Source organism: Acomys russatus, chromosome 27, assembly GCF_903995435.1.
Source record: "Acomys russatus chromosome 27, mAcoRus1.1, whole genome shotgun sequence".
NCBI classification, from domain to species: domain Eukaryota; kingdom Metazoa; phylum Chordata; class Mammalia; order Rodentia; family Muridae; genus Acomys; species Acomys russatus.
In genome coordinates, this window is record NC_067163.1 from 36,246,508 (window position 1) to 37,399,940 (window position 1,153,433).

Below are 1,153,433 nucleotides of genomic sequence, written 5' to 3' on the forward strand. Positions count from 1 at the left end.
TATGGTGGCAGGCAAGTAAGCATGGTGTTGAAGAAGTAGCTGGGAGTTCACAACTGAAAGTTGCAGGGAGGGAGGGAGGGAGGGAGGAAGGGAGGGAGGGAGGGAGAGAGGCACTTCAAATTTTGGAACATTTTAGATTTCAGGCTTTTGAGTTAAGGATGTTTATCTTGTGTTAGTACTCAACACAGGTGCCTCCATGTAGAAAAAGGGATCGGTGGACTGATAGATGGATGGGTAGGCAGAAGGATGCTAGGTGTATGAGTAGATGGGTGGATGAATAGATAAGTGGGTGGGCGGGTGGGGTGGTAGATGGGTCCATAAATGGGTTGGTAGATGGATAAAAGGATTGGCGGATAGATGGGTGGATGGGTAGATGGATTCATAAGAGAATAGGATGGATGGGTGGATGGGTAGATGGGTGGGTGGATAGATGGGTAGATGGATGGATGGATGGGTGGATGCATGGATAGATGGGTAGATGGATGGATGGGTGGATGAATGGATAGATAGATGGATGGATAGATGGGTAAATGGATACATGGATGGATGGATGTTCAGATGGATAAAGGGTGGGCAAATGAAAACACTTGGGAATAGTTATAAAGTATTTCATGCCTGTAATTGCTTTCATAAATTTGTCTCCTCTTAAAAATGGAATTTTCCTTCCTGAGTGTGCGGACAGAAATCTTTGTGCTGATAATAGCCACAGCCCTTCTTCCACAACAAGGCTGAATAAGACCCTGCCAAAAAGCACCACGTTGGCATCCTGCCTCTGAGCCATACCTGTAGAAAGCAGGTGGGCCAGTGGCTTCAGGAGCCATGCTCAGTGGCCACAGTCTGTGATCCTCTTACCTAAAGGCCAGTGGGTCAGCAACATGTGATGGTACAGTGTGAGAGAAGAGTGTAGGAGACAGAGCTGTTTAGTTGTGTCTTGGGAGAAACAATGGGTTTCACAGGCAGGCTGAGGAGCTGAGCTTGCCTGCCAAGCCCTTCCCATGGTTCAAATCCCTGATTTTAGAAGAATAAAACTCTTGACAAGGGCGCCTGGTTCAGGTCATGCACAGTAACAAACAACCCAGCTGTAGATGCACTGACGTTTCACCTTCCCTGAAGGCAGGTTGGAAAAACAAACTACAAGGTAAAAATAGCATCTCATTTATTGAGAGCCCATTGTGTGCTCTGGGAGTCCACACATTGCCACCAGTGTCCTCAGTCACCCTGAGGAATACTGATGTTTTATTATCTGTTATGGACCAGGAGACAGGATGCTAAGTCACCCAAGGTCATATAAGTTTTTTATTTTATTTTATTATGTATACAGTGTTTTGCTTGCATGTACACCTGCCTGCTGGAAGAGGACACTAGATCTCATTATGGATGGTTATGAGCCACCATGTGGTTGCTGGGAATTGAACTCACGACCTCTTAACCTCTGAGCTATCTCTCCAGCCCCCAAGGTCACATAGCTGTAAGTAGCAGAGTTAAGCTTTGAGCTCAGGTTTTTCAGATTCTAGAAGCCAACTCCTTACATTTCCCTTACATCCATTTGTGCTATAGGAAGTCTAATCTGCTCGGAGGGGTACGTGGAAATCTTTGATACTTCAGAATAATAACGTTTTGAAGGTAGCATTAGGGTGAATTTTCAGAGGTAATGCTTTGAATGTGAAATGTCTCCCGCCACACGTTCATGTGGAGGTCTAGCTGGCAGACGTAGGACTGTAGCAGGCTTGTGAGTCATACCTTGGTGAGGTCCCTGCCTGAACTTTTCGGTACCTGCTCCACTGACATGTAACCAAACCGCCTCGCTGCCTCAGCACCACCCTGTCTTCACCATTATGATGGGCTGTATCCCTTCAAACTGCAAGCCAGAGTAAGCACGTCTTCCTTCTGACTTCTTCTCAGGTGTTTTGTCACTGCAATTGGGAAAATAAACCGACACAGCCTGGATGGACTACTGTCTCTTTTTGGCTCTGTGGCTGCTCGGGGCACCCTAATGCATGCCCCTCCCTCACCCCAACTAGCTGGAGGAGTCTGTTGCTCGGGAATGGTGTCTCTGAATAAACGGGAAGCAGGTGTGTCAAAGGCAACAAGTTTTCAAAGGAAAAGGCCGTCACCGAAGACATCACCTCAGCGCCCGATTTTTTTTTGTGTGTGTGTGGGTGAAATGGGAGAGTAAAACCTTCTGCCCTCCTTAGTGTACTGTTTTCAGGAAACACGTGGAGCAGTCGGTGGAGAAAACAAAGAGCCCCTGTGTCCGCGGACGCAGGTGTTTCAGCAACAGCACGTGAACCTGGGTGGGAAAGGGAGACCCACGCTCCCCTCCTGCTCCTAACCCAGTTGCATACTGCTAGGCTGCCCAGCGTTGCTTGGTGTGGGACTGCGCATCTGCCAGAGTCCTAGGCTGGCCGTGGGGCGGTGGACCGTTCCAGGGGGTCCCCCAGAAGCCTCTAGAAATGTCTGTAGGCACGTAATCTGAATTCCTCTAGTATGTTCCAGGATCTTTGAGATTTGGTGAGTCACGGAGCAATGGAAACGGCGCGTCCCCTCCTCTGCCTCGAAGTAAGCCTGGCAGTGACAGGCTTGAACCGGAGCTCTGAGGAGCCGAGCATGCGCGCTGGTCTAGCTTCCTTTCTATTGCTGCGATGAAATCTTTTGACCAAAAGCAACTTAGAGGCCGAATGGGGTTATTTGGTTTATAGTTCCAGGTTATAGTCCGCCATTGAGGAAAATCAGGACAGGGACTCAAGCAGAAATCATGGAAGATGAGGCTGGAAAGATGGCTCAATGGTTAAGAGCACTAGTTACTCTTCCAGAGGAGCCAGGTTCAAGTCCCAGCACCACATGGTGGCTCGCATACATCTGGAACTCTAATTCTAGACAATCTGATGTCCTTTTCTGCGGCTTGAGATCCTGTACTCATTTGGGAGACTTAAACTCACACAAGGAGCATACACATAAAAACAAACAAACAAACAAAAACCAAAAAACCCCACAACAACAATAACAACAAACCCCAAAAACCAAAAAAAAACAAGTAAACAAACAGGAGGAGCACTGCTTGCTCTCTGCCTTTTAGTCTCCTGCTTAGCTAGTTTTCCTATACATTCTAGGACTACCAGCCTAGGGAATGGTGCCTCTCACGGTGCTATAACTTAAATTAGCAATTAGACATCCCCAACCCACAACCAGACATGCCCATAGGCCACTCTGATCTTGGGGAATCCTTCAGTTGAAATTCTCTTCTCACGGGACTCTGGGATGTGTCGTGCTGGGGTTTACAGTGAACTAGGACAAATTCAGAGGTTCATGGGTACTCATTTAAACTCTTTCTCATAGAAGGCTTCCTTTAGCCGTCAAATGTGTATTTTTTTTCTACCAAAACCGACCCTATTTCCATATGACACAAAACAGGGATGTGACAGGTTTGTTTTCCCCCTTTGCCCAGGTCTGGCCTGTGGCAGCTCAAGAAACATGTGTTGAAAGGGCTGGGGGAAGTGGCTCAGTCACTAGCGTGTTTACCACACAAGAGTTCAGAGCCCTAGCACCATTGTAAAAGACTGGTGTGGTGGTGATGAGGAGGTAGAGGTGGGCAGATCCCTTGAGCTCCCTGGCCAGTCAGCCAGGCCAAATGGATGGACTAGGTTCAGTGAGGGACCCTGTCTCACAAAGTGAGCGGAGAGTGCTTGAGCTCTGGTCTTCACACGTATGCATGGTCACATGTATGTTCACACACACACGCACACACACACACTCTCCCAAGCACACACTGCACCACATACATTATACAAAAACGCTCGTTGGATGATTGACTGGCAATACTAGCAGTTTCCTACAGCAGATCTTTTTGGTTAAAGTGAAAAATCAGAAGTGAGTGGCCTGTGGGGCTGCCTGGGCGGTAGCATTTTCATTACCCTCTATGGGATGGCTACTCCTGGGAGGTGTGTGAGTCAGGAACATTAAGGGGCCCAGTGCACACTTGGCATGGGAAATGATGCAAACTCAGAACCCACCATTAGTTTCCAGAACACCTTAGTGTTCAGTTCTGACTGGGCAATCTTTGCTACGCTAAGGTCCCCAGGCTGACGGTAAGGCAGAGCACACATGAAAGGCATGCAGGCTCTCTGCAGTGGCCCCAGGTTAGGCTCCGTCATGGAGCTATTGGCTCCTGTTTGTGCTGTCCAGGACCCTGTGTTCCCATCCCCCAACTTCCCCTCCCCCCCCCAATCTCCCAGCATACTTTGCAGCTTGTGACAAGTACCTGGCTGATGGCTGCATGGAATTTGGTCTCTAACCTGAAGAAAAGGACAAACATTGTGATGGCTGGGCCTTAAGCGGGGCTGTGAATTTCTGCTAAGCCTCATGCCTTGGGAAAGAGTGAAAAGAGCCCAGAAACCCAAACCCTGCGGCCATAGCTCAGTCCTGTCCCTGAACTCCAACCAGCTCTTTCAGGCCTCAGCTTCTCAGAAAGGGAGCCACTGTGGTGTCTGGGGTGTCTCCTGCCTCTGGGTTCCTGTGACTCACTAGACACCCCCCTCAATGAGAGTAAGTAGCAAAAGCTGTTGCTCCAGCCTGGTTTGTGGCGATTCCCCCACCAGATAACTGGAAATTAGCTTAGCCAGAGACCTGAGAGCCTAGATTAATATTTAGAAAGGATTTACAAGGTAAAGAACCCCGTTAATCCTGAGCGAGAGGTCTTTTCACTTCTATTTGTGGAAGGGGTGGAGACTGTGTCCCAGGTTAGGACAATTCCCGTAATCCACCCCCCCCCCCCCCATGCCCCTCCATTCCCCCCTCCCCCACCACCCACAAAGCCCTTTTCCCATTGTGGTCTCTAATTTTACATCCATAGAGCCAGCAGATGCTTCATGCAGTGCCAGTGCCCATTGCTGGAGCACACACTCGGAGTTCTGACTCTAGTCTAGGGAATCACCACTGCCAGTGAGCGCTGACGGGAAGCAAGCAAAGCTTTAAGACAAAAATGGAGAAGCTATTGTGACTATGACCAATGAATGGTGTAAAAGATTAAGGCTGGACACGGACAGGCCTGGACTTGCCTCTCTGCTATACTGTTCCCAAGCCGTTGAGTTGCCTTATTTAAATCTCCATTTCTTCCTCTGTCAAATGGAGATTATGATGGTGTTTGTGTCATGGAATAAGTACGGTAACCTCCGATGTGCACACTTACAGACTAAACAGCCATGTCTGGCCTTTGGTGCGGATGCTGAAGATTTGAACTCAGGTCCTTACACTTTAACAGCAAGCCTCTAACCCACTGAACTGTCTCCTCAGCCCCGGGATTTTATTCTTTAAAGCCAAAAAAATATTTCTCTCTCTCTTTCCCTCTCTCTCTCTCTTCTATCTAATTCAAAGGCACTGAACTAATACCCAAGTTGGTTATAAAACTGAACTAATCAGCTGGGCGGTGGTGGCGCACACCTTTAATCCCAGCACTCAGGAGGCAGAGGCAGGTGGATTGCTGTGAGTTCAAGGTTAGCTTGGTCTACAAAGCGAGTCCGGAACAGGCAAGGCTGCACAGGGAAACCCTGTCTTGAAAAACAAAAACAAAAACAAAACAAAAAACCTCAAAATAAAAAACTGAACTCATCAATGCAACTAGGAGGTAAATGATTTTAAATGTGGTATATGTGAGTATTTTCCCTCCTAACCACTGACATCTTCAGCCTCTGAGGCAAGCTGGCACATTTTGGAGGCCCCAAACAGCAGGCCATCAGGAACCTCACCTGTTGCAGAAAACACTAAAGAGAGCCAGTACAAATCAAGCAGGATGTGTCACAGCTGGGAGCTGACAGAGTCAGACAATCTAGGCTTTGCCTTGGTACTGGCATACACACACACACACACACACACACACACACACACACACACACACACACACACACACACACACACTCACCCTTTACCACTTCTTAATTATTTGGCTTCATTTTTATCATGGTGTATGCTTGAGAGTTATTTGTATCCTTGGTCTCTCTGTGACAAGACACTCCCATGGTGGCTGCTGTACCCCTGTTCCCAGCTCCCAGTCAGCCATCTGATGTGGACCCCAGTGAGACCCTTCATACTGAAGATGCTGGCAGAACCCACCACCCAGGGTTCTCCTCCTGCCCTGCCCCAGCTTTCCACAAGGTGGAACCCAAAATGCACTTGGAATAAGCTCCTTGGGTGGTTTCTTTGGAAGGGACAGCATTCTAACACAGATGTAGGGGACATCCCAGGTCACCTTTGGGTTCTGAGCATTCATTCTTGGGCTCCAAAGGCTTGTAGTGCCTCTGGGACCACGTGAAAAAGACTTGGCTCTTCTGTGCTTTAGTTCTATCTCCTATAAACTAAGGCGCATAGCATGCTGAGTCCCTGGGTTCAATTCTTAGCATTGCAGACCTGCCTGCTGCTGGCTCGCTGTCATTGATTGACCGAAACGGCTGCTGAGACAACTGGTACTAGGGGCCTCTGTGCAATGTCTGGCACACAAAAGACGCCTCTGCAATTGCTTCTCACAATGATGGTTGACAGAAAGGAGCTGCGTCCAGCACACACACTCTCTCTCTCTCTCTTTTACAGATTTCCATTTCACCTTAAGAGACTCCTTTGTGCTTTCTACAGAAAATTTCAAAAAACATCACCAGTACCGTATGAACACTGGTGGTCCTGCACTTTCTAGACTGTGCATGCCTGACAATCCTGTAACCCAAAAGGCCTCAGCAGTTTTTCCTATCCTACTGCAGCTGGTATCCCCAGATGTTCAGTTACAGCTGGTGTTATCCTCAGTATGAAAGGCCACTGGCACTGGGCACAGCATCCACAGTGTTGACATTCTGTCCTTATTCTAGAAGGGTCCATCAAATCCGTTCACAGTGCAGACATTTTGATGGGCACACATAAAACCCAGGGTGAAGTGCTGGAGGGTATGAGGGTACCAGGAGCCTTGGCCTTATGAGTGAGCTGAGAGTTACTAGTTACAAGAATAAAAAATGTATATAAAAACAAAATGAACTACAGGTTTTTGTGTTTTTCCTTTTCTGTATTGGAGACAGGATATTGCTGTCTAGCCCAGGCTGGCCTGGACTGGTCCAGGGTCAGGCCCCTCCTGCTTCGGTCTCTGGAACTACAGGCTTTCTTTAATCAAATCGAGCTGTGTTTGGCAGGAAGAATCGCTTTGTCTTCTTGACATGTCAAAGTGACAGGGAGAAAGGGCAGACGCTGTGGTGAGTACACACCCAGGTGCTGGCCACAGAGGCGTAAATGGCCTTTCCCATAGCTGGTTCCTCTGTGAACATCCTTCCTGCCAGCTCTCCAACCATGACAGAGACTTTATCATGTGCCTGACATTTGCCTGTAGTCTGGCCCAGTGCCGGAGCACATACCGTGGAATGACAAGCTTGGATCTCCAGAGCTGGAGGAATCATTTTTATTTAATTATTTCTCATTTTTATATAATTTACCATCATCTATCTATCTATCTATCTATCTATCTATCTATCTATCTATCTATCTATCCATCTATTATCTATCTATATCATGTGTCTGTCTATCTATCTATCTATCTATCTATCTATCTATCTATCTATCTATCTATCTATCTATTTATCCATCTATCACCTGTGTGGAGTGTGGAGACCAGAGAAGAGCCTGTAGGAGTCAGTTCACTCCTTCTACCATGTGAGTTTTGAGGCTCAATGGCATAGGCTTTGACTTGCTCAGCCATCTCGCCAACAGTGGAGGAGTTAAAAAACAAAAACCAACAACAAACAATTGTTCTGACAACAGGAGGTATACCTTTCCTCCGACCTTAGGATCTCTAGCTCTTCAATGATGTTGCTCTGCAGTCTCAGTCTCTCTCTCTCTCTCTGTCCCCATCCCTGCGGCAGGACCTCTGCTGCCAGCTGGAGGAGTGGGAGTACAGATCTAGCCCTGCCAAAGGCCCCAAGACACTTTGAGCACCAGTCCACCCACGGTTGGTCTGTAGACAGTTTGGTTGTGGCTTTTGGATCTCGGTGACACAAAGAAGGACCTAGGAACCACCACTTAGTTTACAAAATGCGGACGTGGTGATGCTGCACACTTGCCTTTCCAGGTTCTTCACTACCTTACGTTGAAATCCCAGAACTTGGTGTCACACACCCTGGCACCCTGTCCAGCCTCACATTTATTGGGTTCCCCTGGTCTTCTGTGTTCTAGCTACTCTGTGAGACCCTGCTTCACTGCAGGCCCCAAGGCAATGGGCAAGAGACCAGAAATAAGTGAAAACAATTTTTCCTCTTTTTATTTCATTGACAGGCACTGAGTATATGGACCCAGACCGGCCTCAAACTCAGAATGTTCCTGTTTCTGCCTCAGTGGTACTAGGGATTACAGGCTGGTCCACCTGACTGTTGCTTCTCCCCTCCTTAAGTTCCCTCAAGTATTTTCTTATAGTAAAATAACTTAAGCACATCTGCCTACATCAGTCACGAGCAACATAGTCTTTTGAGTTTTTTCTTCTTTTTTCTGAGACACTATGTAGCTTTGGCTGGCCTGGAATTCACTACATAGATCCAGGCTGACCTCGAACTCACTGAGATCAGCCTGCATCTGCCCCACAAGCCTTGGGAATCAAGGGCGTGGGCCACTATGTCAAGCTTCTTTCAACACCTTTCTTTGATTCCCTCCCTTTTCCTGAGACTATCGCTTCTTCTTTCGCACTTTCTGTTGGAGTGTTTAACTATTTTGGGCTTGGCTCATCTGAACGCATAGCAAGTGCCCTCACCTGTAACATGCTCACTGATGGGGGCCAGAGGCTCCTTGGCTAAGGAGTGAACCAGGAGGGGCAGACTAGGTGGGTAAAGGGAACTAGCACAGGCTGGCAGTGGCAGGAGTGTGCGGCAAGTGTGTCAAGATCAGCAAAGCTGGTCCACTTCGATCACCACAAACACAGTCATGAGCTTTAATGACAGAAAACCAGAGAGGGGCCATCGTCCCTACACAAGGCTAACATGGGTCTCCTAGAATGCAGATCTGGCCAATGGCTTCAAGAACAGGTTGATGGGATCTGCGTTTGGTGACACGTTTATTTTGCAACAATTGTTGCAGGCATCTCCAGTTTCAGACTGCTCCCGGAATGAGTCCTCAGCCCTTCCTGAGTTGAGCTGACACCGGCTCTGAGCAGGTTTCAGACTGTGTCTTCAGGTCACTCAAACAGCAGAGTCACAAAATACCTGAGCTGCCTGTCTTAAACAGAAAGGTACTGGGATGGTTTACTACAGCATGCGTCTCTACTCTTGCCCCAGACCTAGCGGTTTCTTCTGCCTCGTGATTCTTAGTGTTACATTGTGACAGGGCCTGGTGAGCAGGAATGGCTGCGCCTGCTGTCCTTCAGTGCATGCTGGCATGGTGAGTGCTGTCTCTCTGTCTCTCCCCCTGAGACAGAATGAACACATACAGATTAGCGAGTGGGTAGAAATATTGGTCCCCTGGCTGAGTGTCCTCACATCCATACTCTAGAGGTGGGAGCCCTCCTGCTTCTGGATCTGAGGTTTTCTCCCACTTGCCAGCTCCTTGCAAGATCTTTTTGCCTTTGGGCCCAGGTATCCTCCCAGGGTCCTTAAGCCCCCTCTCCTTGTCTCTCTCTCTTCCTCCTCCCTCCCACCCTCCCTGCCTCCCTCCCTCCCTCCCTCTCCTCCTCCTTCTCCTCCTCCTCCTCCTCCTTCTTCTTTCTTTCTCTCTCTCTCTCTCTCTCTCTCTCTCTCTCTCTCTCTCTCTCTCTCTCTCTCTCTCTCTCTCTCTCTCTCTCTCTCTCTCTCTCTCCCCCTGGAGAGATGGCTTAATGGCTGCTCTTCTAGAGGACCCAGATTCAGTTCCCAGTACCCTGATGGTGGCTCACAAACACCTATAACTCCAGTTCCAAGGGACCCAACACCCTCTTCTGTCCTCACACAACGTGGTACAGAGATATACATGCAGGCAAAACACCCATATGCATAAAAGCAAGACAAAAATAAATTTTATGAAGTTAGAATTGAGTTATTTACATGAGTAAGCATGTGTGTGGTGTGCACACACTGCTGCATAGTTGAGATCAGAGGATATCTTCCAGGCTTTGGTTCTTTCCTTCTACCAAGTGGGGCCTCGGGATGCTACTCAGGACATCAGGTTGAGAGCAAGTGTCTTTACCCACTGGGCTATCTGGCCTGCCTCTCAGCTCTTCATTTTTCTCTGGCCCTATGATTTAGTTGTTTGCCAATCTTCCTTCTTTCTTCCCTTCCTTCCTTCCTTTCTCTGTGTCTCTCTCTCCTTCCCTTTTTCTACCTCCCTTCTTTCCTCTTTTCCTTCCTTCCTTCCTTCTTCCTTCCTCTCCTTCCTTTCTTTGAGACAGGCTTTCTCTATGTATCCCTGGCTGTTTTGGAACTAGCCCTGTAGACCAGGCTGGCTTCAAACTCAGGTAGATCCACCTGCCTCTGCCTCCCGAGTGCTGGGATTAAAGCTGTTTGCCACCACTGCTGGCTTAAAGAAGGCTGTGTCAGTGTGTTATCAGTGTTTCCTGCTGTGTGGACCTTCATCATCCTGCCTGGCTATGTAGAAAGTTTGCACCTCATCTTATCCCAGCTCTTGGTGACAGGCCTCAAGCCCAGTGCCAGCCCTTTCTGGACCATGTGTCTTATTGTCTTACTTGACTGTATTGAGGACATGAACTACCCTATGGAATTCTGAAAGGAGGAGGCTAGTAGTGGTGGGACAGCCTAATGGTAGTGTGCTTGGCCTTGGGACCTGAGCCTAGCACTGAGGAAGAAAACAAAACAATATTTGTGTGTTAGCAAATCTTATTTTGAGGTGCTGGGATGTAGCCCATGGCCTTTTGCTCTACCACTGAGCTACCTTCATCCTGCCAACCTTGAAAATATAAGCCGAAGGCAAGAAACAGACACCAGCCCTCTAATACTACACTTAGGCTCCCCAAGGGTACATCGGGTTTTAGAGTCTGTATCAGTGTCATAAATGACCTTCTTTGGTCCTCAACTGCTCTTCTCCTGTGCACCATGAAGCAGGGTGGTTTTCCTTCGCCCAGCAGCACTCATGAAGGTAGGGGTTCCCCTGTAGGATCTTATCTGTTCTCTTGGTGTGGGTGCTCTTAGAGAGGGGCTGGACAGAGATAGAGTAGCACTGGGAATCCGGAGCATGCGGCCTTTTGTACTAGCCTGGGAGGCCCAGTGTTCTTTGAGGAGGTCATGCTCGCCTGAGGTATGCTCTCAAGGTGTGGCCCAAACCAAAACAAGATGAAGCCTCAAAGGTCAGTCCCAGCGTGGCTATTATTCTCATACCAGACTTTTGTCTTGAAACCAGCAGGCGCCTCTGTGCCTGCAGCTCCTCTGCCTTTGCAGGCAAAATGGTATGGAAAGCCCATGTCAGGGCAATAAACAGCTCCCGAGACATCAAGGCTTCACCCAGTGTCTCTCATGACGATGACAAAATGGTAGGAGGAGAGCTGGAGTTTCCCACAATGCCCCTCTCCTCACTGACTTCCTCTAGGCATCAACCCAGGTCCTCTCCATTTTAATTAGCATGCTGAACCTGGCTCTAGCTTTCAAAGGAATCTGAGGAAAGCTTCCTGCCAAGTCCCAGCTGAGTCCCCATGACACTCAGGGACATGGGCCGAGCTCTTGTGTAGGTTAAAGATGTCTGAGGAGACTAGAGATTATAGGGAAAACAGTCTACCTTTCTTTACAAGGCCTTGTTTTGCATTCCTGAAATCTCAGATGCAGCTATTACAATGAGGTCCTGTTGTGGGAAGAGCTGGCCTTTTATCACCACTTAAAATCTAATTAATCCATATTGAAGCACAAAGATTTCTGTTGTACGTTAGGGTGAGGGGTCACAGAGACCTCTTTGTTCATCTTTAGACTTATACCCGTCAAGCGTTGGGGATGTAATTTTACCACGCAAATTGGAAGGGAACAGCTCAAATCCTTATCAGAAAGCCTAACTCATAGCTTTTAACAGAGTCCTTCGCCCTTTACATGAAACACTATATTCAAGAGGAACAAAAACGTATTTCAGGGTTCCCAGAGAGCTATTGAGCAAAGCTTATATTCTGGGCGGCATAGGGTCGAGGTCATCACAGTACTGCCAGCTGCAAAGGACAGCAGAACCTATAGAGAAGCCGGGTTGTAACATCCATCCCCATGGCTTTCATCTTCAAGACGGCTGTACGATCTGTAGGGCTTTCACTGTCACTGCTGGGATGGGTTCTAGCCATTATCGCAACGTATCTGCCCCACTGGAAGAACCTCAACCTGGAGCTGAACGAGATGGAAAACTGGACCATGGGGCTCTGGAAATCCTGCGTCATCCAGGAGGAGGTGGGGAGACAATGCAAGGACTTCGACTCCTTCCTGGCCCTGCCAGCTGAGCTGCAGACCTCCAGGGTCTTGATGTCCCTGTCCAACGGGCTGGGGCTGCTGGGGCTGCTGGGCTCTGGCTGTGGCCTGGACTGCTTGAGGCTTGGAGAGACCCAGAAGGGCCTGAAGAGGCGGCTGCTCATCGCGGGAGGGGTCCTGCTCTGGACGTCGGGAGTGCTGGTTCTGGTGCCTGTGTCCTGGGTAGCCCACAGGACAGTTCAGGAGTTCTGGGATGAGACCGTGCCTGAGATTGTGCCCAGGTGGGAGTTTGGGGAGGCCCTGTTCCTTGGCTGGTTTGCTGGCTTCTGCCTGGTGTTAGGAGGGTGTCTGCTTCACTGTGCAGCCTGCTCCAGCCCAGCTCCCCCAGCCTCGGGACACTATGCAGTGGCAGGACTGCAGGACCATGGAACCACGGCCTAAAGTGTAAGCTGTCAGCAGGGCTGAGCCATATCCTTAGTCAGCTGATTATTAAAAAATATCTCCGTTCTGTTGTTGTAACTAAATTGTGCTGCTCACATGCTTTTCATTCAATAACTTTTTTTTTCTTATACTAGAGGTTTGTCTTTCAAATCTGAATGACAGAAGTCTACCTATAAGGAATTTATTCTGACAAACATTACGTAGCTATGTGTGAAAACAAACTAACAAAAAAAACCCTGCCATCCATTTGGTTGTTTTGTGGGAAAGGCGTGTTGCTGTTTGTAGCTGGAAAGGATAATTACTATCCACTTCCTAAAGAAAATAACAACAATTTGCACTCTTTTAAGGACTAGAAGAGCCACAGGTTAAGCCAGTCTTCAAATGTCAAATGTCATCATCCCCACACCGATTCTGCTCATTAAACAAAAGCATCTTGTGCTTAGGTAGTACCAGGAACCGTTGAGCCATATGAACACTCTAGGAGGCTGGCTGCTTCTGGCTGCTTCTCTACTATTTCCAAGCAGTAGCCCATCTCTGCTTTCACCTCTTTCCTCAAAGCTTCAAATTAAAAAATAAAAAAAAGCTTCCAAGGGGGATTTTTCCCCCCTTCTTGTTATCTAGACTCTATCAGTTCACTTGTCAGAATGAAAATTTCTGTATTTAGTTAGAAATGTCAAATGTTGGGGATATATATATATATATATATATATATATATATATATATATATATGTGTGTGTGTGTGTGTGTGTGTGTGTGTGTGTGTGTGTGTGTGTGTGTGTGTGTATATATATGGAGTGATGGGCAAAGATGTTGATTTTGACACAAAAGACTTGACCCTCCTACACTTGAAACATATTTCGTTAAAGAAGAAGCATGAAGCAAAATCTCCCCCCCACCCCCACCCACTGACAAGTGTTTAAGGCTTATGCACGTGAGGGTCACAAAGGCACAGAGATAAGAGACCTGACATTCTGTCCAGCCTTTTTCCACGTCTCTGTAGTGTATGCAGCCAGAGGCCTTTCAAAACAGGCCCGATTTAAAGTCTAAAGGGAATCCTGATAAGATTGATTTATTTGCTTAAGAAATACTTCTCTCTGAACTTTTTTTTTCAAGGAGGGTAACACCCAGTATTATCATAACACACATACTGAAATATGAGAACTCTTTAGCTGATGAAAATCTTACAGGTGTAATTAGCACAAGGCAGGAGGAGTTGAACCCAAACCTCCAATTAGACTTTTTTCTTTTTTTACACTCAGACTTAACTCTCTGACTTGTTAGGAACGTTGGGAACGTGAAAGCCAGGTAAACGTTCACAATGAGAGGATTAGCACTACTTGACCTGCAAAAAGCACAAAATTCAGCCCAGGGCACAAACGTGGCCCAGGCCACACCTTAGCATTACTGGTCCATAGCAGCGTTTCCCTGTCCGCTTTTGAAACCTTTCAACATGGAATCAAACAATAGCAGATCTGGCAAGCGTCCTTCTATACACACAATGTAAAACTATGTCTGAGCTCTGCCAGTGATAAGTATCCTGCTTTTTAGAGCAAGCTGAGGGCAGGAGTCGGGGCAGGCTCAGACTCCCAGGACGCCCTAATGGGTTTAGTCTTTCGGACGGCAACGCAGTCGGCTGCGCTTTTGTTCTCCCTGCTGGGATGGGTGTTATCCTGCCTCACAAACTACTTGCCCCACTGGAAGAACCTCAACCTGGAGCTGAACGAGATGGAAAACTGGACCATGGGGCTCTGGAAATCCTGCGTCATCCAGGAGGAGGTGGGGAGACAATGCAAGGACTTCGACTCCTTCCTGGCCCTGCCAGCTGAGCTGCAGACCTCCAGGGTCTTGATGTCCCTGTCCAACGGGCTGGGGCTGCTGGGGCTGCTGGGCTCTGGCTGTAGCCTGGACTGCTTGAGGCTTGGAGAGACCCAGAAGGGCCTGAAGAGGCGGCTGCTCATCGCGGGAGGGGTCCTGCTCTGGACGTCGGGCGTGCTGGTCCTGGTGCCTGTGTCCTGGGTGGCCCACAGGACAGTTCAGGAGTTCTGGGATGAGACCGTGCCTGAGATTGTGCCCAGGTGGGAGTTTGGGGAGGCCCTGTTCCTTGGCTGGTTTGCTGGCTTCTGCCTGGTGTTAGGAGGGTGTCTGCTTCACTGTGCAGCCTGCTCCAGCCCAGCTCCCCCAGCCTCGGGACACTATGCAGTGGCAGGACTGCAGGACCACTGTCAACACCTGGAGCTGAAACATGCCAAGCCAGAAATCTAAGCCCGAGGGACCAGTGGCCTCCCTGCTCTTGCTCCAGCTGGACTTGGTAGGATCCCCCTGTTATAATCACCCCTACTCCTGTGCTTTTGATTTTTCTGAAATGCATACTTCCCTCCTGTGGCTACTAATTTCTTCAAATACAATTTCTTTCTACCATGAGTAAAGCACGTCTACCTTCTGTTTGGAGGCCAAGTATATCAGGACCTCTTAATGCAATCAGCAAACAGCAAAAAAGCAAGCTGTTTTGTTTTGTTTGAGACAGGGTCTCTCTGGGTAGCCTTGGCTGTCCTGGACTCACTTTGTAGACCAGGCTGGCCCCAAACTCTTCCAGCTTCCTCCAGTTTTTAGAGTAGGCTGTGACGGAGTGCACACACAGGGCACGTGCTAAATAAAACTTGTCTGAGCACTTTCGTATTTCTGAAAGGATCACTCATGTGGAGAGGAATCATTTGGGAAACAGATATGACTGTGGATCACGTGCTTTCAGGTGTTTAACAGAACTTAGAAAGCTTGGGTTTCACTGGATGCTCAGTTAAAAAAAAAGTATGACAACTGATGAGTTAAAAAAAAAACAAAACCCACCTATTTGATCCTTTTGTTTGTTTGTTTTTCTTTTAAACATTTTATTTAATTTTAATTTATGTGTGTTTATGTGAGGGTGTCAGATCTTGAAGTTACAGACAGTTTTGAGTTGCCATGTGGGTGGCTGGGGATTGAACTTGGGTCCTTTGGAAGAGCAGGCAGTACTCATAACCACTGAGCCATCTCTCCAGCCCCACCTATTTGATCCTTAAAGGACCCAGTGGTGAGATGGGACACCCCTTTTTCAGACCTTTCTACATCAGACACATGCCTCCATTCATGTCTCTGAGCAGAGCAGGGCAACCCTGGATTCTGGGAATTCAGGTAGAATTCTGCCACGTAAAAGAGCCCCAGCTTCTGTGCCCAGTCTTGCCGAGTGCAATGTCCTGCCTGCCTTGGCTCTGTGGCAGGTAACAGGACTGATGCCTCCGGGGACAGTGCCTCCTGGGACAGCTGCCCTCTTTTGGAGCACACTGCCAGTTCGGGTAGTTTAACGGGGGACCATGTGCTGGCCAGTCCTTGCTTCCCTTGAGCAATGAAAAGATCCCATTTCATTTATGTGTGATATAAACAATCTAAAGAAGAACTATTTGAGACAAATTTTCTGGTTTGAAGAATTCTTCATGGAATGTTATGTATTTGCTTGGTACTTGGTTCAAGTAGATTCTTGCATTTGTGCCAATCAGGGAAATTAAGTGACTAGCAAGCAACATTAAAAATGCAGTGTTCGGAAATATGTACTTTTTGTTTTAAAAAAAAAAAAATCACTGAATTTGCTTTCCATCCACAAACACAGGGCAAGTGCAGCGATGGAAGCCAATCTGTGTGATGTATTTGCAGACTTTTACAAACAGGAGAAACGAAGACAGAAACATACTCAGAATTTAACCTGATTAAGTATTTAGTTCAGTTCTGAGCTTCTCATATTTAATACAATATAGAGTCATAGCAAAAAAGTATTTAATTTGTATGCTACAGAGACTCAGTTCAACTTTGTTCACTTGGCAAATAATATTCTTTTTGTACCTGTAACATGTGAGTCTCATTTACAAAGCTGTAATAATATACTGATAATCCAAACTTGAGGGCTAAATTTTAAGTTCTTTTTTACCCTGTGCAGAATAAATTCTACCTTTAAAACTATTTTTTAATAATATTAGCTTTTTTATTTGTCCATTGGTTTTGTGATTGAGTTAGTAGAACACATTTTGAATCATTTGAGTTAATACAAATGTGACAGGCCTACAAAAAGCTGCCTGTACACACATAACACGATTACTGCTGACTTTTTAGAGTGTGGATAAAGAATTCTATTAGAATGAACTTCTCTCACATTAGAGTCGAGCATGTTTTGTAAAATAAAACCAAAGCCCCTCAGTCACAACTGTGAACTACCAGCCTGAGACACACTTTATTCTTTAATACTCGTCTGAGACTTTTTGTATGACAAAAAGTTAGCAATAAATCTGATGAAGACCATACAGCTGCAAAGACTCCGATACAGCCTCTTGTAAGCCCAACACTTAGGATGGCCAGAACCAAACTATATATTAAACAGAACATAAATAAGACCGTAAATAAATAAATGAGGAAAATAAAGTCGTACGGCACAGCTACACAAAGCCCTATGGACATTTTCATGGGTCAAACTGTGGTGCTGAAAGCAGCTGACCTTCATTTAGAGCTATCTAAGTCAACCTTTGACAAGGAAGGCCAGCAGCCAGCATCCTCCATCACCTGCAGGGCAAACGGGGCAGCCTGGGAGGCTGTGGTCAGTCTGCCACTAATACTTTTATGTTCTTCGTCCCAAGTAGCGTTGTGTCCAGTTACATCTCCTAAGACGTCGGATATAAGCGGTGGAACATTTAGGGGGAAATGATTAAGTTTCAGGTGCAGTTAACTTGATAATTGAAGCTTTGGCTGAGTAGAAACATTGATTCTGATAAAAATGAGCTCTTAAAAATATGCATAGATTCATGAAAATAAAAGTCCTTACTAATGGGGATTCCAAGCAGAACATAATTAAGAAAACAAAACAAAACAGATTTTTTTCTTGCCTTTCTTCTTTTAATTCCTATAAAATTATTTTGCATTAAAAAAATAAAAATAATTTAGCTTGCTATATAAGATGGCTCACCAAAACACAGCTTCTTCCAGTATGACAGACTGAGTAAGTATGGTTTAAATCACCTAAGAACTATGTATTTTTAACACTTTTATGCTGGCAAAGCTATGCTGAGCCTTTTTTTTTTTTTTTTTTTTTTTTTTTTTTTTGTTAAAAAGAAGTGCCTGGGTCTGGTAAGTTAAAACCCAGCCTAGAGAACAGGACATGTTGACCAATTGCTATCTCGAGCTATCTGTTCATCCATACAATTATATATTTAAATATAAATGATGCAGTCCACACTCAGGCACACCCTTTGTGCCTGCTTCCAATCACTTCCTGTGTGTCACTGATAGAATCCCCTAAAGGTGACAGCTGCAAACTCAATTCTAGTGAGTGTGGAGGCCTGAGGATGAACTCTCTTCTGCTGGGCAAGTTTGAGCTCACTAAGATCCGCCTGTCCTCATGAACATGGGTGTGTCCCCTCTGCACTGCGTGTACTGGCATCAGAGCCCAGGGCTACCACACGAGTTTCCATGGCATTGTCCTCACCCCTAGGACAAAACCCAGTGCCTGCCGCCCAGAGGCTGACAGGAAGCCATGCCACTTCAGGCTGTGTTGGAAGCAGTGGCCACCCTGCTGAGTCCCTTTTAGTGTGTCTTGTGGTAGCTGGTGGCTCTCCCACCCATTTTCTTTCAGTCCCTGACCCCGGCTCTCTAAAATCAGGGGTGCACCTGTACCTCTCGGATTCTAGTTCTCAGCTTTTCACACGTTTGTTTTCATCAGACAAGTTTACGAGGGCAGAAAAGAAACTGTTGTGCAGAAACGAAGTGGTGGGCTGTGGGTGATGCAAGGAAGAGGTTGCCTGTTTCGGGTGGCCTCAGAGTGATGCTCACGAGTGCTCACATTCGATGCAGAGTGTGGCTCTCTAGCTAAGGGGTATGCTGTGGCACCAGTCTCAGGGCTGCTGGACAGCTGCCTCCTGCAGTCGGCTCAGCCGGCAGACACTAGGCACCGTTCCATTCTGCACAGTCAAGCCCACTGGTAACACATACGGACTGTACAATGCTTATGAACCAGATTACCCCATTTTGGTTATGTGATTTTTTTTTCCTTCTCAAAGTATGTAAGAGTTACATTCAGAGTACTTTACAAATTAACCTGATGAAATTGGCGTGAAATGAAAGTTCTTCAAGAGTTGACAGTTACGTTACAGGAAACAAAAGCCCTGCCCCCCAACACAAAATAAACAACAACAACAACAACAAAGTAAATGTTCAGTCTTTGACCCTCCCTCGGAAAGTGAGCCAGTGACAAGTAGTGTTAAGCCTCGGGTCACACGTCATCAGCGGGCAGGGACGGGATGCTGATCTTCGCGCGTGTGAAGTAGGCTATCTTCTCCCTATAGGGAGAGACGGAGGAAAAACCACTTAAATTCGATGCTGGAAGTTCTGAGAGCCCCAAGGCTGTTTCCACAATACCAGAAACTACACTGAAAAATCACAAGAGCCCTCTTCATTTTTAATAATGTTTCTTTTTATAGGTATTTTTATTTAGTGTATGTGTAAGGGGGTGTGCATGTCACAGTGTTGCGAGGCTGTGTTCTTCTCCCACATGCATCCTGGGCACTGAACTCAGATCATAAGCATGGTGACAGGTGCCTTTCCCCACTGAGCCATCTTGCCAGGCTGAGTCTACATGGTTTTAAAGGTTGTAGTACACTATAGTTCTCCTGACTAGAAATCCTCTATAGACAAAGCTGGTAAGTCCCCACTCCCGCCAAGTTTCCAAGTGAAAAGCACTTGTAATCCACCAGGGAGTGGATCTTAGGCTGTGTTCAGGTATTTCTAAGCCAGGGTGGGAGAAGGTTTAAGAGGACCAGAATCCTGAGCTGAATTTCCCAGAGACCTTGACAGAAGCCATGATAGCAGGAGGCTTGTTAAAACTAACGCATGTGAAGGCAGAGGCGGGGCCACTAAGAGAGACACGCGATCATCTCCGTGCGTGATGGGGGAAGCACTGCCCATGTTTTCCTCAATTGCGCTCTACCTTATTATCTTTAATCTGTTCACTGCATCTATTTACATGTGTGTGTGGGGGGGGGGGGAGTGGGTGGGACAAGAAACAGCGCAGATGGAGAAAGACTACAGGTGAGAAACACAAACTCGGATGACCATTCTGACATCTAAGGAGAGGGAGAAAATGGCGAGTGAAGGCAGGAGCCTGGACAGAGCTACTTTATGCCACAGCAGCCTTTAGAGTTGGCTCGGTTCCCTAAAGGATGAATAAGGATGCTAGAAAGGCTACAGTGTGTGGTCACGATGTCTGGGAAGCCACAGGCCCTGCTGAAACCTGCAAGGATTTACCTGCCTGGTCAGTTACAGCCCTCACCTTAGCAACATGACACCCAGGGACACTGGGCTCCTGGCTCCACATGAAACAAGAGGAGGGTGCGCCTGTGCCCCGTCCGCTGCCACCCTTGATCTCTCACCACTCTAGGCATCATTCCATAGGTATCACACAGTCCCCACATGGTGTGTCTTATCTCACTCCGTCATGCTCTGGGATATCAATGATTAATTTCTTTTTTTCTTTTTAAAGAGAGATCTGCCAGCCTCTGCCTTCATCCTGCTGGGATAAGAGGCATGCACCACCACACCAGGACAGGTGGGCTTCTTACAGGGAACAGGAATGTTTAGGCATTCTTTACTTTGGGTTTTAACAACTGAAGTTGTAGGAGTTTCCAGAGCTGACACCGCTGCTTACTGTGGAAGTAGCTGCAGCATCCGGAGCAGGAAGGGCTCCTAATGTCAGTTCACAGCTAAAACACCAAAGAGTACCACAGTGGCTGTCTAGCACAATGGGCGGGTAAACCCCAGCCCTACAAATAGGACCCAGACCTGTGATGCCTCAGCTTCCTGTCCCCACACTGAAGCTTTGGAGTGCTCAATGCCCTCAGTGCCTTCATCACGCTGCACCTGTCTGACGCCAAGACTCAGCCTTCCAAGCTCTCTGCTCCCAAATAGCCTTTCTTCCTATTTCTCTCCACAATCTAAAAGCTTTATGTTTCCTTTTACATATATTTGTATCTGTGTATGAGCATGTGCACACACATGTGCATGGTGTGTGTGTGTGTAGTTTGTGAGTGTGTGTTTATGAATATGGGTGAGCATGTCACAGTATGTGTGTGGAGGTCACAGGACAGCCCATGGCAATTACCTTTCACCTCTCACCATGTGGGTTCCAGGCAATGAACTCAGGCCATCAGGCTTGAGTGCAAGTACCTTTGTGCACCGAACCATCTTGCTGGCCCAAGCTTAGCAGCTTTCTAGCGACTCCTCTGTACAAAACCTAGGCCAAAACTAAGGTGACCCTCCTATTACCTGACAGTCTGATACAGTCTCTGAGGCTTCTGTGTCACACAATTTGGGGGTTAATCCTTTTTCCCCCTCAGTACTCAGCAGATGTCTTCCCCTGGCTGCCGCCTCCCACTCTCTTGGATGTGTTTCCACCACGGCAACCACCACATTGAACCTACAGGCTCTTTACCCACCTTACAGTTTGGACTGTCCCTGGCTGAAGTTGCCTGGGCTGCCCTGTTTTTGCTTTTGTTTTTGTAGACAGGGTTTCTCTGTGTAGCCTCAGCTGTCCTGGGCTTGATTTGTAGACCAGGCTGGCTTCGAACTCACAGTGCTCCGCCTTCCTCTTCTTCGCAAGTGCTGGGATTAAAGGCACGCGCCACGGTGCCCAGCGCCTAGGCTGTCTTATAACATGGTTCACCCAGGCTGTGCGAAGGCAGGACACAGGAAGTCCTCACTTCTCTCCTCTCCTCTGCTCTCCACCTCAGTCTCACTCCACTGTGGTGGCCCAAATACCTTCCCCCACAGGCTCCCTGCTTAGAGGCTTGGCTCCCTCAGTACCCAAAGCCACAAATGAAATTAATCAGTGTGGCATTCAGAGCTCTGTGGAGTCTGAGCCCTGCTCTACATGACAAGCTTGCCTGGGGCATCTCTGCTACAGCCCAGCTGGGCCTGACCTCTGAGGCTGGGTGGCTCTGTCCGTGCTGCTGCCCACACCCACTACAGCAAGTGCCAGGGGAGCTGGTGAAATCCTCCCAGGACTGTAATGATAGCTTCTTTGAGCTGACCTAGCATCTGCATAGCTGACCTACACAGATTGAGACTCTTCCTAGAGGCTCTCAGAGTCCCTGCTTATCCCATAATAGCTTCCACATAGCGCTGTCGTGGCTGCGGAACTCTGTCTTCTCAGACTGGAGGCCCTCTGCAGAAGCCGGAAGCACGTGTTCTGTTCTCTTGATGTACTGTAGGGATCAGCACAGTGCAGGGTGTGTGTGTGTGTGTGTGTGTGTGTGTGTGTGTGTGTGTGTTGGGAGGGAGAAGAATGGTACCCAAGGAAGGTCCAGAAAATGAGCGAACAAGCCCCCTAAAGATGTATGCCTTTTGTGTACCTTTCTACATGCTGGGACAGCTTTCTCAGTGAGATACATTCATAAAGATAAGAAGTGGGGTTCTAGGGCTGGAGAGAGGGCTCAGTGTTTAAGAGCACCACCTGCTCTTCCAAAGGTCCTGAGTTCAATTCCCAGCAACCACATGGTGGCTGACAACCATCTGTCATGTCATGTGATGCCCTCTTCTGGCCTGCGGGTGTGCATGCAGGCAGAACACTGTATACATAATAAATAAATAAATCTAAACAACAATAACAACAACAACAACAACAACAACAACAACAGGCTCTCATCTGTCTGGAGCCTTCCAGTGGGTGTCACCTCAGGATGGACATGTAGAACTATATTCAAACCAAGGGCAGGCACAGTGGCAACAGCTCTCACTTAGTCCTGAGGTGAGTTGCGTGCAATCACACTTGAGAGGGACACCACCTAGCCGGCCCCATGAAGCGGGTTACCTGAAGGACTGCACCTGCCGAGGCACCTTCTGGCTCTGCTCCCGCAGGCGGCACACGTCCTTGGAGACCTGCCTCATCAACTTCTCTGCATTCAGGCCCTGCTTCTGTTCTTCCTCTGTCTGCTCAGCCTGGCGAAGGAAGGGAAACAGTGGAAGCTGATGACACGGTGCAAGGCTAAGCTGGGAGGCCATGCTGGGCAGTCAAGGGGGTCTCGCTGGGCAGCAGTGGACAACACCCACATACTCAGCTCCTGCCAAGGGGAGGAGGCTGCACCCAGGGTGAGTTAAAACGCTTCACTAACGTACAACCAACCTACTGAGCAACGGCACACACCACGAGCTCAAAGACCCTCACACAGGAGCACCTGCTGCAGGTGAAGGGCACAGGGATGCTCAGTGCCCAGCATCCAGAGGGCCCTTCTGAGACAAAGTTCACACTGCTGACTAGGACGTTATTAACATTCCTTTTCTGTGTTACTGCTGGTGACACCGAGATATTCCGTAACACGCACGCACGCACGCGCGTGCGCACGCACGCACGCACGCACGCACGCACACACACACACACACACACACACATTTTTAATATAAATAGACCAGTATTATGGCTGCTTCCACATCTCATTCATTGGTCATCTAATCAGCAAAAATGTATTGATTACCTTCAGTCTGGTCTACGATAGTGGTGAAGATGGCAAACCCTGGGGCAATACTGTCTCATTTCAAATTCCCTTTTGATCACTTCCTAGCTACGAGTCTGGGCAAGGGGCCTGGACAGCCCTGGGCCTGAGTTGCTTTGTAAGTACTTCAAGGGCTGTTTGGAGTTTAAACGAGCTAATACTAAATCACTCAGGTGCCTGAGCCAACACATCTTTCGACCTACTGTCTCAGTGTTTAGCCATTCCCGTGACATTTCTGATAGCCACACTCTCTATCCGAAGGTAGGGTAGAGCTGTGAACAAGACAGAGGAAGTTTAACGAATGAGAAAAAAGAAAAAAGAAAAAAAAAACACACAATAGAAAAGAGTAGGGAGTGTAGTAAGTATAAAAACTAAAAAGACTGTCAATGTTTTCTCTACAGATTTTTTCAACTTAACACTTAAAAAGCTATTTTTAAGAGCTAGGCACAGTGGCTTGGAAGGCTAAATTAACGTAGGAGGATGGTGAATTTGGATCAGCCTGAGCTACCTAGAGAGCTCCAGAAAAGCCTGGAGTGCATAGAGAGAGACTGTCTCAAAACAGAGCAACAAATGAATTAATGAATAACAAAATAAAAATAAGAAGCTGGATGAGGTGCTTGTAATTCAAGCACTCTGAAGGTTGAAGCAGGAGACTTGCCATCAGTTTAAGGCCAGCCTGGGCTAAGGGGCTCAAGTTCCCTACACCCCACTAATAACATCAAATAAAACAGCAACAATCCACCAGCAATAAAAAGACAAACAAGGGGAAACAGGAAAAGAAAAACAATTAGGGTGCTTTAGTTAGTAGCAAAATTGAGCAGAAGGGGCTCTTCATAATGCTCTACCCCAGCACGGCCAATTACACACACACAAACACGCATGCACGCACGCCTCTCCTGGATCCTGCTGGAAATCTAAAGTCAGGTCACTATGTTTGACTGACAGTATTATACCCACCGAGCTCCTTCTCGGCTGGACTCTACGTCCTCTTTAACGTTGAGTCCTCGTGTATTTCATCTAGCCTAGTACAGGTGAGTGTGTAGTTGAACTTGGCCCAGTGAGAGACAAGAAGGAACCAGCAACAGAGCAGTCATTTCAACACCTGGAGTCCCGAGGCCTTCGTCTCCACAGCTTTCCATTTCACATTAACTGACCATAGCTAACCATAGGCTGGCTTGGTTTGGTTTGGTTTGGTTGGTTTTTGTTTTCTTGAAAGCTGCTTTACAAGGAGGAATTCAAGGGCAAACCTTGGTGTCCTTCCGGGCTAACTTCCCTCCCATTCTCCCCACGGCCTGGGGAAGTGGAGCTGATCAGGCAGCACCTGGGAAAGATGCCAGGACTGTGACCGACCCCTGCTCCTTTCACTCTGAGTGACAGACATGCTGCCCTGTGCATGCTGCAGTGGGACTGCTCACTCGGCTTCTTGAGACTTTAGTCCATTTCTGGACTGCCAGCCACCTTCAGCTTTCCCTAGAGTCTCCTCAAGGCCTTGGCCCGCCTTGTCCTTTCCCCACAGCCAGTACAGGACTTGCCTACTTTCTGCTCCCCATGCAATGAGAGCACCCAGGAACTTTGGAGAAGAGCCAGATATAACAGAATATTAACACCTCTGTCATTTTTTTTTTCCAGTATAGCCTAACTTTGGCATGTTGGCAGGGAGACAATCTGGGGAAGAAAAAGAAATTTCTGGCTTCTTTGGAAGAACAGAGTGCACCCTGCGTCTCCTCTGCCTCAGAGAACCAGCCGCCTTCCATGCTTCAGACTCCAGGAGGGGTGGCTAGGCCCAGTTTACACAATGGGAGCCTGACCTGCAGAAAGGTCCATCGACTCACTTGCAGCCGTGTTAAGGGGCCTGATAAAACAAGCAACACAACAGCCTTGATTTACAGTCCTCAGCTTCTCACTCTGCTTCCTAAGGGGGAAGTACAGTCCGAGGGCACTAACGTTTGGTTTTTATTGTAAGCCGTAAAAAACGCTGTTCTTTGCCAACAAGGAGTGTTGTGGAGGACAACTCTGAGGGCCGATCGGGGAGGCAGACCCAGGGTCTGCTGCTGCCTTAAGCCTCTGCTCCTCTGGGAGGCATAGTTTTTATGGCCACCAGCAGGGTTACTGTTAGGTACTTCCTTATGACATGATGAAACTCTTACAGGTCCCCAGAACCACAGGAAATGGTGGAAGTGAAAGGGCGGTGTGTGGGTATGTGTGCACCAGTGGCAACTGCCCACTTCTGCTGCCACAATGAAACGTCCACAGCTGCTGAATGGCCTGGATTTTTAGAGCTGTTTATTACAAATTTCAGTTGTAGGGGGAAAAGAACACAATAAAGATAGTTTATCCACCCACAGAGCTGGTAAAAATAAAGATAAAACCTGTGCTCAGGGACCCAGAGTCATTTTGAAAGCAGTATAAATGTGCCTTGTTGTGTGAGCCTTGCAATGCTGCCTGCTGTAAAGCTGTCACAAGGCAGAGGGAACAGCGACAGTGAGCGGAGGAGTTGGCTCGGGCTGTAACTGAAGTCATCCTCCAAGACTCATGTTGTAATCTAACTGTCCTTGTAACAGCATCAAGGAGTGGGGCCTTTGAGGGGTGTCAGGCCATAGGACCTGCCCACGTGGGGGTGCGCATGCCTTAGGGCCTCTGCATCTACTTCCACTAGTGACAGTGACCCCAGTCACCAGAGTTGCTTCCTCCTTCCCTTATGATCTTGGTGGCAGAGGGAGTCTGAAAGCAAGCTTATCAGAAGGCACAGCTCAGGATTCTGTTACCTATGAGCCAATGACAGCAGCCGCCATCGGACACCAACGGGACACATTCGAGTCAGCATTTAATATCGAAACAAACACAGATTAATGCTGAGATAAAGTATCATTTTACTGAAGAGAGTTCTGAGGTGTCAATCTTAAAGATAAGTTTCCAAAACTGGAATAGGAAGCCTGGCAAAGCAAAGGAGATCTTGGCCACTGCATCTTTGACTTTTCCCCCCCTACAGTATGGAATGGAACCCAAGCCCTCTTGTGTGTTAGGGAAGTGCTCAACCACTGAGCTATAACTCCTGTCTTGACTCTTGAGAACTCTTGTTAAGACCAGGTTTCTTGTAGCCCAGGCTGGCCTTGAACTTGCTATGTAGCAGAGGAAAGCCTTGGAACTTTTAGTTCTTCTATCTCCATCTCCGGAGTGCTGGGATTACAGGTATGCACCTTCAGGCTCCATCTTCTGCAGTACGGGGGGCTGAGCCGCAGGCCTCAGGTACTTTAGGCAAGCACTCTACATCCCCAGCCCCTCCTTGAGTACTTAAATCCAAACTGGAGAGGACTGGTCTCCAGTGTTTCCAGGCAGTTCTGAGCGCCAGGGATCAGAATTGGCCTTATATACGTGGCCATCACCTTGTGTGTTGCACAGGACCTGTTCCATGAGCAGAACTCATGCAATACAGCGGTAGCTAACTGCTGGCAAGGGAACCATACTCAGCTATGCTCAGGTAGGAGCTATACTGAGACTATACAGAATCACAGGGGCTGTGAGACACAAGTGCCTGTATGGCCACAGGTGCTGAGCATGCACTGGGGATACACCATACACCAGACACATGTAACATTGGTACCCACTGTCATAAAGGAATTGTGGCACAGATAAAAAAAGGCTAATAAATCAGAGATGTAAGTGGAAATTACCTCTTTCATCATACAAATTGTTATATCAGGTCTTCAAAGAGATCACTCCTTACACACACACACACACACACATACATACATACATATATATATTATATTAAATATATATTAAATATTTTATATTAAATATTACATGTGTTATGTTTTATATTAAATATTATATGTGTTATGTTTGCAGGCCTGCCTGACACTTCTAGGAACTGCATAAGAGGGAAGGGTGAGATATAGGGAACACCCAGATAAAAGAGAGGTCTCAGGCACTGGTGTCTGGAGAAGCTAAGTGGCCACTCCTGCCCTCTCACTGCCATTACTTGCTTAGATGTGACATCTTGAGAGGTTGGCAGCAAAGCAACAGGAAGACCCCACTTTAGAACAACAGTTCCTGAGAGCCAGGCGTGGTGGTGCACGCCTTTAATCCCAGCACTCGGGAGGCAGAGGCAGGCGGATGCTTGTGAGTTTGAGGCCAGCCTGGTCTACAGAGTGAGTCCAGGACAACCAAGGCTACACAGAGAAACCCTGTTTTAAAAAACCAAAACAAAAACCAAACAAAAACAACAACAAAAACAACAACAACCAAAAAACACCCAGTTCCTGAGACCGGAGAACAAGCATAAGCCCTTGCTTTACACAGGATGCTAGGGACATCCACGGCTGAGGCTGAGACTCTGGAGCTTGTCCCAGAGTGCCAGCACAGGGTGGACTATGGGTACTCACACCACAGTCATGCCTAACCCCAAGGGCCAGCAGCCCCACCTGTCGGTGTCTTATCACTCTGCTGCATTCATTCATTCTCACCAGTAAGCGAAGGAGCAACAGCTGTGTCTCAGAGTGGGCAGAGTCAAGCGAAACTGAAAGCAGATGGAAAGGGCTAGCAAAGCAAACTTACTAATGAGCCCACAGAAACTGTCACAGGGGAGGAGGGGTGAATTTATAGAGCGCTGTGATACAGAAAAAGCAAACGGGGAGTGTCAGCACGAGGCCCCTGAAGGCGCCAAGAGGGAACATTTGCATTACAAGACTTGTTAGGCTCAAGGTTATGACTTCATTGGTGGTTGGGTTTCCTATGGACAAATCCAAGGGCTTCCTGGGTCTTTTGCTGAGGATGTTAATGCTCTGTGGTCCAGCTGCTTTTCAACACTGCCACCAGGTGGGACTCAGGCCTTTTGGTCCAAAAGATAAATTTGTTACGAGGATCTTTTTCTATCAAATACTGTAAGGAAATAGCTTCTGTACTCCAAATTCCTACCCAAAGGACCACAGTAAAAGAAGACAATTTTTAAGCACTTGTAACATACCAGCTGAAAAGCTCCATTTCAAGATTACGTGTAGAAATGATTACAGATTGCTAAGCAAAAATATAAACCTTAACCCTGAAGTAAATCAATATTATACTCAGGCAGAGTCAGTAATATTTACGTCACACATTAGAAACAATCCCTTTAAAATATTCAATTTATGCCAGGCAGAATGGCGCATGCCTGTAATCCCAGCACTTGGGAGGCTGAGGCAGGGGGATTACATGTTCTCTTTTGTTTTGAGACAGGGTCTCATTATGTAGTCTTGCTGTCCCGGAAGTCACTCTGTAGACCAGGCTGGTGCTGAACTCACAGAGATCTCCCTCACTCTGCCTCTCAAGTGTTCAGCCTGATCTATTAAGTAAGAAACTGTCTCAAAAAATAAACAAAACCAAAAAAAAAACAAAAACATAAAACCTCTAACAATATAACCTATGTGACAGCACTTTGCCTTTAATTCCAACACTTGGTAGACAGAGGCAGGTGAATCTCTTTGAGGACAGCCTGGTCTACATAGCAAGTTCCAGGCCAGCCAGGGCTATATACTGAGATGCCTCAAAAAACACACGAACAAACAAACAAACAAACAAACAAACCCCAAAACCAACAAACCAAAACCCAAATTGTTCATTCAGTGATTTAATCTTACTTTCTATGCATGTTTTTAGGGTGAAAGGCAAATGCATATCATTAAGTGAAATGTAATTTTCTTTGAGGAAAGTGAAAATTTAGAAACATTAAAATTAGCAATGTATTTATAAGTACCCTGGCTGACGAATCTGCAAAGGGCAGAGATGTAAACACTATGTAGCATTTGCTGAAACACTGAGAGGGCTGAGATGCCCCATTCCCATTGGAGATTGCAGGGCTGCCTAGGGGCTGGTGCTATCATTCACAGATTGACAACACAACTGCTACCCACAGCAATATTTGGAAAGGTGCTATAATGGCAGGGTGGCCACGTCCCAAGTCCTAGAGAAAGGATGGGAAGATGCCTAAGTTGGGAACCACCTCCAAGGTGCTGCCCACCCCCAAAAGATGCATCCTCACCAGCCCCACCCCCCCATCCCCTTACATGTGACCCAGAGCTCTGTACCTGCTTCTCTGCTTGCTTCAGAAGCTTCTGGAATCTCTCATCTTCCAGCACACCCGGGGGAAGATCAGTTTCTCCCTGAGCTTTCAGCTCCTCCAGCTTCTGCCGTAAGCCTCTCAGGGCCTGCAGCTCATCGTTGAGACGACTCTGGCGGGTCAGTGAGGCCTGTAAGTCCAGCTCCAAGTCCCAGAGATGTGCGCACGGGGCACTCCTGAGCAGTCCTCCTGAGGGTGGGCTGGCACACGGCCTGTGGAGGGAGGTAACAGTACCCTTGTTACTGTCTCTGCCCTTCCTGCACATGACAGGAGGTGGAATGGCCACATAGCTTGTGCTGGTGAAAGTCGGAGCAGTGGGAAAAGTAAGAGCTCTAGGAAGAAGCTTGTCAAAGGTGCCGTGAGATCTGAACATTTCCACCTTTACACAGCAGAAAGCTAGAAAGGCAGGTCCCACTGAGTGTGGGACCCAGTGATAACAGAAGAGCCGGTTTTGAGCCAGCCTGCCACACAAACTAGTCGCTGAGCGCGAAATAAAGCCACATCATCTTAAACTATGAATGTGTGATCTCCTAGTCAGCCTCCCATGTGCCTGGGGCTTCATACGGGCCTTATTCTGTAGCAGTTCTCTTCAAGGGTAATGAGCGGGACTTTGGTGGTATTCACACTTCCCTGGGGAAGAGTGTCACATGACAGGCCTGTCCCACCGGTCCCAGCTTGGACTAGCTTTGTCTTCTATCCCCTCTCCTTTTTGCCCAATGTATACCTGGTCACTAAGTATCTGGGCTTCTGTAACACTGTTATTAGGCTCCCTGATTCAACCCTTGCTCTCTCTAACACATGCACAGCATGGCAAGAAAAATCTAAGCATGTAAGTGCTTTGCCTACACGACTTGCCTGAGGGTCAGAAATCTTTCCCAGGCTGGGGTAAACATGGTAACCACACAGGACAGATGACCCAAGTCAAAAGGCTGGATGTGGGAGTATGCGTCTCACCCATATACGCTGGGAGACACAGACAGAATTGCTCAGAAGCTCGCAGGCCAACAAGCCTAGATGGAACATCAGCACAAACGAGAGAGACCGCACCAACAAGGCAGAAGCGAGAAACTAATTCTCAAAAGCTGTCCTCTGGCTTGCACACCCACGCTGTGGTATGTACATACCTGTTACACACGCACAAACACATGCACACCTCAGCCCCCCAAAAAAGTGCCTGGAGCCTCTAAAAAAGGACTACCATACAGCGATGTGTTGGTGTGTTGGCCGTCAGCGCTCAACAGTGAGTTCTCTCAGGGGAGAGGGTAGCACTGACTTGTGGGCCTCGTTGGTTTATTCCCTGTATCGTCTTCAACACGCGGCACTAAGTTGGGAAGAGCTGAGCATGGTAGCTCTTGAGAGCCAGTGTGAGGAGGGCCAGGCACAGCACTGTCAGGGGTCCTCTTGGACTTCACAACTCACACTGTGACAGCCATGCAGGTCTTAGGCCTCTCTACAGTTTTCACACTGGTATTCCTAAATCAGAACACCATCCTCTCAGATTACTGAGCTGTATCTGCCTTCCCGGAAGCCAGCTGAAACCCCCAACTTAAGCCACATTTCAGGATTCACCTGGTCTATTAACTAAGCTTTTGAGTAACCCTGCTCCACTCAGCTCCTCAACACGTCTGGTTAAAACGCCTGTAAGCTGCCATCTCCTAAGAGCAGGAGCTGTTTAGGAAAGCAGTGACTTATAAAGAAGTAACTTTTAATCTCGAAAAATAATTATTTATGCAGGTTATAAAATTTGTAATAAAAAAGACATCCCTTCCTCCCCCTCCCAGAAACCCCACGAAGCACCCACGTGTGACTCCTCTGTGGAATATCTGCCCAGTTTTACGTTCCCCCTCAATCACTCAGGAGCTGGACATGGTGCAGACAGTGAAGCCTCAATAGACACATGCAGCTCAACTCACTGACGCTGGAGGCTTAGCAACCATCTTCCCCACAGACACTGTCAACCAGTTTCCAGCGTTAATCACCGCAGGCTCCAAAGCAGGGTGGAACACATCCTCCCTGGCTCAGGAAGTGACTCAGAGCTGCGGCTCCATCAGATCCAGCGGCCTCAGCCACCAGCGCTAGAGCTGGGAATGCTGACACTCAACCCCTCTGGAATATGCTCTTCAAGTCTGGTGTGTGTGTACACCCTCCGGTGTGTATGTGAATACGTACCCTTTTGACCCGCAAACTGCGCCGCTCAGTGGAGTTTCTCACAAACAGTGACTTTTTGGCCAAGGTTGAACTGTCGCTGTCACTCCGATTTAGCTGGTAACCAAAGACAAAAGAGAAATAAAGCAATTACCAACTATCCAACAGAGCTAATGGCATCTGAAAGGAGGCGCTACAGGATAGATAGAGCAGGTAGTGAGAGACACTGGGAGCTACCTTCTTTTCCCTTCTCTTTGGTGCTGAGGGTGAAACCCAGGGCCTCACACACGCTAGAAGGGACTGAGCACAGAGCTACAGACGCAGCCCAGGAACTGTATTTTAAAGAAAACCTCTCATAAACAATTTCTTCCCTATTCTTTGGTTTTCTGAACTTAGCTTTCTTAAATAACTGAAAGAGCTGCCGTTTGGTACGAGTTATTAAAGTCTGTGTCAAAGATCAATAACTTTAAAAAAAAACCAATGAAATGAGAAATGAGATCTGTACTTGAAGCTCACAGGTGGCTTGCTTCTCCCGGACAGCACTGAGAACCTCTGCTGTCTGGGATGCACGAACTCACTCCTCCCCTGCCCGGGCTCTGCTGAAGGTCACCTTACCAGGAAAGGTCACACAGAGCCCTCCTGCTCACTCCATCCCTTAGCCTGCTCTTCTCTTTCCCACGGCATTGACCCACACCCACAGCTCCCAACGGCTCCTTCAGCGTCTTAGCATTTATGGTCAGGCTCACTCACAAGAACAAAAGTCGTACGAAGGGAAGGGGCCAGAGTCTCTGCTTCTGGGAAAGTGCTCAGGTAAAGTATTTTATTGCCTGAATAAGTTCAGGATTTTAAAAGTCTCTATCTTATTGTATGCAATATTAAATCCATTTACTGTAACACATAATTCATAAACTAGGATTTGGGAAGCTGATGTAAATCTCACACTTTTCTTCACAGGACTATGAGTTTGACTGGGGACCTGAGGTCTCAGAACGCAACTTTTGTTGTAAAATCCAATTCACATTTTCTCTTCAGCAAGATTAACATGGTTAGAAAAGCATATGAAATATGCAAAAACACATTTAGGTCACTTTAGGTTCCTCAACACAGAAGAAGTTCAACAATTCTTAACATCTAAACCCTTAAACTTTACTTTTTTGCCAAGTAAATTCCATTAGCACCAGCAAGACGTTGAGTGTATGGGAAAACACACCAACTAAAAAGAACCCCCAGGGTATGACTGGCTACACCTGTCCCATGGCCTCTCTAGCCATTAGTGGCTCCAGGCAGATTTGCAGTTGCTGAGCTGGGCTCTGGAGGGCCGTGCACTGACAGAGGGGAAGAGGCCGCCACTGCTGGTGCATTGTCCCTTACCCTGCAGATATACTGGCTCCGCTCGCCTGGGGAGAAGGTTTGTGAGCGCACAATCACGCTGCTTCTCATGAAGGGATGCTGCCGAGAGTTCAGGCTGCTACGGTCTTTGGGGCGAACTGCCATATTGCTGTCAGCTGCTTCGTCAGTGTTCGTCTCCTTATCGACCTGCAATGAAAGTTGGTGATTCGTCAGGAGCTGGCAGGTGCACGGTCATGTGCATGCTGTTCTCACGTGTGTGTCGTTCTCCTAGGGAGTGAACAAATAGCTAACGGTAAGCTGAGACTCGTCTAGCGCTGTGAGCAGGGCTTGTCCTACTGAGAACCATGTTTCAGAAAGGAGAGGTTGAGGGGGGCTTTCTACTGTGAAGAATCCTACTTGGACATGTATCACCCTTGAACACTACTGATCTCTGTCAGAACACGGAATAATGATAAGAAATGATTAAAAATTCAATATAGCACCAGGAGAGATGGCTCAGCATTTGCAGGCTCCCAAGTTCAATTTCCAGCACCTACATGGCAACTCTAATTCCAGGGAATCTGACACCTTCTGGGCACTGCAGCCACACGGTGCACAAACATGGATGCAGGCAATACACTCTTAAACATAAGATAATAAAATAAAAAAATTTAAAAAATAAATAGATGTCAGGGGCTGGAGAGATGTCTCAGAGGTTAAGAGTACTGCCTGTTCTTCCAAAGGTCCTGAGTTCAATTCCCAGCAACCACACAGTGGCTCACAATCATCTATAATGTGATCTGATGCCCTCTTTGGGACTGCAGATGTGCATGCAGGCAGAGCACTGCATACATAATAAATAAATAAACAAATCTTTAAAAAATAAATAGATGAAAGCAAAATGCTAATAAATTTTGTAAGTCAAGAGGAATTCCCCCTCACACTACACAAGCCTAACAACTGCTGTGACGCTGACTGGATCTTTGGAGAGGTAACAAAACTACAACTGAAGGAAAAGCAGAAGCGCCTCCAAGTGCCAACTCCATGAACGAGCAGTTATCTGTCTTTTGTCTCTACCATGTCATCACCCTCGAGGCTTGTCTATGCCAGGTGCCCATTCCCATGCTCTTGATTGCAGCAGAGAATGCAGGCATGAGCTGGCACGCTGTGCTGGAGTGGCCAGCAGACAGCCCAAGGACGAGTCTGTACTCTCCGCATAGAGACCCTGGCGGTGTGAGCGCCCACTATCTACTCCGAAGTAACTTGCTAACCAACCACAGCCGATAGGCTCCCACTATATAAGTGGTTGCATACATGCAATAAAGCAGACACTGTTCCCTGAAACCGGCTGCAGAGTGGCTTGTCTCCATGTCCTTTGGACCCATGGGTACTGCAGTCTTGTTAGAGGATGCCCCAGTAATGACAGCACTTGATAAACGTCTCATGCACAGGGTCAGGTTGCCTGTTTCCCAACCATGGTGCCTGAGTCTAACCAAGTCAGTGTTATATTGCAGAGCAGGTTTCAGCTAGAACTCCAGGCAGCCGAGATGAACTTCAAATTCTTACTTCATGCCTAACCCTGAAATAGACTGTGAAACTTGGTGCCATTAAGTAGTGCAACCCCCCCCCCACCCCGCGCCCATTTCTCTGTTTGAGACAGAGGCTGGCCATGGAGCCCAGGCTGGCCTGACACTCATGATCCTCCTGCATGGCCTCCTGAGGGTTGAGATTACAAAAAGCACCACACCTGGGTCAGAAGATATAATTTAAAAAGTTGTTTTGTTTTGTTGGGTCATTGTTTACTTGGTTAGTTTTGGAGACAGAGAGAGCCTCGGGTATCTCAGTTCGGCCTGAAGCTCACTATAGAGCCGATGAGCCTCTGCTTCTGCCTCCTGAGTGCCATCATGACAGCCCACTGTGGCTGTTTGTGTGGTGCTGGGGACCGGATGCAGGGCTGCAAGGTACAACTCTATCCCCAGATGATACTTTTGACGTGCCCTTACAGAACATTTAGAGAGATATAAAGTAGTGAGTATTGTCTCTGTCAAGAAGAAAGAAAAAAAATTAATATTCTGGGCCCATGTGAAAATTGTCAAGTGTTTTCCATACTTGGTGATATGCCCATAAAAACTGCTCACAGTCAGCTTTGGACCCAAATAAATCCTGACTTAGAGGAGAGAACAGCACCTCATGGAGTAGCGTCTACATGGGTTTTATTTTAGGAGACTGTAGCCAAATGTTTACCAGGGTGGGAATTCCAGTTGGTGGCTGGCTAGGGTCTTCAGCACGCTCAGTTTCTTTCCTACACTGGTCTTCGCTCGTGCCAGGCCTGCCGGAGCATGAACTTGGGTTTTCTCTGCAGCGACTGCCCTCTGCCAGGCGAACCTCAGCCTCCTTCACAGCCGCAGCTTCGTCAGAGGCCTCTCTTAGCATCGTCAGGCTATGGTGAACCAAAACAAAACAAAATCAATAGCCACTGTTGGTCTGGCAGGCCTACCCCAGGCAGCATGACTGGGCATGTCAATCCATTACCCGAGAAGACCTGAGTCATACATGTGTGACGCGAGTCACATTGTGACAGCTGGAAGCTAACTAGACCAGCGGGGGGCATACGAGGACCCAGAGGTGACAGGAGCTCCACAAGGAGACCAACAGAGCCAACAAACCTGGGCCCAGGGGGCCAGCAGAGACTGATGCAGCAAAGAAGGCCCATGCATAGGCAGCTCAGTCTCCACAGGGGTCCCCTAGTAAGGGGAGCAGGGGCTGCCCCTGCCATGGACTCTGTTGTCTGCTCTTTTATCACTTTCCCCTGGCGGGTGCCTTACTGGACCACAGAGGAAGAGGATGCAGGCAGTCCTGATGAGACTTGATAGGCTGGGGTCAGTTGACAGGACAGAAGTGCTCCCCCTCTCTAAGGATGAGAGGAGGGGCATGTGGCGGGGAAGAGTGGGAGCAGGAGGAGACTAGGGAGGGGCTATGACTGGGATCTAAAGTGAATGAATTAAAAAAATATAAATTTAAATAAAAAAAGAACAGCCTAAATGACATGTCTCAGAGAGAGAGAGAGAGAGAGAGAGAGAGAGAGAGAGAATTTTACCTTATTCCCTAATGTTGTGGCCCTTTAATACAGCTCCTCGTGTTGTAATATATATCTGTTACTACTTCATAAAGGTAATTTTCTTACTGTTATGAATTGTAATGTAACTCTATGTGTTTTCTGATGGTCTTAGGTGACCCCCGTGAAAAGGTCATTTAAACCCTCAAGGGGTCATGACCCGTAGGTTGAGAACTGCTGCTTTATCATAAGTTATCATAGCGAAAGCACAGAAAGCAGGAAATGCTATTTCCAGCAGCAAGGAAGGGCAAAGAGCCCAGTCACTGAGCTGCCTTTGCCATAACCTCACCAGTTCTTCCTCTAACTCTCTACTGACCAGGAAACCAGCCCTCTCTGACGTCACACTGTTTGCCACAGTTCCAAAGGAAGATATGAGCTGATAAAGGCCCTCAGAAGTTCCTCTGAGAAACTAAGAATGCCCCGAGCCTCCCAGAGAAAGGCAGCATGTTTACCAGTCTCTCCCTGGCCTCAGCTGCTCTTCGGGCCTCAGGTCCTCCTCCTCCTCCTCCTCCTCCTGGGCCAGTTCTTGCTCCACAGCCAACAGCTCCGCTGAAGTTCTTGCAAGTAAGGCTGACACGGCATCCTGCAGAAGGAAACCATATGGCAGTTAACACCAGGCACTCCAAACAGGATTCAGAACTCCTCGGATACCAACTTACATTTCCAGCTGTGAAGAAACAGCTTGTACCAGACCCGGTTCTCCCGCCGAGAACAAACATGAAAGCTGAACAAAATGATACCAGAAACAACTACAAACTACTCCCACACGTTCTGAAGTCAGAAGACTGACAGAAACTGCCAGGGCTGGAGGGCTGAGGTCCCAGGGAAAGCAAAGGTACAAGAGAGGTGGCCACCACTGCCAGTGTTTCCTCTAAAGGCATTTGTCAACCTAGGCATGAGGCCTGCAGGCTAAACAGAGGAGCTGCCTGGGACAGCGGCCCCATAGTCCACTGCATGAGAAGCCCAGCATGGAGTGTGGAGCTACCAAGGCAGGCCACACACAAGGGTTGAAGGAAATGAACAGTGGTGAATGGGCCCTACATCACCCAGGATGTTTCTGCTCAGGCGTTTGCCTTTCCTAAGCTGCATCTGTATAGAGCAAGGCAGAGAAATAAAGCCCAAACCAGCTGCTAGGAACCTAAACAGCAAGCAGATATTTTATGCCTCGTGGGGTTCTGGGGAGAGAAAACTTGCAAGTCAAAAGCCCCAGGTGATGCAGGCAACGTTCCCATGTTGCCATCTGCCTTCCAGAAGGGCTTCAACTCTCTCTTGGAGAATACCCCAGCTGGAGGGTCTACAATCCCTCATTCAATATGGCCAGCACTCCACTAACAGCTAACGGTGGGAAGCCGAAAGAAACAACAGACAATAGAGGCAGACCCACAGGTGACTCACATCACACAGCGCAACTTATTAGAGAGAGCAGTTACACTCGCACAGCTCATCCTAGCACGGGCACAAAGAAAAGCACATCAGGGCGTCGCAATGAAGCTGCTGCAAGTTAAAGGAAAGGAAAGCCTGACCAGCAGTGGAAGGAAGAAGGGTGAGACACATTTTAGGAATCATAACACTGTGTAGATTGGGTTGGTGGCAAGATGACAGGTTATAAGTCCGTGTCCGTGAGACCGTGAGAATGGATGGAAGAGGAGTCAGTATAAACAGCCACCGATGGAGAAGACAAGGAGCTACAGAGAGGTGAGTTGGTGCCCCAGTCGCGGTGAGGTGCTTGTGCCGCAACCAGTCCCACCAAGGGGAGTGTGTTCCAGGACTCTGGCCACTGAGTGCTGTGAGGTAAAGCGGAGCACAGTGCCTCATGGGCGGCTGGGTATGAAGGGATCACCATCCCTCAACCTCTGCTGCTTCTGGGAGGATCAAAGGACCCGCGCCACAGAAGAGCGCTCCTGGAGGATCAGCAGAGCCTGGAGACGCAGTTTGGTAAAGGAGTCTGCAGCAGATAGAGTCTTGACCTCTCTACCCTCTGATACCCCAGCCACTGCCAGGACAAGCTATTTGGGGACCCTCAGATCAAGGGCCACAGGAAGATGGTGGCAGAACTTGATGCAGCACCCTGATGGACCAGACAAGGGTAAACACACCCTTGGAATCCGAGGCGCAGGGTCTTGCACACCAACTGAGCCCCAAAGCTCCAGAGACAGAGCTGTAATGTTTACCCTGGGGACGTCAGACTGGGGAAACACAGCAGAAAACAGTTTGGCCACACAACTTCTCTGAAGGGTCCAGTGGCTTAATTTGGCTGAACTTCTGGGACCAACAGCCCTTCTTGCCACACCTGTGGAGAATGACTAGAAAAACAAACAAATAAAGGGAAAAAAACCACAATGCAAGGGGCAGGAGAAACCACACTTCTCCAACCAGAAAACACACTGCCAAAGCACACAAGTACTTTCCAGCTCATCCTATTGCCTGGTTTCTTTATTTTTTAAATATTAATCTTTTAAATCTTATTATTTTTAGTTTTTATTTTAGTGTTTATACTTCCGTATTTCAGTTTTAGTAGTTATGTACAATTATAGAAAACCTTTTATGTCTGTTCTTCCTTTCTCCAAGCCTAACACACAATATTTTTCTATTTTTGTTTTCCTTCTAACCATATATTTTCCTCCCATTCTTACCTTCCATTTCCTATCCCCCCTCACATCACTATTTAAATGTTGATACCCTTACCCTCCCCCCTCAAATCTAGAAAATACATTTTCCCCAAACAGCACCATAAAGACCTACAGGGGACACAGTGAGGCACTCAAGTGTTTTCTGCTGCAGTTGGCATTGGGACTGGCACACTCCCACACCTGTTACCTTGGTCAGCTCCCTTCCCACCACGAACAGTACCACCTAACCCAGTGGTTATCAACTCCGGGGTAGTGACCCCTCTAAGGGTTGCATATCAGATATTTACAGTAGCAAAATTACAGTTATTTAGGAGCAACGAAATAATTTTATTGTTGAGGCCACCACATCATGAGGAACCGTATTACAGGGTCGCAGCTTCAGGAAGGGTGAGAACTGCTGATCTAAGAGTAATGGCAACTCACCAGTTTTCATGTAAAATAAACAAAGCAGTGGGGACAGAAGGAAATAATAATAATAATCATAATAATAATAATAATAATAATAATAATAATAATAATAATAAAACAACAGGAGGCATGGTGCATACCAATAGATGTGCAAATATACTGTCCATGTAGAGGATTCACATCAGCAGATCAATAAAGAAATCAACTCAGAACCCGGACAAGAAAGTCACCCAGCATGTGAAATGGTCAGTGACGTGTACAACATGGAAGACACAGACACACTGAAAAGGAACACACATAAATTATGCAAATTCTAAAAGTCAATGGATTAATTAGCAAACATAGCTGAGTGCAGCACCAGGAAGCAAGATTAAGCAAGAACTCATCTCAGGAATAAACAGCGACATTGAGACAGTGCACACAGATGCGTATGAAGAAAACCACATGACTATGACCAAACTTCCAGGAACTCTGGGATACGTTCAAGAGACCAAACCACCACATAAGGAGCTGAGATAAGCTTTAAAGGCTTTGACACTCTATTCAGTGAGATTAGGGCTACAGATTCCACAAACCTAAGAGAAGGAGATAGCTTCCCAAACACAAGAAGCATTTGGAACTGCAGACAGACATGGTCAGAGAAGAAAGAGCCTCCTTAAGTCAAGGTACCACAGTGCAAGGAAGGGGCTGGGGAGATGGCTCAGGCAGTGCAGCGGTTGTCTTGCAAGCATGGGGACCTAGATTAGATTCGCTGAAAGAGAACTGGGCATAGCAGCAGCATCTGTAATACTAGTGCTAGAGAGGTGTGGCTATGTGGATACCTGGGGCTTGCTGGCCACTAAGGTACAGGGAGGTGTGGCTATGTGGATACCTGGGGCTTGCTGGCCACTAAGGTACAGGCAGGTGTGGCTATGTGGATACCTGGGGCTTGCTGGCCACTAAGGTACAGGGAGGTGTGGCTATGTGGATACCTGGGGCTTGCTGGCCACTAAGGTACAGGGAGGTGTGGCTATGTGGATACCTGGGGCTTGCTGGCCACTAAGGCATAGGGAGGTGTGGCTATGTGGATACCCTGGGCTTGCTGGCCACTAAGGCATAGGGAGGTGTGGCTATGTGGATACCCTGGGCTTGCTGGCCACCAAGGCATAGGGAGGTGTGGCTATGTGGATACCCGGGGCTTGCTGGCCACTAAGGCATAGGGAGGTGTGGCTATGTGTATACCTGTGGCTTGCTGGCCACCAAGGCAACGTCCAGGCCAGTGAGGTCCTGTCTCAGAAAACAAAGTGAGAAACACGTGAAGAATGAGAGCGGAAGCTGTCCTGCGGCCTGTACATGTATGCTCATATTAGTGCATACGTACTTGCACACAAATGAACACATGAATAAACCACATATGTGCACACAAAGTAAAAGACCCTAATGAAACAAAGCAAAGGGGTCACTAAAAGCTGTAAGGGAAAAACGCCACCTGCATGAAACGGTAAAACATCAGACTTTTTGTGAGCAACCTACACCCAGGAGAACACAGGACAGCATTCCTGACCACAAAGCTGCAGCAGCTGGGAATTCTGAAAGAAACACTATGTATGGAGGAAGCAAACAGTTCTAGCTACAGAAACATAGGAAAGGACACATCTTACGTGAGAAACAAATGAATCTTACGTATCAGAGCAAACCATTAACCCCAGCACTAAGTTGGCTGTGTGTGTGTGTGTGTGTGTGTGTGTGTGTGTGTGTGTGTGTGTGTCTAGAACAACAATCAATCCAATCAGCCAGACGACCACCAACAGAACCATGGGAAACAGCAAGCTCCTCTCAAAACAAAGGCTAAGTGCAACTGTCCTTAACTCATCAACTAATGCCGGCTAACCAATGCTCCATTAAAAAGCAGGATTCAGCTAGTGGCTCTCTCCAAGAATCTGACATAGTTAGTAAAGACATCCCAACTTAAGAGTCAGAGGCTGGAAATCAGCTACCAACCAGATGGACGCTACCTCAGTTATCAGGCTGACTGCTTCACACCAGTTTGTGGGCTATGCCCTTCATCGAGTTATGTCAACTCCGAAGCTCAAGAGTAGCGATGCTGGCAACATGGGCCTGCCAAGGAGAGGCTATAGCAAGGGGCTCGGCCTAATAAGGAAAAAACATGTATGTGCAGAGTTGCAAAGACCTATGGAGAAAGTGACTTTTCTGCGCAGTTGTGAAGAAAAAAAGACAGGGGTCTCTGTGTGTCCTTGGTCATCCACAAACTTGCCCTATAGATCAGGCTGACCTCCAACTCTGAGGAGATCTACCTGCGTCTGCCTCCCAAGTGCTGGGATGAATGGCACGCGGCACCATTGCCTTGCTAGATAGGCTGGTCTTGCTGCCCGGCTTCAAACACAGTGACAATCACAGTGGGTGGAAATGCCAAGACAGAGAAGGCCTCACAGCAATATGGGAAGACACAAGGCAAAGAGCACATATATGCCTGTCAAATATGGGATGGTGAGTGAGGAACCGTATTACTGATGATTTAATGGGAAGGAAATGGAAATTTAAAACTTGGATTGATCCAAAGAGGGGGGCAGAGATGGGGCTAACAACAACAAACTATAAGGCAAATAAATTCAAATCCAAACATGTGAGTAGAATAAATGTAAGTGTAATAGGTATTCCAATTAAAAATTGAAGACACTGATCGGACAATAAACTGACATTAACTACATGCTGTTTTCAAGTAAAACAACATAAATAATAAAAATCTTGAAAGAAAAAGAATGAAAAATGATAAGCCATGAAGACAGTACATTAAAAAAGGATTTACAGCCTTTAATCCCAGCACTTGGGAGGCAGAGGCAGGCAGATCGCTGTGAGTTCAAGGCCAACCTGGTCTACCAAGTGAGTCTAGGACAGGAAAGGCTACACAGAGAAACCCTGTCCTGAAAACAAAAACAAAACAAAACAAAACAAAAAATTAGATTATAGAAAACCAGACCAGTCCTATGCTGTGCTGGTTTGAATAGACAGGGGCCCCATAGAGTCATGTGACCATAGGGAGTGGCACTATTAGGAGGTGTGGCCTTGCTGGAGAAAGTATGTCATTGTGTTGGTGGGCTTTGAGTTATCCATGCTTAAGCCATGCCCAGTATGGCACACAGTCTCCTTCTGTTGCTTACAGGGGCAGAACTCTCAGCTCCGTCTCCAGCACCATGTCTGTGTGCGGGCCGCCATGTTCCCTACCATGACGATAATGGACTAAACCCCTGAAACTGTAAGTCAGTCCTAATTGTTTTCCTTTATAAGAGTTTCTGGGGTCATGGTGTTTACTCTTCATAGCAATGAAACCCTAACTAAGACACGTGCTAGTAAAGAAATTATACCTTTAATTTACAAATAGCCTTTGTTCCAGGCCCGAACACCCAGTGAGTGTCCTTGACGTTAATACAAACCTGCACATGTAGAATGGGAGATGTGGGAACTCTGTAAGCTGTCACCTGACTTTTATCAGGGCTCCTTCTCTTACAGAATCCTGGCTGCTTCTTAGGAATAATTAAGGAGGCATGTTCAAAACCAGCACGGTGTGCTTCATTATCTTTTCACACCCAGGAGGACTTTGCTGTATTTGTTTTCGTTCTTGATGTCAGTAATTTGTGCCCTTTTTATGCATTCTTATCAGATATTTGTCAAATTTTAAATTTTATTTAAATAATTACAACAGTTTCTGCAGTCAGAAAAATAAAAAAAGACATTCCTCAACACAGAAGGAAGACAGAAAAACTTCAATGCCAAAGTGAAAATGAGGGGGAAAAAAATCAGTTAACTGAATTCACACACACACACACACACACACACAAAATGTACCATGGTTATGTCTGCTTTAACATTTAAAAGTCACTTAAGGCTGGCAGGACGGCCCAGAGAGTAAATGTGCTTACTGCGCAGGCCTGCCAGCCTGAGTTCGATCCCTGGGAGCCACACTAGGGGTGTGGAGCAGACCCCTGAAGTCACCCTCTAACGGCTACCTAAGCATCGTGGCATGCATGTCCCACCTCTACCTAAGCACTGTGGCTCGCATGTCCCACCTCCTGATAACGATTATCCCCAGAACAATTGTTTAAGTGATGAGCTACTGAAAGCCTGTGAAAAGCACAGCACTGTCACAAAGACAGATAACGAAGCCCATGGAACAGAATGGAGGAGCACACGCAGGTCACTCAGATCACAACAAAGGTAACAGCTGCAGTGTAGCTGGGGCAGAGCCTTCAGTGCACGATGTTGGAAGAATCAGCTCCCAGGAGGCAAAGGAGCCCGGACCTACACACCTCATATCCTATGCAAATTACTTTCATAAGGATTACACACTAAATCTGAAAGACAAGCAACAAAGCTTGTGTGAGACAACACTGAAAAAAAAAAAATCTCAGGCCCTGCAGGCAAATAGTTCTTAAAAGGGAAAGTTCATAGTATAAAGGGGAAAACTGACAAAAAGTTTCATTAAAACTGAGTTTTATGCCCCTGAGCAAGGACGGCACCCAAATTCATGAAGCGTTTCATATTAAAACAAACAAACAAAAACAAAAACCCCAAGTGTTTTCTAGGCTGGAGAGATGGCTCAGAGCACTCTCTGCTTTTCCAGAGGTCCGTGGTTCAATTCCCAATACCCACATGGCAGCTCACAACTGTGAGTAACTCCACTTCCTGGTGACCTAACACTCTCACAAAGATACACATTCAGGCAAAACGCCAGTGCACATAAAATAAAAACAAGTTATTTGTAAACACTGAATTATTCCATTCATCCAAAGATGATAGTATGAAAACGAAAAGGTAAGTTACGGAGAGTAATAGACACTTGTGATAAATTTATTTAAAATATTCATTTTAAAATTAAGGACCTGGGGCTGGAGAGATGGCTTGGAGAGGGCCCGAGTTCAAGTCCCAGCACCCGGAGTGTGGCAGCAGTTTTACCAACTATATGTACACAGGTTAATAGCAATAGTATTAACAATCAGACCAAACTAGTAACAACTCAAGATGGTCAACAACAACAGCACAGATAAGCTGAGACACAGTTAGCCGATGACATACTGCCTAACCACGGGAGCTAATGGGCGGCAAATACACAGGGCAGCAGGTGAGTGTCACAAGATGCCACACGCAAGGGGCAGACTCAAATCACATCCAATTCAATGACATGAAAGACAGACACAAAGTGGGGCCATTGCTTTGGGGAGACGGTGTTAACAGCAGGGGTGGGCACGTGACAACGTGCTGTGTTGATGTGGGTCAAGGCTACACAGGTGCTGCTGCTTTGTGATAATTCAGACTGCTGGGGTGAGATTTGTGCTCTTTGTTGTAAATCTCTCCATTGTCTTTTTCCACAAAGCGAATACCAGAGGAGAGAGATTAGATGAGGATGAAAGGTGAAATAAAATTAGTGTAGGAGCACAGACCTAAGGAACATCTACAAACACTCTGGACAATTACTTTTCTCAAGTGCGCACAGACATTCTGTAGGATATACTGGGCCATAAAAGTGGGCTTGGTAAATTCCAGAGGACCATATCATGCTGAGTGTGGCTTTTGGTCACACTGGGATGAAACTAAAGACCAGTAACAGAAGAAGACATGAGAAATTAACAAATAAACAGAAATTAACATTCCCAAACAAGCAAAAACGTAAAGAGATCACAAGGCACCTGGGAACACACCGAGCTGAGTGGAGACAGATGCCGGAGATGCTCTCGGGCTATAGCATGTCCATTATAGGAGGGAGGCATCAACCCAACTTCCCACCTGAAGAAAGTGTGAAAAGCTGGGCCAAAAAACCCTAGAGCAAGCAGAAGAAAGGACTGAGGAGACCAAGGAGGAAATTCATGGGAGAAGAACATTCCAGAAAGAAAAACCTGGGTTGACTCTTCAGAAATCCCCAAAACAATAGCACACCTGCAGTCAGCCTCATCAAGAGAGTAGCAGGAGCTTCAGAATGAATGATGGCTTGGTTAGGGGCCAGCTTTTAACAGCTGAACATCTCTAGAACCTTCCAGATATGAACTCAATTATGAGAAAACACTATGAACAGCTATATAGGAACTAAATTAAAATGATCTCATTGAAATGAATATGTTCCTAAAATGACATAAGCACCAGAACAAATTCAAGACCCAAATTCTGAGAGTCAGAACAAATAAAGACAGTGAACTTCGAACCACAAAGACCTCCACAGCCGAGGCCCATGCGGCTGGTGGACCCAGACTTTTAAGGAATTAGTATTAATATTCTCTCAAATTCCTCCTCAGCGGAGACGAGGAGGGATCGCTTCACTGCTCATTCTGTGAGGACAGAGGAGATGGCTCAGTCCATAATGTGCTTGCATGAGGTCCTGTGCTTGCTCCCCAGCACAATTCAAAGTCTGGCTGTGGGGTACACACTTGTAATCCCAGAACCGGGGAAACGGACAGGGAGAACTCTGGGTAAGCAGGCTGGTCAGCCAGTCTAGCCTAATTCAGGAACTCCATGTTCCAGTGAGAGTCCTTCCTTCAAAACAAAAGAAAACAACCAACCAACCAAACAACAACAACAAAACTCAAACCAAACCAACCAAACAAAAAAAATCCAAGGTGGAAGATGCCTAAAACTCATCGATACCTGAGGTCGTCTGTCCTCTCACCTCCATACACATGCACACACAATGGCTATACACATGCACACACAATGGCTATACACATGCACACACAATGGCTATACACATGCACACACAATGGCTATACACGTGCACACACAAGAAAAACATGAGGACAGTAACAGGAAAAGAATGGATACGCACACAAGAAAACAATCCTCGCCAAAGTATTTGCATGCTTATTTAAAACAACAACAGTAACAGAAACACCCAACCTATATGAGGTGGGTTTTTATCAAGTAGGCTTTACCTTAGGAATGCAAGATTAATTTAACACCTAAAACTAAACAACAGTAACCAAATGAAGAATGGCGAACTATATGAAAACCTAAAGAGATCTTGTAAAAGTAAAAGAAGAATTTCGCATTCAAGTAAGTAGGAAGAAAGTCTTCCCTAATCAGATAATGGGATGAAAACACTTCATCACTTCATGGTGAAACCTTCCCACCACAATCAGGAGTGTGGGGCTGGAGAGATGCTCAGTGGCTGAGAGCGACTGCTGCTCTTCCAGATGGGGTGGACCTGAGTCAGTCCCCAGGGTCCAGGGAGGATGCTCCCCACCTCTTCTAAGCCTGACTCCAGGGGATCTGATGCCCTTTTCTGGCTCCGACAAATACCATGCTCTCAGGCATGCATGATGTGCACACACATGAACACAAACACACACACACACACACACACACGCATGCACACACACACGCATACACAATAATTCACTAGTAAAAATGCGACTACTCTGTATATCAAGAAAACAGTTTGCAATCCTGCAGAATGCTAAGCATAATTACTGTGCAACCTGGTGAGGACAATTCTACATACGTACACACACACACTAGGACACAAGCTTTCATAGCAGCATCATTCACAGTAGTCAAAATGTGGAAACAACCCAAATGTGCATCAGCTGAGGGGTGGTAAACAGACAGTGGGGCACCTGCAATAGAACGCTGTCTGGAAATAAAATGGAAGGAAATGCTAATGCTGTTCCCCACTGACAGACTTCAATATGGCAAGGGAAAGAAATGAGTGCAAAGAGAGCAAGCCTGCGTACTCTGTCAGCTCTATGAAATGCCCAGAACAAGGAGGCTTACAGATCAGGAAGCAGTGAGAGCGGCTAGCCACAGGGGCTCTTGCCTGGGACACGATCTATATACTGCTACGATTGTGGAATAGTTGCACAACTCTGTCACTATATGAAAAGACATTTGAACTGTATGCTTCCCACGGGTGAATTGTATGGCTTATGATTTGAATTGCTGAATAGCAATTTCAGAAACTTTATCAAAGATAGGAATTACATTCCATTCTTTTACTTGCCTTCCCTGTCTTCCGAAAACTATTTTTATGGGAGATAAGTCCCACTTGAATCTAAGATGGAAGTAATCTTCGTGAGGATGCTGGGGGCAGGGAGGGGCTGAGAGAGGAGGAAGAAGTCATGAATGGCAGAAGGACCCTCTGTCTGTGTTCCACATCACACTACTGCACCTCGAAGATGCTGCTTCCCCGTTGTGACTCACCAAGTCTATAGGATCCAGTTCTGGCCGGTTTGACCGAGCTACAGCCTCCTCATTTTCTTCTTCATTCTTCTTGCAAGACATTTGCTTGGAAGGAAGTAAATTATACCACAGCATGAAAATTTCATTGGAAAATGGTAAATCTGCCAGGCTGATCTGCGTCCCAGCCTACGGGAAATGGAAGAAATAAAGGGAGAGAGAGAAAAAAAGAAATGTTTAGAGTAGTGTTTGTTTTCTCTGGTAAGACAGAAGACGACTGGGCGAGCTTGTCTTAAAGCAGAGCCAACAACACACTACTGGTGACATACAGCACTGGGTGTGTGCGTACCTGTGTATGTGCTCATGTGTGCCTGTGGGTTCTTGAGTGTGTGTGTGTGTGTACTTCCATGCATGTACATGTTTGTGGAGTGGTCAGAGGATAATTTTGAGATATTTTCCTCTCCACTATTTGTTTATTTACTTAAGATGACAGGGTCTCTCACTGAACCTGGACCCACCAGGCCTGGAATAATTCTGTAACGTCAATTTTTCCCAACTAATGTCTCCAATGACTAAGCATGCGACTTTTTCTAAGTGTGGAATTATACTCAAACTTTAAAATATAAATGAATAAGTGACTAAGTTGAAACTAAAATACTTCTATTAACGTGTCAGAAGAGTGACCTGATTATTACAAAAACATCATTATAAAGAGGTTTAAAGATAGAGACTCTGAATTTGCTCTTGAATGAGAACTTAGCAAGTTTTCTTTGGATCTGTGGGTTAGTAGAATGCTAAAAAAAAAAAAAAAAAAGTGGTAAAAGAGCCTTCAGCTCCCACCCAGCCCTGGTGGAGCCTAATCTCAGCTGCACTGCTTCTGCGAGGTGACTAATCACCATCTATGCATGTACTATAGCCTCTGACACACTCAACATGGCGTCTACTGTGTTGACACTGTCTAATGGCCTAGCAGAACCATCTTGGTTTCTTTCTAATTTTATTATGAGACAGTGTCATTTTGTTTTCCCCCAAACAAAGGAAAGAGAGGAAGACAACTGTCCTTTTTCCTGTGGCTATCATTAAGTATGTGCTCGTCACCCCCTGGACCACAGAGAAATAGCTGTGTTTGGCCATGTGTGTCCGAGCAGGCCATCCACGGGGAGAGGCTGTCCTCACTGTGCATGACAGCATCCTAGACACACAGGTAAGCAGGAAACCTTCCTACTGCTTATCAAATCTAATGACATTGCTCCAAGTAGTAACAGTTCTGTCTGGATGCTCCAATGCAACGGGCAGCGGGCGAGGTAAAGGGCCACATAGTGAGCACTCGCTTAATTTCAGTTTGAATCAATGACTTATGGACAGGATGGTTTTGATATCCAGCTCCATCATCTATGAGCAAAACCCACTTTGGGCGGTTTTTATGAAAAAAATGGAGCTAAAGGCATTTTCCATCATCAGCCTTCCATGATATTATTCCGGGCTTAAGGAGCTTATTATAGAAAGCATCCCACACATGAGCTTAGGATCAGGAACTGCAAGCACACTCCACAGAGATGGTCGAAGCAGAGGCAAAAGTTCTTCCATACTCAAAGCACAGGGATGAAAGTCAAGTTTTACAGAACAGAACAGATGTAGCTGTTGTTGGCAACGTGGTAAGCAGAGAACGGCAGTGCAGAACAGGGAGGGACCACGGTGTTATTTGAGAGCGATTACAAAGGCACCTACCAGGCATTCCTCCCTGTGGTGTTTACTGACAGAGCAGAGATCAACCCTCAGGGTCTTCTGTTGCAGGGCTGCCTGAGAAATGGCCACCCTGAACACATCACTGTACAGCACGGACTCGGTGGGAGGATGGACTTTCGTTCGAAACAGACAGCTAACATCCGCGGAGGAGGGAAGCACAGCAACCCTACAATACCTGCGAAGACCAAGCACAGACTACATCCCGTGGCCTCCGACTACAGTGGGTTCACAGTTATCATTGGCAACTTGCCACAAACGAGAAAATGTGAGACACGGGGAGCAATATCCAATCAAGGCGCCATAATGGCTCCAAGCTCAGTGGCAGATACTCCGTTCTTAACCCACCCGTGCCCACCAGGCCCCTGTACATGAACATTCCAGTCTGCCAACACCACGAGACTGCAGCAAAGGTGCCATGGGAAATGGAGGAGGTGGCGTCTACAGGGCTGACCTCTCATCATCCACCAACTCAAAAGTAAGTTAAGTCCACTCATGTGGACTCAAAGAACTTCCATTCTGAGCATCAAACAAGAGGTTGCTGATGAGCAACCGCAGCCTAAGCAACATGCTGTTAACAAGGCGGGGAAACTGATGAAGTGGCGGCAGAAACATCATTGTCAGACAGGCGTGGTGGCACACGCCTACTTGGGAAGCAGAGGCAGAAGGATCTCTGTGAGTTCAAGGCCAGCCTGGTCTTCAAAGTGAGTCCAGGATAGCCAGGGCAACACAGAGAAACCTTGTCTCGAAAAAATAAAACAAAAACAAGAAAACAACAACAACAACCAAAACAAAGCAAAACAAAAAAGAAGGTGCAGATGTGACACACTCCCCGCCCTCTTCAGGGAACCTATCTGACACTCCGTGAAGCTCACAGTCCTGGAAGCAGCCTGAGGTGTTTCTCTCCTAATTCCAGAAAGAGAAATCCATTAACTCTCCCCATCCCCACTCTTGTCTAATTTATATTTTAATATATGGCCCCTCCCTTTTTACTAATTGGAAAAAAACTGTAAATTCAATCCCACAGCTGAAAATTCTGTTATTATTTTTTATTTCATATCAACATTAATTACAAAAAAAATCCAATGGTGGCCGATGCAAGGGTCAGCGTCCCCAGAGGCCTGCAAGCTCAGGAGAGCAGTCTTTTTTTTCCCTCTGCCTTCATGGAAAAGCAACACAGTGGTCGCAGCTGAGGCCAGCTGATACCCAGGCTCTCTGCTAACCTTGTGAATGAAGTGGGTCCGTGTGCTCTACTCAGGAGGCCCCTGTGCCCACTCTCCTCCTGGATCCCAACACCGGCTTTGGTGGTCATCAATGGATGCTCTACCACTCCCCACTTTCCTGTCAATGTCAATCTCCATCTAGTTCTGCCTTTGCACGCCCCACCCACCCCCGTCCCTTGATGGTGGGGATGTGAACTCAGCAGTAACCCTGTTAGGAAAACATCCAGCATGCTTACACATATTCTGCTAAATGTCCTGGCCTCCGAGGAAGACACCGTCATTAAGAAAACAGCCACCTGGCTGGGCACAGAGTCACGGGGCTGCTTTTTTGCCTCTGTACTGCCGTGTTCAGAGGCAGCTCAAATGCAGAGAAGACACAATCTGTGTCGCACAGCCACGTGCCCTTCTTAGACAATCACTGGGGCTCTGGCTGTAGAGGACACTGGTGGCAAAGAGCGTCCCTAGCAGAGCGCCCCGAGGCAATGGAGAGTGCAGAACTATGGCAGTGCTGTGCTGGGATTCTCCCCCTACCACTGAGGAATTACTGGTTGCTGGAAGCGAATACAGGGCAGTAAAAGCTCGCTCTCTGACGTAGCATAAAATGTTTCCATGGCGATGCTTAATCACTACATAATTATGTATGATATCAGAAAAATTCTTTCAAACCAATAGTAGTAATTACTATGTAGTAATAAAAATTAAAATCCTATTTCCAGTGATGTGGTCCCAGCCCAGCCTCTGGTCCAATAAAGGAACTACTCAGTCTTGCTTCCTAGCCTTAATAATCACCTGAATAAAGACCTACCCCTTGTTTGCTTTTCTTACTCTTTCTGCTCCATCTTTACCTCCTGTTGGCTCAGACACAACCAGCCTAGCTATTTCTCCCCATATCTTCATTAAAAAAAAAAACAGATCTGTTCCGGTTTTAATTTATGTGTATCAGTGCATATCTGTGTGTAGGCATCTTGCCAGGGTCAGAAGAGGGTGCTAGTCCCCTGGAACTATGGCTGCAGGTGGTTATGGGGTGCTGTCCAATGTAGGTGCTAGAGAAACAAATTTGGATCCCCTGGAAGAGCAGCCCGAACTCTCACCCACTGACCGGTCTCTTCACTTGCCTGCCCCGGTCCCCATGTCTTCTTTTAGCTGTTGGGTCACGTGCAGAATTACTGTATGCAGGAAATCTTAAGCTCCTACTCGTCTTCTTTACTGTCTTTACTTACACTTTTGAAGAATGAGGTATCAAGAAGGCATGAAGATTTCGGAGTTGTGCTACAATCACCATGAAACTTGAACTTTTTGTATCGTATCTGCCAAGAGAGAAGATGAGTCAAACAGGGAGATCACAGCCACTGGCCAGGCAGCTCCACGGCCCACCACCACCTACAATGCTTTACCTGAGTCCGATCTGCACCTGGGCAGTCTCCACAATGGTAGCATCCTCTTCACCATAGGGACCATCCTCGATTTCACCAGGCCTAGGGACCAGGCATGGGTGGACAGTCGGTTAACAGGGGTATTGCTTATGGCTACTCTTTGCCTTTCACTCCTGTGGAACTGAACCCTCTGGAAGCTTCTTCAGCCCCACTAGAGTCTGACTCCGAGGGTAGGGAACAAAGTTCCTGTGTCTGGCTCTCCTGAGCCCTGTGAGGCTGTCCCATTACCTGGGTGGCTGGGGGGTGTTCAGACACCCAAACAAGGTACTTCATGTGCCCAAACAAGCATTGGCTAATCCCCAAACTCCCAGAAAAACCAGTGTCTAAAATCTCAGGTCAACTGCCTCTGAGTATGCCAGTCTGCTTGCCATTTCCACAGCTGGCAGGATGCTCTGGCAGGGGACCGCATCACCTTACAGTGTGCACGAGCCTGGCTGACAGGCACGCAGGGGACCGCATCACCTTACAGTGTGCACGAGCCTGGCTGACAGGCACGCAGGGGACTGACTTCGCCCCTGCAGGCTACTTACTGTTTCATGGAGGCTTCATAGACCCCACTGTCTCCAGCCACGGATTCATCAGAGGCAGCCGCTGACACACAAGCAGTTTTGTCTCCTCGCAGATGGATTCCTCTTCTTTTGGGTAACGACTTTTCCACATCTAGGGTAGAGAAAGTTATAACATCATTAGTTTCTTAGTGGGAAAAGGTGTAAAATGCTCACGCCACAGAAGCTCAAGGTACAATTTCTTTCTTAAAGTCAAGAACGTTACTTCCTATATTAACAGGCGGGGTGAGAGAAATGCTGGAATTCATAGGGTCTAGGATTTGGTGACTTGGAAAACACTGTGTTTTGCTTCTGTCTGAAGGGTTTCTTAAACATTTATTTTACGTGTATTGAGTGTTTTGCTTGCATTTATAGAAACACACCATGTGCGTGAGGTGTCCATGGAGGCCGAAAGTGGGGAGTGACTCCCCAGGTCTGGAGTAACAAGCAGTTGTGAGCCACCATTTGGGTCCTGGGAACTGAACCCCAGTTCTCTGTTAGAGCACCAAGTGCTTTTAAACACTGAGCCAGCTCTCAAGGCCACCAAAATTAAAAACGGAAACCACCACCCCCAAAAAAAACCCAAAACCCAAAACCAAGCTTATCTATTTAAGCAAGTGCTTGCATGTGTACATGTGTGTACGTGTGTGTGTACATGCGTGTGCATGTGATGGACATGTGGAGGCCAGAGGTCAACCTGTAGGAGACGGCATATGAGTCCTGGGGATGGAATTCAGTCCTGGATGCAAGGACCTTCATCCCCTGACCCATCTCACTGGCTCTAAAATATTTTAAGGCAAGGGACACAGTCTCCCATTACCTCCAGCCTCTGTGCTCCAAGCTCTTATGAAGCACTACAAAGCTGGCCAGGCAACCATGCCCCATCAAACACCGCCACTGCTCCTCCTTGACAAACTACCCCTAGCGACTCCCTGGAGAAGTCTGTTCTCCTCCTCTCTCAACATGTCCCTTTCTCCTCCTCCTGGGCTACTCTTCTACAGACATTAAAGAGAAAACATCTTTGACTAGTATGAATTCTCATCAGCTACTACTAGAAACAAAGCAAAACAACAACAACAACAACAAAACAGTGACAACAACAGAAAAACCAAAACTTTTTGTGTGCTGAGTTTTTAGCAGCAGCTACCACTTAGCGCTTTTATCTCTAACCCATATTTCATATGCCAGCACCCTGCAGGGAGCGAGGTGCATTCATTTAAAGCTGTGCTCTGTACTGTAATAAGCCGAATGCCCCCCGGAGTTTCTTTCATCCTCCAGTGAGTGAGCCAGAGGAGCCATGTTGGCATGCATCCGGCCCCCTCTGAGTCGTGACTTTACATCCTGTTAAGATGTTTAAGTTTTAAGGCTTCAGATTACAGGATTGATTGCTGCACTCTCTCTTTTATTTTTGGCAGTGAGAATGCTTTCTCCTTGACGATGATGTGCCTTCTCTTTGCCCACCCCCACCCCCCACTTTGTCAGGGGTGAAGGTGATGACATGATTTATTGATTACCCTCAGGAATAACCACAGCAGTCTGAAAACTGACTTTGACAATGACGGAGGCCGGCTGTGGGAAGACTTAGTAGTCATTCCACCTCGGCGGCTGTCATCCAGTGGGGATTGGTGCGGAGGAGCAAACTGGCCATAAAATGGAGTTGGCTTCACCTGTATAAGGCCCCGGATGTCAAGACAGGAACAGTGTCCTTCCACGCGGCCCCTCCCTTTACGAGATTATTAGATATCCCTTGGATAGCATTGGCACCGTGGTGGTTGAAATGCATGCCCCCTGCTGCTTTAAGACAGGAAACTGAAAGCTCACTGCAAACAAAGCCCTTGTGCACATTTTTTCAAGTGACAGTCCCTGAGGTAGCAGAGATGGAACCTGGGTCTTCAGATGGTGCAGTAGCGCCACTGAGCAGCTGTGCCTAGGGTGCCTTTGTGCTGTGTAACATTTAAAAGTAAAAACAAAAACAACAAAAAAACCAAAACATTGTGGGAACTTTTTCCTCAGGCACCTGTCTCCAGCCACAACCAAGTCATCATCAGAGCTGGTAGCAAGCTCAAGTGTTAGGAACTTGGCAGCAGTTGAGCCATCATGCCTGTGTCACTGGCTCAGGGGCCTCCATATTGGCAGATGATGGCCCTTGGGCTAGCGTTTTTTGGGACTCTTCCCCCTTTCAAGCAGCTCCCGTCATGTCCTGGGCTCACCATGCTGATGGGATATTGAGACGTGCGGACTATAGAGAACATCCCCAATAAATAAAGGGCAAAATCAGTTGTCAATGCTCAAGGAGTGTCACGCTGTGAAGTGGGTAGCTGCGTGGCATGGCCTGTAATGTTGGCACCTCTCTGAAGAGGGCGACAAGGCACAGGAAGGTCTCATGCACTGGCCCATATAGCACTTCAGCGTTCCGTATTGGAAACCCCCAAAGCCAGCTGTATTCATCTTTAGAGCTTTCAACCGGCCAATCAATTACTACTGAGAATTCCAACACCTGTGCATACAAAAGCAAACAAATAATGCTTCTAAAACTGCAAGGACAGGGTCCTACAAAGGCTGTTCCTCTCTCCATGGTGGGACAAGCTGACACATGCTGACTGAACAGGACTTCCTGCCAGGGGCAGGAACGTTCGTGTGCTTCAAGCTATAGAATGGGCCATCCTTAGAACGCAGGGCAGCGCTGGAAAACAAGGGTGCCATCTGCTCTGTACACCGGAACGCTTCCACAACGCAGAGGAAAGCGACGTTAAAAGACCAAAGCTCGCTCCTTCCTGAGACCTCAGCTTGCCGTCGGCAAAGCTGCAGCTGGGAGAGTGGCCAGCAGATGGCAGAGCAATGCCGGACACGGGGCTGCAGCCGCCGGAGTAACTGGGGCAAGAAGGGGAATCCGCCATCCACCGTTTATATAGAACTCCCCAAGCAAGCTAAACACGAAACCTCCGTGCTAGCCAGCCAATATGCTAATTGACTTTGTTTTCATCTGTGTCAGGTCAGTTTTAATGAGAAAGTCCTCATCTCTTTGCTATTTCTGAACCAGAATCCAGGTGGAAGAGTGGGCTACTCACAAAAATACCTCCTAGGCATCTACCTCCCGCCGAGGACCCCTGGACTACAGATCAGCACCGAGGGTCGAGTCTGCTAAGTAGGGAGGCAGTATGTTCTGAGTATGTGCTGGGCATGTCTGTGTGCACGGGTGCTTGTAAACACGTAAGCTTGTGTGTCTAGGTTGACGGCCGACACTAGGTGTCTTCTTCAGTTCACTCTCAACCTTAACTTTGGGGACAGTCACTCACTGACCGTGTGGTGCCAGGAAGTCCTGGTGTTTCTCCCACCTTGGCCTCCCTATCTGGGCATACAGGTGTGAGTTGCCATGGCGACTGGTGATGGAGCTCGGAAGTCAGATCTTCAGACTTGCCTGCCAAGCACTTCATAGACTGGCATTGCCTCCTCAGTCCCTGTGTTTATTTTGTGGCACTGGGGTACTGAACCCAGAGCCTTGCACACGCTAGGCAAGCTATCACTGAGCTATACATATAGGCCCCTGTCTGGGATGGCAACTTTCATTTGACAGAGAAGAAAGTCTAGGTATGGGATAAATACTCCTTAAATGAATACCCCGGAGAAGGAAGAAGGGAACCATACACTTTTTTTATATGAAAAAAAAAAAAAAAAAAAGCCAGGGAATGCTTCCTAACATGGCTCAGGGGCACACGGGAAAGCACAGCCTCCCTTACCTGGTGTTCCTCCACACAGCAGGTCCCCAGTGCACTCGTCAAGGTCTTTATCCTCGAGGAGAGACTGGGATGCTCCTCCCGGGTCTGAATCCGGCAGGATCTGGTTTTCACCGAGGCCGAGGTCAGCAAAGTGGCCGCTCAGTTCACAGTCCTCAAAGTCAGCAGTGAACTGGTGCAGAGGGGTGTCGTGAGAAGACCCCGGGAACGTGCTCTCCAAGACCAGAGGAGAGCCGGGAGGGGACAAGGAGGAGAGGGAGGACCTGGAGGAGAGGGATGTCACAGACTTGGAGGCCTCCGTCAGCGGGGGAGTGTGGCTGGTCGCTGCGGCTGCCACCCCACAGAGTCCGCTCTGGCCAGGCTGGCTGGGGGTCTTGACCACCTCGTTTTCGTGGATGGTGGTGATGGGTCCGGAAGGAATGTAGCCGCCCTTCTCTTGAAGAAGGAAGTCCAGTTTATACTGATAATCTGGGTCCATCTGGTCTCCCTGGCTGCTATAATAGAGTTCACTGGAACTGAGGGAGTTGAGAGACCCTCTGCTGGAGGTGTTCAGAGAGCCCCGACTGGAGGCCAGCGAGCCCAGACTGCTCCCGGATGACATGGACAGTGTGCTGGAGGAGAGGCTGGGAGGAGAAAAGCACACAGTAAACCCTGCACACCACAGGGAGCACAGCCACAGTCCCTGCTGGCTCCTTCAGACTCACTGGGGAAGGGAAGGGAACTGGTGAGGCCTGGGCAGGGGAACTCACTGCTGGGTCAAGGATGTCCCTGTGCACTCTCTACCATTACCAACCTTGCTCTCCACACACACACTTTAGCAATTCTGATCTTGTAAAATGATACATGTTATACCGCTGACGGTGGCGGGGGGGGTGTGTTGGGGGTGGTGGTGGTGAATGCCTTCAATCCCAGAACTTTAGAGGCAGAGGCAAAAGGATCTCTGTGAGTTCGAGGCCAGCCTCATCCAGATAGCCAGCTCTAGGATGGCCAGGATTACACAGAGAGATGCTGTCTCCAAAACAAATGCATAAATGAGTTAACCATTAATTTTTTTAATGATACAGGCGGGTAAAGCGGTGCAGCCCTTTAATCTCAGCACCTAGGATGCAGAAACAGGGGGATCTCTGTGAGTGCAGGTCTAGTCTGGTCTACATAGTGTGTTCCAGGCCAAGCCAGGGCTATGTAGGAAGATTACTGCCCCCAGCCCCAATAACATGCCTTTTGCAAAAGTTTAAATAAAAAACCAAGCCAAAAGCCCGTTTGCATGTCAACGTGCAGAACCATTCACAGCACTGGATACTTTAAAAAGACTGAAATGGACAGACAGGAAATGTCAGTGTAGCTACTGTGGCTAGGAGGAAAAGGCTACTTACAAAGACTTCAGGTGACAGACCCCTGGGCTCACTCCTGGGTATGGGCGTGGATATGCTAATAAGCATGGGCGTGGGTATGCTAATCAGTGTGAGAAAGTCCCAGGCAGCTATCTCACAGAGGGCCTCCTCCATTCCCCTAGGTAAGAGGATAATGGCGGCAGCAATATGGTTTTCTCTCAAGTTTTCGTGACAGACACAGCAACCCTCTTTCTGTAGGATATTTCAAAATGCATTCCAAACTTGAAGTAGGGAGTTATAGGGAAAATGGCATTTCTAAAATTGGAAACTCAAGCATCAATTGTACGGGCATGACTTGTTTACCTTTAAGCAGCTAAAAACCAAGAGGAACCAGGACAGGCCACGGTGGTGGGGAGGCCATTTCCCGTCAAGGAGCCAACAAGCTTACCTTTTAAGTTGTGAATACAAGTAAGTAGTTAGTTTAGTCGTTTCTTCAAGTTTCTGTAGCAGCTCTTTTCTTTTCTCTTCCAATTTCAATCTGGGAGAAAAAAAAAATTAACTTTCAAATGATATGTAGAAACCCAAACTAAACAACAGAAAAGCTCAATATCCCAGAACCATGTGAAAGGGGGGCGGGGGCGTGTCTGGATGAACTCAAAACAACAGACAGGAAGAGAATGGGCAAAGCTTTACAGCCGCGGTCAATGAGGCTGGAGGGTTAGGTCCGGTCCCGAAGCTAGGGAAACCTTACAGTGCTGACAGCATAAACTTTCCTCAAGTCAGTAAATGATCTGGCCCAAGTCACAGAAAAGTACTGAGATAGCGACCACAGCAAAAGCCTCAGCCAAGGCGGGGGAATCTTAGGAGACAGCCCGCTGGCTTCTGGTTTGCAGAACAGCAGCAGGTAACAATGACAAGGAGTGTGACAGGCCACCTTAGAACTGAATTTAGCAAGCGTGGCTGTAAAATAGCGCTTATTGATGAAAACTCCAGGGCCAACTTCCTGGGAGGTTTGGCAGTTGAGAGAGACCGGACCATAGTGCTGCTGTGGGCTGAGCTGGCCATTAGTCTCAGCAAGAAGTCCAAGTGCTTTGCCTTCTGAGCTCTATCCTGTCCCATCACCCGGAGCAGATTATCATACAGGTAGAGAGCACTGTAGAATTTTATCTTGAAACAAACTGTTTCAAAACAGGTCAGGCATCCAAGGAAAAGCCTAGGGCTGCATTGGCTGGGCCTTGAGACGTCATCCAAGGAGGCCAGTGCCCTGGTGCCTCTTCTGGGATTTGTAGCTTGTGAGGCCCCTCTGTGCACCCCCCCCCCATGCCCTCTGGCAAGCGACTCACTTTCTCCTCTGTGAATGGTGATTGTGATCCTCCTGTGCCTACCTGATAAGGCAGTTAAAGGGATCTAACAGAGTAAGGTCACAGAGCCATGGCACTTGTGCACAGCCCTGCAAGGTGGTGGGTGGTGTGCACAATGGGCCACACTGGTTTGGAGAAAAATAAAATCTCCCTGATTTCCAACCTCTTTGAACTTTTCTGCATGTCTTGGGTCATAAGGAGATGTACTTGTTTATTTATAGGTACCTATACCTTTGATGGCTCTACAACAGAGTTCCCATTAGATATTACAATTAAAAAGTAATTCTTGCCATTTTTCTACAATACTGGCACGATCAATTCTTTTAGTATTTCTGCAAGTGCATTTTTAAGAAGAGCAGTCTGTGTTTTGAAATCTCTCAAACAAACCAATTCCATCAGAAAGAAAATTTGCCATAGAGATGAACTGTATTGGAAGGCGCAAAGGTCTGGAAAAAGCCCCAAACGCTGCTAAAACACACAGTCAGTATCATGTTTATTAATACACAGCGTTTCCTCACGTTCTCAGGGCCTTCTGATGCTCAGGAGCTGCTGTGTCAGATCCTGCAGGCTGCCTCTCAACTTTCAATGCTTGACATGTGTGTATGTATGTGTGTGTGTGTGTGTGTGTGTGTGTGTGTGTGTGTGTGTGTGTGTGTGTAGTCTTTGGAGATACATTTTTACTTTTTATGTTTATATGCATGGGTGCCTTGCCTGCATATATTGCCTGCAGAGGGCAGAAGAGCATGTCAGATCTCTCTGGTCTGGAGTCACAGGCAGATGTGAGCCACCATGTAGGCACTAGGAACTGTAAAGAGGAATAGGCCCTCTGTAAGAAAAGCGAGTGCTCTGAACCACTGAGCCATCTCTCCAGCCCCTACCTTACCTTTGAGACACTGACGTCACTGAACCTGATGCTTATGGATTGCCTAGACTGGCTGCCTAGGTCAAGTCCTCATGCGCACAGAGCACACAGTTCACAGTCTACAGCATCCCCGAGGCCCCCGCTTCTGTGGGCTTGCTTCCCCCAAATGAGGCTGAGATCTCGGAAGGCAGGCACTGGCTCTTCCTCGCTCCTCTACACAAACTTCTTGCTGGCGTCACCAGAAAAGCGGTAAAGGAACTGTGGACAACCACAGGGACCCTGTGCTGGGGCAGCATTTTGTGCCTTTAGTGTAATCATCAAGCCTTGCTGGTTGAGGGTAGCTGGGCTGGAAGTGTTCCTCAGACATTAAGTGTCCGTCCTAGGTGATGGGGTCTCCACGCCTAGGGGATTATGAACATAGTCCTCTTTCTAAGCCTGGCTCTCCCAGCTCCTCGCCAGCCCTGCCCTTCTAGTCACCTCAGCAAGAAAGGGCCTTTTCACCCTGGCCCCTGAAAGAGCCTCCCATACCTGTTTCTCTTAATTACCCTTCAGGCTGCCCTTAGCAACATATCAGACCATCATCTTTGTGTCTCTACCTCAGCACTGGAGAGAGAGAGAAGAGCACTGTGTCTGAGCTCACAACTCTGCACCTGGGAAAGCATTCACACAGGAAAGAAGCCTCTTTTACATTAAAATAAAATAAAACAAATGGCACTCACACCCTGCCCACTTGTTTTAAATAATCTTCGGATGCTTTAGCAAAACCACTTATGTAATCCAGGCACACGGGCGCTTTCTAGGCGATCCACTGGGAGTTTTAGGAAGCAGCAAAGATCTGTGAGCTACAGGAAACCACAGCTTAAGGAGTGCCAGCGCTGTGAGTGAGAGTATGAAAGGGCACGGGCAGGGAGAGCAGTGTCTCCTTCGGCCTGATGATCTCCCACAATGAACATCTCTGGTTTATGCAGATATGCTTTATTACCACTAGGGGGCGATCTCAGTCACTGCTATGGGCTCACTGCTGGTGTTACACAGTGGCAGCAGAAACAGGGATCCCGAGGATACACAGGATGGTTGGTTGGGGATTCATGTGCATTTAGTGTCCTGAGAGCACAGTTTGAGTCACTCCACTCCTGAAATAATGAGGAACCCACAAAAGGAAGGGAGACAGGGAATCTTAAAGCAAAGCAACAAGGCGCTTTCTTTGGTGATGGTGTCAACACCAGGAACAAAGTGAGGGTCTGGTGCTGACTATGTGCTTGATGATGAGACTGCGAATTCTCCTTCCTTGGGTGTTTCTAGCCACCACCTACCTGCTCTACCACTGAGGAGATGTGGCTTGGAGAAGAAGGCTCTTGCTTACCAAGGTTCGAGGACAGCTGGATGGAAGCAACGTGCAAAAATAAATATATATAGTAGGAAGCAAGGATGAGGGATACAGAATAGGAAGAGATGACGGAGTGCGATGGGGCGGAGGACAGAGGCATTTCCGAGGAGAGCCGGGCCTGCTGTGCTGCATCTGCTTGTGGCGCGAGGACCTGGTCTAGGGCTTGCTGCCGCACAAGGCTCTTTAGGAAAGGTGAAAAGGACCCGTGAGCAAAAACAGTGGAGCTAAGTTGGTCAAACAGGAACATCTGAGTTCCTTCCCTCCCCGGCCTGCACTGCAGCATAACGATGAGGATTTGCCCTTGACCACAGAGACTAAGAGGAAATTTGTATGCACTTACTTGGCATGCCAAGTGGCTTTCCTTCCGAAGGACGCAGAAAGTCAGCATACTGCACAGGCACATCCCTTCCTGTCACTGTCTAGTCTATGGCAGACAGGCTGTGCAGGCGAGGAAAGCTACACACACACCCCATGGCTGCCTCTCACTAAATATTAGCACTATTTATGCAAGGACTCTGGAGCGTCTGCTCAGCCCCAACCTGCCGCTAGAAATGTGACAGTCACTACGTGTCTGCAAGCAAAAGCAAGCCATTCCCGATAAAAACGACAAGCAGGGTGCCATGCCTGTAAATGCTGATAGCGGGAACAAGCCCCCCCTCTCCCAGTACAAAGCTAAGGAGAACGACAAGGCCTTTCCAGGTTGGATGAGTGTGAACACCGGGGAGTCTCCACACCCCTGCTTCTATAAGCAAGGATTCAGCCAAGCACAGATCAAAGTGCTCAGGGAAAATGCTGAGTATGCACTGACCACATCTGGACCTTTACCGTGCCTCTGTTTTTCCCTAAGCTATCCACAGCATTTCCAAAGCATTTACATTGTATTAGGAATTCTAAGTAAGCTAGAAGGTGTTCAAAGCCTATGAGAGGACATGTGAGGTTTCTGTTAACACTGCACAATTTGTACAGGGGAATTATGGCGTGGGTGTCAGGAGGGGTCCTGGAACCAACTTCCTGGGACAAGGGGACAAGGCTTGGTATTTAGTAAGTGCTGTTTCACACAGCAAGCCCATGGAGGCCACCTGCTTCATGACATGCCCTGGTGAGTGTATCTGCTTCTGTGCCTGTTGGTGCTGATTTTCCTGGGTCCCTCCTCACACCTTAAGCTAACTCCTATCAGCACGAGACAGAGACAACAGAGGAAAGGAGGACAGGAAGTGGGCATGAGGCCACGGTCTGCAGATTGGGGTACGTGTGCATGGTGTCTGCATCAAATGGCTCCCCCAAATGGCTAAACTCAAATCATGCACATGAGAAGGCCTAATGAGGAGCAGCATTTTCCTCTCCATCCCATTGTCCCCACACTTTCAAATGCTTTGTTGTTTAAAAATCTAGACACTCACTGAGAAACGGGGATTAGAAGGCAAGAGGCCAAGAATTTAAAAAGAAAAGGAGCTAGGTTCCGGAGGGGTGTTTAAATTTATTTCCAGGTCACGTGGATTCACTCTGGGCCAGACACTGCTCCGCTAGAGCTGGTCTTTGTCAGGCACGGGATCTGAAGGGCCACGGCGGCCAGCAGTGTCTTGGCACTGGGCTCTGTTTCAGGTATGCTGGCATGCAAGGGGTACGCGTGTTATCTGATGAACATTCCGGCCCGTCTGTTTGTGGCACTGGATAATTTGGAATAACAACTCACACCTTCCCACAGAAAAGTCAAACAATTGCTCAGAATGGTCGACAAGCCACATGCAGGGGACATTTCGTGACTGATAAGGCAAGCCAGCTGCAATAAACATATGACTTCTTGTCAGTACAGAAAACAAGAGCAGGCAGGCTCGCTGTCCGCTACGGAGCCGCTCAGTGATGTACCGCAGTCCTGACTCTATGTCAGCATCCCTTAGTTATTCAGCATCTGCCCCGAGCACGCTCACATTCCCAACAGACACAGAAGAACTGATACTCGGGGCACAGGAGCGCATACTTTATTGCTCTGCAAAAAGAAAATTCTCGTGCGCTGTTTCTGAGTTCTCTAACGACAGACACTAGTGCGTTTTCCAAACCCGGGGACGTGTCACCAGTAAGACACAACCACAAGCTCAAGTCACCCTGTCCCCAGGAGAAAACAAACCTCTCGGTCAGGGCCCTGCTCGGCACGCCCCGCGCAGACATCAGCTCCTCCTCCAGGCGCTGGCGCTCTGCTTCCAGGCGCTGCAGCTCGTCCTGCGTGCGTCTCTGTGGGGTGATGAACTGCAGCTCTTTCAAAAGCTCTTCTTTCTCATGTAGCAGCGTCAGCTTCTCCTTCTCCACATCCAGGGCCCCAGGCCAGGCCTCGCTGTCCAGCTTTGACAGCTCGACTTTCAAGTTAGCCATGCTAAAAGACAGAGGACACAAACATTCACGACTCCCAGGAAAGGAGAATACAAGGCCAGGTGCTTGGCTGCAAATGCAATCTATGTCTTCCCAGAGATGAGCAACAGTGCACTCCAGGTCAGGGGACAGAAGCATGTAAGGCAGAGAGCCACAGGCAGGTATCCCTGGTGTGTGTGTGTGTGTGTGTGTGTGTCTGTGTGTGTGTGTCTGTGTGTGTGTGTCTGTGTGTGTCTGTGTGTGACATGGGAGGGTTACCTAGAAGCTTCCATTAAGAAACAAACTGAGGGGTGGTGGTGGCACTCGCCTTTAATCTCAGCACTCGGGAGGTTAGAAGCAGACGGCTCTCTGTGAGTTCGAGGCCAGCCTGGTCTACAAAGCGAGTCCAGGACAGTCAGGACTACAAGAGAAACTCTGTCTCGAAAAACAAAACAAAAGAAAACAAAACAAAGAAGCCAGTGTTGTAGATTAGAGTTTTCTGGGTAAAGCTTCTATGGCCCACATAAATGGCACTTCCCAGAGCTGGGTAGAAATTGAGGTATTAACAGGTCATAGAAAGAAGAAATGAGAAAGGATCAGAGCCTTGGTCAATTCATATTAAAGCCAAATCAATTCATTAAGGTTTCACATCACCGAGGATAACGGCAGCCACTTTCCTCAAGCTTCACCCTGGGAAATCTCCCTCCACTGGGGCCTCTTCATGGTAAGTAAGCTCTAGCTATGGAGCAGTCCTGTACTACCTCAGTGTTCTGGCTTCTGACCCACATCCGGGAGCATCTGGTTATTTGGCTGCACAGGAGCAGGCACGGTGGACCTTAACCAGCAAAGGAGCAGCAGCTGGTGTGGCAACCACGATGTGAAGGAGGGACGCATGGAGGGAGAAGAGAGGAAGGAGCACAGGAGAGCCTCTAGTGCCACAGGCTTGCCTGGCTGAGGGCTTCCTTATGTCCAGAGTCCAGTCACAGATGACCCTGTCTACAGAACTCCCCACACAGCAGTCTCTGGAATGAATGGGTTGTCCGGCTGCACTGTGCAGGTCACCTGGATGACCACAGGATGACACAGACGGCTCCATGGCCATGAGGTGCAAGATGCAGATAAACTATGGACGTAAGTGGCACCAACGCAAGAGAGCCATGTCCCTGCATAGACCGAGGGATGGTTGCTTTGGCTACTGGGCAGCCCATATGAAAAACAGAAAAGGGGACCCCACCCCTATTTTGAAGGAAGAAACTATTACGAAAAAACAACTCAAAACAAAGATGCAAAGTAGGTCTGCGCCCGTGGTGCCTTAGACAAAAAAAAAGAAAGAAAGAAAGCTAAACTGGGTGCAGTGGCACACACCTTTAATCCCAGCACTCAGGGAGGCAGAGGCAGGTGGATCACTGTGAATTTGAGGCCAGTCTGATCTACAAAGTGAATCCAGGAAAACCAGGAATACAAACAGAGAAACCCTGTCTTGAAAAAACAAAGAAGCAAGCCACCTTATATAGGAGTTGTGCCGTGTGCGCGTCTCTTCCCACCTCCTGTCTGCACTTACAACAGATGAGGCATTGGCTGCTCTTCAGCTTTCACCACAAATCCATAAACAACCACCTCAATGCAGTGGAAAGGTAATCACCAAATTGCTAAACAAGCACGATATTATTAGCTTCATTGAGCATATAAAACAAAAGCTGGAGGAAGTGTAACTCACCTTTGCCTTTGCTAAGAATCGAGGAGGAAAACTTACTATTTTTTTTTTTTTCTTCTGTTTTTTGAGACAGAGTTTCTCAGTGTAGCCTGGAACTTACAGGGATCTGCCTGCTTCTGCCTCCCAAGTGCTGGGATTAAAGATGTGTGCCACCACGCCTGGCAGAAAATGCATTTTCAAGACAGGCAAAGATCCCTCGAGGGTCACCAGCAACCCTAAAATCAATTCCAAATAACACCGGTGCAGCCAAATGGCCAAGAAGCAATGGCCTAAGTTTTGATGTGGTCAAGGCAGCCAGCAGCTGGGAGCAACAGCACAGTGCAGGCAGGAAAGGTGTCAGCTTAGTGCTTGAGGGCACGGGATTAGGTAGATGCCGGGTTTTACTTTGGAAAGGGGGCACAGATCTGACAGGGACACTGTGGATGGACTTCCAGGAAGTGGCAAGGGAAGTATCCCGTGAGCTCTGGAGGAAATCAACGGTTACAGTCAGTCCCCATAGAGGGAAAGCTCCAGGTGACCCACAGGCAGCAAGGTCAAGTCCACAAGAAGCCATGGTTCAAGGTTGGGTCCTCTTTAGTGCTGAGTCCTGGCCGTTAGCCTTCAGAAAACCAGACGTAAGTCTTGGGCTTTGTCCATGGCAGAGCCAAGGAGCTCTGACTGTTAAAGGGTTGGACTGCTCACAGCAAGAGAACCCCTGAACTTGTCACCCAGCAGCGGCTGGCATGTCACCAGGCTTCCACAGAAGACCAACCCTCAAAACCTACCGAAGGCAGGGCCCCAGTTCTGCTCCCGGAAAAAAGAGAACACAAAATAAAAACTTTTCCTACCCTCAAGACATTTAAAGTCTATCAGGGCAAGTTTAAAGACATTAAAATGAGCCGAGTTAAACGCGGCTTGGAATGACCAAGGGGGCCGTACAAGGTCATTTGGCTAATCATTTGTGGACTAAAGCTTGGGTTTCTGTTCAGCAAACTAAAGAGCCAAGCACTACTGGAACCCTGGCAAACGCAGAGGCAAACAGTGTAGTGATGTTCACTCCACTCTAAGACCTACAGTCAACTGCATGGCCCCCAGGAATGATGGACACATCCGAATGGCCGAAGGCCCTCCACGTGGTAGGAGGCCCAGCACACTGGGAGGGTCCCACGGTCAGAGCAGGAGGAACAAGATGAAGTCCTTGGTCTTCTGTGTGGCAACAGTGCAGTTGCTCCTAATGTCTCCTAAATGATGACTCAGTGGCATTTGTAAACTCTTAAAAGAGAAATGATGAAATCAGTGGTATCGGAATGCAGCAAGTAGGGTGCGCTGTAGCATGGACCTGCTGTGTCAGGACCATGTGGGCTCTTGCACCGTATCCCAGCAGTCACAGATTTAAAAGCACAAGACCATGAGGGTTAGTAAGAGCTTATGAGGTAAAGGAGAGATTCCCAGCCTCCTTCCCTGGCCTGTAGTGGGAACAGAAGCAGCATCTTCCAGGAAACAGTCGGAGGCCTCCGGGACAAAGCTGATCAGAGGTACCTCCTGGCAGAGGTGCAGCCCAGGCCACTGCGAAGGGTTTTGGTCTGAGAAATCAACCATCTCACTCTCCATTATAAGTATTATACAAGCTCAATACCTTTTTCCCAGAAGGGAGGTGAAACCTTTACACACACACACACACACACACACACACACACACACACACACACACACACACACACACACACCTCATTAAATTCCCCTTTCAAGTCAGGCATGGTGGCACACGCCTTTGATCCCAGCACTTGGGAGGCGGAGGCAGTCAGATCTTTGACTTCATGGCCAGCCTGCTCTACAGAACGCGTTCCAGGATAGCCAGGGCTACACAGGAGAAACCCTGTCTTGACATGAATAAAAATTTAAAAATAAAATAAAATTCTCCCTATTCTTCAGCTTTGCAGGGAGAGATCTGGAAGCAACCTTTGCAGGTTAAAGCACCAACGGTGGCTTGGTGAGACTGGGAGGGGAGTGGCCACATGTCACGTGCCACCACAGCAGCCAAGGTTCACCCTGGAAAGGAGACTAGCCTCCTAGCCGGAACCCTGCTGGTCCTTACCTTCTTTTAGCTCCTTCATACTGGAGACTGAGCCTGACCTTTTCAGCTAGATTTGATCTGCCTCGCACCCCAACCTAGTCAAAACAGAAGGAAAAAGTCAATGAGCTCTGCTGATGAGTGAGGTACACTGCTTTTGTTTCTAGGAAGCTGGAGTCATTGAAAAGCTGGCGAAAATGGCTGTGACACCAGGACGGGGACGGGGACGCACCAGCTGAGAGGCACTCACTCTGTAGGGGAAAGGTTCCCTCAAGTCAGGCTCATCTGCTTGGAAAGACTTTAGCACCACTCTCCCAGCAGCTTTGATTCCAGACAAAAATCTCAGGTAAATGTGTGCGGTATCTGAGAGTTTATGAAGGGAGCACAGGTCAACAGAACTGGTGGAGTGGAGCTCGTTTCTTAGGCAACATTTGGACCATTTAACTCATATCTACACAAAATGTAAACTAAATAACCCCAGGAATTGATTTTCAAATGGGTAAGGCCTACTGCCAGCATCCACCTACTTCATTTTCCACAGCCCACGCGTTTACGAGATACAAATATACCCGGGAACCTAACAAAAAGTAAATATTTGGGAATGGGTTTTCATGAAGGAGAAGGGAAAATAATGATATCCGGATCATAGTAAATATTTTCAAACGTCAGCTATAACTCACAGTACTTAATCAGCTTCAAATTTATAAAAACAATTTCTTCAAAAATAACAACAAAACCAAACCATGCCTAGCGATGTGTGGCCTGTATAAGTCTATGCCCCGTGTGCGGGGTGTCTGTGGAGGCCAGATCAGGGTGTCAGAGCCCCTGGAGTTGGAGTCATCATATGTGGTTGCGAGCTGCCTGCCTGGGGTGCTGGGGGCCCGACAGAGCGAGATCCACTCTTAAAGGCTGAACCATCCTCCAGCCCCTTTGTCAGCATTAAGAAGGACCTTTTCTGTTTCTCACCCCCCTCACTGTTCATGTGAAGTGACTCCGATTCACAGGACTCTGAACTGAGTTGGGGAGAAGTTAAACTTGGAGGCCTTTCTAGCTTCTCAGTAGCATCTGTAAAGATGTGCAGCCAGAGAAAGTACTGTGCACTTTGCACTTGGACAGAAAAGATGAGGTGGCTTTTTTTTTTTTTTTTGAGACAGGGTTTCTCTGTGTGGCCTTGGCTGTCCTGGACTCACTTTGTAGACCAGGCTGGCCTCGAACTCACAGCGATCCACCTGCCTCTGCCTCTCAAGTGCTGAGGGAGGTGACTTTTAAAATGAATCTGGAGGATGAAATACTGAATGCACACTCTAGCTCCTGTTCTGGTCCTCTGTACCCCCATCCCGTCACCACCAACCCCATCCCCCACCCCATCCTTTGTCACTACCAACCCCATCCCCCACCCCATCCCCTGTCACCATCAAGCCCATTCCTCCCCCGCCACCCCTCCTCCCCGCCCCCTACCCATCCTCAGGGCACGGAAGACAGCACTGGGGTGGCTGATGCCCTCTGGCCACTTACGTCTCCAGAAATGCTCGTCTGTGACCCAGCATCAAGGGTCTGTCTGGACAGAGAGAGATGCGAGCTCACAGGACTCGATCTTAGATCTGGCTCGGAACTGCCCATGTTCTGATCCAAATGAAAGCGCTCCTGCAGCTTGGCAAGACTCTGTCAAGAAGCACAGAATCTCCTGAGTCTGAAGTGCAGGAGTGCAGCCTTTCTCCAGCGTCACTAAACGGAAAGAACTTTCTCCGTACATTTTGGACAAGGACGGGATTCTGGAAATACGTGAGAGATGTTGAGCAGACAGCCCACTTCTCCTGCAGACACCAGAATCCATCTTTGTACTTATTTACTGTACGTGTACTGTGTGTGAGAGCCACATGTGTGCAGGGGCCCGTGGAGGTGAGGAGGGTGTCTGGTCTGGAACTGGAGTTACAGGCAGTTTGTGAACCACCTGATACAGTGTTGGAATTGGAGGGACTCGGGTCCTCTGCAAGAGTAGCGAGCACTCAACCACCGAGCCATCTCTCTAGTCTTGTTCTCAAATATGCTATCGTGTGTGCAATTCTTATTTTTAAACACTTTCTTAAGTCAATAGGGATCTACTATAGTTTGAATATGGTCTGTATGCCACCCCTGGGAAGTCCCTATAGAAGGTTCTCAATGTAATGATGCTTAGATGTGACAGAGCCTGTAAGAGGAGGTGTCAGTACAATATTCACATAGTTCTGAGATGACCCTGTTCATTCCCAAGAGAGCACATTGTTATAAAAAGTGCAGGCTTGGTCTCTGAACTGCTCTGGCTCCCTGTCTTACCAGCAATCTCTTTAAGGTGCAGACCTGTCGTTGTGATACCAGCCACATGAGGACTTTACAAAATTCTGGGGGAAAAAAATGAGACCATACAATCTTGGGCTTTCAGCCTCTGACACTATAAGCTTAAAAAGCCTCTTTTCTTTATAAAGTAGCTATAGCTACACAGAACAGACTAATACAGAACTACTCACTTAACATAACAGGAATTATGGAACCATGCAATATTTATAGTGCGACCTCTCATTTTAGATATATAGTAAGGCATCTTCTTATTTGAAAAGAGCTACAACTATACTATTTTACATCTAGGCAAATCCCAAGAGGTGATTACACTGATAGTACAGATTAGGAAACAGCCCCAGAAGCTGTTAGGGAGTGGCCTGGCCTCAGTCATGGCCATCTACATGCCAACAGCACAGCACTGCCTATGGCAGTGACAGCTCATAGTAAAGTGAGAATCCAAAGTAAACGTGTCTTTCATGGCCGCGGAGGCTGAGCACACTAGGTTAATTCTGGAGGGAGGGTATATACAAACAGGGCACTAAAAGAAAATCTCAGCCAATCGGCTGTTTAAGAAGCCCTAAAGTAGCACTAAGTAAAGAACAAACAAACAACAACAACAACCTATTGCTGTTAACCTAAGGACCATATTTAACCCGATGTTTAGAATTTCCATGCTAAGATAACAGATGTAAACCTGACGTGCACACATGTTGTCTCAGCCCTGGCAAGGAGGATTAGGAGGTTCTAGCTCAGTTTGGGCTATGGTTGGACATCTTGTTGCAGGGACGGACAAATGGAGAGAAGGAGGGAGGGAGAGAGGGAGAGAGGGAGGGAGGGAGAGAGGGAGGGAGGGAGGGAGGGAGGGAGGAGGGAAATACCAGAGAACCAGTATTTAATTCTCACAGTTCACAAGGACAGACATATTATATACATGTATGTGTGCACATGATAAAGCACACGCAGACACAGCAAGTTGCATATATGGAAAAGAACCAAGAAACATTTGGTGACATGATAAAGTCTTTTCTGTTTCTCTTGAAATGGAAAAGACCAATACTTTTTTTCTTCCCTCTGATGATGACATAGTTAATCACTTTGGTGGCTTGTGATTAATATGTTTCAAAGAAATGAGATATTGGAAACTAAACTTGGAACACAGTGGCAGTATGACGAGAAAGAATATTACTGTGGAATTGGTTTTGCGTGGCTGCGTGCTTATTTTTAGGTGTACATAATTGATTTACGGGATTTTTTTTTTTTGGTTTTTCCGAGACAGGGTTTCTCTGTGTAGCCTTGGCCATCCTGGACTCACTTTGCAGACCAGGCTGGCCTCGAACTCACAGTGATCCGCCTGCCTCTGCCTCCCGAGTGCTGGGATTAAAGGCGTGCGCCACCACGTCCGGCTGAGTTACGGGATTTTTATGTAAAATATTTGCTACTATGCACAAATGGGTTTGAAATCAATCAGCCAATGCCTGATTTCCTGTCTAGTTCTATTGTTGACCTCAGTAACTACAAATTAATTCTTCTAAGTACTTTAATAGCTAAAAAGAATTCAACCCGATCTGTAGAAGAGACCAAAGTTTACAGAAGAAGCAAAGGTGATTCCAGTAGGACCAGCTACAGGCTCCAGTGCAAATGTGCTCTAGGTTCCAATGACGACACTACTGTGTGCACTTCAGAAATGACCAGTTTAGTCAACAGAACATTTGTAGAGCAAGAATGACATGTTCAGTGATGTTTTTCATGTGCTATATATGTGTTTAAGGTGGTTATATGTGTGTTTTAAAGATAACACATACCAACACTAGCAGACCTTGCCCCTCGATCTTACTACTTACCGGCTCTGTGCTCTTGAGTAACTTATTGGATTGCCTATGCTATAGTTCATGCACTATAAAAAGAGGCCCACACGACCTCAGCTCAGGAAGGATAAGGGAAGCACACACGAGTGAGGCACTCAGGAGAGGACCTGGCACCAAGCCACACTTCACGTCCTTATCATTATTGGCTTTTCCATCAGATCCCTTCTTGCAAGTGATTTTGAAATTCCAAAAAATTAAAAAGTCACATGGATATAAGGATATTTATCTTTTTCAGCTAGCATTTGGGAAGCAACATGCAGAAGCTGAACATCACGTGTAAGTGATGTTAAAAACACAAGCATTATCGCTGGCTCTGACACTAGTCAAAGATGCAGGCTAGTGCCCGACTAGATGATGCTGAACTCTTTATGTTTTCGTAATTATGAGGAAGAGGGGAAGGGAGAGAAGAGAGAAGCCCTTAAGCTGGGGCCATGCTCTGACAGGTGCAGAGCCTGTACCACTGCCTACTGATGATGGTGACCCACTCCCGTGTACCCAGTGTGTTTAGGGGTGAGCCCAGATGCCAAGCTCTTTGGATAGGCTCCAGGCTCTACCGCCTCCATTCAACTCAATCTGAAAGGACACCTGACTGAGGCCAGCCTTCACAAAGGACACGGGAAGGTGGGAAGCAACTCATTCTCCACACGTCTCTCTCAGAGCCTGTACCAGTCCTGGGTGGGCACGGTCAGCAGGAGTGGAATGCTTCACGGGCCCCAGGAGACAGACGCAGCTGTCCCACCACATACCTGCATCAGATCTTGCTTTTCTTTTTCTCCTGAGCTGATGGCTTTTCTGATAGATTTCAGTTCCGTGAGGATGGCCTTGGCTTCACTAAGTTCATACCCGCTCTGGCCGCCAGACATCTTTTCATCAATTCTATTAAGAAAGGAGGAGGTGAGGGAAAAGAAATTAATAAAAAAGGTGAATGCAGGGGAGCCGCAGGGGTCTTTCCTCAGCAGCTGACTGTGCAGAATCGCCCTCACACAGCACTACATAGACTGAGTGCTTCTCCTTAGCCCCGGGGTTGACTTCTCCATCATCTACGTCATAGCTTGTCTCTTTCCAGCCATTTTTTCTTTCTTTCTTTTGGGGGGGGGGAATTTGAGACAGGGTCTCTCTGTGTAGCCTTGGCTGTCCTGGACTCACTTTGTAAACCAGGCTGGCCTCGAACTCACAGTGATCTGCCTGCCTCTGCCTCCCAAGTGCTGGGCTTAAAGGCGTGCGCCACCACGTCCGGCATTTCTAGCCACTTTCAAGCACAAACACATTTTGGGGTGCTCCTGATGCTGACCGAACCCAGTCTTTACCACATTCAGTCTTATCTGGGAGTCAAGAAAGAATGGCGGCAGGGACAACATTGTAGGAGCAGAAGTACCACAGCTGTTGTCCGAGCAACAGCAGGCAGGGGCAGGGCGCTGACAGCACGGCGAGGCTTCAGGGAGTGCTTGAGAAATGCCTATTTGTGCTGGTGAACCTCTTACATATTTGGATTCTGCAGTTTCTTATTTCTGTCAAATACATACAAAGTATCTATTAAAGCCACGGAGTGAGATGAAATATCTCGCCTTGCTGAATGGGCTCCGACTTAGGAACAAGGCAGATGGGCAGATGTGCTCATTTGCCGCTGCGTACTGAAAAAAGAGCTCTCAGTGAATTAATCTGTCCCTGTCCCCACAGACGTCCTTATTTTACATCGTTATTACTGCAGGCTGGAGGATTTGGAGATTGTCCCTTTTGAAAGGCTCGACCACATTTCCTACTTCTTTTTAAGAAATTGTTGGGTTTCTATTCATGATCAACGTCCTATTCTCTCCGGTTCTGGCCCTGTCCAGGGTTCTCTATGGCTAAGCCTCTGGCCCACCAGCCTTAGTGCTACACAGCTTCTCAGACCTGCTTTAGGACTTATCAACAGGCCCCACCCCCAGAGAAAGGGCAGGCACTAAATCAGAAGTGGCCTGACTCCAAGCCCATCTGGTTTAAGCCACTTAATAATTAATATGCACTCTCAATGTGAAAGGTGCAATCTGAATAAAGCACAGTGCCATCTTAATCACTTTGCCAAACAAAGTTAACTCAAGCAAGTACAGTCTGCAGATAGTGCAGTTCCCCAAGCACTCTTTTAGTAAATATTTTATGCTACTGAACAAGCAATTAAGCTTTAAAAGCCTAGCAAAATAAACTTGATTATAAGGTCATTTGATAATGAAGTACAGCCAACAAAGTCACAGAATTAGACACACACACACACACACACACACACACACACACGTGTGTGTATGTGTGTAAGGTAGGAAGGTGGAGCTTGGAAATCCCATTGTCACTTTTTCCAAATGAAAAACTATGAGGCCAGAAAGCTTATGCAAATTTAACTCTTAAGCCACACAGAAGAGGTAATAGGGTGACAATTCCACACCCTGACTGAGGAACCTTATAAACACTAATCTAGAATCTTTCATCCAGACAACACTGTGACTGTTGCTCAGTTCCACTTATTTGGAAATGGAATTATCAAAGTATTCGTTGGCTCCTTAAAGGATTATGTCCATCAACTTGATACACGTGAAGGCTCACTAACTAAGAGAAATGCTGTTTTGGCATTTTTAAGCAACACACTTTATGTTAAAAGCAAGCAAACAGGAACTGGAGACAAAGTAGGATTGCATGAAAAAGGTAACAAAGCCAGAGCAACCTCTTCCTGCTTGTGAAAACCCTCAGGATGTGATGGTAAAACATACCTTTAATTCAGAAGTGCACTACCCCGTTTATAGATAAAAAGCGGAGTTAGGCCAGACTGCCTGCTAGTTTAAATTAAATGAGAGTTTCACATTTTGATGGCAATTCCTTGGCTATCTTCCTCCAGATGGAGCCCTCCCTCAAACTGCCCTCATCTTTTTTACCTCATTTTTCATCTCCATTTTTAATTTCACGTTTTTACCTTCTACTCTTTACTCCCCACTTTCTTCTCTCTTTTGACTTGACTACAAAAATATGAACATAGTTTGAAGGCTTATTAATTTTGGGGTGGCTCTAGTTATACAGCCATAGGCTTACCACCTTCTGCTTTTAGAATGAAGTATCATGCTTTTATTTTTCTATGTTTGAGTGAAAAGAAGCTTTATTTTCCCCTAATTTTCTTTTTTTATAGTTTAAAATGTTTACTCTATTATCTGAAAGAGATTTTTCACTTGCATGCTTTCTTGGGAAAATGTGCCTTGGAGCCAAATTTTCATGGGGACCACATGTGCCTTTGATTTGATAAGTGTTGCTATCATTTCCCAGTTGGGGAGGTAGCATGGGTGTTCCTGGTATCCATCTAAACGCAAGCCACACTCCTGTTTAGGCCACAGTCAAATTTGAGGTTCAGGCATAAGCCAAGTAACACAGACAGAAAGATATTTGTTCAACCCAGCATAAAATTGTTGTACCAAATTAAATGAAGCCTCAAGGGGAAAAAATAACATTATAATTCAAGAGTCAACAAAAATATCCCATTCTGTGGTGAAGGGAATGGTAGATGAGAAACCTGCAATGGGATTCTACTTAATTTTTCCCTGTCATAGCGATAGATAGATAGATAGATAGATAGATAGATAGAGATAGAATTAGTGGTGAGGTTTTTTATGTCTGGTCTGTGGTCCCACCAGCTATGGGTCAGCATTTTAGCGAATGGTGGTAACAGCGAAGGAAGAGCTTTGCCTTGTCCATCCCTGAGAGCAACATGGAGAAGTCTCTGTCCTTAGACACTGTATCCTTCTGTTCTTGGATCCTTCCAAGAGAAGCCTGGACTTCTACACAAATGTCTATTGTTTTCTCATGGCATGTTACTGACAGAGTCTTAAAGATGCCTGAGATTCCTGTGAGCAGTGTTTGCAAGTCGACTGCTTTGAAACACTAGCGTATTGTCAGACCAGCACAACAAAACAGCAGGTTTGGCTAACCTTTAGCCCTGGGTGGTGACATGACTTATAATTTCACGTGCCTTAAAATGTCTAACGTGTGGCTAAGTACTTTGAGGCACTCTTTAAGTCTGTTTAATCTCCTCCTGTCCGCAACAGTCCTGCTTTTATGTTGTGGCACAAGTACTAAACAACACATCTAGAACATTCTAGCCTGCAAGCGGCTCAAGCTGCTACACGTCTGAACTGGAGACGTACTTGGCCCATCAGATTCACCTGGCGTAGAGACCTGTACAGGGCTCTCTTGGGCTTCCTTACTCTAATAGTCAGGGTTGAGGAGCACCAGGCTGGACCTACCTGAAGAGTGCCAGTGCCCTGATGCTACGATGCAAGGAGGCTGAACCACAGCAGGTGTCTGACCGCTGGTCAGGAGTAGTGGGTGAGCACCACTGGCTACAAGGCACCACTCAGCATGCAGAATGCTCAGCTCATGGTAGGCCCGTGAGACTCACGAGCCGTAACGGGCATAGTGCCTTGGACGGCACTGGATTCCCTAAGAGCAGAAGGCAGACTGGGATTCCCTAGGCAAAGGAACGGAGCTCGGTACTTGCAGATAGGTGGCTCCTGTGTTAGCCTGGCAGTGCTCACACGCTGCGGAGGACACTGCCGACAAGAATACGGAACCTATCGGAACAGGAAACTGATGGCGCCCAATTCTGCCCAGGCAGGACACACAAAGCCACTGAACATCGCTAGAGGCCACCTCTGGTGCTCTCTGTGGCCACATGGCTGTGAAAAACCACAGGATTCTTCCTTTCCACGTGGTATCTGTGGACTGGTGAGTGTGGGAGGCAGTGTCTCAGGAGAGTCTGGCATAGTTTAGTGTGAGCTCCATCCGTAGAGAAAACAGAGGCTTCTGAAGGCTGGGGATGGCACAGATTCTTCCAGAACTTTGTTACTCACATTCTTACCCACATTTCCCCTTAATCTGGCCTATCTTCAAGCTAGCCCACTGACCTACCACCATTTAGAATTGGAATGCAAGGAACAGCAGGAATGAGCCAAGTGGGGAGCGCCAGGCTCCTCTGCAGAGCCTGACTTGCCCTGACTCCCTGGAGCTGGCGCCAGGCTGGACTCCTTACGGTCTCTGGGACTGACAGAAAGGTGGATAGAGTCAGTGAGAGCTTGGAGCCTCTCACATGCAGCCCGCCCAGTCCAGCCATCAAGGCAGACCTATGCCACAGTATTCAAGAAGGCTGGCAGTGGTCCAGGACACAAAGTTAAAATTTTCTCTTTGGTTTTCTTGGCTCACCTTCAATGATTAAAAAAAAGTTCAGACCTTTTCAAAGTGTATAGATTTTTTTTCAAGTTTTTTTTTTTTTTTTTTTTTTTTAAGTTGATTGCTTTTGGACTTTTGGCAAGGGCTTTAAGCCTTTTACTTTCTATGCTTCTTTGAGAAATCTCTTATGTAATTGGTATATCTATTTTTTTTATTAGGGAGCTTTGAATTGCTGTGAAGTCAACTTTAGTATTTTAATACTCACTGTTGCAGTGTTTCAAAGCCTTGCTGTTTATAGAGAAGTTCTTGCTTCATCTGGGAGAGTTCTCTCTTCAGCTTTTTAACCTTGCAAGAGAAATCAGTGTGGCCATTAAAATGTTTGTGAATAACTAGAAACAGCACATTATTTCAGAAGATAAGCAGTTAGCAAGCTAATAAACACTCTACCACTTCTCCATCACATAAATTCTAGGGGAAGTGTACAAGGCATATTTAAGTTATCGGTGATGGAACATAAGGACCACTTCTCATTGTCACTTAGCAGCACGGTGAAGGGCTGGGCACCATCCTTGTCTCTGCTGTGAGGTAAGCAGCCAGTCAGGGTCAGATGAGACATGTAACCATGTATCGCTGACTCTATACCCTTGACCTCTTCCCTTCTTCTACTGGGCTCTGGATGGTCAGCCACGCCATGGTTTCTCACACACACCCACAGACACACACCTCACGGCCTCACACTTGCTATCATACTTTGCCTGAGGCTCTGCCCAAGCCTCCCATGGTTGACTCCTCCCATTACTGCTGAGTTAGTTCACTTGTCATCTTTTCATTTGGACTTCTCAAATCACCCTCCCTACGCCACTGCTCTGCTTCATTTACCCCAGAGCAGTCTTAAGAGCTGCAGTGCTCTGTCTGCCATGGGGACAGTAGGCTGCACAGGTGCTCTGTCTGCCATGGGGACAGTAGGCTGCACAGGTGCTCTGTCTGCCATGGGGACAGTAGGCTGCACAGGTACTCTGTCTGCCATGGGGACAGTCAGCTGCACAGGTGCTCTGTCTGCCATGGGGACAGTAGGCTGCACAGGTGCTCTGGCTGCCATGGGGACAGTAGGCTGCACAAGTGCTCTGTCTGCCATGGGGACAGTCAGCTGTGCAGGTGCCCTGTTACCATGGGGACAGTCAGCTGCACAGGTGCTCTGTCTGCCATGGGGACAGTCAGCTGCACAGGTGTTCTGTCTGCCATGGGGACAGTAGGCTGCACAGGTGCTCTGTCTGCCATGGGGACAGTAAGCTGCACAGTTGCTCTGTCTGCCATGGGGATAGTAAGCTGCCCAGGTGCTCTGTCTGCCACAGGGACAGTAAGCTGCACAGGTACAAAGGCTCGCAGAGTACAGGTGACCAGAGCTGAAAGCCAAGGAGGACTTAATTCTTGGGACCCTTTAAAGAATACTCCTGTTGCTGGGCCACAAAGGACTAGGAAGCCTGGGGCTACAAAGGAAGGTCAGAGATGCATCTTGAAGCCACGTTGAAGATGACTACATTATGTCAAGAGCAATGAGAACAGTCCTGGTTACGTTCTGTCAGTGTGGCTTCTCTCTGGAAGAAGAATCTTAATTGAGAGAAAACCGAGGTCACCAATAGGCAAGTCTGCAGAGCCCTTCTTGACTAGTGACTGACATAAGATGGGCAGTGTTAAGCCTGCAAAGGTGGTCCTGGGCGGCATCAGAAAGTGGGCTGAGCAAGCCAGGATGAGGGGAGAGAGCAGCCAGTGAGAAGCTCTCCTCTACGGCCTCTGCTTCAGTTCCTGCCTCGAGTTCCTGTCATGACGTCCCTCAGGGGTGGAATGACAAATAAACCCCTGTCTTCCCCGCGTTGTTGTGGTTATGGTGTTTTATCGCGGCACTAGAAAGCTCACCAACAAGAGTCAAGCAGGCAGGGGCAGCAGGATCTGCTATTCGATGCTGAAGGATCTTTGTGATGGCTGCACTTGTTGGACCAATGGGACCTACGGTGCGTGCCTGCCCTGTGGAGCAGGACGTGGGTCACTGCTTCAGGGAGCAGAGGCCAGAAGAGGCAGAAATCCATGGGTCTTAGTGACAGGCTGAGTGTGGTGGGTAAAAGGGAGAAGAGGTAGCAAAGATTCCTTTCAAGTACCTAGTTTGGCAGCTCTGGGGGGTGTGAAATTACCTCCCCAAAGAGCAGGACTAAATGCGGGGAGACTTTATAGTCAGATGGAAAATATGGACTGGATGATTACAAAAGTGTCTAGATAGAGAAAGAACCAGACTCAGGAATGTGCAGATGACACTTAGAAGTATGAGAATGTGTGAGATCACCTAGACAGAGAGGCCTCAAATACCTTCATTATTTAGAACTCCAACAGTAAAGACCAACTAAACGCCAAGAGTGGGGGGCAGAGCAGGAGGCAGTAAGGGCATCGTGCATGTAAGAGAGAACACAGAAGAGGAGGCAGGGGCTGTGTAAGTCACGTCTGTGGGGGGTAAAAGCAAGCACTTTGATATACTCAGCATTGTATGCGCTAGAGTTCAATCCGATGTTTCACTTTGTGCCCACTTATATTTTATCAGGGAAAATAGTAATTATATTTCGAGGCTCAGTTTGCCACAACAAAGAGAAGAGGTAAGACCAATGCTATGAGATGACTTGGGTGGGGCTGCCTGATGGGGACTGAGATCCATGATGGAATGGAAGCTGTACTAAGGAGCAACAGAGAATCGGTGGGGCATTATGGGAAAGACATTAGCAATGCACATGTCAGAGGAGCCTGAGTCAGCAATACCCCGGTCCCTGTGTACTTGTGGCATTCGACAGCATTTTGTACTTTTGGTTTAAAAAGACAATAATCCTCTGTTTAAAACAAATATATCAAGAAATCAATAACAACTCAAAGACATGGGCTGCAACCCTTCTTTACCTTTGAAAAGAGAGTTGGTAGAAGCTGTTATTGAGATCTGGCAGAACTGCTGAACTTGGTTGGCATCACACTAAGAAAAAGTGGTACTGGGATAGAATGGCAAATCCATTTCAATTTCCATAGCTCAGAGACACACTGTTACATTCACCACAGTAACAACCCGGAGGTGAAAATACTAAATGTTCATTCCCAATAAACAGAGGAAATACGCTCTGTACCCACAGTGAACAGTCCTCGGGTTCACAAAGTCAGAAGACCCTGCCGTGTGCTTCATGAGTCTTGAAGACATTACATTAAACGGAAGAAGCTACTCACAGAAGAACAAACAGTGCTTGGCTCTACCTGACAAACCTGACCTCTGCATTTCACTGTGAACTGGATGGCAATGACTCAGGATGCTAGACTGAGGGGCCTGGCTCTTCTTTCCCAATCTTTTTGATCTCTCTTAATTTCCCAATCTCTCAATCTTAAAACCGAGTGGATTTAATTCCTTAATTATGAGACAATTCACTTCCATTATATCAACAAGTGAGAATAGAGCTGGTTTCCAGCCAGACACTCTTTCTAATTGTTCTTCTGTTTGTGGGTATGGACTGCAGTAATAATTCACTCACCTTTCCTCGCTAGCTATGGGAGCGCCATGGTTTGCTTTTGTGTTCCACTCCGGGCCACCCTCAAATGCCAGGCACAGCTGGAGGCTTAGGCCAGCACTGGTCTGCAGGACGCCAAGCACGCACTCTGCGGGAGGCACTAGCGAGTAGTTCTAGTAGTCCAGGCATTATGCTGACCAGGTCCATCTTCAGCTCTCACAACTATGTATGATAGTGACATACTTCTAAAGCTTATCATATAGGTGCGGAGTGTGGGACCCTAGCAGAGACCAAGATGGAGCCTAGAAGTTTTAAAGGTACACTTAGAATTACAGCACACCGGTCTGAGTGAGACCTGAGACCCTTTCTTCCAATTTAGCTATTCCTCAGCTCAGAACTGAAGACATGGACGGCTCCACAAGCCCAGAGCCAGCGCTTTCTCTAACTCCTGAACCTCGTGCAGTGGTAACCATCTAATTTTACACGTCAGCTTCCTCTGAATCAAATCTCACACCCAGAGAGCGAAGTTAGAGGCAAGAGATACGCGACTTTTGCACATTTCCTGTTTCTCTACTGACTGAGCTACAGTAACTGACATTTTAAATTGATTTCAAAGTTATTTCTGAAAACTAGGAAGACACTGTGATCAAACGTGTACGGCTGAGACCACAGCAGCCCTTCCCACGTTGCACAGTCCTAGTGCTCGGTTTCATTTCAAAAGCAGGAGAACGAAGAGGATGATGACAAGGAGGAAAAGTAAATCCAAAACCTGTAGGCTTCTGAGAGATCAGGACACAGGCAGGGTTCCCAGGCTCGCCCCTGAGGTGAACCTGGCAACATTAAAGCTATAATGAGCAAAATGGTATTTTGCTAATGAGTTCCTTCCCCTCTCTCGGTCACTCCATTGTCTTGCAGGGAGCTCCTCTATAGACAATAAAGGGCAACTGTCAACCTGCTCCTCTGGGAATCTCTCCTGACTGCTGCTTCTACCTGGCTCCAAATCTGCACCGCCCATCTCATCAGCCCCAGATAATCTTGGGATCAAGAAGACCATTTTTTAAAGTTTAAAAAAACAGAGGAAAACAGAACCTAGATGCTGCTAGAACCATTTATGGTGACTAATCAATTTTTGTCCTAAGGTACAAGATGGTTAATAAAATAATTTTTAGTTAAATAAAACATTTTTATAAAGCCAATGAGAAAAAAAGCTATATGAACATCTATGAAATACAACGTCTGAAGATAAAAATAAGAGGAAAATGTAAACGTTTTCTACAAACACACAAAATCAACCAGCAAGTTATCATATAACTCAATAATTCCATTCCAAGCAAATATCTGGAGAAATGGAAATGTATCTTCATACACGTGTATACACGTATGTTCACAGCCTCACAGATGCGGAAACAACTACAACTCAACTACACTCATGATGGAAGGATACATACAGTATGTTCCTTAATACTAGAAAGGACTATTGCTTTGATGCTTGCTACCACATGGAGGGACCTTTGAGACATTTCAGAAACAAAGAAGCCAACTATAGAAGACAAAATGTCACAGATGACTGTCTCGGTCACTGTTCTAGAGCTGTGAAGAGACACCAGGACCACAATAACTCTTCTAAAGGAAAGCATTTAAGTCAGAGGCTTGCTAATGGTTTCAGAAGCTCAGTCCATTATGATGGTGGGAAGCATGGCGGCACAAAGGCAGGCGTGGCGCTTGATGTAGCTGAGAGCGACATTCTGATCTCTAGGCAGGAGAGGGATTGAGATAGAGATGGAGATAGATAGAGAGAGAGAGAGAGAGAGAGAGAGAGAGAGAGAGAGAGAGAGAGAGAGAGAGAGAAAACACCTTTGGGCTTTTGAAACCCCAAAGGAGGCAGAAGCAGGTGGATCTCTGGGAATTCAAGGTCAGCATGGACTACATAGTGAGACTCTGTTTCAAATGAGAAAAGTAAAAGTGTTAAAATATGCTTTTATTTATCCTTTGAGAACTTTACACAAGCATACAATGTATTTCAATGTATTGGGACTCCCTAGTTCCAATAAAGTGTTTTAATCTAAAATAATTTCTATTAGTCTACTTTAAGTGTTTTCTCTCCCCCTGTTCTGCCTGGTTGTTTGTCCAGGCTTTATAAAACTATCTGAATTGATCATTTATAAATGAATTTGTCTACCTGCCAAGACTGTCTGTTCAGACACTATATTCTTTGCCAAAAAAGTCAACTGCACTTAATATTGTTAAATGCTCCAAGCATGGTAAAAGTCAGGGTGCCTGAGAGAAAGGGTGGAGAGGCTAGCGACTTACATGAGTGAGAAGAACCTAAGAATCTCTCAATAACACAATGTCAACAAAGAAATTCATTTGCATATATTATTTAGCCTGCAGTACAGCACCTTTAAAAATTAGGTAAAGTCAAAATCATTAGTGGAAAAGAGAAATAAAATATCATTAAATCCATGAAATAATTGTAACTTTTCAAGGTCTGATTTTTTTTTTTTTTAAAGGGAAAAAAGAGGCACAAATGTGCTATGAAATTACTCTGAAGTTACCAGCTGGGTAGGAAACTGTTTTAGTTGGGACAGTCTTCTCATGGTTCCTCTTTCAGTTTCCTCTTTTTCTTACTCATATAATTTTTAATTTCATTCAAAACCACTAAGAAAGTTGTACTGTACTCTTTAGCCAAACACCAACTATTAGTAAAATAAATTGATCTAAGCATTCCAAGAATAAAACATCTAGTGCAAATGCTGGGTTACAAATTAGCCCTGGTCATGCCTTCATTCCAAAATAAGATTAACATCTGGGACTCAGAAAAGTGTGTGTGTGTGTGTGTGTGTGTGTGTGTGTGTGTGTGTATTTATGTGATGACCTAATAGGACTCCCCAAGCTGACGATGAAACCTAAGCAGGCTAGAACTTGCAATCCCTGCCTCAGCCTTCCATGTGCTGGGATCATAGGCAGGTACCGCCACACTCTCATTAAGTTAAAATTTATAAAAAATACAAATACAAAGAACTTTTATGTATAGTCAAAAGTCAGTCCTTATTTGTGATTTATATTATATAGCATATTTTTATTTCAAGCACTGCTATGATTTTATTGCATTATTTGGAACACTGTTTAAGGTGAACTCTTTCATATTCTTTCAACTCTGTTTGCAGTCACAAATCAAATCTTAAATTTAACTGCCCAGGGGACTCCAGGACGCAGCTGTCATGAGTCTCCATCATGCTGAGCTGGGCTTTTTGGTGTCTAAGAGTCACTCATATTTGGATAAGTAACCCCTCCCCCATGCTGCTACTAAGCAACCTTCCTGGACCACCAGGATGGACCCCATGACAGTACTTTCTTTGGCCTGTTTGTGTCCTATCTGGGTGAGCAGGCATCTGTACATCTCCCCAGGAAAAGCAACACAGAAACTTGCTAATATTGTTACATCAAAACAACAAAGTATGAAACTAGTGCCTAAAAACTGTCAGGGTGGGCGGTGGTGGCGCTCCCCTGTAATCCTAGCACTCGGGAGGCAGAGGCAGGTAGATCTCTCTGAGTTTGAGGCCAGCCTGGTCTACAGGGCGAGTTCCAGGACAGCTAAGGCTACACAAAGAAATTCTGTCTTGAAAAAGCAAAAACAAACAAACAAAACACCCATCGGTGTAATTTAAAATGCAGCTAGGTGTACATAGCAGTATGGCCAGTTCATTCCTTTATCACCACCTTCTGACATCAATTTATGAAGGAGCTTGTGTGCATAGGGATTCTGACTCTGGTAGGCCAGCCGAAACAACCCCAGGGACTCTGTAATGATAGCCATCCCCTTCCCACGTGGTCCCCAGCTGAAAACATGTAGAGTTAGTGGAGCCAGCCAAGTGCCCACAGTAGTTTCCAGCTCCAGCATGGGGCAGCGGCACAGTCAGGGGACCGGAGTCTTCTCAAAAGCATTTTCAACTGTCCTCAGCAGTGGATGGAGATAGAGGAAGGGTGGGTGACTGTCTCACATCCTCTTCTTCCCAGAAGCACCTTCTCAAGGAGAGCATCTCTCTCTCACTCACCTTGTAGTCACAAGGTAACAAAACAGGTACAATATATAACGTCCCTAATGGAGACCAGAAATCCTGGCATAACATAAGCCTTGCCAAGAGACTCATTAGGAAACAGATCACATGACCACATGTGGGTCTCCTGATTGACAGGTCCCTTTTAGTGGTTATTTGTACCAGGGACCTTAACATGTTTTTGTTTTTAACCATCCTTCCCAAAGTCTGAATATTTCCTTCCTTAACTGCACAGACGGCAGTAGTCTCCTGTGGCTATGACTTATGTTACAAAGATAATTACGAAAACCAGCTAACATTTCCAAGGACAGTAATAACTTCCTGAGAAATCACAACCAAGTGGTGGTAGAGTCTGGTAAGAGTGGGTGTTAACAAAAAGGCCTTCATTCATTTTCGTGTTCTGAAAATAAGTTACCTAGCCCAAAATAAACCACAGCAACATACCGACATGGCACACAGATACAACCCCAAAGCATTTGAGTCCACTGAACAGTAGTGCTGAGAAATGTATGGAGAACTGCAGACGAATTGACAGGCTAGAAGGTCCATGACACTGCGAAGAGCACTTATGCCCAAATAACACAGATCACAGATCGCCTCTACACCTGATCTTACAAGCTAAGTGAAGACGATCCAGACTCCCAGGGTGTGAAACGTGGGTTTTGTTCCTGTTCCATCCTGAGGCCTGAATTTAGGGTCTTGGCTCTACTGCCTAGGCACACCCGCAGCCCACACACAAACCCAAGTGTGAACTGCTTCCATGGTTTGCTTTCTGAGAATGAAACTATATAAACTGTAAGGAAAACAAAACCAAACCCTCTATCTGCAGATACCAGAGAACCACTAAGGCCAGAGAGTTTATGTTGAAAACCCATAAGGTAAGGGGAGCACAGCCATGATTCACTGGGCACTGTTGCTCCTGAGAACCCTGCCATGCAATAAGCAGAGCAGCTGGAGGCATACAGGCGACTGGGCTGCGGGTACAAAGAGTAATGGGTAGTCAGGCCCACACAGCTAAGCGGAGAGGTCGGGAAGGTGATCTGATGAGCTGATGGGGTTGGGGTGGCAGATTCCTTGGGATCATGAGCACCTTTGAAAGCTTAGCCTAAGAGATGGGGTATGGCAGAGCCAGGCTCACCCTGAGAAAGACTGAAGACTGGATTTCTGTCATTCCCAATCCTGACCGGATTTAAACCATCTGCCCCTGACCCAAAGGCCTATAGGAAGCAAAGCTAAGTGCTCTGAAAAACCCAAGACTGCCCAGAGCTTACAGGTATCTCTCATAGTGCACACACACTATGTATATGGCTGTCTAAAAGCAAGCATCTACAAGGGTCAAAAACTGAACAAACTCCAACAGAAGCGCAGCCTAGACCCAAGGACCCCAAAAACAGGAAACCAGGTGCCGCGGACTAATCAAGGCACGAAGTGTAAAGTACTATGGCTACTTTTGTCAAAAAAACACATATTCATGTACGGAATGTGGGCAAGGAACGCGAAAACAAAATAAACAAATAAAACCATTTTAAAAGAAATGCAAGTGGAATTCGGCTGCAATAAGTAACAATGGCAGGACTCTGCAGGCGTTCGAAGACGAAGCAATTAATATACTACACTATGGTTTCCCAGAGAGGAAGGAAAAGATTGGAAGCACATGGTAGTGGAAATTCAAAATCTATGGGATGGAAGTAAAAGTCGTGTGTATTAAGTGATTTAGAGCCTTAATGCAAATATTTGGAAGCAAGAATGGTTGAAGCTCTTTGGGACTATTCACTGAAAAACAGAGGGTGGGTTTGTCTGCTGGTCTGTTTTGAGGCCCAGGCTAGCCAGGCACTCGACAACTCAGCTAGTCCTACTAAAAGATGTGCTTATTCTCCGAAATACCAACTCCACTCTTCTATCAAAAATGTGTACATGTAGCTGGTCGGTGGTGGTATACACCTTTAATCGCTGCACTTGGGAGGTAGATGCACACTGACCTCTGTGAGTTCAAGGCCAGCTAGGTCTACAAAGTGAGTCCCAGGACAGCCAAGGCTACACAGAGAAACCCTGTCTCAAAAAAACAAAACAACAACAAAAAAACAAAAAACAAAACAAAACACATGTGTATACCAAAAATATGCATAATGTATACATACAGGCACAGTTATTAACGAGCAGGGACTGGAATAAATGGATACACATCAGTGGTAGAACCGAGAACTGCGCTTCCCAAGGGGAAAAGATGGCACGGAGCCATGTACATTGGAAGCATCCCAGTTTTACAAATGCTAGTGACGGCATCAGACGAGCAAGGCGGGCATTGCTTCTCAGGGAGAGCGTGTGTGAGAGAGGGCTCAATGGAGGCGTCTGTGGTTATGATGATAATTTACTTCATGACCTTGGTATTTATTAAGTATGAGGTAATTTGCTCATGAATGGTCCATATGATCCCCCAATCAAGAAAAAATAAGATCGGTATTTAGCAGCTGATCAAAATAATTAGAGCAACAATCAGGAAATAATCCCTTCTGGGAAGGAATGACAGACAGACAAGGTAGTGGAAGTTGCAGGCACCTTTTTAAATACCAGGACGTCTAATGAAAGAGCAAAATGGCTTGTCAGACAAAGAGAAAAGCAAATTACCAGGATGCAGATTTTCCCCTTGCCTATACTAACTGCTAATAAGAAAAGCCAGCAAAGCGACAAGGGGAGTCCCAGCCTGTGGCCATAATACCTGAAGGTTCCCCATCTCATTTCATCTCTGAAGCTAAGCAGGGTCAGGCCTGGTTAGTACTTGGATGGGAGACAAAGGTAATGCCAATTATCAAACTTCAAATAAAAGAGAAAGGGCAGGGCGGGGAAGTTTCCTTCAGAGTCAGCAGGGGCGACCACTCATGCCTCCCCCACGGCTTGAAGCATCTATGCACGTGTTCAAGCAAGGACATGGTAAAAGCACTCTTACCCTTAATCGCGTGGTGGAGATCTCAGCTTTTAAAATATCGGGGTCATATTTAGTGCTAGACGAAGACCCTGAGAAGACTTTTAAGAGAGAGAGAGAGAAAAAAATTACTTATAAATTACAATAACTGAAAGCTTGCAGTTTACTGAGTTTACAAGTAAGGACCTGGCATTCTGGGCCAGACCTGTCATCCCAGCTGGATGGGAGGCTGAAACAGAGGTTATGAAATCAAGTCATCCCCAGGCTGAAGGGCAAGTTCAAGGGCGTCTTAAACACCTTAGTGAGATCCTGTCTCAAAAGAAAAAGTGGGTGGCTTGGAGACATAGCTCAGTGGTCCGGCCACGCCTAGGACGCATGAGGCCCTTCCTGATCCCTGTAACACACAAATACACAGGGAGCCAAGCGCCATGTTCTTTTGTGGGTACACTTTCTTTTTTCCTTTTAGGAGATAAATTCTCACATTTATTTCAAACTTTTTTTTTTTTTTTTTTTTTTGAAACAGTCTCTTACTATATAGCCCAGGCTAGCCTCAAAGCTGCAGTGGCTCTCTTGCCTCAGCCTTCAAGTGCAATGATTATTGGCATGAGCCACCGGGCCTAGCTCTTCAAGCCTTTGTCATACTAAAAGACAGAACAAAACAAAACCTCGGGATACAAAACATACTGCAAAGGAACTTGTCCTGGGTCTTCCTCCTTCAAGACCTCTATGGTATGCTGCTCCTTCAAATGCCTGAGCCCATCACTGCTGCTTCTTTAAGTAAAGCCAGCTCCAGATGATTGACACATGAATAGAGGAGGGGGAGGGACCTTCCATTCCTCCCTAGTATCAACAGCAAGCTGTAAAGAGTGCTTGCTGCTCTTCCAGAGGGCCCGAGTTCGATTCCCAGCACCACCCACACCGAGCAGCTTATAACTATCTGCGACTCCAGCTCTACGGGGATCAGATGCCTCTGGCCTCCTTTGCTTGTTCTGATTGAGCAGTTAGCTCATTAAAAAAAAGGCCCAGGCAGAAGTGTCAGGAGGTGGGGCATTTCGCTGAGCAATCTGTAAGGTACCCCTCTCCCTCTCCTGGCCCAGAGGAGTTCTTGTCTAGGGGACAAAGGGCTCAAAATGGAACCCCACAGAAGTGTGAGTGGCCTTCACCTCTCCACATCCGTCTTCAGGCCTGGAGTGGGGGCAACTCCACTGTACTCACGGCTTGTGCGAGAGCTTGACTTCTCCTTGTAGGCGTCGTTTAGGCGCACATACTCGTCCAGGGCCAGCGCCAGCCTCTGTTCCTTCACGTGGTACAGCTCCTTCTGCGTCCTGAGAGCGTCCTGGGCCACGGAGAGATAGTCCTTCAGCATCTTCTCCTGCTCGCCCCGCCACTGCTTTCTCGGATCTTCAATCTGTGTGGTTTCTGCAAAGACAGTAGGCGGGAGTTTGTGTTGGGATTTGGTTAGGTTCAATTCTTGTGTCCTCTAAAGCATCTGCAGGAAACATCTAAGGAGTGACTTCTCTAAAACTCAGATATGGGATTGTTTTCTTTTATTTACTGCAAATCCACCCCTTGGCCCTTCATTTACAGCCCATGACAACAATGTACCCTGACTACAAGCCCTTCACATGGACGTCACCCACCCCAGTGCAGGACATGTTACACTATGAAGTGATATTACCAAACATTCTAAGTAGTCAGAGCTCATCGAGCTGTGAGTATGAAAGAGAGTTTGAGGACCACTGACAGTCTACGAGGGCAGGAGCCCTGTGCTGTTAGGTCAGAGGACGTGTGGCCCTCTAGAAGTCCATTTGGCTTGTCTCCATGGCTCAATGGTTAAGAGCACGAGCTGCCCTAACGGAGGATCTGGGTTCAATTCCCAGCATCCACCCGGTGGCTCACAGCCACCTGCAACTCCAGTTCCACTTGCACGCCCTCTTCTGGCCTCCTCGGGCACTGCACTCACATGGCAGACATGCAGGCAAAACAATAAAAATTAAATGTAAAACTGCCAGTACCAAGTGTTAGAGGAAATGTACAGCAACTACAACTCTCATTCACAGTGACTAAAAATATCCAATGGAATCATTGTTTTATAAAACATTTAGCTTATTGTCATAGGGCCTAGTATTTGGCAATGTATTTACTCAGTAACTATAAGACTATGTATTAGCCGGGCATGGTGGCGCATGCCTTTAATCCCAGCACTCGGGAGACAGAGGCAGGCAGAGTCCAGGACAGCCAAGGCTACACAGAGAGACCCTGTCTCAAAAAAACAAAAAAAACCAACCAAACAAAAAGACTATGTATTAGTTGAAATCCCTGTATAAAAATATTTCTTAATAGCTTTATTCACAATAGACAAAGGCCACTCACTGTTGTATTTAATTTTCAGTGTATCCATATAATAAATACTACTCAGCAATAAGAAGAAAAAAATATACAAACAATTAGCATGAGACTCAACCCCAAACAGCACTTACTGTCTAACATTTATATGAAGTCCTGGTGAAAGGCAAACCAACTCTAATGACAGAGGAGCGATCAATGGCTACCTGGGAAGTCCTCACCACAGCCAGGGGCAAATGTCCTTCCTCAGGGGACAGAAGCATTCCCTCTCTTGGTTATTACAAAGGTTATGTGGTATACATGCCTGTCAAAACTCATGAGCTGTGTGCTGAAAACAGAGCAACTCACTGTATGCTACATCTTAACAAAGCTGACTGAGGGGGCTCAGTGGTAGAGTGCTTGCCTAACACATGTACGTACACATACATGTACACACACACACACACACACACACACACACTTGGGTGAATGGCTACCACATTAAAGACACATGGGGTCAGAAAAGTGGCTCAGTGGTTTCAAACACTTGTTGCACTTGCAGAGAACCTGGGTTCGAGTCCCGGCACCCACATTGCTAGTTCACCACCATCCGTAACTCCAGTTCTGGGGAATGTAACACCCTCTTTTGGTCTGGCCACCAGGCTCACACATGGTGCACATACACAGACACGGAAATAGGCAAACACTCATACACACAAAATAAAAATAAGTTTTAAAACTTTAAGCGAGAACTGAAGAGGTCTTTGTTGGTCCACGGGACTGAGTCTTCAGGGGCCAGTGTGTCCTGGGAATGTGTGACTTGACCTCCAGGTATAAGGTTCAACTGAAGCAGTCCAGACAGGCTCGTGGGGCTAAGGGAGGCCCCGGGGGAGCCACAAAATGGTTTCGTTCAGCAGGGCATGCCACATTGCCTTAGACTCGCAGCTCCTGCTTCATATGCACCGGCTAATAAAAGCTGGCTTTTCTCTAAAGCACAGTTTTTAATACTCATTTTAAAAATATAACTATTTCAATGCACAGAAGATGCACATCTCCTGTAATTGTCTCCACAGGGCACGACCTGAATGTGTAGACCCGCCGGACAGGAATCTTCAAGGAGAAACCAACACGAAGTCACCACCTGGAGCCGTGGAAGGTCACCAAATAAGAGCCTGAAGTATTCAGCTGTATGCTCATCTATTCATATATAATCGCATAACAAATAGGAATTTATGGCCCTGAGCTTTTGGGGCGCTGCAGAGGGAACAGCGCTGTGTTGCTTTCTTTCTTCATCTCATCCCTACCACCACAAGGAAGCCAGCTGCCATGGTGTGAGGTGCCCAGTGGCGAAGCCCCCTTTAAAAGCCGTGAGGCCGCCTCTGGCCAGAAGCAGAAAAGAACACTGCCCAAAACCACAGTCTGAATTTAGAACGGTCTTCTCCAGCAGAGCCCAGGCAAGATTACAGCCTGGCACCCTGGTTACAGGTTTGTGAAAACTGTAGCCAGGACAGCTAAGCCGTCTCTCATTTCTGGCCCACAGGAATTGAAAGATAACAAATATTAGTAACTTGTCATGGTGAGATATGTAACTATTAAACCAATCAAGTAAAGCGATACAAAGATTTGGGTGTTTTTAATTAGAACGGCAAGCGGCCATGCCGCAGGCTCGGCTTGTCATGTTTTTCTCCGTGTTTGAGAACTGATATACTTAAGATAAATATTTATCGACAGGAAAGGTCATGAAACATTGCTGGAACACTGACACTCAAATGAATGAACTAAAACAACACTAAAGATGACAGCAAACTATTAGAATTTTGAGTGATAATAATGTATTTTAGATGGGTCTGTAAAAAAAAAAAAACAGTCTAGTATACTGGTTTAAATTTGTTACAAGAGAGTCAGGAAACATTTATATTTCTGAAATACTGCACACTTCAAATGTGAACTACAAAAGAGGACTCCCAGAGGCATCTTCGAAAGTTTCATAAAGCGAGACTAGGCTTCATTTCCATCTGTTATATTTACAGAACAGATTTGAAAAGAATATTTATTAAAATGTAAATATACAAGGAGAGTGTGTTTTACAAATGTGTGTGTGTTTTTTTTTTTTTAAATTAAGACCTCCTGGCCTTCAGAGATCTCTATATCATAATGCAATATAATTTGTATGCTGTCTGCTATATTAAACAAGTAACATATTACATGCTTTACACCACTGCACATCTCAAGAGAATTCATGTCCCATCAGTTTCACAGACAGGGACTTTACAGATAGGAAACACAAGCTTATCACGAAAGACAACATTACGCTTCAGAGAATAGTGTTTCTGTCTATAACGCAGATTTCTATTCTTCCTGCTGTGCTCAAAAGACTGAATGAAATAAATATGAACAACTTTCCTTATCTTCGCTTTTATAAAATATCTGCAAATTTTACTTGTTGCTCATTTCTTCCACATACAGATAATTAAGTATCTACTAAATGCATTAAATAAGATGTCGGAGGAAATCATTATGCGCAAAGCAAAGCAAAAAAGTCTCACGCATTTATACTAGAAGAAGATAACTGTCTTCGGAGAAGGATGGTTAAGTATACAACAATTTAGAGAGAGCAGGGTTTCTTCTCATTGAAAAGTATGATGCCAGGGAGTGCAACAGTAATTAAGCAGGCGAGCGACCTGGCCCCCTTGCACTTCTCCGTGCACAACTCGCATGGCCCAGACATTGAGTTCTCTGAAGCCTTTGACTTGAGCTATGGTCCTCTCCGCTCCCCATCCCCTAAACTCCACCACAGGCTATCTTTCCCCTGCTAACTCTGCCAACCTTCGAGGGCCAGCCAGCACTTTCTGCAGACAGCACAGGCATGCTTCCGGAGAGAAGGACGTCTGTCTGGCCCCGCACTGTTAGTGCAATGGCAAATGCTCTCGTGTGAAATGGGAACTCACTTTGTAAGCCAGTGTGTGCCACGGAGGAGGACACACAAATGTGTGAAAAGACCTTAATGCTATTTCAGAAGATCACCTGACAAAAATGTGCGCCTCCACTGCCCAAAGGGTTGCTGTGACAGCGCAGATGCCTTCAGCCATGAAAGTTAAATAGTACGTGAGAGAAAGCAACTTACAAAACACTATAATCGTACTTAGAAGCATAGCACTAATTTAAAACACCTAGTGGGAGTATGCCTGTGCCTAAACAGGAAAAGGACTGAAAATATGTACATCCATGAGTGGAAATTAGTTAGCACTAGGCCTTGTGAACATGAGATTTTCTTTTATGCCCATTTCCCCTATTTGGCACTACGACTTTTATAAACTATATGAGGCTGCGATGGCTGAGTTGGGAAAATGGAAGAAGATGGAAAGGAGAGACAGCACCATGAAGAAACGATAAGATGATTCTGAATTCTGTTCCCAGTCGTTGGGAACTTGGTCCTCGGTTGTTGCTGATGCCTGGGGAGGGTTGAGAAGTTTGGCCTGGCTGGAGGAAGTGCCACACACAGTCAGGCTCCGAGCTTTCAAAGCCACACACCACCCCCAGTTAGCTCCCTCTTCTGTTTGCAGTTTGAGACCTGACACCTCGGTGCTCAGCGTCTGCTCCAGCCAGCCACGTGTCTGCGCCCGCTGCCATTGTGGACTCTAGCCCTTCACATTGTAAGTCCCACACGAGCGCTCCTGCAAGCTGCCTTGACGGTGGTATTTTATCACAGTGAAGGGAAAGTACCTAACCTGCGGCTGCACTGGCAGAAGTGGAGGCTCACAGCTTCCCTGCCTGGCTCCAGGCCTGAAGCACCAATATCTCTGCATTTAGAAGTCATCTTGATGCCCAACAGCAGCAACCAATAGCAGGCTATGCCTCCTGGATGGGCCTTCTGTGGTAGGTCCCACAGTGGCTGGTGTTACATCTTTGGTGTTTGATCCTTCAGTCTTTACAGTTCTCTAGAACTTTCCCACTGACCAGCGCTAGTCAGTTTTCTGTCTTCAGTGACAGTCTGTCAGTTTTACCATTCTTGTTTTCCAAGCCGGCTGCCCTCACGTCACCATTGCTACAGCCGTCACTGCCATAGCTGCCACTGAGGCTTCCACTTCCGTGCCAGGACAGTCACCTTACTAATGAGCAAGAGCAATCAAAGCAGACCACTGAGGTTATGAAGGCAACTGACATTCTCAGGTTGCGTGGAAGGCCTCCACTGCAGGTACCCTGCCTGGTACTGTAAACCTGGCCAAGAACCCAGACCTGTGGAGCCCGTGGACACCAGTGGGAGCCTATTGCTGCTACTCCTCTGCAGAAGGGACATGGACATGGCATCCAGCTGCGCTCTAAGCCCGTTTCTACCTCCATAGATTTGTGCAAGTCTCAGACCTCCGCAGGAATTCGCATCGTACAGTGGACCAAAGTTAATGTGAAACTCAGTTACAGGGATGACAGTGCAGGAGACAGATGTCACGGAGTGTTCAGCCATAAGTGAGGCATAGCTATCACTCCCCTCCTTAAGGCCCAGGAACCATCAGGGAAAAAGAAGAAGAAAAAGAGGAGGAGGAGGAGGAGGAGGAGGAGGAGGAGGAGGAGGAGGAGGAGGAGGAGGACCCACACCCTTGAATATCAGTCAGAGAGAATCTGAGTGAAACAGCTTCTTCCGGACATGACAGGACAGCAGCATTTATGAGCTCCTGGCAGCTGCGGTTGTCTGAACAAGACCTGTATGAGATCAAGCCAGTCAACAGTCCAGCATGAAGGAAGAGGGCTCATGAGTTCCCATACCTAACCAAGGAGTTACTGGCAAGTACATCCCCCCTAGGGGAGGGAGTCGGGTTTCTTTGAGGGTGTAGCCACTGGTGGGTGGGCCATGCTCCAATGGATGATCCCACACCTTTGAATATTTAGTCAGCACAAATCAGACTTGAGATTTTTTTTTAAAAGGGCATAAAGCTGGAGGAATAACTGGGAAGAATTAGGAGGAGAGGGAGTGAGTGTAATTAAAACACATCTATGAGTGCTCAAAGTTCTCAAAGAACTAATAAAAATACAGTAACTTTAAAAAAGTCCATTCAGGAGAATTCTTCCAAGGAGCCCAATATTGCAACACCCCAGGGTGGCATAGGAGGATGCTTTGTCTTAGTGAGAGCTCCTATCGCTGTGACAAAACACCAAGACCAAAAGCCACTTCAGGAGAAACGGGTTTCTTTATTTCTTCTTAAAACTCTCAGGTCCTGCTTCATCACTAAAGGAAGTAGGGACAGAACTCAAGGCAGGAACCTGGAGGCAGGAACCAAAGCAGATGCCACGGACAAATGATGCTTACTGACTTGCTCTTCATGGCTTACCCAGCCTGCTTTCTTGTACAACCCAGGACTACTTGCCACCTACCCAGGAGTGGCACCACTCACAGTGAACTGGGCCCTTCCTCATAATTGTTAATAAAGAAAGGGCTTCACAGACTCCCCTCAGGAAATCTGATAAGAGACACACCTTTTTTTTTTTTAATTTATTCACTTTACATCCCAATCATAGTCCCCTCCCTCCTACCCCTTGCTCCCCTCCCCCAGTCTTTGGAGATGGGGAGCCCTTCTCCCCTACCAACTGACCCCAGCCTATCAAGTCCCATCAGGACTGCCTGCATCCTCTGTGGCATGGTAAGGCACCCCTCCAGGGGAAGCGATCAAAGTACAGGCAACAGAGTCCATAGAAGAGACAGCCCCTGCTCCCCCTTACTAGGGAACCAATATGGATACTGAGCTGTCTACATCTGAGTGAGGGACCTAGGTCCTCTCCATGTATGGTCCTTGTTTGGTGCATCAGGAGAGACACTTCTTAATTGACATTTCATTTCCCAGATAACTCTGGCTTGGGTCAAGTTGACAAAAGATCAGCCAGCACACATCCCTAAGCTTGCTAGAAAAGTGAGCTGAACTGTCTCCTATAGCCACAGTGCGGGTGGGACAAAAATGTTTACACTAGAAATGGCATCTTCATGCACTCAAAGGGCTGTGTTTGCACCAGCAAGTGCAGCCCTTTAGGTAAATGATGCACAGTATTTACATCAATATCACCAATATTTCTTTGCTAGACCACCCTGGGAATTGCTCTTTGCCTGGCATGGGTAAAAACACCTGATGGAGTCCATTGAGGCTTGTGAAAGAAAGAAAAAATTAATCTGTCACATGCTGTTTCAAATGGTTATGGCTGGAATAACAGCTTCTGGAGCCAAAATTGTGCTTCTGCAGCAAGCAGCTGTAGTTACAGCACAACTTCCTCCGGGCAGTCTTGAAGTTCAAAGTATCCAGGCTGCCAGAAAGTCAGCCTCGTCAGCTGTTTGGCTAGTGGTCCTCCACTAAATGCTGTTAGCACATCAGGGAAGGGTCTAACTATGTCAGTGAAAGTCTAATTATCTCAGGGGGCCAACAGCTTAAAGGAGACTTACCCACTAAAGGGTGCCTACAACGAAGGTCTATCATTAGCGCTAGTGCTTTAACGACTAACAGTTAACGACTAGCAGCGGTTAACACTACCTCACAGTGTTCCAGAAGAGGCGGGTCCCAATACATCCATCTCATTTATATTAGCTTTTACTTGATTATGGTGAGTACCCAAGAAATCCAGCTATCTGCACATTTTCTTCCTTCTTAAAAACAGTTTGCCTACCGAGGGGTCTTAGAGGATGCAGACAGCAAAGCAACAGAATGGCTTGAGATTAATGTTCTCCACTGAGAGATGACATCGCTATATAAAACAGAGAGACATCAAAACTCTTCTTCAAATCCCAGCAAAACACACGTTACCTGGGAAGCTGTTTCAGGGTAACATGGACCAAGCACACACCATCCATCATTCCCAGAGGTTACAACTACAACCAGAGTGCAGAACCCAGAAAGCAACCAAAGGCAGACTAAACAGCAAGAGGAGGGACTCGGAAGAAAACAAACACTGCCACAGGAACGCCTGCTCTTGCTGTTTTATGCTTGTAATAGTTCCTGTTATTTCCTGGCTTTCGCGAGATTACAAATGGACTCCAAAGAGACAAAAGAAGGGGGGAAAAAAAAAAAAAAAAAAAAAAAAACCTCCAAAACAAAAATCCACTTCTTGTCAAAAGAGTGTGGGGAAGGGCCTGATGTTGCCAGACATGTTCTTGAGTCTCCTGAGGGCCATCTCAGATAAACAGCAAAAAGCCTCAAGCAATCGCAACCCACCTGTTCTTTTCTGATTTCTCTTGCTGTGATAAAACATCGACTAAAGCAGTTGATTCTCAACCTTCCTAATGCCACGGCCCCTTAATATAGTTCCTCATGCTGTGGTGGCCATCAACCATAAAATTATTTTTATTGCTGGGCGTGGTGGTGCACGCCTTTAATCCCAGCACTTGGGAGGCAGAGGCAGGCGGATCACTGTGAGTTCAAGGCCAGCCTGGTCTACAAAGTGAGTCTAGGACAGCCAAGGCTACACAGAGAAACCCTGTCTCGAAAAAAAAAAATTTTATTGCTACTTCATAACCATAATTTTGCTAGTTATGAATCATATTATAAATATCTGTTTTCTGATGGTCTTAGGAGACTCCTGTTTGATCCCCGACAGCAGTCAAGACCCACAGGTTGAGAACCACTGAACCAACGCAACTTAGAGAAGGAAAGGATTTCTTTGACCTAAGGTCATAACCCATCAGGGACAGAAGCAAAGACCACGAAGGGGCACACATGACAGCATTCCAGGAACTGCCATATGCAGCAGCCACAGCACTAGGGAACTGTCTCAAGACCATAAAATGAGAAAATAAGTAGCAATCATAGAAAGAAAAATAAGAGCTCAAATGAAAGCTGACTCAATAATTGCAAAATTAACAATATTTTAAGATATGCATTGAGCTTTTTACCAAGGCTGATCATATTTCAGGGCTGGGAGAGAGAGACAGGCGCGTGCACACACACACACAGAGACAGACAGACAGACAGACACAATGAATTACCACTAGAGAGAACAACAGAAGATTGTAGGCTCAATTTTCTTAATCAATATATTTTATTAACAACTTAGTCACCGAGCATACGTCACTTATAACCTGACTAACGAAAACAATAGGAAATGAGGATTAATGGACACAATAACAAAACGGTAAGGATACCAGTTCCGAGGAACAATTCTCCTGGCGCAATCTGCAGGATTTCTTCTGCTGGAACCTGGAGTAACCAGAACCCAGAACCTCAGCAGGAGCCCCGAAGCCTTCCTTCGAGCGGTTCTCTCTAGGAACGTCTCGAAGTGCAGCGATGAACAGCCAAAACTATTCCAAGTCTCCAAAGGCCCCACCTCCAATTCTGGGCTCATTTATATAGCTCCTCCCAGAGTCTGTTCACGGGATCTTTTCAGCTGGCAACAATTAAGCTCCTGCACGAGGTGGTTGCTCTTCTAGGGAATTAACCTCATCTGTTCTCTCATGAGACTGTTCCAATCTTGCACTTGGGATCCTAAAAAACAGGTTTATCTCTCCTTCAGAAGATCGATATTCCTTATAAACAGACACAAATTTTGGCTAAATATGAGAAAACTGAATTGCAAAGTACATAAAAAAGGATAAGACAACCCTCTATATTTATAGGCTTTACATATTCACCAACCCAAACAATTGCAGCTGCATTTTGTCGTGACTGTCTAAATAAGACAGCAGAGCAACCATTCACATTGCAGGAGCCTTGTACGTAACCTAGAGATGATATAAAGCATGCAGGAAGACATGCAGGTTGTATGTCAACACTAGACCACATTATAAAGGGGGTGGAGGCCAGGTATGGTGGTGCACACCTTTAATCCCAGTATGGGGTGGGGGGGCAGAGGCAGGCTAATTTCTGAGTTTGCGCCTAACCAGATCTACCTAGTGAGGTCTAAGCCACCCATGGCTATACAGTGAATCCCTGTCTCTGTCTATCTCTCTGCTTCTGTCTCTCTCTGTCTCTCTGGCCCTACTCACCTCCATCCCCTCCGCCTTGCATAGATGTGTGCATGGGAACTGGGCATCTACATAGGGTCCTGTAGCCAGATCTCAGCAGACACTGAAAACATCTGTGTATTTTATCAATTACAGTCTATTTGGCTTAATGTTAAAAATAAGCATAATACATTCCATTAATAAAACAAAGAAGCAAATCACTTCAAGAAATACTGAATAATCTGATTATCAGTTCTGCACTCATTCATAATGAAAGCATCTCATATAAAGCCCCAGGGACTATGACTGAAGAGCACTTCTAACTCATAAAGGACATCTTAAAAAGTACAGAACACAAGGGACAGCTAGCATTGTGAGTTCAGAAGGGCAAGAAGTTCAAATTCTGTTCTTACCATTTTCCACCAATTCAAATCACCAAAGATTCTAAAATAGTGCAGAAATTAAAAGCAAAAGAAGGGGGGGAAAAAAAAGCAAAAGAAAGGAAGAAGTTAGGGAAAAGCAAAGTACAGATGAGTAAAGAAAAAATAAAGCCTTTCCTATCTGAAGGAGTAGGAATTTCTACACAAAACGTCATTTACTGAGAATGGAGTTGTGAAGTGAAGCTTTAAAAATTATTACCCAAGCTGGGTGCGCTGGCGCACGCCTGTAATCCCAGCACTTGGGGAGGCAGAGGCAGGTGCATCTCCTTGAGTTTGAGGCCAGCCTAGTCTACAAAGGAAAATCCAGGACACTCAAGGCTATACAGAGAAACCCTTTCTCGAAAAACTAAACAAAACAAAACAGACAAGTAAAATCTATTTTTAAAAACTTATTATCTACCATAGCACCCAAATATCCAAATATAAAGTAATGGGATAAAGCGCAAAGGTGAATCACCCTTCTGCAGGGCAAATGCTAGCCGAAAGCTAAGTGGATCCTGGAGTTGAACACAGAGACGTGCCATCCTTACAAGACTCAATAGTTTTCAGTCCTTCAAGTTGTCAGCTAATTTACCAAACTCAGAATTCCATCATGGGTTTTAAAATATAAATTGCTAAGATGGTCCTACAATCTACAGAGAAATATAAAAATTTGTGACTCTTGAAGAATAATTTTAATAAAGAGCCAAGTTAAAGAACATACATCAACAGGTTTCAAGGTATGAAAGCCTTTTAAGTACAATTATATGTTATCAGCATAAAGACAGATACGCGACCAACTGAGCAGAACAGAAAATGCAGACCCAGACAGACAGTGGTACACTATGCTGGACTGAACGAGAATGCCCACCCCTCATATATATGGATGTCTGGTTCCCAGTTGGTGGACTGTTTATAGAGGATTAGGGGGTGTGGCCTTGTTGGAGGAGATCTATCACTAAGGTTGGGCTTTGGTTTCAAAGTCCTGTCCAGGCCCAGTCTGGCTCCTTCCCTGTCTCCATCTTGGTAATAAGATGTAATCTCTCTTGAGGGAGAAGGGACTGGAGAGATAGATCAGAGGTTAAGAGCACTGGCTGCTCTTCCAAAGGACCCGGGTTCAATTCCTAGCAACCACATGATGGCTCACAACCATCTGTAATGAAATCTGGTTCCCTCTTCTTATGTGTATGAAAATAGAGCACTCGTATACATAAAATAAGTAAATAAATCTTTTTTTTTTTTTTTTTTTTTTTTTTTTTTTGGTTTTTCAAGACAGGGTCTTTCTGTGTTAGCTTTGGCTGTCCTGGACTCGCTTTGTAGACCAGGCTGGCCTCGAACTCACAGTGATCTGCCTGCCTCTGCCTCCCGAGTGCTGGGATTAAAGGCATGTGCCACCACGCCCGGCAAGTAAATAAATCTTTAAAGATGTAATCTCTCAGTTACTGCTCCAGCATCAAGCCTGCCTGCCTGCCACCATGTCCCCTGTCATCATGATTGTGGACTAGCTCTCTGAACTATAAGCAATCCTCCAATTCAATGTTTCCTTTTATAGGTTGCCTTAGCCATGGCATCTCTTCACAGCACTAAAACAGTAACTAAGAACATCAGCATATGAATATCCACACAAGAAATGGTTCAGGAGGGGCTGGGACAATGGCCTTGTGTGTAAAGTGCTTCCTATGCAAGCATGAGGGACTGGGTTCAGGTCCCCAACATCAACGCAGAAAGTCAGGAACAAGTTGCTTCTGTTACCCCAGGGCTTGGGGATGAGGCAGACCCCAGGAGCTCACCATGCAAGCCAAATCTGTGAGCTCCGGGGTCAGCAAGTCGAATTTAAAAAATAGTGTGACCAGCAATGAAGGAAGACACCTGATACTAACCTCTGGCCTCTAACATGCATGCATGGGTGAGTGCGTGCGCGCACACACACACACACACACACACACACGCACACACACACACATGCACACACACACACTAGACATGAGCACTAAAGAAAGAAAAGAAACCATCTGGAATGATACAGTACTGACTCAGAACAGAAGAGACCTCAATTTTAGTTCATACAAAACTCAGAAAATAATTTGGTGTAGAGCAACAACCTAAACTGTAAAAGCTTCACGAAATTGCTACAATAAAAAGTAGACCATTTCACACCTTCTCAGAGGAAAAAGAGATTTCTTAGAACTCAAAAGGTAGGAGGCATTTTTAAAAATTAATTGGCCTTTAAGAATCTTCAGCTCTTCAAGTCTGCTGTAAAGAAACTGAAAAGGGAAGCCACAGGGTAGAAGAAAGAAAAAGGTTCGTAAGAGTTTAATGTAAAAACATAAAAAGGTCTAGCAGCTCATTAATAGGATAAGTGACAAAAATATGGACAAAACATATGAACAAATCTTCACATATGCAGAAATGCGTGCACACATTCACACAGCAATGGGGATGGATACACTTAGAGGCGTTCAACACCATTAGCCTGCAGGAGGATGCCAATCAGAACTACACACACCGGAACCGGCTGACGCTGGGATGGCAACAGGGTAAGAACCGACAGCAGCTAGGGCTCTCCAAGACTCAGGGTGACAGCGCTAAAAGGCACAGGCACTGTGTAGGACCATTTGGCGATTTCATCTAAGAGTCACCCTGTGGTTAGCATGGCTCACACATGTCTTGGGACTTTACACTACACATGGGGTGTCTGTTCACAAAAGAGGGCTCACAGTAGGTTCATTCACAACAAGCAAGCCCGGGCATCCATTCCAGGTATATCCACAGAGCCATATGCGACTAGGGAACAAGAAGAGCCACACAGCATCTATATCCTCCGTGTGGATGGATCTAAACTGTCATTTGTAGGCATTTTTAGAAAAAAGGCAAAACTAATCTTCAGTGGCAAAGGTCAGTTCCCATGATGCTGGAGGAAGGCTGGCTGCCAAGGGCAAAGACAAATTCCTCTATGACTAAAAATGCCTTTGTCTTGACTGAGACGGCAACATACTTAAACTGTATATACTCTGTATGTAAATTATGCATATAAGAGTTGATTCTGGGCTGGAGAAATGGCTGAGAGGTTAAGAGCACTGGCTGCTCTTCCAAATGTTCTGAGTTCAATTCCCAGCAACCACATGGTGGCTCACAACCATCTGTGATGAGATTTGGTGCCCTCTTCTGGTGTGTAGTACATGCAGGCAGAACACTGTATACATAATAAATAAATACATCTTTTTTTAAAAGTTGATTCTATAATACTACAGTAATTGTATTCAGAAATTAGAAACTTTTACACAAATTCAACGGAAATAACAACAACAACAACAACAACAAACAAAGACCTCCATTCTGAAAACCCCTGGGAACTAAAACTTTAAGTAAATGGCAAGTTATATCATGTTCCTAGTGTCATCATAATAGTCACGCTTCCCAAACTGTCTGTAGACAGTCATCATACTTCCAACAGGATCTGTTGGAGGAGACTAAACTAACAAATTGATTCTACAGTAACTATCACCCTGCGCACTGATCTCAATTCGCCAGTATACATAAGAGCCAGCCTCTCCCCTCACTGCTCATCACACGCAGTACTCGGAGGCATAAGAGCCAAAGAGAATGGAGAAACGCAGTTAAATGGGACGAAGCAGAGTCACACAGATAGTCAAACTACTTCCAACCTAGACTCTGGACCAATTCAGGGTGGAAAATAAAAATGTTGACAGCTCTGTAACAACCTTGAATACATATAAGAGCAAGAGAGATCACACACAAATACTGAACCATAAAACTTAAACCTAGAAGCAATCACGGGAGACTTTTTCTCTCAGCTAGAACACAAAACAAAACCCACCAACCATAAAGCAGAAAAAAGGATGGTGTGTTGAGTTTCATAAAAAAATAAGATTTTGTTATTATTAATATATATATTAATGACATATGTCATATATGTTATGACATATGTCTTTGTGTGTGAGCACAGGTGTCTGCAGAAGCCACAAGTGTCACATCTCCTTAGAGCTGGCATTACATACAGTTGTGAGCTGCCCAATATGAGTGCTAATAGATCAAGTTTATACCCAGCACCCAGGAATCCAAGGCCAGTGTGGATACAGAGTTAGACTTTCTTCATAAAACCAAAATAAACAGATTAATTTTTAACATTTAAAAAGGAAATGAAAGTTCTACTTCTCACCAGGTGTGGTGGCACACGCCTTTAATCCCAGCACTCTGGGAGACAGAGGCGGGTGGAGCTCTGTGAGTTCGAAGCCAGCATGGTCTATAAAGCAAGCCCAGAACAACCCTGTCTTGAAAAGAACAAAACAAAAGAAAAACAAAAACAAACAAACAAAAACCTTCTCTAGGTAAATACATTCTAGACTTGAAAACAGGTACTTGTAAGGCATGTATTTGATAAAGAACTCCTGTACAGAATACGCATATGAAAATTCCTACAACTCCAAACAACCCAGTTAAAAAGTAGGTCATGGCCTCAACTAGACATTTCCTCAAAGAAGATATTCGTGTGGCCAACAAACATAGGAAAGGATGTTTAACAACACTAATACGCAAGGAAATGCACATGAAAACAGCAACAGTGTATCTCTTAGGCCCCTTAGGATGGTCACCATCAGTAAGCCACCAGAAGAGAAAGGCTTAACTAAGAAGATGCTGGGAACAGGACTCCTTGTGTGCTGCAAGGAGCTGGGTGTGAAAAGCAGTTGAAATTCCTCAGCTAAAACGAGAGCTGTGATCCAGGCATCCTACTTCTGGGTATTTCTCCAAAACAACTAAAAACAGGATCTCAGAGAAAATTTTCACACTCGTGTTCCTTGCAAAATTGTTCACAATGACTAAAAATTGTAACAACCTAAGTGCCCATCCGTGGATGCGTGAGCAACACCAGTGAATATAAAGCCACTTACAAAATAAGGGCATCCTGCCCTGCGCTACATATGACACACAGGAATTTTAATCACAAATTCTTAGTTCAAACAAATAGATGAGGTTTCTAAAGCAGCAAGAGTGATGGCTGCCACGAGCACAAATAGAGGCAGAAACACTATCCTATTGGTCTATAATTTTATTTTTCCTCATATAAATATATATATATAATTTTATTTATTTAATCACTTTGCAGCCTGATCCTGCACCTCCACCCCCCACCCCCACCCCGGTCCATAATTTAATATTCTACAAGTCTGTTGGACTCAGAGCTGTGTGCATGGAGTTAACACCAATGTACTGTATACTTAAGAGGCAGCTAATGAACTGGGGTGTTAGTTCCATGGTGGAGCACTGTGCCTGGCTACACAAGGTGTGGCTTCCATGCACGGCAGTCACAGCGTGCACATGCACTTGCTCACACAAGTGAAGACAGAGCGGTTTACATTTCATTGTCCAGTTAAAAACAAAACAACGTTCTATAATAATGCTCACAGCAGCCTGTTTCATGATAGCCCCAACCAGGAACCATTTCAATTTCAGAGTGGACTTTTAGGTAGAATACTCATAAGCAATAAAAAGGAATATATTATAATATATTGGCATCACAGATGAATATAAAGGAGGCCACTGTTGCGTCCGTGAAGTATCTAGGTTTGTTGTTTATTTTGCAATTAGTTTTTCTCATTAACGTTGGCTTTGGCAAATTTCTCATATGTTTTAAATATGAGTTCCTTGTCAAATATACGTAATAAAGCATATTCTACCATGCCATTGTTCAAGTCATTAGGACAGTTTATTTTTTAAAATGTACTTGGTGTGATGTGTATGTGCCCCAGAGCACGCACGTGCACCATGTGCACACAGGAGGCCAGAAGAGGACGCTGTGTCTCCTGGAACTGGAGTTGCAGGGAGTTGAAAGCCAGCTCTTGTGGCTGCTCGGAACAGAACCAGGTTCCCTAAAAGAGCAGCAAGGTCTCTTATCTATTGAGTCATCCTTCTAGCCCTAATCAGTACAGGTTTTCTGTTTGTTTCATTGGTCAGTTTTGTGTTTTTGTTTTGTTTTTCAACATTTTGGTGATTCTCTGTGAATTTCACATCATGCACCCCAATTCCACTCATCTCCCAGGCCCTCCACATCTACCCTCCACCTTTGTGACATCCTCCACCAAAGAAAACAAACAAAATAACGCCATGGAAGCTGCAGTGGGTCAGTGTGTTCCCCAATACACCCTTTTGCCCAAACAGCTTGACTTGCAAACGGTCACTGCAATGAGTCAATGCTCTGGTTCGAGGCCTCTGGTTTCTGCTACACTAGGAATATGGATCCTCGCTGGGACTCCTCTCAAATGTCGTGTGTCATGGAGCTTTGGATCTGCAGGACAGGCTCCTTCACAAGCTCCAGCAGCTGATGGACTGTGCAGGCCACCTGGATCTGGGCCTGGATGGTAGCTGAGTTACTTGGCCTGCCAGCTCTCCTACACTTGTACCACCAGGGCCAGCTCTCCAGCACTGGCCCTGTGAGCAGCTCCCATCTTCCACCGCATGCTTGTCCAACATGGTGGTGCCTGCCCATGGGCAGGCCTGTTTGCTTGTTTTCAAAAACATGTCAAAAAAAAGAGGCTACTTGTAGCGAGGCATGGTGGCACACGGAGGAAAAGGAAGGAGGAGCTCTGTGAGTTTGAAGCCAGCCTGGTCTACGTAGCATCCAGTCCAGACAAGACTACAGAGTAAGACCCCATGCTTTAAAACAAACAAACAAACAAACAAACAAACAACACACCCGGCAGCACCCTTTTACAGGGAGTTCTGGATTAGCCAACTTTAAGCTATGGCGAAGGAAGTCTGAACAATGTTTGGGGCAGGGAAAGAGGGCTGACTGGATGACAGAAGTAGTCTGTGTTCCATTTTGCATGAGAGTTACAAAGGATCACATGTTGGTCAAGGCTCATTCACAAAATATGCAACATCTGTACAGTTGTGCGTATTAACAACACTTTGATTACTAAAAGAATAAGATCATGGTGGTGCTGAGCTGTCAAAGGCTTTTCGCTGGAGCTAATGAGCCGGCAGCCCGGGGATTAGAGATAACCCACAGTGCTTCAGAGGACCCAGGTTTCATTCCCAGCACCCACAGGGCAGCTCAAACCTCCAGGAAGTCCAGTCCCTGGGGATTGTGTACCCTCTTCCGGACTCCCTGGCTACTGCACACACATGGTGCACATAAGCTCATGCAGGCTCGCATATATGCATACACATAAATAAATCTTTTAAGAGTGATTTTCCTCTGGTAGCAATACTATCAAACTTTTATAAACATCATACTTACTTTCTAGGTAACGCAAATACCCTGTCCTTACTTTCTGCGTGCCACACCCGCTGAGAAGGCAGAATGCAGCCGAGAGACATGCCCGAAGTTATTTCACTGTCAAGGTCAAACCCTTTATTGCTAATATCTAAGAGTGTTTTGCAGCAATACTATTAAGCAACCAAACATTCCTTGTTTTATCTTTTATCTAAAAAAGGGGGGGGGGGAATAATGCTGAAAGCATACAATGTCAAAATACAACATATGTGTGGACCAGCTGTTATGAAGAAGTAATACCATTTGCTCCTGATAAACTACTTTGCAGGAATGTCTTGAAGATTAATGAGATTACAGGCAGCTCCTTCTCAGTAAGGAAACTACTTGTTTCAGGTAGCTCGGGCCCCTCAGGGATAGTATATCCATTGGGCCACTAGGCTACAATTACACAATAAAGCAAAGTGTTAGGCTTAAAGTTCATGTCCTGATAATCAAAGTTTTACATATGCAGAATGCTACTTTCTGAAGTAACATATGCTTAAAATGCACTTTAAAGCCTTTATTTAGGAGGAAAAAAACAAACCACATCAGCTTTTATTCTGTGATTTAAATAACACAGCTCTGCCCTCATGAGTTTAGACGAGGTATCCAAAGATAAGTCCTTAAGATGTGGTCACTGCCTCCCAAGAGGCTCACAAGCTGGTAAAGATTCATGAAGTGCAAACAAACACCAGTGTAAGACAACAATGCTTTAAGAATTCCCGACATGCCAAGGATTGCAGAAACCCATGGACCAGGTGCCTCATCCCTGGGAGGGGGGCTGTAGAGTGGAGAGTGCAGCGGAAAGCATCTTGGAGCTGAGGCATCTGAACAGTCCAGTTCTAGAAGGGTACAGTCAGTGGTCCTAAGGGAAGGCCTAGGGGCTGCACAGGGTTTGGGGCTGGAGTTAGACTAATACGCACAGAACAGAAGCCAGCCGAGGCTCCACTGACGCTGCTGTACAGCCTTCCATGGAGTATTAGCACAGCGCAGGGGATGAACACAGAGAGGCAAGTGGGTAAAACAGAAAAGAAGTATTCTAGAAATAAGTCAAATGCACACATTCAGGATTCTGGAAGGCTCGAGGGACAAATTTAACAGCTATCGGCCTATAAGAAGAAACTGAAGCTGAAGGATGAAAACAGCAGAAGAATCTTCCAGAAACCCTACAGGAAGGCGCTGGTAAAGAAAGGTCAAGTAAGAGGCATGCTGGAAGCAAACAATCAAGTATTGAAAAGGACCTTCAGGAAAAAGAGCCCACACAAGGCAGAGAAGCCAGGAAGGACTGGCCGCCCATGGTGACAAGTCAGAGAAGTCAAGATCACAGCAGTGCCTGGCTGTCGCCATCTTGTGGTGGACACTGAGCAAATAGGAAACAGTGAAGGAAGTGAAGTTCCTGGCGGCCATGGTTTTCAGGAAAGGGACTGTATCTGGTGAAGGCTGCTTGCATGCAAATCTTTTGACATCCTGGCAAACAACATTAGCATCTACAAGGTTCACACTCAAGAAACACATAAAACAAGTCATACACATAAAAACAGTGTTTAAGCAAGCAATGACGTTGGGTCAGGCCTCGTTCACAGCTATCCTGGAGTGGTTGTGGACAAACCTGGAACTGACAGTTTTGAGGGGCAGGGAGAAATTTGTTACTTGCTTCTTTTTTTTGCAGTTTTGGTTTAGATTCATTTTGAGAATTCCCAGTGCTTATATACTAAGACAGAAAAACATGAAATAAACACTAAAGGGCTGGGTGTGGTGGCCAATGCTTTTAACCCTAGCATTCGGGATAAAGAGATAGGCGTATATCTGTAACTTTTGAGGCCAGCCTGATCTAAATTCTAAGCTCCAGGCCAGCCAGAGCTTCTTAAGACTGTCTCAAACACAAACACATGCCCAAGTGTGAATGCACACACATTAACACACGCACATGCATGCACACACGCATGTGTGCACACACACTCACACGTGCACACACATGTGCACACATACATGTACACACGTGCACACATACACATGCACACACATGTGTGCGCACACACACAATTTTAGAAGCTGGATCAGGTCAGGTCGTTAGCATGACAGCTTATTTTTGTTGAGCCTTGACAATTGGTTGGCTTTTGGTTTCCCAGATATTACCTGATGGAAAGAAAACTAATTTTATCCATCTAAAGTAAGTATGGCAAAGTTAAATGGCTATTTCAGATATCCCAGTGAACTGTGTATTTGCAAGAATGGAATACACTGTTTACCATGAACCGCCACTCTTGAAGAGTACAGCGTTTGGGGGTTCATCACTGACAAACCATAGCCGTATATTAGATGGACAGACAGGTGAGCAACATTATTACTAGTATGTAATACTACTCTAGCAGGAAAATCTTATTTTAAAAGCACACAGATGGGCTGGAGAGATAACTCAGTGGGTATGAGCACTGGCTGCTTCTCCAAGGGACCCAGGTTTGAGTTCCAGCACCCACTGGGCAGCTTGCAACCATCTGTAAGTCCAGTTCCAGAGGCTCCAGTACCCTCTTCTGCCCTCCCTGGACATCAGGCACTCAAGTGGCACACAGATATACATATATGCAGACAAAATATCCATATACATACAATTTATTTAAAAATAAATAAGTAGGCCGGGTGGTGGTGGCGCACACCTTTAATCCCAGCACTTGGGAGGCAGAGGCAGGAGGATTGCTGTGAGTTCAAGGCCAGCCTAGTGTACAAAGTGAGTCCAGGACAGTCAAGGCCACACAGAAAAACCCTGTCTCGGAAAAACAAAACAAAACAAAAAATAAAATAAAATAAACAAAACTTTAAAACCCCATAAAATTAAAGCTAACTTTAACAAGGCACAAACTTTTAGCATTCACAAGGTGTTGGGATCTCAGTACAAAATGAGCATACACTTGCGCATGCGCGCACACACAAACTGGGTGCCGCTGCCCTCCCGTTCTTTGGAACACTGACTTAGTACCTTAGAGTGTCTGTTCTTTCTGCTCCTGAATCGCAGCACCCCTTTAAAAACATAAGCTATTTGGGTCTCTCAAAAATCATACTATGTTGGGCTGAAGGAATAGCTTAGCAGTTAGGAACACTTGCAGAAGACCCAGGGTTGGGTCCCAGCATCTGCGTGTGATCCACGACCATCCATAGCTTCCGTTCCACAGAACTGGACGCCTTCTTCTGACCACTATGGCCACCAGTGCACATACAGTGTGCATGCATTCATTCAAGCAAAGCATTCATACACGTGAAATAAGATCAATTATATTTTTTAAAGAATGTATTACACGCTTACATAGGGCACTACAAACTAGCACTGGTGAGGATTAAGTGATGTAATTGCTAAAAATGTCAGAGCTATCAGATAGTACTGTCTGCAAATCTTTTGATGTAAGAACAAGATCTAAGAAAAATAAGATAATAGGCTGTCAATTGATTATAGACTCCCTTAAACCTATAAAATAATTTTAAGTGAAATAAAATGAATCATCTTGATTTCTGTGGGCTGCAGTTTGAATAAACTTTTAAAAGGCTCAATAAAGAAATAAATATTCATGTAACATGCACTCACATATACACAAACGAATAAAAATTACTTCAAGTATGAATTTGTAAAAATGTATCACTGGGCAGTGATGTTGCACACCATTAGTCCCTATACTCAGGAAGCAGAGGCAGACAAATCTTTGAGTTCGAGGCCAGCTTGGACTATGGAGTGAGTTCCGAGAAGCCAGGACTACAAAGAGAAACCCTGTCTCAAAAACAAACAAACAAACAAACAAAAAGGGCAGGAGAGATGGCTCAGAGATTAAGAACACTGGTTGCTCTTTCAAAAGTCCTGAGTTCAATTCCCAGCAACCACATGGTGGCTCACAGTCATCTATGAGATCTGGTGCCCTCTTCTGGCCAGCAGGTGCACATGCAGACAGAACATTGTATATATAATTAATAAATAAATCTTTAAAAAAAAAAAAAATGAGAACAAGAAGTATATGGCCAGAGGCTAGTCGCACTGCACTTGCAGAGGACAAAGTTTGGGTGCCAGCATCCACATCAGATGGCTCATGACTGCCCATAACTCCAGCCCATGAGGATCTGGGAGACTGATGACCTCTTCAGAACTCCACAGGCGCCTGCACTCACACACATGTCCATACACAGACACGTTATTAAAACACTTTTTAAAAATCTTTTTATGAGAAATTCATGGTAAGGCAAACCTAAAAACTATGAAAGCAAGAGCTCCTCCCCAACAAATCAGAAGCAAATGAGCACACAGAAGGAAAGGGGTTTGTCACTTTTCCACACAGCTATGCAGACTCCAGAACCAACGATGAGGGTCCACCCCTCCCCAGGTACCCAGGCCACAACAGTGTGGAGTTTACAACACATCATGTCGTGCTTTACTCTTCTGGGGACAAGCATAAGAGAACTCCAATCAGGGGAAGTGGGGTCTTAGAGAAAGGCACCCAGTGGCTGTAGACCACCCGGACTGTTGCTCATCACCTGCCCAACAGACAGATGGCAGCCCAGACACCCTCTCTCTTCTGTCTCCATAAGAATAGATCCTCAGCTGGGCAGTGGTGGTGGCGCGAGCCTTTAATCCCAGCACTCAGGAGGCAGAGGCAGGCGGATCCCTGTTGTGTTCGAGGCCATCCTGGTCTACACAGCGAGTCCAGGACAACCAAGGCTACACAGAGAAACCCTGCCTCGAAAATAAATAAATGATGATAATGATAAAGAATAGTTCTTTGTGCATGCTCCAAGTACTTACGTGGGGCCTGGAGTTGAGTGCTAGTCATTAAGAAAACAGGGGTTTAAAATAAGGCAATTTACTTTGTAAAGCATTTATCCTGCGTACAGAGATTTGGAGACTTGTTTTCTAATAAACCTTATTTCACAAGAAGGAAACTTACTGTTGATGTGGTCGATGTAGTAGGCACCAATCTGCGGGTCAAACCCTGCTTCCCATCCCCAAGGCAGCTCATCCCCGACACAGTCGGCGAACGACAGGGGCTTCGTTAACCTACAACAAACCAAAGAAACACACTGTGATTTGTCTATCCAACCAGACACGTCAAAAGTCAGCATCCTGACCGTGAGCGAAGCCTCTAAGTCGCACTTTCTTTTAGTTCTTCATTGTTCTTAGAGTTTGTGTTATTGCATCTGAAATTTACTTTTACATTTTATTTGTGTATGTGTATGCATATGTGCACTCGAGTAAGTATGGAAGTCAGATGCCCTGGAACTAGAATTATAGACAGTTGTGAACCAAATGACATGCGTAGTGAGAACTGAACTCTGGTTCTCTGGAAGAGCAACCAGAGTTTTTTGGGGGGGGTTTTTTTGGTTTTGTTTTGTTTTGTTATTGTTTTTTGTTTTTTTGAGACAGGGTTTCTCTGTGTTAGTCTTGGCTGTCCTGGACTCACTTTGTAGACCAGGCTGGTCTCGAACTCACAGCAATCCACCTGCCTCTGCCTTCCGAGTGCTGGGATTAAAGGCGTGTGCACCACCTCACAACCAGTGTTTTTAACCTTTGAGCTGTCTCATATTTTTACAAGGACAAAATAGCAGAAATGAATATCCAAAAATATGCAACAGATCATTCCTAAAACTGAAGAGAAATCTCTACAAATGAAGCGGGCCGTCTTCAGTGACAGAACCCGAGATGAGAGTGAGGACAGCCGGGACGTAGCTGGAAGGCTGGAGCCACGCAGATACCCCAGAAGAAACCAACATTACCCCTGGATTCAAACACTAACTTTCTAGAAATATCAGCATCTCTGTGACAAAAGCATGTGTCACGAGGTGGGAGATGGCTCCGTGGACAAAGCACTTGTAAGCTCAGACCCTTATCACCCACAGAAAAACTGAGCGGAAGTAGCAGCCCACGTGCAGTCCCAGCCACACAAGAGAGGGATGCCCCGGGAAAGCTAGCTATTTGGACTAGTTCAACCCTGCCTCAGTAAGTTAAATGGAAAACAACTGAAAACTTCTGGCCTCTACACATGTGCACACCTGTACACTTCACACACACACACACACACACACACACACACACACACACACACACACACAAGCATACATGTAGTCACCCGTGTGAGTGTGTGCGCATGTGCATGCGTGTGCACGCGCACGCGCGCACACACGTGTGACTACTTACTCTCTTTATACACATATCTCAGGCTACAGTTTCAGATTTGGGCACTCTGAATGATTTAAATGTTTGGCTATATTTAACTAGAGGTTTTCCCTGACAGAAGGACACATATCTGACGGAACCATGCACACCCAGTATTTGCATAGCAATAATACAGTTTCACCTTTCAAAGGTGCCTTATGACTTCTCCCTCTGCCTCCCTCCCCCAAGATTTTATTTGAGTGCTCTATCTGCTTGTGCACCTACAGGCCAGAAGAGGGCATCAGATTCCAGTAGAGATAGTTGCTGGGAATTCAACTCAGGACCTCTGGAAGAGAAGGCAGTGCTCTTAGCCACTGAGCCATCGCTCCAGCCCCATGACTTTTCTCTTAAGAGGACTTTGTCAAGACACTTTCTCTTTAAGGCTAACTCTGCCTTCTTGCTTCTCTCTTCTAAACCGACTGAAACGGCATAGTCGTCCTTCAACAGCATGCAGGGCTACACAGAAGTTCAAACTGAGTTCCCCCCCTCCCCGTCCCCTCCTTTTGCCTCAGGCATTGTCCTTGCTGCTGATGCAGACATGGCGGGTTGCTGCTGCAGGTTAGGAACACTCTGCTGCAGAGAAGCTGTCCCCAGTCACCACCGACTATGGCTCCACAGCACAGCATTGACATGGCTCTCACAGATGAAATCAGCCATGACCCCTTCTTGATGTGCTGAAGAGAAGCAAAGAGCTCTCACCTCCCAGACCATGTCATTCATCACAACAGCAAAGCTCTTCACCCACTCCTCAGAATGCTGGGAAATGACCCAAGAAGAACTCCCAACTACAACAGCCCCTCAAGGACACAAAACCCTGACGTGTTTTCACTTACCCTCCCCGTGGCCTGAAATCTGGACATGGCTGTGCGAGCCCTGGCCTTTGCAGCCCACAGAGTCCATACCAGCAGCAAGCAGCTCTAATGCAGCCAAGCTGGGTCTGTCTCTCTCTCCTCGGTCCTCGCTTGAAAGTTGATAATGCCCCTGTCTCCACACGCCCTTCCTGCAAAACCTAATACAGCCCTAAGATACAGGAACACTACCTCGGCCATTGTAAGTGGTTACTGACACCACCTGGCATGAACCCTACCAGTTACCCCCTAAGTGGCACTGATGTGTGTCCCAAATTTGTCCTGCTATTGCACTGTGGCCCCAGGACTGGCAGTATCAACAGAAGCACACATCTTGAACATTATGGTAGATCTTCAAACTCTGGGGCCCAGCAACATACTCTCCAGGTAGTTCTACCGCACACTAAGATTTAGGAGCCTCTAACGTAGAAGTTTAAGAGCTTAAAATACAGTGTCAAAGAGATCTGAGTTCAAATCTCTGTCCTGCAGCACACTCACTGTACTACCTGGAGAAACTTACCGTGAGAACCCCAACCCCTCAGGTGTTTGCTTTGTTTTGTTTTGTTTTTTCCCCCAAAGAGGACAGTAGGAGTAGGGAAGGATAAAATTTAAGTAAGGGTCACTTTCTGGGTTAGTTTTATGTCAACTTGACCCAAGCTGGGTCATTTAGAAAGAGAGACCCTCAACTGAGAAAATATCCCTGCCAGATTGGTTTGTGGGCAAGCCTGTGGTACATTTTCTTGATGGATGGATGGAAGGATGGAAGGATGGATGGATGGAGTGTGAGGGCCCAGCCCACCCCCTGGGCTGGTGGCCCTGGGTGCTGCAAGAAAGCAGACTGAGCCAGCAGCCATGAGGAGCAAGCCAGTCAGTCAGCAGCAGCCCTCCATGGCTGCTGCATCTGGTCCTGCCTCCAGGTTCCTGCCCGGCCTTCTCTTCATGAAGGACTGTGCTCAGGAAACGGAAGCTGAAATAAACCCCCTCTCTCCAACATGCTTTGCTCAGGGTGGTTTAATTACCACAACAGAACCCTAACTAAAACAGGTAGACAGTGAAGGGCTTGGTGAGCAGCAAATGTCAAAGTGTGTTGAGTGAGTCAGATGAGTCTCAAAGATGTTAAAAGCAATGTGTTCAAATGCACCCACTTCCACGTTTACTGTGTAATTGTAAAGTATGAACACAATTTGAGTTTTTAAAAAAAAAATCATGGTTTTAGAATCGTACTCAAAATCTACCTCATAGCATAAGCTGCCCAGGAAAGTACTATTTTTCTTCTGATAAAGGAATTATAGGCCATATCAAAAGATCTCGTGCCAAGAAAGTGATCTTGTCCACATCCATCACCCAAAGAACACCTCTCTGACCTCCTCACGGCTGTCTGCCCAGAAGCAACTGTGGTGTGTCGCTCAGCTCAATTTGAGGACTCTCGTTAATGTCACACGGAGGCTGTCAAGTGGCATACAGCCTGAGGAGTTGAGGGCTGGGGAGCTGGAAAGGCAAGCTGAAAGGACAAGAGGAAGAACTTGTACCTGGTGCCAAGCTGACGCGTGTGAGCCAGAGTACAAGGCACATATACTCAGTATGAGAAAAAATTTGAGAAGCTTCAGGACGTGTGCTATGATTGCAAGCCGTGCTGATGCCACTGCATTTGCAGATAATTCTGTTTTCCTCCCCCTGGACTGGTCAATGAGCTTTTATTTAGCTGTTGCTGTTTTCAGAGCAGAACTACATTTGCAGGTATAAATCTGACTGTGAACTTAGACAGACAGCCCTTCAGAATCCTCATTGATGAAAACGCTAATGCAAATTCCTCTTTCCAGTGTGACTTTAAGAGGGAATTGCATGCTTTATTTTCTGCATCTGTACAGCATAATTTCTGCTGGATTCCAGCCACACATAAAACCATCAGACATACAGACAGACGTCAAAGTTTAATGACTGAGCCATCTGATTAGAACACTGTGGCCAGGTACACACAATCAGAACCAAGCAGACGGCTATGCTGCTTTTCTGACCGTGGAAAGTCACTGCGATAGGCTTAGCTTTTAGAAACACACTCAGTCTCCCATCTTAGCAGAGTCTCTCCCCAAACCTCCAACTCCTATTTCAGACAATCACATCCTGGCCATATGCTTACTGTAGCTGGGAAATGACCTGGAGGGTTCAGTCTGCCTTCTGCACCTAATGTCCAGCTCTGCAGTTACCTCACCAGCACGCTCTGTGAAAGAAATGCTCGGGAGTGACTGGCACTTGAAAGGGCACATCATGTATACTGTGGTTTGTGGGACCAGATACACTACTGACAAACAGACACTTCCGTGCTTACAATAGTCTATGTGCAAAAAAAGGTGTAAATTTTTGCATATGGCAATTGTACCTACTACTACTATTTTTTTAAAACCTGTAGGCCAAGTGAAACAATAAGTAATATCGCACGATTGCATCACATAAAATTAATACCCCGCCCATAAATCCATAAGCAGAGAACAGATAAATGGTTGGTTACCAGAAGACAGGGAGAGGGTACCACAGACTCCTATGGGCTCCATAAGAAAGAGGACTCTTTCAAACAGAATACAGGCCTGCAGTTACACAGTGCTGTGGCTGTCATTGGTAATCCATCTTACACAAATGCTGCCTCAATCAGTTGTTTTAAAAGGTAGTAACAAGCATATAAGAAAGCCAAGGCTCCAAGTGAATAAATAATTAAAAACGAGGAAATGCTCAACATCCCCAATAATAAGAAGGAACGCCAAGTACAACAACACTGAGGCTGCGCTTCAAGCCTATTACGCTATCAAGGCTTAGCTTGGGCTTTGTTTGAGTAAGGGAGCTCAGGTCTGTGAAAATACGGAAAAATCAGTTACTTTCACTCACATGCAATGCCTTTTTTTTGGGGGGGGGGGGACAAGGTTTCTCTGTGTAGCCTTGGCTGTCCTGGAACTCTTTGTAGACCAGGCTGGCCTCAAACTCACAGCGATCCACCTGCCTCTGCCTCCTGAGTGCTGGGATTAAAGGCGTGTGCCACCATGCCTAGCTACATGCAATGTGTTTATGAAACAACTTGACAGTATTAAAAATAACAGATGAGTAAAAATAAAAGAAGTGAACCAGCAAGGTAGTTTAGCGTGTCCATGACAATTCCAGAAGCCCACACTGGAAGGAGAGAACCGGGTCGTCACCCGCAACTGGCCCTGTGCTCCTGGTCTCCCTCAGTCCTGCTCTTACCTGGCGTCCTTGAGTGCAGAGCCAGCCTCACAGCACAGTCGGGATGTAATAAATGCTGATTAAACAAATGACAATTAGAAAGGAAGGCCGAGGGTTTCTAAATTATTCTTTTTGAAATTTTCCGTTTATGGCAGAGTATAGTAAGTAGTACATGCCTTTAATCCCAGCACTGGGAAGGAGGCTGAGGCAGGCAGGTCTCTGAGTTTGAGGTCAGCCTGAGCTGCACAGAAAGTTCTAGACCAGCCAGGCCTACATAGTAAGCCCTGTCTTTTCTTTTCTTTTTTTTAAATTTAATTTAATTTTTTTTTAATTTTATTTTTAATTTAAAATTTTTAAGGTCCATCTGTATACCTTGATTGTAAGTGCATCTGAGCAAACAGCAATGTGAGTAAAGGCTGGCATTAGGGTGACGACGCCTGACAACTGGGACAGAAGAGAGGGCATCTTTCAGTTCTGCACCGGATCTGTGATTCATTTTTATTTATTACAGTTGTGTTATGAATCACCATGTATCTCTGATGTTCCAGGACTTGAGCAAGTTTCTTGTTGTGTTAGTGCTTTTACTCCACAAAGGAAAACAGATCAGTCAAGCAAACACTTTAACCTGAGCTCTTCTCCCTGCCAAGAGCCAAGAAAAATTTACTTGTCAGATTACTTGGTTTTGAAAAATGAGTTGAGAATGTAAGTGGCCGTGCCCGCCAAGAAGGTAGGGAGTGCCTGACAGGAAGCAGTCTTCTTAGACAACTAGTGCCCAAACCGAAGCCCGCCAAGATGGCTGCCTCATCCAGCCTGCCGCTCAACAGCACTATGGATGCCACGGAGGTGCCAGCTGCCCAGGGAGGAAGAGTGGACAGGCTCGAGCACTCACACAGCACAACCCCAGCCTCCTGTCACTCTGGGGACAGCTCTGTTATGTCTCCTTTAAAGAGGCTGAGTAAACATTGAGATGTAACAAGAATAAATTAATAAAAAAAAAAAATTAAAAAAAAAAAAAAATAAAAAATAAAGAGGCTGAGAAATGGCTGAAATGGACCTTTATGACTTTTGTCAAAGCTGCAGAACTTAGGAGAACTTTTTAAAATCCCTTTATCCTTACTATAGAGGAACAATCTCAGTTAACAATAGGATGCTTCCTCAGGCTGGGTTTATTAAATAATAGATACATGTGTACAAATAATTTTTAAAAATACATAGAGTTTACAAAGTTGAGATCATACGAAAGAAACTATACACACACCATAGCTTTGAATCTCAGCTTTAAAAATGCATCTTTTAGGGCTGGAGAGATGGCTACATAGTTAAGAATGAATACTGGTGATTCTTCCAGATGATCCAGGCTTAATTCCCAACGCCCACATGACAACTCACAAGTGTCTTTAATTCCAGTTCCAGGGGAGTAGACGTCTTCTAGCCTCTGCGGACACCAGGCACACAAGGTGCACAGACACACATGAGGGCAAAACACCCATGTGTGCAAAAAATTAAAAAATAAAAAATTAATGCCTCCTTTATACTCTATCTTAGTTAGGGTTTCTATTGCTGTGAGGAGACACCATGACCATGGCAACTCTTACAGAGGAAAACACTTACTTTGGGCTGGCTTCCAGTTCACGTTTAGCCCATCATCAACATGGCGGGAAACATGGCAGAGTGCAGGCAGAAGGTAGCTGAGACTTCTACATCCAGATCCAAAGGCAGCAGGAAGACACTGTCACACTGTGTCTGGCCTGAGTATCTGCGACCTTAAAACCTGCCTCCACAGTGACATACCTCCTCCAAAAAGGCCCCACCTCCCAGCAGTGTCCTGGGGCCAATGGGGGCCATTTTTATTCAAACCACCATATAATGCCACCATAAAGACTACATAAGCCAAAAGTGTATGCTGTAACTAAAGCCCTTCCATTTCCCAAAGTGATAGTTATTGCAGGAGTTTGGTACTTTCCTGGCTCAGGCATTTACTAGTAAATCCCTAGTAGTTAAACAAAGAATACACACATTTTTAAAGTTACAAAATGTCCATTTTTTTTAAAGTGGCAAAACCTCAATGTGTGTTAGATGTACTTTTAAAGATTATATTGGTACTAAGACATTGTAATCCTTGGGCTGAAGGGATAGCTTGGTAGGTAATGAATTGCAAGACTGAAGATATGAGTTCAATTCTCAGAACCTACATTTAAAAGGGGGGGTGGGGTGGAACCGGGGGCTGGGAATGGCTGCTGGTATGAACTTAGAATCCCAGCATTGGGGAGTTGGAGAGAGGAGGCCCCAAGGCTCACTCAGCCAGTCTAGCCCATTTGGTAGGCTCCAGGCCAACAAGAGACTCATCTGAAAGGAACAGAGTGACATTCTTGAGGATGACACCTAAGATTGTCCTCTGGACTACACATGCACGCACACACCAGTACATGTGAGTCTCACGTGCACACAGGAATGAACACTCACACACATGCAGACACACACATCAAAGAGCAAAAAGAGAATGGAATCCTCACACGTGCTCTCTTGCACATCTATAGTCTCCCACAGTAGAAGAATGGCGCGTGGCCGCATTCCACCAGCCTGGAGACTGTCTAGGGATCGGCTAACCTAATTACTACTCACGGAGGATACCTGTGAGACCAGATCAGCTTCTGGGTTTGGGGTGTTCTGTTTTTAATATTGCAAGTACATGAGATATTCTGGAAATGGGACCCGAGTCTAAACATGAAACTCATATATGCTTCATATATGACTCACACTCACAGCCTGAAGGTAATTGTATAAGATAATTTTAATACGTTGGTGCGTGAAATGAGATTTCATGGTGTGGAAGTTTTCACTTGCGGTGCTCTGTCCCAGGCTCACATGGGTTTGGATTTGGTAACATTTTGGGGTTCCGATTGGAGCTATGTGTGAGCCTCCTGTCGTGAGAGGCCCCTTCAGTGCTTGCTTTGCTTCATCTTACAGCTGTGTCACTGGGTTTGGTCAACAGCAGATCCTTACACATTCTGAATGTTAACCTCTTGGAGTTGCAAGTACTCCATGGAGACGCCGCTCATCTCCTGACTCTGTGGGTGAGTGGAGGGATGGTTATTTTTAAATGCTCGGAAGGCTGGCTGGCCAGCTAGTGAGGATAAAAGCTAAAGCCTAGTTCCATCTTCCACCAGGATTAATTCCAGATAAGTCAGGTTACGTGGGAAAAAAATGAAACTGACTAGAAGAAAAGGCGGCAAGTATGTGAACGTACTAGGAGGAAGTCAGCAAGACCCTTGAATGATTCCGGCTTCTATTCCTTCACTTGGTGTTTCCACTGTTGTCCTTTAAGAGCACATGCCACTGAAAGGAAATACCAGGAAAACAAAACCATACTATAGAATTATGGCCACGGGCTTATGGCATTGGTCTGTTTACTATGGCCAACAGGGTAATTAATAAGTATTAGAAAGGTATTAAAGACTTGTGAGAAAAGAAATCTGAGGGAAATGTATATAAATTTATATTGCAACCTTGTTTCACTATACCCACACTGGGGAACACTGTCTTAGACCAATAGAAGACTGGCTCAGATGATAAAGGCTCTTTAGATCACCACACCCTACGACCTGAGTTCAGTTCCCAGGAACCACATGGTAGAAGGACAGAACTGACTCCTATAAGCTGTCCTCTGACCTACACACACACACACACACACACACACACACACAGAGAGAGAGAGAGAGAGAGAGAGAGAGAGAGAGAGAGAGAGAGAGAGAGAGAGAGAGAGAGAGAGAGAGAGAGAGAGCCAGGAAACAAAACAGAACTTACAGATAGCTACAGGACTAGATAAAACTTACCACTTACTTGGCCTGTAACAAGCATTTAATTTTCTTCCTTCCTCCCCCTGCCCCCCCCACGAGCCCCCACGCCCCACCCCCCACCCCCCTTCTCTCTTTTGGACTGTAACAGGGAATGGCAGATGCCGGCAGCCGTTAGGCTTCGGAAGCTGAGTCTAACAGTGTCCTGCACTGGACAGACCCCAGGCCAGCGGCTACTGCCGCTGCAACTTTTTGGCAATGCAAACTCTCTAGTTCCTCTCACAGAAACCCAGCTTGCCAGCTCTCCCTCGTTAACAAGCTCTCCACATCGCTCTGAGGTCCTTCGGTAGCGATGCTTGTCACGAGGGGATGAGAAGTGGAAAGCCAGCTCCTCTGCTGTGACACCAAGAAGTAAGACACCGAGCTCAGTTCTGCTCTCTGGCGGTTTGTCTGGTACATAAAGGCAGCCTCTCCATCTCCATCTCCCGGTGGCCGGTGCTTCCACAGTAGCACCGACATGCTTACTTTGGAAATGAATTATGTTTTGCTACGTCCTCTTATCACACTATCAGAAAATTATTCAATTAATGAGGTAGCTATGTGTACAATGGAAGTAGGTGGGTAGTTGGTTAACACAAAATAATCCGCATAACAACAGCATGACCATTTTGCCTTCTCTCTGCCTCCCGACTGCCATAAAGTGAGCCCGTGACACGCATCCCAGACCACTTCCCAAGGCATGCCGGCATCACATCTGAAACCCACCAGCCAGCTAGCCATGTGCTGAAACTCCCAGGACAGTGAGCCACAAGTCTGTCCTCCTTTGAAAGCAGAACAATTATTTTCCAACGAATCACTGACTTTTCGTTACCTTTCCGCAGATTCCGTATTTGTTTAAAGGGGTAAGAAATGTACCTACCTCAGTCCACACACATGGGCACCAAGTCCACCTGGCCAGCCTGCCTCCAAGAAAGTTCCCTGGTCTGGGCCATTGGCAGTCATGTTACAGTTTAAGAATTCTAAGGTTGCTTTTAATATGGTAGGCAAAAAATATTGACATAGTGCTCTACACACACCAGACATCGGGGAAGGAGGAAAAACCTGCAGGTATCTAACAAGCTTCCTCATGAAATGCATCAGCATCCCTTCCCCTCCCACTTTCCCACCTTTGGCCATTTCTCTTTCTCGCCGCATTTGTCCTTTAAGAGTCAATATCTTTACAGCTAATTTAAACAACTTGCTGAAGAAGCCGTCCTCATCTCTTGGATGGCACTAATTAGTGACATTTTGTAAGCTTGGAAAATGTTTTTCTGTAGGCTCAACTTTCTTAACCAATATATTTTATTAACAACTTAGTCACTGAGCATATGTCACTTATAATCCAATTAACCAAAACAATAGGAAATGAGGATTAATGGACACAATAACAAAACGGTAAAGATATCAGTTCTGAGGAATGATTCTCCTGGCGCAATCTGCAGGATTTCTTCTTCTGGAACCTGGAGTAACCAGAACCCAGAACCTCAGCAGGAGCTGGTGCCCCGAAGCCTTCCCTCGAGCGGTTCTCTCTAGGAGCTTCTCAAAGTGCAGCGACAAACAGCCAAAACTATCCCAAGTCTCCAAAAAGCCCCGCCTCCAGTTCTGGGCTCATTTATATAGCTCCTCCCAGAGTCTGTTCACAGGATCTTTTCAGCTGGCAACAATCAAGCTCCCACACGAGGTGGTTGGTCTTCTAGTGAATTAACTTCACCTGTTCTCTCATAAGACCGTTCTGATCCCGCACTTGGGATCCTAAAAAACAGTGTTATCTCTCCATTTTTCCATTCAGATGTGTCAGTGTTTGCATATTTTAGTGTGTCCAGGCCCCAGAAGTCCCACTGGTTTTTCTTCTTTGTATGCCAAGCACCTAGAAAGGTATGAGGTGCCTGAGAGACATACCTTAAGGAAAAACAATGAATGTGTGGTTTCCAGCCAGCTGTTTCTACCTGGCAATGCCACAGGGCTGTCTAATACCACAGTAAGTGTAACTCCTGTAAAGTACAGTACTTGATTTCCCCTCCGGAACTGCCTCCCTCAGCCTTATCTCTCCCCTCAGACCATCCGATCTTAGAAGATGGCAGCATCACTAACTCAAATGTTCAAGTCACACCCTGGCTGACTTCCCTGCCCCCCCCCCCCCCGCCAGAACACAGCCTTCGGTTCATACAACTGTCTCTCTGCAGCTCACCTCTCTAACCAAAGCTCCTAGTGTGCCTGCTGCCTGACCTGCTACCGGAGCGCAGTATATGCTTGCATTCTACCCTCGGCACTCACTTCGCCACACAGCAGCTGTAGTCTTTTGAAAACAATTTTTAAAATCTTGTTATGGTTGGAATCAGGTGTGGTGGCACACCTTTACTCCCAGCATGCAGGAGACAAAAGCAGGCAGATCTCTGTGAGTCTGAGATCAGCATGGTCTACATTGTAAGTTCCAGATCAGCCAGTGCTACATAGTGTGACCTTATCTCAAAAAAACAAAACAAATAAACAAACAAACAAAAATGAAAGACAAAAAAAAAGGCCTAAAATGTTAGGAATGCATCTTTTTGGTAAAAACACTGTGGTACTGTAGCAAACGCTTAAGCTGCCATATTCTTGTCTTCAGAAAGGCCTTCTATGACAGTCACAACAAAGTCTCTCTAGACTTTACATGGAGCCAGGGAAATGCAAGGAATGCTCTTTTTTAAAAAATATTTATTTATTTATTATTATGTATACAGTGCTCTGCCTGCACATACACCTGCAGTCTAGAAGAGAGCATCAGATCACATTATAGATGGTTGTAAGCCACCATGTGGTTGCTGGGAATTGAGCTCAGGACCTCTGGAAGAGCAGACAGCGCTCTTAACCACTGAGCCACCTCTCTAGCCCGGGAATGCTCTTTATATAAGCAATATGGCTGCAGTTCACTTTTCACCTAATGATCTACCTTGGACTTTTCATGTTGCCAATGTATTTCCTTCACTGTTGAGACCACAGTTGATTGATTTGGTCTTTGATGTATAATCCGGTGCTGATGGGGTTTTAAGTGTCCTCAAACAACACAGTATCCTTGGATAAGCTTCCAGCTGAGATGCTGACCAGTATGTTGTCTGATGTAGGTTTATAAAGGTGACCTAAGAAGGGTGGCACTTGCCACACACGTGCACACACGCACGCACAAAGTATGTGGGCCAGTGACTGGTGCGAGGTGCTAGACTTGGGAACGTTTTGGGTTGCCACAGGCCTGAAGCCTCTCTTTCTGAAAGGAGTGCTCAGTTACATCACAGAGGTCTAGCTAGCCAGCAAAGCCAGCTCTTTCACAGACAGGACTTTAACTGACCCATATGGAACTGTCTAAGTGTCTGGCGTGCAGTGATCGTCCTGTGTCCTACAGTAGAGACCACACACTACACCCAGACACTCTAGCATCGAAGGCCACGAAGGCATCAGACCAGATTCCTAGACAATTAAATCCAGTCTGACTCTTCCAAAGAAAGCTTTGAGAAGGCAAATGAGTCAGACAACGCGGTACACCTGCAGCTGCTCGTTCTGGACAAAAAAAACATAGCCAGAAAGCACGCTTGCTTTTTCAAAAACCATAGACATGCTGAAATGGATGTCTCCGTCTATAAATGTTACTGATATAACTCAATACAGTCAGATTCTACAGAATATCCGTACACATATTTTATATAGGATGCCTTACTTAAGAGGAGGGAACACTCTTCTTTACATTTTCCTAAATCCTGAAGCACACCAAAAGAGGTAATAGGCATTTATAGTCTCTGACTGGGATCCTACAATGTCTGTGTCTTAAATTATTTTCCTTTTAAACGTACAAAATCTCTATTTAACTTATCGGCATTGGAATTCAATTTGACATCTTTGTAGTAGATGACCAAATATTTGACCAAGATTTGAGCTTTTAACACACATTTTAGTGACTGACTGACTGCCCGTGTGATGGTTTACATGAGACCTTCCTTATTTGAAGCTCAGTTGACCAGCTGTATGAGCAGAGGGCCACTAGAGTTTACAAGCTGCTTATTTCCTTAGCAGCACTGACCAATACGAGCGTGCTTTCTGTCACAGAACCCTTCATGCCTTACTGATACAATCTTCCTCTCTGCACACCCCCCATGACTCCCACCTTCCGGGGGGTGGGGGGGCGACAACAGTTGGGACTCCTTCCTCATATTCAGGGCATCTGGCTCTGTTGACCACATCTGTCCCAAACGGCTCCCATCAGTTACCCTAAGTCCCTCCCACAATCCGCACTAGCTTTTGTAAGTATTTATTTTCCTAAGTCGCTGCATGCTGGCCCTGAGTACAGCATGCATACAGATGGAAAGAATCACAGACTTTCTAAAGCTCCTAGACTGGAATTTCAAGACTCAAATATCAGAAAACCGAGCAACACTCCTAAGCAGCCTAGGAATGACATTAACATGCTGCAAATCAGTTCCATACCACGCGTTTGCTTTGCTAGTTAGACATATGGCTGGATTTTTCTACCTCTGTGGAGACTTTCTCTGGTGCTGCTGCCTCCTCCTCTCTAGCCTGTGTTTTCTTCTGGCATAGCACCAGATCCGCCAAGCACTACAAATTAGAACTATGGAATGAGAGGTATGTCTGATAACTTCAGAGATCAGCCCTCCGTCGTAAACAAAATTGCATGCCCTTTGAGCTTAGCCTCAGACTCGATTTGAGGCAAACAAAAGTCATGAGGCTGAATGCCAGCAAAGGGGACAAGGTGACAGGGGCGGGGCTTCTCCATCGCTGCTAACATAAATACTGCTTCTTCACTGTCCAGAGACCAGAGCCTCGCTGCGCTTCAGCCTGTTAGTGCAGGGTTAGAAAGGAGCTCGCTAGAGTCGCTGTGACCGTGATATGCTCTGTCCCCACGTGCTTTTCCCCAGCTCTCCCTTATCAGGGCCACAGCTTTAGTTAGTAATTGAGCTGGTTCTACAGGTGCAAGTACGTTCAAGATTAAATAGAACAAAAAATATAAAATAAATGGTTTAAGGATTTGCTCTACTCAAAAAGGAAATGTCAACTGAGGTATGCTTAGCTGAACTGAACTTATTTTTCTTTTTTCTTTGCCTTTTCAAGACAGAGTTTCTCTATGTAACATCCCTAGCTGTCCTGGAGCTCACTCTGTAGACCAGGCTGACCCAGAACTCACAGAGATCTGCCTGGCCCTGCCTCCCAAATGCTGGGATTAAAGTTGTTTGCTGCCATACCTGGCTTAATTGAACTATGAGAGAGAGGGGGAAACAACAACAACAACAACAACACTTTTTTGTTTGTTTGTTTGAGACAGGGTTTCTTTGTGTAGCTTTGGCTGTCCTGGACTTGATTTGTAGACCAGGCTGGCCTTGAACTCACAAAGATCCACCTGCCTCTGCCTCCTGAGTGCTGGGATTAAAGGTGTGTGCCACCATGCTTGGCTTCAAAACAAAACAAAACAAACAAACAAACTTCTTAAAGAAAACAGAAAGTGACAATACAAGTTTTTAAACACTCAAGACTGTATCACACACAGTTTTGCTTTTTTTTTTTTTTTTTTTTACCTGTAGAATAAGGATACAGCTCTCTAAGAGAATACTTCTGTCCTTGGGAAACATGCTAAACATCCTAGGAGTGACATGACTTCTGTAATCTGTCTTCAAACATTACAGCAAAGGCAAGCAAACATATAAATTCCTACTTCACACAAAGGTACACACACGTGCAGAATAATTCACACACGCAGAGGCGACGTAACAACTATGACAGAGTTCACTGCCGAGCACACATATATACATTTATACATTGAAGTATTCGTTCCACCGTTTCATGTTTCTCTCTCGGCTTTTGTTGAAAGAAAAAAAAAATTCCTGGAGCTGGCAAGATGGCTCACTGGGTAAAAGTTCTTGCTGCGCAAGCCTAAGGACCCAGGTTTGATCCCTGAAACCCACGGTGGGAGGAAACCAACTCTGAAAGTTGTCCTCTGATGTAGGGATGTAGCACACGTGCACTTGGGTGCACTCACATCCCCCACAAACACACTAAAAAAAATAAATAAATAAAACCCTTTATTATTAAGGAACTTCCAGTAACAGCTGCGACTCACTGCATGTATTTGTATGTATTATATATGGTTTTTTGTTGTTGTTGTTTAAAAGAAGGCAGGCACAGTCAAGCATGATGATGCCAACACTCAGGAGTCAAACGCTGGGGGATCATGAGTACCAGACCAATCTGGGCTATATAGTAAGACTCTGCCTTGAAAACATAACAAAAGGGCCTAGGGAGCTAATGCAGCAATTAAGAGCACTGGCCATTGGGTGTCTTCCAGAGGGCCTGAATTCAGTTCCCAGTACCAACACAGTGGCTCACAATTGTCACTAACTGTAGTCCCAGGAGACCAGATGACCTCGTCTAGTTTGAGGGCACTGGATACACATGGTACACTGTCATAAAGTTAGACACTCACACACAAAATAAATAAAATATTTTTTTTAAAAATTAAAAACATAAATACAAAAGGCTAAAGGGCCAGCAAACAAGAGAATCTTAATTAGGGGTGAGGGAGAGCGATGGCAGAGGAGTGACTTAGCAGACCAGAAAAATGGGGACCTGAGTTACCGAAGAAAAAGCTCAGAAACAGATCAGCTTCTACTGCAGCAGCCGAGAATGGGTTTGAGCATCAGAGACCTCACAGTATGTTGTGCCTGTGAGGGCTCCCTCAGAACCTGTTAGGAAACAGCCAACCGCAGCGCCTGGCCAACACTGAAGAATTAGTTCTCTAACGAGGTTTAATCGGAGGTCCTGTCCGCTTGCAGGCAAGCATCTGGTGCAGCTTAAAGAAAAAGTACCTTGTTAAAGACAAAAAAGGAAGGGAAGATGAACTCACTGACCAGCAAGCTTCCCTTCCCATCGCCTGTGGGGAACCCAGGGAACCGGGCTAACATTTGTCCGGCTGGTGACTGGTTGAGCTGCACCATGGAATGCTAACTAGGCCAAGAGGAAAGACGGACTGCTGGGGAGCTCTAGTAAAACAAGGGCTGTGCTTGCCAGCCACACAGCAGCTAGCACAGGGCTTCCATGAGGTTCTTTGTGTCTCCTTCTTCAATATGCCTAACAGCTGTGTGTGTCACGAAAGGTCAGGTGATATTGTAACACAAAACACTAAATCTCATGTCCTTCTCCCTCAAGCCGAGCCCAACCCTCTACTAGATGGCTCTCCAGGCTGCGAGCCTCCACAGTGCGGCTCTGCATCCATGATTGCATCCTTGATGTGCAACATTTCCAACCCGGGACAAGCGTGAGATACCAGGAGCAAGGAGAACACACACACACATCACCTCTGCTCTCAACCCACTGGCCAAAGCCAATTCTTAAGAGGAAGGGTGGTTAATCCATGGCTCTGACGGAGGTGGGTGGTGGTGGAGGGGAGTGGGGAGGAGACGAGCCAGAATGGTTGAGATTAGTTACCCCATGTTCAGACTATATGATAATATACTAAGACCCCCGCCCCCCAACCTCCAGCAAAAGCTCTTGGAACCAACCAATAAATGTGGCAAAGCAGAGGATTCACAACCAGTAGCTTTTGATAATGAGCTGCATGGGAACAAATTGGGAAGAACATTCCATGCGCCGCCTCAACAAGCAAGGAATACACCTAACCAAGGAAGGGAAAGACAGCACCAACTATAGTCACAAAACACTGAAGAAAGTGGGGGAACCGGAACATGGAAAGACATCCCATGTCCGTGGGTTGACGTACTGTGAGATGGGCGTATTACTGAAAGTCATCTACAGATTCAATGCAATCTCCAGCACAAAAGACTCAAGTCAAAGCATCCTGTTGGGGGGGAAATTTCTATAAAGAGCGAAAGAAGGGAAACACCAGACATCGACCTCTGACCTCCACACACATACACCCATGCATTCCCCCCTCCCCCACACACAAAAGTAGGAAAACAGTGTTTTTTTAAAACCCTAATGCTGGGAAGTCAACCCATGAATGTTTTTAAACAAAGATAAACACTCAACTGTCACGTATGTTGTGTGGTCCACCCTGGGGAAAGAGACTCTAAAGAGGACCAGTGGAGGAGGTGGAAACCCACTGTGTGCTCAGTCATCATGTGCAGGTACAACTGACCAGCGGGAAGTTGTAAAATCTTTAAAAGTCATTCCCCAATTTTCATTTTTAACATCGTAAAACTTCCTGTTGTCTCTATTTATTGCTTACAAACTCATCCCTAAGAGAAATCTCACAAGAAATTTTAAAGTTAAAATTTTCTTAGATGTTAATATAGTTTCAATACTCTAAAAGAATAGAAAAGCATGAAATATAAGGATATTAGCAACATAGCGGCCTTTGAGTATGAACCGCATTTTAGTGAGCTTTAGGTCGATAGTTACTATAACTGGCACATCTTGCTCTTCCTCCTGTCTTCTGTGTTTCTGTCTTTGTGTGGGTAGGCGTAAAAGAGAACCCAGGCCTCTCTTACTGAGTCACTATCTCGCTTTTGCTCTGTCACTCTCCACCTCGCTGCCTTGAGACAAGGTCTCTCACTGACCCTGCTGGAGCTAGTGATCTTTCCACTGTCTGGGTGGCCGCAAGCATCGGGGATCTGTCTCTCTAGGACTACAGGTGTGTGTGGCCACACCTAAGAACAGACCCTCGAGCACAACCAGCCACTGTGCCATCTCCCAGCCTTGCCCTGGCTTGGTTTTGTAGCGGGGTCTCATTCTGTGCCCCAGTCTGGCCTCTAACTCATTAGCCTCCCTTCCACCTTAGCATCCAATAAGCTAGGGCCGCAGGCATGCACCCCCACCTTGGCTGTGCAGCCTCTTATTTCCATGCCTTTTTCCGGTCAACATCCCACTCAAAGACCCATAAACTCCACCCGCTAGGAGGTTACTGTCCACTGGGAAGATAAAGCATGCCCAAGCTGTTTCTAGGGCAGGCAGTTGGTGCTAGGAATCTTGAAGGCAGCCGAGAAACAGCAGTGGCTGATGGGGGAAAATGTCCCTGTGGCTGCATTTGAAATGGCTGGCCCCTCTCAGTAGCCACTCTTCCTTATTTTACAAAGCAGCAAAACATACTAATTTAGGCAAATCACTCCTGCAAAATGCCATTCTACGGGAGTCAGTGATGAACATGTCTCTGTCTAGTTACCCACCATCCTTTCAGGACACAGCAGAAGCAGCAATAGACTAGTGAGACTGTGCCCCCTCTAGTGCACCCCCCCCCCTCCATCAGACCTCACAACAGTCCACAAATCCCCAAACCTGTTCTCCTCTCCAGCCCTGCCCATCACAGGCATGTAGGCCTCTGAATGCTCTTTCTGCTTTGAGCCTCAGTTAGGCTGGCCTGGCCTGGGAGCTGCACCACCCCCTCCAAACCATCCTTCCCCACCCCCCCCCCTCCAAACCACGACCCCCAACCCCCAACCCCCAATCCCACTGAGTCATTCTGTGGCTTCATCCTAAAGCTGTTTTACGGCCAGATGAGAGACCATGGGTCTTTTCTGGAAGGAACCTGACCGAGGGCACAGCAACCGTTCATCTGATGGTTTTGTCTTTTTAGGTTAATGAGCATTTGGACCGCTAATCCTCCAGCATTATTTCTGCTGCAGTTTTATGTTCAATTGGCCCAACAAAGCTACTATTCTCTAAATAATTTGAGACTCTGTTTTCCAAAGAAAACAATTGTCCTTCAATTACCCTGTTTTAAAGCACAAATTAGTGTCCAAGAAAAAGTGTTGGTTTTAGAGGAACTTTTCAACTTCGGCAAATGTCTTCCTCTCTGTTACATAAAGTAACATGGGATTAGGCTTTTAAAAAGGTTTCTGGGACACAGCAAAATTTCTTAACACTTTTTGATAATACAATCGTTAAAGACAGTAATTAGCCGGTTTACCGGTTTGTGTGGCACTCTTCACGCTGTCTTGAATGCCCACAGTTCCCTGCTTTCTTTAGCATGAGCACTGTGCCAAGTCAGCAAGTACGTACAAAGTATTCCTACCATCCACGGCCATTCCATGGGCATCCGATGGCCACCAAAAAAACAGTGGTAAAATACTGTCCATAACAGTATAAAAATGTGTACGTTATATTTGTGGCGTCTTCCTCAAACCTTAAAACTTTTATAGAAACACATATTTCAGCAGCTGTAGCCAAAATAAAATAAATTCCTTACATGCTAATTTATAAACTTGCACATAATTGATCATTTAGTTCTATTCATTAGTTCTATTTTTAACATAAACTCTCTCTTTCATGACATAAAATATGATTTCATACATAAAGATGGTTTTTTTATCTTGAAAAATGTTTAACGCATGCCAAATGTAAAGTATTTCCCAATGTGTGAGGGCAATGTCTATTGCCTTTGTTTTCCATCTTTCTACTTAATGACTTTTACCTCGCGGCATGCACTGGGCAACTCAAGGGCACACAGGAGGAATCTTGCATCACACACTCCCTTAACGTCTGCTGTCCTCGGACTTGCTAAGCTTCATCACCCGTTAAGTAGAACAGATTCTCGGCATCACAGCAAAGCCAAGACCCAGAGACCCTGACATAGCCAGGGCCAAAGTGAAGCCTACAGTTCCCAAACTACAGCCGCGCAGTGGAGTGAGAGTAGGGTCCAGCCCCATCCCTCCGCAGCTCCCTGGACTTCTGCCATTTAACCATGTCCGATTATCAGCTTTTTCATCAGTGAAACAATAGAACTGGATTCAAATGCCCAAGGTTAATTCATGCTTGAAAAACTTAACGATTTCTTAGGTTCCCGTAAATAGAAATCTAAATGACTCTTAATTGGTAGTAGGCTCTAACCATTTTGTTTTAAGCTGACAGATGCTGCCTCAGTGAATCAGGTGGAAGACCACCGAGGACCACCTGAAGACCACCGAGGAACACCTGCAGCCTCCACCAGCACCTGCACATATACGGTCCCACACATGTGCACATGTATACACACATACCATACACACACAGATACATGAAAAGAAGGGCTGGATTCCTTGGCCACATTAAAGACCTGTCTCCTTTGATGATGTCCTGTGTTCACTATGATGGCTTGCCCCTAACAGATTCACGTATGATGGTGAGCTGGGACAGGCACCACGTCTCCCAACCCCCTGGAGCCACGAGGACATTACATTTAAGTTCTGATACAGGATAAACTGAACTCTGCGCTTGCACGAGGTATGTGGGCCATCTTAGGAGAGCTTCAGAGATATATTAGCTCTCGGGACAGAAGGCTGGGGATGCCCTATTGTCCACCTCAAGGCGCGCCATCTGTATTCTTTATAAGCTATTGTCCACTTTTTGTTACATACTCGAGACAACACTTGAGGGTCCAGATGTGTCCACATTGATCAGTGTAGCCTCCGGAACACACAGAATAGCAAACACCAGAAAGGCGTGATGCATAGTCACAGAATTAATGCTAAAAGCTAGACATAAGTGACTCGGGGGGGGGGGGGGGGGGGGCACGACACTGTGCCTTGACTGAAATGGGTGTTCCTCTGGTCATGATGACGGACGCTTCAAGTAGATACCAGCTCGGCCCTGTTTCACTCATTTATTCCAACTCCTCAATGTGCAAAACTCTGTGAGGTCCAGACAAAGAGTTTCCCCTTTACAAATCGCTACAATACAGAAATGTGGCACATCATCCAGAGCTAGTGACAGAAAATGCTTCTGGAACTCAAACATTCTGCTCATGAGCCCCACCATCTTCTTTGTTTTGTTTTGTTTTGTTTTCGAGACAGGGTTTCTCTGTGTAGCCCTGGCTGTCTTGGACTTGCTTTGGAGACCAGGCTGGCCTTGAACTCACAGCAATCCACCTGCCTCTGCCTCCTGAGTGCTAGGATTAAAGGCCTTAAAAAAAAAATTTTTTTTAAGATTCATTATTTTAAAGATTTATTTATTTATTTATTTTATATGCGAGTGCTTTACCTGAATGTACACCCACAGGCCAGAAGAGGGCATCAGATCACATTATAGATAGTTGTGAGCCACCACGTGCTTGCCAGGAATTGAACTCACAACCTCTGGAAGAACAGTGCTCTTAACCTCTTAGCATCTCTCCAGCACCCTCACCTTTTCTTTTTTCTTTCGAGAGAGGGTTTTTCTCTGTGTAGCCCTAGCTGTCCTGGACTCACTTTTTAAACTAAGCTGGCCTTGAACTCACATCAATCCTCCTGCCTCTGCCTCCCCAAGTGCTGCAGGCCCACAATCTTGAACCACCCAACAATACAACTATGAGCTGAACAGGCATGGCTTTAATCTAAAGAAAACATTTACGCTGAGCAGTGGTGGTGCATGCCTTTAATCCCAGTGCTCAGGAGGCAAAGGCAGGAGTAGCTCTGTGAGTTCCAGGGCAGCCAGGGCTACACAGAAAAACTCTATCTCAAAAAACAAACAAAAAGAAAGAAAGAAAATATTTGCAATAAATGTTCTAAATATCTTTCCAAATTCTATTGCTTTATAGAAAATGAAGGCAATTTAAAATAAAAGCTTTTCGCCGGGTGGTAGTGGTGTACACCTTTAACCCACAGACAGGCGATCGCTGTGAGTTCGAGGCCAGGCTGGTTACAAAGTTAGTCCAGGACAGCCAAGGCTACACAGAGAAACCCTGTCTCGAAAAACCATAAATAAATAAAATAGAAGCTTTTCAACAGCTGTCTTTCTCCAGGCCCTGGATGGGTAAAGCTGCTAGAGAGAAAGGCACAACTTGGAGAAGGGGAGTTCAGTGCACTGGAAAGTGGAAGAAGAAAGCTTTAGTTTCAAGTTCCCATTTCTCACACACAATCCAAGTTACTAGATTAAATGCACATTCTACGAGCTGCCTGAGGCCCGTGACTCTTCCTTGTAAGTGCACACTGAACCGTGCAGTGATCAAGGTATTTTGGAGACACTGTAAAAGAGGCGTGTTGTCGTCCGCAATGTGTCCAATGTATATGGCTTTGACTAAAAGTTGTGAACCAAACAAAAGCAATTTCTAAAAAAAAAATCAAATAATTATTTTGGGTCCAAAGGTAGTTCACTATACTATATTCAATTACAAAGATGTAGGATTGGGGGCAAAAGTTAAAGCTTAAATGTCATGCCAGTTTTAAAAGTTCCTTTACTACCTGTAAGTTTCTACATTCTTTGTAACAGTAATTAAATTTAAGCCCCAATGGGCTCTGTTCCCATTTGCCGTGAGTCTGAAGGCATGAGAGGTATGTAGCATTTATACAACAGGAAATATCTAGAAGCATTCTGCTGTGGTTTCCTTCCCCCACACCCCCTTCCACACCCATTCCTTAAACTGCTTTCAAAAGGCCTGTTGTGTTCTTGAAAAACCTAAACTGTAGCTACTAATAAAAAATAGTGTACCTATTCCTTGGCATGTTTAGATACCACACCGCCACGGGTTGCATTTATGGCTTAGGTAGCTTCTCAGGCCCAGCACCTGACCCCTAATGCTCAAATATTTTAATGCCATGCAGGTCAAATATGCTTTTCTGGTGTTATCAGCATGGAATTTAGGAGGCAAAGGAGAGAGCTTACCAACTCAACTCAGCATACCAAACGCCGATCAAGAGGCCCTTCCCCCATCTGACATGAATGTGAGTGGCCACTCAAGTCAGAAGAGGCACTTTCACCCCTCTCCACCACCACCCCAGCCCCCGACTCCCTGACCTACCCTCAAATTCACTTGCCCAGCCATGGTTTGAATCCTTACAGGCATTTACCCTGCCGATGCACAGCTGAAACCAATGGAATATGCAGCCTGCACGCCCAGGAGTGCCTGCCGTATGTTAGAGGTGGAGACCTGGGCGGTGCTCAAGGCATCTGGGCACCAGCACCAGGGAACAGCTATGAGTGTCTTTATTAAATGCCCCAAAGGTACCTTTTCTATAGATTCTTTGGCCATGAAAAACTACTACCATGCCATGGCACCATCACCCTGGAGGTCACGCGTATATATAGGTACCTCACACTGAAGGCTGTCACACTGTGAGAACATCACCCTGGAGGTCACGCTATGGGCGCACCACACTGAAGGCTGTCACATAGAACTGGCACAAGGACAGCTGAAATTGGTCTGTCCACTTGAAAACATGTGCCCATGCCCCAGAAGCCAATCCATGCCCAGGAACCTCTCAGTTCCACCAAAGAGTATTTTTATAAAGTCAGTCTAGCTGGCCTAAGCCCAAGCCTATCTGGTGACCCTCACCCATCCAATGAGCTTACGTCTCTACTGGTTCCAAAGACAGGCATATTACAAGGTTCCCCTCCCAATGTAGAGTTGACTGAAATTTTTTTCTTAAGATATTCTTGACTAAAAAAAAAAAGAAGGAAGAATCAATGACTTTGCTCTAACTTTCTGTCTTTTGAGATTTCTAACTATGCCAATCACTTTAAAAACAAAAAAGTGCAAAATCATGTAATGTACTTGTACAAAGTTATATACCCCCAAATAAAGTAAAGGAAGCTTAAACACCATGTAATCTGACAAAGTAAAATCAGAGCACCACATGACTCTTCCATGGACCTTCTTAATTGCTGCTCACAGAATTTATTTTGCCCACACTGTGAGAGAATTTTAATTTCAGTTCCATTTTCTCATTAGCTACAAAAACTCTAAAAAGTACCGTTTTGTTAAATTGAGTCAATCCCAACTGAATAGAGTAATTCAGAAACCTGCTTCAATTGTCCATAGGAATACTAATTTCATTTTATCTAAAATTAATACATCTTGGAACATTAAAGTAAGCCACTCCCACCTGCCATCTTATTTGAAGATTCAATTCTATTTATAATTAAGTTATAAAATTATAAGGCACCCAAAAGCGAGATCACAAATCACTTTTGTATTATGGCCTAGAAAATACCATCTCTTCATAAAATGGAAAATATCTAAATTGATTGTTAATAACTTTGGGTAAGTACCTTCTATAGTGAATAACATAAGCCAGGGGGTACTTTCACAGTCATGTAGCAAGAGCCCCTCACTTGGGTAAAGTCAAACAATCAAATGAAAAGCAGTAAGGAAGAGCAGACATACCTTACCTGACATGGCTGTGCTCCAAAACCACTAACTTAGCACTCAGTTTCTTCATTTCATCAGCCCCACGGCAAACCAGAGATGACTGAACCTCAGTTTACCTAAATAAAGGCCCATAACCTCCCTATCATGTTTGTTTGTTTGTTTGTTTTGGCACAACCAGTCCCTGTAGCTGTTGGCTCCGGGCCTCTCCTGCAGGCTCAAACAAACCCCCCAGCTCCGGGACTCTGAAGGGCGGTGGCAAGCCTTGCTGCTCGGGGCAGGGGCAATGCACAGGAGTGAAGCAGCCATCTGGCCACCACTAGTCACCAGCACCTCTGCTCACAGCGGACACTGCGTCATCTCCCACAAGGCACTGATTTTCTGACCTGTCCATGAGTGGCCTGCTCTCCTGCTCACCCTGACCACTCCCTCCTCGTGCACCCAGCGATGTTCTCCTGGAAGGAGCCACTGAGGAGGAAGGAAACGGCCTCCAGCTTCACTCTCCCCTCCTTTTGTCTACACAAACCACCATGCTATCTTAAGGATTATTCTTGTGAAACAGGCAAAAAGAGCTCACTCCTTTGAGTCATCCCAACCAGCCAAAGCACTCTAGAAAAGAAAAACAACAACATTGACCACGGGAAATACCAAGGGTTTCTTATACAAGAGACGGGGGAATACAAGAGACGGGGGAATACATATGAAAAGGGAGAGTTGCATTGTGCTGAAAGTTTGCTGCCTGAAAACTTAAGTTGGTATAAATTAAACCAACCCTCAGGTCTGCAACTTGGAACCACATCCAAGGAAACAGAGGCAATGCCAGAGGATGGGTACCCTGGGAAGGCGCTAATCCTGGGAGTTCAACGATTGAAGATGCTGTTAAGAATCCAGGATGAAGCTGGGCGTGGTGGCGCACACCTTTAATCCCAGCACTCGGGAGGCAGAGGCAGGCGGATCGCTGTGAGTTCGAGGCCAGCCTGGTCTACAAAGCGAGTCCAGGATGGCCAAGATAACACAGAGAAACCCTGTCTCGAAAAACAAACAAACAAACAAACAAACAACAACAACAAAGAATCCAGGAAGAGGGGCTGGGGAGACCACTCAGAGAGCCCAGTTGCATAGGATGTCTGGGCGAGAGGTGCAGTCCACCCCACCCTCCTACCCTCCCCACAGGAGAACAGCAGATAATGCAGTTAGTCATGGCAACCCTTGTCTTACACAGCAGCACTACACAAATAAATGTGCAAGACAAGGCTGTACAAAGCTACCTCAATAATTAACAAGGAAACACTCAAACTCTTTAGTGACCCTCGGGAATCTTCTGCATAGCATTCAAAACTCTTTATGAATGTATTAAGGAAGTGAAAACCAGTAAGGTATCAAACTAGCACACTGCAGTTTAAAACATTAGAAGCATTGAGAGGTAGTGTTTACTTCTTTAAAAAAAAAAAAAAGGATCAAGTGAAGGAAGGTTTGTTTCCTTCCTGTTGCGGGCATGAGGGTGGGAGCACCCCCATATGATCCTCACCCCCCCCCCCCCCCCCCCTACCCTCCCACCCAGCACTCCTGGGAAGTTGAAACACTCCCTGTAAGTCTGAACTGGACGCCGACAGCTTCATCTTGGAACTTTCAAGAATGAATGAGGTCCAAGAAGTCTGTTTAAAGCAGCACACGTGGTCACCTCCGCCTCTGAGACACTGCTGGATGCTGAAAAGTTCGCCCTCTTTAAGTTCCTGTGGCTTTGTGTCTGGACCAGTGATGACGTCATTGTCTTATAGTCAGATATTTTGTCTATCATTCAGTTCCAATCTGGCAACACTACTTGAACAGTGTGGTCACACATTCGGCACGCTGTGCACATGTTACATTGTTACGTCCCTCTAGGATGCTCCAGTGTTTTCTAATGCATAAAAAATGCTGTGCTTCCTCCCAAGTTCAGCCCCTGTGATGCACATTCTCAGTCAGCTAGCTGTCTGAAAGGCCATGGAGACCAGAAGCTTCAAAAGCTGAAATAACTTCTTGGATTACCAGCTGGATTAATGAAACTGTATTTGTCAGCTTAAGACTTGAAAAGAATCAAGTTAACAAACGACAAAAAGTGTACATTCACAAATAACATTACTATACCATTTTAAGCATGAACTCAGACAAGAGAAACAAGCATCAAGAATTTAGCTCCATAATTATAGGTTGAAAACTTGCGATTTATATCATCAGCTTTGCAAACCAGCTCAAGAAAAAGCTATTTTGGCCCACCCTCACAAGACACGCTTGAGCCAATGACTGGAAATAGGTCCACAGCACCCACAAAAAGCGCCAAGGGAAGAGGTAACGTTACATAACATTTTTAAAAGTCCATGTTATTACTTTCAAGTGGGCAGCAGTGGTGAATGCCTTTAATCCTGCACTTGGGAGGCAGGGGCAGGTGGATTTCTGAGTTCTAGGCTAGCCTGGTCTACAGATCGAGTTCCAGGAAAGCCAGGGCTACACGGAGAAACCTTGTCTTGAAAAAAAAAATGTACCCTCAAGCACACACTTCTAACAGGGGAAAGCATACTGCAATAACTCTTAAACATGATTTTATCTCAATAACCGGACTCTACACAGACACCGCCATCACCCAGTTTATGCTACTCCTCTTCAGGGTGGTCCACCTCCCTCCACCCAGTCCCCTGGCAATCTTTCTTCCATGTTGCCATGCCTTCATCAGAACCACTTTAAAAGTGTTTGCAACGTAAAGATTTAGGATCAGACACCTTCTTTCAACATCCAAGATTTTTTCTAGTTCTCAACTCTCGTTTCTGCTAAAACTAGCTACCGTGTCTACATTAACCCCTCGCTCCTCCCTAATGATCCGATCCCAAGGCCCAGCTGGGCACCCACGGGCTCACGACACCTGTTCTCAATGCACAATTATCTCCTTTGCCATGGTAGTTACAAGGGAGGCAGACGGACGGACAGATGAACACAATGGCTGTCCCACTAAGTCCTAATTTTTCCCCTTTATGAGTGTCAGTTAACTACTGTGTCATTAACATCTAACATAACACACACACATGATACATCGTCTAGGTATTCCTCCTCCTCCTGCTTTGCAGGTGTAAGAGCGAGGACACGCACCACGAACACTAGAATCCCGAATGAGAACTCTGTGGGTGCTCATCTGCTCCCTCCTTCCTCTGTAATGTCATCCAAAGGCTTCGGAGTCATTTCAAGACATGTCCCGGGATCCATACTTTTCGAGAGTGGCATAGAACTTAGACACGGTTTACCTCATTTAAGGCAGGCAGTCGTGGCTATTACGTTTTGAGCAGCTATTAAATGAATCTGAATAAGCCTTTGCACGAGGAGCCATTGACTCCTTCTGGATACGAAACCGATCCCAGGGAGACTGACGAGCCTGGAGCTACACAGCAGAACCAGCAGCTTCTCTGTCACCATCTATACCGTAAGCACTACACAAAACAGATATATTCCCTAAAAAGGACACAGAAACTATGACATCTAAAAATAACCTCCAAATACAATATATTAATTGCATACGGTCAGACGAAGTTTGGGGGTGTAGTCCAATTTAAAGGCTACTGAATAACTATTTACTTATTAACTCACTCTTACAACATGAACTCCAAAGCCAGAGAGGTCGCTGAGAGTAAAAGTGCATGCTGCCAACTTTGATGACCTGAGTGTAATAAGAACTCACACGGCAGAAGGGGCGAATCAGGCGCTGGAGTGAAGAGAGGACCTGAGTTCAGCTCACAGAACCCACGTCAGGCGCTCACAGCCATCTGTAACTCCAGCTCCAGGGGAGTTCTAAGTCGCTTTTGGTTGTAATCTTTTGTAGGCATAAGGTTACTGTGTAGTTTAAATTCTGATTTCCCGTCTAAAAGTTGTGGAAACTCTGCTCCCCAATTGTTCCGCTGTTACATCAATAAAACAGCTTACAGCCAATCAATGAGCAGGAGAGAAAATAGGGCTGGACTTCCTGCCAGGCGCGGGGGAGGAGTCAGGGGAAGATGCCAGAGGAGTGGGCTACCAGGAGAGGTCCAAGGAAGAGGAGGAAGGAGCTGGAGCCGAGGAAAACTACAAAAGTGCAAGTTCTGCTGGGCTGTTTGCTGGGAGTAAAACAAAATAGATAAAGGGTTGAGAACAGACTTAAACTGCTCAGATTGTGTTGTGAAGCCTTGTATTGTAAGAGTCTCAATTATTTGTGTGATAGATGGGTTTAAGAAATAAGCTAAGAGAAACAAACACAGTTGTATAAAGTTAAATTCAACAGTCTTTTATCACAGCAACAAAACAAAACTGATACAACCACAGTGTGTAGCTCAGGCTACACTAGCAGTCACTGTGTAGGCCAAGCTAGCCTCAAACTATTAAGCCTGCCGCCTCAGCCTCCAGAGTGCTGGGGTTCCCGGTCTGCACTGCCACGCTCAGCTTGGCCAAGGGTCAAACTGGGACCAGAAGTTGTCCATGAACATGGATAATTGCTTAGAGCTACACAAAAGATGTTTATAAAGAAACCAATGTGAGGCCGGCGGCGGTCGGTGGTGTACACCTTTAATCCCAGCACTCAGGAGGCTGAGGCAGGTGGATCTCTGGGCCAGCCTGGTCTACAGAGTGAATTCCAGGACAGCCAGGGCTACACAGAGAAACCCTGACTGGGAAAAAGGGAGGAGGAGAAGGACGAGAAGGGGGAAGGGGCAGATGAGGAGGAGGAGGAGCAAATGTGAAAGCCACAATCATGTTAAGAAAGAAACAGAGCCAGCAGGGTGTGGTGGTGCATGCTTTTAATCCCTGCACTCGGGAGGCAGGAGCAGTGGACTGCTGTGAGTTCAAGGCCAGCCTGGTCTACAAAGCAAGTCCAGGACAGCCAAGGCTACACAGAGAGACCATGTCTCATAAAAACAAAACAAAACAAAACAAAAAAAAAAAAAAAGAAAGAAAAAAGAAAAAAGGGGGGGGGGGGAGCCAAGTTGGGCACAGCAGAGTCAGGGGCAAAGAAAAGACAGAATAACCTTCAGTGCAAACAGAAACACACAAAGAGTTCTTTGAACATTAAGCTAGGTTAACTAAGAGAACCAAAACCGAGTCTAAAGCTCCCTATACAATTCCTTATTAATAGTAAAATGGAGACTCTGTGAGCCAAACCATACTGTTTGGCTAAGATCTGTCTGATCTAATATAAAGACATTAAACATGCTTCCTACTCAGATTAAAATCCAAGATTCATTAGGAGTAATATGAAAATACGATAATGCAACCAAAATCAATCCTTGAATAACTTTTTTTTTTTTTTCCGAGACAGGGTCTCTCTGTGTGGCCTTGGCTGTCCTGGACTCACTTTGTAGACCAGGTTGGCCTCGAACTCACAGCAATCCACCTGCCTCTGCCTCTGCCTCCCGAGTGCTGGGATTAAAGGCATGCGCCACCACGCCCGGCTTTTGGATAACTTTTGAACGGTATTCTTCATTAGTATTTTATCTTCCAAAAACCCACTGCGTGTAAAAGTGCCAAAACAGTATTTTTAGATGAAGTTGAAAGGTGCACCCCCAAAGCTGTGTGCGAAAGCCACAGTCTCCCCGGTGTGTCCGAGTTTAAAGGCAGCTTCCCTAAGATCACCCACTGCAGACTGAGGTCTCACCGAGTTCTAATGTTCCTCATAGCCCACTTTAGTACCTTGCTGCTCACAACAAGAGCTGTTTGGTGTAATCCATATTCATTTTGCTCCCATTCATACTGAACAAGGAGAGTGGCATATGCAGTCATGTGCAAATGTGTATCTTACCAGAGGAAACGTGTCTCACGATTGCTCTCCATTTGCCTGGAGGTGCTTTCATGGTGTCGCTATGTCTGAAAACGCTCAAGTCTCTCGTGACAAAATGTAAACTGAAATCCTATGTGAAACATGATAGAAACTTCTGACCCATGTTCCACGACCCCAAACATGCTCACTTTCATTAGTTTCCACTATCTTTTATAGCCTTGAAGGAAGAAGTGCAGTTTTTATAGCAACCGTAGCCTGTGAAGTTCACTCAGGGTACCTGCCACATTCTCAGATCCCGGTGAAATGAATGTGTATAGTAGCACCAAATGATAAAACAGTCTTTATCTAAACTGACCTGACCCCTGGTTAAAAAAAAAAAAAAAAAAAAAGGGTAAAAAGTTTTACTCTGCTGTGCACTGACTATAGAGAAATGAAGTAAGAATCACACCATGGATTTTCCATTAACTCAAAAAAGCAAACAAACAAACAGAGCTGTAGCAGCCTTGATGTCTGGTTTAGGCAAAGTGGCCTATGGCACCTCTTGAGAAGCCAATGTTGTCCTCACACACAAGCCTCTGGGAACGCAGGAGAACTCCTGTCCATTCTCTTTGCTTTTCGGCAATGTTAAAGTAGCACAGATTGGGAAAGTGTTTGGTATAATGGACCCTGCGGTATCAGGGCCAGCATCATCTGTGGGCCTGTGGAAAAGGGAAGCTGTGGCACGGGCCCAGCACTGTCCCAAGGTGAAAAGCAAGCGCTGAGAATGGCCCCAGACACTGTCGGTAAACTGTCAGGTATTTCCTAACAATATTGGGAAGCAGTAAACTAGAAAAAGAAACCAGGCTGATGCTGCATCTCACAGTCTCCATTCCAGCTTGGCTTCGATTATTTTGTTTCGTGTTTGTTTGTTTGTTTGTTTGTTTGTACCAAGTTCCTACCAAGTCAGGTCATCTTCCTGAAAATGAACAGTCCTTTGCAATACTGAATCCCTCTCTGCTGGCCGGTCCCTCTGCTTATGCAACAGATATGTTTTACATCATAGAAATCCCAGTGTTCACTAGAGTGAAGATTTTTGTTGCTTCAGGGCTTAGCATCCAACTCTTTCAGGCTTCTCCCACATGGCCGAGACTGGGACCACTATACTCAGTGTCTGGCCAGGAGTGACAAGTCACATCCAGCTGAATGTTATCTGTGTTATGATTCTAATTATATAAAATATATATGTGCATAAACCATATTCAGAAGGTATACACAGATGTTTTAAATATCTAATATAATTGCTTTTAAATGTCTTTAATATTGCTGATCTTGTTTTTAATAGCAAATTAAGAAACTATTCTAGAAGCTGCAAGGTGGCTGAGCAGGTAAAGTTTTTGCCACTCAAGCCTGAAGACCTGAGTTTGACCCAGGAATCCATGCGATAGGGCCACATGCTTCGGCCTGCATATACAAAGACGTAAGAGTTACCTAAACTTTTCCAAACAATCAATAAAATATTATGGGAAAAAAGAAGAATTACTGCCTAGGAGTTCACCAGCCAGGGAGCAATACAGCAGAAACAAGACAGGCCCTGACTGAACATGGTAGAAGGAAAGACCTGGCTCCCAAAGCTGTTCTCTGACCTCCATAGTTACAACACCAGTGCTCACACTTTAACATATTACTTATACACACATGCACACACGCACCAACAAACATTTTACTAGGGAATCGGGGGGGGGGGGGGGACACGACAGCTGTCTTGATTTATTTCCAAGTAGCTTGAAAAATCCATATTGGCAAGAATTGTTTTAAGCCACTTATATTCTCTGAGTATGAGGCAGTTGTGATTTTAAATGTTTCACAAATAGCATCCAACTGAGGGAGAAAAAGGCAAGCATCTTGCCGTGGGGCTGCACTGTGCTAAAACAGCACCAAGATTAAAATGCTGTTCTGAGTCGGGGCTTGATGGCACTTGGGAGGCAGAGACAGGCAGATCGCTGTGAGTTCGAGGCCAGCCTTGTCTACAAAGTGAGTCCAGGACAGCCAAGGCTACACAGAGAGACCCTGTCTCGAAAAACCAAAAATAAATAAAATAAAATAAAATGCTGTTCTGCACCACGACATCAGGCTTAGCTGTGTCTGAACTGGCTACCCTTCTGGCCATCTGCTGAGCCCTAAGCCACTGAGAAATTGTTTGGCCACGGCGTTTCACCTGTTGCCGTACCTCCTTGCATTTGACTCTTGGCAGATCTCGTCATTCAAGCAAAACCAAATCTAGCCAGTATTGAAAAAGAAAGGGGGATGATGTTACTGAGACAACTCGTTTCCGATTGCTGCAGATAATCATGTTTGTTTGGGTGTTTCCTTCTAATTACAATGAATAACGTTCCGTGTACAATGAGCTTCATTAAACAGATCCTGTCCTGCTACAAACAATTAGTAGGAAAACAACAGAAAGCAGAACCCCTTATTAGTAAGACACAGCAGGAATAAGTAATGACGTCTGGGATCATCCATTTTCTCTCTCCAATTAGTCCTGGCAGTCACGGACTTAATTATTGCTTTCAGATATTAATTTTAACCTTCAAGTGAGTGACTGAACAATGCTCCAAGATTGGAAATGAATGTCAAGCAGTCTTCCTGACCCCAGGATGTACATCTTAATCTCAAGCTCCATCAAGATGCTCTCGGTTCTATAACTTATTTTTTCAGTTGACAACTGCAATTCCACAACAGAACACTAGACACACAGTGGTAAGGTTTTCTGGTAAGTATCTCTAGCTCTTCTGCTCAGATAGTCACAACTCCTCAAATTGCTACCTCACATCCTCTCTGCAGCCACTTCCGCTCTGTGTCTGTATGGACAGCAGAGAAAGCTGATTTGGACTAATGGGATACTAACTAACCAACTCGCCTACTATCAGCGTGTCTTTGTTCCTTCTCAGATATGAGGTCATTCAGAGGAAAAAGGCCTGAGACGGGGCCTGAAGGTGTGCAGCGAGCGGCCTACAGCTCTCCCCACACCTGAAGCTGTACAGAGACTGCTAGAGTTTCCATCTTCATTTCTCTAGGACAGTCTTACTTGCATAGTCCCTATGTGCCTGGTATTGCTGTCAAGAAATAGTTCAAGCTAGGAACACCCAATGATATAAAACCATCCCTTCAATCAAAATATACACCATTTTCAATTTTTTAAACATATTTTTGTATTTTATTACACATGAATAAAACAAACTACATACAGCAGGGAGAACCAAGAGACAATCATGAATTATATAAATGTTACAGTCATAGTGATTTGACTATTTGTATTTGTCAAACTTGAAATAAACCCTTTTCAATTTTAGTAAAAACTTGAAATGTATTACATTTAGTAATCTAGAAATAAAGTGGCATAACACTTGCCTAAGAATACTTGTTTATTATTAAAATATATAAGCCTTCAAGAAGGATAATACTCACTGCTCTATAAGCGGTCCCCAATTATCCAAATGAAGTTCATCTCTGCTTTGCAGGATGAGGTTACCAACCGCATTTCATCTCCAGGCAACTCTAATCAATTAGTGATGACTTCCTAGAGAAGTGCTGGGCAGGAGTCTGGGGCAGCAGAGACACCAGAATGCAAGCGAGGAGCGCAGAGGCGTTGGCTACGTATCTACGCCACCTACTACCGTGACTTCTGCTAAGTGTGGTGGGGGTGGCTCTCTGCTGACCCCCAAATGCCACTCGCTATGAATGAAGTCTTACTGGAACCAGAGACTGCCAAGCTGCCATGGTTTACAGCATAAGTCGGCCTGCTAAAGAATTCCAAAGCCAAAGACATGTGTGACTGGAAGAAATGGTTATCACTATATTTTCCAATTAGTTTTTCTCCTCTGCTGCTGCTAAGATGAATTTCACTGATCATTCTGGCCTGAATACTGACTTTTCTTATGCTTCTCTTTATATTGCTCATTTGGGGGGGGGGGGCGGTGGAGGGGGATAGCGTTTTCTTGGTTTTGACTTCATATATGATTTATGGAAGGAAACTGAACATTTCTGTGTTTCGCCTTACAGGATACTGAACAGTAAAACCGCCCAGCCCACACCCTAGTCCCCTTGGGTAACATTAGCCGGCTGCTGCACGTTGAGCCAGAACATACACCACGTGGCTCCATTCCAGGGCTGCTCATATTGATGCAGGCCGGGAGTGTGCCCAGAGCAAGCCACTCATCCACGGAGCAGGCAGCGCATACTCCCAAGTCACCACTTAAACACCATTTCAATATTAAAATAAGCACACACGAATTACTCAAAGGAAGACAAAATTGGATGACTCTTTAGAAGAGTTAAGAAGACAGAATAAGAAAAGGCTTGTTCTTTATCTGCAGGGATCTGAGCGAGCACAGCGCATGCGCACGTGCACACACCAGCCTCGTGGGCTCACTATAAGATACTCTTGGTGAAAATTCAGTGCAATAGAACATCACTCCATTCACAGGCCCAGAGGAAGACCAGAGCCTGTGGATGGGATGTCCAGCAACAAAAAGTTTATTTGGGGCAGAGAATTGTGTTCATTGTAACTAAATTCTGTGCTGTTTATTCAACTGTTAACAGCAACAGCAAACATTTACTGACTTTAAACACTTAAGGATCACGCTTCTGCTAACTCACCCAGACCATCCCAGTCGGGGCCCTGTATTTGGTGTTACAGCCATCTGTCCAGGGGCCCTCACAGACTCTCCCTGACTCAGACCCATACTCCCTTGCCACTTCTTTAAATCAGCACCCTCCATCCACCCCACCTGCGGGACTCCTCGGCCGTCTGGCCTTCCCTTGTGCTGGGTCTGCTTGCCTCCTAAGTCTGCCCCCCTAGTGTACTCCCCATTCCACGAAGCCAGGCGTGTAGTAAGATAAATCATACCTGGCAAAGGAATGGCTACTCCATGCTATCTAGTTATTTAGAAAGCTCTCACATAAGGACAGCCTGTATAATTCATAAAGATATGGAAACTGTACCCAACATGACACACACATGACAGTCCACAGGAAGGTGTACTGACAGGTCTCCACAGCACACCGGCACATGTAGAAGCAAAACAAACCTTAAACAAGAGCAATACAGATGTGGGCCTAACCCTGAGAGGCAAATTATGAATTAAAAAATGGACTCTGAGCTGGTGGGATGGCGCAGCTGGTGAAGGCTCTTGCCCCCAAGTGTGACAAAGTCAATTCCCAGGACCCAAAAGGTGAAAGGAGAGAACTGACTCCCTTGGGTGGTCCTTTCACCTCCGCATGTGAGATGTGGTGCACACATGTACGCACACGTGCACAGACACACATATATACAAATAAATATTTAAGAATTGAAAGCATACCCACACTAAGAGATACGGAAGAACGTACTACGCTTTGTTATGCTCTGGCGACAGTTGTCGCAGGTGGCAGGAGGGTGTTACGACCTCAACTGCACACTCACTCTGGAAGCTGTAATTCCCTCTCAATGTGACTCTATTTACAAACAGACTTTTAAAGAGGAAATCCAAGTTAAACGAGGCCATAACAGGCGTCCCTGGCTAAGCAGGACTAGATCTTTATAAAAAGAAACAGCAAGCTGCGCAGTGGTGGCGCATGCCTTTAATCCTAGCACTTGGGAGGCAGAGGCAGGAGGATCCATGTGAGTTGGAGGCCAGCCTGGTCTACAGAGAGAGTTCCAGGATACACAGAGAAACCTTGTGTCGAAAAACCAAAAGAAAACAAACAAACAAACAGCACTCTCATTTACACAGGGTCTAGTATTTTGCTACAGAAACAGAAACAGAGTAACACAATACTTCCGGCTTCCCTGTGATGCTACCTTTTCCTACAAATAACAAGGAAATGAGCCGGGCGTGGTGGCGCACACCTTTAATCCCAGCACTCGGGAGGCAGAGGCAGGTGGATTGCTGTGAGTTCGAGGCCAGCCTGGTCTACAAAGTGAGTGCAGGATGGCCAAAGCTACACAGAGAAACCCTGTCTCGAAAAAAAAACAACAACAACAACAACAACAACAAAAAAAAAAACAAACAAGGAAATGGGCTCTTGTGCTTCTCGCTCAGCCTGTACCCCTTATCTACTTGCTCCCCAAAGTCATCTCAAGTTCTTAGCGAACAAACCCTGAAAACAACTGCTTGAAAAGAAGATTCCCACGCCCACCTTTACAAGTCCTGATTTTGTGGGTCTTAGGCAAAGCACAGAATGTCCACTTAGCAGTCTAGATGATGCTAAGACAGGTTGGGCCTCCTGAGTCCTCCAACCCCTGAGCAACTCCAACCCCTACAGTTCACTCGTGTAAATTTATTGAGTATCTAGGTACACTGTGGGTGCAGCATACACAAAATAAGTCATGTTTTCAGAACTGGCATATGGGAGGCACATAGGTGCGTGACTGTCTCTACGTGTGTACACTTGTCACAATAAACTCTCCCAGTTAGGGCAGGGCAGGTCATTCTAAGATCAGAAGCACAGTGGAAAATCTTAATGGCTAAAACTGACAAAATTCCCTTGCTCCACACAATACCACCACCACCTGTGCACAGTGATTTGTGTTTCATCCTCACTCAGGAGCTTTGGCCAATGGAACCAGGAAACAAGCAGAAACGTGTTTGGGCCTATTGGTGAAATGAAAAAATAAACAGCTGATCGCAGGCGATAGATTGGGAGTTCAGCTTTGCACACTGTAGGGGTGAGGGCTATTAGACATCTAAGTGGCTGGTCAGTTTCTGCATCAACTACCCGACCCTGTAAGGGCAGTACAGTACATAATCAAAGGACTGCTGCCAAGTTCCATTCAAGCTTCGCTTTCATTGATGGAAGGCCCTGAGCGAGGCCTGAGCTGCAGACCCCAAGTTTCTTACTCCTGAGTTCTATTGTTGAGCGGCAGTTCTCAAACTGTGGCTTGCAACCCCTTTGTGGGTCGCATATCAGATAGCCTGTATGCCAGATCTCTGTATTATGGTTCATAACAGCAGCCAAGAGTACAGTTAGGACATAGCAACAAAAATAATGTTATGGATGGGAGGTCACCACAGCCTGAGGAACTGCGTTAAAGGGTCCCAGCACCAGGAAGATGAGAGCCACCGGTCTAGAGATTAAGCCCATTAGGCCAGAGACGAAATGCAAGCCTCCAGGTAACTGACCACCAAGGGAAATGTGTTCTCAGCCTGCCTACCCTGCTCTATGGGAATAACTAGAAAGCCAAGCCACTCCTGACAGGCGAAACTTAATAAAGGAAGGCACCAACCCTGCTCCTAAAACCTACTACTTATGTAGCCCTGCCCCCTACGTCTGCTTGAGCTGACTCAACCAGACCCTCCACCACTGACATTAACCCCAACTACAGGAAGCAGCTACTACACTCCCCAGTCCCATGTCCGCTCTACGACAGAGTACAAGGAACTTGAGGTACCACTGAGTCAGCTCATGCCACCAGCCACCACTGTAGCACCGGACAGTAAATGACCTGGGGCCACAGTAGAAAATGCATACACAGTGACAATTTCCAACCACATGAAAATCTCTGTGTCTGAGCTAGCAAGAAAAAAAAAATATTTGGGCCAGAAGTTCAAAAAGTAGGTAGAGACAGTAAAATGATAAGTAAGGCCCAAAAGCAGGGGTTTTCACCTAAACAGGGTGTCAGTAAATTAGAACGTTAGAGGTCTCGGGAGGCAGAGGCAGGCTGAGCGCTGTGAGTTCGAGGCCAGCCTGGTCTACAAAAGAGTCCAGGACAATCAGATCAAGGTTACACCACAGAGAGACCCTGTCTCAAAAACCAAATAAACAAACAAAACAAAACAAAAAACAAAAGGAAAAAGGAAAAAAGAAAAAAAAGAAAGTTAGAGGTCAACAAATGTCACCACACAGGTACCTTCCCTGTTCCATGCTGTCGCAGCTACCTAGTGTTGCCGCTGAAGAACAAAAGCAGTCATGGAAGTACATATAACAGCAAGTACTCTATTCAAATGCCACTTAGAAAATGAAGGCCCTAGCTGGGTTTGGTGGTGTACACCTTTAATCTGCCTCGGGAGGCAGAGGCAGGCGGATCACTGTGAGTTCGAAACCAGCCTGGTCTACAAAGTGAGTCCAGGCCAGTCAAAGCAACACAGAGAGACCCTGTCTCAAAAAAATAAATAAAGCCGGGTGTGGTGGCGCAGGCCTGTAATCCCCAGCACTTGGGAAGCAGAGGCAGGTGGATTGCTGTGAGTTCGAGGCCAGCCTGGTCTACAAAGTGAGTCTAGGACAGCCAGGGATACACAGAGAAACCCTGTCTCGAAAAACCAAAAAAGAAAAAGAGAGAAAGAAAGAAAGAAAGAAAGATAAATAAATAAATAAATAAAAAGAAAATGAAGGCCCTGGGTTAAACATGGTCTCAGCCCAACCTGCTAACCGCTGAACTAAGCAGGAGTTATCCTGATGAGTCTAGGGCCCCATGCAGAGTGTGACCAAGGTGAGGCACCTAGGAGCAAAGCCTACCACTAAGTGCCCATGCCAAGAACCAGGCGCTCATGTATGAGTGAATCAACAGCGACGGGCCCTGAGGCGACAGCCAGGAAACAGACTATCCCAAACTTAAGCACCAAAGCAGGGGAACCCTAACCCCCAATAATCAGTACAAACAAGACAATTTTCAGACAGGTTTTATAGCTTGGTTTTATTTTTTATAGTGGCAAAAGAACCAAACAAATAACAAGGACAAAACCCACAACTACAGAATTTGATTCCAGAAATCCTTTTGGAAAGAAGCTCTTTTGTCAAACTTCAAAGAATGAAGACACACGAAATCATGGTGGAAACAACCAGCCAAGCACAGTAAGATACACTTCTAACCCAAACAGGAGGCAGAGGCAAGAGGGCCAAAGAGCTGGAGGGCAGGGGCTGAGGAGTCACTAACATGCTTGCCTCGCAAGCTTTAGGACCTGAGTTCAGGCCCCGGCACATATGTAAAAGGCCAGGCAAAGTGCCATGTGCCTGGAATGCCAGAACTGACGGAAGAGGGAGACAGGCAGGCAGGCCCCGGGTACACTGGCCATCCAGCCTAGCCTAGTCAGTGTGCTTCTGGTCCGTGTGTGTGTGTGTGTGTGTGTGTGTGTGTGTGTACACGAGTGTGTACATAACCTTGAGATAGGGATAGACCTCACATCTATGGCATTTAAAATGTGGAAAAATAAGGCACTAGTGAACTGAAATCTAACAAATACAACAAAAACTGATCATTCAAGCCAAGTCAAGTTCTTCCAAAGAATGCAAGGCCACCTTAACACTGGACTATGAACTGATGGATTTACTATTACTTGCTCCACCTCCTCCACACACACACACACACACACACACACACACACACACACACACACACACACACATACAATTGTGAGTATATCAAAAGGAATTTTTTTTAAAGCTCATGATAAAATTCAGCAACCACTTATTTTATTTTAAAAATGCCTCGTGGTGCAATGCAAACAGAAGGAAATCGCAGCCACAACAGCTTGCTTGAGGCTGGAGCAGGGGCACCCATCCTCTACCAAAAGAGGCTTGGGACAGGGACGGGGACACACGCGCGCGCCAGAGCCACTGAATCAAGCCAGCTAATAAAAAGGGGGACAGATGTCACAGCAGATCATCCTCTGGATGACTTCCTTGACCTGAAGGTGGATGTCTACAGAATACCTGTGTAGGCTGACAGACAGCACTGCCTGCGGGGTATGGACCAAACAAAGACGCCCATTATTACTAGCACAGTTCAAGCCTGCATTCCAACTCTGAGCTAGAACTGGATGGTAATGAAAAGAAATACAGGAGTTGAGGGAAAACAAAGAGCTGTTATTCGTAAATGGTTCTAATGTCTTCACATAAGCAATCCGGGAGACTTTCTCGACCAAACGTCAAGATTTCTAATAAACCAAAATACTGAAGAAAATGTGACATCAGTAAAAGTAAATCAGTCTGGATTAAACATATAAAGGAAATGATACCAAAAAAAAAAAAAAAAAAAAGGCACATACAAAGATGCACACTTGCAGAACTGGTGTAGAATGGCATCATTCTGCCTGGTAACAAGGCATTTCATTTCAGTACCTGGTACTGCAACCAGAGACACAGAGCAAGGAAAGAAAGTCATTGTGTCCAGAATGCAATGCTCAAAACCAAGTCCTGAAGAGTTAGTGACTCAAGTGTGAGGCATAAATCTTCAAATCTTTGCAAAGAGAATTTAAAGCACAAGATTCTTGAGGAGGGGGGGGGAACCATAAATTAGAAGTTGGATAAATCTGACTGCATCAAGAACTGGTATGCATTTAAAAATGAAAATGAAACAAAAACACCTTGGGGCTGGAGAGGTGGCCCGGTAGTTTAAAGCACTCACTGCTCTTCCACAGGACCTCAGCTCAATTCCCAGTACCCACATGGTGATCAAAACCTTCCAGGGGGATCCAATACCCTCTTCTGTGGTCACCAGGCACACACACACATGGTATACAGACACACATGCAGGCAAAACACTCATACACATAAATAAAATTAATGATTTTAAAAACAAATGTAATTTTATAAAGATAGGATGCAAAGAGGGAGGGAGAAAGGAAGGAAGGGAGAGGGAAGCACAAAGAACCCAAAAGGAAATGTTCTAAACTAAGAATCAATAAAAGGACTCGATATTCTAAGAGCATATATAGGGGGAGGAGTCTCCCTCAATCACAGACATAGGGGAGGGGAGAAGGGGGGAAGTGAGAGGGAGGGAAGAATGGGAGGAAACAGGGGAAGGGCTAACAATCGAGATGTAATATGAATAAAATAATAAAATGAAAAAAAAAAAAGAATCAATAAAAGTCTGGCCAATAATGGGATGAGCGAACAAAAAGCCAGCCAGGAATTGCAAAGGAAAGGGGTGGGGGGCAACGGCTCCAAACAGGAGTTCAGTGTCTCCCTCAGCAGAATCCCTGCCTCAAAGTATTTAAGTTGGCTGAAATAGAAGTTTTTAAGTGAATCAGGCTTTTGGTGGCAGATCTGAGAACTCTTTTCACAACAGGAAGCCATAAAGACTTTCTCTCATTTTTTTTTTTTTTTATAATTTCGTGTTTTGAGCTAGGAATCATCTTGTTTTAATTTCTGTACATGATGTGAACATGTCTTTCAGAAGCACCGTTCAGTTGTCCCAACTGTTTAACTGTCAATCTGTACAAGCCACACTCCACAGTCGTGTGGTCCAAATTCACACACGGACATGCACATTTTCTGTTTGTAGGCACATGCTGCTTTTCTAGAGAATCCTGGAGAATGCTGGCTGCTACAGTTCCTAACGCCACAAGTCATGACTGCAGAGCACAGCCCTGCCAGCTTCATCCTTCCTTTATAAAGTGCTTTTTCTCTAGTCCAGTTCGACGTCTGCTTGTCACATAAATTTTAGAATCAGCATGGCCCTGCGTATAAGAACTCCTCCTTAGACTGTTGGGAGGTTGTTTTGGGTTTTGAAATTCTGGAGCAAACTCAGGCCTCTCATAAGTTAGGAAAGCACCCTCCACTGGCCTTCACCCACAGCGCTGTGTTGACATTTTTATTGGAGTTGAAGCAAATCACTTTGGGGGAAAAAAAATGACATTTTTGGAAGGTATTACATTTTTTATTATTATGTATTATTATTATTATTGTCTTTCACTAGGTTGATAATCATGAATAATCCGACCAAGAAAAGTTGCTGAGTCCAACTTTATGAAGTCCACGCCCTTTGTGTGACTGTGGACCCCTGGTGGCACGCGTTCAGCCCGTGCTCTGGATGAGACCTTGGCAGTTTCAAAGCTCAAGCCCTACCTAGCCGAATTTTGAGGGTGATTCCTGAAGAGCTCTTGGTGGCCTATCTTGCTTTCAGACAGCCAATGAGAGACAAAGGAATAAATGCCATTTTTAGCATGCTTATTATTCCAGTTCACAATGAAACTCCCCTATCGGTCTGTGTGTCTGTCTGTCTGTCTACCTATCACGAGGCAAAGCCTCCAGTATCCCATTCAAGTCTCACTCTTGCTATGTGGGTGAGCATGACCATAAACACTGGTTCTTCGGCCTCTACCTCCCGAGTGCTGGGACAGCCCACGAGTGCTCCCACGCCTGGTTTACAAAGTGTGGAGAATGAAGGCCAGAGTTCTGTGCATGGCAAACAAGCTGTCTACTGACTCCGCTGCATTCCTAGAGCCAGGCAACCTCAGTGGTTCAGATTTTCCTTGATTTTTTTTTTTAAAGCAGCATTTTGACAATTTCTTCCTTCTTTTTTTTTTTTTTTTTTTTTGGTTGGGGGGATGGGGTTCGAGACCGGGTTTTTCTGTGTAGACCAGGCTTTGTAGACCAGGCTGGCCTCGAACTCACAGAGCTCTGCCTGCCTCTGCCTCCCCGAGTGCTGAGACTAAAGGCGTGCAACACAGCGCCTGGCTTGCATTTTGGCATTTTCCAAGCACAGCATACGTGTGCACATTTAGTTAAATTTGCTCCCCGGGATTTCATTTTTCTGAAGCTTTTCTAGTCCTCACTTTCCATCCTCTACTGTTGTGATTCAGTGTCCCCACTCCACCGGCGAGCACGCACAATGCTCTTCTTCCAGAGACTGGCATGGAAAGGGAAAAAGGAAGCATTGGTTTTCAATAGGGGAAGCCGACAGACTGACACTCCCCTCAGCACTAATGCTGTCCAGCGTGGCAGACGTCAAATAAGGAGTCACAGTGTGGCCCTGGCCTAGCCTAAGATTTCACATACACTGAAGACAGTTCATTTGTTCCCTTTGTACCTCAGGAAGTGCTCTCTGACCTCCAACCCCAAAAGCACCCAGTGAGCGCCATGCTCCAGAACTGACTAGATGCGCTGCATAGGGTCAGCCTGTCTTCCTTATGAACTGGGGGCACAGGAGCTCATTTGTAGCTACTGTAACAGAAACGTAACATTTTGTCCAAGAATCCCATGCACACAGTGACTGCACAAAGGAACTTTTAAGGGGGAGGGAACTCCACTTCCTGGCAACATTGGCCTTTCCAAATACCCGAGACAGCAATTCTAGAAGCAGAACCTGTATTTCTACCCACTTGCTTCGCCACACAAGATGGCGAGCTCCGGTTAGAGCCAGCAGCCCGCCTAAGCCATAAGGACACAATTATGGTAGAAAAAGGTTTCTTTTCCATTGGGAAGTCTGAAGGACACAAGAACTCAAATCCTACTAAGAAACCGGCAACTTTCCACTGTTCCTCCTCTTTCCACAGACTCAGTCCCAAGCTGGCATTAGTGAATCCCAAGAAAAGCCTAGGACTTTCAATCTAGACTATCCTGTTCTGGGAAGGCGGTGGGAGGGTGGGGGGTGAAATAAACACACACATAGGGACCCTAAACTTCCAGAACAATCCCCATTCACATGCCCTCACTGCTCCTTGGGTATCACGCCCTGCCCAAGGACTATGTTAAGCTTGTCCTAGTTGATAAATAATAAATGTGGACCTCATATTATCAAATTCTAATGCGTTGACATTTAAATTAGCAGATTTTTAAGTCAAGTTGATTGCTCTTCACACCATGGTTTGTGATCCCCATAACCGTTCTTTTAGATCCAGGAAACTTCCTATGCAAAAGTCAGGCTTATTGGGTTAATGGTTAAATGTCATAAAGTCCATTGTCCTAGTCTAGTTTCTGCTGCTGTGATAAATACCAAGACCAAAAGCAACTTGAAAAGGAAAGTGGTTATTTGGCTTATGTGCCCCAGTCTGGGGTCACTGAGGGAAGCCAAGGGAGAAACCTAATAGGCAGAAGCTGATGCAGATGTCAAGAAGGAATGATGCTTACTGCCTTGTTCCCAGGCTCCCACTCAGTTACCTTTCTTTTCCTTTCTTTGTTTTTGTTTTTGTTGTTGTTGTTTTGTTTTGTTTTGTTTTTCATTGTAGCCTTGGCTGTCCTAGACTCACTTTATAGACCATGCTGGCCTCGAACTCACAGAGATCCGCCTGTCTCTGCCTCCCAAGTGCTGAGATCAAAGGCGTGCGCCACCACGCCCGGCTCAGTTACCATTCTTATACCACCCAAGACCATGTCCCTGGGTTGGCACCACCCACAATGGGCTGGGCCCTCCCACATCAATTATCCCACTGAGGTATGTTTCTATCAACTCTGACTGATGTACACTGCTCTACAACCACTACACTGTGACACAGAGGTCTTCAACACCTCAAGTCCCCACACCCTTTGATGTGGCAGATACTGATCTACTTTACAGCTTTTCAAGACTGCAACATATACTGAATTATACCCTACGTAGTCGCCTGAACGTGGTCCTTTGCTTAGGCCACTACATAGGTGAAGGAGTGTGATATTGCCTCCAGGAAGGAGAGCTGGTGACAGAGGCTGCAAAAGCCTGAGATACTGCATCAGCATGGGCTCTCCAAAAGACCACTGGACGTAAAGAGTTACGTAGCTACGATGTTACAGCTTCGTGCACAGGAATTGGCAACTGGGGACGCAGTGTCTGAAAGGGCTGAGGAGCTAAGAAACACTTAGCAGAATGCAGAGGTTCATCCACACTGCTGCGTGCATCGGTAGTTTGTTCCTTTCTCCAATTGAGCAGTATTCTGCTACGAGATTGTCAGCATGTTCATCCATTCCGCAAGTGAAGGGAAGGTGTGATAAGTCATCTACTGACATGGCTATGTCATAGCTTGTTGGGCTTACACTTCCTCTCTATCTAGAGAGCACGTTATATCCTCAGGGCTTAGCTTGGTTCATCTCCAAGGGGATAGTGGTTTCCCAAGGCTTAAGTTACAGTTGTCCAATGACGATGACAGATGCTGAACACCTACCATGCACTTACCCTGCATCAGTGTATTGTCTTGGGTCTAAAATAAAAATCAATCCAAATCTTGTGCCTGATTTTTACAAATTTTCTTTAGATTGTATTGTGGAAAAGAACTCAGTTTTAATGAGGTTAAAATGGAGTGCTTTATTACATTAGAAATCTGAATGGAAGGAATCCATCTATTAAGCTTTGCATCTGCCACCCAGCCTTTTTATATGCTTATCTTTAGGCTCTGCAAGCATTTGGAGTTCCCCATGGGTACCGCAATGCTTCGCTTTCTAGTTCCATCTCTCCTCAGTAAGCACATGTGGGGTCAGGGACATGCATCCTAACATACATCCCAAAGAGTTAAATACTTCTAGCCCACCTACTTCTCTTTTGTGGTATTTAAAAAAAAAAAAAAATCAATACTAACAGAAAAGTACAGCCATACTTTAAAAGTCCATGAGGAATATACACACACATACATGCAAAAACACAGACATAGACATGCATGTAATTGTATGTGTGTAAGTAAATATAATATTATAATTCATAAACATACGCAGATTTTTTTCCCTTTTCTTTTCCTTCTCCTCCCCCTCCTCTTCTTTTTTAAACAGAGACTCCCTGTGTAGCCCTGGCTGGCCTGGAACTCAAATATGTAGACCAGGTCAGCCTCAAACTTACAGAGATGCACCTACCTGTTTCTTGAATGCTGGGGTTAAAGGCTTAATTTATCACACCCTGCAGTTTCTCATTATTTTAACCACAATTCCCAGATCTAAAGTTTGTTGTTGGAAAAATATGGTTTAAAAACACTTTAATAAGAGTGTGTGTGTGAGCTGGGCGTGGTGGCGGACGCCTTTAATCCCAGCACTCGGGAGGCAGAGGCAGGCGGATCGCTGTGAGTTCAAGGCCAGCCTGGTCTACAAAGCAAGTCCAGGACAGCCAAGGCTACCCAGAGAAACCCTGTTTCAAAAAAACCAAGAGAGAGAGAGAGAGAGAGAGAGAGAGAGAGAGAGAGAGAGAGAGAGAGATAAAACAACACTGAGTTAATAAATTAGCCTTGGAAAAGTATCTTTTATTTGCTTGATGCAATTGTTATCTCATAGGCTTATTGTTTCCATCTCCTAACCTAGGCCTAGCCTGGAATTGTCTAGCCTCTGTACCATCTAATCTAGGCCTAGAATGTTCTCAGCCTCTGAAACTTACTGCTTTCTTTCTCACTCTGGCTGTCTGGTTCAATTCAGCTATTCTGGTCAAACTCCTCTCCTAGCTGGCTTATTCAACCTGGCTTTTTTCTCTTGGCCTCTGACTGCTTGTTTGGCTTCATACTAACATTGGCAATCTGTTCTAATCATCTGGTTCCTTCTCATTTTCTGGCTTGTTCCATTTTCACTCATGTCTAGCTTGTCCTCTCTTCAACCTCTCTCTGTAAAACTCTCCCAGTAAAACTGAACTGCCACAAACTCAACTCCACTGCACTGCCTCTCAACTCACTGACTCAACCCAACTGACTACACAGAACTGACTAGAACTCAGAGACCTGCATGCCTCTGTCTCCTGAGATTAAAGGCGTGTCTGGATTCCAGCCAGATCACACGGACCTAGAAGGTCTTTGTATGTGATCTCTTGCTAGAGCAACCATGTTCTGGATTTATAATTCCTCAACATAACCTAGAACTGAAATATAGATATTAACAGGCATCTGAAATTAGTGATTTGTAGCCAGAGAAGGAACTGTAAGCAGAGGCTACTTCAGGGCAACTCCAAACACAAACACCGTCCCCTGAACACGGCCCTAGAGCATTGGACAAACTGTGGTGTCTCACGACTAAATGCAGGACTAGAGGGGGAAAGCACAGAACTCCACCCACAATCTGCTGTGTGTCTGCAACAAAGACGCTGTGCTAAGCTGTGCAGCCAACATCTTGACAGAATATTGAACAAGCAAATACACTAATTTCTTATCAAATATCAACCTCTACAAATTGTTCCCATAGAATTTCATAATGACTCTATACAATGAATCATTTTCTTCAAGATTAAGAGCAAGCATCGGCATGCTTCCTCGCATACTCTCCCATATCCGCAGTTGAGCCAAGGCTTCAATTACTATTATTATAAATTTACATTAACTTAGCCATGATACCTCTCAAATTTGTATCCTGTCTCCTGAGCTCTGGGCTGCAAGTCAAAGGTGTAACTCTTCTACACCTCCACCCAAACGTCGCACAAATAACTTAAGCTCAACATGTCTAAAAGCTGAGCTCACACTGCCAAATGACGTCACCTTCTTCCCAAATACTAAGAACAGAAAGCTCGAGTCAGTCTCTACTTCCACTCCTAAGAACCCAGCAGTCAGCAGCTCCCTTCGTGTCTTTATAAACAGCCACATCCTAGCCATTTCCACTGCTATGTCTGAATTCAAGTCTTATTGCCTCCTGAGCTACTGGCATAGCTTAATAGTTACCTCCCTCCTCCTCAACTCATTTCCACTTCCCCACAAATTCATTAGATAAATTAAATAAAGAGTAATAAGTTGTCTAGATAAATTAGATAAAGTACATATTTGTAAGAGACTATAAAATGCCATGAAGAGGAATGAAATAAATCTTTTTTAGACTGACATAAAATGGTATCCAAAATGCATTAAGTTTAAAAAGTGAAGAAAAACTGTTGAATATTTTCTATTGGGGGTTTTTAAAAGATGGGAAAAATATGTACCTATGAGTCTAGGTATCTAGGTATAAAACGACTACGGAAGGCCACACAAGGAATGGAAATAGAGTTACCTTAAGGCAAAGAAACTTGATGAAGAGGAGACAAAGGTAGGAAGTCTGCACCACTGCTGCACACATTGGCAGCATTTGAATATCAAGTTCTGTTTTACCTAGTGTCCTGGTTGGCCTTACTCTTCAACTTGACACATTGTCCAGACATCTGAGAGAAGAAGCCTCAATTGAGGAACTGCTCAGACCAGACTGGCCTGTGGGCATGCCTGTGGTAGGCTGTCTTGACTGCTCAGTGATGATGGCAGACCCAGCCCACTGTGGGCAGCACCACCCATAGGCATTTGGTCCTGGGCCATGGGAGAAAGCTGGCTATGCATGTGCCTGTGGGCAAAACAGCAAGCAACATTCTTCCATGGCGTCTGCCTTCAAGATTCAGCTGGAGTTCCTGCCCTGGCTTCTGTCCAGGATAAATGAGGACCTAGGAGTGTAAGCCAAAATGAAAACTTCCCTCCCCCAAGTCGCTTATCAGTAGTAACGTTTTATCACAACAACAGAAGGAAACTGGAACATCTCGTCAAAAATAGACAAAATCAAAAGGCGGGAAAGAGGCATCTTGCTGCGAGGAGCAACCATCAAGAGCTTGAGCTAACCTTGCCTCTGTACCTACTCTAACATTAAGCCCCCTGCTGTCCACACCCACTGCTTTCTTGAATGGTTTCCCTACTCAGATTTTGCACGGGTTCTTTCCTTCTGAAAGCCAAATTCTAGCTCCTTCTACCATCTTCAAGCTTCCATGTGAATGGTTCCTCTTTATTTCTTAGCATCCACTGTGTGTTTTTAAAGTGTGTGTGTGTGTGTGTGTGTGTGTGTGTGTGTGTGTGTGTGTGTGTCGGCGGTACACCTCATACAGTGCCCAAGGAGGCAGGAAGACAATGACAGAGCCCCTGAAGCTGGAACCACCTACAGGCGGTTGTGAGCCACCTGCTGTAGGTGCTGGGAACAAAGCTCAGGTCTTTTCCTACAACAGTATATATTTTTAACCACTGAACCATTTCTCCAGACCCCATAAATGGTACGTGCTGAACCCCCCCCCGGGGGGGCATGCCTAACTCTAAGGGTAACGGATGACTGGAATATGCACTTGTGGGGAAATGCAAAGGGAACGTCTTACGATCTGGAGAAGCAAACAGAAAGGGCACAGTGGCAGGATGCCAGGATCCAGACATCAGCTGAGTGAGCGAGCGCATGAGCAGACACCCACCCACCCTCTGGCTCACCTCAGACAGATCTTTTGGCCTCTTTACACCTCCTTATTAAATAGAACTAGGCATGCCTGCCTCTGGGAGTTCTACAGAGAGCTAACCAAAGAACCAAAGAACCAAAGAATCAAACAGATCACTGGTGCCTGACAGAAGCCAGGGAGCGGCCATGGCACCTCCAGCAACAAGTGCACAGATCCAAAGTTTGCATCCCTTTCTGTTTCAAAGACGGTTCTGCTACGAAAAGCAAAACACCTTTTTGTTTAGCAGGAAAAGCGACACACACTAAAACAGACGTAACACAGAATGCCGTATAAGAATAGAGGGAACTGTTCCCCAAACCACAGGCAGCAGCAGGAGGTACAGGACCTGCACTGAGAAGCCTCCAGTCAAGAACAGAGCAAAGGTGGTGAAAGGGTTAATAAAAAAAAAAAAAATACAGCCCTGCACTCTACTGAATGACAAGGAAGGGCCTATGCATAATACAGAAAGGACAGATGCTGCAGCTGGTACTAGAGATCAGATGACTGGAGAGATAGGCCTTTCATAAAAGCCATCAAAGAAGTGAACCGTAACCCTCGGGAGTAGAAGCCAGGAGTACACAAAAGGTGAGCTACACTGATCAAGAAAACAGGTGTCTACATCACACTTGAAAAGAATTAGTACACAAGCATCTGACGGGCTGGGACTGATAGACTCACCTGACCCACACAGTGCCAGGCCATAGGGGGCGCTATGCAAAGACCTGGCATTCATAGCAACAAAAAGCACATCACCAACAACTAGGAGACTACAGGAAGCGCTTGCTCCTCCACGTCCTCTGGTCCTGTCCCTACCACAGTGAAGTCTAGTACTCTGTGCACATGGTGGACTTTCAGTTTTTGAAGAGTATTTAAGTAGGTGATCACGTGTTTTCATCTTCTAGGCTAACCCTACTCTATCCCGTCACCTCAACATAATCTTTCCGTTCCTGGAGAATCTTGTTTGAGCATCTAGTTCGCCCGCTCTCGGCGGCTACTCCTCCTCCTGCGGATCCTCCAGCCCCACCACCAAACCTCTACGACCTTGCTCCAAATGGCTTCCAGAGACCAGGAAAGGGATCTTCCAGGATTTGGGTCACAGGGAAAAGCAGAACGTATCCCTCTGGTCAATCACCATAGCAGAAACCATGTCACATCTTTCACCCAGATGAAGTCCAAGTTACAATTTAAACTTTCAAATCTTTTTCCATGCACTTCCACTTGGTAATCATATACTAATATGCCTGACAAAAATGCTCAAGATGCTCAAATTTTGTGAATGATGTCTATTAGTGAGATTGATCGATAAATAAATTTATTTATTTATTTATTTATTGTTGTTCAAGACAGGGTTTCTCTTATACTCCTGGCTGTCCTAGACTCATTTTGTAGAACAGGCTGGCCTCAAGCTCACAGAGATCAGCCTGCCTCTGCCTCCCTGAGTGCTGGGATTAAAGGTATGTACCACTGCACCTGGCTGGTGAGATTATTTGAAAACATGCTGTTTAGAAGACATACAAAGTTGGACACGGTAGCACATACCTATAAAACTAGTACTCAGGGAGGCAGAGGCAGGCTGATCTCCGTGAGTCCAAGGCCAGCCTGGTCTACAAAGTGAAATCAGGACAGCCAAGGCTACACAGAGAAATCCTGTCTCAAAAAACCAAAACCCAAACACCAAAAACCAAGCAAAAACCTGAAAATACAACAACCATAAAAAACCAAAAGAAGGCCTACAATGTCAACACAGAATATCCTAAAAGAAATAGAACGAAAATACACTTAATTTATTTACTAATTCATTCAATAAATACTCATCAAATATCCCTAGGTTACTATTTTTCTATTTTTTTGGTTATTGTGTGTGTGTGTATAGCGTATGTGAGTATGAGCACACACATGCTATGGCACACACACAGAAGTCATAAGACAACTTTTGGGAGTCAGCTCTCTCATGCCACCTTGTTCAGATCGGGTCTCTCTTGCTTTTCCCACAGGAGCGCTGGGATTCCAGATGTGTACATCTTTTTCACATGGGTTCCAGAGATAGAACTCAGCCTTGGACCACAAACAGGTTTACCCACTGAGCCCCCTGGAGAGCCACCCCCCGCCCCCGGCACTGGATTTTGGTTATAAAATTCAAAACCAGTAACTGTGCAGTGCAAAACTGAGGCAACGTCTTTTATGGGCAACCAACAGGAGCATCGTTCAGGAAAGAGCAGGGGAACATGGCATGCCTCTGGATGTAGCACCCGAGGCATAACTTATTTTATGCCATGCTGTGGTGAGATGCATGACCAAACACCAAACCTACACGGAGGAACACACTAACCCGCACACATCAGAATTGTCAGGCTGCCCGTGAAAGAGATAAATGATGTCGCTATCATAAGAGAAACAAAACTGAGCTGAGCTGAGAGAGGGTGGGGAAGACAGTGGCTTGTCTGAAAGCCACAGAGAGGGGATGGACTGCCAGTGGGAAGAACAGAAAGCCTGAGAGCACTGAGGATGCTTGCTCCACAGACACTGATAGACTCACCTGACCCGCACAGACCCAAGACAAACACGGTACAGCACTCTCTGAGGAAAGACCGACATGAAGTGAGTACTGCCAGTATGAACACACAGAAGCCACAGTGCAAAGCTACTGTTACACAGAGATCAGCGGCAGGCTCACCACATACACATACACAAACACATACCCGTGAGATCTTGTACCTAACACAAATGCAACTGAGAGGCTGAGGAGATGGCTCCGATGATAACGTACCTAAGGACCTGAGTTCCTTCCTCCACGCGCCCCTTAAGAAATGGGGCAGTGGCGCATGCTTGTGATCCCAGCTCTGGTAAAACAGGAACAGGCAGGTATCTGGGGACCACTGGCCAGACACCCTGGCTTGATCTGGGATGCCTGCATCCCAGAAGGAGACCCTGTCTCAAGAAACCAGGTGTCTGGCTTCTGAAGAACAGCACCTGAGGTTGACAGGTCATGTAAAGCCGGGCCCTGGGCTACCAAAATCACAGGGAAGCCCTGTCTAAGAGTCAGGCATTGCTGACCTTGCCTCTGCAGGATTGGCAGAGAACTGCCTTGCTTTAGTGCAGAGCCCGGGGTCACCCTGGACCAGGCCCGGGAAGACCAGCATTCCTCTCTCACCAGCAGTGCGCACCCACAGGAGAGTGAATCAGCTCGTCTACACTGTGAACTCAGGAAGGTGACATGGCCTTACTCCTTTCTAACCTAGACAAAGAATATGAGAGTAAGAGTGGATTCTTCTGGAACACTGAAGAGAAATAAAACACCTACGAAGACTGTACAGTTTTCTATTTTGAAACTACAGCAATTCCTAAAAAGGCACACAAAGTTGAACAGAGAACATTTTTAATGGCTTGAAGCTATAGGAGGGCAGGGAGAGAGCACTGAAAAGCAGGCTTACAAAAGTTTGCACCGAGCTGGCACACGCTTTTAATCCCAGCACTCGAGAGGCAGAGGCAGGGGGATTGCTGTGAGTTTGAGGCCAGCCTGGTCTCCAAATTGAGTCCAGGATAGCCAAGGCTACACAGAGAAACCCTGTCTCGAAAAACAAAACAAATTAAAAAAGAAAAAAAGAAAAGAAAACACAAATAATGGAATCTAAATAAGGGAAGGGTGGTGGGGGAGGCAGAGCCAGAGATGAACCAAGCTTAAATGAGAACAGGAGAACTAGCCACACAGCACAGGGCGAAAATGATGCCACACACACAGCCAGGACGCGTTCAAGATCAAACAAACTCAGGACACAACTCCACCCAGCTGCAAGGAACCAAACTTCTCCAGAATGAGAGAAAGATGGAAGAACCCCAATTATACAATTGCAACTCTGATCTGGTGGACAGATCCCGGGAGGAGCAGCGGGATTAGGCCACCCTCAGAAACACTGACATAAATGTTGTCAATAAAGCACACCACCAGGAGGTGCTTTGGGCCTTAGCACAATGGGAAAACACTTACCTAGCAAGTGCAAACCCCCCACCCCCCACCCCAGCCTTTGGTCCTAGGCACTGGGGTGGGGGTGGGGTGTCATAAAATATTAACACTAGAGTCACCAGAATCTAGCCATGTAAAGAGCCGAATGAACTTCAGACCCACAATCAAAGTTAGCAAACCCATTATTAACAAAATGTATCATAGTGATGGCTTCAATCACAAACTTTCTCTACATAGGGAGAGGCATACAGAAATAAAATGCATGCTTAAAATAAAGATAAATGAAAATTGGTTTGGAAACATGAAGTAGTATAGGTACCGCTTTGGACAAATCCTTTATGCCTGTCCCTCCCCAATCAATCAATCAATCAATCAATCAATCAAAAGATAAAGCCGGCTAAAGATACCTACAGCTGAAGCCTTTCACGGTGCGGTGTTTTATTTTGTTGCTTTATTACTATCTGGAGAAGGCTAGCCCCTCCCAGGCTCGCCCTTAGGTTTGACCCGTACTTGGGTACAGCTTAAAGAGGTTTCCCTTGGTGGAGTCTTTGCTGCGTCTCCATCTGAACTCAGCAAGACAGCTCTACCACTGCCTCTTCCTCCACTATTTGGAAGGCACTTTGCATTAGGCTGAAAAGCTACCTCCCCAAGGCAGAGAGGAAGTAGATTGCGGCTTGCAAGAGCTGCGCGATTACTTGGAGTCTCTCACAAACGGCTGCTACAACAGCAACAAAAAGTAATTACAAATCATGTACAGCGCACCGTGCTTTTAGAGACACTTGACACGCTGCCCACGGTCCCTTAAGCGTTGTTCCCAAATGTGCTCGGCCTCCAGCCCTGTGGGCTCTTTAACAAGAGGCAGACTAGGCTGGCCAGAGAGATGGGAGGCAGTGGAGGGTAGAGAGAAAGCAACCTTCTACATAAAGATCAACTCAGTTCCGAAGTCAGTTTCCAGCAGTCTGGCCTCAGGAAGTCCGGCCACACAGAGAAGCAGGCATTCTCCAGCATCCTTCTTGAATGAGGAGCTCCCCTTCAGCATCTCTCTTCCAAGCCATCAGTCAGCTTTTGCAGTTTGGCTGCCCCTCCCTCAGCCAGCTCTTCGGTGGTGGTCTCTGCCTCCTGGAGTCTGTCAGTAAGACTCTTCACCTGATCCTCGGATTTGTCTTCTGTGGGGGCTCCGCTTCTCCAGCTGCGCTCAGATGGTCCCGCCCACCAGTTAGAGCCACTCATTTAGCTCTCACGACAACAGGGCAGCCAGCTTTGCCCCACCCATCACACGGGCTCCAGGTCTTCTTCAGTAATGCTAACTCCCAACTTTCAAGCCACCTCTCCTGCGCTGTGTGCTCAGCATCTCTGAGTCCAGTTTCCTGGAACTCATCCCGCATCTTTTGGGGCCAGGTTTTCACTGACCTTCGTACCTCTCTCACTGGTGGCAGCAGCTTTCCCACACTCCCTCCTGTTTTCTAGGATGGGAGCGAGGCACCCCTGAACATTGTCCAGCTCCTAGTTAACCAGATGGGTCCTACAGTTGAAGGAGGCCGTCAGCCTCGGCCTGTTTCCAGGCTGCCTTTCTCCCCAGGTTCACACTGGCGGTGTCCCACCCACCCTTCGGAGCCTGGGTCGAGCACTAACATGAGCATGGGGGGGATCCAAGCCTGGAAGCCCATCAAGATGCTTCCTGACCTCAAGTCTCTGCCTCTTCTGTCTTTCAATAAATGGCTTTTAACAAGCGGAGGGGAGGGAGTGGGGGCAGAGTTCAACTTCACTCATTTTTCATAAAAGATGAAAAACGCTATTTCAGTGTCGTATTAATTTGTATTTCTCATATCCATTACAAACATCAAATCTTTCCAAAAAAAGATGTTGGGCAGAAGTGTGGGAAGCAAGCACTAATTCATGAGTTACTGAGATTATAAATTGATACAACTACCATGAAAAGCAACTGCAAGCAATGATGTATCAAAATTAAGAATACATTTATCTTCTGATGGCCTTTCCAAGTCTAGAAACAGATCTGCAGTCCAGAGAGGGCAGTGTCAACAAAGTGTTCTTTAGAACTGAAAAATAAAAACTGGAGGGCTGGAGATTCCGTTTTAACCTCTTTATTATTTTTGAAAAGGTGACACAATTCAAACAAACCAAAGGGTAGTTAGTGTTGTGAGGTAAGCCCAACTTCAGTGTGTCTGCCTTGGTTCCAGTGTGGCTGCATTTTTGGGGTCCGTGGCTGTTCAAAGGTTCGTGTCCAGGGAGGTCAAGAAGTGCTGCCTAGTACTTGCATGTGTAAGGCCCTGACACAATTCCAGCACTACAAAATGAATGAATGAATGAATGAATGAATGAATGCAGAAAAGGATGAGTACATGTTCAAAGTTTTTTTTTTTAAGTTCAGTACACTCACAAAATGAGAACATGAAAACACAAGCCTATGTACAAAGGGATCATATAATCTTCTAAGACCTATGAAGAGAAAAACGTCAGTGCAAAATAATGTGACAATTGTGTAAAAAGGCCAAGAGTGACAGGGCATGCCTTTAGTCCCAGCACTCGGGAGGAAGAGACAGGAGGATCTCCAAGTTTGAGGCCAGCCTGGTCTACAAAGTGAGTCTGGGACAGCCAAGGCTGCACAGAGAAACCTTGTCTCAAAAAAAAAAAAAAGGAAAAAAAGAAAGAAAGAAAAAGAAAAAAAGTATTGAGTGAGATAAGGCTGCAAAGGTGGCTCAGTCCATGTTGTGCACACAACAAGTGCACGAGGGCCTGAGCCCTGATCCCCAGTACACATGTAAAACTGTGGCGGTTCCAGCACTGCAGAGACAGGAGGTTCTCTGGGGTTTGCTGGCCAGGGGGCTTGGCCAGGGGAGAGACCTTGTCTGCAAAACCAAGGCAGAAGGCAGATGAAGAAGATAACTCAAGTCAACCTGTGGAACACACACACACACACACACACACACACGAATTAAATAAAAATATTAAAAAATAATTAAATGAAATAATGTATGTGAAAGCCTTGAGGAGTACATGGCTCAGAGCAAATACTCTAGCACATGCAGGAGGAATTATTTACATCTGTATGAGTTATAAGTTATTGTAAGTGTTAGGTGATATAGGTTACACTCATAACGGACACCAACTTCTAGTTTCCGCTTAAGTGACAGCACCAGAAAAACACACACAGAAATCCATTCCACTTTCACTGAAGTTATGACTTAGCAGCAAAGACAGGAAGCATGCAAACACTGTCCTTAACAGTCCAAACAAACCTGCTTCCCACAGACAAAGGTGACGCTGGTCCGAGAGTTCGTTAGTGCATGAAGTCGGGCACACTGACCAACGAGGCAGAAAACACAGGTGCTCAGAAAAACCCTCCACGGAGGCAAATGATTGACTTGGGTGCCGAGGCCATGCGGTGGGATGGACACACGACTTAGAGGTAGGCCAGGTTCTTAGGAGAAGCAGCTTCTCACAAAGGCTTCTCTGAGATAGTTCGGCTCTGAGATGTCATCCATGGGCTGTGTTTGGACACTCGGTCTCAGCTGGGGTGCTGTTTGAGCCCTCGCTGTGGTACAAATCATTGAGGTAGGCCTCTGAGGGTACGAGAGCAGCTCTCTCCGCTTCCGCGTGAGGACACGCACGCACACACGCATGCACGCACGCACACCTGGTTTCCTTTAGCTCTCTCTGCTTCCACGTGAGCACACACACACACACATCCTGGTTCCCTTTAGCTCTCTCCGCTTCCATGTGAGGACACACATGCATGCATGCATGCGCGCGTGCGGCACACGCACACACGTGAACTCTGCCATGCTTTCCCTATCATGAAGAACTATATAACCATGAGCCAAAATAAACCCTTCCTTTTTTTAAGTTTCTTCCATAAATTTCTTTTGAAAGGCCAGAGGACTAACTCAGCTTTTGTGGGCCATGCTTTCTCTGTGCCTCTTCAAGTTTGCCATCACAGTAAAAGGCAAGCAACCCGTAAATGAATAAGCAGGCTTTGTTACAATAAAATGTTACCTATGAACACTAAAATTTGAACTTTAGAGAATTTTCATGTCATTGGGGAAAAAAAGAAGCAAAGTATTTTCAGTTAGATGATCTTCAACTGCACAGACCTTTCTAACTTGGACTAATGTTTAACTAAATCAGGTAACTAAATGGTGCTAGTTTAACCCAGCAGAACTAAGTGCCACAGGCACTAAGGAAATCTGCTTCATTGACAACTCCTCACCACAGAGAACTCTGTGCTCTACATTAGGGGGAAAATCATCACAAGAGATTAACACATCAGCGACTTCATCGGCTTCTCCTGCAGTATCATTGTGAGGTCACTCGGTAGAGTGCTCGCCCACCACATGTGGCCCTGGCTCAATCGCCAATACTATGAAAAACAAATGTTAATGATATTCAAGTCTACCTTGCAGAAGATCTCAAGACAATTCGTATAAGGAAAAAGGCACAGTAAAGTTACACAATCTAAATATTTTCTCACTCAGTTGCAAACTTGAAACATTTGAACATTTTCTTTCTTGTAAAGGCAGAGTTTTATTAATTTATGACTTCTTAAACAATACAATTATGTACAGAATCATCAAGTGGCCTCCAAAACTATTACATAAACTTCCACTTCCCCCAATCTGCATTCACTTTCCTCCCAGAAGAGCCATTAATAACAATTCTTTATTCCAAATGACTGACTAGTTTACAGATGTCAGAATGCATGGCTTTATGCATTAGTTTTAACTCAGATGAAGCCATGGTGGAGATCTTTATATCTAGAATTAAGTATCTTTTTGTTATCAATTCGTAGTTTGTCATTCTGTATACCATGATTTCATGAACACAAATATAGGGAAATTTCAGGAAAATATGCAAAGAAATACCCTTTCAGGTAGCTGACCCTAAAATTCTTAAGATATGATTTTCCAATTGATTTCTCATTGTCCTAAAACCAGAAAAGGAAAGCCAGTTTTCCTGTGTTTTTTTACTCTCCAAATTACTGGTTAACTTAGAATGACTTAATCATAAAGTAGCCACCCTTCCATTCTATACTTGTAGAAACAATGTTTCTTCTGTATAGCATTTCATGGCATCTGGAGGAAATCACCTTTCCATTTCCACTGCGGTTTTCTTTTTTTAAAAATCCATGAGCAAATATCAGTGGATGGATTGCTGAATTGTCACTGAAACATAATTGAACCTAAGGTTTTCCTTGTAGTTTTAAAAATACCATCTTATTAAGATATGCCAAAAAAAAATGTAATTTAAAGAGCCGGGTGTGGTGGCACAGGCCTGTAATCCCAGAACTCTGGGAGGCAGAAGCAGGCAGATCTCTGAGTTCGAGACCAGTCTGGTCTACAAAGTCCAGGACAGATAGAGCTACACAGAGAAACACTTTCTCAAAAAACCAAAACATGGGCTGGAGAGATGGCTCAGTGGTTAAGAGTACTGACTGCTCTTCCAGAGATCCTGAGTTCAATTCCCAGCAACCACATGGTGGCTCCCAACCATCTACAGTGTAATCTGATGCTCTCTTCTGGCCTGTGAGTGTATATGCAGGCAGAGCACTGTATACATAATAAATAAATAAGTCTTTAAAAAAAAAAAAAAAACAACACACACACACAACTCTAATTTAAATATTTGACAATTAAAAATACACCTTTTTAAAAAATCACAATTTGGAACTTGTTAGGTCCTGCTGCCCTCTACCTAGGGGCAGGGCTTCCCCTCCCCCCAGAGGCCCTTCACTACATAATCCAGACACTTTAGTTCTGTGGCCCCCTTTTGCCCCTTTTCCACCTCCCTGCTCTCTCTCCTTCCCTTCCCCCCATCCCCCACGCACACTCTCCCTTCCCCTCCCGCATTGCTCCCAATAAAACTGTTTTTTTTATATATTATAGCTTCATCACCACGAGCTCATTTCGCTATTTAATCTATCAGAACACACGTGGGCCAAGTTTACCGTTCCACTGAACAACGCGTGTGAGAGCGGGCTCCTCCTGAAGACACACACTCAGCAGGCCCTTCCAGAATCCCTCACAAACTATGCCAGACCATCCCCTCAGGGTATGCTTTCAACAGAGCTAGGGTAGAGGAGAGGCTACAGGAAGAGGTCAAAGGGCTCTTTTTCTATGAGCACTACATCCTAGGAGGGAGAAACAATTACATTTCCACTGTAAGTCCCTAAATCAGAGGATCCCACACCCTGTGCCTTCTTCTGTGAACCTGACTTCCACAGTCCAGGGTAGTTCCCAGTGGCTTCTGGAGCGAGAATTCATGAATGCCTATCAGTGTTCAAAGGCTCGGGGGGGCCAGGCTCTAGATGATGGGTTTTCAACCTGTGGGCTGTGACCCCTTTGGGCCGATCACATATCAGATATCCAGCATATCAGATATTTACAATACAATTCATAAGCAGTAGCAAAACCATGGCTGTGAATTATCAACAAAATAATTTTAGGGTTGAGGAGTCACCCTGACACGAGGAACTGTCTTAAAGGGTCACAGCATTAGGAAGTTGAGAACCACTGTTCTAGACTTTCATTCAAATGGGCCAATCTGGGACGGGTATGGTGGCGCACGCCTTTAATCCCAGTACTTGGGAGGCAGAGGCAGGCGGATCGCTGTGAGTTCGGGGCCAGCCTGGTCTACAAAGCGAGTCCAGGATAGCCAGGGCTACACAGAGAAACCCTGTCTCGAAAACCCCCCCCAAAAAGCACAAAGAAATATAATCAAAAGCCACACAATATATGACGTAACAAGTCTGAGCAGTCATCAGGAGTTGGTCAAACTTAGACCAGACTACAAAAGCAGTGAAAAACTATAGTGTGGGGAGAGAGAAAAGGAAAAAATGTTGTGGGGGGAGGAAGGGAAAAAGAAAAAAAAAGACTGTTTAGTAAGTCAGGCAAATCCCAGGTAAGTCGTGGCCTGTCGTGCAAACCACTCAGGCCCGGCCTCACTTAGATCACAACAGTAAACCTAGTCAGACAAGGGGCTGACTGGACTCACAGCTCGGCTACTCCGACAGAGCCCAGCAAGGTCTCAGGCTCATTTGAATAGTATTTTAGGAATGTTCTGTCAATAGTCCCAGGGCGGTTCACACAGCACTCTTTCTTCACTAGAATTAAGGTCCAGTAGAAGTTTGTGTCACAGGTAGAACACTCAACCCCCAATGAGGACTTCTTAAAATCTGCTCAAATTCACATGTTTGTCTACAATTCCTTTTGAAAGGGAAGGGTAACTTTTCCAACTGTTGCTCATAGCAACACAGGAACAAAAGATATTTTTGCATGCATAATCTAAGTGTTTAATTAGAGTTCACAAACTTGGCTCTCTAAGGAAGTAAACAGTAGAAATGTTGGGAATACTAGATGCCCAAATAGAAACAGATATATGGTATGTTGCTCAGTTACCTCAAACAGCAAGGAGAGAGAGAAACAGAAAGACAGAGACAGACAGACAGACAGACAGACAGACAGACAGGAAAAAACGTATAGCTTGCAACAGGAAGACAGAACATACAAATTAGATGCTTTCTCTTTGACCATTTTTCTACATGGGTCCCTCCAGGGAACGGTCACCTAAGGAAATCAAGCAAAACCATCACACGCCCTGAGTTTCTGTCCCTTGCTATTTCTAAGGGCTCTTTACTGTGACTCGACATCTGCGACATTCAAAGCATACAGTAAGATGGCTGACATTAACAATAATATACTGACGTTACTCCACCCACCCAAGATGTAGGACCAATTACTAGAGTCAAGGTAGAAAGGAATTCCAATCAAAGTCTGTAATTCACACTTCTGTAGTGGAAGCCAGGTTTGCGCACACAACTGACCACATCAGGTCTGAAACCGCTGAAAGGAGCTGCGCGGGAAAGGGGGCAGGCACCCGGAAGCAGTCCTGGCTCTATCAGGAAAAGACTCTACTCCTACATAAACCGACCATCCTTCACAGAGGGCACAGTCTGCCGGGCGTGTGCAAGTGGCAGCTAGCGGGTCCGGGGTGGAGGTGGGACGAGGCTACAATCCAAGGGCAAAGGGGTTTTAGAAGCAGATGGCAGGGATAAAGAGGATTTACAGCGTGTCACATCTCAGCCTCTGAAAGAAGTTTAAACACTGGAATGAGGCAGAAGTGACAGAATCAAAGTAGGCTCTATTTGTGCAACTAACACTCCCCGGATACCTTGCGATGCATCCTGCGCAGGGGCATAAATAAATAATGCGGTGCATGATCTGACTAACTGGTCCCTACCCACTCACCTGGGAAGACTAGAGAACAAACTGAGAAAGCAATAGCTCAACTGTACACATCACGCAAACGCTGCCAACACTGTACACGCTACAGAAGCTAAAATCAAGCCGAGTAAGTTCCTGAGAGAGAATGGGCGGCTAAGGCTGAGGGAAGTGTCAACCGATGAAATTTACACTAAGTCCTCATCAGTAGCTGTGACTCTCAAGCCTCAGAAAGGAGGGCAAAGGCTGTACCGGGAGCTTGTGGACAACGTGTGGCTAAAGCAAAGCCTTGAAGTCAAACACACAAGCCTAGCTCTGCTACCCGCTCCCCAAAGCGCTGTACCTCAGGAGAGGCCCCTTAAGCCTTGTAAGCCTCAGGTTCCTAAACTGGGGTATACTACCTCATGCTTCATCATAAGACCAAAATATTCGATTTTATATTTAATAATTAGATAATGATAGATTCACAAAGTACCAGATTTATGTTATACAGAGTTTATTAAGTGAGTATGGGGGGGGCTAGGGGGACAGAGTATTCCAGAGAGAGAGAGAGAGGAAGAGAGAAAGTAAGAGGATGGAGCAAGTAGAGGGGGGAAAAGGAGGGTTGGTAGAAGGGGGCGGGGGGAGGGGAAGAGAGACCACGAGGAGGGTCTATCCTTTTTTATGGACTGAAGCAGAATGCTAACATTCGAAACTGGCTAACTTTATTAAGAAAGAAGGTCACACCGGACGGTGGTGGCGCACGCCTTTAATTCCAGCACTCGGAAGGCAGAGGCAGGCAGATCGCTGTGAGTTCGAGGCCAGCCTGGCCTACAAAGTGAGTCTAGGACAACCAGGACTACAAGAGAAACCCTGTTTCAAAAAACAAAACAAAACAAAAAAGAAGGTCACACCAGGTGCACTAGCGCATGCCTGTCTGTAATCCCAGCGCTAGGGAGGCAGAGGCAGGTGGATCGCTGTGAGTTCAAGACCAACCTGGTCTACAAAGCGAGTCCAGAACTGCCAAGGCTATACAGAGAGACCCTGTCTTGAAAAACCAAAAAAAAAAAAAAAAAAAAAAAAAAGAAAGAAAAAAAAAAAAGAAAAAAGAAAGAAGGTCTTGAGGTTCAAGGTCATGTCACCCCCAAGACCTTGTGGTGGATGGCATCGCAGTGCAGAAAGCCACCCAGGCAGGAATGTGGCCAAGCTGGTTCCCTCTTAAGAGAACTTTAATCCCTTTGGCAGACAAGCCCCCAAAGACCTAAGATACCCTCTGAGTTTGTGGAGGACAAAGTCAAAGTTCATTTAAACCATAGCAGAGGGTGATAACGGGGCTAGCAAAGGTTTTATTTGCCCAATAACAAGAGCTTTCGCACAGGTGGACACTAAAATACAGCAGTGAACAAGGCACAGTGCCTGCCCTCACAGACCTTGAGATAACGTGACAGGTTCAATAAATGGCAGTCATTAATATTGTCATCATCATTATCATCTTTAGCACAGCGGTGATCAGTTAAGTATAGGTATGTTCTTGTGAAAAAAATTAAGCCATCTTAGCTAGAACCATTTAAAGACACGGGTACACACTGGTACATGCCTCAAGGTTCAACAGCTTTAAATACTATGTATACCCAATTTAGCATCTCCAGTTCTGAGGAATGTCCTAAGCTCCAGACTCCTACAAGATGTCACTTTTGAACACTTTAGACGTAGACATCTGAAAAAGAACTCTAGATTTCCAGTGGAATTGGGTACCATACTCCCCCTGGTCTTTCGCCATCAGTAAATCAGAAATGCCTCTCCTCCTGCTTGTTCTTTGGACTTCAAGCACCTAGTATTAGCATGTTCTTTTTTTGTTGTTGTTGTTGTTGTTGTTGTTGTTTTAAACCTAAGAACCAGAGCGATCCATTCACTGCTTCTAATGGCAAAACCATCATTTCAATCCAAGCTCCAACAGTTTCTCACCAACAGTAGCATCTATGATCCCTTCTCCAGAGAGGAGTGGTCTCTTCTAGTTATTTGTATTAGTGTCACTCATTGTGTGTGTGCACACACACGCACAGGCACACAGCACATACCATGCGTGCCTCACATGTGGAGGTCAGAGGGCAGCTTTCAGGAATTGGTTCCTGGCCTTCCACCTTGTGCGGGCAAGTGTTGCTCTTGTTTCTGGTGCCGTACTGCATCAGGTGACTCTCCTGTCTCTGGTTCCCACCTCACAGTAGGAGTGTTGGGATTACAAACGCACTTGGTTATGTGGCTTCTGAGTCATCAGGCTTGCACCTTTACCTCCTGGACCAACTTTACATATAAAACACAGAGGTCCTTTGCCTCTTTCCATCTTCTTCAATGCTGGGGATGGAAGCCAATGCCTTGAGCAAGCTAGGCAAGAGCTCTACTGCTAACCTCCCTGTAGCTCAGGCAGGCTCCTGCCTCCTGAGAGGTGGGATAACAACACACTCCATGCCGGCCTAAAAATCTCCAATTTTTAAGGACTCTAGAAAAGTTTTTAAAGTGATGTTCTACAAAGCAGGAATGCCCAGGTCCCTTCTCCCGTCTCAGTTTCAGCCCCACAGTCACACTAAAGGCTTTTCAGTTCAGTGTCTTAACCTCATCAACTGCTACACTGAAGGAATGTTCTCTATCTGCCCATGGGGCTGTTGCACACTCAAAGGGTGGATCGTGAGACTCCAATATCAGACGTGTAGCTTCCTCTGGACTGGTTCATATGCAAATACCCATACAGTGCTAGGAGGCTGCCATGTCCTGTAGCCCTGGTCTGGGAGTTCCTCCCGGCCTTTTCTTAGGCCTGTACTATCTCCCCCAAGATCATCATGTGGGTGGAAGATCTTAATTACATGTAGATCCTCAAAAAGGATGGATTCAAAGCAGTCCCCAAGGAGACCACTGTCATTTCACCTTTGCCAAAGCTATCATAATTTCTTCACCCTTGACAAACCAGGATATATATTTAAAAAAAAAAAAAAAGCCTATCAAAGTAAGATTGTACTTTTTTTACTTACGCAAAGCGGTTTCCTCACGATATGCATAGTGGCTTCAGTGCATGCTTGGCAAATGAGTGATGTGTGAGCAAATGACGAGGAGTCAGTCACATCAGGTAAACTAAACTGGGGACAAATGGTTGCATCTTGGAAAAGGTCCTTAAAATGCTTATATCTCATTTTTATGGGTACAGGGTTTGCAGTGCTGTGCCCCGTGGGGACAGGTAATTTAAGGAGGAGCAAAAATGGGGTGGGGGTGGGGAGTTGGGGGTGTGATACACATACAAAGCAGGTCTCTATCCTCAATGAACATGAATGAATTTTATGAAATCATTAGTGACACAGACACACAGGTGTGCTCCTCACATGTGAGACGTTAGGAAATCCACCAAGAATGCATGTCCACACATCCTCCAGGCATAGCGTTAGGGGGAGGGGCAAGGGAGTCAGACACCCACATCGGTTCTGGGTATCTATAGCCAAGCAGGGCACTAAACACTCTGCCAAGTCAAACACCAGGTCACATTTCTACTGTCCTAAGAGAAACGCCATCAATCACACCACTCAGTGGAACCGAAGGCAAGCAAGGTCGGCTTCAACCAAATTCAACTGCCCTGATAATCAGTGAAAAGAAAGGGAACAGAGGAACACGCAGTGTGGGACAGACTTACTGAGCAGCCCTTGGCAAGTGACAAACCTGACAGCCCACGGACATCATTTACCACAGAGATGCCACACAGCCATTTACCTTACAACGTCAAAGGAGAGAACAACTGACCGCCTATCTCCACCGAAATTAAAACTACACGTAAAGAAAAGAGATTAAAGCTTTACACTAGGTGAAACTGTGTCCTTCAAACCTTCAGCAGTAAAAGTTGCCTACCACATTTTAAATTTTATTGACGATCACCGCCACTTAATAAAATGGCCTTCTTATATAACAGGGAAACATCAATAAAATACCAAAACACATTCCACGGTCTGCTAGTTAGGCAGAATTTCAGTCAGGAATTTACAGTACAAATCTCCGTAGCTCAACATTTACGGCTGCTGCTCACATTCGGAACTGCTAACCAACATGAGCCAGGGCACCGAGAGTCCCTGAGTGTACACGTGGAGTGAATGCTGCAGTTAACCTGTCATAAGTGATGCAGTGAAAAACCAGTTCCCAGTGCCTAACTGTGCCAACCTCTGACCGCCCAGGTGTTTCTACTTCCTAAACGTTCTCACTTGTTTTGAGTGTTCTGCTTACAGTCTGAGCACATGTCCATGCAGTGCCCTCAGAGGCCAGAGCAGAGCATCAGATCCCCTAGGGCAGGAGTTACAGCTATGAGCTGTCGTGTGGGCGCTAGGACTTGAACTCTGGTTCTTCTCGAAGATTAATTAGCTCGTGCTCTTAACCACTGAGCCATCTCTCCTGACCCCAAATGGTCTCACTATTACACATTTAGAACTATGAGCCACTTACTAAAAGCAGGGCTAACAATACATGAGAAATCATTCACAGAACAAAAATAAATAAATAGGATATATTTGGGGGACACCGCTGACTCTAACAGGTTTCAGCTCTCTGTACAGTCATGTTATTATATGAAATTATTTTCTGTTTGATCATCACCACTAGCTCATGACCTTATAAATATAACCAATCTGCCATAGAAAAGTTAATATTTCGAGAGCTAGAAGAATGGCTTAGTCAACAAATCACTTGTCTTGCAAGCAAGAGATCCTGAGTCCAATGGCCAGAAAGCATATGTCTTAGTCAGGGTGACTACTGCTGTGATAAAACAGCATGGCTGAGGCAACACAGAGAGGAAAGAGTTTACTCAACTTATGTTCCCACATGTCTGTCTGTTCATCAGCAAAAAAAAAGGCCATGTGATCACAAACGGCTAAAGTTGATTTTTAAGTGTTTATATAAAATATTTTTTAAAGATTTATTTATTTATTATTATGTATACAGTGCTCTGTCTGCATGTACACCAGAAGAGGGCATCAGATCTCATTATAGATGGCTGTGAGCTACCATGTGGCTGCTGGGAATTGAACTCAGTACCTCTGGAAGAGCAGTCAGTGCTCTTAACCTCTGAGCCATCTCTCCAGCCCTATATAAAATATTTTTAAGGCTTGGGTTGGGCATGGTGGAGCACATCTTTTAATCCCAGCAGCCTAAGGCAAAAGATAGAACTCTGTAAGTTCAAGGCTACCCTGGGCTATATAATGAGTTCCAGGCCAGCCAAAACTACACAGTGAAACTCTATCTCAAGAACTAAGTGATGATGATGATGGTGATGATCATCATCATCATCACCATCATCTCAACATCCTACTTTACAGAGCAAACATCTGGGGCTTTGGGAATTATATTCAAGCCACCATACTTTCTTTGCTTCACAATCTTTCCACGGTACAAAGCCCAGGCTGGCTGGAGAGCTGTCTGAAAACAGGCCTGCCGGACAGGTCTCAGCTCCGGGCCACACTGTGCTTACCACTGCTTTTCACTTAAATGACAAAAAATTGATAAGACGGGTGTTTAAAGTAATTTGTATAATATTTTAATAAACTATTTCTGAAAGTGTTTCAGTGATAGGGAACCATGAAGGTACTGGTTCCCCTCACTCAGATCGTTCTAGCAGCTCAGTGCATTTACTGAAACTAATGAACCTATGCTGATATTTTACTAAGCCAAAGCCTCAAATTTCCTTAGTTTTTTCCCTTTTCTGTCCCAAGACGCCACATCACATTTACTTCTGTGTCCCCGGCAGGCTCCCCTCAGGCCCTGACTCTCCGATGGCTTAAGGAGACAACTGAGTAGACACCCTCTGCTCAGTGAGTGTCCTCCTCAGGGCTGCACTGGGTTGTAACTGGGTGGCTGGTGGGAGTGAGGGGGAGTGGGGGTGGGGGACACTGACAGGACTCAAGGCTCCTGAGCTGCCCTCCATCTTCTGAATGTGCTATGGCATTTGCAGGTCTCTTGTAACATTTTAAACTATAACAAGACAGGTTTAATTAATAAACAGTTATCTAGAATAAATAGCTTTTAACTCATTTAGAATAAACATATATAACATACACTATACACATACACTACACAGTTTTGTTCCTGATATGATACATAGTTATCTCTTAACAAACACATTTGACACAACAAAATTTAATGTGTACTTTGCATCTATATTTCACATTTAATTCCTTTCAAATGTTTCCCCTGGGGCCGGGCATGCTGGTGTACGCCTTTAATCCCGGCACTCGGGAGGCAGAGGCAGGAGAATCGCTGTGAGTTCGAGGCCAGCCTGGTCTACAAAGTGAGTCCAGGACAGCCAAGGCTAACACAGAGAGACCCTGTCTCAAAACAAAACAAAACAAATAAACAAAAAAACCCAAAAGTTTCCCCTGGGTGTTTGGAACGGTGCTCACTAGGCTGAATTAAAAGGCTACAGAGGGCTGGGCGTGGTGGCCCATGCCTTTAGTCTCAGCACTCGGGAGGCAGAGGCAGAGGCAGAGGCAGAGGCAGAGGCAGAGGCAGGAGATCACTGTGAGTTCGAGGCCATACTGGTCTACAAAGTGAGTCCAAGATAGCCAAGGCTACACAGAAAATATCAAGGCAGTCCTCAAACTCCGTTCACTTTAGAGAGAGTTGCGCAAACCAGATTGTAAGCAGGCTGACCCAGAACCAAACCTTATTCGCCTCTCTATCTCCTACTGTCCAAAGCGCCAAGATGGTTACAGTGTCAGAATTCAAATCATTCAAAGTCAGGCATGGTGGCACACACCTTTAATCCAAGCACCGAGGCATTGGGATCTCTGTGAGTTTGAAGCCAGCCCAGTCTACACAGGAAGTTTCAAGCTGGCCAGGCTGCATAGGGAAGAGACTCTTTCTCAGATAAAAAAATATAAAAATAAGCAAAGCATTCAGTCAGGTGTGGGAAGAAAAGGAAAAACAACTCAAAACCAAAAAGAACCTGGAATTTCTCTCACATAATTTTTCCTGGTCAAGAAAAAGTGTTACACACACACACACACACACACACACACACACACACACACACACACACACACCACAAATAAATAAATACTAATTTTTAAAAAGAACTATATTAAAATATTAAATACCGCAATACAAACGACAATATAATAGCAGAGTGTGGTGGCACTGCCATGCCTGTAATCCCAGCGCTCAGACGCAGGCGGATCGCTGTAAGTTCCAGGCCAGCCTGGTATACAAAGCAAGTCCAAGACAGCCAAGGTCACACAGAGAAACCCTATCTCAAAAAACAAATAAATAAATAAAAGAAAAAACAAAGAAAGAGAAAAAGACAATGTAATAATTTTATTTACATTACAATGACAAATGATCCTGACAAAAAATAATAATAATAAAGAAAAAGGGTTAAGTGTAGAACTGCCATGTGAGTACTAAAAAGGATGACACACCCACTAGGGCCTACAGGTGAGCAACCTTGATGACACTGCGCTAAGTGAAAGAGGCTAGGCAGAGGGATCCTCAGTGTGTTACCCTTATACCAAACGTTCCTAGGGAAAACCAGACACAGGATGTAGATTAATGACGGCCAAAAGCTTCAGGGTGGTAGAATGGAAAGTGAAGTTTTAATAGGTAGTGGATTTATTTTGAGGTCCAGGAATTACATAGAATTTAGGGTTGCCTAATAGTGTGAATATATATATATATTTTTTTTAAATCACTGAATTATAAACTTTGGTTAAAATTGTGAAAGTTGTGTGATTTGTTTTATCATAATGAGAATGACTGAGATGGTAAAAAAAAAATTCTGCATTTACATTTTGATAAATCGTTTTTAGCCTACCCCCTGTGCCTTTAAATTTTTCTTTCTTGTCCCACATACTAGAAGTGTGTGGTAATTTTTTCAATTTCAGAAATGGATAAAGAATTAAGTCCAAAATCTAACAAAGGTCAGTCAACCAACTCAATCATGTTCACAGTTCCAGCGCACACAGACTTAAATTCTTTGTGAAGTAATCCGCACTTTAGGGCCCTGCTGTGTCCCCAACTCCCACATCCACACATCAGCAAGATGAAGCTGGTCACACCCCTATAGAGAGAAAGCCTCGTTTTCTATAGGATTTTACCCAGAAAAGGAAGCAACTGGCATTTATAAGGCAGAGCAGGGCCTGCAGGCAGCTTCCACGCTTTGCACTACACCAGGCTTCCCCTCATTAAATTTAAATACCACTTGCTCGTAGACCACATGTCACAATGGCCGGCTGTAGCTGACAACTTAGCAATTTGCAGCTCAAAACAAATAGCGTGTTTATAAATAACAGTCTTTCTTGAAAAATCAACTATTGTCCGGGAGTCTTGCAGTAAAATTACACTGCAAACTACAGATCATTAAAGTCACAGAAAGAAACTTTAGTTATTCAAATAAACCAAGCAACTATGCTCACTCGCACCCAGATGCTGACCCTGCTGGGCAAGAACAATGTCCAGCCACTATGACCAGGGCAGTATGATTAAGGCCATCGGAGCTGAAGGTGGGTTTCCATTTGTTTGTTTGTTTTTGCTGTTATAAGTAACTCATATATTGAGATTATTCTCCGAAATGTAGCAGCTCACTTCTCTCATTATTTCTAATCCAACTGGAAAATTGATTGTCTCTGGTTCTTGGTAGCTTGGGGTATATTTTTTTTTTTTTTCCGAAAGCCCAATAAAACTAAATTAGGAGAGTAGCTCAACTTACACTGTTTCAATGACTTTAGCCATTACCTGACTCAACCAACACTCAGTTCACCTCTACCACACACAGAGGCCACAAAGGCAGTGATATGGAATTAGGACTTGTGAGACTGACACATTAGGGGTAGGGTAATTCATAGCCCGATTTAAAAGGAAAGACATTCAGAGAGTTCCTAGGAGCCTAACCATGTGCCACTGACGTGTGTGGAAAAACAAGTCTCCCCTGACACCGACGACTCCGCCCATCGGCACCCCTTCCTCCTTCACTCACCCTCCTCCATACAAGTCTCTCTTCAAATTCAAAGCCACAAGTTGCTCTCTATCTGACCCTAGTCATAGGCTCCAGATTAGAGTCTTGACATACTATTGCTTTGTGTGGCAACGTGCAAGCTTCCCTGGACCGAAGTACTGCATCTCTGGCTAGCATCTAGTGCGAGGCTGAGAAGCATGTGAGCCCTCAGCGCCTGCTCGCTTCAGGCCCTCCCGTCTTTTCTCCTGTGTCGGATGCTATAAAAACACCAGCCCATTTGGCCAGGATCTCTGTTCCACCATAAACACCAATTGGTGTGGTCAAACAGTGCTCATGGTGAGCAAAATAAGGGGGGAATGGGAGAGAGAACCCACAAAATAACAACCTCAGGAAGCAGAGCTTCCGTGAAGGCAAGGAACCAGGCTCAAAGCTCTGGAGCAGTAGTGCTCAACCTGTGGGTGGAGATCCCTCTGGGGGTTGAACGACCCCTTCACAGGGGATGCTTAAGACCATTAACAAAAATAGGTATTGTATTACAGTTCATAACAGTAGCAAAATGACAGTTATGAAGTAGCAACAAAAATAATTTTATGGTTGGGGGGTCACCACAACATGAGGAGCTGTATTAAAGAGTCCCAGCAATAGGAAGGCTGAGGAGCGCTAGGCTAGGGTCACATTGCCTAGCACCAGACCCTGACTCCACACCTGACCAGCTGCAACTCCACAGATTCCATTTCCCCATCTATCGTTGTGAGGTAAGAAAAACCCTCCTCAGAGAATTAACGGGAGAATAAAATGAGATAAACTTTACAGCGCCTAGTAAAACTCGATGACTATCTACTCCTGTTATCAGGGGTTCCTAAGTTAACATGTTAACAGAGGGCTGGAGAGATGGTTCAGTGGTTAAGGGCACTGGTTGATCTTCCAGAGAACCCTAGGTTCAATACCCAGCACCCACATGGCAACTCTCAGATAGTTGCAATGCCAACCCCAGGGGAACCAAGGCCTCTTCTGGCTGCTGAGGGCACTGCACATGCATGGAACAAAGCACCCATACATACATTTTTTTAATTAAATGAAAAAGTCGCACACGGTGGTTCACCCCTGTAATCCCAGCACTCTGGTAGGCAGAGGCAAGCGGATCGCTGTGAATTCAAAGCCAGCCTGGTCTACAAAGCACGTCCAGGACAGCCAAGGCTACACAGAGAGACCCTGTCTCAAAAAACAAAACAAACAAACAAACAAAAATTAAATGAAAAAAAAAAAGTTACCAGGGAAAATAATACTATTTGGCGAGGTCCAAATTATGAGCTGGAAAACACAGGGAGGGAGCGATAAGATCCACATTTTAGAGTTGATTCAGAGACTCGGCTCAATTTAGTACGCAACAGAGCAGTAAGAGACCTAATACATCCCAGCACCCAATCCCTCAAACCTAAAGGAGCTGAATGCACGATCCCCAAGCTCTAGCACCGATTCTCCTTGAATGAAATTATGTTGCTGTAGAACCCCACCACCACCACCCCCTGCCTCCTCCCATACACGCAACATAATTCTCTGTTCAACCAGAAACACTGGATGACTTCTGATGAACTATCGGAAGTAAAATTCCCACTCACGGCAGTGAAGGGGCGAGCCCTTCTGACCACTCTAAACGAAGTGACTTTAAAGATCCAACACCACCCCAGGCCCATGGTATCTCAAGTCATTTCTCTTTTTTTCATTCGGGATTTGAAATCTGATCACGCAGAAGAATCCACCCCACACTCCCTACTGGCTTGAAGGACATCTCTCTTTCCATATGTTTGCCATGTAGAAAAATGAACGAGAGTCAGTGGTTACTCCAGGTACACTCTCAGCTCTGACACGTGGTAGGAAGACTTACCCGTCCCCTAGCTGCACTAAACGAAGACATAATTTAAGCTGACATTATCACAGTGGCTGATGTCACAGAGTATCTTCTAAACTTCTCATACCAAAATTCAGAAATGTGTCTAATAATTCAAATGTGTATCTTCAAGTACTTAAGGACCTAGCAGTGGCAAGGAAAACTGGAAAAAGTTCACCTTAGCCAAAACTGTTTGTCCCCAGCATAGGACTTGGTTCCCACTGTCCTGAAAACCCCATTCACGGTCATCGCCAATCCACTCCGGTTTAAAGTAAAAGGCACCTCTGGCTTGCATAAGAAAGCAGTGACATGTGCAAGCCAGGTCATATAACTTTGCTAGTTGCTGCACCCAGTCACTGCATAGTCTTATAATCCTCTTTGGTAGACAAGCCAGACGATATGACGATGCATGTTAAGCTGAGGCAGGAGAGGATGTAAACCGCCAAGAAAGTGCAGGCATTAGCACTGCAGTTAACCTGGAACTCCCGAGGAGCCAAGAGCAGAGGGAACTGCCGCACAACTGTAAAAGTCAAATATTTATACAGGTGCCCTACAAACCACTGCTGTGTGCACACCAGCGGCACCGACGTTTACTATCTGTTAAGTAGTTTCAAAGTGCAACAGTGGTAAGTAACAGGCTTGGAGCATGAAGCTTATGGCAACTAATGTGCCGGGGGAGACTGGGAAGGTGTGACTCCTGTCATAACTGTCATCAGGCCAGCAATGGCCCGTGGGGTGTGCGGAGGTGGGGCCTTCCCTCATTGGGAGGGAAACCTAAACCCCTATCTTCATGGATAATTTAACAAGGATTCTTCCATAAATTTGTGTCGTTAGAGACTTTCTTATAACTGCTTTTTAATAGCTCTCAAATACAACAGTTCTAGGATATGCGCGATTGCAGATATCAAATAGAAAAGTGTATTAGGTTCAAACTAAGAAGGTGGGGGGCGGGGTGCTTAACAGGAAAAGCACCTAAAAGGGCTACAACCCCTCAGACCACACTGCATAAAAAGCCCATAAGACTTTTCAGGAGTGACAAAACTGCAAATGACAGGGGCATCCAGCATGCTGGCTGGCACCTGTAATTCCTTCATTGAGGAGGCTGAGGCAGGAGGATTGCTGTGAGTTTGAGACCAGCTTGTGTTGTATATTGAGCTCCAAGTCAGCCGGCCTCTGCTAAGTACAGTATGAGGTACTCTAGAAATATTAAAAAAAAAACAAAAAACCAAAAACAAAAAAGGAATGCCTCCTTAATGGACTGTTCTCAAGTGTACAAGTAAAAGTGTGTCCGAGTATTGCTTTATTTTTATTTGTTTGTTTATTTGTTGGTTTGTTTGTTTATTGAGAACAGGGTCCCACATAACCCAAATTGGCCTTGAACTCCAGATCCCCCTTTCACAAGTGCTGAGTTCATACAGATGCGTGACACCATCCCGAGCTCCCCTAGTCGGTTTTCTAACAACTTTAATTCTAAGAAACGTGCCTCCTAAAAGCAAAAAGAAAGTTGAGAAACAACGTTTGCGAGCGCTCCATTAAACTTCAGCTCCCGAGCGTCTTAAATGTCTGTCTACTCCCGATCTCTAGGCAGGAACAAAATGCTTGTATTGAGACCTGTGCAAAAAAAATCAGGTTAAGCTTCAACTCGGGGCTACCTGTATTCACTTCACGAGAAAATCTGACCGAGCTTACAGGTGAGGAATTACAGTAAGAAGCAAAACTCCAAAGCGGTGTTTTTAAAATCCATGGGGCAAAAAGCTACGACGGAGCAATCAGGAATGGGACCCCCCTCTCCACCGTTTCGGGACCTAGGGCATGGCTGGGGGTGCGCCCTAGCAAAAGCTTGCCAGTCAAAGGCTCAGGAGACAAGGATGGCGGGAGAGATGCCACAGGTGGCCCAGATGGCTAGTAGCTCACTATGCACTTAGGCCTCCGGGAGGCCCCAAGCCCAGCGTGCTTTACAGAGGTCGATAGGTGCCCTCCGCCTCCATCTGACGAACTTTAAAGAAGACCCAAGATCTAAAGAGGGGTCAAGTGCCCCCCGCCCTGAGCCGGCTAACTGGACACCAATCCAACCCTCGCCTTGGGACAGGGAGTGTCTACAAGTCCCTGAGGGGCATGGGGAAGGCAAGTGGGCAATGGGGCCCAAGAAGGGGCGCCTGGCGGACAGACACAGCCGCGCCTAGGCCGCCCGTCCCGCGCCTATCCGGGAGCCCTCGGGGGTGTAGGACCGGCGACGCCCCACGCCCCCCGCGCCCGCCAGGTCTCCCAGACAACAGCAGCAGCCGCACTTCCGAGGCGGGTTCCTCGCACCCGGCGGGGACCCGGCTACCCACCTGTCCCGGGGATCGATCCAGCTGGTCTTCCTGGTGTTGTGGTCGATATAGAAGACCTTGCCGTCGTAGTCCCTGGCCTCCTCCCAGCCCCGGGGTAGCGGCAGCTGCCCGCTCCCGGCCCTCCTAGGCATGATCTTCGGCCTCGCCGGCGAGCGGCGCCTCCATAGGGACCGGGCGCGGGGCGCGGCGGGAACGCGGGAGCCGGCGAGGGGCGTGCGGGGCGCGGGGTGCGGCGGGCCACGCGCGGGGGAGCCTCGGGAATCCCAGCTCTCAGCCCTGCCGGGGATCAGTCCACCATGTCTGCGTCGGAACTGGTGAGCGAGCCCTCCTCCTCCTCCTTGCCGCCGCTGCCTCCGCCTCTTCCTCCTCCTCCTCCCCGTCCCCCTGTGGCCGCCGAGGGTCGCGGCGCCCAGGCTGCCCCGGCCGACGCCGTCTGGGCTCGGATCCGGGAAGCTCCGCGGAGCAACGGCCCGGCGGCGACTGGCCTCCTCATTTGCGTGCGATTAGCATGCGCCCCGCCCCGCCCCGCCCCGCGCTCGCCTCATTTGCATGCACATTCCTAGCCGCCACATTCCTGAGCTTAACCCTGCAGCTGCCAGGGCGGCCGCGGCGGGACGCGGGACTGAATCCATGCGGGGGAGGGGAGCGGCTTAGACCAGGTGGGAGGCGGGAGAGCGAAGGAATGCACCCCTTCTCTCCTCCCCGACTTATCTCCTTTCGGCCAGAACCTTTGGGGAATTAGAGGGGGACTAGGGAGATGGCAAAAGAAAAAGTCTGCAACCTTCTCAACCTCTTTCCGTCTTCTAGGGAAGCCACAGGACTTTCGAGAGGAAAGGGTGGGGAATGCTGTCCTGGGAAGAAGTCCTAACAAACAGCGAGGGCACAGAAACTTCCCCCACGCCGCGCCCCGTGCTTTGGCGGTTCCCGGAGGTGGAGAAGTGTGCAAAACCGCTGGGAGTGTGTCCCGGGCGTGTCCGAGGCCGAGGCGCCCCTAGCCCTCTATTGGGAGTCTGGCCTTCGGTGACCTCACCAGGGACCTCGTGGGCCTCGGGGAGGAAAGTAAAGGCGGGTCCCTATCCATGATCGCCGCGACATGTCCGCTCAATGGCCCACGGAGGAACTCTGGCCTGATCCTAAGAAGCGACAGGGCCACCCGCTGCTGTGGCCGCTACTCGCCACGCGCGGGCCCTGAGGGTCCTAATCACCTACTACTCCCCCCGCCGCGTCGGGGCGCTGCACTAGCGGGGCCAGGGCATCTGGAGTCTCCTGGGTTTAAGTCCAAGGGACATGGCTGTGTCCAATACCGAGTACCTTCCAGCTGTCTATCCCGGGAATTCCCCACCCTAATCCCGGGGTCCAGGAAGTGAGCTCCCCGAAGGGAGCTCAAGACCCCGGGATGTGCAAGGGGGGGGGGGGGGGAGGAAGTGGGGAGGGAATCAGAGGCCACACTTTTTTTGATCAAGGGTCCATCTGGTATGAGATGTACATCTTCTCTCACAAGCATTTATTTATTCAGCTATTAAGTGCTGGTCAGCCCTGAGGTAGGAGCCATATGTCAGACTCCTAGGAGGACAAAGCCTTGGCAGAGTCAGGACACTAAGCTTGCAATGTCCCTGTCCTCCTGTCTGGGAGGGCAGCCTTTCTGTTCCTGAACCTTTACAGCTTTCTGCGCACCACCAACCCTTATTAATAGTCTTCCGGGTCTCTGAGCAGATTCTTTTGAAATGGCAGCACCTTAGGAAGACAGGTCCCAGAGTCCCGTCATTTGCCTCTTGGTGTGAATTGCCTTACTCATACCTGCTAATGTAGTAACCTCTGACCTTGTCAGGACCTGGTATTTGGGCAGGACATTTTCTGTGCCTGGGCATTTGCTGAAGTTGAGAATAGAACTAGACAGTAAGAACCCGAGCCTTGAAACGAGGTTTCAGAAGTGGACTCCATGTGCCCTGGGGGGGGGGGGGCGCGGGGGGGGGGGGGCGCCGGGGACCTGGGCACTAGGAAGAGAAAAGGAATAAGCAGTTTGTGTAGCCGCAGAAACTTAAAATCCCCGGGAATTGGAAAGCAAGGAGCACGTGGGAAGGATAACCAGAGAGAGGCGGAGGTTCCCCAGAGAAGCTGCCCACTTTCTGCGGCTAGAAAGACCTAGATCTTTCTAGGTCTTCCCGGTAATACCAAGGTCTCTGGAAGCTGAGCTTTGTTGAAGGACGTTTCCACTCCTCAGTGGAATTACACCTCCTGGCGTGTCGAGGGACTTCCGAAATTAACCTGTTACACTGCTGAGTGTGTGATTTTGCACACTGGCCCATTCACACGGCCAAAATGTGTTAAGTGACTAAACCAAACTATCCTAATCTGAGTCCTGCTTAGCAAGCTTCTCCCTCCCCCTAAAGAATATGAAAGAATATTTGTTGTGGGAGCATATCAACACCTTACAGCTCTAGAGTTGAAGATAGGCGCATGTTGCTGTCACAGTAGTTCAGCTTGCTTCGCTGGAGTGAGTACCGCACAGAAGGCCTCAGCATAACTAAGTTTGGTAAGCTTTTAGCTAAACATTACTCCAATTCAAAAAAGCGATGAGGGGTCCAAAGTGGCTCATAACATTCTTCGGTGGCATAGATTGTCCCATTAACCCTCAGACTTCAAAAAGAAACCCTAGAAAGACAAAACTCCGAAGCCAGACGAAACAGGCTCACCGAGCATGCCGATTGGCACAGGAAACACTGGGCAAAGGCAGTTCAAACGGCAGAAGGAGGGCTGGAGCTCTCCTTTTTTTTTTAGACCAAGTTCCGAGTTCATATGATCCCTTTGGAGACTCCCTAAGGATTAAGCAACGAAACTTTATTTATATTCCTATCTGTGGAGTGCAGGGACGGGCACATTTCAATTTGCTGAGCAAAGGGGTGCAGGCTGCTTTGGGGGAATGGCAGTTACCATGACCCCCAAAGAGTCTGCCCACTAGCCCTCGAATTTCCCTTTTGTCCTGGTTTTATATAGTCACCGGTGTTAACAGTCTGTTGGGAGGTGGTGTATTAAGTAAACTAGAGGGAGATACACAACTGTAGCATCAGCAGTGAGGAGGTGGAGATGAAGAACCAGGAATTGAAGGCCAGCTTTGCCTGTTACATTAGGGACTACTTCAGATTACCTGAGACTGTGTCAAACAAAAACAAGAACAAAAAACAAAAAACAAACCAAAACTCCACCAACACAAAGGGCTATAGGCCAGGTGGGAAAGGGCTAAACCGGGAAGCTAGGTTCAGACTAAATTAGATTCAGTCTCCAGCAGCATATAAAACCAGATGTGCGCTGGATGTGGTGGCCCACGCCTTTAATTCCACCACTCAGGAGGCAGAGGCAGGTGGATCACTGTGAGTTCAAGGCCAGCCTAGTCTATAAAGCGAGTCCGGGACAGCCAGGGCTACACAGAGAAACCTTGTCTCAAAAAAACAAAAACAAAACAAAAAAACACATGTGCTGGTACAGGTTTCAAACAAGGGCCAGGGGATGGTTCAGTGGGTAAAAGTGCTTTCCACACAAATGTGAAGACCTGAGTTTGAAGACACAGCATCTTCTTAAAAGTCAAGCACAGTAGCCAGGTGGCAGTGGTGGAGGCAGCAGTGACAGTGGTGGTCACCTTTAATCCCAACACTCCGGAGACAGAGGCAGGCAGATCTCTGAGTTTGCTGGCCTGGTCTACAGAGTGAGTTGTAGGACAGCCTGAGACACACAGAAAAACCCTGTCTTGAAAAATAAACAACAAAGCCAAGTACTTAGCTAGCCTGAACATCTGTCCCTGCTCCCAAGAGAAGAAAGGAGGTGCGGCTCTTGGGCCAGTTAGCCTGGCCTACATAGCAGAAAATAAACAAAGAGTTTGTCTCAAATAAGATGAAAGACAAGCTGGTGATGTCCTCTAACATCCACACATTTACCCACTTTCACACACAGGAACGTATGTACACATTGACATAATAAACAAGCATGGGGGGGTAAGCACACACTTTTTTTTTTTAAGATTTATTTATTATTATGTATACAGTGTTGTCTGCTTGTACACCCGCAGGCCAGAAGAGGGTATCCTTCCCTCAGTACCAAGAGTAGCCATTTCCATGGCACTCTTTACCCTAAATTTTTTAAATCTAGATGATAAAGGCCATACTGCGGCAGAAAGACACTATTTAGAGCCCAGCAGGCCAAAAGAAATGGTCAAATGGAAGGATGTTCTGAGTAACAAATGGAAAGGACCGGATCCTATTCTTATAAGATCCAGGGAGCTGTGTGCGTTTTTCCACAGGATGAAGACAATCCGTTTTGGGTACCAGAAAGACTTACCAGAAAAATCCAGACGGTTCCAGAAGATGCTGATACTCAGCCTGGTGATGACCCAAGTGATAATAACAAAAGGGGAACAACGCTAGGGGATCATGTCAACATTCCCACTCCCAATGCCGAATTGGACAACAGAATTCGAACAAACATTAAGAGTATTAAGAACTGCCATCATTCAAGTTAATTCCACACGCCTGGATCTGTCGCTTACAGAGGGACTTTCATCATGGATATCTTCGGCTTTCTCCTTCTTTAAGGAATGAGTTAGGGTTGGATTATTTGGAGCTGCGATCTGCTGTGGGTTAGTGTTGACCCTATGGTTGGTCTGTAAACTCAGGGCTCAAACAAAAAGAGACAAGGTGGTTATTGCCCAAGCACTTGCAGCAGTAGAAAGTGGGACCTCCCCTGATATATGGCTATCCATGCTTAAGCAATAAGTCGCTGGCTGCTCAGCTCCTGCACCCTCAGAGTCTCAGCTCATTGCACGAGGTGGAGTGAGTAAGTTTCAGCAGCCCTGGAGAGTTGCATAGTGAGGCATTGCAGTAAAATGGCTCTGCGGCAATATGAGCTATTTACCTCTGTCTCCACTCTCTTTAATGGGTGTCTTATTGCTTCCTAAATAAAGGAATAGGGGGAGACGGCGGCTTGGCGGGCAGCCTTTAAGTCCTAAATAAGGGCAATGAGTTTTCTCTCTCTCTTTCTTCTCTCTGCATGGCCTTTGCACTCGACTGGGCCTAGTTGCCATTGCACGTCGAAAGGCACCCTATATCTACGTGCACCCAGTGGCCGTTGCACCCCGCGGGGAAAACTGCCCATTGCATGCGGGACGGCACTGAGTGGTACCTCTAAAATGGTCCTCGATCGGTTGGTCCAGAGTCATGCTCTAGCCTTGATCGGACCATTTCCTTTTCCTAAGCTCATTGCCCATACAACAAACTGTAGCGAGCTGCGAACCCGATGTGGCGCCAGTTTTCACCTATTCTTTTAGTTAGGCCTTTAATTAAAAGAGAAGGGGGAGATGTGAGAGGCCGCACTCACATTCGCCATTACAAGATGGCGCTGACATCCTGTGTCCCAAACTGGTAAACAAGTAATCTGCGCATGTGCGAAGGAACTTTCCACTTGTTGTGCTCTGCCTCTCCCGTGGCGTCATATCGCCTGATGAGTAACAGCCAATCAGGGACTGACACATCCTAAGCGGAGAACAGTTTCCTATATAAGGGATGGGTTTCTGCTGTTTGGGGTCTCCATTTTACTTGTCGGAAGCTTATGCTCTCCCTCTTAAGACGCATTAAAGCTTTACTGCAGAAGGATCCTGTGTGTGCAGCGTCGTTCTTGCTGGCGAGACGGTAACGCGAGTCACATCTGGTGCCGAAACCCGGGAAATTGACCACACCATCGTCAGCACCTTCGGAGACCCCTTGACTTCAAGGAGGATTCAGAACTGCAGGGATAGGTAAGTTCGGAGAGGTATGCATATTTCTGAATTTCTTGGGCCGATTCTAGGAGTGATATTTTTTATTTTTTATTTTTTTTATTTTTATTTTTTCCTTCTGCAGTAAAGCTTTAATGCGTCTTAAGAGGGAGAGCATAAGCTTACGACAAGTAAAATGGAGACCCCAAACAGCAGAAACCCATCCCTTATATAGGAAACTGTTCTCCGCTTAGGATGTGCCAGTCCCTGATTGGCTGTTACTCATCAGGCGATATGACGCCACGGGAGAGGCAGAGCACAACAAGTGGAAAGTTCCTTCGCACATGCGCAGATTACTTGTTTACCAGTTTGGGACACAGGATGTCAGCGCCATCTTGTAATGGCGAATGTGAGTGCGGCCTCTCACAGTGTTGTCTGCTTGTACACCCGCAGGCCAGAAGAGGGTATCAGGTTACATTATAGATGGTTGTGAGCCACCATGTGGTTGCTGGGAATTGAACTCAGGACCTTTGGAAGAGCAGGCGGTGCTCTTAACCACTGAGCCATCGCTCCAGCCCCAAGCACACACTTTTAATCCCAGCACTCAGGAGACAGAGGCAGTTGGAGGGCTGTGAGTTCGAGGCCAGCCTGGTCTACAAAGTGAGTCTAGGATAGCCAAGGCTACACAGAGAAACTCTGTCTAAAAAACAAACAAACAAAAAGAGAAGCATATAAGTAAACATTTACAAGACTTCAAATTTATTATTACATCTGAATCTGATTTTTTTTTTTTTTTTTTTTTTTTTTTTGAAACAGGGTTTCTCTGTGTAGTCCTGGCTGTCCTGGACTCACTTTGTAGACCAGGCTGGCCTTGAACTCACAACGATCCGCCTGCCTCTGCCTCCCGAGTGCTGGGATTAAAGGCGTGCGCCACCACGTCCGGCCTTACATCTGAACTTGAAATATGCACCATTTGAATCCAGCCATCCCAGTGAAGTGATATTTGCCTATGGAGTCTAAAGTTCCCAAAGGTATATACGGATGTGTATTAGAACTTCTTTGACACTAAAAAAAAAAACCTGAAAAGCCCACTAGGGGCTATCAATAAGGGCTGGTTAAGAGAATTTTTAACTCTCTAGATATAGCAAGTAGTTTTAGAGCATCAGGCATATAGTATGTAGAGTAAGTAGAGGAAAAATCAAGAGGCAAAAAGACATTCTCTAGGGACTTTCGGTGGCATTATTATGCACTTTTAGGCAAAGGGGACAGAGACTGTAAAGACCCACACCGTCTCCTAAAGAGCAGCTCCATGTCAAAAGAACAGTCCAGCTCTTAAGGGAGAAAGGGTTGGTACGAGGGTGGAACCGTCAGGGAAAGCGCATCAAAGGATACACAGGAGGGAAATGACCATGAGACGGGTTAGAGCACACATGTGCTACCAGAAGGTACAGGCCTGGCGGGGCGTGTCTGTGGAAAGAAATGAACAAATCAAATTCAAAAAAAAAAAAAAAAAAAAAAAAATGCATCTGGCACGAAGGAGCTCAAGACTGGCTGGAGCCATCCAGTTAAGGAGGCCACAGCGATAGTGTACGTACCAGAGAGACAAGAGCTGGGATTAGATGCACGGCTATGGGGGGTGGGGGTGGGGGGGGGGATGAAAAGGAATGACCTGGCAAGAATTTGCAACTGATTAGATTAGGCAGGGCGAGGTGAACAGACTAGAAGAAGGAATCTGGGATTCGTCCAAGTTTTTAGGCAGTTGAAAGGAACTCTGAGAGCTGGGGGTGAGGAGGGAAACGAGGAAGTCCTCCACCGGGGAATCTGATCTAGGATTTGAGCTTAGAAATCAGAGAAAGTTGGCAGAGAAAGAGGTACAGCCCACTGGAAAGGTCAGGACGTGGAATACCTACCTGCTTGGACGTTTGTAGATGGCTGGAGCTCCAGGGTTGAGTCTTTAGGAGGAAGTAGGAAAGTGGACCGGAATTAAGCAGCTCGTCTATAATCCTCTTTTTGGCCTGTACCTCTTCGGTAATTCGATGCAATTTTGTTTATTTCTTTATGACCTCCACTTCCAATGTGGTGTGTACGAAGGAGTCGCTAGCGTGGAAACCAACTTCAAATGAACCTTTGTCCACAGCTTTTGTGTGACGCTCGTGAGTCAACTCTGTGTAAGGCAAGATGAACTGGTTTCAATATTTTAATAGTCCTTGTTTTCTCAAGGAGATCAAGGATTATATAAACGGAAAGTCTAAATAAAGAGAACGCACGTGTCCTCCTCCCCCTCCCAATCAAACTTGTGAGGGTTCTTTCTTTCTTTCTTTCTTTCTTTCTTTCTTTCTTTCTTTCCTTCTTTCTTTCTTTCTCTTTTCTTTCTTTTTTTTTTCTTTTTTTGGCTCTAGTGCAACCAAACTAGCTAATTAACGTATCTAGTTATTATAAATAGGTAACCTAATCCACATTTCCTAAGCTTTATCATCTAAACAGTCTTTCAGAAGCTAAGTGTGCTGATCTTTAAAAATTCCCAGTGCTGGACCAAACTGGACTCTCTCATTACCATAACCACTTCTCCTCCAGTTAATTATTGTACCGACACCTCGGGCCAAAACAGTCACTTTGACTCAATAATAAGCAACACCAAACAGGTTTGGCTCTACCTCAATCACAGGAGACCCTACTGATCAGACTCTGAGTAGCGAGAACACAGACAACACCGAGGGACCCCCTGCCTTGGATGAGAAATGGGGTTCAATGGTAAAGTCCTTGCCTAGCACACATTGCACTGTAGGTTTGAGCCCTCACCTCTGTCAAAAGCTGAGACCCACCCATCTTACAAAGAAAAGTTGCCGGACATCAGGAGCTTCTGTAAGACTGTCTGAAGATCCATTTGCATGCTCTAGGGTAACCATAAGGCAGTCTTCTATTTTCATTTTACCACCTTTAATTTCGAGCGTTTTCCCCATTCCAACTTTATGCTATATGGAAAAGTAGCTTCTTTAAAAAATGGGATTGTGAGACGGCCATGGCAGTGCATGCCTATAATGCCAGCACTTGGGAGGCAGAAGCAGGCTGATCTCTGTGAGTTCGAGACCAGCCTGGTCTATAAAACGAGTCCGGGACAGCCAGGGCTGTTACACAGAGAAGCCCTGTCTCAAAAAACAAAACAAAACAAAACAAAAAAACCAAATAAATGGGCTGGGGAGATGGCTCAGCAGTTAACAGCATTGGCTGTTCTTCAAGAGGTCCTGAGTTCAATTCCCAGCAACCACATGGTGGCTCACAGCCATCTGTAATAAGATCTGGTGCCCTCTTCTGGTGTGCATGAAGACAGTGTACTCATAGACATAAAATAAATAAATAAATCTTTTTAAAAACAACAACATAAAGAAAGATATAAAAATGGGATTGTGGAAGCTAGGGAGATGGCTCAGTGGGTAAGACACTGGACATGCATCTCCAGATCCTACACAAAGCCAGGCACTGGACTCACTGTGTTCCTAGCACATAGGAGGGATGCAGAGACAGGAGACTAGCACAAAGCTCACAGGTCAGCCAGCCTGACCTATACAGCAATGAACAACAAAGAGAGTCTATCTCATGTCTTTTTGAGACAGAGTCTCTCTATGTAGCTCTGGCTGTTCTGGAATTCCTTATGTAGACCAGGCTGGCCTTGAACTCACAAAGATCCTCCTGTGTCTGCGTTCTGAGTACTGGGCCCGAGGCAAGATGGACTACTGGGATCCATACCGGAGGTTGTCCTGCGGCCTCCCTGTGAGCACTGTGACACACACACACACACACACACACACACACACACACACACACACACACACACACACAGAGAGAGAGAGAGAGAGAGAGAGAGAGAGAGAGAGAGAGAGAGAGAGAGACTGTGGGTCCTCATCTCAGTCTTTGTAAACTATTTTGCCTCTTCTGCCCTGTGCCTCTGAATTTCTCATTAAAATTTTTATCTTAGAGCCACTGAGCTATCTCAGAAGATAAAGCTTGCCAAGTCTTATGACCTGAGTTACATTCCTGGTAACTGTATGGTGGAAGGAAAGCACAGTTTCAACAGTTTCCAGCAGGCTGGCCTTTGACTCCTCTCACTTCCCAACGCCAACATACGTGTAACTAAATAAGTGTAACAATAAGTATTTTACTGTTTGTCTTCTCTGCCACTGAAATACAATGTAACAGTAAACAATTGAACTTCAGCTACCCAAAACCCTTTGAGTAACTCTCTCAAATACAATGTTGGAAGCCGGAAGGTAGACAAGCCGACTTCATCCTCTCTCTCCCTCCGTTCTGGTCTCCTTGACCCGGATTTAATGGTGTGAACCTCTCTTTAAGAAATCCGTGGTGGCGCTTGGCGCATGGCGCATGCCTTTAATCCCAGCACTCGGGAGGCAGAGACAGGCGGATCACAGTGAGTTCAAGGCCAGCCTGGTCTATAAAGTGAGTCTAGGACAACCAAGGCTACACAGGGAAACCCTTTGGGGGGCAGGAGGCAATTCATGGCCTAGTTGGGCGTGGTGGTTCCTTTAATTCCAGCACTTGGAGAGGCAGAGGCAGGTGGATCGCTGTGAGCTTGAGGCCAGCCTGGGCTACAAATTCAGTCCAGGACAGCCAAGGCTACACAGAGAAACCCTGTCTGAGAAACAGAACAAAACAAAACTGAGATTTGAAAACAACTTAAGGAGAAGATGTCTCAAAAACATTACAGGTGATCCCAGCACGTGGGAGATAGAGGCGGATGTCAGGAGGTCAAGGTTGTCCTCATTTGCATAACAAGTTCAAGGCCTGCCTGAGCTACATAACATACTGACTTTCTCATCACCACAAAAACAAAACACAGCGGAGCAACAATAACTAACAGAAAGGTATCAACAGTATAATGTGCCAAATTTTAGGCTGGCATGGTGGTGCACACCTTTAATTCCAGCACTGGGGAGGCAGAGGCAGGTGGATCACTGTGAATTCAAGGCCAGCCTGATCTACAAAGCCAGTCCAGCACAGCCAAGGCTACACAGAGAAACCCTGTCTTGAAAAAACAAAAACAAAAACAAAAACACCCCAAAAAACAAAGTGAGTCCAAGAAAACCAAGACTACATAGAGACAACCTGTCTCAAAACAAAACAACAAAAACAGCAAAAAACAAAACAAAAACCCACAAAAAACAAAAAAAATTTAATTGGCTTTTAAAAGACTTTATTGGAAAATTTGGACATGCAGAAAATGCTCATGACAATAGTTATAAACAAACAAACAAACCTATATGAATAAGTTTGCTACAAAATCAGCCACTGAATTCACATCAAGTTTATCAAAGGTAAATCTAAAATGGGAAGGACCTGACCAACATTCATCAGAGACCTCAGCTATGGGCTTTTATCTTAAGGATTGTCCAGAATTTATAAGTGACTTGAAATGCACAGTTTCCCACTTAACAGTCTGCTATTCTCTCACTCTCTCTCTCCCTCACCCCCCTCCCTCTCCACAGTCTTAGGTCTCACTATGCTATGTAGCTTTGGGTGATCTGGGGCATTCTATGTAGACCAGGCTGGCCTCAAACTCACAGAGATCCTCCTGCCTCTGTTTCCTGAGTGCTGCTGGAATTGATGGTTTGAGCCACCACAACAGTCTGGAAGTAAATTCTAATATCAGTGAGGGAACGCTTCAGCAATTGGATGGCCGAGCTTGTCAACAAGAGTGAAGGCAAGCAAGCAAAGGCAGATTTCTTCTTCCTTGTCTATTTATCTGGGCTTCCATCAGAAGGCACGACTCACACTTAGGGGAGGTTTTCCTGCTTCAAACAGTGAGAAGGGAGTCCAGGCCCCTTGTAGTGTGGATGTGAAATGTCCCCTACAGGCTCCAGTGTTTGAACACTTGGATTCCTGCTTTGTGGAGCTTGTTGGGGGTGGTTCTTTTGTGTGTGTGCACTGTGTAAAGATTATCTTTGTATTATTCAAATGTTGATTTCTGTATCAGTAGACAGCTAAGTTCAGACCAGACTTTGGTATTGTTATTCTTTTTGTTTTATTTTGTTTGGTTGGTTTTTGTTTTGTTTTTGAAACGGTCTACATTTTATTACTGGACAAGCCACACTCCTAATTTAGACAGGACTAAGTCCCCTCAGGGTTAAAATTGCTGAACTCCATCTGGCAGGGTTGGTTGATGACCATGATTCAGTCTAAAGCCTCAGTCTCGCCACTCTGTGAATCCTTACAGTCCCAGCTTCGTTCTCCTCAGTGTCTTCTCTTGGAGTTGTACCTGATCTTGTTACCAGTTTTCATCCAAATCCACTGAGGAATGGGCCGGTCTTGCTTTTGTTTCTTGGCCAGGAATCGCTTGTTTCTGAATGTCTTGTGAGAAGACATGACAAGAAACTGAGTTTGACACACAGCACATAATGGCGGAGGAAAGGAGAAGAGCGGTTTTGGTTTTTCTAGACAGGGTTTCTCTGTGTAGAATTGGCTGTCCTAGAACTCACTCTGTAGACCAAGCTGGCCTTGAACTCACAAAGATCCACCTTCCTTTGCCACCCACCGAGTGCTGCTGCATCATACTTTGTTGTTGTTGTTTGGTTTTGGTGTTTTGAGACAGTGTTTCTCTGTGTAGCCTGGACTCACTTTGTAGGCCAGTCTGGCCTCGAACTCACAGTGATCCACCTGCCTCTGAACACTCAAACACTCCCTCCAACATCTTCTGATTAGTTTAATAAAGAGTTGAATGGCCAATAGCAAAGGCAGGGAAAGGAAGGTGGGACTTCCAGGCAGAGATAAGGACTCTGGGAAGGAACCAGAGGAGTGCTTGTCCAGCTGGACACGGAGGAAGAAACAGAGACTGAGAAAGGGTAACAAACCATGTGGAAGAACATAGATTAATAAATATAAAGGGGTTATAACAGCTAGTTGGGGAACAAGCCTAAGCTAAGGTCCAGCTTCATAATAAGTCATTAAAAGCTTTCTGTCATTATTGGCACCCGGTGGTTATAGAAACGCTTTTTGGAATGTGTAGGAGGTAGAGCCTTAGTGGGGGGAGTGGGTCACTGGGCAGGGGGTGGCACTTTCTGTTCCCTCTCTACTTTCTGACTACTGATGCAACATGGCTTTCCACTTTCCACTTGGGCTACCATTGCCATTCTTGACGGCCCCCCAAATTGAGCAAACCACACAGCACCATCGCCTGATTGCTTCCTGAAAGTAACAAATGATGCCGGGGGTGGTGGCACACACCTTTAATCCCAGCACTTGGGAAGCAGAGGCAGGTGGATCTCTGTGAGTTCGAGGCCAGGATAGAGGGGGAGGGAGAGGGAGAGGGAGAGGGGGAGGGGGAGGAGAGGGGGAGGGAGAGGGGGAGGGAGAGGGCGAGGGAGAGGGAGACCGCAGGTGAAGACAGAATGAGCCAGAAAATGAGAAGACAGAAGATTAGAGCAGATTACTGAGTTAGTTTGAGGCCAAGCAGAGAAATTCCGGGCAGAGAGAGAAGCCAGATTGAATAAATCAGCTGGGAGAGGAGTTTGAGCCAGAACAGCTGAGTTGAACCAGCCAGCCCAGAGCTCAGAAAGAACAAGTATTATGTAAGTAGTAAGCCTCAGAGGCTGAAAACATTCTAGGCCTAGGTAAGATTGTATGGAGGCTAGAAGCGGGCTGGAGAGATGGCTCAGAGGTTAAGAGCACTGACTGCTCTTCCAGAGGTCCTGAGTTCAATTCCCAGCAACCACATGGTGGCTTTACAACCATCTATAATGTGATCTGCTGCTAGGCCTGGAACTTTTCCACCACAGAGTCTTGAATATCTTGCAGTTTTTGTTCTTCCGGTCTGGACTTTTCATGAGCTCCAGCAGCTCACAGCTAGGGTGGGGCAACACAAAGCCCTGGGTCTGGGCTAGGGTGTTCGCTGAGTTGGTCAGCAGGCCATCTTTCCCCAGTCAGAGGGAGCCACCAGGGCCTACTCTTCTTGCTTTGCCCAGGTGAGGGGTGGGTGGGGCCAGCTCTTCTGCCTGCCTGTGGCAGGTAGCAAAGGACATTTTTTTTTTTTTTTTTTAAAGAAATACCTTTTCCATCCTAAGTGAATCAAATAATCACATTTCATATCGTGACTGGAATTACATAACTATCTGCCAGGATGGTCATGCCGATTTATAATCCCACCCAGCAACGCATAGCAAGTGCCTCATCCCTGTTTTTCTGGTGTATTCCTATTGCACTTCCACGGTGTTCTAGAAAGGTAGCTGCTTAGTGCATATGGGATGGGTGGGTCGCCCGCCCCCCCACCCCACCTACCTTAATTTCCTCAATATAGACTCAGGTCTTAGCTTATGTTAGTTTTTCCCAAATGCCCCTGTGATAAGTTGGTTGGAATCAGTGTTCAAAATGCCCAGTCACCGGCTCAGGTTGTTTTGAGGGAAGAGAGGCAGAATAAGTACGTTTAGTCGTGACCTTTAGCCTTTCTTCAATGAGGTCCACGTGCTGGTTTAGCACAGCATAGAGACCTCTGGAAAGAGGGAGCCTCAATTGAGAAAATGCCTCTATAATATTGCCCAGTAGGGTGATCCATGGGTCATTGTCTTCATGGAGATCAATGTGGGAGGACCTGGCCCATTGTGGGCAGCACCACCCCCCGAGCAAATGCTGCTGCGTGGTATCAGAAAGCAGGCTGGGCTTGGTGTGGTGCCGCAGGCCTTTAATCCCAGCCCTCGGGGAGGCAGAGGCAGGCGGATCGCTGTGAGTTCTAAGCCAGCCTGGTGGCCTACAAAGAGTCCAGGACAGCCAAGGCTACACAGAGAAACCCTGTCTCGAAAAACCAAAACAACCACAACAAAAAACAAAAACAAAAATACCAGGCTGAATGAGCCATGGGGACCAAGCCAGTGAGCAGAATTCCCCCACTTAACTGTGGACCAATAGCCATACATTTCAAAGGAAATAGCCCAGGCTGCATACAGAACTTCCATAGTGTCCCAATGAGATAAGTATAAAGAATGGGTTCAGAAAACACCATTTGTATCTTTGTCAAGCCTAAATATTTCAGATATTTTCCATTTTTAAAGGAACTGTCACTTCAAAGATTTAAAATATTCCTAAAATGCCAAAGCTGCATACCAATAATGCTGCAGCGCTTTCTCACTGGAAATATTAAAATGATGGAATGCTACATAGTAACATAAAAACTTCACACCCAGAGGAAGAGCAGACTTGAAGTAAAAAAATTTACAAAAAAAAAAAAAATTATAATAATAATAAAATCAGTTTTCCAACATAAAGAAAATATGTGCAGCCAAACCCAATAAGAATCCTAAGGAGGAGGGGGGAAAAAAAGGCAGCTCCAACCACGCTGCTGCACTTGAAGGATGGGGGTCGGGGTGCAATGTGGAGAAGAAATGGCTGAAGGGCTTGCCACAGACAACCACACTGAATCTCAGAGAATAAATGGCAATAAAAAGGAAGGTTTGTTTTGTTTTTGTTTTTTCTCTGTACTGCAATGATTTTTTTTCCTTTATGCAATAATGATGAGTTTTGAATATTTTTACAAACACTTTTAAAACTTAGTCATCAGGCTCTTGTTTGCTATTGATAATTTTGTCAGCTAATCTGATTTAGACTTTTTAAAAAGTTGATTATTTACCCAGCACTCGGGAGGCAGAGACAGGCTGTGAGTTCTAGGCCAGCCTGGTCTACAAAGCGAGACCAGGAGAGCCAAAGCTACACAGAGAGACCCTGTCTTGAAAAACTAAAAACAAACAAACAAACAAAAAAGTTCATTATTTAGCAGTTTAATATAAGCCAGGCACTGCTTTGTGTATTTTACTTGTATAAAGGCATCGAGTCAGTACTAGATTGTTCTTTGTTTTGTTTTGTTTTGCTTTGTTTTGGTCACTCTCTGACGTAGGCTGTTCTGGAGCTCACTCTACGCATGATCCAGTCTTGTATCTTTCCTGTCTTTGCCTAGCCACCTGCCTCAGCCTCCTGAGTACGAGCATTTTGATAAGCAGAGACACTGAAGGACTGACCTAGTTAAAGTAATTGAACTTGTTGAGCTGAGGTCACGCAGCCAGTGAATGGTGAAGGCAGGACTCAAGGCAAGGGCCTGGCCCCAGGCTCTGTGCGCTTAGCCGCGCCACCGCAGAGCGCCAGGTTAAGACAGGCAATGGTGAGTAGTGCATGGCGTGGCTTCGTAGTAATTGAATTAGATACGATAGAAGCATTCTGTGTACAGGCATGGAAAACACCATAATGAAACTCACCATTTAGGGTGTGTGTGTGTGTGTGTGTGCACGCGCACGCACACACATGGATGTACCTGGGGGTACGTGTGTGTAGGGCAGAGTTAATAGTGGGTGCCTTCATCTATCATGCTCTACTTGATTGACTGATTGAGACACGGTCTCTCACTGAACCTGGCACTTGCCCTTTCTGCTACACTGGCTGGCCAGCGAGTTCTAGCCACCTGCCTGTTCCCACTTCCCAGTATTGAGTTTGCAGATGCATGCATACTACCATATCTGGCCATTTAGTTATTTTGGTTTGGTTTTGCGAGACAGGGTTTCTCTGTTGTAGCCTTTGTTGTCCTGGACTCACTTTGTGGACCAGGGTGGCCTCGAACTCACAGCGATCTGCCTGCCTCTGCCTCTCTGGGTGCTGGTGCTCTCTCTCTGGCTTTTGCACAGCTTCTAGGGCTCCCAATTCCCATCATGCTTGTACATGAAGCGCTTTACCCATGAAGCCGTCTCACCGTCCCGTCCTGGGACTAGTTCAAGCAACGAAATAAGTACCAAGGCATTGGATTCTAATCCAAGCCAGGTGTGACGGCTACGGTCCTGGCACTTGACTGGTGGAGACAGGGATGGGGGTGAGGGTGGGGGGGGGGGGGGCAGGGGAGCGGGGAGCAGAATTGTATGGCCATCCTTGACTACATATGGAGCTCAAGGCTATCTCAGGCTACCACATGAAACCATGTCTGGACGAAAGAACCAAAAGAATACAAAACAAAACACCAAACACTGGGTTATAAGCCCCAAATAAAATTATACATAAGTCCAAATACAAAATATTGAGATTGACTGACTGACTGACTGACTGACTGGATGAATGAATAGTAATGGAAGAGGCCTTCCTTCACCCCTTGAGTATGGCCTGGAGGTAGTGACACTGTCATTCAAAAGGAATAACCTCACAGTGAAGAGGCCTCGCAAACACTACCCAACTCCACAATCAAGGTTACATTAATAGTCGTGAGTCATCATATGGCTAGTGTAGTCCCCTGACAATCTATGATGAGGAGAGAAGTCCATCCGGGTGAGCGCCTTTCCCCCAGCCCCTAACTCCAGTCTAATCCTCAAAAAGTTTCAGTTAAGCCCAGACTGAGGAACAGTTTACAAGAAAGAACAGAGGACACCAAGGCACCATCGAGGTCCGAGCAGACTCAGCGGTACGATGACTAAATATCCCCCGGGTGGGAATTTGTGGATGGCAATGCATTACATTTCTGACTGGGACAAATGGTTTTGAAGGCGTTTAGCATTATGGGAGATTGGGTGAAGCTTGTGTGTGAACATTCCACGCCATAAACCACAGATGCAAAATTATGCCAAATAAAGACTTCACTAGAGGAAAATAATTTAGGGAGGGGGGTGGGTCAAGACAACTTCTTAAAAAGAGCAAACATCAAACCAGTCTAAGAATGATGCATTATAAACTCTTCTGGCCAGAAGATAGCTTTAAATGTGTGAAGACAATCTTTTTCTTTCTTTCCATCTCTCTCTCTGTATTTATTATTTTTGGGGTTTTCTTTCTTTCCTTTTTTTTTTTTTTTAAGATTTGTTTATTTATTATTATATACAGTGCTCTGCCTGCATGTACACCTGCAGGCCAGAAGGGTGCACCAGATCTCATTACAGATGGTTGTGAGTGACCATGTGGTTGCTGGGAATTGAACTCATGACCTTTGGAAGAACAGCCAGTGCTCTTAACCTCTGAGCCATCTCTCCAGCCCTATTTTTGGTTTTTTTTCAAGACAGAGTTTCTCTTGTAGTCCTGGCTGTCCTAGACTCATTTTGTAGACCAGGCTGGCCTCAAACTCACAGAGATCTGCCTGCCTCTGCCTCTCGAGTGCTGGGACTAAAGGTGTGCACCACCACTGCCAGGCTTCTTTCTTTCTTTCTTTCTTTCTTTATTTCTTTGTTTCTTTCTTTCTTTCTTTCTTTCTTTCTTTCTTTCTTTCCTTCATTCAGGATATGAGTGTGCCTTCTACTTGTGATAAAGCTGGCATTTATTTCTTCAAGTCCCCTGGTTCCACTTTGATAAGCATTCAACTTAGCTTAGTCTGTACAACACTGGTAGTGTCTTTAGTTACTGTTCTATTGCTGTGAAGAGACACCATGATCAAAGCATCTTACAAAAGAAAGCATTTGACTGGAGGCTTGCTTACATTTCCAAAGGATGCATCCATGACCATCATGACAGGGAGCAGGGTAGCAGGCCGGGCTAGCGCTGGAGCAGGTAGCTGAGAGCTTACATCTAGTTCATGAGCAACAGGCAGAGAGGTTAGGCCTGGGCTGGTGTGGGCTTTTGCAAGCTCAAAGTCCACACCCAGGGACATACCTCCTCCACCAAGGCTACACCTCCTAATCCTTCCTCTAGAATTCATCAGCTGGGAACCAAATATTCAAATATAGGAGCCTATGGGGGACCATTCTCATCCAAACCTCCACAGATATGACTGCCAAGAGCTATAGGTCACACAGGCTATTTTGAAACATCATTTCTTTAGTATGTAGCAATAATCTTTATTGTATTGTATATAGAACTCATCAAGTAACTCTTTTTTTTTTTTTTTTTTTTTTTTTTAAAACACTCCTTAGTACAATTTTAGAATATACACAGAGACAATGACAATGTTTTTTTCTTCTCTGTAGCACTGAGAGTTGTTGCAGGAAATTTGATCCCACTGTGAACCCCAAAATTGTGAACTGTAAAAACCTGTTTCTTTTTTTTTTTTTTTAAATAATTTATTTATTTTTATTGTACATGCATTGGTGTTTTGCCTGCATGTACGTCTGCGTGAGGGTGTCAGATCTTGGGGTTACAGACAGTTGTGAGCTGCCATGTGGATGCTGGGAATTGAACCCACGTCCCTTGGAAGAGCAGTCAGTGCTCTTAATCGCTGACCATCTCTGCAGCCCTAAAAACCTGTTTCTAATTGTGGTATGGCTCAGCCTTTGATCCTGGAGCTTTCTGTTTACCATAAAAAGGTATTTGTGGTAATGGCTGAACCTTAGTGGGCACCTTTAATCCAAGAGCTTTCTGTAAACAGGATTAAATAAAGTTAACCCTGCGACAAGAGTCAGAAGAAGCAACCAGATTGACAGGAAGTGAAGCTGGGTGTGGTGGTGAACGCCTTTCATCCCAGCATTTGGAGGCAGAGGCAGGAGGATCACTGTGAGTTTGAGGCCAGCCTGGTCTACAAAGTAAGTCCAGGACAGCCAAGGCTACACAGAGAAACCCTGTCTTAAAGAAGACAAAACAGAAGAAAGCAAAACAAAACACCTCAAAAAGACAAGAAGTGAAGATGGGGGAAAAATCATTGTGAGATGAAGTCAGGAGGACAGATGGAGAGACACATAGGAAGTAGAAAGGAGGGACATTGAGTTGAAGGGAATTTAAGACAGCATGGAAAGGAGAAAGAGCGGTTTCCTTTTGGGAAACGCTGAGTAGGCAGGTTAGCTGGGTGCTTTCTCTGCCTCTCTGAGCTAGCAGGCTTTTCTCCCCAGCATCTGGTTCCTGAGTCCTCACTGGTAAAATCAAACAATTGGGATTTTCATTCTTTATAACAAGAGGGTCAAGCTCAGAACCATGTTAGCTTAGTGCCCTGACACTGAAGTACATCCCAAGGTCAGAAGAAAATCATAATACTGTTAATTCTAAATATTTGTTTTGCTGTTACAGTTTGTATGAACTGACACTATCTTTTTAAAAATCCAGTATTTTTAAATGGCTCTTTTGTGGTAGTTTATACAATTTATTAAGATCTGGGGACAATCATGGGTTAAATGATCAAGAAATATAACTCTAGACCAAATTCCATCAGCCATTTCAGATATAAAACTGAGGTGCATATAAATGCCTATTTAAATTTGTAATGCAACACATCTGTGCACCATCCTTAGATAAAACTTTTTGGTCTTAAAAGTTAAGCATTATGCAGAGGAAATAAAGTCCAACTGTTCAGACAGCTAAATACAGAGGAAGCAGACGGTCTCTGACCTGCCAGAAAGGCCAAAAAATTCTCCTGTCTATTTTGTCTCTTATATTGCAGCTAATAAAAAGTCTATTCGGCTGTTCAGCTATTATGGTTGTAAACTGCATAATCTTATGCTTTAGATAAATGATAGATGATAAATAGATAGATAGATTATATAGATAGGAAAATAATACTTATTTTTTTGTTTTGTTTGAGATGCATCTCATGTAGGAGCAGAATAGCCTCAAATTCACTATATGATCAAAGATGACTTTGAATCTCTGACCCCCCTACATCAGAGTCTCCCATATAACCACAATAGCCCATTCATATATATATATATATATATATATATTTTTTTTTTAAACAGTGTTTTAAATACTGTTTTTTAAACAGTATTATGCATACACTGTTCTGCCTGCTGGCACCCCTGAAGGCTAGAAGAGGATGTCAGATCTCATTATAGGTGGTTGTGAGCCACCATGTGGTTCCTGGGAATTGAACTCAGAACCTCTGGAAGAACAGTCAGTGCTCTTAACTGCTAAGCCATCTCTCCAGCCCCCCCTATTCTTATATTTTGATCTATCAAAAATATTATGGACAATAGAAAAAGAATTTATAAATTAACTACCCATTAAAAGAAATGTAAGAGATTGAGCACCACAGAATTGATTTGGGCTCAATGCCCAGAGAAACCTCAGATTGGGATGCTTATGACTTAAATGGCACAGCAGAGCCACCTGCCAGCTCTGCTTCTGGGTGGGTTTTTAGTTAACCGAGTGAAGGCAGGCAGATGTGTCATAGCACTAGCACTAATTTGCACTTGATTGTAGAAGGGCTGCCCACAAGGAAACCACTCTGCATACCAGTGTATAGGAGGCAATGCATAATAGTGTTTTCAAACGTGCCGGGCGTGGCGGCGCACGCCTTCAATCCCAGCACTCGGGAGGCAGAGGCAGGCGGATCGCTGTGAGTTCGAGACCAGCCTGGTCTACAAAGTGAGTTTCAGGGCAGCCAAGGCTACACACAGAGAAACCCTGTCTTGAAAAACCAACAACAAAACAAAACTATCCAGCTGCCAGGGATAGGGAGAGGATTCAGCCAGGTTCTGAGGGATGATGACACTGGGGTTGTCCTCTGGGCACCAAATGCATGTGTTCTTGAATGGCTGTGAGTGTGTGCGCGTGCACACACACACATACACACACACACACACACACACACACACACAATCACTTTTAGTTTCTTAGCGACCTGATTGTCCACTGGAGTAAGATGACTGCAGTATTCATTACTGTGTTTTGCTTTGCTTACTCAACGGAAAACAAACAAACAAACAAAGCATCACAAGAGGTATTGTAGGCACAACTACATTTTCCTTTTTGGCAGACAGAACTCATGGCCTCTTTTGAAAAGTCAAAGGTGCAGCTAGGCGTGATGGCACACGCCTTTACTCCCAGCACTTGGGAGGCAGAGGCAGGTGGATCTCTGTGAGTTCAAGGCCAGCCTGGCCTATAAAGCGAGTCCAGGCTCCACAAAAAAAAACCCTGTCTTGAAAACCCAAAGCAAAGCAAACCAAACGAAAACACAAAACTAAACCCAGGAAAAGTCCAAGGTGCAAGCTGGAGGCTCTCACCACAGAGAGAAGAGATGACCTCCTACCTGTTAAGCCCAGCCTTTCACCCTGTTGCTCCTGGGTGCTGAACACCCTTGCACTCTCTCTGGCTTCACGTCTTGCCTATGAGTCTCTGTAAATGTGCACGTCCACCACCACTCACATACAGGAATGCTGCTGACAGCTGTGCAGAATTGACTTCCGGTGCCTACAGGAAGGCGTGGCACCCAGACTCTCGGAGCCCAGCACCGAGCCCAGCTGGGGAGCCTGAGTGTTATTTCAAAACCTGCCATGTCCCTCCCTTTTCTCTCTCTCTCTCTCTTTTTCTTTTTTGTTTGTTTTGTTTTCAAGACAGGGTTTCTCTGTGTAGCCTTGACTATCCTGGACTCACTTTGTAGACCAGGCTGGCCTCGAACTCACAGCGATTCACCTGTCTCTGCCTCCCAAGTGCTGGGATTAAAGGCGTGCACCACCACGTCTGGCTCTCTCTTTTCTTTTAATGGCACAGAGGTAACATGTGCACACGTACATTTGAAACATGTGTCTAGGTATTCTCCCTCTTCGTTCCTTTTCTACTTGTATTTCTTTCTTTCTTTCTTTTTTAATTTTTTTTTTTTATTTTTTTGAGACAGGGTTTCTCTGTGTAGCCTTGGCAGTTCTAGACTCGCTTTGTAAACCAGGCTGGCCTCGGACTCACAGCGATCCACCTGCCTCTGCCTACCAAGTGCTGGGATTAAAGGTGTGCACCACCACGCCCGGCTCCAAAATTGTTTTGTTTTATGTATACAAGTTTTATGTATACCTGCAGGTATGCTTAGAGTCCACTGAAGCCAGCAGAGGCATCTGATCCCCCAGGACTAGAGTTATATAGATACCATTATGACCTTTCCTGTGACTCTGGGAATCGAGCCTGCGTCCTCTAGGAGAGTAGCCAGTGTTCTTAACCATGAAGCCATCTTTCCAGGCCCCAACAATTTTTCTTAAGAACTATCAGTTATCCCTTTGTAGCTCAGAAATTTTTATATGACCCTTGGTCTATAGGTATGGAAATCAAACAGGGATACTATCTCACACAGAAATTTATTTTGAAACAATTTGTTGGCATACATATAATTTTACCACTTATTCACGACAAAAGGGAAACTGTATACTGATGAGATGTTCATTTAGCTATAAATCAAGAACTAAGTTTTATCTGAGTATCTGATTCTGCAGGCTTAAAGCATTGTCAACATTTTTCATACTTGATTGATAGTTTGATATTACAGCTGCCAGTGCTGAGCATGCCACTTGGCATAAATCCATAGCACAAAAATCCCAAGTATGTTTAGAACCACTCAGAAATTGATGGAAACCCTACCCTAGTCTCAAGAGAAAAATTCACTTAATAATTTTAAAAATTAAACTCAAATCAGCAACTCCAAGATCAAGTTTGAAAAATAAAGCCTTCAGTACTTGGGAGGCAGAGGCAAGTGGATTGCTGTGAATTGGAGGCCAGCCAGCTTGGTCTACAAAGCAAGTCCAGGACAGCCAAGGCTACACAGAGAGAACCTGTCTAGGGGAAAAAAAAAAAAAAAAAAAAGCCTTTTAACTCAATACAATGGCATAACGCGCTAATTTGTTACATGCTAAGAAGTCACGTAGGAAGGAAAGGCTTCCTTATATTCCTCCTATAAGAGCAAAAAACTTTCAAGGCACCGGAAAACACTAACAACACTCTTTGAGCTGAAGTGTTGAAGGCCACAGTCAGTGCTCAGCTGGGGGTGACGCATGCGCAGTGCGTTTTCCCAGGTGGCGTCAGCAAGGCTGCATGAAAATCTCAGAGTGCACAAGCCCTGCTAGGAAAATCTCAACTTTGTTACACGATTGGGTTTTGTAGTTGTTGTTCTTGCTGTTGTGTATTCAGAAATCTTTAACTGCTGCCAATTTTTCCACAATGCCTACCCACTCCTTAGCTTTAATTACCTGGAACAGTGTCATGGCCCCCGGGGCTGGGGTTTAGGAACATCCCAGAGTCTAGGGTCACAAAGATATTTGTTGGATTCTTGGTTGTATTAGACTAGCTGGGCGACCTTTACTGTCTAGGTTTTTATTTCTCACCTACCTACTTCATGAAGTCGAGTGCTCTGAGGCAAATCAACTTAGAAGAGGAAGTTCATTTGGACTCTGTTTTAGAGGTCTCAGTCCCGTTATCCATTGACCCGGTTGTATTTAGGTCAGCAGGAAGTCAGCTCAGGAATGGCGGAAGCTCGTGATGGAGGGATCACGAACTAGAGGAAGTCGGTGACGGAGGACAGCCACTCACCTCCTTCAGTGGGGAAGCCTAGAGAGCTCACAGGGATACCAGAGCCCCCCTCTGAAACCATTCAGCTGTGAGTCTGTAACTGGGTGAAATCACTCATAAAATCAGAGCTCTCATGAGCCACTGCGCATCTGGTCTTTGACACGTGAACCTTGATAGTCACACCATAGTCCGTGTTAAGTCCATTAGCATATGCAAAGTACTCAGGACTTGGTGCAGTTTACAGTCTCTGCGGGAAGGGCCACCTGTTGTTATTCTACCCTATAGGCTTTGGACAGAGAGGGTTTTCCATATTCTGCACCTTGTCATGGATTGAATGTGTCCCCTGATGAGTTCACGCCCTGAGTTTCCTAACCACTGGTACATCACAATGTGACCATTTTGGGATCCTTGAAGAGGTGAATTAAGCTCAGATGAGGTCATATAGTTAGGCTGAAATGCAGTGGTTTTCAACCCACGGCTTGCGACCCCTGCAAATCAGATATTTACAATGCTATCTTCATAACAGTAGCAAAGTCACAGTTATGAAGTAGCAACGGAACATGGTTGGGGGTGGGGTGGGGTCACCACAGCAAGAGGAACTGCATTAAAGGGTGGCAGCGTTAGGAAGATTGAGAACTGCTGCAGACATCTAATGCAATAAGACTGGTCTCCTTCTAGGAGAAGCTACAACACATGTACACAGAAGGAAAACCACAGCAGAGAAGGTGGCTACAAGCTAAGGAGAGAAGCCTTTAGGAGAAGCCAACCTGGGGCTGCAAAGTGTCCCAGCAGGTATATGTGCCTGCCACCAGGCCTAACGACCCGAGTTCAATGCCCAAGACCTACACGGTAGAAGAAATGAACTGACTCTGTGTGTGTCTGTGTGTGTGTGTGTGTGTGTGTGTGTGTGTGTGTGTGTGTGTGTATTTTCTACTCTAAAGGAGTATTCTTTTTCCTTTTTTCTTTCTTTTTTTGTTTTTTTGTTTTTGTTTTTTGAGACAGGGTTTCTCTGTGTACCGTTGACTGTCCTGGACTCACTTTGTAGACCAGGCTGGCCTTGAACTCACAGCAATCCACCTGCCTTCGAGTGTTGGCATTAAAGGCGTGTGCCACCACATCTAGCTGAGTATTTGATTTATTTTTTATGTATACAGTATTCTGCCCACATGTGCACCTGCCCACCACAAGAGGGCACCAGATCTCATTACAGATGGTCACGAGCCACCATGCAGTTGCTGGGAATTGAACTTGGCACCTTTGGAAGAGCAGATGGTGCTCTTAACCTCTGAGCCGTCTCTCCAGCCTGAGTATTATTTTCTTAGTGACCAAAGCTATGAAATTCATTAATGGTTCATGCCCCTCCCTCAGCAGCTCTTATCCTCAAACTCTCAAATACTATAACTCATTTTTATTTAGTTCTCTTGAGCTCTCCCCATTTTCAGTCACTATTTGGATCCAGAGCTCAGTGTGCCTTGCCCCATGCTCTGCAGTTATATCCTATTTTCTCCTTGGTTTTAACTCTCCACCCTTCAGGAACGTCCCCCTGAAGCACAAATTACATTATTCTCTTCTTTGAACCTTGGTGTAGCTTCTTGCCTGACTTAACAAGTGCAGACTGGAATTACTTCCACTGGCACTCATGGCTTCCTGTGGTCTGTTAAACGCCCTGCCCTTTTGACTTTACAGGATATTTAGAACAAAACAGTGAAACAATGGGGCCAGACAGATGTTAGGAGTACCCATCCAGACGTAGCTCTCTCCGCACCATGCCTGCCTCATGCCACCAAGCTTCCTGCCATGAAGACAGTGGACTAAACCTTCAAACTGCAAGCCAGCCTCAATGAAATCTTTTCTTTCTTTCTTTCTTTCTTTCTTTTCTTTTCTTTTCTTTTTTTGAGACAGAGTCTCTCTGTGTAGCCTTGGCTGTCCTGGACTCATTTTGTAGACCAGGCTGGCCTTGAACTCACAGCAATCCCCCTGCCTCTGCCTCCTGAATGCTGGGATTAAAGGAGTGTGCCACCACACCCAGCTAATTAAATGTTTTCTTATAAGAGTTGCCATGCTCGTGGTGTCTCTTCATAGCAACGAACCCCAAACTAAGACAGCTGTTTCCCACCATTTTATTTTGTTTTGTTTTGAGGCTGCGTCTCACTCTGTGGCCCGCTAGCTTGGAACTCACTCTATGGATCAGGCTGGTCTTGAGCTCACAGAGATCTGCCTGCTTCTGCCTCCTGACTGCTGTGCAGAGACAACGTTTTTACCTCCATGCACTCTCATCACCTGTCGTACAATGACTGTGGGGTTGAGGCAGCCTTTGGGTGTCTTCAACCCTTATGCACCCTGGCTCAGAACTTCAAGGCTGACATGTTCAGTGGACAGAGGGCTGAGCTGGTACAGGAGAGACCAGCGTGGGCTGTGTGCTCAGGGCTTCCCACATTGAAGAGACATAGTGATGGGTGCCTGGCTGGCTGCGGAGAGCAGAAAGGGAGTGCTTGAATTTAGAGAAAGCGGAACGTGGAAAGTGACGGTGACCACATAGCGTGCGGCTCACAGCAACCAATGCTAAGATATACAAGAGACAGAAGCCGCACACACAGGGCTCAGGTGCAGTCTGGTGGTAGAGCACTGGCCTAGCCTGTGGGGGGCCATGTGTTTGAGCCCAGGCACCACACACAGACGCAACCACAGTGGAGTTCTTAGGTTGTGTTTCTTGACTTGCTAATGGCTTCTGCCAGTCTCCTCCAACAGGCCCTCAAAATCATTTGTTTTACTTTCCAATCACTTGCTTTCAACTTTCAAATTATTTTGGCGTCATCCTTCAGCATGGGCTACGAGAAAGACTCCTGTGGGGGATCAGCAGATAGAGTTTTTAATCTGTTTTACTTGATTTTTTTTTCCTAAATTTTAGTCATACCCAGAGGACTATTCATATGTGTCTAAGCCTGAAATGATAAGGCACTGAATAATTGTATTTTGGGGAAATAGGTCGATTCTTGGCCACAGTTAAAAAGGGATCGTGGTGTAGCAACAATTCTTTCTGAACATGGACAGTCAAAACTGTTGACATCTCACTCATCTCCTATATTTTTTTTATATAAAATTTCTCTCTCTCTCTCTCTCTCTCTCTCTCTCCTTCTCTCTCCCCCCCCCTCTCTCTCTCTCTCTCTGTGTGTGTGTGTGTGTGTGTGTGTGTGTGTGTGTGCATCTACCTATGTACCATGGAGCACGAGTGGAGGTCAGAGGACAGCTATCAGGAGTTGGTTCCTTCCACCATAGGTCTGGGGGATCAAATTCAGGTCACCAGGTTAGTTAACAATCACTGCTGCCACTGAGCCAGCTCATTGACCCAATTCCATGTGTTTTTAGCTCGATCTTAACAATTAGAGATGTAGAAATAAGCCGGGCGCGGTGCCTCACGCCTTTAATCCCAGCACTCGGGAGGCAGAGGCAGGTGAATCTCTGAAAGTTCGAGGCCAGCCTGGTCTAAAAAGGGAGCCCAGGACAGCCAAGGCTACTCAGAGAAACTCTGTCTTGAAAAAACCTAAATAAATAAATAAATAAATAAATAAATAAATAAATAAATAAATAAATAAATCTATTAATGAGATTACTTTAGCCGTTTTTCATCTGATTAGAGAAAAACCATAGGTATCCTTCCTAAATTAGGAACCTGACTTCCGCACGCCCAGGTTTTAGTTGGGACAATCAAGGGGCCATGAATTGCTGCTGCCACCTGGTGGTTAGTATGAGTAACTAACATCTGCCCCCATACCGCGCAGTTCATTTTACCTTGCGTTCAGCCCTGCTCTGTTTAATGAACTTTTACTGAACTCCGAGGAAGACCAGGCAGAGTGACAATTAGTCAGGGGACGGGTATGTCTCCAGCTTTTCTTCCTTTTACTGTTTGACATCAAGTTTATTTAATTCCACATAGTTGGCGCTCTTGGAACCCATAAGCTCTTCAACACTTTTCTATCATTTTGACTCTTTCTCAATCCTTGTCCGGCTCCCACTTTATCTTCTCCTTTCTGAGGTTCCTTTTTTTGTGTGTGTCATCAGTGACACTGACCACAACTTTAAAGCCCAAGTGTTATGATGTTAGACATTTTCCCCAGACAAATGAAAATTATAAACCTGATGGTTTTCCCATGGACTCCTGAAGGCCCCGAAAAATCTAGACAGAATTCTTCAGAAATCCTGTTTTTCCATCTAGCTGTGTTCATGTGTCTTCCATCCACTTTTTATGAGGCGCTCTCAAAGAAGAAAGAGGATCGACTTGTCTCCTCCATTTTCAATTTTCTAGGAATAATAGATGTTGCTTTTTGCTATTTTTATCATAAATATTCAAATCATTTCAACCCACTGTGGATTAAATCAGCCTTCTTAAGGGTGTTTGCGAATATAATCATTAGTAATAAAACTGTTTTTAGGAAGAATTTATTCTGAATTTGAACAAATAGCTTAAAAGCTTTGGAAATGCAGCCTACTTCACCACGGCCATTTCCTGCAGCTGAAAAACAGATAAATCAAAGGCTATTTTGTTTATAATAGAAAAATATTTGTTACTTCACGGAGTGATTTATCATGCACTCTAAATAACGTGGTGATTTTTTTTCAATGCACTTAAACTGGGATTCGAGAGTAGAGCATTTTCAGGCAGTGGTGGTTATAAAACTCCAAAGAGGCTGCAAGCATAACCGTGGACCCTCAGAACTCCAGGAACTTCATGCTTTCAGAGTTTTGTTCGACCGGGGCACGGTGGCGCACGCCTTTAATCCCAGCACTTGGGAGGCAGAGGCAGGCAGATCGCTTTGAGTTTGAGGCCAGCCTGGTCTATAAAATGAGACCAGGACAGCCAAGGCTACACAGAGAAACCCTGTCTTGGAAAAACAAAAACAGAGTTCTGTTCCAAGGATGCAGGTACACAAAATGTCCTTATGTGCAAGCAAATTAAACAAACTGTCAGTACTTCGAAGAATCTTTAGAATTCTGGTGGGATTGCTGAGTCAAAGGGCATATATAGTTGTTGGTTTGATCGACACGTCCAATTCTCCTTTCTAGAGACTATGGCAGTTTCCTTCCTCCCTCCTTCCTTCCTTCTTTTCTTCCATCCTGCCTTTCCTTTTTTCCTTCCTTCTCTCCCTTCTCTTTTATTTCTTTTTTTTTTTTTGTGACAGGGGCTCTCTATGTAGACCCTTTGTCTGGGATGTCTGGGAATTCTCTGTAGACCAGGCTGGCCTCGAACTCACAGAGATCCACCTGCCTCTGCCTCCCGAGTGCTGGGACTAAAGGTGTGTGCCATCATGGCTATACCAATTATGTTTCTACTGTTTAGCTTTGAACACACTCCCCCCCATCATCATTATTAGTTTGCTTAGTCAATGGTTGTGCATGTATGTGCTCTTGTCCTCAGGTACACAGGTGTGTCTGTCTGTGTGTGTACGTGAACATGCTCAGAGGCCACAGGACAATCTGAGGTGTCATTTATTCCTCTGGGCCCATCCAGCTTTTTTTTTTTTTTTTTTTTTTTAACAGCTTTGTAGTCAAGGCTACACAGAGAAACCCTGTCTCAAAAAACCAAAAAAGAAAAAAGAAATGGGATACTGGTGAGAACAGAAGACAATGTAAATGAAAAATAGAAGCAAGTGGCAGCGTTAATCTAGTCAGACAGACTTATAATTTTTTTTGACAGGGTCTCTCTGTGTAGCCTTGGCTGTCCTGAACTCACTTTGTAGACCAGGCTGGCCTCGAACTCACAGCGATCCGTTTGCCTCTGCCTCCCGAGTGCTGGGATTAAAGGCATGCGCCACCACGCCCAGCATAACAGGACAGATTTACAGGAAAAGGAAGTGCTCTTCAGGTTAAACTAAACCTTGGTTTGCAGTGTTCAAACTAGGAAGGCGAATTAGAAATCAACACAATACACAATACTTGTGATTATTGAGGTGAAATGTGTCGTCGTGTCCCCCCCCGGCCCCCCCCAAGAGGCCTCAACTTGTTACATTGTATTCTCATCAGACAATGCCCTCTTCATTAAGTGGCTGAATGTTTGGGAATAAACATCAGTCCTATTTTAAAGATCCAAATGACAGATAATTAATGAACTGCACTGATAATTATAGCATTTTAATATTTATAGGCATCTGTCACTTTACATTTTGGGATAGTCTAACCATATGCGCTGCTTCCTTTTAATAGTAGTAATTAAAGTTTATGAACATACACTGTGAAGATGTAGCTCCGAGTTGTCAGCTTGATGATCAAGAGCTGTTTTTGTTAATACGTTTTCCCTTTTTATTTAATTTTTGGAATGGCATTTGTTGTTGTTTTGCTTTTTGAGACAGGGTTTCTCTGTGTAGCCTTGGCTGTCCTGGACTCGCTTTGTAGACCAGGCTGGCCTCAAACTCACAGAGATCCACCTGCCTCTGCCTCCCAAGTGCCAGGATTAAAGACGTGCGCCACCACGCTCGGCACAGGCCAATTATTACAAAGTAAGATTAGACTTTGTGGCACCCGGGTCTGCTTTAGAATCTACACCATGAAAAAACAGAGGTGGGAGTCTGTTGTTTCATACAGGCTGGATGCCCAGTTTGAGTATGGCTTCCAATTGGCCTGAGAGAAATAATCTTAGCAACAATTGTTTTCTTGATATTGACCCCGCCTCAGGACCGCAGTTGGTAGATATCCTGGGTTTCTCATACTGACCAAAAGAGGCTACAGAAGAAGGTGGTTAAAATGTTTGCATTGTTACTGTATCCATGACAACAGGAACCCACAGACCTCAGGAAGTGTCTTCATTTGCGTTTGCTTTCAGTTCAGTAAAATCCTTAACCTTGGCCTCTTGATTAATTATGGGGCCAGTGAGATGGAAAATGGTATTTAACTTGACAGAATGAACTCATTCTCGTAAACACTTAGGCCCAGTAGCACATAAGCCCTGGAAATAGACCGGAGCAAAAGTGATTTCTTTCTTTCATTCTTTCTTTTCTTTTTTTTAAATTTTATTTTTATTTTTACATTATTATTATTATTATTATTATTATTATTATTATTATTATTACTACTACTACTACTACTACTACTACTATTGGTTTTGTTTTGTTTTGCTTTTTGAGACAAGATTTCTCTGTGTAATAGCCCTGGCTGTCCTAGAACTCTCTTTGTAGACCAGGCTGGCCTCGAACTCACAGAGATCCGCCTGCCTCTGCCTCTTGAGTAATGGGATTAAAGGTGTGCGCTACCACGCCTGGCTACAAAAGTGATTTTAAAGATGTATTTACTTATTTATTACATACAGTATTCTGACTGTACATGTGCCTGCACACCAGAAGAGGGACAAGATCTCATTATAGATGGTTGTGAGCCACCATGTGGTTGCTGGGAATTGAACTTATGACCTCTGGAAGAGCAGACAGTGCTCTTAATCACTGAGCCATCTCTCCAGCCCAAAAGTGATTCTTTTTTTTTTTTTTTTTTCTTTTTTTCTTTTTTCTGAGACAGTGTTTTTCTATGTAGCCTTGGCTGTCCTGGACTTTTGTAGACCAGGCTGGGCTCAAACTCACAGTGATCTGCCTGCCTCTGCCTCCTGAGTGCTGGGATTAAAGGCATAAGCCACCATGCCTGGTTACCAAAAGTGATTTCTAATGAACACTGGGAATAATGTTTCCAAAACCACATAACATGGAGACTGAACAAAAAACAAACAAACAAACAAACAAAAAACCAAACCAAAATAAAAAAGAAGCAAACACACCTTCAAGCATCTTGTATAACAACTTATATTTATTCATGCAAGAAAATATTCTGAGCTCTTCTTCCCTGAGCCACTGTGCTGTGCTTTGATGATTCAGACATAAAAGAAGATGCTATTCTTCAATGAAAAAAAAAAAATCCCATAATAGTAAATCTGTGGGGCCAGGCATGGCGGCACACGCCTTTAATCCCAGCACTCGGCAAGCAGAGGCAGGCGGATCACTGTGAGTTTGAGGCCAGCCTGGTCTACACAGTGAGTGCAGGACAGCCAAGGCTAAACAGAGAAACCCTGTCTCGAGAAACAAAAAAACAAACAAACAAAAAAGTAAAGCCGAGGAAGGAAAATTAAGTAGGCAAATATGGTAGATGCATTCAGAGGCGTCTATGGGAACCACAGATATGGCACTCTTCTAGAGAAACTGAGTGAAAGAGAAAGAAAGATGGAAGGGGGAAAAAGAGAATAAGGAAAAAGTTGGCCAAGGTGGTATATATCCGAGCTCAGTGCTACTAACTGTGGTCAAGAGGCTGACCAAGGTGAGAGCGATGCAGTCCAGTGTGGTTGGAGAGAGCATCTTCAGACACAAATATCTGAGGATCCTTCGCCTGCTGGACTGTGGCTAACACACTCCGGCTGGAAGTGGTGAGTATATGTGTGCTTGATAATCATGGCAGTGTTGGAGCAAAGCGTTGGGACCCAAGAGTGGAGGGAGACTGGCTTAGCTTCCTCGCAGGCGTCCCAGGGAGTGGGTCTAGCACAACGCGTATATAACTCTGCAACTCAGACAAATGCAGTGGATTCCGTGAAGAGAAGGAAAGGTAGAGCTTCCGAGGCTTCTGAGAGAAGAACAAAAGGTTCAGAGAAATAGAGACACCAGCGTAGGTCTCTCTGGGAGAGCAGCTGCCTGTGTGTTTTCGAGAAGACCCTCCGTTTATGAAGGAGACAAGGGTGTGCCATCGAGGGTACCAATGCCATCACGAAACTCAGTGTACTGTCGTCTTAGGTCAAATCTAACGTGAGATGATGTCATAGAACTGGTCTATTTAACCGCATTGGAAATAAGAGATTCAGAAAACATGAGAGATTAAGAGACTGGAGATAGCTCAAGAGTAAAGAACACTGGATGCTCTTCCAAAAGACTGGAGTTTGGTTCCCAGCTCCCACAGTGGGTGATTCACAAGCACTGATAACTCCACCTCTTATGGCCTCCATAAGGCTCTTCCACACGTGTGTACATATATCCTCACATGCATACATAAGTCCTTGATAACAGCTGGCATTGGGTCCTGTCAACTCCGGAGACATTTTTTTTCCACTGATGCTGACCCCTTCCAGCCCCAGGTGTCATTGCCTTGGTTCTAGAATATATAATGCATAAATTGATCACACCACTTATCTGGCAGATATCTACTATCCCTTTTGTGAACAAGAATGTCTTGAATTCTAGAATAATACTTATCAGGTAGAAAAAGCCACACAGGCCACTAAGTGGGCAAAGACACTTTTGGCTTAGATTGATGACCTGAATTCTATCTCTGGGACTCACATGGTGAAAGGAAAGAAGCATCTTTGGCAAGTTGTCCTCTGAACTTCACATTTGTGTAGTGCACGTGCGCGCATGCACGCGCGTACACACACACACACACACACACACACGCAGAGGAGGGAGGGAGGAGAAGAGGGAGGAAGAGAGAGAAGTAGGGAGGGAGGAAGAAGAGGAAGAGGAAGAAGGAGGGATTAGAAATAGAATTTCTAGATAGAAAAGAATAGAAAAAGCCATATGGATGCTCCTAATGCAATTCTCTTTTGACCGAGATAGCTGGCATTAGTGACACCCTTCAGGGTTTATGTAGTTCAAAGACGGGCTTCTCATAATCCATCTAATTTGCCATTCTAGCTCCTACAACATGAATATGAATGAAACACGGCACACGACAGTGGACAGTCACAAATGCAATCACGTCACATCCAATTTTAGTTGTTGTTCTGGCTCTGATGTCTTTGTTAGAACGCATCCACGCCCCAGCCCTGGCATGTAGCAGGTAGTTACTGATCTGGAAACTGCCTTCTCCTTACACTCAATCAGAACGGAGAATCTGTTAGGGAGTGACGCTTTCACTGTCTTGCTCCATTACAATGTCCTCACACACCAGTGTATTGTTGTTATGTCTCATGCTCCCAGGATGTCAGGAAGTATTTTATGGCTCGACAGGCTGTGCTGCATGCTATGGAACGTAATCCTTGAAAATATGATGAGTGCTTTGGCTACAGTATATGCTCACTGCTCTGTCGGATGCTAAGCCGACGCTCATGTCAAGTCAAAGCTGCAACAGAGAGAGACTTTGGACTTGAGATCTAGTAAATGTATTGCCATTAAAGGATGGGCAGTGAGTCGCTGCCAGTCACAGAAGGGCCATTATGGATGACAGTGACTTCATCAAAGTTGTCTAAAGATTGAAATTTTGCGTGGCCGTCTTTCCTCTAAGTCACCAGTATTCCTCAGCTGGGGAAGGCAGGCTCTACTTACTGTCCTTAAACTTGCACAGGGACTGTGTTATGTGGCAGCACTTGCTCCATAACTAAGACAGTGGCTGTTTTAGTTTTGAGACCCTTTTTTCCTTTTCTAAAGATTTATTTATTTATTATGTATACAGTGTTCTGCCTGCGTGTGTGCCTACCTGTACTCTTGCACGCCAGAAGAGGGCACCAGATCTCATTACAGATGGTTGTGAGCCACCATGTGGATGCTGGGAATTGAACTCAGGACCTTTGGAAGAGCAAATAGTTCTCTTAACCTCTGAGCCATCTCTCCAGTCCCTCCATTTCTATTTCTTAGCACGGTTAGGAATCAAACCCAAGGTCTCATGACGGTCAGGCAGGCGGGCATTCTACCACTGAGGCACAACCCGAGTCCCAGGCGCACCACTTTGGAATCATAGTATCATGCAGCTTTGATGCTCCTGGTCATAAAAGCCATTCTTCTTCCCCAATAATCCTTAGCGAAACAAGAAAACGTCTGTTTTATTATAGCAAGGCTTTGCAGAGATAAGTAAGATTGAAAACGATAGAGTCTTTTTCCTGGCACGTACCGCACATACACAAGGAGGGGATTCGTGCTCTGTGCCTCCACTCTCCTGTCCCACGGAGAAGGGAAAGGTCGGCCGACAGAAGACCATTACGCTATTCTCATCCCTTCACTGATTCAGGGAGATGTACACTCAGGGGCTTCTAATTCAGATGGTTTGCCAAAACTTGTTCCCTTTCTGCTTCCAGCATATGATGTCAGCTGCGAACTTCGGGGCTGCTTTTACGCTTCCGTTAAAATAAATTGTGCTTATTGTCGCTGTTGCTGTGTGTGTGTGATGTCCATACATGGGCTGTCACGCCACAGCACTCATGTGGCAATCAGAGAGCAGCCAAAGCGGTCAGTTCTGTTCATCTGTGTTTGTGTGGGTTCTGTACAGACCAGAGATCTAACTCAGCTCACCAGGACAGTGTAATAGGAGACTTTCCCTCTAAACCATCTCACAGACCCTGGGTTTGTGTTTTGTGTTTTTTTGTTGTTGTTTGTCTGTTTAAGTAATATTCCTGTAAACTCATGCTGTCTTTCAAAAAAAAAAAAAAAAAAAAAAAAAAAAAAGGGGGATTTATTCATTAAAAAAAAAACCCAGCATGAGTGTTTGGCTTGCATGTATGCATGCATACTGAGTGTGTGTGTGTGTGTGTGTGTGTGTGTGTGTGTGCCTGGTGTCCTCAGAGGCAAGAAGAGGGTGTCTGATCCCCTGGAGCAGGAGTCCCAAGCCTTTGTAAGCCTCCACAAGAGAGCTGGGGAGCAAACTTGGGTCCTTTGAAAAAGCAAGTGCTTTTAAACACTGAGTATCTCTGCAGCCCCCCCCCCCTTTTTTTTTTTTTTTTTAAGATTTATCTCTTTAGCCAGGCATGGTAGCACACACCTTTAATCCCAGCATTCGGGAGGCAGAGGCAGGCGGATCACTGTGAGTTTGAGGCAAACCTGGTCTACAAAAGCGAGTCCAGGATAGCCAAGGCTATCACAGAGAAACCCTGTCTCAAAAATAAAAATAAAAATAAAAAAATAAAAAATAAAAAGAAAGAAAGAAAAAAAGAAAAACGATTTTCTTTATTATGTATACAGTGTTCTGCCTGCATGTACACCTGCAGGCCAGAAGAGGGTATCAGATAACATTATAGATGGTTGTGAGCCACCATGTGGTTGCTGGGAATTGAATTTATGACCTCTGGAAGAGCAGACAGTGCTTTTAATCACTGAGCCATCTCTCCAGCACCACCTCTGTCTGGTGGTCCCTGACCCTGACCCCAGCTACTGATATTTCTTCTTCCTTGCTTTCCATGAAACAATTCATTGGTCCTACTTGGAAAATAATAATACTTAGGGGTTTTTGTTTGTTTGTTTTTTAAAGAATAATACTTAGTTTTTAACAACCAAAATTTTCCTATGGGTATTAGAAAGGTCACCTAGTTTGTAGGAAAATGATGCAGACACTTGGATGGCTTTGTGCTGTTGTGTGGCAAAATTTCGATCCAGGCAATATGCTGGAGCAGAAAGGGACAGGACCACTTGTTAGATGAAATCTAATTTTCAGACAGCCATCATCCCACATCCTGCCCTCACTATCCTTCTCGGCGCTTATGTGCCATCATCACTACCACAGATGTACTTGTTCCAGCATGAAATAATTCACACTCCACATGTGCACTAGAGACTTGGTGAGGACCCGCATGGAGGGTGCTATTCTGCTTTCATCATTGTTTTTAGGCTCCAGCCGGCCATTTTTGGGCTACCAACCCACTTTTGTGAAATGACAAGAAGAACAGTTTAAAAGCTTATGTAATAAACAGTATTATGTACATTAATTGGAAGCACATAAGGCAGAAAATAGTATGCCATACTTACTGGATGTATCCATCAAAACAATTAACATAGCTTGTAGCTATATGCAACCTTGAAACCTGATCAATTTTAGGCATTTCTGTGAACACCAAGTTTCTTTTCTTTTTTTTTTATTCATTCATTCATTCATTTATTTATTGGTTTTTTTGAGACAGGGTTTCTCTGTGTAGCCTTGGATGTCCTGGACTCACTATGTAGACCAGACTGGCCTTGAACTTACAGCGATCTGTCTGCTTCTGCCTCCCAAGTGCTGGGATTAAACGCATTTGCCACCATGCCTGGCTCTCTTTTCTTTTCAAATTTATGTTTTGTAGCTAGGCAGGCTACCTTGTAGCTATTTGCTGAAGCTGTCTGCAGCGTGGTAGGATTCTAGAAGTGACTTACGGTCTGAACTGCAAACTGTCCTGTATTTTTTCCATCACCTCTAAAACTTATAAAGACTGAGCATCTTTAGTTCAAAGATTCAAAATTGGACATGCTCCAAAATCTGAAATATTTTGAACTCCAACATGATGCCCCAGGTGGAAAATTCTACCTTAAGATTTTCCTTCCTTTGTTTAATGGCTAAAAATACTGTACAGAATTATCCTCAGGGTATACTCAAAAGGTGAATGTAAAACATAATTTGGGTTTTATACTTTGTTTTCATTCTCTAAGCTCATTAAATATGCCAGTGTTCCCAAATTAAAAAAAAAAAACCAAAATATTTTATTATGGAGTATTTCAGTTGAAGGATATTCAAATTACATAAATATTTGCCTAGAATTTTTCAGTTTAATTAATTAGTTAATTAATTAATTTCAGTTTTTTGAGACAGGGTTTCCATAATTAACCCTGGCTGGCCTGGAACTCACTCTGTAGATCAGGCTGGTTTTGAACTCAGAGATCCACCTGCCTCTTCCTCCTGAGTCCTGAGTGCTGGCATTAAAGGTGAGTGCCACCATGCCCTGCTCTGTTTTTTGTTTTTGTTTTTAATGATTAAGTTCTTTGGATTTTATTCTAATACACTATTCAGAGATACCACTTCTCCCCCAAAATGAATATTCAGCATTTTTAAAAAGTGTTTCTCATATGCCACCTTTTTCTGAATTAAGCCAGAGGGTCAACTTGGGTAGTGGGGGAAGAGACTTTTAAGTAGTCTCTTATTTAATCAAACAAAATAAAGCATGCTCAAAACCTCCTATGGGCCTTGCTAAGAGCTTTTTGGATTTTTTGTTTGTTTGTTTGTTTTCAGCCCACGCATAGATCTTCCATGCAAGCATCTTTGGCTCCAGATGGCTCACAAAGCATCTTGTAATGAGGTGGTGTGGAGCAAAGGGACCCATCAGTAGCCTGGTATGGTTAGCAGCTAAATCCGGATGGCTCACCTCAATCAGACCACACTGGATGAACACACTGAGTGCTACAGCTTGCGCTTGTGCCAACTCAGGTTCTTCTCTGGGCTCCAAGTGATTTTTAGAAATGTTTTATTATATCTGTAATTAGCCTTGGTGAAGAAGGAAACCCTTTGCTTCTGCGTAAACGCACGGAAGCTTTCATTACAAATAAGTACCCATGACCCCCAGTGCCTAACTGTAAACGGTGGTAGTTACTAGCCTCATTAGGCGGCTAGCAGATGGCTTACAAAGTCCTCACTGGAGTTTCAACCCATTGCTGGCTTGCAGAGTACAAATGTTTGTCTTTAAGTGGTTTAAAATATGTCAGAGGGGTCTGTGTCTCGTTTTCATTAGCGTGAATGCACTCTGATTTTAACAAGGATGAGGTCTTTGATATGCTTTTGTTCGCTGACTCTACTTGAACAGATATTCAGACTGCTTTCAGACTTCCTGCCAACAGGAGTGTTGTTGTCACCTTCTCTTTCTTCTTCTGCCTACTCTGCCTATATCTGTTCTCTGCCACAATTAGCTACCATGATGGATACACCTAAGAAATGCTCAGTAGCTGTTTGCTGCTCTCCACTTAGGCAGTCTTTACCAAGGACCATTACCAAGGCAAAGAACCACGTACTGTCTACCTAAAAGTACAGAATGGTGGACATCTGAGAACGTGCACTACAGCAGTGCGACTTTTCATAGATATACATAGATTTTTTGGGGGGTCAAAAAAAACAAACAAAACAATTTATTTATTGTATATAGTTTTTTGCCTGCATTGTGCCTACAGGCCAGAAGAAGTCACCAGATCTCACTACAGATGGTTGTGAGCCACCATGTAGTTGCTGGGAATTGAACTCAGGACCTTTGGAAGAACAGCCAGTCCTCTTAGCCTCTGAGCCATGCACTGAAGCCCATAAATTAACTCACTCTCTTCTTTCTTTCTTTCTTTCTTTCTTCCTTCCTTGCTTTCTCCTCTCTCTCCCTCCTTCCCTTCCTCCTTCCCTCCCTCCCTCTTTCTCTCTCTCTCTTTTCTTTTCTTCTTCTTCTTCTTCTTTTTTTTGAGACAGAGTTTCTCTGTGTAGCCTTGCCTGTCCTGGAACTCTCTGTAAACCAGACTGGCCTCGAACTCACAGAGATCTGCCTGCCTCTGCCTCCCGGGTGCTGGGACTAAAGGCGTGCACCACCACACTTGGTAAAAATGTGTAGTCCAGGCTGGCCTTGAACTTATAATCATCCTGCCTCCTCCTCCTTCAGCAAATCCTACCGGTGTGTGTCACCAAAACCGGCCTTTATGGACTTTTCAAGAGCGTCACGGGAAGAAATATGGTAAGAGGGAGATCCAAGCCACCCTGACTTGAGGAAGGAAAAGGGTAGTCTTGCTCCATGAGTACGCTACTCACCTCATAGATAGTCATAAACACCCTAACAAGCCACGCCACAGGCAGATGGCGTTCAGGACAATCTACTCCAGTCTCTCAGGAGCATGCTCTCCGCTTTGCTTTGTTAGGTAGACGTCTACTGAGGCTGTCTTTGTCTCTCTGCTGAATTCTTTTCCTTGAGAGAAAAGAGCCAAAGCAGAAACCTTAGTAGGATTCTTTTTTTTTTCTTTTTTCTTTTTTAAAATTAGTTTTATTATTTTTGTTTACATTTTTTTTATTAATTTATTCATATTACATCTCGATTGTTAGCCCTTCCCCTGTTTCCTCCCATTCTTCCCTCCCTCCCACTTCCCCCCCTTCTCCCCTCCCCTATGTCTGTGATTGAGGGAGACCTCCTCACCCTATATATGCTCTTAGAATATTGAGTCTCTTCTTGGTAACTTGCTATCCTTCCTCTGAGTGCCGCCAGGCCTCCTCGTCCAGCGGACATGGTCAGAAAAGGGGCACCAGGGTTCGTGTGAGAGTCAGATCTCACTCTCCACTCAGTGGTGGAGAATATCATGTTCGTCGGCTAGGTCTTGGTAGGGGTTCGAAGTTTAATGTCTATATTCTCCTTGGCTGGTGCCTTAGTTTGAGGAGGACCCCAGGACCCAGATCTGCCTGTCATAAAGTTCTTCTTGTAGGTTTCCAGGACCCTGTGGGTCCTACTATTTCCCCATTCTTCCATGCTACTCTTGCCTAAAGTCTCAATAGGATGTCCTCTCCTCTGACCCACTTTCTTGGAAAGTAAAGTTTTTCATGGTACGTATCCCTTGGACTAGTGTCTTGATATAAGTGAGTATATACCGTTTGTCTCTTTTTGCTTCTGGGTGAACTCACTCATTATGATAATTTCTAGATCAATCCATTTGTCCACAAATTTCGGGAATTCCTTGTTTTTAATAGCTGAGTAATATTCCATAGTGTAAATGTACCCGTTTCTTAGTCCATTCTTCTACTGAGGGACACTTAGGCTGTTTCCATGTTCTGGCTATTATGTATAAAGCAGCTATGAACATGGTTGAGCATATGTCCCTGTTGTGTGATAGGGCATTTTCTGGGTATATTCCAAGGAGTGGGATAGCTGGGTCTTGAGGAAGCCCTATTCCCATTTTTCTGAGAAAGTGCCAGATAGCTTTCCAAAGCGGTTGTACTAGTTTGCATTCCCACCAGCAATGAAAGAGTGTTCCTCTCTCTCCACATCCTCGCCAACATGTGGTGTCATTTGAGTTTTTGATCTTAGCCATTCTGATGGGTGTAAGATGGAATCTCAGTGTCGTTTTGATTTGCATTTCTCTGATGACTAACGAAGGCGAGCATTTCTTTAAGTATTTCTCGGCCATTTGATATTCCTCTGTTGAGAATTCTCTGTTAAGTTCCAATCCCCATTTCGCAATTGGGTTGTTTGGTTTTGTGGTGTTTAATTTCTTGAGTTCTTTATATATTTTGGATATTAAACCTTTGTCAGATGAAGGGTTGGTGAAGATCTTTTCCCAGTCTGTAGGCTGTCGCTTAGTTCTACTGACAGTGTCTCCTGCCTTACAGAAGCTTCTCAGCCTCATGAGGTCCTATTTATTAATTGTTGACATTAAGGCCTAGGCTGTTGGTGTACTGTTCAGGAAGTTGTTTCCTGTGCCTATGTGTCCCAGGCTCTTCCCCACTTTTTCCTCTAACTGAATTAATGTCTCTGGTTTTAAGTTGAGGTCTTTAATCCACTTGGACTTGAGTTTTGTGCATGGTGACAAATAAGGGTCTAATTGCATTTTTCTACATGTAGACATCCAGTTAGACCAGCACCATTTGTTGAAGATGCTATCATTTTTCCAATGAATAGATTTGGCTTCTTTGTCAAAAATCAAGTGAGCAAATGTGTGTGGATTCATCTCTGGGTCTTCAGTTTGATTCCATTGATCCACTAGCCTATTGCTGTGCCAGTACCATGCTGTTTTAATTACTGTTGCTCTGTAGTACAGCTTGAGATCAGGTATGGAGATTCCTCCGGAGGATCTTTTATTGTATAGGATTGTTTTTGCTATTCTGGGTTTTTTATTTCTCCATATGAATTTGAGAATTGATCTTTCAATATCTTCAAAATATTTTGTAGGTATTTTGATAGGGATTGCATCTTAGTAGGATTCTATAATGAACCTTAACCTTTCAAACTCTTAGGGATGGAGTGAGAATCAAATATGCAAATCACGGAGGTGGGGCAGGGGCACAGGAGGGAGGGAAAAGCACTTGATCAGGGCTGTGATTATATACTGCTAGTTCTAACCCAAACTACCGCAGAAGGAGTCACTCTTCTGTGTGTTCAGGGTTGCACAGGGGAATTCATACTGAATGCTGACACTGCAGCTTCTGTTTTGTTTTGTTTGGTTTGGTTTGAGACGGGGGTCTGGTGATGTGCAGTTCACCCTGTTCCTCTGACTGGTGATCTTCTTGCCTCTGCTTCCCAAGTGCTGGAAGTGTGCATCCCACTGAGAGGATGAGAATGGGGATTTAACAACAACAACAACACAATGACAATAGGCCAAAAAAGGAAATACAAGGTCTCACAATTTTTGAATGTCATCACCTTATGGAAACTTTTGAAATTGCTGAGTGTGTTAGGTCCAGATTCAGCACACCACGGGCAGCTCTGTCCAAGGCCCCACAGAAGGAAAAAAAAAAAAAAAAAAAAAAAAAAACCAAAACAAACCAAAGAATGCAGCAGTAGCTCTGTGCCCTCGCAGAGGATTCCGCCAATGACATTATTTTATAAGTTTAACCTGGTCTGACTAGCTTGGATCCTTCTGCTGTGAGGCTGGCTGGTTAGAATTCTGCCTAGAACCCTGTCTCTCACAACTTCCCGTAAGGAGGATTCATTCGGTTTGATTACTTACAACAAAACAACAAAAACATTGACTGATGAAGGCAAATCGCAAGATTTCCATTGGTAGAAACCAAGGTCTTTAAATCATCCACAGAGTTGTCGCTCTGAATGTACAAACCAGCTCTCTAAGTGTCCTGGGAAGTTTAAACAATCATTTAAAAAATTCCTATAAAGCTTCTTTTACCAGCGTTGGTGAGCTGTCATAATATGCTGCGACCTGTGAGACAAGGCTTGATTCTTGACACACTTTAGTAACTACCGAAACTTGGTTATGAGCTTGGCAAACCCGCGCTGAGTCCTTCCCAGCCTGGCTGATCTCAGCCACAGCTGAAGCCAGGCCGGTCTGGGTTCCTGTCATCGGTGCTGTCCTCATGCCGGTCCAGCCCGCCAGGAACGCAGTCCAGATGATGGAAAGATACTTAAAGATTCTTAGGAAGAATCTGAAGTGTCAGCTGGGCATGGTGGTGCACGCCTTTAATCCTAGAGGCAGGAGGATCACTGTGAGTTCGAGGGCAGCCTGGTCTACAAAGCGAGTCCAGGACAGCCAAGGCTAACACACAGAGACCCTGTCTCGAAAAAACAAACAAACAAACAAAGAAACAAACAAAAACCAAACAAACAAAAAAGAAGTGTCCTACAAGCTCATGCTTTACGTGGTTTGTTCTCCGCTGATGGTGCTGTTTGGGGAAGCTGTGGAACTCTGGAAGTTTGGTCTAGCTGAAGGAAGTAGGCCACTGGGGTGGGGGATGGGGAGGAGGTGGGGGCAGGTCTTTGGGTATATATTCTCTCTACTCAGTTCCAGTGTGTGTGTGAGTGTGTGTGTATGTGTGTGTGAGTGTGTGTGTATGTGTGTGTGAGTGTGTGTGTATGTGTGTGTGAGTGTGTGTGTATGTGTGAGTGTGTGTGTGTGTGTGTGTGTCTTGTTCCTAGTACTTCACTCCTCTCCTCTCTCTCCTCCCCTCTTCTTCTCTTTCTCTCCTCCCTCCCCCTCTCTTCCTCCCTCCCCCATCCTCCCTCTCTCTCTCTCTCTCTCTCTCACACACACACACACACACACTTCTACCACCAGGAACCTGAGGTGCTCTCATCAGAAAGAAGGAGTCAAAACCAGAAAGGCAGAATGCTTCAATTGGGAGGAGCTAAGCCCCACCTCCTCCCACCCCCCCACCCCCCCATGGTGCTCCTTGCCTGCTTGGGACCGGGCCTTGTGATGTGGGAACCCACCAGCCACGAGCATACTAAGGCTACTGATCTTGTGAACAAACAACGAGAGGTCCCAGCACTATTCTTTCCCTCCATCTTGCCCTGTCTACTAGTCTGCATCCACTCCAGTCCAGTCTCTTGCTTAGCCTGAGGCTCTCCAGCTGTCACTTTCAGGGGAGGGATGGCCCTGCAAGCAGGTTCCATTTGCTGTCTGTCCTTTAGGGCATGAATGAACTTGCCAAGACCTGAGCTCAGCTAATAGGGAGAAGCTCACAAACAAAATTACAATATTGTCTCCTAGCTTGCTGCCTCATTCTGTCTCTGCACTGCATCGTGTGTGTGTGTGTGTGTGTGTGTGTGTGTGTGTGTGTGTGTGTGTGTGTGTGCAGCCAAAATGTCAAGTAATTATATCAGGCCAAAGGGGGGAAAGGCCAAATGTATATGTCACACTCAAAACAAAACTGTACTTCTTGTGCCAAAGAACAAGTGGCTATTTTACACTAAGTCGCCTCTTTAAAAGCCATGTTTCACTCGCCAGGAACTGGAGGAAGACCACCTATTCCCTCAAGGTCTAGCACCATGGCCTGCCAGCAGATTGCTGGGCGTGGGCAAGGGTGGGGGCGGGGCATGCTAGAGGACTAATGGCTGGAGCTGGAAAGAAAGCAAGAAGTGTGTGTGTGTGTGTTCAGTTTTCACTCCTTTGAAACCCACCTGCCCCGTGGGAGCCATACATAATTGATGATGTTACTATGCGACAGTAGGGTTACTGAGATCTGCTAATATTGATGAATGCTTTTTCATTTTTACTGCGCTTTTCAAGTATGCCAGAAACATTAAAAGTTCATAAAAGAAAATAACTTGGCTCCATCGTGCCTGAGCACGTACCTGAAAATGAATCCGTGGTACCACAAGCTTACCAGCCATCTGTGCTTATGGGGACAGTCTCATTTGTCACTATCTGTGGTCCCAGGTGTCTGGATGTTCCAGATAAACTTGGGTTTGGATATTAGCCTTTAGCAGAAGCAACACAGTTCTGGGAGACAAAAATCCTATTTGATTCCAGAAGTACTTTGGAAAAAAAAAAAAAAGAAGTAGTCACTTGTAGATAAGATGCTTAAATGGTCACCGATGAGAATTTGTTATATCAAGCAATATGGATTGGCCTCGTAAGCTTAAAATTTATCCCTTAAATAGAAGCTAGCTTAGAGCCATCTGCTAAGGCCAAGGCTTTTCTAAATGCATAGCTCCTACTGCTGTAGCCAACAGTGCAGAGTTTTGTCCTCAAAAGCAGATAGGACACAAATCCTTTTATGCCTGTACACTTACTTGAGAGAGAACTAGGCTCTAGACCAGAGGTTCTCAGTCTGTGGGTCTCAACCCCCGTGTGGCTCACACATCAGATATGCCACATATTTGCATGACGGTTCATAACAGTAGCAAAATTACAGTTATGAAGTAGCAACGGAAATAATTTTATGGTGAGGGGTGTGTGTGTCACCACAACATGAGGAACTGTTTTAAGGGATTGCAGCATTAGGAAGGTTGGGAGCCACTGGGCTGGACCCTTACTAAAAGGTTATATTAGTCCCGCCCTCAGCTTTGGACACTGCTGGAAGGTCAGGTTGCATCAGTGTTTAATGACATGGAGGACTCAGCTCTGGATGGCCCCTGGGTCCATACTGGACTGTGTGTGACCTGGAAATGAACCTTACGGTGACAAGGTAGGGAGAGGTCAAGGGTTGTGGTCCTCCAGAGTCAATCACTGCTTTTGTACACTGCATACACAGCAGACACAGACTGTTTATCTTTTTTTAGGGCAAGGACAAAACCACAAATCAATGCATACCATGGCCCCAGGATGCACAAAGGACACGGTAGATTTGTGCACTTTCTCCCAAGGGAGCATGCTTTCCAGGAGAAACTCTGACTTTCCGTCGACTATTCCCAGGGCTGACTGACAGCACACAGAGTATGAAGGCTTGTGAAAAATGCAGTTCAAGAAAACCTGCCATTCACCACCCACGCATGCGCATAGGGGAAGCATGGGCCATGATGCCAGAAGCTCAGCTTGGTTCTTGATATTTAATGTCATCAAATATTGTCTATTTACTTATTTATAATAATTCTGATTTTCTTAATTTTGAGCACACATAAAAGTACATTTTGTTCTTCCTGGGAGACAGATATCTTGGAAACATTGCTTTGAGGTTATTTTATACATTTTTTAACATACACCTAGGTAAAGTTGCTGTCAAGTCCTCTCCCCAGTCTACACTTCCAGGCTTTACGCTATCATCCTCGATGGTCTTAAATTATAAAGAAGACTAACCCTGACTTTGAGGTAGATAGTAACAGACAGGCTGGTGGACCAGAGAAAGTCATCTTTTGAACTTTCACCAGAGAGAGTTAAATTGGTTTAAAGTTCTTTTGAGTTGAGCTGGTTGCAGACTCCCTTCAGGAAAAAAAAAAATTGTTGTTTTTTTCTCTTCTCATTGGTATCCTAACCATGGAACTGTAAATAGAGAATAATAAAGCTTGATCAGAGAAGGAAAGTACAGAGAAGAGAGCGATTAAGGCACCCAGGGTCTCTCAAGTGCAAGGGGATGGCAGAGGACTAGGAAGTTGAGCGTGTGTGTAACTTTTTATTCTGCCCTGATGTGTGATTATGCCTGCTAGCTCATGATATGTAACACGTCACACGGCTACGTTCATTTGCAAATCAGATTCCAATCCAGTGTGTTTCTAGGAAAGGAAACAAACGGTGTTAAGAACACGAAGCAAATCTTATAAAACAGAGTGTTGTGTTTTCTCCTCCTGCTTTCCTGCTTTCCCCTCCTCCTCTTCCTCCTCCTCCTCCTCCTCTTCCTCCTTGTAGAGGCAGAGTCACATGTCGCCAAGACTGGCTTTGGACTTGCTCTATAGCTGGAGACCAGCTTGAACATCTTGTCCTCTTGCCTCGGCTAGTGCTGGGATCAGAGGTATACCCCACCATATCTAGTTTTGCGTAGTGTAGGAGGTCAAACCCTGGGCTTCATGCACACCAGGCAAGCACTCTACCTGCTACATCCCTAACTCAGAACACTGAATGATGGAAGCTTGAGAGGGAGACAGACACAAATCAAGGGCTTGGTAGTATGACAAGCACTTGTTGCTAGAAGGCGCATGCCATCACAACCCGGAAGAGAGGGACGGTTTCCCGCCTTCTCCCGAGCGTACTGAGCCTTGAGAAAATGCGGACATTTTCTAAGTTTAACCACCTGGTTTTGCTAGGGAAGAGTGGAACTTGTACGCAGACCTAGCATGGTCCAGCTCAGAGCCGGTGTGCCTTCCCGTCCTGCCAGACTGGCCACAGGAAGATGCCACACCGCAGTATCTTCTAGTCACATCCACTCTAAGCATCCTCAGCAGGACAGTGTTGCCCACCAGGGGGCTAAACAGAGATATGCAGCATGCTGGTAGCATTGACATTTCAGGGGGACTGTGAGAGTCTCTTTTGGGGGAAAATGACTAAGAGTTTTCCTTTTGGTAGTGAGAGTAACTTTTTTTTTTTTTTTTTTTTTTTTTTTTTTTTTTAAAGGATAAGCATTGTTGGGCAAAGGGAAAAAAGAAAATTCTGACTTACTGAGAGAGTGGTGGCTGTCCAGTGAATTGGTCAACCCACTGTTGGTGTGGGTCTAATAATAGGGGGCCGAGCTGGGTCCCTGGCATCACCTGTTTTTTCTGAACACGGATGTGCAGAGAAGGCACAAACCACACCTAATAAGTACAACACATTGCTTCTCTGGTTGGCTTCACACACACACACACACACACACACACACACACACACACAGAGGAATGGCGAGAGCCTTTAACAGGCTCCTTCCCTCCAGCCTACATGAAGGGGACACCGTGTAGGACAAGGACTTAAAGCTTCTCCCTCTCTCCAGGTCAAGTGTAGAATGTTCCATGGTGCCATCGGCACCAGGGCAGGGCTGTGTGACATCCTTTCAGAAAACAAAATGAATTCTTCCCCTAATATAGCATTTGAGGCTTTACATGTCGGGACTCAGGAATCCCATCCTATGACTCCTACAGGGGACAGGGATAGTGGCTGCAATCATTGAGTTCTCTTTTGTTATTTCCTTGTCCTTGACAGAACACGGACAAGGCAGAAATCTTTGAGAATTATGGTCTTGCTTAGCTATCCTTTAAAAATTGCATCAGCTAGAGTCCTAGGAACTATTAAATAAAAACAAACAAGCAAACACACAAAAATAAACAAAAACCCGAATCCTAAGGAAAGAAGGTTCTGAGGCATCCCTGTGTCGTATCCAGGCCCAACATTATTTTCATAAACTCGTGACTTCATCCTGAAGGAGAAAAGGGATTGTTAAGCTTGCAGATACAGGGTAGTGGAAGAATGCTGTTAATCACAGGAAGGAAACTGTACATCTGGGTCACTCCACCAAAACACTTGGAAGAAAAAAATGGCTTCCGTGACCATAAATAATTGGATTTCTTACAGGGGGCACACAATGCTTCAGATAACTCCTTTCCTCTTTATCTGGGGTTTTGATACCTGGTAGGAGGGAGTGGGGGAGAAATGCTTCACACGGGAAGGAGGCACATAAAAGAGAAAGATCTGACAACTGCCATTATTCCCGGCCTGTATCGTTTACCTCAGTTAGGACTCACTAGCATGCCGGGTCATCCCCGGGGTCGAGGGCAAGAGGAGAAGTTTACATAGCCATGAGGGTAGCTTGCTGGCTGGGGGCGTACATCAAAGGGGCAACAGCAAACCTGAGAAGGGGTTTTGTTCAGGAACGGAGATCAAGATGACAGTGACTTCCTTGCAAATGTCCCGCTACGCTGGCAGGAGTGTTTCACATCCCAACATCAATTCCTTCCTGGCTTTTTAGGAAAGAGCGACATAATTTAGAGATGAAACCGTCTCTTTAGAAGGAAGCTCTTCTTTATAGCCTGACGGTTCCCTCATGCCTCCCACAGACCAACTCTATAGCCAAATATACATAGCATTAAAAACCACCACTCTCATGATATTTAACTATACTGTTTGATGGCATTAAGTATGTTTACTTAGAAGTCAGGTTTGGTGATACAGGGCTATAATCTGACCAGTTAAGACAGGAGGATTGCTACGAGTTTAAGGCCAGCCTAGGCAACATAGTACAAACACGCAAACAAAGAAAATATACACACTTAGCTCCAACATCCGTTTCCAGAATTTCCCCACCAGAAGTGTTAGCGCCTAATTCTTTCCCATCCCTCCATCCCTGGGAGCCACTGTTCCACTTATATCCAGTAGTGGGGGGAGTTAACTATTTCCAGTGTCTTAGGGGAATGAAATCATGTGTTTGTGTTTTTGTGTGTCTGGCTTAGTTCAGTTGCCATAATGTCTTAAATGTTCATTCACGTTGCAGTATGTGTCAGGATTTATTCCTATTCATTTATGTTATTTTATTATGTTAAAATATATATACCAGCTGGACATGGGGGTGTATACCTTTAATCCCAGCCCTCAGAAGGCAGAGGCAGGCAGATCGCTGTGAGTTCGAGGCCAGCCTGGTCTACAAAGCTAGGCTGGGACAGCCAAGGCTACACAGAGAAACCCTGTATCGAAAAACCAAACCAAACCAAACCAAACAATATATCAATATCAATATATACATATATATCTCATCTTAACCATTTTAAGTGATATTATATATAACTGTTTAGTACGTACTATTACATACAATTATAACCATCACCACCATCCATTTCTATCTGGTAGAACTGAAAGTCTCTGGGCCTTGAACACTTCCTCGTTCTTCCTTGCCTCAGCCCCTACCAACAAATAGTCTACTCCCCGCCTTTACGCCTGGGTTCCAAGTGCTTCCTGTGAGTTCAGTCGCACAGTACTTGCATGACTATGGCTAGCTGCTATCACTTAGCATATTTTTTTTTTCAAGGATTCACCCATAATATAGCAAATGCCAAAATTCCATCCCTTTTTATAAATGCTTACTTTCACTTGTAAAGCGACTCGTGCGTGTTTGTGCCTGTGTACGGGTATGTCCGTATGAGTGCGGTTGCCCAGGGAGGCCAGAGGCCTGAAATCCCTCGGAACTGGCGTCACAGGCATTCGTGAGCTGTCTGATGTGAGTGCTGGGATCCACAGTAGATCTATTGGAAATGCAGCAAGTATTTTAACCACTAAGTCATCTTTCCAGCCAAGAATTCCACCCCTTTGAAAGACTGCTTCCTTTTCTAACATATTCTGTTTTGCTTTTCCATTCCTCAGCGGACACTGGGGCTGCTCTTAACCTTTAGCTGTTGTTACTAATGTTGTCACAGAGAGACAAGCAGACACCTCTTTGAGGGCCCGATTTCAACCTTTCAACCCCTAGAAGTAGAATTGTTGGATCAGACATTAATGTCCTTGATTCTTTTTTGATAAACTCCTTTTTATTTTTCATGTGCATTGGCATTTTGCTTGCAGGTATGTCTGTGTGAGAATGTTGGAGCCCCTGGAACTGGAGTTACCGAGTGCTGTGAGCTTCCGTGTAGGTGCTGGGAATTAAGCTTGAGTCTTCTGGAAGATCAACCAGTGCTCTTAACTACTGGGCCATCTCTCCAGCCCCAGTAATGTGCTTTTGAATTTTCTGAAGAATTTCCATGGTTTTCATAATGGACACACCATTTCGCATTCCAAGGTAATGGCATAACGACACACCTGTTTGTTACTTCTTTATGCTATTTATTGATTTGTTGATTTTATGTCCTAGTTTGCTTATCTGCGGCTGTGATAAAACACTATGACCAAAAACAACTTGGAGAGAAAAGCGTTTATTTGGCTCATAGATCATAGTCTGTTATTGAGGGGAGCCTCACCAGGCACTCAAAACAGGGACCTAGTGGTAGAAACTGAAGCAGAGATCATAAAGGAATGATGCTCATTGGCTTGCCCCCTTTGGCTAGCTGAGGTGCCTTCCTTACACAACCCAGGATCACCTGTCCCGGGACGGCACCATCCACAGTGAATAGAAACCCCCTGCAACGGGTAGAAATCAAGAAAATGCCCTTTCAACATGCCCACAAGTCAATCTGATATATTCCATTCCTCAGTTGAAGGTCTCTTTTCCAACGTGTGTCAAGTTGGCAGTTGAAGCTAGCTGTGACAACTTTTTTTTTTTTTTATGACAGTAGTGATTAAATTCAAGGCTCAAGCACGCTAGCCAAACCTGCTACCACTGTTCCATATTCCCACCTTTTCCTTTGATATGACTTTTGAGATAGGGTCTAACTAAGTTGCCCAGGCTGGCCTTAGGATGCTAGAATCAGTACCGCTTTGTAAGTTCTCATTGCTGACGTCAATGGAAAGTGTGTCCGCTGTAATGCTCATGACCTACCATTTCTATAGGCCAAGGGTAGAAAACTGATGAGCTGTGCAGTCTTTCACACACAGCTCAAATGCACAGCAAGTCCTGCGATGTATCGAGGTCCATGCACTGATGATACTGTGTATGTTGTGATGGCTATTGTTGGTTGTCAACAAGGCAGGACACGGGGCGGGAGGGTGAGGAGTCCTGTCAGAGACAAGCCTTTGGGCCTGTGTGTGAGGGTGTTTTTTAATTGGGTTTCTGAAGTTGGAGGGACCCACCTTAATGTGGACAGTAATAGTCATTGGTTATAGTATTTTTTATAGATTTATTTATTATTATTAAGTATACAGTTTTTAATTTTTTGCCTGAATGTTAAACCTGCATGTCAGAAGAGGGGGCCAGATCTCATTATAGATGGTTGTGAGCCACCATGCGGTTGCTGGGAATTGAACTCAGGACCTTTCGAAGAGCAGGCAGTGCTCTTAACCTCTGAGCCATCTCTCCAGCCCCATGGAGAATGTGAGCTGAGTACCAGCACCCGTCTCTCTCTACTGCCTAGCTGTGAATGTGATGTAGCCATCTGCCTCACATGCCCACCGCCATGGCTTTCCAGACCAGGATGGATTTCCTCTGGAGCCAAAAGAAACCATTCTTAGCTTGACTTGTTGTTGTCAGCAATGCAAATAGTAACTAATACGCATGTCAAACCTCTTCATAGCCATGTGTAAGGACAGTTAAGCAGGTGGTAAACAGACAGTAAATACGAATTGAGTTGGATCTGTATGTTATGGGCATGTTCTAGAGAATTTCTTAGCTATCTGACGGGTCTGCCCTTGCGTATCTGAGTCAAATGGCTACCTGAGCATTTTCTAAGATGCCCTTTCTGAGAGGAAATCTCATTTACCTCCTGAGGGGAGAAGAGGGCCAGCCCTAATGCACCCCATGAATGGTCTTTGTTCTGTCGTTTGCTGGGAAGAATGGAGGAAGGGTACTGTTTCAGTCTGGAGAGGAAATGTTGACCTGAGAGAATTACTTCTGCTGCTCCCCTCATTTGTTGTATATATCCCTTATTTATTGCATTACACTCTTCATTCATGTTTGGCTGATATTTTTGAAATGAAGCACTTAAATTCATTTCTTATTTCCTTCTGCATAGAATCTCTTTTCTTTGTGGGTTTTCTTTGTGGGTAGTGCGGGAGATTTCATTTCATATCTTGTAGTTATAATGCTCTAATTTGCATTTACGTTAAGTTGGCTTCACCTCACTAGCATACAAAAAAAAAAAAAAAAAAAAAAACCAGTTTGGTTAGCAACTGTTGCCACTCTTTCCAGCTGTGATGCCACAAAATGGCAGCTTTCTATACTGTGCCCTCCCAAACAGAGTAATAACTCATGGAAATGCACGAGTCTCCTACATTATGAAGAACACAAAATGTGGACTTAGATCATAAGGCTATAATTATATTACATTCTGTAGTTCTCCGTGGATGTTCAGTTACTGAGGCCTGTATTCCTTCATGTGGCTTTGGATCCTCTCTGTTTTCTCTCCTAGCCCTACTCATAGGCTACAACTAGTGCTGAGGCAGGCATTCATTTTAAAAATATAATATTCAGGGGCTGGAGAGATGGCTCAGAGGTTAAGAGTACTGGCTGCTCTTCCAGAGTCCTGAGTTCAATTCCCCAGGAACCACATAGTGACTCATAACCATCTCTAATGAGATCTGGCGCCCTCTTTTGGCCCGCAGGCTCACATACACACAGAATACTGTATAAATAATAAAAAATGTTTTTAAAACTATATAATATTCAGGCTGGGCATGGTGGTACACGCCTTTAATCCCAGCACTTGGGAGGTAGAAGCAGGTGGATCTCTGTGAATTCAAGGCCATCCTGGTTTTCAAAGTGAGTCTAGGCCAGTCAGGGATACAGGGATAAATAAACCCTGTCTCAAAAAAAGACCCAACCCAAGCCAACCCAAACTTATAATATCCTTGCTCGTTGCTGAGAAAGGACACTATTACCTTTTGCTTTTCCTCCATGTATTCTCTTTGTGCCTGTCTGTGTGTCTGTCTGGCATGTGTATGAACACTCACGTCATGCTGTGTGAGTGGGCATCAGATGAAAACTTGCAAGAATCAATTTTCTATTTCTACCAAGTGGGCTCTGAGGAACAAATTCAGGCTCTTGGGCTTGGTGGCATGTATCTTTACCTGCCAAACCAACTTGCTGGCTCTCGTTGGGATTTTGATTTCTAAAAACAAAGAAACAAACAAACGTAAAGACAAACAGACAAAATCCAACAACACAAAAACCCTTATTTTATTATTTATGTTTATTTTTAATTTTCTTTATCTTGAGAATTCCCTACGTGTATACAACGAAATATGATCATCTGTATGTACCCCACATGTCCCACCTCTAACTGTCCCTATGTCCTCCTTTGCTCCCTAACTTCATGTTTCTTGTTTTCTGTTTTAATATAGATAACCCACTAAGTCCAGTTACTGCCAACCAGGTAGTGCATGGGTGGGTATGGGGCCATTATAGGAGCTGCACTAGCGCCAGTGGCCACATCCTCAAAAAAGAACAGTTATCACTCCCCAGCAACTACCTGTGGCCAACAGGTCCTCAGTGAGGGGTGGGGTCTGGAGATCATCTCTCCGTCTATGCTAGGATTTTGGTCATCTTGCTCTTGTGATGGTCTTGTGCAGGCAACCCAGCAGCTGTGACTTCATACCCGAGATAGCCATATCCTGTCTAGAAGTCAGTATTTGGTGGTGATGCCTACCCTGTGGGTCTTGAATTCTTTGTCTCCTCTTCCCACACGTTCCTTGAGCCATGGTAGCAGTGGGGTGGACACAGATGTCCTGCTCAGGGACTAGTACTCGTCCTTGGGCTCTCAGTCTCAGTACTTTGACCAACTGTGCATCTGCATGTAGACTGCTGCCTACTGGGAAAAGGCGCTTCCCTGGCCAAGGCTGAGGGCAGCCAAGGTCTATGGTCATCAACACGAATAGTTAAAAGGTGATTTGACAGTGTGACCACTTAGGAAATAAAAATAGCAGGTTCTACCCTAGGGCCTAGGAGTTCCTCAGCCATGGGCTTGAAGGCTTGGTGCCCAGGATTACAGTAGTATCGAGTATGAAATTCCGTCTTGTGGAAAATAGCTACCCCATAACAGTCATGCCACTACTGCATTGGTAGGCACATCTTGCCTAACGGGAGTGTACTGCAGAGTGCAGGTTCCATCACAGAGGAAGAACATGGATGTCTTTTTTCCCCCAGCAGCCTACCATAGCATCTTCTAGCTCATGAAAACTAGTCAGCATAGACGAGGTTTCCTAGTCAGTTTGAGATTGTTTTTTCTAAACCCTGCAATGAAACTGTGTGTGTCTTCAGCAATGAGTCTTACTTCATTACTTTTTTTTTTTTTTTTTTTTGCTTTTTTGAGACAGGGTTTCTCTGTGTAGTCTTGGCTGTCCTGGACTCACTTTGTAGACCAGGCTGGCCTCAAACTCACAGCCGTCCACCTGCCTCTGCCTCCTGAGTGCTGAGATTAAAGGCGTGCGCCACCACACCGGGCTCCATGTGATTTTTAAGATCATAGTCTCGCCTTTATCCAGATTTTGTTTTTAAAAAATTATTTGTATTTTGTGGGTTTTAATGTGACAGGTGCTTACTACGTAGCTTTGTCTGGAACTTGCTATGTAGAACAGGTTGGCCTCAAATTCAGAGATCTGCCTGCCTCTGCTCCGCCTAGTCTAAATGCTTGTGCCACCATGCCCAGAAGGAATTTCATTTTGTTGTTTTTGTTTTTATTTTGGCCTATCTCTGTGACAATCATTGGCCTACAGTGTGCCTTTACCTGGGCTTGCATGGCCGCTTTGTATATTTCCCATAAACTCGATTGCTTTTGTGAATGTACCAATGTGTTTAATATCAGGACCCTGAAAGAGGAAAAGAGAGCAGTGATGGGGGCTGAGAGCTAAGATGATGGCTCCTTCTAGCCCCTGGAAGTCACCTCAGCCGGAACAGGAGGGGCTCGCAGCAACACAGGACAGAACAGCTATGTGGCCATAGCTATGACCTCATTGTTCTATTAGCACTTTCAGGATCAGAATGAGCAACCAGCAGTGTGACAGCATAGACAGCATACTTGGGGAACTGGGTCTTGTGCGTCCCTTGGTCTCCATGCGCTGAGCAACTGTCTGCCTTGGGTCTGGAGGGTTGAGACAGGAGGGCTGGCTGCTACCGTGTGAAGAGTCAGAGACACTGGGCTACGTTGGTCACAGCTAACCACCATTCAAGCTTTCTCCCAGAAACTGCAGGCCTACAACAGACTCTCGGCTTTCAAGGTGGTGACATTAGCAACTGCGGCCGTGCAGCTGTTGTCTAGGAGAAAGACACGTTTCTAAAGACTTTCTCCTTTTGCCGTCTTTTCTCTCACTGCTTTTAAAAAGGGAAGAACACTCCAGCTCAGTGTGCGTATGTACCCAGTTCAGTGTGTATGTGTGTGTGTGTACCAGTTCACTCATTGATGAACACACCATTATTACCTTTTGGCAATTGTGAATAACATTGCTGTGCACAGTTGAATATAAATATCTGTAGAAACCCCAGATGTCAGTTCTTTGGGGCTCATGTTCACTATTATAAAAGTTCCCAGTTAATTAAGGAGAGATTTCCATGGGAGAAGTGCAATTGTTGGATCCTATGTTAATTTCATGTCTCATTTTATTTTATTTTATTTTGGTTTTTTGAGACAGGGTTTCTCTGTGTAGCCTTGGCTGTCCTGGACTGGCTTTGTAGCCCAGGCTGGCCTCAAAGTCACAGCGGTCCACCTGCCTCTGCCTCATGTCTCATTTTAAAGGCACTGTTACAGTGTTCTCTATATGTGTGTGTGTGAAAGCACATGCACACATGTGCATGCACACGCACATTGCACACAAGTGTGTGTATTTCTTTCTTCTTTTGTCATTCAGTTTTCAGAGATAGGCTCTCTCTTTGTAGCCCAGGCTGGCCTAAGAACTCGCAATGTGGTTCAGATGGCTACATGGCTTATGGCAATTCTCCTGTCTCAGCCTCCTTAGTAGTGGGATGGTAGGTGTGTGCTGCTTCCTTATTGGGTGTCACATGACATTTCCCCCTTTGGTGGTAGGAAGTGAGAGCTCTCTTTATCCCCTGAAAACATTTCTGTGAGGTAAATTGTTCTATTGATGGATATTGTAAAATTGACTATACTGTCTCCCGTGGTGCTGACTATCAGTTCTTAACTCTAGACAACAGTTATCTACGTCATCAGCAGGTGAGATATACCCCAGTGGTGGTTGTTTCCTGTGACACACTGTTTCAGGAGGAAACATGTGTAGCTGTCAATGCTAAAGCAAAGGCAGGCAGAGGGTTGATGCCACTAGCCCGGGTAGCCACTAAACAGTCAACGGTTGAGATTTGTATACACAGAACAGATCCTATTTCTTACCATCCGGAGCAGGGAGTCCAAGACAACTGTAGTGACTCGGTTCTCACCCTGCTCTTGTCCACTGAACGACCTTGAGAACTCTTTAGCCCTCCAAGAGCCAGAGCTCCCTAAGGACAATTGAGTTAAATCTTTTCTAGGTTACCTTTGAGCTTTACGGTTCCGTGACTTAACAGCTACTTTAAGGCTGTGTAGTGGTCACACATCCATGACTCCTAATTCTGGCTCCAATCACTCTCAAGAAGTCTGTAATGATTCCTTACTTTTTTTTTTTTTTTTTTTTTTTTTTTTTTTGCCTCCAGTCACTCGAAACTTCCCAGTTAATGATAGATTTTTCTGTTATAGCAACCCTAGCTTTCTACAGCTCTGCCTGCCTGCCTGCCTGCCCGGAAGACTGATTTTTTTTTTTCTTGTGGTATTACTTACCTAACCATTATGGAGTCTAAAAAGCATTGACAGAAAGAGGATACCGGGGAACTCCTACAGGTGGCGAGCACTCTGAGAGCTTTTTGCCATAGCCTCTAGGTAGATACTAGTTTTCCTGCAGTTAAAATTAAATTAAGGGTGGAAAATAAGATTTCTGTGCACATGCATTTCATTTGCATAGAGTCACAGGTTACTGTCCCTTCAAAAGCTACTGTGACATAAATATGATTTTCCAAGTTGTTATGAAGAAGTAATTTGAATATTGGGCCTGGAGTTCCAAGTTCAAACTAGTTGCTTATTATAATTCATGTTATAATAGCGCTTGAAGGTTGGCCGGAGTGTCTGAGAGCCATTGGGAAAACCTGCTGACAGGAGCTGTTGATTTGCAAAGAGAAAAAAAAAAAAAAACAGCGCTAAGGCTAAAGTGCGCTTTCTAATTAGTTATTATCATGGCCAGGCTTGTAGTGGAAAGGGCTGATCCCGCAGAGCCTTGACTGTGACATCCGGGTCTCTGGTTCTGTCATGGGTTCTTTTGCTCAAGTCGTCGGCACATATTTGTGTTCTGTATCAAATGTTGCTTGCTTTGATGTGGTGAGCGGGTTGACATCTAAGCAGCTTCTGCTCTCTGCAGTGATTAAGAAAACCAGCATAGGCTGGGCATGGTGGTGCATGACTTTAATCCCAGAACTTGGGGAGGCAGAGGTAGGTGGATCTCTGTGAGTTTGAGGCCAGCCTGGTCTACAGACAGAGTCCAGGACAGCCAAGGCTACACAGAGAAACCCTGTCTTGAAAAACAAAAATGAAAACAAAAAGAAACAAAACAAGCAAATTTATGTGTACCCAGCTTTAAAGAAGCAGTAAATAATACAATAAACTAAATAATACAAGAGAGCTAGGTGAACTTTAATTGTATCACATTAAAACATGACACAGTTTATACAACAGATATGGCCCAGCAAGAGATGGCTCAGCAGGTAAAGGCACTTACTCCCAAATCTGATGACCTGAGTTCGAGTCCCCAGCACCCACATGGTGAAGGAGAGCTGAGTCCTTCGAGTTGTCCTCCGGCCTCCAAGTGCGTGCTGTAGGAAATATAACTAATTTAACAACCAGTTGTGTATGACCTAAAGGCAAAGGTCTCATTGTAGCTGTTACCCAAATGGCAGACAGAACATAACCGGTGTCTCCTACGGTTCTGGGTGCCGACTGTTGCCCTTTTGAGCAGTATGCAGAGGTTACTTGTTTCATAGAGATGCTGGCAGGATGGCAGGTTAAGGAGAGAAGGATGGGGTGGGGAGGATGGAGAGAAGGGGGGGAAGAGAGGAGAGGAAAGATAAGAGAGGGGGGAGGAAAGGAGAGGAGAGAGGCAAAGGTGGGGATGGGGTCGGGGGGAGAGAAGGGGAGAGAGGAGGAGGAGGAGAGTGAGTGAGTGAGGGGTCAAGTTAAATCTGAGAACCTGCTGGGAGATTTTCAGCCTGGGGGAACTGGAAGTTGACAGATTTCAGCGACCAGTTTTGAGAGTCAGAAGCATACAGGTTAATAGTGTATGGAACCAGGAGGGACAGACCTGTAATTCCAGTTACTGGGAAAGGTTGAAGCAAGGGGATCACAGGTTGAATGTGTCCCCTGCCTACAAAGTGAGTTCAAGACCAGTCTGGGAGATTTAGTGAGACCCTGAAAGTGCTCAGTCATAGGGCTCTTGACCAGCTTTCCTAAGGACTTAGGTCGGACCCTCAGCACCATAGACACACAAAAGGAAGGGTTATAAGCTCCCATCTCAAAGTGAGAGGATAACACTCCTTTTTAAAAAATAACGTACATTTTGAGAATTTCATACATAAGCCTTATATTTGCATAATTTCTGCCCTCCCCAATTCCTCCTATGGTTCCCACTCTCTCTCTAATTTGTGACCTTTTAAAATTACTATTGTTATCGCCTCTCTCTCTCTCTCTCTCTCCCCCTCCCTCCCTGCTTCTGTCTCTGTCTTTCTTTGTGTGTGTGTGTAACCTGCTGAGTCGATTGTTGTTCATACGTGTATGTGTTCATACTTAGCGAAGTTTAGTAAACCCCATTAAGTCTCCCGTTCTAGAAAACGACAGGTACAAAGACTCACGAGCTGAGATGGTCTAGTGTTTAAGATTGAAGAATCGGTGAACAACTTTAGTTAAAAAATGCTGCATGCAGCCAAAGAGATGGCTCATTGACTAAAAGTACTTGCTACGCTTACAGAGCACCTGGGTTCAGTTCCCAGCATGCACATGGTGGCTCACAAGCATCCTGACTCCAGCTTAAGAGGCTACAACATCCTCTTCTGTCCTCTGTGAGCACCAGGTGTACATGCAGTGTAAACAAAAGTGCTCATCTACATAAAATAAAATAAATCAATATTTAAAAACTCTTCAGGCTTAGCATGTCTTATTTGGGTCTGCAAGAGCTGTTATTTATTTATCTTTATGGTTTTATCTTTTCAAGATTAACCACTAATTTAATTATGGATTTTTTGGGTAGAATTGGCTGCTAACACATTGTAATTTGTGCATTTGTTTATGGACCTGTCTCCTTCCACATGCTAGATGCAGACTTTCTTTCTTTCTTTCTTTCTTTTTTTTTTTCAGTTTGTCTATTCATATTGTCTCTGTGATTCTTTTTTTCTTTATTTATTTAAATTAATTTATTCTTGTTACATCTCAATGTTTATCCCATCCCTTGTATCCTCTCATTCTTCCTTCCCTCCCATTTTCCCCTTATTCCCCTTCCCTATGACTGTTCCTGAGGGGGACCACCTTTCCCTGTATATGCTCATAGGGTATCAAGTCTCTTCTTGGTAAGGATGCAGACTTTCAAAAGGACAATTTTAACGCTGATAGACCTTATATAATTATCTCTTGCCAGATGTGGGGGCACACAGCTGACATCTTAGTCAGCACCTAAGGCAGGTGAACCAGCATGGTTGAAGCCAATCTGAATTGTACAGCAGGATCCTATCTAAAATACATACATATATACAAACAAACATACATACATAGTCTGTTATGCAAATTTTCTTTTATGTTCTTAAAGTAAAAACCAATCAAACATTAAGATGCATGACTTCACCAGTTCACTTATTGTGGAAATTAGATTGCACCTGGTGTTTAGCCAGAATATATGTAAACTATGTCTGGGGGATGTAACGTAACTTACCTTTATTGCACTTATATATCTTAGTTAGAGGGGGAAAAAAAACCCCTGGATTTATTGAAGGGTTACACAGAAGAAAATATTATTCAGTTATTCCTTGCCAGGCTTCTTCATTCATAGCTTTTCTGAAGGAAATTGTCAATTCAAAATTTCCCTTATCGGTCTCAGAGGCTAGTAACTTATTGGATACAGAAAATGTCTTGTTTTCAACTTATATGCCTGTGAAAAATCACCCCTTAAAAAGCCTCAAGTGTGATATAACGCACAGCTTATGCAATAGCTACCAGTAGATAGAAGTGTATTTATAGAGAGGCACGGGCATCTATTCTTACGTTTCTCTACACATCTCCAGGAATCTTTCTTCCGTGGCACAGTCCCAGGACGTTTTGTTTAGGCTAAAGGAAAGATGACTATCTGGCCTTCAGTGACATACCTCACTATTTATGAGTTCAGTTCAAAACTTAGTCTAAAAAGCAAGACGTGCCGCCTCATTTGAGCATTAGGAAAGACTCCAAGGCACTGAATATTTATGACTTGGTGGGTATTCGGGAGCTGGATTTGTAGATTATTGCCCGAAATGGGTAAACTGAGAATTTGGGCTTAGGTTTTCCTTCATAACTTTGACATTGTTGGTGTTCTGTGTAGCTGATGGAACTCTACTGTCTACAATAATGAAATATCATGATTCAAGGTTACTGTGTGTTCAGGGAGCACAGGAAAGACAGGCGAGGGGGATCCGATGCTGTGTTTGCGATTTGTAACCACGAAGCTCTGCTGAGAAACTACAGGATCAGGGGTTCATTTATGTAAAACCGCGCATCAGTGGGAGCTAATCCCTCACTAATGTCACCTTATTTCACAGAATATTAATACCAGGGAAAAAGCAGTTGCATGTGGCTTTATGTCTGATTCCGACTAGATAAGCTCCCCCCGCCCCCGTAAACAAATAACAAGGATTTCAAGGTGGTAATATAATTTCAGCAATCCTGGAGACTTCCTAGGCATGAGAATACATATTCAAAAGCACCTACTGTTCTGCTGGTACCTTAAAAAAAATACTCCTCCATGAGAATACCTGATTATAAAAAAAAAAGTACTTCTGGAGACTTGCCAAATGCTAGTGGAGATGCTGTGTTTGGTCTTTTTTTTTTTTTTTTTTTTTTTTTTTTTAATGAAAGAAAAGGTACCATTAGAGTTTCTTGATGATGGAAGTGACTGTTCTGGAACCTTTGGAGTTGGTTCAGGAGCCTTCTACCCACAGAGAGATCTGCACATGGCTACACAGAAGTGAATGCCACGAGCAGTGACAGTGATCTGGAGAGCAGGCTGCTTACAGTGTGCGTTTCCTCTGTCCGAAGTGCCTGGAAGTTCTCATCCTTTGATTTTGGAATCTCACACAAACAAACAATTTCGCCGTAACAATCGAAGGTGAACCAAATCGAGACACAGAGTTAGTTGATGTTTTGTAAATGCTTTGTACAGATAGCCTGGATGTATTATTTAGCATATATGTATATATAAAATAATTTTTGTAAATGAAAAAAAAGTTCGTATATGCTGAGCCATCAGAAAGGGAAGATGTCCTAGCACCTGTGAGACATTCTTGGGGGGAGGGCGGGGCGGGGTCCCATCATCATTTTATTATCAGCATGTGTGTGTGTGTGTTACATATATGTGTCTGTGGCAGCCAGAGGTTGGCATTGAAGCCTCTTCCTTCACCTACCACTCTCCTGCCTATGATTTGAGACAGGGTCTCTCACTGGACCTACAACTCAATTTTCTAGGTGAGTTAGGGATCCACCTGTTTCTGCCCCCCTCTCCGCTAGCTCTGTGGTTATAGATGCGTGCTATGGTGTGTGACTTCCGACGTGGATGCTGGGGACTTGAACTCAGGTCCTCACGTTTACATGACTGAGCTATTTCCTTGGGCTCCATGTTTTAGACACCTTAAAGTCACAGGACTCATGGGGCATCTCCTAGATACGTACACGTCTCTCTGTTTTCTCATTGTTTGTTTTCTCATTGCTGTGATGAAACACCTTGGCAAAAAGCCAACCCCAGGGCAAATACTTTCTGAGGGAGTTGCTTTTGTGAATGAGGGGGACTCCCCGAGTGGAGGATTTCCCTCCTAAATGGATGTGGGTCTTCAGAAGGGAAGCCTCCAGTGGTGGAGATGTGCACTCAGACATCTTTCCTACCATCCCCCTGTAGCAGAGCATTGACGTTGGTGCTATTCACAGCTGCTTTCTCAGCACCAACCTGAATGTTCTCCTAGCTTGAGATTTTTCTGAGCCAAACAAATGAATCCATTATGTCTAAATTCATGTTCACTAAGGTTCTCAGGACACCGCCAGTATGAAGGACTTGGCCAAAGTACCACAAGAATGGTCCCAAGCCTAGTCCATGCTCACCTCCGAAGTCCGATGACCTCAGCCTCTCATTGTCCACACTGCTTTTCAATACTCTTGTCCTCTTCAGCTCCCATAAGATTGGCCTACAAAGCTCTGCTTCCCGAATGCTGGTGCTTTTCTCAACCCTGATTTCCAAATTCCATTCCCGTTCCAGCCACAGAACAGTGTCAACGGCTTAAGAACCATGTAGGTTCATGACAGCAATGGCTACATTTCCTGGTTCTGAAGAAGCCTTCACAAGGTTTAAGTAACTCCATTTTGAAATAAGCAGGGAAATGAACAGGCCAGAAGTTTCTAAAATTCCACTGTTACAAAATGCCATAGCTGCCCCACCCCCACCAAGAAAAAACACAAATGTTAACAATCTCGGCCACCTATCAAGGCGGGAAGTCCCAAGTCCAAAGTATACTGTGGCACTCGCCTGTTCTGAATTTACCAATCAGTTTAAAGGTCTACTTTCTTCTGCCAATCCTGAAGTATGTGACTGCTGTTGCTTAAGCTACCGGGTTATGAATGCATAAAAACCCGCCAAATTTGCTGTTGGGGTCACCTCTCCTCAGGGTGCAGGTTGACGCCAACGCGTTGGATCAATAAAGCCTCTTGCTTATGCACCAAGCCGGTCTCCATCTCTCATTTGGGGCCTCCTGGAAAGTGAGATTCCGTCCCGGAGTCTTACCGTCCTACTTTCCGTCTTAGCTTCTTTCCTTATGAATTAAAAAAAGAATAACAACTCAAAGAAGATAGGTTTGCTTCGCTCGTAGTTCAAAGTATAGTTCAATCAAGGTGGAGGAATCAAGGCAGCAGGAGCTTGGATTGGATAGTCAGATCAAACAGTCAGGAGACAGAGAGAGAGCAACACAAGCTCCTCCTCTCCAGTCACTCGGGAGCAACACAAGCTTGTCTCCGTTCACGCTGTCCAAGATTTCCTGTCTACGGTTAACACAGCTCTTTCCACATCAATTGACATAATGAACTTAATCGTCTCCAACACAGGTTCTCAACCTGTGGGTCATGACCCCTTTAGGGCCGGGCATTGAAAAACCCTTTCACAAGGGCCACATGTCAGAGGTCCTGTATATCAGGTATTTACACTAAAATTCATACCAGTAGCAAATTACAGTTAGGAGGTAGCAACAAAGTTCATTTTATGGTTGTGGTCACCACTGTTGTCTCTGATTCCTTAACAATTTTACTTTATTAGTAATTTATTAAAGGCATGTACCTCCCTTACAACCCGACTACCCTAAACAGGAGGGAAAGGAGATTAAAGAGAACAAGAATGAAACCTTCTGGGTATCAGTTCTGCAGGGCAAATCCTCTGGCGTAATTCTCAGGAGTCTAGCAGATCCTCTATCTGACAGAAGAAGCTGCACAGTCCATGGGCCGAACCTGGAGGACTCCACCAAGCTGGCCGCTCCCGGGTGAATCTTCCAACTCCAAGTGCAGTGGGCAGGAATCTATGTCTCTCCCGCTGGTTCCTCAATGTCCTCCCTCCTTCCTCCTCATCCATGGTCTTTTTTGTTTTTTATTTGCCATACAATTCCCTGGCAGAGTCTCCAGAGCCTGTCTTTTTTTTTTTTTTAATTTATTTATTTATTTTTTTTTCAGAGCCTGTCTTTTGTCTTGGGCTGAAACGTCCTCCCTCTCTGAGTCTAAGATCTTTATCTCAGTGGGGCCTCAGTGGGGTCAAGCCACACAAGACTGCTTTCACCCTGGGCCCAGCCTAAGGCAAGGCTCCACACACCACACGCCACAACCTGAGGAACTGCGTTAAAGGGTCCTAGCATTAGGGAAGTTGAGAACTACTTCCTGTATAGGTATTTCTAGAGACACGTCTCTCAGATGATTCTAGATTGTGTCAATTTGATAGCGAGCACTCATTACATCACCCTCGCTCAAATGCTGCATGTGGTACAGAAAAGATATGTTGCAGGCAGTCAAAGGGGTCTGGGAATAACTTTTTCTCTGTGAAGATGTTAAATAAACCTTGACTTCAGTCCCACACATTTAAACGTCACTTCTTGTGGTTTGAACAGGTATGGCCCCCCTAGACTCATGTGTATGAATGCATAGCCATAGGAAGTGGCGCTATTAGGAGGTGTGGTCTTGTTGGAGGAAGTGAGCCACGGTGGAGGCGGCCTTTAAGGTCTCCTATGCTCAAGCTACACTCAGCGTGACAAACAGTCTCCTACTGCTGCCTTGGGATCAAGATGTAGAACTCTCAGCCGCCATGCTTCCCGCCATGATGATAATGGGCTAAGCCTCGGAAACTGTAAGCCAGCCCCAATCTTCCTTTAGAAGAGTTGCCACAGTGGCAGTGTCTCCTCACAGCAATAAAACCTGAACTAAGACCTTTCTCCCATGAGGTCAGGCATTTCTCACTGGTATTGTTGAGACAACATTCTGAAATTTGTTTCACCCAGGATTTGTTTTTTTTTTTTTTCTTTTCTTTTGTCCAAATTAGAGATATTTAGTCTATTCACTTGAATAGACTTTTTAGACTTTTTTAAAAAAGTAACTTCAGCCTCTTTGTCTTAGTGAGAAGACACTTGCTAGCTGTTGGTCTGTGAGAGGACAAGTCAGGGAATCCAGAGAGGAACCGTTCCTTGGTGGCTGTATCTAATGCTAGCGAAGATGGGTGCATGGGGCTTGGCTGAATGCCCATTAGACGAGCCTTCTCTTGCCAAATTGCTGCTTCCAATCTTCATGGCTTCTTCGGTGAGCTTCCCCTAGTACTTGGTGACAAAGCTGGGAGCTGTTGTCAGAGGAAGACTTGTCATCTGGAGTCACACAGTGGAGCAGAGAACTAAGGGGACAGGGAAGCCCCTTTCCTGTGACTCCAATGAGGTCCAAGTTTGTTTTCTATCCTTGTCTCAGTTTGGAGCACTGAAGGGACACTTGCTCACACTCTGTGTGGTAGAGTGGCTCCAATTGTCTTTGAATTCATGGCTTCCTGGGCCAGCACTGTTGCTCTCTTAGCTGGGAAGAGTGGTTAGGAGAAAATGTTTTACTCACTGCATCTTGGCTTACCTCTTTGGTGAGAGCTGAGACACTTGTACACCAAGTGTCTTCTGTAGGGAGTGAGAATGCAATGGTCATTTCTGACCTTTGAGAGGGTCTCTGCACTGCGTCTTGATTCTTGTGTGGAAGATCTTTTTTTTTTCCCCACGGAAGATCTTTATAGTCTGTGCACTATTGAGACTGAGTAGAATCTGAGATATGATCTTACATTCATTGTAACACACTGATACACATGTCCACCTGATACACACACACACACACATACACACACACACAGAGAGAGAGAGAGAGAGAGAGAGACAGACAGACAGACAGATAGATAGACAGACAGACAGACAGAGACAGAAAGATTGAAAGACAGAGATTGAGAGAGGCACAGAGACAGAGACCTTGAGACAGAGAGAGACAGACAAAGATAGAGAGACATAGAGAGATTGAAAGAGACAGAGGTGCAGAGGTAGGGAAGAGACAGACAGACAGAGAAAATATTCACTAATGGAACCCCGAGCACTAGTTTTAAAGAAACACATTACAAGCTATTTAGGAGTAAAAAATGTCATGATCTATACAATAAATCTTTATGACAGCCCATGGATAAAAGGAATTCATTTAAATCACACAACTTGGTGAAGATTTTTGTATATTCAGGATTACAACCATCAAGATAGTCAGTTAAAAAAATTATCTGTGTGTACTTGTGTGTTTGCACTGTGCTTGGATGCCAAAACACACAATTGGTGCTCAGAGGACAATTTTTAGGAGTTGGCTATCTCCAGGGACTGAACTCAGGTTGTCAAGTTGCCCAGTGGGCCATCTTTCTGACCCCCAAATCTTGGAGAAATCTTCACTGACCTCTGCTGTGGCTTGTGTTGTAAATGTCCTCCAAAGGCCCATGTGGTCAAGGCCTTGTTGCCAGCATGACAGTATTGGGTGGTGGTAGAACCTTTCAGGAGTAGGGCCTGGAGGAGGTCTTTAAATGACCTTAGGGGCCTTGTAAGGTTCTGGGCTCTTCTCTTTCTCTCTTAGGCTTCCTTGCCATGATGTGAACAGTCTTGCTTTTCAATGTGCTCTTGCCACATAAGCTACCACAGACCCGAAGCCCAGGTCCAGCTCATCTGGACTGTGATCTCCAAAACTACGATCCTACCCCTCTAGAATGTGACCTCTTAGAAATGTGTTAGAGTGATTGTGATGTGTTGATTGAGAAATGTCCTTCATAGGCACATGTATGTGAATATTCTGTCCAGTTGTGGAGCTGTTTGGGAGGTTATGGAATCTCTTTCCCTTAAGTTGCTTTGGTCCATGATATTTTATCATAGCAACAGAAAAGTAGCCAATACAGCAATGTAAAGCCGACTAATATGCCCACAAAGAAAGCCTTCTACCTCTAGCCATCATCTTTCAATCCTGTGTCCTTTCTAATCCTAGATAGCCCCTAATGTACTTTCTGTATCTCTGGTTTTGAGACTTCATATGAATGCAAACTGCTGTAGCGCTGCAGAATGAGCCCAGAATCTCAGTGCATATCAAACAAGCACTGTAACATTGAATCGTATCTCCATCTAGTGTATATCAAGGTTCATTCATGGTATAGCATGTATTCATATATCATTTCTTCTTGTTGACAAGTGGTGTTTCATTCTAGGGTGTACTGCACATTATTTCTCCCACTCACTGATGGACATTTGAAGTGCTTTTACGTTTCTGCTATTATGAATAAGACTGATTGACACTCTCTGTCCAGCTTACGAATGGGCCTACTTACTTCTAGGAGTCCAGTTGCAGTTCACTGGCTGCATAACCCAGGGAGCTGGGTCGTGGCAAATGTCCCCATGAGACAATGGTGTCCGGGATCACTTGGGTTTAGCCTTCTTGTCTGATAAGCTGGCTAGCAGCACACTGTAACCGTTTTGTTTAATCTAGGAATGGCTTCACTTTCACTGTTGCAAGTTTTGATTGATATGGGATTATTACTCAATTTTTTTTCTTTCTTTAAGATCTTTGCTTATGGGCTGGTGAGACGGCTCAGAGGTTAAGAGCATTGACTGTTCTTCCAGAGATCTCGAGTTCAATTCCCAGCAAGCACATAGTGGCTCACAACCATCTATAATGTGATCTGGTGCCCTCTTCTGGCTTGCATGTGTAAGTGCAGCCAGAGCATTGGGTACATAATAAATAAATAAATAAATATTTTTAAAAAGTCTTTGCTTATGTCATTCCACTCCTTTGTGGCTCCCATTTTTTCTGATGAAGACTACTTGCAAATCTTACTGGAGTATTCTTTCTGTTTTGTTTGTGCAGAACCAAGGGGTCCAGTCCCTTTTCCGGCCTCTTCGGGCGCCTACACACAGATGGAAACACGTTGTAGACACTCACACAGACAAAAATCAAAATAAATATTTTCTTAAAAAGAGTGTTAAATCTGGAGGTTGGATAAATGACCCAGCATCTCTCCTGGACTCCTGGGTACCACCTACCTATGCACATGTGGTGTACACACACAGGCACATGCACATTAATAAAAAATAAACTTTAAAAATGTTAAATCTAGCATACCTAGAGCTATAAAGCACTGTCAAATGTCTCAGTAACTCTTTACCAATGATCCAACACCCAGATGCAATTGAGAAATTCCTTAGGTTAAGATTTTTATTTTCCTTACTCATTTTTTGAACTCTGGGTTGCCTTTCAACTTTCCAAATTACTGCTAAGCACATACTAGCATTAAGTACATTAACATTCCTTAGCACAAATGTCACAGTGAATACAAAACCTGTCCTCTTACCTAGAGCATATGGTTTTAACAACAACAGTGATAATTTTTCATGTACCACAGATGAACAGTTTGGCTTGTCCTTTTTTTTTTTTTTTTTTTTTTTTTTTTTTAATGAATTCAATCTGTTCTTGGTCTCAAGCTTGTAGTATGATTCTTTCTGTCTGAATGGCTCTCAAAAATGAAATGATAATCTGTAGATGCCTTTCTTCATCAACAAAGGTATTGGAGTTTTGGAAGACACAGGAACAGATGAAAGTGCTGCGTCTGGGAGTGAGAATTACACATGGATAGGATCCCAGGACGATGAGCTACACTGGGGTTTTCTACTGAGCAATTAGCTCTTAACTGACTCCAAGGGCTTCTCACCACATCCCGAAGGAAACAAGGAGATGTAGGTTTTTAGTGTTTCCAGAAAACAAATATTTTGCATTTCTAGCTTCTTTAAAGTTCATACAGTGTATTGTTTGGCCAAGGAGAATGGTTTCGCACATGTAAGGCCAAGACTTTTTGCACCCGAGTTCTGAGTATGTGTTTATGTCTCTGCATACGCAGTGTGATCCTGCAACCACAGTATAAATGTGCATATGAGTAAGGATGAATTAAGAATGCCTATTATCTTGATTAATTTTATTTATAAGAGGTCTAAAACCCCAATTCATTTCATCTAATTTTTTTGAAGATTTTATTTATTTTTATTTATTTGTTTATTTATTTGTGTGCATGCACTGCGCATTGGTGCACGCTGGTGTGCATGGTGGTGCGCACACACACAGACACCAGAAGAGGGCATCAGATGACCTCCTCTACAACTGCCAATGCCTCTGAGGCAGCCGCTGTCTAGGCTGGAAGCCAGAAAACCCCAACCATGCTCCTGTCTCCGCCTACCTGGGAGCTGGGGTTAAAGTCCTTCGATCTGTTTGTTGTATGAGTGCTAGGGTCCAAATGTTGCTCCTCATGATCTCAGAGCAAGCACCCCTAACCACTAAGCCATCTTCCCAGCCCCTTGTCTTTATCTAACTTTTAATATCATGCAAGCTACATGGTATAAGATTGCTTGACAAAAATACTATAAATAGCATAGCCCACCATAAGCACACATTTGTAAATATATCACACACACACACAATAAAAATCACCAGGTGTCCCTTATTTTGGAAGATGTCACAGTAAAAGGTAAGCACACATGCAGTCAAAAAAAAAAAATGGGGAGGGGGGGAGAAAGAGGCTTGTTTGTTTTACAAAACAGGCCAAAATATTGATGGCACACTTCTTTTTTTGTGGATGCTCTCAGACCCTTCGGAATGTAGCATTCTGGGATGCCACAGTCATTCTGTTCAGCTCTTGTCAGTGAGAATTCTTCCAGTGGCTGAACCAGGCTGCTGCTACCCACCCAAGTGCGAGCAAGAGCAGTCATCTCAGGATGGGAACCAAATGTCCCCCTCAAGCAAAAACAAATTCCTGGACCCAGCTGACTCCCTGCTCGAGCTAATGATCAACCCAGCCACCAACACTGTTTGGTTACGCATTCTTTCTCCTCCTACTTCATCCTGGGACTGTTAATACTGAAGACAGGGTCTCGGACAGTGGTCCTCCTAAGTCCTAATCAGTATGGTCACACTGAATAAATTCATTTCCTACTTCATCAAGACTCATTGTTCTCTCTTCTTGAGGTAGTGGACGGCCCAGTCTGGTATGTTAGAACCTGAAGGCTCTTAGCCCGGCGTGGTGGCGCATGCCTTTAATCCCAGCACGCGGGAGGCAGAGGCAGATGGATCGCTGTGAGTTCGAGGCCAGCCTGGTCTACAAAGCACGTCCAGGACAGTTAAGGCTACACAGAGAGACCCTGTCTTGAAAAACCAAAAAAATAAAAATAATAAAAGAAGAATCAGGTCCATGGCATAGGACTCAGGAAACAGTGCTAGAGATGATACGGCCTTTGGAGGAGATGAACTGTGTAAAATATCCCTTTGGCCCTCCATCCCAAACACTCCAGTGTGGTCAGGCCCTGCGATTTCAACACAGGCCTTGGAAGGGTGTGAGACATAAAATTTATGAACTATTTATTTCTAGGTTTCCTGTGTAACATTTTCAAGTTGTAGTTGAAGGGACATCAGAGTGGGCACAGGACACACCCAGACCCCAAATCCTCAGCACAAATGAGATCTCATTACCCCGGAAGGAAAAGTTGGGAGGGGAGAGCTGTCTCTGGATGGAGCAAAGAACAGCAGGTGTCTCTGTAGGGATGTTTTTGGTTTTGTTTTTTTAAGCGCTAAAGGGGAAGTCTGTGGGCGGGTGAGTTGGTTGGTCCCAACTAGACATGTTAGTCAGTGGAGCCAGGTAATGAATTTTGATTGGTGGGGCTCGGTGGTCAGCCTCGGCAATGAGTCGCTAAGGAAGTGGCCAAATAAGGGAATCGAGTTTGGTGGCTAGCTTTAGGACCGTGGAGCAGGCTAAATAGGAAGATCTGACAGGCTTTGGGGTGGGAAGAGGGGACAAGATGGGCTGGTGCCATATTTGCAATGCTTGGGCCTGTTAGAGAGCCTTTCAGTATGCGATTGTAGGTGAGTGAAATCAGAAAAAGCAAAATTTGACCCGAGAGTAAGGAGTCCTGCAGAAGTCTCGTCTCCTGCTGTCAGGGCTGGCTGGCTAGATATCCGTGTTCTGCCTTAGCTGTGCCTCAGCTGTCCCAGTAATGATAGCTTTGAAACAGAAACGAAGTGTGGAAGCGTAAGGTCCTCACGCTGACCCTGGCAGATAGCTGTGAGTTCGAGGCCAGCTCAGCCTACAGAGTGAGTCGAGGACAGCCAAGGCCACACAAAGAAACCCTGTGTCGAAAAACAAGAAAAAGAAAAAAGAAAAAAGATAAAAAAGAAAGTAAAAATGGTCTGGAGAGATGGCTCAGCGGTTAAGAGCACTGTCTGTTCTTCCAGAGGTCCTGAGTTCAATTCCCAGCAACCACATGGTGGCTCACAACCATTTATACTGGGATCTGATGTTCTCTTCTGGCTTGCCAGTATACATGCAGATAGAGTTCTCACGTGTAATATTAAAAAGGAAGAAAGAAAGAAAGACAAATAGACAAAGAGGAAGGCTAAGCCTGTTAGGGTCTGGAACTAGCTGAATAAAGCGCCCCAGACTCAAATAGTATGCAAGCAACAAAGAACATTTATTTGCAGAAATCCAGCATGCTGGGATCACTGCTTAGACACAATGGTGACTCTGAGGGGACTATGAGGCAGCACAAGATGGCTGACAGTGGATGCCTGAGGAACCCCAAACTTAACATCATCAGTGCAATTTGTTGTGGAATTTCCTATAAGTCTGGTTTGAGGTTGGGAGCCTTAGCCAGTGCCTTTGCCGTAACTAACCTGCCCGTGTGCTGACCTCCATGTGGCATGTGAGCTGGTCTCTGTGTGTGTGCCTGTGCCCACCTGCATGCCTGTGTGCCTGCTGGAGGCTGCCTACCAAGCAGCCTGCAAGCCTGTGAAGAAACCATGACTTCCCATGGTTTCTGAAATCTCTTCAACGGCCAGGTCTCCCAGAATCCTCCTTTCTTGACATCACAGCATGGATCTCACACACTGGATGAAGTTTTAGTATGCCAATAAGACACGTGCCACATCTAACAGACAGATCATGTGTGGAAATAACTAAAAACGCTAATGTCAAGGCAGCAGAGGAGCACAACCTTGCATGACAGGGCCATATTCCCTACTCCAGCGCTCTTCCTCTTTTGGAAGTGTGATCTTTTTAAACTAATTTCTCTCCCCTTGCTTGTTATCTACTGTCTCTGTACACTTTTTTGTTTGGGGTACACAAGAACCCAGGATCCTCTTCAGAGATGTTCCCTGAACCTGGCTCTCAGCCAGCGGTAACATTGTGTCCTCTTTGGGGAGGAAGAGGAGGTCTAATTTTCACTCTATCTATCATTAATGTCCTCCATAACTGGGATTCCCTGAGACAAAAAAAAAAAAAAAAAAAAAAAAGTTAACAAAAGAAAAACAAATAGAGGTTTATTAATATGTAAACGTCATGCACACATGGGAGAGAAATACAAAGAAATGAATAAATCTTTAGAGTAGAATGCAAAGAAAGGGGTTAAGCCTCAGGCTTTAAATAGCTTCCCTGTCAAAAACAAAGGAAGATTGGCGTGTGGAAAGGTTGTGGTTTTTTTTGTTTTTTGTTTTTTAAAGAGCGGTTAAGAAATGGCCAGGAAGGTGCCTTAAACAAAGGTAAGGTTTGTTACAAATAGTTTGGTCAAACTTTCTTCTAGTCTCTGGAGATCTTGTTATCATTTTTTTTTTCCTGCTACAGAGTGAGGAGTTGCCCTACAAATGGAAATTTCCTTTATAGATGTAAATTTTTCCTACAAAAGAATCGTTTTTGTTTTTTTTTTTTTCAGAGCTACAGCCTCTGTCAGAAGCTTCTCAAGATAACCAGCTCAAAATAATTAGTGTTCCAAAGAGGCGTATTCTGACCTGTTGTCTCTCTATTCTACACGTGTGTTCCTAGCTCCTCTCCTCCACGCACCTGCTTCCTCCACCCACTTCTTCCTTCCTTGATCCCTTCTTCCATTTACTTCTGTATTAGCCAGCATTCCGTTGCTGTGACCAAATAGCTGAGGCGAACAATTTATAGAAACCAAAGATTTGTTCTGGCTTAGAAGTTCAGTCTTTGGTCATTTGATACAGGCAGAATATTGTGGGATGGGACAAAACTGTTCACTTCACTGTGGGGTGTGTGTCTGTGTGTGTGTCTGCGTCTGTGTATGTGTGTTTGGAGGGGGAAAGAGAAAGACAGAAAGACACACACACACACACACACACACACACACACACAGAGAGAGAGAGAGAGAGAGAGAGAGAGAGAGAAGAGAAGAGAAGAGAAGAGAAGAGACCCTTCATGGGCACACCCCTAATGACCTGCTTGCTGTAACTAGGCCCCACCATAGAAAGTTTCTACCACCTCCCAGTAGCCCTTTAAACTATGAATTTATCAAAGGACGAATCCCTTCATGGGACCTGAGCCCTCACGATCTAATTGCTTTTTTGAAGCACTTACCTTCGTGCACTGCTGCCTTAGACACCAAGCTTTTAATCCATGGGGACTTTCTTTAGGACATTTACGATCCAAACCATAGCACCTGCCTTCACGCTTTCTCCTCATCCAGGAATAGTTCTTGAGTAAGTGCTATGTGCAAGGCACTGTACAAGACACATGGAATCTGTGCACTGTACAAGACACATGGAATCTATGAATAGCGGTAAGATTCCCACTTGTCGGAGCCTGCACTTTAGTGAAGGAAGCTAGACAATGAGAAATAAGCAGAAATAAACGAACAGAATGTTGTAAATAAGGCCGTTTAAATGAGATTAGGAGTGTCCAGTTTAGGAGAGTACATAATGGGTCATAGTATTCAAAAGAAAGAGTTGGGCTAGGCAGGACAGCAAGGTTTTATGGGGAGCAAAGCTGGTACATTTTAAGGGTCATTCTTTTAAAAATTTGAGAATGGAAAAAAAAAACTGTTGCCTAAAATAAATGTTTATTTAGTAAGAGATTTACACTATCTGAAGAAGGCAGAGCGTTGAACGTCGGTTAGAATGAGGAAGGGCTACAGTGCTGGAGGTAGTGCCCCCCCAACCCCTCACCCCGGCTCTCAGATGAAAAGGTTTACTGGAAGGCACGCAGGCTTGCTTGTTAGCTAGAACTGCCATCCCTCGCCATCATCGGCAGCTGCTGGCAACCGTCCATGCACGTAGGGCCCGCTCAAGCCTCAGGACTCAGATAAATCTGCCGCTGCAGGCAGCTCAGTGAGAAGAGAGATGTGTTCAGGATTGAAGGAGAGGAGTTAGCCAAGAGTATCCGAAGGAAGAGCGGTCCAGGAGGAGGTACGCTGACGGAGCAAATTCCTTACCCAGGCCCCAGCTGTGCCAAAAGACTGTTCTGCCGCCCCTAGGATGCTTCCTCGTTTTCTTCCTCCTCCTCGTCTTCTTCCTCCCTCATCCTCTTCCTCATCCTCTTCTTCCTCCTCCTAGTCCTCTTCCTCCTCCTTGTCTTCCTCCTCCTCCTTCCTAACTGTGAGATAAAACAACTTATTCTCCTCCTCCTCCTTTTAAAATTACGTATTTATTTTATGACTGATCTGTCCGTGTGTACTCTTTTGTGCCAGAAGAGGGCATCAGATCCCAATACAGACGGTTGTAAGCCACCATTTGGTTGCTTGAATTTGAACTCAAGACCTCTGGAAGAGCGAACAGTGCTCTTAACCACTGAGCCATCTCTCCAGTCCCAACTTCTTTCTTTTTAAAGTGTCAAGCCTCAGGTGTTTTGCTAAAACAGTGGAGAACAGAGTAAGTCAGCACTTTGTTGTGCATAGATTTACTTTTAGCACAGCTGAAGATTTTTAGTAAAATAATTATATGAAGGAGAGAAACCTGTTCTTTAGGATCCCAAGTGTGGGATCAAACCATCTAGTGAGAGAACAGGTGATGTTAATTCACTAGCAGGGCAACCACCTCGTGCAGGAGCTTAATTGCTACCAGATGAAAAGATCCTGTGAACAGACTCTGGGAGGAGATATATAAATGAGCCTAGAACTGGCGGGGGGGGGGGGGGGGGGGGGGGGGGAGAGAGAATTGAAGACTTGGGATAGATTTGGCTGTTCATTGCTGCCCTTCAAGACGCTCCTAGAGAAATCCACTTGAGGGAAGGCTTCAGAGCTCCGGCTCCTGCTGAGGCTCTGGGGTCTGGTTAACCCCGGTTCTAGTGGAAGAAATCCTGCGGCTCCCGATCGGAGAATCGTTCCTCGGGACTGATATCCTTAAGGTTTTGTTGTTGTGTCAATTAATCTTCATTTCCTACTGTTTTGGTTAATCGGGTTATAATTGACGTAGGCTTGGTCAATAAGTTGTTAGTAAAATATTTTGGTTAAGAAAATTGAGTCTACAATTATAAAAAGACGTTGAAGCTTTTTCATTTTATATCCTAAACAATTACTTATTACAACTCTTTTAAGTAGTGACGTATAGATAGAATATTCAAAAATAAAATAAAATCCAGCCAGATGGGGCAGTGGACCACAGGCCATGGTGCTGAGCTACCACTGAACACTAGTTTGTATTGTGTTCTTCTAATCTGTGAGTACCATAGAGTCTTGTCTAACTTTTGTGGTATTTATAGTATCCCAGTGCTTAAACGGTACTCCACCTACCTGAGCTAAGGATTTCCATCTCTCATGCTGAAGGAACAAGTTTCTTTTCCATGAAAAGCTGCCTGACAATAGTAAGGTATAGAGGACTTCAGCAAGTCTTCTTTTTAAGAAAAGATTTATTTATTATGTACACAGTGCTCTGCCTGCATATATGCCTGCAGGCCAGAAGAGGCCTCTAGATCACATTTTTAAACAGCTGAGAGCCACCATGTGGTTGCTGGGAATTGAACTCAAGACCTCTGGAAACGCAGACAGTGTCCTTAACCACTGAACCCTCTCTCCAGCCCTCAAAAAGTCTTCTTTAATAAAGGTAATCTCCTTTCTCTGTTAAGAAAAAATAAAACAGAAGGAAAAAATTTTTTCAAAAAGATTTTAATCATCATGTTTTCATAACTTGATAACTTTATAACTGAGGATGATTGGGAGCAGGGAGAGAGATTTCTCTCAGATACTGTAATACAGTGAAGTTGTGAGCCTGAGGAACATGATGATAGCAGGTACGTGGACCCTTCTGTGGCTGTTGGCAGTTAGATACGAGAGTGTACAGTTCTACTTTAAGGAACATGTGGATAGTCTGTAAAATATTACCTGACGCTGCTATGACTCGTTGGTTCCGATGACTCCTATAAAGATGATTGAACCTGCAGTACTTGTTAGGTTCTCTTTAAATCTCCAGCTAGCTACACTTCAAATGAACACAAGTTAGAAAGACAGAGTGATGCCAGTACTTTTGAAAGCTGGTTAAGTTTCTCAGACAAGTAAAAATACGTTGAGAACTTTAGAGCAACATCTGTTACTGACAGTTGTACTATAAAGTCATTAGAAAACTTAAGCCAGCATAGCAACTTTCTGCAGACCATATTTTTGTTTTAATTTAAACAATTGTTTTTATTTTTTAATCACAAATTATAGTAAAGCTGTATGTATTTATACTGCACACCATGATGTTTTGATATGTGTATATGCTGCAGAATGGCTAAATCTAAATATTTACTGTGTAGTTACTAAATATTTACTATGCCTCATATGCTTGTTATGTTTGTATGTGCGAACATGTACAATGTAGTCTTAGCATATTTTATGTATATAATATAAAGGTATTAACTATAAAAATCATTAAGTGTATGTCTTTGTTCATGTGTGTGCAGGGCCATATGTGTGTGCCCAAACATGTGGAGGGCAGGGGACAACTTTGAGTGTCAGTCTTCAAGTGATATTCATTTCTTTTTTCACTTCTTGGCCTGGAGCTCATGATATCATATGGAACAGCTGGTCAGTGAGTCACAGGGCTGGGCCTGCTTACACCTCCCCAGTGCTGGCTTATAAACATGAACTACCACACCTGACTTTATCTATTATCTATCTATCTATCTATCTATCTATCTATCTATCTATCTATCTTCCTATCTTTCTTTCTATTATGTGTGTATGTATGTATGTATGTATGTATGTATGTATGTATGTATGTATGTATGTATCATCCATCTATCTATCTATCTATCTATCTATCTATCTATCTATCTTTGCTTGGTTTTGAGACAGGGTTTTTCTGTGTAGCTCTGGCATTCCTGGAACTCACTCTGTAGACCAGGATGGCCTTGAACAGAGAGATCTGCCTGCTTCTGCTATCTAGTGCTGGGATTAAAGGCATTTGTCACCAGCACCTAGTGACTTTTTATTTTAAATGTGGTTTCTGGGAAGTACACTTATGTCTTTGTATTTGTAAGGCAAGTACTTTGTTGGCTGAACCATCTCTCCAGCTCAATTTTATTTTCAAGGCAGGGTCACACTGTATAGACCAGCTACCCTCAAACCTGCAGTACTCCTTCCTCCCCTCCCAAGCCCTGGGCATTCAGGTATCTCCTTCCACACTCAGCAGAACACCTGAACTTACTCCACTATATAACTGAGATTTTGTGTCCTTTGACCAAAGTTTCTTTAACCTCCTGGTCTCTGGTTACTACCTCTCAAGACCATTTGAAAACTTCCTGATTCTGTATAGATCCCTTGTTATTTGGTATAATGAAAAGTGGATGTCTGAGTGTGGCTATCGGTACCATTGTTAAATTTGATATTCTGAATTATATACTGAAAGTTTTCTTCAATTTGAATTTTAATATAGAGTTCCATTTCATAAATATTGGATGAGCACATATTCTAAGCCAGGTCATGTGGATATACAGATAAAGGAGGGGTTCTGACCCATAAGAATTTCACAATCCAGTGAAAGGTACAGAGCGGACGATGAGCCGACATGATCACATTGTAGGAGTGGAATTGATGTATAAATTTAGCATCATGCCAGCACACGGAGAGCTACCTGAGCAGACTGGGTGAGCAAGGGCAGGCTTCCCTGATGAGATGGTGCTGCGTTGACTTCAAGGGTAACGGGCATCAGGTAAGCAAGCTGGGGGTAGAGAGGCATCCTAGGGAGGCAGAGCAGTATGTGCAAGGCAGTGAGATGTGAGGCAGTCGGGCAAGGCCCAGAGACTCAGTGCAGTCTGTTAAAGTAACATGAAGGACACGAATGGAAAAAGGGCTACATAGTGCATTCTGAAGGACTCAGGAGCTATCAAGGGATTTAGGCAGGGAAAGGAGAGAGAGTATCATTTGCACCTTAAGAACATCATTCCACCAACAATGTAAAGAGTAGATTCACAGTCTCCCAAAGAGGGAAAATTACTGAAACTATTGGGCTATCAGCAAAATCGTTAAAAGCAAAGATGGAGAGAGAAGAAAGATGTAAAAGCTATAGCTTTTAGAGTTAGCTTATAGAATCAAGACACTTGCTTTAAGGGGAGGGAGGGATGAGGGAGAGAGAGAGACAGAGAGACAGAGACAGACATAGAGACAGAGAGACACAGAGATAATAGCAGGAATATTGTTGTCTCAGAGAATCCCAGTGTGTGTGTGTGTGTGTGTGTGTGTGTGTGTGTGTGTGTGTGTATAAACTGGAGGTTGACCACACTCATCTGTAACCCCAGTGCCAGGGCCAGGAGAAGCTGATCCTGGAAGGTTGCTGGCTAGTCAGTCTAACTGAAAAGACAAGTTCCAGGTTCAGCATGAGACTTTTTTTTTTTTTTTTTTAAATCATGGTTGGAAAGCAAATCCAAGAGTTTTGTGTTGAGGTAAAGCCATCACCTGATGCTCATGGAATACAGGAAGAAGAACAAGAACACTGAAAGGTCTGTGGGTAGTAGACACGTGCTCTGAGCGCTGGTGAATCCCTCAAGTAGGGGTATCCGATAGACAAAGGTGTAGCTGGTTTTGAAGCTCCATGGATATATTTTGAATTTTGGCTCAAGGCTCACATTTGGGGACCATCACTGGTAGCTGATGTCAAGGAAAGGGTCTCCAGGGAGCATATAGAGTCAGGCAAAAGCTCCAGGGGAAGGTATTTGAATAACAGAAGAAAAGGAATTTTGAAAGGAGAATAAAAGCAAGGAGCCAGAGAGGCCAGCAGAAAACTAGAACAGGGTATCAGGGGAGCTGGCACAACAATAGCTTGAAAAGTGGAATACAATCTACATTGAATAGAAAGAATGGAGAGCCTGTGTCTACCCCATTGCCACTTTACCAATTAAAGTTTTGCTTTTTTCTACATATAATAACTATTAAGTATAAAATACATATTTAAATAAATACCCACAACCACATTTTGTAGATATTCTTGGCAATTATGGCCACATAAGGTGTATCTTTTCTTTTGTATTCTGTAGTAATGCCAGAGGCATTCTTTCCAGTCGTAGAAAAGCCCAGAACTATATAAAGTAACTGTTCCTGAGATTTCCCTGTGTAGACATGAAATTTTATGTTATAGAAATGAACTCTAGTATGTGACTGAATGGGTTCTTTTGAGATATAATTTATAACGCTATAATATAACTGCCTTGTACCCACAAGTTCAGCCATTCAGTTATTATATTTGTCATAATGTCGGAAATTACCCTGAGCTGTCCAGAGAGTTGCAATTCTTTGAATATGATGGAAACCTAGTTAGAGTCTCAACACTGTCACATAAACATTGAGCCTAAATAATTGAGTGAGAAAATACATTTAAAAGGTTTGCTCGTGCATTAAGTCCACAACATTTTATAATAACCTCAAAAAGAATGTGGAATCTAAATCTCAGGTACTAAAAGTGCTAAAAGGAAAGTCAGTTGAAACTCAGAAACTTCTGTGTTGGGGGGTGGTGCGTTTGTGTGTGTGGACATTGGGTCAATTTCATATTTAGAGTCCATATCACCCCAGAAGCAAAATGGCATTTATGAGTTTTCTGGTTCATTCCTTCCTTAAGAGATCTAATAGAGAAATATTAACCATGATTTGGATTGAATAAAAGTCAAACTATTTGTTCACAGTTAGTTAATATAAAAGAAAATAAGTATAGGCCTCACACACGAAAAAGATGGTATTTTCCATTGACTACCATTCACAAACAGTGGGAAGGTTCCCCCAATTTGTTATTAAAAAAAGAACATCAAAAACCCCAAACATTTGAAATGGTTGTAGCACTTTGAAAATGAAGAAGTGTCAGCCAGGGAGTGGTGGCATATGGCTTTAATCTGAGTGCTTGGGAGACAGAGGCAGGTGGGATCTTTGTGAGCCTCGCCTACAGAGTGAGGTCTAGGACAGTCAGGGCTACACAGAGAAATTGTGTCTCACACGCACACACGCGCACACGCACACACACACACACACACACACACACACATACACACACACACGGGGTGGGGGGAGGGGGAGGAAGGGGGAAGGCCCCAGAGGAAAGTGTCTCTCATAGCCTTGAATGGGCATTTGAATTCCGGGTCCTGGGTTGGTGGCTCAGCCTTGCCGGAGGAAGTACATCACTGGGCCCAGGCTTTGAGGTTAAAAGACTAACTAATATGGTGGTGAGCGTATTACTTTTAATTGGAATCATCACTTGGTGTATTTGGTCCCATTTGCTTGATCAGTCTACATGGGAATATTGAAAAATTGGGGAACTAATACCTCATAGATGGCACTGTGTGTTTCCCATGACCTGATTGACATATGACGGGTGGTGCACAATTTGCTCAACTGACTAAATATCTGACAAAAAGCTACTTAAGGAAGGGCAGGCTTAATTTGGTTTACAGCCTGAGGACATGGTCCACCATAGTAGGAAATACATGACAGTGACATACTGGCCTTCAACTGGCTTCCTCCTTTCCATACTCGTATTTGTTTTTTGCTTTGTTTTTGGAGACAGGGTTTCTCTGTGTAGCCTTGGTTGTCCTAGTCTCACTTTGTAGACCAGGCTGGCCTTGAACTCACAACGATTTGCCTGCTTCTGCCTCCCGAGTGCTGGGATTAAAGGTGTGCGCCACCACGCCCTGGCACCTCCTTTCCCTCTTATAATTCAGTCTCAAATTCCAACCCACTGACAGTACTGCCCACATCCAGGACAGGTCTTGTCCTCTTGGCTTAACTTCTCAGGAAACACTCACAGGTGTGCTCAGGCGTGTGTCTCCTAGGTGATCCCAAGTTGATTGAAGTGTGTCTCCTGGGCAATTCCAAGTTGATTATGAGGGTTCGCCATCACAGCTGCCTGTCAGGTTTCCTCGGTCATTAGCAGGTGGTCTGTGTTTGGGATCACAGCTAAGGTGAGGATTCAAGCGCCGGTCCTTCTCTGGAAGCTGCCTTAGAAACACAGGTTAGGGGGAGTGTGTGCTGGGCAATCTTAGCGGCCAGCTTGACTGTGTCTAGAATTGACTAAAACCCAGGCAGTTGGGCACATCTGTCAGGGAGTTTTCTTGACTGGCTCATTTAATGTGGGAAAACAGTGGCAGTTTAAATGAGTTTGGCGCCATAGGCTCATCTGTTTGCATGTTTAGTCCCTGGCTGGGGAGCTGCTGGGGAAAGATTGGGAGATAAATGACCTTGTTGGGGTGGGTGTGTCACTAGAGGTTTCAAAAGTCTCTCTCTCTCTCTCTCACCAAGATGTAAAGTTCTCAGCTACTGCTCCAGAACCGTGCCTGCCTGGATGCTGCCATGCTTCCCACCCTTAGTGTCAAAGACTAACCTTCTGAGACTGTAAGCAAGCCTCCAGTCCTATGCCTTCCTTTATTAGAGTTACCTTGGTTGTGGTGTCTCTTCACAGTGATAGCTACCCTAACAAAATGTGAAACCCCACCATAACTACACATCATTTGAGTGAGAAGACCCATCCTAAACCTGGGCCACACTTTCTCATGGCAGCCTGTATCAAAGGACATGGAAGAAGAAAGCTTTTGCTTTTTTGCCTGCTTGCCCTCACTCCCATTGGCAAGTTCATCTGTCCTTCTGCAAAGGCATTCCTTCACTGTGTTAGGACCTACTTCTTCAGGATTACAGTGTATGCTGAACGCCAGCTAAGGCAGCCAGCCTCATGGGATGAACAACTACCAGATTCTAGGTCTTTCCGTCAGGAAATGGAAAGGTTGTTGGATTAGCTGGACCACAGTTTTAATAAATCATATGTATATATATATATTATATTATATATACACATATACATATATGTATATATAAAACATATATGAGTGAACATATATGTGAAACTATAAAGAGAACATATAGAATATATATAGAATATGTGTATATTTGCACATATAGATTCTATGAGTTCTGTTCCTCTAGAGAACTTAGGCTAACACAGAGCTGCATGGGAACCAAACCACATACAGGGAGGGTCATGGAGAAAACATCACTAAGTGAACTGACTTCCAGCCTGCTGTGGCCTCTCAAACATATCTTTATTCTCTACTCAGGCCTGCTATGTGTCTTTGCTGCAGTCTCACAGGGACACTGAGGGAGACAGAGATTCTATCATATACAGGACTGAGCCTTTCGCATTCAGATGTAGAGGCTCTAACTCACAGTATAACCTTACTTAGAGATCGGATCTCTAAAGAATAATCGGAGCTGGGTGTGGTGGCGCACGCCTTTAATCCCAGCACTCGGGGGGGGGGGGGGGCAGAGGCAGGCAGATCTTTGTGAGTTCGAAGCCAGCCTTGTCTACAAAGTGAGTCTAGAACAGCCAAGGCTACACAGAGAAACCCTGTCTTGCCTGTCTTGAAAAGCCAAAAAAAAAAAAAAAAAAAAAAAAAAAAAAAGTTGGGATTAAATGACCTCTCAAAGGTGGGGCTCAAATTCAATCCCACTGGTGTCTTTATAAAAGGGAAGGACTAGGGATATTGGTCTACTTCAAGGCCATGTGCAGATGTATGTAGTAAGGCTACTCATAGTCTGTATGCTAAAGACAGGGCCTCAGGAGAAAATAGCTCTGCTGGCACCTTGAACTTGGGTCCTCAGCTTTGTAGCTTGTTGCCATGGTAGCTCTCACAGGTGCATTTTGCGTTCTTGCATGCTTCGTTTTGCTTTCCTCATCTGCATCCCCATCTGCCTTCTTATTCTGCCTTCCCATCATCCTCTTGGAACTTCCAGAAGAGCCATCCTACCTCTTGGTTCTAATTCTCTCTTCCTATCTAGAAAAACATATCCCATTTGTTACCTTTCTAATCCTTTAAGGAAAAAAAAAAAGACACATTTTCTCCTTCTGTTGCCTTCATAATTGCCCTTCCCAGAGCTTTTGCTCCTTTCTGGTTAACAGCATGCAGAATGCTTTCTTGTAAGCCCTCAGGACAGAAGGGCTGGAGGTAGCTAACGTTTTGCTGGATAGAATGCACTCTTCGATGAGCACACAGTGGCCCAATGCAGAACATTGCAGCAGCTGGAAAGGAGGCTCAGAATTTTCTTCCCAATCTCTACTAAGCTTTTCAAGACAGGATTTCACTGTGTAGCCCACGGTGGCCTTGAAATTGCTGTGTACCCTAGGCCAGTCTCAAATATGTAATCCTCCTGTCTCCATATCCCAGATGCTAGGACTTTGACCGTTTGCTGCCATGCTAAGCTTTGCAATAGATCTTTATTTACAATTGTGGAATACAATGAAGCAAATTCCTAGAGAAAAAGAAAGCCTCTTTAAAAAAAAAAAATTAGAGTTAACAGATGGAGTTAATTGGTCCAGCTCTTTAGGCAGGTTTGCACTACGTATAACTTCTGAACTTACACACACTTAAGGAGCAGCTCAAAGGCAGCACTGGTTTGTGGCGCACACTATAGGGATTATGGGAGCTACTGTTTCTTTTATTTTTTTATTTTTCCCTTGTGGAAAGAGGTTTTCATTGTTTCCCTCAGCGTCTGCTGCATTTCTCCTGGACTTCCTCTCTATTTTGCCCTTTGTCTTCCCCCTTTGCCCCCCCTTTGTACAGTCAAGACTGTAGCAAAGCCAATTCTTCTTGGGCGAGTCTTGGGAAGACCCAAGGACCATGCAAGAGTAGGCTCAGACTTCTCACATTTCTCTAAGTCGAGAGCACCCACCAGATGGAGGACACCTGCTGGGATTAACAGCCCATGCTATTTGCCTCTGGCTCCTTCTCAGTTCTCTATGGCTTCTCTCGTCTCCTTCACTCCAGTTTGCACAGAGGCAGACATTCCGTCGGCGTGAGAAGGGAAGCTTCTGAGTTCTGGATCCAGGAGCTTCTTCACTCTGTAATGGAATACGGGAGAGCAGAGGGATTGGCGGGGATCCCTGGAATGGATTCGCCTCCTGGACAGAGGCAGAGGCACGAGAGCCACATCATTTGCTGCAATAAGCCTTCTCCAGGGAAGGGAATGTACAAAGAGTGTGTGTAGCCTTTTGCCCAGTAGCAAACAAAGAGTGAAAGACAATAATCTTTATGGGCTGGCATGTTGAGAGTGTGCGGCCAAAGCCAAAGAGAGTGGCCAGGACTCACAATTTCTCATATCTACTTAGATAAGCATCTTTACCCTGTCTGTCACCTACCTCGTTGGGTTGTTGTGTTAGGATGAAAGCCCATTTGTGGCTCGGAGCTGTGAATGTTAAAGTGAGAGTCGAGCCACTCAATTTTGTGAACCTGGCAGAGTTCTGGGTGCAGGCAGGGAGCTGATGGACATCTGTTTATCTCCAGGAAAATGTAATGAAGGGAGCCAGGGCCTCCAGTGTTAAAATGATGGGTCTCAGATTCTAATCTAGAGAAGAAAAAAAAAAAAAATGTGACAAAGGGAAAGGCCAAAGGAGGCTCAGAAATGAGATGTTCTCTGCACAATAAAGGTAAAATGTGGTAGAAATACCGGATCAAATGATGTTGGCACTAAGAGTTTGTGGTTAAGAGTCGTCTGCGTTGCAGGGGAGCCAATCAACTGGTTGGTCGGAGGCTGGGTATGCCTCATTTGTGTAAATATTGAAGCTGTCAAGACACAGGCTGAGATTGGGTGTGAGGGCGTGGGGTAGAGAGCTGAAGATCAGTAGGAGAAGCGGGTATTGAGAGATGCTGTGAGGGAGAGGCCTGCAATGGGGCAATATCCCTTTTCCATGTGAGCTCCAGGTCAAGCTGAGGTTTGATAAGGTGAGGAAGGTATGAGCAGCCAGAGAAAGCTGAGGAGTGAGGCAGGGGTGGGGGTAGCGGTTGGGGGGGGGGAGTGGGAAGGTGGCCTGCCACCTGCACAGTGGATTTCTGCATTAAATGATAATGATGTGCCCGCCTCATATTGCTTTTTCTTGAGTCAATGGTAGATGTTTATCAAAAATTGAGAACTATAAGAAAATACTGAGAAGCCTGGTGTCACAGTGCATGCCTTAATCTCAGCCGTGGGGAGGGAGAGGCAGGCAGATCTCTGAGTTCAAGGCCACCCTCTGCCAGAGAGAACATTCCAGCCCAGCCAGGGTTACATAGTTACATAGGAGGAGGAGTAGGTGAGGGAGAGGAGGGTGAGCATGGGGGGAGGATGGGGGAGGGGGAGGATGGGGAGGGGGAGGAGGAAGAGGAAAAGCATGCAGAAGAAGACAATAAAAGCAACCCACAATCTGATTCTTGGTGAGGACTTTTAACTATTTGTGTTTCCTTCCAGTCTACTCCTCTTAACACATATACAGACACACATGTACCATATTTTGCCAATGACATCATACTACATGTGTCATTTTGTGCCCTGTAATGGTTAACTTTCATAACCAATGTAGTATGACTTGGTATTAACATGGAAACACAACTCTGGCTTTATATGTCCATCAGGATCTTTCAAAATATTTTACACACAGCAGGAGCAGGGGGTGTTAAGGGGGTGGCACCACCCCATATGGTGGGGTTCAAGACTAAAGAAGAAGAAAATGAAGTGAGCACCAATACCCGTCTGACTTTGCTTTCTTTGTCACTCTTGCCTCCATGCCTTCCATGCCTACGGTAGGCTCCACCTCCCAACCAACCATGAGGTAAAATAAACCCTCCCTTCTTTGATGGGCTTTTGAGGACAGTAACTAATGCCCGTATGCCCCAAGACACTACAGCAGAATGCTTCATACATGGACTCTGACGTCAAATTGATCTAAGTTCAAATCTTGACTGTGCCATTGATCTTAGTCAAGGTTCTTAAGTCTCTAATTCACGCCTCACATTTGTAACAGGAGGAATCAGAGAAATTAATTATGCTGTCAGCTAATGTGAGGATTAAGTGAAATCGTGTGTATACAGCAGCTTATTGCAATGACTGGCACACAGCACCCCACAAATTACTCATTTTTCTCTTTAGCACAATACAGATAGTTCTCATATTAAGTATTTGCAAGAAGCAGATTCTCCCTGGTTTCTCCGCATCCATTGCATTGCCATACTCTGTCTCCATTCCCCCGTCGCCCCCCCTCCGGCCCTGACCCCAGCCCCCTTTTGAGACAGGATCTCCTTATGTAGCATGGGTTGGCCTGGAACTCAGAGACACCTGCCTGCTTCTGCCTCCCGTGTACTGGGATGAAAAGCATGCGCTACCATGCCTGGCCGGTACCCATCCCATTCTGATGGCAGCAGAAGGTAGCGGTTAAGTTGTCATTCTGGAAAGGGCCGGCTCTCCAGTCCGTACACACGGCCTTGGCTTCTGGCTCCACTGCCCATTCCTGTGATCTGGGAGGAGTAACTTAACTTCTAGAACCTCAGTTTTCTAATCTGGAAAATATGCATAGTGACATCTCTACTGGGTCTTGTAATTGGTGTCTTATATGAAGCCTTCAGTCAGGTTAGTGACGATGGTGACATCCCAAGTCACTTAACATGTTTCTGATGTGTGTCTGCTGCAGCACGTTGGTTTTACAGTTTCTAGGAAGGGAGAGTATCTAAAAGTATGGTTTACCCGGAGAGGTCTCATTCGTCAATAGACAAAGTGTATTTTAAGTTTCTGAAAAGTATAAGCAAAATAAAACTTTTAAAATCTATTTGCATTCTCGTTAAATTTTAGCATCAACTTGACACAAAGTAGAATCACTTGGAGAGACTCAACTGAAGAACTGCCTTCATCTGAGTGGCCTGTAGCCATGTCTGTGAAAGACTGTCTCAATTGATAACTGTGTGGGAGGCCACATCCCATTGTGGGCAGCACCATCCCTAAGCAGGTGAGTCTAGGCTGTTTAAGAAAGCTACCCGAACACGAGCCAGGGAGTGTGTCAGTAAGCAGCATTCCTCCACGGTTTCTGCTTCAGGTCCTGCCCCAACCTCTCTCAGTGATGAACTGTGACCTGGAAGTGAAATCTCAAGTTTCTGTTGGTCATACGAACCATAGCAACAGAATGAAACTAGGACAACTTCCTCCTTCCTTCCTTCCTTCCTTTTTTTTTTTTTTTTTTTTAAGACTATTACCATGAAAAGTCCTTGTAAAAAGAGATTACACAGCACCAAGCCTTTATGATTTTTCAAGCCAAACCTCAAGTGCTTACTCTCTACCAGGAGTAGGAAGCTCCAGTGAGCCTTGTGATCTTGTCACTGATGTCAGTGTATGAGGAATAAAAACACACGCACTCTATTATTATTATTATTATTATTGTTGTTGTTGTTGTTGTTGTCATTGTTATTGTTGTTGTTGTTGTTATTGTTGTTGTTATTATTATTATTGTTGTTATATTATTATTATTGTGTATTATTATTATTATTGTTATTATTGTTGTTGTTGTTATTGTTATTATTATTATTGTTATTATTATTATTGTTATTGTTATTGTTATTAGCTTCAAGCCTTCGCACTCGAGGTGGGACTTAGCATGTGTTGTCCCAGTTGTCACACGAGTCTGAAACCCATTGTCCCTCTCAGATGTAGTCTCCTGTCTGATGACTCAAATAACAAAGAACTCAACACAACGTATATTGTTGTCAGAGAAAATCCTGGTGCATTTTCATCTACTATCACAGTTGATAACATAGGTCTCAATTTTAAAACGTAATTCAAACTCTCTTTCGATTTCTTTAGTTCATCTCTGGCTCCATGATAACGTTGGTTATATTAATATAAAACTTGATAATATTACAAAGAAGCCAGGAGTCTATACTGGGAAAATAATATGATAAAGGGATCAGGCTCCTGTTGTTGTTAGCGATAGAACTAGAATGGGAGCCTCTGGCTTCTCTCTCGTCAGTGTCCCCTCACTCTGAGGTACCCAAAGCAGTCAGCCAGTAAACCTCAAAAAGCCTAACTGCTTCTGGAATAAGATTTGTGCCAAACATAGAAATTGCGCAGGACAAATCCTGTGTCAAGAGTCTCTAGCCACCTGGGTAGTTTATGAGACTGTAAGACAGAACTCTCTGGAAATCATATAGAAGCCATGTCTTTGTATACACTCATAGTTTTTTTAGAGTTACCAGCAGAGTCTCCAAGGGTCCGTTGCCAAGAGCTGTCATGTGTGCCACATCAAACATTTAAGTCAGCTCCAGATTTCTAGTGTTTACTTCAATAAGGGATGGCATCTAGTCTTGAAATCCTGCACTACTGTCAGCCCCATTAGTAATTGTTAAAATGTTGTCATGAGACATCTCTCATCTTTGGGACTATGGAGATGGGTAAATCCAATGTTTAGTTTCATGGGGGCGTGGCAGGCTTTATGTTCTCCTTGCATGTGGATAATGTGGATAGAGCCTTGTATTTGTTACACAACATCTGATGACTAACTATTCATCCCTACAATCCATATAGACACGTATATAGATACACCCCTGTAATATAATAGACACAGACAATGCAGTCAGCGTTGGTGGTTCTGAGGCCCCAGCGTATGTGAGGAACTCCTGGAAAGCCCATGAAAGATTCCTTTTCACGAGCTGCATCCAGATCAACAATTGGTCTCTGAGCGTGGGGCTGTGTCCGCTGTACGTAAGTGACTTTGTGCTCCTGCCTCCAGCCAGTAGTCCATTCTGTGAGATAACGTGCATACAAAATGCCACTCTTCCATTTCAGGAATCCTTCTTCCTTCTAAACCTAACATGAGCACAATTTACAAAAGTTATTACCATAGTAAAAAGAAACAACTCACACACCAAAAAATGCCCAGCATGAACAAAGGGCTCGATGAATTAATCACGTGAGGACACACTGTGTCATCAGCATAGAAGTCGGCAAAGCAGCTTTCCAGGGGACAGCTCACCTCGTACCTTCTCAGTGCAGTATCCATTCTTCCTAAAGATCCTGCTAGTTTTTTCTGCCTTTGAGTTTTGTATAGATTGAGTCATGCTATTTGAGCTTTATAGAGTCAATTTGTAGACGCCATACCAGTTATTTTAGCAGAGATTTGGAGTTCCTGCTCTTGCTTTTTTTTGTGCCGTGTTGATTTCAAGGGGCCAGTGTGTGCTACACGAGCACCCTACCAACTGAGGTATACTCTCAGCCTCGAAAATAACTTAATATCATGGATTTCCATTTGGGCATCGAAGTGTGGAGACAAAAAGAGACCCATGAAGGCGTCGTGAAGACAGCAAGTTTAGGACACAATTATCGCCTCCGGGGACGATGAAACCTAGGACAGACGTTGGAATTGATAACACTGAAAAGATCAAGGGGTGGGATGCTGGGGACGTGAACCTCAGACTTCTACCAAGATGCAGTGATGCTGTTTGGTGGAGGAAAAACCGAGAGCTGGGAGCAACTGATGCCATGAGAAGGCGAGGTCCTTCCTCTTCCTCACTTGCGGGCTTACTCTAGTGTCTACTGTTGGTAGAGCCTGAGAGAGGGAGAGAGGGAGAGAGGGGGAGAGAGAGAGAGAGAGAGAGAGAGAGAGAGAGAGAGAGAGAGAGAGAGAGAGAGAGAGAGAGAGAGAGAGAGAGGGAGAGAGAGGGAGAGAGGGAGAGAGGGAGAGAGGGGGAGAGGGAGGGAGTTAGTTGTGAGGAGTCAGAAGGATACAGAACACAGAATGGAAGGGTGCTGTAGACTTGAAGATGAAGAATCTACTATCTCAGTTTCTTTTGCTCAATACAGGGCACACAGTCCTTACTCTCTCTGCATGGATTAGCAATCCTTAGTTTTTATTGCTATATAATAGTGTGCAGTTTTAATATAATAATCTTTTTCTTGTTTTGTTTTTGTTGTTGTTTTTCAAGACAGGGTTTCTCTGTGTAGCCTTGGCTGTCCTGGACTAAGTTTGTAGACCAGGCTGGCCTCGAACTCACAGCCATCTGTGTGCCTCTGCCTCCCGAGTGCAGGGATTAAAGGCGTGTGCCACCACCACCTGGCTTACAATAATCTCTTGTTTAGCTTTTTGAAAGATTTTATTTTTAATTCTGTGCATGTGGGTTTGTACACATAAGTGCAATGAGCACAGAGACCCAAAAAAAGGGTGTCAAGCCCCATGGAGCTAGAATTGCAGGCCCTTTTGAGCCACTTCCATAGGTACTAGGAACTGAATTTGGGTCCTCTGCAAGGGCAGTATGCACTTTTGACTGCTAAGTCATTTCTCCAAGCCTTGTTGACTGTTCTATTGTTGATGGATACTTGTGGACTATTTTCTGTTTTTCACTGTTATGAATACTAATGAGAATGACTATTCTTGTTTTAATTTATTTTGTATGTATGCAGTGCTCTGCCTGCAGGTATACCTGGCCAGATGAGGGCATTAGATTACATTGTAGATGACTGTGAGCCACCCTGTGCTTGCTGGGAATTGAACTCAGGACCTTTGGAAGAGCACCCCGTGCTCTTAACCTCTGAGCTATCTCTCTAGCCTGAGATTGGCTATGCTTATGCATATTCCTAGACATGTATGTGCACATGTTTGTGTGGATATTTGCCTAGAAATAAGATTGCTGAGTCATAGGAGATGCAAACATTCCATTTACTAGGTGTGGTTGTTTGAATAGGTACGGCTCCCATAGACTCATATTTGAATGCTTGGCCCATAGGGAGTAACACTATTAGGAAGTGTGGCCTTGTAGGAGGAGGTGTGGCCTTGGTGGAAAAAGGGTATCACTGTGTAGGCAGGGCTTTGAGTTCTCCTATGCTCAAGCTCCGCCCAGTGTGGCACACAGTCTCCTGCTGCCTGTGGACCAAGATGTAGACCTCTCAGCTCCTTCTCCAGCCCATGTCTTCCTGCATGCCACCGTGCTTCCCGCCATGATAATAATGGACTAAACCTCTGAAACTGTAAGCCAGCCCCTATTAAATGTTTTCTTCTATAAGAGTTGCTAGGGACATGCTGTCTCTTGGCAGCAATGAAACCCTAAGACAACCCTAAGACTGTTTGGTGAAGCCAAGCAGTTGTCCAAAATAACTCTGATGGGGCGCACTCATACCACGGACACCTGAGAGTGGCTAGCTTCTGTTCATTCAAGTCAGCCCTTCCTCTTGTTGGTCTTCTGATTTTAGTCAACCTATCATGAAGATGGGCATTGTATAATTGGATTTCTAACTTTTATTTCCTTGATGATGAATAACACTAAATATAATATATATTTCTTATACCATTTCATATGACTTCTTGTAAGGTCTGTGCTAAAATATCCTGTGGGTTTTGTTTGTTTATTTGTTTGTTTTTTACTATCAATTTGGACAACTTCTTAATTATACAATACACCCTTTCTTGCCTCTATCATGCCTTTTTTCACTTTTTAAATTAAGAACAGAAAATTTAAAAATATTTATTATTATTATATATGTGTGTGAGTGGGCTTGCATGCCATACCATGTGTGTGGAGGCACAACTTTGGCATCAGTACCCTCCTTCTACCTTTATCTGAGTTCTGGGAGTCGAACCTAGGAAGCCAGGCTTGCATGGCAAGTGCCTTTACTCACTGGATTATTTTGTTGGCCCAAGAACAAAAATTCTTGATTTTAATAAAGTATAATGTATAGTTTCCACTTAAAACTCTTTAGTTTTCAAAAATATTTTCCTAAGACAAAATTATGAAGACATTTTCTTCAGTTACTTGAGAAAAAAAAAAAATCTGTGCTGTCCCATGCACAGTCACTGACGACGCAAGATGATTTAGGATGAAAGCAAATTCACTGGCCATATGCAATGATGCCTAAATGGGTGAGGTGGCATAGAATTAATTTGAGAACATTTCTGCTGCCTCAGAAAGTTCTGCTGTCCCTCACCATGTAGATGTTTTGTTGCTCCCTTCTGACTTTGGCTCTGCGATCCACCTGGATTAAATTTCCGTATATGCACTTGGTAGTACAGGCCTTTTAACTTTTTCTCTATGGTCCTCTAATTAGCTCAGCATTATTTGCTCTTTTCCCCCACTGTTCCGGGGGCGGGGTGGGGGGAGGCACTGACTTGTAATTGATGACGTCTCCATTTAAAGTGGGGCTTGCTTAGGCGTGCTCTCTTCTGCCCGGTTAGTTCATTTCTCCACCCTTGTGCCCTTAAGTATCTTATCATCCCTATTAGCATCCTTTAATCCCTCCTGATATCAAGTGGTACAACTCCTGCCATCTGGCCTCCTTCAGTTGTGCCCTGGCTCTGCTTGGGTGTTTACACAGCCATAGGTATTTTAATTTAATTTAACTTTTTAAATGTTCAAACAATTTCAAACTCAAAGAAAAGTTTCAAGTACAGAACAAGAATTATTGTTTTCTGCCAGGAGGTAGTGGTGCAAGCCTTTAATCCCAGTACGGAGAGGTCAAGGCAGAGGCCAGTCTGGTCTACAGAGTGAGTTCCAGGACAGCCAAGGCTACACAGAGAAACCTTGTCTTAAAACAAACACTATTGTTTTCTAAGCCACTTGAGAGTAGATAGTTCCACCACTCTTGGACACTTCAATGTGTTTTTACCAAGGACACTCTTGCGTTACCTACAGCTGTCCATATCAGGAATTCGGCTCTGGCTTTTGATTGTCATTTAGCCTTTGGAGCACATCCAAATCTCACCAGTCATCCCAAGGACTCAGCTGAGGACCACACATTACCTTCGGCACATGTTTCTTTGCTCTTCAGTGAGCTGTTTCCTGAACGCCCCGTTCTTGATCCATAGTTGCTCTTTCACATGCCAAGCAATACAGATCTGTCCCTGCTGGGTCATTCCTAGATTCAGGTTATCGATTCTTGGTAGAATTATCACAGAACCAACATGGGCTCTTGCATCCTCTGACATGGCCCAGGATTTCAGTGTTTGTCATGATCAGTCATAATGACATTGAACACTTGATTGGCAGGTGGTGCCTGTTAGACCGCTGATTATAAAGTCAAACCTGGACTTTAATAATTTATTGGGTGCCCCTGGGATTGTGCTTTGGGATTGCATAGATGCCCTCTGTCTTCAATATGCTTTCAATTCATAACAGCTTCTATTGATACTTTCTCATTTTACTCAGTGGAGCGTGTATTCAATACTATTGTTTATTTTTATTTTTGTGCTTGGACTCATGTTCCCTTTTAATCCACCCTAGTATTGTATTGGATTTTTGTTTTCTCTCTCTCTTTCTCTCTCTCTCTCCAATTTATATCTATGTATCTATCTATCCATCTATCTCTATATCTATCTATCTATGTCTATCTCTCTAAATCTATCTATCTATCTATCTATCTATCTATCTATCTATCTATCTATCTATCATCTATTGATTTCTCTTATCTGTTTTACATAGTAGCTTTATGTAATTTTTTGGTATTTAACAGTTTTATAGAAATTTATATGATTTTTATAAATTGCTTTTATTTCCACTAGCACTGCTAAAACATTGATTTTAATAAATTACATTGGTAAAGTTTCTACATACACAACCACATAGTCTGTCATTTTTATCACACTGGTTTTGAGAATGCTTCTGTATGTATGTTGTATGTACACTTGTATGTGCATGTATGAGTGTGAACATATAGATGACATGGGTCAACATTAGATGTCCACTTCAGTTTCTTTCCACTTTAATTTTCTTTTTCTTTCTTTCTTTTTTTTTTTTTTTGGTTTTTCGAGACAGGGTTTTTCTATGTTGGCCTTGGCTATCCTGGACTCACTTTGTAGACTAGGCTGGCCTTGAACTCTAATTGTCTTTTTAAAAATATTATTTATTTTATTTTATATGTATGCGTGTTTTGCTTGCATATGTGTATGTATACCATGTGTGTGCCTAGTTCCTGAAGAGGCCAGAAGAAGGCATTGGATGCCCTGGAGCTAGAGTTGTGGACAACTGTGAGCTGCCAGATGGATGCTGAGACTAGATCCTGAGTCCTTGGCAAGAACAGCAAGTGTTCTCAACAGTTGAGCCGTCTCCAGCCCCTCCACCTTAGTTTTTGAAACAAGATCTGGCACTGAACGTGGGGCTCACAAATTTGGCTGGACTGGCTGGCCAGCAAGTCCCAGGGATCCTTTTGCTTTCCTGGCACTGGGATTACAGGTGGGTACTGTCACACCTGGCATTTCTACATGGATGTGGGAAATTTGAACTCAGACCCTCATAGCATTTTTATCAATCAAGCAATTTTTCTCAGCCCCCTAGAAAGTGTTTAACATTGGAATTTCTTTTCTTTTTTCCTGTTCTTTTCTTTTTTGAAGACAGGGGTTCTCTGGGTAGCCCTGACTGTCCTGGAATTCACTTGATAGACCAGGATGGCCTCGAACTCACAGAAAGGCACTTTCTTCTGTCTCCTCAGTGCTGGGATTAAAGGTGGGTGCCCACCATGGCCCAACTATTTTCTTTTCTTTTCTTTCTTTCGTTTCTTTTTCTTTTTCTTTTCTTTCTTTCTTTTTTTTTTTTTTTCTGACTTTTCAAGACAAGGTTTCTCTATGTGGCCTTGGCTGTCCTGGACTCACTTTGTAGACCAGGCTGGCCTCGAACTCACAGCTATCCGCCTGCCTCTGCCTCCCAAGTGCTTGGATTAAAGGCATGCACCACCACGCCTGGCTACGGCCCAACATATTTAGATCAATAATCTTTTAAAATGTTTATATTTAAGCTGGGCATGGTGGCACATGCCTTTAATCCCAGCACTTGGGAGGCAAAGGCAGGCAGATTGCTGTGAGTTTGAGGCCAGCCTAGCCTACAAAGTGAGTCTAGGACAGCCACGGCTACACAGAGAAACCTTGTCTCACAAAACAAACAAACAAACAAAAAAATTTAGGTCTGTTTATTTTATTGTAAATGTCTGAGGTTTTGCTTGTCTGTGTATGTCTGTGCACTGTGTGTGTGCCAGGTGCCTTAGTAGGTCAGAGGAGGGCATAGGCTTCCCCTGGAACTTGAATTATGGATGGGTGTGAGCTTCCATGTGGATGCTAGGCATTGAACCCAGCTCTACTGCAAGAACAGCAAGCGTTCTTAACATCTGAGTTTCCTCTCCAGCTCCAGAAGAACAGTCTTAAAGACGTTCAATAGAAAACAACTCGGCTGGCAGAAAAACTCACGGGTACACACAAATACATAAAACATTTTTGGAGATGGTTTGCCAGGGTGAGGACTTCTGCTTGCTTGAAGATTACCCTGCAGCTATTGTCTCATCTGGAGGGATGGGTCTATGACCCCGAGTTAAGAGTCTCTGCAAACCCTTCTCTTGAAAGGTGAAAAGTAAGGCTTTGCGGGGAAAGAAATAGACTTTCTTGAAGCACTGTTTCTGTGAGTTAAAGGACCAAGATATAGAATCGGAAGAACCTCTTTTTATAGCAATTCACCCTGTAACCTCTTCTTCCCCTCCTGGTTTACTCTCTTCTTTGAGTCATCTCTCTGCTAGCTTCTTACAGAAACACACTTGACAATATGTCCTATAATTTACAGATTCTTCCCGAACTTGTTAGCATATGTCAATAACGCAATCCCCAAGGCGGCAGTCACTCTACAAGCAAAGCTTTGGTGGGACCACCTCCTGCCATCCTTTCTTTCTCTTTGAGCGTCCTATTTATCCATCACCTTACACCCTGGGTTGTCTCAAGAGTTCCCCTTCTTTCCAAGGCCTGGAGCTTTTGGTCCTACCTTGGCAAGGGAAAAGGCTGATTTGAGATCTATATTCTGATGTCTTGATGGCATCTGAGAGATTCCGCTCCTTAAGTCAGAGCTTTGCTTTTAAGACTTTCACCTACATAAACCACCATTTTGGTTTGTTTTAGAAAATAGAATCTGGAGAGATGACTCAGAGATTAAGAGCACTGGCTGCTTTTCCAGAGGTCCTGTGTTCAGTTCCTAGCAACCACATGGTGGTGGCGGCTCACAACCATCTACAATTAGATCTTCTGATGTGTAGGTGTAGTAAACAAACAAACAAACAAAAAAACAAACAAATGTTTTTCTTAAAAAAGAAAACAGAATCTTGCATAGCCAGGGTTGTAGCTTGTTTGGTAGAGTACTTGCCTAGTATTTGGTAAGCCCTGAGTTTGATCTATAAGACCTCATAAACCGTGGGTGGCGGCCTATACGTCTAATCCCGACACTTGGAAAGAGAGGCAGGAAGATTAGGAGTTCAAGGTCATGAATTACATAGTAAGATGGAGACCAGGCTGGGATACGTGAAACCTCATCTCAAAAGGTAATAGAATAAAATAAGATGGAAGGTTGTGGGTCACGGTGCTTCACCCCTGTAGTTCTAAGACTTGAGAGGTGCAGGCAGGAGGATTGCTGTGTGTTCTAGGATAACCTAAGCAACATAGTGAGTATCAGGCCAGCTTGGACTAGAGTGAGATCATGTGCTTTAAAAAAAAAGAAAAACCACACACAAAACAAACAAATAAGCAACAATAAAATCAAAACCAGAAGAAAGAGAACAATCTTGAGTCTCTGTTCCACCTGTTGCTCAAGCCTAGTGACGTGGGAGTCACGCTATCTATCTCTCGGACTCTTTCCACCTGATCCAAACTTGCACACCCTGTCTTGCTGGGCATCTTTAGCAGTCTTCTATCTGGTCTCCTCTTCTGTCTTCCTGCAATGGTTGAGCTCCCTTTCAGATGTGCACACCAGCTTGCAAACCTCTCAGATTTCCATCTCTTCCTTCTCTGGATTCCCTGCTGTGACCAGAATGCTCAAACCTCAATGCAACGGTCTGAGTCCTGCCCCCTCTTCAATTCTGTTGCAGCCTCTTCCTGCTGGATTGTGTTTACACCTTTCTGGATAGCCGACTTTGTGCCTGGTGGAAATGATGTTCCTTTTGGCTTCAGCATCCCAGGTGGAACTCTCTTCTCCTTCACAGCTCTTTCCACAAGTCATGACGCTGTACCAATGGTTTGCCTGCCCTCTCTTTACTTCCCTACTTCTGTAATTAGAGACCATGAGCAAGGCAACTTATAGAAGAAAGAGTTTACTGTAGGTTTACTGTTTTAGAGAATTAGAGCCCGTGACTGTCACAGTGGCAAATGTGACAGCAGACAGACAGGCACGGGGTACCGGAGCAGTAGCTGAGACCTCACATCTTGGTCTACAAGCACGAGCTAACTGGGAATAGCACGGGCTTTAGAAGCCTCCAACCCTGACCCCATTGATACACCCGCCAACAAGGCCACACCTCCTAATCCTTCTCAACCAGTTCCACCGTCCTGGGACCAAGCATTCAAATAGATGAGCCTATGGGGGCAGGGCACTCTCATTCAAGCCACCACACCTGCTGGAAGGAATTCACCTGGTGTGTTTTATTCACTTATGCATGCCGGATGCTGGGTAGTTATCAGATGTTTACTAGGCATCTTTTGAATGGCATTGAGGAAATGTTTCTAATCCCTCCAATAATCCTCCAGCCCCTATTTATGTATGAATGTGCCTCTGGGTGCTGGGGGGGGCCAGAGGGAGTCCCATTCTTTTTCCACAATTAAATCTAGATCTGGGGGCTTTGGACATGGGGAAAAGGCTAGAGATTTGAGTTAGAAAGTGGGTGGGTCTCAAGCTTTAAAAGTCAAGATCTTGGCTTGAACAACAAATAGGCAAGAAAAGGCGAAAGTAAATTAATATGTTATTCGCAGTCAAAAGACCAAACAGAAGAACTCAAGGAGGACAGAACTTTATGTCAGGGGAGAAGTTGAGAACTAGAGGGGGCAGGAAGCCATTGTCCTGCAAGTTTGTTCTTTGTGTTTATTCCCAGATAAGTGTGGGCTGCTTGCTTCCTGCTGGGGACAAGCAAGGCGAACAGTGACCTAGGTCTGTTGCAGGTAGAGCCTGTGCAGGGGCAGTAGAGCAACAGAGTGTGGGAGCTGCCACCTTTGGCTGCACTGAGAGGACTTGAGCCAGCGAGCAGCAGGAGAAGACAAAAGGGACATCCCGTAGGTTGAAAGGAAGGACGCTCCTGGTGGCTGAGGCTCACCTTCCATCGTAGTGGGTCTTGATGTCTCCAACTGGAGAGGCAAGGAGGCCATGTACCTGCGTATATGTACCCTGAGGACCAAAGTCTTCCCTGAGAATATGCCATTGCCTTTCACTCTGAGACTCTGTGTGTGTGTGTGTGCGTGCGTCTTCCTGGATAATACCCAAAATACCCAAAATAATACCAAATACCAAAATAATACCAAAATACCCAAAATGGTATTTTTTTTCTAGATTGCCTAAGAACGCTAAGGAGAAGTTAATGGTAGTTCTAAAGTTTATACACACACACACAGACACACACAGACACACACACACACACACACACACACACACACACACACACACACACACACACACACACACGCTCTCTTTCCTGCTCACCTGGGTTCTGTGGCTTACCAGTGCTGCTCAGATTGCAAATGAATGAATGCCTGACATCTCTGAAAGCAGGAGCCCCGGCTTCCTGGAGGTCCAGCTCTGACAAGTAACTCCTGCTATGTGGATTCCCCTACTGCTAAAGGTGATTGGATGGACACCTGTGAGGTTTATGAATACACGCTTCCATGAATTCCTAATACATTCACCATATGGCATCAAGCTTTCTGTCTGCTTCAGAAACAGCGCAGTCTTGTGCAGTGCGCTTTCCCTAGGACCACGGGGCATAGTTTTTACATGGCTTTCCTCTTTCCTTTCTGCCGTTGACTGGCTTTCCCTATAGAACTTCTCCTTTTGCCTTCTTCTCTTCCTTTTTCTTTTGGCTTTTTCACACAGAGTCTCTTGTAATCCAAATGGCCTCAAACTCAATAGATAGCTCTTGACAACCTTGGCCTCCTGGTCCTCTTGAGGGCTTTTATCATAGGTGCCATTATTTTACATTATTTACTACTGTTCTGTATATGATGTGGGGGGAGGCATGCATGTGCCACGATGCACGTGTGGAGGTCAGGAGACAACTTTATATAGTAGGTTCTTTCCTTGCACCTTTATGTGGGTCTCAGGAATCCAGCTCCTGTTGCCAAGCTTGCATGACAAACACTTTTAACCCACTGAGCTGTCTCAGCCATTCAAGGATTATAGATTAAGCCTTGGTTTCCCCCCCCCCCCCACCTCTGTTCACAAAAAGTAAGTAGTGTGGCTGACAGGAGCTGGCAGAAGCAGGAAGCATCAGCCACAGGCAGACAGGTTGGATTGTCTCCGTCTATGGCTTCTGCTGCCATCCAACATGCAGCCCGAGTCATTTATGTCATATAAAAGTCCTTTGGCTCAGGGTTGGGAAAGGTGGAAGTTCAAGACTGGATGGGTGTCTGCGGTGAGGTCCTTCTGATCCATAGAGCCTCTACAGAAGTCCAAGGGAGCTCGGGGAATTTCATGGTGAGACAGGAAGCTTGGCACACTGGGGGTCTCTTGCCCTTTTTATGCTGTTACTCACAGGCCACACTTACGGTCTCATCAAACACCTCTGTAAGGCTGCACCTACAAACACCATTGACGGAATTTCGAGGATTAAACTGTGTTTCTTTCTTGCTTTCCTTTTTGAGTGTTGAGGATTGATTTTGGATTTCGGTATGTTATTGGTGAACTATATTGCTGGCCCTCTCTTTTCTTCCTATTCTGAAGCAAGGTTTTACTAAGTGGCCCATGCTGGCCCAAACTAGAGATCCTCCTGTGTCAACTTCCTCAGCAGCTGAGATTACAGAGCTGTGCTACTAAGCCTTTTGTTGAGGATTAAATTTCACCACACATTTTGGAGGGAACAAATACCCAGGCCAAGGCACTTCCTGAGGCCACCACTTATGGGCTTTGGGACTCAGATTTGCTTTTGCTCACTATAGGACTCTAGTAAGCTATGGCTTATGGCCAGCAAAGCCCATGGTGTTTATGAGACACCCATTACTTGATTTCATAAGGCCGTTGAGCTCAGTATTTTTTTAAAATTTATTTATCTTTTATTTCATGTGCATTTGTGTTTTGCCTGCATGTGTGACCACATGAGGGTGAGGGTGTCAGTTACAGATAGTTGTAAACTGCCATGTGGGTGCTTGGGTCCTCTGGAAGAGCAGTCAGTCTTCTAAACTGATGAGCCATCTCTCCAGGCCCGAGCTCAGTATTTAAAAAAAAAAAAAATCTTCTAAAAATAATCAGCTGGGTGGTGGCGGTACGTGCCTTTAATCCCAGCACTTGGATGGTAGAGGCAGGCGGATCTCTGAATTAGAAGCCAGTCTGGTCTACAGAGCTGGTTCCAGGACAACCAGGGCTTCACAAAGAAACCCTGTCTCAAAAAAAAAAAAAAAAAAAAAAAAAAAAAAAAAAAAAAAAAGGACAAACAAATGAATGAGTTAAGGTCCTGAGTACATGGTTTAATGGCTAAAAGCACTTGCTCTTCCAATGTGAGGACCTGAATTTGAATTTTTCCCCCACCTTTCCCACCCCCTCCCCGGCCACCCCACCCCACCCCCGTGTAAAAAGCTGGGCATGGCTGTGTGTGTAGCTATAACCTCAGCACTGGAGTGTGGGGAGGTGGAGGAGGCAGGGCAGACAGGTGGATCCTGAGAGCTCACTGGCCAGTCATCCTAGCAAAAATACCCAGCTTCTAGTTCATTGAAAGATCCCATACAAAGCAATAAGGTAGAGAGCAACAAAGAAAAACTATTTTATATCCCTCTATGGTCTCTGCATGCATTTGCACGGGCACCTACACACACACACACACACACACACACACACACAAACACACACACTGACTAAAACGTGAATATCATATGGAACTCACATTTCAGTGTCCACAAATAGGTTGTCCGGGACACACCACTGCCTTTTGCTTACTTTACTGCTGGAGTGAAGGCATGCCTGACTCCGTACAGCCCTAACACCTGGCAACTTCTAGGCTTCCTCCTGGGGGTCTCCACCTGGAGTTTATCAACCAACTCTTGCCTTACTGTGGTACTTGTGGGGGCTGGAAATGAGCCCTACAACAGGGTTTTGGTGAGTATTAAATGCACACTAGAAATCAAGTGTGGGACTCCCGCCTGGAACTTCCTGGTACTTAAGGTCGGGAACTTTCTCACATTTCCTGAACCGGTTCCGGAGGAGAGCACTAAGTGAAGACAAAGCTAAATGCACTTCCTGTTCTACTGAGGACTGCCTCGCACTAACGAGCCTCCCAGCAATGCTCAGGGATCCCTTCAAACCTGGACCCTTTCACATTTCTTTGACAGGTCCCTGGTATGCAGTATGGAACAGCTGAGCCTAAATAACTCATGGGTGGCAACGCCATCCTCGGAAACCCCCGAGTTTACTCATCAATGGTTGCCACGAATCCAGGAGATGAAAAAGCCTCTCCTGAAGTGACTTGCAGTATCTAGGATCATTCTGTGTTCATCTGGCCGCTAGAGAGCACTTTGAGACTAACAAAGCTTGGGCTGTGTGCCCAGGCCTCCTTTTGAACCCTGCTGTCCTTGGGGTGGCGGGGAGGAGGGGGCTGCGTGTGGGGGTGCACTTCCTCGCTGCACTGCGCCATCTAGCTACCAGCAGTGGCTCACAAATGGCCATCAAGGCTGATGGATGCTTTTTTTGTGAAGCTTAGGGACCCGTGGTAGCGATAATGAAGTATTCTGATGTTCCGATACATTTTATTCTGTCACTGTGGTTTTCTGCCTCTGGTGACATCACCTAATTTGTACTGCTTTACGGCGTCTTTGGATGGCAAGCATTTTCACCAGGGTCCCAGCTTTCTTATTGCTCCTATTCTTTTCTGTCAGATTGAATTTCTCTCAAAGAGAAAATATTGCTTGATATTGATTCCAGCGCCCGAGATAATTTCAGGTTCTCACTCGGCAGTTCAGCCACAGCCCTGTTTAAACTCTCGGAGAGGTTTTCCAAGGCTAAGAGGCACAGTTCAAAAGAACAGTTCTTAAACGTGTTTAAAAGACCCTCGGCTACATTTTCTGATGGTTCCATCTGCAGTTTGCACGGATACACTTTCCATTGTCATCACAACTGAACCGTATCATAGGGAGTTGTACCAGCAAGACCATCAAGTTTTCTCAAAAAGCTATAAAGCTTTGATGTTTTCTGGCCTATTTCTTACTGTGCTCTTAAAATGTTTAGCTTCTGCTGAGCCAAATGTGTACTTGCAAAGGCAAACACAGTGAAAAAAACTCTTGAAGCATCCTGGGTACTGTAATATCCAGGCGTGTGGGGTGTGTGTGTGGGGTGCGGGTGGGAGGTGGGGGTGGGGGAGGTGAGACTCTGCTAGGATGAGGCGAGCTGGGAGTTCTTTGTGCTGTGCACTGGGAATGATTAACACCAACCTTCAGCTGGGCTTTGGCCGGCAGCACTGAGGTCTTAGCTGTGGACACACGTGAAGAATCTGCTTTGCTGGCCAGCACTTACAAACACACCCCAAAGCCAATATTCCATCATGGCGTTAGCGTTTGCATCCAAGAGAAATCAAAGACATCAGTTCTAGCCACGACTCCTCCGCAGATGGAGACATTTAGAAGGATGGCTTTCCAAGAGGTTTCTTTGATTAAAATAAATAAATAAATAAATACATACATAAAAATAAAAAAAAAAAAACCCAAATAAAAATTTCCCTCTTTTGAATGACATTTGACTCTCAAGACAAGAATTTTTCTGCATGTGAAATGTCAGCTCCATCTAATAATAACCCACTTAAAATATGCCACAAAAATCACTAATAGAATTCTCCACCATTTTACAAAATGAAATTCTTCCCTTTTGTATCGGTGCCTGGTTCATAGAAGCTTCTAGAATGGCAGCTACTACAAACACAATGGATGCCTTCAAAATGACATTGCACCCTGCGATGTAACCTTGCTATCTCATCTGTTACCCACATGTGCCATTTTTGTGCTGTGCCATGACACTAGCAAGGGGGCAGATGGGCAAATAGATGATTAACAAAGGTTGTGGAGAAAAACACTCCTCTGGGTTCCACTGGGAGCCACGAATATGAAAACATCGAGGGAGTAGGAGCCAAGATAAGAGTTATTCTCTGATTGTAAAGATACTCTTGGCTTTCAGCAACCAGAATTAATTTGTATCCATCAGTGTGTAAGCCAGATACAGCCACTTCCTTCTCCTGCGCATGCTCCTATTTCCTTATTTCATGGGATGGCTTTTGTGTGGGTGACAAGATAGCAATCCTTTCTCTAAAGGATAATGTTAGCTCTGGCATTTCAACAAGGCTGGAACGGGACAGCGTGTGTGAGCGCATGCGTGTGTACATGCGTGCGTGTGCTGGCGTGCATGCCAGGCTTTCTGTGGTTCTTAGGGCCTATGAACACTTATGGAGGTTTCCTCTTTAGAGACTGTAGAAACGGGCATGTGCAACTCCTCATCTGGGTTTTGTTCCAGAAACAAATATAGATTTCTACCAGTGGAAACCTTTTCCCTGAGTTGCACAGCAGTTCAGGAGGACAACTTTTTCTTTCAATTATTTGTTATTTGTCCTTTTTCTTCTGTGACAGAGTCTTTCTATGTAACCTAGGCTGCCTTTAAATGAATCAAATAGCCCAGGGTGGCTTTGACCTCATGGTCCCCCTGCCTCAGGTTCTTGAAATTACAGGCCATCAGAGTTACAATGTGAATGATGCTCTGTCTGCTCAGGCTCCTATTCTTTGTATCTTATTTATTTTATACATACCCCTTCCCCTCCAACGAAGCTGCCCTGTTAATTGGCTAGGATGCTAAGGAGGAGCAAGAAGGAACGGAGTGGGGCTAGCCCTGTGCTCATAGCCTACTGCTTAGACAGGCATGAGGGGCTTTGGCTTTAACACAGAAGACACCCTGAAATCTCCAAGTAATCCTGCTCTGTTTGGGCACAGCGCTTTCATTGTTGTCTGACATGGCTACTTAATCATTAATATTGCAAACTCATTACCTAATTTTCCCTTAGGCAAAGAGAGAGGGCAAAGGGTGATTTGATTCTCTGTTCCTTGAAGTGTTCCGGGAAGGCCTGTGTGTGGTTCGAGTCCTACATTCTACGGGAGTGTGGTGGGAGGAAAAAAAAAATCTCACTGGATCAGTTGTGTGGACTGGAGCAAGCCAAGCAGTCTTCCAGGGCCAGTATTTCCTCATCCGTAAAAGAAGGGGCTGGACTCAATGATTGCCAAGGTCACTTCCAGCTCTGTAAATTCTATGCTTTTAAAAAATACTCAGCTCCTGAAAGGAGAGCATCTCCGGTTTCCGGACAATGGAGCCCAGGGTGTATTTATGTCTGACCTCCTACCACATTCTGACTTTCTACTCTAATGAATCCGGGTTTATTCTTCACTGAAAATGGCTCAGCTCCATGAGCCCTCAGTGTGATTCTAACACTGTGTAGATATTGATTTTTTTTTTTCCTTGCAGGATGGTGGTTACTGTAACCACCAAACTATTAAATTTCACTCGTTTTCGTTGGGAGGGCTCCACAAGTGCCTCGCCACTGCCTTTGGTTGATATCTAACTCTCAAATCCGGGGCTCCCTTGAAGGCGGCATTACTGGGATGATAGCACCTTAAAAAGCTTTGCGGCTGACAGCTTTTAACTTCCCGTCATCTTGTCTATCAAACACTGCAGCAGTCAGAGGTGACCACACACAGGACCTGGCCTTCGCTGGCTATGTTCTCCCTCCCCTCCCGTGTCAAAGCTTAGCACCTCTTCCTATAAATAGGACCAACAATCATTCAAATGGGATAGGCTCCCTTTATCATCTTGTTTATGTCTCCCCCCCCCCCCCCCAAGCTACCTATTGTTGTCAGGGCAGGATCCCAGATGCTCCTTTCAACATACACCTCTATAAGGGAGCTATGACGGTAACATATTGATGTGACTTCTGCCTTTTTATTTGAGAATTTTACCCCCAGTGAGGTCTCTCTAGTGACTTGAGGAAAGGCACAACGTGGCAAGCGGCTACACTAGGCATTAACTTCTAACTAAAACTTAACATGGCTTTCATTTAGAATAATTTTTAGGAATTTACCTTGTTCCTCCAGCTAAAGCACACACCACTTAGGTTAGTAAGTGCTGAGTGTAATGAGAATAAGGAATTCTATATCCGGAACCAGAACGCCTTAGCTATTGGCCCTTGGGAGCTTCCACGGTGACCCAGGAGCAGAGGGTGTGTTTAATAAGATCCTTGCTATTCCTATAAAGTCTCCTTAGGCAGGCACTTCCACGGACCCAGCCTAAGTGGCAGCGCCACTCGGAGCATTATCTTTTCTTGTTCAACACCGAAAGCTTACATGCAGCCTGACAAATCTGAATTTTAAAAAGTGGAATGATTGGCACTTGGTAACTTACACAGAAGTATAAAGTGGTACGAGAAAATTGCCCATTTCTTTTAGATTTACATTTTATGTTTTTTTTTCTTTTCTTTTAAGAAATGATAAGACATGTAATTTCCATCAGCTTCAACCAGTTCTAGGTGAAAGAGGCTACAAGTTCAAGTCTGTGGAGCAAAAGCAAGCCACAGGGAGAATTGGCATGATACGAGAAAGCAGTCAGCCTTCAATTCTCGGCATACAAATGGCCAGTTTGGGGCCCAGGGCAAAACCTCAGAGTTGGACTTTTCTGTCTTGGAAACAAACAACTCTATTTCCCCTTTGTTGCTTGATCCACCAGCCCCAAAGGAGGTGAGAGAGGGGAGTAACTAAAGCTTGCAAAGTGTACGTGTGTGTGTGTACGTGTGTGTGTACGTGTGTGTGTGTGTGTGTTGGAAACTACAAATGATTTGGCTTAAAGTGATTCTGTTCTACTAGTTTATTCAGTCAGTCAACATTTAGTGATCAATATATTTACTGATACACACACACACACACACACACACAGAAAAAGGTGAATGTCTAAAAATTGTTGTAATTGAAAGCCCCTGTTAAAATAGCTCAGTGGTAGAGCGCTTGCCTAGTAAGTGCAAGGCCCTGGGTTTGGTCCTCAGCTCTGGGGGGAAAAGAAAGACAAAATAACAAAATTTTACTTAGGCTGGTGTAGCCTCTTACTACATTGTACCTTTCCTGAACTCACTAGAGACCTCACTGGGGTATAGCATCCCCCCACTCTACTGTATACACGCATAATATACATATTACATATATTATACCTAATACATACCAGGAGCAAAGCATCTGCACTTTATGGATGCCAAGTTAACCCTTCTCTACTGGCCTTCACTATAATTATGAAATAATAAAGGTAACTGGCAACCTTTAAGCTCATAACAACAAAAAAATCTACTTAGGAGTTCTGATTTTTATTTATGATAGAAATGTTCTGTTGTGTCAGTCTGGATTCTGTATACCTCATTGAACACATATACAACAGACCTCATGCTTGAAATCACACACACATATGTGCACATATGTGCATATATATATTTATGGAATCATATACTGTATTTCTTCTCTCTATTACCATTGGCCTTTTTGTCACACAGGAGAGATAATACAATCTCCCCTTACTTAAGGTTTAAGTAAGCTGTTTTAGTTTTGGGTGCAGTAGGGAAACATAAAATAACTAACCCTTCAAAAGCACAGTAGCACTGGTATTTTTATCCACACTGTTGGGTCATAAAAAGAAATACAACTGTGGAACTGGGAATGCAGTTGAATTAGTGGAGTGCTTACACACCTGTACTTCTGGCACTGGGAAGGTTGGGGCAGGAAGATCCTAAGTTCAAAGTCATCTCAGCATCATAGTGAATTATAGGCCAGCCTGGATACCCAATAACCTTTAAATAAATAGAGAGAGATAGAAGGTTGAATGGAGATGTTGGTTAGGATAGATAGATAGGTAGGTAGATAATAGACAGACAGGCAGACTCAAGTAAAAACAAGGATATTTCAATAGGCTACTTAGGAAAAGCATTTATATGGTAAACAGGCCAACAGTAAGGCTTATTTACTGGGCAGAAACAAAAACTGGTATGTTTATCATGATTTTTGTAACACTAGTATTAGTACAAAATCATTTGGAAAAAAATTATTAAATATGTATTGTTAATTTAACAGAAGCCTCAAGTAAGTATTTTTTGAAGGTCACTAGGGTACTACGAAGTAATTCATAGTCTGTCCTGACTAAAACTCTATGTCCTTCCTCCCATAACAAACTTATTTGCATATATTGACTGCCCTCTATACTCCTGTGGGATGCTAATCTTGGTGTTGTCAACTTGACTGTGTCTGGAATGAACTGTGACTCAGGAATGAAGGGCACGCCTTTTCTGCTTTGTTTGAAGTGACTGACTCCACTTACAGCCCAGACCTTTAAAGGTGGGAAGACACACCTTCAATCCGGCCACACCTTCTGCTGGAAGCCTATATAAGGGCACGGAAGAAGGTCGCTTCTGCCCTTTCCCTGTTTGCCCTCGCCTTACTAGCACATCCATTCATCCACTGGCATTGGAGCCTACTTCTCTAGGATTCCACCATGTAGAGAAGACCAACTGAGCCACCCAGCCTTGTGGGACTGAGGAACTGCCTAACTCTTAGACTTTCTGTTCCCAGTTAGCCATTGTTGGATTAGCTGGACTGCAGCCTGTAAGTCATTCCAATAAAATTCTATATATGTATATATGTACACACATGAGAGAGAGAGAGAGAGAGAGAGAGAGAGAGAGAGAGAGAGAGAAGAGAGATTCATTTCATAAGTTCTGTGACTCTAGAAAACCTTGACTAATACACTAATTCGCTCAGTTTCTTTGGTTAAAAAGAATTTCCTTTTGGCAAACAAAAGAGGTGGGGAAATTGTTAGGTGGTCTCTTGGTAATCTCCCCCACCCCCCACTTCTGAGCTACTGAAATACTTTTTTCCCCCCTTTCTTTTTTTTTTTTTTCCTTTTCTATTCTTTTCTTCTTCTTCTGGAAGGCATTGTTTGCTTGTTTGTTTGTTTTGAGACAGGGTTTCTCTGCGTAGTCCTGGCTGTCCTGGAAGTCTCTCTGTAGACCAGGCTGGCCTCGAACTCACAGTGATCCACCTGCCTCTGCCTCCCCGAGTGCTGGGACTATAGGCATGTGCCACCATGCCCAGCAAGTAACACTGAAATACTACTTTCTAAGTTATGTAATTCACACAGATAACTCGGAGTTCCATGACTAGAGCTCTTATGAACATGTTAGTGCGATCTGTCCCTGGAATGAACTACAATTCAGAAATGAAGGGCGTACCTTGTCACCTTGAAGTGGGTGACTCCACTCACAGTCGGGACCTTTGAGGTGGGAAGACACACCTTAAATCTGGGAGGCGAAATCTAGATCCGGCTGAAAGTATTGCAAACCTGTATCTGTTTGTAGGTGAAGCAAGAGCCTCTCTTATAAGCCCAAATGAAAGGTATTAGCGAGAGATTTAACACTTAAGAGTCACACTTGGAGTTACAAGGTGTTAATGAGCAAGATACGGGAAGGCATGCGGTCTTTCTCACTTAGCTGCCTGGCTCTACTGTTGGTGCAGACTATTGAAAGCTCCGGCTGTGAAAACAATGAATCACGAGAGGTCCCTGTATTATGAACGATGCCGTCTTTAAGATAAGGGGCTTTCGGTGAAATAACGGAACAGCGAGGGTCACTGTTTGCAGCAAGCAGGAGTCTGGATTGATTGCGGAGGGCAGTGTGTGAGCTGACCAAAATGGAGAAGGAGGAGAAGGAGCTAAATTATGTATGGCAGTCGTTCCTTGGCGAAGGAAGGAAGGAGGCTTAAAAGATGTTGTGGTTGAAGGACCAGTAGCAACTGGTGATGTATTAGTTGCAGGTTGGTAAGCGGAGAAATGAATTCCAACAGGACCCAAGGACTATAGATGAGGCTGACAAAGACCAAGCAGTGCGTAGGGGAAGAGAAACCACTTGCTCCGGATATAATGGATTTTAGTGGCAACAAGATAGTCAACTCAAGTTAACTTGACATTAAAAATCATCACTTTAATCTATGTGGCTCTTTTGAAGCCTGAGTTTTATCAAGGCCAAAAAAAAAAAAAAAAAAAAAAAAAAAAAAAAATCTATAGTTAACAATGAAATATTTTCCCTCTTTGCCTTCTTGGCATCCACCAAGAGAGGTACATAATTTAATTATGGAATCTACAGGCTGGACCGTGGACATGAAGAGCGATGTGTCTGCGCGAGTGAGAAATTAGGTAGGAGCAACTGTTTTATTCTCATTACTCTTCCTCTGGGGGGCTAAATTAATACAGTTAACAAGCTTTTGTTTTGATTAGCAGTTGAGATCGGGGATGTGCAGATTAGAAGGCATGATTATTACAGTAGCTTTTATGTATGGAGTTATGGTATGGAGTAGGGGCAGTGGCGCAAGCCGCGTGGATAAGACAAACAGGGACAAAAGTTCCTCCAGATTTAGGGGGCCAAACCTCTGAGTAGTCCAGGAAACGATGTTGAAGGAAATCAGATTTAGTTCCTCGGGGCCTAGGACCTCTACAAACTTTACCAGAGGGCTGTAAAGCGTGCACATGTGCACCTTGACTGGCTTGCATCTCAGGGTCTTTCACAGGATTGGAGTAGAAGAAACTCTAAATCCGGTCAAGCAAAAAGCCAATGCAAATGAAGTTTCGAAGTATGAGGCCTCTCGGGCACAGCTGCAGGCCCCACACCCTTCTGATATGAAGAAGAGAAGGCTTCAGCTGGCTAAGAGGTGGCCAGGAAACAGCCTTCAGGGCTTAGTACAAAGTCCAGAATCAGGACCCTTCATTTCTTGTCCCTTTCAGGCCCGTGGCAACTAGAATATTTGGGTGTTTTGATCACCTTTCTGTATTTACGTAACTCCTTAAGGAAGTTGGTGATGGATTCAGTGGGCTTACCAACAACTAAAAAGACCGAGCTCTCAGGCCCAAGGGTGTGGCCCGGCGCTGTCCCTTCCTGTCCTGAGCCCACGCCTGTACAGTGCAAAAAAGCCCAGGGCAAACTGCACAGGTCACCGCAGCGCCGGGGTCCCGCTGCTGCAGCGGGACACGCATTGTCTCCACGCGTGCCGGGCAGCCTGCAGTCCCTCTCTGCTAGGACCGGTGACCAGGGCCGCCCGGGGGTCGTGACCGCGTGGAAGCACACGCCAGGCTCGTCCCCACCTCCCCTTCCGCCGCCGGCCCCGCCTCCCTCCCGACTTCCCGCGCGGCGGCGGCGGTGGCGGACGGTGGGAACGTGGCCTGCATCCCGGCGGAGTGGACGGCGGGGCGCATCCCCGCCACGGCTCGTGCTGTGCTCAGCCTGCACGTGGGCGGCCACTCGCGAGGTCGCCGCGGTGGAGGGGAGGGTGTTCCCCGAGTCTCTTCCGGCCCCCACGTGGTGGGGGAGGATGGAAGCTTGAGAGAACCAGGAGCTGAGTTGGGGGAGTTTCCAGGACTTGTGCGTCCTGTCCGGGCTGAGGTGGAGCAGTTCCCTCCCTGGACTGGTGACATCCCAGCCTCAGTTTCTTCGTTCTGAAGCCGCTCGTGGGTGGGTACAGAACCCCAGGGAACTTTAAAGAGCAAGCACAGGGTACCCCGGGGTGGAAAAATGCGTTCCCTTTCCCAGCCCTCCCATCCCCCTCCAAACCTTAAAGCAGGCGGGAAGCCAGTCAATGCAGCTTGTCTCTCTCCCTGTTGAGCAGAGTCGTTGGCTAATTACGCTTCTTCATACATGCCTGTTCGCTGCTTGATGTTTTCCTGTACAGCAGTAGCGACCGTAGTCTGAAGGGGAAGTTTGGAAAATCCCCACCTTACAATTTCTCAGTGAATGGGCACTCCTTCCCTAGTTTATTTTTGAAAGGGCCTCTCTTAGCTGAAGTTCTGTGCCTCCTCCCACCCCCTCTCAAGCTTTCCTCCTTGCAGAGACCGTGTCTAGACCTGGCCTCGAAGCCTGAGCTAGGGAACCTGGGTTCGGTATTAGCATTTTCTCACCGACCCCCCCCCCACCCCAATTTGATTCAGTCCTCAGAGTTGATTAATCTCTTGGAGGGACAAAGGAGGAAGGAAAGGGACAAATCACATGGTTAGTTCCATAACTGGCCTGGTTGCAAATACTGTTTGTTGTTTGTTTGTTTGTTTGTTTATTTATTTATTACAACGCACTGGGCTTGGAGGCAAATTTCCTGAGCACTCTTGAGGCTGTAAGACGCGATGGTAGTGCCTACTTTAGCTAGAAATGAGGCTCGAATGATGGTACATAGAAATTGAAAAAGTGTCTGGAGTCCATTAGATATTACACATTTCTATCCACCCCCCCCCATGCTGATTCCAGTTTATAAGAGGGAAAGTAAAGGAGGGGACACTTTGCAGGCCGTACATAGTAACTTAAATTTTATAGGACATCAGGCATTACATGATTTATTTGGAAATTTATAAGTGACAAATCTGGACTTTGTGTTTTGTTTTTTGTTTTTCGAGACAGGGTTTCTCTGTGTAGCCTTGACTATCCTGGACTTACTTCATAGACCAGGCTGGCCTCTTGACTCCCAAGTGCTGGGATTAAAGGTGTGCGCCACCACTGCCTGGCCAAATCAGGACTTTTCAAACAATGTATTTCTTTTTGTTTTTTTTGTTTTTTTGTTTTTTTGTTTTTGTTTTTTTTTTTCGAGACAGTGTTTCTCTGTGTAGCCTTGGCCATCCTGGACTCACTTTGTAGACCAGGCTGGCCTCGAACTCACAGCGATCCGCCTGCCTCTGCCTCCCGAGTGCTGGGATTAAAGGCGTGCGCCACCACGCCCGGCTCAAACAATGTATTTCTTAATTTTCTTTTAAGATGAGGACTTTTTTCCCTTCAGTCTAGAGACTTGGGATTTCTGTTTATTAAGCTGAAGCTGCGCAGAGTTTGGGCTGATGCATTTCCTTGGGAAGCAGATTGACAATGGTTCTTCTCCATGTTTAGTGGCATATGACTTCTAAACCCAACATGAGTGACATTTCCTGCACAAAACGGGATGACTACCTGGAGTGGCCTGAGTATTTCATGGCGGTGGCCTTCTTGTCGGCACAAAGGAGCAAGGATCCAAATTCCCAGGTAAACTGGTTTTGTAGGCGGATGTTCAGGTACTTGCTGAGATGTACACAAAAGGCAGGTTAGCGGAAAAACCGATACTTGGCAACTTAAAAACAAATGCAGGGTAACTCTGTCACACTGTGTGTGTGTGTGTGTGTGTGTGTGTGTGTGTGTGTGTCCCCTGTGCTTGTGAATTACTCACTGCCTCCTCAGGGGCACACCTGCTCCTCACACTTAGCAGACCTTTGGGCAATGTTTCTCTCTAGGTTGGAGCCTGCATTGTGAATACAGAAAACAAGATTGTTGGGATCGGGTACAACGGAATGCCTAACGGGTGCAGCGATGACCTGTTGCCATGGAGGAGAACAGCAGAAAATAAGCTAGATACTAAATATCCTTACGGTAAGACATCGTCCCAATACATCCTGCTTCCTGTCACAGCTTGTTGAGTGCTTCTTTAAAAAAAAAAAAAAATTCATCTTCCCGTTTAGTCATTAATGGAAAAGGGAAAAATTATAACGAAGTACCATATCTTCCTGTTTCCCCCTCTTTTAAATAATGTTTTAATTAATTCTTTGATAATCGTATCTCTCTTTTAAAGACTTACATATTTATGTACATGTATGTGCCTGCATGTGTTTATATGCACCACGTACGTATGCACTTGTACGTAGATGCAGGTGACTTTAGAAGAGGGTGTCAAGAGTCCTTAGAACTAAAGTTTACAGGCATTTGTGGGTAGCCTTGGTGTCGGTGCTGGGAACCAAGTCTGGGTCTACCTCAGGAACCGTGAACCACTGTGGCATCTCTCTCCAGCTCCTCCTGTCCCCATCTCTTCAGCTTCAAAGAAAGCCAGTGATGGAAGCATAGCAATTGTTGCGCAGTCTGGACCTGAGGTCCTGGGCCTTGTTACCTTTGTGAGTCCCATGTGTTTCACAGTAGCCTGCAGACACCAGCGCGTGCAGGGAAGGCCACAGCCCTTTGCAGAGAGAGCAGAGGCCTGTGTGAGGTGGCGCTAGAGGTTGTTTCTTGGGAAAGCCAGTGTGCCACGTGGCGCTTGTGCGAACCAAGCAGTGCTTTCCCTCACTGTGCCGAGAAGCGGGATGCTTTCAGCCGCTTGTCCTCAGGAGGACACACTTCATCTCTGTCCATCGAGTTCATCTCTGGGAAGCTGGTACCGGACTGGGCTGGACATCAGGACGTGGATGGTGCGGTTCCTGTTGCTTGGGTCGCTAGTCCCTTGGTGGGCTGTGTTCAAAGCCAAAGGCAGGAACATAGAAATGAAGACTTCGAAGTGGCTCTGTGTGCTATGACCAAACTGGCAGCAATGGCTTATGGGAGGAAAGGTTTATTTAGGCTCTCAATTTCAGAGGGACTTTGGTCCATCATAGCAGGGATGCCGTGGCATTGAGGGTGACTCTGTCCTTGGCCTTGGAAGTGTGAGGTAGTTAGTGTCTGTTCACATCACAGGGACCAGAAGCCGCCTATGGGGCTTTAAACTTTTAAAGCCCACCCATGGTGACCCATTTTGCTAGTAAACCCCATTTCTTTTTCCTTCCTTCTTTCTTTCCTTCCTTCCTTTCTTTTGTTTTCAAAACATGGTTTCTCTGTGTACTACTGGCTGTCCTGGAACACACTTTAGACCAGGCTGATCTCAAACTCACAGAGATCCACCTGCCTCTGCCTTCTGAGTGCTGGGATTAAAGGTACGTGCCGTTTCTTTGAAAACAAAAATAAACCCCCCAAAACCAAAAACCCATTTCTTAAAAAAGCTGTGTACACACACACACACACACACACACACACACACACACACACACACACACGTACACTGTTGAAAATAACTTCACAAACTGTGGGCTTCAGTGCTCAAAACATAAACCTGTGGGGGACATTGTGCACGTTGGAAACATAGCAGCGGCTTCCACAGTCTTCTCGGCGCCAATGGGAATCCCTCCGGAGATGATGTGGAAGAGACGAAACAGCTTTGTTTTCTCTCTTATCCTCTGTCTACACAGGTAACTCCAGAAAAGAGTCAAATCGGGCTGCATATGCCGGCTTCCACTTTTCATAACGCTCTACCTGGTAGTCACGGCTCAGGAGGAGCAGACTGGGTCTTTTGGAAGCAGAGTAGTAGATTAAGGGCACCTAGGCAGGAAGGATGCAGCCTTGCTACAGTCAAGTTCAAGGCACTGACGTAAGACCTGTTTGGGTTGGTTGACTCTTCCCTGGGAGGCTCTGTCCGTGGCCACTCCCATGTCTGTGCTTAGTCTCATTTATGTACTTTTACTAATGTTCTCGGAGCTTAGTCTTCAGTGCGCCCCCTTAAGTTTCTTTATAAACTGCCTAAGGACAAATGTCCGGTGTTTGAATGGGAAAGAAGAAAGGTGTCTTGGAAGAAGAGAGGGAATTGCGGAGTAAGGGTAGAGACAGCCACAGAGCCCTTAGGGCTTTCAGGGGATTAAAAAACAAAATGGGTCCATGATGACGGGGATTTAATAGATAGTCAATTTATTTTCACCCCTGGTAGGAGGGGCAAGAACGCAGACAAAATCGGGAGTGTGTAAAAGTGTCTTCTGGGCCTGACCACAGCTCGTGCTAGTGACTTATGGGAAGGATGCACTGGCATATTTTAGAAGCATTGTCACCCTGGTTTTGGTTCTGTAAGCCTTTGATGGACAGACAGGGGGCAAAATGATTAGTTGTTTTGAAGTCTATGCAAAAATAATTTTTCACAGCACCGTTCGATGTCTCGTATAAAAACGGTGAAAGCGAAAGGGTCGATATGGTAAAGATCTACGTTGAAATGTATGACTTACTCCAGTCAATATTTCACTGAGCTGGGACAGTGACATATTAGTCCTTCCTCCGAGCTCCAGTACGGAGGAGTTCTTAGAGGAGACGTCGGTCTGTTGTACTCTCTCAGGCTGGTTGCTAAAGAGTCCAGTGGATAGAGTGCGGTGTTTCGGGTCCCCAGTGGTCACTGGGCACTTCTCAAAGTGAGACCCGTGCCGCCTTCTGTCATCGAGAGAGCCCCAGGTGTGTGTGTAACAGTGCCCTAGAAACCAAGGGCTGATTTACGTTCACATACGCGCACGCACCCCTCCCTGTTGCCTGGTGCTCTGTAACCTCCCAAGTGGCTGGCTTTGTTGTGAGGCTGTCGCCTTTTGTCCAGGGTGGGGAAGAGTACCTTTCAGAGTGGTTTCCCTGGAGGAAGTCAACCACGCAGGCATTTGTCCAACTTCCCTGATTGTTTTTTATTGGAGAACTGCTGGGTTTCTGAGCACAGGATGTCTGTCTACATTATTTTTTATCATCCGTACGATACCTCTAGGTTTTCAGAGCTCTTTGGCCTCTCTTATCAATTATTCATTTTATGTGTAGCTGTGTTAGAATGTAGACAATTTTCTTCCACGGGAATAAGCTTGTAATGTGATGTACCATAAAAATTGTAGAAGGTATTAAATGGTTTTTAAAAGGCATTTAGTATTACTGCCATCATAATCCACGGAACGATGGGCCTTAAGTCTAAATAATGATGACTGTGTGTACATTGGGCACTCATTCTTGCCTTTCTGAGGCTTTCCAAGCCACTGAGAAGTAAATGCGTTCTCTGCTGAAACTGGCTGGGATGTGGAAGGCATACTTGCTGATGTTGAGGCTTTTTTTTTTTTAAATAACTTCCATTTTATGATTACAAATTAAAAAAAAAAAGATTACAAATTAAAAATAAAAAAAGGTGATAACTGGGTGGTGTAGCTCTTTTCTTCTCTCACCTACGTTAATGTCCATGGGGCTTCTTCACGAGGATAGGTAGACGGAATCTTCAAACATGCTCAGGAGCTCTTGTCCAGTGATGCTTAACCTGATGACAGATTTCTGTTGTCACCTTGTTGGAGTGAGGCACTCTGGGAACATCTGTGAGGCACGCCTTTGTGTGTGTCGTGTCAGAGGGCGGTTTTCTGATCTGTGACAGAAGCAAGAGGTTTGAGCTTCCACAGGCTGGAGCTGGTCCTACCTCCATGGCTCTCCCAGGATCATGGATGCATCCTCCTGTTAGATGGTTCTGTCAGGGGTCTTTGTCACAGTGATGAGGAAAGGATCAGATTCAGAGACCCTCATTGGAATGGGAAACCTGAGACCTGTAATGACAGCAGAGTGCTGCGTCTCATCAGGGGTTTACGTTGGTGTCTTATCTGTCAGAGGACGTTAGTCTGTGCTTGGGAAGAGTTCTTGGACCGTCCGAGGTCGTTTGTGGTACCTCCTTAATACCCCGTCCATGCATTGTATTTACAGCTTCTACTTCTACCCCTTTCAAAGTAACTTCTGTGATGTTCGTTACACATGTAGGGTGGCATCTGATTCCTGGGCAGGGCCCCCGCTTTTTTTTTTTTTTTTTTTTTAATGTATCTAACATCTGTCTGTCTATCTAATATATATTGAATGGACCGTCTTTTATTTGTTCTTGGACAGTTTCATACATGTAAACAGTGTGTCTTGGTCATATGCACCTCAACTCCTCCCTTCTTCCTCCAGCCCCCTCCCCAATGTCAAGCCCCCCTCCTTCATCTCCTCTGTCTTTGAAGTTTGCTAACACCCGCTGAGAGCAGTTAGTGCTGCCACTTGGAATGCTGACAAGACTCGCTGGTTTGATCCTGTGCAGGTCTCACAGCTGCAGTGAGTTGGTGAGCACAGTGGCCCTGTCATGTCCAGAAGACACATTTCACAGCACACCTCCCCATCTTCGGCTCTTTTTTTTTTTCTTTTCTTCGAGACAGGGTCTCTCTGTGTAGCCTTGGCTGTCCTGGACTCACTTTGTAGACCAGGCTGGCCTTGAACTCACAGCGATCCACCTGCCTCTGCCTCCTGAGTGTCGGGATTAAAGACGTGCGCCACCACGCCTGGCTTCATCTTCTACTTCTTACGTTCTTTCAGCTTCCTCTTCTGAGATATTTTCTGGGTCTTGGAGGGGACAAGTATTGATGTCGATGTCCCATTTAGGGCTGAGCACCCAATAGTCACTTACTCTCAGGACTTTGACTGGCTGTGAGTCTCTGCATTAGTTGCTGGCTACTGCAGAGAGAAGTTTCTGTGATCAAGGTTAAGGGTAGCACTAATCTATATGCATAAGTGCAAATATTTAGAATATAGTTTGGTAACATGCCTGTTAACAAGACAGTAGTAGAAGTTCCCCTGCTAGGGCCATCACCTCTCTCACCGTGGGCTTTTGACCAGGCTTACAGTATCAGTCATGAATTCCCTCCTGCGGAGCTTGCTTCAACTCCAACCCAAGAACAGTTGGTTATCTCCATAACCTCATGCCACTACTTTCCCAGGGGCACATCTGGCCTGGTAGTATATAACACGAGGAGCTTACTGTTGGGTAATACCATTGATGGCTTTTCTCCTCCAGTGGGCTGCATAGAACCTTCTGGCACTGTGAACGCTAGTTAGTTAGCAGGGAGGAACTCTTAGGTCAGTTCCAGTTTGATTTCTCTGTCTTCAACCAACGTGTGTCCTGTCCTCAGCAGTAGGGTTCTTATCATCTAGTTCCGGTAGACAGCTAAAAGCAGTGACAATAGCCTGTGACAGCTAAAAGCAGTGACAATAGCCTGTGACAGCTAAAAGCAGTGACAATAGCCCGTGCTGTTTTGGGGGGGCCTTTGACAGGGTGATTTCTGCATGTCTGCTGTGGAATTCAGCTTCTTTGAGATGCTGATCCTCCCACCTCCTGTCCCTGCCTCCTAGGTCTAGCAGATGATATTGCTCAGCTGCAGTTACATCTCAGAGATCCAGTGCCTGGGGAGTGGTGGCCTGGCCTGGTGTCAAACTGAAAGCCACTTGTGCATGGCGTTGCCTAACGTTTCTTCAAAGGATGGCAGTGGACTGCTTCTGTCTCTTCTAGACCTCCTACACTGACAGCTTATTTCCAAAGTGATGATATTTGGAGCTGGGGCTCGTGGCAGGTGACTAGACCTTGAAGGTTGAGCACTCATGAACAGTCATCAAGGGCAATGGTACTCTTAGGAAGGGACCTCAGAGAGGGCCTGTGTGCTGGCTGGCTTTGTGTGTCAACTTGACACAAGCTAGAGTCTTCAGAGAGGAAGGAGCCTCAGTTGAGGAAATGCCTCCATGAGATCCAGCTGCAGGGCATTTTCTTAGTGATCAATGGGGGGAGGGGGGTGTTCCAGCCCATTGTGGGTGGTTCCATGCCTGGGCTGGTGGTCCTGGGTTCTGTAAGCAGGCAGGCTGAGCAAGCCAGTAGGCAGCACCCCTCCAAGGCCTCGGCATCAGCTCCTGTCTCCAGGTTCCTGCCCTGCTTGAGTTCCTGTCCTGACTTCCTTTGGTGATGAACTATAGTGTGGATGTGTAAGCTGAATAAACCCTTTCCTCCCCAGCTTGCTTTTTGGTCATGGTGTTTCATCACAGCAATAGAAACCCTAACTAAGGCAGCCTGCTTTCCACCATTCAAATTGATGGCAGTTTACAAACCTGGACCAAGGCCCTCACCGGAAGTCAACAGTGCTGCTTTTGGACTTCCAGTTGTTAGAACGATAAGAATGAAGTACGGTATTTTGTCATGGCAACCCAAAGTGACTAAGCCAGGGAGCCTGAAACCCGTGTAAATCTGAGTTTACCAATAATAATGCAACTTAATTCTCCTTTTATTCATTCTGTAAGCCTGAAGTCATCAGCCTTGATTGACACTTTGTAGGGAGCAGGAAGCGGCCTTTTCTGGGCTGCCTCTCTAGAGAGGCATTCGTAAAGGGTGTTTTTGTTCTTCCAGCCTTGGGATCAAAACTTTATGAAACTGTTTGATTATAATGAAATTTTTATATGGAAAATGAAAATCCCCTGCTAAAAACGTTCTTCGGCTCGTTCTACCCAGCCCCCCCACCCCCACCCCAAAATCCAGACCCTAGTGTGACGTGTGTACCAGTCAGTGGCTGAAGAAGGCGTCGTTCAAGTTTGTACTTTATGGATGAGCAGCAGTTAAAAAAAACCAGGAAGCTGCAAATTTATCTAATTTCCCATAGAAAAAGACTTGGGAAGACTTTTATTTTTATGAGGAGGAGATGGGTCGCTAAACTCGTGGTGAAGAAGTATTCAGCTGACAGTTTTAGTTTCTCTTGGTGAAATCCATTACGGCGGAGCACGGAGAGCGTCTCGTCAGAATGCCAGTTTCAAAAACTGGAGGTTAAAATATTCATGGCAGTTCAGATACCACTGGTTCCTTGGGCTTTTGTAGCACGTCTGGGTGATACAGTTTATAGACTTCATGGTTGTAGCAGAGTCAGGTTCTTGGCCTGGGTTAGCATCTGCAGCCTCGCTGTTTCCTTGGTAAGGTAGTGTGTGCACATTGCTTTGCTGTCCATATCCTACTAGCAACCCCAGTCCTGGTGTCCCTAGGTATGGGTGACACCTTTACTCCGAACGCACAGGCCAGAAATGGAGTTGTGGACTTCTACCAGAATCAGTTCCTGTCCCCATGGGAATACTCTAAAAGGAATATGGTCCTGCCGAGGCTGGGGCCAGGGCACAGCAGGTAAGAGACCAAGTACCTGGTAACCCACGGAAAGGAAGCGGGGTGCATAACTGCATACCGCTGCACCCCTATCGCCGTGAGGGATGAAGGCAGGAGGATTACTGGGGCTCACAAGCCACCAGCCGAGCACAGGTTTAGTGAGATAAGACACCCGGTGTCCTTTGCTGGCCTCTGTGTGTGCACAGGCATGCATACCCACACAGATATGTGCACAGGCATGCATACCCACACAGGCATGTGCACAGGCATGCATACCCACACAGGCATGTGCACAGGCATGCATACCCACACAGGCATGTGCATAGACATGCATACCACATAGACACGTGTAGGCATGTGCATAGGCATGTGCTCACACAGAGAGAGTACTGCTGAGAAGGGTATTGGGGAAAAAACCCAGGAATTAATTAAGGTGACAGATCCACATGTCAACTTTCACCACGTTTGGCAGCGTGTGGCAAAACTTCTTTAAATTCTGTATTTAAATTTAATCTTTATTTTTTTTTCACATTTAGCATATTGTTAAGCATGCAGAGATGTCACTTTAGTGACTACGTAGCCGTTTGCCTCACCCCCTCCAACACTGGCATTTTCCTGACTGCCATGCGTGTGATGTATTTCTTTGGTCCAAAAGGTTAGTCTTGAGAAACTAATTTATCAAGCAGTTAGGAGGCTGGCCCTTCTTAAGCTGTGACTTCCTCGTCACTTGTAAGGACTTCTCAGTAATTAAGATCAAATTTGTTCTTGTGGTTGAAACCGGACACCCTCTGGTTTTGTTAGGCAGGTTTACGCATTCAGTGATTTGCTGTTCTCTTTGTATGAAATTTAATTTTGCGTGTAGCTTCCTGGCATTCCTTCCCTGCCCGGCCCTCCTGAGTTGTGGCCTGATAGCAGGTCTAACTGGGAACTTTTGTGCAAATAACTAATATGACCAATGGACAAACCTTTGCACATTTGTGAAGGAAGGAAATCAGGTAGGCTATTTTTATGAATCAACAGGCAGGCCACCGTGGTGTGGGAACTCAGGAGTATGGCCGGGTCTTTTCGTCGCCTGTATTACCCACCTTGAGGTAGGACTATTCTAACTGAAGGTATAGTTGCTCATAAGGAGGTGTCTTCAGAAAGGAACAAATCATTTTTATTGATGTATATCATTCTGATCAACTAAAGTACATATTTTTGTAGGCATGGGGTTAGTTTTATTGGAAGCATCAGTGATCATTTCATTATCGATATCTGGAAAAGACAGACAGTGACAAAATCATGCTTGTTCTAAAGAACAGATAACGAAGAAGGCAAAAATGCTTGTCTGTGGTGGCTAGATCTTGCCATAAAACCAGCTTTGTGTCTCCATGATACAGTGATTTTGAAGTCTCAGAGAAGCTGATGGCCAGAAAGTGTGCTAGGTAGAGTCCTGTACTCTACCTTAAGATAAAACGTTTGCAGAAAAGTTACTATTTTCAAGAGAGTTGGTCAGCTGAGTAACATCTGTGCTGCTGTTCGGCCAATGGGTATATCTTGCCAGGCTGGTGATGACCACCCCAAACCCCGACACCCCCCCACTCCCCCACCCTCAGAAGCCTTCAGAAGTGTACTTTACAAGATTATAAAAGCTGTCCAGCTGGGAGGAAGGCTAGTCAGTAGCTACGTGATTTCTCCGTGTGCTGTGACTGTGTGTGGTGACTTCAGCAGTTGCATTATTATCACCCTGTTCTGGTGGGTAACCTGGGGCAGGAACAGCAGCCTATGTTAGTTTTGGGGGGGTGGGTGTGAGCCGTTCTCGACTGGAGCCCTACACCTGTCACTGCGCTTTTGTTCACTAATCTGTCAATCACTAATTATGAAAATGTCCTACAGGCCTGCCTACAGCCTGACCCTAAGAAGGCATTTTCTCAATTGAGGCGTCTTCCTCTCCGTTAACACTAGCTGGTGTCAATTTGTCATAAAACCAGCCAGCATGAGTGCATTGATTGTGCCTAGAACAGGCAGGAAAACCAGGTTCTCGGAGGGCTTAGTGTTTATATTGCCCTTTGCTTTTACTTCTTACGACATGGGGTGTCGTGCAAGTCTGTAATATCAGCTGAGTAAACCACCCCTCACCCCCACCCCCGCTGCTGTGCTGAAGACAGCAGTGAAAAGACCCTGGGCCAGTCATTGGGGCCCTTGGTTCCTCATCTGCTTTGCTGAGTCCTAGTGGTGGGGATATTAGACACAGCACTTGGCATGTGCATCTTAGTCTCAGTTTCTCTCTCTCTCCCTAAAAAGAAACGCGTGGCCTCTGTGTGTGCACCGCATGCCTTGGTGACGCGATGTGCTTACAGAGACCAGAGAGCAACGATGGGGAGTGGTTCCCTTCTTCCAGTCTGTTGATGCACGATCTCTCTTGTTTTTTCAACACTGTACTCCAGGCTAGCTGGCTGGAGAGCTGCTAGGAAATTCTCCTGTCTCTGCCTCCACTTGCCATGAGAATGCTGGGATTACAGATGTCCGCCTTTGCATCTGCGTGCTTGCATCTTGGCGTTTTTTATGTGGATTCTGGGGTTGAACTCAGGTTGACAGGCTTGAATGGCTTTACCTGCTGAGGCATCTCGCCTTCCCTACCTCCCAGTTTCTTTCCTTTTTTCTTTCTTTCTTTCTTTTTTGGTTTTTCAAGATGGTCTCTCTGTGTAGCCTTGGCTGTCCTGGACTCGCTTTGTAGACCAGGCTGGCCTCGAAGTCACAGCGGTCTGCCTGCTTCTGCCTCCCAAATCCTAGGATTAAAGGTGTGTGCCACCACGCCCGGCAACTTCCCAGTTCTTTATGAAGCAGATCATTGCTGAGGACTCTACCAGTTTTGTAATTTAAAGGAAAAAACAAAAAACAAAAACAACAACAACAACAAACACCAATGTACCCAATGAGTGTTGCTCTGCTCACTGAGCTCTGAAGGCGTTCTCAGTCAAGGCTGCAAGCTATGAAGTTTGTGAGTGACAGGGAGAATGCCATATGTGTGCAAGGATGACGTAGTAGCTAGAAGCAGGCTTCCTACCTCCCTTCCTTTTCGCCGCACTTTTTGATTCTGTTTTGCAATGCCTGCCGGGGATCCGACCCAGGACCTTGTCCATGCCTGCCGGGGATCCGACCCAGGGCCTTGTCCATGCCTGCTGGGGATCCGACCCAGGACCTTGTCCAGTCTTTGAGCCTCATCTCCAGCTCTCTAGTACTGAGGGAAACCTAAACCAGGTTAGTGCCAAGTGCTCACGAGTAGGAGGGAGGAGCTAAGGAGAACAGGCTACCCTCTAACCGTGGAGATGAAAAGGCGTTAAGGAAAGCTTGAGAGAAAAGCTCCTGTATATGAACGAGCAAGAGAGCATATATTTGTCACCAGGAGAGAGGCTGGTCTAAGACCAGATGGAAGGCTCCTGAGGAACCCCTTTGTGATTCCAGCAGCGATGATCTTTGTTTGAACACAGGTGCCTGCCAATGCCAACGCCAGTGCCAAGGCCAAGTGCTGGCTGTTGGTGAAAGCAAAGGGGAGCCCACTGCCTGCCACCCCGCCCTCTGAAGGGCTGGTGCCGGTTAACTTAGCAGAGGTGTGGGTTTTATCTCTGTGCCTCTTTCAAATGATAGATGCCGTAGTAAATTTAAAATATTGAATACGATAGCTGAGTATGAATTTTTAAATTCTGCAATTAAAAAGCTTTGTTGGAATGACATTAATTTTGAGTTTAGGTGGATAAAAGGAAGCAGAAGTCTTGGCCGTTTTTCCTGAAGCTCTCAGTGACTTAATCACTTTGGGGGGGGCATTAAAATAAAAACTAACGAGTCATCTATTCTTTAACCGGCTTGAGTTTGTCAGCGGATGACAAGGTGGTCCCCTCTCAAGTCACGTTGCTTCATTTTTAGAGATACAATGTATTTTATCCATCATTGGTATTTGGTAGAGAGAGTACTTTCACATACATTCATTTACCTACTTACTCCAGGGCAGCTTGGCTGTGTATTACATGCCAGGACCTGTGCAGTGGTAAACAGGACGCACATGCATTTTTTTTCTGTTTTCACAGCATTTCCAAGTCGGTTTGTAGAAGAGGCAGACAGTATTCAGCTGACACTGACTGTCCCTTTCTGAGGAAGGAGTAACTCGACCTGAGGTCTAGAGTATTGACTGGGGCGACTTGGTGCTTGGGGATGCAAGAGGCATTCCATAGAGAGATGGCGTGGGTTAGGCTCTCTGGTGCGACACTGCACGCTAAGGAAAGCAGTAGCCGGGCCTTTGAGAGCAAAGGGTGAGTTAAGGAGTTTGGATTTGAAAGATTATTTTGGGACTTTGGGCTGATTGTGTGTCTCTGCCGACTCCTAATGGTGAAGGCTACTCCTAAAGTGATGGTATTAAGGGGTTGTTTGACCAGCGGGGCAGAGCTCTTGGCTTAGTGTGCCCTTATAAGTGAGGCTGAGTGAGGTGCTGGGGTGATGGCTTAGGGGTAAAGTGTTTGCTGCACAGCACGAAGCCCTGACTTTAGAACTCCAGAACCCATGTAAAAGCCAGATGGGGTACACATCTGTACCCCAGCTCTAGAGGACAGAGGCAAGAGCATCCTGAGGCTTCTTAGCTGAATTCACAAATTCCAGGTTGACTGAGAGACCGCCTCAAAAACTTAAGTTACAGAGGTGGCTGAGGACGCCATCCCAGTGCCGGCTTCTGGCCTCCGTACATGTGTGCACACATGTGTGCACACGCCGAGCCCACACGCACCGAAACACAAAGGCCCAGTAGAGTTAGCCATGTGAGAACACAGGGAAAAGATTCTGTCTGTAGCCCAGGAAGGGGAACCCTCTCCAGACACCATATCTGCTAGCTCGCCTTCATCCGGATTTCCCAGCACCCGGGTCTGTCAGAAGTAAATGGCTGTTGCTCAGAGTGTGGCTGTTTGTTAGAGCAGCCCAAATGGACTAAGGTGGGCTTTATATGTGTGTGAACTAGGTGTTTGGGGGCAAGAGTAGCAACAGGAGTCCAGCTGTCTGTGAGGCAGTGGCAGAAAGGGGGGAGACCTTGGGAGCCACGAGGGTGGGGGAGCAAGGAGGAACAGGCGGATGAATACACGATGCGGATAATTTGGAGACAGCGTCGAGCGCAGATGGGCTGACACGGAGCTGGACAGGGAGAATTCCCTCTTCCCAAACAGTTCCAGGCTGTAGCTTACTGGAGTGGAGCAGGGCAGTAGGAGGAGCCAGGGTTGAGGGAGGTGAGGAAAGGCCGTGGCCTTGCTGTGCCTCCCGGCAAAACTGCAGGTACACTGGGGATGGGTGGAAGAGACCCACGTAGTTGGTGCCCTCGCTACTGGGCTGGGCTTTCGCATGTCTCCGTGGGCGTGGTGCCAAGGGAGTACGTACAGGGACAAGAGGTGATGCTGACCCATGAGAACTCCAGCACTTAGAGGGCTGGTACGTGAGGACTGTCTAGGAGGAGTGTGACTTCAGAGAGTGTCACAGAGTTACCGCATCCTGGTCCACCAAGAAAGAGTTCTGTAGATTGTGTGTCTGTTATTAAGGCGTTTCTGGGTGTGGGTGTGGTCTGTGGGCGTGCCAGCAGCACTTTGGACAGCGGTAGGCTTCAGAGCCAAATTGGAGCAAGTTGAAGGGAAGATGGAAGATGAGGAAGTGGGGGTGGGGTGGGGGGACTGTTTAACATAGGTAGCTCTGAGCGAGCAGACCTGTAGGACACTGTAGGGCTGAGGTGCTGTTGTTGTTGCTGTATCAGGCATTTATTAGTTAATAAAATCATCCAGTAGAGGGAGAGCAACCACAAAAAGAAAAAAAAAAAAAATAGGTGAAGCGATTCAGGATGGGGCGGGGCCGGCTTCCCAAGTCCACTGGTTAATGAGAAGAGAAGAGGGAATACTTCAGGCGGAGAGGGGCCAGGTGGCAGTAGCCACAGAAGTTCTGCAGCTGCAGTGCAGTGTGAGAGTTACAGCAGAGCTGGAGGCAGGGGGTCAGTTTGAGGGGCGGCGGAGGATGCGGAGGCCTGGGAGCAGCTACTGAAGGACCATAGGGCAGTGTCAGGATCGGCATGGGTTGGTGGAGTTAGGTCAGCTTGGCCCACTCATCTCCGGTGCCAAGGCAGGGCCTGTGAGTCGCCTGAAGCAGGCCTTGGTGGAGCTGGAGTTAATGAAGCCCAGAGCTTGGACCCTCACTCTTGTCCTAGTGCTGCTCAGCTCAGTATTCCCAGTTTACCCTTTAAAAGCCAGGAACCCCAGGGGGAAGCTTTGAAGGCTTGCTGTGTGTGTTTATGGGGGATGGCCTTGTCAGGGGGTGAGGGTGCTTTGTTCCTCCCTGTTCCTTTTCAGCACCTTTCAGGCACTGCACATGAATTTCAGTGTGTTTCGCGTGAACAGCAGGAAGGGAGTTGGCCCGGCTTAGCCATGGATGAAATGCAGTTCTGTCTCCGCCCTCCTCCCTCTGACCTGATTGTGTGCCCTTAGCACATAGGGAAGCGATGTAATTAGAGTTCTGGGGGCTTTATTATCAATAATGGAAACACCACAGTCAGAAATGTCTTTAGCCCTAAGCACTACCATTGGGGCTAAGTGGCTCCCCTGGGCGCCCTGAGTTGTTACCAGCAGCTCTGTCGAGAGGCTGAGGAAAGGGGGTAGAGAGGATGGGGTGGGAACCGAGCAGGAGAGGGCGTAAAAAGAAACATGTATTCCTGTGGTCCAGTGTGCCGCCCAGGGCCACCTGCTTGCTCCTGGGCTGCCCCACAGTCTAGGAGGCACTAACTTTACTGACCAGGTTGGTCTTGTGCACTGTGCCTTTAATGGATTCTTATCCCCATAAGGTTCCCAGGGGGTGGGGGTAGGGGATAGGGGGTTGGGATGTTGGGGTTCTCTCCAGCTCTCTGGTCAGGGGGCTGAATTCATACATTTTGAAGTTCCATCAGAGTCCTGAACCGGGGAGGTGTTGGGTACTGGGCAAGCAAACTGGGCACCATAAGGAGGATGTAGAAGGGGAAGACAGAGGCCAACAACAGCTCTGAGAACTGCGGTACACTGTTCCAAGAGCGGCCCCAGTGGCAGTAGCCAGTAGGCCTTGGGCCAGTAGTTTATGGCTGCTATAGAAGTTTGTGCCTTGCTCAGAGCCTGGTTGGGGTGGAGGGTTTGCCCAGGTGGTTGGTGGCAAGCTGGGAGCCTGCTTTTGAGTGAGTGGCTTGTGGCTTCTTTTCTTTTTTCTGGCTTTGTTTTTGTTTTTGTTTTTGTTTTTGTGAGACAAGGTCTCTCCGTGTTAGCCTTGGCTGTCCTGGACTCGCTTTGTAGACCAGGCTGGCCTTGAACTCACAACGATCCACCTGCTTCTTCCTCCCAAGTGCTAGGATTAAAGGCGTGCGCCACCATGCCCGGTGTACCTTCTTTTCTGAACCTGGATTCCTTTCCCTTGTCATTTTTTAGCAGAGACCTCTTCTATGGGTGCAGGGTGGCAATTGAAAATGATAGACACTTTTTTTTCAGGCCTGGGCCTGGCTTTCTCTGAGTTATCTCAGTTTCCTGTTTTCATCTTCACATACAAACTACACTGTCATGTCTCAAACAGGACTGTGTGTGTGTGTCCTCGATGCCGGAAGGCTGTGAGGGTATGTTCCATGATCTTCTGAGGAGGACGGTCGCTGGCTCAATTGGTGTGCACACGCAGCCCATCGGTTGGTCAGGCAGAAGTGCCGCCCCCTGTCATCTCTGCTCAGGACCGCCCTGGTGCCCATCTCCCAGGAGTCCTCTGGAACATCCTGACCAGTTGCAACACAGCCTTCACTGGCTTAATTCTTTTTCATTGTAAAGCTTTCAACTCCGTCTTCCTCGGTTGCTCCTTATGTAACTGCACAAAGAAAGGCAGAATATTTTTTATCATTCTGAGGGGCTGGGGCTTGAGGAAGGATTCGCCTTCCTGCAGCCAAACCCCAGTGCCTTGTAGCCTTGCTTTCAAGAAACAGTTCTAATCTACACACATTTTTTTTCTGCCGAAACAATATGACTTAAAAATCCAGTTTCCCATCTCTCTGTGCAGAGTGCATGTAACCCTCCCCACCCCTCCCCCTCCATCCCGTGCTCTGCAGTTTCTCAGCACAGCACATACATAGTTCTTTTCCAGAAGCGTTTGCCCCGCTCCCTGGTGGGTTCAGGACCCCCTTCTTCCTGTAGCCATGTCACCTAGTTCGGACCTGATCAGATTGGATAGCGGCATTTGCAGCCAGAGTTTATCAAAACATCCAGGAAAGTTGAGAGTTTTAGAGTTTCTCTTTCTTAGCCAGGCCTGGTGGGGCATGCCTTTACTCCCAGCAATAAGGATCAAAAAAACAAAAACAAAAACAGCAACAACAAAAAATAGTTTCTATTCTGCTATAGCCCAGTACCCAGGAATTATGTCTAAAGAGGCCATGAGTGAAGGGAATAAGAAGGCTGCAACAAAGTGACAAAAAAAGGCTAGGAGAGAGGTTGAGGACAGAGACAAAGAGCTTCGAAGGGCAGAGGAGTGGAGGTGGGCCTCTGGGTGAGGCCTGTTGGGAGGAATGGCCTCCTAGAATGGATGTGACTGTTAGCTCCCTCATTGTTTCTCCTGTTCTAGAGCCCATGTGTGTATGCTTTAGATCCTTGGAAAACCCTGGTCGTTAACCAGCCTGCCCCTTCACAGTTACAGTCTTGCTGTAGGAGAGGACAAGGCACAGGTGTGCGGAGCGGCCCTGCCAAGCATCACACCTGGCAAGGAAGTGATCCGGGCGAAGTGAAAAATGAGACTCAGGTCGGCATGACTTAGCTGGTGTTGGGTCAGAAACTTCTGGAATCTGACACCACCAGGTGGTCTGGTTGTAAGCATATTTAAACACAGTAGTGCACTTTGGAAGAAAAGCTTCCTGGTGCAATACAGTCCTCAGAGTCAAGGAAGATTAAGGGGCCACTTCATCAAGACTCATTTGCAAAGCACCCGTGGCCACAAAGACAGGTGGGTTGGCTCTGTTGCTTCACGGCCTAGACTGTGGTGTGGTCTCTGACTGAGATAGGTAGAAGTCAACTAGTACATGTGACATCTCCCCTAAGGATAGGCTCTGATGACCGAGAAAGAGAAACCAAGCTAAAGATAAAGGTCTGTTGGAGGAGGGAGGAGAGGCTGGGAAGAACATTCTGGGGGATTTGGGTGTGAGGCTCAACACTACAGGTAGCAGAGGTCACCAGGTCATTTACAGCATCCACTCCCAGCCTTCTGGGTGGGAACAGGTATTCGTTCCCCGCTTTTGAGAAGACAGCCCTGTGTGATTAACATCCCTGGTGTCTTACGGGTCTGTGAGCTTTCCTGCCTACTGCTACACAGGTGTGGCATTGTTTGGCAGCGCCTTCTAGAAATGTTGGTTTCCATTTTTGGGGGTAGCCATAAAAAGTAGGCCTTTGGGGTCGGGTGGTGGCAGGTTGCGGAGTGTGATTTCAGAGGCTGTTGTTAAAAATTGACTTGAAGGAGAGGAGCTCAAAGGGCTGGCAGTGACAGACGAGGCCTTGACAGGGGAACGGTCAACAATTAAGATGTCACTGTAGTTGTTGAAGCTCCATTTTTGTTCTAGACACTGTGAACTCTCATGGGTGTGCGCTCTTCCTGGACGTTAGTGAAGGCAGAAGTGGAGGTGGCCGTGGTCCTGGAGGTGTGCCTCAGACTTAGTGGCTCTGACACTCTGGTACCCTAGCAATAAACTCACTTAGATTCCAATGTGGAGGATAATGACAAAAAGTGTGGGCATCGGAACAAGTGGGACAGCTTGTCAGTAATAAGTATAAATCAGCCTTAAATTGGGGTACCCTATTTCATGTTATTAATTTCAGGGTCAAATCTATGCAGAGAGAAACCTTTCTTAGATTAGAAGACACAGTATTTTTTGCCCCTGACTCCAGATTTTATGCGGCTTTAGTGTTTTCCATCGTGTCTCAGCAGGAAACTAACTGAGATCACTGGGGGTGACACTGTGACTGCCAGGTGTAGCACTTAGAATTTGTTCAGCGTCGTTCAAATGTGTGGGGTTTTTTCTTTCTATTTTCTTCTCTTTCTACTTGAGTAACTATAATAGTACTGGTGTCTAAAATAGATATTGCATGGTCTTACATCAAATGAGATAGAAGTCAAATCTATAAAATGTTGAATCTCTTAAATCTAACAAGGATGGAGTACATCCTGTTAATTTGTCAAACTTCCAGAGAACCGCCTACATGAGACAGCCAGGATTAATCAAGCCCCAGTGAGAGAGAATTTGAAAAATACAGTTTTCTAATTATACAATCTTTACAGTGGGCCAAGGTTAATGCAGTTCTGAATTCTGACAGTTAGTAATAGAAAAAAGAAAGAAAGAAAGAAAAGACCAAAGCATATGAATTGCCTTATAATCACCTGAAACAGACACTATTCTGAGCGTCGTACTTTATACACATTAATCCGGTATTTTCAGCACTTATTCTTTTTACATGATGTTGGGGATAATTAAAGGGTTTGTGTCACTCTTTGTGCTGTTCAGATATCTGCATTATTTGGGGGGATGTCTTTAAGTTCTTGCTTAGCCGTAGATATGGAGTTTTAGTTAATAATGGGAAAACTCACCTTTTTTTTTTTTTTATAACAACATGGACTGCTTTATGCATTGTGCATTGAAGCATCGTGCATCTTAACCCCTTTGTCCTGCTCTTGTGTTGTGTATAAAATCTCTGAGTGAAGCTGCCAGACAGACCTGGTCATGGTTGCTTTCTGCTACGCAGGCAGGCTGTGGAGTTTGCCTCAGACCGTACGTATCTCCATACCACCAAGCAAGCAAGCAAGAAGGCAGAACCTGGTTATAATTCATTTAACTGATTTTGTGAGCTGCTGGGTTTGGTAGTGTGTGCTTGGAATCCCAGGGCTGAAGAAAGGATTGCTGTGAGTTTAAGACCAGCTCAGGCTGCATGGTGAGTGCTAGTCAGCTAGGACTATATAGCAAGACAGCGCTTCAAAAACCAAAATACCACAGAGACAGGTAGGCAGGCAGGCAGGCAGACAGACAGACAGACAGACAGACAGACAGACAGACACACACACACACACACACACACACACACACAGAGCGTAGCATGAGAGAGAAGGGTGAATATGGGACCAGGACTTAGATCAGGGAGAGGGGAGGGGAGGGGAGGGGAGGGGAGGGGAAGGGAGGGCGGAGGGGAGGGGAGGGGAGGGGGGAGGGGAGGGGAGGGGAGGGTAAGGCAGGGAATGATATGAGTAAAGAATGTTCTGTGCATGTATGAAAAGGGCACAGTGAAACCTATTATTCTGTATAATTAATATGCCCTAACCCCCCAAAAGAAATTGGATAGAAGAAAACTAGAGGTTATATCTGCATTACAATGAGACAGTTATTTTTAAAATTAGCGTCGCAGTTGTTGAAATGATTTTCTTCTTGAGAAGAAAGTTAAAGTGCTGAGCGTCTGCCCTCCGCTGAATGAATGAGGACTGTGCCTGTGTTTATGGGAGAAGGAACCGGAGCAGAGGGGAGCCACCACCCAGCGCTGAGAGTGGGGTCCGCAGCCTTGAGCTTGGCCAAGGGCCAAGAGCCCCTGTTTGGTTGGCGAGAGCCTGTCCTGGAGGACCGAGGAGTGAACCCGAACGTTTGGAAGATGCCAAAAATTGATACGCTTGATGCTTTAAAATTGCTTTTGCCATTTATTCTCATTCTCTCTCTCCCCCCCTCTCTTTCTCTCCCCCTCCCTCCTTTTCTTCCTCCCTCCCTCTCCTTTCTCTGTGTGCCTGTCTCTCTTCTCTGTGTGTGTCTGTCTGTCTTTCTCTCCTCTTTCTCCCTCTGTGTGTGTATCTGTCTGTCTGTGTCTCTCCTCTTACCCTGTGTGTCGCTGTGCATGTGCACAGGTGTGGGCTACGGCTCATGTGTGAAGGTCAGAGGACAGCTTCGGGTATCTATGGGAAGGCACCGTCCATGTCATTGGCCTGGACCCAAGCCGCGTAGGCCAGTCTAGCTGGACAGAGGGCTTGTCTCCTGTGCCAGTCCTTGCGATGTCAGGCATGCGCCACGGCGTCCAGTTTGTAGTGTCGGTCCTGTGGGTCTGACTCGCGCCCTCACTTTATCAACTGAACCGTCTCCCAACCTGCCTTTATTTTATTTTTAGTCTAAAATACACTTTCTTAGAGCTGGTATTAAGGATGCATTTAGCATTTGCCTTATGGAGACCTCATAGACTTTCTAATGGCAGGCTGGGCCTTGAGCACTGGTTGGAGCCCTGTGCAAAGCCTTCTCCATTCAGAGTTTGGGGGGAAAGATACTTGGACGTGTGGCCTTACTTTCCAGGGCCAGGACAGGATAGGCACAGGCCAGGCATGTGAGTTCTGAGCAAGCTTTCTGGCTTGGAGCAGCTTTAGGGGCCACCTGCTTGTGTAGCTAAGCCCCGGCCATTGCACTCCGATGTACACTAGGCGGATCGAATGGATGATTATCAACTTGCTCCATTGTCCCTCCTTAAGGACAGTGCCTTAGTTAGGGTTTTATTGCTGTGAGGAGACATCACGGCCATGACAGTTCTTATAAGAAAACATTTCATTGGAGCTGGCTTACAGTTTAGAGGTTTGTTTAATTAGCATGGCGGAAAGCACGCGGGGCAGACATGGCGCTGCAGAGGTAGCTGACAATTCTACACATCCAGGTCAGCAGGCAGCAGGAAGAGAGACGCTGGGCCTGGCTTGAGCTTCTGAGACCTCAAAGCCCATCCCCAGTGACACACTTCCTCCAAGAAGGCCACACCTCCTAATAGTGCCACTCCCTATGAGCCTGTGGGAGCCATTTTGGTTCAGACTACCACAGTGTGGGGCTTTAGCCCTGAAGCCCATCTGGTTGGTTCTTCACAGACGAATGAATTTGAGGCCTTGAACAGAGGGAGCTTCAAGGTGGTGGGAGTGAGATGGGCAGGTCCAGGGTGAGGGGTCAGCCTTCTCCCTGGGAGGGGATTCTCTGGGCCCCTTGCGTGTGGCCAGGAGGCTAGTATTAGTCAGATAGGCCTTGGCAGGGAAGGAGTTCTGAGGAACCGTGTGTTGTGGTCTCTGAAGTTGAAAGGGTAGAGGACTAGACAGGAACACCTACAGTCCAGTCTTTCAGCTCCTCTTTAGATCATGTGGTTTCTTTTTTGTTGTCATCTCATCATCTCCCCTTGGAAGTGTAAGCTTGTGGGTTGTGAACTGGGCTGCATCCGACAGCCGGTCCACAGTACCCAGCAGACCTCTCTTAAGACGCAGCGTTGCACTTTTCATCCGGTGACTTTTGTTAAGATAAAGGTCATCCGTCCATTTAGAATGCCGTGTCTCATTTCTGTAAACTACCCATTTCCTGCTATGTCAGATGTTACCCAAGATGGCCCGTTTCTTGGGGTGATTACTCAGTAATGAGCCTCAATTTTTATAAACTTTGTTTTGGTTGCTTCAGGAGAGTTAGACAAAGGTAGTTGACGTTGCTGTGACAATCCTTACAGTGGAGGACACCGTAATGCTGTGTAGTAGCGGGTCGGAGCCTTCACAGTCCCGGCCCCATTGACAGACAGGACACTTCTTAGGTGGGGGAGAGCCCATTTTTGATATCTGAATGAAGAGAGCATTCGCTCTTTCCCAGCATCTCCATCAATAATTGGGATCTGCATTTTTGCCTTTATTCATTCAATAAATATTTAACACCATTATGTTCCTGGCATGGCAGTAGACTCTGGGGGGAAGCTACGGCGATCTTAGAGGGCTAGGCTTTGCCCCCAAGAGGGACATAAAGGAAACAATTATATCTAATTGTTTTTTTTAACACTGAGCAGCGTTAATGCTAGCATCCTGTCATCTTGCTCACCAGGGGGAGGGGCCACGGATATGTCCTGAACACCACTGGCCCTGTGGCCACTCCAACCCTTTCTGAGTTTTCCTCTCTCCTAGACTTCCCATGGCCTTTTATTGGGGAGTGTGACTTGGCAGACAGGACTCAAATGCCTCTGGCCAGCCATAGCTCTCTGACGGCCTGTGGTTTGGTGAATCCCACATTGCTTCTTTAGCTCCCTGCATTGCCAGAGACTAGTCCCTTTTTCTGGCTGAAATTAATTTCTAGTTTGAAGTTATGTTTGTAGGAACCTTTCCCGAGAGAGCTCTTGCTGAACTTTCTGGTAAAACACTGGCTGCAGCACAGGTGGATGCTATTCCATGCCAGACCAGGAGGCTGGTCCTTTCATCTTTCCGAACAGATTCTCAGTAAATGTATGAGCTGTGTGAGCAGACAGTGGTTGAAGTGCCCATGGTCGTGAGCGGCAACTGATCACAGTACCGAGTGTAGAAAGCTGGTGGCTGGAGATGGAGGGACAAGGAGATTCTTGAGGGGATCCATATTTATTTTCTGGGAGTTACATATGGTTTAGACCATAGTGAGGGACTCAGTTCACTCTGCAGTTTGTGTTAGCATTTGTGAACACAGTGTACGGTGGCGGTCTCGGGGAATCCTATAAAGCAGGGCTTCCCAAATTTGTTTGCACGTTTTGAGTCACCTGGCGATTCTCTTCAGCGTTCCCACGCCCAGACCCAACACCCTCCAGTACAGAACAGTGGCAGCTCCTCTGGGGATAAACATGTGAGTAATTGTCATAAAGAGTGTGCAGGCTGGAGAGATGGCTCAGAGGTTAAAACTGCTCATCCAAAGGTCCTGAGTTCAATTCCCAGCAACCACGTGGTGGCTCACAGCCATCTGTAGCCATCTGGTGCCCTCTTCTGGTGGGTAGGCGCACATGCAGGAAAAACACTGTATACAGGATAAATAAGTAAACCTTTAAAAAAAATAAAGTATGCAAGATGGCTGTAGATAATCCACCTACACCTTTCAGTGATGACACGCAATGGCCGTGTGGGAATTCGCGAGGCAGACTGAGGGGTTTAGAACCACCTCTGTGCTGGAGTTTTTCTCCATTGCACCCCTGAGGCTGGGGAATAGCAACCGTTAGCCAAAGGGACCCGGAACAGGATCAGCTTAGGTAGGTGTGGGAGGGAAAAGGCAGGCTCTTCCACTGACCTTGGACTTTGACCTTGAACTCTGGCAAGGATGCCTGCATGATCCCCTGTAATCTCCGGTGGTGGAATGGGCCTGTGTGTAGAGACCTTGACTGCTCATTGCCCCTTCATGGATGCTTGTGTTTTTAAAAAATAGACACATAGCTGGCTATCCACTGGCTTTTTAAAATTTTTATCTTTCTTGTGGGCTGAGCACGGCAAGCGGGGGGGGGGGGGGGGGCAGATCCCTCAGGGTGGAGGCTCTCAGCCTCACCTCTTTCGTTCTTGAGTTCTTATGGCCCTTGCCCTCCCAACAGCCGTGCAGATCAACACGCAAATGAGCCATTTTACGTGGGCACTATATACCCCAGGGTCTTGTGGAGCAGTGAGGTATTGCTGCGCATTGGGTGGGTGAAGGTGCATTACCTCAGCCCCTGCTGTAGGTTCTTAGAAACCGAGGCTAGCCACCCGAGCAGCTTCCCTTCCCTGCCAGTCTCCACCCATGGCATGGCCATGGGGCTCTTAGCTGGCAGGCCTGGCTGTCTACTCTTTATTAAGAGTCTGTTCCAAGGTGGCAGCAGAATTACTTGGTTAAACCGTTCAGGAGCCGCAGGCGGCCTGAGCCCTTCTTCTCGCTCTCTTCCACAGTGTGCCATGCCGAGCTCAACGCCATCATGAACAAGAATTCGGCTGACGTCAAGGGCTGCAGTATGTATGTCGCCCTGTTCCCGTGTAACGAGTGCGCTAAGCTCATCATCCAGGCAGGTAGGAACCAGGCCTCCCCGGTGCTCGCATTTGCGTGGGCGCCTGCTCCTCGGCAGCTCTTCACGTGGGTGTGCTTGATCTTACGTTGTTACTGTTTAGATCTAAATTAATTGCACTATCAACTTTGCAGGATATTTCCCGTGTTTTGCGTTTGAATGGTGCCAGGTATTTTAAGACTAATTGCATCCTCTGTGATTCTTAGCGTGTTTTTAATTTAGTTTGCAACTTCTTAAACTGCAAGCTGCCAGGAAAAAAAAAAAAAACAACACAGGCATTGCATATAATTACTGTCAATTTACCATTCTCTGACATATTGTGGATAGATTAGCGGGGAGGGAGGGAAATGCACTTCTGTCAGAAACAAGGTCGGCTGGGAGTCAGTATATCAAATTTTAATTTGTATCTAATACATGGTAGATATTTGAGGATCTAAGCATATCTTTGCATATAAATATCCTGAGACTCGAATGTTACTCTGAGCTTTTCTTTTATTATGTCACATCTGCCGTAACCCAGCACACTGTAGTCTGTATACTGCACCCGTTTCTGAACTGTCACATCTAAGAGTGAGCTTCGCTTTATCTCCATAAAGCTCCTGGTTTGAGATGTAAAGACTTGAGCATGTTTAGACAGATGTGTGGGTTAAAGGGACTGTTTATCATGAGCCCCTGGGTGTCAGAGCAGCAGAAATCGGCTGGTAGCAGACCACAGCCACCGTTCAGGGACAGTGCAGGTGCCCGTGCAGGGAGCGGCTGCCGCTAGCCTGTCCTCATGGGGTGCTTGCTTCCTTTGCTGGTCCCCGGTGAAGCTGTTGGCAGCTTGCGCATGCGCAGAGCAGCGTATGGGCTGTGCAGTCAACCCCTCAGAAGAGGGTCCAGAGCAGCCCTCAGAAGGAGGCCCTTGGGACTTTCAGGTTCGTGTTGCCTGGTGAGATGGTGAAGCCGATCTGCCCTTCACAGAGCCAGCTAAAGTGATGGCAGATCTCGGAGATCTAGCACTGCTGAGCCCTGGAGTAGCCAGCTCCCTCACCTCCCCCCCATTAGCCTCACACGAGTGGTTGCTTTGCGAATAAAGAATACTCGCTTACCCGAAATAAAGAAAAATTGTTAATTGGATCAAAGCTTGACTGCCTGGTGTGTTTTCCCTTTGCATTTGTATTAAAAGAAAAAAAATCCATAAAGACTGGAAGGCAGATTAAACGCAGTCCACTCTGCCGTACTAGGAAACTGCAGATGACTAGTATTTTAGTAACTGGACATTGTCTGTTCGCTCACTGGAAGTGGGTAATTAATCATAGGCGCGGGGCTCCGTCGCTCTGCCCGTCTTTTGCATTTTATGTCTCTGCTTATCTCCCACTGTTACCTTTCCAGGTATAAAAGAAGTTATTTTCATGTCGGATAAATACCACGACAGTGAAGAGACAACGGCCGCCAGGCTCATGTTTAAATTGGCTGGGGTTACGTTCAGGTAGGTCGGGGGAACTGGTGTGGAAATGCCAGCGTGTGGCCTAGCTTGAGGTCTAGCGTCTCCCACGAGGCTCGCCTTCCACACGCAGCGGCAGTGTCTTGAGACATGTGATGGTGTAAGTCTCTAAAGATTACTTCAGGTATGGATTGACGAGACAAGTTTCTAGAGACAGCCTGTTTAATGATTATACTTTAATATAAGAGACTTTCCAAGGCTTAGGCTAATCATGCAAGTAGCAAGAAACTTAAAAATTTACAACTTTTGGGCTAGTTCTGCCCAGCCTTTAAATTTTGGATGTATAAGAGCTCTGGCAGGGATAGTTTAGGATGAAAGCAGCCCGCCTCGGTGAGACCCCAGCAATTCTTTTTTGAGCATCATTTTGAATTAAGGGTAGAAACCCTTCCAAATTTTTATGGTAGTCTTTGCAGAGTGAAGATTATGTTTTGCTTGTAAGCTTTTTTTTCTCTTTTCTTTTCTTTCTTTCTTTCTTTCTTTTTTTTTTTTTTTTTTAAGATTTCCATGTATACCTGCCCACCAGAAGAGGGCATCAGATCTCATAGACAGTTATGAGCCACCATGTGGGTGCTGGGAATTGAACTCAGGACCTCTGGCAGAGCAGTCAGTGCTCTTAACCTCTGAGCCATCTCTCCAGCCCTTGCTTGTAAGCTGCTGTCTTTTATGACTGGTACAGAATTGTTTTTAGAATGGGAAGCTTTGCACGGTGTTCCTGTGTTTCTGACCATCGGTGATAAGACTTATATGATGGCGACTTGCCACATTCATTGTGCTTTTAGTTAGAAATAGGGGGAAACTTTTTGTTTTCTGAGACAGGGTCTCTGTAGGAACAGGCTTCCCCTGAGCTTGCTATGTAGCCCAGACTGCCTCCTGCCTCAGTCTCCCAAATGACAGCACGTACCATGCTCAGTTAGAAACATGATTTTTTTTTTTTTCCGAGACAGGGTTTTTCTGTGTATCCTTGGCTGTCCTGGATTAACTTTGTAGAACAGGCTGGCCTCGAACTCCCAGTGATCAGCTTGCCTCTGCCTCCCGAGGGCTGGGATTAAAGGCAAGCGCCACCGCGCCCGGCTTAGAAACATGATTTTTGTGTGATGCGTGTCTTGAATTATTGTGCCTTATGTGCCATATTTTGCTTTTCGTTGCTTTGATAAAACACTGACTGCAACCAATATGGGGAGGAAAGACTTTATTTGGCTTTCGGGTTACAGCCTAGCATTGTAGAAGTTGGGGCAGGAAGTCAGGGCAGAACCTGGAGGCAGGAACTGACGCAGAGACGACAGGAGAATGGTGCTAACACTTTCTTATTTACTTACTGTAAAAAGTCCCTAAGTACCTTCAATTCTTACGGATGTGTTGGATATAAAAATTTGGAGGACTTACTTGTTTATGTAGAACTTGATTTTTAGAACCACTCCGACTCACTTCAGCGAGTGTTCTTTCTATGTGTCAGACGCAAAGGAAAATGTACTACTGTGTTTGCTCTAGAGCAACTTAAGTTGGCTGCAGAAATTTCCTAGAAAATAAGATAAATATGACGGGGGAACTGTAATCGGATATCGTGTTGCGCAGCTAACTTGTTAGAAATCATTTGACTCCGCGTAATTCATGAACTCGGATAGTTGGAGAACACACACCCCGTGCAATCGTTCCTTAGTCCTTTCTGCCCCATGTTCCTCTCAGTGTGATGCCCTATAATTGGCTCCTATGGAGATAAAATATCAAGCGAATCCCAGGGCATTTCCCCCCTCTGCACTGGAAATATAGTTTAAGCCGAAATAAACAAATTGCTCCTCTCACTACCCGTTGGGCAATTCCTTCACGTCTTTTGTTTCTTCATGTTTAGAAAATTCACACCGAAGTACAGCAAGATTGTCATTGACTTTGATTCAATTAATAGCCGACCGAGTCAGAAGCCTCAGTGAGCTCATTAAATCTCCAGAAGAAGAGGACCCCACCCCACTCCCACCCCACTCCCACCCCCAAGAAGCTGCCGGTGCGTTTCATCTTGAAGCCACACATAACTTTTTAAATAGCCAGCGTGGCACACGTAGACATCTAAAGAAAATAAAACGGCGAATCTTCTCCACCGTCCTCATCAGCGCATGGGTCTACATCTGTTTAGGCTGTTGATTTAGTTTGATTTGGAAACTGAGGGCCCTGCCCATTGGAGCCGGGGGTGAAGGGCTTTCCACCTTCTCAGAGCCTGTCTGCCTGGTATGAGGATGGCTTGGCAGAAGAATTGTCAGCGCTCTGTCATCCACCGAATCCTGACAGCTGCTCCCTCGCTGCTGCCTGGGCTAGAAGTACATACAAATAATTGTTTCGTGTTGTTAGCAGGGATGAGCAGACACACTGATGTGATCGACCGGCCCAAATGAAGCCACGCCCTGTCGTGCCCTTGGAAAAACAAATAGGACCAAATGATGGTAGTGCAGATGTGTCTGCTGCAGACGTGAGGGGACCTCTCACGAGCATCGTACCCAGATGATCAGCACCTGAACCAGGGGTATCCCCTCAGTTCCCACTTCCCTGTCACACGCAGAGCACGCTATCCCTCTGGCGGGTAGGGACCCCCTTGGTGCCAGCTTCTTATCCTTGGTCTGTTGGTCACATAGCATTGTTAAATTTATCTGAGTAATAAGTGGTTCCTAGAGGAGGCAGCTTATCACTCCCCACAGAGCGGGTGCTGTGTGGTGACAGCTGGAGCTGTAGGCATGGGTGTGCGGGGCAGCCCCCGTCCCGCGGCTCCTGCTGCGCGGAAACATGTCACGCCCGCCCCACGTGCCAACATGGTTCCTATCCAAGGGCAGCTTGCAACCAGAGTACACGTTAATTCCTGCCCTGTAAGGGAACTGTGGGCCATTCTGTCCAGCTGGAGGTGCTCCACTCCAGGCCCACCGGGGATCGCACCCCATTTGTGCCTTCACTCACACAGGCAGCGTCTTCCTGATGGTGTCCTTGGGGAATGCTTCACTCTGCACTCTGTTTTTAATTTCGTTTAACTATTAGACACATCCAGTGTCTTTGAAGTGGGCTCGCTCTCGTAGAGACTGTTAACCTTTCTTGGGGTGCTCCTTTCTTCAGGGTTTCCTATTTCATCTCTTGAGGGTTTTTTGTTTTTGTTTTTTGTTTTTTTGGGTTTTGTTTTTTAAGCTTTGTATTCTGGTGGCATTTTTGTAATTTTGCTCCTTACCAATATTATTGAAAATTTTATTAAAATGTACTAACACCAAAACATGTTCACTGTTACATGCTTAGCTCTCTGTGTTGTTTCTGTATTGTCTGCAAAGTGTATTACACAGGCTTGTGCTCAGAGACTATTGAAAGTATTAATGCCATGTTCTTTCCAGGATTGAGGGGGTGGTGTTTTGTTTTGTTTTGTTGCACTGTAGTCTTTTAAAATTGGGGTTGGGGAGCACTGGGCACCATGCCACAGTGCACATGTAGAGGTCAGAGAACAGTCTCTTGTGTCAGTCTCTCCTTTCACCTTTTTCTGAGGCAGGCATTTCTCTTGTACTTGCCACGGCTCTACAAACGGGAGACGCTTCACCCACATGCTATCACGTCTAGTTTTTCGCATGAGTTTGAGGGATTGAGAAGCCACCGTTTTCCCCAACTGAGCCATCTCCCTGGCCATGGTGCCTCTTTGTAGCTAGATTTCGGCAGTAGGAAAAGGCTCTATTTCCATCTGGATCCCATGCCTGTCTCTGCTTTGCCCATATGATTGACAGGTCTGTCTCTGGCTAGTCTACCTGGTAGGTCTCAGGTATTCTGTCCCACCACACTTGAGGCCTCAAACCCTTCCACTCACTGTACCCTCAGGACTCTCTATTTTTTTCCCCTCAATTTATTTCTCTTCTCCAATCCCCTTGCCCTCGGTTTGTTCCAAAGTATGACAAAAGGAACCTAGAAGGAAGAAATCAGAAAAGAGACAAAGATAGAAAATGCATTCCAGTGTTCCGTGGCTATGTTGTAAGTTGCAAGCCTTGTTAGCACAGTGATTTTTGTGTCAGGTTTGCACATAGGTCTGGGGGGGCTAATAAATCATTACTACATTATTTAATTTTGATACTGTTACTCTTTTTTTCCTTTTCGTTTTTTTTTTTTCTTTTTCTTCTTCTTTTTTTTTTTTGTCTCAGCTTGTTACATCTAATTGTAGTGAAAGACCACATTTTTCTTTTCCTCTTGGAGGGAAGGTAGGGACAGGTGGCGGCTGGGTTGTTTGTGAGGTGCTGACGCTGTGGATGTGGGGGCCTGAGCCTGGATTCCCGGTTGCCCGGGTTGTAGGTAATTACGCCTTCACTTCTGCCATCACTCCAAGAGGAGCGGAATTGTCCTGTGCAGGGGATCCTGCGGATGTCAAGGCCCCAGCTGGTAGCAGGTGCCTTTGAACTGTTGCCTTTGGGGAAAGCATCCCAGAAGGAGGGGTGTTCTGAGCACCCCCCTTGCAGGCATTTCAGGATAATTGTGGTGAAGGGGAGACTATATCTGAGAGCCGCCGTGGCTGCCTGTCACAGCTAATAAACGACAGTGAGGAAACCCATCGTTCATTGCACTGCTGGCAGAACTACTTTAAAAGGCAAAAGTTAGAATGAATTGATAGGAACTCTTTTCCTGACATCTTATATGCTCCCCTCTCTTTTTTGCACATGTCTCGAAAGACTAAGACCCAGCAATGAAAATGATCTAATGTAATTAGCCATGTTTCCTAAACAAAATAAGACAAGCAAAACCACAGAAAAAAACCTCATTAAGAAAAACAAACTCCTGAGTCCAGTGATCTGAAGTTCTTATGTGCTAGGGCTATCTTCCGATGCCTGTATCTAACTGAGGATGGAAAATATTTAGGACAAAAACCAAATGAAGGGACAGACCTGTAATCCTAGCACTTGGGAAATAGAGGCAGGACTATGGTAAATTCAGGTCCATCTTTCGCTGCATAGGGAGACTAAATATTTTCTGGTGGGACATACCTTTAATCCCAGCATTCCAAACGCAGAGGCACGAAGTTCTCTGAGGTCAGCCTGGTCTACAGATTGAGTTCTGGGACAGCCAGGCCTACACAGAGAAACCTTAAGAGGGGTTTGAGGCACAGGGCGTGATGAGTCCTTGCAAATGTCTCAAAGGAATTCAGGGCAAACATGTTCTAGCTTTCAGTAGTAGGACAAGCTTTATCGTTTGTAGCTGATGTTTCTAAAAACAGGAAGGCTGCCCTACAAACAGTAGTTTTGTAAGTAGTTAGCAGGACAGCCTGCCTTGGGCTCAGTGGAAGGACGGAACTCAAGTGAGGCCTGCAAACTTGTCATCCGGCAACTGTGGTGATTGTTAGCTGTGTAGGTGACTAGCTGCAGAGGTGCAGGCGAAAATATCTCCAGGGCCCAGGACTTGGTGGCCCGATGACATTTATCACACTGGGCTCTGTGAGACCTGCTCTAGGATTCCAGCTAGTACCCTTGCAGACCTGTCGATGGAGTTACAGCGCCATCTTTTCTGAGCATGGGATGAACTCTCCAAACAGTTACCTTGTGCTGACCATGCATTGAATTCTCTGATGCTTTGGCCATCAAACGGCTGCTGACGGCCACATGCTGGACTGTGAGACTGATGACGCCCACTTCCACGACCCTCTTTATCACACGGAATAAATGGGCTTCAAGCACCTGAGCCACGCACCGGTGACCTGCACTTGACACGGTCTGTTCTTGATAGTGCCATCCCTCAGAGCCAGGTCACTTTACAGATGCCTGGCTCTTAGGAAGGCCAACGGCTTTTAAAAGTTCTCGTCTTTGATTAAATTGAGTTAAATATTTCCATAGAGAACTCAGAGAGAGGTCCTTTTTTTGGGCAAGGAAAAAGGCGTTGTCTGCCTGACTAGGGGAGTGTCTTAGGGTTTCCTTGTGAAGAGACACTATGACCATGGCAAGTTTTGTTTTGTTTTTTTGTAGCTTTGGCTGTCCTGGACTCACTTTGTAGAGCAGTCTGGCCTCAGAGATCTGCCTGCCTCTGCCTCCCTGAGTGCTGGGATTACAGGAATGGGCCTGGTTCCATGGCAACTCTTCTCTTGTTTTGTTTCTGGTTTTTTGTTTTGTTTGTTTTTTGAGACAGGGTTTCTTTGTGTCACCACAGCTATCCTGGACTTGCTTTGTAGACCAGGCTGGCCTCGAACTCAGAGATCTGCCTGCCGCTGCCTCCCGAGCGCTGGGATTAAAGGCATGTGTCACCACACCCAGCTCTATGGCAACTTTTAAGAAGGAAAACATTTGGAGGCTGGAGAGATGGCTCAGAGGTTAAGAGCACTGACTGTTCTTCCTAAGGTCCTGAGTTCAATTCCCAGCAACCACATGGTGGCTTACAACTACCTATAATGTGATCTGATGCCCTCTTCTAGCCTGTACGTGCAGGAAGAACACTGTATATATAATAATAAATATATCTTTAAAAAATTAAATTAAAAAATAATAAATAAAATAAATAAATAAAAGTAAAACGTTTAATTGGGGCTGGCTTACAGTTTCAGGGGTTTAGTCCATTATCTTCATAGTGGGAAGCATGGCAGCGTGCAGGCAGACATGGTGCTGAAGAAGGAGCTGAGAGTTCTACATCTTGGTCCAAAGGCAGCAGGAGACTGTGTGCCACCCTGGGCATCGCTTGAACATAGGAAACCGCTAAGCCTGCCCCCACAGTGACGCACTTCCTCCAACAAGGTGACACCTCCTGATGCGCCCCTCCCTATGAGCCAAGTAGTTAAACACATGAATCTATGGGGGCTATACTTACTCAGACCGCCCCAGGGGAGGGAATTACTTTGTAGAGCCCAAGGAGCTCCAGCCTAGAGCCTTATATAAAAACATTACCCTTACCTTTTTTTTTTTTTTTTTTTTTTTTTTTTGCTCATCAGCGGCCACATCTCTACTCTTGAGCAGTGTGTTCTGTCTTAAGTCAGGTCCACATCTTGCTTCCCGTCATTCCTTGTAATAGAAAAACAACAACAACAACAACAACATTCCCCTGGAATATGAGTAGCACAGACACAGAATTTGTCGCCTTCCCTATCTTTAAGCTCAGTGGTACTGCCCTCAGCTCTCATGCAGCCCTTGCTCCATCCACCTCCAGAATGGAACGAATGGTTTCCAAGCTGCATCTCCACATCCCTTAGCTTAACTCCCTTTAACTCCTCCCTGGTCCCTGGTAACAACCACCATAATTTCTGTATGAATTTGACCACTCCAGATACCACCCATTATATAAATGGGATCAGAATTATCTTGTGATGGGCTGTTTTACTTAGCATGATGCCTTCAGGATTCATCTGTGTTATAGCTTGTGTTGGGTGTGTCTCCCTTCTGCAGGCTGAAGGACATCCTGTGGCAAACACACACGACACGTTTTGCCCTCTGTTGTCTTGCGTTTCTCTTTCACCTGTAGTATCTCCCTCAGCCCTGAGCACCTGAGAGCACCCTCCCCCACTTCCTCTTTCCCTCCCTCCCCTTCTGTAATCTCTGCTAATGACTATCCTTAAGCCATCATGTTTTCCCCCTTATGTTTTGTTATTGTTTTGAGACTGGGGGTGGGGTGGGGGGCAGTTTAATGTGGAAATTGCTGTGTAGCTCAGGCTGGCCTCCATCTCTAAATCCTACTGCCACCGGTTCCTGAGTTCTAGGATCATAGGGGTGTACACACCACACCTGGCTCTTTGTAGCTGTGTGTATGTGTAGGTACACATTTGTGTGCACATGTGTGCAGTCATGGTTGCCTGTGCATGTGTGCGTGTGAGCCCAAAGTAATCTTAGATGGATTCCTTTCCAACTTTCCACTTAGTCCTTGTGTCGGAGGCGCTTGCTGAGCCTGGAGCTCAGCCATTTTAGTTATGTCGGTTGGCCAGTAAGCCTCCCAGCTCCCCCTGTCTCCACTCTCCTGCCCCTGCCAGGAGTTACAGGCGTGTTCCACCATAGCATGATTGTTAGGGGAGGTTGCAGACTTAGGTCCCCATGTTCACACAGCAAGAGCTTTCTGCACTAGCTATCTCCCCAAACCACACCTGGCTTTTAAACCAGCCTTTCTTAGACTCTCGGTATATGTTCTTTGACCTTCCATACATTTCTGTACATCTTTCAGGACTGAGGTGGCATCCTGCCTTCTCTGTACATTCCTCAGACTTTCTGTTCTAGCTGATTTTTTTCCTCTTGGAGACCCTGCCACAGATAGTGTTACCAACAGTCTTCCTGGCAAGGGACTTCGCTCTGTTTTATGACATCTCTTCCACTGTCTGGAGATGCTGTCTAAACATTTCATTTCCTGTTTGTCTCTTCCTGCTATAAGTAGATGATGAAGGCCACAGGAAGACGCGCCGTAATCACCTCTCCTTACCAGGCATTGCACCGTGGAATCCGTGTTTTTAATATCTCTACCTAAAAGTTACAAACCTGATCAACCTAATTCAGCGAAGCAGCTGTTTGGGAGGCAACCTCCCGATGTTTGTTTGTTTGTTGTTGTTTAGGTTTTTTTTAATGTATATTTCCCAGTGGATTTTTTTGGGGGGGGGGGGCAATTGTCGTTTAGAATATAAGAGAAGGAAATCTCCCGGTTAGCATCTGGGGTTAATGAGTACATTTATCTTTGCGAGAGAAGGAAGATTACTATTTAAATGCCTTATTTTTTAACCTCTGTGTTTGAGTAAAAGTGTTCTTATTTATGGTTTTGAATTAGGGAATTGACAATAGAGGATGCTCTTGGCAGAGCACGCGGAGTGAATTTAGTGCTGAAACCCATTGGATTGGAAGCCGCTGTAACCCTCCTCATCTTAAACCACCGCAGAATACTTACTGTCACGTGCTTCTTTTATTTTAACTTTGGTTAATGAAAGTGATTGCATCTCGGCATTGCTTAAGAATTTAAGGGTGCCATTTGGCCAGGTTTTAAAGCAGGCATTTTGTTTTGGAGTCACGTCCTCCGCACAGTGCCATGTGGCCTGGTTCTTGCTTTATTTCTCCTGCCTTCTCCGTGAGTGAGCAGGCATCAGGAATGGGTGCAGCCGTGCAAAGCAGGCACTCAGCTCAGTGGCTTGAACAGCAGGAGGCTCTTCCTTCACAGGCCATGAAGTGCAGCTTTATGTGTTTGCCTAGAAGTGGGTCCAGCTGTCCAAGGATGTCAACAAAGGCCTAGGCTTTTCCCCTTTATTTTGCCTTCACTGCTTTTCTTGATTTTTTTTTTTTTTCTTCTTCTCCACAAACTTGTTTTTTTAGGATCTGGGTATCTCAATTACTTGCCTGCTGCTTTGGTCAGGAAAGCAAAACTTCCCCAGGACCCCTCCGCAAATATCCTCTTCCATCTTATTGGTCACAACTGGTTTACACGGCTACTCCTAGCTGCAAGGGAAGCTGAGAGGCTATTTAGCATTCAAGGTTCTGTCACGGAGGATCTGTGGAGACGGAGGTGAATAATAGCTATAAGTCAGGGCATACCCTTTCATGGGCCATTGTGCAGCAGTCTAATTCTGTGATTTTTTTTTTTTTAACTCACCTCTTTACATCCTCATACTTAAAATATTTGCTGAGATGAAAAGTGATGCCTCTCTCATAAGGGTTTTGTGTGTGTGTGTGTGTGTGTGTGTGTGTGTGTGTGTGTGTGTGTTTTTTTCATTAACTTTCAAACTCTTTTGTGGAAAACCTTATATTTTTAGATCATCATAAGAATTTTACACACATCTTTTTTTTTTTTTTTGAGTTTGAGTTTGAGTTACATCACACCCTTTGGCCCCTAGATAGATAGTGTGTATTTCCTAAGAAAAAGGATATTTTCATGCATCATCATAATGTATTTATTGACTTTATAAATTGGGCCAAATAATTTTCTTTGTGGCATTTCCAAAGTGCAGTCTCATTTAGAGCCTGGTCTTGCCTTTACTGTCATGTCTCCTTAGCCTCTTTAATATAGGACATTCCCATGGGGGGTGTTGTTTCTCCAGAAGCTGCTTCTCCTGTTCCCTTATGCGCGAATCCCTTGGAATCAGCAGTTCTCAAACTTCTAGTCTCATGGTCCCTTTGCACTCTTAAAAATTATTGAAAATACCAGTGGACTTTTGTTTATATAGATTAGAAATATTGGTGTGTAGTGCATTAAAAATTTAAATTTTAAGTGTTTAATTCATTTCAAGTAACTGTGACAATGCTTTTGCATGCTAACACAAATAATACTTCAATTTTTTTTAATGAAAAAGAACTATTGGGTCGTCTAGAAGAACCAAAGATATTTAGTAAGCAGAGTCGCATTGCCTTACATTTTTGTAGCTTTAAAAAATGTCTGTGTTGAGCCGGGCATGGTGGCGCATGCCTATAATCCCAGCACTCGGGAGGCAGAGGCAGGCGGATCACTGTGAGTTCAAGGCCAGCCTGGTCTACAAAGGGAGTCCAGGACAGCTAATATAACACAGAAAAACCCTGCCTCAAAAAACTAAAAAAAAAAAAAAAAAAAAAAGTCTGTGTTGTGTGCCCATTTCCTCTTGAGTGAAATAGTCCCTCTCGGAGGGAGGGAAAAAGCTTATACCTTACAAGGTAGAGGAAATTCAGGAAATTACAAGACTCACAGACCTCCACCACCCCCCCTCCTAGTGCTACCAAAGTAACAACAACTGCTAGGAAGAGAGTCTCTCCAACCCTTGGAATTGCCTATAAGTTGTACATAGAGTTCCAGGGGTACACCCTTGTGACTTGGGGTGGGCTTTTCAGTGATGCCTCTGCCTTTGAGTCACCCATACTCTTACAAGTTACTCCTCTCCTAAAAGCCTATAAGTAACCCAAATAAATTCATGGCTTCACCAAACTAGACTTAGATGGATTCATTTCTTTGGTGTCCCATTGGTGCCCTACTTAAGGTCAACAGATATTTGGTTACATCTTCGCAGGAAAAGTCATATGACAGTCCGACATAATAGAAACCAGTTGGGTTTCTGTCACAACACACTGTTTGGACTGGCATTAATGGATATAGTTTGTATCCCAAAAGTCTGTGTGCTAGAAGCTTCATCCTTGTTGTTACCTGTTCAGGTGGGAGGCCCCCATGAAGTGTGGTCTGGTGGGAAATGTTAAGACTTGGACGTCACTATCCTTGCAAGTAACAAATGCTGGCTCTTGGGAGTGGGTTATGTCTCCTGTGACTGAATTACTTCTTGAGTGAGTAGACTGATAAAGCAAGCTTGTCTCTGGGCATCTACACGTGGCTGGTTTCCTTTTCTTCTTTTCCTATGCTATGTTGAGACACTAGGTGTAGGCGCTATCCTGTTCAAACTTTACAGCTATCAGAGTTGAGCTGAACAAACCTCTTCTCTAATAAATCACCCAGCTTTCATTTATAGTTACACAGCTCTTGGGCCGTACCAGTCACACACTGTCTGTACTTTGGAAAGTGTGGCTATTCCTTGAAACCACACCACAAATGAGTAACTTTTCATAGTGGTCAGTAATGACATGAGATTTGAAAGTACACCAGTGAGTATTTCATAGTGCCTTACACTGAAATCCGTTAGATATATTTTAAACGTTTTATTCCTGTGCCATGGTACATGTGTGGAAGTCAGAGGACAACTTGTCAGAGTCCGTCCTTTTCTGCAATGTGGAATTCTGGGGATTGAACTCGGGTTATCAGGTTTCGCAATAACTACTTTGTCTACTGAGCCATCATCCCACCAGCCCTGTGTGTTTAACTGATGTTTTTTTTTCTATTAGTAACATTATAATGTATGTTGATTCTTTGAAAAACACTGGTTCAAATTATATGGATTATTTAGTATTAACACATTCAATTATTTGGCATTAAAAAAAAAATCACTTTTGCAAGTATCCCCAGTGAGCTCATCAGAACAGACTGGCTAGTTTAGCTTGTAACTCAAACAACCACACAATGCTTTTCTTGAGACAGCCTTTGTGCTTGGCACCTAACAGAGGGGCTTTATGCATGCTTCCCATTTCATCCCAGGGAGTGTTCAAAAAAGCTAATGACTCCACTTCCAAGGCTTAGCTAGCACCTTAGGGAAATTCTTTCCTTCCCTAACTGCAATAGTTAAGAGTCCATATCACTGCTTTTGATAATCATGTTTTAATGCCTTCACTAGCATTTTCTTTCACCCTTGTTTTTGTTGCATCAGTGTTAACATCATCATAGTGAAAAAGTCAAACACATGATACCGGCATTGGTTCTGCTAATGTAGATGCCGGGGAGGGTGTGTAGAGCTGTGTAGTGGCCTGTTTCCAGCCTGAAAGTCATGTTGGAAATACACACTCATTGGTGACTCTGCCCCTTTCTATTTAGGTATATCTGCAGTTGGGGTCTTAAATTTCTTCACCAGTGATGCTATCAGGAAGATGTGGGGCTTGTGGAAGGAAACTCGGACGTCTATCCTTTCTTTCTCACTTTGCTCCCTGGTGACAACGAAGCAAACTGCTTCCTCTCCTACCAGGAAGTACCACTGTGCTCCTATCAGGAAGTACTGCTTCTGCTTTGCCTTGGAACCAACTAACCATGGACTCAAACTAGGGAATGAGCAAAAATAAATCTTTTCCCTTAAAAAAAAAATTTCTGCCAGGTATGGTGGGACATGCCTTTAATCCCAGCACTCCAGAGGCAGGCAGATCTCTGAGTTCCAGTCCAGTCTGGTCTACAGAGTTAGTTCCAGGACAGCCAGAGCTACACAGAGAAAACCCTGTCTCCAAAACAAAACAGAAACTCTGTGTGTGTGTGTGTGTGTGTGTGTGTGTGTGTGTGTGTGTGTGTGTACATGAATGTACAGATGTACATGTACCATGGCTTGCACGCTGATGTGAGAGGACAACCTCAGATTAGTCCTAGCCTTCTATGCAGGAATAGAATTCTTGTTTATGACTGTAAACTGCTGGCTCATGGATTTCCAGCGATTCTCCACCTCCCACCTCACTGTAGATGCTGGGATTTTAGAGGGAGGCTCCTATGTCCTACCTCATGGGCTTGGGGGATATGAACTCAGGTCCTCATAATTACATGGCAAGCTGCCGAGCCATCTCCCCCAAACACCTCTCTTCTTTTTAGCTCGGTTCTTACAGTTACAGTCATAGAACTCCAGCTAAGGCATTTTATTCTCACCTGTAGTCCTATCTCCCATACTACGGTGCATACACAAAGTGTGATTAATATCGTCGAATTAGGAAAAGGGGGAAAAATAAATAAATAGAGCAACTTGATATATACTGGGCCATCGTGGTTTGCTGCAGCTGAACAAATGAAACATTCTGTTATTGATTCACAAATTAGAGTACCACGGACCCTTCTTGTTAGCACTCTTGCGTTCAAATGTGCGGAAGAGGCAGCGCTGTAAGTCACGTCACAGAATGCATTTCAAGACTGCGACGTACTCAGAAGACCGCGGCAAACGGCTGCCATCCGATGGCTCTGAGTTCGAATTAAAACTGGAAGCCTCGCCCTTCCTGCGCCCTTTCCCTTGAAGAGACAACCGTTGGTCTCTGTGCCCAGTAGTGGCGAAGCTTTTAATCACCAGTGGCAATCCTGGAAGGGGCTATAAGAAACGGGGCAATCAGCTTCTGCGCTGATTAACTCAGCTGGTTAGAGTGAGGACTAATGAGGCTGAGGTCACAGACTGCAGCCCAGGTATCCCACCACCCTCCAGACTGTTGTCCCTGCCCCGTCAGCTGTTCTGCAGATGCTCACTGCTGCCTGGAAAGGAGCCAGGGAGGCGAGAGCCAGGAGTCAGCACGGGCTCTTTGTGTTTAAAACCAAACAAAATAAAAACAGGTTCTCTAATGTACCACCCCCTGTGATCCCTCTCTAGGAATATCAGACTTAATGATTTAAATTTAATTTGTTAGCCATTTGGTGGTTATTAAAACAACAACAACAACAACAACAAACAACAAAAAGTAATGATTTATTAGCATTTTTATAATAATCAATATTTAATATCTATTAATGAGAGTTCAAACGGATCAGCAATTTAATTTCTTAATAAAATGAATCAGAAAAGTATTGCTTAGAAGAAAGTCCATACTGTGAGCATGTTGCTTTTGTGTTTTGTGACCTTGATTCCTGTGCGTTATTAGAAGAGACAGAAATGGGGAGGACCAGGCAAGTTCAGCCCTTCCTTCCAAGAGGGAGGGGGTGGGGGAAGAGTGCACCAGCGTTTTTCATGGATTCCAACAAACGGAAGTCTAACAACCACTAGGTCTCCCCTTTCGCTCCCACTCTAACCCCAGGGGATAGTGGCTGCAGCAGTGCCCTGGTCAGATGCAGGACAAGCAAGGTGGGAGAAATGCAGAGTGGTATTAAAAAATTGTCACCTGGGATCCCAGGCACTCCCAGTGCCGAGTGAGGAAGATGGTGAGTTCCAGGCCGGCCTCAACTACATAGTGCGACTCTTTCTCAAAAAGCCCAAACCAATCAATCAACAGTGAGGGCAATCCAACCTTCACTGCTCCATTGAAGCATCATTTACTTGATACCAGGAGGCAGAGGATTCAGAAATGCTTCCCTCCCCCACCCCCCACGTGAGACGCTCAGTGAGTGGTGTGCATGCGCAGAAAGGATTAACGCGGACTGAACATATTCTGTCGTCAGACCCCTTGGTTAAGCCTCAACTGTCAGAGCCTAAAGTGGAGAGGAGCAAAATGGACAGTGAGCAGAAGCCACGAGGGTTTCAGTTAGGGTACAGGCAGGCTCCGAGCTACCTAGGGTCACAGCCTTGAACGTGGGTCTCAAAGCTACTGCTGATCCCAAGAGTAAGACTCATGGCTTCAGGGAGGGATGGCTGCTGCCTAGGCAACACAGGCTAATTGTTTCAAGGATTAGTGTTTTAGCCACTGGTGCTGATGTCAGTGGACTCGAAGACACTGGAGGAGCTTTGGCCCAATTAGGAAGTCAGCTGGAGCCTCCCTGTGCAGGCAGCCATGTTACCTGCTGTCTGATGTTTTGCCAATGCGCTTCAATGCAATCACTCCACCACACTGGGATGATGTTTCAATTTAGTCCGCTGCTCAGTCAGAACTCTTAAGAGCCTCATTGTCCCCGAGTGGGCTTCCTGCCTGCTACCCGGCTCCTCCTGCCTCTCCTCTCTTGGACACAGCTGTGACGTTGCTCCCCGGCCAAGTGAGTTGTCAGTGTCCCTGGACTGTGGGTTGGCAGGTTTCCACTTTGAAAGAAGCACCGGCCAGCTAGCAGGCTCTAGAAATGCGAGTCTTGGCATTTAGACTTCCAGTATTCTCTCTGTAACTTTGTTGCTGTGGGTGGCCAACATTCCACCGGGTTTCTATTGGAGAACGTTGGAACTTAGCATCCTGTCTTTGAACATATGGACAGGCAGTTAAGAAATCCAGCCAGGGTAAGCGCTGACCCGGCTGTAAGAAGTTGGTTGCTGAGGGGTGGGGCCCCTTAAGAGGTCCTAAATACTGGTGCCTTAGTTTGAACGAGACCCCTGGGCCCAAATCTGCCTATCATAATGTTCTACTTGTAGGTTTCTAGGACCGTCTGGATCCTTCTACTTTGCTATTCTCCCATGCTTCTCTCATTTAGAGTCCAAATAGGATGTCCTCTGTCCCAGTTTCCTGGTAAGTGAAGGCTTTCGTGGGACATGCCCCTTGGGCTAGTATGCCAATGGTCAGAACATTTTCCACAGTTGAGTGGAGAGTGGGATATGACTTTCTCACGTACTCTGGTGCCTCACATTTGACCATGTCCCCTGGAGGGGGAGACCCGGTGGCACTCAGAGGAAGGACAGCAGGTTGCCAAGAAGAGACTTGATACCCTATGAGAATATACAGGGGGAGGTAATCCCCCTCAGGAACAGTCATAGGGGAGGGGAATAAGGGGAAAATGGGAGGGAGGGAAGAATGGGAGGATACAAGGGATGGGCTAAACATTGAGATGTAACAAGAATAAATTAAAAAAAAAAAAAAAAAAAAGAGGTCCTAAATGCAGTAAGAAAGCAGATACTAGATTTGCAGAACGGTATAATGCCTGCAGTTTATAAACCGGGCCACCTCACCCCCATAGTCATGACTGTATCATTTACAAAAGCGAAGAGGCAGAAGTCACCCGGGTGTTCCTCCAGGGATGGCTGGGTAAGCAAACTGTGTCATATACCTGCAAAGGAATATTATTCAGTCTTAAAAAAAAAAAAAAAAAAAGAAGCCCCACTGGCTGCAGAACATCACGCTAAGCGAAAGAAGCAGTTCCTGAAGGGTAAATATTTCCTGACTCCACTTTTAAGAGGTACGGAAAGAAGGCAACTCATAGAGGCAAAAGGAATGTGGGCTGGAAAGAGTGGCAGGGAACGAAGAGTTGTTTAATGGGCTAAGTTTCATTTCTACAAGATGAAAAGAGGGGCTGGTTCCACACCAATATGCATATGGTTAGCACTGCTCAAGTGAACACGCAGGAAGGCTTGGTGGATCGTGTGTGATGTTTCCGGCCACAGCTGAAAACCAGGCATCAAGCGGCTGCCTTGGCCTGTAGACTGGCTAAGGATCAGCAGTCTGGGGTCAGTTCTCCATGGCCTCACGTGGTTCAGACCTCACGACTGCTCTTTGTCTAACTGTCTTAGTCAGCTTAAGCTGTTCCAATAGAGCAGGCGTCACTAACAGACGTCTGCTCACAGTTCTAAAGGCCGGAAAGCCTGACATCAGGATGTCGTCATAGCCAGATAGGTCCTGTTGAGGACTCTCTGGCCTTATATACCAGTCACTTTTGCGTTGCTGTGACTATATATAGTAGCTGACAAGCACAACGCAAGAGAGGAAAGCTTGTCTGGGCTCACGGTTTCACAGGGGCTTCTGGTCATCCGTAGGGAAGGCTATGGCGAGGAGCGACACAGCTCTCTGTGAGAGAGGTGGAGGAAGTGACGTCACAGGAGCTGATCACATCCCAGTGGGTTCCCTGGAGCAGACAGCATAACAGGAAGTAGGGCCCAATTTAAGACACGCATCTGGGTGGGCCTGGGAGTGTTTCCCTGAAGGGTTAGCTGAAGGAGGAAGAGTGAATGGATAAGACCTTGCAACGGTGGAGGTGTGAGGAGAGCGCAGTGCTGTTCTGCTTGCCTGTCTTTGTTCCTCTCTGGGAAGTCTACCTACCCTGTGCTGTCCTTACTGCGGCCATTCTTCGCGGAGAGCGTCTTAGCCTTTCCACGGGGAGTGAGGAGCACTGCTTTCCTAGGAGTCCTCCAGGCCTTCAGTGCCAGCTTGGGACCGTTGAAGCATCCGCCCTCATGAACTATGGCCACACAGCCCTATTCTTTGCAGCATGCCAATAGCCCTTGTCGGAGTTGCCTGTCTATCGTGTTGGCTAACCGGGGAAAACCTCGTTGCCCTGATTAACACGCACTTCAAAGGCCCAGCCCTAGTAACCTACCTGGATGGATGCCATTTCCAGAAGATTCCCCAGTCCCGGCCGAGATACCACCACGTGCAGAGGCATAATACTCAAAGCATGGGCCCTTGAGGGACAGTGCAGATTCAAACATAATGGTCACTAACCTCCTTGTGATGACAGTTCTCTTATGATTTCATTTAACCCCAACAATCTCCCACAAGCTTTATCTCCAAATGCCGTCACACTGGGGCTTCGACTGAATTGGTGGCAGAGGGTAGGGGTGGGGGAATGCAATTCAACTCATAGTATGTCCATTCCTCGTATACAACGGCGTCCTGCACTCTAACCCATCCCCCCCCCAATTTCGTGTGTCTTTCTCCCTCTCTCTCTGCATCCCAAACTCTCTCAGGAACATGGGGCCAGTTTCTACCAGCTCCCTAGGACCCTGCAATGCGCAGATGGCCCCCTGCTCCCCTTGGCCTTTGTGGCACGAGCATAAAGGCTCATGGCTATGCACAGGACTCCGGCAGGGCAGCCTTTCTATTATCACCTAGTGATTGGAGTTTTCAGGCTTGGGATTACTGCTAATGGGAAGCAAATGGGCTAAGAATCAAGAAATAAGCACTCGAGCCGCCAGCACCACTCAGGAAGCGAAGAGGCTATTACACCACTTTGTGTGGATAGAGAGCATCATTTGTAGAAAGACGTGCAGAAATCTCACCAGCCTATGGGAGCACCACCCCTCCAGGACACCATCTTACCCTTCCTGCACTCTGCAGCCGCCTAGGTGGAAAACCTTCCTGCAGGATGGTTGTCACCTGGGACCCATCTTGCCCCTGCCTCCTGGGTGGAAGAGATCCCCCCCCCCTTTTTTTTTTCCCCTTGCTGCCTGCTTCCTCTCTCTGCTATGCAAAGCTCATAGCAGCTCTCAGAACCCAAAGCAGAATTCCTGACCCCCTCCTCACACCTTCTCAGATTTCTCACCAACCAAAGCCCAGAGCCCAAATGGTGACAGGTCTGGGATGGGCCAGCCATAGATGAAGAGGCCAGAACAGTGGCTCTTGGCTCAAGGAGAAGGAAGTAGCTGTTCAGAGTGATGCTTCCCGGGGTTTACTGACCCCTGGTCTCTCAGTTCATCTTGACCTTCCTTCTCAGTGGGGTCGTGTCAGGCATCACACATTTACATAAGGGGCCCTCCCTCCACACATCACCCTACCTGCTTCCCAGTTGCTAAAAGGTGATTTAATATGCAGAAGCTCCGCTAGACAGCATTAGGTTATGACACGAGAAACTAGAGAGAGAAAAAAACTAAGCTCCAACTCTGCCCTTCAGTTGTCCTCCTGCGAGGGAGAGCCACTGTTGGCCAAGGGCAGAGTAGGCAGGCTGGGATGGCGGGATTCACAAAACACGTTGGAAACTGAGGCCACTTCAGCAGTTCTCAGGACTGTCAAGACTCGAGTGCATCCTTATGTTCAAGTCCTCAACGATGGCTCAGCGATGCCTTCCTTCCCTCTGCAGCAGGTCCAGGGACCATTCCAGACAGGAAGCTGAAGAAGCGGGGTGCACGAACTCTCTGCAGCTTAGCCCTTTGGAAAGGTGCCTTCACTCACCGGTGACTACCTCACTTAGCCATTAAATGTCACCGCAGCCCATTCACACGGGGGAAGCATCTACATCTCACCATGAAAAAAAAGGTGATGAAATGAAAGAAGTTGTGAAATGACATTTTTTTTTTCCAGTAGGTTTGTCATATCCCCTGCATGGAGGAAAATTGCATTCTGTAAATCTTGGTCCAACAGAACAAAACACCTATTTCTTTCCAGTTGGGGAGACAGCCATTCTCATCGGCATAATGAAGGTATTGTAAGCTGTGACTTTTACAAAGTCGGAGAGAAAGCAATCTGCAATCTTGACAGATATGATCTTTCCAGAATGCACTGTTCGTTTACGACGGCGAGAGACCTCAATTAATTTATGAGCGAGGACAGCAGGATGTGACCCCATGTGCGTAGTCTAGGTGGAGCTGTCCCTGTCTGGATTTATGTTCTGGTAATTTAAAAAGATTTATATTAAGCTTTTCTTTCATTTGGAGAGTAGATTAAAATTCTAATGGAAACCATTTGTATGCATTTGTTGAATTGAATAGTATTTATGGCTGTGTAAAAAAAATACGGCAAAATTCTGCCGATAATAAAGTCAGTGGAGCAAGAATAAGTGTAAAAACAGGAAGGAAACACTCAGTAGAAACCATACTGTATTATACAAGCATAATGAAGGAGAGAAGTCGAGCAGAACGGGACAGGGATTAGGCCCCCGGATGAAATCCTTTTCCTTATTTAGCGTAAGGTTTTTATTGCCCTTTTATGACTTAAACCCAAATTTAAATTTCAAAATAGGCCAGACCAGTCCTTACAGACTCCACGGCCACATTGTCCTTCCCTGTCATTCCTGAACTCTTACCGGTGTCCAGGACAAGCAGGTAGGAAAGAGAATTCGAGCTGCGTCTCCAAGAAAATGTGACAATGGTGGGAAAAGATGTGTTTAGCAGGAGGTCAGAGTTCAGTGAGGAAAGCCAAAGTCAGCTCCAGGTTAGAGCAGATGGGATGCAGGTAGCTTAGGCACCTGGGCAAGACCTGGGACATCATAGTACCTGGCCCCTACATTTGTCGCCACAGCTGCCTGACTCCTGGCTCTACTGGAGCTGCCTGTGTCACCTCCACAGCAAAGGGCCAGGTGTAGGGCCACAGGCCTCTGAGTGGCCTATTAGCAGACCAGGGAGGAATGAGAACAGCAGGCCAGATACTACTATACGTGACAACAGTGTCTATGCTATACCAACCAGAAAAGGCTCTCTCGCTGTTGAGGGACAGACAAGAGTTGACCCTGAGAACCTCACCACGTAGAAATGAACAGGCGAATTTGATGTGATGTCAACGTACACCCCAGATGTGGTCTGAATGAGAAGCACCCCTGCGAGGCAGCTGGGTGTCACATGTTTGAGCACGCGGTCCTCAGCTATTGGAGCTGTTGGGGATGCTTGTGGAACCTTTAAGGCATAGAACCTCACTGGAGGAAGGGTACTAGGCATGGGCTTTGAGGCTTTGTGTCTCAGCCCCTGTGGGAAGGATTGTAAGCTTTGTCACGGGTGAAAGCAGTCTTGGTGGGCTTTGCCCTTGGACACACCACGGATACTCCTTGAGATTAACCTTGAGATAGACTGTGTGGAGCCATCCTGGGCCTGGAACTCAGGAAGTGGACCTGGGGACTCCACCTGGATTATTGTGTTTCTAATCGACCCTCAATGGGAGAGGGGGACCACCCCTGGCATGGCACAGACAGGCAAGTGGAGGGGACATAAAAAGGAGCAGCAGGTTGAGACCGGGGCTTGAGAACACATGGATCAGAAAGAGGACCAGCACGCAGGCCAGAGACACCTAGGGACCCGTCCCATGGAATGGACACCGGAAGGTTCACTCTTTTTTCCCTTTAACCTTTTCCCCCTCTGTGTAAGCTAGCTGGGTTGTATAATAAAGTTTAATTGTTAAGGAACAGAACCAACAAGCCCCACTTCTGTTCACGTCCTGAGTGAGGATACAGGGTAATCTGCCAGCCTCTTGCCCAACCACCTTCCTCAGCTGTTATCATCTCTTCCCTACAAGGATGGATGAGAACCCTCAGAAACCATGAGCTGACATGAATCCTTTCTCCCTTCGGTTGCCTCTGTCAGAGTATTTTAACACAGCCACAGAGAAACAAGTAAGATACCGGGCCTGAGAGTCTTACTGCTAATCTTACATGTTCTAAGACACATCAGACTCATAGCTCACAGTCTTGAGACGATGGACGTGGTGGTTGAGCAATGGGTGGGAAGCAAATGGAAACTTCCAGAGATGTCATTGTTGCTCCTGTGCTTGCTGTCTGTCTCTCGACATAGATGTGCATGCATGTTCCTGACCAGAGCTGCACAGGTGTCAAAGGATGTCTTGGCACTGTGGGAGAGCAGAGTGGTATGTCAGCACACTTCACAGACAAAAGCAGCGTTGTTGCCCACAGAGACTGTGTGGAGAATGGGGGACATCTCGTGAAAATGCCGTGTTCCCTGAAGTGCGGTCATACTGCCAAAGGGCTTTTTGAAGCAAGTCTCATCTTTACCTTTCCCTGAGTACACACCCCTCCAGCCTCTGGTCAGGACCTTCACTTTCCTTTGTTTTTCTCTTGAAATGAGCCTGTCTGGTGATCTGTGGACCTTTGAGTTTTGGGGGGGGGGTACAGTGAATACTTCCTACATCCATGAAACAAACATGCTCTGGGCCCCAGAGGGATCACAGTATGAGCGTGACAAAGAACTCTGCCAACAGAGGCCAAAGCCCTATAAGCCAGGGTGGTAGCGTTTGCGCTGAGTATGCACTGAGCTTGCCTTGATTTTAAGTGACTAGGGACACCTTTTCAGTAACCTCTCTTCTGTGAACTGTTCGTCACCCCCAATATTATACAACACTGCTTTATGTGATTTAATGAAATTCCCACCATAAGCCAAGCACCAGACATTTTACATATTCTTATCCTTATTAGATTCCCAAATTAATCCTAGCAGGCAAGCGGCATCACTGTCATCCCATTCACAGATGAGAAAAGAGGCTGCAGAAGGATTTGAAACCTTGCCAATTACTCTGTAACTGCTGAGTGGGAGACGCGGAGCTGGAATTCATATTTGGTTCTAAGACCAGGTCACGTTTATATAATCAAGTGCTTATCAGCTCCTCGTTGGGCACTTACTATTGTCTGGCAGAGTGCAGGCTGGGGGTGGGGGGTCAACTCATTGCCTTTTGCCGGGAAGACATTTGCAAGCTATAGGGAAACACCCATACATAAACACAAACTTATTATTGGACAAGAGTGGCATATAGAGTCACAGCTTGGCCACAAATAACTCACCGCAGGATGGAGTGGGTATAGCAGGGTTTTCTAGAGATGAGACACTTGCATCAGCTGTTTGTGAACTATTTTGCCTGGACAACTCCATGAATGCCACAGGTATGGAGAGTGCTAAGACTGCACTTGAGTGTCACCTTGTCACTGTGACCTTTTCTGACTCACATGATTTTTCACTCCTAAAATGCCCCTATGTTCCAATCTCTGTAACTTTGAATACGTATGTATGTATGTATGTATGTATGTATGTATGTATGTATGTATGTATTTTACCTTCTATGGTGAAATGAATGTTGTTGATATAATTAGGGACATGAAAATTTGGGAGGAAATCATTCTGGACTATCTAGTTGAGCCTTCTACAACCACAAAAGGTAAAGATTTTTTTTTTTTTTTGAGACAGGGTTTCTCTGTGTAGCCTTGGCTGTCCTAGACTCGCTTTGTAGACCAGGCTGGCCATGGACTAACAGCGATCCACCTGCCTCTGCCTCCTGAGTGCTGGAATTAAAGGAATGCACCACCATGCCCGGCTAAGATTTTAAAAAATATATTTGTCCCATTGCCAGAGTTTACCGTTGTTAATATTTTGCTGTGTGTGTGTAACATTTCTTCTTTTAAATGGGTTTCAGTATGTATATAAAATATACTTACTATAATGGTCCTCTTCACCCCTTAATGTAAGTTTGTCAGTACTATTAAATATTCCCCTAGTACCATTAAATAGCCCCCTAAAATATGGCATTTAATCATGGCGTAGACTCACGCCATGCCACCATGACTATTGATTTAATATGCTCTCTCTAACTATTTTATTAATTTTGTGCCCCCAACAATTTTGTTGTCTTGAGTAGCAATCATAGCATTGGCATAGAGTAGGCATTCATTACTTACCCAGTGAACAAATAGAAGATTATTTCAGAGAACATTTTCAGGTGTAAATCTTTGCATGTGAGTCTGTTTCTTTAGTGGCAAAGTAATTCTTGCAAGCAAGTGGTGTTGAGTCAGATATGGCATTATGTTTGTATTGGCTCTTGATGTAGGTAGTCAGATTACCTTTGAGAATGGATGGGACAGATCTGATCCCCCACCAAGTATGCTAGGGGCGCATAATTCCACGGCAGCCATGCTGCTATTATAATGCCTAAAACCTGTTATTTGTACTTTAGGAAAGTTTCTATGGAAACAGAGAAATAGTAGGAAAGGGATCTCTTGAAGTTCAGGCAGATAATGGCAAGAATCCGAACTACAGCGATGGAGTTAGCTGAGAAAGGAGACCGATCTGAAAGCTGCACAGGTTGTAGAGTCCATAGGACTTTAATGTAAAAGATCAAAAGAGGTGTTAGAAGGATTCTTGGGTTCCTGCCTTAGGTGGAGTATTAGTTGGGATTCTTTGTTGCAAGGGACAAGAGGCCAACACTGACTTAGTTAAGCAGGGCTTTTGTGTAAGGATCTGGGGCAACTCGCCGAGTCCAGAAAACTAGGACGGCAGCATTTTAAGATGTCAGGGGCAGAAAGGACTGGATAATATCTCTTCAGGACCCTGACCTCTGGGTGTGTCTATTTTTGTGTCACCTTACTTTGGGTTCAAATTCCAGGCAGAAGGGTCACTGTGAGGTACTGTGGGACAAATGTCCATCCTGAGGTTAGAGGCAGGGGAGTGCTTTGATTCACAGTCCTACTGAGAAGAGGAAGGGATCTATTTTATTACTAGGGAAGACCAATTAGATAACTCTCCAAATGCAAAGATCCACAGCTGGCCTTTCCACAGGAGCGGTAGGCATGGCATCAAGGAATATACCGACGCGGTGTTTTAGACAAGAGATGCGATCCCAAGTTCACAGATCCCATTTAACAGTTCCTACCTGTATCTTGGCATTCGGTTGGACCCAGGGACAATTCCTTTGTAAGCAGAAGACAAACGGAAAAGAATGACTCCCCCCTCCCCCATCTGCACTGGGCTCCTGGCATAGATCCCCCATTCGTCCTGTGCCACGAGTTTCCAGCTTATACAGCCCGCATGGAAACCCACATGTGGCAGTCAGCCAGCTGACCAGTGACGTTTTGAAATTGCTTTAGCATGCCGTGAAGTTGCATCTGGGAGCGGCTGCTTATCCTGACAAAGTCAGGGTTTCCAGTTCGACTTGCATTGAGTTGGAGGGATGAGATTGCTTCTCGCCCATGGGACGATCTACGCCTGTGTGTTTGTAGAAGCAGATGTGCTGGCATCTCCGAATTACCACCTGGGAGGAGCCACATGCCAGCCAGTGACTTCCCATTGGCAGGCAGGGGAGAAATAAACATTGAACACGTTGAGTCATCGAAATGTTGGGACTTAACTTGCTGCCACAGCTAAGTAATGACTTCCTAAACACTTCTCGATGCTTGCTTAATAAAGAGCTGGCAGAATTTCATGAGCACTGGGTGAAAATGACCTCGTAAGAGTTTGGAGAAACATGTTTCTCAAAAATGCAGGAAGTAGCCTAGAAAGCCCATTTCTGGGTCTCTACAAAAATTTGCACATGAATGCTCACAGCAACATTATATATAACAGTCCCCAAAGAATACTCAAAGAGCCATCAATGAGTGGGTTAGGAAAATGTGGTCTATCCACCAAACACTATTTGACAGTGAAGAACAGCAAAATACTAATGTATACAAGACAATGGGTGAGTTTTTTGGAAAATATACCAAATAAAAGAAATCAAAGCAATATTCTACATGTTGTACATGCTCCCATTTCTATAAAATACTCAAGTCAAGTGAATCTACAGGAGACATTGGATTGGCAGCGGGCAGGCTGGTTTTTGTCAACTTGACACAAACAAGGGTCATCTGGGAGGAGGGAGACTCAGTTGAGAAAATGCCTCCATCAGATTGGCCAGTAGGCAAGTCTTGGGGGTATTTTCTTGATTAATGATCAACCGACTGTGGGATGGTCCATCCCTGGGTGGGTCACTTTCAATTGTTAAAGGAAGATGAATGTGAGCCAGTGAGCAGTGTTCCTGCAGGGCCTCTGCTTCCGCCCTGACTCTGTGTCCCAACTCTGTTTGAGTTGCTGGCTTCCTCTTCTGATGGGCTGTAAGCTGCTCTAACGTGAACAAACCCTTTCCTCCCCAAGTCGCCTTTGTTCACAGTGTTCGTCAACAGCAGTAGAAAGCAAACTGGGACAGGTGGTTTCCCCAGGGTTGGAAGGGAGGAAATTGGGCATAACTCTATTGGGTGAGTAGTTTGTTTTTTTGAGTGATGAAAATTTTCTCAAATTTATGGTTGTCTAACTCTGGGAATATGCTAGACGCATCGAACAGGGTTTTATTAAGTTATATTTAATAAAGCTTTTTTCCCCCCAAGAGAGAAGCACAGAGAATAAAACCAAAATAAAACAATGATCAGAAGAAACAATAGAGCCCGACAGATCTTTCTAGCAACTCAATCTCCCACAGGTCAAGGCAAATACAAAGCGACAGGTCTTAAATGAAAATGGAGACATATGTGTCTCGGCTCTGTGTTAACACACAGGTGCCTGTTTCACAAGGAGAGTGAAGATATGGATTTCATGGACAGCAAAGCTTAACTTCCACGTAAAGTAAAAATATGAAGATTAAGGGACAGGTGACCAAGGGCTCATACCAAAAACAGAGCAGCCATCTGTCCTGTTCGGGAGGAACCTTGAATAAAGCCATCAAGCCAAAGACGACTCACAAGAAACTGAAACGTTAAGAAAAATGACCTTGTCAGGCTCAACAGACTTGAAGAAGATTTGAGATTTGTGTTGGCTCCGAGGCATCCATAACCTGGTTAGGAACAGCTGAGCTGGTCTCTGTCAGAAGCTGGGGGTGCCAAACAGCATCTTGAAGAGCACAAATGTTCTCTATGGGGAGATGGGACCAGGATCTGTGAAAAATTATTTTCATTTGAATGGAAGATAGATAGAGATAGAGGGGGTGGGGGTTGGAGGGCAGAGCAATCGTCGTAGGGCCTTGCAAGTGCCTTGAATATAATTATACGCTGAAAAGGCAACAAGAACATACATTCATAATGACCAGTTAAAAACACACCACGGGCAGGAGAGACAGCTCAGTGGCTAAGGATGCTTATTGCCAGTTCTGGCTCCCCGAGCACAGTCCCTGGAGACTCATGGTGGGAGGGGCTATAAGTTGTCTTCTGGCTTTGTATGCACTCTGGCATGTGCACATATACACGAACAGGCAAACATGCACAAATAAATATTTAATAACCCGATTAAAAATGAAAATATATCCTTAGCTCTGCAAGGTGCACTAACTTGAGTCCCAGCACTAGGGAAAGCTGAGGCAGGAGGATTGAAAGTTTGAAGCCAGTCTGGGTTACCTCATGAGTTCCTGATCAGCTTGGGCTACATCATGATGAGTTCATGGGCAGCTTGGACTTTATGCAAACAAAACCACAGACAAACAAATAAAATTCACCTTATTTGACAATGGAGGGGAAAAAAAAAAGGCTGAGAAAATGTTGATCCGTTTATTTTGGAGGAACTGGTTGGCTTGTACTCTTCATTGTAAAATGTCCAGATACCTGGGTTCCTCTCTACTGTGGACTGGTTTCTGCCGCCCAGGCCAGATTCCCTGAATTCCAGCTCCTCCAATACATTCCACTGTGGTGTCTGCAAATACCACCACATTCACCCAAGTGACCTATTCTGGACAGAAACAGATGGGGGGGTGGCGGGATTCCAAGTAGCTTCATATAGAACTTCATTCACATTTGATAAGATTAAGAAAGAGATAACTGAGCTGAACAGATGGCTCAGTGGTTAAGAGTACTGTTTGCTCTTCCAAAGGACCTGGGTTCAGTTCCCAGCACTCACATGGCAGCTCACAACTGTCTATAATTCCAGTTCCAAGGGATCTGATACCCTCACATCAATGCACATAAAATAACATATATATATATCCCCCAGCATTTGGGGAGGCAGAGGCAGAAGGATCTCTTGAGCTTGAGGCCAGCCTCATCTACAAATCTAGTCCAGGACAGGCAAGGCTATACAGAGAAACCCTGTCTCAAAAAACCAAAAGAAAAAAGAAAGAAGAGATAATGGTTGTTCTTTTTGTTTATTTATTTAATTTTTAGTGGTGGCTTGTTTCTCTCTCTCTCTCTCTCTTTTTTTTTTTTTTTTTTGGTATGTTTTGAGACAGGGTCTCTCTGTGTAGCCTTGGCTGTCCTGGACTCGCTCTGTAGATCAGGCTAGCCTCGAATTCACAGAGATCCATCTGCCTCTCCTTCCCTAGTGCTGAGATTAAAGGTGTACACCACCACGCCTGGCTGGTGGCTTGTTCCTAACAAGACGAGATTTTATGAGTTCTGTAGGTGTGATTTTGGTACCCCACCCCCACCCCTTCCGAAGCCATTTCTCACTGTGTTCCTTGAAGAATCTTTCCATCCTGTCACACAGGGAAGGAAAGGTCCAATGCCCGGTCAGCGCCGCTAACTTCCTGCACTCTGATAAGAACGTTGAAAGTCGGGCTGTTTATTTCCTCTCCCAGGGGCTCTTGAAATGAGTGAGTGCCGGGCCTGCCTCCCAAGTTCACCATCTTTCCATGGCTCCCCACTGTCTCCTGAGGGGGAAAAATGGCTTCCCTGCCTCTCCCCTCCCCGAAACAATGTGTTTTCCTCCTCTTCCCAAGGGGGAGAGTGATGGGAACAACATTGCCGACTGTCACTGCGTCTTAGCGGGTAATTCATGCTGCCTGTCACACTGGAGTGTTTTGTCTGGGGCAGGATTTTTGACTTCCAGAGGCTTTAATCTATGGTTCGTTTCCGGCGGCAGCTGAGGTAAAGTTGCTGCTATTTGTCTCGGGCTACCGCAGATGTTGGCGGGGCGGGCGCAGTAGGGAGGCTGTGGGAACATTGGGACTCAAGCCATGGGATACGGCACTGTGTGGTCCTTTAGAGTCTGTGAGGGACTGGGGCACTGGATCTCATTTTTCTGGGACTGGAGTCTGTGTGACAAGATAGGGCCCGGCATGTTCTGTGTGAGAAGACAGAACCTGACACGTGCAGGCTCGAGGTCAGTCAGCTCGGCAACAGCAGGAAGGGCCGCTCTTAGGCCCAGAGTGTAGCCAGCAGCTCTCAGGGGATGCTGTCTGTACCTTCCTGTATCATGGCATTTCTCCAGTATGGGAAATTATTTTTTTCCTCCCTTTAGCTACAGCAGACTACTATCCTCATGAGGAGAAAGTTCACTGGCGTATGGCTTTAAAGCAGGTGTTATTAAACCTTTAGCCTTAGGGCGAGAGACCCTGTCTCAAAAAAAAAAAAAAAATGCATATATGTAGTGGAGAGCGGACTGAAGAAGACAGCCCGGTGGCATCTTCTCCCCACCATATGTGTCCACACACATGACCAGGTACTACACATGCACAGAAGAGAAGGGATGAGAATAGGGATAGCCTGGGCTATCTACAGGCTCTGTCTGGAAAAAAAAGAAAAGAAAAAGAAAAACTAACAGGGGTGTGGGCTAGAACTCAAGTGGTAAAGCACTGGCTGGCCCAGCATACAGGGAGCAATCCCAGCACTCCTGTGACCGGAGCACACCTGTGAGAGGAGCACTTGGAGACAGAGGCAGGAAGTAGAGAGTTCCAAGGCACTCTCGGCTACATAAGGAGTTCAAGGTCAGCCTCGGATACATGCCTAGGAAGCTCACGCACGCACGCACGCACGCACGCACGCACGCACGCACGCACGCATAGCAACAGATGCACCACGTTATCCAGGTCAACAGCTTCTGAGTACACATGCAGAGAAACTCAGTAAGCACACTGAACAGAATATCTACATGCAGGCGCACTGTGGCCTCACTCGGAGTATTTAAGATACGGGATCGATATATGTCCGTAGCAATAAATGGCTGGAGAAAGATGGTATGGTGCATATACTTTCTAGAATATTATTCAGTCGTAAACAAGACCAAAATGCCATTGTTTGAAGCAAAATTGATGAAGCTAAAGAAGCCAGGCACTGGAAGACATCTGTTCTTGCTCACATGTGAAAACCTGAGAAGGTTACCTGCGGCACGTACAGCTGTGACTGCCAGGGACTGGAAGTGGATATGGGGGGGGGGGGGCTGGATTTTATAAGTGCGTGCTTACTCCATGGGCCCAAATGGCTCCTTGAGTCCCACTAGCATGCACAATTTAGGCATGTCACTTAAAAATAAAATAGTGTTTAATAATAAAAAAAAATTTTTTTTAAATTCGTTTTATTTTTATTCATTTTCCATGTATATATGTGTATGGTACGTGCATGGCATGTGTATGTAGGTGGGCGTACATGTGTGTGTTCGTGTGTGCATGTTGATGTCAGGTGTCTTCTTGGAGCACCACTTGTTGCTGAACCCAATGCTCGCCAATTGGTTACAGTAGGTAGCCAGCTTGGCCTGGGGAACCCTGTTTGCCTCTCATGGGCTGTGATGTACAGGAGGGTTACCACACCCGCCTAGAGATATTGCGATCCTAAAACAATTTGGTCAGTTTTACACAAGATAGAGTCACCTGGGAAGAGGGACCAATTGGGAAAACGGCTCCATCAGATTGCCCGTTGGCAAGCGTGTCGGGGCATTTTCTTGATTAGTGATGGAGTGGGAGGGTGGAGTGTGCTCCGACCCCTGGGTAGGTGGTCTGGGTTGGATGGGAAAGCAGACCTTGAGGCACAGCATTAAGTGGACTATGGCCGGGGATCTATAAACCAGTAAATTCTTTCCTTCCGGTGGTCACAGTGTCTTTTTTAGAAATTTTATTTTAAGGTTCTATTTTATTTTATCAATGCTCTATCTGCATGTGCACCTGCATGCCAGAAGAGGGCGTCCAGTATAGACTGGTTCTTAAGCCACCATGTGGTTATTGGGAATTGAACTCAGGACCACTGGAAGAGCAGCTCTTACCTGCTGAGCCATCCCTCCAGGCCTGGTCACAGCGTCTTATTTCAGCAACAGAAAGGAAACTAAGACAGAGGAGTAAGATGCTGGAATTTTGTTGTGAAGTTTTGCTGTCCAGGACTGAGTAGGGAGAGCGCTGCAGGAAGTGAGCGTGTTTGGTTGCTGAGAACCTGGAACACGGCTATTGATGCCTTGAAATAAATGCATTCCCACTAGAAGGCCTTTGTAGGCTCGGGTTTCGCCAAAGACATTCGGTGCGGAGGGAATGGCGGAGCCCATTTTGCGCTGTCTTCTTCCTGGCAGTTGTAAGCTAAGCACTTTCATCGCGGTCTCCATCGAAAACACACTACGTGTGCCGTATACTGAGCTAGCTGCCAGGGGGACAAAGCCAAGGGCCCTGCCTTTTCTTCAGGAGACAGTGGGAGGGATGCTAGGGGCATGGAGAGGAGAACCCCAGCTCTGGCTACTGGCAGAGTAGGTCCAGGACCCAAAGACAGCTTCCCAGGCCTCTCTTTGGCCTGAAAGGTAGGCATTAGCTTGCAGACGACGGTAGGAGGGATGAAAGCGCAAGGTGGACGGGGAGAGAAACCCCGTGGGCAGAGATTTAGAGCTTGGATGGGGACCGTGTTGTGTTTCTTAGCTGTTTTGCTTTGCGGAGCCAAAATACCCGACAGAACAACTGTGCGAGGAAAAGATTATTTGCCTCATGATTTCAGACGTTCTTAACCCACCACAGTTTGGAAGACACGGTCCAGTTCATGGCTGCCGGAGTCCATTGTAAAACAAACAAACAAACAAACAAACAAACAAACCACCTCACATTGTTGTAGACAGAAAGCCGACAGTAGCCTGAACTAGTGCCTGCCTGGGGCCAAGCCTACATGGCTCTAAAACCTCCATAGTCTCTCAAAATAGGCAGGGAACAAACATGGGCCTGTGTGCCACATTTCAGATTCAAGCCATAACAGCACTAAATATAAAATAATTGGCAGACTGCTTGCCTAGCACGCATGAAATCCCGTGTTCGATCCCTAGCATGGCACAAACTGGAAACAACGGCATTGGAAACTCAAGGGTTATTCTCAGCTAGACGGTGAGTTCAAGACTTGCTTCATATATATAAGACCCATCCTTTAAAAAAAAGTGTTTTTGCCCCCCTCCTACAGTAGTCAGTCCAAACAATAGGAAACCCAAAGGCTATTTTAGCTTTGCTGAGAATCTAGCCCACATACTAACATTAGCGACTGATCCTGGATTCTGACCTAGATTCCTAGCTGGAAGGAAGGCTGGTGCTGTGACTCTGCTTCCTGAGAAGTGCGGTTTATTGTTATATTTCTCTAGCTCAAGGCCTTTAACAGCTGTCAGTTAATTAAGCTTCCAAAGACACCTGAGCACAAGGCTGAGGGATCTTCAGTTCAGAGAGTCGGAAGTCAGGCTTCAACAATGTAGCTTGGTCCTCCTTAACCCGGCCTCTGAGGTCACGAAGCCTCTGTGTGAGGGACTGTGCCTGCTGTATCTTCTCTGCTTCTTGCAGGGTCTGCCTGGTAGAGTTACCAGGCGCTTAGACATCTGTTTTCACAGAGAAAGGGGACAAAAACCCCATCTTGCCCAGGTACTCCTGTGTCAGAGACTCTGGCCCAGAAGGGGCAGCCACAGCCACAGCCACAGCCACAGCCACAGCCACAGCCTGGGCCTTTGTTCTTAACATTAGCTTTTCGTCCATGGATTTGGCACGCAAAAAAATCCGGCATGCCTTCCCTCCCCGCCCCGCCCTCCCGTGGGGCGGGAGGGCGGGGTGGGGAGGTGGGGAGGGGAGGGAGGTCGGACTCTTTCACAGAAGGAGGGGAAGCTCTTTGGCTTTGGCTTCAGACTCGGCTTGCTTTCCCGTTTGGCCACTTTGTGGAGATTAAGCAAAATCCCCATAGTTAGGATTAGTTTTTGCCAAATGGACTAGAGTGCTCAGGCTTTGCAGGGAGGCATAGAGAGAGCTGGTCCACGGCCAGTTGTTCAAGGACCTGCGTGATCTGAGCTTCTTGTCAAGGACATAAGTACACGGGGAAGCCTGGGGTCAGTAGGGAATGCTGGGAGGAATACACGGGAAGTTGTACGTGTGAGCCACGGAGAACACCAGCAAGAGTGATGGCTTTTGCCATTTTGTCTGATGACGGCAGCCAGCTGGCAGGAAGTGGGCACCTGCTTTTAATTTCTGGTTCGCTGGAGCAGTTTCTGGTGGCTGTGCTCATGAGTACTGCAGGCAGGACTGTGTTCAGCCAGAACTCAGTCATGGGCATGGTGGCCAGGTGTGGAGGCATCCTTTCAGGAGAAAGATGCGTTTTTTTTGTTTTTGTTTTTTTTCTCCATTTGGCTTCCAGGTTGCCAGGGAACACTTAGGTCGGCCTTCTGAGGAGCAGCCTGGGTGAAGTGGGCCACCTGCAGGGTTCTAATGTGACTGCGGACAGGCTGCAGAAGGCATGAACTCCAGGGGTGGGGGAGAGAGACAGATAGCCATGGGACTTGGACTGCAGATGCCTGGCAGCTCTCCTACCTCTGCCTGCCCTTGGCTAATTACTGTGTGCTTTTGCAAATGGGCCTTTACTCAGTACCTCCCCAGGAAATAGGCAGGTAGAGAAATGAAACAGGAAGCCAAGCTTCCTTCTGGGCCATTCTTCCTGCTAATTTTCAAAGCCCTAGACAAGATACCCCTCAGCACATGCTGCAAAGCAGGCGTTAAGTAAATATGCATTGAATAAGTTTGGCAAATTAAGACAAATGGTATCGCGGTGTCCAAATGCTGGCCTTGGACCCAGTGTCCCCAGTAGCAGGACGAGCCACATCTTCTTAATCCGCTTTTGGGAGCCCCTGGCACACTGGAATAGACATTTTCTATTTTTTATGATAATGACATGAAGGGTGTACCTGTGTTCCCTAAGCTAAGGGATAATGGAAAAACAGTGCTAGAAAAGTTAGAATTATATGTATTCGGGACAGAACCGCTGAAATCAAAGCACCCTGGAAAATATCTAGCCACTCCATGAAGGCAGAAAGTGATTTTATACCACCTAGTTGGCTGATGAAAAAAAAATCAAGCTGGGGGAAATTGGAGCACAAGAGGTTTTTTGTTTGTTTTGTTTTTTTCCCCCTCAGTCCCAATTTATCCCTTTACATTAAAAAAAAAAAAAAAAAAAAAAAAAAAAAAAAAAAAAAAAAAGTAAATGAATGTTCCTATAAACCCAGTGGAAAGCTAATGAATCAGGAGGTCATAGGCCCTACGGGGAACCTACTAGTGGTGTTTTGATAAATGGACATGTCAAACTGCCTTCTACATGTTTATGGTTTTACCCATGGATCAGTGCTGCCCTTGCTGGTCAGAGACTGGTCTTCCTGCAGTGGGCAGTGGTTAAGACAGGGGTTTATGATTGGTCAAAGCTCTGAGAATAAGTGGTTGTTGGGTGCACAGCCCTAAATAAGGCATCTGTATGAAAGCCCACCCTCTCATGCTCAGGGAGCATCAAGGAGACAGGGCTGGAAAGAACGGAAGAGACAGAGGCTGGGGAAGCATGTCTGTGAAACGCTGTCTTTGGGACTTGACTTGGCCTTTGTCTTCAGGAACTTACTGCAGTAATGACTACTTGCACAAGATCCAGTCAATAAGATTAGGTAACTTTGCAATAGGCAGTATTAGTTGGATTCAGTGGGTAAAAAAAAAAAAAAAAAAAAAAAAAAAAAAAAAAAGATGGGAGGACCCTAAAGATAGGAGGGGCATATGCTGGGGGTTATAGGAAAAATAGAAGGAGGGAGTGGGGGCAGATATGATCAAGATACAGTTTATACATGCATGAACATTTCAATGAATAAATAGATTTTCTAAAAAAAAAAAAAAAGGTGAGTAAAATATCTGCTAGTTTCCTAGACTGACCACTGTGACCAATAAACACCACAACCTGGTGGCTAAAGTGCGACAGCAGAAATGTATTGTGTCCTAGCACGGGAGTTGAGAAGTCTGAGATCCAGGTGTCAGCAGGGCTGGCCCCTCCTGGGAGGGGCCTATGCTTCTCTTCTGTAGGTGATGTATACAATAGTACCCTATATGTCATGTACATAAGGTGGCAGACATGGGTCCTGGTCCCTTGTGAACTTTTAATTTAATTGAAAAAAAAAAAGATAGTAAAAAACACTGAAAGAATGCATCTCTTAGGCCACATCCAAGGTTGAATGTACCCTATGGACGAGGATTGACTGAGCTCCTCATGGTTAAGCATCAGGTCTTACTCAACTTCAGTGCCATCCTGTTTAGACAACAGCATGTTGACCTGGCTGCTAAGGTGGTAGCAGCCACTTAATCTCAGTTGCTCAACGTAGAAGCTGTTGATTTCTTTCACATCATAGCAGTGGGCTGCCATTCAGGTTCTCCCAACCCCGTCCAAAGCCCCAGCCATCGGTATCAGGTGACTCCAAGTTAGCCTGAGTACCAGCACGCAGCTGCCAGGTGAACAGAGAAACCTCGAGTGAGCTACTAGGTACAGGTAGCTAGTTGAACTTAAAGAAAAAGTCAACAGCCCAACAAAATTCAGTCCATCAGTCTTGCCAGACACATTTCAAATATGACCCCTGTGGTCACCTGACCAGACAGAGAAGGCATGCAAGGCACCTGTACCGCAGAAAGTTCTGTTGGCCAGGGCCAGCCCAGAAGGCAGAGCATGCTACGTCTGGGTCTACGGGACAACCTGGAAGAGTCATACACAGTGTTGTATCCTAGGGAGTTGTGATGCCCAGGGAAGGAAACAGATGAGTTGGAAGCAAGAACATTCTAGGGCCACAGCCAGCATAGAACCTCAGAGGAGATGATTCTTAAGGACTCTAGAGTTCGTGGCTGGATAACCCATATGTGTGAGGAGCAACAGGCTGGGGTGTTGTGTGTGTGTGTCGGGGGGATCATGTGACTCTGGAGCTGGCTTTCATCTAATAGCTCACATTAGTTTTTGTTTGTTTGCTTGTTTTCTCTCCTCCTTCCCTCTTCCTCCTCCCTCCTCTTCCTCCTCCTCTCTCCTCCTCCTCTTCCTCTACTTCTCTGGGTTAGGGATCACACCTAGGGCCTCATGCCTGGTAAGCAAAGTGCCATACGTCCATGCTACGCCTCCATCCCAGTAGCTTACTCTTGGACAGACCTCACTTGATCTTCATCACTTTGTGATGCTATCAAAATCAACAACCCCTCCCCTCCCCTGCCCCCGGATATCCAGTTTGGGAAACACTGGCCAGGAGTGAAGGATTAATAGGCTCCAAGTAGTTGGTCTCTTTCCTGACACCCAAGAAGCTGGTAATTTGGTCTCCCTGAGACACTGGAGGGCACGGGGAATCACCTGTCTCCATATTGGCAGCACTCAGGCACCCTTGTTAAGTTTGACAAATGTCTGATGAAGTCTAAGGCACCTTTCGGTAATAACATGGGTAACATGATTTTTAAGGATTGGATATAAGCTATGTAATGCAGAGCCAGGTGGGATACAGCACAGCAGACAAAGCCCCGGGGACTTGAGAGTCTCTGAAGCTGAAGTCCGTAGCCAGTGGGGCAGCAGTGTTGACAGAGAGTGACTGTGGCCAGGGTGAACTGGGCTGGACACAGGAGCACCAGGGTGCAACCCTTGGGCTGCACACACACTGCGAGGTCAGGCTCAGTGACAGGGCGTCATGCAGAGCTTTGCTTTCTGAATTTTAAGAGCGCTAAGGTAAAACTGCAGCAAATCAAAAGCAGAAATGAGCAAAGGTTACAGAGGAGCTGGGAGTTGTCTAACTCGTAAAAGGGACGTGCAGGAACAGTGGAACTCAGACGGAGCTATAGGAGGGTGTATAGGAGCCCCTTTACATCCACAGAGGGTACAGGCATGGAAGCCAGCACAGAGTCCTGATGAAATTATGACTGTGAATGCCACCTCCCTGAAGATTGTCAATGGGTCAGTTAATAACATTTCCTACAGAGAGGGTAAATTATGGGCTAGCCCCAGGCCAAAGCTGGAGCTGGCCTGGTGCTTGACAATCAATATTTTGAGTGTGTAAGCTATTCGGTGTTCTCTTTTTATGATCAGCATCTCACATGAAGCAGGATGCTTCTCCATGCTTGATGCTTCTTACTACACAGAGAGCCCCATGTCATCGTCATCCCTGGCCTCTCTTACTGCACTGTCATTTGAAGTCTCAGGGTCCCTTTTGCAGGCTCTTGGACTCGCAGATAAAATAATTTAAATTTTACTCAGTGGGTGCAAGGACAACTTATTGAAGATAAAGAGAGAAAACAACAAAAACAAAAAACAGGGCAGGCAAGCCAGGGATCATGACCACAGCTGGGAATATGGGAGAAGAGGAAGGGGTGTTGTGCTTCCTGTGGCAAAGGTCAAGGAAGTAGGCAGGATCAGTCCTTGTATGGTGCCTTCTTCTGGTACTGTGAAAGCCAGTCCTCAGGAAGGAAGCTTTCAGGTCAGACACAGCTTTCCACTTCTGGGAAACAACAAAGGGCAGTAGCTCCAGATAATAATGTTTTGGGAGTTTCTGAACAACCCTGGTCAACAATTCAAAACAGAATGTCTCAGGCCTGGGTTGTACTTCTTGTTAGATAGTCTTTGGCTCTTCTAGAAACATGGTCAGCCCAGATTGGGGAAGTTTTTCTTCTTCTTCTTCTTCTTCTTCTTCTTCTTCTTCTTCTTCTTCTTCTTCTTCTTCTTCTTCTTCTTCTTCTTCTTCTTCTTCTTCTTCTTCTTCTTATTATTATTATTATTATTATTATTATTATTATTATTATTATTATTATTATTTTGTTGCTGTTTTTTGGTTTTTCAAGACATGATTTCTCTGTGTAACCTTGGCTGTCCTGGACTTCCTTTGTAGACCAGGCTGGCCTTGAACTCACAGAGATCCCTCTGCTTCTGCCTCTCCAGTGCTGGGATTAAAAGCGTGCGCCACCACGCCCAGCTTCCTCTTCCTTCTTAACCTATGTAGGTGAAAGACTATTTGATTGTTGGGTCTTTGTTAAGCTCTTGTGCCTTGTCTGTCAGCAGAGGACAGTATTTTAGCTTCCACCTGTCATTCCATTGTTTTTCCTCAAAGGTTGCTAAACTCAGCAAGAAAGATGAATGTTGAGTTTTTGTTTTTTGGTGTGTGTGTGTGTATGTGTGTGTGTGTGTGTGTGTGTGTGTGTGTGTGCGCGTGTGCACGCATGCCTAGCTTTTAAGACCCCAGCATCTTGATTTCAGCAATATCACAACTATCTCTTTGCGTTTGCTTCCATTCTCAGTATCCAGGGTAGCTTTACAAAATGCAAGTTGAGTGAATTTTGTCACTTCTGGGTTAAAATCCTCTCCTAGTAGAAGCAGACTAAATAAACTCTCTAAGATTCTGGATCTGGCCTCTAGCTGGAGAGCAGGGTCTTAGGCTACTCCTCTGCTGGCATCGGTTTTTCTGGTGCTTCAGAGGCCCGGTGGGATGGGGCCCTGGGAATCTGTGGATGGTTTTGCACTGTCTAGAAAATTCCTTGATGCCTTTGCTTCCCTTTACTCTCAGACAACCTTCTCATCCCTTCCAAATCTACCCATTTTTTCCCATGATCCTTTTGTTATCTTGGCAACATAGAGTACTATCTGACATCCGCAGGGCTATTTGTTGGCTTCCTCATTTATGATCGTCACCTTCCTGCTAAACGGGAGTTTTTCCCGTGACAGCAGGTGTCATGGCTGGCCACCGAGTGCCACAGTAATTATCTCCGCCTCCTCAGGGCTGAGATTACAAACACCCTGTCCATCTTTTCTACATAGGGTCTGGGGATTGACTGTCGGTCTTCATGGTTGTACGTCAAAGACTTTGCCTATTGAATTATCGCTCTAGCCCACTCTCTTCATAAACTCTCTCTGGCCAGGCATGGTGGTACACGTCTGTAATCCCAGCACTCAGGAAGGCAGAAGCAGGTGATGCCTGAGTTCGAGGCCAGCGTGGTCTACTAAGTGAGTCCAGGACAGCCAGGGCTACATAGAGAAACCCTGTCAGGAAACAAAACAACAAAACACAAGCAAAACCCTAGTTCTGTTTCTGCTACTATCCTTGCATCCCTATGAACTTCTTAGTCTAGGAAAAAAGACTAGAAGTTCTTGAGGGTTCTCACTGGGCTCTGCTGTCCACAAGTAACTAGTTTACCTTTTAGTTTTACCAGCGTTACCAAGAGTGACTAGCTAATGGCATTTACTATCACCAGTAACCCTTTATCTTCTTTGCCCCCCCCATATGTGGGTATGCATGTGTGTGGTGTGCATGCGTGTCTCTGTATGTTTTTGCTTATGTGTGTGTGCACACACACACGTGCACGCATGGATGTGCATGTGGAGATCTGAGCTTGATGCCAAGAATCATGCACAATTGTCCTTCCATCTTGTTCACTGAGGATCTGTCCGTCTAAGCAAGTAGTAATATCAGCGAGTGTTAGTGTTCTCGCGGTGTAACTATGTGATACACAAATCACACCATGCAACAGACCCATGGAGGAGGCTTTATTGGAAGTATGTACAGACATGATCTTTGGGGAGATTCGAGCAGGGGGGGAGGATTGTGTGAGCCCCCTTTACAAAGTAATCTGGTGCATGTGCAGAAAGTGCACAGGTAATTTAGGGGGACCTGAATCCTGGTGGCTGGCAGTGATGTGCTTCCGATGACAAGCGATGTATTTTAGGGTGGCTCTGAGGTTTCCTGTTTTCCCATGGTCCTCAGGGCCTTTGGGGTTGCTGTACCACTGTCTAATTACTAACAATTAGCCCCACTAGCCAGCTGGCTCTGGGGATCCCCTGCCCTAACCTTCTCAGGCTGGCGGCCACGCCCACATGCTTGCACAGCAAAACCTTAACTGGGGAGCTAGCTTCCTAGCCTTTACCCTTTACAGCTTTGTAGCCCATTTAAAGCCGCTACTGCTGGCTCATCTTCGACCTTGCGGTTATTTACAAGCCAACTTTGAATGTCTATCACTTACTGGCAAACGGCACTTGTTTATTTATTTATTTTTTTTAAATCTACCCATGGAAGACCAGTGATAGAAATGAGTTACAAGCAGTGTGACGATTTTCCATTATACTGCTTGAAATCTGCCTCCTTAATAAAAATAATTCCCTATCTACCAGGGTGTTACTGACCACTGATCATGCCATTTGTCTCTCAGAGAGCTGACATATTGATAATCAAATGTTCCAAATGGGGAGCAGATGGCTGCAGAGGGCCATTTCCTTCCAGTCCTTTCTGCCTAGCCTCCACTTTCAAGTGGATCTGGCCCAACCCTTGCCTTTGTACTCTCGGTGCCTGGCATGGAGTCTCTGCAAAGAACAGGAGACGGATGTGGCGAGGAGAAATAGGTCGCCTCTGGAACAAACCCTTTGCTCTTTGCCTAGACAGGTGAGACTTTGGGGCTTGCCCCATTGCCAAAGATGTGTGTGCCCCTTTGCTCATCACTTAACCCCTGCCGCCATCTTTCTTTGTTACCATGGGAAGTTTAAGGAGTTCCTACTCTGTGGTGATTCTGGAGAGCCCTGGAGAGGCTTGGGGGGGTCTCCTCGAGGAGTCCCCCCAATGCTTCTGCTCCCTCCTTTGCATTTGTTTGTTCCTCATGGAAGTCTCGTTTTTTTCCCTTCCATCCCAGGACTCAGTAGCGTCCTCCCTTCCGCCTCCTCCCCCTCCCCAGTATTTAGTGCTGCCTCTGAATTACTTAACTGGAAGTGTTTAGGGACGGAGTTTGGAGGGCAAATGAGCTAACGAACGGAGCAGCACAGCCTGCATCATTCTTTCCGCTGCTAGGGATTCGTGAGCTTTTATTCTTCTTGGGCATCTTGACTGTATCAACATAAAGAGGAAAACAAATCGCATACACAAATCAAAACCCCCGGCTCCGCCGGAGTTGCTGTGGCCAAACGGGAGAAATCTGAAATGAGACTATTACAGCTGCAGCTAATGGGGCAGGAACAAGAAACACTTGTTCCAGCCCAGCAATGCCGTGCTCCCCTTATCATCCTCCATCAAGTGTATGATTTTATTGTTAAACATCAGAAATGGTGAGCGAGTACAGTTACGTTTAGATTCCCCTCCCCTCTGCTTGTCCCGTGACAGGCTTACGAGCCTTCCTGAGCGCTTGGACTGGGGGGGTTTACAGCAGCCTACACCCCCGGGCTTTGTCTCCTTTGGTACCTCGCCTTGAACCTTGCAATAAAGTCTCCTTTTTAAAGCACAATACATTTCCCCCTAGCCTATTCTTCTGGGGCTTTTATGACTCACAACTGACAAAGGCCTCACTAATGGAAATGCAAATTTCCTACCTGTCAAAGGCTGAGAATGCTTTTTCGCAAACATTGGCAGGGCAGGAAGTACATTAGCATGCACGTATCAGGGAGAGAGCCCTTTCCCATAAGTTTGTGGGATAAAAATGTTATTTGATGCTGGAATAGAAATAAAATAGTAGTGATTAGATCCGCCCATGTAGACAGCACCAGTCCTTGGGGAAAGCAAAACTGGTGAGTTTTAGTTTCTACACAAGCTTTATTCAGACTCAAAACACTTATGTTCCTCTTTTATAAAGACTCTGACTTGGGCACCAGATGGGCAGAAAGCTCAGATGCCCTCAACCTCCCTATATTTTGCTTCTTTTCTGTCAATACAAAATATAACTCTCACCTCAGCTTAACCTGAGCAGAGCATAAGTGTCTCAGGAACCATATTTCAGTTACCCTGAAAGACATGGTCAAACATGAAAGCAGTTATATGGACTTCCATAGTCACAGGACAAAGGAAATTCATAAATTCAGACATTTTCCAACAACACTGGTAGAGACTTAGGGGAAGGTGTTAGGGGAATCTGCAATAGGTTTTAGATGTCTTCTGGTTACATTCTTATATTTTGGGTTGGCTGAAGGATTGTCACAGTAGATTTTTTTTTTTTTTTTTTTTGGTTTTTCGAGACAAGGTTTTTCTGCCCTGGACTCTGTAGACCAGGTTGGCCTCAAACTCACAGCTATCTGCCTGCTTCTGCCTCCCTGAGTGCTGGGATTATAGGCCTGCACCATCACAGCCTTTGAGGATGAACTCTTTCATGGTGGACTTTGAGCTCCACCTCCAGTTTCCTTGGTAACACTAAAAGCCAAACAAAACAAAACAAAACAAAACAAAAACATTAACTTTACCACTCTGCAGGTCTCTTAGCCAACAGAATGGAATACCTCTGGCTGTGGGTAGAGACATGACATTCTGATCTGCTCCAAAAATTTAAAACATTACATACTATTGTCTTCTTCCTTAAGAGTTAATTCAGATGGGTCTGTCAATCACTTGGCTGGGAGATCATCTCCCCCACCTCCTACCCCCCACCCCAAAACTGATTCATCTGAGGACACACTAAGGATATGGGAGGAATAATTACTCTCCTAATGAAATAATGCACTTATCCTCCCCAAAACTGTTCACCCCCACCCCAGCTGCATGCAGATCCTCTGTCATGTAGCACTGAGGCTTGCCTACTTTCCTGAACAATTCACTTTGACTTTTTCTCCTTTCTGTCTCTTTTTCTTTTAGACATTGGCCGAAGCCTGGGTACACTTTCTTTCTTTGATACTCTGGGACTTCTTACCTTTTTTTTTTTAAAGCTTCTCCCACCTTCCACCACGTGATTGCTGACATCTATTATCAAACCTGCCTACTTTTCTTTTTTGGACTCTAACACAAAAAGAAAGAACTTCTTTCTTCATCTTTTCCAACTTCCTTGCCCTAGGAGCGGGGAGAGATTTATGTTTAACTTCCCTGTTGTTTTCCTCCCAAACTTGAATAGAATCATCTTTCAGTTTCCTTGAAGTCTATTTCTAATTTTTTCAAAAAAATGAATAAGACTATGAACCCTCAAAAAAGAAGTCCTAAAATTCCCTGGTAATAATGCTACCAGACTAAGCCAGGTTTATCCACCAATCTTTAAATCAATGGAGGAGCCAAATAACAAAGACAAACAGAGGGGATTTACTCACTGTGGCCATGTCGGGAAAGTGCCCTAACGGTTGGAAAACCAAGAACTAGGCACATTCCGTAACCAGGTGTGGGACTCTGCTCTTATGGCTGGAGTCTCGAATTACAGGATAACCCCTGGACTTGGTGCAAAATGATAGACTCCCTTTGTAGTGGGGCTCCGTCTTCTCTGCCTGATCTGGGAGCCAGAATCCCCACATCCATTACCTGAGGAATGGCACATGATCCTTAGGGGGAAAAACAGGTTCAACTCCCTTTCTCCGGGTAGAACCTGTTCAGAAGGCACCTGGGGATTCCTGAAAATACCCCACTTGATGCTAATGAGACCTTAGCTTTCAGCAAATGATCTTTAACCATACCTGGAATTCTTCCCCCACCTGTAGGATAATTAAGTACTTCTTCCTCCTTCTTACGATAGGGCTGTGTTAGTGCATGTAAATGAAGTATCCCCAGCAGCACTAACCCCCTCGAATCAAACACATTCACCAGCAAAACCCCTCCTACTACCCAAGGTTTAAAAGTCCCTATTTCACTGGAAATAAAGGGGGGCTGCCATCAGCTTTTCCACCACAACTCTCTGAGACTTGTCATTCATCCTTGGGAATGAAGGGCTCCCCTTCTCCTTGAAGAATTCACCGCTGGACTCCCGGGCCTTGGCTGTCAGCGAGGTGGCCCTAGCTGCCTTGGTCACCACTAAAGAGGAGGTGAGCCACTGCTTCCAGGCTTCTGTTCCATCCTCCACCCTCAGCACTGCAGCTTAACCAGAAGGCTGTAACACTGAGGTCTCATCACCAGCTCTGGAACATCGGAGTTTCCACTGCCCTCTAGTTCCAGCAATCTCATTAAAAATAGGTAACTTTAACACAGTGGGAAATTCTTTTCCACCCCCACTCCCACCCCAGTGAGATCAGGCAGCCTTGCACACGACACAGATCTTTCTTTCAGCACTTCAACTGTTCCCGAGAAAAGCAGGACCTGAGACAGTGAGCCTGGACCGTCCTGCTGGAGAAATGCACATCCTGGTGTGGCAAGGCAGCAGTGGTGGACTTGGAGTGACACAGGTGCACCTCCTCCAAGCTGATCTTCAGCAGTTCATGGCACTAGCAGCCATGTTATCATCAGCCTCCAAACACTACAGTTTTACTGTCACCACGAGTTGCATATTCTTCCTATGAACATATGCTATACCCCTTTATAAAGCCAGTGCCTTCACAGCCTGGGCTCTTTCTCCTCTCTTCTCCCTCAGCCTCTGTATAACCCCCCTCCCCCCTCCAATCAATCTCTCTTGTGAGGTCTGTTAGATGGTGTGACTTTGTGGCATTATTTGGCCCCGATCTGCCAACATATTCTTCCACTGCTAAACCCTGACACTAAGTAGAGATTACAATTTGAGTAGAAGGTCAGGGCTATGCATGTCTAGCAGGTGTGGTCCTGCCAATCTTTGTCCCTAGGTAAAGTGGTCTAACAAGTTGTAAATCTCTTTCTAGGAGAAAAGTTCCTCCTCTGGCTAGGCCAGGCTTTACTAGGCTTTCTCTTCTTCCAGCATGAGATTTCAGTGGAATGGCCATCTGCCTGTCTTCTTGTCCATCCATCTGGATCTGCCTGTCCATCTGTCCTCTTATCCCTTTGTTTGGAGGCAGTTCTGTGCAACGCCTAGTTTCACCCTGAAATCTGTGACTTGTAGCCTTGTTGCTGGGTTTGATCTGTTATCTTACCAATACAGAGACTTTGGTACCCCTATCTGCTTCTAAACATTTGCTTCTCAGGCTTCTTTGAATCTCTTTGAAGCCCGCTTACTGCTTAACTCTTTGTAGTTACTCTGTAACCTACATATATACACATGTGTATACACATATAGGCAGGCTTTCTATATATGTGTAGGTTTTCTATATATATAAAACACACATAGATAGAAACGTCAATACATATATACATATATGCATACATAGATTAAAAACTTCAATACATATATACATAGAGAGTTCAATACATAGATATATAGGTGGATGATTGATAGCTGGAAACATCAATACATAGGTACATATATACATATATAGATGGTAGACGGACGCTTATAGATACATATATACATACATGATAGATATGATAGATAGAAACTTCAATACAGAGATAGATGATAGGGAGAAAGAGACATAAATAGATAGATGATAGATAAAAACTTCAATGCATAGACACATATATACATAGACAGATAATAGAAACAATGACACATATATACGTACATAGATACTTCAATACAGAGATACATATGTACATATAATACATAGATGATTGATTAAAAACTTCAATACATACATAGATATATACTAGATAGATGAGAGAAAGAAACTTATACATACATACATAGAAGATAGAAACTTCAATACAGAGCTGTATGATTGATTTAATACAGAGATAGATGATAGCTAGATAATAGATGAAAATACAATACATAGATACATATATACATAGACAGATGATAGAAACAGAGATGCATATGTACATACAAAGATTCGATGACAGATACTTCAATTCAGAGATACATACATAATAGATATAAGGTAAAAACTTAAATAGATACACATATAATACATAAATACAGATAGACTTACTATGTGGTATGAAATGGATGATTTGAGAGTGATTATTAGTAATTAAGATCATAATAAAAGAACTTGTGTTTGTCAGGCTGAGCCATAGAAGGATTTCTGGTGGTTAGATAAAAGCCTGCTGTCAGCATTTCTCAGAAACCTGTTTTCTGCTTTCCAGAAAGGGCCACTTTCCTTGGCTACACCCGTGGTTCCATACCAAAGCCCATGCTGACTCCCAGACTCCTTCAGTCTCTATTCACAAGTACCGGCTATGTAACTCCAAGTCCACACCAGCATCCTGGTCCCTCTCACCTCCCCAACTCCTCCCGTACTATGCTAGCTCCCAGGCTGCTCCAGGCTACAGCTCCCTCTTCTTAAGAACAGTTCTCCCTGCCCCTCTGTTTTCTTTCTCTTGCTGTTCTCGTTCATTAACTCTCTTCTCTCCTCACCATTCTCTCCTGGAGATAGCCCTCGCCATGTACAGTCTGCTTCCTTTTCTCTCTGCTCTGGACTTTTCCAGAAGCTTCTGGATGTTCTATCTCTTTCTTATCTGTAGTGAAAAACCTTCCCTCTAAATAATAAAGTGCCCATGTCAGTGGTTTCTTGATTGCACTCTCACTTACACTATTATTCAATAAATTTTGATGTTGTGGAAATACACAAGCATGTTTGTCTGTATTGCTGTCTCAGTGCTCTCATGACAGTGAAGTGTGATCTTTGCCTGGGATTTTGGTGATGAGCAGGCCTTGGGGTTGAGTCTTGAGAAATAGAGTAGATGCCTGCGTTGTTTTGCTATGGTAACCTTAACATTGCAGGGTAGATGCTCAGGGTGCTTGTGGCACAGCAGGAAGTATAACCCAATGCTTCTGCCAGCAGGCTAAGGAGTTCTCTTCCTCAAGAGCTTACACTTAAAGCCAGATCCTTGACTATGAGACAGAAAAGAATTTCAAAACCACCCTCAGTGAAGCAATGTTAGTGAGCTTATGAAGTATTTAGACAAGACAGCGTACAAGAAAAAGACAGGACACAATCCCAAAACATGGGCGTGCATGTCTCAGGAGAGAGTTGCGTGCATTGCAAGGTGCCCTTGCAGTGGTTATGTATGAGATAGTATGACTTTATAGTTATAATCCTCATAGAATATAATCCACATGATTTAAAGCTGTAGCAAAGCTTGAAAATGAAGTAAAAACACATGGGTTGGTTTACTCATTTTTTTCTTAAGGAATTTTCTTTTGTCAATGACATTGTAATTGTATTGTTTAGATTTAGGGATGAGGGAGGGATGCTAATGTAAAACTCAAGGTTATGAACATTCTGGTGTGAAACAAATGCAGCTCACAGGTTTTTTGTTTTGCTTTGCTTTGAGACGGGGTTTCTCTGTGTAGCCCTGGCTGTCCTGGACTTGCTTTGTAGACCAGGGTGTCTTGGAACTCACAGCGACCTGCCTGCCTCTGCCTCCCAAATGCTGGGATTACAGGTGTGCACCATCACCCCTGGTACAGCTCATGTTTTTAACACCCTCATTTGAGACGTCTTTAGGAAAATGCAGATTTTTTGTATGAAATTTTGTCTGCGTTGGTTGTGTTTCATGACTCTCAGGCAACAGGAAAGGATACCAACATCCCTTGGTCCTGATTCTGGAATATCCTTAGGAAGAGTCACAGGACATTATCATCATTTGGCTGGATACAACAGAAATGCATTGTCACAGTTTTGCAGTCTGGAAGTTGCATGGCCAAACTCTCTCTGAAATCTGTAGGTTGCCTCTCTTTGCCTTTTCCCAGATTCTAGTAGTTTCCTAACAGTCTTCATTTTTTACTTTGTGTGTTAGTTACATTTTTACGTTCCTGTAACAACATACATCATAGAAGCAACTTAATAGAGGAAAAATATATGTTGGCTCACGGTTTCAGAGGGTCTTAGTCCATTGCAATGAGGATGACATGGTGCAGGAGCTCAGCAGACTAAACCAGTGGCAGGTAAAATGTTCAAAGGCCCATCGTACTGACCTGGTTCCACCACCTAGGCTCTACGTCCTAGGCTCTGCAGCCTTCTATCTACAATAACACCACCAAGTGGGGAACAAGTTCATGAAAGCTGAGCCTGTGAGGGACATTCTAGCCTCAAGCCCCAGTGCTTGGCTTGTAGCTCATGCTGTCACATTGATCCTTCTTCGTATGGCATTCTTCCCGTGTTTGCCTTTATGTGACCTGCTTTTCATACTGACCCAGCACATTATTTTAAAATGTCTGAGGCCAGAGTCTGGAGATTGGTAAGCCACAGGTTAAATTTAGATAATGGTTCTATTTTCAGAAGTAAACTCAAGTACTTCAGATGGACCCACCTAGTTCAGTTTACTCCAGGCTCATCGACTCCCTCCCATTACACTTTTAGTTACTATCTGATCTTACACTTTGAGAGTCTAACAACTGAAGTTTTAGAGGTAAGCTTGCTTGGTGTTGGACGGCTAGAGTGAGAGACTCTAAGAATGCAAAGGATCTACTTTCTGCTCCTACACAATACATCAGGACCCCTTCCCCCTGAGAGAGGCCACAGAATCCCCAAAGGGCAGAGTGGAACTTCTGGAAGGCCTGGCGGTTGGATCCTTTGGGCATATTGGAACAGAGGACCCTTGTGTGTCGGAATTCTCAGTGAGATTCCACATACCACAAAGAGCTAAGGATCTTCTTTAAGATTCCTTATTTGCATTCATTTGCATAAACTCCAGCAGTGCTTTCACATCTCACGTTGGCTCTGGGCCCTAGAAAAGTGACTAAGAAACAGATAGATTGCTTGTATATATTTTAGTGGTTTTTTATCTTAAAGTATTTGTTTTATGATATAGATTGTGTTATATGCAATGTGCTTACTGTAAACACAAAATGTTTATATAATGTATGTTCATACTTAGAATATTAAAATGTATTATAAAATAACCCAAGCACACTAAGTAAACAATTTTTATTATTTTCTACAAGAAATTTTAACATCGAACCCCTACTCTGACCTACCCAATGGACAGGACATTCTCCACAGTTATGTGGAGAGCGGAGACTGACTTTGACATGAACTCTGGTGCTCCATATTTGACCACCTCCCCTTGGTGGAGAGGCCTGGTGGCACTCAAAGAAAGAATAAGCAGGCTACCAAGACGAGACTTCAGAGGCTGTGACCATATAGTGGGGGAGGAGGTCCCCCTCAGTCATAGACCTAGGGGAGGGGAATAGGGTGAAAGCAGGAAGGAGAGAGGAATGGGAGGATACAAGTGATGGGATAACAACTGAGTTGTAATCTGAATAAATTAATAAAATTAAAATAAAAAAGAGAAAAAGCTGAAAAAAAAAAAGAATGAAAATTTAAATGTTTACCTGTCAGCTTATACGTGCATGTGTATGGATAGGTCAAAGGACGGCTTTGTGGAGTCTGTTCTCTCCTGACTTTGCTTGGGTCCTGAGAATTGAACTCAGGTCATCAGTCTTGGCCGCCAAGTACTTTACCCACTAAGCTACCTTGCTGGCTCCTCTCCACAGGATTTTCACCGCAAAGAATTTTGAATAAACGGAAGTAGACTGTATTAAACAGGATACTCTAGAGGAGCAAAACTGATAGAATGAAGCTGCATTATAGCGAGGATATATAAGACTGGCTGATACGGTAAGTGCTGGCTTGTCCAACAAGGGCAGCCGGCTTGCTAGGGAGACCTAGGACCCCGTAGCTACTCTGTGATGCTGGGTATCTCAGCAGCTCCGGTCTGGCATTGAAGGTCTACGAGATTCCTGGAGAGTCTCGGGTCTTCAGGCCACGTTAGAAGCCCAAGGAAATTGGAGTCTCTCTCATCTACTCTGCCGGTGAATGACGGAGCCCTGGCAACCAGGGTGCAGCAACAGGGATAGTGAATCCACTAGCAAGAAGGGAGGCAGGTAGCACTGATTTCCCATCAGGCCTTAGAGCGCCGCCTAGAGGCATGTTCCCTCAGTAGATCCCAGCTCCTGTCAATCTGACAAGGCAGATTTACCACATGGACAAAGCGGACCGATTTGTTCTCAGCGCTTCATGGTGACATCACTGCCTTTCCATCTACCTTTTCTGGACCAAGCTAGGCACCAAGACAATTTCATCTGAGGCATTGATGGACTCTTCAGTTTTGGCTTGGGAGAGTCAGAGCATGCGCAGTCCTGAGCTCTGGGCGCCCAGTGCCTCTGGGGCGTGGCTGGGAGTAAAGATGGAGGAACTGTCACATCCAGCTGTTGGATGTCCAAGGCCCAGCTAGTACTACAGGGGACCAGCTCAGAGTTAAAGCAAGGAATGATGAATGACATGCGGTTCCTTTTTGTTGTTTTGTTTTGTTTGTTTAGTTTTTCAAGATATGTGGAATCTTGGCTGTCCTGGACTCGCTTTGTAGACCAGGCTGGCCTCGAACTCAGTGATCTGCCTGCCTCTGCCTCCCAAGTGCTGGGATTACAGGCACACACCACCATGCCCGGCGCATGGCATGCGGTTCTTGCCTTGGCTAGCCTTTAGACCAGCCAGGAAATCTCCAAGCAAAAGGTAAGAGCTTTGGCAGAAACAATAGTTCACTTGAATGACTGTCACCTCTTCTTCAGAGACAGGAAGGTGTGAGCTCCAGAGTGTTTTCCTCTAGCTTGACTAACCACATTGTGCTGTTAAGAACAGACCTGAACTGATTGGTTCACTCTCCTTGGGAAACACCTCCAGTCTTTGACAATTGAGTGTGTGTCAGGGATTCTGTCCTTTTCTTTCAACTCTCTTTCCAGATGGTGTGTTGTGCTAAAAGCAAGTCTCTAACTGATTGCTGGCAGGGTTGCAGTGACTAGCAGGCCAAATACAAATGCACTCTTTGGATCTATGGACTTAAAGAGGTTCTTGCTCACTGACGTTCCAGAAAGATCCACTGAGTCCTGTGTGAGGATGCTCTGCCTGCAGGATCCAGGACTATTCACAATGAATCAAGCAACAGAATCTGTTGGATAGTACCAGAGAGATGGCTGAGAGGTTAAGAGCACTGGCTTTTCTTCCAGAGGTCCTGGGTTCAATTCCCAGGAGCCAACATGGTGGCTCACAACCATCTAGAATGAGATCTGGTGCCCTCTTCTGGCCTGCAGGTATACATGCAGGCAGAGCATTATACATAATAAATAAATAACTCTTAAAAAAAAAAAAGGATCTGTTGGATATCTTGGAAGAAACATCTGGGAAGACATACTCCCAGTACTAAGAGGAAATCCAGTCTCTCCCAAGGATGATAACGGAGAGCTCCCATTCAGGCAACCTGTTCAGGTAAGCAAAACAATCTGTTTCTAGGCAACTCCATCTCTGCAGCACTATTTCTTGCACAGTGGAAGATAAATTGTCGCATCCAGTGCCCATGAGTGAAGCCTGTGGTCCAGAATGGCGAGCATGTGGGGCCTCTGCCCTTGAGGGGACCCTTGATGCAGCCTCGCAAACGCTGACAGTTTCTCCCAGAGAGTAGATTAGCATTTCTCTCCCCGCCTCCTGCCTCCTTACTGAATTATTTTCAGGTAAATTATGTATGTTTGAGCATGAGCAGTCTGTTTCCATTTAGTGAATCCAGGAAACCTCTTTCAAAGAGCCACCAAAGCGACAGAGAGTGAAGAGTGAGCCACAAAGCACGGTGAACGGGCCAGGTGACGAATCTACCCGTGTGTCCAGGACAGACTGTCGTGATAAGATTATTTTCATTGGTGGGAACCATGCTGATGCTACAGACAGAGGACAGATGTAGCTTCCCCTGAAGGGGCCTTCAGAGAAACATCTGGAACTCCTGCCTCACATCTTCCCTCTGGGAGCTCATTCTTCTGTTCCTGGGCAAGGCTTGTCACCTGGCTCTGTGTATATGCAAGTGTGGGGTATTGACAGCAGAGGCTGAGAAATTAAATTTGTATGTCTAGAGCGAGCAGTGTGAGCGGATGGAGCCCTAAGTTGAGATGGAGATAGGATTGACAGGCTTAGGGCTTGTAGACCCACTGTGGGCATTTAAAAGTTCCCCTTAGAAAGTGACCTTGTCGCCAAGTGGGGTCGTTGCAGGTCTAATCAAGTTCAGGTGAGATTGAGATCATTGGGGCGAGCTTTAATCCACTGTAAACTAGAGTCCTTACAGAAGGGGAAAACTTGGACCCAGGCCTGGGAGGAGAAAGGAAAGCCATGTGCGGGGTGGACTTATGCTCACAGTAGCCAGCAAAGGCAAGGTGCAAACCAGAAGATGCGAGGGGCAAGGAAACAGCATCCTTCTATAGGTTCTTAGGGCACAGTTTGATCTCACTCAGACTTTGGGGCCGGAAGTGTTAGGGAGGCAACAGACACATCATTTGTGATTCCGTGTCACGGTAGTCCTTGGAAGGAAATTCCTTCCCTGTAGGCTGTGAGAGACCAAGAAGGGGCTTGAAGAAAGAAGATGGGGTCTTGATGTGGTCTTAGCATTGTTAAGTATCCAGCTGTCAGTTGCCACTACGGCTGAACTGTAAGTACCATGTTGTTGTTGTTTATTCCCTTGCTTTAAGACTGTGTACAAGAGGCCACAAAGAGAAAAGTAGGGCCAGTCCACTCAGTGATCCGTTCCATTTTCACAATAGAAGATTTGGTAAGGGCCGAGGAGGCAGCTAGAGTATGGTCCAGGAGGCCAGGGGGACAGAAACCCTTTGTACCCTAGGAGCCCCAGGCTGTGGGGTCGGAGGGAGGGATGAAAAGGGCCTGGAAGGGCAGAAAAATCGGTCCCATTGTGGAGTGTCTCAGGGGTCTCTGATGAAGGCTTCCTAGAGGGAGCCTGAATTAGGACTCTGCCCCTTGGCCAGGCCTCTGAATGAAGGCACCTGGCAAGGAATTGGGATCGTTGCTACACTCGCTCCACGGCCTGCCGCGAGGCTGTTCACCAGGTTGAGGTAGGGAAGGCATCCTCTCCCTTTCCACGGGATCTGGGAAGTGAAGCAATCGCCGCTCTGTTGTTGCCCACGGTCGAGCCAGAAATCTCACACAGACTTAGATCCTTCGAATAAGTGTTTACCAGAAGTCTCTGCAATTCAGACAGGAGGGAATGGCAACTTTTGACTGGATGGATCCAAGCCTTAGGAATTGAAATCCGGGAGAAAAATGATGGTTGGTGAGAGTAGAGTAAGCCATGAGCAGGGGTGGGGGAAGGGAAGCTAACTGGTACCTCCAAAGAGACTGACCAGATAGACAGCAGCCAGACCCTTGCTGCTCAGGAAACCAGCCCGTTGTGATCATATCCAAGTCCAGGAGCCAGCCCGATGGGAGTTAGAGCGGAGACTCCTCGGCCAGTCGGTTCCACGCAGTGAGAACGTGTCAGTACCTGTCAGCTGCCTTCATTTGCTTCCTGCTTACAGCCCAAGTATGAACTCAAGAAAGGCAAATGTGTTCCCCTAACTCGCCACACTGGATGCCCCACTTTTACTAGCGGCTTGAAATTTCCCTACGCCAGCAGCCTCTAGCTGGGGCAGGCAGAAGCCTTCCCTCGGTTCTATTCTGAAAGGTTTGCGCTCCGATGCTTGGCTTGGAGTTTTTCCCAGAACAGGCCAAGCCTCTTTGTACAGCCAACTCTGAATGAGTAGCATTTGCTTGTCCTTATCACACTGGTCTTTATTTTCAAGCTTCGTGTGCATGTGTGTGTGCACGTGCATGCATGCATGTGTGTGTGTGATATATGAATGTGTGGTGTATCTGTGAGTGTGCATGCATGAATGCATGTGTGCGTGCATGTGTGCGTGCATGTGTGTGTGTGTGTATGTGCGTGGAGGCCAGAGGAAGTTCATTAGTGTTATGCACCATCACTCTCCATCTCACCCCTAGAATCAGGCTCTGTCAATGAACCTGTAGCTAAGTTGGCAGCCAGAACCTCCCCCGCCACACACACACACACACACCTGTCCTGCCTCCATGGGAACGTTGGATTTACAGGTTTGCATGGACACACCTAGCTTTTTACTTGGGGGCTGAAATCCAAACTCAGGTCTTCCTGTGTATGCAGCAAGCATCCACACCCATGGAGCCACCTTCCTGGCCTCTTCCTGCCCCTTTTGATGCTTTCTTCCTTGGCATGGATATGGGCTTGGTGACTTCACATCACTTGGGCATTTCAAGGCTACCAACCTCATAAGTTGAATGTTTCTGGCTCTTTCCTCCCTCCCTCCCTCCTTCCCTCCTTCTCTTTCTCCCTCCCTCTCTCCACATTCCCTTCTTCACTCTTCCATCTTGCCAGCTGCTTTCCCTTTTCCCTTGCCTGCCTCTTTTCACTCTTCCCGCCGTCATAACTTGGTCGAAGGCCTAAAGGACTGGCCATGGTAGCTAATCTTGATCACCAACATTGTTGTATTGAGAGATACCCAGGAGAATGGTAAAGTGTACTTCTGGGTGTGTCTGTGAGAGTGGAACTAGAATTGATCGGCATATTGGACAGCAATTTCTGCTCTTCTTGAGTGTATCTATTGCTTCTGTCATTGCCTGGGGACACACCTTCTACAGCTTTTTCTGTGACTTATGTCAGTGAGTCTCCAAGGTGTCCGTCTGGGCCCGCATCTTTGGAAAGCTTTGTTCCAAGACTCTCAGCTTCCTGGAGCAAGCAGCTTATTGCATGCTCCTTTCCGGCTCCAACACGCAGAGGGCCATTGATAACTCTCAGCCTGCATCCTTGGAAGCGAATCTAATACTCCTTTTTTGGTAATTATGAATATGGTCTTTGTTCTGTTTCTCTAGAGAACCCTAACTAGTACAGTTGTCCCTTGTGACAGTCTCTCCAGAAGCCAGAGGTTGGGGGGATAAGAACAGAGCCACAGGCTTTCCCATGACTGGTGAGCCAACTGCTCGAGCCTTGATCTGGGCGACCTCATTCGTTGGCCTTTGGTATCTCTGATGTCTTTGGTGGTGTGGCATCGATTTTAGTTTGCAAGTGTCACTTATGACTAATGCGGTTCTGGTGACGAACACTCTTTGAAGGGGAAAACAAACAAGGCGATTGACTTGTTACTGAAAATTAATTAAAACTAGATTCCGGCAGAGGAAAAACAGAAGAGAGATGTCAGCATAATTTAGAGGCACGGTGAAGGTAAACCACAGAACACTCGATTTCACAGCACTTTCAATCAGCATCATAGAAGAGCATAAACATGCCCCTGCTAGTAATATTTAGAAGAGACGACTCCGGCTTCCAGCTTGGCAAAATCAGAATCTCCCACATTCCTATGATTCCTGCAAAAGATCCAACCAGAGTCAAACTTTACACTGGACCAGGGGCTCAGCTTTCTCTTCTTTTCCAATGGCTTAACGTGTAAAGAGCTCGCCATGCAATTAGGAAGGCCAGAGCTGGGGTATCGAGAACCCACAAATGAAAGATAGATGTGAAGTCAGACATGGCCATGGACGTCTTTAGTCCCAGCACTTGAGAGGCAGAGGCAGGCAGATTTCTGTGAATTTGAGGCCAGCCAGGGCCATATAATGGGACCCTCACTAAAAAAATAAGATAAAATACTTGTACCCGGTAGTACATGTGTAGGGTGATTACAGCAAATAGGAGGCAGAGACCAGAGACCACCCCCCCCCCCGCCCGCCCATAACACCTGGGACAGCTAGCCTAGCCGACACAGCAGCGAGCAAGAGACCTTACCTCAGAATGAGGGTGGAAGACGAGGATGGACACCCAAGGTTGTCCTCTGACCTTTGCATGGTGACCACGGCACATGTGTGCACTCATACATATACACATCACACATACACACACATACACACATCACACACACACATGATATAGATATGCATATTTTTTTTTCAAAAATAAAAAACCCAGAGTGCCTTTTGGTCTGTGGTGTTCAGGCCCCTTCCTGCTTAGAATGCCAATATGGGTTAGTTTTGCTCAACTAGTTAGTTTTCCCCCCAAAAAGTGCTCTCTAGGAAAGCTGAACCAGGAAGGCATCTGAAACAAGACAAACACTTCTAATTTGGGCTTGTCCTCTTTAGGTGATCTTCTAGAACTCTCTAAGGCCCTTGATAAATTAGTTTTCTGGCTGTAATTCTGGCAGTGACGGTAAGGGAGATAGAGAGACACTGTCGAGAGGAGGTTGAAAATGCATTGGCTGGTGGTGGCCAAAGTTCCCAGTCTTCCCCAGGGATGGGCTGGCTCCTTCTGCCCTGTCCCCTGGGGATACATCTTTGCTGGCGTTTGAACAGGCGAGGGCAAGGCAGGCCCTCCTGTGAGTGCATGGAGTTTATTGAATCAATGGCTCAGAGTTCGATTCCTTGACTCGACACTTCTCTGTCCCTTTACAATAAGGTGAGGATAGTAGTGCCTACTTCACAAGCTTATTAGGTGGCTAACAGAGAAAGCCATACAAGGCACTTTGAATCAGGCCCCACTTGCAAGCCGTGCTAAATTAAAGATGATTTTCTTTGTAGCTCCTGCAAATCTAAGCTTCATTCTTATGCTTCAGGAAACAGAATTATTTTTATTTATTTATTTATTTTGCTTGAAATGCTACATTTGTGTATTCATGTGGAGGGGTCAGGGGGTATTCATGCCAAAGCAGGCATGTGGACAAGTTGATTCTTTCTCTTTCTATTGTGTGGGTCTTGGGAATCAAACGTAGGTTGTCAGCCATGGCGGCAGGCACCTTTACCTGCTGAGCTATCTCTCCGGCTGTATTTTGTTGATGTTTTATTTAGCCAGCCAAGCAAACAAGCAGAGGCCCACTGTGTGCCAGTTCCACATACTGAATTGCCATCTATGGTGCTGAAGTAAAGCAGCGGCCAGGGGGAGCAGAGACAACTCCGTAGGTTACAGGTAGGAGTTTTGAGAGTTCTTTTTGGAGACCCCCTCCTACACAGGTAAAGCTGCGATTTCTGACTTTACTACAGAAAAGATTTTCAGGACAAACTGGGATGAGGCAGGGTAAGAATTTACTAAGAAGAGATTAAACAGAGTGTGGACGAGCTCTCTGGTATGGTGACCTCAGAGTTCCACCTACAGGGCAAGAGGACAGCAGCTATAGGAGGCATATTCACTTCTTGGGGGGGGGGTACATTTCCCACAAAACATTTTTCTTTCCAAATTGTACCTCTGCACAGGTGGTTTGCTTAAAATAAATTGAGACCCTTAAACACACCTACATCTCCAGTGCTGTATGAAGTTACATGAAAAAACCTCTGGGTGGCGCGATTCTCAACTTTATAAAGCTCTCCAGGTGATTCTAGGGAGAAGCTGGGATAGGGGCCACTGGTGGAGCCGTGGCTGTGTGTTGGAATCACGTCCTCTGGACACTTTATCTGAGTTGGCTCACACTTCTTTTTAAAGAAAAGCCACGGACCCCTGGATCCCTGGCGGTGTCCAGGCTGAGCCCTGGGAGTTTTCCCAGCTGAACTTGCTCTGTGAGCTCTGGCTGCAGACTTCAGACGGGGTTTAGGGGTGAGGTGTGCTGAGTAAGGTAAAAGTCACCTTGGATAAAGGCATCTGTGATTCTAGGTGTTATGATTAATAATTAGATATAAGGTAAGATAAGGTATAAGGTAATAATAAGGTATAATAAGGTACCAGATGACAGATATTATGTTATATGGAGTTTATTAAATGAGCATGGGGGGAGACGGAGACAGAGACAGGAAGAGTAAGAAGAGAGAGAGGGGGAGAAGGAGGAGAAGGAGGAGGAGAAGGAGAAGGAGGAGAGAGAGAGAGAGAGAGAGAGAGAGAGAGAGAGAGAGAGAGAGAGAGAGAGAGAGAGAGAGAGAGAGAGAGAAAGTAGAGAAGAGAGAGAAAGGGGTAAGAGAGAGAGAGTAGAGAGGGAGTGGAGAGAAACCAAGAGGAGGGTTTATTCTTTTATATGGCTCTGGGCAGGGCCACGCCCCCGTGGCAGGGAAGCAGTGACATCATAGGTAGGCGGGACTGAAGGACTCTAACACTAGATCTCAGCTCCTCTCTTCCCACATGGAGGAATTACAGCAAGTGGGGTTCAGAGAGCGCAAAGGCTCAGAGCAGGGACCCTGGTGTTAAGCAGCCTGTGTTCAGAGTCCAGCATTTTCTGAGTCTCATTTTCTGTGCACTTGAGCCAGCAGCTTATCACCACAAGCCTTGTTTTGTCCTTTACGAAATGAAGAGAACAATTTATGTTTTTTTTGTAAAATTAAAAATGTAGTCATTTTCAACCTCCCCTCCCCTCCCCTTCTCCCCTCTCCTCCTATGGCTTAATCTAGAGACTTCCACCTGCTGGGCAATTGCTTGGCTACTAGGCTATAATTCTATTTTTGTGAAACTGAGGGTGGGGAACAGACAGAAAACATTGCACGGGCCTGGCCATGTGACAAGATCATAAAGAGGAAGGAACTGGTGTCTTAAAGTAGCAACACAGGTCTCCTTCCCTACACTCTGGAAACTGCAGGATAATAGCACGGCCTTAGGTAACCATCAGCTGTCTGACTTCAGGACAGGTTTGAGATCCTCTGGGTTTGGAAAATGCTATAGCAGGTATTTCTTTTCTTGCTGGCACCAGTGAAGGCATCAAAGTGATATCTGGGGAAGATGGCACGCCTTAGAGCTCTTCTCGGAGGAACCTGATCTCCGGTGTGTGCTTGAGCCCAACTTTGCAGCCCTTCCATGCCTGGGGGATCAGGTCAGCTAGGTCAGCCACTTGCCACACTAGCCCTTGGCTAGTTTAGTTGTCTGTGTGAACAGGTTAGCTTTGGTGAGCAAGTTACTTTGTCTTTTGGAGACAGGCGATGGTGGGCTGTGGGGATGACTCTTCCAGGCCACTGACGGGGTTCCCCCTGCGGTGCAGAGGGCTCCAGGCTACACAGCTGCTGGCCAGCTTTGGCTCAGGGGCCAGCCTGCGTCACAGAGCTGGATCTCGAATAATGCTAATAAAGCTGAGCTGTCGTTTCCCACAGCGTGTCGCATCTGTCTTCATTGAAGCATGTGCTCAGTAATTTCATTGTGGGGTTTTCCATTAAAAAGTTTGATTAATTCCATAAATATTAAAATAAGACAGATAATTAGAATCCAGGTACTCATTGTTACACAAAAGCGTCAAAGCCTGCTCCAAATTATTATTATTATTAATAAGCACCCACATGGCGCTGATAATAACTGCACAGACAAAGTGATTCACTGGCATGGTTATTAATATCCTCCTCCTTGGGACAGTCTAGGCTAGGCCAGTAGCTGTAGCTCTCCCTGTGTTGAGGAGTCAAGATGGAAGCCCAGCCAGGTGAACCGATTTGCTGCGGAAAGTAAACCGAGGTTGTGAGGCTTTGGGTTTTGTGTGAGCTTGACCCTCAGCAACTTAATCAGGTCTCTCAGCTTCTGGTCTCTGGAGACGATTTCTTCCCTTCCCTCTGACCAATTTCCTTCTATGTTCCGAAGATGCCCACAAGCTTTTCTCTACTCCCACCCCGCCTGGATGACGAGAGAGAGAGAGAGAGAGAGAGAGAGAGAGAGAGAGAGAGAGAGAGAGAGAGAGAGAGAGAGAGAGAGAGAGAGCGCGCTGGGGAAAGAGGCGAGGGACACAGTTCCCCTGGGTGTTCGCGCGAGAGCAGAGCTGAATAATAGGTGTCTCCAAGCCTGTATATAAATCATATAGACAAGCTTAAACTATGAATCATTAAGGTAGAAGGGAGAGCACACAGAATCAATAAACAGCAAAGCAAGGGGAAAACCCTGCTTGCAGTTAAGTGGAAGCACCGGTGTTGTTGCGTTCGGTCACGGCTGTAATTGTTTCACTAATCACTTTGTGGTGGATTCCCTAAGTGGGTGCCCAGGAGAATGAAAAACACCCCGTTCTTATTTTTAATCAGAGGAACAAGTCAACTATGTAGAACACCTTTTTCCCCCTTAAAAAAGGCACTTGCTATTTAAAAATAAATAAATAAATAAAGTCCCAAACTTAAAAGCCTTCTCAGCAAGCCAGCGAGCTGCTGAGTGAGGCTCACTGTTTGAGCATGAGGCACAAATCCCTCCCTTGCTGTGTGCCGGCTTTGGATGGAGTGTTGCTAACTTATTGTGCCGACATGTTGCCAAAATCAGTTCCCATGAAGACCATGAAGGATTCTGCCCTGGATTTTTAAAACTTTTAGTAATCCTCCCTGAGGCACAGTTTGCCTTCTGTGCCTTTGATTTCAACTAACCATAGTGTGAAAATATTTCATAGAAAATTCTAGAGATAGATAATTTATAATCCTTATATCATTTTTACCACAGTATTCTGAGTGCTCTGTTGTTATTGTTGCTCTCTTATTGGGTCTAATTTAGAAATTAAACTTTATCGTAGGTGTACAATATAAAGAGAAACACACTGAATTTATAAGGCTTGGTTGTACTCAGGGTTTCAGGCAGTCAGTGGGAGTCCTAGGATGTATCTTGATAACAAGAGAGACTTTCTGAGTTGAATTAAAATGGTGTTTATTTGAGTTACTGAGTCTTTTGGTAGGAATTTAAATTCTGAACTGTAATCTAACCCTAGGACTAGATGTATATGTAGGCTTTGATTTTTTTTTAAACCTACTTTATTTGTGATTCTTTAATGCTTATACCTCCTTTCCAACCCACCTACCCACCTACCCTAAATAGGAGAGAAAAGAGGTTAATGGGGAACAGGAGAAGTAAATCTTTTTAGACTCAGTTCCTTGGAAGGATTCCATTCTTTGTCGTCAGGATTCCAGCAGACCCATTAAACAGCAAAGCAGAAATTCAGCAAAGGTGACTGCAGCCGCAGCAGCCAGAACCTGGAGCAGCAGCCGGTACCTGGAACCTTGAAGCCTTCTCTGGAGCACTTCTCTCTAGAAGTGTCTCAAAGTGATGAACAGCCAAGTGATGGGAAGGGATGCAAAAGCACCAAGCCAAACTCTTCACTGCTTGATGTAAAGGAGGAAGGAAGCAGGAGGAAAGTTTCAAGGGGGGATCTGAGCAGTCCTGGTGTTCAGGGGTATTTTCTAATGCGGGAAGGTGAGCATCTACTTCCATCAATGGGCAACTGACCTTGCATGAGCCGAGACAGAAGATGAATGAGCTGAGATGATCCAAAGGTGTTGAAGAACACATCGAGGACATTGGAAGTTTAGCAAGAAGGACAGTGTGCCTGTACAGGCCACTTGTACAGAACAGCTTGTGGTAGAGTTCCAGGGACGTTCATATCTGCTTTCTATGCATGGGGTGGGGGGTGGGGGGGTGGGGGGAGCCTGCATCTGTAAAAGATGGGAGCCATCTTAACAGGAGGAGAAGGGTACCAAAACAGAAGAGGGCTGGGAAGGAAGGCATGCTCTTGCTTCCCGTGGACACTGAGCCTGGGGGCAGGCCCAGCGCTCAGAGCCCAGCTGAACACTACTATGGGGGTTCAGTTGCTGGAAGGCTGTGAGACACTTTGGGGGGCTTGAGATGAGTTCTCTTAAGTTATACAAACCAGAGGAAATCGAGACACCAGAAAGTACTGTGTGGGTCACAGAACAGTACCAGAAGCCTTCAGTTCTGTGATGAACGGGAGAGGATTCTGGGATTGGGAGGGGCTGGTGTGAGGTTACCAGAGACAAGTCTGCATAGTAGGGAGATTATTGTGCTGGAAGATGAGAGGGGAATGGGGTTGTTCCGTTCTGATTATGTCCCGCCATCCTTAGGCTAGGATGACAGTTTACCAGAAATAATGGCTTTTTTAAACTGGGAGGTGTAAAGAGGAGAAAGGGTGATGGAGATGGTGGCCGGTGCAGGGGATTCTGGGTAGAGGGTAACACAGACATTCCGGTTTTTCTATTTCTATTCCTCTGGGCCCAATGAGAATGAGAGGTTGAGAGTCAAAGGCATGTTTGGAGTCAGTTAAAAGAGATGCTTCTAGTCATCGGCACTTTCTATCCCTGGGTGAGGGGACTATATTAGCTTGAGAGCTTCTTATCTTTTGGGGGCATCCAAACAGGGACTTAGTACATTCCTGGCCCCGGAGTTAAGTGCTGAAATAAATGTCAGGAATTTTCAGACCACCACTAGGGGGAGTGCTGGCCCTCCAGTTTCTGCCTCTGGGTCCTGGGGATAAAGGCACTGTGCTTTAGGGGGGTGGGGGAAGGGCAACACACACACACACACACACACACACACACACACACACACACACACACACACACACACACACACACACACACACACACACACACACACACTCCCTAAAGAGAAAATGGTGGTATGGTGGTTGTGGTGATAAGAATAAATGTGAATTGAATCCCTGGGGGAGCCAATGCATTTACAGAGCCAGCGGCAGTAACTGAGGGATTGACGATGAAGGCATCTCTAGAAATAGCCAGTAGCCTGGCAGAGAGAGCCTGGTCGCCACATAGGTGACTGACTTCCTGTCCAACGTTCCACAGCTGCGTTCCCCACTGCCATTTGAGCAGGACACCTAATGCCAGCCGTGAAATGGTTTTTGGTGTATAGATTTGATCTGGAAATACATGTTTCCTATTAAATGACTTTGCATGAATTTTTCAGGCTTACAACAGAACGGAGCACTTGGCCGTCTAGTAGAGGGTGCCAAATGTTGGACCGGGGAGCCATTGTCAGCCGAGTGAGCCCTCCAGCCATTTGCCTCAGCCCCAAACCTATCCTCCCACTCTTGCCTCTGGGCTCCCAGACTGGGATTCTGAAAATTGCACATTTCTCCTCCAGTCGATTTAGTTAGCCAAAAGGGAGCATCGGAAACCAGGAGGGAAAAAGGAGAACGAGAGAAGGGACTTCCTGTCTGCTTACTAGTCCCTGCCATTGTCACAGCTCCAACCGGGGTATGTTGTGCTGTCCTGATGGCAGCGGCAGCAACTTGTCTCCACTTTCAGCTTCCCTCAAAGCTAGCCAGCCACTGGCTGCTCCCCTCAGCTTGGGGCCCTGTGTGCTTGGTCTGAACAGTCCTCTCTCCAAGCCTCTAGCTTTGTTGACTATAGCCAGCCCTTACGCTGCTCCCTGGTACTAAGTAAGGGCTGTCACAGCGGCTGCTGTCATTATGCCCTTTCTACTTTCAGTGCTCCTCAATGTCCCAGCTTCTCTTTCAACCTTTCATTGCTTTGTAACCAATTCCCTCTATTAAATTCTTCCTGCTGAAATAACCAATTTTTTAATTTTAATTTTTATTTTTATTAACCAGAGCTGCAAGGGATGGGTGTAGGAGGTGGGGTGGGTATGGGTGCGGCTGTGGGTTGACACTTCTTTTTTTTTTTACATTTATTTACTTATTATGTCTACAGTGCTCTGCCTGCACTGCCAGAAGATGGCATTAGGTCTCATTATAGATGGTTGTGAGCCACCATATGGTTGCTGGGAATTGAACTCAGAATCTCTGGAATAGCAATCAGTGCTCTTTACCTCTGAGCCATCTCTCCAGCCCCAGCCCCTCTTTTTGTTTGTTTGTTTGTTTGTTTTTTTTTTTTGAGACAGGGTTTCTCTGTGTGGCTCTGGCTGTTCTGGATTCGCTTTGTAGGCCAGACTGGCCTGTAACTCACAGAGATCCTCCTGTCTCTGCCTCTTCTGAGTGCTGGGATTAAAAGTGTGCGCCGCCACTGCTCTGCTGGTTGACACTTCTTAATGGATTGGTTGATACCAGGTGTGTTGATGTACTGGCGATTCAGCTGGCCTGCTTCAGGCTCCTAGCATATGTCATCACCTGCCGCAGCCAGGTGCGCAGCCAGCTATAAGGACCTCCCCCTCGTGCTCCCTCCCTCCCTCCCTCCCTCTCTCTCCCCCTCCCTCCCTCTCTCTCCCTTCCCCTTTCCTCCCCCAGCTTCTCTCTGTTCTCCCTGTCCCCAGTCTCCACCTCTTCTCCAGGCCCTTACTCCTCTCCCATCCCACAATAAATCTCCTTATACCTGTTGCAGGGTGAAATTCCCCAGAGGGGAGCTCCTTGGCATGGGCCTTGATCATCATTACCGAGGTCCACCTGTTTGTAGGCCAGTAGGTGGTGCTTAAGCTGGGAGGTTTATAAAAGGAGGAGGAAGACGAGGCGCACACACAGAGACAGGAAGGCATACAGGCGTAGCCACAATCACCACTTTCCCTCACTGGGACAGGACATTCATTTATTCGTTTTTGTTTGTTTGTTTGACTCTGGGTCTCTCTGTGTAGCCTTGGCTGTCCTGGAACTAGCTCCACAGAGCTGGCTGGCTTCAAACTCAAGAGACCCACCAGCTTATTCCTCCCAAGATTTGCGCCGCCACTGCTCGGCTGACAGCGCATTTGTTACAGCTGATAAATCCATGCTGGCCTGCATCATTACCCAAAGACAATAATTACGCTCTCTGTGAGTTCAAGGGCAGCCAGGGCTACATAGTGAGTCCCTGCCATACAAAAAGAATAACATCGAGGGTGCTTCCAAGTTTGGCCACTTGTGAATAAACCTATCATAAACATCTGTGAGCACGATTTGGGCTGGTAAGTAATAAGTTTTCAATTCTTTTTTTTGAAAAAAAAAAAAATGGCGACCACTTTAGCATTGGGAAAGATGTGTTCAGTTTCGTAAGGAACTGCAGACTCTCTTCCAAAGTGTCGGTAAAGAAGGGAATGCAGTTGTCCCACTTCCTCCTCAGCGTTGGGTGCTGTCACCACCAGGACTCTGTATTCTGTATGAGTGGAATAGCTCCCTGCTCTTCCAGCGTGCAGCCCTCTGATACATGTTGTGAATACCTTTTCTTGGGCTTATTTGTCATTTGGCATGTCTTTTCTGGTAAGGTCTCTGTCACGTCTTGGGTCCAGTTTTCACTGAGTTGTGGGTTTCATGGGGTTGTTGTTTTGATTTTTGTTGTTGTTGTTGTTTTGTTTTTTGACAGGGTCTCATTCACTGTTTAGATCAGGCTGTCCCAGAGCTCAGAGATCCACCCACTTCTGCCTCAGGAGTACTGAGATGAAAAGAGTGCGTCACCACACATGGCCTGTTGGGTATTCTGTTTGTTGAGGTTTTAAAACCCTTTACAAACTTTATACAGCGGTCCTTCGTCAGTTGGATCTTTTGAAAGTCCTTCCCCTCGTTTGCTCCTGGCTGTCCATTCTCTTGATCCATTTGTGGCCTCTTCACCGCACTTCCTGTCTTTTCTGCCTCGATTATCACAATAGTAAGGGGGAGACTCTTGGCTTGGCAGATCTGCTTGAGGAGACTGGCTCTCTGAGGAAAGGAAGAAAGTTAATGGTAATCACGGGCTGTTACGGGGCAGGCAGAGGCCACCGGAACCTGGAGCAAGTTTTCAATAGAGGGCAACACCAAAGCTTTGGGCTCCCGAGAGGCAGAAGAAAGGAGACGCAAGAAGTTAGAAGACATCTGAAAGATGGGGGGATGTGGGGGGCGGGGATCTAAGAACAAATTGACTTTGAATTTTGGCTCTGGGATTAGACTTTCCCCTTCTGGATATAAGAGATTTAAAAAAGATAATAAGTTTTTTTTAAAGGCCAAATATGAGATAATTTCTCCTTTCTGTTTTCTGTGGTATATAGTCTGGAATTCTTCTACACTTAATCTTGTAATGGCTGGTCACTCTAGCCACTCTTGGCTAGGAGCTAAGTGCTGGGAAAGCAATCTGATTAAGTGTACTTAGCGAGGACAATGGAGGCTTTGGTTCGTGTACAGATAGAGATAAATTGAATTATATTGTCTGGCTTAGTATTTTAGGACATCTCGAAGGAGCATCGTAGCAAAGAGAGCTTTTAGCGTTAAGATTCATGGCATGCAAGCATGTTTGTGTGTGTACGCATATATGTAAGTTCTCATACATGTGGAGGTCAGAAGACCTTGCCTTCCATTTCATTGGCGACAGGCTCTCTCTGCTTTTTTCCTGCTACCTTTGCTGGCCAGCTTGCTTGCGAGTGTCCCAGGACTGTCTCCACCTCCTCTCTACCTGCAGGAGTGCTGAGACCACAGGCACTAACACTATGCTGCAGCATTTTACATGGGTTCTGGGGACTTGAACTCAGTTCCACATACTTGCATGGCAAGCACTTTACCCACTAAGTCATCTCTCCAGCCTAGCTCTAGTTTTACTGGTGGAGAATCTGCCACCCAGGAAGAAGAAAGGTCTGCCTGCTGGGCACAACCAGGTACAGCTAAGCTGTCAGACCCGTTCTTTTCCACGGACCCTCACGCATGCGTGGTGCATCTGTGCAAGAACCATTCTAATTGCAGTCATTTAGGGGGAATTGATTACCATTTAGGCCTAAGTGCCAACAGCGCTGCAATGATTCTGCCCATCATTACATATGTGTCAGATGACGTTGATTGTAAGCTTTATTTGATTACAACCATAAATTCTCTCTGTCTCAGACCTTGGAAATTCAAGCTTCCACTTCCGTTTGCTCATCGGTCCATCATCCCTGCCTAGGCAGGCCCCATAGGAAAATGAGGTCTCTCTGCCTGCAATTCTCCCTGCTCCATATATGGCCCAGGACAAAGCTTGTTTTGGGACCTCCTTTCTGTGCTCTTGTTTAAAAAAAAAAAAAGTGCCAGGCGTCTTGGTCACATTGTTCTTTCTGGCCTGGGGACAGATAGGGGAGTGTAGAGAATCAAAAAAATCTCTTACAGTCTTTCCTGCAATTCACCAAAGTTGCTTCTTCCCTGTGCATGGGATCTCAGCTCTTGGCCCTCCCTCCGGGGACACTGAGTTGTCACTTCCCCTTCAGAAGAAGACAGTGTGTGCCTAAACAGAGTGTGCTGACTGAAGTTGGGGCCCTGGTGGATGTGTGTGAACTGATTACTCAGAAGGGAGGGGCTCCTTTTTATATTAGACTATCCCATTCATTATGCCGGGGCCCATCACGGTCGCTTCACAAAAGATACACAAATTGATGCACAGTAGGCTCTCGAGGGCAGAGTATCTGCAAGGCACTAGAAGGCTTGATGGAACCCGGAAGGATCAGAGCATCTTAAGTGCATCAAAGACGGGCCCTTTTGAATCTCTCCGTGTGAGCCAGGCCATTGGCAGCTGGCAGCCACATAATGGAAGAGCCAGCCTTTGATTTCCCACTTCTCTGAAGAATGGTACGTGTATGGACGGGTGACTGTGGCAGGCTGAGGACAGGGAGGAAGGATGTTTTGAGCCTTTGATCTGATTAGAAGAAGCTGCCATAAGCATAGAACATCATGGGTTCCAGCGAAGATCCAGCCAATGGGAGTGTTTCAGTGAGCACATGCGTGCGTGTGTGTTGGTTTAATGCATTAAGTTATACACTACTGTCTACTCTGTTACTGTTTATTGTGATTGCCCAGACAGGCAGCTCCATTAATTAATTATTGGCTATTAGGTTACTGAAGGCTTCTTTAGTCAGAGAAGCCCCATATAATAATTGAAGGACTCCAGCCTAATCAGTAGCATGATATGGTTTTGTAGAATCTCCTAATGGTCCAGGCCCTGAATTCAAAGACACTGCAGCCACAGAAGTTAGCACTGGGGAGAGAGACAGGGCTCTAGCGGTTTAGAGGACGCAGAAAGCTTGCCTGGGAACAGGCACTGCCCACTTACCCATCCCTCCAAGGGAAAGCTAGGGAGGCTCTTGAGAAGCCAACACAGTTGCCATCCCTTTCTGGAACCTTCAGGCTCGTCTCAGCTTCTGCACTCCATCGACCAAGCCCTAGACTCTGGCTGGAGTCAAGGCTGCGCTGAAGGTGGCCACGAGGACATTTGGACTGCATAGCCTTCCATTGGGCCTGAGGCAATTCCCCTTTCTCAGCTGGAACTCATCGTCACAGACTTAGCTACTAGCTCCAGGCAGCACACAGACACACATACAGACACACATACAGACACACATACAGACACACATACAGACACAGACACACACACACAGACACATATACAGACACAGACACACAGAGACACACAGACACACACAGACACACAGACACACAGAGACACAGACACACAGAGACACAGACACACAGAGACACAGACACACAGAGACACAGACACACAGAGACACAGACACACAGAGACACAGACACACACACACACCAGACACACACACACACACACAGACACACAGAGACACAGACACTCACACACAGACACACAGAGACACAGACACTCACACACAGACACACAGAGACACAGACACTCACACACAGACACACAGAGACACAGACACACACACACAGACACACAGACACATATAGACACACACACACAGAGACACACACACACAGAGACACAGAGACAGACAGACAGACAGACACACACACACACACACACACACACACACACACACACACACACACACCCCATTCCCAGAGCTGTCTTGATGTTGCATGATGTCACGCTGGTATTTGTAGCCCATCAAGATGGACATTCTTTCTAGTAAGGTCTCTGCAGAAAGAGGATAGAGGTAACTGCTGTCTCATTACTCCTATGCAAGGAGTATATAGCATGCTACTGTGAAGCATTCTTTTGCAATTTGTAGACATATCAAATAGGTGTGTGTGTGTGTGTGTGTGTGTGTGTGTGTGTGTGTAATATATGTGGGAGCTAGAGTGTTGGATATTTCTCCTAAGGCACTGTCCATTTACAGATTTTTGTTGGTTTTGTGTGTGTGTGTGTTTTGTTCTTTTGTTGGTTTTGTTTGTTTGTGTGTGTGCATGTTTTGTTCTTTTGTGAGACAAATACTTTCACTGGCTGGCCAGCCACTGAGTCCCAGGGCTCTGCCTCTGCAGCCCTGGGAGGCCAACCTTGTTTTATGTGGCTTTGGGGATGAAATCAGGTCCCTAGTGTATGACAAGTAGTTTTCCGAGCTCCCTCACCAGCCCCCTCACGTCATCATGATTATTGTTGTTGTTTTGTGATGGCCTGGGTGTAGACGTTTCTAGTGAGGAGGGCATGAGTGAGTGCAGAGTGGGGTCAGACTTAGTCTCTTCTGCTGGATTTGAGAAAGCCTCCCACATTCATGTTTACCAGAAACCTGAGGCTGCGACTGAGGTGTGATAAAATGATTAGAGTAGGTGATGTCCTCATGGCTGGCTTCTGACAGAGAAAACATGCCCAGCGATATCCGAGGAGAAGGCTGTGGGGTGACTTGGGCAGACTAGAGCAGTTTTTAAAAGCCTAGGGTGACCAGTTACCCCAAGAAAGTAGCTCGTGGAGGCAATGGAGAACCCCCCTCAGAGCCGCTGTAATGTGAGGGACGGGCATACTGGGGCGCGTAAAGCCAAAACGACTGTAGGCAACACACAAAAGAAGGCAGAAGGGTTTCCCATCCGCTGCAGACATGAGGGCACAGGAGTTATTTTTCAGTCAATGCTCTACCCAAACAAGGGCGGCGTGGAGATTGTACTCAAAGAGGCTCTCGGCCGTAATTATCTAGGGCAGTTGTTCTCAATGCTGCGACCCTTTAGCACAGTCCCTCGTGTTTGGTGATACCCCTAACCATAAAATTATTTTTTGTTGCTGGTTCATGACTGTAATTTTGCTACTGTTAGGAATCGTAACATAATATCTGGGTTTTCCAATGGTCTTGGGTGACCCCTGTGAAAAGGTTGTTCCACCCCTTCAAAGGGGCCTGAACCCATGAGTTGGGAACTGCTGATCTCGGAGCTGGCTGGCCCATTCCTGAATCTGCTCACTACACAGTTCATTCTTGGGCATGCTCAGTTTAGGGTAATCCCTTTTTTTTTTTTTAAAGGACAGACAGTAGGCTCATCTTGGGGCATACTTAACTTCAGGTTATGGGTCAGATTACCTCAAAAAAGACTTGCTTTGAATTATATTAACTTTGGAGTTTGTCTGAGAGGGAGCCTGCCTCACTTAGCAGTGACCATCTTCAGAGATACTGATACTTGGGTGCACACTGTAAATTTGCACTGTTAAAAGTGTCATTCCCCAGCCTGTGGTTCTGTTTCCGGAGGATACGCGATACCCTTCCATCCTGTCTTCTTTCCCTTTGTTTCATTGGAGGGTTAAATGTGATGGCAATTGTCATAGACAGGTCCCAAAGCCACACACACCCAGGGGTGGCAGATGTCTCAGACAGATAAATACAACTGCATGGCACAGGGCTTCCCGGTCACTCTGCATTTGAGATAGACAACAAATACAAAATTTATTTTAGTGTTAAGTGTGTTCTGAATATTCTCTGGAACATCTTGATATGAGCAGTTTATTCATTGCTGATTTGTAATTATTACGGCCTGTGTGTCCTGCCTTTTATCTGCCAACTCCCTTCTCCAGCTTCTCCCTTGGCCGTATTGGTCTGGCCCAGGTCTTACCGAAGGGCTGTTGGGAGGTGGTGACCCGCTGGCTCTTCCAGTGAGGGAGCTCTGGATCGACAGTCATCCCTCCCTGATGGCTCCCCTCACGCTGCCAGCAGCCTGTAGTCTGAACATCCTCTCCACCAGCTGGATGGGAATCTGGCAGGATTTGAACATACGGGGAGAGACAACGGGGGGGGGGGGGGCGTCTGTGGTGCCTGCCCAGGGGGCGGGCGGGGGGGGGGGGGAGGACTTCCAGCAGGAGGGATTCGAGCCTACTGCAATCCCTGCTGCGCAGCACTTGGCATCAGCCTCTGCGCTTTGATTTTTTCTATTTTAAACTGTCTTCAATTTCCCTCCTGAGGAAAGGGAGGAGGGAGGCCGGGGAGGTGGCGGCGGCGGTGTGCAGTTGAGTGAATCAGGGGACTCAGGAGTGGTTGGAAAACCTGAAGCCAGCTGGCAGAGTTGTGTTGAATTCTTAGAAATAGGGACAGGAAATTTAAGGTGAAAGCCAGGGAGCTTTAGGCCTGGTAAGACAGAAGAGGTTGTGGTCAGTGTGGTCAAAGGCAGGGTGCTGAGAGACTTCTGTCTAGGGGAGATGCAGGGAGATTGAGCCTTGAGTGCTTCAGGAACTCTGTGGCCTTGGGAACGCACCAGGAGGCGAGGATAAGTTCTGAGAACCCAGCCTGGTAATTGAAGGAGTGATGGTCCCATCTCCTCAAAACAGAGCCCTGAAGGGTAAGCCGGGAAAGGACAACCTGAGGCCCCAAGCCAGCATCATGGGGGACAATGTCTGCAGTTGGGTGGGAGTTCCCAGCAAGAAGGCCTGCTTCCCAGTGTGGGTCTTTTCTTCCTCCAGAAATCCATGGGCATTCTCTTGCCTCTGGTGCCATTGATAGCTTCACTGGTCAGATGTGGGTAGACAGGCTTTTCTTTAGGGCTGAAGCCTGGCCTTCCTTCTGAGAGCAAGAGCGGCCACCAGCAAGGATGGTACCCAAAAGCATCCTTTGGTGGTTTGAGAGTATGGAGTGATGTTTTATTGTATTAGATGGATCAGACATGGTATCTAAAGCATCAGAGGAAGGTATTTGGGGGAATGGGTACTATGGATGCAGAAGGGTCTAGATCCTGGGCCAAGTGGGACACGGTTTTTGAGGGAGGCCATCTTTGGAGTGCTCTTGGACCCAGGGTATCGATTATGCATTTGCTGCTCACCCACTGCTGTCACTCACTCCCTGGTCACCTGCCCAGTGCTGTGGAGGCTGGAGACACTAACTCAAGGGATTCCAAAGGATGGGCCCATTGCTCTGGGGGCCAGGAAACTCCAGTAGGAAGCCTCTGGCTTTGAAGCCATGCATTCCTGGATTCGAGTTCTGGCCTAGTTTCCCACAGTGTCCCTCACTTCACTTGTCTCCTCTGCAGAACAGGAAAGGAATCTAATCTAACTTTTGGGCTTAACACTGTTCACTTAGAGATGCCGGGTCTGAGTCCTTTTGCGTGGTTCCGAGCACACAGTGTGCCTGCAGTGATCCCAGGAGAGCATGGTAGGGCCAACAGAGTGACCTGAGCAGAATCTTAGAAAACTGGTTAGATTTCTCAAAGATTTTATTGTTTCGAAACAGGAGCATCAGCCAAACAATGGGCCAAGCTCAGGGAGTTTTGTGGAAGAGTGGGAGGAAGGGTCTAGGGAGCCAAAGGAATCAAGGACATTGCGTGGAGACCTACAGAGTCAACTAACCTGAGCCCATGGCGGGGGGGGGAAACTCACAGAGACTGAACCACCAGCCAAAGAGCTTGCATGGACTGGACCCAACACATATGTAACAGATCTGCAGCACGGTTATCATGTGGGGCCCCTAACAATGGGAGTAGGGGCTGTCTCTGACTCTGTTGCCTGCCTTTGAATCTCTCTCCCTTAGCTGGGGCTGCCTTGTCTAGCCTCAGAGGGAAAGGATGTACTTATTCGTGCTATGACTTGAGGTGCCAGGGTGGCTTGGTACCCATGGGGATGTGAGGATAGGCCTGGGAGGAGAGGATGGAAGGGGAGGGGGTTTCACTTAGACTGTAAAGTGATTAAATAAATTAATGAAAACCAAAACCAAAACCAAGAGCAGGTGGAGAGGGTTTTTAAGTATTTGGTGTCCAGCCTGATTTTGTCTTCACGTCAAATGTAGGAGACAGTTCAGATTCTACAGTTAGGTCTGCATAGCTTCTACTCCGGTGTCATGCCTGTGAGTTGTGTGTGCATCATTCTCTGTGCCTTGGATCCTGCAATGCTAGAATGGATGGTGTAAGTTGCCAAGGATGCCCGGGCCGGCCATGGATAAGGTGTTTAAAGTACCAGTAGTAAAGCTCCTTGGCTGGTGAATAGAATATCCACATTGCTCAGGGGGACCAGGCACAGTTTATCCCATACCAAGACCACAGCCCACAGCAGATGAAAGATGGGCTTGGACTTGCCCCAGCGCAGGTCACAAGCCTGCACTGGACGTTACCGATTCCCATCTTGGCTGGCAGGATGAAGTGTGTGGACCATGACCTCACCATGTCACCAGAGGCCACACATGGAGAAAGGCCGAGGCCAGGTCTGGAGGATGCCCGGAGCTGAGGGAGTGCCTGACAGAGAGGAAGGAGATGGATGCCAGAGACAAGAAAGGTCTCAAGTGGGAGGTGTTGATGGAGGAATCTGGTCCTTAGGAGCTTCAGGCTGCCGCTGTGTACCCTAGTGCCCCTTTTAAGAGAGCAGGCCATTTTCACTTACTGAGCTTAATAAGACAAGAGAGGAACTCCAGCTACGCAGCCTCTGTCAACATAGTTTGTTTCTGCTCTGTAGTGAGGCCAGCCAAAGGAGGACAGTGGGATGAAGAGAGGCCGCAATGGGGGCTGGTAGGTGGGGTGGAAAGAACTCTGTCACACCCAAAGTGAGCCCAAAGCCATGGACATCACAGGAGCCAACCACCTGCTGTGTCTCTACTTTGAGCTATTAAATTAGCTCTTCAATAGTTTAGATAATTTCTACACTACAAATGACTGCAGCTTTTAAATTTAAAGTTTTTGTGTGTGTGTGTGTGTGTGTGTGTGTGTGTGTGTGTGTGTGTGTGTTTTAAACAACGGAGTTTCCAGGAGCATCTGGCTATTTTGCAGAACAAGGAAGCTGCTTTGTATTCTGTAAGATGTCTGGAGTAACGAGCAATACGTGGCACATCCTTAACCATGGAATATGCTTCTGGGCCACCTTGATCTGGAAGCTGGCCTTGCAGGTGATCTGGTCATGAAAGGGCCTAGACTGGCCATGGTGTCAGGGAGCGGAATGCGGGAAATGTGGAGTCAGAGGTGCCAGTGCCGAGCCCCAGGCAGTGGGAACGGCAGCATGTGCAAACCTCCAAGGATGTGAGGATGGTGGGGTTCCTTCAAAAATGGGAGGCATGCCACAGAGTTGGATTATAGGATGTGTTTTATCACACTGGGGATGCCAGAGAAGGTTGGAGTAGACAGCTGGGGAACATGGGGCTTCTTGCTTAGGCTTTGTGGACTAGGAGGCTATTTTATTACAGTTCCGGCTCCTGTTCTTTCCACAGTAGCTGTGGGTCATGTGTGGGTCACTAGCCTGTATGGTGGTAGACATAGCCCCTCTGGAACACTTGGAACCATCTGCAATTAGAACCATTAGGAACAGAACCCAGAACTTGCCAGCAGCCACCTCCTCATCCCCATTTTGTCTGGTGTCCAATGTGCCTACCAACCATACATGTGGTGGCCAAGGGTAGCAGAAACTTGGCTCTACACAGCCTTGGATCAACATGAGACGCTGGCTGGTGCCACCTAGGAGCCATATAGGCAGCATGCAACTTTCCAAGGTGCTGTTGGAAGACTTGATGTGAACCAACTAGCGTAATCTTACAGCAAGCTCATGGAGCTGGAATCCCCACTCTGTAAAAGAGAAGGAGCTGTGTGCTGTGTGTATACATGTGTGTATTTGTGTGTGTGTGTGTCTGTAGGAGACAGGGAGACAGAGAAAGACAGGGAGAGACAGACACAGAGAGACAGAGAGACACACAGAGAGACAGGGAGAGACAGACAGACTCTTGGTCTAACTTTCTGTCTAGAATTCAGAACCCAGCTTAGCCTCTAGGCATCCTATTAGAGCGATGGTTCTCAACCTGTTGGCGGCGCAGGTGGGGTGGGGGTTGGTGGTGTCAAATGACGCTTCTACAGGGGTTGCCTAAGACCAGATGTCTACATTATGATTAATAACAGCAGCAATATGGCAGTTATGAAGTAGCAACAAAAATAATTTCATGGTTGGGGAGTCACCACAACTTGAGGAACTGTATTAAAGGGTCACAATGTTAGGAAGGTTGAGAGTCACTGTATTAGGGTGCAAAAGTCATCTGGTGCTGCAGCCGGATCCTACTGAGGGCTGTGTGGAGATGGTGCTCCACAGGCCTTGCTTCACGTGTTCTGTCCTTACCTAAATCATCAGTTTCTCAGTGTGACTCCAGATGCTAATGAGGGTTTGGGGTGGCACATGCCAGGTGTGAGGGGACACCCAAGGGAAGCTATAACCAGGGCAGCCCTGCTGGGGACCCCTCTTTCTGATTTGGTCCCTCTACAGGTTCTTGTGATGGCCCCTTTAGAAGCCCTGCCTCACTTCCCCTGAGAAAGGGCTCCCTTTGGGACTCTCCTGAGACTAGCCCCCTCCTCAGGTGGCCCCTGAGGAGACAGGAGAGGTCCTTGAGGTCACCGTCCTACCATTCTTACTCCCTCGGCTCATGTGGGGTTTGTTTTTATCTTGTCAAGCTAAGAAGAGCAGCCGAGACACAGTGTGATTCTTACAGGTAGAACCGGTCAGTCACGATCCCTTTGCTACCCCAACTCTGGATTTGTGGGCTTGGTGCTGGGCCATCATCTGGGATGCTCGTTAGCAGGGCCTGTAGTGTTGCAGGGATTCCAGGCATTGCAGAACACTGAGCAGGGCCAGCTGGGGTACCGACACTTCCTGGACCCGGGAGACCTTCTGGCTCAGGTACATTCTTGGCTTTCGAGAATGCCAGGAAAAGGGAACAAAATTGTACCCCATTAGGTACAGACCCAAGGATGCTGGCTGGGTACTTTGCTTACTCTCCTCAGCCAGTCAGTTTCCTTTCCTCCGCCCGGGGAAGCTGGCTGACTAATGCAGAATGTTATTCCGTGCAATTCTTAAGTGGTTCAAGAGTGACTGACTGTTCACACCGCCTTGGAAGGATGAAGATATAGCGCTAGAGCAGAAGAAGTCAAGGAGAAAAATCCCTTTTCTAGGGGACACTGCTCACAGCCCAGGGACCTCAGCTATAGGGCAGCCAGAAACTCTCCCAGAGGTGCTGAAAGGCATCGCGTTAAAACCATCCTGAACTCTTTATTCTAACTTTTCTGCCCATCCTCTTTTCACTCTGTGTACACACACACACACACACACACACACACACACACACACACACACACACACACACACACACACACACACACCCTTATGGGAAGTACGGAGTAGCCCACTTTAAAGATGGAGAAAACTGGGTGAAAGCAAGTAGCTGCCTCCAGCCCGGTAGAGCTAAATGACTAAATGTGCCTTTTCTGCTCCGGACTGCTCCCAGTTTCACTACCTCTCCAGGGACCTTCTAAAGTTTGATTAACTAGAGTGCTAATTGGTGGAGGCTGCAGACAGAGCCAGAGTATGGCAAGGCTAGTCGTGTTTTCTTTGATTTACAAGAGCCAGGCAAGGCTACGTCCACAGTTTAATGAGCAGGAAGTAATTGGGGACCTGTTGCCTTCAAAGAGCGCCAAGCTGGAGCCCATCTCGCTCGCTCTTACTACGGGCAGAGAATGCTGCCTTTGGGTGTGACAGTGGGAGAGGGTGGTCTGGAGACAGGAGCGGAGAACTCCAACAGAGTATAGATTTATGGCATGGCCCTCGGAATCTGGAATGCTGCCAGTTTGTACTTAGGAAGCAGCAACTTGAGGTCTTAGGGCTGGTTCCCAGGCAGCCAGCAAAGACAAGCACAGAGGGAGGCAGACGCTTCATGTGGGGGTCCCTCTTGTACCTTGGCAGAGGCCAGATGAGGAAAGGCACAGGGAGGAAGGCACCCAGCTAAAAACAGGGGCCCAAGACCAGGACTGGTACGCCTTCTAATCCAGGCGCAAAACTGCCTCCTTGGTATTCTTGGCGTGTCTGAGTGGATGTGTGACTCTGTATGTGCTCCAACCCTGGCTCCGTCTCTCCCTGACGTTCCGGCTCCCAGGGGGCACCTGAGGGAGGCTTACTGGTAAACCATGAAGACATGAGCTGGACATATTTGGCTCATGCAGAAAAATCTTGTTTCCTCTCCTCTCTTGCCTGACCCACCGTGGACAGCCTGTCTGGCCCTGTGGTGCCTTCAGGAAAGGGCAGGATGTTTGGTTAACCTGGACCTCTAATTAGTGGCCTGCTTTTTATCTCCTTGTGAATCTGCAGGCTGCCAACTTCATCCTGTCTTCCATGGTATTTTGACTTCAACATGCCATCTTTAGTCTCCTTTTCTTATCTCAGCGAGAAAGTGAGAAAATGGTCCTCCATATTTGCATCCCCAAGGAGCCTCCAGAACCGTCAATAGGTGTTTACCTAGCCAGGGATGGTTTCTAAAGGTAGGTACATGCTGTCACTTAAAATAATCATCTACTGGCTTCTCTTTGTGACAACCCAGGAATGAAAGGTTGAAAGTCCATTTTTCCCCCCTCACCCTGGCAGTGAGGCCACTCTGAGGGAGGAAGGGAGTGGTGGAGTCAGGAAGGAGTTTGCTTTTCCAGGCTGCCTGTCATTCCAGCACTTTCCGTGAGAGCCTAGCTTGGGCAGAAATAAAAAAAAATGCCGCTCTGAATTTAAATGATCTGTCCTTCTGGGAAAGTCTTCCTAGCGACGGGGCTGTTAACATGGAAAGGAGAAAGTAAACAACGTATTTCAGAAATCACTGTTGTGAGTGGGCTGCGGAGCTCAGACAGCCCGCGGACAACTCCTGGGAGGAAGGGCCATCGTGCGATCTGCCAGGCGACAGGCATATGCCTTGACAGAGTTTCTGCTTGGTGTGAAGGGACCACGGTTTGCAGGGACCAGGCCTCCGTGAGGCGCTGCGCGAAGTAGAAGGAATCACTTTATGTGTGGAAGTCTGTGGGCAGAGAAGAATGGGAGCAGGAAGTATCATTTGAACTGGCCCATCCAGAGAGGGGTAAGGAGAGGTTTTGTTTGTTGGTGGTTGTTTTGTTTGTTTCTGGTTCTGGGCGTTGCAGCTGCTTTTAGCACAGCCTGTCGATACCTAAGGTGCCCATCGCTAGAGGGCGCAAGAGTCCTTTATGAAAGCGCGGCGCAGCCACCATGACCCAGACACAGGTCTCAGCTGAGGCTCTCTCTAGCATGTCACCAGATGTTGGGGCAATCTCTCACTCCGAAAGAATCAAGTCGTGAAACCTAAGGAGGAAACCTTGTGGAAAGATGGTCTCCCCCTTTCCTACCTCAAGCGAGCTGGGCTGCCCTGAAACACTCTCCTGTCCTCTTTCCACTTGTCCTTTTCCGTGTTGCTTGAAAATGACGCAAAAATCTCGCGCCTGACCTTGAAGATAAGGTCACAGTTGAAGTGAGACTTTGAAACCTGCCTGCTTATAACCTTCTGTCAATAAGTTGGGGATGAAAAGACTCTACTTTCCTATGATATCCCCAGCAGTTCAAAACCGCCCGGCTTATCAGTGGACCAGCATGATTTTCTTCCTAAGGGGGAAGAAAAACAGGTACAATCTTTTTGGTCACAACCCAGGCAGCTCTTGCTGGGGTCATTGCAGAAAAAGACAATTAAGGGAAAGAAAAGGGGAGGCTGTAGAGACAGGAGGATCTGGCAACTATTTTTTTTTTTTTTTCCTGAAATAGGTAAAATAGGCCTCCCATCCATTTATCTTGGAGGACAGTTTGGGCTGGGGTGGCCCTTCACTTACACCGTTGCTAATCACATGACAAGAACCTGAGGTGGAAGAAGCTAGTCATTGTGCTCCCTCAGAATTCCTCTGAGCAGTTCTATTTTCAGCCTTTACTCATGTCAAAGAGCCTGTCATTTTACCTCCTTGGGCATTTCCGCTACCCTCACCTTGATAAAGTTAACTTGCGAAGATTTTTAAAGAACTCCTTTCCACCCAGTGGGCCACTTGTAAATCCTGTCAGGTCTATGCAGCGAGCTATGTCAGATGGAAATGGCCACTGCGGGTGGAATTCAGGATGTCTCCAGAGCACGTGGGAAGAGAATGTGGTCTCCCTCCCTTCTCTGTAAGGGGGAAGACTGTAACCAAGCCATCCTCCTGCCCTAGAACTCACAGTTTATACTTGCAGTTTTAACTTTCCTCTGCTTAGATCCCAGAAGGATTTATTAAATTTGCTTTGTGGGGCCCATTAACTCTAAACTGAATAATGATGCTACTTTGAGCCCAGTGTCGGTTTGTAGTACATTTTCTCTACTCAGGGCTGTAAGAGTCCAGCATCCCTCCATGACAGAATTTTAAGTCAGTTCATAAATGAAAAGGTTTACTCAATCTACCTAAAAGTTATTAGTAATTAACTGACACCAGGAGACCACTGCTCGTGGAGGCGGTGAGTGACAAATGAGACTGTTGGCAACAGAGGATAGTCATTATGTGGGGTAGGAAACTTGAATGGCGGGGTAGGAAATTCTAGTGGTGGATCAGTACCTCTTTGCTACTTGGGCTTACCGCTGTGGCTAAGGTGAGCAGGGTGGATATAAACAACTTGTAATTTCTCCCATGGCCTTGGTAGGATGAGGAAGCCAAACGAGTGACATATGGGACATCGCTAGTCCTCCCTTTAGAAATGATGGGTGGCCACCAATGTTGCATGGAGGACTCGTTTCTCTACATGAGGAAACTTAGAAGCTAGAAATATATGTCTTATGACCTATGTAGATAGGGCTGGTGACACACTTCCAGAACCTTCTGGGGGAATGTTATCAGGAGCCTATGTGAGGCAGGAAGGGCAACCACCCGACAGAGAATCTTGGCCCACTTTGGCTTGAACCCCTTCCGCACTACTTGGATAACTCATTGAAATTTCTCTAAGTTCTTTCTTCTTCATCTCTGAGAATCTACTGCATGCTGCGCACTGGAGCTCTAGGCTGAGCTCCTGCAGGACGATATGATGGAGTTTAGGCATCTGTGAAAGTGGTATGATCATGCCACACTGCCCTTCCAGGTGCAAGGAGCAAACTAATGCCATGTTCTGTATGTGCTATAACTAAATGCCATGGTCTGTATTTTCTGTGAGAGCTTGTCCTCTAGGTGAGCCTCACTTCTCCCTGCATTCCGGGAGTGACCACGCACTGCTGTGAACTGCACCTGCCGGCAGTCTCCAGAAACTCCACCTGAGCGATTAGATACAATCCAGTGCTCTTCCGAGATTAAAAAAAGGTCGACATTCCTGTGACCCACAACCCCCGCCCCCGCCCCTTTATGGCTTTTCCCCTTTATAAACCCATTGCTCTTGAAGCTCTGCACCACTCTCCTATCCTGGTGCATCAGGAAGGATTGTGGTCTGAGAGTGAGCCCATAATACAGGACCCTGTGTGTGTTGCATCGGTATCGAGTCCTGGTGGTCTTTTCGGGAGTCTTGAGATCTGGGCGATCTGGGTACTACACAGGCTTTCACCTCGCTCTGCGGGAGCCTGGGCTGGGTGGGAGCAGTTCATGGGTGGGCTGTGTCTTGTAAGTACAGAAAGCACTGAACAGTGCTCAGGTGGGTTTTGTCACAGCATGCCGTGGACCAGGGCCTTCAGGCTCCCTCTTCTGGACTCCTTTACTCCCCAAAGTACCTTATTCTGATAGCTGATTGGCTGCCTACCAGGTGAGAGAGGCGCTGCATTTGGGGGTCAGAGGAGACAAAAGAAAAGGTGTGTGTGGGGTGAAAGGAGTGAGCATGGTTTGGGTTTCGAAGGCAGGATCCTCTCCTTATTTCCTTTAAGTGCTTGAGGGGTCACGTGACTGATAGGTACCACACAATGAATGGATGCACATCTATCTCACTGTGGGAGTGGCCTGTTTGGTACCCAGTTCATTACCTAGGATTCACTTCCACTATTGTTCTTTGTGCTGGCTCAGACAGGAGACGCATTGTGGAAAGGAAGGCTTGGAATGGGCTGCGTTTTGCTGGGTTCCTGTGCTTCAAGCACATTAAACTCTAATTTGAGAAGAAAACTAGACTCTTTTTGCCCGGTGGAGCGACCTGATTCCTGTAGCACCCACACGGTATCAAGTCGAGGTTGTCACTGTAAAGCAAGCATGGGGAAACCTGCCTTTTTCATACTAAAATCAAAGCTTTGGCCTGTCAGCCTGGAATTGCTGAACAAAGCAAACCTTAATCAGTTGGTCTATATGTAGATTTAGACATCTCCAGGAGGCTGGGAACCTACAGGCCCAAACTGATTATTCTAATCAAGTGTTTTAATTAAGTACACTCAATGCCAACATCCCAGGAATGAGACCTGCTTTGCAGTAGTAATGGGTGGGGTTTTTTTTTGTTTGTTTGTTTTTGTTTTTCTCCCAATTCTTCTTTACAGTTAGTGTTTGGCTCTGTGGAGGTGTAGTTAACATTTTTCTAAAGTAGGCCAGGGGAGAGTCCTCTGTGAAATGTGCCCTTCCGAGCTGTCATTTTGATAGTAAATACAAAAGCAAAGAGCCAAAACCAGTAATAAAAGCTATCGCCAGTCCGGTTGCAGATGAATCACACCCCCAGATCTGCTGCCTCCTTCTACATCCACGTCAAACACAAAAGCAAATCTGGCTAGTCAAGATTTGAAAAAGAAAAAATATATAAACGCACACTCATTGGGTTGGCTTTTATTGGGATGCCTAAATGCAATCTATAGCCATCAAGTTATGGAAAATTCAGGTCACATATAAAGTTAAGAAGGCAAATGAAAAGAACAATACAAATCAGACAAAAATTTACATCTCAAAATATCATGAAAGCATTTTGACTGGCTTTGCCTAAAATACTTTGAATATCAATTTCTTTTGTTGTTTTTTTTGTGGTTTTTTTTTGTAAGCTAATTCTTGTCATGATACAGTCCCCCAACCTCCCCCCCCCCAACTCTTAGAAAAAGATCTCTTGTTTACATATTCCCCAAGGTCACTATTTCTTGTAAAAGCACGTCCAGACCACAAGCCTTTTTTTTTTTTTTTTTAGAAAGAAATAGGCTCATTATTCCTACTAACAAGACACTAATTGGGTTGATTTGACTTCTTCTAAATTAAGCACCACGAGACTTTCCAAATGTGTCATTTATTGGTGCCCCTGTAAAGACCAGTCCACATCGAGAAGGGCTTGAGAGTGTGAATTCACTTCCGTCACGTGGTGCACGCTAGTCATGGTCAGCACATCACAGACATCGATGAGTTTTAGACCGGGAGCCTCTCTCACCCGAAAGTACTTAAAGCATGCTACATACAGCCCTGCAGAGGCCCCATTCCACAGAGCCGCGGACACCTACGTTAACAGTTCAAAATAAAATGTCAAACAGAGCCATGGTTATGTGGTTGGAAATCTCAAGAGTTTTCTAAATTTGGGCTTCCTAGTACTTGCCAAAGGATTTCCAGGATAAAAAATAGTAATGCTAATCTGTGCTTTCATTCTAATAAAATATCAGCATTCATTAGAAGATTAACTACTTCGGTATGCTCTACCACATACACAGCCACAGGAATAGCACTGAGACTGTAAATTCAGTAGCTATTTCAAACCTTTCCCCAGCCAATCTGTTTAATAAACACGCCTACTGTGCAATTTAGAGTATGTGATCCATACAAAGCAGTTAGAAAATTATCTTCAATACATCACTTGAACCTTTATATTTACGACATGTTCACCCGCTATATTTATCACCATTATACATAGAGGAAAACAGTGTGTACTATATAGCTCAATGAACTGAGAAATATTTTCTAAAAATATTTTTTGTGGCTGAATCTAGTGCTCATGAAAGATTCTCCAGAGTGGCTGGGTTGGCACAGAAGTGCACATGATGTCTATGGTGGAACCCCAAGCTTTTAGGGGGCACTGATCAGTTTCTTCCCTACTCTACCCACTACCCCAGGCTACCCCTGGCCAGCACAGGCTGCTACTCAAGTCAGCCACTTATGACGGCTGGGCCATGTGGGCTTGCAGGAGCTTGCCTTTCTGCCTTGCTCCCACTTGCTGGCCTAAGGGTCCAAGGTCACAGAAAGTGACCTTAACTGGCCGGTCCTCCCCGCCTCACTACTGCTCGGTTTCTGCTCGCTCTCCTAGATATTTAAGATAAAAGTTCATGGTTACCATGACATCAAGTCCTTCCCTCCCACAAATGTTTCCGAGCATCAGGTTGTGGTTTCTTTCCTTCGAGTGGAGCTTTGGAGGGACAGCAATACAGTCTTAAATGCTCTGGTCAGCTAAGTCAGCTTGACTTTTAGGGGGAGGGTCAGAGAACCCGTGCTCCCCCTTGTGTAGTTTTCTGTGTGTTCCCCCCTCCCCTCCCCAGGTATCTTCCATCACATTCCACCAGCCTTGAACGTCTACTGTGCCTCTTGGTCGATAATGGTTGAGGACAGCGGCTTGATGCGAAAGAGAAGGAAGAAAAAGGAATTCTCTGATTAGCCACCCATGTAGGATTGCACGGTCCTATCCAGCTAAGTGATAGAAAGTTGCACATTATTTTAACCTAATACAAAAATATTAACACTTCTGGACATGATAGGCATAAGTTGTTATATCTCTACAATATAATAAGTTATACTGTACAGTTATAACAGATAACAAAAGGTGCAATCCCTTTTAAAAAAATCACACAGTTCACATGTTTTTATCATTTTATTTTTAAGTATAAACTTTTTAAACACTTTACATAAATTAACTCCTCTGAGACTAATATTTGATGTACAGTAAATTGTAATTCATATAAAAATCCATAAACAACTTGTCTCACATAATTTACAAAAAAATCAGGGTCTCCTTTGCTTATCAGTGACAAGGATTGTATTGGTCAGTTTTTCCCTCCCAGGGCGAGCCTTGTTAGTAGAATCCCCGCCCAGGCAGACGTCCCTTGTGCCAATGTCCTTTTTACAAAGCAGCACAGGAAAGCAGCTGGGTTCTATAAACAATAACTTTGCCCCACATTTTAAAATGAACAGATCTCTATATATCACATCCTAAGTAGAGATTACTTCCTGTAAGCAAAGGTCGACAATTCAGTATATCTGGAAACACTGTACGCATTTTTTCTTTTTTTTCTTTTTCTTTTGAACCTTAGTTAAATACAGTGCCTCGAAGGTATAGAGGGCCAAGGCAAAATATTGCCTTTTTAATGCTTTTTTTTCTCTTCTCATACTTCCAGTCCAAATGAGTGCAGCGATATGCGTATGTAAACATATTCTTTAAAGCCGATCACCTTTAAGGTCATTCAGAAAAAGCTGTCCTTGTTTCTGGTTTGTGTTGCATGTGTGTATGTGGTGTGTGTGTCTGCAGAGCAGTGTCATTCTGGAAGGCTCTTTGGAGAGTCCCGTTCGGATTGTGCTACAGGAGAATCTGCGCAGGGGTGGCCCAGGGGTTACCTCTTGCCGATCTCACTTTGTCGCAGGAACTGGATGTTGTTGGCGCTGTCGGCCAGCTCCGGGTACTGCTCCACCGACAGTACATAGTACCCATCGTAGCCCTGCACCTTGCCTGCGCTCAGCAGCTGCCGCTTCTCGCCCTCCGTCCAGAGGCGCGCGCCCTCCTCGCCGTCGCGCACGCGCTGCTGCTCGCGCGCCCAGGCCCGGGCGAGAGCGCGCTGTCGCGCCTGCTCCAGGATGCGCGCCTTCTCCTCGTCTAGCGTCATGCCGTAGCGCACGTGCAGCGCCAGCGCGCCGAACTGCATCTCCACGTCAGCGAACCTGCGAGTCCTGCCGTTCACCACCGTGGTGGACTGAGACACCGTGACATTGATGCCATTCTCCAGCGCCTTGCGGCCGCTCGTCAACCGCAGCGTGCCCAAGTCGCTCTCGGGTGTGGTGCTCTTGATGAAGTAGTGCGTGTCCTTGCCCTCGATGGTGAAGTGCAGGTTCTCCAGGTAGAAGGCGTTGTTGAGCACCGCTGCCACCTTGATGCAGTCCTCGTTGGCGATGTTGAGCACGTTGGTCTGCACGCGCCCTTGGCTCACGGCCAGCATGACGCCCTTGCCGATGAGCGACTTGACCGTGGCGAACCACAGCCACGACTGCTCGCCGCCTGCCTTGCGTCTGCTCACCTGCACCTCGGCCATCTTCCCCAGGGACAGGAAGGCCTTGGCTTGCCTTGCCACTTGCTGCTGAACTCCAAAGATGGGCTGAGAAGCAAACACAAGAGAAGGGAGATTGAAAGAACATCCCTGTGGAGATCCTGGTTGGTGGGAGCCATGCTTGCTGGCGACTTCCCCATTCTTGATCACAAATAAACCGCCCCCTCCCCGAGCCGCGGGGAGGTGGAGGGAGGAGGCTCAGGGCCACCCTTGGCCGCACGGTGAGTTCCTACCCCAGAAAACCAAACCCCAACTAACAAGCAAACAAAACAGGTCTGAGTGGAGGTGCAGACGTCTTTACCCACAACTCCTTGGGCTATATAGGGATTAGAATGCCAGGATGGAATGACATTTCCTTCCCTCGTGGCGATTCTACTAGTGTTTAAAATGTTCAAAAAGGGAGTTTATTGGCTGGCTCATTGGATAAAGGTGCCTACTGCTAAGCCTGACCAAATTGTCCTCTGACACATGTGCTGTCGCGTGGGGTATATGTTTTTGCACAAAATAAAAATGCATGAAAAAAATTTAAAGGACATCTCACATATCTCTGGCAGCCTTTTTAGTTTCCCAAGGCAGGCAAACTATTCATATTATTAGCTTTCATCTTATAATTCCTAGCTTTATTCTCAAACCGCTCCACCAGGCCTGAGGCAGTAGCTTTCTCTTGGGATGCTTTGGAGAAAGCCGCGGACAGAGAGAAAGGGCTGGAGTCACCAGGTTCTTAGACACTTTGAAATGGCTGTGCTGTAAGTCCCCTGTGCCTCTTGTCCCCTGGAACACAGTTTTGGCTGAGAGTCACCAGTGTAACTGGTAACTGAAATGTGCAGGTGTGCGTGGCCTGTGGACTAGCAAGGCCTGAGTGCTTAAACTTTGGAAAACAAGTATCTTATGCAGATATAGAGACTGGACCATCTGCTTGAAACTGGAGTGTGTGTGTGTGTGTGTGTAATTTTTTTTTTTAAAGATTTATTTATTATTATGTATGCAGTGTTCTGTCTGCATGTACACCTGCAGGCCAGAAGAGGGCATCAGATCTCATTATAGATGGTTGTGAGCCACCATGTGGTTGCTGGGAATTGAACTCAGGATCTTTGGAAGAGCAGGTAGTGCTCTTAACCACTGAGCCATCTCTCCAGCCCCGTTTGTGTTATTCTAACCCAGCCATTTCTTATGTCAGCAGAAGTCTGTCTAGCCCAATGGAAACACCTGTTTCATTTGCAGCACTTAAACACCCTCCTTTTCCTCCTGCACCAGGGAGGCTGCCCAATGTCTCCGTGTGATTCCCTACACTGTCCTTAGGGTGCGCTTTTCTTAACAGAGAACTCCAGCCTAGGAAAAAAGTTGGCGTGTCCATCTGAACCAGAAGACTGAAGTGCTTTCAGACATCTTGGGAAGTCATACAGTTAAGACGTGCACGCTCAAATGTGTTAGGAGGCTTTGGTGTGTCTTCGAGGCACTTTGTCAGTGGCAGATACAGCTGCAGTTAGAAATGTAAAAATGGAGACTGGAGAGAAGCCTTATGGGTTAAGAGCACACTGCTCTTGCACAGGACTGGAGTTAGGTTCCTGGCACCAACATCTGATGGCTCACAACTGCCTGTAGCTCCATTTCCAGGGGGATCCTATACCCTCTTCTGGACCTGCAACTCACAGATGCACACCTCTGTAGATGCAGCTTAAAAAAAAATCTTGGGGGGGGGGGGGGGGGAAGGAAGCAATGTTAAAATGGCTTCCAGACCCCAGAAGCTTGATGGATTTTGCTTATTAAATCAAGACGCCAATGAGACAGTTTATTTATGTTAAGAATGAAACTTTATCAGAAAAATGTATCTCTGAGCACTGTCCGTGCCATGTGTGTACTTGCGTGTCTTAGTCGTGACTGCCCTTTTGTGTTCATGAAAGTGGTAGGAAGTTGCTCCAGGCGGGACTATGTTTCCTAGGAACTCCGCACTTTGCTTAGCATTAAGAGGTAACCTAGTTTCTTGATCTCTAATTGTTCCTGCTCTGAGCTAGGAGTCCCGGTGTTTTGTTATGGATTCTTTTCTGAGCTCTGAACCATGGGAGTTAAAGAGCTACTTCCTGACACGGCAGTTTTGACTCCGCAATTTCCCATTCTATTTCTTAGTTTATTTCTCGCAATGGGGTCAGGCCTCCTGATCTGTTATTTTTCAGGAAAACTCTATGAACACCTGCTCGCAGACAGAGCTTTACTAGAGGACATTTTTATTTTATTTTTGTTTTTCTGCAAACGCTGTTGTGGCACTGTTTGTGGGCTGCTAATTTGAAATCTGAATCCCCGTTCTCCTGTTTATTGAATCTGGCCCTCAGCTCCCAGGTGCCATAAATGCTTTTTTCCTGGGGTTCTCTGTAGAAGCCCTACACAAAAACACAGGCTTCTGCATTTTATTACCTTTTCATAGTGTATTTCGATGCTTTTATTAGCATTACCTAGAAACAGATTTGCCCTGTTTAAGAGGCCTCTATCACGCTGAACAGAAATGCAGGAGAACTGTCATTGTTCCTTCCTCAAAAGTGTGGGGAAAAAAAGAGAGAAGAAAAGGGAGAACAAAATCTGTTTTGGGGACAGCTTTCATAAGGGTAGTTCCTTGAAATCTCGGTAAGCAAGACACAACTATGCCCTCTACCATGTTCTCTTCCTTCTGCTTTCTGGTTCTTACCGGCATGTCGTCCCACTGTTGACTCTTTACAAGTTCGTACGAAGGTTCTGTTAAATCAAATTTGGGAACAGGAAATCCAGGAATAGCATTGTGCAGATGGAAGCCGAATGTCACCAGCCAGCTGTTAACATCTAGGGGGAGCACATGCGGAGTCAAAGGTGTGAAGAGTTCACTGGGCGATTTAACGAATTTACATCCTTACCTTTAAACACACACACACACACACACACACACACACCCCTTCACAAATAATCATCTGCAAAGAAGCTCATGTTTGCCTCCCTCCTACCATTTTAAACCCACTGTCTATTTTTAGACATGTAGACAGTAACTTCTGCAGCAGAACTACGGCAAATGCTGCAGAAAACGGAGGGTAATAGATGCTCACTTAGACAGGGTAGATACACTGTCAGAAGTGCAAAATTGCATCCCGTGCCAGTAATAGTGATAAAAGCGGCAGTAGCAACGCTCAGCTGTGTGAGCATCCAAGACGCAGATGTAGAAAACAAATGAAGTTTGTAGTTAGCAAAGGCTGGTTGTCAATAGAGGCTGTGTGATGGGCCCTCAAGAGAACCCGGGCAAAAAATACTTCTACCACCTACACCTATTTTTTCTATTAGTCAAAACCCCTAGTCTGAGGGTATGAAAATGAACAGTTGATTCTTAATCAAAGATGATGGCTAGGAGCTGGCAGCCCTGGCCGAGGGCTCTGACACACTGCTTACCCTAGCTCTGACTTCAAAGGCTGGCTGCGCACAGGTGGAGACTAACTTTTTGGGGGGGGGGGGAGAACATGGAAACCTTTAAAAATGGTATTTTTCAAATATTGCCACGTGCCTCCAAAAGCCATTAAGCAAAGAATAAGGCCTTTATTCTCTTCTGGAGGTTATGATTTACGGAGCCACTCAGCAGGCTTGCCGCTTTATGAGTACAGTTGGGTGTAGATTATTTTATATATTAAGCACATTGCTGGAAGATTTGAAATTGCATTTCACCTAATATATTTTATGCTGTTCCTTCTCTCTTTTGATGTTTTTCGGAAAGTGCTGCAGTGGCATTCCCTGCAGTCCACGCTGCTAGGAGAAGATGAATTCAGGAGCTGTGGGCTTTCCACTCGTTCAGTCAGCCCCTGTCAGCACCCCTCAAATAACCAGTGGTAAACTGCCTGTCGGAGTGATGGAGAGCTGCTTGCTTCCCATTTCCTTCTCTAGGGCACAAACTCTCACCTCACTGCCAGGCTGGCAGGTCCTTTGTCCAGGTGTCACGTGGCTACAAAATCAGTGGTGTTCTCTCTGTTAAATGGTGTGTGTTTGTGTGTGTGTGTGTGTGTGTGTGTGTGTGTGTGTGTGTGTGTGTGTGTTGGGGAGAAATCTCCATAGGGTTCACAGAGGATGCAAAGTGTTAACCTTTCCTGTGATAGTGCATATATGACTATGGGGGGGGCTTATGTTTAGGGGTGCATTCTGTCTCCCAAATGTTGACGTATTGAGAGCAGAGTTTCTTGTACTCTGAACAGCGTGTGCTTATGTGAGAACCAGAGTCTTTAGTATTGAAAGGCACCACCAAGAAAGTGGGGTTTGGAATGCGGACACAACACCACGGGGTGTCGCTGACTGAGGTGTGGGTGAAGGGGAAGGAAGGGACGCAGATCTGGCCACGTGGAAGGGAGTTAGGAAAAGCTCTGTGTCATTTGCGAAGTTGGAAAGCAGATGTGACATCAACAGGGGTAGCATTTCTGACACCCATCCTAAGGAACGGAAGAACGTCTTGGTGTGCCTCGCGTGCTCAACTGGAAGAGATGCAGGCTCGATGGCGCATCCAGCACAAGCCAAAACAAGGGAGGATAACCGCAAACCAAAAACAACCGGAGAGAACAGAAAGTCAGATGACGGCAGTATAAGCCACGCATGGAAGGCTGGAGGACCTAACATTCTTGAAGGAGAGGATGGAAGAAGGCAGTTCAGTGAGGGGGACCAGAGCAGGCAGAGGCTGTCTGTGTTTTATCACAGGCTCCTGTGGTGGCAGAAGAGCACCCCGACTCTTCACAGTTTCCTTCACCAAAAGGGTCACAGGGACCGACCTTTAGAAAGACTCTCATTTGATAGTCTGGACGGGATTCCGTATTAGTGTTGAAGTTACTGTGGTTGCTAGCGGTGTCACCATGTTAGGAGACAACTGAGAAGAGAAACCAGGTAGGGCCTCTGACTAAGTGCTCCATTACTGTCCTGGGGTGATGGTCCTGAGGAGGGTGTGAGGCATCTCTCAGGGATGAGACAAGGTGTCACGCTGTGTAGTTTTTTTTTCCCCACATGGATTATTTACATTATAATTGTGTACACACATTTCCCACCACGGACTCGGGGAAACCCAGCAGTATGTGTTTGTGACTTAGTTACTGTTTGGTGCAGAATTAATTCTCCACACTCTTATATTTTATGGCAGACAGTGTCACCCCATTTCATGTGAAGGCCACTGACCAGACGCTCAGTGCCTCCACATCTGTATTTGTTAAAGCGTGGTTCTTGGGTTGTTAAAGGTGCAGCTGGGAGGTGGTAGAACCCTAGAGAGGTGAAGAACGTGAGCGGTCTTTACATCACTGGGGTTCGCCCTTGAAGGCGATTACCGGACTCCAATCTCTTTTTCTGCCCCGCCCCACAGCTTCCTGGCTGATAACGTGATTGGCTCGCTCCCCATGTACTCCGCCTACAACATCCTGCCTCAGCCAGAAGCCCTGGGGCCAATGGGACCGCCCTGCAGAGTCCTAATAAACCTTTCCTCTTTGTGAGTGATTATCTTGGAAATTTTGTTGTAAGGACAGAAAGTGAACTAAGCAATTCAGCAACTGAGACTGGAGGAAAAAAAAAAAAAACAAAAAACAAAAAACAAAAAACAAAAAAATTAGATTGTAAGGCCCCCAGCGTTGCGGACATAAGATGAGAGTGGTATTCAATTTTTGGAATCTGAATTTAGCGTGTTTTCTGCTCTCTCCCCTTCATTCCTTAGATGATTGAATTCTACGTCATTTTAGAAACCATGGCCTTGAGCAGTCAGGCAGAGGAGGAAGTAACTGTATTTCATTTTCTCTTTGTGCTTTCTCTAAGGATCCTTAGAGACATGAATCCCTCCAAAAGGTCAAGTCTAGTTACTTTGTGTATTAATAAAATGGTAATAGTAATTTAGCGATTGGGAAGGGGGAAAAAAAAAAAGCCACCTCACCTGTGATGTAGTCTTTCACATCATGGATTTTGCTTGCAGGATTGTTATTCCGGAACATATACAGGTTAAAAGGAGCCGGGTCCTTTCCGATTCTTTTCCAGATTTCAATGTCCGGCGTTGTCCACCGTCCTGCCAAAATGTCATAATCTCTCTCTCCAAAGTGGATTAGTTTGGTGAGCGGGTCGTACAAGCCTCCGTGGAATCCAATTACCAGCTGAAAGTCAATGTTGGAGTCAAAGTAGATCTCACCGTAGGCAGTGTACTGGATCTGTTTTAGCATAAGCCCGTTGCTACTGAAAACAGCCAGAGGCGTCCCGGTGTTATCTGAGGCGATGTAGAACTCATCCCCGCTGCTGATCTCCATGGCAAAAAGGTGTCCCTGGAGATCGTAGTAGAGGGAGGTGATTTCTGAACTCGAATGGTTGTAGACATGAGTAATCCTAGTTGGGTACGTCAGGTCAGCGTAAAAAAACTGAAGGTGCTGCCCCAGACTGGTTTTGCTCGAAACACGCCTTCCCAGGCCATCATAGCGATAGATTACAGTCCAGCCGCTGCCTTTACTGTAGACTCGAGTCAGAAGCCCCTTGGAGCTGTATTCAAAGATTTCTGTGCCCCTCTGACGCAGGAAGCCGTCTTCATCAAGCCGGTACTGAACGTCGCCCAGCCGGGTGATTCTGTCCCGCAGGTCGTAGCGCAGAGGCGTCAAGCGCGTGCTGCTGCTGGGGTTCAGCAGATGGAGGTTGCCGTTCAGGTCATAGCTGTAGCGCCACATGATCTTTTCGTTTAGGTAAACTGTTTGGAGCTGTCCATCAACGTCATATTCATAACCGTATTTGGTAGTGTTGGCAAAGGGCCCTATTTTAATCTCTCTCTTGGTCACCCGGCCCATGTTATCGTATTGAATTGTAATCCAGTACATGAGGGACCTGAATATCTCATACTGGATCTCCTTGATGCGGCCATGGGCGTCAAAGTGCTTCGTGTAAGTCATTACGGCTGTGGAAATGATCTGGTTGATGTCATAGTATATAACTCCAAATTTTCCGAACTGCTCAACTTTGCCGGAAATGTCATCAAACTGGTATAGATCGATGGGCAGCGGCGTTTCATTGATGACACCCTGCATGCTGGTCACCCGAAAGCTGTTGTCGTAGCTGTAGTCAAATCTTGCATTCACCATTCCATCCTCACTAAAGCGGAAAATCTGCCTGTCAATCAGGGGGCCAATTTGCCTGTATCTAATGGTGCAAATAAAACCATCACTCTGAAGGTTTACTGTTTTCAGGACCCCTGCTGTCTCATCATAGGTAAAGCTGACTCTTGTGCTATCGTATAAAATTTCCGACAGCCTGGTCTGCCTTCTGTACTTGAATAAGACCCTCCGACTTGTTCCCAGGAAAGCTGTTTGCAGGAGCAGCCCTTGCTCGTTGTAGTCTGTGATGACAGAGGCATTGCTTTCCGGGGGGTTGTATATGTTGCGGTAGTAGCCAATGGACCGGATGGTCTGCATGGTGTGGCGAGCCACACTGGGCATGGTGATGGCGGATAGGCGGTCCCACATATCGTATTCGAAGATATACTGCCGCTGGCTGTGGAGCAGAAGGACCATGGACTGTGGAGAGAACATAGACTCAGTGACCACAAACACACGGAGACATTCCGCCAGAGAAAATGGTTTCCATTTTTAACTGAGTTGTCCTTGACCTTACATGGTGTTAACGACTCCCTGCCTAATTGGCTTAGATGCTTAATTGTGACGGGGTCTGCAATTAGTGGCTTAAGATTCACAATGTGCTGCTTGGCGTGATTGTGTCATTCTTTTTTTCAGGCGTTCCCAGCCAACCAGCAGATTGTCAATGGACTTGGAGAAGTCATAATGCAGGCACGAGACACTATTTCAAGGGGGAAAATAGCAGAGGGGAAGTGCAATCCTATCTGTAATTAGCAATTATTTACAAAGGTGGCTTTCCCCCTCATTTGACTGAAGAGCCACTCAAATCAGGTTTTAATTTCCTATGTATCTGGGGGAGGAACAAAGCCAAAATATTATTTATTCAGAAGAGACATAAAATTAGCCTAAAATGGATAGTGTGTACATAAAGCGTCACTGTCAACAAACAAGGCTAAATTAGCTGTGCAGTGATTCAGAGTCGAAAATGCCCTTCATAGAAATATGGATTTAGGCATGGTGTCTACCTCTGGGATCTGTACAGGCAAGTTTAGCTTTCAGTAATTCCTTTGGCAGACAACAAATCTGAATTGCACTTTGGGTGCTACCATAATGGCTTCTGTTAAGTGTTGGTATTAAATTATGAAAGAAAGAAAGAAAAAAAGAATACAAATAAAAACAATCTCTATCCCCCCATGCCCCAACCCAGGTTAACTACAGAAAGACAGATGGCACCAGCTTGTCAAGTGAGGGAGGCTGAGCAAGGCCTAACTGTAATGCAGGCCTGGGGTGGTTCCTCCTGAGATAACGTTTCCTGTGACAAGGAAACGCATAATAATCTTTTGTCAAGACTTGTTTCTTTCATTTCCTACTCTGTTAAAAAAGTGGTTCATATGACTTTGGTTCACAAAGACGTTCTTCTCCTGCCATGAGCAGGGAAATTCCACCCCCCCCCGCCCCCGAGACACGGTTTCTCTATGTTATCTTGGCTGTCCTGGACTTGCTTTGTAGGCCAGGCTGACCTCGAACTCACAATGATCCATCCCCTTGCCTCTGCCTCCCGAGTGCTGGGATCAAAGGCATGTGCCACCACGCCCGGCTTGAGCAGGGAACATTTTTAGATGTAGGTTTTTATGGTTTGGAAATGTCTCCCAAAGACCATACGTTAATGATTCGGTCACCAGCCTGTGGTACTACTTGGAAGTAGTGACACTTTTAAATTATGTCCTTGGGAGCATGCCTTTGAAGGGGACACTAGAACCCTCATGTCTTCCTTGCATGACTTCGTATGACACACGCTCCCTCATATTTCACCTCAGCACAGACCCTACAACAGTGGAGTCAAGTCATGGTGGATTGAGTCCTCTGAAGATGAGAGCTAAAAAGATCTTTCTTCTGAGTAGGTTATCACCTCAGGCATTTTGTCACAATAACAGAAAGCTGACTAAGACATGGCTTGTATTTTTCTGAGGAAGGCTTGAACAACTGCCCTCCATGGGCATTAGCTTCGCAGGCATTAAGAGTTGTACTTGATGGCAATTAGTGAAGCTATTACCTGTCTGGCTATGGACACGTCTGGGTTTAGGGTGTCTGTCTAGTTAGGAAGCAAATACAGTCCAGGAGGATTTGAGGAACCTGAGAGGTAATGAGGAAGGTCCCGGTAGCTTTTCTGATCTTCACACGCGCATGAAAATGACTTCCATAACCACGTTTGTCACTTTGTGAACGTGCGTATAACCAACAATGGCCTCTTTGCTTCCCTTTAAATGCTGGGAGCCACATTAGGGCAGCTCCTATTCTGCGGGGGCCTGGGGATTTCTATTACTATGCCCTGTGATGTATTTAGTCTAAATGGAGTAAATGTTCCAGTCACTTCTCCAAACAGCTGCTCAATGTCTGGAGTGCGATGACGGGGGATGGAAGGATTTTGTAATCTAACAGGTCCAGCCCATAGCCCAGAGTGAGTCTCTTCTAAGGAGAGGAGATGCAGTCTGGCCAGGAGGATCCTCGCTGGAGGCATTCAGAGTTGGTAGGCTGCCTTAAGGTTGGAGCATCCTCCCTTGAGCTCTGCCTCTGGCTCAGGGGCCTGTGAGATAGGCTCACGCGTAAAGGGTTAGGCTTAGACTGAGGGGTTCTGTAGCGCATCTCTGGTAGAGAACTGCTGAGGTGAATACTGCATGGTCTGCACGGCCCATAATTGCTCCGGAGGACAAATGCTTCTACATATAACTTTTAACATCCAGACAGTTGGAGGCAGTGAACATCAAGGGTTGAGGCTGTAACTTAGGCGCCATGTAATTGGGAATCCAGCACTGTAGGACCGGGGGCATGTAAGAGCTCAAAGCCAGCTCATCTTCTCTGGCTGATGCTTGTCGCAGAGGCACAGGGAACATCCGAGAAAAAGGCTCTTTGGTGGAGACTACTCCTTAAGAAGGGAGTTATAGGGAACAGTCCTGTCCCATCCCTGTCCCCCATCCCCCTGCCCTTCCTCTTGACCCTGGCCCCAACCTCGGGCTGCACAGCGTACAGCTTAGCTCTTTGCACATGTGTAGCTCTAAAAATCTCCATTTGTGGCACTGTGTACAGATCTGAAGAATGGGAAAGAGCCCAAGTTTTGATGCTTATCTCTTACATGCAAATGAAAGAGAGACAGCACACAGTATCTGAAAGTATGGCTTTCTAGGAAAATAGCCTCTTCTGGTTAATAATGCATAAATAGGCCCTCCATGCTTTTTATGGTTATGCTGAAGCCGTGCCAGGGACACCACACAACTGACAGTTTTAACTGTGCTAATGCAAGCTCTCTCTTAAATGAAAGAGCCGGAGCAGAAATTATTTACAAATGACTTGCAAGCTCTGGGTCTAATTTGTGAATGTTGTCAGTGTATGAGCTTGGCAGGTGGATAGCGTTAGCGCTTGTTTGTTTGCAGCATAAATCACTTAAAAGGGTCTCAGATAGTAGAACTTAACTAAGGCGAAACTACTCCACTAATACAGAAATTCATCAGCCTGCACCCCTGCGACTGCCACAGCGATACTTAGAATAATAAATGGAACGCAGTCATGTGTTGCTGTTTCTTCTTCTCGTGGTGCTCTGGGTGACTGTTGGAAAATGCTAATCCTGCTATCTGAACACCAGAACACAGGCATACCTTTTCTAAGTACGTGTAACTCCACGTTTTCCCATCAGCGAAGACGCGAGACACAATCCTCCCCTGGCCGTCATAATCCACTTTTTCACTGGTGGTGCCTCTCTGGATGCTGGCAATCTGACCAGTGGATGAGTAGGTGACGTTGACGGCCATCAGCTTGCTACTAGGCAGCCAGAGAGTCGGGTGGCCCGAGGTGTCATAAGCGATCCTCAGGAGAAATTTCCGGTGGTCGTCATAGATCTTCTCCGTCTTGGTAGTCCGATCAAAGTCAACCGAAAGCAGGTTTCGCCCATTGACCTGTTATCAACAAAGCAAGGTCAAATTATTCCAGGGCTTGTCGCTTCCCACTCAGCAGAGTCCCCAGTATTGTTTAAAAACGTGGTTTGTGGCGATCAATTCTCTTTGTCAGTAAATTAATTTAGCCAATTCTTACATAGAGGACAAGGTAATACATTAACTATTCTTTCACAAGGCTTGATTAAGCAGAAAGATAGTCTGGCATTTGTCCAAAACCATTTCTAAATTTTGTAAACTAAAAGCGAGAGATGAGAGATGAGAGAGAGAGAGAGAGAGAGAGAGAGAGAGAGAGAGAGAGAGAGAGAGAGAGATTATATATATATATATATTGCTCAAAATGTGCTTGCTTTAAAGATTTTCTCTTCTAGTGATAAACACTACACGCTGTGTAATCATGTCAAGTTCCTCCCCCAAAAGGACAAAGAAAAAAAAAATAATCACTTAGTGAATTAATCATGGCTACATTAAATAAAACAGTGGTAAATGTGACTCTAACCCTTTGAAGCGCAGTTAAGTAGAAGTTGGAGCCCACATTACTGTAAATTATTAATGAGTTGAACTAGCAGGAGGTTACAACATGATCATTGCTTTGGGCCCAGTACTGAAAAGTCACAATTTTTTAGAGTGTTGTTTTCTTTTGATAACATCTGGGTAGCTGGCCAAGACTTTAGAGTTCTTTCCTACCACATATCCAACAGTCTGGACATTGTGCTTAAATTATAAACCTAGCATCGTATCGTGACAATTGGTCTTTTCATGGCTGCTTGCCATGTCCAGGGTCTCTGATGAAATCTGGCTGTTACTGGCTGTGGTGCGAGACTTATACACACACGAGCCAGCACTCACCACTGCACTGCAAGCGAGGTGCTGATGACACTCTACTTTGCAAGTAGCTGACAGGGTTTGCAGAGTGAACTCTTGCTCAGGCCTTCTATGGAACCTTTGTGGGGATGGCAGTCGGTATGCACCAAAATTCTCAATAGATGTTTACGTTGTTAGAAATTAAATGGCACAACCTCGATGTTGCATGACCACATTTTAAGGAGAACTTTTAGAATTGACAACTGAACATCTTGAGGTGAGGTGACTGATTTTATATGTTTAACTATAAATATCTACAACTATATATATGTATGTGGTTTGTTTTGCCAAAACCTAGGATAAAATTTAGTTGCCAATATAACAGGGTAAGGAGGCAGAGCCTTTTTTCTTTTAGTTAAAATTAATTAAAAAAAAATTTATTTACTTTACACCCTGATCTGTGGAGACTGATGCACCAACCACAGACCACGCATGGAGAGGACTTAGGCTCCCAGCTCAGATGTGGCTGGTAGGAGGTGGAGCCTTGAAGGGAGTCTCATGTTTCAAAAGATTGAAATAGTCCTCAGGGGAAATGATTTGTTCTCTCAAGGTTTGGTTCTCATAGGTGGATTCTTTGTCCCTTTCTAAGCATTTGTTCTTCTGCTTTCCTGCCTTGAGGTTTTTCACACAACCCAAGCAGATGTTGCTGTTATGGTTTTGGATTTCTAGGATGGCTGACTAAAATAAACCTCTTTTCCATTGTAAACAACCCAGTGTCAGACATTCTGTTATAGCAACAGAAAACAAAATAAAACACACATTACCTTTCTCTATAAACACCCCCCCACACACACAATGTTCACATCTGTAACACCTGTATTTACATACCATCTTAGTTCTCTTGTCACTTTTACTGAAAGAATAACTTAAGGATGGCAGGACTGACTTTGGCTCACAGTTCAAGTATGTTCAGTCAATCGAGGATGAAAGAATACAGTGGAGGGAGTCAGGAAGTGGAAAGAAATAATGGTGGGATGAGGCTCAATTTCTCATCTCCACTTTTTGTTCAACCCACAGGGATGAAGGGTAGGCTTTTTCCCCTCTTCAGTTAATTGTCTATGGAAACATCCAGGGGTATGCTTCAGTCAGAAGATCCTGTTCCAGTTAGGCTGACTGGGGATTTGCCACCACAAATGCACCCATTGTCACTCAGATACCCTAATACATCACTTTAAACCACAACAGATGCATGCATAGGTATGTATATGCCATACATGTACATTTGTGTAAAACCTGTGCTAAAATTAGCTTTTGAATTCTATCGCTGATATTAGTTGCACTCCAAGCAGAACTATTTCTTTAAGCCTAAACTTTTCTAATTACTGTTCAAGGGGGGAGGTGTGAAGTCCATGGAGAGGTGTGGTGTAAGTCTTAAAAGAATGAGCATTTGGGGAAAATACTTCAAAGAGGGGATTTACAAATAATGAGAAAGGGCAGAAGGCAGTGTGAGGTGAAGTGACCCTGCATTTTCTGTCCCTTCAGATAGGGTTTATAAGGAGGAAGAAAACCACTACATTATATCGTGGCAGACATTTGTGCGTATCAAGGTCTATGTGGCCTGTGTGCGCGCTCACGCGCATGTACATAAAGTCCCAGGAGTTCCAGAGCCTGATCTCCAAGATTGACAAGGCCTAGGAGCAACCTGCCGCTGGGCTTTTGAAGCCCCCCGCATCTGTTTTGTCCATCTGAAAATACAGAAGCGGGACTGGACCTCCCCGAGGCACTGTCGTTCAGTGATTTTCCTGGACTGTGAACCAGCCAGCTGGAGGCTTCCTGCCTCTCCCTCATCTGAGGAAGAACTGCCTCTGCTCAGTTGCTCCCCTGCCTAGGTGAGTTCTGCTGCAGTTTGCAGGATGCTTTGGAAAGAAGTGATGGTGAGTATCACAGACATCTTTCCTTAAAGCTGTAGAAAGATTTGATACAGGATCAACTCGGTAACTGACAGGATCAAGTGCTTCAGCTTTTATGCGCATTGCTTTTGATGCAAGAAGCTTTGGTAGGTCAACCAAACTTCTGTGCAGGGCCCCACATGTGTGTGTATGTGCAGCACAAAATATACTTGGTGGATTATTTAAAAAAAAAAAAAAAAAAAGACAAACTTGGGAGAGACAGAGGGAGGGAGGGTCCCTGGGAACTTGCGGGAGGAGTCCAGGGATGGATATGATCAAATAGATTCTACACATGCATGAAATTCTCAGTTAATAAGAAAGCTGTATTAAAGGGCAGGGGGCGAAGAGGTTTTTGTACAGTTTAAATGGTTTTGTTAGGGCTTTCAGGTTTCTCAGCATGTGTGCCCCCCCCTTCCCAATTTCAGGTTTTCTGTCTTAAAAAAAAAAAAAAAAAGAGAGAGAGAAAAAAATCCTTAGGTCGTTGCATCCCATGAATAATCATGAAAGACTGTGTAGTTTCCACAGCACTGCCCCGCATTATTGCCCCATCTGTTTGTATTTTAGTTTGCATCCATGTTAATTTGTACTTCAATTCTTTACTGCGCTCACTAAGCCCATTTCTCTCTCTGCAGTGTTCCTCCGGCTATAGTACCAGAGTTCTGGGCCGCCTATCTGGGATGACCAGTGCCTGGAGGCTGAATAACAGAAGACGGGTCTGGAACTCCTCTTTGCTCACCTGCAACCTGCTATTGGCTTCGGCTTTGCTTCTTTGGGTTGGAGGATGGTTATATGACAGCAAGCCTCTCTCCTCCAGATAAAAGTCAAGCATGTCATCACTGTCAAGACAGTGTGGATCTCTATACCAACTATGCCACTGTCTGGGAGCATCTGGAGGCACCAGGGGACCCGATGGGGGGGTGGATGTTTTAATTTTTCTTTTTATCCAGACAAATACTGTATGTAATATCTTGTGCCCTCAAGCTGACATAATGAGTTTCTGCTGGGAAATTTTTTTTTCTCCACATTTCAACACAAACCAAGGTGTGTATGTACGTGTGCATGCATATGTGTATGTATGTATGTATGTATGTGTGTGTGTTATAGAGGTATCAAACTCCTAGGTTTGAGCAATTCTCCTGATTTGGCTTTCCAAGTTGCTGGGGCCACAGGAATGTGCCACATGGCCTGGTAATGTATTAAGCATTCTTAATGTTTGCAGATATTAGTTACTGTTATGAAAAACATAAAGGATGCTGTCATATCTCTTGCTTACTCTGTCCCTTTCAGGTATGCCTTCTTTGGGTATCATAAACAAACTGCAGTGTCCAAGGGTCATGTCCACTCTGAGACCTAGTCCTGTTTCCCTAAACAAAGCCTCTTCTAAAACCTTTTTCTTGTACTTATAAAGCACATTGTTTCAGTGGGGGATTTTATAAATAAGTTAAAAAATGTCAGCTTTATGAGATTTGGGAAATGGCTCAGTCAGTATTGCTGTGTTAAGTGTGGACACCTGAGTTCAGATTGCTAGGATCATATTTAAAAAAAACAAAACAAACAAAAAAAAAACAACCCTGGGGACTCTGCCATGTGCTTATAACCCTAGCCCTGGGGAAACAGGGACAGGATGCTCACTGGCGCTTGCTGGACAGCCAGTCTAGTAGACAATTAGCTGCTGGTCATTGGGACAGGACCTGTGGACGTTTCCTAAGGAATAACACCTAAAGTTCACTTCTGGCCTCCACGCGAACGTGCACACACGCGCACCTGCACACACACACACAAGGACAAAAATGAGGCTAGAATGAGAACCTAATCTCAAGATGAAAACCTTTAACCTTTAATCTCTATCTGCCTGAAGTGAATCCTGGTTTCGGGTACGATTTAAGGGGCCACTGTGACTGTCTCTGTGATGGACTTTATCTCCCTTAAGCAAGCACGGAAATCTCCATTTTCATAGCTATGTCTAGCATGGCTGTAATTAATCATAGCGTCCTCTGACAGTGAGAGGAGAACAGTTACACGTTTCCTTCTGGAGTGCTTGAGAAGTCGACTCATAATGACCTTAAACAATTTGCCTAAAAGGAGGAGCCCTGCACAATTGGGCCACACACTCTTCTAAAGTGTTGCTAAGGAAGAGGAGGAGGGGAGGAGAATTGGGGGGGGAGGAGGATGGGGGGGAGGAGGAAGAGGGGGAGAAAGGGAAGTAAAAGAGAAGAAGGGGAGAGAGAGGAGGGGAGGAGGGGGGAGGGTCGGGGAGGAGGAGGAAGAGCGGGAGAAGAGGAGAAGGGGGAAGAGAGGAGGGCTGGCTTATCACCCAGCACACTCGCTGACAACATGAAGCTGACAACATGAAGCCTCCTCAGTGGCCTGTCGGAGCATCAACCACCACAGATGGTTCTGTGTGTGTCTCCATACTCAACTCGTCATGAGAGCTAACTAAATGTGTGATCCCATGCCAGGACAGAACACTGCGTTAAAATACCACACAAATGTGATAGGCAGGGCGAGATTCAAATCTGCTATCGTATTTATGTATGCCTTCAAACACACTTCGGACTCTCAGATTCGGAGTGCTTCTCTTTGACACAATTCACCAAGATTATTCTTTGAACATGAAGTCTGGGCAGGTATAAGACGTGAATTTTGCTGTTGGAGCAATGGCTGCTCTCAAAGTATAGCACGGATAAAGCTTAGAACTGTTACATATCAACTTTGTTTTTGAGATAGTTGTACTATATAGCCCAGGCTAGCCTCGAACTCATAATTCTCTAGCTTTACCTTCCTAAATGCTGGGATTACTGGCCTGTGGCACTTAAGGCCAACTGTTTTGTGTGTGTGTGTGTGTGTGTTGTATGTGCGTGTGTGAAGATGGACATAGTCCTGTGTGCACTTGGGAATTCTCCCGATTCGGCTTCACATCTTGCTGTAGATAGTGCTGAGGTTACAGATGTGTGCTAATCCACGTCTGTTGTAGAAATGCTGCCCTTACAGATGTGCGCTAATCTAACCAACGTGTTCAGTTACCTTTAGGCGGATTCTGGCAATCTGAAATCAGGTCCTCACTCATGCCTACAGGCTTTACCTACTGAGCCATCTCCGCAGCCCCAGGTCCACTTCTCTTTACCAACCACCATCATGGGACCACAAGCATGCATGCACGTATGCATCTATTTGTGAGTGTGTTTGTGTGCATGTGGGTGGAGGCCGGAGGATAGCCTGGGTGTTCACCTATTTTTGTTTTTTCACCAGGATCTCTCATTGACAGTTAGGCTAGCTGGCTGGCTGGTAAACCTGAGGAATATGCCTGTCTTTGCCTCCCCAGTGCTGGGATTATAAGTGTGCCGCCCTGCCTGGCTTTTAAAAGTGGCTTATAGGGACGGGACTTAGGTCCTCAGGCTTGCAAGTATTTTACTGATTGAGCCAACTCACCAGCCCTCGTCTATTTTTATTTTCAAGCGTAACTACTAGCTAGCAAGCCACTGAATGATCTTTATTCTGTCATGCTTTTCTGCATCGCTGCCAGGTTCCATGTGTCTGTACTGTATTTATCCTTCCTGTCCCCAGCGCACTGTCTCATACAAAATGCACTTGCTAGTTTTCTAATAGAATTTCTCTTTCCTCCTTTGTGCCTTCCTTTTTTTTTTTTTTTAACTTTTTAATCTCTTTTATGTAACACACTGTATAATAAGTAGCTACCCATCCATCAGTCACCTGTCTGCTATATGCATTCAATGCACTGTTAGGTTTGTTTACAGCAAGTGAACAACAGCAAGGCCAGACAGTACTCACACAATCTCTTTCCTTGGGTGATCTAGATGGCGCGGAACGCAGACAATCCATATTGCAAGGCTGTCTTTCCTCGTCCCTTCATTCACTGAATAAATATTTGAGCGTCCACCATGTGTCAGGCGCGTAGCTAAATTTAAGCCCCCAACTTGAAAATGAAAAGAACCTTCTGCTAGGAAATACTGAGAAGGACAGTGGCGACATTCTGTGCCTCAGGAAGGGGAGGGCTGAGAACGGCCCTTCCGACTCATTCGGGCCCCACGTGGCTGCAGGCTTCCTGACCTCACGTCTTTGCCCCATCTCAGTGGGCCCGAGGTTCGGTTCTCAAACAGCCCTTCCCACCAGTACTTTCTCCATGGGATTTTGCTCTTGGAACCCAGAGAGGAGGAATGAAGTTAGCAGCGAGAGAGAGAGAGAGGAGAGGAGAGAGAGAGAGAGAGAGAGAGAGAGAGAGAGAGAGAGAGAGAGAGAGAGAGAGAGAGACAGGGGGAGAGAGAGAGAGAGGAGGGCTCATCCCATCAGATCCCTCCCCTTGTGGTCTCAGCATTGTCTCTGGGAGAGCAATCACACCTATCGGCTGCCATCTCCTGTCAGTGGGACTGAACAGGCCGTCTGAAAGGAGCACGCTGGCTAGATTGTCTTGCTGAGACTGTGTGGTTCTGCTGTTTATACAGACATCAATGCTTGTGCCTGTGTGCACAACTCCCTCCCTCCGTCTGCATAGGTGGTGTCTCCATTTAGAGTGGGATGCAGGCCCAGGGACTTCAGATCTCTCTCTCTCTCTCTCTCTCTCTCTCTCTCTCTCTCTCTCTCTCTCTCTCTCTTTCTCTGAGTGTAGCCTGGGCTGCCATGGAACTCACCATGTTGTCTTTGAACCAAGTGTCTCCCTCTTCCCACAGACACTGGCCTTTACAGAACACCGCACAGCTCTCTCCTAGCCATGTGCTGTGTGGGTAGAAACACTCAGCATTCTGCACATGTGGCTGAGGGTCCCTGGGTTAGGGTTAGGGATGTATCACCATGCTTTTTATTTCCAATGTACTTTCACGCTGGCTTACTGATGCCTGTATTGACTATGTGAACAGGGAAGCTCCTGTCTGTAACATAGCAATATAAAACCTATCTAGATTATAAAATGCTGTGACTATTATCTAGATGATATTACTTATTTTATTTTCTATATAAATGTAATGTGCACAAGCAAACGAAGGCCTATGACATATACTATTATGAAAAACTGGAACCATTGGGTAGATTCCCAGGACTGGGTCAGATGTTACATCTAGTTTTGCCGTTTTGAGGAAAGTCGAAACTGATTTCCACAGTGGCTGGACTAGATTATGGTCCCACCATCAGTTTATGATGACTCCCCCTTTACCCACATGCTGGGTATTTGCTGGTTCCTTAGTCAGTGTCATTTTCACGCAGTGAGGTGGTCTGAATAAGAATGTCCCCCATAGGCTCAGATATTTGACTGTGTGGGGCCACAGCTAGCGGAACTGTTTGGGAAGGAAGGGAAGATGTGGCCTTGTTGGAAGGGGGGTGGGTGTCACTGAGGGTGGGCTTTAGGTTTTAGAAGCCTACTCCATTTCTAGTTAGCTCCCTGTTTCTCTACCATGCTTGGGGATCAGAAGGTCAAGCTCTCAGCTGCTGCCCCAGCACCATGCCTGTCTTCCACCATGCTCCCTGCTGTGATGGGCATGGACTCTCACCCTCTGGAACCATAAGCCCTAAATTAAATGCTTTTTTTTTTTTTAAACGTTGTCTTGGTCATAGTGTTTTAGGTATAGCAACAGAAAGCTAACACAGCTAGTGAAACAGTTTTTCATGTGTTTATGGTGTACTTCACGTTTGTGGAACTATCTGCCCTGCTCGTGTCAGTAGCCCGTTTACTGCAGCGTTATTCACAGCAGGTGAGTTATGGGACCAACCTGCATGTGCCACAAGAAAGGGATGGGCGAAAACAACGTGGGCATACACACAATGAGATTTTGTATTATTTTAGATGTAAAGAAGGACGTTATGTTGTCTACAGGAAAAAGGATACAACTGGAGATAATCATATTAAGTGGAGCTAGTCCGTTTCAAAAAGACTAATGTCCCGTGTCTTCCTTCACTTATGGTGCCTAGCGTTTATACAGATTCGTTTATGTACCGATCCCATCAAGGGAGAAGCAGAGCTGGCTGGAGAAACAAAGGGGAATAACAATGGGAAGGAGCAAGACACGGGAGGGGGCGGGGGCAGGGGGTATGCTCAAAGCACATTACATGCCTGCCTGAAACTGCCTCATATTGCCCAGTTCAATAAACAAAAAAACAACACTTTAAAAATACGGGAGCCTGAGGCTAGAACCTGTGATTTTGGAATTCTAGATAAGTATTCTATTGCCTTTGATGTTCAGGGCTGGAAAAACTCAAACTGAATGAGGGTTTTTATGTTTTTTGATGAAGGCTATCATTGTTTGTTTGTGTGTGTGTGTGTGTGTGTGTGTGTGTGTGTGTGTGTGTGTGCGCGCGCACTTGTGACTCATGTGTTTGTGTGAGAGTGCCGATGACTTCTTGTGTATATGTGTATGTATGCCTATGACTTCTGTGTGTGTATTTGTGTGTGTGCCTGTGACTCCTGTGTATGTGTGTGTTTATGCCTCCGACTTCATTTATGTGGTACTGTGACTCCTGTGTGTGTGTGTGTGTGTGTGTATGTGTGTGTGTGCGTGTGTCTGTATGTAGGCCTATGACTTCTGTGTGTATCTGTGTGTGCCTGTGACTCCTGTGTGTATCTGTGTGTGTACTGGTGACTCAAGCATCCATGTGGGCCTGTGACCTGTGCGTGTGTGTTCTGTGACTCATGTGTGCATATGCACTCAGGAATCACTGAGTAAGAAAAGCAAGGCCTGCAAGCTCATGCATTGCAATGGCTGAGGAAGGAGGGCCCGGGCTGAGACAGGAAATGGCAGCTGCAGAAGAACAAGCAGGCGGCCACTGCCAACTAGGTAGATGGAGAGGGAGATAGCAACTCGAGTGCACTCGAGTGCACTTGAACAGACCACGGTCCCAGAGAACCAGCCAAGAGTTGTGAGTGTTTCTCTGCCTGTCGCTTTGCCTTGACCCCCTCCCTTATCTTCCTCTCTGGTGATTGCTGTGTTTGTCCTCTCGGTCCTCTCACTGTCCTAACCTCCCTCCAGCCAAAACCAATGTGGGGCTGGCTGGAGCCAGGCATGCGGAGGAGGTGGCCGCATTCAGACCTGGCTCCCGAGACCGTGTTTTCGGGTCCCAAGCCCTAGCCTTGTGATTGACTGCAATCAGAATAGAACCCACAAGCTGGACAGAGTATGTGCTTGATCCACTGATTCTTTTACAACTTTCATTTCTTTTTCTTGGAAATAGCCAGGAGCAATATTTAGTTGCTGTTTCTCACCCTGAAGAATTGGCAAGGTAAATAATGCTGGCCCCTCAGGGTAATAAGTTAGCCATTTGAGTGGAGGGAAAAGAAGGAGAAGAATTACCAGCCAGCTTCATGTTTGGTTCTCGCTTCCTGATTTGAAGTTATTTATTTACTTTTTTTTTTTTTTTACTGTCAAGGGAAATAATGTTGGGGAGGATTATCTACATTTACCTGATAAACTAAAACTCTGTTTGCTAATATAAAGAATGAATCAGGCTCAGTTTGCTGTGGCTGAAGGTGATTTCTTGCAATCCGTGCTTTGGCGTTTAATCTACATTGTCTTTACCAAATAGCTACCATAAATCACAGCCTGCCTTCCAGATGCATTTGGCCTGTAATATAAGAGTGATAAAAAAAAAAAGCACCCAACAAACTAAATGCAGAGACCATTTTGCAAAGCTCAATTACACCAGCATAATGAGAAACACCACATTTCTCTCTCTCTCTCTCTCTCTCTCTCTCTCTCTCTCTCTCTCTCTCTCTCTCTCTCTCTCTCACACACACACACACACACATACACACATACACACACAGGTGGGGCCTCTTTCAATCTTAGCATAGAGACAGCATAGAGGTTCTGAGGTCGAATGTCTTCCTATACGTATAGACATATAGAGACTGCAAAGGAAACACACTTCTTGTCTCCTTCAACATTCATTCTTATGACTTTGAAAACTGTCGCTATTTAAGGCGAATCTAACTTATCCCCACCTAGGCAGGAAGGAGCCATCGCTGCTCATGGAGTGACAGAAGGAAGATTATGGTCCTAACTCTTAGGGCGACATTAGCAAGACAAGGCTCAGCTAATCCCCAGAGATTGCGTGCAACCCCGTGTTACATGCAATCTTGAAAGTTTTGACGGCTGGTGTGATTTGTGACGGTGTAGGCGAGGGTGGCGGGTGGCCTGCAGGCCATCTCCACAGCGCGTTGCTGGACACCCGCCTCTTCCTCTCTAAGCACCCCTTACCCTCAGCTTTCGGCCGAACACGTTGACTTTGCCCTGTGCTTGTTCTTTCCGGAACCTCCATTCTACCAGATTCTGTCCGTTCTCCCCGGGGAGAGTCATGTTTCTTTTGGCCACCGTGGGGTTTGCCGTGCCAGCCAGAACATGGGGCTCTGTCTGGTAGTGCGAATCTAGACCACTGGCATAGATGATCCTCAGGGAGCCATCATATCCGATTTGGTAGCTGTTTCTTAACTGGTCTAAAAAAAAAAAAAACCAGAAAAGAAAAGAAAAGCAGAAAAGGTGAATTATTGTGTCTATATTAAATATTTGACAGTTATGCATTTAGAACTGATAAATATTTCTAACATACTGAGGCATACATTCTTTTTAGACTTCTTTTTTTTTTTTTTCATTTTTCATATAATATGTTTTTTTTTTTTTTTTTTTGGTTTTCGAGACAGGGTTTCTCTGTGTAGTCTTGGCTGTTCTGGACTCACTTTGTAGACCAGGCTGGCCTCGAACTCACAGCGATCCGCCTGCCTCTGCCTCCCGAGTGCTGGGATTAAAGGCGTGCGCCACCACGCCCGGCCCTAATAATATGTTTTTAATTTTTATTCTTTACATCCATTGCATTCCTACCTTGGTTCTCCCTACCCCTACTCTTCCCAGTCCCCCCGCCCACCGATCTATTCCCTTCTCTCTTAGATCCAATCCTCCTCAGTTTCCCTTAAAAAAAAAAAAAAAAAAAAAAGAACAGGTCACCCAGGGATATCAACTGCACACGGCATAACAAATTACAATAAGACTAGGCACAGACCCATATCTCAAGGCTGGACAAGGGAACCGAGCAGGAGGAAAAGGGTCTCAAGCACAAACAAAAGGGGCACTTAATGATGTTTGTACGGTCTGGGTAGCAAGCGTCCCCTCAAAAATGACTTAGGTGTTGGAGCCTGGTCTTTAGTTTGTAGGGTTAGATTTGGAGTCTCTGGCAGTTTTGGTAGTGCACCTGGCTGAAGGAAATACATAATTGCAAGCAGGTGCTTGATACCAAAGTATCTACCTACGTTCTTCTTCCCTCCCTCTTTTCCTGTCTCCATCCCTCTCTCCAATAGCCTTCTTTTGCATACACCAGGAGACAGGAAACTCTTTGACCGCGGGTTTCCACTGCCGCGATGTTCTTCCCAGCCGCATGGGTGGGCAACCATGGTCAGAAATCTCGGGACCCGAGAGCTAAACAGATCCTTCCTCCTGTTGCTTGTCACTGTGTTTTGTCACAGTCGTGATAACGTAATATGTAAGGTAATGTAAGTAATAGAATAAGGTAATAACCACAGATGCCCTTCCTGAGGGTAACAGAACAGCCTGGGTTTTGGCATTTCACGCTACTAGAGTTTTGGCTGAATTTCAAAGGTGACCTTTTAGGAAACTTTAAAAGTACCAGTGACTTCAGTAGATGGAACAAAGGTTTACCTTCTTTGGGATGTTCAGTAGACCAGGCTGGTCAGTACGGTGGGTGTGTCCACCTCCAGGGTCTTAGAGGAGTTCCCTTCCCTGTGTGTATTCTGTTGTCTTTTGTCAAAGACCCTTTGGAAAATCAGTATCCATAGCATGCATAGACTAAATGCAAAGTGATGTTCTCCTCCCAACCGACTCTTTCTTGGGGAGATCCACCAATGAAAAGGGATTCACCCACTGTTTTGTATAAAAAACCCATTTTCATATGATAGACTAACTAGTGTCTCTGTCTCAGTGTTAAGATTTTGGAGTAATATAGGACCATTTGTAGAAGAAATACAACCAAGAAATATCACTTTTAGATGATTGCAGAGGTTGTCTGATGGATACACTTTTAAAAAGAAAACAAACACAAGTCAATCCAAACCAAACCCAAGCAAAGCAAGAGAGGTATAATGCAGATTGAGAAATTATTCCAAGCTGTGAAAGAGTTCAGACATTATATATAAATAGCTTCTTGGGATGTGGGGTGAAATCACCATCACATGTAGTTCCAATTACCACATCATAGTGGGTTACGGTGCTGCACACCTCAGGTCACTGCAGTGAGATGGCAGAGGAGAGGGTGTACACTCCAAAAGTGTTGGATGACACAAAACTGGTGGGATGACACCTATTAAGAGCTGGAATGAAGATGTATTAAATAATTGAAAAAGACATTTTTCAAGGTTGTCATTATTTTATACACTATATGATACGTGTGTGTGTGTGTGTGTGTGTGTGTGTGTGTGTGTGTGTGTGTGTACGCGCCCACGTGCATACATAATACTGCCTGCAGGGCTTTGATTACTTCACTAGTTTCTCTACGCATCCTGCTCTCTCTTCCCTTCATCTGGTTTATCTTAAAACGCAAGAGTCCACGTTCTACTTGGGGGCTATTGATAACTCGCTCATTATTCATGTCAGATTATGCTCCGGCTTTACCTTGGACCATGGTGTAGAAAGAGTCAATGGAGGACAAATTTGAAGTGATGCTGACATCTTCCTCTCGGCTGGATGACTCAAGGTCCACCGTGATGGCCTTGTCCATATCCCCGTGTAAGTTTGTAACCACTCCAGTTGGAAACGTGACATTCGTCAGGCGACCTTCACTGTCGTAGCTGAGTGAGAGAGGCATCACGTGGTGTTAACAGGGGAGCGGCAGGCACTTTTTACCTAGACGTTTAAGGCACGCCAGAATCAGCAGCACACATTTGGAGAGGTATTTGTCTTTGTGCATGGGCTATGCAGAGTGAGGACTTCAAACACGCTTTGAAGTAATCAAAAGCCTGTTTAACATAGAAAAACCTCACCGGTGAGAGCGAGAGTAAACAGAATAGTCCTCCATCTCAGCATTTTAGTCTTTGAAGTGTGACCGAAACCCACCTGCACATCTAATTTGCTGTTTCAAAAGAAACATGCTTGCTGATATGAAATTCCTGAGAGCTTCTCCATATTTTCCGCAAAGTAGCGGTAATTCAACGCTCCCTGCTTTTAAAGTTAACAGCAACTAAGTCATCTGCAACTGTGCAACACGCACACGTGTGCACCCCCTTCAAACACATTTAAAGTATTATTTTAGCATCTTGACACATTTTCCAACAAATTAGAGAGGGGGGAAAAAAAAAGACCTTTTAAAGACTCTTTTTGGACAGTGTTGAGGGCTGGCACCCAGAGCCTAATGAACACCAGGGTAAATGCTCTGTCACTAAACTATCTCTAGCCCTAAAGACTTTTAAAATTTCTCAGTGATTAAGATAGTTTATGGCAAATTAGGACTTCCGTGGTCGTGACGGTGATAACCTTTCTTTAAAAATGCTGTTAAAAAGTTATTTTTAAAGTTGGGCGGTGGTGGCACACGCCTTTAATCCCAGCACTCAAGAAGCAGAGGCAGGTGGATCCCTGTGAGTTCGAGGCCAACCTGGTCTACAAGGTGAGTCCAGGACAGTCAAGGCTACATAGAGAAATCCTGTCTCAAAAAAACCAAAAAAAAAAAAAAAAAAAAAAAAAAAATCTATATCTATATCTATCTATCTATCTATCTATCTATCTATCTATCTATCTATAATTATGTATACATGTCAGGGTGTGTGCACATGCAGGAGGGTGCCCGCAGAATAAGGAGGGTGTTGGGCTCCCTGGTGAGTCTCCTGATGTACGTGCTGGGGACTGAGCTGGTCCTTTAGAAAGAGGAGCAAGTGCAGAGCCCCCAGCCCCCAGCCTCTCTCGTCTATACTGTTATTTCAAGAGTTTGTGCTATCTCAACTGACTTATTATATTTAGTGAAATGATATACAGTAATTCCTGGTATTTAACAGTTCTGAGCTATTTTTACATGCTTTCTTTTTATCATATAAGTATGGGAAACTTATTTAAATGTTAGGGTCCATTTTAAATATGATGCCACGATGATGCTAATATACTATAGGAACAATATTTGACTAAAAATTGAATTTTTTTCCTTGAAGTTTGCATTTGTCACATCACCACAGAAAAATTTAAAAAGATGACCACATTATCTTAAGAGAGAACAACAAATTCAAAAATTCTCCAGGAAAATTCCAGAAGCACTGATGGTGGAAGATGGATATTTTTAGAGGAAGACCAAAATGACCAGGGGAGGGCAAACACATAATCCTAACAATAGGTATAAAAGCAGAGCTATTGAGACTGCAGGGTAGAAAGAGCATGCAGATGTTGTTTGCAGTTGGAAGATTCCAGGCGATAAAGATGGTGAGGACAGGCCTGCTTGGTGTCTGGTGTTATGCTAACCCATTAACTCAGAGGGGTTAGTGTCAGTGAGGTCATGGGTTTGAATGACATGATGTGACGGCCTGCCAGGGTGCTCAGCCAGCAGTGGGGATGGACCACGCTGTTCAGCCAGCCGCAGGGATGGGCCACGCTGCTCGCCATAGGTGGGGGCACTCAGGAAGAAGTGGGGAGAGATGGAGGACAAAGATGAGCAAGCGCACCATTAAGAGTCATCATTGCTTGGAAAAGGCAGCGCTGAAGACACAAAGCAGACTTCTTTCTCTCCCCAGATAGCTCAATGCCCTAGGCAGATGAAGCCATAAATGAAAGAAATCCAAAATAGGTTACTGCTGTCACTTCTTTTCTGAAGACATTATTGATCTCGAAGCGAACATGTAGAAGGCTGATTCACACGGCAAAAATGGAGATGCAGAATTATGAACAAAACCAGTCTCAAGCTGTGGCTTATATTCAGTATGATTTTTTTTCAAGACAGGGTTTCTCTGTGTTGCCTTGGCTGCCTGGACTCGCTTTGTAGGCCAGGCTGGCCTCGAACTCACAGCAATCCGCCTGCCTCTGAACCCCCCCCCCCCCCAGAGTGTTGGGAGCACAGGCGTGCGCCATTAAGCCAAGCTTCGGTGTACTTCTTGAATCACACTGTACTGCTCACAGTTCCCATAGTCCTTTAGAAATCCTCTGAATGTTCTTACATACACATCATTCTGTATGTACTGCATTAGCCTTCCCCCATCTTGTAGAAAGAGAAATAAAGATGGAGTGGTTAAATCACTTGTTAAGGCTCTCCTGGCTGAGCTATCACTCGAACTGTTACACCCCTGACCTCAGACCCATTATCCTTTCTGTAAACCACAGGGCCTGATTCAAAGTTGGGAACTGTGGCTTACACACACACACACACACACACACACACACACACACACACACACACACACACACACACTCACACACACGACTCATTCCTGCTGCAGCCGCTGACCTGCCCTTTCGCTGGTTTATACTTCCCAGCCCCATTCAATCTCAAGCAGAGGCTTCACCTTTCTCCTGTAGAAAGCATTTTGCCAACCTTTGACTTGCTGCTTTCACTGGCTCACCACTCATTCCATTTCCTGCTGGGCAGGCATTTTATATCGCAGGAAAGAGGAGCATGTGGGGGAGGGGAACAAGCCCAGGAGGCTCTTTGGCTCTTTGGGAAATAAAAATACAAGTAACCTTTGGAGGTGCTACAGTTAAAGAGTGACAGAAGGAGGAAACTGGCTCCTCAATGGCTCAATTTAACAGTTTGGCCCTGGAAGTTCTGAATGCCTGCCTGCCAACAAGTGGCCACAGACGGCTAAGTCTAAGTTAAAGCATTAACAGGGCTAAAGTGTGTGAAGGCAAAAGGCCAGGGTGATGAGTGATAGCCCTTGGGGTGTCTGGCTGAGTTAAGAAGAAATGAGCACCTCTCCCCCCTCCCCCCCATTAGAGATCGATCCCCTTAGGGACCAGAATGTAGGTAGAGATGTCTCCACTGAGGTTGGATAAGACAGAGGTTTTCATGGGCAGATCAGGACTCGTGGTGGGGGGGGGGGGGTGGGGGGAGGGCGGAGAGGGGAGGGGGAGGGAGTTGTGGGTCTTGGATATATAGCTTTGAAGCTGTTAGGACTAGGGAGAAAGGTTAAGTTAGTTTTGAGCCTTCAGTGGCTGGGAGTCCTCGCTGTGGAACTCTGTAGGCGAGTCGGGCCTAGCACAGGCTTCAGTGTGGGGATGGAGTGCCAAGGAAGGCTTTCAGGGAAGCAAAACTTTAACAGGATGTGGTTGGTGGGCAGCACTGCAAGGAGCTTGCAAAGAGGTGACAAGGCCAGGCAGAGAGAGCTCCAGAGACTTGCAGGATACAAAAAACATAGGAAGCAGCACAGGGCTTTTAGGCAGAGAGCTAGCATCTGCCACTCCCACCATTTCATAAAGAAGTAGTATTTAGCTGGGTGGTGGCGCACGCCTTTAATCCCAGCACTTGGGAGGCAGAAACAGGCAGACCAATATGAGTTTGAGGCTAACCTGGTCTATAAAGTGAGTCCAAAGCTACACAGAGAAACCCTGTCTCAAAAAACGAGGAAAAAAAAAAAAAAAAAAAAAAAAAAAAAAAAAAAAAAAAAAAAAAAGGAAAAGAAGAAAGAAAGAAAGAAAGAAAGAAAGTATTTAATCACACTGAAGGCAGAATAGGCCTAATTTGAGGTCGAGAGATAATTGGTCTAAAGGAATACGCTCTGGGATTGAAAGCACGTAGTACGGTCCCTTGCTTATCTATCACAAAGGATGGGAGGGGGTGTGCTCCTGTGTGTACTTTATGTTTATGTTAGAATAAGCAGGGCCAGCTGGGGAGACAGATGATTGGACAGGACATGCATGAGCTGATGGAGGGACCAGACCACAGCAAGGCCTGTTGGTTCAGATTCTACCTGGTCCCCCTGGGTAGGATCTGGAATGAGGGTCCTGTGGTCTACTTTAATAGCAGAGAGAACAGGTGGCCCCTTTGATATTACCAGGGGGGAGGAACCCGAGTTTCTGTGACCTTTCTTGGGGAAAAGGAATGCAAGCATGTGTACAAGTTTCTGGAGTGAGGGGAGGAAGAAAGGAAGGTGGGAGATGGTCAGGCCTTTTCTAGCCTCCTTCAATTTAAAGCCACACCATTGGCTGTTGTATCCTGAACCCTGAGAAAAGCGTTATGAAAAGAATTTTCACCATCCTTATTTAGTGTTTCATTTCAGTGTAGATCAGTGAAAACCATCACAGAGTAGGACCTTTGTCAACAGAAATGACAATGAGTTGACCGAGAGACTTTAAAATAACCAGAGGATCCTGGGTAAGGAGTTGAAACAAACCAACAAACAAACCAACAAACAAACCAGCTATCAAAAAATACTTTTCAGGTATTCTAGAAATGATGGTTAACCCTTTGCCAGAGAGAGATGAGGGGAGGGATAGAGGCAGGAGGAGAGAGAAAGAGAGAGAGAGAGAGAGAGAGAGAGAGAGAGAGAGAGAGAGAGAGAGAGAGAGAGAGAGAAGGAAACAATGTACCAGCAATGACCAGTTGGAACATTCTGACCCTGGGTAATCAGAGACCTTTCTATATAACCCATATACTGCTGGACATTGCTCGTGTGCAGCTTTGCAGTTCAGCTTAATGCTTGTGGCTTGGCCTCAGTGCACTAGACCTCCCCACCTTGTATATTAGAGATGTAGTTTTTCTTTTATTAGCCTTTTGAATTTACAATGCAAGAGGCTCTAGGGACTTTGAACAGAACACCCACTCCGTGTTCACTACTCCACTCATCTGGTCACGGCCTCATAGCTTCAGATTCATCACACAGCACATTCTTTTCTGCTCCCACTGACCCCTCTTCACAAAGGACTCTATCTGGAAAAAAGATGCTCTCCCCCAGGCTCTTACTGACCTTTAGCTCTTGCACCGATAGGGCACCCTTTTTATGGTTATAGATTTGTTTGATTTTAATTTTGATTGGATTTTTGCCTAGACTTGCTACTTTAGCTTTTGTAGAGTATTTTCAAAACCCCCTTTCTGTTTCCTAGGCACTGAGATTATTAGTAAATGCCTCAGAGTCACAGCCTCAGTCACTCCCTTCAAATGGTCTCACCCTGAGAAGAAACCGCCTCTTTTCTTCCCACAGACATGACGGGCCCAACTCTTCATTTTTCCTCCGTTAATATTTCACATACTTATTTTTCCATTCTTACAGCTGCCCTAGACTTTGACAACTGGTCTACCCGACTCTCCCCGCACTCACTAGTAAATCTCTAAAACACTACGATTGTGATACTCCTGCACTTAAACATCTTCAGTAGATTCTCATTCAAAAGAAACACCGACTAAGCTACACTCTCAACAAATCTATGTCAACCGAAACCATGTGCAGTTTTCCAGAGCTTTAGAATGTGACTTCAACGACCCTGTTTAAGATAGATTCCTTAGTTGAATGTTCAAGTATAGTCACAGATGGTCTTTCTCATCTTTCCAGGGTCTTCCACTATTATCCTACCCTGTTTCTCAGTAAGTATATAGATTTGCCCTTAGTCTTGAATCACAGTAAGCTTTCCAATGACAGACTCACATGCCCTGTATTTCACTGCCTATCTTATACACTTAATAACTGCAATTTCTTTTTACATGAGCCAATAAAGACAAAAACAAGAAAATCTATGTATTGTTGCTACCTGCTGTGACCATGCTTTCTCTACGATGGGAATTTAAAACAACCTATCCATCACTATGGTAAGCGACAAACACCCTCAGCACTGAACATGAATGCGGAAGTCATTCCTTGATCCTCATTCTTGACGAAGAACATGCTTACCAACAGCAAGAACAGAACAGGGAGTCACTTATACTTGGATGGCGTGCTTATTTGGCCTTCTGATGTTAATAACAATGCGACTGGTAACACTAAGCCTAAGGTTTTACATAAGTATTTCTTAATAATTATCTCAGAGGCAAATTATTATTTCTTTGAATTCAATAGCAATGTTGCCAGTAGCAAATCCTCAAAAATTGGGATGACATTAGCGGAAAAAAAATCCAACATCATAAGCAGAGGAATCAAGTTATCTTCAGGATGACAGGGCCTTCTCATGTGGAGGAGCTTTCAAAGTGACCGAGAAAGAGCAAAACCAGAAAGACAAAGGAACCTGCTGTTTGGTTTTTATATGATATTCTTTGAAGTGCTGAGAGGATCTTGAAAAAGGGATATGAACAGACAGGAGAGGGTGGGCTACTCCAATTTAAATTGCTTTGCTTGGTTGAGCTTCTCTTAAGGGACAGAGTCTGACCTGTGTTTATTCCATGAAATCAGAAAGGGCGGAAGTCTGCAGCCATTTTGCCATACTCTCTTTCCCCTGAACTCTAAGATAGCATGAGTTCAGAGGAGGTAGACAAGGGCAGACCTTCCTCTCGTATTTCAGGCCTAGCCCTTTTGAGCATGGAGCACAGTGAGAGATGGCCCTAGGAACCATTTTCCCCCCTACCTAGGATCACATTCAAGAAAGGTGACCCAATGCCTCTTTCTCTGCGTAGTCACAGCCTGGGTAGGAGAACTGACAGAGTGACAACGCACAGGCCTTGAAATAAGTCATCTAACCAAGGCGGTCCAGAAAGAGCTCCCTTAGGGTTCAAAGGATTTGTGCAGTGTCCTTCTGCCTTTTAGAATCGTGCACTGGCTGATAAACATGGACATCTATGCCAGTTTTGAGATGTAGACATGCTAGACAGTTCATCAAGAGGAATTTTTGCTCTATAGAACTACACATGCCTTCATTATCTTGTTTGTATTCTACCAGTGCTAAAAACAGAGTGTGAACACATCCTCCTTTATTCTTTGTTCTCTCTCCCTCCTTTCCTCTCTCTCTCTCTCTCTCTCTCTCTTACACACACACACACACACACACACACACACACACACACACACACACACACGCATGCACGCACGCACACGCCTGCCACTGGTAGCCAGGCCGTCTACATTCCTTTCCACTGTGACGTCATTCACTCCTAATTTAGCTTCCTCAGGAGCGCCCACATCATATCCACATCTCAAGAACTGGTTTTCACCTAAGGTCTAACCAGTATATTTCTTTCTCTTTCTTTCATTATCATTTTAAAGACCATGGTCTTTAAAGTTCCCCAGGCTGGTCTTGAACTCATGGTCTTCCTGTCTCAGTCTTCCAAGAACCGGGATAACGGTGTTCAATAACATACAAGTTCCCAGGCAGCCCTTTGGATCATATGTAACACAGTACATGGGGCTTACATTTATACCTTCCAAACATGTGCCCTCTGCGTATTTCTGTGGTTTTCCAATCTACTTTGTCAACTCCATTGGGAAAACAGGAAACCTACCTGAGATGGTCCTACCTACTCAGCTCTCAATGACGACCATTTCCTCTTGTGATTAGGGCCTAGTCTGGATTCACTCCTTCATTCCTTGTTCATAACTTTCTTTTTCTCCCTATGCCATCTATTTTTCTCCCTTAAGTCCATGCTTACACAGTTACCAAGCCGACCATGTGGTTTCTTTATCGAACCCCCCCCCCCACCCGCCCCAACTCCATCTTTCCTCCCCATCATGGAGGATTTCCCGGGCACTCCAACTCCATAGCATGCCATCTAAGCCTTACTTGAGGAGAACCATGCTCTGTCGACATCTCTTTCTAGTCTCATCTTCCAGTGTCCCCATGTACCTTTCATGCTCCAGTCATTCTAAAATGCATGTTCGTCCCAAACCTGCCATGTGCAGCCTGCCTGATATCAGGGCTTTGCTCCCGTTTGCCACTTTGTCACTTCTGGCTGACGTGTGTCTGTTTCTTCAGACATAGCTTAACTGAGATGTACATTTTGCCTCGCTCTTGTCCCCAGCAGTGCCGGGTGAGCAACACCGTCTTAGCCCTTATCATAGTTATGCATATTTACTTATGTGTTCAGCGTCCAGTAGATGCTGAACTTGACTATTCTCCTGCACTCAAGTCAGTACCCGCCATAGCTCATATCAAGGGTGTGTGTGTGTGTGTGTGTGTGTGTGTGTGTGTGTGTGTGTGTGTGTTGCCAGGGATGTAGTGGACAAATAGGAAATGTTCCTTGACCAAAGGGCATGGACAAAATCCTCACCTCACTAAAGCCTAAGAGGTTTGACATACTTGCCAGCATTCAAGAGCCTTTCTCTTCCCTTGAGGCAGCAAAATTGCTCCTTTAAAATAGTGTTTCCAGGAGGGTAGTGTCAGGTGGGACACATTCACACTGAACCAGCTATGGTCGTGGGATAGGTTTGTGAGATATGCCTTGAACGTTATGTTAAAGGGAAGCCTTTATTAATAAAATCAATCGGGCATGAGTAGGCACATAACGGGTAAAAAGAAACTGCTGGCTACAACCCATCTCACTTACTCAAAATTAGAATAACTACCTCAAAGAGCCACCGGACCTTCCTTTAGGTTTTTAGCTAGTCATCCTAAATGCCTTTTTGGTTTCTATGGAAACAGTCTGTTGCATTTGCATTCATGTAGATGGAGATATTAGAGGGCCATGTTGCTTCTCCACACTACAACAATCTTTGATTTTTGATTTTATTGCCACAGCATCTTCTGGGAGGGAAGTTTGTTCTCCCAACTTCCAGTCAGGCATATGCTTGTCTTTATAGGGGCCCAGCTCATCCTTTTCTTTTTTGAGTTTGACATAGGATGAGTTCTTTCTTTCATAATGTTCATAATGAACTAACATTCATTATATGCTTAAATTAATTGATCATCTATTTCTTATATTTTTGGTTGAGAGCCTACCCTTTAACGGCTGAGCCATCTCTCCAGCCCGATCATCTATGTATTAAAAAAACCAACACTTTTTAGCCTTTGATTTTTATATACATTTTTAATCAAAAGGCCTAATTATGTAAAAAATTCTTAATTTATATCAAACTTTATATAGGGAAGAAAATGCAAATCCTTTTTAGGTAGAACTGGAAAGTGATACTCTTATTTCTTAAAAATAAGAAATAAAATTAAGATTTTATGTGTATGCGTAAGTACTCCTGCCATGTGTGGAGGTCAGAGGACAACTTTGTTGAATCATTTTTCTCCTTCTATCAAACTCAGGGCATCAGATTGTAGCAAACACCTTTACCCACTGAGCCATCTTGCTGGCTCAAAGTAGTATTTGTTTACACCAGCATCTGTTCTGTCTGTCTGTCATATTTGTCCCCATGTGTTTACTAGATGGAGTAATGATGGATTGGAGAGATGCAGTGAGCAACAGAAACATGTGGACAATGCCCCAGTCCTCTAATCTCTTTCTTAGGTCAGAGTCCAGAAGAGAAGTGTACTGCCCTCAATGCGTCAACATCCGCAGGCTCTAGACATCTGGCAATGTCTCGTGGGCCCAGATGTATATATACACGAGAGGCTTTCTCTCTCTGCAGTGCTTTGCTGGGAAAGCTGAAGGTGACTTGGAAAGAATGAAGGGCTTCTATACAGGTTTTTGTTTTACTCTCCCAGGATTGAGTTGCAGATGACACACGGTTGTAGAACATTCTTCTCTTCACCTTCAGCTCCATGACAGTGCAAAGGGAAGGCTGCCCTGTCCTGTCCACATGAGAAGCTCTTCTTCTTCTCAATGGTCACTTAGAGTGGTGAGTGTGTGCCCTGGTCTCTGTTTTGCAAGGGAAGTCAATGACGGGGCCGTATGAAGCACCTAGCCAATGTAGAAAGAGTGAGTCTACACTTAGAGGCTGAATTACTCATTTTTGAGCCATTATCGAGCAATTTAACACCCTAAGAACATTCATTTGCTAAGTGGACCACACTGGAGGAGCTAGCATAGCTTTGCTGCAACTGACATATCCACATTAGACCTCATACGCCACACTCAGAAAAACTGGTTACTGTTTTTTTTTTTTTTTTTTTTTTTTAAAATCTGAATTACACAGGATTTTCTTTTTCTTTCTCCTTTGAGACCTGGACAGATTTTTTTTTTTTTTTTAATCTAGACTATAGAAAAGAGTTGGGATAAATCAAATATTGATGAAAGTATAGCCCTATAGTATTTATGTTTGAAATGTGCTATAGCTACTACTGTAGTCAATTGCCTACACAGTTCTCATTGATTTCCTGGTATACACATTTTGGTTCAAAAAATTAATGCAAACCTATTAGAGAATTAAACAAAACAGCAAACAATGAAAAGCAGGGCAGGATCCCCCACGATTTTCAGTGATTTGCTGGTGAAATCTCTTCTGAGTTGGCCCTGAGCTCCTAAATGCTGTCCTTCACAGAGGAAGAAAGACACAGGAGATACTGAAGGGAGCCTTGGGGCCACTGGACGGTGCATATTTGTAAAGTGAGGACTTAGTTTTCAGTGCAGTTTTCGTACAGAAGTAACAATGACCTGTGGTTTGTCAGGTACTTTTCTCTCTCTCCCTCCCTCTCTTCCCCCCCCCCCTCAAATTTATTATAATTTATTCTGATTACATTCTGGTTGCCATACCCTTCCTCCGCCCTATAGGATTGAGGGTTATCCTCAATCCTGTCAGATGGAAGCCACCTCTAATCAATTCCTTCGTCTGACGTGATCAAAGGGACACCTGTGTAAGAACGCAGCAGGACACCCCTGTTGGGTGATTCCAGCCGATTCAGTATCAACAAGCAAAGGACAAACCTTCCTAATTTGGAATAATTACCTTTGAGTCTCCTTACTTTATCTGTGCCTTCTGTACACTGTTTTGGATTAGGAAGCGCCCTGAGGGCACATAGCTAGCTGGCATTTACATCCTGCTCTTCTTTGAGGTCCCCCCCCATCTTCCCTTGTTCTCCTAGGGTATCAGAATAGGTGGGGGTGGGTGGGTTGTGGGCTGGTGCCGTGGGCGCAGAGTTAGGCTCATTATAAAGAAATGGTTCCGAAGCTCATTCTGAAATTGCAGAGCTTGAATGAGGGACAATAAAGAACTCAAATGAGGAGCTGGAGACCCATATATACCTACATAAACGGGAGGGGGGGGGGGCGGGAGCCGAAACTCATTTATTTGCTCTGTAAATCTGAATATAGCTCACAAAAGATCACACTCAGCTCCAGAAATATTCAAACTCCCAAGACAGGAAAATTGCCACTAGCCTGCCGGTGTGTGCATGTGCACATCAGCTAGAATGCATAGCTTTCGCCTACGTTGTCTACTTCACCCCGGAGAGGCGCCTCTAGATATCCCCAAACCCTTTGTATTTTATGTGGGCGAGCAAGCGGAGAGCTGTGAAATGCCGTTCACTAGTAAATAATTTATTCAATCGCCCAATTCCATACACTGGATTTGCTTCTGTGTGCATTCAATTGTAAGAACTATAGTTTCACTTTGGGTATGAGCTTTTTAAATAATACATTTTTTAGCAGGTGACATCTTTGTGGTCTCTCTGGAATTACTATAGCTAAGAGACTAAAGTACTGGGCAATTGTTTTTAAAGACTAAGACATGTTGTTTTGCAGGGTGTGGTGGCACACGCCCTTAATCCTAGCACCCTGGAGGCAGAGGCAGGCAAATCTCTGTGAGTTCCAGGCCAGTCTGGTCTATGGAGCAAGTTCCACATCAGCCTGGATTCCATAGAGAAACCCTGCCCCATCCTCAGCCCCACAAAACAGGACTAAGACTTGTATGTAGGCTTATCAGTGTACAGCCACACAGTGGGCTTCCTTTCTGGTGACCATTGAGTTAGGAGAAGAGGAGACTTGAGACAGCCACTTATAATTATTCATCCCTTGAGACATATTAGGTTAGCTCCGAGACGTCAAAGCTGAGTGAAAGCCACCATAAGTTGTATTCTAGTGGCATGTCTAAAATACCAGCTATTTTAAAAAGGAGTCACAACATTCTTACAATTCCTGATTGTGTCATGGTCCTTTTTGTTGTAGGTAGTTTATTGTATACACATATTGTATATATGTGTATATATGTGTAATAATATAAGTGTATATGTAAAAACTAAAAAAAGGTTTAATTAATAAAATTAAAAAAATTTTTTTAAAAAAAGGAGTCACAATAGGGACAGAGCAACTACAGGTGCCATGGAGAGAAACTGCTGCAACTCTAGTTTTTGAAAACAAGTCTCTCATCCTTGAGAAACCACTCAAGTATCCTCTATTAGAGTCACTTGCCTATGTTATTGGTGGCTGATAAAAATTTCAAGTTGGGGATTGGGAATCAAGCCCCACCCTGACCCCCATCCTCTCTGGTATCAGGTACAAACATACTGTACTTGTATTTGAATGGAAAAATGTCTGCCTTCCCTTTAATTTTTCTGGAGGACGATTTTGCAATTATATTTACGTACAGAAAACTCAGCAGTGTATACATTTAACCCAGTTTAAAAGCGGCAAGCTCTTCAGCCTTTGCCTTTTCCAGCTTGGCAATATGAACCACAGTTTTAGGACCCAGGATTTGGCTTCCCCAGTAGCCGTGGATCTCATTGTATCTGTCCTGGTAATAGGCCCTGATAGCTTCCACCAGCTTAGCCCAAATGCCTTTGTCTTCCAAGTTACCCAGTGCGAAGGCAACTGCGGCACATGTCTTCCTGTGGACCAGCCGCCCCAGCCTGGCCCTTTCCTTGACAATGCAGTGGCGGACTCCCATCTTACAACACAGGGCAGGCAGGAAGGCCACCAGCTCAACGGAGTCTACATCCTCCAGGACAATCATCACCAGCTGAGCTTTTTAACTCCCCACTAAAGTGGTGACTGTTTTGACCGTATTTGGAGCCAGTACAGGTGGCCTCTTGGCTGGGACGTCCCCTTTGCCAGTCCAGGTCAGCAGCCTTAGCTGCTTCTTCTGCTTTGTCTCCGGCCTGTACCCGTGGGCAAGCTTAAGTAGCTGGGTAGCTGTTTGCTGGTCCAGGGCCTGGGTGAGCTGGTTAACAGCAGGAGGTACTTTGAGCCGCTTATAGACCAGGCACCCTAGCCACACCACAGCCTTATGTATTGGGGACAGTTGATGAATCTAGTGAGATCACGTTTGGGCTGGGTGTCCTGTCCAATGCTACGGTCCTTAGGCCTTTTCTCAAGTAGGATTCACCACCTTCTTGGCCACCTATTTCTTCACAATGGCAGGGGCCGGGGCCACCTTCTTCCCTTTGGACACCTTGCTTGGCTGGAGGACAGAGAGCTTCCTTTGTAATTTTTGTTTGTTCTCTGCCTCGCAAGGAAGGAGTCTAGCACCTATAACGGTTTGGCAGGAAGTTTTTCAGTGAGTTTATCTTTAACTCCTACTTTTGGGAGACAGGGCCTTGCTATGTAGTTCAAGCTGCCCTCGAACCTTTGCAGTAACCCCGACTGGCCTCAAACTCCCAGTCCTCCTCCCTCTGCCTCCTGGTCTTTGGGATTATGATGGTATGTCGTCACAGACAGCTATACACACAGTTCCTACTGCTCTTGCTCCTTAAAAGTAGTATTTCGGAACAAAACGCTGCTGATACGAAGTCTTTACTTTTCTCACTCAATTATTTAAGCAACAGGATCAACCGAGGAAGTTCTTATAATATAAAGAAAAAGATGGCAAGCTAACAAGTCCTACTGCATAAACATCAAAAGATGGACAAGAAAAATGGGAAATATCGACACTTTCTGTATTAACGATTGGTGCAGAGGTTTGAACCATCCCAGAGAGCAAGAGATTATTTGTACAGTATTTTTCAAAGGCACTTTGGAGAGAGCCAGCTCTAGATTCCATCAGATTCTGCTCAATAAATGAATATTCACCTGACTACATCATTGGCTTTTGTCTCCAATCTTTCTTCAATAAAAAACTATGAGGAACACTGTGTGTACACAGCAACATTTCATGAGTTGTAGGAGCCATGGAAAGAACAGCTTGCATTAAAAAAAAAATATATATACATATCCATTTTCTCTGTACTCACACCAGTACTGCAAAATCCTAATGGCATACCAAAGTTTGTACCAACAACAAAAAATAATAAAATGAAAACATGCTAGGTAAGTAATTTGAACTCTCTCTCCTTAAGAATTTCTTTGGCAGGAACTATGGCAACCATATTTTTACAGTAGGCAAATTGATTGAGTCCAGGTTTTCCATCTGTTTCTATTTGATAAAAGCTTTAATTTCAGGCTTTTTAAGATACTAGGCTAGCTGAGAATCTGGCCATAAACAAATAGGGATTTGGACTGAAAGCTGCCATTTCTTTGTATAAAGTATTTATGCCAAAAGATGATTACAGGCCATTTACCAGCTTAAGGGACTGGTGTGGTGAAAGTCACAGAAAACATGTTTCTCAGCTGGCAATGATTTTTTTTCTCCTTGCTACAATCTCCTTGTGGTTTTGGTAAAACCCTGGCTATTGTCAAACCCATCAAGTCCTCTTTTTTATGAACTTACTAAGTATCTTTCTGTGTCTGAATTAGACACACAGTACTCCAAAAACAGGAAGTAGGAATTTTACCAAGACATCAGTTCAGTAATAACTGCAAAAGCCAAGGAAGGCCCGAGGAGCTAGTTCCCATAAGTATAAGAAGGCAAAGGGGTCTGTGATGAGAACAGATTGCCAGAACACAGGCTGGCGTCTCAAGAGGAAGATGAAGGGTTAACAGGCCAAGACTGAGGCACCAAGAAGAGGAACATGGAGGGCCTTAGTTGGGTCTGAGGTAAGCATGCTAGAAAGATGAGGGACAGGGCTCTGGGCTGGTAACTGCAGGCTGCTTGGCTCCCTGAGTCCCCTGAGGAAAACATATGGGGCAGACACTCCTGTAATTTCATTATATCCTTGCTCCCAATGCAGCTAAGGGCAACAGACTAAATTGTAAGTAAGGATGGCTCCTAGCAAGGAGAGACCATCCCAGACCACCCTGTAGACAAGTAGCTAAACGTGATACAGCAGCAAAAGGCTGCTGCTCTGCCTTGGTGGTTGGGACAGAGTTAACTCTGCCACCGTAGAAAAGCTACAAGCTGATCATGTAAATGTGAGAACAGAGACAGTTTAGTAAGATGGACAGACACTTGCAAGGCTGGCAGGTGCGAACACTGGCCCAGCGACTAACAGGTAGTAAGTAGACTGTTAAGGTCAATGCTGGAAGTCAGAGATGGATAGAGCTAGGATTCAACCACTCCTAACTGGGTAATTTCGTAAACAGCACATGACTGTTTCTCTGGTTGGGCCAGGTGGGGGACAAGCACTCATCATATCAGTGTCATGGCCCAGGATAGTCCAAAGATGAACTCTACAAACAAAACTGCATCATCTTGTCAGGGACTCAGAGGCCCCATCCCACACTAAGGAACTCACAGCAATAGCCTGTGATGGTCAGGATACAGTTGAGCAGGGACTGGTCAAAGCGCCTATGAGTCGAAGTAGGGCTTAGCTTTGCCCATTTCTCACCTCCAAGGCTCCCAGACAAAAATGTGCCATTCTATGAGAAGGGGTCTGGGAGGCCTGCCCCAAGAGGACAAGCCCTCTGCTTCGTGTGTTCAAGCCTAGGGAATGCGGCTGTACAGGTTCTGACCCTTGGATGAAGAGGCTCCTTTCGTCTGTATGTGCAGAGTAGCAGCAGTGCAAAACCATCTCATTTGGACCTGGTATTTCTGGATCCCTCAGGCCAACTACTTTTAGATACCCCCTTTAAAAACGCATACATGCATCTTGGTGATTTAAAAGATTATATATATATATATGTACATATATATTGCTGAGAACATGTAGAGGAAAATAATACATTTCTTTTAAAAATTAAAAATTTGAGATGAGGTTTTTTACGACGGAGCTCATTCTGATTTTTAACCCACTGTGTCACTCAGGTAGCCTTATCAGTTCACCACAGGCCTCATCCTCCTGAGCGCTGAAATTACATATATGTATTAGTGTTATTTTTTGGGGGTTAGCCTTGGCTGTCCTTGACTCTCTTTGTAGACCAGGCTGGCCTCAAACTCACAGAGATTCGCCTGCCTCTGCTTCCTCAGTGCCACCACGCCCAGCTGTGTTACCGATTTTTTTTTTTTTTTTTTTGGTTTTGTTTTTGTTTTTAACCAACACTTCTGTTAAAACTAGCTTGCAAATACGGAACATATTCTTAAAATATACTTGAGAGAGTTTGCGTGGTTATGGTTCAAATGTTCTCATAATAGTTTTCTGAAATAGTTACTTTTGCTGTCATTCTTCTAGCTACACTTTCTAACAGCCGCACAAACGTGGTGTGTAACGAATCTGTCCTGGAGAACACATAATTATGACTGGCTAGAACAGTTGCTCTCAACCCGGCGTGTGCGTGCGTGCGTGCGTGCGTGCGTGCGTGCGTGCGTGCGTGCGTGTGTGTGTGTTCTAACGACTGGCCATTTCAAAGGGACGTATACCATATATCCTGCATTATCAGATGTTTCCATCTCGGTTCATAACAGTAGCAGTAGTTACGAAGTAGCAAAATGAAAATAATTTTATGGCATATGGGGGATCACCACAGCATGAGGAACTGTTTTAAAAGGTCTCAGCACTGGAAGGGTGAGAAGCTGTGTGCTCAACAATGCTTTCCCGTTATAGTCACAAGACTGCCTTGCTAACCAAAGCCCCGTTCCTGAAAGTGCTTTTACTTCTCAAAGGCTATTTTCTTTTTTTAAACGGAGAAGTATGTCTTCTCTGTGCACCATGCTTTCTTTAAAAAACAAAAAACAAAAAACAAAACAAAACAAAACAAAACCACCCAAATTTGTTTAAACTCGTCCAAATCCACCTTACTGATACAGTGTATCCATTTCTTGGATTTTCAGAGCTTGGGTGAATTTGTGCGCCCTCAGTAAACCCTCCTGTCAGCTTTCAGTTCGTGTGTCGGGAATCACCCCATGGATAACTGTGCAGGGTCAGTTTTGGACGCAGCAAGGGCGCAAGCTCAAAAGTGACCCACAGAGCAGAGTTCGGGTCTTCAACAGTACTGGAAGGTTAGCTCTGTTTTCCCTCCCTCCTTTCAACTAAAGCGGATCCCTACCTGCGGCCCTACCATGGCGGAGGAGGATCCTCTAACGAGGAGCAGCGCTCTCCCGCCCAGGCCCATGAAATGGCTGCGCCCCTCTTTCTGCCTGCTCCCTCTATGGGAACACACCCCGCTATCACTTTGAAAGGCCTGCAAAGGAAGCGCCTTCCATTAACTTCCAATTTATTCCTTTCCCATTGAGATCCCGAAATGAGGAAAAGGCATGCTAAAAAAAGAATTTTAATGTAATTCAACTGCAAAGGTTTGTTCCTCTGACAAAATCATGCTGATGGGGGGAGCATTCATTTTATTAAAAGGGAACCTGTCCAAAAAAAAAAAAAAAAAAAAAAGAAAAAAAAAAAAAAGAAAAAGAAAAAAGAAAGAAAGAAAGAAAGAAAAGCCATTCAAAGTACAAGAGAACAAAGCCTTCTGGGTGGGACCCATGCCAGAGAAGTCGTATAAAAAATATTTGTGTATTGGTTGACTTTTCCTGGTGAATGTTACTGTGATTTTAGTAGAGGCGCGCTCCTGGAGAAAATACTATGCTTCAGTATATCACTGTGAAAAATCAAACTAAGGGACTCAAAATACTCATGCCAAGGATGAGGCAGCATCTGTCAACATGGCATCTTGGTGCACCTAATTTCTTTCATCGCTTGTGCAAAGTTAGTCAGGTGAACAGGCAGCTGAAAATGATTTTACACATGCGCTCACTATAAAGTACACACAGCATAAAATATACAGCAGCTAATTTTCATTTCATCCTCACTGACCTCACAAAATGTGACCAGAGAGCGCCCTGGCTCAGCCCCCTCACCACCTCTCACATGCTTTCAAATGGTGGCCAATGTCCTGCTTTGCATTTGGTTGCAAAGTCCTTTCTAAAGTGTGGTTTATCTTTTTCCAATAACAGATCATGAAAGGCTAAGCCCTCTATTCGATAAGAGTAGCATTTGCAGTGCTGAGGTAACCAGCCAAGTTCACTGTAAATGATTTTCAAAGTTTTTCTTCAATGAGAGCTTCCACCACAGTCAGCTTTAGCAACCAGGCAAATCCAAACCCAGAGGGTTTAGGCCTAAAACCAAAGCTACAGATTGTTCTCTGAAAGGTTTGTCGCTAATCTGCTAAGTGTCCTCGGGGCAAAATGTCAGTTCCTAAAGAGAGGTAAATTTACCATGGCGCTAAATGAAATTTAGTCTCTGACGAGTTTTGTATGGGTCTTTTCCAGAGCTGTGCATCTAATTTTCATAATTTTATCTTTTTCCCCCCAAAGAGGGATCTAAAAATTATAGAAACGTTAGGACCTCAATAACATAGTTCCTTCCAATCCTTAAGCATGTAGTATTTGTACAGTACTATTACGACACCCATATTTTATAATCAGAGTGAAATTTTCATATACTTACTCAAAAAATGTGGTCCATCCAGTTTCATCACTTTTGGTGGCTAAAAGCCCACTGTTGCCATGGTAAGTAAACAAAACTAGCTCCAGTCCTTGGGCGGTCATGCTTTTCAGACACCCGTTGGTGCCTATGGTCAACCATATCACTTGGTTATCTGGAGACACCACTCGGACGGGCATCCGATTTGGATCCCTTCGGATTCGGAGGGTGTTGCCGTTACTGTCTGTCACAGCAGTGACGTCGTTGTCATTGCTGTAGCTGAAGTTATACAGGTAGTCGCCCGTGACTAAGCTCACAGTGTACTGGTGGGTACCATTGGTGTCAAAGATATAGAGCTCTTGGTCGGTTGGAGAGGCCACTTCATAGAAGTTCATAGAGTTAAGTAAAGGCTTGTTCTTGGACACTGCCCGGATCCGAATATTTCCCAGATCTGCAATGTACAGCGTACCGTCTGGAGAGGCGGCTAGGGAGGATGGTGCGTTAAGTTTGGCATCTTTGGCATAGCCATCTCCGCTCTGGTAGCAGTCGCAGTTGGCGTCATTTTTGCAGTCACACTCTGAAGGTATTCCAGCCACTAAGGAGATCTCCCCGTCTGTTGTGACCTGCCGTATTCGGTTGATTTTCTTTTCATCAGTTTCCGTGATGTAAAGGACCCCGCTGTAGGACACGGCGATGGCAGTGGCTGATTCCAGTGTGGTCTGAACTGCACGCTTCCCCACGGGGTATTCTACTCCGGGGACCTGGCAGTGCATGGGCCGTCCCGCGGCGATGCGGACTTGACGGTTTTCGGTGATCTGTAAAACTACGTTATTATCCAGGACGTAAATGGAGTTATCCATGGGGTTGATGGCAAGATCAGTGGGCCATTCCAGGCGTACCTTAATAAAGAAAGAAAGAAACGATCTGGTCAGTCAGTTACTATGCTGCAGTGAATCTGCTAGGAGGGTAAATTAGACCCATTTAGGGAAATTAGCCTTAATTTGATAAACTGTTTTAAAATTGTTTTTATTTCAATAGCCATGTTAAAACAAACCTAAAATGTTTGAGTGGAGATGAATGTAAGAAATAGCATCTTATTTTAAAATGCAGTCAGTGCATGGAAAGATTTGCTGGTTATATTGTAGCCAGACAGCAAATGCACATCTATGTAGATATTGCTGAGATATGACCACATATGCTCCTTGTAGTAGTAATAACAGCCAAATGCCAGGGCATCCTAGGTTATGAATACATTAGTATTCTATTGTGTTCTCAATCAGGCCAATAGTTAAGTTCCTAATTCTAAATAAAAGCCTCCTGGGACTAATCATAGTGTGTTTTCTCTTGTACTCAAGGAGCCCATGCAATCAAAAGATTAGGGATTTAAGCTGTTTTGTTCTTTTTGGAGTATGTGCACGCTGCCACTTTAGTGGAATTTTATTACACATGCTTAGCATATCTTAGCGCTAATTGTTCTGTATTTCCCTGAATTCATCAAATGCAGAATTACATTAAAGAATATACATTAAAACAGAACAGTTTTATCCTAACCACTCCCATGCCAGATAGAAGCAGTTTAACACCACTGAGACAGAGCAAGGTGAGTCACTCTGAAGCAAGACAAACAGTTGGAACAGCTGGGCTTAATACAGTACCTGACTGATGTGCATGCTGGTGTCACAGGTTAAAGGTCGCGCTGACGTGAGGTCATTGGAGCCCAGGAGAGTTGATATGATCCCATTTTGATCAACCTTTCTGATCATGGTTCCGTCAACAAAGTAGATCAGTCCATTTTTATCGATTGCCAATCCTTTATCCAAGAGAAGCAACTGTTACTCTTTGGGTTTTTTGTTTTGTTTTTGTTTTTTAAATGATTAATTTTGATTAAATTCTTAGGCCCAGGGACAAATTCAAAATTTAGCCCTGGGAATAAAATGGGTGGTAGGTAGCAGGTAAGGCTGCTGATGGTAAAGTCTTAAGAAAACATGAAAAAAAAAATTACACACAGTCATTTATAATTCATATACATTTAAGTAAATAAAGAAACAATAAAGAATTCAAATCTCTAGGAATCTCTATCAAGTGTATGAACTTCATAGGTAGAGCACTTGTAAGTTTCTAATACAAACTAACATCTGTTGTCCTAAGCTAGGGCATACATTGTAGAGACAGGCTTAGATTCTGTTAGAGTCGACTTATAGTCATGGCATTCTTTCCAACAAAGACAGATCTGAGGCAAGGTTACTGTTTAATTGACCTTCTTACAATGAAATTTGCCACTATGAATAATTCAGTATAGCAAATATTTTTTTTTCCAGCCCCTGCTCACATAATCCTCACTGGTTATAATGAAAATAAAAAAGTTTCTAAACCAACCCCCATTGTAATGGATGGCGTAATACTGGGGCAAGGACTCAATCTTGATTCCTTTAAAGCTTTTATCACATAGAATTGTAGCCCGGTACCTCCCCCGATTCCTCATAGCAAGCAGTTTTTCCCATGGCATACAGACAAAAGTTGAACAGCTCCTAAGTGGGTGAGAGCTAATAGGGTTGCTTAGCGATGGTCTTAAAGGGGCCTGGGACTCATTCATGACAAGGAAATTCCAGGACAATGAAGGAATCTCAAGTTTAACAGGACGTGAGCTGAATAGTAGAGACTAGTGGCTTCAGTCTTTGAAAAGTTGAGAAAGAAATAGTATAACGATTTTCGCTTTTTAAAAAGTCAAGAACCTTATATTTAATGTTAAAAAAAAAAAAATCAACTTGGCTTTTCTAGCAGCTTTGTGCCAAATGGCTTTTAAAACACTACATGTGATGCAGTTTTCCAGAACATAGTTGGTGATAAAACGCTGGACTCGGCACTGAACACAATCAGGCACTAGACGGATTTTTCTACTTTTATAAAAAAAAATAAAGTAAAAAGAAAAGCTTAAATTGATAATTGCCAGTACCTTTGGGACTCATGAGTGTTGCTTCCACAGCCTTCCCTCCGTCCCCACACCTGGCCTCGTCAAAGGGTAGGCACTGTTCTCCGGTCCCTGCAACCACCTCAGCATTTTTAGTCAAGTCTTTGGCTCCCGTGAGTGACTTTGGGCGATAAATCCTGCGGGTGTTAGTATCCGAAACGTACAAATCTCCGGTGACTGGATCCGTTGCCAGGTAGTATCTGTGAGCGGGGTTGCTACTGTGAAAAGATTCGTGTGTAAATATTAGGAGAGAGCTACTCCTTGTACACTGCGGGAAATGAAAGGCGAAATAAAACACACCAAGAGGAAGTGCTTATAAACTGGACCCCAAGCTGGGCGTGGTGGTGCACGCCTTTAATCCCAGCACTTGGGAGGCCGAGGCAGGTGGGTTGCTGTGAGTTCGAGGCCAGCCTGGTCTACAAAGCGAGTCCAGGACAGCCAAGGCTGCACAGAGAGACCCTGTCTTAAAAAAAAAAAAAAAAAAACCAAAATAAAACAAACAAACAAACAAACAAACTGGAGTTCATTGTCAAAGGCTGGTCGAGGAGCACGATAAGTGATAGTGACCTCAGGGACTGTGGTCTGAGGCAGCAAGTCTCTGAGATATTTTTGATCCTGTGATATTTTTATTTCTGGCTTGATGTTGAGTATTCAACAACTTACTGTCAGTCACTATTTTTAATGTGAGTTGTTGTTGTTGTTATTGTTGTTTTTGTTGTTATTATTAATTGTGTATGGGTGTTTTGCCTGCAAGTGTATGTGTGTACTATATGTATGCCTGGTGCCAAACGAGGCCAGAAGAGAGCATCAGACCCTGGAACTGGAGTTACAGACACTTGGGATCGGCCACGCTCGTGAGGACCCAAATGTGGTCCTCTGAAAGAACAAGTGCTCTTAACTGTGGAGCTATGTCTCCAACCCCCACCAACAGCCATTCTAAAAAACAATTGCCTTTGGAGGCAACATGCTGGAGCCCAAAACAAAGATGCAAGTTCTCTACGTTGCTTTTGCCCTGACAGACAGATGAAACTTATCCCAGGGAAAGACCTGCCGGGCACATTCTCCACTGACCCGTCATATGACTGGCGCAGGGCTTATCATGTTGTTTTTGCTATAAAAACCACAACAAACAAGCCTGGCTCCCCAAGGTAGCATTATGCCCATCTCAGTTGCTGCTCTCTCACAATCCAGGAAAGCAAATGGTGCTGGCTCAATGTCTGTTCAGAACTATAGGAATAAATGGCATAATGTATTCAACTGTAGAACGCCATCTTCGAACGCCATCTTCTTAGGAATGTGACTTTTAGACCGTGTGCAAATATGGTCTTGAAAAGACTGAAAATACTTGAAATGATTTGGTGTTTCAATGAGGATGGCAATAGTGGAATTCGTCAAATAACATCCACCTTTTGATAACAAGGTTGGTTTCGTATCCTCTCTGTCTCTGTCTCTCTTTCCATCTTGCCTCCCTTCTCTCTTCCGTCTCTTCACAGTCAGATACGCTTGTCTACATTTATTTCATATGTGAACACCTGTGAGATTGTAACTCCTAGAAGAAATGCCATAGACGCTGCACATATAAAGGCTTTATTAATGTGGCTACCTAAACAAGAATGACACCTTAAACATGCTAACATAGAAGGGGGAAAGCTTATGAGGCCTCAACCCTACACAAGGAACTCCAGGCAACTAAGAAGCTCAGAGAGTAAGAGAAATAGTCTTCCCCAAGGAAGCCACCATAAGCCACCAAATGCACGGACACACACACTCACACACCACCATAAAAAACAACGAAAGAAGCCATAGACTTGAGAGAGCATGGGGAAAATTCATAGGAATTTGGAAGGTAGAAAGGGAGAAGATACATGATATAATTATAATCTCAAAAATATTAAAAATATGTAATATAAACCTAACATGAACATTTTATTATAATAATGTGACTGGATTTTTTGATTACTAATAATGTTATACTGCAATGACACAGTGTTTAGCTTCTTTTCAGTTTTTACTTAGTTTTTTGTGTGTTTGTGCGTTTGCGTGTGTGGTATGTGTGTTTGTGTTTGTGTGTGTGTGTGCATTGATGTTGGTATCTTCCTCTATTGTCATTTCCCTTATTTTTTGAGATAGGGGCTCTTACTGAATCTGGAGCTTGTAGAGTCATCTAAAATAGCTGACCAGGGAGGTCCTGATCCATCTACCTCTGCCCCGCAATGCTAGAAGTACAGGCATGTGCAAATGTGTCCAGCTTTCACGTGGGTGCTGGAGGTTTGAACCAGGTTCTCTTGTTTTCAAAGTAAGCAGGCTTATTCATCGGACCATCTCTAGTCTTGTCCCCCTGACCCCGTTGTTTTCTAAAGTAGTGACTGTGTGTACTTTTATGCAAAAGGCTTTATTCCAATAACAGGTTGGTAGGGGAGTGTAGTAGATGCTAATATCCACTAGACATACTCAGTAAGAATCAGCTATGCTTAATGTTTGCTCTTGTCCTGTCTACAGCGAGATTTCAATATGTCTTTCATAATACTGTAAGGTCTGACTTGCTTCCTGCCTGAGGATGTTGGGAGTAAAAGTCTCAGCATGTGAATAGATACAAATTGGCTTATTTCTGCTGGCAAATCATCAGTTTGGTACGCACTGAACTATCAGAGTAATGTTCAGGCTCATCTTAAGATGGCCACTGAGAGCCAGCTCCTTGATTGCTTTCCTCTGGCGGGACGGCCTTGCCAGGCCACAGGGGAAGAGGTCATGGTCATTAGTGATGCAACTTGATGAGCTGGGGTGGATGGGTAGTGGGGGCTCCCCTTTTCTGAGGAATAGGGAAGGGGGGAGAGGACAGAGGGGAGGGGGTCAGAGGGTGGGGCTGGGAGGGGAGGAGGGATGTAAAGTGAATAAATTAAAAAAAAAAAAAAGAAAAAATAAGTAATTCTAACGAAGCTACACAAAGCATGCATACTTTTTCATTGTTCGCTTTGATATATGAGATTTTGGCTATCTGAGTGTTGGCGGCCCACTCGCTAGCCATGGGGCGTGAGATTTCTTGGTGCAAAACAAGTACACATTCAAGGCATAAGTGGGCTTTGATTGGCACTGGATTTATCCAGTTGGGTGGTAAAGTGATCACGTCCATGGGGGTGGGGGGAGGCGGAGTTACCTCTGCTGGGTAATGCATCTCCTTTCCTTTTTTCTTCTGAAACAGTCTCATCATAAAGCCTAGGCTAGCCTTGAGCTCACAACGTAGCATTGCCTGGTTTCAAACTCATTATCCACCTGCCTCTCCTATGCTGGGGTTACGGTTTGCACCAGTGTCCTGAAGATACACACACTTTCAAGTCAGGCAACATAGCTTTACAAAGTTTGGTAAGGGAAAGGTTGGACGGTGCACACGATCCTATTGTCTAGACAGAGCCATGTGGAAGAGCTCATGGTCCAAGAAAGGAGGGGCCAAGAAAGGAGGGGCCAAGAAAGGAGGGGCCAAGAAAGGAGGGGCCAAGAAAGGAGGGGCAGCCTCATGTGGCAAAGGCCAGCTACTCCTGACACTCCAGCTTCACACACTGGGGAAGCATCGCTACAGAGCATCTGAAACAGGACAAAAATGATACCAGGAGTTGACATGGCAACAGGGATGGGCAAATTTTTACAAGGCCCCACTCCTAGATGACAACCAAGAGTTGCTGAGGCAGAGAGAGAGAGAGAGAGAGAGAGAGAGAGAGAGAGAGAGAGAGAGAGAGAGGGAGGGAGGGAGGGAGGGAGGGAGGGAGGCGAAAAGAAATACTCTTTCAGTTTTCTTCAGAGATGAGCTTGCTGACAGGTTCACTAATCCCAAGTGGTCAGCTCTAAACACATGTGCATATGAGCAACACTATAAGGACTCACTAGTACGCACACACAAATACATAAATACACACACACATGTAACAATAATGGAAGTCACAAATTTGAGGGGGCATAGGATTGGCAAGCAGAAGAACCAGTAACAATAAAACTAAATAAAAAGTGCTACCCACCCCCACCCCCCCCAAAAAAAAACCAAAACAGGACAAAAGCAAGTCTGGAAAATTCTAGTTGACAGACCTCTGCGACAGACAGCCATGACAGTGGCATTCCCAACCACACACACACAGCAGTAAACCTGAATGGCTCCCTGACAGGGTGTGCTAGAACCTGCTCTTAGTGTCCCAAAGGTCATTGATGGGCTGGTATGTCAGTACTAAAGAGTGGTAGGTTTGCAATGAGCAGTGTACCTCGTATGTAATCGGAGGTTGTCATGGCTCAGAGCAGTCTCCAGTTGCCCATAGGGCATAGGAATGTACGAAGGCCATCTTTTGGGGGAAATCTATATTCATCAATAGAAGCCCAGAGCATTTCCCTGGGATTGATTGTCTGAGACTTTACTGTTTCAGGGGGCTTAAAACAACCATCTGGACTAACAGCAGCAAAAACCAGGAAGTGAGCTCTGGCGGACATCTTTCCATCTTTTGGGTACCGCACTTTGATTCTTTACGCATCCAAGATGACCTAGATGCCAATTATCAAGACATCTTCCCTATAGCTTTGTCAATTGGGCACAGATCCAGGGGCAAGTGTGGGCTGGTTACACTCATTTATTTTTCTCATAATTCAGCCTTCGTAGATATGAGAGAGAGAGAGAGAGAGAGAGAGAGAGAGAGAGAGAGAGAGAGAGAGAGAGAGAGAGAGAGAGAGAGAGTCGCAGAGAACGGCACAAAGAATACATGCTATTAACGCTTTTATCTTTTCACTTGGAAACTGTGCCATAGCTCTTAGTGCACAAAGCATTAGAAGAAGCATAGCAAATTCTATTTATGTATTAAAGCAAAACTGCCTATTTTATGCAAACCAAAAGACTGGATAGATGGCTACAAATAGGGATTGTGAGGTTGTCTTTCTATTAAATCAATAAGAAATGCTGACTCAAGTTTTGACAATTTTATATCGAAAATTTAATTAATCCAAACTCATAAGACTTATGATAGAGATTTTCTTTGATCCTTTAATTGGTAATATAAAATTCACAAAGTTGATTTTTTTTATAGTCCTATATGTTTAAATGCCCCTTAGCTGGTATTAATGAAGTAACTTAAGTTTTTAAATTAGAATTTAAGGAATTTGAACAAGGGTGAGCTAAAATTTAATATCTTACTAAAGGGGTCTGTTAGCAAAGTAATAAACATCAGAGGGGGAGATTTAGATTATCAAACAGAAACCCATTTTACAATCATTTCAGTGTTACCACTTAAGAAGAAAATTAAATGATTACAGTATAACTTAATATAACCGAGGGATTTTATTTTCTATACCATTTTGGCAGTACTTAAGAGCACGGCACAAGAACATCCTATTAGAATCTTTAAATAATAAGGCTTATTACCTTAATATTCTTGGCCAATATTTTACTGTGGCTTCCATTAGTATATTTAATGACAGTTTACGGTGCATGAGATACAGGAAGAGGACCAGAAGCAGATGCTTTCTAACTACTGACTCTTCTACAAAGGACGACGCCACGCCCACATGCCGAATTCATCACGTGTTGTGATTTCCTTTCTCCCTGTCCCTTGTTCCTGAATCACCTACAGTGAGGCTACAATGAAAGCCAGGCTAGCCAACGGGAAGATGTTTCTGGCAGGGGTTCTAATTCCTTCCTCCCATCCTTCTTTCCTCTTAAAAATTTCTTTCTTCTTCTAATGAGGATTGAATCGAGGGCCTTATACCCGCTGGGCAAGCGCTCCACTGCTGAGCCACACGCATGCCTTTTACCCACTGTTTATTTTGAGAGGGTCTCACTACCTTACCTAGGCTGACCTTGGGCTCTCTGACTTAGCCTCCTGAGTAGCTAGGATTACAGAAGGGCCTGTGTTGCTAGGCTTGGAAGTAACTTCAGTTTTTAAAGGGCTAAATGAGGAAGCTCTAATGAATTTAAATATTTTGATTTTTTTGTCAGGTCAATTTAGGCATTCCTTTTTTTTTTTTTTTTTTAGCTTTTAAAAGATTTATTTGACAAGGTTCACTTAGTGCAATACACCTAAAAGGAAATCACAATACAATGAAAGACTTAAATCAAGGTCTCAGAATTTCATACAAACACCAAGACCAAAAATCCTAAAGTAATGGTATTGCGTCTGAAAATTTCTCCATTAACTTAAAAAAAAAAAGGCTTTAAACTCATGTGCCTTACAGGTTATCAAATGAAATTAGAATTAACAAACAAAAATATGGAACGCTTCACGAATTAGGCATTCCTTTGAACATGCCACTTGTTCATGATGCTAAGATATTTCCCCCACTCTCTGAGTCTTTTCTTCAGCGAACTCAAGGCAGCCCTCAGCAAGCTGACCATAACTGGCTTCAACCAGCATCTTCCCGTTACCCACACAAATCTCTGCTTTTACTCTTGAAATACCTTGCTTACTTCAGCTCAGACCCCAGTTTTATTTATTTACTGTCCTTTTTTTTGGTCCCTTGAATGTCTTCCTTTTTGCTGTTCTGATCAAGCAGATTTTATTTTAAATCTAGCTCAAATATCAACACTTTCTGGAAACTTCCTTACTAGGCTGGTATCTCCCAGTTTTCTCTTCCTCCAAGAGCCATCTTTAAGGAACAGTTGTATACACATTGTGTCAAAAAAAAAAAAAAATCCTACTGATGATGTCAGTCAGTGACAAACATGTCTAGTTTGTTACTATATGTGATTTCCTGAGGGCTTTGTCTTAGATTACCAGTCATCAAAGTGTCTGGCACATGGAGACTGTTTAATAATATTAGTTTTAATGCTCAGGAGTATCGATTTACGACTCAAATAGTGTATCCTGCCTGGGTGGCACAGAAAGGAAATGGAGAAGCTCCAATGTGGTCAAAATGACACATAGAGGAAGCTGACAGAGGCCCAGGTGAGAGGGATAATGGCGTCACTGCAAAATGCCATGAGTGACTCTATGTTGACTTCATATTTGGTGGCTGTATGCTTAACAACACAGTTCCAGACACAGAGATTTTGTTTTTTTTTTTTCAAAAATGATGGTTGTAAATAACTTGTCAAATGACTGTGAAATAAGTCTACTCATTTTCATTTGTTGAATTTCCAGAAAATCTCCCTATAGAATCCTAGCCACAGACAACATAAAAAACGAGAGGCACGGTACAGCGGGAAGAACCTACACGTGAGAGGGGCTCAAATCTCTGTCTTGTATTTCTTAATGTATTCCTAGGGATGAGATGCGATGTCTTCCAGCCTCTGTTACCTCATGCGCAACCTGAGGGATTGCTGTGTGCCTCTCTAGTAACATACAAAAAGTAGCTGGCACAGTGCTGGCATATAATAGGCCAACTTGTTAAAAGGTAGGCTTTCGTAGTCTTCTGCATTGCTGGGAGCATTTTCACATGGGGCTGGTTTACATGCCTGCCCTCCTTTCCTTTTTCTCCATAGTTAAGACAACTGTTGGTACTCTGCTGGGGCCTCTCAAAGTATGCTCAGTGTTCTGGGGGGGTGGGGTGGGGGGAGATTTAGTGTTAATCTTTGGCATGTGACTGGGTCATTAGTTGAGAGGATAAGATCAATACAGAATCTTAGGGAAGGGTCCTGGGACATGCCTGGGTATTCTGATCAGCAGCAGCCACAGATCTGTCAGTAGGACTCTGTGCTTTGCCAGCTGTCAGTCTCTACAACAGTTTCAGTGAGCTATACTGACGTGCCCATCTAAGACACCTGACATAAAATATCACTGACTTTTTTATATGTCATCATATTAGATATTTCAATGGCCAAACCAGATCTGGCATGTCTAACTGTGCCTTTCACTAGCTTTTGTCTAAAGCGTGTTCTTTTCCTCCGTCTTCTTCTTATATTATTAATAATTATTATTTGTCTTTAACGAATAGGTGTTAGAAAACTATGCCAACATGGCTTTACTGTAAGTAACTTCTTCAGGCACGTAGACATATCAATATGCTATCAAAAGCTTTCGGGCTGATGGCACTCTCTATTCATCTTGAGCTTTGAAGAAAGTCTTTTCCTTCATAATAACAGCACTAAAAAAAATACTAATCCTCGAACCTAGTAACAATTCTAGTATGGTAAAAGTAGAAAGCACAGGTGGAGATAAACGTAGGGAACGCTGCACAGGAGGGGCCCTTTCCAAGTACAGTCAGGGTCCCTAGTAATATGTTCGTATTGATCAGATAGATACATGTTTTAAAATTTTGCTAGGAAACGGTGACACATGATTTTAATCTCCACATTTGGGAAGCAGAGGCAGATGGACCTCTGAGTTTGAGACCAGCCTATTCTACAGAGTGAGTTCCAGGACAGTCAGAACTACACAGAGAAACTCTGCCTCAAAAAACCAAAAGCCAAAAACCAAAACAAAACAAACCAAACACACGAAACAAAAAAAAAAAAAAAAAAAAAAAAAAACAACCCAACAACAACAACAACAACAACAACAAACAACAAAAAACCCCAACCCAACCCAACCCAAAACCAAACAAAAACCCAAACCAAACCAAACAAAAATTTATCATATTACAGTATTTTCAGTTATTTTTCCTCCAATACTTTCCTAAACTGAAATAGCTTTGGGCCCAATAAGACATGATGTCCTGGATACCAGTCAAGCTACACCGTCTCTTTAAAACTTTGCTGTGTTTCAACTTTTGTTCTGTTTCATAAGGCTTAGGTTACATAAATCAGTATCTGCACTGTAGAATCCTTTATGACAAGATTTTTTTTTTTAATGAACCAACTTGAAAATATTTCTAAAATTATATCACACAATCTATTTTCCAGTAAGTTATGTAATTGTCCAATTAAGCAGTTTTAATTCCTTAGATGTTCTGTGATTCTGAGTTTCCTTTCAAGAGGATGTTATTAAAAACAGTTTCAGAGAGTCACATTGAAACACAAGAAGGACATTGGAAAATATGCAATCACCTTTAAGCAGGATGCTTACCTATGTCTAAAATCTTTATTTCTTGGTGGAAGCAGATAAAAGAAAGGTAAAGAAAAGCAGAGTTAGAAAAGGCGTCTGAAATATAATGAGATCAATAGTGGGGTTTTAATTACTTGGACGGAAAATTGCAATTTAAGCTGAGAAAACACTGGCAATGAACTTTGTAGGCAAAATCTTATCAAACTGCTGTCAGAATTGGTTGATTCTGGTAATCACACTTAAAACAAAGCAAGACAATGACACTGTTGGTACTCTCTGCATGGTGGCCAATGACTGGGTTGACCCAACCGAACATCCAATACTCTTGTTCTTCTGCCATCACATCTTAGGCCTCCATTTCAACCACTGTGAAATAACAGGTGAGTTCCTGTGCTGCGTATTTATTCTAAGGGAAATTTAGGTGATTAAAAAAAACTGGCTTTACCTTTCAGTTTGCAGAAAAACCACTGGAATAAGATATTTTCCATATCAGACAACTTTCTACTCCTTTACAAACTAATAACACTACATATTGCTGACCTTCTAGCTCCAGTTAAAAACAAAGTCCTTTCTAGGGCGAGTTCTAAACTGTGGGGTGTATGTATAACTAAATAAATCAGCATATCATATACAACTTCATTTTAAAGGGCATGCTTGCCTTCGATCGATGCCCTCAACGGAGGAAAGACATACCTTAGTTCTAAAACACTGGTTACGTTGCCAGAAGGGAATATTCGTCGGACGTAGTTGAAATCTCCTACGTACAGACTGCCGTCGATCCCACAGGCCAGCGCGACTGGTGCCAGCAGTTTGTTCCCATCAGCTTGACCATTGCAACTTGGGCATGAGATGCTGCGCCTCCGACCATTACCCATGATGCTACTGACCACTGGAGGCTGCTGGGAGATGAACTGATTTTCCCCGTTTCCTTTGTACAGTATACCTGGAGGAAAGCACATTTTTTCCCCCTCTTATGATGGAAATGAGTGATGAAAGGCAAACCCAGCCCCTAGAAATCGCACTACAGTGCAGTGTCTTTCCGAGTTAGAACTGGAAACTTTTAGAGTTCTTATGGAAAGACCTCTAGTTACAATTAAGATAGCACATAATAAAGTACATAGGGTATATTTAAAAAGTTCTGTCTGTTATGATTTAAAAGACTAGTGACTAGAGGAACAAAGGACTAAGAGGAGGAATTTAAAAAAAAAAAAAAAAACAAACCAAATTCTTAACACCAGAGATTCTCAATCTTGGCTGAACATTGGAACAGTCTGGAGTGCCATAAAAAATACTGATGGCTGGTCCTTACCCCAAGAGATTTCTGATTTAATTGGTCTGGGTGCAGCCTTAGCATTTAGATTTTTAAAAACTCTCCAGGTGATCTTAATGTGCAACTGAGTTTGAGAACCATGCTCTATATAATATTCTCCGGGGAGCAGAAAGTTTGCCTAATTGTTAATCAATGTGGAGAATATTACATATTAACCTGATTAATAAAAGTGAACCCTGGGAATATGAGTTTCTTATGAATTTACCATGAGTCTTTAAAAAGCTAAAAATACTTGAAGGAAACAAAAGTTAGAAAGTATTTATTTATAGGTCTCCGGATTGTAACAACACAGTCTACCACTGAGTCATGCCCCTGGCCTATTTTCAATCCTATCATACCCGTCAAGGGGCAGTCTTGCTTCACATTCGTCTGACATATACATATGTACATATACATATAAGCGTACATATATATGCACATATATGTATTTATTTAAAATGCCAAACACAATGAAAGCAGAAGGCCATTCTGTCATTCAAACTGAACTCTGCTTTAAGGACTGAAAGTGTCAATAACTTTACAAAGACAAAAACGCCAGTCTGCTCCTTGACGGCCTTCAAGGAAAACGCGAGGACCAAAAATTCCCAAGGAATATCCAATATTTTCCTAGTAAGAAACTGGATTTGAGTTGAGATTTGATTTGGGATCACTTTGCTGTAACCACGTGCAGATCAATGGCTTGGGTCTGCTATCCACGGGCTATCAGCTGTTCCCGCCCCATGCATATTTTATGGCATTCCTCAATGTGTTATTATCTGTAGAAGCCACTTGCTGCGTTGGCTTTAGAGTGGCATATATTGTATTTATTGGGCTTTCTATGCTTCAGAGTGGTTCTCAGAGCTAATGATGCACTTCTGAGCAGACAGACCGTTAAAGGAATAATCTTGCAAAAGCACAAACAGAAAACTCGAGAACATGATTTTTCCTCCACTTTGGGATAATTTGAAAGTGAAGAAGTGATCAGAATAATTACACTCCCCTTATAGCTCAGAACATTTTAGGTGCATTTTGTGATTACTTTAAAAAAAAAATGCCGTGCTATTTGTGTGATGTAATAATCATGGCCAATTTACATAAAGAAATCAGGAATGATAAAACAGGTTTATTCAAATTTAAAGGAAAATAATTTAAATAAGTCTGGATCATAACAAGAGACGAAATACTTTTTGCCTTGAATATTCAAAGAAGACGCGGATGACACCTAAGATTTCTTCTTTCTGTGATTACATTATTTGACAATTATGGAAGTATAATTTCCTGGGAGAGTTGGTTCTGCAATTTTTTATCAGAAGAGCCCTGTGAGTCAGCCTGCTGCTGCTCTACTGCATTTGATGTATGCCGTGGCTTCTCATGCCTGGCCCTTCGCAAGTCTCCTCTGTCACAGCACAACAGAATGGCCAGCTTGACCATATTAGTTTCCCTGGTCCAGGGTGCCTGAACGGACCCCGTCACCTCCTCCATCGGTGTTCCTCTTTTTCTATAACTATAGCTCATCCAGCTTGTCACAGTTGCACATCACGTTGCTTACTCATCTAGACACATGTCACTTTGGAACGTTGGTACTCGTCAAACTGTTCTTGGATACAGTTTGAAACTGAAGTCAGTTCACCATGGGACTTAGGTGGCCTCACATTTTAAAGTAACATATTTCATAACAACGTTTTTTTGAAAGACAGAATTTTTGGCAGTTTAGTTTTTAAATCTGACCTGGTATTTTAATTAAAAAAAAAATACCCTCTCTATATTATTCTGCTTTAGAATATATGTGATTATGTATATTTACATTATTTAACCCTATACAATATCTATATACTTCCTAATCTTTCTGAGTGCTATTATCAAGTGTCCCAAATGTGGTGAATTACAGGAGGTCCTGCTGGGGCTTCATGCCTAGACTCTCCCTGTTGCTTGGCTGTCCTTTGGAGAAATCCTGTTGCTAATTGGTTATGAACTTTACACTGTGTTTTCATCATAACTAAGACATACCTAGAACAGTGTTCTCCGAGTTTGTCTGCAAAGGCCTCGTGCAGGAATATAAAAATACGTAGAAAACGTATGAAATATAATTTAAAATAATTTAATCAGGAGCAGCTACAAGCATGGTTGGCACATGCCCGTGCATTCTGAAAGACCACGATTCAGCTTAGTGTTACTCATGCAACAGACCGAGGCTACCACCACCTCAAACAACACTGATGACTCAAAGAAGCTTAGAGATAACATATGGCGTGTTCTCTTTAACTGGGAATTCCATTCTTTCTTCTTCTCCTCCTCCTCCTCCTCCTCCTTCTGCCTCTTCTTCCTTCTTCTCTCCCTCCCCCGCCTCCTTCCTCCTCCTCTTTCTTTTTCTTCTTCTTCAGTTTTAAAGCGTTCTAGATAGTGCCAAGCTTTCTATATGTAGCTAAGATTCTATTGAACCTCTGACCCTCCTGCCTTCACCTCTTCCAACGAACATGATTTATAGGTGTAGGTCACCAAGCTTAGCTTATGTGGTGATTTGGTAAAACTCAGAGCTTTGTGTTCGCTAGGCAGGCACTTTGGCACCCCAGCTACACCTCTACATTTATAATATATGTGCTGTGGTCCCAACCTTCTGCAATATAAACTGATGACCAGGATACATGGCAAAGGAAGAGAGCTAAACACTGCTGCAGAGCCAGTAAAGGCGTGAGGAGTATTTCTGAGTTGTTGTTGTTATTATTATTATTATTATTTTTGTATTTCTGAGTTATTTTTCTTCTGAAGTGATCCACTCTTTCGCCTTCATCATCTCAAGGCAAGGCATCAGCATTCTTAAAATACTGACTTGGAAACTACTTTTGAGTCAGTATACTTAGGAAGTCAAGATGCGCTCTTCCCAATACTCTTATTTTTAAAGACAGACACAAACATCAAAGAAACATCAGCTTGAAAGTGACCATCAATCATGAGCATTTAATCGTGTGAGAGTCTCAATTCAACACCCCAAACCTTTCAAAGAGTCCAAAGGGATACTGCTTGGCAAACATGAGCTAGTCATGGAAGGCCAATGGAGGCCTCTCAGTATGAGAAGGCTTAAGACAGGCTAGAGTTGGTAACCGTGTGGCCCTGCCTCTTTAAGAAAACACCTTTGGATGCTCTGATTGTGGACAAGCAAGCCAACAGAATGTCAGACACAGTCGAGGCAACAGAATTCCTTCCCCCAGAGCTATTCTGTATGTGAGGAAAGGGTTCCCACTTCTCAGGGCATGTATTCTTGGTTTCTGATTTCCAAAATATACTTCTCCAGAGCACACTAATTATCATATTATCAGGCCTGCTAGAAGTAGTATTTTAGTTTTTTCCCTCTCCCTCTCTCACGTTATTCATTTATATTGCCCCTAATGCTCACAAAATCAAGCTACAGTATTTTTGAGTAAGAGATCTTTTTCCCTCCTTTCTTTCTTTCCTTCTTTTTCAATACAGGCTAAACAAAAGTTGGGGGAGAGAGAACAGAGCTAGACACTTGGAACAGACTAATTGCCCAAGAGTCAAGAATCTACTGGAGATCTCTTGGTAAAGTCACATGGGGTTTTATCTTGGCTTACAATAAATCACATTGCCTCCAGTTTTGGTAACTCTTTCTAAAGCCCCCCACCCCCATTTTTTATTTTGTCTTTTTTTGCACACACTGCTGTGTAGAATTAGGCACTCACAGATTAATTTGTAGAGAAGATGCTCACAGAGACAGAGTGATTTTACGAAAGTCAGGCAGGGATTTACGCTCTGGTGGTGAAATTACTGTCACAACGAACACAGGAAGACTTTAAAACCCAGCATTAGAATCATGTGATTTCAAGGCTTTTGTGGCCTTCACGTCATATCTTTATCTTCATTTTCTCCTACTAACTCCAATCCTACAGGGTACCGAGGGTAAAATGCGGCGGCAGCATAATCAGAGCGCGGGTGGGCGTAGTGACTGGCGGGCAAGAGCTTACCGTTCTGAACATCCAGCACGTGATGTTTATCCAGCGTCCAGCCGCCCATGTTGGAAGCGTCCAGCTCATAGCCTTGCAAAATGGCGGTCCTCTTTTCCCACAGAGTCAGGTCCAAGCACGACTCATATTCGTATCCAACTGACACTGTAAGCAAAACAAGCCAGAGCTGATCCTCCCAACCGTACAGGAAAAAGAAGCTATTTCATGAATTGGAGGGGGACTCACAATTGTGATCTGAGAGAAATGTTCCTTTTTATGTAAGATTTGATCATCTCAAGGATAAAAACAACCGTCTCCAAATGTTAATTTTTTTTTTTTTTTACCGATTTAATAGAAAATAAGGCCCCTCATCACTCTTATAGGGGATTCTTAGCACAATATTAGGTCCAAACTGGAAGACTAGTTAAATAATTATAATGAGTATGTTAGCAGCAAATTTTGATTAGGCAAAACCAACTACAAATATATATATATATGATATATAAACATATAAAAATTATATATATAATACATATAAATGATACAAATGGTTTAGTTCTATACGAACTTTTATTATGGAACATACTTATGGTAAGCATTTATACTTTAATTATGAATTGATATTGATTCACAATGAGTGACTTCAGAGTTTACAATGAACCAAGGATTGGTAACTCTTTGATTGATGAGAACTAATTCAAATCTACACTAGATTTTAATTTTGGAGAACAACAACAAAAAATCTATTTTAAAGTAAAACTGACGCTATAAACCCCATGTTTTCATTTAGCTATTGGTGGCCTGGCCTGAGCTTGAAGCTGCCATTTGACATGGCAAAACTTTGATGGTACTGTCCAGTCCTCCAGTCATTCAGTGAACCGAGTGGCCCCATGTCTTCAGATCACCCTGACACTGGCTCTCTGGTCAGAGGAGCTGAAATAATTCTTGGATCCAAAGTTTGTTTGATAGTCTGATGAACACCTCAGTGTGACATACGGAAAAAAAAAAAAATTAAAGCAATGATTGAAAACAAGTTATGAGGGATAGGAAGAAAACACACAGAAAAGGACAGAGCAGGAAAAGAAAGAAACAGGAAAATAGCAACAAGGAGAAAGAATCCAAGAACCCGGAAATCGTAAGATGATTCCAGCCAGAAATGCCGACGGCTCTCCTCCCACCATCCAGTCCTTTTCCCACCGTGGATGCAAACCAACTGTCTGGGACTTCCCCGCGTGAACTTGCTGCCGCCAATTCTGTTTATCCTGCCACTTGTCCCAGGCTCCTGACAACTTCTTTATTCTTCTGACCTCGAACCCACTTTTTCAGTGTGGAGAAGACACCCACAAAACTTACCGACGGCCTCAGACAGGCCGTAGACTTTCTGATTGTATGCATCCGTCTTATCCCAGATGAAAGTGTAGGCCAAGTTTGGCGAGGCAGGAAACCACTTCTGGAAGAGCCTTCCTACCACAGCCACCATCAGATGGACCTTCATGAGGTTAAACGGTATGACGGCCTGGGTCATGGTGATCTTAAGAACTGACTTGTACCCCGCAGCTCTGGAACTCAGGTAGGAAAGCTTCAAGTCCGTTCCTGGAATTGTGGTTTCTTCATGCAGGACCTGCGGTGGAGATACGCACAAGCTCCTCAGTGGGACCGTGCAGGCCTCACGTGAGAAGATATGGTGACCGGAGCCCAACGGAGCCCGTGAAGATAAGACACAGCAGGGCTCACTACCCACAAACAACATCTTATCCCATAATTATAAACAGCTCGGCAGCCAGCCTAATGTTCTCCTCCAAAAAGCTCCTCATCATTTATTTGAGTTAATCATGCTCCTCATGTGGCTGTTGGTACCCTGACTTGTCGGCTTCGTCGTCATCACAGCAGATTCTCACTAATGCGTCTTCTATTCCAGTCACTCGGAGACCAGAGCTGACGTCTGTACAATGGTCGGATGAGAACAGAGATGTCATTAGCTGGTCTCTTAGTGACCTAAGCCTGTGGCCTCATTAGTCTACCTAGGTCACTGATAGAAAGATAGGTATGACGACAGGGAGAGCAGAGCCATCTGGGTTAAACTGTAGTCAACCCCAGTCACACACCGAGAGGCAGAGTAATGACATCATGGTCGCATCATTACACACTGAACTACAGAACCATCGAGTTTTGATAACATGGTAAATGAGCTGATGTTTTAAAGCCGTGCGTATTATTTTTCCCAGAGAGTAACTAAAATGCACACGGACGATAAAACGTATTTCTGATTTCTGACTTTTATACATGTAAGGCTACCTCTCTCTTCTACATTAAACAGATTCTTAGCCCTATGCTCAGCTCCAATGTGAATAGCTCAACAGATGGAAACAAATTTATGGGGGATGAAGAGTACCTCACACCCAAATATTACCTAACCATTTTGAAACACATTTGCCTAGTATATAAAGAATCTTAAAGAGTTTTATAAAGAGATGCTTACAAATATTCTTATTATTTTTGTGACTAATAATAGACCTTTATAGGCTTACCATGTACATTGTAATGTGCAAGGCTACCTTTGTGAACCTGTGCCTATCTCACCATTAAAAATGCTTCTTTCTTCAGCAGATGAATACGTTATCAAAACCCACATCTGACCAAAATTCATAGGACACCTGACCAAAGTATACCCAGCGCTAAGCAATCTACGGAAGGCTTGGGGGACATCACAGAAGGTGGAGAGGAAGAACTGTAAGAGTCAGAGGACCAGGACACTTTACTATATATGTCGGGGAAACTGCACCTGTGAAATCTCAGCAACATAGTTGCTTAGATAAGACCTGAAAAATGACACCACCAACTGACATGCCCACGCAGATGGAGGGGTGTGTGTGCAAATCTCACTCTGGGTGAAGAGCTACAGGTAATTAATGGCTGCTGAGAGGGAGGAATCAGTCCTTCCGGGAAGGAGTGCCCCCCTGACTAGTTGTCCAATTCCAAGCAGCCAGCCAGAAACACAGACACACAGGAGCAATATCAAACACTCTTACTTAGCTTATTTATGTGCACACATGTATGGATATATGTAACGATAATTAAAGAAGAGGTTGTGGATTTTTTATTTTTATCCTTGCACATTATCCACTCAAGAACTCCCCTAATTCCAAGAAAACCATGAAATTTAATGCTGATGGAACTTTTAAAAGAGGACAGGATGAAAAGCCAACAATAGAAGGGAGCTCATTCTGCTGTGCTGGGACGAAATGTCAATGCATTAGTTTGAAAAACAGACGTCTGTGAATCCCGAGAGGCCCCGAAATGGTATTTCCTCTTAATTTACTTTCAAAATAATTTCCCATACATTTGATAGTCTTTCTACTGGCAAGGGAAATGATTAATAACCACTTCCTGTGACCTGCTAGGAGTTGCTACTCTCTTTCAAAATATCATGTTATTCCTAATTTTAATAACCGACTATTGTCTGTGTCATTATTAACCTACTTCTATGGAACAAATGTCTGTAATTTAGTTCATTAAGGCGTGCATCTCTCCTATGTAATTTAACCTTACCATGTTATATTTTATTACTAGGAAATATAAATCCTGCCAAAATGGGAAAACACACCCTTAAGCCTACTTGTGCCAGCTGCATAATTTGCTAGCCCCACTCTTGACCCTTTTAAGCACTCAGAAGCCACACACTGCCACTCGACTTCCTATGTCTGTCTATTCTGTTCTCTTGCCGCTATTTCTCCCCTTTGCGATAGCTAAGCACGCCTGTTACCCGAGCTCTGGCCAGACAGCCATGTAAATAAAGTGGGCGGGGGGTCTGTCCGTTAGTTCTGTCTCCTGTGACTTGAGTTAGCCAGATCCGTGGTTCCATACTGCACAGGGTTCAAAGCCCCTCTGGGAAAGGATTGTCTTCTGCCCCTTTCCTCCTCCACTTTGCTTATTTTCCTGTTTTGATTAATTTTGTCTTACTTTTACCTGTTTACCCTGCGTGTGGGTGGGGAGGATGGATGCGGATGTAGGTCAGGGGACAGTCTGAGGGAGTTGGCGTTTTCCTTCTACCGCGTAGGTGCTGGGTGGGGGTGGGGGTCAGACGCAGGTCACCAGCTTTACTCACTGAGCTACCAGGCCAATGTCTACACATATTTTTTTTTTTCTAACTACTATGCTGCTGCCACATGAACTGTGCTCTCTCGCCCCCATCATCACTCTGTAGAACCAAGCCCCTCAGCAATGACGTGACTCGTTTACCCAGGGATTGCCCTCTCTCCCGAACTTTCCACTGTTCCGTCACATACCCACTGCATCTATAATGACAGGTTCATGTCTTAGTCGTTTTTAAATCCCTGTTGAGCACTTGGAACATCACAGGCACTCAGTAGGATTTTTACTACACGTCTACCTACTATGCGAATGAAAAGCAAAAGGGCCACACACACATTCATGGACTGCTTGAAACACATCACTGTGAGTAGATCTCCCTAGAAATCTGTCTACGTGTGGGCAGAGACTGCTTCTGAATAAGGCTGTGTAAGCAGTAAGAAGTTCTGAGTTTCAGTGTGGACCTGGAACAGGAAGCATCAAATTGAATAAAGGCCACAGCGGAGTTCTCAGAGCATCTGCTCAGAGTTCACTCGGAGTTAAAAATCTTCCTAGGGTCATTTCTAAACAGTGCTTGCCTGACAGCCTTTTGATAACCTATACATTTCTGTCTGCACTTCTCTGATAGGGCATCTCATCCACGTTTTAAATGCATCTATATGCGAGAGCTCTAGGATTTCTACCTGAATTTCAACATCTTTTCTGTTTTCTTAAGATAGGGTTTCTCTGTGTAACCTTGGCTGTCCTGGAACTTAATGCAGACTAGGCTGGCCTTGAATTCACAGAAATCCATCTGCCTTTGCCTCTCTGAATGCTGGAATTACAGGCGTGTGCTGTCCCATCGAATTTTTTTTTGTTTATATTTTTGTGTTTATTTTGTTGTTGTTATTGTATCTTATATTATTTATTTTTAAATATTTATGCATGTGTCTCTGTATGTCTCTGTGAGTATCTAACATATATGCCAAGGTACCTTGGGAGGCCAGAAGTGGGTGACGGAGGCCCTGAAGATGGAGATACGTGTTTCTGGGATCTGCCTGACACGGGTACTGGAAAGTGAACTGTGTGGTCCTCAGAGAGAGCAGCAAGTGCTTTTAGCAGCTGAGTCACCACCTCTCCAGCCTCATATGCTTCTTATTTTAAAACAGGATTTCACTAGGTTATCCAAAGGTAGCTTTGAATTCATTCTGCAGTCCAGAAAAGCTCTGAACCTAAAATGCTCCCACCTCAGCCTCTGATTGGCTGGAATTACAGGCCTGCACCATTGGCCTGGCTTTGAACCACACATTTTACTTTGCATTTTAGCATAAGGTCCATTGCTGTTGTACTTAATGTCCTACCTTTAAGATCTGAAAGTTACTTCTAAACACAGGCAGACAATCTAGATAGTTCAAGAGATAAAATGAAGATTTAACATGACTATTCCTTTAAAAGTTAAATATTTTTTTCCCATGGAGACTAGGGCATTAAGATATAAAATTATTAGCCTTTAAAACATGATAACTAAGTTTTGTAGATAATGCCTGGAGAAAGTTAATGTTTCCTGTCAAAAGTCATCTTTTCCAACATATTTTCCACTCTAGCACACATACCACACATTACAGAGGTAGGCTAGCCCTAGAATGCTGCCCCTGTTTATTGAAAGTGTTCTTTGCAACCCAAGACTGGACGTGCCTCCGCGCGGAGACACAGCCAGCCGTAACGCTGTACCTGTGTCTCGGGGATGATGGGGCTGTCCTCAGGGGAAGACCTGAAGAAGGTGGATAACGGTGAAGACACAATGATGGGGCTTGGCCTCACGAACCCACTGAGGTCACAGCTGGGGATGTCATTCTCTTCCTTCTTCATGACGAGGGTGTCCATCACATAAAAGACATTCCAGGGAATCCACACCGTGTGGTACTGAGTGAGGAACGGGGAGCGCTCAAACACCAAAGTCAGGGAAGCACCGCCATTAGCCACCAGGTCAAACCTAAGAACAGACAAGACGCACTTAGTGAGTTGCCACCGTGTAATGACTAACTTAGAGAGTCGTCGTCGCCGGCGTATGAGGATAAACTTAGTGGGCTGCCACCGTACTAATGCTCTCCTCAAGTGAAGACGAACCATGAGGAAAAGAACCTCTCTTCCTAATTTTCACATGAAATATCTCCAGACCTATGTCCAAACGGAACTGCATAGCAAGAATTCACACACTCCCTTTCTACTCACTGATTATTTGTGTTTTCCCAACTTCCTATCTGTCCTTTGCCACCATCCGAACTTAAGCTACAGACACCAAGAAACATCACCAATAAACACTTCAACACGAGTCTTCAAAGACAAAAACACATTCTCCGACAGAACCACAGTATTATATCATGGCTCAGAAAACGAAATGAGCTTTTACAGCACATGAGTGCATGGCCTGCCACCTCTGCCTGCTGCACCGTCCCAGGGTTTTTTAAAAGAGTCTGAGAGCTGTTGCTTTTCTATTAAAAAAAAAAAAGACAGTAAACCATGATGACGGCGGCGGACGACTGCCCAGTCTGATGCTTAAAGGAGTTCAAACAGGAGTTCAAAATGGACTCACATTCCATCCTGGCGGGTAATGGTGTACCCGTATTCGGAGTAGTGTAAAAACGAGACGTTGACACCGATCAGCGGGGTCCCGTCAGCAGTTAGAACTTGGCCTCGGATGACAGATGCAAGGCTGTGGGAAAAGCACAAGAGTCTGAATGAGCCTCTGTCTTCTCAGGCCAGCATCCTCATGATTTGTAGACAATTTAGGCCAAAGATAAAATATTACCATCATAAACAATCAAGGGTGAGTCACAAAAAGCAGACCCGAAACCCCACCCCACCCCACCCCGAAATAATGCTTCTTTAAATGCAGTGTAATTTACTTCTCTAAATGCCTGAGGTTTTAATTTGTTGCAATCTGGTTTCTGGGAGCAATATCAAGGCTAATAATTTAAGAGATGAATTTTAAAAGTTATAAATGATGCTTTTTTCATATATCATATATGTGACATACTTGAGGAAAAGTATACTTGGCCAATTAATTCTGGGGCAATCTGTAAATCTGCCGCAACCACAAAGTACAAGATTTAAGGGGGCAATAAGAAAAGTGTGTGCAACAATTTCTAATCTGCTGGGTCTCAGTGCATTAGCGCTGTTCAATGACGGCAGACCCAGGAGTTCTGTGTAAATCATCTTCTTTTGCTCAGCGAGACACGAGACACCTGCTTTCAGTTACTGGTTGATTTTCAGGTCATTACTGCTCTGTAAAGCTCCAGTCAAACAGCCTATGCAATCTCACTGCCACGCCGTTAGCGGCTCCATTACATTAATTCATAATTTATATTTTTTAGTGAGCTCAGCTAAAAAAAAAAGTGCACTTCTGTTTTGCCTTTTGGGGTCTTTTCATCATGCCTTCTGAAAATGTTTCCAACTGCGCTCTCGAAAAATCAACTTGTTAAACGAAGATTTATTGACCCCTTAACGGGATGTCCTGTTACATCTTGGGTACTGAAATTGACAAAATATATGAACTGTGCCAAAAATGCTTGAAACGTGAAGTCTGATGAAGAATTTTATAAAAAAGATACACACACACACACACACACACACACACACACACACACACACACACATGCAATTTTCTCAAACACACACTGGTCAACATTTCACAGAACTGTTCTCAAGACCCTCCTGAGTCTATATAAAGAAAGCAGGCATTAACCTCTTATTGAACGGGCTTTCTCCAGGGAGCACGTGGGTGCTATCCGATCCAATCAGGAAACTGATTCGGTCATAGAAGGACTTGGCAGCTTGCTGAGATGGAGTCTGTAGACTTTGGCTAATGATATCCTGAGGATCAGGCAAGCCACGACAGTAGGGCTGATTTTGGCAGGAACTCTGTAGGCAGCAGTCAGGATCCATGCAGTCAACGAGTCCATCTGCGGAAAGAGCAGCAAACCACTTAGCGGGAATCTGCTCCTTACGCCGGGGACGGCGAGGCGTGGAGCGACTTGTGCCTAGCGGTGGGGTTGTTTCATCTCCATTGACTTGCCACTGTGTATCTGATGGCAGTCTCTATGAGGCATCCTTTTTGAAGGCAGATGAAATAGATGCAACACTGGCATTTGCTTTCACGAAAGGGAAAGATCTAGACCGATGGCTTGAAAGCCATTACATAACATTTATTCTGAGTGAGGAATATGCATTACTGATTAGAACACCTTATTAGTAGGAAGGAATCAGGATCAGTTGTAAACACAGTGCCTGAAGCCGTCTGTATTTCAGAGAAATGCACTAGGAGTTCCCATACTAAGCACACAGAGAAGACAGGTGGCTATCATGCATGTCGAATCTCTAAAATTAGGGAAAATACTGCAAAGTGAAAGCGGGGAAGGCGCTAACACAAACAAGCTAACCCAAAATGGATAAAATTAGCCAGCCGCATCCCACAAAACAGTTCTCCCAAGAAGGGTAAATTACGTTCTGGCGGGGAGTAATGCATGTCTCAAAATGATCTTTTACTTGGCTACTCCTAAAATGCAGTATTATTTTTTAAAAAATGGCAAATGTGTATTAGTCATGACAGTGGAGGTTATAAAAAAACAATCAGCCATGAAACATGGACCCATGATACAATCAGCAGTGTCTTCTCCAAGAACACATGACACATTCCTGTTAACAAGGTTAACATTGCATGTAAGTCAGTGGTCTCTAAAGATCTAGGGCTGCTGTCTGCCAATGCTGCATGCTTACCAAGGGCACTGTCAGTCATATAAAATTGTGCTGCATGCAATATGACACTGAGCACATAATATTTAACAGTGACAATAGATGGCGATGCTGCTCACTCATTGTTTGTTCTACGATATCACTCGCCATCACTTTTATGTATACCCCTGCCTGGGTAATGGAAAGGCTATTTTAAGTGATGGGACAGGTTAGGACAACAGAGGCTTTATGTGTCTCGTGATCATTGTCTCTTGTTTATATCAGGAGAACAGGGCAAGTGTTGGCCTTGTGTGTCTAGGTTCGTATGAGACATTCTGATGTCTGACCAGCAATCACATGCTCTGGTGACGCGGTTCTCGGGATGCATCTCCGCCATGAAGTGAGGCATGAATATGCTCTCCGTGAGGCAGATCCGCCATCATGCCATATGCGTGTGGCTGTCCGTCACTGCGACAACACTGCCCTCCTTCGAGCACATTGTTTATTCACCAGCTTAGTAATTGTATCACTTAGAATAGATTAGTAAAAAGTAGTGTGAAGACATCAAACACTATTGGGCAACTGACCTGATAGTTCCAAGCTACTTTACACTTAAGTAGCTGGCCATTATGTGACCTTATGGGAAACTCAGATGAAAATATTTAGATGATTTCTATGCTTCATTTTTACAAGTGAAAAAGAAAGAAAGAAAGAAAACTTTCAGTCTTTAAAAACTATTCTAATAATTTATTTCCCTTATACCATACTGACTTTGCCCTTACGGTATCTGACAGCAAACGGAGACAAAAGGGAGTAACTATGTTGATGAGTTGGGAAGATGGCTCAGTGGGTAAACGCACCTGCCGCCAGGGTTTATGTATAACCTGGGGTTGATTCCCCAAGATCCACATTGTGGAAGGAGAGAAGTAACTACACACACACACACCCTTCACACTCACAGAAGAAACACAATGTCCTAAATTATTTTACAAAAGAAATAGATTACATTTCCAGCCGAGGGGGAGGTCAACAGCAACGCAGGAAAGGTAAGACACAAGAGACGGACGTGGTAGGACTTAGTCACTCTGCCTATGCGAAGGAGAGTACAGCGAACCGTTTGCTTCTGTTGCTTGTGCTCTGCGCTCTGACTTTCATTTCAGTTTTCGGCTCTTCCAGTTCTCAGACCACGCACACATGCGCACACACTCCCTTCATTGTGGGTTCAGTAATTTCAGGAGACCTAAAGTGTCAGGATGACTTCCAGGAACGACCTGGAGAATCGCTGCCTGTCTGTCTCCAACGTCCACTGGGAGGAGGCTTTCAGGCTGTGAAGCAAGGATTGCTGCAGCCATCTTTCTGCCACCATAGGACCTTTCTGAAATCAGTCCATCCCAGAAAAGGCAGAGTCAAAAGCTCGGACAAGAACCAACAGGTCATATACACAGTAGCCTCCTTGGGGTCTTTTAATAAGCTGCACTTGACCTTCTGGGTCTCTGAGTTCTAGAAGCAAACGCATCCTTTTTACTTTAAGTCTATTTGGGTTGGATTTTTCTTAATCCCTTGAAAGTAGAAGAAACTGAGCTTATCCACAGATACCGACTAAATTTCTCTTTCTTATTTCATTTGAAGTTGGGGGAAATGAGTTCAGTTAGGGGCACTGGACTTATATTTATGATGTTGGTCTCTTTTTACCTAAGTATTTTTAAATGATCTCTGTCTACATAGAAATGAATGGCTCTGACTTTCTGAGGAGAGATGTTGCATAGTCTTCCGGAGAGCTGCCATTTTGAGTCCTCAGGTCACAGGTGGTTGATTATTTGGAGCAGCACACTTATTTCTTTGGCAGAAAACCTAAAACCATGTGTTAAGATAATCAAATGATGCTGAGCTTTGAGCTTTCACATGAATTTATCAAAATACTTCTTCCTTGCTACTGAAAAAGCCATAAAGATGAAAAATGTCTGACTATTCCTTGTGGAAGAAAGATGAGGCCTTACTCTTCATGAGGACATATTATAATAATAATATAAGAGATAGGATTATTTTTCCCTCCGTCTCTCTTGAAATGGAAGCATAGTTTTCAAGACCGAATTCTCTCAAGCACTAGATGGTTGGACTATTGCTTCAATACCATTTTTTTGGTTTTTTTGGCTTAAAATAATACAGTCCCTTAAAACCACCTTTAACCATTAAGTGGTGACTTGTGATCATATGTAGAGTGCTTATGGGGACTCTTCAGTGTATACTCTGTGATTTATTTCACTTAGATACTCAGTGAGTAGATTTAGAGTGTCGCTACATATGTTTGAGAGACTAATTAAATACTGCTATTTTATACTGTTTTATAAAATACTCCTTCACAAGGGAAAGTAATTTCAAATATTATATTTTATCTCCATTAATCTGGCAAATTAACAGTTAACTGCCCCATCCCAATTCTCCCACAGTGCCTTCCCTTAGGCAATATATGATGCAGCTGCCAAAGAGGAATTCTCAGATTTAGTCATTTATCTTTGTTAGTTTATAAAAAGCAAATGTACATCTGGCATGTAGTCTGCAGGTCATAAAACTCCTTGAGATTGACACCTTCTGAACTAATCAGCTGGAAAAGCATTTTTACAAAGCCTCTCTGCTAGCCATCAGAGAAAGAATCTCATTTTCAACAGGCGAGATGCAGGGACACACTGTTTGTCATTATTTTTTTTTTCCTGCAGAGTTTATCAGTAACTTGCCCAAGCAAGTGACGGATGGTTATGAATCTGGCTTCCTATAACTTGAGAAAACATTTTTCATTCTTTGTAACTGCACTCAGAGCAGAGAGGCCTATCTACCACAACTAAGTTGATTACCCACTTGCCCAAATGTACAGAGTTGCAAAATTGTCTCCGTGGAATAGCTTCTCAAAATCATTAGGATTCCATTGTAATCTCCGGACTGCTACGTTGGTGTACATCTGGTCTGGAGTAGAAGCCATATTTAATAGCATTAATCATAAAAAAAACCCCTAAAGATCAGAAAATTTCAAAGCTCATTGAATAGCAACCTTGATTATTAGTCAAGAACTTTTCTTCACTTTAGGTTGCATTATAAGAGACACTATGTATGACATAAAGTAGATATATAATTTATGCTTTCCTCCTTTTGATCCTTAACATTATATGCTTTAGTCATAGTTATATTTTAAACACATTCTTGTCTTTCCTGAGGCATTTCCATTGGCTTTCAATAGTAGTTAGTATTCTTATGTTATAGATTCTCTGCAAAAAAATTTTGAAAATAGATAAATGGATGAATGCAACCATAGAGTTTCAATAAAACTTTATTTACAAATATCACCCTGTGGCCACAATGGCCAATCTCTGGTCTTGCTTTCAGGTTTCTACCCTGCACTATGTTTATAACATTTTCAATCACTTTATATACTTCTTGATATAGTTTATGTCATATTCTATCAGTATACCTTTGGTCAAATTATTAAAACTCAGACTCTAAGCTTTTCTAGATTACCTTTGATATTGCCTTTGTTCTTTTTCTCAAAACTCTCATTTTCTTTTTTTGAAGTATAGACAATTTTAACTTGTTTTTATAATTTTTATTTACTGACTGGAGGAAAAAAAAAAGCTATAAACCTTTGTTTCCCTTAAAGATAATTACTGTCTGCCACCTCTGCCTACTACCTACTACAAGGTCCAAATCCCGAGGCAGTATGGTAGTATGGCAGCAGCGTGCGGTGCATGGTTCACGACTCTTTCCAGGGAACATCTGGTTACATGTGGGGCTTTCAGATCATTCGTGGCATATAGGGACCAGTGCTGTACTGGTGCCGCCTTCAGGTTCACATTCATATAATTTCCATGCTATGGACTCCAGAGTGAACTTTTTTTGACCTACCAAAAAATCTGCCTTCCAGTTATTTCTAACTGCACAGTATACAGACATCTAAAGCCAAACATGTCTCACCCAACCAACACGTCTCACCCATTTGATGTCCCAACTACAACATCTTTCCCCTTTCTCTCCAGACTTGTTCCTTCCCCTGTATTTCCAACTTCAATGAATGGTACCAACAATATACCTACAAATTATATTTATTATAAGAAAAATTTATTTATTATATTTATAATTATAGAAAAATTATATTATATTATACCATATATTATATTATTTATTTAGTGTACGTGGCGGGGGAGACAGAGGGGGGAGAGAATGTGATTGCTCATTAGCTCATTGAGTAGATAAAGTTGTCTGGCCAACGATTGGGCTCCAGAGACTTCCCGTTTCTGCCTCCCCAGCCCTAGGGTTATATGCATGCACTACCATATCTAGCTTTAAAAAAAATCAAGTTGTTTAAACATGTGCTCTAGAGAGCAAACTCAGGTCCTTGACTTTGCAGGCCAGAACTCTATCTAAACAAGTAGAAGCTCAGGACTGCCCTCTGGCTTTCCTGTATCATCTTCCCCACCACAGACACTGTCTATTCCTTGAGTTCTTGGACATTTTACACTCCAAAAGTTACTTAAAAGTGTTACTCACCAACTGGATATTAAGATGCAAATTCTATGGCTATAGAATTATAAAAAAAAAAAAAAATTGGACGGGGGCTAGAGAGATGGCTCAGTAGTTAGGAGCACTGACTGCTCTTCCAGAGGTCATGAGTTCAATTCCTAGCAACCACATGGTGGCTCACAACCATCTATGATGTGATATGATGCCCTTTTCTGGCCTGCAGGGGTATATGCAGGCAGGGCATTGTATACATAATAAGTAAATAATTTTTTTTTTTTAAAAATTGGAAGAAACTATGACATGTATGTAATTCTATGTCTAATCCTTACAAGGCTCTTGTTCCGAAGCCACAGCTTGAGTTTATGAATAAAAAGCTAACTTTCCGAAAACATCATTTCATATTAGTTGAGAAAATGTCCATACGGCAAAAGATGCCGCACATACATACACACACACATACATACATACATACATATACACACACACACATACATACATACATACATACATACATACATATACACACACACACACATACATACATACATACATACATACATACATATGGCAAAAGATGCCGCACATACATACATACATACATACATACATACATACATACATACACACATACACACACACACACATACATACATACACACACACATACATACATACATACATATGGCAAAAGATGCCGCACATACATACATTCATACATACATACACACATACATTTCAGAGTCAAAGGATAAGTAAAAACCACCACATAAATTCACCACACAATTACTATATTCCTGGAGAAAAGTAAGAGCAACAGAAACCTTACTTACTACTAGTGTACTGTCAGTCAAATTCACCAGGACATCCATATGGATGGCCAAAAGGTTCATGGTAACCAAATCACTAACCTAAAGTAAGAACCCATTGTCTTCCAAACCAATAATCACTTTCTCCACTTTTGTTGTACCACCATACCGCAATGCCTAGATTCTGAGCGCCATTTCTAGGTTCTGATAATACTAGCGGTCTCTGGGAGAAAGGACTCACCAATCTTTGATGGTTCTGCTTGCTTTTAACCACCCACCCCCTTATCAATGCTATTAGCCACCATCTTATTTACTTAGCTTATACTTTTAAACTTGCTTCAGTGGCCTCTCTCTGAAATCTGGAGTTGCTTTTGAGGACGGGATGGACGTTGACTCCAGAGTGAGCTCTTTGTCAGGGGACTTTATCACAAGGAAAAGACTGCCCTTAGCTTCAAAAGGCCACAGCCACCCAGTGTGCCCGGTAGCAGCAGGCTTACTTCCTATGTATGCACAGGTATTAAGAGCAAATAAGGATGCCTGGCTTTCTATTACTGTCCCTTCTTCCTGCTTCTTCTGAAGCTCTTGTCGATTATTTGAACTCCCAAGAGCCAACCATGTCTTCAAGACGACAGGAAAGGAAGGGCCCAGGAAGGCAAGGAGTGGTACCTTTTTAGTGAGATCAGGATTTCAAGGCTCTTTATCATCAGACACTGATGATGGGGCTGGTCATAGTAGGAAAAGTAAATACTTTAGAGTAGAAGATAAAACCCTGTCTGAGGAATATATTTAGGTATTTCCCCCATATGTATTTGCTTTATTCTAAACATTTTTTTATTGGTGTATATTCATTATAAACTGTGATGGGTTTCATAAAGACATGACATACTTTGACCATACTTTAATCTTCTACAAAGACTATTTGAACTAGACATGAGTGTGCATGTGTGTGCGTGTGCCTAACCCCCCCCCCCCCAAGTCTTTAAATTGTTTAATTTCTGATTAGGGCCAAATCAACCTCTTCACCCACTCCTTCTCTTTAGTTAATATGCTGAACCAAGTTACTTAGTGGCATGCTGGCTAAGCCAACCTCTGACACCAAACTCAGCTTGGATAATGGCTCCGCAGTGCTCCACTCTCCGCATGTTCTAGAATTTCTGGTATTGCCCTAATTTTAAGCCTTCTGTTCTACTGTTCTTCAGTCACACTATCCTGAATAGACAGATCATGCAGCTTGATTTTTTTTTTTTTTTTTTGCTTGACTTTTTTTTTTTTTTGGCATGGAAGATACTGTCTCCAAGGCACTTGCATATGCAGATTTCACAGAACCCTCTAGCTTGGGCTACCAGGCACCCAGGTTACCACCTCCAGGATATGATGAAGCCAGCCCTGAGATTCCTTCTTTGAAAAACAACAAAATTAGGTTAGGGACAGCCATGCAAATTATGTGAGATAAGTAGAGGACTCACAGGAGGTGTTCTATCAGCTCAGATTTTCCCTCAGAGACAGAAGCCTGGAGACAGCAGAGCTTCATGCTAATCAGAATAAACAAAGGGGGAATGAGGCCAATTCACAGTTGATAAATTTTTGAGGAAAAAGAAAAAAAAAACCCTCCTTGGCTGATAATAATACCAAAGAGTTGATTAGCCCCTAAATTACTGTGCCTTGTCTCTACAGACTTGGCCCTGCAGTTTGTATCCCTCTGAGAGAGAGGAGGACCTCCTGAAAGCAATCTCTTCTTAGACAAAAATCTAAAAAACGCACAATCAAGGAGAAAGAGTCACTCTCCTCCCCTGGCACCAGAGACAATGAGGTTGTCGCTTTTGGGGGGAAAGCAAGGAGTTAGGCTGCCATCTGGACTTATGTCTCAGAGAGGATTGATGCTGCCACTTCGAGGAGTTTGGGCAACAAGGTATTATTAGCTGGGAAAGCTGTGAGGGCTAGAGACTGCTGCAATCCATTAGTGGCTGGGGAAGAAGATGCCTTTTATGTGGGGGATACTGGCTTGTCTTGATAGGCAAGAAAATGACACCAGGAAGGACCTGTGACAAAGTTAACAAGTCCCCTGTGGTGGAGGGTAATGTGGCCATAGAGGGGGCGAGGGGGCGACAACTCAGTCACTGGAGAAGAAGAGTTAGGCCTCACTCTGTCTTCTTGGACAGCCTTCTATGACTGGTTAAGATAAGCACGCCGGAAACGAAAGAAAGAAAAACAGAGTAGCACTGGCTGCGCCACGCTGAGCAATCTGTGTACATTTTTCCACTTGAAAAACCTTCAAAACTTTTTATTCCTGTTTTGTAGGCGGAGCAGTTAAGAGCTGAGTTACAGATCTGGTGGAAGGCCATGTAGTGGCCTACATAGTACAGATCTGGCCGCCTCTAAAATCTGTATTCTCTACCCAATGCTACTGTCCAAGATGATGACCTTCCAGAAGAGCGGCAAGAAAGGCCTCAGGAGGTGAGCTCAGACTCAGAGAGTACCTCCACCTGCCACCAGATCTGCTCCTAATGGTTTGTCAAAGTTAAACAGCTGTCAGGGACAACCATTCCATCACCGCCTCCCACCCTCTATTCTCTGAAATTAAAATACAATAGCATGGCGGGGATGTACTCAAAGGGGAGAATAATTAGGCCTAGCTGAAGGCTTAAATTGGGTGGAACACTCTGCAATCCTTTTATAGCGGTGTAAAGTTTAGGATAAAAAGACAGTGAAATCCAGCTTCAAAGGGCCTGTTCTCTGTTGCTGTGTGCCATTCCGCCCCCAGCCCCCCACAATGGCTTTCAAAAGAAGAGCTTGAAAAAGAAAATACCTCCCTGGCATCTTCTGGCTTGTTTAGGTATTAAAATACTCCAGTGGTGCTCCGACAGGGAGCACAGTCCCCGGGGCATCGCAACAAGGAACGGAGAACAGTGGATGTTAGGCAGTAGCTCAGTCACCTTGCCTTCTCCGAGAGGGCCAGCCAGGAAAGTCAGGGAGTGCAATCAATCCATCAGCACTCATACATTTCCAATCAATCTGAGCTACAGCGATCTGCTTTTTTCTTTTCAACAGATAACTATGTGGTCACCGTAAGCCTCGGAGCTCAGCGCTGGCATGCACTCTGCTGTTCCTTACCTCCTTCGTTGTCCTTGCTGTCTGTACAGAGAGTCTCCATAGCTACATCACAGCCCGCTCCTCTCCAGCCTGGCTGGCAAACACAATGCCAGCCGTTTTGGTCCAGCGTACATCTCCCATTGCTGTTGCACAAGCCGGGGCAACCCTCTGTCAAGACATGGAAGGGAAAACACCAGTGATTTGAGTATTGAAAGGGTTTTGTGCCTAAAAAGGAAACAGGTACAGGACACTTAGTGGGAACAGGCCTTTGTAAACAGCACAGAGACTGTAATTGCACATGGATAGAAACAGCAACGTTATCCAAGGAATCTAATTCTTATCCAAGTGGCATCTTTGATTGGCCTGACCCTTGAGACACCACTTACCTGCGTAGGACAGAAATATATGCAACGATCCACTAAATAGCTTCAGGCCAGACAAAATTAACTCAACATTTCTCCTCCCTCCCCCTCTTCACAAAGCAACAAGGTATGGTTTGGAAAAGCATCTCAGGAAAATAATTTCAGAACCCCCTTGTTCCAATTTTTAATCTGTTGCAAACATTGCTAGAAGCAGCTTCTTCCTCTTCTTCCTTTTTTTTTTTTTTTTTTTTTTTTAAAAGCACCTTGTTGCTTTAAAAAAAAGATAATTCCCCTAAATTCAAGAGCATGAGTGTGGACTTGAGTGTATGAATGATGTTAAAAAGAGAACATTAATTTTATCTGGCCTCAGAGTTGCCGAGTATGCATGTGAAATTACAGTGTATTCAATAACTGCACAAAGTATAGGTCAGTATTAATGACTATACTTTATGCCAAGAGTCATTCCTTTTTCACAGAATAAGCAAAGCCCAGGAAATAGTGAAGCAGCTTTAGCGTCTATTCTAACAAACATTAGGATTCAGGCTGCATACGGATGGGACGGGACCAACAGGGATTTCCAACTCAATGTAATAGCTGTGCATATTTGATTACTTAGGACGGACAAAATGAAATACCATAAGGACCACAATAGAGAACACTGATAGACTGAACAAAAACACGGTAGTGACGTGCTTCAAGACAGATAGCGAGGGGTGATATTTTGTGACAATCTCCCTGAGGCTTTTATGCTGTTACCTTTATATCCTATCTTGTCTGCTTTTACGGGCAAGAAGGGAAAATTTGGGAGATAATTAATTTAATATATCCAGAATTGAAAAAAATTTCCAGTCTAACATATTTTTTTTTTAACCCCCAAAAATACCAAATTTTGTCACTTCCTACTGATGATGCCTGGCATGCGGCCAACATGATCGGCTTATGAAGGATGACCCTCAGGTGGAACCTGCAGTCCCTGCTCCTGAGTGGGACATGGCACCACAGAAGCAAGGCCGAAGTGCTCCGAGCTCCTGCAACGACCCGGCTAGTGCTCAAGTCTCTTTGGCTACTTATTAATCGTTTGGTGTAAATACATGGAATAAAATACTTGCTCCGGAACTTGGGGGGGGGGTTGTCCTATAACTTCTCATCATGAGAACGCCCCAGTAGTTTTGGACTTAAGATTTTAAGGGAGCAACACATCGTAAGATGTTCAAGTCTGTATTTACGTGATTATTCACAGTATTGGTCTCCAGTGCGGAAGTTGAGAAGGAAGTTTCTCAAGGAGATGCTCTGTCTCTGAAGCTGTTACAATCAACTGAAAGCAGGTTGTCTTCTGACAAAAATGATACTTATGATAGCATCAGGCCAGGGCGAGATGCTTATTTCATTTTCTGACAGTTATTGTCTGTATCTATGGATCATTCAAACATAAAAGGTAAGTGTTCTTTATAGATGGGTTCTTTTGTGGCTTGCACTGAAACAGAAGTATTTAACTGCCTCATCGCCAATGTGCAGCAGTTGCTGCTTGCACATGGAACTGTGATAGGAAAGCCTGGATATTGCCATGAATATTTTCATATTCTAATGGAAAGCACAAACAAGGGAAAGAAGATAGGTAATCTGGGGAGAGAGGGGGAGGGGTTTGCTCTGCGTACAACACGCTTCCACCTATTTCTACAGTAACTGAAGACGTGAGACTCTGCTGTTTTTCTTTTTTTTTTTTGTTTTTGTTGTTGTTTTTTTTTTTTTTTTTTGAGCAACTGTTATCAGTTGTGATGCAACAGCATGCATGGGATTTTGCAGTTTATAAGAATAACAAGATTTTGACTATGGTATCATATATATATATATATAGTCTGACACATTTAGAAAAAGCCAAAGAAGTTTCCATCTGAGGATAAATGAGAACTCGCTCTCTCTCAACCTGTTAACCAGAATGTTCTTTAGAGTGACAATTCTTATTCTGTGATAAGAGTATTTATGAGTCTTTAACTTATAATTTAAAGCTCATTGGCTGAGTTGCTAACAATGAAGATTTTGAAGCAAAATAAAATTAAAAACAAAAAAACAGCAAATGTACTGTAATCTTCAGTTTCGGTTTTAGTGAGAACTATTGTTTCACATAAGGATGGAATCTGTGAGAACCCAAAATTATAAAAATGAGACACAGACAAGTTAAGTCTCAATACTTTAAAATCCGAGGTATTTCACATACTGTAAGCCCAAGTTATAATTTACAAAAATATGCATGAGAAAGTTACAACACCTAGCATGATCTGATACGTAGCTCTATCGTTATCTATGCATATATGTCAAAAAAGAGTAAATATACAGTACCTTTAACTATCTTATCCAAATAGTGAGCTTGGGAAATTAAAAAGGGGGAAAAAAAGAACAGACAGACATTTCAGAAGTGTCACATGGGACGAGGAAACTTTTCAGAATTCACATGCAAATCCAGTAGCTGCAGCTGACATGGGACTCACATTACACGACAGAGAGGTACTTCGAACCTTCTAAAAAAACAAACTACGGTCAATTTTAGTCAATGTGGTCTTGACGCCAGGAACCACGCAGCACTTTAAAGGTCAGTCTGGGGGACGCTAACGCTTTGCTGCACGGGCTCTTGGAATACATGCCGCTTTTGCTCTTGGTAAGACTGCATGTTAAGTAGAATCAGTGCAATCGGGCCTTTATAGCTAGAGACATTCGGAAGTGTCCTGCTATGAGATTCACAGCAATCAAAGCTTAACAGTTCATAAGTAAAAAGGCAATAAGGAAAAGAAAGAAAGTAAGGACCACCAGGCAAATATATATCCATTCTACTCGGAAAAGGGCGTGTGGAGCCCTGTAGGCATCTCCAGTAGCCTTTGGATCCATGTCAGATGGGCAAGCTGTATCACATAGATAGTCCATTAGGGACCAGGAATGGTCCAAGACATTGTTTCGTCTCAAGAAACATCTTAAAATATGCTCTGTTTTTCTCACCAGGTTTACAGGACCAGCTGGACCAAGAACTGTGTCTCTAGCTGTCCTTGGACCACTTAGCTTTCCCAGACACAGAGCCTCTCTCCCTTCACCCATGGTAGAGACATAATATATTCTTAATAAGCCTCAAATCTTCTGGCTTTGTCAAAATTCATACATCTTTAATGATCTAAAATTGCTTTTCAAAGATGCTTATGTTGATTATTTTTCATTACTGACATATGCAAGTGGCAGCGGTACTCTTAACAGAATGATTTAAATTGTAACTTTCACATGAGACACTCAGGTCTGCTGGCTGTGTCATGTGGGTAAACAAACTCCTAAGTGGTTTGACACATCTGTACTGTGTATATAAAAGGATTCTTCACTTTGCCACAGGATTCCATTAGAGGCTTCTGAATTGCCTTTAAAAATAAGAACGTTTATGGCTAATTGACAATACATTACAAGGGAAATTAAGGTGAAAGAAGAAATGGCATTAGGTCCTACTCTGCAATCATAACTTAGTAAGCATAATTCATCTCTTAAGCATTTAAAGAGGAATATATTACTGCATCATGACACTGCTACGAATTTTTAATAATTCCTTCTAAGTATTATATAATCTGCAAGAGTTCTGTAATAGCTCATCTGATGATCTGCACATACCCATAATGATATTAATAAGCTAGAGTTTCTGATTCAGGCAGGGTAGTATTTCCAAGGGAATTCTTAGTTTATAAAAATTAGTTACCCTGATTACAGTTGGCGAGTATATCATGTGCTCTTGTATCAAATGTGCTACAGTTAATGCAACCGAAAGAAAGAATACAGCTAAATTCTGATCTTGATTAGTCATTTTAAGGGGGACTGTTTTTTTCTGACCAGTCAGTCCTGGTTGGCTTAGCGAACAGAGTCAATTACGCAAAGCCATGGGCTGATTTACAGTAAAGATAGGGTTATCGTTGGGTCAGGTGGAAACCAATAAGAGGAGCTGAAATTAGAAAATGCATTTGAAAACACACAGTAGATCACAATTAGCATAGCACTTTAAATATTAGACATGTTAACATATCATTCATGAAAAACTAAAAAGCAGCCATAAAAAGATTTATACCAAGAATAAGATACCAAGATTTATCATTTTCATATCACAAGGAACATATTAAATAATCACTGATAGCCTAAAACTAACAAAAATAAAGACAACAACCTTTATTTTACTTTAAAGGGTGAAATTTATGATGAATACCGCAAAAGCCTGATTCTAAATAATGAAGAAGTTGAAAGGAAATGTGCATACATGAAGTTAAAATGATTATTAAAATACTTGCAACAATAAAAACATCATTATAGAAGCCAGCTCAGGAAATAATCAGAAAAATGCAGGCATGTTGTAAGAAGCCATTAGGAATAATAATCGTAAAAACAATACAGTATAGTTAAAAATGAATATACCTAACAGTTGCTGAGATGCACACTGGGTTGCAGAGAAATTACTTTGAAAGTGTATGTTTTAACCTAAACTTAAAAAAAAAAAAAAAAAATGCCAACTAGTTGAACTAAGTTGTAAAATTTTTTTCTACCTCAACGGGACTTTCTAATAGGTGGGTGCTAGTCATTAAAAAAAAAAAGCTGTTATTAAGTTCCATTCATTTAGATACTTTCCTTGATGTTTAGAGCATTTATCTTTTAAGAGGGTCCATGTAGAACACAGGGAAAGAGTTATTCCATTTCTTGTAGGGTGATGATTCTTAAAATTTATTTTGGGTTTCACATCTGAGAGAAGTGACAGATGGGTTCTGAAAACTACACACACTACAAATGCAAGTGGTCAAGATAAGTCCAGATTTTTCTATCAGCTCTGCTTCTGAATGCCTTGTAGATTACGAGTACTTGGCATGTATATTAACTGCTCTCGCTTTTCTTTTTTAAATATATTTTATTAATTTATTCATATTACATCTCAATTGTTATCCCACCCCTTCTATCCTCCCATTCTTCCTTCCTTCCCACTTTTCCCCTACTCCCCTCCCCTATGAATGTGACTGAGGGGACCTCTTCCCCCTGTATATGCTCATAGGGTATCAAGTCTCTTCTTGGTAGCCTGCTATCCTTCCTCTGAGTGCCACTAGGCCTCCCTATCCAGGGGACGTGGTCAAATATGGGGCACCAGAGTTCATGTGAAAGTCAGTCCCCACTCTCCACTCAACTGTGGAGAACGTCCTGTCTATTGGCTAGATCTGGGTAGAGGCTTACTGCATGTATTGTCCTTGGCTAGTGCCATAGTTTGAGCAGGACCCCTGGGCCCAGATCTGCCCATCATAATGTTCTACTTGTAGGTTTCTAGGACCAAGGGAATAAGTCTTGCTCTCACATTTCTACCCCCGACCCAGGTTGGTCTTTTAAGTTTAGACCAGTTTCAGACTGACATTAGAACATGCATGGGGTGCTCTGCTCCCAGCCTTGCTTCCTGGATGGTATTCAAAGGCTTAGTTTGTGCTATTAGCTTAAGCGCTTTTATTATTCATTTATTTAATCTTCACCACCAGCTTTGGATGTAAGTGTAACTGAGCCAGCAAATGCAGATGAGAGGAGGGAATGAGGAGCATGGGAGTGCAGGGTACACAGCCAGCAGTGTGGGCTGCCTGGCTCCAGACACAGCTAAGAACCATTTCCCCGATGCAGTCTCACGGGGATTCAGCAACAATGTCTTTCTCCAGTAGTAAGCACTGCTGAAGGGGCATCAGAAGTACAGTGCAACCATTCTTTTTTAAAAATTAATATCTTTTTTTATTAGTTCATTCATATTACATCTCAATTGTTATCCCATCCCTTGTATCCTCCCATTCCTCCCTCTCTCCCACTTACCCCCTACTCCCCTCCCCTATGACTGTGACTTGGGGGGGGGACCTCCTCCCCCTGTATATGCTCATAGGGTATCAAGTCTCTTCTTGGTGGCCTGTAATCCCTCCTCTGAGGGCCACCAGGTCTCCCCATCAAGGGGACATGGTCAAATATGGGGTGCAACCATTCTTGACCCAATGATATAACTTTACAAAAGCCGTAGGATAGCACCACCTTCTTTTTGATGCCTTCTACATGGCTTCTTTGAGTAATGTGAGGTGAGTGTATGAGTTAACTATATAATGCTGAGACAAAAATGCCAGTCACTGAGGGATTGGATGATTCATTTTAGCTCTGTCTTTCAGAGGTACTAGTCTATCATGGCAGAGGAAGAAGCATTGGGGGGGGGGGCGTATGGGCACAGACACCTCAGCTGCCTTCCCCCACCCACCTTTTTGTTTTTTAATCCATTCAAGTGCTTGGTCCGTGGTAGTACCATTCTGGACAGATATTTCCCCCTTAGTCCTCTCTAGAAAGGCCTCTACAGTTCTACACAGAGGTATGCCACACTCTCCTAGTGACTCCAGGGCCAGCCACATTGACAGCGAATACTAACCACCACAGGACGTCTACTTTCAACATCAGGATGCAGACACCTTTTAAAGGCTATGGCCAATTCCTGGTTTTAATTGTCTCAGTCACCCCTGGGCCACAGCAAATGAAACAATTCTTCAGGCTTCAGGTCTATGCATTAGGGGGTCCTTAGTCTACTCACTGACACTGGTGGCCAGCGACTGGGGGGAAGAAACTGTGGGTGGGAGTGAGTTGGCTCATTGAAACTATTCAAATCATATAGCTAATCAAACTGCAAAGGGCTGGCCCAGCATCCTTTGCACAGGCTTTTCTTGGTATTCTTTTGAAAAAGAATTCTCTTTTTAAGCCTTCTCATTGTATTTGGAGGAAGATAGAGACAGGTGGACCTCAAGACTGAGGTTCCCTTTATCTTCCACTTAGTAGTGGGCTTGGACTCCAAGGCCCTTTGAAGGGTACCAGTTCACAGGTTCCATTTACGTCCCAGCGTGCCCAGTAGGAAGGCACAGCATCACTTTGCAAGTTCAGCTAAGGAGTGTCACGAAAACATACAGCTCTAATGAGTCTTATAGATGGATGTGACCTAACGTATAGAAATAGTCCCCATTAGAATTGGGATAATTAATGTATTCTTGTTGCCTGGTCTGTAGTTTTTAATGTGAGTTGCAGAAAGAGACTAAATACATGTCTTATGAAGGCTTTAGTATGGTCTATCTATTGGGAAAGAAGAGAAAGTAGGCACTGCTCTGCCTTGTCACCCACATGTTTCTCACCCTCACCCTAATCCACTTACCCACACATGGTGGTGTTAACAGTAACTACCACTTACTGTTAATTGTACGTGAAAACTACACTAAGCATTTACAATACATTAGCGGATGCATTTTTTCGCCCTCCCATGGGTGAAGACGTGTAGCATTGTTGTCTTTCCCACTTTTGGGAGAAAGAGACCGAGGCACAGGTCAGGGAATTAACTTGTCTAGGATGAAATTGCTGGCAATTGGCACAGGCAAAACCCCCAGGCATGTAATCTGTGGACATACAAGTTCACATTTTTAACTCAGTGAGTCACGTTTACAGGCCAGACGACCCGGAGTTGTGTGCACCTGTGTGATGCAGGGCCCGTGCATCATCTGTTCCAGTATTGGTCAAGGGATTTACTTGAATGAAAACATCTGACAAAGGGGAAATCGTTAGCTCATCAGTGCAGATGAAGAGGAAAGGAAGTAATAAGACTGAGGGCAAGCTACCTTGAATGACTAAACTGCGCCCCGCCCCGCCCTGCCCCCGGTTCATAGGTGTACCTCACAGCTTTGTGAGAAGAACAGTTGTAACATGCAGTCTGGAAAACCAGTAGGCAAGCAACTAAAAACACACATACAACCAAAAGGGATGACAACAAGTGTAAAAGACAACCAAGAATGGAAGCAAGTTCAGCTGACTAACAATGCTGTTCCCTTGCAAACGAGGTCAATAGAGTGCACTTGCCTTCTTTGGGGAGGAGTGTGGATATTTGAAAGACTACTTGGAATGGCATTAATTCCAAATCGGCTTCCCTTTCACCACCACATCGGTTCTCATCAACACGGAGAAGAAACAAAGGCAACCACCGCGTTGGCTCTATGTTTATTAAGTAACTCACGAGGGAAACCAGAAAGTGTCTGTGTGTGCGGAGCTGCTGATGTGTGTGGTTAGGGTAAGATCCCCACTGTTTCTGCTGTCGACAGTGTGCTTGGCTGGAACACATTACAAAGTGCTGTATTTTCACCGGGACTGCTGAACCGACTCTCAGGTTTAAGTCAAACATAAGCAAATAATAGAGGGCGGAGAACCCTGGAAATATTTCCCTGTGTAATTACAACAATCAAGTCTTAGGGGCCTATCATTGGAAAAGGATAATTCAGTCAGATGGTAAGACAAGGACCCATTCTTCTCTGTGGCTATATCTGCAAAGTCCTTGGAGTGGAGGGCAGATTTTGTACTTAGCATTGTGCGCTTCTTAACTTCTACAGCATGGATTTTTAAAAAATGATTCACATTAGTATCTCATTAAAGTTGTAAGTAAAGGATCATTCTTAGATTATTCATGTACCAGTCCTAGTAGGGTGACACAGAAGCTACCGTCTGCAAATAAGTACATATTAAATCCATTTATTCCAATCAACCACCGTTTAAATCAGCGTGCATGCTGCATACCCATTGAGTTGGTGTTCCTTAATTGGCACACAGCACTGTTTTATTACTGATTACCACACCATAAAGGATTATGACGCTGACATAATTTTAAACACCATAAAATAATTTTATATTCTTAAGAGTTTACTTAGGGCCATTAAAATATGCTTTAAAAAAACCCCATAGAATTCGTATATTCTAACATCAGGGGAAAGCATTTAAAATATTCTACACCATCTAGGAAAAGCCAAAGAATTTGAATTTCAACATCTAGTAAGTGTGAGATGGTGTCATACAATGAGAAATAGCTTGTGAGCATATGTGCTTTCTTAGAGGCCATTTACTATGTGAAACTGGTGCTTTCAGGAAGACCTGCTTCAAACGTCTTTGACAGTTTGGGTATTGTATTCATTCCTCGTCCCCACTCTCTGGAAATTTGGTGCATGTATTTTCTGGACAAATATAATATATATGAATATAATATATATAATGTTATACACACACACACATTTACAAGTAAAAGACCAAGCTTTGGCTTGGAATGTTACTTAAAACAAGCCACTCCCACAGAGTGAAATGATACACTTTCTAATTTAAACCAGGCTAGAATAGTTGAGATCACAGAGAAAAAACAAGTTGAGATCAACCACATTTTCTAAGGTCAGCACTATGGGGAAAGCGCCATTATGAGCTACGGGGCATCCTACAGGACAGTAGTTGATATTTCCTTCAGTTTAGACTCATGGGGGTAACAGAGGGACTCTCAGAATGCGGGCGCAGATGCACCGATGTTGGCATAGGCAGAGCTTGTCCGTAAAGAAGCCTTTTGTCTGACACACAGCACAGCGAGCTTTGCAATAGTCTTTGCATATGGCACGGCTCCTTCCACTGCACCACATACAGAAGCATGTTACCAACACGTGTCTCCTTCAGTTCTCAGTCCTTGAGCTTACTGAATGACACACGGGAATGCAGGGGTTTGTGGATTCAAGGGGGAAAGGACAGGTATATTTGAGTGTTCTGATGTGGGAATGAAACTAGGCAGGAGCACTGCTTAATGTTAATAAAAATATCCTAAGGGTTGAGGGTGTAACTCTGTACAGGGTATATGTTAACTAAGTATAAGGCCCAGGACACCCTCAAAAATTCGTAGAGTACAGATGGTTGGGAGGTAGTTCAGTGGTAAGGTTCATGCGTGCCATGTGCAAGGCCCTGAGTTCAAGGCCCAGGACATACATATTTATGCTATACATTTTTACACCAAGAGTTTGCTATTTGAGATGTTGAGACAAAAACCTCAGTGCTTGTGCACTGCTAAAAAAACACTAGTCAGAGCCAGGCAGTGGTGGCACACACCGTTAAACCCAGCATTCAGGAGGCAGAGGAAGGTGGTGGATCTCTGTGAGTTCGAGGCCAGCCTGGTCTACAGAGCGAGTTGCAGGATAGCCAGGGCTATACAGAAAAACCCTGTCTGGTAAGATAAAACCAAACCAAACAAAATCTGCCACCACCAAAAAGACCCTAATCAGAGGAAAGTGCAACAATGGTTTACTGAGCTGTTCAGAATGGAGCACACGTCATCTGTGATCACTACTTGACTAGTCTTTGTCTATTTGGGAAATTCAGACTTACGATGAATTTGGACTGGGAATGTAGCCAAGCCGAGTGCTTGCCTAAGATGCACGGAGTCTGATTCCCAGCATTACATGAACCATGTGTTGTGGTGCATGCCTGCAATCCCAGCATTCAGGTGGTGATAGACGTCACCTCAGAGTCATGTTCCGTGACTTACAGAGTTTGAGGCCAGCCTAGGTGACACGGAATCCTGCCTCACTGAATAAATAATTAATGTTACAAAGTTAAGAAGAAAGAAAAGATTGTACGGTGTTTGTTAATGAAGTGAGTAAATCACAGTGGGCCGCTCTTCCATCAGTTTTCTTTTTATCTAGGAAAACATTAATTAAGAAGACCAAATTGTCCTTTTCACTCAGCCCAGATAAACTATAACTTATTTATAAAAATGTAAAAGCAGATACAGAGCTCCTACAAAGAATGTCATTTTTCTATATATGAGGTGATGAAGTTCACGTGTGTATGCATATGTGTAAACATATGAACTTCTTATGCCCTGTCCCAAGCAGACAGTAGTGATACATATAATCTACCATTTTCTACAAGTAAATGGTTCAGTGGCCAATGTCTGCACAAAGTATTTAGCCTAATAATTTCAGGTGACATAAAAATTGGATATAAGCTTAAATTATGCAAGGAGCTACATATACTTTTCAATAAATAGCTCCCAAACTCTTTAACTCCCTCCCAGTATAAATGAATGCTCTTTAAGCTATTTTGGTTTTTTTTTTTTGGTAATTGTTATTTTTATTTGACAAACTTGAAGTTCTTTTAACAGATGCAGTTCAATCCTTCCTGAAAAATCTTTCAGATTTCTCTGAAAAAGATTTGTAAACACGTGGCATTTTATTACTGAACAATCATTGTCATCACTGTTACTTCATCTGTTTCTATAATCATTCAGATTTTTATGACAGATAGTTATTAGTTTATTATGGGAAAAATTTCTACTATATACACACATGCATGGACAACTGAAACTGATGTGCCAGGAAGCCTCAGCACACGAGCTTGGGGAAGGCTCTTCTGGCTTTGGAATAGAGTTCCTCTCGTACGCTAGCCATACACTCACAGAGAAAGTCTCCAGAAGAAGTTCTCTGAGCCTTAATAGCTTTACCTCACAATATAGCGAATCTATGATGACCTCTCTGTATTTCTTCTCAGCCCACGATAGACACTTAACAGATACTAGGCATTATTAATTCATCTTATCCATAGATTATATTTGGGGCTGGACGTGGTGGCGCATGCCTTTAATCCCAGCACTTGGGAGGCAGAGGCAGGTGGATCACTGTGAGTTCGAGGCCAGCCTGGTCTACAGAGTGAGTCCAGGACAGCCAGGGCTACACAGAGCATAGCCCTATCTCAGGAACAAAAACAAAACCAAAAAAAACCATAGATTATAGTTGCAAAACTGAGACCCATGAGGTTTCTCCTCCTCCTCCTCCTCCATGACACTCAAATACTCCTGTGGATGCAGCTGCACAACATTAACCGATTTGTGATGCCGCTTTCTTGATGACAAGCACACCACCAATTCACTACACTTCAGGAAAGCCCATTAACATTTTATAAGTGTGTCTGAGTGTCCACATAAATACCCAAATAAGTCAGAAGTCTACATTACTTCTGCAGGAATTATATGGGAATCAGGGCCTTATGCTGCCCTCTTTTACATGCAAGTCTCTATCCATATAGTGTGCGTCTTCCATCCTATTTTCACTAGGAAATGTACTGAACAGATGGAATATACATTGTTAACTTTTATAGCAGACTGCTATAAATTGAAATTTGTCCCTCGCCATTTTGGAGTCAAGGAAGATCATTCTCAGCCTCGACAAGCTTTTCAGAAGTGTGGGTGACACGTGTACATGAACTTGCACAGCTAGGCTTTCACTGCCTGGCTTGGGCTTACACGGGTCACAACTTGAAGGATGCCAGACTGGAGTGCCGGAAAGAGTTAAAGTCCAGGGAATCACCATACAGCTTGCTATCTCTTCACACTGTATGACAGCTATACGGTGCTGTTTCCCTTTCTGTGGACCAGTGGATGGGGAGTGGATGGCTCGCATGCATGCTAAGCATTACCGGGGACTTAGATTACAAGCCAAGAGCTGGACTGGACGTGAGATGTACTATTTTCCACCTCAGTGTTCACACGGGGACTAATGAATGAATACCTGCTGTCATTAATTCACAATTAGATTACTTATGTTTAACCACATGCTTTCTATGCATGCATATATAAATATTAACTTTGGATAGAAAGGGAATGACTCGGCACTGTAACAATTAAACAGCTGTAACCTGTCTCATGTGCTAACTGATAGAGCTGCAGGCGAGCTCCATAAGCAGATGGCTTTACCCACCCATGCTTAATGTTAAAGACTTAAAAAAAAAAAAAAAAAAAAAAAAAAAGAGGTGTTGACAAATCAGAACAAGTAGGCATAGTTTTAATGCAAATCGGTCAATTTGCAATGTAGATTGCCCTAAAAAACTAATTTGGTGTATAGGAAAAAAAATTAAGCTCAGTTGTTAAAGGAAGGCATTATATCACATTTGGAGGTAGTAGGTTCCCCACCAACACAATTATTTACTAATTTCATTCAGCCAACAGAGTTTAATGGAAAAGCATCTGGCAATGTATTCATATTTAAGGACCTCCTTTGCTCCTTAATTTACCCAAGGCACATGCCTCTTAAATCCCAGCAATGGTAGCCATATTTCAGACAGTTGTTTTCCAGTTTCATTAAAGAGACACTCAAACAGGAGAGGGTCATTGACCCTCTCATAAAGAAGCATAGGGAAAAAATTCACCTTCAGCCACACCCTTATCTGTGAATACAGCAATGGGGTATTCACACACTACAGAACGCCCAACCCTGACTGGGATATGTATACCTGACTCCCTCCTCCCAAGGCTCAGGGATCACTGTGGAAGAGGGGGTTGAAAGAGAGTCGGAGGTAGTGGATGACTGCAAAGGCATTGTCTTCTGCACACAGCGGGGATGCTGAACGCATGAAGTCACAATGGTTGTGACAGCATGCACAAGACCCATGCGGACTCAGGCCAGATCAAATCTCAGTGTGGCGATGGGAGTTGGGCATGAAATCCCACCTGGGAGCTGTTGGCTGCTGGCAGACAGACAGACAGACAGTTCTCTCTGAGGGTGAAGGCTCTGGTAAGTTGACCACATTCCAGGGGGAAAACACACACCTATGAATATCGGGGCAGTACAAATTAGTCTTGATGGGTTAAAAAAAATGGACAAAAGTTTGGGTGACTAGAGAAGTGGGGCTGAATACTCTTAAAATGTGTATGAAATGCTCAAAGAACTAATGAGCTTTAAGAAATATATATAGGCTGGGTGTTGTTGCTGCATGCCTTTAAATGGAGCATGCCTTTAATCCCACCACTTGAGAGGCAGAGGCAGGCAGATCTCTCTGAGTTCAAGGCCAGTCTAGTTTACATAGCAAGTTCTAGGACAGCCAGGGCTACATGGAGAAACCCTGTCTTGAAAAAAACAAATGAACAAAAACCTCAAACAAACAAATTTATGTAGATGAAAAAGTAAAAGCAAACCACAACAAAATTGGGCAGGTAAAAAGGAAACTGTTTTCGGGTGAAAAGAGGCTGTTTTCAACTTGTTATGAGTGATCATAAAACAACACAAGCTACTAGCATCATCTTCTGTACTGACCCCACTTGAGAAAACTCTCAGGGCTTCACCCTTCTAGTTTTTTCTGAAAGCTGATGTTTCTGAAGCCAGAATGCCTTCCAGTAAGTTGGCTGAGAAAAAGCTTAATTTAGGCACAAATTTGGGACCTGAGTTCTAGGAGCGGGACCTGAGCATAACTTTTCTTTCAGCACAAGATGCAATTCGTTCATCACACCAGGGCTCGGAAAGCAGGTGAGAAAGCTTCCTTTGAAAGAGCTTGAATTTTCTATCCTTACAGGAAGTGTGTACATCACCTGCTTGGAAACACTTATGTTACTAGAAACATTCACCCACAGGACAATCAACCACTTGATGCTCTTGATTTACTTTGAGATGTCCTAAACATTGTTCCTTTCCTAAAGCATGGGACACACTGACAATTCCCTAAGCGATACACCTGTCACGTGATGGACCTTTCAGCGGCTTTGGTACTTTTTGATTGACAGTCTCATGCCGTTGATGCCGTTGCCTCCTAATAAATCATAGCATCAAGGATGGGACAGAAAACAGTGAGACTGAGCAGAAGACAAGGACATCCCAACAGCAAACACTGACTATGTTCACTTTACCCCATCTTTAGGGATAGAGTGATGGGTACCCTAAGAAATATGCCCTCTTCAAGGCACCCATTAGATGACGATTCTACCAACTCTACAGCAAGCCAGGTACAAATGCAAATGAAAACTTGATTCCAGGCTTTACTTTTTTGTTGAGAATTTGAATGGTCTGAGTATATGATTTAATCATTTGGTACCTTTATACATGTCTTATACCAGCATACATTCTTCATAGATAGGAAGGCTGCGATGACGCAGAAGGGCGGGATGGAACACTACGGAGCTAATGTTGCAACATGTTTCACAAAAACGTCATAGAAGGGTGCAAATTTATTACAACTCTGCTGCTTTATGGGTATGGGTTATAAAGACAGAAATCAAATGACTCAAAAACTCGGGCAATGTAGCATTTGAGACTAAGTCAAGCCAGAAACACCGAGTCCAACTTAATCAGGCTCCACCAGAATCACCGAATCAGTTTTGGGTAGCTGACTTTACCCTCCGTCAACAAGGCTACGGACCATTAAGTAAATGACAACAGCAGAAAGCACAGCTCTGCCCCTGCCTGCAACCCTGGCTGGGCCATCACTGAATTGAACCCACAACCCCATGGCCTTTTGTGATGGAATCAGTATTTGTGACAAAACAAAAAAACAAAACAAATTAATACGAAGAACAGTTCATATGGTAGGAGAATGACTTGACGGTGAAGTAAACCACATGAAGATGGGTAGACACCCAACATTCCTTCCCCTCCCTACAGAAGTGATACAGGCTGGGGGGTGCGGGGAATGAACATCTCTGATGCGGCTTCTCAAGCACCACAAAGAAGTAAAGGCAGCAATGACATCCTAACCGAAGAGGGAGCCTGCCCATCTCTTAGAGAGGTCAGAGGAAGCAGATTTGCACTTGTGGCAAAGAGAGCAAAGGACTTCATTCAAGAAACTGTCAATTCTGAAGGTATTATGGAGCATAAATTAATGTATATAAGACTGTTAAGTGAGTAAGTTAGGGCTTAAATGAGAAAAATAATATCAGAGAGGCCCCGGATGGACACTAAGGGTACCGCAATAGAAGAAATCAAGACATCAGAAAACCACATTGGTTCTCAGAACACGGATGATGACTGGTGAGCTCAAAAGGGGATTCCCTCTATTCTCCCAGGGACCAGCATCCCCCAGTCCCATCCAAGCTTTTATCAATGTAGCATTAGTCAGAAGGACGCCTCTCACCATACCCTCATGCTGTGCACTCCACGGAAGGCTTTCCAGCCCGTCTGACCCTACTGCCCAGAAGGCTTAGGCAACTTCCTTCCCATCAACTCCATACCTAACGGGAAGGGATGACCCATCATCCTGCACCATGGAGGACAGTTCACTTTGGCATCACTGGCTTTACTTCCAGTGTACTTGAAAGAGGAGCTTATCCTTGTGTCTAGCAGGCACCCCCGTTTCTCAGAGGGAATAATTAGAGGCCGAGAGATGACCCAGGAAGAAAGCATTAGTCTCGGTCCATTAATGTCAACCCAAATGCTCCTGGAGCAGCAGTGATGGCAAGCTGCCATTGGGTGGTGTTTACTCCGTGCCAGGACTGTGCCCACTGTCATTTCAAGCCATCCAATATGCCAGCAGGAAGGCAGTTGACAACCAGGAATGGACAAACAGGAGACCTCTGTAATTTCCTATCATGCCACAGGCAGCACATGGTACAGTGGGGGCCAGGGTAGATACAGTTTGTCTTTTAGGGGGGGGCTGAAACTTTTAGAACCTTGGGAGGTGACTCTTTTTAAAAAAAAACCACAAAGATAGATGAAGTGTTGTGCACAAGTAAAGAAGTATTTGGAACAAGAAAATCATCACAAAGCAGAAAAATTCTAAGTTGATGGATAGCATTAGTATCAGAAACGCTATATAACAGCTGTTTTTCTCTGACTGCAGGACAGCACTACTTTGTCACTCTCTTTAAAATGACAATGATATTGTAATGTTTCTATATTATATATTACATGGTACAAGTATATAATGTATACGTAATATTTCTAGAGAGTTAAGAAAGGTAATGTGACGTGTAAAATGAGTTTCATTATTGATTAGACTGTTGATTAGAAAAGTTTCATTAGACCCTGAAAGTTGTTATTGGTGATGTCACGGAAGTTTTCAGCACTAGTTCAGATTTCGGGACGTATTATTGTGTGACAAGTCTGGTCTGACATACTCTAAATTGGTGCCACTTTGTCTTTCTCGAAGACTGTTTTTTGCATGTTTGTTGTCGATTTTGTCATCGTTGCCAATGTCAGTATGTCGTGCCATGTAAACACGAAACCCTCTTGTAAGGGGCTCGTGACTCAGTGGCACGCTGAACTTCCAAGCATATGTGACCTCACCAGCGATGACTCATTGTTAAAGACAGACTTCATGTTACCTCATCAAAAGACGAGTTACCTAAAAAAATTTACAACACATACAAAACTATATGAGTTCTAATTTCCAACATAGTCTTTTTTCTATTAAGACAGTGTTTCTCTGTGCAGCCCTATAGCCTTGGCTGTCCTAGAACTCCCAGAGGTCTGACTCCTTCTGCCTCTGGAGTGCTGAGCTCAAAGGCACATGCCACCATACCAGGCTACCCAGCGTATTCGAACTATGGAATTACAGCATTGTCTGAGATAGGAATGGAACACCAACCTACGCTGGCCACACTGGCAAAGGTTTCGATCCTTTTCTTTCCCATACTGCTCAGTAGGTAACTCCCTAGTTGTCACATTTCATTTTCTGTCTCTGGTCCTTAGTATCTCAAAGCTCAGAGCAGGCATGCAGTTTAATAGAAATTGGGGAGTACAGTGTACTTACGTTGTATCTCAGCAAACCAAGCACCTCATTGTGATCACTCGTGGTACAATGTACTAAGGAGTTAGAATAAAAACAAATAGCTGGTCTTTTGTAGCTTAAAAAAATTAGTGTTTCCTCAGGTCAAATTTCCATTTGAATTGCCTCAAAGGACATAGAAAAATCAATGTTGTCCAATAAACAGCTCTGTGTTTGAGACATAACTAAGAAAACTAATATATGCTACCTTTCTCTTATATCATGATTTCAAAAACAACTTTTAACCCCCAACCTGGACATTACACAAATTCTTGTTAAAGAATATCCACTCTGCCATAATGTTCTGTCTTGTAACACAACAGGAATTCTATTAAGTTTTTAAGTAAATGCCTTTGGCAACATTTTTATTGTGCATCCCTACATACCCGGGATGGACTTGAACTTGTGATCCTCATGCATCAGCCTCCTGAGTGCTGGGATTATGGACCTGTACCACCAGACCTTCCTGGTTTCACATTTTTTTTTTAAAAAAAATGTCAATACCTAAACCATGGTCTGAGCTGCATTTTATTTCATTCATACTTAAGAAAATTAAAACTAAAAACTATTGAACTCTCTTTTATAGGCAATTGACTAAGATACTATTTCACTTAACTCAATCAGTCCTTTGATTTAGGAACATTCACCTTCTTTGTAAAAGGAAGCACATGTAGATAGTGTAAATGAGTTGCTCAAGGTCACTTAATGGTTTTACAAGCACACAAGCCCACAGGTTCTCAGACACCAGACTACTATAATCTAAAACCCCACATAAATATCAATTATTGCATTCCCTTTACATTAGAAGAAAGACTCCAACTGAGTCTAAGAACAGTAAGTTCAGCACTAGGCATGCCGAATCGCAGAAATGACTTAAGGACGACATTAGAAGCCTGTGTATTAAGAAAAAGTTGTGTCGCCTTTTAAATGGAACAGTATTCGATAAACATCATAGAGAAGCCGTTCAATGATGCTTAACGGGAGAAGAAGTGGATTCACACGTAAAGAGTGATGGTGCAGGCGATGCCTACAAAGTGGGTCTTCAAGACTTCTTGAAAAGTGAAGGTGATTCCCACACTACCTTTGCATATTCAGCAGAAATCCTCAGCAGGTAAGGCATTCCAGAATTGCAAAAGACCTCAAGCGTCCTCCAGATAGTGCAAGGATCCAAAAGACTTAATCCTTCAGGATCATGATGGAGTAGAGAGAAGTTACAAACCACCCCCTTGTTGAATTAAACCCAAATCTTTAACACAAAAGAGGAGACAGAACCTTCCACTGTTCACACCTATGGAATTCTGGGATTGCTAAGATTTACTGGATTGGGGAGTCAAGTATTTCAGAGAGAGCTTATTCTAGGATGTTCTCTAACTTGTGGCTCTTCACTCTTACTAACACAAGCCCATGCCCTCACTTTTGGTGCCCCGGAGAAATGGAAAATATCGACCATCTTGAGAAGACACGCAGAGCTGGCTGAGCCTTCTTGTCCTTTGTGACAAATTTCCACAGTGGAGAACAATCAAATGCTATTCAACACTGATGTGGCCTCTTCGGGCCTCAAGCTCATCTTTAGTGTCCAGTGCACTCACATATAAATGGATTAACACAGGGAAAAATCTTTTCAGCAAACACTAAAAAGAAAGGCCCTTGTGGAAGTTACAGATTAAATGAGCACTCAAAACGAGGCCATTAGGACTTCTCGCAGCCCAGGACACACAGAGGGTTTTGCAGTCTGCTTAGAAAAACATGTAGTAGATGCTGATACAGTGTTTGCATTATTCCGTGGCTACTTCAGTGGAGGCACAGGCCAAGCGCCTATGGCTGTGTCCTCTTTTTCCTCAGCCAGAAGACTGGACCAAACCAACCGAGTTGCCTTCACATGTTTATAGGTTCCAAGTCCAGCTAAAAGGCCATGGTAGGAGCTCACTCAGTTTGGTCTCAGTCTCAACTCACTGGTATCTCGCAGTTCACAGATCTGAACGATCGGACACTAGTTTTACACTTGACTAGTCACTTTAACTCTCACAGAACAGAATCGGCTAACCTTCTTAGATACAGCGACAGCCACACGGCATTCAAAGCATGCCAATTAATGCTTATAAGATATTTAATTCCATTTCACATTATTTTCAGCTTGCTTCTGGGAGGGGGGTCCTTCATGATATCCTTACACGCTTCCTAGCTCAGGAAAAACAAATACAGGAGCCATCCTGTCCCCTGTGGCTGAGCTGCAGTGCCACAGCATAAGACTATGGTATTTCGACGTCAGAGTTGTGCTCATGTTGTGTGCTGCTACTGTCACACCATGTTAATGACAAGCCTCACGGGTGTGGCTCTTTCATTAATATCCTCTTTATTTCTTTATTCATAAAAGGGCCCAACAGTCCTAAGTGCCTTCCAGGGAGGAAGAGAAAGAGACCCCCTTTTAATCACACTATTGCTGAAAGCCAGTCCCCCACTGCTTTATTTTCCATCTGCGCGCACCACTAGCAAAAGCATAACCTGAGAAAGAGGTCTCGGCACGAGTCCTATGGATGAACACGCCTAATCTGCAGAACTTGTGATTTGTAACAAGAGGAAAATATGGATCCGCTAATAAAAATATCAGGATGGAACCCTCTGAAGTAAGAGCAAGCGTCCTGCCAGTGTTCGGCGTTCCTAATTTTCTATCAACAGGCCCATGGTTTTATGGAAGCATGAACTGAGTTTATGAAGACAGTAAGATGACTAATGAATATTCTTTTGTTTTCAGTGGAGAACCAGCGTTTCCTTCTAACTGTTTAATTTCGCCTCCACCTCTTTTCCAATTAACCTCCCTGTTTGTATTCTATGAAATGACACATACTATGGAGAAATGAAGAGAAAAATCTCACTGATTTATGAGTAGTTTCCCATAAGATGACAGTTTCTTTTAGCCAGATAGGTGTTTGAATTGAGAGGAGTTGCACAGAATAGTACTGTATTTTTTGGACTATAAGACGCACCTGACCATAAGGCACACCCAGTTTTTAGAGCAGTAAAACAAGAAAAAGAGTAAAAACAACAATCAGACCATAAGGTGCACCCTAATTTCCACCCCACTTTGCGGGGGGGGGGGGAGTGCTTCTTATGGTCCAAAAAATACGGTAACCGTCCCAAATGAGAGAGCGCTCTTCCCGTCCCTGTCCCTGCCCCCCCCCCCCCGCGCCCATTTCCTGGTTGCTTTGCCAGCAGCTCATTGTAGCACTGACATAAGCAGACAGAGGGCAACTGCATCTATGTGTGACAAAACTGGAATCCTTCTAATAGCATGAAAGAGCTGAGAAGGATTTAAAAGAGTCTCTACGCCTTTCTTTTTGGTGGTGCTGAGAATGGAGCCCAGGGCCTTGTGTCTGCTGGGCACACATTCTACCACCAGCTGTTATATCCTCAGCCCAAGAGGGGCTCTACATCTTTGAAAAGGTTCACATCCAAGCAGGTCCTTTATTTCCTGTACTGGATAAAACAACACAATTAATGTAGACAACAGAAAACAAAATTGTTAACCAACACTGCAAGAGACCTCCAACTTCAACAAACAAGACCCAGTACTAATAAAAACCCTGTTTGTTTCCAAACAACTAGGGAACTGCTTAGGAATAATCTACACATAGGAAACTGCTAACTATATATAAAACTGCCAATGCCAGTGAGGGCACTGCAACAAAACAGCTTAGTGGGTAATAAGTCATACGTGCCTATTAGTAGCTTTCTGGTTCATTTCTGATTTTTAAAAAACTATGTACATGCTTTAGGCTATATAGTGAGAACTATAATTTTTTTGCTCCTAGCTAGAAGTAACTTGTGAGGTCATGTGATGTAAGAAGCAGATTTTTGTAGTCCTGGGTCCAATGTGTGAGTACCCTGAGGTTCCAGCAAGGAACTATTTGGACATAGGAGTGCCGCACGGTCCTTGGTGTGTCCAGAGAAAGACAGAGAAATCTTGCCTGCCAAATCATGTCCTGTCTCAATGTAGTTTCACGAGCCGTCTGTGGGCCCTGCTCTAGAAGCCTCGTCGACAGCAGAAGGGAAAGCTATGTCACAGCTAAGGTGAACACTGGGGAAAGAGCTGTGAATATATAAGTCTGTGGATGAATTCAGCAGACTGAACCTCCCCCACAGTCAGGCAGTAGCATCCCCTCCATCAAATCACCCCAAGGGGCTTGCACAGGTGATGGTGCAGATGGGACCGTCAGAAGCTGGTAGGGCTGAATCCTGTGTGATATGGGGACACTTGGATGCTCCCTGTATTGCTATGGGTCCCATGTCCACAAGGGAGCCCTAAACACTTGCTCTTCTGATGCCTAAGATGTTAGTGACCGTGGCAGACAGAAGACAGCTACTGGAGCAGAAATCCTTAACTGTGTGTCTCAGACGCTCGCTGCTTGGCCGAAATTCTGCACGCACACATCTGCATCTCAACCTGGGGAAAAGCTAGCACTGCACGCAACTTCAGACTCTGATGCATCCTTCCTTCTTTCTATCACTATAAACTATAGTTATGAGACCAATCACTTCTAAGGTGCTGGGACCCCTGAAACATTTGTCAAGGGAGATCATCAAACATGCGGATGTGGTGGGACTCTTGAAACAGATCTCAGGGATGTCAAGAGCATTGCAAAGAACCTTATATAAAGTTGGTAAAGGGAGAATTGTGCTAAATTGAAAGAAAGAAAAAAAAAAAGATGGACTTTTAATTATGTGTCCGGGGAGGGGGTAGGTATGTGCATGTGGCTGCAGATTTGTGACTCTTTTATAAGACATGTGTGATTTCAGTTTCTCATGATGAAATGTCTTGCTGCCCCGTCCCTGTAAGCGGAATAAGAAGGGCATCATACATACACATTAAGTTACTGAGATGCTCCCAAACAGTTTCATCCGATTTCACCCGATGATCACAAAAGATTTGACAAATCACGGCGCCTTACCTTCTGCAATGTTTGTCATTTATACTCAGTGGCGGACACCTTTAATGAAGTGAGGCAGGAATTTATGACATGCTTTGCCTTCTTACGCACTTTATTAGCTGAGCATTTTAATCCTGTAGCTTGAACGGTAAAGGAATATGCATATGATGAAAAGATGGCTTATTTGTTTTCGATACTGTTGAATCCACGTTAAGTGTTGGTCAGGGACCACCCTCTCTCACCACTTTTTTTTTTTCCTTTTTACAAAAGCCATTTTTGGTCTGAAAAATATGGTTAGTATTGTATTCAACCTACAGGTGTTTGAGAACAACACCGTATTTGAAGAAGTGTCAGTCATATCAGGAACAGCTACACTTGGGCTTGTTCTTATTTTACTTCTAATGAAATCGCAACATAAAGCCATCAAAAAAAAAAAAAATCATCAAACCTTCTTGGTAGAAACTCATTGGACCAAAAGACTAAGAGAGATGATGCTGGGATGGGATCTTCTAGGGATCAGCAAGGCCAGGTATTTGGGAAAAATAAAAAATATGTAGAGACTACACTTGCTATTAGGAGGAATATTAATATACATACTAGCAGACAGTATATAATGATAAAGGAAGGCTATGGTGGCCGGGCGGGCACTCTGTGGTTGATCTGCATAGGTACATTATAGCTGACCAGACAGAATGCACGGCTTGTAAACCAAGAACTGAAAACTCTTCACGTGAGTCCATTCCTGTGGCTGCCATAATAAGCAACAAATACAAACAGTTCTTTCTCACACCCAGGCAAGCTTCTCTAACAAGAAATGAATTAACATTGTGAAATGACGAGAGCAATTAAAAACAAAACTCCTTTCTCTAATAAGAAAATTAAAAATAATTTGGAGAGGGGAGCTTCTTCAAAGTCGAAAACACAGCCAAGAATTTGACCTCTTTTGCAGTAGATGGAGGACAAGCGAAATCATGTATGGGTGGGGGTGGGGCTCCGGTGGTAGGTTGCTTGTCTATCACGTAGCTGGCTCTGGGTTTGGTCCCAGCATAGGACCCCCCCCCCCAAAAAAAAAAAAAAAAAAAAAAAAAAAGAAAGAAAGAAAAGAAAAGAAAGAGAAAAGAGCGAGAAGTCTGGCCAGCCTACCAATCGTGCAGTGTTCTCCATTCCATCCCTGGCTGCACTCGCACTTGCCGTTCTTGCAGGTCCCATGTTCGGCACAGCGAGGGTGGCAAGCTCTCTGATTACACGCCGGCCCTGTCCAGCCTTCTTCACAGCGGCAAGTGCCCCCCATGCAAACGCCGTGTGGGCCACAGTCCACCGAGCATATTTCTATATTGCAAAAAGAGGAGTCCAGGAAAGAGAAAAGAACGGGTTGGGGGTGAGAAGGAGAATTATTAGGAGTTACAACTTAGCTGTCAAAGGGAAAAAGCAAAGTCACTGTTAATTTCAGCATCAGTCAGTTGCAACTGTGAATGGTAAAAATTTTACATTCCTTCATCTTTAATTTTACACGTTGGCTATGCAAGTACATAAAACACATGCCAATTGTTTGGGAAATTTTCTTTATAGTTATTTTATACACAAAATACTACGTATATAGGATAGTCATATGTAAGCATATAAGGCTACTCCTTGGCAGCCAAGAAAAAATATGCACACCCAAATGATGAGATACTTGAGTAGTAAAGTCTGTCAGAGACTTAACAGGAATTGCATTACATACGGTTACTGAGAAGTGAAAAGGGCTGACTGCTAAAGCCATGGCTTAAAATTTTTTAAATATTCAGAAACTTTAGGGAGACCATTATAGAAAGTACATTAGCTTGCTTACACATGCTGGCATGCTGGTTAAATAAGAGGAAATGTTTTTCCTATTTAGTAAATTTGTACGCTTGACAGATACAAATTGCCTAGCTCACATAATAGAAAACCAGTTTAATGATATATATACACGCATCGATTCTGTCATTTGAAAAAACAAAGATTTTCATCCACTCGAATTTTTGAAAGGCGCACAATGACCAAATGCCTTCAAATTGTATAAAATTAGATTAAGCCTTTAAAAAGAATTCAGATATCTGAAGTAATTTGTTGCTGTTGTTGTTTTTTTTTTAAAATAAAGCTTTCTTAAGAGCTTTACTTTTAACTAGGTCTAAGGGAGAAAGAGGAAGAAAGAGAGGGCGGAGGAACTCTGACAAACAGTTGAGTTTTTATTCTTTATATATGAAGTTAACTGTGGGTTTTGTCCTAAGACTGCAAATCTGCTGTTCCAGTTTTGGTTTTCATTCCAAAACCATTTCTAATAAATAGAGAAGAGATGGCTGCCTTGTTTCTTTACCATGGAAAGTAGCAAGCTCTGGTGTCACCACACAGTCCTGTTCTCACACTCAGTCCCCAAATGACACTTCTTGTGTATCTTCCTCACCCACATCCTTGCCTCCTATTGACACTACAGTCAAACATTATGAGGACTGTAACATCCTCATGACTAACGCACAGGACGTTAGCTGGGACAGAGTTGTGTCCCGGCTTTTTCTTTTCTTTTCTTTTTTCTCCCCATACCATGTTTTTCCATCTCCTTTGAATTAAATTTTTGATTAAGAGACCAAGATGATTTGATTAACTTCAGAGCAACACAGCAGCATCACCTCAGCATCAGAAGAGGGGGTTTCTGGAGGTTCCCCCTTTTATTCAATCGAATCAATTTTTCATTAGGGTGAAGTTGTTTATCAGCGTTTAACATACTGGCTTTGAGCAAGGTGCGTCAATCTTTGTAATGAACTTATTAATTAGAGTTAATTTAATTGAAGTGCAATTGAAGGGCTAATTAATGGACACACTGCTGGTGGAGATAGAGGGAAACTGTTGCTTTCAAACCTATAAACTCTATCATGGAAATAATTCATTTTTTCCCTCTTTTTTTTAAATAGCTTCACTCAATGCTCTTGTTATAAATTCTACTCTCTCAGTGAATCTACTTATCTGAAGGTCATGTTCTCAATAGCAAAAAGAGATAGCTCGCAGTGTTTTCCTTTAGGGTTCATTTAGTTAAAACCTTTGATTTATATTGTTAGCAAACGTTCGGCCACATACGTAAGCACACAGTAATGCTTGCATAAGCTGTAAATAAGACCTACACAGCTGTCAGTACTGGGCAGATACAGGACAAGATGCGATCACAGGGTGAGCCTGAGCACGGTGAGGTCATTGCTATTTATCTTACGTTTTCTGTCTTCTCACAGCTGATAATTAAGTCTAACATTTTTCTATATTTAACCTTTTTCTCCCAAAGAACACTTCTTTTTCTCATTCGTAGTATACACTGAGTTTAATGTCCTACACTTCTGCTTTGAAGTGAGGCCATAAACATGAGCAGAACAAAGTTCTTCACCCACTTTCTACTTTCAGATTTTATTTTTTTTAATTTTGGATAGAATTTTCTTATATATTCTCAGCTATAAACTAGTTACATCAGCATGGACATAAAATAATAGAGGATATGGTTCGGCAATTTAATCTGTGAACTCACATTTATTTACTTATTTATTGCTATTCGTGGCAAGATGATGTTATGAAGGTGGATAGCATTTTTAGTCATTTTAAGATTTATATGGAACAAAACCAGTGGGCATTCTGTCCGTTCCTTTGCTGCTTGGATGAGAGTGGGAAGCAAACTGGGATGACATCTTTTCAGCCACGGCTATTGTACAGTAAGTGTGATTAGACTGGTGCTCCCGCGGGAGGACAGACCTGAACCCAGAACCCTTACTACTCAAGCAATCACCCCTACAAAACTAACGTGGGCTTTCTTTTGTGGAATGCATTTTAAAGGAAAGTACAGGAGCTAGAAATGTAATTAAGCAAAATTTCAGAAATAACTGCTTATTTTGATTCTTATAACTTAAATATGTGTTTCTTTCTCTTTTGTTGTTTTGTTTTGTTTCGGTTTTTCAAGGCAGGGTTTGTCTGCGTAACCCTGCTGTCCTGGAACTCACTCCATAAACCAGGCTGGCCTCGAACTCAGAGATTCACCTGCCTCTGCCTCCCAAGTGCTAGGATTAAAGGCATGTGCTACCACTGCCCAGCTAAAATATGGCATTTTAAAAGAAAACTGGACAAACAAAATGAATACAGACAGTGTCAGGGCCTCAAGCTTGATAAATATTGGTTGGAAAAAAATTTCCTAAAACTTTTTAGTGAGATGGTTGGGCCTCTCTCCCCTGCTATTATTTCTATAACACAGGCAGAGTACATTCTGTCTGCTTTCAGAAGTATTTGCTAGGGAGGGAAGGGAGGGAAGAGAGAAGACTGGCAGAGGAAGGAGGGAGTGAGAAAAGAGTGAAGGGAGGGAAGAGAGTGTGAGAGGGAGGGAGGGAGGGAGGGAGGGGAGACAGAGAGGGGAAATGAGAAAACATAGTCATTCTTGGGCTGAAAAGAAATGTTTTAAGACTATTACAAATTAACCTATAGAAACAATTCTTTTAGCTTACTTCCAGGTTTGCATTGGAAGAATCAGAGATGATTTTGAGTCACAGGAAGGAAAAGACGGCACCCGAGTTTCTCAAAATTCCAGGAAAGCAGAATTTGTAAAGTTCACCAGTTTTCCCCAACTCTGTCTTTAAAAACAGCAACAATTGTGGGGCCTTGCTGCACTCGCAGAGAACCTGGGTTCAGTTCCCAGCACCCACATGGCAGCTCGCAAGTGTCTGTGATAACAGTTTCAGGAGATCCGATGTCTTCTCCCGGGCTCTGTGGGCAGTGCTGTGCACATGGTGCATATATATACATGCGGGCAAAACACTCGCACACAGAAAAATAAATGAATGAATCTTTAGGGAAAAAAACCCCAGCAATGTGAATTAGCTGCCTGGAAGTACTTTGTTTCATTGTACACTACTAGGCCACATTAATAAAGAAAATAAGTTCGTTTCATGGCTCTGATAACTGGGCAATACAGTGAATACTTAGAATTGGAATGCCCTCTGAATGGATGAAAAATGGAAATAAACTACAGTTCATCTTTGCATGCTTCTAACTACTGTTTGCTGATGTCTGCAGTGCCACAGTATCAGCACTAACACTGCAGAAGACTCTATTCTACACATAGATGCTCGGCTAGCGCATCTGAACCCAACTGCCCATGTACTAAGTAGCGACACTATTATCCCCACCTTATAATAAAGCAACGGAGGCCCAGGGAAGTTATCCAACTTGCTCTACCCAAATATAGCTACCGAATGACCAATCTCTATAAGCAGAACCCAGAGTTAGGAGTGAAGCTCACTTGCCCAAGGTCCCCAAGTTCGATACCCAGCATTGGAAGAAAGAAAGAAAGAAAGAAAGAAAGAAAGAAAGAAAACAAAACAAAATAAAACAAAAATTGATTGGACCTGAACAGCCGGACTCCTGTGTTCATAAGTTCATCAGAGAAACAGGAGCTGGGTCGGGGGTGGGGGTGGGGCAGGTGGAAGAGCGGAAAGACAATCAAACTCAGCATGGCTGGGACAATCTCGTCTGTTCTTCATCCTTTCTCATCCTCATCTCACTAATTTCTTCTCCTCTCCTTTCCCCACCCCCACCCCCCAAATACTTATTATTGTTTGAGTGTCCTTCATTTTCTCTCCTCCCAACTAATACCAACCTGCCTCTGCTATGTCTCTTTCCTGACCTCGGGGCCCCTTTTCAACACTGATATGGATCCCAGTTCCCTTTGCTTTGGACTTTCAACTCTTCTCACCAAACTTGTATCTCTTATTCGGCACCCCCCCCCCCCATCCCCCCACTCCCTGCTCCAGAAAGTCTTAACTGTTGTTCATTTAAAATGTTGCCTTTGTTTTATCCTTTTCATTTCTATTGATTCCAAACTACTTGCCATCTCCTCAGTCCATGCTTCTGCTCAATCCTCTTGCGAGTAAACTGAGACACACAGTAATTTTCTGAAGAGTAAAGATCCATGAAATAGACTTGGCCGTGAACACATGTATCCGACTTCACAGCCCGAGTCCTCAGACATTTCCTAAACGGTTTCCTTAGGCGCAAATGGCCCCTTACCTGCCCTTCCCCTCGAGACTGCCAAGTTTAAATGAAGGGAAAAGTGTTAATAGAACTCCCTGAGAAAATTTCCAGTGCTCATCAAGATGGGATCACCCCTCTGAGTTTAGCAAATTATTCCATGTAACACTTCATATGATATTATATTGGCATCTAATTATTTCACGTGCGCTCATCTTAGCTCCCAATTAAAACTGTAATCTTCTAGGCTGAATGGCATCCTCTCACACTGTGTGACTAATGACTGGGAATATTGTGGAATTAGTTCCTGAGTTGCAACCGGCATTACCAAAAAAAAAAAAAAAATCAGCAAGTACCATTTCGTACAATGTCCATTTCCATAATGCCCGGGTATGTGCATATGTCTGTATACTAGTGATTACGATTACTGTGATTTCTCTTTTAATATAATTTAAAATTTGTATTGAACTAGTACCCATAATGTGCATTTATATGTATTTTTTACTGTGATCATATTCAGCCTTCTGTTGTCAGACAAATTTCATTATTTTAAATTGCAGAGTATTTGTCCCTGAAATAAGGTGCCTAAATTTCTGGGCATGGTGGCATAGGACTGTGAGTACAGGGCCAGTCTCTTAGGGAGTAGGTCTGAGGCCAGCCAGGGACTAGTGCGTCTATGTAGTATAGATACAAGGAGACTGAAGAAGATAGGGCTGTCTTGTGAAGATGCAAGACAATATTGTTAATAACAGAGAAGAGTAAATTGTTAATAATAATAAGTTACTGAAGCTTATTTCCTTTTTGATAAGGAGTAACTACCTCATTCCTTTAAACATTTATATCTTTGGAAAAAAATTTAGTTACGCAATTTAGTTTAACAAGTGTGCTTGAGAGAGTAAAATATCCCAAATCTTAAGCATATCTTGGTAAATACTTGCTTCTCTTGAATTAATTGACCTTACCATTTGAGCAGTCTGGGCCGGTCCAGTTTGGGTCACAAGTGCAGGAGCCGCTTTCCTGAAGGTATGTCCCATGGCCCGAACACTGGTCTGGGCACATGGTCTTCAGTATTTCACAGTTGCTGCCACCCCACCCTGGGTTGCAGTGACACTCCCCATGGATGCACACGCCATGGTTAGAACATCCAGGGTCTAGACAGTCCGCTAGAGTCAAGAGAGGAGAACAGGCTTTTATTAAAGAGGAAAGATATCATAAAGTTAACGCAGGACAGAGAATCAACTTTTATTTATTTATTTTATCAGAGACAGGGTTTCTCTGTGGAGCCTTGGCTGTTCTGGACTTACTCTGCACACCAGGCTGGCCTTGAACTCAAAGAGATCCATCTGCCTTTGCCTCCCCAGTGCTGGGATTACAGGCATGTGCCACGGCGCCTGGCTAAGAATCAACTCTTAGTTTAATTCATACGAATGTTTTAGATGATCTAACATTTATCTACCATTCTCAAGAACTTGTTTCTGAAAGAGCAGGGAATTGTATATAGTACAAGCGAGTATTAAGAACCAGCCTGATGCCATTCGGGTGACTGAGACCTTAGCAAGGATCTGCCATTTTCATGGATTAGACCAATGCGCTCTGGGGGCTTTAGGCAACTGCTCTGTGCTGTGCCTAAGCGGAGGCACAGCTACTGTCTTTTGGAGAACAGACCCTGTACACGCTGACCTGCTCCACAAACGCTGACCACTGACAGCTGTATGCGATCCTCAAACTGTTTGAGAAATAAACGAGTCGCCCACTCTATTCTTCTTAATTCACTTTAATGTGCTTTAGAAGATGAGATTTAATTTAGCAATTTGACTCAATAAAACTTTACACTTGTACGGTCAATGGCCTGAAAATTTAATTCCAGAGACTTAATTGCATTACTTTGTGAGTGTAGATCAATAAAATCAATTTGATTGGAGAACGGAAATGGTGCTTTTTTGCTTTCTGGGGGGAAAAACCCAGTTTAACTGCACTTTACAGTATAGTGTCTTTTCCCTCATCATCCTATACAGTGATGGAACAAATCCACAATGTTGTTCTTATTCATTACATTACATTCAATTCTTCTTTCTTTCTAGAGATGACAAAGAAGTCAGCATCAATGTAAAAAAAAAAAAAAAAAAAAAACAAACAAAAAACAAAAAACAAAAAACCCCCCCAAAACAAAACAAAACCAAAAAACCAAAAAACCAAAACAAAAAACCCCCAAAAAACGAAGAAGAAACAAGCCAGTCCTTTGTTGGATTTCCAAACACAAATGCTTGCTTACTTTCTCACAGTTAAAAAAAAAAAAAAAAAAAAAAGAATTACTCATGCTACAGAAACCGAGCAAAAGTTGCTCTTTGGTATTTGTTCTTTTTATTAGTTCAAATGTTAATAGAACAATGCATTCATAAATATGGAAATAAAAACTGCTTTCCTAAAAAGCATGTGAAAGAGACGGTCACTTGCCAAACTGAAGATGACAGATTTAATCTGTTTCTTTAGGGAGAAAACAATAGGGCTCAGTAAATATTGACGTGTTTACCTTCTTCACAATTTTCTCCTTTGTATCCTGAGTTGCAGGCGCAAGATCCCATGATGCAGATCCCACGACCCCCACACTGCGGGTCAATGCACTGGGTAGTTGGCACATCACACTCGGTGCCCTTCCAGCCACTGAAACACAGGCAGCGGCCCTTGGAGTACTGCCCGTTGCCACTACAGAGCACCGGACAGGCTGCTGTGAAATAACACAGGACAGAAGGTTCAACAGCCATGTTTTTCCACCGAGCCTCCCGAAAGAACAAGCGATGCGCCATTCCCTCCTCGCCCGCCCCCCCCCCCTCCGCCCCTCACCCCGCTACTTTCCCGTGCTGCTAAGTTTTCCTCAGTTTGATGTATTTCTACAGCTTATTTATATCGGCGTAAGGAGAGAGTCTAACTTGCATACCTCTTGAACAATCCGGACCCAGAAACCCTGGAAAACAGTGGCAAGTTCCAGAAACACATTCTCCATTTCCATGGCAATTTCGGGGGCATTCCACCACAGACTCTGAAGGAGAGACAGGGTGAGGGGAGCATTTGTGAGGCGCCCACCTCTTTCCAAAGTGGTCACTCTGTTCATTTTAGTTAGGTGTCGATGCGATTATGGGTGGCTCACCCCATAAACCCTGAATTGATTCATTTATATAAGATAATCTGCATGCTGACGCAAGGCAGTGACGCTTCAAATGCAGATTTTTAAAGTGTTCTCTTGAGGTGCTTTTCTTCCCCACCATAATTTACAGCCTTTCTTACAGAGCTTTAGGGCTTGCTACCTAGTCACAAATGAGCAATTCAGAAACGGTTCATTTTACACGGGCTTTTTATCACTCTAGAAACCGCTCGAGTGCGGTAAAGGTGAGCTAGTTTCTACTCCGCCGAGTTTAGGCTGGAGGTGGGAAAGGATGCTTTGAAGAGGGTCCTACCTATAACAATGGTGTTAAAGGACACCTGCTCTGGGTTTTTCCCATCGTTATAGAAGGCCAGATGCCAGATTCCAGCATCCAAGTACTGGATAAAGCCAGCTTCGTGCAGGCTGACGGATCTCGCCTGGCGCCCGGCTCTTTCGGATTCCACCAGGTTCCGCTGTTCTCTTGCAATTAACCTGCTGCCATCCAGGAGCTCCACAAAGTCGTACTGGGGACAACCGGCAAGGGAAACAAGGTTAGTCGCCAGAAACCACGCCCACTTTGCTACTTCCTCCAGCTTTCTCTCCTTTGCGAGTGAACACAATGTTAGAAAAGCAGCTCTTGATTGACAGGCCCAAATGGTAGACGCCTTCCCGGCATGGATTTTTGTGGCAGTAAGAACTAATCTGTTGCACCTCCTTGTATTTAAACTAAAATGATAGCCTTTTCCTTTGTAGGGAGTTAAGCCTTCCAAATTTACTCCGTTTTCTTGACCGATGACAAATTTGGTAAATTTAGGCAGTTTGGGGATCCAAACGTGACATCTATTCTATCTTACTCAGACCATGAAGGACTTAAGAGCACGAATGACTTGATGTTTATGTATCGCAACTTCTGCTTCCTGGGAACTGGGCAGCCCTATACTTCTATCCTGGATTAAAGCCAATAAACCGATTACCTGAGGGTTTCGTGTGCTGGAGAAACCACCACGCCCAGAGTAAGGGTAATGACGGCATTATCCATTTTCTTTTTCTTTTCTTTTTTTTTTTTTTTACCCCACAATTTAGTCACAAGCACTGGAGGTTGAGAGAGTTGAACTGGAGAATTTGATTGACATGATTGAAAGCAATGGGTAAAACCTTGTAAAACAAGTGGCAGTGAATTTGGAAGACACTAAAAAGACTCTCCAGTATTGGTTTTAATAAATTTACTAGTCAATAGCGTCTTAATAAAGTACAGTGGTTCTCTCGCTGTTCGCTTGTTCAGTTTCATTTTACTTCCGAGACGTATTTAATGTAAAAGCTCGCAAGAATGTGTACAGACTGTGCCTGAAACACATAACTGTAGCACTATGTATCTGCCCCATTAATACTTCATGACTGATTCTTTAAATGGGAGAGTTGCGTGAGGAAAAAAATTATTATATGGCTTTCTTAATCAAATCAAATCAAATAACTAAAACTAGTTATTGGAGTTTTGGGGAATTATACTTAAAACAGATTGCCACTGTGCAGTCCAAAGACATTTGCTGTTGCAATAAGAGAATTTAATATGTGATTCAGTCTGTGACTTATTAAAGCCTTTATTTAAAGGAAAGCGTTTTGTTCTTTGGGTAGCAATATGTAAGATATATGCCAACTTCATTAGTACTCAAGAAACTTTCAACTTTCTTATGAAGATGAAAATAATGACGTCTCCGGCTAGTGGCAGAAAGTTCTCCGGGGTTCCCCTGTCTTGTGGCTGGAAGAGGACAAAGCCTGGTTTTGAAGGGTGCCTCCACCTCATAAAAGTACTCCTACTTACTCATCAGATTTAAATATCTATATTTTCAGGGCAAAGCAAGTGGGGGGGGACGGGGGGGAAGCCTCTTTTTGCAGCTCAACCCGATACTTTTCTACCATGATATGCAGCAGCCAAAGAAGCAAAAGGGCAGACATTTGGAGTGTTAAGTCATCTCTCAAGTCTACAGTCAACTGCCACCGCCAACACAGCGACGATGGCATTTGTGCCACAGCTGAACGTCTCTGGACTGCTAGAGCGGTGGGTAGCACGGTGTGTGTGTGGGGGAGTGGCTGATGGCTTTAAGTCCCAGCTCTAGGTTTTTGTAATGACATTTCGTAGATGACTTCAGGAGCGCTACTCAAAACACCTGAAGAAAATGACCTTCTTTACTCTGTAATCATCTCCACCCGCAAATAACCAAATTATATGGCTTGTTCTTCAGGCATAACGAGATCATACATTGGGCAAGTCTGAGCCTTGCTCTACTTATAAACTGAACTGTATATGGAAATCTAATATAGAAATGTGTATATATATTTTTTATGTTTTTTTTTATTTTATTTTTTGATGGGGAGAAGTCTTAAGAATGTAGCAATTTTCAGTATGAGATCCTTTAGATTTACTCTTCAATCTCAAACTCTGGGTAGCTGTCACGGCCAACATCCGCATCTCATGAGGATGTCACTAAAGTGGACCTATTTCATCTCCCTTTAAGGCGGTAGTCCTCACCCTTCCTAATGCTGTGACCATTCAAATACAGCTCCCCAGGTTTGGGTGAGCCCCACAACCATAAAATTATTTTTTTATTGCTCCTTCATATCTTTAGTTTTGCTACTGTTGTAAATCATAATGTAAATATCTTATACACAAGATACATGATATATGACCCCCCCCTCCCCAGGGATTATAGCCCACAGGTTGAGAACCACTGCTTTAAGGGCAATTTTTGTGATATCACTGTATTCTTATGTTATTATCTAGTGTGTGTGTATGTGTTATAAACTTTATAATTCTCAAAGTTGCTTTGAGCGTCAATGTATTAACAAGGAGCTTTGTGAACTCAATAAAAGAAAGGATTGCTCCTGTTTCTTTTTCCGCAGTTTACTATTTAATCAGCCATGTAAAAATGCAAATAGACTTTTCCTGGTATCTTGGTAGTTTACTTTGGAAAAAGCTAAGACTATCTAACCATCTGCTTAATTCAATTTCTGTTATTAATTCAGCGGAGCATCAGTCAGTGAATGCCTGATTGAGTCCTCTAACTATCTTTTTTTTTTTTTTTGGAGCCATGTAGTCCTGGATGGGGCTCACTGCCTCTCAAGTGCTAGGTTGAGAAGAGTGCACCATCACACCCAGCCCTTAGAAATCTCCTCCCCACGTTTCTGATGGTGGTGTAGTCTTGCTGTATGTCACTGGAACATAGAAGGAAAATGTAGAAATTTCTCAATTCAACTCTCTCATTTTACCAATAGACAGTGAATCTTGGAGGAGTTGTTACTTGCACCTGGTCACATACGACATAAAATCAAAAAGTTGTACAGGAGTGTTTGGAACTCAGGTTTCTGCCTCTTTTTTAAAAAACAGCCTTCAGAAGGCAAATGCATTTGCCACAGCACAGGGCTGTAGAGCACAGAATGCCTTCTGTAGGCTTCCAACTGTCCAGGAGAATAAATCGGCCATCAGGGAGAAGAAAGTCAATTGGATTCTTGGCAACGATCAAATGGACAGTTTTATAAAGGGTCGCAAAGACTTTGACTTTTAAAACTCAAGTGACTATTCTGAGGGGTTGGCCGTTTTTAATTATTTCAGGTTGATTTATTTAATGCTCCCCGGGAACAGAGAAATGTTCAATTTGGGCTGCTTTATAGCATATTTCATGTTTAAACACTGGATTCAGAAACAGCTGTTTGCTCTGATGATCTTGAATAAACCGGAGGAAGGAAGTCTAATAACAAGGCTTAAGAAAGAGCATACGCTACACAAATAATATATAGTGCTAGAAAGGAAGGCTGGATATCATGGGTACTGTACTGAAATAATGGTGCAATTGTAAGAAAACACAAAACTGCACCTTTCAGTTTGCTAATTGTATGTGGTACGCATCTCCAGCAAGAAATCAGCCATATATCCTTAAACAAACTCTTAAAGTGCACAGCACATGTTTTAAAATAGCTCTAGCTGGCCTGGAACTTGCTACATAGAACAGGCTGGCCTTGAACTCTATCGGCCATTTCCTTAGCCTTCTCCTCCCAAGTGCACGTACCCCCATGCCTGGATACAACATGCATGTATACACACATGCACACAAGCATGTGTGCTTGCACACTTGCTTCACCTAAAATTATTTTCAGATGACTTTAAATTGCACATTCACGAATGTGCTTAACTTAGAGAACTCTTCCTTGAATGGGAGAAAAAGAATTTAATTTCACACATAGGTTCAGTAAAGAGAGGTTTCCGCATCTCACTGGACATAGGTACGATCTGTCTGAGGTGACCAAAGTTCTACAAATTCACTCTTATTGAATTGTTTTTTTTTTTTCTAGCTCTGTGACGAATGAGATAAAAATTTTGATTGTGATTGCAATGAATCTGTAAATAGTTTTTGGTAAAATCATCATTTTCACAATATTAAGTCTCCCAATCCATGAGCATGGGATGGCTTTCCATTTTTCAGTGTCTTTCTCTATGTCCCCGCCCCTTCCCCACCCCAGAGGCTTAAAGTCAATATTACACTGGGGTAAATTTTAAAGCTTAAAATTCGACACTTTTACATCATACCAATTATTTGACAAAGAAGGACCCAAGGCATTCCGTTTGACAGCACAGATTTGAGAATATATTGTAACATATTAGGAAAAAGTTACACAGCCATGGAATCGATAGGCATTTTAGAAAGCATGCTGAGAATTTCAGCATTTCTTTCAAGTTGTGATTTCTTTACTAGTATCTGAGGATTGTAGAAAATAATCACAGAGTATGTAGTTTGCATGAAAACCTCAGTCTTTTATAAATGAAAAAAAAAAAAAAAGCCCTAATTTGGAATTCCACAAGGAAATAAACTTATCATAAAGCATGTGAAGCTCATCTAAGTGTTAATTAATTTTTTAATTCCTCTACTTACTAGCATAATACACCTTAGAAAAATCTCTCTTCCAATTTGACTGTAGATAATTCAAAAATTTCCTTTTAGACACTATGGGCCTTTTTTTCCCCTTCTGCTGATAGAGATTGAAACTTACATCTTATCTCCTTTGAAATGCCACATATGCTGTGACTCGGACTTTATTTTTTGTGGTGGTTGGGATTGATCCCAGGGTGTCAGGGCCTCAAAGAGTCTAGGCAAGTACTCTACTGTTGAGTCATATTCCTAGCCTACTTTTTTTTTTTTAACTTTGTAATTTATCTCACTAAGATGCCCAGGCTAGCCTTGAACTCGTGACTCTCCTGCCTCAGCCTTCAGAGTCACTGGCTTGCCCGTGGACATTTTGGTAGTGGTTCTCCAGGGGTGGCTGTTACAGTGGGAATATTTTTATGCAAAGAACTGACTTTAAGATGCGATGGATCCAGTAGTCTGAGGAACACATTGATGCCGTCATGCTTGGTTTTCTATAAACATTCTGCCTAGTCATGTTACTTACTCTTCCTTGTTTTCAAAGAGAAATTGTGGTTAACTAGCATGCTTGTTATGCTTGCGCTTCCATATTTTCTTCACTAAAAAACTAAATCCGACATAAATCTCAAAACCTGCTTTAAGAAAAGCAATAGATTTAAGATGAATATGTGTACACCGGTGATATGAAAGGTATAAGACCACCTGAAATTACAACAGCATCTTGGAGCAGGTACAGTGTGCTAGATACCCACTTGATGGTTATTAGGTTCCTGAGATGTTTTTAAGCCATTGTAACCAATCATTAGCACCACAAGCCACGCCCTTAAGCCATTTTAACCAATCATTAGCACCACAAGCCATGCCCTTCTTCCTGCTAGTGAGTCAGAAGGCTCCAACAAGCAAGCAGGAGCTACACTCAAAACTTCTATGGCACAAGATCCACCGAGAAGTGACGGCTTCCCCCAATAGCCAACGAGTTTGAGGGACAGAGTAAGGTTCAGAAATGCAAACCGGGCTTCTGCATTTTATTGGCGACTCACCTGTGTGTGGGAAGGTGGTAAGCCTTTCCGGCCATATACTCCGATCAATGCATCCTTCTGAAGAGAGATGTTGAACTTAAGAAACTGTGGCTGATCAATAAAGAGCTGTGATCTCCAGAAGATCCCGGGGGGAACCTCTTGAATAGCTCTCCGGCCAATATCAAGTTCTCCAGAATCTATGGTGTTATTTTCATGTGTAATTCCACCTAATTTTCCTGAATGTGAGAGACCCAGCGATGAAGAACAAAACATTAAAATAACAGAGTTTCTTTTCAAGGGAGTTCTTTCCCCTCATTGTTCAGGAGTTCTGACATGTGTGAGATACTCTCTGCCAGTTTTCACTTTAAGGAAATTTTTTTTTTCCTGTGAAGCGTTGTTTTACTAACTCCCATCTAACATTCTTTAAGGCATTTAAGTCAGACCTCTCCGACTTCCCCCAAGGTAAGCTGCTCGCTGAAGCTGTTTCTACACTGCCAGTGTTTCTCATTTATTTGAAACATAAATGTCTGATAAATTATATGCCTTGTTATTTCTTGGGAGAGATTCAGTCTGCTGCTATTCTAACCACAGCACAATCCTGCAGAGTGTGAGCTAAGGAAGAATGAATTATAGAGATTTCCAAGCTGATAAGAGCAACCAATCAATGTTACTGATTCATGTAGTCCTCCTTAAGTCATACAGCAGAGGACAAAAGAAAAAGAAAACCACATGTCAAAAGAGGTAAGTAGGGGGAGCAGGGCTTCAAGAAACAGGAATGCAGGGCAGGGCTAAATTCTCTAAGCTTTTTTTGAGACTGAGTTTCTCTGTGTAGCCCTGGGTTGTCTTGGTACTTGCTCTATAGACCAGGCTGGCTCAAACTCAGAGATCTGCCTGCCTCTGCCTCCCGAGTTCTGGGATTAAAGGCATGCACCATCATGCCTGGCTCAAATTTTCTAAGTTTTAATGTAGGCTATCACAAGACTTCCCATTTCTTGACCACACTGCCCCCCCCCCCCCATGAGCATTAGTGTGTGTGTTGTGCCACCCTTCCCCAAAGACCTTCAATCCTCGGGGGAAACGAACAAACAGACCCTCTGTTCCCCGAATGCCTGGATCTCCTAGTTCTATGACCTGGTTCTAGAAAATAGACCCAAGGTGGTTGTGAAGCAAAGGTGCTCCCCATTGCCTCTTGGCCAAGGTCTTTTCTTAGTCATTCTCCTGAAAACGAGGGTAGGGTGGGGTGGGGATGGGGGGTGGGAGGGAGTGTGTTACAATTTACTGGGAGTAAAAAACAAAGAAACGGTCCAGAGGAGCTGAAGAGACAGAAGGAAATTATCTTCCATCAGATCCAACCCTTTTAACGCGGTAACAATGTTGGCTTACCATTCTCTTTTTTCCCTTTTTTTCCCCCATTAAACTGGAAATAGCCTCCAGAGAACTTGTTAATTCAAAAATTTTAAGATTTAATCTCAAATCAGAGAACTATATTTTGTCCTAAAGAGAGGAGAGAGCCTTCTATCTATGAAGAGCTGTTAATTTAATATTGCTTCCATTTTATTAAGTGTCTGCCAGGGACAGAACATGGACGTATGTAATAAGAAATACAAACCAAAGCACAGTGGTTTCACTATTTACTATGTGGCTGAAACAGCTTAGTCTTCACGGAGCTGATTGCCTGGTCGAGGGGGCAGTCTGTACAAACTGATGAACGGAGTGACAACCTCAAGCTTCATATGACTGGGTCAGGGGAAGGCCACGCCCACTGCAAGCAGGACTTTGAAGGACAGGTGGCTTAAGTGTGTTGGCTAATTTTGGTTGGCAACTTGACTGGCTCTGCAGGCAACTAAAAAGGCAAGCTGTGAGGCGAGGCACAGCCGGGAAGAATGTTCCTCATAAGACTGTGGGTGGTAGGCTAGATTTAAAACAAATAAACTAACAGACAAGCTTTTCTTTGGCTTGTTGGCTTGTTCTTTTACTGGCAAGTTCATCTGCTCTGTCACTGCCACCGCTAGTGCTGGTGGTACATTCCTTCCCTACTATCAGACGCCAGGTTCTTTGGGCTTCTAATCTAGACTGAAGGCGAGTGGTTCTCTAGGTCTTCAGTATCAGGTTCGGACCGTTGAGGCACCCACAATCATGAGCTGAACAGCTACCAGGTTCTCAGCTACTCCAGGGTGAAGACAGCCACTGCTGGACCAACCAGACTATTTTGTGTGAGTCAGTCTATAACCTTTCGATACATATCCATTCTATTGGTTCTGGTTTTTCAGAGAACCGTGACCAGTACGACAAGATACCTGAGTTAGGATAAATGTCACAATTTCAAAAACAAGGTGGAGAAGGGCGTGTGCTCAGATGCGTTTGCTAGAGAAGAAATTCTGAAATCTGACAATGTAGGTTTGAATCCTGGCCATGTCAGAGGCTGAGGGACCTTCTAGAAGAGACCAAAACCTTGGACATAAAACTCATCTGGAAAATGCGGATGGCCACATGACCACTGGTCTACTGTGAGGGCTCAACTCAGTGGCCATGCTCCAAATGAATGTAAGACATCACTGGAGTTACTGGGGGCGTAATGGAAAGTAAGACTGGAAAGGGAAGACAGTATATCGACATTAAAGAATATGCTATTTACACCTGTATGGTTGGGGTTTCTGATGTACAGATACTTTCCCCTTTCTTCTATCAAGGAACATTATTATACTTTTCCTTGAGATGCATATATTTACTGTTATGCATGCTGTTTCTGGCATAGTTTAAAAAACAGAGGCTTCAAGAATTGTATAATGGTCTAATTATATAAATGTTCTCAATGCAGAAATGTTCCTGTGTTCCTCATCCTCCCTCGGTCACCATCTTCCCCACTCCTTCTCCCTACTTCTCTGCATCAGGGGAAAACACCTCAAGATGACTAGGAAAGAGTCCCCACAGTCAGGTGAGTACGGCAGGTGCCCGCTGATGGCTGAGAGGGTGTGGGGGCAAGTCACAGCGCATCCACTCTTGTGGATGAAGGTGAGCTTTGAGGGAGAGTAGGTCTATAGTAAATGTCAAGATTGCTTTTTAGCTGGACTACTGTGTCCTACAGCGACACATACACCATCCGTTGCAAAGGACAGCTATAGCTAAATGGAGACCTGTTAAAAGTTCGGGCAGGCTAAAAGTAAAATGACGTGAGTGCTTGAGGAGTTTTCAAGTGCACAGTACAGGAAGCCTGGAGATGAAGAAGAGAATGGGGAGATGGCTACAATAGTCCAGGTACGATGCAGAGAGGGGTTATACAAGAAAGCTTAATAAAATGCTATTATTTATAATTCCATATAGTTACTTCTTTCTCAGGGTGCATGATCATAGCAGTTAATAACCCTTAAGCAGGAAGGTCTATTTTTCACAAACCAGTTTAGTACTATAAAATACTATAAGGAAATATCAAAATTGACTTTTTAATCTATGAACACTTAGGTCACAGGCCTTGCCCCATTCACATAACATCACTTTTTTTTTTTTTTTTTTTTTTCCCAAGACAGGGTTTCATCTATGTAGCTTTTGCTGTCCTGGACTCACTCTGTAGACCAGGCTGGCCTCAGACTCACAGCGATCCGCCTGCCTCCGCCTCTAGAGTGCTGGGATTAAAGGCGTGCGCCGCCACGCCCCGGCGTAACATCATTTTATGACCACTCCACACTCACTAAAGCAAAATTAGACTAGATGATTAAAAGAAAAGAGGGTAAGACCGTCTCTACTCTGAAGATATTTTTGCGTGTTATTTAGACAGGCATGTTGCTTTATGCAGAGACACCTTAAAATGCTTGATAGCATTTTCCGTTAAGGCACTTCTGCTCAGAAGCCTGTGTTTGCATAGTGAAGTCACACTGGTGAAAGGTTAAAGGTGGCTGGGGCAATGGGATTAGTCTCTCTGAGCACCGAGGCAGTTCCATCTGTGTTGTTTGCACTTCAAACTTCAGACCAACTCAGCAAGGCTGAGACGTTGAGAGAAGGAAACTAAGGTTCAGAGAAGTAGTGTGTGCTCAAAGGATTCAAGTTTCCAAACCATGTCTTTCATATCACCAGTAGAAATCATTTTTGTAATTAAACAAAATACTTTTTAATTAAAACAAAAATACTGCTTTAAATGACCATTTAAACCTATTCACCTACTTCAGGTAAGATGCTTTAACTTATTCAACCATGCCACAGAATCTATAAAGCTTACAAGTATAGGACATAAGGTTATAATGAATTTTTTTCTTATTGGAGAACAGAAAAGTCTCACAGTTTCTCTCTGGCTGGTCTAGAACTCAGAGATCTGCCTGTCTCTGTGTCCTGAGCGCTGGGATTAAAGGTGTGATCTATCTATTTTTGTTCCAAATAATCAGTTTAATAGGAATAGTTTTTTGGTTAAAAAGAAGCTAATCATTCTTTCTTATAGTTCACCATAAATGGTTAATACATTTACATTCTGATTGACTCCCACATAAAGTGTGCGTGTGTGTATGTTTGTAGTGCTGGGGATTGAACCTATGACCTTACACATGGTGGGCCCTTAAGTGCTCCACCACTGAGGTATATAACTCAGGTCTCATTTAGCTTTGACTTTTGAGGCTTTTTGTGTAAGTTGCCCTGGCAATTCTCTGCAGCCTAGCCCGGCCTTGTTCTGCTGTGGATCCTCTGGACTCAGTTTGCAGAGCAGCTGGGGTTGCTGGCATGCAGCATGGGCAACCTTCATGACGCTGAAGACAGCAGCTGCCTTTCCTCCACTAAAATGTGCTATGTATACACCCTACTAAATGTGGCTGTGGCTCACACTTGGACTCACCTGTCCAGGTAATACACGCCTAACACTGTTATTAATAATCACCTCTCCTGTTGCATTTGAAGCGTACGCAGACGATTCTGTCTACTTTTTGGTGACAGTCTCATCTGATGCTGATGGAAGTAAATGTTAGCAAGTTTATGAGTGCACCTGTGCTTTGGGAGCTGTTGGCTATAAGCTGGCAGTGACCCCCAACTTGTTTTCCCTAATACTTCATCTTTGCCCAAAAATATCAGCTCTGAGAACAGCAATGGAGTTCTGGTCTCTCGGATTTAAGGTTTCACTGTCTCTCAATGTGTGGGTCTTGCTTTCTTGTTTTCTCTGTTTGTTGATTTTAAGGGGTCAAATCCTTTTCACTGAAATAATGACAGCCCACTGTGACGCAAGTTAGTGGTTCAACTTACTCACTTAGTGCTAGAGCTCACTCAACAGGTGCCTCTTCTCAGAAAGAGGGTTCCTTTTCATGTAAACAAAAGGAAAATGAAAACAAAACAAAACAAAAAACCCCAAGGTTGACTGAATGTACCCGACTGAAGAGTAGTTGATGTAAAGATGTTTCTGTATCCAAAATGGAAAGAGCCGGTTATGTCATAACGTTATAGGAGCTAGGAAGCCGGGTGCTGGTCTTTCAGACCAGGGCTAGTCCATTAACTGCAGTCATGAGGCCAGGGAACTATGAGACGCACTTTTGGCATTTGTCTTCATTTTCTGGGACATAAGTCATAAGACCCTTAGAAGCTCTGAAGTGACAGTGTCTTTATATGGGGTCTTGAGTGGTCACAGGAGGCTTTAAGGATGGACTAAACCAACCCAGGGTTAGAGCAGGTCTCCAGTCTCACAACCGCCAGGGTGGAGCTGACAACACATGGCCACTGGTTTAATCAGTCATGTCTATGTTATGAGACCTCCATAATAACCCAAAATGAAGGGTTCAGGGAGCTTCTGGACATCTGGTCATCCAGAGGCTCTAAGAAGAGACTGTGCCTGTTCCCTCCCCTTGACCTATGCATCAGTCCATTGTGCCCTCTCTGATACCCTTTCCAACAGGCTGGTAAATGTGTTTTTCTGAGTCCTGTGAGTCAGGCCAGCAAATCAGTCCAACCAAGGGAGGGTATTAGGGGGAAACCCAAATGTGTAGATGACTGGACAGAGGCACCGGCAAAGAATCTTGGATTTGCAGTTGTTTTGGGATTGGGAGGGACAGTCTTGGAGACTGAACTTTGATGAGGTCAGCTTCTCTCTCCTCGAAGCCAGAACAGACTATGAGCAGTAGACTTGGGGCTTGTGTCATTTGCACAACTGCTTGCCAGCTCGGTGTGGGGAGGAACCCTCACACCTTGTCGCTCACTGTGCACTGTTCTGCTCTGAGAATATCTGTAAGACTAGTCAGCCGGGAAAGGGGTCATTTTCAGAGAACTGAGTTCTAGAACTTCAGCAACCTTCCTGTGTACAGTTACAGCAGGATGGCTCACAGCCCTGGCACCTTGCACACCAAGCTGTATTATGACATAAAGCTTCCCCAGGTTGAACAAAGGCCAAGTTTAGGTATTTTGGTTCATGATGTCCCCTTTATTCAAGACACAATAAGCCCAAGTCTTTCTGGGTCTTATAGGTTCTTCCATGAAGGATAAAGCGAGGTTCAGAATGGAGTGCTGGGGGCTATTGGCATATTTTGACACCAGATAGATCAACAACAGAGGGCACTAATTTGTTCTCAGGCACTGTCCAAGAATGCTTTTTGGCTTCAGACTGACACAGAGAAAAGGCAATAAATAAAACACACAGCAATGTCTTATTTATTCCAATTGTCAAGCTCAGGGTAAAGTTCTGTCTCCATGTAGACCATGAATTCAGAACATAGAGGCTGTGACAAAATCCAGATTAACTATCAGAACTGGAAAACACATTAGGCTTTTTTTTTTTACTGACAGAGTAAATTTGATTTTAATGAATACAAGCTTTGTCAGTTAAATTACAGAGTAGATATTTCCCATAAATTAAATGGGCTAATAAATAGATATATTTAAAGCACATAATGAGATGAAAGTACTCAAAAATATTATAATAGCAAAGGTGAATTAAAGTGGACAATGGTTTGCTCTTTTTCACTGCATGGTAAGTATACCACATTAAGAAGATGTGGTGCAGTAAAAAAAAAAAAAAAAAAAAAAAAAAAAAAAAAAAAAAAAAGAAGAGATGCAACTCAGCCTGTTTTGCTAAGGCCTGGTCAAGCCTTTGATGGCGTGGTATGCATTATTAGCAGAGAACTGATGCTAAGAACTGTGACACATCTTTTACCAAGAAGGAAGCTGCCCATTTGCTTTCAATGAACTAAGGGAAATGTGTTGGAAGTACCACCCTGCAGGGGCTTTCACATACTTCTGGTGAGCATGCCCTTAATGTGATTTTTGATATACAACAAAATTCCAGAATAATTGACACCCTCCCATCCTCATCCCTTTATTTTGTAGCAAGATCTCTCTCATGTTGTATTTCCTTAAGAAAGAAAGCCAGGCATAGAACAAATACAGAGCTTCGCTTTATTCTTTAATACTTGTGTATCAATGTGTAAGCTGTTCAAAAAGCCCTCACTCTTTCACTCAGTTACTTCTGATTACGTTTCTTCTTTATGCTAATCACCCAAACATTTAACACACTTATAAAATAACCACATCATATTCTGAGGAATGTGTTCAAGTAATAATTGGAACCACAACTTTATATAGAGGAAAAGATTTAAAACAGGACCCGTCACATGACATCGAAAACTTAAATGTACCTGGATTGTGTATAGGTTTTGTTTTAAAAGGTTATAAGTACAATACAATTTGAAAGTCTTTTATAAGCCTTCTAGATTCTTCTATGAAACAAGAGTCTGGTCTCTAAGTACCTGTTAACTTTGATTTGCTTCAGGTTATTTTGCTTTTTTTTTTTTTTTTTTTTAATTAAAACCTTAGGATGAGGCTCTTCTAGCAGGGAAACCCAGAGCAGGCCTCTTGATAAAATTCAGCAGTATGCCGATGGAAGAACATTACTGAGCTTTTTGCATCAGAGTGGTTGCTTAGGTCGGGGCACTATTTTTGCCTAAGCTGCTCCTCTGCATGTCAGGGTGAGCTTTACGGCTGTTAACAGCCTTTGGAAACCCATCCTGTTGTGTTTCAAGTCAGCATACCTCTGCAGTTTGTCCAAGTACTCACTATTTCTGGTAGTGTTTTTCAAATGCTCTTTTACAACTGTAAACATCCTAGGAAGCGAGCAAGCGACTGGCACTATTTGATCAGCTTGTAAATACTTGCAGAGCCTTTGTCTGAAGCTCTTGGGACTCTCAGAGAAAAGCTTGGACACAGAACTCTTTCATCTTATCCCGAAATCCAGAGAACTCTGGCTTCAGAGGAAATAAAAGGAAGGGCAGCCCCGGCTCTCTCGGGCCCTTCACTAAGATCATTATGTCTGCGGACCCCTAGAGCCTGAACTTGGAAACGATCATAGGAAATACAGAATTGTGTGCACAGGAAATGCAAGGTTGTGTGTGCAGGAAACACAAGGTGGTCTGCTAAGAGGAAAAGAAGGAAAAATGGGAGGACACACAGAGTAACTTGGAGTTATGTAAACCCAACCGAACCAATGACAGCCTTCACAGGGAGAATGAGATGTCCCAAGTCTTCAAGTGCAACAGAGCACCATCTTGAAGAACATGCCTGAATGAGGGAGCTACTAACTGCAAGTTCTTTCATCAACAGTCTTTTTTTTTCCTTTGTAATGAGGCCTATAATTTATTTTAAATCACATTTTAAAACAGTATAGTTAAAACAAATAATTTCTAACCAACCTCAAATCACAGTAACATGCACATATTTTTTATTCTGCTAATCTCTATATTCTGCTTTAAAAATTTTCACAATCAACAGGAAAAATCATCAACAGTCTTAATGTCTAAAACCAGTTGTCAGTGGGGGAAAACAGAAAGAGACTGTGTACACAAAGCTATTATTCCTCACCTTATGGGTGTCTTAGCTTACAGAAAAACATCACCACAGTTGTATTTTAAAGGAAACCTTTGAAGAGCACTTTGACCTCTGAAGAACATCCCATAGATGTTAGCCAATTAGAACAAGTCAGAGTATTTAAAACCATGTTGGTAATGATGCAGTTTGGTATGCAGTTGAAATTTACTTTATGATACTGAAAAGCCAACCAAGGTTATGAAATACTAAACAGTTCCTCATATATACATACCACAAATTTGCCCTCTATATAGGATGTGAGAAAACTAGACTATGGTGATTAAAGTGAAAAAAAAAAAAAAAAAAAAAGATGGAAAAGAAAGTCCAAGTGTCGAAGTGTAACTACAACTGCTAAGGAGGGCAAATAATAATATTCACATTAGGTCCCATAGAGGCACTAAAAATTGCGATGACAGGAGGCAAGCTTAGGCATCTACAGACAACCAACAGCCCACATTTCAATTCTATGTCCTAACTTCAGGTGCACTCATAACCCAGACTTTGCAAATCTCTGGGAGAACATACCTATTTATACAGGACCGCATGTCATGACCTAACATGCAGACACAGGGTATTATATTACAATCCATATAGAATAAAACATAGGTGCTTTGCACTAGTTTAATGGACAAAAATCAATACAGCTTCTAACTAAGGAATAGTATACATCACAATAACGCTAATGCTATAAACAATATTGAATGAAGCTTGGTGTTCTTGCAGTGTTAGTCCCATCTCGTCAATGCATGAGCGGTCAGTACCTGATGTAAAGTTCAGTTCTCTGAAGCTGTCTCTTACATGAGGAAATTGTTACACAGTCATATGAATTTTAAGTGCCAACTGTAATTCGATTTAAATAGGAGACTCTCTTAAGTGTGTATTTATACACACAGGCTTCCAAATCCTACTCCTATAAAAGGAAAGGCGTGTGTTTGCTCCCTTGGTTTTTATTGGAGGAGCCGGTTGCCATGGTTACGGGGGGCGGTCACACTGAGTTCAGAGTCACCTGTAAGAGGTGTCACCCCCCCTCCCCGGCAGAGCTGTGAGGATGCTTCCAGTGAGGATTAAGTTAAGGAAGCTCCACCCTCAGTGGGCGGCAGCATCCACGTGGGAATTCTGGGTGGAATAAAAGGAGGCAATGGAGAAAGCAAGAAGAACACTGACATCCCTACAAGCAGAAGCCAAAATGGATCCTTCCACTACATCGGTGCTCATGTCAGGAATGGCAAGTCACTCATACACTAACCAGCCTTGGTGGCTCTTCACTGTAGTCTCAGATCATCTCAGATTCGCCTGAATCGAAGTTCAGCATTCATCCCATTGCTTCTTTCCAAGACAGATGTCAACAAAATGTGGCGTCTCTGCCATATCTCGCCAACTTTTCCCTATTGTGAATTTTTAATTCACTGTAATTCTTTTCTTGATTTCCGTCCTGCCTAACAATCCAGGTGCTTTGGAAATAAGTGTCTGGGACAGTCCTGCGTGTCTTTTCTCTCCCCTAAACTGCTATTCACTCCAGTGCCTTGGTTAGTGTATACCATATAATATATGCTCAAAAAAAAAAATCTGAAATTAAAGAGCACTATACATTCAAAGGAAAACTTAAGAATAAGATTCTTTTCATAAACTCCAATCCTCCAAGTAATCAAACATATAAATAATTAAAGGATTTCTACTACAGTTTGAGAAGGTATAATTGATACTAATTTCAGGATCTATGCTTTAAGGGAATTTTGCTGTAAATTAAAAATGCATAGTTGGATTAAAGGAAAAAAAATGCAAACCAAAAATTAGTGACATGTGGCACAGACTGGTTTCCTATACCATTATCAGATGCAAAGCAAAGTCATACTCCATCAAGAAGTGAGAAGTCAGACAAGGCAATTTGTCTAATGGCCAATAAGTGACGGAACGTTACTTAATTTCCTTATGTCACCGATATTTGCATTGCATACACAAAATACTGTCCTGATTCTGTCTATACTTAACCTGTTCTTTTCATTTTTTTTTCCCACTCAACATACAGTACTTGTGGAGGATTTTGGTCAGACACTGGTGAAAAGAACTATTCTAGGGCAAGGACTGTGTTAATAGCTCACAAGTGGCAGGAAGACAATAACCGTTGCCTTACATTTTAGCAAGGAAAGTGTAATAATGGTACATATCTTAATGTTTTTCATCAATGTACTATGTGTTACACATCGCTTACAGCACTACTGAAAACTACTTTTGGCAAGAAAATGTAGAAAAAAAGCAACTAGAGGGATTGTCCTAGGTAATCATGCTAATAATAATAGTATTGCAGTGATTAGAAATGACACAAACCATCACAAGGTGGATACGAAGCAGGTGGTTTGGCTGCAGGATGCACAGACATCATCTCTCTACTGTATCTCGTCTGCACTAAAAGTATGGTGAGCAGCCAGACTGTGGAGAGACTTTTACGTCACCTACAGCATGCAGAGAGAATCTAGGTGATTGAAGCGGTCGGATGAGATACTGCTATCTTGTTTGTCTCTGAAGAGTTATGAAGCAAGGGTAGAGACACCATAAGCAAGGGGCTGCTGTAGACCAGGTGAAAGAGGAGAGAATCCACAAGACAGGGAGTTACAGCTGTTGGGCCTTGCCAATGGGGTCACTAGAAGATATAAGAAAATAGGCTTCATAGAGAACTCACACTGCACTTCTCAACCAGGTAACAAGGTGTTATTTCCTGATAGGGAAATCTTTGAAGGAGATGCAAATTTGGAAAGAAAGATACGACAGTTGTGTTTTCCAAAGATGGACACAGTCTCTATTCCACATGCTCTTGTACAGTGTGTATCCCCCTTATATACATAATCAAGAATGGGAACTTTCTGTCATGCCTCCATTCAGTACAGAGAGAAGCTCTTTGGATGAGGGGTGGTGTGAGGTTTAGAATGCAGTTAAGGGACTATGCTGACGTAGCAAAGTGGCAGTAGTAGGCTCTCTTCTACAGTCTGTGCCCTCATTAGCTCTGGGTAGTTGGCTAGGTTTCTTGTAGCAGGCATGATTTCCCTCCTGCTGAGTAGGCTTTAAGTCCAGTTAAGATGGCTGTTGGTTGCTGCCATGGTAAGAGTGCCACTATTGCACCTTTAGGTGCTGGCCTCATAACTGGACAGGACTATTGCTTCCCTCCCGTGGTCTTTCTGGTCATATGAAAACTAGACCGGCAGAAAGAAGGCTTTCAGGTTAGATGTGGCTCAAAGTAACTGGGGACCTTTATCCTAAGTGTGCAGTGACTTACGGTCAATCCCTTAGGGACCGCTGTGGGCAATAGCAATAGCCTTCAAATGGAGGTTACTCATGATGGTGGGGTTTTGTTAGCTAGTCTACTGCTGGTTTCGGGGAACACTGTCAGCCTAAGTGGTATAACAATGCATATGGTATATACATACATACACACTTATATGTATTATACAGGAAAACAGCAATTCACACAATGCAATTGGACTGTGGTGGGGCCCAGCTTCAACAGGTACAACTTCCATACAGCTTCTGTACCTAATTCTCATGGAACATCTCAGGAGAGGGGGTGTGAGTGCCAGGGGACCTCCAAGAGGTCTTGTATCCTGGAAATGGCTGCACATACAAGACAGGAACAATGGCAGTAGCAGCAGACACACACGGAAGGGGGAAATGTTCAGGGGTCCCACCCCTAGACAGAGACCTATGGGCAACTAATAATTGCTGAGAAAGAGAAAGAATTAGCTTCTTCCAGGGAAGAGACTCCCAACTGCTTATCTTATACAAAGTGGTCAGTCCTGAAATCATACACACACAAACAGCAAAAATGGACTTAGCAGGATACACACACACACATGTATACAAAGATACATATATGTAACAATAATCAAAGAAAAAAGGCCATCAATTTGAGACGGAGAAGGGGGAAACATGGGAAAGTTTGGAGGGGAGGGACATGGGAGGGGGTTAGAGGGAGGAAAATGATATAATTATAGTTTAAATTATATATATATAATTTAATATATATATATATATATATATTAAAAACAGCAGCAGCAGCAGTAGCAACAGCAATGCTGTTAAGGAAAAGGAAACCAGATTTAAAAAATCTAAGTTGCTTCACTTAAAAAAAGAGAAGGGAAGCTTGATTCTTGCTTGACTTAAAACAAAGCTTAAAGTTCCCTTAACAACTGGAAGCTTAAGACCCCTTCTTGTGAAGCTTGGATGATCTCAGTTGAAACACTTTTGTGGTGGTGGTGGTGGTGGTGGTGGTGGGGATTGAACCAGGGTCACATACACCTGGGGCAGGCACTCTGCCACTCAGTGAGATCACTTGACTTCCTAATGTGCTAGAACATCTAATGCTAAGTCAGAAGAAAGCCTGGGCTTCTGGGAAGGTCAGTGAGGATGAGCCCCCTTGGGATCTTCTTCCTTCGACTGAGCTACTACATTCTGAGAAACCTAAGCCACATGTGTTCAGACGGTCCTTCCCACAGCCACAGCATAGCTGAGCATAAGTAAACATGTAACATCAGCTGCTAGCCAGTTGAGTGAGCAATCCTGGACTCCCAGCCTAATGGAGCCTTCAGGCAGCCCCGGACATCTGGAGGCAATTGCATGAGAAGTCCTAGCCAAAAATATACGAGCTGCCTAGACAACCGACAGGATTGCAAGAGATGAAAAGTGGTTTCTGTAAACTAGTGAACTTTGGTATGGTTTCTCAGGCAGCACTAGAAAACCAAAGTAGGCGATGCGCTCAGATTTTTAACACTTGGAACTAGCTGGGCTAAGAAGACGCTCAGGTGGAAATGTTCCAAAAGAAGCTCCGATTGGTTTCACGTGGTCCATGTCTGGAGCTGAGGAATGCAACCTAGCACGTGCTTACTGACAGAGTAACTAAAGACCAGTGCAGCCAAGATCAAGTGTAAGTATGCTGTGACAGACCAAGGTCCTGAGGTACTGTGCTGTTTGGTGACCAGGTGAAAGGGGATGGGCTAGATAAACAGATGTTGCTACTGGAAAATTGAATAAATATCTGGCCACGGTGGTACAGTCCATTCCAAGGGCACGGATATTTCAAGTAACACAGAGATCTCAAGTAATACGAGAAGAAGAGAGGAACATTCGCTGGTGCCATTGGCAACAGCTGGATGACCTACAAATCATGAGCTCAGCGAGCGATGGTGACAGAGGGCAGCCGTGTGAAAGAAATACTGCAGAGACAAGACTGCCAGAGATGCACGCGAAAGGTAAGGCATAGTATACAGGGGACTTACACACGGCGGTTCAGAAGCTGTCTGTAAGGAAAGGAGACTGGAGGCGAAAGAAAATAATGACGTCAAAGGCTTTCATTTTTCACGCAATATAAGGAACAAGGGAACGCTCATATGCCGGCTGGAGGGTACCATCGTACTGGGGAGCTTTTTCAAAAAGATTTACTTTTGTTGTTACTTTTCAACTATGCACATGTGTGTGAGTCTGTGTGTGCCTATGTGCCTGTAAGCCCAGTTGGCCTCAGAGGCAGGAGGCATCTTATCCCCTGGAGCTAGAGTTACAACTGGTTGTGAGCTGCCTCATATGGGTGCCAGGAATGGCACGTGGGACAGGACTGCTGCGAGGGCCAATACAGGCTCTTAACCACAGAGCCACCTCTCCACCCCATCCCTGGAGAGATTTTAAACACACACACAGTAGGATCAAGAGGCGTTAAAGAACAAATGCCCTTGAACGTCAGGGAAATGGTGAACGGAAGGGGTCCCAAGCATGCAGTGTGATGGTTCAGATCCACTATCAGATTAGCAGAGGTTAGGAACCACCTAGGAGGCAAGTCTCGGGGTGGCGTGCAGTTGAGTTTCTGGACTAGGTTAACTGAAGTGGGAAAAACTACATTAAATATGGAGGACACTGTCCCATGGAATGACGTCCTGGGTTGAATGAAAAAGGAGAAAGTGAGCCGGGCACCAGCAGCCACTTCTGTCTGCTTCCTGACTACGAATGCAATGTAATCACTGCCTCAGGCCCCTCATACCTTTCCTACCACGTTGGACCGTCCCGTCAAACCATGAACCAAAACAAACACCCGTTTCATTAAGTTGCCTTTGTCTCGTATTTTGTTCCAACAATGAGAAAAGTAACTACTATATGTATGAATCAAGATTTGCTTATAGGAGTCGAAGAGGATGCATGGGCTTTGGGGCAGAGTGGGACAATCTGAAATAATTGTTGGGAAGTACAGAGGGTGGAACAGTGCCAAGGAAAATACGGTGGGGGAGCCGGGCTGCTGAGGTTGGTCAGCCAAGAGGTAAGTGTTGTTAGACCCTCTTTACCCATGAAGAAACCAAGGCTCAGAAGGTGAAGTAACTGGTTATAGAGTAAGTAAGTGAAGGGGCTAGCATCCCAGAACAGTCCTGTGCAATTCTTTCCAGTACATTAGGCTAAATGAATCTGTTGGTCCAGGGAGTAATTGTACTTTCTAGAAGGAAGCTATTTGAGATGCAAATTTTTAATCTTACCTATTTATCTACATTGTCCATTCCTATTAGTGTTGCCAGAGACCCTGGCCTCCCCCCACTTCTGCTATATCATCCCTACAGTTTTCAGCCAAAGCGCTAGGGATTATGAGGAAAGGATAACATTGTAACATGGAGTCTCCTTTTAGATAGTAATCACCTCTGAGAAGCTTTGGTGCAGGACTGAGGCTAGGCAGGGAGATTACAGGGCCATTAATGCAGTGATGGTTTCTTGAATGATGCTTACAAAATACAAAGGAAATAGGACCACAGAAGAGGATTGCATTTCAAAACTGGGAAGCGATTTCCTCATTACACTTAGCACAGTTAATTCCAGAGAATTTTGTGCCAGTTTTTGTTTTTTTGTTTTTTGGTGGGAGGAGGGGCAGGTGTTGAGACAGAGTTTCTGTGTGCAGCCTTGGCTGTCCTGGATTTGCTTTGTAGACCAGGCTGGCCTCGAACTCAGAGTGATCCATCTGCTTCTGCCTCCCTGAATGTTGGGATTACAGGCGAGCGCCACAGAGCCCAAGCCTGGCTTTTTGCCAGATTTTTAGGGTTTCTCTAAGGTTGTGGTCTCATAGAACCAACTGTCAAGGAGATTATGTGATCTGTTAGTCCAAACAGTTCACAGATCACAAACGGTTGGTGACAGGTCACAGATATTGCAAGTTCATCACACACTATAGGTTCCTCTATTCTTGCAAAGAGTCTCCTCCTGCCCTACTGGAGAACTAAATACCAAGAGTCTCTACTTGAAAAAACAGAAGGAATTACTCTACCCTATGGGGATTTTTGGCTTTAGCTGAGAAATAATAGACAAGTGACTTGTTTAGGTTGCATTTTCAACAAAGTCTCAGCTAAGACACAGTCTATGGTTTTTGGTCCCCCCCCCCCCCCCCGCGCCCGCCCTTTGATCTGAAATGGTTTTGTTGGGAAGCATGAGGGCTAGCTCTCTGGTGTTCAGAAGAGACTCAGGAAAGGGAGGAGTGTCACCATCCACTTTGGGAGAGAGTTCTTTATACAACAAAGGGACAAGCTACTGTGGATAAACTTATACACGGTTATTCCAGTGGCATATATTACTTATGTGTCTGGTGAGAGGAGTAGGTTTTGAAACTTTAGTTCTCCATAAACCATGAAATTACTGTATAGTTAGCACGTATTGGGGAAGACACAATGAAACACAATAGAAAGTACTGGCGCATATTCTCAATGTAAAGACAGATATTAACAATTTAGGAATTTCATTTATAAATAATGTGCTTGTTGGACAAATGTGTATTTCTTACTGATGTCTTAGTAACTGTTTCCAGAGATCTTTTGGAGAGCTACATTCTTTAGAAACTCTATTCCTATGGCGCGCTGCTAATGCTGTGGCGCCCATATGGTCCCAGATAGTCCATTCAGGCTTAGTCTACATTTTCTTGCAAGTCTGAATGGCTATTCATGTTGCCCAATGTACCAAAGTGACTAGGTGGAGGAACTAGGATTTGAACATGTATTGCGTGCACGGAGAGATGATGGCGTGAGCTGATATCCTCTGGAAAAGAAATGCCAGCAGCCACAACTGAGCCCAGAATGAACATCTTTGCACCCGCAGCTTTCTCAGTATCCCGCATTTTGAGTCCAGTGACACTAACTAGCTACAATGTTTTCATCTTAATAATGATAGGCATGGATGCTATCAATAAACAAAATGTCCACAGAAAAGCCCATGGAATTCTTTAGAATTATGATCGGTTATTTGCAATAATAATCCCTGCTGTAATTAATAAGGACTATTTGATTAGCTTTGTGGCGACCATCCACTTTAAGAGATAGTCTCAATTTCAGTCAACACAAAAAGATAGATTTTAATTTCTGTGTAGTTTCTTGATCTGTTTACACATGGTACTGTGTACACAGTGGTAATGCTTATTAAAGTTTACTGTATGAAACATGGTACTTGCAGTATCAATTAAGAATTTTTTTTTCTTCTCTGCCATTAACCCACTCTACAGTGACCACCACTCTGTGGTGACATGGCAGATACCAATTTATAGTTCTCTTTAAGTGGGATGGTTATGTGCCATAGTCTTAGAGTAGTGGTTCTCAGCCTTCCTAATGCTGCGGCCCCTTAACACGGTTCCTCATGTTGTGACGGCCAGCAGCCATACAATTCTTTTTGTTGCTACCTCATAACTGTAATTTTGCTACTGTTATGAACCATGATGTAAATATCTGTTAGGCAGATGATCTTAGACAACCCCCATGAAAGGGTCATTCAACCCCCAAAGGTTGAGAACCACTGTTGTACAGTGTTATTGTTAACGTAAAAGACGAGAGGCTAACAACTGAGAGCATTTTCAGATCATGAGCCCACCTCTAAAGGAGAGCATAAGAAACAGCTGTGTATTAAAGACGCACCAGCTTTGTTCTAGTCTTGCAAAGAACTGAGGCGTGTGGGATGGAGATGGGTGGTGGTACAACACACTGCAAATACCACAGAGAGGGAGCCGAGGAAGCGGAGCTAAGGAGACTCCTTAAAGCAAACAGTTCACGGCATAACACGAGACAAAGCTATCTGCTGGCTGCTTTGAGATATAACCTATCCGCACATTCTTCAAAGTGTCAGAGGACGCCAAGGTGTGTGCCCGCGCACACATAAATAACAGGCAGCTGTGCACACACAGATTTATGTATGCACATAGGTGTCTATGTGTGCATGCATCCATTTTGAGGGGTTTCTATTGGAAAAACGAAGTGCAGCAATTCTCTAGTCACTTAAGTTCCATTTTGATTCAGAGACAATTGATTATAAAGTTTCTGTTACCTCAAAGTGCAAGCTCTAAGAGGTTTGGAGGAAGGGCAACTGGGGGAAAGGTCAGTAAGTTAGACCGCTTTGATGTGGTTTATATTTAAAAGCTTTTAATAATAAAACTGGTATGATATCCCAACTTCATACACAAGTCCAATTAGGAAAACTTAGTATACGCCAGGTACCATGAGAGCTGACATTCTGAACTGTATTTTGGTTGTCTACCAGAAAACCAAACCAAACCAACCAACCAACCAACCAAAAAACAAAACAAAAATAACAACAAAAACAACCAACTCAGTCATGCTTGTAAGAGTGAATGGCAAGACAGCCAAATAGCCAGCCCCTGAAAGGCAGACAGTTGTATTATCCCTGTAAGAAAAGTGTGAATTTTCAACTTCTCAAGTAAATTAATAAAGCCAGTCATGAGCAGATGATATTTACCACCTCCGGACCGCTCTTCTTTCCCACATGAGCTGAATGCAAGCATGCTTCAAACCAAGTTTATGGAGAAGGACATTAAAAGAAAACACAGGCTCCGTGTTTCTTTCTCTTACCGTTGTCGCCGGAAGGTAACGATACAGTGTTTGTTGGCATGGCGTCAGAATTCACTTTTCCATTCTCAAATGTGTCATTTTCACTCTGCTGTAAGTGCCAGTTGAGGCCAAATAGATGCATTGCTGGGGGTAAAGCATACGAGTTGTTTAAAAAGTCTGCTGTTCCAAACTCCAAAGGCAAGTGCTTAGCATGCTTATAACAAGACTCGGATGTAAAGTTCAAATTTCCATCTTCTAAAATAACAGGGATAGTGGCACAACACAAACCATAAACAGAACCCCTCAAACACACGCAATCAACATAGCAGTGCTGTGCGCAATGACAGCTCTTCAACAATGATGGAGGTTTATTCGGTTAATTGGTACCAGGAAGGACTTAAGCGTAAAACACTTTACTCTGGCTTGTCTGTGCTCCACATTGTAAGAAAGCTGTAGAATTCTCTGAAGCAGCATTCACCAAATCTTCTTAACCATGGGTCGTTTGAAGATTTATGATGCTGCTATAATTGCTCTGTGTTCTCTACAACCGTGATGTTTTCCACTAGACTGTGGTAAGAAGCAAAAAACTCGCAGAGGAACTTGATGGCATGTGGGGTGATCAGAGTAGATTTAGACGTGTAAAACAGAAGTGTCGCGCTTAGTCTCTCTCTGTTTGTTTTTGAGACAGGCTCTATCTACATAGCCCTGTTCTGGAACTAACTACACAGACCACATGGTCCTCAAACCCACAGAGATGCACCTGCCTTTGCCTTCCGCGTGCTGGGATTACAGGCGTGTGCCACCACGTCTGGCTAAAAGTGCAACACTTTAAATTGAGATGAATCAATTTTGAACTTTCACCATATGATTCGATCAAACAATGTGCTCCTATCGAATAATTCATGTGAGTTTTTGAAGTAGGAATGATAATAATTTTATACGTTTATAAGTCATACACATTTGTTACATTTTTGTGTTTATCAATGTTCCTTATTTAAAATACCTAGAAAAGATAATTAGAGAACTGTGTTATATGATTGTGACTGTATAAATTCAATATAAATTAAATTTTAATATATATTTTTTATTTAATTTGTCTAAAATAGTTAGAAGGCTACGTCACTGGCATATTAACATTTAACAATGGCTAGACACTCACCCTGACTCCATGGGGCAGAGTTTTGAAATGGTTTTCTCAGGAAGGCTACATAACCAGAAGGAAACCCAATGCTGGCCACATTAGTGAATTGTAAAAAGAGAACTCTGTTTTGACATTTTGATCATTATGTACATTGCAATTTACAAGTGATCTGGAAAATGACAGGTGTTTTCAGAAACCATCTCAGAAGTACTGTGATGACTGTTCCTAACAGAGAACTGTTGTTAAATATCCAAATAATGTAGACAAAAAACAAAAACAAAAACAAAAACAAAAACAAAAAACCAGAGGCAAAGGCCACTGTCTTTTGCTATACTGAGACTTTTATTCAATCCTTAGTCTAGCATTTAATCTTTAGAAAATTAATGATACATATTATGTTTATGTAAAAGTGAGGGATGCCTGGCTTATTTAATTAATGCTAAGAATTCTCGATAGAGTATATGAAGTAGAGTGGACTTTTAGCAGAACATTTTTTTGTATATTTATGTAACCTAGGGTCCAGACCATGAAAGCATTTGGTGTTGCCTAACCAGACCATGGCACCTTTCGGTAAATATCCCCTTTAACCACAAAGCTGCCAACTCGCTGTAATATCCATTCAAGATGGTGGAACCTGGCTTCTGGGAGAAGCCTAATGGTGTTGATATTTCTTTTATTTTAAAGGTTAAAAAAAACCTGTGTGTATGTGTGTGTGTGTGTGTGTGTGTGTGTGTGTGTGTGTATGTGTGTATGCGCGTGCACGTGCACACGTGTGCATGCATGGGAGTGCCCCCAGACTCCAAAAGCGGACACTGGGCTTCTGGAGCTAGAGTTATAGGTGATACGGGCTGTCTGACATTGGCTTGGGCTAAGTTTAGTACTAAGGATGCCTTGTGCATTTCAGTAGTTATCTGTTAAAATCAATGAATTAAAGTGAGCAATGCCTCCAACTTCTGAAAAATTCAAATCTAAGAAAACACTTTTGCAGGTAGGATAGTAATTTATAAAAAATGCAAACATAAAATAAATCTTCAGTGGATAAGTATGAAGAGTATATTATTAATAAATATTATTACTTAATTAACAAATTATTAATTAATAAGTGACTCCTTCAGAATAGATGAAAAGTAGCTGAGTGAAAGTCTATTATTATTACTATTATTAATAATTATTATTATGTTTATTATTATTATGATGATGATAGGTGCAATGTTTTTAAAATGTCAGTAATTTCAGGATATTGTTATCAGTACCACATTCTGTTAATAACAGCTGAAATAATTGCATATTAGTAAAAAAGAAAATGAGCATAGCCAGTGATGTCTACATTGTATATTTGTAATAAATGCATGAATGCATACCCCTTGTTTAAATTATGGCCTCCAGTGATTCTGTCTAAACTCTTGATTTTCATAGATTAAGATATAGACTTTAGAATTCTTGACTTTATAAGTCATCATCTTACACGGGGGTATATCTTCATATGTCATTTTGCATTAAATTACATAGTGTGCGAGCAGTTAAATGTCAGGAGCTTTCTAAACATTTATCGCTTCCCACACTCTTCAAGGTTTTACATACTTCAGCAAATTCTGAAGGAAATAATGGGAGCTGGCTCTGCAGATGCCAGAGGGTTGACAGGCGTACTCTACCACAGCGCCAATCAATACAGACCATCTCTGAATGGCGGCTTGCTTTCTGAGTTTTCAACTTTACAAGAGTATAGAACCTACACAGCTACCGCAGAAACCATGGCTTGATTTTCAGTCTTTCCTTGGACTAGTAATATGGGGTGGGATACTTTTTCACAGTGCTTGCCAGGGTCACTGGGCTACAGACTGTCTTTACTCAAGGTTCACAATCCAGGAACAGGCTCTCCAGCATCCTGTTGCTAAAAGCTGGGGCGCGACGTTTGGTAGGCGACATGTACTCAGAGCATTCCGACATCTGATGGCTTTAAATGTCCAGTGGGCTTATTGGGATACAAACCATTCCCTGTATTCCATAGGAGTTGACTTTCTGTGAGAAATAACACCATCATTGTCATGTATTCATTAAAAAAAGGGCGTCACATTTTCTTGGATGGTAGATGTGATCATATCATTGGTTTCACTAGACATTGAAGGGTAGAGATAATCTATGGAATTGTATATAGGTATTAATTGTTAAAGAATGATAGGATGTTTGTGTTAGGAGAGTGATTTGATTGTTTTCCAGATGGGTAACAGCTCTTTGACTGACTCATTTACACACTTCCACACACACGCTCACATGTGCATGCACGCACTCGCACTGTATAATGAACATCACACCCAAATAATCACATCTTGTACTATATCGCACTGAAGTCAGAAGGATTTGTTTGAGTTGTTTGGCCTTAGGATATTACCTACTTTAAGACTGCCATCGTTTGGTATTTAGTGACAGACAGTTACACACCTCAAGTTACACATGTATCCATATATGGAGAGAAGAGAGGGGCAGGCAACAAACTCAAAAAGTCAAAAGTGTCTGAAATTACTAAGCGGCGGTGTAATAAAACTACAGGGGACACGTTGGCAGGCAAACAGAGGGGAAATTAGCCTAACAAACTACATCTGCAAATAAAGATGGGAGCGCTCAATTGTTCCATCTTCAACTGGAAAGCAGATCTGAAGCCATGGGGAAGTACTTGCTGTAGAGTGTGGCTGCGGAACAGAATCGAACCGACTCCATCATGGGTCAGGACGGTGGGAGAGCGGGGGAGATTCTGTGTAGGGTAAATCCCAGGTTGTCAGGAAGGAAATCATATGACCAAGCAAATGCACGTGCTGTATTAGTGGTCGTCAGCCCATGGCCTCCCAGACTGCTTTGTAGTTTGAAACTACGATTTGTCTTGGCAAGCGGTGGGGAAACCTAATGCCTGTGTAAGACTGTAAAATGTTACAACTTATGGAAAAAGGTAGAGTGATCACTCAAAAACAAACAAACAAACAAATAAACCAGAATGTGTGATCCAGCACTTGTTACACCTCAGAGACAGTGAAAGTTGAAGTCCAGATCTCCGAGCTAACTGCGCAGCCTTGTCTAAAGCTGTCTAAAGGAGGTGATGTCATGCCATTTACACTGATGGGCACAGGGGTAAATTAAGTGTGGGTACATATGCATCCTGAATATTATCCATCCTTAAAAGGAGAGCACACTGCTGTATGTAATTATAGATGGAATGTGAAGATCTACGTCAAGTGGACTAGACTAGCTGCAAGAAGGCAAATACGGTTCCACTCAGGCACCATCTGAAAATTTCACACTCAGAGCAAAACAGAGCACATGGTGGCAATAGAGACGGAGAGCTGTTTGACGGGCACGGAGCTTTAGTCTCGCATTTTGAAATAGCTTGGGAGACTGACCACACAACAATGCACATGCAAATTAGTATGTCCGAACCGTACAATTAACTGGTGAAGCTGGAAATTTTCTATTCCGTACTATTTATTACTTATGCTTCTACGTGTAGGCGTAGAGTGTGGGCTCTTGCGTGTCTGCCTGCGGGGGCACGTTTCTGAGTGTGGGTAGAGGCTCCAAATTGCCATCACGTTCTTCCTTCATCCCTCTCCTACCTCATACAGCGAGACAAGGTCTCTTGGTTGCACCCAGAGCTTGCTGCTCAGTTAGCCAGTTGAGCTTACCCAGGTTGTCCTATGGCTCCGCTTTCTGCCTCCAAGGTTTGGGGTTTACAGCGGTACCCACACCTGTCCACCTTCTATGTGGGTGTTGGGGATCTGAACTCTGGTCTTCATGTTTGCACTGTAAGCCATCTCCTTTGCTCCATGGGGTGCATGTAAGATACCCCTTTCAGTGGTTATGAGAGCTCTTGAATTGCCTCATCTGGTAGCCTCTTTTGAGACTCATTCTCTTTACACGTCATTGGTGTTTTTCAACGTTAGCCACCCACCCTCACTGCCTTAGCCTTCTCTGGTAATTCGCCTGTTTTCCCCCTAGCCCTTTGACTGCTCTCAGTTGCTCTCAACAAGTGCTCTGACAGGCTATTGTAATAGGCTATTATGGAGTGTTTCTTCTCTGGTCCGTTGGAGCCTTGTGACTGTTTTCAACCATAAAATGTGGCCATAGTCAAGGTGCCATACTTCAAGAACACCTATGTAATTTGCATACAAATCATAGACCGCCGAAGCATAGGGAACAGCGCTGTTAGCATGGGTCCTGGAGTGAGCATCGTCTTTACACTGCACACGCACTTAAGCAAAAATAAACCAGCGTGCGAGTCAACTGTAGTGGGATACCTCGCAAGGGGCTCAAAATAATCCCTGTCTCTTGGTATTCATACAGACCCTCTGAATGTGGGCTTGATTTAGTGACTTGCTTATAATGGGTAGCAGAAGACGAGCATCGTGGAATGTCTTTTTTCTCATTGTGGGCTATAAAAGGCTCGCGCTTCTATTTTCGCTGTTCAAATCTCTCCCTTGCAAGGCCTGCCATGGGGGAGGGGGGAAAGCAGCTGTCACATCATATATCAGGAAGTCCCACGGAGAAGCCCATGTGCTGAGAGAGGGGACCCTCAAAACCCCTGTGAGCAAGCTGCGAGCACCCTCCTCTCGCACCAGCTAAGCTTTCAAAGGAGACGTCGATCCCAGCCTACAGTCTAATGACACCACTACACTGAAACCAGGCGTTACAACAGGCAGAAACTTGAGATAAGTGTGTGCTGCTCGAAACTGCTAAATTCAGAGGTGATTTGCTCCCTACGGACTTACACAACTGTTCTTCTCATGTAGCTCCAAAGTGTGAACACCCACCAGGCCTGGCCTTGATCTCTCTTTCATCTTAACTGTGTTTATACCTTCAACTTACAATTCCATGTAGGCAAGTGACTTGGGGATTCATATTTCTAATAAAAGTCTTTGTAAATTGCTTCACTTTTAACTTTCGGCTTTACACCTGGCATACCTCGAAAACCTTATATTATTTTGCTTCCTGGGTCCCCTTTCTCCTTCACCCTATCACTCTAGCTGTGGCAGAAGCTGAGGTTGAATCATAGCTCTGTTGTTTATATTAACTCGGTTCCAGGTTATTTTATAATTTCTGAAATTCCCTGCCTATGAAACAGAAATTATGAGTATTCTATTTTATATATTGATTGTAAAATCAAATAAAGAGCAGCTGTAAGGCCATAGACTTGTGGCAGTATTTAATAAATGGTAGCTATTGTTACTTGTCATCCAAGGCTGGGAGATGGCTCAGTTGTTAAAAGGCTTGCCACCCAAGTGTGGGGGACCCGAGTATGAATCATCCAGCACAACCTGGGTGTGGGAGCCTGCATTTGCAATCCCGTGCTGCCAAGGTGGACACAGCATCCCCAACATCTGCTGATCTACCAGCCAGCCTAGCAGGGCTAGTGAACTCCAAGTTCAGCTTGAAGTCCTGCCATCCCACGGCTAGCGAACCCCAAGTTCAGCATGAAGTCCTGCCATCCCAGGGCTAGCAAACTCCAAGTAGAGCATGAAGTCCTGCCATCCCAGGGCTAGCGAACTCCAAGCTCAGCATGAAGTTCTGCCATCCCAAGTTCTCAGGAAGCTACTCTACCTCAGAAACACAGGCCTGTAAAGAATGACTGAAAAATAAGGCGGAGAGTGACTGAGGATACCCCGTGTTGACCTGGCAATAATCAGAAGGAGCAGCTACTGGACCATCTTTCTAGAGGCACGAAACCATTGGGGAGGGCCTTAGACCAGCAGTTCTCAACCTTGGGTTGTGACTCCTCTCGGGGTTGGGGGGGACCCAAAAACCCTTTCACAGGGGTCGCCTAAGACCATCAGTAAACACAGATATTTACAATGACAACGCACAACTATGATGAGAGTACAGTTATGAAGCAGTAATGAAAATAACTTTATGGCTGTGGGTGAGCACAACATGAGGACCTGCAGTAAAGGGTTGCGGTGCCAGTTAGGAAAGTTGAGGACAACTGTCTTAGATGATTCCCCTCTGATACATCTCTTAAGTAAGTTGAAGCATCTGACGTTTTTTCCCTTCTGAAATGAAAGAGCTTTTTAAAAATATTACTGTTCAAGTGAGTGACAAAAACTTATTATAATATCAATTCTCAGAGCGGCTTAGACACTGTATATAGAAATCTAGTCTACAGCCAGACTGCGTCAGTTGCATCTATAAAATCATTTACCATTACTGTGTGTATACGCATTCACGCGTCCTTCGCGGCACTTGTGTCGGGGTTGGAGGTCAACTCTGTGATGTTGGTTCTTTCTTTCCACCTTTCACGTGAGTTCTGGGAATTGAAGACAGGCTTCCCGGCTGGAGCGGCGGGGGCCTGTACCTGCTGAGGCGTCTCGCCAGCCCTAGAATGTCGCTTTTTAGGCTGCCTATGGTATTCTTGGACTGTAACCAGTTTTATAATGTTGAAAATGAAAATATTTCTGGTGTGGTTGAAAAACATTCTCTCTATAACCTCTTAATATCCTCCCCCCCCGCCCGTAGGTTTTTCTAGTACAAGTTAAAAGGGGGTAGGGGGGGGGGAAACCCTTGTGAATTGAAATAATTTTGAGACAGTGTGTGAGTAAAGATGCCTCAGTAAAATTTTATGAAGGGATTTTCTTTTGGATTTGAAGACTATTCCAGTGAGAGAAATTACAGCAGGCATTCTCTCAATTTTTCAAGGTGGGTGGAACTGAGCAAACCCATGGTGTTATAATTCCTTCCACCTTGTAAAAGGGGGGGGGATGCCAGTGTTTTATTTATTTATTTTTTTTAAACCAATATATGTTCGTTTGACACTTAGGAGCCAGCATGTGGAACACTTGAAACCAAAAATGTGTAATTAAATAAAATTATATACCACCAAGTAGCAAATTCGGTGCCATTTTTAGATTCCCGTTGAGAGAAAAGGTGCCAAATCTGATCTTGTCCCTGGGGAGCGTGCCACTGAAGTTGTTACCACAGCTACGATTATTTCTACTGGCTGTCTGAGTCCCTGGATCCTGCCAAGTGTGGGAGGGGTGGTGACAGCTGCCGACAAGAGTCCAGCCGTGTGCCAGAGCCTCGGAGCAAATTACAGGGGGATGTTGTGAAGGGAACGCAGAGGCGGGTACCCTTCGCCATCAGCTACCTGAAGCCTGAGGAGTCCCCTCCGAGGTCTTGGCAACAGAGAACACGACTCTTAGCAGGCCTGCCATTAAGGCCTAACTGCTGTCTAATAGGACAGGCGCAAGGGAGCCGTCTCAAAAAGACGTGATGCACAAGATAACGCGAGAACTGAGGTCTGGCGAGAAACACCGAACTTTAAAAATATATCATCCTCAGTATCTGGGATTCAGTCTTCTTTAGTTTCCCAAATCCGAAATGTTCACCCAAGTGAGGAGAGGTCTAGTTTCCCCTCTCTTGTCATTCATCTCTCATCCATCATGGGATGTCTTCCCCAAAATAATCTGTGGGAGGAAGCGTCATTATGAACCCGTTAATAGAAAGAAGCTGTAGGGGAAAAAAAAAATCAACTCGAGAGCTTTTTTCAACTAAAGGGGCCTGTTGCAGTATGGATTGCCCGAGGCATCTTCTGTTTATGTTAAAAGGAGCCCGCATCCTACTCTCAATTCTAGTTCCATCTACCCGAGGAATCCCAGCAGGCGTTTCTGGGCTTCTCCGGGCCTTACATCTTATTTAGATGAAAATCTGAAAAGTCTGGACGAGATGCTCCCTAAGACGTCGCTCTGATTTACTTTCTATGATGCGTCAATATATTTAAGAATATAAATGTTTAGGTTAAATCCTCGAGTGATGACAAAAGTACCCACCTCTGGGAATCAAGAAAATACCTATGTCTTTGTTCCTTCATTTTTATTTTAAAAACTACCCTGCTTAGGTCAAAGTATGACAAGACATGATGATTCCTGGGGCCATCTTGGAGTTCTCATTTTTTCCCCCTCTTAATTTCATGAATATCTACATATGCATGATGCACATGTGGGATGTCTAGGCTTTAGAGGGAAAAATAAGAAAGATACTCTTAAATCTAGGGTAATGATTATACTTGAATCATACTTCCAGAAAGCACCCAAGTCTTCTATGTAAAATGAACCCGCTCATGCAAAGACTGTATTTGTAACGCGGACCCCCACGGTCTACGCCATCATTAGGGGGGCATTGTTTTGTCATAAATTAGCTTTTGTTTTGGATTTCCTGCTGTGTTTATATGCATGTTGACAAAATGTGGTAGGCAACATTCTGGCATGCCAATCCATTACTATTTGTTATTAACTTTTAAGGCTAATATTATTTCAACAGCTTATACCTTCCTGACCCAAATATGGTTCTTTAAAAAAAAAAAAAAATCAGTATTTCTCACACAAGCTTTCATATCCATATGTTCTCCAGTTGTCAACTACATGGTTTTGTATTTAAAAGAACCAATGTTTGATGTGGCAAGTTACAATAAGGTTAATAAAATCACAGGCTTTATAAATGAGCAGATGTAGGGAGGAGGAGGACAGAAGAGGCACAGGAACAACCGCCAATATTTTATATTTGTACTGTATTTTTCTTTTTCCTCCTTTTTTTTTTGTCATGAGGTCCTAAATAAGTGGCCATCATCAACACGTCTCGATGGGAATTAACAAATTTAGCTCATACGCTTGTTTCTGCCACATTTGATTGATATTATTTTATGTATGACGAAATTTTGTGTTTTTTTTTTAATAAAATTGTTTACTTTTCTTTTATTCACTTTACATCCCTATTGTAGCCCCCTACCTTGTCTCCTCCTGGTCCCACCGGCCCTCCTGTTCCGCTTTTACCCCTCCCCTAGTGCCCAGAAAGGCGGAGCCCTCCTCCCCTACTATATGACCCCAGCCTATCAAGTCTCATCTGGACTGCCTGCATCCTTTTCCTCTGTGTGTTAGCATGGCCACCCCACCAGGGTGAAGTGGTCAATGAGTGGGCACCAGAGTCCATGTCAGAGGCAGCCCCTACTCCTCATGGTATGGGGCCCACATGAAGACTGTGCTGCGTATTGACTACATCTGAGCAGGGGGGTCTAGGTCCTCTCCATGGATGGTCCTTGGTTGGTGCATCAGTCTCTGCGGGTCCCCCTGGGCCCAGGTTTGTTGTTGGCTCTGTTGGTTCTCCTTGTGGAGCTCCTGTCCCCTTCAGGTCCTTCTATCCCCGACTCCTCCCTAAGTCATCCTGTGCTCTGCTCCAGAGTTTGGCTGTGAGTCTCAGAATCTGCTGCGATCCTCTGCTGGGTAGAGTCTTACAGATGGCCGCTATTGTAGGCTCCTGTCCTGTTCCCTCTCTTCAAGCACTTCCGGTGTCTATTCTATCTGCCCTTCTGGATGAGAATTAAGCATCCTCCTGAGAGATGCTCTACCATACAAGGACATTTGCTCAACTATGTTCATAGCAGCTTTATCTGTAATAGTCAGAATTTGGAAACAACCTGGATGTTCTCCAACTGAAGAATGGATAAAGACAATGTGGTACATTTACACAATGGAATGCTACTCAGCTATTAAAAACAAAGAAATCCTGAAATTTGCAGGCAAATGGATGGAACTAGAAAGGCTCACTCTGAGTGAGGTAACCCAGACCCAGAAAGACACACATAGTATATACTCATTTAGAAGTGGATATTAGCCACATAATACAGGATAACCACATTACAATACACAAACCCAAAGAGGCTAAGTAATAATGGGGATCCTAGGGAGAATGCTTAATATGGTGAGATTTTAAAAGTCTACGTCTGAAAGCCACTCTTTTCTTTTCCTTACTCCGTAAGTGTAGTATAAAGCCCCTATAGTTACCACTTAGGAACTGCTCCTTTCCACTGCCCACTGACAACCAGTATAAATGCTGAGGAAAACCAAGCTGCTGTTCTGGTCACAGAGAGAATGAAGTTAGGATTTCTAAGGCAGACAACTTCTCCTTCTTCTTCTTCTTCTTCTTCTTCTTCTTCTTCTTCTTCTTCTTCTTCTTCTTCTTATTATTATTATTATTATTATTATTAATATCTGTTTCTAGGATTCTCTAGTGTGGGGGCTATTATTATTATTGTTATTATTATTATTATCTTTTTCTAGGATTCTCTAGTGTGGGGGCTAACTGACTGAAAGAATCATTCATTCCCCCATTTAATAGAAAGAACGCCTTACCAACACAATCACCTGCCCAAAGGGGACAAGCCATAATCAGGCCAGGGGATCTTGGAGGGACAATTGTCAATGTTGAAGAATATGACTATTTTCAAGAACATTCAAAAATACAGAGTGAAATCATTTATGTGATTTGTATACTATTCCCTGCCTGCCAATGCACCGCACTTGCCTCTCTCAGCGAAGGTGGCAGAGGACTCATTAGTGACAATTATTAGCAGCTTGCCTCAAAGCCCCATGGCTCCTGCTCATTACTCAGTCTTGTAGCGCGGACTCTGTCTTCATCCGGATTGCTTTCTTCCACAGCAGCTTTCCGAACTACACAACAAATGTTTATGTATGCTAATGACTTAACTAAGAACCTATTTCCCCGCCCCTTGGCATTAACTGAATTTTCATAAAGGTGGGAGAATGGTTGAGGTGTACCTCTGTGGTACAGCACTTGCCCCAGTGGATCTGCAACACACACACACACACACACACACACACACACACACACACACACACACGAGTAAAAGTCATGGAAAATAGGGCTCCATCCCTCCCAAAAGAGAAATCTTTGCAATGTTAAAATACCTTACCATTATTAAATGATACCTTACCATTATCAAACTATTAAAATATGAAGATTCTTAGAGGAATGTTGGTATATTAAATTGTGACAAAAATCTACAAAACCGGTCCCTTTGTGGCAGTGCAATTCCAGTACGAGGTGGCACTTCCTGCAGAATGATTTGTGGTGTGACTTTCCTTCCTTGCTATCTCCCAGCACCTAGCAGACACAGGTAATGGTGACAGATACCAGTACCGTCCTCTCCCTTGACTGTCATGTTACCCTCTTACTAAAGAGTGAGAAAAGGTCTTGGAAAGCCCATGATCCCAAGATCACCTGGGACCACTCACCTGGGAAAGCGCTTTTGCGTAATTATTAATGTTCTTTTAGCTATTATTAACGAGTACTTCTAAAGCATCTCTGGATGTGGTCCAAACAAAAACACAGAGGTAGCTGCAGCGTCTGGCCCCAGGAGGTTTGTTTCCAGTGGCAGCTTGCTTCTGCATTTGGTGGTCTTACTCTCCTTGTCTAAAAATAAATGGCCCACTTTCCCCCTTTAAGCATGCATCTCTTTTCTATGTGTGATCCCTTTCTGAGACCAGAAAGATCTTCTCTGAAGAAGCTAAAAGCATCTAAAAATATCTCTGCTCTGGCAATAGAAAATAAAGATGAAAGTTATGATTATTTGAGATGGCTGAAATAATATGGCTGGGTTCTGTTTACAAATGCAGTGCGACTCATACAGGCTCAGCCACCGCCCTGTGCTTTCAGCTTGTTACAACCAGAAATGCACTTAATGACAAGATTAAAGATCTAGAACCGTGGTTTTCAGCTTTCCTAATACTGTGGCCTTTTAGTACAGTTCCTTGTGTTGTGGTGACCCCCAACCACAAGATAATTCTCTTTGCGACTTCTTAACTGTCACTTTGCTAGTTATGAATCGTAATGTAACTATCTGATATGCAGATGGTCTTAGGCGACTGCTGTGTTCAACCCCCGCCGCAAAGGGGTCACAACTCACAGGCTGAGAACCACTGATCTCGAATGAAGTGTCTGAAAGCAAAGGCAAGCAGTTTACCTATTTCCTTAAGCAGGGATTCACAGACATGGGAAAGAAGTTCCTATCTCCTCTATGGTATGGTTGGCAAAAGCTTTTTTTTTTTTTTTTTTTTTTTTTTGTGCTTTAAGAGGAAATTTGATAGCATGATCTCTTAATATAAATTTGATAGCAATATCTCAATGTAAATAGAAAGCATTATAAAGATGAATGGAATGAACTATAGGCAATATTAGCAAAGCCACGTAGAAATGCATGCCTACGAAATTAACTTCCATGAAAGAAGTTTCAGGATCCATCAGAGAAACTCTGCCACCCATCAAGACCTTCCTCATAAAATACGGCAGAACAAGAATTCAAAATGGAAGAAATCCCTTGTTGTCATTCAATGTTAATTATCCTGCTCATATACAACCTTCAAATTCTGATATCTGAGCAGATAAAAAAAAAAGCCTACAATATAGATTTTAATTGAGATGGTCTAGACACGGTCCCTTGATGCAATAACTCACTGGCTCTAAGAATGAACAAATAACTGATTTTCTGCATCTAAAACTCTTAGTTTTAAAAAAACTGTGGACATGAATGTTTGGCTCACGGCTTGTTATGAGAAACAGAGATGAGGCCAGGTATGGTGACTTGCACTCTAATTTTCAGGAAGAAAAATTGCTCTGGGCTACATGGTGAGCTCTGTGCTAGCCTGGGTTAGAACATGGAGGAGGGAGAGTGATGGCAGAGTCACTAAAACTAAGGAAACAGCTGCAGTTTTATACAACACTTGGTTATTTTGCTAAATATTCCCCCAAAGTGGCCTTGTGTTATTATTATTAGATGTATTGTTTACCATAATCTAGTTTTTCTTCAGATCATGTAAGTCTTTCTTCCATTTACTTAGTTTGTCCATGTTACTGAGGGACCTCAGGTTTATGGGAGCGCCATGCTCAGATAACAGAGCTAGCAAATGACAGTACAGATGCAACTTCCAAGTTTCAAGCCTTGAGAGGAACACACTTAATACATGGTGTGGAAGAAAAATTTACAACGCGAGATGCACTTTTGACATATTTTCTTATTCACATATAAGACTGTGAAATCACTGCAGCGAAGACTATGTCTTACTCACATTTTTGAATTCCACATCTAAAAGAGATATCCAACATTGGTTATGTCTAATGGGATTAATGCCTAAGGGAGATATTAACCATAGTTATATTTAATGGAATTAAACCGACTGCAGCATTGGTAATAACTAAGAGGAAAACATGAAAAGCAAACAAAAATCAAAAGATCCCTCTCAGAACCAAGAGTTTCACATTTCAGAAGCCGTGTGTAGGAACTGTCTTGTGCGGGTTCTATGGGCGTGCTTTTGCCGTGGTGAGAAATGGAGGATCAGGTGTAAAAGGCCTTCTCTCCCAGGAATCAGGAAGGCTTACTGAAGATGGTCGGGAGAGAAAGTGTGTTACAGCAGAGAAGAGAGAGAGAGAGAGAGAGAGAGAGAGAGAGAGAGAGAGAGAGAGAGAGAGAGAGAGAGAGAGAGGCAGGGGATAGGATGAGCCTAAGGCTGAGGCATTTAGGTGAAGCCTTCTCCCCACTGCCAGCCAGCCTAAGTCACGCTGCGTGCAGCACAGAAAGCCACAGGGTGGGAACGCTGGTTTCTTTGGAAACATGGATAAATCACCACTGTGAAATGGAGCTGGGAAGAGAAGGCCAGAAGTGTGGTACACTTTCAAACGACTAAATAGTTTTTTTTTTTTTTTTAGCATGGCGTAGAGGAGGCCTTGCTGGAAAATACACCTGTTCTTTGCTTCATCGGATGATGTGCGCTTAAAATGTACAACGGGGGCTGGCAGTGTAAGGGAATGGCTCTAAAAACCCTGCATTTTAGAGTTAAGAAGGAGCCAAATCTTGTGCCAGACTGAGCCACATCTTGACATTCTGGTCTTAAAAAACAGCCAAAGCAAGATGCCCAACATGAGGGAGCTCAAAGGACCCCGCTCTTTCCCCTTGTAGTAGGGTCCCAGCAAGCAGAAATTAACATGGCGATTCTCTGTGATCAAACAAGAACCACACCACGTTACCGATGCACAGCCTCTGAAAATAGGACAACCCCCAAACACAGACCACCACCCACACACCACACAGCACACACACCACCCACATACCCCACCATTTATGCCCTACACACCACACCCACACCCGCCCATACAATGCACCACCACACCACACACCACACAACACACACACACACCACTCCACACCTCCCACACACAAAACACCTCACACCACATCCAAACACCGCACCATACATGCACACCACACACACACACACACACACACACTCACACAACAAAACACCTCACCCCACATCCACACACCGCACCATACATGCACACCCACACACACACACACACACACACACGCCCACACACACAACACCTCACACCACATCCACACACCGCACCATACATGCACACCACACACACACACACATACACACACACTCCACACACTCCCACACACAAAACACCTCACACCAATCCACACACCGCACCATACATGCACACCACACACACACACACACACACACACACACACACACACTCCACACACAAAACACCTCACACCACATCCACACACCGCACCATACATGCACACCACACACACACACACATACACACACACTTCACACACTCCACACAAAACACCTCACACCAATCCACACACCGCACCATACATGCACACCACACACACACACACACACACACACACACACACACACACACCAAGAAATTCTCTACAACAAGAGTGCTCAACCAATGTTTTAAAAGGACTCAGAATTGCTTTTCTTTAACAGTTTTAAAAAACTATTCTCAGAACGTGCTTTATAAATAAACATTTTAGAGTATGTATATTATAGAAAGAAACAAAAAAAATAGTCTATAAATTGTTGTGGTAATTTTAGCTCAGTTACCCAAAATTTCTAAAGTAACATTTTTCTCCACTTATGCTAACTGTGACAAAAGTTCTAGCCAAATCAACAAAGAATAAAAAAATGCAGCTTCTAACTTTCCTCTAAGTTGCATGCAGATTCTGTCTTTAACAACTGACTTTTTGAGTTACAGTTAGGACATGTGGTAAAAATGTAGAGTTTGTCCCTAAGTCAAAATGCAGGTCTTAGCAGAAACACCTTTCTCGAATGCCCAGATTCAATAAGCGTTGACTGTCTTAGATCTGTGATCTTCCTGTAATCCCTCCCTGACTCTCTTCTCCTCTCTTCCCCTCCCCTCGTCTCTCCTCTCCTCTCCTCTCTTCCCTTCTCTTCTCTTCTCCCTCTTCTCTCCTCCTCACCTCATCCTTCTTTCTCCCTCCTCCCTCTCTGTTTCCCCTCCCCCATCTCCTTCCTGGTGAGGACTGAGCTGAGGGCACAGCACATGCCAGCATTCTACCACTGAGTCATCCCCTTCCCGTACCCCCAACCCCCAGCCTTCTTCACTTTTTATATTTAAATAGCGATGCTAACTGTCATTAGCTGCTAGGTGTCTCTTTCCTCCAAAACATTACAATCTTTAAGAGGGCACTGCCTATGGCTACCTTGTCATTGTTATCTGTGACAGCGTGCCTCCCACAGCAATAGCTCAGTCAACACAGCTGCTGAATGAACGAACGAATGAATGAATGGCCGCTGGAGGAGCAAATGAACGCATGCTTCCTATTTGGATGGATGCTGGCTTTATAACTAAAGGTACCAAAGTGGAAGGGCAGGGTGAACAGGCTGGAGACATTAACAGATGACGGGGGACCAATGAACATGTAGCACAAAAATGGCTTAGCGTTATTTTCATCTGTTAAGTTTTAAGACAGAAGCATTGCATACAGACTCAGCGGAACATGACCATTCTATAGTAAAGTGACTGAGAAGTCCTAGCAGTCTATGCAGACATCCTTTTCACCCTGGCTGTCCTTCTCTATTCTGGGTTTTTCTCTCTGAGCTCTGCTCTCAGTATCACTAACATAAAAGCCAATGATGTGGCAACACTTGTGCAGGATTTATGCATCATGGCACAGGAACTGGTAAGTGCTTCACTATACTTCTTAGCTGTCATGGTTTCAAGATTCGGCTACAGTCCACAAAACTATGATAACCTGAGACAGAGAACATCCCTTGGAGGTCACAGATAAGCTGTTGCCCACAAGCATGCGCTGAAGATGAACTGAATTTAAAGTTATTTCTAATTGTTCATGATCTTAGACCATTTTCCAAGTCAAGAGATCCGTATGTTCAAATGGAAAATATGGTTTGCCTAAACACACTATTTTTGATATTATTGATTTTAGCTGGCCTCATACCAAGCATAAGATGAAATAAAGTTTCCTGGGGAAAGGTGGTGATGTAGGGTGGCGGTGGTGGTGTGGGGTGGTGGGGGGTGGTGGTGGTGGTTTGGGGGTGGTGGCAAGGTGGTGCTGGTGGCGGTGGCAGCGGTGGCGGTGGTGGTGGTAGTGGGGTGGGGTTGCGGTGCTGGTGCTGGTGGCGGTGGTGGTAGTGGTATGGGGTGGTGGGGGGTGTAGAGGCGTAAAAGCTTGTAAGAGTTCCTACAAGCTTTCTTTTTGCGGAAATAAAAAAAAGCAGGGTAAACTCAAAACCAAATATGCTAAGAAAAACTAACAAAAGTTGACACAGTCACAAATCAGCTACAGATAACACAGGCTTTTCCCATAGGAGTTCAATTCAGGAAGCACTGGTGTGCTACTACTGCAGGGCTGGCAGCAGACTGCACTGGGGTTCAAGTGACCTCCCATTCTTCTATGTTTTTTGTGTTATACATGGAAAAACATTTTTTTGATAATTTCCCAATAAGATTTCCTACTGAAAGCAGGGATAGAACACAGAATGATACACCCAGACTTCAGTGACTGGGGAAGGAGTGCGACAATTGAAAAGTGCTGTTCTTAGTAAGGAAAAAAACAACAAACAAAACAAAACAAAAAAAACATGCAGAGCTTTACAGAATCCAGTTTTTGCTACCTCTTTCTCCTTTTGGGGTTCAAAGATTCAGAGTACTCTTGAGGTACATTTAATCAAATTACTATTTTTCTCCAAACCCTCAGGTAAGCTGTTTTATTCTGGGCCTCCATCCACCATTAAATCAGGCTTAAATGTGTCTTAATTTCATGGCTACAAAAATCAAATATTGATTTCAAAATTTTAGCTTTACAATATTGCCCCTGTAAAATCCAGGCCACACAGCTTTCTCATCACATGATGCAATCACCTTAGTGCTAAAATGCTCCCATTTCCATCTCAGGTAAAAGGCATTTTTTTTTCTTTTCTGAATGTAATGCATCAAAGAGTTAAAGGAAGGAGCTATGGTGAAAACTGGGTTGTAATTCACAGCGTGGCTGTGTTCTACAGCCCACTAAAACAGCACTTTTATTACACGGACATGTCGAGACAGAAAAAAGAATGTCACCACACGTTTTATTTTACCATACATATTTAACTGGTTGATTTCTTTTTTCAGTGACGCACAAAGGGTTGGCATGTATTTCCTTCTGACCCTGAGCTGCCTATGTAGAGCTAGGACTATAAGCAATTTCAAGGTACACAGAGAGGTAAAGGTGTTGAAAAAATGCAAATATGCTCAAAAGTAGCCCAGACAATGGCTGAGGAATCCTAACTGCACTGAAGCCCGGCTCTGCGGGTTGCTTTTTACTAGGTTCAGGGAAGGCTCCTGTCGCTAAACGGCCCTTTTTAGCAGACATACGACAACATCTGTTTTAAGACTCACTTGGTAGAAGCTGATCAATGGAAATAAATAACAACATATATATATTTTTTTTAAATGGAAAGGAGAATTGGAAATGTGTGTGGTTCTTTGGTAAATAGCACATGTCAGGAAGGAGCTCAAAAGAAAAATATTGCTGAATTATGGATAGTTTTCGGGAAGTAAGTTTATAAACCTAAAAAAAAATTCAGTTATTTTTTTTTTCACTATGGGGTGGGGGGACACACCTCACTGTTGTTACAAAAAAGAATGCGAAGTGACTTTTAATGGAGACCATGTCCCTTTTTAGGGAGTGTTAGAAGCGTTCTGAAATGGGTTGGGATAACAGTTGCAAGGTTGGGTGGATGTAACCACCACTGAATTACATATTATAAACGGGGGAACAAACATCTGATGTCAAATGAATTACTGGTTAGGGAAAAACCTAGTCAAAAGGGCAAGAACCTAAGAAGCTACGCTAGCATAACATGTTTGAATAGTATTCTTTGTTTTCTCAGTGTTCCTTAAGTTGGAAGAACACATGTGTGATGATTAATACTGCCAGCTTCACAGCATCTGAAGTCACCATGGAGACAAAGCTCTAAGCACCTGTGTGACAATGACAGGCAGAGAGTGGAGGAGCCATCCTACATTTGGTACGTTCCAGAACCCCAGAGTACATGATATGAAAAACAAAACAAAACAAAACAAAACAACAAAACCCACAAACCCCAGCTAAGCACAGGTGCTCATGTCTCCCTGCTTCCTGTCTGTGAGTGCATCGCGATCTGCTGCCTGCAGCTCCAGTTGCCAGGATTTCTCCCGCCGACTGGGTCTACTTCGAACCGTGAGCCAAAACAGACCTTTGCTTCTCTCAACTTACCTCTGTCAGGCCCTCTGTCCCAGCGATGAGAAAAATCAACTAACTCAATGTGCAAAAATACCTTCAAGGCTCCCTAGGAGGGGAAGAGGCAGGCTCTTCAGACTCTGCCTAGTGGCACATGGACTACAGAGCCAAGTGTCAGTGACGTTGCTTCTTACAAGGCTGATGTTAACAGCTTGTTGCAGTTGTACATGGTATAGATCCATGACTCTGACTTGTATTTAATGTATACATTTTAAGATGTACCCTCTGGATCTTTCTTTATCAAAACTTTAGGCTGTTCTTCACCAAGGGTGGCGGGGGGGGAAGGCCTCTGTAAAGAGGGTGTCAGAACCAAGGCTCCTATTCGCTGTATAACTGTGGGTACAGGCCAGACAGCTGTAAAAGCGAGGAACAGACCATTTTCCTACCCATTCTACTGGTCACTGCTTTAAAATTACAATTTTGGAGAAAAAAAATGGAGAATGAATGTATCACGGGATATCAAAGTAGGTCAGGTTTTTTTTTTTTTTTGATAGTTCCAAAATCAGTATTATCCTTAGACTTAACATTTGTGTTTATGAATCAGAAGACCTTCCATTGTGTAAGGGCCCATCACCTTAAAGGTCAGATAGGATTTTAATTGGGAGCTAAGTAGTATAGAGAAAATCACCATGTGACTCCTGAGAAGAATTTCGCTATTCCTTAAATGGGGATGTGCAAAATGACAATGCATGGACTCTGTTATGTACCATCTGAGGGGCCCTCTATACTGTTTACCCCTCTACTCCAACTGGCTTCATGGTCTCCCACTTAAAGACACTGTTTTCTCCCAGTGTTCTTGTCTTACTGTCTCTGAATGGTAGCCACTAGCCACCTGTGGCTGTTCAAGTTTAAATTAATTAAGAGGAAAAGGAAAACTTGAGTTCATTAAATTAATGAGCCACACTTCAAGTGCTCAACAGCCAGATGTGACTGGTGGCTAATGAATTGGACAGTGTGCCAACAGGACACTTCTGTCATCCGTCGGAGCATTTGACAGCACTATGGAGAGCCCTGATGCCCAAACGCGTTCTATGGACCCCAGCAGCAGCATCTGGGGGCCTGTTGGAAACTCACAAGCTCAGTTCTCACTTTAGACCTGCTGACTCAGAATATGCATCTCAGTGAGAGTCCCTAGGTGGCACCTGGGCACACTCAAGTGTGAAAGGCACAAGTCTGGACCTCATTCATCAAGTTCCCGCTTCCAGAATGCCCCCAAAGCAACCTTATAAACACAGATCAGGTTAGTTTTCACTCCAGTGTTTAAATTTCTCAAATTTCCTTCCTGTTTCTGCTTCTTTAGAAACCTCATGGAATACAGTAAAAACAAAACAAAACAGTGTATTTGATAATTTCTGAACCCATCTCCTGCATGTCTTAGATGTGTGACTTCAGGCAGGTTTCCTTTTAAATGGAGATCATACATTGAGTTGTGAAAATTAAATGAGAAAGTCCATACACAATCTCAAGCCATGCCTGACATGTATTTGCTAGGCACGGCTGTTGATACATCTTAGCTCCTCTTCATAAGACTCTCTTCACTGACCTATCACTGACATCAGGCGATACTCACCCCGCCCCTAGCCCCCTCCATGACATCTTTCAAGCTCCAGCTCAAGAAAACATGCTAGATGCAGGGTTTGGGGACATTGGCTCAGTCACTAAAGTGCTTGCTGTGTAAGCATGAGGAATTAAGTGCAGGCCATCAGCACCCATGTGGTGGCACATGTCTATAATCCCAGTGCTGTGGAATCAGAGGCAGGCACATTCCTGGAGATTTCGGGCCAGTCAGTTTATACAGTGAGCAAGCTTCAGGTGCAGCGAGAGGACTCAAAAATAAAGTGGAGAGTAAAGATGACAATATCTGGACTTCACACGAACACACATATGTAACATGTGACCATCTATATACACATAGGTACCCTACCTGCTGGCAAAATCAAACAAAACCAAAAACTGGCTACGTGAAGTTTTTGGTTAAGTATTTTAGCTAAAGCTACATATTTTCCTTCTTTGTTTTTTTGCTCTTTTCTCTGTTAAGTGTTAGGCAAGCATGTAACGGTAAACTTACGTTTTTACACATTTTTCTTTTTTTACAATTGAGACGTTCATTCCATGTTTCTACACTGATGAGTCAACCCGGACCCTTAATGTTAATCAGAGGATACAGGAAAATGCTGATTTAGAAGGGCCTCTGGGGAGCTGGGTTGTGGCTCACTTGTATGAGGCTTACAGGTCCCCTGCCTGGTATGCGTGAGGCCCTGGGGCTATGCTTAGCACCAACCACAAGTAACGAAGTTTTGGAATAAACCTAAGAGTATCTTTAGAATGCTACTTAGATTTCACAGGTATGGCATGGAAGCTATGAATTGTAAGGAAAATTGATATATCTAACAATTCTGTATGGTGTGTGGCAAAGATGAGTATACGACCAAATTACTATAAAATATTTAACATAGAAGGCAAAATATTCATATAATTAATAAGTACTGCTTCAAGTTAAAAAGAAAATAAAACAGAAGAGATAGGCGTGGCGATATTCAGAAGGAGGAAACAGGAGGATTTCTCTGAGTTTGAGGCCAGCCTACTGTACACAGCCAGCATCACCCCAGCCAGGGATATTTATCACGACAGTGTCCCTAACTACCCTTCAACACACACACATGCGCGCGCACACACACACACACACACACACACACGAATACATACATATACACACAGACACATACATACATACACACATGTACACACACATGAATACATACATACAGACACATACACACACATGCACACACACATAAATACATACATACACACAGATACACACACATACATACATACACACACACACACACAGACACACACACACACGAAGAGAAGGTCAGTGAGGTGACTCTGTGGGTGAAGGTGCTTGCTGCCAACCATAACAATCTCACTTTGATCCCTGAACACACATCGTCAAAGGACAGAACTAACCTCACACACATGCTGCGGTATGTGCATGCCACACACTCCTGATATAAAAATACATACGTGTAAAAAATACACACACACACACACACACACACACACACATATATATATAAACCTTCAATGGCTAATGGGGGTGGGGGAACAGGGCTACTCTCAAAATAAGAAATTCAAATGACCAGTAACTATTAAAATATATAACTAGTAATACATTAAAACTAAAAATGTTTAATCTAAAAGTTTAGCAATGGTTAAAAATAATGGTGAAATATAAAGGTGACAGGAACAGCGGTGCCTATGTAAATGGATAGTGACATTAACATGGTTGACAAGGTCCAAAGTGCACCTGCCTTCCTATATAGCAACTTTTCTTCCAAGGATTTCTACTGGTAAACTTGAACAAATGAGCAGACCTGGGTACCCAAATACATTTTCACATGCATGGAATAGTCCCTGCCTTTTGGGGGCTCATTGATGAATTAAACAAAACAAAACATAGACAGTATCTACTGAATAAACAAGGAACGACTGGTCAAAGCTGATGTAGGACATGATCTCAAGCAGCATACATGCACAGAAAAACAGCTGCAAGGGACAACTTGAGGGTGTCAGGTCTCTCCTTCCACCGTGTGTCCCAGGGATCCAACAGACTGCTGGGCTCAGCGGCAAGTGCCTTACCTACCTAAAAGCTAAGCTTGGTGTCCTATGACTGCAATTAATTTTCTCCTTCTTCACAGGTCTTTCTGTGTTCTTTGAACTTTTGATAGAAATAGGTAAAAACAAACAACAAAGTCTGTGCCTCCCCACCTCCTTCTCCTCCTCCTGTCTTCAGAAGTTATCTACTTTGGCCCTCCCTGGACGTCGCCTCAGGAAAGAGGCAGGGTACAGACACATCCTCCTAAGTTTTCGTTATCATACTGGAAGGTACAAAGAACATTCTTAAATATTCTGGAATAATTCCTTCAGCTATTAAAAAAAAACCCTCATACTCATTTCTTAAGCTTTTGCTTCATATTAATAATTAACCCGAGAGCTGCAAGAACAAGGTGTAGGGATGGTGTCATTTATATGAACGGGGTGCAGAAGATCAGAGGATGACACTGTCAGTGTGGTGATGCTCATGTTTTATCGGGCTGATCTCGCCAGCAGGTGGACATCGCCCAACCAAACCACACTTCTCAGGCACACTTACTAGCCAAGGACAACCTTCCCCGAGAGAAGTGGCCTCTTCTTTCCTCAAGGGTGAAGGCAACATCTTTGATGAAAAAAAAAATTATCACACTAACTGATGAAGACACAGAATGCTTTAACTGATTTAAAAACAATCATGTTAATGTGATAGATAGTCACATAAATGTGGGGAAGTGAATGAAAATTCTAAGCAGATTTTTCTCATCATTGAAGTAAATTTTGCTTGAAAGCACTGGAATTTTTTTGTCTTTATACTTCCCAGGACATCAGTGTAATCAAAACAAATGTCCCATAAACACTCGTATTTAGTGTTTACTAAGGGAGGTTATGAGTGTATTCTTCATGTTTCCATGTGGAGAAGAAGAAAAGTAAAGGGAGAAGTGTGCATTAATAGCACCAGAAGAGCTGGGTGTGGTGGCACACGCCTGTACTCCCAGCACTCAGGAGGCAGAGGCAGGCAGATTGCTGTGAGTTTGAGGCCAGCCTGGTCTATAAGGTGAGGCCAGGATAGTCAGGGCTGTTACACAGAGAAATTTGAGTTTTGACATAGAAGTTTGATGATTATACTCACGAAAGGATCATTTAAAAAGAATGCAAGTAACAGTAATGTAATGTAATGTTACACGGAACGGTAACATATCCTGGCAGTCACACTACCAAAATAAATTGAAACCACGTCAAGCTGATCCTCAAACCACTGAAAGAATAGACACTTGCCAATCACAACAGACACCAAACCAGTCACCTCAATGCTGAATCCCAGCATCTATCTGGCGTGCACCATGCTTTAAAAAAAAAACCCTACAAACACATATGGGTAATTGATCACGTTCCATTTGAGACTCGCACATTTCAAATTCATTTAAAATTCTTCTGCGGCTCAGTTCTGACAGCTACAAATAATTTATGCAGCTAACTAGAGAGGATTCTCTTAATGGCCGGGGCATTTTCTAATTGAGGACTAGAAATTAACTCTGAATACTGATGCTGCTGTGAGCCTGCCCGTCCACCTGAGAACATCCCAAGTGAGGTGTGGTCTTGCTGGGGTGCTCTGTTGTGACAGTGTGGTATTTGGTCTGTCTGTCTTAGGAGGGAAGAAAAAAGTTGAGTTGGATTTAAAATAAAAAATGATGGATGGATGGATTTCTTCTTGCTTTCCTCTGAGTGATGGGTAGTGACTGTTGGAGGGGCTGTCTGAGCACTGTGATGAGGATAATGAGGATGTCTCCATGTTCAGACTGAAACTGAGTTCTGAATCATTAGTGATGTCATCCACGATCTAAGACTTGGAAATGCCAGTCCATAACATGCCACACGCTGCTACCTCCGACTCAATTATCTCCTAGGTTCTTTCATGCACTACAGTTCTGCATTTCCATTAAGCGCAGAGACTTGAAATGGTTACTTCACATCCCAAAGTACATAATTTATATCCGAGGACTACTGCAGGGACAGGCGGATGGAGGCCCTGCTGCAAGAGCATAGGGCGCTCCATACAGAGCTCTGGCATACTCGTCTTTAGCGATGGAATTTCATGGGGCATCGCAAATTGCTTTGTAAACTTGGAGATGCATCGCTAGCTGTTGTTCTCGGTGTATAAACCACACGGTCTGTGATTTATCTTGTGTGTGTGTGTGTGTGTGTGTGTGTGTGTGTGTGAGATACCATTAGCATTTCAATGTGGAGGGCTTTCCCTTATCCATAGAAGCAGATCAAAATATCATGCGGTCTTTGCGACGTTTAAGGAAGCCATCGCCAGCAGTACAGATGTTCCAAATACATTATGAAATAGTGTGTTTCATAAATAAACCAGCAGAAGACAGGAGCTCCCAGCATCTGGGTTATGACTAAGTGAAAAGCATGAGCAATGCATTAGAAGTGGGGACAACCTCACATATATGCGACCATTCATTATTTTATAAGGCTCCGTTCTCTAGAGCATCCCTGAACAGAAGATAATGGTCCTGCGCGATGAGGTTCACACGTAGACAGTTGAGCTCACGGTAAGACACACGACACCGTAGAGAGCAGGGAGTCCCTAATTGAGAGCATGGATATGTTGAATCCTGTAGGTCCATGAATGACTTCATGTGTAGGAAATGTCACAGTTAATCAATATTTTATGAGCGATGGCACCAATGACAAATAATAACAATTATGCCCAAGAATATACTTGGCACTTTGTAGAAATGAATTGTATTCCAAGCCAGTTTTTCTACTTATCACATCTACCGAAATTCCTTAAAACTCTCACCTTTTCTAGTATGTTGTAACTCTGCCTTTACACAATAATGTCTCCTCATAGATAAACAAGGCTAGCAGAGCAACAGTAAAATGCATCCGTTTACAGACAAAATGGTTTTGAAACCTTGCTCTTACCTATAAAATAGGACAGGAGTATTGCGAGGAGCACCGAGACCCCTACAGCACACAGTGCTGTGCACCTCCAGCTGCAGTACTTGGATGACTTCTTGAATTTAAATGCACTTCTGGACAGGGTGTTCCTAGGAAGTGGCCGGGTAGGCGGTGAATAAACAGAGCCAGATGCCATTGTGTATCCCGGGGTTGCCGTACTGAACAGTGGTGTCGTCCCTGTCCCTGTTTTGAATAGGAAATGCCTGTGGAAAAGGGAGAAAACCATCATAAGACGTGGGCATGTTAAGACAGGAACATGTTCAGACAGACACACGTGGACTAACTCTCTTCTGCTTCTCTATTCTCTTGTAGTCAGATTCTCTCTCTCTCTCTCTCTTCATTCTTCTCTCCTCCTTTCCCTCCCTCTCACTTGCCTCATATATTTTGTTTTGAGATAAGTCTCATGTAACCCAGGCTGGCTTTGAACTCACTATGTAGCTGAAGATGACATTGGATTTCTGATCTTCCTGCTCTACTTCTTGAGTGTTGGGTTGTATCATGTGCCACACCACCACCTCTGGCTTATGAAGTACGGGGCATCAAATCCACACTAGGCAAGAACTTTGCCAGCTGAACTACATCCCAAGTCCTACTTCATAGGAAACTTATTATGTATTTATACTTGTGTGTGTGTGTGTAGGTGTAGGCATGCCATGGAATACATATGGCACACAACTTGTGCAAGTCAGTTCTCGCCTTTCACTGTGTGGGCTCCAAGGATGTAATGCACGTTGGTAAGCTTGGCATCAGGCATCCTTATTTCATGATCCATCTCACTGGCCTTCATGCGTTTCTAAAAGTTAAAAATTAAGGCATCGTTTTAATTTAGTCATAAAAGTGACCTGAGGATGATTTTGATAGCGTACAGCAGGGTGTACACACACACACACACACACCACACCACACACACACACACACACACACACACACACACACACTATCCCTATGCTTTGACATAGACATCTTGAGAGACCATGCAGTTACACTAGTCACAACTGCCTCCTGAACAAAAGCATGCTGGGAGATCCTTGGAGCCCACACAGTGAAAGGTGTGAACATAGTGAACTGACTTGCACAGTGATGACACTTGAGTTGTTCCTCATAATTCGTATGATAAAATTGGTCACAGCTCATAGCTGGGCTTGTACTGCACGTTATGGGAGAATGTGGTCATGCACACACACGCACCCATGTCCTGCCACCTCACTGACTTGCACCCTGGGCATCCATGGAAGTGTTCTCATGCTAGCCTGCTCTCTTATTGCTGAGCACTCTTAAGCCCGGCAAAGGCAGCCGGTCAAGTCTCTGAGGTTGTAAACTATTTTATTTTTAGCATGTGTCAAATGTAATAGCAAGGTAAATCTTGTGGAGACTGAGGGAGGGAGAGAGTCACAGAGTACATTTGAAAACCAAGCCAAGACGAGGGAGAAGGTCTTTAACAACTGCCTCAAATCCGCAGTTAAGGAACATATAAACAAGGGCAGCAAGTAAGAATTGTTGGGAAAGGTGCTTGAGTCTAAGATTCTTTTATTTTTATGTTTTTTAATCCAATCTTGAGAATTTTGCGTATGCCTACAATCTGTTTTGATCACCTCAGTCCTCCATCCGCCTGCCAACTCATCCCATATCCACCTCCTACCATGTGCCCCTCTCAGCTCCATGTCCTTTTAGATTCTTGTTAGCCATAAAACGCATTTAAGTTTAAAAACACATCGGTGTCACGGCTTTCATTTAGCATGACAATACTGTTCACATCCGAGCCCTGGCATGAACTATTATTATAGCCTATTCTAAGGTGTCCAGTGCAGTCAGCAGGCTATAATTTTTATATTCAAGAGGTTAAAAAGTGTACTTTCATTCTCTGCCATCGTTAGATATAGGCTTTATGCAAGATGCGTTTACGGGGCTCATTCATAGCTAAGTATTTTCCATTTTAACACTCTCACACTTATTGTGTATTTTTAAGAGGCTAAATATATCAAACAAGTTAAGAACTTCATAGCACAGACCTGGGAAGCCAGACGGCTAACATTTAAACCCTCCTTTCCTGTTCTCCAGAGATATGTCTTTGGAGAAAGTTCTTAACCGCTCTCTGTATTTACCTATGCCATAGGAGTTGTGAGACTTAAACTGAGCATAAAAATACTTGAGACACAGTAAGTACTATTTGAGTGTTAGACAGAGGAGGGAACAAACTCATGATTTTAGGTATATTACTGCTTAGAAATGAAAAGAAAGATAAAGGCTTATTTAAGGAGTTGGCAGCTTCCAGGAAAGTACAGCATGGCTGGTTTTACACGGTGGAATTTGCCCAGCATGGTGGCCATGAATTTATAACCTCATCAGTCCTTCAATTTAATGCTAGAGTCAAAATGGCAGGGCGGTAAAAGCTGGTAGATGGACCTACTTGAAAGGAGGATGGTACTAGGGTATGCCCTAGAAAGGGTATCATTTGACCCACATTCATTTGCTCTCCCTCTGTCCCTCTCTCTCCTCCCTCCCTGCCTCCCTCCCTCCCTCTGGTTTCTTTTCTGCATCTCTCTCCCTCCCTGTTCTTGGCTACCCTGAGGTAAGAGCTTTACCCCCATCATCTCTAGCATGACATCTCTGCTTTGCCACAAACCTAAAAGTAGCAGTGCAGGCTGTGGCCGACTAACATCAACCAGCTCAAAGGAACCTTTGCTCCTTTGGTAGCCTCAGGTGTTTTTGTCACAGCAATGAAACAGTGGCTAATATGACATGGTCTGGATAACTCTTTAGTGACAGATAGTATCTGAACCGGACCATGACCTTAGCCACTAAAGCCAGACCCTAGACAAGTGAGTATCCATAAGCATGGTGAGGACTTTACTAGATGCTGGCCTCCAGATTAGATGTCTCTGTTTCAACGTGCAAAACCTGAGCGGTCAGTACACACTGTGACTGGCGATCCTGGCAAGGGACTTTTTCAAATACTAGGTTAAATCGCCACAAAAATTGTTTTCTTTAGATTTAAAAAAGTATGCACCTTGACATATTACTAAAAGACACCAGTGTAGGTTTCAAGGGGTGCACTTTGTGGAACAGCATGTTGCCTAAAAGACACAGAGCTCTGCGCTCAATTCTCAGTGAAACTATTGACAATATAAGTGGAAAAGAAAACACGTTTCCCCATAGGAGTTCCTAATTTATTAGCTGAATACATTCCCTTTGCTTTAATGGCGGGGCAGTTACTTTTACTGTCATAAAGTGAGCCTCTTTTTCCGTGTCTGTCTAAGTGGCTACCCGCACCCAACTAGACTCAGAGTAGCGCACGTGCAGCATAGAGCTAATTAACGCCCACGTTAAGAGAATATTGAAAGAGCGGCACCTCACCAGCGCCTTACATACATCCTAAAACAGTGGGCACTGAGGGTTTTCTGAGACCTTCCTAATATGGAAGGAATGAATGAGTAATGGCTAACGTTGGTCCGCCTCAAGATGGGTATTTGTACGACGACAACTTCAGGTTTGAAGTTCACCTCAGAAGAGGACGTGGCCAAAGCACGCACGTGCACGTTCTTAGTCACAGGAGAAGGAAAGGTCTTTGTACTTGCTGTAGCGTGACACATGTGGTCGCACATGTGGAGGGCTGGGCTAGTGCTGAGGTTCACATGGAATGTAATCTTTTGAAGGCAACACTGCCTTCGCCATTGCCGCACATAAAAGAGGAAAGGCCGGCGAGGGTTATGCTATCATCAATACAGGTCTTCAACACCCTCCCAACCCCGCCTTTTAACTTTTCTTAAGGGTCAATACAGCTCTTCCCTTTTGTTTAGAACTCCCCAAATACCTCATGAATATTGAAATTCAGCTATATGAGGCAGGTATATGACTTTCCATGGGGTGTGTGTGGTGTGTGTGTGGAAATACGTCACCTAATTCTCCTCAAGGCCCCATTTCTGCACGGTCGTTAGTCTCCCCTCATCCGCAGCTCCTTGCCAGGCCCTTCCAGCCATGGGAATATGCTTCTTCCATGTAAAAATTCAGCAAAAAAAATTTACTATAATAAAACATATGTTTTGACCTGGCTTCCACATGAGAATTGTAGAATAGCTTCCACATGAGGATTGGAGAATAAAGGCTGAATTTTTCCTTACTCCTCAAACCATAGTTGAGAATGGGGAAAAAAAGGGGGACTCCTGAAAGAACGGCCCTCACTGTATTTAGCAGGAAGCAGCAGCGGCTGCTTTTTAACATAGAGCACACCGGAGCACGCTGATTTCACCCCCGTCTCTATGATGCCCTGCATGATGCCTGCCTCCAGTTCCTGCGCTATTTGTGCCACTGTTTCACTCTGGCGATGGGCGAGAGCAGCACACTTGAAGACAAGACTATCAGAGAGTGAGATGAGGAAAATCAATTCAAAGCCCCAAAGACAGCTGGTGTGGAAGGTCACCGAACACTAACAGTTCTTTGTGGGTTTGGACGCAGGAGGGGCGGGAGATCCGATTTAACAACAACAACAAGGGACAGGAGCTACAGAGCTCTGTTGCCTCATTAACTTCGAACGTGTGCAGCCGGCAACCACAGGAATGGCAAAGATTGCTCGGTGTGAGGCAGAATGGAAGCTTGCTCTTTTGTCTTTGGAAATGGAGAGATCTGTATCTTTGCTGATCTGCCCTTTGGGGCGACCTTCACGTTTCGTTCCCACCCTGTGTTCTAGTTTGTGTTTTTAATGGTGTTTCTATGATGTATTTGTCTCTGGGTCATGTCACAAATATAAGTTAGTAGGGACAAAGCCTGGATTTCCTCTCCTTTCTTCTTGTTCCCATTTCCTGTCTTCTTGGTCATTGCTCAGTCTCTCTGAGGACCTTTGAGATTTCCAATTACTCTTTCTTCCTGCCTGCCCCCTTCTTCTATCCTAGATATTCAAACTGTCAGAGAACCCGTAGTCTTTTTTTTCCCCATACTTTTCGCTTTCTCTTTGTCCAAGTGTTTAAGTTTATTCTCTTTCCCTCCTTGTCCGTGTGTGTGTGTGTGTGTGTGTGTGTGTGTGTGTGTGTGTTGTGCACATGTGTGCATGTTCCTGTGGCAATGTCCTATCTCTCTCTTCTCCATCTTACTTTGATGTTCTCCATCTTTAACAAGCCGAGGACACTCAGTGAGCACAGAGCTCACCAACTCCTCAGACTGGTTGGCTGATCCATACCTCCTGCCATGACACACCATATCCTCTCCTATCTGCCTTCCAGGGCAGGGATTAAAGGTGGCCAAAACCATGCCCAGCTTTTTACTTGCACGCAGGGCATCCGAACTTACCTCTCCACGTGCAGCATAATTTCTATCTACTGTTATCTGGGGCCCAAGCACATGGTTGTTGTTCTGCTTTTTTTTTTTTTTTTTTTACCCCACGTCTTAGCAGGTCTGTGCTGATCCATAGTAAGCCTTCACTTTTGGTTTCTCTCTTTCAAAGTAATAACTACACAACTTACAACAACTTGTTGTTGTTGGTTTTAGTGGCAAGATATTTTGGGCAAATTAAATGTGTCTTTCAGTAATATATCACATAAAATACCAATAAATCAATAGTTCTGAAGTACAAAATTATAGAAGTTATAACACACTTATGAGTCACTAAGAAAAATGGGTTAGTACTTATCTTTTGCTTGTAGGATGAATATAACCATCTTATTCCTCTAGTACGAGGGAAAATGCTTCAGAAGTTAGAGATTTCAGGCACCCACTTGAAAAATACCCCCGGAAAATGTGTGCTAGTATTATTCAAAGTCATCTGAGTCAGTTCCTCAATGGGAAATTAGGGCAGAAAATGAGAAAGTCAAATGGAAAGTGGGCAACTACTGAACGAAAGTTTAATTAGCATAACCACAACTATGGCTTTTTTTTTTTTTTTTTTTCCCCCCATCAGCGTTTTATACAATGGAAATGATCAGAGTACAGAGTGTGGCGGTTGGTGTTCGGCTCCTGTCCCTAAGGCATATTTGAAAGCTTTATTAATGACACAAAGCCACCTGGAAAAATATTTCTATTGCATTGTGCACTATCATGTAGTATACAGTGCTGTGTACTGCAGGGAGACTGTCACTGCTGCACAGCTTCTGTTCGTTATTTCTTCCCCTTCCTACAGTCTTTGTTGGACAAAGAGGGTGATTTACATCAAGTTGTTTAAGTAAAATGCCTCCGTGTCCTGCTCTTATTGACCTTTGGAGGAGAGTCTATACGAAGCTCCCAGGATGTGCATCGATCTCTAGTTCTTCGCATTAGGTGCTCTGATCTCAGTTACATGTCAACGAGGCTGGCCGCATTTGGCCAGATTCACGATCTTTTCAATATCCAAAGTTTTCATTTAAGTGGTAAGGAAAACTCAAGGTATAGGTTCCTTTTCCTCCCGGCAAAACAGAATTCTCTGGATTTAAGAGGCTTATTAAAGGTCTCACAAGATTTCCTGAACATCAAACGCCTTTCCCAAAATGACATTCTCAGATCTAAAGCAAATGAATTGCATACTTGTGGATTACATTTACCTGGAAATGTACGGAAACCAAAATTAGCTACTGGGTTCAAAATAGTTTAATTCACTCGATGCCTAAACAATGACTAGGCTGCCTGGGATTCACTTTATGTTACTTTAAAAATAGATTAAAATATTTAACATTTCAGTGTTTCTGTGCTATTTTCATTTTGCCCACTGTTACTCATGTAATTACTTGTGGTCTTCTAGTCTTTATTAAGTACTGCAGAACGTGGATCAGACTAAGAGTTGTCAGCATGTATTTGAAATAAATTACACCTGAGAGACAATGTGAACTGTGACCTACGCATTCTGAACACGTAAAACCTGCCCCTCAGTCTTCAAAGTTTTCACTATCAAGTTTCAAATTTTACACTACAAATCCAACAGAAGTTGCTGTCAGGTGTATATTTAACATGTTCATAATTGATTAAAAGCCGAAAAAAGAGCAGTGCCTTGTATAGTGATGAAGAAATGTAAAATTCTTACAGAAAAGAAACAGAAAGTAAAGAAAGTTCATACAGAAAATCACTGTGTGCGTGAGTGCGTGGGTGCGTGCGTGCGTGTGTGTGTGTGTGTGTGTGTGTGTGCGTAGGCAGGTGTACATGTGTGAATATACAAGCATGTGTCGTCAGGCGGAGGCTGAGGTCAACTTTGATATCATGTCTCAGGAGCCCTTCGCCTTGTCCTTTGAGATGCTGTCTGTCTCTGGGACCTAGGGAAGGGCTGTGCGAGGCTGGTGGGCCAGCAATCCCAAGCAATCCAACTTTTTCAGCCTCTCCATGAGGATTTATATATAAGACCTGCCATACTCGGGTCTTCCCAGGGATGTGAAGGACTGAACTCAGGTCCTCAGACATGTGTGGCAAGCATGCCACTCACTGAGTCATTCTTTCTTATTTAAAGCCATCTTTCTTACCTTTAAGCAATGGATTCTCTACGCATACCCAGGGGATACCCAGTACAATTACTTCTAATGCATACATGCTTAACAATAGATTTGGAAACAAATCTATCACCTGAGGCATCTGGTCCCCGAAACTGAATTCCTGAAGTAAAGGATTGAAGAGCCAGCTGCACACAGGAGCCAGCAGCCCTCACCCGCCCGCCACTGCCAAGGAATGCCACAGTTGTCTGTCCTTGACACAAAGGAAACGGTGTGGCCAGACAAACTACAGAGTCACAAGTGTGGGTAGAGCTTGTGAACTCCTGTGGTAGGGGCTGAGCCACCAAGATAAGCATCGTGTACGAGAGACCACTCCACAGCTTAAACGGGCGCCTTTCAATCCTCGCCTGCGCAACTGTTTCTTCGTGGGTCTCTTAGGACGTAAGTGGTGACGTAAGTGATTTGGGTGGAACTTCAAGGACTGATGCGGAGCCAGGGACCACACTGTAAGAACCACTGCAGTATTGGTGTATTAGTTTATTAGCTCAAATTTACCTTTGACGTTCCTATTAAGACTGTAAGCAAACATGAGCAAATCAATGAAAAAGGACTCCAGCTTGGGGGCACCACTGTCCATAGTGTAATCTAGAGTTAATTTAGAACAAATGGGCAAGCTTAAATATCCCTTACTACTTTGTGTCATTATATTTGTTTGTTTGTTTTGTTTAATTTGGTTTTTTTTTTTTTTTAACTTTGGACACCTTTACAATTTTAATTTTATTTACCTTTGGGTTTGTCTCTTGAGAACATTGGCCTAATTGGCTATTTCTAATGTTGCTGCTATTCTTAAATGTTTACCATGTTGATCCACCTAACTTCACAACCTAACGGGGCACCCAGTGCATTCTGCTTTCTAGTCTCCCTTTCTAGTATGTGTGTTTCTGCACATTTCTCCGACACCCCCCATACCCCGTGGTGCATCTTATTTCAAAAGAACCTCCATCAGATGGATCTCCACTCTTCTTGAAATTAGCGCCTGGATTTCTGAACCATGAACAGGTCTATGTAACAAGTCACCTTAGATGTATATCATTTTCCATGATGCTTTGCTGCACTCAATGGGAAGGTAATACGATTTCTCCTTATTAGCCTTTCTGTTTGGGATATTTTAAATGTGTTTTTTTCCTTAAAACTTTCTGTCAATTTGCTGCTGGCACTAAAATTTTTATTTTGGCCCACTAGCAGAGTCTCCTGGAAAGTTCAATTACAAATATTTTAAGTCCACTGTGTATGTATTCATATAAATAAACATAATGTCCCTGTTTCCTTTATAATGTGCTTTTTTAGAAGAAGGGAATAGAAGTATGTCCCTTTGCAGCCCTGCCTTCTCTTAGCTTTTTTTTTTTCCTTCTTTGAAACCAGTGAGGACAAAGACCTGGCAACCAAGGCCATCTTCCCAGGGTTGGCCACCAGGGCAGCACTACCACATCCTGGCAAAGGTCACAGCAGGGGTCCCTTCTGATCTACAAAACGACACAGTGGAAAAAAAATCCTGTCACTCAAGTTCTGAGAGAGCAGAATGCCAACATAATTGAAAATGAAAAACGCACAGTGGATCCTTACTATTACTGTTCAAGTCTTCTCTTTGATCCTTTAGAATTTCCCTTAAAACATGCTTTCCAGGGTGGAAGCAGGAGAGCCGTTAACTACTAAGGGGAGAGTCACAAGTGTACAGAAGACTAGTTTAAAACCTAGTTCTGCAGCCAGCAGTGCCGGGAAGCAGCATTTTCATGTAAGCTGTAGTTAAGATGACAAATTAGCAGATGGGGCCTCAAAACTGAAAGACCAGTTCTGAGTCTTAACTGAGAAGACAAAACAGTTCGGAAACAACAAACACCCTTAATGTGCTGTTAGTGAGTGAGAACTCCAGATTTTTTGTTTGCATCCTGACCATTTACTATGGTAACTAAAAACTGGAAGGTTCTAGAAAAGGAACACAGATTTCCGTCTGAGTCGGAGCATGTAAACAGGAATTGGCTCACTTGGAAATGGACTATTTTGGTGCTAATATAAAGGTAACGTTATAATACATTTAATTATAAACCTTTTATAGTTAGTGATATACTATGCAATTGTAAAATAGAAATGTTTAGATTCTAAGCTGTCTCTCAATATTACAGAAAGTTAATTCCGTTACAAACTTTAAATTAAAAAAAAAAAAAAGTTTCAACAAGAAAACCAAGCATCTCCCAAGAAAACAGTCAATATAAGTATGTAAATTCTTTATTTTGACATTAAAAGAGAAGAGCAACTATGTGATGATTCTAGCTGTGCCATGGTATGTTAGTGAGACAGATAAACGGCCCCTTCATGCTGAGCACATGTTGGGATCTCAGGACTATTACTCTTCCGAATTGATGTGCTATTATCTTTGGACATCTTTCCCACTAGGGGGTGATCCCGGGAAGAAAGATGTCTTAAATGAAACGCTGATAAACAACGTACTTTTCTTACTGCTACCTGAATTAATATGAGTTATTCGCAACTGGACCAAATATGGTTTGAAATGAAAAGCTCTTGATATTTTAGGTAAAAATATTAGCTCCTACCTCCATGTTAATTACATACTAATTATGTGTATGATTATATGTATAGCTAGCATGTAGTTATATTGGCTATGAACACATTCACTCATGGTGAGTGCAGCATGATGTGTTGGCCAAACTCTGAGGACAGTGCAGCGGGGTCATTTTAGAGCCTGTGAAGGTGGCTGGAGAAAATACAAGGACATGATTTGTCACCTCCAACATGTCTCATACTCCTATATACACAGGACTACCTAAGACTGCACTTAAATATAGTCATACCTGTATAAAATATATGGGGCTTAACCAGGTAAGGAAGCTGGCATCTAGAATCACAGAACTTGGGAGACCGAGGCAGAAAAATAGTCCATTGTCAGCAAGCCTGGGCTACGTGATGAAACCCTGCCTCAAAAAAAGCAACCCCGTGAAACAAAACCAAGTGTGAGAGTGTTACAGGTTTCGTTTGGAAATGTGAGGAAGTTATTGTTCATACTGTTATTAATAAGGCCCAAGCAGATGAACACTATTTGTTTCATATTTCATGTCAGTTACTTCAATAGTATATCCATGATTTCACGCACATGACTCTACATTACAGATATCCTTATGTATTAATCTGTCCATTACACTTAGTGATGGCAGTTAGATGTACTAAACGTGTGAAAATGAAAATAAAAGGAACAGCTCAAAATGTATTATGTCCTATTTGGACAGGACCTTATTTATTATTAATTCACTGAATTATTGATAGTCATCTATGCTTAAAATTACTCAGAAAAAGTCTTCCCATGCACTTGAAAAGGAAGTTCAGGGCAGATAATGAGAAGGATTTCAGCCATAGATTTAAGGCTTTTGAAGAAAAAGAGCCATTTGGATTGTAAGATATGACCTTACTATAAATCAGTCTGATGTGGGAAGGGGGGCGGGGAAACGACAAAACACAACAGAAAAATATGATCAGATTTACTCTTTACAAAATCCCCACTATGTGAATTATAAAAATACAGATACTAAATACAGATCTGAAAACAGAGGCAAAAATGAGGGTGACTGGGGATGACTGAGCCATCCCTCTAGCCCTATTTGTAGTTATTTATTCCAGAATTAATCTTTTAAGTTTTTACTTATTTGTTCAGTTTCTCACATGTACACTTTGCCTACTGGCCACTGTGAAGCTTCACTTCCCTCCCTCTTCTCCTCCTCACCTTCAGTTCTTCAGGTAAGTAAGGCCCTAGTGGCTATCGGGCATCCTGAAACAAGGGAGAGCAGGGGCTAGGCCATGATGCCCTCACCTTTTAGCAACTGTGGTTTGTGAGTGCGCTATTTAGCACAAGATTCATAAAGATGTTTTAGGGTGGGCTGTGGTGTGATCTTGGAAACTGCGTCTAGCCATATATGGGCCAACCATTTACCTATGGCAAATTACCTAGAGTTAGAAACCTTCAAAATTACATAAATCTCAAATGGTATAGGTGCTCACATTTTCTGCCTTTACCATGTTGACAACCATTGTCATCAACATGCCACCCAAATACACACACACACACACACACACACACACTGAGAGAGAGAGAGAGACAGACAGACAGACAGAAAGAGAGAGAGAGAAACAGAGAGAGAAACAGAGAGAGAGAGAGAGAGACAGAGAGAGAGACAGAGAGAGAGAGACAGAGAGAGAGAGAGACAGACAGAGAGAGAGAGACAGAGAGAGAGAGAGACAGAGAGACAGAGAGAGAGACGAGAGAGAGAGAGAGAGAGAGAGAGAGAGAGAGACAGAGAGAGAGAACTTGCTATGTAGAACACACTGCCCTTATGTTTACAGAGAACCCCCTCTGCCTCACAAGGGTTGGGATTTAAGGCGTGTGCCACCACCACACCCCTTTGGCAAGAATGCACTTTTGATAACTGAATGTCCATGTGCCCAGGAGTGATTAGACAGCGCAGCTTCGGTCAAGAGAGTCCAAGCCAGGCCCCATGGCGCAGGCCTACAACTCCAGCAATTTTGGAGGCTAGGCCAGAGAGACCACAAGCTTAAGGCTTACAAGGGGGAACAGCGTGAGTACAAAGGCAGCATGGGCAATTTGTTTGGGTCTCTGCTTCGAACTAAGAAGAGAAAACGTCACTGAGAATGCAGCTCAGTGGGAAGGCAGCATCAGGCAAGGCCTTAGGTTCCATGGCCAGTACACCAAGCTAAAACAATCTATCTCCTCGCCCCCCACCCCCCGAAACTTGTAACTCAGAGAGAATAATGCAAGCCTCAATTTGGGAGCATGCCTGCCAATACGTGGGCCTGTTGCCAAGACCACGTACTGACATATTACTATAATAATTCCGTAAACACAGTGGGTTTCAAGATAAGGTAAAGCTGAATAATCTCCAAGATCTATTCCAAGTCTGAAATTTGCCCTGGAATATAACTCACCTTCTCAAAAGAAGTTGGGGAGGTGGGGAAACGGCTCGACCACTAACGTACTTGTCATGTAAGGGTGGGGGACCTGAGTGTGAACACATGGCACCCACATGCAAAGACAGGCGTGGAATGTGCGTGCTCAGGAGTTTTGTGGGGTTCACCCACCAGCTAGCTTGGCCAAGTCAGTGGGCTCCCGATTCAGTGGGAGACCCTGTGTTTTTCTCAAAGCATAAGACAGTGACACCTGACATTGACCTCTTCTGTCCTTCACATGTACAGGAACACACGTGTGCACACATATCTGTGTCTACACATCTAGGCACAAAGCAGTCACAATATCTCTAGGTCTTCCAAAACAAAAATTTCCCCCACAGTGGTTTATTATAAAAAGCTCAATAAATAATAATGATAATAATAGTAATAATAATAATACTTTTGAATGAATGACTACAATCCTCAGGCTTCATTTTCAGATCTACTATGGGAACATATGTCAAATAATGTCTTCCTCATATTACTGTTGCCTTTCTGTAAAATAAAAACCCACGCTGGAAAATGTCGTCTAAGAAGTCACTCCAGGTCGGCTGAGAATTTAGTGGCTTCTATTTACTTGTCCAAAAGCGTGTCAGCATGATCTTTGTTGGTAGTGATCAGGACTTTATTGGTACTTAATTGTCTCGGGAGAGTGGCTGGTTGCCTTTGAAAACACTAAATCAGTTGTTTTAAACACTGAGGAAGTAAAGGACTTAAGGAAAGCAAAGACATGCAAATGTCACGTGACATTTCAATGAAACTTTATAACGTCTTTGTGAAGAGGGATCAATACTATTTAATGAAATAAAAAAAGGGGAGGGGGTGGATAAAACCACACAAGTACCACAGCCAGGGCTATGTAGTTTATTAGATGCTGAGATGTGAGTCCAGTTCTGTCTCAGAGCCAAAGCTTTGCGTCATACATCATGACCAGTAAGTGGCAATAACACATTCCTGAGGATGTAGCTGCAACGGGATGTACGTGGGTAATCACAGCATGTTAAGTGGTTCTCATATGAGGTGAGACGATACAAAAATCATAAAGAGGGTTACAACAGAACCAGAAGATCTGGCAAATGGAATTTATTAGGCTTAGTTGGTTAATTGCATGTCCAATGGTTTTACCCTACTGGGCAAGAAGAAAGGGTTCTCAGAACAGGGTAACAGAGAGCAAGCAGGCTGTTCCCCAGGCTTGAAGGTACAGAAGAAAGAAACAATGAAGCAAAAGTAAAGCCAGAAGGCAAGAAAAACACGCAGCTATGTATGGCAGGATAGTTATTGCCTGGTAATGAAACCAGAAGACAAAATTCTGAAGATAAAAGACAGTGGTAAAGTTGAAGAGACATTAACTGTAGGAAAAGATTTTGTTAAAAAAAAATCATCATGTAGCAACAGTAAGTAGAGATAAGCTATGCATACATGCAAAATACCTAAAGGTACAGACGCATGCAACCTTCATGCAAAGAGGACAGAGATGCAATTTCATAGATCATGTTAGGAAGGTGAATAGTTCAATGAAAGAAAACCACACAAAGCTGATGCTAAGGAGGAAGTATTTGATGGAGAGGTCATATTCAGAAGAGGACCACAGTTACGTCCCAGTCATCAGCTATGACCAAGGCAAAGGCTTCGATCATCTTTGACTTTGATCGTGTACACTGAGAAGTGACTAGACATGGGTCAGAAGTTATCAAGAATTTGTTTCCCTGGCACTATAAAAATTAGTTATGATAGATGAAAATTTTGTAAAATTACTGGCTATTGAGAATCAAATATCTGTATATACAATATTGCAATTTATGGAAACTATTTCAAAAATAAATTAAGCCTATAATCAATGACTAATGTGTAATTTCACAGTATCTTAATTTGTCACTAGAAAAAAACTGGGTCATTTCAATTAATAAAAATAGCACTACCACTAGCAATAGAGTAGCTTCATCAGGCAAAAACACATCAAAAGCTTCTCATATCTTAAATAAATCTTACAACTGTGTTTTAACTTCTAAATGATTTGGACACAACTGATGGGCGCATCAAGGCTTTTACTGTCTCACACCAAACATTTACTATGTTAGTTAATTAAATGTTTCAAACACATGAATACTTGTCTTTCATTATTATTGGAAGATTATTTTCTTAAGAACAAAATTAAGACACTTGGGGTTTCTGTCTCAAACAAATCCCCACATTTCTTGTGAAATGACAAGAAAAGAAAAGCCAAGAGATTTTATTCTGCTAAAATTAATCATGGTTTAATTTTATGCTTGGTCTACTTCACACATAGAGTGAGACATAAATATTCCAGGTAAGACTAACACATTTCTTAACCTCTGGGAAAACAAAAAAGATACTTTGTTACATATTACTTTTGTTCAGTAGCTATCCAATTAGAGTATCTTTTCATATGTCCATGCTACTGTCATTTGATCATTACTTGAAAGAAACTGGTACATTTACACTATGGAATACTACTCAGCTATTAAAACAAAGAATTCCCGAAATTTGTGGACAAATGGATTGAACTAGAAATGACCATAATGAATGAGTTAACCCAGAAGCAGAAAGAGTCAAATGGTATATACTCACTTATATCTGGACACTAGCCTAAGGGATATTTCTCATGAAAGTCTTCACTTACCAGGAAAGCGGGACAGAGGGGAGGGGGGACACATCCTATTGGGGCTCTAGATGAGAGAAGCAAGGGAAAAATGGGGACATAGAAGGAACCAGAGGGTTCTAGAAACCTACAAGAAGAACATTATGATGGGCAGATCTGGGCCCAGGGGTCCTGCTCATACGATGGCACCAGCCAAGGACAATATGTGCAGTAAACTTCGAACCCCTACCCAGATCTAGCCAATGGACAGGACATTCTTCACAGTTGAGTGGAGAGTGGGGACTGACTTTCACATGAACTCTGGTGCCCAATATTTGACCATGTCCCCTGTATGGGGAGGCCTGGTGGCATTCAGAGGAAGGATAGCAGGCTACCAAGAAGAGACTTGATACCCTATGAGCATATACAGGGGGAGGAAGTCCCCCTCAGTCACAGTCATAGGAGAAGGGAGTTGGGGGAAAATGGGAGGGAGCAACACAACCCACTTTGTTTGTTTAGGTGGGGGGGGGGGGGGGGGGGTGGGGGGGGGGGGGTGGGGGAGGGGGGGGGGGGGGGGGTGGGTGGGGGGGGGTGGGGGGGTGGGGGGGGGGGGGGGGGGGGGGGGGAGTTGGAGGGTGGGGGGGGGGGGGGGGGGGGGGGGGTGGGGGGGGGGGGGGTGGGGGGGGGGGGTGGGGGGTGGGGGGGGTGGTGGGGGGAGGGGGTGTGGGGGGGGGGGGGGGGGGGTGGTGGGGGGGGGGGGGGGGGGGGGGGGGGGGGGGGGGGGGGGGGGGGGGGGGGGGTGGGGGGGGGGGGTGGGGGGGGGTGGGGGTTGGTAGGGGGGGTGGGGGGGGTGGGGTGGGGGGGGGGGGTGGGGGGGGGGGGGGGGTGGGTAGGGGGGGGGGGGTGGGGGGGGGGGGGGGGGGGGGGGGGGGGGTGGGGGGGGGGGGGGGGGGGGGGGGGGGGGGGGGGGGGGGGGGTGGGGGGGGTGGGGGGGAGGGGGGGGGGGGATGTGGGTGGGGGGGTGGGGGGGGGGTTGGTGGGGTGGTGGAGGGTGGGGTGGGGGGGGTTGGGTTGGGTGGTATTTGTGTGTATGTGGGTGGTGGTGTGTGTTTGGGGGGGGGGTGGGGGGGTTGTTGGTGGGGGGTTTGGGGGTATTGGGGGTTTGGGTGGGTGTAGGGTTTGTTGTGTGGGTTGTTGTTGGGGTTGGGGGGATTAGGGGGGGGGGTGGAGGTTGTGGTTTGGGCTGTTGGGGTGTTGGTTTGGGGGTGGTGCTTTGGGTGGGGTTCTTGGTGTTGGTGTCCCCCACCCAACAACCACCAAACCAAAACACCACACAACTCAAACCAACAAACCCCAACAACAAACACAAAAACCACCCAACAAACCGCCGCCACCCCCAAACACGCCCCCACCAGCGGAAAACCACGAAACCCAAAACACAAACCCAACAACGGTGGGGGTGGTTTTTGGGTGGGTTGGGTGTGTTTTTGGTTGTGTTGTTTAGACCTTCGTCTTCTATTCCCCCAGCGCCGCACACTTCCCGCATTTCTATCTTAACACTGAGGATCATCCCTTCCCAATTTACCATAACCCCCAACCCCCACCTGTCTTCACCTTTTTCTGATTTACAGAGGCGATGCTAACTTTCCTTAGCTTCTCTTGTCTCTTTCCTCCAACACATACAATCTTTAATAGGGCCACTGCCTATGGCTCCTTGTCATTGTTATGCTGTGAAAAGGCGGTGCCTCCAACCGCAATAGCTCAGTCAACACAGCTGCTGAATGAACGAACGACTGAATGAAGTGGCCGCTGGAGGAGCAAATGAACGCATGCTTTCCTAGTTGGATGGATGCTGGCTTTAATAACTAAAGGTACCAATGTAAGGGCATGGTGAACAGGCCTGGAGACATTAACAGATGACGGGGACCAATGAACATGTAGCACAAAAATGGCTTAGCGTTTATTTTCACTGTTAGTTTTGAAAGACAGAACATTGCATCAGACTCAGCGGAACATGACGCATTGTCTATAGTAAAGTGACTGTAGAAGTCCTATCATCTATGCATAACAGCCTTTTCACCCGGGCTGTCCTGTCTCTATTCTGGTTTTTCTCTCTGAGCGTCGGCTCTCATTATCACTAACATAAAAGCCATGATGTGGGCAACATTTGCAGGATTTATGCATCATGGCCAGGAACTGGTAATGGGCCTTTCCTACTTCTTAAGCTGTCCATGGTTTCAAGATTCTCGGCTACAGTCACAAAACTATGAGAACTGAGACGAGAACATCCCTTGGAGGCCCAGATAAGCCTGTTGCCACACACATGCGCTGAAGATGAACTGAATTTAAAGTTATTTCTATTGTTTCATGATCTTAGACCATGTTTCCAAGTCAAGATATCCTAATGTTCAAATGAGGAAAATATGGTTTGCCTAAACACACTAGTTTTGATATGATTGATTTTAGCTGGCTCAGACCAAGCAGAAGATTAAATAATTTTCCTGGGGAAAGGTGGTGATTTCGGGGGGGGGTGGGGGTGGGGGGTGTGGGGGGGGGTGGTGGTGGTGGGTTATGGGGGTGGTGGCAAGGTGTGCTGGTGGCGGTGGCAGCGTGGCGGTGGTGTGGTAGTGGGGGTGGGGTGGCGGTGCTGGTGCTGGTGGCGTTGGTGGTAGTGGGATGAGGGGTGGGTGGGGGTGTAGAGCCGGAAAAGCCTTGTAAGACGTTCCTACAAGCTTTCTTGATTGCGAAATAAAAAAAGAAGCAGGTAAACTAGAAAACCAATATGCCGTAAGAAAAACTAACAAAAGTTGACACGTCCACAAATCGCTTACAATAAAACCGGCTTTATCCCATAGGAGTGCAATTCAATGAAGCACTGGTGTGGCTACTATACTACTGGCAGGGCTGGCAGCAGACTGCAATGGGGTCAAGTGGACCTCCAGGCCATTATTCTATGTTTTTTGTGTTTAGACATGTGGAAAACATTTTTTGTGATAAGTTTCCCAATAAGAGTTTCCTATGAGCAGGATAGAACACAGAATGATACACCCAGAACTTCATGTGACTGGGAAGGAGGTGCGACAATTGAAGAAGTGCTGTTCTTAGGAAGGAAAAAACAACAAACAAACAAAAACAAACAAACAAAAAAAAAAAAACATGCAGAGCTTTACAGAATCCAGTTTTGCTACCGTCTTTCTCCTTTTGGGGTTCCAAGATTCAAGAGTACTCTTGAGTACATTTAATCAAATTAACTATTTTTTACTCTTTCTTCATCCAAACCCCAGGTAAGCCTGTTTTAATTCTGGGCCTCCATCCACCATTAAACAGGCTAAATGTGTCTTAATTTCAATGGCGACAAAAATCAAATAATTCTTTCAAAATTTTAGCTTTACAATATTGCCCCTGTAAATTCCCAGGCCACACAGCTTCTCATCAACATGAGTGCAATCACCTTAGTGCTAAAATTCTCCCATTTCCTCTCAGGTAAAAGAGGCATTTTTTTTTTTTGTTTTTTCTTTTCTTAATGTAAATGCATAAGAGTTATAGAAGGAGCTATGGTGAAAACTGGGTGTAATGCACAGCGTGGCTGGTTCTACAGCCCACTAAAACAAAAACAGCAACTTTTATATACACGGCCATGTCGAGACGAAAAATAATGTCACCCACGTTTTAATTTTACAGACATAGTAAATGGTTTGATGTCTTTTTTCAGTGACGCCAAGGTGGGCATGTATTTTCCGTACTGACCTGAGCTGCCTAGTTGATCTAGGAACTAATAAGCAATTTCAAGGTACCAGAGAGGTAAAGGTGTTGAAAAAATGCAAATATGCTCAAAATGAGCCCAGACCAATGGCTGAGGAATCCGAACTGCATCGGAAGCCCCGGCCCTGCGGGTTGCTTTTTTACTAGTTATGGAAGGCCTCATGTCGCTAAAAACGGCGCCTTTTTAGCAGACAATAACGACAACTCCTGTTTTAAGACTCACTTGTAGACGCTGATCAATGGAAATAAATAACAAGCAGAGAGATATATAATTGTTTTAAATGGAAGGAGATTGGAATGGGTGTGGTTCTTTTGTAAAAGTAGCACAGTCAGAAGGAGCTCAAAAGAAAAATTTTGGCTGAATTATGGATAGTTTGGTCGGGAAGTAAGTTTATAACCTAAAAAAAACATCAGTTATTTTTTTTTTCACTAGGGGTGGGGGGGGCACACCTCACTGTTGTTTACAAAAAAGAATGCGAAGTTGACTTTTAAAATGGAACGCATGTACCCTTTTTAGGGAGTGTTAGAATCGTCTGAATGGTTGGGATACAGGTTGCAAGGTTGGGTGTATGTAACCACCACTGGAATTAGCATATTATAGACAGGGGTAACAACATCTGATGTCAATGGAATTACTGGTTAGGGAAAAACCTAGTCAAAAGGGCAAGAACCTAAAACTAACGCTAGCATAACATGTGAATAGTATTCTTGTTTTCTCAGTGTTTTCCTTAAGTTGGAAGACACATGGTGTGATGATTAATACTGCCAGCTTCACACGAATCTGAAAGTCACCAGGATACAAAGCTCTAAGCACCTGTGGTGACAATGACAGGCAGGAGTGGAGGAGCCAGCCTACAGTTGGTATGTTTTTTCCAGAACCCCAGAAGTACATGATATGAAAAACAAAACAACAAAACAAAACAAAAAACCCCAAACCCAGCTAAGCACAAGGTGCTCATGGCTCCATGTATCACCTCTTCCTGTCTGTGAGTGCAAACATCCGCGATCTGCTGCCTGCAGCCCAGTTGTCTGCCAGAGTCTCCCGCCCGACTGGGTTCTACTTTCGAACCGTGAGCCAAAACAGGACCTTTGCTCTCTCAACTTACCTCTGTCAGGGCCCTCTGTCCCAGCGATGAGAAAAATCAAACTAACAAACTCAATGTGCAAAATACCTTCAAAGGCTTCACGAGAGGGGAAGAGGCAGGCTCGTCAGACCTGCCTAGTGAGCACATGGACACAGGCCAAGTGTCAGCGACGTTGCTTCTTACAAGCTGATGTTAACAGCCTTGTTGCAAAGTTGTACAAGGGTATAGATCCAGGACGCTGAACTTGTATTAATGTATACATTTTAAGATGGACCCTCTGGATCTTTCTTTATCAAAACTTTAGGCTTCTTCACCAGGGTGGCGGGGGGGAAGGCTCTGTAAGAGGGTGTCCAGAACCAAGGCTGCTATTTCGCTGTATAAACGGTGGGTACGAGAGCCAGACAGCTGTAAAAGCCGAGGAACACAACCATTGTCCTACCCATTCTACGGGCACTGCTTTAAAGATTACAATTTTTTTGGAGAAAAATGGAGAATGAATGTATCACGGATAATCAAAGTATGTCAGGTTTTTTTTTTTTTTTGATAGTTCCAAAATCATAATTATCCCTTAGACTTAACAGTTGTGTTTATAATCAGAGACCTTCCATTGTGTAAGGGCCCATCACCTTAAAGGTCAATAAGATTTTAAAATTGGAGCTAAGTATATCGAGAATCACCATGTGACTCCTGAGAAGAATTTTCGCTTTCCTTAAATGGGGATGGGCCAAAATGACAATGCAGGGACTCTGTTTTTTTAAAGTGGTCCGATCTGAGGGGCCCTCTATACTGTGTTTACCCCTCTACTCCAACTGGCTCATGGTCTGCCGTCGCCACTTAAAGCACTGTTTTCTCTCTCGGCGCAGTGTTCGTTTCTAAGTAACTGGTCTCTGAGGGTAGCCACCATAGCCAGCCCTGTGGCTGTTCGAAGTTTAAATTAATTAAAGAGGAAAAGGAACTGAGTTCATTAAATTAATGAGCCACACGCTTCAGTAGCTCAACAGCCAGATGTGGACCGGTGGCTAATGAAATGGACAGTGGTGCCAACAGGGCACTTCCTGGTCATCCGTCGGAGCATTTGACAGCACGAGGAGCCCTGATGGCCCAAACGCGTTCTATGGACCCCACAGCAAGCATCGGGGGCCTGTTATGGAAAATCCACAGCTCAGTTCTCACTTTAGATAAGAACCCTGCGGACGCAGAAGTGGCATCTCAGTGAGAGTCCCTGGTGGCACCTGGGCCACACTCAAGTGTGGAAAGGCACAAGTCTGGACCTCATTCATCAAGTTCCCGCTTCCGGAATGCCCCCCAAGCAACCTTAAGAAACACAGAGCAGGTTTAGTTTTCACTCCAGTGTTGTAAATGTACTCAAAGTTCCCTTCCTGTTCCTGCTGTCTTTAGAAACCGCATGGAATAGCAGTAAAAACAAAACAAAACAGTGTATTTGAATAATTTATGAACCCTCTCCTGCTGTCCTTAGATTGTGTCGTCAGTCAGGTTTCCTTTTAAATGGAGATCATACATTGAGTTGTTGAAAATTAAAATGAGAAAGTCATACACAATCTCAAGGCCATGCCTGACATGTATTTGCTAGCCACGGGCTGTGGATAACATCTTAGCTCCTCTTCATAAACTCTCTTCCTGACCTATCACTGACAATCAGGCCGATACTTCACCCCGCCCCTAGCCCCCTCCATGACAATCTTTCAAGCTCCAGTCAAGAAAACATGCTAGATGGCAGGGTTTGGGACATATGTGCTCGTCACTAAAGTGCTTGCTGTGTAGCATGAGGAAATAATTGCAGGCCAATCAGCCCCCATGTGGTGGAACATGTCTATAATCCCAGTGCTGTGGATCAGAGGACAGGCACATTCCTGGAATTTCGGGCCAGTCAAAGTTTATAACAGCGAGTCAAAGCTTTCAGTGGGGCAGCGAGAGGCATCAAAAATTAAAGTGGAGATAAAGATGAACAATATCATGACTTCACAAAACGCACACACTAGGTAAACAGGTGACCATCTATATACACATAGGTACACACTACCTGCTGGCAAAATCAAACAAAACCAAAAGCTGGACTACGGGAATTTTTGGTTAAGCTAATTTTACTAAAGCCTACATATGTCGCCTTCTTTTGTGGTTTTTTTTTGCTCTTTTCTTGCTCTGTTAAAGTGTTAGGCAAGCATGTAACGGTAAATTACGTTTTTACACATTTTTTTCTTTTTTTAACAATTGAAAACGTGCATATCCATGTTTCTTAACACTGATAGTCAACCCCGGACCCTTAATGTTAATTACATAGGATACAGGAAATGCTGATTTAGAAGGGCCTCTGGGGGGCTGGGTTGTGGCTCAACTTGTAGGAGGGCTTAACAGGTCACCTGCCCTGCCTGGATGCGTGAGGCCTGGGGCAATGCTTAGCACCAACCACAAGTAACAGAGTTTTGGAATAAACCTAAGAGTATGCTTTAGAATGCTACGTAGAATTTCACAGGTATGGATGGAAGCCTATTAATGTAAGGAAAATTGATAGATCTTACAATTTCCTGTTAATTGTGTGTGCAAAGATGAGTAATAAAACGACCAAAATTACTATAAAATATTAACATAGTAGAAGGCAAAATATTTCATATAATTAATAATACTCTGCTGTACTGCTTCCAATTAAAAGGAAAATAAACAAAGAGATAGGCGTGGCGATATTCAAAGGAGGAAACAGGAGGGATTTCTCTGAGATTAGGCCAGCCGACTGTACACAGCCAGCATCACCCCAAGCCAGGGATATTTATCGTGACGATGTCCCTAACTATATACCCTTCAACACACACAAACCGCGCACGACAACACACACAACACACACGAATACATACATATACACACAGACACATACATCATACACCACATGGTAACACACACATGAAATACATACGTACGAACACAATACACACGATGCACACACACGATAAATCATACATACACACAGATACACACACTAATACATACATACATACATACATAAATACACACACACAACACAACACAGACACACACACACCGAAGAGAGGTCAGTGAGTGACTCCGGTGGGTGAAGTTGCTTGCTGCCAAACATAAAATCTCACGTTGATCCCTAACACATAGGCGTCAAAAGGACAGACTACCTACACACAGTGCTGCGTAGTGCATAGCCACACACTCCTGATATAAAAAAATTTACATACGTGTAAAAAATACACCACAACACACACACACAGCACACACACACGACATATATAGATAACCGTCAATGGCTCTAATGGGGGTGGGGGAACATGGGCGACGCTCAAATAAAGAAATGTCAAAATGACCAGTAACGATTAAATATATAACTATAATACATTAAAACTAAAAATGTTTAATAATCTAAAATGGAGCAATGGTTAAAAATATGGTGAATAAATAAAGGGTGACAGGAACAGGACCGGTGCCTATGTAATGGATCGTTACATTAACATGGCTGACAAGGTCCAAAGTGCACCTGCACGTCCTCTCTAGCAACTTTGTCTTTCAAGGATGTCGACCTGGGAAACTTGAACAAATTGAGCAGCCGGGGTCCCAAATACATGTTCACATGCTGGAATAGCCACTGCTTTTGGGGGCTCATTGATGAATTAAACAAAACAAAACATAGACAGTATCTAGTGAAATAACAAGGAACGCTGAGTCAAGCTGATGTAGGACATGAGGCTCAAGCCAGCAATACATGCACAGAAAACAGCTGCAAGGGACAACTTAGAGGTGTCAGGGTCCTCCTTCAACCGTGTGTCCCAGGGATCCAACGAACGGCTGGGCTCAGCGGCAAGTGGCCTTACCTACCTAAAAGCTAAGCTTGGTGTCCTATGACTAGCCATTAATTTTCCGTCCTTCTCCTTCTGCCAAGGTCTTTTCTGTGTTCTTTGAACAGTTTGATAGAAATAAGGTTAAAAAACAAAACAACAAAGTCCTGTGCGCTCCCCAACTCCTTCTCCGCCGCCTGTCTTCAGAAGTTATCTACTTTGGCCCTCCGCTGGACGTTCGCCTCAGGAAAGAGGCCAGGGTAACAGACACTCCGCCTAACGTTTGTTTCGTTATCATACATACTGGAAGTACAAAAGAACATTACTTAAATATTTCTGGAAGAAGTCCTCAGCTATAAAAAAAAACTTCATACGCATTTCTTAAGCCTCTTGCTTCATATTAATAATTAACCCGAGAGCTGCATAACAAGGTGTGGGATGATGTCATTGAATAATGAACGGGGTGGCGAAGATCAGAGGAATGACACTGTCAATTGTGGTGATGCTCATGTTTTTCAGGCGATCTTGCCAGCAGGTGGACATCGCCCAACCAAACCACACTTCTCAGGCAAAAACTTACGAGCGCAGGACAACCTCCCTGAGAGAAGTGGCCTCTTCCTTTCCTCAGGGTTGAAGGCAAACATCTTGAGGAAAAAAAAATTAGCACACTAACTGTGATGAAGACAACAGAATGCGTTAACTGATTTAAAAACATCATGTTAGTGTGATAGTCACATAAATGTGGGGAAGCGAATGAAAATTCGAAGCAGATTTTTCCTCATCATTGAAGTAAATTTTTGCTAGAAAGCACTGGAATTTTTTTGTCTTTAGACTTCCCAGGACATAATGTATCAAACAAATGTCCCATAAACACTCGTATTTAGTGTTTACTAAGGGAGGTTATGATTGTATTCTTCCATGTGTCCATTGGAGACGAGAAAGTAAAGGGAGAATTGTGCATTAAATGACACCAATAGAGCAGTGTGTTTTTTATTGCGCACTCCTGTACTCCCAGCCTCAGAGAGGCAGAGGCATGCATATTGCTGGTGAGTTTGAGATCCAGCCTGGTTCTATAAGGGGAGGCCAGGAGAGTCCAGGATGCAGGGAGGGCTGTTACACAGAGAAATTTGAGTTTGGACATAGAAGTTTGATGATTATAACTCACGAAAGGATCATTTAAAAAGAATGCAAAGTAACAGGAAGTATGTAAATGTTAACCGGAAACGTAACCATATCCTGGCAGTCACACTACCAAACTAAATTGAAACCACGTCAAGCTGAATCCTCAACACTGAAAAATAGAACACTTGCCAATCACAGACAGACAAACCCAAAACGAGTCACCTCAATGCGGGAAAATCCCAGCATCTATCTGGCGTGCAACCATGCTTTAAAAAAAGCCCTAACAAACACATATGGGGAATTGAAATCACGTTCCTGTGAGACTCGCACATTTCAAATAATTCATTAAAAGTCTTCTGGCGGCTCACTATCTGACAGCTTACAAAATATTTATGCAGGCTAAATAAGAGGATTCTCTTTAATTGCCGGGCATTGTTTCAAGTGAGGGACTAGAACTTAACTCTGATACGGATGCTGCTGTGAGCCTGCCCCGTCACCGAGAAACATCCCAATGAGGTTGGTCTTGCTGCTGGGGTGCTTCTGGTGTAGACAGTTTGGGATTTGGGTCTGTCTGTCGTAGGTGGAAAGAAAAAAGTCGAGTTGGATTTAAAATAAAAAAGGAAAAAAAAAATGGGGGATGATGGATTATCTTCTTGCTTTCCTCTGAGTGATGGGTATGACGTTTGGAGGGGCTGTCTGAGCACTGTGATGAGGATAATGAGGATGTCCTCCATGTTCAGACTGAAAACTGAGTTCTGAATATAGTGATGTCAAATCCCCGATCTAAGACTACTTGGGAAATGCCAGTCCCATAACATGCCACAGCTGCGTACCATAACCACCACATCCGACTCAATTATCACATCCTAAGGTTCTTTCAGGGCACTACAGTTCTCATTTCCATTAAGCGCAGAGACTTGAAATGTTACTTCACATCCCAAAAAGTAATAATTTAATATCCGAGGACTACGGCAGGGACAAGGCGGATGGAGGCCCTGCTGGCAAGAGCATAGGCGCTCCATACAGAGCTCTGGCATACTCGTCTGTAGCGATGAATTGCATGTGGCCAAGAAAGAAAAAATCGCAAAGTGATTTGTAAACTTTTGGAGATGCATCGCTAGCTGTTGTTCTTCAGTGTATAAACCACAACGTGTCTGTGATTTATCTTGTGGGTGTGTGTGTGTGTGTGTGTGTGTGTGTGTGAGATACCATTTTAGCATTTCAATGTGGAGGCCCTTGATTTTTTAGTTTTTTTTTCCTTTTGTTTTTTAGTCCCTTATACAGTAGAAGCAGGATCAAAATAAATCATGAGCGGTCTTTTTTGCGATGTTTTAAGGAAGCCATCGCCAGCAGTAACAGAGGTTCCAAATACATTATGAAGAGCCGTGTTTCATAATAAAACCAGCAGAAGACAGGAGCTCCCCAGCATCTGGGTAGGACTAAGTTGAAAAGCATGAGCAATGCATTAGAGTGGGGACAAACCTCACATAGATGCGACAAATTCATTATTTTATAAGGCTCCGTTCTTAGAGCAATCCCTGAACAGAAGATAATGGTCCTGGCGCGATCAGGTCACACGTAGACAGTTGGCCCTCACTGTAGCCACAAAACACACCGTAGAGAAGCCGGGAGTCCCTAATTGAGAGCATGATATTTTGAATCCTGTTAGGTCCATGAATGACGTCAATGTGTAGGACATGTCACCGGTAATCAATATTTTATGGCGATGAACCAATGACAAGACTAACAGTAGTGCCCAAGAATATCTTGGCAACTTTGTAGAAAAGGATTGATATTCCAAGCCAGTTTTTTTTCTACTTAGCACATCGACCACCGAAATTCCTTAAAACTCTCACAACCTTTTCTAGTATGTTGTAACTCTGATCTTTAACTCTGCCGTAGCACAATAATGTCTCCTCATAGATAAAACAAGGCTTAGCAGAGCAACAGTAAAATGCATCCCGTTTACAGACAAATGGTTTTTGAAAACCTTGCGCTTCCTATAAAATAGGACAGGAGTATTGCGAGAGCACCGAGACCCCTACAAGCACACATGGCTGTGCACTCCTCCAGCTGCCAGTACTTGGATGACTTATTGAATTTAAAAAAAATGCCACTTCTTGGACAGGGTGTTCTAGGAAGTGGCGGTAGGGCGGGGAATAACACAGAGCCAGATGCCATTGTGTATCCCCGGGTTTGCCGTACTGAACAGTGGTGTCGTCGTCCCTGTCCCTGTTTGAATGGAAATGCCTGTGAAAAGGGGAGAAAACCATGATAAGACGTGGGCATGGTTAAGACAGGAACCATGTTCAGACAGACACACATGAGACTAACTCTCTTCTGCTTCTCTATTCTCTGTAGTCCAGATTCTCTCATCTCCTCTCTCTCTTCATTCTTCCTCCTCCTTTCCCTCCTCTCACGCCTCATATATTTTGTTTTGAGATAATCTCATGTAACCCAGGCTGGCTTGAACTCACGATGTAGCTTAAGATGACAGTGATTTCCTGATCTTCCTGCCCTACGTCTTGAGTGTTTTTGGTTGTATCAGGGGCCACAGCCACCACCTCTGGCTTATGAGACGGGGCATCAATCCACACTAGGCAAGAACTTTGCCAGCTGAACTACAAATCCCAATTCCTACTTCATAGGAAAACTTAAAAAATTATGTATTATATACTTGTGTGTGTGGTGGTGTGTGTGTGGTGTGTGGTTGTAGGTGTATAGGCATGCCATGGAAATAATATGGCCACAAACTTGTGCAAGTCATTCTCCTCCCGCCTTCACTGTGGTGGGCTCCAAGGATGTAATTGCACGTTGGTAAGCTTGGCATCAGGCAAGCCTTAGTTCATGATCCATCCTCACTCACTCCTTCTCACACGACACACATCACACTCCATTCAGCCACTTATGTCACATTCATGCAAAATCCTTATTTCATTCACACATGATCCTCGCACGCACTCTTCGTCCTTATTTCTTGATCCATCTCACTGCACAGCCAGCTCACTCACTCCTCTCACTGGCGACTCATACCCTGTCACTAACTACAACTCTCTCACTGCCAGTCATCACATGGCGTTTTCAAATTAAAAATTAAGGCAAAAAAAAGAAATCGTGTTTTAAAAAAAAAAATTATTAAAAAATTAAAAAAAAAAAGAAGTTTAGAGATCGAGGTTTAATTTAGTCATAAAGAAAACAACACAAAAAACAACAAAAAAACAAAGTAGTCCAATAAAAGTGAACCTGATAGGAGCTTCTTTTTTTGAATAGCGTAAAAAACAGCCAACCAAGGGTGGTCCACACAACAACAACACACACGATCACACACCCACACACCACCCCCCACAACAGCCCCCACACACCCCCACACCCCACACACACCTATCCCTATGCTTTGACATAGACATCTTGAGAGACCCATGCAGTTACACTAGTCACAACTTCCCTCCTGAACAAAAGCATGCTGGGAGTCCGTGGAAGCCCACACAGTTGAAGGTTGAACATAGTGAACTGACTTGCACAGTGATGACACTCGTGAGTTGATTCCTCATAATTCGTATGATAAAATTGGTCATCAAGCTCATACGGGGCCTGTACTGCACGTTTAATGGGAAGAATGTGGTCATCACACACACCGCACCCATGTCCTTCCACCGCTCACTGACTTTGCACCCTGGGGCATCCATTGAAGTGTTCTCATGCTAGCCCTGCTCATCTTAATTTGCTGAGGCACTCTTAACCCGGCAAGGCGGCCGGTCAATCTCTGAGTTGTAAACTAGTTTATTTTTAGCTGTGGGTTCAAATGTATAGCAAGGTTAAATCTTGTGGAGACTGAGGGAGGGAGGAGAGTCACAGAGGACATTTGAAAACCAGCCAAGACGAGGGAGAAGGTCGTTTAAGCAACTGGCCTCAAATCCGCAGTTAAGGAACATGAAAACAAGGCAAAAGCAAGTAAGAAATTGGTTGGGAAGGGGCTGGAGTCTAAGATTCTTTTATTTTTATGTTTTATCCAATCTTGAGAATTTTGCGTATGCCTACAATCTTTTTGATCACCTCAGTCTCCATCCGCCTGCCAACTCATCCCCATATCCACCTCCAACATTGCCCTCTCAGCTCCATGTCCTTTTAGATTCTTGTTAGCCCATAAAACGCATTTAAGTTTAAAAAACATCGGTGTCACGGCTTTCAGTTAAGCATGACAATACTGTTCACTCCGAGCCCGGGCATGAATATGATTAATGAGCCTATTCTAAGGTGTCAGTGCAGCCAGCAGAGCTAGAATTTTTTATATTCAAGAGGTTTAAAGAGTGTACTGTCATTCTCTGCCATCGTAAGATATAGGCTGTATGCAAGCTAGCGTTGACGGGGCTCATTCAGAGCTAAGTAGTTTCCATTTTTAACAATCTCACCTTATTGTGTATTTTAAGAAAGGCTAATAATAGCAAACAAGTTAGAACTTCATAAGCACGACCTGGGAAGCCAGCGCTAACATTAAACCCCTCCTTTCACTGTTCTCGCAGAGATATGTCTTTGGAGAAAGTTCTTAACCTCTCTCTGTATTTACCTATGGCCATAGGATTGTGAGACTTAAACTGAGCAATAAAAAAAATACTTCAGACACAGTAAGTTACTATTAGTGTTAGACGAGGGAGGGAACAAACTCAGGATGTTAGGTATGTACTGCGTAGAAATGAAAAGAAAAGATAAAGGCTTATTTAAGGAGTTTGGCACTAGCTTCCAGAAAGTAACAGCAGGCTGTTTTTCTACACGTTGAATTTGCCCAGCATGGTTGCCATGAAATTTATAACCCACAATCAGTCCCTTCAATTAATGCTAGAGGCAAAATGGCAGGCGGGAAAGGCTGGTAGTGGACCTACTTGAAAGGAGGATGTACTAGGTAATGCCCGAGAAAGGGTATCATGTTTGACCCACAGTCAGAGGTTCTCTCCGCTCTGTCCCTCTCTCTCGCCCTCCCGTGCCTCCCTCCCTGCACTCCTGTTTCTTTCTGCTCTCTCCTCCCCCCTGTTCTTGGCTACCCTAGGTAAGAGCTTTTACCCCCATCATCTCTGCATACATCTCTGCTTTGCCACAAACCTAAAAGTAGCAGTGCGGCTGTGGCCGACTAACACCCAATCCACCAGCGCAAAGGAACCCTTTGCTCCTTTGGTAGCCTCAGGTGTTTTGTCAAGCAAGACACCGTGGCTAATATGACATGGTCGTGGATAACCTCTTAGTAGTGACAATAGTATCCTGAACCGGACCATGACCTTAGGCCACTAAAGCCCAGACCCCTAGACAAGTGAGTATCCATAAGCATGGTTGAGGACTTTACTAGATGCTGGCCTCCAGATTAGATGTCTCGCTGTTTCAACGTGCAAAACCTGAAGCGGTCAGTACACATTTTCTGTGACGGAGAAAAAAGTTTCCGGCAAGGGACGTTTTCAAATACTAGGTTTAATCGCACACAAATCGTTTATCTTAGATTTAAAAAAGTATGCAACCTTGACATATTACTAAAAACCAAACCAGTGTAAGGTGGCATGGGGTAGCAACTTGGTGAACAGCATGTGCCTAAAAAGACCAGACTCTGCGCCAATTATCAGTGAAACTATTGATCAATATAAGTGAAAAGAAAATCCGTTTTCCCCATATGGAGTTCCGAATTTATTACTGAAATGACATTCCCCTTTGCCTTTAATGCGGGCAGTATACTTTTAACTGTCATAAAGTGAGGCCTCTTTTTCCGTGTCTGTCTAAGTAGGCTACCGCACCCAACTAGAACTCAGAGTAGCGCCAATGGCAGCTAGAGCATAATTAACGCCCACGTTAAGAAATATTTGAAAGAGCGGCAACCTCACCAGCGCCTTAACATCCTAAAACAGTGGCACTGAGGTTTTCGAGACCTTCCTAATATGGAAGGAATGAATGAGTAATGGCTAACGTTGGTCCGCCTCAAGATGGGTATTTGTACGACGACAACTCAGGTTTGAAGTTCACTATCACCTCAGAAGAGACGTGGCAGAAGCCGACGTGCACGTTCTTAGTCACAGGAGAAGGAAAGGTCTTTGTACTGCGGTAGCGTGACACATGTGGTCGCACAGTGGGAGGGCTGGGCTAAGTGCTTGAGTTCACAGGAATTGTAATCTTTTGAAAAGGCAACACTGCCTTCGCCATTGGCCGCACAGAAAAGAGGAAAGGCGGCGGGGTTATGCTAGCATCATAGCAGGTCTTCAACACCCTCCCAACCCCGCCCTTTTAAATTTTCTTAAGGGTCAATACAGCTCTTCCCTTTTGTTTGAGAACTCCCAAATACCTCATGAATATTGGAAATTCAGCTAGATGAGGCAGGTATAATGACGTTCATGGGGGTGTGTGTGTGTGTTGTGTGTGTGGAAAATACGTCACCATATATTCTCCTCAAGCCATTTCTGCACGTCGTTAGTCCCTCATACCTGCAACGCGCTTGCCAGGCCTTCCACCATGGGAATATGCGTCTTCCATGTAAAATTCAGCAAAAAAAAATTTACATATAATAAACATATGTTTTGACCTGGCTTCCACATGAGGAGTGGGGAAGAAAGGCTGAATTTTTTCCTTACTCCTCAACCATAGTTGAGAAGGGGGAAAAAAGGGGGACGCCTGAAAGAACGGCCCTCATGTAGTTAGCAGGAAAGCCGGCGAGCGGCTGCTTTTTAACTCAGAGAGCACACCGGAAGGCAAGCTGATTTCACCCCGACGGTCCTCTAATGATGCCCTGCATGATGCCGCCTGCCAGTTCCTCGGCTAATTGTGCCACGGTTTTCACTCTGGCGATGGCGAGAGCAGCAACACTTGAAGACAAGACTATCAGAGAGTGAGAGGAGGAAAATCAATTTCAAAGCCCCAAAGACGCTGGTGGTGGAAGGTCACCACACTAACAGTTGCTTTGTGTTTTGGACTCAGGAGGGGCGGGATATCCTATTTAACAACAACAAGGGGACAGGAGCTACAGAGCTCTGGTTGCCTCATTAACTTCGAACGGCACCCCCCGTGCAGGCCGGCACCACAGGAATGGCAAAGATTGCTCGGTGTGAGGCCAGAATGGAAGCTTGCTCTTTTTGTCGTGTGGAAATGGAGAGATCGGTATCTTGCTGATCTTGCCTTTGGCGACCCGTCACGTTTCCGTTCCCACCCTGTTGGGTCGAGGTTGGTTTTACATGGCGTTCTAGGATGATTTGTCTCTGGGTCATGTCACAAAATATAAATTTAGTAGGACAAAGAGCCTTGGAATTTCTCTCCTTTCTTCTTGTTCCCAGTTCCTGTCTTCTTGTCATTGCTCAGTCCGCTCGAGGAGCTTTGAGATTGCCAATTACTCTTTCTTCCTGCCTTCCCCCTTCTTCTATCGCTAGATATCAACTGTCAGAGAACCCGTATCTTTTTTTTCCCCAGCATAAATTTTCGCTTTCTCGTTGTCCAAGTGGTTAATTTATTCCTCGTTCCCTCCTTGTCCCGGGGTTGTGTGGTGTGTGTGTGGTGTGTTGTGGTGTGTGGTGTGTGTTGTGCACATGTGTGGCAGGTTCCTGTGGCAATGTCCTATCTCTCTCGTCTCCATCTTACTTTGAGGTTTCTCCACTTTACCACCGAGGACAACCAGTGAGCACAGAGCTCACCAACGCCTCAGACTGGTTGGCTGATCCATACCTCCTGTCCAGGACACACCATATCCTCTCCTATCTGCCTCCAGGGCAGGGATTAAAGGTGGCCAAAACCATGCCCATTTTTTTACGTGCACGCAGGGCTCCGAACTGACCTCTCACACGTGCAGCATTTTCTATCTACTGTTATCTGGGGCCAAGCAACATGGTTTGTTGTTTTGCGTTTTTTTTTTGTTTTAAAATACCCCACGTCTTAGCAGGCTGTGCGGATCCATAGTAAGCCTTCATTTTGGTTCTGCCTCTTTCAAATAATAACTACACAACTTACAAACAACTTGTGTTGTGGTTTATAGTGAGCAAGATAGTTTGGCAAATTTAAATGTGTCGTCAGTAATATATCACATATAAATACCAATAAATCAATAGGTCTAAGTACAAAATTATAGAAGTTATAACACACTTATGAGCCCACTAGAAAACTGGGTTAGTACTTTCTTTTGCTTGTAGGAAATGAAATATAACCAGCTTATCTCTAGTACGAGGGAAATGCTGCAGAAGTTAGAGATTTCAGGCACCCACTTGGAAAAATAGCCCCCGGAAATGTGTGCGAGTATTATTCAAAGGTCATCTGAGTCATTCCTCAATGGAATTAGGGACAGAAAATGAGAAGTCAAATGGAAAAGGTGCAACTACTGAACGAAGTTTATTAGCATACCACAACGTATGGCTTGTTTTTTTTTTTTTTTTTTTTTCCCCCCCCATCAGCGTTTTAATAACATGGAAATAGATCAGAGGTACAGAGTGTGGCTGGTGGGGTCGCTCCTGTACCTAAGGCCAAGATTTGAAAGCTTTATTATGACACAAAGCCACTGGAAAATATTTCTATTGCATTGTGCCTATCATGTAGTATACAGTGCTGTGTACTGCGGGAGACTGTCACTGCTGCACAGCGTCTGTTCGTTATTTCTTCCCCTTCCTACAGATCCTTTGTGGGACAAAGAGGTGATTTACATCAGTTGTTTAGTAAAATGCCTCCGTGTCCTGCTCTTATTAGACCTTTGAGGAGAAGTCTATACGAAGCTTCCGGATGTTTGGGGGGGGGCTCGATCTCTAGTTCTCTTCGCATTAGGTGCTCTGATCCAGTTAACAGTAAGGCGAGGCTGGCCGCATTTGGCCAGATTCACGATCTTTTCAATATCCAAAGTTTTTTCATTTAAGTGGTAAGGAAAACGCAAGTAAATAGGTTCCTTTTCCTCCCGGCAAACAGAATTCTCTGGATTTAAAGGCTTTATTAAAGGTCCACAGATTTCCTGAACATCAAACGCCTTTCCCAAAATGACAGTCTCAGATCTAAAGCAAATGAATTGCAGACGTGTGGATTACATTGAACCTGGAAATGTACGGAAACGCAAAATTAGCTACTGGTTCAAAATAGTTTAATTCACTCGATCCCTGAACAATGGCTAGGCTGCATGGGAGTCACTTTATGTACTTTAAAAATAGAATAAAATAGTTAACTTTCAGTGTTTCTGTGCTATTTTCATTTTGCCCACTTTTCTCATGTAATTACTTGTGGTCTTCTAGTCTTTATTAAGTACGGGCAGACCGTGGATCAGCTAAGAGTTGTCAGCATGTATTTGAATATTACACCTGAGAGACAAGTGAACTGTGACCTACGCATTCTGAACACGTAAAACCTGCCTCTCAGTCTTCAAGTTTTTCACATCAGTTTCAAATTTTACGACTACAAATCCAACAGAGTTGCTGTCAGGTGTATATTTAACATGTTCATAATTGATTAAAAGCCGAAAAAAGAGCGGTGCCTTGTATAGTGATGGAAGAATGTAAAATTCTTACGAAAGAAACAGAAAGTAAAGAAATTAATACAGAAATCACGGGTGAGTGAGTGCGTGGGTCGTGCGTTCGTGTGGGTGTGTGTGTGTGTGTGTGCGTAGGCAGGGTACATGTGTGAAGATAAAAGCATGTGTCGTCAGGCGGAGGCGGATGTCAACGTTGATTCATGTCTCAGGAGCCTTCGCCTTTCCCTTTGAGATGCTGTCTGTCTCTGGGACCTAGGGAAGGGCTGTGCGAGGCTGGTGGGCCAGCAATCCCAAGCAAGCCAACTTTTTCAGCATCTCCATGAGGATTTATATATAAGGCCGGCCATACTGCGGGTCTTCCCAGGGATGTGAAGACTGAACTCAGCGTCCTCAGACATGTGTGGCAAGCATGCCACTCACTGAGTCATTCTTTCTTATTTAAGCCATCATTTCTTACCTTTAAGCATTATTTCTCTATACCATAGCCCGGGGATTACCTCGTACAATTACTTCTAATGCAGACTGCGTAACAATAATTTGGAAACAAATCTATCACCTGAGGCATCTGGTCCGCCCGAAACTGAATTCCTGAAGTAAAGATTGAAGAGCCAGCTGGCACAAAAGAGCCAGCAGCCCCACCCGCCCGCCACGCCAAGGAATGCCACAGATTTTCGGTCCTTGACCCAAAGGAAAACGGTGTGGCCAGACAAACTACAGAGTCACAAGTGTGGGAGAGCTGTTAACTCCTGTGGTCGGGTCTGGGCCACCAAGATAAGCATCGTGTACGGAGACCACTCAACCAGCTTAACGGAGCGCCTTTCATCCTCGCCTGCGGCAACTGTTTCTTTCGTGGGTCTCTTAGGAGTAAGTGGATGACGTAAGTGATTTGGTGTAACTTCAAGGACATGATGCGGAGACAGGGACCACCGTAAGAACCACTGCAGTAGTGGTGTAGTATTTAGTAGCTCAAATGTACCTTTGACGTTCCTATTAAGACTGTAAGCAAACATGAGCAAATCATGAAAAGGACGCCAGCTGGGGCACCACTGCCATAGTGTAATTCGAGTTAATTTAGAACAAATGGGCAGCGTAAATATCCCGTACTACTGTGTGTCATTATATTTGTTTGTTTGTTTTTGTTTATTTGGTTTTTTTTTTGTTTTAACGTTTGGACACCTTTACAATTTTAATCTTTATTTACCTTTGGGTTTGTCTCTTTAGCACATTGGCCTAAGTGGGCTATTTCGAATGTTCTGCTATTCTTAAATGTTTACCATGTTGATCCACCTAACTTCACAACCTAACGGGGCACCCCGTGCATTCTGCTTTCTAGTCGCCCTGTCTAGTATGTGTGTTTTCTGCACATTTCTCCGACACCCCCCATACCCCGTGGTGCATCTTATTTCAAAGAACCTCCATCGATGGATCTCCCTCTTCCCTTGAAATTAAAGACGCCTGGATTTGTCTCCTTGAACCATGAACAGGTCTATGTAACAAGTCACCTTAGAATGTATATCATTTTCCATGATGCCGTTGCTGCACTCCAATGGAAGGTAATACGATTTCGCCTTATTGCCCGGTTCGGTTTGGGTATTTTAAATGGGGTTTTATTTTCCCTTAAAAAACTTTCTGTCAATTTGCGCTGGCACCTAAAATTTTTTTATTTTGGCCCACTACAGAGCTCCTGGAAAGTTCAATTACAAATATTTGAATCCACTGTGTATGTATTCTATAAATTAAACAAATGTCCCTGTGTCCGTTAGAATGTGCTTGTTTTAGAAGAAAGGGATAGGAACGATGGTCCCTTTGCATCCCTGCCTTCTCTTAGCTTTTTTTTTTTTCCTTCTTTGAAACCAGTGGGACAAAACCTGGCAACCAGGCATCTTTCCCAGTGGGCCACCAGGGCAGCCTACCACATCCTGGCAAGAACAGCAGGGGTCCCTTCTGATCCTACAAAACGACACAGTGGAAAAAAATCTCTGTCACTCAAGTTCTGAGAGAGCAGAATGCCACATAAATTGAAAATGAAAAACGCACAGTGGATCCTTACTATATACTGTTCAAGTCCCTTCTCTTTGTCCTTTAGAAGTTCCCTAAAACATGCTTTCCAGGGTGGAAGCAGGAGAGCCGTTAACTACTAAGGGGAGAGTTCACAAGTGTACAGAAGACTAGTTTAAAACATAGTTCGGCAGCCCACAGTGCGGGAAGCAGCATTTTCATGTAACTGTAGTTAAGATAACAATTAGCAATGGGGCCTCAACTGAAGAACCAGTGCTGAGTCGTACTGAGAAGACAAAACAGTTCGGAACAACAACACCCGTAATGTGGGCGGTTAGTGAGTGAGAACTCCAGATTTTTTTTGTTTGCATCCCGACCATTGACTAGTGGGTAACTAAAACTGGAAGGTGCTAGAAAAGGAACACAGATTTACCGTCTGAGTCGAGCATGTAAAAGAATTGGCTCACTTGGAAATGGACTATTTTGGTGCTAATATAAAGGTAACGTTATAATACATTTAATTATAAACATTTTATAGTTAGTGAATGTACTATGCAAGTGGTAAAATAAGAATGTTTAGATTCTAACTTCTCTCAATAGTACAGAAAGTTAATTCCGTTAACAACTTTAAATTAAAAAAAAAAAAAGTTTCAACAAGAAACCAAGCATCTCCAAGAAAACAGTAAATATAAGTATTAAATTCTTTATTTTGACGTAAAAGAGAAGAGCAATTGTGATGAGTCGAGCTGTGCCATGGTATGTTAGTGAGACAGATAAACGGCCCCTTCATGCTGAGCACATGTTTGGGATCTCAGGGAATATTACTCTTCCGAAGTGATGTGCTATTACTTGGGACGTCTTTCCCCGTAGGGGTGAAATCCCGGAAGAAAGATGGTCTTAAATGAAACGCTGATAAACAACGTACTTTCCTTACTGCTACTGAATTAATATGAGTTATTCGCAACTGACAAATATGGTTTGAAATGAAAGCTCTTGATATGTAGGTAAAAATATGAGCTCCTAACTCAATGTTAATTTACTACTAATTATGTGTAATGATGATATGTAAGCTAGCATGTAGTTATATTGGCTAGGAACACAATCCTCATGGTGAGTGCAGCATGATGTGTTTGCCAAACTCCTGAGGACGTGAAGCGGGGTCATTTAGAGCTGTGAAGGTGCGGGAGAAAATACAAGGACATGATTTGTCACCTCCAACATGTTCGCCATACTCCTATATACATAAACAGGACTACCTAAGACTGCACTTAAATATAGTCATACCTGTATAAATATATGGGGCTTAACCAGGTAAGGAAGCTGGCATCTAGAATCACAGAACTTGGGAGACCGAGGCAGAAAAAATAGTCTTGTCCAGCAAGCCTGGGCTAACGTGATGAACCCTGCCCTCAAAAAAAGCAACCCCGTGAAACAAAACCAGGTGTGAGAGTGTTACAGGGTTCGGTTTGGAAATGTGAGGAAGTTATTTGTTCTACTGTTATTAATACGGCCAAGCAGATGAACACTATTTGTTTCCTATTTTTCATGTCATTTACTTCTAGTAATATCCAGATGTAATGCCCATGACTCGAACGTTACAGATTATGTCTTAATCTGGTCCATTACACCTATAGTGATGAGCAGTTAATGTACTAAACGTGTGAAAATGAAAATAAAAGGAACACGTCAAAATGTATTATGTCCTATTTGGAACGGCCTTATTTATGTATGAAGTCACTGAATTAGTGATAGTCATATATGCTTAATAAATTACTCAGAAAAAGTATTTCCCATGCACTTGAAAAGGAAGTTCAGGGGCAGATAATGAGGGAAGGATGCAGCCATAGATTTAAGGCCTTTTGAAGAAAAAGAGCCATTTGGATTGTAAATATACCTTACTATAAATCAGTCTGATGTGGAAGGGGGGCGGGGAAACACAAAAACACAACAGAAGAAATATGATCAGATTACTCTTTACAAAATCCCCACTATGTGAATTATAAAAATACAGATTCGAAATACGGGAGAATCTGAAAAACAGAGGCAAAAAATGAGGGGTGACTGGGGATGACGGAATGGCCATCCGAGTAGGCCCTATTTGTAGTTATTTATTCCAGAATTAATCGTTTAAGTTTTACTTATTTGGTTCAGTTTTCCGACATGTACACTTTGCCTACTGGCCACTGTGAAGCGTCACTTCCCTCCTCTTCTCCCTCGCTCACCGTCATTTCTTCAGGTAGTACAGGCCCTAGTGCTATCGGGCATCCTGAGACAAAGGAAGAGCAGGGGCTAGCCCATGATGCCCTCACCTTTTAGCACGTGGTTTTTGTGAGTGCGCTATTTTAGCATAAAAGCAGATTCGTAAAGATGTGTTAGGGTGGGCTGTGGTGTGATCTTGGAAACTGCGTCTACCATATAACGGGCCACCATTTACCTTGGAAGTTAACCTAGAGTTAGAAGCCTTCAAAATTACATAAATCTCAAATGTATAGGTGCCTCACATTTTCCTGCCTTTAACCAGGATTGACAACCAATTGTCATCAGGCATGAGTCACACCACGGGGCCAAATTACACACAACAAAGAGGAAAGGGGGGGGGGGGGGAACACACCACAAACACGCACCTGAGAGAGAGAGAGAGACAGACAGAGCAGAGACCAGAGAGAGAGAGAGAGAAACAGAGAGAAGAGAACAGGAGAGAGAGGAGACAGAGAGAGAGCGAGAGAGAAGAGAGAGAGAGAGAGAGAGGAGAGAGAGAAGAGAGAGAGAGAAGAGACTTGCTATGTAGAACACACGGCCCTTATGTTTACAGAGAACCCTCGGCCTCAAAGGGTTGTTGGTATTTAAGGCGTGTGGCCACCACACCCACCTTTGGCAAGAATGCACTGTTGAGATAATGTCCATGTGCCCAGGAGTGATTAGACAGCGCAGCTTCGGTCAGAGAGTCCAAAGACAGGCCCCATGGCGGCAGGCCTACAACTCCATCAATTTTGGAGGCTAGCCAGAGAGACAAAGCTTAAGCTTACAAGGAACAGCGTGAGTACAAGCACTGGGCAATTTGTTTGGTCCTCGGCTTCGAACTAAGAAAGAAAACGTCACTGAAAATGCAGCTCAGTGGGAAAGGCAGCCGTCAGCAAGGCCCTTAGGGTTCCATAGCAGCACACCAAGCTAAACAATCTATCGCCCCGCCCCCCACGCCCAAACTGTAACTCAGAGAGATATGCAAGCCTCAAGTTTGGAGCATGCCTGCCAATATGTGGGGCCTGTTTTGGCCAAGACCACGTACTGACATATACTAATAACAATTCCGTAAAACACAGTGGGTTTCAAGATAAGGTAAAGCTGAATAAGCGCCAAGATCTAATGCCAGTCTGAATTTTTGCCCTGGAAAATATAACCACCTTCTCCAAAAGAAGTTAGGAGGTGGGGAAACGGCTCGACACTAACGTACTGTCGGGTAAGGGTGGGGACCTGAGTGTGAACACATGGCACCCACATGCAAATACAGGCGTGGAATGTGCTGCTCAGGAGGTTTTGTGGGGTTTCACCCCCCAGCGAGCTTGGCAGTCAGTGGGGCTCTCCCGATTCGTGGGAGACCCCGGTGTTTTTTCTCAAAGCAAAGACCAGTGACACCTGACAGTGACCTCGGCTTCGGTCCTTCACGTGTACAGGAACACCTGTGCCCATATCTGTGTCTACAACATCTAGGCACAAAGCAAGTCACAATATCTCGAGGTCTTCCAAAACAAAAATTTCCCCCAAAACAGTGGTTTATTATAAAAGCGCATAATAATAATGATAAATAGTAATAATAAGAATCTTTTTGAATGAATGACTACAATACTCAGGCTTCAATTTTCAATCTACTAGAGGAACATATTCAATAATGTCCTCCTCATATATCTGGTGCCTTTCTGTAAAATAAAACCCACGCTGGAAAAAATGTTCGTCTAAGAAGTCACGCCAGGTCGGCTGAGAATTTGTGGCTTCTATTTACTTGTCCAAAGCGTGTCAGCAGGATCCTTGTTGGTAGTGATCAGGACCTGTATTGGGACTTTAATGGAGATATCCAACATTGGTTATGTCTAATGGGATTAATGCCTAAGGGAGATATTAACCATAGTTATATTTAATGGAATTAAACCGACTGCAGCATTGGTAATAACTAAGAGGAAAACATGAAAAGCAAACAAAAATCAAAAGATCCCTCTCAGAACCAAGAGTTTCACATTTCAGAAGCCGTGTGTAGGAACCGTCTTGTGCGGGTTCTATGGGCGTGCTTTTGCCGTGGTGAGAAATGGAGGATCAGGTGTAAAAGGCCTTCTCTCCCAGGAATCAGGAAGGCTTACTGAAGATGGTCGGGAGAGAAAGTGTGTTACAGCAGAGAAGAGAGAGAGAGAGAGAGAGAGAGAGAGAGAGAGAGAGAGAGAGAGAGAGAGAGAGAGAGAGGCAGGGGATAGGATGAGCCTAAGGCTGAGGCATTTAGGTGAAGCCTTCTCCCCACTGCCAGCCAGCCTAAGTCACGCTGCGTGCAGCACAGAAAGCCACAGGGTGGGAACGCTGGTTTCTTTGGAAACATGGATAAATCACCACTGTGAAATGGAGCTGGGAAGAGAAGGCCAGAAGTGTGGTACACTTTCAAACGACTAAATAGTTTTTTTTTTTTTTTTAGCATGGCGTAGAGGAGGCCTTGCTGGAAAATACACCTGTTCTTTGCTTCATCGGATGATGTGCGCTTAAAATGTACAACGGGGGCTGGCAGTGTAGGGAATGCTCTAAAACCCTGCATTTGAGAGTTAAGGAGCAAAATCTTGTGGCCAGACTGAACCACATCTTGACATTCTGGCTTAAAACAGCCAAGCAAGATGCCCAACAGGAGGAGCTCAAAGTACCGCTCTTCCCACTTTTAGTAGGGTCCCAGCAGCAGAAATTAACATGGCGATTCCTCTGTGATCAAACAGAAAACACCACTTTACCGATGCACAGCCTCTGAAATAGGACAACCCCCAAACACAGACCACCCCACACACCACACACACACACACACCACCCACATACCACACCATTTATGCACCTCACACACCACACCCACACACCGCCCCATACATGCACACCACACACACACACACACACACACACACACACACTCCACACACTCCCACACACAAAACACCTCACACCACATCCACACACCGCACCATACATGCACACCACACACACACACACACACACACACTCCACACACAAAACACCTCACACCACATCCACACACCGCACCATACATGCACACCACACACACACACACACACACACACTCCACACACAAAACACCTCACACCACATCCACACACCGCACCATACATGCACACACACACACACACACAACACCACACTCACACACTCCCACACACAAAACACCTCACACCAATCCACACACCGCACCATACATGCACACCACACACACACACACACACACACACACACACACACACTCCACACACAAAACACCTCACACCACATCCACACACCGCACCATACATGCACACCACACACACACACACATACACACACACTCCACACACTCCCACACACAAAACACCTCACACCAATCCACACACCGCACCATACATGCACACCACACACACACACACACACACACACACACACACACACACACAAGAAATTCTCTACAACAAGAGTGCTCAACCAATGTTTTAAAAGGACTCAGAATTGCTTTTCTTTAACAGTTTTAAAAAACTATTCTCAGAACGTGCTTTATAAATAAACATTTTAGAGTATGTATATTATAGAAAGAAACAAAAAAAATAGTCTATAAATTGTTGTGGTAATTTTAGCTCAGTTACCCAAAATTTCTAAAGTAACATTTTTCTCCACTTATGCTAACTGTGACAAAAGTTCTAGCCAATCAACAAAGAATAAAAAAATGCAGCTTCTAACTTTCCTCTAAGTTGCATGCAGATTCTGTATTTAACAACTGACTTTTTGAGTTACAGTTAGGACATGTGGTAAAAATGTAGAGTTTGTCCCTAAGTCAAAATGCAGGTCTTAGCAGAAACACCTTTCTCGAATGCCCAGATTCAATAAGCGTTGACTGTCTTAGATCTGTGATCTTCCTGTAATCCCTCCCCTGCTCTCTTCTCCTCTCTTCCCCCTCCCTCGTCTCTCCTATCCTCTCCTCTCTTCCCTTCTCTTTCTCTTCTCATCCTCTTCTTCCTCCTCACACTCATCCTTCCTTCTCACCTCCTCACTCTCTGTTTCCCCTCCCCCCTCTCCTTCTGGTGAGGACTGAGCTGAGGGCACAGCACATGCCAGCATTCTACCACTGAGTCATCCCCTTCCCGTACCCCCAACCCCCAGCCTTCTTCATCTTTTTATATTTAAATAGCGATGCTAACTGTCATTAGCTGCTAGGTGTCTCTTTCCTCCAAAACATTACAATCTTTAAGAGGGCTACTGGCCTATGGCTACCTTGTCATTGTTATCTGTGGACAGCGTGCCTCCACAGCAATAGCTCAGTCAACACAGCTGCTGAATGAACGAACGAATGAATGAATGGCCGCTGGAGGAGCAAATGAACGCATGCTTCCTATTTGGATGGATGCTGGCTTTATAACTAAAGGTACCAAGTGGAAGGGCAGGGTGAACAGGCTGGAGACATTAACAGATGACGGGGGACCAATGAACATGTAGCACAAAAAATGGCTTAGCGTTATTTCATCTGTTAAGTTTTAAGACAGAAGCATTGCATACAGACTCAGCGGAACATGACCATTCTATAGTAAAGTGACTGAGAAGTCCTAGCAGTCTATGCAGACATCCTTTTCACCCTGGCTGTCCTTCTCTATTCTGGGTTTTTCTCTCTGAGCTCTGCTCTCAGTATCACTAACATAAAAGCCAATGATGTGGCAACACTTGTGCAGGATTTATGCATCATGGCACAGGAACTGGTAAGTGCTTCACTATACTTCTAGCTGTCATGGTTTCAAGATTCGGCTACAGTCCACAAAAACTATGATAACCTGAGACAGAGAACATCCCTTGGAGGTCACAGATAAGCTGTTGCCCACAAGCATGCGCTGAAGATGAACTGAATTTAAAGTTATTTCTAATTGTTCATGATCTTAGACCATTTTCCAAGTCAAGAGATCCGTATGTTCAAATGGAAAATATGGTTTGCCTAAACACACTATTTTTGATATTATGATTTTAGCTGGCCTCATACCAAGCATAAGATGAAATAAAGTTTCCTGGGGAAAGGTGGTGATGTAGGGTGGCGGTGGTGGTGTGGGGTGGTGGGGGGTGGTGGTGGTGGTTTGGGGGTGGTGGCAAGGTGGTGCTGGTGGCGGTGGCAGCGGTGGCGGTGGTGGTGGTAGTGGGGTGGGGTTGCGGTGCTGGTGCTGGTGGCGGTGGTGGTAGTGGTATGGGGTGGTGGGGGGTGTAGAGGCGTAAAAGCTTGTAAGAGTTCCTACAAGCTTTCTTTTTGCGGAAATAAAAAAAAGCAGGTAAACTCAAAACCAAATATGCTAAGAAAAACTAACAAAAGTTGACACAGTCACAAATCAGCTACAGATAACACAGGCTTTTCCCATAGGAGTTCAATTCAGGAAGCACTGGTGTGCTACTACTGCAGGGCTGGCAGCAGACTGCACTGGGGTCAAGTGACCTCCCATTATTCTATGTTTTTTGTGTTATACATGGAAAAACATTTTTTTGATAATTTCCCAATAAGATTTCCTACTGAAAGCAGGGATAGAACACAGAATGATACACCCAGACTTCAGTGACTGGGGAAGGAGTGCGACAATTGAAAAGTGCTGTTCTTAGTAAGGAAAAAACAAACAAACAAACAACAACAAACAAAAAAAAAAAAACATGCAGAGCTTTACAGAATCCAGTTTTTGCTACCTCTTTCTCCTTTTGGGGTTCAAAGATTCAGAGTACTCTTGAGGTACATTTAATCAAATTACTATTTTTCTCCAAACCCTCAGGTAAGCTGTTTTATTCTGGGCCTCCATCCACCATTAAATCAGGCTTAAATGTGTCTTAATTTCATGGCTACAAAAATCAAATATTGATTTCAAAATTTTAGCTTTACAATATTGCCCCTGTAAAATCCAGGCCACACAGCTTTCTCATCACATGATGCAATCACCTTAGTGCTAAAATGCTCCCATTTCCATCTCAGGTAAAAGGCATTTTTTTTTTTTTTTTCTTTTCTGAATGTAATGCATCAAAGAGTTAAAGGAAGGAGCTATGGTGAAAAACTGGGTTGTAATTCACAGCGTGGCTGTGTTCTACAGCCCACTAAAACAGCACTTTTATTACACGGACATGTCGAGACAGAAAAAGAATGTCACCACACGTTTTATTTTACCATACATATTAAATGGTTGATTTCTTTTTTCAGTGACGCACAAAGGTTGGCATGTATTTCCTTCTGACCCTGAGCTGCCTATGTAGAGCTAGGGACTATAAGCAATTTCAAGTACACAGAGAGGTAAAGGTGTTGAAAAAATGCAAATATGCTCAAAAGTAGCCCAGACAATGGCTGAGGAATCCTAACTGCACTGAAGCCCGGCTCTGCGGGTTGCTTTTTACTAGGTCAGGAAGGCTCCTGTCGCTAAACGGCCCTTTTTAGCAGACATACGACAACATCTGTTTTAAGACTCACTTGGTAGAAGCTGATCAATGGAAATAAATAACAACATATATATATATATATTTTTAAATGGAAAGGAGAATTGGAAATGTGTGTGGTTCTTTGGTAAATAGCACATGTCAGGAAGGAGCTCAAAAGAAAAATATTGCTGAATTATGGATAGTTTTCGGGAAGTAAGTTTATAACCCTAAAAAAAAAATTCAGTTATTTTTTTTTTCACTATGGGGTGGGGGGGACACACCTCACTGTTGTTACAAAAAACGAATGCGAAGTGACTTTTAATGGAGACCATGTCCCTTTTTAGGGAGTGTTAGAAGCGTCTGAATGGGTTGGGATAACAGTTTGCAAGGTTGGGTGGATGTAACCACCACTGAATTACATATTATAAACGGGGGGAACAAACATCTGATGTCAAATGAATTACTGGTTAGGGAAAAACCTAGTCAAAAGGGCAAGAACCTAAGAAGCTACGCTAGCATAACATGTTTGAATAGTATTCTTGTTTTCTCAGTGTTCCTTAAGTTGGAAGAACACATGTGTGATGATTAATACTGCCAGCTTCACAGCATCTGAAGTCACCATGGAGACAAAGCTCTAAGCACCTGTGTGACAATGACAGGCAGAGAGTGGAGGAGCCATCCTACAGTTGGTATGTTCCAGAACCCCAGAGTACATGATATGAAAAACAAAACAAAACAAAACAAAACAAAAAAACCCACAAACCCCAGCTAAGCACAGGTGCTCATGTCTCCCTGCTTCCTGTCTGTGAGTGCATCGCGATCTGCTGCCTGCAGCTCCAGTTGCCAGGATTTCTCCCGCCCGACTGGGTCTACTTCGAACCGTGAGCCAAAACAGACCTTTGCTCTCTCAACTTACCTCTGTCAGGCCCTCTGTCCCAGCGATGAGAAAAATCAACTAACTCAATGTGCAAAAATACCTTCAAGGCTCCCTAGGAGGGGAAGAGGCAGGCTCTTCAGACTCTGCCTAGTGGCACATGGACTACAGAGCCAAGTGTCAGTGACGTTGCTTCTTACAAGGCTGATGTTAACAGCTTGTTGCAGTTGTACATGGTATAGATCCATGACTCTGACTTGTATTTAATGTATACATTTTAAGATGTACCCTCTGGATCTTTCTTTATCAAAACTTTAGGCTGTTCTTCACCAAGGGTGGCGGGGGGGAAGGCCTCTGTAAAGAGGGTGTCAGAACCAAGGCTGCTATTCGCTGTATAACTGTGGGTACAGGCCAGACAGCTTGTAAAAGCGAGGAACAGACCATTTTCCTACCCATTCTACTGGTCACTGCTTTAAAATTACAATTTTGGAGAAAAAAATGGAGAATGAATGTATCACGGGATATCAAGTAGGGTCAGGTTTTTTTTTTTTTTTTGATAGTTCCAAATCAGTATTATCCTTAGACTTAACATTTGTGTTTATGAATCAGAAGACCTTCCATTGTGTAAGGGCCCATCACCTTAAAGGTCAGATAGGATTTTAATTGGGAGCTAAGTAGTATAGAGAAAATCACCATGTGACTCCTGAGAAGAATTTCGCTATTCCTTAAATGGGGATGTGCAAAATGGACAATGCATGGACTCTGTTATTGTACCATCTGAGGGGCCCTCTATACTGTTTACCCCTCTACTCCAACTGGCTTCATGGTCTCCCACTTAAAGACACTGTTTTCTCCCGTGTTCTTGTCTTACTGTCTCTGAATGGTAGCCACTAGCCACCTGTGGCTGTTCAAGTTTAAATTAATTAAAGAGGAAAGGAAAACTTGAGTTCATTAAATTAATGAGCCACACTTCAAGTGCTCAACAGCCAGATGTGACTGGTGGCTAATGAATTGGACAGTGTGCCAACAGGGCACTTCTGTCATCCGTCGGAGCATTTGACAGCACTATGGAGAGCCCTGATGCCCAAACGCGTTCTATGGACCCCAGCAGCAGCATCTGGGGGCCTGTTGGAAACTCACAAGCTCAGTTCTCACTTTAGACCTGCTGACTCAGAATATGCATCTCAGTGAGAGTCCCTAGGTGGCACCTGGGCACACTCAAGTGTGAAAGGCACAAGTCTGGACCTCATTCATCAAGTTCCCGCTTCCGGAATGCCCCCAAAGCAACCTTATAAACACAGATCAGGTTAGTTTTCACTCCAGTGTTTAAATTTCTCAAATTTCCTTCCTGTTCCTGCTTTCTTTAGAAACCTCATGGAATACAGTAAAAACAAAACAAAACAGTGTATTGATAATTTCTGAACCCATCTCCTGCATGTCTTAGATGTGTGACTTCAGGCAGGTTTCCTTTTAAATGGAGATCATACATTGAGTTGTGAAAATTAAATGAGAAAGTCCATACACAATCTCAAGCCATGCCTGACATGTATTTGCTAGGCACGGCTGTTGATACATCTTAGCTCCTCTTCATAAGACTCTCTTCACTGACCTATCACTGACATCAGGCGATACTCACCCCGCCCCAGCCCCCTCCATGACATCTTTCAAGCTCCAGCTCAAGAAAACATGCTAGATGCAGGGTTTGGGGACATTGGCTCAGTCACTAAAGTGCTTGCTGTGTAGCATGAGGAATTAAGTGCAGGCCATCAGCCACCCATGTGGTGGCACATGTCTATAATCCCAGTGCTGTGGAATCAGAGGCAGGCACATTCCTGGAGATTTCGGGCCAGTCAGTTTATACAGCGAGCAAGCTTCAGGTGCAGCGAGAGGCCTCAAAAATAAAGTGGAGAGTAAAGATGACAATATCTGACTTCACACGCGAACACACATATGTAACATGTGACCATCTATATACACATAGGTACCCTACCTGCTGGCAAAAATCAAACAAAACCAAAAACTGGCTACGTGAAGTTTTTGGTTAAGTATTTTAGCTAAAGCTACATATTTTCCTTCTTTGTTTTTTTGCTCTTTTCTCTGTTAAGTGTTAGGCAAGCATGTAACGGTAAACTTACGTTTTTACACATTTTTCTTTTTTTACAATTGAGACGTTCATTCCATGTTTCTACACTGATGAGTCAACCCGGACCCTTAATGTTAATCAGAGGATACAGGAAAATGCTGATTTAGAAGGGCCTCTGGGGAGCTGGGTTGTGGCTCACTTGTATGAGGCTTACAGGTCCCCTGCCTGGTATGCGTGAGGCCCTGGGGCTATGCTTAGCACCAACCACAAGTAACAGAGTTTTGGAATAAACCTAAGAGTATCTTTAGAATGCTACTTAGATTTCACAGGTATGGATGGAAGCTATGAATTGTAAGGAAAATTGATATATCTAACAATTCTGTATGGTGTGTGGCAAAGATGAGTATACGACCAAATTACTATAAAATATTTAACATAGAAGGCAAAATATTCATATAATTAATAAGTACTGCTTCAAGTTAAAAGGAAAATAAAACAGAAGAGATAGGCGTGGCGATATTCAGAAGGAGGAAACAGGAGGATTTCTCTGAGTTTGAGGCCAGCCTACTGTACACAGCCAGCATCACCCCAGCCAGGGATATTTATCATGACAATGTCCCTAACTACCCTTCAACACACACACATGCGCGCGCACACACACACACACACACACACACACGAATACATACATATACACACAGACACATACATACATACACACATGTACACACACATGAATACATACATACAGACACATACACACACATGCACACACACATAAATACATACATACACACAGATACACACACATACATACATACATACATACATACATACATACACACACACACACACAGACACACACACACACGAAGAGAAGGTCAGTGAGGTGACTCTGTGGGTGAAGGTGCTTGCTGCCAACCATAACAATCTCACTTTGATCCCTGAACACACATCGTCAAAGGACAGAACTAACCTCACACACATGCTGCGGTATGTGCATGCCACACACTCCTGATATAAAAATACATACGTGTAAAAAATACACACACACACACACACACACACACACACACATATATATATAAACTTCAATGGCTAATGGGGGTGGGGGAACAGGGCTACTCTCAAAATAAGAAATTCAACTGACCAGTAACTATTAAATATATAACTAGTAATACATTAAAACTAAAAATGTTTAATCTAAAGTTTAGCAATGGTTAAAAATAATGGTGAAATATAAAGGTGACAGGAACAGCGGTGCCTATGTAAATGGATAGTGACATTAACATGGTTGACAAGGTCCAAAGTGCACCTGCCTTCGTATATAGCAACTTTTCTTCCAAGGATTTCTACTGGTAAACTTGAACAAATGAGCAGACCTGGGTACCCAAATACATTTTCACATGCATGGAATAGTCCCTGCCTTTTGGGGGCTCATTGATGAATTAAACAAAACAAAACATAGACAGTATCTAGTGAAATAAACAAGGAACGACTGGTCAAAGCTGATGTAGGACATGATCTCAAGCAGGCATACATGCACAGAAAAACAGCTGCAAGGGACAACTTGAGGGTGTCAGGGTCTCTCCTTCCACCGTGTGTCCCAGGGATCCAACAGACTGCTGGGCTCAGCGGCAAGTGCCTTACCTACCTAAAAGCTAAGCTTGGTGTCCTATGACTGCAATTAATTTTCTCCTTCTTCACAGGTCTTTCTGTGTTCTTTGAACTTTTGATAGAAATAGGTAAAAAACAAACAACAAAGTCTGTGCCTCCCCCACCTCCTTCTCCTCCTCCTGTCTTCAGAGTTATCTACTTTGGCCCTCCCTGGACGTCGCCTCAGGAAAGAGGCAGGGTAACAGACACTCCTCCTAACTTTTCGTTATCATACTGGAAGGTACAAAGAACATTCTTAAATATTCTGGAATAATTCCTCAGCTATAAAAAAAAACCTTCATACTCATTTCTTAAGCTTTTGCTTCATATTAATAATTAACCCGAGAGCTGCAAGAACAAGGTGTAGGGATGATGTCATTTATATGAACGGGGTGCAGAAGATCAGAGGATGACACTGTCAGTGTGGTGATGCTCATGTTTTATCGGGCTGATCTTGCCAGCAGGTGGACATCGCCCAACCAAACCACACTTCTCAGGCACACTTACTAGCCAAGGACAACCTTCCCTGAGAGAAGTGGCCTCTTCTTTCCTCAGGGTGAAGGCAACATCTTTGATGAAAAAAAAAATTATCACACTAACTGATGAAGACACAGAATGCTTTAACTGATTTAAAAACAATCATGTTAGTGTGATAGTCACATAAATGTGGGGAAGCGAATGAAAATTCTAAGCAGATTTTTCTCATCATTGAAGTAAATTTTGCTAGAAAGCACTGGAATTTTTTTGTCTTTATACTTCCCAGGACATCAGTGTAATCAAAACAAATGTCCCATAAACACTCGTATTTAGTGTTTACTAAGGGAGGTTATGAGTGTATTCTTCATGTTCCATGTGGAGAAGAAGAAAAGTAAAGGGAGAAGTGTGCAATTAATAGCACCAGAAGAGCTGGGTGTGGTGGCGCACGCCTGTACTCCCAGCCTCAGGAGGCAGAGGCATGCAGATTGCTGTGAGTTTGAGGCCAGCCTGGTCTATAAGGTGAGGCCAGGAGATCAGGGCAGGGCTGTTACACAGAGAAATTTGAGTTTGACATAGAAGTTTGATGATTATACTCACGGAAAGGATCATTTAAAAAGAATGCAAGTAACAGTAATGTAATGTAATGTTACACGCGAACGGTAACATATCCTGGCAGTCACACTACCAAAATAAATTGAAACCACGTCAAGCTGATCCTCAAACCACTGAAAGAATAGACACTTGCCAATCACAACAGACACCAAACGAGTCACCTCAATGCTGAATCCCAGCATCTATCTGGCGTGCACCATGCTTTAAAAAAAGCCCTACAAACACATATGGGTAATGATCACGTTCCATTTGAGACTCGCACATTTCAAATTCATTTAAAATTCTTCTGCGGCTCACTTCTGACAGCTACAAATAATTTATGCAGCTAACTAGAGAGGATTCTCTTAATGGCCGGGCATTTTCTAATTGAGGACTAGAAATTAACTCTGAATACTGATGCTGCTGTGAGCCTGCCCGTCCACCTGAGAACATCCAAGTGAGGTGTGGTCTTGCTGGGTGCTCTGTTTGTGACAGTGTGGTATTTGGTCTGTCTGTCTTAGGAGGAAGAAAAAGTCGAGTTGGATTTAAAATAAAAAATGATGGATGGATGGATTTCTTCTTGCTTTCCTCTGAGTGATGGGTAGTGACTGTTGGAGGGGCTGTCTGAGCACTGTGATGAGGATAATGAGGATGTCTCCATGTTCAGACTGAAACTGAGTTCTGAATCATTAGTGATGTCATCCACGATCTAAGACTTGGAAATGCCAGTCCATAACATGCCACACGCTGCTACCTCCGACTCAATTATCTCCTAGGTTCTTTCATGCATGCACTACAGTTCTGCATTTCCATTAAGCGCAGAGACTTGAAATGGTTACTTCACATCCCAAAGTACATAATTTATATCCGAGGACTACTGCAGGGACAGGCGGATGGAGGCCCTGCTGCAAGAGCATAGGGCGCTCCATACAGAGCTCTGGCATACTCGTCTTTAGCGATGGAATTTCATGGGGCATCGCAAATTGCTTTGTAAACTTGGAGATGCATCGCTAGCTGTTGTTCTCGGTGTATAAACCACACGGTCTGTGATTTATCTTGTTTGTGTGTGTGTGTGTGTGTGTGTGTGTGTGAGATACCATTAGCATTTCAATGTGGAGGGCTTTCCCTTATCCATAGAAGCAGATCAAAATATCATGCGGTCTTTGCGATGTTTAAGGAAGCCATCGCCAGCAGTACAGATGTTCCAAATACATTATGAAATAGCGTGTTTCATAAATAAACCAGCAGAAGACAGGAGCTCCCAGCATCTGGGTTATGACTAAGTGAAAAGCATGAGCAATGCATTAGAAGTGGGGACAACCTCACATATATGCGACCATTCATTATTTTATAAGGCTCCGTTCTCTAGAGCATCCCTGAACAGAAGATAATGGTCCTGCGCGATCAGGTTCACACGTAGACAGTTGAGCTCACGGTAACACGACACCGTAGAGAGCAGGGGTCCCTAATTGAGAGCATGGATATGTTGAATCCTGTAGGTCCATGAATGACTTCATGTGTAGGAAATGTCACAGTTAATCAATATTTATGAGCGATGGCACCAATGACAAATAATAACAATTATGCCCAAGAATATACTTGGCACTTTGTAGAAATGAATTGTATTCCAAGCCAGTTTTTCTACTTATCACATCTACCGAAATTCCTTAAAACTCTCACCTTTTCTAGTATGTTGTAACTCTGCCTTTACACATAATGTCTCCTCATAGATAAACAAGGCTAGCAGAGCAACAGTAAAATGCATCCGTTTACAGACAAAATGGTTTTGAAACCTTGCTCTTACCTATAAAATAGGACAGGATATTGCGAGGAGCACCGAGACCCCTACAGCACACAGTGCTGTGCACCTCCAGCTGCAGTACTTGGATGACTTCTTGAATTTAAATGCACTTCTGGACAGGGTGTTCCTAGGAAGTGGCCGGGTAGGCGGTGAATAAACAGAGCCAGATGCCATTGTGTATCCCGGGGTTGCCGTACTGAACAGTGGTGTCGTCCCTGTCCCTGTTTGAATAGGAAATGCCTGTGGAAAAGGGAGAAAACCATCATAAGACGTGGGCATGTTAAGACAGGAACATGTTCAGACAGACACACGTGGACTAACTCTCTCTCTACTCTCTCTCTCTCTCGCTTCTCTTGTAGTCAGATTCTCTCTCTCTCTCTCTCTCATCTCTCTCTCTCTCTCCTTCCCTCCGCTCCTCTCACTTGCCTCATATATTTTGTTTTGAGATAAGTCTCATGTAACCCAGGCTGGCTTTGAACTCACTATGTAGCTGAAGATGACATTGGATTTCTGATCTTCCTGCCCTACTTCTTGAGTGTTGGGTTGTATCATGTGCCACACCACCACCTCTGGCTTATGAAGTACGGGCATCAAATCCACACTAGGCAAGAACTTTGCCAGCTGAACTACATCCCAAGTCCTACTTCATAGGAAACTTATTATGTATTTATACTTGTGTGTGTGTGTGTGTGTGTGTGTGTGTGTAGGTGTAGGCATGCCATGGAATACATATGGCACACAACTTGTGCAAGTCAGTTCTCGCCTTTCACTGTGTGGGCTCCAAGGATGTAATGCACGTTGGTAAGCTTGGCATCAGGCATCCTTATTTCATGATCCATCTCACTGGCCTTCATGCGTTTCTAAAAGTTAAAAATTAAGGCATCGTTTTAATTTAGTCATAAAAGTGACCTGAGGATGATTTTGATAGCGTACAGCAGGGTGTACACACACACACACACACACCACACCACACACACACACACACACACACACACACACACACACTATCCCTATGCTTTGACATAGACATCTTGAGAGACCATGCAGTTACACTAGTCACAACTGCCTCCTGAACAAAAGCATGCTGGGAGATCCTTGGAGCCCACACAGTGAAAGGTGTGAACATAGTGAACTGACTTGCACAGTGATGACACTTGAGTTGTTCCTCATAATTCGTATGATAAAATTGGTCACAGCTCATAGCTGGGCTTGTACTGCACGTTATGGGAGAATGTGGTCATGCACACACACGCACCCATGTCCTGCCACCTCACTGACTTGCACCCTGGGCATCCATGGAAGTGTTCTCATGCTAGCCTGCTCTCTTATTGCTGAGCACTCTTAAGCCCGGCAAAGGCAGCCGGTCAAGTCTCTGAGGTTGTAAACTATTTTATTTTTAGCATGTGTCAAATGTAATAGCAAGGTAAATCTTGTGGAGACTGAGGGAGGGAGAGAGTCACAGAGTACATTTGAAAACCAAGCCAAGACGAGGGAGAAGGTCTTTAACAACTGCCTCAAATCCGCAGTTAAGGAACATATAAACAAGGGCAGCAAGTAAGAAATTGTTTGGGAAAGGTGCTTGAGTCTAAGATTCTTTTATTTTTATGTTTTTATCCAATCTTTGAGAATTTTGCGTATGCCTACAATCTGTTTTGATCACCTCAGTCCTCCATCCGCCTGCCAACTCATCCCATATCCACCTCCTACCATGTGCCCCTCTCAGCTCCATGTCCTTTTAGATTCTTGTTAGCCATAAAAACGCATTTAAGTTTAAAAACACATCGTGTGTCACGGCTTTCATTTAGCATGACAATACTGTTCACATCCGAGCCCTGGCATGAACTATTATTATAGCCTATTCTAAGGTGTCCAGTGCAGTCAGCAGGCTATAATTTTTTATATTCAAGAGGTTAAAAAGTGTACTTTCATTCTCTGCCATCGTAGATATAGGCTTTATGCAAGATGCGTTTACGGGGCTCATTCATAGCTAAGTATTTTCCATTTTAACACTCTCACACTTATTGTGTATTTTTAAGAGGCTAAATATATCAAACAAGTTAAGAACTTCATAGCACAGACCTGGGAAGCCAGACGGCTAACATTTAAACCCTCCTTTCCTGTTCTCCAGAGATATGTCTTTGGAGAAAGTTCTTAACCTCTCTCTGTATTTACCTATGCCATAGGAGTTGTGAGACTTAAACTGAGCATAAAAATACTTCAGACACAGTAAGTACTATGTGAGTGTTAGACAGAGGAGGGAACAAACTCATGATTTTAGGTATATTACTGCTTAGAAATGAAAAGAAAAGATAAAGGCTTATTTAAGGAGTTGGCAGCTTCCAGGAAAGTAACAGCATGGCTGGTTTTACACGGTGGAATTTGCCCAGCATGGTGGCCATGAAATTTATAACCTCATCAGTCCTTCAATTTAATGCTAGAGTCAAAATGGCAGGCGGTAAAAGCTGGTAGATGGACCTACTTGAAAGGAGGATGGTACTAGGGTAATGCCCTAGAAAGGGTATCATTTGACCCACATTCATTTTCTCTCCCTCTGTCCCTCTCTCTCTCCCTCCCTGCCTCCCTCCCTCCCTCTGGTTTCTTTCTGCATCTCTCTCCCTCCCTGTTCTTGGCTACCCTGAGGTAAGAGCTTTACCCCCATCATCTCTAGCATGACATCTCTGCTTTGCCACAAACCTAAAAGTAGCAGTGCAGGCTGTGGCCGACTAACATCACCAGCTCAAAGGAACCCTTTGCTCCTTTGGTAGCCTCAGGTGTTTTGTCACAGCAATGAAACAGTGGCTAATATGACATGGTCTGGATAACTCTTTAGTGACAGATAGTATCTGAACCGGACCATGACCTTAGCCACTAAAGCCAGACCCTAGACAAGTGAGTATCCATAAGCATGGTGAGGACTTTACTAGATGCTGGCCTCCAGATTAGATGTCTCTGTTTCAACGTGCAAACCTGAGCGGTCAGTACACACTGTGACTGGCGATCCTGGCAAGGGACTTTTTCAAATACTAGGTTTAAATCGCCACAAAATTGTTTTCTTTAGATTTAAAAAAGTATGCAACCTTGACATATTACTAAAAGACACCAGTGTAGGTTTCAGGGGTGCACTTTGGTGGAACAGCATGTGCCTAAAAAGACACAGAGCTCTGCGCTCAATTCTCAGTGAAACTATTGATCAATATAAGTGGAAAAGAAAACACGTTTCCCCATAGGAGTTCCTAATTTATTAGCTGAATACATTCCCCTTTGCTTTAATGGCGGGGCAGTTACTTTTACTGTCATAAAGTGAGCCTCTTTTTCCGTGTCTGTCTAAGTGGCTACCCGCACCCAACTAGACTCAGAGTAGCGCACGTGCAGCATAGAGCATAATTAACGCCCACGTTAAGAGAATATTGAAAGAGCGGCACCTCACCAGCGCCTTACATCCTAAAACAGTGGGCACTGAGGGTTTTCTGAGACCTTCCTAATATGGAAGGAATGAATGAGTAATGGCTAACGTTGGTCCGCCTCAAGATGGGTATTTGTACGACGACAACTTCAGGTTGAAGTTCACCTCAGAAGAGACGTGGCAAAGCACGCACGTGCACGTTCTTAGTCACAGGAGAAGGAAAGGTCTTTGTACTTGCTGTAGCGTGACACATGTGGTCGCACATGTGGGAGGGCTGGGCTAGTGCTGAGGTTCACATGGAATGTAATCTTTTGAAAGGCAACACTGCCTTCGCCATTGCCGCACATAAAAGAGGAAAGGCCGGCGAGGGTTATGCTATCATCAATACAGGTCTTCAACACCCTCCCAACCCCGCCTTTTAACTTTTCTTAAGGGTCAATACAGCTCTTCCCTTTTGTTTAGAACTCCCCAAATACCTCATGAATATTGAAATTCAGCTATATGAGGCAGGTATAATGACTTTCCATGGGGGTGTGTGTGTGTGTGTGTGTGTGGAAATACGTCACCTAATTCTCCTCAAGGCCCATTTCTGCACGTCGTTAGTCCCTCATCCCGCAGCTCCTTGCCAGGCCCTTCCAGCCATGGGAATATGCTTCTTCCATGTAAAAATTCAGCAAAAAAAATTTACTATAATAAAACATATGTTTTGACCTGGCTTCCACATGAGGATTGGAGAATAAAGGCTGAATTTTTCCTTACTCCTCAAACCATAGTTGAGAATGGGGAAAAAAAGGGGGACTCCTGAAAGAACGGCCCTCATTGTATTTAGCAGGAAAGCAGCAGCGGCTGCTTTTTAACATAGAGCACACCGGAGCACGCTGATTTCACCCCCACGTCTCTAATGATGCCCTGCATGATGCCTGCCTCCAGTTCCTTGGCTATTTGTGCCACTGTTTTCACTCTGGCGATGGGCGAGAGCAGCACACTTGAAGACAAGACTATCAGAGAGTGAGATGAGGAAAATCAATTTCAAAGCCCCAAAGACAGCTGGTGCGGAAGGTCACCGAACACTAACAGTTGCTTTGTGGTTTTGGACTCAGGAGGGGCGGGAGATCCTATTTAACAACAACAACAAGGGGACAGGAGCTACAGAGCTCTGTTGCCTCATTAACTTCGAACGCTGTGCAGCCGGCAACCACAGGAATGGCAAAGATTGCTCGGTGTGAGGCAGAATGGAAGCTTGCTCTTTTGTCTTTGGAAATGGAGAGATCTGTATCTTTGCTGATCTGCCTTTGGGGCGACCTTCACGTTTCCGTTCCCACCCTGTGTTCTAGTTTGTGTTTTTAATGGTGTTCTATGATGTATTTGTCTCTGGGTCATGTCACAAATATAAAGTTAGTAGGGACAAAGCCTGGATTTCCTCTCCTTTCTTCTTGTTCCCATTTCCTGTCTTCTTGGTCATTGCTCAGTCTCTCTGAGGACCTTTGAGATTTCCAATTACTCTTTCTTCCTGCCTGCCCCCTTCTTCTATCCTAGATATTCAAACTGTCAGAGAACCCGTAGTCTTTTTTTTCCCCAGCATACTTTTCGCTTTCTCTTTGTCCAAGTGTTTAAGTTTATTCTCTTTCCCTCCTTGTCCGTGTGTGTGTGTGTGTGTGTGTGTGTGTGTGTGTGTGTGTGTGTGTTGTGCACATGTGTGCATGTTCCTGTGGCAATGTCCTATCTCTCTCTTCTCCATCTTACTTTGATGTTCTCCATCTTTAACAAGCCGAGGACACTCAGTGAGCACAGAGCTCACCAACTCCTCAGACTGGTTGGCTGATCCATACCTCCTGCCATGACACACCATATCCTCTCCTATCTGCCTTCCAGGGCAGGGATTAAAGGTGGCCAAAACCATGCCCAGCTTTTTACTTGCACGCAGGGCATCCGAACTTACCTCTCCACGTGCAGCATAATTTCTATCTACTGTTATCTGGGGCCCAAGCACATGGTTGTTGTTTTTGCTTTTTTTTTTTTTTTTTTTACCCCACGTCTTAGCAGGTCTGTGCTGATCCATAGTAAGCCTTCACTTTTGGTTTCTCTCTTTCAAAGTAATAACTACACAACTTACAACAACTTGTTGTTGTTGGTTTTAGTGGCAAGATATTTTGGGCAAATTAAATGTGTCTTTCAGTAACATATCACATAAAATACCAATAAATCAATAGTTCTGAAGTACAAAATTATAGAAGTTATAACACACTTATGAGTCACTAAGAAAAATGGTTAGTACTTATCTTTTGCTTGTAGGATGAATATAACCATCTTATCCTCTAGTACGAGGGAAATGCTTCAGAAGTTAGAGATTTCAGGCACCCACTTGAAAAATACCCCCGGAAATGTGTGCTAGTATTATTCAAAGTCATCTGAGTCAGTTCTCAATGGAAATTAGGGCAGAAAATGAGAAAGTCAAATGGAAAGTGGGCAACTACTGAACGAAGTTTAATTAGCATAACCACAACTATGGCTTTTTTTTTTTTTTTTTTTTTTCCCCCCATCAGCGTTTTATACAATGGAAATGATCAGAGTACAGAGTGTGGCGGTTGGTGTTCGGCTCCTGTCCCTAAGGCATATTTGAAAGCTTTATTAATGACACAAAGCCACCTGGAAAAATATTTCTATTGCATTGTGCACTATCATGTAGTATACAGTGCTGTGTACTGCAGGGAGACTGTCACTGCTGCACAGCTTCTGTTCGTTATTTCTTCCCCTTCCTACAGTCTTTGTTGGACAAAGAGGGTGATTTACATCAAGTTGTTTAAGTAAAATGCCTCCGTGTCCTGCTCTTATTGACCTTTGGAGGAGAGTCTATACGAAGCTCCCAGGATGTGCATCGATCTCTAGTTCTTCGCATTAGGTGCTCTGATCTCAGTTACATGTCAACGAGGCTGGCCGCATTTGGCCAGATTCACGATCTTTTCAATATCCAAAGTTTTCATTTAAGTGGTAAGGAAAACTCAAGGTATAGGTTCCTTTTCCTCCCGGCAAAACAGAATTCTCTGGATTTAAGAGGCTTATTAAAGGTCTCACAAGATTTCCTGAACATCAAACGCCTTTCCCAAAATGACATTCTCAGATCTAAAGCAAATGAATTGCATACTTGTGGATTACATTTACCTGGAAATGTACGGAAACCAAAATTAGCTACTGGGTTCAAAATAGTTTAATTCACTCGATGCCTAAACAATGGCTAGGCTGCCTGGGATTCACTTTATGTTACTTTAAAAATAGATTAAAATATTTAACATTTCAGTGTTTCTGTGCTATTTTCATTTTGCCCACTGTTACTCATGTAATTACTTGTGGTCTTCTAGTCTTATTAAGTACTGCAGACGTGGATCAGACTAAGAGTTGTCCAGCATGTATTTGAAATAATTACACCTGAGAGACAATGTGAACTGTGACCTACGCATTCTGAACACGTAAAACCTGCCCTCAGTCTTCAAAGTTTTCACTATCAAGTTTCAAATTTTACACTACAAATCCAACAGAGTTGCTGTCAGGTGTATATTTAACATGTTCATAATTGATTAAAAGCCGAAAAAAGAGCAGTGCCTTGTATAGTGATGAAGAAATGTAAAATTCTTACAGAAAAGAAACAGAAAGTAAAGAAAGTTCATACAGAAAATCACTGTGTGCGTGAGTGCGTGGGTGCGTGCGTGCGTGTGTGTGTGTGTGTGTGTGTGTGCGTAGGCAGGTGTACATGTGTGAATATACAAGCATGTGTCGTCAGGCGGAGGCTGAGGTCAACTTTGATATCATGTCTCAGGAGCCCTTCGCCTTGTCCTTTGAGATGCTGTCTGTCTCTGGGACCTAGGGAAGGGCTGTGCGAGGCTGGTGGGCCAGCAATCCCAAGCAATCCAACTTTTTCAGCCTCTCCATGAGGATTTATATATAAGACCTGCCATACTCGGGTCTTCCCAGGGATGTGAAGGACTGAACTCAGGTCCTCAGACATGTGTGGCAAGCATGCCACTCACTGAGTCATTCTTTCTTATTTAAAGCCATCTTTCTTACCTTTAAGCAATGGATTCTCTACGCATACCCAGGGGATACCCAGTACAATTACTTCTAATGCATACATGCTTAACAATAGATTTGGAAACAAATCTATCACCTGAGGCATCTGGTCCCCGAAACTGAATTCCTGAAGTAAAGGATTGAAGAGCCAGCTGCACACAGGAGCCAGCAGCCCTCACCCGCCCGCCACTGCCAAGGAATGCCACAGTTGTCTGTCCTTGACACAAAGGAAACGGTGTGGCCAGACAAACTACAGAGTCACAAGTGTGGGTAGAGCTTGTGAACTCCTGTGGTAGGGGCTGAGCCACCAAGATAAGCATCGTGTACGAGAGACCACTCCACAGCTTAAACGGGCGCCTTTCAATCCTCGCCTGCGCAACTGTTTCTTCGTGGGTCTCTTAGGACGTAAGTGGTGACGTAAGTGATTTGGGTGGAACTTCAAGGACTGATGCGGAGCCAGGGACCACACTGTAAGAACCACTGCAGTATTGGTGTATTAGTTTATTAGCTCAAATTTACCTTTGACGTTCCTATTAAGACTGTAAGCAAACATGAGCAAATCAATGAAAAAGGACTCCAGCTTGGGGGCACCACTGTCCATAGTGTAATCTAGAGTTAATTTAGAACAAATGGGCAAGCTTAAATATCCCTTACTACTTTGTGTCATTATATTTTGTTTGTTTGTTTTGTTTAATTTGGTTTTTTTTTTTTTTTTAACTTTGGACACCTTTACAATTTTAATTTTATTTACCTTTGGGTTTGTCTCTTGAGAACATTGGCCTAATTGGCTATTTCTAATGTTGCTGCTATTCTTAAATGTTTACCATGTTGATCCACCTAACTTCACAACCTAACGGGGCACCCAGTGCATTCTGCTTTCTAGTCTCCCTTTCTAGTATGTGTGTTTCTGCACATTTCTCCGACACCCCCCATACCCCGTGGTGCATCTTATTTCAAAAGAACCTCCATCAGATGGATCTCCACTCTTCTTGAAATTAGCGCCTGGATTTCTGAACCATGAACAGGTCTATGTAACAAGTCACCTTAGATGTATATCATTTTCCATGATGCTTTGCTGCACTCAATGGGAAGGTAATACGATTTCTCCTTATTAGCCTTTCTGTTTGGGATATTTTAAATGTGTTTTTTTCCTTAAAAACTTTCTGTCAATTTGCTGCTGGCACTAAAATTTATTTATTTTGGCCCACTAGCAGAGTCTCCTGGAAAGTTCAATTACAAATATTTTAAGTCCACTGTGTATGTATTCATATAAATAAACATAATGTCCCTGTTTCCTTTATAATGTGCTTTTTTAGAAGAAGGGAATAGAAGTATGTCCCTTTGCAGCCCTGCCTTCTCTTAGCTTTTTTTTTTTTCCTTCTTTGAAACCAGTGAGGACAAAGACCTGGCAACCAAGGCCATCTTCCCAGGGTGGCCACCAGGGCAGCACTACCACATCCTGGCAAAGGTCACAGCAGGGGTCCCTTCTGATCTACAAAACGACACAGTGGAAAAAAATCCTGTCACTCAAGTTCTGAGAGAGCAGAATGCCAACATAATTGAAAATGAAAAACGCACAGTGGATCCTTACTATTACTGTTCAAGTCTTCTCTTTGATCCTTTAGAATTTCCCTTAAAACATGCTTTCCAGGGTGGAAGCAGGAGAGCCGTTAACTACTAAGGGGAGAGTCACAAGTGTACAGAAGACTAGTTTAAAACCTAGTTCTGCAGCCAGCAGTGCCGGGAAGCAGCATTTTCATGTAAGCTGTAGTTAAGATGACCAAATTAGCAGATGGGGCCTCAAAACTGAAAGACCAGTTCTGAGTCTTAACTGAGAAGACAAAACAGTTCGGAAACAACAAACACCCTTAATGTGCTGTTAGTGAGTGAGAACTCCAGATTTTTTGTTTGCATCCTGACCATTTACTATGGTAACTAAAAACTGGAAGGTTCTAGAAAAGGAACACAGATTTCCGTCTGAGTCGGAGCATGTAAACAGGAATTGGCTCACTTGGAAATGGACTATTTTGGTGCTAATATAAAGGTAACGTTATAATACATTTAATTATAAACCTTTTATAGTTAGTGATATACTATGCAATTGTAAAATAGAAATGTTTAGATTCTAAGCTGTCTCTCAATATTACAGAAAGTTAATTCCGTTACAAACTTTAAATTAAAAAAAAAAAAAAAAGTTTCAACAAGAAAACCAAGCATCTCCAAGAAAACAGTCAATATAAGTATGTAAATTCTTTATTTTGACATTAAAAGAGAAGAGCAACTATGTGATGATTCTAGCTGTGCCATGGTATGTTAGTGAGACAGATAAACGGCCCCTTCATGCTGAGCACATGTTGGGATCTCAGGACTATTACTCTTCCGAATTGATGTGCTATTATCTTTGGACATCTTTCCCACTAGGGGGTGATCCCGGGAAGAAAGATGTCTTAAATGAAACGCTGATAAACAACGTACTTTTCTTACTGCTACCTGAATTAATATGAGTTATTCGCAACTGGACCAAATATGGTTTGAAATGAAAAGCTCTTGATATTTTAGGTAAAAATATTAGCTCCTACCTCCATGTTAATTACATACTAATTATGTGTATGATTATATGTATAGCTAGCATGTAGTTATATTGGCTATGAACACATTCACTCATGGTGAGTGCAGCATGATGTGTTGGCCAAACTCTGAGGACAGTGCAGCGGGGTCATTTTAGAGCCTGTGAAGGTGGCTGGAGAAAATACAAGGACATGATTTGTCACCTCCAACATGTCTCATACTCCTATATACACAGGACTACCTAAGACTGCACTTAAATATAGTCATACCTGTATAAAATATATGGGGCTTAACCAGGTAAGGAAGCTGGCATCTAGAATCACAGAACTTGGGAGACCGAGGCAGAAAAATAGTCCATTGTCAGCAAGCCTGGGCTACGTGATGAAACCCTGCCTCAAAAAAAGCAACCCGTGAAACAAACCAAGTGTGAGAGTGTTACAGGTTTCGTTTGGAAATGTGAGGAAGTTATTGTTCATACTGTTATTAATAAGGCCCAAGCAGATGAACACTATTTGTTTCATATTTCATGTCAGTTACTTCAATAGTATATCCATGATTTCATGCACATGACTCTACGTTACAGATTATGTATTAATCTGTCCATTACACTTAGTGATGGCAGTTAGATGTACTAAACGTGTGAAAATGAAAATAAAAGGAACAGCTCAAAATGTATTATGTCCTATTTGGACAGGACCTTATTTATTATTAATTCACTGAATTATTGATAGTCATCTATGCTTAAATTACTCAGAAAAAGTCTTCCCATGCACTTGAAAAGGAAGTTCAGGGCAGATAATGAGAAGGATTTCAGCCATAGATTTAAGGCTTTTGAAGAAAAAGAGCCATTTGGATTGTAAGATATGACCTTACTATAAATCAGTCTGATGTGGGAAGGGGGGCGGGGAAACGACAAAACACAACAGAAAAATATGATCAGATTTACTCTTTACAAAATCCCCACTATGTGAATTATAAAAATACAGATACTAAATACAGATCTGAAAACAGAGGCAAAAATGAGGGTGACTGGGGATGACTGAGCCATCCCTCTAGCCCTATTTGTAGTTATTTATTCCAGAATTAATCTTTTAAGTTTTTACTTATTTGTTCAGTTTCTCACATGTACACTTTGCCTACTGGCCACTGTGAAGCTTCACTTCCCTCCCTCTTCTCCTCCTCACCTTCAGTTCTTCAGGTAAGTAAGGCCCTAGTGGCTATCGGGCATCCTGAGACAAGGAAGAGCAGGGGCTAGGCCATGATGCCCTCACCTTTTAGCAACTGTGGTTTGTGAGTGCGCTATTTAGCACAAGATTCGTAAAGATGTTTTAGGGTGGGCTGTGGTGTGATCTTGGAAACTGCGTCTAGCCATATACGGGCCAACCATTTACCTATGGCAAATTACCTAGAGTTAGAAACCTTCAAAATTACATAAATCTCAAATGGTATAGGTGCTCACATTTTCTGCCTTTACCATGTTGACAACCATTGTCATCAACATGTCACCCAAATACACACACACACACACGCACACTGAGAGAGAGAGAGAGACAGACAGACAGAGACAGAGAGAGAGAGAGAGAAACAGAGAGAGAGAGAAACAGAGAGAGAGAGACAGAGAGAGAGAGAGAGAGAGAGAGAGAGAGAGAGAGAGAGAGAGAGAGAGAGAGAGAGAGAGAGAGAGAACTTGCTATGTAGAACACACTGCCCTTATGTTTACAGAGAACCCCCTCTGCCTCACAAGGGTTGGGATTTAAGGCGTGTGCCACCACCACACCCCTTTGGCAAGAATGCACTTTTGATAACTGAATGTCCATGTGCCCAGGAGTGATTAGACAGCGCAGCTTCGGTCAAGAGAGTCCAAGCCAGGCCCCATGGCGCAGGCCTACAACTCCAGCAATTTTGGAGGCTAGGCCAGAGAGACCACAAGCTTAAGGCTTACAAGGGGGAACAGCGTGAGTACAAAGGCAGCATGGGCAATTTGTTTGGGTCTCTGCTTCGAACTAAGAAGAGAAAACGTCACTGAGAATGCAGCTCAGTGGGAAGGCAGCGTCAGGCAAGGCCTTAGGTTCCATAGCCAGCACACCAAGCTAAAACAATCTATCTCCCCGCCCCCCACGCCCCAAACTTGTAACTCAGAGAGAATAATGCAAGCCTCAATTTGGGAGCATGCCTGCCAATATGTGGGCCTGTTGCCAAGACCACGTACTGACATATTACTATAACAATTCCGTAAACACAGTGGGTTTCAAGATAAGGTAAAGCTGAATAATCTCCAAGATCTATTCCAAGTCTGAAATTTGCCCTGGAATATAACTCACCTTCTCAAAAGAAGTTGAGGAGGTGGGGAAACGGCTCGACCACTAACGTACTTGTCGTGTAAGGGTGGGGGACCTGAGTGTGAACACATGGCACCCACATGCAAAGACAGGCGTGGAATGTGCGTGCTCAGGAGTTTTGTGGGGTTCACCCCCCAGCTAGCTTGGCCAAGTCAGTGGGCTCCCGATTCAGTGGGAGACCCTGTGTTTTTCTCAAAGCATAAGACAGTGACACCTGACATTGACCTCTTCTGTCCTTCACGTGTACAGGAACACACGTGTGCACACATATCTGTGTCTACACATCTAGGCACAAAGCAGTCACAATATCTCTAGGTCTTCCAAAACAAAAATTTCCCCCACAGTGGTTTATTATAAAAAGCTCAATAAATAATAATGATAATAATAGTAATAATAATAATACTTTTGAATGAATGACTACAATACTCAGGCTTCATTTTCAGATCTACTATAGGAACATATGTCAAATAATGTCTTCCTCATATTACTGTTGCCTTTCTGTAAAATAAAAACCCACGCTGGAAAATGTCGTCTAAGAAGTCACTCCAGGTCGGCTGAGAATTTAGTGGCTTCTATTTACTTGTCCAAAGCGTGTCAGCATGATCTTTGTTGGTAGTGATCAGGACTTTATTGGTACTTAATTGTCTCGGGAGAGTGGCTGGTTGCCTTTGAAAACACTAAATCAGTTGTTTTAAACACATTGAGGAAGTAAAGGACTTAAGGAAAGCAAAGACATGCAAATGTCACGTGACATTTCAATGAAACTTTATAACGTCTTTGTGAAGAGGGATCAATACTATTTAATGAAATAAAAAAAGGGGAGGGGGTGGATAAAACCACACAAGTACCACAGCCAGGGCTATGTAGTTTATTAGATGCTGAGATGTGAGTCCAGTTCTGTCTCAGAGCCAAAGCTTTGCGTCATACATCATGACCAGTAAGTGGCAATAACACATTCCTGAGGATGTAGCTGCAATGGGATGTACGTGGGTAATCACAGCATGTTAAGTGGTTCTCATATGAGGTGAGACGATACAAAAATCATAAAGAGGGTTACAACAGAACCAGAAGATCTGGCAAATGGAATTTATTAGGCTTAGTTGGTTAATTGCATGTCCAATGGTTTTACCCTACTGGGCAAGAAGAAAGGGTTCTCAGAACAGGGTAACAGAGAGCAAGCAGGCTGTTCCCCAGGCTTGAAGGTACAGAAGAAAGAAACAATGAAGCAAAAGTAAAGCCAAGAAGGGCAAGAAAAACACGCAGCTATGTATGGCAGGATAGTTATTGCCTGGTAATGAAACCAGAAGACAAAATTCTGAAGATAAAAGACAGTGGTAAAGTTGAAGAGACATTAACTGTAGGAAAAGATTTTGTTAAAAAAAAATCATCATGTAGCAACAGTAAGTAGAAATAAGCTATGCATACATGCAAAATACCTAAAGGTACAGACGCATGCAACCTTCATGCAAAGAGGACAGAGATGCAATTTCATAGATCATGTTAGGAAGGTGAATAGTTCAATGAAAGAAAACCACACAAAGCTGATGCTAAGGAGGAAGTATTTGATGGAGAGGTCATATTCGGAAGAGGACCACAGTTACGTCCCAGTCATCAGCTATGACCAAGGCAAAGGCTTCGATCATCTTTGACTTTGATCGTGTACACTGAGAAGTGACTAGACATGGGTCAGAAGTTATCAAGAATTTGTTTCCCTGGCACTATAAAAATTAGTTATGATAGATGAAAATTTTGTAAAATTACTGGCTATTGAGAATCAAATATCTGTATATACAATATTGCAATTTATGGAAACTATTTCAAAAATAAATTAAGCCTATAATCAATGACTAATGTGTAATTTCATAGTATCTTAATTTGTCACTAGAAAAAAACTGGGTCATTTCAATTAATAAAAATAACACTACCACTAGCAATAGAGTAGCTTCATCAGGCAAAAACACATCAAAAGCTTCTCATATCTTAAATAAATCTTACAACTGTGTTTTAACTTCTAAATGATTTGGACACAACTGATGGGCGCATCAAGGCTTTTACTGTCTCACACCAAACATTTACTATGTTAGTTAATTAAATGTTTCAAACACATGAATACTTGTCTTTCATTATTATTGGAAGATTATTTTCTTAAGAACAAAATTAAGACACTTGGGGTTTCTGTCTCAAACAAATCCCCACATTTCTTGTGAAATGACAAGAAAAGAAAAGCCAAGAGATTTTATTCTGCTAAAATTAATCATGGTTTAATTTTATGCTTGGTCTACTTCACACATAGAGTGAGACATAAATATTCCAGGTAAGACTAACACATTTCTTAACCTCTGGGAAAACAAAAAAGATACTTTGTTACATATTACTTTTGTTCAGTAGCTATCCAATTAGAGTATCTTTTCATATGTCCATGCTACTGTCATTTGATCATTACTTGAAAGAAACTGGTACATTTACACTATGGAATACTACTCAGCTATTAAAAACAAAGAATTCCCGAAATTTGTGGACAAATGGATTGAACTAGAAATGACCATAATGAATGAGTTAACCCAGAAGCAGAAAGAGTCAAATGGTATATACTCACTTATATCTGGACACTAGCCTAAGGGATATTTCTCATGAAAGTCTTCACTTACCAGGAAAGCGGGACAGAGGGGAGGGGGGACACATCCTATTGGGGCTCTAGATGAGAGAAGCAAGGGAAAAATGGGGACATAGAAGGAACCAGAGGGTTCTAGAAACCTACAAGAAGAACATTATGATGGGCAGATCTGGGCCCAGGGGTCCTGCTCATACGATGGCACCAGCCAAGGACAATATGTGCAGTAAACTTCGAACCCCTACCCAGATCTAGCCAATGGACAGGACATTCTTCACAGTTGAGTGGAGAGTGGGGACTGACTTTCACATGAACTCTGGTGCCCAATATTTGACCATGTCCCCTGTATGGGGAGGCCTGGTGGCATTCAGAGGAAGGATAGCAGGCTACCAAGAAGAGACTTGATACCCTATGAGCATATACAGGGGGAGGAAGTCCCCCTCAGTCACAGTCATAGGAGAAGGGAGTTGGGGGAAAATGGGAGGGAGGGAGGAATGGGAGGATGCAAGGGATGGGATAACAATTGAGATGTAGTATGAATAAATTAATAAAATATATTTCAAAAAAAAGAAAACGAACAACAAAAAAGTCATGTACTAAGAGGTACTAAGAGCTTGGTTTACATTATTTCCTGAATACAATATTATTTTGAACATATATGTGTGTGTGTGTATGTGTGTGTGTGTGTGTGTGTGTGTGTGTGTGTGTGTATATATATATATATATATATATATATATATAATTATTACATTGAAAATTACCCTCAGCATTAAATAATTTGAAGGTGATTACAAAGTTCAACTCTTGAGCAAGGTATGGTGCAGTCCTACAGTTCGCAATATGGTCGAGGCAGGAAGAGCATTTGTGTGTAGGACTTCAAGATCTAGCTGGGTAACACAGCAAGACCCTCTTTCAAAAAAAAATGCAAGCAACAATAATAATTGAAATATAGGCTAGGAGTGGAGGGAATAGGAAATATCAAGATAGGAGGGGGATTAACCAAAATGAAGAATGTATGAAAAAGCCATTTTGGAAACCTGGTATTTTGTAGGTTAATTTAAACAACAACAACAACAACAACTTTTTAAAAAGTAGTTTGAAGGGAGATAAGCTGCATCGCTGGACAGTGACACTCTCGGAAGCCATGGGTTATTAAGCAAAAATCCTATGCCAGGTTTGACACACTTAGGAGCTGAGGCCCCAGAGACTCCAATATCAATGCAGGCAGCCACCATTCCTCTTGGTTACCCACCAGAACTAGATGGCAAGACCTTACTGCTGAAGATGCCACACCCCTTGACCGTAAGAGATGGAGAAATGAAGCTAGAACTGAGTTAGAAGCTTCCTCCCTGTTGGATAACCAGTCATAAAGCCACGAGTGCTATGCAAGCTGCTAGGGGAGAAAAGGCACCGGTGGTCAAAGCCATCTGTGAGCCCTATGAACTACAACACTAGCCAGCTGGGCAAGGTTTGTACATTGTATGATAGTTGTACAACTGTCATGTGGCCCACATGAGAGGAGTGAATTCATACCCACTACTGTAAAGAAAGTAAAAAAATTCAGTTTAACTAACTTGATAGGATATCAAACTTTTAATATTTTTTGTCTTTTTATTTTTCCAGCCCTGATAGAGACACTTCTCTTTGCAGTGAATGGTGGTGAATGCAGAAACTCATGGCTGGCTATTCGAGTTGCTGAGAATAAGGGACAGTTGAGTGTTTTAGTCTTAAATAGGACATTTCACCAACATAGGCTCAGGGGAACCTGAAAAATAAAAAGGTGACAGGAAGCCTAAGAACCAAAAGACAGTTAATGGCGGTGAAATGCTATCCCTTGCACATGACAATGACTATCAACTCACAGCGGCTGTGGATGCCTGAACTGGTCTGCATGCAACTCTGTCAAGAGTCAGTCATGGATAGGAGGGAAACTCATTGGTCCTTGCTGGCCATTCCCCTACGCCCCGCCCCAGTGAACTACTGGCTACTGATGAATTCTGGGAAAGGTGAAGCCATTGTCTTCAGGTATGTACTCAGCAGTGAGAGTTCCAAACTCATGGGTACCCAGATGGCTCTGGTTAAGCTTAGTGGAACACAAAACAAAACAAAACAAAAGCATGAACATGAGAGTGAAGCTTGTAGGGATGAGAGATGAGAGGGTGTGTGTGTGTGTGTGTGTGTGTGTGTGTGTGTGTGAGAGAGAGAGAGAGAGAGAGAGAGAGAGAGAGAGAGAGAGAGAGAGAGAGAGAGAGAGAGAGAGAGAGGGAGGGAGTGGTGCGGGAGGGAAATAGAAGGCGGGCAAGGAACAGTCAAAAACGTATCATCTTGACACATAAAATTGTCAAAGGAATAAACTTAATTAATTAAAAAACTGGGCAAGGATTAAAAGCTAGGTCTGTCTGAATCCAAGGCATTCATTTGTTCTTCTCATAATGTTGAATTGTGCTTTGCACTTCTACTGCATCTACTGGCTCTCAATACTGACTCGCACAAATGACAGCCATTTACAGCTACTGTTCATGTACAGTTGATTTTCTCATTTTAATTACTGGCATGAAACCTACTATACAACCAAGTCAAATCTACAGCACGATAGGCTAGCAATAAAGTTACAGTAAGCAATTCATGGCTTTGCTTCCACTAATCTTGGTAACCACCTGTGAATTTTTGGCTTAGACATACGTAGAATGGACGCTTTACTCCGGTATGGAAAATAGTTTAGGAGATTTCAGTTACTGTAGTAGAGACACAGAGACTCATTCTCTGAGGATATTGAGAACCAATTTTTTGGGTTTGTTTTATGCTTTTATGAATTTAAATTTGCCTTCAATTTAATATTTTCACCAAAATGATTCAATTTTAATTTCTCCAATAAACTGTCATCCAATCTACCATTTTTCCTTTTCTTTTTTAAAAAAAGATTTATTTATTTATTTAGTGTATATGAGTGCTTTATCTGAAGAAGAGGGCATCAGATCACATTATAGATGGTTGTGAGCCACCATGTGGTTGCTGGGAATTGAACTCAGGATGTCTGGAAGAGCAGGTGATGCTCTTAACCACTGAGCCATGTCTCCAGCCCCATTTTTTCCTTTTCTTAGTGCTGGGCTCAGATTCTAGGGCCTTGCACATACTAGGTGATGGCTCTGCCACAGAGCGACATCCCCAATCCAATACACCATCTTCATTTGATCTTTTCTTGAAATTGTGAGGAACTGACACACAGCTACATATTGCATCCTTTGGGAGGCGATTTTGCATGCTGGGGACAACAGAGTGCTGTACATATGTTCCTGTTTGGAGGGACTGCATAGTCAACACAGAGCTAAGCCACCTAATTAGTTTTATGTCACTCCCTTCCACAGAGAAAAAGGTGTTTAAGTGGCAACTTGAAACCGGCCTCAAGTGCCACCCACAAAATTCTTCGACCTTGCATTGCTTTCTCCTCCCTTCCTCGCTCTCCCATTCTCCCAAATGCCCACACATCACACCTCTTTAGAGCTCCTTGAAGAAACACTTCAAGTTGCTGTAAAAGACTAGGCACTACCACTTAGGGATCCAACTGACTTTTATTAATTACTTCATAATTTCAGAAAAGCTTATTTTAAAAAAAATGGTGGTAAAATCTTTAATGGTTACGAATTTCTTAGCCTAACTAGGTCTGATTTTAAAATTTGTGTTCAATAGCTTGGCTTGTCTCTTACATCTCTTTTCTAGAGTGTGGAATTCTCTTTCCTCACAGGAGTTCCTGGGTATCCCCAAGCTCCCTTTCACAAAGGCAAGGCCTCAGCCAGCCAACTGAAGTTAATGTGCTAGCTGCCCAGGCACATTTTACTTATAGCAAGAGCTGTAACTGCACAGGGTCCTATTCCTCGCTGCCTTGCTAATGACAAGCTTTTCTTCCTCACTCAGGAGGTGAATGTCCAACTTTTCAGATTGAAACTCTTCTCTCAGTACCGTGAGGTCAGAATCCATGAGAGACTCCCCACAGTTTTTATAGGCAAGGTTGACTCAAGCCTGGTGTTTGTATGATTGTCTTGTCTTAAAAGTATAGAAAAAGGAGAGAGAGAGAGAGAGAAAAAAGAATAATATAGCGAGTAAACAACACTTCCACCTAAGCATCCTGTCCTTTAAAATGCATAGCAATTGATCTCACATTAAAGCAGCCCAGGGCTTTCAATAGTCAAATTAAAAATGCACTAATAAAGAGATAATTTAATATGCAATTTCATGCATTAATAATTAGCTGAGCAGTACTGAACTGCTAGATGAAAAGCTATGGGAACATAACTAATGAACTATCAATGCCAAAATAGACATCATAATAATGTGAGACTTTAATAAATCATTTATTAAATGGCTACAAATGAACTATTTTGTTAATATCTAACAGGTAACCACCAAGCTACTTATTCATAGATAGAAAGCAGGGGCTTGAAGACAATTAGCTTCACAATCGTTGAAAGTCAAGGCTTGTCGATGAGTCCCTGCCCTATACATTTTAGTGCTACTGCCGGCCTAGGTTCGGTCTATGCCCTCTCGTGGCTTCTATGTATCCCTGTAGCAGCATAAGCTAAAGGACAACAGGCTAGCAGAAGGCTATCACCATCCTGAGGGTTAATGCTCCCAAGTGCAAGAAACTCTTCTTCGAGGGACACCGTTCGGTACTGAGTGTAGGGGCCAACTGCTGCAGTTTGAACCTCTGAAGCTATTTGGGATCTCTATGTGCATCGTGCATATCTTCATCTCACTGGTGATTGTAAAAGGAGCAAAGCTAGTTGTGGAAAAGTAGAGCACGTGATAGTACCGGTTGTCTCCAGGAATAGCAAATAATAAATTCATCAGAGAAAGGAAATACATATTTTTGTGGAAGCAAGAAAGTACCTAGTGATTTAAAAAAAAGCCGCCTAATAAATCAAAATTAAAGCTATATTGAACTATGTAGGATGAGGCAGAAGATCCTTTATCCCTTCTGTGCTAATTCATAGAGACTGTAAATTTACGAATTACTGAAATTTCACGGATTGTTCCAGGTAAATTTTACAAAATATTATCTATATCCACAGAGAAGAAAAGACAAAAAGGTAAGAGGAAGGAAAAATCTATATCCATTAACTCCCCAGAAATGGCTTTTATATTTTATAGCTTATGACTTTTAAACGATAGGAAAATGATTAATAAACAAGAGTGTGCATAAGCTAAGTAAGTGAATGCTAGATCTAAGGAGGGCTGAAGGCTCACGCCAAGTCTGGATGAAGTTATTAATAAACCTGAAACTGAGCTTGAGAATCATACTCAATAGGGGATCTTAACTAAAAAAGGAGAGAAAAAAAATCAATGATAAATAAGACTGCTTCTTCACCTCGAGAGCTCCAACCAAGTGAGACTATTAGAGAAACCACTGTAGCACCGCGTCGGTGCGGTGTGAGGTTTTTACTTCGCAGCTTGGGGTTAGCACCGAGTGCCTGCAAGTTGAAATAACATTTCTTTTTATTAGCACCACTGTAAGGGGTGAACCTCGGTTAACGAGAAGAACTACAAAGCTGTGCTCCAGGTTAGGGGTTGCTAACAAGATACACAACTGTTAAATGAATTACTCCTTCTACTTATTAGTGAGATGATATTAACTGCCCGCCCCCCCTCCCACACCCATTCACAGAACTATGTCATTCCATTGATGCCTCATTAATGGTACCACTTTAAAGTGGAGGAAAAGCTTGGTAATGCTTCCCTGGGGAATGGTTTTATACAGGGATAGGATGGACTGTCTTCTAAGCAGCTACTTTGCTTCTGAAATTCCATCCACTCAAAATTACTACAAGGGGAATAACATGGATGGATCTTATCTTTTTCAAACTTACTCTAAATCCCGTTGCCAAAATGCACGACTTCAAGGAATACTGACTCTCTCATTGACGCTTTTGGAGGCTTTTGTGTTACACGACATCACTAAAATTAAACACGATTCTGATGATTTAACTCGACATATTTCATAAATCTTTGTCAAGACAATTATTGTCAACTACAATGCAATTATCCATATTCAATTTGATGACTCAACTGGAAAATTACTTTTTTCCTAATAAAATTTGCAAAATGACAACAGTGAATCAGTGTTGATTAGTCGCTCAGTGGGTACTAATTAATTAAGCCAGGTAAATTTAAGTCTGTGCTAATAACCTTGGGAGAAAAACATAGCCCTTATACCTGTTTTTTGTTTGTTTGTTTGTTTTGTTTTGTGTCTTGGATGAAGGGAACTCTCCTGTTTGCCTACTTTTCTTTCTATTTTCTAATTTCTCCCAGAAGAGAAATACAAAATAAACAATAAAGCTCAACCACTCTTGGCCAGGCACTACAGATAAAAAGCAAGAATCCTTTGTAAGCTTGTTTAGGTCAACGGTGAAAGAAAAGACAGGATGATTTTTATTGTTTGTTAACTACCAGGGAGATCCTCCTCCTCACTCCTCCTCAGGGCGGAATTGGTAGAGATCACAGAATTGACTGCAAGAAATGACAGTTTATCCATCACGAGATGCCTTTTTCACCTAGCAGCTCATTTAAGCGCTCAAGGTAGCCACGGGCTCTGCATTTGGCATGGTAGGGAGAGGGGCACTCTCTCCTGGGTCCAGAGTCCACTATTTTTGAGCTTCTATATGGTGACAATTCATTTCCTCTGAGCCTAATAAAAAGTTAGTGAATCACAGAAATAAATGGCAGGCATGGTGGGAGAAGTTCACTGCCAAGCTGCCCAGTAAAGATGAGGAAGGAAAAACCTAAGCTTTGTTCACACAACACAAAGGAACGAGTGACTGTCCAAGCGATGTCCAAAGAAAGGAAGGGGGAGTTTTATGAAACAGCAGACATTAGCTTGGGATAACTTTGATGGTGTTTTCCTGGGAGCAGACAGCCACTGTGACCTGGCCCATGTTAGAAGTCTTAATTTGAGAACATCACTGACTCATACAGCGTTTGCATGTTGGTGGTGGTATGAAAAGACTGAAAATAAATAATGAAGGAATAGGTTTTTTTTTTGGTGGGTTCCAGATAACTGCTTGTCTGGTGACAACCAGAGAATGGAATTATTATAGGGATTCTGTTCCTTATGAGGAATGATTGTCTAATAGAGCTAAAAATGAGCAGATGGCGCCTTCACCCAGAAGCTCGTTCATCGTGGGCTCTGAGCATTTCCTCAAGGGCCCCAAAGCCCTCTATTTTGAGTGTCTTTGAAAATAAAGGTGGAATAAGATTTAAAGAGTGAGCTTGCTCCCATGTGAAAAGCGAGGGGCGCTCAAATAGCAAGAAACTAAAGGTATTATTGCTAGGTCATCTGACTTATCCTTAAGTATTGGACCTTATATAGGCTGAGGGAGTCTAGAACTGATCTGCAATTCCACACGACCACGGAGTAAAGCTACCCAGGACCAAGAACCACTGTTTATAACTCCTTCCAGTCTCCACCTGCCTGATAGGTGTAGTTGTGGAAAAATAAACAGCAGTTGGGAATAGTTTTGCTGAGGCGATATGGTCTCACCTCTTATAAGGAACAAAATGTGTGAAAAGATGAAAAAAGTTCACTGAGTCAGCAGCTAAGAAATTTCCAACAATCTGGAACTGATCTTAAAAAAGGAAAAACACTTGGGATATAATTATGATACATTTCTCTTAGTGAGGAAAGTGTTGGGACAGTTTATTTTTGAATCGTAGAGGCTTCAAAATATGCCTTGTTGACAACGGTAGTAGCGTATATCCTGCCTGTGCACGGAGCGATCTTAATGATCAAGTGATGGGAAGACATGGAGGGGTGGGGGGTGTTACCTGCTTTCCAGTGGTACATTACTGCCAAGGACCCAGCTGTCCTGCAGCTGGACGGACTCGGGTGTGGTTTGCAGCTCGGCGGGCAAAGCAGCCGGCGGGGCCGGACTCTGGTTCCTTCTATTGGTCAGGGAGTTTCTATTGAGAGAAGTGATAGATGGGTGCTGCTGTGTAGGGTGCTGCTTGTGGGAAGGCGGCAGAGGCTGCAGGGTAGGTTGCCCTTGGTTGTTTGCAGGTTGCTCTGCAGAAGAAGAGAAACAAAGGGAAGCTCATTATACATTTCCGTGTATGCGTATATATGTGTGCATACGCACCGCCACTTTCTTGCAGAGCTGCTGTAGACAAATTGGAATTAAACACTGCACAAAACCCCACAACCTAACATATTTGCATATTATTCTATTAAGCGAGTGCTCAGTGACATTCTCAAAGACCAAGTTTACCCTTGATACGCAAGGTTCTAATTAATATACAACAGATGGCAAAAATTGCTTTTGGTTTTAATTTGTTTCAGAGTTTTTTTCATCTGGTTTTATTAACACCTACAGAAAACAACATCTGACAGTTCCTGTAATGTGCCTTTAGATTTCAGCTTTTCTTTCTCTCTTTCTTTCTTTCATTCTTTCTTTCTTTCCTCCTTCTTCTTCCTTTAAGAACCCGAGCCTGATATTAAATGGGTGATTTTGGTAGAACACAAAGGTGTTTGAAATGCATATAATCCTTGTAATTGTTTAATGGAGTTTTTAAAGCTTTATTTAACTGCAATAAATTATTACAAGCTAGTTGCTAAACAGCGGTAGGTTGCTCTAGTTTGCTGCATCTCAAACAAGGCGGCTCGGTGCTATGACCCACTAATAGACGCAAAGCGTTCGGTAGCAGAAGGCCACTCCGTGAAGCAGATGTTGTTTCACGGGTACTTAACAGACTGAATCACATCTGATTACAACGTCAGAAGACTCATATACTTAATGACCGTTACATCCATTAGAACACACACAGAACAGATTTTTCCAATTGCACAGGATGCAGTACAACCAAAAAAACCAATTTTTTTTTTTTTTTTTTTTTGGACTGAGTCATAGGTGACCAGAGCAACCCACTCCATTAGAACGGTGGCATGATTTGTTCTAAACCAGAATCATAAGAGGCTCAACGATTTCAAAATACTAACACAATACTGCACTGTGACTCTGGGATAACTCTCCAGAGCACGTAAATCATCTGTTAAAAACCCCAAGTCATTGTAACATCGGAGATCTACTTTGCATGACTTAGCTTTGGACAAATATATTACTGAATTGACAAATACAGTGTTTTACCAGAAAGGTGACTCCTTCCTTTCATGCCAACCTTATCTTCCCCCACACATAAGATGCTTAGTTATTTATTAAATATAGTTCAAAATGCAACATAATTTTAAAGCGTCTCATTAAATCATGCTATTAATATAAATGCCTATATTAAAAGAGAAGAGGAAGCATAGCAGCCATCTTTCATAGACTATGTAAAATCCAGCAGCGATTATTAAGGTAAATAACACAGCCACATACTGTAACTCAGGCTGTGTAAGACGGATACATGATGTGTACAGAACAGGGCGACTGTACTATCAAACCTCTTTAGTAGTTAAGCAATAAAAATGGCTCCTCCCACAGCACACAACATCAGTGACTATTATGTGTTTTTAACGGTGCCTAACTGCCCCTACCATGTAACTTAATAACCAACAACTTCTTGCTCTTGAAATGAAAAGCACAGACAATTCCTAAATATACAGACGCAGAGTGAATTCCTTGACAATCTCTATTCCTGAAGTTCCCCACACTAGGAACCTCAAGCATCATCTCTGACTTAGTGCCTTGGTGGTGAGGACAAACGAAGGTCGAAGTCTCAGTTAAAATGGAATAAGCTTTCTGAAGGACTATCGGGGCTAAAATGGTCCAGACCTGGAACTCATCCCCAACACAAAGCTTTAAACAGCCTAAATCCCGTGGAAGATTCAGTATTCAGGTCTCACGTAATTAATTAGAGCTGTCCTCCTCTGCACCAGAGCACATGACGAAGTTTCTTCACAGAAAGAGAGCTGCAAGGCACCGTTTGGAGAGCTGCTCATGGTGTGTCATGGCCAGCAGCAGCTTTGAGAACGTAGAATGGAGAGAGAGAGGGAGAGAGGGAGGGAGGGAGAGAGAGAGAGAGAGAGACAGACAGACAGACAGACAGACAGACAAAGACAGAGAGAGACACAGAGACATAGAGAGAGACAGAGAGAAGGAGTTCAAAGAAGAGGGTGGCAAGATTTTGTCTAGAAGGCAGGGGTGGCTGGACAACTCCATGTTTTTTTTAACTTGGCACCATCCAAGAACAGAACTGCACTTTACACAGGATTCACAACAGGCATTCCTAAACTCTCCCAGGGAAACAGAGGCATGTGAGAGTTGGAATAACAAAGTTAATGCTTTATAAGGAGTCACGAAACAGCCCTGTAACGTATGACCCCAGGGCAACTCTAAAGATTCAATGAACTCTACTCAATCATCCGTTTACTGCTACATTTGGCTGTTCATGCCCCCCACACATATAACCACGCTCTGCGTTACAGGGATGTGCTGGGTCAGTGCCAAGTGAACTCACGGTATAAATGGTGAGATAAAAACGTATGGATGTGAAGACTGCTAGTAAACGCTAAATAAATTTAAGATCCCTGCTATGTTATCTGACTAGGTTAGTTCACAATTCTTCTTAAAAACAAATCAAAACATAACCATTAAGGAAAACTCCCATTAAAGGTCTTAGAAATGTGCTGCTATGAGTTTCCCTGGCTTCAGCTGTTTGATTTATATGCGTTTGGGAAAGACCTACCGGGCATCACACAAAGCAACAGTCCTTCTCTGGCTGCTTTCATAATGCATTACTGCTGTTGGGTTTGTTGGTTTGGCTGCACCGTCGTCAGGAGATGTATCAGGTAAGCAGGTCTCAATGCTGAGTTACCTGATCTCTACAGACCTGAAAGAGTCTGAGTGGGGCAGCCAGGTTTAAATCCCACAGCATCTCATGGGCAGAAGCAATATCCACGGACTCAGAATTCACACCAGGACCCAAGCTTTGAGCAAATGGGACATAGCTGGAGGGAATATTTATCTCCAGCAATCTCTTCAGCGTGGAGCGAGGATATAAATCCTAGCAAGATGGGATAAAACTAAACACAGCTAGGAAACACGGCGGAATAAAAGAACAAGAGTGGGAAAGATATAAAGATAGATCTAGGGCTACACGGCTCTCTACATTTTTAAAGTGGCATAAGAATCTGGCTGTCAATATCCCAGCCTCCAACACTAAAGAATAAATATGATCAGTCACGTGATTTGGAATACTTTTAAAAGCCAAAATATTTGCCTGAAACAAACGTAAGTATGACTTAGACTGAGAACAGAGAGGCTTCTTTTTTGGAGCCTGTAAAGAGTCACTGAGTATCCAGAGAAACATTTAGGTCCAAGGTTCAAAAATGGACACAAACAGAGAGCAGTGTGTAGGGGTGGAGCTTTATTAAAATGCTTGAGAATCTAACTCAGGCGGGGTCTTCATAAGAGCAATGCAGGCCGCAACTTTAGCCTTTGCATTTGAGCTAATCCACTAAGGGCAAGCTCTGCTCAGACTTACAAAAAAAGGTTTTGGATATAAGGAATTGGAACAAACACACCTCACATACCATTGAGACACAGATCTGAGGGTGCCACTGTAATTCTGAAAACTTCCAAATGGCGTCCTAGTTTCTTTCAAGCCTCCAGATAGCCACAGAGTGAATGTGGTGTCTGGTCACAGAAACCCCAACGCATGGGGCTGGAGAGATGGCTCGGCAGATAGTTAAAAGCGTGTGATTTTCTCTCAGAGGTCTTGTGTGCAGTCCCCAGCATGCCTGCTAGACAGCTGCCAGTTGTCAAGAGATCGGATGGATGCCTCTTAGGTTCATGGGTCCTTAAAGTCACATGCATACATCCCCCCGACACACACACCTAATTTAAAAATAATATAAGTAAATCTTTAAGAAGGAAAGAAAAGAAAAGAAAAGAAAAGAGAAATAAAGGCAAAGGCAGCCTGCCTGCCTGCCTGCCCTGGGGCTGGAGAGATGGCTCAGCAGTTCAGAGCACTGACTGCTCTTCCAGAGGACCCAAGTTTGACTCCCAGCATCTCTGTGATGGCTCACAATCATGCCTAACTCCAGTTCCACAGCATGCAATGCTCTCTCCTGGCCTCCGTGGACACCAGGCATGCAAGTGGTACTCAGATATACATGTAGGGAAAACATATAAAATAAAATAAAAACATATAAAATAAAACATAAAAAATAAAAATAAACAACAACAACAACAACGGAAGCCCAGCACACATTTGGCAAACTTTCTCCCAGCACCTTCTTCATTCAACTTCCCTAGGGTTACAGTTGTTTTTATCTGTTAAAATAGTGTCGTTCCTTTTTCTACATGCAAATCCCAGTTGCATCAACCTCTAAGAAAGGTAACACTCCTGACTTTTCTAGGTGTAAATCACATAATCCCTTCTCTGACTCTCCTTAGAAAGCTACCTGTTCTTTGCTCATAGTTGTATTTACTTTCCTCCCTGTACTACAGTTATTTCTGCAGGTCTTGTGACTCCTGTAACTTCTCTAAATCAGCTCTGAGCTCATTCTATATTCACAGATCAGTACCTTGCTCAACCCCCCTCAGAGATACTTCTTTTTTTTTTTTTTTAACCTGGCTAATTTTTTTATTTTTATTTTTTAAATAATTTTATTAATTTATTCATATTACATCTAAATTGTTAGCCCATCCATTGTATCCTCCCATTCCTCTCTCCCTCCCATTTTCCCCTTACTCTCTTCCTCTATGACTGTGACTGAGGGGGACTTCCTCCCCCTGTATATGCTCATAGGGTATCAAGTCTCTTCTTGGTAGCCTGCTATCCTTCCTCTGAGTGCCACCAGGCCTCCTCCTCCAGGGGACATGGTCAAATATGGGGGCACCAGAGTTTTGTGTGAAAGTCAGACCCCACTCTCCATTAAACTGTGGAGAATGTCCTGTCCATTGGGTAGATCTGGCCTAGGGGAAGGCACCAGCCAAGGGCAATACATGCAGTAAACTTCAAACCCCTACACAGATCTAGCCAATGGACAGAGACACTTCTTGAGGTGGATGGGAACAAACACAGGGACCCACAGCAGGACAACATGCAGAGCGAGAGACCTTGGGACATTTCAGTTCTAAATGTCTCCACAACTCTTCTGCTCAGGCCTCAGGGATCTATGCAGAAGAGGAGGCAGAAAGGTGGCAAGGGCAGAGGGCGACAGACAGGTGCCGCCACAGAAACGGTGTCCAGAGATGACAGGACTAATGAAGGCACAACTCACGGAGGCTGTGGCAGCACACACAGGGCCTGCACAGGCTCAGAACAGATGGGGTCCCAGAGCAGAAAGAAGGGATGGACACAAAGTCCCACGCCTAAGAAGCTATTTGCAATTAGTAACTGCTAGGAATGGGGGGCGGGGGGAAATGAGTTTTCTCCTGTGGCATGTCACTGGGTGTATCATCCACCCTCCAGGGCAGGCCCCATGCCTGGGAGTAGTTGTGGAACACAAAACTGACTCTACGGGCTTTTTTGCTCGGATAGTTTTTGTCTGATATTTTTTTTGGGGGTGGTGGTTTGTTTGTTTTAGAAAATGAGAGAATGCAAAAGGCAGAGAAAGAACATAAAAGCTGAGTGGGAAGGGAGAGAGGGAGAATTGTGGGAGGGGAGTAACAGGATCTAAATACATTCCATGTATCTTTTGGGGTGGGGAATGACATCCTGAGGGAAAACCAAGTAAGACACGAACCTTGTCAACCATGGGTATGATAGTCAGAACAGCTCAGCTCACTCAGTCAAGTGTATCTGAAGGGAGGCTGGGCTTCAACAGGTTAGAAAAAAGACATAAAACCTCATACAAAGGTCATAGGAACCAAACATAAACCGAACTCTTGCCCTTTCTATCAACAAGAACTTTAACCTTGCGTCATGAAGTTAAACTGAGTGACTTTCCCCCACTCTAAATCATACCGGGGGGGGGGGGAGAGAACATCAAATGCCTAAATATAACTGGGTGTTTTAGACTGAGTCTTGTTAGGCTGCCCAGACTGGCCTCAAATTGACGGATTCAACCCATCCTCTTCCGTGTGCCTCCTGAGAGACTGCACTGGTGGCGGCGGGGTCACACCTCCAACCCCCCCAGCTGAAGTGAGCATGTGGAATCTCTGTGTGTGAGTGTAGGTGTTTAATTGAGGACCCGGCTGTCGCACCGCAGGGCTGTGTGCAGATTTGTGGCAGCTCCTCTGTGGATTACAGGACGAGCCTATGTTGCTCTGGGGCCAGAGTGGAAATGGACTTCAGAGCGCAGAATCTGGGAGAGAAAAACAACACCTGCATGAGGTGAAACACCTTTGAGTGACGTAGGCGCCTGTACATGTGTGTGCTCTGCGTGGCAGCAAGTGAGAGGTGAGTGTGAGATGAGGAAAGAGGAGCAGTAAGGCTGACACCTGCGCCGAGCAGGTGTGCACAGCTGGGAAAGAGTCGCCCCAGTTCCTACAACTGTTCTGTCCCAACTGTTTCCTTAACCGTTGGTTTCTTTTCCTTCTTCCCAGGATGTCTGTGACAGGCTGCCTTGCAGGGGTCCCCAGGGAAGACATACCCTCATTGGAAAGGAGCTGGCGTACTGTGCTGGCTTAGAGGAAAGCAAATGTGCAGTCTGAGGAAAGCGTGCTAGTCCGTGGCAAAATGAAGAAAAACAGAGGGGCAAGGGAGAAAGTGGGGAGACGGAAGACGCCAGGAGAGGAACTGGAGGCCGGGGAATACTGTGTGAGGATTAAAGAGTGCAAAGATTTTCTCTCTTTTCTCCCCCTCTGGTAGCCCAGGTTGGCCTCAAACTCTCCATACGACAGGGGTGACCTTTAAAGTCCCAATTATCTTGCCTTGACTTTCACGGACTCACAGGCTTTTGGTACCACACCTCCGTTGGCTTGTGGGGTAGAGGTGGGTGGAAATCTGTGTTTCTCTACCTAAAACAGATCCACTCTTGCTTCCCTCTCCAGTTTGATCTCGACCTTCTCCAAGCATTGCAAGACTTGGCTCGGGATTCCCCACCTCTTACAACGGGACATCATACTGAAAGCACGAGAAGCTAGCCCTCTGCTTTTCTGCATTTTCGGACAATACTAGTTTTGTCCCGTGAGCAGTCAGGTAGGATTTCCTAGTGCACACAAATCAAGAGGGATGAACGGCTGGGCTCTGTCTCTCTTTCAGTGGTTAGTGTGTGAACGTCTGAACCCAACTCAGCAAGGTTCAGAGGCCGGAATTGACTTCCACGACAGTGGAAACAGTCAGTTATAAATAAAACAAGTGTTTCCTTTTCCCCAACGATCTCACTTAGATTACAGATCACTCCCTACTTCTTGACAAAGGCAAAAAACAAAACAAAACAAAAAACAAAACAAAAACAAACAAACAAACAAAAACCAAAACCAGTTTGCAACAATCTTCCTTTTCAACGGGGCGGGGGTATGATCAGAATACATGTTTAGAGCCATGCTACAGCCTACACAGAGGCCACATCAAAGCAAGAATTCATAGTCTCTCTGTGCCTCCCACCCTTAAATACTGTATTAATGAGATAGATCATCATCCAAAATGGCACAGTGCAAATCTGCAGAGAAAGACACCGCTTCACTCAGAGAGCCCCTTTCACACAAGCCTCAGGGAGGCCAAGCGAATGAATGTGATTTGTCCATTTAAATGCCTCTGCAAACGCCTCACTGAAACACAGCACTGTTTGAAAGTTTTCATTGCCATAAGTTCACATCAGATAGTTACATACTCAAATGAAAATAAAAACTCTGATTTTCATGTAAATACACAATTTTCTTCTCTCCGCCACCCATATAATTGATTGAAAGACTACTTATATAGAGATGTTTCACTATAAAAATCTTTGATGGAACACATAAGAAGCTTCCCGAAGACTCACCATGAGAAGGAACAGTTATGTGAGTGTGCAGAGATAGGCTGGTTTTCTACATTTCTGGGATCAGGAAAATTTGCTTTAATTTCTTTAGAGTTATTCTTCCATGTGAGAGTTTTTTTTAAGGCGTGATTCTTCAGATCTTTACTTTTTTTGGGGGAGGTCCATTGTACTTCCTACTTACGGTGATGTGACAACACCTGGGGTGCTGGTGCAATGCACTGAGTACTTTTTTGATTATTGTACTTAGCACAGCTTTTGAGCTGTTTGCCAGGCCGTGTGTTAGGCAGAGAGCAGTTGGTCACCACAGCCCTGCAGCTGACTTCGCTGTTCACTTTAGGTGACTGATCACTGAACCTGGAAGAAAGGATGAGGCAGAGCAGAGGAGACAGAGGTAAGCCTGGGAGCGCTGGAGCTGCCACTGCGTCTCCTTGAGATGTGTGAGTCCCTGGATCCTTCTTAATGTACATGGAAGAGACCAAGGGTGATGTCTCAATTGTACCTGAGACCCTAGGCAAAGCTCTGAGATGTGACATGTTCTGTTTCCAATGGGTAGAGGATGAGGAATTTGGCTTGTTATCTGAAATGTTTAAGGACTTAAAATTTGGAACATGAGAATTAGACATTATGAAAAAGGAAACAAGGGGGGGACTTGGGGGGAGCTTAGCCATTGGAGTTAAACTCTCCTTGGATAGTTTCCAAAGTGTACAATAAACAGTTACAGAAAGTAACAATCAATTGGAGAACAGACCCAGGAAAGTCACCCAGACAGTGATAGAATAGTAAAGAATGCTTATTTACCAAAGATTATTCAAAGACAGAAAGAATGGGAAGCTCAGTATGCACTCAGTAAGAACTCCAGGAGGAAGGGACAGAATTTGTCTCAGATTTCCACTGCCTCTTCTAAAGTTACCAAAACCATGCTTGAATTTGCGATGTTCTACAGAAATGACTCCTTCTTCTCATGTCCCATGGTGGTCTCTGCTTTGCTTATTTGATATTAGAGAACAGCACAGGAGGATATATTTTATTTAGGAGGTAATGCCTCATGACTAGCACCCACTTCTTGTCTTGGCTCGGGATTCCCCACCTCTTACAACGGGTCTATTGCTGTGTATAGACACCATGCTCCTAGCAACACTTAGAAAACATTTCATTGGGGCTTTGTTTGTTTGTTTCAGGGGTTTAGTCCATTATCATCATGGCAGGAAGCATGGCGGCATGTAGGCAGACATGGTGCTGGAGAAGGAGCTGAGAGTTTTACATCCAGATCCAAAGGCATCAGGAAGAGAGACACCGGGCCTGGCGTGGGTTTTCAGCACTCTCCAAGCTCCCAGGAGAGGCTTTGGTAACCGTAGGTGTCGACAAATTGGAAATCCTATTCCAGATACTTAAAATATTCATCTTTATATTTCCTTTGCTTTAGAACCACTTCCGGTACTCAACTCTGTATTAATCAGAGTTCTGTAGAGTAACAGAAATTAGAGAGTGAATCTCTCTATATATAAAGAAGGAATTTCCAGAATGACTTATAGGCTGTGGTCCAGTTAGGCCAACAATGGCTGCCTTTGAATAGAAGGTCTGAGAGACCACACGGCTGGGTGTCTCGCCTGGTCTTCGGTACACATTGGACTCCTGAAGAAGTTGTCTCTAATGCCAGTAAAGAAATGCACTTGTTAGCAGGGGTAAGAACAAGATGGCAAAAAAAGAGAGAAGGCTTCCTTCTTCTATGTCCTTTATTTATATAGGCGACCACCAGATGGTGTGACCCGGATTAAAAGTGGACCTTCCCACCTCACACAGCCACATAAGAAGTGGAACTTCAAAGGATTGAATTAAGAAAAACCCCTCACGGGTGTGCCCAGTATGTGGGTTTTAGTTAATGCCAGATGAAGCCATCACAAGTTCACCTCTTGTCAACTTGACAATCATATCACCTTACGTCACACTTAAATTTTCAAATGAATACAATAACCAGGTTATAATACACACCTAGCATGATATAACTATCCCACGCACAGTCAGAAATGCATTATACTTTTAACCAAGTCATGATTATGCCAAAGATGATATGGTGCTGGAAAAGGAGCTGAAGAGTTCTACACCCTGATCTGCAGGCAGAAAGAAAATGGGCCTGGTGTGGGCTTTTGAAATCTCAAGTGCCCCTTCCCCCAAAAGACCACACCTCCTAGTCCTTATAATCCTTTCAAATAGTGCCACTCCCGGTGACTAGGCATTCAGATACATGAGCCTGTAGGGGCCATTCTTATTCAAACCACCATGTTTCTCTTTGATGGATCTTACTCTGGCTTCTGTGACTGGAGCTCAAATACAGTTCATCTGTTAGCGCCCTAATAGTTCAGTATGTGGAAATAAGTGTAAGTGTTTGTCTTGCTGGTTAAAGTAATTCATCTGGCCATGTAATTATCACCAGTAATGCCATAGACATATTATCCTCTATAGAATTCACAGTTGTGCATAATTATTTCTAGCAGAAACACACACAGAACATTTCCACTGTATATGTATAAAAAAATAGGATTAAAAAAACTTTTAAAAGCCTATGTGTATTTTTTGTGGGATATTTGTGTACTCATCTAAAAATTTATTTTATCTGAGAATAAGCAAAACAGAGAAAAGCTGTCTCAATTTTGACAATAAAGAATTGTTGGCATATAATCAATAAACACTGTTCTCTCTCCTTATTACCTAATGAGCATTTGATTTTAGGGCAATTAACTTTTATTGACTTTAAGTGGAGTATACAGTATGATATAAATAAAACACATTTGCAATATGGGTCAAGACAGACTGGAAGGCAACTGAAAGCTGTATCATTATATGACTTAGGAGAAATGAAAGCAAATCAAATATTCCCAAGAGTACAGAATCTGTGATGCCTTTCAGAGAATGTATTCTTTATCAAAGAAAATGTCTGGTACAGCAGGAAGATAGTAGAAAAGGATACAGGAGAAACAGGGGTGAATATTTGCTCCAGTTAAATGAAATTCAGTTAAATAAATTAACTTCTAGACTTCATATTTTCTCCCTGTTTTTGTTTGTTTTTAATTGGGGTGGAGTGAGAACCAGAAAGGGTCTTAAGCTAAAGCCTGAGAACTTTCCATTTTTAAAATTCCCTATTTTAAGTATTGTACAACCCCATCTTGAGACATGTTAGTTCATTTTTTGTGAAAACAGAAGAAAACAAAAAGCCCCACATGATTATCTTCAGTGGTAAATGTAAAACATTTCAGATGTGTAATTAAAAAAAAAATTACCACTTTAGTTTGAATGGGACTGTTACAAAACTCTACCATAGTATGTTATAAATACATTATTTTCTGTGATGAGTATTAAAAATATCCACTTAAAAATAAACTCTGCTAACATTGGCAGTAATCTAATATCTTACTATCTTTACCTATAGTTAAAAAAAAATCACATTGCATTGGAACTATGTTGTTATGATTTAGATGGGTGATGTGTCCCTCAGAAAGGCTCAGTGGTGGTGGTACTGTTGTTGTGAGGACACTGGGTCGAGAGGACACCCACTGTTGAGCTTAACGGCCTATGGGAAGGTGAGGCACACTTGTGGGAGCTGGGTCTCTGGGGGAAGGCATTTGAAGGGCACCCACTGTACATTGTCTCTATCTACCATTCCTGGATGACAAGGTGAGCAACATCCTCCCACCATGGGGCGCCACGGGCCTAACAGAAACCCAGCTAGCTGCCCAAGGGCTGAGCCCTCTGCAGCCATGAGTAAAAATAAGTATCTCCTCCTTTAGTTTGCTCGCATCGCCAAGACATACCTAATGTCAATTTAACTCGTTTCAACAGCGAAATCACAAGTAAAAACATTTGCTGAAAAAGCCAGGATGCTCTTCAAGCTCATAAGAAAAGTGGGGCTGGGGCTGGGCATGTAGCTCACTGGTTGAGTGAGCATGCGCAAGGTCCTGGGTTCAGTCTTGGGTGTGGGGGAGGGTGAGAAAATCTAATTAACGAGCTGTCGGAAAAGGAGATTCTTCTTTATTGGAGTCTTTACCTGATTTTTATTTCTTAGATATTTCTGCAACCACAGTATGGATTAAAACACAAACTCCCTCGTGGCTGCACTGAAATTGTTTCCTAAAATATCTAACTTTGACACTAAATTTTATTTTCCGTAGAATGTTGATAATCGTTTGTTCTCCGCAGTTGAGGCCATAACGTCTCTTAAGGCCCTGAAATTGAGTTGGATTTTCTGTTTAATAATTCTTTCCAGAGCATGGGGATTACAATTGAGACATAATGTGAATAAATTATAGTAAAGAATTCGTCCCAATTATGTTACGGCTGTAGGCAGAAATGCTATGTTATCGTGAACGCTGTTGCGTAGATGCTACACTGATGCAGCGCTCTTCCATGGAGCTGTCACATCTTTTCTGTTCACGGTACATGTACTGTGCTGAATGACTCCATGGAAACCCTAATGATGCTCTTTGTTTTAAGAGTAAGTTGTCACAATTGAAGTTTTCATGTGAACCTGCTGCTCTCCCTTTTTGGATGCTAAGGTCTTGGGGGACACAGTGCAGTAAGAACACAGATCTAAGAGACAGGAATGACCAATGGCAAAAACTAGAATACACATGCAATAAATAAGGCTGTATCCGCGGCATGGAGTGTAAAAATGTGAAGCGCTGTTAATGGCTGGGCAATTAGTTAATAAAGTTTTATTGTACATAAAGAAGCAATGGGTGTAATTTGGATAGTTGGAAGCTTGTGGTTTTCTTTGGGGTGTTTAATGCCACCAGGGATCAGCCCAGTAACACAGGGGGGCAAGACATGCCCGACAGAGTGCTTTATAAACTTTCTGATCTCCTATTTCATCAGCCCACAAATACTTGAGTATCAATTTATTAAAAAGCTTCCATAGAAGCAAAAGAACAGTAGATAACCGGAGACTTGGTGTGTGATCTCTAAGCTGTTTGTAACTAAACACTGTAGACCAGGAGGCTTATTTAAGATTGGGGGCTGGAGAGATGGCTCAGTGGTTAAGAGCACTGAGTGCTTTTCCAGAGGTCCTGAGTTCAATTCCCAGCAACCACATGTTGGTTCACAACTATCTATAATGTGATCTAATGTGCACTGTATACATAATAAATAAATGAATCTTAAAAAAAAAAGATTGTTAAAAAAAAAAAAAAGATTGTTTGTTTAAGGTCTGGAGGTTAGAAGAACAGACTACGGTGTGGAAGGGGTTGGCTTTTGGTAATAACTTTCTGGCTTGAACGGCTGCCCTTCTCCACCGCTGAGCTTGGGAGTCTGGTGACCAGGCCTCTGGTATCTCTTCCTATGATACTGTTAATCCTATAGGTTCATGGCTTTATCTTTGTGACTTCATTTAACCTTCATTACTTCTTCAAAGGCGCAGTCTCTCTCTAAAGCTATCACAAGAGTGAAATCTTCAATTTACTCAATTTGCACTACACAGACATTCAGTCTATTACTAGCTGGGTTCAGGTTCCTTATCCAGACTTAATAATTGGGTTAATCGACTTTCTATTTCAAATTCTTTAGCTTCTCACCTGTAAAAATAAGGTACCTCTTACCCAGAAGATCTAAAATATAACATTTATAACAATGTATACCTATACATTGTGAGGGGTTACTTTAATTCAAAGCCTTAATTTGGGGACACTTTTCATTTAGTTAAATGAGATAATTTATTCTCCCCGCCCCCAAGACAGTGTTTCTTTGTGTAACCTTGGCTATCCTGGACTCACTTTGTAGACCAGTCTGGCCTCGAACTCACATACTAACAGTTTTAGGCTTATGCTGATATGCTCATGGTGGTGGCACACACCTTTAATCCCAGCACTCAGGAGGCAGAGGCAGGCTGATCTCTGAATTTGAGGCCACCCTGGTCTACAGAGGGAGGGAGGGAGGGAGAGAGAGAGAGAGAGAGAGAGAGAGAGAGAGAGAGAGAGAGAGAGAGAGAGAGAGAGAGTATGTTCCAGGACAGCCATGGCTACTCAGAGAAACCCTGTGTAAAAAAAAACCAAGTGAAAACCAGGGAATTATTTTCTCTGTCAAGGACTTTATTAATACACTACCTTAACTACTAAATTTATAAACCACACAAAGGCCTGAAAGATGGAAACGGTGTTATCAACAGGAAACACCATCTTGTCTTCAGCGTTCCCTGGCTGAAGCTTGCCCCAGCTCCAAAGTCACACTTTCGAACGGTGAATTATGCACTCTGTGCATTCGTAGGTTTACTTTCCAAATGCAAAACATCTGCAGACGTAAAGATGAATGAAGCAACGTCATGCTTTACGGCATTTACTTGGAGAATCTGATCAAGACGGATGCCTTCAGCTCATAATTCTTCAGTGTCACGTTGTCATGGTTCCCATCAGCAAGATGTTTTAAAGGCTTTCGATTAATATTGCATGCCAGAACTGAAATTACATCCTTTGTCGTTTACTTCTTAATGGTGCAAGTGATTCTATCAAGTAGTGTTTTATGAAGCGTGTGTGATTTTTATTGCAGGCTGTTTCCACAAATCTTTTTCAAGTTTTTTTTTTCTTTCCCTTCAAAAAGATGGTTTAGGGTTTAACAATAACTATTCCCCCCTTGGTCGAAAATCATGGGCTTTTAAAATGAAGTGAAACTGGTATTGTATCAATAAAAGATTTCTACTTGACTCTGGCATGCTCCCCTTTCTACATGATATTTGCACAGATAATCTGCTTTAATGTAGCTATTTAGGAAAGTCATACCATGACATGTAAGCCTTTTATCATTAAATGTGTCCACTGCTTGCCTGGTATCGAAAGTATGTTATGTCTGAATCCAATATATATTAATTCTGAATAATGACTGGGCTTGTGCTGCCAAGGTTGTACTTTTAAAGTATAATATAATATAATTTAGGAAGAAGCTAGTATTATCAATAATTCCAGTAATTATGAAACTCAAACACCTCATTTTCATGTATTAGGGGCCAAGAATCTCTGTATTACAGTCATACTAATTCACTAATTAGTAATTACATGAAAAATGGAGACAGTTCTCTTTGGCTTTTGTCCCTTTATTTTGAACATTAAGCCAATTTCCTCGGGTCAGGACTCTCTCCCTACTGTGTCTTACTTCTCAAGTTTTGGTTCCCTTTAACTGTGACACTAGTAGCTGTGGACAGAATATGTCGCTAAGGTCTTTTTCAGTTAAAAAAAATCTACAGCACATTCCTAAAACACACATTTTTAAAGCTTTGTTGGCTAATTCTAGTCTGAAATGTTTGCAGTTTATCGAATATAAATCTAGTCATGATAAAACAACTGATCAAAACTATTAAGAAGGACAGTGACCAGGGCCTTATTGTGGGCTGGTCTCCCTTGGGCTTTGTCTCCGTAACAACTGACTACGACCTCAAAGAAGATGATGAGCATCAGAGAGCCTCGTTATGGGCATGGCTTCAAAGGTGGCAAAATAGCCACTGGGCAAAATGTCCTCGTTGCTGCCACCAACAGAATCTGCCTAAATGGGCTACTTAGATGTAGGCAGAGTCGACAGCTGCACTCTGCCAAGTCAGGGTAAGCAAGTCCTCAATAGTTCGTGCCCTGCAAACAAGTTTGGCAGAAATATTAGGCCAAAAAGGTGAAGATGAGGCTCCAAGGTTATAAAGTGTATTGGGTGACTGGTCAGGCAGTAAACTATCCTAAATCAATTTGTACATTTTGGAAGCTGCTAACCTACACTGCTGGTTCATTCAGGAATTTAAGTTTTATCCCTTCTCAAGTCTCTGAGGGGTATTGAAGACAAGATAGTATAGTTTTACAATGAAGCTTAGTTGGTTAGGAGACAAGATAGTTTTAGATCAAGATAAAGAAGTTAAGCTATTAGAGTTGAGGTAGGATAAATAATGAATCTCATTCGGAAATTTAGACCCAACAAGACAGGAAAGACACTTACTTCAAACGGGTTGAATGCAGATGGCCAAGTCACTATGAATGTAACATGTATAGAACTCATTATTCTCATGATTGTCACATGGTTCTCCCTGTTGTATGGAGTTTGTTTTATACATGTGTAATAATAATAATAATAATAATAAAAGATACATCTGGCTACATCTCCTGTCCCGCGAGTTAGCCACGGTCTCGGGGGATCTTGCAGAAATGTGGCTTTTGCCAACTATGTGTCTAATATAAGGGAGAATAAAAGTATTAACATTAAGGTTGGCATTCTTATCCAGCCTGCATATTCATCTTGCTTGGATAATTGCACATTTAAAATTAGAGGCTCTTATCTGTTCCTAGACATTAGGGAACCACGCACATGTAAAAGGCTCTTTGGATTCCATTCCCCAAGGAGCTCAGGGCCATTCCCATCTCTTCTTTAGGGAAGAGCCACCTCTCCCTCCGTGTTTACTTGGCTCCTTTCAGCGGCATGTGGTTCACCGAAGGAATGGCAATAGCTCGCTTTAAAACATTCTTTCCATTAGCCAGAATCGATTTCTTAAAGCATCCCAACACATCCATACCCAGTATGTAACAATTCCTTTAACCCCTGGTACTCAAACACCATTGTGTGTTTAAAGGACAACCATCATGACTCACAGGCAAAGGCACTTATATATGTTTCTTGTCACTGTCTTTGGGGTTTGGTGTTTCTTCACTAGAAGCAAATTCAATTACTTAGCAACAGCAGTAAGGGAGTAACTCAAATTCTGGGGTCAAGGTAACTATATAGATCTTTTAGTGCACCAGCCAGAGGAAGGAAATTCCCTATGGAAGTTGACAAACACCCAAGCTGAGTGTGTGAGTGAGCTCGCCATACATTTTCACAGTTGATCTTAGTCACCTTAAGCGGTTGTAAATCATTTCTGTTTTGCGCGGGGAGTTAAAGTTTACGGAAATGGCAACAGCTGGCAGTGGCCACACGGCGCAATTCTGAAGCTCTCGAGAACAGTCAATGTGGTTATCACTTTTGTTTTGGACCGCATGACTGAGAAAAAGAAGGAGATGTTAGTTTTAGATAGGATTGTAGAAAGTGAATTTTAAGTTGAACAACAACAGCGTCAGTTTAGCTTTGACCTTGAAGTCAGCAGACTGTGAGGGAGTAAAGGACAATGTGCCTGCACATGCCACCACCACCACCAGTGAGGACACAACCACCTTTCTGGCACAGGGAAAGATGCACTCGAAGAGAGGAATGCTGATGAAACAATGATTTGGGAATTCTTTTCCAATTTTATAAAGAGAGGAATACTTTTAAATATGTGAGTAATGTTATAAATTTCGCTTTACATTTTTCTGAAGGTAGCACATCTTTTTCTTTAGAAACAAACAAAAAATCTCTCTCTCTCTCTCTCTCTCTCTCTCTCTCTCTCTCTCTCTCTCTCACACACACACACACACACACACACACCCTCTATAAAAATACTTATCAAAAAGAAGAGATTGCTGGATCTGATCCCCTTTCCTGTCCTCACAGTCACATTGGGGCTGGCAGGTTATTTTACAAAATACTCTAAAAATACTTGGAATGTAAGCTCATCCTTTCTGGGGTTATACTTATTAAATCAAACAGCCCTGCACTACACCACACCATAGGCCATCTTTGGTCATCATTACTTATTAGTAGCAAATATGTAATACAGTATTATTAAAAGGTTTTTTTTTTTTTTTTTTTTTTTTTTTTTTTTTTTTGCTTACAAACAACTATTTACTCTTTAAATTTCTAACCGACCAAATGAGGCCTTGATTATATTTTGGTAAGATGATCAAAATAGCCAAGTGATTTCACATATTATATTCAAAATAGTACCTGTTTCTTTCACAATAGTTTCCCCTTTTCTGTTAAGTTAGCACAGGTAATTTAAATGTGCTAACCTTATATACATTGTAAAAATAGAGAATTAGTACTGATTAAAAGTATAATTTATATTAACATGTTTAGCCGTGTGCTTCTGAATGTCAAAGCAATTAGAGGAAGCACACCTTAAATATACAATTTGGCTTTTAAAATATTCTCCAAAATGAAGTGACAGTCAAATGCAATTAAATGATTATTCCAGCAAGAGAGAAGGTATTCTAAAAGAGAATACTAATTAACTTTCAAACAATGAATTTTTGTAAAAACTCGTCCCACACAACACATTATTACACATAAAAAAAAAAAAAAAAAAAAAAAAACGAAGACTGACTTCAGAAGCATTCTTTACATTCAAGATGTGCCGCACGTGACTAGCAATCAAAGCTGATTCATCAGATTTAGCAGGAGATATTCCCCGAGCCCTGAGCTCCATCAGATAAGCTCCTCAAAGGGCTAGGATGTCTGTCATGCCTTCATTCATGCTTGCTGCTCACAAAGATTAGCATCGTGCAAACACTTTCTGATTTCCAGTCTGAAATATGAAGATTTATGCCTCGGCAGAGCTAATGGAGCTGTCAAAGGAAGAAGTTACACTCCTAGGAAATGGTCACGTTGTCATCTTGTTTCCATCCTAACTGAGAAAAACAAAATCTTCGTAAGGAACCCTGAAAACGTTGTTGGTAACCGAGCTTCCCAATGGGAGCTTTCAAGGGGTACCTCTTCAGAGACTATCATCCGAGGTCACAGACAATGAAGGGCACACACATGGGCTGGCGGGGTTCACACACACATTCCTTCTAGCGCTCCAGCCCCCCTATATTTAAGACTGTGGAAGAGCAGAACAAAAGACAGAGAGCCAAGCTTCCAAAATAGCACCCCAGCACATTATTAATAGCATCAAAGTAAGAAATGACAGCTCTCAAAAGGCAACTTTTGTCTCTTCTTTAATTAAGCTCCTTGCGCTAGGAGGTGGATTCGAACCTCTTTTTTAGATATAAAAAAAAATGTCAAGATGGAGAGTAAGATTTAATTTCTGTCCAAGGCACGTCCCGAAGCACAGTCCTGTCCTACTTACAGCCGAGGCAGCAGCTGCCACAACAAACCTGAATAACAACAGCCTCTGAATAACCAAGGTGCAGCTGACTTCTTCTCACGGGTCAACCCCTCCCCCCTGTAGTAGTGGGCGCCCATCCATTAAGTTTGAAATGAGAAGGCAAACAAAAATTATAATGCTTTGAATGTTCCAATTAATTTCACTCGTCTCATACCAGAGGCACCAAAATAACCTTGCTTTAAGATAAGCTGGTGTGCCTTTCAAAGTTCTGTGGAAAGTACTAATTTCTAAAAATTAATCTAGCAATCCATCCTGGGGGTGGGGGTGGGAGAGCTCTCAGTCCATAGACACAACTTAAAAAAAAAAAAAAATCCAATGTAGCTGATGCAATGTCATTATTCCAACTGTAAAAAAGTCTTAAGGGAAAACATATTTCTTGTCTTCTGAATGTAATGTAAACGATCAATCTGTCCCACGCTAACTCCATCATCTCCCCCTGCGCTCGGCCCAACACATCCCTTCTTGCTCAGTTGTATTGTATTTCCCCTGAAGTCACCATATTGTGGCGCAGAGCTTGGTGGCAGTTTTGACTTGTTCTCTATCACAAAATATTACTGAAACTGGATAAAACGAGCTCTGTTATTTACGTGTTTGATAGGCATAGCTGTGACGGTTAACATATTCCCTAAATTTGTGCATTTTCTTCTGAGTTAAATGAACCTTCAGCATAAGCACGCCCACTGGATTGCTGACGGCCCCCCATGCAGTTTCTGAATTCAGTTGGTAGTTAGCACACAAAAGGAAGGGAAGGGGAAGCAAAGCCTAGAGGAATCAAGCAAGGAACGGCCAGAACACGTCCAGAACTCTCTCTCTTTCATCTTTTAAAACGATGTTTAAGTTACAAAGTCTCATCTTTTTATTTCTGTTTATTATTACTCTATCACTCTGGAAATCACAGGACTATGACATCTCTCTTAGATTTTAATCCTGAGATCCCCCCCACCCACCTGCCCGTCTGCACCCGGAAGTGTTTGCAGTGTCTCTTTGCTTAACCAGCAAGGCACATCTTTACTTGTGACCGTCCACAGCACTCACTGAAGAGTTACTACTACGCGCACCTCTCCACGGTAAATCCTTTCGGTCTCGCTCCGTTTTCCATATATGCCATTCGCAGTAGAAACAGACGAGGCAGCAGAAGGGGAAAGAGTTGCACCAGGAGAGAGAGATTCCGTGCTGATTTCTTGAAACTATACTCACGGTGTGGCAGGATGGAGTAGAAACAAGTTAACCCCCAAGACCCTAACAGGATAGACACCCTACAGGCAAATCTCACACATGGTCTAAACACAAGCCTGAATGTACTTCCGTTTAAAGAAGGATTTTTTTTTTTTTTTTTTTTTTTTTTTTTTTTTTTGCTCAACACGGTGCTCTACCACAAGTAGAAAATAAGCTAGCTGAAAGCTAAACTTTTCCAGTACAGGTTCAATTTATGACAGACAGAGGAAACGGAGATAGGGTATTTCAACCTAGTTACTTACTCTTTTAACGCATTTCTAGTCTTATTCAGCAACGAGACTCACAGAAACCCCATGTATTTCTCCCTTGTAATACAGTGCCTCATCTGAAAAGGATTTCTTCCAAGGAACTCAAAATTACCTTATTTTGATTTTCTAAAATATCAAAGTATGGTAACAAAGTAGTACTTTTCAAGGACATTTAGAGTAAATGAATATGTTTCTCTCTATTTTCAAGTAAGAAAATTAGAGGCTTAAGTCAAAGCACTGGAAGCAGACAGTGAGCTTTTGTTCTTTCTCTTAGAGCTACCAGCACACAGTGTTTAAGCTTTTCAGAACCGGGCGCTGCAGACTAGTGCGGCTGCTACTTGTCTCAGTAGCTGCTCTGTCACAGCAACAGAGACATGTCCCTTCCTTCAAGAAGTGACCACTTCCGTGCTGCACCAAAGAGTCTGGTTCTTGTCCCCCCAACTCTCTAAAAAAAACACCTGAGGTATTTACTATCTGGCCTTCTGGGGAAAAGTTGGCCAATGATTGGTTTCCCAGCTGAGGCCTTTATTGAATTAGAGATTTGCCCGTATTCCTTAGCCACTTTTACTCAATAGTTAACATCTAGCAAAATATCAGGAAGGTACCAATAGCGGTCATTGATCATAATCAAATTTCCAGTACACACACATGCATGAGAAGGAATATATGCATGTTGGCCACTTTGCACATGTTATTATAAAAAGGGCCTTTTCTTATCCTTTATAAAGCAAAAGCTGGTAAGAAAGGGAAGTGTTGAAAAAGTCATGTTAGCCTCAAGGGTAGCACAAGTTAGGGACAGAGATGTAATCAGGCTAAGTACATTCAGACTTATGAATGCTTTGCAAAAAAAAATTATATATGTGTATATACATGCATACGTACACACATGCATGCACGCACACACACATGGCTTTATGGGTGTGAGGAGGAAAAATTCTGAGTCAAATAAACCAACTTCAGTTGTGTGTAAAAGTTCATTTTGAAGTACATATTGTTGAGGATGTCATCTTCTACCTAGTCAATGTTGCAGATATGGAAAAAAATGAGGCGGGGAGGAAACAGTGACAAGCAAGGAAAATGTAATCAGTGTCAGTTGGCTCAGAGCTGATCTGCTCCTATCATTGGAAATTACACTAGAAAGGTAAAATAATAACATTTTGTGTGTTTTCAGTCGAAACATAGAACACATACTGGCTATAAATGGTTTGATGAAATGTCTTAACATTTTAAATAATTCTTTGTATAGTGGCTCATGAGAAATCATTTGCTTAAAGATGCTTCCTTCATTTCCAAAGCAGGGAACAGAGAGAGAGAGAGAGAGAGAGAGAGAGAGAGAGAGAGAGAGAGAGAGAGAGAGAGAAAGAGAGAAAGTCTCATAGATAAAATTTAGTAGCGATGGCAATAAATAAATGCATGAAGCAATGCATAGCAAATGACAAGTCTGTAAGTAAGGCTTTCCTGTGAGTATCCCTTCTGGAATGTAGTGAGGAATAAATTAATGAATAAATAAATAATAAATAATAAAGCCATGGTAAATTGCAATTCTGATAGGAGTAGGAGCCCCTGCGTTAGAAGGATGAATAATATAAATAGTCAGTTTAAAAGATTGAAAGAAAGACCTCTGAAGAGCACAAGTCCCCACCCTCCCCGTAGCTAAATTGAATTTTAAGGCTCGTTTTAGTGAGAAATTACAGGGCTCTGGATAAACTGTAGGAAAGCACTTCAAGCTACAAATGAAGAAGGAATCCTATTTAGCAGCTGAGTCCTTTTTTTTTTTTTTTTTTTAAATCTGAATACTTCGCTGTATTTGAAATAAAAAGGAAACATTTTGAGTTAAATTCTCTTTAAAAGAAAGATTTATTTTAGTTTTCCACATTGCATGGTTGTTAATCTATTTTCATTCATGAATACAATTGACTTTCTGTCTAAAAAATAAGCAATAACAAACAATAACAAATGTGAAAAGAATTTCTGTGGCACTGTAATCATTTCAATGATGTGTGAGATACAAATCTCAAGTGCTTTCTCTAATAAATGAATAAAGCATTAGAGCATGTGGGGATAACTTGAAGTGAACTATAAATAAGCTTTCTTTTTAATATTAAATTATACAAAATTCATTTGATACAAAGCTTAAGGACTCCCCCTGCTTCCCAGTGTTTCCCTAGTATATTACCCATCTTCAACTCCTTGAGAAAAATATTTAAGTTTTCTGATGTACTTCCCTGAAGTCATAAACCAGATTAAAATACAGTATATTTTACAATTCCAAATATGTCAGATATTAAATATGTCCTTTTCTCTTATTCTATAAGCAGCTGTGATGGTGCCACAGGAAATTTTATCACTATACTAGTGTGTGACAGTCCCCTAAAGATGTGATTGAGGAATTTGACTTTTCTATTAAAAGTTTGTTTAATGTTTTTGTTGAGAAAAGAATGAGAAATTGTTAAAGCGAGTTCATAGTAACTTAGTTCAAATAAGGCTAGTGAGATGGCTTGGTGGGTAAGGGTCTTGCCATGCATTTGTGAGGACAGTTTAAATGCCAGAAGACATGTAAAAAACAGGAAATAGTAGTGCACACACCTGTAACCTCAGCATTCTCATGGAGCGATGGCAGGATGGACGCATGCAGCTGGCCTACTGTGCACAGAGATGACAAAGCCTTTCTTAAACAAGACAGAAGGCAAGGGCGGTTGCTCAAGATTGTCCTCTGACCTCTATGCATATGCAAGTACATGCATACGTGCATGCGCGCGCGTACACACACACACACACACACACACATCATTTACACATATGCACAAAGATTAAAAATAAATTTATTTCAGAAAAGTACATGCAATAAGTACCTTATGGATATAAAAAAATGTCTGTTACATGTTTTTAATGTGTGTGAAGGTTTTGCCAGCATGTTTTGTACCATGTGTGTGCTTGGTGCCTGCAGAGTTCAATAAAAGGGCACTGGATCCCCTAGAACTGGAGCGACACGTGGTTTTTGAGACGCCATGTGAGTGCTGGGAACTGATCCCGGATCCTCTGCAAGAGCACCAAGTGCTCTTAATTGTTGACCTGTCTCTCTAGCCTCCTCAGAATAATTTCCATCAAAGTACCTATATCAAGTGATTGGCTAATTTCTCACAGGGTATCATTATTTAAACAAATCCTCCCCCAAAATGAAACAAAACAAACCAAAACAAATCCCACCCATACTCTAAAGATGCTGAAATACATGAAATAAGCAGTGTATTTGGTGTCTGGCAGACTTGGCTTCAAATCGGAGTGTCAGTTTCTATTGTAGAAAATGTTTATTAACAGGTATCACCGCTAGCATTTTAAAGATTGTAAAAATGTTAACTAATAACAAATGAGCAATAGACAATACAGGGCACCTGCTATTTGACACGTACAGAATCACCAAAGCCATGCTCTGAAACCGAGGTAGGCTATGAAGCTGTCATCCCTTCCCTTCCCTTTTCAAACTGCAAGCCTGACACCCCATCAGGTATTACTATCCTTTAAAGTTTTTAAAGGTTTATTTTGTATTTAGGCGTGTGCAGCACATGTGTGCTGGTTTCTATGCGCAACATCCGGGTGTGGCACCCACAGAAGCCAGAAGGGAGCATCAGGCACCCTGGAACTGAGCGCTGTTAAGTTGTAAGTCACACAGTGTGCATGCTGGGAACCGAACCCACATCCGCAGCAAATATTCTTAATGACAGCCTTCTCTCCAGCTCCAAGTATCTTTAAGTAATTGGGCACTTTTTGTTCCTCCCTGCCGTCCCCCAGCTCACTACCAAATTCCTAAAAATATGAGTCAAAATCCTGAATCTAGCAACTGCCAGTCATGAGTGGGAATCAAAGAACCACTCCGGCTGCTCTTCAAAGCTGTGAAAAGAACGTTCTTAATCTGAGTCTCTCTGCTTAGCTTTTTTTTTTTTTTCTTTCTACTTCCTTCTTGGGTAGAGCTGACTGATGTGTCAGTTTGGAACAATTTAGGAAGAGTCACAAGCCACTAATAATAGGTACGCTCATCCGCAAATGCGTAGGTCTCTCAACACTGTGTCACTGAAGATAGCACTATCACGGATCACTTTCAGGTATGTCCTTTTTGAAGGCACTACTAATTAAGTTAGACCGGCGTAGAGGCCACCATGAAGCCGCTCTAACAGGGATACTGTGCACTAAAGTACTGTACCGCCGTCTTTGGCATTTAAATATGTTCCTCCAGATTGATGGCTATTACGTGTGAAAAGACTGGTATGACAGACAAGCAACTGGCTTACAACAGTGTTCTCATTTTTAGCCACGTCTTTGGTTTGGGGCTGTTTATGAAACAGAGTGTTGCATGCAAATCTGCCACTCACTCTATCCAAAGCCCCCCTTTTAAGGAGTCTTATCATCCTTAATTGCTGTGTTCAAGAATGGTCTTTTTGTTTCACAGCCACTTGTAATTATGTTGCATTGTTTCAAAATCCCCATTCTTATGTGTTTGTAACACACACTAGAAAATATATACATTCTTTAAATAGTAATTGTAATTTTTTTATATAATTACTATTCAATAGGAATTTGAATTGTCAGAAGCATCCTCAACATGTATCAGTAGGAAAACGTAACCCAAGGAAGTAAAATTTTCATTAGCTGGTGTTTAAAAGAAACTTTAAAAAAGAAAAGAAATATACAAAGAAAACAAACCGTATATTTAAAAAGTGTAAAAGTAAGTGTTCTTAGGATCTCAAGAGGACTTGATTCTTTGAACTTCTTTTGGTTTCTTTGCATTTCTAAGACAGCACAGAAGCAAGGGCTGTGGTGAGGCGTTCCCATAGATACTATCAGTTGATTGTGTTTGGAGCTGTTTGCATGAAAAAGAACTGTGTAGCCTTGCACTACAGAACCATCCTTCCTTCCCTCCCAATGAATCCTGCCACTTGTGCTTATCATGTGCGCCATGTCATCCAGTCCTCACACCAACATGTAATTATGGCCACGGCAATCCCGCAATGTGACTAGCAATGGACACACACATCACGGACTACACAGGCCAAAGCATCATTTATTCTCCACCACCAATCACTCCGGGTCACCGCTGCAGTGGGTCTTAACCCCAGCTCGGTCACTTCCTCGCTGGCCAACCCTTCTACAAAACCAAATAACCTAAGTCTTAGTGGCTCACATTCACAGACATGAAAACAGCAGGGTAGTTAAGTACTTGGGATTCGATATGCAGCATCCTTCTCTGTCCTGTATCCCTGAGTTCTGGTACTTTCCTCCCTCCAGTCTTATGTAGCACGTGACATCTCCTACGAATCAATACCACGTAAGGTAGAAAACCAGAGCGGTCTTTGATTGGTCCTTTCTCCATAACCCTTGGCAGCACAAATGTAATAACTAACCTCAGCCACTCAATTCTGTCCTAAGAAATAGCTCTTTCATTTTCCCAGTGCCTCCTGAGCTCTGCCTTTACGGTCCTAGAGCTGCCACTGCTGTCTAATGCCAAACTATGGGAACAACTCATTGAACTGTCCAAAAGACATGTCCGTGGGCCACAGATGTAATTGTAGACCTTCTAGTAGCCACATTGAAATAAAAAAGAAAACTAGTGAAGTTTAGTAATACATTTGACTTAACTGTACACAGACTCAATGGTCACTGTTAATTGTTAATCTAGAGTTACATGCAGCTAGGCTTCTGGGCATTACTATTCGATTACACCAATCAAATAGTGTATTGTTTGATTACTTTAATTAAAATGTATTAATTTTGATGATTACATTATTGCTGTAGAAAGGCCTACCTCAACTGTGGGAAAGATCACCCCCTGGGCAGGGGATTCTGTCCTGTACAAGTAAAGAGAAGAAACTGAACGCTGGCATGCAGGCATTCTCCTGCGGTTCTTGATTGTGGTTCCCATGCGAGCAGCTCCCTCAAGACCCTGGTGCTGGGACTCCCCTGCCATGACTGTCACCCCGGGAACCACAATACATCCTTTCTCCCTTAGGTTGCTGTTGTCAAGATGTTTTGTCATAGCAGCACGGAAGTAACTAAGACCTACACTTGCACTTCAGGAAAAGTTGATCTATTCTTTCAGTCTCACCTCTTCTGAGAAGACTGCCCCAAAATGCATGGATGTCTAGACACTGACCGCCTCACTGATTTCCTTACCATCAGCTGTCACATTTATTTACTGAGAATCACAAAATGCCATCGCCGGTCTCCAAGGCAGCACACATCCTGCACTCCTTACTTCCCTATTTCTCCCCTTTCTGGCTGTTGACTTCCTATTACATTTCCCTTTTGTGCTGTTTTAATACATTGTTTCTTTTTTAACTTTTCTTCATTCTTGAGACTTTCATGCGCATAAAATGAAATGCAGTATCTCTGCATCTCTCAACCTTTGTCAATCCTTCACCCTCAAAATTAGAAAATGACTTTAGCATGCCACTTTTCTGAAATTGGAACCACAGCATGTAAATTTTATTTTTCTTGCTGTTTATCCAAGAATTTCAAAAGTGCATGCTCACAGACTTTTCTTTTTTTAATTAGTTAATTAATTCATTTATTCACTTTACAGTCTTACATATTTTTATTGATGCGGTAATTGGAATACAGTGTCCAAATCTTACATGACTCACTAGGCAAGTTTCAGGGCTGTGAATATCTGACAACTATCCGAAACAACGCTAAACATTGCCCTTGCCAGGAAAGTCTCCTCTTGCACGCTTCCACACAGTTCTGCTCCCCTTTCCACAGCAGGGCATGCCCTGGTGAAATTTTTTTCAGTATTTTATGTGTATTGTGGATTTATTTATTCATACCTTAGGAAACATAGGACATATAGTATATCTGGGCTCGTTTGCATGACATGCTTTTGAGATATGCACAGGGCTGGCTTGTTCCCTCCCATTGCTACGTACTATGCCCTGGCACGAATACCCCGTATCTCTTCTGTGGATTTCAGTTGTTTCCAACTCAAGGTTAGATGTAAGGTTCCTGTAAATATTTCTTAATGTTTTTATATGTATTCTAATAAAGAAGGTGTATAAATGCAGGATCATAGGGTGGGTGTTTAACTGTATAGGCAACTGTTGTGCTTTATATATAGAAAGAAGCGTTTTGTTTTGGTGTTTAATTTCCCCCAACACACACACACACACACACACACACACACACACGCGCGCACACACACACGTGCACGCATGCACACATGCGTGTACACACACACACACACACACACACACACACACACACACACAGCCTTATGGTATGGAGTAACTAACATATGCTTCATTTCCTTGCTACATTTATAGAGGAAACAAACTTCCACCACACCAAAGAAGAATAGGACCTTCATTACATGTGGAAATAAATAAATCAGAGTATAACACTTTTACAGATGACTTTCATTTGGAAAGAGCTGGAATGCTGTAGCCTATAGTCCAGGTACACAGGACACCCTGCTCCTCCTGAGAAGGTATTTCAAATAATTTCCACCCATTCTCTGAGGCCAGGCATAGTGGCACATGTCTATAATCCTAACAACTCTGGAGGCTCAAACAGGATGGCACCTGGTGGGTCTGGGTAATACCGTGTGATTGTGGTCCTTGTGTGACTGGGTCCCTGCCTCCCTCCTACCCCACACCCTGGCCCCCAAAATACTATTTAGAAAACCAGCTTTCTGCCCTGAGCTTGTTAACTTTGCAGGCACACTGGCAGGGACCACAGAGACCCAATCTTTTTAAATTCCAAGGAATGGCTGGCAGACTGTGCACAAAGGGACAGCACCCATTTAGCCGAATCTGAGAGGAGATGAGAGAGAGCCGTGCAGCTTGCCCATTTAACATGCCATATTATGGTCTGGAAGAAAGGGGCCATGAGCACAGTACTGCCATGATAGCCTGGGACTGCAGTCAGTATGTGGTAGTTTGTTCTCAGCCGTGCTTCGTGTAACCCCTGAGGGCAGGAAGGCCAGACAGAGCCTGTGTTCTGGTTTTGCTTTGCTGCTCCCCAGGGCTGAGAATGCCCGCCAGGTTAAAGGGCTTCCTTCCACAGCTTCAGAAACAGCAATAATAAGGGAGACCTCAAAGTAAACTAAGCTTTGATTGGGATACACAAGTCATGGCAGACGCTCTTCCGGTCACATTACCAAACCAGGTTTCAAACGAGGGGTGAGGATCTGTTTATTTTTCTCTATCTCCCCCCCCCCCCCCCGACGGGCACCAAATAGCCTATGTGCACAAACACCTCCAATTCCACAACGTAAGTGGTGAAAGTGAACCTATACCAAGGCCAAAGGAAACAAGCTCAGGGGTATCTTTTGGCCCGCCCAAGCGACACGTCATTGGTAGCAGAGGTTAGCCTCAGAAGCGGGATGAAATCTGCCTGGTCTTTTGTAGAACACTACAGAAGCCAAACAATCAAATGAGGAATGCATTTTTTTTTTTTTAATATGTACTATAGAGTATCCCCATAAATGAGTTCCTTTGATCAGGGTATTGGGACCAGGTAACGGAATCCACAACCCACTATTGAGATCTGCAGCAATTAAGGGGCTCTTCGAGTTTACTCCAACAGCTGCGCTGCAGTAGAAAAGGGAGGAGGACCCCAATCCTACATACTAAGAATGCTTATTTAACAGACGCCTCTGCCTCCCCTTCTTAAGGCAGCTCAAGAATAGGTTTTTTTCCCCCTAAAGCAAAGTATTCTACTTGTCTAATTCATTTATGTAGGTAGGCCGGAAATGTATTTTTTTCCTCGGGATTTTATCTAACGGAGAGTAATCTAGATGTGTGAAAAGGCACTAAAAACAGAAGCTCTATGATTGGAGTCTGTTTGAAAACACACTGCTTGCTGACAGCTGGCATGGAGGGCACAGAGTTCAAAGGTGCACAGGAAATCAAACCCATCTCTCGACACATTCAGCTTTGAATACCTGTCTTTAAAATACTCAAATGCTGAGCAGCTAACAGACTTCTCATACCGGATCCTAACCAAGAGGACCCGAAATAGTAACTGCAACTACAGTTCTAGTTCTAGTGTAGACGGGGCTCAAATGGGTACACAATTTCATTCGGAACTTCAACATCTTCACAGAAATCACAGCTATTTTGGGGGAAGAAACTGATTTCTTATTTTCTCAGCTTTAGGGGTGGGGTGGGTTATTATCTCAGAGGTTAGAAAAAAAAATCTCGACAGTCAAGATAAACAAAAGCAGTGGTCAACAGAAACGATCATTTCGCCAGGAACATGGTTAACGATCCCCTCTCACTCCGTCAGGACACCACACAGACCACGATGACAGAAGAAAGCGTGCTCATCAAGTTGTGCTGCCTTCTTACAGCAATGGCCTAGTTTCCCATGAATGCTATTGAAAGACGGAACTTTTCACACACTGGTGAGTAAAAACTCAAACCAAATGGGAAATGTTTCCAATTCAGGACATAAGTAAGACTCCATGGTTCTCAATTACGATTCTTATAACGCTGAAATGTGAGCTTCAAAAACAAACATAAAACTAGGGAGTCGGAACAAACTTGCATATTTAAAAATTACCCTGGCATAGAAATATTTGACATTTCTGTGATGCTAAAAGAAGAAAACAGATGTTCTGGCGTAGAAGTTCCTCAGATCACCTACCAGATGGAGGACATGTGGCCATGTCTCTAATAGAATACAGATCAGGAACCCAAGACATGTTGTAATGTCAGGACACATTAGCAATTCTTTAGCCCATGAAGCAACTATGTACAAAATATTTAGTGCATGCCGCAAATGGGGCAGTTCTCAGAGATGCTGGAACAAATATAGCCAGAAAGGAATTGGGGGTGTTCAACGTGGGGCTGAGACTAAGAGTGTAAAGGTAAGTGTCCAATGTTTATTACGAGGCTACTATATTCGAAAGACATTAGACCGTCTTGTGTAGAGGCATTCAGTAGCGAAGTGAGAGGGGACAGTTAAGCTGGATAGTAGGACAAACTGCCTCATCAAGTAGCTAATCCCTATCCGTGGTTCAGAGTAAAGTTGGAATTCAAAAGCCAAGACTGTTTTAGGAAAAGTTCCAGAGCCACCCAAGGGGCTAAGGGTGAGGTCTTGCCTGTTTGAATCAGGCAACTATGATCCAACCAGTGTCTGAGTAAAGTCAATCAGTGTGCAGGATGAACCAGGGCAGGCGCAGGGCTGTGGTGAAAATATGAGCTCATAGAGCTCTGAGTTGAGACCCCTCTGGGGGATGGGGGGGGGGGATGGGCACAAATCATCTCAAATGAGAAATCAATCTTAAAAACCTACGACATTGAAAATGCTTCTCACTCAAGTAAGGCTTAAAGAGACAGTAGTCGTTATTAAGTCATTTTAAATAGGCTCTGCACATGTCTCTCATGCTGAATGTACTCATTACATGTTTGCCTCCCATTTTTTCCTTCCTTGTCTCAGATCAAAAGATAATTATAATTTGTGAGTGACTTCACTCCTGCCTTTGTTAAAATCCAGGTAATAGTAACTACAGTAGTATTGTCACAGGGATCAACTGACACGAAATATGTGAAAGTGATTTTTTTTTTTTTTGCCTTTAAAAGAAAGATTATTTTAAAACATTATGGAATTACATAAAGACAAAAGTAAAAATTCCACCATCACTTTCCTAAGCCTAGACTGTGAGATAATCGTATGTACAGGGTAGTATTTTGAAATGTGCTCAACCAGAAGGACTGTAGATCTTTATGTCTTAAATGCTTGGACATATGCAAGAATCGAAGGGAATGTGAGAAATTGCCGAGTATTCTGAGCTAATCTCTCGGCATCCAGCCTACAGGCTTAGACTAGAAGTGCAGGATGGGAAAAAGAGTATCCATTAATCAAGGTGTTGCTGTCTTGAGAAAAATTCCTGCTCCAAACTACCCCCACCAAACAGGACGGATGGATGGACGGACGAACGGACACACACACACACACACCCCAAAAAGAAGAGGACACAGACACATACACACACACACACACACACACACACACACACACACAAACCAAAGAGAAGAGAATCCCAGAAGTGGCAAGATTTCACCTTCCACTGTCTCTTAAAGTAACACACACACACACACACACACACACACACACACACACACACACACACAAAGAGAAGAGGATCCCAGAAGTGGCAAGACTTCACCTTCCACTGTCTCCTAAAGTACCAAAAGATGGCTGTGGGGTGTCAAGATGGCCTGCAAGGGATGACCCACTCCTTTCAGCCTCCTCTATGTCTGGTGTCATGAGGGACAGTCATATATTTTCTGTATGACAAGAAAAAAAAAAAAGGATGTGGGAATGACTGAGAGGAATACAGTAGAGAAAGCTCTTGGGTTACCATGGATGCATGAGGCCATGATGTTTAGCATGGGATCGTGAATAGTTTTCCTCATAGGCATCGGTGGTAAAAATATAAAGAGAAAACTCGATGTTTCTCACTGTAGTCGTCACCTGGCACTTCAGGGGAGAAAAGCAAAAGCCAAAATCCACCAGAGACTGTGTATGGCTTAGAGACATCTGTTCTTACAGCTCTTGAGACCAGAAGCCCAAGGTCAAAGCGTCAGCTGACGCAGTTCCTGTCGGCCTAGAGGGAGGAACCACCTTCTAACTAGGTCCTTACATGGCACATAGTCCTGATACCTTCGCAGAAGAGGACTCACACCCATCACCACGGCTCTACTATCAAGACTTCATTTAAGCTTCACCTTCTCCCAATGGCTCCTTCTCCAAAGACTATATTGGTGTTGATGGCTTCCATATTTGAATTTTTAGAGGGTGCCATTTGGTCCTTAGCATTTAGCATATTGTGATAACTTCATAATGCTATTCCTAGTGTCAGATTGGAAACTTGGTAATAAATAGGAATTGATTATGCCTACCTGAAGGGGTTTTAACCACATAGTGAAATGTGGGCTCTAAATTAAGACTTAATTCACTTAAAAAGAAATAAGTAGGTTTAATGCTTCCCAAATAGCATGAAGTTATCTTCATAAAAACATTTTTGGTGAAATAAAACCAATCTTTATACCGAGTTTGGCAAATTCCCTTTTCATTCACTCTTTTCAATTCAGCATAGATTATTGTTAAAGTCAGCGTGCGTCTGTAAGTACTTCATGCATAAGCACTGTTGTTATGTATGTATATAATAGGACTTAAATGTACTTTAAAATTCCATTCTTGAGCAATGGGTGTGGCTTTGCAGTTGAATGCTTGCCTGGCATATACAAGGCACTGTGTCTGATCCCAGCACAGCAAAAATAGTCATTCTTTTAAAAGAAATGGAGAATATTACTGTGCAATATGAATCCCCTTCTATTGTCCATGTTGTACTTAGATTTTTAATCATTATGCCCTAAGATATATTGAAAGAATTAAATATATAGTCATGTATATCCATGTAATCAAATGTGATATCAATTTTTTTTCACTAAAATACTTATGATATCTGTAACACATTACACAGAAACTTAGAAATAGAGAACTACAGAAAACTAAAACTATAAAATAAAGGAAAACTGAGCTGGGCATGGTGGTGTATGCCTTTAATCCCAGCACTCCAGAGGCAGAGGCAAGTGGATCCCTGTAAGTTCGAGGTCAGCCAGGTCTACAAATAGGTCCAGGATAGCCAAGGATACACACAGAGAAACCTTGTCTTGAAAAACCCAAAATAAACAAACAAATAAATAAAAAGAAAAACCTTCTGTAGTCCATATATAGTTTGGTATGCTACTTTCTTTTTTAAAATTTTGAGTATAAAAGTAGAGTCACAATCAGAATAGTTTAGCTTTGTTATTTTTCTTTCAATCAGCTTGCTATAGTCATATTTTTATATAATTGCATATTTGAAAGTACTTTTCAGACTTACAGAGCGATAGAGTTACGCGTGGACTCACTTTTATTTAGCTATTATTCTGCAATTTTGTAAGTTGCACCAATAAACTTACTGACCATGTTAATAATTTTAGAGTTGCAAATTAAAATTAAGTTAAAAAGCAATTTTATAAAATAGTAGTAAGTTGACATAGTTGTACGAGAAGTCACTGTGAAAACATGTCTATCCTGCTTTCTGTTCTTTCAGCTGCTAAACTTCCCATACCTTACACTTGCCTTCCATTTTTCCTCTATTTGTAGATAGAGGCAACAGAACTCAGAGCTCGCAAGCATTTGGAAAGTGTCCCACAAACCAAACCATGCTTTTCTTTAATAATATCAAGTCTTTTCCTATAGATGAGAAAGATGGGTGTGACCTTGCCTATACTACTTTAAAAGTACGTTCAGCATAAACTCTTAGATTTGATATCGAATGCAAAAACTCTAAGATGCTGTCTTCTCATGCGGTGGGTCTTAGCCCGCGTCTTTTCTGCTGCAGTGATGTTGCTGCCTACAATTTTCTTCGCCCTTCCTTTCTCAGTCAAGCAGGACTAGCTCATTTACAGTGTCCCACTGCCTGTTCCCCGAGGCACCATGAGAATGGCTGCTAGGCTCCCCGTGGCAGCCCGTGCGTGGGTCTGGAAGGAGCAGCATGGTGCAGATGTGATAGTCACCAATTTTATCCCTGCTGCTCCCAAGATGAAGGCCCTGGGTTGTAGGACGGAGCAGGCATGACCATCCACTAATGCCATCAGCCAGTAGGAAAGAACCAACGATACTGGCCTTGGCTCCCTGCTGCACAGCTGAGTCTGGTGGCAAAACTGGGGAGTCTGTCCATCTGCAAAGGCAGGAAAAGTGCAATTCAACTGCAGGGAGTAACCAAGGTTACTGTAAGATGGTTCTAGCCCTGGAGGGCAGGATACAATCTCAACTTGATGTCAAGGAAGAAATTTGAGAAAGAGTGCAGTATGTATTGCTACCCCGATTCCCACTACATTTTATCAGTTGTTAGCTTATCCTTTTTTGTTTTCTAATGAAGGTATGTGTGAATATGTGCGAATTTAATGCTGCCAGCACTGAGAGACACTCCATTGTGTGTGTGTGTGTGTGTGTGTGTGTGTGTGTGTAAGTAACAAAAATGTAGAGATTCTTAACTCTCCAATTTTTTTCAAATTAAAAGTTTCAATAAAGATGCAAAGATGCATTGCCATAAAATAATTCTGAGTGAAATAAAACGTAAAGTGAACCACCATGGGGTGAAAATTAGGAAGAGAAACCACAAACTTGGAGCATTAAAAAAAAAAAAAAAAGAATCAATATTTAAAAATCTTAAAGTTTATATGGGGCACTTTTACAAGTTGTACTTCTTTCATATTCTGTCTATCTAGGAGCGTTTTTCTGAATTTGCTGTTAGACTCTTAAGAAGGTAGATACATACATTCAGGAGAAGAAAATTTGGATTCTAAACAGAACAAAGGACTTCTTTTTGATGAGTGGTTACAATTTTATTGTAATTAAGCAAAAAACCAGCTTCATCTAAGGACCAAAAACCGAGGAACCCCTCATTTCTATGGAAACAAGGACAATTATTTCTTCAGGGAGTTTTGGGGGAAATCTTTGCATTATATCATTTCTCACTAATTTAAATAATTCTCTCCAGTGTACTCTACTGTTTCCAGAATTAATAAATGGTGTGTATAAATATGTATTAATATAGAAACTGCTTTTAAGATATTAGTGAAAACTGACTACAAAGCCATCTTGCTGGATAGACCCATGGAGGTTGGCTTGCAAAAAAACAAAACAAAACAAAACAAAAATTGGAAAGGAAAATAAAAAAGAAGTGATCGTACAGAAAAATCCAGCGGGGGCTGGAGATGGCAGCAGTCACAGCTAAGACCTTGAGCATGAGGGTGCCTAGCAGATTCCACTAACTTCCAAACCTCATTGCTTGTACCTTAAGTAACCATCAGGGTGGACCAGCATGGGCATTTTCGTCATGTCTCCCACACTAAAATTTGGGATATGATACTTTTCCTCCAGTAGAACCATCAGTTTTACCCTCTTTAGCATCATAATGTCTCAAGCAAGGAAACATGAGGCACAGAAGCTGATTTATACCTATCTAATGACAAATCAGAGGAGAGGGGTCTGGGAGCTGATGCTTCCAACACATGCAGAATTGCTGTTTACATCAGGAAAAATGGTTTAATAAGGGCCACTTTGTACCGTAGTCTAATAAGATTAACAAGGTGATCTCTTGTTTTTGTTGCAAGGATTGAGATGGTTACCTTTACTGAGGAATGGCTACAGTGCATTTACACAACCCCCCAAAAACCCTTCCTCTTACTCAACTGATGTATGGTACCTTTTAAGAAACAGCCATCTTTCAGCTCTGCCATTTTTATCACCTTCATCTAGAGCGCCTGCTGGCAAATCAGCAGCACGTCAGAAACAGGTGAGGAGCACGAAAGACATACAAGTGTGAATTTCAGGAAACCCGATGCTCCTACCATGCCATGTGTTTTTGGCCACTAAAACACCGTAAGTACTTAGCTTCCACAGCACATGTTGTGCATCGCATCCCAGTAGCAATTACAGCCAGAGTCCAGCTGTAAAACCCTGATGGAGACGCTGTGCCGACGTAAAAAACCAGAAGCACAATTCATTAGGAGCGCCTCACTTGTTTTCTGAAGCGGTTTTGCTACCGGCATGTACTGACAGGCCAGGGTCATCCCTGTCCTCCCCCCCTCCTCCACACTCCATCGAGGGCAAACTGCTGAAAAGTAACCCAGAAACTCAAGATTACCTCGGATGCCATTTAAGCCCCTCTGTAACACATGAAAGGGAAATCAGATTGCAGCCGCAGATGAAAGGCTGACAAGGCACCAGGCAAAGTGCTCCGAGCCTCTCTACAATTCTCTCTCTCTCTCTCATGCTCTGAAGAAACTGAGACAATTGGATCAAGCCCAGGGTGAATGAGGACCACAGCTCAGGGATGGGCAGATCTGGAATCCTAACCAGCTAGGCACATTCATAGGGACAGAAGCTGAGTGTAAAACGAATGGACGGGTGTAGGCATGGGGGCCAAAGCATCTGCAACACGGGCCAACACCTCTCCGTTTCTAAGCCTACCCAAGGGGACCACGGGTTCAGCAGGCATTCTGAGTTTAGGCCCATGGATGACAGTGCCGTGGTTGGGGGTGGGTGGGGAGAGCAGTGGTGGCTGCAGCCACCGGAAGAGAAGGAGTGTGTCTGCACCTGTATGCCCCCAGGGTGTTGATTGCAATCTGTGGGGTGCAGCGAGAGAGCTCCTGTCATGGAGGGCCCCGTGGCTCCTCTTTCAGCATCACTGGCTACAGACAATGTGAAGATTAGACTGCGCGGGGGGGGGGGGGGGGGGGGGGGGGGGGGGGGGCAGGGGGGGCAATTCATCAATGAGGAAGGCTATTAACACAGATTAACGAGGTCCTGTTTAGGCTTCTTTGTGAATGATGGCTCATTTCTTACCTTAAATAAGACACTAGCCCCTTCTTTAAAAAAAAAAAAAGGTTGTTGAAAATATTAAGAGCTGAGAGCTAGCTCTTTCAGCTAATTGTGAAAAAGATGCAACAGCAGAAAATCAAACGCCTTACAACTTATTTATAGATAAAAGTGAACTTTAGTGTTTAGTTTACAAATATTAAGGGATTTGAGTTGGCATATAAGCAATAAATAAAATCCCAGTAATAAATGCCTTAATCTTTGTATGGACTTGATAATATCCCCCCTGTGATTTTTCAGTCTGATTGACCTGATATGAGAAGTCATTTCATTCAATATCTTACATGATGTTAGAAACTCAGAGTCTCATAAAAATAAGCAAACAAACAAATAAATAAAACCACCAAAGAGTCTAGGGCAATGTACTGTAAAAAAGAGACACTGTCTGGCAGCCATGTTGGGTGACTCATTCTGAGGCTACATTGCCTGTATTCTAGAGAAAGCATGCTGCTTAGAATAAATGATTCTGGTGTACCGTTTCAATGATCGCCACCTCTAGACTAACTATGCCTTTCTTTGCCTTGTACTTGGGACTCAGAGGAGGTAAAAGAATGCAATGTGTATGTGCATTTTACCTAGCCCGGTGGGGTCAGGCTATTTAAAGTTATGGCCACTTGCCGTGATTTTCCTTTCTGTGTCTTTCTTCATGGGCTCATGGTGGCTGGAGATCTAGCGCAGTTGCCAGAGTGGCTGCCTAGCGTGCTAGAAGCCCTGGGTAACTAGGCATGCTGGCACACCTGTGAACCAGCACTCTGGGGGCAGAAGGAGCACCAGACAGCCATCCAACATCATTTCCCACAAAACCAGTCTGCACAGGGGTTGGTCCCGGAGGCATTGTTCATAGTCACTTCAAGGTTGGCTTAAAGTAAAATGTTTTGATTTTTCATATTAATCCAACAAAGTCTATCATAAACATTTTTGAAAAAGATATTTGTAAGATGGGCAATTATCTTTTGTAAGTAAAATATTTACAACCTAAGCTAGCATTCTGTAAATATAAAGAGGTTTTAGTGGTTCTTTAGAAAAAGAACAATTTTTACTTTATAAATGGGCCCGTTTGTGTTTATGAATTCTAAGGACCAAATGATTTTGCTAATTACTTTGTTGCATTCAATTTTGGACTAGTTTGCAGAGTTGAGTTTGTAATGCAATAAACTATGCCTGAATGGTCTGTTTACTCCACTGCAAGTTACAAGGAAAACACTTTCTCCTTAAAGGACTTGTCTCTTTGAAATGCACAAAATGGCAAAAAGCCAAGGGAAGCTGGTGCTTAAGCAACCAAGACTGAGCAGTGCCTGTGTGCATTTCATTCCCAGCCAACCGAAGTAAATGTTATTGGAGCCTTTGTGCTGTAAAATGCAGCTTTCATGCCCACTGCATCTGACAATGGGAATCCTTGGTCGGCCAGAAAGGAGGGAGCTTGTTGCTCCTTCCAGCCGGATTCTTACATTCCTACGAAAAGGGCAGTGAAGTAGGGGACACCTCAGCGGCTCTTAATGAGCTAAGGATAAGCGACTCAAGCTGCTGCATCTGGACAGAGAGAAGCTGAACAGCGAGAAAAAAAAAGAAAAATGCGTCTAGTACATTCTGCATAAGCACCAAGACCTGGAACGTTAAAGCCATGTAGTGTTTGTACATTACACACACACACACACACACACACACACACACACACACACACACACTAAATTATATAACACATAAATATACATATGTTATAAATATATACAATAAGTTCTGGATTGGTGACTGGAAAATTCAACATTTCTAACATCGTAAACTTATAATTTACAAATTATAGGCTAAGGTAACAAGCGAACTGCTGTACTTTAAGGGTCTCAATCCAAGGTCTGTAAATATTTCTAGGTTGACATCTGCATTTTTTTTCACTTGCATTTTTTTTTCTTGAGGCACTGGTATGTGCTCATTTAGTGTAATTTGTTGTTTGTGACTTTTGCTTTTCTATAGGTAACTTGCATTCAGGAATGTTTTCACTCACAGGTTCGAGCAGCACATAGCGGTGCCTTATTTATTAGTGTGTTAATTCAGTGATCACTTATTGAACACTTACTATAAACAGGCAACAAAACTGTATTCATAATATGAGTTGGAAATGTATTTAAGATCCAAATCCAGGTTTATGGCCCCAAACGCATACATTCTTTAAATATACTCAAACAATTTTATGGTTTGGTTTGGTTTGGTTTTTGAGACAGGGGTTCTGCGTATCCCCGGAACTTGCTCTGTAGACCTTTCAGGCTGACCTTGAGCTCAGAGATCCATCTGCCTCTGCCTCCTGAGTGCTGAGATTAAAGGCTTGCTTGATCACCACCCAGCTCCAATCTAATTTTTAAAGATAACTACTACGTTCCCCAGAATTCTGCCAACACAATGCTTACCATAGATGGGGCCGTATTGTTTAGTTGGACTGAAACAGCGCAGCAGCTCATAGAGGAGTAAGAATAAAAAGACATTTCTCAATTTTTAAAAGTTACTAATTTACTTATGCGTATGGGTGTTTAGCCTGAATGTATATCTGTGCATCAGATGTGTACCGGGTGCTCATGGATGTCAGAGGGCATCAGATCCTCCGGAACTGTATTTAGATGGCTATGAGCTGCCATGTTGTTGTGGGGACTCAAACCCTGGGCCCTCTGTAATAGCAGTAAGGGCTCTGAACTGCTGAACCATCCATCTCCAGGGCCAAGTTTTTGGGTTTTTAACCTTTATGGTGAGTTGTCAGTAATGTGACGTACAATTATATCTCTAATTTATACAACAGTAGAAAAGAACTGCACAGGGCAAAATACAGAAAGACCTGAAATCAAACTTGTCTTGTTAATCATAAGCTAATTCCATTAAGTGGATTATTATGTTAATTATGCCCGACTTTCCATTTGCCATGCATTTTCAACATGCACTCTCAGGGCCATTACCAGGAACCAGGAAGTCAGTATGTTCACTGATTTTTAGTTTGGAAGATCAGGGACAGTACTGCGTTGTATGCTTAAGGCACACACACACACACACACACACACACACACACACACACACACACACAGAGAGAGAGATTATGTATGTCACAAAAGAGAGAAGAAGCTTAAAAGGAAAAGGAGAGGAGTGGAAACTCAAAATTAAAGCTGCAAAGAAGACAAATTAAACACTGTCCCCTCCAAGCACACATAATATGATAGAGTGGGCTTTGTTTCATAATTCTTTTGATTGTTTTTTTTCTCCATGGTTTTCCAACTGAAGTGCTTTTGAACCGCCACTTAATAATCCCGGAACCCTGGGCAAGTTATTTAACCTTTCTGTGCTATGTAGTCTTCATTTGTAAAACGAGCTAATGACACTGCACCCTCATGGCTAGATGAGTAAATTAAATACCATGTAGATGTCAATACACACACACACACACACTCTCTCACTCAAATATAACACCCTCCTAGCTAGATGAGTAAATTAAATACCATGTAAATGTCAACATACACACACACACACACACACACACACAGAGAGAGAGAGAGAGAGAGAGAGAGGAGAGAGAGGACAGGAGAGAGGGGGAGACGAGACAGACGACAGAACCAAGACAAGAGAGAAAGAGACAGACAGAGAAACCAAGACGAGAGAGAGAGAGAGACAGACAGACAGACAGACAGACAGAGAAACCAAGACGAGAGAGAGAGAGAGAGAGAGAGAGAGAGAGAGAGAGAGAGAGAGAGACAGACAGAGAAACCAAGACGAGAGAGAGAGAGAGAGAGAGAGAGAGAGAGAGACAGAGACAGAGACAGAGAGACAGAGAAACCAAGACAAGAGGGGAGGGGGGGAGAGGATGTTTGAGGGCACACCATAGACATAGTGGCTCGCCCACACCAGGCATGAGTGAGTTCCATTCCCCACCCTTGATGTTCCCACAGTAACACGTAAGGAAAGTCACCCAAGCTGAACTTGTATATGTACATGTCCGTGTTCATCATCTAGAACAGCAAGACACAGAGTTCTCAAACCCAGGTTTAAAAATAACAACCCTGAAAGAGTACAGATGCATGTGACTTGATCAACACACAGAGTTCAAGTGTTAAACTAAGAGTTAGCTAAGCTGATCGTCTTTTGTTTGATCACACATTACTGAAGTTTCTGAAACGCCTTTCTATTTTTGGCCACATAGTTTTGTGGTTTTATTGTTGTTTGTTTGGTTTTTTAACTGTGCATTTCAAAGTAGTCTCCCCAACCCCTCCAAAATGCAGGTATCACAGAGTGCAGGCATGCCTGGCTTTGACTGTCGGCTTGACAGAGCTTTTGGGAGGCAGCCCTCCAGGTACCCAGTTAGTTTAGAGTTTTGAGGCGATTTTAGCTTAGTTCAGGTGTTTCTTTCCTACTTTTCATTGCTCTCTCACTAGAGCAGTAGTTCTCAAACTGTGGGTTGGGACCCCCGCCCTCAGGAGGGGGGGGGTCAAACGACCCTTTCACTGGGGCCATCTTAAGACCACTGGAAAACCACAGAAAATTACATTATGACTCGTAACAGTAGCAAAATTCCAGTTATGAAGCAACAAAAATAATGTCATGGTTGGGGGTCACCATCATGTGAGGAACTGTGTCAGAAGGTTGCAGCATTATGAAGGTTGAGAACCACCACCCTGGAGGGTCAATCAGAGGCCCCTTCAGAATCTCTCTGCTCTCCTATCTCTCACTGTGTTACTGGGGTGTGCCATGGATGCCATCCTGTGGAAGGTATGCTACATTCGAAGCAGGCCAGCCCCCTGGGAGACAGTGTCTTTCTAGAAGGAAGCACTGAAATCAAGCCTCTGAAACTGAATTGTATGACATCTTTCCTGGAGACATATGTAATTAATGACCGGTACAAAGGACACTGCTCTCTGAACACTGAAGATTACCATATTCAAATGAGATGTCATTGCTCTCCTCTATATGATGAGCGCAACAGTAAAACCAAGGATGCAGCGTGATGGCCTGAGGTCCAGCGCCATAAAGACAAGGTAGAACTCAGCAATTCTGAGAAATACAAACTAGAAGGAATGCTGTAGTCATGCTAGTAGTCCGAGCAAACTATGAAACTTGACTTTAGGGACTCAATGTTCAGACAGAAGGAAACAGGAGAGTCAATTTCCTCTTGTCAAAAGCTGAAATACTCATGATGAGCAAATTAGCAGAACAGCACAAACACACCTTTCACATGGCAAGGCATGTAGAAAAAAAATCAAGTTTGAGATGGCCACGAACACACACACACACACACACACACACACACACACACACACACACACACACACACACACACGCCCCTGTGTATCCTAACTTCCTCAAACCTAAAGAATGAAAATTAACACCTAACACCACCTTACCTAAAAGGCACTCCTTTTCCAGGCTACTTTCTGATTGGTCAGGCAGCATATCCATTACATACGTTAGTGTCTGACCCTGGGCATAGGGAACAGGGCACAGGAAAACAATTGAGGAACCTTCCTCAGGGGATTAAGGAATATTAGCTAGCATTGGCTATGTGGTAAAGGAGGAGACGTAAAGTTATTCCTTTGGCAAGCAAGGAGGAAAGAATGAGTTAAGAGCTCTTCTGGTTTGAGGAAATTTGGCACCTGAAGTGAGCAGGCTTTAATGTTAGAGGCTTTGAAATGAATGGAATCACAGAGCACGTGGACTCTAAATCTATATTTTCTTTGCAGGGTTAGAGCCTGACTCAGTTTACCAAGATGTTGTGGTTTGAGCAAGTCTTATCCAGTCTACCAGCCAGGATAGTCTCAAACCCAAATCAGGGATGGGATTAACTCTTAGGATACCTCTTTCTACCCGAGTGCAACTGAGCAAAGGAATGGGAGATTTCCAGAGTCAACCTTAATTATCTGAAGGGTCGAATTCTTGCGCTTGGGTAAGCGAGTTTCAATGTTCTGAGGATTTATTACGGTTTTAAAAGTGGGGCTGAAGCTGGACATCAGCGGTAGGCCTGTGCCTTGCATGCATGAGGCTCTGGGTTCAAATCCCCAGTCCTGAAAAAGAAGAAAGATCATGAAGGCAATTAAAACATACACATGGCAAGACTGCCCTTGCGGAGCTGTTTGTCTTTACTGTGTCCTGACGCGTCAGCTCTTGTCCTGGCAAACTGTAAAAATCTTTAGGAAAAACTACTGATAATTTTTAACATTGTAATTTGATCCCTGACTTCAGTTAAGATTTATCTTTGGTCGACGAAGATAGTTTTTTTTTTTAATCATTTAAATATAATATAAAACGGCAGGAGCACATTTGTTGATAGGACCTATATTAAATTAATTCACACAGTCTGTAATTGTCCGTTCTAACCCAAAGACTTCATGCTAGACTTCTGTCCATCATTTTCTTGCCCAAGCTTGGCCGACTCAGAGCAGATGGCCACCTCCATTGCATCTTCAAAACGACTCTTACACGTCCCTCTGGCTTTCCTTCCTTTCTACTAAATAATTCACCTCTTCTTGAGCTTTCTTCACACGAGTCTCATTTACCAACCCTTTAATTAGCTTGGTGGCTCTCAGTGCAGTCTTCACGTTTCCAAGGAGTACGGCAGCACTGAGTTTGATGAAGCTCCAACTGACGCAGAATACAGTGTTTAAACAGCGCATAACCAGACAGGGATCCTCGGGAATGGGGGCCAATTCTTGTGTGTGTCCCTGTATCAGCCGATACAAAAGCAGATGCTCAATAAACGATGGGCCCATGTTCGAGCCATCACCGGAAATCTGCACGTCAACCCACCAACAGAGAGCAAACCGAGAGTTACGGCTAACTCTTTATTTTTATTATTATATCATCTTATTACACTCAGAACTTTAGCTTACACAGTAGTAAGCCTGCCCACCCTTGGCCCCCTTCCTCCATTCTGTCCTCCTGTTCTGTTCCCTGATTAAACCTTTTCTTTGAGACAGGGCCTCATTCTGTTTGCTGTTAACTTTTAAGTGATGGAGAGGGAGAGAAAAAGGCTAACACTGGAGAAATTCCTGCCAAGGCCCAAGCTGATAAACAGCCTTCTCGATCCCAAATGTCACATATCACTTAACTTTGAGTACAGCAGAGGACGCGGCCTTTAAAATACTGTCACACGCCTGCTAAGGTTTACCACTCTATATAATGAACAGGACCTCGCTCACACGAAATTCTGTGAACCAATAACACCATTTTGGCTCAGTCACATTAAGTTGAATTTACGTTTTAAAATTTTACCTTTGCACTATTACTATGCTTTCAACAATTCAAATATTTTATAGTAGATATATTATACTTTAAGTAGGACCATTTCTAATCATGACAGCCTAAAGGTCATTCCTAATAGAATGAACTTTACTGGATGCACAGTGTGTGTGTGTGTGTGTGTGTGTGTGTGTGTGTGTGTGTGTGTGTGTGTGTATGTGTGTGTGTGTATAAAATGTGCCTCTGAATGGGAACTGAACACTAGGTATAAAACTAAAAACATCATGTCAGTTGGCGGAGAGCACTGTGTAACAGGGATGGCTCTGTCATCTTTTCTCCTTGTAACAGAGACAACTTAAACTGTCTCCCTACGGACTCCCTCCCTGAAGCACTGCTTAGCCCCTCCAATAGACAGTGACAGGAGCATCTTCCCTTCCCAGTCTCCCACACCTCAGGACAGATTTTCATTCAACAAACACTTCCCCAGAACAGCTCCATATCAGACACCACGTGAACTGCGAGGTCGCATGAATAGATCGCTTTTATTTCATCCTCAAACAGGTCACATTAAGGAAGGATAGATTGATGCCAATAGACGGTCCCTGCACATACCCCTGGTGTTGGAAATATTAATAACCCATCGTGAGTGATGAAAATTCAAGAAAACATGAAACACTTTAAGCAAGCCTCAGAGGCTAATAATTAGAGTCAGAATAAGGTTTCGCAGAACAAAATCAAGAACGAGTCTGCCAGGTGCTGAAGTTAACATCTGTGGAGGCTGCTGCCACCTGAGAGAGGGGACACAGTCTCTTTATCACCTGAGATTAAAGTCACAGCTGTATGGGAGCGAGAGGAAGGATGAGGGAAAAGGAGCAACTCCAGGGACAGGAGCCCCAGGGCTCAGCTTTGCTAAACAGAAGAGATGGTACACCAACATATTCCATTATATTGTGGATTAGATCCCGGCGCTTACATCCAAAGGTAGAGTCGCTGTTATTTTGTGAAATCAAAGTATGCTCGGATTTATAAGTTCTGCATTTAAATGTATAAAGCACTTGCGCGCACTCATACATACGTATGACCGTGCACGCTATTTTAGAAAGTGCTGCTTCTCATTCTGAATCCCATATTAACGGTTTGTGCTGACATTTTAAAACTTTAAATTCTCAAACCATCTTATTGGTCACCTGGGCTATTAATGGTCTGTTTATGATCTTACTGGTCACCCAGGCTATCTTTTAAAGTTACCTTGTACAAAACAGTAAATGGTAGATCCACACGGAATTTTTCTGAGAGCGCAGACTATTTTTATGTGTAAGCATGATTCCAATACTTAACGGTCGTGCCAGAGAAGGATTTCCATTTTGATTTCCCCCTTACACATAAAAAATACAAATTGCAAAGCCTGAATGAAACCACGACCTCTCGTTTCCTCTGCCTAGATGGGTTCCTCTGCAGTCAAACCAAATTAAAAGGCAGGTTTATAATTAGACAGCCGAGCTTCTTGCACAACCCTTATTCTATCTCGCCATAATACCCTAATGTTTGTAGCCATACTTGACAGATTACAAGTATCCTGTGTTTCTTTGTATTATTTGAAAGGCTAATTCTTCTGGAGAAGAATGCATGATATTTTAAAAGAAAATACTTCTGAAAGCATCTCAAAAGTGCAGAAAATACTTCAAAAGGAGGCTGCCCAGTACAAAGCGCTGAGTCCTGGAAGCGTGACCAGGACAATGGTAGAGCACTTCTGTGGGTCTCAGAACTAACGATTGCCTTCCCACCCTCCCACACACTCATCCAACACACACTCCTAATCCAAAAACACTAGCAGATAAGTACTTAAAAGAAGCCCGAAATCCCACAACATGAGCTGGAAAACCCAAACACACTCCATCCTATAGGATTTACAGGGATTTTTTATGCTATTGTAGACTTTATCTTCGAATGGTAACTTCACGCACCTTTGATTAGGAAGGAGCTCAAAGAAAATGCTTTATTTCAAATGCGTTACCAAACCAAGAATTTGCCTATGATCTAGGTTAATTCTTTGAAGTGTAGTTATTAGTCGATAATCCTGGTGTTGATGCTCAATTAATTGTAAGACTCACCGGCTTGCATGTGTCCCACCACGTGTACACACACACACACACACACACACACACACACACACACACACACAGAGCGCACGCTTACACACACTCCAAAATAACACAAAGTTCTGGGGCAACTGATATTGTCTACAAATGTCACTGGACAAATTATAATTATATCTAGGCTAGATTTTTGAAAAAAGTCAGAAGAGCACACCAATTGATTATCCAATATCAAATAGTCAATCCTGAAAGCATATACATACAAGTGACATTATACAGACTGAGCAAGTTGTATTTACATATTTAGGAACACACACACACTGATAATTAATGAAAATAGAGACCATGAATTTGAAAGAAAACAAGGAGGAATAGATGATAGGGTTTAGAGAGAGGGAAAGGAAGAAAAAAAAATGATGTAATTATATTATAATTCCAAAATGCAATTTAATTTTTTCTTCTTAAAACAGGTTTCCTTTTAATAAATCTATTTACTTATCTTATGTATATGAATGCTCTGTTTTTATGCAGACCAGAAAATGGAATTAGATTCTATTACAGATGGTTGTGAGCCACCATGTGGGTGCTGGGAATTGAACTCAGGACCTCTGGAAGAGCAGTCAATGCTCTTAACCGCTCAGCCATCTCTCCAGCCCCTCTCCTATTGCTTGCATTATCACAGGGTTTCCATAGTAAAAGGTGGAGATGGAGATCCACCATGTAGTTTGTAAGAGCGGATCTGCTCTGAAACATCTTAGAGCAACCCTGTATTAGAGACTGGGTAGCGTGGAAAGGGGTGGGCGTGGGCAGGAAGGGGGGATAGATAATGCAGGGTGGAGAAGTAAAAACTGGGAGAATTTTAGGATGTACTGCTTTTCCTTTCCTTATTAAAAAAAAAAAAAAAAAAACCACACTCAGCAAGTGAGCACTGTGGCGAGAGCCTACGCTGTCCTTGGGATTAGGTGGCAATGCTGCACCGAGGTCTATCGTAGGCTGCATGAGGACTGGCATTATGCACACTACAAATTTCCTGTTTCTGGGGCAGAGTGTCTAAAGATCAGAATCAACAGGCTGCCTGCTGCCATGGCCCAGGCAAAAGCTGTGAAGGCCTGGTCAGTGTGCTTCTTGCTTTGTCACACCAAGGCATCAGAAATTTGTGTTGCCATCAAGAGCCTACACTCTAAATATGGTCACTTCAAGGTCCTATGACTTGTATGTCTACCATGAATATGGTATATCTGCAGGTATTTCGTATTTTCTTTTATAAAAGGAAAATTGGATCTGGATTGGAGGGATTGTGAATAACCAGCCCTGGCTGCCCCTCTTTTCTAATCCAAACAGCTAAGGGGAGATTGTTCTTATTTATCTTCAGATAGATGGTAAATGACTGGATTAGAAACACAAAACGGGCCACTGCTCAAAGGACTCACTTCTTTTCAGCCTTAATAAATATCTGTGATTAAAAAATATTACTGGGGAAAATTTAAATAAGGAAATGCCAATTTTATGATTCTAAAGTATGATTTGGGTTCGTACGCAATGTGAGAAACAGAACTCAGCCAAACCGTGGAGCTAAACGCTGTTATTTTTCTCTCCCTGGACTGGATGGAAGTGGAAAGTGCATCAGTGCACATTACATAGGCGTATCGTGGCAGGGTACTTAGCATTTGGCATCAAAACAGTCTGAATAAAACCAGCACTTAGCAACCACCTCTGGTTGCCATGGAGACCGGATAGGGTGGATGGAAACGTATGTGTTCGATAACCAATGGATTGGATGAAGATGGTATGGAAGGAACGGAGCAAAACCTAAAAGATTAAGATACTGGTTGTGATGTCATAGAAGGGAGAACATACCAGCTTATTCTTTTATTTAGAAGGAATTTTAATTATTAATATTTAATAGTTATGAGCTGATATTCATGGCAGTATAAAAATAATTATTCAAATTCTAAAAGAAGAGCACATTGAGAAAAATTAACTGCAACGTAGTTTAGAAAAAAATTGTAATAACTGTGCTCTGATTTGTACTTACAAGCTCAAGAAAATCCACAATTAGGTATTTGCAGTGCGTTCTAGATTGAGAAGGGCAAGTGTTTGCTTTGCAAACAGACTGACTCAAAGCAGTGTTCTGCTTTATCACAGTTCCCCCGACCTAAAAACCAAACAGGCAGACTGGAAGGAACTACTCCACAACACCCCTGTTAGGTCATGAGAATTAGGCGCTAAGGAACATGAAGAAATAGGGAGACATTTGTTCTGTTAAAAAAAACCAGGCAAAACTAACACAGTAATAGCAACTCAGCAGCTGTCACGGCGAGCATCGTCTACTGATAAACACACTACACACCTACAATAAACTAAACGACTAAGGGACTTTTAATCCCATGCATTCAGATATACATGTGTATACATGCACAGATTCGGATGTGGACATCTTTTGGAGCTATCTATGCTAACTATGGGAGAAGGTTCAATAGCAGACAACCGTGGGAGATTCTGTTTATTACCCATAAGTTCCTCACTCACCCTCAGGATAGGCTGTGGATAAATTAACTCTCGAGTAGTCTTCCCCGGTTTCCTTGCATTCTATAGACTATGGCTGTTACTTGAAAGGTTGTGGTTTTTCAGAGACTAAACAATTACATTAAACCGTGAAGTACTGCGTGCTAGGAGTGCAGTGACAAACAAGATAAAGAGCTACTTTTACCTAGTTGCTTTCAGTTGTTCAAGAAAGAACAGCAAGGAACAAAAATGAAAGAAATTAATGTGACTGCTTTGGAACGAGCCAAGCGGGCAAAGGAATGTGGCACGCGGGTGGCACATCCCATTTTAGAGCAGAAAGAAGATTTCCTTTGTGGAGCTGATATCTGTATTAATATTTAACATTAGTATTTAAAATTAATGTTAAGCTGAGCTATAAAGAGAGAGGGAGAGCCTGCTGTACAAACAAAATGAACAGAATCTCGCAGGAAACTGTGGACTGACATCATTGAGATAGTTTTCAAATGAAAAGAAGGCCAGAGGGTTAAGTGTGAAGGCAGAACAATACAATTACAGGCCTGGAAGGAGAGGCGGAGGCCAGGCTATGTAGGCTCTTTGGGACCATCTAAGCGGGGGAAGCAGCAAGACCTGAGTTCTGTTCCCAAAACACCCCAAGGCAGCACTTCTTAACCTTCCTAATGCTGAGACCCTTTAATACCGTTCCTCATATTATGGTGACCCCCAACTGTGAATTTATCTCAGCTGTTACTTCCAAACAGTAATTTCGATACTTTTATGAATCTGTAATGTGAATAATCTGGCATGCAGGATATCTGATAGGCGACCCCCACAGGGGTTGCGACTCACAGGTTACTAACCGCCCGCCCCAAAAGTGCTAGGAGCCAAGCCAGGAGGGAGCTGCGGTGTTCCAGGCAAGAGGCCACAGTGTGTGGCTCAGGACGTGAAGGCAGCAAGAGAGCGGGCGCGAAGTTCATCTGGATGAGATGTATTGCGTACGTGTGGATGCAGATCAAATCATCAGTCCAAAACTGTGTACCTCTTAATGATGTCCGTGTGGTGCTGGGCAAGCAGCCCCCTGTGCACGCTCTGTGAGCACGCTGTGAGTGAGCAAGCTACAGCCTCCTTGCCCTCTACCAACGAAGTCTTCCAAGCCAAACGAAACATTCCAGCAAACCCCACAGGAATACCCGGATAAATATGTCGTTGCTGCTGCTGCTGCTGCTGCCGCCGCATTAACTTTGTCTCAGTTTTATTTTCATCATATGACAGAGTTCTATAGCACTGTCGCTGTGAAACTGGCTGGCATCTTACCATTCATCCTGACAACTGTGACTCTCACGGCGGGGGGGGGGGGGGGGGGCAGGGGGAGAAGGGAACAACTCCTGTTTATTGCTTATTTCCTCAGAGGTTGTGAGTGGGACTCAGTTAAGAGTGATCCCACGAGGAAGTTTTTCCAAACTGTTCTCTGCATTCATGTGCTGGCTGAGGTCTACCCTAACAATTGCTTAGAAAACACACACCAAGCCCTGTTTAGAGGTGTGCTCAAAAGAAACCAGATAGGAATTAGTTAAAGTAAAAGACACTGTCCTTAGTAGGTAAGGTGGGGCATGTATGTGACACCAAGTCCCAAATTCACAAACACACAGTGGAGGAGCTTGCTCGCCTTAAAGGATGCCTTTCCTTCACATTAACCTTTGCATTTCTTTACTCTTTTCTTTTCTTTTCTTTCTTTTTCTTTTTTTTCCCCCCTCGAGACAGGGTTTCTCTGTGTAGCCTTGGCTGTCCTGGACTCGCTTTGTAGACCAGGCTGGCCTGGAACTCACGGCGGTCCGGTCCGCCTGCCTCTGCTTCTGGAGTGTTGAGATTAAAGGCATGCGCCACTACAGGGCTCTTCCTTGCTAATGAAGTGATAAGAAAGGGAAAACAGGAGCAGGTCAGAGAGTTGAGACATCAGAGAGATTACGTATTCAAACACCCACAGTGCTGTGCTGGATGTAGATGCAAAACTTGAAAGGTAGTAGAAATGGGAAAGTGAGCCCAAACAGTACAGTGTGGGTCAAAGCACCCAAGAGACCCTATAGTATCATGGTCCTTTATAATGTACATACATACAACTGTCCCAATGCAACATACGTGATTAGTCATATGAACATATCCATTAGGCTGTAAACCCAAATCTGATATTCCTTAATTGGCCTTGGTAAAACATCAGGGACCATCCAGAGTAGAACTGATAGGATATTACCTTTTCCTTTAGTTTAGTTTATAGCATCTTTCCAGTTTGGAGCAAAATGCATTACACAGTATTTGGGATCATAAGCATAAAGATAAAAGACCATGTTTTGTTATGCATTTAATCCAGAAAGACTAAATTGAGTATTAAATTACTTGAGTCTGTATTTCCAAGAATGAAATAGAAAAGAGAAAGACTTTTATAAGTATTCTTCCCCGGATTATACTTGTATGTAAAGCACTCAAAATTCAGTGGTTGATTAAACGCACACACATTTAACTGCAGTATTAGGCTTCCTATACATGAAATGCTGCTGGAAAGGCATGTTTAGCTATCATTGTATAAGTTTTGCACACATCAACTTTTTAGGGCTTTTGGTGTGGGGCTGGGGAATAATGTTGAAATCATTAATGTCTTTTGGCCTTAATGAGAGGAAAGCTCCGTGGTAACCTACCTATAGTTAGAAGTTAGAAGGGTAGCAATGCAAATTTCCTTGTGCTTCCCAACTCCCTCCTGTCATGCCACTTTACTCAAAGCACCAATACACATCAACTACAAGAAAGTAAAACTAAATGAAGACACATACAACCCCCAAACCAAAGCACAGATCCTATCCGACGGTGCAGAACAATTCTATAATACCCAATAGAAAGTATTTCCTCTCTGCCCTCCACTTTTTAGATCTGTTCAAATAAATAATTCTGTACTAATACTTACTACTGCTAATTAGTCCTTCTGTTGAACTATGCATTGAACTATTTTATTCCCATCCATCCACCTACCCATCCATCCATCCATCCACCCACCCATCCACCTCATCTACTACCATCATCATCCCCCACCCACCCATCATCCATCGACTACTCCTCCATCCTCCCCACCACCCATCCACCCATCCTCTACCCATCCATCCATCCACCCACCCACCCATCCATCCATCCATCTACCCATCCATCCATCCACCCACCCACCCATCCATCCATCCATCTACCCATCCATCTCCATCACCCACCCACCATCACCCATCCATCTACCCTCCATCCATCACCCACCCATCCATCCTCACCCATCCACCCACCCATCCATCCATCCACCCATCCACATACCCATCCATCCACCTACTCATCTATCTATCCACCCATCCATCCACCTACCCATCCATTCACCCACCCACCCACCCATCCATCCATCCATCCATCCATCCATTCACCCACCCATCCATCCACCCACCCATCCACCCTCTTCCATTTGTTCAGTAACACTATATTCATTCCTTCTTTTTAAGAAATCAACAGGCCTGGAACTGGAGAGATGGCTCAGTGGTTACGAGTCCTGTCTACTCTTTCAGAGGTCCTGAGTTCACATGGTGGCTCATAACCACCTATAATGAGATGTGGTGCCCTCTTCTGGTGCGCAGGCACACATGCAGGCAGCACACTGTGTATGTAATAAATAAATAAAGTAATAATAACAACAACAATAAAAAGAATTCAACAGGCCAACTACAAGCTCCATTCACTTAAGACATCTTTGCTACATTGCAGATTTTTGGTATCTAATGCCAGGAAGCTTGGGGTCAAACTCTGAAAGAAATTCCCACCCAAACCTCAAGGCCCTGTATCCTTCACACTTACTCCACAGATCTACTGAGAGGACTAAATGCCTCAATCAGCAGTTAGTAGTCAGTACCTTCATTTATAATAATATGTTTAACTTATTACAACTAAAAGCACAGAAGGCAAATTTTAAAACCTCTTTATTTGCATGACTGAGTTTGTAAGGAAGTGTAGAATAGCAGGGTTAAGCCAAAGCTAAGAGAAACAAGAACATGATCTCGGTTCATTGCTGAAGAGTAGGCAGAATTTCTGGACTAAAGAAGCAGTGTAGAGCCAGCCTTTAGAAAGAAGAGATAATAAGAAACCCTCCCAGACTCTAAATGAGAGACGCATGGGAGAATAGCAAAATAAAAGGATACAGAGGGTCCTAGAAATCTACAAGTAGAACAATATGATAGGCAGATTTGGGCCCAGGGGTCCCGCTCAAACTAAGGCACCAGCCAAGGACAATACAGGAGGTAAATTTTAAGCCCCTTCCCAGATCTAGCCAATAGTCAGAATATTCTCCACAGTTGAGTGGAGAGTGTGATATGACTTTCTCACGTACTCTGGTGCCTCACATTTGACCATGTGCCCTGGAGGGGGAGACCTGGTGGCACTCAGAGGAAGGACAGCAGGTAGCCAAGAAGAGACTTGATACCCTATGAGAATATACAAGGGGAGGTAATCCCCCTCAGGAACAGTCATAGGGGAGGGGAATAATGGGAAAATGGGGGGTGGGGGGAGGAATGGGAGGATACAAGGGATGGGATAAACATTGAGATGTAACAAGAATAAATTAATAAAAAAATTAAAACAAAACAAAACAAAAAAAAAACCAAAAAAAAAAAAGACATAGAAAAAACTATTTAAAAAAAAAAACCCAAATAGAGTGATATTGAGAAATGTGCCTGCTTGGCCTTGCCCTAGTAGGGGAAAGGAAAAATAGGTCCTTTGAAAATTGAAAACCTTGATGTTGGCCTCAAACAGGTTTGCCCACTGAATTTGCATTGGCTATGTCTGAGATCTTCAAGCAGAGGGATTAACTGTCCTGCATAAGCTCTGTAGAGGAACTCTAGGCTTCTAAGAAATTCCACAGGTCACTTGCCAGGGACTATGACATTATAGTAAAAGATTAAGAAGATGATCCTCGCATGCAGGGAGGCACATGACAAATGTTGCATTTATTTTACAAGGATGGGGCTTTGTATACCAGGCTGGCCTCCAAGTCAGAGAGATCCGTCTGCCCTCGCCTCTTGAGTGCTGGGATTAAAGGTGTGCACAATTTCTTAGCTGTGGTTTCAGCATCAAACTCTCCCATTGAGCATCCAACAAATAATAGATGCTCTCTGAGGGCATTGATACTATTTTTTTTTAAATTAATGATGGCTTATCAAGTATCACTAAACCTCAGATTTCTCTGCAACCTTGTAGACTTTAACGACTGCCATCTGTCTCCTCATCCTCTCTAGATAACACACCAGGTTTCCAGTGAAGAGCTCTTTGGCCTGAGCATGCGGCTTTACTTCACGGTGTGGAAGATGACATGCACTGGGCCACTGAGACATTCCTGGAAACTGGGATGGGCTCTATAAAAGTCATGACTCATGGAACTTTCTATCACTGACAAGCTTCATGACTGAAAATGTCCATAACAATTTTACCGAATGTAAAACATTTACTTCCGTGTATTGTCGCATGGTGGCTTTGTGTTGTGACCACACTGGTGTGCACAAATGACTGCTCTTTGTGTTGAGATTGCAAGCAACACAAAAGCACACAATTAAAAAAAAACTGAGATACTTTCCATAGTCCTTTGAAAGTCCAGATTTGTTATCCCTACCACACAATTGCACCTGATAGGGCCCAAAGGCATCCCCCAGCATTACCTTTCTGTTCCATGGGCCATGCCTTTCTTGATAACTTCTCTTGGTCATAACAATACATGCCAAGTTATGTTTAATATTCAATCACATTAGTTATTACTTAGCTGCGAGAACGCCATGTTTGTTACAGACGAAATGCAGACACTTTATCCATGAACTCAGACTTCCTGCAACAGAATCCTGGGTGCCATTTATTAATGATTTGGCTGTAAACAAGTTGTTCAAAGCCGTTTCATTTTGGCACCCGTAAGATAGGATTAGTGGCAGAATTCACCAATACAACGAAACTAATGAATTCACATGAGTATTTAAAAGTAGGTCAAGCACACAGTGCCCAGGGTTACAGCAATGCAGACACAAAGCCTGCTATTCTCAAAGACGTTTACCCTACAGAAAGCTTCCTCAACAGGCGAACCAACAGTTCCACACAGATAACCCAGGCACGTCTCAAAATGTGCATGGTCAAAACAAATTTTTAAAAATTTTACCCTACATAATCATGATCTATTATCAACACTTAGATCACTGCCTGTCACACAGAAGACAATCAGTAAATATTTGCTTAGTAAGTGAATTTAATTAAGGATTAAATTTCCAGGAAGTGTAATGTGTAAGAAAACCTAAAATCATTTGACTGACCTTAACTCCAATGAATGACAAACTTGGTTGTCACTATCTCTTATCTCCACTATATCTGGCCACACTTGAACAAACCCACTGCTTTATTCTTTAAGAAAAACAAAACAAAACAAACGATTCCTCGCACTGTCCTTGCAGCTACCCCATGATTACTCTCTCCCATTCATAGGGAAACATCTTGAAAACTCCACCTTTCTCAGCACCCTCCCTTCAACTCCCACTCACTCCTTCCTCCATCATGGTCATGTGTTTAGCTTCCATTCCTGTCCCTCCACACAAGTAACTAGCCAAGAAGGCAAACAGTCTCCATGCAAACAAACCAGGCAATTTGAGTTTCCCCCATACTTAACATACTGATTGTGTTCTACACCATGGATGGTGTAGAAATATCCCTAATGTTCGCTATGCACTACCACAGTGTTTTAGTCTCTCAGCAGCTCCTCCCCGACTTCCTGGCTGGGCTTCCTCCTTCTGTTTGTTCAGCCCTTGTCCCTTCACTGAGTTAACAAGATACAAAACTTTCAGGCCTCTTCTCTGTGATGCAATTCTCTTAAGCAATCTCATCTATACAGCTTCAACTATCCTCTACACAATCACCGAGGTAAAGTCTATCTACAGCCCTTAGTTGACATATCATGTATGAAAAAAGTTCAATGGGTGTTTAAAATACAATGGGTGACACAGGTGTGGTGTGCACACCTTTGATACAGGACTTGGGAGGCAGAGACACGTTCATCTCTGCTCTGCATAGCAAGTTCCAAGACAGTCAAGGCTATATAATAGGCAGACTTTCACACACACACACACACACACACACACACACACACACACACACACAGCATGATCTTCCGTGGTACCAAAGTCTTTTGCTCATTCCAGAAAGTAGCCAATGTCTGCTCTTCCACAGAACTTATGGACTGCAGGCCCCCAGCATGGAAATCCCCTTTCTGCACACTCTTGTTCAGCATCTCTTGGTATCTGTGTACAGACGTCCTCCAACATCCCAACTACGTCTCCTCTACTCCAGGCCCACTTCCTCAAAGTCTCCAATTTGCCGTGCAGTGCAATCAGAGCAATAGTTAAAATACCAATCTAGTTGCATCTTTCTTAAGTGTCACCTCCTTTATTCCTTTTGGATGAAGACTCCAGTTCTTCGACACAGCTCATTTCTTGTATAATTCTTCGTTGGTATCTCGGTTCTAGAAATGATGCTTTCCAAATCCCCCTAATTGGTCATCTTTCCTTCCTACTTGTGCATACATATACACTTTGCTTTCCCGAAGCCATTACCTCCTTCTTTCTCCCCTTCCTCTATTCTCCTTCCTCATTCCTTAACTCTCACTCTCCACGAGCAGCTCCTTGTGGGAACTCTATCTCAACAGTGAATTCACACTTACTTGTGTGATCGCTCCATCAGTGTACCTTGTTAGTCTATGACCGCTCTAAGGCATGGGCCCTGAAATGGATTTCAGATTCCTTGTATTCTTCAGCACTTAGCACTTAGCAAGCAGGCATTCCATTAATAATTGTTGGGGAGATTGTTTCATCAAAGTCATCTTGGGTCTACCTTTAGCAAACCTGCTGTATTTCTTCCCACTAGACCGAAGTCTACTGTTCTCATTTGCTAAATAAGGAAGGGGCAGACACAAACTTATGAAATGTGAACTAAAACAAACACCACACAAGAGTTTATTCTAGGCCAATTAATTTCTATACTTAAACGTCTAAATGTCAGTACCACTAGCAGTTTCAGCCATGCTCGGAAAGAACAGGCAAAAGCAAATAGAAAGTGTTTAGGAAGTCTTGCTTAATAAAATACAAGTCCTGGAGAGATGACAAACAGGGCAGCAAGAGGATAAATTCATGACTCCCTTAAACAAGCACATGCATCTCAGTTTGCACTTGTGCGCGACTTGAGAACACACGTCTGTGGTGTCCCAACTTCGGACAGGACAACTTCCAGGTTAGCAACAGAGAAAGCAAGTCTGAGATGCAAAGGGCATCAATCTTCTAGGCAAAAGTTCTCACTGTAAAAGGAACAGACATGGCACTGACAACAAGATTCAAGCTGCCCCCAACAGGAATAAAACCACCCCAAAACTGGCTCTCTATCTATAGGACAGTCTAAGAGAGTGGCACTTTTAGAAGAAATGACTTCCTCATACTTTAAGGATTTCTTTTTTGATGTCAGGTATAAAAGTCAGTGGTCATTTCATCTTTAACTATATTATGGCATCACCCTGTCCTTGTAGATTTTTGTCCCTGTCGTAAGAGTAGAAGAAAAGAAGAAAACGAGCCATAAAAGAGCATGCTCCATTCATTGCTGGTGAGGAAGGACATGGATTTGACATCATTCTAAGTGGGTAACAAGTCCAGGAATCTATCTGTCATTCGTGCCACTGAAAAACAAGAGACAGCACTCTGGTGTGCCTATGGGCGACCAATACAAAATTAAAGTTAACTAACCACAGTTACAGTCAAATACAGGTGGGAGGTGCCCATTGTCTAGACACAATGAGATTATAAAGGCACTGTAGAGAATTTTTTAACAAAGGCAGAAATCAAACAAAACCTGGAGAGTGCACATGACACGGGAGTGGATGAGGCTCTGAGCACGAATGCTAAGAAAGCAGAGAAAGGGCCAAGGGTGGCGGATAAATGGTCAGTTCATGTTGAGGATTTATTTGGGTTAGGGGGGAAGGGGCCATGAATCAGAAGGATCAAGTAACGGGTGCAAATACATGACATATGCAAATATATGACATATAAGAACTCATCTCTAGATAAAAAAGACCTTACATAGAAGAACTAAGCACCAAGGGTATTTAAGAGGCTAAGTATTTACACATGGCGATTGTAAATTACAACTTATGGCATGCTGGCTTTAAGAGCTGTTATTCTGAAAACTGACTTCAGAAATCACTGCTAATTTATACACTTTGATTGGTGCTCAGAGTTCCCAGGATGCTAAGATGAGCCACAGGAATGCCTAGGAACCGGACAAGATATTTTTATAAGGAATAAGTAGCAGATGTGTATCGGTTTCCTAAGGGTTTATCTACACTGTGACTTTATAATCCTTAGCTCTTAAGTCACCGAAACGGTCCTCCCCCACCCCCCACCCCCACCTTTTGAAAAGTTAGGTCTTGTGAAGATCAGGCTGACTTCAAACTCCCTGTGTAGCTTGCCTCAAACTCCTGATTCCCCTCCCTCCACCTCCCAATTGCTGAGATTACAGGCATGTGCCAAAACATCTGGTTATGCTTAACTCTGTCTTTCATCCATCTGGGCACTCCTCTAAGTACCTAGCATATCTGACTGTCATCCTTTTAGTGAATGATTACAGCATTCATAGAAAGCAAACAAGTCCGGGGAACACTGGCTTCTTGACATACACGGGAAAGGCATTGAAGAGGTTGCTCCTGACAACTTAAAACATCTCAAGGCTGCGAGCTGAACCTATGCTTTCTGATAACGGGGGAAGCAAGGGATAAGAAGTAGCAATTACATGGCCATTTTCTTCCTAAGCTGATAGAGGCGGGCTCCCTGCTAAGGAGAGAAGCCTAAAGTAACAGGAAGGGTTTATGCACAGGCAGAGTTCTCCCATGCCATCAGAACAGGAAACACACAGGAGCCCTGGCCCCAGATGAGCAGTAATCATTTCTCTTTTCTTTTCTTCCTCCAAGTCGCTGCTTTTTCTTCTTGGTGGGTAGAGAGAGGAAGGAAGGGGGGGTGGGGGGGGAAACGTGTGTACTTTTCTTGGCAGCCAGGGCTTGATCCTCTGACCCTCTTGTGAGCTGTCATCAGCTCCTAAGAAACCTTACAAGATTCCTAACTGGAATTTCATTGAAGCTTAAAAAGCATGGCATGCACATTGGCAGCTCCTTTGCTCAGATGCCCAGTAGAGGCCTTTCTTGTGACATTCTCATTCAACGGCCTTGAAGCCTTCCTGTTAGAACAAGGCCACACTGATGGAAGAGAGACTTGAGAAGCTATTTGGATGTTAATTTTATAAGAATGCCCTACAAGCTCCAGTGCTTTTCCAGGGATGGCAGCAGTTGGCTCTGGTTACCACGGCATAATCACAACTTACACACTTGTCTGCCCCGAGGAAAGGTTTGCTATGAGCAGAAAACAAAAAATGCTACTAGTAATAATAGTTAAAACGGTAACAGAAAAAGCAATAGTGTTGAACTGTGCAATTCTAATGCAAATTAAAACACATCAAGGCAAGATGGGGTTGACATCTATGACCCGAGGCCTGGATGGAGGCTGAGGCAGGAGGAGGGCGAGTTGGAGGCCAGCCTGGATTGCAGAATGAGACCTTGTCTTAGCACCCTGTATCCCCAAGGAACGAAGAAGAAGAAAACACATGCACTTGAGGCATTAGATGTTACTAGAAGTCTCTAAACTATTACAGAAGTTTCCATTGCGAGGACAACACATTATTTTGGAAAAACTGATGAGACAGCAAATGCATGTATAGGATATTGAGTATCAGCCACTATTTTAAGTGCTTCACATATACTTATTACAGATCTTTATTAATTTAATTTTCACATTGGTCCTGAGACCAATAGTAGCATTACTACTATTTACTAGCATAAAGGAATGCGTATAGTACAAGTTATTATGAATTAAATGCCATTACTATAAAAAATAACATATGAATGATGTGAAGATTATAAACATATTTGTTCTATTTATTTGAAAATAAAATTTTAGAACAACATAACAACAAGAAGTGACAGTTCTTAGTGACACTTGAGATAACACTTTTCTGCTAATCCCAGGTTTAAGAAGTACAGTCCCTGTAATATGGAGGCAAGAAGATGACAACTGTTCCATTGTAAACAGAAAAATACATTTAGTACAATTATAAAAATTCTTCCAAAAAAAAAAAACATGTCTATGAGGGGCAGTTTCTAAATGAACAAGGTAAGAATGTACTTTCCACTGGAAAAGGTAGAATATTTTTTACTTGAAGCTCTAGAGGATGTCCAAGGTAGGACAAAAAAACAAACAAACCCTAAGGTAAATTTATAGCTTGATGATTGGTTGTTGCTTTCCAATTATACCCCCTCACACACACAGACTCCGACACACACACACACACACACACACACACACACAAAGCCAACTGAGGAGAAAGGTGTTAGTTACCACACCAGAGCAACCCCACATCTTTAATAAATCAAATAAGTTTGCTATAAAAGTCCACCAAATTATGGCTTGCTTGGACAAATGAAAAAATATTATGAGTACCAATTGCTACAAAGTGCATGAGGAAGAAAGATTCCTTTGCGATCTGGCCCATTATCTTTAAATATAAGTGCTTCCTCCAACGGTACCCTCTGTGGCAGTTACTACAAAACCTGACTTTTGTATAACCCTTTCTTTGCCTTTGGTAACCATGCAAGTTGCTGTCAAAGTGAAAAACTTTTAAGTGCAGGATGGTGTTTTTCTAATCATTCAGGCGCCAGCCAGGAGCAATCATGACGCATGCTCACTCTGTCCTTGGGGTGTCTACATCCAGGCCTTGTACCGAGTTGCGTTTCTCTGAGCATTCCAATCTTCCCTCCGCCATGCGCCTTCCGCGTAGACAGACCTCATTTTCAGTCCTGCTCTTATGCAAGAAAATGAGGTCTGAATTGGACTGAAGAGCTTATAGAGTGCTTCTAAGCGGACTGCTCATTCTCGTGGTTGAGAGAAAGAAAGGATGAGGTGTCGAGAGAGCTGATGATGAGATGTTTCTAGCTGTTGATGTCGTGCAGGAAGCAGAAAACAAAGCTGGGTAAGAAAGAAGCCATTTTCAACTACAAAATGGGGAAAATAATCTCACCTCCCCCAAGGGTAGCCAAGTCTTCATTGCACTTATGACCTGCTTTTCTTTTTACTGAGGTTTTAAAACCTCAGCAAAGTCAACCATGGCGCGCCCCTCCTTACGTAGCCAACTTTGTTGCTTTGAGCCCCACAGCAATGCTGAACTTTCCCGCAGCTTCCATCCATCCTTGGCATCAGGCTGTCTCCTAGAAAGGCCCAGTTTCCTGGGGCAACTTTTATTTGTTCAGTAAGGTTCAGTTCAACTGGAAGTAAAAATTTCAGACTGCTGAACCAGGTTAGCTTTCTCTCCATCTCTGAGCTCTCTAAGTGAGCTGGGCACAGTCCTTCCGATCACTGCTCTTTCATAAATGTAGTGGTATTACGCTATCGTGTTGTCATTAATCATCTCCCTAACACCAGACTTCAAGGGTTTTTAAAAATAGGTTTTTATTTATTGTTTTATTTTTAGAGTCCATAGCTCACAATCCCCCCCGCTTCCTGGACTTGCTTTGTAGATCAGGCTGGCCTCAAACTCTCAGCAATCCACCTGCCTCCGCCTCCTGAGTGCTGAGACTAAAGGCATGTGCCACCACTCCTGGCCCACAACTCTCTTTGGCAAGCGTCTTTTGAATAAGTGGGAGAGGGAAGGAATCGTAGGCCATTGGCTTTATACCACTCAAAACACTTAATATAACATATCCCACAAAAAGGTGGTAACTGAGATAAACAGTTAAGTTTTTGTCAGACTACACCGAGAGAGAGAGAGAGAGAGAGAGAGAGAGAGAGAGAGAGAGAGAGAGAGAGAGAGAGAGAGAGAGAGAGAGAGAGAGAGAGAGAGAGAGAGAGAGAGAAGTTTACATGTTGCAAAGTTAGTACTGAAGGAATGTTACAGTTTGAATAGAAAATGCCCCTAATAAGTGCATGTGAAGAAATGTTTGGTCCCCAGATGGTGAAGTTAGTTTTCTGGGTCCTAGAACCTTGAGAAGTGACTCTATCTGGTCACTGGGCTGGGCCATCAGGGACTGTGTCACGTTCCAGTTTCTCTCTCACTTCCTCTCCCTGTGTCTGCCATGTAGTGAACACCCTCCCCTGCCATGTGTTGTCAACCCCATGATGTTCTGTTGGTTTCAAACCACTATGGGCCAAACTCTCTGAAACTGTGAGCAAAATCAGCCCTTCTACCTTTAAATTGTTCTCCTCAGTATTTGGTCAAAGCCACCCAAAAATGGGTATTTAAGGTGTTAGTCAAGTGTGCTTCACAAAAAATGTGGCAGTGATGTTCGCAGGATACTCATGGGGGAAGGAGGAGGGGAGGTTGAGTTAGACATGTGATTGTAACCACAGACGGCAAGCTTCTATTCCTCCTAGGAAAGTCAAGACCACTTACAAGGAGGGGTAAGCTGGATTCGGGTTTTCAATAAAAGCAATCTACTGGAAGACCGATAGTGTGTGAGTTATGAAAAGATAGGATCCTCGTGCCAACAAAAATTGACCTGCTGTAATTAGCAGGAGATGTAATTCTGTCTAGTTCACAAGTGCTTAGAGAGGCATAGGAACAAGACCTGATAGTACTCTGATAGTAAGCTAGAATCGCTTGTGATGCCCTTCTGTACTGCACAGGATGTGTTCCTCCTCACCATCAGAAACAGCTTCTGTGCCATTAGCAACTACCAATTCCTTACATGCCTCTACAAAGCTGTGGTGAAGACTTTAGCTCAGCCTACCGTTCACTGAGCTCACACAGTCTACAAAAATAAATAACCGTGTTCAATATTTCATTTTTTAAAGAAAACGACAATTAAAAAAGGGGAAAACATTTAGTATAATGAGACTGATCTGACAGTAAGGAGGCAGTAAATGGCTCAGCCTGTTGGTGTATTATTAACTCTTTCTGGTCACTTGGGGAACATTTTGAGTACTGTACTAAAAGAGGTAATTTACTAAATGGTACCCTAATGGCCAGAAAGAGTTAATGTGGTAATCAAAAATGAGCAATTTACTGCTCATCAACTAATCGAGCTCAGTAATTTTTTTTTTTTATTAAAATGCCTCTGATACTGTTCAAGTGGAATTTTAATTGAAAAAACTGAAAGCCATTTAGCTGAAAATACGGCAGGGTGGATATTATAACCGATTAATGCAAGGAAAAGTAGTGGCATGTCTAAGCAAAGACAGACAGGCTACAACCCTGATTCTGCAGTCACCGGCATCAATGCCAAAGCCACCAGTGTGTCCGAATGCTTATTATGTGGCAGCTGTTATTCTAGCAGGGAAACGTGCATAGAGCTAAATGCTCAAAATGATGCTTTCATGATCAGAAATGGGACCACAGAAAAGTGGCCATGTACCTACACTGTGACTAGAGGCCACTGTCAGATACCATGGTCCATGATGGCTGACTGCATACTGCACTGCTTCTCAAGACAGACAGGAAAATTAGCTTTCTCGCTCTCCAAATGATGTGGAGTTGAAACAGTTTATTAATCAAATGTCCATTCCAGAGGAATTTCAATTTAGTCTTAGTGCCAACAATGCTTGTATTTTGCTAGGCTTTGGACTTAAAAAAAAAAAAAAAAAAAAAAAAAGCAGGGGGTGGAGGTAAACAGAGCAGGTTTGAGAGGCCTTTAAAAGGCTGAATGGAGGTCCAACCCTTGGCCGGCAGCTGTAAACACAAATTTCAGAAAGGTTCCCACTTGCACACAGGCTAATAAGTATGAAAGCTTACTACATTTAAAGTTTTTTCTTTTTTTCTTTTCTTTTTTAACAGACAGTGTGGTTTGTGCTCAGCCTGCTTGCCTTCTGTGAGTCTGGAATTTTGGTATGCGTGGGGCAGAGTGTGTCCATATGAACAGACCCTCATAAAGCTCTAGGTCCCGAGTCTCTGGTGAGCTTCCTTGGCAGACCTCTTTTCACATGTGTTGTCATAACTCACTGTGAGAGGAATTAAGCGTGTCTTCTGTCCCCCGACGAGGGGAGGCCTCTTGGAAGCATGTGTCTGCTTTGTTCTGTCTTTTACCTCAACTGCCTCTCCCCTTTGTTCACTCTGGCTTGGGTGCTCCCACTGGAGTCAGTTCCAGCTGCGAGCATGCCCACATACCGAGTCCACTGAAACCTCCCAGAGATCATCTTACGGGACCCCTGGCATGGTCTGTTTTCACTTTACAGTCTTTCTCAACATTGTAGATGACTCATGTGGCCATTTTAAAAAGGCTTTGAGGAAAGAGAGTGGAAGACAGGAACACAGGTCTTCAGGATTTACAAATGCAAGCATCTAGATGTCATGGCGTAGCCCACATTCAGTCTCTTTCCTTTTCTCTTTTTATCAAAGTTTGTGTTCAGACCGTATCATATTTTTGAAAGCTAATGATTATTTGTTTACAAATTAAATAATAACCAACTTTCCTTAGTTAATGTCTAAGAATGGCGCTCCTCACCACTCTTGATTCCCATGACACCGCAAGCCCGCTTGGTACTCTCGGTGTCTGTGGCCACACCATTCTGCCGCCCCAGAGCTTGCCGTCCATGCTGCTTGCTTCTCCTGTAACATGCTCTCCATGGATGTTCTAGTCTCCTCTCCCTGTTTTGACAGGGAGACTCAGCCCCAACTACTCGGTTCACATTTATTTTGCATTTAAAGTCAGCTGTGTCCAGAGGGAGCTCAACTGTGGTCACTGCGCCCTTCTTTATTTCCGTTTCACGCTGTGTTTCTCCAGTCTTCCCCAGCTCAATGGTATCGACCTCTGTCATGTGAGCCCCAATCCATGAGAGTCATTGCTGGATCTTTCCCCTTCCACAGCCTACAAAGGGAATCCAGAAGCAACTCTTGCCTGTTCTACAGCTGAAACACATCTCTCCAGCCTAGCTGGGAACTTCTCAACTGGGTCCAATTTTGCCCTCTCTCCCAACCGTCTATAAGAGACCAGCCTTCACTCAAAATAAACACATTTTAGAGTCATAAATGTGGATACTGCCAAGGATGATAAATCCTGCCCAGAACCAAACAATGTAGCCTACTACATTTTATTCCTACATCTAATGCATTCCCTCTTTGACATATTTCATGAAATATTTCAATCCTTTCATCAGAGTACTAATGAAATATACCATAACCCAGGAAAAGAAAAAGTTCTACTAAAATGTATAGTGTGTATAAAAACAAAACATCAGCGAGGTGTTCTATTGAAAAGGTGTACTGTAGCTGAATTTGGATGTAGCTTCAATGACAAACACACACACACACACACACACACACACACACACACACACACGTGCGCGCGCAGAATGAGAGAGAGAGAGAGAGAGAGAGAGAGAGAGAGAGAGAGAGAGAGAGAGAGAGAGAGAGAAAGAAATTTCTTCATGGAGACAGTTCCAGGCACAAACACAAGAGGAAACTTCAGGTTACCAAGAATGGAATTTAGATTCTAAGTGAATGTTTTTAAATATTGCTAAATTTTAAAGATTAATTCTCAACACAAGTACAGAAGAATATTGTATATGAAAGGGTCCTCAAAAGGATATGATTTTATATACATAAAAGTCAATGTTTACAGAAAATAAAAGGTCTATTAAAAAAAAAAAACCAACACAATCACTATCTTATTTATGTGTGACATCGTAGATTACAGCATCAATTATCCACTTAATTAATTGTTAAATGGGGTAAAATGCTACATTAAATATATATTATACAGTAATATATAATATATGAATGTAGGCAATATAATATTTAGATGTGTTATATTTGAACATATAAAACCAAATAGCTCCCTGTGTTCATGGATTGCCCTTCACTTTAAATCCAATGAGTCTTTTGAACCACTCTGATCCTTTGTGACTGTACCCAGTATCGTAGTGACGACAATGCCATGGTTGATTCTTCTTCCTTTGCGTCCTTCTTATGACATCTCTTTTAAAAATACATCCAAATTTCATTAAGTTAAAAGAAGTCAATAGAAAAAGTATGTTTAAAAAAGCAAGGAAAAAAAAAAAAAAAAAACCCAACAAGGTAGATAATGAGTCTCCAAAACATGAGGGCTCATTTCCAGGCTTTGTATTCTACTGTGTTATCTCCTATGACCCTTAACTACTATTAGTTTCGTTAATTGAAATTGCTGTTTTCAAATCCAATACTACAGATAACACCGGGTGCGTAAGGAAAAAACCAATGTAATTACCTAAGCGTCATTTATACACAAGCAGAAAAATTTTTTTTTTTAAAGATTTCAGAAGGAGAGAACAGGAAGAGCAACCAGTTAACATTACACATGGCAGTGATTACATTGAAAAGGGACTGGCATGGGGTAAACCCCGGGTCCTGCTTGGCATGGCCTCATCGCATCACTCTGGATCAATCACTTCGCCTCCCGAGCCACCACATCCTAATCTGTGATACCAGAGAGCACATGCTGACCACACACGCTCACCACAGCATGCTTTGAGGATTAAAGTGATGACAGGAGCCTGCCTCCACTACAGCCTACTTGAAACTTACTACTCCAACACACTAGGAGGCTCTGCTTGGCAAAACAAGGCTCCAGACCATATTCCCTCTGTTAACTTTATGACTTCCAATTTTTCATTTACCCAAGGGAGTGGGAAGAAGAGAAAGGTTGGGTGTCAACGTGACCATGTGGCCAGTGGCACCTAGCTACGAGGAACACAAATGGCAGTGTGCCCTCTTGTCTTCGGGCTTTTTTTTTTTTTGTATTGCCTATGTCATATACATATCATGTCTGTTCTTTAACAGCTTGACCTCTTAAGTCAAGACTGAACAAACACAGGATTTGCTTTTTGGAAAAGTTCACCAGTATTGGGGTACACTAAGTTGTCATTCTGAATCAAAAGAAACCTTGGTTCTCAATGCCAGGCTTTGACAAACCATCATTTGCTATACTAACAGAGGCAAGAATTTCTTAAAATAATAAATTTCATAATCTGAGTTTATGCTTGTTGTTGTTGCTGTTGGCAGTTCCGTTTCCTTTGGTCCAAGTGATGATTGCCCCTTAGCAGTCTTTAAGGGGGGTCAATGATGACGCTTGACCACCATATTATAGACAAGTGTTGGGTAATGGAGCTGACGAGAGAAAAGCCCATGAAAGGACTTGTGAATGGTTAGCTTTCTAGTAAGGTTCTCAAGTTCTTTCTTTCTTTTTTTTTTTTTCCTACAGCAAATTCTTCTAATTATGACAAATATATGGAAAGTTAAAAGCCTATAAAACACTTTGAATGATTACATGCTATGACAAAGCCATAAAGGAACATGCCTTGGTTCTCCGCCTTTCACAGCTCTTGCTATAAAGATTCCTGTTTTAGTAAAAAATGTAAGAAAGGTTAACTAAAGCTCTCTCTCCCTTTCCAACTCAAGAATGCCGTAAATGTTATGTACAGGTCGCAACCAAAGGTGATAGAACGTCATAAAGGTATCAGAATCTACACTGATACCCAGAGGTGTAAACTCCTCGTTTTCAATACTTTTAAGGAAAATATGGTAGATTACTGGGGTGCAGTGTTTCCCTACAGTGTCGTCATTACTTACCTGGAGTCTGCCCCTCCCCAGGCATTGTGGGTAAGGGAGCCCCGCCTCTCCTCAGAGGTTACTATAGACTAACATAACTGAAGAAAAGCAGAAATAATACAAATGAAAGGGCGAGGGCAGAACGCAGCAACAGCGAATCTAGACCTGAGCTAGATTCTGGGACAAGAGCACTCTCGCCTTTTGTCCTGTGAATTAAGTCTGGATTGAGAAACGCAGATTCCAGACTTCCAAAACCATGCCTACAATGCAGCGATATGTACCACATTATTAATCCTTATTTCAACTCCATTTCTCCACATGAGAGCAGTCACAGCCACTATTTCTTTATAGCCAATCTGATTACAACTCATCAGATTTTATTTTCTCTGTGATCATTCTGAGGAGCAAACTATTTTCTCTTTGCCCAAGTCACTTTGAGGTAAAATTATTTGTGTACATGGAAGGACCATTCCTACCCTAATAGGAATCATCTTATTATGCACCTTAAAAATAAGACCTGCAGGCTAAAACTCAAAAAAAAAAAAAAAAAAAGCTTCTAGAAAGACTTCATATCAGGATACACACACACACACACACACACACACACACACACACACACACACACACACACGGAATTTTTTAAGGGGTTAAAAGATTGGGAAAATTAAAAACCAAGGGAGTATACTGAAATAATCAATAGTTGATTATAAACAGTATATTAGATGGGTACTTTATATTGGATTAGAAAAAATGTGACAATTAAGTTTTTAATTTCAAGTGCTTCTTCTATTCATGCCCGAACCCCCATTTTGCTACCCAACCTGTAGAAGTTCACACTGGCATTATCTCTCAGTTGGAGACTGCAGCCTTCTGCAGGCAGCCTGTGGTGACAGTTATATCTTAATTACAGCTCCGCATGCAAATACGGCAGTATGGAAAAGCACTACTGCAAAAGCACAAACAAGGCATGATAATTAGTAACTCTAGAATCCTCTCAGCTAACGCTGTAATATCAAGGTTAACTACTGGCGCTGGTGTGCAACCTCCCCCTAGGAGAACCTGCATTGCCAATTCTTTATACATACATTAAAGGAAAGCGAGGCGGTCCTGTCGTCTGCTCACTGTCTTGGAGATCAGTGACTTGGGCTTTCCTGCGAGAGAACCCTTTGAAGCAGGTGAAACTTTGTGCAGCGAGCCCAATCCTCCTCATAATGGCTCGTGATCCACTGAACCTCAACTAAAGTATATTTTCTAAGTTTTAGATACTAGTGCTACCAATCATTACCCTCTGATGCAAATGTGAACTAAAAAGACCCCAGAAAACCGCCTTTTACTGGCTCTGCACAAAGTTATTACTTATGTACAAAACGAGCACATCATTCTGACACAGATTTGAACCTGAAGATTTTCTACTATTCCCAAGGAAGCTAAGAGGGGAAAAAAATTCTATAAGGCTGCAGGAACAAGGGAATTCACCTGGTTATCAATTACCATTAGAAAAAATAATTAGAATTACGGCCCATGAGAGAAGGGAAGAGCTGATGTACGAATTTCCTGGTACTATAATTATTTTTCTTTTGGACCATTTTGTTACAAAAATAATAAGCTACATACTTTCTAGAAGGCACAAGCCTACACTAGCTTGTCCAAAAGTGACACACAGAGAAGAAAATTCAGATCGGAGGGAAACATTTGTGTTTGTTTTGAAATGCCGACATCTGCTGTGTAATAATAAGCAGCAGCAGCCTGCCATGCCTGCTCCTACATGTCACAGGAGTAATTTAATGCAAACCCTTTCTGTATTCGTTTTTTTTTTTTTTTTTTTTTAAAGACACAAGGACTTGAAAAAAAAAAAAACCATACTCTTGGCCAAAGGCAGGAATGCATACTCAAACTTAGCCATACGTATTCTGAAACAAACCCAAGGGATAAAAAATATTTTAATTTGGGGCTACACCAAACACACCGCTGCAATCCTGTCTATAAACGATACTTGCATTAACCTCCAGTGGAAATGAACTTGATAGCCACAGCCTAGACTACAAATTGATCTCTGCTAGAATGCAGAATTCCAGTTTATTTTTACATATAGGTATTTATTTATGTGGGTTGCAACTCGACCTTGCTCAGCTCTTGCTCCCCTCCAAGGGCCACTTCAGAGCTTCCTCGGGTCTTTCTACACAGGATCATTAGTATGAGGAAAAAATGGGTTTGCTTCCAGTTCACAGTGCATGCCTTCAGCTTCTCTTCCTAACAAGTCTCATTTAAAAATTACCTCTAAAGCAGATATTTCCTCAATTCTATACAAACTACATGGTAACTGCCTATATTAACAGCTTTTCTCTGACAACAAATATCTTCTGTTGATCTGTGCTTCACTAATACACCTTAGGAAAACATTATAATCTTAGAAAGTCTAAATTCTATTTTTACTTCCTAGGTAAAACTATGAGTAAATGTGTAAACCTTCAGAATCGGCTGTTTTGGTTTTGCTAGCTACTATTCCTCATCTGGCTAATGCTATGAGTCACCCTTTGATTTTCCTTGTACAGATTTTACAGAACAGGTATTAAGCAATAGCATGAAGAATGGAAGTGTCAGAGGCCCAGGGACTGGAAATCAGAGATGGAATGACTCTTTGGTCGCTTTAACAAGTGCAACAGCTCGGGCAAGTGCCTCAGGCTCTCCGGTGGCTTCTTTCTCTTGTTCCTCATTCACATATAGAACCAAAGCTTGGGAGGAAATAAAAATGTTTACCTTAGAAACAAGAGCAAGGGAGGACATGAAAATTACTAATGATCATATCTAGAAAGTAGAATGGAGTTTTGCTTCTTAACATATGTATATGTATATCACACATATACTTTTAATTGAAATATATTTACAAACTAAATGAAATTACTTAAAATATACCCGAAGCTGGTATGGTGACACACGCTTTTAATTTTGGCACTTGGGAGGCAGAAGCAGGCAGATCTCTGTGAGTTCGAGGTCAGCCTGGTCTACAGAGCAAGTTCCAGGACAACCAAGGCTATACACAGAGAAACCCTGTCTCAGAGATGCCAAAATAAATAAATAAATAAATAAATAAATAAATAAATAAGTGAAATCCCAAGTATCATTTCACACTAATTCAGTACCCATAAGCAGTTAGTGCATGTACAACTAAAACCTTAAAAGGCCAGGTTTTGGGAGTACAACCATGACTTCATTTGGTCACACTAACTGAGCTTAGCTCCACTGTCACACGTGGCTACAGGCTAACACACATAGACAGTGCAATGGGAAACACGATGGGGTAAGCTTCCAGACCTCACTGTCTATTCTATCTCGTGGAATCTGCAGCGAGGATTAGTCAGATTCCAGCAAAATGCCCTGTGTATAACAGGTACTGAAAACGTGGCTTGCCTCTTCCTGAGCCAGCTCACCACCCACATCGTAAGCTTCATTAAATAATCCGAAGAGTCCCACAGAACATTCCTACCACTAGTACATGAAAGGAGAGCCACTTTTCGAAAGGTTCCTAACTTTTAAAAGGTGCCCTAGTAGGAAGTCCACTTGGCTGTGAGGTAGGGAACCAAAGGAAAGGGTTGTCATGGCGACATGGGGATTAAAGCCAAGGAGGGGCCAAAAGCAAACCTGACAGACAGTGAGTGCTTTAAATACAGCTAGCCATGAAAAGCACAGTCCCGCAGACTTCCCATTTTGTTGCTTATTAAAGTATTCCCATCCTCGTTAACTCATTGCATAATAACCATAAGCCACTATGGGAGGAAGTGGTTCCCTTCAGTCCTCAGGATTGACTTGCGCAAAGTTGAACCAAATCAGCAGTCCCTGACGCACAGCCTGGCACGCGACAGTGCTTTATTGCTTCATTTCCACACAACAGATCTTTTCCATGTGCAATACCCCCAATGACCTAAGGAACTTCCCTATAGGTTCTATGCCCTTCAGGTCCCATTTCAAGACCCCCATCCCCAAATGGATCGTTGGTGCCCCACCCCGTTCTCCCAATGCTCAAGGATCACGTATGAGCGAAAGAAGTAGAGGTGATATGTGAACACAGGTAAGAGTGACTTCCGGACAAGGGTACATATGAACTTGCAGAAGTTATGGCAGAGTGCACTTGACCTCTAAAACCCCAAGGCATGCTGAACCTCTGTGTGGCGATGGGAGTTGGGCATGAAATCCTACCCTTGGGTGTGGAACTACTGGAGCTTCTGGAGAGGGCCAAGCTGTTTCCTCTAAGAGGAAGTGGTCAGCCCCTGGCTGACTACACTCCAGTGGAAGGCTGCACATCCAGAAATGTCTGCATACTACCAATTGGTCTCAGAGGCCTTAAAAAAACATGGGCACAAAGTTGGGGTTAGGGTAAGAGTTTGGGGAGGAGAGGTGACTGATCAAAACACGTAAAAATCTCAAAGAGCTAATAAAAATAATTAGAATAGAAAATGTAATTATCATAGAAAGGGAGGGGCTTCTAATTCTACTACACGAACCCCTGGGGGGGGGGGCAGACCACATCAGAACCATAAAAGCACTGAATATAAAACATGTTTGTATCTGTGTGTGTTATGGTCAGGGAACATCTTTACAGCCTGGTATACATTACCCTCCAGATGTCTTTTCAAGCTCCTGACCCCTCAGAACGACTTCTACCTTGACCAACATCTCCCAGTAAATGACTGAAAAGTAGAAACCCATCAACGCCCATCTCCCCACTTCCTTATTCATCTTAGTCTTTCACAACAGGCACCCAAAATCTGTCTTTCTTCCCCCTCCCCTCTAATTCTTCTTCCTCTCCCTTCTGCCACCATACCTAGTGTTAAAATGCAGAGCACTGATAAAGACTGGTAAGGCCAGAGATCATAAAATTACTACCCCTGATAAGATGGTTCGTTACTCTTACAGCCCTGGAACTGGAAGCACATCCCGCACTTCTCTCCAAGGGAACAGTAGAGAAGCACTGGGGTTGGTCAGGAAGCAGAGGAGAGGGGCAGCTGTGAGCAGCAGGCTTTACTGTGGTTTGATGGGTAAGCTGGGGCAAGGCAGGATCAACAGGTGAGCACTGGCTAGCTTGTGTAACTTGTGTGGGCTCTGAGATGCAGAGTGTGGTACCCAGCCTTGAGGAGATCAGGAAGAGTAGGAGCGCTGGCCAGACCACACATGCCCAATAAAAAAGATGGTTACAAGTGAGTTCTGGATTTGGGTGGTTGATATTCAAACACTGCAATAACTGGAAAGGCTACTCTCTCTTAGAACTACTAAATCCCCTAATGCTGGTAGTGGCTATCACTGGGGGCCCGGGGGGTGGGAGGTAGGGGTGGGGGTGGGCAGGAAATAAAAGGAGCCTGATGTCACAGCAACAGACTATAGAAAATAAAGGGTGCTGTCACACAACCCTATCAGCTCAACTACTTGAGTGCTATAAATAATACTCTAATTTAGTTCCCGATTGTTATTTTACATTATTTTTCTAAGAGCCAGACTAGACTTAACCACATGTCTGTAAGACTTCCGAGGCCCTGAATACTTACAATGTGAAACCCAAAGGCCTTGTTCATCCAAACATGACACCTGTATATTTGGCCTGGGCTTTTCTTTTTTCTTTCTTTCTTTCTTTTTTTTTTTTTTTTGCCAGCTTTGTCTCCTATTCTACCTTGCAAACCAAACTTAAAAAAAAAAAAAAGTTGACTTTAGATTCTATTATTATGTCACCAACTTATCAAAGCATTTTAATATTATATGTAAGCTGTCTTCTATTGTTTTTTTTACTAAAGTATAAAGTGTGTAAGTGAACACAGAACTATAGCTGTATCTTGTATTTCAGCATGCTTTCTAGAATAGGCTTTCAGGATACAAATGTGGCTTTTGCTACTTGACTTTTAATTGCAAGAAAACCGTACAGAGACTGAATCTACCAAAGGCTGCCAGCTCCCTGTGTTACAATGAATTATGGGAACCATTTCCTAGGGCTATAATGAGGCTTCTGTGATTCTATCTTATCTCATGGCGTTTCACTTGAATTATTCATAAATAATCCTAAATGTTAATACTGGGCCAAGTTGAATATGTACACGTTTGGGTATTGACCCAAAATGCCAGAATGTGTTCTAAAAGGGTCTCAAGTTCCTCCATCAGATACCAGAAACACAGTCGCTATTTACTGATACTTCTCACAGGCTAAAACAGAACTAGTACAGAGGCACAGATGAACTGGGCAGTATTTCTTCCCTTAAAGGGGACACACACACACTACATTTCTGTACAAACGGAAGTTTAGCGACTTCGCTTTAACCTTAAAAGAAGCAGCATGGTTTTGTGTTAGGTATTAGAAAGGAGTGAGGGTGACAGGGATTAAGTCACTTGGTCCAGATTAAACAGAGGCAGCTCAAGGACCACGTTATGCTGTTATTGATACAACCCTGGATTTTAAGAGCATTTTAATACAGAGCCAACGACTCTTTGGTGTACTGAAGATATTTATCACTTTCAGAAACCCGGACATAACTAATGGCATCATGATTCTATCAAATATGCAAAATTTCCAGGTTCTGTATGCAGTAACAACTGGTCGTTTATGTCTTTATTAGTAAGGAAGGTAACAGGAGTGGCTGTGATGGGGCCAACTAATTGAGGTTAACCATTTCATCCTAACACGGGTCTGCAGAGAGGTGGGGTTTCCTGGTGATGACTTAAATGTGGGCTCTGCCTATGCTATGGCTGTCATCTTCTCTGAAGACTGAGTCCATAAGCAAATGGAAGAAGAAACGTTGAGGACGGTAACCTTTGGTGTGGTATGAAGTTTTTGTACCGCACATCGCTTCTGTTTACTGTTCAATAACAATGCCCATATTCGGATGCAAAGGGATGGAGGACAGTTGGAGAAGAAGAGGGTTAAATCTTGGAGAAAATATGGCCACATACTTCTTTCTCTATGATAACGACCATAGAGATAAGCATTAATGGTTGTATGCCCTGAGTGTGATGGCTGCTCTACATGGGATGAAATATTTTGCCGTTAAAAATCAGAATGGCCTAGATTATGACTTGAATCTGCAATGGCCCCCAAGGCTTGTGATTTGAACACTCACTCCTCAGTTATGTCACTATTGTGAAGGGGCCTCCAGGAGGTGGAAGAGGGTCACTGCAAGTATACGGAAGGCTGCCCCTGCCTCTGGCTCTGGTTCCTTTTGGTTCTGGCATAACACATGAGCTCTGGAATCCTTTCCTCCTAATCACTGACTAAAAGTTAAAAGAAAACAAACAAACAACAATATTCAACTGTCTGCCTAGGCCTACTGAATGCTGGGATTAAAGACACGTACCACCACATCTGTCTCTAAAGTTGGAATTTAAAAGAAGACAAACTGCAGGAGGTGGCCACTTCAGGCTCCTTAACACTCCATTCTACCCCACCCCTGTTGTTAGAAGTCTCATCTAGGGTCACCCCCAAGACTTCTGCCAGCCTCCCCTGTCTTAGAGATGCCTCCCATTGATTTCCCTTCCCCCTCTCCACCTCTTCCTACCCCCCTCTAACACCCTTTTCCCCCACACATGATCTCAGAGACCAGCCAAAGAGTATGCATGGGCTGAACCTGGACCCCCTACACTTGTGTAACAGAGGAACAGCTTGGTCATCATGTGAGTCCTGAAACAATGGGAGTACTGGCATCTCCAATTCGACTCTTGTCTGCCTCTAGATCCCTTTCCATTAGCTGGGCTGCCTGGTCAGGTCCCAGTGGGAGTGGATCCACTTTGTCCTGCTATGACTTGAGGTGCCAGGGTGGCTTGGTACCCCTTGGGGAACTCCCATTCTCTGAGAAGAAGGAGAGGGTTTAATGGGGGTGGGGGAGGAGACTGGGAGGAGAGGAGGCAGGGGGCTGGGACCAGGCTGTAAGAAGTTACATACATACATACATACATACATACATACTGCTTTTTATCCTGACTTTGTAGTGTTACATTCTCAAAGCTACAATGAGAACAAAGTAAAATAAAAGCATTACAGCCATGCATGATGGCTCATACCTGCAATCCCATATTTCAGAGGTCAACACAGAAACGTGGCCATGAGTTTGTGGCCAGCTGGGCTATAGAGTGAATTTCGGAATAGCCTGAGCTACAGAATGAGACTGGTATCTTAAAACCAACCAACCAACAAACAAAAGTTAAGGTGTTTAGGATGCTCAGTTTGAGGAGTGCTAGTCTACAATACAGACCCTGCACTCAATCACCAGTTTGGCCTGGTGGCACATACCTGTAATCACAGCTCATAGGAAATAGAGACAGGGTGGTCAGTAACAATTCAGAAACAGTCTCTGCTGCATAGTAAGTTCAAAACCAGTGGGGACCACCTGAGATCTTGCTTCAAAATAAGTAAACAACTAATTTTTTTCCCTTTTTAAAGAAAGAAACAAATAGTATGAAAGGTGAGAGGAAGAGCCTGCTATGGATCAACAGCTAAGGAAGGCTGAATTCCGTACTGAAACTCTCACCAGAGCTCAAACAAGCAGAAAAGTCCAACAACCAATTTCAATATCTTAAATTCTCTCAGCCTAAGTCCAAGAAATCACCTGTCATTGCTGTTGGACCTCTGCCATGAGTGTATGGAAAAATGAGCCCTGTGCAGTTTAATAAGCACATGCTTATGCCTGACATAAGTTCAGCATGCTCGAGGCAGTGGTACACATGGGGAGTAGATTTAAAGGTTTCCTATATGGTACAGGGTTAGGAGTCCTCATTGCTCTTCTAGAGGACCCGAGTTCAGCTCTCAGCACCCACATCGGAGAGCTTCCAGCCTCCTGGAGCTCCAGCTTACAGGGATCTGACACCTCTGGCCTCCTCAAGTGACTATACTTGCATGCACAACCTCCCATACCTACACATACTTAAAATTTAAAACTTCTAAAAATGAATAAAACAAAAAGAAACGGCACACACTGACATGACCCCATGTAATACTTTCTATCTTTCCATAAAGATTGTTGGGTATACGATTTTTATTTTACTTTATTATTTGTTTGTACAAGTGTATGTGTGTGTGTGTGTGTGTGTGTGTGTGAGAGAGAGAGAGAGAGAGAGAGAGAGAGAGAGAGAGAGAGAGAGAGAGAGAGAGAGAGAGAGAGAGAGAGAGAGAGAGAGAGAGAATGAGAATGTGGGTGCACAGGTAACATGGCGTGCTTATCAAGGTTAGAGGACAACTTGAGATGTTCTTTCTCACCTTCAACCTTCTTGGTGACCTGGTCTCCTTGCTGTTTGCTTCGTTGTTTGTTTGTTTTCTTGCTGTGCGTGAAAGGCTAGCTGGCCTTGCAGTTTCTGGGCACTTTGTTCTCCCTGCTTCCCACCTCCCTGTAGCAAGGCTGAGATCACACATAGTCACACTATGCACCTGGCTTCCACATGGGACCTGGGAACTCACACTCAGGTCTTCACACAAGTACAGTAAACTCTTTTATCTACAAAACCATCTCTCCAGCCTGATCCTAACCGTGTCCTATAAAATTAACCCATCACTGCCTGGAGTGCTGAAATGACACGCTGTTGGAGGAGGGGCAACTCTAATGGCTCAGCTCGCACTGGAACCATTAGCCTGTGTACTGGTTTCCTGGGCCCTGAGGCTCAAAGTCTCAAATAGATGCTGTTCACACAATGGGCTTGAAAGAGCCCAGGACCAGAGCTGGGGAAAGCACTGCTTTCTAGCAAGCAATAACAAGTTTGCTCTTGGCTAATACACCTCAGCTCTCAAGAATTCCTGGAAAAAAAAAAAAAAAAAAAGGCTGGGTAAAGGACACTGAGAGCCTTACATTTCAGAACAGCTGGTACTGGTGAGCAGTGGACAGCCTCTGCATCCTGGGGAAAGAGTCTAAGCACGGATGGAGAAGAGAGAAGGACATGTGCAAGTTTCTAAAAATAGTGATGGTTAAAGCAAGACAGTGTGTATAATACTGACCCTTTACTACTGTGAAACTATACTCCAGTGGTTGACAAAAACAGAGAAATTAAAAGAAAGTCAGAAGAGATATTTTTAAACTAGATTTTACAGGATTGGGTAAGAGTACAGCTGAGATCATAGTTGGCACATCTGTGTTTTTGTTTCGAATGTTTGCACCTTCTGGTTTGGGGTGCAGATTTATGCTGGTCTAAAACGTAAATAGCAAACCTGTATTTCCATAAGTATTTTCTATCCACTCACTGATTCAATTCTTTTTTTTTTTTTTTTTTTTTTTTTTTTTTGGGTTGGGGCACGGTGTTCATTCGCATGAGGTATTTAATTGTCTGGACAATTATTGAAATGAATTGTGTGTGTGATATTAAGATCCTATGTTATACTTTCCTTGAAATGTATTAGGAAACAGAGAAATAATTGATTTTCATATTATCATAAGATCAAATAAACGTGCATGAAATATAATCAATAATGAGCAAGTATCTATGAAGCAAAGCAAGCACTCCGTAACACTTAGCAGATTATTCCTATTAACTGGGGCGAAAGGAGTTTAAACAGACCTTGGGCCTCCCTCAAGAATTCATGCTAAAAATTATTAACGAGAAGTCTGGTATTACTGAAATGGGGTTAAACATATGTGAGAGGATACAGTGGCCATCTGAGTCCCAAGTTTCATTAAAGTCAGAGAAAGATGCACATACACCCGACTGTGGCATGGGTACCTCCATGCCCACTTGCACACAAAGGAGCCCTGCTGGATCATCACAGCCATTTACAGCCATGTGCATTAGAGTGAGCGTGTTAAATAACTAACAATTCTGTTCAATTTAGCCATATCACAATTTACATGTGCATCAGAAGCCAACGTTGGGGAATTAATGGTAAATAATTGTTGATTCTTAACTTCACACTGCCATATTTTTACAAGCAGAAGAAAATTTACTGGACACTGATGTCTTATTATAGCTGGCATGTAATTTATTTCTCTGTTGGAGCTGAGTTTATCAACTGTTTCTGTCCATGCATAGAAAATGTTTCTACCTAAGAAACCAATAGAAGAACACAGGTAGGAAGCTGGAAAGCTTAATTGAAAGTCTAAGGCAGGTTGTCATTTTGATTCAAAGACAAGAAGACCCCATTGCCTCATTTCTAATTCAACAGCACAAAATCTGACAGCTAATTACATACTGATTACTAGTAAGTGTATCAGTATAGATCAGACTATATTAGACTGCAATATACCAAATAAAAGATCCTATCATTTATTACTCAACTGTGTGACATATGAGTGTATATAAAACTGATTACCAGTGAAGGATGAAAACTAGGATGTGTGCATCTGATGCCGACATTAGGAAACTAACAATAACTACTGACTCCTCCTTCATACTGCCATGTTCATGACGGTAAGATCATGACAGTGATAATTATTATGAAACGGTCAGTCTTTCAGTAGTAGTTTGTTGTTGACAGGTAAACTTAATCTAGATATCACCATTACTAACCACCCAATGGGATATGCATCATAATAATTATAAAGAAAGCAAATCCCTAGTGGTCACTTTAAGGAAACATATAAACTATTCTGTAAGTCTCCAAATGAAAGCAAAATTCCTTATAAATATTTGAAATGAAGGTGTGGTGACTATTCCAAAACAATTTATAACAGAGACACCAAAAAAATCATGGATACTAATAATGACGGTGTCAAGGATCTACTGTGAGCTGGGAACTTACTGGGTATTTAGGTAAGTTGTATTCCCTCCTCATTTTATGAGGAAAAACCTGAGGCTTACCAGGGTTGAATTAACAATGCCAGATGATCCCACTCGACAGTTATAGAACCAAGCTTCCAAGCCAGAAACTCTGAGCCTGAACGTTAAACCAAAGGGGGTAAGGAACCAGCTGCTCTGCTCCAGGACACAAGGAAGTACAGCTGTCTATGGCCAGGTTGGGGTTTAAAACACAGATGCACTCCCGATTCAAATATGGGAAGTGCCCAACGCAGAGATAATGACATTAAAGCACTGTCTTTCAAGAAATGTGTATCTCTTTGCCAGAATTTGCCAAAGGAATGGCAGTAATTACACACTAGGCATTTGAGGATCTGGATGCACCGCAGCTCAACAGTGGACGTCTGCCAGACCCTTGGTGAAATCTTTTGCAGAGCCTCCTGAAAACTGAAAAGGTAAAAAGACCACTGCTTCCAAAAGTTCTCCCATTAAAAAGAGTGCTTGCTAGTCACTTGCTGTGTGCTCCCTTCTATGGGCAAGAGTGAACTAAGGCAGCTGGACGCTTACACACTGGCTTTACAGAAACAGCCAATGAAATTGCCAGAAGAATGAGCTCTGGGTGGGGGTGGGGGGAGTATCAAACCAAGGGGTTGATACTGTTCTCAGACATTTAAGTCCATGCTCATCGATTTTCAAGGATGCTTGGCTGTAAGGTTTTGGCAACTGGTGCAAACATGCTAGGTTAGAGGAATAAGACAACACTGAAACTGTTCAACTCAGACTCACAGATCAGGAAATCCAATGTTATTCAGGAGGACAGCAGGTTTTAGCCTCATTTATGGAAGAAAATGACAAATGGAAACATTTAACATCCATTCCATACTCTTTACCTTGTCGATAACTTGGACTTCCTTTATTTCACCTAATTTTAGTGTGCTTTTTTTTTTTTTCCTTAGTGATAACCTAAAAATGTAATACGTATGGAGAATAGCTTTTCAATTTCAGATGTTGATTCCAGCGTCTCTCTTAGGAGTGTGACCTACTTTAAAGCTCTACTTTCTGCAATATGCTACCTGACTTCAAATGCGGCTCTGTGGCTCATGAGCATGGACACAGAGAGGCCCCAGTGTCCCCCAGGAAGACGAAGCACAGCAACCTGAACAAACCTACACTCACCAGATAATGCAGGCAACGAACTGTGAAGCTAGGATGAACCGTGCAACTGAGCGTTTCCGTACTGCTAGATACAGTCAAGCTAGGATGAACCGTGCAACCGAGCGCTTCCATACCGCTGGATACAGTCAGAGCAGTTAGGATGTCTTAGGACCCTTTCATGGAAGCCCATGCTATCCCATTCTGAGCTCACCACTTCCATACTCCTTCAGACCCGATTACACTTTTACGTCAGTCTTATGCATACAGTGCTTATAAGTCCCTGTGACAAATTTTACTCCATCAACATACTGCTTAGAGGATATGGACTGATGTTATAATTCAATTATTGAGGACCAGCGACGAGACACTCAGCTTTCAATCTGTTTTTATTGTAACATGGCATGCAATCCTAGTGCGCACACACAAACACCCAGACCCCCCCCCCCCACACACACACACACATAAACCGCCAGAATGAAGAAGGCATACAGAACCAGGGTGTCATTTGCAAATGCTCATCGGGTGCCAGCCCAACCCGTGACTTTTCTGACTTGTCACAAGCATAATTTCCATTTCTGAGACCTGAACTCCATTATACACTGGTTTGCACATCCACTTTCAGACGGGGCGATTTCGCCAAATGTGAAGATAAAACTTCAGGTCTTCTGACTCCTTATCGTGCAAACCCAATCATATTAGATTATCCCCAAACATTGAAAATACTGCATCTTAAAAATAAAGCCAAGAATGAGAAGGGTCTAAATGGCCTGTCTGCAGTAGCTGTGGCATGTACACAGGGCACGTATGCCCAGGGCAGACGTGATGCTTCTAACTGTTAAGCCTTGCGTCCATCATGCGCAGGTGGAATTTGTCCCTGCCTGTCTTCCTGGGGCTTTCCTAATGGTTCTTCCTTCCTGGGTCAGAGCTGTTGTATCTATCTGCATTAGCAGCTCCCCCCTAGGTCCCCACTATCTATACCTAGTATGGAATTTCACTATCTTTACAGTTTATTTTGCATACGACATCTACTTTTCCCTAGAGAAAATAAATGTTTGAGTTTAGGTTTAATAGGAAGCCCGAAGCCTGTCTCCTTCCACCCTGTTGTGTAAGGCGTGTTTGGCGGGGGGGGGGGGGGAGGGCTCGACAGCAAAGCCAATGGAGAAATGATGTATGTGGTTAGTGATAATGTCACAAGGAAGGAAAGTAAGGTTGGGGTGTGAACATAAGAGTAAAAGAGCCATAAGAGGTCTGGCAAAAAGGTAGAGTGGGTTTCTCAAAGTAAAGTAATTTATATATCTAATAGGCACTTTCCTTCCAAGTGATGCTTCCATTCCTTTGGAATGCTATCTGGCGGTTGTCAGATCTTTAACACATAGTTTTGGGTGTGATACAGATTTCCACATTTGTAGAGTGGATATTTAAATATCCACACATTATTTGCAATGAAAAGAATGGCAGTGTATTTAGACATTATTGCACTGACATCGTCTAATTAGAAATGAGAGCTGGCTCCACAGTAAGACTTTAATGCATCTTGTGAGCCGGCTCGAAAGGTAATTCCACAAGAGGAATTGCAGAAGGCTTTAGTCGATATTGATGATATTGATTCAGGCTTACGGCTCCCCGAGCATCCTGACGTGTTTGTCAACAAATAACCATTATGGTATTATAAACAATTAACAAGTTTCCAGTCTAGCTTATGAGTAGCAGGAATAAGATCACGCTTGCAAAATCACCACATAAAGTCGGGAAAGTGTGGTGTGTGTGTGTGGTGTGTGCACACGAGCATGGGAGTATGCACAAGCCTGCACTGGGAAGATCATGTGTGGTAACAAGAGCAGATGACAATGCATGGCCGATTCCCAAAAAGGACCATCCCGGGCAATGATGAACAAGTGATGGGAAATAATTGAGCTGACAGAGCAGGCTAGCCTACAGCTACAAGGAGCAGGGTTGCGTTTTTTGCATTCATAAGGTTAGAAGTCATGCTTAAAATAGCAGATAGTTCCTTTGAATACGAATTACAAATGCCATCTGTATTCAGAGAAAATGCTCTTGATGCCGCAGAGGCTCTTTCATTCACAGCTGCATAAGAACTGATACACTTTTCAGTGGGTGGACTGCCTGCCATGCGTGGCAAAACAAAGGATGGACCAAAAAAGAAAAAAAAAAAAAAAAAAAAAACAAAAAAACAAAAAAAAAAACCACCCCTACTCAGAGAGTAGCAGAGCAACTGAGGCCCATCCCCTGATGACTCCGGGCCTAGGAGATCTGACTCAACACTGTATGACATCCAGCTTTCAAAATAAATCTCAATTAAATCTGTCTTTGATAGTTTGTATGAAAGCCAATATATTAAAACGAGATTCTTTCACAAACATTAAAGAAGTCTGGCTTCTGTTTTGAAATAGTCTGTTGGTAGGGAGCAGTTTTTTTTTTTCCCCCTTCCCTCTCTCTCACCAGACCATTTGAAATGGCAGCCAGAGTGTGAACCATGAGATCAGGGCAGTCATACCATAGGGCAATAGGGTGGGCGCTTTCAACAAATTACCCAGCCATGGGACCTAGTCTGTGAACGTGGTAAAGAGGAGACTTGGAGGTCCAGAATCTACAGATTATCTTTAGTATTTTCCATGCCTCACACACTATTTTCGAAACCGAGGAAGTGGCAAGAAACAAAAGAACATTTCTGCTCTTCTGAAGGTCACAAATAATCCTAGCCGAGGGAGACAGAAGGTAGAAAAATGTTGATGCGTAGTTTGGTGAATTTTGTTTCAACCTGACTTTGCTGAGGTAATATGCCAGACACTGCGATAGAAATAAAAAAGCAGAGAACAGGAAGTGAGGGCGTGCTCAAAGGTAGGATGGTGTTAAGGAAGCCGAGGGATGTTGGTGGTTGGACAAACACTGGAAGTTAAGAGTGAGGATCAGGGGGCCATCAAAGCATGGAAGGGTGGCTCTTTATTCCTGGCCTCATCACAACAGACACTGGCTTTGGCCAATGACATGGTTTGGACCTTGGACTATGGGATTATGTGGGGAGCGCCATACCTAACTAGAAGCTTTAAATGCACTTTATAAGTTCGCCTGCGTCTTCCACAGAGCCTGAGCCTTTTACCATGAAAACTACACATCCCAAGACAGAGCACCTGATGCTGAAATGAGACTGTGAAACTGAGCTCAGAGAGCTCCAGAAACACCTCTGCCGACCTGCGACCTGTAAATAGTCCACATTCTTGAGATGTTGGATCGTTTGCCGGAGCAGTGCATGAACGGAGGACGGCGTTAGCAGGACTACAAATTGCAAAGGCTCCAGGGCAGGGGTTTGCCTGACCCGTATAAGAAAATGGTAAGTGACCAGCAGAAACAGGAGAGGAAGTGTGAGAGAGTCAGCAGCTGCAGCCCCCTGAAGCGATGAGAAGAAACACACCTGGGTCCTTAGCACCTGGAGAACATGAAGACTGGAGGCCGCAAGCAAGACAAAAGGCAGGTGAGCTTGGGACAGAAGACTGGGGCACAGGCTGAAAGGCCAAAGATAGGCCCGCTCCCATGCAAATGAAAACTCCCAGAATCTACAATAGTCTCCCTCTAACTCCTCCTAAAGCAGGAAATGTGTGGTACATTCTTTGAAGAAACAGGGTGAAGACATGGAGATGTTAGGGCACGAGGCATGAGAGAGACAGAAGTCAGATGGAGAGATAAAACACAATTGATAAGTAACAGTGAGTTGGCACATACTTGTCACCCCAGCCTTTGGGGTACCACAGAGCAAGTTCCTGGCATCTGTGGGCTACATATGAGTGTTCTCTCCCTCTGTCTCTCTCTCATCTCTCTCTCTGCCTCTGTCTGTCTGTCTGTCTGTCTCTCTCTCTCTGTCTCTGTCTCTCTCTGTCTCTCTCTCTACCTCTGTCTGTCTGTCTGTCTGTCTGTCTCTCTCTCTCTCTCTCACACACACACACACACACACACACACACACAAATGTAACTCTGAAGTAAGTATAATTGCCAAAGAGTCACCTCCTTTGGTTTGTATATGGAAGTTGGCAGTTGAGTTGTTTAATCATGGGCTAAGTACAGAAGATCCTCTTAGGGAGAGACAAACCAGCTTCAGATATTCACCCATAAACGTTGATAGGAAAGGGGGAACAAGGGGAGTTTTTTTTTTTTTTTTTAACTACATAAAGATTGAGAAACCACACTTCCCTGGCGATGGTGTATCTGTGGATCTCAAGGATTTGTTCTAGCCAAAGAGCAAAGGCTTGCACAGGAGAACACAGTTGGCAATACACACTAAGCTGCTAAACTCAAAAGGCATATAACCATATTGGAAGAAAGCAAGCAGACCGACTGCACGAGGCGATTCCCCGTCTCACAAATTGACGTCTAAGATGCTGAAGCCAGGAAACGTTAGGGCGTCATCTAGCAGTGTGACATGGCGGCCAAAATACAACAGCAGATAAAAGTGTAAGGGTGAACAAGGAAACACAGAAGGCGGGAAAACCGCAGCCATTCACGGTGTCCCTTCCTGTCTGGCCCCATTTACCACATAGCTAAATCAATTTAAATAAATTAGTTTATGAAAGAACCCACATTACAAAATACAACCCAACTCACTCTTGCAAGAAAGAGCCTTACTAATTATATTGCCTGCTTGACTTTCATAAAATCCGGAGGAAAGGCCTGCTAATGAACCCAAGATGGTGCTAATAAAACCAGTGGTTTTATTACACACGATTATGTGTAACCCAGTATTACACAGCACCTCTCTAATAGACCTACCTTTACTTATTTTTAAATCTCAACGTCTCTTTCAAATTCTGGGTCTTTACTCCTCCATTTTACATTTCTCTCATTCTTTTGCTATTGAAAGGCTTTGTGCTGATTATCAGTATACTGTGAAGTTCCTGGGCTCAGTTCTCCTCCTGAACTAAAGATGCCTGGATGACTTAGCTCCTAGTACCCAAACACAACAATTGTTTGCCTGGCACAACTCACCTAAGCGGTACACACCAAGTCATCTCGTATTCACACCACAAAGCTCTCTCTTTACTTCTTATGTACACAAATACTGCCTGTTCATCTTTGTAGCAAAGTTAAAGTCCATGAAATCAAGATGAAATAAATAACCAAAATCTCCCAGGCTCTACTCACTTGCAAACACATATGTCATCACGTGGGGCGGCCCCTTCGTTAATTTCCCACTCAAATATACGCTGCACATACATCAAATGTTTGTGTTCTTTGTTCATCCCTACCTCTTTCTTAATAGGTCCTCAATTCTTTTAATAATTATTGGAGACCATTTAGGTCTAAATTGACAATTTTAACAAATACATCACACCTTCATTTATTGATTCCTCGATTATACTAGCTACTGCAATTATCCTTTGCCTCTTTTTATTCATTTTTTTTTTTTCTACTCTAAAAACTCACAGTGCAGTTTCCAGGTAAGCCATACTTCTTCAGGCACCAGAAAGAGAGAAAAAGGGAGAAAAAATAGCAGACAGGCACAACAAGAATGGTTTAATTTGTAGTAGTTTACACTTTGGCTTCTAGTATAAAAAAGATACAATGATTCAGTTGGGGAATATGGGAAATCAAATATCGATACAACATAAGACAGGCAGTATAGGTGAGTTCACAGTAAGTCATAATAGTGTAGTTCTCTCTCTCTCTCTCTCTCTCTCTCTATATATACACACACACATACACACACACACACACACACACACACACACACACACACACACACAGCTGGCATATATTACTTTTAAAGATGGATGGTCTTTGAAACATGATCTGATTTTGTTCCCTTTCAAGATTTACTTAATAATTCATTGGTCAACCCCTAAATTTACTCAATCTTATTTAATTGTGCCAGCGTTAGTTAGTTTAGTTCTCCAATCCTGCTCTTCTTGCAGCAGCCTTAGGAAAGACAAGAACATCGCCCAACCCTTCAGAGTGATAAACAGAAGTCACAAAAGCGGGTCCTTCAAGCACTGCCTCCCCTTCCTTCGGGTTCCAGCCTCATCCCTATTTGAGAAACACATGATGGAGACAGAAACTCTCCAAACACGTGCATGCTTTAGCGTGACATCTGCCACTGTGTGTTTATACACTCATAGTATTGGCCTGTAAACAGTTGTAAAGCAATCTAACATATTTCTTTAAAAATGTATATATGGAGAAGAGAATTTTGATGACTGGACAGTGGTTGCACATACACAGTTTGGAGAGCCTACCACCAGGGGCTTTGGTGCAGCAAACAGAACAATTTCTACAACTCTTTAATTAGAGACACTTCAGGAAGTGCCATTGTGAGGAAGAAGTTGATGGCGTGCACACTTTAGTTTTCACTATTTACTTGTTATGACGTAGCAAAGGGAATCAGAAATGAGAGCACAGGGAAGGTCTCTCTGTCTCTCTGCATCTCTCTGTCTCTGTCTCTATTAGTCTCTCTGTCTCTGTCTCTCTCCGTCTCTCTCTCTCTCCATCTCTCTCTCTCTCTCTCTTGTTTTTTTCAAGGCAGGGTTTCTCTGTACAGCCCTGGCTCCTGGGACTTACTATGTACAGCAGGCTGGTCTTGAACTCATAGAGATCCTCATGCCTCTGCCTCCTGAGTGTTGGGATTAAAAGCGTGCACCACATACACCTAACCTGGAGTCTTTATTTATTTTTCAATCTTCACAATGTCAGTCAAGGCACGGGCCACACCACTATGAGAGTGGACAACTTTTCAAGAAAAGACTTGATCTCCTTATTCATCCTGTGATGTTGGACAAGTCATTTATTGCAACTCTCGTGAGATCTGGTTGTGGGGCCAACACTTCTGATACTTGGGGAAAGTAAATATCCATGGATATTTTGCAATGGAAGATTTAATATGAGCTTTTATTTCCCTGAACATAGTGACGGAGTTCTTTAACCTCTAATTGTAAGGACACTGTTCAGATCACCGTAGTTTGAATAACCCAGTCCTCCATTTGCTCTTTTATTGGCACAGAAATAATTTCATTAACAAGTCAGATTATCTCAGTCTTATCATTGCATAAGCACCTTGAGGATCAGAGACCACATAAAGGTAAAACTACAGCCATGCCACTACTTTCAGGCTTCAACTAGATTTATACGACTGAACACCTACAAGTTCAGGTAAATGCTTAACGCTAGTGCGCACAAGGCTCCTTAGAGCCCGGAGAAAACCTGCCTAATTGGCCACATCTGTAGAGACGCAGCTTCACCATTCGCCCCATGAGCTGCACCAAGAGCCAGGATAACAAGAACATCTTTTAATAGCATATTTTAAATGAAATTTAAGAGTGCACAGGAAGCCACTGAAAAGGCTAATGAAAGAAGATGTTTTAGCAAGATGTTGCCCATTTGGTACCATCTCAGTGGGCGATGATCAGAGTAACGAGGAGAGATCAAGGCACCGGGCACGGGGAGAGGCATAAATATTCCACAATGCACACACAATTCTCAAGATGGGAGGAGAAGCCATGAGCAGTTTTCCTAATTGCTCTTAATTTCTGCTAAATTTAATGTGTGTCAATGATCATCAACAACAGAAACCACATTTGGGTGCTCTACTTGATGCTGCAGAAACATACTGCATGAGTCAGCAACCGCTTTCTAGACTGCCAACCTCAACTCTCAGACTAGGATGTGTCCTTGGCACATACGATAACATCGATACCACCTCCAACACACACACCCCGTCCAGACTATGAAAAAGAAAAAAGCTGGGTGTGGTGGCGCACCCCTTGAATCTCAGCAGAGGTAGTGGAATTGCTGTGAGTTCAAGGCCAGCCTGGTCCACAAAGCGAGTCCAGGACAGCCAAGGCTACACAGAGAGATCCTCTGTCTTGAAAAACTGAAAAAGAAAAATTTAATTAAAAAAAAAGAAAAGAAAAGACAGTCCATGCATGGATGCATGCATGGATTCATACCTTTCTCTTCCAGAACTGACATTCTCATCACTCTGTGACTGAAAAGTCACATCCCTAAAGCTTCTCTTTCTGAGGGAGTTAGGTGTAGGCCTCTTTAGAGTTGCTATCTGACCCACACACATCTATGTGTCTACCTGGGATTGCCTAGCTTGATTTAAAAAAAGGAATAAAGCTAGACCACTAATGAACTAGTAATAGAGTCTGACTCTAACAGAAGCTTAAATCTGCTGCCTGATTTTGAAGTTCAGCTGCCAAAGGTTAGTCCTCTAATAGAGTACCATCCCAGCAGCGCTCAGTGTTTGTTGACTTAGAAACCTTCCACTCCCTCTCTCTCTCTCACATGAACACTCCAGTCCCTCCTTGCAACCACGAGAAGGTTGGGTGAGATGCCCAGTTTTCAAACACTTGTAAATAGTCAAATTCAAATTTTCTGCAGTTTTTATTTTGCTATGTAGCACACCAGAACTACATTCCTAGGGTTAGGGGTCGTTTATAAGTTTTAAATCGCTGCACATAAATATAGCTCCCTCCCACTATGCTTTGATTAAAGTGTGAAACCATGAAAAATGAAGAGCCCACAGACACTTCTTATTTAGTTAATGTTGAGGTTCACAATTTGTCCTTTTTTTGTTGTTGTTTGGTTTCTTTTTGTTTATGTTTTGTTTGTAGACTGGATTTCTCTGTTACACAGAGCCCTGGCTGTCCTACACTTTCTTTGTAGACCAGGCTGGCATCCAACTCACAGAGATCCACTTGCCTCTGCCTCCTAAGTGTTGGGATTAAAGGTGTGTGCCACCATGTCCAGCTGTCTTTTTTTTAAAATTATTATTATTAATCTGGTGTGTTCCATAACGCACCTTATTAGAAAAATCCAGGAAAGATAATAAAGTGTCTCAAGATTGGCCACTGATTTTAGCTCAGGAATTATGTTATATCTAACATATACAGGCTCAATTTGTTCTATCTGGCAGGGTTTGGTTTTCTTTCTTTCTCTTTTTTTTAATGATAAATGACAAAGCACACTGAGAGAGAGAGAGAGAGAGAGGGAGGGAGGGAGGGAGAGAGAGAGAGGAGGGAGGGAGAGAGAGAGAGGGGGAGAGAGAGAGAGAGAGAGAGAGAGAGAGAGAGAGAGAGAGAGAGAGAGGGAAGTTCCATGAATTAAGTAGTCATGGTTAGATTGTAAGAGTTTCAGTTGTGAATACACAGACAGATTTTTAATGAACCTACAGTCAAGAAGGAAAACAAAGTAAATAAAAACAAGTTGCTGTGAATGGCTCTAAGACTGATAATGACTATAACAAGCAGAAATCAATCAAATCTCTCACTGGAATTATCTCCATTTTCTTACAATGCACAAAATCACTTTAGCTGAGCAGACAAGGAACATCAACCCAAGATACAAACATTAACTAATTAAAGACTGATTCTCCACAATAAGAACATGCGCGCGTGCACGCGCACGTGCACACACACACACACACACACACACATGTGCATGCATGCGCACACATATACTCTATTGTTATTTTTTCCAGTTTAGAAAAAAAAAAAAAAACCAACGTACTCTGTGAGTGGCTTGAATAAATTCCTGTGTATCATTTATGTAGAAGAGAGGGCAGGAGATGGAAACAAGAAAACAACATTCCAAGGGCCTAAATAAATTAGCTCTATTTAAACGGGCAAGCCTAATCCCTGGCCGGAATGGTGGTTTCTATTAAGCTGAAACAGTAATATTAAACCACTTCAAACCACTGGCAGACAGGAGCAAACTGACACCCTGTGAGTGGCCCCTTTAAAAAAAAAGGGGGGGGTCTGGACACACACAAACTTTCGCTCCGCCACTCAGTAAGGAAATGCTGAATAAATTAACTTTTTCCAAGGGCCGTTACACCTTAGCTCCTCATTGCGGATCTCATTAGGGACCGTCTTTATAACGCTCACCTGACGATATCATGCAGAATGCTTAGCTTCTAAGGTCAGCCTAAATAAGAGAACAATTCTCCTATTTATAGCAAAGGATGAACTTTTCTCATTTAGATGTTTTAGCAGCTAACCCCTGAGTTTAATGTAATTAGGGAAGGGATATTCAATTTACAGTATCCACAAGTAATGATAATTAAATTGATCCAAAAAAGCTGTTGGTAAGCATAAGATACCTTTGTAATTACATCCCGTTTTCAAAATGACTTTAGTACTGTGAACTTGAAGCATTTCAGCAAATGAAGGCCAATACACATAAAACGAAAACTACAGTAGCTTAGAAGCCAGGCTGTTTAACATAATGAGCAACGCCACCAGAGGGAAATCTCAAAAAAACATTCTGTAACTCACCAGGACAGCCTATGCTTTCGCCTTTCCTCTCACAAATATCCATTAAAAATATGTAAGGCCGTCTTCGTTTTTTTTCACCACATCAATTCTTCATTAATGAAATCATTTTGGGGCTCACTTTTTTAAAAGGCAACCATAGAACCAGCTCTCTCGTTTTCTCTATTAGGAAAGCGCCTATCGCCTGCTTCAGTTTTGCGTTTATTTGAAAGAACCCACCAGAGCTATGAATATGAAACCACTTTCCCCGGGAGCCCTAAGATGAGCTGGGTCAGCATTCCACCAGGACCAAGGTGAAGAATAAACAAATAACCATGCTCACTGCAGCTGCAACGATCAGTCTCTGGAAAATTATTCAGGCATTTATGAGAAAGATGATATTAAATGCTGCCACTTGCAGCTTCACGGCTCTCTGAATATTCGCGTTCGGAAAAGGGCGAGCACTTAAGGGGTATCATCAGAGAGTTCGTCCATCTGAACGTCTTCCATTAAGTTTTGGTCTTAAAGCACGAAGGCGGGAACCTCTGTCTGACAGGCAAAGGGCTTGTCATCACTCATTAAGAGCACAGCTTTGCTCAGGTTTCCTTCAGCGAGGACTGCAAGAAGCCTAAGGAAAAGTGCTGAGCACACAGCTTCAAGGATGCTGCTGCAACGAAACTTGCTCCCTCTTGGTCCTGCTGCACTGCTGCCAGTTTCCAGGGAAGCTCACCCCATCTAATCGACACCATGTCACTGTTGTGTACCACCAATTTCCGCCCAGATTCCAAAAGGGCAGGCTAAAAGACATAATCCAAAACAGAGCTGAGCACAAAGACTAATGAATTCCTTGTAGTGTCTTCACACACACACAAACACACACACACACACACACACACACACACACACACAGAGAGAGAGAGAGAGAGAGAGAGAGAGAGAGAGAGAGAGAGAGAGAGAGAGAGAGAGAGAGAGAGAGAGAGAGAGAGAGAGAGATTATTCTTTGTGCTCTATCTTTTGACACAGGTTATTTTAATAGACAATGCAGACACATCAATTCTATAATGTCAAGAAGCCATTTAACATAAAATGGATTATATAACAAAGACTCTTTGGTCACTAATATTTATGCTTCTGCAAGAGAGCATCATATAAGGATGTCTTTGCTTTCCTCCCTAGTTTGGAAAATTAAGACTAGAAGAGTTTTACACACATGTACCAGGCAACAGAGAGATGTATATAAGTAGTTACTTAAAGTCACAGTGGGAGATCTTGGAGGGCCGTGCATTCCAGTTTTCCTAATTTTACAATTCCAGATCAACATGATTTTGTGTTAATGATCCGACTATAGAATTCTTCATAATTGGCTTTATTTCAAGTCTAACTACTACAATATTTCTTTATTTTAAACTCTAAATGTGATAATACCTATTGTTTAAAATGCATGAGGCCAAGACAGTGTTAATGTACATAATGATCATAAAGTGAAGGTACAATCTAACTGACTGAATAGAAATCAATAATGGTATTTAATGACTTCATGAGGAAAATAAATGACCCTCGCACCCTTAATGGATTAGTGTCAGTTATGAGCAACACAACATCCCATAATGCTGACACAGTCTCACTCAAAGTGGTATCACTTTTCATAGGAGTGCCTTTAAAGCCTTACCAAAGAAAATTGCGTATCAGTGCTATTTTGGACGTCGTTTTTTTAGGGGATTTTTACAATCTCACTTTATTCAGCACGAGGCATGTTCTGAATTCTTCCCAGAAGTTGCTGCCATTGGCCCACGTACTAGGTCACCCTTGGAAAGCCTCCCAACGAGATAAGACCCGGAATACACCAGATGATAACACTTTGGAACATTACTCAAACAACTGTTTTGCTGCCTCCTGGCTTTGGATACATAGTCTCTTAATGTTATTCAGAATGCTCCTTTTTATTTTACCCAAGAAGTTCGTGTTATATGCATGCGCGTGCACACACGCGCACACTCACATACAGGACACTAGTGCTACAGGGGCTGAGCAGTTGGATCTGCAGTTACTAATTTGTAAAGTCATGATGCTGTCTGGGATGCTTACATAAGGAAGCAATTGCTTGCCTATAATAACCAACTACCCTTCTTTAGAAGGTAAAATGTTTCCTCTGTAGGACATCAAATGTTACAAAATACAAGGCTCTCTGCCCTCTCTTTTCTTGAGAAGATGGACCACCGAGCCTTCTAGTATCATCTACAGAGAAACTGGCTTTTGACCCTATTAAAAAACTGTCAACTGCAAATGATAAGTAAGCAATTAGTAAACACGCTATACTTGGGATTCTTAATCCCTATTGAGAGACAAGCAGTACCAATAGGGATAGCAATGGCGTCATGTGCTGTTACTCGGTTCACCATCACTATTCGTCCGCCATACTTTAGCATGCATTTCTGACTGTTTCATCAGAGAGCCAAACTTCTAGCAATCTCTCCGAAGATTTGGCACAGACACAAAGTTCAGAATAGGAACAAGTGTGCAACGATGGAGAAGAGCTACTACGGTTATTTCTAAAAATAGCAATGGTCTCGGGCTTTCGGTGGCTTAGGATTCTCGCGAAATGAAACTGAAGAATTCTTAAGATAGAACCAGGAAGCTGTAGCTAAAGATTCCTGACTGACACGAATATTACTTCCTTTATCCCAGAGGATATAGTGACTTCTCAAGCACAGGTAGCATTATAATTGGTTATAATTGACTTTGTCTTTTAATTTTTAAGGCAATCTATAAATTATGGATTGTTGTGTCAACTGGAAGACAGTTTTTGACATCATACCGTGTATCTCACTCTTGTCACCAAAACCAAGTCCCTTATCAGGGTGGCTTCGCAGTCTGCTGCATTTTTAAGTCACTTCAGGAAACCTCAGCTTATATTACTGACACACACGGTGTAAATTTAGCATATGCTGGCATAATTCTAGCAGGGTTTCAAATACTACAAAAATTGTGGAGTGCCATTAGGAATCTGGAGAGACATATAACACAAGCTCGTCTGGAGAAATGCTAAGCCCACTGCCCCTCATTTTGAGGACACACTGTCTGAGCTACCTCATCTCTGCTCCATCCCTTGCCCGCAGTCCATCTTTTCCTTCAGCTCAGAGCACCTGCTGGGTAGATGCAGCCCACTGCCATTCCTCTGAAATTAATGGGATGCTGGCCTGTACCTGTTCTCCTCAGCCACTCAGCAGGTGCACTTTACCTGGAACATTGGGAATCAGTGAAGCAACTGAAAGGGAAGGATTTATTTCCCTCTTTCCAATTACTGTTCTGCATCCCAAGCCCTTTTTCTTTACCCCAGTGTCAATGGAAATATCTGCTGACATTGTGATGCAGAAGTAAAGCAATGGTCCCCTGAGCGAAGGGGATCCTGTCTCACATTAAAAATCAATGGTGAAGTTTAAGGCTACTGAAAAGTGCACAGTGGAACCTCCTTATGATCAGTTGTTGAATATAATCTGTGCTGAAAAGAAAAGATGGGGGGGGAATAACCACAATTTTCACTGACATATTTCAGGAGATTTGATGAAACACTGAAAAACACACATTGAGCACATTGAAAAACATTCCCTACTGGTGATATAATTTTAATATTAACATAATAGCAATGTAGATGAAAATATTTCAACAAATCTAAAACTAACCAAGTACCATGTTAGGAGTAGGGTATTCAGTTTAGTGTGTTTGCTTTGCACATGCCAGGCCATGGGTCAATTTTCAGCACTATGAAAAAAACCGTGTTTGCGTACATAAGCATTAACTCTTTAGTTAATGAATTTGGGTAGAAATTATAAAACGATTTCTACAGAAATCGATGTGGACTGTATATACAGATTTTGCTGTAATTCTTAAAGAAATGAAATTAAGCAGATACCATATTTGCATATCAATAGTTCTTGATAGCATACACGAAGTGAAATTCATCCTCTCTACTTTCTCAAGATGCCATGTGTTTCAAACTAAACCATGATAAACATGATAAAATGTACATGGAATATTTGTGCTGAGCCAATATTACAAAGATGTATATAAAAGCAAAGTTAATATGGTTAGTTAAAAGCTATACTGACCACGTGTGTTCACAGAAAACCCTCATTATAAATCAGAGTTTCTCAACCTCTGGGTCACAACCTTTTGGAGGGTGTCAAATGACCCTTCCATGGGGGTTGAATATTAGATATCCTGCATATCAGATATTTATATTACAATTCATAATAGTAGAAAACTTCTAGTTGGGAATCAGCAAGGAAAATAATTTTATGGTTTGGAGGGGGGATCAGCACAACATGCGGAACTGTATTAAGGGGCTGCACATTAGGAAGGTTGAGAACCACTGTTATAAATCCTTATCACTATGTGGATAGCAAAACCAGGCTTAAGCCTCAAAACTTGAATAAATAGTAAGTTTTTGTTGGTTGACTGAAGGGTCCTTGCTTCTCAAAATTATTCATAGTATTTTACGTGCACTAGCTACCCTGAGAAGTCCAGAGCAGAAAGGAGTACAACAGAGTAGGCATAAAGTAGAAACCACGGTGGCTAAAATATGCTCAGAAACTAGTGACTGCTGTTTTGAGTCTTTGTGCTCCAAGGATGACTGCTAGCAAGCTAAGCTCCACAAGCTAAGCCCAAATACTGCAGACTTGCCAAGTAAGTAGCCCCTTTATTTTGTATTAACGCACCCAGGAATAACTTCCAAAACTACCATTCACAACATTGTTCAAAATATGTTCCCCCCCCCAAAGCAATTATTTAGCATGATAAAAATAAATTATGGAGCTTCTTATCCTTAAATAATAATTAGCTCATGGCCTGCCCCACGTAGGTTTCCCATGGAATCCATTCTAAACACATCAGTGCATCCCTGCAGCCTGGTGTCTTTCCACGTCCATTACAGTATGGTAAATGGTCTAGTGAACTCAGGATTCAGAAGGTACCGCAGAGGGGAACATCAGAGAACACCCTCCAAACTCTCCACGGCCAAAAAGGAAAATAATCAAGTTAAGATAAAAGAAGCTACCTTGTAGGCATCGACCTCGTCCAAACCTACTTTATTTGAGGTTCTTTAATGCTTACGCCTCCCTTCCAGCCCACCTACCCTAGATAGGAGAGAAAAGAGGCTAATGGGAACAGGAGAAGTAGACCTTTTTAGACTCAGTTCCTTGGAAGGATTCCCCTGGCATAGTCAGGGCAGGATTTCAGCAGACCAGCAATTTAACCAAAGTTACTGCTGGAACCTGGAACAGCAACTGGAACCCGGAACCTAGAAGCATTCTCTGGAGTGGTTCTCTTTAGGAGCATCTCAAAGCAGAGTGATGAACAACCAAACAATACCAAGACCCCACAAGTCCCAGCCTACCATTGTGGGCATGTATGTATATGGATACATATACATACATACATACAAACATACATACATATATATATATATACACACACATACATACATACATACATACATATATATACACACACACATACATATACATACATATATATATATATATATATTTTTTTTTTCTCTCAGAGTCTGTACTAAGATGTGTTTCAGTTGGCAAAAACCAAGCCCCTGCATGAGGTGGTTCATCCTCTAGTGGATAAACATCACCTGTTCTCTCACAAGTCTGTTCCCCATCTCACACTTGGGATCAAAACAAAGACATGTTTACATTCTCTACATATCCCCCTTTCTATTAAAAATCATAAACTATATACAATAAAAATAATTACGAGAATTACCCAATATAAGTTACATTTACAAGGACCAGTCCATTTGTATTTGACAATCTTGGAGAAATTATTCCACTGTCTATCTTATCCCTATTCTACTGAGTCTTCTCATAGTGTCTAAAGTTTTCCTAAATCACTTTACTATAATTCACATTTATCAACTTCTAAACATGTTTTTAGCTTGTAAACTAATGCTTATAGTAATATTATGGCTATCTAGTCTTCAACCCCATCAGAGACTAAAGAAGGAAATATTATCTAATATGAAGGAAGTGCATGTAAACAAATTCCAAAAGTATAGACAGGACAGAGAGAGTTGACTGCCTGGATAGTCACAAGTTTTTCTCTACCATTGGGGCATCCAGTTATCATCCTACCAGCCCAAACTATCTAACAGATTGTTCTGTGGAGCACGGATTTTTGAAGGACCAGCCCACCTACTTTCTGCAAAGCTGGACAGCCAATTTCTCAGTGTCAAGCTTGATCACAATTTGGACAGTCAGTCTGCTATCAGCAGTAGAGATAAGAACAGTTCCTCGGTCCAGTGGCTACTCTGCCACACCTGTTTCTTTGATGCCCATCATCTTCATTGAAGTAGATTGGAGATGCTGCCAGGGGCAGATGTGTCTCTCTGTCAGAGAAGCCCTTCATTGTTAAATGTCAGATTCTGTAGACCTCTCAAGTATTTGAAGACCATCTATCTATTTATTCTAGTGCATAAGCATCTCTATCTATTCTATCTATGTATCTATCTATCAATCGACTTACCTATCTCAGTATGTCTAAATAACCAAGCATTGCTTGTTTTTAGCTATGCACTATCTGCTTAACCTTGAAAATATATACAAAAAAACTAAAGCTTCTTCTAGTATTTAACAAGACTACAAAAAAAAGATTTATAGGCAACTAACTACTAACTTGTATCTCCAGCCATCCTGAAGAGTTTGGAATAGTCAGTTCTCATAAGACTAGAACTTGATATCACATTTTAAAATGAGTTGCATATGTACAAAACATAAAGCAAACGTTGAACAAAATCTATCAATATACAATATGTACAATATATAAAGCAAAAGTTGAGCAAAATCATCTTAAATTTCTATCCATCTACAACACCAATATAAAATATTTGGGGCTAATAGATTGACTAATTTACCTTTTACCCTATAGCTCTATAGTCTCCCCTTTTATCATTCCCTTTTTCCCTCCTTTCCCCTAACACTAAATGGGATAGAAAGACAAGACAGAAAGAAGGATAGAGTGGAGAAAGAAAGAAATCCATGAATGTATCCTTTACTAATGTATAACCAACTCCCCCAGGCATTTACAAACATTAGTAACCCACCAAAAACACCCACTCAACCTATTGGGAATGGGGACATCGTGTTCTCAAAATTACTTTTTTTCTGTCTGGGGGTAAAAACATCTTTTAGGTACTCTTAGAAGAGTAAGTTATTGGCCAGTGCTGGAAAAGCTAGCTGTATCTGTTTCTGTGCAGTCTTTTTGAGATCGATCCTTTCAGCTAGCCCTTTTAAAATTGATACACGTGCAAATTCTTGAGGAAACAGTAGTTGAGGCAGTCTTCGAGGTTGAATCACCTTAGCTACCTTTTGTAATTAATTCAGAAGGTTTTTTCTAGTATGTCTTCAATTTTTTACTTTGTTTATGGGCTAAGAAAATCTATTCAATGATTTTATTTTCCCTTTGCATAAGGAGCCCAGTAGAAGGAGTTGAAGACAAAATAACCAAAATACAATCAAGCTTAGGATCAGTTCTATCCACATATGTATCTTGTAGTCTTTGTTCTACCAGAATTTGCTCTTTTTCTGCTTCAGCCATTAGACACCTTGAACAAACATCCCTTGTAATGTTTGAAACAAGTTACTTAACTCATAAGTAGCTAATCCAATTGTAGGTCTCAGCCAGTTAATATCTTTCATCAATTTTTGAAAATCATTAGGAGTATGCAACTGGTCTTTACGGATCTGTACCTTTTGTAGTAGAATTCTTTGTTGTCTTATTTTATAGCCCAAATAGGTAATTGAATCTCCTATTTGTAATTTTCCTTGAGCAATCTACAATCCTTGGTATGGCAGAGTTCTTTGTGTTTCCTTAAACATTTTCTCTGAAGTATCTACATCAGAATCAGCTAACAAAATATCATCTATGTAATGGTAAATGATAGATTGAAGAAATTGCCTACCAAATATTTCTAATGGTTTTCACACAAAGTTTTGAGATAAAGTTGGACTATTCAACATTCCCTGTGGAAGGACCTTCCAATGATGTCTCTTCATTGGACCACTACTGTTCAGAGTAGGTACTGAGAAAGCAAACCTTTCCCTATCCTGCTCATGCAAAGGTATTGTGAAAAACAATCTTTTAAGTCAATTACTATTATAGGCCATGGCCTAGGTAACAAAGAAGTTAAAGGAATCCCAGGCTATAAAGGACCCATTGGTTGAATTACTCTATTCACTGCTCTTAAATCCATTACCATCCTCCACTTTCCTGATTTATTTTTTACAACAAACACAGGGGAATTCCATGGGCGGGTGGACTCTTCTATATGGTGAGCCTCCAGCTGCTCTTGTACTAGTTGCTGAAGTGTCTGAAAATTTTCTTTTGTTATAGGCCATTGCTCTTGCCACACAGGTCTGTTTGAGATCCATTTTAGGGCTAAGGCTGCTGGTATATCAGCAGTGGCCCTGTTTATAAACTTGGAAACTCAATGCCTGTAAAGTTCTGTGTTTGGGCCATGGGCACAGCTTGTGATCATTCTTGATTACACACGGCAATACCTTCCCCAGAAGCATCTACCATTTCACCCCTAATTTCATCATTGTCTGTCTCTGTGATTGCAGGAATATTAATTTGGGTGCCCCATTGTTGTTAAAGACCCCTTCCTCACAAATTTATAGGCATGTCCGCCACAGTGGGTCTCAGCTTCCCTGTTTGCCCTTCTGGTCCCACACACTTAATTCACCATACACTTTGTCTTATTTGAGATAATTGACCAATTCCTATAAATTGTGTATTAAGCTTCTGAAGTGGCCAATCTGGCTTCTAATACTTTTGAGATAGAATTGTGACATCTGCTCTTATAGTCAACAATTTTCTATTTCAACACCATTCATTTGTGCCATTAATTTAGGTCTCTGATTATTAACCATTGTTTGCAAATGCACCTGTTCTTTCTACTGGAGCCGCTTTGCCCTGGATGTAAGGAAACAGAAACAGCTAAGCAATTATATCCCCTATATTACTTTGCGACTTCTCCTTTACATATGCCATGATTTTATTTTCTTCCTTACATTCCCCATCCATAATACTGGGATGCATAATAAAGCCTTGAGAAATTAATCCACCTCTTCCCAAGATTATTCCTACTGTCCCTGAAGGTAGAGGACCGTAAACACCAGTGGCTATTTTGTAACATTCAACCTATGGGCAGAGTGTAAGAGATTTATCTGAGGCCAGATCCAAAGCTGTGCTGCTTTCAGTAGCATGCATTAAATCATCGATACCTAGTCTTTGTTTTCCTGCAAGTTTGTTACCTCCTGGCTGACCAAAGAAAGATGGCTCGCATTGTTTACTGTGGGGCCTCAAGCTAAGATGTCCCTCCTTTTGTTTCCCAATTGTAAGAGATTCCCTCATATATCTCTTGGATTGACAATCCCTAGATCAAGGTTTTCCCTTCCCTCATTGACTACAATACCCTGGAAGTCTTGGCATATCATTATCATCACAAGCGGAAGCTCCTTGTGCTCGTCTGCGAGTACCATTTACTCCAAAGTTAGTGCACCTGTTATTTTGAGGTCTGAAACTTTTAACCTCACGGTTTCTTTGTAAATGGCCCAATTTAACACAATTAAAGCACCCGGTGTTTTGATATCTGAGACTCTAGCTACAGCTCGTCCTATGATATTGTTTTAATGTTCTGGAGAGCAAATATTAGCTGTCTCTCTCACCCATTCATCTAGTGGGGCTCCTCGTGGTTTTAATGGTCTAATTGCTCTCTTACATTCAGTGTTTGCATTCTCATACGCCGTCATCAGTGTCAATGCCTGTCTGGTCTCAGGATCTGGTATGGCTCTATCTAGAGCTGAACCCAATCTCTGTAAGAACTCTGTGAAGGCTTCTCCAGGGCCTTGAAGTACCTTAGTAAATGAAGCAGTTGTTTTACCAGGCTCCTCAACCATGTCCTAAGATCTTAAGGCTGCAACACGACCCTGTTCAATTACTGCATCTTCAGATCCGGTTTGATCTCTTAAGTCAGCATAACGCCCTTCACCAAGCAATTGGTCTTTAACAACATTCATCCCTTGTCATATTTTGTTGTTCTATTCTCATGGCTTCATTTCTCCACCACAATAACCACCGTAACTGTTGAAAAGCTTCTAACACAGCTGATATCAATCCCTTCTAATCTTGGGGAATAAGTCTATGCTGCATAGCCCAATTACTTAACATTTGTTTAAGGAAAGATGAATGCATCACATTCCATTATATAGCTTCTTTAAAATGCTTTAAATCCAACATATCTACTGGACGCCGTGCCATCTCATCCTAAGTCTCACCACCATCATTAGCAGGGATTATGTTGCACAAAGATTGGAAAAGTTGATGGTGTCTGTGTAGCCTGAGAAAATTCCTCTGTTGGAGCACTTGTATGCACAGCCCTTTTGGTCTGTCTGCTTTCCCATTCCTATAGAATCTTTACATTTTTCCAGCTTCCCCTTTTTCCCACCCCCTTCAGCTTGCTGGTGCTCTGGACACCTGGTGCATGGAGCAGGGCAGGGCGGCAATCGTGGAGAACGCTGGCTCTCAGTTACCAGGTGTTTTCCCTTTACCAAAAACATGTTTGCTTTCCAAGTGCTTCAACCTTTACCCAACAATTCTCTAGTTGTACAGCCAACTCTGCAATCCTTTCCAAAACGATAGAATTTACTGGCCTCGGCTTTTGTATCTTGGTTTTGTTGTTTTTGGTTTTTTTGTTCAGTTTTTTGAGACAGGGTTTCTTTGTGTAGCCTTGGCTGTCCTGAACTCACTTTGTAAACCAGGCTGGCCTCAAACTCACAGTGACCCATCTGCCTCTGCCTCCTAAGTGCTGGGATTAAAGGCGTGTGCCACCACCTGGCCTGGTTTTCGCATCTTATCAGTCTTTCTTCTAATCTTTTTAAAAATATAATATAGTAAAAAGACAAAGAAAAAACAAAAAATTCCCTCTGAATATAAAGCAGGAAATTACTCTGAAATGGCAGCTGCGATTTTGCTAACACACTGAAACAGCATCCCTATATCTTCAAACCCTGCATCTTCCTCCACAACATTAGACGTTAAGTTGCCCATTATGCCCAAAGCATGTTGGGTGCCACCTGTAGGCTTTGACCTTTTCCAAACCTACTCTATTTGAGGTTCTTTAATGCTTACACCTCCCTTCCAACCCACCTACCCTAGATAGCAGAGAAAAGAGGTTAATGGGAACAGGAGAAGTATAGCCCTTTTTGGACTCAGTACCTCAGTGTGATTCCCCTGGCATAGTTGACAGGATTTCAGCAGACAAGCAATTCAATCAAAGTTGCTGCTGGAACCTGGAACAGCAGTCAGAATCCAGAGCCCCAAAGCGTTCTCTGGCGTGGTCTCTCTAGGAGTGGCTCAAAGTGGAGTGATGAACAGCCAAATAATACCAAGACCTCCAAAGCCCCGCCTTCAGAGTCTGTACTAAGATTTGTTTCAGCTGGCAAAAACCAATCCCCCGCATGAGGTGGTTAGTCTTTTAGTGGATAAACATCACCTGTTCTCTCACAAGTTTGTTCCCCATCTCACACTTGGGATCAAAACAAAAATATGTTTACATCCATTACATATCCCAAACTTGGGATCAAAACAAAAACATGTGTGCATCCACTACATTACCTCTTGTGGCTGAAGATGCAAAACTTACTGACAGGGCACCTTAGACAATGCCTTTCAGTTGCGGGTGGTTTTCATGGCTGCTGGAACACAACATGAGAGAGCTCTGTCTCTGAAGGAGTCTTGTTTATTAATAAAATGTCTGAATATTTATGTTTACTTGAAAGGCCAAAACACAACTATAAAACAGCGGCGTAGAGGAACAGTTTATGGCTGCACTGTTGGCTTAACAGCCAGGGTGATTTTCTGGTGGTTTAGAGTGAGGATGAGATGATGTGCCATGTTCCAGGTGGTGGCTTTTGAACACTCGCGGCCAGCTCACTGTTGCTAGGGATACACACAGGGGAGTGATAGGCCAGCTTCCGCACACACAGCACCAATGACCATGGTGAGTAGCCGTGTGAGACTGTGAGAAGCAGCGAGAAAACCAGAGCTTGTCCAGTATTTTGCTCTGATATGAGATTCCAATCTAACATACCCCTCTCACGGGTGATACAAACAACAGAGAGAGAAAGAAATGTTAATCTAAAAAAACAAGGTGGCTTTTATCTACATGCAAAACCATTATTCTTGTGCTCACTATATTGTCCAATGGAAATATGTACATACAAATATTAAGTATATAAGTATATATAATACACATATATGTAATATAATGTATGTGTATGTATGTGTGTATACGTATACATGTAATATACATATGTAATGTAGACCCAGCTAGCACAGTAGATTTCCTTTTTAAGAAGGAGACCAGCAAATGCAGACATACATGGCTGGGAAAGGTGGCAGTTAAGATACCATGAAATAGCCTTTTCTAGTAAGGCTGAAGACTTTCTGTACAAACCAATTTGTTATAATGATGAACAAACACAATGCTGTGTACATTTAAAATGTCACTGGCATTGCTGGGTAGTGGTGGTGCATGTCTTTAATCCCAGAACGCAGGAGGTCAAAGACAGGCAGAATCCCTGTGAGCTTGTAGCCAGCCTGGTCTATAGAATAAGTTATGGGACACCCAGAGAAAGCCTGTCTTGAAAAACCAAAATAAAAATAATAACAAAATAAAAATAAATGGTGGTATTTGTCTTTATTGGATATAAAGCTTTTTTAGAAGGTAAGCAGAGCATATGAGAACACCTAGTCTAACTTTATTTCACAAAAGGGAAGAAAACAAGCCTCATCGCAGGTGTGCACAGCTTATTAGTGGCCCAGGCAACACCCACACCAAGCGCACTCCACACGGAGTCCGGATCCACTAATGTTTGTGGTACTGTGCCACTATTTCAGGGGGCACGCCATTGCTTAGAGGAAAGTCCATATTCTCAATTTTGAGTATGGGATGATCCATGATCTGCTCTCAAGCTTACTTTCTACTAAATTCAAATTAAACATCTGCATAGCTCTGTGAAGGGCTCCCTCAATCCTTTCCCCGTCTTTGTAGAATGACTTTGCTTTGTCTTCCTTGCTTTTCCTAGCGGAGCTTCAGCTCTGTCATGTTCCTCTCACACACACCTGTCTGTGTGGCGCGACCTCGAGCAATCTGTCGGGGTACAACTTCTATCACGGAGAGACAGTCACTCAAGTTCCACTCAGCGCTCACCAAGATCTTTCAGTAAGACCCATCAGGCCGCACTTCTCCGTTTTCAGTGTCCCTCTAAGCTCTACCCCTTCGTACTTCCGTACTTCCGTACTTCCGCACTTCCGCCACCTCACTCCTCCATACACCCTCTGCCTCCCTCACTGGCCACACTTCCTGATCGGCAACAGGACTGTGCCGACTCTTCGTTACAGGCTAGGATGCAGGGTACTCTCCTACACAGAATTCTGTGTTGCTGGATCTTTGCCTGTAGATCATACATGACCTCCTCAGACCTTTTCCAAGGATGATGTCCCGTCTCCTCATTACTCTCCACAATCATCGACTCAATTCCAGGGCTCTGATGCGGATGCCACTCCTCCCATCCCCCCACCCCCTCATCCCCTCACTCCCCCTACCCCACCCCCCACCTCCCACACCCCCCCATCATCAAGGCTGGCTACTCCTTATGTAAGTACTCCTTTGTTATCTAGTTCCAGCGCTAGTACGTAGGCTCCTTTAGGACGGGAAGTCACCTGTCTTCTTTCACTGATGAACTGATAATCAGCTAACTGATAATCAAGCACCAAACACTGCTGAATAAGTGAGAAACTTTTTGCACTGTCCCTGTCTTGGCATTGCCTCACAGATCTCAGCGCTGGAAGCAAGGAGGTGGGGAGGGATGAGAGAGGTGGAAATTGGTCTACCCCAGGCCTTGCTTCCCCACTGCAGGGTACTCTCCTTTAAAATGGGCCTTGACTGAAAAACGATGCTCACCGTGTATTCTTGAGATTACGGTTACAAAGCTCAACAGCAATGATTAGAAGTGAAAGCCCTGCCGGGCGTGGTGGCCCACGCCTTTAATCCCAGCACTCGGGAGGCAGAGGCAGGCGGATCGCTGTGAGTTCGAGGCCAGCCTGGTCTACAAAGTGAGTCCAGGATAGCCAAGGCTACACAGAGAAACCCTGTCTCGAAAAACAAAAACAAACAAACAAAAAGAAGTGAAAGCCCTCCAGATTGTGAAGGAATAAAGAGGGGAACAGAGGAAGACGGGGACCCACGCTTGCTTGGCTTAGGGAGCATGCACTGCTAACTTTGCTGTAGAAGGATTTTGGATACTTTGTAAGCAGTTAGAGAAGGTTCTGTAAATTTTGTTAGTGGGTTACATGTGACAAGAAAACCATCCATCACCCCAACTGTATAATGTTCTTACTCACAGTGAACTCAGTAAAGGTTAGTTTTTCTTTTTGTTTATGTTTAAACATTGTATACACACCCATGGTGTGACTTGGCATTATTGTCTTACAATGTGCAAATCCAGGCAAACCAGAGGTTTCAGCTTATACTGAAATAACCAGATTTTTTCCCCCTCAGGATTCTTAAAGAGATACAATCCTGCTTTGGCTATGTCTACACCAAGCCAGTTTAAGTCTGTTAAAAATCCACTATAAGACTCGATCTTTGAGAAATCAAATATGCATTTAAAACAAGGGAGTAATTTAATATGGAATGTTGTTCCTCTGCAGGCTATAGCACATTATATAGTCTACTTTCTTTCATCACCTTCACTCATTCAAACTTCTTCATTCATGGTCCCAAAGTCAATTTCATAGTCATGCTTTAAAAAGCAACATGGACGGGTTGGAGAGATACTCAGAGGTAAAGAACACTGGCTGCTCCTCCAGAGGTCCTGGGTTTGGTTCTCAGCATGTACATGGCAGCTCACAGCCATGCCTAGCTTCAGTTCTAGGGTATCTAAAGCCCTGTTCTTGCCTGCATAGGCACCAGGCAAACACATGGTATATGTTGATTATAATATATATATATATATATGATTGACATGTCTCAGGGTTGGCCACACTTGCTAACATTATGTGTAGTATATTGTACGATGCAGAATAAGTTCATACAAGCAACTTACTAAATCATAAACTTGAATCTTTTTTATGGGTACAACCGGAACTTCCTCTTTAAAAATAAAAGATTTATTATTTTTATTCTTTCTCTCTCTATCTATATATACAATACATACACACACACACACACACACACATATATATGTGTATGTAAGTATACATGTATGCATATCTATGGATGTATATATGTATATGTGTATGTATGTGTGTGTGTGTGTGTGTGTGTGTGTGTGTGTGTGTATAGCGTGTTTGTGCACCATGTCCATACGTGGTGCCCATGGAGGCCAGAGGAGGGCCCTGAATCTCCCAGGACTGGAGATACAGCAGCTGTGAGGTATCAGATGAGTGCTGGCAACCAGCAAGGGTCCACTAAAGAGCAGCAGCTGCCCTTAGCCGCCGAACGATCTTTCCAGCCTCCAGAGCGCGCCCTTTTAAAGCATCATCATCTCACACCCGAGGATGACGGTAAACATGAGACTCTCTTGCTCCCTTGTTCTGCGATTATGGGTGTGCACAAAACACCCATTTTACAGTGAATCCCGGTGAACAGTTGCCGGGGACTGAAGCCAGGGCCTTATGTACCTACAGTCCCTGTCTTGTATTAGTTGGCCCTCTCTGTGCGTTGATACGGCTAGTCCAGTTGGCACTTGGCTCCACTGCTGCGTATCTAACTCTGGCCTCTAAAAGCAAACTGTCTCAACGACGACACCTTATAGTTGTTGTAAACCCTGCCAACATGTTCTCTGCCATCCTTATTCATTTATTCCAGACCAATTTATCAGCAACTGTAAGCAATCAGTCAGTATGACTTCTGTCCATGGCGTTTGCCGGGTTATCCAAAGCCGACTCACTGTGCACGATCTCTAGCCGCTCCTTGAAAAGCCTAGTTTAAAAACCTACCATTTCTACATACAACTTATTGCAACTCAATACATTCTCAAATCCCTGCAGTGTTTTGCCCAGCCTCTGATTCGGCTGTTTGTACGGAAGAAAATGACCTCGCTACATTAGGTGGATGCTTACAAGCCCCCTACTACACGTTCCCATGAGACCCGCAGGGGTATGTATGCAAAAAACCCCCTTCAATTCCATAGTACACGCACACTCAAGCCTTGGCACTGGGAACCCAGCTCCGCGGGTAACGGCATCTGCTGCGGCACAAGCAGGAAGAGCTGAGTTCAAATCCCCATCGCTTATGTAATAAGTTGGGTGGGGCCCTGCATGGGCCTGGGACCCCAGCACTGTTGGGGAATATGGAGACAGGAAGGTTGCTTGGAACTGCTGGACACTACCCTGCCTCCAGGCTTACTGAGAGAGCCTATCTGAAAGAACAAGCTGGAGAAGGATGGAGCTGGACACCTGACTACTTCCCCTGGCTTACACACACACACACACACACACACACACACACACACACACACAGACACACACACACGCAGATGCACACCCACACACAAACGCACACGCACAAGCACACACACACACACACACACACACACACACACACACACACACCCTATTAACCTAGGCTCAACCTTTTCAAAACAGATAAAAAAATATTTCATTTTATATTTTATAAAACATGAATACCCAATCCACATTGTTGGCATAAACTGAGCACAAACTAAACTTCACTGGCCCATCAAGTTTCCAGAAGCATATATAATGAATATATGAGGGAACAAACAGAAGGAGAACGTCTGTTAATTTTACTAGACACACCAAAAGCACACTGTTATACATTATAAAAGTAAAATTGCTATTTTTTCCCTTCAAAAACTATCGGTTTTTTAAAATTATGATAAAGCCCCTGGTAGCTGATAGCTGACTATAGTTAATCCACTCTCTATGTTAATTCAAAGGAAAGCTACAACGACTCGAAGGTAAGACATGAAATAATTATGATAGTAACCAATGCTTAGAATTAAAAGGCACTTTAGGTTTTATCTGAAGCTTTCAGTCAGTCGCCTGGCAGTGGATGAAAGAAGCCAGCGCCTATGTGGCAGCAAAGGCTTGCCATAGCCATGAACAGGGTTTTCTAATGTTGATTCTTTTCTCCACTCCACACCCCAGGGGTTCCCCAAACCCTAGCGTACACACGCTGGAGTTAAAGGAGCCGGGCTGGAGTTAAAGGAGCCGGGCGTGGTGGCGCGCGCCTTTAATCCCAGCACTTGGGAGGCAGAGGCAGGTGGATCGATGTGAGTTCAAGGCCAGCCTGGTCTACAAAGTGAGTTCAGGATGGCCAAGGCCACATAGAGAAACCCTGTCTCGAAAAACAAAACAACAACAACAACAAAAAGAGTTAAAGGAAATGTTGCCCTATGGATGCAAAACCACTGACATTCAGAGCAAAGTTAGGCCCAGGGTGGGGCATGCTACAGCAGGACAGTGAAGTGAGGCCTTGACCTTGAACTCATAACACTGCGGTAGGACCTTGAGCTGGTTCCCTTAGCTTAAGTAAGTGGCCTTGTCTGCAAGACAAGGAACTAGATTCCTTAGAAATTTCAGCTCTCACTCAAAGGCAGAGGCAGGCGAATCACTGTGAGTTCGAGGCCAGCCTGGTCTACAAAGTGAGTCCAGGACAGCCAAGGCTACACAGAGAAACCCGGTCTTGAAAAACCAAAAAAAAAAAAGAAAGAAAGAAAGAAATTTCAGTTCTCTGGGTAACAGAGCAGTGCACACCAAGGAGTCAACATCCTAAGGGCAGTCTTTTTGAGGGGTCTGGTCCTCAGTTGGACCCCTCAGGCACTTGGCTGATGAGGTAAGAGATGTCCAGGCTGAAACCCTGGCCTCTCCTGAAACAGAAGTGCAGCGTCTGGGAGTTTCTGATGTTGCAGCGCAGTGGCTTTTATGACCTGGACATGGTTATGTGATTTTTAGTACTACGACTTTTGCTGATTTCACTTAATCACCCCACTTTAAATAATAATGGCATGAGGATATACTGAAACATAATTCTACTGTACTAGGCTACATCAAGATCACTAATTGTATCGAGGTTGATTGTTGTGAACCAAGGGCTCCTTGCTCCCCCATCCTGGATTGTAGCCTGCTCTGGGAAATAGTTCGGTGAGTTCACAAACAGTCCCTGAGCTATGATGGCTTGATTTACAATTTTCCAAATTTATAACGTACTTTTAATTTTGATCTTTTTCCGGGCTCATCCTATCTCACGATGCTGGACATGGGCAGGGAAACGCAGCTCCCCAACAAACACGTGATCACAAAGGCAAAGAACCACCACTCTCCCGCAGCCTGTGTCGCCAGGCTATGACTTCTTGGAGATAAGGGTGACTAAGTGTATCTTCTGCTGACAATATTTTATACGTACAGTCAACATATGGGACCTGACCATGCAATGAGAGGAACCTCTTCAGCGCCATGCTCCTAATTTAGGCAGGTAAAATTTCCCATAGGGACATCATAGAATAAAAGAATTATGAGGAATAGGATGCAAAAAAAAAAAAAAAAAAAAAAAAAAAAAAAAAAGAGCACCTTTTTCTTTTTTAAGAAGGTGGCTGGGACAGATGTGAGGACATCCTACTGAGACTCTAGGTAAGAGAAATATAGGAGATGGGGAAATAAAAGGACCTAGAGGGTCCTAGAAACCTACAAGAAGAACATCGTGATGGGTGGATCAGGGCCCAGGGGGCTGTGCTCAAACTATTGCACTAACCAAGGACAATACAATAGTAAACATCGAACCCCTCCTCTGATCTGTCCAATGGACAGGACATTCTCTACAGTTACGTGGAGAGCGGGGACTGACTCTGACATGAACTCTGGTGCCCCATATTTGACCACCTTTCCTTGGTGGGGAGGCCTGGTGGCACTCAGAGAAAGAATAAGCAGGCTACCAAGATGAGACTTGATAGCCTATGACCATATAGTGGGGGAGGAGGTCCCCCTCGGTCATAGACCTAGGGGAGGGGAATAGGGTGAAAGCAGGAGGAAGGGAGGAACGGGAGGATACAAGTGATGGGATAACAATTGAGTTGTAATCTGAATAAATTAATAAAATTAAAATTAAAAATTAAAAAAAAAAAAAGAAGGTGGTAACAGGGACAAGTCACCGTGCTATGATTTAAAAAAAAAAAAGTCTTTAAAAAGCTTACAGGGTTGACAAGCATCTCAGTGGTTTGTTCTTTACCCTAGCCCAGTGTCGGAATTTGGCCTCCAACCGCCCTTCTGGTCTCCCTCCAAGTCCTGCAATGATTTCAGTCTCCCTCCACACAGCTCCCCGCACTCGCTCTCTTCGGGCGCCAGTTCCACACCACTAGCTGACTTCTCTCACACACCTTTCCCGCTTCTCATGGTGCTGCTCAGGTCCCAGCTCAGGTACAACTTTGTTTTTTGTTTGTTTGTTTGTTTGTTTGTTTTTTCTTTTTTTTCTTTTTAAAAGTTTTAATTTTGATTTATTTTTAAATTTTCTTTTCTTTTTCTTTTTCTTTTTTTCTTTTTTATTAATTTATTCTTGTTATATCTCAATGTTTATCCCATCCCTTCAGGTACAACTTTGAACAGGAAGACTCCTCCATGGAGGTCACCAAGGCAGGCAGCCTTCTGTATGCCTAATGAATCCTGTACTTACCCTCCCCCTACCCCTCCTGTCACTCAACAGGCTCCTCGCTACTTGCCAATGTCCACAAATGGGCTGCAAAGACCTTGAGAACAGAGACCTCAACAGTGTGTCCCAGGGGCTCACACAGTAGAACGCAATCAAAAGCTAGCTACCGTTAAGCAAAGGGGCCTCTACTGTTTTTATGTTTTATGTTTTAAATTAACCAGGCTCTGCTGTTTACAATACTAACAAATGATATGAAAATGACCCCTGTCCATTATCAGTAAGTTGGCTGATATGATTGTAGAGAAAGAAAAAAAAAATGCGCTGGGCACGGTGGCACATGCCTGTAATCCCAACATTGGGGAGGCAGAAACAGGAGGATCTCTGTAAATTCATGGCCAGTCTAGTCTACAGAATGAGTCCAGGATAGCCAAGGCTACACAGAGAAACCCCATATTGTAAGAGAAAAAGAGAAAAAGAAAGAAAGAAAGGAAGGAAGGAAGGAAGGAAGAATTTTGTTTCACCTAAAAATTCAAATTGCATTGAAAGAATAATTTCTTTACCCATTTTTAGATGACAGATACATATATGAGTCCTAAATTTCCTTGCTGTCTGCATAGAATAGAACATATCTTTGTCTGCAATGATGTTCCTGATCCTATTAACATAGAAAAAGTGAAAGAATACTATTTACAGGAAAAGTGTTATGCGCTATTCTCAGTTAACGTAATACATAAAATGTCTAATTACAGCTTAAGTGATGATTTGTGACAGTTCATTTACTATACTATATGAAATCATTTTTATTGTCAATTATAATTAATTTAAATTAATTTTACCATGTAATTATTTAAATAATTTCCAACTCCAACTCAAGCAGGCTTCGAGATCACTACTGGTTAACCACACAATTTTCAACGTCAACCATAGGAAGACTCATTTATAGAATTTGAATACATTTTCAAAAGGCTACCAAATCCAGAAATGATAGGTTTTCTTTAATGTCATCATTCTCGGTATTTCGCGACTCTTTCATGAATTAATACATTTCAGAGGGCAATTTATATCAGCTAACTTAAACAACTACATGGCATCCATGAGGTAAAATATTACCACTGTTCAGTTATGAACAAGAAATCAAGCAAGAAAAGTCACTGGGATGTTGTGAGGCCTCACTACTCCTTAACCAGGAGCAGGAGTGTGGCAGTGATGGATGGCTAAATCTTTTAGGCCACCATGACTGGGTTCAAATTCTACATTCAGAAGCAGTTGTGTGCCCTCCAGCCAGCTGATTAACACCTTCTGTACACCTGTTTGTTTTTAAGTAGGTGATTAAGACAGTGCACGCTTTATAGGGCTATGTTGGTATTAAATCCATTAATCTGGCTTAGAACACGGCCTTGTAATGTTTCTACTGTGTGCTGCACACTGGGATGTGTGCTGGGAACCAACTGAGAGTATGAAAAGCATCATTCCTTCATTCACGAGCTCGGGCGACATTCTAGTGGACCTAACGATCTTTTACTGTTTGTTCCCATTTTTAGGTAGAGTCCCTTGTTGAGTTATACATGATGGCATATTGTTCTATCTGTTGCTGAGAGTTTCTGCTTTAACTACTTAGAAGCAAAGGTCAATTTGCTTCCAGAATTGGTGTCAAAATGGCCCTAATACATGAGAAACTCGATTGTGTGATTATTTAGGCTCTCATTATATTAACTGCGCAACTAAAATAGAGCGTCAGTTTGCAGCTACCCTGCAATATGGCATACTACAGTGCTATTCAATAAGAGTTTGGAAAAACCACACTCGTGCACACATGCATGCCCGTGCACACGCACACACGCGCATGCGCGCGCACACACACACACACGCTAGTGAAAATTATTCCTTATTTTGAGACAGGATCTGATTCATAGCCCACACTAGCCTCAAACTCACTATGCAGTCCAGTTTGGCCTCAAATTCTCCATTTTTCTCTCTTGGCCTCTCCAGGACTAGGATTAAATACATGCACCAGTACGTCCACTCCTGCAAAGCATTTTTTTCCCATCGAAACGCCATTACTATAGGTAGCTATGCCGAGTATGCCATTTTATTTTTTGGCAACACACACATAAGATGCATTGGTGAGTCCTACATGAGATTATGGTGATATCCTCAATCACAAAGAAAAAAATACAAAATACAAACAAAAGAAAGAAATGCATAAATAAACATGCATGTCCTTTCTTACAAGAATTTGGGTGACGCTGCACATAGGTTCTATGAAAAGCTTTAGCTACAAGCCATGTAAGAAGCTAAAATGAGTCCCGGAAGACTGACTTTGAAGCTGCATCTAAAAATCCTAAATTAACTCATGCGTTGAAGATCTCCAGCAGTAACTGCTTTCTTGGATTATTTCTATTCCAGTCTTATTTCTTTTAAACACAATATACTAGGTCACTAGGAAGCCAACTGATGGGAGATCACAGAAATAGATGTATTCCAGGGTAATATCGACTCGGAGTTTCTATAAAGAACGGACAAGAAAGTAAGTGTGCTTCTCAAAGAATGCAAATGTCTCAGAGGCAACGCTATCCTACTGTGACAAGCTACTGATGTACGTAGACATTTTCTACGGCGAGTAACAAAAACCATACTAAAATTTTAAAAGGTTATGGGAGAAATGTCCTTTATTCTCTCTCACTCTGACTTAAAAGGAGAGCGAAGATACTATTGTGTAATGCCAAAACCTAATCACATCGATTCACTCAATGGTAACATCTGCTGGGTTATATTGCAATGTGCTTTCTGTCAGGGCCTACATTATACTGTGTTGGTGTTATGTTACTGGAAGAAAAGTAGAGTCTATGTATGTATGTATGTATATATGTATGTATGTATGTATGTATGTGTTAATATATACAGAATAGATAATAAGTGTCTCATATGGATAGACACATTAATAAGAGTTTTCACTAGCATTAATGTCAAAGAATGTATTACAAATTATTATTGTAATTAACATATGAACATATAGTAAACTAGTAATTATCCTCTAAAACATATTTTCAATAAGTGCTTCTAGTTCAGTACATTCAAATAAAAATAATTTATATTATTTAAAATATGTATATTTTAAAAATTATCTTTATTTTCTGCTTATTGAAGTACATTGCTTACTAAAATTCAGTGTATAATTTCTGGTATAGTTTTTAGAATGAAAAGAAAACACTGAGGTAGAAGTTTAAATGAGCATGGATGAGTGGTATTTAAACACAACTAATTAAAATGCAGCACCTACATTCTCTGCAATGCTTTGCACTGTCCTAGGGAAATGTGACCCTATACTGTATCCCATTAAAATGACAGAGGAGAGGAGAAAAATGAACACCACCACGCCCGACCTCCCCTCTGACATTTTGATGCACACTTTAAGATCCACTGAATTGCAGTTAGAGGTTATTACAATTATGCATGTCATATTTTGTTTGTGTATATTTTAAGGTAAAATAAACACAACACCATGTCACTTTCCCATGAAACTAAATTTCATTATTGCAGATAATGAACAAAATCTAAACATGTAAAATTTCAGAACTGCCAGGGTAAATTAAAAGAAAAATAATAAGGTGCTGCTTATTGGTAAAAGGTATAAAAAGTAAAATATTTTAATGTTAGGTTTATATTTGGATTTGTTTGGTTTCTTTTATAGCTTTACATAAAGCTTAATTCATAAGGTATGTTTTTCTATCCATTTATTTAAAGATATACTTAAATCCTGACTTAAAACTATCTAAGCTTCTCTTTGAATTATTTTTGGGAGTTGTACTATAAGTTGTCAGTTATTTGCGTTGGCAAAATAAATTTTTTTTTAACTCAAATCCCAAGAAAAGGATTAGATGATTATATTTTTGAACACAGAAACAACTCTTCAAACAGGTTAAGATTTAGAGGGAAGAAACAGAAATTCTCTAAGCCTTTCGAAACCCAATGAAATGAATCAGTACACACCTCACAATCACTCCCCTGACGCCCAGTTCTCTCCTCTTGGCTACAGTGGCTTCGAGTGCATCGCCTGAGATCTGGCTATTGAACCACGCGTCACTCACGAGCGCCTGGAAACCCATCACGCCAACCCAGAGGTAGAGCCAGGAGATGAGGAAACACTCACAAAATACCTACGTGCTTTTTTCTTTAAAATGCAGAGACATTGCAGTATAACTGCTCATTAACCAACTCCTGCTGCGTTTATATGCAATTAGCAGGTAAATTTTAATTTTTCATTTTTACTACTAATAATTTTTTTTTTTTGCTAATAATTCAAACACACATAGGTGGATGTACCTTTTGAAAACGAGTTTATCATTATGTCGGTTACTGAAAAGGCCTGGAAAGCTAAGTTTCAAAGATTATATTTTTAAAAAGGCTCCTTTCCCACTTGGGCACAAAGCAACTATACTTCTAAAAAGCATGGTTAGGACGCTGGCCTACTGTTTCACGGGCACACTTCTGTGAACACTGAGCCCTGCCGATGGCTTCTGCAGCTCCATTCCAGACCTAAGGTTTCGTTCTGAGAGGCTGTGAGAGCAAAGCGTCACTATCGATTTGACCCCACAGAAAAATCACAGGACTTCATCCATACGATGTAATTATTGAGTGCTGTTTTATTTCTAGTGCCAATTACATTAAAAAGCAGAGCATGGCCAAAAAACAAGTGATTAAAAAAAAAAAAAAACCTGCTCAAAGAGAACAAAAAAAATGCGCTATCTTCAAAACCGCCGTAAAATTCTGTCGTTAGTCAATCCTCAAAACAAAATAATTGCTGACACAATTTCTGAAAACATAACCAAACATGTATGGCTATTATCAGCTGTATGCGGGGGCTGCAAGACAGGCTCCATTTTAAAGAGTCACTGTTGCTTCCTTTTGTCGCCTGTACTTTCTGAATGCACACACAGAAGAATTTCAGGAGGGAGAGCTTTCTCATGGTCTCGCTCCTTTTCTTATTTGTAAAGAATGAGACGCATCATAAAAATTACTTATGGATTGGAAATCTTAAACCCGTTAGTCAGTATCTCTCTCCACCACAAGATGATAATATCCCATCTACACACCAATGAGGGTTGCTTCTAATATTGTTGCATTTCTTTTGTTATGGTACAATTCCCTATGGTTTGAAAGATCAGACACAAAACATCCCCCTGAAAAAAAAAACCCCACAAGAATTTATCAGTAGACACATAAAGCAAATATATCCCTTGCAAACAGTGTTTATTTGTAAAGAATGGGTGTGCTGTAAAAATAATGTTTTCAACACCACAAATGAAGATTATTACTTCAATCTCTGAAAAAGTGCCTCCCTCAATGCTCTCCTCAAACATTCAAATCCCAGCTTAATAAAAACAAATGGCACCCCTCATTTCTTCAAAATTGCACACTCAATATCATAAGCCTTGCATTTTTAACCAGACACTAACACTTTCAAATCTAGTAATTAAGTATTCATAAGCCTGAGTTGAGGGGTTTGTGTTTGGGGATGGAGAGCTGACTCTGATAAATATATTTATAACTTTCATATCAATGAATTTAAATGCATGAGAATGAATAGAAGGGAGGTTAAAATAGTGCAAAAGTACAATGTAACTAACTCCTGAAACTATTTTGTGCTTAGGTCACCAGAAACCTAATTAATTATAAATATGTATAATCATTAGAAAATTTTAACATTTTTTAACCATCAATAACTGTATTCTCTTTTGAAAATTAGAGACTTTCAAGTTGGCAAGCTAATAGAGTGCATTTTTATATCTCACACGAACTAACTGAACATATTACTATATTAAGTAAACCAAAAATATGTCTAAGTATTAGCCTCCAAATTATTTTACTCATTCCACCTTATAGTTTCCAACTCTGATTTTTCAATAAAATTGGGAAACAGCTTAAAACGCAAGAATTATTTTGAGTAAAATATTACCAAACACAATGTGCCAAATAAGAATATAGCCAATAAAATTTAGCCAAGATCCACCAACTACAGAGGTTTCCCTTTCTCAAAATAATCCACAACTTAGTAAGACAAAGTATTTTTAAAATCGTGAATTTCTAGGCCTACAGGACTGGGTAACATTTTGTCTAGCATGACAGAATTTTAACACTAAGACCAAAAAAAAAAAAAAGGTAACAATTTAAATCACAACCTATAAGTACATGGTGACAATCTTCACTCAGAGTTATGTATTTTCTTTATGGCAGGAAAGAGGACATCTAGATCTGCTAGTTGATGTGGTAACTAGAACAATGTCTTTTTTTTTTTTTTTTTAAAGAGGAACATTATGCTTATTAACTAAATCAATTTTTATACTGCCCTCTGGTGGCAAAGAATCAAGTCACCGCTGTATGAAAAGTCTGATTAGGAAAACACGTGATGAGATCTATAAACAGACCTTGAAAAAATAGAACAGCAAAAATTTTACACCATATGTCACGCTTCTTCTTTACAGGATATTAATCATTAACCAAAATAAAATTCCAAATGTAAATCTCAAATTTTACTTGCTAAAAACGTATAAAAACGACATGAGCCAAATGAACCACCAACCATAAGATACAGCGTTTAAAGGACACAAAAACTTGGACCACCAACCACAAGATACAGCGTTTAAAGGACACAAAAACTTGGACCACCAACCACAAGATACAGCGTTTAAAGGACACAAAAACTTGGACCACCAACCATAAGATACAGTGTTTAAAGGACACAAAATAGCGAATGGAATCCTGAAACATGAAACAAGTTTTGCAGACACATCACGGCATTAGACTACATTTCACTGGGCTTGTTATTTTTAGCATGAATTTATAAAAAATAAAAAAGAGAACTGTAACACTTTCAGCACTTCAAAGGAGGGTTATTCCCGCAACTGTAAGTCTGTGCTCTCTGAAAGTGAACATTCTCTAAGCAGTTGAGAATGCGATGGTATTTAAGTTCCACAGAAGCAAGCTGACTCAGTGGATGACTGGATTAACATTCAGAGAACTTAGTTCATATGTGAATTGTCCTGTCTTTGATTTTTATCATTGATACAACATGTATGTGTGTGTACATTATATATTCAGATATGTTCAAAAGTTATAATATGAAACAGTTATGCTCATGCAGAAAACTTACAGTTTGCATGATACCAAAGTATATATTATTTCTAATTAAATTAAATTCTGTTTTGCTTTGGGACAAATTAGTCACTTCCCATTTTTGGCATTTATTTATTACATTTGAGTTAATTTTCAACATCCAAGTTCCATAATCATAAATAATAGTTTGAAAATATAAAACTATCTTTCTTTATGATTGTTAAAAATAGGTACTGAAGCCAGGCATGGTGGCACACACCTGTAATCCCAGCACTCAGGAGGCAGAGGCAGGCAGATCTCTGTGAGTTCAAGGCCAGCCTGGTCTACAAAGCCAGTCCAGGACAGCCAGGCTACACAGAAACCCTGTTTCAAACAAAACAAAACAGGTACTGAAAAATAAAGCAGTAAACTGCTGTTAAATCTGTGTATCTTACATACAAAAAACATTAAACAACTCAAACTCAGATTGTATTTTCAAAAGTATAATCTTGGAAGTTTATGAAATTTATTTATATTGCTTGTCTTAGAGAAAAATTCTGGAGCACAATAGAGAAATGGTCCAGATTAGACATCACAAATGCTCCTGGAGGGAGTTTTCCGAGGCAAAAAGGAGCAGTTCTCTGTAGATCTACTGCCCCCTCAACCCCCCCCCTAACCCCAAGTTCTGGCCTGTACAAACCACTGACTGAAGAAACTACAGTTGATACTTTTGTTTAATTCTTTATTTTTACTTGGCATAGCCATGCTCATCAGGCTTTTCTCTCCAGGTGTCATTCAATGTTGAAGACTGATTACGTCAGAACTAGAAGGGAGGGTCTCACACATGTATTTGGAAGGGCCAGAACAAAGAGGCAAGACACCTCTATAACTCTCTGGAAATTTCTAAGGTTCTTGTGTGTAATGTGCTTAAAGGCTTTCATAAAATCTAATGATCTAAAGAAAGCGAGCGTGTAAAAAGCAGTCTTAAACAGATGCAAGGGGCCATGAAATTGAGGGCAACCTGAACTACCAGGCCCATCTCAAAACAAAACAATTAATAAAAGAAAACAAAACAACAACAACAAAAAAAACCTAACAGTACCAATAAAACAGGGCAGTAAAGAAACTACTGCTAAAATTAATTTTAGAAGAACAGTCACTATGGTATCAACCTTGAAATTAGAATTTGATATAAAATTATCTCGTAAATATTTCTTTGTCCATCTTGATTTTGCCACAAGATACAGGCTGTTAGGCTGTTCTCCAGACGGAGGCCATGTAGAGGCTGAATGCAAGTCTTGAGAAACAAGTCTGACTGCGAGCTAAAAGACCAGGAAAACCTGTTTTTAAACATTATTTTCTGGTCATAAAAATCTCCATGACACTTGTCAGAATTAAAAATTATGAAGACACTTGAAATTCCATAGCAACTGATTTACAGTCGTGCCTTAGGAAACAGTCTAAACCAGATGTCAAATTCAGGTAGCCAAGAGATTCTGATGGACAGGAAAAGAAGACTGAGTTGCTAAGAGAACAAAGACAGGAGAAAGAAATCTTTGCTGTATACACAATTTTTTATTAAAAAAAATATTTTAGGCATGAGTTCTGCTCCTACGGTGATTATGTACTGTGCTCTGAATGGGAGCAGTGGCTCTCGTAGCTCTTATATTTGAATGTATGGTTCCCAATGTGTGAATTGCTTAGGAAGGAACTTGTTAGATGAGGTGTGCGACTGCAGGTGGCCTTTGAGGCGTCAAAAGCCCACACTGGGCCTAGTCTTGCTCCCTGTGGATCAGAGCTCTCAGCTATGGCTCCAGTGCCATACCTGCCACCATGGTGCTTCTTGACTTGATGGCCACGGGCTAACCTTCTCAAACTGTAAGCAAGCCCCAACTAAATGCTTCCTCTTGTAAAGTTTCCTGGGTCATGGTGTCTCTTCGCCGCAATAGAACAGTAAGTAACTAAGATACATACACTCTCTCTGTATGTGTGTGTTTGTGTATACCTCATGTATGCACATGCACATACATGTAGATATCCAAGGCTTTATTGCCCCAACATTAAGTACATCACATAGAAATTAAATTAAAAAACTAGTAAACTTTGCTACAGACCTTCCCCCCCTAAACACTCATGAATGTGATATTTTACAGACATGTGGCTTTAGAAACCATGTCTCTATGAAACAGACTAAATTGCAAAACATGGACAGTGTTAACCTCCCAGAAGATCTGAGTGTCAAAAATCAATGTGAGCACTGACCTACTGTGCACATCAGGGGGTTCCTTCAGCCCCTCCTGCCAGGAACTCACTCTTAACAGCATTTGCAACCCTTGATCTTCAAGACCATGTAAATCATCCTTGGGAGACGTGTTCAGCTCAGTTCTGCAACTGATGTAAAGGCTGGAGGAGGTATGGGAGACATGTTCAGCTCAGTTCTGCAACTGATGCAGAGGTCTGAGGAGGCCAGAGTATCAAATCAACACCATAAAACCCGGAGAAATTACACACATTACTGTGCACAGTTTACAAGTCTTGAAAAAGCCACAGTGAGGACTAAAACTCCACAATTCTTAAAAGCACCCATCATTTTCAAAGTCAACACTGTCTATTCTTGAGAGAAATCAGCAATATCAAGGCATGGTGATGCAGACCGGTAATTGCAGCTTCTCAACAATGCTAAGGCAGAAGGATTGTAAATCCAAGCTTGATGGGCTACAGAACCAGCTTAAGACCACGGTGGATAACTTAACCCTGACCCAAAACACACACACACACACACACACACACACACACACACACACACACACACACACGCATACATGCATACACACCTACATACATAATACAAAAATAAATGAGGAAATAGTTCAGGAGTTGAGCCCAGCATGTAGTGAAAAATAAAATAAAAGAAGCAGTGAAAAAGATTCCTCCAGCATCCAAGAAGACTTCAAGCTGGTCTGCCCAGTCTTGTTCTTCTCCCAACCTCAAATAGTTAACTCTGGGACTATTCACATGTATGAACCACTGCCATATCATCTGTTTTGACTGACAGATCTTTTTTTTAAAAAAGGCTACATCTGTTTTGTTTTGTTTTTGTTTTTTTTAAATCTGGAAACAGAGAAAAAGTAAAAGACTCAGTAGAGTATACATGGCTTTAGATAAGGACAGCCATTTAAAACAGCCAGTCAAACTGGGGAGTCTATGAGATGGGACACCACTTAGGCAAGTGCAGGTCACTTTGGAGTGAGTAAGGTAATACCCTCGGGGCTTGTGTGAGGGTGGTGAATACTATGTTTAGAAAGCAGAGAGGTTACAGTGGGCATTTGCCTTCAGGATCTTACCTAAGTTATCCACACAAAACCATACACTCTCACGTCCTGCACTTGAGCTGGAATGTATCTGGAGTGTACTAGAGAGGCTGGGCCATAGAGATCAGATTTTGAACAGGACAGTACTCACGGAGCTTAGATTCTTACTCGGAATCCAATTATTGCAGCCTCTTGAGAGAAACTGAATTATTAGGTATCCAATAATGACAGAGATAGACACCTCTGAGTAAGTGTTCAATAGAGACAGAGAGCAAAACCATCTGCAACTACAGAAAGGTAAAACATCTGATAAATTAGTCAGTGAAGAATAAAATCCCCAAGCGTGGGCCTGATACCACTTGTCATTTCCACAAGTTATATTTATGAACTGAATAAAGAAGTATGTGTCCATATTAGGGAGGCTTGTAGGGCTTCTAATAACTCAGGCCACTAAAGTCTCAATCCTTTAAGAACTGCAAAAGGCTTACAAAATTTCCTCCAGTACTATGGCGTTTCCTTCTACCATCCATCATACGAGGATACAGCCACTCTCGTAAATGATGGGATTTCTTGACTACAACCTCCACCCAGCAGCTCTGATGAGTATTTACACTTGCATAAAACTAATGACTATTGTTAAGGGAGCGATGTACAGAGATACTTAGACCCTCCCATTTCTTGTAGTTTGAATGTTGGCTCCAAAAGCCAACATGAGATTTAACTGCCACTTTTGAGGGCATAGTGACCTAGCCAGAACTGAGCCTCTAGGAGGCAAACAGTTCACAGTGGCATCGTTCTAATGAACGGAGGCCATTATAATACAAAGACGGAAATTGAAATGAGGGGAGACCAACCCCTTTTCTTCTCTCTTCCTCTCTCCCTTTCTCCTTCTCCCCTGCCCATTTTCCTTCCTGTTCTTGCCTTGTGCTACCATCCACCTTGCTATAAACCAGCAAGATGTCTGCACCAAATGCAGCAACTTGACATTAGAATCCGCAGCCTTAAATCTCAGGGATCAAATAAACCTCTACGATGAATAATTTACAGTCTGTGATATTCCATCACCGGAAGCTAAACCAAGACACCGCGGCTAAGAACTCTACACCGGCGTAAGGAGCAAATCCCTGACCTAGTCTTTAAAGGGATGAAGATTTGCAAGTAATCAAGTTTCGTAGAACTGACACTTTGTACATAGGCATCTAATACCTTTGTCTTCTCCTACTGAGAACTGAACTGGTTCCCACAAACTGAGCCAAGAGATAACCTGTGCAAAACAACAGAAAAACATGTGCTGTATTGACAGGACTTAGTTACTACAAGCTGCAAATGAAGTCCTGTTGCCCAACACGAGAGACCTCTGCAGCACGACAGGATTGATAAAGGGAAATCCTGAAGAAGCATATGTAAGAATAGATGACACACACGACTTGGTTGGGACACAGGACCATGAAGACCAACATTGTTACATGGCAGATCTACTGGAAAAGTTATATGGAAACCTTAAGGCACAAACAAATGAGGTAAATTCCATTTAAAAAGACAGTAGGAGCCAACCATATTAATATTATATAAAGTAGAAGTTATCATATAAAAATCATTAACTTGAATGAAAATTATATATTGAATTAGGTATCTGGGGTGAAGACCTGGAAGGCATGAACTCACTTATCAATCACAGCAAAACTTTAAGAAAAAAAAAAAAAAAAAAAAAAAAACAGAAACCAAAGAGTAGTGCAAGACGTTAGCAACTAAACAGAGGCTTTAAAAGTTTTTTTTTTCCTAAATCAGGTTCAAAAGGATATTGGGAGTATAAGTCAGTGATTCTCAATCAAACACAATATTATTTGCCTGAGAAATTGAAAATGGAGTAGGGGCAGAGGGTGTTTGGGTTGTTGCAATATCCGGTGGCCACAGGGTTTTAACTTTGTTTTTAGATTTATCTTGTTTTATGTGGATGAGGGTTGTGAAGGTCAGAGGACAGTACTGATCCCCTGGAACTGCAGTTACCAATGTTCGGGAGCTACCGTGTGGGTGCTGGGAACTGAACCTGGTCTCACGGGAGGGCAGCCAGTGCAATTAACAGTGAAGCTACCTCGCCGCCAGTCTGTTCAATGTCTAGAAATAGTCCTGGCATTTAGAGAGGAAGAGTCGGCGGGATCCTGGGTATCTTCAAATGCATGGAAAGTTCCAGATAAACGAATTACACAATCTACAATACGGACTAGTGTCCCTGGTGAACTGCACTCACCTAAGTGATTAGCAACTCACAGCAAAGGCAGGTGCCTGAAAATAAGAATGCACCTTTAACACCGCGTACAAACGGTCATACTCTATGCCTTCTCATTTATCAAAATGCACCGTCTGTGAGACCAATGGCCTTCTTCCTGGGCTATGCCAGCTTCCTGGATGTACAGAACAAAGTCACAAGGGTACACAAAGCCGAGTAGAAGCAACACACATCAGTTTCAAGCCTTGATCTGATTTGCCTTGAAATGTTTTCTGCATAGCAGGTTTGGTTGTTTTTGTTTTTGTTTTTTTTCCTTCACTGCAAAAATAAAAGGCATCCAGCTAGAAACATACCAAGAGGCCATGCCGTATTCTAGGGCAGCAAAGGAGTGAACAATTAAGCAGTTTGCCTGTTACACAAAACATTATAACCACCGTCTAATCTCATTATGAGATGCACTTTCCAACAGAATTTTACTCTACATGATAATTTTTATTGAACTGTGTTTTGGTGCTGGATCGAATATGTGCTGACTGTAATCGGATTTAAAATGCAAGTGTAGGGCATTTGTGTCTATCTCTTAGAAGAAAGTGTTACAGCACATTTCTAAAATTTAAAGTTATATACATTGTTGGGACTGTGTTAAATTTATAGACACACATACAAAGGGATATATATATCAAAAATATTTTAAGATAAAGGGAATAGTGGAATGAAAATAAAATAAAAAGAACAGTGGAACGAAAACAGGAAATTTATAAAAATGAAAAATTTTCATGCAAGTTTCTGAGCGTATGGATAAGCAAATAACAGGGTGTCCCAAACTGCTAGGGCACTTAGTGCTGATTAATGGGTGTTCAAAACTATATGGTTAAGATTTTAGTCAAAATATCAGCCTCTGCCATACACTGGAGATGATCTTTTGCACTGTGATGAAAAATGGATTCCAATTTAACAGTATGTGAGTGGGTCTTCAGTCCCTCTAAATTGTTCAAGTACATAAGGCAAAGGTCTTGAAGACTGCTGTCTAAGACACAAAGAGGACCCAACTATACCCCCTTAACGTTACCACTTCTAAGCTACACTTTCTGATTTCAGTAATTTCCACTCATCAGAGTTTTAAAAGAAGTAAAACTAGACATGCCCAGAAAAGAAAGAAATATGAGGCCACAAAATAAAAACTGAGCAATAATTTTTTAAAAAGAAGCCATAGAACAAAGCTGTGCGCAGAGGATATTCATGGTAGTCTTTAGGTCCGAGAAAATGAGGAAGGAGACAGCAACCTGACGGCATAAAGCGTATGGACTGGGAAAAGGAGGAAGCTCGCTGATACCGGGTCTGAAGCAGGCGCACGGCTTCGTGCCATGCTTATTAACATAAATATGTGGGCAGCACTATGAAACAAGCTTAGTGGGTGAAAAGGTGTAAGTTGCATCTGCTTAGGATGCTGCATAAAGTTCACGATGTGAGGAGGGCTTGGAGAACTAGGTTATAGCCTCTGCTAGATAATTTACTCCCAAGACAAAAATCCCTTGAAATTCAAGAGTCCGCTCAAGGAATTCCCCCATGGGCATCTTTAGTAATTAAAAGGAGCCACTCTTTCTAACTTTTAGAGAAAGTTTAATTGGATCTAGAGATAGAGAGGATGAGTCCAGAGAAATACATCCTCCTCAAATAAATCATCTTAATTATCTCTGGTTATAATGATGATTTAATGAGGCTTTAAAATAAAAGTCAACTGTGGAATACAGTTTTTAAGAGAGTGGATGGGTAGGATATATGACCCGCTATATCCCAAGGAATACTGCTCAAATGATCTACTGCTCACCTGTAATTATTTTTAAACTGTATTACTTCATGAGAAATGTTTGTAATATACTTACATTAAAGGGAATGTAGGTATATACATATATGCATGTTAATGTGTAAGTGAATATTTAACATATAAGTGAATATTTTATATACAGGAAGATCACTGTGTATATACACTGCAGAGTATTTATTGTTAACAACACAGAAGGACTTTTACAGTGCTTTAGATATTTTGAATGTTCCGGCATTTTTACCTCTACCAGAGTGAAATCTTTACAATACCTAGGATAATTAAACATATTTGACAGTATCTCTATTTTATCCCTTGTGGCTGTCTAGCTTTTGGCTGCTTAACTGCATATTAAAATTTCCACAAGTAACTAGGCAGAGGAATGCAGGCGAACACAGTTTTGCTCATATTATCAGATATGGTGGATTCTGTTATTGGAAGATTTCTACACTAGAAAAGCAATATGATTCTTCACTTACCTCTTCTAAAGTAATCCCAGTGGTCAGGAGGCAGCGGCAGGTGGATCTCTGTAAGTTCGAGGCCAGCCTAGTCTACAGAGCAAGTTCCAGATCAGCCAGGGATACACAGAGAAACCTTGCCTCAAAAGACCAAAAACCAAAACCAAACCAAAACCAAACAAAAACTGAAAATACTAACCCAAATCTAGTTTACTTAAATCCTGTGACTAATATGCTCAAACAAGTCCTTTCAGAGGTATGCAGCCACAGGTCATGGACCAGACCTGACGATCAGGGAGAACTTTGATTTGAGGCTACTTCAAAAAGTAGCAGATCCATCCTAGGGAGAAGGGTTTTGCCAGCATCCTATATAATAGGTACACACAACAAATCTCTCGTAGCAAATTCTAGCCTGGTACTGCAGAGGTTCAAAGACATCTTAGTCCTTAAATGTATTTTGCTGGGGCTGGAAGGATGGCTTGGCGGTTAAGACCACTGCTTGCTCTTCCAGAAGTCCTGAGTTCAATTCCCAGCAACCACATGGTGGCTCACAACTATCTATAATGTGATCTGGTGCCCTCTTCTGGCGTACAGGTGGACATACAGGTAGGGTATTCATATACACAAAACAAAACCATCTTTTAAAAAATGTATTTTGCTTATGTCAAAGATTGGTCAAGGGCCCTTTAAATCTTTTAAATCTTCTTCTTCGTTTTAGCAACAAATAAAAGGTTGTTCTCTTCTTTCTGTATTCTGAATTAATTATCTGTCCATATACTCGCTTATGGTCTGATGTACCACATGGTCAAATAGAAGCCAAAGTCTAGCTAAAGAAGCGGAGTCTTCAGCATTTGGAAGTGGAATTGAGAAAAGGTATCATCTTTGAGAATATGTCGCACTGTGGATTTTGTGAGTTGTCCTGGGATGTCCTGGTACTACGAAGAAATATTTTAAAAACTATTTAAAATTCTTTTTTTTTTTTTTTTTTTGGTCAGCACACAAAGGACTGGGTATCATTAGGGCATAAATTCTTTCTGATGTTTAAACAAATCTCTAAAATATGGATCTAATAAATCGGAGGTTGATTTTATCTGTCTGCTCTACATTGTTTCTGATCGAACACATATTACTCTCTCTTAAGAACAGATGGCTTACACAGGACTGTACAGCAAAACAAACAACCATAAGGGCCCAGCAGGAGCAGGCTGCCCCAGTACATAAAAACCGTCCATCCTTTCCAGTGACTTTAAGAGAAAGGTTAGCACTGCCGACCACTGAGGCTTTTTCCATCTCTCTAACGCTTGTTACTTACTTCCAAAATGTCCCTGGAAGATATTTAGGAATTAAAAACATTCCAAGTTACGAGAGCTCTTCTGCATATCTGAAGCTGTCTTAGACATGAGATTGATGTCTGATTGAGAATCCCATCTCATCCTCTAACCCAATAAAGCAGACCTTCACCCTGAGACTCCATTGCGATCGCGCCTTTGTGGGTTGTGTTCACTGAGAAGGGTCTGACACACATTCCACGAGTACAGTTCACTTGCGGGTTCCTCTAGCGGGTGGACTGAACCCGCGGGTTCCTCTAGCGGGTGGACTGAACCAAAACCAAACTCTAAGGCGGGGACACTGCGCCTGAGGCTTTTCTCTGCTGCCTCTTTAGTCTACTATCCTGCTAGGGCCTTTCTCATATCTAATTAACCAATAGCTGCTCGCAGAAAGAGATCCCATCCATCACTCCTTGGGAATATAACACTTTAGACTTGAGCGTGTCATTTATTCTCTTGAAAGATGATGATAAAAGTGAAATTCCTGGCCTAGATAGCTCTTCATTTTCACAGAGAACGGTTTCATGTTTAGCAAAATGTTCATTTTCTAAAAAGTACTTTCTGGTATAAATAAATAGTTTGTATTGCTAAAAGAAAGAAAAACCCAAAAGCCAAAAGCCAAAAAAAAAAAAAAAAGACTAAATTACAGTTTTACTGATAAGGTTCTCTTTTTCATGTCCCTTTTTCATTTAAAATAGCTTATGAGTTAAATGTGTAGGGAGACCGACAGGCACTGGACAACTGCGGCGCGCAGTTGGAAAAGTTATAGCTACATTCTCTGAATGCTACAACCAAAGTATCACAGTCTCTAAAAGAAGTTCTCTCTCTCTCTCTCTCTCTCTCTCTCTCTCTCTCTCTCTCTCTCTCTCTCTCTCATTTTTCAAGTTCTGAAGCATAAGAAGCGCAGAATGAAAATATAACCTCCCTACCCGCAGCCCCAACTAAAGAGCAAACATTTAAACTCTATTCCTTTCTTACTGGGTGTTCTGTAATGCGAGGGGCTTCAGGGAGTGGATTGAAGGACAGCTCGGGCAGAGCAGTTGTCTTACAGAGAACAGGAGTACCAACGCATGAAAACTTACAATGCATATGCGTAAAATAGGAAAATGGAAAAGAAGACATTATAGCAAAGAAAAGCAGCTTTTTGCTTTTTTGGTTTTTGTTTTCTTTTTCTTTTTTGGTTTTTCGAGATAGGGTTTCTCTGTGCAGCCTTGGCTCTCCTGGACTCACTTTGTAGACCAGGCTGGCCTTGAACTCATAGCAATCCACCTGCCTCTGCCTCCCACGTGCTGGTGTTTTGTTTTTGGGGTTTTGTTTGTTTTTTATTTTGTTTTTGATTTTACCAACTTCTGTGCTATTTCCTTTCCTCTGTAGAGGGCTGACAGCTCCCAAAATTCATGTCTACCCAGAACCTCAGAATGCGATCTTATCTGAAGTAAGTTCTTTCCAGATAAAACTAGTCAAGTCAAAGTCACACAGGATGAATGTAGGCCTCCAAGCCAGTGACTGAGGTAAGATACACTGGGTTGGAGCCACCAGATGCTGAAAGTGGCAAAGGGACAGGCGTCCCTGGGACCTTCAGGACGCTAGATGCAGGGCTCTGCTGAAGTCACTTTGGTTTCAGACATCTAAGCCTGTGAACCCACGAGAATAAATAACCCAGTTGTTTTGAGCAATTCAGTGTGTATTTATGTGTTACAGCAGCACTGGGAAACTGGGACATCTTTAAATGTCTTTTAAAAGGAAAAAAAAAAAAAGAAATTAATAAAGAATCTGTCTTAGCTTCAAATGGTGATTTGTTATGTTACAAATCAAAGCATCAAGACCAATACTATTGTTTTTAAAATCATGTGGTGATATAGCATTCATTCATTCATTCATTCATTCATTGCTCACTCATTCAATCATGTGATGCTGAGCTTAAACCCAGAGCGTGTACATGCTAGGCAAGCACGTTACCATGGAACCCCGTCGGTAGCTCCTTTTCTCCATGTGCACAAAACTTTAAACAGAAATGAGACAAAAACCCACCTTCAGTCTTTAGAAGAAATAGGACAAAACCAAACTTGAAGATATTTATTAAATACATTGGCTAATGCTTATTACCTAGACGGCACAAGAACCATGACCTGAACGAATTGTTTCATGCTGTGTACACGGAAGCGAATTTCCTGTATCTTAAATATCTTAATAAGGTACTGAGAGGGAGCACACCAGAGGTGCTCACCAATTGTCATGAAACTGAACTGAATATTCTAGTAGCATGTAAGTTCCCACTAGTGGTTGAGTTGTTATAAGTTGCTAACACTTAGGCAAAAAAAAAAAAAAAAAAAAAAAAAAAAAAAAAAAAAAAAAATCATGTCCCATGTCTTAGCTTCATCATCCATAAATTAAACGGATGATGAACAAGAGAAATTCATTTCTCATAGTTCTGAGGCTGAAGAGTCCAAAATCAAAGTATCAATAGCTGCGAGGCGGAAGACCCACCTTTCTAGTCCAGACCGCCGTTTTTTTCTGTTGTGTCTTCACAGGGGCAAGTGTGTATTGGGTGGGGGTGCTCCCCACCCCCATAGTCTGACCAATGTCCTCTCAGGAGGGATCAGTTCTCAACAAGCAAACTTTGTGTGGAAGGGCTGGGGACTTCGCTCAACTGGTAAAGCATGTGCCACAAAGCATGAGGATCTGAGTTCAATCCCCAGAGGCCACAGAAGAGGGGCCAACAGCAGTGGCCTGCACTTCACTTCCCAGCAGTGAAGAAAGTAGTGATGGGCAGGTCCCTAGGGCTCCTGCTCAGTGAATCTCTGAGCAGTGAAGGGCCATTGTCAAAAAATAAGGTGAGTGACGTGCACATGCGCACATGTGCCTGAAACCCACACCCACACAAACATTGCACACACACACTTTTGGGAAGAACATAAATAATTATTCCATAGCTCTCTCAAAACATTGTCTTATCTTAGTAGTCTGTTAAAAAAAAAAAACACTGCAAATGTTTATATTTTTGTGCCCACTCTTTCCTTAAGAAAACTTTACTAGAAATTAATAGGTTGAGTGAGCATTTCACTCAAGTCACCTGAGAGGCAGTGATCAATGTGCCCTCCACCTGCCCCAAACCTCAATGATATTATCACAGACACTATGTCTGCGTTATGTGCCAAGAGACCGTCAGAGATGCAAAGCGAGTTAATTTATTCAATGAGCAGCAAAAGAATAAAGGCATCTGGGCCCCGAATACCGATCTGTTAGGGAGGAAGGACGCTCTTATTTACAACGCTTCTAACACAACAGCAAAAACCAAAGGATATGAAGCCTATTATACAAAACACATCAAGTGTTTACTGAAGGTAATAAGGTTATAAGTATACACTACCATGACGCAGGATTCTACATCTTTTACATAGTCTGTCCGAAGCCAAAACCCAAACTAAGAGGCCCACACTAGGCTCCTTCGGGTTCCATTGTCCACTTGGACTATAAAGAGTCCCAAGTAAACTGAAGGCTAGGAAGCAGCTACAGGATCTAAATCAACATTCGTCTGACAGTCAAAGATAAATAAAGATGCGGATTATATTAGTTATGTAGAATAACAGAATTAGTTGATTTTAAATGCTGAATAACACCATAGGTCCTACAATAAAGAGAAACGCCCCTCAAAATTTTAAATCAGTTTAAAAGGTTAAAATAAATACGAAATGAGACCAAAGAATAAAAAGAAAGGGGAAAAGAAATTGTTTAAAATAAAATAAAATAAAATAAAACCTTATGGTTATTTTCAAATTGTCTCAATCCAGCTTAGGTCCAACTACACATGAACAGAGACCACTAGGTCTGTGCTAATGCTTGCTAGTCTAGCTGGTCACCCCACAGTGACCACTCATAGCCAGCCTTTGCCTGCAAGGCCACGCATCAGATAAACTTGCCAATAAATCCAATGTAAAAGGCCGACATGAAGCCATACACAGTTCTTGTTAAGAAAAAGACAAACGCAAGTGATCAGATCGAGATGGTGGGGTAATGTTGTGCCCTCCTGATTGTTCAAAAAAGGGAAGGAAGGCCATGGGTTAGGGCGTAGAAAGATTGCTCTCCTACTCAATCAGTGTGTCTGCCACTCTGGCCCCGACTTTGCAAGGGTCATAAAAATAAACTGCCTTGATTTCACAACTCTGGGTCTCCAGTGCTCTTATTATGAAACGAGAAATCTCTTATTGTGAAGTGAGGACCACTGTTTCTCACAGAGGACACTTTAAGTGAAATAAGCCAGACACAGAAAGAAAAACACGCATGATTTCACATGTATAAGGAATGGGGGGGGGGGGAGTCAAAGAAAGCAATAGACAACAAAAGAGAGGTTACTTTTGGTCAGAGACACTGTCTGCGGCCATGGTCAGTGGCTAATGGAGAGATACATACAGAACTGTTCCAAGAGCTGAAAATAAAAGACCCAAGAGCTCAGCCCTACAAAGGACATTTCTAGGAACCCACCAGCACCAAGGCTCAGAGAAGAGAATGAAGAAGAGGCGGAAATAATGTAAGAACTGGGAGGGTAGAAGAATGCTGGGAAATGCTGCCTTAAGGGCGTGGCGCGGCCTCAGCACTCATGATCTACAGGAGCTCTGCTGACAAGCACAAGATCAAGCCAGCCACAGTCCTGGCGTGGATGGAGCAAATGATGCCTGGGCCTCCCTGGTACTGAAGTGTTAGTGGCAGTGGCCAGTTGCTAGGAGAGAGAGAATCGCTCTTTATTGAGGACATGATTGGTTCCTGATAAGCTTCCCAGGCTCCGGTGGGTGGCCCCACGTGTATGAACTTATAGATGCCCCAACTGTGCTTACTGGGGTCTCAAGAAGAAACAAACAAACAAACAAACAAACAAGACAGGAAGTTGGGAGGAAGCATGTTAGGGTTACGGAGGGAGATGAAGACGGGAATGATGGTAGAAATGAGGTTTCCCTGTATGACTGTATAAGTCTCAAAACTAAAGAAAACAATATGAAATAACACATCTCTCTGATACTGTTATCTTGAAAAGAAGCCTCAATGCTTTCATCACTTAATGTTACAGCTTTAAGATGCTAAGTAAGAAACTTCTGGGATTAGGCATCGCAGTGCCTGTGTGGCAGGAACGTGCTTCACATTGCACTGTTCTTCATTCATTTTGAGACTGAGTCGTCAGCTATTTGTAAATTTTTTTGGGCCTGAGAAGCTACCATAATATCAAAACTCTGGCTCCCGAGTAAGTATTTCACATTTTAGGGGAGCACGTTATTTAAAACATACCATGTATCTCTTTCTTTTTTTTTCACCTCGCCCCACCCCCCGCCTTTCTATATGCTGGACCCATCTCTAAACTTAAAGTTAACAAGTCAGTGACCACCGCACACCGGGCGCAATTTCTTCATCCATAGGGGAAACCTTCACTCCTTGGTATTAGTTTGACCTTAGTAATGAAGAATATTGTTTTCCAGGGGAAAATTTCCTATAAAGTGTGTACACTAAGCGGTACTACTTGGATTAAAGCGCTCCATCAAGTGTGACTAGTGAAACACAGCAGCACACGGTCAGCAGATGGGAGCGGCTGATGTGGACCAGGGCACCGGCGCGTTGGTGTCTAGCTCCAGCAATGCTTTTCCTGCAGAGCTTTCACACAACGGCTCTCTGTGTGGCGCCTGTACTTTCAAGGTTGTCACTCGGAATCAGAGCAGCGTTTTGATTTTTCTTCCTCTTGCTTTTAAATTGCAGGATGATGAGCTAATCATGAACCCGCAAGGTCATTACATCAGGAGCCGGGGACACCTTAAATGTTTCTGTTGTTTCTATTGCATAGGGGAGCGGGGAGGGAGAAGATATGCCAGTTTTAAGAGGTTCCTTCCAATCCGACAAAAATAATTTCGCTATATGTTTGCAATTTCTGTCCAAGAACATATATATAGTCCTCTGATTTTTTTCCCCCCTCTGATCAAAAGTAAACCCACAAAAATGCCAAAAGAAAGACATGATTTCCCATCCTGGAACTCTCCAAAAGCGAGGGGACTATGTAGGCCAACCTAGCTGCCTCTACGTGAACACAGCCTGGTAATGGTTCAGAGGGAACAGGAAGCGCTCGCCCACGGGATGGTTGGCGATGACCTCATAGATGAAATGAAATGATAAGAGTTAGGGATGAGAAGGGAAAAGGAGGAAGTAGAGTCAGGCTAACGGACAACAGCTGTATGAAAGTTTAACACGCGACTGAACATGAACCTAGGGGTTGGGCATTATTTTTCATCCCCGTTCGGTCACAGTTTAGCCAGGTAACCCTCTAAAGTGTTATTTGATCTTCCAAGGTCTTGACTTACTGCTGTGCATGCATTGCGTGCCGGGTGCAGCTCTAGGCCCTGGGGACCCCAGCGTGCAGAAGGCCTTGCATTGGAAAGCTGACATTGATAAACTGCACATTTTAAGCTATTTAACAGAAGTTATGGGCCAACAGGATCAAAGTAAGAAAAGCCCATCGTTATGGTGAACAATCCGCTATTTTCCTTTTTTTTTTTTTTTTTACACTTAGTAGTATATGATTGTATCATGCCAAAGTCTCAGTGGGTACCTTAAGCAGTATCTAAACACTTATAAGATTCGAAGTCCTCCGTACATTGGTTTCAGTGCATTTTCCTGACCTCTTTCTCCAAAGTTCCCTTCCGTGAACCTAACACTCAATGTAGGTTGTTGAAGGGTTGATCAAATCTACCTGGAACACTTGCTCATGTTTCATTGACATGATGCAATGGGGGAGGAGCGGTAGAGAAGATCAAAGTGGTCTCAGACAATTGGCCACTTTTGACCTAAAGACAAAAATCTAAGGTGGGAAATAGAATAAGGAAGATATTACGAACTCCCCCAAAACCTGGTTTGTGGGATTCTTAATAACTGAGGCTATGTTAGCTTAAATGGAATCCAACGTGTTTGTTTCAGTAAACACTGTGCAATTTCACTTTTTCAACTTATGAACGGACTTCCTTTACAAAAGCAACAGCCGATGCAAGGCAAGGCAAAATATGGCATCCATGCCCTCAGTCCCGGCACTGGGAGAATCAGGCGGGAGGACTGGGCATTTGAGGACCAATCTGGACTGCAGAGAGCGACTTGTATCAAAACTTGAGAAGGAAAAAAAAATCATAACATGTAGTAAGTACATATACTAAAGCCGCGTATCAGTTTCTAATTTTACATAGAGAAAATGGTCAGAGTGATCATAACTTACAGTTACTGATTACTGGGCTTAAAATACCATAAAAAAAAAAAAAAAAAACAAAAAAAAAACAAACAGAAATCAGGCCCCAACACTCACTTTACAGAAATAGATCTGTTAATTTACTTATCTTGTTCGTTTAGCATAAATAAAGTGTCACAGAGCATTAAACCCCACCCTGACCCCTCCTATCCCCCCTTTTCCTTTCTCCTCACCCTTTCTCTGCACCCTAACATGCAGCTGGCGTTCTCCTGTTGACCATGAGGAAAGTGGGCTTATTTTCATGGTTGACATCTACTTGACAATGCTGGTCAGGGTCAGGGACAGCGACGTTTCATCAGCCAATAGGTGACTAAATGGTAACAGCGTGATTAAATTTAACTGCTAAACAGAAAGTCTTCATACAAAACAATGTTTTTATTGGTGGATTAAGAAATAGAGAAATAATGCAATGTGTCATTTCAAGTTTACCCTGACTCCATGTTCAGGGTGGTTATCCGAATTGAGAGAGGGTCATCTTTGCTTCTACTTCACACTAAGGGAATTAGCAGGCGTGGTCAAGTGGTCCCCCCTCACCCCCCCACCCCGTACCCTCCACTCCATTCCCCTCCAAGATGTGATACTAAATGATACTAAACCCTAACCAGGGTTAGGAAGCATCTCACAAAGTATACCATTGCTATTTACTGTGTATGGAGGTTTTGCCTGGGTGTGTATCTGTACAACATTTGCACATAAGGTGCCTGCAGAGGTCCTAGGAGGACATGGGATCGCCTTGGAATCGGAGTTATAACAGTTGTGAGCTACCATGGGGGAGCGGGGAATTGAACTCAGGTCCTCTGAAAAAGCAGCTAGTGTTCTTAAGTGAGCCATCTCTCTGGCCGTAGATATACCTTTAGAATTAAAAAAAATACTACCAACTTTCTGTGTCTCCATAAATACACATTTAAATTTGGAATATTTAATTCTACTCGTGGTCTGTCTCAACAGAGGAGAAAAATACACACTCATAACACAAATGTCTAATTTCTGATAAACTGAAATACTAATACTTACAATTAATTTTAAGAGATCAGACATGGGGCCAGTGAGATAGATGGCTCAGTGGGTACAAATGCTTGAGGCCAAGTTGAGTTTGCAAGTTGAGTTCGATTCCTGACATTCTCAGGATAAAAGAACAGAACTGACTATAAAAGTTACCCTTTGACTCCTACCCATAAACCATGGTATATGCGCTCTCTCTACCATGTAACGGGTCACAAAACCACACACAAAATAAAGGAAATAAAATTTAATTAAAAAAAATAGAACAGGAGTCTATGTTGGTATCCAAGGATGCAAGCGAATGACTATTTTCAATTTATGGACAAGCTTGTATCTTAAATTCCCTGCTTCTAACCAGGTGCTTCAAGTGAACCATCGAGCTTTTCTTTTTGTACAAAATGTAATAAGTGTGAAATTTAAATACACTTTAAGGAACTCAAATATAACATCACACATTCATAGACCTTGATCATTTCAAAAGGCTACGGAGCTTTTTCATTAAATGACTCACATTAAAAACAACTATACAGTTTCAGTTTCTGAAAAAAATTCTCAATTTAATCTTTCCGTCCATTAAGGATACCATCCTGGCTCAGTCTTTCCTTGTGTCCTGTGAAAAGGTTTGTAACACCCTGTAGCTCAGCTCCTAGAAACACTAGAATGTGGGATTAGAGAGAGAGAGAGCACAGTGGTTAAGGGTGTGCATTGCTCTTCTAACAGACCTGTGAGATCCATTCCCAGCACCCATGCTGGGCTCCAACAACAGCCAGGACTCCTGGCATCTCTGGCCTCCATAGGCACCTGTACCTCATTGGTACATACCCACCCAACACCCACTCTTAGTGCCCCCCCACATAAATTAAAAAATAATAAAGCTTTAAAATATGCTCACCTCATCCAGATGACCACTGTTGCCATCAAAACAGGCAAGGCAGGACTTGCTGCCTTTCTCAAATGGCGCATGCATTTCTCAGTACAATATCGAAATTTCTCTTTGAAACAGCCTAGAAGGCTCTTTAGCATCGCCTTTTCCCTCTGAATATAATTAATTGTGGTAAATGCTCTCTCTTGAGTTTATTTTTGGGGGGTGGGTACCCAAATGCTGGCACACTGAGGCTGTGAGACTGGTAAGCAGCCAGGCATGCCTATGGAGCAAGACTGTGGCTCACAAACAAACTCCATTTTGAAAGGATGGTTTTGAACCCGCGCTGGCAAATGGTACTATAACAAACATGGGGGCAGTCAGCATCTCTTAGTCATGTCATGCAGACAGCCACTTCCCCTTAGGGACCAATAGAAGACCACACTGGGAAGCTGGGGCAGCCCACCACTTAGCAGGCATTGTCCTGAAAGTTGGTTAGAGGAGGGTTGGCTTTCTTAGGCTTCTCCGCCAGAGATGCCTTCTTCATTTGCTCAGCTGAGCCAACAGAAACCGCCACCGGGGACATACCCTTAGAAAAAGTGGAAAGCCAGGCACAGAAAAAGACGGATGTGGGTCTAAAAATAAATGCAAAAATGTATTCATTCCTTGTTCATGCATCACTTTTTTTCTTTCAAGAATTTTCATCAAGTGAAGAAACCCTATAGCACTTCTATTAGAAACTGCCTTGTTTAAAAGCATCCTTCTGCTGGGCCCATGCAGGAAAGCCAGGCAACTCTTCCAAGTCAAGAACCTCAGCAGACTACCTATAACAATTAAAATACAAACAAACAAAAACAACAAAAGAAAACAAAATATCAAAATCAAAACCACCAATAGATTAGACTTGGGAATAAGGGAATGAACACAGACATAATTTATCATTTTGCCAGGTTCAATAAATAATATTTTGATGTGTTAATAGCATTTAAAAGTAAGCACATTAGCCATCAATTAAGTAAACAAGCTATTAAATGGGAACTAGAAATGTCAATGAGGGCATAATTTACTAATTTTCTAATCAATGATGCTAAGTCATTGTTGGATATTAATCAGGGAGTGGACATCAGCCGTACCATAGGCGATCGTTTCTTAACCACGCCTCACACAAATAAAATTAAAATTCAAAACAAAAAGAGGACTCAATAGAAACACCCGCTCCCCTAATACGTACTCATTGATAAAGGAAACAATTTGCCTTGAGCCAATATGGAAATCTTTGCGACAGTCAATGGTGGCAGTACTGATAAAAGGTTCTACGCAGCCATCATGTCCCTGGTCATTACAGTAAAGGGGATGCACATGGAATTCAACACTAGGACCGAAATCAGAACAAATCCTAGATGGAGAACCACACTTACATGGCGACGGTTACGACCGATACAAATTTGAGTAGAGAACAAACCGAGTTCTGATCTCATTTTGTAACTTAGTGCTTCAATGACCTCCTACAGACCATTTAGTCTCTTTAAGCCTCACCTATAACGTAAGGAGTAAAGACACAGCTTACTTCATGAATAGCCTGCTACACACATCTTTAGGGCACTGGATCCCATAGATTTCTTTCTATTTATAGCATTCCTGTGGGAGAAAGAAGATGACCTATGTAGGTTCTTCCTGGGTTTAGCCTCTACCAAGATGGGAATTGGATGTGTATTTAACCACATGTGATGTGCTGGAAAACAAACGCCTGTAGAAAGGGTTTATCACAAAGCCTGGACAGTGGTCCACACCTGTAGAAAGGGTTTATCACAAAGCCTGGACAGTGGTCCACACCTGTAGAAAGGGTTTATCACAAAGCCTGGACAGTGGTCCACACCTGTAGTCCAAGCACTCAGAAAACCGACCACAGGGATATTCACAGGTAAAGGTCACCCAGGGCAACACTGAAATTTTAGCAGGGCTTGGTTTCAAAATAAAAGTAGAGCTCAGAGGTGGGAGCTTGGCTGGCATGTGCAAGGCCCCATGTGCCCGTGCTCAAACGCCAGTAAAGCAAACGGCAAAAAGGAACGGAAGAGAAAGGAAAAAAGCTAATGCACAAGGATTTGTCACGGCGAACTTCAGCAGTTGCTATGAGGCCTTCCCTTTCTGCTAACTGTGCAGTCTAATTAAATGACGCTCAAGATTCTTTTTGGTTCTTAAGGTCTCCAAGTCTATGTATTTTAATAAGTGAAGTTAGTTATATTGTTTTTTTTTTTTTTAATTGTGTGGGCTCTTTTGTTCCTAAGTGCACAGGCAAGAAAATCAGTCTCTCCATTCGAACAGCACTCCTTGTCTCTTTTAATGGCAAATTAAAAAGAAAGAAAAGAAAAAGGAAAAAAAAAAAAAAAAGAACATTTATTTTTTTCTGCCTCAGCCACTGTGACATATTGACCTTACTCTAAACTATCATTCTAAAGAATGCATCTTCCCCCAGCATTTACTAAAGTGCTTGCCACTCAAGCACGCAGTCCTGAGTTCAAACCTCAGCCTCCTTATTCAAGAGCAGAGGACGGTGATGGCGGTGATGGCGGGCAGCTCCTAGTACGAGGGTAAGGGGGCGGGGCCTGGGGTGGGCAGGACAGGCTGTCCAGCTGGGTGCCTTCTGAAGAAAGACAACTGAAGCTGATCTCTGGCATGCACGTGCACAAACACACGTGCCCACACTAACACGCACTCATAAGTAAATGTCTTCTGTTCTAGTCTGATTTTTGTTGCTATTATCATTGACCAAAACCAACCTAGAGAGGAATAGTTTATCTCTGCTTATAGTCTATAGTCCATCACCAAGGGAAGCCAAGGGGGGAACTCAAGGCAAGAACCTGGAGGCGCGAACTGAAGCAGAGGACACAGACCTCGCGAGGAGTGCTGCTCACCGACCTGATCTGGATGGCTTGCTCAGAGCTTGCTTGCTTAGACAAGTGCCACCTGCCGCTGAGCGGCCCTACCCACAGTGGCCTGGGCCCTCCTACACCAACAATATGCCCAAGTCAGTCTAGTTTGTGTCAGGTTGACAAAAAATAACCAGGCCCTCTTCACCACCTTACTCAATCAAAAGGCTCCCATTAGCTGTTAACAGTTTAAAGTGTGTTTTGGAGCCTGAAAAGGTGATAACACAGCTGCTCAGGAGGCTGAGGCCTGAGAACTACTAGGGTCCAATTCAAGGCTCTCTTGAAGAGCATGCAACTTTTATCTCAAAAGTCAGAAAGCCCTTGAAGGCTAGAGGCATGGCTCAGTGTGACCCCCTCTTACCTAGTACTTGCAAGGTTCTGGATTTATCCAGGCCCCCACTAAGTGTCTGTACCAATGGTAACTACGTGATTTTTTTTTCTTATTCAAATGTGCTATTATAGCTCTCTGAACCTCTTTTAAAAGTCTTTACCCAACATCTCCTCGAATTCAATTATTAAAAAAAAAAAAATTCACATGAGTCAAAATGCAAAGAAACAAGCTATTAGTTCAGAAAGGCTTCCAAGAAGTTAGAACTAACAAAGTTAATAAGATTAGTTCTGAGAGGAGTCATAACTCAGAGCTCTTCTAGTCCTAGTTTATATATACATTACCCTAACACCCAAAAATAATCCTGGTTGTTTGATGACATAGTAAGAAATGAAAATTGAGAGTATGGCCACGGAGAAGAATGAAGCAGCTATCCTAAAAGGCATTCCTGTATTTCAACTACAGAGATAATTTTAAATAGTTAATAAAGGAATTTGAGAGGGTTCTCAGTTAGGATGCAGGGCACCACGGGCTTGGATCCTCAACTGAATGGGTGAGGAATGCTTCAACAAAAACAACTGTGGAAAGCAGGCTGAGAGTGCTGAGCACTCACGACCCGTGGAAGCTTGGACTTTCCTACCCTACACTAAAACAATTTTCCTAATCAGCAATATGGGAAATCTCTTGTTTGGGGACATTGTGAGAAAACGAGATGGTATGCATAAAACACTTAGCACAGTAAAGGCTCAAAAATGGGACTTAATAGCAACTCTAGGCATTACGAACAGAGGGCCATTCAGTCAGGGTGTACCTAGCCCTCAACAGCAACTAAGGCGACTGCAATACTTTTAACACGGACCAATAAAATAGCTGATGTTCTCACAAAAACGACTTGCAAGCGCCAATAAATCAAACCGTACTTAGTGGATTCGTTCAACAAGCATTTACTGACAGCGGTTGTGTCAGCATTGGGGTTGACGCTGGTATGTAAAGATGAGTAACACACGGTTGTGACCTGAAAGAACTTGTCCTCTGGTCGGGGAGAGAAATGTAACCGAATGATCATGGCTATGACATGTTAAGTCCTATTTAAAAAAAAAAAAAAATGTATGTATGAGGTGCCATGGAAGCACAGAAGGTGGCTTTGCCTCAGGCAGTCAGGAAAGGCTTCAGAGGTGGGGGAAATGCCATGCAAGTAGGCTTTTGACAGATTGGTGAGTCCGGAAGAAGAGGCCCACACAGCACAAAGGCTGCAGAAATGTTGGGGACACGGAGATAATGAACAGAGCAACGGAGGCTGAGGCAGGATCATGACGGGGTCTGGCAAAGAGCCAGGATGCCCATCCTGATGGCGCGAAGGCCAGAAGGACAAACAGAGGCCAAGGCAGCTGAAGAGCAGAACCCTGGCTGAATCTGGGCCCTGACATGGGAGAGTAGGAGCTACGATAGTTTGTAACTCAGCTTAAGTACACACAACACAATGTTTTCCCTCCCAATAAAAGGTTTTTTAATGCAATAAATCTAAGATTTAAAAAGAAAAAAATGCAGCTCTCCTGGAGGAACTATTTTTAGTGACTTTGAGTTCCTGAGATTTGAGTGTTACGAAATTCACTGCATGATAAGGAGATATCTCCGACAAAGCTTGAAATAACGTTTTAGGTATTTGATAATAGGCCCCCTTTGCTTGCTTTCTTGTGATAAGATTTGTGTTTAGTTTTGATTAAGTGTAACAAAGGAGAATTTAGGAAAATGAAAAGCATGAGCCAGCCTCCAATCGGTAAGACTCCACAGCTCAGCCTGGGAAAATAAAAATGCACACGCCACACACTTGACCGCTTTAACTTAACTTCCCAAAAGGGCTAGGTCTTGTGTTGAGTTCAATAAAACTCTTCTACCATTGGACAATGGGTGCTCATGCATTTAAGCAAGAATTCTGTCTTCTTCCACTTGATAGAAAATAGATCACCAGGAAAATATTGGCAACCAAGTTCAGAAATATGAAGTACAAATCTTACAATTTTGTTTTAATTTCTCACGGGAGGTGGATGACTCCAATGTGGCAGCCAGAGGGCCACTAAAACCTGAACCAACAGCCTTCACGTAAACACACCCAGGCACTTGCTAAAAGAAACATTTTTTTTTTCCACTGCTGAAATTGAAGTTGGCAAGTCCTCCAAATAGCTTAGAAAACAATTTCAGAAGTAGCACAATGGCAGCTTATTTGCACAGAGATGAACCATCATCATTAAAAGACCCCTTTAAAAGCAAATAGAGAGTGGCCAGCCAGTCCGATCACCTTTAATTTTTAATGAAGGGATATCTCCATATGCACGTATCAATGTGTTCAGGGGAAAAAAGTTACCAAGGAAAATCTACTATCATTCAAAAAGAAACTAAGTCTAATTTTCATTGTTCAGCCTGATGTTTCACAACAGGGGAACATTAAGCACATGAAATATAAAAGAAAGGACTATGATAAACCAATATATGAAAATCTGTCCGTGATAGAATAAGCGGGGGTGACTGTCATAAAAATGGCCAAATGGCTTTTTCTACCTCCATCAAGGTCACTCTACTGATGATGGGTTCAATAAGATGATAATGCGTTTAGCCACTTTCCCTGCATCTGACTTCGACCTCACAGATCGAAATGGCCTTGTTTAACTACCCTGGCCTTTCACCGGTTCCCTCAACAAAGATAATTAAGGAGATGTACTGCCCCCTACTATCACAGGAATTGAAAGACAAATAAACTTTTAAGAGCTCAGCCAGGTGTCGACTCTACTAATGTACAACTTTTAAGCAGGAGGTAAAGTGAAATAATGGCCAAATAATGATAAAAGGTTAACCATGTTAAATTTGTTATATAAGGCGATTTTGTTTTACTTAAAAGAAAAGGCATTTTTAAAAAGTGTTCAAACTACTTTTTATGGGCCTCTAGGCAGCCATGTCCTCTCCTCCCTTGATACAAAGGGAGAATGATAGTAATGCTTAAAAACTGTTTATGTAAATTTACTATAGCTTTTGGCTTCCCAAATCTGACTACCATTTAAATATGACCTGCCCACAAATGTTGGCCTGTTCATTTTAAGTAGTGTTTCCCTTGTGAAATTCATTTGCTATGACCTCCTAAGTCTCTGACACAAACTATCTCTGGGATACCAAAGAGGAGAGGGTTGTTTTTAATTTCACATAGCAAAAATTAAAAGTAGTCATTTCGGATCTCAAATATGGGATTTGTAACTAACGGCTAGGTTTATAAGTAAAGTCAATGTAAAAACATCTAGTCTTAAACAACCAGTTTCTTAACTATTAAAACATGTAATTTCAAACCTACTAAATAAATGCTATTCAAACCTACGATAGGACCTATACATCCTATCTTTATTAAAGAGAAAAAAAAAAAAAAAAAAAAAAAAAGAACTTTGACATGTCAAAAATCTAACTATGCACTCCAAACTGCTGGAGAGGCCAAGAAAGGCTTCAGATGTAAATTAGTATTATAATGACTTCGTATCCTAAACAAAACTCCAATAAGTCATGCAAATTTCATCTTATATTATCTACAGCAAGAGACATCTGCAATTCCAAATAACCTGATACATCTAAATAGAATGAGCCCCTACTGTAAACCATCTCTTTTGGATGAAGGAGTCAGATGTTATTTCTGGCACTGAAACGGCCATGTTTTGGGACGTGTAAACGCTTCAGGGACAATCACAGCCAAAACAGCACTTATGATTGGATGCTTAAAAGCTATGTTTACATGCTCCAGACCTGTCCAGATCAACGAGATACAGCCACGGTGTAGATAACCACTTTCATCCAAACCACTGGGACACCTCCTCACGCTCCTCTCTCCTAGTTCTCAACATCCCACGTTTTCCTGTTCCTTTTTCTCCACTGGGAAGACCACACTTTGTTTTTTGTGACTATGTTGCCTTAGCCAAGAACCAGTTCACCAGGCAATCTAAGCCATTAAGCACTTGGATAGCTGTGCTTTGGGTTTTTAAATCCTAACTGTTGAGAAGCTCTGATCAAACTCAAGGTCCACTGTAAGGTTAAAAAAACAAACATACAAACAAAACCCACTTATTTATCTTAATTCAACACATCAAGTCACCTCCTTCTTGGCTTCATTTTCACAGATGTTCCAGATGTTCAGTATGAATAGCCCACTTCCCAGCTGATAGTTGCAAAAGCACTCACATCTAAGCTAAGGCAGAACATCTGCAGCTAAATCTTAGTATAAGTTGCATTTGTATGTAGGCACATAGATGTTCTTGCATAGACTAGGAAATTCCAGTCAAGTTATAATATATCAATGGAAAACAAACTTTTTTGAAGTGAGGAAAGGTTCATATAAAATAAATTTAAATAGAAACTTAAGTGGCCAAACCACTTTTTAGATTTACTTCTGGTAGTTTGTAAAAAAACAAAAACAAAAACAACAACAACAAAAAAAACCTCCAAAAAACAACAATAACAACAACAAAAAAACCCATCCTTATTAACAATTGTTTAGTCAAAGTCCAGGAAACAGAGTACATGACCAACATGAAGAACTGATGCCCCGACGCTCCATCTCTTAATTGCTGATCAGAGCTGAAAATAGGCCCTTTCTCTGTGCTAATTGAAAGAGTCTGGTTAAACCTTTTGAAACGCACTTTAGAAAATACAAGAGTACAGCTTAGAACAGGTTCTTTAATTTGGGTCATTTTCTGTGGCTGGCAGTGGTGACTGGTGCTTAGCAACCCTGTTCTGGTGGCCCTTTTAAGGAAATGAATACCTGGAAGACAGCATTTTAATCTAGTTTATGGCATTAATTATCAAGATCACTGTATTTAGACAGTGCCTCCCTCTGCCACTTGTCTACATTATGAAAGACAGATGCCCCATGATAAATTGAATGTATTATTTTGGATGACAGAGATCCTGAGCACCCCCTCGCCAAGTAAAAAGATGTAAGGACATAAAACAAGTAAGGAAGGGAGAAACTGTTTTTAAAAATTAAAAAAAATAATTTTAAAAGGATAGCTTAAATATTCAGACAAAGATTTTACACTGAAATCAGTGTTCAGAAATCTACAATGGAACCCATGTTAAATCTGCTTTCCTTCCCTAAGTCTGTGGGGAAAAACTAAACTCTACTATGCCATACACTAGGCCACTGATATCTAAGAAACGTAACAGAATCACTGCCAAAACTTGGTAAAAAAATTTTTTTCCTCCTTTGATAAAATTTTTCTAAATATTTTAAAATGATTTTTATAAAAAGAACTTCTGCATGAGAAATAGTAACAAGTACCTTTTATATTAAGATGATTAAATTTATGAAACTGTGCTCAACGGGCTCCTGTTCAGAAAATGAGGGGGGGGGGGAGATTAAACATAGCAGTTACCAAGTGGTGTCTAAGAAATCAAACCACATATTATACTTTTTGCATTTTATTAATAATCAGTGTAAGGGATTAAAAGGCTAATTTTTAAGTATCCAGGCTATGCCTGTGTTTTCCTGATCTCAATTATCTCTGTTTAAGTGTAGCTCTTTGAACTTTCTTCCTCGTGGTTCCTTAATTCACTGTATAGCCCATGACCTGAAGAAGGAGAAATGCGTGTACATCTCCACTCCCTATCTTCCAAGCCAGATCAAGTGACTCTTTGTTTAGAATGTATCCTAATTTCAGTCTTAACAGTCACATATTTTAAAGCTTTTAACATTTAGTCCCCAGAGATGAGACAGGAACCAGATTAACAACTTGCAATCATATATATGTGTATATATATACATATATATATTAATTTAAATTTCAGTCTATCAGCTAGCTTGTAATCAACATCTCTTTAAATTAAGGAGACTTTTTCCAATGGATGTAAATTCATCATTAGGTTGTGCAAATCAAAGGATTGAAAAAAAAAAAGGGAGAGCACAAAAAATTCGCCAAGTTTTAAAACTGTAAACACATGGACTCCGCGTGGGGGTTGTGCGTCTTGAGCATTACAGTCGCAGTTGAATGCCTGAGAATCTGACGGTGAAATGTGGGGCACAGACTGAAGGCTGTACTCCAGTGCCCTGCAGAGAGGGGAGCTTCCTAACTTAGCTGTATTTCTAAAATGCCTCCTCTGGATGTTTTCAATCCCTTCTGAAGAACTACTTTAATAATTAGCACACAGAGGTCTCTGGATGGCTCCTTTAAAAGCAGAGAACAAAAGGTTTATTTAAAAAATGAAAACCTTGGCTTGCACCACGCCAGACATGAATCTGCTTTCAATTACCGAAAGTATTTCCACTTTAGCAGAAGGGGATCAAATCTGCAACTACACCATCTTAAAACACTAAATTTGATTATATTAGGCTTTCAGAGACAAAATGACTTTGTGACACAGGCACATGCATCTGTATGTATCATTTATAAGATATTGCAGAGATAGACACGCTAGCACACGAGAGGGCGGAAATGTGATTTCTCATTCTGGGAGCTGCCGCAGATTTTTTTTTTTTTTAATTAAAATACACACATAAATAGGCGAATGATTTTTTTCACTAGAACTACTTAAGTTTTCCCCAACTATCCCCAACTCTTTTTCCACAGGAGTGATCTATATCGAAGCACATTTGCAAAGTTGAATTTCTTTAGGCACTGTGCTCCTTAAAATCCTCTCACCACATAAAGGGACGGAGTATTTCGCAAGCTAAAACCTGCTCTTTTAATTAGCAGGACTATTTTGTACCCCCCCCCCATTAAGCAATTAGTATGATGGATTTCATTTAATGGAACCAAAAGATTGATTCATTTACGTTCGAAGCAGATTTTTAAACATTTCTGACATGAATTATTCAAAATCATGATCGCTAAGACTTGCTTCAAACAAATTCCATAAGATATACGGCAAAAGTCAAAGAACACATGGAGGTTAAAAAGAAGAAGAAAGAAAAAGAGAGTTTTACCTCAAAGATTAGGACTGTATATTACTCATTTTAGAAAGCCATCTAATTAAAAATACCGGGAACAAAAGACTCCATCTCCCCGTGGCTACCTGCACCACTCCGGGTGACGAAGAGTATTCGAGAAAGTTCTGCCTCTACCTCTTCCAAGCCCTTAAATCTGGCCCCTCAGGGGTTAAAAAGCCACCTCATTTCAGATGCTAATGTTGCCTCTGCACCGATTTCAACCCCGCACGGAGCCTCCTCCCCCCTCCTGACGCTACCCGGGGACGACCGACCGCGGGACCCACACCGAGGGGACCCGGGAGCGCGGCCGCCGCGCAACGGGGAGCGTGGAGCCGCGCGAGGAACCGCCCAGGCCGCGCTCACCCACCTTGCCGCCGCGCGCCCTCGCCGTGGCCGTGCGGAGAGGAGCCCGGCGCTGCCAAGTTGCCAGGGTCTGGAGCGGATCGCGTTACAGCGCCGGGCTCGGGGCTCCGGCTGCGAGCGGCAGCCAGACATGATAGGCTGAAGCTGCTCTGTTTACACCGGGCCGCCGAGGGGGCGGTGGCGACGCTTAACCCCTTCGGGCCGGGCCCCGCCGCAGCCCGGCCGCCGCCTGGCACTCGCCACAGTCTGCACACACACGCGCGCACGCATGCACACGCGCGCACACACACATGCACACTCGAGCCGGAGCAGACTGAAAACTGCTCCTCCGACGGGTCGGGCTACACGCTCCGGAGACCCTAAAGGGAAGCGGCGGCCCCTCCACACCCGCGCGCACACACTCACAAGCGCACACCCCAAGACGTGCAGTGTGCTCCGGTACCGCTCGGCAGGCTGCCGTGCACCGTGCAAACGTCCGTATTCTCCACCCGCTCTACTTTCCCGGGCTTACAAAGAATCTCCTTCCCCGCGCATCCTGAATCCGACCCCTGCTCCGCCACCACCGTTCCCGCACCGCACCGGCTGCATCCCTCAACTCGGGGGACCGCCACCTCTCCGCGGGTCGGCCCAACTAAGTCCCTGGCAGAGGCGCGCCAGCCCGTACCTGCAAGGCGGGAGGAGTCCACGCGCGGCCCGGAGTCTCGCTCGCCCGGCCCGGCGTGCGCAGCGCGTGGGTGGGTGTCGCCTGGGAGCGCCGCGGGGACCCGCGCAGCCCGCGCTCGCCCTGGGCCTCGGTCACGGCGCTCCGCCACCACTCTCGGCCCTGGGACGGCGTAGGGACGGCGGTGTGCCCTTGTGCTCGCCACCCTCACCCCTCCTCCCCAGATGTTAGGGACGGTCACCAGGGGCCCTGGGGCTGGAATCTTAAAACCAAGTAGTCTGAGCTCTGAATGAACTGGAGGGCTGGCCAACCCTGATCTGCAACAGCTAATGTGTTCTAACCAGCTTTACTTTTAAATAGAGCATACTTCAATATTACTGCGCTTACATTTTTTATTCCCCAAACTGTCTCTTCCTATCCTCGGGTTCCACTTTTATAATTTTTTTTTTCATTGCCTCCAGTCCAACGTCCTGTCTTTTAATTTCTCCTTCCAGAACATTCTACCTCCCCCTTCAAACACTGCCTCCATTAAGCTGAGAATGGCTGTTTAAGGATTTTTCGATTTACTAGTGGGTTTTTCTTTTCTTTCCTTTTCTTTCTTTCTTTTTAAAACAGATCCAAACTCAATTCCATATATATTTAAACAACAACAACAAAAATAAACTAGAACACTTTATAGCAAAAAATCAATATATTGTTACCGGTTTTATTTCGAATTTTAACTCGCTTATCTAGACTCTCTCACCCACACTCTCACACACCCCAAAAGATAAAATGCTAGGAAAGGAACTATCATTTTGTCCCTATTTTTTTTTTTTTCAAAAATCCACATATTTTTCAGGAATCCCTTCCCCCTCTCCCCTTTCTTCTGGTAAAGGACATTCCCAGGATAAGCATGTTTGTCCTCCTGGGGGGCTCGGAGGAGGAGGACTACATGCTAGCTTTACCTCTCCCAGCAGAGACTTCGCCTTCTCAATCTCCATTACTTTCTCACACATCCATCATCATATCTAGAAATAGCTGTTGCTGCTCCATATTTAAGTAAAGCCTTTGCATCGTACTGTTCTATCCTTTTCATGACAGAGGTCCTTCTAAAAACTATGATTCACCAAACACATCTTATTCCAGACTGTGTCGTGAGTGATCGATAGATATATGGGACCTTTAATTTGGCATTATTAGGGTATCATAGATGTTACTTTAAAACAGCAATTATTTAAAATTTAGACATTCCTTTGACAGTCTGAAATTTGAAGTTATTTCAAGGTTTTGAAATTCTCTTTAGTAAAATTGGGTCAAAAAAGAGAACAATGGATATTTTGTAGGGCACACACACACATGCGCGCGAGCGCACACACACACGCACACACACGCAAATATCTAAGCTCTTAAAACAAATGCCTTCCTAAATCAACTGTTTTGAAAAGAATCATTTCACAGAGTGTGCGATGCTTGGCTTTTCTCGGGGTGGACAGCCCCAAGTCACTGCAAATACACACTACATAACCTGAAAACAGAGCGTGGAGAAGCTGCTCTTGGAGTCCTAGAGACACTAAATAGGCAGAACATTGCACAGTTCAAATTCGCTAAAGACGCAGGGGCTTATCTGTCCTCGGGAAATGTAGCTCTTGATTTTGATGACCACACATTTGTAGACCTGGACCAGAACGTAAGAACAAGGGAAGATGGGCACTCTAATGGAAGAATGAATGGTTGGAAGAGCTTAAATAAATCACAGTTTGGGGCAAGATGGATCTTAAGAAGACCGATATTTGGCACGCTCGTTTCCCCAGATAAATACTATGCAAATTGGTCACTGATTGATAGCATTTATTAAAATTCCAATTTAAAATGCTAATTAAGCAATGCTCACTTATAAATATCAGATTCAGGTTAGGCAAATTTTTATGTAGCATTATATTAGAAGTATGCTACATATGTGTCTAGTTCTAGCCTTTCTGAATACAAAAATGATGATTACAAATTAGACAAAGACAACATCCCTTGAGAACTATCAAGGATTGACTTTCACAGAGGCTGAGTAGTGGCAGAAGCAGCTGATGTGGAAAAGGCAGAGGAAGACATGGTTTTTTAAACTGTTTCCTTTACTGAAATATGAACACTGGTTCTACATACATCTTCCAAGAAAAGCCATGACCACACCCATCCATTTATCCAGTCACTATCATCTTTTAAATGGGGGAACTGCACAGACATGAGGCACACATTCAGTTCTTGTTTTCTTCAACCATCATTCACTGCATTGATGCTGGGGTTAAGGATACTGCCTTTCCCAACTGAAGTAGTTCTTGTTGAAGATCTGCAGAATTCCCTACAGTTGCCCAAGCACACACTATTAAATATGTTGGATTATGTGGCTATTTTATGTTGTGAATAAATAACCACATGGAACCATACTTGCAATATTAAATGAATCTTACTTATAACTGAATTCAGTTCTTTGGGCATAAAACCCTAATGACTACACACCACAAGGAAGATTTTTAAAAATGCATGAACCAAACCAAATCAAAGTAAATTGTTTTTTTTTTTTTTAAAGGGCCTATGAATGAGCTGCTCCCTCAAACTGGTACTAACTCAGCTGCATATTCACGGTGCCTCTGGCCTCTGGCCTCTCCCTACATAGGCCTGCAGCCTTGAAGACTCAGAGAATGCAACCGAAACTAGGATGAATCATCGAGCACGGAAACCAGACTGTCCGAGATACTAGCAGCACAATACAAAAACTCAAGCAAGTGTATAGCAACATTAATATGTGACGATGGTAAAGCTAATACCAACACAGAGCATCTCCTGCCATGACGGCATCATATTGAGCATTTGGTGTGTATATATATATATTTTTTTCTTTTTTGCCCTGAAAATCAAATGTAGGGTCATTGGCATAGTAGGCAAGTGTTGTACCCTGAGCTGATACATACGACTTAAATTCTTTAAGCTCGTTTAAGTAAAAAGGAGTAGTATTCTATTTTATAGACGAAGGTACTGGAAACTAAAGAGGCTAAAAGTGTACCCATCTACTTACAGGGTAGCAAGGCTTAGGCTAAGTCTCAAGTGTGAGTGGCTCCTGAGTCAAACAACAGTGTCACAGAATTGATTCAATAGTCAAAACTGGTTTCAAACGGGTACCTAATTTGCTAAGGCAAAATTATCAGTGTTAAGCTACGTCACCCACTCGGAAACTTGATGCTCCAATTTACAAATGGTAATCTATGGGTTTCAGATGAGGGAATAAAAAGGCCTAATACCTTAACTTCTCCTGTTTTTGGAAATACTTCAAGAGGGTAAATAAAAAGGCGCGGCGATATTACTATTGTTTGCACACTGGAAATTTTGTAGGGGAATAAAAACAATCAGAAAACCCAAGTCTTGGCTTGGGGGTTATCATGTGACAGTATGTGTCTGTCACTAGAAGGATTCAGCTAAGAACTCACCCACCCTATGGGAGACAGCCAAGCCCTGATACTATTAACAACCCTTTGCTAAGCTTGCAGACGGGAGCCTAGCATAGCTGTCCTCTGAGAGGTCCTACCCAGCAGCTAACAGAAACAGATGCTGAGACCCTCAGCCAAGCATTAGGAAGAAGTCAGGAGTCCTGTGGAAGAGTCGGGGAAAGGATAGAAGGACCCAGAAGGAACAATAACTCCACAAGAAGACCAACAGACTCAACTAACCTAGGCCCATGGGGCCTCAGAGAGATTGAAGTGCCAACCAATGACCATGCATGAACTGGACCTGGGCCCCCCTACACAGATGTTAACTGATGTGTGGCTTGGTCTTCATGTGGGCCCCCTAGCAAGTGGAGTAGGGGCTGTCTCCAGCATGGACTCTGTTGTCTGCTTTTGCGTCACTTTCCCTTAACTGGGCTGCCTTGCCTAGCTAGCACCAGTGGAAGAGAATATGTTTAGTTCTGACCAGACGTGCCTTAGTGGGTGGGTAAAGTGGGGTCGCTCCTTTTCTGAGGAGAAGGGGAGGGGGAGATAGGAAACAGAGTGAGAGTGTGGGACTGGAAGGAGGGTAAGGAGCTGCAATCGGGATGTAAAGTGAATAGTACACGTATGTATACATACATACATACATACATACATACATACATACATATTGTTTCTTTAAAAGTATGTCAAAGAAACTGTTACCAAAATTACAGTATGCTGGCATCAGTTGGTACATAATAATTATGCTGACATCAATTGGTACATAATAATTATAAAATTACTCTGATCATATGCTGTGCATAAAATTTTAGATTTTACATCAAGTTTTGGAAAGCGTTTTTTTTAATCAGTAGCACACATAACTTTATAACAATCAAAATATCTGTATTAAAAAATATCTGTATTATATGTTGATGTAAAGGTGTGTTTAAACCACATTTCTGGTTCTAATTTCTAATGTAGTTCAAGGGTCATATGCACAACATCAGAAATAAAGGCTGAAAAATGGTCCAGTTCATAATTTTCCATGGGTGGCTTCCACGACTCTAAAGACCTCGTATCAAATTGAGGTGATATTTTTAATTTACTCAACAGACAAATTCCACCCAAAATACACATATCTATTTCACAACTACATGCAACAGCTGCATGTGGAATCATTTCTAAAATGGTAGGGTTTCTTTTTTTCCTTTGCTTTCAAAGCCATTAAATTTCTTCACTCAAAGAAAGAAAATTCTTCTCAAGTCAAATAAATGATAAAGAATTGAAACCCTTCTTTTTGCTATGCAGTCATCCTGTGTGTACCAGAAGAGCTGGTCCTTACCTCTGTCCTAATTCGGATGACCTTGGGCAGCGGCCTGCTGGGTCCTCACCAGTCTGGACAGACACGGAAAAGGAGAGAAGCAGGGAGCGGTTCTGTGTGATGAGGTCTGGATTCCTTGCAGGGGGCAATCAAGCAAGGCACTGCAGCCAGGCGGCTTGGTGAGCGCCTGCCTCCTCCCTGGCAGGCTTCCAAGTGGGAGAGAGGAGATCATTTCGACGGACCTGGTAGTGAGCTGGATAGGACAGGATAGGGGCGCACAGTTTCAACAAGAATACGATGGCGAGCGAGAGTTAGCCAGGGGAAGGGATGTCAGGAACTGAACGTACAGTGAGAACGGAGGGACCAGGCCAAACACCACGCAAAGGCAACTTTAGAAGGCAGTCTCCAGTGCCAGGAAGTGAAGAGACTCATTCTAGCTGTGGAGTTCCAGACTCCAGGAGTGCAGCAGGGGCCCAAGGTGCAAGGAACACTGTTCATCTCTAGCACAAGAGCTACGATACTAATTCCCAGGCCCGCCCAGGGATGGCACTGTCTATCCATGCATGGCAACCTACGGGGGTTCACCTAACGTTAGGTCTCACAAATAGGAATACATCTTGGAGGGATATTTTGTGCGTATCATACTCTGACAGTTCAAGTTGAATAAAGGCAGATGCAATAAATAAACATGAACGAATGATTTCAATTAAACAGCGATGGCGTCAATCTGGACTACTCGTTCCCAGACACTCCCTTTTCCATTCTGCAAAACATTGGCCATGTCAGTTCATGTAAAAAAAAAAAAACAAAAACAAAAAACAAAACAACAACAACAAAAAAACAAAAAAAAACAAAAAACAAAAAAAACCAAAAAAACCAACCAAACAAAGCAAAAATAAAAAAATAAAAAAATTTAAACCCAAAAAACTAGATAGCATGTCTGTGAATTCCCATAAATTACTGTATTTTTCTTTGTTTCAGAAAATCAAGAACTACTTATTCCTGAAAGAGCGATGGCATGTCATCAGAGAAGCTGCATGTCCTGGTGAGACTTAGATACCAGTCGGCCCCTCCATGTAATGAACACAATGCAGGAGCCATACAAACTTTGATGTTTGCTCTTTAAATTCTATAACACCAAAAGTTTCCATGTGATCAGCAGTTCTAATCAGTTCTGGATCTTTGTCGGCAAATGAACGTTGATAATCAGCAATGTGCTGGCTTGTGGCGTTGTCATGAATCAGACACATACATTAAGCTTTTAATGCATTCCTTTGTTTTGTAAACATAAAGCACATGCGAAATTCATTTTATAAATCACTTTGCTATATGCTTGGCATAGCTCCTTTTGACTTGACCAATCACGTGACATAAAGGAATTTCTATCTTTCAGCCTTTCCTGAATGGCCAAAACCAGCGGAAGGGTCCCTTTGTGTGAGCCCACTGAGCTTGGCAAACACCCATTTCTATCAATTTTCATACCACATTCTGTGTCTGTCTTCTTGTCCCTAACTCATCCTGACCATAAACACACCACAGAGGCGAAGACTCTTCGGTAAAAAGGATTTCTGGCAAATAAACAATTTCTCTGCTGACTCCTTAACAGGAACAAAGTAGGCACTAAGTAGGCATTGTTTTGTGGATGGATAGGTCACTAGAAAAAAAATAGTCCAGATGAAAGAAACACCTTGTTAACTGAAATTGTTCAAACGTTTGCATTTATTAGACTATGATAAAGTAACTTCATAATTAATTATTGTGCCTCTCTCCCTTCTCCCCTTCCTCTACAATCCTACCATGTACACCATTAAGGTGACATACATTTTGAGGGGGAAAAATTGTGACCTAATGACACCACTATTGATAGTTCAAGTTGTTATTATAAACTCTATAATACATATATTTTTGTCATAAAAATCACAAGATTTCCACACATAGAAATAATACATGATCTAGGCTGACAGTGTCTCTCAGATCTCCTTCAAATACAGGCCGTGAATATCAACACCATGTCCTGAGGAATTGGTTTTTATTAAGGCTGTACTACACCATATCCTGCCGACTAATACATGACAGTGTTTACTCACTGTGTTGAGAGTCTCCCTCTACAGCCACTGTTTACAGCGAATGCTTCACTAGAACCAAATATTAGTGAGGAACAGCTGGCTACCATTTTCTCAATAAGGACCTTCAGGTGCTTGAAGATGATTAATCCTTAATCTTTCCTTAAAATTCATCATCATGGCTAAACTTTTAACCATCTCCTAATATCACTTTTTTGTTTGTTGTTGTTGCTATTGTTTTGTTTTTCAAGACAGGGTTTCTCTGTGTAGCCTTGGGTGTCCTAAAACGCTCTTTGTAGACCAGGCTGGTCTCGAACTCACAGCAACCTGCCTGCCTCTGCCTCCCAAGTGCTGGGATTAGAGGCGTGCGCCACCACACCTGGTTCTCTTTCATCCTGTTAATGGCTCTTCTCTAATTACAAAGTGCAGAGGTCACCCAGAACCACAGTCTCTCAGACCCTCAACTAGAAATGGAAGCCCGAGAAAGGAATAAAGTTTGGTGGAAGGACAAAAGGCTTAGTGAGAGAAAATCTAAAGTGAGCATCACACCGGTTGTCAATGTGCCAGCTAGAAGATGGGGATGGAAAACGGTGATGGAGTTCTGCACCAGAGAGTCACAGGTCCAGCTCCACATGGGTGCTATTTATGATCACGGTGGAGATCTGGAGGCAACATGTAAGCTGAGAAAGGCAAGCACCCACCTTGAATCTTGGGGGATCCCTGACATAGGTGCAGTGTGTAGACGAGATCAGTGCTAGGGAGGCAGAAGGTGACTTCTAGGAAAGTGGAGAAAGTGAGCATTGTCTCCCAGCCTGGAGCGCAGCCTTCATGATCTGGGATTGGCAAGAGGTAGGGGATGGTTAACAAGACCCCGCCTTGCGGACTGAATCTTAGGACAACGGAAGCTCTTGAAACTGGCAGAAAGAGGCAATTTGTGAGCTAAAGGATAACAATTTCTAGAACAAAAATGGAGTGAATGTCAGACTTAATGGTTGTTCAAAAGAAAATCTGTAGAGAAATGAAGAGAGGAGACTTGTGTACATGGTAGCTTTCTTCTTCTTCTTCTTCTTCTTCTTCTTCTTCTTCTTCTTCTTCTTCTGTTTCTATATTTTAAGTCACTCGCATTTACTGAATGACTTCTATGTGCTCAAAACACCTTAAGTATTTTTAACTGAAAAGACTTCCTTAATCCACAAAGAGCAACCTAGTTTAAAGTTTGGGAAAAAAATACTGTGTCTCTGTTATTTAAGCGCTCTGAGGGACAGGCAATGGGGAGCATTGACAGTGCCAAATTTTTTAATACAAATTCCTAAAAAGGGTCTGTACCAATTTCTAAAAAGCAAGTATGCTTAGGGACTTTCTAGAAGCAATTCCGGCAGGAAAAAAAATCATATAAAATAGTCCCCTGCCCTTTTTATACATGGCAGACAATGAGAAGGTATACAGGGGAAAAATGTATTAGTAACACAGAGACTTGTGGGTAAGGAGGATTCCGGTTGTTTGTCTCATCCTGCGAGCTTTCAACTTCTGAGTGATCATGAACTTCTAGCGCTCTCTTTTTCTCTTAGGAGAACTGGTACGGAAGGAATGGGGTCTGCCAAAACCATGGAAAGGTTAACAATAAGGGCATCTGACTGATGCCAAGCTAACTGACCGTGGCTTCGGAGGCTTGGACAAACAAGAAATCATGACCACTGAGGCACAAGTTCCCCTCAAGATCCTGACAGCAGACAACTTTAGTGCTTATCATTCACGGTGGTAATTTGACTTCAAAATGGAAAGCACTGTGAAAACACACAGAACTCTGTTATTTCTGGCCAAGGGCCTTTGCAAGATTTTCAACGAAAAAGTTTGTGCAGCATGATGATTACAATGAACCTCAAAGATTGAGGTGAAGTAAGCTAGAACTAATTTCATAATGTCACCCATTAGGTCACTATGTCACTTTAACTACAGTTAAGACAGGGTTGGTTCAGATGACGAAAGCAGAGGGGATAAGCAGAAATGCTCTCAGTGGCAGGCACAAATCCATGTTAAATAATCACACCTTCAGGGGGTCTGTATTCCACAGGGTGATGTTGAGTAAGTCTGCTTCAAAGACTTTTCTGGCGGTTTCAGAAGGATGCTTAGAATTAGAAATTCTCTGACCCGGAAAGTACATTTGGATTAGGGTGTGATTAATAGTAATTTATGACAGTGAGAAAGTCCTAAATTACAATGGGACATTTATGCAACACAAAGCTAATTCTATTGTTGGTGATCATCTTTAACGATTTTAAGAAACCATGAATTCTTATCATCCGAATTGGGAAAATCACCGGCTGAAATTCAGATACACAGGTGTCTTTTTATCCATACTTTAGAGTACCTGAATAAAACACCGTGTGGCTGATGATAAAGTGAACTCAGTGCAAAACGAAGGGACACAAAGCAAGGCCACATCAACAGCTTCCACACTGAGGCCAGGCAGGGTGTACCGTACCTGAGGTCCTAACACGTTGAGTCCTGGCATTTTGAGTTCAAGGTCAACCTGGTATATATATATAGGGAGAATTTACCTTTTTAAATAAGTAAATTTTAAGCAGAGCATGGTGTTTCACGCCTGTAATTCCAGCACTCGGGAGGCAGAGGCAGGAGGATTTCTGTGAGTTTGAGGCCAACCTGGTCTACAAAGAGAGTCCAGGACAACCAGGACTACAAGAGAAACCCTGTCATGAAAAACCAAAAAGCAACCAAAGAAACAAGCAAAAAACCAAAAACGTAAGTATTATATGTAGATATGGTATCTATCACCTTAAAAATGACGACATGAATGGTGAGATGAAACATGAATTCTCCAGAAAACAGGAATCTTGAGATCTGGGCATGGAGCCTCCTCAGACTTCATGGTGTTGAGACATCTTTATCCATATGTTTCCCCATGTGAAAGGAGCCTTCCAAGACTTCTACATTCTTTCTTTCTCTTTTAAATGCCTCCCTCACTCTCTCTGTCTCTCCGCACAGTCTCAGGTACCCCTCTTTGGGCTTGAATTGATATGTACCCAAGACTGACCTTGAATTCCACAGCCTCCAGACTCAATCCCCATTTGCCGCGTTTACCAGCATTCCTGACTTTCCTTTGTTGCGTGTTGCTGTTTTGTTGTTTTTGTTGGGTTTTGCCACTCGGGTTTTACACATCAGACACTGGGCAAAAGTGCAGATGGTGAACAAAGTCCCCAGTACCCTCTGGTTTGTATTACTCGTTACTGAAGTTTCTTCCTTTTCTATCCCATTGTGTCTCATGCGTATGATTGCTTTATTTGTTTATTTGCACAGTTGCCCATTATAAAGTTCAGGTTAAGGTTTTTGAAGGGCCAGCATGACCCCCATTCTCAGATACGTAACCCATTTTGCTGAGTGCTCTTTGCCCTAGATTCACCTTAGTTATGGGAAATGTTAATTGACCCTGAGTTTAAACAGATATCCTTCGACTGCCACACCTTGGACTGAATTCTTCCTTAATTATTTCCCGGGACCTCTGGTTGTGCAGCTTTCAAGGGAGCCTACTCTCTACTCCGAGCGCTGCAGTTTCAGCTCCAGAGCAGGGACCCTAGCTGGATAGAATCCCCACCCCCAACACCATCCCTGACACTTGGTGAATAAAGTTGCTCACAGGTTTCTTTTGACTTTGGGGGTCCTGTCCTCATTATTTGCACAACTGCAGACGCCAGTAGATTTACCTGTTTTTGAAGACTGAAATAAAGGTCCCTCATCGTCATTTCTGAATGTAGATTGCTTAGTGAGGATAGGTCATTCAAAACACCTAGTGTTGCCAGGCATGGTGGTGCAAACCTGTAGTCCCAGCACTCTGGAGGCAGAAGTGGGTGGATCCTTGTGAGTTCAAAGCCAGCCTGGTCTACAGAGTGAGTTCCAGGACAGCTAGGAGTACACAGAGAAACCCTGTCTTGAAAAACAAAACAAAATAAAACAAAACAAAGCAAAAGACCACCCAGTTTTGTCTTAATTATAATTCTTGTGTTACATTCCCTGGTGGGAAACCAGCAGCCCTATTCCAATGCACGTGAGAGTCAAAAAGGCTTGGGATAGAATTCAGTGAAATAGCGTTTTGATTTCTGGGTTATTTTATTTGTGTATGTGTGTGTGCACCCACGTGTGTGTGTGCCTGTACGTGTGTGTGTGCCTGTACGTGTGTGTGTGTGCCTGTATATGTGTGTGTGTGTGCATGTGCACACACACTCTCACAAGCATATGGGTACCCATAAAGGCTAGAAGAGGATATCAGATCCTCTATACCCAGAGTTACAGGCAACTGTGAGCCTCCCAAAGTGGGTGCTGACAACCAAACTATGGTCTTCTGCAAGAACCGCAAGTACTGTTCACCAATGAGCCACTTCCCCAGTCCCTCAGTGATAGAGTTCCTATCTAGTATGCACAAAATCCCATTCTTTTTAATATATTTTATTAATTTATTCATATTACATCTCAATTGTTATCCCATCCCTTGTATCCTCCCATTCCTCCCTCCCTCCCATTTTCCCCTTACTCCCCTCCCCTATGACGATGACTGAGGGGGACCTCTTCCCCGTGTATATGCTCATAGGGTATCAAGTCTCTTCTTGGTAGCCTGCTATCAAAACCCCATTCTTGATCCAATACCAGAACAACCACAACAAAAAAGAGTGAGAATTTTTGTTTATTTCTTCAAAGAATAGCATTGGTAATTTTTTAGGATCTAAGAGAGGTGACATGGTGTGTGACAGCTATGTTATCATGTCCCCATGACATGGCTGGTAAGAAGGACAGAACATACATACAATATGTACTTATTTCTCCCCCTCCTTTATAGTCACTCACTATTAATGACAGGCATGTATTTTGAGAACTGGGCCACTGGGCAGTTCACTCACTGTGTGAGCTTTGGACAAACTTAGGAAGTACAGGCCAACTACTTGGTATGGCTTTCTGATACAATCAAGGAGTGACAACCAAGAACTACATGATGTCATTGCTGGGACACCATGGCAGATGGTAGAAAACACACATATTTTAGACAAACAGAAGTTAGTACATTCTAGAATAATGGTTAGAGCTAAAGTCTAATAAATACACTAGCCAGCGATATCATCTTTATAATCATCATCCACTTTTATATACTTATAATCGCCTGCCCTATGCTGTCATACAATGGGTGGCACAGAAGGCTTGCTCACACAACCAGGGTCACAGGCATGTGAGTAATGGGTAGTGTTCAGTTGTTATGAGGGCTGCATTGTCACGAGTGATGGAAAGATTTCTGCTCCTAACAATCCCACGGGCTCACTGTCCTCGACGAGGTGTGCTGCTAACTGAGCTGTCGTGATGCCGCACACGACCCCTGTGCTGTAAGACTTCCTCTAATGACTCCACATCCTTCAGTGGCTTCAAGTAAGTAAGTGCTCTACTAAAAGGCGCCTCTCCATAAGTGAAGGCTGAGAGCATCACCTGCCTCCTGCATCACCCGGTATCACCCCATGCCAGACCCTAGTGGAAACGTAACCCCACTTAGCTTTGTCGCCTTCTCACAGGACAGAGAGGGTCAGGGTGAACTGTTCATTTTATATTCATAGGGTTACTTATCTAGAAGTATGCTTCTCTGTATAAGGCAAATGCATCCCTTACTTTTTAGCGATTCTAAATATTGTTAACACGGTGCCTCCTTAGGCAAAGAAGCAGAGAAAGGCAGCGAGATGTGCCTAAAGGCATCTGCAAAGGCAAGGCCTGCTGTCACCAGAAAATTAGAATCCTTGCCATCTTCACAGTCAAACATGAAGCTGCCCAACCTCTTCTGATTAATGAGATTTAAATTAATATCATTATACCTACTAGAGGGGGAAAATCTGCTTTTCTTGTTCTAAAATTAGAATGTTTACAATATTCTACTCTTTATTTCAGAAAGGTCAAGATGGATAGTAAAATAAAGTAGAATGCGAATCCGTATCACTTTTCTTACAAATATGAAGAAAGAAACCATCTTCTGGTCCTTCTGCCGCATGACCTAGCTGTAGGGTCACCGCCTCCCTTCCCTCGTGAGGGAAGCACTAAAGATTATGATCATCTTGCAGAGAGGCAGCAACTGCATATGCCTAAAAAGGGAATATTTGAAAATTTCTTCTTAAATTCACTCTTGCGCTTTTTCTCCTGTCCTATTTCAAATCAATTTCCTATTTTTCTCACACTCCTCCCTGCTGGCAGCTGCTCCTTCGGGGCCTTTCCCTAACCCAGAGACGGAAGGCAGGGAGGCCCACAGTTGCCTGTTTAGCTGATGCCAGCCCTGTTCCCAAGCTGGAGACGGAATGTCTAATCTCTGTATTATAAGCAGCTTTCAATTGCCAGGGTTTTTAAAAGCATCTTCACACTAGGTCCACAGGCTGGAGACTCCTGTCTTTCTTTTCATTGGGAATTCGAACGTTTTTGGTGGTGGTGGTGGTGGTGGGGGGATTGAATCCCTTACAAGAAACATACAACAGTGACAACCAACGCGCTCGCACACAGACACTATAGGAAAAGCTTTACCTAGAGTGTAAAGGCTGAAGATAGGGGAGTCGTGGTATAAAAACGCTGTATTTGTAGAGACTATCTGGAGCAATGCAACTGGAGGGAAATAGCTTTCTCTCTTGAACAAAACCATAACTTCCATAAAACCAAGGGACTGGCAAAGACTACCAGAAAAGACCGTAACGATGCAGCCCGTGGTACCCCAGAACAGACAAGTGGAAACGGCATCTAGCCTTCTTGATTGGTTTGAATTTGCATCAGACTCTTCCTGGGACACGTCCAGGATTTGTTTTTACGGACTTCAAGGATACCAGCGAAGAAGCACTTGTGCCTTGGCAATCCCTATGGAAATGGCCCACATCTTTTCTGCATCCAGCGTTCTGCTGATTGCCGCAAAAGCCCAGTGGCCAGGCCCTAGGTTCAGCTATGATGGCTGCATTGCGTTCTTGGGCTTCCTCAGAGTGGCCCAGCCAGCCAAGATGACTGATCATCACTTGGCAAGGACTGCTGAGGTCTTTCATTTAACTCTGTTTTAGAATGACTGTCTAAGTCTTTTGTGGTTGCTGTTTTTATACTGTACTGCAAAGGAAAAAAATGTCTTCTGGTCTACTAGCTCAGATGCAATTTGAAAACAGAAAGACCAGGCTGGAGAGATGGCTAAGTGGGTAAGGATGCTTGCTGTACAAGTGTGAGGACCTGGGTTCGGATCCTCACACCCACCTAGAGCCAAGCTGCTGTCTCAAGAAAACTGGAAGATGGGGAGTTACACCTGAGGTTATTCTCTGACCTCCACAGAAATGCTGTGGTACACGTGTGCCCACACTCATGCACAAACGTATATCATTCATACGCATGCATAGACAGACACAGAGAAACGTGAATAACAAACGTTATAATAGTCTGATATATGAGCTTTCAATTATAATCCTTTGAAATAAATCATAACATATACGCGCAGGAGTTAGACGCTTCCCCAAACCAGGCTCTTGTGATTTCCTTTTTTGACCCTAAAGTTATAACCATTTTCAACATGATCTTCTTCTCAGTTCTTGGCATCTCCACGCAGAAGCGGCAGCGGCCCTTCCATTTCCACAGATACCTCTCCCACCCACACTTCTCACTTAGGAAACTCCCCAACCTCTAAGTCTCATCACATTTATCTTACAACTGCCCCCTGCACCCCACCCCATCCCCGCCGCACGGTCTCTGCGCTCCAACTCCAACCCACAGTCCACCTAAATCTCCCTAATGACTTATTTGCAAACCATCTTCCCAGTGCAAACAATCAAATGGCCCACACTGACTAAAAAGTCTATTCCAATTGTGTCGTGTACTTGACAATCTGATTTTTCTCAGCTATGGCTCTACACTTTTCCTAGCACACTCTGTGTCACATTACTCCCTCTGCCTAAATGCCCATACTCCCTTCTTTTTCTGTTCGTTTCTGAGTTTCTAGGTCATTGCCATCTCTCCAACATCTAAATCAAAAATTCTGTTACTCAGTGGCTTGACTTGCCATCCAGGCTCATAGCCAATCACTTAGTGTCTTCTACAGGCTCTCCCCATAGGAACTTTAAAGGCAACATGCTCAGAATAACAATAAAAAAAATAATAACCGTCTACAAATGTCTATCTCTTCCTGCATTCCCTGTATCATAAAAGGAAACTTCTCATCCATCCAAATGCTCAAAACACAAACTTGGGTACCAGTAAATCTTGCCCATCCTCTCTATCTTCCCCCACTTCCCACAACAAACCGTTCCACACGTTCTGCATCATTTACTCTGTCCCATCATCGTGGTCACCTCCTTTGTTAATGCAGCAACTGATGCGTTATGATGCCCACTTTCATCTTTGTTTTTCTCTACTACACGCTTCATATTGCATCCAGAAAAAATCCTTGCAAATAAATGTATGGTGAACGTAGTAGTCTTCGACTGGAAACGGTTTAAGTGAGCACCCCACCCCCACCCCCCCGCGCCCAGTGCCACTAAGACGGAAAACCTTCAAACTCTTCAGCAAATTTATAAGATGCTTTATGCTATAGCTTCTTAGTCCGTGCTAACTTCGGACATATACTGTGGTATTCACAGGTCCTCCCTTCCTCTTAGTAGAGCCTTTTTCTTCCGTTGGGGAACTCTCACTGGACCTTCATGCCCTAGTTAGCATGCCTCCCCTTCTAGTCCTGTCGGGCTCTGTCTCCTGGCACTTGAATGCTATTTGGTTACTGCAAACATTCACTGTATTAAGAAAACACCCAAATCACTGTACTTGTCACACTCTACATATAATCTTGAAGATAATTCATATTACTGCACATGAGGGTGAGATGAAACTCTGGGGTCAAGTACCTACTTAGAATGCACGAGGCCTTGAGCTGCATCAGGATCACAAAAAATAAATAAATAAATAAATAAAAGCTAAAACTATTTTAAAATAACAAAACTCACTGTCACTATCACCACCACCATCAGAGAGTGAATACAGGACCTAAGTAGTTTAAGGCATATGCATCCTATACATAATAACAAATACACGTATGTTTCTGTATTTACACTCTTCTATATGACATGCAGGAGCAATCTCTTATTCTATTTATACGTGTACATGCAAATAAATTTCAATAGTGAAATGAGGTACAGTTAAACATTGCTTCGAAAGCCAGACAGATTTGATAGATACAAATAAAATTCGATTTTTTTTTTCTGAGACAAGGTTTCTCTGCGTAGCCTTGGCTATCCTGGACTCATTTTGTAGACCAGGCTGGCCTCGAACTCACAGTGATCCAACAACTCTAGAGTCATTATCACCTCTTGCATAGTTAATAGTGTATCATCAGCAGATGACATTTCTTCTTTCTGGAAGGTTCAGATTGTTCTCATTTTGGATCCTCAACAGCCAAAAACTCAAAAATTTTTTTACCAGTGAAAACTATGGAGTTGATGATAGTTCTGGATAAAGTGTCCCTGGATCTGTTGAGCTGGTAGACTAGAGAGTGGACATTTTTCTGGTAGTGGGAAACAATGGACCTTGTTCTCATGCGTCACACATGTTTAGATGCATGCAGAAACAGTGCTGATTTCTATGCTTACTGGGGCAGAGAAACACTTAAATGAACATGAATCCATTAGCAAAGAATTAGCAAAGATGGAGGGTGCAACCCAGAATGCAAATTTTTTCTCTTTCAATTTTGTTATTTACGTCTTCCCAAAGAAATCATAGCACTGTGCTAGGGAAGTGAGCAAAATGAGGTACTTTTCAATTGCACCATGTATTTTTTTTATAATTTAATTAATTTATTCAGATTACAACTCAATTGTTATCCCATCACTTGCATCCTCCTGTTCCTCCCTCCCTCGCAATTTCACCCTATTCCCCTGCTCTAGGTCTATGACCAAGGGGTACTGTTGGGGGGTGGTCTGATGTAATTTGATGCTAATTACTGCTTGCTGTCTCTGTGACTTACTATTTGCTTAATAAAAAGCCATCCCACCTGGGCAGGGCAAAGGAGATAGGTGGGGCTAGGAGAGAGAGAGGAATTCTGGGAAGAAGAGATACCTCCACAAAGAGAAAGGAGAGGGACCTAAAGGGAAGAGAGGAAGGCCGCCATGGGTTAGATGGAGGAGAAGCACACTGCAGCGTGGATAGAGAATCCGGCCCAGATAAAGAACATTAGCAAGTATTTGGGATTATGGATGGGAGGTAACTTGATAGAGGTTATTAGAAGCAGATGGCATAGGATTGAGGCAGGGATCCCATGCCTGCCCCACTATGGGAGGTAGTTTAGAGGATTGATATCTCCCTGCCCCAGGTTAACAAAGGCTATTTTAAAATATAACAAGTCTCTGTGTCTTAATCGATTGTTAGCTGGGCCTACAGATAATACAGATAATTTTAAAACAATAGAGGACCTCCTCCCCCACCATGTGGTCACAGCCTATCAAGTCTCATCTTGGTAGCCTTCCTATTCTTTCTCTGAGTGCTACCAGGCCTTCTCACCAAGGAGAGATGGTCAAATATGGGGCATCAGAGTTCATGGAGAATGTCCTGTCCATTGGCTAGATCTGAGTAGGGCTTCGATGTTTACTGTTTGTATTGTCCTTGGCTGGGCACCATATATTTTTTAAAAACAGATTTTTATTGTCCTAAGACAGGAACTTCTGGGACGATCTAGAGACCCCCACAAGCCAAGCAAAGCTTCCCAAAGGTCCACTCCCCTTTTGGATTTTCCATTTGCACTTTCTGGCACCTCCCCAGTTGTTTGATGAAACCAGTGGCTAACCCAAAGAAAGCAAACTATTGGCAGAAGCAGTTTCCACAAGCTCATATGCCCCTGCCCCTCTGTTTCACACAGGCACTGACTGGATGAAGAATGGCCAAGCTGATCACATCTTACATCCTCGGGAAGCTTTTGGTCAAGAGATAAAGATGAAGGGACAGCAGTCCCACTGGTGAGAGAAGCACAATTAAAGACTATAACACAGTAGTCATATGTGCCAACTCCACCTGTGGAACATCTTGGTGCTCATCCACTTCCTGAGACCTGACTGAGTGACTTCTGGTAGGTAGTGCCTGGAATTCATTTCTTTCATGTCTTCAGAAATGGATTCTGGTTTTGCCCTTTCTCGAACAGCTGTAAGATCCTCACCCTTAGGTAACCCAAGTACCTCTAAATCCCTATTTTTCCAAATGCATCTCTTTAGATCAAGTAGGTTCTCTCCTTATTTTTGTTTAACTAATATTTAACAACGCTAGGCATCTAAGAAATGCCTTTTTAGGGGCTAGAGAGATGGTTCAGTGATTAAGAGCACTTGCTATTTTTGCGGAGGACCCGCGTTTAGTGCTCAGGCCCGACATAGGGTAGCTCACAACGACAGCCAGAAGGGATCCAACTCTCTTTTCAGGCCTCCACCGGCACTCACACACGTGTGAATACAGATACGCACACAAACACACACACACACATATATACACAGAATAAATAAGTCTTTAAAAAGAAATATCTTTTTTAAATGTATTATTTTTACAGAAAATATGTTAACATACATTTTTAATTGCCCCAAATGTTTTGCATAGCCATCTGTCAATCATATTTTTACTTTTGTGGGAACAGAAAGGTCAGCAAGTTGGCAAAAAAAAAAAAAAAAAAAAAAGGAAAGAAAGAAAGAAAGGAAAAGAGACAGCATTGGGTAAGGGTTGTAGGTGGGATGAAAATGCTTGTCTCATGTACACAGCTGCGAGTAATGAATGCAACATGTTTGAGGGCTCTACTTGGATCTGTTCCCCAACATTTTAAACTCAACTTTTCTTGGCAAGATTATTTGGGGCCATACTGTGTATGTGTCTGAATTCCTTCAGCCAAAACCTCTTAATATGAAAATTCAGCAGTATCACATTCTGTATAGATGTCACAACTCACAATCCGGTCTGTTTTATGTGCCGTATGACTCAAGACTGACCTCTGTATTACGATAGGCTTACTTTTTAGCACAAAGTGACATTTATCTATGTCATTTTCTATAGCCATAGATAAAGCCAGGCACATATATTACCCTGTGCACTTAGCGTTTACAGGGAATATACATTGAAGGAAGGCATTTTTAAGTGAATTAGCAGAAAATACATGTAGCCCAAATCACAGCTTGACTTTAACCTTAATGAGTAATAATTCTGTTGGAAAAAAAAAAATCAAGCCAAGAATTTCTATCTTAAAGGAATGCAGCTTCCTCTCCCTCCCAAAGGATACATTTCTCTCAAAATATACTTATCCCCTCTAAGAACAAAGAAAAGCTTCCTTTTAGTTATAAAGCTGCATTTTGTAAAGTAAGTTTTTGGAAAGACTGTACATACCACAAATGTGGTTTCAACCTTTAATGTCTTTCAAAGTCCAAGAGCAGAAAAACAAAACAAACAAAACTAACAACAGGGACTGTGTTTAATGGGTATGCATAGATTGATATTTTCCAAGAAGATAAAGATCCACTCCATACTAATGTTTCGAGGTAAATTTGTAAATTCAAAAAGTCTTACTAAGGTAGATCTCCAGAAGCCATCCGGCACATAAAAAATTTGAATATCAAACCCAAACATTAACACAAAAAGAGTTTGGAAATAAGCTGGAAATCATGAGCAGATGCCTCACCATGGAGGAAAATTAGAAATATAAATATGTAAAACTGAAAAGCAAATATTTTGGAAACATGTTTGGAAATTCCATTTTTTTCAGCAGATAATGAACATGAGGGTATTATATTTTCTCTATGAAAGATTGAGAGCTTTTGTATAACACTCAATAACTACCTACTTTAAATTATACTTGTAAAAGTCTGAACTCTAGGCTCTGAGTCTCACAAAGACTAAATATATCTGTCAGAACAAATAATAGGACAAGGTCGCTGTCATACAGTATTAATTACAGAAAAAGATCCAAGTCCTAAAGATAATAGGACACTGACACATGGGCTACCCAATCTGAAATGCAACTCCAGTTGGCCACAGCATGTATTCATAAAGAAATCAATCTCAATCGAGTGTTTAATCTATATTGAAAGCATACTGCTAATTGTCTAGAATTGAGATGTCTGAAAATTCATTTTCTCATTTGTTTTTCATATTTATGCAAAGAGATTGTGCAAGTATAGAGACTGTGGATAAATAACTCTTAATCATTATCTTGGAAAGTGTCTCAACAATATTAAAGCTGTTGCCTATAATTTATAATGTGTGTGTTTGTGTGCACACCTGCATGCATGTGACTGTGGCATGCATACCATGGCACATATGTGTGAATGTCAGATGACAACCTTGGGTGATAGTGCTTGCCTTCCCCTTGTTTGAGGCAGGGTTGCTTGGCTGTTCATTGCTGCGTATTCCACCTATGCCGTACTAACTGGTCTTAGTTTATAAGGAATACCTGGTGTCCTCTTCCCGTCTTATCAAAGGAGGGCCTGAAATACAATGTTTATGGGCCACAGTAGCAGGCTTTACGTAGGTTATGGAAATTGGACCTTAAGTTCTCATGTTCACAGGGCAAGCTTGTTAACCATTGAGCCATCTCCCCAACTCAGTTTTGTAGGTTTAAAAAAAAAAGGATAGTATATCTCTTTCTACTTGTTTTCAAAATTGAATACCCAAAAATACAGGAAACATTCTCTGCGGTTGTCCAGTGTGAGCATGCTGAAGGAGCCAACCACACAACCAGTGTCTTTCTCAATGCACTTATTTGTTACTGTAGAATACTGAAAAATGTCCCCCAGAACTGAACTTATGGTTCTCATGTAAATATTGGCACAGTTTAAAGTCAAGAGAGACATTTACTCCCAAACTGAATTATGTTTGGAACATTTTGGAAAGAAATGCATAGTAAACCATTATGGAAATTCTAATATGTTCTATTTCCACTTTGGGTGTTTTTAATTCAACTTTATCAGTTACAAATTCAGCTGAGTTCATTCAGCAAAAAGAAGGCAATCTATTTTGATAGGAAGCATAGAAGCACAAGGTCGCCGAGATTAACCTGGGATCAGTCTGGTCTTGACTAACCATCCTTGCAGGCAGTTTGAAACATCTGCGTTTCATCAGGGGACTCCAGAAAATGCAGCGCATACCACAGGCTGTCCTCCAGCCCTTCTCCCTTTTTAATGGAATGTTTTACCAAGATTTGTTTTATATGTTTGACAGAAAATAAATTACTAAGATATAAGAGATTATCTAAAGATTTGTGATCCTTGCAGAGAAGGTTAACACGAGTTGGACACAATCGGCATTTGGGCTAAATAAGAATACAAATGCTTTGGTGGTTGTCTAGGGCAACCAGAACGATTTGGATGCTGGACTTTTTTTTTTTTTTTTTTTTTTTTAGAGAAACAAAAACACAAACATATTACTCCAGAGACTAATACCATAATTGAGTCCAGTGTAATCCTTCAACTAACATAAAATGCTATTTATCTCCTGAAGCAATTATTTAGAAGCCTCAAGAATGGGGTAAATATAAAGCTAATGAGTAACAGACTATAAGAAACAGACATTTCGTGCAGTTTGAAAATAAGGATCTATGTACAATACTACATTTGAGGAGGACATTTCAGGAGTCCTTCTGATGTATGCCGGGATGTGACAGCAAAGAGAATATTCGCTGTCTAATCCGTCTATGTTTAGTGAGTGTCAATGTAATTTTGGTACAATGATAGGAAAGAAAACTCGTAAAACAGCACTTCCCCTCTGCATCAATACCATTTCCCCCTTTTAATATCAACTACTACAAATAAACAAGAAAAATCTGCAGCCATTAAAAAAAAAAAAAAAAAAAAAAAAAAAAAAAAAAAAAAAAAAAGAGGACAGAGCCACGCCATCTCATCCCTAAAAAACACACCCATTGTTCTAATAGGTTAACATACGAAGGGGTCAGTTTTGGAAGCCGATTATATGATTAGCCCTCATTCTGTTTCTTGTGAAGGGGAGAACATGTCAAGCCTGGTGAAAGCTCCTCATCAAATGCGCAAAGCACATCAAATATGTGCTTTTCAATTTTCAATACTAATGTCCAAGTGTCACAATCTTGGTCATGCACTTTTTTTTTTTTAGAGAAAGGAAGCCCAATTGAGAGATGACAGTAACTGAACAAATGAAAGGAAAGCAGAAGCCATACGCAGCAAACCCCATGGTGAAATCCTTCCTGCAGAATTCTGTGGAGGGATTTTAACTTAGCAAAGTGGCTACTTTGGCTCCAGGAATACAGACATTATCACATTATCACACATCTCGAATCCCTCAGGCTGGAATACACACTCGCCCTGATTACACACTTTTAATACCAAACAATGAAGGTAAGGTTAGGTGTTGGAAAGAAGTGACTTAAAAGGGAGCAGCTCAGAGGGAGGAGAGGGGAGGCAGTTTTACCAGGACAGTGGTACAGAGACAGGTTGGAGAGAGAGAACAAGCTAGACCCAGGTGAAAACAAAATGAGCCACGGAATGAGAAGGAGCCAAAAGATTACAACGTGGGTCCAAAGTCAGTATGAGGCCAAGCTGAGCAATTCAGTCAGAAGCTGAGAGAAGCCAGATTGAGTCAGTCAGCTTGGAGAGGAGTTTAAGCCAAAACGGCCAAATTGGACCAGCCAGCCAGAGTTCAGAAAGGGTGAGCTTATTCAGCAGTAAGTCTCAGAGGCTGAAAACACTCTAGGCCTAGATTAGATTGTATAGAGCCAGACACTTCCTAGGCCTAGGTTAGCAGGTGAAGGCAGTAAGCCTCTGAGATGACCGTTACTTCAGGCGAATAAAAGACACTTATACAGAATTCACTTCCCATGAGGCAAGCCCTGGGAAGAGAGCCCATGAAAATATCTTCATTCATATGTGAGAAGATGACAACGCATATTATAAGGAAAAGCTGATGAAGTGTTTTCATAGTGCAAACTGGTACAAATATTTCACTTTTTAAAATTTTTTTCAGTATTTTCACTTTTCTAATAAGAACTCTTGGCTGAATTATCAATTGTAATGCATATTTAAACCTCTTTAAATAGTTTAAAAATTCAATTATACACACATGACAACAGCCACATATATGTACACACATATGTATATACAGATACATGTAACTCTACTATACATATAATGAGTCCAGCCAATTGAATGTTACTTATTAAATGTATTCTTATTTGGTTTATTTTACTCTCACATACTATTTCAAGTGGAAACTGATTGTCCAGAAATATATTGTATTTGCAAATCTCTGGTAATCTTGCCTTATTTTTTCCCCTTGAGTTGAGAACACAGTAACATTAAAAGAATTGCACCGTTAACTTTGTTTTTCTCATTAATTATAATATGCTAGAATAATAGCTAAACATGATAAAAGGCATGAGTTCAATATCACTGAGCTTAACAGAAAGCTAAGAAGCATCCCAACGTATCTCCTGTGCCTTGTAAGATGCCTATTAGAAGACATTAAAGTTATTTTAAATCTTAAAGTATAATCAGCTGCCAAAAAGATTCTCTCAAAATTAAACATGTTATTGTGATAGTTGATAATATGCAGGTGTTTCTCGTTTTAAAAATAAATTGGCCATCTTGGAGTTTGGAGATATTAATACACGAAGCTTTGTATATACTTTAGAAAATAAGAGTATTTTATATTGGCATTTTTCTCTTATAACTTTCTGGTCTCTGGCTCTTATTTCTGTGTTCCTGGGTTTCCTGACACTGTTTTAAGAGACTGGGAGCAAACATGACTTCTTAGAGCACTGTAACCCTAATACAGGACATTACAGAACAGCCTCAAAGAATAAAGCGCCATATCGTCCACAGCTGTGAAAACTTGAATAATATGGATTTCATATACCCAGAGATATTTGGGATTCAACCTTAACTTGTAAAAATATAAGGTGATCTGGAAGAAAATGTTTTAAAGATGTGTGGGGGTGACCCATATTTTCTTTTCTCTCCCAGCCCCATCTCCCTTCCTAAACCCCCAGCGAGGAAATACTCCGTATAACCCAAACAGAACTCTGAAAATTAAATGATAGCTAAAGATTTTTTTGAAAAAGTACAGACACAGCACTCATGCACATACATGCGCACAACTCATGCTCACACGTGCACACAGAGAATGGGCAAGCAAGGTTGTGACAACAGCTGAGAGAAAAAAACAACAGAGAGAAAGAGAGAGAGAGAGAGAGAGAAAGAGAGAGAGAGAGAGAGAGAGAGAGAGAGAGAGAGAGAGAGAGAGAAATGGCTAAGAGGTAGACATCAAAGCCCAAGTGTCAGTGGAAAGAAAAACCCAACCAAAACTCCACTAGGGTCTCAGAAAGGCCTGGGAAACAAAGCCACCTGGGGCTCCCAGTCTTCTTTCAGGAAGATGGGTTTTAAAGGGGCTTTCACAGTGACACTTTTAAACCCATGTAGCTTTTTCTACTTCTTATACTAAAGAGTTCAAATATCCTCAATCAACGAGGCAATTATCACTTTGAAGTAGGGGGACAAGATTACCACTGAAAAATGACTCCACTACCCACACTGTGACCCCACCTTTACCCTCCACCTCTTAAACTTCCTGGTAGCACATATTTCATCCATGCAAAGCGAGTGATACCTGTTCTTGAACTGTGTTAAGTTCATAGATACCTGGCAGCTGCTAGGTATTATTTTTTAATAAGGCTCTGAGAATTGTACAATAGGAGTAAAAATTTAAAATTAAAAAAAATTTTTTTGGGTCCACGTATATTTAGCACATGCTCTCCCAAAGGCTGATGCCACTATGCCATGAAATTGAATGACAAGTCGATTCTAATTTCAAGTTCTTTCTCCCGAACGGACTATTTCCAGGTCCCCACTAAATCCGGAGAGAATTCTTAAATTAGTTTCTTGGGACCCTTCCTGCTCAGTGATGCCCTAATTTACACTTCATAATTTGCAGCCTGCACGTGAGGCATTCTTGAACAGTCTGAAGTGAGAAGAAATTCTTATCATAATTAATTTTTAAGGCAACGGGGACTTGGTTATGGGGTTATTGGGAGCCAACAACAGAAGCAGCCGCGTCAGAGTCACAACAGGTCAGAAACAACACAGTCTGCCTTCGCTGTCACCACTGAATTGAAGGGTCTAGTTTCAAAAGATGCAAATTCTTTGCCTGGTGCCATTTCCAAAGGACTTTCTGGAGTGCAAAACAGTTTACACTCTTTTTTTTTTTTTTTTTTTTAAGGAATGTTTAAAAAATGTATACCATTCATTGATAAGCAGAACCATTGTTGGATTATTTTTTAAAAAATTGCAAGGCATCAGGGGTGTTTGGTGATAAAGGAACGCATTTGCATTAAAAACAGTTTTTACACTGACAGAAAGGAAGACCAAGCTCGGAAAGAAGAGGAACAGGTATTTTACAGGAGCATTTAAGAACCTTAAAACTCTTTCTTTCTAGCCACAGGGCACTTGCCTAATGGCAGAGAAGGATGACTGAAGGCAAAGCAGGCAGTCCTGCTTGACTACCAGCCAATGGGAATCCAGTGAGATGAGCTTCAGCCAGAACAGGGGTGAGGTGTGGTGCGGTGGGAGATAGTGATTCTACAGGACCACTGTGGCCCCGGGGGTCGCACTTAGGAGAGATTCTCAGCTGGTGAAGAGGAGTTAAGCTGTACATCAGGAACTGGAGATGCTGATTTCGGAAAGTCCTCTGATTGTTTCTTCTTTTTGTCTTTCTTTCTCCACAGCTCATTTCATTTTATTTTCTTTAGTTTCCAAAGAATCCGCCCCCCCCCACTGAAAAAAAGCACAAAAACTGATCTGATCCATAGGAAGAGAAGAGGAGAAGGGATCTGTGTCCCTTTTGATTCTTTGTCAAGTGATGCTTTCTTCCTTGCCCTCGATAATGCAAAGCAGGAAACGAGTTACCCAGAGGCAAATCACATACTAACAACCCTCTTCTCTTCTGGATTCTTTCGGAAACCCTGAGTATATACAACAACAAATGGGAAAGGAGATTATACAATTAATCTGATTGTCAAAGTCACAGGTACAGCACAAATTCTGGTGGTGGAGGGACTGATCTTAGCGAAGATGCTAATGTGCAATGCCTTGAGTGTATCCCTACCGTGTCCCCTAGTTTAGGTGACACCATGCAGCCATTCACATGCCCGAGCCATTACTCTGGGGATGATAAAGTCCCTACATCTCTCTCAGGGTGATTCTCAGGGAGGAGGGCGTGGAGATGTGATGAAGCAGGAAAGGTGAAGCCAAGTACAGATAAACCTTGATGCTTAGTAGTCTAACGGTGAGGTTTGGTTTTAAGATGCGGCTTCTCTGCTCGTGTTGGTATGTTTCAGAATTTCCATCCTGAAGGCCCAGTGATGAAGTTCCCCCTATCTTTGGGACAACTGGATGTACTCCAATGGCATGCAACTCTCTCTACTCCCATCTCGCCCTTGAACCGGTATCAATTTGTACCCATCAAGAGAATGTATAGATTAAGCAAATGTTTCAAACAGGAGGAATGTATAGAGTGTAAGAAAACTGCTTGTTCCTCCACAATGAGTAGAATTTTTTTTTTTTTTGCTTGCTTATTTGTCATCATCCAACCCACGAGACAGTCTCACCTTGTAGCCCTGGCTATCCTGTAACTCACTTTGTAGACTCACAGAGATCTGCCTACCTCTACCTTGGAGTGCTGGGATTAAAGGCATGGGCCATCATGCCTGGCCCTGAGTAGTGTTTTCAAAGTATATCATACAAACCAATCAACCCCAAAAAAAAAAAAAACCCAATCAGAATTACACACTACTAATTGATTGGTTTGCCACACTACCTCGAACTCTGCAAGTCTCTGTGCCAGTCATTACCTTGACAAACCTAGAGTCTGATATGAATCTACCTGTCGACCCTTGTATTAATGCTCATGGTTTATAACTGTGTCCACACGTGACTGCCCTCAGTGCAGCTATAGCTGAAAATAAAGTGTTCCTTTAATTGCTTTGAACTGAATCTCTTTCCACTGACTTCTCAGAGCTTTACAGTGGAAGGTCTTGCTTTTTAATTTGATAAAGGATCTAGAAACATCTACGGCAGAGGGGTTCTCAACCTTCTTAATGCTGCAACCCCTTGATCCAGTTAGTTCCTCACGTTGTGGTGACCCCCAACCATAAGGTTATTTTCGTCGCCACTTCATACCTGTAATTTTGCTGCTGTTATGGACCATGACATAAATATCTGACATGCAGGATATCAGATATGCGACCCTGACTGATCTAGACAAAATTCACTTCACAGTAGTCCCCCAGATGTCAAGCTGCTCAAATTAGTGGCCGTAGCATGATGATAACGAATCTTCAGCAATGAAACACATGCATGTGTATACATACAAAATGTAAATAACGAATGATTTTTTTTTAATGGATCACTGTGGCCATTCATGAAGCAATCCAAGGGATGGAGTTGGCGCCATATCGACTGAAACCTACTATTAATTAATTTTACGGACAAGTAGGTTAAATTACATTTTCATTTATCATATAAATCATAACGCAGTAGAATAAATATCTGTAAATCATTAGATTTACACTCAGGATAATTAGGAATGCAATCAAAGTAGGCATCTGTGGTGCACATGGTGGACAAGACTGTGGTCATCAGGCTGTGGTGCACACGGTGGACAAGACTGTGGTCATCAGGCTGTGGTGCACGCGGTGGACAAGACTGTGGTCATCAGGCGGACTTCCTCAAACTCCACTTTTATCACTTAATCGCTAACACCTTTGGATTTCTTGTGTGAAAACAGAAACCTTACTTTCTTCACAGGCTCCTGTAAATGTTAGAGCCACGCACAACAAACTTTTAGCATAGAGACCACAGGGTATATCCAGCAAGTATTTACTATCTCTAATGATTACTGCTCATAATAAAAACAATGCAGACTCATTTCATAGATAGGTCTTTGGAGCCAGGCATGGTGGTATATAATTTTAATCATAGCACTTGGGATGCAGAGGCCAACGGATCTTTGAGAATTCCAGCCCAGCTTGGTCAACATAGGGAATCCCAGGCCAGACAGAGTGACAGTGACTCAGGTAGGGAGGAAAAAAAAAAAAAAAAAAGAAGAAGAATAAACATACAAACAAACTCAAGGTGTAAATATCTTTGAGACTGAGAAATGAGGTTTCTTAGCAGCTAAGAGCACTGGCTGCTCTTCCAGAGGACTCGGGTCTAGCACCACACAGCAGCTGGCCAGAGCAGCTGGTTTCAGGGATTCCAAGCTCTCTTCTTGCCCCTGAACCATCAGGCACAAACACAGTGCACAGACATGCATAGGCAAAAACCTTGACACTGAAAATAACAAATAAACCTTTAAACTAATGGTTTTTGGGGCAGGGGCGGGGCTGAGAAAGAATCATCAGCATTGATTGGAAGACTTTTTCAAATATCCCAACAACGCATATTTTCAGGGGCTCTCTGTTTGAAACCATCTTCCAGAAAGACCTCTAAGGACAGAATGTGAGGTGGGTGTAAGGGCTGTCAGAGGAATGAGCAACGGCACTGTCGTAGCCTGCCCGGCAGGTCATATCACACCCTGTGGACCTATGTCCAGTTTCAATCTTTGCAGTTCTAATGGTCTTGGTTCCAGTCTCTCCATGGGCCCAAACATTGCAAATCAGAAGGCTACGATCCTGAGGCCCAGCAATCACTCGGGTTCAGGAACAACAGCCTTTGACACCCAGAAACTTGTTTCCCAAATAAACAAAGAACATTACAAGATACACAGCAAACAAATGGTGCCTCCTAGAGACTGGCTTCATCACCTATGATCCAATCACCTCATGGGAAAGTGAAATTTCACGAAAAGCAGCTTTTGTTTGGCTGCCTGGCTGTCTCTCTAACTTCCTCGTCTGCAGCAATCCCAACACGTAATATATTAGGGCTGAAATGCTTCCCTGCTTTTTTTGGCCCGCTTTTTCCACACCAGTATTTTCAAAAAAATGTGTTCCCAAGGCAAATCTTAAAATGTGCTTTCATTTTCATGTGAGCACCTGCACAGATAAATGTTTGCAAATAATAAAATCATGATTCATCTTTACTACAATTTAGAGCAAAATTATAGTTCCCCCCCTCACCAAAATTAGGAATATTAAGAAAACATGTACATGCAAATCTGCAGGAAAAAAAGTCAATGTTCAAAAAGTAAATCTTAGTGTTAGAGCGGCATATAGATATCAGATAATCACATGAAACAAAAATTATACCCAATCATCTACGCTTCCAAAGAGCTGTGTTAAAAAACATCAAGACAACATCAGCAACAGAATGACTGACTTCCTAGCTTTTCTTTTGGCTTGGTCCTAGACAGTGACTTTACTCAATACTATATGAAAATGTATCCGCCATTTAGGGAAAAAAGTACGTCTCTGCTTTGTTCTAACATCTTTCTTTGTTTCTTGACCGTTGTGGAAACACTGGAACAATTTCTTCTCACAGAGTGATTTTTAGTTTTTACTGAAAAAATGCCATATATACCATGTCTGTGTGTGTGTGTGTGTGTGTGTGTGTGTGTGTGTGTGAGAGAGAGAGAGAGAGAGAGAGAGAGAGAGAGAGAGAGACAGAGAGAGAGACAGAGAGAGAGAGAGACAGACAGAGAGACAGAGAGACACAGAGAGACACACACACAGACAGAGACAGAGAGAGGGACTCACTATGTTGCTATGCAGCCATGGCTGACCTGGATGTACTATATAGACCACAGTGGCGTTGAACTCATAAAGATCTACCTGCCTTTGCTTCTGGAGTGCTGGGATGAAAGGGGCATGTCACCGCTACTTCCTAGGACACTGTCATCGATGAACGCTTTGCCTATTGCTGCCTTACATGGGAATGTTAACATAACTGCGAAACAGTGCAAAGAAAACACATTATACAACATAAGGAGACAATGCTCACCACACTACAATAATTAAATATCTTGTTTTTTAAACTCTGCATTTGACTGCTGAGAAACAAATAAGTTGAAAAGGTTATACACTGTAGATTATTAATGAAGCCACTGAAGATTTGCTGACCATCATTGTGCCTGCTGTAGCACATGATGCTGGAAACAGACTCAGTACCTCCCGCTTCAGGGTGTTACCACTAAGTGACAAAAGTTTGATCAAAACATGATACTAATGACAACAGCACTGTGGCCTATCTATTTCTTTAAGATAGTCAATTAAAAAAAAAAGCTCTCTCAGGCTTGGGTGTATTTTGATCAATAGGATCTTCTCATGTTAACGGGAAAGAGAATGAATAAGACCACGCTTTGCTTATATTACTCCACAACAAATTCTTGTAATATCAACTTTGTTGTAGCTATTTCGAGAAGTCACTTGTGACCTTAAGAGCAATCTTGACTTGGTCACATGCATATAGCTAGTGACTCTTATTTAAATCATGAGTTATTTACCCTCAACTGAACTCAGGAGGAAAAAAAATCCACCCTCATAAGAACCTTGAAAAAAAATGGAGAGAATCAAAAGAAATGTTAAACTGAAATAAAAACAATTGTGAGACAGCCTGATTATGAAAAATCACTTGACTCAAAGAGCTTTTAAAGGTTAGAGTTCTATTAGTGTTTCGATGTGTTTTTTCTTCCTTTTTCTTTTTCCTTTCTTTTTAAAAAATAAAGTAATATGAGAAGGAAAACACAAGGAAAAAAAAGATTAATACCTTCCCTGCCTCCTTGTCTTATTATGCTTGCTTTTTCTCCTACAGGGTCACCATTTTTGCAGCTGGGCAGAAATATCACATTCCCTGATGTCTCCAAAGGTTTTATGTGACAGAGCTCAGCCATACTTTAACTTGAATAACATATTAGGCAGCTGTTGAAAATAAAATGCATTATGGGTATTTGAATGGAGACACCAAGGAGAGGAAAGCCACTGCTCCTGGGATGTGAATTAAGACTTCCCATTTCCTATATTATTCAAATTTTCACAAATATTACAGCAGCTAACCATGGGGATTCGAGAGCCCGGGCTCCAGGTGCTTTTTAGCTGAGACAATTTCTTGGTACTTCTACAAGTGCACTTAAAAGTTTTATTTTTAATTAATTTAACATATGGTATGTTGGGGAGGTGAGGGGATTGGATTTATTGTAACTTGTCTCAGGATGACATGCGTGCCAAACAACTCCTTTTAAATAACTGCAAATGGCTTAGCATAACTAACCCATATAAGGTGAACACACACACACACACACACACACACACACACACACACACACACACACGAGAAGCAAAGCAGGTCAAAATTGACAAGATTGTTTTTAATTTTAAGAAAGAATGCTTTATTTAATCTTAGTGGAATTTCCCCCTTTTTTGTGACATGGTCTCGCTATGTTAGTTCTGAATTATCCACATAGATCAGGCTGGCTTTGAACTCACATAGACAGAGACAGCTTGCTTAAGCCTCTAGAGTGATGAAACTAAAGAGATACACCACAATGTGTATCCTTACATTGTTCTTATATAATTATCTGTTACTAGCCAAATATAAAGACACAGGTAAATGATTCCTCTGTGTTAACGAAACTTACATTACATTAGCTTTAAATTTTCATATCCATTTCCATCCTTGTCTGTTTCTCTTATCATGCCAAATGAATAAATGAATATATGAAAGATGATTTCTAGTAAAAAGAAATATTCAGACCTGGCTGCCAGTCAAAAGGTTCATATATATGTGTGTGTATATATATATATATATATATATATATATATATATATATATATATATATATATATATATATGTACACATACACCATAATAGATGTATATTAGTTCTTTCCGAATTCAGAGAAAAATAATTTCAGAGTACTAATTTTGGTCATAACATCATATATTTCTTAAAGACATGAAAGTCAAACTGACTTCTTTCCCACTGCCAAAAAAATCTATAGCACATTTCCGACATTTGAAATGTTACATTTTCGCTTTTGGGATCCAAGACCACAGTGCCAGAATGATGACACACCCAGGCATTTAGATGTGCCAGGAGGCTGGAAAACCACCACGGTCAAAAAGCACCATTGAAGATGCAAGGAGGAGCTGCCCTTTCTTCTCTTGTATCCCAGGTCCACCATAAAAACTTGGGCTGATGCAACATTAAAACATTCCCAAATGCTGTGCAGATTAACAGAATGCTGTCAGTCAGCACTCAGGGCAAAAAGTGCACACAGTAGTTTAAACAACAACTAAGACTGAAATCTATGACAGGGGTACCAATGAATCAGTTCAGTCTTGCTTTATTCTAGTTTTTTGTTTTTGTTTCTCAAGACAGGGCTTCTCTCTGTAGCCCTGGCTCTCCTTGAACTCGATCTGTAGACTAGGCTGGCCTTGAACTCACCAAGATCTGCCTGCCTCTGTCTTTAGGGTGCTGGGAATAAAGGCACAATGCCCACTACACCCAGTCTGGCTTTATTCTTCTAGTCATGGTACTACAAGTTTTAAAGTTAAGAGGAATACTGACAATCTATTCTGACTCCACTTCTCCATCTATGAATCTGGTCTCTATGGTTCAGGTCTCTATGGATCTCGTCTCTATGGATCTGGTCTCTATGGATCAGGTCTCCATGGATCTGGTCTCTATAAATCAGGTATCAATGGATCTAGTCTCTATGGATCTGATCTCTATGAATCAAGTCTCTATGGATCAGGTCTCTATGGATCTGGTCTCTATGGATCTGGTCTCTATGGATCTGATCTCTATGAATCAGGTCTCTGGATCTGGTCTCTATGGATCTGGTCTCTATGGATCTGGTCTCTATGGATCTGGTCTCTACGGGTCTGGTCTCTATGGATCTGGTCTCTATGAGTCTGGTCTCTATGGATCAGGTCTCTATGGATCTGGTCTCTATGGATCAGGTCTCTATGGATCTGGTCTCTATGGATCAGGTCTCTATGGATCTAGTCTCTATGGATCTGATCTCTATGGATCAGGTCTCTATGGATCTGGTCTCTATGAATCAGGTCTCTACAGGTCTGGTTTCTATGGATCTTCTCTCTATGAATCAGGTCTCTACGAATCAGGTCTCTATGGATCAGGTCTCTATGGATCAGATCTCTATGAATCAGGTCTCTATGGATCTGGTCTCTATGGATCTGTTCTCTATGGATCTGGTCTCTACGGGTCTGGTCTCTGTGGATCTGGTCTCTATGAGTCTGGTCTCTATGGATCAGGTCTCTATGGATTTGGTCTCTATGGATCTGATCTCTATGAATCAGGTCTCTATGGATCTGGTTTCTATGGATCTGGTCTCTATGAATCAGGTCTCTACAGGTCTGGTCTCTATGGATCAGGACTCTGGATCTAGTCTCTATAAATCAGGTATTGATGGATCTAGTCTCTATGGATCTGATCTCTATGAATCAGGTCTCTATGGATCAGGTCTGTATGGATCAGGTCTGTATGGATCTGGTCTCTATGGATCTGATCTCTATGAATCAGGTCTCTATGGATCTGGTCTCTATGAGTCTGGTCTCTATAGATCAGGTTTCTATGGATCAGATCTCTACGGATCAGGCCTCTAAGGATCTGGTCTCTATGGATCTGGTCTCTATGGATCAGGTCTCTATGAATCTGGTCTCTACGGATCAGTTCTCTATGGATCAGTTCTCTATGGATCTGGTCTCTATGAATCAGGTCTCAATGGATCTGTTCTCTAAGGATCAGGTCTCTATGGATCTGTTCTCTATGGATCAGGTCTCTATGGATCAGGTCTCTATGGATCTAGTCTCTATGGATCAGGTCTCTATGGATCTGGTCTGTATGGATCTGTTCTCTATGGATCAGGTCTCTATGGATCTGGTCTCTATGGATCAGATCTCTATGGATCTGGTCTCTATGGATCAGGTCTCTATGGATCAGATCTCTTTGGATCTGGTCTGTATGGATCTTGTCTCTATGGATCAGGTCTCTATGGATCAGGTCTCTATGGATCTGGTCTCTATGGATCTGGTCTCTATGGATGCACCTGTGTGTGATTGGTGAAAGATCTTTTTATTACACAAGTAGTAAAGCTTTTGAGTGTTCTAACAATAAATCCCTGAGCTGTATAATAAGGATATTCCCCTCAGTTACTTGAAATAGACAATTTGGGGATGTAACTCAGTGGAGGAATACTTGCCTAGCAGGTGTGGTGTCCTGAGTGCTATTCCCAGCACTATGTAGCAACACCATGGATGTGATTTTATATCCTTAAGCCAATGCTGGCTTTGCTCTTATTTGCACAATCTAGGAAGCAAGCTACAATAGCCAGAAATAATATGAAGTATCTTGGTGCAACTCTAACCAAGCAAGTGAAAGACTTACATGTCTCTGAAGAAAGAAACTGAAGAAAACATCAGAAGATGGAAAGATTTCCCATGCTTGTGGATTGGGAGAATCAACATAGTAAAAATGCCAATCTTACCAAAAACAATCTAAATACTCAATGCAATCCCTATCAAAATACTTACACATTTTTTTTTACAGACCCAGAAAGATCAATTATCAATTTCATATAGAAAAACCCAGAATAGCTAAAACAATCCTGTACAGTAAAAGATCCTCTGGAGGAATCTCCATCCTAGATCTCAAGCTGTACTATAGAGAACAGTTATAAAAACAGCATGGTACTAACATAGAATAGAAATAGGCCAGTTGATCAAAAGAATCAAACTGAAGACCCAAAAATAAATCCATACAGATATGGACATTTGATTTTTGACAAAGAAGCCAAAACCACACAATGGAAAAAAAGAGCACCTTCAGCAAATGGTGCTGGTCTAACTGGATGACTACATGTAGAAAAATGCAAATAGATCCATATTTATCACCCTGTAAAAAACTAAAGTCCAAGTGGATTAAGGACCTCAACATAAAACCATATGCACTAAGTCTGTTAGAAGAAAAAGTGGGAAAGAACTTAAAACTCACTGGCACAGGAGACAACTTCCTGAACAGAACACCAATAGCTCAGGCTCTAATATCAACAATTAATGAATCCCTCTTTTCAGGTAGCTCACTTGTCCAACTATGTTGAATCCAGTGATTTCCTTTTCTATCTTTTGGTGGTGTGGTGGTTAGAACCAAGATGGCAGGAAGAAGAGGAGTGGGTGGGACGGCGCTGGAAAGATGAACTAACAAAGGAAGGCTTCCCTGTTTTTCTACCTACACTGCAACTGGTCAGCAGAGAACCAGAGGAATGCCCAACACAGTCATTTTAGGAGAGAACTCCAGGGCCCCGACCCTCCTTCATTATTAACCAAGGCCACAGAGCACTAGGACCAGAATGATCCAAAACAGTCAGAAAGTGTTGGGGTTTTTGTAAGTTTTTTCAAGACTGGATTTCTTTGTGTAGCCCTGGTTGTCCTGGACTTGCTCTGTGGATCAGGCTGGCCTTGAACTCATAGAAATCTGCCTGCCTCTGCCTCCCCAGTGCTGGGATTATAGTCCATTCTTGATCCCCCTTTCCTGTCCGATCCATATATGAACCCCCCCTAAGGTAGTGTCCCAGGGGATTTTGTATTTTTCAATTGCATTTTAGCTGTTGCTTTTACAGTGTAAAATTCTGAGAAGCGGCACCTCTCCAGGAACCCTAGAACTGTAAAGCCCTGCTTCTAACAATCTCCGAGGTGCTTCCTCTTGTTCCTAGAAGCAGTAAGACACCCCCAGCAAAACAATTACCTGGATCTTCATCTTTTGACAAGAAAGTTAACACTTTTAGTGAAAAACCTTCCGCGCCGCATCTTATACATAAAGAGGGTGGTAAAACAGTTATCTTGGTAGTTATTACCAGTGACTTATTTTCTGTGTAATCTGTAATGGCGCCTACCCGGTGACTGACAAACCATCCCTAGGCTCAAGAGTGAAGAAAGCTATGAGGGACAGGATTTAGATAAAGGCTCTTGACCACTGGAGCAGGGCTTAGGGATAAGTCCACGGATCAAGCCACTACAGCTGATGGAGACACACAGCAGGTTAACGCTGGGTTGTACCCTCTGCCTTCCTGAAGCCTGTGAGCACACTGAAGTAGGGACAAGTAAGAAAAATGACACTTTCTTGTTATATGCACACTCATGGACAGGAAAGATGAGTTTTAAGGAATCAAAGGAGTACATATATCAGACTGGAAAGCCTGCTAGCTTCCAAAGGGTTCCCTGCCGCCCCCCCCCCCCCCCCCCGCCCCTTCACCCCGTCCCCCCTCCCCCTCCCCCCTCCGCACACATCTGCCTGTAGGAGGGCTGGGATTACAGATGCTTGGAGTTACATGTGGCTTTTACTTGGATCTGGGAAACTTAAACTCAGGTCTTCCTGCTTGGGTGGCATTTTTACCCAGTGAGCAATCTTTCCCCAGCCCCCAGGGACTTCTTTTTAGGCAAGTTCTCACTAATGCTCTTGCTCTGCCGTTAGCCCCACATCTCTTCTTAATTCTCCCGTGGCGGCAATGTTAGGAGAGCGTCAAGGCAGGAAGTGAACGCCATTAATTACAGCGGAGTTTGTAGGAACTGGAATGTCACAGAATTACTTTACATGAGGAACACACCTTTCTAAGAAAACTCCACGTGGCGATATGCCAGCTAAGAGGCGCTCGTTAGTACAGACCTGCAAAGAAAAATCCTGTGTGCCCCGAAGACAGAGAGAAAAGCCTGTTCCAGCTTGTTCCGGTCACGCTGACTGCCCCTCCTCCATATTTGCCATGGTGTTCAGGTATGCATACTGCCGGGACCACACATGCCACTAGGGTCTTTTCCATTCTTTTTTTTTTTTTTTTTTTTTTATCATTTCCAGAAAAAGAACATTAGTCCATTGCTTAATGACTCATTATACACCCTAATATATCATTTTTAGCTTCATTATTGACATTTCTCCACCATCCATGGCTTTTAGATACTGTAGGAATTTAAAAGAGGATGCCATCTTTGGGTCACATCCTATTTTCCAAGGATATGTCTTCAAGGATAGAACGCTGACTGAAGACAACGCTCAGTTTATTGCTGATCATAACATGCTTATGAAGGTGTTGTCTTCTGCGTTGATTTAAATATACCAGCCAAACGACCTTTCCCTTCTTTAACGTCTATGTGACAAATGGCCCATGTAAGTCCAAGTCTGGGACGGGGGCCTCATCCTCCAATTTGGATGAGCTGACGTGACTAATGGGAGGCGATGCCCATGCATGCATGGGAATGGATGCAGTTATTTGCACTGTGGAAGATCCAGCCCCAGTGCTGGATCTGCTCCCAGCAGGGAAAAGAACCAAGCCAAAGCTCCTGGGGCTATTACAGTCAAAATGAGACCAGAAGGCCTCTGTTTTGGCTACTGGGATGAAAGGAAATATGCTCCTTGTAACTCAGACTAGAGCAGGAACTGCATTTGCTTCCAGAAATCGTATTACAGTAAAAGAATTGCATTTTCTTCTTCTTTTTCTCTAGGGCCCAAATGTCTTTTGAGAGAGAGGCCAGGTACCCCATTAGATAGTGGTCACCTCTGTGGTCAAGAGGTAAGGGTGAAAAATGTCTTGATGGACCTATTTTTGTGCATCTCTCACCTGAACAGAAAGAGTCTCTATCCGGTCCTCTGTGCTGGCAAAGGCAGTTGCTAGGAGCCACAACTATTTGCCCTGCTTCTCGCTTTCTCTTCTCCTTTGGTGTGCTCCCCTCGTTTTTCAGAGGACGAAGCAATTTTCAGTTATCGGAAACCTTGGCTTGCCGTGTTTATCTGAACTCTCAACTGCCCCCTGGTTATCTGGAACCTGCCCCTCTGCTTCTGTGATCTCAGAACAACCATGCCTGAGGCTTCACTGCTTGACAGGGTGCCCAGCCTGCTAGCTGGGGTGGACAGGGGCTGAGGCAAAACACAGGCCACCTTCCTGTGAGTGTCCCACATGAATAACGCTGTTGTGGTGATACGGGCTCACCGGCAAGGATGCTTCACCGCTGAATGGAAGAATTGAATTTTGTGCATACTAACCTCACCAAATTCCACCCCCACCCAGTATCTACAGGATGATAATCAGGGTGGTAATGAAAGATCTGTGACACCTCACTCTTCCCTAAAGGTCTAGAGGCAGTTGACTGCTGCCAGAGGTGGGAGGGTGGAACATTTTCTTTGGTAGTGTGACCATAGGCAAGGGACACATGGTCCTGTGAATAATCTTCCTTCCACTCTCGTTCCAGCAAGCAATCCTAAGAAAACTCATTGCGTCACAAGAATAAATATATACACGAAGTTGGGGGTGGGGGGGGCAGTGCAGCGAAAGTAGAAGAGGAACTCGGCTGGAAGAGAAAGAGTGAAAAGTGGGAGTAAGAGGGGAACGGGGGAGGGCAGAGGATAATTGGAAGTAGATATGATGAAAACATATACACGCATAAAAATGTCGTAAGAAACTCATCGTGTATACTTAACGTGTGCTAATAAAAATGAACTAAACCAAACCATGAGACTGCCACTGATATGAAAAATCTGCCTCCTGTTACCTTCCTAAGATGATTATGGGAAGAAATTTAAGGATTCTAACCCTGCTAAGTAGTGTATTAGAAAGGATGGCTCTATTTAAAACAAAGGCAAATGCACCTCTTTAATGAAGTTACACTTAATTTCAAACTTTCTGGGGGCCAGAGTGGTGATTAAGCAGTTAAGAGCACTGGTACTGGTTGTTCTTCCAGAGGACCAGGGTTTGATCCTCAAAATCCACAAGCCAGTCTAGTTCCAGTTCCCGACACGTGATATACAGACATACATGCAGGAAAAACACTGCACACAAGAAACTTTAAAAATTATACTCGGTCATTGTGTGTGTGTGTGTGTGTGTGTGTGTGTGTGTGTGTGTGTGTGTGTGTGTGTGAGAGAGAGAGAGAGAGAGAGGGGGATTCAGAGAAAAGTATGTAGACGTTGGTTCTTTTTTCCCCTCTGCAGGCCCCAGGTAATGGTCTTACTACCAACCTCGGCCGCAAGTGTCTTTACTCTCTGAGCCATGTCATGGGCTCAAATTGTTTTGTTTAAGAGGTGAAGTGTTATTTGATATTAACCAAGCACAGCCAGCAGCTGTACCCCCTCTATTTCCTAGCCACCCGACCCTTACCATGTTGACCTGTGGAGAATTTCTTCTTCTCCCTTTTAGGAATGTGACCCTTCGGGTTCACCTTTCGAGATAAACGTTTGTAGCTGGATCTCAGGCTTTTCTCCAGGGAGATGCAACTTCTCAGTCAACGAGCTGAAAGGTAGCCCAAAGCTGCCCAAAATGCTGCCTAGATTTCTGTCTGCATTTTATTTATGCTTTACTGTTACAGAAAGAAGGATCCATTAAGGAATTTGGAGGAAAGGCCCCCTGGGAGAAATAGGTAATAAATAGGCCCCATTTTCACGAAACTTAGAAGAAGTTGAAGTTCACATATAACTTTTAATTTTTTTTTAAATCTCTACTTTTGCAATGATTGACTAGCCACAGGAGCAGAAGAGGAGAACTGCCTGTCAGTATCATATCTGCTTTCTGCATGCTGGGCGCTGGGCTCTGGTCCTGTTCACATTTTCCCACGGTTAAGTATCTCACAGTAAGATAGAGCATTGGGATAAAAGATGAGGCGATGTCTGAAAAAGAAGTTTAAGGTACTTGAGTTCAGGAGAGGGTTTACAGAAAGAGGCAGGATTTTGCTGTAAGGGACAAGAGAAGAGCATCAAGGTGAATGAATACACATTAACAAGCTTATTAACTGTGAAAAGGATTTTCGATGCGTTGGCATCAGCATCCTTGTCTTTAATATGTCTTCTGACAATGATAGAAGGAAGGCTGAAGGATGAGGCATGGATACCTTAAGACAGCATAGAGCAGCCAAGGCACAAGAAAACTAGGTCGCCTGCTAATGATTTATCGGGATGTCTTTCTTAAATGATGCAATATATTTTGAACAAATGTCAATTTCATTATTACAACTTTTAAAATTCAGAGTCATTCTTTATAGCCGTAATACGTTCCCTTCCAATGTCTTCCTTCTTCCTGAAGGTCAGTTGTTAACAAAATCCATTCATTCATTCACTCAACAAACGCTTGAGGTCCTGGGTCCCAACACCAATGTCATTTGGTTACAATGTTATGAAAAGTAACAAACAACATGACATTTCCCTTCTTGTTAGAATGACATTATTTAAAAGATTTGAACTACTTACTACTAGCGTTTTCTTTATAGAGGCTTCAAGGGTCACGCTTCCCTGTAATATGTTATTTTGACATATTTTGATAAATTTAGTTGCCGTGAAATGAAGCAGCTGACCCCGAGAGTCGCTATTCATCTTTAAATGGATATATCTTGGCTGTATTAAAACTCAACCCAAAGGGTAAAAAAAGAAAAAAAAAACACCCAAAATTCCTATAAAGATAAAAAAGTTTATTCTTTCTCGTCATTCTGAATCTATTTTATGTAAAGAATCCTTTTGGTAAGTGTTGTTTGTTTGTGTGGGCGTGTGCATGCATGTGTGTGTGTGTGCATGCGTGCGTGCGTGTGTGTGTGTGTGTGTGTGTGTGTGTGCACGTTCTTTTAATGCTAGAACCTGTCCACGAGAGTTTGGGGTTGAGACCTGCCGTGAGATAACAATGCAGGAATGTAAATATAAAAACTCACACAGTTAACCCTCTTATTTACACAGTCTAGCAGGAGAAAGTTACCCTACCCCATATCCACTAATAATGTTATTCAACATAAATAGAATAAACACAAATCTTATTCTGGGTGCAAAAGCTGTCATTTTTAGTTTCTGCACCTTGTATTTAAGGTTATTTCATTTCCTTGTGTTAACCTAAATTTAAAGATGGCAAATGCTTGTCATGAACAGGATAAGAGCTCAATGTCAGTAATTAATAACATACCTACTGCAGCCCATTTAGCCAGTAGTCACAGAGGGAAAAAAAAATCAAACATGTTTTACAACTCTACTTCCATTACTTCCACAAAAACTTCCTGTGCCTGTGGAGTGGAGTGGAATGCACAAATATTTGTGTGGTACACTTGCTAGTGTAAATACCCATGGGAGACAAAGGTTGATGTTAGCTCTTTTTTTTTTTTTTTTTTCCTCTCCATCTTTTAAAATACAAGATCGCTAACTGAACATTGAGCTTGCCACTTCAGCTAGACTGGCTAGCTGGTCAGGTCCCAGAATCCTCCCGTTTCAGACCAGTGCAACTTTATGTAGGCTGTAGAGATGTAAGCGCATACTTCGTTCTTATAGAACAAGCCCTTTCTCTCCTGGGCCATCTCCCCAGACCACAAATGTACCTTTAAATATCAGAACGCCATCTTTGAACATTCCTATTTCCATAGCTTCTTGAGGAGGTTACAAAGAACCAGATGGTGAGAAAACAATAGCAAGAACCCTTCCAAACATCCCATAGGTTTAAGAGTGAAATAACCATTTATCACCAAGACTTTCACAGGTAGAAAGCCAGAGGTAAGTCCAAAATGGAGGGCAGCTTCAGCTACTGATACTGCGAGAATGCTCTGGAGTGTTGGCCTGTGTTTCCATTGTATAGAACAAATACATTTGCCAATGAACACAGGCACCGCAGACCCAGAGATTAAAATAACCCGGTGGTGCATGTGTGCATCAGTAAGCTCATGTGTTCAATACTACAAGGAGTCCAGGTGGTTTCAGTACGCTGCTCAATTCATCAGAGAAAGATTGAGCTTAATCTATCACTCCAAGTAGACTTAGCTCTTCTAGAATGTTCTGCCATACACAAAGGCGTTTATAGATGCCTGGATGTGAAAGACGCAGGTCTACGTGACAAAGCTTGAGACTCATTTGTTAACTGAACGTTATGAGAGGGGACAGTGCCTCTTCTGGTGTTACACCCAGCCAAGGATATAAATCATTAAAAAAAGATCTTACAAGCCCAAAGCCAACTGTACCTTCTTCAGGCGGCCTGTCACCTGGGTCCCCTGTCTCTGTCAGCTGTTCCATCATTATTCTTAGGGTTTCGTTAGAAACCATTTCGCTTCCTTTTCTGTTTCCATTTACAAATAGTTACCAAGGCCTTTTGGTTTTCCCATGAAATATGTTGTCTTCTGTCTCCAACGTCCAGTGCCTGCCTTCGCAGCCACAGCTTCCACCCACACGTGCCCTGCTTGTGGCAGAGCTTGTAAGTTGCATGCAGCTCCCAATTCCTCCCACCCGGCAATGCCAGCTTAACCCTGCAAACATCTGCTATGATGCCACTACCTTCCACGGCATCTCCGGTGACAACGATGCTTGCGCACTGGAGGCCTCCTGGCCTGAGCCTGCTCTGTGCTACTCTTCTGGTTTGCTGAGGCCTCCAGCTTCCTTTCTGGTCCCCTGTCCTTGGTTTTAATGCTATTCCCCAGGGAACACGTGTGTCCTCACTCTCCAGCTCTGACACAGTCAACACTATTTTGCTTTCTTCGAGGCTTTATTTAACCCTTTCAACACTCCTGGAGCACAAAACACTTCTATTACTCTTGACTCCATAACTACACCGTAGGTCAAGGATCATGCCTTTTATTCACTATGACACTCTCGGCACTACTATCTTGACCCATGACAAGTTCCCACTGAACATTTTACCCTTATGAAATGGGTAGATAAATCCAACTTCTATTCCCCTCTTCCCATTGTTTTGGCACATGTCAAGGTTTTGAAGATGGGTCACTCTTAGTAGCTCTTCTATCACCTCATTAAATATATAGCACAGTTCCATAAATGTAATCTAATTCTTTCTATGTAAGGATGTATGTGTGTGTGTGCACATATGTGTGTGCACATGTGTGTGTGCAGAGCTAGAGATAAGGTTTAGCATCTTGTATATGCTATTGGGTACTTTTCCATGGAACTAAGACCTCTGCACAGTCTTGTTACATTCACAGTCTTGGATGGACTCTAATCAGTGCACAAAGGAAAGTATCATGAAAACGGTTAATAGTAAGTCAGTGTGTGAGCTGGGTTCCCTCTCTCACCAACATTACAGTTTACCATGAATTTAATATACATATAATATGATATAATGTAATATATAATATAATAGGCATTAAGGACAACAAAGACAAGTACAGGATGGAGATCATCCAGTGATTTTTAAATAAAGATTGGAATGACTTTTACCTTACAGGAGGCCAGCAGGAAGCTGAGAGGGGAAGGCCTTCACAAAGCCTTCCAATTGGGAATACTGAGCAATTATGCTTAGCGTCAGCTCCAGGCTCTAGGCACTAGGTATGATTTTTCAATACAGTCATGAAAAATCCAGTTCAGTATTAGTGAAAGCAGCACCGCACAACAAAAGATTCCTGAGCAGCCATTCCAGCTGCCTTCTGAGAGTCGCTATGCCACTTAGGAAGAGACCGGCTTTCCATAGGAAAGTATCAGCCTCCTTGCTACATGTTGGCCTTGCCCAAGGCTCTCTGCCTGTGGTTCCATTGCTTGGGCTACTGTAACGGGCAGCTAGAGAGTCCTATCTAAGCTCATGTTGATGGGTTTTCCTAAGTGTTGTCCTGGTTGAGTAGAATGCAACAGAAGGTGCTAATTAATAAACATGCTCTATTTTCATGCTGCGGGTTGGAGCCTCCTTAACTCCCATCTCGGACTGAGAAACCTTGTGCTTCCCCATAGCAGAGGCTTGACATTTTTTTACTCAGTCTAGCTGCGCTGCCTGCGCATGCGACGTGTCAACATGAGAAAGTGGAAACACTGTCTTTGCAGCTTCCAGTTCTCGGCGCCCTGATTAGGCACACACTGTCAACTTCATTTGTACTTGATCCATAAAAAGAGTCACATCGTGATTTTCGCTTCAGCTCCTGGCAGGCTGTATTGATGGCTGAGAGGGCTGCATTTGTGTGGCTGCTATTAAAAACTCCAAATTTGTTTTTTAAAGTGATGAATTACTTTCCTTTGTAGGGGTAGTTTTTCATATTCCAAAATAATATTCCTGACCTTGGGGAAGATTTAGATTGAGTACTCTCTGTTAACCATTCACAGACAGTCCACATTTAGACTTCACACGGAAAAACTGTTAAAAACTTCATATTTAATAGCCCTCATGACACTTAACTGTGCTGGATAAAGCAGAGATCGTGATTGCTCTTCCGCTGGAAGAAAGGGAGAAGTGAGATGTCAGGAGTCTGTTTAAAATCTGCCGGAATTGATGGTGATTGAAAAACAAAACAGCAAACTCTTCAGCACAGTGATAATAAGACCAGATTCTCACTGTTGAATAAGAAAATAATCCTTGGTTTTGGGAGTACAGCATGTGTTTAGCATATTCAATGCTAGAGATCAGGGAAGGAAGGAGGGAGGGAAGGAGGGACAGAGGGAGGGAGTTCTCCTCACAAGCACATCTTCTCTTAAAGCAAACTTTTGTCCCAAGGGAGTAGGAAGGCACCCGCCTTCGAACAGATTCCCCACCATGTCCAGAGAAATAGATAAAAGCTAATTTACCCTTCAGAAGAATAGATAACACCCAAAACATAATTCCAGCTGGCGTTACAACCCCATTCCACTCTCCTGATCATCAAATTGTGTGTCCCCAGCCACCCAGAGTCCTCCCGACAAGACAACGTGAGTAGATGATGTTCGTGCATTTGCACCCACAGCTCAGATGCAGCGATGCGAGCCTGCGGGCAAGTTACAAGGTAGAGGCCTTCCAAAACAGATGCACAATCTTTTATTTATTACAGACGTCTTTATTGTTACAGCTGTACTGTCATTATATTTCAAAATAATTCCTTATGCTCTGTTTGTTTGAACTATGTATGAAAGGAGAGTCATTGTGCCTTGGTAAAAATGTCTTATTGAAGAAGTCTCACTCTTGACCGATCAACCCTAGGACTTCATGCACACTCTGCATGGCTAACCTGCTACCGTTACCAACTCGTGGCTGAATGATAGGAATATTGCCAAAAAAAAAAAAAAATAGATTTGAGATGAAAAAAAATCAACAATAAATCAGCTTTAGGACAAAAATATATTTTCATCATGGGTATGTGTTTTCTCTTAGCTTCAAATCAAAGTTGTCAGAGAAACAAGGAACAATTTCACTACAGAAAACATGAGATTAAAATATATATATTGCATTTTAGGGTTTTGTTGTCTTTGAAATTATATTCAAGCACCACATAGCTCATAAAAATCTGAGTTGTCTCATAAAACACCCATTAGATACACCAAAATTAGTAGTTACAATTTCTCTCACCTCTTTGTTTAGGCCATAACTACGGGAATGGAAAAATCCTAGTCTACAGAGCAAGCAGGAAGCTTTACCCACATAAAAATTCCAGTGAAAACCAAACCAGCTCTTTTGCTCTCCAAAAGAGGAGGTGGAGTATATTACATTCTTTTAAGCTCACTGGAAAAAGAATTCATTTTGTACATTTTGATTTATGTTGGACCATGGATAGGCACGTGTTTATTTTGATGGCTGGATATGTCTACGTTGGCTCAGAAAACCAACTACTGGACAGACGTCAGTGCAAACACACAATGCTTTGAAAGTCTCCACTGACCTTGTTTTTACTGTAACAGCAGCCAGTTAGCACACAGGGCCAGGGCAAGGGGAACAGCTATGCAAAAAAGGACCATGATGTCGCTCAGTGCCGGACCTGCACCAGGACTCGGGTTCTGTACATACCACTGGGGGAAAATGTCATCGAGGAGAACCACATATTCCCAAGCAAGACATCCTGTCCATCTTGTCCACTAAGTCAGAAATAATTAAAGGTCATTTATCCTTTAGTTCTGAATGAAACAATCAAGAAAAACATAGCAAAGGACCAATGTGTTTTGAATATCCAATAAAGGGGACGGGAGAGGGGCACTTCTGAGTTCAGAGTTAGAGACGAGCCCATTTCCCAAAGTAGGCACAGCTCTCACACCCCATCTCGTGTACATTGTGAATAACAGAAGGTGGATGGGGAGCAGTTCTGCACTGACACGTGATTCTGGCCAACTACTCCACTTATGACCCCTGACCTTTCAGCTTTGACAACAGTGATCAGTAAATTCTGATGAGCACAGAGAAGGCTTAGTATGAAGCGGGCCAGGAAATAGACAGAGCGACCTCAAGGCGCAATGGGGGATCTGGACCTTGTCGGCACTCTTCCCCCGTGCCTTGCATCTCTTACTCAGGTTTTGCACGTGGAGCTAAAGTCACTACTATAACAGAGAAAGCAGAGAGTATAAGTCTTAAGTGAGTGCTTTGAAAGCATTCCGCTCCAAAATATAAGACAGATAAATGCTATTAGGCTCAAGTCGTCAAAGAAACTATTAGGTGTATGGCAATTAGCAACATATAAATTCGAGAGAAATTCACGTTACGAGCTAATAAAATGCGGCTTGATGTCTCACCTAACATCTGTACTCCTCTGTGTCCCTGAGTGAAGCCCTGAGACCATTTTGATAAAGCATATGTTGAGTGGTCTCTGTGGAGAATGACTGAAGGCTTGTGCCATGTAATTATTATAAAACACCACACATCTGGCACCAAGTTTGGCCCTTATCTCAGAAGTCATTTAGGACAAAGTGAGCAAGGAGCCTTCTGGCCTTGTGGGTGTCCTCATTCACATTTTATTAGAAAAAGTTCAAATTTCCTCTAAGTTCATTATTTACCAAATATAGCTCACTCCACAAAGGAAATGACACCAAACAATTAGGACATTAAAAACCAGACAGCTACTGTCTATTCTTTCCAAGAAATTATAGCAGCATGGAATTACACAAAGCAATCAGGATCCATGGGGGAAAAAAATGAGAGAGTGAGGAAAATTTACAAATGACCTTTTCATTCATGAAAAACTAAGGTCTCTGAAGAATTCTGGAATAACATGCTCATAAGTTTTTCTGGAATCCATCATCAAGGAAAAAAAAAACCCAACTCGGAGCTGAGAGAAGACTCTGCTAATGTATTCTGCGTCCACTGGAGCAGGCACAGGAATGGTCAGACTGCAGTATTTCTCGCCATCACTACAGCCATCTGCCCGTCATGGGTCATACCCACTGTGTGCTGTCAGCGCAGGGTCGATCCACGTTTATATTTATCAAGTCAGATCTTGAATCTGGTCATGTCTGATTTTTTTTTTCTACCCCAGGAGGGTAATATAATCCCTATATTAACTTGATAAATAAAAATAACAGGATATTATTTACAAAACTCCATCTAAGTAGACATCTTCTGAGAAACAAGGGGTTTTTATATTGGGGGGAAAAGACTTTCAGTAATGAAATAACACCAGTAAGAATCAATGAGAACCCTCTGAGCTTCCTTAATTAGAAAAACAACTTTCAAACTGTTTGTATTGTGAAGTTTTCAAAGATTCACTTGAAATACATGGATCTGCTATTTATTATACTTTGTTAGACTGGTAAATTGTTACCAGTTTATCTATCCTCTGAATTATATATATATTTTTTAATCCACAAAGATGTTATGTCTTAAAAATAACTCTAATGTTATGTGTAATATGCTAGTTTTACAATGTCAGCACCACTTGGAAATAAATGAAACGAGCGTTATTTAGCCAACACACAGTGTTTTATTGACACACAAACAGAAAAATGTCATGTAATGAGATGATCAGGAAAAACACGAGCTCTGTGTCTTAAAGGTTATCCATTTTAGGTTCAGCAATTGATCCCAGTCCCTTCAAATGTTTAAAACATTCCAAACCCTCCGCCAAATGTTGGAGGAAGAACCCTGCCAGAATTTCAGCGCAGAAAATTTTAGAAGCCTGTTCAAATCCAAAGACAAGGAAAAAAATATATATTATTGCTGAAAGTCGTACGTGTGTTCTGCTTTCCAATGAAAACCATAGCCAAATAAGCTTTCATTAAATTGGAACAGGATAACAAATGCTAAAAGTGAAAATGCAGATAGTGAATCAAAACATTAAACATTACATAAGGTCTCTAATGTGTAACCAAAAAAAAAATGGAGACAGAAAATATAAAAGGAAATATTTTTAATATTGTAACAGCTGTCTCCCCATTTTCTCAAGATACCCAAGTAAAATAGGTGATGTGGTCTTGAAAACTAAAGCCCAACATTTAAAACTGCAAGGGAGGAATGCCGGCTAATTCATAAATGTCACTACCGTGATGCTGGAAATGCAGAACTATTTACAGTAGTGGCAAACACGGCCTATCTGGAGACCCTTTTACTGCAGTCAGGTGAGGTGACAGACTGCCAGGAATCTCCTCGCCATAAACCTCACTCTCACAACAATGACATGTTGTATATAACACCGAAAACTGGCAGGCAAGAGATGATCTCATTGCACAGCAGCTAGGGGTACATTTTCTGTCTCCTAGGAAGGCTATGACAAAAAAATGAACACAAGGAGTGCACGGTACAGCTCAAATGGGCCATGGCATAATGCAAAGATTACCAGGGAAACCCTTGTTTTGTCTTAGTCTCTAGAAGAAAAGCAGAATTGGAAGGATTTCTTCTGCCCAGGTACTCAAAATCTTACTCATCAGCGTTGCGAAGAATAGTCATTGCTCATTTTCATGTGCAAAAAATTTACTTGTAAACCAAGTTATACCAGTTGCAGTTTGTACTAGAGACCCTTGCAGTGTGTGCTGACTCAGTGGGAAATCAATATTCACAGATCCTGCCTCGTTGCCCTCACTGTAAGGAAATGGCTAACATCCTCAAAGTTCAGGTGGGGGGGGGGTCTCTCTATAAAGAAACAAGACACTGGCTGTTGGAAGGATGAAAAGGCTCCCACTAACGAATTCTAAGCCAGCTTCCGCACTTCTTCCATCAGCTGAAGATATTTTCCTAAGAATATTTACCCTTTGCAGCGTTTTAACCAAGCTGTCAATGGGGTACATTTGAGATCTACGTCACTCAGCTACCACGTCACTATCACAGACCGTATGTAAGGGTGCATCAAGCAGAGAGGCAATGAATCCTAAAACGGCCACGTTCTTCCTCCAGCACACGGGATGGCTCACTACCCTGCAGAGGACTGTACTTAAACATCACAAGGCCAAGTTCAGGGCTGTGCACGGGGTAAATACAACTAGGCAGTCAATAAATCCTTGCTGGATTGTGCTGCGTGAACCGAAATGACTAAACTCAGGGTAACTGAAGAGAGGGTACGTACTTACTTTAACTCCCAAATGACAGGTCACATTCTCTGGCTTATTCTCTACCTAGGGTCCACGGTGCTGTCGAATTCAAGAAGGTCTTATAAACACTTTCTGGTGCTTGGGTATCGACCTCTTTTTCTCTCCACTACCATTCTCACTACAGTATCTGGTTGGCCAACTGACTATTAGCTAAGTAAATCTGAAAACAAAAAACAAAAAACAAAAAACAAAAAACAAAAACCCTGTGATCTGTCGTCCCCTTTCTGTTCATTTGCTAATCGAATTTCCAGTCCTTCCAATTGGAATATGAAGGCGGATTTCCCCCTAACTTCTATTTGCATGCAGCTTATTCCTGGAAGGCCAGCATAGAGCGTTAGAAAGAGTTAATGATGCCACAAGAACATATCTCCACTGGATAAGGACTTAAGGTAGTTAATACAAGGTAGGCAGTCGGTCAGCAAATGCTATGCTTCTGTAACAGCAGCACCCAGGGAGAGAAGAACACACAGGCAAAAATGACAAGGGCTGTGATTGGCTACTAGCCACAGTTATCCCAGGAGAGAGAGTTTGTGAGCATCAGTACTTCCAGTGTCCCAGTTCTGGTCCTTTCTGAGATACAGAGGTCCCATGTGCAGCCCACGTGAAGGCCATGCGCATCCCACGTGACGGCCATGCACAGTCCATGTGCATGGCCATGTGCAGCCCAGGGTCTGGACATAGCTTCATAAAGCAAGCATCTCATGCTCAAGTTTAGTATCTAAGAGATCCAGTACCCAGTGTCCTCCAATCTAGGAAGGTCCACCCTGTGGTTTTATTTAATTGTCACTGGGCCCTTGTTAACTATCTGAAGGAGACACAGAGTCATTCGGAGACACAGAGTCATTGCCACCAGACAGTCTTTGTTCAGATTTCTATTTTCATAGGCTGTCCAGAGAACCGATTTCTTTAGGTTCCAAGTCCTGCATTCCAGATGTTCTTAAAACGTAAAACTAAATCCTGTCATGCTGACCATGCCTTTGCAGAGCCTTGATGACGTCAGAGCCAGGTTCGGCTCAGCTCCTCCAGATAATTAGTAACTTAAAGAACATAGGGAGAGGGCCAGCGAGATGGTTCAGAGGTTAAGAGCACATACTGCTCTTCCAGAGGTCCTGAGTTCAATTCCCAGCAACCACATGATGGCTCATAACCATTTGTAATAGGATCTGATGCCCTCTTCTGACCTGCAGGTGTACATGCAGGCAGCACTGTATACATAATAATAAATAAATCTAAAAATAAAAAATAATCTCAAACGTGCAGGTACACACACACACACACACACACACACACACACACACACACACACAGCCATGATTCTCCATTATGGCTCCCACACAGGCAGTATGTGAATCCCTGAATCCTCTGGCCCCATCCCATCAGGATAGAGCCAGTGGTCTGTCTTTTTGAGCCTCAGTGCAGCATGAGGGCTATAGGTTTAGAAAGTCAACTTTGAAAGGAATATACGTATTTGAAAACCAGTTCAAATCTCTGTTCCTGTTGGGTTCTGGGACTGGGAAAGGGCTTTTCCAACTTTCTCCAGGCTTGGGCAGCTCCTCAAGAGAGTGGGCATAAAATGCACCCTAGAGTTAAAGGGACAACATCTTATGGTCTCTGTGAGTAAGTACTCACAAACATACACAGAAGATATGAGAACAATTCTGTAAAGAAGTTGCAGATATGTGATGACAGTTTTCTGATCAATCTGAAATGATGCATAACATGCCTTTTAAGAAATGTACCTTAAGCCGGGAGTGGTGGCACACACCTTTAATCCCAGGACTCGGGAGGCAGAGGCAGGTGGATTGCTGTGAGTTCCAGGCCAGCCTGATCTACAAAGCTAGTCCAGGACAGCCAAGGCTACACAGAGAGACCCTATCTCAAAAAACCAACCAAACAAACAAACAAAAAAAAAAATTAGAGAGAAGAAAAAAAGAAATGTACCTTAAAGGCTGGTGGGATGGCACAGCAAGTAAAGAAATTTGACATTTTGCCATTAAGCCTGATGGCCTGGGTTCAATCCCTGGGACACACACGATGGAAGGAGAAGAACAACCCCCTGCAAGTTGTCCTCTGTCACTCACATGCAGGCAGTGACATGGGCACGCACACACACACACACACACACACATACACACACATACACACAAACATACACACACATACACACAAACATACACACCCATACACACAAACATACACACACATACACACATACATACACACACATACACACACATACACACAAACATACAAACATACACACATACACACACGCATACACACACACTGATAATAAGCAAAAATGTAATAAAAAAAGAGAAATGTACCTTAATGATGGTAACAGCTATTTTTGCTTGCTTATCTTCTACCAGTCTTTACTGTTTATTTAAGATCCACATTATCCTACATTGTAGATACTGTTGGCTCCATTTGCTTTTATAAATAAAGCAACTGAGGGATGTGGGGGGCGGGGAGGGTTGCTACTGTATAGATAAAAGGCTCCTAGATATAAACTGTAGGTATAGGATTAAAACCCAGAGCTGTCTGTCTCCCAAAGCCATTTTTACGCTGTGTCTAGACATGCAAGACTTCATTGGAACATGGAAACTTGACTTGGACCCCACACCCCTCAAAGCTGTGTGCCCGCTGGAAGGGAGCCAGACACAAATCCAGGTGATGAAAGGAATGGGACGAGTGACTGATGAGAAAATGAGAAAAATCCAAATGTGCTTACACGGAGGGGGGAAAATGAAATATGACAAATGTTTGTAGTAGAAAATGGAATTATTATAATGATTTAAAATAACCATCTGGGGAGAATTAATGGGCTTGGTTCTAAGAATGGGAAATTTTAGGTAAAAATCCTCCCCTCCTAGTCATCACTGCCCTCCCCCCCACCCCCGCCCCTAGAACAATTTTACCTTGAAGAAATCCTGGATTCTAGCAACTCAGAAAGGAGTGAAAAACGACCTCCTGGAGCTTTTCAGAGCATCCTGACAAACGGGAAATAAAATAATTCTATGCAGGCAGAGAGAGGGGGAGGAGGGGGTGACCTCTTGGTCCTTGTCAAACTTTAATTTTTATGTTTTATAAATAAAACATTTTTATTTTTAAAACGCATATCCATTAATCCTTTTAAGTCTCTTGGGTCTCTTGACTAAATAATGCATTTTTTAAACCTTTAATGTATTCATTTTAACCCATTTAGTATGGAAGTAAGGCCCAAATGCATGAACAGAGAAAAAAAAAATCAAGAATTTCTAACGTAGTAGCTCAGGCTAGAAGCCTGAGCAGCCTTGTTCTAATTATGCTTAGCAGGCAGCATATTAATTTGGTGTTTTCATTCTTCACAGTTAGCCACGAGGACAAAATTTCACCCAAAGTCATTCTTTCAAATTTTATAATCCTCTATTAATTAATGCTCCCCCAGAGCTTTTTTTTTTTTGGATATTTTACATTTTATTTTTATTTGGGGGGATGATTCAGTGTGTTATGAAAATGTGCTCCTAGTTTCCGGGCAAAATCTCCTAATGGGTTAATTTTCGGAAGGAGCTGGGCTTGCACAGGAAGCTCAGTGTTACTCTTAAAATGCTTAGGACATCCATTTGTTTCAGAAATGTCATATCAGAGACAAAATCAATGTGTTAGGAATTGTCTGATAATACTGTTGGGGGATTAATCTCACAGACCAGATCATCAGCACGATTATCTTTGGCATTCTGTGTGCACAGAGCTCCATTTTTAGCAGGAGAAGCTGTCTAATACTGAACTATGAAAGCCTATATATTGAATGATCTGCCACCATTCAATATTTAATCCTGCAATTGAAGCCACTGAAGAGATATAGCAGAGTAACAAGATGAATGAGTGGTGACCTCAAATTTGCAAAAAGACAACCCAAACGATTTATCTTTCTGGCCTGGGTGGCATTTTTTTCCATCCAGTATTCCTATCACTTCTCCTTAATCTTGGAATTGTAGATTGATCAATGCCATATTAGCAGATTCCTGAAACGAGAACTGGGAAATTAGGCAATCCTTTGCCAATGTTTTATGGATATTCTCATTTGCTGATGTTTACCTGAAGTCTAAAATCAATTGATTTAGCGGGTGACATTTTCAAGCAATCATGGAGGGTGACATAATATAATTCAATTTCCATGCAAAACAAAATAGGTAAACATCTAAAACAAAAATGTACAACTTTGTGCCTCAAGGCGTACACAGAATTCTTCGAAGACATAGTACTCTGAAACTCAATAAAACTACCCTTCAGTTTTAGAAAGTATATTCCACTGCGGGTTCACTGGCTAATTGCTTATTGTCACATTACTTCAGTATGTGATTTTATTTTCTTCACAAATAAGTGGCTTCAACATGATGTCCTGTGGCCAATACCAATTCTTGCACATGTTGCTCCCTGTCTCCCTCCCCACCTCTCTCCACCCTCACCCTCCGTCCCTTTCTTTTTCCCTCCTTCTCTCTCTGTATGTGTTTCGACTATAGAAGGTTAATTCTGCATCCATGGTTAAGGGGCAAATGGCAGATAAGTGAGGTGATTTCTCCTGTTAGTAAAATTCCTATGGTAAAAACATATTCAGGTTTCTTTCCTAGGAAAATAAATATAAACCCAAACTAGGCAGCAGGAAAAAAAAAAAACAAAAAACAAAAAACAGTAGTATTCACCAAAAAGTCATAGGCCAAACACGCATTGGCTACCTTCCTAATAACTGTACCCCAGATTTGGAAATAGTGCAAGGGGAATGTTTATTTTAATACTAAATTTTGCTTGGACTCACTATGCGTGTGCCTTAAAAATTGTCCGTCTGGGATTACAGCTGTAAAAGTATAATTATTCTCTGTCTGGCACATGTTTTCCTCATCCTGAGAACTATAAATGAGCACAATGTCCTGCCATCCAACTGGCCACACTTGGGTTGGTACCTATGATGTGATGTCTGATAGTTACCTTTGAGGTCCAGAAGGAAACCGCTAATGCTTATTAGAGCCATCATCATTATTATGAATGTGCCAGGGCTCCTGTGATAGTGTCATTGACTTCCTGCCAGCTCTCGTGGATTGGTGACATTTTGTTAACCAGTCTACTAAAAAAAAAAAAAAATCCATAACAGGATATTAGATGGTATTTAGAAATAATATCAAAGCAACTGATCAAGGAAAGAAGATTCTGTATCATAAAAAAAATGGTAACTCCGAAAGTCCATTAGCTGTGCTTGCCAGGGTCTACTCAGCATAATTAAATTATTGTGTTTACTGTGGAATTCAAAGATAAAAATATTATCTCCTGGCAGCACTCACACGGTGGATGAGGTGAGACTTGTGGGATGCTCATTTCTACGCGGCAGATGTGTACCGCGTGCCCACACCCTGCGTTCCTCATGTTCTTCATGTCTCTCCTTCCCAGTGTGCTCCTAAGAATGTCTAAAGTGCTTAGGCATAGTTGCGGGGCCCCTCATAGCATTCTGATTTTTTTCCCTTTTAAGTTAGTGTTAACCCATTAGCTTTTTATGGAAGCTATACAAGAGCCTTAGATGACAAGCAATCTTAAAGGGCCTACCTTTTTCTTTTTTTTTAAACACATTTTTATTGAAAAATAAAATAATTCATATTACATCTCATTTTCTATCCCATCCCATGCATCCTCCCATTCCTCCCTCCCTCCCACTTTTACCCCAATCCCCCTTCCCTATGACTGTGACCGAGGGGAACCTCCTCCCCCTGAATATGGTGCTAGGGTATCAAGTCTCTTCTTGGGGCCTACCTTTTTCTTAATGACTTGTCAACAACTGAAGGAAAAATAATCCGGGATGAGACTTGGATGCAAAGATTTAAGTGAAATAATGCATCGCTTAAAAAGACACCCTCTATTGTTTTTAATGATGTGAGACCTGGATCCGGCGACGGAGATGGAACTCATTAGAAGGAAACACTGATGCTATCTTTTATCTTACTAAGACAAAATGCCACTATTGCTCTTTACTCTTTCTTTATCCATTGGATATTTCATTCCAGTTCACAAAGAGACTCACAGGTCTTACCAATAACTTAAATAGGATATCTCCAGCCTTATTTAGCTCCCGTCCCTTGAATTGCACCCTAAAAAGGACTTCTCATTCACCGTTCTTCCTTAGAGGGCAGCTCCCAGCACCTCGCTGTCCCTGCTCTTCTCCCTGCAATCTGAAAACCCAAAACATTATATCCTCCCATGCTTTGCATAATGAAGCACTCTTTAGTCTGTCCCTGCTTCCTTACTGTCCCCAAACTGTCACTTTTCCCACATCTGTGTCACCTGCAAGTGAAAGGACTCCTCTAGGCCAGTTGGCTGACCTATTCCGCTCTCCCGGGTCACCTCTGGGCAATGCCGCTTGCATCTATAGCTTCCTCTGTCTTCAGCGCTCTGACTTCAGAACTCCCGTCGCTTTCCTAAGCTCCCATTATGGTACTGTGGTTGGATATGCCACATAGCCAAATGCATATTTCAAGTTACAGGTAATTAAAAACCACCGAAGTTACGCAGGAGTGTGAGCTTGCCGCCTCTCATCCTGCAGGAATGATCACACTAAAGCTGGGTGGTAAAGCAAAAGACGGCGGCGAGTGACTCAACAGCAACTCTTCCCCAGTTAAAGCTATTCAACAGATTTCAGTCTTGCCTCTCCCTGTGGTATAAGACGTGTTAATGCCTCTCATTAATTACCTCAGTTCTATAAAGTACAACAGGTGGCTACAATGGTATAAAGAAGTCTTGAGGAAGAATTGCCCTTAAATGTAAAGCCTGCAGCCCTCACCTCACCCTGAAAATGTGACTGTTTTTTAAACAGCCACTCAGCCTGGCATATCACTGACTTGAGGATACTTGCAGTTGAATTATAAGTAAAGGCAACTAAAATCAGGGGAAACTCTAGCTGGTGAATTATCCGGAGCATTCTTTCTAAAATTAAGGAACAAAACATTTGAGCAACTTGATCAGCTTATGGCTGGTATTAAAAAAAAATAATATCATGCCATGTTCCCTTAAATGGGCTTCATAAATTACTGTTTGGGGGTCAAATTATTAATGGAAGAAGTCAATTGAAGAGCACTGATATGTTGGCTGGAGCAATGGCTCTACGGTTAAAAGCACTGACTGTTCTGCTTAAGAACGCAGGTCTGTTCTCAGCACCCACGTGTTCTCAGCACCCACGTGCTGGCTCACAACTACCTGGAACTCTGATTTCAGGGCAAGGACAACCTCTGCTTGCCTCAATGGGCATCAGGCACAACTGTGCCTGCAGATACATATACAAGCAAAATCTCACACACATAAAATTGAAAGTAAATACTTATTTGAAAAAATGGAAACTTTCAAAAACAGTAAGGAAATTCATGAGAAGCTACTCAATAAATGTGTGCTGACTGCCAACTGCATTGAAGGCAAAACCCGACTATTTCCTTAATCTACTATCCTGTTCATGTATAACGACAGTCAACAGTTTACACAGTACACTGGGACAGACCTTTGAATAAAAGACGCTACAAGCTGAACACTCATTACATTGTCATTAAATGTATCGAATCTGCTCAGTTACTGACAATGAATGCTGTCTGTTAACTATTTATTAGTCTGGGTAGTGAGCCCACACGACTTTCTCACCATCTTGAAAAGCTCTGCAGCCAGGTCATTATGACAGAGGAGAGGCCCCCTCAGACCAGATGTCAGTCAGTATCTTATTTTATTTCCTGTTCAGAGATGCAGCAATGAAGGTTCAGCATAAACTTGATGAAAGAAAAAATTTATCAGTCCTGATGGAATCCTTAGCATCTGTGCCTCGGGTGCTAACCTCTGAAATGCACTAGATATACAACTCTATTAAAAAAAAAAACAAAGCAAAACAACAACAACAACAACAAAACCCAAAACCACTTCTCTGGGTGTCATATTCCGATCTGTCAAAAGAGAATCAACCAACTCCTGAGTCATGGCCAAGGGTATAAACCTTGCAAGATGACTTGTATATAAGAAAATAAAGCCCCCAGTAATGGTGCATATCTGTAGTCCTAGCTACCCAAAAGGCTGAGCAGGAATATCACTTAAGTCCATGAGTTCCAGAATAGCTTCAAATCATAGCAAGGAGGAGAAATCTCAAAGAGGGGAAATATGCACACACACACATGCGTGCACACACACACGCACACATGTGTGCACACACATGCATACACATGCACACACACATGCACACACACATGAAAACATTCAGTTTGTTGAAAAACAGCTTAAGAAAACAAATTTATCTTCTGAGACAGGGTTTCTACAGGTAGCCTTGGCTGTCCTGAACTCTCTTTGTAGACCAGGCTGGACTTGAACTCATAGAGATCCACTTGCCTCTGCCTCTCTGAGTGCTGGGATTATAGAAGCGTGCCAGCGTGCCCAGCTTGCAGATATTATTTTTTAATGTGAATTCTAACAAAAAAGTTTCTAAGCTGGGTGTGGTGGTGCACACCTTAAATCCCAGCACTAGGGAGGCAGAGGCAGGCAGATCTCTGTGAGTTCTAGGCCAGCCTGCTCTACAAAGGGAGTTCTAGGACAACCAGGACTGTTACAAAGACCCTGTTCAAAAAAAAAAAAAGTTTCTCGAAGTAATTTACTTTCTGTGCTCATACAAATTTCACAAACAAAGTTGAAAATGTTATTTAATAAATGCATTCAATTAGGGTATGTGAAAGAAACATAGAAAGGATTTGGAATGTGGCTCAGTGGTAGAGGACCTGTCCTTGGGTTCCTGGGTTTAAGCCCTAGAAGCAAAGGGGGAGAGGAAAGAAGAAATGAAGGAGAGAGGAAGGAAAAATGGAAAGGGGTAGGGGAGAGAGAAAACACAGGAACACTAGGAAGTATGGAAGTAGAGAGAGAAAGCTAGAACCAGTGAGAGAGCAAGAGATGAAGGGGCTCAGGCCCAGGCCGGGATTGAATACCGACCATCCTATTAAATGAACATGCATCTGTCATGTGCAGGATTCTGTGCCTGGCTGTGTAAGGCTTACCATAATGCTAGTACAGCAGGGGTCACCATGGCCTTCCAGATCAGTAGTGGCCAATGTTAACAGCAATCATGGCACAAAAATAGGGTGTGTCAGCATTATAAATGTGTCAGAAAAGGCAGAAGCACAGCCATTTAAAAACGGATCAATAAAGCATAGTGGAAAAATGCTGCTTTGACATCATCTTACAGACACTGACAAGCTTGGAAGGTGGAGAGACGAGAGAGCAGCCGCGTGCGTCGCGAGCAAAAGCAGTGGTACGCCGCTGGAGCATACGGACGATCCACGTGTGCCTCAAAACATACTTGCGACCATGTTCCCCTGTCGTTACACTGCTAACTATCTGGGCATATGGTTAGCAGACTCAAAACTGATACTGCAGTCCCACCTTACAAATAGGACAGTTTCTGTCACTTTCCAGCCAGGTAAACCAACATGAGTTCTCAAAGGAGCCTTTGGCATCAACAACAACAGAAAAAAAAAAAAAAAAGAAAAGAAAGAAAAAGAAAAAGGGCTGGGGGGAGGGCATCACTCTCTTCTAGAATGAGTTCTTGTTAAGTTCTTCATATTTATAATGTTCTGCGACTCGACGGCATCACACAGATAAAGCCCACAGGAAATGTTGCAGTTAATAAATTATTAAGCTGCTATCCTTTACAACATCAGCACTGGGCAGTACAAAGCCTTGCTGTGGTCTGTCAAATGCAAAGCGGATCTGTAAATCTCAGAAAGAAGAATTATCGGAGCCAGGGAACAGCTGGCCCCGCAGATCCCATGGTCCGCCTGGGACCCCCCTTCCTGCAGCCCGTCACTCTGAAAGAGTTTAATGCTAATACACTCAATGAAACATAAAACCGTACTGAGGAGGTAGGCGATGGGCACCCTCAGAGGATCTGTCCGTTTCAGAAAAACCACCTTTGAAGAGTCATCTATGGAGACGCAGCTTTGAAAATACAGCTCCGTGTTTGCCCGGAAACAACTTAATTGATATGGGTGACTTTGTTTATCATATAATGTGTGGTTAAACTAATTCATACTTTGTCACAGTCGTTGTTAGATAGGCTCATTTCAGATTTCTTTGTGCTACAATTGCTGAGCTGAAATGACTAATTCTTAAAGTTATTATATGTAATTTTTTTTTTCCTGACAGGTAAAATGGTTTTAAAATTACTTTAGCTCCGTTTTGAAGTCTAATTTCTATGGCCTGGGCATAGTTCTTTAACCTTTTCTTTTTTTTTTTTTTCCATCTACGAAACCTAAATTGCCTCATTTTGCTGAAATGGCTACAGCAAGGATCTGGCTTTGATAAGTTGTATGAATGTGTGGTTTCTGTCAGGATTTGTAGGGTAGGTGGGAAGGGCAGCTGGCAGAGAGGATCAGATCAGTGAAAAACACAAAACTAGCACTTTCATCTATCCTCCCCCCCCCTACCGCCGCCCTCCCACCGCCCTCCCTCCACCCCGCCACCCCCCTCAACCCAGGCAGAATACTTAGAATCAGGGAAAGAGTTGGAAAACATCCCAGTTTCATTGAAATAGGAAAAGAGATCTGACATGTTAATGATGTGGGGTGTATTGAGAAAGGCATCTTCCATCCCTCTTCATTTATGACTGCAGACATTTCTATAGGGATGTTACAGCATAATTTATGTTTGAAATTTCAGTTATGAAAGGGGGCCAGGTTCAATATCACTGACTTTGGGCTTCAGCACAAAGACAGTCTTAAAGGCACCTCTACCTTGAGCAAGCTCTGCAGCCACCTCCACACGGGTTATTAGCTGTTTCTTGTCGTGGGGCCGACAACTTCTGGTTGTAGATGACCAATCTTTTTCAAAAAGATTCTCACGTTGGGGATTCATATAAGTGTTCCTGAGACATTGGGGTGGCTGGGGTGCCTCACGTTCCATTTCGCTTATGATCTAAACTTGAGACTGGGAAGCAGGGGTAACACACCAAAGTCGAAGGACATTTTCAGATGTTTGCTAAAGTTAATCTACCAAATTCTTCAGGAAGAAGAAGAAGAAGAAGAAGAAGAAGAAGAAGAAGAAGAAGAAGAAGAAGAAGAAGAAATGTCCATTTATAATAGTAAGTGTGTGGATATGGAAGTGACATGGCGCAGGTTTCCTGGAAGCCTGGAAGGCCGGTGGAAAATATTAGGGTGTCAGAACAAGGTCAGTTAACAGTGGCCATGAAACCTGCAAAGTATCGGACCTCTAGCTGCCTCAAATCTTCACCTGTTTGCAGTTAGCTCCGAAATATGATTCTGAAGCTTGTTTGGGGTTAAAAGGACAAAACTTCAAAAAAAAATTTTTTTTTAACATAGACTACAGAGAAACTGCTCTGTAAGTATTTACACAGGATATAAAATGTTAATATTATTGTGATTATTATTATTGTTGTTGTTGCTGCTGCTGTTGCTGTTGTTCCCGTCATGAAAAGGTTATTCTTCAAGAAACAGTCTAGTATGCTAGAGGCAGGCAGAAGGTAGAGATGTGAGAATTCTTTAGTGTGGGAGGCTGGGTAGGAAGGGGGTCCTGGATTCCAGGTGTTTGTGTGCTTTCAATATGAAGCGTTTCTCCAAAACACTGTATGTTCACATATGTATGTTCACAGCACTAGTGAGACACGATTGCATCGTGAGGGCACTCACCGACTTCCTAAAAGGGCTGTTAGGATGCAGGACCCACCTGAAGGAAGCTGGGACCTAGGGGAGTCTTTGAGTGTCTTTGGCATATCTTTGCCCTGGCCACCCCCTGTCTGTCTTTCTGTTTCTCTGCTGTCCAGGAGGCAGCTCCACTCCTCTGTGTTCTTTCTCCCACGCTGCCTTTCCTCAGCACAGATTCAAAAACAGCTAATCGTGTATCGAAACTGTGAGCCAAAATCACATCTACCACCCCTCCCGCCCCATGTAGCTTTCTTGGGCATTTCCTGGCTTCAGCTTCTCCCTTCTGACTAATAGAATAATAAAGGGCGATACAGCCCGAGCAGAGGATGGACAGTTGGAACATAAGGGAAGAAACAGTTATGCAGAAAGAAAAAGCAACCAAGCACACCCAGATGGTTGAATGCATCGGGAACCCCAGTACCCAAAATGCTGTTCACTATCTGTGAATCCTGGCTCTTGACTTGGGCAAACTGCAGGAAAGAGTACATCCCCAACAAGACTGGGTTCCTGTCTTTGTTTGGCTGCTATCATTCCTCCCAACTCCAGGCCTTAGCTCGCACGTCACGTTTCCTCTTCAAGACAAGCACGCCACCGGTATCACAGGTCTGACATGCCAGCCCGGCTGCCTTAATGTCCAGATTTTTCTTGTGAGGACCTCATTTGTGTGCTTGTATTTCTGCGACAGTGCATCTATTCTTTACAGTTATTCGGGCTGCTAACCCACTGAACTGCCTCTGCTAAAATATTTTTATACTTTATTTTTTATTAATTCATTCATATTACATCTCAATAGTTATCCCATCCCTTGTATCCCCCCATTCCTCCCTCCCTCCTGCTTTCCCTTTACTCCCCTCCCCTATGACTGTGACTGAGGGGGACCTCCTCCCCCTGTATATGCTCATAGGGTAACAAGTCTCTTCTTGGTAGCCTGCTATCCTTCCTCTGAGTGCCACCAGGTCTCCCCATCCAGGGGACGTGGTCAAATATGGGGCACCAGAGTTCACATGAAAGTGAGTCCCCACTCTCCACTCAATTGTGGAGAATGTCCTGTCCATTGGCTAGATCTGGGTAGGGATTCGAAATTTACTGCACGTATTGTCCTTGGCTGGTTCCATACTTTGAGCAGAACCCCTGGGCCCAGATCTGCGCGTCATAATGTTCTTCTCGTAGGTTTCTAAGACCCTCTGGATCCTTCTATCTCCTCATTCTCCCATGCTTCTCTCATCTAGAGTCCCAATAGGATGTCCTCCCCTCTGTCCCACTTTCCTGATAAGTAAAGACTTTCATGGGACATGCCCCTTGGGCTAGTGTCCAGATATAAGTGAGTATATACCATGTAAGTCTTTCTGCTTTATATTAACTCACTCATTATGATTAAATTTTTAAACAAAGGTTATAAAGATACTTCGGTAACTTGTAACTAACTGCAGTGTTTGGCTGTCGCCCAGTACTAACTCACAGCTCCTACTGTGTTTACCTCCTCTTTTTACACTCAAAGTCAACCAACACTGAGGCTTTACCTGTTTATCATATAGGAATGCTACTTAACAATATTTGTGGTAGAGTTTTCATTTTAGGCTAAGCATTATTTAGTCTAGACACAAAATGAAAGGTGACATACATTTTAGGGGGCTGTTTGATACCTCTTTGGTTACTTTATAAGGTAGCCTGAGAACTGTGCAAGTGGCTTGGCCCTTGCTTAGCATGCAGGAAAGCCTCTGTTTGTCCCCAGCAGAAACGGACAAGGTGGCTCACACCTGTAATGTCAGAACTTTGGAGGAGCCAGGAAGGTCAGTAGCTCAGGGTCACGGTCTTGTGTGCAGCTAGCTGGAAGGCAGCTTGGACTACCAAAGACTTAACTCCTTAACAGTGCCAACCACTAACACTTTTAAAATGAAATAATAATAATTATTTGATTGAAGAAAAAAGTATGTTATTGCACAATTCAAAAAGCAAATGCATCACTTACCAACAGTTCACAAACTTCTCTTTGAATCAGTTTCTTGTTGAAATAATGTCTCTTAGTGGCAGGAAAAAAAAATAAGTGAAACTCATAAAATTAATTTTTTCCCATTACATTTCAATCCAGATTTGTCCTTACTTGTTTTTTAAAGCAATTTTTTTTTTTGACAAAAGTCCCTACCACGTAGTGGAATGGAGTTTGGTTGGCAAGAGTCACACATCCTCCTAAGATTACAAAGTGAAATTTCCTTTTGCCAGACTCAACTCTACAAGATTCTTTGCGTACACAATTACAGTTTCAAGTCAACACTTAATGTGCGAGTGAATTCCGAGTTTAACTTTAGCCGCAGAAACATCTTTCCTTCCGGGTGCCTGATGATGTACTTGTGATTATAACAATGGGGACATTGCTTAATATATGCAAGAACGAGTGGAAAGCCAGAGAACAGTCTGCTGCACTTATCATTAAAGTCTTCTCTTTGGGGCTGTTGATCTGTCTTTTAAATTCCCCAGCACGGAGGCCAGCACATTACCATTGTCAAAAGGAAAAATCTGTAAAACCATTTTGTGGATGGGGCTTATTCAGATTCGACATTTAATACTAGCTTGAAGCACTCGTAGGCAAATAAAGAGGGTTTTTTTTTTGTTTTTTTTTTTTTTAAAGAAACGTGGAATGTGGGCAGGAGGGAATAAAAGGGAAGAAGAAAGGGAGAAGAACTGTGAAAGGAATCCCAGAAAAGGAAGAGTAATTAGAGGAGGGGGCAGAGCAGGAAGTCGGGGAGACAGGGAAGGCGGCTGAGCTCAGGCTCAAATTGCAGGGGGAGCTCTTGGAGAGCAGTGGGTACCCACTGGCTTCTCATCAACTGTGTTCCTGGCCTGATAGCAAAGGAAACAAAAACGTTGCAGTACTGGTGGTGTTTTTAAAAGCCAGTGGCAAGAAACGAAAACAGCCTGCAAGTCTCACTTATTTTCTGGACTGTTGGAGGGCTGGTTTAGCACATACTAGTTTGTTTTGTTTTGCGGGTGGGGGCGGGGGGGGATAAATACTACAAGTGCTTTTCTTTGTTTACTCTCATGTTTGTAAACAGACATAGTACAATCCCTGAAGGACATCTACCCGACTGTACTCTGAAGGTCTCGCTCAAACCCATTGTACTAAATGAAGAACAGTTTATACTTTCAAGAGAGAGAAAGAAAAAAAAAACAATTATTTTTGATCCTTACAAGACATTTTCAAAGAAAACTTGGCCAGTTTTTCTGAGAATAAGCACATTAGCTCCTTTCCTTTATAGTTTTGGCTCTGAATAAATGTCTCGTGTGAGGAATATTCACTTCTCCATTTGATAAAATCTACTTTTCAGGGTGAGTGTGAGAGACGCGAGCATCCTTACCGAGCTGTTTTCCAAACACTTTTCTTGAATCTCTTCTGCTCCACATGATCCATCTTGCTGAAAACCTTAAGTCCAGACTTCTCAGGCCCAGTAAATACGGCAGAGGGCATGGCAAAATGTTTATACCATGTTGATAACAGGGTATGCCTGCTATACTCAGAAGTACAGTCTTGCCTCAGTCAGAGCCAGAATTACCTGGGCATGCTTAAAGCAAATGTGTTGCTCATCATACTGAGAGGGCTTGGAGAAACTAGCTCCAGCAAAAGCCCAGCTAAGTTAGTTTAGAGACAAAACTCCATCGTGGGATGTGATCACATTCTTCATTGATCAACTATATATACATTCAGTCATTGGCCTGTCTTCAGCAAGAATCTTACAACCTTAACTTTCGGTGTTTGTCCTAAATAACTGTTCATGTGTTACTCTACTCACTCAGACAAACATGTTCTTTGGGATATGAATGCCCACTTTCTCTTGGATATGTTGCAATAGATTCGGTAGCAGTTGCAAACATCTCTCAGTAAGGTCTACTTTATCATTTTAATGAGTCAAATAAAATTTTCTTTCATCATAACAAGCAGCAGCACATAGTCCAATGCCTGAGCTCCTCAGAAGGATCTGGAATGAACTGAGGGAATCTTAGGAAGGGTAGGAGGTGACAGAGGACTCTACCTTCAAATCTGATGGGAAAGGTTTTACATAGTTTTGGTGTTGGGTGACACACACACACACAAAGGCAAGCTCATATAGCATAACGGAGTGAATACATTTGCCAGGAGGGGTTTTCAAAGGCAGCATGAATGGAAAGCCTTACGGATTGCACACCTGCCACTTTTTTGATCTGGCTGAAGGTCCAGGGCTGTGTCAGGGGCAGTGTTATGGAGCATCAGGATGCCTGAGCACCAACACCTGGACCTTAAGCAGACAGCATCGGGATTTAGAATATGGCCCTGACATCACATCCAGGAAGAAAGGGAGAAAGTCTTAATGCAAAGGCTATGTAGCCTATTGTCATATACACACTTTTTGGAAAAGCCTTCCATTTTGAGAGAGAGAGAGAGAGAGAGAGAGAGAGAGAGAGAGAGAGAGAGAGAGAGAGAGAGAGAGACAGAGACAGAGACAGAGAGAGAGACAGAGAGACACACACACACACACAGAGAGAGAGAGAGAGAGAGAGAGAGAGAGAGAGAGAGAGAGAGAGAGAGAGAGAGAGAAACAGAATGAATGACCAGCTAAGGTATTTTATATGTGAAATATGCACCAAAATGCTTGAGTATAATTAGAAAATGACCCCATACCCACACCAAACACTGAAGTTGAAAAAAAAAAACCCGTATCAGACAACCAAAGTAAGTTTAATGACAGTTTAATGAATCATTCATCTAGTTTAAGGTGATTAAAATAAAAAGAAGTTACTAATGCATTGCTTCTTTAAGAATTAGCTCATCTTTTATTCTTATAAGTGAAGACCCAGCCCTTATTCTCTACCTACTAGCGTCTCAATGTCTGATTTTAGCGACAAAGATCTCCTCTCTCTCTCTCTCTCTCTCTCTCTCTCTCTCTCTCTCTTCTTCTTCTTCTCTTCTCTTTTCTCTCTCTCTCTGATTATAGATAATCAAACTCACATAGTCAACAAACTACCCTACAATTCCCTCTTCAATATGTTGAAGACAATCCAAGCACTGTCCTAGGAGCACTATCATTATGGCAAGGACAACACAAATACTTTAATTCTTGCAATGTTAGAAATGGTTCACCCAAAATCTTTTGTTCCCAGCCCAAAAATAAAAAAATAAAAATAAAATAAAAAATAAAAAAAGGGAGGGGGGATGATAAAAGGACATAGGGGCTGGAGAGATGGTTCAGCCATTAAAGGCTAGGCTCACAACCAAAAATATAAGAGGAAAAGGACATAGGCCCGAGAACATAGCCCAATGGCTGAATTCCCACCTCCCATGTAGGGATCCCTGTATCAAGTTTCTAGTACCATGAAGAGCAAACATCAAAACCCATAATGGCCATGGTATCTTTTGTGGAAGGTTCTAACCCTATTCAGATCTGTAGTTCAAAAGGGGGAAAATAGTGTTATTTGCAAAAATCCTTCCATTGACTTTAGTAGATATTGGTCCTTTCCTCATCGCTGTACCTAACCCCTTGGGCACTCTGGGCCCTTTTCTGTCACATGGCCCTATCTCTTTATTGACTGAGATATAACTGGAATGGACAGAGAAGTAGGAACACACCCTAGGGATCACTTTATCATCAGCAAGGGAATTGACTAACAGGCCTTTTCTGTCTCTCATTTCTGTGATAACCCTCCGTCAGGGGTGTTTCCTGACCAATTCTGTTCCCAGCTGTCATACTCCTGCCTGCCCTTAGAGCTTTGCTGGCTAGGCCCCTCAGCTGTCTAATACTGTCTTCTATGTCCCTGCATTGGTGTCAAAGTTCAAGTCCTGGCAAGGGTTGTCATCATCTCTCTGCTGGCTCAGAAGCAATGGAAGCGGTGGCCTACCAGCCTCCTCCATGCTCCTGGCCAGACACAGGAAGGTTTGGGATGAGGTCAAGGAGACAAAGAGGACATGTGCTAGGGCTTTCTAAGATTTTAATGAGTTCTTCTGGGATGTCTGCCAAAGACTGGGTTAACCTTAGTCGCATCACTGGTAAATGCATCTGCCTCTTGATGAAGTGGGAAAGCAGGATGTGGGCCTTAGGTAAACTTCTAGAAACTGGTAAGTTTTCAAGCTATGTACATTCTCACAGTTGAGATATTCAAAGTTCAAAATAGTTCCAGGTGCTGAGGTGGTCTTAGCACAGCCTATCAATGTCTTGTTAGTGTTTCTGTACACTATGGGTAAATCATAGCAGGGCTAAAAAGCTTATGATCATAATGCATTGCTTCAATCTAAATGGGAAAATAGTATTATATGCTTACTGAATGCCAGACACTGTAGTAGGCAGTTGGGTCTCAACGGGAGGCATATTGGACATGGTGCCTGACTCCATGTGCGTCTTTCACAAAGCAGTTCTTGGTTTTTTCCTTTTGCCTCCATGGTGGTGGTGGTGGTGGTGGTGGTTGTGATGGAGGCAGTAATGGTGGTGGTGGTGGTGGTGGTGGTGGTGGTGGTGATGGAGGTGGTGGTGGTGGTGGTGGTGATGGAGGCAGTAATGGTGGTGGTGGAGGTGGTAGAGGTGGTGGTGGTGGTGGTGATGGAGGCAGTAATGGTGGTGGTGGTGGTGGTAGAGGTGGTGGTGGTGATGGTAGAGGTGGTGGTGGTGGTGGTGGTGGTGGTGGTAGAGGTGGTGGTGGTGATGGTAGAGGTGGTGGTGGTGGTGATGGAGGTGGTGGTGGTGGTGGTGGTAGTGATGGAGGCAGTAATGGTGGTGGTGGTGGTGGTGGTAGAGGTGGTGGTGGTGGTGGTAGAGGTGGTGGTGGTGGTGGTAGAGGTGGTGGTGGTGATGGTAGAGGTGGTGGTGGTGGTGGTGGTGGGTAGAGGTGGTGGTGGTGATGGTAGAGGTGGTGGTGGTGGTGGTAGAGGTGGTGGTGGTGATGGTAGAGGTGGTGGTGGTGGTGGTAGAGGTGGTGGTGGTGGTGGTAGAGGTGGTGGTGGTGATGGTAGAGGTGGTGGTGGTGGTGGTAGAGGTGGTGGTGGTGGTGGTAGAGGTGGTGGTGGTGGTGGTAGAGGTGGTGGTGGTGATGGTAGAGGTGGTGGTGGTGATGGTAGAGGTGGTGGTGGAGGTGGTAGAGGTGGTGGTGGTGGTGAAATGTACATTCTGGCTATGTTCCTCAAGCTCACCTTGAACTGCTGAGATGAAGTTCTTTCTGTCATATTTTCCCAAGTAGCTGGGACCAGACATGGACCCACTCTATCTACTTGAGCCTCTCTCTAGTTGAACTGATAGGGAGTGACTACTTGAGCTATCTGTTTCTTTGCTTACTTACTTTTCTTTTGCTTTTTTTTTTTCCTAGACAGGGTTTCTCTGTGGCCTTGGCTGCACTAGACTTGCTTTGTGGGCCAGGCTGGCCTTGAACTCACAGAGATTCTATTGCCTCTACTTCCCGAGTGCTGGGATTACAGACGTGTACCACCATGCCCGGCTTGCTTACTTACTTGTAATAATTCACTTGCCTTGAGTATTGAATGTGTACCAAGCATTCTGGAAAACTCACACATCATTTAGTTTAGTTTTCAGCCATCTTGGGGGATAAGGAATTTTATTAACCCTTTAACAGATGAGGAATAGAAACTGTTTCTGGCATGGTGCGGCCTAGAGGTAGAACTCAGAGACTCAATCTGGTCAAGGGCCCTCCGGCTATACAGACAGCTGTACCATATCTCTCAGAAACCTCAATCACACAGGCCCTCCTTCCTCCCATTACACAAGAGGCTCTCATTATTTTAACTTTATTATTAATTTTGAGACAGGGTCTCACTATATAGACCGGTGCTGTCCTAGAACTCATGATGATGTGCACTAAGTTGGCCTGGAATTTGTAGAGATCAGCCTGTCTCTGCCTCCTGAACTCCAGCACTAAAGGTGTATGCTAACATACGTTGCTATCACTACAGGTTTTGGAAACACTTAGCATTTTGATATTGCTTTCCTTCGCAGACACCCTCGGCGATACTAATTAACGGATTGTAGACACAGATCTTGGCCTCACAGCAAAAGCTCTGTTCCTTCTTTCTCGAACTTTCCTTTGTGAATCACATGGCAACACTTGGGGCAGCACACCTGTTTCCGTTCACACAGATTTGCCTCCATTAAGTAATTTTTCTGAGCTGTCTGTTTAGTACTCTAGACCAGTGGGTCCCAATCTGTGGGTGGTTGCCTCCTTGGGGGTCCCGTATCAGATATTAACATTACAATTCATAACAGTAGCAAATTTACAGTTCTGAAGTGGCAACAAAATAATCTTATGGTTGTGGGTCAGCACAGCAGGAAGGCCACAGCATTAGGAGGGTTGAGACCACCACTGTAGGCATGGACACACTCTTTCCTCAGCTTCTTTGGAATGCCAAACCCCAATAGTCTATCCCCTTAGTTAGAATCATCAAATGCCCTGTGCCTAACTGGGAGTGGTGTACGCCTTCTGCCATACCCTTAGCTATTTGTAGAGTCTGGGTGGGGGGCGGGGAAGAAACTATTTTAGAATATGGGATTAAGCTCTGAGCTCTCAATGGCCTGAACCCAATTCCAGTTCTTCAAATTATTGGCTCCGTCATCCTGGGCAAGTTGAAACACATCTATGTTCAAAACCATTTTTCCTGGGCCCATGGAGTGTAGCTCATATGTGCTTAGGGTATGACAGGTTCCATCCCAGAACAGAACTCAAATCAAATATAAAGGTGTGTGTTGGGGGAGGGGGCGGCTTTCATGCTTCCTATTGCAATGTTGGAGGGAAATAGCTTCTAGAATTCAAAATACTTTCTTTAAAAAAAAATTAAAATTCTTGGTGGCTAGAGAGATGGCTCAGAGGTTAAGCCCACTGCCTGCTCTTCCAGAGGTCCTGAGTTCAATTCCCAGCAATCACATGCTGGCTCACAACCATCTATAATGTGATCTGGTGCTCTCTTCTCACCTGCAGGTGTACATGCAGAGAGAACACTATAAATAAATCTCAGGCAAATCCTTGTATAATAAATAAATAAATAAATAAATAAATAAATAAATAAATATTAAAATTCTTTTTAAAAAAAAATCCAAATTTTATATAAAGTCCATATTTCTTCCATTCTCCCTCTATTTTGTAAGTTTCAGGCCCATCTTACGATTATGACTGTGTCTAGGTCACTGTGTTGCCCTGTAGAGCCTCCTTCCTGAGTGTCCCCCCACCAACTGTTCTTGTTCCACGAAGCCTCCTGTCAGCTTTACAGCCACATTCACAGTGATCCTACAGGTTCCAGCTTTCATCCTATGACATTTTTAGATATTTCCCTTACCCGAATCCCCGTCTAGCCTAGCTATCCTCCCTCTCCACTGTCAGTTCCTTTCCTTGCCTTGTCATGATAACACATCCTTGTGGTTTTCTTGTATAAGATCTGTTTTCCCATCTGACCTTTAGGCTCCTTTATGTATTCTTCTGCTATAACAACATACCTGTGGCTGAATAATTTACGTGGAATTGAAATTTACTTGGAGCATGGTTATGAAGACTAGGAGTCCAAGAACATGGTGCCAGCACTGGCTCTTCATCTCACGAGAGCGTTCTGGTCACGTCTGAACATGGCAGAAGCAATCACAGGAGAAGACATGGAACGCCTCATCTTGTACAGCCGCTTGTGCCACCATGTGGGATCCTCTCTGGGGAGCGCATCAAGTGCTAACTACCCACATGTGGATGTAGGAATTAAGATACCAGCAGGAGAACTTTTGAGAGACTCCTCAGACCTTAGTAGCTCTGGGAACAGAGAACATGTCTAGTTCAGCACGAAATCCCCAGATGTCTGCATGTCAGCCCATGTAGAGATCAAAGTGACAGAGATGTCTCTTTGCCTGAGCTTCCCCATTAGTACACTGGGAACAGCCGTACAGGAGTTCACTGCCTTTCTGAGGCCTGTCATAAAGTCTTCAGAGCATCGCTCACTTCTGCTTCTCTCCTCTACACAACCTCATATAGGGTTTCAAGCAGTACGACTTGATGCCACAGCTATCATTTCTGCCAGTGTTCACTCAATTTGACTCACGTACAGAGATTTAGTGTTCTGTGACCCCCTGATACAACATGGTTGTTGCGATGGCCCGCCTGGGCCACACCCAGGATTCTACAGTAATATGCTAGAGTTCCAAGTTCCCTTCGCTAGCAACTGTGGGGAACGCTGCCTGGGAAATTTTCTTACATGATGTGTCCTTTTTTTTTTTTTTTTTTTTTTTAAACAATTGTATCATAAACAAACAAACGATTAAAAGATTGGACTAAAACTGTCATTTTTATGTGCAGAGATAATTGATTTGGAGAATTTTTGCAAGGAAGCTGAAGTGTTGGCTTTCTGAATAAAGCCACGATTGTTTTAATTTCTCCATACAGCTTACTACTCAGTCATCTAGGAGGTCGAGGAGGTCCTAAGCTAAAAGTATGTTTTAGGATAAATGGCCATTTACCATTATGAACAAACCAAGATATGTTCAGGAGTGAAGGGGGGGGGGCGCTATGTTGGTGACACAGGAACAACAGAATAAATCTGGATTGTTCCAGGTCGACACCTCGAGTCTGGCAGTGTGAATTGCTCAGTTCTGACTATATGGCTCCAACACAGGCAAAAGGTAACTCACTTTTGACCAGGTCATCTATATCCAGCAATGCCAATTGTTATTGTCTTTGTAAACATTTGGCAGCAAATGTCCTGAGTTATATAGCACAAGATAATTACAATTCCTAACCAACCAGAGGCCACTAACAAGGGAATATGCCTCCAATACAGCACCCATTCATAAGGAGAGGTTCCTGCAATGATCTCAGAAGTTTGGACCCTGACTCCTCCCAAAGAGATCTTAGCTGGGGTTTCAATTTTATTTTCAAATCATGCTGACCCACTGCAGTTAATGCATTTCCAGTGCTGTTTTAAGTTAGGGTGAACAACATATCGAGAAAACACCAAGAGCTTTAAATGAATACTTCTAAACATAATGCAATCAGTGGGTCCCCTTTTGATGCCTGGTGACATAAATGTGGTGACACTGAATAACCGTTGACAATTAGAGAGAAGACAGAGCAGAGGCCTTGCAAGAAAATTACTCCCAGGTGACAAAATATTGAAAATTCAATTATACTCTGTTTATTACAGGCTTACATTAGCAACTATATTCCTAATAAAGACCTTAATAATAAACAAATTAATGGGAACACCAGGGGGTACTTACGGAAATATTTTTCTCCATATTATATTCTACAGTATTGATTTCTAAAGTGCCCCCGATGACAGTGCAGACCTTGCTGAAGACATTCTTGATGTAAATTATGTGTATAGGAACATGTGACATGTTAAAGTACTCAAAATTATGAAAACAATTTTAATATGTAATGATGATGCGCAATAAATTTAATGTTTCAAATTTCACGTTCTGCATGTGGATAAATCATCCAGAAAAGACAGTGGGCTGGATGCAAATAAGAAGGAAGCATAATGGGAAGGCATAAATGGTCTGAATTCTAATTAAAACAGTAATTCATGGAAGTCAACGCATTCATTTTCCCCGTCACAGAAGTGATTTAAAAACGTATCCTCAACATGAAGGCCTTTATAAGGAGTAATAGGATATACACATATCTATTTCTTTACTGAGAAAATTAAATGGGTTGACTGCACAGGGCGAAGAGTTATTTGTATTGATTCCTCCTAACATTGTCTGATACCGTGCCTCATTCTGTGAGCACTTCATCCATCCATCTGTTCATTTGGTGACTGAATTTTAATTTTATTCATTTATAATTTGCCTTTGCATGTCACACCCAGGGCTTTGTGAATGCTTAGCATGCGCTCAGCTGCTGACTTATAACCTGAACCCCTGGTTGTTAAAAATATTTAATTGGGCATCTGCTTTAGACATGCACCACACACTGCAAAGAACGGGCTTAGAAACTTGGCATTCTCCAAATAATACCTTAAATGCTTAATGCCTTAGGAACTAGGGAGAACAGTATGGGAATTTAGAAGTGATCCAGTTTAGTTACTCTTTGGATTACAAGCACAACTACGAGCAAGAGAATCTTAAATTGACCTTTGAGAGATAGGAAGTATTTTGATCACTAAGGGTTGTCAGGGGACCACTGTGGGCTGTCAGTTAATGATCAAAGCCAAGAAGAGCAATCTCATGCTTTACTTATGGGATGGGCAATGCTATAGAGTCCATTTTAATGTCTTCATCAAGAAATTAAAGAAAGAGCCGGATGGTGGTGGTGCATGCTGGTTTAATCCCAGCACTAAAGTGGCAGAGGTAGGTGACCTCTGAGTTTGAGGACAGTCAAAGCTACACACACACACACACACACACACACACACACACACACACACACACACTATCTAGTAATGCCACCCAAAAAAGAAACAAAAGAAAGAAAGAAGAAGAAAACAGAGAGTCACACAAATTTAGTATTTAAATACCAGGAAAGAGAGCTTTAAGAACTCAAGTTTTTCTGTATAGTTTGATTCTACTCCTGTCTAGTGCCTTCTGGGGAATGTGACAATTTTGGAGAAAGGTCAAGAGAAATGAAGAAGAAACAGAACTTTCTAGAAGGAAGGAAAGAAGAAAAGAAGAGCAGAAATTTGAACAACGTCTTCATATACCCATCTACTCAGGACTAAGGAGGAGTTTTAAATAAACAAACGGTTTGAACTTCATGTAAGGATTTGGCCGTGGAATGACTTCGAGCAGGGGAGTGAAGCGAAGGAATAAACTTGAGGGAGATCTTGGAAACGATTTCTAAATAAGTGGGAAGGAAAAATAGAAAATTGAGCTCACTTTGGTAAATCACTGTGACCGCCAGGATGATACACATGTCATAAGTCGACATGGAGGTTTATTGTGTTTTAGAATTTTCGTAGCAGTTTATGTTTGAAAAACTTTAAGACTTTTCCATTTCCTAGCTCACAGGCCCTATTTTAGCATTAGATGGTAATATGATTCCAGACAAGAAACAGTAGAAAAGATATTGACCAAAGTGTCTGGTGGCCACCAAAGAAAGAGCAGAATTCAAAAGCAAAGTTAACACAGATTCAGGCAGTGGACATCAAGACAAAACAAGAAATTATCGTGACTCCACAAGTAACCAAACCATTGAAGGACTAACTTCTGGATGAGAGAAAATGTATCTGAAGGATGCTTGGAATAATGAAAAATTAAGGCAGAAATCTCAAGCAATAAGCTTTGTGACTGAAAAGGCCCAAGACACACGCCTGACTGCAGTTCTTTTGTTGTTGTTGTTTCATTTTGTTTTTCAAGACAACGTTTCTCTGCGTAGTCTTGGCTATCCTGGACTCACTTTGTAGACCAGGCTGGCCTTGAACTCAGAGGTTTTGGTTTTTTTTAGCTCTGAGACCTTTGAAAAGTCACAGACAATTGCCCTGCATATTACAAACAAATAAGAATAGAAGCTTGGATAGCAATGGCTTCACGGAGTAAGAATCTGAAATAACTTTTTACAAGGTTGTATAGCCCAAAGGAGAACCAAAGAGACATTTGGAAGATGCCTCCTCATTAGGGCTGGGGCGCCAAGAGCTTCTCCAAATGGTTGGAGTGAACAGGCAAGAAGCTGAGCTCTGTAAGTCATGATGCAGAGATGTCCAGTGCAAGACTGACAAAGTTTTCTAGGAAGACAGAGCACGCTTACCTGCCAGCCTCATTGTGTAGGCCAGCTGGGAGCTTTTCTGTCATGGTTTTGAAGATGAAATTAAAAATTGGACTTTTAAAAACCAAGAAAGCCACTGAAAGTAAAAGATATAATGGGTGGCAGGACACTAGAACTGGAAAGAGATACACTCATTTAATCGTCAGTGATGCTAGTAGCTATGGAATGTGGTCCATAGTAATGTGTTCAGCATGAGATGGGTAAGCACTATTTCCTATGTAAATAAACATTTTAAGAACTTTCAAAAAAATAATTACTTTGTATCTTGAGGCGTGTTGTGGTATACTAATGTACTTACGTTTGCAGGTTTTACTTTTAAAAATGACTGTCTGTTAATTGATAATTATCAAACATCTGCTTGCAAGCAAAATGCTTTGGGAAGAAGGTGAGCCACGGAAGAAATATAAACAAAATGCATTTAGTGCATAATAAAATAATTAGAGGTTATTAATAACCCAAACTCCTGTCAAAATTATTTTTAAAATCTGAAGATGTCAGTGTCATATTTAATATGGAAAATATGCAAAATACAGTTAAAAGAAACAGACTACAGGTTTATGTTTTTCAAAACATAATGAATCTGTTGACAGGACATATATCGCTGTTATTTATAATTCCATAGTGACAAGAAAATGTCACCAATTACTAGCTACAATGACAGGACACAATTTATTCCTAAGGATTTATACCCATTAGGGGGAAAATGTAGGCTACAAAAAGATAGCTACCATCCTATTCCCCAGGAATAGTGACTTCTCTGAAAATGTATTGACAAAGGGTAACAAGTTATTTTTGTTAATGAGAGTTTGCATAATTTACCTATATAACACCTTAAGCTACAAATTAAAATAAGATATTCTCAAGGATGATTTTTAAAAACAGATATAAACAAAAACACGGCGTTCATGGAGTGGCTTTTCAACAATTCCTGCATTGAGTCGTCTTTTCAAAAAAATTATTTTATTTTTGCATGTATACATTTATATTATTACACATATATACAATAGATTACCGATGATGGCAAGATGAACCGTGACACAATTAGGAATTATATATATGTTACATTCTTAGTGTTTTGGCTATTTTGTATTTAACAGCCTTGAAGAAGACATCTTTCCTATCTTGGTGCATCGTCCTTAAAACCATATCTCTTTAAACCTGAATTGGCCTTCGGAGTGTGAGAGGGATAGAACTTGAAAGCAGCTGAATCAGCCCTTCAGATAGGTCCTTATTGCTTACAAATTCTAAGTTAAAAGAAATATTTATTCCAATACCCTGGTTTCAAAGAAAGTTAGGACAGTGGTATCAGAGGAAGAGGGCTAGATCATTGTAAAGTGGACAGGAAATTAAATATCAAAAGGTAACTCACTAAATGTGGAAGATGGGAAACTAACTGAAGAAAGTCCAGAACATTCCTATCTAGTCATCTGTAATAATTTTCTGGAAAACTGATTAAAAATGGAAGTTGAAATTATAAGGACTACATGGGCAAAACAGAAAAAAGGGGGGGGGACAATAACAGTAGTTTGTTCATTTGAGACAGTTTTTCTGTGTAACCTTGGCTGTCCTGGAACTCACTCTGTAGACCAGGCTGGCCTCGAACTCACATAGATCCTCATACCTCTGACTCCCCGAGGGCTGGAATTAAAGGCGTGCGTCACCACTGCCAGGCTACAGCAGATATTTTTAATGGTTACAGAAAGAGCACATTAAAACTTAGGTCAAATTTGAATAAGAAAGTCATCAAGGTGAACTTCATGATTAAAACAAGTTTTGAGGATGTAGATCTTTTCTGTCTGTCTGTCTGTCTGTCTGTTTTTAACAAGCATTTAGATATATCATTCATAGTCAGGTGCTCTTGTTGTGATTAACTGCCGAAGGCCTCACAAAATTGTGTCCGTCAGCATTCTGTCACGGAGCTCACAAAGTTTTCCCCTTTCTGAGGTTTTATAGGTAGTTAGTTAATGATTGCTGTGAGAGAGAAATATATTTTTTCCAGTGGTGTAGCCACTGGGAGATTGCCTGTGTACCTATAAATAACCTCTTATCCATGTTCACTTAAATGTCCTGGGTTACGGCCTCAAAACAAACAAACAAAACCCAAAACACTTCAGAGCAGAAGGAGGACTGTCTGATACAGAGGGGACTGTTTGGAGAGAGACAAGAAAAGGTAACCAGGACAGATGTGATAAAAAATACATTGTATACATATGTACAAGTTATATAATGAAACCCACTATCTTAGGTAATCAATATATGCTGATAAGCCCCCTTTTAAAATGTTAGGATTTACCAAAAAAAAAAAAAAAAAGTTAGGATAAGTATCATTAAATGTCCTGTTTTTAAAAAGATGAGAGAGAAGGTTGGATCAGACATTGAGTGTGCATGTTTGTGAGTGAATGCAATGTGGAAGACCTTGAGGAGAATTTTATTTGTATTTATTTGGTTATTTGTTTTAGTGTGTGTGTGTGTGTGTGTGTGTGTGTGTGTGTGTGTGTGTGTATTTATGAAGGCAACATGTGGCAGTGAACTCAAGACAACAGGCTCACAAGCGAGTGTCATCACTCTAAGAGGCATCTAGATGACCCAAAAGAGGGAAGGGTTTTGGGGTCCTCTGAAATTAAGGAGAGGAGACAAACTGAGAGAAGGTCGAATGAAAGAGGCCAAGGCTCAGACAGGGAAACCATTTGCCAAGGAACGAACAACCAGGCTGGCAATGTTTGCTTTGAGAAAATTAGAACCACAGACTCACTTCTCCCATGCCAGAAGAACAGCAACACGAAGCCCACGGATCCAATTTCTCCACTACAAAACCAATACATTAGGGTAAAAAGCAGGGGAAATTGTCTAAGTACACCCAGATACAAGCTAATTCTGAAAAGCCACGCTGTCTGTGCATGCTGCCAGGCTTCCACATGAAGAAGATGACTAGCGCCCCAAGAAAAAGGAACACGAGGCTTTGGATTATGAGTGTCAATCATCTGGCAGGTCCCATAGGAACATCCAGGAGACCTGATTTTCAGACACTATTTCCCCCTAGAAACAAACTGATTATTGCATGAATATTCTTCCAGCAAAATAATAAACTGAAGCAGATTGTGTTTTGAGGCCCTGTAGTATCTCAAGAAAGTCACTGGTAATAATATGTAAGGAAATATGCAGTAGAAATGAATCACGTATGGAAATCAAGTGTGTCCACAGTTAAACAAAACAGTATGTTCCACAGCTAATCTTTCTTTGGAAAGTTTGTAGAAACAGAAGAAAATAATTTTATTGACTCCTTTTTTCTCTTAAATGGGCTAGGTTGTGTTTTGTGTTTTCGTCTTAAAGTTGACTAAGCTTGGGATAAGGCTTAGTAGCATTGTGCCTGCCTCGCATGCCAGAAGCCCTGGGTTTGATCCCCAGCACAGCATCAACTGGGTGTGGCAGGACATGCTTGTAACTGAGTAGTCAGGAGACAGAGATAGGAGGATCAGAAATTTAAGGTCACCTGCAGTCACACAGAGAGACCAAGGACGGCCTACACTACATGAGACCCTGTTTCAAAAAAAAAAAGGAGAAAAAAAAGTTTTCAGGCAAAGTCAGAGACTTTATACCCATCTATGAACTGCAGAGCCTGCTTCAGAATGTTCACCTATGAACTTCTTTCTGCACAGACCACTAAGCAAGCTTTCTAAATGTAGGAAATAGCATGAACGTCTTACTATTTACCTGGATAAAAGCATTACCATTGAAGCATATGCACTTCAGAACTCTGGAATGACTCAGTAGGAAAGTCAGAACAAATGAAAGATAAAACTGGGCAGATACTAGCGTCACTGAATTAATACAAAGGCCATAGTGCCATTTTCCACAACCTAGCATGTACTGCAGACACAGAAACAAGAGAAACTAAGATTAAGATTCACTGATGCAAAAATCAACCCGGCTCTCTTATTATCTTGGTCAGCACATGGGTTTTTTTTTTTTTTTAAATAGTCACGTCCTGACTTAACAGGACCCATCTTGACTGACTTCCTCTCGAGGTATATTCCCCAAGAGAAAAGTTGGCAAGCCTAGAATTGTTATCTTATGCAAAAGTAACATTTTTTTTTAAATGGGTTTACAAGAAGGCACAGTTTGAGAGACATCATATTTAAAGACTGTGGGCACAACAGTACATTGATTATAAAGCTGGAACTAGCAACTTCTAGTCAAGTTGACTTAAACCACTGTGCTTATGAAACCCTTCTCTTAACACAGTATGGCAACGGTTTAAACTAAGGAGTATAAAGTAAAATCAGTCATGCGGAAACTCATGGTGGCATACGTAACATACGCAAACCTCTTTTTGTCCCAGAAATGCCCCTTCTTGGAGGAGAGCTACTGTCTCTTACTGCATTGATTACCGGGGGGTCCATCCAAGAGGAGCTGGCGTGGGTAGGTATATTAGTTACTTTTCTGTGACTGTGACAAAATGCCCGACAGAAACAATGTAAAAGCAATTAAAAGCAGATCTACCAAAAGACACACTCCTAGGCATGTGCCCAAAGGACCAGGTGTCCGATTACAGTGCTACTTGCTTGGCCATGTTCACTGCCGCTCTATTCACACTAGCTAGGAAGTGGAAACAGTCTAGCTGTAGCAGTCAAGAAAAAATGAAACCATGAAATTTTCAGGTAAGAGTAGCTCTCGCCCCTCAACACAGAAGATTATTCTTTTTTTCCTGCAAATGAAGGCTATTAAAATTAGTCAAAATACAAAGAATAAATGACAGTCCCATGCTAGCATGAGTTGAGACATATACAACCCAACCCTTGACCTAGGACTCAAAAACCATGAAGAAGAAGGAGTGGAAAACATGTATGAGCCAGGATGCCTGCTGCCATACACTAGTATCCTCTAGACATCACAGAGACGTCACAGGGTTGCCTGTAACACCTGCATAGTGATGTGACAATCCCAGTCAGCGTCCCAACATAGACTGGGGAACGTCAGAAGTTCCACCTCCAGTCGAACAGCTATAGGCAATCAGTGGTTGCAGAGAAAGGAAGAACCAGGTTTCTCAAATAATTAGTCTTATGGCAGGTTATTTAATCCTTAGTGACCATCCCTAAACATACATACATATGAAGAACATTATATGAAGACTGTGTATGTGTGTACAGACATATATACATGTACATGTATATATGAAATCCTACTAATTATAGAAGAAAAAAGGTCATGTGTTTGACATGGGGGTTGGAAGTGGGACACAGGAGGAGTTTGGAGGGGGAGAGGGAGGAGAGGAAATAATATAAATACAATATTTCTGTATGAAATTCTAAAAGAATTAACTTTTTAAAAAGACAATATATCTTTTCAAGAGCATCAAGACTGGAGCTCCAAATCTTTTCTTATATATATATTTTTTTTTCAGGAAAACAAATCTTGCCTGACAGCTGTCAATTTATCAATGAACTACAGATTCCTCGCAAATGACTTAAAACATGGACAAAATACTCACCATCCTACTCACTTGCAAAGAGAGCTCCTTCCCCTTCATTTCCCTTTGCAAGAGGTTAGTCTGGACCACACACAGGAAAGCATGGCACCCCACAGAAAGCGCTCTTAAAATAAAGGAGGAAGGGAAAGCAAATCTGCAAATGATGACAGCCCTAAGTCAACTGCCCAAGTGCTAACTTGAGCCGCTAGTCACAGCCCTTTGGCTGTATGAGACCAAATGGCATTGGCTAGTGTGAGGGCGCCACAGGTGCCTGGCGTAACTCAGCTGTCTGACTTTTAAATCCTGATCAGAGCTGAAAGTCCCGAGTAGAAAGAGAACTTGATTTATTCAATGACGCTACACTGGGTTTTAGTTGCTTGGAGATTTGGTGGGAGGCAACTGAAATGAACGGAAATGAGAGAGTCAGCCTCTGAGTCTGCTCTGCAATCTCTAGGTTCTTTGTCCAATGGGAAATGAACGCTGCGCATGGAAGGACGTTGGCTTCTGTGGAAGTGAACTCAAGCACTGTGGAGCTGTGGTGAGTGACTGCAGAGTGTCCTGATCTCAGGGATGACTCGAGAAACATGGAGAAAAAACATCTTTCTCTTGAGTCTTAGCTAGATCTATTGTTCGCTATTTATCCAGTTCTCCAACTGAATGGTGATATTTTCTTTATGTTCTCACTTATTTTTTTGTTGTCTCCACCCCGCCCCCCCCACCCCCCATTTGATCTTTCGAGACAGAGACAGATTTTCTTTGGGTAGGTTTGGCTGTCCTGGAACTAGCTTTATAGATCAGGCTGGCCTTGAACTCACAGGGATTGACCTGCCTCTGCCTCTGCCTCCCAAGTGCTGAGATTAAAAGCCTGAGCCACCATGTCCTGGCTTGTTTCTGTCTGTCATATTTGTATACCTGTTACATAGACTTCGATGTGAATTCTTATCTGCTGGGACCTTACGCCATTACTCAGGCGACAACATTTTGGGTATTATTCTCCTGGTGCTTATTTATTTATTTGCTGATTTATTTTTGTACAATTGCATCATTTTCTGTGACTTTCTGTCAAAGCTGTGAGTCCTGCTTACCTTCTCACTCTCCTCTCACAGTGCGGTACAGCGCCCCGCCCCGCCCGCACGCCCACCTCACCTTCCTGGTTGCCAGCAGTCCTTGGCTTCTCAAAGTCAAGTTCCAGTCAGCATTCACCATGTTTCGACTCTGCGCACAGACTGCACAGGACCACACGGCAGGGCAGTGTCAGGCCTTTCTGCACGGCCTCTATGCTCTTTGGAAATAGATTCCACGTGAGCATCAACTTTGGAAGATCAACAGTCTTGTGTTCACTAGGTTTGCTTGTTTGTTTTCTGTTTGTGCTTGAAACAGGGTCTCAATGTGTAGCCCTGGCTGGCCCCAAACTCATTATGTAGGTCAAGCTGGTCTCTCTGCTGGGATTAAAGGCATGCCCCACCACACCCACCTATCAACTTTAATTTCTTGTTGCTTCCCCCAAAAGCCTATTCCAGATTTGGAAGTTTCCTTACAAAGGCAAAATAACTTCTCCCAGGCATGTGCTTGAGTTTTGGTTTCTGTTCTCATTTTGAAATGAGCATATACTTCTGTATGGCTAATACCTCCTGCTCACGCTTTAAAAGTTTGGAAAACTTTTCCTTTTTTCTTCATCTTCACTGCTCTCTCATCTCCATGTGTGCTTCAGCGGTTATATTTTATCTGACTGCCCTGTCTTCTAATTGTCTCTTCTTCGTATAACCCAGTGTGTCTAAGTCCAGAAGGTTGAATTTAAGAAATACATTTTGTTCTTTAAAAATATCTTTCAAAATACTTAACATAAGAATATTCAAAAGCACGTTTAATATATTATTTTTAAAATGATTAATACTTTGCTTATTAACAAAAATAAATCTCAACAACCACTTTTGACATGGTATCTAATGTTCATAAGTCTATTTAAATGTTTTTTTACTACTATACACTGTAGAGGTTATAAATTACACTGTTACTAAACAATTTTGTATTACCAAAAATTTTTATTTTTAGTTGGCACTATAAGACTACAAGAAACTACCAACCCAAAATTTAGTGTCTAAAAACTATTTACAAATCTTAGCAATCCTATTTCATGTTTTTACCAAGTTAACAACAAAATTTTGACTTGACGTTTCTCTTAGACATCATAAAGTATTCCCTAATTAAATTGAATGACATTGGCAAAGGTGGAATGAATAGATAGAAAATGAATTACTACACCACACAGTACATTAAAAATTGAAACATATTAAATGTTTAAAAAGATGCAGCAGATTTGAAAATGCGACTATTTCTAAGCTAAAGGGAGCCACAAGCAAATATTATTAAAAGTGTGTGTGTTAAATTTTTTTTTTTTTTTTTTACAAATTATATCCGAAATATCTGAAGGGGTAAGAAAGTGAGGAAAATATTTTCAAGACATTAGCTTCTAAACATTTACAGAGGCAAAGGCTAATGAGGTCATCTTATTCAAAAACTACTTCCAATCTAATAAGAAACAGCACCACCCTCTGCCTATGTCCACTTGTGAGCAGATGAGCATGCACACAAAGCCACATGGTGGGTCTTTTCCAACAGCTATGCCTCAGAGATAGACACAGTGTTACTCTTGCCTGCTTTAAGCTTTTCATTTATTTAATAAAGCTACAGAAATGCTGCGGAAATGAGTCACCTGTTCTGAGCTGCATTAGACACAGATTTTCTTGGTAATGTGAACCTAGTAATTAGTGTGCAGTGGTTGACACGAGGCAGAATTGCGCAGACTCGGATCACACTCCTCTGTTATATGCTAAGTACCTTTCTGCTTGGAGTTGGATTCACTATTCTTCATCATTGTGAGACTCACATTTGTGTGACGAGAAACCCCTCCGTGAACAGGGGTTCTATATATGAAAGGCCTGTTGTACCTGAACCTGCGTCACAAAGGTCACATGTGTACGGGGGAGGAGTGGAATATACAGTCTACGCCCAGAGTCAGTTAACTCTACTTTTTCCTTCAGTTTTTGATAGTTTTGAAGACCCATTGCTTCATATATCCCAACAGGATAATAGAGGCATGATTGAGAATTCGCAAAAGAATATAAAACTATATGCATATATGAAAAGATAGTCAGCTCATTTTATAAAACAAATATAAATCACAACAAATAGTAAGACGCTGTTTCAAGTACCAAATAGCCAAGAATGTAAAGCAGGGAACACTTCTCAATGCCTTGTGGGAAAACTCTGTTTTCTATTCTGTTGACAGGAGTGTAAGTTGAGAAAAGCTGGTCCCCAGGTCATCTTGACAGAGTAAATGAAAACCCTCAAATTTTAATATCTTTGACTCCAAGAATGTATTCTGTGGACTAAAGGCGAGGACATAAGAAATAATCTAGTAATTACAAAATCATTAATTTTCTCTAATTAACCAATTTGTTTATATTCCTAAACTAAAAATAATATAATATAGAATACATAAATCACATATGTGTATAAAATACATGATATTTTTAAATATATGCATTGTAGCATGAGTTAAAAAAAGCTAATCACATATGCAATATCTCAAATGTCAGTTTTCAAGAACAGAATATATTGCTACTAACTGCAGTTCCCATATTGTATAACAGATCTTATCCCTTCTGCGTGAAGTGTTTTATCACTAGGACATCTCCCCACTGCCTTCCAACACATAATTTACAGTGGCAAAACTTCAAACACCTACGTGGCCGAGTGGAGTGGGGGCCATCCATACATCACGTTAAATCACATAGTGGAAACCGATGGCTGGAGACATGCCTCTGCTTCCACAGAGGTCCTTAGCGCCAAAGGAAACTGAAAGTTTCTTTCTTTGTTTTAGGGATGTATTTTATTTCTTTTAACTATTTTTATTTTTGTGTGTGTGTGTGTCTGTCTGTGTGTGTATACAGGTACCCCTGAAGGCTAGAAGAGGCTGCCTTTCATTTGAGCTGGACCTACAGGTGGTTTTGAACAACCTGGTGTGGGTGCTTGGAACTGAACCGAGGTCTTCTGGAAGAACAAAACACGCTCTTAACAACTGAGCTATCTCTCCAGCCCACAATGTTTGACTTAGAACTACACATTGCAGGAGATTCATCAACCCCTAACTTACTTAACCAGCATAATCGCTAACTACAGCTGTGAGCATTTGTCCTTACGCCCACAGATAAGTGTAGTCTTCACCCTTTGTCAAGGAAACACCTCTTTGTAACAGACAGAAGCAATCAATATGCCGAATTGTGGAGGCCAGTCCCAGTGGATAAATCTACAGAACATTCCTGTACCCAAGGCTCAGGGCACACTGTGGAAGAGGAGTCAGAAAGATTGTAAGAGCCAGAGGGTCGGGGACTTTTCTGTGGGACTGTGTCTTCTAGTAGCATCAGAAGTTACACCCATAAATCCTCATCAGCATGACTGCCCAAACACGAGCTGACCAAGGACAACATCAGTGGACATGCTGGAGTGGATAGGGAAAACGCCACGAGGCCTCAACCCTACACTAAGCACTATAGGCAACTGAGAAAGGCTGGTAGGAGGAGAGGTGGTCTTCCCCAGGAAAAGGATAGCAATTTGTTGCCCAGTGCCAAGTGGTCAGCCCTAAAAACATACATATACAAATAACAATATATGATTGAACAGGATATATTCAAGAATATATATATGTGTGTGTGTGTGTGTGTGTGTGTTTGTGTGTGTGTGTGTGTGTGTGTGTGTGTGTGTATGCAATATAAATGCATGCAGTAACAATTAATGAAAATAGAGCCAATGAATTTGAAGGCAAGTGGGGAGGAACATATAAGAGGGTCTAGAGGGAGGAAAGAAAAGGGAGAAATCTTATATTATAATCTCAAAAAAGGAAAAGTACACAAACATAAAAATGTGTAAATACCAAACCAGAGACTAATTACAATTATCTTGTGTCTCTGACCTGTCTAATGATGAGGTTGAGCCAAGCAAGTTAAATAGATTAATGGGATGAATTTTAGAAGTCATAATGTTTTATTCTCAAGTCCATTTATGGTTCCACTTTTATCATGTCTGTCACATGCAATCATTATCTTGGGCTATTAAGACATTATAAATAGTGGTTAATGCTTTAAAAAAATTCTAGGGATTATCAGAAACCTTATACTCCAAATAGCCTCCTTTGAACTGTGCGGCTGACCTATAAGCACAATTCGTGCCTGCTTTCTCCGTGGTGGTGCTCCAGACAAAGCAACCAGGACACCATCCATTATAAGGAAATGGTTTATACTTGCTTCCGGAAGCAACTGACATTTTATTCGAGCACTTTCAAATCCCTTAGGAATCTCCATCTGTGATATGCCAAAGCTTTAAGATCTCTTTTTGAACTTTAGCGTTGTGGATAAGCAGTTCAAAACACTGGATTCCCCTATCCGCATCACTTTGACTTTGATCAGGTTAGTTTCAGTTATTATTTAACAAAGCAACATATCCCAAATTTGCAATGTTCAAATAGCAGTCCCCATGCTGTTTTGTTAATGGCCTATTTACATTTTTTCCTTGGAAGTATCATTTGTACCTATGATTTTTGGTCCTCATTTCGTGTGTGTGTGTGTGTGTGTGTGTGTGTGTGTGTGTGTAAGATGGCTTGATTTCAGGAACATTTGGGTAAAATTAAAATACATTTATATACTTTGATGTTTTGTAAGTATTTGTTTCTTTCTCTGGCTTTATGCAAATGTTAAATTCTATCAAAATTGTAGATTTACATTTATTTGCATATTACATAGGAATATATAATTGCTTAATAGATTGCTAAATGTCACTATTCTGTGAACACCTCAAATTCAACCTGTCCTTGAAATGACTAATTCCATCACAAGCAATAAACTCTAACTCCCAATTGGGATTAAAACACAGTTTACCCAGCATCATACACTGGAGAATAGTTTTAATACATACATATATACATATACAAACATATATATACATATATATGCATGTACATATATGTTTACAACTTTTGTTTGCTGAGAAATTCTCACTATGCAGCTTAGGGTGGTTTCAAATTTGCAATCCTCCTGCCTCCTCTTCCCACATGCTGGTTTACAGGTATGTGGCAACAGAGTTGACATCAAGAGAGCCTTCTGAACTATTCCCATTTTCCTGGATCATGAAATGCTGATTGTTTTGATGGACTGAGTCTTCTCTCCTGCCTGGCTCTTGGTCATAACTTTTATCTCTTCTCTTTTTGAGAACTTGAATATTATGAAGCCAGCTAATTGATGTTCACGTTTGCCTCTGTATTACTCTTTTGCTTCGTATTGAAAGGGCTGCTGCCAGCTACTTTATAAGCTTTATAAACAAGAAGTTTTGAGTTTATTTACTGAACAGTTGGGGGGGGGGATGGTGTCCAATGTCCAACAATGGGCAGCAGCATTCATGCAGCTTGTGACCAGGGCCCTTCGACCTCTGACCTATCATGACAGAGATTCATAGAGGAAATCAACTGGGTGCAGGAGGGGGAAGCAGAGGATCTGAGGAGACCTAGAACTAATGCTGTAGCAAGATCTATATACTGAGCCACACACCAGCCATTTTCTGAAGAATAAAAAAACTGTAGGATGGGAATATTTAAATGTATGGAAATATTTAAATATGTATACAAATGCATACACACATACATACATGCTTGCATGCATACATACATACATATGTACCCCAGTGACTCAGCCAGCTTCCACAGGCCCATCTCTGAAAGATTCTACCCCCCTCAGCAGTGCAACTTTGGGGAAGAAGCGTCCAGAATATGAACCATCAAGGGGACCAACCTCATCTGAAACACAGCAGCCTCAAAGTCTATTACTTATTCATGCGGCAGCAAGTTCTTTTTCACGCTCAGAAACTGGGTGAGACACACCATGGTGAACAAGGCCATGTATCTCTCGTGGGAAGATGGTTCCCAGCCTATTGCTGTCTTCAAAGTCCTGTGTAAAAGTCCTTCTAATCAAAACCCCTCCCAGCTGCTTTATCCCCCCGAGAACAAAGTACATATTCCAGGAAGCAGTTCTTCAGATGTGCCGAGGCTACACGGGACCGTCTCGGCTCTTATTGGTTACAGGAACTCTGTTATTTTTCTATTGCTGTTATAAATACTACAACTAAGGCAACTTTTGGAAGGAGCTTGTTTGGCTCTATGCCTCCAGACTGACAAGTGTCCATTATGTCAGGGCAGAGTCATGATGGCTGGAGCTTACATCTTGAGCCACCAACAGGAAGCAGGGAGAGCAAGCTGACAACGGTCCATGGCTTTGAAACCTCCAAGTCGGCCCCCTAGTGACATACCTTCTCCAACAAGAGCATACCTTGCAAGTCTATCTAAATAGTGTCACTAACTGGGGACCACATGTTCAAGCCACTGAGGTTGTAGGAGGTATTCTCATTCAAACCACACCGCAGGCACCAAACAACTTGCAACTCTAGTCCTTAGAGATTCCGCACGCTGCTTTAAGCACGGTTCCTATTGCTGTAATAAAACACGATGACCAAAAGCAAACTTGGGGAGAAATGGGTTGATTTCAGCTTATACTTCCACATCATGATAGATCACTGAGGGAAGTTAGGGCAGGACCTCAAACAGGGCAGGGACCTGAAGGTGGAGAAGTGTTGCTTAGCGACTTGCTTCTCATGGCTTGCTCAGCCTGTTTTCTTATAGCGCCCAGGACTACCAGTCCAGGGGTGGCACTGGGCCCTCCCTCATCGAGTACCAGTCAAACAGACAAATCACAGGCTTGCCCAAAGGTCAGTCGGGTGGGGGCATTTTCCAGAATGACTCTAGCTGGGGTCAAGTTGACATAGCACTAGGGAGCACACATGTTTTCCTTCACAGTCCGGTCTGTCTTGGACTTCTAAGCTTATGCTCGGATGCCCCTCCCCCCACTCTTCAGGAAATGGCTTCTCCTCTCCTCTCCTGTCAACCATCTATTGTGCTGACATTTGCTTTGCATATTCTGTTGTCCTAACACTTACCGTATTAAAATCCAATTACATGTCTACATGCCTATTTGTCTAACTAGGCTGGGAGCTTCTAGAGGTCAGGAACTACATCTTACTCACTTTTCCTTTCCCAACACTTGCTACGACAGTCAGCATTTATTATTCATTGAATGAAGATGTACTTGCTAAATAAGAAATAGAATCAATAAGGCACATCTAGGCTTAATTCAATTTGCAGTTTCTGTGTGACTCAAAATAATAATATTTAAAGTCAAGGTAACAGTCATCCGACACTCTTAATTGCTCCTTTCTCAAGTGTATATGCATTTGCATCTATTTCAATATGCATCCAAGTGCTTATTACATTTATTTTATGTACAGACTGCTCATTACAGAAAAACCATCTCGAGTCAACCAGTGCATTTCAGGAAATTGCAATTTAGTAAAACTAGATCATTCAGACCCTTCACCAAGTAACGTACGAGATTTTCACATATAATATTGCGTGTCTGTGATATTAATAAACAGAATTACTATGCCCTGCCTTGAGAAGATTATTCTTTAAATAGCACACACACACACACACAAAAAGTAGTTAGCTGCTCTTCAAACACTTGACTACACTCAAAATGGCAAATAAAGCAAGGTCCTATGACGCTCACATTTATTTTTTCTATTTCAGTGATAATTATACCCATAAACCTGATTCAGCACTCACTGCCACTGAATTCATTAATTAAAACAATTTCACTGCTACCACTGGGATTTCTCAAGGATATCAAAAACACATTCAAAAATCAAAATAGCATACATCATCAGTTGATATTTGTACAGTGTGCTTCCCTTTGACTTTATCTCTGCCACCATAAGAAGGTTCCAGATTTAAAGACGGGGAGCTTATTTCCTATATAATTTTTACCAAACTGTGTAGAATATGAGTTTATTAGAAATGGAAAGATCTATATAATGAGTCACAAAAATATTTTCTGAAAAATATCCATAGGATGGAGACATATAAGTGCATGCAAATATTTAATAGCAATTATAATGTCTTTATAATTCCTGTGTGTGTGTGTGTGTGTGTGTGTGTGTGTGTGTGTGTGGAGAGAGAGAGAGAGAGAGAGAGAGAGAGAGAGAGAGAGAGAGAGAGAAAGCGCTACCTGCCTCTGCCTCCCAAGTACTTAGATTAAAAGTGTGTACCACCACACCAGAATATTTTAAAATTTTACTTAAATCAATACTTCTGCGTTCAAGAGTAACTTATACTCGCCCATGAAGTGAGGTCATTCATCCTTAAATGAAAATCATAGCTTTTAGTCATAGCATGGTAAGTTGAAATTGAAATTATAAATGTATATATACCCAGGAAATTCAATTATTTCACATATTAGAAACAATTTGACTGTATTTGGCAAAGCACCCTAACTCTGAGCTTGATTTAGTGAGCATCCCACATTACTCCATTAGCTGTTTGTGACATACTAGAGCACTGACATAAAACACAAAACAGAATTTCCAGTGGTAGAACATTCCAGAATTGACCACTACACTGCAGAAGAGAGCCCCTAATGGAATCCGCATTCAAGCTATAACTTCGTATGTGTAACAGAATCTCACACAATTAAAATAACACCAAAAACAGCACCTATTTCATACAGCAAGGGAATTCCACCCTAATTCTCACAACCAATTTTTTTTTCCAAGGGATGCTTGTGGGTAAAGACTGAGGAATGGAATCAGTCTAGTGAACAAAACCTGCATCTGCCTTTGAATTTATCTTCAGAAAATCCAAATGCTATTCCTTATTTGCTAAGGGTGTCTCTGTCACTCATAGCATCCCAGGCTACTGCAATGCCACTAGTAATTTCTCCCAAACTCTTAAAATTTAATTGGTCATTGAATAGCTTTTAGGTCCTCCTATTTCCTCTCTCTTACCTACATACAGCTGTTCAAAAAGAGAGGCAATTTCTCTGCCTATGCTACTAGAGAACCTATTTGGCCACAGATGGTGATTTAGATGGCAAAGAACCTCAAGTTCTCTATTGAAGGATGGATGTGGAGAGGCATGTCTATATGCCTACTTGTCTAGCTAGGCTGATGGTTTATCAAGTCAGTTTAGCGGACATACCTATTTTTCATCTTAAAATACAGTAACTCAACTTTCACACTTGATCTTAGCCAAAAGGCCAAGAAGGGTTCAGTAACTCAACTTTTAGACTTTCTCTTTCCATATAGAAAGCTGACTTTTTAATAATACCCATTTCCTTGAATCGTAGTTTTTTTTTTTTTTTTTTTTTTAGCTGTGCAAAGCAAGTATCTTCTGCATAAACAAATAGACCCTGCTTTAACGTTACACCCTTGTTGTGGGTCCAATTAGCCTTTAATCCTTCAGTATCACACACAATTAGTGTGGCTTTAGAAGGGTCCTTCAACAGGTGCACTGCTAAGACTCCAGGTGAGAAAGAAAGTCTTATGGGAAGGATCTATTTTACTGTGTGAACTGATGAGCGTCAGTTAAATGGTCTCTTAATTGACTGGCTGTCTAAGTAACATGCCTTTGAGGGAAACATTGCTTTTGAAATTTCCTTTGGCCAGGAGGAGAAGGAGCAGGCTGAAGTCTTTGAAGTCTACAGCCATCAGACTAATTATCAGCACAACTCAATGTGCATTCATTTAATTACAGTAAATTGAAAAGGATGTGGGGTTTCGAAGGAAAATAGGAGAGTCAATAAACGGTGACAGAAATGACAGACTGTGCAGATCGTTAGAGGAGACCACAAGTGTTCTCTCTCCTTACCAGACCCATACATGCTTGACTACTGTATACAGGGTCGGGGCGGCGGGGTACGAGAGAGATGGATTGGAAACGGGGAGGAGAAAGGGGAGGAACATTGTCTGTGGGCCGAAGCTAGGCAGATAATTGATATTGCTCATTTCATTTAAGTCTCATCATCACTCAAGGATATTATTTTTCCATCTCTACAAAAAACAAACAAAACAAAACAAAACAAAAAACCCAAAACAACAACAACAAAACAGAACACACTCACTTATAGCCAGGTCCTCTTCTGACCACGGCATTCATTCATTTAAGCCCAATGTTGTCTTACCCATATGAGCTGTGTACTGCTTGCTCACTCTTAGTTGTATTTTACCCAGGTAGACACCATAGCACAAAAAGGTTAAGTGACTTGCCCCAGGTCCCAGAACCGGGAGGCCCAGGAGCCAATAACAAATCTTCCATGAGGACTCCCAAGGCCCTGAATCATGATGAGGCAGAAAGCAGGGGCCAACTCCCCCTGGGCTGCCTGACACTGAAGGTTGTCCTTAGATCAAAGATCACCCCCTCCTCCCAGGAGCACTAAGAGATAGACAGGACAAGAAGGAGTAAGATTAGGGAGCCTCCAACAAACCACTGGCAGTTCAGCTGACCACATAGCAGCCAGGGTAGAAAAGCCAGGACCGCAAGTGATGCAGACATCAGTGGTCAGGGATGGGGCGGGGGCAGATGTGATGATCTGGACACTGATGGCTGAGGTCTTCACTCAGGCAGCTTCCCCCACGCCACACTGCTAGCTGACTAAGACGAAATTCAGGACCTGCGGCTACTGCTGGGAAACCATGCACACGAGGGCATTTTTTTTTTAAAGGCATAAAGATGGATATTGCGAAGTCCTTTGGTCCTGACATTTAGATAGATATTCAGAAATAATATCAGATGACTTGCCTACTTGGATAGTGGGAATGAGGTCAGGGGTCTTTCAGCCACCCATCAGAGAAAGGAAAGAAGCCTAAAATGATCAAAAAACCAGGTGCCCATCTCACTTATTTGGTACCATTTTAAGGGCATGCTTGCTGGAGTGGCTGTTAATAGGGGGTCCAAAATCACCATCACCCACCATTTGCCAATATGCAAGAAAATTGACATAGGGCAAGGATTGTGACCACAGAAAGCGGTAATGTCAAGATAGGACTTCCACACAGTTGATCACTCGTGAATCTCTGCTATCTCTTCTAACATGAGGCGTGTGTTAAACTCCGAATAGTCTTTCACTCTCGCAGGATGCCCCAGCCATCAAAATCACATCAGCATCGCAGTGATTCCAGCTCCTCATAATGTGAGCTGTTGGCCTCTTTGCCAACAAATGAATGAAATCTGTTCCCCTTTGGTGGCTAAGCTTTCCTTTGAAGTTATACTGGAACGTCAGGCATTCAGCTTGCATAGTTGTATGAATGTTGAGCAACATGTTTTCCCGGGGAAAACAGCATCATTCTCCGTGTTTCCAACTACAAAAACGGGCAGTGCAAAGTCCCATGTTAAATTCAATGAAAACACTGCTGTGTCTGGGCCCTCAGTGTCATTCTGATTCATTATTATACTTAAGTCTTCCTTGTTATAATCTTCCTATTGTAGAGTAACACACACACACACACACACACACACACACACACTCACGCGCATACATGAGCACACACTTATAATTACAACTTTGCCTGACACCTCAAGCCAGTTCAAAAATGTATAAAATTAGATAATGCGTAACTGAAGAATCAATTAAATGTAACTAGAAGATCAAAATTCTGTCAATGTTAGAGTAAATTAAAATACCCGAGGAGAGCTGAATTGAGTTGTTTTTGAAATTTTATAGTAGACGTGTTTGACTAAAGTTAGTTGTGAAAGTATAGTTTTGAAGATATTATTTATAAATGGAATAAGAGGACCTGCCTAAGGCTGGAGAGATGGATCCATGGTTCAGAGCATTGGGTGCTCTTCCAAAGGACTCAATTTGATTCCCAGCATGCACATAGTGACTAATAACCATCTGTTACTCCACTTATAGGGAATCCAATGCCCTCTTCTATCCTCTACAGGCACCAGGCACACATATGATTCACAGACATACATGTATGCAAAACATGAAATAAAATAATAAAAAGTTTAAAGGACCTGTACATAATTCCAAATCGTAATTCTTACCTTAAAGTAGCCAAGAAGAAGAAAAAAAAAGCATATTTAAAAAAAAATCAGATACAAAAGTCTATATCTCCCTTGTTTGATTTCCGAACTCACAGTTCTAGGGTCTTCTACACAGCAGAGGAAAATGATGCTCCCTTAAAGGTAGATGTAATTAATTACTGAATTTTTGCTCCTTCCGAGTAATCGCTGAAATTTCAGAACAAATAAGCTCATCTAAAATATCATTATGGATACACATATGAAACACATGAAACAGCCAGCAGCCATGGTGACAGTATCAGTTCACTCCCTCTTGTTTCCTTCCTCAAAGCAACCTCACTGAGGATTCTCAGACCATCAAAATGTTGTTTAAAAAAATAACCACAACCAAATCTTGAGGAAAGAGTAAGCATAGGTTTAAATCATCACCGCCCAACTTAAAACATATTGCCTTTGCCACTTTCTTCTCTGCTCTCACCAAATGCTGCCCAAATGTCCAGAGTTTCAAGGTGAGGCTCTGGATGTTGGTTGCTAGCTGCCACTAGAGAGAAGGAAGGGTACACTGTTTCTTTAGTTCTGTTCTCAGCACAAGGTCTGTGAGCATGCCAAAAAAAACCCCACTCTCCTCTAGGCACCAATACCAAGGCAAGCGCAGGCAGGCAGTGCGTGAAACACGCACACAGCTTTCTGTTGTCTTCACAGCCAGTTGGAAATTTCAAACTGAGAACTGAAGTTTGCCAAGTCTGCCAGCATTCTGGGGTCATGGGAAGGAGGGGAAATGGTACATATTTGGAAATTTGTCATGGTACATAATTAAGAATAAGAAAGTTAATATGTACTTTGCTAATATAAAACTTGAAAAGTTATGCTACGAAGATTTGGAGTGAAAAAGATCAAGTTGGTCCAGTGTGAAAGATTTAATAGATAAGGGTATGGATGGGTTATGGTGCAGGCTATAGGAACCAAATGTATTACCTACATGCAGTCTCCTCCTTTCTTTTATGTAATATTTTGTTATGTGATTGTGAAAATGAGAGGGCAAATGCAATATCTTAATATACACTTGTCATTGCTCAAAGAATATCATGTGAAGGGCACGAGGCAGTATTTATTCCAAACTGTGAGCATTTAAGGTTAGTGACTTCTGAATCCACTATGAACACTGATGTAAATATGGACTGTCCAGAGGAGAATGGACTGGCTGGCAGAAATATGGGCAGCATGATTCTTAGGCTCATTTTTGTGAAAAAGAACCATCCTTGCTTTCTATTATGGGGTTGGACTAAAGCCAGACTCTACCAAGGACTCACACTTCTAACACGAAGATCCTGGGTGTCTGTTGCTAATTTATATTGACTTTGGTTTAATGCATTAGAATATTCCACACAAAATAAATTGTTTCCAGTGATTTAAATTAAACTTTCCCACCCCAGGAATAGCAAGGAAATGCCTAGCAAGCAGGAGGGAGCCCTAAGACACACGATGTCTTAGCTGAGACTGAGAACTAACTGCAGATCTGCTCTCCTGTTACAGAGCAAAGCTGACAACGTTGCTCAATAAATAATAAAGGTGAAATATTATTAATAAACGATCATCTTTCTTTTCAAATTTCATGCAAATCTTCTGTTTTAATTTTCTCTTTGCTGTTTGATGCATTGGATAGACACCACATTGATAACAGTCTAAAGGAGAAGCAATCTCTTAATATTAAAAACCAAGGAAGAGGTGTTTTTTTTTTTTTGTTTTTTTTTTTTTTTTTCTCGGTGTTACTGCTGATGTTCCAATTCTTCTTAGGAGCAGTGCTGGCTAAAAGAAAATGAAGCTTTCTTTTCAATTTATTATTGCATATAAATTATTTTCATATTATTACCCAACACTGGCAACAGGGTGATAGAGTGCCAGCACTTTATAATGACATTTTTTTTATAATGACATTTTTTAAGACCATGCAAAGCTGCTATTTAGACATCCTCAAATCCCAGTTTTTGTATGTAGCCTTAATTGCACAGTAATCCAGTTCCCAAGGACATCAAAGGCCGCACCCATTCTTTACCAAGATTTCAATTGCCCTCATCAGCTAGTAAGTTTAAAGCATGATCAAATTTGTTTTTCAATCACTTGAGCGCTGTTAATAAACTATTCTGTGTGCTCATTCACCCATTGTAAGATTCTGCAATGTCTCTGAGATACCTTCAAGAGAAATCTACAAAGACATCTTTGATTGCAAACTGGCTCCAGGGAAACTTTATCAACACTGTTTTCCTATTCCATAGTAGGGTAACAGGTGACTTGATCCAATACAAGTCAGACTTAATCTTTTCTCCCCACTCCCACAACGTACACAAAACTGTTTTACAAAACTATATAATGCATCACAGTGTTTGCAGAATTTAATAATTTGACATCAAATATTGATGCACTTCTCCTCCCACTAGGGGGAAAGTCTCCACACTATTCACAAGTATTTTCTTGGGCTCTATTACATTAATACAAAAAGAAAAGAAAGGAGAGAGAGAGAGAGAGAGAGAGAGAGAGAGAGAGAGAGAGAGAGAGAGAGAGAGAGAGAGAGAGAGAGAGAGAGAGAGAGAGAGAATGGAAGATAAAACATGAGTTACAGTCAACCATAACACAGAAGCACCAAATGCCAGCAGCGTAAAGTAAACAGTGGCACTTACCGCTGTCGCTGTCCGACTTGTTCTCGTGCTCCGTGTCCGTCAGGGTGAGGGCTGAGTTGGACCGGCTGGACAGGCAGGAACTGCGGCCCGATTTGACCCCCCTGCCCCACAGTCTCATGGCATGCTCTGGGGACATCACTGCTTCGTTTTCCGTATCCGCATCTGACCCTGCACTGATGGAGTAACCTCTGTGAGGGAGCCCCATTTCCGCACAGAATGCCGCTCCTCTTCGAGTTGCGGATTCACACACTCCTAACTGCCTTAGGGTAAAATTCTGTCCTAATTAGGGGGGAAAGAGAGATAACAACTAGTGAGTATATGATTCCTGTGGTTTAGTTTCTTTTTCTTTCAAAAAAGAAAACCTCCCTGAAAGAAACGCTCAATTGTCCAGGCTTTACCCATATCAGCACCAGGTGTTTGCAACAGCTTTGCATGGCATATGGTCAAGTGGATGGAATTATGGGAAGGGAGGAGGCCCAGTGGGCTGGGAGGAGGCTTCAGCTCAGATCCCTTTTGTTAGACCCACAAGCCCCTCCAGAGATGGGTTCACGGCTCGGCCATGAAAACTCAACACAGAGGGAAGAACTGGTCTTGATCGTAGAACTTGGCTTAGCTGATGATGAAGCAACAGAAATGGCCGTCTGTCCTGGTTTTGATCCTAAACTTTGGAATTTTCCCCCTAATTATGTGTCACTTCATCGGGTAAGAATAAAGTTTACCTCAGGAGGAAGTTACTACTTCAGCAGCAACAGGCGTTTGATCATTTTAATTGTATCTTCCCGCCTTAACTTAGAAAGCAATATAAATGTGTCTGTGCACGTGTGTATGTGTGTACCTGTGCATGCCCCTGGGTGTGTGCATGTATGCATGTGTATATGTCTGTGTGCCTGAATGTGGTGTGTGTGTGTGAGCACGCATGTATATGTGTGGGGTGCATGTGAATGTGTATATTTTTATGTGTATGAATGTGCTCATGCACATGTGTGTATGGTATACATGTGTGAATGCATATCTGTGTGTGTACATCTTCATGTATGTATATGCAAGGGTATGTGTATGTTTGTGTGTGTAATCAACACTCACAGTGTGATAACTTGAAATTTACCACTATTTACTGCATATCTATGACTTTCTGGATGTTTTCAGTTAAGATAGACCTGGACATCTGTATTGACTAAAATGAACCAAGTTTTTCAAGTACAGTGCACTCTAGAAAGAAAGTGGGAGTGATATGTTTTTAAAAATTAATGACACAATCAAGCTCCTTGAAAATAGATGGCTGTGAACTCTGCGAGCCTTTACTAATAAATTGAGCATAATAAAACTCATGACACTGCAATCACTTAAAGCAAAAGTGTTTAAATTAGGTGACACTGCAGAAGGACCGTTAGTATTAATGACGCGTCCCACCTTCTGTCTGCTTTTGGAATTTTGGTATTTTATGACACTATGGATGAAAAGTATTTGAAACATGTTTGTAGAGTGTGTGTATAAGGCTCTCCCACTTTTACATCTTGTCTATGAGAGGGTCCCACATATAGGCACCTCTGGAATCAAACACATATAGAGAAGAGTAGTAGACAAATACTGATTTAAACACAACTTCTTTAGCAAATCTTTTATGAATATTAGGTATTTATTTGACACATGGTCTTAATTTTCCTACTTCCATCTTATGGATCTACATGAATATTTTAAAGTTAATTTGCTGTTATGAGAAACCTACATTATATTTTTTAGGAGAGGGTACTTATAAATTATTTGTGATAAAATGGCATGTTGATTCTCCTAGGCAATAAATCAAACATAAGACACAATATAGTAAATATTTGGTTGCAAAGATATTAGCCCCCTCCAGGCCCAGCACATTTAGACTAGTGTGGTTAATTGTTTTGTTGCTGTGGTCATATCACGATTTGGAATCAGCTTTATCTCAGTCAGACTTCCGAATGGTTCCGACAATGACACTCATAAAAAATGAGAGTCGGCTGCTACAATTAGCTAGAATCAAACTGTGCTTATCAGAGAGATGTGAATAAGCATTGGAATCAAAATCAGCATGGAAGGGAAAAAAAAAAAAACAAAAAAGAAAAAGAAAAAAGAAAAGGGAGAAGAGAAAAACGAAGGCCTCCTCTCCGCAGACTGGGTGAAGGCGGCGAGCTGGTGGCCTGATAGGGAATTGTCTGTGTTTGTAAAGAAGTCAGGTGGCCCTCACCTAGGAAAGGCAATCAAAACAAGGTGAGAGGAAATGGATGGGCTACGGAAGGAAGAATTCCCTTATTGTTATCTACTGGTCACTTTTAAAGTGGGCCAAGAGTGCTGCCACACTCACGCATTGCCATCAAACATATAGATTTTCCAAATTAGAGTACAAAGTAAATTTTAGAGGGGGGCAGACATATATGATCGTGCCTTTCAACTGTCTCTCCTGTCCTGGGAAGTATCTATATTCCAAAACAACAACAACAACAACAACAACAACAACAAACCAAAACCAGAAATCTATACTTCCCTGACTACAACTTGAAACATTCTCCAAGTTAATGACTTTTCACACTACTGCCACCTTGTTAGGAAATCTACATGGAAAGAAAGCAGACCGCTGCAGTCCTTAATTGCTCTCCAGGTATGTAAACAGAGCTCGCTTTGCAGCTAAGTATCCCACACACTATCCTCATGGAAACACACACAACCCAAACCCCAGAACTATGTGACCCTCTGCAGCCAGTGACTCATAAGAACTCAAATCTCTTTAGGGCTAGCTCTAAAATTTAAACTACAAAGCAAAAACAATAGCAGAAATCACTGCTTGATTTCTTCCACTGAACTAAAAAGTTTATTATTATTATTATTATTTGCTTCTAGAAGGACGGTGAACTTGACTTCAGATGCATCTACATTAAAGCCACCCACGAGTTCCACTAGAGTCTCTTTGCTGCCATTGTCCAGATCTGTCAGGGTGTTCATGGCTTGACCTAGGTGATGGTTTCTGGACCAGAGGTGTGCTCAGTGGTGCAGCACATGAAGGCGCAAGCACTAAAGAAGGGGAGGGATGGTTTATGTAAATGTGAGAAATCCCTGAAAACGTACTGGCAAGCGGCATAATTATAGAGGGACATAGAATTTAAGTATTCATTTTCAAATCATTCACAAACAGCCACATCACCAGCAAAGCTTGAGTAGTCTGCCATCATTGAAAAGTGCCTCACTGCAGATGGATTCTTTATTTTTTAAAGATGTTTTTACTTATTATGTATACACTGCTCTCCCTACATGTACACCTGCAGGCCAGAAGAGGGCATCAAATCTCATTATAGATGGTTGTGAGCCACCATGCAGTTGCTGGGAATTGAACTCAGGACCTCTGGATGAGCAGCCAGCGTTCTTAACTTCTGAGCCATCTCTCCAGCCCCACGCTTTGGATTCTACTGCTACCGATTCTTCTTCTTCTTCTTCTTCTTCTTCTTCTTCTTCTTCTTCTTCTTCTTTCTTCTTCTTCTTCTTCTTCTTCTTCTTCTTCTTCTCTTTTGGTCTTCTTCTTCTTTTGGTTAGGCGTTACTGATTTTTAGGACCTTCTGCTTCAATGTGATTACCCTTGGGGTAGAAGAGGCAGAGAGAAGAAAAGTTCCTGGCTGAGAGAGGAGACAGCTGGTAGAGACAAAGGAGCTGGGGCAGTTGTGTTGAGCCGGCTTTGTCTTAGGGAAGGTGTGGGGGCAACAGAGAGAAGTGGGCACAAGGGGGGCCACCTAAGACAGAGAGAAGTGGACACATGGGGGGCCACCTAAGACAGAGAGAAGTGGACACATGGGGGGCCACCTAAGACAGAGAGAAGTGGACACATGGGGGGCCACCTAAGACAGAGAAGTGGACACATGGGGGGCCACCTAAGACAGAGAGAAGTGGACACACGGGGGGCCACCTAAGACAGAGAGAAGTGGACACATGGGGGGCCACCTAAGACAGAGAGAAGTGGACACACGGGGGGCCACCTAAGACAGAGAGAAGTGGACACATGGGGGGCCACCTAAGACAGAGAAGTGGACACATGGGGGGCCACCTAAGACAGAGAGAAGTGGACACACGGGGGGCCACCCAAGACAGAGAGAAGTGGATACATGGGAGGCCACCTAAGACAGAGAGAAGTGGACACACGGGGGGCCACCTAAGACAGAGAGAAGTGGACACACGGGGGGCCACCCAAGACAGAGAGAAGTGGGCATATGGGGTGCCACCTAAGACAGAGAGAAGTGGATACATGGGAGGCCACCTAAGACAGAGAGAAGTGGACACACGGGGGGCCACCTAAGACAGAGAGAAGTGGATACATGGGAGGCCACCTAAGACAGAGAGAAGTGGACACACGGGGAGCCACCTAAGACAGAGAGAAGTGGACACACAGGGGGCCACCTAAGACAGAGAGAAGTGGACACACGGGGAGCCACCTAAGACAGAGAGAAGTGGACACACGGGGGGCCACCCAAGACAGAGAGAAGTGGACACACGGGGGGCCACCCAAGACAGAGAGAAGTGGGCATATGGGGTGCCACCTAAGACAGAGAGAAGTGGATACATGGGAGGCCACCTAAGACAGAGAGAAGTGGACACACGGGGAGCCACCTAAGACAGAGAGAAGTGGACACACAGGGGGCCACCTAAGACAGAGAGAAGTGGACACACGGGGAGCCACCCAAGACAGAGAGAAGTGGACACACAGGGGGCCACCTAAGACAGAGAGAAGTGGACACACGGGGGGGCATCTAAGACAGAGAGAAGTGGGCACATGGGGGGCCACCTAAGACAGAGAGAAGTGGACACACGGGGGGGCCACCTGAGACCGTTCCGTGAAGGATAAACACTTGTGAGCTGTGTGTTGAATCAGCCCCAGCTGCACGTGAACAAGAGTTACTAGCTTTACGTTCTTTGCAGTAGTTCTAATACCATTAATTTAGCTTCCCTTTTTGCCCTTCACACTCTTTTATATTAATTGCTTGTCTAAAATTGGCAAGTAAGTATTTATTTTTGTCTGCTGCACATTGAATTCTTCTGGTAACCTTGATCAGCTAGGGCCAACAGCAGATCTCCCTAGTACAATTTGAAACAGGACCAAAACAATGAATTGTAGCAAGAACAAAGTATACCTGAGGGCGGAATGCACTGTGATTAAAATGCAACATTAGCTTGGATTAGATTAGGCAATTCTGTTTTATGATACTCATAAACTGAAAAATCTATACAGGAAAAATTGAATAAATACAAGCAAGGCAGGTTGCATCTCTTTAAAATAAGTGTATACTTTTTTTTTAAAAAAAGGAATTTGTATATGTGACAAAGTAGACAGGCTGGTATACGAATAAATACTTCAAACATGGCAGTATAGCACTTATGCCACAAATAAATGAGGGAAATCAGGAAAATGGGTTAGCTATTCAGCCTGTCTTCCTATCTTTGAAGTACTTAGAAGGGAGAGATTTTCCTAAGAACGACATTTTAAAATACTATATGAAAACAAGAGGCACAAACTGACATTTATCCTCTCTCTCTTTCTCTCTGTCTCTCTCTGTCTGTCTGTCTGTCTGTCTGTCTGTCTCTCTCTCTCCTTGTTTGTTTGTGTGTTTATTCTGCAGTGTGTGTTTTAAAACAGGTTATCATATAGCCTGGGTTAGGCTAGAACTCACCATAGTTCCATACTGAGGGTGACAGTAGAAGGAATATCATGTGTATTGTATGGCCAAAACACTTGTCAATTAAAAAAAAACCTGTGGCCTATAGCTGAGGTAGGAAATAGAAGGTGGGACATCTGATAGGCAGTGGGATTCTAGGCTAGAAACAGGCAAGAGATTCAGCTGGCCAGATGTGAGGAGAACAGATTACACGGAACCTAAGCCCAGGTAACCAGCTATTTGGCAGAATGTAGACTAATATAAATGGGCTATTACGTTATGAGACAGAGAAGAGCCTAGCTATATGGCCTAGGTATTTGTAAACAGCTAGAGGCGTTATGCCTGGGGTAAGCAGGAAAACCTCCCGCTTCAGGTGAACCTTGAACTTTGATCTTCCTGCCTTCCAATATCCAAACGCTGGCTTTACAGCTGTGCAACACTACACTGACTTTTATGTGGGGATGGGTACTGGACTCAGGGCTTCATGCATGCTGGATAAGCTGTCATCTGATTGAGCTACACGTAATAATAAGCTCTAAAGAGGTACGATTCTCAGCCCATGCAATGCGTGCATTTAAAGTGCCCAATTCAATACATTTTAGGAGGTTCACAGATTTTTTGCAACTATGACCACAATCAATTTTTGCATGCTCTTATCATCACCATAAAAGATGACATAATTATCAGCTATCTCACATTTTCTGCTCGTGTCCTCCCTCTACTATCCATCAGACACCACTAATGAACTTCCAATATGTGCAGAGGCTGATTTGAAACATTTCAGAGAACAGCCTACAGTGTGTGCTCTTCTGCGAGTGGCTGGCTTCACTGAGCACCAAATTTTTCAAGTTCAAACCTGGGCTGGTGACATGGCTCAGGGTTAAAGGCCGTTTCCTCCAGCTTGACCTGACTTCCATCAATGCACCCCAAGGTGGTACAGGAGAGAACCAATCCCCACAGGTTGTCCTCTGTCAAAGTGTCCACATTCATACCTTAGCAATGTGTGCCCATGAACACACACACACACACACACACACACACACACACACACACACACACACACGCGCGCGCGCGCGTGCGCGCGCGCACACACACTCACACAGGCACACACAGGCATGCACGCACACACACACACACACACACACACCTGTATGTGCACATAAATAAAGGCAAACTTTGAAAAATTAAAAAACAAAGACCAAAAAACTCCCCACATTTAGACTTTATCAGAAATTCATTCCTTCTTATATCCGAATTTTACAATGTACAGACACATCACCTTTCACATAGCCATTCGTCAGTCAGTGGGCAGTTGAGTTGTTTCTATTTGGGGGTTCCTATGAAAATACCACTAGGGATGCTTTTACACAAGGTTTCGTGTGTGTATGTCTTCGTCTCTCCTGGATTTACAACTAAGAGAGGGGGTGCTGAGCCACAGCATAGCTAGATGCTTGACTTTCTGGGGATACTCTCCATGGAAGGCATCATGTGTTACGCCATCTTCCAAGTATGAGGGCCCCAAGTTCACATTTTCACCAGCACTCTTCACTATCAGCTCCTTCCCTAGCACGGCACACGCTAAGCAGGGTCTACAATTTGCAGCGAGTCTTTGGAATACAGGCCATTGGTCCTGACTTCCAGAGGAGACCCAGAATCACTGCTCTTTCCCGAAAGCGGTTCAGGATATGAGACTCTATTCATACTTCATTCTAGATCCCTTTGTCTAGAAAATGCCTTCCCGTTGAAATTACAAACGTTCTCCAGCCAGATAACTTATATTAATAACCACATGCTGCACGAAGTCACTTCATCCTAAATGTACATGAATAGAAACACTGACTATTGCGTGCATGTGAAATGTAAATAACCCAAACAAACATTTACCGGGGAGTAACGGCCTGAGTGAGATGCATGTATCCGCTATGGAACATTGTATTGCTAATTTAAACCAGAAACTTGGACTTATATCTTCAGATCTGGAGGAAAGCCATGCATATATTGTTTTTGTGTTGAAAGTGTCAGTTGCACAACAGTGAGTATGGCATGATTACCCATTGGGAAACTAAGGAAGAGAGAGAACCAGCCAACAGATACAAATGTGCTTGTATTTTAAGCGTGAATAAAGAGGAGGATATATATAACTCATGATGGTCCACTTAGGAGGGATTGCTCACAAACAACAAAACAGAAAACAACAAAACAGAATGGGGTTGAAGCACCTCACCCCCCAACCCCCACGGTTACTATCTCAATACATAAAACCAAAGGGGGGGGGGAAATCAAAACATCTTTAAAAAAGAATTTTGTCAATTTGCTTTTTAATAGTTCTGATTCAAAATCACCTTCTCTAGGAAAAGTTGTGTCCCAAGACTCCCTCCTGCTCTAAAGAAATGAAGTGGTGTATGCTTTCCTTCTTCATACGTGCATCATCCTTGAAGAGAATAAAAATCCGTTTTTCCAAAGTAACAACCATAAGTCAAATATGAAACAGGGACGGACTGATCCGTGTGACTATAACACCGAAATAAAATGATCTACTACAATCTTGTGTCATTTCCCTTGGTTGTTGTGAGCTCGAATGTCATTATTTGTTCTCAGGCATGGTCCAAAACTACAGTTTCCTATCAGGTGCTGGTAGAATCAGCATGTGCGCCTGCTAACCAGGGCTCCACTGTTAGGTGTGTTCACAAAATGAAAGATGACAACACAGTCATAGAAACACACACACACATTATTTCCTCCTTTACGCTTCAATTTTTTTTTAATGTCAAATTTGCCACCTGTTGAGCAGCATGCCTATCCTAAAATATGGAATGGAAATTTATTTTATTTGGTACTGGGCATTGAATTCCTGGAACTTCAAACATGTTCAGCAACTGCTCTGTCACGGAGCTATACTCGGAGTGTTTCAAACTTTTATTTATTTATTTCAGCTCACGGTTTCAGATCAACCAGTCTTTCATGGGAGGAGAGAGAAGCGTATGCCAGGAAGGGTCAAGAAGCAGACAAAAGAGGAATATCAATAATAAACTAACTTTCCTCCTTTCTTCCTTTTATTCCACTGGGCCATCAGCCTAGGGGATGGCGCTGCCCATCAAGGGCGTGCCTTCCTCTCTCAGTTAATCTTCTCTGGAAATGTCCTCACAGATATGCCACAGCTGTGATTCACCAACGCCGCGTGTGACTTTCAAGTGTCGCAGGCCAGTCAGCATTGAGGAGAATTCGATATGCCATTACGGATGAAGAAAAAATAGGTATCTTTCTCTTCCTCACTGATATTCTTGAGTTTCGAGAGAACACTGACAATGACTTCTGTGCTCCACAGTCATTACTACAAACACAGGTCCATTGGAAGCCTCTGCCGCAGCGTTTCTCAACCTGCGGGTCACAACCCCTTGTGTGTGTGTGTGTGGGGGGGGGGGAACGTGTCAAATGACCCTTTCATAGGAGTTGCAGTTTAGATATCCTGCATATCGGATATTTACATTACGATTTGTAACACTAGCAAAATTACAGTTACCAAGTAGCAATAAAATAGTGTTATGGTTGCCGGGGGGGGGGGGGTCACCACAGCATGAGGAACTGTTGGATTAAAGGGTCGCAGCAATTGGAAGCTTGAGGGCCACTGCTTGGGCTGTCCTCTCTACAATCATCTCGAATGCAGCCACAGAGGGTTCCTCTGTCCACAGGAATTCGAGGTGCTCAGCAAGGTGGATTTGCTGAGGTGGGTCAGAATAGAAAACCCCCAGGGACTTCCTCAAGAAGAAAAAAACAGAATACCACTTAAAAAAAAAAAAGATTTTAGATGTGTGAGGTTTCCAGGGGGATGGGACTTATATGGCTACTGAATGGAAGGTTTGGTGGAACAAATGGGAAAGCCTGGGTTGTGAGTCCACTGACTTTAAAGAAAGAACGACTCTCAATCTTCAGTTAGGTTTCATGCACACAAACCTTGAGAGACTGACTTTAGCAACCGTTTGCACTTAAAGCATTGCTAAGATATTTCCCTTATCAAAAGATATTCTGCAAATTTGAGCTTGCTGTTTCACTTCCTAATAATGCCATTAGAACAACCCGAGGCCCTGAGGATGATAACACCCCCAACAACATTTCTTCTGGTATCTGATAGGCAGACTGTGGGAGGTGCTGGTCTCTGTATGCCTGTGGTTTGGCATGAAGCAGCAGGTGTTTAATAATTGTGACTGAAGCGGCACCACGGTGCTTCACATTGTGTACCCAAAATTGGCAACGTGGCAAGGAACCGGATACAAGTTCAGCAGTAAGCCTGTGGGCTCAAGGCATCAGACCCATAAAGGCCAAGGCAGGGGAAAAGGATTACTCCTACTGTGTCCTGAGGAGGCCTCTAAGCTACGTCTATCTGCTCGCACCTTCTGCTAAGTAATCTACAAAGCTGCTTGACCGCCAAGCCTGAAAGAAGAGCTTGCGTGCTTAGCCAAAATGAGTTAACAATCAGGTAGGTAGGGGAGCTAAAAGAAGGAGCTAAGAGGGAAACACTAACTTGAAACAGTGATAAACCGGGGCCTACTTAACTCGAGTCTTTAGTAGAGAAATTTAAGGTTGAGCAAACATGACCATCTAAATCCTTTAATCCTGCCGCTGACATTCATAGCGACGGCGAAGGATTAATCGTTTGATCTCCAAATGAATCATTTCAAGCAGTTAATATTTAAAAGTAATAAACTTTGGAGTTGCAGTAATTAGCCTGGTAGATCTGATTAATGCCTCAGGTTTTTGTCTCTTTTTATAAAACCCAATTTTCGAGACACACACACACACACACACACACACACACACACACACACACACACACACACACACAGAGCTAAATTTCCTTAGCCCCGGTATAACAGAAAACACAAGGCAGGGCCCTGGGATTCTTTTCATTTTTGTGTGCTGACAGAGCTGAGGGGGAGCACTGGGGAAAGGAGGAGTCTGGGTCTGAGTGGAGATGCAGAGCGGCATTAAGTGCTAAGTGGTAGGACCATATGCTTGCATTTCCTTTGAAGTCTAGGATCGGTTCCTGGTATTCACTACAATGGTACCCAAGCCTAAACCAAATCTCAGTCTTTAAAATTAAAAGCGCTTTCCTCTTGGCTCTTGAATCTTCCTCTGACAATTGCCAACATGTCTGAAGGCTTAATATATTTTCGGACTCTAAAAATATACAAATAAACAAAATAAAAGTAAGAAGAACATGAGAGGTATTTTTCCATCTTATTCCCAGAGCCAGGGCTAAAATGATTCAGAGACACGTAGATATTACTATTATTATTATTATTTCTGTTTATTTGTTTTTTTGTGGGTGTGTGTGCATGCGTGTGTGTGTGTGTGTGTGTGTGTGTGTGACTACACATACAAGTGCACATGCAGGTACATGCATGTCACAGTGTGGGTATGGGCTGTGCATGTGGAGGTCAAAGGGCAACTTACAAGTATCGGTTCTGTCCTTCCTCCACGTGAATTTCCAGGGATCAAGCTCATACCTTCAGACTTGGCAGCAAGTGCTTTTACCCACTGAACCATCTTGGCAGCCCCACGTAATTAGTATTTTAATTAAAGGAGTTATTAATACTATTTTTATATCTGCCCAACGCTATTTGTGACATTCTAAAATTATATGTATAACCTTCCTGTCCTATATTTTTAAGAAATCTGAATTCAATTCTTTTCATCTATCTGGAACATATACTATACAGAAGCATTTAAACATTACTTAACATTTTAGTAATGTAATGGTCAACAGCCTTCACCCACTAGTCACCAATTGCTAAGTGCTTAAAGGACTTTTTCTACTCGGAAGCTAAGGAAATATCTGAAAGGCAAGTTCCCAGTGATGTGCCACCACCTCTGAATTCTCGCAGCCTAATCCAGGAAATGTCATGTGTGTTATTATTGTAATGTGCAAAGTGTTTTTACTCTACAGAGCTTTTGTGGGGCAACAGCATCTGAGGTTGTTTTTAAGCGAGGGTTGTGGTTATAGCTCAGTGGAGACCACGTGACTGCACCCAGAACCAAATGGAATCTCACTCTGGCTAAAGCTGGATGAGAGGGAAGTGATAAACCCCAAACATGCCACATTCAATTATCCATGCTTGACCGTGTCTACTTTTGGTTTCATTTTGAGAGTACTGTTTAAGAAAGTCTCATATACAGTAAAACTCATCAACCCACAGCAGACGCCGTATGCCGTAGGCGCTGTAAGAAACACAGCCATCCCGAGCCCAAATCAAATATGGCACCGCTGCACTGAGCCCACTGAGCTATTCCCCTCCCCGCATCTCCCTTTACCCCCCACCCCCGTCCCCCCACCCCCGTCAACCACTAATAGACAAGCTCTCCTGCCTCTTACAGATCGCGCTTGTCTGTTCTTTGAGCCATGTTAATGGAGTCATATGGCACGGATTCTGGATCCATTTGATCAGTGGAATGTTCCCGAGATCCTTTCCTTTGTCACATGTCCCGCGTCATTCTTTGGTACAGTCAGGCTATGTTCAGCTTGAAGGAACATACTGCGCGTTGGTTCAGTTACCTAGTGTTCTTCCTCTGGGCCCATTACAAACGCGGTGGCTCTACACAAGTGTTTTCACTTGTTTCAAGTAAATACTTGGGAGGTGAATTCCTGGCTCGTGGAGTGGGGAAAGTTATTTTTAACTGCTTGCAAGAAATTGCCAGTTTCCAAAGTGGTGGTGCCAAATTGCAGTTCACTTTCCATCAGTAGTGCATGAGTGCTACACTGCGCCATACTTGCCCTTATGTGACACTGCCAATTATTTCCCATTCTAAAAAGTCACAGTGTGTTATGTTTACGTGTGTGTGCGCGCGCGCGTGCGCGCGCGCTCGCGCACACGCGCAGAAGCATGCCACAGTACACGTGTCAGAGGGGTTGGGGCTTGGTTCCCTCCTCTATGGCTTGGGATTTGGGATTAAATTCTATTTATTCATCAGTCTTGCCAGCAAGCTCCTTTAGCTTATATAACCTATAGAAACTATCTGCCAGACTTTTTTTTTTTTTTTTTTTTGACACAAGTTCTCACTATATACCCTGGGCTAATCCAAAATTTTTGATCATCTTGCCTCTACCTCCCAAGTGTAAGCATCACTGAACACCTACCACAACCAAACTTGTTCTTTTTTTCTTTTTAATTCCAGAAATTCTAGTGGGTGAGCTAGAGTACCCCACAGTACCTGTAATCACCATTATTTTGGTGGCTAATGGATGCTTAGAACCTCCTCATATATATTAAACATCTGTATTCCTTTTATTTATTTATTTTATTTTTTATTGAAAAATAAAATCATTCATATTACATCTCAATTGCTATCCCATCCCGTGCATCCTTCCATTCCTCCCTCCCTCCTGCTTTCACCCCATTCCCTTTCCCTATGACTGTGACTGATGGGGACCTCCTCCCCTTGAATATGATCCAAGGGTATCAAGTTTCTTCTTGGTAGTCTGCTATCCTTCCTCCAAGTGCCATTGGGCCTCCCCATCAAGGGGGCATGGCCAAATAAGGGGCACCAGAGTTCCTGTGAAAGTCAGTCCCCAGTCTCCACTTAACTGTGGAGAATATTTTCTCCCTTGGCTAGGCCAAGGGGTATGTCTTATGAAAGTCTTCACTTACCAGGAAAATGGGATAGTGGTGAGGACATCCTAAGGTGGGAGAAATATAGGAGATAGGGAAATAGATGGATCCAGAGGGTCCTAGAAACCTACAAGAAGAACACTACGATGGGCAGATCTGGGCCCAGGGGTTCTGCTCGATCTATGGCACCAACTAAGGACAATATGTGCAGTCATCATCAAACCCCTACCCAGACCTGTATTCCTTTTAAGTAATATTTCTTTTAGAAATTTTCTTATTAACGATTTGTAGGCACTCTTTATCTATTCTATATACAAGTCCTTTGTATATACACATGCACACAGAAATTATTTTTTTTATTGACTGTAGCTGTAGCTTACATTTTCATTTCTTTAAAGGTATTGTTTATAATTTTGATGAAGTCTGATTCATCAAATTTCTTGTATATTTTAGTCTTTTTGTAACCTAAGCTGTTCTGCCTAGTCTGATATAACCCAGAACATATCTAGCTTTTTTAATGCAGTTTTATAGTAGAAATGAGAGAGAGAGAGAGAGACAGAGAGACAGAGAGAGAGAGAGAGAGAGAAAAACAATGGTTTGAAACCACCTCCACTTATCCCCCGAACTCAGCAACTGTTGTTTGTGCGCCCACTGTGACAAGTCTGGGTCTCAGATTTCCTCACCTATAGGAAAAATAAAGCTCTCTCAGTCGTGAAAGACTATGTAGAGACAAAAACGGCAGACATTGGAATATGAGACAACTCTGAGAACAATACAGAAGTTCAAGAAAAGGAATTGAAGAGAACAAAAAAAGGTTTGGATAAAATTATGATTCTAAAGGTTAGAGTTTCCGTTAGCACTGGAGACTGGCTTGTATTTCATCTTTAAGCTAAACCAAGCCAGGCTTGGCGGTGAGTGTCTGTAATCACAGTACGTGAGAGGGTGAAACCAGAGGATAGCTATGTGTTTGAGGCCAGCCAGGGCTACAGACTAATTCCAAGACAGTCTGGGATACAATGTAAGATCTTGTCTCTAAAACACACAGAGATGTAAAGAAGAAGAGGAAGTAAGAAAGGTGTGATTGTGTGTGCATGCGTGTGTGTGTGTGTGTGTGTGTGTGTGTGTGTGTGTTTGTGTAATGAATTGCATCCTCTTTGTGCTGGGCTCCTACCACAAAAGCTCACTTTAGCCCTGTGTGTGGTTGACTTGGAGGTGCTTTTTCTCTCCTATGCTCAGACGGAACGACACACATGCTGGGCTTCCAAAGCAGAGATGATTTTTGGCCTTTGGCCTTTGGTGATTTAAAATTGGAGGTGTTCCCCTCAAAGACATACACTACAAATACAGCTGGTATCATTATTTTGTTATCTTCTCTTCCTCCCAGGGATTCTCAAAATCCCAAATGTTGCTATTGGGGACTCTGTAGGTAAAATTTTGTTATATATTTCATGGTCTTTTACACATGCCCTTGCATAAAGTTTTGGAATCCCCATTTAGAGTCTCTTCTTTATTCATATTGTTTCTTTCCGATTCTTCCTAATCCTGCACTTATTTTTTTTTGTTGTTGTGAGATTCATATTGACCTTTTTAATGAGCACGAGTGTTTTGTGTGCATGCATATCTGTGCACTGCTTGCTTGCCTAGTGTTTCCTGAGGTCAGAAGAGGGCACTGGGTCCGCAGGAGCTGGCGTTGCACGTGGTTGTGAGCTACCATTTGAATGCTGGGAACTGAACCCAGGCAAGAACAAGTGCTCTCAACGCTGAGCCATCTCTCTAATCCTGTTATTCACATCTTCTCTATGTTCACAAGTCAGAAATATATCTTCTTTAATGTAGTGAGTTTTATTTGTGGGCATTGTAGTTTATATGCAAATGGCTTTAGATAAATCTCATCGTTTAAGCATATGTAAGCATACGGTTTCTGCTCCTAATGTAAGAGTCCCCTCTAGTTTGGAGCTATGCTGGTAGTCCCTGGAACAGGGCAAGTGCCTGGAAAGTGACTGATTCACAGCCACTTTCTCCTAGTCACCTCTGCTGTAAGAATTGTGCAACAAACATAGCGCATGTTTCTTCTTTTCCTAGAGGGAAGAAGGACCACATAGCAGAGTTCTGAAAAGTCTCTGAGAGTCAAGAGGAAGAGTTCACTGTGAAGAACAAGCCACACCCCCACACATTCAGCTCCATTCCGGCAGGAATATGGAAGTGTAGCAACCACTTAGAGATACGGAGGATAAGAACCATGTGCTGAGAGTGGCAGAGAAGAAAAGATGGTAGGATCCCGGTTCCTGGGTGGCAGTTTTGATCCTTGGATGGTTTGACTTTTAGATTACTGATGAGAAGGTAATTCCTTTAGGTGGTTAAGCCACTGTGCTTGAAGCTACCCATACCCAAAGCCATCCATGTGCTAACCTGACTCTCAAATTAACTTCTAGAATTCTTACTGCCTCCCTCCCCAATTTGTCTTTAATCCATCTTAATTTATTTTTGAATATGTTGAGAGATATGGGACCAATTTTAAATTCTTCCAGATGGATAACCAGTTGTGCCAGCATCGTTTATCAAATCCCACTGAAGTAGATATATTTTTTTTTTGTTTTCTGTTAAGTTTCCCTATATACTAGGCTCTATTTCTAAAATGTTATCCTACTACACTGATTTACTTCTTAGTATTTGCACCAATAACACATGGATGTGATACAGTACTTCATGGCATAGGAGACAGTATACATCAGGCCACCCCAGCCTCACTACTCACTTTTTACATGTGTTTTGGGGCTAATCTCAGACTTCCATTCTTCTAAACAAATTTTAAAATCACTTACTTGAATTTAAAATAGTCCAAACTCACTGGGATATCATTGGATAGCTTTCGCTTTTGCGAATTCATTTTGTGAGGACTGTTTTCTCAGACTGACACTTTCTCATGCCCGAATCACTATGTTCCTAGTCATGCAGGTCTTACTTTGTTGTGCCGCCATCTTCTATGACGACCTTCCTATCAGGCTCCATGTCATTCCTATAAAACATATTCCCGAGCATTCTATAGTGCTAGCTGACATTATGACAGCACTGTGTTTACTTCTGAATGTAGCCAATTATCACTTAACAAGTATTATGAACTCTTAATAATAACAGTAGATAATATGCACCAGACATTGTTTTAGGTGGTTCACGTATTTATACTCACACTTAAAATCTACATGTAAGAGAAAGACTACCAACCCTACCAACCCAGGCACTCAAGAGGTTGAGATAGGCTGTGAGTTCAAGACCATCCTGGCCTATATGGTGAAAGTTCTTTTTAAACACACACACACACACACACACACACACACACACACACACACACACACACACACACACCAAAAAACCCTAAACAAATAATACCTGAAACAAAAACACAACAAACAAAACACAAAAGAGAGAAAATTGAAGCACAGAAAAAATTAAGTCGTTATTCCAAGCAAGCTCTTTGGCTAAGATAAAAACTGCCACCCAGATAATGGAAGGCCAACCCAGGATTCAAACACATGTTATCAGGACCTCAAATCTATACTTCTGCCTTTTATATTATAATAGTTATTGTGTTTATATTACATTCATTTACATATTAAAATGGACTTTGGATTCTATACTTATTGGCCTATTTTTGTGGGTATACAATCACATATTGGAAAATTTTAACTGATTTAACTTTTTGCAAAATATAAACTCACTGTTTTTCTTCTTCTGCTTCTTTGCAGATAGCAAAATATTAAAACAGTTTTGATTAGTAATTATGAGATTAGGTGCATCTCCTATATGCTACCAATTTTAAATGAAAAATCTTAGTATCTCACTATTTAGAATACTATTTTGATGTTTCAAAGATCATTTTAAATATGATGTATTTACATAAATATATTTAATGGATTCTTTCTTGTTTTGATTTAGTTTTATTTTTATAAATAATGATTTCTAGATTTTTATCTAAAACTTTTCCACCATCTATTGATAAGATCACAATTTTTAAATTTTGATTTATTAACCTTACTATGCTAACAGATTTTCTAATGCAAGAAAAAGCCTTGCATTGTCTATAAGATTAATAAACACTTGGTTATGAATTTGATCTAGCAGGCTCTCACTTTTACATATTTGTGGGTTTTGATATGAAGAAAGTGATTTAAAATTTTACACAGTTCTGAGAAACAATGTAATCCACTCAGCTTCTTTCTGATACTGCTTTGTTCTCTCATCAAAGTTATGCCAGCTTCGTAATCTACCTGTTACCTGCATCACTTAAGGTTTCCAGGCAGGGCTTCTCTGTGTAGCCTTGGCTGTCCTGGACTTGCTTTGTGGACCAGGCTGGCCTCGAACTCAGGGATCACCTGCCTCTGCCCCCCTGAGTGCTGGGATTAGAGGTGTGTGCCACCGTGCCCGGCTTGCCAGACAGCTTTTTAAACGTTGGATTTAATGTACTCATGGGTAATTTTTCAACAAGTCTTTCTTCATGTTCTGAAATACGATTGATCATAATTTCTGAGGAGCAATAAATTCCTCCGGAGTTTCTGTGTTCCTAGCTGATACAATCCCTCCGTCATTTCTCCTTAGTTTTGCTCTGAGTCCTTACCATGGAGCTTTCTTATTTAGGAGTCTTTATTTGTGTTTTTGATACTCCCAAAGACTCAGTCTTACACATTTCAGGTAATTCCTTTCTTCTGTTTGAAGAAAGGGTCTTGAGTGTGTCATATTGCTTCTGTCTCTAAGTAGGAAGATAGCCGTCATGTCCAGCTCTAGTCTTCTTAAAGAACCAATGTTTTTGTTTGTTTTTCATCCTAGCTTTTATTTTTAGGTTAGGTACATTGGTGTTTCGACTGCATGTATGTCTGTGTGAGGGTTTCAGATCCCCTGTAAGCGGAGTTACAGACAGTTGTGAGTTGCCATGTGGGTGGTGGGGATTGAACCTGGGTCCTCTGGATAGAGCAGCCAGTGCTCTTAACCACTGAGTCATCTCTCCAGCCCGGCCATCTTACTCTTACTTTCTTTGATGTGTGTCCTCATAATTCCTCATTTCTTAAGATGTATTGTAGATTCCTTTGTTGTTTTTTCTAGTCTTTAAACACAGTCCTTGTAATACAGTTTCCTATTATTACTGCTTTAGCTACTTTGATAAATTTTAGAAATAGAACTTTATTTTCTATTGCTTCTTGTCACAATCAATGGACATAATAATCCACGGGGAGAAAAAGCATTTTTTGCTTATCTTTTTTGTCATTTATTTTTAATTTTAGTATATTCTGTGATCATATTTTCGGTATAAAATCGTGTATGAATATTCTATTTCATTTTTTTTTTTGTGATCATATACCTAACTGGCTTCTGAAATTATTCCACAGCCTGTTCCCGAATCACTTCTAATCAGCATTATAACTTCTGTACATACACATAATATAGCTAAAGAGGGAGTCTCACAGTGTCCTGTGCAGTCCAGACTGGCCTCGGAGCGTCCTGTGTTCTGGGTTACCCAAACACAATCCCATGCTCACCAGCTTGCTCTCTAACTTTTTCTTTTAGATCTGGCTGATTCTGAAGAAGGTAATTTGAAACGTCACATTATGAGTGTGCTTTAATAATGATTCTTTTTTCCCTAATACTAACCTCTAACTACTGCCCCCTTTAATGGCTGCAATAGAAAAGAATGCCTCCTCTGTACAGTCTGCCTTTTGGGCGGGGTCACATATACGCGAGTACTCTACCTCAGAGCCACACCCCATTCCTATTAAAAAAAATGGAAAGTAATAACTCCTGTCTTTATAGATAATAATAAAGCCACCCTTATTTTGTTTATTGCATGCATTTACCTGGCGTCTCTTTATTTTTCAAGCTTTTTAGAAAGCAGTTTAAGGGTGTTCCTTATGAATACCAATAACTTTTACGAAGCAGGTGAACAGCTCATGTCAAAGTTCTGAACATTTATATTTCATACAATGTGTGTTAAAGACGTGATTCCTTCCATCTTGCTTTATGACTATTCATGATTTTCCCTGTTTCCTCCTTTTCCTGGGAGCTGTTTTTGCTAATTTGGCCAGATTGCTATTCATTCCCCTTTCCCCCTGCTAATTAGGTAGGTCTATTGTGCTTTTTCATTCCCCTAATGATCACCTTCCTTTCCTGACATTCATATTCAAATACATGTTTTTCATTATTACATGAATGCAAGATAGCAATTATTTCGCTCGGAGAAATCTCTATTTCTTAAGGGGTTCCCCTCCTTTCTTTTCGGTGAGACGTGATTTTGGAACTCGCTGACTTTCTGCACCACTTTCCCACAAGCACTGGAGTTTGCAGCAACTCCTGAACACCTTGAGTTCCAGCCTCGTCCTCCTGTGGTCCTGTCCTGTGGGGCCAGCAACCACCATATGAGTTTTCACCTATCATCTTTCCCTTTCGTGGTCCCTAAATCTGACTCAGTTGCTGTCTCTTCTCGTATTCTATGGCCCACAGTGTTGATACAGTCTCTGAGTCTTTACCTGCCCTAAATATGCATCATTTTTACTGGCAGACGGATGGCATGCAGCAGCCCACATGGTTTTAAAAGCACAGCATTACGTCCTCCGGTGGGACCCGCCCCGCCCCCCGTGCTGGGATTTCGGGCATGAGCCACCACATCTGCCTAATATGCAGGATGAGTTTCAGGGACCAAAGAGGTTATGATAAGCAGCTAAAAACCTGTGTTCTCAAGACAGCATTTACTCTTTACTTAAGCCAATAGTGTAACTGAAAACAAGACAAAAGTCTGCCATCGCTTCTTCATTTTGTACATGTGGTACTTTGGGCAACTGCTGATCTCTGCCCAGAGTCATGTTAATCACTCAAGGATTGTCTTCCCTAGGAGTTAGCAACCTCCAGCCTGTCACATTCCCTCGAGGCTGAAGGCACAAGGATAAGAAGTAGCAGCCCAGTAGCACCTCTTAGACTGACATCTTTTTACAAGGCCTAAGCCTAGTTCTCTTGAAAACTCCTAAAGTAGTCAGATACTACTTTGTGGTCTTGGTGGGGGGACTCTACTGTCCAAGTGCACAGTTCCTCACTAAACCGGGACCTAAAAGTGAATAGAATCAAGACAGTGATCAACTAGATCGACACAGAACGACCAGCACTGCTTGCCTAAGCATCTCTCCTGGTCCCCTGTCCCAGTTTGTCCTCCTTTTAAAACTAACGCTCATGTCTGTTCCCCAAAGATGGACTTAGCACTTCACTAGAACCTGCTATTTTCCTGTTCTTCTTCCTAACATGTGCATGGATTAAGTGTCCCCATTTTTTCTCGTTTTCATCAATACTTATTTCTTTAGTTGTTATATTGAGAAGTATAATCAAGCCTCGACCTTTGGGACTCCAGAGATCATCTGTTACCGTAAATCTCTGGGGAAAACGTCACTATCCCCTTAGCCCTCTTCCGTGAGGCAGATGACTAAGTCACACTTCAGAAGACCCACAGCCGCACTGCACTCTGTTCTGGAGCTCACAAGGCAGTGTGAACTGCGGGCTCTTCTCCAGACTTCCTCCTCTATGTGGCTCTCACACTGGCGTGGAGTGTGCCTTTTCTCCTGGTGGCCTGTCCGTTGTCTGTCTTATGGAGTCAAAGTGTCAAAACTTCAAGAAATTGAAATAGAGGAATCTTTTTTTTTTTGTTGTCAGATAATATTCTATCTGCTAACACTTCTCCAATATTATCTACCTCTTTATCAAATCTAAGCATAATTGTACATATTCATCTGTGTCTCGAATTCTCCTGGCTTTATATAAGTTCCTGTGATACACAAATAATACATATCTAGGCTCTTCGTTTCTCGTCCAGTATTTGGTTAGAATGGCTGTGGTTATAAACTTAGTGATGGGTGAGGAAAACTATCTTTGTGTGTGTGTGTGTGTGTGTGTGTGTGTGTGTGTGTGTGTGTGTGTGTGTGTGTTTTCACCTGTTTGTACAGGATCCTGGGGTTGTCGTCTTCCATCTCAATAAGCATTATTTTGTTCTTTTGTAATTTCTACTTTGCTCATTAGAAATTCATCTTATTTTTTTTTGTAAACAAGAAGGAAACCAACTTGTTTTGTCTTCCTAGAAAATTATGAAATATCTTTATTCTTAAAGTTAAAGCATTTTCTTCATGTCTGTGCTTGTCATGTATGTGTGCCACATGTGTTGCTTATGGTGTGTGTGTGTGTGTGTGTGTGTGTGTGTGTGTGTGTGTGTGCCTGTCTGTCTGTCCATCTATCTGTTTGAATTTTGTTGTCTGTTTTGGGTATTAATTTTATTTGTTATTCAAAATCATTAATTTGGATTTCAAGTGAGACTCCATTTTTTTTTCTTGAGACATCACTCTGTTCCCCCCCCCAAAATTATTTATTTTATCTTACCTGGTTTTTTTATTTTAATTTTTGGTGTTGAGAATTAAATTTATACCCTAATCTCCATTCTAGTACAGAGCGATACCCCCAGACTATTTTAGGTACCGGCTTGTAAATTCTATTTGTGTGGGTGTTACTTGATTGCCATTGCTTTTGTTGTTGCAAGTTTTATTGTTCCAGGTTCTGGCAGGTGACTTTTAAAATTACATATAGTTAACTATGCATATGTCTGTGTGTCTGTGTGTGGGTATGCTGCATGTGAGTTCAGGTGCCCAAGGAAGCCAGAAGTGTGGGATGCCCTGGAGGCAGAGTTAGAGGTGGTCGTAAGCCACCCAGTGCGGGTGCTGGGAATCGAACTCGGATTCCCTGCAAGCATATGATGCATGCTCTTCACGCTGAGCCATCTCTCTAGTCCCCATATTCTTCTACTTTAGTTCAGCTCAGCTCATCCTCTCTTATCTCCCTATCTTATCTACCGTTCCATCTCCGTGGAAGCCTTCTGTTGTGTTTCTTTGCCTCGTCTCCCACCCACTGCTTGCTGGGCTCCATTAAGCGTGCTGCTTTCTTGGGGTCCTGTGAGAAACCACAGGAAATCCCACTATATCCTGAGAACAGGACTTTCTATTCTCGGAAGCAGATCTCCTTGTTGGCATTCACATAACGCCAAGAGCGGAGAAAGGGATCAGCGTAGGCTTTTCCTCCGCCCTGAGGGGACAAGAAAGCAGGCGTCTCTGTAAGAGGATAGTCTTTCCTGTAAGCATCATATCAGAGGCCCGTTGGCCTCTGTCCGGAACCCCCAAACTATAGCAGCATTCTTTCTGGTCTTTGCCCGTTCTGAACTCTCATGTGGCACTGAGGAGGGGAGTACCTGATCCACTCGGTCCCTTTACCTCATTTGCAGTGCGGGTCAGTGATCACCACTACTCTCCTGTGAAGTGGAGCAGGCTGCATGGCACAGTGCTTGCCTACCGTGTGATTCCAAGCCATAGCAAGGCAGTCAGGGAGAGAAGGAGCTCAGCTAACCCACCCAAGGTGCGTTTCCCCTTCCTCCTCCTCTTTCTTGCCTCGCGCCAGCAGAACCCCCCCAAAGCATGTGAGAACTGAACACGGACTGACCATGGATGAGGTAATGGTGCACTTTTGTGAGAGCAGGGATCCTGGACCAGAGGTGAGTCACCCTTAGCAACTGCTGAGTGCCTGTCTTCAATCTGCCTTCCCTGTTCCCTTTCTATATGAATGCTGTCCCTACTTTGATTTCAGCGATGTACTATCATAGATACGGTGCTGACATGGATTACCTTCCTCTCTGTGGCCATTGCAGAAATTAAAAACACACAAAGAAACTTTTTGTGTGCACTTAAAAATTCTAAAGATCACAAGAGTCATAGGGAGGGCCATTTCACCGGGTTGGCTTTGTGCTGTTTCGGGAGAGCGGTGGGATCTTTGTAGGTTTATGGTTCAGAAAAACAGAAGTTGTCTTTGTCTTAGGAAAAGTGCCGTTCAAATTTCAACCCTAGAACCATCATTCCATGTGGGAGTTGATATCAGCTCTTGTCCGGTCAGGAACACCAGAGGCACATGCACACACCTCAGCCAGCTCTAGAGGGGGTGGGGTGGGGAATCTTTTATTTGATCCCTTCTGCGAAACTGTGGGCTGATGGTAGGCAGCTGTTTTGTAAGAAATGGGTCTCTGACCTGATGAGATAAATTCTCTTCAAAGAGAAAAGAGTATCTAAGAATGCAGAACATGTCATTGTTGCCCCCAAGGCCCTCTCACCTACAGACAGCAGAGCTGCAGAGAACAACTATTGCCCAAAAGAAATGCTAAGAGATTTAAAGGGGGAGAGAGGGAGAGAGGCTGAGTGGGAAAGAGGGAGGGGGAGAGGGAGGGAGAAGAGAGGGAGGAAAGGAGAAGGGGGGAGAGAGAGAAGGAGGGAGGGAGGGGAAAGACAAAGAAAAGAAAAGCAGAAGGAGGGAGGGAGGGAAAAGGAGAAAGATGGGGAGGGGGAGCGGGGGAGAGAGGGAGGGAGAGAGCTCTGCATGAGATCCAGTCCACTTGCCCATGACTCTGAAACTGAAATCATGCCATCTTCACAGGATCTAAATATAACACGTAATTAACAGGAGTCACCTGCCAGTCAGTGATGCCATAAAAAAAAAAAAATCTGATTAAAATCAAATGCGATGACAGGCCAGAAAAATCTGTTGATAAAAGTAAAAAGCCTGGATTTCTCCATTTGAGGTCCCTGTGTGTAATTGCATCAACGGGGTCTCTACTTATCCTTTCCTGTGGGTGAGATGGCATTTCCCTGTGTCACGTAAGAAGAAGAGGGGTGTGGGACCCGAGGAAGACCCTGTTTGAAAACTCCGCAGAGGAACTAAATTAGCCTGATTCTTTGGAACACTTTCAAAGATCTCTGGCTACTGTTAATATTGTTAATCTTTCATTTTTATTGTGTGTATGGTGTCAGGAGCTGTGGCAGGAAGCACATTTTGTCAATTAAATAATTAATCCCACAGCATAATAGCCAGTAAGGAAAAATTGACATTTGTCAGGTTCAAAGCAAAAGAAAGCCTGGGAGGATTTTTCCATTATGCTTGCTCAAGAAAAACGTAATTTGATAGCAGGCTTGCTTATTTGCTTCTGTGCTACACCTACCAGTCCTCTAGTAACAAGAAAGACAAAGCAGGAAGTCTGGGCAGAGGGCTGGGGACAGGGCTCATTTTCTGGGAAAAGATGAGGACCCAGTTCAGATTCCAGACCCCATGGAAAAAGCCCTTCGCTGCTGAATGACAACCTCAGGCTTTCACAGGTACACACACACACACACACACACACACACACACACACACACACACACACACACACACACACTGAGAGAGAGAGAATAAGAGAGAGACAGAGAGAGAGAGAGAGAGAGAGACAGACAGAGAGACAGAGAGACAGAGAGAGAGACAGACACAGAGACAGACACACAGAGAGAGTTTACCAGGTTTTCCTATGGCTCCTCATCTACGCATCAAAGAGTCAGATTAATTTTATTTCCCATACATGGCTTGGATGAGCTCACTTCACACTATCCAAACCATTTTAATGGGAAATTGAAGAAAATTACTATAATACAGCAACTGGCAATTCTTATACTTGCTTTCTTTTCGTGTGTGTGTGTGTGTGTGTGTGTGTGTGTGTGTGTGTGTGTGTGTGTGTGTGTGTGACTTGTACAGAGCTTTGGGGCTAAGCACTAGAGACTGGAGGTTCAACGGGTCCCCCTCCAGCAAGCTGCAACTGTGGAAGAGCGAGCCAGGGCAACTCTAAGCCTTACTGTCTCAGTCTGTAGGTGAGTTTTGTTAGGGGTCTCCCTCAGGTGACCACCCACAGCACACTAGGCACATTAGGGTACAGGAGGCACACGTACACATTAGCAAGAATTAGCTGTATGGTCCATTGAGGTTTTTAAGGAATTCTAATTCAGGGGCCTGAGCAGTGAGCCCTAGTATCTCAAAGCACTATACTCCGGCTTTTCCCTTCTCTTCAGCTCCTAACCCACCCCCCACCCCCACTCCACCACCAGGATCCAGATGAGAGGCCTCCATCTGCCACCTGGCTCAATTTCTCCTTCACTAGTCCCTGGCTTGCAAGGAGCTGAGTAATAGTACTCGTTGGTCCCCTAAGAACTCTGGTTCTACAGTTTCCACAGATGGTGTCGCCAATGTCGTCAACAACAGCCTGCACTGGATTAGCACTGCCTAGGAGGTGAAAATTCAACCGGGCTATTTTTAACCTGTTTAAGCATCCTCCGCTCTGCCAAAACTAAATGCTTGCTTGGGGTGGGGATGAGCATCCCTGAGGATGCCTCGTGCCACATGTGCGACTGACTTTCCTCCTCACAGTGCTCAACAACATAGGGTCGGTCTACTAGTGTTCCCATAGCACGGCACTAAACAGCGGTTTTTGTTATTAAAAAAAAAAAAAAAGGCAACACTCCACATAGGGTTCAGATGGTATGCATTGCCTACTTAAAAAAAAATGGAGGAAAATGTATGTTGATAATGTCTTTCAGCTGTGTAGAGACTATGAGAGGGAAAATTGGGTTAAGCCTTATAGTATATAGTGTAAGGACCATGTGAACAGCCCCTGACTTACTGAGAGTACACAGCCAAACGTGTTCCGTATCTCCTTCGAAATGAGACACAGCACGTCCCCTTCCATGCGACTTCATATCAGTGTGTTAGTAGAACATGTGTTTGCAGGGGGAAATATCTCTTGAGGAAATTAAATGAATTTATTTCAGAATATAAACTCATTCGGACAAATGAGTTCCCTCTTGCTTTATGTAGGAGGGCTTCTCCGGTAATGCAGAGGAGGGAGAAACTGTGGATGACAGATGTCCTGCATTGTCACTTTCTAAAGTTCCTTAGACTTTGCCCAGCCCAATGTCAAGTTCTTAGTCATTTTGTCAGTGAGGTGACTGAAAACGTACGCTCATATCCTTTATTACTAAAGTTCCATTTTTTACATTTCTGATTAAATTAGCCAAGGGGCACTAATTCTATAGAATTTGAAACGCACACGTAAGAGGGTTTTATTTTCACTGGAGCAATCTCGCCCACATCTCTGTACTGTACAAAACAACATATAACTATGTCCCTCACTTAAGACAAGCTGCTGTTTTAGGTCTGGAAAGCAGTCATTCTAGGGTGGTAAACGAAAGCTATAGGACCCATTGTTTCCCTGGCAAGACAGAAAAAAAAAGTGTAAAAATATTCAAGAAATATATGTAAATGACCAAGCCATTACATTGTGGGAAAATAGGTTGTATTAAGGGATGAGGATACAAGGAGAAAAAGGGGGGGGGGGATCTCTCCATCGCTCACTCTTTTACAAGATAGAGACATCAGCGGAGAGCTGGGCTGGATGGAGGTTCTTAAGAGGTTTTTATGGGTTTAATTCTCTCTCAGTAATTGTTTTCTTTTTACCAGTTCTGACTCTATTTTATTTAATTTTTAATTTATGTGCTTTGGTGTAGGGGTGTCAGATCTCGGAGTTACAGACAGTTGTAAGCTGCCATGTGGGCGCTGGGAATTGAACCCAGGTCCTTTGGAAGAGCTGGCAGTGCTCTTAACTGCTGGGCCATCTCTCCAGCCCCCAGTTCTGACTCTAATAGCAGGGTTTGTGAGTGTCTTCACTCAGCTAAGAAAAACTTGGATTTCAGGCTTCTTCCATACACACGGACTTTGATCAGCCGCAAACCCATCAACCTCACGCATGTATACATGTGGAACTGAGGGGACTATTCTCCATGTGTGTCAGTCCCCAGGTCTGTGTCATGGGTGGCTTTTCACCTCTCGTCTGTGTGACCCATTGAGTATGTCAAAATCAGAACCAGCAGCCAGGACAAAGAAAAGAGTGTCGTTCCCCCAGGGCTCCCGGGGCACCTCTAAGTGAGGAACACGCGCGCATGGCTCGTTCTACACTAGAGTGTGTACCTACCTTGTCTGGTATACTCGTCTGCTTCCCTGTGGACCAGATCCTTTACTCTGTTTCCGTAAAGCAGCCGTGAAGAATCATGATCAAAAGCTTTCAAGGTTTCGCTGGAACTGTAAGACTTCTGCGTGGGGACCCTACACTCCTCATTGTCCGCGGACGAGTTTGTGTACCGCCGTTCTTTTTCTCGTCTGCTCTTGGTCAGGGAGCAGTAAGGCCTGCGTTCTTTCACATCCATGCTTCATTCCTTCTCGGCGCACATCGGTCCTGCTTGTTAGAACTTTATGCCCAGAGTTCAACTCTCACTGGCCTTTCTGCAAAGATAAAAGGTTGGCAACGGCATCAGGAAAGGAGCATCTGCAGACCGACTCCGAGCATGCGCTTAACAGCAAGTAGCTTTGCTAGCTCGAATCCCACTTTCAATTCGAAGTAGATTCTTAGGTTAACATAGTCCACAACGCCAACAGGTGACATCCTTTCTGCTCTGAGCATTCATATAAAGCATGTTACATGATTCCTCCCCACCCGCAACAGACACACAGTAATACAAATGAAAATTAAACTCAAGCTTAAATATCACTTTAGAAGCCAGCTAAAACTTAAATTTTCTCCTATAGCATTTACTTCTTGTGCAAATAAATTTCCTTTCTTTTCCTTACCCTCCAAAAAAAAAAAAAAAAAAAAAAAGCATGTTATTAATTTTTTTTTTCACTTTCTCTTTAAAGCATAGGAGCAAATTGGGAAAGTCTTAAAGTGGGAACTTCATCAAATGCATTGAATAGTTTATTCATTTTATTTTTACAAAGACTTTTGCTTTAGAGGGCAATTTTCATGTGTTAAGGACCTCAATGTTTTGAACTGTGGAAAGAGCCAGACCCCCTCTCATACCCTGCTTCTTAAATGCACTTAGTTCCCTCTCTAGCATGTGAACTTAATCAGTGCTACCCTGACATTTAAGGCAATTCAAGTGGCTAATTTGACTGGGGCACTTTCATTCATTCATTCTTTCTTTCTTTTTTTTTTTTTTTTTTTTTTTTTTTGGTAATTGCTGATAGCAACTTTAGAAGGAGCGGAGCAAACTGTTTCTTTGCTTAGCAGCTAATTTTTTTTTTCTTGAATTTGCTGAACTGACAGTGGCAAGGGCTCAGGGCCCACTCTGATCTGGAAGATGGAGAGCTGCCCAAGGCGAATCCAGACTCTATGGTCCTCTTCTTGTCTTTATTGTTTCTCATTTGGTCCCTTCATTTTAACCTGGAGGTTCCCAGGAGCTCTTCAATCCCCAGGGTTACTGCCCAACCCGGATCCTACTTTCCTAAATCGGCTTTTTATCCCGATGATCTCATAATCGACTCGGAATAGATGCCTGGTGAGCACCCTCCCTCCTCCCCAAGCCCCTGCTCCCCATCCTCTCCTTGCTTCTGAATCCTTAGGGTTGGAACTTCTATTTTCGTATTTTCTTCCATGTAGATTCTCTGTGCAAAAGAAGTCTCCCCACGTCTTCACCAGCCACTCTCATTAGACACATCGCACAGTTCTTTATTGTGCGTCTGATGTGGAGTCTGGTAGCCTCAGAATCTCCCACGTCAAGCTGTCAACGAATCTTCATTCATCCTGCCTGACATGACAGCTCCTAGACCTACCTCTCACTTTCAGCTTCTGCCTTCCATCCAGTTACTGAAAGTGGGGCAGAGCTCTGGGCTGGAATGATCACAGACCCTCACTGTATTTGCTTATAAACATTTGGTGCACTCCTCCAAGCCATTTCTTCAACCATATTACATGGCCCTGATGTAAGTACATGTGCCGATGGCCAAACAGGGCTTCCCTCAAACAGGGCTCCACATTTCTCTACCTTTGAATTGAACCGGGCCACTCAAAGTAGCTATTTCATATTGTTCAAAAGAATCTTCATTTTTCTCTCTCATTTTTCCTGTATCGCGACAGCATTTTTGGAGGGTGTTAAAACAGGGGTTCTCTGTGTAGCCTTGGCTGTCCTGGAACTCACTTTTTAGACCAGGCTGGCCTCGAACTCAGAGATCCACCTGCCTCTGTCTTCCAGGTGGTGGGATTAAAGGCATGCTCCACCATGCCTGGCATCAGTGTATTTTTCAATGTAATATTTTTCATTGACTCTTTATGATTCACTACTTCATGGTTTTCTTATAAAATTCTTCTAACAGTTCTTAATAAAACGTGAAATGATCATTGCAGTCTTCTGTTCAGCTTAATATGAAAGATAGCTTAAGGTAAAGTGACAGCCAATAAGAAAATCAACGAGTTTCCCTATTTTTATTATTGTAACAAAGCAAAAAGTATGTTAGGCAAATATTTAGTGATATGCCTTCCGTGAGTGCCGAGACCTCAGGAGTGAATAATAATAATAATAATAATAATAATAATAATAATAATAATAATAATAATAATAATAAGTACTGCTCAAATGGAAATGCCGTATAGTTAGTGAAATAGTGGCTTGATTTTCAGTGAGATTGCTAAATAGACATGATAGGAGGTTATAATGTGGACTGGGTTCCCTCACTAGGCTCCCAGTGAGCTGTGGATGCTGGAGTTCAGAGCCATGGATGCTGGGATTATTCTCTAACCATCTAGGAAAGAAGTTCATCCAAGTTCCCTACAGGAGACAGTGCCAACCAATGTGGTAACCACAGTCTCTCTGCTTTACTTCTTGTGAAAAGTAACCTGAAAGAAACTGTTAGCCAATAGGTTTCTCTTTCTGTTCTCGCCTTACAGGAAGTGGAATTTCCAAAGGACTGGTCCTTGCTCTTTGCTTCCGCTTTTTAGACAGCCCTTCTGTGTTTATAAAAATAAAAGAAAAGAAAAGAAAAAGAAAAAGAAAGAAAGAAAGAAAGAAAAAAGAAAAAAATCTCAACCTGTCTGCTAAGCTCATTAAAATACCTACTCTAAGTTACAGAATGTTCAGGAGCCTGATTCTGGAATCTTAAGGAAAAGACATTAATTGGCCTTAATGATCTTTAAATTACATTGTTATAACTTCATCATTTGACACATTGAATAAATATGTCTTAAGTTTGAAATAAATTTTCTTTCTAAACCAATGTTTGGCTCTTTAGAGGAAAGGCTACATATATAGACTCTCAAAATTAAATGGTCATCAAAAAGCCTTTTAATTGACCAGAAAATAGAGTTCATGCATTTCTGGTAATTGACATTTGGAAGTGTAGGGTGTTGTAGAATGTCCGTCCACTCTTCATCCTAAATTGATACCTGTTTAAACATTAGCACCCTTAACGATGGGGATCAGCAAAACCAGACCCCAAAGTATGGTGCTTTGACATGCTGCACAACTTCCTTTTAAATGAAAAACAATACTTTTTATAATTTTCCTGATTCCAAAAAAAAGAAATCTTGTGGTTGTGTCACATTTACTAACTTCTAAGTGGTTAGCATTAAAGGTAACTTTAGTTTTGTTTCATGGTGCTGGGAACCAGCCTAGAGCCTTGAGTATGGCAGGAAAGTACCACACCCCTGAGCTACCTCTCAGTCTCACTTTTAGGGTCTCATTATTTGTCTGTTTTTTCTTTAGTGGGCAGAGTGGTCTTGACCTATTTTTCAGTTAATTCTGGAGGATAGGAGGGGTTCTGCTATGCTCTTCAGGCCAGGCTATCCTTGAACTTGTGATCCTATATCTCAGCCTTGTGTATGTGGACCCCACAACAGTGCATCACCATGTCTGGCTAGTACTCTTAACATTATAGGTCATTTATGACACTAAGTTTTATTCGCAAAAACGATTACACGTTTTCACAATAAAGCAAGATGAATAAAATATACCAGCAAAGACAGAGGTGATTTGATCTTAGGCACACAAAACAATGCCAAGGTCTTTGTATCTGTCATTCCACCTTTGTACGTAGTTCAGACTCTTTGAGGATTTAACCCACACGCCAGTGCTTGTGACTACTGACACGTCTCTGATGGAAGTCAGTGAGTTCAATGTGATTTCAAAAGGCGGTTTCCTGGGTTATCTCCTCCACTCAAGGCGGTGAATGAGGAGATTAAGGCACACAACTGTTGGAGGAGCTCTAAACTGTTGACGTCCTTTGATAGTGACTGCTGGTCTCTCACAGAGGAGAAGGTCATTGTGCCCAGACTCCACAGGAAGACCTTAATAAATGGAGCAGGAGGTGCAGCCTTCTGGAAATAAAGCTATTGCCAAGCAAGTTAACCAAAAACTTCTTTTGATTGAATTGACGTGAGAACAACATTATATTGATACAGTTCGGGTTCCATTAACTCCTTGGAAAACAAGTCAGTTACAAATCGCAGCTGGGCTTACAACACCTGCATTACCAGGCTACTTGTTGTTTCTCAGTACGGATGTCTTGACGGAATGTATCTCCTTGATTTTCAGACTTTGCAGACGTTGATGTGAAAGCATATACATTCAGGAGATGCCATACTTTGATCTTTTTGATGGGTTAGTGACATGTGGTAGAATGCCTCTTGTGATTCTGGGTAATGACAGTAAGCAGGAACCCTCTACAGTCACAGAGAGGAGGGAGTGACACTACCATGCACTGTGCTAGGATGCTAAGTGGGTCTAATGTACTTGGAGTATCACAGACTATGAGACTTTCAAGTTATCACTGGGTTTGCTGGGGTCGAATGCATCTGCAGCGAAGAAACATCTGGACTTTGAAAGGTTTGACTAAACAAGTAAATAAACCAACAGGCAGGCAGCTCCTGCTTTAGGGACACCGATAGAGGGCCATCCACACTTCTACAGCAGATGCAGTATTTAAAGACTTGTTATCTATTTGCGTATGGTGTGTGTGTCTATGTGCATGTGTGCACATGCAGGCAATGGCCACAGACACCAGAGGATGGCATCAGACCTTCTGGAGCTGGAGGTACAGGCTGCAGTGAGTAACCCATGTGGGTGTTGGGAAGCAAACTCTAGTTTTCTGCATGAGCAGCAACTGCTCCTCGCCACTCAGCTATTTCTCCAGCTCCAAGATACAGGATTTGAACCTGGCAGAAAACTGGACTTCATAAAAGCAACATGATGATGATGATGATGATGATGATGACGACGACGACAACGACGACGACGACAACAACAACAACAATAATAATGTTGGTAATAATAAAAATTAAGATAATAATAGTAATAAGCTGGTCGGTAGTAGCAAATGCCTTTAATCCCAGCACCCAGGAAGTAGAGGCAGAGAAAGGTGGATCTTTGTGAGTTCGAGGCCAGCCTGGTCTACAAAGTGAAGTCTAGGAAGGACAGTCAGCACAGTTACAGAGAGAGACCTTATCTCAAAAAAGCCGATGATGACAATGACAATGATAATAATAAGCCTCCCTAAAAAACTAAAAATTCTACATTTAGAAACTAATCTGTTTTTAATTGGAGTCTCTGTATTTTTAAAACTCTTGATGCCGATGATTATAATTTTTGACTTATCATTGACATTCTTAATGAACTAAACCTAATTTCTAAGACCTGAGATAAAAAAACAAACACGATAAAGAACCTGCTGGTCAATGTCACTCAGAGTTCTTCTGACGCCTACTTTCCAAAAGAACTTTGTATCCTCAAGTGATACCTTGAAAACCTTTGCACTTAGAATGCCCTCCAACTTGCATTATAGTTGAAAAACTTGCCCTAAACAATAAGCTGATTTCAGGGAGAAATACTAATTTATCATCCTAACATTTTTGATTACAGATTTAAATTAAGTCATTCATACATAACAGCAGGAAAATTTCACCTTTTTGTTACAATTCACATTTCTGTAATAAGTTAGTATTTATGAATTATTACCAGTTATGTTAATCAAATATCATAAACAACTTCCTGTATTGTGTACATTTCGAAGTTATTTCTTTTATTGAATAGATTAGCAGCAACTGAACACAAGAGGAAATCAATTGCTATTGTTCCTTTTAGAGAAAATTTATATTTTCAGAGGCACACTTGTAAACCAAAGAATTGAAATAATTAAGTATAAAATAAAATCATATTATGGTACCTTTCTTGGTAATATTAGAATTACGTGTATCAATAATTTGGATTTCCAGTTTCTTGCAAGAAAAACCGAATGGCTCATTGAAAATGCAAGTAAGTACAAAAGACAAAACACGAAAAGGAAGTCACTGTAAGTCACAGAAGTGATGGCTGATGTGCAGATGCTGGTGTGGAGAAAAACAGAAGTAGCGAGCATCAGTGGCTAAGAAGGTCAGCATGACAGCTAATAACGGTAATATTAGATAACAGTTATAAATATAGAGCCAGCCTTTTCTTACTTGCAAGATAAGTCATAGGAACTAGATTTACTCTCCTTTCTTAAAGAACAAAGGTTGGAGCTGCAGATACAGTTCAGCAGATAACAGTATGTACTGTTCTTGCAGAGGTGCTGGGTTCAGTTTCTAGCACCCATATGACCATTCACGACCACCGGTAACTCCAGTTCCAGTGAATTTGAGCCCTCTTCTGGCCTCCATGGGAATTGCACACATTTAACACACACACACACACACACACACACACACACACACACACACACACACTACATAAACTTAAAAAATAAATCTTTTAAAATAATAAAAATTAAATAAAATATCTGAGGTCACTCTCTGCTTGTTTTTCTGTTTGATTGCTTTGTGACAGGGTCTTTCTCAGGCTAACAACAGATTTGAAAACCCGATGGAGCATACAGATTTCTGGAATTAAAGGTGTCCAACAACACCAACAACAAAACGACGCAAATGACGGTTTTCAAGTCGCTGACACAGAGCAAGGAAGAGCAATGAACACCCACCCACAATAAACATCCCCAGACAAACAGAACAAACAAGAACCGTTATCAATGTTTGCTTCCTGCCTCGACAGTCAGGCAAGGAGGGGAAACTGGGGGATGGTGTTAGCCTTCCTAAAGAGACACAGATCAGTCTCATGAAGGGGTGGGAAGAATTTTTAGGGAAACATGATGGAAAAACTAAAGAAGTGTGAGGAGAACGAAAGGGAACCTCTTTAGCTCTAAGCAGAGGTAGAAGGGACCATGTTTGTGTGAAGAGGAGAAACACTCACCCGAAAGGATAACGGCATTGTTCCCAACCTCAGCACCACCATCATCTTAGAAGGAAAAGACACTCCTTTTGGGGATGTGCTATACTGTACTGTGATGTTCATTTGGATATTCCTATCCTCTATCTAATATAAGTGCCTGTCGTATCCAGGTCATCACACACATATTTCCAGACAATAACATATGTCTCCAGGGGCAAGCCCACCCCATTTCCAGACCCTACACTAGATTAAAGCACCCAGGGCTCACTTAAATGTGCTGTCGATTACACCAGCCACTCGGCAAGAGTCTCAGTCTGCACTGGGCCATGCACTTAGGGAAGTGATGTTTCAGTCTTGTGTGGAATGTAGGCAGAAAACTAAGACAGTCCTGATCCCAACTCATAAATCTTAAAAAAGAAGACCACACATGAACAGCTGCTCTCAAGTAGCCTAATTGCACTTTCTCAAAGCTAAGGGATATGGTAGAGGAGGGGAAAAAAAAGCATATCTTGTTCATCATCGAACAAGAGAAAATCCTCAATGCTTCTTTTTCGTGTATGCAAAGGGGCTGAGAAATAATGAAGAGAAAAGGCGACTCACTGAGATGGGATGTAGAATTGATACAGATGCTAGAATATTTAATAAACATAGAGATGAAGGTGGGCCCAGTAGTTTGAATGAGACATTCCTCATATTCATGGGCATCTGGATATTTGGTCCCCAGTTAATAACTCTGTTTGAGTGGGTTTGGAAAAGGTAGCCTTGCTGGAGGAAATAGGTCACTGGGGGGTGGCTCTGATGTTTCAAAAGACATGTCCAGTTTCCAGAGCTACCTGTGTTTCCTGTTTGTGGGTGGAGATGTGAGCCCTCAGCTCTGCGCTGTGAACTCAGTCACAGTCCCTGCCTGCTGCCACACTTCCCTGCCATGATGGTGAGGGCCTCTCATCCCTCTGGAACCATATGCCCCAAACTAAGTCTTCTTTCTGTAAGTTACCTACGTCATGGTGTTCTATCACAGTAGCAGAAATGTAACTAATACAGCAGACATTTTAACTGTATCCCGCATGTTTGAAATTCAAATAGTCACAGAGGATAGAAAACAGAAAATTATAATCAAAAGCATATAGGGAAACTACAATGTCTAAGATGAAGAATGCTAAATGAGACATCACAGAAGGAAGGGGCAGCGGAGTAGGACTAGAAAGAGAAGAGACACAACATAAGATGAAGCTAGTGGATTGATAGGCGTATCGATGTGCCAGTCATCACTGAGATTTAGAACTATATTGAGAGGTCAGTGTGATGACAGAACCCTGAAGGAGAAGACAGATGAGAGGACAGGCAATGTTTGAAGAAGAAAAAAAATAGTGTAAACATTTCAGGTTTGGTGAGCACTGCAAATATAGAGATCCTGAAACTCAACAAGTCCCAAGCAGAAGAAGTTTATACCAGAACATTTAGTTATGGTGAAAACTGTCCAATCCAGTAGTGAAGAAATATTTTTAAGAACAGAGAAAAGAAAATAGTGCACTAGACTGAGAGCATGTCAATGAAAACAATGCGAACGTATAGACAGGAAGGAAATATATTTTAAAGCATGAAAAGAAAAAAAAACCCAAGTCATCTAAAATTCTGTGCCCAATGTAAATACCTCAAAAATTAAACTCAAATAGATATGTCTCTATAGACATGAAAGCTGATTAGCAGCAATCTCTGTGACATAAAAATGTAAAGAAAACCATGCAATGAAAAGGAGGCAGCATAGCAACACAGATGCACACTAAGCAAAGAATAGCCCTTGGCAATGTGGAGTATATGGAGAAATATATAGGATGTTGTTTAAATCTTTGGAAGCTCGGTGAGTGTTTAAACAAAAGCCATAGCAATGTATTTCAGGGTTCGTAATGTGTGTGATCGAAATATCCTGCAACCATGGCATAAAGAAAGGGAGCCAGAAGCACGCTATTGTAAGCTTTTTATACTGTACATAAAATGATATAATGTTACCTAATGGTAAACTGTTATGTTAAAGTCATACACTGTACATTCTAAACCTCTAAAATAACAAGGCAGAGTGTTATAATTCATAAGCCAGGACTGAATTGATAGGTGAATTGATAGATGCGATGAAACAATGAAGTAATAAAGGAGACAGAAGAATAGGAAGAAATGAGCAAAGACTGACTATGGGACTGACTGACAACAAGAGTCAATATGACAGCTATAAATGTAACAAAATTAATAACCATGTTCAACAGAAATTATATACATAGTCGTCCACAAAAGACGGAGGCATCCACAATAGATTTCAAGAGCAGGATGCAATCTGATGCCACCTCCAATTAGCATACCTTAAGACATTAAGAGGTTAAAAGCAAATAAGTAGACCTGCTTAGATCCCCAGCACTGTTGAAAAACAAACAAAAGTGTAAAATGGAAGAAAAAGAAAGAACCTAAAGTTATCAACAACCACATCTGATACAAATGATCTTATCACAACATCCACGAGATTGAGTCAGGTTAGATGACAAAACAAAAAAACAAACAACAAACAAACAAAAACAAGGCAAGACTAGACAGAGCAATGGGTGGAGCAATTCAGGAGACTACAGAGGATCTGTTTCTGATCCTGGGGACAAGGGACATACTGATCAGTGATTTCTTTACATAGTTACCATACATATAGAGACTGTCTGTCACTGGCAAGGAGCCGAAGGGATGGAGACATAAGGAAGATACAGGACTGTTGCCTGCTGTGATGCAGGAAAAGAGAGTCAAAGAATGGATGTCACAAATATAAATAGTTAACAACCGTAGGAAGTCTTTTTTTTTTTTTAAGTTATGTTAGCGAGAAAGAGAATAGAGGAGGAGATATAATTGAGACCAAAGGCCAAAATCTAGACTTTTCTGAGATACACAAGTGGAATGAACGAATGAACAAAATCAATGTACAAATAATTGACATTTAGATAAAACCTGCAGGAGAAATCAGATTTAGCTCGAGCACAAGAATGCAAGTTACATTGAAAGAATGGAGGTAGAATAGGACAGATGAAGAGAATAACACTCAAAAGGAAACAAACAAACAAACAACAACAACTATAAAACCCACCGAGTCTGGAAGGGTTTGGCAGCCAAATGCCAATGAGACCAAGTGAAGAAACTGGCCTGAGGTGAGTGTGGAAGGACCCAAAGGTGAAAAGCAGGCTGAGCGAGCAGCTTCATCAAGCTCCACCAGTATCGTGTGTGGCCACAGCCGAGCTGCGCAAGTTGAGCAAATGTTACTGTCAGGCTTTCAGTTTACAAAGTCCTCAGTAGCTGGAGTAAAGGGAATGGGGGAGCAAACAGGAAAGCTTGGCAGCTGAGCATCATATATAAGTCCCGGCAAGGGAAGAGGTCAGCCCAAAATGTGCCTAAAACAGCAGCGTGGATTTAGAGAAGCGAGCAGGTTGGAGGGGTGGTGAGCAGTGACACCGGTGTGCCTGTATGGATCTGACCCCAGAGAGAGGAAAAGGACAGAGTCCAGATGGGAACCAGGATCTTTACTAGAAGAACTGGACAAAGAAAGCCTCCTCCTGGGACTGAGAAAAAAGGAGGCCACCCCCAAATACTGCTCAGCGCCTTCCCCGTGTTTGCTTTTTCTCTCCTGGAAACCATCCATTGACTACATAATTTCTTTCCTTGTAGAAAGTAAACCATACAAACAAACCGAGAAAATACTTGGCCATTTGGCTCTTCTATGCATCCGTGGATGTGTGCATGTGTGCACGTGTATGCACATATTTAACACACAGAGTCTTGCAAACCATTTTTTTAACACATTATCAGTATGTGAGCAAAGGACAGATTTTTGCTTTTACTTGAAAAATAATAAATAGGAAGCTTACTTTTTTAACATTCAAAACTATCCTTCATGTTTTTCACAAAGACAGCAAATGTGTATATTTGGATAATGAAATAAATAAGAACAGTGTACTAAAATAGCTTCAGAATAGAAAGGAATATGGGAAAATTTTTTAATTGGAAAATATATAGAACAGTGCCTTAGGCAGCAAGAAAGTGGCTTAATTCTCATCAAATTGTTTTTTAAAATCTTTCAAAAATATTTATAAGTAAATGGAAACAGAAACTGAAAATGGTCAGAAAAGAAGGAAAAACGAATATCGGGGGCTTATTTACTCAGTAATGTTAAAACAAGAATGTTTTCTTCTATCGTCTCAAAACAAATTTAAAAGGTTTTTGTTGGCATGGCTTGGGCATTAAGTGATTTTTTTTCTGATAAACTTATAAAAAAGGAATATTTAATGGACGTCATTGACATGTTGATAGTTATGCATGGCTGCAATAATGTGGCTGCAGGGAGCTCATAATCTGTACACTTAGACCAAAAGAGAAATGCACTTAAGAATCCAATAGAGCTGAGGCAAACGAAGCCTTCCATCCCAGCATGGAGATGCTCAGATTAAAGTGTAAATAATATTTCTAAAAGTCTCTGGACTATCCATAATATCTATCTACACGATCCCAGCATGGCTTAAAACCCAGCCCTCACTATACAGGCCACCACTTTTTTGGTTTGCGCTTCAGCGTGAGCCTAGTCCTTAAAATTCTGGGAGTAAACTGGGCAGGGGTGGCGCACACCTTTAATCCCAGCACTCAGGAAGCAGAGGCAGGCGGATCTCTGTAAGGTCAAGACCAGCCTGGTCCACAGAGCAAGTTCCCTGACAGCCAGGGCTACACAGAGAGACCCTGTCTCGAAAAAAACAGAATTCTTTGAGTACTCATATTTGGTCTGAAGGAATAAGCAAAGGACACATTTATGTTTCATCTGTGTAGCAGCGCAGCATCAAGATGGTTTTAAATGTTCACCATATAAAACAAACAAACAAACAAGACATCAGATAGACACATTTGATGCTGTCCCAGCTGTGTTGATCTGGTTGGAAGAGGCCGTTCCATCTTCAAAGGAACAAGTGATCTGGGTAGATGTGTCAGCTGTTATCAAACCCAAGTTCATAATAACAACAACATCCATTCAGGGAACACTTCACCACACTAAGTATTTTACATGTGGCGGCAATTCCAAAGTGCTCACCAGTTTTAGAGAAGAGGAAATAAAATCCGTAGCACTAACACAAAGCCTCAAGTCCAGCCACCACACTGGCCGGGCTGGGGCTCACACCCATGTACTCTGCTCTTTTATCTCTGTTGTTGATAACACCGTAGGGACTGAAGGGCATCCACTCAGAATCCAAACCTTAGGATGTACAGAAGAGGATAAGCCAGCCTTCTGGAAGGTTTCAGCACAGCTAGAGCTTACTATACTGTGTGTGACTTAAAGTCCCACCTGGTGGACCCAGTGACGCTTAGGAAGAGCTTCTAAGATGAATAGTTGATGTTATTTCCCTAAGTGCTGGCCAGAGCTCGCTCCTTAAGACTGGCCAGAAAAGTTCCTAGTAAATTATTAATTACTATCTTGATTATTTATCGAGTGCTTAAAATATGCCAGGTGCTTTACATACACGCCCTCACTTAACCCTCACAATAGTCTTGCTAAAGAATTATACACCCCATTTCTTGTAAGAGAACTAAGGCCAAAAGGGATTCATTGACTAGCCCAAGGTCAAACAAAAGCAGCTGATTAGAATTTGAACACATTCGTGTTTATTCCAAATCTTTTTGTGTTCCTGTGTCTAAGCTCATGTGTGCATGTGTGTTATGTGCGTGGAGGTCAGTGGGCAACTTCAGACATTGTTCCTGAGGTGCTGTTTACTGTTTTATTTCCAGACAGGGTTTCTCACATGCCTGGGACTTGCCATGTGAGCCAGGATAGCTGGCCAGGGGCATGCAGGTATGGCTGTCTACATCTATGTCTGTCTATGCCTCCTCAGGAACAGGACTATAAGCACGTATCACCACACCTAGCTTTTCTTTTTTTTAAACGTAGGCTCTGGGGATCAAATTCAGGTCTTCTTGGTACCACTTTACTGATTGAGTTTTATTCCAAGTCTCCAAATCTGTATCCTTAGTCATTGAACTTTATAACAAAATCTTAGAACAAGAAGGAGAATTTAATAATAATAATAATAATAATAATAATAATAATAATAATAATAATAATAATAATAATAATGATAATAAATCTCACTAACAATACCAATACTTAGGCTTTGGGAGGCTTAGGTAGGAAATGGTGAATTCAGTAAGAAGCTGGACTATGCAAAAGTTCCAGGAAAGCCTTGCCTACATAAAGAGACCCTGTCTCAAACAAACAAACAAACAAACAAACAAACGTCATTGAACAATAATAGCAACAAAAATAAAATAAAACAAACAAACAAAGCAAGGAAACAGAAGAGAGGAGGAGAGGGAATATCAAAGAGTTTTAACAAACTGTACAGGATATCAAGAGACCCACTGCTAACAATCATGAGGTTGTCATATCGGAAATACCATGGTATTTAAATCTGCTGAGATCCCAGTATTGGTGAAGCAGAGACCAAAACCAAATGAAACTCAACTGAGGAGTAAGAAAGATAGCCAAGGGCCAACAACATACTTGAATATACCTAAAATATTTCCAAGAGGGCCCTCTGCAAACAAGGGGGAATTATATTTATGATATTGTGTGTTTCAGGTGAGGACATTGGCCTGGTTCCATTTCTTTGTCTTCCACCCCTTGTGGTCTAGTTATCCAGAGACAGCATCTCTCCTGGGGGCAGGGGGTGGGGTGTCATCATGGTGACCTATCTTCCTTGAAAACCTATGTTTCCTTCAGTGAACATGAGGGAGCAGGTTCATGGGGAACAAGCCCAAAGCCCTGTAGTCCCTCCATGGATGTCAGTGGTTCCTATAGGAGTGGCCCTGTGACCTCACTCATGCCTGTAAGGTCAGTCCCAGGACATCTGATAAAGGCACTGGCTATGAGCCTCCTCCATTGCTGTTACTAATCTGGGAGGTTGTAAACTTACAGCTTGTTTGCATTTCTGGAGAAAGCCCGCCTGCCATTGCAGTCTATAAAGAAGAAACAGACCTCAGAGACAGAAATACGATTTAGAAACAGATTCGGAAACAATATGTTCCTGCCCTGGATTTTTCAACTAAAAATATCTACACAGATACGAGTGTGGAGAACAAGAGAGTGCAGGAATTTCAATGCTACAAGCCCATGTGTGGTGTCTGGCTCTCACTGTGTACCATTGATAAGTCAGGTGGCCTTGAGTGCTTACATCAAGTCTCTAAGGCTCTGTTTCCTGTGTTTGATTTTCTAATGGGCAGATGATAATAACTTTCTTAAAGAGATGCCATGGAGACCAGATGAGATTAAATAAATTTAAGATGTTTAGCATGGCGGTTGGCAGATGGGTACCCGATAAAAAGCCAGCTACCATCATTAGGTCAAGTACTTTGTCCCATGTCCAAGAACAACATCTACTGTCATTTGACTCATACCCAAGTCGTCTGAGGAAGCTAGGTGGGTTGAAGATGGAGCAAAGCCCTGTTATGGAAGTCGGAACATCAGGAATTAGACACACCGAAGGAAACTGGTACCTTGCTAAAATGTTTGAATGGAATTTTAGGCTTGAATCTTTTATGCGCTTATTCAGAAATTCTGTCCCTGAATGGGGTGGAAAGCACAGTTCCCATGCCAATAATTTCAAAATGATTACGTATAATGCTATCCAAATATTTATGTCTTGGTTGTAGAAAGCAGTGGGCAAACACTGGGAAGGGCTTTCAAGGGCAGCAATAAAACTCATTAAGAGGCTCTAGACTCAAGGAGCTCTGTTAGGTTTATTTTAGAAACAACTAGGTGGGTACCTGATAACTACCCACAAGTACTTGGAGAATAAAGGATACCTGCAGTTATTCATGCTTCCGTAACCCACAGGCAAAATTGCTATAATAAACATGCACACTGTCTACTGCCCACTAGACCGTTCTCATCTCAGTCTATGAAGTGCCAGCCCAGCCAAATGGCACCTTCTTCACAGACTGCTAGAGAGAGAGAGAGAGAGAGACAGGGGTGCAGTGTTGGGGGGGGGGGGAAGTCTTAGTCCCTCACTGTTAATGCTGTCCAGTGGTACAAAGAAAAACGTGTGAACAGATTCCCAAAACCCACTTTCTCCTCGAAGTGAACGTGCTCTAAGGGAATGGGTAGGCCAGAGGCAGAATTGCCTCAGGGGTTCAAAATGACTATGGATTCAATCCGAAAACCCAAGGTGTTTAAAAAAAGAAAGAAAGAAAGAAAGAAAGAAAGAAAGAAAGAAAGAAAGAAAGAAAAAGCTGAAGGAATTCTCCTGGGAGCTCAAGAGATAGTCTGGTCAACTGCTTGCTTTCTAAGTATGGGGACTTGAGTTCCATTCCCAGAATCCACATAGAAATATGCTGGGTGTTATGCCACAAGCTTGTCAGCCTTGTGCTGGGGGAGTGAAGTCATCTGAACACGTGGGGCTTGCTAATCAGTGTGGGTCCAGACTTACGGGTGGGGGGCTCAAGGGTCAGTGAGAGATGCTATCTGAAAGGAAGTAGATAGCATTCTTGAAGATGACCTCTGAGGCTGGCATCTGGGCTCTACACCAATGCACATACATGTACATATTTGCCAAACACACGTGTGTTTCTGCATTAACATGAATGTCCCTACACATACGCACATGTACTGAGAAGGAAACAGATCCTTTGTCTGTGCTGTGGAGATGGTGTGGGCTACTTAGGTCTGATGGTAGCACCTGACCTCATGGGAACTGGGGCCAGTGTTGTTACAACCAGCCTGGAAAGCTGGCTGCGCATTGGCTCTAGATTTGATTGCCTTCAATACTTTCATCACCAATGTTTACTATTTGTATCTAAGCAAACTGAAATGCAACAGTGTTGAGAGATATAAATACACTTCACGAGGTGGAGACTCACCTAATTCAATTTTTGACACCTTAAGTTTAGTCATATACCCTAAAGTGCATATGCATGACACGTTTAAAAACTATGGCTTCGTGTAAATGCTGCCAATTAGTTAAGTAAAAATAGGAGACTCATGTTCAACTGCTTAGCCCTGGATTTCTTGGATGTTTCACAGCGTAAAGATAGGTAAGTGCATAATTCACAAATTTTTGGAAGTCCAGTAGACACGGCTCAACTTGAGTCAGAGGCACCTGCTGGGGGGCAGAGGGCTGCAATTCAGGCTGTGCCATGTTGCTCATGTCACTGCCTCGGAGGGGACTTTGTGGGCACAAAGGAAGCTTTGATGAGCACAAAGGCTCAGGAGCAAGAAGGGCCATTAAATTTGTTCTTATGTTTTCACTAACGGTAGTTATAAAGCAAGGCAGAGAACGAAAGTGGACCTGGGCAGCAAATAGAAATGCTGCCTTCTCACGTGTCTGTTGAAGCAGGACTCCTTGACCGTGCTTCCTGACCACCTACGGGCAATGCAAGCAAGAGCGGTCCAGTAGGGATACTGAGAAAGTCTGCATCCTCAGTTTCCCAGCTGACTGCCTGCCAAGTGTGGAAGCTGGACTTTGGCTGCTGTTTTATACCATGGTGATGTGTTCAGGCAATTGTTTAAAAAAAAAAAAAACCCTGCACTTTCAAGGTAAGCTAGTACACTGTGGCTACTCGATGCGTATTAAATCATCACCACAACATGAAGTAAGCCAATTTGGCCTGTGCTTCTTCAACCAGAGTGCTGTGGCCATTGTCAAGAACATGGGCTCTCACTCTGGCCACTGTGGCTTTGCTGGAAAGTCCATTTAATTTGCTGCTCATCTCATTAAAAATAGGTATGCCATATGTTAATGCTGATAATCTATATGCTGGGAGTTTTTTTACAGAAATTTAATTGGTATGTAGCACCAGCAAAAGGCCCTAATTTGTACAAATACCTCCTTCCGAAGTGAGTGCCATTGAGCTTTTCTAGAAGCTTCCCAAATGGGCATAGTGGCTGGTTTCTAACCCAGTCTGGAAACAGCACATCTGCAGGTAGGTGGTGTATTATTTTAATACTCATTTAATTTTTGGTCCCTCTACTTTCTAGTTACTAGTAGGGGGCCAATTAGCGCTGATTACAGTAATTATTTTGCACAATGGACACCTGTCACCTATGGAGCGGACTGAGACCACTAACCTAATTTCATGTGGGTCACCAAATAGTCTTCACTAGTAGTTACAGTGAGTCTAAATTGCACCTTCTTTTCCTGCTCGGCCCTCTGCCCCTTCAGAGCCACCATGACCCCCAGTAACAATGTATGTTACCGTGACACCACTTTGGGAAAAAGAGAGTGTAAATTTTCTGAATTTCATGATTTTTCTTTCTCTTCCTTTTCTTTTCTTTTCTTTTCTTTTTTTGAAAAGGCAGCATTTCGTTGGATTATTTTCCTAGTACATGGCAGTAAGCATGTAATGTGGACTGTATTTTAATCGCCATGATGTAAATGGGGCTTTGGGGTCATGTTACCGAGTGTTAACTGAAAGATCCAGCTATGGCTTTAGCATGCCTGCAGGCCTTTTAAATTGTTATGGGAAATTGCAGGCTTCAATTGAGTAGATTCAACAGTGAGCTCCCTCAAGGCTTATTACAGTTTGGCAACATGATGCCAATTTCAACTAATGTACCTAATGCCTTTTCCTCTCATCCTTTATCTACAGAGTCTTCCTGGTGGATACAACTTGAAAACCTCAAAACACTAGGCAGATAAACTGTACATTCAACATGACTTACTGTTACGGTACTGGCAGAACTCCTCAGGGCCTGTGGGGCTCCCTTGTGATGGAGTTCGTAATGCTATGAGTACTAGAAAAAACTGTAATGACAATAGTAATGAGAAATAAATAGAAAATGCTCAATTATTATAATTGCACTTTTTGTTAGAATGGTTTGTGAGGAATATTCCTTAAGCAATGGGTCTAAGTAATTCAAAGATTCAAGCAGTTGTTGTCCAGATTAATTTATAACATGTGTACAAAATGTAATCTAAGTTATAAACATGTTCATGTATCTCTCCATAAGGGCGCTGTATTAACCCCATCCGAAAACATATTTTAAATATAAGTGTGGTTTCCTGCTCTATGAGAGAACAAATAACAAAGGGGGGAGACTTAAAAGATAAGTAAGTAAAATACAGATCAGTGTAATTTATACATACTAACCTAATAGGAAAAGATTACTTGCTTGAGTTCCCTGTGGTCTAACCAGATAAGACCGGGTACTACCAGCCTTTATTCCTACCTTCTCCTAAATAATCTCATCCAACCCTTTGGGTAAGATCCGCAGAAGCTTACGACAACATTACCAGATAGATCTCTGGTCCCTCCCACCATCCCTGAGCCATAGACAAACATTTAGGAAGGCAACTGCTTTTCTCTGGACACTACTGCCGAGAGCACGAGGCAGGCTTTGTTGAGGTCGGGACCACACATCACACAGCAATCGGGTACCATGACCCAGATGCGCACATGGGGCTGCAGTGGAAAGGCCGTACTCCTGTGGGAGTTGCTCTTCCAGGGAAGGTCAAGCCAGAGAAGCAGAAGATGATGGCACTTGGCAGAAGCGAAGGGTTAGCACAGGAAAACAGACACAGGATGTGGCTGAAAGCACCTAGTCAAAAAGAAGACAAATTATGGCTAAAATGTCAGGAAACTGAATGCCATCAAAATGGATTTTTGAAGAAACTCGCATCCCTGTGAATAGCTTCCTGTGAGAATGGTTTATTAGTCTAATCACACCTAATTTTCTAGTTCAACAAATGCTCCGCTAGAGTGTTTACGGCACACTTTGAAGCACTAAACATTTTGGTGGCACACTGAAAGGAATAAAAGATTCCAAACAGCATTGAAAAAGTCACACGCAATTATAATGCAATTATTTCTATAGTAAATCAATGCCTTACAGTTTCAGTTAAGAATAAAAGCGGCCTCATTCCTACACTCACTGGTCGTCAAGGCTTGTAATTTGTTAACAATCTATCGCTTTTTTAAGCAGACTGGTTCACTGGTTCATTATCTCGTCTATTTTCAAGGGAGAATGACTACGTGTCGGCAAACATGTAAAAAATTCTGGAACCGGCGTGACCGCGTGATGCTCATTGTTGGTCACAGGTACCTTGTAACATGGACCCTGTTCATCACCCTGCACAGCTGAACTTTCTACAGGCTGCTGGACCCCATCACCAGCCTGGGTCTCCCATGTCCAGTCAATGGGAGAAGAAGGAGGGGCGGGTGTTTCTGCGGAATGATGGATCTCACTTCACCGTTCTCACTCATGTACAGCGTGTGAGTAAACCCAGACTCAGTGGCTAAAACTATAGCAGAACCATAATGCAGTTATCCAACCCCATACATCCCAAGTGTGCATCCACACAACACAGTTTTGCTCTGCATCATCGTTGTTTCTGGCTGAACTCTATTTGGGCTATAACGGTTGGGGAGAGAAACAGCTGATTCTAACTGAAATTTCCCCCAATTATCATGGCCTTTCTCTACTTCAAATTTTAGTCACCTCAATAGAAGGATATATTGTAATGCTTTTCTGTATGCTTGACTTTTGAGATAGTCTCTTTACTTAGTCCTGGAACTCACCATGTAGACCAGGGAGGGTCTCAAACTCACAGAAATCCGCCGACCTCTGCCTATTAAGTCCTAAGATGAAAGGAGTATGCACCATGCCCAGCTGCAATGTTATATTTAAATGTCTTCCACATAATAGTTTCTTTATAGAGCCGGGCATGGCGGTGCATGCCTCGAATCCCAGCACTCAGGGGAGGCAGAGACAAGCAGATAGCTGTGAGATCAAGGCCAGCCTTGTCTGCAAAGTAAGTTCAAGACAGAATCCCTGTCTCAAAACAAACAAACAAACAAACAAACAAACAAAATAGTTCTTTAATAATTTTTTCTGATTTATATGTGGTTTAATGTCAAGTAAACCCTAGAAATATAGTACAGATGATTTTAATAGAAAACTTAATTTTCTTAAAAGAAAAAATGTTTGCAGGTTATCTCTTCCTGCCGCTATAATATTCTGTTCAAAGACTTCTGTGTATTTTTTTCCACTTGTCAATACAATATAGAGTCTTTGTAATCCATTTCAATACCTCCTCTTGAATGTGAAAATAGGATGAAAATAGCAAGGAACCTATTATGTGAAAATCATGCAGTATTTACTTGTTTGTATGACTTTTATTGTGGTAAATTTTATATTTCAAAAAAGTAATGGCAGAGCAAAAATATTCTAAATAACAAGAAAGGAAAGCTTCGAGTCAAAAATTAGCTATTAAAAAAATCACCATGTCCAGTTAAATCTGATGATTTTTTAAATATCCTCACAGGGTAGTGTAAAATATTTCTGAATAGAGACTAGAAAAAACCAGAAACTGTGATTAGAGGTAGAGGCCTTCATTCCAGCTATTGTAGAGTGGGGAGAGGGAGATGGCGAGTTTACAGCTTGCCTGGCCTATAGAGTGAAGTCAGACCATCACAGGCATCTTAGAGAGACCCTGTGTCAAAACTAGAAAGTGTTATGAAAAGAGTTGGAGATGTAGCTCAGTGGTAAAGATTTTTGTACCATTGTAAGACCCAAAGTTTAATCCCCGGTACAAAACAAGTGACTGAACACAAACACCTCTAAAGTCTAGAACTAAATCATGCTATGGACTCAGCAACGCTCATTTTACAGGCATCACTTCATTTAATTTCTAAAGAAAACATGTGTTGGCAATCTTATGAGCCTTTGCTTACATATAAGAAAAGTTTAGACTTCTCAGGAATTATGTAACTCATTCTAGGCCACACTCCTCCTACATAGCAGCGCACAGGCTCCAAACCGGATCTGCACTGTGTCTGCTCCATACATTTGGCCAGGACATTGGACTATTAGATGGGGCACGTATACAAACTGGGTCACATCAGATGCTCGCAATACGAATTCTTGTACTTGATGGCGAAAGCTTTTAAGGCAAAATGATCACTAGCAGCAGGATCAGAAATTTTAGCCTTATGTCATAATGTTGCTCAGTGGGGCTTTGGTAAAATCCTGACATCTGATAGCTATCAGACACTAGTGTGTCCCAGCATAGTAACTAGCATGTAAAAGCTCAATTGGACAGGCTGATGCTCACACACTGGAGGCGATGCAGATAATTTCAGTGATAATGTTTCACACTAAACAGAAACAAAATGTACAAATGATGATTTTGGTGAGGTAGGCTTAAGTCAAAACCAAATTCTACCCATGTCTTATGGACTGTTTTAGGTAAGAAACTGGCTTCATAAGCAAAATTAAGATAAGTTCCCATCGACCAGGAATGTTGAAATTCACATAACTAATCACCCATAAAACCTATTACAAACAAACGCTAAGAAAAAACTCAAAAAGCATACAAGGGTGATGAAATTTCCACCCCGGTGGCTGATAAAGTGAGATATATCAAAAGTCAACTGAGCTGGAAAAATGACACACCATGAAGAGGATCTTAGAATGATGTGCGCTCAGCATCCTCCATTAGTCAACGTGACGACTCCCGTACACGGGCACTTCATGCCTGCATATGCAGAAGCCCAGCTCTTAATGACAGAAGTCTGTCTCCTCACAGGGAAATGAGTAAGAATGCCTCCAAATCAGTGCTCACCGGGGAAGAGTGGCCTGTCAAAGGAGTAGCTCTCAACCCCAACCTTAAGGAAACCCTGCCTATCTTTCTGTTTTAGAAGTAAATAGAAGACAGACTTATCATGTATTCTTCAGTATTGTCTTCGGCACCAATGCCTTGGCTTCAAGCGTGTATCTTCTTTTTACTGTTGCTTTTGGATGGTCAAAACTAATGATGCTTTTCTATTTAACTTTTAAAAGAAAAATGCTTTTTGTTGGGGCTGGAGAGATGGCTCAATGGTTAAGAGCACTGACTACTCTTCCAGAGGTCCTGAGTTCAATTCCCAGCAACCACATGGTGGCTCACAACCATCTATAATGTGATCTGATCATACTGTATACATAATAAATAAATTCTTAAAAAAAAATGATGTTTTGCTTTCTTAAAGGAAAGACACTACAGATTTAAAGAGGAGACTATGCATCATAGATCACCAAGCATTCTCCTGTGATGCTTGTTGATCTTAGAACTGCTAATACAAGGACTCTTGGCAACAAGGAGCTGCCTCCCCAACATTCAAAGATGCTTCACAAAAAGTCAGCAGAGTAAAATCACACACCTGAAAGATGACCTATAGATAACAACCCGCAGGGATGCTACAGCTGTCAGGTCCAGATCACAGGAGCATCTTTCTCCCTTTTATAGCTCTGGGAATCGGACCCAGAACCTTGTGCATGTGAGGTAATTACTGGACTATACCCTCGGCCCTGGGAAACATTTGTGTATGTGGGGAAGGGGGCACATGCACATATGTGTGAAGGTCAGAGGTTGATGTAGAGCATCTTCCTCAGTTAAGGTCAACTTTTTTTTTGACACAAAGTTGCTCAGTAAATCCAAAGCTCACAGATTCAGCTAAGTTTCTTGGCCAATGAGCTCTAACTATCAGCTCATCTCTAGTAATGAGATTACAGACATGTTAATTCGGACTCAGCGTTTTATGTGAGTACACCTCACTCAGGAGTGAAAGGCAAGAAGATCATAAGTCTAAGGCTAGCCTAGACAGAGTTCCAGGCAAACCTGGGCTACAGAGGAACACTCTCAAGAACAAAATACATAGCTGGGCACAACGGTTCACAGCTTTGGTCCTAGCATTCTGGAGTTCAAGGCCAGCCTGGTCTACATAGTGAGTTCCAGGACAGCCAGGACTACATAGTGAGACCCTGTGTCCAAACAAACACAAATAAAAAAGGCCCTCCAAAATAAGAAGGAGGAAAAGACAGGTGGGAGCATTGGGGCCACAGCTCAGCAGCAGAACACTTATCTAGCCAATATAGAGGCCAATATTCAGTATTCACTACTGGGGGCAGGGTGTGTGTGTGTGTGTGTGTGTGTGTGTGTGTGTGTGTGTGTGTGTGTGTGCGTGTGCAATGAAGCACAAGCAATCTACAGTAACAACAAAACCAGGCAAAATTATCCTTCTCCTGGACACGCTAAGGTAACTGGATAGTAGGTTGCCGAAACGACCCAAACTAGTGTTTAAAAGTAAGTGTATGTTTCATCAAACGTCCTTTGGGCTTGACTTTTTTCCTTACCATTACCCCTTTCCCTCCTTCTTCTTCTCCCTCTCTCTGTCTTTCTCTCCCTGAAATTCAGAAGTCACACTATCAGACACCAAGGAAGCAGTATCTAGCAGTTTTTCCCCCATTTATTTATTCTCTTTACAGCCTGATCCTAGCCCCCCTCCCTCTTCTCCTCACAGTCCCACCCTCACACCCCTCCCTCCCCATTTTCTTCTCTCTCCTCCTCAGAGAAGGGGAGGCCCCGAAGGGGTACCAACACACCCTGGCATCTCAACTTGCAGCAGGACTAAGCGCATCCTCTCCCACTGAGGCCTGACAAGGCAGCACAGCAAAGGGAAAGGGATCCAGAGGCAGGCAAGAGAGTCAGAGACAGCACCTACTCCCATTGTTAGGGGCCCTACATGTTGACCATGCTGCAGATCTGCTACCTATGTATAGACTAGGTGATGCTCATGCATGCTTTTTGGTTGGGTACCATAGTACAATGAGGTTGTCATTTCGCTTACAGTTCAGCATCTAGGGAAGTCAAGACAGAAACGCAAGGAGGCAATGGCTGAAGAAGGAACCATGGTGGAATGCTGCTTACTTGGCATGGCCCCCTTGGGTTGCTCAGCTAGCTTCCTTACACAGCTCAGGTTGCGCTGCCCACAGTGAACTGGACCCTCCCACGTCAATATGAAGTAACGAAAATACTTCATAAGAATGGCTGATTGGACTGAGGCAGTTCCTCAGTTGAGAGCCCCTCATTCCAGGGATGTCGAAGCTTGTGTTAGGTTGACAATAAAAATAACCAACACACTTGTGTATTCGTTCTGTCGCTTCAAAAAAAGGAAAATAAAAAAAATTAAAATAAAACCAGTCTGTCACGTACAAAAAGTCAGAGCTGTTCTATTGTGGATAGTGTCACGGGAGAGCCTGCTTTTTTCTCTACTGCTCTCAGAAGTGGGGCTTTTAAAGACACCCTTAACTGTGTACTTCTTCTTCATTCAATTGATTATTCATGAGTTGAAAATAATTAGAGAAAAAAATTGAAATTGACAGTAGTATTTTTCTTGCTAACCTCAATTAACTTCAGCCTCTCTCCCAAATCTCATCACGCTACTTGTCAAAATTGTACCCTGTGTTGAACTGAGGTGAGAGAAAGCTGATAAGAGAGGGAGGGATAAGTTATGTTTATAGATATTATTTTAAAATAAAAACAATTTTATGCAGGTAAGCCCAGACAAGTTCCAAGCTTGACTGTTACTCAAAGCAAAGGAAGGAAGAAATTTTAGGGACCCCACTGTCGGGTGGGAGAATGCTATAAGCTATGGTTGGCATGCACACACAAAAAATCTTTACCTGTTGGAAACATCTTGCTTACATGAAGAGTTTTAAAGAAAGATAAAAGGAATGTGGGAAGTGGTAAACACACATGCAATTATGTTTGCTACTAAATTTTAGTATGTGCGACTGGCAGCCTTTTCAGTTCTCTTTGAAATACGCACGTGTGTGTGTGTGTGTGTGTGTGTGTGTGTGTGTGTGTTTGTGTGTGTGTGTGTGTGTGTGTTTGAGACAGGGTCTTGCTGGCTTTGAACTTGGGATAATCTTGCCTTTATCTTTCATGTTCTGGAATTACAGGCATCAGTTACCACTCCTGGGCATTATTTCTCTATATAATTTCTCTATATAAATTATATATATTCTCTCTCTCCCCCCCCCTCTCTCTCCCTCTCTCTCTCTCTCTCTCTCTCTCACACACACACACACACACACAACTAGCTAGAAATATCTTTGACTTCAAAAGTAAAAGACATTCTCTTCAGCCGTGTAAACTTTTTATGTCAATAAAAAGAATACACAATTAACAAAAGCAAGTGTAAGACTGGAAAAGAATTGGCATTGACGCTCACTAGCAGTGACCCATATGGGTCACCTCTGAAGCTAAAATGGGCATAAACTGTCACTGTCCATTTCAGCACTCTTCAAAATGCTTAACTCTATAGTCGGGCCCGTGACCCAGCAATACAAACCCTGTATCTTAATACTGTTATCTGTTAAGATGTGAGAACTCAGAAATCATAACTTTATATATATATATATATATGTGTGTGTGTGTGTGTGTGTGTGTATGTGTGTTTGTGTATAAAACACAAATCAGAGTTATTTCTGTCCTCTTTTCCAACATCTGGACTTAGAATCACCACTTTAATGTGTCTCCTCTTCCTACTTATCTTTCTTTACTTTCTTCTTTCCTTTTTTTTTCTATCCCTTTTCTCCCTTCCTTCCTCTTTTTTGCCAGGAAGCAAAAACCATCTTGACAAATGACCTTCTTGAGTACAGCGGGGCTTTCACACTGTTCACATCAAAATGGGAAAGAATCACTCGGCTTATGGTGTAATGGAAAACACACCGTAATAGCATGGTGGGCCTGGCCTTGTCTAACCTGGCCTGCCACCCTACTATCCTTCGAGTGCTCAGCCATCAGTCACTTTTCAGTCATGTGACCACAGCAGGTAATTTAATTTACTTGTCTCGTTTTTAACGACAGGGGGATAATAACACCTTGCCTTTCTGGAAGGAACGGCTTGGTCTAAATTATCCCAAGGTGCCTGCTAACCCGAAGATCTATAATTTAGAGATTTCTCACAGACAGCGAGTATTCTTTCCCTAATGTCTATGACCTTGATCCATAGCAAAGTGTCGTCGCTCCCCTATAACGTGAACAAAGAGAAGCCGCATGGTGTACCATCGTCTCTGTTCCTCGGAAAACAAGGCTGTGGCTTCGATATCTCATTGGGTAAAATAAATGAATTCCAAATCCATACGCTTCAATGCCAGCAGCAGAGGCCCCTCTCCCTCTTCCTTTGTTCCATACTGGTTCAATCAAGTTGTGAAGAGTTTTGTCAAGCCTTACGTTAGCGTTTCAGAAAGTAGCCAATTAAGACACTTTGAATCACAAACCTACAGATGTACAAACGCCTTTGCTTCAACCTTTCCTTGAATTTTGGCAAAGTGGATGTTAATAACGTGGAGAAACCAGCGCAACAGAAAAACTTGTGCAGACTGTTAGATGACGTGGTGCTTTCTACACTCTTGATTCCTTCAGGCAGGAGCCTTCAGTGGTCCCCGGACACAGCTGTGTCTCAGCTTCCCTTCCCCAAGCGTCTATTCTGCAGCTAGTCCTCAGTCCCCATCAGGACATCTTTTTAATGCTTTAGTCCTTGCAGAACGACCACCCCAGTCTTCACTTAGATCTTTGTTCCTCCCACTCTTAGATCCCATAACATTGGTATATAATTCTAAGACTATCCCTTATTGGACTGCCCTTAAGCATTGTAAATGTGTGTGTGTGTGTGTGTGTGTGTGTGTGTGTGTGTGTGTGTGTGTGTGTGTGTTTCTTTTCTGTTTCCTGTTCTAATAACAGCATACAAGTCAACATAGGAATACGCAGTCCTGCCTGAATATAAAGAAACACACACACACACACAGACAGCAGCCCAGAATTTTCCAAACTGTGCCCACCTCAGAGGCAGCTTCCAGAATAAGCACAGTTCAAATCTCTGTAGCTGAAGAGCAAATCTACTGGCGTTCTTTGTTCCCCAAGAAGGCCGGGGATTTCTGTCATGGCACAGCAGACTCTTTTAACAGGTTTCTTTTGCATTTACATGTTTATCCATGTAATAAGAATAGTGGAAAAAATGCCTTTTGCACCTGGTAACCAGAACCCAGTGACATCACTCACTAAGGGTAAGCAGACACAGTCTGAGCACCCCATAATGCCCACTGGACAGTGTATAAACAGAGAGCAAGAACAATGCTCTGCTCTGCACATCTGGAGAGACGCTACCTTGATTTGTCCTGTGGCTGGAGAGTCTCCCCCAGTATCCTGACCCTGGAATCAGAGACTCTGTATGAGATTTGACCTGACCTTCAGCTGAGATATATGGCACAGGGGAGCAACCTTGAGGAGACAGGCTCAGGACCATAGTTAGGAGTTTGGTGTGTGAACTTCCTGTAGTGACCCTCAGCAAAATACAATATAACTCTAGCTATTGTAACAATGAGTATCTACCTTCTTGCTTGCAACAGTTTGTAAGATAAATCTGTAGCAAAGGCAGCCTCCTAGGTGCCAGGCTCTGAGTTACACCAGACCTTGAAGGGAGAGCAAGTATCTTGTCCTCAAACACATTTTAGCTCAGTGGAAACAGACGAACACATAAATAAGCAAGTCCAGACGAGTGGTTGCACGCGGCCACCAGATCAGATTCAAAAGGAGGGGCGGTGAAGTGAGCGTGTGTTCTGGGATGCTTCTCTTCGAAATCGTGGTATGATGGATGCACTCCTGGTCAAAGGCTGAGAGATGCTATACCCAGAGCACCCAGGGCATGCACAGAAAGATGGACATAGAGTAGGCATGCGAACTGCGTGGGTCGAGGAGAAGAAGAGAGAGAGAGACAGAGAGAGAGAGAGAGAGAGAGAGAGAGAGAGAGAGAGAGAGACAGACAGACAGACAGAGAGAGAGAGAAAGAGAGAGACAGACAGAGAGAGAGACACACACAGAGAGAGAGAGACAGAGACAGACAGAGAGAGAGAGAGAGAGAGACACAGAGAGAGAGAGAGAGACAGAGAGAGAGACAGAGAGAGAGAGAGACAGAGGCAGACAGAGAGAGAGAGACAGAGAGAGAGAGACGAGAGAGAGAGAGAGACAGAGAGAGAGAGAGAGAGAGAGAGAGAGAGAGAGAGAGAGAGAAAGAAAGCTCCATAGGGAACCCTTTGTGTGACTAGGAAAAAAAACCAATAGGTGCTGAGGGAGGAACTGGGTTACTCTAGCTGTCATTGAGTCCCTGCCCTAGGACAGAAGAATTACAGTTGTGTTCAGGGCTGGTTACTCACGGTCTCCTCAGACATCCTCTTGAGGCCAATGCCCAAAGGCTGTTTTCTCTCCTCCCTTTGTAACTACCATGAAGCAATCTACTCTCTCTGGCCTTGCCACCTAAAAGAGCCTAAGCGAGAAAAGGCGGGAATGTGAGCCCCACAAGGAGCCATTTTGAGTGGATGGCTAATACAAGGAGCCATTCTTAGCTCTAAGGCCGATCCACAGTTCTGAGAGACCCAGGGAAATGTGTCTGCATGGTAGGCACCTTGATGGACTCCGGCGTGAAAACAAAAGATGGCTTTTAGTCTAAGGGGGAATGAAGAGGCAGGCAGAGCCCGCCACTTGCAGTCGTGTTACAGACAGCATATCCAGAATAAAATAACCCTTTCCACTTTTAAAAAGCACATTTACTTCAGAGAGCAGAATTCAGAAAAAGAATTTACCCTGCTTCCTAAATTACCTAATAATTTCTCTAAAGCATTTATTTGGCCAGTGGAACAAACCATACAAAATCACCAACTTCCTAGTTTTGTCAGCAAAAGTGCACATGTCACACAGTTTAGCAAATGCACAGCTAATCAAAGAGCCAGTCTTGAGTGAGAATCGACTGGCTTGTTTCCTGGCCACAATTAAGTCATCTAGATTTGAATTCTTCATGGCGGGGGAGAGAAAGGAATCTAGCGTGTGTCACTTCCTCACTGACACATGAATGGCCTATGATTTACACACACACACACACACACACACACACACACACACACACACACACACACACACACACACACTTTGGAAACAGGACTAGCATCTTAGTGGTAAGGAACTGGTGATCTTAAGAGATTAACTCCAAAATTTTGTGCCAAAGGAGAGTGGCATCTAATGCTCCCCCCTGTCCGCTCTAGGCTCAATTCTTATTTCTCTAGCATTGTCTTTTCCTTATTCGAAAAAGAAATATACACTCTCTTTGCGAGGAAGCTATATTATCAAAGTCATAAATGAAACACAGCTCAGAAAATTGAGAGTGGGAAAAAAAAAAGCACCAGCAATGTGTTCTTCTTAAAATGAGATGGTAGGCTTGGGGTACAGACCAATGACAGAGCAAGCGTTTCGCATATACAAAGTCTTGGCTTCAACCCTTAGCTTCCAGATATTAAATAAATATGTAATGAAGCCTGGTGTCCCTTAGTGATAGATAGAGTGTTAATAGAACATGCACAGTGTTGCATGAAAAAAATGCATTCTGTTGCAATCCTATAATGTTTTTAAAAATACTTTTGTAAAAAGTAAGACATCGCTATCAAAGACAGTGAGTTCATTTTCTATGTATACAAAGAGTGTAGAACGAATGAAGTGACCCAAAACAAGGGTTTCATGCTTGAACTAAAGGTCTATAATGTCCTCTACCCATGGTAAAAACTCCACTAGTTTCAGCCAATTAGCTTCCAGACAATCTTTCGGTAGATCAAGGATTGCTCTTACTATAAACATCTCTGGCTTGGAAATTTCTTTTATGATGTATAACTTGCAGATAAATCCAAATCACCCATCGCCTTCATCCTTTAATGATTTATTCTGCATCCTTTTCAAGAAAAATCGACTTTGATCAAACCCTCCAACAGAGTTTCTATGCATTTCACTGAGAAACAAATATTTTGGTATAAAACATATTAAGATAGTGAATGGCTTCACAGCAATTTTTTAAATTACTGTATGCATGTATGCATTTTAAATTACTGTATACATGGATCCAAAGTATTTAAGCCTAACTCAATTTCCTTTGTCCCCAGCTGGTCAGTTTCTCCACTTTAATTTTCAGGCCCCGGCAGCTACACCCTCCACGGTAAACAGCTACACCCTCCTGGTCCAGATGTCATCCTTATTTCTTCCACGGAGCAAAAACAGAAAAACTCAAGTAGCATAGGAAATAAAAAATAATCGGATGAAGGGTTTAATCACATTTTTTACTGTTTTCCATTATATTACTTGTTTTTCTCCTGCATATGAGTCCTGCTTTTGGAAGCTCTAAGTATTAATATCGCTGGCTTTGCTGTGAAAGTTTGCCGCAGTAGTAAAGTACTAGAGAGCCTATGCCACTTGTCTCCAGATATCTCCCAAGTGAATGAGACATTAAATCTCCTTTCACTAATGATAAACATTAGGTTTTTTTCCTTATCATGCCAGTAGATCTAATTAATCTAATATTACAGGAAGGAATTATATAAAACCATTTAGCATTCACACAAAATAGTTCTCTTACCCTGAACCTCTCAGTCATAGCAAGTGGTAGCCAATGACCTCATTGTACCTCTAACCATTTTAGGAACTGAGAGCTATTGAAGTTATTTAAGAATAAGGAAAGATGCAAACGCAAAGCATAATAAAAATAAGTGTTGCATTCAGGGACTTTAAGGAATCAATAATCGATAACGGGCATAGGAGTTGTGCTTGGCCATATTCTGATTTTTCAGGAAGACCGAGTCACATCTTAAAAAAGAACAGCGCGTACATTTTTAAGTTGCGTCTGTACGTGGGAGCCAGGTGTCTGATGGGAAATGGTAGCATTTGGCTGTCTTAGTTAATGTGGGGTTGTGGTCGGGAGAACTGCAGCTTTCCGGAAGGATCCCAAAAGCACTTCCTTAATTTGGATCTTGCTATAACAATCCTACTTCACATCCCTCCTCCCCATCCTTGGGGAACAAAACAGCCTTTATAGCCCTTCACAGAGGACCACGGGCAGACTCCGCCCAAGGACTTTCAAAGCTGCCTCTCCCCAGATGCTCTTGGAGCAGCCAACATCTGGCCCATGTCAATTCAAGGCTGTACTACAAATGCGTCATCTTTCCAAGAAAAGACCCGCGTCTGTTCGCGGGGTTAAGAGTTAGTGAGTGCTGACTGTTTTAGGGTGGCCGCACGGAGAACTCTCCAGTTTGTGACTCTTACACATTTGCCGCTAGAGTCCTTGGATCTCCACTAGCCAATGTAGAAAAGAACCCCAGCAATATTAATAGTGCACAGTTTCAAAAAGCTGAACTTCACAAACAAGAACAAGAAAGATATTAGAACAGAAAAATGATTTTTAAAAGATATGACCCAAGCTCTCATTAGTCACCACGCTGGTTCTAGAGGTTCATGGTCCTAGCAGAAACCCCTCTAAAATCACAGCAGAAAAAAACAAACAAAAACAAAGAAACAAACAAAAAAATCTGTTAAAGGCAAATGGAATGGGACGCAACCAGTGACAGCTGCAGTTCTGACTCGGACATTTATGACCCCGGAAGAGGAAATCTTGAGACTTTTGAAAGGCTAGACAACACGGAGCTCAGGAAAGTTCCCTCAGCATCTCAGGAAAGTCCCCTCAACACCTCCCTATGCATCCCACTTATCACCACCATCAAGACATGTGGATTAACAGGCTCCTCTTTTAAAATGCAAATGTCCCGCGGGAGTGTTGAGCCTCATTCATACCTCAGTGAGAATTAGTTTAATTAGATAATCAGATCTAATTAATTGAGGGCTCAGGGAAAGAGAGTTTTGATTGAGGTGGGCCGAAGGGAGGGAAATGTTGGAAGGAATTTGGTGGGAACGCCTGAAGAAGAAGGAGGAGGCATGAGGACAGTGGGTCAGAGGGTGTCTGGAACGATCCAGAAGAGGCAAGGGTGTCTGAGGCAAACTTGGGCTGCTCTGCTGTTTTGTCCAGGCTCTGAAGGTATCTGTCCCAGATGGCTTCCTATTGTTGTGATAAAACACCACGACCAAAAGTAATGTAAAGGGAAAGGGGTTTATTTGCCTTACAGGTCCAATCACAGTCCACTGTGAAAGGAAGTCAGGCAGGAACTCAAGGCAGAAACCTGGAGACAGGAACTGAAGGAGAGACCATAGAGGAATGGTTGCTTACTGGCTTGCTCACCAGTGGTTCAATCAGCTTGCTTTTTTAAAAATGAGCCCACCTGGCCAGAGGCGGTGCCAGCCATACTAGGCTAGGCCCTCCCACATAAATCGTTAATAGAGAAAAATGATGCCTCTATCAGATTGACCAGTAGGCAAGTCTGTGCGTGCATTTTCCCAGTTGAAGTTCTCTCTTCCCAGAGGACTCTAGCTTGTGTCAAAAACTAACCGGGATGTTGCCAGAAAACCATTGAAAAGCACTGATTTTTACCACAAGTCAAGATACAAGGGTTTCCGAGTGAGATTTAGGCATTCTCCCTTAGATCCTCCTTGTTACTTATCTTCTTTGGGTCTGTGCATTGTAGTATCTTTATCCTGTACTCTATGGCTAAAATCCACTTGTAAGTGAGTACATACCATGTGTGTCTTTCTGGGTCTGGGTTACCTTACTCAGGATGATCTTTTCTAGTTCCATCCACTTGCCTGCAGATTTCATGATTTCCTTGTTTTTAATGGCTGAGTAGTATTCCATTGTGTAAATGTACCTTTGTGCAGTCTTTAGTTTCTTTATCTATTCTTCGGTTGAGGACTCCACCCAGCAGTGGTTCGAAATAGATGGAACAGACGCTGAGCTAAGACTCAAAGCCAAACATTGGGCAAAGCATAGGGCGTCTAGTAGAAAAGTAGGGGAAAGGATAAAAGGACCTAGAGGTGACAAGGGTTCCACAACACCAACAGAGACAATCAACCAGATCACACAGAGGCCTGTGGAGTCTGAAGCACCAACCAAGGACCATGCATGGACTCTACCTAGGTCCTCCTCATAGATGTAGCCAATGGACAGCTCAGGCTCCATTTGGGTCCTCTAGTCAGGGGAGTGTGGGCTTTCTCTGAATGGACTCTGTTGCCTGCTTTCTGATGCCTTTTCCCTAACAGGCCTGCCTTGTCAGGACACAGGGAGAAGAGGACAAACAGTCTTGATGCTGATAAACTGGGGTGGATGACTAGGAGGGCGCCCTTTTTCTGAGGAATAGGCGATGGGGTGTGGGGGAGGGAGGGTAGGACTGGGAGGAGAGGAGGGAGGGGGCTACCACCAGGACATAAAGTAAATAAATAAATTAATTCATAAGTTAATTTTTAAAAAAAGAGACAAGGGTTTGCTGCTGGGCAGGGGTGGCACACGCCTTTAAATTCCAGATCTCAAGAGGCAGAAGCAAGTGGGTCTCTGTGAATTCAAGGCCAGCTTGATGTACAAACAAAGAAGCCCTGTCTTGAAAAACTGACACCCACCCCCCAAGCAGGTAGGAGGTGGGGCAGGGGGAGAGGAAGAGACAAGGATGCATTTTCAGGCTTCAACTTGCATTGTTCCTCAGTTCACACTCATTGGGCCAACATTCCTATTTTAAGAAAGGAAGAAAGGGTAGGACACGAGAGAGAAAGACAGAAGCACCATTCCACCCTCTGCTGCATGTGGGTCCCCTACTCAAGACTCCAGATGCTGATGCTCCTTAGCCACCTGGCCTCTGATGATGGACAGCTGTCCTTCTGACTGCCACAAAAGTCTGGTTTAGATCGAGCTTGCTTTGAATTTCCATGCTGAGTGTCCCCAGTGATGCCATTAGGACAGGAAAGTATGACCAAGTAGTCAACCAAGTTCATAGCCTGACCATGGAATTCACTTGTAGTGACAGCCTCTAACTAGGCTTAAAAAGCAGGCGATTAAATGTTTACCTTATAGGGTTATAGCAGAGCTGCAGAGAGACAATGCAGTGGAGCACTGACACAGCACTCAATAAAGTTAAGCAATGGCGTGTGTGTGTGTGTGTGTGTGTGTGTGTGTGTGTGTGTGTGTGTGTGTGTGTGTATTCCAAATGGTAAGCTCAGACTCCATGTGGTATAGCGTTTGCCCATACCTCGCGTCTAAGTTGTGCCCTGTGTGAGCTCCTCTTCATCCCTCAGCTCCTGGCTGTAATGGTCTGCTGTATGGGGGAACTTAGCAAACGCCCCCCACAAACCCTTTAGCATTTTATATAAACACCATTTGTGGGGCCCTTGTTTATTCAGCTGTACATTCAAGTTCATTGTGAGCGAAGTTTGCTTTGAAATAGGGTCTTGCCACGCAGCCCACGCTACACCCAAATTTACAATCCCCCTGCCTCATCCTCCCAGTGGTGCTGGGATCAGACCATGTACCGCCATGGCTGGCCCATGCTAAGTTCACGAAGGACAGAAAACAAATCCTTGGAGCACTGTATTCACCAAACATAGTATGGAATGAGGGCTCAGTGCCCATTTTCAGAGTGTGGCAAAGAAGAAAGGACAAGCGTTTACCCAAAGGGTCATAAAGAGAAGGTTCGGTGACAAACGAACAAGCCTTTTTGAATTGGCGGCAGATGTTGACCCAATCCGTTTCTAATAATACAGGTAAAAAGTTCCAGAATGCTAACATGCTGCGCCAATGGGAAAAAAAAAAAAAACCAAAAAACAGTGTTTTAGAGAAACATTTCTAGTGCTTGGCTGGATCGTAAGGGATCAAAATCTAATTCAGTGGGATAAGCAATTCTATTACCGAGATATTCAATGTTCGCTTTTTACAAGGTGAATTTTACATAGAAAACATTCCCAAAGACATGTACAGTACAGAGTCCCTGTGATGCCTCTCGCTGTCCCAAGGTGACTCTCAGAAATTCCTGGGCTTGTTTGTCTCCTAGCTGGGATGCAAGTATCATGATACATGACCACCTTCTAGTCTCCTGTACGCTAACAATAAATCTTTATAGCCTCATATTTTTCTCATTAAAAGAAATATAGTAGTGCCAAATTGTTCTTTAGCATTGTAGTTTGTTCCATAAACAACAGAAGGCACTCATATGGCCAAAACAGCTTTTTCATGGTCTGAAAAGGGAAAAAAGACAAGCGGACGGGGGGGGGGGGGGGGGGGGGGGGGGAGAAGGTTGGGGGAGGGGAGGCTCTTTATGGGCCCCTATTGCATAAGTCCAAGTTTTAATAAGATTACTAAGAAAATTGTTCTAGGGAACAATAATATAACTGAGACTCACGGGATATAATTAAGAATCTCTCCACCTCCTCTGACCCCACAGGAACAGCTAAGTCTGGGCCCAGAGCCCACTGGCAGGAAAGGCTTTCTGGAAAGTAGGCATTTCCAGGCAGACCCTGGGCGGGCACCTCTGGTTCCTCTGCTTTGCTTCTCCATCTGTGTCTGTGTTCATCCATCACAGTCTTGGAGAAGATACAGGGAAAAGGGTGGAGTGCATGTCCTAAAGGCAGACTGGCGTTGACTGTGGCTCTAACAATTTATTTGCTGTCTGGCCTGTGGCGTGGAATACAAGCTCTCAGCAAGCAGTCTCTGGGGGCTTAAACAATGCAGTGACATATAAGCATTCTGAACGGGGGCTGACACACACAAGAATTCAAACCCACAGTGCTGTAGCCACTGTTCTATTGCTGTGAAGAGACACCATGACCAAAGCTACTCTTATAATGGAAAGCTTTTTAAAAAAGATTTATTTATCTATCTATCTATTGATCTATTTATTTATTTATTTATTTATTTATTATGTATACAATGTCTGTCTGCACGGGTGCCTGCACATCAGAAAAGGGCCACAGATCTCTTTATAGATGGTTGTGAGTCACCATGTGGTTGCTGGGAATTGAACTCAGGACTTCTGGAAGAGCAGCCAGTGCTCTTAACTGCAGAGCCATCTCTCCAGCCCCTAAAGAAAAGCACTTAACTGGAGGGTTGTTTCCATTGTTATCATGGCAGGGAGCATGGCAGGGAGCATGGTGTTGTAGAAATAGCTGAGAGGTATCCCCTGATCTGCAAGGAGAGAGAGAGAGAGAGAGAGAGAGAGAGAGAGAGAGAGAGAGAGAGAGAGAGAGAGAGAGAGAGCCAGCCACACCTCTTCATCCTTCTCAACTAGTGCCACTCCCTGATGACTAGGCATTCAAATATATGAGTCCACGGGGATACTGTTCTTCAAGCCAGATATGGCTTCTTCCAATTCTTATTCCTTAGTTCCTATGCCCTTCTGGCATCTACCTCTACCCTATTCTCCTTTAGTTCTTTTAACCAGAGTGGCATTCCAACATGATGACGCCCTTCCATGGTTTGTCTCTTGGATCCTGACTTGCCTTTGGAGACAATCTTTGAGACAGCTCTGTAAGATGACCTAGAGTGAGAGATGAATGTGGCCAGGGACACACCCATGCTCATGGCTGGGCTATCTATGTAGAGTCCGTCAGAGAGTTAGTCAGCATATGCCAATAATCCCCAGACAGCACAAACATATACTCATTTACCTTTGTATAAACCAATTCTCACCAATCTAAGGTCCTGTTAGGGATAGGGTTAGGGTTAGGCTCGCTCATCATAATAGGAGATTGGGACACTATTCTGAAAACAGTACAAAATTCAGCTATCTCACTTATTAATTAAACTCCTACCAGACCAGAATTCTACCTTACCTTTGTACACTTCTGAGCTTTATACAGATGGTTCTCAATTTTTTTTTAAAGATAGACTTTGAATGGGTTTGTTTCTATGTAAATCTCATTGAGTTGGAAAAGGGAGGGAGAGTCTCTCCATGACTTTACTTTTCCTAAACTAAAACTTTACATTTCAGTCAACATTACCCTCAATAAAATTTTGTTAAAATATACACATGCATTAGCCCATGTCCTCCTAAAACCATCATACACTGAAAAGACCGTATGCTGAAAATGAATTTCAGATACTCCACTGACATGACAGCTGAACAAGTGATCCACCTCTGAGCTTCCTTGTTCCCCCTCTCCTGGCTAACCACAAGCTCACAGCATCACAGCTCGCCCAGAAAAAGAGCAAGATTCAGAACATGAAACAAATACAGTTTCTGCTGAGTAGGATTTCCTTTCTGCTCTCGTACAGGTAAATACTGTAAGCTGAACCATTGAGAGTTAGGAACCATTTGTACTGTATAAATCAAAATTTGACTGTTACATGGCTGTGGTGCCTAAGACAGCTTTAACATTTCTGCTTATATAGAGCTCATGAGTACCTCCCTCGTAGAAGGTATGACAGCGCATACCACAGCAGAGGCAGAAACAGGTCTTTATAAACAAAATGGCTTTGAATTTTACTATAGGAAAATTGAGCAAACTTTTCATTTCTGTAGATCTCGAAACATCTACATATGGTTGAAAACAAATCCTTAAAATCTAGTTGCCTACTGATTTGCTTCCCACATCCACTAGTCCCATCCTTCTGATTTTTTTTCCCGTATCTGTCTTTGGAAATGTGCACAAGTCCCGACCACATTTCTCTGTACACAGGGATGTAGCACCCTGTACTCTGTGAGGTGTTCAAGACTAATGGTAGAAAAACTCTAGTTCTTCGGAATCAGACTGAACTGCATTGGATATCAAATTTATGGTTTTTCTACCCTACGGTTAGATAAGTAATTTCTGTTCTGAAAGTCACTTCCCTATCTAAACCATGAAAGGTAGTGTCTGCCATGTTCAATCACTTTACCCAAGGTCCTTTATGTAGGATTTGAGCTGACCACTGAATTAACCCGTGTACCTGCCTGATTGGCAGTTGTTTACTGTGAATGAGAGCCCGCTACATGGTGTTGGGCCTGCCTGGAGCAATGCATGAGACATGAAAAATCCATGGAAGTTACATGACAACACATATGTATGTTTATAAATAATAGAGCTTAGGGATCCCAGAAGATATGTACTATGAGGAAAAGAAGGGTAATAAAAATAAAGGAACTGTGGAGGGGAGAGACATTTTTCCTTCAATGGTTAGGAAACCATTTCTTGGCAAGAGGTATTTGAACTTAGAAACAGATGCATTCGGTGGGGATGAAAAGGAAGACAATGGAGAAAGGGAGACCAGGGGGAGGGGAATTTCAAAAGAAAAGACATATGAAAAGGAGATTGTCTGAATGAGTGCTTGCCATACTACAGATATGAGCAGACAGCCTGCGAGGCCGATGAAGAATAAAGTAGCATGTGACAGGGTGAGGAAAGGAGAGGACCAGACAGTGCCCGGATCACAGTGCCTTAGAGCTCCAATTTCATTCTGACATCAGTGAAAAGTGTCTGGTGAGTCCTAGGTGGGACTGATATCTTCCGTTTGTGTTCCAACAACTCAACTGCTGGGTGCAAAGTGTATAAAAGTAGAGACAGCAAGGCTGGAAGCAGAAAGACCGAGTCTTTGAGGTAACCTAGGTGAGTGATGTTCTTTAGTCAAAGGAATTAGCAAATTTGTATGAGTGAGCAAAGCTGAGTGCAGCTGAGCAGAAAGCATTTGAGAACTCCGAGAACTGTCAACAGTTGGGGCCAAGCACAGCTTCCAGGACTTGTCAGAAAATAGACCTGCCCACCATCTCATGACCCACAACCTTCCAGACCTACAGGGAAGGGTTGGTGGTAGAGAGAGTGTGTGGTGTCCATCAGCCTCACTAAAGTGTGGGTGAGAACTTTCCTCTCTCATCTGAAAAAGAAAGTCAGAGGATGGAGAGACATAACAGTGCTGGCGGAAGACAACCCTGCCATTCTGTCTCTGCTTGAACAGCTGCTCGAGGCACCAGCTAATCATTTCCTGCTTCACGCTGAACTTATCCCAAAGGGGAAAGGGAACTGGAGAGATGGTGGGATGGCGCATAGTGACACGGAGTGTGCTGTAATCCCACTTCTCTCTGCTTAGGACGCAGCTGTCTTACACAGTACTGGATTGTAATAGAATATGCTGATTCAAGGTTTCTTGCCTACATCCTTGACAGCACTTACTTAAAAACAAAACCAACCCCTCAAAAAAAAAAAAAAAAAAAAACCCACAGAAACAACAGCAAGAAAAACCAAACCCTATTTCTCAATTTAGGAGACCTCAGAACCCCAGAAACATAAGGCTGAAGCACACTGCCAATTGAAATACTCGAGACACAGTACTGCACATAGCCAGAAAGGTACCCATATCAGGAGGTTATTCTGAGACCAGAAGACAGGAGAGGCACCAGAAGCGTGCCCTAGAGTGACACCTGCTACGAAATGGTTGACAACTGTCAACAACCAATTTTAAGTCTGGATGATCAATTTTATCTCTGAAAATTGTCATTTAATGTCACATGCTTGCGCACGCACGTGCGCACACACACACACACACACACACACACACACACACACACACACATGAGCCCAATCTAACATTGGTTTATCTCTTAAAAATATCATCACCCCCTGAGCACAGAGATTTTACTCCTCCATGCAGCCATACCTTGCCACAATTCCATGCGGGCATCTTCCCATTTTTGAACATTTCCCTTCATTTCCCCAAATCTACGCATGTCAACCATCCTAATTTCCATCTCCCACCTTTCCTAACGGTGGCCTAAAATGACCAGTCGCAGCATTAACCTTTAGAAGATTTTTCATTCCCCCCAATATACTAAGGCATAACCACACGATGCTTGGAAAAAGTTTCCCTCGTTTAAAATAAATTACAATAGTTAGATTCACAAGTCCTGTGGGTGAATGACAACGTCACCTCTAGCACCAGGTAAGTGGCAAAGCCAGCGGTCTATCACACTCTGAAATCAGAGCACAAGGGTACAGAGCAAGCCGTGCCCTCTTCCCATCTCCCTCATTATAAACATGAACTACACAGTTTGATACATTTGTGAAAACATTTTGTTGTTTTTCTGTGTGTTCGCTGGACTGAGATTAGAAAGCGTGTGTGCTCTGTGAGTAACAGTTGGACGACTCTCTCCACTACTGGGAAAGTTAAATATAATCAGTGCATGGAACGCGTGACTGCAGAGGACCCATGTTAGATCTTGAGAGTAAGGGGATCACTATTTGGAAGCATGTGACATGTTGGTCATGACTACGTTGAAGGGAATGCCTCATCTATGTTCCAGAAAACACTACCAACCCGAGCCTGCTCTGACCCTGATGATAAGAAAGACTCTGGAGAAAAGGATCTGTGCTTTAAGGATGACTTTGCACAATGAACATGCCAATTCCAAACACAGAGGCGTACTCAGAACAAAGGGTTCGTATGCTCATATGATAATTAATGGCAGAGAAATGGGACTTGGGACCAAAGTAAATGAGAGTGTTTGGGGGCGTTACTAAGGCAGGGCATCAGTACCTTTAGCCATTTATTCCATAAGCAAAATGGTTTTTGACATTATAAGTCAATCTTTATGAAGTGCCTCAAAATAGAAAAAATGGCATTTTATATTATGCAGTAAATATTATTAAAATGTCTTTCTTCAAAGTCTTGACATTTAAAAGTAATTCTGATGTTAAATTTTAATTCTATACACAGGCACCACATAGTTCTTTAGGTATGTCATGGAAATCTCAAAATGCCATCAATATTATGATTTTTTTTGAGAAAGAGAAATATAAATATTTTTCACTTTGGGTAGAAAAATGAAAAACAAAAGGAACTTTAGAAAAATTACTGAAAGTTGTAAAGCACTCTCCATGCTAACATTTAGCTATTAAAATCTGCGTAAGAACGGCTTTTGCATCAAAGCTACTTCCATGAATTCTGGAAAAGTACATAAAAGTTTGGCAAGGCACAGGACAGGAGAATATAATAAAGTGAGGACTGACATCTGATCTCAAGTGTGTGCACAGTACACACAAAACGACATGGCCAAAGCAGGCTGGCATTCGTGCAAAATTGCTAAAGAATGCTATGTAACTATTATCTCACAGAGCTCGCTTGAAGAATGCAATGACATATAGCCAAGGAGCCAAGACTTTCTCTCTACTCTAAACTGTTATGCGACCTGCTACTAATGGGATAAGATCATTTACATAAACTGCGCACCCCTCGGAGTTCAGAGGTAATATTCTGTCACATGGCGAACTGACTCTAGACAATTACCTGCTGAAACAGCAAATCGTCTCCCTAGTAGAATGTCTTTGTTCCTTGACTCTGCATTAAAAAAAAAAAAAAAAAAAAAAAAAAAAAAAAAAGCTATGCTAAATATTAACTTGTGCCTCTTTGACCCAGATTCCCAAAAAGGTATCAAACTGGGGAACGGATTCTTCACGGGGTCCACAGCACCGCAATTCCCAAAGATGGTTTTAAGAAAAGATTCCTTTGATGTTTAATAGAATCAGACATTTGGACTAAACCAGTCCAGGCTCTCTCCTCTGTCGCTGCCACCACTGCTAACAATTATAAGCGTTCGGTGCTCTGAATAATTCACAATTTCATCTGTTCTACTCAGTGTAAAGACAATGTGGCAAGTACAAGGTCACTTTATTTCCCTTTCTCAACTACCAGCTTTTCCAACCCCGACATCAGTCTGACTGCATGATACCCCTACTGCTTGACACGCTTTCCCCGACAGCTTCCCAAGAGTCAGTCTGTTTAGCTCAGGGTTTGGAAAATAATAAAGATGTAATGGAGTGCCACGCTTCCTCCACAGTAATAAACACGGCTCACCATCCCCCTTCATTTTACCTCAGTGCACTTAGCACACCTTAGCATTACCAGGTATTGTAATTCTGAGCAATATCGACCTGTATTTTCAACATATTTAAATACAGCACTACTTAGATACCAGTGGCACTATATATATATATACACACACACATTTTTAAAAACCTAAAAATTATAATAAGCTATTTATGGAAGATTATCACCTGTTAATATAGCTCTCTTTGGGATCATCTAGAAAATCTACAAACAGAATCCTACGGCCTATAAACCCCAGAGGAGAAAGAAAGCTGGCAAGCTGGCAGGGCTCAAATTTCATTCATTCATTCCCACCTGAAAGTGATACTGACTAGTGCAGAGAGGCAGGCTTTTGTGACCTGAAATAAAACTCTAACCTTAACTTTCTATTTATATCTTTTTAACTTTAATTAAACTCTCTCATGTCTTGAAAGCCCTGGATCTTTTGAAAGCAGCAAAGCCATGATGCAATGTTCAAGTGATACACAAGAGAATGTGTCAGGTCCACAGTCTCACAAACTACAGGAAGCCAGATGTCTGTCTGGGTTAACTCTTCCCGCAGTGACTTATTCTTTAGTGTTCCTTTACATTGTGAAAAATGGGTGTCCAAAAGCAGGTGCACACATGTGTGCGCACACATACACACAGACATACACACACACAGACACACAGACACACACACAGACACACAGAAAATCTCAGATGGCTTTGCATTCCACCACACATCAAAGCATTCATTTGCTTTTCTTCATTCTTGCAAATTTTGGAGAGTTCAAACTAATGAAATTTCTGATTTCAAAATATCCTGCACTGGGCAAGATGGTGCACACCTGCCATCCCAGCTCCCTGGAGGCTGCAGCAGGGAGGTGATTCTCTGCTTGCCTAGATGCCCCAGTGAGATCCTGGCTCCAGTAAATGAGCTAGGTGGTTGTTAAAAGCCTAGAGTTATGAGGAAATCCTACTGATTAGTTCTGGCACTCCATGTCCGAATCACACAGAACTTATTAACAAATGTTTCTTTATCCTGGAAACGGTATCCAAAACTGTCCTCATAAAAATCATTTTTATCACATCTAAAATGATCTCAAAAACCATTTCCACCTTTCGTTGCTTCTATGCCATGTCACCTGAGACCAGAAAGAGCGTCTAGCTGGAACCACAGACACAAATAGCTGTGTAAAGGGGGGCGCACGCTGGTCTTGCAGGACGAGAACCGTCCTGACCATTTTATCTTAAATTCCTTCAATTTAATATGAAGACAAGAAGTATACAATAGATGTGTGTTATCTACATTTATATACGAGTGATTGCCCTAACTATTGTAAAATTTAAAGTAAACTTTGTTATTTTACTTTTTGTCAGCTGATGGCTTTTGTTCTGATAATAGGTCTTATGTACCTTAGGTTGGCCTCACCTGGCAAGGCAGCCAAGGATGGAGTAAACGGTAATTCTCCTGCCTCCACTTCCTGCATGCTGAGAACACAGCCTTTGCGCCACCATGCATACTCAATGCGGTGCTAAGGACTAAAGACTGGACTGAGGGCACAGAGGAACTGCTGTGCACTCTGGGTCCTAAAGTTTTTTGTTCGATTGTTTTTTGTTTTTGTTTTTGTTTTTGTTTTTTTAAACAATGCTACTGCTATTTCAGCTGAGGTCGATTTTCTAAAGTGCAAAAATTTCCAAATCATTCAAAATAGGAAAGTCTCAGCTTTTTGAAGATCCCAATAGTGGGCAGAACTTGGTTAAAAACTGTCACCCGACTATGGCAGGGACAACTCCATTTTATTCTTTATTAAAATAATAGTTCACAGACTGCACTAGTAATAGGAACATGGGCAAGGAGATAGGAGATTATTAATTTCATCTAGTTTCTTCTCTAATTTCATGACAAAATTTAGATTTTACACAAAGTAAATATACACTGGTACTCTACTCCTACTTTCATTTACTGATGACAGATTTGTTCTTTCAAATTGTCATCTTTACATAGAGTCAGTGCTGAAACTATTGAAAACAAGGCAGACTTTTGGAGAAAGGACTCCTGAAAATTTTGTTTTTGTTTTTTTAACTAGCATTCGAAGACAAAGGGAAACGGCTGTAATGGAGAAGTTAAAACACACACACACACACACACACACACACCACCTCAATATACAATCATAAACCGTCACTCCTGTTCTTAAAATAACTCGGCAGTGACCCTGAAGACACTGATGTCTCCTGAGATGTTCAGGGTTCCATATGTCCACGGGAAGATGACTGACTGCTCTAAACACTCTGAACAACTCATTCAAAGCTATTGTTTAAATAATCAAAGCATTGTTTATAAACCAGGTGTGGAAATGCACCTTGGTAATCTTGCAAAATTAGCCGTCTTAAGACAGAGACAAGAGGATTATGTGTTTGAACCCACCCTGGGCTCTATAAGAGACCCCAATCTCAAAACACAGTTATGTGCATAGCTCATGACACAACATTGGTCTAACATACAAGCAGCCCTGGTTTCATGCTCACCACTGCAAACAACAATGCACCAACAAACTACAATTTATAGATTTTGCCTTAAAAATTACATTTTCCTCATAGATATTTCAAATGATGTCAACAAGAAAAAGTTGTTTATTGGATACTAACTAATTCCCTTTGAATTAGAACTAATTATTAAATAGCAAGGCTTGTTGTATCATCTTGCGTCCTTAGTACTTCAGAGCTATAGTTAAATATATGATTCTCATTCTCAGTGCAGAAAAATAGTCAAGGTAAAAAAAAAAAGTATGCTCTGGTAATAGTATTGTCTTGACTGATTCAGTGTTGGGCTATAGTTGGTCAAATACAGAGATAGTATATAACAGACAAAATATATTTAAATGAAGAAGGAGGAAATACATTTCCATGAAGAAGAAGATCTTAAGTTTTCATTTATGTCCAGTCTATGGGACTACCTTTGAATGTATCTGTTATTAAAGTGACAATTAAATAGATTAATGTCAACAAAGTACGTGCTTATATTACATCAAAACTATCTTGCTTAACCATTGAAGACAGATCACTATACTCTGTCCTATTTTGTCTGGATGATTCTTATTAAAGAAAAAGAAAAGATAGTTTTATGACTTAGAGCTGTGAAAGAGGCTAGGCACTATCCTCTTACTCAGTGAGATATTTTTTTTTAACCTCATTAAAGATGGCAAGGAAGAGTTTATGGCAGAAATTACCCCAAATGGAAGAGCAGTGGGCACACCTCAGCTAGTGCCGCCTAGCAGTCTTACATCACATTGGAGGCATAAAAGAGGCATCTTGCCCAGTGGTTTGCAAACTCTGACGCTAGTCCAAATTCTAGGATTGTGACAGGTGCCAATGAGATTTCTTTCCCCCCATTAAGAGAACTTTTACCATCCTTTCCCAAAAGCTAAAAATGACAGAGGACTCCCTTTCAATAGATGATTCCCAAAGAATTGTAGCAGCAAGTATACTCCCCACCTGGTCAGTAGTCTAGTTAGAACCTGTACCCAAGTATCTGGGCAGGGTTCCTTTTGAGTGAGTGTGTGTGTGTGTGTGTGTGTGTGTGTGTGTGTGTGTGTGTGTGTGCCTACTCACATCCCATTGTGTATAGATGAGGTGGTCAGAGGACAGTCTCTGGTTTTGGTCTTCACCTTCCACCGTGTTTGGGACAGTCTCTTCACTGCTTTCCTGCTGCAGAGTCCAGGCTAGCTGGCTCACATCTTCCCATCCATCTCGTGTAGGGATGACCTTGGATGGGTTCTGTGGACTTCTGATCAGTTCTTTACACTTGCTTGTCCCATGCCTCTTCTACCTCCTGCACCATGCCCAGATCTCAGAGTTTCATGTTTTATGCCACGAGACATGAAGTCCAATCTATTTGCTGAAATAAGGCTCATGACATGCAACATGAAAGTGAGAAAGAAATGGACAAGTTTTTTTTTTAAATTAAAAAACTCTGTTTCACATTCCCCCCCAATAAAGGTAGGAAATATTTTAAATTTTTTGGACAAGAATTCCGTTCTGTGCATGGATGAGGAAAGACCGTCCTCTTTTCTCCTCCTATCCAAGGAAACCCTGGCTGACTGAGAGAGCCACACAACGAGAAGTAGCTCCCTCTGGACATCTCACGGTCATAGAAATGCTGAGCAACGCACAGCTTTAAAATAAAATCTTCACGAAGATTAAAAAAAAAAAAAAAAGTATACAGGGCCTAAGGCACAGATAGCTCAAGGGTGGAGTTAATTCAAGACCCTGGGTTCACTCCCTATCTCAGAAGCAAAAGGAAAACCTAACGTGAAAGTCTCAGAGCGAGATCTACAAATAAGGGCAAGCCCTAAAGGAAGAGAAGCAGTCGGGATGGCTCACTGGCCTGAAGCCGGAGAAGGCTGTTGGTAGGCCTGTGGTGGGGTTCCGCATGCCCACGCTGGCTCCTGCAACGGGGCGGGGGAGGGTGCGGGGTGGGGATAGTGGGGGGGGGGAGGGGGGGGTGGAGCTGGGTTTGCCCTTTACGTGAACCTGTTCCATGTCCGAGAAGATGACTGGGGGTGAGGGTGGGGGTGGGGGCGGGGGGGGGGGGTGGAAACTCTGCTTTTCTGGCCAGCAGTTTAGGCAGAAAGAACCTCAAGCTGCTGGTGGAAAAAGTTAGCGTGAGAGAAGAACCTGAATGAAGACTCTGCAGTGTGCGGTGTCAGAACTGTTTTCACAACCCTGGTGAACCTTTGAGAGAAGAATTAAATAAAAACTGCTATGACACCACCACCACCACCCTCAGGGCCCAGCAGAAGCCCATGTGAAAAAAGCGTTCCCCGGGGACACAGAAGGCAACTCAAGCTCTCAGGCTTTCCGGCTGAAGAGGAGTTCCCAGCAAAGACTTAGAAAGCAGGCAGGGAAGTAACCGCTGTGAATTCTCCACAACAGACAATAATCACCTCTGAGAGCTAGAGAGAAACAGAAGACTTTAAAAGAGTAGTAGTTCTCAAGAAGAAAAGGAGACAGAGGCCAAGTAAATGGTATTATATTCCTTACTGTCTGCATTTAAAAGTTAACGCTTCTTGGAGCAGCTCTTTGGTTTTCTGTTTTGGGGGTATGTTTGGCTTTCTGAGGCAGTGTCTCCTTGTTTTACCCTGGCTCGCCTTGAGCTTAGGTTCCTCTCGCCTCAGCCTGCTGAGTGCTGGAGTTACTCCCCTGTCACAGAGCAGTGCCCACAGGATGATAGGCAGGGTTGTCAAAATATAACCTACACATATGTGTTTCATTGCACTTCCAGGGTTGGATCCGTATTTTATGTCAAAGATGATACTAACAATAACTCTATAAGCAATAACTATATGCCCACAAATATCCCCATTCCCACGTAAGTGTATTAAATCTGCCATGTTCAACCGAAATATTTTAAAAGCTCACACAGAAAGTAGAGAAGAAAAAAACATGAGAGAAAGACAACTATGTGGCCCTGATAAAAGAGCTGAAGCAAATAAGGAAACTATAGATCATTAAAGAGAGAAAGGCTACAATTTTCTCCAGTGACGTAGCTTTCTCAGGCTAGCAAAGTATCCTAATTTTCCTCATTTTCTGGGCTCCCAAGATCCGAGCATTGGCCCCTGCCTGACCTGATAAGCTGTCATGGGAGCCTCTTTCTCCCTGGCACTCACCGAATACACACCCAGGGAAAACCCAGCACTTGACATAGGGGTTTGCCTGGAATCTCCCGTGATCCCCAATCCTTTTCTAGCACCAGCCTGCACACACTACCCAACTGGTTTTCTTCACGACTTAGGAAAGGTCAACTGCACTGCACCAGCTTGTTACACTGAATTAACCAAACCCTGAAATGTCACCAGAGACAGAGATTACCCCAGCTCCTTCCTTTTCGCACACTAAGAACTTCCCGCATGGAGAAAGGTCACATAATAAGCCACTGGTAGAGTCAGGCCAGGGACAGTGGACTCTCCAGCACATCTTCGGACACAGTCGCTTTCAGGGCCTTAACAACAAAAGATAACATGAGGCCGCATAATGGGCTGTGTGCATGTCAGCTCCAAGGTGTCTTCTTCCTGTTGTTCTTATGTTTACCGGAAGGAAGAGAAACTCTGAGGTTGTGTGCACAGGTCACCTAGCTGGTGAGTTTCGCTTGTTCTCCAGGTTGCATAGAGCAACACAGGTGGCCTAAAAGAACAACCGGACTAGAGCCAAGCAAAGTGGCATCACCACCACGACAGAGCCTGAGAGGAGAGGGGGTACCTCAGGCCTAACGCTGGTCTTCTCCCGAAGCTGTAAATGTTATCTACGCAACAGAGAGCTACTTTTTAAATGGAAGGCTTTTTACAATTTTTCCTCAGGTGCCTAAAATTTAAAATCCCCTTCTGAGTAGCATTTATTGATGGAGATGGACCACGTGGCATGATAAGGGGAAAAAAATAGTCATTTTATTGGCATCGAGAGCAGTTTTGCTTGCTGTAGGAGGACATGTTCCAGAGCGTGGACCCTTTTATTTTGCCATCTCATTGGAAGGCAGTGTCACACTGCTTAAGTAACTCATTTGTCCCTGGGAGACATCTAGGCGAGCAACTCAGCCAGAAAGGTCTATACTATTATAAGCGAAGAGTAGCTATAAAAATAAACAATAATAACAGCATTGCTTTTTATGAACAGGAAGCTTATTATTCTGCCTACCTTCAAGCAACACACATCCCAAAATGTAGTGTATAATTTTGCTTTTTAACAGTTGTCATATTAAAGAATGCTTGAAAATACCCAATTTCCCTGCGACAGATGGAAAAGAAAACAATAAAAAATGCAAAAAAAAAAAAAAAAAAAAAACAACATAACCCCCCCCCCCAACTCTACCTCTAAGAACATACTTGCCTAACATAAGGTTTCTCTGAAATGAGATGTTTTCACTGCAGGGAAATCTGTGGATTTGGTTCGCGTTGCTATCTAATCTTGCTGTGAATATTCAACATGAACTAATTTCACCCACCTCCATCTCCCCCTGTCCATGTTGCAGAATTTCTCTGTCTCCCACTACCTCCTTTTTGCTTGCTTTTAAAACTGTCCCAAAGTAACAGGAGTCAACCCCACAGGAAAAAAAAATATCTCCGTGTTTACAGTCCCATTTCATTTACTTGTCAAGACCTTGCGGGTCAGACCCAGGCGTGTAAAGACCTAGTGGGCTTCTTGGGAAAGTTTCTTGCTCCTTCCATCTGAGTCTCTGAAATAGTGAAAATAAAATTAACATGGCTCTTTCTGCCTAACAAGGTAGAATGGTAAATAACACAAAGCTCCATTCATTTAATTTCGGAGACTTTATGCATATCGGAGGAATATCAAAATATGCCAAGTGGAAAAGTCTATATATACACAGACTAAATATACTAAATATATCACTTTGAAAGATAATAGGCATAAGATAAACAACGGAAAATCAGATAGCCTAAGAAAATTTAACTGGCAATTTTCACTGAAACATTGTTTCCTCCAGGCAAATAACCAAGCTAAATGCTGTGCATTATTTCAAACAACCAGACGGCACTGTTTAGAAATATGACAGTGATTAATTCAATTTTGGTGGGAAAATACCTTTGATGATTTTATTAAAAATTCATTTATCGTAATATTTACTGATCCTTGGCATTTAAACAAGTGATACAGTGCAGGTCCCTTTTGGTGGGGACAGCGCTCTCAGCAAAGGACTGACTGAAACTGTGTCTTTCAACACACTTATCACAAATGTTCATCTCGGAGAGGGCTGGAGGGCCAGATGTCCTGAGTGCTCTCTGCTCTGTAAAACATGATGCCATGTAAGGTTTCCTGATAACTCCTTAAGTTTCCTTCAGTTCCATTCCCTTCGCTTGATCAAAGGTCAACGAGAGACAGCTGGTTTTGACCGGGAAGGGCAAAAGCTGATAGGAAACCAGAGAGGTCCTCTGCTAAATGGCAAATGACGTGTCCACTGATCCTGGAGCACAGCAACCTTTCTCCATCTAAGGTTTGGAGTTTTCCCTGAAAAGAACGTTGTGTTCCTTGTAAGTCCCTGTATTTGGGGTTCGGTGAAAATCAGACCTTGGAAAGGTCCTGCTTTATCAGCACACTTAAGCAGTATCCTTGGCACCCAACATCTTTAAAAGACGCACATAGGGATTATCCTGTTCTCTTATATATTGCTACCTCCTTCTCCTCCTCCTCTTCCTCCACTTCTTCCTCTTCCTCCTCTTCCTCCTCCTCCTCCTCCTTTTCATCCTCCTCCTCCTCCTTCCTTCTGTCTCCTTCTTCTGGACCACCCAATGCCTTGCCCACACTGCCACTGAGCTACACCGTAGCCTCTTTCCTATTTAATTACCACAGCAAATACAAGTTGCATGAGAACAGACATTATTCCACTTTAGTCCTATGGCTCAGCTACATGCCCCACCCCACCCCACACCCTGCTTTCTCTATCTGCTCCTCACTGGCTTTTCAGGTTGGAGATGGGGGAGGGATAAGGGCAGTCCTCACTCCAGGTCTAGGGAAAATGCACTGCCGTGATTCAAAGTGGCAATGAAACTAGCCAAATACTCAACAGTCAAATGAAAGGCAAATACTAAAACCAACAAATAAACATGGGTGTGCTTGGCTTAAAGTCTAAAACAAGAACCTTTAACTTCCATGTAACTTGCTTGCTATGGAAAAGGCAAAAGCGATCATTTCTGCAAATACTGTATAAGTTAGCATCCTTAAATGCATAGGATATCTGTACACGAAACGTATGTCGGAAATAAAACAAAGGATGATTGCTCAGAAGGCTTGGTTTATGAAACTCAAGTAGGTCAGGAATGAAAGACCCTAGCCAAGTCTCACCATTCTGCCCAACTTGTCTTCTTTATCCAAACAGGTCCACTGTCTAGTTGGCCGCTGTATTCTGAGGGGGAGGAGGCATTCTGAAAACGCAGGAGAATCGCTAAGGATGGAGACAGTGTTTGGCGTAACAGCCAACCAGGTGCTTCTCATGGGAGCACTGGCACAAAGGCATTCATAAAAACACTCACTAAAGATGGGCAGAAGACTACAATTAAATAACAGCCACAAGGCACCACACCCAGCTCAGGTAAACTATGTGACCATCAGCGAGAACATTTCCTGAGCCATCTCTCTTTAGAAGTTTCTTCTTATACCACAGAAACCTTCTTTTGGCCTTTCATGCATTTGTAGAAGCCCATTCTATGTCCTAGGCTCGCTTTTCCTTACCTTCAGACTGGCCCTTCTCTTTCCCTCTGGCCTGCAGCGAGGCTGTTTCCCAGTGGGTTGCCTTCACACTATTGTTGGTGCCTGCTCTTGCTCTAACAAGCCCACAGCTGGAAGAAAAGAGCCCTGAATGTACACTTGAGAAGATGCGGCTTTCCTTTAAAGCCTTAACAGGAGAAACATCCTTCCTAGAAAGATAACTCTGCTCACGCTTTAATCTTCACAATACAAAGCTCTTTAATTAAACTTAAACAAAAATATTTTTGTAAAGCTCAAATTTCCGAATTGGCATTCCTTTACTTTTCTCAATTTACACAGTCCCTTTGTCAGGGGACAGCAGGGTATTCAGAACCTTAAATTGCCTCGTGTTGAATGTGGCCTTGCTCCTCCACTCTGAATAGGGTAAGCCAAGCTCTCCAACTGTTTCTGTCCTGATTTCTCTTTAATTGTTTTTGCGCCTGCCTTCGAACAGAGCGTACACATTTCTTCCCCTTATAAGCAACATGTACTATTGAAACGCGGTACAATCCACAACACCTTCTTGGAAGACGTTTAAGAGAATATTTAGCTAGAAAAACACAAAGCTGAGACTTGTACCCAGACCATGTTGTCGATTCACTCATGAGAATGAGAAAGAATTTGCCCCCTTCAGACTCCCCTAAGCGAACTCTCTGTCCTTCACGTCTCTGTGAGGTGTGATTGTGGGAGGAGAAACGTTCACTGCTAGGCAATTATTACCTGTCTAACAATGTCAATTCTGAGTACACTTACGGTTTGGATGTGGCGAGGCCATTTCCGGGCAGTGACGTCCTTCTGCGTGTTCTGCTTGGCTGCACAGTGGGGAGCAAGGAGGCACCTATGGCATAGGACCACTGGAGAAGCCCAGGGTGTCTGGACTAGCAGGCACAGTGTTCGGTATCTTGTCATTATAACGGAGAGGTGGTCCTGTTTTCATCAGAGGTTACTGAACCTTGTCCTCCCCCCTCCCCTGCTGTCTCTTCTCTTTACTCTCCTCGCCTCACAATAAATTGTCTTTTACAAATTCAAGTCAGAACTATTACTCACCAGTGTAAAGTTTGTTGAAGCCACAGAGAAGTCACAGTGCGGGCTCTGTCATTTTGTCCCTGATTCTCTAGATGCACATAGCCCTCGATCACATTGTCTCTTACCCCACCTCCAGCCTTTCTCTTCCCTAGATTCTCCCTAAGGACATGAATCCCAACTATCCTGTTCAGTAGATATTCACCCAACTTATGATTACAAAGAGCAACCCTTGTATCAACTATAACATTATACTGGCATTAAGGTCTCCCTGCAGCATCAAAACAACTTGCTTCTACCATAGATAGAGTCAGGCTTAGAGACTGATATTTTGTATTTTTGTTTTTGTTGTTGTGTGTTTTGTCATAGTTGTTCTTTGAGACAAGGGCACTTTGTAGAGCCTGGCCTGGTCTGAATATGCCATGTTGCTGATCTCAGACACGGCATCCTCTTGACTTGGGTTCCTGAGTTCTGGGACTATACGGGTGCAGCATCACACCTCGATTGATTTTTCAAGACAGGGTTTCTCCGTGTAGCCCTGGCTGTCCTGGACTTACGTTGTAGACCAGGCTGGCCTCAAACTCATAGAGATCAGCCTGCCTCTGCCTCCCGAGTGCTGGGATTAAAGGCATGAGCCAGCATGCCCGGCGATTTTTAGATATGTCAATGTTTGCTAAATTGTTCTGTTTCTGCCCCTCTCCTCTCAAAGAATCAGCTTTGGTCTTGTGTGTGCTGTGTGCTGACGCCCAGGTTTACTCTACTCTCAATTTTTTCCTTTAATATCAGTTCTGTGAAATTTCCTCATTAGCAACAAATACCGGCGATGCAGTTTCCGTTGATACAATATGGAACGACACTTTCAGATCGATGGGCGATTCCTTTGGCTTATTTCCCTAATCACGGCTGAGACACAGTATCAAGAGACAAGGTTAGTGACCTTAAGTGAGTTACTATTTTGGGAAATATTACAAACCAAATATTTTCACTCAACATTTGCCTACTCAAGACTGGGAATGCAGCTCCATTAGTAGACTGCCTGTCTAGCATGCACTAAACTCTGAGTACATGTATGTTACCCCTACCCTTGGGAGTGGAGGTTGGAGGATCAGTTCAAGGTCATACTTGTTCACACGGTTGCAGGCCTGCATGGACTCCAAGAGACCTTGTCCCAAAAATGCGGAGGTGAGATATTAATAAATAGCAAACCTTGTACTTTGCACCTTGGCTAGGCAAGAACGGACCCTAAACTTGTGGTTATGTTTCTCGCTGCATAAGTCATCCTGTATTGTTATATCTCTAAGAGAACCCCGTGAAAACGAACTACAGCTAATCAGCTTACACTGGCAAAACCGGTCACAAAGACTCAGCGAGGGCAACGCCGCCCTCCGTGTTCACACCCTTCGTGAATTTACCTGGCAAATCCCCACTGCATTTGTTCCTACAGAAAAAAAAAAAAGAAACCTCTGCATCTCAGAGCTGAGATTAGACTTTTAGACCCTCCTGAGCGATAATCCTCACTCTGACACTGGCTTTCTTTGTGGGGTTTCGCAAATCAGTTTTCTTCTCTATAATACAGGGATAATAATGCTTTAGTCAAATGGGTGCTGTGAGAATTAATTACTGTTATACAATTTATTGAAGATGGGAAGGCCTGTAAAAATATTGCTGCTGCTTATAGGATTGAGGTCCAAAGACAAAGGTATCACACATAGCAGAGAAATCAAAACATTTCCACATCCCTACTGTTCTCCTCTTTCACGGTGTCCCCTTTCTTAACTCAGGTGAGAAAAAAAATGGGCAAAACAGTTTTCAAGGACACATCAGTCCCTTTCTTTTGTGACAAGAACTGAAATGCACCACTGGATGCACCTGTTCTCTGTGCACCCTGCCTCACCTAGGCATAACAAAAGGATGTAAAGGCCTCATTTGCAAAGATTGCTTTCATCCTCTGTAGTTCTCCTGACCCTGAACCAGGGTCCTCCTCTATCAATGGATGCCCTAAAGACTAGATTTCAAGGGAAGGTCTTCACAGGCAGCACTTAGGAAGGGGTTGGCTAGACACTGAACCTTCCAGAAAGAAGAATAACCCCAGCTGTAAGGTAATAACTAATTGCTTATAAAGATGGGACCTTGTTCTAAGGAAACATGATCAGTTATAATAAGCAAGAGGAACCTCTCAAGAGAATAGTTGTCTTAGGAGGAAGAATTTCCATGACCTTACAACCGTTCTGCAACAGTGGGGGCTAAAAGAACGTGGACCCTGCAAGGATTAAGGAAAGCAGACAGCCACTGGATACAAACCACTGCCTGTTGTCAATGTTTGTGTGTGATGCTTACTTTCACAGACCTGTCAATCAGTGCTAGGATGCACACACAGGTTAAAGGTCAGCATGGTGCAATTTCCAGCGAGGTTCCACCACCGTAGTATGCTGAGCTGAAATTTCAAAAGTACCACGAAAAGGAACAATTAAGTATATTCCACTTATGGAATCTCAGCCAGGTGTGGTGGCACATGCCTTTAGTCCCAGCCCTTTGGAGGCAGAGGCAGATGGATCTCTCTGTGAGTTCGAGGCCAGCCTGGTCTAGGTAGTGAGTTCCAGGACAGCCAGGACTATGTAGAGATTATAGAATTATTGATTATAGAATCTTTGCTCTTTAAGGGTCCATGTTATTCACAGAAGAATTTAACCACGTTCTGCTTGGGCACTTAAAAGTGGTGATTTGGGCAGAAGGCTGGGCTGTCATGAAGGTCTTTCTGCTTTCGTCCCCTGCCCCACTCACTTTATTTTCACGTAACTAATGCCTGTGTGTCCGTTCATTTCTTTTCTTTTTGAAAGGAAGATAGTTAGAGAATATTCAGGTTCCCTCCAATTCCAGTTCTCAGCCCCTTCAGTTTCCACGTTAGGTGGGGCAAGACGGAAAGACAGGGGAGCCAGCAGCCTGAGCCTGGTTCACTGCTCCTGCACTGAGAGGCAGGAGGGGTCATAGGGCAAGGATTGTTGCTTGTCGCCCTCAGTGACATCTCCTCCAGCCTTGCTCTGCCTTTCACCCCTTAAAGCATTCAACAGCCTTAGAGAACCGGCTCCAATGCTCCTAGGCTTCAGCTTCTCCAGGCCAACTGTCCCGTGCCTTTTGTGCCACTGTTTTGTGAAAATAAAATCGCTTTGCTTTTAACTTCTCCTTTTGCATCCGTCCAACACCACCCCCCCCCCCCCCCGGGTCCTTTTCGCCTCTGCGGAGGTTTGAAACCCCATCCAGAGCCGAGCTGTGACATGCTGATACAATGGTGCCTGGCTCCCCAGCATCCTTGTTCTTTACAGAAACATGGCTGTGGATCAATACACACACTAGCAGGTATTCACAGAAACATAAAGGGATGAACAATTCCCCAACCCTGGACGAAGAGGGGCATGACTGAATTGTCTCCCAAGACCTCTCCTGTAACACTGTGAGCCCTCCACAGATTCAGAGCAAGCGAAGCTTGAGGACATTGAGATAGACAGCTTGGGGAAACGGAAATAGAACTTCCTAAGTAAACCTTTCAAATTCCTTTCGGTTGCATCATTTAGTTGCTACAAATGCCACGTAGCCATAGGTTTAGCAGATGCGCCCGAATTGCTGTATCAGACCAATCAACTGAAAGTAGATCAACCCTGCCTGCCCTCTTCTTACCAATGACTCACTGACTACAACACAGCAGTCTCAGAGTGCCGACACAGCCTTGGCCATGGTTACTCAGGAATGGGATTAAGTAGTTACTGTGCTTTGGGAAGCCTCAGCATCGGCGGTGAGGCTTCTAATGGGCCTTTGATCTTCCTTGCCAGGTGGAGAGCAAGCTAAAGCAACCCACCAGGACCTCGAAGTGTGTGTGTGTGTGTGTGTGTGTGTGTGTGTGTGTGTGTGTGTGTGTTAGAATCATAGCAGTGTGATGGCACACACCGTGTAATATGTAAATGCATCCGAGATGAGCCCATGTTGAAGCCAACATGCCGGTGCCTCTCAAAGGGGAATGGAGGGGCCATGGCAAGGTGGTTAGCCTTTGCCCGGTTTGCACAGGGATTCCCGTGAGACCATCCTCGGAACCAACATTGGTGAGTAGTCTTTCGAAGCTCCCTTTATTTTCCATTAATTTCCCTATTGTCCTGGCTAAAACCAGCTACTCCTCCATAGGAACTTTGCTAGTTTAAACACCTAGAAGTCAGAGTGAAGACTCATGAGTAATGTGTATAAAAGGAAACACTGAGGTTCGGTGTTGGGCAGAGAGATTAACTGTACCCAACTCCTTCATGCCCACCACCCATCTGCCACAGAGAAGATCACCAGCATTACAACATGGGGGTGCTCCCAGATTCCCTGGTGACTGCTCTCTGAAGGATGATGCTCACCCCTGCACTGGAGTTGTGGAAGGTTTTACTTAAACACTAACACAACTTTTAGAATGGCAGGCTGCCGGCTAACGACATGAAACACCCGAATGTATTATTAGACCTTTACCACACACTCAATAAATATTTGCTGAGTTAGAGACTGTCTTAAAACTAATGTTCTTTACTATTTTGTTGGCACCAAGATAATCATAACCTAGTAAATGATCTCCTTTTTCAGTGTTATCAATATTTTAGTTCAAGTATTTTACGTTTCTGCAAAAAGAACTTATCTGCTTGCCGATGAAAAAGAACCCATACACAAAAGCCGCTAATTTGAAAAGGATGCAGAAACACTGTTTTGAGCACAACCGCTTTGGAATTGATAGTAAATTGTCAAAAACAAACAACATCAGAAGAAAAAAAAAAGATAGAACGTAGAATCTCTCACAATTCCATAATTCCCACTATGTTTGACACTCTGCATGGACAGTGTGTTTCCTACAGTAAGTTACCAAGAAGCTCTATGGAGGTCCCTGGCTCCTCAACACACAGCAAGAGACCCGGAAGGGAAATTCCTTAAGCATTCCTACCGAAAATATCTGAGCTTTGAAAGTGGTCTCATCAATTTTTTGTGTGAAGAGCCAAGTCAGAGACAGTGACTTTAGCCTCAAGCAGGATCTCCAGACACATCCACCCAGGAAGACACACCCACTCAGGAAGATTCACCCTCTCCATTACCTACAGGTATTCTTCTATGTATGTTTTCACTGTATTGTTTATGTTTTTGTTTTTGTTTGTTGGGTGTTAACCAAAATAGGGAAAATATGAGTGTCTTTCAACAAAGATATCTACCTTGTGCTATTTCTTTACCATTTAAAAGAAATTTGTTTCTCTCCATAACCAAGTGTAAAACCAACCAAGCTAAAAGCAACACTAGCCCCAAATGGACTTTTCAGTATGGATGAAGGACTTTTCAGTATGGATGAAAGTCTTTTGAACACTGAGTGTCCTGAGCCAGTTCCAAAGATCCAAAGCCGTGTCCTCTGCAGGCTGTTTATGTAACAAGTGCTGGTTGAGGAGGGGAGCATGGTTTCCTCTGCCAAGAGGGTTCCTCCAAACTCCTGACTTTAGATCACAGGCAGACACTGCATGGCCTTCTACAAAAAGCGTTTTGTAAGATGGTGTTAAAACTCAGATTTCTCTTTTACTCTATGGCCATAGCACATGCGCAGATATGAGCTGAACTATAGCAGTGAAAAACATCTATAGAGCAATACCTTTTTCTTTGAACTGCAAATCAGCCCTCGGCAATTTCTTGTTTAAACTGTATTTCATTTATTTATTTATTTAGTGTGTGGCCATTGCATGCCTGAGCGAAAGATGAAGTAAGTGACCATTGTGTGCCTAAAGGGGAAATGAGGGAGCAAGCAGAGCCTTCATAGTGACTTGCTCCTTCTGTGGAGTTGAAGAGGAAAAAGAATATGCTTTTCCCCTCAAGAATATTTTTTGGACATAAGTTATTAATTCTCTAATGAGGGCATTAGAAACCATACAAACTCTCTCATGTAAATTGCTTAGTGAGCTTTATTTAGCAAGCAACCCATTTACCAGCTCAGAACTCAGGAAAACACATGCAGTAGGATGTTATGTATACTAAAATGTACACATTCCTATCAATGCATGGAAAGATGAGAAATATATATACACAATATGTCTTTCATTTCTTTTTCTTTTTCTTTCTTTCCTTTTTTAAAATTTTTTATTTATTTATTTATTTATTTATTATTTTTTAGACCCGATTTCTCTGTTATCTTGGCTGTCCTGGACTCACTTTGTATTGTAGACCAGGCTGGCCTCGGACTCACAGTGAACTGCCTGCCTCTGCCTACCGAATGCTGGGATTAAAGGTGTGCACCACCTCGCCTGGCTCCTTCTATATTCTTTACATACTTTGTTGTAGACTACATATTTTATGTAGTATTTATGTACTCTTTTGGTTCTTTAAAAACACACTGTGTCTGTGTTTGTGTGTGGCGGGGGAGGGGGGCTCATGTGTACCAAGCACAGTGCGTTGGTACATGATCAGGGGGAGGGGGGCTCATGTGTACCAAGCACAGTGCGTTGGTACATGATCAGGGGGAGGGGGGCTCATGTGTACCAAGCAAAGTGCGTTGGTACATGATCGGGGGAGGAGGGCTCATGTGTACCAAGCACAGTGCGTTGGTACATGATCAGGGGGAGGAGGGCTCATGTGTACCAAGCACAGTGCGTTGGTACATGATCAGGGGGAGGAGGGCTCATGTGTACCAAGCACAGTGCATTGGTACATGATCAGGGGGAGGGGGGCTCATGTGTACCAAGCACAGTGCGTTGGTACATGATCAGGGGGAGGGGGGCTCATGTGTACCAAGCACAGTGCGTTGGTACATGATCAGGGGGCGGTCCACAGTAGTTCCTTTTCTTTTTCTACCACCACATAGAGGCAGGGATTTAAACTCAGGCCATCAGGTTTGACAGCAAGCACCTTTACCTGAGCCATTTCAACAGACATGTTTGCTTTATATTTAGACTATATGCTCCTGAATTGCAAGACTATTTTATATTCACGATTCACTAATATATTGTTAATATAGGAAGAGTAACCAGTTGGTGGTAAGATTTATTGGTGTGGGAGGAGGGACCACATAACATAAACAGTAAATACTTGTTCCTTCCTCACTAGTGTAGCGTCATCAAAGAGATGACAGTGGGGAAGTGCTTGAACAGGTTTGAATGTCAGCTCTAGCATATAATAGTTTTATGACATTGGACAGTTATGTTAGGGTTTTTTTTTCCTGATCTTAATTTCTCATCATAAAAGGAGGGCAGCCATATCTGTGTCACTGGGCTGCAATTAAACAAGATGACACCCACAGGTAACCCAGTGGCTCCTTTTGGTGTTTGGCTGCTGGCCACTCCCTTCAGAGATACTCAGCCAGGGTTTTACATTAATGCTGCAGGAATGTGTCCTTGAGCAGAGTGTAGATGCTACAGTGCACTGTGTCCTCTAGATTCTCACACCCTGTCACCTCAAGTGCTGTGTCCTCTATTCACTTCAGTTATCGTGCTGTTTCCAAACAGGCTAGTCACTGTAAGGCTGTAACTGGCATGGCCCTTTCTACAGAGTCACTGACCACAGAGTCCTCTAAGGTTTGGGGACAGTTGTGATTCAGAGATTGGCTTGGATTGTACCACAATACAACCTATGAAATATATAGGATCAGTAGCCCTCTAGATCCAAGAAGACGGGTGGGTTCAGTCAAGTGTGCATAGAAATTATTAGAAATGATTTTCATCTGTACTGAACATGTACAGGCATTTTTGTCACCATCTCCTCTACAATACAGCAAAGAAACCATTTGCATAGCCCTGACATTATAATATATATATATATATATATATATACACACAAACATTATAGGTAATATATTATAAATCTATCTATAATACACAGATATCATATATTATCTATATCTCTTCATATGATGTTATTTATTACAAATATAAAGATACTGTAGTTTTTTATATATGGATTTGCGCATGCTCAGTTGTGGATTTTCACAGGGGTGTGGTGGGAGCAAACGTCACAGAACAAACTACAACTGTATAAGAATTCTGAGTTGACTCCATAAGTGTATATAGCACACACCCATACATATGTGCAGGTTACATTTGAACACATTAAACAGTAGTTCTCAAAACTGCTTGGATACACTTATTAGAAAAGTAATCTCTCTCTTTCTCTCCCCCCTCCCTCTCCCTCCCTTTCTGTTTCTTTCCCTCCCTCTGTGTATATGTGTGTGTTTGTGGGTATGCTAGTGCATAAGTGTGAAACTTCTGCCTGTACTTGTATGTCCATGCATTGCCTCTCACTGGCCTTGATCTCACCAAACAGCCTAAGGTAGTCAGTCAGTCAGCAGTTCCCAGGGATCTGCCTGCCTTGAATTCTGCAGCTCTGAGACTACAAACCCACGCCACCATATTCAGCCCCGCTCCTTCCTTTCTTTTCATGTAGGGTCCAATAATCAAATTCAGGTCCCCAGTCTTGTAAGTCAAGCACTTCACTGACTCATGTACACCCCTAAACCCTAGAGATAAAAATTCAAGAGCCCGGCCTGCTGTGGTAAATGAGAGGTCCTAAGAAGCCCTTCATGGGGGACTCTGTAGCAAGAGTTCTCAAGTTGGAGACCTGCTGCCAAATGTGAAACCGTTATGTCCGATGGTAGCTACGCACGACACGAAACCCTTCAGTGTATTCAGAACGTTTCTTGACACCACTTCCACTCCCAGGGAGCTCTCTGTGAAGCTGAGAGAAGGAGCTGGCATTCAGGGGTAACATTTTTTTTTAATAGTTATTTTTAAAGCACCACGTTTGAAAGAAAGAAAAGAGAAAGCTAAAAATAATAATCCAACAGAATTTGGCCCACAACTATTGCCGTTTAATCTAGCATTATATTGGGCTTTTCTATGTGGAAGCAAGAATAACAAAGTTCATTAAAATTTCTAGATAAACAGCTGATTGCAAAGCCACCTCTCTCTTCAGGTGGATAAAAACCCGAAAGGCCACAGTACAAGAGAAAAGCAGGTAAGGAGGGAAATGAGTTTAGTTCCTACAGCTTGGTTTGTGGATTGCTCATGGGTAACATGCTAGAGTTACCCCATCTTAAGGAGTTAAGTTATACTGTCAACGGAAGTCCCTCCTTCAGGGTAAAGCAGTGCTGCCGACACACAAGTCTCGAACTGTTGTGTGTGGCAAAACCGGATGCTTTGACACAAGATCGGGCAGTTTCGTTACTTCAGAAGTAAGTTTCTCACGTTATTAATTTTCCCCTAGAATATATCACCCGCTGCTCACACTTTATGGGGAAGGAGTCCCACACTCAAGACAAGCCGAAATGGAGGGAGCCCATAATATATTCTAATTTGATCCCTTCTTCTTTATAGCTGTGGCCAAAGGGGAAAAAAGACAATTATCTCGTGCATTTGATTCGTATAACTTTGGAGTAGAAATAATTTAGGATTATCAGAATAACCTCCAGAAACCTTAGAGGGAAGGACTTTGGCTTCTTAGTTCCCTCCAGCTGCAACTTAAATGTGGGAGGAAGTTCCAGATGGCAGCCAGTGGGTTCTAAAAGAACAAAGGAAAGCAAGCCTTTGAGTGCAATGGATGCAAGAACCGGATGAAGCAGAAATACACACAGGGGTGTGAGAGCCAAAGCACAGGGTGGTCCTGGGTTAAGCCTACTCAATGCTTTCAGAGTAGAATTTTTCAGTCTCTGTCTTATGCTATGGGGGATAACTGACATCAAGGAAGAATGTGGATTTTTTAAAAAAAATAATTCTTTTTTTAATTATAATTTACTCGGATTGCATCCCTGTCGTTATCCCCTCACTTGTATCTTCCCGTTCCCGCCCTCCTTCCCTCTTCTGCCCTTTTCTTCCCCTCCCAGTCGCCATCAAGATGACTGAAACTGTCTGCATTCACCTGTCTTTCAGTCACAGAGGCCTGAGGCTAAAAGGCTGGGTAATCTGGAAGGGGAAGGCTCCTAGCTACCTGCCATCACTCTTCCCAGATCTGCCACCTTTATCATGAGTCACAGGGCTCCACACTGATCCCTCACTGTGATCCAGACCTGCTAACAGCAAGCACTTGGAAAGTGGATACTTTCTGGAGCCTCAGACTCTCAATGGAAAAGTGTAGCATCGTCCCAGGAACTGATTCCCAGTCTGGATCTCTTTTCCTGCTCCATCCTAGCTTAGAGAACCAATGGTGGGTCAGGCCTGTGAGTGAGCCTTGGTTTCATCCCCTTTGCAATCATCACTCTTATGTTGTCCCGTCAGATTTCTTCCTAAACGCAGGCTAGCCGTTTTCTCAGCTTCAATGTTTGAAAATGTTTATGAGGTTTATGCTTTGGATGCTGCCTGCTAATAGTGGGCTTACAGCCCCTGTGTGTGCTCACCCTGTCTTAGGAGACTCCTCCCAATACAAGGGATATGATTCTATCTAACACAAGGAAGGGAAAAGCCAGCATAGCCCCGGAGAGCTGTCATCTTTGCGGGGGGACACAAACATTTTAAATTAATTGAATTTAAAATTAAAATTTTAATTTAATTAAAACCTAATTTTTAAATTAATATATAATTAATATACTGGATCATATAATAATAGAATGCAGTTCATAGTACAAATGCCTTCTTTTCTACTGTATTCAAATCTGTTATAGTTTCCAGTGCTGTTCCAGCCTTTGGACCTTCGTTGTATGATGACGGACTGAAGTGCTTTAGAGACAGTTTACACCCCTGCTCATGCTTACACACCCATACTATGTGTAAACACGTCATTGAAGCCCAGAGCGCTGAATCTACTAGATTTCGCCAATCACAGTGGCCTAGCTAGTCGTTGGTCAGTGTAACGGGCACTGGTACATCCCTTATCTACATTGTTTGGATGGCTTAGTGGGCCATCTCTGGGAATCTGAAGCTGAGACCATAAACATCACATGGTAACTAAAATCCTTAAGTTAAAGGAAATAATAGATTATGACAAAAGGGCTAAAAAGCCTTTTTGCACATGTCCGAATTTTTAAATGAAAAAAATTTGCACTTCAAAAGGATTACGACTTTCTCCTTAACATCTACCTAAATAGGGAAAATTCTGCTCACTTAACCATAGCTTTCTGCTGCCTAGAAAGCCCTGAATGGACAAGAATGATCCGAGCCTTTCCTCAAGGTGTCCGTACTTCAACAGTACTGAATACTGGAAGACTGACTTTCCAATTTGTCCCTTTAAAGCAACTGGTACTTTTGTGAAATATTCTTATCCTCTTTTAGAACATTTTAAATGAGAATTTCCTTTTCCAATCCTCTTTCAAAGCTTCAGTAATTTCCCAAAATGAGGGTCTTAAGAAAAAGAGAGTGTGGGTGGAAGGGACGGAGGCTGCGTGGCTCACAGGGCTGGACACAAGCATTAAACGGCCACCTCCAAGCCACCATTTTCTGTATCCAGCCCGTTTAGCATGTGAACGAAGCATGCTCCTTTGTTTAAACACATGCATGTAAATTCTGCACAGACCATCTATCTGATTTGGGGTTTTTCCTCCTAGGGGAGCACATGCTGCAGCAAACAGGACATGTTTCAGCATCAAGAAAAAGACATCTCCCCGCCAATGCAGTAATTAACACTCCCTCCTTTACACGGGAGGATGTAGACGGAAGAGAACATAGTGATGCCATTTCTATCAGTGGGAGAAATGTAAGTTGACAGAAGCCACCCCATAATTGTTCACTGTACACGTTTTATCTTTATTCATTTGTTTGGGATGCTGGGACTTGAACCCATGGCTTCTTGTGTACTAGGCAGGCACTGTACCACTGAGTCACACCCTCTACTGTGTCATTTTGGAAGTGGGCCAAGAGAACTATTAGTTTAATAAAATTGTTTTCTTTCAGGAAACTTTGCTTTTTACTATAAACTATTTTCCTAGAAGCCATTTGCTTGGTGTGTGACATCTACGGTTTCAATATAGAGGCAAATGTCACGTCTTCAACCCCCTTTGAAACTATTAGCTTTGTTTAAACAAAACAGATTAGCTGATGGCAATTAATCTTACAAAGAAGTTCGCTTCACTTTCCAAAGATAGCATCTTCTCTCGTCCCAGAAGTCAAAAGATTTTTTGGAGAGTGTGTGCAGGGGGAAGGGCAAGCAGAGAGCCCACTTAAGAAAACAAATTGAAAGTCAACCTCCATTTTTTTTTCTTAAATCTAAGAAAACATTCCCTTGTCTAAGATATCAGAATTATGCCTTATTCAGCCTGAAGCCAAGGAGATTTCAAACAATCCCATCAACATCTCCATGTAATTCTCACTGAGAAAGATGGCTCAACAAGGGGGCAGTGCTTCTGAGCAGCGACGGGACTGTATTAAACTCTAAAATAAAGTGTGGCACGGAGAGATCAAAGGTGTCATTGAAAAAAGAAATCAGTTTCTTTACATTCCCAAGTGTCTGGGCAGTATTGATGAGGAAATAGAGCCAAGACTCTCGATACAAAGAAAGCTGGGTCCAGAGCTTTGCTCCACAAATTCCATGACTTCAGGCAGACAGTTAACCTACATGAACCAGGGTTTCCTTGTCTGCCAAACAAAGGGCAGCTATTGTTCCAGATTAAAAGGGTAGCTGTGATGCAATTAAAGGAGACACACAGAACAGCCCATGGCATTTACTAGACGTTAAATAAATTCTCCTTTCCTTCCTTTATTAGCCAGGTACGGTTTTATGTCTAAAAACTCTCCACTAAAATATGGAGTCCAAAGGTGTCCCAGAGCCTTTATGTAGTAATTATGTCAATTTAAATATGCAAGTGAATTGTGGGAGCAGGAAAAGCCTCCACATAGCCACAATCTGGAAAGATAACAATAGAAAGAACTCTGAAGGTCTCTAAAGAAAATTTTAATGAAAAAAAATTTTCTTATTTAAGTCAGTCGCTTGATAAGTAGAAAGTCAGTAGTTTATTGCAGTCTTTATTTTAATATTCATGTATTTTAAGTATGCTGATTTGCAAACTGCACGCTAAATCACATCATTATTTAAATTTCCCCCCTTTCCAAATCTCCTGAAAGCAATTTCTCCTTTCACAGCAGTATACATCTGATGGAGAGATTTTAGAGGTCTTAAATGCTTTATATTTGTTTGACTTATTGGGAACACGATAAAGGAAAGTTGTATTTATATTTAAATAATTAAGAACAATTGACAAGTTGCCTGGGCATGTGACACCATCAGCAGCCACATTTTAATTCAAATGCAGATGTTCAAATCAATGTACTGAAGTGAATAAAATCAGTCACTGTACTCGATACAGATCTCATTCACAGTGACCAGGAATTATATTGGCAGAAACGAACTCAAAGTTGGAGTATCTTTAGTAAGATGTAAATTGTCAGAATGTATCATAAACCTAAAACAGATTTCTCCCATTAAAGAAGATTAAAAACTTGGATCCCTAGCACAGGAGGAGGGGGAAAAAAAGGATAAAGATAAAACATGCCTCAGGGGAAAAATAGAACTCTAGTGATCACTCGCTATCAACCATCTCATTTTACATCTCACGTTCAGAGTTGGAAATAGCGGACTCTCTGCTGGTGAAGCAGACACACCTGCTCCCCGAAAGCACAGTTGTCATTTCTCCTTCTCCTCACATGTCTCCGTTTAACAATGAAGACAGCTCCACGGTACAACTTTGTGAATGAGAGTGGCATATCCGGTTCCTCAAAGGGAGAACCTGGAAACCCAGAACTCAAAACACAGCTACTTAACCCAGTCACAAGAACAACAAACAACAACAACAACAACAACAACAACAACACCTCTTTGACAACATGCAAATAGTCTCCGCTGACGCGAAGGAAGGACCCTCGCCCCACTCTGGGTACATTTTCTCTGCTGTTGTAGAGACCTTTAAATATTTAAGAAAACCGAATGTGAGCAAACTCCCATGTTTGCACAATGGATTATTACATCCCTTTGAAAATATTGCACTGTTGAATAAACTTCGAGCTGGAACTGCGGGGGGTCAGAGGAGCTCAAGCAGGGAGCTTGTCAATGGACGGTCCCGTGTGTGGGCTGCACAAGGATTTCTGAGGGTGTCTTTTTCAGGCAACAGAAATGAAACCGTCCTGACTTTGAAAGATTAAATCTTCAACAACAACAACAAAAAAACCTAACAATGTGGCTCTGGGAAAAAAAACGAGTATTCATTCACAGGTCTTTTGAGGTTTGCTTGGCATGTGGCAAATAGTACTTGTGGGTCGTATTATTTCATTGCTGTGAGTTATGCCCCTTTTATCATGTGTTTTGAGGAATTAAAGCTAATGATATTTATGAAAATATATTCTATGATCTCTCCAGTTATGCAGGTATATGGGATTTGGGGTGGTGGTGGTATTTGTTCCTTTGGCTGTTTTTCTTAGGCAGGGTCAGCAGAGATGTAGCCGGGAACGGCTGGCTTTGATTATAGACATCTCCCATCATGCCTGGCTCATGTGCGGGCCTTTAAGGAATATTCACTTGCAACTCCCTAGGGCTTTTAACAGCTACAAGTGTAGTGATTTGTGGTTCTGTTGGTTCTGTTGTGTTCTCTAAGCCTCTGCTAAGCCTTCGGGCACTGCCAACCCTGCCTGGCATATAGTAAATCACTAAATATTTGTCGTATGGGGTCTCCTTCATGATGCGTTCCATGCAGAAGCTGTTTTAAAACGCACGTCCCTCATCTCTCTTCTCGGTAATAGAGAATGGACCCAGGGCTCACGCATGCTGTGTAAAGTCTTTATTGTTGAGCTGTACACCCTCAGCAACTCTCCTTGATTAGTTAACTAATCAATCAGATCTTGCTCTAACTTTTGAACCACCTCTCAGCAAGTTGCTCAGGCTGACCCAGAACTCACACAGTAGCCTACGCAGGCCTTGAACTTGTGACTGTCCTGCCTGAGGTTCCTGAGTAGCTGGGATTACAGGCCTGAGCCATTAGGCCGGACTTTTTAAAGTTTTAGTTTTTCTGGTTGAATTCCAGTCCATTCTGTACGCTGAAGCTTGACATATGCAGGTTCATACCAGACGCTGAGTGTACCTAACTACCTATGCCATTTCCAACTTACTCGGTCCTGACGTTAACTAAAAATATTACTACATGTCATCATGTCTTGGTGGAGATCAGATATTGGCATTGCTTATTAGAAGAATCACCTTTAACTAAAGACAGGAGAAATGTCTTTGATCAATATATAATAGTCAACATTCCTAATACTCTGATATAGGAACACAGCCTAAGAATTATTTTATCTTTAATATTAAAGCTAAGGCTACTGAAGCTAAGGCTCTTTTTTTTTTTTTTTTTTAAGAAACCAGTGGTTTGGAAGTAAATTTTAACCAAATATAATGAATAAAAAAAAAAAATGGAATTCACTTCACATATGTTTGGTTAAGAGCCCAAAAGCAATCATAAATTATAAATTTCAGGTCAATTTTCAGAACCTCCATTTCTGTAAATGTTACATTCAACAGAACAAAATTGTATTCAGCAATAAAGAAAAATGTAATTTGAAGGAAAATGAGTGGACCTGGAAAATATATCAAGTGAGTTAACCCAGACTTAGAAAGACAAATACTGCATTTTCTCTGTCCCATGCAGATCCTACCTTTAAATGTCTATACCTATGGATCTGTGGGGCTGAATATAGGTCATGCAATGGAAAAGGCAACTACAAGGGGTGGTGGGAGAGGTGCTCAGGAAGTACCAAGACAGTGGGAGAACAACTGTGATAGAAATATAGAAAGGAGTCTACTGGGGCTTGAATGGGTACAAGCGGGAATTCAGGAGGATGAGGAAGTGAAGGGGAGAAAAAATTTTAAAAATTTTGTATAGAAATGTCATAATAAAATCGAATCTTTGTGTGGTCACAAAAAGTTAAAAATAATAATGTAAAAGAAAATCCCCATACCCAACACTTTACTTGAAAGCTAAATGATTCGGAAATCCCCTACAAGTTAAATAATAGTTTCTACATGGTTATCAAACTGAGATTGTGTTATTGTCATTTCTGATTTCAGAAACATGGGGGGATGGGGGACAGGGGGAGAGAGGCATCCAGAACTCTGCTGTCTGAGGGCAACAGTGTTTGGGCTCCCATGGAGAAATTACCTTTAAGACTTCCCACCCAAGAGGACAATTCTTTATTTTTTTAAGATTGAAAATAATTCTGCCTATGATCACAGAATCCTCAAGTCTCAGAAGTAGGTGTGTTCTTACGAGTCATCGGAGTGACCAACCCTGCCCCTGTCAACCTACTATTATATTGTTTTATTCATCCATGGTTTTTAGAAAATGTTGACAATTGCACTCACCACTGGGCACCACATCAGAGTGATAACACATACATTAAACCGAAGCCACTGCCTTCAAATTCTTTGAATCAAATAGCTGTGCAGGCTTGCCTAGAAGCTTTGATAACTAGAAACCACCCCGCCCCCAGGAAGTTGGCTCTTCCATCTTTGGATGGAGGTCAGAGATCTTCTTCCCCAGTAGTGACAGCTCACCTCACCAGGGTTTGCATCAGGGTGTGTGGCTACCCTCCCTAGAGGCATGGCCTGCGGTTATTCCAATGGAACACAACTCAAAACCTCTATATGTACCACAGTTCTCCTCCCCGAAGCCTGCTCCCCTCAAGATAACCTTCTCCAAGTCCAATGGCTGTTTTCATATGGTACCGTTGAAAAGCTCGGCATCTTTGTATCTATCCCCACGTGTCATTTTCTTGACAAAATAACTCTAACAGAACCAGCACACACAGCAAAAATATCTTTTGTCTCCTCTTTCCAAATTAATCTCACTGGCGTCTCCTACCTTCCCAGACTGAAGCTACACTAATACTTTTCTACACTTCAACAATATTGACTCTAAAGTTTGGGAATCTACATTTTCCAATCTATTCTTTTCTGATGGCTCCCTGCATGCCTGTCTCCTTCTTATTTACCCCTTAAGCTTCAACAAGTCTGTCACCACTACCTCCTACAGCCATCACTTGTGGTACCACCTGGATCAACCTATCTGGTCACTACTTCATCTCATAGTTTTCTTTTCAATTCAACACTTATCGCTGTCTTGAGTTTAGCTTGCTTTAGCTTTCTTCAATATTGGTAGTTTCCTCCCTAGAAAACTAAGCCTTTGCTTTACTTCCCAAACGAAGAATGCACGGTAAACAGGGAAGGGGTGTTAATGGCCCTCTTCTCAACCCTATGTGTGAATTCATATTGCCAGATTTCTTGTTAATACAATGAATGTTTGCATAAGTCATACCAAATCTGTCCAAAAATCAGTGAGCCCATATGTTTTCATACACAGTTGTTACAGTTCTTACATGGTATGACACCACTGCTACACCTGAGAGGTCAAGCAACCCTTCGTTTCTACTCTAACTCTATTCTGATTTTTCTCATGTCACATTTTCGTCTTACTTACTTCCTGTGGATGTCTTTGCCTCCCAAGCCATTTATGTGCTAGACAATGAATCTATCTCTACCTCCTATACTCCTCTACATGCTAGGCTTGTATTGTCTATTTCATTCTAATGTCTTAATATTATTCTTTTAAATTATGTGTATTTGGTGTGTGTGTGTGTGTGTGTGTGTGTGTGTGTGTGTGTGTGTGTGGCAGCGGGGTGCTTTGCCAGCATGTATGCCTGTGCCCTGTGAACACACAGCGCTTAGGGAAACCAGGAGAGGGCATCCTATCTTCTAGACCTAGAGTTACAGACTGTTGTGAGCCACCAGAAGGGTTCTGGGAACCCAGAGCAGATTCTCTAAAAGAGCACCAAAGGCCCTTATCCACCGAGCCAGCTCTCCAGCCCCGCTGTCTGATATTAATCTTAGGGACTGTGACAACTATTCTATGAGGCTGATCCCAAAGCACTGTCTTGTTTTTTTGCTCATCTTCTTCTGTTTCTACCTTATCTGTTCAAGTTCTTTTCCCTCCTTGGCCTTGGGGTTGCCAGCAGTGGTAGCAAATTCCACTGATTACTTGGGTTGCAACTAACTAGACACTGGTCACCACTAGCTACTAGACTGTTGTGCACAGTGTCAGAAGACAAGTTCCAAGAACTTTATTTCAGGCCATATAGGGAACCCTCAGGTGCTGTCCTCCACTGTAGGTCCTTCTGCACCTGTCAATTCACCCTTCCTCACAGTGATACTCACTGTGCCTTCTGGAACCAGGAAGTGCAGACACAGAAAGCGGCCACTGTACTAGAGACTCAGAGAAGCTTCCTGCCATAAAATGTTACATCAGACTAAATAAAATCAGAAGCTATCACTTCAAAACTCTTAGCTCTATTAACTATTACAAATCTGTATTTTTTAAAAAAATTATCGAGGAGAGTTACTAGTCTACTGACTACTGATTTGGAAAAAAAAAAAAGAAGGAAAGAAAGAAAGAAAAGGAAAGGCACCAGCTCAGAGGCAAGATGACAGTTCACTGGGTAAAGAATTTGCCACATAAGCATAGGGTCCCAAGTTCGAGCCTTGGAACCCTTGTAAAATGGTTGAGCATGATGCTGTGTGCTTGCCACCCCAACACTAGGGAGACAGGTGAAATTGTGGCTCCCTGGCCTGTCAGCCCAGCCCAGATCCAGTCTCAAAAAAGATGCACAGCTCCTAAGGAATGATTCCCCAAGGTTGACCCCTGGCTTCCATGCACACATGTCTGCTCACACACGTTCACTCTCACAAACCCACCTCCACACACAGCCACTTACACACACACACACACACACACACACACACACACACAAAACAGTTCACGATTGTAAAGCCAATTGCTGAGTTCACAGCACAGCAGAAACATTTGAAACCTTTCTCTCGTGTGTAGCTGGCCCGAAAGTTGAGTAACTTTTCAGTCCTATGTCGATGTGATGCTGCAACATCCTGTGTTGTGTGGTTCCAACAGATTACAGCCATCATACTAACCTAGAAAGACTGTGTAACATCTGGATTGCCACAGTTCAAGACAGACCACAGTTACTAAACAGAAATAAATTGGGCCACTGCACCGTCTTCATTTAGGAGCCGTGACAGAATTGAAAGGAAAGTGCTGCACACTGAAAAGGAATGGCAAATCAAAACAAAATTTACAACCTCAATAGGAATGTGTGATGTACTCTTGGGGCCAGCTGAAAAGCAATATGTGGCACAAACAAACAACAACAACAAAGAAATGAAGATCAGATAAATTCCTTTCCTCTTGCTTTTTCATTTTTCTGAATGAGACTGGAGGATCTTCGTCTCAGCAGACAGAACAAAGTTGCTGAGGCCGACTCTCTGAAGACTCTGCTCCTGAAAACAATTGCATCTGGTGCCTTGAAACGGTCTCAAGGAATAAAGGGCACAGATTAAGTAAAGTCATCCAGTGACCCTGTCCTGGGCAAAAAGAGACTGATTTCAGCAGACCACAGACTGCCTATACCCCCACAGCAATTGACCTCTGTTCATTAAAGGAATAATAGCTGAACGTAGGAGTTGATGGCTTTTTAAAAATGGGTCTGAAGCCATTGCTCAGTTCCCTGAGCAGGAAAAAAACATAAAACAAAAAACAAAGCAAAACAAAAAAACAAAGCATCATTTCAGGGGATCAAAAGGATTCATTGACTATATAGATTGTAGACAATGAAATCAAGGAAAACTTTAGGAAGTTAATATGGTGACAAAATACAAGACGCTCCCCAGTTTAGTTAGAACATAAATAACCAGGCATAGTTAATAAAGGTCAACAGGATTGGCGGTGCATGAATATATATTCCTGTAAGGGAGTAAAGGTTGATATTTGCAACCTCTTAGAGAAACGGGAAGTTCGAAAAGATTTCCTAAACAGTTATGTAGTTGGCTGCACAGAATTTGTGCTCTCTGTATGTTAGCCACCACGAGACTCATGCACATCCATGATGGGCACAGAAATAGTCCGGGACCACTAGGGGAGGGGTGTCTGTATTTAGGAAGCTGGACAACAGGCCCTGAGCTTCACATTTCTCCTTTGTTCAGCGCCCAAGGAGCCAAGCTAACTGACTAAACGTACACATGTTTAAGATCAGAAAATGGGAATGAAGCTGGGTGTGGTGACGCACGCCTTTTATCTCAGACTCAAAGAGGCAGAGGCAGGTGGATTGCTGTGAGTTTGAGGCCAGCCTGGTCTACAAAGCCAGTCTAGGGCAACCAAGGCTACACAGAGAAACCCTGTCTCGAAAAACCAAAAACAAACAAACAAACAAACAAACAAACAAAAAACAAAAAAAAAAAACAAACAAACACACACACACACACACAAGAATAATAGCACTGGCCACCATGGGAACCAATGTTTTTGGATGTAAGGGACAGTAATTTGCAAGCCTCCTAGGTTCCAATAAAATCTTTTGTTTTTGTTTTTTCTTTTTTGAGGCAGTTTCTTTGTGTAACAGAGCCCTGGCTGTCCTGGACTCGCTTTGTAGACCAGGCTGGCCTTAAACTCATAGAGATCCACCTGCCTCTGTGGGATTAAAGGCATGTGCCACCACACCTGGCTCAATAAAATCTTTTTAATGAGTTATCTGTAAATGATTCAAACAATCCCAGGAACCAAGATAATACATTTTGATTAGGTTATGCAAGGAAAATCAATTTTAATTACATATTTATTTTTCTGGGGATTCTTGTTTATGCATTGTACCATAAAGTGTGTATGACCCCATCCTTCAAATACGCGGAGGTAGAGACACAGACTTACTGGCCTTACTTCCTTTGATTTCCTTATCTGAGTATTAGAACCTCAGTCACAAAACAGAAAAACAATGTTTTACACCCAACAAGTATGCATTTTTGATTCTTCCAGTGATGTCAATCACCACCCACTACAGCATATTTTCTGAGCAATGTCATTAGGTGATTTCATCACCATGTCAACATCATCAAGTATACTTACGTGAACCAAGAAGGTTACCTGCTGCTGCGAAACAGAATTTGATGAGACGCCACCATGTAAGGGCTCTGTCCTTGAGCAAACTGTTATTACGAGGCCTTTGCCTATTATGCATTGGCAATTGGGACCTGCTGAATGGCTTGACGGTATTTTAGTTTGCTTTGAATATCTTGACCCTCCATTCTTCATGGCTGCCATGTCTCAGTGCTACCACGTTTCTCTCTACTTATTCTCAATCTTCTTTTCAGATGTCCCTAGCACCCCCAAATCCTCCTATTCCTCTAGACTTGGTAGTCTCCTATATTCACCCATTCTGTGAGCTCTCACATTTTTCTTGCCTTCCAAGCTCTCTATAGATGGCTCAGCCATGTATCTTTCTGTTAGGCTTTTCCAAGTTTCAAACCTACTTGAGGCATGTCCCAAAGTCATCTGCAACACAGCATATCCTCCTCACAATCTACTCAGACTCTCCCTAATCCAAGGTGAAATCACTACCACCTCAGGCAAGTGAAAAACCTGGAGATCATCTTGCTTACTTCCCTTTCCATCCTTCCATCCCATCCTCTCTGTGTTTCTGCATGTCACAACCACCACCCAAATACAAGCTACCATCATCTTTCTTTTGAACTAATGGGGACACAGACTGCAGCTCAGCCATAGAGCACTTGCTTAAGTTGTATGATGGCCTGGGTTTGATCATCAGTGATTCAAAAACAAACCAGTCAGCAAAGGGATTGGGGGAGGAAACCTGAGTAAAAGAATCAAAGTAGGATTCAGAGAAAACAGTTACATGGGAAAGCAACTTTTAGGAATGCAAATTGGAAAAAAAAAAAAAGAGAGACATAAGTTCAGTAGTGGAAAAATATATTAACATAGTACTGGAAAGTGGCCACCAAGCTTAGGTATTAAGAAGTCACTGGGGAGCCAGGCTGTGGTAGTGTACACAGTTAAACCCAGAACTTGGGAGGCAAAGGCAGGTGGATCTGTATGAGTTAAGGGCCAGCCTGGTCTACAAAGGGAAATCCAGGACAGTCAAGGCTATACAGAGAAAGCCTGTCTAGAAAAAAACAAAAGAAAGGAAGGAGAAGGAAGAGGAAGAAGAAAGAAGAGAAAGAGGAGGAGGAAGAAGAGGAATAAGAGGAGGGAAAGGATGAATAAGAGGAACAGGAAGAAGAAGAGAAGGAAGAGAAGAAGAAAGAGAAGAAGAAGAAGAAGAAGAAGAAGAAGAAGAAGAAGAAGAAGAAGAAGAAGAAGAAGAAGAAGAAGAAGAAGAAGCAGTTGTTATTGTCCAGCCTGTCTTCTTGGTGGAGATGTAGATGTGGACGTAGAGCAGTAACAGAATGATCTCAGTGCTTACATGACAAGGAAACATGAACTACCCTTTCTCGAACACTGGTCAAGGAAGGAATCTGGTGAGGGACAGTCTTTATAGGGGAGGCAAGGTTGAAGACATGTTTTCAAAAGCATCTTGTAAAGGCTTCTGTGTTTTATAACCTACTGGGAAAAGGAAGGAAAGGAAGCAACCTTAGATACATGGACGGGGACAACAATTATTTGGGGACCCACAGGAAGCAAAGGGGATCCACGCAGGATACATGTAGACGAATAGCCATGAACAGAACAGATTAACATCTTCCTTTTTTTTGACAAGGAAGACAAAAGTAAAGTACATATATGATGGCCTCACCTTTCCTAATAAATTAGAAGAAAACACTATCAGAGATAGAGACAAAATAGAGATCAAAGAATGAGGCATCGATCTGTGCACTTTTACCAAATGGCTGGTGTGAGCTAAGCACTGGCAAGCCAATAGCAAACCTGAGTGAAGTTCGCACTTCATTCTAAAACTGGCAACTGTCCAGAGCCCAAGCTTTCGGCATCGCACATGAAATCAACAAGAACACTGGCAGGTTAAGGGAACCCCGTGAAAGGAAACTCTTCAAACCAGATGCCTAAGGCTTAAAAGAAATGAGAGGGTGATCTTGAGGTTGGCAGGTGGTAGCTTCAAAGGAGAAAATGCCAAATGAAGCCGTTAGAATAATAGCGCAAAAGAGGGAGGCCGTAGCAACAATGCCACATGGCTCAGTGGACCGAGAGGCCTGATTTGGGAGGACATCCGTGGGACTGGCTTCAAAATCACTGCGTTACTGTACTCAGACAACAGAGGTAAGCCAGCAGGCCCTGGAGATGCATTCCTGAGGAATCGCTAACTCCAAGAGGTCCTGTGAGTAAAGACAGGGCACCCATCAGGCTTCCTTTCTGCTCTAAACCACCCCCCCCCAACATCCCCCAGACCCCACCCTTCTCTGTACTCCCAGGCAGCCAGTCTGGGCCTTTTAGGGAGAGTGGCTGGAATCTGATGGCACATACCCACCTGCTCAAAGTTCACATAGGATAACTTGAAGCAAAGCTGAGGTATCCTCACCCAAGATCAGCATGCTGATGGCACGTGTTCTGTATCCCCTCTTTTATCTCTAAGCCTGACACCACAGTTTCGCAATTTATTCAGCATCTGAGAGGCCTAACTGGGGACTGAGATCAAAGCAAACCAGAAAAAGGATTAATCCCCCGATAAGACAGAGGTTATGACTATAGCGGGAGGAAATATTTAAAGAATGCGGAGAGCACGCATCTGTGTCTTTCACGAAGATGCCTTAGTCCTACATCTTTGGTTACAGCTGGCATTTCAGTTGGCAGCCATGACAGTCCCATTTCTAGTTGCAAGCTCAGAGACGACAGGAGCCCAAGAGGTCATCTTTCTGCAGAAGATTTGGTGGCTATGGCTGATTACAGTCTTGATGAATAAACATAATAAAGAACTAATTTCTTCACCAAGGTCATCAGAAAAACACTGGACTGCTACTCTGTATTTCTTCAGTTTTATCACTCCACAACTACCTCCATGGTGTTGTTTTGTCCAGTCAATTTAATTAACGCTGTTCTGTGAAGTTTCTTCCTCTATTTTCTTGAGAAATTTAATTTTAGAAGTCCGAATTATGCCAAATGATCTAAAATTAATTACCTTATTTTTATACCTTGAAAATAACAAACTATTCATCAAACATATTTTAAAAAAAAACAGGCAGGTATAATAATTTTTCCGCTTAAACCTTTTTATAGCTTGGAATATAATATTCTATCATAAGCAACAGGCATAAGATGTAATTTTCCTTCCTTTTTGTTTATTCCAAGTATCAGCAATTCTATTTTATTTCTTCTCTGTTCCTGCTTCTATTTGATTTGGAATATTTTCAATCTGATTTTTAACTAGACAAAGAAATGTTTTTCCCTTGCAAGATAGAAAAAAGGAAATAATTTATTAGTATGAAAATAGCAATATTTTTGCAACATATAATATATTAAGTCACATTATTATAATGAGCCTTCTGCCACATTTTAGCAACAAAACATAACTTACGAATAACGAAAAGAAGTCAATAAATTGAACACTAAGTGGAATAGCAGTTGTGACGTATGGGGCTCTGGGCCAGATTTTGAATCACACATGTATTAGGATATCCTCAGAGAAGATATATTATTATCCTCTATGTACGTACAGACACAAGGCAACATTTGTCCAGAAGAGCTATTTGAGAACCATCTCCATCTCTTATCTGTGCCTGCCCCTCTCTGCTCAACTGTTTCTAACACAGAAAGACTTGGGCGTCAGTATGAGTCACTAGAGCAGATATGGGAATATGATGGGGGAGAAAGAATACTTGTGTTTGCACTATTGTAAAACTTCAAAGTTACTTCACCATACTGTCATCACTGCCATCTAAAATGACAATAAAGTTACGAGTGATGGCGTGGCTTGTCCTTTTTATGACATCGGCCAGGTCCATATTGTTATACACCAACAGTAACAGAAACACTGTATTCATCTGTCTTTTTAATATTTACTTCCTTAATGCTGTCACTGTCTTAGGTCTCAAGAGGTTCAGCAGGGGAGAGGAAGCTCCTCCTCTAGTGGAACACAAAAGATCATGGGGGATTGGGGGTAAAAGGGGCTGGGCTGGGGGTGTGAACACAAGGTGCACTGAGGAGTGACAGGGAAGTAGGAATGGGTAAGGATGGTGGTCAAGGAGAGATGGATGGATGATGGGCTGGCAAACTGCCTCTCCTCTCGGGACGGTACCTAAATCATGGCAGGGACCCAAGCAGGGAACAACTTGAGGGAAAACACTCCAGTCAGCAGGAAGAGCAGGCCCTAAGCCCCAACGGAAGGGATGCACTTGGCTTGCTCTGGGTTCTGACTCCCTTCTCTGTTGCTCATTTCATGGGAGACGTTGGAGAAGCTAATTTAACAGCTGTGGGCAGACCAGGGTCCATCTAACTGCAGGCTCTGATCCCGAGACATGAGAATGGGCTGGGTGTTATGAATAGTTTGAGTCATTGTCGATTGTTCCTTCACTCTCAGACTCAACTTAAGCATTTCCTGGCCTTGTTTAAAAGTTGACCCATTAACTAAAGCAGCTGTCTTAATGTAGGGAAAACAAAAGGAACCTACATACTCCTCTTGTGGAGAGCAGTATTTCTGGACACATTTGTCATTTCTGGGTCTAAATACCATCGTCCAGACTTGAAATTTTTCTGGAATGTCTTTGGAATTGTGTTATAAGTCCGCAAACTCTTATCAGTAGTTAAAAAAAAAAACCTAGAAAGGAAAGAGATACAAAAGCAGAATGAAGAAAACTTATTGGGTGAAAAGAAGCTGTACCTACTTGCACATTTTGTTCTCCCTAAGTCCGAGTGTGCGTGAGTTTTGGGAAGAAATGTCTGTGTGTTTATTTCCCAGGCGTAGCCTCAGACTGCTGTTTGTGTTGGACGATATGTTCGCCATCTCACTCTTTATAAATTAAAAAATCCCTTGGCTTCTGGGTGAGCCTGGGTTACAGAATGCTATAGGCTCTATGGGTTTAATGTTACATACTAAATACAGGGTGAGCTCGGCAGCATTATCTGGACTTTACTAAAGACAAATGAAGTTTGCTGCTTCAAAGCCTGTGATGACCTGTTATAAATTCAAACTCCTTTCAACTCTGTGTTTTACTTCATTAAAAAGTAGATTTCATACTTTACAGACCGGAATGACCTCGCTGAATTGTCTTCACATGTAAATTATCTATCTAGTCTATAAACATTTTACATATAAATTTCACATTAAATAATTGAAGATTTACAAAAAACACGTGCATGGTCCATCATAAAAAAAAAAAAAAAATCTTATGAAAGATGAGTAACTGGCGACGGATGACCATATCGGGCAGAGAGATCGGGCAGAGAGATCAGGCACTTAGCATAGCTAAAGGGATAGTTTATGAGAATTAATGCCGTATTACAAATAGGCAGATGGTCTATTTAACCAAACATACTATAGTTTGTCATGTCTTATCAGCCACACGGATTTGGGAGTAATAAGAGTAACTGTAAGCAGATTCGCAGGAAGTTGGCTATCAAGGAACATTCCTCAAACACGCTATGCCAAAAGCCTGAATTTCAGAAATATGAAGTCTTGTCATAAAATGTAAAACTTTAGGTAATTATGCAATTGTTTGGTCGCCGAACAAAAGCTAAACATCCCAGTAGACTTTTGTACTTGTAGAAAAGAGCATAGACTGCACCGAAAGTAATTGGCTAAAGGGAAATTTGAAGGGGCTCAGCAGTTGTGTTTGCCCTCCACGTACTCAGAGTCCCTCCCTCAGAATTATCTGCACAGTGAGCCAAGAAAACGCAAGTGTGATTGTGCTGCTTGCTGGCTTCATGCCACTCCTTACTTTCCTTTGATCTTGAAAGAAAGAGGTTGTTCTAGAAATGAAGCACCTGGGCCAGGGCCTGAATCCAGGGGGAAAGGCTCTTGCCACCAAACAGGTCTGAGCTCACTCCCCAAGACAAAGGGAACTTCATCCTCCCTCCTGACACTAAGTATGTGAACCACATTGAGTTCCACGTGTTTCTTCTGAAAGATTCTGGGTGCACCTATGTGGACCCCATGATAACCACCATTTCTCTGAAGGGTGCTGGTAACTTTCCTTTAGTATCACCCCAAACTCTGATGCACACAGAAAGAGGCCAAGTCTCTTGCTCTCAGAAACTGCAGCTTTGAGAATTTGTGCCCATCACCATCACTGGCAATATACACAATACAGTCTCTCCAAAGACTCCCACCTAGGGAGGCACAGTTTTTTCCTCTGAGTTCCATAAGGTCTCAATCATTTAAGTATACCCTAACCACATGTATGTTGGGATCATAGACATTGGGCAAATTTTTAACCTATTAATATTTATCCTTATAAATGACCATATGCTTTCAATTCAGAACCATTACAGTGCCCCAGAGGCTTTCAGGGCTATAATATGCACAGGTGTTAGCTGTGCATACACGTATGGCAGGTACTCCTGGAAAACTCTAAAAGAAGGCCACTGAGACCCAGTGAGGGCATGCAATGGAGGAGGTGGGGATGTGGGAATTTACAACATTATACTGTGTGTCAGCTACTGAAATGTGTCTGCTGCCTTCCATACTGTTCCCTGACTGGCTCTCTATTTACTCACATTGGTCATGACCTCTTGGTATAGAATACTGTCTTAGTTACTTTTCTTTGCCTCTGATAAAACACTGTGACCAAGGCAACTTATAAAAGGAAGTTTTTAATGTGAAGCTCACAGTCTCAGAGGGGTAGAGTCCATGGCCATCATAGCAGAGCACGGTGACGGGCAGGGGAGACAGAACCACAGGGCAAGGAGATCTAATTGGGAATGGGATGGGCTTTGAACTCAAAGTCAACCCCAAGGTCATACCCCTTCCCAACGAGGCCATATTTCCTAAAAGTTCCCAACACGTGGTGATCAAATATTCAAACACATGAGTCTATGGGGCCATTTTCATTCAATCCAACATAAATACCTTTCATTGGCCTTTTTTTTTTCCCTATGCATCTTTTAGAGGCTACCCAGGCCAATGTGACCTCCAGCCAGGGTTGTCCAAGCAGTCTTTCAGTGGGTTGGTTTCTCTTCTTCATTTTCCCATGCAGTGTTCATTGCTAGCCGTGTACCCATGTCAGTGTATAACAATTAACTCATGGCCCATACACCACTTTCTTCTGAGAACAAATGCTGAGTTCTATCTCTAGTTCTAACTTTAGCATTGAAGAGTTTCCATTGCAATGTTCACAGGCTTGGGCATGGAAGGGGTGAATGGATACGTTTGCCAATTTACCTTTCATGCAAAAAACTGTAGCAGTGGCTGTGCCCCACAGGGCAAGGTTGTTTCTTCTAGAATGGGGGCTGCCTGCTCTGGGGGCTCAGCTCTTTGTGGATCATTAGCTTGGATGCTTTCTTTCTAAGCCAGAGGTTGGAGAGGCTGGAATGGGACACCCAAGGATTTGGAGAGCAGAAAGGACGGTCTACAGGATGCATGCTTCCCTGCGAACCTGAAGGTTCTGCGTGTGTCAGAGCCTCTATGACAGTGCTTCTCCTCCTGTGGGCTGCAACCCTTCTCACAGGGGCCGCATATCAGATGTCCTGCATGTCAGATATTTACATTATAACTCACAACAGTAGCCAACAAAATAATTGTATGGTTGGGGGTGGGGGTGGGTCACCGTGACATGAGGAGCTGTATTAAAGGGTTGCAGCTTTAGGATGATTGAGAACCACTGATCTAAGACCTTAAGTCAACTCTGCTTCTGTGGCTACATAGGCTTATAAAGGGACCAAACATGGCTCAATAACACCCAAATAGGACGAAACGTACTACAACAACAATCGGAGGGCCTGGAAAGTGGGGGAGGCTGAAATATGTAGGGGAAACAGTTTCATCAAGATTAAAATCATCTCAGACAGCTGCATCAAAAGGCTGTGCCTGCATCCCAGAGAATCTGAGGGATTTCTCGCAGACTTTGAACAGCTATGGTCAGTCCCTCCTGAAGGAAGGACAATGGATCCTTCCTAAGTAACACATTGTATAATGGGGAAGGGGAGGCAAATGGGGTTTTCTTGTCATCTAGAAGGTAAAGGATTTACCAAAAACATTTCATTATTATGAGAAGATAGTGTTGAGTACGTGCTTGGCAATAATCTATATCAGTGACCTTGCTATGTGTCAAGCACACAGGCAGACAATACATGAAACATATGCTGGAGAAAGAACCCAAACTTTGGTGACTTTTAAACAGTTTCCAGTGTGTCCTTTTCCATAAGAAGCATAAAAATTTGAAAGTACACTGTACTGCCAAAAAAAAAGAAAAAGTTTAAATGCAGGCAGTCCACAGCTTACAAGAGGTGGGATTTCAGCAGTTTGTTTTGAAGGCAGTCACGTAGGAATTTGGAACGCACTTTTCCCACCGAAACTGCGACTTCCATGGCGGTCAGCTTCCTAAGTCAAATAACCTGTCACGCACAGAAGCATCCTTTGACCGGCGAGCAAGCAGCCCAGTATGTGAAGAACAAAGCCACCAGGAAAATGTGCACTGGGCCTTCCAGTGCCAGGTGGTTGCTTTTCCTCCTGCCGAAAACTCTAGTGGCAGATGCGAAGGAATCTCCTGGGTTGCTTGGCACTCTTCCAATCACTAAGCTGGTAATAGAGAAGGTACCTCAGGATTTGGGTCACTGATAGCAATTTGTGGGTGTTCTGACTTAGGAAGATTACTTGAAGGAGATGCTAAGGTAATATGTGGGACTGTTTCTCCCCTTGGAATGTCCCTTCTCCTATACTTCAGAGATAATGGCGTCTACGTATCTTTAGTGGACAACCAACCATCTCCCTGGCATAGGGACTAGACACAAAGTAGATGATTTGCTAAGGCTCCTTACTATCTGATTTAACCATGCTGTGACAGGTTCTGGGGTACTTCCCTCGTTTCTTTAATTGTGCTTAGTCTGCAATGAAGGAGGGGGCGCTCCTCCCAAGTCCAACAGGGGAGCCAGGGCAGAGGGGAGAGCTACAGTGCTGAATAATGAGGAAATGTTAAGCCCTCTCAGCCCAAAGGCCAGCAAAGCTATAAAGCCTATCTCTTCGAATGAACATTTATATGCAAGTTACCAACAATTAATCTCTTCGGACATCTCAAATTAAGGCTGAACAAAACTACTGGAGGTACCTGTGGTTCAAGGAATGAGAATTCGGCATTGGGAGCGTTTAACTGCACTTTCAGTTAACAGAGAGTTCAGGCGAACTGTCGGAGATGCAAGTCCTGTGCACACACACACACACACACACACACACAGATATGTGAAACAGGCAGGGCTCTAGCCAATTTCATCCAGGGCAGGTTCCAGCTATTATTCTGTTTCCCTCCCACCCCCAGATCTTTAGAAATGGTTGGAAGAGGTTGCACATCATTCAACAACTCTTGGGGACCATGCCGGGGCCTGAACCAGTGCATGAGAGGCCTGGGATGCCAGTGATGTGTGAGAACACCAGCTGTTGCACAGCCAGCCTTAGTACAAAGAGCAGGGGGTTACTGGCACCCATCAGCTGTATGTCACTGCTATTCGAGGATAGCGGTTTCACTCTTGAAACAGCTGAGAGGTCCTCATGCAGTGAGGAGCAGTGACAACCCTGCCTGGATATCACCCTTTGGCCAGAACCTCTCTCTGCCGCTTGCCATCATCCTATCCTTGTGTTAAGGATGAGAGCAGCTGTCCAGGAATTATAAACCCCAGCAAATGGATACAGTGGTACCACATTTAATGGACTGCAGCTAAGAACAACACTAAGGTTGGACTGATCTAGATTTTAAAATAGGCATACGTGTTAGTTTTACAAGAGGCTGCAGGGATACAGACAGCTACCCCACCGTCCTCTCCACATCAGGATCATCCCTGGAGGAGGTGGTAGCTCATCTGTCCCATCTCCATTCTCATATCAGCACGTGTGCATTGAGTAAGCACATGACCACAGAGTCTGGCATTCTGGGAAGCAGTCTAGCAAGGCAAATGCTTAGTGAATGGAGGCTGAAACCGAGGAGAACAAAGAAGGGGACAGAGAATGGAAAATAAAACTCAGGTGTTTCTGGAATCTTCTGGAAAGAAAGATGCTAGCATGGAAACCAGAGGCTCTTCAAAGCCTGTAACCCCTGAGTCTTTAGCAAGAGGCTGTCTCATTCCTCCAGCACAGGACTGGCTTGGACTAGGCCACTGTGGATATTAGACAGCCCTTGGTCCGGGAAGCATGCTCATTGCTCAGAGGGTCTTTAGGAAAGAGAACTGCACCCAATTCTTTGCCAGGGAAATTTGCCTTTTTCCATCCTGTAATCATGGTAGCACAGGAGGTAAAAGGGGGGTTGGTTTTTATATAGCCTGAAAAGCCATGTTTATTATACCTATTGCTTTCTCAACATAGATAAAAATTAGATTACTACAAACTATAGAAAACAGAGCTCAGAAACCTTTCCAAGTCTGGAGGAGAGACACAGGATGGGAAAGCCTTTCCCAAGTGAGGTGAGACACCTTCCTCGTGTAGACGGGTGCAGATGGACGAGCAAAAGCCGTGGGTAGATGGAAGCAAGCTCAGGCGATCCTTTCATCCAGGAGTGCCAGCTCCAATGCAGGCCTGACTGTCTCAGCACGGCACTATTGCAAGCATCTAAAATGGTGCTGGCCATATGGTGGGTAGCCAGGAAATATTTTCCCAATTAAAGGGGTCATTAAGGTTTGGAAGTCTGACGAAAGGTGGAAGAAATTCTCTCATCTGGCTGTCAGCTGTTCACCTGCTGAACAGCTAGAGGTAGAAGTCCAGGACTCGCAATGGTTACCGTGTGAGAGGGGCCCCTTTGGGATGTGGGTGTAAGAGGTGTGAGGATGTTGGGGAGCAAGGGTCTTGTGTGCTCTGCAGGGCTTCACTTGGAGATGGAATCAAGCCCCTGAATGCAGTTATTTTAAGAGCAGGTACATTGTGTTCTTCATCCCAATTTCTGGGAAGACTTTTTTAGTAGCTCCAAGCAAGCAGGGGACATGTTGCTTATATCTCTGTCTGCTTATATCTAATTAACGTTCAGTGAGTCTCTGGCTATTTAAAATAGGGAAATAATGCATATTTATTCACACATGCTTTGAGATCTGGGGATAAAAATGCTATATTACTACCAACCACAATGAATGCACATACTTTAAATATAATTATCAATTACCAGCTACCACCTGTTGAGATAACTAACTACAGTGCTTTTAAACGCCATCCTTCCAAATTTTAGAATTGGAAACATTCTTCAATGTTTCACACACTATATTCAACCAATTCATTAAGGAATTTCTTTGTTACTCGTGTATGACTTATGTTAGCAAAAGAAATGGAAATTGAGCTTTATGAATTACTAAAATGCCCAAGGACCTATAATTGGGGTCTAATCCTACAAAGTCATCTTTTAGAACTCTTTTAGGACGCACTAAATAGTGTAGACACCCACAGTCTAAGATCATATTGGTACATCTTAAAAACCAAATTGTGCCCTCTTGGCAAATCAAATATTAAATGGTTAAAATGCATATGAAGTGAGATGCATTTTTATAAATACAAAGCCCCTTGTGAAAATCAGTTCATAAACCATGCATAAATAGAAGGTATTATGTTACTCTTTCTCCACTCGGGACCATAGATTGCAGCTAAAACCATAAGACTCTGCTTATAGATGGGCAATTATTATGGGGTTTTTATTCTTCAAAAGCTATTAACATTTTTATAGCGTAAGCAAAGTTATTACAAACAACCTTTAAAATGCGAGGAATTATTTTCCTGAAGCATCCGCCCCCAAAATCCTCACCTCAACATAGGCACTATATTTGTTTACTGAAAAGAGATAGGGAAAAAACAAAATAGGTTTGAAGCTGATATTAAAATGACGTTAATGTAAAGTCGAGGAAGTTTAAATGCTACTCCACCGGGATGCTCCCGTACAGCATAGTTTCTGACAAGGAAACAGAACACAAAACAAAGATACTTGAGTGTTTAATCCATCATCAACATCATTAAAAACATATTTACATAATCTGAGCCATGGAGCCAGGAGTCTCCAAGCTAATGTAAGATCAGGGTCAGGATCCATCCACCAGCCCAACCCAACGGTGGCTTGCTGATGACCTCAGATATATGTACTCAGGCATTACACGGAGGGACTAGGCAAAAACCTCCAGGGTTCTGAACAACAAAGAGAAAGATTCTGGTGCCTTTGTGCTAAAAAGTCTACAGAGACATTTTATACAGAACTTTTTAGTCATCATACAAAAATTCATCATTTTATAGAATGAGACAAAGATAGGAATCCTACCATAATGCTGGGAGTGAAAGAGAGCTTTCTGAAATCAGCTCCTGTCCTTCAAAAGCTTGATAGTTTCAGCCTCCCCCCACCCCCCGCCCAAATATCTGTGAGTATAAAAATACATTCTCCAAGCATTCCTAACGAACGTTCTTGATGCTGTGTTGTCACAAAGTGAAGCGACACCTGATAAGGAGATAATTTATCTATGTAAGACACCAATTAGCAGTGACAAGGCTGACTTCATCTCTTCTGCTCTCTTTTGAACTGGTAGGCCCTCAAGTGTAGCTTGAAGAGGCACCAGGAGAAAAATCAATAGGGTAGGATGTGACAGCAAATATCTGTCCTTAAAGATTCAGTTGTCCGATTTATCACATGTAACCAGTGACTCACACGTTTTACAGTTTGAATGGATCCTTTAATATACACAGACACATGCGTGGGCACATGCGGATACATTTTATTGTATGTACATTTAAGGTATGCAGCATGTATCAGGAAGGTGGCAAAACAGTAGTGGAACAGGAAACATGCCAATCATTGCACACACTCACAGTATTTTAGGGCATGGCAAAAACAGCTAAAATCAACTCAGAAAAAAAAAATCCTGAGTAGAATACAGTATTTTGAGGCCTGATGGCACTCAAAGACAAAATAAGCAGGCTACCAAGATGAGACTTGATAGCCTATGACCACATAGTGGGGGTGGAGGCCCCCCTCGGTCACAGACCTAGGGGAGGGGAATAGGGTAAAAGCAGGAGGGAGGGAGGAACGGGAGGATATAAATGATGGGATAACAATTGAGTTGTAATCTGAATAAATTAATAAAATTAAAATAAGAATACAGTATTTTGAGCTACAATTCTCATACCATACATTAGTTCCTACTCTAGATTTCATCTTACATATATTTTTACTTTGAAACCTTTGACCTTCATCTCCCACTCAATCCCTTAACTACTATTTTATTCCCAGCTTTGATATATCTGAATTTCTAAACAAGATTCCTTATGTGAGATCACACAATAGCATCAATACAATTTCATCTTATCTGTAAGAAAAAAACCTGAGTGCAGGGCCGAGCAGTAACTTCTCAGAGTGCATGGGTACTGTTGTCCATACACCACCCATCCTCACGGAGTACAGAGACAGTCATCTTAGTCATCTATGGCTTCCGTTAAAGACAGTTTCAAAGGCACCGAACCTCGGGGGCTAAGGCTAGAAGAAAAGAGGGACTCTAAAAAGGCTGAAAAAGGATTTCCTTCTGGGGCAAGGATGGGTTGGATGCATGATTATTTTATTCTTTGCCCTGAAGCCATGAAAAAAGGAGTATTTTGAAAGGACGACCTTTTTTTTTTTTAAAACCACATATATACACAACGATATAATAGAACCAATCTAGGCTTCTTTAGAGCTAATTTCATGAAAACTATTTCTTCTCACATATAAACCAGGTGCTATGAGCAGAAACTGAAGCAATCACTAACACACCAGAGTCAGGATATATCACAGGTCTCTACCCACCATGGCACCTTATGGCCACAGACCAATGACATGACCAATAACCAAGTGATGATGGTCAGAGAAGAGTTGAGCCTTAAAGGCTGGGGTATTCCAACCCATAGCCACATGACAGTGGCTGAGCCATCAGCATACCAAAGCAATGCAGATCAACACTTCAGACCCATGGAACAACCATTCTGAGACACAAGTGGGGAAACTGGATCAAGGAAATTGCACTGCTACCTCTTAAAGGATCCACGAGGCCAGCTCATGGCAAGAAAATGTTACCTCACCTCAATTTTATGAAAAGGAAGAGCACCTCCCGCTGGACCTGTCTTCAGCAGTAACTGAATTTTAACAAATTCAGACAAAGGATTCTTGATGGGCTATTAAGGATTAGCAGCTGTAGAAGTCACAGCAGAAACTATGAGATAAGACACGTTTCACCTGTTGGAAAGCAAACACAGGAAGATTCTGCAGCTATCATGAAGATGTGATATTACTCAAGACCTCATGTAGACATTGGAGAATTATCCGTCTTGAAAGCATGTAGAAGGAAGTTCTGCTCAGTAGAAAAGGCTAGAAAATCTACCCTCTCTATGATCACCAAGGGGAGCTTGGTGATTTCAAATATACACAGCTGCAGTAAGCAAAACGCTCTTATATGCACACTCATACACAGATACACACACTCATACACAGATACACACACATACAGATACACATACTCAAACACAGATACACACACACAGATACGCATACACAGATACATACACTCATACACAGATATACACACTCATACACAGATATGCACACACATACAGAGATATACACACTCATACACAGATACGCACACACATACACAGGCTCATTGCCATCCTGGCTCCAGTTTATTTTCATATTATTTTAATTTCTCTCAATTAATACCTTTGTTCTTGATGAACTAAGTTAAAGAGGCCAATTTGGGTATTGTCGAAATAGAAACTCATTAAATCCTGTTAGTCATCTTTCTTTTCTGGTACAGTCTCAGTGTCTAGATTGAGGCAATCAAGAATAAATAGATCCCTCGCCCTTGGACTTGTGTCTCCTTCAAGGCCTGGCTCTCCTTAGCAGAGTTCCCTAGGAATTTACCCTTTACAATTGCTCTTGGTCTGGTCCAGCAATACACAGCAATGCCTGTCTTTGATGTCTCTGAAAATACACACACAGGCCGTTTTCATTTGAGGATCCTGTTTGCTAACAAGGAAAGGGATGGAATGTCTTAACTCTCCAAACAAAGAGAAGTTATTCAGGTTCCAGCTCCATTAGAGAAGGCTCAGGGTAGCTGTCCTTGCTCCATACATGTCCTAATGATTTCTACTGAGATAACACTTCCAGGTTTCTTTGAATGGTGCTTAGTGTTGCCCTGAGCTGCCTGGCTTGGGGCTTTTTCCACTGAGTACCAGATTGTCACTGAGTGCTGAACTAGATCAAAGTTTGAGGCCTGTGTTCTAGGCTACACCTCAAGCAGAACCCAACCAACCCTTTATGTGATTTCCAAGTGTCCTAGGTAAGAACGCTTTTCCTTCGTCATTGAAATTCTTTCTGAAGACTTTTAAGCAACTCTTCATGGACTTTGGAGATGCCTCTTTATCTCCTTGTTGGGCCCTTGAAATCCCACAGGGGTCATGGCCCCTCTTTCTTCCTCAAAGCTTTGACTCTTGATGACCCCACAGTTCCTTCCTTGGTCCTCTCCCAATTTCGTACTAAAATCCACCTATGTGCTCCACTCTTCTTTTATTTCTCAGTGGTTCCAGCCCTAGAGAGTACTAAGCCACTCGATTTGCCCTGCCCCAGGTCCCATGGGATTCACCTTTGAAAAGATGCGCTACCAGTCACCACTGGTGGGAGCTGTATCTCGTGAATGTGTGACTGTTTTAACCACTTGATGTGGAAGACAAGGCATCCCAAAGCCCACAGCCCCATTTGCCATTCACACACACAGAGACAAGGCTCCCTTGTCACCATCTTAGTCCATTGCTGTGTGCTTGGACACCCCCATCTCTGTGATGACTTCCAGTAACATCCTTTATTATGGACCATTGCAAAAGTTATCAACTCCGAGACTAAAACTAGTCTAAATTGCTGCTGTCTGCTGGCTGTACGAGCATGTTCTACCAGGCGCTAGGCTACATGGTTGAGCTCATTTCCTTTTATCCATAGAACAAACTCGTAACATGGGTATCTATAATCATAGGGAAGTCAGGACACCTGGGTAAAATAACTTGGCCACATGGTCAGAACAAAAGACAAAGGCCGTAACTGCAGAGCTGACATGCTTCAGTGTCCTCTACAGACTTGTGCAGGTATCAACCAGCATGGCAGGCTGGGTTATTGTCAACTGTATACACATCTCCTGACCATCTTCTTCTGACCTCACCTGGGACCAGGAAGTCATTTGTTTATACACTCATTTCCCCCCAACCATACTATTTTTTTTTTATTAACTATTTGGGAACTACATACAATGTACCAATCACATTCACTTCTCAACCTTCCCAGGTCCACCTTCCCACTCTCGTGCCCCCCACCAACAAAAACAACAAACAAACAAATAAACAAACCAATCAAGTCCAATTTGTGTTGCTCATATACTCGCTGGAGCATGGTCAAACACCCATTTTTTTTTACAGTACAGAAACAATTTAAATATATACTCTAAGTAAAAGGAATTTGTGGAATTGAAAACAGTGCAGTAAACACGGATGCCTAAGAGTTTCACCTGTGAAAGCAGAGCATCGTTCCTCAGTAAGACTACCTTTGGTAGCATCTGCGGGGCTTCAAGGTACACAGACAACTGCCACGCAGTCCATGCCAGGAAGAGAACTGTCTCCTGCTCATGACTCCCAGCCAGAAAGACAGGGCCTGGAGACTATCCCTGGGAGAGCTAGCAAAGCCAGGACTTCCTTTTCCATAAGCTACCCAGTTTTGCTGCTTTTATTCTTATTCAGAATATTCAACAAGAAAAAGAATGGATGTACTAATTAAAGGCCCTCATATGCCTACCAGAAATACCAATTGTGAGTAGTTGTCTCAGGCTTCCATTATAATATTAAAGAAATCCAGTCAATGATACTTAAAATCTTTATGGAAACAGCTTGATTTATGGCTCAATTATGTATTGGGGAGTGTGTAAAATAAGTCACGTCATAATCATTTTTTCTCTCTCTCTCAAGTTTTGGATTCTGAAAGACGATAATCTTGGAAAGATGTTTGAACCATCTTTCTTCCATTGCCTCCAGTCAAATACAGTCACAACAGATCACTTTAATTGGATTGAAACTGTCTGTTGGACATTCCACTGCTTACATTAACACACCGAGGGCAATCCCATGCTGCCAACTGGTATATATATAAGTGCTCATAATTTACCTGTCAATTCAGTTCCTTCTTTCTACCTATCTATCTCCATTTGTGCCAGCGTTCTATGATGACTGCTCTCTCTCTCTCCCTCTCTCTCTCTCTCTCCCTCTCTCTCTCTCTCTCTCTGTCTCCTCTCTCCTTCCTTCCCTTCCCCCTCCTCTCTCTCTCTCTCTCTCACACACACACTATTGCATGAAAACTCAATATTATACAAAGACTTACTGCAAAGTGCAACTATGACAATTTATGCCTGGCATTTAATGCCTCCTAGCTTCAGTGTTCTTATTTATTACTAGGAAGATATAACTTGCTTTCTTCTTTCAAGTGTTTGTTTGTTTGTTTTAGAAGCACATGGAGTCTTATCGGGTACACTGGGGGATACTGTAAAGTATGGTGCAAGCGTGTAATAAAAAAAAAAACTCACTCGTTTATTAATATTAACCCACTTCGTGGCTATATTCTATATCCATGAAGACCACACAGCTCTCATGACCACGAGCCAATTAGGCACCCCATAAATACAGACATGTTAATTAAAAAGCCACACAATTTAAAGATCCAGAGCATATTTTTGTTATAGTCTAAATCTAGTACTGCCTTTATGTATATATTTCCTTTCTTGTGCTATTTTTCCTTTGCTTGACTCAATTTTGAGGCAAAAATATGTGATTCACTGCAGCAGCTGAGACTAAAGTGGAATGAGATCCTGGCAGGAAGAGAGACATACCACTAAGCTTAGAACTGCAGCCACAGCACTAGGGAGGTTAAGATAGGTGGGTTAAGAGTTCGAGGCCAACCTGGACTTCATAGTGAGTTCCAGGTTGCCATAAGGAAGACTCTCTTTCCATCTCATTTTTCTTTCTTTTTTTTAAATTTTATTTTATTAATTTATTCATATTACATCTCAATGGTTATCCCCTCCCTTGTATCCTCCCATTCCTTCCTCCCTCCCATTTTCCCCTTACTCCCCTCTCCTATGACTGTGACTGAGGTGCTCATAGGGTATCAAGTCTCTTCTTGGTAGCCTGCTATCCTTCCTCTGAGTGCCACCAGGTCTCCTCACCCAGGGGACTTGGTCAAATATGAGGCACCAGAGTACATGTGAAAGTCACACTCCACTCTCCTCTCAACTTCATGCCATCTTCTTGTACAGTTTTTTCCCCTTTACAGTCTTCCTCTCACATTCCCCTGTTCCTTCCCTCTCAGTCCTTTCTGTTACTGGAGAGGTGCTGAGTGAGTGGTGAGACTGGGCAGAGACTCGCTTGCTTGCTGCTGACTGAACAGACCAGCCAGGTGTCACGCAGGAAATGAACACAACACTTGACCCTTTTAAAGAATGGCTGATCCAGACAATCTCTCAGGGCTGGGTGTATGTCACTGAGGGCTAAAACATCGGTGGGCCCCTTAGCTGTGAACTGGCAGATAAAGACACAGTGCATTATTACAGAAACCTATTTCTAGAGCAGACATCAAGCTGTTGGAGGGCCCTCAAATTCTACCCTGAGCTAAAAAAAAAAAAAAAAAAAAAAAAAAAAGCCTTAGTAAAAAATGTAAACTGAAAAGAAAACTCATCATAGTGAGTGATTTAAAAAAAATTGTTATAAGACAAAAGCCTACTGTAGAACAATGAATACTATCTAGAATACTATAAAGTCTCCAGTACTCTGTGTATAAACACAAGTGTCCTCTGCATCTTCACATTAGCCTGGGTTAAGTCAGAACAAACCATCCTACCTCTTGCACCCATGGACACACAGAGGTAGAAACCCCCAACAATGCACTCTCTGAATCTGGCTGCTTGTCTGAACTGTGGCAAGAAAGGAGTTAAGGGGAATTTGCTGATAGCATGCATGGAGACATCCACCCACATTTCTATGAATTTTAGAGCCCTGCATGCCTCAGTAACCATCGTTAAAAACATACTAGATTGGTTATGACAACCTGTGGGTTAGTTTACACCACAGTCTAAAGATTGGGAAATTCAGCTTAGAAATTTGATCAATACCCATGCCATCTCACATCATAATTCACTTGGCAAAAAAAAAAAAAAAAAAAGCAGTAAAAACCTCCCCGGGGTGGCCCTGAAGAGCAACTTATGTTCTGGTGGCTTAAGACAGGTAAAGCTCCCGCTCAGAATCAGGGATGGGGGCTGAAGGAAGCCTTGCACTTTAACAAGGATTTCCAGGCGATTTGATTGAGGGACTAAACATGATAAAAGACAAATGACTGAATTAAAATGAATATGCTGAGGCAAAAACTCAAGTTGTTGTTTTGTGTTGTTTTTTTTTTTTTTTTTTTTAACTCTCCACAAGAACTCTCTCCTAAGCATAAAGAGCTGTCAAAATAGGATCTTGCTTAAAATGCAAGGTATTTTCAACGAGAGGACATTTGCATACAACATGTGCTGGAGACTGATGAACAGCTGAAAATGCCTTACTGGTAGATTGAGGCTTTATGACATCAAATGCCAGGATTTAAAAAAAAAAAAGCACTTAAAATGTTATGTTGGAAAATATTTCCTCTCGCCTTTCCCCAATAAATTCACGAGTCAACCCTTAACATATAAACTGGCAGAAGTCGGTGAAGCCGTGCCTCTGAGAACGGACAGAGTGCGCACTGAAAAGCAGCTCAACAGGTAATTAGTCAATTATCCAACATGACAATGAAAGGACAGAAAGTAGCATAGTTCCACTGGTTAGGCCGTCAGGCTTGTCCTGATTTCAGCTCTGGAATTTTGATTCTTAAAATCTTCTCCCATGTTGCCCATCACTTGAGTGTGGGTTGCTACTGCATAGGAATTCCTAAATTATCTCTTCATTTTGGGACAACAGACACAGTCCAAAAGCCACTTTTTCTAAGGTTCAACTTCAATAAACTTGCTTGTTTTTGTTTTTTTTTGTTTTGTTTTTTTTTTGTTTTTTTAACAGAACAAACGTCACGGGAAACCCTTCAAATGATTAAGCATTCTAATGTTATTCGCCTGATTCTCCAGGCTTAAAGTGGTTGGCTTTAGCAATGGAGCCCCTTAAAAACATAACAACAAAAAACCCCCCAAAACTTGCCCCTGTACCGGGACTCACAACAGCCCAACAACCCTTACTTCCTTTCCTATTTAGATAAAAATCAGTGCAAATGAAACCAAAAACTGCTTAAACACGTTGACATATTTTTTTTTTCCCCTGCAGCAGTGTAACTGAATTTGAGCAAAGGTACTTAAGCACACACGGAACAGGCACGCCTTTCATCTACACAGCCTGACACACATGTGCCTTCATTATTTATGACTGAAGGGGTAAAGCAAGTGAGTCCCTGCTAAAGGCTACGCAGATGGAGTGGCACTCCGCAGGCACTGCCATTCTGTTGGAGGAAACCCACACCTTCCTTTTCTGCAGAGCTTTCTTCATCTTTTTGGGGGGGCAGGGTTGGGCTCAAAACTTATTCTAAGGAACACATTTTGTTATGTAAGAAAAATCCCTCAAGAAAAAACATTCTGTATACAATGACTCCCATGCAGTTATAGATCACTATAGAGCACACTACTCACTACCATGTAGTGGAGGCAAATGAAACAGGCCAAGAATTAAGTCCCCATAAACTCCTCAGCGCACACAGTCCACTTGCTAGCCAGTAAGTGATTGTAACACATCATGCCTACTTTTACCAACCTCTGGATTTGTAAGTAAATATTTCCACCTGTCAAAGGATCGCTGGCTAGCAAGGAGTCGGAGCCTCCTCTGGCGAAGTTCGTGGCTCTGTGAGTGAGGTTCTGCTCAGTTCTTCCCTCTTTTGGACACTGTCCTGCATGGCAGCCTGCTGTGCCATCCCAGAAGAGATTGCGGGAAGGAGAGGAGGGTGAGGAAGTGATCGGGTTGCCAGGCCCTTGAACAGTTCAGTACAAGAATGTTGTGACCAAGTATACAGTCTTCCTCACCAACTAGACTTGCTACACGGCCCCACAACTCAGGACTATAGGCCACATATTTCTGAGCTCTTCTTTGCACTTAATATAGCCAAATTTCAAGTTGGCCTATGCAAAATGTTTTCCAGGCAACTGTAAAGCCCACGGCATACAGAGCATATGAAATATTCAAGTCAGAGTATGAAAAGCCTTCCCTTAATAATAAAAGAACAAATTTTTTTTTCCACAACGGAGGTTGGTTTGCTTGTTTGTTTTCATCCTCAGGAGCATGAGCAGGCTTTACTCTTAGACTGGCTGACAGTGGAACTTGATAAATGTCAATTTGCATGAGTTTGCGATGTAAACTGAAACAATTATTAAAACTGGATTTTGCAGGAGCTGGGTCACATGCTTTGTCAAAGTTAGATTTTTAACTGCTATAATTAAAACTAAGTATTCAGGTATTAATTTTATGTTTTTAAAAAAAGCATTGCTTGTGGATAATAACCAGACCAATAGAAATAGATTTTTTTCCCTTTATTTTCAGTTCATTAGCTCCTTTAAAAATAATGTCAGATGCTAAATACGTATAAACAAAATGAATCACAACCCGAGGTTAGCTGCTTATTAACACAAACTTCTACAAACGGAGACACCAATCTTGTCAAATTTTTGTGACTTTTCTCAGGCATTAATGCTTGCCGATACATCAGTATTCCCTTTGGAAGTATGTAAAGATTGGTAGTGAGAACCAGCTAAATGAATGCTCATTCAACGGGTGGGTTGTATAATGCGAAACTGCCAATCAATATAAGATCATTTCTGACTTCCTAAAACGTCACTCTCATACAGCTTGCCCTGAATTGGTAGGGCATTATATACATACAGGAAAGATGGTGGGCTTTCAGATTACCTACTATATGACTTTAAGCCATTGATCTTGTCTCAATTTCCCCCTTTATAAAGATGTGGATAATAATGCCTATTTATCAGGGTCATCAGGCAGTTTAAATGCACTAACGGATAAAGCTGCACAGTGACTAACCCCCCCCCCCCCAGGAAGCTGTCGGCAAATTATTGCAAAGGAGCAATAATTGTCTATGTAACACGTTCAGTGGAAATCGCAGCTGAGTATCCTTAAAGGGTATGGCATTCACAAGCACAGAAAACACTCATTCTCCATGTTCGAGATCATAGCACAAGGAGGTGCAGTTTTCAGGGTGTCTTCCTGCCTCACTGTATGGAGGCAGAACATATGTACACTGTGAGGTCAAATCAATTTGGACCAGGGGCCCTGCTTGTTATTTAAAACCTGTGTGACTTAGGCCAAGAACTTGGCCATCTACAATGCAGGACTTACTACACCTAAGAAAATGCACTGAAGCCTTTACAGTAGTGGTTCTCAACCTTCCTAATGCTGCCACCCTGTAATACGGTCCCTCGTGTCGTGTGGGAGTGACCTCCAGCCACGCCACCGCATTATTTTCATTGCTACCTTGTATCTAGATTTTTGCCACTGTTATGAGTTGTAAAGTAAATATCTATGTTTTGCAATGGTCTTGGGAGATCCTAGTAAAATGGTCATTTGACACGCCCCCCACCCCCCACCCCGCCCCAACACCAAAGGAGTTGTGACCCATGGGCTGAGAACTGCTGACTTAGAGCATTGCCCTTCATACAAAGAGCATGAAGTGAGTGTTAACTGCCACTCATGTTCTCCTTATGACCACCATGATTGGTGCCTTAGTCAAGTCCTTTAATTGTGGCTGAATTCCAAGGAAACTACTTCATCACTGCTGACATACCTTCCATACCTAAGGTCTCATTCATCTTTCATAGGCAGAATCTCTCTCTCTCTCTCTCTCTGACCATAAAATTATTATTAATTGTCTTAATCAAAAGGGAAATTCTCAATCACATCGCCAAGTAGTAACGCATATAAATTAAAAGAACAAAACTCAGGCCACACTATATAGATACAAGTACCTGTTCTACTGTGTTACTGGCTTTGTGTGTGTGAACTAATTACCTAGTAATTAGTTTAAAATGGTAAATTTCAATTTGGTGCATTTTAAGTATTAAAATGGTAAATGTTGAGCATGGTGGCACACGCCTTTAATCCCAGCACTCGGGAGGCAGAGGCAGGAGGATCGCTGTGAGTTCGAGGCCAGGACAGCCAAGATAACATAGAGATACCAGTCTCGAAAAAACAAAAAAAAACAAACAAAACAACAAAACAAAACCAACCCTCGTTATTTGTTATACAGATGTTAGGAAGAGTTAAGGTATAAATACTCGCAAAGCATCAGCAGCAAAGCAAGCGCTCCGTGCATGTTTGTCACTATTATCACGAGTGCTCGTGAGGCAATTGTGAGTGTAACTTTGTTCTTTACAATTTTGATAGGTCACTATCATACATTCTAAATGATGTAGCCACTTTGATCCCATATGGCCAGTCTCAAACGGGCCATGGTTATTTTTGCAGCAGTGCTTCTCAGATACTAACTACAGAAAAGCTACCTACTGAAACAATGGGGGAAACCTCTCAAAATGCACATCCACACTGATTACGCTGACTCTCACCGCAAATGGGTTGAATCACACTTGTTTTCACTCAGCTACTGCTTTAGTACCAAGATGGTCAGTGGCTTGTTTGATAGAATGTAAACTTAACACTGAGCCGGAAAAGACCTACAATGACAGAAACGACAGGATTAAGGTATATGAGCGCTGTCTGTATCTAGCGGGACCCACTAATAAGTTAGAAGAGGCCGGAAGTGCAATACTGGTCCCTTGGCAGCCCAATTCTATTTCATTGATGGGTGCCAAATGTGAATTAAAAAAAAAAAAAAGAAAAAACCTTGTGTATTCAAAGACCCTGTTTCTATGCCGATACTTTAAGCGTACAGGATTGGTAGGTTCCCGCGATCCACGCTCAGTCCCACAGTGCGCAGATCATTGACTCAGGACTGCTTCTGTAATGGAAAGATTGGGCTTCACATATTTTGATTGGCTCTCGGGAACCAGGCAAGATCTGCCCTTAAAAATCCAGTAGGTTGGAAAATGGTACCTTTTCAATGCAAAATAACACCACACAGAGGCCCCCACAGGACCTCTGTGTGACCCCCTATTGCATCTTTTATAAAAACTAGTCAAGTGAAGTGGTAATTCAGTCAGTGAAAATAGAGTTTGCCACAATTCAACGCTAACCGCCTCATTTTGGAGGTGTCATATTTTCTCTCTTTTTCTTTTTATTAATCATGATTGGCTCAGTCATTTGTGCAACCTTTTCTCTTTAATGACACTTGCTCCGAGGGGGTCAACTAGACTAACTGCTTGTCCTTGCTCACTTTTGAAGCTCTTGAGAAAACCATTTACACGCTCTCAAGCCCGCTGCCCAGGTGACAGCACTGGCTCTTTGCACTTCATTTGCACTCTAGTGCAGGGCCACTTCTTCAAGTGTCTGGGGGGGGTGGGTGGGGTGTTCTTCTTCTACTGGCGAGTTTCGTGCCTGTGACTGTGAGACAAAGGGGTTGCAGACACCTCGCGCGTGACTCCAACTGGCATTTCGTGTGTGAATCATAACTTAGCTAGAGGGAGTAACATCAACTTCGTGTGTTTGCTCCCATCTCAAGACTGCAGATAAATTAGGAGAATCCACAACGCATATATGTAAATGAGTATGTAAATGAGGCCAACAGCCTTAACCGGCATCTAGTGTAACCACAGCAGCACTTCACTTACTACAGAAGACTGCCCCGCCCCCCCCCACTTCACAGGACTATAGCACTAGTGACATGATCAAGGCTGATATTAAGCACTTCATTTACATGACTTCTGATAACACATTTTATACATAGGAGGGAATTTATAGAAAATGGCTCACACCGTGTGAGGCGTGCCTCCCAAATATAGGGCAATTATGGACATTCACAAACACAGGGATGAAGATATGTTTTTGATCATAGATTAGATCAATTCTAAGGCTGTCATATTGACTGAATCTTTCCAATTTTGAAAGACCATTGCTGAACTATACATGAGATGCCAAGCCAACAAAATCTATTTTCTTCTTATGTTACCGTTAAATTTATTCCACTTTGTTGAAGATCACAAAGCAAGCGCGTGTTTCAGAAACACCTCAGGTGGCAAAACCCAGAATTATACCTTATTTCCCAAAAGCAATGTAATACACTGTCTTAAATATCCAGATTTACCTGTAGATTTAAATCCTCATATTCCCCCTCATTTAAGAAAAGCTGTATGTCTTATCTCTAGACAATAGCCATAAAGTGCAGAGTAATTCTTAAATTCTATTCTATTAGTGGGGTCCGTTTGTTGCTGAGAGGTTTTGGAATGCAAACGGAACTGAAAAAGCAGTATCTGCATTACAGAGATGCATTAAATATGCCTTCCAAGAGATCTTGCTGTATCCTCTGGTCCTTCTTCCTAATGAGACACTCGCAGGCAGCTCTCAAACAGCAATACATCACTGCTGTATCCAACTGAACCGTGATCATAATTAAGCACAGCCGAAACAACCATGCTATGAATTATGGAAAGTCTACCTTGATTTCTTTACACCCTTTTTTTGAGGGGGAGCATAATAGCTTTATCCTGAGCGATTAAAAAAAAAAAATAGTTGCCACTAAATCTTTCATAGTAACATTATGGGAAAGGGTGACTAAGTCAATATGCAATGCGTCCGTGGGTGGTATGGTAATTCATATAATGTTGTTTCAATATCGAATTTTATCCCATGCGTTATCACTTACATCTAACATCTGAACTGACTCATAGGTTATGTGATATTCTGAAATATGGCGTGACTGTGAGACGAAATTCACTCTGCCTTATTCAATTACTTAATAAGTTCTTAGGAGTTCTTAGAAGCTTAACAGAGTATCCACTTATAATAGGACTGCCAATTACAGGGAAGATCTGGTTTTCCTGAAGAAATAGTCATCCAACTAAACTTGCAGACAAACGCTTTTAACTGCTAATCAATGTGTAAATCCTCCAGTGGAATGCCAGAGTGCTTAAAGTCCGTAACATCAAGTAAAAACACCAGGGATAATAGAACAGACAGGCTGTTGATGTTCCTCATGTGGTCCCAACATCAGGCTTAATTAATTAATGAATTAATTTCTTCTTTCTTTTTTTCTTTTTCTTTCTTTCTTTCCTTTTTTTTTTTTTTTTTTTTTTTTTCCTCTGTCACCCAAGACAATGGCAGAGAGCACCATCTATTTGTGACTGGGGATCTTCTGCACCCACTCGTTCTATCTTTGGGAAGTCAAAATTGATTTTCTTCCACTTGTCACACTAAAATCTCAACTCTGTCCTTTTCTGTTACACTCTCAAAAGAGTTCAGCGGTATCTGGATCAAAGGATTAGGAAAGCGCAGCTTGAAGGGAGGCCAGCAGCCTGTGAAGACCATGAAGGCAGTTCTGGGTATTTTATGTAAGCAATCTATTTCAGCTTCAAAGGAGGCACCAGCTAAGTGGGTGAACAACATGTAAAGTGCTCACTTGACATAAGTTTTTTTCTAAGTAGTCAGAGGTAAAGAGAGCCTCCAATCGCTGACCTTTTATTATTAGCCACAGTCCTGGGAACAAGAGAGACCCTGGCAGAGGTGGCTCCTGGCCACCTGCAGAGCCTCCAGGGCTCTTGTAGCTGAGGCTCAGTGCCTGCAGCTGCCCTGCTCCTCTTCAAGTTGCTGGTCCCACTCTCTGCCTGGTGCTGCGGGGATCCGATTTCTGTCTCTGGAAACAGTGCAGGAGATAAGTGCCGTGAAGCTGGACACTAAAGCACCAAAGGGCATGTCTCTGCGTGTTCCCGGGAGCCAGGCACAGCCCCGGCTTAGCTGCGGCTTTGCTTGGGGGAAAAAAAAGTGCAAACCTTTTATGAAATTCCATGAAAGAGACAAGGGAATCCCCACCCGTTGGCTTCGTTTTGCTCCTCAATGTCTGAGAGTAGTGATGAGAATAAACAATGAATTCGATTTCTTCCAACTGCTAAGAGAGATGCACGAGATTCAGATAACTGAAGCGTTTTGCTAATTGGCTGAGCACGTATTACAAGGGCCACTAACGTATATTTCACATACACTAGGTTTTATGCGGCACCCTGTACATACTGTCCCTTATTGCCCTAAAGACTTGCCAATTACTGGCCTGTCTAGAGTCACGTGGTCAGCGGACAATCAATTCTCCCCACTAAAAGGCGTAACAACTAAATGGGTTAAATGTAAGACAAAGTTTCTTTGGTAAATGAGAAAGCAATTCTGTCCTATCGATGAAATTCAGTTTTCAGCGTCACCTGCCACTGCCACCCCAAAGTAGCCATGTTTCTGGATGTGAGGATTCTGTGTCTTTCTACAAATTATTAAGCTGAACCGTTTGCTCAGTAGCTCTTATAGGTGGTCATCACTTGGATCCTGAATAATCTACCAAGGTCTCTAATAACTGGCACTGTGAGTCTATTTTCGAAATCACATCATATTTCATTTCAACTTCACTTTCAGATTACAGCCTGATTTTTAATATACCTCCGTATATAATTAAACAATATCAAGTAGAAAAGTGGTTAATATTTAATTGCAACATAATTAATCATAGAAGCATATCTGAATCTAATTTATTAGCATCCCCCCTTCAAAACATTATCTTTGATTCCTACCAGAAAAAAAGAAATAGAAAAAAAAAAAAAAAAGGATATGAAATGGTCCATGTAATGTATTCATTCGTCTTGCTAACAGGAGCCACGTCTTTCCTTTATGGGTCCAAAGAGTTTTATTAATACTCTCCTTGCTCTCAAAAAGAGTCATGGTTCTTGGCCTCATGCCAGAGAAAGAAAGAAACGTGAAGAGTCACAAGGCCACTGGGCCACCTCTGCTTTGGATGAAGTGAAAATTCAGGAGAAAGACTGAGGGATGGTGCCAACAGCAGGGCACAAGTTGACTAGTTTGTCCTGAGTCACTATGCATTACTCCACTGATTAGAGGTCACCCACAGAGGAGAGGGAGGCATAAGGGACAAACAGTGAGTGATTGTGCTCCAGTGGTCAACTACAGTTAAATAAATGAGCAGTTATATATAGAGAGAGCCAGGTGAGATACTCTTGGGGGGCGGGGGAGGGAGGGGAAGAAACCTCACACATTCCTTCTTGCATTGCAAAGTCTTCTTCTGGGTGAAGAGCCACAACTTTCGGCAGGAAGGAAGCTTAGACGGAGAGAAGGGTATAAATAAAGTCTGACATGGGAAGAACACGGGCTGTACGAATAGACCGGGGCAGGTGTGAGAAGACCTCAGTGAGAGAACAGAGTATTCTATTGGATCGGGGGAATGAGGTGCAAACATAAGTCCAGTTAACAAGCAGGCAATTGAGAGCCATAGTTGATATCAGGGCTCCGGGAACAAAGCACCTTGAGGATATTATTAGGACAATGGTACATAAAATGGGATTTGAAAGAAACCGAGGTAGCAAGATGACGTCATCAGCTATGCCCAGAGCCAGCGAGATGGCTAAGTGGGGTAAGGGCACTTGACACCATGCCTGATGACTTGAGTTTTCATTCCTGGGACCAACATGGTGGAACGAGAGAACTGACTCATAGGAGTTGTCTCCGACGCTGCCTGTATGTGTGTCATGACATGTACACCATCTACCTCAAATGAATAAATATGATGCTCAAAAATATTAAAACTCTGCCCCAATTCATATCCTTTCAGAAATTAGCTGAACTCTACTAAATATTACATAAAAATAAATACAATTATAGTAGTGAATGATGTGAAGGGTCTAAAATAAATGGGTTAAGATGTTTGAGGAACTCGAACCCTGGCAGCAAGTGATAACAAGCGATGATTACAAGCTAAGGAGCTTTGAGATGGAAAAAAAAAAAAAAACCAGGAGAAGTGGCTGATTAAAATGAGTTAGGAAGAAGCATATTGTGAGAATTTTTTTTTCTATTTTGATATGGTGAATTAAAGATAAGCACTTAGAATCCATGTAAATGCTTTAGAATTCAGACCATTGTGGAGATTGCCCAGAGACGGAGAAGCAAAGGCTACAGTGTAAGATGTAACCCTCCATCCGAAATGAAGTGGCAACATAGGAAAGTTTGTGGGGGAAAGCGGGGAAGGAGCCATGAAAAAGTGGGATGCAGGAGGAATTGGGGGCTCAGTGGTGATAATGGCTATGGAAAATCTTTGTTGGGTGTGTGTGTGTGTGTGTGTGTGTGTGTGTGTGCGCGCGCGCGCGCGCGCAGAAGTCTCACAATTCTGAAGAGTGTAGAGTGAGAAATGGATTAATTAATTCAGACTGGTTCACCAGTGACATCACTTATCCATCACCCATAGACAGAAAGAGATCAGATCTTGAGTCTCACAGTCTTTTGAGATGCCCATCACCACACCTAGGAGTGGCTGTGTGTGCACAATCCTCATACCCAAAGACCACTAGATTCTTGCACTTGCCCAGTGCAAAGTCCTACTCCCATACTGTCTTCCCAAGTCAGTCCGCACACCCCATGCATGGAAACACTAAGCAACGGAGGAAGAGCAGGCTGGAAGACAAGAACCACCTACGGAGCTGGGTTATCAATCTTTCAAGCATCTTACTCGCGTCCACTATGAGCGAGTCAGCAGAGGGGTTGTGCCGCCTGGGAGTTGTGCCACCACAAATGTCAAGTGACAAGCGGAGGTTTCAGATAACAAAGACTAAAAGTGGGAAGGCAAGAGTGGTGCTGATGCTTCTGTGCAGTCTGATGTAGTGATGACGGCAGAGAGAATGATCTATGGCTGTAAGTACTGGTAGACGGTAGCTGAGCTACAGGAGGGCAAAATCACATGTGCTTTTGAAAAGGGGGGAGAGCTGAGCCATGCGAAGTCAGCAGGTAGAGAGCCCAGGTGAGAATGGATTGTCTACAGACAGCAGCACACTGTGGCTTTGAATCCAAGGTTACATAGAAACAGGAGCTCCATCAAAAGAGCTTGAGAATCCGTGGGGAGCCCCTGGCATCTGCAGGTGTAATAAGCCACCTTGGTGACACGGACTCAGAGACTGCCAGAACCATAAATTAAGAAGAGCCACTTAAGAGAAGGGCACATTACAGTCCTGTGGGTCAGATCCAGCCTGCTCTAACTTCTGCATGGCCTCTTAGTGAAAAATGGTTTTGACTACCTCAAGTTACGATGACTTTCCCGACAGTGAATACTAACTTGGAACTCCAATTAAGAAAAAAATGCCAATCACTCAAACCCATTTTTTCCTCATTAATAGTCTTGCACTTAAAAACAAAACAAAACAAAAATCCTTTAATCTCAGAATTTGGGAGGCAGAGGCAGGCAAATCTCAAAGTTTGTGGCCAGCTTGGTCTACAGAACGAGCAACACAGAGAGGCCCTGTTTTGAAAAAAAACCAACAAACACAAATAAACAAAACCCCCTGTGTTATTTATCTTTCAAGTTTTTATAATATCGTGGAGATGACATTTCTCTTGTTATTCCAGCAATTTCCTTTGGTCGCGTGGCATATAAAGCCCCAAATACTGGCTAGCTGACAGCTGTCTGACATCCGCTTTATGGACTTGATTAGAAGTTGACTGGCTTCCTGAGACCACATGAACACCAACAGATTTGCTGTAAACGGCCCTTGAGCAAAAGCATAGAAAACAGTATGTTGAGAGACATTCAGAGAAGGCCTACAACTTTCTATTAGTAGGGCAAGTTATTTTACTAGTCACCAATATTTAATGACATAAAGCATTTATTAATAACAAAGCCTGGTGGTGGAGGATGACTTTGTGCACTGTGTATTCAAATGCTGATTTCTGTACCTAGAGATCTAGTTGCAGTTAATATTATTATTGTTAGATGATGATGATGATGATGATGATGATCATCATCATCATCATCATCATCAGCAGCAGCAGCAGCAGCATTGTCATTATAATTTGAAGCATCTCCTGTCTCAGTGTTGTGTAGAAACTGTTCTCCATCATCTGTGATCAGCTAGAGTTTGGGAGAGTTAAGACAAGACTTCCAATTCCAGTGAAGGGGCTCAAGGGGGAGAGAGAGAGAGAGAGAGAGAGAGAGAGAGAGAGAGAGAGAGACAGAGACAGACAGAGACAGAGAGAGAGAGAGAGAGACAGAGACAGAGACAGAGACAGAGAGAGAAAGATAAGATAAGATGAGATGGCTATGAGGGAGTCACCATAAGGACACAGATGGAGCAGGAGTAACCAGGGTGACACTAATATGGCAGGTAATGGGTATGTGGCTGGGAAGTAGTGCAAACCAGCATAGACAAGTTACAATAGCTCAATATCTGCCCAGCTATAGTGCTTGAAGGTTATTAATAAATACAATAGGTCTCAGTGTCACTCAGCAGGGCAGCTATTAGAAAAGCCCCTACTGTTAAATTTACAGTCTGGTGCTGGGCAAAGACATATTGGAAACACATTGGACAGTTAGTATTCAAACAGATTGTGTATTTGTATTTTTAAAAAATCACCTGCACTGACAGGTATAGTGCCACAACCCTGTGATCTCACCTTCTTAGGAAGACAAAGCAGGAAGATGGCAAGGTCCAGGCTGGCCAGAACAATATACCAGTAATGGGATCTTTTTTCAAAAGAAAAAATAAAACCAGGCTTGGGGATAAGGTTCAGTGGTTAGAGCAGTTGCTTGGAACGTGGAAGGTTCAATCCTCAGTAACACACTCTCATGCACGCACGCACGCACACATGCTTATTTACTGTGGTGAGGAGGTGTGGGTGGGTGCACACACTCTGTGACTCAAGTGTGGAGGTCAGAATTATCACTGGGGAGTTAACCCTCTCCATCAGTGTGGACCACAGGGGATCGAACTCACACTGTTAGGCTTGGCACCAAGCACTTTCAACTGCTGAGCCGACTCAACGGCCCCGACCCTTGGATTTTTAAGGTATAGCAAACTGACTGTGAGGTTTTGGGAGAGACAGATTCCTTCAAGGATACACCCTGCCAAATCACAGTAGCATCAGCATTTTTTTTTTAAACCAGATGGAAACCTGAGGAAGCTTAAGAGCAACCACTTAAACTGCTGCAGAAGTATTTTAAGCACGGCTATGATGCCTAAAAGGAGGTGCCAAAGTCAAAGCCTTGGATAGGACACAACGCATCACAAAATATGAAATTTTAAAGGGATGTCAGTAATCAATTCCTGGTTTTGGCTTACTTAAAAAAAAAAAAAACAGCCTATTTAGTGTTGATATACATAACATGCTCTTGGATCCAACATGCTCTTGGATTATCTCCTCCCAAGCATTATCAGACTGAGAAATTTATCAGATGCCTCAAAGCTGCTTTTGATTAGAAAGAACAAAGGGCCCTTGTAGTTATATTGATGTGCCCTCGGTGACGTGTCTGTTACATATACAGCAGCTTCAGCTTGTGACGGGTCCTTCCAAGAAAAGCAAGGGCCATCAGCAAGCACTCAGGAGCAGCTGGGGCACTTCACATATCTTCTTGCTTTGGGAGGAAGGCTTACTGTGAGCTGAGAGAGCAAACGTGGGAATGTATTCCCATAAAGCGCTTAACTTCCCCCCCAACCAAAAAAAAAAAAAAAAAAAAAAGTGAAGTAAATAACTTAATTTGTAAGTATAAAAAGCCCCAGCTTAGCTGTAAAATATGACATAGCAAACGAACCCAGAGCTGCTTAAATAAGCACATTGCATTTTCCAGCAGGCTGAACTAGGAGAAGCAACGAGGGCATTCTCCCCCTCAAAGATAATCGCTTTTATTGTTGTCAGGTCAAAGACTCAGATTCCACACAGCAACCTCTGACTAAAGAACAGCAAGTCCTTTCAGGTCAGAAGGTCCAATATGGAGCCCCCTCCGAAACCTGGCATAATAGTCCTAAAATAACAAGCAAACACGGAGTTTTCTTAATTTGCCCTGTTGGGTTCCTGTAATAAGTACTTAACAACTGTGGGCTCTGAGCAGCTCAGCAGACATCAACAAGACCATTTGCCAGATGATTTAGCAAACAAATTTCCGAGTGTCTCACATTTATGTTGAGTGCATAACATAGGAAAACATGCAGGGCCTTTCGAGATAATAACGGCGTTGAGGAGTTGCACACATTTAAAACGCCAGAGAGACAGAGAATTTGAAAGTCAAGAGAACCTCAGGCAGACAGGCTAGAGCCTCCTTCGAGGAAGAAGTTCTCCAGAGGAAATACTTAGCAGTTCCTGCTCATTTTTCCATTCCTCAGGAGAATTGACTTACTGAAAGGGAATGAAGAATCTGGAATGGAACTGAGGAAGCAAGAGACAGGTGAAAGACCATCACATGCGTGAGGAAAAACCTGACATTCAGCAGGGGCAGACAGGAATGGTTCTCACTCAGTATTTGTTGAGTGAGGGAATCCATGTCTAGGATGTGTATGGAGGAGAGACATCTCCCTAAACTGTGCTGGTAGAATCCTCGGGAAATAGCAGGGGTTAGCAACGGGTGTTCACAAAGGAATCAGACGTTCTCCAGTGTCAAGATTTGAAGGCTTGGATGACAACGTAGGAAGGAGGAGGAGACATTTTCTGGCATCAGCAGGAAGTCTTCCTGGCTTATACTCTCCCAGGGCTGGGTGGCAATAGAGTCTTTGCAAGGCTTCCAAATGGACAGAATCATGGTGGTAGCATTTACTATTTAAGAGTCTGACCTCTCCTGGGGCTCTGTGAGAAGAGTAACCATCACTCAAAAGGAAAATGAAACCTACGGTAGAGTTAGGTTCAGTCCCGTCCTCTTCACAGTTCTGGGCGTCAGAGCCCAGGAAACCGTTTGGAAGAGGGAAAGAATGAATCCAAACATTTGATGTTTGTGTGGAATTGTATTCCATTTTCTGAGGCGGTTGTGCCTTTTGAGCATTCATGCAGACATTTAAAAAATACAAGCGACCACTATTTTTATTAGTTCGTGTGTTAGTTTAGCTGCCTTTTTCTCCCCACGTTAGATACCTTTTCGAATGAATCATCCAAATGAGTGAGTTTCTTTTAAGAATTTTTTGGCTAGCTTCACAGAAAAACAAAATGCCCAGTGGTTGGAGAGAGGCAGTCCACATTTCAAATGTGAAGTGTGACCTCTCACTATTAATTATTAGTTCATTTAACTTTTCAATGTTCTGCCAAATGCACTTGGATTTGATTCAAGTGTACAAAGGCAGCTTCCTATTCTGATATGAGCTGAGCATCCATGTCCACACCACAGAGGTTTCCCAAGTGTCTAAGATAAAAATTCACTCCTCACAATGACCGTACTCATGTGTGAGAAGGAAAATTTGCAAATAAATAAATATACACATAAATAAGACTGTTCGCGGTGTTGTCGACTTGAACACGATGTGTCAAGGGCACAATGAACAAAGCAGAAGCTTGAGAGCAAGCTCGGTTGCCAGATGCAGCACGGTGATTTGGGGGAGCCCAGGGGAGTCCCCATGAGGAGAATGGCTGGGTGTAAATCAGTCATAGAAATGCTCTGCTGCACCCAGAAACCCGAAGGAAATATATTCATGGTAAATGAGAACAGGGTGCTAAGGCCTGGGACCAGCCTTGCTGAACAAGAGGCACGTAAGATGCGCAGGGGAGAGGTACGCCAGAAGGAAAGGATGCTAGGAGCCATGCAAAGACTTTCGTAAGTAGTATAGCACACATACAGCTGAGGTTAGCACATTTGATTATCTATTAATTAAAAGTAAGGAAGGCTTTTGCTTACACGAACCATTTCAGTTACAAGAGGCAGACTAACAAAGGAAGAAATGCATGCAAACTTTCTGTGGTGTGGCGGGAAGTGGGAGCAGAGAATGTAGAAGCAGTTTTATTTGTTGCGTTTGTTGCGTTGCTTTTTGTGACAGGGTTTCCTCTAGCCCAGGGTGGCCTCAAAGGCCTTACACCGTCAAGGATAACCTTGACCTTATGTTCCTTCTGCCTACCCTCTGGATGCTGGAATTACAGATGTATGGCATCCTGCCCAGTCTGCAAAGTACCGAGCCGGGGGATCAACCAGGGTCTCAACCAGGGTCTTGTGCATGCTGGGCAAAATAGTCTATCAACTGAGCTGGATCTTCAGCCTTTCTATTTGCTTTGTTTCAAGCCAAGGCCAATGTGTGCTTTTAGAGTTAGAGGCTTAAGTAGGAATTAAATTATCCAATAAGCATTAGAGAATTATTTGCAAGCTACATTTTACCTTAGATGGGTTATTTTAAATTCAGAAAAGCTAAGAAGAAGGAGCCTGCAAGCAAATCTGCTGGGACTATGAATCAGCTGATCTACAGTGGCTGAAAAAGAAAGTCACAATGCTTTCTGGGAGATGGAGAACAGTACAAATTCAGTTGTTGTGAGTATCTTCTGTAGAGTAATTTTTAAAAGCAATCTCCAACTGCAACTCAAGATGCATTCGTATATATTTGCTTACAGAAAGGCTGAAAATATCATAACTATTGTGACTAATTTACCAGTATGACCTAATAATGCTTATTATTAGGCCTATACTTATTATTACGGCAGTATTTTCAACCTGTTAACAATCAATCAAGACACAGACACCTGTTATATTTTAAAATAGCCTAAGTTAACCTGGGGCAGGGCAGATATTAATCCCCTAAACTACTTCCCATAGTGGGGCAGGTATGGGATATCTGTCCCAATTCCATGCCATCTGCTTCTAAGAATTTCTATCAAGCCACCTCCCATCCATAATCCCAAATACTTGCTAATTGTCATCATTTGGGCCAAGTCTCCATCCACGCCAGCCATGTGCTTCTCCTCCAGCTAACCCATGATGCAACCTTCTTCCTTCTCCTCTCCCCTGGTCTCTCTCCCTCTCAAGATTCCCTCTCTCTCCCCAAGCCCTGGAACCTTAGCCATGCCTATCCCATTTGTCCTGCCCAGGTGTGAAGGTGTGATGGCCTTTTATTGGCCAAACAGATTAGGCTCTTAGGCAAGGTCCAGGTGGGGCAGAGACAGCAAGCAGTAATTAGCATCAAAACACATCAGACCAACCTCCAACACATAACTTTAATTGACCATAGAGATTTGCTTTATGCTGCCTTTAATTCATTTAAATTGTGTGGTATTTTTATTGTTGCTCTTACTTTATTTTGCTTTTTTGAGACAGTGTTATTTGTAGCCTAGAACTCATCATGACTCCAAGGCTGTTCTCGAACTCATGATCCCTCTGCCTCAGCCTCCTGAGTGCTTAAATTATAGGCATAAGCTACCACACCCAGCTTATTATTGTTTTCAATGAAACTGAAACAATTAGATTGTGTAAGCATTATAGCTAAAGATTTTTAGGACCATGAAATTGCACTATAATATTCTCTTTTTAATGTGATGGCTATGAGAAATAATGCTGTGACTAGAAAGTCACTGATGTGCTTACTATATTGAGTCACTGTGAAGAACGCCTTTTGTTCCAATAAATAGCCTGAGGTGAAAAGAATGATATGGGAAAGCCACAGGTGAATGTTGACAGGGGGTTTGATAAAATTTACAAGGAAGTGGATCACTTATTTATGGCTACTATATTTTCAAGATGATCTCATTTTGAATTAATTACTCCTCCCAAAGAAAAGCGGTTTAGGACCTATTTGTTTGAAGTAAACACTTTCCCCTTGCTCCCCCAAACACTTTAAATAACGGCTTTATCAATTCTGATTCTGTCCCAGCTCTCTCATGAGCCTTCTGACAACATATCTCTAGTTGCCACAGTAACTATCCATCCAAATCTGACTCGTTACCACCCTCATCCTCCATCCTGAGGTGTATGGTTCCTTCTTCTTCTTCTTCTTCTTCTTCTTCTTCTTCTTCTTCTTCTTCTTCTTCTTCTTCTTCTTCTTCTTCTTCTTCTTCCTCTTCTTCCTCCTCCTCCTATTCCTCTTCTTCTTTTTTTGTGGGGTTCAAAGTTTCATCAGAACCTTTGATCCTTCTTTTCCCATTGTCCACTCCACCTGAGCAATTCCGGAGCCCAGTAGGTCTTCGGCTTGAGTATCTCTCCTTTCTACCCAATACGATCAGTTCCAGAACACCTTGAATGCCTTCCTCTGATGACAACATCTTCAGACCCCTGAAGAATAGGCACTGTAAGAGTGTCCCCGTGGGGGTCTGCTCAAATTACTGTGCCAACCAAGGACAATGCATCCAGGAAACCTAGAACCCCTATCCAGATCAAGCCAATGGACAGCACATTCTCCACAGTTGTGTAGGGAGCGGGGACTGACTCTGACATGAACTCTGGTGCCCCATATTTGACGACTGCTCCTCAGTGGGGAGGCCTGGTGGCACTCAGAGAAAGGATAAGCAGGCTACCAAGATGAGACCTGATAGGCTGTGACCATACAGTGGGGGAGGAGGTCCCCTTCTGTCACAGACCTAAGGGAGGGAAATAGGGTGAAAGAGGGAGGGGGGAACGGGAAGATACACGATACACGTGAAGGGATAACAACTGAGATGTACTCTGAATAAATTACCTAAATAAAAAAATTACTTAAATTAAAGAAAAAAGAGTGTCCCTGTGCTGAGATACATAGCCTCGTGTTTGTTTCTAACCTAGAAGTCTTTTTTTCCACATGCTGTCCTCCGGCTCCCAGAGCCTCTCTTAGGACTGACTTGGTCTGGCGATTCTCTGGAGGCCTCCCATTCCTCCCAGGGGACCCCTCCTTTCCGCTCTAAGGAGCCTGTTTGTGGTCCTTACCCTCACATCCTATTCTGAATAGACTTTGTTTAACCTCGGTTCTCCACAGTCCGCACAGTCCTGGAATGTTTACCCTCCCCTTCCAGATCCTGCGTTGTCAAACAGCATCCATCAAGCCCAGGTCTCAGAAATGTCAGTCTCAACTGAAAGTGGGACCGCTTGGTTCCCCGTTGTGACCAGCACGTCCCTTTTCCTTAGATGCTAAAGATACTTTCTACTCCCCACCAAAAGCAGGGGAAGAAGAAGCTGAAAAAAAATGAAGATCTAAGAACAAGGTGTCAAAATGGCCTGGAACATGGAGCTTTGCCGTTTACCTCCTCACATGTGCTTGTCCACTTACGTCTGTGCTTTGTCTCTTTTGTGACTATAAAAAGAATCCCAGTTTCTAGACTTCTCTGCCTGGTTCTATTTGTATAGACTGTTCATTACATGGCCACCAACAGCACTATGTGAATTCGAGATACTGCGAGAAACAGTTTGCATTTTTAATCACTCTCTATCAGTCTGCCTGTATGCTCCTAATCTTCCATGCCAGGAGTCAATCTTCTGTAATCTGTGTTCTTCCTTATAGGCTAAGCGTAGAGTACAAAAAAAAAGGAGCGTCCTTCTGTGGAGAGTAACTTAGCCAAGGACACATCGCTCCGTCTTTATGATGAAATACATATTTCCCATTAAAAGGCAAATCTGTCATTTTAAAAGGTTGAATTGAATGTACTTTAAAAATAATTCCAGCTGGTTAAATTGAGAGCATTGGGGGAAAAAAAGCTCAGTAAGAATGTTCTCTTGGTCTGTAGTATTTTCATTTTCCTGAAGTGTGAATTGGATATATTTTCTTTTACTTTAAACCTTTTATTCACAGTGTTTGATTCTAAGTTACTCGAATAAGTTTTAAAGATGAATTGGGTTCAATAATGCAACCTCTAATACTTCACATTTCTATTTTAGTGTTATTTTTAGCAAAAAAAAAAAAATGGTCATTTGAACTGATCCTTTTTCTAAAGCTATGCAAGAAATAGTGGCATTTTCCTTAGTCCTCTGTACTTCAGACATCATTCGTAGACTTTTAACAGCTCTGTCTTTAAAACCACTATTTATTTAATGCAATATTTAAAATAAATTAAAAAATAAATTACAGTCTTGTAAAATAAGAGCAAAGTATATTTTAAAATATGAAATGCTATTCTATAAAAGCCATTTTATAGAACATTTTATATATACATTCAATTTAATATACTTATATAAATTCAAGATATATATATATACACAACCATGTCATAAAATACATATATTATAATTGAAATATTTTTGGATACATCTTAAAAATATACATCCAGTGACTTACAATTTTACTTGGGGTTTTACATTCATGACAAACTAGGAGGAGTGGTGTTTTTCCAAGGAGTTAACTAGGAACACACACTCTGCATCATTTGAGTTTTAAGTTCATTTCCCCATTGTCTATGCTAGTTCAATTTCTCTTGGTCCCCACCAATCCTCCCTCCTCTGGGTGCTGAGGAATAGAATATGAGGCTTCTCTATAAAGTCTCCGTCACTGACTCTTGTTCACGACACTGGTGCATCCTAGGTTAGGATGGCATTTCCAGCGGCTGGCCTTTTCAGCTACACCTCAACACTATCTAAACTTTACTACTTTTCTTTTTAGTTCAAAACTTAGGAAGCAAATATTTTCTTCTGGTTTATAACATGAGAGAATGTGGGCTACAGAACTGTTTCATCTTAATTTACAGACTAAGAACTCCATTGTGGGCTCTCTCTCTCTCTCTCTCTCTCTCTCTCTCTCTGTGTGTGTGTGTGTGTGTGTGTGTGTGTGTGTGTGTGTATGTGTGTATGTGTGTGTGTGTGTGTTTGTGTGTGTGCTGGCATATACACCATTGTGCATGTGTGTGCAGACCAAAGGTTATTGGGTGTCCTCTCTACCATTGTTTAATTCTCTTGAGAAAAGGTTTCTGACTGAACCTGGCGCTAAACAGGTAGCCAGCATGCTCCCCCCTCCGCACCCCCCCCCCACATCCTCCTGTGTCCACGCCTCTCCTGCAGCCCCCTGAGGCTAAAGGGATGTGCTGCACTGCACTGTGTCTCCAGCATCTTCGCAGGCTATGGGGATTTATCCTTCCATCTTTGTGAATGTGCGCCAAACGTTCTTATTGGTTGATCCATCTCCTCAGTTTCCCCAAGCCATTTTTTTTTGTGGGTTTGTTCTAATTTTGATTTCTGTCTCCCGAAAGTTTTTCCCTATCAACTTCTTTTCTTAGCTTCCATTGTACTTTCATTACTTATCTCAGAACATAGTTTACATTTCTTGCAAGTTAAAAATTTGCAACTACTTTTCTTCCCTCTGTCTATGCCCATCGGGTCCCGTCTGCAGTCTGTACGCCTGACCCAGAAGCCAATGATAGTCCTACACCCAACAGTATACCAATAGAACAAAAACAACCTACTTCCTGCTTCAATTGCTCCCACCCATCCCCGTTGCCACTGAGCAAGCCCGACAGCCTCATTCTAAGTGCTTAGCATCCCCAATCCGTCTACACGGTGACATTTGTCCCTTCCTTAGCAAAGCAGGAGGCTGCCAGCAAGCATCCACAGTTGCAACCAGCTCCCGAAAGAGCTGTTTGGATCCTCAAGTCGATCCAGAACCCTGCAGCTGGTCTTTCCTGCTCTGATGCACCAGCTATGGGTTTGCCTCTATCTCGCTGTGTTGAGTTCGCGTATTATCGCACCTTCTCTCCTGAAGAGATTTATTTCCCTCGGGGTTATCTGACTGAAGCGATGCTCACTAAAATGTTTGGGGCTGATCGCCTAAACCATCTGTGCATGGCAGAGTGTTTGCTATTGCAGGCGAATCTCCGGTGGATAGGAAGCATAGAGACGGTGTGGGGAAACAGGGAAGCATCCTGGGGCTAGAAGCCTGTTCCAAACCAGCCCACTGATTCTTCATCTTCCTGCAGGATGGGAGAAGGGAGCTCACAAAACACCACTGCACTTCGGTGAGGAGTCGGAGCCCTCCTGAAAGGACACTCTGGATGATGTATGACTGGGTTGCTGCTTTAAATCTGTTAGGCTAAATAATTAAGCTGAAGTTATTGTGGCTATGTAAACCATTTATATGCAAAAGATACTTGCTTTTACACCATGGTACCCATTCTGGGCCCTTCACACAGCCTTTTTGTATTATTGAGTTGCAGCTTCGTATTTCCCTATGCGATACCATGGTGGGATAATTATTTATTGAGTATTTATTAAGTAATTAAAGCACTGGTTTGGAAACTTTTTTTTATCCTCTGAATAATGTCCTCCTGTGGTAAATGAAACTCTTGGGGAGGAAAAAAAAAGCAGAACTGATTTTGTTAAAATGGGAGTACAAATCTCAGAACGAACGAAACAGGAACCCTGTGTGACCAGACTCAATCAAGGCACAGTGTCCAACCCACATCTTAGACAACACACTTATTAGTACAAATACCAATGGTTATTATATACCCAGGTTTGAGCAGTTTATTTAGCAAAATCAAGCTAACCAACAATAAAGAATGAATGTCCACCTTACTCTACTCTTTGTTTTGTTTTGTTTTGTTTTTTGTTTTTGTTTTTCGATACAGGGTTTCTCTGTTTAGCCTTGGCTATCCTGGAGTCGCTTTGTAGACCAGGCTGGTCTTGAACTCACAGCGACCCACCTGCCTCTGCCTCCCGAGTGCTGGAATTAAAGGCATGTGCCACCACTGCCCGGCCTCACTCTACTCAGATTTCTGAAGAAACACAGTAACAACGAAGCTTACCATTAGACTAGGAAGAAGACTCTCAGATAAGGTAGCAGTAGTCAGAACCGCCCAATAGCTAGCATTTTACACTGTAATATACTGGTGCTAAAGGCCATGGTTCTCTGAGAATGAAGAACGCAAGAGTGACCAACGAACATGTGTGGACTCAAGCACAAGGATCCTTGACTCCTGGGAAGATGATCAAAACCGATGTGTGACATTTCATGAGCAGAAAAGAGAGACAGTTACAGCTAAGAATGAGCATATTCAGCCTGAAAGGAATGATGGGTTTTGTTGCATGTACTGGTTAGTGCCATGTCAACTTGACACTGGCTAGAGTCGTTTGGGAAGGAAGAATGTCAGCTGAGAAAATGCGCCCCCCTCCCCACCAGACTCTCTTGTAGGCAGACCTGTGCTGCATTTTCCTAAGTCTTGATTGATGTGGGAAGACTCAACCCATTGTGGGTGGTGCCACCCTGGGCAGGTGGTCCTGGATTGTATAAGAAAGCAGGCTGATCAAGCCATGAAAACCATGTTCCTGCCCCGAGTTCCTTCAGTGATGGATTGTGACTTGAGAGTCTTAAGCGAGAATAAACCTGCTCCTTCCCAAGTTGCTTTTGGTCTCTGTGTTTTATCACAGCAAAAACCAAAAAAAACCAAAAACAACAACAAATAACCGACTAAGACAGTACAGAGATGTCAATCTAACAAGGTATGTATGGTCCTCTCAAAAGTATGAGAAATGATACTGAGAAAGGGAGGTGATAGGATGGGAGAGAGGAAAGGGACGGAAAGGGAAACAAGTATTATTAAATAATCACATGTTTTGTGAAAGTAACGCGACCCATAAGATGGAGTCCTAGAAGTCTCAACAGAACCATGTATAGGTATGTTGCTTTTTCTACAGTCAACCCAAGTCACCTTACTACACCCAATGGAGACTTCCAACCAAATGCTATGATGCCAGTGACCACAGATACAGGAAAAACCCTAAAATCAAAGACTAGCCACAGAGGATACCTGGTGTTTGGGACTGGTAATCCCACACTTACTTTCAGGACGCCCCACTTCTCAGCTCTTTCTGAGCCATCTGATTTTGAAATCTAGTGAGCAGATGATCCTCAGCAACTCAACACATAGTACTGACTGCAGCTCAAAGGGACCCCCTCATCATGTGGGTAACATGGAAACAATAGCATGCTGCTTTTAACAGCATCCTCTCGGGATAATGTTGAGGACCATCCAATCAGAGAGATACCAGGGAAAGAGCTCCGGGATGAGGGTTGTCTCTGCAGGAGCATCCGAGATAAGTTCTCTTTCTAGGGTAGTTAATCTTGGCCCCAAAAAGAAGTTGCCAGAAGGGTTATTGATTTCAAAACTACAAACTGCTCACAGGACTTGAAGCCTAGCCAGGGCCCTGGGGTAGGCTTTCAAGGTTAGAGGGTTTTTTTTTCCCCTTCTGGGAATATAACAGTGAGCCTCAAAAATAGTAACAATTAGAGATTGAAGTTAAGCAAGTTAACATTTATAACAAATGCAAAGCTTGTGGTTTTGGCACTTAAATTTCTTTTAAAATTCTTCTACACGGCATATTGACAAATTAATTAAGGGTTATGATTAGTAATTAACATTCAGAGAATGATGCTGTCTTTATACTCCTGGTTCAAGAATTTGGGGAGAAGATAGAATGCCACGCTTAGAGCGGCAGATAAATGGACGGGACGAGAAAAGAGCATAATGAATGAGTAACCCAGACCTACAAAGACCAATGTCCAATGTTCACTCTCATCTGATGTCCCTAGCTCCAGGTCTCCAGGTGCGAGCGTACAACGTAGAGAAAGGGCAGAAAGCAGAAAAGTGAAGAGGGATCATGGTGGGCAAGGCACAACAGAGAGGAGGGTAGCACTTACAGTATGAGTGATTTGAAGGTGAAAATAAAAAAAAAACTGGCCTGAGAGCTTTTATATTAGAAGAGAAAGTGAGGAAAATACAGAAGAAGGAGGAGGAAGAGGAGAAGGAGGAAGAAGAAGAAGAGGAGGAGGAGGAAGTTACAGTAACAGTAAGGATGTCTGAAAAAGTCATTGGGAATTGTTATCTACTTAACACGCATACAGCTTATGACGTTTTCCTATAATCACTTCAACGGCACAGGTTGACTAGGTCTTTCTCTCCCTCTTCTGTACTACACTAGGGCCACTTCAACAAAAAGGCACTTGCATGGTAGGCAATTGCTCTCCCACAGACCTATATCCCTAGGGCCAGTGACCAGTGGACAGTCACTATAATCTAGAGGTGAGCATCACAGACACGCATGGTGATGAGAGGGATGGGCACTTTCCATAGGTCCTTCTTTACAAAGGAGACCCCTCTGAGATACAGATATATCCTAAGGCAGACCCATTATAGATTGCTCATCCTGGACTCTTGAAAAACAGATAGAAGAAACGTGATCCTCTGTCGTTTAACTAGAAGGGTTATAAGAGGAATTTTGAAGCAAAAAAATAAAATGTGTCTGCGTGAGGTTGTGTTGAGTTCCTGTTTTATTTCACTGCCCACTGACTTGAAATAACAATTAGAGTCTGAAGTGATCCTAACTATCATGTCTGAATACTCTCCTGGTAAAATAAACTCCATCACAATGACAATAACAATGACAAAACTTTTAGGAGAAAAAAAACTATACGTAAATCAGTCTAACCTTTAAAGGTCACTCAGGAACTAAAAAACTTTATTTGAATTCATTATGAAATCAATGAAACCTCTGCTTAAGATTCATGTAATCATAAATAACATAGAAGATCATAAAGAGAAAAAGATAACATTCTCCATAAATCTTTCATAACTTCTGCTACTTGACGATTCACCATCAGGTGGCTAGCTGTGTTTTCCATAGTCAGGTCAGACTATTGTACTTTTGCATACTATTTAGTCTGGCTGCCTGGCATACGGCCCACGCTTTTATGAGTTAAAAAAAGGCTCATATAATCTGTCTTTTGATATTTTGGCTCATGTTTTTTTTTTCCCTAGCATGTTTGTATCTTTGCCAAGGAATGCATATTGAGTCACAACCCTCGTCTTAACAAGCACTGAAGAAGAAGTTATAGGTAAAATAAAAACATTCTGATGAAAGACATTTTTTCCCCTCTCCCTTCAAAGATATACAAAGTTTTGGTTTTCAGAATATGTTCTAGGAATTCTACAAATGTCATCAGTGTACACGGTCAGGGTTTGCCAGTGCCTATGCATCAACGTACACTAGCATGAGCCCCACACTGGTTCTCAGTTGTCAGCAGCATTTGGTTTAGCTACCAATCAGAAGGGCCACTTAACAATTCTGCTCAGAAACAAGGAGGACAAAAAGCTGCTTGGATCAAGGGTACCGTTTGATTTGCCTGCACTAATAAGTGCCATAAATTATTTAAGGGACTTCAAAGTCTTGAAACTGGTGAAGTACACCAGGGCAAAAGTAGAATTTGTTTGTTTATTATCAATTATTTACACAGTATGTTTTACAACATCAGATGTGTAGAAAAGGCATAATCCTGAGGAATGGTGCCCAATAAAAAAGTATATTATGCTAATTCTGGGAAAGCTTAACAGAGGCCATCAGCTTGCGGAGGCCATTTGGTGTAGTAGGTTATAAATGTTTCAATAACAATCTCAATAATACTGAACTCTAAAATGCATTCTGAAACACATGTATCTATTTATAATATCTGTGAAAGCGAGATGCCAGCCACACACAGTCCTTGTGTAACTATGATTAAAAAAAAAAAAAAAAGATTGTAGACTTCCTGATAAAACAGTGACCCTGAAACAAAACACCACACTGACTATACTAATGAAATATTTGTAACACAATAGATGAACCAAATCCACGTTTACCCAAATAGGTCAGCCAAAAGAAACAATCAACATGTCAATCTTCTTAATCAACCCAGCACTTCAAGTCTAATGTAGTAATTATAGATGAAAATGTTCCTCAGATTAAGAGCTACACCCCTGGGATGAGTGGAGGGTAGGCCCAGATGCTATTGTTTTCTGATGTGCCTCAGGTCAAATGTGGTAAACTTCACACTTTTAACCAGTGCTGTTTGTAACAGATTGAATGAAACAGTTCTATAAAAGAATCAATAAATGTAAAGACTGGAAAGAAACGAGAGAGGCTCGTAGACTTGTCCCTATTGTCTGGGGGAATTAGATGTCAGTTTGAGTATTATAACTCTGAAAAAGGTTTCCGAGCTTTAATTTACTAGAACATATAATGGGCAAAGGAGAGGCTGGGAAACACAGTCAGTCTGAATACATTATTTAACAAACACTTTAATGAGCGTTACACACATTTTTATATTCCTGACATAGTCTTTCCATTCATTTTTTTTTTTCTCCAGAACCCTGTTTATCAATGGAACACATTTTTTTTTTCCTAAAGCAGTCTCTTCGTTTTTCTGAAATTCCAAACCCATGATGGAATGTTTCATGCCAAATAAGACACTCATGGGAACATGCAACGCTTCCCCCACAGTCATGATGAAAGAAGGTACTGGAAACCTTCTTGCTAAAATTCAATAAGCAAACGAAACATGATAATGATAGGCGGATTAGGGGAGTAAGTCCTGGTTCAGTGCACGGGCCCAAGCAGAACAGCATTGCACAAGAATTCACACGCAGTCTTTATTTTTCCAGCCACAGAGAGAAGTTTAAGAAAGCTTTGTGGCTGGCATACAAAAGAAAGATCCAGGGCCTTTTTATTTATTTACTTTTTTTTTTTTTTTTAAACTCAAATCCGTAGACTTAACTGTGCTTAACTCACAAAGCAGTTGTTCAGCCTTTATACACACACCAGATGCAATTTAGATAGGCCACATCCCCCACACTTATCTTGGGAGAGGAGAAAACATTCCATTAATAAAATAAAATAAAATAAAATAAAATAAAATAAAACCAAAAAAAAAAAAAAAAAAAAAAAAAAGAAAAGAAAAAAGAAAAAACAAAACAAAACAAAACAAACCTAATGCATAGGTACCCTTGGGAATAAATGGAAACCACGCTGCAAAGTGAGAATTAGTGTTCTCTGTAAAACATGAAAGAATGACATGTCAGAAGACAAGATCAGGTATCCAAAGAACGACGAACGTGTTGCAGGCCAGAATTGTTTGCTTCTTTGCTGACTAACTAGTGCTGCATGCCAGTTAATAATGAAGGGCACAGTCGTAGCGCAGTGAACAGCCCTGCCCTGAAAGGCTACAAAGCTGAGCGCTGACTTCCAGCTCATAGGTCAGTGTACCCACCCAAGTCACAGACGCGCATGCGCACGCAAGTAATCAAGCGCCCACATACATAAACTAGAAAGTGCAGTGGGAGAGTTAAAGATGGGCCTTGTCTTCAAAAGGCTTGCAGTCTAACAAAAATATTTTCAGGTCTTTATGACAGAGGAGGTTTGGGGTTTTTTTTTTGTTTGTTCGTTTGTTTTTGTTGTTGTTGTGTGTGTGTGTTTTGTTTTGTTTTGTTTTGTTTTGAGAGCCTTGTTGTAAAGAAACAGAGAGCGATTCCATTTCACTCAGGTACCTGGGCTCTGTGTTAACTACTCAGCTCTAACACAAACTGGCATGCCAACAGCCACGTTCACGATGTAAACACGTGCGTACGGTGCTGAGGCAATAAAACTATTTACAGATGCAAAGTTGAATATCATATCGTTGTCCTCTGCCATCTAATACCATTCTTGTAATTTCTCCCATCAGCCATTTAAAAGTCTGTAAATCATCCTTTAGCACGCAAGCCATGCGAAAACAGGTGGCGGGGCTGAATTTGACCTGGGTTTGCAGACTCCGCATGTAATGTAATAATGATGTAACAAATACCAGAATGATGTATTGGCTCCTACAATTAAAACAATCAAAGGCACGACTAAGCAGGGCTGCACAAGTGGATCAGTCATAGTTTCTCATCTAAAATGCAGTTGAAATTCAGTTGAAAACAACACAATGAATCCAGCTGCAACACTGAAACGAAATCCCAACATGAAAACAACTCCTGCTTACAGCGGAGTTCCTGGCACAGGGCACTGGACTGTACAGAGTGTACAGGATAAAAATGCAACCCAGGAGGCTGGGTGTCCTTCTTGGCGTCAACAGAACTATGAGGCATTTGTAAACAAATGTGGTGAAATGGTAAACTAGTAAGGTCCGCCTATAAAGCCTATTTTAACCATCCTAAAAGGGCAAGCAATAGTTCCAGATCAAACCAGCAGCGTGTGTTTAGCCAGTGAGAGGTACCACGTGCACTGGAAGGACAGGGAAAGAGCCCTTCTCCTGGGGTGGATGATCCACTGTGACCTCTTCATGGAGGGACACATCTGAGGCATCTACTGATCCCAGATTTGCGCTTAACTTGGAAATGGGGGGGGGGTGGAGAATGGGTCTGAGAAAAAGGCAAAGGAGGGCTGGGGATGTGGCTTAAGAGCATTGGCTGCTCTTCCAGAAGACCAGGGTTCGATTCCCCCACTTCCACATCAAGTGGCTCTCATCTGCTTGCGACTACAATTCCAGGGACTCTGGTTTCTGAGGTTACCTGAACACATGTGGTATATACAAACTCCTGCAAACACACACACACACACACACACACACACACACACACACACACACACACAGAGAGAGAGAGAGAGAGAGAGAGAGAGAGAGAGAGAGAGAGAGAGAGAGAGAGAGAGAGAGATATTACAAAAAGAGAGGAAATGCAGAGTGGGAAGGAAACATTTCCTGAAAGCCAAGGAGATCTTCAAAATCGTTCAAGCAATGAGTAGGTAGCAGACAAGAAATAAGGATGGAATCATATTAAGAGAGGCTTTGAATGCTACCTTGGAAATTTTGGACTCAATCTTTATGCAAATGGATGCCCCAAATTTCAAGCACTTATTATACAAATGAGACATCAGTCAAGCTGAAATATTCCTTATCATCTAAGTTCAACAGTACTCTCATCACAAAATGAATTTTTCCCCATAAAATAACTTATAGCCACACGTTAATTTCTAACATTCCTCTGCCACTGCTGTGTCACACAGGGCTAAAGCGCTTGAGTGAAGGGCTGGGAATCTGTGAGTTTTAGAGTAAGGTTTAGCATAGAGGAAGTATTAAGTAAACAGAGAAGTGATTTTATATTTCACTGAAATGTGTGCCAGCATCAGGCAAATGAAATAAAACGTAATCCTGTAATTCAAGAGACATGCGTTTAAAAAAAAAAAAAATATATATATATATATGAAATTCAAGAGACAATAGTAAAAGCATTTTTTGCTCATTATGACATGAAGATTTGAGACACTTAAATGATTCTACATTCTCTCTCTCTCTCTCTCTCTCTCTCTCTCTCTCTCTCTCTCTCTCTCTCTCTCTCTCTGTGTGTGTGTGTGTGTGTTTGGCATGGGCAAATGTGATTTTTATCAATAATAAATCACTATTAATTTTATTCAGTGAGAACATAGTAAGACCTATATAGTACAGAGAGGGGGTAAATTTGAAAACAATCTTGACAATAAACTTAACCCCTTCAGGTATATTCAGCTCTCAAATACCCAGTGCCTTATTAGTTCTCCTCAGTACAGTTATAAGTGTATTAGTGGCTTCAGTTGCTTGCTCTTGCACTTGCAGCCTTGTGCTATTACAAATCACTTGAAACTGTCTGTGTGCAGGTGCTCTCAGAGACCCAGGGATGAGGTGCACACAAGAACACTGGGTGCTTTTAAATACCATCTGCTCATGTATGGACACTGGCTTCTCTAGTTGGCTATATTACTGACATGCTCAAAGCCATACCAGAAATCCTTCTACAATTCCATCCATCACAGTCAACAAATTCTGGAAGTGTTTGTTGAGCCCTCTCTATTCTACCAGAATTTAATATCCAGGAAAAACAAAACAAAAACAAAAACAAAACAACAACAACAACAACAAAAAAACCCAGAAAAACCTATGTCCCTGAATGAGGTAATGATTTTTAATTTTCTTTAAACTTTTAGAAAACCACTAATCACTGTATATTAAAATGAGGAAAAAAAGCGATGGAAAATAAAATAGGTTAATTTTTCCATTTTGTTTGTCATTTAACTATTTTTTCAAAAAAAAAAAAAAAACCAAAAAACAAAAAACACCCACAAAACAAAAAAAACGACATAAGGGTGAAATCTACAAAACTCTTCATGTAAAGATGCAGGTGCCAGCTGAACACACCCACATGTTTGGCTCTAAGTATTAAGATAATTCTGGATAGACAGGACCTTAGAAGAATTCAGATCCCTGTAGAGCCTCTCCTGTGGGCTAGCCACTAGTATGAGCATACCCATGAGGGCAGGCTGCACACACACACACACACACACACACACACACACACACACACACACACACGCTTTCCAATTTATGGGCATGACAAATTATGCCTCTTCAAACACTGCAGTCTAACACTCCTTTGGAAGTGTTCCAGACCACCAACTTTTGAGATGTGTGGTGGTGAATTGAAACCAGGCTCAGCAGAATGTGCCTGGAAATGCCTCAGAAGCAAACCTAGACTGTGTGCCGCACACAGTCATTCGGCTCATTGCAAGGTCGTGTGCTGGGCTCTGTCCATGTCTGATTTCCCAATAGGGGTTTTCCTTTAACTTTTGACTCTCCTAGGCACACACGTCTGAACGAGTGTTTCTGATTGTGCTACCATTTTCTGAGTGTAGCATAGAAAGTTACACTTTTCTCATCATTACGGAGCCTTTGTTCTATACTGAACACTTCTTTTTATGAAATGACAGTGTAAATCACTGATGTGCTCGTGACACACAAGCTATCCTACCCACTTACTCCAGAAAAAAATCTCCCTGAGCTAGAGTTTCATAGGCTCCCAGCACAAACATAAAGACCACCAGGAACTGCAGCTCGCAGTCACCTGTTACACTCTATCAGTGGAAAACAAGACATAGAAAGAGCATAAATCCTGGTGTCTGTAAAACACAGCAAAATTGTATTAAGTGTAATATCATTCTTTAAATTCTCTCACCCACTTCATGTTAGAGCTTTTACTTAAAAAGCACATTTTACTGTGGGGAGCATTTAATATAACCATTACTTATTTGTAGCAGGCAACTTCTTGCAGGTTGTGAAATAGAAGTTAGAGGGGCGAGGAGGAGTTAGGGAAAGATGGGGAGTTGAGTCTCATCCAAATACATGGGTTAAAACGCTCAAAGAAGTAAAATCGTTCAATGATATGCAATTAAGCCAATGCTTAAAATTAGCCCAGCACATAGAGACAGCTGACAGACAAGACGTGAGTCAATTAGGAAATTGTCATTGCCTATCTAAAGCACTCAGCAGGGTTGGGTGCCTTAGAGGAGACTCCGGTCATCAGAGGATTCCTGTACTGCCCTGTCAGGCCTTCCTGTTTGCAGTGACTTAGTTACCACACCCAGAACGCTTGTAGTTGTCAAATCATTGTCCTTGACATTTTGGGGGGAGGGGAACAACAATATTTTCTGCCATGAAATAACTTACTCATAATTAACGCAATTCAAAGCATTGACTTTGAGCTGGGGAGATGTCACAATGCTTATCTCTGAGTTCAACCCCCAGAAGCACATTTTTAAAAGCCAGGTATAATGGTATGAGTTGGGATTTTGACATTAGGGAGGCAGAAAGAAGAGGTGCCCTAGGTCTCACTGGCTTGTCAGTTTGGCTCCATTGGGGCACTCCAGGACAATGATGGGTTTTTGTCTCTAAGAAGGTAGATGATGTTCCTGAGGATGACATCCAAGGAACACACACTGGGGATGACATCTCTGATCTCTCTATACAGGCGTGCGTGCGCACACACACACACACACACACACACACACACACACACATCATCGACTTCAAGCCACTCTTGGCAATGTATACATGAGGCTCACATCTAGTAGCTTACACACCTCTGGTAAGTGTGCACCATATTTGACTAGGGAAGTAAATTTCTCAAGAGATATGGAACTCTCCAGGTATTTCATGCCGTGATAGAGGAATGTGTGGATAGTAGTAAGAATGCTTAGAAATTTTGAGAATTCAGAAGAGGCTTCTGGTCCTCTTACCCAGACAGGGATGCAGGCCCATTAACCGAAGCTCACGAACCCTGTGAAAGATTTGACAATGAATTACAATTTTCCTGATTGCCAAAAGCACTTCTTTTGGTGATTAAAGTCATAAAGTACTTACTGCAATGTGATGCAGACTAAAAGAGATGCTATGGATAATATGTAGTCTTACATATGATGTGGGCCTACATTTGACTGAAATTTCTTTTATTTCCCTAAAATTATTGAGTTTCAAAATCATATATGAAAATGAACTTTGAGTGAAAAATGGTCTACACACACACACACACACACACACACACACACACACACACACACACACACACACTGAGTCTTGGGAATCTAAGCTTAATCTCTGGTACTGTTTCACATACATTGCTGTTAACATACCACAAGCTGTAGACACTTAAAAATACTGTTTAATTTTCTTTAATCCATTTCGTTTTATGGATCTAAAATGGCCATCAGACAATAATACAGCAGTTTCCATAAGGAATAAATTGTTACAGCTTGACAAAAAACTCTTTTTATGCTAGAAGAGGGAAATATAAAAATGTCTTTCTCATATAATTATATTAAAAAATGTGTTAGTCTGTTCTCTCATATTACAGCTGTTAGAATGTTTTTTAAAGCCACTGACTTAAGAGCTTCTGGTCCCTTCCTCATTTTTTCCTAATTAATTTCTGTTCAACCAAAGAATTCTTTCCTTTTATGACTCCTGTCACCCAAGCAGTGCCTTCATAAAATGAGCGAGCCCACTTCTGAGCTTCACACATCAAAAAGTAAATAAATAAAAGGGCGGGAGAGCAGGAAAGCATTTTTAAGAAGGGGACTTTTGCCTCTGCTGTGTAGTCTTCCTTTGAGAAAATCTGGCAAATACTTATGATTGCCTGTACAACTGTGCTGAGAAGAGACACAGCATTCGGACATGTTAAAAGATTCCCTTCAAAAGACATCAACAACTTCACAAATGTGGTCATCTACAGAAACATTTGCTCCTAAGAAATACACTACCAGCTCTGGCACGAGTCTTGCATTTATTTATAATTATGTGATAAGTATTTTGGAAACAAAGAAACACTATGAATTTTGAATGTGGTTCTTCAGTAGGCCAGCTCTTGAATTTTCTCATATTGAAGATTTTGTTTCTCTTTTCGATATCCAGAATTAATGAGATTGCCTCATGTACTCTGCAGAGTTTCCAGGCCTTTATTTTAATTTCTTTTTATTTATTTGCTTTAGCTAGTTGTTTTTCTTTTCAAAGAACAAGAAAGGAAATTCTGTTTAATTAAATAATGTAACCAAACAACTGCTCTTTTTACACTACAATTGCTTCCCTATTTTTCTTAAAAAAAAAAAAAAAGTAAGGCACAAACTCAACTAATTACATTTATTAAAGATCTGGAACAGAGGCATATCTCTGCCAACACTCCCACCTCCACCCGCACACCAGCTGCCTGAACGCTTTCCAATCTAAAGAAGAGAGAGGTCTAAGCACGAATTGCCAATGAGGTAGAATTCCATAAAAATTGGTCTACTCGCACGAGATAGCCTACTCTATCTAACTCTAGGTGTCCAAGCTGATGAATGGAACTTAAAAATCATAAGAGAAACATAGTGATCCCTGTCAGCAGAGAGCTCAGTAAGCTCTCGCAATTCACTCATCATGCATGCGGACACGGCTCAGCAGCACTGCCCATTAACTAACAGTGATGAAGGTAGACGCTCTGGTGACATCATCTTCTGCAATTAACTCTAAGCAAAGGCTCTGTTATTGAAATCATGAACCAAGTATCCCCCAAGATGAATTCAACAGCATAGATAGATACATATTAGAAGTTACTGTTGAAGTAAGGTAATGTCAAAGAAATAATTTAACTAAGATGAATATACATTTTTAAATTTATTATATATTTTTTATCCGAATAGTTTTAATTACTATTTTCAAACCTGATTAATTTTCCCCACCTACTTTGGCAATAATAAATATTGAAAAGAGTTAAAATAAATGTTTCATCACCCATCGATCAACTTTGTACACACACACACACACACACACACACACACACACACACACACATGCCACTCACTCACTTACACGGGCGTGCACACACATACAGGAAATTAGAGACATGAAACCAGTAGTTTAATACTTGAGGTCAAAACCCTATTTAACAAAAAGGCTTTTTCTTTGTTTTTAATTAATTGTATAATTTTCCCATTTCAGCACACACACACACACACACACACACACACACACACACACACACACACACACATATATATATATGAAGGCCAACTATATGCTTACAATGTAGCCCAAGTAAGAATCCATTACTTTAATTATCTTACAATGAGCAGAAAAAATCTAGTGCATTGGTAAATGCAGCCCTCTTAATAGAAAAGCAGATTTTAAAGCATTTTCCTTTTCACAATAAGCTGGACACACTATTGTCAGGGGCTTGTATTTTCTATATACAACTTGTATTTCATTTTTGAATTACTTGCGCACATTGCAAAGTGTATGCACTGCAACAAGAGGTCAAGTTTCACTCACTGAATCGATTCAATATGAGAAGCAGAGATTTCCACAGAGAAAAAGGAAATTGCCTTAAAGTCAGTGGCCATCATTTTGTTTCAGCCTCTTGCTCTGAGCGGTGGGACCAGACGCATCCGCGGCTCTGGGCTGCTCTGTCCTGCATTGAAGAGCACTAGGCTTAAAGAGCTGTTAGAAAGAGCAATGGTGGAATCATAACTGACTCCTCAGAAAGACTAACAAGATAGCAGCTGCCAAAAGGTCTATGTTGTCTAGATAGGAGAGGATGCTGCTACGTTTTTCTCTTCCTTTCTGGGTTCTCCACTCAAATGCTGAACTTACACTCCAAACAGCCAAAGATCCAAAGAGACTCACGCATTACCTCTGATTACCTTCCCAACACAGGCTAAGTAACAGCTCGCTGTAAAGGATATGGAAAACAGCTCCTGCTCAAACAGCCGTAAGCCCATTTAGACTACAGGGTCATCAACTTCAACCTTCGTTCAACTGCTGACCAGAAGCCAGAGACGGCACTAAAGTTAATGGAACTGAGAAAATCAGTTACATAGCATGGACAACTCCTTAGATGAAGGAAAGAAGACGAGATGACATTGAGGCTGATGGAACAGTCCTCCTTCAGACGGTTTCTGTCTTCCATCCAAAAATCTGAGTAAAATAGATGTTTTTCACATGACTGTGACAAAATAATTTTAGCTCAAGAAAGAAAATGAGACTTGTCTTCCTGTTGGAGACAACCTCATGTTCTCTCTGTGAGCATTAACCAGCTAACTTCAATCTGCAGCTCGCCCGGCACATATATGCTGGGTTTTGTTCAGCAAATAGTAAAACGAGCTTGGCTGTGTTTACCTTGAAAGAGGCCGGTTAGGTTTTGAAGTTCGCTTAATTTCTGAACACTAAGCATCCATAATAAAGCAATGGGAAACCCACTTCATAAAAAGAAATCACTAACCTGTGCAACCCTGTGTACTTATGTTTGCAGCATTCTCAAGTATATTTTCATTGTGTTTACATTTGAAACGTAATAGTTTTTTAGAGATTTGTGGGGCTTCCATATGATTTTTATCTTGTTTCTACATAAAAAGGTAAACTCTTTAAAGAAAGAAACACCCCATGTTAGTCTCCAGAGGCCCAGGAAGTGATTTGCATACTCAATAAAAGGATTTGATTAACTTCTATCCCAGAAATTTCAGTCTTAGGATCTACTGGGAATGAACTTATAATAACCATCTAGTGCAGCCTGTTTAAAAAAAAATCTCTGTTGCACAGAAATATTCTGCTTGTCTAGCCTACAGAACTCTTGCTGTAATTTCAAACCAGTTCTTCTAAAATTGAACTTCATCAAGTTCAGAAGTTCAGACTGCTGGTCAGCATTTTATGCAATCTATAAAACATTTATTTTGGAATAATAAAAGAGACAGAACCACTGCTTCCTATATCAAGATGAAAAGAGAACTATTGAATATATATATATATATATATATGTCAAACACAATTTGAAGTTTTAATATAGACTATATTTATAACTTTACTAAACTTGGGCATTTGAGGATTTGTAAAAGCTTGCTATTTATTCTCCACTAAAAGTGTAAAAGTCCATGTAGAACAATTGAGTAAAGAAATAAATATATAAAAAAATAAATGTATGTGGTATGAATGTATTAATAGGGCCCAAAGAAGACTTGTCGCTTTTTCTGAAAACCTTGCACAATCTTGGCAAATTTCTATGGGGGACAGTTCTGTCAATATGCACATAGTTCAGGACCCTGGAAAAAATGAAAACGCTGATAAAAAACGGACATATGTTATCTTCTCTCTCAGAATGTTGAGCTTCAGCTGGAATAACGAGTAAGGAAGGAAAGGAAATTGTCCTTCCCCAATCCATTCCTTATCATGCTTGGAGACTTCCCTGAGCTCATGGCAGGCAAAATTATTTCTACCGAAGTGGTCCTTGGTTCTACAACTGCATATTAATGAACCACAATCAAGGGTCCCTTCCTCAAGGCAGCAGGGTGGACAAGGTCCTCTATCTCCATCCTTTCGGAGCATGAAATGCTTTCAGTAACAGGTTAAAACACACGTTGTCTCCAGGCTGCATTTTGGTTTACAGCCTTCAAGACTTCCTGGGAACTTCTAGTTTCTTCTAAAATGCACTCCTAGTCTTCAAAAATCTAATCTTATCCTTAATTATCTGCAAATTTATACCTTTTAAAAGTTGTTAATGTGATTTTAACTCTTCAAGTTTCATATAATATTCTTATCAATGTGATGGATATTTCTTCTAGTCAGAACAAAAGGGAGGCCTTTTAACCATATTCTTTTCATACCTTTTGTACCAATTTTACTATATAACACAAAAACAAATCAACCACACACTTAGCCCAAATTCCACATTTTAAGTTGTCACTGTTCTCTCTCTCTGTCTCTCTCTGTCTCTCTCTCTGTCTCTCTGTCTCTCTCTCTCTCTGTCTCTCTGTCTCTCTCTCTCTCTCATTTATTTTTTGAGACAAGGTAGTATTCTTTGTAGCTCTGTCTGTCCTAGAACTCATTCTGTAGACCAGGCTCGACTCAGATCTACCTGCCTCTGCCTTCCAAGTGGATTAAAGGTGTACATCACCACTTTCTGACAAAACAATTTCTTAAAGTAAAATATTAAAAAAAAACATCAAGTCACAGATCATGAGGAAAATTCCTTTTCCTTGGATTTTAGTTAGAAATCTGGCCACACAATTGCTTTTTAAAAAATTACTGATTCGTTAATGTTAATAACAAAATGTATATAGATGAAAACTATTGAAAGGAAATTGTTTTTGATAAATTATGATTTCAGAATATACAGCGCTGTCTTTGTGATGTCTTGATTATGTAGGGAAGCAAAAGAATTGACATGAAGTCAAACCAAGTTATCTGCGCGCAAGGGTGGGAAAGAATTTGTCCTAAGTTTTCTGAGCTGATTGTAATAAATTGGGGGTGAATTTGTTTAAAATACGTCGAATGTTTGTGTGCAGCATTTACACCATTATTAGAAATAAGGAATGTGTGAAACAGCTGACATGTCTTTTTTCACACACACACAAAATCACTCTCTCAACAATCCCAGCAGGCAGGCAATTTACATGAATGAAGACGAGGCTCTCGAGGATCACGTACAAGCACACATAGGTCAAGAGTGGGGCTTCCGCTTGGAGTCAGATTCTCACCAAGTGTGATGGCTCTTGCCTTGAACCCAGCTCTTAGGAGGTGTGAGAGGAGAATCTGAAATTCAAGGACAGTTCTGGGGCATCAGAGACAGGAGGATCTCTGGACCATGCCAGTCAGCCAGCTTTGCATACTTGATGAGTTAGAGGCCAATGAATGTCCTTGTCACTAAATAGGGAGACTGTGTCTGAGGAATGGCACATGATATTTATCTGTGGTCTCCATAGGCACAGGTGCAACTGTGTTCACACACCCACTCGCGTGTCTGCACACACATGAATGTGTGCACACATTCAAACACAGGAGAATTCAAGGCCAGAGGTACCGCCTCAGAAAACAGCAAATAAGCAAACAAACTCATAAATGCCTGAAAAATCCATACCTTAGTTGTCCAGTTCCTACTGCTCTCATTTGCAAATAATACTCTGATAAATTATTCTCCCACAGGGACATATACAGCCCAAGGTTCCAGCACTACCCTCCAGGTCAATATTATTTCCTGTTGCCTCATTGAGTTCCCCGACTTTTACCCTCTGAACCTTTTTAATTCTTCTCTTCACACAGGACACATTTTGATATTTTAAAGTTCAACTTTAGAAGTAAGTGACCAAAGGACGTTGATATCTTAGTGGAGAACGGCTAATTCACTCTAATGAACTGAAATCCTAGCAGCATGATTTATCTTTACATTTTATATATTTTTATGCATGAGGCTCATGCACGTGTGTGCAAGCATGCGTGTGTGTGCTTGCACACGCACAAAAACTTATGCCCGTGTGTAGGTCAGAAGACAATTTAGCGGAGTGGCTTTTCTCCTTCCACCATGTGTGTCTCAGGACTCAAACCCATGCCCATCAGTTTTACTCACAGAGCCACTTGCCAAGCCCTAATATAATTCGGACATCACAAACAGAAGAGATTACTGAAGAGTGAAGTTCCCTATAAGTGATACCACACCCCCAAGCCCTTCTCCTGTTAGACCCTAGTCTTCTCTTATCTTTACTTGTGGCTAACTTAGGAGCATTTGACTATCCAATCAGACAGGACATTAGTTCCCATTAGCATTCTGAGTGATTGAACTACAGCTTCTCGTTTGGAAACATGTGATATGAAGCTAAAGCAATGCTGAAGGAAAACCACCCAACCATGACACGTGTTAGGAACAGTCTTGTCTTCAAGCAGGCCATCTATATATGAAGTAAAGAAGACCCAAAAACCAAGTTGATTAACTGGCTCTGCCAAAATCAGTTAAACCGTGTTTGTTGCTAAATAAACTGTTGGATTTTGTTGGTGTTCTAGAATTTGCTTCTTGACCATCATCTTTTGCTGCTTCATATTATTTTTCCTTAAACAGGTTTGTTTAGCTTTAAGAAAAGGTGGCCAAACTCCAAGCATAGTTCTGATCTCCTCTCTAAGGCTGGCTTTGCTCAGAAGTTGAACCTGATGACTACCACAATAGGGAAAAGAATTAGAGACTCCCAGAAGGAGCCGCCCATCCTTCAGCAGAAGATAAGGAAGGTCCCCTTTCACGTCCAGATACTGTCAAAGGCCTCTTAAGAGTGATGTTTTAATGATGACTGCACGTATTGTCCTTGGTTGGTGCCTTAGATCGAGCAGAACCCCTGAGCCCAGGTCCACCCATTATACTGTTCTTCTTGTAGGTTTCTAGGACCCTCTGGATCCATCTATTTCTCTATCTCCTATGTTTTTCTCACCTAGAGTCCCAAAGGATGTCCTCACCTCTATCCTACTTTCCTGGTAAGTGAAGACTTTCATGAGACCTGCCCCTCTACCCAGATCTAGCCAAGGGACAGAACATTCTCCACAATTAAGTGGAGACTGGAGACTGACTTTCACATGAACTCTGGTGCCCCATATTTGGCCATGTCCTCTTGATGGGGAGGCCCGATGGCACTCAGAGGAAGGATAACAGACTACCAAGAAGAGACTTGATACCGTAGCATCATATTCAGGGGGAGGAGGTCCCCCTCAGTCACAGTCATAGGGAAGGGGAATGGGGTGAAAGCGGGAGGGAGGGAGGAATGGGAGAATGTATGGGATGGGATAACAAATGAGATGTAATATGAATTATTTTATTTTTCAATTAAAAAATGTGTAAAAAAAAATAAAATGAAAAAAAAAAGGTGATGGTTTAGAAGTCACAATAGGATTTGGGGATCTTAAGGTTTCATGTTGTTGTATTCAAGAGTCAAGTGCTTTAAGTTTGCAAGACAATGCATCAATTTTTTTTCTTCTTTAAATTGTTGCATTTGCCCAAAGCCCAAATGTTCTGTTGCTGTGTTTGGCTGCTGGGTTTTGAGTCGTAGCATCCCAAACAGACTCATATGTCTTCTGGGTCAGAGAAAACTCAGATATCATTACAAAAATAAAAATAAAAATTCATCAACAAATCTTTTGGATTCGGGTGATTGGAAGACAGTATCCTTTGGAGTTAGATGACAGGAAAGAAAGGAGCAATGAAAGGCAGTGAGAGAAAAGACAGGCAGGGAGGGAGGGAGGGAGCGAGGGAGGGAGTGAGGACAGTTTGTTAAACTGATGTGATTTGTTAAGGGAAAGAACAACAATGTTTTATTAAGGTAAAAGAAAGTAAAAATAATATTATTTTAGGAAATAGAGATCTTGTTAAAATACCTAGGGAAAGTGACTATTAGGAACCATAAAATAATTTGTATGTCAATATATTTTATAATTTATATTTTTGCATATGTCCTCGTATTGAAATTAGAAGGACTTGGGCATCTGTTTGGATAGCTTGACTTAATGGAACTGATTCAACATGAAGTAGCAACGGTGCTCCGTTCACGGGTAGCATCACGAGATGCTGCAGAGGTAGCCCTGAAGATCTAACCATTGCATACCTTAGAAGGGTGTCAAAGTAGGGCCCGCAACAGATAAGCGTGACAGCTGGTGAACTTCACAGTCACTCAACTCCTGGGAAAACGTGGAGGCTAGTCTGCAGACACAGGCTGCAAGTTATCATCCTCCATTAAAAAAAAAAATCAGCATCTCCAAGTCACCGGGTAGAAACCTGGGAAAAACAAACATTAAGAAACTACACAGGGAAGCAAGCTTTTCAAAGCACAGCTTTCCTGACTCACAGCCCACATCTCTTAGAGGAGAAAATGCTTCGTGAGGTTATTTGTCCACAGAAAGGGCGTTTTCTTCAGATTTCTAGGATGGTGACCATTGAGGACCGACGGTCAGTCTACAAATCAGTGAATACTCCAAGTTGGGATTTAGCCAGTGCATGCTTGCCTGGGTTATCCAACCTCACGTGGAAAGAGCACAGGAGCAGAATTAAAAGTGGAGTCTGAAGGAAGGAAGGACCGAAATTGGGATGGCCTGAGTGAGACAGAAATATATTCAAAACTCGTGAGGAAGTCTGAAATTAAGGCAACACCTTATTTCCAACATCACATTGCGTTAAAAAAATATGACTCATTTAAATGCAATTGACTCATTGCATTAAAAGCAATGGATAACTAGGAAACACGTGGTACATGGAAACTTATTTCATTCGTTCACCCATGAAGGAAGACACTTTTTGAACTGTCAAGTTGAATCAATGGATCACGTGAATGAATACACTTTGTGAGACAGAAATGCAAACTTCAGACCTGAGATAAATTTGAGGTTCGTATCAACATGTTGTTAGATTACAAAAGTTATCATAGTATGTTTTGTGCCCCTGGGGTGACGAATAAAACAGACTGATTGAAACTGTTTCTGTCCTATTGTCTATTCTTACAAATGGCACAACACTGACTCCTAAACTGCCTTTCAGGATGTGGTGGTTGAATGAAGGAGTGCCTCTACAGGGTTCTTTCCCCCTTGTCATTGGAAGGATATTCGGACATCAACTCAACACAGACACAAGGCCATGCACCAAAGACCTACTCGGGTGTGGGCTCATCTTGGCCACACATTCCAGTTCCAAGTGGGTTTAAAGGAGCAGGCATTATGTAAATAGGCACTGTAAAACAAAAGGCAGTGCTCACACATTAATCCAGGACCTAGGGTGCTTTCAGAGGAGGCTGGAGACAATCCCAGACACCTGGTTTTTGAAAGACCCCCATGGGGATAAATGGAAAGTGGGGGGGCGTCCTTGGAAACATTTTGAAATTAAATCTAACTTGCATACATGAATTAGGTGGGGTTTTTTTGTTCAGCAATTTTTTGAAGTTTATTTCAGAGATTTAATACAAAATTCTCACCTTGAGGACACTAATTTTCCCCAGCCAGTAGGGACTTGAGAGTTAAAATCATATAAAGGACTTGGCTGAAAAAGTGTGTTCTGCTCCTTTAAAATACATTCCGTTTGTATCAATATTGACTTTTTGGAATGAAATATATGGAGTTGAAAATTTGCAGGTCTGTGTAGGTGAAGAGGTAAAATTACACCAACATAGCTAACATAGGGAGACTAACTAGAAAAAATATAGAAAGCTTCATTCTTCTCAAGACAAAATACATAATCATACATGTGTGGGGGAAGTTGGAAGCCTAAAGACACTATAAGAAAATGATCATGAAGTTGATTTTTTTAAAAAGAAATTAAGTAAGTTTAATCTTTCTTCAAACTGTTTCAATAAAACATTTTGTAGCTAATAAAATTGTTATAATACTTAGGAAAGAAACATGCACGTGTTATAAAAAATTAGATGTAAAATAAGATTATTTCTGAACACATCACATGGATTGGATTTTGGAAAAGGTTAATATATATTTTTTCGGGTACACATTCCTTTAATTCTACTATAAACTGGTCCATGGGTGTGGCTACTGCCTTGCTGTTTATATCACTATAGAAGACTCAGAGACCAACGGTGTTTTGAAGGCAGTGATTTCTCCCTGGCCTGGATGGAAGTGGTTGTAAAATTTATAAGGAAAGACCTGTTTCTGGCCCACATAATTTTTTGGTGAGGCAGTATAAATTGATGACATCTATCTTGAAGAATAAAACTTGGTTATCTGGTTGTTCTCAGCTGCCACAAATCTTGGAGACATTTGGGATTATTAAAGGCACAGCAGTTTGAGCTACGTCTGTTATGGATGTGAGAATCAGCCTTGTGTTTATTTAGTAGTTGATATGTATTACGTATTAGATGGAGATGAATGCAGCTACATAAGGTAGTTTTGGCCTAGGGGGCGGTTGTAGTTATTAGAAAGATTCACACACTCTGAATTTATAAAACACATGGGTGTTTTGAAGGATCTTACTGCAAAAAAAAAAAAAAAAAAAAAAAAAAAAAAAAAAAAATACATAAATTACCAAACAAAAATTTACATGTCTTGCCCATGGTTTAAATGCTTAAGCACCTCAGAACTGTTATCATTAGCTGTTACACTGCAAAACTCATAACAACCAGAACAAACTCAGGTAGTTTTGAGAGAAGTCTCCCCAATTTGTATGTTAAATAGTACATTTTTAAGCACTATTAGCAATGATTAAAACTTACAGAGTGGTTAATTACTGACATTTCACTACTATTAACAATGATTGAAACTTACAGAGTGGTTAATTACTGATATTTTCACCTTTAAGGGTTAAGGGTAACCCTTATCAACCCCTCCTTCCCTCCATCCCTTCCTGCACCGCGATTTTTTTTAAAAGACATGGTCTCAAGTAGCCCAGGCTTGCCTCAAACTTCTGGTGTAGTTAAAGCTGACCTTGAACTCCTGATCTTGCTGCCTCATCATCACACCTGGGTTTATAAAGTACTGGGGATTAAAGCCAGGGCTTGAGGCATGGTGGACAAGCCCTTCAGAAAGTACTTCCACAAAGAGCTACACCACCAGTCTAATGCAAATAAGCTTTCGGCTACACTGCCCAGCCTGGCATGTAAGTTACAGCATCTCCATTTTGAAAGTGATGACCCAACCACAGAAAGTAGAGAATATGCCCTACAACACAGAAAACAGTAGAGGATAGAGTTGTAATTCAAAACAATATTTTTTAATGCGTTTTCATTGAAGCCCACATTTTACAGTACTCTGCTCTACTATCTCTCAAGGGTGCCTATCTGTTCATTCATTCTCTAAGAGTTACTAATGACATGCCTACCTGAAGCCACACCCTCTACCAAGCTTGTCTTTTTTGTGTAGGGAGAGAGAGAGAGACTATAAGTTTACGAAATTATATTTACCCTCTACATTTCTCAAGTCGTAACTCACCAAATAAAGCATCATTAATTATAACTAAACCACAAAATAAAATATTAATTGACATCGTTCATTATTAATTAATAAATTAATTTTGAGCAAATGAGTCATCCTTGCTGCAGCAAAATGTGGCGGAGGGTACGATGTAGTGATTCCCTGTGAGTGGCAGGAGGTCATTTCACCTGTGTGACCAAGTCCTTCCTCTCAGAGCCACCAAGACCCCTCAATGTCCCAAATGCATGTGGTTGTGCAAAAGCAAAACGTGAGCTGCAAAGTGGTCATCTTCTTTGGAAGATGATTATCAGCTGGGGATGCAGCCCCGAGTTGGCCTATCGCTTGCCTAACATGCAGGATGCCATAGGTTCCAACTCCAGCACTGCATATCTCAGGCATGGGGTGCTCGTTAGCATTCACACCTTCAGAAGGCAGAGGCAGGAGGGTCAGGGACTCAAGGTCACGCTCAGCTAAGTTTGAGTTCGCAATCAGACCAGGAGACCTAAGACTGTCTCCTTTTAAAAAGAAAAAAGATGATGCCGGGAAGTTGAAGATGCTGGTTCCTTCCACAGAGTCAGACCTTGCTCCATAGAAGCCAACATTCTCAATGGGCACAGCCTTTCAGCATCCTCAATCTTGACCCCAGAGGCAAAGCTCCCACTCAAACAGCTGCATGTTTTCCTGTGTTGCCAGGGTCCCAGCAGAAGACAAAGGAGGGGCTCATCTTCTAAGTTATTTTCAGATGTTTAAATAGGCCAACAGCCTATGTGCCCTGCCTCTTTGTTCTGGTGGCCTGTCTGAAGGAACACTCTGGCATATTTGTGTTGAATTTAGAATTATGAAGTGGAGTAATAACAAAAACAAAAACACTATATTAAATGCATTTAAAAATACGTCTGTGCTTACTAGCATACAGTCTTTTTAAAAAATTAGGCTGAGCTGTAAGACCTAAGCTTGCTTCAAGTACATAAACAGGCTTTTAATACAGCGCCAGGACTGACTACCTGCGAATGAAATGCTTTCAAAACACAAACACAAACACAGTGGGTTGTGAGGAACCACTGACAAAATTAATTTCTAATACAAGAAAAAAAAAACATAAAATCTATTATGATCACACCTGCTCTTCTGATTATTAAAGGTTTTATATCTCTCCGTCTACATAGAGAGAGTGTATAATAAATTAAATATCCCAATTGAAATTATGTAAAAAAGCCAGGTGCACTGGAGGCAGAGGCAGGTATATTTCTGTGCGTTTGAGGCCAGCCTGGTCTACAAAGCTAGTAGAGAAACCCTGTCTAGGAAGAAAAAGAAAGTCAATACTTGGAATAATAAAAGTTTTCTGTTAGAAAAAAGGGGGAGGATTAAAAAAAAATGAAAATGAGTAGAAAGAAAATTTCCCCTTCCCTTTAGACATTCTTTCAATTAAAAGAAAATCAAATTTAAATTATAGCTGCCAATTAATTTTTCTGCTCTGGAAAGTGAAATAAGCATGTTTCATTAAATTGGATATCAAAGCTCATTGGTCATACAAGGAACCTGTCGATTAATGGATCAGAGTTCTCCAGTTTCAATTATTTTCCCGATTTCCCAATAACTATTCAAGTACTTTCCTCTCCCTGGTGAGGTCATATATGCCTCCAAATACTTGACTGACTGGTATACTGTGTTTCATGGAGTAATGTGAAAGGAAAGGTACCAGTTCCATATTAAATGTGGGTGGGGCAGATGGTGGTAGGAGGAGGGAGGGGGGATCAAATGAGGGAGGGAAGGAGGGAGGGAGGGAGGGAAAGAAGAGAGGGAAGGAGAAAGGGGGATGGACTGAGGGAGGGAGGGAAGGGAGGGAGGGGGAGACAGAGAAAGAGGGAGAGAAAGAGGGAGGGAGATGGGGGAGAGAGAGAGACAGAGAGACAGACAGACTGAATTCCTACCTAAGGCTCTCTTTACATGAACTCCTGGGTGGTGGGAATAGCAGGAAGGCTGCTGGATTTGAAAAGGAAGCAAACAGTCTCCAGGGCTTTTGTTTCCAAGTCATACCACATACACCTACACCTATCTTTTAAGAATTCTCATACAGAGAAACCCTGTATCAAAAGAGAGAGAGAGAGAGAGAGAGAGAGAGAGAGAGAGAGAGAGAGAGGGAGGGAGGGAGAGAGAGAGAGAAGAAAATTAAGGAATCAGTTTCAAGTTACTACCAATTTTGTGTATTTTATCTTATGTTTTATGAATCTATCAATTAAGGACACAATTCTTCCTTTCATAGAGACTACCCTTGGTGTCCAAACTTACTTAGTAGAATGCCACAAATGTCTGGAACAAATACAGTTTCATCACCAAGGTGAACAGTTCACCATGTATGAATTAATTTTATTTCTGGAAAGACAGTTTTCAGCTACCAGTTTGCATAAGTTCTTGTTTTTGGATGAAGTGCTATAGCTTGCTGAAGAGATAACTATTAAGTTCTTCAATAAAAACAGGGAAATCTACGTGTTTCCTAGTAACGTCAGGAAATGTTACCAACATAACTGCCTAAACATGAGCTGAACAAGGACCACGCCAACAGACGTGCCAACGCAGAGTGGGTGGGGAAAAGCCCATGAGGCCTCACTCCTACAGGAAGAACTACAGGCAGCATAGAGATGCTGAGAGAGGAATAGTCTTTTCTGGGGAAGAGTACTCCAATTGGTTGTCCAATACCAAACAGTCCACTCTGAAAACATTCATAAGAGCAACTTTAAACATACTCAGTAGGTTACACTTAGGAATATATATGTATGTGCATACACATATATGCATAAAGTAACAAATTAATGAAAAAGAGACTGTCAATTTGGAAAAATACAAGGAGAGGTATATGAGAAGATATGGAGGGAGAAAAAGAAAGGGAGGAAAATATAATTATATTACACTCTCAAAAATAAAAGAAAAAATATCTAGTGTACATGGTGCTGAGAGAAACAACCTTAAAGCCAATAGTTACAAATGCGCCACTAGCATGCTCATTAAAACTTTAGCACAGTGAAAGAAAACATGTGACAGGAGGAATTGTTCTAGATCCTTAACCCTGTATTATTCTGGAGCCCTTTTCAGTGTTCTACTTCCTACCACTTTTAGAGTATTATGATTCTCAAAAATTACTTTGCACACTCTGTCCCAGGTTTCAGCCACTGTGTCCTTGGGCCAAAAGGCAGGTGCTCACTTCCTTTTACTCAACACACAAAGGTGTTCATAGAAGCTTCATTCCCCATAGTCTTTGCTAGCCATCCTAGCTAGGACCCTCTGGTCACTCAGGCCAGCCTGTGTGTGTGTGTGTGTGTGTGTGTGTGTGTGTGTGTGTGTGTGCGTGTGTATGTGTATCTGTGTGTCTGTGTGTGTGTGTGTGTCTGTGTGTGTGTGTGTGTCTGTGTGTGTGTATCTGTGTGTGTGTGTGTGTCTGTGTGTCTGTGTGTGTCTGTGTGTGTGTGTGTGTGTCTGTGTGTGTGTATCTGTGTGTGTGTGTGTCTGTGTGTCTGTGTGTGTATGTGTGTGTGTATCTGTGTGTGTGTGTATATGTGTGTCTGTGTGTGTCTCTGTGTGTGTGTGTGTATGTGTGTGTGTGTGTGTCTCTGTGTGTGTGTGTGTATGTATGTGTGTGTGTGTGTGACTGTCCTCCTTTTTTCCCCAGCATCCACACACATGACTCTCTCCCCACGACACGGACTTCTCATGCTGGCACTGCACCCTAATTTAAAGTTCTTACTCCATTTGTGTTTGTTTGTGAGTCCTTTCATTTCTTTTGAACATTCTCTGGGTTTCACCATGACTTCTAATGCATATCACGAAAAACTTCAGATACATTTCACCCACTTTTGGCCATGAACTTCAAATCCTACTGGATTTCATTCTGATATCCCACAGACATCTCATATGCATCACACACACACACACACAGAGAGAGAGACAGAGAGAAAGAGAGAGAGAGAGACAGCGAGAGAGAGAGAGAGAGAGAGACAGAGAGAGAGAGAGAGAGAGAGAGAGAGAGAGAGAGAGAGAGAGAGAGAGAGAGAGAGAGAGAGAGAGAGAGAGAGAGAGAGGGAGAAAGCACGGATCTGTCTTCAGAGAGATCTATGTTCCAGAGAGGGTCTGCAGGTGCTGCATCCTTAGGTGTGTGGCACATAAAAAAAACATTTATTGACTAAATGAATATATGAATATTTTAAAACTTTGTGTCATTCTTCATTTTCATTTGGTAGAAACATGAAAATTTATTAAGAGAGTCACAGTGGGAATATAAAATAGCTTTTTACAAAAACATTTATTCTCAGAAATCAGGGCAAAAGTTTCAGCATTTTTCTGTAGACACCTCCTATTTCTTCTTCGTTTTATTCATACTCACATGGTCACAAAGTTTCCTCAACTGTTCATGTTTATTAATGTTTGCATGCAGGAAAAGATTATTAAATTTACTCCACAGTGGGCATTTCTACTTCATAATATTACAGTAAGGAGTCTCTAGGTTCTAGCATGGACTGGGTAAAAAAAATTCACCAGAATACTATAATTATTGCTTTAAGTCTATATTCTAACTCATGTATTTTATTTATTTTACCACTCTGTTTCTGGGTCATAGACCCCCCCCCCAATATTTGTCATTATTATAGCATAGGTTTTATGTGTCATAGTACTAAATCACTAATGAACATATTTATTAATATTTTTTAAAGATTTATTATTTCTCTGTGGGAGCAGGCACACACACAATGACCACAGAGACCAGAAGAGACCATCAGATGGCCCTAGAGCTGGAGATATGGTGGTTTCAAGCTATCTGACATGGATGCTGGGAACTGAACTCAGGTCCTCTGCAAGAGCAGTATATGCTCCTAACCGCTGAGCCATCTCTCCAGCCCCGGATAAAGATTTCTTTAATTTAGCCAATATCTACTTTTTCTTTCTTTGTTACGTTTGTGTTATATGAATGCGTGTCCCCACGTGTGCCCAGCCGTGCCTGCCCACACCCGTGCCTGTGGAAACCACAGACTGACTTCTAGTGCCTTCATTCTATCATGATTCACCTTTTTTTTTCCCCCTCGGGCTGGAGACATGGCTCAAAGGTTAAGAGCACTTACTGTTCTGGCAGAGGGCCCAGGTTCGGCACCCCACATCATGACTCACAGCCGTCTGTAACTCCAGTGCCAGGGGCTTTGACACCCTCTCCTAGCAGGCACAGCTGTGGCGCATACCCATACACATAGTTAAATAAACACACTGGCATACTGGGAGACTGGCAAGCCAGGGAAGACTTGGGCTTGGTCTGTCTCCTCTCCTCCGCAGCAATGGGTTTACTGATGCGGGTGCTGGAGAACCATAGCCACCTCCTCTTACTTGCGCAAAGAGCATTTTACCCTCAGAACCATCTCTTCAGACCCTTCTCTGCTGTTGTTACACAAAGTTTCTTGTATAACAGTTCGGACTGCCTTTGAATCCTTCATTCTCCTGACACACCCTCCATAGTGGACATATCAACACTATAGACACGTGCCACCACACTGTGTTCACCCAGTAAGTTTTGACTGTAGTCTCTCAGCTTTCTACTTGCCTTGTCAGTAGATAGCTAGTAGAAACACTTTGGGCACATGGATAGTCTGCAATATAATATACTAAATTATATTAATTTATTAAGCAATATTTGGTGCATTTGATTAACAAAATCTTTTTATAGCCAGGGAGCAGATGAAAGTTAAATTTGTGTAAGATTGAGAACCAAACTAGGGACGGATGGTAACTGTCTCAGAGACTGCCTAAAGCAACAAGCCAACCTCATCTTTTATTAAATCTCTCTCATTTGGCAGCTAATTATGTTATTTTGTATTGCTAACTTTAACAGGCATGTCATATGTCACTTTGAAGACTGCCAACATGGCAGTGGATGGAGCATCGGCTCTTCAGTCTTTTCACCCCTCGCTCTCTTATCCCACGCACCCACTAGGTCTGCAATTCATGCCTCTTGAGCAATCCCTGAATAGGAACACCCGATTAACCTGTGTTTGTAAATGTAACCCAAAAGGCTAGTCTCTTGTACAAACAAAACAAGACAAAACAAAGAATACACAACATATGCAGAGCACAAAAGACATTTCACAAAGATCTAAATAAATATTTATAATGGTATACTAGAAAAGCCAATTGAGATGTCTCGGTTAATATTTTTAATTATGTCAGTTCATGAATATTTTATGTCAAATCACTTCTTTCTCCTTGCCAAATGGAAGTGTTCATAATAGAAGACCTCTTTTGAAGTCAAAATAGGTCCTTTGCTAATAAAGAAGAGGAAATATTATCAAAAAGTGTAAAATTCAAATAATTTCTATATGTCGGTTATAAACTTAAGATCAGCTTATAAAATCAGTTATTTAGCTATAAAATTTTATTTTAAACTATTTAACAACCCTGGGATACCAGTGCAGCTGCTGTCAGTGAGACCACATTTCTACAATGCACCTTCTTTTCTGAACTTTTCTTTTTTTTTTTTCTGTAAAAATGTCCCAAAGCCAAAGAACCAAATGATGAGATATATAATCTTCGGTGTAGAAAACACATGTGCTCTGCAGTTTTATTGTGGCCTACTGCCAATCTGTCTAGATCACAAACGTCAAGTTAAAAGTAACAATAAATTGGTGGGGGGGGGGGGCACGGGGGAGGTGACAAAGCTGCTACGCATGTCTTAAATTTACAGATGAGACATGACTTTATGCACAGGAAGAAAGATGTGTTTCCAGTCAGAAAGAGAACTGAAGGAAGGGGAGAGATGTGATGTGTCTGGGTCTTCAGTCGTGTTCTGGACTGTGACAGACCAAGCAGAAATAATTACCTTGGTAACTCACAAAGATATTGCCTCTTAGTTCATAAATGAAGGTATTCAAAATCTGTGGTAGACTGAGGGCTACAAGATATCTGGGTATAAATGCTTCATCGGTGAAAGCTAACTTTTGTTTTATTTTTTAAATAAATGTTAACCTTTATCGTTGTATTTTATGGGTATGGGAGTTCTGCCTGCTCGTGCATCTGTATGTACCGCAGGCATGCAGTGCCTGCAGAGGCCAGAGGAGCATTGGATTCCTCCAGGACTGGAGTTACAGACAGTTGTGAGCCTCCATGTGGGTGCTGAGAAGTGAACCCAGGTCCTCGGGAAGAGCAACCAGCGTTCTTAACCACTGAGCCATCCCTCCATCCCAACTACTATTTATTTTGTCAGAAGCAAGGAAAACATAAGACCTGTGGGGGTAAAGGAGGAGCAGGAGACCCCAGCGCTTACATCTGGGGTCTCCTTAGATCTTGTCAGGACTGAGTGAACTGAATGTGAGTTTTAAATGTACTGCTACAGCTCCACTGATCAGTAAAGTATGTGTCAGCTCCGATCACGCAACAACAGCTTTTACATGAAAAGCAAAATATTCTTGCACCACTATGCTGCATTACAGAGCCTCATTAGAAATTCACTTTAAAATAATTTGTGTACTGTCAACAGGACACAGTACATCATCAATGAGATTTTACTTTGTCCCTTAACATGTTCCACAATTTGCCTAATGAAATTAACTGAAGGGATTTCGGTACTGCTATTTCTGTTGTCTTTTTTTCTTTTTCTTTTTTTCTTTTCCTAAACTTGGAAAAAGATCAAAATGCTTATAGATTTCCGATTGCTATTAGAGGTAATAATTATACACACTAAACTAATTACTACTAAACCCAAACCTGACTTACAACTAATTAAATTTTATTACATCAACATCGAACATAGACTTTCAATTTAACACAGGGCATAGCTATAAACACAACAGCCTGTGCATTTATTTCAAGTAAAACGTCTAGGTCAGATTTATAAAGTTTGAACTTGGCAGGGATCGGAGAACAATTTGTCAGAATCACAAATCTGCTAATTTGCCAACTTCTGACGAGAGGGAAAGGTGCTCCTTGCAAGATGAAAACACTGGATTCTGCCACAAGAGTTCCCCAAAACAGCTAAGAGCATCATATGTTGAGACCACTGTGGTACAGAAAACACATGGAACGTAATATAGACTCCCTTTCTTTTTAGTGCAGGTGTGCATTTTACTCCTGACATTGCTTATCCTGAGATAAGTGACATATAATATTTCTGCTATCTTCAGGGAAGGCAAAGACCATGAAACGGGGACTCTGTGGCTATTAAAGGAATGCAACCAAAGTACTCACTTGCAAATACGGGCAGAATCTCCATTTAGTCTCCACCGAAACTACATGTAAATTTGTCATTCATTCGCAACAATTGGAAAAGTGTAAGTGATTCACTTTATAAACTTTAATTTTATAAAAAATGTTTACTTTCTACCAGATGGTAAGATTAAATTACATAAACACTGTCAGCAAGTTGAATCCTCAGATGTATTCATTCCTGCTACAGAAGCTTCAAAACCTGTCTATAATTTTGTTACTGATGTTTAGAAACAGCTGTAGCTGACATAGCTACACGTTATGTATGTCAGCTTTAAGAGATTAAATGTTCTTAACCCTCAGTTAAGAACAGAGGGTCTTTTGCTCTTAATAAACTCCACTGTGAATTATGCTGGAAGTTCTGTGGCCAGGAGAGATCTCTCACAATAGGTATTTGGTAAACAAAATGGCCAAGAGTCATACATTTTTCATTATTACGGGAAATTCTGTTTCGGTGAAGCCGAAGAAAGATTTGAAATGCACAGCACTTTCTGATAAGAAATAGAAGACAAATTGTCCTCTAAGAAGCCCCTCATATATAGCTTCATTAATTTCTTAGGTGGTAGTAAATTATATATTTTTCTCTTCAGAAGAATTCAATCCATCTCAGGAGACTTTATCTTTTTCCTGGCACAAATTTTTTAAAACTTGAATTTGGGGTAAAATCCTGCTGTCTCTCCCATTAGAGTGGGAAAGTACTTGCACGATAAATGCTCAGAAGCTGATGGTGGGATCAGCGGGCTGCTCTGAAATCCTGTGCTGGTGTGTCGTCCTCAGTTACTGTATCAGAGAGAACAGAAGTAACCAATCTAACTATACCTAACCAGGCCATAGGCTTCAAAGCCGGTTGATTTATGAGTTAATCTCATTAATTTCCAAGCTCCACTGACGAATACTAGTCTGATACACAGCACTCTGAAGATGATTCATTAACACAGTGTGTGTCACTCTGCAGAAACATATACATCTGCATATATACTATATCATCAGGATATATATACATATATACACATACATACACATATATACACACATACATTACATATGTACATACACACATATGTGCGTGTACATACATATATATTTTCCCCCCAAATTATTGGTCCTTTTGTTAGTCACATAGGACCAACTGAAGGATTTTAAAGCTACAACTACAGGTTTAAAGCAATGTTCTAAAACTTGAGCAAATATGATAATTATACATAATGTTTTTTTTTGCAGGAGTTTATAAATGAAAAGCAGCTGTTATCAGCAGAAAAAAAAAAAAAAGGATAACCTGGACGGACTCATTAACAGTGGAGAGATATAGCCACTTAAAGACAGTTCAAGGCAAACTTCCAAAAGTTGACTGATTTCTCAAGCAGATACTCAGTGTGGCAGTGGAAGTTCTGTGGTGTACATCTCCACACGGTGCAGTGAGTCTACAGATGTGACAAGTGTCTTCATTGTGTGAGTCACACACAGTAACACATCCATGAGACATTTGTAGATGCTGAAAGAGCCCTACAAGATGCCATGAGTAATTCTATGTCTGGCTTTTGAGTCTAGTAGTCCTTTTCATTTCCAGTTCTATGTAACTCACTCAGCTTTAACTGAGAGGCATAACAGCAAGAGTGAAAATTCAAGTTTGTTTTTTTTTTTTAATACTAAATATCATTAAAATGGCAACAAAATCAAATGCAAGAACTACCACGGAGCGGGCGGTGCTCTGCAAAAGACATCGTAAGCCAAATCTTTGGAAGACTCAAATCTGTCCCGAAATCCGTTTTGCCTCATGAATCATTGTCATTCTTTATGCTACACCCTACCTACCGTCAAGATAATGTGTCATTAATTAGCAATCTATATCATGAGTCAGCATAGCAGGTGCACTGACGCGGGACACCACAGACAGACAGAGGCAGGCTGACATTTAGTAAAAGGGAAATCTCCACCTCAGTCCTCTGTCACCCTTCCACTCTCTGCCACTGATTAGGTGAAATTTATACTTTGAAACAAGATGGGACGCCGCAAACATTCTGCAGCTTTTAAGGGGCGGGGCGGGGAGGGGTGGAGAACGGCATCCTTTTGATAAATGTCTTCACTTTGTGCGACCAGATGTCTTTGTGCATCCTCTCATGCTTTCCGATTTTATTTTTGTAAGTGTGAGAACAGGGGAAATGCCAGCCATTGTAGTCAGTCAGCCTGAGCCCCAGCAAGCATTGCATAGTGAGATGCTGTCTTACTGGTTTTTAAAATAAAGTATTGAACTTGGAGTACACTTAGCTTCTTATTATCCCTGCAGGCACCGTGCACCCCAAAACCTGTGTTTGGCCAGGTCCATCTTACAGGTAAGGCACTTCAAAAAGCCCTTTTAGTTTCAACAGGTACCATCACCGGCAAAACTAACTTGCTAAGGTTTAAACACTGTTGGCTTTCTCTCTTTTTGCTTCCTGATGCCCCAAGTCTTAGAGAACCTTGGCGTTAGTGATTAAAATAGGATAATTATGCACGGGCAAAACATATGGCTGCTTTCAAGGGCATCGGGAATTTGGTGAGAAACAAAGTTCAAAGGTTTTCATAAGACCACTCAAAGTATTAGTTCCACGCTGTGGACACTTCTGTTACATGTTTTGTGGTTCCGGGACATTGCCGCGAAGAATTTTCTGACAACTGCGATGTAATACCAAAATCTACTCTAGTCGAAGAAGCCGCTATAAAGAAATATTAAGGAAATCTTCTGGGCTCTACAGTTGGGGCTTTGAGGTGTCAAGTTCCTGCCTCATGGCAGAAGCAAGGGAGTCCCCCTCCGCCACCCCATCCTCCACCCCGCCCCCCTCCCACACACAGTGCTTCCTCCCAGGATTATCCCTGACTTTCCTCTTCAGTACCCAAACCCTAAAGAGTAATTTGAGAATGATCCTACCTGCATCTTTTGTTCCCTAAGGAAAGTGTCCAACACATGTAAAGAAATAGATTCAAACCAGCCATATGACTAACCTCAAGGGAAACAGACTTAGAAAATGACCACCCTAAAGCAGTGGTGTTTACCAATAAGACCATGTAGTCAAACTCCCAGCAAGCATTCACACACACATTTCAGAAATTGCTGTTACACTCACACCTGCCCGGTCCCTAAAGAAAGCTCAACAGTAGTTGGTGCTCATTTTAGATTTCCTCTGCCTACAGCACACTGTAAAACCAAAGAACAGTAATCAAAGGGATCCAGAGAAGTTTGGTTGGAAAGATTGCTGAAGATTCTACGGATCCCAGCAAAAGTGGATTCCTGGGTGATGTAAGTAAGACACGCATTTTACCCCTTTGCTGGCTAAAGGCTGTGCATTCAAGGAGAACACGTGCCCCAAGGTAGCTCACCAGTAGATCAGAAATGAAATGTAAAAGAGACGCTCTTAAGCCACCCGGGCAGCCACAAATCAAACGTTTGCTCATAAATACTGATTTTGCTTATCTCCCTAAGTCTCTGCAAAAGTGACAAGTGGGCACTGGTCAGATCGAAGGAAGTCATTATAAAGAAACTTTTTGGTCCTCAACAAGCTCCTAATGGGATGCCCAAGCTAAGCTCTAATGGAGCTAAGAGCACAGCCATCCTAAAATAATGAAATAAGTATTGATCAGATAATCACTTCACTACATGCTACTAAACGCTAAGGGAAAAAATGAAGGATTCCAGCGTTTCCCTGGAGAGCAGGGTGTTTGAGATGGGACTGGAGCAATGATTAGATTTAAAGCGGTGCTCTCTCAACCATGACTGTAGTAGAAACCAGGGAGACCGTCTTAAAAGCCCCCCAGATTGTGACCAGGGTTCATCCCGAGAGATTCGGAAATCATTCTAAATAAAGTTCTCGCACTGACCCTTTTTGAGAGCTCTCTGGGTAACTATAAAGGGTAGGTATGATTGAAAGTACTGAATAAATAAAAGGGTAGACAGGAAAACATTTTCAAAAAAAAACCAACCCACACAATTAAAAAAAATAATAGAAAGCCTCAGTCTATACATTCAAAAAAGCTAAAAATCTTCCAGGTGGGGGAAATAACAGAGACTAGCAGTAGTTCTCACAAGTCCAGTTTGAGAATCTGGAATCTTCCATTCACTAGCTCATTCAATCAATAGCTACTTAGCAATTAAGTATGAGATAGTACTACGTTATGTTATTGGTTAAACAAAGGAGAATAAAATGAACAAGGTCCTGAGCTTAATGGGCACTGCAATCAAGTAGAGAGAAAAGATACAATAAGATTTCCTGTGTTATGTGTTGGTTTACACAAGAAACAATATGATTCCCCTTTGCATCCTTAAAAGGACACTCAGACTGAGACAGAGAGAAGAAGCCAGAGAAGGAAGCTTGTGGACTTCCAATAAGTCAATAAGGAAGCCACGGTGGGCACCCAGTCTAGTCACTGTGTGTGCCTGCCTTAGATTGGCAGAGTAGAGATAAAGGAAATCGATGATTTGGAGAGGCACTAGAAACAGAATATTGAGAGCCGGGTGGTGGTGGCGCATGCCTTTAATCCCAGCACTCAGGAGGCGGAGGCAGGTGGATTGCTGTGAGTTCGAAGCCAGCCTGGCCTACAAAGCAAGTCCAGGACAGCCAAGGCTACACAGAGAGACCCTGTCTCGAAAACCAAAAAAAAAAAAAAAAAAAAAAGGAAAGAAAAAAAGAAAGAAGGAGAATATTGAGACACCATGGGCAGCTAGATACAGGAAGTGAAGCAAAGGAAAAGGCCAGGCTTCCATCCCAATAGCTTGATGGGCAGTGAGGCCTTTCTGGAGTTTAGGGAAAGCAGGAGAAGGTGTTTTCTGAAAGTGTGTATCCACTGAGAAAAGACACTCATTTCTGGAGCCCTTGAGATGCCAAGAATACGGCAAACGGTTTAATGCATGTAAGAAGGCCACCGGCGTCTGTCTGTTGGTGCAGCATTCTTCCAGGTCTTCTTAGTAATCCTGGCAGAGGCTTGCTGCCTATCTTTGAAGTAGCCCTGCTTGGATGATGATCTGTAAGGATTATGGATCTGGAGCCACAGAAGCTTTGAGCTTGAGATATCAGTGAACTGCCTATGGAGAGTCAACTGAGATGCTGGGGAGGCTGACACAGCAAGGTGGAGACTAAAGGGTAGTTTGTTACCAAGTCCTGTATGTTTGGCCAACTGCAACAACACAAGATGGTGGCAAAGGGGCGGGGCTCCTGAGATGGTATTGAAGAGCTGAGTTCTGTCACCCAGAAATGGGAGTGGACTTCTCTTTGGGGATGGTTTCTGAGATCAAATGCGAATATAACTGAAAAGCAGACACTCAAGAGGCCGAGGCAGAGGCCGAGGCTGAGGGAAGTGGATCTCTGTAAGTTCCAGGCCAGCCTGGCTGACATTGAAAGTTCTAGGCCAGCCAGAGCTACACAGTGAAACCCAAAATAAGAGAGAGACAGAGTCAGACAAAAGCACAGACAAAGAGAAGATTAGGACTGCACACAGGTACATTTTAAAAATATATTTTATTAATTTATTCATATTACATCTAAATTGTTATCCCATCCCTTGTATCCTCCCATTCCTCCCTCCCTCCCGTTCTCCCCTGACTCCCCGCTCCTATGACTGTGACTGAGGGGGACCTCCTCCCCCTGTATATGCTCATAGGGTATCAAGGCTACCAAGAAGAGACAGATACATTTTTTAAGCCTCAGTTTTGTCCCCTGTGAAAATAAAGCAGCTAACTTGTATTATTTCTAATTTTTTTGTACTCTTAAAAAGTCTTAAATTCTAATAAGCTGAAAGATAATGGAGAAAATAAAAACTACACAGATTTACAAATGCTACAGTAGCATGGAAGTAGAGAGAGAACTATAAATAACTCAATCAAGATAGTTAAGAGTATTTTGGCAAAGGTTTAACATGGCACAGAGGTGGAGAGACTTGTCCTGTTTGGGAGCAGTAAGTAAATCCACTTGTATGAAGCACACTACACAAGAACACATGGGAAATGATGTGAGAAGGTCCTTAGTCAGGTCATGAGATCTGGACATCTTCTGTCATGCTAAGGAGTTTGGGATTCATCGTGGAAAGGTGGGGTACTGTGAGTTCATTAGGAGAGTGACACAATCAGATCAGGATGTGAGGATGACTATTTTCTGAAGCAATCTACAGCAATGGGCTGGAGAGATGAAAGACAGTGGCAGGCAGCTCAGGTGGAAGATATTCTGCAGCCACGGAGATGAGGGATGATGCTCAGAGCCCAGATGAGGAAACCGGCAGTGAGAGTGAAAGGGAGGGTTGGGTACCAGAAACTCAATGAAGGGAGAATCAGATAGCTTAGTGACTGATAGGAAATGTGTTCTGAGAAATGAAACTGTGTTGAAGATGAGCACTTAGACTTCTAGCACTGGTGACCAAAGTGGGAAGGGGTGTGATCTGATGGCTAATGAGGGGACAGTACACACAAAAGTAGCTGCCTTGCACTTTCAGCCTGAGTACAGTAACCACTATGTTTTAAATATTGGTGATGCCACCAGAATTCCTGAAGCTTAACCCCCTCTAAAAGAGCATCAAGAAGTAGGGTATACAGGTGGTGATTAGGGGTTGTCTATGCTGAAAGGAACTGCCTCGATTCGTTTTGCCCTTCCACACTCTGCTTGCTCTGGAGGGCACAGCTTTCATGGTGTCATCTTGGAGGTAAAGCCTGGCCCTCTCACCAGACACCAAGCCTCCAATCATGATTTTGAACTTCCTGGTCTCCATAACTGTAAGCAATAAATTCCTATCCTCTATAAATTATACAGTCTCGGGTATGTTCTCATAGCAATAGAAATAGGCCTACAGCGTGATCCAGAATACCGCCTTGGAAATGACGAGGTTAGCATAATGTGACACTAACCCTACCCGATCCATTCCTGGTTTTTGAATTTTCACTGACCACATAGCTTTTTGGACACCCTCAAATGTAACTCTAGCTCTACGTGGTCAGGATTCTTCTGCAGTTATCTCTTAGTTAGGGCTTCTTTAATTTTACACAAACTTAAGCCACTGGATGGGCTCCCATGCTTAATAAAGAAAAGCTCATTGAAGACATTGGGGCTGAAAAACACAAGAGACTACCGTGGAGCCAAGTATCATTTCACAGATAACTGTAGTCAAGTTGCCTTTTCAGCAAAACGTTTAGAATACATTGAACTAGCTATTATGTGAAAGGCTATACATGCACCATATATTTTAAAAAGAAACACGCACGTGGGGATGGCACATGCCTGTGACCACAGGCTTGTGACAGAAGAGGCAAGCACGAGCCTAGACACTCTCGACGACAGGGGAAGACTATCTCAAAATGTAAAACAGTGAATAGATAAATAAGATGAAAAGAGGGGAAAGAGCAAAATATCATTAAATGCTGATATTCTTAGTGGAGTAGAAACTATTTTGCTACTTTTCGTTTAGAAGTATTTATACTCGATACACTAATACATTTCACATATATTATTGAATTGAAGCACAAAGTTTTCCTAGCCAATGCATTTAAAATATGCTATATAATTCAAGTACAATGTTTCCATATTTTGTCCTGGAATCTCTAGATATTATAATGTAGATAACGTACCTTTAGGTCATCAGCAGTAATGTAGAAAAAAATAATCATTTCTTTTCTTTTTCTTTTTTTAGAAAAATGAACAAAAATAGACTTAAAATGCTGTCTCCCTCACAACAGACTCTTTTCTGTGTGATATCACTAGTGTGTCTAGATAAATGTTAAAGATAAACTTCATACCCTTTGAAATGTCAAGAATCTTCTCATTGCTTTCTCACACATCGCCAAAATGCACCTCAGACTTGACCCTCTTCCTTACGTGACACAGGACCACTGTTAGGGACCTTTCAGACTCCCCTGCTACTGTGTATGCTGCTGGACTGGATGAGACGTCACAGCCTGCCACTTTCTTGTTCTCTCTAGGCCAAACCAGAACTCTGTATTCAACTCTTCCACACCATTGACTGGGTAACTCGGCAAGTCAAGTGGTGTTGCTAGTGGTCATTCAATAAATTAAAAGCAGGACTCTAGAGGACGCTTGGAGTCAACAACAGAACCCCTAATGCTAGCTGAGTCATTCTTGCCCAAGTCAGACAAAGACTGTAGGAAAGAAAGCGCTTGCCTGTTACCTTCCTGAGGGAAGGCAGCATCCATGCTCCGCCCCATGTGTTGCTCACTCACTGTGCACCCTAAACTGCAGCAGACCCTCTCCAAGCTTTTGTTCATTTCATCCCCACAAACACCCCTACAAGCTGCCATTTCCACAACTGTATTAAGGCTAAACCCACCCTGATTAAGCTCAGTGAGTCACACATAAAAGGAACACGTGGAAGTGGAAGGCAGACTTGTTAAGGCAAAGGGTTGCAGTGGGACAGAGAGGGGAGTGAGAGAAGTTACTAGGGAGACAAAACAACCTAAAATTCACTATACATATATCTGTGAACCTGTCCAAGAACAAAAAAAAAAAAAAAAAAAGAAAAAAGAAAAAAGAAAAAGAAAAAAAGAGAAGACAGAAAACAGAAAAAGCAATCTTCTGGCAAAGCTGGGGAATTCAATTTTGGTCCCAAATTTGATTCCAAACCTACCTAAGAACCATACTGGTGAGTAGAGTATTTGCTACAAGGTACCACTGACAATGACCACGGCAATTACATAGCCATCACCATCACTGTAATGTGCAGGTCCCAGGTCAGGCCCTTACAAAGCAATCCCAAAGAGCCATGAGAGGAAGTAGCTTCACCCAGTCACACAGAGAACAAGTGAGATCAGATGATGACTCTAGTTCCAGAGCCCAGTTCACTAACCACAAACAAAGGAGAAGCAGTGTGTCCAGGGGAATGTATGGACCTCTTTACTTTTCACTGGGATTCAGACAACACCAATGCTAGCAAAAAGCCGACAGTAAGAATGACGCTGGTAAGGATAATATTAATTTACCATCAATTTGATATTGGAGTTCCCTACAACTGATAGGTAGTATTAAGGGTGTGAAGAGGCCAGTATTGGGGGCCGGGTGCACAGGGAGAGAGCTCAATTGATAAAATGTTTGCTTTACAAGCACAAGGGCTTGCACTCAGTCTCCAGAATCCATTTTTTTTTTTTAAGCCAGGTGTGATACAGTTTGCTTGTCCTGGCAAAAAGGAAGTAGAGACAGGTAGATGTCAGTTGTTCATGGTCTAGTCAGCCTAACTACTTGGATGCAATCTGAGGCTAGTGAGAGCCTTTCTTCCCCCCCTAAATGACTGGCTATATTCGAGGAACAACATTTAGGTTGCCTTTGACCTACACACACACACACACGCACGCACGCACGCACGCACGCACGCACGCACACACACACACACACACACTGGAGCCTGGTATTCCAAACATGGAGTCAAAGACAGCAGAATCTATAGTGGCTAGATAAAAGAGCAAAGGAATAGGCCCTAGCTGCTACAGGGGGCTTAACCCTTTCCTCTCTTGGCACAGATAAGGCTTACAGAAGGCTTGCTGGCAGGCTGGGCCTCTGTTTCAAAGCAGGAAAAAGTGTACTGCAAACTGAAAACATTTTCTTCTCCAAAATGGGTAGAAGAGGATGACATTTAAGATAATCCACAATCTGGACCCAAACTCCCTCTCCAAGCTCTTCACAGATTTCTCCCGGGGGATCCTCTGTTTCATCCCTATTGCTCAACCGCAGCCTCTTAGATACATAATGCAGATCTCGGCTTCTCTGTCACAGGTTGCAAACTGGTGGCCCAACTGCCAAGCCCAGCCTGCAGACATGTTTTGTTTAATCTGTGTGTTTTGTGTGTTGTGTTTTTCTTTTTTCTTTTTTTTTTTCTTCCTCCTTTTTTTTTCTTCAATGAGCCAACATTTTAAAAAATCTAGAGATCCACATAATTCATATTGTGGCATTTCTTGAAAAAAAAAAAGCTCACAATCTGGCAACACGAGGCTTCGTTCTCACAAGACAACGCCTATTCCTGGGAGGTGCCTCCTTTTGGATGAAGTGTCCGCCCTTTAGTGTGGAGCCTTCTGGACTCCCGTGTCTCTGGCTCTCAGGCTATGTCAACTTCATTTATCGACCCTGCTGCCCTGCTTTTCTAATTGTAAAGAAGTATTTCTCTTCACCCATGTTTCCTTCAAACACAGACAAAAGTGAGACAAGAGCAGCCGCATGCTGGGAAGGATAATGGAAGAATGCTTACCTCTGTAGAGGCTAAAACGCAATTTGTAAACGACCTTGCCATTTCCTCTCATAGTTAGTTGCTGGCATTATTGTCATTCATGAATTTGGGATGGCTTCACTTGATCCATCCTTGGCCATCTCCCAAACTTACCTATCCTTGTCCCACCCGAGCCTTGTTCCAGAGGTTCAGATGAACTTAGCGACAGCTTTTAGTTCTTACTAGTTCTTATTTCAATGCTTACGCTCTTTGTTGGTAATATATCCTTAGCAAAGTCTGGACACTTTGGTAACCTGAGCAGTCCCAGGTGATGACCTGTGTCTAGAGGTCACAGGTGTTTTCTGAAGAGCTATCCACTGGAGAGTACCCTTGGCATCAACGGAGAATGAGAGAAGCTTTCATTCCTGCATTCCTGCATCCAGTTATTTACTGGTAGAACCATGCAGCACCAGGCAGTGAAGAAGCTGAGGCTGTCCTGAGAACCAGGGGACAGGTCCTTTGCCTTCACAGCATTTGTGAACAAGTATGAAAAACAACAACAACAACAAACAAACAATAGATGCTCATTTAATTCAACAAGGAAAGTAACAACTATTCAGTTTTTGCTTGTTCTGGGTAATTGGCTTCCAATATGCCTCTTTGGTGTGTGTCAATGACTCTGAGTGGTGTAGAAATACCAGGGCACATTGGTTGCTTTGTAGTTGTTACTGATTTAGGGCCACTCTAGTGTACCACAAAGCTTCAGGGCACTGAAACAGCTGTATGCTGCATGAAGGGTGCATGCTGGAGGCATTCGCGTCCGCGTGCCATCAGTTCTTTGGGATTTCAAAAAGCCACAGGCCATTAGAGTAAAGTTTGACAAAGGTGGTGGTTCTCCTATTGGTAATATCAGCTTCTCTGCATGACCCTGATTGCTATTTGTTATCTCATCACCTCAAGATTCAATGGCACATAAAAACTGTCTATGGGTCCAGATTAAAGTCTTCTTTCTGATAATCCTTCCGAGGACACAGTCACTTGGATATATGGAGGGTTGGATTTGAATGGGTTGGTAGGGGAAACATGCCTGAGCAAAGAAAGCTCGCATTAAAGATAAAGACACATCCAAATCAGAACTGTGATGGATGCTCAGGTAGGCATTTATCCTTTGAGTTTTGGTAAGTTCAATGGCATGAGTTCCTTATTAATTTCTAATGTATCATATATGAATGGGAGAATTCTCAAGTCTTCATGGATAAACAAATTGCTCATTTTATAAATTCTCAATTTGGCCTCATGTTGTGAATGCCATTTTCCAAAGCAAGTATGTTATCACGGAAAATGAGGTACCACATACATGTCTGTTTTCTTCAAAACGAGCCCAAAGCATCCCATCCCTCAGCATCTCTATACTCCAAGGAACTTTCACCAGAAAGCAAGTGCTCACTAGAATCTCAAATATGTAGAAAAGAAACAGAACTGTGTCTATATGTACCATCTTTGACAACTAATATTAGCATGGAGATCAATAAATTTCTAATGGAAAATTTTGTCATTTGTTTCTAGGAATAGCAAGTTCTACCATGTATGCAAAGAGTAAAATGTTGACATAAAAACATAAAGAAAATAGAGTAGCATTAAAAGTTGACAACATTTCTTTGTATTATTTCATGGGCATGGGTGTTTTGCTTACATGTGTGTCTATGCACCAGGTGTGTATCTAGAGCCTTCAGGGGACAGATGAGGGTGTTGGATTCCCGGGAACTTGAGTTACAGATGGTTTTGAGTCACCATGAGGGTTCTGGGAATCTAACTTATGTCCTTTGGAAGAACAGCCCCTGCTATTAACCACTGAGTCATCTCTCCAGCCCCAACATGTGAAACATTGCATAAGGTTTCTCTATGTCTAGAGTTTTTCCATTTTGTTATTTTCTCCAACATGTGACATTTAAATTTTTTTTCTGTAGGATTAAATTGCTGCTTATTTATTAAGCACCCGGGTGATGTCAATCATTTTCCAACTTGGCACATCAAATTAAGCACAAGGGTTTAAGAAATTTCCCTGTATAATACCATACTTGGATGATTTTTAAAAGGTGAAGGAAACCCCAAATGTTTCCTCCAGGTTCATCATTTGAGGGGAATGGGATCAGAAAATGGGGGAACAATTGATTCTTCCAAAACATACTTTCTCTGAAGGAACTGCTCAATTTTCTGTTTTTTTCTTTCTTTCTCTTTATATCAGCTGAGCAACACTGCTGCCCAGGACTACATCTAATTCTCTTTCATAAGTACAGACACTATACTTTTCTAATAATAGATTAATCTAGGGATCTATAAACAGCAGAAGTTCTGCTTGCCTTTACCTTCCTTGACTAACATTTATAAGAAGTGAGTGGCATACAACCCATGTAGTTGTAATTACAATTGAAAAACAAATTCTCAAACAGCTGTGGCGACAGAAGAGTCTGATAAGGGCTTAGAATAATGAAGAGAGGGATTGAAGTGAGGCTCCTGCTACACAGTTGATGAGAGCCCGGAAGCAAGTCCGCTCTCCAAAATCCTTAATCCGCATTACTCTGAAACACTAAATTAAAGCACATATACTCTGTGCACTAGAGACATGGAAGTTGATGAGTGATTTTCAAACCAGTGACAGTTTAAAAATACATATCAGATCCTGTGCTTGACCAGCCATAAACTGGGAAGTTGAACATCATTTGTGTAAGATATTTGAAGATTACTATTGAAACTTTCCCTTCAGAATGTGTTATAAATCAAAGCTTGGGTACATACATCTAGTAGTCTGATGGATGTTGGTCAGTTTAAATGTCATATACTATCGTAAATAGGAAGTAGGGAGTTTTCAAATTATCAATGCTTCCAATTTAACATTTAACAACAGAAATGTTTTTTAGACAGGTACAGATGACAACCCAGAATTTGATAACAGTGTGGTCATCTTTTGAAGTTGACAGCATGCGTCAATGAATCAGCATCAAAACAGTAGGATCCTCTAGGCAGCAAGAAAATTCAGTCATTCCTTATTGTGCCATTTTATAAGCTACGTGGCTACTCTTTTAACGTTTTACAAGTGAGCAGCCTCAGAAGGAATGGTGTATTTATTTAAGCAAATTAATTAAACACAATACATTTCGGTTTTATTATGTTGGATTACTTGTGTTTTACGATTGAGATGTGTCAGTTAAACAGTAGTTTTTTTTTTTTTTATTTTAGTTTTTGTCTTCTATTTGATATTGACTGAAGAAAACTGATATAAATATAAGTGCATCTGACCACTTAAATTTGAAGATATTTCTTAGACTGAAATAGAAGCTCTCCATGACACACTTTTTAAAAGACTCTCATGTTCTCAAATGTGCGTTCATGGTTTTAAGCCAAAACCAAAACATATAACATGCTCCCTAGTTTAGAACCAGGGACCAGAAAAAAATAGCACTCTATTATATGTGGTTTCATTTTTGTATGCCACTGGTTTATTCCTCACCAAGTTGCTATGAACACTAACAGAGAGGGAAAGCCTGCAGGGACAGCAGCATTTCAGGGACCCCAGGGGACTTTATCTTGCAGGTAGAACACTTAAGTGACTGAGGACCCTACAGTCTCCAGGGATAAAACTGATCATCTGCCACAAGTAAAAAAGCATCCTCCACAAATTTTTCTTTCTTAGAGTTTATGTTTTGTTTTGTTTTTATCTTGGATTGAACCTATTCATGACCCCAAATGTATATTTAGTGTAAAAATTCCACATACAGTTTTGATCTAGAAAAGGAATCAACTAACTGTTTAAAGGAAACAAAACCATGGCCAGCTAGTCCAGCACTTCTTAATGAAACTATTGTGCAGAAGATTCTGAGATCACTGAGTTGAGGGGAATGTGTAATCCTTCATCAAAGAGTGTCAGCTGAGCCACAAGGCTTCCTCGGCTTATTGGACCATTCTTTTAAAAGTCATAATGAGAACTTAAAAAGTATGTAATAGTATTTCACAGAAAAATTAGTCATTTATACAAACGATTGTTAATCTTAAAGGAATCAAAGCCTCATACACAAAGCCTAAGACACTTCCTTTGGAAAAAAAAACATCATGCTATTAATTTACATTGACTCCTAATGCAAATTATTATGTACTTCCTTTATGTTACATGGTAAAAATATCTTAAAACATGTAGTTTAAGAGAAGATAAAAATAATAATAAAATTCCCCTAAAGGCTGATTATGATAACATTATTTTCAAGATAGGGAAATATTTTTACTTCGCTTTTTCAACATTTAAATTTTCAAAGCCTTTTCACAACTTAAATGCTAGTTACACAATCAATCCACCAATCTATCCTATTTAAATCAAAAGTGATTCATCAATGATTTAAGTAGTAAACATTAACCTTGGTATACAGTTGAAATAACAAGTCCACTAAACTTGGTATGTTAAATGTCCTACCTGAAGCATAATACAGTTTTTCAATGCTGCTTTCATCAGACGATGTAAAGAAAGATAGCCTGATGGCATTCAAGAGAACACGTACCCAGTCCTTTCCTTGGAATTACAATTGCCCCAAGATACCCCTAAGTTATCAAACATCTGCATACTATACTTGAATTATTTTATTTGGAACTACAGATTGTGTTTAAAACTTAAGGGAAAACACATCAGACTTCCACTACGGTCTCACTGACCAGAGGTTGATCCAACTTGCAAGCATCCTATGTTAATGAAGATTAGCATTATTGATATTATCTTAATCTTGAATACCAAGAATTTATATTATTTGAAATTTAACCTTCACTTTGCAAATGCATTCATGGCCTGTGACTTCAAATTAATTATATACACACAGCATTCTTCTTTCATATATGTAGTAACTTCTTGATTTTCCATGTAGGTTGTGTATATGCGTAGCTTAATGATATTTTCCAAATGTCTAAATAATGTGAAATGTGATGTACATTAAATTAAGACATACTCATGATTTTTTAGCCAGCCAGACATTGGATAATTTTTGGGTTTAGGCTAACTTTAAAACAGATGTCAGTTTTGTATGTATATTTTGCTTACTAATAATTCCTAAATTATGGGCCTGAGGACATATTATTCACATAAAGAAAAATCTTGAGTTTCCTAAGTAATGGAAAATGTAAAGGATAAAAACCATATGCATAAATAGTTTAAGTTATTATAGTTTAGTTAAATTTTATAATGATATAATACTTGAGTTTTCAAATGTATAATGTAGATCTTCTTTATTTGAAAATATATTTTAAATAAAAGTATGGTTTTTAATCATTTTAATTATTCACCTTAATTTAATGACTAATTTTTAAAATAAATTTAATTTTTAAAATTATATTTTTACATTACATTATTGTCCTCAAATTAAAACACTGAAAATACTATATGTCTACTACCTTACAAATGAAAAACACTACTGAAAATTAAATCAGGCTAAGAACACAAATAAATCAGTTTATATTTTATGCAGATACAAAGTTCCTGTCACAGTAAAAGTTTTAAAATTAGTAATTATGAAAAGTTGTTGGTAAATCAAATTACATGAGAATAGTATGTAAAAATATTTGTGTCAGGGTCTTGTTGTTGAAAGATTATGCATATTAGGACAAAGGCAATGGCTAAGAAAGAATTTTTATTTCCTTAATTTTTTTAAATCACACAAAAACATGACATGATAATCTATTCATTACCGAGAACAGTACTTTACTTTTGAATAGCAATTTTGATTTTCATCTAAATTAAAACATATTGTAATTGTAAATATGCTCCCTCAGGGGAGAGAAACATGTCGAAGCCTAACTTAAAACAGAAGTGCCAGCTTGCACCACTCTGTGGATGGACACGTCTGTTCTGGTTTGATTGTTGAGAGTACATCTGGGCAGCTCTCTCTGAGCCTCACCCTTTTCTGAACTCCAATTCACTGATAGTTTCACAGGGCGACACACAAATTCTCTTTCCCCTAGGAGGCTATGGTTTTCCCCAAGACTTTAACAATGATTTGGCAATGTTCAGTGTGCAAGCTTAGAAGACGAAGATTAAGTTTTCAGTTATTTTAACTGTGTTGAGTTATTCTCTTGTGTTTATTGATACTGTCATACAACTTGAAAATACCCCTAAGAGAAGCATTAGCTGTTTTTTTGTTTTTTTGTTTTTTTTTTTTTACATAAGACAAAACATGGTTATTTATACAGGAACCCTTAAGCCTTTATATTTGGAGTTATTTATCTATATTTATATCACTAAATTTTTGCTATTTGCAATGTTTTTGCAATTATACAAAATATGAAAAAATCTCCACCTGAAATATCGATTTCATTTTTGTTTGCCTGTATACAAATAACATAATACTATTAGAAGTTTTTGTTCTTATTTCTGTGAGCAAAAAGTTAAACATTTCTTTTTTGGGGGATGGCTTTAGCTAGATATGATTGGAAATTTTAACATTAACAAAATTTATAGCAATGTTTCTTGTAGGGCTTTTTTCTGTATGTGATTATTTTAAATAAAGGAAGGCCCAATACCGCTGCTTTTTAGAGTCTCTTGCCAAATTTTTCCACCTACATGTAGATAAATTCCATATTCCTTAATTAAAAGTATCAGCGGAGAAGTTACACATTAAAAGACCATATGGTAGAACGAAAACGAACAATAGATGTACTTTTCAATAGCTTTACTTTTATAATGACCACTATAAGCAAAGAATTAATATAATGCATGGGTTTCATGCAAACATATTAAAATATTCATTTCTTAACAAATATTCATTTGTTAAGTTAAGAGTGACATATTCAATCACGTCTTTTCACTCTCTGTGTGACATACCTTCCAATGTGCAGTCCACATGCATTAGCTCTCTCAAGACACCATCCCAGGACAGGAGTCAAACGCTGGGCACAAAAGAGATGCTGGAGTCAGTCTTGAATGAAGACCTCTTCTTTGGGATCACGTTGTTGTTCAAAAAGACACCTCCTCGTGCTGATGAGGGGGGCTAACAATTCGAATTGCAAAATATGATTTGAGCTTAGCTGAAGATGAAATAGCTCATTCTATTTTTTTTTTTTTTTTTTTGGACGGCTTTCCTTTCTTTTGCTCGGGGTGGGAAGTAGAGGCAACCGGTTCGTATAATTCTACTGTAAGAGTTGTGGCAGCAGAGTTGCTTCAAAACCTGACTGTGGAGACAGCCGCTAGCAGGCTGCTATTTCTTCCTAAGTTTTAATAACTGAAAGAAGAATTATCAGCATCATCTTAACTATTAATTGAAGAAGTGACAGAATGATGGAAACACATTGATTAAGAACCTTATCATCAAATAAGTGACCTTTGTCAGTTACCTCTTAATGATCTTATTAAATTATTCACATTTTGAGTTTTTACTTAAGTCTCTCTCTGCATGGAAACTAAACTTTGTGCTTGGTCACATATTCATAGAAAGCACGCCTGTAAAATGGCCTGTTGAGACGTTGCCATGCCTCTGGAATATAATGACTCAGTCACAAGGTTTGGAATTCTTGGATCAGTCTCAGAAAGCAGGGTTCTAATTTCCATGCATGCTTCTAAAGTGCAAATATTTCAAAGTTTAAAAAGTCTATTAATTTTCATTTTTACTTACTCAATTTAAGCATCAGATTCTGCACTTTATGCTGCTTGTCTTGTGGATCCAGTGCTGCACACAATAAGCACTCGGACCATAACTCTTTATAAAGGTGTTGAGATTCTCTCTTTCTCCCCCTCTCTCGTTTTCCTCCTCCCTCCCTCCCTCTCTACCTCCCTTCTTTATCTCCCTTTAGGTTTATGGCAGTAACCCCACTTATAAAATAGCTGGTAATTACTAAATAATATGGTCGCATTATGATACCCAAATGACATAATTCTCTCCCCCTCCAAATACTTAATACTCCACAGTGTTTGTGAATATCATGCCAGCCAATAGTATTCCACAATGGCTTCTATGTATGTGTGTGGTTATGTACACTATGACTTATTAAATTGCTTAACTCTCAAAAGGTATTGTCTGCTTTTGCTATACTTCAGTATGAGCTAGAAGATTCCTACTCCTACAAATGTGAGGGAAATGAAAAAAAAAAAAGAAAGAAAGAAAGAAAGGAAGGAAAAAGAAAGAAAAAAGATCTCATCTCTGTGGGCTGTGATCAACTTTCAAATTTACCAAAAGAAAATGTGCAGATATGTTACACACAACTTCACATATTTCTAGACTTACTATAACTATTATCTGAAAGTCTTGGAAGTCAGTTAAGGCTGCCACCTATCACAGGTTTGCTGTCAGTCTCATCTCTAAGAGTTCAAGAACCTATCAAGAAGATACCACCACCATCATCAATCATCAATCATCATCATCATCATCATCATCATCCTCATTACCATCGCCATCATCATCATCCCCACATCACCACATCATTACTGTCACCTATCTACTCATGTGACTTATGAGCATGTTGCTTGATACTGACATTAATTTACAAGTGACTTAAGTAGAGAGTCCCAGGCTTGAGAAGTTCATCATTAACAAACTCTATGTAGCTGACCTGACTATACAGTTACCTCAGTTATTCAATCAAAGTGTTATTTTTTAAAGGTTATTTAAAAGGTCTTCAAATGAATGGACCCTATTATGCTTCTGCATTTTTCATAGTTTATATTAGGATGGCTGTCTAAGATAGCACTTTCAAAATGGTATTTCAAGTGCTTTACTTTAATAGTTTAAACTTTCAACTGGGAGTTTTAAACCAGAGAGACACCACTGCAACACCAATAATCTACTGTTACTCAGAAGCTTAAAATAAAGCAAGAAACGGAGCTCCTACAGGGAGGTAAAGAACAATGTCACTGCGAGAGCATTGTGTGCATCATACGCAGCTGTAGCTTTCTCTTGAAACGTTTCACACCACAGGTGGAGCAGAATACTTTTCTGGATTAACCTTCTAAACTTCCACTGTTTCTCCAGTTCACACTGCAAGGTGGACCAAAGCATATGTAAACCTTAGTTTATGTTTCTGAAGAACCTGACAAAATGGAAGCCGGGCAGATAGAGATAAGCAAACTCACACCTCACAGTGGGGTGATATAATTCACCATGTAAGATAGGAGAGTATTTCTCAGCTTATGAAATAAAATCATAACACATGCACATTTCTAATTCTAAGAGAACTCAGAAATACTCAACTGGGGATGTTGATGTCACCAACAAAAAAGGAGGAATAATCTAAAGAAGTGATGACTGTCATTCATGACTCAGGCCATAAACAACTTTGATGTACACACACTCTGATGCATACTACACTTGGGAGGAAAAGGGAGGCTTATGTTGAAAATGAATCAATGGACTGTTTCCTTGTGTTTTATAGACTTCTTCTTCTTTTTTTTTTTTTTCAATGCTCAAATTAGGTCCCCACAACCAAGATATTTTCATTATGAGAAGTGCTATGTTGAAACTTTTTCACGAAGCATCACACTTGTTTGGAAACAAATGACTTTTCAAGACAGAGAAGTATTACTATCAATCACCGGCAGGTTAATTCTACATAATAAGGCAGGTTTGGATGCAAACTGATCCATTGTGGAATACTGTATCCAAAATTGATTACAACAGCACTCAAAATGAATGCAGCCCTCCAAACCACTTCTTTGCTCCGAAACATTAATCTCAATTAGAAGGAGTGCTTCATAATGGTAATGCTTGGTATAAAAAAAAAGTATAAAATAAATCAGGTTTTATAAGACACAACAATTAATCAGTTTTCAGACGAAGACACTCTTTCTACCTTTCTTTTTTTTTTAGGCACAAAATTTCCATTAGGATTCTTAAAACAGCTGGTATCTCCAAAATTAGGTTTTAAATGTGTTCTAAAAAGAAGCTTCCAAGAAATATTTTTTCAAACTTGGTTGGTAAAACTTTGAAATAGCACTGCATCACTGTAGTACCTCTTCAGGGCAGTGCTTCCTTCTGCATGTGTGAGTTAAGTTCTCCGGACTGTCACACGCCACTTTATAAAGCAAATATGAACACAGGCTTCAATTAAAAACCTAAAGGAGTTATAACCAATGGCAGACTGCAGTAGAAGTATAGTTGCAAGTCACTACATTTTCTACCTATGTAAAGTGTCTCCTCAGAGTTAAAATGGACATCTGACTGTCAAAGGCAACAGTGAGGAGCTACTACGTGTGTGTAAGGCAGCCTGTTTAACAGTTCTCCCCAGCTCAGCTTCAACAAAGGGGAGGCAATCCAAACTGCTTCAGAAACCCCTGCTTCACACACAAAGAGGACCTCGGGACATTCTTTTTTTTTTTTTTTTTTTTTTTTTTTTTTTTTTTTTTTTTCCACCACCCAATAGTCCAAATGCAAAGGGCTGGGGAAAAAAAGTTTAGTGAAGAGGCAGCACACTTAGATTGAAGTAGCCACTCTTTAGAACCTAAGAAAGTTGGCTGGATGGAACCTTTCTTTATACAGGGTATAATCACACTGGGGATGTAGCTCTAGACGGTTCAGGTTAAGACAAACCTCAGTCTTCCCAAACACACTTTCACAGCTGCTGTAAAAGGATCATCTCTTATACACACACAGCCCCCCATTGATTCAAGTTTCTGACAGACAGCTAGACCCGTAGTGGTGGCCACTCCTCACTTTTCTCTAGCTCCTTCTTTGCTTGACTCTTTACAAAGAGAGGCATTACTCTTAGGTCTCAGAAGCAAAGCTAAGAAAGATTAGCTTCAACCAGCTAACTGGATCATTATTGTCCAGCTCGGCCTCCTTTTCTAATAAATGTGAAACTTTTGCCTTATTTAGAAGCTTTGTTTCCATTCAAGGGTAAGCATCCTTATCTTCCTTTGTCGTTAGCCTAATAAAGCAGGTTCCTTTCTCAAGGCAAAGGACTCCTACAAGACCAAAGTAAGAAAAGCCTCCATACTCACACCCTTTCATTTATTTCCACAAAATACAGCTGCACAGAACAATTCCATTTAGAAACCCAACTAGCCACAAGTCGGCTATACTCTGTTGTTTTTTTCATTAAACAGTGGAGCAATGTTAATTAAAGTCAATATTCTTCATTATGGATTGATAATTTTAATGTTATTGACATAGGATTCTCATTATTTCCCAAATACATAAATACTGCCATAGTTCCTGTCAAACTACATATTCCAAAACCTGGTCAGGATATATAACATGTATCACTGTCTTATTCAAAAATATGCTATTTAAATTATATAAAGTATTTCCTGCAATGAAATTAGTACTTTTAAAAGGGAAGAATATTAAAACTCCCCATTTTAAAAGGCAAAGGTGGTAAGGAGAATGCAACAGGAAGAGATGCACACAGTTCTGAAATATACACTAGAATAACTAATGCCATTATAAACCCCCTAGCTTTGAAGAATTTAGGAATAATTTGTGAATGCCATGACATTTTAAAGTGGGATTAGCAAGTCTTATTACCGAACTAACCTCTTACTCTTAACAGGAAGAATTAAATATTTGCTCTGAATTTAGAATCAAAAAATCGAAACTTTCAAGGCTCCTCAAGAACTTCACGTATTAAAAATTATAAGCCAGAAGTTTTGAGTACTAAAAGTATACATCGGAACACACAAGATAAGACTACTGAGTTATGCATAAGATAGGGTTTAACATTACAATTTATAATAAAAATTGTAATTATACAGCTATTCCTAGTTTGACACTCTGTTCCTAATCCTAGACAGGCTACAAGTATTTTTTTCAGGCAGGTATAGGGTTATGCATGTATTTTTAAAGACAGAGAAAATCAAATCAGTTGTCAAGCTATAATAGGGGTCCTTTTTTTTTTTTTTTTTTTTTTTTTTGTTTTTTTTGTTTTTGTTTCCAAAGTGCCAGCTTTGCCTCCTTCCTTCCTTCTTTCTTTTCTTTTCTTTTCTTTTCTTTTCTTGTCTTTTCTTTCCCTTTCTTCCTTTTTTCCATCTTACAACGGAAGGGCAAGGTAATGCCTACACACATTGCTATTTCTAGTGAAAGGACCACCCAGTGGACTCAGCCAGAGTCTACAAATGTTTGACAAATACGTTGCCAGAAGATAAGAAGTAAAGAGTGTTATGAAGAGAGCCCTGGTCTCTGGTAGCCGAGCTACTTGGGGCCCTGGAAAAAGTGCCAGGCTAGATCTTGGGATTTCATTTCCATCACATCTACTCCAAAGTACTGAGAACTTTTCTCTATATAGAATAATAAGGATCTCGGAAAACAAATGCACTCGTTGAATTATTACCCGATAGATTGCTCGCTATCGTTTCTCCGCGATAATAATTAACAAGTTAACCTCTACAACTGTCTTAAAGGAGAGGCAGGACGAATGGAAACTGGACTGCATCCATTAAGAGGCTCAGCAAAGATCAGGCATCGTTTGCCCCAACCTGAATCATCTGAAGCTGCCTTTCATCTATTGTAAAACAAGATTGTGACCTGAAGCGAGCAGCAGGCTCATCCATCTGCATTTTTTTTTTTTTTTAATGCCCGGGTCCAGGTATGTTTTGTTTGCTTTCGGTCCCATCCAGAGTTTTCTAGATCAAGTTTCAGCCGAGATCACCACTCCTCTCAGCACCCTCGGCCCCTAGTTCTTTCACTACTTGGCAACTTGGCTGTCCGGCAGTTGGGGAAGCCTCCACTTCACTTCCCGGGCAAATGCTGACTTCCTAACGTTTCCAGCTCTCCCGGAAGTCCCACTGGAGCCCTCCAGATACCTTCCCAGAGAATCAGAGGTTGTGTCCCCAAACTGGGTAGCGCCCCAAGAGACAGCGAGGTCATCTGCACTCCCTGCTCCCATAGGTTCCTGGGAACCACCTTCCTCGCGGAACCCAGGGAGTCCCGAGTTCCCTGAAACCCTGCCTAGCTGCCAGGTGGGAGGCACCGCCGAAGTTCCCACCTGAGCTGGCAGCCAAGGGTGGCAGACGCGAGGGAGGGGCGGGGACCCGAGGCCGGAACCCGGACGCCAGAGCTCCGAGAGTCTGCAGGCTGGGATGCTCCGCCGCCTGCAGGGCTGGCTAACTCGCAGCTGTCCCTCGGAGCAGCAGCTGGGAGAGGGAAACGCGCTTCCCAGCTCGCTCCTCGCTCGCTCACCCGAGGCCCGGGCGCTAGGACCGAAAGGAAGAAGGGCGCACGGCGCCGCACTTACCGCGCTCTGCTCGCCCGCGCCGCCCGCTCGCACCCCGGCCACCACCGCCGCGTCCTCCCCTGCGCTCGCCCGGCCAAATTCAAAGGCGCCGGGCGCGGGGGAGGGGGCCGATAGAGGGGAGGGGTGGGAGGGGAGAGATGCAAGTGTTACAACTTCCTCCGCTGCCTACAGCCGGGCGGCCCAGGGACGCGGCGAGGGGAGGGAAACGCGCGGGCGCCAATGAGTTCACTTTCTTTTTCTCCCCCGCGCGCTCCCCCTCGCGCTTTCCGCCGGGCTCCTCCAGCCTCCTCCACCGGCCGGAGTCCTCGCTTCTCCGCGCGGGGAGTGGGAGGATGGAGGAGGCAAAGGAGGAGGGAGAGAAGGGAAAGGTGAGCAGGCGAGCAGGGCGCTGTGCCAGGGAGCAGCATCCAGGACCGTAATTGTGGGCAAGGGCGGGGGACGTGCTGAGCGAGTGTGCCCGAGATCAAGCGCGTACGTGTGTGTGTGTGTGTGTGTGTGTGTGTGTGTGTGTGTGTGTGTGTGTGTGTGTGTGTGTGTGTGTGTCTAAGAGAGAGGAGCGGAGCCTACCATGCGCTTCCCTGGTGCGGATCGCGGGAGAGCCCAATCACAGGGCGAGCTGGACCTTGGCTGTGATCATTTATAATCCTTGACTCCTCCGCTCCGCCACTTGTCAAGATGACAGGTACTTTATTTCTTCTTCTTCTTTATTCAAAAAATGAGATTCCCGGTTTTCTGCTTTTTCTCTCTGTCAAATGGGATTTGCCGGACTGAACCACGTCCACACCGCCGCCCCTCCCTCCATCCCTCCTCCCAGCCACGCTGGGTAAGAGGAAAGCACCGAGGCTCCCATGCTGTGACCAATCAGTGTATCTACTACTCTCGCCGTGATTTAGGGGTCATCCATGAATAACACTTCAGGCTGATGAATGGCTCTTGCCGGCTTTCGGCTCTGATGAGGGGTCTGCGGGCCGCTGATTGCAAACACTAATGAACTTACAATGCCATTTGAAATTCACACGCACCAACAAAGTGCGAGGGTACGTGCGTGGGAGTCTGTCCTTTTCTTCTCCGGGTGACCGGGAGGAAGACCTGGGGGAAGGGGCGGGTAATTGCCTTGGACTTAAGTGGAAACACTTCTCAGTGTAATCAAACCTCTAACCTTCTTAGAAAACTACTTTTCTTGATCTTCCATAGGGTGGGCATTTCGGGTCAGCTGAGTCACCCGAGGAGGTGGGGAGTGCAAGACACTGCCTGGGAAGATGGATTCCTCGACAGAAGGGTGTAATTAAGGATTGCCACCCCCGGTAGGCGGCCCGCCCTTCGCAGGGCCTCCGAAAATGACCTGTGTCTTTCCTTCCAGAAGTGTCCTCTTGTCTGAGACCGAAAAGCACAAATGACCTTCGGACTCCAGCAGGGGAGGGTTGCCCTGAACTTAGACTTCTTTACGAACCCCAGCTCTACCCTGTTTAGAACAGGTGTCAGCGCCCAAGTCCAAGTAGGGGGACCGCCATCCACCTTCAGGGGCACACTCAACAAACCTAAAGCCTCCACCACCAGCCCCGTTCCCTCTTCTGTTTCTCCTTTCGTCCCTCAGATTAGCAGCACAACACTGCCCCTGCCACCACTTGCTTTGCAGTGGGAAAGGGAAAAAGTTTACAGCCCTCCAGGACACAACTACTTTGTAAGTTTCCGCCAAAACTCAACTCTGGGAACTCCAGCTACAGGCCCCGCCCCCGAACCCCCACCCCTAGCTGCGGAAAGCCCACCAAGGGAGCCTTTTTAACTGCCCGAAGCTCTTGCGGTTCGAGTTTTGGCACACCGAACCACAGAGGCGCGCTCTGGCTCCCTGCTTGCTTCCACTTCCAGGCACCTTTCTATCCTCGGGAGGTGTAGGTCCTATGCCTTGGAGTAGAGCAGCGCTGGCCCCGCCTAGGGCTGTGGGTGCAGTTTACAGTTCCGGGCCTGTCGAGAGCCACTGCCGACTAGTCTCCCCGCAGCTGGCAAAGGCAACAGACTCCAGCCGAGCCCTTGCGTCCCACCTTCCACTGCAAACTTCAAAGCAGAGGACGCCACCACCAATCGATACCTAGCTTGTCTTGGCCGGAATTAAATACATTTGTTTGCAATCTAGCAATCAGGTAAACAGGGAAAAGCCTGGCCCTTCCTGATATTTTTCCAAAGTTTAGGGTGGAACTGACAAAGACTCTGTGAATTCGAATTAGTGTGTCCATACCTAAGGTTCCCAAAGAACTGGGCTTTGTGAAGTCTTTGGCAGTAAGTGAACCCGACCTGGCAAGACCCATGGGCACATCTTTCTGGAACAATCTAGCGTTGTCCTAGGATGGTACAGCCTCTTTGCTGCCACGTGAATTTCATACTTCAAAAAGATTAAGGCAGCAGACTCGCGTAAATTACACCTTCCTCTCTTCGTTATCTTAAGAAATTCGGTCAATTATGAATGTGCAGCTCCAGATATTACAAGAAAATCAAGTAAACTCCCCCAAATTAGCATCCTTGACATGATCATAAGGAAAATCTGAGGGCGCTTTATAAATCACCTTGCGCTTCAGTTCCCACAAAAGCATCCTGTGAGGGTACCTTCTAATTGTCTAAGAAGCAAAGCCCCTTCCGTGTTCTTTTCTATGCTGTTATCTATAGTCCGCAATAAAGAAACACTACCCCACACCCCCAAAGATGACAAAATAGAATAGCTGCATGCAGGATGAGATGGGGAGAGACACTTGTTTATTTCAGCTCCCCCTTTCCCCCCTAAAACCCTCATTAAGGCTAACACTACTAGTAACTGAAGAAGGAAATTACGGAAGTCATGCAATGTAGAAATGTTAGTAAATTTTGGCACCCATCTAGAGCTACTTGGACCCTGAGGGCCAACACTTGTTCCAACACTTTCTTCTCAAGTGACATTCAAAGTCTTTGTTTGTTTGTTTGTTTGTTTACTACATATTGCTGAACCTTCACATTAAGTGGATTTCACTGCAGTGCCCACTCCCCCAAAATCTCTGGAGCACATCACATCATTATAGCTTTCTTTGCTTAGTGTCAGGCTTTGCTGGTGGGCAAAATCACGCAGGTGTCCTGTCAGCATTTGTCTGCTTCTTAAGCCTGTGAGTAAGGCAGTCAGTGTATATGTGTTCAGTTCTCCTCTCCTCTCCTCTCCTCTCCTCTCCTCTCCTCTCCTTACCTCCCCTCTCTCCTCTCCCTCCCCTCCCCTCCCATCCCCTCCTCTACCTTTCCTTTTTTAATTCCTCTTCTCTACTCTTCTCCCCCTCCCCTCACTCAGAAGTCCCATCATTTGAGCCCCTCCAGAAATGCTGATGGGCAAAATCAAACTGGACCAGGCTTCCTGCTCCAAATGCACGCCTGGAAAACAGTGAAGCCGCTCCTTAGTGAACCATCCCAACTCTGCCTTGTGGCTGAGCTGCCATCAGGGGACAGAGAGACAGCCAATAGCTCACATTGGCAACAACAAAAACTGGACTAGCAGAAGAAAGGCAAGATGTTGCTGCTTGTGTTGGCCCGCCTGCAAACTGCCCAGGGTGGCTGCAGACTATGCCGTCTTCACAGACTTTCTGGTCTATGCTTGGGAGGACAAGGAACTGGCTGTATTGCATCTCCTCTTAGCCTCCCCCTTGTTTCCCAGGTCCTTAAAAACCATGTAAAGGTGAAACTAACCTCTAGATTCCTTTATTCTCTTTGGGGTTAGGAAAAACACATCTGGGTCGTCAGAACTGGACTAAAGCACGAAAAGATAGTCCCTTGGCCTGCTACAGAGTCAGAGCAAAGAGCCTTCTGCTCCGATGCTACAACTCCCCTCATGCCAACATCTGCCACCTATATTTGGCCATGTAAAGTGGTACCTGACCTCCCTGGAGGCTGGTTTTGAACACTGTCTGCTTTCTCTCATCCTCAAATTCAGCCAGTAGCCAAAGGGCTGGGTGGCAGCTCTTCCCACCCCCCCCCCTTTGATGGGGAGCAGACACATACAAAGACCACGTTCCCTTTTGACTTTCTCGCATGCCTAAAGGGAAGCACGGAATCAGGCAGCTGTGTGGTTCTCTCCGGAGAGTGTAGACAGAACTCTACTTTGATGGCGCATCCTCTGGATAGCGTTCTCCTTCTGCTTTAGCCACAGAGACCTACACGAGGACCTGACTGCCAGGCTCTGAGTGAGCTGCTGCAGGTCTGCTACCTCTTCCACTTAAGGGAGTCCAGACACTATAGTACTGGCAGAAACAACATTGGCAGCTAAAGCTCAGATACCAGAGCAACCAACTCACCCCTTGCAAAGCCCAGGAAAGCCAACAATCCATAGGGTGTCCCCCAAGGGGTTATGTGTCACCTAGAATAAGTAACAAGCGGATGGATGGATATCATGGATCCTGGAGAATCAGCTAGAGGATGGTGGCCCCTGAGAAGACTCTGACGTCATCGCTATAATTTATTTTGCAACCAGCAACCCACTTTATCTGCAATAATTCACAGCACTAGAACTTAAACTTGATACACGTGTCTCATCATATCAAGTGATAATCAAGCTAATTTTCACACAAGCGCACGCGCGTGCGTGCGCGCACACATACACACACACACACAACTTCTTTCTTTTGGTTGTTGGCCTGGAGGAAACTAAAACAAATAATTTGATCCAAATTAATTGAAGTCATAAAGCCAGATGACTACTTGTAGTAGAAAATATCCTTCCATTACCTTAACTAAAGCAACACAGTCTCAGCTAGGTGCCCACATTTTGGAACCATGGAGTAGGTTGGTGATAAGACACTGAATATTTTAAATAAGACCTTGCTTTCCCTGTGCACTACTTTGTGTTGCTGAGTTGAGTAAACAGAGCTTCCAGTGGCTTTGACCTTGGGTGTGAAGGGCAGGTGTGGGGCACACCCCTAACTCTTAATACAATTTGCTAAAGCATCATAAAGCACCCCAAGGCCTATGAAGGGTTTTGCATACCAATTATCTTTTAACATGAAGCACTCTCAATTTTCACTGCACTCCATACAAGTGTTAAACACTTACCATATGATTTTACACAGAAAGACAGTTCCTTTTAATGAATAGTTATCAAAGAGTACCTTATCAGCTCATACTCCTTATTAAGTGAACTGAGTTTCAGTAGGTAGTATATATAGTGTATTGGAGGTAAGCAATGCGTTAATGACCTGAAAGAACAATTTTGTTTAGCTATGTCAGGGTCTGGCTTATGAATCATCTTGTAAATATAGATTAAACTATGTGTCAAGTTAGCATAGTTGAGTATGAAATGAGCTGAACATCTTTCCAAGAAAAGCTCAACTCCTTATCCTCCTCTTGGTGCCTCTGTAGTCTGGAGTAACCTTAGCCTTTTACTCAAAGGAAAGCCTTTGATTAAAAAGCCCTGGTTATATACTGTTCTCTCTCTCTCTCTCTCTCTCTCTCTCTCTCTCTCTCTCTCTCTCTCTCTCTCTCTGCGTGTGTGTGTGTGTGTGTGTGTGTGTGTGTGTGTGTCTGTTTCTCTGTCTGTGTCTGTGTCTCTGTCTGTGTCTCTGTCTCTCTCTCTCTGTGCGTGCGTGTGTGTGTGTGTGTGTGTGTGTGTAAGTGACGCTCCTTTCCTGCTTATTGTGTTGTTTGTTTTTTGTATGAATTCTCACCAGTAGCATTCCACAGTATTACAAAAATGAAGTTTTTTTTTTTTTTTAATCTTTTAACCAACAGGTCCTAGCTCCTGGGCTAGCCTGTAGAACACACTTAAATGTTTAAACTAATGGATAGATATAAGATCAAAGTGTTTTTTATTACATTAAGCCATTCTAACTTTACTTTAAAAAATGATATGCTATAAAATAAATTTACACTGAAAACATATGTATGAGGTATATTTTTCTATTTGTCTGACAATGTCTTTTTAGGGGACTTAGTTATTAAATGCTAGTAATTATAGGGACTCACCTCTGAACTAGCATTTCTTTCCTTAGAAACATAATCATAAGCAAAAACAAAATAATAGGGGAAAGCAAAGAGTAACTTTCATTTTCCTCTTTTGCAGAAAAATGCAGTATTTCCTGAAAATTGGGGGCAAAGGTTGTAAGCATCCTAGCAAGTAGATACTCTTAGGTTTTTTTTTTATATTAAAAGTTACATTATTATAACACCTTTATTGCCTTCGGACTTTTAATGGCCAGAAGTATAAAGCTTATGTGGCTACTTAGCATTTCTTCAAGACAAGGGTTCAGCTGGTATTGGGGAAACAATCTCTGTTTGTTCCTGTCTGCTCAGGACGACTGTTTCTAATTGATCTGGCATGGAATTTAGTTGGAGACGAGTGTGTGGCAACCACAGCACAGAGCCTGTGCGCTTTGTAAAGTGATAACCATATGGGCCTTATTTGAAACACTTGAGGATTTTCCAACATTAACTTGGGTTAAATTGAACTATAAATCCAACTCAAATATATACATCCGTTCTGACAAAGTCATCATCACTTTGGATAGACTCAACCTATGCTCCTCTCAGATTAATAAAGATGATGACCGTGGATCACACACGCAAAGGTTGTAAGTGATAAAGTACTGGGATGTTATACGTTGCGCCGTTTAAATGCAAATTGCACACATTAAGCAGATATTTTCTACTGCTATTACTTTTAGTAGAATGGAAATGTTAATAAAAAAAATCATCTCTGCGTAAAGAAGAGGGATCTATAGTAAAATCTCTTCCCTCTTATACTATGTCCAAGTATACTCTGCTATCGTCAAGAAGATTTAATTAAGCCAGCTAAGCTGAGCTGGAAAGCAAAAGTGGATGGAAGTTACTGCCGCTGTGGAAACATATTCAGGACATATGCAAGATAATGTATTTACTAGTCTTCATTTAAGGATTTGAGCCACCAGGAAGGTTAAAGAAAACGCAACATAATTCTGTAGCCTCCCTCTTCCATTTCTGAATATCAAATGTGGAGCTGACACTTTGTTGCGGATAATAGTACTGAGTTCTGGCTGTTGACGGCCCTTCCCTTGCAGCTTTAAATTGCCTTGAAAAAGATACAGTTTCTTTAATTAAAAAAGCTGCACAGAACTAATCCCTCTAGCTGCAAAAAGAAAAGTTTTAAGCAATCTTTTCTGCTCCGAGAGAGAAAGGCAGACAATACCATAACAGATCAGAACCATAAGCTATAGTGTGCAGCCAGGAGCACAGCAGGGAACTGAATACCGCTCCGACTGTGTCATTTTTTAATCCCCCATCCCAGTTTTCCCCGTCTGACCTCATGCTGAGATGAAGTTATCAGAGAAGACAGCTTTACTCTCACCAATGAATCCAACCCTGGATCTGTATTATCCTTAGCAGATCAAAACACCGCTTTCATCAAATAGCATTATCTGCATAAAAGGCATGCAATTGCCCAATAATTTCACCCAAACTACACTATTCATTTAAAGGACAAGAAGAGAAATTAATTCATTCCTTTTGGGAGGTGGCCGAGAAAAGTGAGACTCGGGGAGAGGCCGGCCGAGGCTGGATAAGCTAACTTACCCTCTTCACTCATGGGAACTTTTCTGTTTTGAACACAAAATCCCAAGAAGGGGTCCATTTAACAGTCCTCCCCGCAACTCCTGTGCCTAAAGATTAATTGTTGAAGCAATTTGGTGCAGTTTGAGTGACAAAAGTGTAAGCTGGGTAGAAAACTGGCAGTGGGAAATTACAAAGCTTGCTGATGTCATTAGCCATGCTCCCGTGAACCCCGATAAAAACATCATATCTGGTCAAATGGAAGGACCATAAGAATCAGCTGGACTAGTGCAGGAATGAAATTTAACACAAGGCCACGCTGGATTGGGTGCTCTCTTGCTGGAAGATCTTTCTGGAAGTTCTGAGAAGCTTGGGTTTCCACAGTAGGGAGACAATGACTGAACACCTTTGGGCTGATAACTTAGAAGAACATTTCTAAAACCCTTAGGAGAAAAACTACATTAATTAAAAATAATGCTTGAGCTTTCATCAGCTTTTATTTCCAGGTTTAAACTGTGCAAGCATTGGCACCATGGATCATATAAGTTGTTATCAGGGACCGCCCCTCTCCCCCTTTATAGGGGAGCCCAGCTCTTGCTGAATGACATCGCTTGTTTTGTTCAAGGTGTCACGATAGGTTAGAGCCACCAGACAAAGCCATTGGTGACAAGTAGAGGAAACGACAAAGAAGCACTCAAACAAGGCCTGTGGGTGACCTAGAACGCCTGTGTTAATATCCTGAGAGTATTGCCATAATTTTAACGATTTACCTTGAGAATTAACCCTTTGCTTCAGCCTTCCCAGAATTTACTATATAAACAGATAAAGGCAGGAAATTCAACTCCACCCTTACCCTCCCATCTCTCAGACAACAACTACCACAAAACAAAACAAAACAAAACAAAACAAAACAAAACAAAGCAAAACTGTTTAGGACAAATGATTGGAACTGCTTGAAACAAGAACACCATAAAGGGGCACCACACCGGAGCCTCTGAATAGTCCTGACAAGTCCCAAAACAGGAACGGGAACAAGGATTTTTCTTTTGAAAGAAAGACTCTGGTTCTAGTAATAATTAATCAGAGCACAATATTTGTCAGCAGTGGCATTTTAATTATGCAAGGTATTCAAGAAAACACATAAACGGAATTAATAACTAGGTGATTTCTCCGCAAACCGGCTTCCCGAAGCTACAACTCAATGCTGAATGGCTCTGAGGCTAAATGTCTCTGTAGCTGCATGGTCTGCTGAGTTACAGAGTTCAAATTCGAGTTTCCAAAATGCACCTTCATGACATACTAATTATCTGAAATTTAATGTGATTAAGCATTAAACGATGGTATTTCCTTGAATTTAATGACAGTACTATTTTCATGTCAAATTTGATTATAAGAGCCAGCGTTCAGAGTGAACTGTTTAAAATCCCAAATCATTAACAGATCATTTAGGATTTTGTCTCAGATCAAACTCCTCATCTGTGAAAAATCAACTGAAGACATACACACAGAGAGGTGAGTTTTACATTTTACCTATGGGTGGTTGTGTGTGGCTGATCTTAGAAGTTATGGTTTTGTCTGAAGATGCCTGCAGGGAGGTGTTCTTGCTTTGCTACTTTGAACATACATATTTATGATACGGTCCAGCCCCATGCATAGTCTCCAGCACATCATGGACCATTAGATCCACCTGACGTGGGTGCAAAAAGGCAAACGACTTCCTTAAGGCCTTAGACAACTCAACTATGATGATGACGAAATGATGCATTCCCTCTTCTTTACTTGCAGTCCAAAGTTATGCTTGTTTGGTACATAACTCTTAGAAATCAAACCTGGATTGTCCCAAAACCCCAATTTCAGACACAGGATTTTCCAACCAAGAGGGCAAAGGTCATGATGGTGCTGTCCCTTCATGTAAACAAGATATTAGACAGATGACTTCTGTTTACGTAAAAGGTTTAAAAAAAAAAAAAAGACTTTCAAAAGTTGCATTTATTTGTATGTTGGAGGGGAGCAGACGACAGCTCTCCCGGATGTGTGTCCAGGAGACTGACCTCCTTTTGTCAGTCATATTACCTGCTGAGCCATCTTGCTGGTCCAGTAAAGACATTCTTTTTGCCTAAAACTTTGGTTTACTTCTAATATGCTAAAATAAGCTTGATTTCTGGGTTTTTTTATTAAAAAAAAAAAAAAAAAAAAAAAAAAAAAAAGGAATGGAGTGCATGAAGGCTAGTACATCGTTAAAGGTTCCTGAAGGAAAAAATCAACTGCTGTGGCCGTGCGATTTGATATTAAATTTCTCTAATGCAGGGACAGCTCTGACTTTGTTTGGTTTAGGAGAAAACGTGAGAGGAGCCGGCTGGACCTTCCCAGAGAAGAATGCAATAAAGAAAATCGTAGCCCAGGCATCCAATCCCTTTCTGTGTTTATCGAATACTTTCCTCCTAACCCTAACCTGCCTATACAGCACTTTTCATTCATTTTAAAAACATCTGTGAAAGACCAAGCTTCGCCCTCCCCTCTTTCATCCTTGGATGAGATATCTAGGAGGGGGGACAAAAAGTAGGCCATGAGAAGATTACAAACTAAGAGTCCATAAAAAGGAAGAAATTGGAAGAGAGAGAGAGACAGACAGACAGACAGACAGACAGAGAGACAGACAGACAGAGGAATGAGAAGGAAGAATAAGCTTAAACTGAAGCTTCACTAAGAGCCATAGAAGGAAGACAGAGCATGTGAGATTCCGGATTCGGGCTTAGCATGCTGCTCTAATAATGGATGTGCCCATTTCTGCCTTGAGTCTCTCTCTCTACACACTGGTGAGAGAATGCTGGACCTTGTCTCAAGGATTTTCCCTGTCATTTAGAAACTGGAATTAAATCAGGCTTGATACAGGTAATATTTGTTTCCAGTCTTGTTTGTTGTTGTTGTTTGTGGGAATCAGTGTCATTTTGCATCCCGTGCTTGCCTGGAGTTCACGATGTAGTCCAGGACGACTTGGACTTACAGCGGTCTGCAGGCTTCAGCCTCCAAGTTCTGAGACTTGTAAGCATAAACCATCAAGCCTGGATAGTTCTATAGTTTTGAAGATAATAATTTTACTAAAAATTGAAGATTATCTTGATAACAAATAAGCTGTAAAAATCTGGAATTAAAGTTCTTTTATATTATTTATGAATAGTATATATCTCTGTCTCTCTAGTTTGTGTGTGTGCATGCACGCATCTCTCTCTCTCTCTCTCTCTCTCTCTCTCTCTCTCTCTCTCTCTCTCTCTGTGTGTGTGTGTGTGTGTGTGTGTGTGTGTGTATGATGTGTGTGGACACTTGTGTATTTGGAAGTCAGAGGACAGCTTTACAGAGTCTGTTCTTTCCTCCCAACTTTGTGTGGGTTCCAGGGAGTGACATAAAAATATGAGGCTTGCTTTTTTAACTCATTCAGCCAACTTGTTGACCCCTCCAGCCACCTTTATTGAGATGTATTTTTATTTTTAGCAGATTCCAATATAATTCCATCATTACCCCTTCCCTTTCCTGCCTCCAATTTCTCACTGGTATCCTCTCTTGTTTCTCTCTTAAATCCACGTCCACACTTTTCCCTTAACAAATAAACACAACCTGCTCAGTCAATATAATGCTGCTCGTATGTATGGCTTCAGGCCTGACCATTTGGTACTGGATAACCAATTAGTGTGTTCTTCCCTGGGAAAAACTATGTTGTTTTTTTTTCTGGGGCAATATTTTAAAGTCTAAGCTTTAGACTGTCTTATCAGAGTCACCTGTTAGGAAAGCATATAGCCAGCTCTGGACCCTGCCTGAGGTATACAGAACCAGACTCTCCAAGGGCGGAACCAATACATTAACAATGCTGTAAGCCTTTTAGAACATCTTTATAGACAAACTTTCCTGAGCTAAATCAATGGCTAGTTTAATATTTATCATTCTCCAGAAAAAAAGAAAGTCATTGCAAAGGAATCCACTTTAGTTATTATCATAACTGAGAGATCTCCATTTAAAAAACCAAAACTCATGATGAGAAAGCCCTCTAGAGCAGTGGTTCTCAACCTGTGGGTTACGGCCCCATCAAGGGTCACATATTAGATATCCTACATATCAAGTATTTACATGCCAATTCATAGCAGTTAAACAGTAATGAAAATACTTTTATGGTGAGGGGTCACCACAACATGAGAAACTGTACTAAAGGGTTGCAGCACTGGGAAGGTTGAGAACCACTGTTCTAGAGTCATTCAAGCTGAAAGCTCAGTGATACTTGAAAGTGAGATTTTTAAGCCATTCTAAAGCATAAGAAAGTGAAACTGGGATAGCATTCCCCAGTTTTTCTTTGTCAGAGCGCTCTCTATACATTATGCTGACTAGACAATATCACAGAGTTCTGTGGTCAAGTTCATGTTAGGACACAGGAAGCTTTGGGTTCTGTCTCCAGCATGACAGGTTAGAAACAAAGGGCTGCTGATTTTACTGGTTATACTGGTTTTAAATGAACTTTTAAATAAATACGAATCTTATTATCAGAAACTGAAGAGATTTGTGTGAAATGGAATGGGAGTCAGCTCGACGCGTGTGCCTTTCAAGAAAAGACTATTAAAAATTAGGAAGTGCATCTAGTAAGTAGGTGGCTATGCGCCAGCATCTGCTGCTATTGCACGGGTGATGCTCACGATGAAGGCCCTTGGTTTTTTTTTTTAAACATAAGGCACCATTATAACGCACCACATCCCTTGTTTCCCTTACAATGGCCTGTCCCGAAGTGACGTGCCTTTAACAAGAAGCAGTACATATTTAAGGATCTAATCCCATGTCTCCAGACACTGTGAAATTAAAGGGTTTATTTACGAGTAATGGAGGACGTATTCAAACACACCTTTCTGATTTGTCACTAGCACCATTGCCACGCCCCACCAGGTCCTCATCTCCCTTTTTCTAACTTACATTTCCCGTGTGAGTTTGCTATTGGGTCCAACAGATCAATGATGGACAGAGTTAGTGGATGATAGATAAAGCATACCATACACAGTCTCAAACAACGTCTCACTGCCACGTCCCCACACAGTTAATCCTGTTCTCCCCGTTGTAAAATTCAGAACACAGAAAGGTAAAGAATTTGTCGAGTGTTAGAACCAGGGCAGCTTTGATTTCCAGTCTCCAACACGTAAGCAATAGTGACTCTCTCCAGGAAAACCAGAACTCATTCTGATGACAAGTACATCTAAGGGCGAAGAAATTCATCAGCTGAAGTGCAAGTGAGAACTTAGTGAAAGAGAAATGCTTGCTCTTTCACAGTACTGTCACAGACAGACACCTTGGCCCCATGTGCATCAGGCAAGAGCTCTACCACTGACTGAGCTACATTTTCAGCCAGCCCAGAACCACACAAAGAAGCTGCCTTTTTGTTGTTGTTGTTTTTGTTGTGTGGGTCTGTGTTTGAAGTCTTCACTTCAAATAATTAAATGTGACAAAACTTCAGTCCCCACCGTGCCATAGCACACTTACCCATTTTTATGTGTAGCCCAGATTTATAATGAATTGCCCCAATACAGCATAGTTTTAAATTCCTTTATCTATTGCTCTAAAATTGTTGTCACTCTCAATTAAATTTACACTGGCCTTCAAATTCAACTCCAGAGTGAGGATTCTTTCTTCAGTGATTCATCTATGAAGGTAAAAAACAAAATCATTGTTCTAAAGACTGGCTGGAGTTGGGGGAAAATAAATACTGGTCACTCTGATAAAGAATTCCCAATAGGACTGTAACTGTTTCAAAGGCTTTTTGATTCTAGAATGTGGTCACCTTTTTCAAAGCTTTAGGGAAGTTAAACAGGGTGAATTGCAAGCTTCTTGCTACTTGACATCTCAGATCACTGAAGAACTGTCTATCAGAGAACACCTCGGGGAGTGCATGTGGACAGAGATGGTTTCTATGTGGTAGCAAAACAGCAAGGAATCTGTCGAACCACTTCACGTGAATAACAATGGTCATACTGAAAGGAAAAATTCACTTCTGTGATGGCCTCTGTGCATTCATTCTTGTAACTTTTTAGTGGTTTTTCTCTTACGTTTCATCACATAGTAGCAGAGTAACCCTAAACAGGCAACCCACTGCTCTTAGCACAGGCAGAATTTAACGTAAAGGACTGAAATCAGAGCAGAAATTAAACCTGATCTTTATTTTTGTTTCTTTGCTTGAAATGACATATTAATGGCAAGAATCTTAACATCAAACACGAACACTAAACACACCGTAATTTTAACAGTGACACAATATTTTTAAGTGACAGAATTGGTGTAAGAATAAGGCAGGCTCATATTATATTCATAAACAGGAAGAGAAGTGATTACGGCTTCGCCTCACTTTATCCATTTCGGTTTCTTGTCTTAGCAGATGCATATTAGTGCAGCTCAAAGTATTTTGCTGTGACCTGCAGTGACTGATCAACTGTTAAATGATTGATTATACCGGTCACATTAATTTTACATGTATGGACATGCCATATGTTCAGGGTTAAGTTGTAGAAAGCAATCCTTTTGTCCGCTCTTCATTTCCTTACCCCCTACCACATGTATATTTTATATTTACATCAACATAGTTCACATAATAGAAAGCGATAGAAATAATTAAATTCCATTTGGTTTCGCAGGTGGCCTGGTCATAGCTATTTGGTATTTCATGTCACTCTCTTGTGTAACAAAAGGCACACTTAGTCAAATAACAATTTCATTTCATCTCAGGGTTAAAATCGCCATATAAAAAGGGAATAGAAAGTCCCCTCTACAGTACCTCAGCCTTTGAAAGCATCCAAGGAGATGGCATTATCCAATTCAAAGGGTTTGTATTTATGTGTAGCATTGCCTGGTTTTCTAACCAGAAGTTGTTCTTGCCTTTGAACTCACATAGCAAAGCCCCAAATCTATGTAAAGTATTTTAAGCATGGACATAGTAAAATGACCAGGTAACATGGTCCTACAAGCTTGCAACCTAGTGGTTTCCTAACAACAATCATCCAGGTCTGAAGACAAAGGGGGAAAGGATGCAGGGCTACACGCTACTACTTCTTCCTCTGATATGCAACGCTCAGGCACCACGTTCATCCCACACCGACTGCCTTTAAAAATCTGCAAACCGAATCTCTAACTGAAATTGCAGAATCCTGGAAAAGTAACATAGATGGAACTGATGGGAAGCCAACTTATTCTAGGGTTACTTAAGTGCATGACGTACTATATTGGTGGCTATGGCGATGAACAAATGGTATTAGTTGGCACTAAAGGAGAACTGTGATTTGTACATGTCTAACTTTGGTCCACTTAGTCCTACAAGTGTTGATGTACTATGGAGTATCCTTTTTTTGTTCTCAGATATTTTCAAGATTATCATGATTGGAATTTTTCCATGTTCAGCTGGTGAAATATTTATTTACAAATGACACACTTTTATTTAATTTTTGATGCTTTTTATTTCTTCAAATATAAAATTCTGAATTATACATTGCTCTTGCAAGTTATAATTTCTGAGACCATGCACTCACTACAGCAAGCTTAAGGGGAAAATGTTTTTTTCTCCTAGATTTCGATAAAATATGACACTATGATGTGGATCGGGGCACTCCTCTCCTTAAGTCCAGATTTCTTTTCAATTTCATGATTAGAATAGAACGTTTACAAGAACAGGAAAATAAACTCATATCCTTGGAAAATACACACATATATCTATGTATCTTTAAATACCTATGCCTGCACACATATAGGATACAAGTCTCTCTCTTCTCTCTTCTTCTTCTTCTTCTTCTTCTTCTTCTTCTTCTTCTTCTTCTTCTTCTTCTTCTTCTTCTCCTTCTCCTTCTCCTTCTCCTTCTCCTTCTCCTTCTTCTTCTTCTTCTTCTTCTTCTTCTTCTTCTTCTTCTTCTTCTTCTTCTTCTTCTTCTTCTCCCTCTTCTTCTTCTTCTATATTGCTTTACAGCTCACCTGTATTTTAAATAAACCAAGCTACACCTTTTTGGAAGTACATTCTCTTGAAGGAGATGCTTTTACAGATAGGTCTTGGGGTGAACTTTATCTTCTTCTTAAGTTTAATTTTACCTAATACATATTCACACTTTGTACAACTTAGAAATCTTCTAAGCTGAGTGCATAAGATGCAATAGTAACCTTTGTGGGGAGCCTAGCTTTGATTTTCTTCCTTTCTAATTGCCCATCCTTACTGCATACAGCTTTTAACTTCTTCTTTTTTTTTTATCTTCTTCTTCTTGATGGGTGATCTATTCTGCTTCCCTCTAACTAGATGGTTCTAATAACATGCCTAACAATTTTACTTACTATCTTTCGCAACTTTTTGAGCACATACCTTTTAAGTTTTTTAACTTTCCAGAATTCTGAAGGATACATACTGGCCCATCTATGGCAGGATATAGTCTTGAAAGGGAAGCATTCGTATGTCCACGTTTTCTTTTTTCTCTTTGTATTATACATTATATACTCTAAATAGGTTTTTCTGCTGTAGCATAAAAATTCTAGTCTAAATACACTGTGTGCCGAACTCAAATCTTTTAAACACACAGTTTAGCTGCTGTTCACTGTTTCTTGACTACTCATGCCAGCAGCATTTTTATATAAGGTGTATGAGGTGAATGCAAAATGAGTCACTCGTTACACACTGGGCAGTGCTGGTTCTCTGTTACCTAGGGACACAACCCTTACTCCCTATATTTTCCATTTGCTTTGTTGCCAAAGAGTTTTCTGGGTGGCCTCAAATTAAAGCATTTTTCTCCCTTGCGACCTACTATAATTTTTTTTTGTAATGTGAATAATTGGAATGACAGAATTAATTTGAGTATGAAAATATGAGGGAAAAGGTCTATTACATTTTACTGAAATTAATTGTCAATTTTATGAAACTGGATGGGAAGAGAACGCCAAATTTTATAATGTCAAATCAAAGTTAATTTCTTGAGTTGATTTCTTAAGTTTCCCAAGGATTCAACAGAGTGACAGGGAATGAAAGGAAAGGTAACAGTTACTACTTAATGATATAGAAGGATAAATCTTAAAAAGGAAACATTCTATTCAGGGTACACATTGTAAATAAGGATTTTTCACAATGCTCAGATTCACTAAGTCAACTCTGGGTGTTGATGGGTAGGGTGATGATTTGTTATGGTAATACATAAAAAAGAAGAAAGGATAATGAGTTTTTCACCTCAAAGCAAAGTTGAATCTCAATACGGAAAAGGGAGCAATAAAGAGTAATAGTTAAAGGTGTTGAAAATGGGCCGGGGCATTAAAGCTCAAATCTTATTAATAAGTCTTATATTGACAGCATAATGGCAGAACACCCTATAGAAAACCCCATAGAAATACCCTATAGGAAAATGCATAGACACAACATCTGTTACAACGCAGAGATGATTTACCGTATAAAACAGACTTTCTGACATCATTTTCTCAGATTATATTTAATGATTTTTTTGACCCAAATGAAAAAAGTGAAGCTTTATTAATAATGCCACTGGTTTAATGTGAACTAATGAACTACCTTATAAAATTGTTATACTAAACAAATGTATATTTTATTCATACTATATTCCACTGGTTTTATAGTCAGCTTAACATACATACATACATATAAACTAACTTTCTCATTAAAGTCTCCTAAACCTCCCAAAATCAAATTAATATTTTTCACCCAACAAACATTCATTTAATAACTTACAGTGAATCTGTCAAACATATCTTCCTCAATTCATGTTTGGTTTTCTTAATATCCAAATATGGTCACAGCAAAACATAGTTTAGCAGAAGAAAACTGGCAAAGAAAAGAAACACCACAAAAACCTACCCCAAATACCATGGTGTTTTCATTTACAGTTACTCTCTTTTTCTGAATATCCTATGTGGCATGCTATTTAAACCAGCTCACATTATTTTAAAAAAAATTCCAATCTATTGCTTACAAGGGAATCTCATTTTTGAGAAAGAGTAACTCAGTAAACTTTATTCTGCTCTGGGAGAACAGAGATCCTTTTTTTTTTAAAAAAAAAAAATGTAGTGAGTCGGTTCAGCATGATCTTTTCCTTTATGTTTTATTTAAAATGTTAATGGGGTAAATCCACAATTCACATAATTTATTTTGAAACACTTTTGTTCAGAATAATGCGTTGGAGGAACAGCAATACACACGCAAAGTCCCTTAAAGAACATGCATCAATTCAGATCCCTTTTGAAACATATTGCAAATGCCCTCTAACAGGGCACTGCAACATTACATAAATCATCTTATATGAAAAATTAACATGACATCAAATATTTATAAATATTAATGTGTATGTTAATATAACCAAAGCTGTAACAAACAATCATAACCTTGCCAAGTTTCCTAGGACAGGCGCGGCTGATAATGATATCCATTATCTCTGGAGGAACGCACAATTATGAAAGTTGTGCACAGGATACTATGTTCTTAGCTGCTTTTAAATTTATCCATTAATGCCAACCATACATATAGCATTAACCCTTTGCACATATATTTCTAAGAAACACAAAGGCAGCTCCAGTGGATGAATGCTTTGAATGTTATTTTTATTAATCCCTTACGTGGGAAGCCCCCAATTTTTAAACGTAATTCCATGCGTGATTGAACTACAGGGTTCCTACAAATAAATTCTCCTAGGACTGATCTCATTAGCATGCGTTAAATACCACATGTGCATCTGATTACACATGTGCTACAGAAATATACATTTTGCAATGGTCAATTGATGATTTGTGGTCATGAAGTATAGTATTTATGGTATTTCTTTCTCCCAGGAAAGATCCCTAGTAGAAGCGTCCATGCTGTGGACAAAGTGGAAGTGTAGTGTTCTCGGGTTTATATGGGCTCAGTCAGGACAAGGCTGTAGGGACAGCTGGCCAGAGCACAGGGGACTCTCCGATCATGCATGCTCAGCTACACGAAGTTTTGCTTGAGGTTTTCTTTCTTTCTTCTTTTTTTTTTTTCTAGGTTCAGTTCTTCTGGTAAATGTGGTTACTTTAGTCACTGGTCACTAAAACAATGTGGTTCGCACAGAAGAAGAAAAGGAAGGGCTCCTTAGATTTGGTTGAGACCCCCACGGGCTCCCACGGACAGAACAAGATAAGGTGACATGGGACTAAGGCATTTTTGAGATGAAGACAGTTTGTTTCACACAAAGAAACCTCACTGTGAGTCATTCCCATACTGTCTGACGAAATCTATGCCTCAGCTGGAATGTTCTTCATCACCAAACACCTCACTTGTCTTCAAATTCAGAATCACCAGTGGCACGAATGCACGGTTCCTGGATGTTGTTGTAGCTTTCCCTCCTCTGCTGGAGATGCCGTTCAAGACCCATAGAGGCCACCACAAGCCTGAGAAAGGACCAACTTCTGCTTTCCTTACACATGCACACCTCTAGTTAGTTTAATTTGTAAACTAAGGTAAGAAGTGATAAAGGCTGTGTCGAAAACAACAACCCGCCATTAAGAAAAGTCAAATGAATGTGACCACCTCCTGGCCAGTATCTCCTTGCGCTCGATTTCCTGTGTGAGGCGACACAGCATCTGTATGGTGAAATGAGTGACGGTGACAACATGGCACAGTCTAAGCCTACTACTGACCAGACTACACAGCGGGAGGAGGGTTGTGTGTTCTGAGTTTTCCTGGCTCAGAAGCACATGTTAACGTGGAGGGCCAGGAGCCAAGAGCATCTCCAGTTCACAAGTTCGATGGTAGTTGGCTGCTAGTAACTGAAACCTTGGGAAGGGAATGTGTATGCGAGGGGAGCACTTCAGTGGACTCTGGTAAGAATCTGCGCTTTGTTCCTAATAGGTGGGCATGGCTGTCCTGAGTGTGGCGGAGAATCATGGCTCCGGTCTACTTTGAAGTTTTTTTTCTACATCTCCAGGATGCAGGATTGATTTAGAGACATTTTAACTCGGGATGATAATGCTGATTTAACCTACTTTATTCTACGGAAAACTAAATATGGAATGAGTAATGTCTCAGGCAGTCAAAAATGCCTTCAAATAGCCAATTAGAGACTCGTTTATTGCAAATCTTTAAAACTCTGGTAGACTTTAAATGTGATTTTTAACTTAAGATACATGTTAGAGCTAATTATCCCAATAAGAGGAGAGATCAATACTTAACTGGCATCATTTTAGAATGGACCAGGCTTCTGAATGGGATACAAAGATAAAGAGAGAATTTGCATACTAGATGTTACTTTGTCGTTAGGTCTAGTTCTTGTGTTCAAGTGTTACCCAGTCTCAAAAATAAATATAAGTGTGATCATGTTGTGGCTTTAATTAACACTCCCACAATGTCTCGAGTGTCACTCAGAGCAAAGGCTTTTGGGGCCCCAACAGTCAGGTTCCCCATTAGCTCTCAAACTTCAACTTTTGGAACCTTCTTTCGTTTCCATCCCATCCTAGGCAATCTGATTTCTTTGTGCTCTTCCTCAAACATACTGAGCATGTTTGGTACCAGGCACTGGCTATTCCCTGACCTTTTGAGCTGACTAATTTCCTTTCATCACTTTCTCCAAGTCTGCCTTCACATATCTTTTTTTCAATGAGGCTTTACTTGACCACCCCATTTAAAATGACAAATGACCTGTCTGCCAACCACTGGTACTCCCCCCAATCGCATATATCCAACCATGTTGTATATTTTTCCTTAGCTCTTACTGATTTATAGCATCACAGATAATTTACCTGTTCATATATACATATATATACATATACCTATTATATATACAACCTGTATCTATATTTATTTGTGGTCCTATATGGTTTGTTATCTCATTTTAGGCCACCTCTACAAGCAGGTGATAATCTAAGGGTAGTCTTTGTTATGTTGACTGGTAAATCGCCAACATCCACACTTGCAGCTGGGACACAGACACTATACAATAAATACTTATTGAATGGATCAATTGTGATCACAGGAGCTAAGGAAGGTAGCAATACTAAAGGAAGCAGCAATACACAGGAGCTTGGAAAGGGAGGTAAGAGTGTGATTTAAAACAATATTTATTACTTAATTTTGACCAGATTAAGAATATTGCCACTGTTTGCCAGTGTCACAATGAAAACTAAGGGATTTCTTTGAAAGCTTTAATAGGCTAAACCTCCCCAAGTGAATCCCAGTCATATCAAGAGAATAGGCCTCACAGCCTCTCAGATCCAGGACCGTATCATCTCACTGAGCATCTGGACCTTCTTTTATAAGTGGCCATAGGTAAAGTAGAAAAGTATGTGTGTGTGTGTGTGTGTGTGTGTGTGTGTGTGTGTGTGTGTGTGTCTGTAGGAACAACTCACTGGGCTCACAAACCTGGTGTTGACTCACAGTTCCTAGTATGGAGTGTAATTTGAGTAGGAGTCTTCATTTTTTTCATAACAATAAGTTAAAAAATACTGAGCAGGAACAATTTTTCCTGGACTATTAAAGAGGCAAAGCCACATGAAGAGACTGTCTTCCAGAATTTGGAAAAAAAAGTTGAGCAAATAAAAAGGATCACAATCGAGAGAAACTGAACTCTGAGGGAGCCAGGCAGCTGGGGAACACCTGAGCTATAACTGGTGAACTATGGGGAGCTCAGAGCAGGCACGGATGAGAGATGAGCAGGGCAGGGCATTCAGTCACAGGGAAAGTCGGTGTTTAGTGGGTGTCACCTCCAGAATGATTACCTCATCCTTTATGCTGAGAGGATAAGGAACTGTTCTGAAATATACCAGACCTTTGTGTTCCTCTGAGCAAGTCTGTCCTCAGGAGAAACTCTTTTATGAAAGTCGAATGTCCTAGCATTTCATCAGCGCCTTGTCTACTTGGGAGAGGGGAAATACTTTCCACAGTTCCTGCCCCCGTCCTCCCCCATGGAATGAAGGGGTGCAGTGGGAGGAGGGATGATAGGGAAGGGGTGGGAGTGGGTAGAAGGGATGGGAAACACTGGTGATGTTCACAGGCTGGGACACAGGTTTCCTAAAAGGCTGAGACCTAATCATAGGTCTAGGTCTGTGGAATTCTCCCCTCCTCCTACACTTTGCTAAAAGCCTATTTCCAGCACTTTCTTTGTCCCTAGCATTTCATGTATGCCTTTCAACAAACCTGCATTCCAAATCTGACAGGTATTTTTCACACATCTGAGCACGGAAGCAAACATTCTTGACAAAATATTAGCAAGTCAAATCCAATGATGGATCAGAGAATCATACACCATGACCAAGTGGGACTCATTTGAGTTACACAAGGCTGGTTCAAAGGTGGATCGGTACAATCCATCACAGCAACGAGCTAATGAACAGAGGTCGTGTTATTATAGCAATAGGTGCACAAAAGATGTGTGACAAAGTCCAACCCCCACTCATAATTAAAAGTTGTCAGTTAAAGGCCAGGTGTGATGGCACATACCCTTAATCCTTGTACTTGGGAGGTGGAGGCAAGCAAATCTCTGTGAATCCAAGGCCAGCCTAGTCTACATGGTGAGTTCCAGACTAGCCTCGGCAACACACAGAAATCTTGTCTTTAAAAAAGAAAGAGAGAAAGAAAAAAACAAAGAAATAAAGAAAAGAAATTGTCACTAAGTTAGAGAATAAAGATATGTATGCATGTACACAGACATTTTATATATACATACACATATGCATACACACATACACACACATATATACACACATGACACCACAACACGGATTATACAATGTTGAGAAACTTGAAGCCTGCAACTTAGTACTGCATTCTAACAGGGTTCAATTAGTCCCAGCTTATGTAATCAGGGAGGAAAAACAAATACAGATAAGGAATGAAGGAACAAAACTATCTTTGATTACAGATGACAAGATTATTTATACAAAAACAACTGAGAGAAGCTAGCTGCAAAACACTTTTGGAAGTAATGCCATTATAAGTGATAATAATTTATGTAGGAAATAATGCTAAAACACAAAATTGCTTCTATATTGTATGTTGGTAATAAACAAGTATAGTTTGAAACTAAAAAATGTTATCATTTATATTAATTTTGAAAAGGTACTTAGAAATAATAATTAATATGATGTGAAAATGATAAACATGAATTAATAATATCAAATAAAATTTTTAAAAAGTATTCCATATTTGTGGATATTAGGACTCAGAATTCTCTTACGTAAATATATAATAAATTCATTCATTCTCTCTCTCTCTCTCTCTCTCTCTCTCTCTCTCTCTCTCTCTCTCTCTCTCTCTGTGTGTGTGTGTGTGTGTGTGTGTTTGTCTGTGTGTACCCATGCTAAAGGATAGAATTCAGAAGACAACTTTCAAGAGCCACCTCTCTCTTCACCAGGTAGATCCCGTGGACTCAGGTTCTCAGCTTTGACAGCAAACACCTTTGTCCTCTAAAAGCCATCTTGCTGGCTTAGACTCAGTGATTTGAAAGTACCAATTTTTCTCATCTTGATCTGTAGATCAATGCAACCCCAGCTTAAATCTCAGCAACTTTTGGGGGGCGGGCATCAACAAACTGGTGGAAAAGTTTTTATGGAGAGGAAAAAGATCTAGAATGGTTAACTCAGCACTTAAGAAGAAGTCAGGGGTCTGGCATTATGCTACTGTAAAGTAACAGTAATTGATACAATGTGAAAGAATAGGTCAATGGGTCTTGAGAGCCCTGAATTAGAGCCATGTAACCATGTAGCTAATCTTCAACAAAGAACCTAAGGCACTGGGCTGGGTTGTTTTAATAAATAGGTATTCACATGTAACAAATGAATGTAGATACACCCATCCCCAAAATTAATTCAGAATGGACCTAAGACTTAAGTGTTATGCAAAGTTATAAAACTTCCAGAAGATAGGACAGGGGGGAATATAGATGACTTTGTGTTTGGTAATGCTTTTATGCACAACACGAACAGTATAGTTATCAACAAATATCAGCAACAAAAAATTAATAAACTGGGGTTAATTACAGTTTGAAAAAAATGCCCTACAAAATACAACCTCAAGAGAATGAGAAAATAAGCCACAACCTCAGAAAGAATAGTTGTAAAATACATCTCTAAGATGGATGGTTAGACAAACGTTCAGAGAACATCTAAAACTCATGCCCACTGCACGCCCCCCCCCCACAGTGGACCCAAAGTGCTAAAAGACCACACTGAACAGCTACAAATATGTTAAATAATGATATGTAGAACGTTCAAGAATACATGTTACGAGACAGTTGCAAAGTAAAGGAACAAGGAAGTATCACTACACATCTACTAGAACAGCCACAGTACAAAGCTCTGACGATAATCAATATGGAATATTGAAACCTCTTCTTCGTTCAGTTGGAAATGCAAAATGATGCGGCCCTTTGGAAAGCAGTTTGTAAGTTCCCTATGAAACTAAACATACCCTTTACGCCAGAGCTAACCACCATTCTCTTTGATATTTACCTAAATGTGTTGAAAACTTCACACCCACCCTCAGAGATATTTATAGTAGCATTATTCATAACTGCCCACATGTGGAAGCAACCACATACATACCTGTCAGTAGGTGAGTAGAAAATTGATCGTGGCACATCTAAGCAACCGAATATTACTCAGTGGTAAAAAAGAACCCAAAGAAAAACGTGATTAAGTGCTACTAAGTGAAAGGAGGCAGTCTCTTAGGTGTGAGAAGCCTGGGAGAATGAGGAAATAGAAGGATCCAGAGGGTCCTGGAAAACTACAGGCGGGTCTGGGCCCTGGGGTCCTCCTCAAACTATGGCACCAGCCAAGGAAAATATAGGCAGTAAACTTTGATCCTCTACCCAGACTAGCTGATGGACAGGATATTCTCCACCATCAAGTGGAGAAGGAGAGCTGACTTTCACACAAACTCTGGTGCCCCATATTTGACCATGTCCCTTGGATGGGAATGCCTGGTGGCACTCAGAGGAAGGATAATAGGTCACCAAGAAGAGACTCGATACCCTATGAGCATATACAGGGGGAGGAAGTCCCCCTCAGTCACAGACATAGGGGAGGGGAATGGGGGGGGAAGCGGGAGGGAGGGAGGAATGGGAGGATACAAGGGATGGGCTAACAACTGAGATGTAATATGAATAAATTAATAATAAAGGAAAAAAAAAGAAAGGAGGCAGTCTCAAGACTACATACTGTGTGAGTCCAACTGTGGCCAGTGCAAAGATTGGCAGTTGCCATGGGAATAGAAAAGGAAGAGAGGACGAGGTGGAGCGTGAGGATTTGGGGGCAGAGAAACCACAGCACATGGCACTACAGAGATGGATACATGTCATGTCAGTATACTTTTTTACACAATCTTTGGACAAAAACAAACAAACAACCCACCAAAACAGAGGCTTTGAGCGATGCCCTCTGTCCATGGCCTCTAGATGGGTATGAATGAATTGGTTTGGGGAGGCTTTGTTCATCTGTGGTGCTGGCAGTCTACCAAAATCTCTATGCTTTTTTTTTTTTTTTTTTTTTTTTTTTTTTTGCTTAACTTTACTACGAACTTTAAACTTTTTGTGAAAATAAATTAATGATTTAAGTGGTGGGGGAAGGGCAGTGATCATTGGCATTTCTTTTGCTTTTGGTTGACTCTCAATTTTCTCATCAGTAATGTGAGCTTTGAAAAACAAAACCAGATTGTATTTCAGTCTAGATGCTACTATAAGCTGGAGAAGTGAGACGAAAGAAAAGGGCTCAATATACAACACTGCTACCAAGAAACTGTGTAGAGCAAGGTGTAGGTGATGGGAAATAGAGCCACTTTACCAACCTGTGTGTTTTCACATGGGGAATTGCAAGGCATAACCTCTGAAACTCCACTGAGTGGTTGGTTTAAGTTTACTAAGCATTTTCTTAACACCTTTTTGTCCCCCCCTTTCCCAGGAAATCCTACTTCTCATTGCGTAGGGTACCAAAGTGATCTTACAGCACAGCACTAACATTTCGTTTATTACATATTGAGCCCCATACATAAAGAACATCCAAAGAGTGGTTACAACTGGATTACAGCTGCTTTAAGTATTTAACTTTCCATGAATAGTTTCTGAAGTTTTGAAGGTTAGGCACTCCAAGTCATAACTTTTTCCATTCATGAATGTAGGACGGTCTGTAAAATCACATGCATTCAGTGATTGCTTCTTCAGTGACCAGAATATAAACATGAAAGAAACTGTGATTTTACGGATTTTGTTCATCTGCTCTATATGAAAAAAATAAAACAATAGATTGTATATACAAATATAGGAAATTTTTCACTAAACTGCATATGCATTATTTGTATTTTCAGCACACAACAATTATACAATAGTGCCACATAGGAGGACCTTAACTTTTTGCAATTTTACAACAATGGCCTAAAAATAGTAAGTGGGCAATTCTAGAAACAAGCCATACAGTAAGTGTTTTGTTAAGTTACACGGCATTTCAAGTAGCTGGATAAAATTCTCATCTATGTTGCTTCTTCTTGCCTAAAACATAACTTATATCGTACCTGTCTGTTTCCTTTACTATCCAGATCCACTGTTGGAATAATTCAGGGTCTCTATTCAAATAACCCTGTTATAATTAGCATTGTCTTCAAAACACAAGTCGTGGTACTGAAATTTGGATGTGCTGAAGAGAAACGGTGGGTGCTTTCATTAAGTGAAAGGTTTGTTCTCCACTTTAGGGGGTTTTATAGATCTATGGAGCTGTTAAAACACGTACCGGAACATAATCATAAGCTAATCTACATAATAGCTATATGTGTACAAGAGAAAACATAGCGCTTATAGGGGTTGGTGTTATCTGTGATTTCTGATATCCACTGTATTCTTGGAACACAAACCCTGTGGACAGGGGTTGTATCTAATTGATTTTCCACACAACCATAATGTATGCACAATGGGGATTTTCTCCCATGAATACTCATCGAGGTCTGACTTGTACTAGGAAAGTACATGCTTACATACGCTTCCCTTACTAAGAAAATAGCTATTGTGTGTCCAATCTACTGCACACTATAGATTTCTGTATATATGTGGAAATAAATTTCCTTTCATTTGCATGTGCAGATTCATTAGAATTTACACTTTCACAGGCGGAGCTTAAATGTATGGCTATCTGTGCTGTGGCCAAGAAAGAAAATAAGACAAAAAGAGGTTGGAAGGGGTTCAGGATTCTTATGAGTGGTTGATGTAGACGTCTAAAAATCCCAACTAAAAGAATGCACCTCTGCATGGCACTTGTAGGAACTTCCAAAGTTTGTGTTCAGCAAATGCTTTCACTTTGAAAAGAAAAACTGAAGAGTATTAAAAGCAGACAGAATTACTGAAAAACAGCCAGGTAGTGTGACTTTAGTTAATATAAAGGGCAAACGTCTGGCCATCTTTCATCCTTAGTAAGAGCTCTACTCTTTAATATTTATAATGGTGGCTTTGAATCATTAGGAAAAGGTGAAGTTATGCGTCTATCTTAGCATATTCTGGGCAAAAATTTTAAAACAGTTCGTTTAGATAGAGTTCTATAAAAAATCATTAAAACTAGTAAGAGTGAATCCTCGTATTTTTAAGCCACAAGGACTTTATTTTAATCCACTCTCTTTCCCTCTTTCCCCTTCTCTTTCCCTCTCCTCTCTCATCTCTACTCTATCTGTTCTTCTTTATCATTCCTCCCCACCACATGAATATTTTATTTATGCACAATACTTATATGGTATTTGGCTTTGACTTTCTGCTGAGGTGTACTTATATATTTAAAAAAAAAAAACAGATGTAGGAAGATTTAAGTACTTAAAAATAGTCTTACATTTTCATTTCTTTCATTGAAAAATATGCTGGTATATACTCATTACTCATTTACATTTCCTCAACTCTCAATTATCTTTGGAAATAGAGAGCAGAGGTAAAATGGGCAGTCCCTTAACACCACTGTCCATCTCTTTCCTCCTGAGATCTTCTTAAGAAGCAATGCTCTGTCTCTTTCCCCTTCTTTGTAGACTCATTTCACTTGTGGAGTGACCTTAAGAAAAACAACCCAATGAAGAAAAAGAGCCCAAACACGTCGGTGATCTCAAATCCTTTCTAAAGTTAAGATAGCAAACATAATCTCTAACTCTACTTTTCAAAAAGCTGGGCTGCTTTTGCAAACATTGTCTAGGAAACATGGGTCCTTACCGAAGAAAATTAGAATGTCCTTCATTAAATGGTCTATTTTGTAAGGTATTTGATCCTTTTAGAAGGCAGTTCCTTCTAAGTATCAATGCGTTTTAACATTCAGAATAGCAGTTGGATTTTTAAATATAATAGTTTTATATGTTTTATGGTTTGCAGAGAAGGACAAATAAGTGTTGGCTTAATAAAATTATTAACTAAAGAATTAAGAGCATCTTACAAGCATGACCTCCAGATAGCTAGCATCAGGATAGGTTTCTTAGCTGTTTCTTAACTAGCAATAGTATTGACTTTTTAGAAGTAAGAGTGAACGGCATTTATCCAAGGAAGAATCAATATGAAGCTGAAACTCCAAGGTCTTAACAGCTAATCTTGAAGAACATCATTCAGAGGAGAAACTGGTGTGGCAAGGAACACACATCCAAAAATGAAAAGAATGAAACAACTGCATAAAACATGAATATTCAAATCTGTGTACAGTTTTAATCCCTGGCATTTGATAAACAAGGGAGTGTAGGTGTTCAGGTTACTTCTGCTTGGCCCAGTGGAAGAGATGCAATAAACAAAGGGAAACAAGATTCTCACAGGCACATGGAAAAAGGACGCTATAATTTCACACACATTGTACCGAGGGATGTCAATAACCATTGATTATTTTTCTTTGTGAAGACCCAATGAAATCCTATAAACTGGCCTTATCTTTGATGATACAAAGGGTCAGATTATTTTTAAACATTATCAGGGATGCTGCTTTCTTTCTCTTTTCAAAATTCAGGTGAGGAATCTAATCTGATGAGTATTGAACATGGGAAGTCGCTGTTCCCGTAAGGTAACCAGAGTAGGAAAGAGGGACCAGATGTAAACTGTCGCTCTGAGAACCAGTGTCGCCAGTGAGGACAAGAATCTATAGAGAGGGTGGTGATAAACACTGTGGTCATGTCTGTTGTCTGGCAATCACTATCCTTGAACAAAGGCCTATTTACTCTAGGCAGTATACCCACAACAGACCAAATTAAAGATATCACCAAAGTCCACTCTGATGAACTAGTAAGTTTTATTGTGGTTATGGATGAGGGTTTACTTACAGAAGCAGAAGTGACTCAAAGACATCTGCATTGTTAAAAGCACACCCCAAAGTGGGTGATGGCACATGAAAGTTAGAAATCTGGAACTCACTACACAACCTTCACAAAGTTCAGCAGCTTTAAGAGAGACATTTATAGGTAGCTAAGTTGGTCTGAGCCTCTTCTACGCAGCTTGGCTGGCAAGAGAGTCTTCTAGACATTTATTGTGTCAGCTGAGAGAAATGAGGGTGGAGATCAGACCTGGGGAGAGCAGGAACCAGAGGACAAAGGGTGTGCAGGGAGAAGAGAAACTGTGGAAGGGGGCATCTCTGTGACAAGCTGGAGACCTAGGGCAATGTAGGCTTCTAGGAGGATATGGGGGTGACTTTAGCTAAGACTCCAAATATCAGGTGCCATGGAGATTAAAGAGGCCACCCTCTAACTAGACATGACTTCTAGTGGAGGGAGGGGCACACCAACCCACCCATAGAAGCTTTGGCTCAAAATAAACCCTGCCTACAAGATATGCAGGGATAAAGATGGAACAGAGATTAAGGGAATGTTCAACCAATGCCTGACCCAACGGAGACCCACCCCATGGAAGTGAGCCAACCCTGACACTGTTAATGATACTCTGCTATCCTTGCAGACAGGATCCTAGCATCGCTGAAATAGATGCCTTTTAGAAAGGTGTTCTGCCTTTGGCCATCAAAACCATGGCCATTCTAGAAAAAAAAAAGTACTGAAAAGGTCTTATATTTTATCATGCCTTGATCCATGAATTAGAAGGCCTCAGCGAGTGAGACCATTATGGCTTATAACCTGAAGGAGGAGAATTCTAGAATGTCTGAAGAAAGCCAGCATTAGTGCTTGAACACAAAACATCTTTAAATGCTGATTTACCTGTCAAACTACATTGGTTCCAAAAGCATGCTAATTACAAAAAATGAGAGCGAACTTATAAATACTGATTTAGAGTCACAGCGGTCTGAATGCCTCAGAAGGTTTTCATAGGAGACCTTGAGGAAACTGGATACAGCCAGTATACTGTATTCCCGTCAGTTGACATGCTTTAGTTTGGATTTTTAAAATCTGAGAATGCCTACAAAAGATTAGAGGAAGCCTTCAGTATGATAACAACATCACTTGCATGTCTTAGTTGGTTAAACAGTCTCCAAATTCATAAGTCTAAAAGTTACCTACACTACATGAATTATAATGGTTTTGGGGCTGTAACATATGAGTCATCTATTTGTTTCCTGGATTCAAGCTTGCTGTTTCAGGCAAGCCTGCGCCTAAATTATGCCAAATTTCTGGCTGTCTATCTCATCTTCTCACATCTTTAACAAATTCCACTCTTTCGCTTGAAAGTACATCGGGTATCAAACTAGCATCACATATGGGAAGATTTTTCTTATGATTATCATCAATCCCGCCGTCACAATTGAAAACCCCCGCTCCTTAATTCTGGATTAAGTCTTCAAGATCCCAAACAAGCTGCTCAAGTATCTGTATTCCTGAACAGGATCAGAAAACTTTTTTCTCTGAAGAGCCAGATGGTAAATATTTTCTTGGCTTTGCAGGCCATAGGGCGTCTGCCATGGCGTCTCAACTCTGCCAGAGTAGCTGAAGGCAGTGATGAGTGAACATGGCTGGGTGCCAATAAAGTTGTATTCCCGATAGTGAAGTTGAAGGCCTTGTAGGACCTTTTGGGGGGGGGGGGCAGGGAGATCAAGAAATATTCTTTCCCTCCACTAATAATTATTAGGTGTAAAATCCATTCTCTTTTTTTAAGTTTAATTTTTTTAATTAATTTATTCAGATTACAACTCAATTGTTACTCCATCACTTGTATCCTCCCATTCCTTCCTCTCTCCCACTTTAACCCTATTCCCCTCCCCTAGGTCTATGACTGAGGGGGACCTCCTCCCCCACTATAGGCTATCAAGTCTCATCTTGGAAGCCTGCTTAGTCTTTGAGTGCCACCAGGTCTCCCCACCAAGGGGAGGTGGTCAAATATAGAGCACCAGACTTCATGTCAGAGTCAGTACCTGCTCTCCACTCAACTGTGGAGAATGTCCTGTCCATTGGCTAGATCTGAGTAGGGGTTTGATGGTGAAATCCATTATTATATCATGAGTCATGAGAAAGGCTGGATGAGGAGCACTTAGGCTGGGTTTTCTGCTGGCATCCTAGTTTGACAACTTCTGTCTTAAAAGATATAGTTCCACCATTTCCAAGCCTCATAGAGCCATGCTGTTGTAGGCTAGAGGGACATTAATTTTAATTCACGCTTCATAGACCTAATCCTTTAACAAAATCTAGATGACAAAACTTAGAGGAGTGAGGGAGATCCAGTCCTCAATACACTGATTCAAGTTAAATCACATAACCAAGGCAACTGTGAGTCATGGATGTACTTGTTATTGATGTGTCATTGTAGGTGTATGTGAGATGCTTGCCTGACTTTGCATCAAAATGTACTCATTTTCTGGTTGGTTCCATTTTGCAACATCAAAATAAATGTGTTTGCCTTCATAGTATATGAAGTAAATGTAGTATCTTTCTTTCTATTATAGTGAAAATAAATCAGTATCTGAACCACCCGGCTACATTGCTAGCATCTTTACTTATTCTACATGCATAAATTTATAGAATAATCAGTCCATTCAGTATTGTCTATATATAAAATAGCAAATATAATGCTATAATAATATATGATATATAATACATTTAAAATAGTATATAGTACACATATAAATTATTGGATAGTCATAATACATAATATTTAAATCATAGTATAATCTGTCTATAAATAATAGTTATAAATATATAAAAATTAAGTATGCATAAATAATATGTAAATCATATGTTACTATAGTTATAGCATCTGGATCAACCTAATAAAATATTCTCTACATTAAAATATTAGAACTTCAACTTTTTTTGAGATAATGTTGCACTGTTTGGCCTTGGCTGCCCTAGAATGTACCATGGCAACTGGGCTAGTCCTGAACTTGTGACAATCCTCCTAAGTCTCCCTTCTGAGAGTTCTGAATTCACATGCCACCATGCCTGGCCTCAAATCATAATTTTAGATAAGGAATTCCTAAATTTTAGCTCTAGTATATTGATTATACAAATCAAATTCAGGATTCAGAAGTTAATGAGTTTTCATAGTACATGGATTTAGAAATAATTGTAAAGATTAAAATATTTAGCTATAAGAAACTGGGTTAAATACGGTGATTCATATATCTTTCTTGTTGATGCACTTTCCACTTTGTCACTCTAAATATAAAGACAGACCAAGAGAAGTGGACAGTATAGACTTCACTGTAGTCCTAGTACTCAGGAGGCTAAGACAGGGGTGCCTGAACATAAGATTAGTGAGCCTCCTTCTTCAAAGAAGAATGAAAATAAAAGGAGGTAGATGAGGAATCATTTCTTCCCTCCTTCCCTCCCCTCTTTCTCTCTTCTCTCTCCCCTCCTTTCCTTCCTTCCTTCCCCTTTCCTCCTTCCTCTCCTCCCTCCCCTCTGCTCCCTTCCTGTCTCCCCTCCCTCCCCTTCCCTCCCTCCTTTCCCTCCCCTTCCTCCCCTCCCTTCCTCTCTTCCCCCTTCCTCCCCTTTTCTCCCTCCTTTCCCCTCCCTTCCTGTATCCCCCTCCCCCTTCCCTCCCTTCCTGTGTCCCCTTCTCTCCCCCTTTCCTTTCTCCCTTCCCTCCTCCCTCTCTCCATCCTCCCTCGCCTTTCTTCCTCCCCTCCCTCCCTTCCTTCCCTCCCTTCCTTATTTATATATTTTGTTAGTACTAGGGATTGAACCTAGGTTATCATGCATGCAAGGCAAGACTCTGCCACAAAGCTACATCCACCCCTTGAGTCAACAAAAGGTGAAGTCTTGCAAATTAGTGTAATTAAAGAAACAAGGGGGAAGTGTCTGTTATGATATTTTGAGTTTTAAGAGTTGTTACAAGCCTTCTACACCTTGCTCAATGTTTTACTCATAGCCGTTCAAAATACCAATTGCGTTTGGGAATTACCTTGTGATATCATATACTTCTCTTTATGTTAGCCTGCATGCTCTTGGCGGGAAGAGGACAACTTATTTCCTATTCTCAGGACTGAACAAAATGCATAGATTAGCTTGGCTGCTTAATATAATTTTGTAGAGGGTGATGGAGAGATGGTTAAACAATTAAGAGAGTTTGTTGTGGGCTGGGGTTTCTGCTCTTATATAGGACTAGAGTTTAGTTCCCAGCACACACACAGGTAGTCTCACAACCACCTGTAACGCCAGCTCCAAGGCATCTAACATTATTTTCTGGCCTTTAGAGGCATTCACACCCACGTGCTCATAATACATGCAAACACATATACAGATAACTTTTCAAAGGATGAATTAAATCTTTAAAAATCATTGCTACAGAGGAATAAATTAAATGCTACTAAAATCAATTTGCTTAGATTTATCACAGAAAAAACTATCATATCTTTCTGTCTCTACTTTCGTGAAGAAGGAACAGTGTTCCCGACTCAGTTACCTTTGTCTAAGAGCTTCTGTAAAAGCAAAGGAAATAAAACCACATACCCAAGGTCCTCTTATTGGAGCCTTATTATTTCCAACTGTGAGTATTTTCACAGCAGATAAACACTTGCTACAACTTCCAATATAAACAAAGATAGCTCTATACTTTTGAGTAAAAACAAGACGTGTACAGTAGAGGGCTTGGGACTGAGTGCTAAGTCAGGGTCCTTACATAGTTGGGCACTGACCGATGCTTCACCTCTGCTGCATGTTGGCCCATGGCAACAGAGAGTTTAACCATTGCAGGGTTAATGGAGGGCATCAAAAGTTATGCCACTTGTTTTAGTAGTGTCATAAATGAGCACTTCTCTGATTGTGAGAAAGTATATAAGATGTCAAAACATACTTAAAGTGAGTTTAAGAACCTTGATTTATGCTCCTTGAAAATGCTAATCATTTTATTGCATTGCACTTACCTATCTAAAAAATGGGTAAAGTAACAATTTTTATACTGTAAGGGCTATAAAACTATTTGTAAGTAAGCCCTTTAGTCACACAATGGCTCTGCCTGCACCCTCCTCTTGACGTGAAGCATCATAAGGGAAAATGTCTAAGCTACTCAGTGAATCAGCAAACTTCCTATCGCATTTTCTTCAGCTCACTCAGAAACATGATTAACATAAGGAGAGAGAGGCACTCCATTAAAGTAGTTGCCCTTCTTTCAAAGGCAAGAGTTTGCTAGCTTCCGTGGGCTATGTATGCGCTTCAGAGTCAGGTTCTGGTACTGTAAAGGCACATTACCGTGTGCTAGGCAGTTCTCAGCTGGCCACAGATCCATTAGCCATTAGATCATTGTCAACTAGACAAGATTTAGAATCACCTAGGAGACACAGCTCTGAGTGTTTTGCAGAGAGGTGGCACCACCCCACAGGCTGGGGTACCAGTTTGAATACAAAGGAGAAGGGGAGCCGAGAGTCCTCATTTACCGCTTGGCTTCCTGACAGCAGATACAATATGAACGAACTTCTCCCTCAAAGTCATGCTGCCATGCATTGTCTGCCATGATGGACGGGCTGAACATTTGAACAGGAAACCAAAATGGCAGCAATGTTGCCATAGCAATGACAAAAGTATTAGTATAAGTGTAAGTCCTACTTTCTTCTCTTGTACACTCATTCTAAGAAAAATATGTCCCAAGATCTCTGGTGGATGAAAACATAGATAACATAAAACTCTATGTATTACTAAAGTACGCACAGAATCTATAATAAAGCTTAATTCAGTAAGATGTTAAGGATTTGATTTTGATGTTGAAGGTGGGTTTTTTTTGAAATAATACTTTTTATTAATTTATTCATATTACATCTCGATTGTTAGCCCTTCCCCTGTTTCCTCCCTCCCTCCCACTTCCCCCCTTCTCCCCTCCCCTATGTCTGTGATTGAGGGAGACTTCCTCCCCCTATATATGCTCTTAGAATATCAAGTCTCTTCTTGGTAACTTGCTATCCTTCCTCTGAGTGCCGCCAGGCCTCCCCATCCAGGGGACGTGGTCAGAAAAGGGGCACCAGAGTTCGTGTGAGAGTCAGATCTCACTCTCCTCTCAACGGTGGAGAATATCCTGTTCGTGAAGGTGGTTTAAAAGGCAGAACTTTGACTGGGGTTTCCCTTTCGGGAGCTCTCATTGAAGTGTGGGTGTGCACTAAAAGGTTTAATATTGTTCTAGAAGAAGGGTGACATTTGTACGAAATGCACTCTTTGCACACTTGTGGGCCTTGGGCCAGCAGATAATAACAACATGATTTAGCATGGGGCTGTTCATTCCATAGAAGCGGCACCAGAAATGAAAAGAAAGTCCAGCACTGTGGTTTGGGGAAAGTACTTCGAGTTAAGCACCCTGGAATCTGAGGCCAAGCTTTGGGACAACAGGTCAACCATACTTACAATGGAGCCTCTACTGTGGGTGCTTTCTGTATTTGATAGTGGTGGATACTCTTGACTAACTTCGTAATTTGACACTTTGTCCTGTCTTCTTAGAGAGAGAAAAGATCAACAACATTGTCGCCATGTCCTTGTGCCCTTGGCTACCTTTGGCCTGAGTTAATTCTTTGTAATAATCCATGACTTATGAGTGTACGATCTTTCTGTGAGATTTGGGAATCTGGCAAAATTTTTAAAACCAATGCCTCTGGGAGCCTTCCAAATTTCAAAGTGATGACCAAATAATACACACCATCTTGTATGTATTCTTTCCTTTAAATATTGTAGGCGCTCAGCCACTGTGCTGAGCTTAGATTCAGTTTTCAACAAGAGAACTCCTTGGGGTGACTGATCTCAGAGCACTCAAATCTACTGAATCATAAAGGTGAGAGGAGGTTCAGAAGTGACATTATTAACAATGTGCCCTGGTGACTTCCCTGTACTCCAAAGGTGAGCACCGCTGTCTTAGAGGACGGAAATCAACTTCAGAAGACATTAATCTCATCTGATGCAAAACAATCTGCCAGAGAATCCTAGGCAACTACAAACCCTGTATCTTTATTCTCAGCATCCCAGGTTACAGCAACACTGGAAACTAACCCAATGTAGAATGCAGGAGCCAACAGTGAGGCGTCTGGGTGATTATCTAGCATGACTTGGATCTCTGCTTTTCCAATCTGGTCCTGCTTTCCACTGGAACATATGGTTCAGAGAATTTGAGCTTAAGCCGGCAATGAGCTGGCTCTGCCTTGTGACAAATTCAAGTACTGGTTGTGCGTATATCTTCACAGTTCTATGTCCAGTGAGACCCACACTGGTGGGTTGGAAATGGTCCTTCAGGAGCTAGGGGGATGATGGCTCAGTGGATAAAGCGCCTGATGTACAAGAATGAGGACCCAAGTTTGGATTCCCAGAACACACAATAAAAATCCTGGCATGACTACACGTGGTCTAAACCTTAGCCAGTATAGCCAGTGAGGAATCTTGTCTCAAAAATAAAGATGGGAAGTGATGAAGAAAGACACCTGATATTTAACTCTGCCGCGCGCGCGCACACACACACACACACACACACACACACACACACAAGAATAAAGGAACTGGTCATCAGAGGAAGTGCTTACAGCACAGAAATTGGAACACTGGCTAGTTTACCACACTAGTTTCTATACACCAGTGTTTCACTGGCGCCAACCCAAGATAGTGCCGAGGGGTAGCATTGATTTTTTTTTCTCATCCTTTCACCTGCATTGAAAAAGACAATTGTGCTTTAGTTTTAGGGATCTGGCCTTTAGAAGAATGCAGAGTGCAATAGCCACAAACAAAGGATTGATTGCCTGGTACAAGAAAGGCTATTTGCATCCCTGTATCAACCTGTGTAAGATAGAATAGACTCTAGTTTTACAGTGACATCATAGAAAGCCTGAAAAGGACCATATAAGTATCAGGAATTACTTGTCACTCAAAGTTTTCACACAACTATTATCATAATGGTACAACCATAATGTTTTTTTTTTTTAAGCCTTACCAGTCAAGCTTTGATGTTGGAATGGTGAGCTTTCTTTCTTCTTTTGAAGCTGAATAAATGGATTCTTTTCCTTCAGTTTGCCATCAACAGGAAAGAGGACTGCTAGAGCCAACACAATGAGTGATGGCTCAGGTCTTTTCTACGTGGCTTTATCTAATAGTGAAAATAAAGGCATGCCATGCATTGCATGTGCACTGGTATTCCTTTCTGGCTCATCTTTCATTGTAACTTAAGAGTGTGAGATAAGCAGTTTTACTATGAGGGGCAACTGATTGAACTCAAAATTAGCGCTGTCAAAGGAATATAAAGTTCTTTTTCTGAGGTTAAGATCTTAGAGGCAAAATGAAAGGATGGTTGGCTTCTGCCTTTACTTTCACTGGCTTAGTATTTAAAATATTTATCTAGTGCCTTTGGCCATTTTAAAATTATGTCTTAGTTGGGTTTACATTTTATTTCTCTAGAACGAACTCATTAGGCATATTTAAAAGTCCAGGGAAGTTTGAGGTGATAAACCAACTTATTAACACTGCATGGATTAACGTATGTGTGTGTAGCAGTTTTGTAAATACCACTTGAATGTAGGTCCGTGTGCCTCTTGCTCCTTGTGAACTCATTTTTGAAATGTTACCTTTTAGATCACTTGAAAGAGATGCTCATTTAAGAAGAGTCTTAATTTTAACTGAAAGTACTTTATTAAAATAAAAGAGCCCACATTCATAGTGTTTGCTTAAGTCATCACTTTTTTGGCTCTTTTGGCATAGCCAGGAACACAGTTGAGAGCCTGGGGAACATTTATTGAGTACTTACTCAGTGCCAGAAGCTCTCCTAAGTACTGGCTATACCTTATCTCAGCTAATCCTTTCACTAACTCTAGGAGATAAACACAATCCTGATCCCAGTTTGCAGATAAAGGAGAGGAAAGCTTAAAGGGCTGAGAAGCAGGCCAGGGTCAAACAGCTTCTAAGAGACAGAGGCCCAGGCTAGATGATCTGATACCCAAGACTGTGCTCTTAATCTCCTTCCATTTGGTTCCCAGACTCATGGTTCTACAGAGCCAGGGGAAGTCCCAGAGTCAATCCACCACACGCATGTAACTCCGTGACAATTTAACCCAGTCCGAGAAGAAAGTTCCTGGAAAGAGCTTCTGTACATAACTTGACAGGATTAAATTAAGTTACTAAAAGGGACATTTTAATTCTTGCCATAGTATTAAACAGGGTATCTCAAGCACTTAAACGACAAGCTTTGCCTTCTAATTATTGCTGGTAATTGATTGGTAATTGATCCAACAACTCTAGCGAATCAATCAAATCACCCTCAAAGAGTTTCAATCTCATGTAGAGACATGAAAGAATATCTCCCAATACTAGGCAACCTGATGGCTGCCTCACCACTACCTCTGCCAGTCCCGGCTACCAAATGCCCCTGAAGCTCTCTTGTTTTCTATGAGCATTCCTGATCTTCCATTTTTGTAACCAGTTAGCAGTTCCATGTCTCCCTTAGTGGCCCAACCCCCACTTAACCCCTTATAGATGTGAGCTCCTGTATGCATTTTATTTATGTCCCAGTGGGCTATAGGAATGTCATTCATGTTTAAATGTTCGTGGTCTATGACCCAGAGGCTTTCATTCTCAGCTTCAGGATGAGAGGAATTTTTATCCAAGAAGTGCACGGAGATCCTAGCCAACCCAGTGGGAAGCACTGGATACAGCCAAGACCCCTACATTTCTCTTTTTTTATTTGTTCATTAATTTCTATTCTTCTGTTTTGAGGCAGGTTCTCATGTGGGCCAGCTGGCTTCAAACTTTGCATGTAGCTGAGAATGACCCTTATCTCCTGATCTTCCTTCTCTACCTGCCTTAAACAGCTTTAAAAAAACATTTTTTCAAATATACTATACTATACCATACCTTAGTATTAACTATGGCTACCTTGGTGTGCAGTATAGGTTGAAAACTTACTCCATTTCTCTAACCAGGGCTTAGTTGCACGTGGTCAACTTTCATCAGCTCCCCACCCCTTTTCCTTGTTACAGATGGAGTTACAAGTATCTGTGAAGCACCTGGTTTGTCTGGTGGGATCCGAACTCCGGTCCTCATAAAAGCGCAGAAAGCGTTCTTAACTAGTCTCAGGCCATCCTTACTACACAGGATGAAAGGACTTAGCTATGTCTGCACCTATGGGCTGTATAGAAAGAAGAACCCCAGGGCCAAGCACTAGAACAGTCGTGGAGTAGCTAAGTAGCAAAGCATTCAGTGGGCTGCCTAGCTACTAGTAATCACATAAAGATGAAAATGGAGAGACATAATTTAATGGAACTATAATTAGAAGCAGTGTAGAGCAATTTAGAAAAGTCACAACATCATGATGTGAAGAGCGCACACACACAATAAACATGTCTGGAAGAGCAGCCTAACGCTACTGTGGTAAAGAGATTAGTATGGGCAATCAAGACAATAGAAAACCACCACCACCATTGCACCAATAAAGTCATCTCTAAGGCTTCTTCTCCAAACCACAGGCCCAAAACTTTGAGGACAAGGTTTCAGAGAACTAAGACAGAACCAGTCTGTCTGTACTTGTATCTTGGCGCAGTGCTTTCGGATCACCCAGCTAATGCTTCCAGGGGGCTCAGGTATAGCTTGGGAGTTGGAAGGCTACAAGCAGTGAGTCTGGGCAGTGTCAATGTTGTGCCGATGCTGCAGACATGGCTGAGCTCTCTGGTGGCTTTGTATGTTTCAAAGGGCCTATGGAAGAGATACGCAAAAAACTTGCCATACCCCAGCAAGCCCTTGATAGTGCTGCTCAGTAGCAATGCGGTGTTGTCAGTACAAAACTCCAGTCTGTGTGAGCTACAGGCATAGGATTCTAAATGATGACCATTTCAGGCAAACCTGCTTCAAAAACTAGCCATAAGAGCAGGGCTATCCAAAGACTGCAATCCCAACTCTCACATCAATGGGCTCAGAGAGTGGGCCATATTGTCAAGGGTGATTATTCTAGGGATTTAAGATTCAGTGTTGTGCTCACTATAGAGTTTGGGTATACTTGAGACCAGTTCCCCCTCTTTTCGTTCCTGTTTCTCATTTTCTACTACGTGATTATTGTTGTCTCACCATTTTATTTTGAAAGCCTCTAATAATGTGCTTGGATTTCTGTTGGAGAAGAATTTGTCACAGGGTGAATTATGCCCTAGCTTTCACTCACATCTGACTTCGATCGGACTCTGGATTTTGGACTTATAGGTTCTTGGTGGAATAATTGGGGGAGGAAAGAAATAAATGTATGTTCATGTGCGAAAGGCACGAATTTTGTGGGTCAAGAGCACATTGTGGTGGCTTGAATATATCTTTGCAAAGCGGATGGACAGGAGAATGGAATCTCACCCCGATAGTTTTGAGAAGTGGGAGCTTCAAGGGGTGTTACTAATGAAAAGGTAGGTTTACCCTCAATTTCTAACTCCTCCTTCTGCCTCTTAAGGCCTCCTGCCACACTCTAATAAAGCATAAAGGCCTTTACCTGGTGTAGCCTCGTAGTACTGAGCTTCATCAAACTGTGACCCAATGCTCGTGTGGACGCACCAGTAAGGGGAGCGAGTGGGGGCCTCTGCCGCCTACTTTTCGATCACTTCCCCTTGATGTCACTGCCTTTCTAGGCCACAGGGAAAGAGAACAAACTCAGTCCTGATGTGAATAGATGGGCTGTGGAGGGTGGGTGTGTAGGGGTCCCATTTTCTGAGAAGTAGGGGAGGATGAGACTGGGAGAAGATGAGGAAGGGGGATATGACTTGGATGTAAATTGAATAAATAAATTAATGAATAAAAAATAAATTGCCTAGTCTCTGATATTCTGACATAATTGTATAAAGAGTGTTAGGACAAGAGTTTTAGCTTGAGACCCATGCAAAGACATATAGTGAGGTTAAACACACCCTGTGGACTGTCGTCTGTCCTTGGTTAGAAATTCTTGGTTTGTATTCATATATTCCAACTGAAAGAATATTTATTGGTTTACCAATGATCAAGTTTAAAGTTTTGGGCTCTGGCTTTTGGTTGCTTAGCTCTGAATTCTAGACGTAGTACTTACTAGTTTCATAAACTAAATTATTTGGTTTCTGACATTAATTTTTTTTCTGTAAAATGAATACTGGTTTAATCAGACAAGAGACCATGGTATTCAAGAACTTGGAGCAGTGTTTGACACATCGTGATAAATACCTAAGGATTAGCCATGAAGCTGCTGATGCTGCTGGCAATGACGATGGTGGTGATGATGATGATCCGATGATGATGGTGATTATTATGATGATTATGATGATGATGATGGTGGTGATGATGATGATGTAATCCTTAAAATTTTCACAGCATACCGAGGGCCAAGCTATGTTATGGAGACTCATAAGAAAAAGCTAAGAGACTTGATACCCTATGAGCATATACAGGGGGAGGTAATCCCCCTCAGAAACAGTCATAGGGGAGGGGAATAATGGGAAAATGGGGGGGGGGGAGGAAGAATGGGAGGATACAAGGGATGGGATAAACATTGAGATGTAACAAGAATAAATTAATAAAAAAATTTAAAAAAAAAGAAAAAGCCTTAGCCTTAGTGTCTGTTTTTCACTGCCATAATGTATAACATTAAGTACTTAATACACATACGTCAAATAAATATTTATGTCCTCATTTTTTTCAACTAAAGAATTGGTAGCACTGACCAATACAACAAAGCCTAATAGCTCAGCTATAAAGGTCTCGGGCTATGTTTGCCAGTAACTTGTGGTATGGGAGCTACATGTGCCCCAGCATGCATGTCGAGGTCAGGGAACTACTTTTCTGGAGTTGCTTCCTCCCCTCCACTTTCCACATGTGTTCCAGGCATGGAACTTAGGAAAGCAAGTTACGCACCATGTTCCATTGCCTGCTGAACCATCACAAGTTACTGCTGCTTTCAGATGGGTGTGTGAACAGGGAAAACTTACAGGGCAGCACATTTTAGGATGCATCCTTGTCTGTTATTCATTGCCTACCTCCTATAACAACAAAGGAGGAAGAAGTGCATCAATGTGTGGAGCCCTGGGAGATGCAGTAGGGCTAGAATTGCTGACATTAAGTTAAGGAAGTTGCTTTAAGAAGATGGGAGGTGAGAGAGGGAAGCAAAAAGCCACTCTAGGGCCTTTTCAGTTTCAAAATCTGTCATTGTAAGTTAAAACTGAGACACATAAAACACACAAATCAAACGCACGGCTCAAAAATCTATAAGGCAAATACCACTCGGGTCAAGAAACAGAACAGAATCAGCAGCAGCAACAGCCCCTTCCGTGCACCCTACCCAAATCACACTCCGTCTTGATGGAAGTGTCTATTACTCTACCTTTTTTGGTAGGAACATCTCTTAGTTTTAAATGTTTGTGGTTTTATCATACAACTGTGCATTTCTAAGAATTAGAATTGAGTCTTACCCATTAAAAAGCAGATCTCTTAGAAGTCTCTTTATCCACAGATTTCTCTTCCATACTTTTTTCTTTCCTTGCCTTTCATGAGGTGGGAGGACTTGGCTCGTTGGCCTGTAGAGTTTCAAGGGTCTGTGAGTTCCTGATTGATCCTCTGTGTAGACTTGCTGTGTTTCTTTGTCTTTGGAATTTCCTGTAAACTCGCGTCTGAATCCAGGACTGGGTCAGACACAGGTTACAACCCTTTGGCAAAGCTAAAACTGACCTTGCTACATACTGATGCTTCTTTCTGCCTTATGCATCAGTTTTGCAAGGGTGTTTGGCAAGACTTCATAAAACACACAGCAGCCAGCCTGTTGCTGTGCCAGTACGATGCTGTTTTAATTACTATTGCTTTATAGTACAGTTTGACAATATGATAGGCAGATTTGGGCCCAGGCGTCCCGCTCAAACTAAGGCACCAGCCAAGGACAATACAGGAGGTAAACTTTAAACCCCTTCCCAGATCTAGCCAATGGTCAGAATATTCTCCACAGTTGAGTGGAGAGTGGGATATGACTTTCTCACGTACTCTGGTGCCTCACATTTGACCATGTCCCCTGGAGGGGGGGACCTGGTGGCACTCAGAGGAAGGACAGCAGGTAGCCAAGAAGAGACTTGATACCCTATGAGAATATACAGGGGGAGGAAATCCCCCCTCAGGAACAGTCATAGGGGAGGGGAATAACGGGAAAATGGGGGGGGGGAGGAATGGGAGGATACAAGGGATGGGATAAACATTGAGATGTAACAAGAATAAATTAATTAAAAAAAAAAAAGCACACAGCAGCTAAGTGTCTCCCTTCACACCCTTTGGCACCATACCTCTTAACTAACTCCTACCACACAATATACCATAGTCAGTTTACACATTGCGTGTCCCAGAACCGGAGCCAGCCACTTTTGCATGAAATTGCTGTTTCTTTCAAAGGAGAAACATTCAAATCTCCAGGCAGTGAGGATAAGTGATGCATGCTCACTACAATGAGATGTCATTTTCAATGGGTCGCGTGAAGGCATGTGTTGAAAGATTGGCTACCAGGGCCCAAAATACATGCTGAGTTTCAACAGGAGATGATGAAGTTTCTGTTTAACTTCTTTCTTTCTTTATTTATTTTTATGGTTTTTTGAGACAAGGTTTCTCTGTGTTAGCCTTGACTGTCCCGGACTCACTTTGTAGACTAGGCTGGTCTCGAACTCACAGCGATCCGCCTGCCTCTGCCTCCCGAGTGCTGGGATTAAAGGTTACCGAGAAGAGACTTGATACCCTATGAGCATATACAGGGGTAGGTAATCCCCCTCAGGGGGAGGGGAATAAGGGGAAAATGGGAGAGAGGGAAGAATGGGAGGACACAAGGGATGGGATAACCATTGAGATGTAACAAGAATAAATTAATAATAAAAAATAAAAAATAAAGAGAAAAAAAAAAATAAAGGCGTGCGCCACCACGCCCAGCTTTAACTTCTTTATAACATCAGTGTCTGCTCTTGTCGTCTTCCATGACTACCTGTCTTTCTTTTCCTAGTTACCCTCCTTATCCTTAAAAATGTAGAAAATAATAACATTAGGCAACCTCACATTCCTCATTTATTTATCTCCCATCAAGACAAAAGTCTCGAAACAACAGCATAAATATCACCAACGAAAGGGCTATGGAAAATTTACGATCATGCATATATTTTCTACTTCCTACTTTAATAGTCATATTGAACATAATTCTATATATGTTGTCACAGCATACAGACATTGTATTTTCCGCCTTTTAGCACTGATCTAGCCTTCCTTTGCAGGGCAAATATATCTTTAATGATCACCACCAGCCCTTAACTTAATGTCTCTCTAGGGAATGTGCTGTCTGGAGCGCCTTTTGCCCACTAATTATCCAAGAGAACTTCCTAGGAACAATACACCCTGCATCTGTGCAGCCTGGGAGCAGTTTGCTCATGTCTTTTACACATGAAAGTCAAATTTGCTATATAGTAGATCTCTTGTTCACACCTTCTTCCTTTGTGTATTTTGACCGTATTGCTCTATTTTCTGCTGGCATACAGCACTGCTTTTGTGAAGTCATATGCTTGTCTGATTTTCTTTTCCTTATACATGGTGAGGTGATTCTATTCACTTTCCACCATGATGTCCAGTGGTGTTAATCTGTAGAGTCCATCAATTTTATCAGACAGTGTCTTGATGCTGCTTATCCAGGATTTCCAGGAACCTGATATGTACATTCAATACAGATTTCTAAGTTCCTATTTCTGGTTAGTTTTCTTGAACGACTCAACTAATTTTAGTATTTATTCTGTTTTCTTCTTATCTTGATTTTCCCTTTTTTGAGTATCGATCAGAGTCTCTGGAATATTTTCTATTGTTTTCTTTCTGATATCAAACATTTCCCTCCTTTAAAAAAAAGTCTATCTCTACCATCTATTGTGTTTATAAGTCCCTGTGTTCTGGCTTATTCTTCACTTCTAAAATGGCGTTCACTCTAATTTCTCATTCTTTCCTGAGGCCTGCCACTTCATCGCCGAGCTCTCGTTCTGATCCATGTTCTTTCATGTATTGTATCGTTTTCGTAATGTCTTAGCTTGTTGTGAAGTGGCAGGTTGCTGTTTTGATCTTTTTTCGAGGACACATCTCTCTAGCGTGCTCTCATTGTCTGTGGGGGTGTCATTCTGCCACGTGCGCTCTTCTTTTCTTATCACAGCATTGTATGGGCTCTGACCTCCGTCTCTCTCTGTTGTTCACGTCTATGTGAAATTAGTTTTCTTGAACCCTAAGAACAAGGCTGGATTCAGGATAGTGTTCCCAGTCTCCCAGAGCTCCCTCTTCTGTTACTTCTCTGGATGTTTAAAAGCATGGTGGCTGCTTCCTTAGACCATGGGGCTGAGCAGTTGTTTTGTTTTGTTTTTGCCATTAGTCTGCACTTTCCCTTGACTTTGTCTCGACTGACCCTATCTTGTTCAGTGTTGACGGTACTGCCTGCTATTTCTCCTCTCTGTGGAGTCCACATGTGACTTTTGTGGGCCCTACCTTCCTCTGCTAACAGCTAAAAAAAATCATATGCTGCAACTACACAGACCTAAACATAGTCATATTGCACAGTAAAACATTTCCTTCAAGATAATTTTTTTTTATTTTAAAAGAAATTAGAACAGTTCATGGGTCGCTGGAACCCAGGCCCAAGTCCAAGGCCTTATGCTTATTGGTTGTGATGAATAACTCAGCTCTTTTTTTTTTCTTTTTTCTTTTTTTATTAATTTATTCTTGTTACATCTCAATGTTTGTCCCATCCCTTGTATCCTCCCATTCTTCCCTCCCTCCCATTTTCCCATTATTCTCCTCCCCTATGACTGTTCCTGAGGGGGATTACCTCCCCCTGTATATGCTCATAGGGTATCAAGTCTCTTCTTGGTAACCTGCTGTCCTTCCTCTGAGTGCCACCAGGTCTCCCCCTCCAGGGGACATGGTCAAATGTGAGGCACCAGAGTATGTGAGAAAGTCATATCCAGTTTCCAGAATAACTCAGCTTTAAAAGGAACTTAATTGTTAAAGAGTGGCACTGTGGGCCTTGGTGAGGATTCCTAGTGGCAGGCTGTCTCAAGCCTTTTCAGCCTCTGTGAATCCACTGCACTCACTCGGCACTGCATTGTGCAAATGCCTCCCCATAGTTGCTGTTCCAGTCAAGCTGGTGCACTGTGCTCTTCAGCACACAGAGGTTAACATGCCGGCTATATGGTGCTGATGGGCGTGGTCGCCATGGTCTCTGCTACATTACCACTTCTTTCTGCATTCTTTTACACAAATGTCCCAAGCACACGTTTCTTTGGGATGCTGGTAGCTTGTTCTGTACCTACTTGTGTTTTGTGATGCATCCAGACACATTATCATGTAGCCTTGTTGCTACCATAGTCTACGTATTTCACACATGGCTGTTTTGGTCCCTTTACTTATATGAGACAGTTTAGCGAGACTAGAAAACAAACTACTCTCCCCAACATATTGTCCTTTTCAGAACCTGTAGTAAGCTCTGAGTCTCAGGTCAGCACAGGGAACCACCCTATTTGCCTACATTGCTCCTAAATACGCTCTTCTTTCTAAAGTCTAATCACAAAGGATTGACTTGTAAGTAATTATCATACTTTAAGATACAAGCATCTCCCGAGTGGCTAAGGGGGAGTAATCAGTTATTCACATGTTAGAGTGAGTTCTTTTCAGGAGCTCGGCTTTCCTAATCTAGTGACGAGTGGCATTAAAAGATGAGAGTGAACTAGACACGGCAGATAAAATTTTGGGGTTGAGATAAATGGCAGAGATCCAACTTCTGTCACAAGCAGACAGTGAGGAGGGACTCTTGGGTAGGCATACTGGACCCAGACATACTGAATGTACTTGGAGCTTTGCTTCTCACCAGCCACCCCTCAGAGTGCTTGAAAAGCTTTTCTGTGGGTGAAAAGTCTCTCCTTTAACTGTACTAACAATTATGCTGTCCTGACTAAAGACTACCTTTCCATTCCTCAGGGTTGGAATGGTGGTGGCCTCAAACACCAAGTGGGCAGAGAAAGGCACACAGTGCCCAGACAAATGTCATTTTTAATATTTTTATAATGCCTCAAACATGCAATTATCTGTTTAACTCAACAAACCACTGGGCCAATGATTGATACACAACTATAAACTTGCCATGACCTGCCTTTCAGAGAACAAGATAGCATCCCAGCAAGTTATTTCAGGCATAAATGTGTCCTGGTTATTTTACTTATTATCTCTTGGTTTTAAGTCTACTTTCCTGTATTTTGCTTCATGGTGTTAAGGCTAGCAATTTGCAAAAAATGCATTTCCCATACCCCCCACTCAGTTGATTTCCTGCCAAGTCTGCAAAGGGTGGATGTGGGAAGGTGAAGGAAGAGGGCAAAGGACTCTCAGGCTCCATTTCCTGTTGGCATCACCCTTGCATTAGAAGACAGCCAAAACTTTTGCCTCCAGATGGTGTGACACTAAGTGCCTTGGGACCATGCCCCTTACAGCTCTAACCTTCCTGGTCTTTTGCTTGTCAAGGCTCAGTTGTCTGGGTACCAAGCAGACTGGACTCTGAAGTCTTCATCTTGGAGTCCTTACTGTCTTACCCCAGTTCTCCTGGCCTGGGAGTAGCCTTCCTGTTCTTCCAGTTTTATTGTTATTTAGGAAAACTCAGACCCACCTTGCTTTTTCCCACTTCTAATTAAGATCTGCTCGTAAGCTTCTTGAGTTTAAAATCACAAGTATGAAGCTCACCTGGTGGCATACATCGCATTCCCAGAACTCAGGAGAACGAAGCAGGAGCATCAAGAATTGGAAGTCATCATGGGGTTCATAGAGAGTTCAAGTTGGACTGAAGCACATCGGGAGACTGCCTCAAAAAGCTGAGGGCGGGACTGTAGCTTGGTAGAGTGCTTGTCTAACGTGCATAGGTCCTGGGCTTGGCCTATAGCATCATGCACATGTTTAAATTCTAAGTGTAGTTAGTTGTTGTTTGAACTTGTTTTGCTTTTCTGTTGTTCTTTCTCCCAAAATTGCCACATTTCCGACTGCATACATGTTGGCATGCTAGCTATTGCTGCGGAGCATGTGCTCTTAAGAGGAAATGAACTTTTCTGCTTTCGAAAACTTGGTTGAGAGACATGTGTTTAAAAAGAGCTTTTGCATCCATATATAGAACACTCAATTTGTGATTGTAAAACAAAATGATTTTAAAACTTAGTATTATTAAAACATGCATATATATATATATATATTAATAAACTGGTATATGAAAAACTTAGACTTTGGATAACAATGTTATTTTAGAAGTAGGACAGGGGGATAAGAAGAGAAAACCTAAGACATAAGATTAAGTAAATGATTGTATTATTTTTTTCTCCAAAGATAATCAAAAGGATGTTGACACTAGATTTAGGGATGATTTCATGGAAGATAATCTGCAACTATTTTACATATCAAACTAGTGGCAGGATGAGAAGGCATTCAGGAGACTGAATGACAGAGCCTGGATGACAATAGGCTCCTCATAGTGAAGGCTGTTAGGAAAGTGAGCTATTGAGAAGGAATCCCACTGTCTGAAGACATCACACACACACACACACACACACACACACACACACACACACACACACACACACACTTCCCCTGGGGTGGGATATTGGATATACTGGATTCTTGCCAGCAATATGGTGTAACCTGCTAACCTTGGCATGGTTTTCTTATGTTTTAAGACTATCTTTCTAAGAATTTATGACTTCTTTACCTTTATTCACCCCTAGCTCTTGTTTGGTTGGTGAGAAGCACACTGAGGGATCTTTACTCAGTCGGAGGGGCTGCTAATTGATTTTTTTTAAAAAATGCATTTTGTCCCTGGTCACTAATTGACTGATGGAACAGCTGCTGGCCTGAAAAAACCCATGTTGAAAGCAGTTCCCACTATGGGGCGGTCTGTTGCCAAACATGATCTCTTCTGCTTATCAATTGAAAAAGCACAGCCTCACATTTTCTCAGAGACTGGTTATAAAAGTTCTTCATTGTCTACAGAATAATGTGACTCTGCACAATCATTTAGTTAAAGGTGAAGGAACCTTAGCAAACTGTATAACAGAGTTGGCTACCATCTACAGTTCTTTAGAGGTCAAAAGTGGAAGTTTAATAACCAAATAAATAATTCCTCAGACGCTGAATGAAAAGGGTTATTTTTGTTGTAGCCTAGAAATCAAATAGATTGAATCAATGTTCCTTTTATGCTTAAAATAGACTATGAAGTATTAAAGTTTACCATAAGCTAAGAAACTATGTATTTCTCTCAAAGGATCATATGGCTAACACTTTAATGTGCTGATTTGTATTTGGTGGTTTTGGCTAACATATTTTAATTGGAAGTGGGATACTGATAAAAAAAAATAGCACAGCAAGTAATGAAGATAAAACCTCAAATGTAAATTTTTTCAAATTAAAGAATACAGTAATACATTGAACAAATATTCTGTCCTGATGGAGTGAGATAAAATAGATTTAGCATTCTGAGATAACTAATTACAAATATTTTTTAGTAGCAATAATGATAAAAATAGAAAAACAGCACCTTCTGCCATTTGAGTAGGAGAATCTAAGTTTCCTTTGTTTGGTTCATCAGTACACCTATGATAGGCATGGTCTCCTATAAATTTTTGTGGCTAGCAGGGAGTATAAGTCAATGTTACTGTCTTAATTGATTTGTAGTTGATTTTCAGCTCCCTTTGTGTTCCTGTGGTGGTGGCTATTGAGATTTGGGTTGACATATACTGAGGCTAATCTATGAATGTTTATCTTCTTTCTCTCACTCTTCTTTTTGTGTAAAATTGTTATATTAGTCCATTTAGGCTGATAAAGCTAATGCCATAAATCTTGCAGCTTGTCCACAAATTAAGTTTATTTCTTACTATTTAGAGTGGGGATGTTTGAGATCAGGGCACTGGTGTCTCGTAAGGAACTGTCTCCAGGTTCGGAGATACTGTAACAAAAACATAGGCAAAGGAGCTCTCTGTGGTCACATGTATACAGACACGAGCAATGTTTATGGTGGCTCTTCTCTTGACCTACTCATAGCCAAAAGCAGAACTTGGACAACTTATTGTGAACTTGGAGAATAGTCACATCAACCTACATATGCATATTCAGTCTTATTTGCTAGTTACCTGTTGTTTTAAATGTATAACAGGAGGTAGAGATCAGTGGTGGGCAGTCGTTGCCAGCCTACATTCAACCTGATTCCAACCTCTGGCACCATAAAAAAATTAAATATGTCAAATAAAATAAAAATAAAGATTGCTGGCTTTGACTTTCTTTAAAGTCATTGCTGTTCTGTTTTTCTTTTTAACAAAGCGGTCCAGTCTATCACAGTATGAAGTAAATTGAAATAGGCATCCTCTGTTTAAGGGGTAGGTAAGGAGATTTCCTGAATACTTCCTGCCCCTCAGTCATTGTTCCTCTCATTGTCATCCACAGAAGCCCCTTGTGACAAGGAACACCCACAAGGCCAGAAGAACTCTTCATTCCTATTAATACACAAAGTATTGTTTTAAGCTAAAGGTTTTTTTTTTTATTATCCAACAAAACGTGTAGCTATTCTCATAATAAAAATCATTTGTAAATCATAGAAAAATCCACTCTGTTTTGTGCAGATTTCTGGGTATAAAATTATCTCTAAAAGAGGACACACACACACACACACACACACACACACACACACACACACACACACACGCACACACACACGCGCCTTCAGGTATGTGTCTATAACTGCAGGGTGGAAGTAAGGGATAATAAGATCACATGAAATGGTTCAGAATTTGACGAATGCAATTCAGTTCAGTTCCATTCAGTGAGCATTTATGGAGCACCTACTGTGCAGAAGCCACTGTGAAAAAGATGTTCCCGGGATGAGACTTCCAAGACGGATACAGACTCCATCCTTCTCTTGTTTTTGAAGTGTTCTCTGTCAAAGCCTTTGAACTTTTCTCATACATTTTAAGCAAGAGAAGTGTAAGATACACAGGGAAAAGCTAGTCAAAAGTACAGAGGATAAGTAAATCAATCAATAAATGTCACTAAGTAGGTGACATCTTGTGGCCGTGGATGTTAAGGGTGTATAGTTAAGGGTCAACTCAAACCATTCCTGAATAAGAGCTATTTTGTCCTTCCTGTTTATTAATGTCTATCACCTATACTAATTTAACATGAATGAAAGTAAGGCAGGGGTCGGGAAGTGAGAGTCTCTAAATCTCAGACTTCCATTCTTCATTAATATTAATGCTGTCTTCAACCATTGCAAGTTGGCACAGCATATGCTAAAAGCCTAATACAAGAAAGCTAATTCTGATGTTTCTGTATCTGTTCATTGACACATCATGTGCCTCACTGTTATCCAATGAAGAGGACTTTCTCTTCAGCATCAGTTGCTCGGAATATTGATTCTGAGCGCCCCCAAAGTGTTCTACATTAACTTGAAAACAATTCATCTATCTACCGACTTGTATTAAACTTGAATGAAAACAGATGCCATCCATGTCTTAACTTATTTTTTTTAAATCAACTTAACATTCGCCTTTTTTTTCATTAGAAGAATGTTCAGTTATGCTATTTGAACTCCGTCATAAGAGTTGTATCTTTGAGCTGGGCACCGTGGCGTTCCCCTGTAATCCCAGCACTTGGGGAGACAGAGGCAGGTGGATTTCTGTGAGTTTGAGGCTAGCCTTGTTTAGAAAGTGAGTTCCAGGACAGCCAAGGCTACACAGAGAAACCCTGTCTCTGCGGGTAGGAGGTGGAGAGTTGTATTCTGGTAGTCGTATGTGTATTGGGCAGCTGTTGACTCTTGATAAACTCAGATGAAACAGAACCATATCTGTTCCTGGCTAGCTATGTATTATGAAAATCTTAGTTATTCAAGTTGAAGAAGACACTCCTCCCTCCTCCCCCATAATATTACTTTCTTAGACGCAACACACTTTGGTAGAACTCCAAGCAATCACAACATTCTAATAATCTTCAAGATCAGGCATTAAGGGCCAGGAAAGTTGTGATTTGTTCAAAAATATTTTGTGAAGCTGAGTATGGTGGCACATGTCTCTAACCTGAGTACTTTGAAGGTTGATGTTAGAGGGAATTAGGTTCAAAGACATCCTGGGCTTCAAAAGGGATCTGGCCCCCCAAATCAAACCAAATTGACAAAACAAAAAGCCTACAAATAAACAAAGGAGTGCCCTCTATGAGCATTTGGCAAATTTGGTCCTTCTGTGACTTTCTGGCTGTCAGTGTCATATTGTTTGTACTCAAAAGATGCCATTTATAACTCCCTTGAGATCTCATCTGTGATTTAGAGAGCCATTTTATCTCTCAGAGCTCTTGAACCAGAAACCAAATAAACCATTCGACAGGTTTTCCCAAGTGCAACCTCAGTCTCTCCCCTTTGCCATTGCATCTTGCCTTTTCATTTGCCCTTCAGTCTTCATTAGTCATAAGCAAACTCAAGCTTAGCTTGTGACAGAACTCTAGCAAACGCTAAGAGAAAACACCATCCAATAAAGAGCCTATAAAATAAAACTGGAAGAAAACAGATGCATATATTTCTGTTTGCCCTACTTCTTATCAACATAGCTTGCTTTCCCATTTTCTCATGTAATAAAGGGATCCATTTTTTTAAACATATAAAGGTGGTTAGAATTTGTAAATGCATCATGGTGTCCTCACTACATTCCAGCAATGTGCAGAGTTTTGCATAGTGGTAACCTGTACAGGCCGTGATGAACTGTCATGTCAGAACACATGGCAGACACTATCTAACTTCAGGGTGAAATTCCCTGGGAGGCTTGTCCTAGGGTCAGACCAGAAATTGCAACACAAAATGCAAGCAACAAAGTTATTAACTCTTGCTAGAAAATATCACTCTCTCATCATTTATTGGTTCCATTTGCGTATGTATCCTGGCACTCAACCAGAACCTCTTAACATCTTAATCTAGGGCCAACCTGGTTGGAAGTGGCAGTGTCTATTTCGATTCTATGCACAAAGTGAGAGTTTCTATTATTCAGATTACACAGTTCAACTTCCAGATCATTCTTCAAAGTGAAAGAGGAAAGTGCCTGGGATAGAAGCACCGAGAAAGGGCTGGAAGATGAGTATCAGAAGCCCCATGTCTCTTTACTTTTAGAGGACAAAGCAAAGTAATCCAAAGGAAGAGAAATTGTTTTTAATACCGAGCAGAAACACGCACTACGTACGAACAAACAGAGGCGTCGTTTGAATTAGTATTTACATGTTTTGGAAGCTCCAATAATATATGTTTTTCATTATTTTTGTAAAATTAAAGAATGGGCACTCGGCTGTCTTTAAATTTTCATATCGTTCATGCTACTTTAGGAATGCCAAATCATTTTGCTGTAATAAATTGCGGCACGAGGATTGCACGGATACTAAAAGACGTTGTAATATTTTTCTTTTAGATGTGAGTGGAAAGAAAATATTAATAGATAGTTACATTTTTATGTTAGCCATTATTGGAATTTACTAATGAGAAATCTGACATGCTATTTCCTATTGCTTTAATATGCTATATATTATAAAATGTTTTTCTGTATTATGGGTGTTAATGGCATAATGTTCAAAGAAAATGCTTTGCAATTTCTTGTGATTTATGGAGGTGTCGTGATGAGGGGTGGCGACAATCTGGCTTTTCTGGACTTTTGGGTAAGACAGGCATATGTGAGAAGTTAAAGAAGTGCAATTAGAAAAGGCAGCTGAGGAACACTTAAAATTTCTGAGAGACAATTTTTTTTAGACGACAAATGTCTGAACTTCTTAGTTAAAAAAAAAAAAAAAAAAAAAAAAAACCTCAATTGCTCACCCCTGGCCTCTTCTCCTTTTGTCATGTAGGTAACCTAAGCTGTGGGAGGAGCCTCCATCTGGAAAGTACACTGGCACTTATACTGAGCCCAATTTAATCTCAACCTCTCCTGTCTCCTCTTCCTCTTCCTGTAGGGATGGCAAAGGATCTTCAGATGCCAGAGTCCGGAAAAGCCAGAGTCATAGGAGATGAATCCTCAGGTGGTGACGATGTGTTGGCGTTTTGGATAGTTCTGTGTGTTTTGTCACATGGCTGAGAAGGTGGCCAGACTGTCTATGAAATTCTGGTCTTCAACGAGGCTTTTTATTTTCCACTGGAGCTTAAATCAGGGGTTCATGGGAAGCTGCCCGCCTTATAGGTGAGTTATATATAAATGTCTTGTGATTTATATGTGAACGGTTCCTTGTTGCTCATTGACAAAATCTTATTACATACTACCCTTCTCAGACAGTGCTGTCAACTAAAGAAATTCAATTTTTATTTTATTTTTTTGTAAATCATCACAATTTGTGATGTTATTTATCCATTAAAACTTTGTCGCTTTCTAGTTGAGTTAGAGTTTCCACCGTAAATGGCATCCCTTTGGTTTTCCCAAATGAACAAGTGTGGCCAAATAGAGGGAAATAAACAAAATTTGCAGCTTATTTTATCTTAAAAGAGCTACCACCTTTTAGTGAGCTAATGGGAATGGAAGCCCCCTTTTGAGTCTACAAGTAAAGACTACTGACGTTTAAAAAGGAATTGTCTTGGCGAGAGCCAAATGAACATTATCTCACAAGGTCCCATCTGAAGGCAAAACAGATTTGTTAGTGCGGTTATTAAAACAATTGCCACCTTCTGGTGTGAAGAGATGTGAACAGGGAACAATCAGGCAGTGCCCTTGGCTTTGGTACAGTCAAGCACACAAAGCTACCGTGAAATAGGATTGGACGGGACCTTTCATTTCATATGAGAATTAATTCTGTAAATGCAGTGGAGAGGAGGCAGCTTATTTCTCTACCCCCAGAAAGCAGATAAGAACAAGTCCGCAGGAGGTCCTGGTTTTTTTTTCCCTCATTCATTTCTTAGTGTGTGCAAGTGTATGTTACCAAGGATCACGGCAAATAATTTATTCTTTCAATACAGTTCTGGCACAGAAAGGGGAGGAAGGTGGTCAGGATTTTCCCAAAGGTTTTATGGCTTAAAAAAAATTACACTTTTACAATCTAAATTGTTTTTTAAGGATGGAATTTAAAAGGTCACATTTCTTCAATAGCAGCAAAAGCTTTCCAGATGCTCTGGTATTCTCCGTGAGAGAGTGGGGCTCCATCCTGGGTTTGTCCCTGAGAAGAGCCAATACAAGTGTAGTTTGTGGCAGCTCAGTTCTGTGGTCCAGCCCTTTTGTGAGGTGGAGGGCCACACAAAGGGAGACGATGCCCTGTAGTGAGTGGAATTTATGACTATTGTATATGAATGTGAACAGAAAAAAGAAAATCTAAAGTGTAATTCTTTATCTTAGAATCTTGAATGTAAGAACTCACTAAACCTTAAGTTAATTCGAGGTGGAGAAACAAATATTAATTTTGTGATCAAACACATCAGTTTCTGTTGCTTGCACATCACTAAATTTTGTGTGAGAGATATTAACAAGGCTTTAATCTTAAAAATCCCAGCATCCAGTACTTCTCCATCATCCGCAGTTGACAAAGCGAATACAAGATTGCAAAGAAAAACCATAGACGGGGTGATCAGTAACGTGTTTCTTCTCCACCAGATTATTTTTCCCATGTACAAAAATTCCCGTTTGATTTTGGCAATTATTCACAATGTCAGAATGATAGCCACAAGAGAGTCACCAGCTGACCAGGGAAACCTCTGTTTAATAACATTCAATATAAAGATTTAGAATATGGTGTTTCATGATGGCTTAAACTTTCTTCTGTGCTGCCTCATTAGGGTTCTCCCAATTTGACCCAATCCAAACCTATTACTTAATATATATCTAACAGTAAAATTGCATAAATGTTCACTTGTACAATAGAAGCTAAATGAGCAGTTTCAGATAATTTAATTAAGTTGTAGGTCTTCTAATATAATTCCATAAGTACGTGAACTTTTAACTTGTGTTAACTCAATTTCCTTATGCATTCATTTACCATTTGTTGGGGACATTATAGTGATTAGCCAGAGTCCTTCCAGCTCCTAATGTCCTCTATAAATTTTGATTTAAATTGACTGTCACTTTCACACTATAATAAAGTAGATATTTGACATCTCAAAAAAAAAAAAAAAAAAAAAAAGAGCCTGGCATATTATGTCATCGAGAACTGCAACACCCCCCCCCCAACCCCAATCACACCAAATCCACATTAAATGTCTCTTAGTGAAAACCACAAGGGATACTCAGAACAAAGTGGGCTGGATACTGCATATTCATGAAAGCAACTCAGCTACTGAATGTATGAAAAATATACATGATATCGTGTCCCTGCATAATTGTGTGTATTTGTGGCTGTCAGTGTTTAATTGTTCGGTTTGCCAGTATCCAGGGACCCTATGATGTAGGAAACGGCAGCTGGTTCACTTAAGCTCAGGCCAGAGGCGAGCATCAGTCAGGCAAGTTCAACTTAAAATGTATGGTTTCCTTAGTTTAGATACCTAGAGGGAGGGTCCAGTTATGCAAATGAGTCTTTAATTGTTTTTAGTGAATAAATTTAACTTTGAACTAAGCCCCTAGACATGAAGCCATCTTTCTACCAATATATACTTATTACCTACTTTCTTTATTTCCAACAAAGTGACTCAGTCAATAAGATGATGCTCTTGGCCACCAGCCTCTTTGAAGTCATCTAGAGAGTCCAGATAGAGAGGGCTATCAGTGCCTAGAATGATCTAAATGTTTAGCTATGGTGTCATATATTTCTTCCAGTTCTACTGGTAGCATCTCTGAACTGGTTCGATGAGAATGTGAGACAATCCTGAACTACTTAGTAGCGTAAGGAAGGCAGTAAGATAGTTTCATGTAAGAGAAAAATCAGTCTGCCTGGGTAACAGTTTGCCTATAAAAACACTGCTTGGGAATCATGTAGGCACTGCCTTCACTAAAGTTAGGGAGCTTCTTCTTCTTCTTCTTCTTCTTCTTCTTCTTCTTCTTCTTCTTCTTCTTCTTCTTCTTCTTCTTCTTTTTCTTCTTCTTCTTCTTTTTCCTCCTCCTCCTCTTCTTCCTCCTCCTCTTCCTCTTCCTCCTCCTCCTTTTTTCCTTTTTCCTCTTCCTCCTTCCTCTTCCTGCTCCTTTCCCTTCCTCATCTTCAAACGCTTGTGGGGCTTTTGTGCTGTGTGTAATGTGTTGTCTGTGTGTGTATATGTCATGTATTTGCCGGTGACCATAGATACCTAAAGAAGGCATTGAACTTCATGGGGCTGCTGTCACAGGAAGCTGTGTGCCACCTGATGTGCATGTTGTGAACTGAACTTAAGTTCTTTGGAAGAGAAGAAAGTGCTCTTGACTACTGAGCCATTTCTCCAGTTCCAGAAATGGGTTTCCTTAAAGCACTTTTTATTGCATGCCCATGTGTACGTACACACACACACACACACACACACACACACACACACACGCGCGCACGCGCGGGGCTCAACTCTAGGAACTTAGTATCTATTCAAAAATATTCTTACCTTAAGCACTGCTAACACTGACTACTGTTTATTGGGAGCCTACCATATGCTAAACAATGTGTATGTGTTTCTATAGATATACATGCAATTCTAGGTTACAACCATTATGACCTGTAGTTTACAAACTGGACAGCTATGGGGAAGGTAAAACAATACAGATGATAAAGACACTTACCATCAACTCTCAGGACTTGAGTTCAGACCCTGCGACTCTTATGGCAATAGAAGAGGACTGATTCCTGAAAAAATTTCCCTGACTTCCATACATAGATGTACATATGGACACACATGCGTGCACACTCACACACATGTGTGCACACAGACACACAGACATGTGCACACACACACACACATACACACACACGGGGGGGGGGCAACAAAAAGCAGGACAGCCATAGTATAGTGAAATTAATTAAACTATGGAAAATGGACTTTGGTGCATTTGAACTTTTTATGAAAGACCAAAACTGGCCTCAGCATTCTAAGCCGTCACATTCTGTCGGCTAGGGCAGAGCCTTATTTTCTTTATGGAGTACAGTATAGTGAAGCTTCCACATATATTTGTGAATACAGAAATCACATGTTTTTCTTGAAGACTTTCCACTTCTTTGACATCTGCTACTTTGAGGATTTAAGTTTACGTTCAAGCTGTTTATTTTCCGTTTTAAAAACAAAAGTTTAATTGAACTCATCTACACATTCTAAAATCTATAGCTTAAATGAGTAATTTTGTCATAAACGTCTGATGAGAATATATTTGTATACCATCACGTTTAAAGAGTGTGTTTCGAATGCTTGGATTTAGGGAGAAGTGACTTTACAGCGTCTCCACCTAAATGTCACAAACAGGGTGTTAGTTTCAGATGGATGATATAGAAGCAATGAGCACACTGCAGGGACACAAGATGCACACATCAGCGAGGCTCCTTGCTCAGTCTATTCTTTCTTTAGAATCTCTGCTTTGCTAGCCTGGGCGAACACCTTCCACAGGCAGCCAGCTTGTAATGACTGTTCTTAGATAAGGGAGAACAATCGTCACCAATGAAGTACAGCAAGGTGTTATGATGGACGGGCTAAGAATTGTTGACCTCTGGTCCAGAGCCTTGGTCACTCCACTTTCTCTTGCTCTCCTGACTGACTGTGCCTGAGGGGAAAGAGTAGAAGTGACATCTTTACTGAGGCCTCCCTGGTCAAATGCAATCATGTTGACTGAAAGCTTGCATTCTATTCAGCTCTCTAAACGAAATTCCCCTAGCTAAAGAGTGCACTTTGGCCAGCAGAAGAAGGGGTGAAGAGTCGCCAGGACTCTTCCTTGCTGGACAATTTCAACATCTCATTTAAAACTGCAAGAAATGAGGGTAGGTTCTGAATTATGTATTAGCTCTAGCTTCCAAATATAGCCCTGGCTGAGACTTTCAGTTAAATGTCCACAAAACATCAATCCTACAAATCGTAGCTCTCACTCCCTTATTTGCTGTTCTGGTTGTCACTTCCTATAGCTTCCCATTGTTGACGCTGGCATTCCAGTGCCCAATATTGAACCCTCAATATTAAACCACCTCCCACCCCTTTGCCCTTCATTCCATGTCTTGAGTCACGAGAACCACCAAGATCTCCCATTTAGTGTCCTGAGAGTACGTGAAGTCTGTCTGCAATTTTGACGAGAGCACAAATTGTTACTCATTGTCCAGTGGGGAACACTTAGCTCTACCAGCCTCTCTCCAGGATCGGAAGCCCTGTTGTACTCTCGCTAATAATTGCTAATGGAAGTGGTGGCGCTCACTGCAATGTTCAGATTCATCAAGACCAGAGCTTGAAGGACTCCCTGGGGGCTCCGCGGCTGGTGCCAAGAGGAGGTCTTGGAGTCCAAATCTCTCTATGTTCACTCCATTTTCCTTCTAGCAAAATCCTCCCAGTCTAACCCATTGCCACTCTCCCTTTCTCCCTTTCTCTACAACAAATAAACAGCAGAATACAATTCATGTCAGCCAACAGTGAATATGTGATCTCCTCGCATTGACATAGCTCTGCCTCCGGTCAGCTTTCCGTTCACTTAGTGGGATCATTTCAAAGATTACAAAGGTGGTCGTGTTAGAATTGCCATCTACTTTAAGGGTAGGGAGCATATTCTGCAGGTTTATTGGTCCTTTCTGGGTTTTTGCTTGTTGTACTAATTAGCAATATGACTTTTGCTCTCAACAACATTATGCTTTAAGAGGTGAAGGACAGGGTCATTAGGTCATTTAGGATTGCTTACCATCTAACCCTCCATGTGTACTTTTGGTCCCTGGATTTTTTTTTAAATTTTTTATTTTTTTTATTAATTTATTCTTGTTACATCTCAATGGTTATCCCATCCCTTGCATCCTCCTATTCCTCCCCCCCCCCATTTTCCCATTATTCCCCTCCCCTATGACTGTTCCTGAGGGGGATTACCTCCCCCTGTATATGCTCATAGGGTATCAAGTCTCTTCTTGGCAACCTGCTGTCCTTCCTCTGAGTGCCACCAGGTCTCCCCCTCCAGGGGACATGGTCAAATGTGAGGCACCAGAGTACATGAGAAAGTCATATCCCACTCTCCACTCAACTGTGGAGAATGTTCTGACCGTTGGCTAGATCTGGGTAGGGGTTTAAAGTTTACCGCCTGTATTGTCCTTGGCTGGTGCCTTAGTTTGAGCGGGACCCCTGGGCCCAAATCTGCCTATCATAATGTTCTACTTGTAGGTTTCTAGGACCCTCTGGATCCTTCTACTTTGCTATTCTCTTGTGCTTCTCTCATTTTGATAGAAGCACAGTGCCCTTGCACAGGTACCATGCCCCTGTCTACTTAGAGCCATTGTTACGTTGTTCCTTCTCCTTTATGGAATGTCATTTAAACTCTTCTCCTCCATCTAATAGTTGCCCATTCTACATCTCCCATGAGGAAACAAGTCCGGGAATACAGGAATTTGTATTTGTTTTGATCACTATAGTATACAAGTTCTTAAACTTATGCCCAATAGATAATAGGTACCAAACAAACACTGGGTGGATAGTGAATCTGCTGGAGCCTGATTTCTGCAGCAAAGCCTTCTGTGTGTGTGTCTCTCTCTCTCCTCCAGGATTTGTTTGCTCTCTTTATGAGCTGTTGCTATCACCCATGTACTTTGTACTAGAGCACACATCCGAGGCTACGGCGGGGCAATCATTAGTTCGTCAGACTCTTTGATGACAACAGACCGTTTCCACTTGGTATGCGCCAAGTATCACATTTTCCTAAAGCTATGTACTGAATGAATAGATGAGGAAACACCATGGCAATAACACCATGTTAGGCATCTTAGTGATCTAAGGAAATTGGATTCGCTCGTATTCTCAAGAACCTTATAATTACCTAAGGGGCAAGGGACCAAAACCCTCAAGTAGGTAGCAGCTCAAAATGATAGACAATTAACTCCTAACATTTCAGAGAAGAGGCTCTAGAAATTATGTTCATCAACCTTAACACATCCTAGCAGCATTGAGCGACTGTCACTCAATGATAGTGACGATCATGAGACGTATCTAGACAACATGTACTTGTAGACAGTCAGAAGCTGAAAAATCCTGTTGTGTGCCGAGGAGAGAACTCAATAGGTAAGGTATTCACCTTGAAAGAATGGGGACTTGATTTCAACCCCTAGACCACATGTGACAAATCAGGGTGTGGTGGTCCACGCGTGCCATCACAGCTCAGTGGAGGAAGAGACAGACAGACCCCTGAGGGTCATTGGCCAGCCACACCATAAGCTAGTCTCCAGGGCAGTTAGAGGCCACATCTCACAAATAAAGGGATGTGGGGGTCTGAGGAATGACACCCAAGTTATCCTCTAGCCTAGACAGTCACTACACACATGTGCTTGTACACTCTCATACACGATTACACATATACACACCCAGAAAAGAAAAAAATAATCTGTGTTTTCCTTGAGTTCAGGAAAGTGTGTAGAAGAAGCTGGAATTGAGGTCTGAGGGGTGCATTTTTAAAAAAACATCAATTTTCTGTTATTCATCGCAAGAGTACCTGCCTACCCCTCCATCTTGTTTGTGCAGATTAGGAGTTGGCAAACCTCACCACTCAAACCCAGCTAGGTTTTGTAAATAGAGTTTTACGGGCTCACGGCTATTCCAGTGTTCTTCCATCCTGTCCATGGCTGGCCGCCATCATAGTGGAAGAACAGAGCTGGGTGGTTATCACAGAGATCATAGGGCCCATAAAGTCAAAAATATTTACTGTTTGGTCCCTTTCAGAAAGGATTTGTTAATCTCCGAGTTAAACTTTCAGGGTTGAGTGGGAGAAACTGCTGTAAAGCTCCAAAAAAATTGTATGAGCTATGACTTAGAAGAGACATGCTGGAAGATTCATGGAGGTGTACTTCAAGGTTCAGTCAGCCCTCTGTGATGACGGGCTCCGCATCTGTGGATTCAATCAACCAAGCAAGGAAAATATCAGGGCACGAGGAGGGATGTGTTTTTGTCCCAAAAACATGCACATTTTTTTTTGGTTGTTATTTCCTGAACAAGGTAGTGTCACAATTATTCCAACAGCTTTCAGATTGTGTTGGGTATAATAAGTAACATAGAGACTTTTAAAAAAATATATGGGAGGATTTGTGTAGCTTATGTGCAAAGCATTTGAAGATTGTTCTCTCTGAAAGAAGTCTTGCAACTGATTCCCATGGATATGGATGCACACATCCATGTGTTTATGCATGAAAAGGACCTCCCTCCAAATAAAGTATGTGTGAGTAAATAAAAAAAAATGTATGGGCACATGACTAACAATTGCACAAGGATAATTTTCTAAAAAATATATTGATTTATTATTTGTGTGTTAGGGGTCATGTGTTTGCCATGGCTAATGTGTGGAGATCAGAGGGTGTCCCTAAGGAGTCAGACTCTGCATCCGCCATTGACTCCTGAGGATTAATTCAGGCTAACAGCCTTCGCAGCAAGCGCCCTCGCCAGCTGTGCCATCTCCCCAGCCTGTGAGTGATGTTTCCAAGAACCTGAAGATCAGGAGGAATTTGGTTACAAGGGAAAAAAGAAGGACCATGCTCAGAACGAAGATATGAACACATTTTATTTGTAGAGAAATACATAGGACTTCTAGTCTGGGCTGCAGCTTCTCATTGGAAATTCAGGGTGGGATCTCTATCACGGGAAGCCCGGGAAAGTGTACAGAAGACTTGGAGAGGAGAGATGTACCATCTGAAATTCCCCAGATAGGCAATGCGCATGAGGGATTTGGAAAGTTCTTGCCAAGAGCAATAGTAAGACAGAAGGGAGTAGACTGGGATCTCACTGACTTGGGGTGAAGGGAATTGGGGAACCCTGCAGGTGATCTATTGAAAAAGGGCAAAAGAATTAGTGACAAGAAAACAAATTCAGCTCACAGATAAGCCTCAATTTGCTCATTAAAAAGTCTGAATGTAAAAAATTCAAGTATTGCAGTTATATAAAGGACATTTCATATACAAATCTGTGGTTCTGATGTTTCTTTAAAAATCAGGCTGTGTGACAATATGGGAGCATTCTTGGGGGATAGCAAGCCTAGGCTGAAGCTGAGGCACACTGGGTGGAGTTAGCAGAGCCTGGCCCTCCACTTAGGCCATCTTTAATCATGTAGGACAACCCTGCGGCTGTAATGGCCTGCTGTGTCATCATCTGGACAGGAAGTTTGGAGCAACTGTTAATTTTGAAGAGAGCCAACACATTGACCTCTCCTTCTCTACAAGTCTCTATTCTTATGAAGCTGTCTGAGAAGTCATTTCCTCCAACTATAAACAAGGTATCTCTCTGTGTGTCTGTCTGCCGGCCTCTCTCTCTCTCTCTCTCTCTCTCTCTCTCTCTCTCTCTCTGTCTCCCTCTCCCCCCCCCCCTGTGTCTTTTTCTCTCTCTCTCTCATAGGTGAATACCTGCTTTGAGGTCATGATCTCTGCTTTAATTCCTTTTCAACATACTTTGCACATTTTTCTCTCATCAGTTTGTCACAGACCTTGCAAGGCAAGCAAGCGCTCAGGCTCCGTCCCCTGCCCCATTTCCCAGTACTGTAGTTTGCATCCCTCTTCCCTACGCCTGAAGCCACAACAGCTTTTGTTGCTGCTTTTTGGTTCAGTTTTATTTTTAATTCTTCCTCAAACAAAAACTGTTGCTCTAAAGAAAGGTTTTTTGAGGGTAGCATGAGTTATATTCCCAAAAGAGTTCTTTGGATTTCTTCATACAGTGTTTTTTTTTTTTTTTTTTTTTTCTTTGCCTGGTTGTTAAAAATAGACTGCCACATCCATTCTTCCATATACTCTTGATGGTTTATGATTTAGAGGAGGGGGTAAAGTCTACAGAACAGTCTTTAATGTGTGGCCACTCTGGTTGAGCTGGGGGTGTCTTTCCTACCACCTCTGCCGGGGACCTCCATCCCGCTGCTAATGTCCTGCCCCAAAAAGAGTGCAGATCGTCCCATGGGTTTTGCTGATCTTAATGGTATACATACACCATTGTGGACAGGGCCGGGGTGTAATCTGGTTACACAAATTTTATGTTTTCAAAGAAAAACAAATGGTCTTACTTTTGAAAAGCAGCTCAGACCATAATCTTGTGTCAAGTGCTGGCTGTCGGAGAGCAGGAACTCTGCCAGAAAACTTAATAACTAATTTTGAGTATTTTATTACATTTAAGAAAATGCGTACTGCAGCATTCTGGAACCGGTCAGTAGCAAAAATCGTGTAGAGAATCTTGTCCTGGTTGGAAAAGGTCAGCCAGAAGCTTATCGCCGTCTGTTCACTTCCTCCCTGCCTTGTCCACGGGATGAGGGGGCTAAACTTGATGCTCCCGCAGGGCACCTGCACGGACTCTGCGAATGCGGAGACGGGTGGTGGAGCCGTGCGTGTCCGCAGGGAACCTCGGTTTTCATCCAGTTTCTGCCTGAGCCCAGTTGTCTGGACCAACAAGTCGCTGAGAGCCGTAAGCTTCCCCTCCCCCACCCAGGGCAAGGACTGAGATGTGGGCAAGTCTGAACAAGCAGAGAAAGTGCAGGCTCTGACTTCCAAAGACTGAGGCCCCCTTTTGGATCTCTTCAACTTCACGGTTGTAGTTCTACTTTCTACCTTTTGGGTCCCTCTCCTACTACTTCTTGAGGCCGATGCTTACTGTAATAGTCAATATCGGCCATATGGAATCGACCATAGGAAATATCATAGGCTGAGTGGAATGAGCAGCAGGAAACTACGTTCCCATAGTTCTGACAGCTGGAAGTCTAAAGCCAAGGTAGATGCCAGGCAAGGTTTGTTTCTGGTGAGGCCATTTACTTTCACCCCATTATATTCTCAGTCTTTCTTTCTTCTGTGTTTGCGTAGAGTGCCAGCTTTTCGGTATGTCTTCATTTTCTTACAGTCACTAGCCATATTGGATTAGGGCCACATCCTTATGATCTCCTTTAACTACCAATCTAAGCTCATCGCTATCTCCGAATTACAACGTAGGAATTTTAGAAAAGTGGCTCTGCCCATCCTAACTATCTTAGAGGGCTGATGTGAAATGGGACAGAGTGAAATGAGGTAATGTATGCCAAGTACCTCATCAAACTCCCGAGGAACTGGGGATCCTGTGGAAAACCACAGTCAATGGATGTGAAGAACGGTTTGCCTGAAGAAGGAGTTCAGGGAGCATCAAGTATTCAACACAAGGGGAAAAAAGGGGGTGAAGAAGAACTGGTTGTTCCAGAGCTTAGTCTACAAGCCATCTAATTATGGCTATAGCAGGAGTCCATGTTTTTTTTTTTTTTTTTGCATTAAGTTCTCAATTTCACTGCTGTTATTAAGGAAAAAAAAAACTGAGGATTAGATTTAGTTACTTTCTCTGGTCTAGAAAAACTGGATCTATCCACTCTCATGCCTTTGCTGTAGGCATCACTTACTTTGACAGCTAGAACAATATAACCTGGGATGAGGACTTGGTCTAGCATGTTTCATAAAAAGACAACCAGACAAACCAATACAACAACAACAACAACAACAGCAGCATAATCAAGCTTGGCTCAGACTGCCTCTCAGGGATACAGTACTTACCGAGCATCTATTAGGCTACAGCTTAGCATCCAAGCCCTACAATGCAAACGGGTACTTGGTTGTAGCTCAATGGCTGAGTACCTTTTTGAACACGCACAAGCAAGTTTCATGGCTGATGGATTGTTGTCACTCCACTGAAAACTGTCGCAAGATTATCAACACACCTGAGGCCTAGACCTTGATTTACAGGGAACTCATTCTGTTGTGTCTCGGGAGAAAGAACAGGAAGCCAGTGAACTAATGGTTGAAGAGTTGCAAAGGACTACAAGTGGTACTTGATTATGATTCTTATTGTGGTGTCGGGGAATCAAATGCAGGGCCCTGCCTATTCTAGACAAGCACTGTGCCACTGAGCCACACTCCCTGGTTTCTAAAAAGTACTTGATATTTTCAAAGGACTCTAAAGGCAGTGAAACAATAGAAATATCTTCCTAGAAAGAGAGCATGAAGACAAAAACAACTTTGAGCAATGTGTGATGGCTAACCTTTATTGTTAACCTTGGCTGGATTTATTACCACCTAGGAGACTCTAAGTGTGTTGATGAGTGAATTTCCTTAGATTAATTGAGGGGGGAAGATCCACTGTGACCATGGAAGGAGCCATACCATGTGTTGGGGACCAGAAGAGAAAGGAGAAAAGCATTTGAATGGCAGCCTCCCTTCGCCAACCATGCTGTGAACAGCTCAGTCAGGTCATCCCCTTCCCGCCACAATGGATGGACTGACACCTTCGAAATAATGAGCTGCAATAAATTCCTCTACCGTTAAATGGTTTCTGTCAACTATTTGGCCACAATTGTTCAAGGAGTAACTAACACACTGTGTGTGTGTTTAATCAGACAAACAGAATATCATCTTGAACTTTACCCAAATAAGCTTCTCTGCTGTGTATTGGCACTTCTAAAAGGCAGTTATTTTTCTCCTCTTTGTTTGGCTACTGAACTTCTAGACATCCTTTGAATATGACTTTAGGATTCTGTCACCATAACGAGCCTTAAAAAAATCTCTCGAATGTAGCAGTTGCCAGAAGGAGAAATAATTACAAAGAAATGTGAAGGGTGTGCGTATCAATGATTCAGAAGTACAGTATATATGTCTATATGTCTAAGATACAAACGGAGAGAGGGAAGACCCAGCCTCTGAATCTGAAAGGCGTTTTCGTGATTAGATAGTATCTTGCAGGCAGCCGACTGGGGAGGAATGGTGACAACTGTTTACATTTGAAGACACCGTCCCTGAGATAACCCAGAAAATCTAGCCTTCGGAGGAGGTTCACTTTCCCCAAGCTGTGTCTCAGGGACCGGGAAAAGTTAGGACAGATTTTGAAAATAAAATAGTCACCCACATGGACACATTGATAATGTTTAAACAGAAAGGCCTTCCTGAATTTGTTTTTATAACGGTTCTTTTTTTTCCTTTTTCTTTTCATGGGAAAAGGGACCAGTGTTTTTGTGTACTGACGTTTCAGAAATTAGAGCTGGCTTTGGGAAGGTAGGTCCCAGGTTTTCCGGAGTCACCATCAATGGAGACGCTAGAGGACCAATTGAATACAAATGAGGACAGGTTGGTGAGTCAAGTGGTGGGGAGGCAGAGCATGCGCTGTTCCATCAGGAGTGGCAGATGATGAATCCATCCAGGGAAGAAGCAGGAAGCAGATTCAGGCGATGGTGAGCAGATGAAGTCCTCAAATCACAGAGACGGCGCCATACAACAGCATCGCCTGGGCTGCCAAGATGTGATCCTTTGGACCGTCCTTTCTTCCCTGTCACCGAAGGCAACAAACGCCAGCCCTCAGAAGGCAACTGAAAGGCAGCCTCCTGTGATGAACCTCGCTTCAAATTTCTCTTTCCATTTCTGATGTATGTATGACTGGTTTTGTGTTTTCCTGGTCAACTTTTTCATTCTTTCATTTGTACTCCGTGTGTATATGTATGAACACACACACACACATACACCCTTTACTTAGTGTAAGGTGTTACTGGAGACTGTAACTATGCAAACACAAACAAATGCTTGATCTACCCTTGAAAGAGGAAGATAACCAAGGGGAAATTAACATGAGTATAGTCAATGATGTACTGCGCGGTACCACAGTCGGAGTCTGCTTCCCACTACTGAATCATTGTGAAATTCAATTGTACGGAATTACTTGGGAGACCATTATTTATACACACACACACACACACACACACACACACACACACACACACACACTGTGTCATGCTTCTGCGTGTCCTCCAAGCCTGTGATTCATTCCTGGAAATGCTCTTAGCTTTCTTCCTCCCTTACATACTCATATTCAGCAGGGCAGTGGTGATGCACATCTTTAATCCCAGCATTTGGGAGGCAGAGAAAGGCGATTTATTCAAGTTTGAGGCCAGCCTGGTCTACAAAGCTAGTACCAGAACAGTCAAAGCTACACAGAGAACCCCTGTTTGGAAGAACAAAAGCAAGCAAGCACATATTGTCCTTGGCTGGTGCCATAATTTGAGCAGGACCCCTGCGCCCAGATCTGCCCATCATAATGTTCTTCTTGTAGGTTTCTAGGACCCTCTGGATCCTTCTACTTTACCTACTTTACCATTCTCCCATGCTTCTCTCATCTAGAGTCCCAATAGGATGTCCTCCCCTCTGTCCCAGTTTCCTGGTAAGTGAAGACTTTCATGGAACATGCCCCTTGGGCTAGTATGCAGATATAAGTGAGTATATACCATTTGACTCTTTATGCTTCTGGGTTAACTCACTCATTATGATCATTTCTAGTTCAATCCATTTGTCCACAAATTTTGGGAATTCCTTGTTTTTAATAGCTGAGCAGTATTCCATAGTGTAAATGTACCACAGTTTCTTTATCCATTCTTCTACTGAGGGATAGCAGGCTACCAAGAAGAGACTTGATACCCTATGAGCATATACAGGGGGAGGAAGTCCCCCTCAGTCACAGTCATAGGGGAGGGGAGTAAGGAGAAAATGGGAGGGAGGAAGAATACAAGGGATGGGATAAACCATTAAGATGTAATATGAATAAATTAATTAAAAAAAGCAAGCAAGCAAACAAACAGACGAACACAACCACATGTCTAACACTCATCTCAAGCATGACCATGGGAAGCTTCTGGGGCCATCGCAGTTGGATGCCAATGATCACAAATATCATGCCATGTCATTAAAGTCTGTCTTGTTGGCCACCTTGACTCTGAAGAAGAAGGTTGGAAAAGCTTGTCTGATGGGAATCTGATTCCTTTATCTCTTCTATGTGCAAGTGTATGTGTATGCGCACGTAGGCATGTATGCATTTATGCAACCTTATCTATATGTTCCTGGTGTGTGTTCTTGATTTTAGTAACAAGAAGAAACAATGAACCCATGACAAGTGTGTTACATATCTGGAAGACTCTGAATTTAAAAGGTTTGCCCTCTAGGTTACGTCTAGCAAAGAGCAGGCAAATACAGGGTGTAGGTTGAAGCTGAGGGGCCCACAAAGAAGGCATTAGTGCATATAGCAGACAGGAGCAGTTTGGAATTCTTGCAAACATGGCTCTAATCAGTCTCTTCTAATTTCAGTGAACAAGGTAAGGCCAGAAGGAGGAGGATATTAAAAATGATGATGATGATTTCTTGATATTGGAATATAAAACAATGTGATGGTATATTAAAATACCTTAGAACGGAACTCTGATCATTTTGGGTTGGAAATCTAATAGGAATATTTGGCTCCCTGTGGCAGAAATCATAATACTGCTATCTCATTTGTTATTCTCTTTTTTCAAAGTTCCCTCTACAAATTCATTAAATCCAGCCCCTCCCCCATGCTCTTTTGACATAGGCTTGTTTTCATCAATCCTAACGTCACACACAGTCTCTGTTTCTTCATACAGTGACCTGCAAGGTGATAAGCCTTTCTAAACACACTATACTTTATTTCATCTAGTGACGGTTTTCCCTCATCTTAATTTTTTAAAATCTTCTTTCCATGTGGAAGCTTGTATAATATCTAGTGCCTATTAATTTGTATCAATTTACAACATGAATTTTAGTATAATATGAAATGTTTATTTTTAATGTTCATACTCACAGAGAATGCATAGTGTCAAGTTTTAACCTAAATAATTAATATATTTATTCATCTTCCACTACCTAAATCCTTCATGTTTATAGACTATTACCCAAATATTTTGTAGGATTCATTAAAAGCTATCACCAAAAAAAAGCTATTATTTGTGACATCTTCGTGCATATCTGAGTAAGACATATTACCAAGATATTTTAGGAAAAATGGCAATAAAAAGAAAGGAAGTTTCTTTCTATTACTTAAAAGCCAATTAAACATTCTTTTGAGAGTATAATGTTGGAAGCTTTTTCTATCAAGCAGAGAAAAAAATACATTACTCTCCCTTTCCCATATCTCAGCTTCAGTAGGACACATCAGTTCCTAAGATGAACATTTTCTTAATTATGATCCAGGGAACCAAGACCTGTTTATTGTTTAGTAAAAGCAACCAGGTTTTTAAAATGTGATTCATAATGAAATTTTACACAGAGGTAATTTTTTGTGTGTGTTTTTTTAAAAGTGTATCTATTCATTTACTTTTGTTTTCAGTTTAGTAAGCCAGGTCTCACGCTATATCCCAGGCTGCCCTCCAAACTTGTGATCCCCCTGCCTCAGTCCTAGGTGCAGGGATTATAGATATACACTACAACTCCCATCTTAACTTTAAATAATAGAATTCTTTGTTTCTATTATTCATAAGAATGGGAAACATCTTTTAGTCTTCACAGCCACTGTTAACTCCTGTATTTTCCTGGTGTACTAGTTGTTACTTTCCTGTTGTTTAGATAAAATGACACCAAAAGAAATTTAATGGAACAGGCATTTATGTGGACTTGCAGCTTCAGAGGGACTGTTGAAAATGGTGGGGAAACATGGCAGCAGATCGCTGAGGCAGGAAGGTGAGGCATCATCTCTTCAGCCACAAATTATCAAAGCCTGCCCCATTGATGTACTTCTCCAGCAAAAGTTTCACCCCAGAAGGTTCTAAGACTTCCCCAAACAATGTCTCTAAGCAGGGACCAGCTGTTCAAGTGAGCTGATGTGGGCTAGTTAGCATTCAGACCACACCTGTCTTTGTCTTGCTCCTTCTCCTCCACATCCATTAGGAAGGAGCTTTACTTATTGCCAGAAGAGTTGTTAGACTCCATATTCTGCATGTCTCTGAGGTTTTTGAGCACCTCCTCTGACTACTTTACCTTTATTTTAAAGATTCACTGACAACGAGACAGGTTAACTCCTGGCAACACTCAGCCTACCTCAAAGAGGATGATGAACATCAAAGAACCTCCTTATGGAGATGACTTCAAATGTGGCAAACAAGCCACTGGACAAAATGTCCTCGTTTCTACCGCAGACAGAATTCTGCCTAAAAAGGGCCAGCCAAGCTTGGATGCAGGTAGAGTCAAACGGCCAAACCCTTCCAAGACAGGGTAAGCATGTCCTCAATAGTTCCTACCTCACAAATATGTCTGCCAGATATATTGGGCCAGAAGGCTGAAGATGATGCTTCAGTGTTATAAAGAGGTTTGGGTGACTGTTCAGGCAGCAAACTGTCTCTGTCATCTTCTCATTTGGGAAGCTGCTAACCTGCACTCCTGGTATACTCAGGTAATTAGTTTTATTCTTTTTCAAGTCTCTGATGGAGTTGAAGACCAGATAGTTTAGTTTTACAATTAAGCTTAGTTGTTTAGGGGTTAAGATGTTTTAAAATCTAGATAGATGTTTTAAGTTAATAATGATGAGATATGGTAGATATTGATTTACATTCAGAATTGTAGACTCACCAAGAGAGGAAATATCTTCTATTCAAGGCTGCCAAATACCAGTAGTCAAAACACTAAGAATGTAAGATTTATGTAATTCCTGATTGTGTCATGATTCTTCTTGCTATAGGTAGTTTATTGTATATGTGTGTGTGTCGTGGAATAATATAAATGTATATGTAAAGATAAAAATATTTAATAAAAAAAGAGTTCATAGAAAGAATCTAGGCTTTGGGCTTACACATAGGTATATTCAAATCATGACTCTGTTAGCTAGCTTCCGGAATTCTCTGAGGTTCAGTTTCTATACACGTCATGGAAAATAATCCTGTCTGTCTCAAGAAATTGCCTCATGCACACTACACCCAGCACGATTCATGGTGTGCCAGGTGTTCTAGAAATAGCTGGTTACTTTTGTTGTTATTGGGGCAGACTGTACCATCCACCAGCACAGTGTAAATCACTACAGCTAAGCTCACAATAATGTAAGTACACGGGGGGCGGGGGGGGGGGAACAGAGAAAGAGAGAGAAATGGTCTTTAAAAGAGAACTAGATAGAGAAATCAGACTGCCAGTCAAGGATAACACAAACTTTTAAAACATAATTAAATGGTGTTTCAGAGAAAGGAGATTAAACTCTGCAGAGACCAGGAGTAGGGAATCCCTCACAGAGCAGAGAGTCCCACCACATTGGAAGAAGTTGCCACTGGAGAAATCACTCCTCCTACCGCAGTTGAGTGGTCTCCATCTCAGGAGGCCGAACTCAGCTCCTGCTGGTACCTTAGAGCTCTTCAAAGCCCACCCGGGGTTTTCTTTCTCCTTTGCTTCTCCTGGGATTTGGTACATTCTAAAATACTAGTTTTAATTATTGCTTTGGGTCATATCTCTTAAAGCCTTGGTCAGGCACACCATCAGTTGACAGTGCTGTACTGGCTTTTTATTTGGTTCTCCAACTCAAACTAAACATGCGTCACATCCTTGTAGCCATCCCTGGGATATACTGAAGCCCAAATGATGCCTGGGAAGGAACTCGTTTATGGCATGGATAAGCTGCTGATGTGAGCTACAGGCCAGCACCATCAGGTCCTTTCACGAACACTCCATCCATCTAGGACGTGTCCTGGCCGAGGATGTCATATCTAGCTGCTGCAGCTGCATTTCGGCATCACTCGACATGGGCAGATAAGGTCATATCACAAAGTTCTTGAAAGGCATGCTGCATGTCTCTCAGCCTCACTTCCCTTCAGATCCGAAGGGCTGCGGTGCAAAGGCGGGGCGGGATGGGATGGCGGGCACAGGAAGAAAGACAGAAGACACTTGGGCTGATAATGATAAAGAGGCTCCGAGAACAGATTTCCACTGAAGGTCCCCATATAGTGAAAGGAGATGTCACTCAACAGTGTGGCACGGACTCACATAAATGGGTTCCCTATAATCAAACTTATATGAGAACCCTGTTTTTATGTGCAAATAAATAAAATAGTTGGAAGAACCTAATTTTTAACATTAGCAAATTCACACATAAGTAAATAATAGAAAAGACTCTAGAAAGAGAATCAGGACTTTCCTAATTTCCATTCTTAAGTTAATTTATAGTAAACTTAATTTAAGGCGCAAATGTACAATGAGGTGAATCGTAGACCAGAAACCCAATCTCCACATGATTATTATAATTATTGATGTCGCTATCACTAGTTACTATTTATAAGTAACTTACTGTTTTCTATGCAGTAAAATACCTTGTAAACACAACCACATTTAAGTTGATTCTAATGCACGTTTCTCCAAAGATGACCTGCCAGTGGTCGACATGCATAGGAAAAGGTGCTTAATGTTACCAGGTACTAGAAAGACGCATATGAAAATCATTATAATAAATCACTTTATGCTCACTAGGATGGTGTGGAAAATGATGAACAAAAGGCAGACTTTCAGCTTTGGATGAGTGAACTTCTGAAGACTATAGCAAGCCACCATAAAAGAATGAAAAGGAAGAGAGACACAGATTTGGAGCAAGGAAAGGGTGAAGGAGAAGGATGGGGAAGGGAGGGGATAGGAAGGGAGAAAGGGAAGGGAAAAGGAGATGGAAGGAGGAAAAGAGAAACCAACTGGGGAAGTTGAAGCAGTCAGCTGGCATTCCCACTACTTATCTCTCTATGGCTGAGCATCCAGCTTTTCTTTCCCACTGCAGGTATTTTTACTACTGAGGGGGTAAACAATAGTAATGTTTGCTGGACATAGTTTAATCTTCTAGCTCTTCTCAAGGTCACAATACAGAGTTGGGGGAGCAGCCCACCCCCAGCCAAGAAGCCGTGGAGGACACTTTGCAAAGTGAGGTTCCAGGCAAGCACAGGCTACAGAGTTACACACCCTGTCTCAAAAGCACCTGGTGCATGTGTCTGTGCTTGTGTGTGTGTGTGTGTGTGTGTGTGTGTGTGTGTGTGTTGGTGCGCACGAGCGCGCGTGCATGCGTGCACATGTACATTGCTGGTGAGAGTTTAAAATGCAATGGGTCCCTGGGAAAATACTTTATTCTAAAAGAGCTAAGCACAGTTACCCCGTGAACCAGCAACTTCTTGGTATGGAATCTCAGAACTGAAAGCACATGCTGGAATATTTATATGCAAATGTTTATTCCAGTCCCACTAACAGGAGCCCAAAGTGTTACGGGCCAGATGCCTACTCTCACTTAAGTAAACTGATGCCCGTTCTCCCTATTTCTGTGGACAGTGTAACAAGCCACTAGGAAAAATGTTTTGGTAACAGAATCAGAAGAAAAGGAAGATTTCAGTGTACCTGCTTCATGCTGCTCTCTGCCCTAGAACTTTCCCATCCTGTTGTTTCAGAGGTCGTTGACTGAGTGTTAAAAAAAAAAAAAAAAAAAAGGAAAATCCAGGGAAGGAAAGTCTAGAACAAGCTGGTGTATGGAATGCAGCCGCAGCCTAGCTTTCTTAGCTTACCTCCATTTGCAAACAATCATCTCAGCAAAAGCAAACAAAGAAAAGCAAACAAGAGAAAAGGAAACAAGTACTCGCCAGTGGCCTCTGCTGTGGCTTCCCTACCATGACCAGTGGTCTATGTAGAGGACAGAAAGCCATAAGAGAGCAGGGACGGGTTGTGGGGTTGGTCCTATAACCTCAAATAAGTATACTGTTTCTTTTTCAAAAATGTCCTGTCCTAGTCAGCCGACTCCCTGCCGGTCATAGGCCAGTCAGGATCACCAGGCTTTCTAAGCCCAGCTTCAACAGTATCTTCTTAGCCAAAACATTTTGACTGAGTTCCCTGGTGATTTCTCAGCAAGGCCACCTGGCTTACCTGGCTCAGAGTTGTCTGCGCCTGCTCAGACACACTGTCTATGACCATGTGAGGTTAAACTGGATTTCTTTTTCCTGACTCAAAAATAGTAACAGGTGATAGTGACTACTTTATGTATCTCATTTAAACTTTACAGCATTCAGCAATGGAGATAAGCTAAGTGAAAGAGGTTAGAGGTGGGCCGAGACCGCAGACAAAGTTACAGCTGCTGAAGGCTTGAGGTGGGATTCCGACCCAAGTATGTTTGGTTTTCCAATTTGTGTCTTTAGGTGCAAGTCTTACTTTATAGCGTCAACATCTGCAGACTATCTCTGATTGTGCCTCTAAGAATGGCTCCCTGCACTGGCTTTTGCTTTTTTTTTTTTTTTTTTTTAATATTCTTGACCCTCTGGGTCAGAAGTACATGCTTCTTGTTTGAAGTCTTATGAGAGATCACATGTTTTCTGGCCGAAGTTGGCATTTATCTTTGCACAGTCCTCATTGCCACACATGTGGCTAATAAGATCACTCCATTAAGGAGGGCAGGGACCACATCTAATAGCTGTTGGATCTATGACCTTGTCCAGCCCACTAGCTTGTTCACAATAGTTATTCAATAATTACTTATTCAATATTTCTTATGGATTACCTGCCAGGAAATATAATATTGTTATATGGATTCATTTGTTAGCATTCTTCCTAAGAAAATCCAGTTTTGTCTCTTCAATCTTTGACTAAATGTACTTTCTTGATGTCTTGGGAGCATTTAAGCAAATAGATTGAACATTAGAAAAATATTCTTTGTTTTTAACACATGACTAAAGTGCTTAAAATACTAGGTGCTAAAACTTATTTTTATCCGACTGCTTACTTGAACCAACATTTAGACTAAAGGGAAAAGAAATCACCGTATGTGAATCTGTTACTTTACACCTCGTATTCTCAGGAGTTCCTTGATAGGTCCATATAGAGAAATTAATTTACAGAAGTAGTCAGCATATCTGCTTAAAAAATGCAAGCACAAACCACTATGCACTTATTCCTTTGTGTGACTTCTGCATATTCAATACTCAGTTCATCACCTTTAAAGTTTTCAAATTCACCAGCTGGAGGACTACCTATCAGATTCTCCCCACAGCACTAAAAATAAACAGACGTTATTGAAAATAAATGAATAAGCATATTCTGAGCTAAATTGTTTTCTCATGTGATGCATACTACTTAACTAACTTTTTCTTTAAGATTGTTCATTTATCATATCTGAGTTGCTTTGGACATCTGCATCTTTACAAACAAAAACTGGTGTGTGTGTGTGGGGGGGTGGCTCTTTGTTGGAAAAGGTTCAGTAGAAATAAAATAGCTTCTTCTGATGGTGGAATCCTAGTTACCATGGAGACTGAGGCAGGGGGATGGCAAGTTCAAGGGCAGACTGGGCTACAGTGAGTTCAAGGCCAGCCTGGGAAACTCAGACCCTGTCTCAAGTTAAAAGCATAAGAAAGGGCTGGATAGTCAGCTCGGTGAGAGAGTGCTTATCTGGCATGCACAAGGCCATAGGGTCTATTTTCAGGACTATAAAAGCAAAACAAAAGGGGGGGGGAGAGACCACCCTAGCGACATCCTTCTATGGTGTAGTTTCAAAATCAAGAGAGACTGCTAAGCTGAGACAGTGTGAATTTAGCTAGAAACTTTGCTTTTCTTTCTTTTTCTTTCTTTCTTTCTTTCTTTCTTTCTTTCTTTCTTTCTTCCTTTCCTTTCTTTCTTTCTTCCTTTCTTCCTTTCTTTTTTTTGAAGGAGGGGTGCATAAAGAAGGCCCTATAATTTTCAGTATT

At 43.2% G+C, this 1,153,433-nt stretch overlaps 6 protein-coding genes across 6 annotated transcripts; 3 read left to right on the forward strand and 3 right to left on the reverse strand.

Moving 5' to 3' along the window:
• The first annotated feature begins 12,173 nt into the window (after nt 1-12,173).
• Nucleotides 12,174-12,840, forward strand: LOC127210069 (claudin-22-like). Its single transcript, XM_051169761.1, has one exon. It carries the CDS (start codon nt 12,174-12,176, stop codon nt 12,807-12,809), a length of 636 nt encoding a protein of 211 aa, XP_051025718.1. The 3' UTR covers nt 12,810-12,840.
• A 1,501-nt stretch (nt 12,841-14,341) lies between these two features.
• On the forward strand, nt 14,342-15,264 carry LOC127210242 (claudin-22). The gene has a single exon (XM_051169925.1). The coding sequence runs from the start codon at nt 14,410-14,412 to the stop codon at nt 15,070-15,072; it is 663 nt and encodes a 220-aa protein (XP_051025882.1). The 5' UTR covers nt 14,342-14,409; the 3' UTR covers nt 15,073-15,264.
• A 3,417-nt stretch (nt 15,265-18,681) lies between these two features.
• Nucleotides 18,682-185,000, reverse strand: Wwc2 (WW and C2 domain containing 2). The gene is given in 24 exon segments (XM_051169994.1): nt 18,682-19,160; nt 22,685-22,812; nt 29,426-29,608; nt 29,610-29,669; nt 31,627-31,719; nt 32,974-33,138; nt 35,176-35,371; nt 36,499-36,629; nt 47,266-47,430; nt 48,970-49,162; nt 51,428-51,514; nt 51,602-51,682; nt 52,171-52,300; nt 55,923-56,542; nt 57,699-57,788; nt 62,986-63,228; nt 66,992-67,065; nt 68,483-68,629; nt 71,895-72,024; nt 76,589-76,668; nt 86,850-86,926; nt 88,041-88,244; nt 110,673-110,782; nt 184,792-185,000. Coding segments are annotated over 24 exon segments (3,585 nt in total). The 5' UTR covers nt 184,923-185,000; the 3' UTR covers nt 18,682-19,093.
• Nucleotides 185,001-196,774: 11,774 nt separating this feature from the next.
• On the reverse strand, nt 196,775-196,906 carry LOC127210301 (60S ribosomal protein L39-like). Its single transcript, XM_051170006.1, has one exon. It carries the CDS (start codon nt 196,904-196,906, stop codon nt 196,775-196,777), a length of 132 nt encoding a protein of 43 aa, XP_051025963.1.
• A 97,851-nt stretch (nt 196,907-294,757) lies between these two features.
• On the forward strand, nt 294,758-323,377 carry Dctd (dCMP deaminase). The gene is made up of 6 exons (XM_051169887.1): nt 294,758-295,057; nt 296,468-296,599; nt 296,845-296,980; nt 319,806-319,922; nt 321,293-321,389; nt 323,251-323,377. The coding sequence occupies exons 2-6, from the start codon at nt 296,474-296,476 to the stop codon at nt 323,327-323,329; spliced, it is 555 nt and encodes a 184-aa protein (XP_051025844.1). The 5' UTR covers nt 294,758-295,057; nt 296,468-296,473; the 3' UTR covers nt 323,330-323,377.
• An 80,547-nt stretch (nt 323,378-403,924) lies between these two features.
• Nucleotides 403,925-909,626, reverse strand: Tenm3 (teneurin transmembrane protein 3). Its single transcript, XM_051169939.1, has 29 exons — nt 909,325-909,626; nt 882,182-882,460; nt 639,864-640,101; nt 564,675-564,913; nt 538,582-538,704; nt 519,938-520,152; nt 514,298-514,508; nt 513,781-513,882; nt 513,376-513,570; nt 511,808-512,008; nt 505,977-506,162; nt 484,894-484,920; nt 482,216-482,362; nt 472,807-473,023; nt 471,655-471,774; nt 470,793-471,054; nt 466,347-466,614; nt 465,015-465,158; nt 460,422-460,671; nt 459,750-459,770; nt 450,769-451,001; nt 449,471-449,625; nt 447,840-448,714; nt 429,126-429,301; nt 426,708-426,943; nt 415,463-415,759; nt 410,642-412,253; nt 407,426-407,556; nt 403,925-404,796 (listed from the first exon to the last, which is right to left on the reverse strand). Exons 1-29 carry the CDS (start codon nt 909,554-909,556, stop codon nt 404,041-404,043), a joined length of 8,148 nt encoding a protein of 2,715 aa, XP_051025896.1. The 5' UTR covers nt 909,557-909,626; the 3' UTR covers nt 403,925-404,040.
• Nucleotides 909,627-1,153,433: the final 243,807 nt, after the last annotated feature.

Bases quoted from the DNA above. Each gene is read 5' to 3' on its own strand.
- LOC127210069 (XM_051169761.1), top strand. From the start codon at position 12,174: ATGGCTTTCATCTTCAAGACGGCTGTACGATCTGTAGGGCTTTCACTG.
- LOC127210242 (XM_051169925.1), top strand. From the start codon at position 14,410: ATGGGTTTAGTCTTTCGGACGGCAACGCAGTCGGCTGCGCTTTTGTTC.
- LOC127210301 (XM_051170006.1), bottom strand. From the start codon at position 196,906: ATGTCTTCTCACAAGACATTCAGAAACAAGCGATTCCTGGCCAAGAAA.
- Dctd (XM_051169887.1), top strand. From the start codon at position 296,474: ATGACTTCTAAACCCAACATGAGTGACATTTCCTGCACAAAACGGGAT. The intron at 296,600-296,844 runs GTAAACTGGTTT...GTTTCTCTCTAG, and splicing joins GCAAGGATCCAAATTCCCAG to GTTGGAGCCTGCATTGTGAA. The intron at 321,390-323,250 runs GTAGGTCGGGGG...CTTCATGTTTAG, and splicing joins TTGGCTGGGGTTACGTTCAG to AAAATTCACACCGAAGTACA.
- Tenm3 (XM_051169939.1), bottom strand. From the start codon at position 909,556: ATGGATGTGAAAGAACGCAGGCCTTACTGCTCCCTGACCAAGAGCAGA. The intron at 449,626-450,768 runs GTACTGGCAATT...TCTTGGATAAAG, and splicing joins AACACTCATGAGTCCCAAAG to GATTGGCAATCGATAAAAAT. The intron at 407,557-410,641 runs GTGAGGTGGCTT...TGCTCCCCCTAG, and splicing joins TGTGAAAGACTACATCACAG to ATGTTAACAGCTGGCTGGTG.